The 1,153,433-nt window shown below is 46.5% G+C and overlaps 5 protein-coding genes and 2 long non-coding RNA genes across 11 annotated transcripts; 3 read left to right on the plus strand and 4 right to left on the minus strand.

The window, feature by feature from the left end:
* The first annotated feature begins 245,240 nt into the window (after positions 1 to 245,240).
* Positions 245,241 to 299,844, plus strand: LOC138658101 (uncharacterized). The gene is made up of 3 exons (XR_011317343.1): positions 245,241 to 245,332; positions 298,158 to 298,291; positions 299,635 to 299,844. It is a non-coding gene; the product is annotated as an uncharacterized lncRNA (long non-coding RNA).
* Positions 299,845 to 311,037: 11,193 nt separating this feature from the next.
* Positions 311,038 to 317,228, minus strand: LOC138646734 (uncharacterized). Its single transcript, XR_011314843.1, has 2 exons — positions 315,338 to 317,228; positions 311,038 to 315,028 (listed from the first exon to the last, which is right to left on the minus strand). It is a non-coding gene; the product is annotated as an uncharacterized lncRNA (long non-coding RNA).
* A 1,715-nt stretch (positions 317,229 to 318,943) lies between these two features.
* NRXN3 (neurexin 3) lies at positions 318,944 to 874,288 on the minus strand. Of its 5 annotated transcripts, none has more exons than XM_069735758.1 (20): positions 874,187 to 874,288; positions 801,104 to 801,405; positions 797,798 to 797,959; positions 790,908 to 791,346; positions 780,667 to 781,050; positions 771,135 to 771,338; positions 769,275 to 769,301; positions 579,240 to 579,359; positions 578,606 to 578,987; positions 576,908 to 577,098; positions 574,844 to 575,017; positions 573,442 to 573,468; positions 569,147 to 569,266; positions 388,866 to 389,047; positions 362,771 to 362,942; positions 359,375 to 359,452; positions 357,857 to 357,937; positions 356,621 to 356,928; positions 339,528 to 339,618; positions 318,944 to 320,879 (listed from the first exon to the last, which is right to left on the minus strand). In XM_069735758.1, the coding sequence occupies exons 3-20, from the start codon at positions 797,897 to 797,899 to the stop codon at positions 319,960 to 319,962; spliced, it is 4,002 nt and encodes a 1,333-aa protein (XP_069591859.1). In that variant the 5' UTR covers positions 797,900 to 797,959; positions 801,104 to 801,405; positions 874,187 to 874,288; the 3' UTR covers positions 318,944 to 319,959. The 5 variants fall into 5 exon arrangements, 3 of the variants coding, with proteins under 3 accessions (XP_069591859.1, XP_069591860.1, XP_069591861.1); XR_011314845.1 differs by lacking the exon at positions 874,187 to 874,288 and adding an exon at positions 322,807 to 323,459 and having other exon boundaries at positions 320,791 to 320,879; positions 339,537 to 339,618; positions 801,104 to 801,234; XR_011314844.1 differs by lacking the exon at positions 874,187 to 874,288 and adding an exon at positions 322,807 to 323,459 and having other exon boundaries at positions 320,791 to 320,879; positions 801,104 to 801,234.
* On the plus strand, positions 371,030 to 374,372 carry LOC138646792 (uncharacterized). The gene is made up of 2 exons (XM_069735761.1): positions 371,030 to 371,692; positions 371,848 to 374,372. Exons 1-2 carry the CDS (start codon positions 371,346 to 371,348, stop codon positions 372,731 to 372,733), a joined length of 1,233 nt encoding a protein of 410 aa, XP_069591862.1. The 5' UTR covers positions 371,030 to 371,345; the 3' UTR covers positions 372,734 to 374,372.
* Positions 374,307 to 377,270, minus strand: LOC138657533 (uncharacterized). The gene is made up of 5 exons (XM_069745305.1): positions 377,159 to 377,270; positions 376,974 to 377,078; positions 376,619 to 376,814; positions 376,310 to 376,469; positions 374,307 to 375,381 (listed from the first exon to the last, which is right to left on the minus strand). Exons 1-5 carry the CDS (start codon positions 377,201 to 377,203, stop codon positions 374,307 to 374,309), a joined length of 1,581 nt encoding a protein of 526 aa, XP_069601406.1. The 5' UTR covers positions 377,204 to 377,270.
* LOC138646808 (uncharacterized) lies at positions 809,410 to 814,152 on the plus strand. Its single transcript, XM_069735762.1, has 2 exons — positions 809,410 to 809,556; positions 811,870 to 814,152. Exon 2 carries the CDS (start codon positions 811,914 to 811,916, stop codon positions 812,829 to 812,831), a length of 918 nt encoding a protein of 305 aa, XP_069591863.1. The 5' UTR covers positions 809,410 to 809,556; positions 811,870 to 811,913; the 3' UTR covers positions 812,832 to 814,152.
* Positions 874,289 to 1,010,723: 136,435 nt separating the features above from the next.
* On the minus strand, positions 1,010,724 to 1,030,591 carry LOC138644849 (neurexin-3-like). The gene is made up of 5 exons (XM_069733776.1): positions 1,030,528 to 1,030,591; positions 1,018,581 to 1,019,485; positions 1,012,191 to 1,012,208; positions 1,011,828 to 1,011,857; positions 1,010,724 to 1,011,064 (listed from the first exon to the last, which is right to left on the minus strand). Exons 2-5 carry the CDS (start codon positions 1,019,287 to 1,019,289, stop codon positions 1,010,724 to 1,010,726), a joined length of 1,098 nt encoding a protein of 365 aa, XP_069589877.1. The 5' UTR covers positions 1,019,290 to 1,019,485; positions 1,030,528 to 1,030,591.
* Between the last annotated feature and the right edge of the window lie 122,842 nt (positions 1,030,592 to 1,153,433).

The following is a 1,153,433-nucleotide window of genomic DNA, read 5'->3' on the forward strand; positions in this document are numbered from 1 at the left end:
GGTTACCAGTGAAGACATCGCTGAATCGGCGTCACACACACCGATTCAGCGATGTCAGCGGGAGATCCCGCAACAAAATAAAGTGCTGGACTTTCCCCAGCGACCAACGATCTCCCAGCAGGGGCCTGATCGTTGGTCGCTGTCACACATAACGATTTTGTTAACGATATCGTTGCTACGTCGCAAAAAGCAACGATATCGTTAACGATATCATTCAGTGTGACGGTACCTTTACAACAGTTCCTCTTACTGATATGATCAAAAGGGGTATTGACTTTCCTCTTGGTCTACTGAAGCTATTGACTCTTTTGATGCTCTCAAGACAGCCTTTTCTAAAGCTCCAGTCCTCAGTTAAACCGGTGTTAATTTGCCAGTAAAAATTCTTAGTGAAGGGGTGGTGGTGGGTGCTCTGGAGACTGATCTCAGACAGCACATTGTGGAAGCTCAGGTTGCTGCACAGGCAGGCTTGCCAACTAGCAAGTTTTTTTTGCGGTCCTCGCTTTGCACTTATCTTAACTAAGTGTATGTTAATGAGTCGCCCACCAGGGCAACGGGGGCACTCGGTACAGGGTTCGGTCGCACTTAAAGGGGATGTCACGGTGGCTGCGTCTGTGGCCCTGGCCGCTCACTTAAAAGGGGAAAAGTCTTTAAAGGGAATTTGGTAATAAAGTCTATTTGTGACGCCACCTGTGGTTTTTGGTCAGTGTGACCGACGCCGCTTATAGGGGTCCTCTGGGGTGATGGTATGGCGGCCAGATGGTGACGCTTCCGACAGGTGAAGCGGGGTCCCCAGGCCTCCCGATGTGCAGGCAGCAATGATAGTGTATGCCAATAAATAACAAAGGACACCGTATGATAGTCTTTATCTGGTTTACTGATGGTAGCAGCCCATCTCAGTCCAGATTACCAGGTACAGGTGTCATGGTGGCCCGGCCAGCCTGGAGGCAATAGATGAATCCCCTTTTTCAGTTGAGATCCATGAGCCTTTCCTGCTAACGCTGGTGTACCAGGTCCCTGCTGCCTGAAGCTTGCTGGCAAGGTACCCCTCCTTTCCCCTGACCTGGGACAGGTACCTGTATGGCGGGCAGCTTGACCACTTTTACAGGGTCTCTATCATGACCCAGGCTCTTCAGGTGCTGCTTCACCTCCAGGCGTGTTGTGGGCAAATAACATACAGTCCTATGCCCTCCGGTTCTGCTATGTGTCCTAGAGTACCACAAAAGCCTCGGGCTCCCGATGCCAGGTTTCTGCGCTTCGGCTCTCAGGGTGCCCAGTCACAGTTCCCCTCTGAGCCCTTTTCCACTCCTTTGCTCCACCCCTCAATGGCTCCACTACGTACAACAAACCCTCAGGTTCTTGTCCTTCCCTGGAGCTGCAGCTCAGTCCTGGCTGCACGGCTCCATGGTGTACACTCTGCTCCAGACTTCCTTTCTCCTCAGTGTCTCTCTCCAACTGAACTAACTCCTCCAGACCAGAATACTTAAAGCTGGGGAAGCTCCCCTGAATCCGGGTCCTGAGCTCCCCCCTCTGGCCTGGATTTGAAATGTGTTGTGTGTGGGTGCCTTACCTGGTGAAGGGAATTCCCCTTGCCTCCAAGCATGATATTACCCTCCCCCTCCCAGGAAGGAAGGCAATATCACTGTAACACCCGGTCACCTGGGGTGTTACAACTCTTCCCCCCCCCCCCCCATTAACACCAGTACTCCCGTACTGGGAAAGAAAAAAAACAAGAGTACAGATTAGGTTAAAGACATATTTGGACATGCATGTCAACAGGTTAAACTGGCAAAACTTGAGTTTCCCTTTATGGGAGGTGTGATTTCTTGAACATTGCATAACAAACATAATATAAGTGCACACAGGTACAGAAAGTGCAAACATATATATACTAAGGTGCATTGACCAATCCTGGTCTCTGGTATGCCATGCATTTCTGCTCCAAGTCTGAAAAGCAAAACAGGTAAACATACAGTCTTACTCATGCTAAAAGCGTGTGGCAATATCAAGGAGGGGCACCTGAACCAAACTATTCACAGGGTTTGGGTGCCAAACTATTTACAGGGCAAGAGTTCTCAGGTAATTGTTATCCATTACCCCACTGTTTCTTTAAACTGAAAAAAAAACAATAACAAAGCATAATTACAACTTTACTTTCACTCAGGTAACATAGTAACATAGTAACATAGTTAGTAAGGCCGAAAAAAGACATTTGTCCATCCAGTTCAGCCTATATTCCATCATAATAAATACCCAGATCTACGTCCTTCTACAGAACCTAATAATTGTATGATACAATATTGTTCTGCTCCAGGAAGACATCCAGGCCTCTCTTGAACCCCTCGACTGAGTTCGCCATCACCACCTCCTCAGGCAAGCAATTCCAGATTCTCACTGCCCTAACAGTAAAGAATCCTCTTCTATGTTGGTGGAAAAACCTTCTCTCCTCCAGACGCAAAGAATGCCCCCTTGTGCCCGTCACCTTCCTTGGTATAAACAAATCCTCAGCGAGATATTTGTATTGTCCCCTTATATACTTATACATGGTTATTAGATCGCCCCTCAGTCGTCTTTTTTCTAGACTAAATAATCCTAATTTCGCTAATCTATCTGGGTATTGTAGTTCTCCCATCCCCTTTATTAATTTTGTTGCCCTCCTTTGTACTCTCTCTAGTTCCATTATATCCTTCCTGAGCACCGGTGCCCAAAACTGGACACAGTACTCCATGTGCGGTCTAACTAGGGATTTGTACAGAGGCAGTATAATGCTCTCATCATGTGTATCCAGACCTCTTTTAATGCACCCCATGATCCTGTTTGCCTTGGCAGCTGCTGCCTGGCACTGGCTGCTCCAGGTAAGTTTATCATTAACTAGGATCCCCAAGTCCTTCTCCCTGTCAGATTTACCCAGTGGTTTCCCGTTCAGTGTGTAATGGTGATATTGATTCCCTCTTCCCATGTGTATAACCTTACATTTATCATTGTTAAACCTCATCTGCCACCTTTCAGCCCAAGTTTCCAACTTATCCAGATCCATCTGTAGCAGAATACTATCTTCTCTTGTATTAACTGCTTTACATAGTTTTGTATCATCTGCAAATATCGATATTTTACTGTGTAAACCTTCTACCAGATCATTAATGAATATGTTGAAGAGAACAGGTCCCAATACTGACCCCTGCGGTACCCCACTGGTCACAGCGACCCAGTTAGAGACTATACCATTTATAACCACCCTCTGCTTTCTATCACTAAGCCAGTTACTAACCCATTTACACACATTTTCCCCCAGACCAAGCATTCTCATTTTGTGTAGCAACCTCTTGTGCGGCACGGTATCAAACGCTTTGGAAAAATCGAGATATACCACGTCCAATGACTCACCGTGGTCCAGTCTATAGCTTACCTCTTCATAAAAACTGATTAGATTGGTTTGACAGGAGCGATTTCTCATAAACCCATGCTGATATGGAGTTAAACAGTTATTCTCATTGAGATAATCCAGAATAACATCCCTCAGAAACCCTTCAAATATTTTACCAACAATAGAGGTTAGACTTACTGGCCTATAATTTCCAGGTTCACTTTTAGAGCCCTTTTTGAATATTGGCACCACATTTGCTATGCGCCAGTCCTGCGGAACAGACCCTGTCGCTATAGAGTCACTAAAAATAAGAAATAATGGTTTATCTATTACATTACTTAGTTCTCTTAGTACTCGTGGGTGTATGCCATCCGGACCCGGAGATTTATCTATTTTAATCTTATTTAGCCGGTTTCGCACCTCTTCTTGGGTTAGATTGGTGACCCTTAATATAGGGTTTTCATTGTTTCTTGGGATTTCACCTAGCATTTCATTTTCCACCGTGAATACCGTGGAGAAGAAGGTGTTTAATATGTTAGCTTTTTCCTCGTCATCTACAACCATTCTTTCCTCACTATTTTTTAAGGGGCCTACATTTTCAGTTTTTATTCTTTTACTATTGATATAGTTGAAGAACAGTTTGGGATTAGTTTTACTCTCCTTAGCAATGTGCTTCTCTGTTTCCTTTTTGGCAGCTTTAATTAGTTTTTTAGATAAAGTATTTTTCTCCCTATAGTTTTTTAGAGCTTCAATGGTGCCATCCTGCTTTAGTAGTGCAAATGCTTTCTTTTTACTGTTAATTGCCTGTCTTACTTCTTTGTTTAGCCACATTGGGTTTTTCCTATTTCTAGTCCTTTTATTCCCACAAGGTATAAACCGCTTACACTGCCTATTTAGGATGTTCTTAAACATTTCCCATTTATTATCTGTATTCTCATTTCTGAGGATATTGTCCCAGTCTACCAGATTAAGGGCATCTCTAAGCTGTTCAAACTTTGCCTTCCTAAAGTTCAATGTTTTTGTGACTCCCTGACAAGTCCCCCTAGTGAAAGACAGGTGAAACTGCACAATATTGTGGTCGCTATTTCCTAAATGTCCAACCACCTGCAGATTTGTTATTCTGTCAGGTCTATTAGATAGTATTAGGTCTAAAAGTGCTGCTCCTCTGGTTGGATTCTGCACCAATTGTGAAAGATAATTTTTCTTGGTTATTAGCAGAAACCTGTTGCCTTTATGGGTTTCACAGGTTTCTGTTTCCCAGTTAATATCCGGGTAGTTAAAGTCCCCCATAACCAGGACCTCATTATGGGTTGCAGCTTCATCTATCTGCTTTAGAAGTAGACTTTCCATGCTTTCTGTTATATTTGGGGGTTTGTAACAGACCCCAATGAGAATTTTGTTACCATTTTTCCCTCCATGAATTTCAACCCATATGGACTCGACATCCTCATTCCCTTCGCTAATATCCTCCCTTAAAGTGGACTTTAGACAAGACTTTACATAGAGACAAACCCCTCCTCCTCTCCGATTTTTACGATCCTTTCTAAACAGACTGTAACCCTGTAAGTTAACTGCCCAGTCATAGCTTTCATCTAACCATGTCTCGGTTATTCCCACTATGTCAAAGTTACCTGTAGATATTTCTGCTTCTAGTTCTTCCATCTTGTTTGTCAGGCTTCTGGCGTTTGCGAGCATGCAGTTTAGAGGATTTTGTTTTGTTCCAATCTCCTCACTGTGGATTGTTTTAGAAATGTTCTTACCTCCCTTCTGAGTATGTTTTCCTGGGTCGTCTTTGTTCGAGTCTAATGTTTTTCTTCCCGTCCCCTCTTCTTCTAGTTTAACGCCCTCCTGATGAGTGTAGCGAGTCTTCTGGCGAATGTGTGTTTCCCAGGTTTGTTGAGGTGTAGTCCGTCTCTGGCGAGGAGTCCATCATACCAGTAATTCACACCGTGGTCCAGGAATCCAAATCCTTGTTGTCTGCACCATCGTCTTAGCCAGTTGTTTGCATCAAGGATCCTGTTCCATCTCCTGGTGCCATGCCCGTCTACTGGAAGGATAGAAGAAAAAACTACCTGTGCATCGAGTTCCTTTACTTTCTTCCCCAACTCTTCAAAGTCCTTGCAGATTGTCGGTAGGTCCTTCCTTGCTGTGTCATTGGTGCCAACATGTATCAGAAGAAATGGGTGGACGTCCTTGGAGCTGAAGAGCTTTGGTATCCTATCGGTCACATCCTTGATCATCGCACCTGGAAGGCAGCATACTTCTCTTGCAGTTATGTCCGGTCTGCAGATGGCTGCTTTGGTGCCTCTCAGTAGTGAGTCTCCCACCACCACCACTCTTCGTTGCTTCTTGGCTGTACTTTTTGCTGTCACTTGTTGCTGTGTGCCCTTTTCTTTTTTGCTTGCTGGTATTGCTTCATTCTTAGGTGTGCCATCTTCATCCTCTACAAAGATTTGATATCGGTTCTTCAGTTGTGTGGTTGGTGATTTCTCCATGGTCTTCTTGCTTCTTTTGGTCACATGCTTCCACTCATCTGCTTTTGGAGGTTCTCTGACACTTTTTGCACCTTCTGTGACCAGTAGAGATGCCTCTGTTCTGTCTAGAAAGTCTTCATTCTCTTTGATGAGTTTCAAAGTTGCTATTCTTTCTTCCAGACCCCGCACCTTTTCTTCTAAAAGGGCCACTAGTCTACACTTCTGACAGGTGAAATTGGATTCTTCTTCTGGTCGATCTGTGAACATGTAGCACATGCTGCAGCTCACCATGTAGGTTGTCACATCTGCCATGTTGCTCCTAGATCCTGCTGACTTGCTGTGTGTTTTCCTTCTTGTGTAATCTACTCAGCCAAGCTCTCTTGCAATAATGTCCTACAGGCAAAAATTTGGTGATGCTTTCGAAGCAGCTGGTCCCGGCTGTACCCAACGATCTTCTAGCTTAGGGAGACTTCGCTTCTCCCAGAAGGCACCTGGAATATGCAAATTAGCCTCCTGAAGCTTGAATCCCTGGTTTGGTGATGCTTTCGAAGCAGCTGGTCCCGGCTGTACCCAACGATCTTCTAGCTTAGGGAGACTTCGCTTCTCCCAGAAGGCACCTGGAATATGCAAATTAGCCTCCTGAAGCTTGAATCCCTGGTTTGGTGATGCTTTCGAAGCAGCTGGTCCCGGCTGTACCCAACGATCTTCTAGCTTAGGGAGACTTCGCTTCTCCCAGAAGGCACCTGGAATATGCAAATTAGCCTCCTGAAGCTTGAATCCCTGGTTTGGTGATGCTTTCGAAGCAGCTGGTCCCGGCTGTACCCAACGATCTTCTAGCTTAGGGAGACTTCGCTTCTCCCAGAAGGCACCTGGAATATGCAAATTAGCCTCCCGAAGCTTGAATCCCTGGTGAATGTTTATAGTTTCTTCCAGGGCAGGTTCTGGTGTGCACAGCTTACTGACTGGGGAAGTCCCTTGGTGTAGGTGTCAACAGGTGACTCCATAGAAAACTGTTCTGCTTCCAAAGTCTGTGTAGCCCGGGTCTGCGTCCCACTTTCAATGGCTAAACGGGTATTATTATGCTGTCCTGGGCACCTTTTAACGTGTAGGGCATAATATTCCCGTTTTCCATGGTGCCGGGTAAAGGTCACTTTGTCACCGGGTACAGATCACGGTCAGGGCGTCCTCTTATGAGATATGACTCTACGTCTCTGCGGTTCACAAACAGTTCAGTATGTCCTACATGTTTTCTTATGAAACCCCATCCTCTGTCCAGGTTGAAGGTTACAAAAGTTCCTGACTTTATAGGTTCGTTATTGGTAAGTCTAGCCATATGGGACTGAGCCTTAGCTAGCAGGTTACGTTCCTCCATAGCTTCCCATCTAGCTCTGCGGTGTTTCTCCTCTGTGGCCAGTTTCAATATCTGTTGTCTGCAGTATTTTTCTGTTTCTCCTCTGTGGACACTATTAGTTGCAGATTGGGCCTCTATTGGAAATCCCATTAAATCTGTTTTAGGGTGCCTCCAATGAATAGTCTCTTTAGGCCTGCATACTTTCAAGGGTGATGGTTCAGGTACCATTGGCTTAGTAAATGCGTCTCCCATATCAAGCATACGGTCCCAGGTTACTGTGACTGTTACTGACTGGCCAGGTGATACAGTCGGCGGGGTTGCTAGGGGTCCCACCAGGGTTCAGGTACCATTGGCTTAGTAAATGCGTCTCCCATATCAAGCATACGGTCCCAGGTTACTGTGACTGTTACTGACTGGCCAGGTGATACAGTCGGCAGGGGTGCTAGGGGTCCCACCAGGGTTGTGTCAGCTACCGGGGCAGTTTGAATATCTATGTTGCCAGTGCTGGTGTCCTTTCCTGCCTCCGCTGGGGTTGGGACCACTGGTCGCAGGGCCTGGTGTTGTGGTGTCATCGTCTCGGATTGCAGCATCTTGTTTTCCGGCTGCTCCGTTGGGGTCAGAGATGCAGACTCCAGGTTTGTTGTCGGCGCCGCCATCTTTTCCAGCAGGGCCTTGCTTTCCGGCTCCGCCGAGATCACAGGTGTAGGCTCCGGGTCCTCCGTCGGTGCCATCTCCTGCAGCAGCTTTGCTCCATCTGGCTCTGATGGGTCTGTAAGCGCTGTTGGTAGGTTCCTGTGGGTTCTGGTCTTCATTCTGTGGATCAGGGACTCCTTCCATGCGAGCACTGCTGTCTTCTGGGTCCGCAGGAGTCATCGGCCAGCTCCTCCATCTCCGCGCCGAGGAGCTCCCGGATCTAAGGTAATCTTCTGGTCTGGGGTTTCTTGTTGCTGTGGACCTGGGACATCTTCTCTGGTGTCAGCAGGTCTCAGCGGCTGTCCGCCAATGTCTTTACCGGGTAGCGTGCAGCCATGCTTCGGCCACGCTTTCCCACGTCCCGCTCCATCTTTTTCTCACTTCGTGGGCGGCGTCTCTTCCACTTTCCTGCCGGCCATCTCCAGGGGCGGATCCGTCCTGGTGACGGACATCTTTTGTTAGCATTAGAGTCTCTATAGGGGGTGGATCCAGCTTTTGCGCTGGTTCCTGAACTCCACCCATGGCAACACATCTTCTTCCTCCTCTATCCGCCTCGGATGCTGGTGCAGCAACAGCGGCCAATAAACGATTTTGCGTAGTCCATTATAGTCCATGACGCACAGGACCCATTTCAATGGGTTGGTCCATCCTGTTCAGGATGTCAAAAAAAGATGAGTTGCCCACCAGGGCAATAGGGGGTACTCGGTACCGGGGATGTCACGGTGGCAGCGGCCCGGTCCGTGGCCCTGGACACTCACTTAAAAGGGGAAAAGTCTTTAAAGGGAATTTGGTAATAAAGTCTATTCGTGACGCCACCTGTGGTTTTCAGTAGGGATCGACGCCGCTTAAAGGGGTCCTCTGGGGTGATGGTATGGTGGCCAGACGGTGACACTTCCCATAGGTGAAGTGGGGTCCCCAGGACCCCCGAGGTGAAGGCAGCAATGATGGTGTATGCCTATAAATAACAAAGGGCATCGTATGATAGTCTTTACCTGGTTTACTGATGGTAGCAGTCCATCTCAGTGCAGGGTACCAGGTACAGGTGTCGTGGTGGCCTGGCTGGCCTGGAGGCAATAGATGAATCCCCTTTTCCAGTTGAGATCTGGGAACCTTTCCTGCTAACGCTGGTGTGCGAGGTCCCTGCTTCCTGAAGCTTGCGGGCAAGGTACCCATCCTTTCCCCTGTCCTGGGACAGGTACCTGTATATGGCGGCCAGCTTGAGCCATTTTACAGGGTCTCTATCATGACCTGGGCTCTTCAGGAGCTGCTTCACCTTCAGGTGTGGTGTGGGAAAATAACATACAGTCCTATGCCCTCCGGTTCTGCTATGTGTCCTAAAGTACCACAAAAGCCTTGGGCTCCCGGTGCCCGGTTTCTGTGCTTCGGCTCTGAGGGTACCCAGTCACAGTTCTCCTCTGAGCCCTTTTCCACTCCTTTGCTCCTTCACTCAATGGCTCCACTACGTACAACAACCCCTCGGGTTCTCATCCTTCCTTCCCTGGAGCAGCAGTTCAGTCTTGGCTGCACGGCTCCATAGTCTACACTCTGCTCCAGACTTCCTTTCTCCTCAGTGTCTCTCTCCAACTGAACTAACTCCTCCTCCAGACCAGAACACTTTAAGCAGGGGAAGCTCCCCTGAATCCGGGTCCTGAGCTCTCCCTTCTGGCCTGGATTTGGAATGTGTTGTTTGTGGATGTCTTACCTGGTGAAGGGAATTCCCCTTGCCTCCAAGCATGATATTACCCTCCCCAAAAGGAAGGCAATATCACTGTAACAACTGGTCACCTGGGGTGTTACCTTAACTAAGGGTGTTGGCCTGATATCCTGTTTCCTCTACCTGGAGAGAGGTTTCCAGTTTCATTTGTTGGCAGAGTACTTGAAAGGATATTCATGTACGTAAGTGTGTGCAGCCTCTCACCAGGCCCCGGAAGTGGTTCCTCTTGCCTAACGAGGTTCCTTCTCAACCTTGGACTATTTTGTCCATGGATTTTGTCATGGATTTACCCAATTCTGGTAGTAATACTGTAGTATGGAGGGAGCAGCAAGATGGTTAACTTGGTTACACTACTAAAACTGCCTGCGGCTAAGAGTTTAGCTATATTGTTTATCTATTTTATAGTTAAGTTACATAGTGTTCCTAGAAGCATTAGTTCCAATAAATAGTTTTAGTTTATGGCTAGCTTTTGGAGTAGCTTTTGCACCTGATTAGGAATTAAGCTTTTGTTCTCCTCAGGTTATCATCCTGAGACTAATGGTCAGACAGAGAGAATGAACCATGAATTAGAACAATATTTAAGATGTTTTGTTTCATCTAATTAAAAGGACTGAGTGAAGTTTCTTCGTCTGGCTGAGCTAACTCTCAATTACCACAACTCTACTGCTACTAATACTGTACCTCATACTTCTTTTGTTGGGGTTTTCATCCAGTCTTAGGAAATTTTCCTGGTTTCTTGCACTCAAAGAAGGGGAAATATATTTTTCTCATTTCATTAAGGTCTTTTGATAACTTGAAAAGGGTCTTTTGATAACTTGCGGCCAGACCAAGAGAACTGCGAACCGCTGACATAGGAGAGCCCTGGTCTTTAAGGTGGGAGATATTTTTTGGCTATCCGCAAAAAATCTGTTTTTCTGTTAATTTGTCTTAAAAGTTCCATCAATAAAATTTGCTGATAAATTTGCCGGTCCGTAAAAAGTAATTAAGATCATTAATCCTGTGAAAAGCAAGCTCCAACTCCCAGTTGCGTGAAGAATTAATAATTCCTTCCATTCCACTCTTAAAAAGTTTGAGGGAACGCTCAGGACATCATTGGGGTTTACTTGGAGGACAGGCAGTAGGAGGTGGGACGAGTTTTGGGTTCCAGACAAGGATTGATCTGGATAACTATAGCGCTTGCCGAATAGCTGCCTCGGTAAGGCTGGTTTCACATTTGCGTTTTTTGCCGCTGCGTTTTAGCGCAAAAAAATGCATGCTTTTTTTCCTATACTTAACGCGTTTTGCCGCGTTTTGACGATGCATGCGTCGTTTCTATGCATGCGTTTTGTTGCAGAAATGCAACAAATGTAGTAATTTCTAGCGGCGTTTTTTTGACGCAAAAAAAATGCATGCTTTTTTTTGCAGCAAAAAAACGTATTGCTGTCTATGTAAACGCATGCGTTTTTAAGCATATGCGTTTGCATGCGTTTTTAAACGCATGCGTTTTAATAGAAAAGCACAAGAATAGACACTGATAAGCCACCCCTGTTGTGAATTCCGCTCTTGGGCTCCCTCCGGTGGTTGTAAGTGGCACTTTTGTGAGTTCTGCTCTTAGACTCCCTCTTGTGGTTTCTAGTGGTATGGCTGCTCCTTGGAGTTAGCTGTCATCAGCTGCTTCCACTTATCGTCTCTTCTGCTCGGCTATTTAGGCCTGGCTCTTTCTTCAGCCAGTGCCACTTGTAAATGGTTCCTGGTTGGATTCACATCTCTTTGAAGTTCCCTGTTATCCTGACCAGTTCAGCAAAGCTAAGTTTTTGCTTGCTCTTTTCTGTCCATAGATTGTGGACTTATCCATTCTGTGCTTTCTAGGTTCATCCAGCTTATCAGTGTGAATTATTTCTGTCTTGCTGGAAGCTCTGGGAGCTCTTGTTCGTGACGCCAAGATTTTGTATCTCCTTCTCCCTCCAGTCAGAACTGAACTGATTTCCTAACCAAACCCCCAGTTTTACTCAAGTGTGAGGAGTGGCCTAATAGATAGAACCCTTAGCTCCCCCTGGTGGCTGGCGTGTGAAATGTGTGTGTGGCTGTGATATCTGGCAGGGTGAACTCCTTTGGTGCCATCAGACGTAACATCGCTCCCCCTGGTGGAAGAACGACATTACTGCAACGACCAGGACTCTGGGGCGCTGCACAGATATAAATAACCATGGTACCGCCGAAAGCGAGCCGCCATACAGCATCATCAGCAAAAAAATAAAAAGTTATAGTCCTCACAATAAAGCGATGCAAAAATAATTATTTTTTCTATAAAATAGTTTTTATCGTATAAAAGCGCCAAAACATAAAAAAATTATATAAATGAGGTATCGCTGTAATTGTACTGACCCGAAGAATAAAACTGATTTATCAATTTTACCAAACACGGAACGGTATAAACGCCTCCCCCAAAAGAAATTCATGAATAGCTGGTTTTTGGTCATTCTGCCTCACAAAAATCAGAATAAAAAGCGATCAAAAAATGTCATGCGCCCGAAAATGTTACCAATAAAAACGTCAACTCGTCCCGCAAAAAACAAGACCTCACATGACTCTGTGGACGCAAATATTGAAAAATTATAGCTCTCAAAATGTGGTAACGCAAAAAATATTTTTTGCAATAAAAAGCATCTTTCAGTGTGTGACGGCTGCCAATCATAAAAATCCGCTAAAAAACCCGCTATAAAAGTAAATCAAACCCCCCTTCATCACCCCCTTAGTTAGGGAAAAATTAAAAAATTTAAAAAATGTATTTATTTCCATTAGGGTTAGGGCTAGGGTTAGGGCTAGGGTTAGGGCTAGGGTTAGGGCTAGGGTTAGGGTTAGGGCTAGGGTTAATGCTACAGTTAGGGTTGGGGCTAAAGTTAGGGTTTGGATTACATTTATGGTTGGGAATAGGGTTGGGATTAGGGTTAGGGGTGTGTCTGGGTTAGAGGAGTGGTTAGGGTTACCGTTGGGATTAGGGTTAGGGGTGTGTTTGGATTAGGGTTTCAGCTATAATTGGGGGGTTTCCACTGTTCAGGCACATCAGGGGCTCTCCAAATGCGACATGGCGTCCGATCTCAATTCCAGCCAATTCTGCGTTAAAAAAGTAAAACAGTGCTCCTTCCCTTCCGAGCTCTCCCGTGTGCCCAAACAGGAGTTTACCCCAATATATGGGGTATCAGCGTACTCAGGACAAATTGGACAACAACTTTTGGGGTCCAATTTCTCCTGTTACCCTCGGGAAAATACAAAACTGGGGGCTAAAAAATAATTTTTGTGGGGAAAAAAAGATTTTTTATTTTCACGGCTCTGCGTTATAAACTGTAGTAAAACACTTGGGGGCTCAAAGTTCTCACAACACATCTAGATAAGTTCCTTTGGGGGTCTAGTTTCCAATGTGGGGTCACTTGTGGGGGGGTTTCTACTGTTTAGGTACATTAGGAGCTCTGCAAACGCAATGTGACGCCTGCAGACCATTCCATCTAAGTCTGCATTCCAAATGGCGCTCCTTCCCTTCCGAGCCCTCCCATGCGCCCTAACGGTGGTTCCCCCCCATATATGGGGTATCAGCGCACTCAGGACAAACTGGACAACAACTTTTGGGGTTCAAATTCTCCTGTTACCCTCGGAAAAATTCAAAACTAAGGGATAAAAAATAATTTTTGTGGGGAAAAAATTTTGTTTAATTTTTATGGCTCTGCATTATAAACTTCTGTGAAGCCCTTGGTGGGTCAAAGTGCTCACCACACATCTAGATAAGTTCCTTAGGAGGTCTACTTTCCAAAATGGTGTCACTTGTGGGGGTTTCAATGTTTAGGCACATCAGTGGCTCTCCAAACGCAACATGGCGTCCCATCTCAATTCCTGTCAATTTTGCATTGAACAGTCAAACGGCGCTCCTTCTCTTCCGAGCTCTCCCATGCGCCCAAACACTGGTTTACCCCCACATATGGGGTATCAGCATACTCAGGATAAATTGTACAACAACGTTTGGGGTCCATTTTCTCCTGTTACCCTTGGTAAAATAAAACAAATTGGAGCTGAAGTAAATTTTTTGTGAAAAAAAGTTAAATGTTAATTTTTATTTAAACATTCCAAAACTTCCTGTGAAACACCTGAAGGGTTAATAAACTTCTTGAATGTGGTGTTGAGCACCTTGAGCAGTTTTTAGAATGGTGTATTTTCTATCATATAGACCCCTCAAAATGACTTCAAATAAGATGTGGTCCTTAAAATAAAATGGTGTTGGAAAAATGAGAAATTGCTGGTCAACTTTTAACCCTCACAACTCCCTAACAAAAAATAAATTTTGGTTCCAAAATTGTGCTGATGTAAAGTAGACATGTGGGAAATGTTACTTATTAAGTATTTTGTGTGACATATCTCTGTGATTTAATTGCATAAAAATTCAAAGTTGGAAAATTGCAAAATTTTCAAAATTTTCGCCAAATTTCCATTTTTTTTTTCACAAATAATCGCAGGTAATATCAAAGAAATTTTACCACTATCATGAAGTACAATATGTCACGAGAAAACAATGTCAGAATCACCGGGATCCGTTGAAGCGTTCCAGAGTTATAACCTCATAAAGGGACAGTGGTCAGAATTGTAAAAATTGGCCCGGTCCATAAAGTGCAAACCACCCTAAAGGGGTTAGAGTTAATGCCTACTATCTGCTGTATATAGTTCATACCAAGTTATTCTTCAGTAAAAATGTTTATTTATGAACTATGTTTTCTCTCACTGAACCTTATAACATCTGTTCCTGGCACCATGCGGTCTGAAAGGGCCTAACACCGCCACAGCTAAAGTTCACACTCCCAGCCAGGACCCCTATTTCCATGTAGCGTTACGGAGCGTTAAGCAGGAGTGACTCGCCTATGGTTACTGCCACTTTACATCTGCACAGAACTTTGTGGGGAGCAGGGATTTTTTCCAAGTTTACTCTTAAGTCTTCTCAAAAAGGTATATTAGCTAAAGTAATATTCAAGAACAGAGTAAAAAGTATATATCTGAAAACCTCCATCTCCTTCCCTGAGCAACTGTCAATTATTCACTGTACTTGGGATATGGCTTTTACAGTCAATCTCCCATAAGTGTAATATGGGGCAGTTTTGCATCTGTTTGGCTGCAAATACCGGATCTGATCACAACATAATGAGGACCCGTGATAGGTCAAGTGGTCAGACATGCAACTGGGGTTTGCAACTATTAAAGTGGGCACAGAAATATGTCCAAGTTATTTTCAGTCGAAATTGCAGTATTTGTAAGTATTTTCTGATGTTTGTGTATGGTATTGTGGAAACACACTCACTTGCATGAGATTCAGATTTCATAAAGACTTCAGCATATGTGAACATGCCCAATGGTGTCATAGTGGGGGCGGCACGTGAATATGCCCAGTGGCGTCAGTGTTGGCTGCACGTGAACATGCACAATGGCGTCATAGTAGGGTTTGCATGTGAACATGCCCAATGGCGTCATAGGGGGGCGGGGCTGCATTTGAACATGCTCAATGGTGTCATGGGGGCAGGGCTGCACGTGAACATGCCCAATGGCATCATAGTGGGGGCTGCATGAGAACATGCTCAATGGCATCAATGTGGGCTACATTGGAACATGCCCAATTGCATCATAGTGGGGGCGGCACGTGAACATGCCCAATGGCGTCAGTGTTGGCTGCACGTGAACATGCACAATGGCGTCACAGTGTAGGCTACACGTGAACATGCCCAATGGCGTCATAGTTGGGTTTGCATGTGAACATGCCCAATGGCGTCATAGAGGGGTGGGGCTGCATGTGAACATGCCCAATAGTGTCATGGGGGGCAGGGCTGCATGTGAACATACCCAATGGCATCATAGTGGGGGCTGCATGAGATCATGCTTTATGGCGTCAGTGTTGGCTACATGTGAGCATGCCCAATGGCGTCACAGTGTGGGCTACACGTGAACATGCCCAATGTCTTCATAGTGGGGGTGGCATGTGAACATGCCTAATGGCGTAATAGTTGGGGCGGCATAACACAAAGGTAATGATGGCATGCCTACAGTAAAACCTAGTCCAGACCAAGACCAACAGATATTCCATAACTTCCCTCATCTTTGTGGTGGCCATTTTTTGCAGGACTTTTTCTATATATCTCTGAATCATTGCTCTAATGATTAACTTCTCCCCATGGAATTTATAAATCCGTACAACTCTACATCCCGCACAGACTGGTGCCAATAATATACACTCTTCATGCATACAAACTGTGAGGCGACGATTCAATTCAAAATATATATATATTAAAAAAAGTGAAAAATCCTCTAATATATAAGAAGAGTATGGGCCCGTGTCTGGTAATGGGCGCAGTATCTCAGGAAAACACCCGAGGATTGAAACTATTTCCTGTGCCTCAGGATCTGGAATATTGACTTTGGAGGGGGGTCAGCCATTGCTCAGACCGGAAGCTAAATAAACATTTATCTTCTGGGTTCCATAAAGAAAAATGAGGCCAGTGTCACCAAAATCCATGTGTGTGAGAAGCAGGGGGGCTGGCAGAAAGCCAAGGCAAATCCTGACCCCCATTTATAATACAACATGCTGGCTCCTCTGGCTCAGAGTTCTCCTAATGACCCCCCTTGTGTCACCGCAATGATTCTGCTGATCCATCAGAAGCCATCACTTCACCGTAGCCCCCCACACGTGGTCACATATCCCCAGTGAGGGGGGGGGACTCTTAATGAAAAGCAGAACATTTTTTAGATGCTGCACCATAAACCCCCATGTACCTGGTGCTGCTCTCCATGGTACAAGGAACTTTGTCCCCACTTTGTCAATTCCTCTGGACTGAGTCTTCGCTTTATCGCCCCCCTAGAAGGGGCCTGGACCATGTAGGGTCTCATTGCATTCTATGAGGGTGAGCCTTTGATTACATTATCTAATACTTGGAGAAATATTGTGTTCTGCCTGTGATGAATGGTATTAGATCGTGTTCTGTTAGGAGTAACGTGCTGTTCTTTTAAAGGAAAGGTGCAAATAGAAAAGTGGATGCTCCAGCAGCCTCTGGGACCCGGCCAGTGCTAGAATAAGGAAGAAAGTGTTCTGCCCAGAGCGACGTACTCCCCAAGAGCAGACTCACTGCCTCACACCGGCCTCTTTTCACCGGAGCCCATTAAGGGATTTTGTGGATTTAGCAAAAAAAAGTGTGACTAATGACTGGTCCAATAACTTTGAAGACTGTCTATTTTTAAGATCTCTGCATGATGTCAGTAAATGGAAACCTCCTTGCTAATATACATAGACTACAACTCATCTAATATGACCAATATTCAGCTCAACGATATGCCGTGCGTTTCGGATGTATGGTGCACATAATAAAGATATAGTATTTTCCTCTCATAAATGCCTTTCTTATAACAATTATTACTCTTTTTGGGCTTGTTGGTGCCAGGTATACACTTTTTCTTGTTCTTATTGGCCTGTGGTTGTACAACATGTGTGTCTACTCACTTACCATTCAGATACACACACATACAGCTCAAAAAATAAAGGGAACACTAAAATCCCACATCATAGTTAACATTCAATGAAATATTCCAGTTGCAAATCTTTATTAAATCTTTATTAATTACATAGTGGAATGCGTTGAGAACAATAAAACAAATATGATCAATGTTAACAACAATTAGTATCCCATGCTGGTCTGGGTTTGAAATGATCCTCAAAATCGAAGATTAAAATCAAATTACAGGCTGATCCACCTTCAGTGGAAATGCCTCAAGACAAGGTAATGATGCTCAGTAGTGTGTGTAGCCTCCACGTGCCTGTGTGACCTCCCTGCAATGCTTGGGCTTGGTCCTAATGAGGCGGCAGATGTTCTCCTGAGACATCTCCTCCCAGACCTGGATTACGCTAGGTTCACATTGCGTTAGTGCAATCCGTTTAGCGGATACGCTAACGGATTGCGCTAACGCAGTGTCCAAGAAGGGTTTGCGTTTGGCAATCCCGCTAGCGCAGATGCCCGATCTGCGCTAGCGAAGAACGGACCCTGAACGTTGCAAGCAGCGTTCGAGGTCCGTCCAAAACTAACGGCACATCGCTGACGCATGCCAAAAAGGCATACGTTAGCGATGCGTTAGCGATTCGTTAGCACATTGCAGTCAATGGGTGCGCTAACGGATCCGTTACATAGCCTTAATTGCAGCAATATCGCCATGTAACGGATTCCGATAGCGGACACCCACTAACGCAATATGAACCTAGCCTTAAAGCATCAGTCAACTCCTGAACAGTCTGTGGTGCAACGTGGTATTGGTGGATAAAACGAGACATGATGTCCCAGATGTTCTGGATTCGATTCAGGTCTGGAAAACGGGCAGGTCAGTCCATAGCATCAATGTCTTTGGAGCGCCCCCAAGGGCTAGCAGTTACTCGGAGCCGGGCCCTTTGGTTCTCGTCGGGGATGTCACGGTGGCTGACCTGGTCCGTGGCCCTAGGGGAACGTCCATTGTAAAATTGGGGAAAGGTCTTTAAAGGGATAATGTTCATGACGCCACCTGTGGTATTCGGTCAGGGTGACCGACGCTGCTTAGGGGTCCGCTGGGGTGATGTTATGGTAGCTAGATGGTATACCTTCCCACAGGTGAAGTATGTCCCCAGGGATTCCCAGAGTGTAGATGGTGGATGATGTAAGGCGCAGTGAATAACGAAGACACAAGGTTGCAGGGAGATGACCTCAATGCTCTCTCCCTCTGGCTGTGCCTCCCCAGGGAACCCGATTAGGTTGGTGGTAGCGCGGATCCACTTAAAGGTCACCCACTCTCCCTGGATGTCCACTTTCTGCTTGATGGGCTGCAGCGAGATGTCTGAAGTTTCTAGGGACTCCCATCGCCTCTCCCACTCCAAGCGGTTACACACCGGTGGTGGAGGTGGAGGTGAGTCTATGGCCACAAGCAGGGGTTCCTCGGCTACTGGGGCAGGGTCGGTGTCATTACCTGCCTCCGTGGTGTCTCCAGTGCCGGTCCCCTCTGCCGCAGGCTGGGTTTCGAGCGGCCGATTGCATTGCTGCTCTTTGCTGACGGCGGTCGCACGTTGGCACAGGCTCCGGAGCTGCCGACACAGCTCGTCGACTTCCGCTACCAGAACCTCCTGGTTCATGCAACCTGGTAGGGTTTTGCTCTGCTCCCATTGGCTGGGACAGCGGCGGGTGTTCTCCCCCTCTTCCGGGCGACCTCCGCTTGCCATGTTGCCAACCTGGTTCTGCCGAATGGCGTCCAGCGGTTCTTGCTCCTCCTCCGGAGGGCGGTTCCTTCTTCGTCCTCCACCATGCCAGACCAGGAGGCGGACCTTTTTTGTTGATGGGCATATCTACCGGACATGGTAGTATCTGTGAGGGGCTGGCTCCACTTTCGCGCCGTTCTTCCAGGCTATGCCCACGATGACACGCCCCACTCCTCCAGCACGCCACATGGTGCTGTAATGATGGCGGTTTTGGTGGGAATTTTGGCGGTAAATGGCAATACAGTCTTTAAGCAACTCACAGTTCAAATACGATTCTGGCACAGTCCTTAGGCGCACATGACCCGATTTTCAGGCTTAAGTAGATCCTGTTCGTGATGCCAAAAATGGAGCACCCCCAAGGGCTAGGGGTTACTCAGAGCTGGGCCCTTTGGTTCTCGTCGGGGATGTCACGCTGGCTGACCCGGTCCGTGGCCCTAGGGGAACGTCCATTGTAAAATTGGGGAAAGGTCTATAAAGGGATAATGTTCGTGACGCCACCTGTGGTATTCGTTCAGGGTGACCGACGCTGCATAGGGGTCCGCTGGGGTGATGTTATGGCAGCTAAATGGTATACTTTCCCACAGGTGAAGTATGTCCCCTGGGCTTCCCAGAGTGTAGATGGTGGATGGTGGATGATGTAAGGCGCAGTGAATAACGAGGACACAAGGTTGCAGTCTCTTTACCTTTACTGAAGGCTTCAGCATCCACAGTCCAGGGTAGGGACCACAGGGTAGGCAGAGTCCGGCCGGTCTGAAGGCAAATCCAGAGTCCCCTTATCCAGGTGGAATTGAATAGCCTTCCTCTAGCGCCTGAGTGTTGTAGTTCTGCCCTGCTGAGCAACTCGGTGAGGTCCTCACAACTATTGTAGATATTAAGTCTCTTTCTCTCTGTCCCCCTGACGGATAGGACAAACCCGTATGACTGGTGGCCTGAGGCTTTTTATAGGGACCCTAGAGATGCCCCAGCCTCCACAAGTTGCCACCGTGCCTCCTGGGTATATGGTCAGGCATCCAACGTGGAATCAACTGTCCTGCCAGTCTCTGAAGTAAAGCATAGAGATCCTTACTCCCTCGGTGTTCTGGCTACCGGTACTGCGCTTCAGAAGGAGGCAGCCTGCTTCTAGCTGGTCTCCCGCTGACATTCCTCTCCTTTTGCTATGACTTCGTTTCTCACTCACTGCAACACAATTCCTTTCAATGTCTCTTTCTTGGGATGCTGCTGCACGGTATGCAGGCGCAGCTCCGTGTACCCTCGCCTTCCGCAGGCTACAGTCTGGAGCTGGCTGGAACCTACTCTAACCAGTGTTATGATCTGGTGACCTTGGAGCTGCATGAGAACTTTCACTGGAGAAAGTGGCCACTATACTGACCGCAAACCTGAACTTAACACCGCAACTAGAAGTAGCCGTGGAGTGTACCTAACACACCTAGACACCTCGTCACAGCCGGAGGACTAAATACCCCTAAAGATGGAAATCGGAATACTGTCTTGTCTCAGAGAAAATCCCCAAAGGATAGACAGCCCCCCACAAATATTGGCGGTGAGTCGGAGAGGAAAAAACATACACAGGCAGAAAAAACAGGATTTAGCACAGGAGGCCACTCTAGCTGGATAGGACAGGATAGGACAGAGTTCTGTGCGGTCAGTATAAACCCCTTCAAAAATCCACAGCAGAATATACAAAAAACTTCCTACATCTAACTAAAGATGTAGGAGCGTATATCTGCAACTCCAGTGAAACCAACCAGACTGAGAAAACACAAACACAGTCTAATCTGGACAAAAGACAAACAAACGAACAGTACTGAAAATAAGCACACTGCATGTGTGCCACAGGAAAAGAAACAGACACTTATCTTTGCTGAACTGGCAGATAAGCAGGAGAGGCCAGGCAGAGATCCAATACTTCCAAAGAAACATTGACAACTGGCAAGGGCTAAAGGATCCTGCACACCTAAATATCCCAGTCAGAATTGTAATTATCCGATACAGCTGGCCAGGACTGCGAGTCAGAGACAACTGCATTCCCACCAACAACCACTGGAGGGAACCTAAGAGCAGAATACACAACAAACCAGCCTCTGCCAAACTCGGTCGGGACTCACTGACTATCTCCTACTCCCTCCAGTCAGCTTCTGTCTAACTTCCTAACCAACCCACCAGTTTTACCCAAGTGTGAGGAGTGCCCTAGTAGATAGAAGCTTAGCTCCCCCTGGCGGACTGGAGTGTGAAGTGTGTTTTGTGGTTGTGATACCTGGACAGGAGATCTCCTTCATTGCCTTTAGATATAACATCACTCCCCCTGGTGGAAGAATAACATTACTGCAACGACCAGGACTCTGGGGCGCTGCACCTTCATCATACAGGATCTGCTGACACACTTCAGCCACATGAGGCCAAGCATTGTCATGAGTCAGAAGGAACCCAGAGCCCAGTGCACCTGCATATAGTCTCACAATGGGTCTGAGGATCTCATCCCGGTACCTGGTACCTAATGTGTTGTGAATTCTGTTATCGAACTCCCTCCTGTGGTCATGAATGGTACTTCGGCGAGTTCTGTCCATGGACTCCCTCTGGTGGATGTGAGTGGAGCTGCTGCTTCTGAGGTTCCTTCCACAGGTGACTTAGTTTATTCTTTGGCTGGCTGCTCTATTTAACTCCACTCAGATTGTTACTCTATGCCAGCTGTCAATGTTCTTGTACTGGTTCAGTTCGCTCTTGGATCTTTCTGGTGACCTGTCTACTCCAGCAGAAGCTAAGTCCCTGCTAGTTAATTATTTGTTCATTGTTTTCTTGTCCAGCTTGCTATCATGATTTTGCCTTGCTAGCCGGAAGCTCTGGGATGCAGAGTGGCACCTCCGCACCGTGAGTCGGTGCGGAGGTCTTTTTGCACACTCTGCGTGGTCTTTTTGTAGTTTTTTTTGTGCTGACCGCAAAGATACCTTTCCTATCCTCGGTCTGTTTAGTTAGTCTGGCCTCCTTTGCTGAAACCTGTTTTCATTTCTGTGTTTGTGACTTTCATCTTAACTCACAGTCAATATATGTGGGGGGCTGCCTTTTCCTTTGGGGAATTTCTCTGCGGCAAGGTAGGCTTTATTTTCTATCTCTAGGGCTAGTTAGCTCTTAGGCTGTGAAGAGGCGTCTAGGCAGAGTTAGGTACGCTCCACGGCTATTTCTAGTGTGTGTGATAGGATTAGGGGTTGCGGTCAGCAGAGCTCCCACTTCCCAGAGCTTGTCCTGTGTTAGTTTAACCATCAGGTCGTTCCGGGTGCTCCTAACCACCAGGTCCATAACACTAATGGCAATCAGGCTACCTTTGGCTAGCACACGGAGGGCTGTGCAGCCCTCCAAAGAAATGCCTCTCCACACCATTACTGACCCATTGCCAAACCGGTCATGCTGGGGATATTAGAGGCAGCAGAATGATCTCCATGGCATCTCCAGACTCTGTCATGTCTGTTACATGTGCTCAGTGTGAACGTGCTCTCATCCGTGAAGAGCAGAGTGCGCCAATGTTGAATATGCTAATCTTGGTGTTCTCTGGCAATTGCTATTTGCCCTGCATGGCATTGGGTTGTAAGCACAACAACCACTTGTGGACTTCAGGCCCTCATACCACCCTTGTGGAGTCTGTTTCTGAAAGTTTGAGCAGGCACGGATGTTAGTGGTCTGCTGGAGATCATTTTGCAGGGTTCTGGCACTGCTCCTGCTGTTCCTCCTTGCACATAGGAGGAGGTAGCGGTTCTACTGCTTGGTTATTGCTCGCCTACGGCCCCCTCCACGTCTTCTGGTGTATTGGCCTGTCTCCTGGTATCTGCTCCATGCTCTGGACACTGTGCTGACAGACACAGCTACCATTCTTGCCACAGCTTGCATTGATGTGCCATCCTGGATGAGCTGCACTACCTAAGCATTTTTTGTGGGTTGTAGTCACCACCTCATGCTACTGTAAACCCATGGGTGAGTGCAATGACAAAATGCAAAAGTGACCAAAACAGCCAGAAATGTTCTGTGGTCAGCCCCTGCAGAACCACTCTTTTCGAGGGGTGTCTTGATAATTGCCTATCATTTCTACCTGTCTTCTGTTCCAATTGCACAACAGCAGAAGAAATTGATTCACAATTGGGGTTGCTTCATAACTGGACAAGTTGATTTCACAGAATTCATTGATTTGGATTTACATTTTGCTATTTGCTACCTTTATTTTTACTAGCAGGGTATATTACACATATTACACACACAGATATATATATATATATATATATATATATATATATATATATATATATATATATATATTACATAAGTGTGTGTATATAAATAAGTAAATAAGTGTGTGTAAAATATATATATATTACACATATGTTTAAGTATACATATATATATATATATATATATATATAGTGATGCAGTGATCCCTGTTACAGGTAGGGGGCGCTGCATGGGCTCCTTAGGATATGCATGGAGGCATAACCGGGTTTGTGAAACGGTGTCCGGCATGATTGTAAATGCCCAGTATGTGATGCAGAGGGAGTCTGCGCTGTCAGCCGATAATGTTGTTCTGGGACCTGTAGTCCCACAAGTATTGTTGTGTAGCTTTGAAGGAAGGCTTAAAGGGTTAGTCGGAGAGCTGGGCGGGTATGACCCATCACACACGCCTCCCTTCTGTGGGAGTGGTTACAGATATATAATGTGACTGAGTACTGGTCACATGAGTGAATGTATGGACCTCATTGATCCGTGTGTAAGGCCCTGGAAAGCCTGTGTGTTGGATGGTCCCAGATGGGGATGGACATCCTGAAGAGCACATGGTGAGGCCTTGGATCTGGTGGCCTGTGTGTTGGATGGTTCCAAGTGGGGACGGACATCCTGAAAACCACACAGAGAAGACGTATGTGCAGAGTTTGTAATGTCACTACGTTGGGGAAGCTACCGTTTCTTCTGCGGGTCTGGACTGTTGTGAGTGCCCTGGTCACAAGGACGGTGATCGCAGTAATACAGATTCCCCAATAGAGAGGACTGACAGGAGGTCAGCGGGTGGAGCAGGAGCTCCAGGAAGGTAACACAGAGTTGGGGGACCGTGTGTACTGTCGAAAGTCAGTTAATGAACTGTGCGGTCACCCATGGTAACTGGACGGAGTAAGGTCCAGCATGTTTAGTGACCGCAATGTCATGTTCTGATGCAGTGTGTAATGGACTGATCATGGTGCAGTTTATAACTGTATAATATACCGCATAGACTGTTTAAAGTGGAAAGTGTTCCTGTGTGCCTTAAATCTTGCTGCCAAGCGATTATTCTCCAACCCGCTAGTGATCGTGGCATCACATATTGTGCTAGACTGCGGTCAACAGTCCAGGAAGCATGTGTGGAGTTGATTGCTGTAACTCGGCGGGGTTGCGAAGTTTGCTGTGGATCAGTCCACGAAGCTTACAAGTGTTTGGCTGTAACTTGGCGGGGTCACGAAGATTTTTTTTTCAAGACAGCTTGCTGTGGATTGGTGCAGCCACGAAGTCTGTGGTGTGGAGCCGTATGAAGCATTGCAGAGCCTTGCGAAGAGGAGCTGCAGTTCCAACAAGAGGTTCTGCAGGAGCTGCAGCTGCAGCAAGAGGTTCTGCGGGTGCTGCAGTGGCAGCGGGAGCAGGTTGTGATCTCCAGCCGGAGGTGCCGGCGGTTTGTAACTGCAGTAGGAAGCTAGTGAGGTGTCATGAGAACATTGGTGGTCTAGATCGTGCAGACTCTTAAAGAGCCAGTGCTGGCCCAAAGAGATTTTCTGTGTACTGTGTGAACTGGGGCCTGAGAGTATCGTGGGGAAGTCCACTGGGTATACCCAGTAAAGGGGTGGTGCCCCTAAAAGTGGGCGGTGACCCAAACGGGGATGGTTGCCCAAAAAGGGGTGGGGTCCCAGAAGGGGGCGGTAACCCAAACAGGGATGATTGCCCAGAAGGGGTTGGAGTCCTAAAAGGGGGCGGTAACCCTAATGGGGTGGAGTCCCAAAAATGGAGTAGTTACCTAGAAGGAGGAGTCCCGGTGGAGTCCCGGGGAATGGTAGGTACCCTTTCTCGAGACCCCTGGTGTATGACAAATGTTCAACCCCACAGGATTGAACAGAGGGGGGGATATGTGAAGAAGTGACCCCTGTTATAGGTAGGGGGCGCTGCATGGGCTCCTCAGGATACGCATGGAGGTGGAACGCCCGCCAGGGCCATGGGGTACCCCGTGCCGGGTTCGGTATTCACAGGGGGATGTCACAATGGCGGCAACCTGGTCCGTGGCCCTGGGAGCCAATGTAAAGGGAATGTCCTTAAAGGGGTTTCGAATAAAGTTTGTGTTCGTGACGCCACCTGTGGTATTCGGTCAGTGGGGACCAACACTGCTTAAAGGGGTCATCTGGGGTGAGGTTATGGCAGCTGAGATGATATAACTTCCCACAGGTGAAGTATGTCCCCAGGGCTCCCGGTGTATAGATGAGGATGTGAGTAGTGCAGTAAAGAACGGAGGACACAGTTTTGCAGTCTCTTTACCTGGTTTACTGAAGACTTCAGGCAGCCACAGTCCAGGGCACCAGATCACAGGTACAGGAAGGATCCAGCTGGCTTGGAAGCAAATTCAGAGTCCCCTTTACCAGGTGGAGTTAAAAGCCTTCCTCATAGCATGGTGGTGTTGTAGTCCCTTACTGCCTATGGCTTGTGATAAGGTCCTCACAGTTCTCTCTGTCCTCCATAAAGGTGGGACACAAACCCGTATGGCAGGTGACTCGAGCCTTTTTACAGGGTCTCTATCCCGGGCTCTGTGCCACTGTGCCTCCTGGGTATTAGGGCAGACAGGTGATGTATAATCCAGCTGTCCTACTGGTTTCTGTTTTAAGTCTTAGAGCCCCTCACAACCACGGTTTTCCGGCTACCGGTAATCTGCGCTTGCCAGGGAGGTAGCTAATTCACTGCTCTGCTCGCCTGGTGTCACTCTCTTGTGCTTCGCTCTTCTGCATGCTCACTAAACAATATTCTTCCTTTCGTTTTCTTTCTCCAGGAGCTGTAGCAACTCTGGCTACACGGCTCCTTTAGTCATTCCGACACTCCATGTTTGACTACTCTCTTCTCTGTCCTCTGACTGCCTAATCTCTCTTTCCCTCCGGACTAGAATGTATTTATAGGGGAGTTCACCCTAAACTAGGTTTAGAGCTCCCCCTTCTGGCCTGGAGTGTGAACATGTTGTGTGTAATGTGGTTACCTGTTAAGAGATCCTTCATCGCTTCCAAGTGTGACATCACTCTCCCCATGAGGAAAGCAATGCCACGACTCTGGGGCATCACAGATGCTTAACCGGGTTTGTGAAACAGTGTCTGACATGATTGCAAATGGCCAGTATGTGTCGCAGAGGGAGTCTGCACTATAAGCCAATAATGTTGTTCTGGGACCTGTAGTCCCACAAGTATTGTTGTGCAGCTTTAAAGGGAGGCTTACAGGGTTAGTCGGAGAGCTGGGCGGGTCTGACTGACCACACGCACCTCCCACTTGTGGGAGTGGTTACAGATATATAATGTGACTGAGGACTGGTCACATGAGAGAATCTATGGACCTGATTGGTCCATGTGTAAGGTCCTGGAAGGCCTGTATGTTGGACGGTCCCACGTGGGGACGAGCATCCTGAAGAGCACATTTTGAGGCCTTGGATTTGGTGGCCTGTGTGTTGGATGGTTCCAAGTGGGAACAGATGTCCTAAACAGCACACAGAGAGGCCGTATGTGCAGAGTCTGTGATGGCACTGTGTTAGGGAAGCTACCGTTTCTTCTGCGGGTCTGGACTGTCGTGAGTGCCCTGGTCACAAGGACGGTGATCCCCAAGAGAGAGGACTGACAGGAGGTCAGCGGGTAGAGCAGAAGCTCCAGGATGGTAACCCAGAGTTGGGGGACCATGTGTACAGACGAGGGTGTTAATGAACTGTGCGGTCATCCATGGTAACTGAACAGAGTAAGGTCCAGCATGTTTAGTGACCACAACTTAATGTCATGTTCCAATACAGTGTGTAATGGACTGTTCATGGTGTGATTTATGACTGTATAATAAACCGCATAGACAGTTTAAAGTGGAAAGTGTTCCTGTGTGCCTTAAATCTTGCTGCCAAGCGAGTATTCCCCAACCCCCTATTGATCGCGGCATCACAATATATACAGCTCTGGCAAAAATTAAGAGACCACTGCACAGTTTTATAAAAATCAGCTTCTCTACATGTCTGACAGCCATTCTATTCCAGTGTCAGTTGAATTCCAACCAGAGTACACCACATTCTACTTAATATGCTTCTGATTAGGTGATCACCTGAACCAAATCTTATTTAACGAAGGAAAGAATAAAAAAACCTGCTGTCATGTTCACAATCCTCGTGCAATAGGACAAGCTGGATGGCAAAACAAGTGCTAGTAATATCCCAAAAGTAATAGGAATGAAAAAATAACTTTTAACCATGCCAAAGAAGTTGAAAAGAAGTCTTGAGTGAGAAAAAGAAGGGCTCAGTTCTGGCTTTACTAGCACAGGGATACAGTGAGCGTCATGTTGCCTCCATCCATAAAATTTCTAAGACGGCAGTCTATTACAACAAGGTCAAGCAGCAACACTTTCTGACTCCAGGCCAAAAGGGGGAGCTCTAAACCCGGTTTCAGGGGAGCGTCCCGAGACAATATACATTCTGGTCTGGAAGAGGAGTTAAGTAGTCTGGTGCAGATAAGGAACAGAGAAGGAGCACAGGAGAAGTCAAGAGCTAGAGGAGAGCTGTGAGTGGGCTCCCTCTAAGCTAGAGCACAGAAACTGGGCACCATGAGGCTGTGAGGAACTACAAGTCTGACGGCAGAATCGGAGGGCAGGAAACTGAAAGGTACTTTCCCACATTACACCTGAGGTACAGCAACAACCAGAGCCCGGAGTCACCGTGACTAGAGACCCCAAGGAAACGGCTCAAGTTGCCTACCGTGCAGGTACTGTCCCAGGACAGGAGAGAAAGAGTACCTTGCCAGAAGCTGCAGGCAGCAAGGAACTAATTGTCACGCTCACGCCCTGACTGATGGGCGTGAGCCAAGGGGGTTTGTGGCCCCACTGTGCCACGAACCAGACTACCCTGGAAGGGGCGTGACTATGACAGCTGCCTTGGTTTTCACTGGAGCCTCTGATGGTGAGGTCAGGCTTGTGCGGCAGGCAGCTGCCAGGTGCTACTCCAGGGTGGACAGGGTGGTGTCTGGCTGTGGCTGCTGATCCCACTTGGAGAACAAGAACACTAGGACAGGTGCGGGCATCAGGCAGGACTAGCAGATGAGCACAGATGAAACTCAGACGAGTAGGCTGGCACGGCAGAGACACAGGGCTGGCAGGCACGGCAGAGACACAGGGCTGGCAGGAACAGCAGAGACACGGGGCTGGCAGGAACGGCAGAGACACAGGGCTGGCAGGAACGGCAGAAACACAGGGCTGGCAGGCATGGCAGAGACACAGTGCTGGCAGGCACGGCAGAGACACAGGGCAGGTTGGTGTGATGTATGAAGGAATAGGTAGGGACCTGTTCACACAGGAGGTGCAGTTACGGATATGAAGTATGAAAGAACAGGTTGGGACCTGTTCACACAGGATGTGCAGGTAAGGAAACAAGCAGGAAGGAATAAAGTATGAAGGAACAGGTTGGGACCTGTTCACACAGGAGATGCAGGTATGGAAACAAGCCAGAAGGAAGGGAGAATAAAGGAACAGGTTGGGACCTGTTCACACAGTAAGAGAACCGCAAGGCTGTGGATAGGAGCGGTAGAGCAGCAAGAGATAGCTCAGCAACAAAAGCTAAGCAGAGCGGAACCGCAAGGAATGCGGAGAGGAGCTGCAGCAAGAAATTACTGCAGCAGCCGGAGCAGAGCAGAGTAGAACCTCAGGAGTGCGGAGCAGAGGTAAAGCTGCAAGAGAGCGGAGCACAGGCAAAGCCGCAAGAGTGCAGAGCATAAGCAAACAGTGGACACAAGGAAAGACACAGCAGTGAAAGAAGCCACAGACAAAGAAACAGAGGTAGGACAAAGTTCAGACAAGGTAATGGGACAAGACAAGGTACCAGAACAAAGACACAGGGACCAGGATATTCTGCCTCCTGGAGGGCGGACAGACCAAAACAGGTCAAAGTAAGGACACCGACACTGAAACCAGGATATACAGCCTCCTGGAGGGCAGATAAACAAGATCAAGACAAGGCTAAGAGTAGAGCCTCCAGAGAAGGAGGAACACAGAGCAAGGCCTGGCAGCTCAGAAGCAAAACACTAACTGAGTTAACACATTGCACAGGCCAAGTCCACAGGGTGGAGCTGTCCTAATTACTGGAGGCCTCTTGGTAATTGGTCAGGAACAGATTAGACAGGTGCACCTGATTCCTATAAGAACTAGAGAGTTCTGGCGCCGCCCCCCCCCCCATGCACACAGCCAGGAAGCATGCAGAGGCACAGAATATGGAGCTGGCAACAGAAAGAACACAACATGACATGGAGCAGTGAGTAAGATGGTGTGTGAGGAATGGGAGGCCATGTAGTGATGTCAGCAAAGTTGTTTCACTAATATTCAGTGCATAGTGGAAGGCTCCCAATCTAACCTGACCAAAGGGGGATCAATCCATTTCCAGTCTGCCTGGACTCTACCGTCACCTGTTGCCAGTACCCTGGACTGAAACTGACTGCCAACAGTAAACCAGGCAAAAACATTACAACCCTGTGTCTTTTGTTTATTCTGTCACCACACCACTCTGGCCAAATACACCGGGAGCCCGGGGGACCCCGCTTCACCTGTGGGAAGCAACGCCATCTTTGCTGCAGCATCATCGCCCCCAGAGGACCCCTTTAAGCAGCGTCGGTCACCTCAAGTCATGTAAGCTGGGAAAAAAGCCTTTAATCAATTAAAAACAAAGGAGAGCCAGGCTGAAGTTTGCCTAAGACCATAAGGATCTGACCATAGAGGACTGGAGTAAAGTAATCTTCTCTGATGAGTCTATTTTCCAGCTTTTCCCAACACCTGGTCCTCTAGTGGTTAGACGGAGACCTGGAGAGGCGTACAAGGCACAGTGTCTTGCACCCACTATGAAATTTGGTGGAGGATCGGTGATGACCTGGGGATACTTTAGCAAGGCTGGAATTGGACAGGTTAATCTTTGCAAAGGACGTATGAATCAAGCTGCATACAAGGTTATCCTGGAAAAACAGTTGATTCTTTCTGCTCCAGCAATGTTCCTCAACTCTGAGGAATGGTTTCTCCTGCAGGACAATACGCCATGCCACACAGCTAGGTCAATGTGTTGATGAAGGACCACCACATCACATACCTGTCATGGCCAGCCCAATCTCCACATCTGAACCCCATTAAAAACCTCTGGAATGTAATCAAGAGGAAGATGGATAGTCATAAGCCATCCAACAAAGAAGAACTGCTTAAATTTTTGTACCATGAGTGGCATAAGGAGTGTGAAAGACTGGTGGAAAGCATGCCAAGATGCATGAAAGCTGTGGTTATTCCACAAAATATTGATTTCTGAACTCTTCCCGAGTTAAAACATTAGTATTGTTGTTTCTAAATGATTATGAACTTGTTTTCTTAGCATTATTTGAGGTCTGCAAGCAATTCATTTTTTTGTTATTTTGACCATTTCTCATTTTCTGAAAAAAAAAATACAAAATTTAGTGCATGGAAATTCAAAGACAAGTTGTCAGTAGTTTATAGAATAAAAGAGCAATTTACATTTTACTCAAAAATATACCTATAAAGAGAAAAATCAGAGAAACTGAACATTTTGCAGTGCTCTCTTAATTTTTGCCAGAGCTGTATATATATGAATATTAGTACTAGAGGAACTGTTTGTTGTACAAGTTTGTTCAATAACTTTATATAAACCTTGCAGACTTCAGCGCCTCTGTCTTCAGGTTCTGTGTAGAGAGGGGGCGTGCGGTTCCCTTATTGTAGGGTCTTGTTCGCCTCTAGATTAATTCAGCTTCTCTTCGTCTGCCATTACTTATGTTTTGGGATCAGATTTCTTGTACACTGGTATTGGTTTCAAAAGGTAGAATTGGGCAATTCTGAACAAGTGTAAATTGTCCCCTTACTGTACATATCCTGAGGGCAGGCGACACGCAGTCTGCTGAATGAGTTTCCTTTAATCTTCCCGCCATTTATGAGGCAGGTGCCTGCCATTGTGGCGGTTGTTATTGGTTCTTTACAGTGCTGGCACCGAAGCTGTTGTCCATCTAGATCCTCTATAGCAGTTTTGGCGGTGTCACAGTGTCAGTTTAGCATTGATGGGTCATAGTTCTTGCGGGATATATTATAAGTGCTCAAAGCAGAATATAGTTTATCAAATAAAATATATATTGATCGCTGATGAATGCAAAAGAGCACAAGGTGTGATGGGGACACATTGTGAGGAGCTAAGGGGAGCAGGTGCAACACAGTGAGAGCTGCGCTTTCTCCAGCTTTTCACCACAGATGGTGTCCTGTCCTGATATGAGGACCACTGGAAGCTTCCGCACTTTTGTTGCTTTAGGTTCTTATTCCTTATTGCTTTGAATACTGAGACCTTCCTTTTAATGCTCTGAGCTGTGCAACACCATCCCTCTGTGTGGTTCTGCACTTACTGAAGATCTTGCACTATTAATTTGACTACGGTTTGTGCAGAGCATGACCTTGAGTGGTTGCCCCATCCTTGGCTAAATGATGCATTACATAACACTGGACGTCAGGGCGCTTTGTTAGGTTAATCAGTTGGTTGTGCATTGTGCTGTACAATGCCTCCACTCCTGCTCCTGAGGGGACCAGCTGCCAACAGGCGCTTAGTCTGAGGGACACATGGCTGGGAACCAACTCCGCTTGTTCCTCCAAAGGACTTTTATCCTAGCACATTTCAAAAGATGACCAGGGTCTGACCTGCAAGTACCCTGGAGTGTCCAACCCCACCTAACCACAGGGAATTATATTCCCTGGACACTTAGGAGGGGAACACATGGCATTTCTATTTGTCATATTGTTTCTCTCCTGAAATGGTTAATTGGAGGGAAATGCTTTCCCGCCAAAACATTTCCTTTTCCATGCTCTGGGCTAACTTGACCAGGGCATGGTGGTTGGCTAGAAGGCTGATCCAGTCATGATCCGTCACAGGGGGAGAAGTATTATTCTCCCCTGGGGATGGTTTGTGATTGGATGAAGATGTTTGGGAAATATGGGCTGTGCGGGGATAAGAAGGTGGCAGCGCTGAGGGTCCGTATCTGACCACCACCATTTCATACCAGGAGTTACTGCGGTATATCCAGAAGGTGGAAGGCCTCCTAGAAGAGCTGAGGGTCTGGATGGGAGAAAATTTGGTTTTCTGCAATGAATCCTGAACTCCTTGTCAGAAGCAGTCAGCGGTCCGGATACAGCTAGGTTGAGTGATGACCTGGAAGAATACGAGGTGCGGCCAGTGCAGCATCCCAAAGCCTGCTGGCCAAGGTTTGGTCGACAACCGGCCAAGGAGGGCTGTTGTTGGTCCTGAGGCCCAGGTGTATGCAGCAGATGGGTGAGGTGAGAGGAGAACATGCCAACAGGAGGATCCACCCTAAAGGATAACTGGTGGCGAGTATGGCATTTTGAACACCCAGCTCCCTGCTGTCCTGTCCCAATTATCATGTTTACCAGAGGCGTCAGAGATATGGGGGCATTTAGACAAAGGGGTGGAAGGGCTAGAAGTTACAGGCTCAAGAGTCTGTGGTCATCCCTATAGCTGCAAAGGTTAAAGGGGTAGGGGGGCCTGCTACAAGGAAGCCCAAGCATGTTCCATTTAGCCATTAGCCTTTCATCTAGCTACTTCAATTACAGAAAGAATTTGTCATAATGAATATTTAGATTTACTGTCATTGTTGCAAGCCTCCAAGGAGTTTCTGGCCAAATTAGTTAAAGATTCAGATGACAACAGACGACACCCTATTCCTACATAGTTTAACAATTGGCTGCACGTGTCATGTGTATACATTAGTATAATAGGTGAGAAATTTTCCAAAAAATGATCAGGACCATTTCAACACATAGATATAATACTAGAAGCATATAACAACTTTGAAGGTAAGAACTGGTATTTTTATGACCAAAAAATTTGTCAGATTTAGTCAGTTTTTCCGTCATTGAAATGGTGGTTAAGGATGTTGGGCTCTGGCTATATCTGATGCTACCATCCAGGCTAGATGGAGCACAACTTCCTTCCCCTCAGAGTAGCTTTAAAAAGGGACATGCTTTGCCTTTAATGAATGGCACTTTGAAAGATAAAATACATGCAAGTACAAACACAAGTGTTCTTTTTGTGGAGAAATGCACCCCATGACAAGATGTGCGAACTTGCATGGCCGGTCCTCCACAAACGAATATTTCAACAAAAGCATGGATGCCGGTAAAGCTGGGGAACATGCTAGCTTGGCTATAGCGGTATCCAAACCGCAAGATGGATAAACTACTAATTCATGGTTTTGCTAATGATTTTCGTGTTCCCCCTTTACTGGTGTTGGTTGCATATGGGTTAAGAATCGGTAGGTTCCACCGAAGGCGGTGGCTGCTAAGTTGGTTAAGGAGATTAAAGCTGGCGGACTGGCAGGCCGCTTTTGTATGAATCCTTTTGACCAACTTTCACCTTTTGCCTTTGGGTGTGATCACAAAGGAAGAGCCAAACTCTTTTCAGCCATGTCATCATCTGTCTTACCCATGTGGCTCCTTACTGAATGATTGTATTGATCACAGTTCAGTTTCCATTAGTTATGCTTTTGATCAAGAGGCAAAGCTTGTCAGAAGTTTTGGGCGTGGGGCTTTAATGGCTAAGGTGGACATTGATGTGGCATTCATGGTGCAGTCTATTCATCTGGAAGTTTTCAGTTTAGCGGTTATTTCTAAATAGATAAGCGTTTGCCTATGGGAGATTACGTGTCATGTTATTATTTTGAAGCATTTTCCTCTTTTATTGAGTGGGTAGTGGCAGTAAAGGCAATGATTGGTGGTTTGGTGCATTATTTAGGTGGTTTTCTATTTATTGGCTCCAGGGATTCGGAGGTTTGTAGTCAGTTGTGGGATACGTTTATGAGTGTGTGTAAAGAGTTTGGTATCCCGCTAGCGTCATAGATACTGCCAAAGGCAAATATCGCTTACCGGTGGCTACGATTAGCCAATGCAGAGAAGCATTGGATAAGCTTTGTGCAAAAAAGAAAACAGTTAAAGAAGTGGAATGGTTGTTGGGTTTGTGAGCTTTTGCCTCAAGGGTTATGCCTATGGGCAGGGTTTCATGCAGATTAGCTTGACACTGGCATTGTCGAGTCCTTGGGCATACCAGGGGACCCCTTACTCCCAACCCACCCCTGTAACCTCCCCCCTTTACCAAACCATTGCCCAATACCCATACTTCCACTCACATAAAGAACACATGGCAATAATTTCTTTGGAATAACTTGGCCACAGCAGCCTTTTATTTTAACACATCAAATAAAAAATTACACACAATATATATATTAACTCTTATACTAGGTGGAGTCCTTGAAGCTACAAAGAATCTGGCGAATACCCCAAAACATAACCTTGAGCATAACAGTAAACACCGATTTACTCCCAGCCGTTACCACCCTGGCTCGGGAGCACCAAGAAACTCAAAGGTTTAACTGTTCACGATAAACCTCTCGGGTATTCGACCACCCCAGCCGAAAGTCCCCTCCACAATTCACCAGATTCGAAACCTGTTGAACTCCGAAAAACAGGGGACCCATATGCCAATGGATCCCCCAAACCAATTTCCACCAACTCCAAGGACTCCCCCCAGCCACCACAACGAGGGCCGTTGAACACCTCAAAGGCCCGAGACCCCACCATACCTAAAAGCTATGGCCCTTTCAATCCCATTCTGTAGCCCCAAAGCCCAAAAATCACTGCCAATTGCATTCAAATGAACACCGTCAGCCAACCAATACCCACCTTCCCCTTTTTCTAATTGAAAATGCCAAACGGCTACACCCCCATTCCGGGACACAAAGGACGACACACGACCGCATATTCCGCCAACGCTTCCGTGGCACAATATCCGACCAAACAACAGTTAGGCCGGGATACAAAACCCACAAACGTAACAAATCCTGCTTGATATCTCTAACCAATTCACGGAAAGGCCGCACCCCCAAATCGTTCCCCCCAGCATGCAGAACCAAAATATCCGGAGCCCTATCCAAACTCACGCAGTTGTGCACCTCCCGCAAAACCCTGCTCCATAGCATTCCCCTAAAACCGAGCCACCGTATCACCGCCAGTGTTCGTTCAAAACCAAGTTGTCTACCCTCCTTCTGCACATCGGCATGCAAAGCTAGCCAATGAACGAACGAATGACTGAAGATCCACACCAATAACGGCAGAGACCCTGAAACAACAAAACACAACAACTCAGAAAAAATCTAAAACAAGACTTGAAAGCACCAAAAGCTCATGAAGCATTAACGTTCCGCGGTCACTCGCTGCGGCCTAATGTAACTGCGATACCTATTGGACTGCCACCGACCAATTCGCCGAATGACATCCCCTCCAAACCGCCCAATGCGGCCTCCGTTGCCGCCACAATCCGAAAAGAGTGAGGCGCAAAACACGAATTATACAGGCCCAACAATTGAACCGCCTTCTTGAAAACCACTGTAAATTGATACCTGGACAAAAACGTACCGTCGGCATGACACAACAAAGCCCCATCCCGATTAGGCTGCAGCTTACAAAATTTAGCCAAACAACTCACCAGACACATGGTCAAACCTTACCCAATACGACCCTCTGACCCCGACCTTCCTGATCGGTTTTAGACCTACGCAACCAAAACTCAACACAATCAGAAGATAACAGCACATCCTTCGCTAAAATACCCCCCATCCCGCTTTTACTGGGTGACACCAGTTCACCCAGCCTAAGCGCCCCAAAAAGGCAAACGAAAAAGCCAACCTGAACAAACAGCATTCAAAATCCAATGTACATACCGAAGGCAAGACCCCTCCCAATTGTTCTAACAAGGCAAATGAAACCGGCCGCCTAGTATCCCCTTGACTACGTCTCCTCCGAAACCCTTTAACTGCCTGCCTAACCAAAAAGACCTTCGACAAATCTTGCTGCCCTCGTAATTTGAAACCAAAGGCTAAGGCTGCCATAGTCCGAGACACCTTTGCCACCGACCACCCTTCAGATGCCCCCACACTCAACCAGGATAGCAACGCACCCACCTGATCCTGCACACTCGCCCCATACGGCCCTTTTGCCAATACGCCCATCCAGGATAAACAAACCGCCTGATAAGCCTCCCAAGTCCTAGGAGCCAGCGACAACCTTATCAATCCCTCAGCGTCCCGAATGCCACCTGCCAAAGCTCCGCAGGGCATTTCAACCCGACGACCTCTGCTTCTGGGGCCAATGGCCGGAAACGGTCGAACTGTGAATGAGAAAGAGAGTCAGCAATGGAATTCCGTGAACCCGGCACATGGGATGCCGTCACATGTGCATTCAACACCAGACATGTCAAAACCAACTGTCTCTGCACACGCACTACGGGGGTGACGACGCCGTCAGCCCATTGATTGTGCATACAACACCCATATTGTCACAATTAAAATGCACAGGCTTGTCACGAAAATCCTGTCTCCACAAATGGACCACCACCAGGATGGAAAAAATCTCTAACAACGCGATATTGCTGACCAAACCTGCAGCAACCCAAGTCTCAGGTCAGTTTTCCGCGCACCACTGGCCCCGAAAATACGCTCCAAAACCAATCCCACCTGCGGCGTCCGTAAACAACTCCAACATGTCACTGTCAATCACATCCTCCATAATCAAGGAGCGTCCATTATAATGACAAAAACGTATTCCAGACTGCCAAATCCTCCCGCAGCTCAGCCGACAATCTGATGAAATGATGAGGGGCCCGAACTCCAGCCGTAGCACTAGCCATCCTTCTAGAGAAAACTCTACCCATAGGCATAACACGACAAGCAAAATTAAGCTTCCCCAGCAACGACTGTAGCTCCCGCAACGACAATTTCTTCAAGCGACAGGCCCTGGCCACTTCAGCCCGAAGACCCTGCACCTTCTCAACTGGCAACCTAAACTCCCACCGTACCATGTCAATAACAATGCCCAAAAACAAAGACACGTGTCAGGTCCTTCCGTCTTACCAGGAGCTAAAGGAACACCAAAGAGATTAGCCACCCACTGAACCACGTTAAACAACCTGGGACAACGGTCAGACCCTGCTGGGCCGACGCACAAAAAATCATCCAAGTAATGAATGACAGAGTCACAACCAGAAACATGCCGAACCACCCATTCCAAAAATGAACTAAATGCCTCAAATAAAGCACACGATAGCGAACAACCAATCGGTAAACACCTATCAACAAAGAACCCCCCATTCCAAAAACAACCCAACAGTCTAACACTGGTTGGGTGGACCAGCAACAAATGGAACGCCGACTCAATATCCGTCTTAGCCAATAGCGCCCCCTTGCCGGACCTACGAACCCAAGACATGGCTTCATCAAATGACACATACACAACAGAACAAAGCTCGGGTGCAATACCGTCATTCACGGACAACCCCCGCGGATAGGACAAATGATGAATCAGCCAAAATTTTCCTGATTTCTTTCTTGGGCACTACCCCCAACGGTGAAACCACTAAGTCAGCAAACGGTGGCACCTCGAATGGGCCCGCCATGCGACCCAATGCTACCTCTTTGCCTAATTTGTCCGTAACCACCGCACTGTGCAATACAGCCGAATGCAAATTTTTAACCACCTGCGGCACAGCAAAGTTAGGCACCGGAATAACAAAACCGTCCTTAAAACCAGAAAATAACAATTCCGCCCTTTCCCTATCGGGGTATCTACTTAGATAAGGGGCCATCTTTTCCAACTTCACTGGTGTCACCCTCTTGGGTATTACCGGCCCCTGTCTTAGACTTGGCTTCTTTAAAACATTTTGCAGCCCCATGAGAGGAGCCACTGCAATGGGAGCAAAGATGCTTAAATTTGCAGTTGGCCCCAAACTTGCATTGACCATCATTGAACTGCCAGCATAAACCCGGTTTATGCCCTCCTGAATTTCCCGATTGACCTGAGGAACCTGACCCACTGGGTTGGTTAGCCTGACTGGAAGTTCCTGATCCCACGTGAAAGCAATGCCCAAACTTATACTGCGCCATGACCCTCAACCATAGCCCAATGTCTTTTTGATCCCATCTGATAGCAGGCAGAATAGCTTTTCGCTGTCTAAATTGTTCATCATACCGAAGCCACGCCTGCCCCTCATAAACCTGGTGGGCCTCGCCGATGTAGTCCATGTAACAAAATAACCCCCCGCAGTTCTCCGGCGCCTTTTCCGCAATCACACTGGCTAGAATAGCAAATGCTTGAAGCCAATTGGTAAACGTCTGCGGGATCAAACGCCACCTCCGTTTCTCCTCATCCTCTTTTTTGCTATCCTCCTTTTTGCCCTTGTCCAAATTAAATTTCTCCAGAGGAAGCAACGAAAATATCTCAACATATTCATCTTTAAAAATCTTCTCCTTTACCTCCTTTTTAAGATGGGCCCCCCAAAGGACCTTCAAAACAGACATAAACCTCCCCATGCGCCCTATCATCCAGATGCACCCTGTATTCCTTCTCCTTTTCCGTCTGAACCGAAATGGAAACCGGAGCCGCTGGCAGCGTCACTGTCTCTGCTCAGTCAAACCTCTATCCAACCTGGCTAACAAATCCCGCACATTGCCTAACACTTCCCGCACACCCGCGCCTTCTACAAAAGCAGACCCACTAGCCACATTCACACCAGATACACTACCCTGCGTACCACCATCAACCGGTATGGAAACCTTTTGAGGACATAGACTAGACATGGACATATACTCACCAGGCTGCGAGGAGGCTGTGACCCCTCCAGCCGGGATACCGGTATCCTGACGTCCCTTGAGCCTGAAATCCGGACCTGGTGAAACCCGGCATGGACTGTGAACCTCGGACGAAGGGTCTTGTACTGGCCACACGGCCTCTGAAGAAGGGGCTGCCACCCCGCTTCTGACAGGAGTACTTGCCGGTCCAGACGAACCCGCTACGCCCCAACGATTGCCAGCTGCCAGCCCAAGCGAAAAGGACGCCCCGCTGCTGGGATTCTCGAGCGCAGATAGCTCCCGGCTAAAGGAGAGTGGACCGCCCCTGCGCCATCCTGCCCCCAGCCGTTCGCTCCATCGGCGACGCTGACTCCCCCGCTGCTCCGAGATGAGGAGGCAGGCCGCGCGACAGGCACATCGCCGCTGTGGCCTCCTGAATTGCTGGGCCCCTTTCTAACACGCGGCAGAGGCCTAGCAGCCGCCGACGGGCCCCACATGGCTGTAGGATTCCTCCCAGGCCGGGGCCTGCTGGCACTGGAACTCACCGACGCCCGGCCTGTAGGGTCCCTGGAGGGGCTCCTGCACCTGCGGGGGGCACGGGGAGCCATGTCCGGCGACAACCGCTCAGGGGGCCTGGACAGCCGGGAACGCCGCTCCGGCGGTGAAGCAACCGTTGCCGACTCCGCGCTTCCACCTACGACCCCGGACACTTGCGCCTCAAGCCAGCCATCAGGATGCAGAGCAGCCGCAGCCCTGAGGCCCTCCAAAACCCTGTTCACCGCAGACATGGTGAGTCAGACGATTCCAGGGGTTCGGAGAGCGGGAACAAACGGGCCCACCCCCAACTTGACCTTTTAATACCACCCCCCACTAACCCTTCCCTTAATTACCCTATATACCCAACCTCCAAACCACTGTCATGTTGGCCTCCGCCCAGGCCTTGGGTGAGGGGGGGTGGCCTTGCTCCGGCCATTTCTTTACGTGTCACCGGTATACAAAAACTGTTATTTCATGTGCATATTTCCAAAAATGTTAGGGAGCATCTATAGACGTATGGTTAGAGTTTATTAGATATTTCAGTGGTGGGGCTTTATAGTAGGACCTGTTGGTGGTAACTGATGATTTTATTCTGTTTGCAGATGCAACAGGGTCAGAAGATTTTGGCGTTTTTTGGAAGAGTAGGTGGTGTGTAAATCAATGGCAACATGCGTGGGTTGTGAATGGAGTCACAAAAAAGCTTGTCCTGTTACAGTTATTTCCAGTGGTGGTGGTGGTGTTGGCGTTGTGGGGTTTTGACAAGTGTATTTTGTTGAGATCTGACAATAAAGGTGTAGTCTTTGTGGTTGGTAAACAGTTTGTCATCTAAATGCAGTTTACTGGTGAATTTTTTAAAACATTTAGTCTTACTATGCTTAAAATGAAATTTGTGGTGCAAAACTGTGCACCTTCCAGGTAAGGCTACTTTCACACTAGCGTCATACTCAGCCCGACGCACTGCGACGTACCGATGCTAGCAGTGAATGCGCCGCACAACGGGGACAGCGGATGCATTTTTCCAACGCATCCCCTGTGAGTTGCGGGGAGGTGGGGGCGGAGTTCTGGCCGCGCATTCGCGGTCGGAAATGGCGGACCGTCGCAGCAAAAAAAGTTTTGTGCTGCCGACGGTCCGCCACAACATGGCGTAACCGTCGCACGACGGTTGCGATGTGTGGCAAAGTGTCGCAATGCGACGCTAATGCAAGTCAATGGAGAAAAAACGCATCCTGTAAGCACTTTTACAGGATGCGTTTTTTCTACAAAACTACGCATAGCGACGTGCAGTGCATGATGCTAGTGTGAAAGTAGCCTAAGAGAAACTCTGCGGCTAACTCACTTTCAGTTACACAAATGCTTCAGCCGGGCACCATGGACAGAAACAGTGGGAGAAGCCCAGATGATGGTTTAAGGGGATTGATTTGGTCGTACATCTGAATCTATTACAGCAATCAGTAGCTTAGAAAGGTTAAGTATTGACATGGAAGCAGTGGCCCCAGGTCTGTGCTGGCAGACAGCTGTACGGCTTCGGAGCAGGCCATCTTGATATTTTTCATGCATTTATTTGAGAGGGGGCCGGCCCATACCACAGTTGGGACAATATTAGCAGGGGGCGGCATTTTTTCTAAACCTTTTTGGTCAGCAGTATTCAAGTGGCTATTTTCTTATAAATCAACTTTTGGAGGGCTATAAAAAGGATCATTGTGTTCGGGATGGTAGATGTCCGATTACGTCGGATATTTTGAGGAATCTTTGTTTGCTATCACAGTCATGCTGTTTTAATGACTTTGAGGCATTACCTTTAACTACGGCATGTTCTTTACTGTTTTTTTGGTGCATTATAAACGTGAGTGGTTGTCTCAGAGTAAGAATAAAAAAGGTTTACGGTCTCAAATGTCTTCATAGGTAGTGATTATCTGACTGAGTGGATTGTTAAGTGAAAAACGGAGCAGACAGGCAGAGCTAGCGGGCTGAAGTTAATGCGTGTCAGATTATCGCTTTTGTCCAGTATGTTTATTAAAAAAGTCTCATCCGTCAGGTTATGTTCACACATTGCAAATAGGAGAAAAAGGAGTACCAGGCGATAATTTTATTAAAAAACAGTATAAATCTTTATTACATATCAAAAAGAACAAATAAACCACATTAAATAAAGTAACCCATACTCCACGGAGGTACAGATGAAAAAGAGGTAATCACCTCAGCAGTGCAAAGTATCATGCATCTGCTATATAATTGTCTAAGGGTCACTTCCGTCTTTCTGTCTGTCCTTCTTTCTGTCGCGGATATTCATTGGTCGCGGCCTCTGTCTGTCATGGAAATTCAAGTCGCTGATTGGTCGCGGCAAAACAGCCACGACCAATCAGCGATGGGCAAAGTCCAGAAGAAAATGGCCGCTCCTTACTCCCCGCAGTCAGTGCCCGGCGCCCGCATACTCCCCTCCAGTCACCGCTCACACAGGGTTAATGCCAGCGGTAACGGACCGCGTTATGCCGCGGGTAACGCACTCCGTAACCGCTGCTATTAACCCTATTATTAAAAATAATAAAAAAACAAAAAACCTGCTATTCTCACCCTCCATAGTCCGCTGAGAAGCTCGCTCCAGCCGCCATTCCCGGCGATGCATTGCGAAATTACCCAGAAGACTTAGCGGTCTCGCTAGACCGCTAAGGCTACTTTCACACTAGCGTCGTGCACTGCACGTCGCAATGCGTAGTTTAGGAGAAAAAACGCATCCTGCAAAATTGCTTGCAGGATGCGTTTTTTCTCCATTAACTAACATTAGCGACGCATTGCGACGCTTTGCCACACGTTGTAACCGTTGTGCGACGGTTGCGTCGTGTTGTGGTGGACCGTCGGAAGCAAAAAAACGTTACATGTAATGTTTTCTGCTGCGTTGTGTCCGCCATTTCCGACCACGCATGCGCGGCCGGAACTCCGCCCCCACCTCCCCGCAACTCACAATGCGGCAGCGGATGTGTTGAAAAACAGCATCCGCTGCCCCCGTTGTGCGGTGCTTCCACAGTATGCGTCGGTGCGCCGCAACGTCGCATTGCGACGTGCAGTGCACTACGCTAGTGTGAAAGTAGCCCAAGTCATCTGGGTAATTTCGCAATGCATCCTGGGAATGGAAGATGGCGGCAGCCGCGCGCGTATCGCCGGAGCTTCGGTGGATCCCAGGGGGTGAGAATATAATTATTTTTTATTTTAATTATTTTTTTAACAGGGATATGGTGCCCACACTGCTGTATACTACGTGGGCTGTGTTATATACTGCGTGGGCTGTGCTATATATTACGTGGCCACTGTTATATACTGCGTGGGCAGTGTTATAACTACGTGGCTGCTATATACTGCGTGGGCAGTGTTATATACTACGTGGCTGCTATATACTGCGTAGGCAGTGTTATATACTACGTGGCTGCTATATACTGTGTGGGCTATGCTATATATATTACGTGGCCAGTGTTATATACTACGTGGCCTGTGTTATATACTACGTCGCCTGTGTTATATACTGCGTGGCTGCTATATACTGCGTGGGCTGTGTTATATAGTACGTGGCTGTGTTATATACTGCGTGGCCACTGTTATATATTGCGTGGCCTGTATTAACGCATCGGGTATTCTACAATATGTATGTATATAGCAGCCACATAGTATATAGCACAGGCCACGTAGTATTTGTCTGCTATATACTACATGGCTCCTATATACTACGTGGCCTGTGCTACATACTATGTGGCCTGTGCTACATACTATGTGGCTGCTATATACATACATAAATACATATTCTAGAATACCCAATGCGTTAGAATCGAGCCACCATCTAGTTATATTATAGTCATGATGCAAAAACAAGACCACAGAAAAGGATGCGAGTCGCCCACCAGGGCCGGTAGTCCGGTATTAAAGGGGAAGTCATGGTGGCTGCGACCTGGTCCGAGGCCCTGGGTGCCCAATAAAGGGGACGGTCTTTTAAGGGAAAATTGTTTATAGGTCTGTCGTGACACCACATGTGGTGTTCGGTAAATAGTGGGACCGACGCTGCGTTAAAGGGGTCCTCTGGGGGATGTTATTGCAGCACTCATGGTACACTTCCCACAAGTGAAGCGGGGTCCCCAGTGGTCCTAAGGTGTATGGTGGTGATGACTGTTGCCGGTAAATGAGAAAAGGACACAAGTTGTAAGTCTTTACCTGGTTTACTGTAGCTGGCAGGCCACAGTCCAGGGCACCGGCAACAGGTACATAGGAGTCCAGGCAGCCCCTTAAATCCCCTTGGCAAGTCAGGTTAGGAGCCTTCCACTCTGCGCTTGCTAAATTCCCTTGCTGCCTGAAGTGTTCCAAACAAGGTCCTAATTCTTTCAGTCCTTTCTCCTGTCCTGGGACAGGTACCTGTATGTCAGGCAGCTTGAGCCATACTTTCTAGGGTCTCTACACGGTGAATCAAGGCTCCAGGATGCTGCTGTGCCACAGGCGTAATTTGGACAATGTCTGTATGATCTTATGCCCTCCGGTTCTGCTGAGTGTCCTGTAGTTCCACTCTAGCCTCAGGCTCCAGGTACCTGATCTCTGCACACCGACTCTTCGGAGGCCTATTTTCAGCCTCCTTGAGCCCTGAATCTCTCCTCTGCTCCTTTCCTGTCTGTCCTCGCTCACAGACTGTCTGTACAAACTGAACTGACTCCTCCTCCAAACCAGGATCTTTATCCAGGGAAGCTGCCCTAAAACAGGGTTTTGAGCTCCCCCTCCTGTCCTGGTTTTGGAAGGTGTTGTGTGTGTGATAACCTGCCAAAGGGAATTGCAGCGCCCCAGGGTCCTGGTCGTTGCAGTAATGTCATTCTTCCACCAGGGGGAGTGATGTTACGTCTGATGGCAATAAAGGAGATCTCTTTACCAGGTATCAACAACCACATAACATACTTCACACTCCAGACCGCCAGGGGGAGCTATGCTCCTATTTATTAGGGCTCTCCTCACAATCAGGTAAAACTGGTGGGTTGGACAGTTAGTGAGAGAGAAGTGAGCTGGGTTTCACCCAGGCAGCACCAGTCTGGCGGACGCTGGCTGGGCTACACTCAGTAAGCTGCTATCTGAGCTCCACTCAGGTAGTTGGTCCCTGACAGGGGTGGGATCCTGTCAGAGGCCTAGACAGAAGGACACAGAGCTGCGCCTGCTTACCAATGCGGCAGTATCCAAAGAAAGAGACAGTGAAGGGAATTGCATTGCTGAGAGTAAGAAACAAAGTCATAGCAAAAGGAGAGGAAACCAGAAGGAGTTCTGCCCTGTAAAAGGCTGCCTCCTTTCTGAGGCGCAGAAGCCAGTAGTCGGAACATTGAGGGAGTCATTGTCTCCAAGCCTGGCTCCAGAGACCGGCAGGACAGCTGTTATGACCTGGTGGTCAGGACAATAATGGACCTGGTGGTTAAGAGCACACGGAATGACCTGATAGTTACTGATAATAAAGGACGAGCTCTGGGACATGGGAACTCTGCTAACTGCAATCCCTAATCCTATCAAACACACTAGAAATAGCCGTGGATTGCGCATAACGCTCCCTATGCAACTCGGCACAGCCTAAGGAACTAGCTAGCCCTGAAGATAGAAAAATAAAGCCTACCTTGCCTCAGAGAAATTCCCCAAAGGAAAAGGCAGCCCCCCACATATAATGACTGTGAGTAAAGATGAAAATACAAACACAGAGATTAAATAGATTTAGCAAAGTGAGGCCCGACTAACTGAACAGACCGAGGATAGGAAAGGTTACTTTGCGGTCAGCACAAAAACCTACAAAAAGACCACGCAGAGGGCGCAAAAAGACCCTCCGCACCGACTCACGGTGCGGAGGCGCTCCCTCTGCGTCCCAGAGCTTCCAGCAAGCAAGACAACAATAAAAATAGCAAGCTGGACAGAAAAATAGCAAACCAAAGAAATACAAGCTGGAACTTAGCTTCTGCTGGGAAGACAGGTCACAAGAACGATCCAGGAGAGAACTAGACCAATACTGGAACATTGACAGGTGGCATGGAGCAAAGATCTAAGTGGAGTTAAATAGAGCAGCCAGCTAACGAATTAACCTCGTCACCTGTGGAAGGAAACTCAGAAACACCCACCAGAGGAAGTCCATGGACAGAACCAGCCGAAGTACCATTCATGACCACAGGAGGGAGCCCGACAACAGAATTCACAACAGTATCCCCCCTTGAGAAGGGGTCACCGAACCCTCACCAGAGCCCCCAGGCCGACCAGGACGAGCCAAATGAAAGGCACGAACCAGATCGGCAGCATGAACATCAGAGGCAAAAACCCAGGAATTATCTTCCTGACCATAACCCTTCCACTTGACCAAGTACTGGAGTTTCCGTCTCGAAACACGAAAATCCAAAATCTTCTCCACCACATACTCCAACTCCCCCTCAACCAACACCGGGGCAGGAGGATCAACGGATGGAACCACAGGCGCCACGTATCTCCGCAATAACGACCTATGGAACACATTATGGATGGCAAAAGAAGCAGGAAGGGCCAAACGAAATGACACAGGATTGATAACCTCAGAAATCTTATACGGACCAATGAAACGAGGCTTAAACTTAGGAGAGGAAACCTTCATAGGAACATAACGAGACGACAACCAAACCAAATCCCCAACACGAAGTCGGGGACCCACACAGCGCCGGCGGTTAGCGAAACGTTGAGCCTTCTCCTGGGACAATGTCAAATTGTCCACCACATGAGTCCAAATCTGCTGCAACCTATCCACCACAGTATCTACACCAGGACAGTCCGAAGACTCAACCTGCCCTGAAGAGAAACGAGGATGGAAACCAGAATTGCAGAAAAACGGCGAAACCAAAGTAGCCGAGCTGGCCTTATTATTAAGGGCGAACTCAGCCAACGGCAAAAAGGACACCCAATCATCCTGATCAGCAGAAACAAAGCATCTCAGATATGTTTCCAAAGTTTGATTAGTTCGTTCGGTTTGGCCATTTGTCTGAGGATGGAAAGCCGAGGAAAAAGACAAATCAATGCCCATCCTTGCACAAAAGGATCGCCAAAACCTCGAAACAAACTGGGAACCTCTGTCAGAAACGATGTTCTCCGGGATACCATGTAAACGAACCACATGCTGGAAAAATAATGGCACCAAATCAGAGGAGGAAGGCAATTTAGACAAAGGAACCAAATGGACCATCTTAGAAAAGCGATCACAAACCACCCAAATGACCGACATCTTTTGAGAGACGGGGAGATCCAAAATAAAATCCATAGAAATATGCGTCCAGGGCCTCTTCGGGACCGGCAAGGGCAAAAGCAACCCACTGGCACGAGAACAGCAGGGCTTAGCCCGAGCACAAGTACCACAGGACTGCACAAAAGAACGCACATCCCGTGACAAAGAAGGCCACCAAAAGGATCTAGCCACCAAATCTCTGGTACCAAAGATTCCAGGATGCCCAGCCAACACTGAACAATGAATCTCAGAGATAACTCTACTAGTCCATCTATCAGGGACAAACAGTTTCTCCGCTGGGCAACGGTCAGGTCTATCAGCCTGAAATTTTTGCAGCACCCGCCGCAAATCAGGGGAGATGGCAGACAAAATTACCCCCTCTTTGAGAATACCCGCCGGCTCAGGAACACCCGGAGAGTCAGGCACAAAACTCCTTGACAGGGCATCAGCCTTCACATTCTTAGAGCCTGGAAGGTACGAAACCACAAAATCAAAACGGGAGAAGAATAACGACCATCGAGCCTGTCTCGGATTCAACCGTTTGGCAGACTCAAGATAAGTCAAATTCTTGTGATCTGTCAAGACCACCACGCGATGCTTGGCTCCTTCAAGCCAATGACGCCACTCCTCGAATGCCCACTTCATGGCCAACAACTCACGATTACCAACATCATAATTACGCTCAGCAGGCGAAAACTTTCTAGAAAAGAAAGCACATGGCTTCATCACCGAGCCATCAGAACTTCTTTGCGACAAAACAGCCCCTGCTCCAATCTCAGAAGCATCAACCTCGACCTGAAACGGGAGCGAAACATCTGGCTGGCACAACACAGGGGCAGAAGAAAAACGACACTTCAACTCCTGAAAAGCCTCTACAGCTGCAGAAGACCAATTGACCACATCAGCACCCTTCTTGGTCAAATCAGTCAACGGTTTAGCAACAGTAGAAAAATTAGCGATGAAGCGCCGATAAAAATTAGCAAAGACCAGGAACTTTTGCAGGCTCTTCACAGATGTCGGCTGAGTCCAATCGTAAATGGCCTGGACTTTAACAGGGTCCATCTCGATAGTAGAAGGGGAAGAAATGAACCCCAAAAATGAAACCTTCTGAACTCCAAAGAGACACTTTGACCCCTTCACAAACAAGGAATTCGCACGAAGGACCTGGAACACCATTCTGACCTGCTTCACATGAGACTCCCAATCATCCGAAAAGACCAAAATATCATCCAAATACACAATCAGGAATTTATCCAGGTACTCTCGGAAGATGTCATGCATAAAGGACTGAAATACTGATGGAGCATTGGAAAGCCTGAATGGCATAACCAGGTACTCAAAATGGCCCTCGGGCGTATTAAATGCTGTTTTCCATTCATCGCCTTGTTTAATACGCACAAGATTATACGCCCCTTGAAGATCTATCTTGGTGAACCAACTAGCCCCTTTAATACGAGCAAACAAATCAGACAGCAACGGCAAAGGATACTGAAATTTTACTGTAATTTTATTAAGAAGGCGGTAATCAATACAAGGTCTCAAAGAACCATCCTTCTTGGCCACAAAAAAGAACCCTGCTCCTAACTGTGATGACGACGGGCGAATATGGCCTTTCTCCAAGGATTCCTTTATATAACTCCGCATAGCGGCGTGTTCTGGCACAGATAAATTAAACAATCGGCCCTTAGGAAACTTACTACCAGGAATCAAATTAAATGCACAATCGCAATCCCTATGAGGAGGTAGGGCACTGGCTTTGGGCTCATCAAATACATCCCGGTAATCTGATAAAAACTCCGGGACTTCAGAAGGAGTGGAAGACGAAAGACAAAAATGGAACATCACCATGTACCCCCTTGCAACCCCAGCTGGACACAGACATAGATTTCCAGTCCAATACTGGATTATGAACCTGTAGCCATGGCAACCCCAAAACGACCACATCATGCAGATTATGCAACACCAGAAAGCGGATATCCTCCTGATGTGCAGGAGCCATGCACATGGTCAATTGGGTCCAGTACTGAGGCTTATTCTTGGCCAAAGGCGTAGCATCAATTCCTCTCAATGGAATAGGATACTGCAAGGGCTCCAAGAAAAAACCACAGCGCCTAGCAAACTCCAAGTCCATCAAATTCAGGGCAGCGCCTGAATCCACAAATGCCATAACAGAATAGGATGACAAAGAGCAAATCAGAGTAACGGACAATAGAAATTTAGACTGTACCGTACCAATGGTGGCAGACCTAGCGAACCGCTTAGTGCGCTTAGGACAAGCGGAGATAGCATGAGTGGAATCACCACAGTAAAAACATAGCCCATTCCGACGTCTGTGTTCTTGCCGTTCAGCTCTGGTCAAAGTCCTATCACATTGCATAGGCTCAGGCCCATGCTCAGATAGTACCGCCAAATGGTGCACAGCTTTACGCTCACGCAAGCGTCGATCGATCTGAATGGCCAAGGACATAGACTCATTCAGACCAGCAGGCATGGGAAATCCCACCATGACATCCTTAAGGGCTTCAGAGAGACCCTTTCTGAAGATTGCTGCCAGGGCACATTCATTCCACTGAGTGAGCACAGACCACTTTCTAAACTTCTGACAATATATCTCCGCTTCATCCTGACCCTGACACAGAGCCAGCAAGATTTTCTCTGCCTGATCCACTGAATTAGGTTCGTCATAAAGCAATCCAAGCGCCAGGAAAAACGCATCAACATCACGCAATGCCGGATCTCCTGGCGCAAGGGAAGATGCCCAGTCTTGAGGGTCACCACGTAACAAAGAAATAATGATCCTCACTTGTTGAACAGGGTCACCTGAGGAGCGAGGTTTCAAGGCAAGAAACAATTTACAATTATTTTTGAAATTCAAGAACTTAGATCTATCACCAAAAAACAAATCAGGAATTGGAATCCTAGGCTCTGACATCGGATTCTGAACCACAAAATCTTGAATGTTTTGTACCCTTGTAGTGAGATTATCCATCCAAGAGGACAGACCTTGAATGTCCATATCTACACCTATGTCCTGAACCACCCAGAGGTAAAGGGGAAAAGAGAGACAAAACACACTGCAAAGAAAAAAAAATGGTCTCAGAACTTCTCTTATCCCTCTATTGAGATGCATTAGTACTTTGGGCCACCTGTACTGTTGTGACCTGGTGGTCAGGACAATAATTGACCTGGTGGTTAAGAGCACACGGAATGACCTGATAGTTACTGATAATAAAGGACGAGCTCTGGGACGTGGGAACTCTGCTAACCGCAATCCCTAATCCTATCAAACACACTAGAAATAGCCGTGGATTGCGCCTAACGCTCCCTATGCAACTCGGCACAGCCTAAGGAACTAGCTAGCCCTGAAGATAGAAAAATAAAGCCTACCTTTCCTCAGAGAAATTCCCCAAAGGAAAAGGCAGCCCCCCACATATAATGACTGTGAGTAAAGATGAAAATACAAACACAGAGATGAAATAGATTTAGCAAAGTGAGGCCCGACTGTTATGACCTGGTGGTCAGGACAATAATGGACAATAAAGCCTACCTTGGACCAGAGAAATTCCCCAAAGGAAAAGGCAGCTCACTCAGCGTCCCAGAGCTTCCAGCAAGCAAGACAACAATAAAAATAGCAAGCTGGACAGAAAAATAGCAAACCAAAGAAATACAAGCTGGAACTTAGCTTCTGCTGGGAATACAGGTCACAAGAACGATCCAGGAGTGAACTAGACCAATACTGGAACATTGACAGATGGCATGGAGCAAAGATCTAAGTGGAGTTAAATAGAGCAGCAGCTAACGAATTAACCTCGCCACCTGTGGAAGGAAACTCAGAAACACCCACCAGAGGAAGTCCATGGACAGAACCAGCCGAAGTACCATTCATGACCACAGGAGGGAGCCCGACAACAGAATTCACAACACCCGACTAACTGAACAGACCGAGGATAGGAAAGGTTACTTTGCGGTCAGCACAAAAACCTACAAAAAGACCACGCAGAGGGCGCAAAAAGACCCTCCGCACCGACTCACGGTGCGGAGGCGCTCCCTCTGCGTCCCAGAGCTTCCAGCAAGCAAGACAACAATAAAAATAGCAAGCTGGACAGAAAAATAGCAAACCAAAGAAATACAAGCTGGAACTTAGCTTCTGCTGGGAAGACAGGTCACAAGAATGATCCAGGAGAGAACTAGACCAATACTGGAACATTGACAGGTGGCATGGAGCAAAGATCTAAGTGGAGTTAAATAGAGCAGCCAGCTAACGAATTAACCTCGTCACCTGTGGAAGGAAACTCAGAAACACCCACCAGAGGAAGTCCATGGACAGAACCAGCCGAAGTACCATTCATGACCACAAGAGGGAGCCCGACAACAGATTTCACAACAGACAGCTAGTTCCTTATTAGTTGCCCGACCTTATACCCAGGAGGCACGGTGGCAACTGTGGGGGCCGGGGCGTGATAGTGTCCCTGTAAAAAGCCTCAGACCATCAGTCATATGGGTTTGTCCTATTCTTACCATCAGGGGGACACAGAGAGAGAAAGAAACATAACATCCACAACAGTTGTGAGGACCTTACCGAGACGCACAGCAGGGAGGTACTACAACACCTAGGCGCTAGAGAAAGGCTACTGATTTCCACCTGGATAAGGGGACTCTGGAATTGCCTTCAGACCGGCCGGACTCTGTCAGCCCTGTGATCCGGTGCTCTTGACTGTGGATGCTGAAGCATTCAGTAAAAGTAAAGAGACTGCAACCTTGTGTCCTTGTTCTTCACTGCGCCTTTTACCATCCACCATCCACACACTGGGAAGCCCTGGGGACAAACTTAACCTGTGGGAAGGTATACCATCTAGCTGCCATAACATCACCCCAGCGGACCCCTAAGCAGCGACGGTCACCCTGACCGAATACCACAGGTGGCGTCACGAACATTATCACTTTAAAGACCTTTCCCCATTTACAACGGATGACCCCTAGGGCCACAGACTGGGTCAGCCACCGTGACATCCCCTTTGAGAACCGAAGGGCCCGGTACCAAGTACCCCATTGCCCTACTGGGGGCGCTCCAGAATCTCACTTGTCTCCAGGCATAGCACTACCCTCCTGGGGTGCCACAGATGCCCCCATATTAATTAAGTAAACAGACATCACACAGGATAATCCCTGAAAAATACAAGGGTTCAAGCTTACCCAGGTCTGTGAGATAGAGAGGTGGTCACCCCAAGGACGGATATCAGCCCTGATGCACGTTTCGCTGGCACAAATGCAGCTTTCTCAAGGGGATGGTTACAATGTGCAAATAGCACCTTCAAATAGCCCTTGTGCTCGGTCACATGGTCCAAATAGACCAATCAGAATGGCATCAGTGGCGCATGCGCAGGGCGTACCTCAGGTCCTGCAGCAGCCAGAGTATCATATAATACAGCGCTAGTACCGAGAATATGGAGATGCTCGGTGGCATAGGGAGTCGATGAACCGCACCGAGCTTGCGCACAGCCAGAATGGAGTATACAAAAGACACTATGAGGTACTCATCATAACTACAATTATGGAAACAGGAACACATGGGCTACTTGCACAGTGAACAAGTCTGTATGATCATGTTCACACACCACCAAGAAACCTGAAGACACAAAAGAGAATAGTAAAACCAAAAACACTCAGTTTGAAAAAATGTTGCAGTAATCCGCAAGTGCTAGTAAAAGATGTAAAAAACAGGGTATTTGGTTGATACGTTTTTTGCAAAAAATGTATACTAAGCTGCTCTACCAATCTTCACGGTATACCCTTATCAGAGCAGTCCTAACTAATGTATGCAATCCCTATCTGATGTATTTAAAAACCTGATCATCTGTATATAACCTGTGTGAACAGGGTTCAGAGAGGAAAAATCCATGTGTGCATACAGGGTAGAACAGCTTTTGTGCAGATAGCCCAAGAGGAGTGGTGGAACTCCCCAGTCTTGTAGACACAAGAGAACAATTATGGAAACAGGAACACATGGGCTACTTGCACAGTGAACAAGTCTGTATGATCATGTTCACACACCACCAAGAAACCTGAAGACACAAAAGAGAATAGTAAAACCAAAAACACTCAGTTTGAAAAAATGTTGCAGTAATCCGCAAGTGCTAGTAAAAGATGTAAAAAACAGGGTATTTGGTTGATACGTTTTTTGCAAAAAATGTATACTAAGCTGCTCTACCAATCTTCACGGTATACCCTTATCAGAGCAGTCCTAACTAATGTATGCAATCCCTATCTGATGTATTTAAAAACCTGATCATCTGTATATAACCTGTGTGAACAGGGTTCAGAGAGGAAAAATCCATGTGTGCATACAGGGTAGAACAGCTTTTGTGCAGATAGCCCAAGAGGAGTGGTGGAACTCCCCAGTCTTGTAGACACAAGAGAACAATTATGGAAACAGGAACACATGGGCTACTTGCACAGTGAACAAGTCTGTATGATCATGTTCACACACCACCAAGAAACCTGAAGACACAAAAGAGAATAGTAAAACCAAAAACACTCAGTTTGAAAAAATGTTGCAGTAATCCGCAAGTGCTAGTAAAAGATGTAAAAAACAGGGTATTTGGTTGATACGTTTTTTGCAAAAAATGTATACTAAGCTGCTCTACCAATCTTCACGGTATACCCTTATCAGAGCAGTCCTAACTAATGTATGCAATCCCTATCTGATGTATTTAAAAACCTGATCATCTGTATATAACCTGTGTGAACAGGGTTCAGAGAGGAAAAATCCATGTGTGCATACAGGGTAGAACAGCTTTTGTGCAGATAGCCCAAGAGGAGTGGTGGAACTCCCCAGTCTTGTAGACACAAGAGAACAATTATGGAAACAGAAACACATGGGCTACTTGCACAGTGAACAAGTCTGTATGATCATGTTCACACACCACCAAGAAACCTGAAGACACAAAAGAGAATAGTAAAACCAAAAACACTCAGTTTGAAAAAATGTTGCAGTAATCCGCAAGTGCTAGTAAAAGATGTAAAAAACAGGGTATTTGGTTGATACGTTTTTTGCAAAAAATGTATACTAAGCTGCTCTACCAATCTTCACGGTATACCCTTATCAGAGCAGTCCTAACTAATGTATGCAATCCCTATCTGATGTATTTAAAAACCTGATCATCTGTATATAACCTGTGTGAACAGGGTTCAGAGAGGAAAAATCCATGTGTGCATACAGGGTAGAACAGCTTTTGTGCAGATATCATAACTACAATGTATACATATGACAAAAACAAAGTCCGAATGATCATACCCGACCAAGAGCACCGCAATCATTATTATAATGAAAAAAATATGAATAAACAAATTATTAATAAATAATTGCAAAAAGAAATATAAGAAGAATAAAATAAAAAAACAAAAATAGAAAAAAATATAATATTAAATGCTCAGTTAAGTACCCACAATATAAAACATCAACAAATGGATGAAGCACATCTAGGGTCACCAAAAAGTAGGAATAATATGGAAAACGTATCAATTATATCGCAATACTCCATGCATATTCACACAGTGGTGCAAACTCCATTGTTGCTTAATTGTAAGGTGCCAGTGTCTAGGTTCCATATATCTGTTCGATGAGTATCAATCTAAGATGCTGATAAAGAGACGATCCAAGGGCTGGATGAAGGCCAAATGAGCACAGAAGACAGAATCACAAAATCACTAAAAATATATACAAATAAAAAAGTTAAAAACACGAAAAAAAGACATCCAATTGCGGTGCTCATGGTCAGGTATGATCATATGGACTTTGTTTTTGTCATATGTATACATTGTAATTATGATGAGTACCTCATAGTCTCTTTTGTATATTCCATTCTGGCTGTAGGCATGCTCGGTGCGGTTCATTGGCTCCCAATGCCGCAGAGCATCTCCATATTTTCAGCACTAGCGCTGTAGTATATGATGCTCTGGCTGCTGCAGGACCTGAGGTACGCACTGCGCATGCGCTGCTGACGCCATTCTGATTGGTCTATTTGGACCATGTAACCGATCACAAGGGCTATTTGAAGGTGCTATTTGCACATTGTAACCATCCCCTTGAGAAAGCTGCGTTTGTGCCAGCGTAACGCGTGTCAGGGCTGACATCCGTCCTTGGGGTGACTACCTCTCTATCTCACAGACCTGGGTAAGCTTGTCCCCTTGCATTTTTTAGGGATTATCCTGTGTGATGTGTGTTTACTTAATTGTGCAGGGTACTCATTAATATGATCATTAAATCATTAGAAGTATGAAGGGTAGTGGGAGAGATACCTATGGAGGAAACTTCCGCTTCCTATCGGGCAGGTTATATGGTCTAGGGCAGCTAAATCATCACCATGCATAATACAAAAGGAAAATCAGTACAAGATACTGATGCATTGGTATCATATACCAGAGGTTTTACATAATATTTACCCTGCCACGTCGGATAGATGCTGGAGGTGTCTGTGGTCTGCGGGCTCATTGCCACATATATGATACGATGCACTTTATTGATCCCGGGGGAAATTCTGGGATTGCCAGACTATGTCCCCGTTCTGGAAGAGAGTACATGGGTTGATTTCTCACGTGTTGGATGTAGAGATTCTTCTGGATCCTGTGACTTATTTGCTTAATGTTCTCCCCATGCCTATGAGAAAGGGCCCTGCCAGGCTGCTCCTCCATATCCTAACATCGGCGAAGTGTCTAATTGGAATAAAAAGGTCTGCTCCCTCCGTGAAAAAACTCAGGATGAAGATTGAAGAAATAAGACGTATGAAGAATCTTACGGCCTGTATTAATAATCAACTCGATTTGTTCAATCCAGTAGTGTAGCTACCGGGGGGGGCAGAGGGTGCGGGCGTTCCGAGCCCCGAGCCCCGCGCTCTGAAGGGGCCCACCTGGAGCTACTTTACTGTAACTGTATTGGCGTGCACAGAATCGATCTCCCTGCTCTGCCGCCGGCCCCTACAGGGTACCCTGACCAGGCGGGGGGCTCGGTGTCAGCAGTGGGTGCCCCGCCTGTCATCATAGGTTCAGCTGTATCGGCTAGATGCCGATACAGATGACCGCATTAATGAGAGAAGAAGCATTACGCTCCCTCTCCCATCATCCTCCTCTCAGCGTCTGACGTCACCGACGCCGACAGTGACAGAGGTCACGATGATGTCACTGCTCGGCGCCCGCTGTCCGGAGATGAACAAGAAGGAAGAGAGGTGAGTTTGTATTAATTTTTTATTGGGGCTGCTTTATACTACAGAGTCTGCCTATGGGGGGAGGCTTCCTTATACTATAGAGTCTACCTATGGGGGCTTCCTTACATTACAGAGTCTGCCTATGGGGGCTTCGTTATATTACAGTGTCTGCCTATAGGGGGATTCCTTATACCACAGAGTCTGCCTATGGGGGGCTTCCTTATACTATAGTCTGCCCATGGGGGGGACTTCCTTATACTACGGAGTCTGCCTATGAAGGGGTCTTCCTTATACTACAGCATCTGCCTATGAGAGGGGGATTCCTTATACTACAGAGTCTGCCTATGGGGGGGCTGCGTTATTACAGAGTCTGCGTATGGGGGTATTCCTTATACTACAGAGTCTGCCTATTGAGGGAACTCCTTTTACTATAGTGTTTATTCATATAGTGTTCATTATAGTGTTTCCAAACACTAACAATGACATACAAAGCCATTCACAACCTGTTTCCTCTATACATCTGTGCCATGGTCTCCCGATACCTACCTACACGCAACCTTCGATCGTCTCATGATCTCCTTCTCTACTCCTCTCTCATCTCTTTCTCCCACAACCGCATCCAAGACTTCTCCCATGCTTCCCCCCTACTCTGGAACTCTCTACCCCAACACATCAGGCTCTCGCCTACCACGGAAACTCTCAAAAGGAACCTGAAGACCCACCTCTTCCGACTAGCTTACAACCTGCAACGATCCTCTGTCTGCTGAACCACTGCATGACCAACTCTACCTTCTCCTAGTGTATCCTCACCCATCCCCTGTAGACTGTGAGCCCTCGCGGGCAGGGTCCTCTCCTCCTGTACTTGTGTGTGCCTTGTTTTACTCATGTTTATTGTACTTGTCTATATTTGCCCCGTTCACATGTAAAGCGCCATGGAATAAATGGCACTCTTAAAATGTATAATAATAATACTACAGAGTCTGCCTTTGGGGGGATTCCTTTTACTACAGAGTCTGCCTTTGGGGGCTTACTTATACTACAGAGTCTGCCTATGGGGTGGAGGCTTCCTTATACTACAGAGTCTGCCTATGGGGGGCTGCCTTATACTACAGAGTCTGCCTATGGGGGTCTGCCTTATACTACAGGGTCTGCCTATGGGGGTGATTCCTTATACTACAGAGTCTGCCTATGGGGGCTGCCTTATACTACATAGTCTGCCTATGGGGGGCTGTATTATACTACAGAGTCTGCCTATGGGGGCTGCCTTATGCTACCGAGTCTGCCTATGGGGGCTGCCTTATGGTATATAGTATGCCTATGTGGTCTGCCGTATGCTATAGAGTTTGCCTATGGGGGCTGCCTTATGCTTTAGAGTTTGCCTATGGGTGCTGCCTTGTGCTATAGAATCAGCCTATGGGGGCTGCCTTATGCTATAGAGTCTGCCTATGGGTGCTGCCTTGTGCTATAGAGTCTGCCTATGGAGGTGCATTATACAATATAGAGTAGGCCTATGGGGAGTGCATTATACTATATGGAGGCCTATGGGAAGTGAATTATATTATATTGAGGATGAGGACTATCTGGTGCATTATACTACATGGAGGCTATCTAGGGGGCCATCATAAAGTGTGGAGATTGCAGTAAGGGGGCCATCATACAGTGTTGGAGCCATCAAACAGTTTGGCGGCTTTTAAAGGGTCAGTATACTGTGTGGGTGGTACTATACAGTGAGGGGGCATTATACTGTGTAAGAGAGCATCATACTGTACATAGGGAAGCTGTACAGGGGGGAGACTCGGGACATTATTAAATGTAAAGTGGGCACTTATTGTTATAGGGAAACTCCAGTTACTGTGACTATTAAAGGGGCACACAGAGGGCAATATTACTTTCTTTCTAGGGGGGAAATATGGGCCCTGTTTTCTAGGGCACTTGAACCCGGTATTACTATATTATAAAGTGTTGCTTTAGAATTTAGAAGGCACAGTGAACCACACAATAGGTGCAGTAATAGGGACACATACGGCAGCAGCGGCTCAGCGAGACCGCTACGTCATCATCTCGCGAGATCGCAATGCATGGACCGGTCACCGGAGCGTCGCGAGGAGCGGGAAAGGCGCCGGAAGGTGATTATATGATGATTTTTAATTTTTTTTTATTATTTTTAACATTAGATCTTTTTACTATTGATGCTGCATAGGCAGCATCAATAGTAAAAAGTTGGTCACACAGGGTTAATAGCAGCGTTAATGGAGTGTGTTACACCGCGGCATAACGCAGTCCATTAGCGCTGCCATTAACCCTCTGTGAGCGCTGACTGGAGGGGAGTACGGAGCGGGCACTCACTGCGGGGAGGAAGGAGCGGCCATGTTGCCGCCAGACTGCGCCCGTCGCTGATTGGTCGTGGCAATGGTCATGGGCGTTTTGCCACGACCAGTCAGCGACTTGGATTTCCATGACAGACAGAGGCCGCGACCAATGAATATCCGTGACAGACAGACGGAAGAGACCCCTAGACAATTATATAGTAGATTTTTTTTTTTTTTTTAAATGTGGTCTATCCCATGACTCAAGCTCACAACCTCACAACCTGTAGCATGGCAGGCAGCAGCTGTAGCTGGGAGCCACAGGCAGCACTTCTAAGAATAGAATTCTGTATGGAATCCTACTTTACAGGTATAACAAACTGGTACATGGAGATACATCTGTATGTACCAGTGAAACTTTATATAGCTATAATGTAATAATATTTACTGTAAAATTACAAAAAAAATTAAGAACAATTACAATAATTACATCGTTAAAATAAACATCTGTGATCAGTTTGCCATCCCTGTAATTATATCTGCAATGCAATGTTTAGGTGATCGATAAACAAATTAAAAATGAGATTTTTTTTTTAAAAATACGCATTTATTTTATTCATAAAAAGTGAATACAATTGTAAGGCCCGTGTCACACTTGTGAGTATGATGCAAGAAACTTGCACGAGTCTCTTCCATCAATACCCGGCACTGCCGCCGTCACCCGGGACTGGAGCGTTCAGCTGCATAGAAATACATGTAACCGCACGCTTCAGTCCGAGTGCCGGCGGCAGTGCCAGGTAGAGTTGAGCGACCTTGACCTTTTTAGAGTCGAGCCGGGTTTCGCGAAACCCGACTATCTCAAAAGTCGGGTCGAGTGAAATCGGCCGATTATGACGTAAAGTCGGGATCGACCGAAACACGAAACCCAATGCAAGTCAATGGGGCAGCATAGTCGGCAGTGAGTGGGGGCCAGGAAAACACCTAGAGTGCCCATTTTAATGTCAAAACCATCCATTCTTCTTAATGAAGCTTGTCAAGCGTAATTTACCTTATAATAATTGGAAGGCATTTGAAATTGGGGGTCATTTGGCTAAAGTTGTGGTGGGTAGGGCTGGTTCAAGTAATTAGTGGGCCCAGGAAATCTGGACCACGTCACGGCAGTGGAGCAGGGAGAGGTAAGTATTTCAACTTTGCAAGTGCTGTGAACCTGAGCAAGCAGGGGGGGCCCACTCGTTGGCATTGGCACTGGCACAGGGCCCCTCAAAGTACAGCGGTGTGTTTGCACGGCGGGGGCGCCTCCCACCAGCAGCAACACTTTTGCGTACCATGAGAGGCCCTGTGCCAGTGACGTCGCCAACTAGTATTCCTCCCCCCACCTGATGAAGGAACCTGCACTTTCATCTGCACCTTCCTGTTTGTCCCCGTGTAAGGTGGTATGGTATGCGGGAAGGGGGACCTGACTTTCAGCAGGGTCACAATCTTGCAGTGTAGCGTGCACGGGAAATGTTGCGTTATGGGTCAATGTACCAGCAGACTCATCTATTACTGGCTGGGCAATGGGCAGGATGAGGAGGAAACACAGATATAGGCCCAAAGAATAAAGTGGGCTAAATGCAGTTCAAAATTGGTAACACAGGACTAATCAGGGGGCATTGCAGTGGAGGACAACTGGAATGAGAGGCTGACACAGAGAGTAGGCTCAATCAGTAAGTAGTCGAAATGCAGTTCAAAATTGGCAACAGTAGTAAACAGGCGGCACAGCTTTGTTCAGTGGAGGAGAACAGCAAGGAGTGGCAGACACCGATAGTAGGCCCCAACCCAACTAGTAGGCCAAATGCAGTCTAACATTAACAACTACTTAACGAGCGCCTGAAAACGGAATTTCAGGACAGGAAACCAGGAGAACAGCAAGGAGCGGCAGACACCGATAGTAGGCCCCAAACCAACTAGTACGCCAAATGCAGTTGTTCCGTTTAACCACAATTTAATGAGAGCCTGAAGATAGAAGTTCAGGAAAGGCAACCTGGAGAACACCTTGGAGTGGAACACACCATCTCTCTACACCCCATACCCAATTTGTAGGTCTAATGCAGCGTAGTTTCCAACAACTACTAAACGAGAGCATGATGATCGAAGCATTGGCGAGGAAACCTGGGGAACACCTTGGAGTGGAACACACCCTCTCTCTACAGTGGAACACACCATCTCTCTACACCCCATACCCAATTTGTAGGCCCAATGCAGCGTAGTTTCCAACAACTACTAAACGAGAGCCGGAAGATCGAAGCAATGGAGAGGAAACCTGGGGAACACCTTGGAGTGTAACACACCATCTCTCTACACCCCATACCCAATTTGTAGGCCTAATGCAGCGTAGTTTCCAACAACTACTAAACGAGAGCCGGAAGATCGAAGCAATGGAGAGGAAACCTGGGGAACACCTTGGAGTGTAACACACCATCTCTCTACACCCCATACCCAATTTGTAGGCCTAATGCAGCGTAGTTTCCAACAACTACTAAACGAGAGCCGGAAGATCGAAGCAATGGAGAGGAAACCTGGGGAACACCTTGGAGTGTAACACACCATCTCTCTACACCCCATACCCAATTTGTAGGCCTAATGCAGCGTAGTTTCCAACAACTACTAAACGAGAGCCGGAAGATCGAAGCAATGGAGAGGAAACCTGGGGAACACCTTGGAGTGTAACACACCATCTCTCTACACCCCATACCCAATTTGTAGGCCTAATGCAGCGTAGTTTCCAACAACTACTAAACGAGAGCATGATGATCGAAGCATTGGCGAGGAAACCTGGGGAACACCTTGGAGTGGAACACACCATCTCTCTACAGTGGAACACACCATCTCTCTACACCCCATACCCAATTTGTAGGCCTAATGCAGCGTAGTTTCCAACAACTACTAAACGAGAGCCGGAAGATCGAAGCTCAGGAAAGGCAACCTGGAGAACACCTTGGAGTGGAACACACCATCTCTCTACACCCCATACCCAATTTGTAGGCCCAATGGAGCGTAGTTTCCAACAACTACTAAACGAGAGCCGGAAGATCGAAGCAATGGAGAGGAAACCTGGGGAACACCTTGGAGTGTAACACACCATCTCTCTACACCCCATACCCAATTTGTAGGCCTAATGCAGCGTAGTTTCCAACAACTACTAAACGAGAGCCGGAAGATCGAAGCTCAGGAAAGGCAACCTGGGGAACACCTTGGAGTGTAACAAACCCTCTCTCTACACCACGGAAGGGCTGATTCTTAGGAAGGAAGGCTGTCGGAAAGAAGCAGGGCGCGTCCGAGGGTGATTATATTCTTATTAGGTATATACTCACCCTCGGACGCGCCCTGCTTCTTTATTTGTAATGAATGTTTATTTGCAATGTGGTTTTGACTTACTCTATTTTTTTGGTAAATAATGATTTTATTATTTTCATTGTTTTGCATCTTCTTGGCAATAATATAAAGAAGACGCGACAGGACAACACTCGGTGGATGCCATATCTGTGTTTAAAATTGAAAAAACCTTTCAGTTAACTACTTGCAGGAGAAAGTTATTGTAGCTGGTGGCCATTTTTAGTACTGTACCAGATTTTTGTTGTATGTGTTTGTTTTTAATGTTAAAATGTCTGCATTTGATATCTCTCCAGTATTTTCTTTTTTATAAGCAAAATACTTATTTTTATATTTTCTGATGTTGGTTCCAGGGGTACACGGGCAGCAGTGGTGTGGTCAGTGGAGGCCTAGTGGAAGGAGTGACCGCAGACAGGCATCGAAGGCCTAAAATAATAACACATGGCTGTAGGCAATTTTAAATTGGTTCCAGGGGTACACGGGCAGCAGTGGTGTGGTCAGTGGAGGCCTAGTGGAAGGAGTCACCGCAGACAGGCATCGAAGGCCTAAAATAATAACACATGGCTGTAGGCAATTTTAAATTGGTTCCAGGGGTACACGGGCAGCAGTGGTGTGGTCAGTGGAGGCCTAGTGGAAGGAGTGACCGCAGACAGGCATCGAAGGCCTAAAATAATAACACATGGCTGTAGGCAATTTTAAATTGGTTCCAGGGGTACACGGGCAGCAGTGGTGTGGTCAGTGGAGGCCTAGTGGAAGGAGCCACCGCAGACAGGCATCGAAGGCCTAAAATAATAACACATGGCTGTAGGCAATTTTAAATTGGTTACAGGGGTACACGGGCAGCAGTGGTGTGGTCAGTGGAGGCCTAGTGGAAGGAGTCACCGCAGACAGGCATCGAAGGCCTAAAATAATAACACATGGCTGTAGGCAATTTTAAATTGGTTACAGGGGTACACGGGCAGCAGTGGTGTGGTCAGTGGAGGCCTAGTGGAAGGAGTGACCGCAGACAGGCATCGAAGGCCTAAAATAATAACACATGGCTGTAGGCAATTTTAAATTGGTTCCAGGGGTACACGGGCAGCAGTGGTGTGGTCAGTGGAGGCCTAGTGGAAGGAGTGACCGCAGACAGGCATCGAAGGCCTAAAATAATAACACATGGCTGTAGGCAATTTTAAATTGGTTCCAGGGGTACACGGGCAGCAGTGGTGTGGTCAGTGGAGGCCTAGTGGAAGGAGTGACCGCAGACAGGCATCGAAGGCCTAAAATAATAACACATGGCTGTAGGCAATTTTAAATTGGTTCCAGGGGTACACGGGCAGCAGTGGTGTGGTCAGTGGAGGCCTAGTGGAAGGAGTCACCGCAGACAGGCATCGAAGGCCTAAAATAATAACACATGGCTGTAGGCAATTTTAAATTGGTTCCAGGGGTACACGGGCAGCAGTGGTGTGGTCAGTGGAGGCCTAGTGGAAGGAGTGACCGCAGACAGGCATCGAAGGCCTAAAATAATAACACATGGCTGTAGGCAATTTTAAATTGGTTCCAGGGGTACACGGGCAGCAGTGGTGTGGTCAGTGGAGGCCTAGTGGAAGGAGCCACCGCAGACAGGCATCGAAGGCCTAAAATAATAACACATGGCTGTAGGCAATTTTAAATTGGTTACAGGGGTACACGGGCAGCAGTGGTGTGGTCAGTGGAGGCCTAGTGGAAGGAGTCACCGCAGACAGGCATCGAAGGCCTAAAATAATAACACATGGCTGTAGGCAATTTTAAATTGGTTACAGGGGTACACGGGCAGCAGTGGTGTGGTCAGTGGAGGCCTAGTGGAAGGAGTGACCGCAGACAGGCATCGAAGGCCTAAAATAATAACACATGGCTGTAGGCAATTTTAAATTGGTTCCAGGGGTACACGGGCAGCAGTGGTGTGGTCAGTGGAGGCCTAGTGGAAGGAGTGACCGCAGACAGGCATCGAAGGCCTAAAATAATAACACATGGCTGTAGGCAATTTTAAATTGGTTCCAGGGGTACACGGGCAGCAGTGGTGTGGTCAGTGGAGGCCTAGTGGAAGGAGTGACCGCAGACAGGCATCGAAGGCCTAAAATAATAACACATGGCTGTAGGCAATTTTAAATTGGTTCCAGGGGTACACGGGCAGCAGTGGTGTGGTCAGTGGAGGCCTAGTGGAAGGAGTGACCGCAGACAGGCATCGAAGGCCTAAAATAATAACACATGGCTGTAGGCAATTTCAAATTGGTTCCAGGGGTACACGGGCAGCAGTGGTGTGGTCAGTGGAGGCCTAGTGGAAGGAGTGACCGCAGACAGGCATCGAAGGCCTAAAATAATAACACATGGCTGTAGGCAATTTTAAATTGGTTCCAGGGGTACACGGGCAGCAGTGGTGTGGTCAGTGGAGGCCTAGTGGAAGGAGTGACCGCAGACAGGCATCGAAGGCCTAAAATAATAACACATGGCTGTAGGCAATTTTAAATTGGTTCCAGGGGTACACGGGCAGCAGTGGTGTGGTCAGTGGAGGCCTAGTGGAAGGAGTGACCGCAGACAGGCATCGAAGGCCTAAAATAATAACACATGGCTGTAGGCAATTTTAAATTGGTTACAGGGGTACACGGCAGCAGTGGTGTGGTCAGTGGAGGCCTAGTGGAAGGAGTGACCGCAGACAGGCATCGAAGGCCTAAAATAATAACACATGGCTGTAGGCAATTTTAAATTGGTTACAGGGGTACACGGGCAGCAGTGGTGTGGTCAGTGGAGGCCTAGTGGAAGGAGTGACCGCAGACAGGCATCGAAGGCCTAAAATAATAACACATGGCTGTAGGCAATTTTAAATTGGTTACAGGGGTACACGGGCAGCAGTGGTGTGGTCAGTGGAGGCCTAGTGGAAGGAGTGACCGCAGACAGGCATCGAAGGCCTAAAATAATAACACATGGCTGTAGGCAATTTTAAATTGGTTCCAGGGGTACACGGGCAGCAGTGGTGTGGTCAGTGGAGGCCTAGTGGAAGGAGTCACCGCAGACAGGCATCGAAGGCCTAAAATAATAACACATGGCTGTAGGCAATTTTAAATTGGTTACAGGGGTACACGGGCAGCAGTGGTGTGGTCAGTGGAGGCCTAGTGGAAGGAGTGACCGCAGACAGGCATCGAAGGCCTAAAATAATAACACATGGCTGTAGGCAATTTTAAATTGGTTCCAGGGGTACACGGGCAGCAGTGGTGTGGTCAGTGGAGGCCTAGTGGAAGGAGTGACCGCAGACAGGCATCGAAGGCCTAAAATAATAACACATGGCTGTAGGCAATTTTAAATTGGTTCCAGGGGTACACGGGCAGCAGTGGTGTGGTCAGTGGAGGCCTAGTGGAAGGAGTGACCGCAGACAGGCATCGAAGGCCTAAAATAATAACACATGGCTGTAGGCAATTTTAAATTGGTTACAGGGGTACACGGGCAGCAGTGGTGTGGTCAGTGGAGGCCTAGTGGAAGGAGTCACCGCAGACAGGCATCGAAGGCCTAAAATAATAACACATGGCTGTAGGCAATTTTAAATTGGTTCCAGGGGTACACGGGCAGCAGTGGTGTGGTCAGTGGAGGCCTAGTGGAAGGAGTGACCGCAGACAGGCATCGAAGGCCTAAAATAATAACACATGGCTGTAGGCAATTTTAAATTGGTTCCAGGGGTACACGGGCAGCAGTGGTGTGGTCAGTGGAGGCCTAGTGGAAGGAGTGACCGCAGACAGGCATCGAAGGCCTAAAATAATAACACATGGCTGTAGGCAATTTTAAATTGGTTCCAGGGGTACACGGGCAGCAGTGGTGTGGTCAGTGGAGGCCTAGTGGAAGGAGTGACCGCAGACAGGCATCGAAGGCCTAAAATAATAACACATGGCTGTAGGCAATTTTAAATTGGTTACAGGGGTACACGGGCAGCAGTGGTGTGGTCAGTGGAGGCCTAGTGGAAGGAGTGACCACAGACAGGCATCGAAGGCCTAACATAACAAAAATGTCAATACAATGGTATTGTCAGTGGCAGGCATTGAAGGATGTCAGCGCATAGACTAAACATTGGTGGAGCTGTGAGATAATTTTGCAAGTGGTAGAGCACTGTTTGAGCTGGGGTGGGGGGAAACTGTCTTGTGGCCGGCGGTACAGGCCCAGGGCCCCTCATATTACAACGGTGTGTCTGACGTTGGGTGCGCACCACCACCGCCAGAGACACTTTATTGTACTAGGAGGGACCCAGTGGCAGTGCCGTCGACCAAAAGCGGGCTCACCCACCTCTTCAGACAAACTGCACTCTCACGGGTGCTGTCGCCAAGTGTCGATACCACGGCCCCGTGTGGGGAGTTTGGCCATTTAGTGAGGTGTAAACATGTCGTATGCTGGACAATCAGGTGCAGAAAATTACGAGATTGGAAAAGGCATTCAGAATAGTCCACAGGCAAGACCTTTTCATAGGAAAGCTAGGTGTCAGCCGGGCAAGGTGGGGCAAAAGATTTCGAAATCCAGTTGTGGTTCATTTTAATGAAGGTTAGATCATCTACATTTTGGGTAGCCAGACGAGTCCTTTTTTCTGTTAGTATTGAACCTGCAGCACTGAATACTCTTTATGATAGGACACTAGCTGCCGGGCAAGCAAGCTCCTGCAATGCATATTCTGCCAATTCTGGCCAGGTGTCTAATTTTGATGCCCAGTAATCAAATGGGAATGACGGTTGAGGGAGAACATCGATAAGGGATGAAAAATAGTTTGTAACCATACTGGACAAATGTTGTCTCCTGTCACTTTGAATTGATGCTGCAGTACCTGTCCTGTCTGCGGTCATAGCAAAATCACTCCTCAACCTGGTCAGAAAACCCCTCTGGCCAACGCCACTTCTGATTTCTGCCCCTCTAACTCCTCTGGTCTGCTGGCCCCTGCAGCTCGTGTGAGAACGATCACGGGCGCTGTGTGCAGGGAATGCCAGAAGCAAACGGTCAACAAGAGTTGATTGTTTGGTTGCTAATATTAGTTCCAAGTTCTCATGTGGCATTATATTTTGCAATTTGCCTTTATAGCGAGGATCAAGGAGGTAGGCCAACCAGTAATCGTCATCATTCATCATTTTAGTTATGCGTGTGTCCCTTTTGAGGATACGTAAGGCATAATCCGCCATGTGGGCCAAAGTTCCAGTTCTCAAATCTGCGGTTGTGCTTGGTTGAGGGGCAGTTTCAGGCAAATCCACGTCACTTGTGTCCCTCAAAAAACCAGAACCCGGCCTTGCCGCGCCACCAATTTCCAGTGGCCCCGGAAAAGCTTCCTCATTAAAAATATAATCATCCCCATCATCCTCCTCGTCCTCCTCCTCCTCTTCGCCCGCTACCTCGTCCTGTACACTGCCCTGGCCAGACAATGGCTGACTGTCATCAAGGCTTTCCTCTTCCTCAGCTGCAGACGCCTGATCCTTTATGTGCGTCAAACTTTGCATCAGCAGACGCATTAGGGGGATGCTCATGCTTATTATGGCGTTGTCTGCACTAACCAGCCGTGTGCATTCCTCAAAACACTGAAGGACTTGGCACATGTCTTGAATCTTCGACCACTGCACACCTGACAACTCCATGTCTGCCATCCTACTGCCTGCCCGTGTATGTGTATCCTCCCACAAAAACATAACTGCCCGCCTCTGTTCACACAGTCTCTGAAGCATGTGCAGTGTTGAGTTCCACCTTGTTGCAACGTCTATGATTAGGCGATGCTGGGGAAGGTTCAAAGAACGCTGATAGGTCTGCATACGGCTGGAGTGTACGGGCGAACGGCGGATATGTGAGCAAAGTCCACGCACTTTGAGGAGCAGGTCGGATAACCCCGGATAACTTTTCAGGAAGCACTGCACCACCAGGTTTAAGGTGTGAGCCAGGCAAGGAATGTGTTTCAGTTGGGAAAGGGAGATGGCAGCCATGAAATTCCTTCCGTTATCACTCACTACCTTGCCTGCCTCAAGATCTACAGTGCCCAGCCACGACTGCGTTTCTTTCTGTAAGAACTCGGACAGAACTTCCGCGGTGTGTCTGTTGTCTCCCAAACACTTCATAGCCAATACAGCCTGCTGACGTTTGCCAGTAGCTGCCCCATAATGGGAGACCTGGTGTGCAACAGTGGCAGCTGCGGATGGAGTGGTTGTGCGACTGCGGTCTGTGGACGAGCTCTCGCTTCTGCAGGAGGACGAAGAGGAGGAGGAGGGGGTGCGAACGGCTACAGCCAATTGTTTCCTAGACCGTGGGCTAGGCAGAACTGTCCCAAACTTGCTGTCCCCTGTGGACCCTGCATCCACCACATTTACCCAGTGTGCCGTGATGGACACGTAACGTCCCTGGCCATGCCTACTGGTCCATGCATCTGTTGTCAGGTGCACCTTTGTGCTCACAGATTGCCTGAGTGCATGGACGATGCGCTCTTTAACATGCTGGTGGAGGGCTGGGATGGCTTTTCTGGAAAAAAAGTGTCGACTGGGTAGCTCGTAGCGTGGTACAGCGTAGTCCATCAGGGCTTTGAAAGCTTCGCTTTCAATTAACCGGTAGGGCATCATCTCTAACGAGATTAGTCTAGCTATGTGTGCGTTCAAACCCTGTGTATGCGGATGCGAGGCTAAGTACTTCCTTTTTCTAACCATAGTCTCATGTAGGGTGAGCTGGACTGGAGAGCTGGAGATCGTGGAACTAGCGGGGGTGCCGGTGGACATGGCAGACTGAGAGACGGTGGGAGATGGTATTGTTGCCACCGGTGCCCTAGATGCAGTGTTTCCTACTACGAAACTGGTGATTCCCTGACCCTGACTGCTTTGGCCTGGCAAAGAAACCTGCACAGATACTGCAGGTGGTGCGGAAAATGGTGGCCCTACACTGCCGGAAGGGATGTTGCGTTGCTGACTAGCTTCATTGGCCGAGGGTGCTACAACCTTAAGGGACGTTTGGTAGTTAGTCCAGGCTTGCAAATGCATGGTGGTTAAATGTCTATGCATGCAACTTGTATTGAGACTTTTCAGATTCTGTCCTCTGCTTAAGGTAGTTGAACATTTTTGACAGATGACTTTGCGCTGATCAATTGGATGTTGTTTAAAAAAATGCCAGACTGCACTCTTTCTAGCATCGGATACCTTTTCAGGCATTGCAGACTGAGCTTTAACCGGATGGCCACGCTGTCCTCCAACAGGTTTTGACTTTGCCACGCGTTTTGGGCAAGATACGGGCCCGGCAGATGGAACCTGTTGCGATGTTGATGCCTGCTGCGGCCCCTCCTCCTCCGCTTCAGAACTGCTGCCGCCTGCACCCTGTTCCCCCAATGGCTGCCAATCGGGGTCAAGAACTGGGTCATCTATTACCTCTTCTTGTAGCTCGTGTGCAACTTCGTCTGTGTCACCGTGTCGGTCGGTGGTATAGCGTTCGTGATGGGGCAACATAGTCTCATCAGGGTCTGATTCTTGATCAGCACCCTGCGAGGGCAATGTTGTGGTCTGAGTCAAAGGACCAGCATAGTAGTCTGGCTGTGGCTGTGCATCAGTGCACTCCATGTCAGATTCAACTTGTAATGGGCATGGACTGTTAACTGCTTCACTTTCTAAGCCAGGGACGGTATGTGTAAAGAGCTCCATGGAGTAACCCGTTGTGTCGCCTGCTGCATTCTTCTCTGTTGTTGTTTTTGCTGAAGAGGACAAGGAAGCGACTTGTCCCTGACCGTGAACATCCACTAACGACGCGCTGCTTTGACATTTACCAGTTTCACGAGAGGAGGCAAAAGAGCTAGAGGCTGAGTCAGCAAGATAAGCCAAAACTTGCTCTTGCTGCTCCGGCTTTAAAAGCGGTTTTCCTACTCCCAGAAAAGGGAGCGTTCGAGGCCTTGTGTAGCCAGACGACGAACCTGGCTCCACAGCTCCAGACTTAGGTGCAATATTTTTTTTCCCACGACCAGCTGATGCTCCACCACTACCACTACCCTCATTACCAGCTGACAATGAACGCCCCCGGCCACGACCTCTTCCACCATACTTCCTCATTGTTTTAAAAACGTAAACAAACTAACGGTATTTGTTGCTGTCACACAAATTACACGGTGAGCTATAACTTCAGTATGATTTAGCTACCCCTTTACAGGTGAGTGAGACCACAACGAAAATCAGGCACAATGTTACACACTCTGTTGTTGGTGGCAACAAATGAGAGAGATGCCACACACGCAGGACTGTCACTGAAGCACATATGTAAATATTAATCTCCCACTGATTTGATTTTTTTTTTTTTTTAAGGGAGACTTTAGGAAAAAAAAATAATAGAATAAAATGATTTTTTCAGGAAGAATTTAGAAACCAAATAAAATAAAATGATTTTTTCAGGGAGAATTTAGAAAACAAATAAAACAAAAAAAGGCTTTCTATGGCCCACTGAGTGAGAGATGACGCACACAGGAGTCAGGAGTGGCACACAAGCCCAGAGGCCAATATTTATCTCCCACTGATTGATGTAGTGATTTTTTCAGGTAGATTTTGGAACCCAAATCAAGCTAAAAAAAATAATAGGCTTTCTATGGCCCACAATTGGAGAGAGAGAGAGAGATGGCACACCCAGGAGTCAAGACTGGCACACAAGCAGAAAGGGCAATATTAATCTCCCACTGATTTGTTTTTTTCTTTTCTTTTTTTTCAGGGAGACTTTAGGAAAAAAAAAATAGAATAAAATGATTTTTTGAGGAAGAATTTAGAAACCAAAGAAAATAAAATGATTTTTTCAGGGAGAATTTAGAAAACAAATAAAACAAAAAAAGGCTTTCTATGGCCCACTGAGTGAGAGATGACGCACACAGGAGTCAGGAGTGGCACACAAGCCCAGAGGCCAATATTTATCTCCCACTGATTGATGTAGTGATTTTTTCAGGTAGATTTTGGAACCCAAATCAAGCTAAAAAAATAATAGGCTTTCTATGGCCCACAATTGGAGAGAGAGAGAGAGAGAGATGGCACACCCAGGAGTCAAGACTGGCTCACAAGCAGAAAGGGCAATATTAATCTCCCACTGATTTGTTTTTTTTTTTGTTTTTTTCAGGGAGACTTTAGGAAAAAAAAAATAGAATAAAATGATTTTTTCAGGAAGAATTTAGAAACCAAAGAAAATAAAATGATTTTTTCAGGGAGAATTTAGAAAACAAATAAAACAAAAAAAGGCTTTCTATGGCCCACTGAGTGAGAGATGACGCACACAGGAGTCAGGAGTGGCACACAAGCCCAGAGGCCAATATTTATCTCCCACTGATTGATGTAGTGATTTTTTCAGGTAGATTTTGGAACCCAAATCAAGCTAAAAAAAATAATAGGCTTTCTATGGCCCACAATTGGAGAGAGAGAGAGAGATGGCACACCCAGGAGTCAAGACTGGCACACAAGCAGAAAGGGCAATATTAATCTCCCACTGATTTGTTTTTTTCTTTTATTTTTTTTCAGGGAGACTTTAGGAAAAAAAAAATAGAATAAAATGATTTTTTGAGGAAGAATTTAGAAACCAAATAAAATAAAATGATTTTTTCAGGGAGAATTTAGAAAACAAATAAAACAAAAAAAGGCTTTCTATGGCCCACTGAGTGAGAGATGATGCACACAGGAGTCAGGAGTGGCACACAAGCCCAGAGGCCAATATTTATCTCCCACTGATTGATGTAGTGATTTTTTCAGGTAGATTTTGGAACCCAAATCAAGCTAAAAAAAATAATAGGCTTTCTATGGCCCACAATTGGAGAGAGAGAGAGAGATGGCACACCCAGGAGTCAAGACTGGCACACAAGCAGAAAGGGCCATATTAATCTCCCACTGATTTTTTTTTTTTTTTTTTTTTTTCAGGGAGACTTTAGGAAAAAAAAAATAGAATAAAATGATTTTTTGAGGAAGAATTTAGAAACCAAAGAAAATAAAATGATTTTTTCAGGGAGAATTTAGAAAAGAAATAAAACAAAAAAAGGCTTTCTATGGCCCACTGAGTGAGAGATGACGCACACAGGAGTCAGGAGTGGCACACAAGCCCAGAGGCCAATATTTATCTCCCACTGATTGATGTAGTGATTTTTTCAGGTAGATTTTGGAACCCAAATCAAGCTAAAAAAATAATAGGCTTTCTATGGCCCACAATTGGAGAGAGAGAGAGAGAGATGGCACACCCAGGAGTCAAGACTGGCTCACAAGCAGAAAGGGCAATATTAATCTCCCACTGATTTGTTTTTTGTTTTTTGTTTTTTTCAGGGAGACTTTAGGAAAAAAAAAATAGAATAAAATGATTTTTTCAGGAAGAATTTAGAAACCAAAGAAAATAAAATGATTTTTTCAGGGAGAATTTAGAAAACAAATAAAACAAAATAAGGCTTTCTATGGCCCACTGAGTGAGAGATGACGCACACAGGAGTCAGGAGTGGCACACAAGCCCAGAGGCCAATATTTATCTCCCACTGATTGATGTAGTGATTTTTTCAGGTAGATTTTGGAACCCAAATCAAGCTAAAAAAAATAATAGGCTTTCTATGGCCCACAATTGGAGAGAGAGAGAGAGATGGCACACCCAGGAGTCAAGACTGGCACACAAGCAGAAAGGGCAATATTAATCTCCCACTGATTTGTTTTTTTCTTTTCTTTTTTTTCAGGGAGACTTTAGGAAAAAAAAAATAGAATAAAATGATTTTTTGAGGAAGAATTTAGAAACCAAATAAAATAAAATGATTTTTTCAGGGAGAATTTAGAAAACAAATAAAACAAAAAAAGGCTTTCTATGGCCCACTGAGTGAGAGATGACGCACACAGGAGTCAGGAGTGGCACACAAGCCCAGAGGCCAATATTTATCTCCCACTGATTGATGTAGTGATTTTTTCAGGTAGATTTTGGAACCCAAATCAAGCTAAAAAAAATAATAGGCTTTCTATGGCCCACAATTGGAGAGAGAGAGAGAGAGAGATGGCACACCCAGGAGTCAAGACTGGCACACAAGCAGAAAGGGCAATATTAATCTCCCACTGATTTGTTTTTTTTTTGTTTTTTTTTCAGGGAGACTTTAGGAAAAAAAAAATAGAATAAAATGATTTTTTCAGGAAGAATTTAGAAACCAAAGAAAATAAAATGATTTTTTCAGGGAGAATTTAGAAAACAAATAAAACAAAAAAAGGCTTTCTATGGCCCACTGAGTGAGAGATGACGCACACAGGAGTCAGGAGTGGCACACAAGCCCAGAGGCCAATATTTATCTCCCACTTTTTTTTTTTTGTTCCAGGGAAAATTTATAAACCCAATAAAAAAAATAATAAATAGGCTTTCTATGGCCCACTATCTGAGAGAGAGAGATGGCACGCTTAGGACTGGCACACAAGCCCAAAGGCCAATATTAATCTCCCTTTTTTTTTAAGGGAGAATTTATAAAACCAAAAAAAAATAAATAAATAGGCTTTCTATGGCCCACTATTTGTGAGAGAGATGGCACGCTCAGGACTGGCACACAAGCCCAGAGGCCAATATTAATCTCCCACTTTTTTTTTTTTTTCCAGGGAAAATTTATAAACCCATTAAAAAAATAAATAAATAAATAGGCTTTCTATGGCCCACTATCTGAGAGAGAGAGATGGCACGCTTAGGACTGGCACACAAGCCCAAAGGCCAATATTAATCTCCCACTGATTGATTTATTGATTTTTTCAGGTAGAATTTAGAACCCAAATAAAGCAAAAAAAAAAAAAAATGGGCTTTCTATGGCCCACTGAGTGAGTGATGATGCACACAGGAGTCAGGAGTGGCACACAAGCCCTGAGGCCAATATTTTTCTCCCACTGATTGATGTAGTGATTTTTTCAGGTAGATTTTAGAACCCAAATCAAGCAAAAAAATAAATAGGCTTTCTATGGCCCACTGAGTGAGAGATGACACAGACAGGGATGGCACTCTAGCAGAAATGTCAATCTTAATCTCCCACAAAAAAAAAAAAAAAAAAACAGGGAGTGTCCTTCAATTACTATCTCCCTGCAGTAATCTCAGCCAGGTATGGCAGGCAGCAATAAGGAGTGGACTGATGCACAAATTAAATAAAAAGTGTGTACAAACCAAAAAGATAGCTGTGCAGAAAGGAAGGAACAAGAGGATTTGTGCTTTGAAAAAAGCAGTTGGTTTGCACAGCGGCGTACACACAGCAATGCAGCTATCAGGGAGCCTTCTAGGGCAGCCCAATGAGCTACAGCGCTGAGGGAAAAAAAAAAAAAAAATGTAGCTTCCACTGTCCCTGCACACCGAAGGTGGTGTTGGGCAGTGGAAATCGCTACAGCACAAGCGGTTTGGTGGTTAATGGACCCTGCCTAACGCTATCCCTGCTTCTGACGAAGCGGCAGCAACCTCTCCCTAGGCTCAGATCAGCAGCAGTAACATGGCGGTCGGCGGGAACGCCCCTTTATAGCCCCTGTGACGCCGCAGACAGCAAGCCAATCACTGCAATGCCCTTCTCTAAGATGGTGGGGACCAGGACCTATGTCATCACGCTGCCCACACTCTGCGTTTACCTTCATTGGCTGAGAAATGGCGCTTTTCGCGTCATTGAAACGCGACTTTGGCGCGAAAGTCGCGTACCGCATGGCCAACCCCGCACAGGGGTCGGATTGGGTTTCATGAAACCCGACTTTGCCAAAAGTCGGCGACTTTTGAAAATGAACGACCCGTTTCGCTCAACCCTAGCAGCAACCTCTCCCTAAGCTCAGATCAGCAGCAGTAACATGGCGGTCGGCGGGAACGCCCCTTTATAGCCCCTGTGACGCCGCAGACAGCAAGCCAATCACTGCAATGCCCTTCTCTAAGATGGTGGGGACCAGGACCTATGTCATCACGCTGCCCACACTCTGCGTTTACCTTCATTGGCTGAGAAATGGCGCTTTTCGCGTAATTGAAACGCGACTTTGGCGCGAAAGTCGCGTACCGCATGGCCGACCCCGCACAGGGGTCGGATCGGGTTTCATGAAACCCGACTTTGCCAAAAGTCGGCGACTTTTGAAAATGAACGACCCGTTTCGCTCAACCCTAGTGCCAGGTATTGATGGGAGAGACTCGTGCGAGTTTCTCGCATCACATTCAAAAGTGTGACCCCGGCCTAACACACATACACAGGTATGGAAGAATGTCACCTAACAAAAGTGCAGCTCGTCCCCCATAGAGAAGCGCATATAATAATGATACGTATGTTACATCAATGAGAGAATGAAAAAGGAAGTGGTGTGAACATGGGTATAGCAGGACCGTGGTCGTCTAGCTGCGCTTGTGTGCAGAATTGTATTGGGCCTAGTGTGAACATGCACCCATACACTGGATCCGCACAGGGGCCCCTCGCTGTCTGGTGGGCCCCTGCCTCTTATAGCCATAACTGAAGCAATGACATTTCAGCCGTACGTGCCTCTATTAGAAGTCATCTCTGCCTTTCTCCCTGGCAAGTTTCCAGGCTCCACAAGACCTAAACGTTTGAATTTCTAATGAAGTGACAGAAATGCTCATGTTTCTGCCGTTCATTAATTAATAAGATTAGATGAACATTAATATCATTAGCGCACAGGCACATTACAGGATGGCGCAATTATACAGCCCCTCTCATTAATGCAGATGGATACATTAGAATGGGGCGCCGCCCGGTGGTCAGTGTTCACACTAACGCTCCAGATGTGCCAAGATGAAAGGAGTCCAGGTTTCCACTTTGTTAATATATAGTGTCAGGTTGTGTAAATTTCTATTATATGTTTAGGACGTGACCAGATGCCAATCATCATTCAGATTTCTCCCAACCCAAGGATAATTCTGCAGAGATCCTATAAATATTATTATAATAATATTATAATTCCTACTAGTGAACGTGATTTTCCTTGTGCAGTACATTGGGCTTGGCCGTGAATTGCACCCATTGGTGCCATGTAATTAGTGTTATTGCACTGTGAACTAATAATTCAGCAATTTGTGCGTTTTCGGGCTCCTCTCAGGACTGAGGCTCCGATGTGCAGGGACCTCCAGGGTTTCTCTGCGTCCCTGGCAATTCTTGGTTCAGACGGCCATTGTTACACCGGCGTGCGTGTTCACACTACATGTGTGCCGTCACATGTACACGTCTTCCTGGTGCCGTCTTCTTCACGGTTATCTGAACAGTGCTTTAGGCCTTATTCCAATGCTCCGATGTGGGATAGCACGCGGTTTTCCCCAATGCGTTTCTTCTGCCCCAAAATACACAATGTGCTCTGATTATCGCCTTTTTAATACTTTTTTATGCATTTTCCTATTTATTATATATCTTTTTGCTGCAGAGTAGAAGCAGGCCATTTTTCTTAATGCATTTTTACGGCAGAAATGCTGGGATTCTTTTTTATATGCTTTTGGTTCAGGCTGCCCATAGAAGCCTATATGGAAATCACAAAACACAGCTCGGCAGAATAGTAATTAATTTTTTCATTGAATTGCATCCATTTTGCTGAACCTGTTAAATGCAGAAGATAACCAGAGAGTCTATGTCGCATGTGAACACGGCCTTATAGTGCCATTTGTGCGTTCATTTCCTCGCCGGTCTTCTGTATCCTTCAGAAATAATAAGAGATGCTCTACACTGGGGCCGCGGCGCACAAACCTCAGCCTCTGCCTTCTCATTCTCTGGGATGAGGGTCTGTTAACACCTTCATTTCCTGCAATCTCCTGCTCCTTATCTGTGCTGGGCAGGCTGCTGATGAGCAGAGTTATCACACAGGCTGCTGCTGACTTATCTCTCTCCGGGAAAGAGATGCTCCAAAACCGCCATCCCCAGCAAGAAATAAGCTGTGCGCCCCCCAGCCTCTGCCGCCACCCCAAGCTCCGCCGCAACCCCCAGCCTCTCTCCGATCTGATCTCTGTGGGGAGCACATGACTTGCAGCATAAGCCCTGTTCTCCCATCACTGGGGGTCATCATTGCCCCCTACAGCCATCTCACGCTGCGCTACTTCTCATTTATAGAGAACAAAGAACGTCTTCCCTCCTGAATCAGTCTCCCCCAGATTTTTCCATTTGGTTCTTACTCGGTCTCAAATATTTGTGACATCTCTCATGAAGGAAAGAGACGTTTTCAATACCCCAAAGCTGAACTGGTACCTATCTGGTAACAATTGGTTGCATCTGGTACAAAACCATTTTCTAATTTTTCTTGGAAGTTGGCGATAATTGCTGCAAATAAAGCATAAATGAGGTTTTCATTGTTAGAAATACACTGGCTACAATGCACAATTCAGAACAGCATTATTACATATGGTGGAATCCAGAGAACGATTGTGTCAGTGGCCTGAGTAACAGGATTGGCATTTTCTGAGACGATACAGACCATCACCTTGTGGCGCCTGAGCTCAGCCGTCGTACACAAAGCTCCTCAGCCACTCTCTCCCTCCACGGACCCATTCAGAGAGATGAATAATTTGGGGAGAAGAGTTTGCAGGAACGTGGCGTCTTCCTAACCATGGTTCTTTGGGAATGATGCCCATGGTCCCGTGTAAACAGGTGATAACACAGATACTCTATGGGCACAGAACGATTGAATAGGATGGTGGTCGGCCTCTACACAGGCCAGGAGACAGGGGCGGACATACCATTGGTGCAACCTGTGCAGCTGCACAGGGGCCCAAGAGGTAAGGGGGCCCATTTCTCGCTCCAAAGCAAGTGCAAGTTTGCATTTTTAGGAGTTCTCGGGCTGCAAAGGGCCCATATATTGTTCTTGCACAGGGGCCCTTTTCTGACTGTGTCCGCCAGTGCCAGGAGAGGAATGTCGGCCGGCTCCTGGATGAAGCCACACGATGTTGGCAACAGCTGTGGCCCACAATCTATGTGGCCGGTACCTGGTGGTGACAAGTACGGTGTGCTACCACATCTAGTGTGGTCTGCGACAGGAAAGGTTTGTCGACCCGTCTATCTATGATCGCCAGCCGGTTTTGCACTGAGGAAGCCACTACGGCGATACGGAGCTGTCGGGGTGCTTGAGGGTACAGATACCGGGATTATATTCTATGTAAGTAAATATGGCTTAATTTACATATGGACATTGAGCTTTATCAAAGCACCTATTTGCACTAGGCACTTTTTTGCTCTAATCATCCCATTACAACAAGAAAAAAGAAAAAAAAAGTTTTGGCATTTGAGCATGACTGCATATCGCCAAGATTGGTCCTTTTTAATGACATAATATTCCTACCCAGTACCATATCCCCCATAAAACTATGTTTAGTACCAGTCAAATCAAGACAGGACCATTATTTCTTTGGATAAATTGGCAACAGTGGCCATTTTTATTAACAAAACAAACATAAATAACACCATTTATACAATTGTGTAAAAAACTTGAGGGGAGAGCTAAAAAATCTGGCACACAATAGGCAAAAGCCCCCACAAACTTTTAACGAAAACTTTCTTTACCCTCAGCCGTAACCACCAGCTTGAGGACACCATGTAACCCGTTTTTTGGGCAAACAAACCCCAAAGCTCCCGAGGTAAACTCCCCGTCCAGAGCCCGTAAACCAAAGCCAGATCAACCCCATAAAACATCAACTCCAAGAACCCCGCCAACAAGCCACTGTGACGACAATACAAACACAAACTCCCTAGACAGAAAATGACCCCGTGAAACCCCCAATTCCCCTCGTCCCAAACCGAAAACCCAAACCCAAATCCAAAACAAGGGAGGGTGGGTGGTCTTCTCTCACCACTGGTGTAACGTGTACTACTGTCCCTTCCCGCACTTTTTGCCCTCAAAAACCCACCCCCCACGACTTAAACGCACGCCCCTTTTTTCAACCCCTTGAACCAATCCCACTGCTCCCTTTATTTACTTTCAAATGTTTCGACTCCCCTTGGCAACACAGTCATGGGGGGCTTTCATTTATCTGCGCTTATTACAGCCCCCCCGCTTGACTGCGTATCGCTAAGATCGGTCCTTTTTAATGACATAATATTCCTACCCAGTACCATATCCCCCATAAAACTATGTTTAGTACCAGTCAAATCAAGACAGGACCATTATTTCTTTGAATAAGTTGGCCACAGCGGCCATTTTTATTAACAAAACAAACATAAATAACACCATTTATACAATTGTGTAAAAAACTTGAGGGGAGGGTTCTTGGAGCTAAAAAATCTGGCACACAATAGGCAAAAGCCCCCACAAACTTTTAACGAAAACCTTCTTTACCCTCAGCCGCAACCACCAGCTCGAGGGCACCATGTAACCCGTTTTTCGGGCAAACAAACCCCAAAGCTCCCGAGGTAAACTCCCCGTCCAGAGCCCGTAAACCAAAGCCAGATCAACCCCATAAAACATCAACTCCAAGAACCCCACCCCCTGCCAACCACGAGCAGCCCTGACAACCTCAGGCTCACGAGTGCCCCACCACCGCCACTGCTCTCTCCACTCCTTTCTGTATAGCTAGCGCCCACAAATCCAAACCTATATCATTTAAATGAACACCGTCATTCCTCCAAAAATTTCCCACGCCAGCCTCCAATTCAAAATGCCGAACCACCACGCCCCCATTCTGGGAGACAAAACTTGCCACGGCCCTGTTCAGCTTCATCCGGGCCCTATTAATACCCTTATGAGAACGTACCGCCCTCCACGTCTTTCTAGGCACAATGTCAGGCCACACTGTCACCATCCCTGGAAAGGAAACCCAAAGTCTCAAAAACTCAAAACGGATATCCCGAATCAACTCCCTCACCGGCTTAGACCCCAAGTCGTTCCCGCCCAGATGCACCACGACAATGTCCGGGGACCGATCCAACCGAGCAGCGCGGGCAAACTCAGACAATATCCTGTACCACAACATGCCCCGAAATCCCAGCGAATAACCACTGTATCTCTCCAAAAACCTAGTTGCCTACCATCTTGCCTAGCCTTGGCCCGAATCGCACCCCAATGAATGAAGGAGTGTCCAAATATCCAAGCCAACAGGGAAGTCCGACCTGCAAGAAATAACAACAATGAATACCAACCTAACAAAGGCCCCACCCTCGTATCATGGTACTCCCCATCAACGCCGATCATAAGACAAATATCGGTTAGACGTCCATCTGCCTATACGCTTTATCACATCCGCCCCCAAACCCAAACCATCAGCCTCCGACGCTGCCCCAATTCTAAAGGAGTGGGCCCGAATGAAACTGGGTCAAGACCTAACAATACTAGACCTTTTTTCAACACTGCCGTAAACTGAAACTGTGACAAGAACTCACCTTGTCGGTGCCGGAACAGTGGGCCAGACCTACCAGACCAAAATCCCCAATAATCCTCCAAACACCGCTGATGGCACATTAAACCACCAACCACCCTCCCTAACACGACCCGTTTTCCCTTGCCCAGCTGATTAGTCTTCGAACGCCTAATCCAAAAGGCGATACCTCCAGCCCAAAAATCCACATCCTCCGCTAACAAGCCCCCGGCCTTATCCTTATTAGGGGACACCAGCTCTCCAAGTCTCAAAGCCTCGAAAAAGGCCAATGAAAAAGCAAACCGAAACAGGATGGCCTCAAAGTGAGAACTACAAATCTCCCCCAACACCCCCCCAAACGCTCTAACAACCCAAAAGATATGGGCCTGCGCTTATCGCAAGTCGATGAACCTTTCCGAAAACCTCGTAGTGCCTGTCATATCAAGAAATCTTTAGTAACATCCACCGAACCTTGAAGCTTGATACCAAAAGCCAAACCAGCTATAAATTTGTTCAATTTCGACACCGACCAACCCCATTCCTCCGCCGACCCTATCAATAACAAAACCGCCATTGTCTTATAACTGTCAGATTCTACCATACCCAACTGCTCCAACCACCGTTCCCACATCTGCCACGACGATTCATAACCTGACCACGTCTGTCCAGACACCGAGGCCTGTATCAACCGACCGCCTCGTCCGCAACAATCTGCCAGAAATGTGAAGGGCATCCTGTTCCTGCATCCTCCACGTCTGGTGCCAACTCCCGGAAACGCTCCCACTGCAAACGAGACAAAGCATCCGCTATAGAGTTTTGAACGCCGGGTACATGTACAGCTGAAATCCATGCATTCAATTCCAGGCACCGCAACACCAACTCCCGAACCAGTCTGATCACCGGGGGAGATGATGAAGAAAGGCTATTGATCACCGCCACCACACTCGAGTTATCGCAATGGAAACGCACTCGCCTATCTTTGAAATTGCTGCCCCAGATAAACACTGAGACCACAATTGGAAACAGTTCAAGTGGAGCGCCCCCAGACGCAGGGCCGCGGGTTACTCGGTACCGGTCCTCTGCTGGCTCAGTTCTGGGGATGTCACAGTGGCTGGACTCGGTCCGTGACCCTGCTAAGGGGCGTCCAATGAAAGGTGATACGAGTCTGTCAAGGTTTTGTGACGCCACCTGTGGTATTCGGTCAGGGTGACCGACGCTGCTTGGGGTCCACTGGGGTGATGTGATGGCAGCTAGATGGTTTACCTTCCCACAGGTGAAGTGAGTCCCCAGGGCTTCCCAGTAGTGTAGGTGGTGATGATGTGAGGTGCAGACAATAACGAGGACACATGGTTGCAGTCTCTTTACCTCTTTACTGGTGACTTCAGGATCCTCAATCCAGAGCACAGTTAACAGGGCTGTCTGAGACCGGCCGGTCCGAAGGCACATCCAGAGTTCCCTTTGCAGGTGGAAATCGTTGCCTACCACTAGCGCCTGTGTGTTGTAGTGCTTCCCTGCTGAGCATTCGGGATAGTCCTCACAACTTCTATTCTCGTTCGTTCCAGTCCTTTCTAGTTCTTTCTATTCTCCGTCCCCCAGGTTTGTTATGGCTAGGGCGCACCCGTTTGACGGGTAGGCTCGGAGCTCTTCCGGGACCTTAGAGACGCCCCTCTCCACGGTTGCCCCCTATGTCTGCTTAGGTGATGTAAGGTAGACAGCCAACCTATAATTAACTGTCCTGCGGTATTTGAAGTAAGGCATAAAGTCAGTTACTTCTTCGGTGTTCCGGGCACCGGCTACGCACCTCAGTAGGATGTTGCCTTTCTCCGGGCACGACTCCTACTGGCTCTCCTTTGTGCTTGATCTCGTTTCTCACTGTCCACAATATCATTTGCTTCGTGTTCTTTCTTAGGATACCGCCGCAAGGTAGTGAAGGTGCGGTTCCGTAACGTTCTGCCTTGTCGCTAGGTACTTGCCAGGTTCCCACGCCTGACAGGGACCCCCCTGAATCTTCCCCGCAACACCCCCTGCCACAGGATGTTGCCTGGACAAAACCCAGTCAGCTTCTGTCTAACTTCCTATCCAACCCCTAGTTTTACCAGTGTGAGGAGTGGCCTAATAAATAGAACCATTTGCTCCCCCTAGTGGCCGGAGTGTGAAGTGTAATGTGTGCTGGTGATACCTGGTCAGATGAACTCCTTTAGTGCCATCAGACGTACCATCACTCCCCTTAGTGGCAGAGTGACGTTACTGCAACGACCAGGTCTCTGGGGCGCTGCACTAGCAACACCAAATTTTTTGTGAATCCATTTTTGCACCACCAATCGGGCCACATGCCAACGCTCCATTTTCCTCCACAATAGGCACCGTAACCAACACTGCCCGGCACATCCGTAAAAATCTCACAGTCAAAATCATTCAATTCCTCCTGTTGAATCAAAGCCCTCCCATTATAATTTTCCAAAAAACGCTGCCACACAAAATAAATCTTCCCTATGCTCTTTATTCAAACGAACGAAATGATGCGCCAACCACACTCCAGCAGTCGCTCTGGATAATCTCCGGCAAAAAATTCTACCCATAGGCATGATACGGCATGCAAAATTCAAACGCCCTAACAGCGACTGTAACTCCTTCAATGTAACCTTGCGCAACTTTTCAAATCTCATAACCTCCTGCTGGAGAGACAACAACTTATCCTTAGGCAACCTGCACTCCATCCTCTCCGAATCAATAAGAATTCCAAGAAAGCTCAACACCGTGCAAGGGCCCTCCGTCTTTTCCTGCGTTAACGGCACACCAAAGTGTCCCGCCACCCATTCCATGGTAGCCAACAAATTCCCACACAAAATAGTATCCAGCGGGCCGACAAACAAAAAAATCACCCAAGTAGTGGATGACTGAAGGAACCTGCGAAATGTCTCGAACAACCCACTCAAGAAAAGTACTAAAAGACTCAAACAGCGAGCAAGAAATCGAATAGCCCATAGGCAAACACCTATCCAAATAAAAAACCCCATTCCAAAAAGAACCCAATAGAGGAATGCTGTCGGGGTGAACCGGAAGCAATCTGAAAGCAGATTCAACATCTGTCTTAGCCATTAACGCACCTGTGCCATACCTACGCACCCATTGCACCGCAGCATCAAAAGATGTGTATACCACGGAACATAGCTCCTCAGCAATGCCATCGTTAACTGACTGCCCTTTTGGATATGACAGGTGTTGAATCAAACGAAACTTATTAGGCTCCTTCTTAGGAACAACCCCCAAAGGCGAAACAATCACTCCCTCCCCAGGTAAACAACTAAACGGCACCGCCATTCGCCCCAACTCCACCTCTTTTATCAATTTCACCGTAACTAAGTCCGCCTGTAAATTAGCCGACCTCAAGTTCTTTTTAGAAAAAGAGACGGAATGAGTAGGATGAGGAATCCGAAAACCCTCAAAAAAACCTTCCCAAAGTAACCTCGCCTTTTCCCGATCCGGGTACCTATTTAGATGGGGGGCCATCCTTTGAACCTTCACTGGTGTCACCCACTTGACCGCCGCCCACTGCTGGTTTACCCCTTGCCTTTTTAAAACACTTAGCCGCTCCATGTGAGGCCCCGCTGCAGTGAGAACAGACATGCTTGAATTTACATGTGTTGCCGTACTTGCATTGACCGTCATTAAACTGCCAACACTTGAAAAAGACCAAGTTTTGGTCGAAACGTTGCTGTTATACCATGGCTTAATAAAGCGTTGTTTGAAGATTTCTACACCTGGGTGGAGCGCTGTTCATTTGATATTGCATAAACTGCCAACAGGTCCCTGTTTTGTCCTTCGTCCCCTGTGTCCCTTGTCCACCACCTCCCTGTCCAGACTGCTGACCGCTACTCCCCCCGCCCCCGTGAAAAGACTGACCAAACCGCGTTGGTGCCATAACTATCAACCACAACCCTATGTATTTTTGATCCCATTGTATCTAGGGCCTAACCGCCTTCCTTTGCCTAAACTGTTCGTCGTACCACAGCCATGCCTGGCCTCCATACACCCTATGTGCTTCCCCAATAGCATCAAAGTAACAAAAAAGGCCCAAACTATTTTCCGGAAACTTTTCCCCAATAACACCCGCCAAAATAGCAAACGCCTGCTGCCAATTCACGAATGTCTGCGGTATTAGTCGCCAACGTCTCTTTTCCTCCTCCTCCTTCTTACTATCGTCCTTCTTTCCCTTGTCTAGATTAAATTTTTCCAAAGGAAGAAGGGAGAAAATCTCCACATATTCATCCTTCCAAACTTTTTCCTTTATTTCTTTTTTTAAATGAGCCCCTAAAGGCCCCTCAAAACACACATAAACCTCCCCTTTCGCCCTATCGTCGAATTTAATCGTATCACCTTTTTCCTTTTGAACCGACACAGACACCCCAGCCGACAATACCTGCTCCACACCACTCAATCTGTCCGACTCAGATGCCCCTCCTGCACCCTTACCAGATGCAGGCAACCATGCTCTCACAGGGGATGCCCGTAAACTATCCGCGCCCCCCCCCATCCAGTCTCCTCAAAATCTGTGACATGCCTGACAAAAGCTCCCTAACACCGGGAACCCCCAAAGTGCCAACGCCTCCTCTCCCTACCGGATCTACCCCCCCACTCCAGCTATCCCCCAAATCCCCAGACCGAACTCCACTATCCAGCACTGTAACAGGATTAGACTCATACTCACGAGGCTGCGCGGGTGCTGTGTCCCCACCAGCTGTGCTTCCAGAGTCCTGCCGTTCTCCATATTCGCGTGGGTCACTCCCGGATCCTGAGTCCTCAGCACTGCTGTGTTGCTCCTGGCCCGCGCCCCTGGCCTCCTCGCCACCAGGGGGGACCGAAGCAGAAAAAGCGTCCCTCTCTCTTGATCTCAACCTGGCAGCTGCCAGTCTGTCACCCTGCCTATCCTCCTGCTGGGCCCTGCTGCGAGCCCCCGCCGCCGTTGCTGTGTGACCCCCCCGCACTGGGCCAGGCTGAGTGCTTGGAATCCGCCTGCCCGCCGACCTGCTTCTAAGTTTACCAGCCCTGCCAGGCACCCGCAGGTTGTCCAGTCCTGGGTTACCCGCCGCCGTGCCGGCATCCTCGCGCCTCTGCTCCGCCGCCGTCCCATCTAGGCTCCGCCTCGTCGCCGGTGCCACCGTCCATGCCACTCCCCACCGGGTGCTGCCTCTCCTCACCGCCGCCATATCTCCATCAAGCCCTGGATCCCTGGCCACTCCAGGTGCGGCCCTCGCTTCCGATTGAGCCAGCACCTCCGCCGCCCCAGTCCGCCGACCCACGCCAGCAGCGCCGGCCGATGGATTCCTGCCGGAGGGTGGGCCGGGCTGCGTTGCTGCCCCGGCGCCTGCACCCTCCGCAGGGTCCCCAGAGGAGCTCCGCGGCCAGCGTCTGCCGAGCGTACTTGCTTCTGGGGATAACCGCTCTAGGGGACGGGTCCTCCTTGATCTGGTGCCCTGGCTTCCCTGACCGCCGAGTAGCGTCGCCAGCTGGTCCTCCAGCCAGCCGCCCCGTCTGGACCGCGCCATCTCCCGCAGTTGCGCCATCATGGAATCCACTGTGGCCATGGTATATGCGTCTTCTCTCACCGCTGGTGTAACGTGTACTGTCCCTTCCCGCACTTTTTGCCCTCAAAAACCCGCCCCCCACGACCTAAACACACGCCCCCTTTTTCAACCCCTTGAACCAATCCCACTGCTCCCTTTATTTACTTTCAAATGTTCCCACACCTTTTGGCAACACAGTAATGGGGGGCTTTCATTTATCTGAGCTTATTACAGCCCCCCCCCTACCCTCCCCCCCCCCCCCCCCCCGCTTTTTCTATTGATTTTTGATGGTGGGATATGTAAAATAGATTAGGTGTGTTACTAAGGCCGATTTCACATTTGCGGTTGTGTCCGCAGCGTTTCATCCGCAATAATCCGCTTGCATTGTGTGTTCCTATTTTTAACATTAGGAACGCAAGTGTCTGCATTTGATTGCGTTTTGCCGTGTTTGACGACGCATGCGTCGTTTCATCGTCTGCGGTTTGGCGCGGTAAACGCTACATGTAGTAATTTTAGAGGCGTCAATTTGCTGACTAGAAACGTATGCAGTTGTTAGTGTTAGACAGCAATGCGTTTTATGGGCGCATTTCTATGTGAACGCATGCGGCAGCAAGCACATGCGTTTGCTTGCGTTCGTGAATGCATGCGTTGCACCAGAAAAAAACATGTCTAGACACTGATTAGCCACCCCCCACATACAAGGTGGTAAAGGGAGGGAGTGGACAGTTACAGGTCACTATGACAGAGAAGCTTTCCAGACGCAGCAGAGCAGACACAGGAAGGAATCTACACTCAGAACAATGTGAGTATATCCTAGCCAATGCCTTTATTTTCTATTTTCTGTCTCTACATGTCCTAATTTCTTCCATTTCTTTCCTTCTGCATGCATCACTCTACCCCAAGCAGGCGCAGTTAAATAAAAATTTTGTGTATGACAAAATAAATACTATTGTTTTTTGCCCCCAATTATGTGTGGTTTAATTGTGTATTTCGCCGCCGGCAACACACACCGTGCGCCACACACTTTATTTTTTGGCCATATCATAGCTCCAGTAGTTAGCAAGTAAAAGACTGCAGCTTTGTGTATCTTTAGTATAGAGATATGAGGTGGGCCAAAAAATTTAATACTTGTATTATCTCCATAATCTCTTCCTTCTGCTTAGTCTGTGACTAGTGTTGCAGACTGAAGAGAAAATGGCGGCAATACAATGCAGAACTATACTCAACCGGTCAGGTGTCCAAAAACTCATTAGTTAGGACACTTGACCTGGTGAGTAGAGATCTGCCTTGTATAAACTTCATTTTCTCTTCTGTGTACGTAATCTATTTCACACAAAGTGAAGGGACAATGGCGGCCATACAAGGCATATCTATGCTCACCTGGACATGTGTCAGAAATAGTGAATTCATGAGGCTGTTATATGTGCATCATGAATTCATTATTTCTGACACCTGACTTGATGAGTATAGATCTGTTTTGTATTAAACAGCCATCGTCTCTTCAGTCTGCGTCCAATAGATACTGCAGAACAGAATCAGGACGCAATGACGTCAACAACCTTACCACTAACAACCTAAGGCTGCCGTCACACTAGCAGTATTTGGTCAGTATTTTACATCAGTATTTGTAAGCCAAAACCAGGAGTGGAACAATTAGAGGAAAAGTATAATAGAAAAATATGCACCACTTCTGCATTTATCACCCACTCCTGGTTTTGGCTTACAAATATACGTGTTACGGAACCCCACAGCACCCAGAATATGTTGAGTTATATGTATGTATAATAGGTTCCATGTGAGATGCATCAGCCCACAGGCTGCGCTCCTGGGCAGAGGGGACAAGATATCCCCCTTCTGTCCTCCCCCCACCTTTGTAATTCCCAAAGTAAATATCGGCAGGCTCCGGCCCCTGCGGCTATTGTAATGTATGTCTGGCCTGCTGCTTTTCTATTGGTCTGCCCTCTGTATCTGTGTGATATATTCTGTGTCCTGTGAATAAAGTGTTGTCAGACTGGAAATACGTGGAGAAGCAGTGAGATTTTATATGCGCCCATGTAACCAAGCAGTTCCAGCCAGCGTCCTTCATTCAGACTCCAGCCAAAGCAAAGTAGACCTCCGGAAACACGGGGTGGTACTGAAAGAGGTACCCCAGCACGGTTTTCCCCGTTACACGCGACATGTGATACGCATCCGTCACTGTTTTCTCATTGAGCTTACGATAGTCTACACAAAACCGTGTAGTCCCATCCTTCTTGGGCACTAACACTACGGGGGAAGCCCAGGGACTATCTGACTCTTCAATGACCCCTAAACGCAACATCTCTTGTATCTCTTGTCGCATCCCTTCTCGTACAGAGTCAGGGACGCGGAAGGGGGGTTGTCGCAGGGGGGTCTGATCCTGGGTCTCAACCTTGTGATGTGCCAGGTGAGTGTACCCTGGTCTCCCTGAAAAAATCCTCTGTCGCTGCCTCAACAACTCCTCCGCCTGCTGTCTCTCCCGGGGGCCTTGGTCTTCACCCAAGTGTACCTGGTCCCATGTTTTAGACTGAGTCCTTTCCCCTAAGACATCAGGCAAGGGAAGTCCGGCTAAATCCTCTGCTTCAGGTGCACGGATGGCCACTACCTCTTCAGGGCGCTCCCGGTAGGGCTTCAGCATATTCACGGGGAACATGCGGATAACCCTGGGGTCGTCACAGTCGGCGACATTATAGGTGGGGTCGGCTATTTTCCCCACTACCTGGTAGGGCCCCTGCCATGCAGCTTGGAACTTGTTCTGCCTAGTGGGCTCTAACACCAGGACCTTCTGTCCTATTTCCAAGGTGCGCTCTCTGGCCCTCCGATCGTACCATACGCGCTGGAGCCGCTGGGCCACCTGCATGTTCCCACGTACAGCCTGGGTCAGCTCCTGTAGGCGGTCCCGGAATTCCAGCACATAGGGTACAATAGGTACCCCTTCTATGATGCCCTCCCCTTCCCAGTGTTCTAGCACTAAGTCTAGGGGTCCCCTTACCCATCTCCCGTATACCAGTTCGAATGGGGAGAACCCCGTGGATTCTTGGGGCACCTCTCGGTAGGCAAACAGGAGGTGAGGCAAGAATTTCTCTCAGTCCCTGTAGGTCCTGGTAAAAGTCCCAATGAGTTGTTTTAATGTCCCGTTAAAGGGTTCACACAACCCTTTGGTTTGCGGGTGGTACGGGGCGCTTCTAATGGACTTTACGCCGCACAGCTTCCACAGTTGGTTGGTCACCTCTGCTGTAAACTGGGTACCCTGGTCCGAGATAATCTCCCAGGGAAATCCAACCCGTGAGAAAACCTGGAGCAGGGCAGCCGCCACCATCTCTGCCAGTATGTTAGGTAACGCAACCGCCTCTGGATACCGTGTGGCATAATCTACTACTGTCAATATATACCTTTTCCCTGACGGACTGGGTTTGGCTAACGGCCCTCTCAGATCGACCGCTACTCGGCTAAATGGTTCCTCCACAATGGGGAGGGGGTGTAATTTGGCCTTGCATCGATCTCCCCTCTTGCAAATGCGCTGGCAACTGTCACAGGTCTGGCAGTACTGACGAACATCATAGGTTACCCCTGGCCAAAAGAAGTTTTGTGTCAGAAGATGCCTGGTGCGACTGATGCCGAAGTGCCCGGCCAAGGGTATGTCATGAGAGATTCACAGTAACTCCTGCCTATACTTCTTGGGAACTACCAGCTGTCGTTTTATAGTGGGGCTCGTCCCTGTGTGGTGCTGCTCTGTGATCCGGTAGAGGAGTCCCTGCTTCCATATAAACTGTTCCCCTTCCAGTACCCCCTCCAATCCTGTTCTGGCTGGTTTGATAATGTGGATGTGCTTTCCATCCACCGCTCCCAAACAGTTGGGGAAATTACACACACTCCAGAACTGTTCAGCAATTTCAATCCACATGTCCGCGGTGGGTAGGGGTATAAACTCATCCCGGAGTACATTCCACAAAGCCCGGCAGGTGTCCGCAACTATTCCAGACAGGGTGGATATTCCAAGCCGGTATTGGAAGTGGAGGGATGATAAACTCTCTCCGGTTGCCAGAAATCTGGAAGAAAATAATAAAAAAAAAAAAAAACATTACAATCAATTCTATTTATGGTGTTGTTATGCTAAAGACATAAAGGAAAATACCCAAAAAATATATGTCAGAACACCCAAAATTAGCACTGCCATTGGTTTAAATTTGTTACGTACCATAATGTAACCAGCAGACATTCCTCTGGTGGAATCGCTCTACGGAGCTGGGTGTCCTGTCTCCGTATGGCTCCATGGACACGAGCTAGCAAATCCCGGAAGGAGTCTTGCGACATCCTTGTATATTCTGGGAAGCGTGTGATAGGCTCAACGTCTCTCACGTAGTTCAATAATGGGGTGTCTCCAAAAACGCCTACGCCATCTCCTTCTCCATCTTTCGCGATTTCTGTGTTGCTCCCAAGCAAACGCACAGGCAAGAAACAGCTTTATGCTTAAATCCAGGTTGAAATAAAAGCTCTCCATGCGAAGATCCATCATGACACAGGATACAGGAGCAAAATCTGAAGATTTCAGCTGTTCAAGGGTCTATATAAAGATATCCCAAAATACATGCCCTCTGTAGTCACATTGGCGGTGTCTAGTTATCTAGATTTTTCTCCTGTAAAATTTGTCACCATGCGCACCAAAAACGCAAACGCAGGAAAAAACGCATGGAAAAGCGTGCAAACGCTGCGTTTTTTTTAACCGCATGCGTTCCCGCATGCGTCTAAAATAACGCCGCGTTTGAACGTGTTTATATGCGTTTTTTTCCTGCACTTGTGGATGCGGATTAACCGCTGCGGATTCTAACGCAAATGTGAAACTAGCCTAATACTTATATATGTCCAATTAATTATTTATTCCTGGTTACTGTATGACCCTCAATTGTTTGTGATTTTCCCTTGTTTTATTTTTAATATTTATACATTAAATAAATTATTGGATTTTAATGATACGTGAATTTTGTTTTTCCTCTTGTTTCCTCTTTATTATATATATGGGGGACGTGATCAGTTGTATTTGTTTGGAGGTTATATTTATTATTTTGGACGTTTGAAATGTATAGGTGTACACATTGTGTCTGTGCACTTAGGATACGTTGGGAGCGTTTGCTGATTCTTATAGACCCCATCTACCAGACGCAGGACAAAAGTATGCTCATTCCGCCTCCTTAGTGGTCTGCGGCTGCACATAGTGAACTTTAGTGTATAGGAAGCAGAGCAATCTGCCACTGTAAAGAAGCATATATGATGGGTCCATGTGGTGGAAGGGCCTAGAGATCCATGTGGGGACGTCAATGAGCTCAGACTTCCAGAGTTCATGCGTCCAGCAATGGTAACAGAAGAGGTGTACACCCGGTCTAATGTAGGTGACAGAGAGGTGGATGCACTTATGGTCAGTAACAGCTAATTGCCAAGTTTTAGAGATTTTGGACTCGTAGCAATAAGCCAAGTTCCCAAAGAAAATGTAAGAAGCCAAGAGTAACGACAGACTAAGGTGCCACAGTCTCCCATGTCATAGGCTGTGCACTTAACAATTACACTATACCAGCCACTATACAACAGTGATTCCAGTGGTGACAGGAGCACTTGGAGCAGTGAACCCTAAGTTGGGAAAATGGCTACAGCAGATCCCAGGAGCAACATCTGCACTATCTGTCCAGGAAAGCGCAATGCTGGGAACAACTAAGGTCCTGAGCAGAACCATCAAACTCCCTGGCCTTCTGGTAGAGGAACTGAGTATGAGAAAGGACAAAAAATACAGCATTCATGGGACCGATTAACTCCAACGTTTACCTTTTCAGTGGTAACCTGTGGTGGCCCAAGATGTTCGTGCAAGTATCAGATACGTACTCTGGAGTCAGGGATACCGTGTGCGATTCTGTATATACCAGTGATCACACATAGCATGTGTCCTGTATCTCCAGGCTGCCTCTGGCCGATAGCGGCCATCCGTACCATGCAGATCTAAAGCTCGGAGACGGTGTTTGTGGACAGCACATAAGCCGGCCCTTGTACACGAGCAGACGTCCGGGCCGCCACATTACAATGCACGACTACTCTCCCCTCTTAACTCCACCGCACACAATTAGGCTTTAAAAAAGGAGTTTGTCAACATCTTTAAAACTTTACGCTTAATCAAGTCAAGCTCATTAAATGATCGTCCTCTTTGTGGCAAACAAGGAGTAACAGTGCTTTTAGCGAGGGGAATGGAAGGAGAGAGGAATTGCTTAATCAGGCCGACTCACGCAAGCCTCTGCTGAGAGATTATTGAATTCCTGGCCTCTGTAGAATTTTAATGAAGCTGCGTACAGTTGAAAATCCCAGGCCTTTGTCAATACGGCTCAATAAGTTGTCCAGCCCTATAATAAGGTGCCACGGGTGTTATCAGTCTGCAAGACGCAGCTTGTTGGAAGGAGCAGAGGTTGGGTCCAGCAGCTAAGGGGGAAAGAATGACGAGAGGGTAGTTTGTGTCCTTGGTGGAGGTGAACCCATTAAATGCTTTGGGGCCCTGATCTTGGCTTATTGCTGGATTGTGGTAATTCTTAACTAAATCATTGTTTTCTGAATGAAGCAGAACAGTAACGAAGATGTTTGCTCCAGTCACTTATATGGGAAAATCTGAAGCTTTTCTTATACCTGTAAGTTGTAAAACACCTTAAAAGTGTGTAGTGCAGCCTTTACTGTTGAATCTGGAGCTTCATTTATTCAGATCTTCACAAAGAAGAAGATGGAAAATTTGTCAGTTTGTAGTCAAAAAGTATGGGAGTTAGGCTGCAGTCACACATAACGTATAAAAAATCGGCCCGAGATTCGCAGAAATGTTCCCTAACAGTGATCTGTATGTCATCCGTGTGCAATGCGAGGAAACTATTTTTTCCCACGCTGTCAAGTTCACCTCAGGTCAGGGGGGCCGACTACCGCTGACGTCACTGAGCATGCGCAGACTCACAGCCTGACCTGATGTGAACTTGACAGCGTGAGAAAATGTTCAGATACTTTCCCACGTTAATGAGTTCATGTCTGGTCAGGTGGGGAGGCTGCGCAGGCAACTTTTCATTCATTCCTCTGTGGTTTACAATGGGGGCGGTAGCATTAGCACCACTCCCGGTTGTTAACTATTTAACCCCTTGAGATGGATTGCAGCGTGGGACTTGACCCTGCAATGTACAGGTATGGAATATTGTTGCTTTTTTATTTTGGATTCTTTTTACAGAAGAATGAGGGCTTTGCTTGGATTGAGAGTGTAATAAAGATGGTAATCTTGTGTGTTTAATTATTTAACTTAAATACTTTATTCTGCATGTGTTTATTTAACCCTTTACAAACTATAGGATTAATAAGGAATAGGTGTCTTATTGACACCTCTCCATTACCAAGCCAGGCTTAATGTCACCTTACAATACAAAGGTGACATTAACCCCTTATTACCCCATATGCCACCACTACAGGGCAATGGGAATAGGGAGGCTAACAGCCGGAATAGGCGCATCTTACAGATGCGTCTTTTCTGGGGTGGCTGGGGGCAGATTTTTTTAGTCGGGGGGGGGGGGCAATAATCATTGTCCCTCTCTAGGCTATTAATATCTGCTCTCACTCACTGGCTTTCCCTCTCTGGCGGAGAAAATTGCGCGGGAGCCCACATTAGTTTTTTCCGTGAATTAATCCTTTAATTTAACACCTACAGCTGCTTCAAAATTTTCCACACACACTACTACCATTATTAGTCAGGGACATAATAAAATCTAATGGATATGCAATGGTTTACTGCACGTAAACAATGTCTGATATCCTGTCGGCTTCTGCAATGATTTTACAGAACCCGACAATTGAATTATCGGCTATTCTACTACTTAACTCTATGAAATATAAATATAGATATATATATGTGTGTCAATGACATATATATATATATATATATATATATATATATACACAGTTAGGTCCATATATATTTGGACATAGACAACATTTTTCTAATTTTGGTTATAGACATTACCACAATGAATTATTAACAAAACAATTCAGATGCAATTGAAGTTCAGACTTTCAGCTTTCATTTGAGGGTATCCACATTAAAATTGGATGAAGGATTTAGGAGTTTCAGCTCCTTAACATGTGCCACCCTGTTTTTAAAGGGACCAAAAGTAATTGGCCAGGTTCAATAATTTTAAATAAAATGTTCATTTTTAGAACTTGGTGGAAAACCCATTGTTGGTAATGACTGCCTGAAGTCTTCAACTCATGGACATCACCAGACGCTGTGTTTCCTCCTTTTTGATGCTCGGCCAGGCCTTCACTGCGGTGGTTTTCAGTTGCTGTTTGTTTGTGGGCCTTTCTGTCTGAAGTTTAGTCTTTAACAAGTGAAATGCATGCTCATTTGGGTTGAGATCAGGTGACTGACTTGGCCATTCAAGAATATTCCGCTTCTTTGCTTTAATAAACTCCTGGGTTGCTTTGGCTTTATGTTTTGGGTCATTGTCCATCTGTAGTATGAAACAACGACAAATCAGTTTTGCTGCATTTGGCTGGATCTGAGCACATAGTATGTCTCTGAATACCTCAGAATTCATTCGGCTGCTTTTGTTCTGTGTCACATCATCAATAAACACTAGTGACCCAGTGCCACTGGCAGCCATGCATGCCCAAGCCATCACACTGCCTCCGCTGTGTTTTACAGATGATGTGGTATGCTTTGGATCATGAGCTGTACCACGCCTTCGCCATTCTTTTCTCCTTCTATCATTCTGGTAGAGGTTGATCTTGGTTTCATCTGTCCAAAGAATGTTCTTCCAGAACTGTGCTGGCTTTTTTAGATGTTTTTTAGCAAAGTCCAGTCTAGCCTTTTTATTCTTGATGCTTATGAGTGGCTTGCACCGTGCAGTGAACCCTCTGTATTTACTTTCATGCAGTCTTCTCTTTATGGTAGATTTGGTTATTGATACGCCTACCTCCTGGAGAGGGTTGTTCACTTGGTTGGCTGTTGTGAAGGGGTTTCTCTTCGCCATGGATATTATTCTGCGATCATCCACCACCGTTGTCTTCCGTGGGCGCCCAGGTCTTTTTGCATTGATGAGTTCACCAGTGCTTTCTTTCTCAGGATGTACCAAACTGTAGACTTTGCCACTCCTAATATTGTAGCAATTTCTCGGATGGGTTTTTTCTGTTTTCGCAACTTAAGGATGGCTTGTTTCACCTGCATGGAGAGCTCCTTTGACCGCATGTTTACTTCACAGCAAAACCTTCCAAATGCAGGCACCACACCTCAAATCAACTCCAATTCCTTTTATCTGCTTAATTGAGAATGACATAATGAAGGGATTGCCCACACCTGTCCATGAAATAGCCTTAGAGTCAATTGTCCAATTACTTTTGGTCCCTTTAAAAACAGGGAGGCACATGTTAAGGAGCTGAAACTCCTAAACCCTTCATCCAATTTTAATGTGGATACCCTCAAATGAAAGCTGAAAGTCAGAACTTCAAATGCATCTGAATTGTTTTGTTTAAAATTAATTGTGGTAATGTCTATAACCAAAATTAGAAAATGTTGTCTCTGTCCAAATATATATGGACCTAACTGTATATACCTATACTAGTAAACCAGGTAAAGACTGCAACCCTGCGTCTTCTATTATTTACCGGAAACCCACCATCCCAGCCATACACCTTGGGAGCCCTGGGGATCCCGCTTCACCTGTGGGAAGTGAGTCACCCACCAGTGCAGCGGGGTACTCGGCCCCGGGTCTGGTCGCTATTAAAAAGGATGTCACTGTGGCTGTGACCCGGTCCGTGGCCCTGAGACTCACTGTAAAAGGAGAACGGCCTTTAAAGGAAGGGAATTGTGATAAAGTCTGTTGTGACGCCACCTGTGGAGTTCGGTCAATAGGGGGACCGATGCTGCGTTAAAGGAGTCCTCTGAGGGATGTTGTTGCAGCAATGATGGTGACGCTTCCCAAAGGTGAAGTGGGGTCCCCAGGGCTCCCAAGGTGTACGGTGATGATAGTGTATGCCAGTCAATGAGTAAAGGACACAGCGTTGCAGTCTTTACCTGGTTTACTGAAGATGTAACAGGCCTCAGTCCAGGGTACCGGCAACAGGTACATTAGGTGTCCAGGCAGCCCAAAAACAAGTGAAATCCTCTTGGCAAGTCAGGTTGGGAGCCTTCCACTTTGCACTCACTATAAGTCTCTTGCTGCCTGAAGTGTCCTAACAAGGTCCTGGTTCTTTCCCCTGTCCTGGGACAGGTACCTGTATGGTAGGCAGCTTGAGCCGTTCCACCTGGGGTCTCTGCACAGTGACTCCAGGCTCCAGAACGCTGTTGTACCACTGGCTTGATTTGGGCAGTATACATGTAGTTCTGTGCCCTCCGGTTCTGCTATGAGGCTTGCAGCTCCCCACAGCCCCGGTCTCTGCGCTCTGGCTCCTTGGAGGCCCACTAGCAGCCAACTTGAGCCCTATTCTCTCCTCTGTGCTCTTTTCCTATCACTGTCTGCTCCAGACTAAGGCTGGTTTCACATTTGTGGTTGTGTCTGCAGCGTTTCTTCTGCAATTATCCGCATGCGTTGTGTATTCCTATATTTAACATTAGGGACACATGTGTCTGCGATCAGTTGCGTTTGTCCACGTTTGACGATGCATGCGTCATTTCGTCGTCTGCGGTTTGGCGCGATAAGCGCTACATGTAGTAATTTTAGAGGCATCAATTTGCCGCTTAGAAATGTATGTGGTTGTTAGCGGATGGAATATGCTGTCTATGTGAACGCATGCGGCCGCAAACACATGCGTTTGCTTGCGTTTGTGAATGCATGTGTTGCACCAGAGAAAAACATGTCTAGACACTAATTAGCCACCCCCCACATACAAGGTGATAAAGGGAGGGGGTAGATATTTGCAGGTCACTACTCAGCAGACAGAGAACCAGACCAGAACGCCAAAAGCACCTTGGAGGAAACAAGACTGAACAATGTGAGTATCAAAACCAATGCCTTTATTTTCTGTTTTCTGTCTCTACATGTCCTAATTTCTGCCATTTCTTTCCTTCTGCATGCATCAGAATGTCATCTTCTTCTGATGAGGAGCAACGTCATGGGCCTTCTCAAGCCGAACATGTCAGTGAAGTGAGTACTCAACTCCTCAGATTGGTCAGTATTCACTGTCACATCTACACATGTGACAATTTTTTTTTCCTTTTACTTGGTCAAGGCTTTTGGTGACCTCCTGGATACGTGTATTCATACGGCTAATGGCAGTATCCAGTCGGTCACCCAAAGCCTTGAGTCCATCGTGAAAAACCTAGCTCAAGTGCAAAAACTCAGGCATGAGTGACCTGTCCGATGCCCTCTGCTACTGCCGGGAGGAACCCAAAAAAAGGGGCAGAGGCAGAGGAATGGGAAAGGGGAAGACCTGATGGACCAGCTTCCTGGCCTCCAGTTAGTGTGGTAGGCCTACTTGCTGCAGCGCTGCTGGATGGCTGGGACGGGTCCATGGCTGTCTGATGAAGGACCACTCCAGAACCTGGGTCAACAGTGCTGCTTCATGTGCTGTGAAAAAAGGCAAAAAAAATTAATACCAAAAACTTAAAAAACGCCAACTCCTGTTGAATAGAAACATACAGATTATGGCAATACAACACAACCTAATACACCAGAAAAATACTTACGTTCTCTTGGCAAGGACAGGTCTTAAAAATGACAGAATGCGGTGGTATTTATGCTTTCGGATCCTTGCTCCAGAACCACTGGGAACACAGCTCTCTTGACGCAGGTCCTTGTTGAAGCTGTCCTTCATCGAACGCCAACGTGTTTTGACTTTGAACACTGTTGAAAAAACAAAAAATAATGGTTAGACAATGGACTTTTGGCCGTACTCACACAACTGTGTGTGATGAGAGACACTCCTGAGAGTTTCTCCCATCACACACAGTTGTGTGAGCACGGCCAAGGTCTCTGCTGCTTCACACCGCATTGCAATACTTACAAAATGCATTTCGGACCAGAGTCGGGGGTTGTCCCAGCCAACCCACTTCGCTTTGGCCACCTCATTCCATAGCCGCCGGATCGTCACGTTGTCCGAGTGCTGTGGAACCCTGGTGTCCCACAATAGGACTCGCTCATGGACCAGGGAGATGAGGATATCGTTGTCAATGAGGTCCTCATCCCGTTCTGGAACCTAAATTATTGCTGTGACCGCCAGTATGGTGCCACGTGCCATTAGAGCCCTTCTTTAACCCAAGTCAGGGTGGTTAGTGGCGTCCGCCAGTACGGCACAGTTCGCACTCTAGTGCTATTTAGTTATTAGTTTTGTTAAGTGCGGTACTGCGGCCCTGTGACGCAACAGGGTTCGCTTCCTTCACACAGGGTGAAGTTAACCCGTGTGTGTATTCACATTGTACCGCCATATAGTCCCTCATTGCTTGGCAGCAGGTTCCATCTCTGCACGGTGGACCCCGGGCTGCGAACGCACCTTAATCTATCTTATTATTTGGTGCGTTCCGCTAGCACTAACATTACACTAGCGCCAGGGCCTGGCTGGTAATGACGGACATACAGCAATCCTTGTGGTATATCCAGCAGCTGGAGGGTAGGTTGGCGGCTCTCGAGAGCTCAAACTCAGCTGTGGATGTTACCGCAGTTGCTGTACAGGCTGCTAGCGTGGCTGCAGCAACCTTGTCCACTGCCACCCCTGTTCCGACATTATCTCGCCTCCCGCTGCCAGAAAAATTTTCTGGAGATAGCAAATCTTGTAGGGGATTCGTGAGTCAGTGCTCTATTCACCTCGAGCTCCTGGCTGCACGTTTTCCCACAGAGCAGGCTAAGGTGGGATTTATTGTGTCTCTCTTGTCGGACAGGTTGTTGGAATGGGCTACGCCGCTGTGGGAGCGTGGCGATCCTGTGGTGCAGAGTGCTCCGCTGTTCCTGAGCACTCTGAAATAGGTCTTTTTAGGACCTCAAGTCACCCATGATACTGCGCTCCAACTACTGGCATTAACTCAGGGTGAGTACTTGGTCAGCCATTTTGCCGTCCACTTCCGCACTTTAGCTTCTGAGCTGGAGTGGTCGGATAAAGCCCTTATCCCCATATTTTGGAAGGGGCTGGCTGATCACGTGAAGGACGCTCTGGCCACTAGGGAGATTCCTGCCACACTGGAGGAGTTAATAACTGTCTCTACTCGTATTGACCTCCGTTTTAACGAGCGGAGGTTAGAACGAGCCCAGTGTAGGCAGAGGTTTCGGCTGGCTCCTACCTTCGCCAAACCTCTGGAATCTCCGGTCCTGAGTCACATGAGGCCATGGAAGTGTCACGAGCGGGATCTAAGTCCCGGACCGCTTGTGCACTCAAGGTCTGTCATGTTTGCCAGCAGTCAGGACATCTTGCCACCAGATGTCCCCAGCGGTCGAGGAAACGTCAGCGTCTAGTGGTAGTGGGTGGAGGTACACTAGACACGGCGACGTTTGCCTCCAAATTGACCTTTAAGGGGAGAATTACTATAGGCTCATCCTCCCACTCGGTAGAGCTCTGCGTGGATTCTGGGGCGGAGGGCAATTTTATGTCTTCTGCCTTCGCCCAACGTCATGCAATACCCCTGGTTATGCTAGCTCAACCAGTAATGGTACGAGTGGTGAATGGGTCGACACTGCCCTCACAGATAACACACCAGACCATCCCTTTTACTCTGTCCATGTCGCAATCCCATCAGGAGATTATATCTCTGCTCATCATTCCTGAGGGAATTGATGAGGTCCTGTTGGGAATACCGTGGCTACTGTACCACTCTTCTCATATCGAGTGGTCCTCAGGCAGAATTCTGGGATGGGGTGAATCTTGTTGGGGTAGGTGTCAGAGGGAGTGCGTTCAGGTTGCTACTACAGAGGTACCCGCAGATCTATCCTCTCTCCCCAAGCAATATTAGTCTTATGCAGACGTGTTCTCCAAAAAGGCGGCGGAGACCCTTCCGCCCCATCGCCCTTATGACTGTCCTATTGATCTCTTGCCTGGTGCTGAGCCTCCCCGGGGTTGAGTCTATCCGTTATCTCTCCCGGAGACGGAGGCAATGTCACAGTACATCCAGGAAAATCTGGCAAGAGGATTCATTAGGAAGTCAGTGTCACCTGCTGGGGCAGGGTTCTTCTGCGTGCAGCAGAAGAATGGGGAATTGCTTCCATGCATAGACTACAGGGGTCTTAACGCCATCACCATTAAGAATAAGTATCCTTTGCCCTTGATATCTGAGCTCTTCGATAGGCTTCGGGGAGCAAGGGTATTTACTAAGTTAGATCTGCGGGGTGCTTACAACCTGATTCGCATCCGTGAGGGGGGCGGATGGAAGACGGCTTTTAACACCAGGGATGGGCACTATGAATATCTGGTGATGCCCTTCGGGCTCTGTAATGCCCCAGCCATCTTCCAAGACTTTGTGAACGACATCTTCCTGGATATGCTCTCCACCTCGGTCGTAGTCTATCTGGATGATATTCTCATCTACTCTCCAGATATTGACTCCCACCGGAGAGATGTTTGCAAAGTCTTCAACCTCCTACGGGCAAACTCCCTCTATGCCAAGTTGGAAAAGTGTATGTTCGAGCAGGAGTCCTTACCTTTCCTAGGCTCCGCCCAGGGATTGGCTATGGATCCTGCCAAACTACAGGCTGTGATGGACTGACAGGAACCCCATTCTCTTAAAGCGGTGCAGCCCTTTATGGGGTTCATTAATTATTATCGCCAGTTCATTCCACACTTCTCAACTTTGGTAACTCCCTTGGTTGCCCTCACCAAGAAGGGGGCAAATCCCAAATTGTGGTCTGAGGAGATCTCCAAGGCCTTTAACTCCATAAAGTCACACTTCGCTAGCGCTCCCATCCTACATTGCCCCGATGTAGATAAGCCATTTATCATGGAGGTGGATGCCTCATCTGTCGGTGCTGGAGCAGTCCTCTTCCAAAAGGATGCTCAAGGTCGGAAGCATCCTTGCTTCTTCTTTTCCATGACCTTCTCACCAGCAGAGAGGAATTATTCCATTGGGGACAGGGAGTTGCTAGCCGTGAAGTTGGCTTTCTCGGAGTGGAGACATCTCTTGGAGGGAGCTCGTTTTCCCTTCCAAGTCTTCACAGATCATAAAAATTTGGTGTACCTGCAGACAGCTCAGTGGTTAAATTCTCGCCAAGAACAAGTCCCCTCGGCAATGGCCAGCTGGTTTGCTTTACCCTCTGCCGGTGGCGGACAGGCCCTGGGAGATGGCCGGGATGGACTTTGTAGTGGGCTTACCCAAGTCTCGTAACTGCACCATTATCTGGGTGATCACTGACCATTTTTCCAAAATGGTGCACTTGGTGCCTCTTCGTGGTGCTACCTTCTGCACGGGCTCTGGCTGTGTTGTTCATCAAACATATCTTTCGCCTACACGGTATGCCAGACAAAATGGTTAGTGACCGGGGTCCCCAGTTTACGTCTCGATTCTGGAGAGAGCTTTGTCGTCTACTCAGTATTGAGTTGAATCTCTCTTCGGCATATCATCCCGAGACGAATGGGTTGGTAGAGAGGGCCAACCAGACCTTGGTCACATATTTACGACATTTTGTCTCTGCCAGGCAGGATGACTGGGCATCATTGCTACCATGGGCAGAGTTTGAGCTTAACAATGCCGTAGTCGACTCCACCGATCAGATTCCATTCCTCCTAAATTACGGCCAGCATCCGAGTGTCCCTGGGCCCATGCCTGTGTCTTCCGCCGACTCCAGGGTGGCAGACTGGGCTGTGCAGGCACGGGACATTTGGGACCACACTCAGGATGCCATTCGGGCCTCCAAGGAGAGAATGAGATCCTCTGCCGATGCTCATCGGCGCCCTGCTCCGACTTTTGCTCCTGGCGACTTAGTATGGCTCTCCGCCCGTAACATCAGGCTGCATGTTAAGTCCACTAAGTTTGCACCTCGCTACTTGGGTCCCTTCAAGGTCCTCAAACAGGTTAACCCTGTGGTCTACTGTCTGGCCCTTCCTCCATGATTGGGTATCACCGACACCTTTCATGTGTCCCTCTTGAAACCCGTATACATGTCCCGGTTTTCCGAGTCATCTGCCGGGACATCGGGTTCGTCTACGGATGATTACGAGGTGAACGCTATTTTGGGGTGCAAGGTGGTACGTGGCAAAAAATTCTATTTGGTGGATTGGACGGGTTATGGCCCAGAGGACAGGCCCTGGGAGCCTGCTGAACACATTCGAGCTCCATAGCTCATTGCTGCCTTCGAGCGTAGCGAGGTCCAGGGAGGGGGGGTAATATTAGGTGTCGAGTTCCCGCCTCTGCACAGGGGGAATCTCGAACCATCTCTGCTGCGGTCTCCCATTCTTCTCCAGCCGCAGTGGAGTCTGCTCAGCAGAGGCATCGTTCCCAGCGTCTCACTCTGTGCATAGGATTACTGCTGCTTTTCCTGCTTCGGCCATTGAAGCCAGTGCTGGGCAGCGGCGAGCAGACGCTTTTGGGACAAAGTCCTGCATTTTCCCTTCTGAGCATGCTCAGGGTGAGATCTCCCATTGGAGATCGAGGGTCACGTGCTCAGATGCTGCAGCAGTTCCCATTGGTCCTCCTGGAAGGTCCTGAAGGTGCTAACTTCTGTGGCAGCTTCCCATTGGTTCTTTATTGGAAGGTCTTGAACGTGCTGCAGCTATATAAGCTTCGCATGACGGCACGGCTAGGCGCTAGTGTACTATTGTAATCATGTGTGTGTTGATGAGTGCAAGTCTTTCCTTAAAAAACCCATCCCTTGTGTATGACTGTTCGCGTAAGGTGTATGGCTGCAATCTAGCGCCCGGCTGAATTCACAGCGTTTACACACGAAACAGCGCCTATTGCTGTGACCGCCAGTACGGTGCCACGTGCCATTAGAGCACTTCTTTAACCCAAGTCAGGGTGGTTAGTAGCGTCCGCCAGTACGGCACAGTTCGCACTCTAGTGCTATTTAGTTATTAGTTTTGTTACGTGCGGTACTGCGGCCCTGTGACGCAACAGGTTTCGCTTCCTTCATACAGGGTGAAGTTAACCCGTGTGTGTATTCACATTGTACCGCCATATAGTCCGTCATTGCTTGGCAGCAGGTTCCATCTCTGCACAGTGGACCCTGGGCTGCGAACGCACCTTAATCTATCTTATTATTTGGTGCATTCCGCTAGCCCTAACATATTTATTGCTGAAAAATTATTTTAGAAATGTTTTTATCCTCGACCTTTGACGCAGATTCCTGGGAACTTTTATGCTACCACAATCTATCTACTAACCATCAGTGTGACCTTCCCTGGTGATCATCTACCTAAACCGCTGTCACTGGTCTGTGACTACACAAGGCTCCTTGCGCGGTCACACAACATAAGGAGAAGATTACTTACTTATACACTTGTATATGAGCAGAATAGTACCACCTTGTGTGGCGCACAGCAGTAGGTGATGGGGCATCATCAAGAGATTTTTATAGGAAAACATCATTTTCGTAGGAGGAAACCAAGATCCCATCAACAAAATTAGCTGCAGAACCACTATCACTAAAGGCCTAAAGCCGATCAGACTAGATAAAATGACGTCTCTGGCCCAGATGTCACCTATCTGCTGTCCAGAATCCCGGAGTGTTTATCAGCCATATCCTCCTTCTTCTCCTCTCGCTTCCTCAGACTCAATGTGGACAAATCTGAACTCATCATCTTTCCTCCATCTCATTGATCTTCCTTACCTGACCTATCTATCGCAATTAATGACATCACGCTTTCCCCCGTACCGGAAGTCCACTGCCTCGGAGTAACCCTTGACTCTGCCCTGGCCTTCAAACTGCACATACAAGCCCTTTCCACCTCCTGTCGCCTCCAGCTCCAAAATATCTCCAGAATCCATCCTTTCCTCAACCCTCAATCTACTAAAATGCTTGTGCATGCCCTCATCATCTCCTGCCTTGACTACTGCAACATCCTTTTCTGTGGACTCTCTGCTAACACCCTTGCACCTCTCCAGTCCATCCTTAACTCTGCTGCCTGACTAATTCATCTCTCTCCTCGCTAGTCCTCCGCTTCTCCCTTCTGCAAATCTCTTCTCTGGCTCCCATTTCCTCAGCGTATCCAGTTCAAATTACTAATACTGACCTACAAGACCATCTATAATCTGACTCCTCCATACGTCTCTGAACTAATCTCCCGATATTTTCCCTCACGTAATCTCTGGTCCTCCCAAGACCTCCTTCTCTCCTTCACACTTATTCGCTCCTCACCCAACCACCTCCAAGACTTCTCCCGAATATCCCCCATCCTCTGGAATTCTTTGCCCCAACACGTCCGACTATCAACCACATTCGGATCCTTCAGACAGAACCTGAAAACCCACCTCTTCAGGAAACTTATAGCGTGCAATAACCCTGCTCCCTCCTCACCACTACCGGAGCTACCGCCTCACCAACACCGGAGCTGCTGCAACCCCCCAACCTACTGTCTCCTTCCCCACCATCCTGTAGAATGTAAGCCCGAAAGGGCAGGGTCCCCTCCCCTCTCTATCAGTCTGTGATTGTTAGTTTGTTTACTGTGATATCTGTAATTTATATGTAACCCCTTCTCATGTACAGCACCATAGAATCAATGGTGCTATAGAAATAATAATAATAATAAAAGACAAACGGGAAGCATTAACGTATCAGAATTGTTAGGAAACACCTGTGCGCCCATGTGGGCATCCCCAGACCTTCTAGACACTGGCCTTTTCTGGTGGCGGCCGTCTTGTACAGGCAGCATCTGATTTGCAGACTCTCCACAGTTTTGTTGATGGGAGTCGGCCTCACAATCTGCAGGGGTTCCTCAGTGAGGGTGATGGCTGCATGAGTCTTAATGGAGGTTCAGCATCAGCCATGCGCTCTTGTCTGCGTTCACACTACTGCGTATCCAGATGGATTGCCAGGGACATGGCCGAATCTCGGAGTCAGGAACGAAACTAACATGTCCTTGATTTGGTCATAAAGTCCAGTTCTAAACCAATGGTGAAGGGTTCGGTCATTCTACTGTGAGCCAGTGCCGTAGCACCAAAACCTTGTGCAGTAACCTCAGCAGCATGTGACACCTGGTGCAGGACAGTTAATTTACTGTCTGTGAACACTACTCAGTAATGCATTTCAAAAACCTGACCGGCACATCCAAACATAGACTAAGTGTGAACAGGTGCTGAACCTAGAGTCGCCAACTCGTATACAGTTAAGTAAATAAGGCAGCACACTGCAGCGCTAAAACATGTAAACTTGAAAACACGAAATTTTAACTGCGTTACTGCACTAGAAATATGAAAAATGAGAGCTTTTAGCGCATAAAAATGGCCAATTTTATGTGTACCTGGTAGCCCCTTTACGGCATCTCTCTTATACCAGGCCCTAAAACTTGCCTTACCTCGCTGAGAATAAACGTCTCCATCTGAATGGGTACATGTGAAAACCTCTTCCTAGACTAAAATTCTCTCTCTCTGTGGAGGGGTATTGGACCTGCTGTAATTAAAACACCTGAAGCTAGGAGGCGGAGTGCACGATCAGAAGGCTAAAGAATACATTTCAAAAACCTGACCGGCACATCCAAACATAGACTCAGTGTGAACAGGTGCTGAACCTAGAGTCGCCAACTCGTATACAGTTAAGTAAATAAGGTAGCACACTGCAGCGCTAAAACATGTAAACTTGAAAACACGAAATTTGAACTGCATTACTGCACACCTGTTCACACTTAGTTTATGTTTGGATGTGTCGGTCAGGTTTTTGAAATGTATTCTTTAGCCTTCTGATCGGGCACTCCGCCTCCTAGCTTCAGGTGTTTTAATTACAGCAGGTCCAATACCCCTCCACAGAGAGAGAGAATTTTAGTCTAGGAAGAGGTTTTCACATGTACCCATTCAGATGGAGACGTTTATTCTCAGCGAGGTAAGGCAAGTTTTAGGACCTGGTATAACAGAGATGCCGTAAAGGGGCTACCAGGTACACATAAAATTGGCCATTTTTATGCGCTAAAAGCTCTCATTTTTCATATTTCTAGTGCAGTAATGCAGTTCAAATTTCGTGTTTTCAAGTTTACATGTTTTAGCGCTGCAGTGTGCTGCCTTATTTACTTAACTGTATACGAGTTGGCGACTCTAGGTTCAGCACCTCTTCACACTTAGTCTATGTTTGGATGTGCCGCTCAGGTTTTTGAAATGTATTCTTTAGCCTTCTGATCGTGCACTCCGCCTCCTAGCTTCAGGTGTTTTAATTACAGCAGGTCCAATACCCCTCCACAGAGAGAGAGAATTTTAGTCTAGGAAGAGGTTTTCACATGTACCCATTCAGATGGAGACGTTTATTCTCAGCGAGGTAAGGCAAGTTTTAGGACCTGGTATAAGAGAGATGCCGTAAAGGGGCTACCAGGTACACATAAAATTGGCCATTTTTATGCGCTAAAAGCTCTCATTTTTCATATTTCTAGTGCAGTAATGCAGTTCAAATTTCGTGTTTTCAAGTTTACATGTTTTAGCGCTGCAGTGTGCTGCCTTAGCTACTCAGTAATGGTCGTCATTTAGGAGCCCTAAAGCTTCAAGGAACTAGTCTACTGTAAAGCATCCTGGAGCATCAGGGGTCGGGAGAAGGCCGGAGCCTTGTGGTCTCCCTGCAGCAGGAATGTGGGAAGTGTGAGGGACGAGGGAGACTCCATTTTGGATTTATGAATTCAGGCCCCATAGATTACCCAGATCTCCTTCCACTCCTGAAATGCGGCCCCCACTCTTGGGAAAAGTACACAGATTTCCAAAAGAGCCTAACTTTGCCATTTGGCCAGAAAATTAGAGGCCACAAGTTAATGAAAGCAAACAGGAGCAGATATACGACCCCCATGCTGTCTTTTGTGCAAGGCAGCCAACATCAAAGCAAACTCTAGATCAAACGTCACCGACACCAAGAGATGAATCATCATGAGAGTACCATGAAAGCTAGACCGAGCGTCACCGACATCTAGAGATGAATTATGAAAGTACTGTGCATCTCAGGGTTAAGTCCAATGTATCGCCAGAACCCTGGGAGCCCCCTGCACGCACCCCTGCGTCTCTTTTTGCTCTAGCCTTTCTGTATTCCGAGCTATCGAGATGGGCTCTCCAGAACCACTTAGCTGACCCAAGTTTGGACTCTCTGTATCGGTCCAGCCCCAACGAACCCATTGAGACGTCAGTCGTCCTATTTGGACCTCCCCCTGAGAAGTTATGACCCAACCTAGATATTGGGAATTATTTCGGCTAGGAGGTAAAGGGAGAAGAATTCAGCCTATCCCAGAGGGCCGATGGAAAATATGGGAGGGGGCACGCTATGGGTTAAAAGCTAGCCACACACTTTTTGCCCCGTCTTTGTTCTGCCATGGAAGCCACATCACGTCCCGTGTGGAGATGGATCAGAAACTAAGAAGGTTCCTGTGGACTCGAGCGCTTCCCTGGGGCAGACAAGTGATAAGAAAGGGTAACTTGACACATCCAGCTAACTGCTATACCCCAACCTGTATTTTAATATTTATCTGTATCTGGCTATATTATCTGTATACAACTTGTATACAATGTGTGCAATCTTCCCAAGGAAGGAGAGGCAGAAACCCTCCTGGATCTGCTCACCCAGGTCAAAGCAGGTGGATCCATTGAGGATGTGAAGGTTGGCAACCAGCTCTCGGAGGACCAACGATCCCAGCTGGGGATCACCTTACATCCCTTCCAGGAGCTGTTCACCAGCCTGCCCAGGAGGACAGAGACAGCTGTCCATGACGTGAACACTGGTAATCACCCCAAAATCTGGAGTTCAGCATATCAGGTCTCTCTCGAGGTGCAGCATTACATGTGCCAAGAGATTGACGAAATGCTGAAGCTGGGGGTGATCCATGCGTCCAGTAGCGCGTGGGCTTCGCCCGTAGTCCTCGTTCCCCAAAAGCACCAAATAACCCAAACCGGTTCTGCGTGGGCTACAGGGGGCTCAATGCTGTGACGGTCACCGATGAGTACCCCATACCACACATCGATGACCTGCTCGATCAGATGGCGGAGGCTAAGTACCTGACCATCATTGATCTGAGATGGGGATATTGGCAGAGTCCCCTGACCCCTGAGGCACGGGAACGCTCTGCCTTTATTATCCCTTTTGGAATCCACAGTGATGCCGTTCGGCATTAAGAATGCCCCTGACACTTTTCTGCAGTCAACACTGCTCACGGGACTTGAAGGGTACGCGGCCGCATACCTAGATGATATTGCCATCTTCAGTCCCACCTAGGAGGATCACCTAGAGCATCTGGCGCAGGTGCTTGGGTGGATCCAATGGGCTGGTTTGACCATGAAGCCGAAAAAATGCCAGCTGGGCAAAAGTGAGGTCATCTACCTGGGTCACTGGTTAGGTGAGGGGTTCTGAAGCCAGAGCCTGGGAAAGTGGATGCCATAGCATCCTGCCCCACCCCCAGGACCAAGAAGCAGGTGATTTCTTTCTTGGGGACTGCCGGGTACTCGACCCACACTATAGTATTCTGGCGAAGCCCCTGACGGACCTCCCCAAGAAGAAGCTGCCAAGTTGACTATACAGTCCCCTGCTAGACAGATTTCCATGTGCTCAAAACCGCCCTCTCTAGCTTCCCAGTGCTACAAGCTGCCAACTTTGAACAGCAGTTTGTAGTACAGACCGACGCCAGTGACTTTAGCCTCGGTGCTGTGCTCAGTCAGGTTAACTCGACGGACCAGGAACATCCTGTCTTGTACCTGAGCAGGAAGCTATTGCCGAGGGAGGTGGCCTATTCCACGATGGAAAAGGAATGCCTGGCAATTGTATGGGCCCTGCAACATCTGCAGCCCTACTTATACAGGCGCCTCTTCACCGTGGAGACAGACCACAACCCCCCTAAGTCTCCGTAACGAATGGGAGGTTGTTACGCTGGAGCCTCACGCTCCAGCAATACCACTTCACCATTCGCCCCTCAAGGGGGCATGACCACGGACATGCTGATGGGTTATCCTGCAAGGGGAGATTGCGGAAGGGCGTGCGGGGATCACAGGAATGTGATACCGCCTAGCGCCCTCTAAAGCAGGGAGGTGTGAGGGACGAGGGAAACTCCATTTTGGATTTATGATTTCAGGCCTCATAGATTACCCATATCTCCCTCCACTCTTGAAATGCGCCCCCCCCCAATTGGGAAAAGTACACAGATTCCCAAAAGAGCCCAACTTCGCCATTTTGCCAGAGAAATAGAGGCCACGTGTTAATGAAGGCAAAGAGAAGCAGAGCTAGAACCCCGTGCTGTCTTTTGTGCAAGGCAGCCAACATCAAAACAAACTCTAGACCAAACATCACCGACACCTAGAGATGAATCATGAAAGCTAGACCTAGCGTCACCGACATCTAGAAATGAATTATGAAAGTACCGTGCATCTCAGGATTAAGTCCAGTGTATCAACAGAACCCTGGAAGCCCTCTGCACGCACCCTTGCATCTCATATTGCTCTAGCAGTTCTAGATTCTGAGCTTTCGAGACGGGCTCTCCAGAACCACTTAGCTGACCCAAGTTTGGACCCTCTGTATCGGTCCAGCCCCAACGAACTCGTTGAGACTTCAGTCGTCCTGTTTGGACCTCCCCTCTGAGAAGTTATGACCCATCCTAGATATTGGGAATTATTGGGAAGTGATAAGAAATGGTAACTAGACACATCCAGCTAACTGCTATCCCCCAACCTGTACCCTAATTTTTATCTGCACCTCTGTCTGTATTATCTGTATATTACTCTGTATATATTTATATTATCTAGTGCGCCATTCGGCAATTAAAATATCAATTAATTTGGGCTGCTCTTTTATCTTGAAACCCAATTTTCCAAGTCCGTGAGTCCGGCTAGTACTTATATTCTACCTGGGGTTGGTTTCTGACCCGATATAAGCTTGTTAACAGACCAGAGTTATATCTAACGAGGATCTGGTGGCAGCATACTGTTCTGGTGTCATTGGGGGATCCTGGCAGTGACGGACCGGAGGTTCATATATATATTCCCGGCCTGGGACTGGTGATATATATACCGCCTTCACTGCAGATTTCCCTGATAACCAGTATGTGACAGGGCAGCCTCTCCGGCGACCACTTATCCTAGGTGCAGTTCCCTGACTGACCTGAGAGTAAAGGGGCCCCCTTTTAATTGTTGAAAGGCGCACTAGATACTACAAATATATACAGAGTAATATACAGATATTACAGCCAGAAGTACAGATAAAAGTAGGGTACATGTTGGGGATAGCAGTTAGCTGTATGTGTCATGTTACTGTTTCTTATCACTTGAGGACAAAAGGAAGCTCTCGTATCCACAGGCACCTTCTTAGTTTCTTGTCTATCTCCACATGTGACGTGACATGATGTGGCTTCCATGACAGAACTAAGACAAAGGCTAAAGGTGTGTGGCTAGCTTTTAACCCCTAGCCCGCCCCCTCCCATAATTGCCACCGCCCCTCTGGGTTGGACTGAATTTGACTCCCTTGACCTCCTAGCTGAAATAATTCTCAATATCTAGGATGGGTCATAATTTCCCAGGGAAGGTCCAAATGGGATGACTCACGTCTCAGCAGGTTCGTTGGGGCTGGACCAATATGGAGAGTCCAAACTTGGGTGGTTCTGGAGAGCCAGTCTCGTTAGCTCGGTATCCGGGTCAGCTAGAGAAATATGAGATGCAGGGGTGCGTGTGGAGGGCTCCCAGGGATCGAATGCTATATTGGACTTCCACCGAGATGCACGGTAGTCTCATAATTCATCCCTAGATGTGCGCTAGTGTCTAGAGCTTTCCCCTGATGTGGGCTACCTTGCACAAAAGACAGCAGGTGGTCCTAGCTCTGCTCCTCCTTGCCTTCTTTAACAAGTGGCCTCTAATTCTCTGACCATATGGTAAAGTTCTATTCTTTTGGGAATTGTGTACTTATCCCAAGGGTGGGGGCCACTTCAGGAGTGGGAAGGGAGATCTCTGGACAATATATTGGGTCTCAATTAATAAATCCAAAATGGAGTCTCCCTTGTCCCTCACAGCCTTCGTTACCGATGGCAGCCGGTGCCTCAGTGACCGATGCCTCTGTAAGGTACTAGCAGGAACACGGGATGCAGTGATGAGCAGGAGGCAGAGCAAGAGTTAACAAATTTTATTTCAGAATATGTCCCAACAGTAAATATTCCACACAAGGAGTAAGAGGGCGAAAGCATATGAAATGCCCGCCAGGGCCGTGGGGTACTCGGTACTAGGTCCAATACTTAAAGGGGCTGTACATACATCGTACAAAAGAATTACACAACACTCTGTAAGAATATGGGTATAGGTGCTCAAGTGGGGTCTCCAGCCCGTTAAATCCAATGTGTAGAAAAACTTGGCACTCAACAACTTAAAGGGGATGTGTCACGGCGGCGGTCCGTGGCCCTGGGCGATCAAGTAAAAGGGAATGTCTTAAAAGGGATTTTGTGAATAAAGTTTGTTTGTGACGCCGTCTGTGGTTCTCGGTCAGTGATGACTGACGCTGCTTAAAGGGGACCTCTGGGGTGATGTTATGGCAGCAATGATGGTATGACTTCCCACAGGTGAAGCTGGGTCCCCAGAGCTCCCGCTGTAGTGGAGACAGGTGGTAGGTGGTGTAGAAAGAAACGAAGGACACAGGGTTTCAGTCTCTTTTCCTTTTTACTGAAGGTTCAGGCAGCCACAATCCAGGGTACCAGATCACGGGTGCAGGTGTGGTCTGGCCGGCTTGGAAGTGAATCTGGAATCCCTCTTACCAGATGGGGTTGGAAGCCTTCCAACTAGCGCTGTGGAGTTGTAGTCCCTTGCTGCCTTACGCCTCACACAATGTCCTTACGTTATCTCTCTGTCCCCCTTTAGGTAGGACAATAGGTAACTCAAGCCTTTTTACAGGATCTCTATCACAACCCGAGCTCTATATATTACTGTGTCTTCAGGTGTATGGTGGACAAGTAACTTGCAATCTACTTTCCTGCCGGTTTCTGCTGTGAGATGTAGAATACTGCATAACCTCGGTCTTCCGACTACCGGTATCTGCGCTCAGCGTGGAGGAAGCCCAGTTGCAGCTTCTCTCTCCAGCTCTTAACTTCGCCTTTACTTCTTTCCTGCTTCACGCTCGCTACAATCAGTTCTGCTTTCCTTTCTCTCTTTCCAGGAGCTGAAGCACTTCTCGTGGCTGCTTGCCACTTGCTCTCTCCTCTGTCTCTCTGAGAGACTGACTGACTTTCCCTCCATGCCAGAATACAATACTGTATATAAGGGAGCCACCCACAAGCTGGATCAGAGCTCCCCCTTCTGGCCCGGAGTGTGAACATGCTGCATGTTTGTGAATACCTGATAAAAGGAATCCTTCATTGCTTACAAGCGTGACATCACTCCCTGCGAGGAAAGCAATGCCACTGTAACAACCAGGAACTAGGGGTGTTACAGATACGGGCCCACAAAATATATTTATCAATAAAGGAATTGCAACAGGTTAAAACAATGGGTAAACTTATCAGTCTCTGGTTCCTGAATGATGGTGGTTGGAAGATCCCACGATGGTACCGTAGGTGGCACATCACATCTCTGAGCCAGTACAGGAGAAAGGTGAACCTCTTTCTCTGTACTGTGGCGGAGTATCCTGATCTTCTTATATATGGTCTGGTGATCCTGGAACGAGGTGCAGTATGAGGGAAGGATTGCTGCACAGCTAAAGAAGTACAAGGTCTCGAGGTAAAGGCTGCAGTCCCAAAGCTACGGACCGCACGTGTCTCTGGATCAGCGTTGCGAAAAGAGTCAACGGGTGTAAGTTGCACCAACCGGTTGGTGCCGTTAGAGTCGAGGGTTAACGGGGGATTAGTCTCTGGAATTGCACAGTCTGTATGCACAGGGGATGCAATGCTGTAAAGCGGCTGGCGTCGGTCTGCGGAGAGGTAGTCAACCATCTCTTGTTGCACACACTGGGTCCCCGCCAAAAGCCCTGTTTCTGCGCACGCAGTCCCCTTTATATCACAATGCCCCCAGAAGTCAGGTGCAAAGGTCTATCCCAGTCAGTAAGTGCTTCCCCTGGCAACAAAGGTGACAGACCAGATGCGTGTCCGGGCCAGACACGCAGGAGAGACTACTATTCTGGTCCATCTTCCTACATTCCCCCACTCCTTTAGCTCACCATTACACGGGGGAGGGTTCTTGCGAAACGCATTGCCATCTTCTCTGCTTTGGTACATTCTGCTGCCAAATAAAATGTTCCTGATCAAAACGATTGGAGGGTTTGCCTACCGTTGTTCATTCAGAGCGTCGTAAATTGGAAGGAGCAGTGGAGTCCCCTTGAGCAGTAGTATCAGGTTGTACAGAAGATGGCACTGGTACATCTGTATTTTCAGGATCAGGGTCTTCATGAGCCCCAAGTCTCGATTCCTTGACTTCCTCATTTTCTTCTACCACCATGGGAACTGGCTCAGGGGTCTCTGGAGTTACTTCCGCTCTTACTGGGTCTTTTAGCAGACAAGGCCGAAACATGTTCCGATGTACCATCCGAGTGGGAGAGCTCTGTTCTCCTTCAGGCTGAATCTCATACACAGGCCCCTCAGAGCTAACTCGTCGCTTAACCCGGTACAGGTCCTTCTCCTACCGATCTTCTGACTTGTTTCGAGGGTGTCTGTCACGTACCCGCTTCTCAGCATGTGACTTGGGGTTGCACCTGCAAGGGTTAATTTATCTCCTCCCCTCAGTCCAGCATTCAACTCTGTCCTTTGCTGCAATGGGAGCATAATTCACACATCGACACAATCCACACACCCGGAAATATTACTACTACTGTCTGCCAATCAGCAGGGTCACACACTCTAAGGCTATGAATTCTTTAGAGCATACAAGGTTCAACCTTATTAAAGTTTTAAGCTTTAGTAGAAAAGGTACAGAGCTTACAATAAAAGATATAAAAATATGGAAATAAAAAGTAACATATGAATATGCAAAACAGTTATAAAAATAAACAGGAGAAAACTTACAGAAATATCTAACTTTGTAGTCTGCTTTCTGCTCCCTGAGGGGAGGACGAATATCGAATGGTTCAGATCAGCTTGGCTGTCCCTCAGTCTGTGACACGGTTTCTATGTGTGAAGGCCTAATTCATAGAGTTAACTTGGAGGTCAGATTTCTAGACCAGCCTCTCAGGTTAATATTGCAATCTTTGGTTTGTGACTGGATCCTGGCTATTTTACCAATGAATACATTATTTTTCTCTGAACACTCTTTGTGTAACCTTTCTTTCTCATAGTAAATAGAAATTGTCAGGCTGCACTAAGTCTCATTTGGCATCTGCCTTTGAGGCATCAGAGGTGTTCAATGTTTCCAATTCTGTGTCTTGCCAGGAAGGCCCCCTGTGGTCTGAGAACAGGAAGACTGCCTTTTCTCAGGATAACATATATTATCACCTTGGTGAGACCTGCAGCCTAAGGACAGATGCTATTTTACTGCCGGACATACATATACATATTTCACTACACCTTCCTCCTTATGAACGTGCATGGGGGTTGACTTACAGGTCAGCTCCCGAGCGCTTATCTGGTTCCTTGAGGTTTAGAATCTCCTCTACCTGTTCGTCTATGTGTGCCTTCACCTCTGCTGACTCCAGGGACTTCATGTACTGAGTCCCAGTGCCCACAGCTAGTAACAGATCAACCTCCCCCTCTTCAGGCAGGCTACAGACAGGTAAGACACAGGTCTCCCTGTCATGATGAGCCTTCAACATATTTACATGGAATACTTTCTGATGCTTTGCATGTTCATCTAGGGTCAGCACATAAATAACTTAATTTAGCTGCTTGTGTACAGGGTATGGTTCTTCCCATGCGGCCTGTAATTTATTCTGTAACATAGGAACCAACACCCAAACCTTCTTCCCCTCCTCATATGCCCTCAGCCAGGTATTGCAGTCGTACCAGACCTTCTGGTTGATTTGGGCCTGGGTCACGTTCTCATGGGCTAGGTTGCTCAGTTTTTGCATTCTTTCTCTGAGTCGTAGTGCATATTCGACCACTGAGACACCCGTAATTTTGGGGTCACCCTCCCAACAGTCCTTAATCAAATCAAGTGGCCCCTTTACCCTCCTCTCATAAACTAGTTCGAAGGGGGAGAATCCTGTAGACGCCTGGGGTACCTCTCTGTAGGCAAACAACAGATGGGGAAGATACCGCTCCCAGTCTCTCCCTTCAATCTCCACCAGCATTTTGAGCATTTGCTTTAATGTTCCATTAAAGCACTCGCAGAGTCTGTTGGTTTGGGGATGATAGGCGCTGGCCACAAAATGCTGCACTTGTATTTTTTTTTACAGAGGCTTTCCATCAGATTGGACATGAATTGGGTTCCCTGGTTAGTTAACATCTCCCTGGGGAAACCCACATGAGAGAAAACAGTCAGTAAAGCATCCACCACTTTGTCTGCTCAGATGGAGGACAGTGCCACAGCTTCCAGGTAACGTTTAGCATAGTCCACCACTGTGAGGATGAACTTTTTGCCAGAGCTGCTGATATCTACGGCAACTTGTTGGAAAGATTCATCGATCACTGCCAGTGGTATCAATGGGGCTTTCTGTATATTCCCGGACCTTCCAACTCTTTGACAAACTACACATGATCAACAGTAATTGGCAATATCTGTCCCCATCTTGGGCCAATAGAAGATATGTGGCAGGCGAGCTTTAGGGTATGTGCACACGTCAGGATTTCTTGCAGAAATTTCCTGAAGAAAACCGGAAATTTTCTGCAAGAAATCCGCATTTTTTTTGCGTTTTTTTCCCGTTTTTTGTGTGTTTTTTTTAGCATTTTGCAAGCGAAATTAGCTTGCAGAATGCTAAAGTTTTCCAAGCGATCTATAGCATTGCTTGGAAAACTGACTGACAGGTTGGTCACACTTGCCAAACATAGTTTTTGACAAGTGTGACCAACTTTTTACTATAGATGCTGCCTATGCAGCATCAATAGTAAAAGATAGAATGTTTAAAAATAATAAAAAAAAAAAAATGGTTATACTTACCTGCAGACAGCCGATCTCCTCAGCGGCGTCCGTTCCTATAGATGGTGTGTGTGTGCAGGACCTTCGATGACGTCGCGGTCACGTGAGCGGTCACATGAGCGGTCACGCGACCAATCACAAGACGGTGACGTCATCGCAGGTCCTTCACACAGAGCATCCATAGGAATGGAAGCGGCAGCATGCACCGATGAGAGGCGGGAGGACTCCGGGGCCATCAGAGGGTGAGTATATCACTAATTTTTATTTTAATTCTTTTTTTTTTACCAATTATATGGTGCCCAGTCCGTGGAGGAGAGTCTCCTCTCCTCCACCCTGGGTACCAACCGCACATAATCTGCTTACTTCTCGCATGGTGTTCACAGCCCCATGCGGAAAGTAAGCAGATCAATGCATTCCTAGGTGTGCGGAATTCCCGCAATTCCGCAAATTTAATGAACATGTTGCTTTTTTTTCCGCAATGCGTTTATTTTCGCGGAAAAAAAGCAACATTTGCACAAGAAATGCGGAATACACTTTAAATAATAGGAGGCATATGTAATCATTTTTTTCGCGTTTTTATCACGTTTTTATAGCGAAAAAACGCGGGAAAAAAAGCGAAAAATACTGTACGTGTGCACATGGCCTTAGTCTTTTGTACTCCAAGGTGTCCAGCCAGAGGAATTTCATGAGCAATTCTCAATAACTGTTCCCTAAATAGATAAGGAACGACCAGCCGTCCCAAGGTTCTGTAGTATCAGTGGGGAGAGTCTCTTTATACAGTCTGCCATGCTCCCAGAATATTGTCTCTTTGTTAGAAGCAGCAGGGGGTTGGTCTGCAAGATATCTGAGCTTCTCCAGACTGACATCTGTCCTCAGGGCCTCATGGAAGCTCTGATTGTCAGTCTACAGGCCCTGGCCTAGTGTGATTGCCAGTCTCTGGTCTGAAGCTGAGTCTTCAGTATTGGTTATCAGGGACCTTGGTGGGTCTGCCATGTGAGGAGGCTCCCAGGCCATATTATGGTCCTCCTGTTTTGGCTGTTCTATCTGAGACTCATCCTCTAATCTCTGGGGTTGAGTCTGAGCCGCAGCCTGACTCCGGGTTACAGCTGCCACATACATGCAGTCCTGTACATTGACACATTTTCCCTCCTTGCACGGGATCTCAGGTGGGTCACTTGCTTCCACCTTCTCTGTAGCATTTACTTGCTAGGGAGGAACATAGTGGGACACCATCTTTCCGAGGTCTGTGCCTAGCAACACATTGGTGGGAATAGCCTCTGATACTCCCACTTCTCTCAGTCCTTTCCCTGCTCCCCAGTCCAGGTACACACGGGCTATGGGCATGCCAGTGCTGACCCTCTAATCCCGGTTATAGACATAGTCTTTCCTGGTATGATATCAGCAGGGTTTACCATTGCTAGATGCACCAGAGTCACCTCTGCCCCAGTGTCTCTGAGACCAATGGTGACTTAATTGCTTACAGTGACAGATTGACAGTTCTTATTAGTCCTCGCATCAGAGCTGGCCACAAAGAGGACAGAAGGTGGGGGCCCAGAAGGCTTTATGGTGGTAGTTGGGTGTTTCTCCCTATCAGGGCAGACAGCGCTAACATGTCCCACTTTGTTGCAGGAGAAGCATCGGCGTGCATTGCCTAGAGAATGTCTATTTACCGGGGTCCCATAGAAGTTGGGCTTGGACAACACTGGTGATCGGCCGGCAGAGGGAGAAGGGTCCCCATTTGGCTTACCTCCCTTCCAGCTGAATCCCGATGGCTTCTGCACCTCAGGCATCCTGTTAGCCACATAACAGTCTGCAATCTTTGCAGCCTGATCCGCAGTTTGTGGCTCTCAATCACACACAAATTGTCATACATCCATGGGGCACATATGAAGAAATTGATCCTTGAGCATAAGATCCGTTAAGTCCTCAAAACTGTTAACAGAAAGGGTATGTGCACACGTTGCGGATTTGGCTGAGGATTCGCAGCAGTTTTTCATGCGTTGTACAGTACCATGTAAGCGTATAGAAAACCAAATCCACAGTGCACATGCTGCGGAAAATACGGCGAGGAAACGCTGCGGTTTATTTTCTGCAGCATGTCAATTCTTTGTGTGGATTCCACAGCGTTTAACACCTGCTCCATAATTGGATTCCACAGGTGTAAAAACGCAAGTGAAATCCACACAAAGACCGCGGTAAATCCACGGTAAATCCGCAGGGTGTTTAAGGCTAGTTTCACATTTGCGTTTAAAAACGCAGCATTAACCCCTTCATGACCCAGCCTATTTTGACCTTAAAGACCTTGCCGTTTTTTGCAATTCTGACCAGTGTCCCTTTATGAGGTAATAACTCAGGAACGCTTCAACGGATCCTAGCGGTTCTGAGACTGTTTTTTCGTGACATATTGGGCTTCATGTTAGTGGTAAATTTAGGTCAATAAATTCTGCGTTTATTTGTGATAAAAACGGAAATTTGGCGAAAATTTTGAAAATTTCGCAATTTTCACATTTTGAATTTTTATTCTGTTAAACTAGAGAGTTATGTGACACAAAATAGTTAATAAATAACATTTCCCACATGTATACTTTACATCAGCACAATTTTGGAAACAAAATTTTTTTTTGCTAGGAAGTTATAAGGGTTAAAATTTGACCAGCAATTTCTCATTTTTACAACGAAATTTACAAAACCATTTTTTTAGGGACCACCTCACATTTGAAGTCAGTTTGAGGGGTCTATATGGCTGAAAATACCCAAAAGTGACACCATTCTAAAAACTGCACCCCTCAAGGTACTCAAAACCACATTCAAGAAGTTTATTAACCCTTCAGGTGCTTCACAGCAGCAGAAGCAACATGGAAGGAAAAAATGAACATTTAACTTTTTAATCACAAAAATTATCTTTTAGCAACAATTTTTTTATTTTCCCAATGGTAAAAGGAGAAACTGAACCACGAAAGTTGTTGTCCAATTTGTCCTGAGTACGCTGATACCTCATATGTGGGGGTAAACCACTGTTTGGGCGCACGGCAGGGCTTGGAAGGGAAGGAGCGCCATTTGACTTTTTGAATAAAAAATTGGCTCCACTCTTTAGCGGCACCATGTCACGTTTGGAGAGCCCCCGTGTGCCTAAAAATTGGAGCTCCCCCACAAGTGACCTCATTTTGGAAACTAGACGCCCCAAGGAACTTATCTAGATGCATAGTGAGCACTTTGAACCCCCAGGTGCTTCACAAATTGATCTGTAAAAATGAAAAAGTACTTTTTTTTCACAAAAAAATTTTTTAGCCTCAATTTTTTCATTTTCACATGGGTAACAGGATAAAATGGATCCTAAAATTTGTTGGGCAATTTCTTCTGAGTACGCCAATACCTCACATGTGGGGGTAAACCACTGTTTGGGCACATGGTAAGGCTCGGAAGGGAAGGAGCGCCATTTGACTTTTTGAATGAAAAATTATCTCCATCGTTAGCGGACACCATGTCGCGTTTGGAGAGACCCTGTGTGCCTAAACATTGGCGCTCCCCCACAAGTGACCCCATTTTGGAAACTAGACCCCCGAAGGAACTTATCTAGATGCCTAGTGAGCACTTTAAACCCTCAGGTGCTTCACAAATTGATCTGTAAAAATGAAAAAGTACTTTTTTTTCACACAAAAAATTCTTTTCGCCTCAATTTTTTCATTTTCACATGGGCAATAGGATAAAAAGGATCATAAAATTAGTTGGGCAAATTCTCCCGAGTACGCCGATACCTCATATGTGGGGGTAAACCACTGTTTGGGCACACGGCAGGGCTCGGAAGGGAAGGCGTGCCATTTGACTTTTTGAATGGAAAATTAGCTCCAATTGTTAGCGGACACCATGTCGCGTTTGGAGAGCCCCTGTGTGCCTAAACATTGGAGATCCCCCACAAGTGACCCCATTTTGGAAACTAGACCCCCCAAGGAACTTATCTAGATGCATATTGAGCACTTTAAACCCCCAGGTGCTTCACAGAAGTTTATAACGCAGAGCCATGAAAATAAAAAATAATTTTTCTTTCCTCAAAAATGATTTTTTAGCCTGGAATTTCCTATTTTGCCAAGGGTAATAGGAGAAATTGGACCCCAAATGTTGTTGTCCAGTTTGTCCTGAGTACGCTGATACCCCATATGTGGGGGTAAACCACTGTTTAGGCGCACGGCAGGGCTCGGAAGGGAAGGCACGCCATTTGGCTTTTTAAATGGAAAATTAGCTCCAATCATTAGCGGACACCATGTCACGTTTGGAGATCCCCCAGAAATGACCCCATTTTGGAAACTAGACCCCCAAAGGAACTAATCTAGATGTGTGGTGAGGACTTTGAACCCCCAAGTGCTTCACAGAAGTTTATAACGCAGAGCCATGAAAAAAAAAAAAATTATTTTCTCTTGATGATCTTTTAGCCTGCAATTTTTTATTTTCCCAAGGGTAACAGGAGAAATTTGACCCCAAAAGTTGTTGTCCAGTTTCTCCTGAGTACGCTGATACCCCATATGTGGGGGTAAACCACTGTTTGGGCACATGCCGGGGCTCGGAAGTGAAGTAGTGACGTTTTGAAATGCAGACTTTGATGGAATGCTCTGTGGGCGTCACGTTGCGTTTGCAGAGCCCCTGATGTGGCTTAACAGTAGAAACCCCCCACAAGTGACCCCATTTTGGAAACTAGACCCCGAAAGGAACTTATCTAGATGTGTGGTGAGCACTTTGAACCCCCAAGTGCTTCACAGAAGTTTAGAATGCAGAGCCGTGAAAATAATAAATACGTTTTCTTTCCTCAAAAATAATTATTTAGCCCAGAATTTTTTATTTTCCCAAGGGTTACAGGAGAAATTGGACCCCAAAAGTTGTTGTTCAGTTTCTCCTGAGTACGCTGATACCCCATGTGTGGAGGTAAACCACTGTTTGGGCACACGTCGGGGCTCAGAAGGGAAGTAGTGACTTTTGAAATGCAGAATTTGATGGAATGGTCTGCGGGCGTCACGTTGCGTTTGCAGAGCCCCTGGTGTTCCTAAACAGTAGAAACCCCCCACAAGTGACCCCATTTTAGAAACTAGACCCCCCAAGGAACTTATCTAGATATGTGGTGAGCACTTTGAACCCCCAAGTGCTTCACAGACGTTTACAACGCAGAGCCGTGAAAATAAAAAATCCTTTTTCTTTCCTCAAAAATGATGTTTTAGCAAGCATTTTTTTATTTTCACAAGGGTAACAGGATAAATTGGACCCCAGTAATTGTTGCGCAGTTTATCCTGAGTATGCTGGTACCCCATATGTGGGGGTAAACCACTGTTTGGGCACACGTCGGGGCTCGGAATTGAGGGAGCACCATTTGACTTTTTGAATACGAGATTGGCTGGAATTAATGGTGGCGCCATGTTGCGTTTGGAGACCCCTGATGTGCCTAAACAGTGGAAACCCCTCAATTCTACCCCCAGCACTAACCCCCCCACACCCCTAACCCTAATCCCAACTGTAGCCATAACCCTAATCACAACCCTAACCACAACCCTAATTCTAACCCTAACCCTAAGGCTATGTGCCCACGTTGCGGATTCGTGTGAGATTTTTCAGCATCATTTTTGAAAAATCCGCGGGTAAAAGGCACTGCGTTTTACCGGCGGATTTTCCGCGGATTTCCAGTGTTTTTTGTGCGTATTTCACCTGCGGATTCCTATTGAGGAACAGGTGTAAAACGCTGCGGAATCCACACAAAGAATTGACATGCTGCAGAAAATACAACGCAGCGTTTCAGCGCGGTATTTTCCGCACCATGGGCACAGCGGATTTGGTTTTCCATAGGTTTACATGGTACTGTAAACCTGATGGAACACTGCTGCGAATCCGCAGCGGCCAATCCGCACCGTGTGCACATAGCCTAATTCTAAAGGTATGTGCACACGCTGCGGAAAACACTGCGGATCCGCAGCAGTTTCCCATGAGTTTACAGTTCAATGCAAACCCATGGGAAACAAAAATCGCTGTACACATGCTGCTGAAAAACTGCACGGAAACGCAGCGGTTTACATTCCGCAGCATGTCACTTCTTTGTGCGGATTCCGCAGCGGTTTTACAACTGCTCCAATAGAAAATCGCAGTTGTAAAACTGCAGTGAAATGCGCAGAAAAAACGCGGTAAATCCGCCATAAATCCGCAGCGGTTTAGCACTGCGGATTTATCAAATCCGCAGCGGAAAAATCCGCAGAGGACCAGAATACGTGTGCACATACCGAAACCCTAACCCTAACCCTACCCCTAACCCTACCCCTAACCCTAACCCTACCCCTAACCCTACCCCTAACCCTATTCTAACATTAGTGGGAAAAAGAAAATCTTTATTTTTTTTATTGTTCCTACCTATGGGGGTGACAAAGGGGGGGGGTCATTTATTATTTTTTTATTTTGATCACTGAGATATAATCTATCTCAGTGATCAAAATGCACTTTGGAACGAATCTGCCGGCCGGCAGATTCGGCGGGCGCACTGCGCATGCGCCCGCTTTTTTGGAAGATGGCGGCGCCCGGGGAGAAGACGGACGGACCCCGGCAGTATCGGTAAGTATGATGGGGTGGGGGGGGGAGCACGGGGGGGGGGGGATCGGAGCATGGGGGGGTTTATCGGAGCGCGGGAGGGGTGGAACGGAGCACGGGGAGGGTGGAACGGAGCACGGGGGGGTGGAACGGAGCACGGGGGGGTGGAACGGAGCACGGAGGGGGGTGGATCGGAGTGCAGGGGGGGTGACTGGAGCACGGGGGTGAGCGGACAAGAGCACGGGGGGGAGCGGAGCACAGGGCGGAGGGGAGCGGGGCAGTGTACCGGGCAGATCGGGGGGCTGGGGGGGCGATCGGTGGGGTGGGGTGGGGGCACATTAGTATTTCCAGCCATGGCCGATGATATTTCAGCATCGGCCATGGCTGGATTGTAATATTTCACCCGTTATAATAGGTGAAATATTACAAATCGCTCTGACTGGCAGTTTCACTTTCAACAGCCAATCAGAGCGATCGTAGCCACGAGGGGGTGAAGCCACCCCCCCCTGGGCTAAACTACCACTCCCCCTGTCCCTGCAGATCGGGTGAAATGGGAGTTAACCCTTTCACCCGATCTGCAGGGACGCGATCTTTCCATGACGCCACATAGGCGTCATGGGTCGGATTGGCACCGACTTTCATGACGCCTACGTGGCGTCATGGGTCGGGAAGGGGTTAAAAACGCAAACGCAGGTGGTGAAAAAAATGCATGTAAACGCGTGCAAACGCTGCGTTTTTTAGACGCATGCGTATTCGTATGCGGTAAAATAAACGCGGCGTTTTGACGCGTTTACATGTGTTTTTTCCTGCATTTGCGTTTTTGAAACGCATGATGAGAAGTGTTTGACAGCTGCCAATCATCAAAATCAACTAGAAAACCCACTAGAAATAGCTAGGGTTAGGGTTTGGATCCCTAGGGTTAGGGTTAGGATCCCTTTATCACCTTGATGGTGGGGGGTTAGGGCTAGGATCCCTTTATCACCTTGATGGTGGGGGGTTAGGGTTAGGGTTTGGATCCCTGGGGTTAGGGTTAGGATCCCTTTATCACCTTGATGGTGGGGGGTTAGGGTTAGGATTAGGGTTAGGATTAGGGTTAGGATCCCTTTATCACCTTGATGGTGGGGGGTGGCTTATCAGTGTGTATACTTGTTTTTTTTTTCTATGGAAACGCATGCGTTTAAAAATGCATGCAAACGCATGTGCTTAAAAACGCATGCGTTTACATAGACAGCAATACGTTTTTTTGCCGCAAAAAAAGCCTCTAGAAATTACATGTTGCATTTCTGCAACAAAATGCAAGCAGAGAAACGACGCATGCGTCGTCAAACGCTGCAAAACGCATACAAAAAAAAGCATGCGTTTTTAATGTTAAATATAGGGAAAAAAACGCATGATTTTTGCGCTAAAACGCAGCGCCAAAAAACGCAAATGTGAAACCAGTCTTACCTGCAGATTTTTCAGAATCTGCGCGGAAAAATCTGCACACGAATCCACAATGTGTGCACATACCCAAAGTCCCCTGATACATTGGTGGAACGTGGTCCTCAAGGTGCTCACGAAATCCGCATAGCTGTTAGTTGATCCACGTTGTAGGTTCCGGAACTTTCTCCAATACACTTCTGGGGTTCAGGGCCTCTTTTATGGCCTCAAAGTTACCATCTAGGTCTGTTGGGAGACCAGCAAAAACTTCCAGGGCTTTGCCTCTCAACCCTGGGGTTAGATACTGCGCCCACTGCTCACTGGGTAGATGGTATTGCCTACAGGTTTTTTCAAAAGGAAAAGTACCTAAGTCCGGATCCTTCTCCATCACAGGCAAGTTTTCCAAATGTGGTCTCCTTAGATTTATGTCCTGGGAGGGAGTTAGCTGAGGACCGTTACCCCTCCCTATTTGAGCCATCTGAAGTTAGAAAGCTCTCTCCTCCTGGCATTCTGCAGCCTCTCGGTACTGAAGAAAAAAACCCCATTGCATATTTAATATGCCAAAAGTGGGGATACTAAGTAGTATCAACCCACATTCACAATATTTTATTGACTCCGTAATGTAACTACCGTATATACTCGAGTATAAGCCGACCCGAGTATAAGCCGACCCCCCTAATTTTGCCACAAAAAAATGGGAAAACTTATTGACTTGAGTATAAGCCTAGGGTGGAAATGCAGCATTTACCGGTGAAATATAGTGCTCTGCACCGTTCATTATTGCCCCATAGCTGTGCCATATAGTGCTCTGCACCGTTCATATTGCCCCATACAGTGCTCTGCACCGCTCATATAGCCCCATACAGTGCTCTGCACCGTTCATATTGCCCCATACAGTGCTCTGCACCGTTCATATAGCCCCATAGATGCTCCACATAAATCTGTGCCGCTGCTGCAATAAAAAAAAAAAAAACACACATACTCATCTCTCTTGATTGCAGCTCCCGGCGTCTCATTCCGGCGTCCGGTCCCGGCGTCTCTCTGCTCTGACTGATCAGGCAGAGGGCGCCGCGCACACTATATGCGTCATCGCGCCCTCTGACCTGCACAGTCAGAGCAGAGACGCTGGGAAGATGGAGCGGCGCCCGGCGGCTGGAACGCGGGCAGGTGAATATTACATACTTACCTAGTCCCGTCGTCCGGCTCCTTCTCCCGGACAGCTGTCTTCGGTGCCGCAGCTTCTTCCTCTATCAGCGGTCACCGTTACCGCTGATTAGAGAAATGAATAGGCGGCTCCACCCCTATGGGAGGTGGAGCCGCTTATTCATTTCTCTAATGAGGGGTCCCACGTGACCGCTGAAGAGGGGAAGAAGCTGCAGCACAGAAGACCGTGGGACGGCAGGGACAGCGCCAGGATCGCTGGGACTAGGTAAGTATACCTCAGCGCCCTCAGCCCCTCACCCGCCGACCCTGCCACCCACCTTGACTCGAGTATAAGCCGAGAGGGGCACTTTCAGCCCAAAAATTTGGGCTGAAAATCTCGGCTTATACTCGAGTATATACGGTATATAAATAGGAGAAAAACTGGAGTAACCAATATATAAGTAAGAAAGTACAAAATTTATTTTAAAAAAATCAAAGAAAAACACATATAATAAAATTGTCAATCAGGACAAGGACATGGAAGTACATACAGTAGTGCGGTGCACATGGGAGTTCAGAGGTAATACATCTATCTGATTTACATTTGAATGCTTGTCCATGTGCTAGGTAAGTAGAGCCAAAAATAAGGCACAATAAATAAAGCCCAAGTATTGTATAACAATGCGGGGATCCACAGCAGCAGCGGGAGCTCTATAGCAAGGTTTAAAGCCAAAAGTAAGGCAAAAAAAAAAAAAAAAGTCAGGGTAAATCAGCATAGATCAAGGCCAGCTGGAGATACGCATAGTAAAGGGACTGTATCATAAATTAAGGGCAAAACTTACCAGGCCCAGTGCACAACACTACTCAGATGGTAATGAGCCCCAAATGATGGCGGGTGTTTTTCTTTGATTTTTTAAAAATAAACTTTGTACTTTCTTACTTATTTATTGTTTACTCCAGTTTTTCTCCTATTTATATAGCCTCTCGGTACTGTAGAATAAGCTGCAGGCGCAGACTGGAATTACTCGTTCCCAGCTGTTGTATGGGAATTTGTAAAGTACAGTCGATAGGCTCCTCAGCACTGGCATTACTGGCACCAGAGGTGTATCTAGCTCCTCCTGCACCCGGGGCAAAAGATCAGTTTGGCGCCCCTCCCCCCCCCCCCTCAGATTTCTGCCCCCTATAATCTCCTCAGATTTCTTCTGCCCCCATAATGTCCTGATTCCTGCCTCCATCCTTTCCCTTCCCGGGTGCAGTTGCATGTGGTGGAGAAATCTGAGGAACATATGGGGGGAATGGGGGCAGAAATCAGGACACTAGGGGGCAGAAGAAATCTGAGCACATTATGGGGGCAGAAATCACAACATTGCACCCATCCAGCCCCTTGGCCTTGTTTCAGTCCTCACATAGTAGTATATAGCACAGACCACATAGTAGTATATAGGACAGCCCAAACAGTAGTATACAGCACAGCCCACACAGTAGTATACAGCACAGCCCACACAGTAGTATACAGCACTGCCCACATAGTAGTATACAGCACAGCCCACATAGTAGTATACAGCACTGCCCACGTAGTATATAGCAGCCCACGTACTATATAACACAGCCCACGTAGTATATAGCAGCCCACGTAGTATATAGCAGTCCACATAGTATATAACACAGCCCACGTAGTATATAGCAGCCCACATTGTATATAACAGAGCCCATGTAGTAAATAGCAGCCCACGTAGTATATAGCAGAGCCCACGTAATAAATAGCAGCCCATGTAGTATATAGCAGTCCACGTAGTATATAGCAGCCCACGTAGTAAATAGCAGCCCGTGTAGTATATAGCAGCCAACATGGTATATAACACAGCCCACGTAGTATATAGCAGCCCACGTAGTATATAGCAGCCCACGTAGTATATAGCAGAGCCCACGAAGTAAATAGCAGCCCACGTAGTATATAGCAGAGCCCATGTAGTATATAGCAGCCCACGTAGTATATAGCAGAGCCCATGTAGTATATAGCAGCCCACGTAGTATATAGCAGCCCACGTAGTATATAGCAGCCCACGTAGTATATAGCAGAGCCCACGAAGTAAATAGCAGCCCACGTAGTATATAGAAGAGCCTATGTAGTATATAGCAGCCCACGTAGTATATAGCAGAGCCCATGTAGTATATAGCAGCCCACGTAGTATATAGCAGCCCACATAGTATATAGCAGCCCACGTAGTAAATAGCAGCCCACGTAGTAAATAGCAGCCCACGCAGTAAATAGCAGCCCACGTAGTATATAGCAGCCCACGTAGTATATAGCAGAGCCCACGAAGTAAATAGCAGCCCACCTAGTATATAGAAGAGCCTATGTAGTATATAGCAGCCCACGTAGTATATAGCAGCCCACGTAGTAAATAGCAGCCCACGTAGTATATAGCAGCCCACGTAGTATATAGCAGCCCACGTAGTAAATAGCAGCCCACGTAGTATATAGCAGCCCACGTAGTATATAGAAGAGCCTATGTAGTATATAGCAGCCCACATAGTACATAGCAAAGCCCACGTAGTTAATAGCAGCCCATTTAGTATATAGCAGCCCACGTAGTATATAGCAGCCCACGTAGTATATAGCAGCCCACGTAGTAAATTGCAGCCCACGTAGTATATAGCAGCCCACGTAGTATATAGCAGAGCCCACGAAGTAAATAGCAGTCCACGTAGTATATAGCAGCCCACGTAGTATATAGCAGAGCCCATGAAGTAAATAGCAGTCCATGTAGTATATAGCAGCCCACGTAGTATATAGCAGAGCCCAGATAGTAAATAGCAGCCCATGTAGTATATAGCAGAGCCCATGTAGTATATAACAGCCCACGCAGTATATTAGAGCCCATACCTTGTCCTCCCAGCCAGGTTCTGCATCCCCCCAGCCCCCGCAATCCTTTGCTCCAGGTGCTGCACAGTGCACACTTCCTGTTTAGCGATGCACGGCTCATTCTCCAGGCATTGGACGGGGTCGGAAGTCACTGCATATCCATGGCGATGCATTGTGGACAGCTCTCGTCTCCAGCAGCTGCGAAAGTTCCAGAGCTCTGTGCCGCCTCCTCTTCTAGCGTGCACCTCGGGCCGCAGATGCGGCAGGGGTAATGTTTGAGAATTCCACCGACGGGGAGCCTCCTCCTTGGACCACCGCATCAGGTGGCCTGCTGGCGCCCCTGTTATGAACTGGTGATTCAGAACCACAATGGACCTAGTGGTTAAGAGCACACAAGGTGACCTGATAGTTACTAATAACATAGGACGAGCTCTGAGACGTGGGAACTCTGCTGACCGCAATCCCTAATCCTATAATACCACACTAGAGGTAGCCGTGGAGCGCTCCTGACCAGACCTAGGTGCCTCGGGCACAGCCTGAGAAACTAACTAGCCCTGAAGATAGAAAGATAAGCCTACCTTGCCTCAGAGAAATTCCCCAAAGGAAAAGGCAGCCCCCCACATATAATGACTGTGAGTAAAGATGAAAATACAAACACAGAGATGAAATAGATTTTAGCAAAAATGAGGCCCGACTTACTGAATAGACCGAGGATAGGAAAGATAGCTTTGCAGTCAGCACAAAAACCTACAAACAACCACGCAGAGGGCGCAAAAAGACCCTCCGCACCGACTAACGGTACGGAGGTGCTTCCTCTGCGTCTCAGAGCTTCCAGCAAGCAAGAAAAACCAATATAGCAAGCTGGACAGAAAAAATAGCAAACAAAAGTAACACCAGCAAAACTTAGCTTATGCAGGGTAGACAGGCCACAAGAACGATCCAGGAGAGAACAAGACCAACACTGGAACATTGACTGGAGGCCAGGAACAAAGAACTAGGTGGAGTTAAATAGAGCAGCACCTAACGACTTAACCTCGTCACCTGAGGAAGGAAACTCAGAAGCCGCAGCCCCACTCACATCCACCAAAGGAAGCTCATGGACAGAACCAGCCGAAGTACCACTCATGACCACAGGAGGGAGCCCGACCACAGAATTCACAACACGCCCCCCTTGTTGGCTGCGCCCGGGGCACATGCCCCGGCTGCCCCCCCCTGGATACGCCACTGACTGGCACTTCCAGAAGGTATATCCGGTGCAAGAGCTGGCATTGCTGAGTCTCTCCGAGACGAACTCTCTCCTTGCCCAGATGCTCCAGTACTTTGCTCTATGTCCTGCTCGACCAAGGTGCGTTTCAGCAGTTCCTTGGATTTGTCGGCCGTCTCTATTCCTCTCTGTTCACAGAGGTCGGTCAGAGCCTCTTTGCTCTGCTTCTTGTACTAGGCTGCCATATCAATGAACAGCCTTTGCCAAATAAAAGATAGAAAAGAAAAGTTCAACGTTGTAGAACTGGTGCGCTCCTCACAAGAATACCAATTCTTTAGTACACGGAATAATTGCTTAAACCATGCAGTAATGCTCTAATAGAAATAATTCTATCCCACCGCTCTGCCACCAATTTGTCACGCACCTGCTTCTCAGCACGTGATTTGGGATTGCGCCTGCAAGGGTTAATCTATCTCCTCTCCCTCAGTCCAGCATTCAACTCTGTTATATGCTGCAATGAGAGCATAATTTACACCCCGACACAGTCCACACACCCCGCTCATACACGCTGCCACCACTCACCGAACACACGGGCGATGAGTCCCGGACATATTACTTCTGTCTGTGAATCAGCAGGGTCACACACTCTAAGGCAATGGATTCTTTAGAGCATACAAGGTTCAAACTTATTAAAGATTTAAGCTTTAATAGAAAAGGTAGAGTGCTTACAACAAAATATATAAAAATATGGAAATAAAAAGTGTCAAGCAAATATGCAAAACAGTAATTAAAATAATCATGAGAAAACTTACAGAATTATCTAACTTTGTAGTCTTTCTGCTCCCTGAAAAGCATCCAAAGTGTCCTGCTCCATCGTGGTATACTTCCAAGACCATTGGCGCATTTTGTCTCGTGACTACCACTTGCCAGACTAACTCATGAGTGCGTGGGTCGACATTCCTCTGGCACAGCTTACCGTCGTAGATAAACAATTTGCCTTTCACCTTCCACAGCTGTTGAGTCTCTTGTGGAGCATCTGGACCAGGGTGTGAATCGGCTTGCATCAGCAGCTCTTTTAGCAGACGGACCTCTGGGTCACTATCCTGCGTCTCTGCCCATCCATGGTGGGGCAATGGGTTCAGCGTGGCTTCTTGCTTGTTATTGTGGTTGTTCCTCACATAATGGGAATACTGAGTTGCCCCGGGGCGATGGAAAGCTGGTACCTAGTGTTGAGCGATACCTTCCGATATCGGGAAATATCGGATCGGATTGGATCGGACCGATACCCAAAAAGATATCGGATATCGCCGATTCCTATACCGGAAAGCAATGCAAGTCAATGGGACACAAATATTGGAATGAAAATAAACCCTTTCTTTCCTTTGCACATCCAGTTCCGGAGGGGGGAAGAGTGTGAGCGGTGCGTGGGCAGAGACAGCATGTCTGTGTGCGGGTGGGGTCTGTGCGGGACCGTGGGGGGTCTGTGCGGGCTGCCGGGGTCTGTGTGGGCTGCCGGGGTCAGTGCGGGCCTGCCGGGGGTCTATACAGGCCTGCCGGGGGTCTGTGCGGGCTGCCGGGGTTCTGTGCGGGCCTGCCCACGGTCACGCACAGCCACACACCGCCCACACTCCATTATAGCGCATCATGACATAATTTCAGCAGCCAATCACAGCCATGCCATTAGTTAACATGCCTAACATGCATAACAGGATGTGCCCACACTTCTTAAGATCCTCAACTGGCTCATTGCATTATGGGAACTTCCGATTCCAGTATTCAATATTGCAAAAGTATCGGAACTCAGTATCGGAACGCTACCCGATATTTGCAGTATTGGAATGCTCAACACCACTGGTAACTCAATATCTTCATCTGCTTCCGGATCTTCCTCCATCTCTGGTAAGTTGGGCATCCTGGACAGCGCATCGGCATTTACATTCTTGTGCCCTGCACGGTACTTGATGGTGAATTCATAGTTGGACAACCGGGCCATGCATCGCTGCTCCAAGGCACCTAGTTTTGTCGTCTCCAGGTGTGTCAGCAGATTGTTGTCCGTGAAGACTGTGAATCTTGCTGAGGCCAGGTAGTGTTGGAAGTGCTCTGTTACCGCCCAGACTATGGCGAGGAACTCCAGCTTGAAGGAACTATAGTTTTCGGGGTTCCTTTCAGTGGGACGAAGCTTCGTGCTGGCATAGGCAATCACTCTTTCTTTACCTTTCTGCACCTGGGACAGCACTGCTCCCAATCCCACATTGCTGGTGTCTGTGTAGAGCACACACGGTTGATCATAATCAGGGTAGGCCAGTACATCATCTCCCGTGAGAGCCAACTTCAACCAAATGAAAAGCCTGTCGTTCCACTCAAATGGAGGGCCCTTGCTCTTGGTCTTCTTGGATTGGCCCACCAACAGATCTGACAGGGGTGCGGCTATCTTATTGAAGTCCATAATGAACCTTCGGTAGTAGCCTACCAACCCGAGGAACTGCCGGATTTCGTGGATGTTGCCGGGTTTCGGCCAGTCCCTGACCACGGTGACCTTGTCAGGGTCTAGTGCCACTCCTTCAGAGCTTACCACATATCCCAGGTGCTGTACTTTGGGCTTTAACAGGTGACACTTAGATGGCTTTACCTTCAGGTCAAAGTTAGACTGAGCTTCAAACACCTCGGCCAGGTGTTTCAGGTGGTCTTCATATGTCTTAGAGAAGACGATGACATCATCCAGGTGCAACAAGACGGACTCAAAATTCTTGTGCCCAAGACAGCACTCCATCATCCTCTGGAATGTTCCTGGTGCGTTGCACAGTCCGAACGGCATGTAGTTGAATTCAGAGAGGCCCATCGGTGTCGTGAAGGCAGTCTTTTCTTTATCCGCCTCTGCTACGGGAACCTGCTAATACCCGCTAGTGAGATCCAAGGTAGAGAAATAGTTAGCAAATTTTAAAGCAGCTAATGACTCTTCGATTCTGGGCAATGGGTATGCATCCTTGTGTGTAATGTGGTTAATTTGCCTGTAATCAACACACATCCTCACTGCACCATCCTTTTTCCTGACGAGAACTAATGGAGCTGCCCAGGGGCTACAATTATCTCTGAATACCCCAGCCTCCTTCATCTCTCGTAACATACTCTTGGCACATTAGTAGTGAGCTGGAGGTACAGGCCGGTACATTTCTTTAATGGGTGGATGACCTCCAGTGGGGATATGATGTTGAACCCCTTTAACCTGCCCAAAATCTAGTGGGTGTTTGCTGAATACCCGCTCATACTCATGGACCACCTGGTAAGCCCCTTGTTTTTGGTGTGATGGGGTAGAGTCAGTGCCCACGTGTAATTTCTGACACCAGTCCTCCATTTGTCCTGCAGAGCCATTGTCCTCCGCCCGGTTGGACAGGACCAAGGGTTTTGTTGCCTGTATTGCATTATTATTATCAGTAAACAGTTTAGCAAGTGTGGCATATCTGGGTAAGAGGACCTCTTTCTCTCCACAGTTAAGGATGACACTGAGTTGTAGTCTTTACCTGGTTTACTGATGGTAACAGGCCTCAGTCCAGGGTACCGCCAACAGGTGCAGAAGGAGTCGAGGCAGCCTGAAAACAAGTAGCAATTTCCCTTGGCAGGTCAGGTTGGGAACCTTCCTCTGTGCGCTGGTTTTCTGGTCCCTTGCTACCTGCAGTTCGCTGGCAAGGTACCCCTTTCTCTCTCCTGTCCTGGGAGAGTACCTGCATGGCAGCCAGCTTGAGCTGCTCTCTTGGGGGTCTCTGACAGGGTGACTCCAGGCTCTGTCTGCTGCTGTGCCTCAGGTATGGTATGGGCAATTAACATACAGTCATATGCCCTCCGGTTCTACTGTGAAGCTTGCAGTTATCCATAATCTCGGGCTCCCGGTGCCCGGTTTCTGTGCTCTGGTTCACAAGAGGTCCAATTGCAGCCTCCCTGAGCTCCTAATCGCTCCTTTACCTTCACTGTCTGCTCCAGACTGAACTAACTCCTCCTCCAGACCAGGATAGATATCCGAGAAGTTCCCCTAAAACAGGGTTTTGAGCTCCCCTATTCTGGCCTGGAGTTAGAATATGTTGTGTGTAAGATTTACCTGCCAAAGGGATCCCACTTATCTCCAGGCATGGCACTACTCTCCCCAAGAGGAAGGCAGCATCACTGTGGTACCTGAATACCTGGGGTGTCACACTTGCATTTTCCAGGTGAGCCAATGGGTTGTTGTCAGTGTGCACCAGTATCTTGGAATCAGGCAAATATTCTGCAAACCTCTCTGTCATAGCCCACACCAACGCAAGTAGCTCCAACTTAAAAGAAATGTAATTGTCAGGATTACATTCGGAATCGTGAAGGGAACAACTTGCATAAGCGATCACCCTCCCTTTGCCATCCTGTATCTGCAACAACACAGCCCCAAGCCCCAGCAAACTCCCGTCGGTGAGGAGAATAAACGGTTGAGAAAAATCCGCATAGGCCAACACAGGAGCTTCCGTCAATGCTTTCTTCAAATCTTGAAAAGCTTCTTCCTGATGTTCCTTCCAATGAATGCTCCAGTTCTTTGCGACCGAGGGCACCCCTTTAAGCAGCTCAAGCAGCAGCCTTGCCTGACGGGCGAAATTCTTCACGAAACAGCGGTATTATCCGATCAATCCCAGAAACGCTCAGACATCCTTGACTGTTTCTCGAGTGGGCCAATCCTGTATCACCGTGTTCGTTACTCGGGATGGCTTCACCCCATCAGCAGAAACAACATGGCCCAAATATTCAATCTGTGGGTGGAATAAATGACATTTTGGGGGCTTCACCTTTAATCCGTGCTTTTGGAGGCAACTCAACATCTGTTCTAGCCATCATAAATGTTCTTCAAATGAAGTAGCGTAAACCAGAGGTGTCAAACTGCATTCCTCGAGGGCCTCAGACCATGCATGTTTTCAAGATTTCCTTTGCATTGCACAAGGTGCTGGAATCATTCTGTGCAGGTGATTAAATTATCACTTCAGCAATACAAGGAAATCCTGAAAACATGACCTGTTTGCGGCCCTCGAAGAATGCAGTTTGACACCTCTGGCGTAAACTATGATGTCATCTAGGTAGATAAGGATGGCTGTTGTGAATTCTGTGGCAGAGCTCCCTCCTGTGGTCACAAGTGGTACTTCGGCTGATTCTCTCTGTGAGCTTCCGTTGGTGGAGGAAAGTGGTACTGCGGCTTCTGAGTTTCCTTCCTCAGGTGCATGGTGAAGTCGTTAGGTGCTGCTCTATTTAACTCCACCTAGTGCTTTGATCCTGGCCTCCAGTCAATGTTCTAGTATTGGACCTGTTTCCTCCTGGATCGTTCCTGTGGCCTGCTGCTCTGCATAGCTAAGTTCCGCTTTGCTATTTTGTTTGCTGTTTTTTTCTGTCCAGCTTGTCTATTTGTTTTTTCCTGCTTGCTGGAAGCTCTGGGACGCAGAGGGTGTACCTCCGTGCCGTTAGTTCGGTACGGAGGGTCTTTTTGCCCCCTTTGCGTGGTTTTTGTAGGGTTTTGTGTTGACCGCAAAGTTACCTTTCCTATCCTTGCTCTGTTCAGAAAGTCGGGCCTCACTTTGCTAAATCTATTTCATCTCTACGTTTGTCTTTTCATCTTAACTCACAGTCATTATATGTGGGGGCTGCCTTTTCCTTTGGGGTATTTCTCTGAGGCAAGGTAGGCTTATTTTCTATCTTCAGGCTAGCTAGTTTCTCAGGCTGTGCCGAGTTGCATAGGGAGCGTTAGGCGCAATCCACGGCTGCCTCTAGTGTGGTTGGAGAGGATTAGGGATTGCGGTCAACAGAGTTCCCACGTCTCAGAGCTCATTCTATGTTATTGGGTTATTGTCAGGTCACTGTATGTGCTCTGACCTCTATGTCCATTGTGGTACTGAATTACCTTATCATAACAGTACTGGAGGCCAAAACTACTAATGATTCTCAATAGAGGGAAAAAAGAAGTTCTGAGACCATTTTTTTTTTCTCTTGCGTCAGGAGATCCTGCATTAAGTAATATCGATGCGTTTTTCCTGGCGCTCGGATTGCTGTACGATGAGCCTAATTCAGTGGATCAGGCAGAGAAGAATTTGCTGGCTCTGTGTCAGGGTCAGGATGAGATAGAGGTATATTGTCAGAAATTTAGAAAGTGGTCAGTACTCACTCAGTGGAATGAAGGTGCGCTCGCAGCTATTTTCAGAAAAGGTCTCTCTGAAGCCCTTAAGGATGTCATGGTGGGATTTCCTATGCCTGCTGGTCTGAATGAGTCTATGTCTTTGGCCATTCAGATCGGTCGACGCTTGCATGAGCGTAAATCTGTGCACCATTTGGCGGTATTACCTGAGCTTAAACCTGAGCCTATGCAGTGCGATAGTACTTTGACCAGAGTTGAACGGCAAGAACACAGACGTCTGAATGGGCTGTGTTTCTACTGTGGTGATTCCACTCATGCCATCTCTGATTGTCCTAAGCGCTCTAAGCGGTTCGCTATGTCTGCCACCATTGGTACGGTACAGTCAAAATTTCTTCTGTCCGTTACCTTGATCTGCTCTTTGTCATCGTATTCTGTCATGGCATTTGTGGATTCAGGCGCTGCCCTGAATTTGATGGACTTGGAGTATGCTAGGCATTGTGGGTTTTTCTTAGAGCCCTTGCAGTGTCCTATTCCATTGAGAGGAATTGATGCTACGCCTTTGGCCAAGAATAAGCCTCAGTACTGGACCCAGCTGACCATGTGCATGGCTCCTGCACATCAGGAGGTTATTCGCTTTCTGGTGTTGCATAATTTGCATGATGTGGTCGTGTTGGGGTTGCCATGGCTACAAGTCCATAATCCAGTATTAGATTGGAAATCCATGTCTGTGTCCAGCTGGGGTTGTCAGGGGGTACATGGTGATGTCCCATTTCTGACTATTTCGTCATCCACCCCTTCTGAGGTTCCAGAGTTCTTGTCTGATTACCGGGATGTATTTGATGAGCTCAAGTCCGATACCCTACCTCCGCATAGGGATTGTGATTGTGCTATCGATTTGATTCCTGGTAGTAAATTTCCAAAAGGTCGACTGTTTAATTTATCTGTGCCTGAGCACGCCGCTATGCGGAGTTATGTGAAGGAGTCCTTGGAGAAGGGGCATATTCGCCCGTCATCGTCGCCATTAGGAGCAGGGGTTTTTTTTGTAGCCAAGAAGGATGGTTCACTGAGACCTTGTATAGATTACCGCCTTCTTAATAAGATCACGGTTAAATTTCAGTACCCCTTGCCGTTGTTATCTGATTTGTTTGCTCGGATTAAGGGGGCTAGTTGGTTCACCAAGATAGATCTTCGTTGTGCGTATAATCTTGTGCGTATTAAGCGAGGTGATGAATGGAAAACTGCATTTAATACGCCCGAGGGCCATTTTGAGTATCTAGTAATGCCATTCGGACTTGCCAATGCTCCATCAGTGTTTCAGTCCTTTATGCATGACATCTTCCGAGAGTACCTGGATAAATTCCTGATTGTGTACTTGGATGACATTTTGATCTTCTCGGATGATTGGGAGTCTCATGTGAAGCAGGTCAGAACGGTGTTTCAGGTCCTGCGTGCTAATTCTTTGTTTGTGAAAGGATCGAAGTGTCTCTTTGGTGTTCAGAAGGTTTCATTTTTGGGGTTCATCTTTTCCCCTTCTACTATCGAGATGGACCATGGACCCTGTTAAGGTCCAGGCCATCCATGATTGGACTCAGCCGACATCTCTGAAAAGTCTGTAAAAGTTCCTGGGCTTTGCTAATTTTTATCGTCGCTTCATCTGCAATTTTTCTAGTATTGCTAAACCATTGACCGATTTGACCAAGAAGGGTGCTGATGTGGTCAATTGGTCTTCTGCTGCTGTGGAAGCTTTTCAAGAGTTGAAGCGTCGTTTTTCTTCTGCCCCTGTGTTGTGTCAACCAGATGTTTCGCTTCCGTTCCAGGTCGAGGTTGATGCTTCTGAGATTGGAGCAGGGGCTGTTTTGTCGCAGAGAAGTTCTGATTGCTCGGTGATGAAACCATGCGCCTTCTTTTCCAGGAAGTTTTCGCCTGCTGAGCGAAATTATGATGTGGGCAATCGAGAGTTTCTGGCCATGAAGTGGGCATTCGAGGAGTGGCGTCATTGGCTTGAAGGAGCTAAGCATCGCGTGGTGGTCTTGACTGATCATAAGAACTTGACTTATCTCGAGTCCGCCAAGCGGTTGAATCCTAGACAGGCTCGTTGGTCGTTGTTTTTTGCCCGTTTAGACTTTGTGATTTCGTACCTTCCGGGCTCTAAAAATGTGAAGGCGGATGCTCTGTCTAGGAGTTTTGTGCCCGACTCTCCGGGTTTATCTGAGCCGGCGGGTATCCTCAAAGAGGGAGTAATTGTGTCTGCCATCTCCCCTGATTTGCGGCGGGTGCTGCAAAAATTTCAGGCTAATAAACCTGATCGTTGCCCAGCGGAGAAACTGTTTGTCCCTGATAGGTGGACGAATAAAGTTATCTCTGAGGTTCATTGTTCGGTGTTGGCTGGTCATCCTGGAATCTTTGGTACCAGAGAGTTAGTGGCTAGATCCTTTTGGTGGCCATCTCTGTCGCGGGATGTGCGTACTTTTGTGCAGTCCTGTGGGATTTGTGCTCGGGCTAAGCCCTGCTGTTCTCGTGCCAGTGGGTTGCTTTTGCCCTTACCGGTCCCGAAGAGGCCTTGGACACATATCTCTATGGATTTTATTTCAGATCTTCCCGTCTCTCAAAAGATGTCAGTCATTTGGGTGGTCTGTGATCGCTTCTCTAAGATGGTCCATTTGGTACCCTTGTCTAAATTACCTTCCTCCTCTGATTTGGTGCCATTGTTCTTCCAGCATGTGGTTCGTTTACATGGCATTCCAGAGAATATCGTTTCTGACAGAGGTTCCCAGTTTGTTTCGAGGTTTTGGCGAGCCTTTTGTGGTAGGATGGGCATTGACTTGTCTTTTTCCTCGGCTTTCCAGCCTCAGACTAATGGCCAGACCGAACGAACCAATCAGACCTTGGAAACATATCTGAGATGCTTTGTTTCTGCTGATCAGGATGACTGGGTGTCCTATTTGCCTTTGGCTGAGTTCGCCCTTAATAATCGGGCCAGCTCGGCTACCTTGGTTTCGCCGTTTTTCTGCAACTCTGGGTTCCATCCTCGTTTCTCTTCAGGGCAGGTTGAGTCTTCGGACTGTCCTGGTGTGGATACTGTGGTGGACAGGTTGCAGCAGATTTGGACTCACGTAGTGGACAATTTGACCTTGTCCCAGGAGAAGGCTCAACGTTTCGCTAATCGCAGACGCTGTGTGGGTCCCCGACTTCGTGTTGGGGATTTGGTTTGGTTATCTTCTCTGTCATGATCCCAATGGCAGGGGATCACTAAAGGACAAGCACAGATACAAACAAGCTCTAGGGCGATGGAACCTGAGCTGACCGCGACCCTGAACCTAACACACAAATAAAAGTAGCCGGGAAACGTGCCTACGATGATCCTAGACGTCTCGCTCCAGCCGAAGATCTAACTACCCCTATTAGAAGAAACACAGACCTCTCTTGCCTCCAGAGAAATACCCCACAGAAATAGCAGCCCCCCACATATAATGACGGTGAAATGAGAGGAAAGCACATACGCAGTATGAAAACAGTTTCAGCAAAATGAGGCCCGCTAAAGCTAGATAGCAGAGGATACAAAAGTGAACTGCGCGGTCAGCGAAAAACCCTTCAAAAAACCATCCTGAAATTACTTGAACTCATGTGCCAACTCATGGTACATGAGGAGCAATTTCAGCCCACTAGAGCAACCAGCAGCAGAGAATCACATATCTGCAGGCTGGACTAAAAACCAAATAAAGCAAAACACCAAAACAGGAAAATCCAAACTTAGCTTGACCAGAAGGTTCTAGGAGCAGGGAGCAGAGGTAACAAGACACACTGGATACATTGATAACCGGCGAGGAAATGCCAGCAAAGCCAGGTTAAATAGGAAACTCCCATATCCTGATGGAACAGGTGGAACCCAGAGACCCAGGAAAGACAAGTCACCCAGTACCATCAGTAACCACCAGAGGGAGCCCAAAAACAGAACTCACAACAGTACCCCCCCCTTGAGGAGGGGTCACCGAACCCTCACGAGAACCACCAGGGCGACCAGGATGAGCCCTATGAAAAGCGCGAACCAAATCATCAGCATGAACATCAGAGGCAACCACCCAAGAATTATCCTCCTGACCATAACCCTTCCACTTGACCAAATACTGGAGTTTCCGTCTGGAAACACGAGAATCCAAGATCTTCTCCACAACATACTCCAATTCTCCCTCCACCAGCACTGGAGCAGGAGGCTCAAGCGAAGGAACAACAGGTACCTCATACTTCCGCAACAACGACCGATGGAACACATTATGAATAGCAAACGATGCCGGGAGATCCAAACGAAACGACACAGGGTTAAGAATTTCCAAGATCCTATAGGGACCAATGAACCGAGGCTTGAACTTAGGAGAAGAGACCTTCATAGGAACAAAACGAGAAGACAACCACACCAAGTCCCCAACAAGAAGTCGAGGACCCACGCGGCGACGGCGATTAGCAAACTGCTGAGCCTTCTCCTGGGACAACTTCAAATTGTCCACCACATGACTCCAAATCCGATGCAACCTATCCACCACCATGTCCACTCCAGGACAATCAGAAGGTTCCACCTGACCAGAGGAAAAACGAGGATGAAACCCCGAATTACAAAAGAAAGGAGAAACCAAGGTAGCAGAACTAGCCCGATTATTAAGGGCAAACTCGGCCAGCGGCAAAAAGGTAACCCAGTCATCCTGATCAGCAGAAAAAAAACACCTTAAATAAGTTTCCAAGGTCTGATTAGTTCGTTCAGTCTGGCCATTCGTCTGAGGATGGAATGCAGACGAAAAGGACAAATCAATGCCCATCTTAGCACAGAACGTCCGCCAAAATCTAGACACAAACTGGGATCCCCTGTCAGAAACGATGTTCTCAGGAATCCCATGCAAACGAACCACGTTCTGAAAAAACAGAGGGACCAACTCAGAGGAGGAAGGTAACTTAGGCAAGGGGACCAGATGAACCATTTTAGAAAAGCGATCACACACAACCCAGATGACGGACATTTTTTGAGAGACAGGGAGATCCGAAATAAAGTCCATGGAAATGTGCGTCCAAGGCCTCTTCGGGATAGGCAAAGGTGACAACAATCCACTGGCCCGAGAACAGCAAGGCTTAGCCCGAGCACAAACCTCACAAGACTGCACAAAAGAACGCACATCCCTCGACAAGGAAGGCCACCAAAAAGACCTGGCCACCAAGTCTCTAGTACCAAATATTCCAGGATGACCTGCCAACGCAGAAGAATGGACCTCGGAGATGACTCTACTGGTCCAATTATCCGGAACAAACAGTCTCTCAGGCGGACAACGATCAGGTTTACCCGTCTGAAACTCCTGCAAAGCACGTCGCAAGTCTGGGGAGACAGCAGACAAAATCACCCCATCCCTAAGGATACCAGTGGGTTCAGAATTTCCAAGGGAGTCAGGCACAAAACTCCTAGAAAGAGCATCCGCTTTCACATTCTTTGAACCTGGCAGGTATGAAACCACAAAATTGAAACGAGAGAAAAACAGTGACCAACGAGCCTGTCTAGGATTCAGACGCCTGGCAGACTCAAGGTAAATCAAATTTTTGTGATCAGTCAAGACCACCACACAATGTCTAGCACCCTCTAGCCAATGACGCCACTCCTCAAATGCCCACTTCATGGCCAAAAGTTCCCGATTACCAACATCATAATTCCGCTCAGCCTGCGAAAACTTTCTAGAAAAAAACGCGCATGGCTTCATCACTGAGCAATCGGAGCTTCTCTGTGACAAAACCGCCCCCGCTCCAATCTCGGAAGCATCAACCTCAACCTGAAAAGGGAGCGAAACATCTGGCTGACGCAACACAGGAGCAGAAGACCTGACCTGCTGAACATGAGACTCCCAGTCATCAGAAAAAACCAAAATATCATCCAAATACACAATCATAAATTTATCCAGATATTCACGGAAAATATCGTGCATAAAGGACTGGAAGACTGAAGGAGCATTAGAAAGTCCGAAAGGCATTACCAAATACTCAAAATGGCCCTCAGGCGTATTAAATGCGGTTTTCCACTCATCACCTTGCTTTATTCGTATAAGATTATACGCACCCCGAAGATCAATCTTAGTGAACCATTTAGCCCCCTTAATGCGAGCAAACAAATCAGTCAACAATGGCAAAGGATACTGATATTTTACGGTAATCTTATTCAAAAGACGATAATCTATACAAGGCCTCAAGGAACCATCTTTTTTGGCCACGAAAAAAAAACCTGCTCCCAAAGGGGACAAAGATGGACGGATATGTCCCTTTTCCAAGGACTCCTTAACATAATCCCGCATAGCAGTATGCTCTGGCACTGACAGATTGAACAAACGACCTTTAGGAAATTTACTGCCTGGAATTAAATTTATAGCACAATCGCAATCCCTGTGAGGAGGAAGCGAACTGAGCTTAGGCTCCTCAAAAACATCCCGATAATCAGACAAAAACACAGGAATCTCAGAAGGAGTAGATGAAGCGATAGAAATTGGAGGTGCATCATCATGAACCCCCTGACAACCCCAGCTTAACACAGACATTGATTTCCAGTCAAGGACTGGATTATGAGTTTGTAACCATGGCAGACCAAGCACTAGGACATCATGCAAATTATACAGTACCAGGAAGCGAATCACCTCCTGATGAACGGGAGTCATACGCATGGTCACTTGTGTCCAGTACTGAGGTTTATTCATAGCCAAAGGTGTAGAGTCAATTCCCTTCAAAGGAATAGGGACTTCCAGAGGCTCCAGACTAAACCCACAGCGATTGGCAAATGACCAATCCATAAGACTCAGGGCAGCGCCTGAATCCACATAGGCATCGACGGAAATGGATGATAATGAACAAATCAGAGTCACAGACAGAATGAACTTAGACTGTAAAGTACTAATGGCAACAGACTTATCAACCTTTTTTGTGCGTTTAGAGCATGCTGATATAACATGAGCTGAATCACCACAATAAAAGCACAACCCTTTTTTCCGCCTATACTTTTGCCGTTCACTTCTGGACTGAATTCTATCACATTGCATTATCTCAGGTGACGGTTCAGACGACACCGCCAAATGATGCACAGGTTTGCGCTCCCGTAAACGCCGATCAATCTGAATAGCCATAGTCATAGACTCATTCAGACCAGTAGGCGCAGGGAACCCCACCATAACATCTTTAATGGCCTCAGAAAGGCCATCTCTGAACTTTGCAGCCAGAGCGCACTCATTCCACTGAGTAAGCACCGACCACTTCCGAAATTTTTGACAATAAATTTCTGCTTCATCTTGCCCCTGAGAGAGGGCCAACAAAGCTTTTTCAGCCTGAATCTCTTGGTTAGGTTCCTCATAGAGCAAACCCAATGCCAGAAAAAACGCATCCACATTAAGCAACGCAGGGTCCCCTGGTGCCAATGCAAATGCCCAATCCTGAGGGTCACCCCGCAGGAAAGATATAATAATCTTGACTTGCTGAGCAGGGTCTCCCGAGGAGCGAGATTTCAAAGAAAGAAACAACTTGCAATTGTTCCTAAAATTCAGAAAACGAGATCTATCTCCAGAAAAAAACTCTGGGACAGGAATTCTAGGTTCAGACATAGGAGCATGTACAACAAAATCCTGTATATTTTGAACCTTAGCGGCAAGATTATTCAGGCTGGAAGCCAAACTCTGGACGTCCATGATAAACAGCTGAGATCAGAGCCATTCAAAGATTAAGAGGAGGAGGAAGTAGCCAGGCTGCAATAAGGCTAGGCAGCAAACTCTGAGGGAAAGAGGGAAAAAAAAAAAAAAACTTCCTCAGACTACTTATCCTCCTACTTCAGCCAATACAATTAACACTTTGTGGGCCGGTTATACTGTCATGATCCCAATGGCAGGGGATCACTAATGGACAAGCACAGATACAAACAAGCTCTAGGGCGATGGAACCTGAGCTGACCGCGACCCTGAACCTAACACACAAATAAAAGTAGCCGGGGAACGTGCCTACGATGATCCTAGACGTCTCGCTCCAGCCGAAGATCTAACTACCCCTATTAGAAGAAACACAGACCTCTCTTGCCTCCAGAGAAATACCCCACAGAAATAGCAGCCCCCCACATATAATGACGGTGAAATGAGAGGAAAGCACATACGCAGTATGAAAACAGTTTCAGCAAAATGAGGCCCGCTAAAGCTAGATAGCAGAGGATACAAAAGTGAACTGCGCGGTCAGCGAAAAACCCTTCAAAAAACCATCCTGAAATTACTTGAACTCATGTGCCAACTCATGGTACATGAGGAGCAATTTCAGCCCACTAGAGCAACCAGCAGCAGAGAATCACATATCTGCAGGCTGGACTAAAAACCAAATAAAGCAAAACACCAAAACAGGAAAATCCAAACTTAGCTTGACCAGAAGGTTCTAGGAGCAGGGAGCAGAGGTAACAAGACACACTGGATACATTGATAACCGGCGAGGAAATGCCAGCAAAGCCAGGTTAAATAGGAAACTCCCATATCCTGATGGAACAGGTGGAACCCAGAGACCCAGGAAAGACAAGTCACCCAGTACCATCAGTAACCACCAGAGGGAGCCCAAAAACAGAACTCACAACACTTCTCGTCATATTCCTATGAAGGTTTCCTCTCCTAAGTTTAAACCTCGTTTCATTGGTCCGTATAGGATTTCTGAGGTTCTTAATCCTGTGTCTTTTCGTCTGACCCTTCCAGATTCTTTTTCCATACATAAAGTATTCCATAGGTCATTGTTGCGGAGATACGTGGCACCTATGGTTCCATCTGTTGACCCTCCTGCCCCGGTTTTGGTGAAGGGGGAGTTGGAGTATATTGTGGAGAAGATTTTGGATTCTCGTGTTTCAAGACGGAAACTCCAGTATCTGGTTAAGTGGAAGGGTTATGCTCAGGAAGATAATTCCTGGGTCTTTGCCTCTAATGTCCATGCTCCCGATCTTGTTCGTGCCTTTCATATGGCTCATCCTGGTCGTCCTGAAGGCTCTGGTGAGGGTTCGGTGACCCCTCCTCAAGGGGGGGGTACTGTTGTGAATTCTGTGGCAGAGATCCCTCTTGTGGTCACAAGTGGTACTTCGGCTGATTCTCTCTGTGAGCTTCCGTTGGTGGAGGAAAGTGGTACTGCGGCTTCTGAGTTTCCTTCCTCAGGTGATGTGGTGAAGTCCTTAGGTGCTGCTCTATTTAACTCCACCTAGTGCTTTGATCCTGGCCTCCAGTCAATGTTCTAGTATTGGACCTGTTTCCTCCTGGATCGTTCCTGTGGCCTGCTGCTCTGCATAGCTAAGTTCCGCTTTGCTATTTTGTTTGCTGTTTTTTTTCTGTCCAGCTTGTCTATTTGTTTTTTCCTGCTTGCTGGAAGCTCTGGGACGCAGAGGGTGTACCTCCGTGCCGTTAGTTCGGTACGGAGGGTCTTTTTGCCCCCTTTGCGTGGTTTTTGTAGGGTTTTGTGTTGACCGCAAAGTTACCTTTCCTATCCTCACTCTGTTCAGAAAGTCGGGCCTCACTTTGCTAAATCTATTTCATCTCTACGTTTGTCTTTTCATCTTAACTCACAGTCATTATATGTGGGGGCTGCCTTTTCCTTTGGGGTATTTCTCTGAGGCAAGGTAGGCTTATTTTCTATCTTCAGGCTAGCTAGTTTCTCAGGCTGTGCCGAGTTGCATAGGGAGCGTTAGGCGCAATCCACGGCTGCCTTTAGTGTGGTTGGAGAGGATTAGGGATTGCGGTCAGCAGAGTTCCCACGTCTCAGAGCTCGTTCTATGTTATTGGGTTATTGTCAGGTCACTGTATGTGCTCTGACCTCTATGTCCATTGTGGTACTGAATTACCTTATCATAACAGATGGCCTCAAAATTCAAGTCGCCCAGGCATTTTTCCATGATACGTTGAAAAGTTCTGGCGGCATTGGCCAGGCCAAACGGCATTTGGTTGAATTCGATAAGAACCACGGGTAGAATGAAAGCGGTCTTTGCTCAATCCTGTCCTGACATCAGTACTTGCTAATAACCGCTGGCGAGGTCCATTATAGAAAAGAATTTGGCTTTTCCTAGTGCAGACATGATGTACAATAACAAATTGTATTGTGGTACTGTGTTAGCCAGAAAAATCGGTGTGAATACTTTTCTGCCCAATGATGACAGAAGTATTCTGGGAATGATACCTTTATTGGCTAACCAGAAAATAATATGTTTGCAAGCTTTCAGAGCACAGAGGCTCATTCTTCAGGCAAGATTACAGATAGATTAATAAGAAAAAAGCACAATATTTAAAGAACAGTACAGCAGGACATTTGTTAGGGGGTGGGAAGTGTGAGGAGTCCATACATAAGCCAAGATAATCAAATTAGGCATTTTCTTACAAATGGAGAGGTAATGGGAACAATGTTCTTAGTTATCTGGAGCACGTCAGGTGGAGGTGTGAATTGTATCCATGTAGTGACTCATAAATCCTAGTGCAGACAGAGATTCCACAATCCTGGGTAAAGGTACAAGTCTCGCACGGTACACGCATTAAGTTTTCGGTAAGCCACACAAAAACACAGAGTCCCGTTCTTCTTCTGCAACAGCACTATCGGAGCAGCCCAGAGATTCTGACTCTCTCTGATGACACCTTTCTGCAGCTTCTGTTCCAACATGCCCTTCACATCCTGGTACAGCTGTGGTGGAATTTGGCGATAGCGTTCTCTAATGGGCGCGGTATTTCCGGTAGGTATTCTCGTGGATGATGGCCATGGTGCAGCCAAAATCATCTTCATGGCAAGCGAACACGTCCCTTGTTATGATAGGCAATTCAGGAACACAATGTACATAGCGATCAGAGCACACACAGTGATCTGACAACAACCCAAAATAACAGAACGAGCTCTGAGACGTGGGAACTCTGTAGACCGCAATTCCTGATCCTCTCCAAACACAACTAGAGGCAGCTGTGGATTGCGCCTAACGCTCCCTATGCAACTCGGCACAGCCTGAGAAACTAACTAGCCTGAAGATAGAAAAATAAGCCTACCTTGCCTCAGAGAAATACCCCAAAGGTAAAGGCAGCCCCCCACATATAATGACTGTGAGTAAGATGAAAAGACAAACGTAGGGATGAAATAGATTCAGCAAAGTGAGGCCCGATATTCTAGACAGAACGAGGATAGGAAAGATAACTTTGCGGTCTACACAAAACCCTAAAGAAAACCACGCAAAGGGGGCAAAAAGATCCTCCGTACCGAACTAACGGCACGGAGGTACACCCCTTGCGTCCCAGAGCTTCCAGCAAAACAAATAGACAAGCTGGACAGAAAAAATAGCAACAAATAGCAAAGAAGCACTTAGCTATGCAGAGCAGCAGGCCACAGGAATGATCCAGAGAAACACAAGTCCAGCACTGGAACATTGACAGGAAGCATGGATCAAAGCATTAGGTGGAGTTAAGTAGAGAAGCAGCTAACGACCTCACCAGATCACCTGAGGGAGGAAACTCAGAAGCTGCAGTACCACTTTCCTCCACAAACGGAAGCTCCCAGAGAGAATCAGCCGAAGTACCACTTGTGACCACAGGAGTGAACTCTGCCACAGAATTCACAACAGTACCCCCCCCTTGAGGAGGGGTCACCGAACCCTCACCAGAGCCCCCAGGCCGACCAGGATGAGCCACATGAAAGGCACGAACAAGATCGGGAGCATGGACATCAGAGGCAAAAACCCAGGAATTATCTTCCTGAGCATAACCCTTCCATTTAACCAGATACTGGAGTTTCCGTCTTGAAACACGAGAATCCAAAATCTTCTCCACAATATACTCCAATTCCCCCTCCACCAAAACCGGGGCAGGAGGGTCAACAGATGGAACCATAGGTGCCACGTATCTCCGCAACAATGACCTATGGAATACGTTATGTATGGAAAAAGAATCTGGGAGGGTCAGACGAAAAGACACAGGATTAAGAACCTCAGAAATCCTATACGGACCAATAAAACGAGGTTTAAACTTAGGAGAGGAAACCTTCATAGGAATATGACGAGAAGATAACCAAACCAGATCCCCAACACGAAGTCGGGGACCCACACGGCGTCTGCGATTAGCGAAAAGTTGAGCCTTCTCCTGGGACAAGGTCAAATTTTCCACCACCTGAGTCCAAATCTGCTGCAACCCGTCCACCACAGTATCCACACCAGGACAGTCCGAAGACTCAACCTGTCCTGAAGAGAAACGAGGATGGAACCCAGAATTGCAGAAAAACGGTGAAACCAGGGTAGCCGAGCTGGCCCGATTATTAAGGGCGAACTCAGCCAAAGGCAAATAGGACACCCAGTCATCCTGATCAGCAGAAACAAAGCATCTCAGATATGTTTCCAAGGTCTGATTGGTTCGTTCGGTCTGGCCATTAGTCTGAGGATGGAAAGCCGAGGAAAAAGACAAGTCAATGCCCATCCTACCACAAAAGGCTCGCCAAAACCTCGAAACAAACTGGGAACCTCTGTCAGAAACAATATTCTCTGGAATGCCATGCAAACGAACCACATGCTGGAAGAACAAAGGCACCAAATCAGAGGAGGAAGGCAATTTAGACAAGGGTACCAGATGGACCATCTTAGAAAAGCGATCACAGACCACCCAAATGACTGACATCTTTTGAGAAACGGGAAGGTCAGAAATAAAATCCATAGAGATATGTGTCCAAGGCCTCTTCGGGACCGGCAAGGGCAAAAGCAACCCACTGGCACGAGAACAGCAGGGCTTAGCCCGAGCACAAATCCCACAGGACTGCACAAAAGTACGCACATCCCGCGACAGAGACGGCCACCAAAAGGATCTAGCCACTAACTCTCTGGTACCAAAGATTCCAGGATGACCAGCCAACACCGAACAATGAAGTTCAGAGATAACTCTATTCGTCCACCTATCAGGGACAAACAGTTTCTCCGCTGGGCAACGATCAGGTTTATTAGCCTGAAATTTTTGCAGCACCCGCCGCAAATCAGGGGAGATGGCAGACACAATTACTCCTTCCTTGAGGATACCCGCCGGCTCAGATAAACCCGGAGAGTCGGGCACAAAACTCCTAGACAGAGCATCCGCCTTCACATTTTTAGAGCCCGGAAGGTACGAAATCACAAAGTCAAAACGGGCAAAAAACAACGACCAACGAGCTTGTCTAGGATTCAAGCGCTTGGCAGACTCGAGATAAGTCAAGTTCTTATGATCAGTCAATACCACCACGCGATGCTTAGCTCCTTCAAGCCAATGACGCCACTCCTCGAATGCCCACTTCATGGCCAGCAACTCTCGGTTGCCCACATCATAATTTCGCTCAGCAGGCGAAAACTTCCTGGAAAAGAAAGCGCATGGTTTCATCACTGAGCAATCAGAACCTCTCTGCGACAAAACAGCCCCTGCTCCAATCTCAGAAGCATCAACCTCGACCTGGAACGGAAGCGAAACATCTGGTTGACACAACACAGGGGCAGAAGAAAAACGACGCTTCAACTCTTGAAAAGCTTCCACAGCAGCAGAAGACCAATTGACCAAATCAGCACCCTTCTTGGTCAAATCGGTCAATGGTTTAGCAATACTAGAGAAATTGCAGATGAAGCGACGATAAAAATTAGCAAAGCCCAGGAACTTTTGCAGACTTTTCAGAGATGTCGGCTGAGTCCAATCATGGATGGCCTGGACCTTAACAGGATCCATCTCAGTAGTAGAAGGGGAAAAGATGAACCCCAAAAATGAAACCTTCTGCACACCAAAGAGACACTTTGATCCCTTCACAAACAAAGAATTAGCACGCAGGACCTGAAAAACCGTTCTGACCTGCTTCACATGAGACTCCCAATCATCCGAGAAGATCAAAATGTCATCCAAGTACACAATCAGGAATTTATCCAGGTACTCTCGGAAGATGTCATGCATAAAGGACTGAAACACTGATGGAGCATTGGCAAGTCCGAACGGCATCACTAGATACTCAAAATGACGCTCGGGCGTATTAAATGCAGTTTTCCATTCATCGCCTTGCTTAATTCGCACCAGATTATACGCACAACGAAGATCTATCTTTGTGAACCAACTAGCCCCCTTAATCCGAGCAAACAGGTCAGATAACAATGGCAAGGGGTACTGAAATTTAACCGTGATCTTATTAAGAAGGCGGTAATCTATACAAGGTCTCAGCGAACCATCCTTCTTGGCTACAAAAAAGAACCCTGCTCCTAATGGCGACGATGACGGGCGAATATGCCCCTTCTCCAGGGATTCCTTCACATAACTGCGCATAGCGGTGTGCTCAGGTACGGATAAATTAAACAATCGACCTTTTGGGAATTTGCTACCAGGAATCAAATTGATAGCACAATCACAATCCCTATGCGGAGGTAGGGTATCGGACTTGGGCTCATCAAATACATCCCGGTAATCAGACAAGAACTCTGGAACCTCAGAAGGGGTGGATGACGAAATTGACAGAAATGGAACATCACCATGTACCCCCTGACAACCCCAGCTGGACACCGACATGGATTTCCAATCTAATACTGGATTATGGACTTGTAGCCATGGCAACCCCAACACGACCACATCATGCAGATTATGCAACACCAGAAAGCGAATATCCTCCTGATGTGCAGGAGCCATGCACATGGTCAGCTGGGTCCAGTACTGAGGCTTATTCTTGGCCAAAGGTGTAGCATCAATTCCTCTTAATGGAATAGGACACTGCAAGGGCTCCAAGAAAAACCCACAACGCTTAGCATAATCCAAGTCCATCAAATTCAGGGCAGCGCCCGAATCCACAAACGCCATGACAGAATATGATGACAAAGAGCATATCAAGGTAACGGACAGAAGAAATTTTGACTGTACTGTACCAATGGTGGCAAACCTAGCGAACCGCTTAGAGCGCTTAGGACAATCAGAGATGGCATGAGTGGAATCACCACAGTAGAAACACAGCCCATTCAGACGTCTGTGTTCATGCCGTTCAACTCTGGACAAAGTCCTATCGCACTGCATAGGCTTAGGTTTAATCTCAGGTAATACCGCCAAATGGTGCACAGCTTTACGCTCACGCAAGCGTCGACCGATCTGAATGGCCAAAGACTTAGATTCATTCAGACCATCAGGCATAGGAAATCCCACCATGACATCTTTAAGGGCTTCAGAGAGACCCTTTCTGAAAATCGCTGCGAGCGCAGCTTCATTCCATTGAGTGAGTACAGACCACTTTCTAAATTTCTGACAGTATACCTCTATCTCATCCTGACCCTGACACAAAGCCAGCAAATTTTTCTCTGCCTGATCCACTGAATTAGGCTCATCGTACAGCAATCAAGGAACACAATGTACATAGCGATCAGAGCACACACAGTGATCTGACAACAACCCAAAATAACAGAACGAGCTCTGAGACGTGGGAACTCTGTAGACCGCAATTCCTGATCCTCTCCAAACACAACTAGAGGCAGCTGTGGATTGCGCCTAACGCTCCCTATGCAACTCGGCACAGCCTGAGAAACTAACTAGCCTGAAGATAGAAAAATAAGCCTACCTTGCCTCAGAGAAATACCCCAAAGGAAAAGGCAGCCCCCACATATAATGACTGTGAGTAAGATGAAAAGACAAACGTAGGGATGAAATAGATTCAGCAAAGTGAGGCCCGATATTCTAGACAGAACGAGGATAGGAAAGATAACTTTGCGGTCTACACAAAACCCTAAAGAAAACCACGCAAAGGGGGCAAAAAGACCCTCCGTACCGAACTAACGGCATGGAGGTACACCCCTTGCGTCCCAGAGCTTCCAGCAAAACAAATAGACAAGCTGGACATAAAAAATAGCAACAAATAGCAAAGAAGCACTTAGCTATGCAGAGCAGCAGGCCACAGGAATGATCCAGAGAAACACAAGTCCAACAGTGGAGCATTGACAGGAAGCATGGATCAAAGCATTAGGTGGAGTTAAGTAGAGAAGCAGCTAACTACCTCACCAGATCACCTGAGGGAGGAAACTCAGAAGCTGCAGTACCACTTTCCTCCACAAACGGAAGCTCCCAGAGAGAATCAGCCGAAGTACCACTTGTGACCACAGGAGTGAACTCTGCCACAGAATTCACAACAGTCCCTATAGTGTCCTATCAGAGCCTCCACCTGTTGTACCTGAGCCTGAGTGAGTCCAGTCAATTCAGCCCGCATTTGTTCCAGGACAAGTCGTCCATCCTGAATATGTCGGGGCTCTGGTGATGAAGAGTTCACCATCACAGTCCTGGGGTCTCCTTGTTGCACCTCCAGCTGCACAGACTGAGTTGGTACTATCACTTCAGGCATACTCACAATCCGGGCTATTTCAAATTTGGGAAGAACCGTGATGTCCTGATCCTCTAAATTGAGGCAACGTACAGGAACAGTTCCATCACGCACAATAGCTAATGTACGGGCCACCAAGAATCCAGAGGGAAGTTGCTCTGAGGCAAAAGGCTCAATTTGAAACTCAACTCCTTCCAATGGGACGCGAGCTCGGGTGGGCAGAGTGAGTACTGTTTGTCCCGGTGGTAGAATAAGCTTAGAAGAAGCAGGAACAATCACTTTGCCTAAGGCTACTTTCACACATCAGTTTTTTGCCTTCAGGCATAATCCGTCTATTTTTGAAAAAAGAAAGAGAGAGAGAAAGAGAAAGAGAGAAAGAAAGAGAGAGAAAAAGAGAGAGAGAAAGAGAAAGAAAGAGAGAGAGAGAAAGAGAGAGAGAGAGAGAGAGACTCCAGAATTGAAAATGCAGGAACGGGGCATGCTCAGCACAAAAAAAACAGAATCGGTAGCCGGATCCAGTCAATACACCACACGTTTCATCCGTTTATCGCTGGAACCAACGCTGGACATTTTTTCGCCGGACAGAATAAAACGTTCATATGGACGTTTTCTCTGTCTTCCGGAAAATAAATTTTGGACGGATCTGGCAAAAAATGGATGAAATGTGTGGCCACCAGGCACAATCCAGCACTAATACAACTCTATGAGAAGAAAATGGATCCGGCGGAAAAAAACGATTCCGTTTTTTAAAAACTTGCCGGATTGTGCCTGATGACAAAAACCTGATGTGTGTAAGTAGCCTAACACTCCTCCTTCACGGCAAGTTTCTTGAGCTTGAGCTGCTCACACTAACTGTTGGAATACTTTTCATTGAGGCATATGTGGAATCCATTGCTTCAGAATCTCATTGGAGGGTTCATGGAAGAGGAGACTCCCAAATTTCCTTTAAAACGTTCATCCCTAAAGTGACTGTATGTCCGCTACTCACTTCTCCCCGGGTTAGCACCACACCCTTCCGTCCCAGATCCTTTCCACAAATGGAGACTTGCATCCACGCCACCCCTGTGACCGGGATTGGCAGTTGGTTGGCAGCCATTAATTTTAGCACTGGGTCCCACTCAGGCCGCCTTGCTTCAGGAAAATGTTGGCGGAAGTAAGTTTCTGGCATTGTTGTCACTTGTGAACCCGTGTCCAGCAGGCACCGTTAAACTCGACCCAGACTAGAGGGCACACTGACTTTAAACTTGTGGGACTTCCACTACTCCTCTGCATCTGTTCTGGCTCCGGGCGGCGTAACCCCCAGCTCGGAGCCTGTTAGTTTAACGGATGACGGGGTGGAACTCTTCCCCGGCGTGTACACTCCTGCACTATATGTCCACTCTCGCCACAATTTAAGCAAGTGAGAGGCCTCTGTCGACAAAGCATTCTATTATCACGGTGGGACTCTGGACCTTCCCTATTCCCGGAAGCATTTGCAGCAATCTCTGACTTCTCTTTAACATCAGCCAATTCTCCTTTAATATTCAGAAGTTCTCTCATTATTTCTTCCACCCTTTGGGGTTTGGTGATTGCACTCACGGTCACCTCCCCGCTCCAGACCTTCCCCACCGGGACGGTCACCCCCTGCTCCTGTTCACACGTGCGCGTTTCTCTCCCTATTTCAGCAAAAGTCACCTGAGGGTTTACTCGCACACGCTCTCGCAGGGTCTGTTTCGTCATTGTGTCCCGAAAAACCTGTCACTATGTCCGTAGGGCCTATACCAACGCCATCTTTCCTGACAATTGCAGTATGTAATTCCTGCAGTGCGTTCATATACTGATTCACGGTCTCCCCCTCCCTCTGCATGCAACTAAATAGAAGTGTCCTCAGTTCCCCTACGTCTGTAGGGTTCTCATGAGTCTCTTCCAGAATATGCAGCACTTTATATAAAGTGTCTCACTCCCTGGGGGTCCGCAACCAGAGGCGTAGCTAGAGCTTTTGCCGCCCGGGGCTGTTCCCGAGTTTGGCGCCCCCTTCCCCCGGCTCAATACACACAAAGGTTACCAAAAACGGTTTTCCTGTTTTGTAGAACTTAAACTGGGCCTAATGGTGTCACCCCCACATGCCACACCTGTGACTTAATACCACCACACCATGACCAGGCCACATAGTGACCGAATAATACTACATACAAGGGACAAATACCACAACACCATTTCCAGACCACATATTACCACCACATAGTGACTGAATACTACAATACTGATCAGTAATAAAAAAAAAAACCACAATACTATCACCATAAGTGCCAGTATTCACAGGAGATCTGTACTTAGTATGCAGTGTCTGTGTAGAGGTAATACAGAGATCACTGGTGACATTATACACAGGACCTCTATATAGTATACAGTGTATAGTGTCAGTGTATAGGTAACACTGACTCACCAGTGACGTCTCTAGGTGAAGTCCTTCATCTTTCATCCAGCACAGACCGCCATCATTCCTTCCAGCCAGGACTCGTTTCTGCAGGAAATAACACAGTTATCTCGAGCTCCGCTTGCAGAACACATTACTTAATTTTTCACAACTTCTACATTACATCACATGAAGAAAAAAAGGTGATATAGTGTCACTCTGCACAGTAACAGGACCGCCCCCCCCATTTAAAACAGTATACTCAAAAAATAAAATAAATACATCACTGCAGTAATAATATCCCTTAATTAGCCCCTATGGTAATAATATTCCCCACCCTGGCCCCGTTTCTCATTCCTGGCTCCAGCCATATGTTCTCGCATCCTGCCCTCATGAGTATCCATTCTACCCCATATGATCTCCACATCCTGCCCCACCAGCCTCCATCGTATCCGTCCTGCCCCATGATCCAATCCTGCCCCGTGTCTCCAATCATGCCCCGTATCTACATTCTGCCCATGCCTCAAGTCCTGCCCCCAGTGTGTCCAGCATATTACCCCCATGTTGTCCAGCAATCTGCCCCAGTGTGTCCAGCATATTACCCCCATGTTGTCCAGCAATCTGCCCCAGTGTGTCCAGCATATTACCCCCAGTGTGTCCAGCAATCTGCCCCAGTATGTACAGCACTGCCCCCAGTGTGTCCAGCAATCTGCCCCAGTGTCCAGCCTTTCCCCAGTGTGTCCAGCAGTCTGCCCCAGTGTGTCCAGCATATTACCCCCAGTGTCCAGCATTGCCCCAGTGTGTCCAGCATATTACCCCCAGTGTGTCCAGCAATCTGCCCCAGTGTCCAGCATTGCCCCAGTGTGTCCAGAAGTCTGCCCCAGGGTCTCCAGCATTGCCTCAATGTGTCCAGAAATCTGCCCCAGGGTCTCCAGTATTGCCCCAGTGTGTCCAGCAATCTGCCCCATGGTCTCCTGTATTGCCCCAGTGTGTCCAGCATTCTGCCCCATGGTCTCCAGTATTGCCCCGGTGTATCCAGCAATCTGCCCCATGGTCTCCTGTATTGCCCCAGTGTGTCCAGCATTCTGCCCCATGGTCTCCAGTATTGCCCCGGTGTGTCCAGCAATCTGCCCCATGGTCTCCAGTATTGCCCCAGTATGTCCAGAAGTCTGCCAGGGTCTCCAGCATTGCCTCAATGTGTCCTGAAATCTGCCCCATGGTCTCCAGTATTCAGTGTGTCCAGCAATCTGCCCCATAGTCTCCTGTATTGCCCCAGTGTGTCCAGCATTCTGCCCCATGGTCTCCAGTATTTCCCCAGTGTGTCCAGCATTCTGCCCCATGGTCTCCAGTATTGCCCCAGTGTGTCCAGCAATCTGCCCCATGGTCTCCTGTATTGCCCCAGTGTGTCCAGCAATCTGCCCCATGGTCTCCTGCCGCCCCCCCCGCACCCCTCTTCCTACGCCACTGTCCGCAACATAACTGAGTCTCTGGCTTCTCCGTCCAACACCATAATAGCCACTTCGGCTTCCAATGCAGGGTCATGGGGTGCATCCTCATCATACCATCATGGTGTTGCTCCCTGTAAACTTTGGCAAATTATTCAACATTGCTGCCAGTGAGATACTGGACCTAAGGCCTCTCCCAACTGCTTGGACTGCTGCCTCCGTGCTGTTAGACTGCATCCTGCCAACGACACCATATGTAAGGTACTAGCAGGAATGCGGGATGCAGTGACGAGCAGGAGGCAGAGCAAGAGTTAACAAATTTTATATCAGAATATGTCCCAACAGTAAATACTCCACGTAGGGAGTAAGGGGGTATAAGCATACGGGCCCACAAAATATATTTATCAATAAAGGAATTGCAACAGGTGTAAAACAACGGGTTAACTTATCAGTTTCTGGTTCCTGGATGATGGTGGTTGGAAGGTCCCACGATGATGCCGTAGGTGGCGCGTGACTTCTCTTAGCCGGTCCTGGAGAAAGGTGAAACACTGTCTGTGTACAGCGGCGGCATATTCTGATTTTCATATACGTGGTCTGGTGATCCTGGAACGGGGTGCAGTACAGGGGAAGGATTGCTGCACAGCCAAAGAAGTACAAAGTCTCGGGGTGAAGGCTGCAGTCCCAAAGCTACGGACTGCACGTGTCGCTGGATCAGCGTTGCGAAAATAGTCAGCAGGTGTAAATTGCACCGATCGGTTGGTGCTGCTAGGGACGGGGATTAACGAGGGATTAGTCTCTGGAATTTTACAGTCTGTATGCGCAGGGGATGTAATGCCGTAAAGCGGGCCTGTAAGCTGGCGTCGGTCTGCGGAGAGGGAGTCAACCTTCTCTTGTTGAACATGCTGGGTCCCCGCCAAAAGCCCTATTTCTGCATGCGCAGTCCCCTTTATATCAAACCCGCCCACAGAAGTCAAGTGCAAAGGTCTATTCCAGTCAGTAAGTGCTTCCCCCAGCAGCAAAGGTGACAGGCCCAATAGTTCCGGGCTGGACACGCAGGAGAGACTACTATTCTGGTCCATCTTCCTACACCTCCATGACCGATGGCAGCCCTTTGCAGTCTGTGAATGATTTTCACCAGGGTAAAATGAACATGTTTGAATGCCGATAAAGCTGACAGCCCACCCACTTTCTGTAGAAGATGCTCTGATAATGGCGTCTGTAGGTGGGCAGAGCTTCAATGCCATCAGATTGCATAATTTTTACCATGTGTTCACCTGTGAGTCAACACAAATTAAACAGGGATCCATTAGACATCCAAAAGAGCCATCACTAGCAGGCTGACAGAAGGAAGGGTCCGGTAACAGGGTCAAAACCAGGAGATCGGTGCTGGAAAAAAATCATAAGGCAGGAGAGGTGTCACAGTCAGTAATGTGCAGTGTGAATACAGGCTGGTAGGCTGTCAGGCAGCATTTCAGGAGGTAAATAGCTGCAGCCCCACCCAAGCCACACTGACAGAAGTTAACGCTCACTCTCACAGCCTGGATGGAACATCATATACAGCAGGCGCTAGTTGGAAAGGCTCACGGACCTCTACTGGAACAAGGGAACCCTCCATTGCCTCTGGGTCAGCCGGACCACCATCACCCGTACATGGTGCTCTGGACTATGGCCTACCATCTGCAGTAAAACAGGTAAAGACTTACAACTTGTCTCCATTTATTTTTCGGCACATACCATCATCTTGGCCACCCACCATCGGACCCCTGGGGACCCCGCTTCACCTCAGGCAGCATTTCAGGAGGTAAATAGCTGCAGCCCCACCCAAGCCACACTGACAGAAGTTAACTCTCACAGCCTGGATGGAACTACAAGTCCCAGAGGACACAGAACTAATTGTTTTTGCCTGAAATGAGAGGACTGTGCAGAGATAACAGAAGCAGAGATTTGGGCAGGCACCAATGCAGATGTTTCAACTGTGTCATGAAAAAAATGTAAAAAAGTATATTAGTGCGATGGTGGTCACAAGATGAACCAGCATTATCTTACAATTTTCTTAGAGCAATAGCCCCAGATTGTTGAGGCCCCAGTCAAGTGTTGGCACCATTCTGTGTGCACACAGACCAATCTCAATTCGCTCCATCATCTCTTCTGTCTCAGACTTGTGTAGGTTTTCTACCCTGCCTCTCCTGACCACCAGCGACCGACTGCGTACATCACCGCGGAGCAAGAAGTAGGAGATGAGATAATAACATGAGAAGATGAGGCGCGAGAGGACGAGCGGTGCTGAGAAGTGACAGATTGGATATTTTGAGCCAGACTCGCCCCAACTTTCTGTTCGCTCTTCTTAAAATAAGATGTTTGAGAATGTGTCTCAGAAAAGCTGTGAATAGCACTTCATGGAGGCACAATCTGTTAATTATTGAGAAACAAAAATACGTCTTAGTGCCAGGAAGACTTTTCCCAGTTCCTTAAAGGAGACAGATCCCCGATTGTAGGAAGGAAGAGCTGAGCGCAGCAGTGTCACGTCCAAGCCCACAGCTGCACGCACGATATTTAAGTCATAAATCAACCAATTTCATGTTAATCTGAAGAGGAAAAAACATAGCTGCCAGCAACTATCTGAAAAACTATTGCAGCACCCCAGGTGACTGGTTGCTGCAGTGATGTTGCTTTTCCTTCGCAGAAGGTAATGTCATGCTCAGAGGCAATGAAGTTCTCTTCACCAGGTAAGGCACCCACACACAACATATTCCAAATCCAGGCCGGGAGGGGGAGCTCAGGACCTGGATTCAGGGGAGCCTCCCTAGGCTTTATGTATCCTGACCTGGAGGAGGGCTAGGCAGTTGTTCAGGACAGTGAAGTAGAAGGAAGTCTGGAACTGAGTGCAGACAGATAGGCCTGGCAGCCACGAGGGAGCTGCGGCCTCTGGAAAGAGGAAGAGCTGAAGGGTTGGATGTGGAGTAGCCAGAAGGGAAGGAGCAAATGAGAGGAACAGGGCACAGAGGGGAACTATGACCGGACACCCTCAGAGCCATAGCGAAGAAGCTGGGTACCGGGAGCCCGAGACCTTAGTGGAACTGTACGACACTTGGCAGAACCGGAGGGTACGACACTACACGTTAACTGCCCGCACCACGCCTGAGACGCAGCAGCACCTGAGGAGCCCAGGGCATGATAGAGTCCCTGTAAAAAGGCTCAAGCTGCCCGTCATGCAGGTACCTGTCTCAGGACAGGGGGAATAGAGGACTCTGCAGAAAGCTTCAGGCAATAGGGACTTCATATACAGCAGGCGCTAGTTGGAAAGGCTCACGGACCTCTACTGGAACAAGGGAATCCTCCATTGCCTCTGGGTCAGCCGGACCACCATCACCCGTGCATGGTGCTCTGGACTATGGTCTACCATCTGCAGTAAAACAGGTAAAGACTTACAACTTGTCTCCATTTATTTTTCGGCACATACCATCATCTTGGCCACCCACCATAGGACCCCTGGGGACCCCGCTTCACCTCAGGCAGCATTTCAGGAGGTAAATAGCTGCAGCCCCACCCAAGCCACACTGACAGAAGTTAACTCTCACTCTCACAGCCTGGATGGAACTACAAGTCCCAGAGGACACAGAACTAATTGTTTTTGCCTTAAATGAGAGGACTGTGCAGAGATAACAGAAGCAGAGATTTGGGCAGGCACCAATGCAGATGTTTCAACTGTGTCATTAAAAAAAATGTAAAAAAGTATATGAGTGCGATGGTGGTCACAAGATGAACCAGCATTATCTTACAATTTTCTTAGAGCAATAGCCCCAGATTGTTGAGGCCCCAGTCAAGTGTTGGCACCATTCTGTGTGCACACAGACCAGTCTCTATTCGCTCCATCATCTCTTCTGTCTCAGACTTGTGTAGGTTTTCTACCCTGCCCAGGGCCGCCATCAGGGCATTACAGCCGTGACTGGCGTATGGGGCCCGCTGAGCAGAGGGGGCCCGCATCGGGCCCCGTCTTATCTGCTCACCGGGCCCCTACCGGCAGCCGCAGGCTGAACCGGGCCCTTAGCAGGGGCCGGCGCTGCAGCTGTTTAACACTATTGACGTGCGGGCCCGCGCCCGCACGTCAATAGTTAACAGCCGCCAGCTGGCAGCTGATGTCAGCCGCAGCGTGCAGGTCGCCGGCGTCTGACGTCATTGTCAGTCGCCGGCGAGTGCATGCTTCAGCTGCGTGGAGAGAGAAGGAGCGCGGCAGGTAAGCAGAACTTGTTTTTTTTTTTTTTTTTTTAATGAGAGCGGCGATCCGGGGGGGCCCAGGGCAGTAAAGCTGGACACAGGGGGGGGCAGAAAGCTGGACACAGGGGGGCAGAAAGCTGGACACAGGGGGGGCAGAAAGCTGGACACAGGGGGGGCAGAAAGCTGGACACAGGGGGGGGCAGAAAGCTGGACACAGGGGGCGCAGAAAGCTGGACACAGGGGGGCCAGAAAGCTGGACACAGGGGGGCGCAGAAAGCTGGACACAGGGGGGCGCAGAAAGCTGGACAAAGGGGGGGCAGAAAGCTGGACACAGGGGGGGGCAGAAAGCTGGACACAGGGGGGCGCAGAAAGCTGGACACAGGGGGGCGCAGAAAGCTGGACACAGGGGGAGCAGAAAGCTGGACACAGGGGGGGCAGAAAGCTGGACACAGGGGGCAGAAAGCTGGGCACAGCGGGGGCAGAAAGCTGGACACGGGCAGAAAGCTGGACACCGGCAGAAAGCTGGGCACAGGGGCAGAAATCTGGGCACAGGGGCAGAATGCTGCGCACAGGGGCAGAACGCTGGACACGGGCAGAACGCTGGACACGGGCAGAAAGCTGGACACAGAGGCAGAAAGCTGGAAACGGGCAGAAAGCTTAACACGGGCAGAAAGCTGGGCACAGGGACAGAAAGCTGGACACAGGGGCAGATTGCTGGACACAGGGGCAGATTGCTGGACACAGGGGCAGAATGGAGAAACGGGGCATGATTGGAGACACAGGGGGCAGGATGACAGACATGGCGGCATGACTGGAGACACTGGGGCATGACTGGAGACAGATGGGGCAGGATTGGAAACAGATGGGGCAGAATTGAGACACAGGGGGCATGATTGGAGACGGGGCAGAATGGTGATACGGGCATGATTGGAGACACTGGAGGCAGGATTGGAGACAGATGGGGCAGGATCATGGGGCAGGATGGATACGATGGAGACAGATGGGGCAGGATGGGGAGATCATATGGGCCAGGATGCATACTCATTAGGGCAGGATGGGAGAACATATGGCTGACACCAGGAATGAGACACACGGGGGCTAGGATGGCGAATATTATTACCATAGGGGCTAATTAAGGGATATTATTACTGCAGTGATGTATTTATTTTATTTTTTGAGTATACTGTTCTAAATGGGGGGGCGGTCCTATTACTGTGTAGAGTGATACTATGTTGCCTTCTTCATGTGGTGTAATGTAGAAGTTGGGAAAATTAAGTAATGTGTTCTGCAAGTGGAACTCGAGATAACGGTGTTATTTCCAGCAAAGACGAGTCCTGGCTGGATGAAGTGATGGCGGTCTGTGCTGGATGAAAGATAAAGGACTTCACCTAGAGACGTCACTGGTGAGTCAGTGTGTTACCTATACACTGTATACTATATACAGAGGTCGTGTGTATAATGTCACCAGTGATCACTGGATTACCTATACACTATATACAGAGCTCCTGTGTATAATGTCACTGGTAATCACTGTATTACCTGTACACAGACACTGCATACTAAGTACAGATCTCCTGTGTATAATGGCACTGATGGTGATAGTATTGTGGTTTTTTTTTATTATTGATCAGTATTGTAGTATTCAGTCACTATGTGGTGGTAATATGTGGTCTGGTCATGATGTTGTGGTATTTGTTCCTTGTATTTTATATTATTCGATCACTGTGGTGGTAATATGTCATCTGTTCATGGTGTGGCGGTATTTATGCCTTGTAGATAGTATTATAGGTCACTGTGGTGATATGGTGTCTGGTCATGGTGCTGTGGTATTTGTTCCTTGTATGTGGTATTATAGGTCATTTTAAAAATTCAAAAATAAATAAAAATATACCTAAATTGTATTGCATATTTTAACAAATATTTAATAGGTTACAGTAGAGTAGGGCCTGGCCAAAAGTGTCTACCTTGTCATTTTGGTGGCTTAAAAAATCTTTTGGCCAAAACAAAAGCTGCCGGCTATATGTGTGATCTGGTGATGGGAACTGTAAATGTGTGATAGGTGAGAAGTGGAGTTTTTCCAAGAAATAGTGGTGGGACTGTGGACAGTTTGAGGGGTGGAGCGTGGAGGCGGGGCTCGGGTGGAGCCTGGGCGGAGTCTCAAGGGGGCCTCGGAAATTTTGCCAGTATGGGGCCCTGAAATTTCTAGTGGCAGCCCTGACCTTGCCTCTCCTGACCACCAGCGACTGACTGCGTACATCACCGCGGAGCAAGAAGTAGGAGATGAGATAATAACATGAGAAGATGAGGCGCGAGAGGACGAGCGGTGCTGAGAAGTGACAGATTGGATATTTTGAGCCAGACTCGCCCCAACGTTCTGTTCACTCTTCTTAAAATAAGATGTTTGAGAATGTGTCTCAGAAAAGCTGTTAATAGCACTTCATGGAGGCACAATCTGTTAATTATTGAGAAACAAAAATACGTCTTAGTACCAGGAAGACTTTTCCCAGTTCCTTAAAGGAGACAGAGCCCCGATTGTAGGAAGGAAGAGCTGAGTGCAGCAGTATCACGTCCAAGCCCACAGCTGCACGTACGATAATGAAGTCATAAATCAACCAATTTCATGTTAATCTGAAGAGGAAGAAACATAGCTGCCAGCGACTACCTGAAAAAACTATTGCAGCACCCCAGGTGTCTGGTTGCTGCAGTGATGTTGCTTTTCCTTCGCAGAAGGTAATGTCATGCTCAGAGGCAATGAAGTTCTCTTCACCAGGTAAGGCATCCACACACAACATATTCCAAATCCAAACCGGGAGGGGGAGCTCAGGACCTGGATTCAGAGGCGCTTCCCTAGGCTTTATGTATCCTGACCTGGAGGAGTGCTAGGCAGTTGTTCAGGACAGTGAAGTAGAAGGAAGTCTGGAACTGAGTGCAGACAGAGAGGCCTGGCAGCCACGAGGGAGCTGCGGCCTCTGGAAAGAGGAAGACCTGAAGGGTTGGATGTGGAGTAGCCAGAAGGGAAGGAGCAAAGGAGAGGAACAGGGCACAGAGGGGAACTATGACCGGACACCCTCAGAGCCATAACGCAGAAGCTGGGCCTTAGTGGAACTGTAGGACACTTGGCAGAACTGGAGGGTACGACACTACACGTTAACTGCCCGCACCACGCCTGAGACGCAGCAGCACCTGAGGAGCGCAGGGCATGATAGAGTCCCTGTAAAAAGGCTCAAGCTGCCCGTCATGCAGGTACCTGTCTCAGGACAGGGGGAATAGAGGACTCTGCAGAAACCTTCAGGCAGCAGGGACTTCATATACAGCAGGTGATAGTTGGAAAGGCTCACAGACCTCTACTGGAACAAGGGAACCCTCCATTGCCTCTGGGTCAGCCGGACCACCATCACCCGTGCATGGTGATCTGGACTATGTCCTACCATCTGCAGTAAAACAGGTAAAGACTTACAACTTGTCTCCATTTATTTTTCGGCACATACCATCATCTTGGCCACCCACCATAGGACCCCTGGGGACCCCACTTCACCTGTGTGAAGTGTAACACCCGTGCTGCCACAACATCCCCCAGGGGACCCCCTTTAACGCAGCATTGGTCCCACTACTGACCGAACACCACAGGTGGCGACACGACAGACTCATAAACATTTTCCCCTTTAAAGACCGTTCCCCCTTAACGTTGAGCCCCAGGGCCACGGACCGGGTCGCAGCGACCGTGACATCCCCTTTAACAGACGACTGGACCCAGTACCGAGTACCCCACTTCCCTGGCTGGGCGACTCACTATCACATCCTGACTATGTAATATGAGGTGGGACGCAGAGCGCCATGTCCTCTGGTAACACCGGACATGGCTGCTGGCCAACCTTTAATGAAGGGTAGTCCAGTAGTCTGAGTGGGAACTTATCTCATTTTCTACCATTTGTAGTGCCCTGCCATCTTGGATATACACAAATATACAGTATAATATATACACACAGTCTGAAGATCCGCTTACATTTAATGATTTGCGGCATGTTGTCGCAGGTCTCGACCTACTCTCTGATGAGTCCACCGTAGAGATGACGTCACGGCACCGGAGAGATAAGACACAACGCACCAGGGCTGTATCTGAAATATCTCTAATTTTAATAAGCTTACACACACTTTTTATGCATTCTTGTGTCGGAGGCGGATCCTCCATATATGGGCTAAGCGTCGGAGTGTATTACTCCCTTGCCTCCCTATGGTTACGCAAACATATTTTTACACAGTACATTATTCGTTATTTTACCAAGGACATTCCCTGCTACAATCTGCAATAACAGCTAAAATGAAGAATAGTGAATAACAACGTGTTTATCTGACCTATAATAACACTTACACAAAATGGAGGCAAGCAAGATAAAATGGATCCTGCTATAACAAATTCCCCCATTTTATTCACTATTCTTAATAAACTGTACTGGCCGTAGGATTTGTTAGTATATATCATCATCAGCTGTGTGAGTGCAAAATTTCCCAGTACATACAGAGATACACTTAAAAACTATTTTGAACACTATATATGCAATAAGGACAATCGCAGCAATATGCAATAAGCTTTGTAAAATCCCAGCTACCCAGCCCCTGATCCCCTTAAACCAATTGGCTGGATTTAGGAAAGAAAAAGTATCTGACCACCAGCTGTCCTTAGTGCGATCATTATCTTTGTCATATTGGTCTCTGAGTCTTTGAACATCTTCTAACTTTAGCTTCATCTTTATAGTACTATTTGGATCTATATAATGACAACAAGCGGGTCCAATAACTTGTCACATACGGCCTTGTGCTACTGTTAGACAGTCTAATACTATAGTATGCTGGTTGGTTACTATAATGAGTTGATTTTGGACAGCAATGGTGGTATTTAGTATATCCAATATATCCCAAATTTGGCCAATCTAGATAGTCTGTGGCCCTAACCAATTTATCACACATTTGTGTAATCATAGGGTAAATAAAAATAGAACTGACAATTTTATTGGCTATGCCCATTTGCACTATGTGTGGTCTCCCTGAAGCGCGTATTATGTATCATTCTTTCTAACAGTATAGGTTTGAAAGCATCAGTAGAATATGAAGTCACATCAAAACTAATTTGCAAACCATATGTTGGAACTTGCCCTAAATCAGTTAGTCCAGTCTTATTCCTAGTTACCCAGGCCCCACCCTTATAGGCCAAATATTGTAGATGTGTACTACTTCCTGAGAGATTACCTTGCCACCAAGGGTATCCCACCCATCCTACAATCGGTATACCGACGGTAGTGTTCCATAACTTAACATTGTTCGTGGCGTTGTTGGCAAGTGTTTCAGAACAATCAGTCCAGGCAAACAGTTCCTCAGGTGACACAGGGATAGCCAGGAAGGGGATACTTGTGGCTGACGTCGGTGAATGCGTACAGATCCAACAGTCTGATAAGGGCTGGGAATTTCTCAACAAGTCCTCTATCAGTTTTCTGTGATGTTGCACAAACTTATTGTTCAAGGATTTTGGAGAATTCAGACTGCCCCATGCAATTACGCATAATATCATGGAAATCGAAACCAGTTAAAACATTGTTTCTTTTATCGGCTGTCAGGTTCTTTAACTCGCTTGCAGTGTGATGCGTGGATCCAACTAGGTTTTCCTTCGAGCTTGACAGCTGTGGCTGTGGTCAGGAGCACTTGGTATGGTCCGTCAAATCTTGGGTCCAGGCTCTTCCGGACGTGCCGCTTTATCACTACCCAGTCTCCTGTCTCCAAGGGATGGTATCCAGGAACCTTGTCTGGGTCTGGAAGAGAACTGAAGACAGTTAAATGCACTTTAGCGAGGTGTCCATGTAAGGCCTGCAAATAGCTAGTCAAGTCCTGGTACTTGAGCTGCAACTGTTGTGGAAAGAAACATCCAAGATTGGGGCCCCTGCCAAACAGAATCTCATACGGTGACAGTCCTGTCTTCCTGTTTGGGGTATATCTTACTGAAAACAAAGCCAGTGGAAGGCATTCTGTCCATGGTTTACCAGTCTCTGCCATTGCCTTCTGGATTTTAAGCTTAAGAGTTCCATTTAGTCTCTCCACTTTTCCACTGCTCTGTGGATGGTATGGAGTATGCAATGCTTGACTTACCCCCAGTGCTGCCATTACCTCTGACAAGATCTCTCCAGTAAAATGGGAACCCCGATCGCTTTCAATGACTTCAGGAACTCCATACCTGCATATGATCTCAGCCATCAGTTTCTTCGCCGTTGTCTTAGCCGTAGCTTTGGCAACTGGGTAGGCTTCTGGCCAACCTGAAAATAAATCAATGCAGACCAACACATACTCATACGTCCCTACCCTAGGCAACTGAATATAATCAATCTGCAGTCTCTGGAATGGGTAAAGGGGCCGGGGAGTGTGTTTGGATGGAGTTTTCACTGTCCTACCCTGGTTATGTGTGGCACATATCATGCAGCTCTGTACCTGCCTTTCTGCGCAGGTGGAAAACCCGGGGGCAATCCATTGTTTCTGTAGGGTGTCACACATGGCCGTCTTCGAGTGGTGCACATTCCCGTGCAGAACCTGTGCCATCATTGGGTACAGTGCCTGTGGTAGGCAGACCTTTTCACCCCTCCCCCATAGTCCAGTGACTGTATCAGAGCAGGCTCCTATCTTTTGCCACCTATCTTTCTCCTCCTTACTTGCCTGTTCTTGTAACCGGGCTAAGATGTCTTTTGACACAAGTGGAGATGGTGGGATGTCCAGGTGACGTACTTTAGAGGCTACAGGAGTGCTTGCTGCTTTCTTAGCAGCCTGGTCTGCCAGTGCGTTACCCTTCGTCTGTCCATCAGTGCCTTTGGTATGTGCCTTTACCTTTATGATGCCTGCTTGGGTGGGAAGCTGTAGTGCATTCATAAGTTGCTGGACTGCCTCAGCATGTTTAATGGGGTGGCCATTTGCTGTCAGGAAAGCTCTGGCTCTCCAGATAGGCCCATAGTCGTGTGCAATGCCAAAGGCATACCTGGAATCAGTGTAGATATTTACAGTCTTACCTTCTCCTAGTTTGCACGCTTCTGTAAGCGCCTTGAGCTCTGCTTCTTGTGCAGACATATGAGCTGGCATTGACTCTGCCTTGATTACCTCATGTTCTGAGACCACAGCATATCCGGTACAGAAGCGTCCTTGGTCATCTTGGTGACGGGATCCATCTACAAAAAGCTCAAAATCAGCATTAGGTATGGGCACACTAGAGACAGTAGGGAGACCAGCTGTTTCCTGAGACATCAGTTCTAGACAATCATGTGGTTTGGAAACCTGATCTTGTTCCTCTGGATCCATTCTAGAAAGAAAAAGAGTGCCCTTTTCCATGTCACCTCCCCCTCCCCCATTTGGATCCATAGGAACTGGGAGAAGAGTAGCGGGGTTTAGGACAGTGCACCTTTTCAAAGTCACATTAGTAGGCATGAGAATAGCACACTGAAGTCGCAGCTGTCTGGCCATGGACAGGTGGCTAGGTTGTACTTGGTTAAGGATACTATGTACATCATGTGGGGTATGGACCATCAGTGGGTGATCCAAAACAATCTCTGAAGACTTGTGTAGCAACAGCTGGACAGACATCACAGCCCAAACACAGGAGGGACTTCCTCTTGCCACTGTATCCAAGCGGCCGCTGTAATAAGCAACAGGTCTCTGTTTGTCTCCATGAAGCTGAGTCAGCACACCCGTAGCATGTCCTGCATTTTCATGAAGAAAGAGGTTAAAGGGAAGGGCATAATTGGGGATGCCCAAAGCTGGAGAGGAAACAATGCATAATTTCAGAGAGTAAAAACAGTCAAGTGCCTCTGGTGTAAGGCAGAAGGGGACAGGTTGCATACAGTCATATAGAGGTTGCATTAAGATGGAGGCAGAACGAATCCATGGACGACAGTAGGAAGTTAGTCCTAGAAACACACAGAGGCCCTGCACATTCCGTGGGGGCTGCATGTCCATGATAGCCTGTTTTCGCTCAGGGGTGAGGTGCTTTTTCCCTGGAGAGAGACAATGTCCTAAAAACACAACAGTACTTAAGCAAAACTGTAATTTTTGTTTGGATACTTTGCACCCCTATTCATAAAGAAAAAAGAGTAAAGAGATCGTGGCCATCTTACAAAGAGAACGAGAAGGAGCACACAGCAATAGGTCATCAACATACTGAATGAGAACTACTCCTTTAACATGCCAGCCTTGTAGAACTTGTGTCATGCACTGTGAGAAGATAGTAGGAGAATTCTGGGCTCCTTCTGGTAGGACAGTCCAAGTATACTGCTTATTGCGGAAGGTAAAAGCAAAAAGATACTGGCAATCTGGGTGCAATGGAACACTGAAAAAGGCATTTGCCAAGTCAATCACTGAAAAACAAATACTATTAACAGGTATGTGTGCCAACAAGGTGTGTGGGTTAGGAACCAAGGGAGCAAGCAGTTCTGTTGCGGCATTGACTGCTCTGAGGTCATGGACCATTCTATAATTCACCGGCTCCCCAGGCCTAACCTTCTTCTTTACTGGATACAGGGGAGTGTTGCAAACGGACTGTGTAGGCACAACAGCCCCTGATTCCAGCAATTTTTGTAACTTTGCGTCTATTGCAGCCTCCTGAGCAGCACTCAGAGGGTACTGACGCAATAGGGGTGGTGCTGCCCCTGGTTTCAATTTGACTATTATGGGAGGAACTTTGAGTTTTCCCACATCAGTTTTGTCTTTTGCCCACAGATCAGTGGGGAGTTGATCCAGGGCAGGTGCAGTGGGCGGATCACTTTCTGCAGTACTTGCAGCTGCATCCAGGGCCATGATCTTGCAGAGGGTACTGGGTTTAAGTTGAGGGGTCATAGTCACTGTTCCGTCATCATGGTAAGTAATAACCGCCTGTAGTTTCCAAAAAACGTCAGCACCTAGCAAATTACATTGTCCCCTGGGGGCTACCATTAACTGAGTCAGAATGGTCTTCCCACAAATGGAGAGGGGAATGGGTTCTGTCAGTTCCAAGGTCTGGGTCGGCGCATTGAAAGGTGTGGCCATGACAAAGTCAGTGGTGTCACGGAAGGGTAATGGACAGTCTGAATGCGTGATAACTGAGTTGTCAGCTCCCGTGTCAACCTGAAAGTCTGCTGTAGTTCCTCCTGGCAGGCTCACCTGTACTGTACAATTGGGGGTGGGAGGTAGAGTGACTAGAGGACACAGTTGCAGGCTGCCAATTACCTATTCGTCGGTCTGGGGGGTAGCAGGGGTGGGAACCTTATCTGGGTATGGGTTTGTGCGACAATCTTTCCTAAAATGTCCTGGTTTCTTACATCCATAACACAATCTAGGACCCGTAGTGGGTCCTCCACTTCTCTGTGAGGGTCCACTCCTCTGAAAGTGAACCTTAGTCTTTTGCTTCTGCGAGTCCAAACTGACTCCATGTGCAATCTTAGCAAGATCGCCTGGGGGGCAGGATCTCCAATCTGGTCTACTTGCCATCACCTTCTCTCTCACATACTTATCAATCCCTTGCATATATGCATGACTTAACAAACGTGTCGCAGTTCTATCATCTTCACCATAACCCATATCAGACCATCGTTGTTGCAACCTGTAGAAATAATCAATGGGGAGCTCCTTCGGGTCCTGTACACAGTCTTCTAAATGCACCGATACTTCCTCCTGTCTAATCTTACAGGCTTTTTCTAGTGCCTCAACAAAGTCAGACCCTGACCTGGCATTGTTAGGTTCTCCGCCTTGGGGACCATTTCCCCCTGGTTACATTTTAAATGTCTCAGCTGTCAGTTGGGTAGAAGGTGCTTCCCCCAGGGCTGAATGCACTAACTGTTGCATGTCCTGTCTGGTTGCCTGGTAAGTGTGCTGTATCACCCCACACTGTCTGGCAAAAGTCATAGGTCGTTGGTTAATGTCTGGCAGCTGTGCAGTCAAAGACATCTGTTCTGTGGGAGACCATGGCTGATACCTACTAGCAACATGGTAAGTCGGAGGTCCACTATCAGCTGCGCCGTCCTCTACTTTGGATCGTGTACCACTTGAGACTGGTTTTCATGAAGTCATGTCATTTACCTGAATCTAATTCCCCTGAGGGGTGGAAGCCTCCTGCCTTCAAGAGCACACTAACCCGCTTCTGGGATTACTTTCCCTGGACTAATTCTCTGGGATTACTTTCCCTGGACTAATTCTCTAGCACTATGGAACCCTGTACTTGGATCCCAATTCTATTGCTAGTATACTTGCAGGCTGAAAACTTATCAGACGGACCTTTCCTTCTCACCTAGAGTAGGCTATGTCCTCCTACGATATGTGCAGGCTGAAAACTATCAGAGACCTTTCCTCCTCACCTAGAGTAGGCTATGTCATCCTGCGTTAGTCCTATACATGCAGGCTGAAAACTATCAGACGGACCTTTCCTCCTCACCTAGAGTAGGCTATGTCCTCCTGCCTTAGTCCTAAACTATAGGTTTACTGTGCTCACAGGTTACTGTATTAGCTTGCTTCCAAGATTGATAACACAGGTATATGAACAGACAAACAACAAACACTCCACAAGCACACCACACAAAGATCATGGGGTCAATCATTTTAGTCTAACAGTGGAGTCATCAGTAACCACACAATGAGGGTCAATATCTGGGTTCAAGGGTACCTGAGCCGGGCAAGCCCGTGATTTTACCTGATCCTGGTCGACTAGAAGAAGGGGAGAACCCGTCCACAAGTGGAATGACGTAGGCAGAATATAATCAGTATTCTCACCCCAGCGCTGTGTGATGCCACTAGTCCCGGGAAGTCCCCTGGTCCATTACTGGAGTCGGCCGGGTCTCAGATGAAGCACTCAGGTCCCTGTTCGGGCAGCCAGAATTGTTGTCGCAGGTCTCGACCTACTCTCTGATGAGTCCACCGTAGAGATGACGTCACGGAACCGGAGAGATAACACACAACGCACCAGGGCTGTATCTGAAATATCTCTAATTTTAATAAGCTTACACACACTTTTTATGCATTCTTGTGTCGGAGGCGGATCCTCCATATATGGGCTAAGCGTCGGAGTGTATTACTCCCTTGCCTCCCTATGGTTACGCAAACATATTTTTACACAGTACATTATTCGTTATTTTACCAAGGACATTCCCTGCTACAATCTGCAATAACAGCTAAAATGAAGAATAGTGAATAACAACGTGTTTATCTGACCTATAATAACACTTACACAAAATGGAGGCAAGCAAGATAAAATGGATCCTGCTATAACAGGCACTAAACCACCATTTACACAGGACGATATGCTGCTGAGAACGCTGAGCCTCTGCGCTTCCCAAATGATCATTTCACGATTGATCAGCAGTTTTTAGATGGCACAATTATCAAGAAACCTGCAGTGTGAGTGAATGAATCCTAAGGGTCTGTGCACACAATGCAGATTTATCACTTTTTTCTGAGCGGAATTGTCACAAAACTTGAAGGGTTTCAAGGTGCAGCAAACTGAATGAGAATCCTGAAGTCTCAGGCACACATTGCTTATTTGTGACTTGCAGATTTGGTGTTGATTTAAATCTGCATCATGTCAATTCTTTCAGTGTTTTTGCTGCACCAAAAAGGCATCAAAATTGTGCAGCGTTTCTCCTGCCAAGAGATACAGAAGAGGTGCAGAAATTTCTGTACCATATATTTAATATTTGCACAGACCCTTTGCTCATGTTCACCCGTTGTGTTTTTGCTGCATTTTTTATGCAAATTAAAAGCTGCTTTTTACAGTACTAGCAAAAGCTGCAATATTTCAGAAATCTCATGCACATACATTGTTTTTTTCCCCTGACTGAATAGGAAAACTGCAACATGTCTCCTTTCAGCATTATTTAAGCATGTTTTCACCCATAGAAAGTATTGGGTAAGTGCAAAAAACATTGACATCAGTTTCTGCAGTGTTTTTAGTGAAAGTAGCAGATACGGAGGGATGTGAAAACTATTTATTATTGTGATTTTCCCAAGTTAAAACCAAAATGTTTCCTCACATGAGCCAGATGTTAGTGGAGCGCCATACCAGGGCAGCAGGGTACTCAGTACCGGGTCCGGTGGCTCTTAAAGGGGATGTCACGGTGACTGCGACCCGGTCCGTGGCCCTGGGTGTCCAATTAAAGGGGAAAGGTCTTTAAAGGGGAATTGTGGTAAAGTCTGTCGTGACGCCACCTGTGGTGTTCGGTCAATAGGGGGACCGGCGCTGCTTTAAAGGGGTCCTCTGGGGGATGTTGTTGCAGCAATGATGGTGACGCTTCCCACAGGTGAAGCATGGTCCCCAGGACTCCCAAGGTGTGTGGCAAGGGTGTTGTATGCCGACGAATAAGTGGAGGACACAGTATGATAAGCCTTTACCTGGTTTACTGTAGATATAACAGGCCTCAGTCCAAGGTACCAGGTAGAGGTGTAGATAGGGTCCAGCCAGCTTGGAGGCAATAGAGAACTCATCTCCCCAGTTGAGGTCCGTAAGCCTTTACTACCAGCGCTGTTGTATGTGAGGTCCCTGCTGCTTGAAGCTTACTTGCAAAGTCCTCTTTTCCCCTGTCCTGGAACAGGCACCTGCATGACGGGCAGCTTAAGCCCTTTTACAGGGACTCTATCATGCCCCAGGCTCCTCAGGTGCTGCTGCGTCTCAGGTGTGGTGCGGGCTGATCACTACAGTTCTTAGCCCTCCGGTTCTGCCAAGTGTCCTACAGATCCACTAAGGCCTTGGACTCCCGGTACCCGGCTTCTGCGCTCCGAGGGTGTCCTCCCCGCTGTTCCCCTGTGAGCCCTTTTATTTCTCCTTTGCTCCTTCCCTCTGTAGCTTCACCATATTCAACCCTTCAGGTTATAGCTCTTTCCAGAGGCTGCAGCTCCCACGTGGCTGCCATGCCTCTCTCTCTGTTTCAGACATCCTTCCGTCTCAGTGTCTCTCTCTAACTGACCCTACTCCTCCTCCAGACCAGGACACTTAAAGCTCAGGGAAGCTCCCCTGAATCTGGGTCCTGAGCTCCCCCTCTTGGCATAGATTTGGAATGTGTTGCATGTGAGTGCCTTACCGGGTAAAAAGGAAATTCCCATTGCCTCCAAGCATGATATCGAACTCCCCGAAAGGAAGGCAACATCACTGTAACAACCGGTCCCCTGGGGTGTTACATTAGTATTCGTGCAGTTTAATTAAATTAGTGATATGTGTACAGTAAACTAAAGGTACCGTCACACTAGACGATATCGCTAGCGATCCGTGACGTTGCAGCGTCCTCGCTAGCGATATCGTCCAGTGTGACAGGCAGCAGCGATCAGGCCCCTGCTGTGCTGTCGCTGGTTGGGGAAGAAAGTCCAGAACTTTATTTCGTCGCTGGACTCCCCGCAGACATCGCTGAATCGGTGTGTGTGACACCGATTCAGCGATGTCTTCACTGGTAACCAGGGTAAACATCGGGTAACTAAGCGCAGGGCCGCGCTTAGTAACCCGATGTTTACCCTGGTTACCATCGTAAAAAAACAAACAGTACATACTTACATTCAGCTGTCTGTCCCTTGCCGTCTATTTCCTGCACTGACTGCTGGACGTAAAGTGAAAGTGAAAGCACAGCACAGCGGTGAGTCACACAGCGGTGACTCACCGCTGTGGCTGTGCTCTGCTTTCACTTTGCGGCCAGCAGTCAGTGCAGCAAACAGACGGCAAGGGACAGACAGCTGAATGTAAGTATGTACTGTTTGTTTTTTACGATGGTAACCAGGGTAAACATCGGGTTACTAAGCGCGGCCCTGCGCTTAGTTACCCGATGTTTACCCTGGTTACCGGGGACCTCGGGATCGTTGGTCGCTGGAGAGCGGTCTGTGTGACAGCTCTCCAGCGACCAAACAGCGACGCTGCAGCGATCCGGATCGTTGTCGGTATCGCTGCAGCGTCGCTAAGTGTGACGGTACCTTAAGCCTAACAGACACAATGGCCCTGACAATGTGTGAAAATTAACAATGCACCACCAATGTCTTAAGTAAACTATGCCCAACAGATTTCCCTCCCCCGCTGTTACATTTGTAATTATGCATTTTTTCATGAACTCGTTAACTTTTTTGTTGAGAATAGCCACTATTTTTCAGACATAAAAAAACCTTTTCCACTAAATAATTTAATAATTTCCCGGTGTCACATACCGTATATACTCGAGTATAAGCCCAAAAAAATGGGCTGAAAGTCCCCCTCTCGGCTTATACTCGAGTCATATACCCGGGTGTCAGCAGGGGAGGGGGAGCGGGGGCTGTGTAGTCATACTTACCTGCTCCCAGCGCGGTCCCTGCAGTCCTTGGCTTCTCCGGCGCTGCAGATTCTTCCTGCACTGAGCGGTCACATGGCACCGCTCATTACAGAAATGAATAGGCAGCTCCACCCCCATAGGGGAGGAGCCGCATATTCATTGCTGTAAATGATCGGTGCCATGTGACCGCTCAATTACAGGAAGAAGCTGCAGCGCCGGAGAAGCCAGGGACTGCAGGGACCGCGCCGCAGCAGGTAAGGGGAGCGCAGCGCTATAATTACCTGCTCCTCGCTCCGGCTCCGTCTGCAGCGTCCTCTAGCAATGACGCTCAGGTTAGAGGGCGCTGTGACGTAGTCAGTGCGCGCCCTCTGCTGAGCGTCAGTGCTGGAGACGGAGCCGCAGAGGAGCAGGTAATTATTGAAAGCGCCGGCGTCCGGAGAAGAGAGGTGAGTATGGGATTTTTTTTTTTTTATGGCAGCACCAGCAGCATTCTAAGGAGCACCTATGGGGCCATAAAGGTGCAGAGCATATATGGGGCACAGCATTATAAGGAGCACCTATGGGGCCATAAAGGTGCAGAGCATATAAGGGGCACAGCATTATAAGGAGCACCTATGGGGCCATAAAGGTGCAGAGCATATATGGGGCACAGCATTATAAGGAGCACCTATGGGGCCATAAAGGTGCAGAGCATATATGGGGCACAGCATTATAAGGAGCACCTATGGGGCCATAAATGTGCAGAGCATATATGGGGCACAGCATTATAAGGAGCACCTATGGGGCCATAAAGGTGCAGAGCATAAATGGGGCACAGCATTATAAGGAGCACCTATGGGGCCATAAAGGTGCAGAGCATAAATGGGGCACAGCATTATAAGGAGCACCTATGGGCCATAAAGGTGCAGAGCATATATGGGGCACAGCATTATAAGGAGCACCTATGGGGCCATAAAGGTGCAGAGCATATAAGGGGCACAGCATTATAAGGAGCACCTATGGGGCCATAAAGGTGCAGAGCATATATGGGGCACAGCATTATAAGGAGCACCTATGGGGCCATAAAGGTGCAGAGCATATATGGGGCACAGCATTATAAGGAGCACCTATGGGGCCATAAAGGTGCAGAGCATATATGGGGCACAGCATTATAAGGAGCATCTATGGGGCCATAAAGGTGCAGAGCATATAAGGGGCACAGCATTATAAGGAGCACCTATGGGGCCATAAAGGTGCAGAGCATAAATGGGGCACAGCATTATAAGGAGCACCCATGGGGCCATAAAGGTGCAGAGCATATATGGGGCACAGCATTATAAGGAGCACCTATGGGGCCATAAAGGTGCAGAGCATAAATGGGGCACAGCATTATAAGGAGCACCTATGGGGCCATAAAGGTGCAGAGCATATATGGGGCACAGCATTATAAGGAGCATTTATGGGGCCATAATCAAAGGTGCAGAGCATATATGGCACAGCATTATAAGGAGCATCTATGGGGCCATAATCAAAGTTGCAGAGCATATATGGCACAGCATTATAAGGGGCATCTATGGGGCCATAATCAACGGTGCAGAGCATTCTATATAGCACAGTTGTATATGGAGCATCTATGGGGCAATAATGAACGGTATGGAGCATCTATTTTTATTTTTGAAATTCACCGGTAAATGCTGCATTTTCTACCCTAGGCTTATACTCGAGTCAATAAGTTTTCCCAGTTTTTTGTGGCAAAATTAGGGGGGTCGGCTTATACTCGGGTCGGCTTATACTCGAGTATATACGGTATGTCTTGCATTGGTGGTGAACACCATGATCATTCTTGTATGGTGGAAGCAAAGCTGAACTTTCGGATTCTGAAAAAAAAGCAGCAAAAAACAGCAATAAGAAAAGCAGCAAAAAGTCAGCAAAACCTGCTTTTTGAAGACACAAAAGAGAATAGTAAAACCAAAAACACTCAGTTTGAAAAAATGTTGCAGTAATCCGCAAGTGCTAGTAAAAGATGTAAAAAACAGGGTATTTGGTTGATACGTTTTTTGCAAAAAATGTATACTAAGCTGCTCTACCAATCTTCACGGTATACCCTTATCAGAGCAGTCCTAACTAATGTATGCAATCCCTATCTGATGTATTTAAAAACCTGATCATCTGTATATAACCTGTGTGAACAGGGTTCAGAGAGGAAAAATCCATGTGTGCATACAGGGTAGAACAGCTTTTGTGCAGATAGCCCAAGAGGAGTGGTGGAACTCCCCAGTCTTGTAGACACAAGAGAACAATTATGGAAACAGGAACACATGGGCTACTTGCACAGTGAACAAGTCTGTATGATCATGTTCACACACCACCAAGAAACCTGAAGACACAAAAGAGAATAGTAAAACCAAAAACACTCAGTTTGAAAAAATGTTGCAGTAATCCGCAAGTGCTAGTAAAAGATGTAAAAAACAGGGTATTTGGTTGATACGTTTTTTGCAAAAAATGTATACTAAGCTGCTCTACCAATCTTCACGGTATACCCTTATCAGAGCAGTCCTAACTAATGTATGCAATCCCTATCTGATGTATTTAAAAACCTGATCATCTGTATATAACCTGTGTGAACAGGGTTCAGAGAGGAAAAATCCATGTGTGCATACAGGGTAGAACAGCTTTTGTGCAGATATCATAACTACAATGTATACATATGACAAAAACAAAGTCCGAATGATCATACCCGACCAAGAGCACCGCAATCATTATTATAAAGAAAAAAATATGAATAAACAAATAATTGCAAAAAGAAATATAAGAAGAATAAAATAAAAAAACAAATAAAAAAACAAAAATAGAAAAAAATATAATATTAAATGCTCAGTTAAGTACCCACAATATAAAACATCAACAAATGGATGAAGCACATCTAGGGTCACCAAAAAGTAGGAATAATATGGAAAACGTATCAATTATATCGCAATACTCCATGCATATTCACACAGTGGTGCAAACTCCATTGTGTCTACAAGACTGGGGAGTTCCACCACTCCTCTTGGGCTATCTGCACAAAAGCTGTTCTACCCTGTATGCACACATGGATTTTTCCTCTCTGAACCCTGTTCACACAGGTTATATACAGATGATCAGGTTTTTAAATACATCAGATAGGGATTGCATACATTAGTTAGGACTGCTCTGATAAGGGTATACCGTGAAGATTGGTAGAGCAGCTTAGTATACATTTTTTGCAAAAAACGTATCAACTAAATACCCTGTTTTTTACATCTTTTACTAGCACTTGCGGATTACTGCAACATTTTTTCAAACTGAGTGTTTTTGGTTTTACTATTCTCTTTTGTGTCTTCAGGTTTCTTGGTGGTGTGTGAACATGATCATACAGACTTGTTCACTGTGCAAGTAGCCCATGTGTTCCTGTTTCCATAATTGTTCTCTTGTGTCTACAAGACTGGGGAGTTCCACCACTCCTCTTGGGCTATCTGCACAAAAGCTGTTCTACCCTGTATGCACACATGGATTTTTCCTCTCTGAACCCTGTTCACACAGGTTATATACAGATGATCAGGTTTTTAAATACATCAGATAGGGATTGCATACATTAGTTAGGACTGCTCTGATAAGGGTATACCGTGAAGATTGGTAGAGCAGCTTAGTATACATTTTTTGCAAAAAACGTATCAACCAAATACCCTGTTTTTTACATCTTTTACTAGCACTTGCGGATTACTGCAACATTTTTTCAAACTGAGTGTTTTTGGTTTTACTATTCTCTTTTGTGTCTTCAGGTTTCTTGGTGGTGTGTGAACATGATCATACAGACTTGTTCACTGTGCAAGTAGCCCATGTGTTCCTGTTTCCAAAACCTGCTTTTTGTCTGCAGCTTTTTTACTGCAAAGAGATCAGAGAGGCCGTACTGGGTCCCTGGCCTTGAAGGGAGGCCGACATCACAGGGTTGATGTGAGAATATAGTGAGCTGGAGGGACATTTGGTAGATTGGGGGTTAACAGACTGGTACAGAGGTGAAGCTGTGGTTAGGTCTTGGGAGAGGAGAGGTCAGAGGTGGAATTATGGGGCAGCAATATAAAAAAGAGCCAGCCATCTTCGTTGTAGTAGCCATTTTAGGTAAACCCTGACAGTGTTAAGAAGCTGTACATGTACCTGAGATATGGAGGCTGTTGAGGCATTGCTTCAGCAGCTCAGGAGCGCGGCAGGCACACATGGGACAGACTGGCTGAAGTCATCTGTCCACAGCCTGTTGCATAGGGAGACGAACGGTGTTCCTATAACTCCTCATGAAGGACACCGGCTGCGGAGAACTAGGCCTCCGGCGTGCCTTAGTCCGGATGTCACCCCCTCCCCCCGGGCCCGGCGCTGTGTCAGGAACCCCTCCGGGGATCCTCCACTGAGTGACATGGGTCGCATGACAGTGACCCGGCGTTCAAGAGCCGTGAGGAATCCTACCATCTGGCAGGGCCTGCAACAGGGAGAAGAGTCGGCCTCCCTCTCTTCTACGGCTATGCGGGAGTTACCGGGATTAGGAGCAACCGATGTTCGGACCGGACCAGGACCCATTCGGAGGAGACGATTGGAGGAACTGAGAAGACGGGGGCCTTACCGGCCGCCCCTCAGCGTGGAGAACATCGTGAGCGGCAGGCAGCCGGCTCTACCCACAGCACGACGGTTTTGGCTGTGCAGGATATCGACAGGCAGTGGGACGTACTAAAAAGAATGAAGAAAAGGAATAAATAAAAAGAATGAACATAATAACTTATAGGTCCAAAGAGATGGAGAGGTGTTATAGATTTCTTATGCATCTTGGATATGAACTGAACATGAATTATATGTAAAAAAAAATTAGGAAATCAACATAGATCCCGTAAAAAAGGTTTATATTCTATTCCATGAGCCTGATAGGTGGGGAATGAACATGGAATATATGTAGAGAATAGAGGAATGAACACATATCCCATATAAACAGGTGTATATTATATTCCCTGAGCCTGATAGGTGGGGAATGATCATGAAATATATGTAGAGAATAGGAGAATGAGCACATATCCCATAAAAACAGGTGTATATTATATTCCCTGAGCCTGATAGGTGGGGAATGATCATGAAATATATGTAGAGAATAGGAGAATGAACACATATCCCATATAAACAGGTGTATATTATATTCCCTGAGCCTGATAGGTGGGGAATGAACATTGAATATATGTAGAGAATAGGAGAATGAACACATATCCCATATAAACAGGTGTATATTATATTCAATGTGCCTGATAGGTGGGGAATGAACATGAAATATATGTAGATAATAGAGGAGTGAACACATATTCCATATAAACAGGTGTATATAATATTCCCTGAGCCTGAAAGGTGGGGAATGAACATGAAATGTATGTAGAGAATAGGAGAATGAACACATATCCCATATACACAGGTGTATATTATATTCCCTGAGCCTGATAGGTGGGGAATGAACATTAAATATATGTAGAGAATAGGAGAATGAACACATATCCCATATAAACAGGTGTATATTATATTCCCTGAGCCTGATAGGTGGGGAATGAAGAAGAAATATATGTAGAGAATAGGAGAATGAACACATATCCCATATAAACAGGTGTATATTATATTCCCTGAGCCTGATAGGTGGGGAATGAAGATGAAATATATGTAGAGAATAGGAGAATGAACACATATCCCATATAAACAGGTGTATATTATATTCCCTGTGCCTGATAGGTGGGGAATGAAGAAGAAATATATGTAGATAATAGAGGAATAAACACATATCCAATATAAACAGGTGTATATTATATTCCCTGAGCCTGATAGGTGGGAAATGAACATGAAATATATGTAGAGAATACGAGAATGAACACATATCCCATATAAACAGGTGTATATTATATTCCCTGTGCCTGATAGGTGGGGAATGAACATGAAATATATGTAGAGAAAAGGAGAATGAACACATATCCCATATAAACAGGCATATATTATATTCCCTGAGCCTGATAGGTGGGGAATGAACATGAAATATATGTAGAGAATAGAGGAATGAACACATATCCTATATAAACAGGTATATATTATATTCCCTGTGCCTGATAGGTGGGGAATGAACATGAAATATGTGTAGATAATAGAGGAATGAACACATATCCCATATAAACAGGTATATATTATATTCCCTGAGCCTGATAGGTGGGGAATGAACATGGAATATATGTAGATAATAGAGGAGTGAACACATATCCCATATAAACAGGTGTATACTATATTCCCTGATCCTGATAGGTGGGGAATGAACATTAAATATATGTAGAGAATAGAGGAATGAGCACATATCCCATATAAACAGGTATATATTATATTCCCTGTGCCTGATAGGTGGGGAATGAACATGAAATATGTGTAGATAATAGAGGAATGAACACATATCCCATATAAACAGGTATATATTATAATCCCTGAGCCTGATAGGTGGGGAATGAACATGGAATATATGTAGATAATGGAGGAATGAACACATATCCCATATAAACAGGTATATATTATATTCCCTGATCCTGATAGGTGCGGAATGAACATGGAATATATGTAGATAATGGAGGAATGAACACATATCCCATATAAACAGGTATATATTATATTCCCTGATCCTGATAGGTGCGGAATGAACATGGAATATATGTAGATAATAGAGGAATGAACACATATCCCATATAAAAAGGTGTATATTATAATCCCTGAGCCTGATAGGTGGGGAATGAACATGAAATATATGTAGATAATAGAGGAATGAACACATATCCCATATAAACAGGTGTATATTATATTCCCTGAGCCTGATAGGTGGGGAATGAACATGAAATATATGTAGATAATAGGAGAATGAACACATATCCCATATAAACAGGTGTATACTATATTCCCTGTGCCTGATAGGTGGGGAATGAACATGAAATATATGTAGAGAATAGGAGAATGAAACACATCCCATAAAAACAGGTGTATATTATATTCGAAAATAAAAATCATAGAGTTCATTCATAGAGTTATGCACATGAAGTTATACTAAGGTAACAAAGCTCCAGTTAGTGATTCATGGGTTACCTTATATAGCAGAGATGAGAGAATAATCCAGTGTTCGATCTCTAGATAGTCCCGGAGAAGGGAGGGGGTTTTGCAGAAGCGTTAGTGGTTGGAGTTCAGGAAGTCATCTGGAGCGCTGTCCCGGCCGGTGACAGATGCCCTCTTGCTTCTCTGGTAGGCCCTTGCGCAAGCATGGAGCACTCGTGGTAGAAGCCGGCAGCGCGCGGTGAGCGTGCAGGACCTAGCTTGATGTCAGAAATCATGTGACCAGGCACGTGACAATGTACAGAGCTCTATGTGGACTAATTCCTAAGTCTTTCGGAATGCTCAAATTCCTTCGTCAGGAATGGTCCATTGATTGACCGAGCTGTCTTTTATCTTCAGAGTGTGTCATGTGACATAGAATTTAATCAGTGAAGGCTAAGAGTTCTAATTCGCTGTTGAGACCTCTAGGTATTAGAGTGTCTAGTTCAAATATCCATCTATTCTCTGCAAGGGACATTTGTTTAACCCCTTTCTACCATCAGATGCACTATGCCGTTTGTGTGACCTGGGACCTAATTCCCATGGACGGGATAGTACGTCACTACCAATCAGCCGTGCTCACGGAGGAAGCGCGGCCGGGTGTCAGCTGATTATCACAGCAGACATCCGGCACTATGTGCCAGGAGCGGTCACGGACCGTTCCCGGCACTTTAACCCCAGAAACACTGCGATCAAACAAGATCGCAGCATTGCGGTGGCATAGGGAAGCATCGCGCAGGGAGGGGGCTCCCAATGTGTTTTCTTGGGACTCTCAGAACAACACAATGTGATTGCGTTGTTCCGAGGGTCTCCTCCCTGCGGGCCCCGGAACCAAGATGGCAGGGGGGTCTTTTTAGGTCCTGTAGGGAGGTGGTTTGTCAGTGCCTGCTGAGAGCAGGCACCGGCAAGCCTCCAGCACTGCCTGTCAGATCGCTGATCTGACACAGTGCTCTGCAAAGTGTCAGAGCAGCGATCTGACTTTATACAGTGATGTCCCACACTGGGACAAAGTAAAAAAGTAAAAAAAAAAAAAAAATTAACACGTGTAAAAATATTTTTACAAAAATTCCTAAATAAAGGGAAAAAAATGAATAAATATTTTTCCAAAAAATACATTTCTTTATGTAAATAAAAAGAAAAAAACAATAAAATTAGACATATTTAGTATCGCCGCGTCCGTAATGACCCGACCTATAAAACTGTTCCACTAGTTAACCCTTTCAGTGAAAATAAAATAAAAAACGAGGCAAAAAACAATGATTTATGATCATACCGCCGAACAAAAAGTGGAATAACACGCAATCAAAAAGAAGGATATAATTAAACATGGTATCGCTGAAAACTTAATCTTGTCCCGCATAAAACAAGCCACCATACAGCATCATCAGCAAAAAAATGAAAAAGTTATAGCTCTCAGAATAAAGCGATGCAAAAATGCAAAAATAATATTTTTTTTTTAATCTAAAATAGTTTTTATTGTATAAAAGCGCGAAAACCTAAAACAAATATAAATGAGGTATCGCTGTAATTGTACTAACCCGAAGAATAAAACTGCCTTATCAATTTCACCAAACGTGGAACAGTATAAAAGCCCCCCCGCAAAAGAAATTCATAAATTGCTGATTTTTGTTCATTCTGCCTCCCAAAAATCGTAATAAAAAGTGATAAAAAAAAGTTAGGTGCCCGAAAATGTTACCAATAAAAACATCAACTTGTCCTGCAAAAAACAAGACCTGAAATGACTCTGTGGGACAAAATATGGAAAAATTATAGTTCTCAAAATGTGGTGATGCAAAAAGCATCTTTTAGTGTGTGACAGCTGCCAAGCAAAACAACGCTATAAAACCCACTATAAATAGTAAATCAAACCCCCCTTTATAACCCCCCTTACTTAGGGAAAAATAATAAAATAAAAAAGTATTTATTTCTATTTTCCCATTAGGGTTATGGCTAGGGTTAAAGTTAGGGTTGGGGCTAAAGTTAGGGTTAGGGTTGGGGCTAAAGTTTGGGTTAGCGTTGGGGCTAGAGATAAGGTTAGGGTTTGGATTATGTTTATGGTTGGGAATAGTGTTGGGATTAGGGTTAGGAAGGTGGTTAATGTTATGGTTAGGGTAGGGATTAGGGATGTGTTGGGGATAGGAGTGTGTTGGGGTTAGGGGTGTGATTAGGGTTGGGATTAGGGTTAGGGGCCAGTTCGGGTTAGGGGTGTGGTTAGGGGTGTGCTCGGGTTGGAGTTAGAATTGGTGGTTTCAATGTTTAGGCTCACCAGGAGCTCTCCAAACGCGACGTGGCATCCGATCTCAATTCCAGCCAATTCTGCGTTGAAAAAGTAAAACTGTGCTCCTTCACTTCCGAGCTCTGCCATGCGCCCAGACAGTGGTTTACCCCCACATATAGGGTCTCAGCGTACTCAAGACAAATTGGACAAGTTTTTCGGTGCAATTTCTCCTGTTACCCTTGGGAAAATAAAAATTTGAGGGCTAAAAAAATCAAATTATTTTTTGTTTTCACAGCTCTGTGTTATAATCTTTAGTGAAGTGCTTGGGGGTTCATAGTTCTCACAACACATCTAGATAAGTTCCTTGGGGGATCTAGTTTCCAAAATGGGGTCACTTTTGGGGGTTTCTACTGTTTAAGCACATCAGTGGCTCTGCAAACGCAACATGACGCCAGCAGACCATTCCAACAAAGTTTGAGTTCAAAAACACCACTACTTCCCTTCCGAGACCCGAAATGTTCCCAAACAGTAGTTTTCTCCCACATATGGGGCATCAGCGTACGCAGGACAAATTGCACAACAACTTTTGCTGTCTAATTTCTCCTGTTACCCTTGGGAAAATACAAAACTGGGGGCTAAAATATTTTTGTGGAAAAAAAATGATTTTTTATTTTCACGGCTCTGCGTTATAAACTGTAGTAAAACACTTGGGGGTTCAAAGTTCTCACAACACATCTAGGTAAGTTCCTTGGGGGGGTCTAGTTTCCAATATGGGGTCACTTGTGGGGGGTTTCTACTGTTTAGGTAAATCAGTGGCTCTCCAAACGCGACGTGGCCTTCTATCTCAATTCCATCCAATTTTGCATTGAAAAGTCAAACGGCGCTTCTTGCCTTCCGAGCTCTTCCATGCGCCCCAACAGTGGTTTATCCCCACATATGGGGTATATGCTACTGAGGACAAAATGTACAACAACTGTTGGGGTCCAATTTCTCCTGTTACCTTTGGTAAAATAAAACAAATTGGATCTGAAATAAAAAAAAATTGAAAAAAAGTTAAATGTTCATTTTTTTTTAAACATTCCAAAAATTCCTGTGAAGCACCTGAAGGGTTAATAAACTTCTTGAATGTGTTTTTGAGCACCTTGAGGGGTGCAGTTTTTAGAATGGTGTCACACTTGGGTATTTTCTATCATATAGACCCCTCAAAATGACTTCAAATGTGACGTGGTCCCTAACAAAAAATGGTGTTGTAAAAATGAGAAATCGCTGGTGAACTTTTAGCCCTTATAACTCCCTAACAAAAAGATGTTGTTCCAAAATTGTGCTGATGTAAAGTAGACATGTGGGAAATATTACTTATTATGTATTTTGTGTGATAAATCAGTATGATTTAAGGTCATGAAAATTTAAATTTGGAAAATTGCGAAATTTTCAAAATTTTTTGCCAAATTTCTTTTTTTCACAAATAAACACAGGTAATATCAAAGAAATGTTACCACTAACATGAAGTACAATATGTCCCGAGAAAAGTATATCATAATCACTGGGATCCTTTGAAGCGTTCCAGAGTTATAACCTCATGAAGGGACAGTGGTCAGAATTGTAAAAATTGGCCCGGTCATTAATGTGCAAACCACCCTTGGGGGTAACGAAAGGGGTTAAATTGTTTTCCTGTCTGCAATGTTTTGCATGTCTTACACTTGATGCAGGGGTAAAATCCTCTGCGGACTTGTAAGAAGCGTGAAAGAGGACTTACTGAGGGATTGGTGATTGTGGGGGCTATTAGATTGCCCAAATTTCTAGCTTTCTTATAAATACATTTGGGATGAGCTGATAAACGATCTCCCTTGATTTTGTCTTCTTTTAGATGATCTACAATAACAAATTGTATTGTGGTACCGTGTTAGCCAGAAAAATCGATGTGAATACTTTTCTACCCAATGATGACAGAAGTATTCTAGGAGTGATACCTTTATTGGCGAACCAGAAAATAATTTGTAATCTTGCCTGAAGAAGGAGCCTCTGTGCTCTGAAAGCTGCAAACATATTATTTTCTGGTTCGCCAATAAAGGTATCACTCCTAGAATACTTCTGTCATCATTGGGCAGAAAAATATTCACATCGTCTTCTTTTAGGACACTCCAATGTATTTCCACTATACTCCTTAAAATATTGCAATTTGCATTGTATTGGAAAATGACAGGGATATCTTCCCTAATGTTAGGGTCTCTCATTTTTTTTATTTTGGAGTAAATTTATCCTCGGTATGTTTTCCACTAGTTCTTTTGTTTGCATCAATTGACGTTTGTTGTAACTTTTGTTGATAAATTTCTGTGTCAGAAAATCAGCCTCCTTATTAAAGTCGTGGGTCTTAGAACAATTCCTATGTGCCCATATCTACTGACTCTTTGGGATGTTAATAAGCCAGCTGGGGAGATGGCAACTGTCCATTGAGATGTAATTGTTACAATCAGTTGGTTTATGGTATGTTTGGGTCTGAATAGTTCCTTCCTCTACGAAAATGTTCAGATCCAGAAAATTAATTGATTCTGTACTCATGGTTGCCGTAAAGTTTTTTAAAAATATCATTTTTATTTATTTAATCAATAAAATCAGTTAAAAGTTTAGGTCCACCTGACCAGATGAAAATTATATTGTCAATAAAACGATTCCAGAGGACCAGGTTTGCCCGTAGTTCACACCCAAAGAGTCAATACATGCAGGCACATAGGAATTGTTCTAAGACCCACGACTTTAATAAGGAGGCTGATTTTCTGACACAGAAATTTATGAACAAAGGGTACAACAAAAGTCAATTGATGCAAACAAAAGAACTAGTGGAAAACATACCGAGGATAAATTTACTCCAAAATTAAAAAAAATGAGAGACCCTAACATTAGGGAAGATATCCCTATCATTTTCCAATACAATGCAAATTGCCATATTTTAAGGAATATAGTGGAAAAACATTGGAGTGTCCTAAAAGAAGACAAAACCATGGGAGATCATTTTTCAGCTCATCCCAAATGTATTTACAAGAAAGCTATCACCAATCCCTCAATAAGTCTTCTTTCACGCTTCTTACAAGTCCGTAGAGGATTTTACCCCTGCCACAAGTATGTAACATGCAAAACATTGCAAACAGGAAAACAATTTAATATTTCAAACGGAACCACAGAATTCACCATTAGGGATTGCATTGCATGCAATACTTCAGTAGTTATTTATTCATTAACCCCTTCATGACCCAGCCTATTTTGACCTTAAAGACCTTGGAGTTTTTTGCAATTCTGACCAGTGTCCCTTTATGAGGTAATAACTCAGGAACGCTTTAACGGATCCTAGCGGTTCTGAGACTGTTTTTTCGTGACATATTGGGCTTCATGTTAGTGGTAAATTTAGGTCAATAAATTCTGCGTTTATTTGTGATAAAAACGGAAATTTGGCAAAAATTTTGAAAATTTCGCAATTTTCACATTTTGAATTTTTATTCTGTTAAACCAGAGAGTTATGTGACACAAAATAGTTAATAAATAACATTTCCCACATGTCTACTTTACATCAGCACAATTTTGGAAACAAAATTTTTTTTTGCTAGGAAGTTATAAGGGTTAAAATTTGACCAGCGATTTCTCATTTTTACAACGAAATTTACAAAACCATTTTTTTTAGGGACCACCTCACATTTGAAGTCAGTTTGAGGGGTCTATATGGCTGAAAATACCCAAAAGTGACACCATTCTAAAAAATGCACCCCTCAAGGTACTCAAAACCACATTCAAGAAGTTTATTAACCCTTCAGGTACTTCACAGCAGCAGAAGCAACATGGAAGGAAAAAATGAACATTTAACTTTTTAGTCACAAAAATTATCTTTTAGCAACAATTTTTTTATTTTCCCAATGGTAAAAGGAGAAACTGAACCACGAAAGTTGTTGTACAATTTGTCCTGAGTACACTGATACCTCATATGTTGGGGTAAACCACTGTTTGGGCGCACGGCAGGGCTTGGAAGGGAAGGAGCGCCATTTGACTTTTTGAATGAAAAATTGGCTCCACTCTTTAGCGGACACCATGTCACGTTTGGAGAGCCCCCGTGTGCCTAAAAATTGGAGCTCCCCCACAAGTGACCCCATTTTGGAAACTAGATGCCCCAAGGAACTTATCTAGATGCATAGTGAGCATTTTGAACCCCCAGGTGCTTCACAAATTGATCCATAAAAATGAAAAAGTACTTTTTTTTCACAAAAAAATTCTTTTAGCCTCAATTTTTTCATTTTCACATGGGCAACAGGATAAAATGGATCCTAAAATTTGTTGGGCAATTTCTCTTGAGTACACCGATACCTCACATGTGGGGGTAAATTACTGTTTGGGCACATGGTAAGGCTTGGAAGGGAAGAAGCGCCATTTGGCTTTTTGAATGAAAAATTATCTCCATCGTTAGCGGACACCATGTCGCATTTGTAGAGCCCATGTGTGCCAAAACATTGGAGCTCCCCCACAAGTGACCCCATTTTGGAAACTAGACCCCCCAAGGAACTTATCTAGATGCCTAGTGAGCACTTTAAACCCTCAGGTGCTTCACAAATTGATCTGTAAAAATGAAAAAGTACTTTTTTTTCACACAAAAAATTCTTTTCGCCTCAATTTTTTCATTTTCACATGGGCAATAGGATAAAATGGATCATAAAATTTGTTGGGCAATTTCTCCCGAGTACGCCGATACCTCATATGTGGGGGTAAACCACTGTTTGGGCACACGGCAGGGCTCGGAAGGGAAGGCGCGCCATTTGACTTTTTGAATGGAAAATTAGCTCCAATTGTTAGCGGACACCATGTCGCGTTTGGAGAGCCCCTGTGTGCCTAAACATTGGAGCTCCCCCACAAGTGACCCCATTTTGGAAACTAGACCCCCAAAGGAACTTATCTAGATGCATATTGAGCACTTTAAACCCCCAGGTGCTTCACAGAAGTTTATAACGCAGAGCCATGAAAATAAAAAATAATTTTTCTTTCCTCAAAAATGATTTTTTAGCCTGGAATTTCCTATTTTGCCAAGGGTAATAGGAGAAATTGGACCCCAAATGTTCTTGTTCAGTTTGTCCTGAGTACGCTGATACCCCATGTGTGGGGGTAAACCACTGTTTGGGCGCACGGCAGGGCTCGGAAAGGAAGGCACGCCATTTGGCTTTTTAAATGGAAAATTAGCTCCAATCATTAGCGGACACCATGTCACGTTTGGAGAGCCCCTGTATGCCTAAACATTGGAGATCCCCCACAAATGACCCCATTTTGGAAACTAGACCCCCAAAGGAACTAATCTAGATGTGTGGTGAGCACTTTGAACCCCCAAGTGCTTCACAGAAGTTTATAACGCAGAGCCATGAAAAAAAAAAAATTATTTTTTCAAAAATGATCTTTTAGCCTGCAATTTTTTATTTTCCCAAGGGTAACAGGAGAAATTTGACCCCAAAAGTTGTTGTCCAGTTTCTCCTGAGTACGCTGATACCCCATATGTGGGGGTAAACCACTGTTTGGGCACATGCCGGGGCTCGGAAGTGAAGTAGTGATGTTTTGAAATGCAGACTTTGATGGAATGCTCTGTGGGCGTCACATTGCGTTTGCAGAGCCCCTGATGTGGCTAAACAGTAGAAACCCCCCACAAGTGACCCCATTTTGGAAACAAGACCCCGAAAGGAACTTATCTAGATGTGTGGTGAGGACTTTGAACCCCCAAGTGCTTCACAGAAGTTTATAACGCAGAGCCATGAAAATAAAAAATAAAAATTATTTTCTCAAAAATGATCTTTTAGCCTGCAATTTTTTATTTTTCCAAGGGTAACAGGAGAAATTTCACCCCAAAAGTTGTTGTCCAGTTTCTCCTGAGTACGCTGATACCCCATGTGTGGGGGTAAACCACTGTTTGGGCACACGCCGGGTCTCGGAAGTGAAGTAGTGACGTTTTGAAATGCAGACTTTGATGGAATGCTCTGCGGGCGTCACGTTGCGTTTGCAGAGCCCATGATGTGGCTAAACAGTAGAAACCCCCCACAAGTGACCCCATTTTGGAAACTAGACCCCAAAAAGAACTTATCTAGATGTGTGGTGAGCACTTTGAACCCCCAAGTGCTTCACAGAAGTTTATAATGCAGAGCCGTGAAAATAATAAATACGTTTTCTTTCCTCAAAAATAATTAATTAGCCCAGAATTTTTTATTTTCCCAAGGGTTACAGGAGAAATTGGACCCCAAAAGTTATTGTCCAGTTTCTCCTGAGTACGCTGATACCCCATGTGTGGGGGTAAACCACTGTTTGGGCACACGTCGGGGCTCAGAAGGGAAGTAGTGACTTTTGAAATGCAGACTTTGATGGAATGGTCTGCGGGCATCACGTTGCGTTTGCAGATCCCCTGGTGTGCCTAAACAGTAGAAACCCCCCTAAAGTGACCCCATTTTGGAAACTAGACCCCAAAAAGAACTTATCTAGATGTGTGGTGAGCACTTTGAACCCCCAAGTGCTTCACAGAAGTTTATAATGCAGAGCCGTGAAAATAATAAATACGTTTTCTTTCCTCAAAAATAATTATTTAGCCCAGAATTTTTTATTTTCCCAAGGGTTACAGGAAAAATTGGACCCCAAAAGTTATTGTCCAGTTTCTCCTGAGTACGCTGATACCCCATGTGTGGGGGTAAACCACTGTTTGGGCACACGTCGGGGCTCAGAAGGGAAGTAGTGACTTTTGAAATGCAGACTTTGATGGAATGGTCTGCGGACGTCACGTTGCGTTTGCAGAGCCCCTGGTGTGCCTAAACAGTAGAAACCCCCCTAAAGTGACCCCATTTTAGAAACTAGACCCCCCAAGGAACTTATCTAGATATGTGGTGAGCACTTTGAACCCCCAAGTGCTTCACAGACGTTTACAACGCAGAGCCGTGAAAATAAAAAATAATTTTTCTTTCCTCAAAAATGATGTTTTAGCAAGCATTTTTTTATTTTCCCAAGGGTAACAGGAGAAATTGGACCCCAGTAATTGTTGCACAGTTTATCCTGAGTATGCTGGTACCCCATATGTGGGGGTAAACCACTGTTTGGGCACACGTCGGGGCTCGGAAGTGAGGGAGCACCATTTGACTTTTTGAATACAAGATTGGCTGGAATCAATGGTGGCGCCATGTTGCGTTTGGAGACCCCTGATGTGCCTAAACAGTGGAAACCCCTCAATTCTACCTCCAACACTAACCCCAACACACCCCTAACTCTAATCCCAACTGTAGCCATAACCCTAATCACAACCCTAACCACAACACACCCCTAACCACAACCCTAATTCCAACCCTAACCCTAAGGCTATGTGCCCACGTTGCGGATTCGTGTGAGATTTTTCAGCATCATTTTTGAAAAATCCGCGGGTAAAAGGCACTGTGTTTTACCTGCGAATTTTCCGCGGATTTCCAGTGTTTTTTGTGCGTATTTCACCTGCGGATTCCTATTGAGGAACAGGTTTAAAACGCTGCGGAATCCGCACAAAGAATTGACATGCTGCGGAAAATACAATGCAGCGTTTCCGCGCGGTATTTTCCGCACCATGGGCACAGCGGATTTGGTGTTCCATAGGTTTACATGGTACTGTAAACCTGATGGAACACTGCTGCGAATCCGCAGCCAAATCCGCACCGTGTGCACATGGCCTAATTCTAAAGGTATGTGCACACGCTGCGGAAAACGCTGCGGATCCGCAGCAGTTTCCCATGAGTTTACAGTTCAATGTAAACCTATGGGAAACAAAAATCGCTGTACACATGCTGCAGAAAAACTGCACGGAAACGCAGCGGTTTACATTCCGCAGCATGTCACTTCTTTCTGCGGATTCCGCAGCGGTTTTACAACTGCTCCAATAGAAAATCGCAGTTGTAAAACCGCAGTGAAAGGCGCAGAAAAAACGCGGTAAATCCGCGATAAATCCGCAGCGGTTTAGCACTGCGCATTTATCAAATCCGCAGCGGAAAAATCCGCAGAGGACCAGAATACGTGTGCACATACCGAAACCCTAACCCTACCCCTAACCCTAACCCTACCCCTAACCCTATTCTAACATTAGTGGGAAAAAAAATTCTTTATTTTTTTATTGTCCCTACCTATGGGGGTGACAAAGGGGGGGGGTCATTTATTATTTTTTTTATTTTGATCACTGAGATATAATCTATCTCAGTGATCAAAATGCACTTTGAACGAATCTGCCGGCCGGCAGATTCGGCGGGCGCACTGCGCATGCGCCCGCCATTTTGGAAGATGGCGGCGCCCAGGGAGAAGACGGACGGACCCCGGCAGGACCGGTAAGTATGATGGGGTGGGGGGGGAGCATGGGGGGGGATCGGAGCACGGGGGTGGTGGATCGGAACGCGGGAGGTGTGGAACGGAGCACTGGGGGGGTGGAACGGAGCATGGGAGGGGTGGAACGGAGCATGGGGGGGTGGAACGGAGCACGGGGGGTGGAACGGAGCACGGGGGGGGTGGATCGGAGTGCAGGGGGGGTGATTGGAGCACGGGGGGGTGATTGGAGCACGGGGGTGAGCGGACAAGAGCACGGGGGGAGCGGAGCACAGGACGGAGGGGAGCGGGGCAGTGTACCCGGCAGATCGGAGGGCTGGGGGGGCGATCGGTGGGGTGGGGTGGGGGCACATTAGTATTTCCAGCCATGGCCGATGATATTGCAGCATCGGCCATGGCTGGATTGTAATATTTCACCCGTTATAATGGGTGAAATATTACAAATCGCTCTGATTGGCAGTTTCACTTTCAACAGCCAATCAGAGCGATCGTAGCCACGGGGGGGGTGAAGCCACCCCCCCTGGGCTAAACTACCACTCCCCCTGTCCCTGCAGATCGGGTGAAATGGGAGTTAACCCTTTCACCCGATCTGCAGGGACGCGATCTTTCCATGACGCCACATAGGCGTCATGGGTCGGATTGGCACTGACTTTCATGACGCCTACGTGACGTCATGGGTCGGGAAGGGGTTAAAGTGCCCTTGCGGTAAACTTTATGTGGGACGTACCAAGCGCCCACTTAATGTTAGAATCAGTGAGCACTTGCACACTGGTCTCCAGATTGTTAAAAGAGACTGGAAAAAAGGAAAATACATTAAACAAATGTCCCTTGCAGAGAATAGATGGATATTTGAACTAGACACTCTAATACCTAAAGGTCTCAAAAGTGAAGTAGCACTCTTAGCCTTCACTGACTAAATTCTATGTCACATGACACACTCTGAAGATAAAAGACAGCTCCGTCAATCAATGGACCATTCCTGACGAAGGAATCCGAGCATTCCAAAACACATAGGAATTAGTCCACATAGAGCTCTGTACATTGTCACGTGCCTGGTCACATGATTTCTGATGTCACGCAAGGTCCTGCATGCTCACCGCGCGCTGCTGGCTTCTACCACGAGTGCTCCATGCTTGCGCAAGGGCCTACCAGAGAAGCAAGAAGGCATCTGTCACCGGCCGGGACAGCGCTCCAGAAGACTTCCTGAACTCCAACCACTAATGCTTCTGCGAAACCCCCTCCCTTCTCCGGGACTATCTAGAGATCGAACACTGGATTATTCTCTCATCTCTGCTATATAAGGTAACCCATGAATCACTAACTGGAGCTTTGTTACCTTAGTATAACTTCATGTGCATAACTCTATGAATGAACTTTATGATTTTTATTTTCGAATATAATATATACGTGTTTTTAAGGGATGTGTTTCATTCTCCTATTCTCTACATATATTTCATGTTCATTCCACACCTATCAGGCACAGGGAATATAGTATACACCTGTTTATCTGGGATATGTGTTCATTCTCCTATTATCTACACATATTTCATGTTCATTCCCCACCTATCAGGCACAGGGAATATAATATACACCTGTTTATATGTGATATGTGTTCATTCTACTATTATCTACACATATTTCATGTTCATTCCCCACCTATCAGGCTCAGGGAATATAATATACACCTGTTTATATGTGTTTAATCTCCTATTATCTACATATATTTCATGTTCATTCCCCACCTATCAGGCACAGGGAATATAGTATACACCTGTTTATATGGGATTTGTGTTCATTCTTCTATTCTCTTCATATATTTCATGTTCATTCCCCACCTATCAGGCTCAGGGAATATAATATACACCTGTTTATATGGGATATGTGTTCATTCTCCTATTATCTACATATATTTCATGTTCATTCCCCACCTATCAGGATCAGGTAATACAGTATACACCTGTTTATATGGGATATGTGTTCATTCTCCTATTATCTACATATATTTCATCTTCATTCCCCACCTATCAGGCTCAGGGAATATAATATACACCTGTTTATATGGGATATGTGTTCATTCCTCTATTACCTACATATATTTCATGTTCATTCCCCACCTATAAAGCACAGGGAATATAATATACACCTGTTTATATGGGATATGTGTTCATTCTCCTATTATCTACATATACTGTATTTCATCTTCATTCCCCACCTATCAGGCTCAGGGAATACAATATACACCTGTTTATATGGGATATGTGTTCATTCCCCTATTATCTACATATATTTCATCTTCATTCCCCACCTATCAGGCTCAGGGAATATAATATACACCTCTTTATATGGGATATGTGTTCATTCTCCTATTCTCTACATATATTTCATGTTCATTCCCCACCTATCAGGCTCAGGGAATATAGTATACACCTGTTTATATGGGATATGTGTTCATTCCTCTATTCTCTACATATATTTCATGTTCATTCTCCACCTATCAGGCTCAGGGAATATAATATACACCTGTTTATATGGGATATGTGTTCATTCCTTTATTATCTACATATATTTCATCTTCATTCCCCACCTATCAGGCTCAGGGAATATAATATACACCTGTTTATATGGGATATGTGTTCATTCTCCTATTCTCCACATATATTTCATATTCATTCCCCACCTATCAGGCACAGGGAATATAATATACACCTGTTTATATGGGATATGTGTTCATTCCTCTATCTACATATATTCCATGTTCATTCCCCACCTATCAGGCACAGGGAATATAATATACACCTGTTTATATGGGATATGTGTTCATTTCTCTATTATCTACATATATTTCATGTTCATTCCCCACCTATCAGGCTCAGGGAATATAATATACACCTGTTTATATGGGATATGTGTTCATTTCTCTATTATCTACATATATTTCATGTTCATTCCCCACCTATCAGGCTCAGGGAATATAATATACACCTGTTTATATGGGATATGTGTTCATTCTCCTATTCTCCACATATATTTCATATTCATTCCCCACCTATCAGGCACAGGGAATATAATATACACCTGTTTATATGGGATATGTGTTCATTCCTCTATCTACATATATTCCATGTTCATTCCCCACCTATCAGGCACAGGGAATATAATATACACCTGTTTATATGGGATATGTGTTCATTCTCCTATTATCTACATATATTTAATCTTCGTTCCCCACCTATCAGGCTCAGGGAATATAATATACACCTGTTTATATGGGATATGTGTTCATTCCTCTATTATCTACATATATTTCATGTTCATTCCCCACCTATCAGGCTCAGGGAATATAATATACACCTGTTTATATGGGATATGTGTTCATTCTCCTATTATCTACATATATTTCATGTTCATTCCCCACCTATCAGGCTCAGGGAATATAATATACACCTGTTCATATGGGATATGTGTTCATTCTCCTATTCTCTACATATATTTCATGTTCATTCCCCACCTATCAGGCACAGGGAATATAATATACACCTGTTTATATGGGATATGTGTTCATTCTCGTATTCTCTACATATATTTCATGTTCATTCCCCACCTATCAGGCACAGGGAATATAATATACACCTGTTTATATGGGATATGTGTTCATTCTCCTATTATCTACATATATTTCATCTTCGTTCCCCACCTATCAGGCTCAGGGAATATAATATACACCTGTTTATATGGGATATGTGTTCATTCTCCTATTATCTACATATATTCCATGTTCATTCCCCACCTATAAAGTACAGGGAATATAATAAACACCTGTTTATATGGGATATGTGTTCATTCTCCTATTATCTACATATATTCCATGTTCATTCCCCACCTATAAAGTACAGGGAATATATTATACACCTTTTTTACGGGATCTATGTTGATTTCCTAATTTTTTACACATAATTCATGTTCATTTCATATTCAAGATGCATAAGAAATCTATAATAGCTCTCCATCTCTTTGGACCTATAAGTTTTTACACATAATTCATGTTCATTTCATATTCAAGATGCATAAGAAATCTATAATAGCTCTCCATCTCTTTGGACCTATAAGTTTTTATATTCATTCTTTTTATTTATTCCTTTTCTTCATTCTTTTTAGTACGTCCCAAACTTTAGCATTCTGCAAGCTAATTTCGCTTGCAAAATGCTAAAATAAATGCAAAAAAATTGGGGAAAAAACGCAAAAAAAATGCGTATTTCTTGCAGAAAATTTCCGGTTTTCTTCAGGAAATTTCTGCAAGAAATCCGGACGTGTGCACATACCCTAAAGGTACCGTCACATTTAGCGACGCTGCAGCGATATAGACAACGATGCCGATCGCTGCAGCGTCGCTGTTTGGTCGCTGGAGAGCTGTCACACAGACAGCTCTCCAGCGACCAACGATGCCGAAGCCCCCGGGTAACCAGGGTAAACATCGGGTTACTAAGCGCAGGGCCGCGCTTAGTAACTCGATGTTTACCCTGGTTACCATTGTAAATGTAAAAAAAAAAACACTACATACTTACATTCCTGTCGTGTCCCCCAGAGTCAGCTTCCCTGCACTGTGTAAGCGCCGGCCGGAAAGCAGAGCGGTGACGTCACCGCTGTGCTCTGCTTTACGGCCGGCCGGCGCTGACACTGGGGGACGCAGGGAAGCAGAACGCCGGGGAACGTGACAGGAATGTAAGTATGTAGTGTTTTTTTTTTTTACTTTTACAATGGTAACCAGGGTAAACATCGGGTTACTAAGCGCGGCCCTGCGCTTAGTAACCCAATGTTTACCCTGGTTACCAGTGAAGACATCGCTGGATCGGCGTCACACACGCCAATTCAGCGATGTCAGCGGGTGATCCAGCAACGAAATAAAGTTCTGGACTTTCAGCAACGACCAGCAATGTCACAGCAGGATCCTGATCGCTGCTGCGTGTCAAACACAACGATATCGCTATCCAGGACGCTGCAACGTCATGGATCGCTATCGTTATCGTTCTAAAGTCGCTAAATGTGATGGTACCTTAACCTCTTAGTGACAGAGCCAATTTGGTACTTAATGACCGAGCCAATTTTTGCAATTCTGACCACTGTCACTTTATGAGGTTATAACTCTGGAACGCTTCAACGGATCCCGCTGATTCTAAGATTGTTTTTTCGTGACATATTGTACTTCATGTTAGTGGTAACATTTCTTCGATATTACTTGCGATTATTTATGAAAAAAACGGAAATATGGCGAAAATTGTTAAAATTTTTCAATTTTCAAACTTTGTATTTTTATGCCCTTAAATCAGAGAGATATGTCACAAAAAAATAGTTAATAAATAACATTTCCCACATGTCTACTTTACATCAGCACAATTTTGGAAATTTTTTTTTTTTTTAGGGAGTTATAAGGGTTAAAAGTTGACCAGCAATTTCTCATTTTTACAACACCTTTTTTTTTTAGGGACCACATCTCATTTGAAGTCATTTTGAGGGGTCTACATGATAGAAAATAACGAAGTGTGACACCATTCTAAAAACTGCACCCCTCAAGGTTCTCAAAACCACATTCAAGAAGTTTATTAACCCTTTACGTGCGTCACAGGAACTGAAACAATGTGGAAGGAAAAAATGAACATTTAACTTTTTTTTTGCAAACATTTTAATTCAGAACCATTTTTTTTATTTTCACAAGTGTAAAAACAGAAATGTAACCATAAATTTTGTTATGCAATTTCTCCTGAATACGCCAATACCCCACATGTGGGGGTAAACCACTGTTTGGGTGCACCGCAGAACTTGGAAGTGAAGGAGCGCCGTTTGACTTTTTCAATGAAGAATTGGCTGGAATTGAGATCCGACGCCATGTCACGTTTAGAGAGCCCCTGATGTGCCTAAACAGTGGAAACCCCCCACAAGTGAAACCATTTTGTAAACTAGACCCCTTAAGGAACTTATCTAGGTGTGTGGTGAGCACTTTCAACCCCCAAGAGCTTCACAGAAGTTTATAACGTTGAGCCGTGAAAATAAAAAATCGCATTTTTTCTACAAAAATGATATTTTTGCCCCCAAATTTTTATTTTCACAAGGGTAACAGGAGAAATTAGACCACAAAAGTTGTTGTGCGATTTCTCCTGAATACGTCGATACCCCATATGTGAGGGTAAACCACTGTTTGGGCGCACCGCAGAGCTTGGAAGTGAAGGAGCGCCGTTTTACTTTTTCAATGTAGAATTGGCAGGAATTGAGATTGGACGCCATGTCACGTTTGGAGAGACCCTGATGTGCCTAAAGAGTGGAAACCCCCCACAAGTGACACTATTTTGGAAACTAGACCCCTTAAGGAACTTATCTAGATGTGTGGTGAGCACTTTGAAACCCCATGTGCTTCACAGAAGTTTATAACCTTGAGCCGTGAAAATACAAAATCGCATTTTTTCTACAAAAATGATATTTTTGCCCCCAAATTTATATTTTCACAAGGGTAACAGGAGAAATTAGACCACAAAAGTTGTAGTGCAATTTCTCCTGAGTACGTCGATACCCAATATGTGGGGGTAAACCACTGTTTGGGCGCACCGCAGAGCTTGGAAGAGAAGGAGTGCCGTTTTACTTTTTCAATGTAGAATTGTCTGGAATTGAGATCGGACGCCATGTCGCGTTTGGAGAGCCTCTGATGTGCCTAAACAGTGGAAACCCCCCACAAGTGACACCATTTTGGAAATTAGACCCCTTAAGGAACTTATCTAGATGTGTGGTGAGCACTTTGAACCCCCATGTGCTTCACAGAAGTTTATAACGTTGAGCCGTGAAAATAAAAAATCGCATTTTTTCTACAAAAATGATCTTTTTGCCCCCAAATTTTTATTTTCACAAGGGTAACAGGAGAAATTAGACCACAAAAGTTGTAGTGCAATTTCTCCAGAGTACGTCGATACCCAATATGTGGGGGTAAACCACTGATTGGGCGCACCGCAGAGCTTGGAAGAGAAGGAGTGCCGTTTTACTTTTTCAATGTAGAATTGTCTGGAATTGAGATTGGACGCCATGTCGCGTTTGGAGAGCCCCTGATGTGCCTAAACAGTGGAAACCCCCCACAAGTGACCCCATTTTGGAAACTAGACCCCCCATGGAACTTATCTAGATGTGTGGTGAGCACTTTGAACCCCCATGTGCTTCACAGAAGTTTATAACGTTGAGCCGTGAAAATAAAAAATCGCATTTTTTCTACAAAAATGATCTTTTTGCCCCCAAATTTTTATTTTCACAAGGGTAACAGGAGAAATTAGACCACAAAAGTTGTAGTGCAATTTCTCCAGAGTACGTCGATACCCAATATGTGGGGGTAAACCACTGATTGGGCGCACCGCAGAGCTTGGAAGAGAAGGAGTGCCGTTTTACTTTTTCAATGTAGAATTGTCTGGAATTGAGATTGGACGCCATGTCGCGTTTGGAGAGCCCCTGATGTGCCTAAACAGTGGAAACCCCCCACAAGTGACCCCATTTTGGAAACTAGACCCCCCATGGAACTTATCTAGATGTGTGGTGAGCACTTTGAACCCCCATGTGCTTCACAGAAGTTTAAAACGTTGAGCCGTGAAAATAAAAAATCGCATTTTTTCTACAAAAATGATCTTTTTGCCCCAAAATTTTTATTTTCACAAGGGTAACAGGAGAAATTAGACCACAAAAGTTGTAGTGCAATTTCTCCAGAGTACGTCGATACCCAATATGTGGGGGTAAACCACTGATTGGGCGCACCGCAGAGCTTGGAAGAGAAGGAGTGCCGTTTTACTTTTTCAATGTAGAATTGTCTGGAATTGAGATCGGACGCCATGTCACGTTTGAGAAGCCCCTGATGTGCCTAAACAGTGGAAACCCCCCACAAGTGACACCATTTTGGAAATTAGACCCCTTAAGGAACTTATCTAGATGTGTGGTGAGCACTTTGAACCCCCATGTGCTTCACAGAAGTTTAGAATGCAGAGTCGTGAAAATAAAAAATATTTTTTTTTCCACAAAAAAGATATTGTAGCCCCCAAGTTTTTATTTTCACAAGGGTAACAGGAGAAATTGGACCCCAAAAGTTGTTGTCCAATTTATCCCGAGTATGCTGATGCCCCATATGTGGGGGTAAACCACTGTTTGGGTGCACGGCAGAGCTCGGAAGGGAAGGAGCGCTGTTTTGGAATGCAGACTTAGATAGAATGGTCTGTGGGCGTTATGTTGCGTTTGCAGAGCCCCTGATGTACCTAAACAGTAGTAACCCCCCACAAGTAACCCCATTTTGGAAACTAGACCCCCCAAGGAACTTATCTAGATGTGTGGTGAGAACTTTGAATGCCCAAGTGCTTCACAGAAGTTTAGAATGCAGAGTCGTGAAAATAAAAAAATATTTTTTTTTCCACAAAAAAGATCTTGTAGCCCCCAAGTTTTTATTTTCACAAGGGTAACAGGAGAAATTGGGCCCCAGAAGTTGTTGTCCAATTTATCCCGAGTACGCTGATGCCCCATATGTGGGCTCAGAAGGGAGGGAGCACCATTTGACTTTTTGAGCGCAAAATTGGCTGTTGTATTTGGAGACCCCCTGATGTAACTAAACAGTGGAAACCCCCCAATTCTAGCTCCAACCCTAACCCCAACACACCCCTAACCCTAATCCCAACCTGATCCATAATCCTAATCACTAACCCTAACGATAATCACAACTCTTACCCCAAAACAACCCTAATGTCAACCCTAACCATAACCCTAATCAAAACCCTAAATCCAACACACCCCTAATCCTAATCTCAACCCTAACCTCAAACCTAACCCTAATCCCAATACACCCCTAATCACAACCCTAACCTTAACCCTAATCCCAAACCTAACCCTAATCCCAAGCGTAACCCTAATGCCAACCCTAACTCTAATACCAACTCTAATCCAAACCCTAACCCCAAATCTAACCCTAACTTTAGCCCCAACCCTAGCCCTAACTTTAGCCCCAACGCTAACCCTAGCCCTAAGGCTACTTTGACACTTGCGTCGTTTGGCATCCGTCGCAATCCGTCGCTTTGGACAAAAAATGGATCCTCCAAATGTGCCCGCAGGATGCCACACGTCGCATCCGTCGTGCACTGGATCAGTTGTGTTTTGGCGGACCGTCGGCACAAAAAACGTTCAATGTAACTTTTTTTGTAGGTCGCGTCCGCCATTTCTGACCGCACATACGTGGCCGTAACTCCGCCCCCTCCTCCCCAGGACATAGATTGGGCAGCGTATGCGTTGAAAAACTACATCCGCTGCCCACGTTGTGCACAATTTTCACAACGTGCGTTGGTATGTCGGGCCGACGCATTGCGATGGCCCCGTACCGACGTAAGTGTGAAAGAACCCTAACCCTGAATTTAGCCCCAACCCTAACCCTAAATTTAGCCCCAACCCTAACCCTAGCCCTAACCTTAGCCCTAACCCTAGCCCTAACCCTAGCCCTAACCCTAGCTCTAACCCTAGCCCTAACCCTAGCTCTAACCCTAGCCCTAACCCTAATTTTAGCCCCAACTGCTCTTCTCCTGTCAGCCGGCAGATGGCGATAGATGGCGGGCGCACTGCGCATGCGCCCGCCATTTTCTTTTCCCCGGCAGCCAGGAGGAGCAGCAGGAGGATCCAGGGACACCGGTAAGTATAATAGGGTCCCCGAATCCCCCTATTTCTCTGTCCTCTGATGTGCGATCACATCGGAGGACAGAGAAATTAAAAAGAGATTGCGTTTTGTTTTTTTTTGTGATCGCTGGTAAACGGTTAATTACCGGCGATCGCAAATGCGGGGTCGGTAAAAAAAACCCCGAATCATGTTCTCTGGGGTCTCGGCTACCCCCGGCAGCCGAGACCCCAGAGAAAATCCGACTCTGGGGGGCGCTATTTACTTTTTCCACAGCGCCATTAATTAACGGCGCTGTGGTTTAAGTACCCTTAGCGGCCGCCGTTAAAAGGCGTATCGGCGGTCGCTAAGGGGTTAAACAAAACGGGAAATACAGAAAATGATACAGAGCAGCAAAACTACTCTCCTAAAATCAGTAAAAATATGAACATAGGCAGAAGGATACTCCACACACCATATCACACCATCACAACCAGGATAAAGGAAATATATCAGGATGTGGATATATATGCCAGGAAGGTGAGGGCCCAGTCCAAAATTTGCACCAGGATCCATCAGACTCTAGTTAAGTCACTGGCTCAGTGGTTAGCACTGGACTCAAATGCCATCAAGAACAACATGAATTCTTGACATGAGAGTAATAGACAATTGTTGTCAATGTCATCACTGTTTCCTAACTTTACTGACTGGTCCTGTGATGTTCAGGGTGTCCACAATAGGGCGCCATTCACACCTGGTTAAAGAGCATTTCAGTGACTGTCCTGAGGTGAGGCCACAGTATCTGCTGGTTCTTGAGCACTTGTGCTTGTACACATAATAAAGACCCTTGTATTGAGCACAGTGAAGGGGCTGGCTCCTGTACATAGCTGAGCGTCAGTGATGTGTGACCCGGCTCTGATGTACAGTAGTCCTGAGCTGTCACTCTGCTCTGAATGTGCTTGTAATGCAGCTCTGCTAAGCCAGATTGGTTTTGTTGTCCCAATGCCTCCCCCGTGTCTGTCTTGGCTTCATACAGCAAAGCTTTGCATCAGGCAGCTGTAAGAGGCATTAGAGCAGCTATTCATGCACAAAATGAGCTGACCAACATGAAAGATATAATTACAGTCTTCACAGCTCCGTCACAGTCTGTGGATAAACTTGTAAGGATGTTCCCCTAGAAATCTTGTCTGTGTACCCTGCAGATTCTGTCTCTCAGCCCATAGCTATCTCACCGGAGATTAATTCCTACCGTCAAGTGTGTGTATATATATGCACTGCTCAAAAAAATAAAGTGAACACTAAAATCCCACATCCTAGATATCACTGAATGAACTATTCCAGTTGTAAATCTTTATTCATTACATAGTGGAATGTGTTGAGAACAATAAAACCTAAAAATGATCAACGTAAATCACAACTAATATCCCACGGAGGTCTGGAGTTGGAATGATGCTCAAAATCAAAGTAGAAAATGAAGTTACAGGCTGATCCAACTTCAAGACAAGGAAATGATGGTCAGTAGCGTGTGTGGCTTCCACGTGCCTGTATGACCTCCCTACAATGCCTGGGCATGCTCTTGATGATGCGGCGGATGGACTCCTGAGGGATCTCCTCCCAGACCTGGAACAAAGCATCCGCCAACTCCTGGACAGTCTGTGGTGCAATGTAACATTGGTGGATGGTGCAAGACATGATGTCCCAGATGTCTTCAATTGGATTCAGGTCTGGGGTACTGGCGGGCCAGTCCATAGCTTCAATGTCTTCATCTTGCAGGAACTGCTGACACACTCCAGCCACATGAGGTCTGGCATTGTCCTGCATTAGGAGGAACCCAGGGCCAACCGCACTAGCATATGGTCTCACAAGTGTTCTGAGGATCTCATCTCTGTACCTAATGGCAGTCAGGCTACCTCTGGCGAGCACATGGAGAGCTGTGTGGCCCTCCAAAGAAATGCCACCCCACACCATTACTGACCCACTGCCAAACCGGTCATGCAGAAGGATGTTGCAAGCAGCAAATCACTCTCCATGGTGTCTCCAGACTCTGTCACGTCTGTCACATGTGCTCAGTGTGAACCTGCTTTCATCTGTGAAGAGCACAGGGCGCCAGTGGCGAAATTGCCAATCCTGTTCTGTGGCAAATGCCAAGCATCCTGCATGGTGTTGGGCTGTGAATACAACCCCCATCTGTGGACGTCAGGCACTCAGGCCATCCTCATGGAGTTGGTTTCTAAGCATTTGTGCAAATGCAGACACATGCACATTTGTGGCCTGCTGGAGGTCATTTTGCAAAGCTCTGGCAGTGCTCCTCCTGTTCCTCCTTGCATAAAAGCTGAGGTAGCAGTCCTGCTGCTGGGTTGTTGCCCTCCTACAGCCCACTCCATGTCTCCTGGTGTACTGGCCTGTCTCCTGGTAGCGCCTCCAGCTTCTGGACACTACGCTGACAGACACAGCAAATCTTCTTGCCACAAATCGCATTGATGTGCTATCCTGGATGAGCTGCACTACCTGAACCACTTGTGTGGGTTTTAGAGTCGGTCTCATGCTACCATGAGTGTGAAAGCACAACCAACATTCAAAAGTGACCAAAACATCAGCCAGAAAGCATTGGTACGGAGATGTGGTCTGTGGTCCCCACCTGGAGAACCACTCCTATATTGAGTGTGCCTTGATAATTACCAATAGTTTCCATCTGTTGTCTATTCTATTTGCACAACAGCATGTGAAATTGATTGTCAGTGTTGCTTCCTAAGTGGACAGTTTGATTTCACAGAAGTTTTATTTCACAGAAGTTGCTTTACTTGGAGTTATATTCTGTTGTTTAAGTGTTCCCTTTATTTTTTTGAGCAGTATACATACCGTCCTCACTGCAGAGTGCCAGTATGCGGACAAGGCAGCCTTTGCAGTAACTACTTGCCCTAGGTGCAGTTCCCTGACTGACTTGAGGGTAAGGGGGGTGCCAGAGAGCTACAAATTCCTAACGGAAACTGAAAGTGGAAACAAAAGTTGGGTTATATCCCTGACAGTTGTCTGTTAAAGTCCACTCCTCTTTGTAGATCATCTCTAAATCATTAAGATTTTGAGGATGTCGCTTGGCAACTTGGAGCTTCAACTCCCTCCATAAGTTTTCTATGGGATTAAGATCTGGAGAGTGGCTAGGCCAGTGAGAAAGTTCACCGGAGTTCATAGCTGAATCCCGGTGATCTCACTTATGGCATCGCTGCATGAGAACTTTCTCACGCAGCAAGTGGTGCCATAAGTGAGGTCACTGGGGTTCATTAGGTTTGAACTCTGGTCAACTTTCTTACGGATGACCGCTACCCAAATCATCCAGATCTTCGTGGGACAGTATGGATTATCTTTACATCGGACAGGTGAGCGATATGGCTGTTTATTGTTTTCTTTTCTTTTTTTACAGGTGACTAGGGCTTCAATGGAATGGGCGTAATGTGAGCATAACTGTCCTTTTTTTAATTTCAAATAAAGGAGTGTGTATTTCTTTCAAATAAATGATTTTATTCTGGCTGCGTCCTTTTTCCAATCTAACTATAGGGTTAGTATTGAGGGTGTCTTATAGACGTCTCTCCATTACTAACCTGTGGGCTTGATGTCAGCAGCCATAAAACAGCTGACATCAACCTCACAACCATTACCCCACTTGCCACCATACCAGAACAAGAGGGAAGAGCTAGGCAAAGTGACATACCATATATACTCGAGTATAAGCCAAGATTTTCAGCCCCAAAAAATGGGCTGAAAGTGCCCCTCTCAGCTTATACTCGAGTCATGGTCGGCGGGTGAGGGGGAAAGACTCAAATACTCACCTGCTCCCGGTGCTCCTGACGCGGTCCCTGCATGTCCCACGGTGTCAGGACTCTGGATTCCCTGTTTCATTTGTGGTACTTTTTGCCTTTTTCCAAGATGGCGTCTGCTGCTTCGCTTCTGCCCATGTGATCCGCCTTCTCTGCCTTTATAACCCTGGTTCACATCCCACTCCTTGCTTGTGTATTCTGCTAGTACTTCTGGTTTGTGCTGCAAGATTTTTTCCTGCTTCAGATACTCCGGCTCCGCCTCCTCAGCACCTTTCCAGCTCTCAGAGGTGTTTGTGCTGCAAGCTGTTTTGCCTGTGTTTCTCTGCATCCTCCTCCTGCCTGCGTGGACATGTAAGCTCTGCCCGTTGCAGCTATCTAGTTTGGCATTGGTTGCCAGTTTATTTGACTGTTTCTGGACTCGAAGCTCTGCTCTGCATCAGAACTCTTTTCTAGTGACTGCGAACCATGGTATGAACTGTGTTCTATGATCTGCTTTACTCCAGAGAGTGCTACGCCCATAAGACTTTGCCTGCAGTGGAGTTGCAAAATGAACTACTCCTAAGAAGGACCTTGTTTGTCATTTACTTGAACTTATGTGCACATGCTGCACCAACAAAGTGTCTTCTCCTGATATCACCTTGTGTGCTGTGTATTGTACTTGCTCACGCCTTGCATCTGTTTATTGAATTATAGTCTTTACACTTTACTTTGGTTCTGCTGCCTTATTTGTCTCAAGCCAAGAGATTCCTGAGTGTACCGCTATAATTGTTACACACGGTCTTCGGGCGCGGCAGCTTCTTCCCCCTGTTCAGCGGTCACTGGTACCGCTCATTAAAGTAATGAACATAAACTCCACTCCCATAGGGGTGGCGCCACATATTCATTACTGTAATGAGCGGTACCATGTGACCGCTCACTACAGGAAGAAGCTGCCGCGCCCGGAGACCATGGGACATGCAGGGACCGCTCCAGGATCAGGTGAGTATTTCATTTTCACCTTCCCGCGTTCCACCAACGCTTCGTCTTCTGCGTCCTTTTCACTGACTGTTCAGGTCAGAGGGCGCGATGACGTATTAGTGTGCGCGCCGCCTTCTGCCTGAACAGTCAATGTGGAGAGGCGGGACGCTGAGGAGCAGCGGGCAGCGACGAGGGGTATGTCATTTTTTTTAGTGCAGCAGCAGCATTACATGTGGCACAATGTAATATGGAGCATCTATGGGGCTATAATGAACAGCATGGAGCATTATATGTGGCATCTATGGGACCATAAAGAACTGCATGGAGCATTATATGGGGCATCTAGAGGGCCATAAAGAACTGCATGGAGTATTATATGGGGCATCTATGGGGCCATAATGAACTGCATGGAGCATTATATGGGGCATCTATGGGGCCATAAAGAACTGCATGGAGCAATATATGGGGCATCTATAGAGCCATAAAGAACTGCATGGAGCATTATATGGGGCATATTTGTATATGGAGCATCTTATGGGGCCATAAAGAACTGTATGGAGTATTATATGGGGCATATTTTAATATGGAGCATCTTATGGGGCCTGTTATGGACCTGGTGGTTAGGAGCACCCAGAACGACCTGATGGTTAAACTCACACAGGACAAGCTCTGGGAAGTGGGAGCTCTGCTGACCGCAACCCCTAATCCTATCACACAACTAGAAACAGCCGTGGAGCGTACCTAACTCTGCCTAGACGCCTCTTCACAGCCTAAAAGCTAACTAGCCCTAGAGATAGAAAATAAAGCCTACCTTGCCTCAGAGAAATTCCCCAAAGAAAAAGGCAGCCCCCCACATATATTGACTGTGAGTTAAGATGAAAGTCACAAACACAGAAATGAAACAGGTTTCAGCAAAGGGAGGCCAGACTTACTAAACAGACAGAGGATAGGAAAGGTATCTTTGCGGTCAGCACAAAAAACTACAAAAAAAAAACACGCAGAGTGTGCAAAAAGACCTCCGCACCGACTCACGGTGCGGAGGTGCCACTCTGCATCCCAGAGCTTCCAGCTAGCAAGGCAAAATCATGATAGCTAGCTGGACAAGGAAATAATGAACAAATAATTAACTAGCAGGGACTTAGCTTCTGCTGGAGTAGACAGGTCACCAGAAAGATCCAAGAGCGAACTGAACCAGTACAAGAACATTGACAGCTGGCATGGAGTAACGATCTAAGTGGAGTCAAATAGAGCAGCCAGCCAAAGAATAAACTACGTCACCTGTGGAAGGAACCTCAGAAGCAGCAGCTCCACTCACAGCCACCAGAGGGAGTCCATGGACAGAACTCGCCGAAGTACCATTCATGACCACAGGAGGGAGTTCGATAACAGAATTCACAACAGTACCCCCCCCTTGAGGAGGGGTCACCGAACCCTCACCAGAGCCCCCAGGCCAATCAGGACGAGCCAAATGAAAGGCACGAACCAGATCGGCAGCATGAACATCAGAGGCAAAAACCCAGGAATTATCTTCCTGACCATAACCCTTCCACTTGACCAGGTACTGGAGTTTCCGTCTCGAAATACGAGAATCCAAAATCTTCTCCACCACATACTCCAACTCCCCCTCGACCAACACCGGGGCAGGAGGATCAACGGAGGGAACCATAGGCACCACGTATCTCCGCAATAACGACCTATGGAACACATTATGGATGGCTAAAGAAGCTGGAAGGGCCAAACGAAATGACACAGGATTGAGAACTTCAGAAATCTTATACGGACCAATGAAACGTGGCTTAAACTTAGGAGAGGAAACCTTCATAGGAACATAACGAGACGACAACCAAACCAAATCCCCAACACGAAGTCAGGGACCAACACAGCGCCGGCGGTTAGCGAAACGTTGAGCCTTCTCCTGGGACAATGTCAAATTGTCCACCACATGAGTCCAAATCTGCTGCAACCTGTCCACCACAGTATCCACACCAGGACAGTCCGAAGGCTCAACCTGCCCTGAAGAGAAACGAGGATGGAAACCAGAATTACACAAAAAAGGCGAAACCAAAGTAGCCGAGCTGGCCCGATTATTAAGGGCGAACTCAGCCAAAGGCAAGAAGGACACCCAATCATCCTGATCAGCAGAAACAAAGCATCTCAGATATGTTTCCAAAGTCTGATTAGTTCGTTCGGTTTGGCCATTTGTCTGAGGATGGAAAGCCGAAGAAAAAGACAAATCAATGCCCATCTTAGCACAAAAGGACTGCCAAAACCTCGAAACAAACTGGGAACCTCTGTCCGAGCCGATGTTCTCCGGAATGCCATGCAAACGAACCACATGCTGGAAAAACAATGGCACCAAATCAGAGGAGGAAGGCAATTTAGACAAGGGTACCAAATGGACCATCTTAGAGAAGCGATCACAAACCACCCAAATGACCGACATCCTTTGAGAGACAGGGAGATCTGAAATAAAATCCATGGAAATATGCGTCCAGGGCCTTTTCGGGACCGGCAAGGGCAAAAGCAACCCACTGGCACGAGAACAGCAAGGCTTAGCCCGAGCACAAGTCCCACAGGACAGCACAAAAGAACGCACATCCCGTGACAAAGAAGGCCACCAAAAGGATCTAGCCACCAAATCTCTGGTACCAAAGATTCCAGGATGACCAGCCAACACCGAACAATGAACCTCAGAGATAACTCTACTAGTCCACCTATCAGGGACAAACAGTTTCTCCGCTGGACAACGGTCAGGTCTATCAGCCTGAAACTTCTGCAGCACCCGCCGCAAATCAGGGGAGATGGCAGACAAAATTACCCCCTCTTTGAGAATACCCGCCGGCTCAGGAACACCCGGAGAGTCAGGCACAAAACTCCTTCACAGGGCATCAGCCTTCACATTCTTAGAGCCCGGAAGGTACGAAACCACAAAATCAAAACGGGAGAAAAACAGCGACCATCGAGCCTGTCTAGGATTCAACCGTTTGGCAGACTTGAGATAAGTCAAATTCTTCTGATCCGTCAAGACCACCACGCGATGCTTGGCTCCTTCAAGCCAATGTCGCCACTCCTCGAATGCCCACTTCATGGCCAACAACTCTCGATTGCCAACATCATAATTGCGCTCAGCAGGCGAGAATTTTCTAGAAAAGAAGGCACATGGTTTCATCACCGAGCCATCAGAACTTCTTTGCGACAAAACAGCCCCTGCTCCAATCTCAGAAGCATCAACCTCGACCTGAAACGGGAGCGAAACATCTGGCTGGCAGAACACAGGGGCAGAAGAAAAACGACGCTTAAACTCCTGAAAAGCCTCTACAGCCGCAGAGGACCAATTGACCACATCAGCACCTTTCTTGGTCAAGTCAGTCAACGGTTTATCAACACTGGAAAAATTAGCGATGAAGCGACGGTAAAAATTAGCAAAGCCCAGGAACTTCTGCAGGCTCTTCACAGATGTCGGCTGAGTCCAATCATAAATGGCCTGAACTTTAACAGGGTCCATCTCGATAGTAGAAGGGGAAAAAATGAAACCCAAAAATGAAACCTTCTGAACTCCAAAGAGACATTTTGACCCCTTCACAAACAAGGAATTCGCACGAAGGACCTGGAACACCATTCTGACCTGCTTCACATGAGACTCCCAATCATCCAAAAAGACCAAAATATCATCCAAATATACAATCATGAATCTATCCAGGTACTTTCGGAAGATGTCATGCATAAAGGACTGAAACACAGATGGAGCATTAGAAAGCCCGAATGGCATAACCAGGTACTCAAAATGGCCCTCGGGCGTATTAAATGCTGTTTTCCATTCATCGCCCTGTTTAATTCGCACAAGATTATACGCCCCTCGAAGATCTATCTTGGTGAACCAACTAGCCCCCTTAATCCGAGCAAACAAATCAGACAACAGCGGCAAAGGGTACTGAAATTTGACTGTGATCTTATTAAGAAGGCGGTAATCAATACAAGGTCTCAAAGAACCATCCTTCTTGGCCACAAAAAAGAACCCTGCTCCCAACGGTGATGACGACGGGCGAATATGACCTGTCTCCAAGGATTCCTTTATATAACTCCGCATAGCGGCGTGCTCTGGCACAGATAAATTAAACAGTCGGCCCTTAGGAAACTTACTACCCGGAATCAAATTAATAGCACAATCGCAATCCCTATGAGGAGGTAGGGCACTGGATTTGGGCTCATCAAATACATCCCGGTAATCTGACAAAAACTCAGGGACTTCAGAAGGAGTGGAAGGTGAAATTGACAGCAATGGAACATCACCATGTACCCCCTGACAACCCCAGCCGGACACAGACATAGATTTCCAATCCAATACTGGATTATGGACCTGTAGCCATGGCAACCCCAAAACGACCACATCATGCAGATTATGTAACACCAAAAAGCGAGTATCCTCCTGATGTGCAGGAGCCATGCACATGGTCAAGTGAGTCCAGTACTGAGGCTTATTCTTGGCCAAAGGCGTAGCATCAATTCCTCTCAATGGAATAGGATACTGCAAGGGCTCCAAGAAAAAAACACAGCGCCTGGCAAACTCCAAGTCCATCAAATTCAGGGCAGCGCCTGAATCCACAAATGTCATAACAGAATAGGACGACAAAGAGCAAATCAGAGTAACGGACAAAAGAAATTTAGACTGTACCGTACCAATGGTGGCAGACCTAGCGAACCGCTTAGTGCGCTTAGGACAATCGGAGATAGCATGAGTGGAATCACCACAATAAAAACACAGCCCATTCCGACGTCTGTGTTCTTGCCGTTCAGCTCTGGTCAAAGTCCTATCACATTGCATAGGCTCAGGCCTATGCTCAGAGAATACCGCCAAATGGTGCACAGCTTTGCGCTCACGCAAGCGCCGATCGATCTGAATGGCCAAGGACATAGACTCATTCAGACCAGCAGGCGTGGGAAATCCCAGCATGACATCCTTAAGGGTTTCAGAAAGACCCTTTCTGAAAATTGCCGCCAGGGCACACTCATTCCACTGAGTAAGCACAGACCACTTTCTAAACTTCTGACAATACACCTCCGCTTCATCCTGACCCTGACACAAAGCCAGCAAGATTTTCTCTGCCTGATCCACTGAATTTGGTTCATCATAAAGCAATCCAAGCGCCAGAAAAAACGCATCTACATCACGCAATGCAGGATCTCCTGGCGCAAGGGAAAATGCCCAGTCTTGAGGGTCACCACGCAACAAAGAAATAATAATTTTTACTTGTTGAACGGGGTCACCAGAGGAGCGGGGTTTCAAAGCCAGAAACAATTTACAATTATTTTTGAAATTCAGGAACTTAGATCTAACCCCAGAAAACAAATCAGGAATTGGAATTCTAGGCTCTAACATCGGATTCTGACCACAAAATCTTGAATGTTTTGTACCCTTGCAGTGAGATGATCTACACAAGAGGACAGACCTTGAATATCCATATCTACACCTGTGTCCTGAACCACCCAGAGGTTAAGGGGAAAAGAAAGAAAAAACACACTGCAGAGAAAAAAAAATGGTCTCAGAACTTCTCTTATCCCTCTATTGAGATGCATTAATACTTTGGGCCAGCTGTACTGTTATGGACCTGGTGGTTAGGAGCACCCGGAACGACCTGATGGTTAAACTCACACAGGACAAGCTCTGGGAAGTGGGAGCTCTGCTGACCGCAACCCCTAATCCTATCACACAACTAGAAATAGCCGTGGAGCGTACCTAACTCTGCCTAGACGCCTCTTCACAGCCTAAGAGCTAACTAGCCCTAGAGATAGAAAATAAAGCCTACCTTGCCTCAGAGAAATTCCCCAAAGGAAAAGGCAGCCCCCACATATATTGACTGTGAGTTAAGATGAAAGTCACAAACACAGAAATGAAACAGGTTTCAGCAAAGGGAGGCCAGACTTACTAAACAGACAGAGGATAGGAAAGGTATCTTTGCGGTCAGCACAAAAAACTACAAAAAAAACCACGCAGAGTGTGCAAAAAGACCTCCGCACCGACTCACGGTGCGGAGGTGCCACTCTGCATCCCAGAGCTTCCAGCTAGCAAGGCAAAATCATGATAGCTAGCTGGACAAGGAAACAATGAACAAATAATTAACTAGCAGGGACTTAGCTTCTGCTGGAGTAGACAGGTCACCAGAAAGATCCAAGAGCGAACTGAACCAGTACAAGAACATTGACAGCTGGCATGGAGTAACGATCTAAGTGGAGTTAAATAGAGCAGCCAGCCAAAGAATAAACTACGTCACCTGTGGAAGGAACCTCAGAAGCAGCAGCTCCACTCACAGCCACCAGAGGGAGTCCATGGACAGAACTCGCCGAAGTACCATTCATGACCACAGGAGGGAGTTCGATAACAGAATTCACAACTGGGGCCATAATGAACTGTATGGAGCATTATATGGGGCTCCTGATTCAATATGGATATTAAAAAACACTTAACCTACTGATGTCTCAATTAATTTTACTTTTATTGGTATCTACAGTATTTTTATTTTTGACATTTACCGGTATCTGCTGCATTTTCCACCATAGGCTTATACTTGAGTCAATAAGTTTTCTCAGTTTTTTGTTGCAAAATTAGGGGGGGGTCGGCTTATACTCGGGTCGGTTTAAACTTGAGTATATACGGGTAATTGACATCTAATAGATGTGCCTTTTCTGGGCGGCTGCCGGATGCTATTTTTTAGGCTGAGGGGCACTATCCATGGCCTCTTATCAGCTTGAAAATACCAGCCCCCGGCTGTCTGCTTTAGCAAGCCTGGTTGTGAAAAATGTGGAGGACCCTACAATTTTTAAATGATTATTTAAATAATTTTGAAAAACACTATTCTTGAAAGCCAGCCATAAGAAAGCTGACAGCTGAGAGTTGCAGCCCGTAGCTGTCAGTTTTGCCTGCACTGGTTATCAAAAATAGAAGAGACCCCACGTCATTTATATTTTATTTTTTATTCAAAGCACAGGCGATATCTTATGAATACTCTCATCAGTGGTGCCTGCTCTTGCTGTTATCAGTGACAGCAGGCGAAGGCTGATAGGAGTAGTACTATCTGATCAGCAGACGCCTGTGACCAAAGTAAACTTTTTACCGTCGGTCACAGCTGCTGGCTCATGCTGTCACCTAATGATCTTATTGCCGATCAGAGCCGGGTTTGCCATGCTGTCATGCAGATGACACTGTGGCAAACAAGTAACGTGGTGCACTCCAATTAGTCCAAGAAACAGGGTAGACATAGGGGTTAGGCCGGTTTCACATTCGCGTTTCCTTGATGTGCGGAGGGCTGCGGACTTCCTCTGTGAAGCCCCGCCCTCAGCCACACCTCCGCTTGTAGTTCCGCCTACATCTGCATGCGGCCCGCATGCGGCCTGCGTACCTATATTTAGCATTAGGTACGCAGGTCGTGCGGCTGTATGCGGATGGTGCCGCATGCATCGTTTTGGCGATGAGGCGACCAGCGGAGACGCAGCCACGTAGCATTTTTTTTCCGCATCGTCAAAACGACGCATGCGGCACCATCCGCACGACCTGCGTACCTAATGTTAAATATAGGTACGCAGGCCGCATGCAGATGTAGGCGGAGCTACAAGCGGAGGTGCGGCTGAGGGCGGGGCTTCACGGAGGAAGTCCGCAGCCCTCCGCACATCAAGGAAACGCTAGTGTGAAACTAGCCTTAATTGGAGCCATTTACTTGTGTAAGTTTCACAGGTACATTTATTTAATGGCATTTGAACAGTTTCCAGTCTTGCTTCAAGGACAGTTACTGTGAAGTGAGATGGCAGCTCTCAGGCAAGGTCCTGGTGAAATTGTATGTATCCTAAGTGTGACACCGACTCACTTCTCACATACAAACCGTGAGATGAGATAGTCAGGAGTCCGAGGTCAAAAGCCAGGAGGGTATGTCATAAACAGAAGGAGAGACAAAGGCGTAGTTAGGTAACGTTCACAGCTCAGCCGCTGCACCAGACTGGATGACTGAGCTGTCAGTAACTGCATCCCAGACACACTGAGGGGTGTAACCGTGACAGTACCCCCTCCAATCTGAGACTTCTACACCGGACACCCAGGCTTTCCAGGAAATTTTAGATGGAAGGCCTTGACGAACCAATCGGCCTTTACATCTCGAGCTGGGACCGATGATCTCTCCCATGGAACGTATCTCCAGGGCTGCCACCAGGAATTTCAGGACCCCATACTGGAAACATTTGTCAGTGTACAGGCAATACAGTGTTCACCAGTGAAATTATACACAGGAGCTCCGTATATAGTGTACAGATAATACAGTGATTACCAGTGACATTATACAGAGGAACTCTGTATATAGTGTCAGTGTACAGGTACTACAGTGATCACCAATGACATACACAGGAGCTCTCTATATAGTGTCAGTGTACAGATAATACAGATAATACAGAGATCACCAGTGACGTTATACACAGGAGCTCTGTATATAATATACACTGTAGTTTACTGGTAATACAGTGATCCCCGGTGACATTATGCACAGGAGCTCTGTTTACAGTGTCAGTGTACTGATAATAGTGATCACTGGTGACATTATACACAGGAACTCTGTATATAGTGTCAGTGTACAGGTACTACAGTGATCACCAATGACATACACAGGAGCTCTCTATATAGTGTCAGTGTACAGATAATACAGATAATACAGAGATCACCAGTGACGTTATACACAGGAGCTCTGTATATAATATACACTGTAGTTTACTGGTAATACAGTGATCCCCAGTGACATTATGCACAGGAGCTCTGTTTACAGTGTCAGTGTACTGATAATAGTGATCACTGGTGACATTATACACAGGAACTCTGTATATAGTGTCAGTGTACAGGTACTACAGTGATCACCAATGACATACACAGGAGCTACCTATATAGTGTCAGTCAGGGTCGGACTGGGGCACCGGGACACCGGACAATCCTCCGGTGGGCCCCGCCCCCAGACCCTGCCTCCCTCATTTGTGCCTGCCCGGCCCCTGCATCATGCTCATAGTGTAAACCCAGCCGGCACCGCAGCGGCTGGCAGACTGCACAGGTGATGGGAAGTGCAGGCGCAGCTCCTTCACATCACCTGCTGCCGCTGCCATTCCTCTGCCAGGAGAGCGGTGTGTGCAGAGTGGCGACCCTCACTTCAGCCAGCAGTCAGAGGAACAGCTGACTGTGAGGGTGAGAGCAGACAGCACACACAGCTCACCCGCAGTCACCTGTTTCCTGTGCTCCACGGCTCTGCTCCTCTTCAAAAATGCCCTGGGCAGCAGTGTAAACGCTGATTGGCTGCAATTCAGCCAATCAGCGTTAGTTTTCTTTGTGTGAGCTCACAGCACAGCTCAGGCAAGGAGCTGTGCTGTGATTGGTCAGCAGTCCTGCCCAAGCAGCAGTGGAGCAGATGGAGTCTGATGGCTGCAGTTAGTGTGATTGTAAGTACATAACTATATAATGCCGGCACCCTGAGTAGATCTCCGGCCACAGAGGCAGTTAGGGAGGGGGCCCCATGCATCCTATAGGTGACACAGGGGAGGGGGCCCACAGTGATATTCTAATTTTCTTGTGGGCCCCCTCCCCTACCTCTATTTTAGGCTATGTGTACACATATTCTGGGTCCACTGCGGATTTTTCTGCAGCGGATTTGATAAATCCGCAGTGGAAAACCGCTGCGGATTTACCGCGGTTTTTCTGCATTTTCCACTGCGGTTTTACAACTGCGGTTTTCCGTAAGGGCAGTTGTAAAACCGCTGCGGAAAACGCAGAAAGAAGTGACATGCTGCGGAACGTAAACCGCTGCGTTTCTACGCGTTTTTTTCCACAGCATGGGCACAGCGTTTTCTGTTTCCCATAGGTTTACATGGTACTGTAAACGCATGGGAAACTGCTGCGGAAATACTGCGGATCCGCAGCAAAATCTGCATCGTGTGCACATGGCCTTACTGTGGCTTCCCTTTCACTCTCTGAGCAGGCCCACAGGAAAATAGAGGTGAAACAGTGGGGGAGGGGGCCACAGGAAAATAGAGGTGAAACAGTGGGGGAGGAGGATATTGGGTGACACAGTGGGGGAGGGGGCCCATAGGAAATTAGAGGTGAAACAGTGTGGGAGGGGGCCCATAGGATACTGGGTGACACAGTGGTGAAGGGGGTCCTCAGGTGATTAACACCTTTACGACATCTGCCTTACATGTATGGCGCGTGTTAAATGCCAGTGTCAATCTCTGACTGCAGCATATAACACATGCCAGCATGCGTGCGTATCATTCTCTCACCCATTGGTGCCCATGAGGTGATCGTGGGTCGCCGATGGGTTGTAATGACAGCCAGGGGTCTTCTTCCTGTAGCCGAGCTTTAAAGGAGACCATAATTTCTTCTATATGCAGGGATGCTGTGGCAGCACTATATATAATAGCACATGCGATCGCATCTTCATGTCCTCGAAGGCTATGTGCACATGTTACGGATTAGGCTTAGGAATATATGGTACGGATTCAGCCTCTCCTGGCAGAAAACGCACCTGCGGATTTGTTGCATTTTTTTGTGCAATTCCGCAGCGTTTTTTGTGCGTTTTTGCTGTGGTTTTCTTGCGGATTTGCTGCGCTTTTTACCCCAGCGGTTTTCTATAATGGAATGGGTACAAAAACGCTGCAGTTTCACAAAAAAGAAGTGACATGCTACTTCTTTTAAACCGCAGCGTTTCCGCAGCGGATTTTCCACAAAGTGTGCACAGCATTTTTTTCTCATTGATTTACATTGTACTGTATATCAATTGCGGATCTGCAGCGTTTCTGCACCGCAAAAAACGCTGCGGATCCGCAGAGAATCCGCAATGTGTGCACATAGCCTAAGGAGGCTAACTGTACCAGTGAAAGATAAAAAGAAAATAAAAAAAACTCCTAAAAGTTCAAATCACCCTTTTTATCCCATTGAAAATAAATATATTTTAAAAATAAAAAACAACAAATATTTGGTATTGCTGGGTTCAGAAAAGTCCGATCGCTAAAACTATAAAAACAATTAACTTGAGCAGAAAACACCGTAAAAAGAAACAAATGCCAAATGTCCTTTTTTTCTGTTCGCTACAATTCCACAAAAAAAGCTATAACAAATGATGAAAACATTACATCTATCCCAAAATCGTACTAATAAAAACAATGTCTCGCCCCCAACAGAAAGCTTCCCTGTGTGTAATAAAATACGCAGCAGTCGCCGTCTTCTGCCGCTGTGTCCTTGCTTGTGTCTTCATTGCAGTGGAATATGGCCACCGGTAAGTATTTTACTACACACACTGGACATACATTACTGCTCTCCTGTGTGGAGTAGTATATAGAGGATCTGTCAGCTCTCCTGTGTGGTGTAGTATACAGAGGATCTGTCAGCTCTCCTGTGTGGTGTAGTATATAGAGGATCTGTCAGCTCTCCTGTGTGGTGTAGTATATAGAGGATCTGTCCCGTGTGGTGTGGTATATAGGATCTGTCAGCTCTCCTGTGTGGAGTAGTATATAGAGGATCTGTCAGCTCTCCTGTGTGGTGTAGTATACAGAGGATCTGTCAGCTCTCCTGTGTGGTGTAGTATATAGAGGATCTGTCAGCTCTCCTGTGTGGTGTAGTATACAGAGGATCTGTCAGCTCTCCTGTGTGGTGTAGTATACAGAGGATCTGTCAGCTCTCCTGTGTGGTGTAGTATATAGAGGACCTGTCAGCTCTCCTGTGTGGTGTAGTATATAGAGGATCTGTCAGCTCTCCTGTGTGGTGTAGTATATAGAGGATCTGTCAGCTCTCCTGTGTGGTGTAGTATATAGAGGATCTGTCAGCTCTCCTGTGTGGTGTAGTATATAGAGGATCTGTCAGCTCTCCTGTGTGGTGTAGTATATAGAGGATCCGTCAGCTCTCCTGTGTGGTGTAGTATATAGAGGATCTGTCAGCTCTCCTGTGTGGTGTAGTATACAGAGGATCTGCCCCCTCTCCCGTGTGGTGTAGTAAATAGAGGATCTGTCAGCCCTCCCGTGTGGTGTAGTATATAGAGGATCTGTCAGCTCTCCTGTGTGGTGTAGTATATAGAGGATCTGTCAGCTCTCCTGTGTGGTGTAGTATATAGAGGATCTGTCAGCTCTCCCGTGTGGTGTAGTATATAGAAGATCTGTCAGCTCTCCTGTGTGGTGTAGTATATAGAGGATCTGTCAGCTCTCCTGTGTGGTGTAGTATATAGAGGATCTGTCAGCTCTCCCGTGTGGTGTAGTATATAGAGGATCTGTCAGCTCTCCTGTGTGGTGTAGTATATATAGGATCTGTCAGCTCTCCTGTGTGGTGTGGTATATAGGATCTATCCTGTGTGGTATTTTTAAACTACATGGTGGGCCCCAAGAATGATTTTTCTCTGGTGGGCCCAAGGTACTCCAGTCTGACGCTGGTGTCAGTGTACAGATAATACAGAGATCACAAGTGACGTTATACACAGGAGCTCTGTATAAAATATATACTGTAGTTTACTGGTAATACAGTGATCACCGGTGACATTATACTCTGGAGCTCTGCATATACAGTCTGTGTACAGATAATACAGGGATCACTTTTGACATTATACACAGGAGCTCTGTATATACTGTCAGTGTATAGATAAAACAGTGATAACCAGTGACATTATGCACAGAAGCTCTGTACATAGTGAATAATGTAGAGGTAATTGTTGTGAATTCCGCTCTTGGGCTCCCTCTGGTGGTTGTAAGTGGCACTTTTGTGAGTTCTGCTCTTGGGCTCCCTCTTGTGGTTTCAAGTGGTATGGCTGCTCCTTGGAGTTAGCTGTCATCAGCTGCCTCCACTTATCGTCTCTTCTGCTCGGCTATTTAGGCCTGGCTGTTCCTTCAGCCAGTGCCACTTGTAAATGGTTCCTGGTTGGATTCACATCTCTTTGGATTTCCCTGTTATCCTGACCAGTTCAGCAAAGCTAAGCTTTTGCTTGCGCTTTTCTGTTCACAGATTGTGGACTTATCCGTTCAGTGCTTTCTATGTTTGTCCAGCGTTATCAGTATGAATTAATTCTGTCTTGCTGGAAGCTCTGGGAAGCAGATTTACCCTCCACACCTTTAGTCAGGTGTGGAGATTTTTTTGTAAACTCTGCGTGGATTTTTGTAGTGTTTTATACTGACCGCACAGTATTCCATCCTGTCCTATCTATCAAGCTAGACTGGCCTCCTGTGCTCATCCTGGTTTCATTCTGTGTATGTCTTTTTCCTCTCCACTCACAGTCATTATTTGTGGGAGGCTAATCTATCCTTTGGGGATTTTCTCTGAGGCAAGATAGTTTTCCTGCTTCTGTCTTTAGGGGTAGTTAGCTCTTAGGCTGTGACGAGATGCCTAGGGAGAGTTAGGACCGTTATAATAAATGAAATGTGGATTACATCCGCGCTGCTGCGACAAATAATAGATCCAGATATACTGTTAGGGTGTTCGGGTGGTTTATTCAACGCGTTTCGAAGCTCAAAGGCTTCTTCTTCAGGAAGTTTCCACACAAAGATAGGATAGTGTACCCGAACACCCTAACAGTATATCTGGATCTATTATTTGTCGCAGCAGCGCGGATGTAATCCACATTTCATTTATTATAACGGTTCTGAGAGGTCGCAACGCCGACCTGTGGATCTGCAGCAGCTGACAACTACACGCTTGTACTGTGTACCACCAGGTGAGCAGTTCTCTCACAATTGATTAAGAACAATCCTGGGGATAAGACCCTATTTGCGCTTTTTTTGTCTCCTATCTTTCAAGACTAGGGAGAGTTAGGAGCATTCCACGGCTACTTCTAGTGTTGTGTTGAGCTTAGGGACTGCGGTCAGTACAGTTACCACTTCCTTCAGAGCTCGTTCCATGTTGCTCCTAGACCACCGCATCATAACAGGTAATACAGTGATCACCAGTGACATTTTACACAGGAGCTCTGTATATAGTGTAATTGTACAGGTAATACAATGATCACCAGTGATATTATACACAGGAGATTTGTATATAGTGTCAGTGTACAGGTAATACAGTGATCACCAGTGACATTATACACAGGAGCTCTGTATATAGTGTACAGGTAATATAGTGATCACCAGTGACAATACACACAGGGAGCTCTGTATATAGTGTCAGTCTACAGGTAATACAGTGATAACTAGTGACAATATACACAGGAGCTTTGTATATAGTGTCAGTGTACAGGTAATACAGTGATCACCAGTGACATTATACACAGGAGCTCTGTAGTGTACAGCTAATACAGTGATCACCAGTAACTATATACAGAGGAGCTCTGTATATAGTGTCAGTCTACAGGTAATACAGTGATCACCAGTGACATACACAGGAGCTCCGTATATAGTGTACAGGTAATACAGTGTTCACTAGTGACATTATACACAGGAGCTCTGTATATTGTGTCAGTGTACAGGTAATGCAGGGATCACCAGTGACATACACAAGAGCTTTGTATATAGTGTCAGTGTACAGGTAATACATTGATCACCAGTGACATTATACACAGGAGCTCTGTATATAGTGTCAGTGTACAGGTAATACAGTGATCACCTGGACATTATATACAGGAGCTCTGTAAAGTGTCAGTGTACAGGTAATACAGGGATCACCGGCGACATTATACACAGGAGCGCTGTATATACTGTCAGTGTACAGGTAATACAAGAATCACTGGTGACATTATACACACGAGCTCTGTATATAGTGTCAGTATACAGATAATACAGTGATAACCAGTAACATTATGCACAGAAGCACTGCACGTAGTGTATAATGTAGAGGTACTACAGTGATCACCATTGACATTATACATAGGAGCTCTGCATATAGTGTACAGGTAATACAGTGATCACCAGTGACATTATACACAGGAGATTTGTATATAGTGTCAGTGTACAGGTAATACAGTGATCACCAGTGACATTATACATAGGAGCTCTGTATATAGTGTACAGGTAATACAGTAATCACCTGTGACAATATACACAGGAGCTCTGAATATAGTGTCAGTGTACAGGTAATACAGTGATTACCAGTGACAATATACACAGGAGATTTGTATATAGTGTACAGGTAATGCAGTGATCACCAGTGACAATACACACAGGAGCTCTGTATATAGTCAGTCTACAGGTAATACAGTGATCACCAGTGACAATACACACAGGAGCTCTGTATATAGTGTCAGTGTACAGGTAATACAGTGACCACCGGTGACATTATACACAGGAGCTCTGTAAAGTGTCAGTATACAGGTAATACAGGGATCATCGGTGACATTATACACAGTAGCTCTGTATATAGTTTCAGTGTACAGGTAATACAGGGATCACCGGTGACATTATACACAGGAGCTCTGTATATAGTGTCAGTGTACAGGTAATACAAGGATCACCAGTGACATTATACACAGGAGATTTGTATATAGTGTCAGTGTACAGGTAATACAGTGATCACCAGTGACATTATACACAGGAGCTCTGTATATAGTGTACAGGTAATATAGTGATCACCAGTGACAATACACACAGGAGCTCTGTATATAGTGTCAGTCTACAGGTAATACAGTGATCACTAGTGACAATATACACAGGAGCTTTGTATATAGTGTCAGTGAACAGGTAATACAGTGATCATTAGTGACATTATACACAGGAGCTCTGTAGTGTACAGCTAATACAGTGATCACCAGTAACTATATACAGAGGAGCTCTGTATATAGTGTCAGTCTACAGGTAATACAGTGATAACCAGTTACATACACAGGAGCTCCGTATATAGTGTACAGGTAATACAGTGATCACCTGGACATTATATACAGGAGCTCTGTAAAGTGTCAGTGTACATGTAATACAGGGATCACCGGCGACATTATACACAGGAGCGCTGTATATACTGTCAGTGTACAGGTAATACAAGAATCACTGGTGACATTATACACACGAGCTCTGTACATAGTGTCAGTGTACAGATAATACAGTGATAACCAGTAACATTATGCACAGAAGCTCTGCACGTAGTGTATAATGTAGAGGTACTACAGTGATCACCATTGACATTATACATAGGAGCTCTGCATATAGTGTACAGATAATACAGTGATCACCAGTGACATTATACACAGGAGATTTGTATATAGTGTCAGTGTACAGGTAATACAGTGATCACCAGTGACATTATACATAGGAGCTCTGTATATAGTGTACAGGTAATACAGTGATCACCCGTGACAATACACACAGGAGCTCTGTATATAGTGTCAGTCTACAGGTAATACAGTGATCACCAGTGACAATACACACAGGAGCTTTGTAAAGTGTCAGTATACAGGTAATACAGGGATCATCGGTGACATTATACACAGGAGCTCTGTATATAGTTTCAGTGTACAGGTAATACAGGGATCACCGGTGACATTATACACAGGAGCTCTGTATATAGTGTCAGTGTATAGGTAATACAAGGATCACCAGTGACATTATACACAGGATCTCTGTATATAGTTTCAGTGTACAGGTAATACAGGGATCGCTAGTGACATTATACACAGGATCTCTGTATATAGTTTCAGTGTACATGTAATACAGGGATCACCGGTGACATTATACACAGGAGCTCTGTACACAGTATATAGGGTCAGTGTATAGGTAACACACTGAGTTACCGGTGACGTCTCTATTGTAGTTGAAGTCCTTCATCTTCATCCAGCGCAGACTGCCATCACTTTTTTGCAGCCAGGACTAATCTCTGCAGAAAATAACAGTTATCTAGAGCACATTCCGCAATTTTTCCCAACTTCTCCACTACGCCAGATGAAGAAAAAAAGTGACAGTGTCACCCTGCACAGTAACAGGAGCTATCCCCTCACTGAAAACATTATCATCAAATCTAAAATACATCACAGCAGTTATAAAATCCCTTAATCAGCCCTTACAGTAATAATGTCCCACATCCTGCTTCCATATGTACTCCATTCTGGGCCCCACGTTATCTCATTCCTGGCCCGTGTTCTCCCAGTCTGCCCCCAAGTCTCTCCATTGTGTCCAAATGTCTTTCCATTCTGTCCCAATGTCTCCTCACAGTGTCCCCATGTCTCTCCATCCTGCTCCCATATTTATTTTATTCTGGACCCCACGTCTCTCATTCCTGGCCCCACGTGTTCTCTCATTCTGCCCCATGTCTCTCCATACTGCCCAAATGTCTCTCCACAGTGCCCAAATGTTTCTCCACAGTGCCCCAATATCTCTCCATACTGCCCCAATGTCTCTCCATACTACCCCAGTTTCTCTCCACAGTGCCCCCAAATCGCTCCACAGTGGCCCAGGGTTTTTTTTAGTTAAACTCCTTGATATACTATGCATTACTGGTCCACACCGATATTTTCCCCAACTGTGGGTTTGTGACCTTTCGTATTTTTTTCAACCAGGTACTTATACCCAATAGATAGTTGGGAATTAGTCCAATATTATTATTTTGCAATTTTCTGAGAATTTGACATTTGAGAATAGGTGCAATATTTATGTTCCCCCTCCCCTCCACTCCCTTTCTTATCTATACAGATATTTCGGATGATGGGAGATACCTCCTCTCACAGCTGAGTGCTCACGCTGTCTTTTGACAGCGTGGGAGCCGCGGCTCTCTTTCCGGCGGGGATGATTTCACCGCCAATAAAAAGCAGTGTTTGCCGCGCTGTCATGCATATGACAGCATGTCAAACACTGTATTGTCGGAGAAATTAACTGGGAAAAATCCACTGTCATGGCTGTAGATGATTGTGTTGTTGATTTGCCAGTGTCGGGGGAGGGTAGTAGGTTGGCAGTGGTGGGACAGTTTAACCCCTTTCTGACATATGACGTACTATCCCGTCGAGGTGGGGTGGGCCCGTATGACCACCAACGGGATAGTACGTCATACGCGATCGGCCGCGCTCACAGGGGGAGCGCGGCCGAGTGTCAGCTGCCTATCGCAGCTGACATCCGGCACTATGTGAAAGGAGCGGTCACGGACCGCCCCCGGCACATTAACCCCCGTCACACCGCGATCATGTTTGATGCCGGCGGTATAGGGAAGCATCGCGCAGGGAGGTGGCTCCCTGCGGGCTTCCGAGACCCCCGCAGCAACGCGATGTGATCGTGTTGCTCCGAGGGTCTCCTACCTCCTTCCTCGCTGCAGGCCCGGATCTAAAATGGCCGTGGCATCTGGGTCCTGCAGGGAGGGAGGTGGCTTACCAAGTGCCTGCTCAGAGCAGGCGCTTGGTAAGCCTGCAGCGCTGTAAGTCAGATCGCTGATCTGACAGAGTGCTGTGCAAACTGTCAGATCAGCGATCTGTGATGTCCCCCCCCGGGACAAAAGTTAAAAAAAAATTTCCACATATGTAAAAAAAAAAAAAAAATTCCTAAATAAAGAAAAAAAAATATTATTCCCATAAATAAAAAACAAACAATAAAAGTACACATATTTAGTATCGCCTCGTCCGTATTGACCCAACCTATAAAACTACCCCACTAGTTAACCTCTTCAGTAAACACCGTAAGAAAAAAGAAAAAAAACCAGGTAAAAAACGCTTTATTATCATACCACCGAACAAAAAGTGGAATAACACGCGATCAAAAAGACAGATATAAATAACCATGGTACCGCTGAAAACGTCATCTTGTCCCGCAAAAAACGAGCCACCATACAGCATCATCAGCAAAAAAATAAAAAAGTTATAGTCCTGAGAATAAAGCGATGCCAAAATAATTATTTTTTCTAAAAAATAGTTTTTATCATATAAAAGCGCCAAAACATAAAAAAATGATATAAATGAGATAGCTGGAATCGTACTGATCCGAAGAATAAAACTGCTTTATCAATTTTACCAAACGCGGAACGGTATAAACGCCTCCCCCAAAAGAAATTCATGAATAGCTAGTTTTTGATCATTCTCACTCACAAAAATCGGAATAAAAAGCGATCAAAAAATGTCACGTGCCCGAAAATGTTACCAATAAAAACTTCAACTCGTTCCGCAAAAAACAAGACCTCACATGACTCTGTGGACTCAAATATGGAAAAATTATAGCTCTCAAAATGTGGTAACGCAAAAAATATTTTTTGCAATAAAATGCGTCTTTCAGTGTGTGACGGCTGCCAATCATAAAAATCCGCTAAATAACCCGCTATAAAAGTAAATCAAACCCCCCTTCATCACCCCCTTAGTTAGGGAAAAATTACAAAAATTTATTTATTTCCATTTTCCCATTAGGGTTGGGGTTAGGGTTAGGGTTGGGGCTAGGGTTTTAGGTTTGAGGCTAGGGTTAAGGCTACAGTTAGGGTTGGGGCTAAAGTTAGGATTACATTTACGATTGGGAATAGGGTTGGGATTAGGGTTAGGGGTGTGTCTGGGTTAGAGGTGTGGTTAGGGTTACCGTTGGGATTAGAGTTAGGGGTGTGTTTGGATTAGGGTTTCAGTTATAATTGGGGGGTTTCCACTGTTTAGGCACATCAGGGGCTCTCCAAACACGACATGGCGTTTGATCTCAATTCCAGCCAATTCTGCATTGAAAAAGTAAAACAGTGCTCCTTCCCTTCTGAGCTCTCCCATGTGCCCAACATATGGGGTATCAGCGTACTCAGGACAAATTGGACAACAACTTTTGGGGTCCAATTTCTCCTGTTACCCTTGGAAAAATACAAAACTGGGGGCTAAAAAATAATTTTTGTGGGGAAAAAAAGACTTTTTATTTTCACGGCTCTGCGTTATAAACTGTAGTGAAACACTTGGGGGTTCAAAGTTCTCACAACACATCTAGATAAGTTCTTTGGGGTGTCTAGTTTCCAATATGGGGTCACTTGTGGGGGGTTTCTAATGTTTAGGTACATTAGGGGCTCTGCAAACGCAATGTGATGCCTGCAGACCATTCCATCTAAGTCTGCATTCCAAATGGCGCTCCTTCCCTTCCGAGCCCTCCCATGCACCCAAACGGTGGTTCCCCCCACATATGGGGAATCAGCGTACTCAGGACAAATTGAACAACAACTTTTGGGGTCCAATTTCTCCTGTTACCCTTGGGAAAATACAAAACTGCGGGCTAAAAAATAATTGGGGGGGGGAAAAATATTTTTTATTTGCACGGCTCTGCGTTATAAACTGTAGTGAAACACTTGGGGGTTCAAAGCTCTCATAACACATCTAGATTAGTTCCTTAGGGGGTCTACTTTCCAAAATGGTGTCACTTGTGGGGGGTTTCTACTGTTTAGGTACATTAGGGGCTCTGCAAACGCAATGTGACGCCTGCAGACGATTCCATCTAAGTCTGCATTCCAAATGGCGCTCCTTCCCTTCCAAGCCCTCCCATGCACCCAAACTGTGGTTCCCCCCCACATATGGGGTATCAGCGTACTCAGGAAAAATTGGACAACAACTTTTGGGGTCTAATTTCTTCTCTTACCCTTGGGAAAATAAAAAAAGGGGGTGAAAAGATCATTTTTGTGAAAAAATAAAAATTTTTATTTTTACGGTTCTGCATTATAAACTTCTGTGAAGCACTTGGTGGGTCAAAGTGTTCACCACACCTCTTAGAAAAGTTCCTTAGGGGGTCTACTTTCCAAAATGGTGTCACTTGTGGGGGGTTTCAATGTTTAGGCACATCAGTGGCTCTCCAAACGCAACATGGCGTCCCATCTCGATTCCTGTCAATTTTGCAATGAAAAGTCAAATGGCGCTCCTTCGCTTCCGAGCTCTGTCATGTGCCCAAACAGTGATTTACCCCCACATATGGGGTATCGGCGTACTCAGGACAAATTGTACAACAACTTTTGGGGTCCATTTTCTCCTGTTACCCTTGGTAAAATAAAACAAATTGGAGCTGAAGTAAATTTTTTGTGAAAAAAAGTTTGTTCATTTTTATTTAACCCCTTTCTGCCATTGGACGTAATATTCCGTCCATGTGGGGTGGGCCTTAATTCCCAAGGACGGAATATTACGTCCAGCGCGATCGGCCGCGCTCACGGGGGGAGCGCCGCCGATCGCGGCCGGGTGTCAGCTGCTTATCGCAGCTGACATCCGGCACTATGTGCCAGGAGCGGTCACGGACCGCCCCCGGCACATTAACCCCCGGCACACCGCGATCAAAGATGATCGCGATGTGCCGGCGGTGCAGGGAAGCATCGCGCAGGGAGGGGGCTCCCTGCGGGCTTCCCTGAGACCCCCGCAGCAACACGATGTGATCGCATTGCTCCGGGGGTCTCCTACCTCCCTCCCTGCAGTAAGTCCCGGATCCAAAATGGCCGCGGATCCGGGTCCTGCAGGGAGGGAGGTGGCTTACCAAGTGCCTGCTCAGAGCAGGCACTTGGTAACGCTGCACTGCTCTCAGACAGATCGGTGATCTGTCAGAGTGCTGTGCAAACTGGCAGATCACCGATCTGTATTGTCCCCCCCTGGGGCAAAGTAAAAAAGTAAAAAAAAAAATTTCCAAGTGTGTAAAAAAAAAAAAAAAAAATCCTAAATAATGAAAAAAAAAATATATATATTATTCCCATAAATACATTTCTTTATCTAAATAAAAAAAACAAAACAATAAAAGTACACATATTTAGTATCTCCGCGTCCGTAACGACCCGACCTATAAAACTGGCCCACTAGTTAACCCCTTCAGTAAACACCGTAAGAAAAAAAAAAAAAAAACGAGGCAAAAAACAACGCTTTATTATCATACCGCCAAACATAAAGTGGAATAACACGCGATCAAAAAGACGGATATAAATAACCATGGTACCGCTGAAAGCGTCATCTTGTCCCGCAAAAAACGAGCCACCATACAGCGACAACAGCAAAAAAATAAAAAAGTTATAGTCCTCAGAATAAAGCGATGCAAAAATAATTATTTTTTTCTATAAAATAGTTTTTATCGTATAAAAGCGCCAAAACATAAAAAAATGATATAAATGAGGTGTCACTGTAATCGTACTGAACCGAAGATTAAAACTGCTTTATCAATTTTACCAAACGCGGAACGGTATAAACGCCTCCCCCAAAAGAAATTCATGAATAGCTGGTTTTTGGTCATTCTGCCTCACAAAAATCGGAATAAAAAGCGATCAAAAAATGTCACGTGCCCGAAAATGTTACCAATAAAAACGTCAACTCGTCCCGCAAAAAACAAGACCTCACATGACTCTGTGGATTCAAATATGGAAAAATTATAGCTCTCAAAATATGGTAACGCAAAAAATATTTTTTGCAATAAAAAGCGTCTTTCAGTGTGTGACGGCTGCCAATCATAAAAATCCGCTAAAAAACCCGCTATAAAAGTAAATGAAAAAAATGTATTTATTTCCATTTTCCCATTAGGGTTAGGGCTAGGGTTAGGGTTAGGGCTAGGGCTAGGGTTAGGGTTAGGGCTAGGGCTAGGGTTAGGGTTAGGGCTAGGGTTAGGGCTAGGGTTAGGGTTAGGGCTAGGGTTAGGGCTAGGGCTAGGGTTAGGGCTAGGGTTAGGGCTAGGGTTAGGGCTAGGGTTAGGGCTAGGGTTAGGGTTAGGGCTAGGGCTAGGGTTAGGGCTAGGGTTAGGGCTAGGGTTAGGGTTGGGACTAGGGTTAGGGTTAGGGTTGGGGCTAGGGTTAGGGCTAGGGTAAGGGCTAGGGTTAGGGTTAAGGCTACAGTTAGGGTTGGGGCTAAAGTTAGGGTTAGGGTTTGGATTACATTTGTGATTGGGATTAGGATTAGGGGTGTGTCTGGGTTAGAGGTGTGGTTAGGGTTACCGTTGGGATTAGGGTTAGGGGTGTGTTTGGATTAGGGTTTCAGTTATAATTGGGGGGTTTCCACTATTTAGGCACATCAGGGGGATCTCCAAACGCGACATGGCGACCGATCTCAATTCCATCCAATTCTGCATTGAAAAAGTAAAACAGTGCTCCTTCCCTTCCGAGCTCTCCCGTGTGCCCAAACAGGAGTTTACCCCAACATATGGGGTATCAGCGTACTCAGGACAAATTGGACAACAACTTTTGGGGTCCAATTTCTCCTGTTACCCTTGGGAAAATACAAAACTGGGGGCTAAAAAATAATTTTTGTGGGAAAAAAAGAGATTTTTTATTTTCACGGCTCTGCGTTATAAACTGTAGTGAAACACTTGGGGGCTCAAAGTTCTCACAACACATCTAGATAAGTTCGTGGGGGGGTCTAGTTTCCAACATGGGGTCACTTGTGGGGGTTTCTACTGTTTAGGTATATTAGGGGCTCTGCAAACGCAATGTGACGCCTGCAGACCATTCCATTTAAGTCTGCATTCCAAATGGTGCTCCTTCCCTTCCGAGCCCTCCCATGCGCCCAAACGCTGGTTCACCCCACATATGGGGTATCAACGCACTCAGGACAAATTGGACAACAACTTTTGGGGTCCAATTTCTCCTTTTACCCTCGAGAAAATACAAAACTGGGGGCTAAAAAATAATTTTGAGGGGAAATTTTTTATTTTATTTTCACGGCTCTGCGTTATAAACTGTAGTGAAATACTTGGGGGCTCAAAGTTCTCACAACACATCTAAATAAGTTCCTTGGGGGGTCTAGTTTCCAATATGGGGTCACTTGTGGGGGGTTTCTACTGTTTAGGTACATTAGGGGCTCTGCAAACACAATGTGACGCCTGCAGACCATTCCATCTAAGTCTGTATTCCAAATGGCTCTCCTTCCCTTCCGAGCCCTCCCATGCGCCCAAACGCTGGTTCTCCCCGACATATAGGGTATCAGCGCACTCAGGACAAATTGCACAACAACTTTTGGGGTCCAATTTCTCCTGTTACCCTCAGGAAAATACAAAACTGGGGGCTAAAAAATTATTTTTGTGGGAAAAAAATTTTGTTTTATTTTTACGGCTCTGCATTATAAACTTCTGTGAAGCTCTTATTGGGTCAAAGTGCTCACCACACATCTAGATAAGTTCCTTAGGGGGTCTACTTTTCAAAATGGTGTCACTTGTGGGGGGTTTCAATGTTTAGGTACATCAGTGGCTCTCCAAACGCAACATGGCGTCCAATCTCAATTCCTGTCAATTTTGCATTGAAAGGTCAAACGGCGCTCCTTCCCTTCCGAGCTCTCCCATGCGCCCAAACAATGGTTTACCCCCACATATGGGGTATCAGAGTACTCAGGACAAATTGTGCCACAACTTTTGTGGTCCAATTTCTTCTCTTACCATTGGGAAAATAAAAAATTGGGGGCGAAAAGATAATTTTTGTGAAAAAAAAAAGATTTTTTATTTTTACGGTTCTGCATTATAAACTTCTGTGAAGCACTTGGTGGGTCAAAGTGCTCACCACACCTCTAGATAAGTTCCTTAGGGGGTCTACTTTCCAAAATGGTGTCACTTGTGGGGGGTTTCAATGTTTAGGCACATCAGTGGCTCTCCAAACGCAACATGGCGTCTCATCTCAATTCCTGTCAATTTTGCATTGAAAGGTCAAACGGCGCTCCTTCCCTTCCGAGCTCTCCCATGCGCCCAAACAATGGTTTACCCCCACATATGGGGTATCAGAGTACTCAGGACAAATTGTGCCACAACTTTTGTGGTCCAATTTCTTCTCTTACCATTGGGAAAATAAAAAATTTGGGGCGAAAAGATAATGTTTGTGAAAAAAAATGATTTTTTATTTTTACGGTTCTGCATTATTAACTTCTGTGAAGCACTTGGTGGGTCAAAGTGCTCACCACACCTCTAGATAAGTTCCTTAGGGGGTCTACTTTCCAAAATGGTGTCACTTGTGGGGGGTTTCAATGTTTAGGCACATCAGTGGCTCTCCAAACGCAACATGGCGTCCCATCTCAATTCCAGTCAACTTTGCATTGAAAAGTCAAATGGCGCTCCTTCCCTTCCGAGCTCTGCCATGCGCACAAACTGTGGTTAACCCCCACATATGGGGTATCAGCGTACTCAGGACAAATTGTACAACAACTTTTGGGGTCCATTTTCTCCTGTTACCCTTGGCAAAATAAAACAAATTGGAGCTGAAGTAAATTTTTTGTGAAAAAAAGTTAAATGTTCATTTTTATTTAAACATTCCAAAAATTCCTGTGAAGCACCTGAAGGGTTAATAAACTTCTTGAATGTGGTTTTGAGAACCTTGAGGGGTGCAGTTTTTAGAATGGTGTCACACTTGGGTATTTTCTATCATATAGACCCCTCAAAATGACTTCAAATGAGATGTGGTCCCTAAAATAAAATGGTGTTGTAAAAATGAGAAATTGCTGGTCAACTTTTAACCCTTATAACTCCCTAACAAAAAAAAATTTTTGGTTCCAAAATTGTGCTGATGTAAAGTAGACATGTGGGAAATGTTACTTATTAAGTATTTTGTGTGACATATCTCTGTGATTTAATTGCATAAAAATTCAAAGTTGGAAAATTGCGAAATTTTCAAAATTTTCGCCAAATTTCCGTTTTTTTCACAAATAAACGCAGGTAATATCAAAGAAATTTTACCACTATCATGAAGTACAATATGTCACGAGAAAACAATGTCAGAATCACCGGGATCCGTTGAAGCGTTCCAGAGTTATAACCTCATAAAGGGACAGTGGTCAGAATTGTAAAAATTGACCCGGTCCATAACGTGCAAACCACCCTTGGGGGTAAAGGGGTTAAACATTGCAAAAATTCTTGTGAAACACCTGAAGGGGTAATAAACTTCTTGAATGTGGTTTTGAGCACCTTGAGGGGTGCAGTTTTTAGAATGGTGTCACACTTGGGTATTTTCTATCATATAGACCCCTCAAAATGACTTCAAATGAGATGTGGTATCCTAAAAAAAAAAATGGTGTTGTAAAAATGAGAAATTGCTGGTCAACTTTTAACCCTTATAACTCCCTAACAAGAAAAATTTTGGTTCCAAAATTGTGCTGATGTAAAGTAGACATGTGGGAAATGTTACTTATTAAGTATTTAGTGTGACATCTCTGTGATTTAATTGCATGAAAATTCAAAGTTGGAGAATTGCATAATTTTCTAAATTTTTGCCAAATTTCCGTTTTTTTCACAAATAAACGCAGGTAATATCAAAGAAATTTTACCACTATCATGAAGTACAATATGTCACAAGAAAACAATGTCAGAATCACTGGGATCCGTTGAAGCGTTCCAGAGTTATAACCTCATAAAGGGACAGTGGTCAGAATTGTAAAAATTGGCCTGGTCATTAACATGCAAACCACCCTTGGGGGTAAAGGGGTTAAATACCTGGGCATTCAGGTGGCACTTCCAATTTCGAGCTGTATAGATTTGAATCTGATTCCACTGCTGAGTAAAGGTACTGTCACACTAGACGATATCGCTAGCGATCCGTGACGTTGCAGCGTCCTCGCTAGCGATATCGTCCAGTGTGACAGGCAGCAGCGATCAGGCCCCTGCTGGGAGATCGCTGGTCGGGGAAGAAAGTCCAGAACTTTATTTGGTCGCTGGACTCCCCGTAGACATCGCTGAATCGGCGTGTGTGACACTGATTCAGCGATGTCTTTGCTGGTAACCAGGGTAAACATCGGGTAACTAAGCGCAGGGCCGCGCTTAGTAACCCGATGTTTACCCTGGTTACCATCCTAAAAGTAAAAAAACAAACAGTACATACTTACCTACAGCCGTCTGTCCTCCAGCGCTGTGCTCTGCTCTCCTCCTGCTCTGGCTGTGAGCGTCGGTCAGCCGGAAAGCAGAGCGGTGACGTCACCGCTCTGCTTTCTGGCTGCCCGGCGCTCACAGCCAGACCAGAGAAGCAGAGCGCCGAGGACAGACAGCGGTAGGTAAGTATGTAGCGTTTGTTTTTTTACTTTTTAGGATGCTAACCAGGGTAAACATCGGGTTACTAAGCGCGGCCCTGCGCTTAGTTACCCGATGTTTACCCTGGTTACCGGGGACCTCGGGATCGTTGGTCGCTGGAGAGCTGTCTGTGTGACAGCTCTCCAGCGACCAAACAGCGACGCTGCAGCGATCCGGATCGTTGTCGGTATCGCTGCAGCGTCGCTATGTGTGACGGTACCTTAAGTTTAGGAGTAAAGTAGGGGCGTGGTGTAAACTGTATCTTTCAGTAGTGGGAAGAATTAGTTTGATTAAGATGATTTTGATGCCCCAACTGCTGTACGTCTTGCACAATGCCCCTATGTGGTTCCCTAGGCGGTGGTTTCGTACTATGGACTCTAGATTTAGGGATCTTGTGTGGGGAAAAAAGCAGCCGAGGATCAGACTTGAGATATTGCAGAGGCCCAAGGATGGAGGGGGACTGGTGCTTCCGAACTCTTGGATTTATTACTTAGCTGCTCAGGGCCAACAGATGAGGGGGTGGAGGGATGTGTCTGGGGCTGGTTCAATACAAAGGGTCTTTGTCCAGGTGATGGGGAGGGATCCCTTGGTTCAGGGGTGGAAGGCAGGAAGTTATAGGAAGATGCGTTTGATGTACCCTACTTTAGTGCTAATATATAAAGTCTGGGAGGCAATTAAAAAGATTAGGGGTTTGGAGCACTTGGCAAATTTTTCCCTGAAAAACGAGACTCTACTGGAATTTGCTAAAATGGGAGAAATTAAAAATTGGATGAGATTGGGAATACAGTACATGGTTCAGGTGCAGGACACGAAGGGACTGGTGCCCTTTGGCTAGTTGCAGGATTATGGGCTACCAGAGGCCTGCAGATTTCAATATGTGCAGTTTAGGCATGCTTATGTTATGCAGAGTAGGATGATGAATATGGAGATTCACAAGGATATATTGATTGATTATGTCTGCGCAGAGGGGGGAACAAAAGGGGTAGTGTTGGGCATTTATAAGGATCTAATGCATACTTTTCTAAATAATTATCCTATTAGAGCACAGAGGAAATGGGAGGAGGAGTTGAGTAGGATAGAGGAAGACAAATAGGAAGTAATTATGGAATATATACCCCAATTATCGATGAGTGAACCGGGCAGGCTCTCGCAGATATATGTACTCCATAGAGTATATAGGACCCCTGAACGGCTCTATAGAGCGGGTCTGAGACAGACTTCTGAGTGTTCCACGGTGCCGAATGGAGGGGGCTGGAATTCTCCATATTTTATGGCAGTGTCCAAATCTGAACCCATATTGGACAGCGGTGCTTAATGCCATAGGAGGAGCGTATGGTTGTAGGACGAGAGGGATCCTGTGGTGTGTATACTGGGAAATGTGGAGGAGGTCCAGGTACATAATACATATAAGGTGGCAATAGCAAGATTACTATATATTGCGCGGAAACTGATTGTCAGATACTGGATAAATGTAGGTCCGCCAACGTTGAGGGAATTTCTCAGACAGTCTGACTCTATTGTGAATATGGAAAAAAAACATTTATGTTAAGAGAAAAGGTATAAGAACATTTGAGACATTGTGGACACCTTGGGTGGAGAGACCATGACCCTGAACTTAAGCTATACCATGGACTATTTGCTGCTCTTGTACAGTATGTAATGAGGGGAGGGAATTTCTAAAACTAATGACCATTGTTAATATTGTTTTTATTGCGATTTTTTTTTTATTGCTTTGTACCTTGAATTTGGTTAAATAAAAATTTATCTGATTTAAAAAAAACACTGTATTGTCGAGCCCACCCTTCAAGTGAATGGGGTTTGGGTCCACTCTGCTGGATGACAGGCTGTATGAACGCATTATGCAGCCTGCCATCTATGTAGCGGCGCTGACTGTGACACATCCTGCTGTCCTTGACTGGCTGCAAAAAAGTCAACCTGCGTTTTTTCACCATCTATTCAAGTCAATGGGTGAAAAACCCTGCAAAAACGCTGAAAGAATAGACATGCTCCATGTAAAAAAAAAAACCCTGCAAAGCATTGACAAAAAAGAACAAAAGACATGAGATGTGCATGAGATTTCTGAAATCTCATAGGCTTTTCTGGTACTGTAAAAAGCAGCTGAAAATTAGCATAAAAAATGCAGCAAAAACACCCAGTGTGAACATACCCTTATATCTGCTGTTTGCCTTTGTCTTCCCCCTCACTGTTTAGGGCCTATTAGGGCGTAATAGGGAGAATCGACAGTGAGCGGAGGCGCCACAGCGCAGGTTCTAGGGTGCCAACCTCCGCGGCAAGGTGGGGAACTAACAGTACTGTGTTAGGGTTACGCTGCACTGCCCCATCTTTTTCTGGCTTAACAGATCTTTTTGGCCAAATCTGTTTGTCAAAATTTTTATGTATTGTGTATTGTTGTCTTCTTTTAAATATATTATTAAAAGTTAAGTTTTACTTATAGTTTACTTGTTATAGTGCTTTGGTCTGTGATTTGATTTTTGTGGCACTTAATATTGTGGTTTCAGTTAATTATTTCTAAACAGCAAAAGCACAAAAAGAGGATTCAGAGATCCTCCAAAAATTAGAAAAAACAGCAGTAAAACACGGCAGAGGTTCTTACCTGCCTAGGCCTCCTCTATTTTACCACATGGGTCCACTGCATCCTGTTAGTGCATTTGTTTGGAGGCCTAGTTCAGTTAATTATTCTCAAGTATAAAATACATCACAGCAGTTATAGTATCCCTTAATCAACCTATTTTGTAATAATGTCCCACATCCTGCTTCCATATGTACTCCATTCCTGGCCCGACGTGTTCTCCCATTCTGCCCCATGTCTCTCCACCGTGCCCAAATGTCTTTCCATTCTGTCCCAATATCTCTCCATTCTGCCTCAATGTCTCTACATTCTGCCCCAATGTCACTACATACTGTTCCCATGTCTCTCTACAGTGTCGCCATGTCTCTCCATCCTGCTCTTATACTGTATGTACTCCATTCTGGACCCCGCATGTCTCATTCCTGGTCCCACGTGTTCTCCCTTTCTGCCCCATGCCTCTCCATACTACCCCAATGTCTCTCCATACTGCCCCAGTTTCTCTCCACAGTGCCCCATGTGGCTCCACAGTGCCCCAATATCTCTCCACAGTGCAACAATGTCTCTCCACAGTGAGTGCCCCAATATCTCTCCTCAGTGCACAAATTTCTTTCCATACTGCCCCAATATCTCTCCACAGCACCCCAATATCTTTCCATACTGTCCCAATGTCTCTCCACAGTGCTCCAATGTCTCTCCACAGTGCCCCAATGTCTCTCCATACTGCCACAATGTCTCTCCACAGTGCCCCCATGTCTCTCCATTCTGCCCCCATTGTAAGTTTCTCCTTACCTGGCTGAGGTCCAGCGGTGTCCACTCCCCTATTCATCTGAGGGGTAGATGCGCTGGCATATGGCAGCGATGTCATACACCGGCAATGTGCGCGCTGATGTCTGCTGCCTACCTGTAATTAGCTGGCGGCTGTTAACTGTTGCCGTGTGGGAAGCCTTTCCCATATGGCAGTATAGATTTTAATTGAACGTGAGTCTGAGGATGCTCGTTCAGTTTCTGAACCTGCAGACTCCTGCCGCTGGGGCCCGGTGAGCAGAAAAGCTCCAGTAAGGGCAGTAATGCCATGATGGCGGCCCTGCATATCCCCTTCTGTGGATGAGATGATGGAGGGAATTTTGGACTCTACGAGAATCCATAACCCTCTGAACCATCAACTGAAACCGGAGGAGGCATGGATGACAAAAGGGAAGGGACAAACTCCTTTAATAGGGATTTATGTAACACATTAAGGATGCAAAGGGATGGAGGAAGCTTTAATCTAAATGCCACTGGATTGACCACCTCTAGGATCTCATATGGACCAATAAATTTTGGACCCAACTTCACCAACGGCACTTTAATTTTAATGTTCCTACATGACAACCAAACCTAATTCACAATCTTCAAAACAGGACCCAACAAAGTCTTCTATTGGCCATCCGGTTTTTGACGAATCTGAACATTCCTAATATTCTTTTAAACCTCTCTCCAGACATCTCCAAGTCTCTCCATGGCGACTTCCACCCCAAGGCATTCAGATGAATGCTAGAAACTTCACCAAAATGGGGATGAAAATCATAATTACAGAAAAACGATGAGGCTCCACTAGGCTGATTTAAATTTCCTAGACTGCTTCTATATTATAACTTTACCCGGGATGATCTCTTACAGCCCGAAAAAAAATAAAGACAACAACTTCCTGTTGGGTGGAAAATGGCCACAACTTTAATTTATTAATTTTTTATTACAAACACCACAATCACTTGACCCAAATTTTTCAACTCCTGTAACAACTCCCAACATGCCTGTTACTGTACCCGCTGAGCATGTATTACAATGGGTCAGAATTTACCGCCAAGGGAGGAGATCGAAAAACCTCTTCGACCCTGTGACCACCGCCACCCAACAAGGATGATGCATATTCCACACCTTCCTGCAAACCGTTTAACAATATGTCATTACCTATAGCGTTCAAATGAACGCTATCCGCCAGCAGAAGATCTCCATTATCACCTTCCAACACATGGTGCTGAACGACCACCCCCCTGTAGAACGTAAAAAACTAGATACTTTCATATTCAGCAATCTCCGTGCCCTCTCCAAGGCCTCCAAGTCACGTGCTCCCCTCCAGTACAGTCTGTCCCGGAAGCGAGCTTAGCGATGGAGAGAAGGACAGGGACAGAAGAGGAGTTGCACATTGTGAAACCTGATGTTGATGCTGGAAAGAATGTAGATATGCTGCGTACAGAACCAAGTAAAGGTGTGGATGTTAAAGTTGAGCTGGACTGTGTCTCTCTTTGTGCGGTGCCATCTACAAAGTATCACTGGCGATCGAGGGTGGGCCCTGATGGCATGGAGACCCAGAACGCAGGTATGCTGAAGGAAAGGCACTACTGTACTGTGGGGAGAAGCCAGGGTGTGATACAGGGATTACTCCCAGCCATGACTACCGCCCTGGCCCACCCTCTCACTAGCATGATGGGTGAACTGGCAACAGATGAGATGCTGACTCGGTATCCGACTTTGCCTACAATGCACCCTTCCCATAGCATCTGACCCATCGCACTGCCAGATCGAAGGAAGCCTTCCGCCTCCTCCTTCAAAATAGCATCGTTAACCGAATCCCCTGGAGGATATGACAAATGTTGTACCAGACGAAACTTACCCTATTGCATTTTTGGAACCAAACCCAAAGGAGATACTCTCAAATTTCCCTTGTCTCCTCTGGGAGCACCAAAACCGACTTTAAATTTTTTGAAAATATCCCGCTGGATGTAGATTGAAAAGGAGTCTTAAATCCGAAAGAAAAACATTCAAAAAGAAGGCTTGCCTCCTTTTCCCTGGGGTACTGCTCTAGCCAATGCAGCATCTCTTGAATGCGCACTGGCGTCTTCTTCTGAATGGGAGGCTGTAATTTTTTCAGGCTGTTTAACTCTCCTAAAGCATTGGAGTGCTGAGTGCGCTCCTCCGCACACTGAGAACTCGTGCCTACATTTGCATATCACAGAAAAACGCAGAGCCTTCGTTGAACAACCAGCACGCTCCAGTAGGACGATGTGCCGCTGCCGAAGTTGACAGTGCCCCCGCAGCAGCTCCCCGTGAAAGGAAGAGCGTGACTGCGGGCGTTGCAACATCATCAGCTGTATCCACAAAATCGGTTGCTTTGATGCCCACCCTAAAGCAGGGGACAAGGCCAAGCGACACCTAAACTCCGCGTCATAGCGCCACCAAGCCGCACCTCTGTGCAGCTTATAGGCGCTATAAATCGTATCTAGATAAACAAAACGCTCCAATCCCTTTTCTGGAAAACGCTGAGCCAGAATGAAAGTCAAAGTAGAAAAACCCTGAATCCAATTACCGAACGTTTTTGCAACTTTTGCCTATTTATCCGAACAACGCTCAATATTCCGTTCTTTGTCTACCGTTACATGATCTACGGGAAAGAGGGACAAAACATCCACAAATTCATGCTTTAATTTTCTTTCCCTCGTCTGGATAGATACATGAGTCCCTAATGGGGCTACGCCGAAAACATCGAATCACGAAAAGTAAAATTGGCGCTAACTTCTGACTGACCAGGCGGAAACGAATGTTCCCTTGTCGAACCCATATCAACCGACCTACCATCCGACTTCTCCAACCACCCTTAAAACCCCTTCAAAATATCAATACAATTTTCACGATTCATTTGTGTCGCAGCAGCTGCCGTGGGCCATGCGGAACTGCAGGTCAACTCACCCCCAGCAGGTCAGCCATTTCAACTGCTGCCATACTGTGGTGGTAGAACAAATCTGTCCTGGGTTAAACCAGCTGGACTGGAACTTGGCCTTGGATGAGGGGGGTACCGATCCTCGTTTGTCTTTTGGTGACCTTTTTTATGATGCTTTTTTGACAGTCGCCTCCATCGGCGACTCTCTCTTGGCGATGATTCCGTGGAAGATGCTGAAGAAATTGACGATTCCTTCTACGATCATCTCTGCCATGTCCAAGACCGCTTCTGCTACGACGATGTCTCGGTCTCTGCATGCCACTGCTGCCCTCACGTCCTTTAAAAAGCAGTGGAGAACCAGCAACAGGTCGCATGCTATGTGATGCACAGTCCCTCCTACTGACACTATCGAGATCCCCAACCCCAGTTACGGCAGCATGCTCCAAAGGCAAAGTCTCGTAAATACAAGGGGTTGCTTCCAAACAAAAACCAGGCACAGCTGTACCAAGCTGCCCTGTAGTATTGTTCCTACCGACCGCTGTTGGCAGAGGGGTATAACTTTTCCCCTGTCTGGGACCTTCACCTGACCGCCTACCTTCAACTCCCTGCACCCTGGCATCGGACCTGCCTTCTTTTGTAGGAATAGAGGAAGGGGCTGCTATGCCAAATGGGTTGCCTACCTGAGGTAAACTGTGCTGCTATCTGGCCTGCAGTTCCACTCACAGCAGGCCCAGCATCAGTGATGGAGGAAGCCCATCCCCTCCTTCCTGGACCGTTGACCCCAGCAAATGATGGCAGGACCTGCTCCTGCTGCCGCTCCTGCCGGCAGGTCCCGTGTCTCCCGGCGCCACCAGCCATGGCCGGTCTGAACATCGCGTAAGCGTTCGGCGACGACCCGCAGCTGGTCATTCGGTGATAACGTCATCGGCCGGTCACGGGCTTTCCACATTGCAAGCGTGATGCACCGCTCACACAGTTCTCGGACAGGGGCTTGGGGACAGGCGGTTCAGTGCCGGAACCCGCCGTTGAGGCCTACCCTGAGCTGCCGGGGATCCGTCTCTTTCTCGCTGAATAGGCTCCGCTGCACTCTGCTGCTGTGTCCTTGTCAGAACCTCCAGAAGCCATGAGGAACCTTCCTGGACCACCCGCTCCAGCAACATTCTTTCAAAGGCGTCAACCATCCTGGTACCTCAGGACAGAAGGTAGGAAAGAGGGGGGGAAACTTTCCCGCTCAAACCAATATACCCCTTTGACCCTCCCTCTCTCCCTTCTGGCCAACAGCCTTCCTCAAAATCATATTCAAATTATTAACCCTCGCAGTCCCTGGCACCTTCATTAATCATTATGGTACTTGCAACAATAGTTGGTGAATCCCAGAAAACACTGCAAATCCTTAAGATCACTAGGTTGAACCCAATCAATTAACCCCTTCATGACCCAGCCTATTTTGACCTTAAAGACCTTGCCGTTTTTTGCAATTCTGACCAGTGTCCCTTTATGAGGTAATAACTCAGGAACGCTTCAACGGATCCTAGCGGTTCTGAGATTGTTTTTTCGTGACATATTGGGCTTCATGTTAGTGGTAAATTTAGGTCAATAAATTCTGCGTTTATTTGTGATAAAAACGGAAATTTGGCGAAAATTTTGAAAATTTCGCAATTTTCACATTTTGAATTTTTATTCTGTTAAACCAGAGAGATATGTGACACAAAATAGTTAATAAATAACATTTCCCACATGTTTACTTTACATCAGCACAATTTTGGAAACAAAATTTTTTTTTGTTAGGAAGTTATAAGGGTTAAAATTTGACCAGCGATTTCTCATTTTTACAACGAAATTTACAAAACCATTTTTTTTAGGGACCACCTCACATTTGAAGTCAGTTTGAGGGGTCTATATGGCTGAAAATAGCCAAAAGTGACACCATTCTAAAAACTGCACCCCTCAAGGTGCTCAAAACCACATTCAAGAAGTTTATTAACCCTTCAGGTGCTTCACAGCAGCAGAAGCAACATGGAAGGAAAAAATGAACATTTAACTTTTTAGTCACAAAAATTATCTTTTAGCAACAATTTTTTTATTTTCCCAATGGTAAAAGGAGAAACTGAACCACGAAAGTTGTTTTCCAATTTGTCCTGAGTACGCTGATACCTCATATGTGGGGGTAAACCACTGTTTGGGCGCACGGCAGGGCTTGGAAGGGAAGGAGCGCCATTTGACTTTTTGAATCAAAAATTGGCTCCACTCTTTAGCGGACACCATGTCACGTTTGGATAGCTCCTGTGTGCCTAAACATTGGCGCTCCCCCACAAGTGACCCCATTTTGGAAACTAGACCCCCCAATGAACTTATTTAGATGCCTAGTGAGCACTTTAAACCCTCAGGTGCTTCACAAATTGATCTGTAAAAATGAAAAAGTACTTTTTTTTCACAAAAAAATTCTTTTCGCCTCAATTTTTTCATTTTCACATGGGCAGTAGGATAAAATGTATCATAAAATTTGTTGGGCAATTTCTCCCGAGTACGCCGATACCTCATATGTGGGGGTAAACCACTGTTTGGGCACTCGGCAGGGCTCGGAAGGGAAGGCGCGCCATTTGACTTTTTGAATGGAAAATTAGCTCCAATTGTTAGCGGACACCATGTCGCGTTTGGAGAGCCCCTGTGTGCCTAAACATTGGAGCTCCCCCACAAGTGACCCCATTTTGGAAACTAGACCCCCCAAGGAACTTATCTAGATGCATATTGAGCACTTTAAACCCCCAGGTGCTTCACAGAAGTTTATAACGCAGAGCCATGAAAATAAAAAATAATTTTTCTTTCCTCAAAAATGATTTTTTAGCCTGGAATTTCCTATTTTGCCAAGGATAATAGGAGAAATTGGACCCCAAATATTGTTGTCCAGTTTGTCCTGAGTACGCTGATACCCCATATGTGGGGGTAAACCACTGTTTGGGCGCACGGCAGGGCTCGAAAGGGATGGTACGCCATTTGGCTTTTTAAATGGAAAATTAGCTCCAATCATTAGCGGACACCATGTCACGTTTGGAGAGCCCCTGTGTGCCTAAACATTGGAGATCCCCCAGAAATGACCCCATTTTGGAAACTAGACCCCCAAAGGAACTAATCTAGATGTGTGGTGAGGACTTTGAACCCCCAAGTGCTTCACAGAAGTTTATAACGCAGAGCCATGAAAATAAAAAAATTATTTTCTCAAAAATGATCTTTTAGCCTGCAATTTTTTATTTTCCCAAGGGTAACAGGAGAAATTTGACCCCAAAAGTTGTTGTCCAGTTTCTCCCGAGTATGCTGATACCCCATATGTGGGGGTAAATCACTGTTTGGGCACATGCCGGGGCTCGGAAGTGAAGTAGTGACGTTTTGAAATGCAGACTTTGATGGAATGCTCTGTGGGCGTCACATTGCGTTTGCAGAGCCCCTGATGTGGCTTAATAGTAGAAACCCCCCACAAGTGACCCCATTTTGGAAACTAGACCCCGAAAGGAACTTATCTAGATGTGTGGTGAGCACTTTGAACCCCCAAGTGCTTCATAGAAGTTTATAATGCAGAGCCGTGAAAATAATAAATACGTTTTCTTTCCTCAAAAATAATTATTTAGCCCAGAATTTTTTAATTTTCCCAAGGGTAACAGGAGAAATTGGACCCCAATAGTTGTTGTCCAGTTTCTCCTGAGTACGCTGGTACCCCATATGTGGGGGTAAACCACTGTTTGGGCACACGTCGGGGCTCAGAAGGGAAGTAGTGACTTTTGAAATGCAGACTTTGATGGAATTGCGTTTGCAGAGCCCCTGGTGTGCCTAAACAGTAGAAACCCCCCACAAGTGACCACATTTTAGAAACTAGACCCCCCAAGGAACTTATCTAGATATGTGGTGAGCACTTTGAACCCCCAAGTGCTTCACAGACGTTTACAACGCAGAGCCGTGAAAATAAAAAATCATTTTTCTTTCCTCAAAAATGATGTTTTAGCAAGCATTTTTTTAGATTCACAAGGGTAACAGGAGAAATTGGACCCCAGTAATTGTTGCGCAGTTTATCCTGAGTACACTGATACCCCATATGTGGGGGTAAACCACTGTTTGGGCGCACGTCGGGGCTCGGAAGTGAGGGAGCACCATTTGACTTTTTGAATACGAGATTGGCTGGAATCAATGGTGGCGCCATGTTGCGTTTGGAGACCCCTGATGTGCCTAAACAGTGGTAACCCCTCAATTCTACCTCCAACACTAACCCCAACACACCCCTAATCCCAACTGTAGCGATAACCCTAATCACAACCCTAACCACAACCCTAATTCCAACCCTAACCCTAAGGCTATGTGCCCACGTTGCGGAATCGTGTGAGATATTTCCGCACCATTTTTGAAAAATCCGCGGGTAAAAGGCACTGCGTTTTACCTGCGGATTTTCCGCGGATTTCCAGTGTTTTTTCTGCGGATTTCACCTGCGGATTCCTATTGAGGAACAGGTGTAAAACGCAGCGGAATCCGCACAAAGAATTGACATGCTGCGGAAAATACAACGCAGCGTTTCCGCGCGGTATTTTCTGCACCATGGGCACAGCGGATTTGGTTTGTACTGTAAACCTGATGGAATACTGCTGCGAATCCGCAGCGGCCAATGCGCAGCCAAATCCGCACCGTGTGCACATAGCCTAATTCTAAAGGTATGTGCACACTGCGGAAAACGCTGCAGATCCGCAGCAGTTTCCCATGAGTTTACAGTTCAATGTAGACCTATGGGAAACAAAAATCGCTGTACACATGCTGCGGAAAAACTGCACGGAAACGCAGCGGTTTACATTCCGCAGCATGTCACTTCTTTGTGCGGATTCCGCAGCGGTTTTACAACTGCTCAAATAGAAAATCGCAATTGTAAAACCGCAGTGAAATGCGCAGAAAAAAACGCGGTAAATCCGCCATAAATCCGCAGCAGTTTAGCACTGCGGATTTATCAAATCCGCAGCGGAAAAATCCGCAGAGGACCAGAATACGTGTGCACATACCGAAACCCTAACCCTACCCCTAACCCTAGCCCTAACCCTAGCCCTAACCCTAGCCCTAACCCTATTCTAACATTAGTGGAAAAAAAAAATTTCTTTATTTTTTTATTGTCCCTACCTATGGGGGTGACAAAGGGGGGGGGTCATTTATTATTTTTTTATTTTGATCACTGAGATATAATCTATCTCAGTGATCAAAATGCACTTTGGAACGAATCTGCCGGCCGGCAGATACGGCGGGCGCACTGCGCATGCGCCCGCCATTTTGGAAGATGGCGGCGCCCAGGGAGAAGACGGACGGGACCCCGGCAGGATCGGTAAGTATGATGGGGTGGGGAGGGACCACGGGGGGGGGGGGGGGGATCGGAGCACGGGGTGGGGGAATAGGAGCGCGGCAGGCGTGGAACGGAGCACGGGGGGCGTGGAATGGAGCACGGGGGGGCTGGAACGGAGCACGGGGGGGTGGAACGGAGCACGGGGGGGTGGATCGGAATGCAGGGGGGGTGATTGGAGCACGGGGGGGGGTGATTGGAGCACGGGGGGAGCGGCCAAGAGCACGGGGGGGGGGGGGGAGCGGACAGGAGGACGGAGGGGAGTCGGAGCAGTGTACCGGCCAGATCGGGGGGCTGGGGGGGCGATCGGTGGGGTGGGGGCACATTAGTATTTCCAGCCATGGCCGATGATATTGCAGCATCGGCCATGGCTGGATTGTAATATTTCACCCGTTATAATGGGTGAAATATTACAAATCTCTCTGATTGGCAGTTTCACTTTCAACAGCCAATCAGAGCGATCGTAGCCACGAGGGGGTGAAGCCACCCCCCCTGGGCTAAACTACCACTCCCCCTGTCCCTGCAGATCGGGTGAAATGGGAGTTAACCCTTTCACCCAATCTGCAGGGACGCGATCTTTCCATGACGCCACATAGGCGTCATGGGTCGGATTGGCACCGACTTTCATGACGCCTACGTGGCGTCATGGGTCGTGAAGGGGTTAAGGCCTGCACCTTCCCAGGGTCCATATTAAACCCTAAGGGTATGTGCACACGTTCAGGATTGCATCAGGATTTGGTCAGGATTTTTCATCAGTATTTGTAGCCAAAACCAGGAGTGGAACAATTAGAGGAAAAGTATAATAGAAACATATGCATTTCCTGAACAGAAAGAAAACAAATTTCTCCAGTTTAGCAAACAAGGAGTTCTCCTTCAATCTCTGTAACACAACACGAACATATTTCTGATGATTGTCCAAATATGGAGAGAATATTAGAATATCATCCGGGGGGGGGCGTGGTTTGCAGGGGGCAGGAGAGGTCGTGCTTTGCAGAGCTCCTGAAGAATCCCCTTTATCGAGCTACTCTTGGCTTCAGAAAAGTGGAATTTATAGCCTCAAACACTGGTAATACAGTTGGTCATTGCCAACAAGCATAAAAATGAGGAATCTAATGGATATTACAAGGAAAAATGCTTCTACAACTCCTCGGCATGTAATGAGACTTCCAGTTAAGATGGCTGCCACACAAGCAGAGAGGAGAGAGAGGAGGATCCCTCGAAGTTCCTATCACCCAGAAAGCGAAGAAAACTGGAGCTCAGAAACTATCCCTGAATACAAAGCAATCCTGAGTGAAGGGAGTTCCTTCTGTTCCGGTGCTGGACAAGAGCATGGGTTCCTCCACACACAACAGGCACCTGGTTGAGACTGAAAGGAACCGGCGGCCGAGATAAATCATCTGCAGCTGCTGCAGTGGTGAGAGGCTGGGTGACGTCAGCGCAGCCTCCGGCTACGAGGTCTGCGCTTCCTGAGCTATTTACACAGCCCGACAGAGAGGGAAGGAACTGCCAGGACCCATTGATGAGTCTAGGCGTCGCGACGCCGCAGGAGAAAGAACCAAGAGCCATGACAGCAGGCGGGAGGTATGCGGCTGTTTTGGGTCGGCGGGAGTGGGGAGATGAGGCCTGGGTGGGTCGCGTGATCCATCCGCTAAACAATGATGGCACGACAGGGACTGAGGTGGCTGGTGCAGCAGCGGCAGGGAAAGGGGAATTCCCGATGTTGCAAAATGATCTAATAAGCTGTGTAGCGGCACTCAGAGCACCACCACAGCTATATAGCGCCACACAACATCTTTTGGCGCCTGATACACTGCCCCTAATCCTCCATTCTACAGCCCACAACCAACAAGAGAGTTAATTAAAGACCTCAATGATAAGGGGCTGTTTGGCAAGAGCAGCACAACAAAAAAAGAACCTTCTTCTGACACCCCAAGAACCATAGATGAAACCCATAAACACCCTGACAGTAGGGGGCAATTTTGCAAAAGCCCATTTGTTAAAGGGGACACAGTAACTAATTATAAAGGCTGTGATCAAACCTCGGCATTACAAAATGACCTTTATGAACTGTTTAAGTCAAAGCAAAAAGCTTTGCTAGAACATTCCAGGCAGCACCTCCTTCAAGATTGTTGGAAGACCATTCCCGGTGACAACCTCTTGAAGCTCATCAAGAGAATGCCAAGAGTGTGCAAAGCAGTCATCAAAGCAAAAGGTGGCTACTTTGAAGAACCTAGAATATAAGACATGATTTCAGTTGTTTCACACTTTTTTGTTAAGTATATAATTCCACATGTGTTAATTCATAGTTTTGATGCCTTCAGTGTGAATGTACAATTTTCATAGTCATGAAAGTACAGAAAAATCTTTAAATGAGAAGGTGTGTCCAAACTTTTGGTCTGTACTGTACATCATTAGGCGATGGTGTCAGTCTCAAAAGACGGAGGTGCAGTCTCAAATAATGTCCAGATGGAGTCCGTGGTAGAGAGAAGGGGGAGGGAGATCTCTTCAGGAGTGTAGTCCCGGCCGGTGACATACACCCCCTAAGCGTCCTCACTAGTGGTGTGCAACAGAAGCCGGTACACGCTTGAAGCCTGTGGTACTGCAGACGCCGAACAGGACCTTGCGTGACGTAGGCAGTCACGTGACCATCCAGAGTAAGGAACGCTGTGTGGACCAGTTCCTACGCATTTCGAAGATCACGGTCTTCTTCATCAGGGATGGTCCACTGTCGGCAAAGGCTTTCTTATATACAGGAAGAAAATAAGCATGCAAGTAATAACAACAACAACAGTGGTAGTCCAATTGGCATGGTCCAATCTTCAGTTGGAGGCATGAAGTCCTAAACAGCGGGATAGTCTGAGTCCAGTCATAAACCCATCTTCAGATTGGGGAAGCCGCACCGTGCAACACCTCCACCAACCCAACAATCCACTGGAGAAAGATCAAATGTTCGAATGTTCCAACACAGCTGGAGGAATATATGGCAGTAGGCTCCCCGCCGTGAGCTGTGTCCAAAAACAACGACTTTATGTGATGTCCTTCTTTGGTAAAAGTAGCACAAGCTCAGTGACTGGACGAAACAAAATATGAGTTGAACCGCCCTTCATAACCTTGACTTCTACCTTACTGATCTTCCCGTCATTGCTTGGTGTAACCTTGGTGATAAGACCCATTGGCCAGTCATTGCGATGAGCTTCTTTATCTTTAAGGAGGACGAGGTCTCCCTCTTGGATATTAGGTTTTGCAGTCTGCCATTTGTGATGGCTTTGAAGCAAGTGCAGGTATTCAGTTTTCCAGCGGTGCCAAAAGACATTGGACAAGTGTTGTACCTGTTTCCACTGACGTCTGTAAATGTCCCCATCCACAAACTTCCCTGGAGGGATTGCGGCAGCTCCTTCCGATGTTACTGGCACCAATGGTCTTGCATTTATCACGGCAGACACTTCAGCCAGGAAGGTAACCAACACATCATGGATGAGGGGTAACTTGTGATCCAGCAACATCGAATCTAGGATTCTTCGAGCAATGCCAATCATACGTTCCCAGGATCCTCCCATATGCGAGGAATGTGGAGGGTTGAACACCCAAGTACACCCATTGTCAGTCAAAAAGTTGTCCAACTGTAGTTCTTTGCACGCTCCCACAAAGTTAGTGCCACAGTCAGATCTGATTTGCTTGGCGGGTCCCCGGATAGAAAAGAATCTTCTGAGGGCATTGATGAAACAAGAGGAATCCATGGATTCAATTACCTCAATGTGAACTGCTCGGATGCTAAGACAGGTGAACAGCACGGCCCACCACTTACTGTTTGCAGCTCCACCACGGGTCCTTCTTGTAACAACCGACCATGGGCCGAAAACAGCTATGCCGATGTACGAGAATGGCTGGTCTGTGTTTAGCCGGTCCGCTGGAAGATTTGCCATTTGTTGATGTCGCTGTTTTCCTCTTAATTTTTGATATTTAATGCATTTATAGAGCACTAAGGAGACGCATTTCTTCATCCCCACGATCCATAGGCCAGTGGACCTTATAGCGCCTTCGGTACACTGTCTTCCTTGGTGCTGCACTCGTTCATGATAGTGACGGACCAACAGTGTGGCAATGTAGTGCCAACCCGGGATGATGATAGGATTCTGTTCCTTATCACATAGGTCAGAGTTTTCTATACAACCACCCACCTTTAACAATCCATGATGATCGATCACTGGGTTCAATTCAAACAGAGGACTGTTCTTAGATAGGCTAGTACCTCTTGTGATACTGTCAATATCGTGACCATATTCTTCTTGTTGCACACTTCGGATGATAAATTGCTCGGCATGTCTGATATTAGCAACGGTAGGGTGTCCTCTACACATATGCCAGCCACAACACTCCAATGTCTTGTTAACGGCAAAGGAATGGGTGATGTGAATTAGACGAGCTATGGCCCGCACGACAGCTGTCCATCTTGAGAAGCGCTCAAAGCAGAGAGATCTCAGTTTCAATTTTGGCATCACAGAAGCGTAGTGAGTAGAAATTATTGGCCTGATCTCTTTGTCAGACTCTGGTTCCACCAGCTCGTAAATGTTGAACTCCCTTGAACTGGAATCCTCGTACAAGAGCCTTGGAGGTGACACCCACATGTTGTAATTGAGTTTAGACGCGGTTGTGAGTCTCGTCCCTTGGTCGGCTGGATTCATGTCAGTAGGAACGTAGTGCCACTGGTCAGGGGTAGAAAAGCTTCTGATACGCTCTACTCTATTGCTGACATAGACATAAAATTGTTTTGTTTGGTAGTAGATGTAACAAAGTACCACTTTACTGTCTGTGTAGAAGGTAAATGAATCAATAGCAATGTCCATTTCATCTTTTATAGCTTCAGCTAACTTTACTGCCAGAACGGCGACACAAAGTTCGAGTCTTGGAACACAGTGAGCAGGTTTCGGGGTTAGTTTTGCCTTACCGAGGTTGAACCCACAATGCACCTTGTTATCTTCTTCCAAAGTCTTCAGGTAGGCTACAGCATCTATAGCCTCTGTAGAAGCGTCGGAGAAAATATAGACTTCTCTTCTAATGGTGGCTGAAAGGGTGCCTGGGGAATAACAACGTGGGACTTGGAAATGCTCTAAGAACTTCAGAGACTTTTTCCACGCCTCCCACCTTTGTTGTTTCTGGGATGGTAGCGGAGTGTCCCAATCCATACTCTCGCGGTCAACTGTCTCAACAGTATCTTGCCTTGAATGGTGATGGGTGCGATAAACCCGGGAGGATCATAGATGCTGTTCACAACAGATAGGACTCCTCGTTTAGTGAAGGCTTTATCACAAGCTGACACCTGGAAAGTGAACGTGTCCTGCTTAATATCCCAAAGCAGACTGCGTTGCGTGGGAGGAACGTCAGAACAAGATCCCTTACACCAGCAGCAAGATCCTCAGATGGAAATGCTTCCATTACCTTTTAACTGTTGGAGATGATCTTGTGGAGTCTAAGGTTCGCTGTTGACAGCATTTCCTGAGTCCTAGAGAGCAGATCAATTGTCTCTTCACTTGTGGGAAGAGACTTAAGCCCATCATCTACATAGAAGTTTCTTTCCACAAATAGACGAGCATCAGACCAATATTCCTGTGCTGTCCGTCTTAATCCATAGATAGCCTCTGCAGGTGAGGGGCTGTTCCTTAAGACGTGCACTTTCATCCTGTAGTCTATGACCTTGTTATGGACGTCGTTGTCTTTGTGCCATAGGAATCTGAGGTAGTTTCTGCTGTCTTCTCTCACGATAAAACAGTGAAACATTTGTTGAATGTCGGCCATTACTGCGACAGGTTCTTGCCTGAAGCGAATAAGTACTCCTATAAGGCTGTTGTTTAGATTAGGCCCAGTGGGGAGCAGGCTATTTAGAGAGATGCCTTCATACAGAGCAGTGGAGTCAAACACCACTCTAATTTGGTCGGGTTTGCGAGGATGGTAGACATCAAAGGATGGGAGATACCAACATTCTTCACCTTCTTTTAGCGGGGTTGCGGGTTCTGCGTGACCTCTGTCGAAGATATTCTGCATGAAGTCGACAAAATGTTTCTCCATCTCTGGCCTTCTCTTTAAGGTGCATTTTAGGGATGAAAACCTTGTCGTTGCTTTTTGCAGATTATTAGGTAGTCTTGTTCTTGGAGAATGAAAAGGTAAAGGTGCTACCCAGCTATTTGAATAGTCTTGGGCAAATTCCTTTTCCATAATCTTTACGAACTCTTTGTCCTCCCTTGCAGGTTGCCGTTGCTAGTTGCAGATTATTAGGTAGTCTTGTTCTTGGAGAGCGAAAAGGTAAAGGTGCTACCCAGCTATTTGAATCGTCTTGGGCGAATTCCTTTTCCATAATCTTTACGAACTTTGTCCTCCCTTGCAGGTGCTAGCTGGTTGTCTTCTCTTGTAGAGTTGAAAACTGTTGACCCGAGGTCATCATTGTGAGACAGGAATGTGTTTGTGTCATCAGAGGTTTCTTTCTTCCACTTGTGATCACTTATCTTCTCTTTCACCCAGTAATGATGTGGACATGGTTGAAAGTAAGGGTACCGTCACACTGAAACGGCGCTGCAGCGATACGACAACGATGTCGATCGCTGCAGCGTCGCTGTTTGGTCGCTGGAGAGCTGTCACACAGACAGCTCTCCAGCGACCAACGATCCCGAAGTCCCCTGGTAACCGCAGGGCCGCGCTTAGTAACCCGATGTTTACCCTGGTTACCAGCGTAAACGTAAAAAAACCAAACACTACATACTTACATTCCGTGTCTGTCCTCCGGCGCTGTGCTCTCCTCTGCACTGTCAGCGCCGGTCAGCCGTAAAGCAGAGCGGTGACGTCACCGCTGTGCTTTCTGACTGGCCGGCGCTGACACAGGATGCAGGAGGAGTGCAGAGAAGCAGAGCGCCGGGGACAGACAGCTGAAGGTAAGTATGTAATGTTTGTTTTTTTACGTTTACGCTGCGCTTAGTAACCCGATGTTTACCCTGGTTACCAGTGAAGACATCGCTGAATCGGTGTCACACACGCCGATTCAGCGATGTCAGGGGGAGATCCAGCGTCGAAATAAAGTTTCAGACGATCTGCTACGACGTACGATTCTCAGCGGGGTCCCTGATCGCAGTAGCGTGTCAGACACAGCGAGATCGTAACGATATTGCCGACCTAGCGATCAAAGTGCCACTGTGTGACGGTACCCCAAGTGTTGCAACCATTTGGTAGGACGTGAGTCTTAAATGAGGAATTCCTCGTGGGTCTCTTCATCTTTCCTATACAGACATTGCTCATGATAACCCAGCCTAGGTCAAAGCGTTGAGCAAATGGAGCGTCGTGTGGCCCGTTGATTTGCTGACGTACCTTGTGTAGTCACAGAATGTCTCTGCCAAGCAAGATCAGAATGTTTGCGCTGTTGTAGAGAGCTGGTATCTTGCCTGCCAAAGTCCTTAGATGAGGGTTATGGAGTGCAGCCTCTGGAGTTGGGATTTCCTCTCTGTTGGACGGTATCTGGTTGCATTCGACCAGAGTGGGTAAGGGTATCTCCACATTGTTCTCAAGAGAAGATACCATGAGTCCATTTGCTCTTCTCCCAGAGACCTCCGTAACACCGCTGCAGGTGCCCAGGGTGTAGGGGTGAGTTTCCCTTTATGTCAAACATATCAAAGAGTTCTGACCTTGCAAGTGAGCAGTTGCTCTGATCATCCAGGATAACATACACCCTTGCGGTTTTCTCTGGTCAACCCTTGGGATACACATGCACCAGGCATACGACTTGTCCCAGAGGCCTTCTCCGCAGACTTCTGTGCATGAAGAAGATATTGTGATAGAACTCACTGTTTGAACAGCATTCTCCCCGCCTTGCCTCGTGGTGAGGGGAGGCGTACGCTGTGCAGTGTTAGACTTAGATGGATGGAGCGCTTGCACATGCTCCCCACTGTCGTACTCCAAACACTTAATAGATATTTTACAGTCCTTAGCAAAGTGTTCAGTAGAAGCGCAGCACCTGTAACATATCCCAAAGTTCTTCAGAAGCTCTTTGCGTTCCTGGAGTGGTTTCTTTCTTTCTTTAAGGGGTGAGTTTTCTTGTGAATCGGACACATACGATTAGGATTCTCAACATTCTTACCTTTGTTGCTCTTATCTTGTGATACTGTAGGTGTGGGAAGAGCATCAGTCTTCTTGACGGACATTGGAGCTCGGCGGTTCCTGTAGTTAAGACGTGGACTCTCGTGTTTAGGAGATGAAACAGGGTCGCTGTGTTCTTCATAGGAAAAACTTGGATCAGTCTTACACTCTGTAATATTTTCGATGAACTCGCAGAAGTACGAAAATGGAGGGAAGAAGACTTGCTTTTTCCTTTTGTATTTTGATCCAAGCATGGCCCACTTATTTTGGATATTGGATGGCAGCTTGGAAACTATTGGGGTTACCCCATGAGCAGTGTCCAGGTAGCTGAGGCCAGGCAGATACGGGTCTGCTTTGGCCAGCTGAAGCTCTAACAGAAGGTCGCTGAGCTCTTGGAACCTTGTACTGTCCTTACTAGATACCTTTGGAAATTCCTCTAGTCGCTTGAACAGGGCCTTTTCTATGGCCTCAGGACTGCCATAGCTTCTTTCTAGCCTGTTCCTTGCAGCGGTGAGATTACTGATGTAGACGGATTTAAGTCTCTTGACCCGATCTGTGGATGGGGCCCAAGCCACCTGATGAGCAGGTCTAGCTCTTAAGCAGCAGTAATGCCGAGGTCACTGATTGTGGTTTTAAAGGTACACTTCCAACCCCTGTAGTTCTCAAGTTTATCGTCAAACTTTGTAAGACCAGTCTTAGTTATATCACGCCGAATCATGTACCTTGCAAAGCCAGTCATATCGGCATTCTCCAATTTTGGAAGGACCGTTGCTGGCTGGGTAGCATTGTTCATACAGTCTGTGCTTTGACCTGGGAATAAAGGAACATATGGGGCAGCGTAGGCGTTCAGTCCATTAACTGGCTTAATGAGCTTAAGTTTCTGCCACACATGGGACTGGAATTGTGTGACTGACCGGAGAGTGGTGTCTTGCCTGCATATTTGCCTGCACATGTTTCTGTGTATAAGGTTTGGTGCGGTGCAGGTTTCCAGTACATTCCGGTGCACAGAGGAGGATTAGGATGCAGGGTTGGCAGCGTATTGTACTGACCTTGGGTGCAGGATGCGGGTAAATACTCTGTGTCCTGTTGTCTCAGGGGAGCATCTGTGTGGTCAGGAAGGATTGCAGGAGCAGGGGAGCGCTGTATTGGCTTTGTACCTAGTCTCTAGTATGCTTAAGAGGGTCTTCAGTATCAAAATCACTTAAACTGACACTCTCTTTGGCTCCCACTGATGGCTTGTTCCAGGACCTTTAGGCCATGTGCACATGCTTATTAACACAATCGAGAAGCACTGAAGTATAGTATATCTGAGAGCGAAAAGATTCTGCTCTCCCAGAACACCAAAACGGTGTCTTACCACTAGGACCACTCCAAGCAAATATAAACGCAAAAAAATAGAGTGAAAAAGTCCACAAAGACATAATTAAAGTAAAAAAATCAATCTAATTTAACGACACAAAATCACAATAAGACATAGACATAAAAAATCAAATCAGGGTTGAAAAAGCCATTTGGCGAAAGTGCGTTCGGGGGTGTGAGAAGGAGGGGGAGCGCTGCCTGACACCTAAGATGGGTAAGACTGCTATATACTACCAATGACGCCTTGCTATGCGTATATATGGGATACCTGTGGGACCCGCTATTGCATATGAGTATCTACACTCTATGGCTATTTGAGGATATATAGGTAGCGTTTTCTTCCCCCTTCCCTTCTCCATTTTTTCCGTCATGTCTCTTTCTTATTGCTCCTCCTGTGTTTGTATGGTGCATACAGCACCTATGCAAAATTTGATTTGATTTTATGTCTATGTCTTATTGTGATTTTGTGTCGTTAATAAAAATTATATTGATATTTTTACTTTAATTATGTAATTGTGGACTTTTTCACTCTATTTTTTTGCGTTTACATGTGCACACGCTGCAGATTCCATTGCGGAATTTTCCGCAGCGGATTTGATTAAATCCGCAGTGCAAAAAGTACTGCGGATTTATTGCGTTTTTTTGTGCGGTTTCCACTGCGGTTTTAGACACCTGCGGATTTTTAATATGGAGCAGATGCCAAACCGCTGCGGATTCCACACAAAGAATTGACATGCTGCGGAAAATAAACCGCATCGTTTCTGCGCGTTTTTTTCCGCAGCATGTGCACAGCGGTTTTTGTTTTCCATAGGTTAACATTGTACTGTACACCACATGGAAAACTGCTACGGATCCGCAGCGTCAAAACCACTGCGGATCCGCAGCAAAAACTGCAACGTGTGCACATACCCTTAACCTTGCCATGGCTGCGGCGTGTTCGCATTCCTTCTCTAGGGCTTCTCTTTCTGCCTTTTTTTTCCTTCTTTAGGGCCTCTATTATTGCCTTTCTTTCCTTCCCTAGGGCCTCTATTTCCATCTCAGTGTTCTTTTGAGCGAAGGCAGCTTGTATTTTAGTGGCCTCAGCTTCTGCACGTGCTCTTATGAGCTGTTTGCTGAGGGTTGAGGATTTTGAAGAGCGTGACTTAGATGATCGCTTTGACTGTCTGGCTGAGCCGGAAATACAAGATGACATCTCGGCTATTAGCGCGATTCTTGCCTCTGTTTTGGCTTTTATATCACGCACCATGCTTTCTCTCTTAGGCTAGGTTCATATTGCGTTAGAGCAATCCGTTTAGCACCTAGCACTAGCGGATTGCGCTAACGCAATGTTGTTTTATGGAGTCGCTGCAAGCAGCGTCCGTGGCGTGCCACAAAACACCGGCACATCGCTAGCGCGTGCCGAAAGTGGCACGCGCTAGTGATGCGCGTCACCATTGCTGTTAATGGGCGCGCTAATTTCTGCTATGGCACGGATAAGATTATGTTTACTGGATTCTAGATTCTCCCTTACTTGCTATGTGGGCTTTGTGGGACGTCTAGCCTTCTCACTAGATGGTGGAACAAGTTCTATGCACTCTTCCTCTAACAATGGGTCTGGCAGAGACCGTGTAGTCATTCCTTCAGGCATCCTGATTCACAGGGAGAATGGGAGCTGTATAGTCTCTTATATGCTGAGAGCAGATGCTCTGCAGGAAGTTCTGCAGCTTTATAGAAGTTGGTGGCTTTACAGATGAATCTGGTAAGTCTTTTTTACTATTCTATCCCTGTGGCCAGAGGCTGCAAATATGGCTCTGTGAGATGCTGAATCTCTTCACCTTACTTACAATTGGCGACGTTCGCAGATAGCTTAACTCAGCTGCCGACATACATTATGAAGAATCCAGAAGAGACTTTGATTTCTTTTAAGAATTCTTGTTCAATGCATACAAACAGCAGCAGATAAAAAATACTTTCTTCAGACAGGCTGAAAGCACATGTGGCTCTAATGAAGCCAAGATGGAGACTGAGACACAGGGGGATAGAAGAAGAAGGAAGTGACATGACACCCAGCAGAGGGAGACAGGGAGACAGAAGGGTCAAACTTGATGGAAAGGGAGGATTTCAGCTATGCAAAACACAGGAACACATAGCAACAATAAACAATATGAGAACTGCAATACAGCATGTAAAATGTACAGGACAGTCTGTAAAATGTCTCATTCATGGGACATAACATAACCCCTTTCTGACCTCGGACGGGATAGTATGTCCGAGGTCAGATCCCCTACTTTGATGCGGGCTCCGGCGGTGAGCCCGCATTAAAGCCAGGACAAGTTTATTTTGAACAGCTGACATGTGCCCGCAATCAGGGCCGCCATCAGGGCATGACGGCCGTGACTGGCGTATGGGGCCCGGTGGGCAGAGGGGGCCCGCATCGGGCCCCGTCTCATCTGCTCACCGGGCCCCTACCGGCAGCCGCAGGCTAACCGGGCCCTTAGCGCCGACGCTGCAGCTGTTTAAAGCTATTGACGTGTGGGCCCGCGGGCCCGCACGTCAATAGTTAACAGCCGCCAGCCAATCTGAGACTGGCAGCTGACGTCAGCCACAGCGTGCGTGCATGTCGCCGGCGTCTGACATCATTGTCAGTCGCCGGCGAGTGCACGCTGCAGCTGCGTGGAGACAGAAAACTTCGCCCGCCAAAGGAGCACGGCCAGGTAAGAAGAACTTTTTTTTTTTTCTTGAGAGCGGCGATCCGGGGGGCCCAGGGAAGAACGCTGGACACAGAGGCAAAAAGCTGGACAGAGATGGGGCAGAGTGCTGGACAGAGATGGGGCAGAGTGCTGGACAGAGATGGGGCAGAGTGCTGGACAGAGATGGGGCAGAGTGCTGGACAGAGATGGGGCAGAGTGCTGGACAGAGATGGGGCAGAGTGCTGGACAGAGATGGGGCAGAGTGCTGGACAGAGATGGGGCAGAGTGCTGGACAGAGATGGGGCAGAGTGCTGGACAGAGATGGGGCAGAGTGCTGGACAGAGATGGGGCAGAGTGCTGGACAGAGATGGGGCAGAGTGCTGGACAGAGATGGGGCAGAGTGCTGGACAGAGATGGGGCAGAGTGCTGGACAGAGATGGGGCAGAGTGCTGGACAGAGATGGGGCAGAGTGCTGGACAGAGATGGGGCAGAGTGCTGGACAGAGATGGGGCAGAGTGCTGGACAGAGATGGGGCAGAGTGCTGGACAGAGATGGGGCAGAGTGCTGGACAGAGATGGGGCAGAGTGCTGGACAGAGATGGGGCAGAGTGCTGGACAGAGATGGTGCAGAGTTCTGGACACAGATGGTGCAGAGTTCTGGACACAGATGGTGCAGAGTTCTGGACACAGATGGTGCAGAGTTCTGGACACAGATGGGGCAGAGTGCTGGACACAGATGGGGCAGGATTGGAAACAGATGGGGCAGAGTGCTGGACAGAGATGGGGCAGAGTGCTGGACAGAGATGGGGCAGAGTGCTGGACAGAGATGGGGCAGAGTGCTGGACAGAGATGGGGCAGAGTGCTGGACACAGATTGGGGCAGGATTGGACACAGATGGGGCAGAGTGCTGGACACAGATGGGGCAGAGTGCTGGACACAGATGGGGCAGAGTGCTGGACACAGATGGGGCAGAGTGCTGGACACAGATGGGGCAGAGTGCTGGACACAGATGGGGCAGAGTGCTGGACACAGATGGGGCAGGATTGGAAACAGATGGGACAGAGTGCTGGACACAGATGGGGCAGAATGGAGACAGATGCGGCAGGATGGATATGATGGAGACAGATGGGGCAGGATGGGGAGATCATATGGGGCAGAATGGATACTCATGAGGGCAGGATGGGAGAACATATGGCTGGAGCCTGGAATGAGACACACGGGGGCTAAGATGGCGAATATTACCATAGGGGCTAATTAAGGGATATTATTATTGCAGTGATGTATTTATTTTATTTTTTGAGTATACTGTTTTAAATGGGGGGCGGTCCTGTTACTGTGTAGAGTGATACTATGTCGCCTTCTTCATGTGGTGTAATGTAGAGGCTGGGAAAATTAAGCAATGCGTTCTACAAGCGGAACTCGAGATAACTGTGTTATTTCCTGCAGAGACGAGTCCTGGCTGGATGAAGTGATGGCGGTCTGTGCTGGATGAAAGATGAAGGACTTCACCTAGAGACGTCACTGGTGAGTCAGTGTTACCTATACACTGACACTATACACTGTATACTATATACAGAGGTCCTGTGTACAATGTCACCAGTGATCACTGTATTACCTATACATTATATTCAGAGCTCCTGTGTATAATGTCACTGGTGATCACTGTATTACCTGTAGACACTGCTTACTAATTACAGATCTCCTGTGTATAATGGCACTGATGGTGATAGTATTGTGTTTTTTTTTTATTACTGATCAGTATTGTAGTATTCAGTCACTATGTGGTGGTAATATGTGGTCTGATCATGATGCGGTGGTATTTGTTCCTTGTATTTTATATTATTCGATCACTGTGGTGGTAATATGTCATCTGGCCATAGTGCTGTGGTATTTGTTCCTTGTATGTAGTATTATAGGTCATTTTAAAAATTGAAAAATAAATAAAAATATACCTAAATTGTATTGCATATTTTAACAAATATTTAATAGGTTACAGCAGAGTAGGGCCCAGCCAAAAGTGTGTACCGTGTTATGGTGGAGGCTTAAAAAATCTTTTGGCCAAAACAAAAGCTGCCGGCTATATGTGTGATCTGGTGATGGGAACTGTCAATGTGTGATAGGTGAGAAGTGGAGATTTTCCAAGAGAGAGTGGTGGGACTGTGGACAGTTCGAGGGGTGGAGCCTGGAGGCGGGGCTGGGGTGGAGCCTGGGCGGAGTCTCAAGGGGGCCCCGAAAATTTTGCCAGTATGGGGCCCCAAAATTTCTAGTGGCAGCCCTGCTCGCAATAGCGGGAGGTGGAATCGTGATTCACCCGCCACTATTAACTAGTTAAATGCTGCTGTTGAACGTATCTGCACCAAAAATGGTATAACGAAAAACATCAGCTCGGCCCGCAAAAAATAAGCCCTCACCCAACCCCAGATCACGAAAAATAGAGACGCTACAGGTATCGTAAAATGGCGCAATTGTTTTTTCTTTTAGCAAAGTTTGGCTTTTGTTTTCACCACTTAGATAAACAATAACCTAGACATGTTTGGTGTCTATAAACTCGTAATGACATGGAGAATCAAAATGGCAGGTCAGTTTTACAATTTAGTGAAAATAGCAAAAAAGCCAAAAAGAAAACCAGAGTGGGATTGCACTTTTTTTGCAATTTCACCGCACTTGGAATTTTTTTCCTGTCTTCTAGTACATGACATGCTTAAACCAATGATGTCGTTCAAAAGTACATCTCATCCAGCAAAAAATAAGCCCTCACATGGCCATATTGATGGAAAAATAAAAAAAATTATGGCTCTGGGAAATAGGGGAGCGAAAAGCGAATACAGAAAAACAAAATACCCCATGGTCATGAAGGGGTTAAATATGAATATCTAATCAGAGCACCACATGAAGCCCTCCACAGGCCGCCCCGGGCCACGATCATATCATTAACACAAAACTGAAAATAAAGATTAAACAACAACCACAAGATGTATTCATCAACCAAGGTATCATTTTAATCAGTATAACGGCACCGACCTGACACTGTAGGTTACTGTGCATAATCCTGCTGACAGGTTCCCTTTAACAATCTCCTTCTGACACCAATCAATAACAAGATTGTAAATCTCCAAACATGGAAGCCCCAGTACCAGCCCAGCAAGTAAATTATGCAAAACAAAATAGGAGATGGATTCAGAGTGGAGAGATCCCACTTGGAGGGTGAAATCCACAGTTACCCTTTTGACCAAATTACAGGTAACGGTTTCTTGTCAAGGCCAAAAATGTGAATGGGTCTTTCTAAACTAAAGGTACCTTCACACTGAACAATTTAACAATAATATCGCTAGCGATCCGTGACATTGCAGCGTCCTGGATAGCGATATCGTTGTGTTTGACACGCAGCAGCGATCTGGATCCTGCTGTGACATCGTTGGTCGGAGCAGAAAGGCCAGAACTTTATTTCGTCGCTGGATCTCCCGCAGACATCGCTGAATCGGCGTGTGTGACGCCGATTCAGCGATGTCTTCACTGGTAACCAGGGTAAACATCGGGTTACTAAGCGCAGGGCCGCGCTTAGTAACCCGATGTTTACCCTGGCTACCAGTGTAAATGTAAAAAAAACCAAACACTACATACTTACATTCCGGTGTCTGTCCCCCGGCGCTCTGCTTCCCTGCACTGTCAGCGCCGGCTGGCCGTAAAGCACAGCGGTGACGTCACCGCTCTGCTTTACGGGCAGCCGGCTTTCACAGTCAGTGCAGGAAGCAGAACGCCGGGGGACAGACACCGGAATGTAAGTATGTAGTGTTTGTTTTTTTTACATTTACACTAGTAACCAGGGTAAACATCGGGTTACTAAGCGCGGCCCTGCTGCTCTACTACCTTCTCCTCTGATATAGGAGCTATGGCCGCTCTATTACCTGTTCCCTCATATATAGGAGCTATGGCCGCTCTCCTACTTGTTCCCTCATATATAGAAGCTACGGCCGCTCTCCCACCTGTTCCCTCATATATAGGAGTTATGGTCACTCTCCTACCTGCTCCCTCATATATAGCAGCTGTGGCCACTCACCTACCTGCTCCATCATATATAGGAGCTATAGCCGCTCTTTGAGCACCCGCTAGGACCGTGGGGTACTCAGAAATGGGCCAGTTCTTAAAGGGATGTGTCACTGCAGCTGTGACCCGGTCCGTGGCCCTGGCTGTCCAATTAAAGGGGAAATAAAGTGTATTGGTAAGTAAGATCTAAAGTTCATGACACCACCTGTGGTACTTGACCAGGGATGGCCGACGCTGCTTAAAGGGATCCGCTGGGACCGATGGTACTGCAGCTTAGTTGGTTTGGCTCCCCACAGGTGGAGTGGAGGCTCCAGGGCTACCAGGATAGTCTAAGAGGGGTTTTAGATGTTGAGGTGCAGGAAAGAATTGGAAGACAGTGTTGCAGTCTCTTTACCATTTACTGGTGAAGTTCAGGTACACAGATTACAGGTGATCTTGAAATCCGAGCAGCCTGGAAGCGGTTCAGAATCCCCCTAGTCTGGTGTGGTTGGAAGCCTTCCTTTCTGCGCTGAATTCTGGGTTCTTGATGCATTAGCTTTCCTCAAGTCCTCTCAATCTGTCCTTAGGTGGAACTTTACCTGCATGCTAGGCAGCTCAAGTCTTTTTTACAAGTGTCTCTTTCTCGTGACTCCGGGCTCTAATCTGCTGCTATGCCTTCGGGTGTCAGTTGTGGCTAGAAGACCTGCAATCTCCTGCCCTCCGGTTTCTGCTGTGGGGCATACAGTTCCCACACAACCTCGGACCCTGGTGTCCGGCTTCTTGCGCTCAATCCTGGGATTGGGCTTCTGCCGGGTGGCGTGGGTGTGGCAGGGTTTGGCCGCGGGCGCATGCGCCGCACGCACACTACCAAGTAGAGGACAGTCACGTGAAATTCACGTGACTTGTTACTATGAAGATAAAAGGTCCTGCAGCAGACCAATAACACACCTCCCCTTGAGAAAGCAGGGTCAACGGACAGGACAGCGAAATGCGCGGCAGGGTTTTCAGTGTTGGCATTTCAGTACTGGGTAAGGTGATCCTTTGATCAAATAATATATAAGCGGACATGGGGGTCGTTTACTCATTGTAATGATAGATTGGTTTGGGGCTTTGATCATTAACCATGCAATTCTGGGCACTAGCAAAGACACAGTAATGGAACAATGATTTATGGTATGTTCTGCTTACAGCAAGGGGCATGGTTTTGTGAATTTTTGAGCTCAAACGAACAGACTTTCATCTTACCATTACTAAGTATGTTAATATATGATATACGATTCTTTTGAATCAATTTGTACTGTGTACTGAATGTCTCCACTTCTTTTTGGTGTTCCTTATAGCACATTGTTTGACCTGTCAGTTTGTTGTTTTTTTGTATGTTTCTAATCGTGTTAATAAAGACTTTTTGTACACGTTCTTTTATACCAAAAGGCTCCATGTGTCCTCCTTTTTGAAACATGATGCTGTTTTTGGAGTAATATGTAATTAGTTGCATAATTTTGACTTGGCGCATTACATAAATATGAGTCTGGGTTTTGTTGTACTGCTCCCTCATATGTAGGAGCTATGGCCGCTCTCCTACCTGCTCCCTCATACAGTGGGGCAAAAAAGTATTTTGTCAGTCAGCAATAGTGCAAGTTCCACCACTTAAAAAGATGAGAGGCGTCTGTAATTTACATCATAGGTAGACCTCAACTATGGGAGACAAACTGAGAAACAAAAATCCAGAAAATCATTGTCTGTTTTTTTAACATTTTATTTGCATATTATGGTGGAAAATAAGTATTTGGTCAGAAACAAAATTTCATCTCAATACTTTGTAATATATCCTTTGTTGGCAATGACAGAGGTCAAACGTTTTCTGTAAGTCTTCACAAGGTTGCCACACACTGTTGTTGGTATGTTGGCCCATTCCTCCATGCAGATCTCCTCTAGAGCAGTGATGTTTTTGGCTTTTCGCTTGGCAACACGGACTTTCAACTCCCTCCAAAGGTTTTCTATAGGGTTGAGATCTGGAGACTGGCTAGGCCACTCCAGGACCTTGAAATCCTTCTTACGAAGCCACTCCTTCGTTGCCCTGGCAGTGTGCTTTGGATCATTGTCATGTTGAAAGACCCAGCCACGTTTCATCTTCAATGCCCTTGCTGATGGAAGGAGGTTTGCACTCAAAATCTCACGATACATGGCCCCATTCATTCTTTCATGTACCCGGATCAGTTGTCCTGGCCCCTTTGCAGAGAAACAGCCCCAAAGCATGATGTTTCCACCACCATGCTTTACAGTAGGTATGGTGTTTGATGGATGCAACTCAGTATTCTTTTTCCTCCAAACACGACAAGTTGTGTTTCTACCAAACAGTTCCAGTTTGGTTTCATCAGACCATAGGACATTCTCCCAAAACTCCTCTGGATCATCCAAATGCTCTCTAGCAAACTTCAGACGGGCCCGGACATGTACTGGCTTAAGCAGTGGGACACGTCTGGCACTGCAGGATCTGAGTCCATGGTGGCGTAGTATGTTACTTATGGTAGGCCTTGTTACATTGGTCCCAGCTCTCTGCAGTTCATTCACTAGGTCCCCCCGCGTGGTTCTGGGATTTTTGCTCACCGTTCTTGTGATCATTCTGACCCCACGGGGTGGGATTTTGCGTGGAGCCCCAGATCGAGGGAGATTATCAGTGGTCTTGTATGTCTTCCATTTTCTAATTATTGCTCCCACTGTTGATTTCTTCACTCCAAGCTGGTTGGCTATTGCAGATTCAGTCTTCCCAGCCTGGTGCAGGGCTACAATTTTGTTTCTGGTGTCCTTTGACAGCTCTTTGGTCTTCACCATAGTGGAGTTTGGAATCAGACTGTTTGAGGGTGTGCACAGGTGTCTTTTTATACTGATAACAAGTTTAAACAGGTGCCATTACTACAGGTAATGAGTGGAGGAAGGAGGAGACTCTTAAAGAAGAAGTTACAGGTCTGTGAGAGCCAGAAATCTTGATTGTTTGTTTCTGACCAAATACTTATTTTCCACCATAATATGCAAATAAAATGTTAAAAAAACAGACAATGTGATTTTCTGGATTTTTTTTTCTCAGTTTGTCTCCCATAGTTGAGGTCTACCTATGATGTAAATTACAGACGCCTCTCATCTTTTTAAGTGGTGGAACTTGCACTATTGCTGACTGACTAAATACTTTTTTGCCCCACTGTATATAGGAGCTACTGTATGTCCGCTCTTCTACCTGTTTCCTCATATATAGGAGCTATGGCCACTCTCCTACCTGCTCCCGCATATATAGGAGCTATGGCCGTTCTCCTACCTGCTCCCTCATAAATAGTATAGGAGCTATGGCCGCTCTCCTACCTGCTCCCTCATAAATAGTATAGGAGCTATGGCCGCTCTCCTACCTGCACCCTCATAAATAGTATAGGAGCTATGGCCACTCTCCTACCTTCTTCCTCAGCTACCTTAGGGTATGTGCACACGTTGTGGATTTGGCCCTGCGGATCCGCAGCAGTTTTCCATGCCGTGTAGAGTACCAAGTAAACCTATGGAAAACCAAATCCGCAGTGCACATGCTGTGGAGAATTCAGCACAGAAACGCAGCGGTTTATTTTCCGCAGCTTGTCAATTCTTTGTGCGGATTCCACAGCGTTTTACACCTATTCCATAATAGGAATCAGCAGGTGTAAAAACGCAGGCAAATTCCGCACAAAATATGCAGAAAACCCACAGGGAATCTGCGCAAAAAATCCACAATGGAATCCGCAACGTGTGCACATACCCTAAGGCTTTATCTTTGCAGAACAATAATGTGGAAAAAGACGAGGTCACCAACATTATTAATTTAACCCAATGAGGGTATACTCATATATAGAAAGAATGGGACCAAGAATAGGACCATAATGGACAAACTGCAATATTAAAGACCAAAAACAACCAAAGAAAGGAAGCAGCAAACAGTCCAAATATATGAAAAATTACAAAAAAACTTTATTAACAACTAGCTGAAGAGCCCGGCGTTGCCTGGGCATAGTAAATATCTGTGGTTAGTTATAGCACCTCACTTCTCTTATTTTCCCATCACGCCTCTCATTTTCCCCCTCACATCTTTCATTTTCCCCCTCACATCTCTCATTTTCTCCCTCACTCCTCTCATTCCCCCCTAACACTTGTCATTTCGACCTCACATCTGTCATTTTCCGATCACTCCACTATTTTCCCTCACTCCTCTCATTTTGCACTCACACCTTTTCATTTTCACCTCACACCTCTCATTTTCACCTCAGTATATACATGTTTGTCATCTCCCTTATATATAGTATACACCTGTATGTCATCTCCTGTATATTGTATATACCTGTATGTCATCTCCCCTGTATATAGTATATACCTGCTGTGTCATCTCCCCTGTATATAGTATATACCTGTATGTCATCTCCTCCTATATATAGTATATACCTGTATGTCATCTCCTATATATAGTATATACTTGTATGTCATCTCCTCCTGTGTATAGTATATACCTGTGTCTTCTCCCCTGTATATAGTATATATCTGTGTGTCATCTCCTCCTGTATATAGTATATACCTGTATGTCATCTCCTCCTCTATATAGTATATACCTGTGTGTCATCTCCCCTGTATATAGTATATACCTGTGTGTCATCTCCTCCTGTATTAGACCTCGTTCACGCGTTGTTTACTCAGTATTTTTACCTCAGTATTTGTAAGCTAAATTGGCAGCCTGATAAATCCCCAGCCAACAGGAAGCCCTCCCCCTGGCAGTATATATTAGCTCACACATACACATAATAGACAGGTCATGTGACTGACAGCTGCTGTATTTCCTATGTGGTACATTTGTTGCTCTTGTAGTTTGTCAAGTTGTGTGTGTTGAGTTGCGTGTGGCGACATGCATGTAGCGACTTGTGAGATGAGTTTTGTGTGGCAACATACGTGTAGCAACTTTTTGTGTGTCGAGTTGCATGTGACAGGTTAGTGCAGCAAGTTGTGTGCAGCAAGTTTTGCGCGTGGCGAGTTTTATGTGTGGTGCCTTTTGAGTATGTGCAAGTTTTGTGTGAGGCAACTTTTGCATGTGTTGCAACTTTTGTGCATGTGGCAATTTTTGCGCGTGTGCAAGTTTTGCGTGTGGTGAGTTTTCCATGAGGTGAGTTTTGCACTTGTGGCGAGTTTTGCGTGAGCCTAGTTTTTGCATGTGGTGAGTTTTGCGCATGGCGAGTTTTGAGCGGCGACTTTTGTGTTTCGACTTTTATGTGGCGAGGTTGGTGTATGTGTGGTGAAATGTGTGCTGAGGGTAATATGTGTTCAAGCATGTGGTAGTGTGTGGCGCATTTTGTGTGTTCATATCCCCGTGTGTGGTGAGTATCCCATGTCGGGGCCCCACCTTAGCAACTGTCCGGTATATACTCTTTGGCGCCATCGCTCTCATTCTTTAAGTCCCCCTTGTTCACATCTGGCAGCTGTCAATTTGCCTCCAACACTTTTCCTTTCACTTTTCCCCATTATGTAGATAGGGGCAAAATTGTTTGGTGAATTGGAAAGCGCGGGGTTAAAATTTCACCTCACAACATAGCCTATGACGCTCTCGGGGTCCAGTCGTGTGACTGTGCAAAATTTTGTGGCTGTAGCTGTGACCCCTCCAACACTTTTCCTTTCACTTTTCCCCATTATGTAGATAGGGGCAAAATTGTCTGGTGAATTGGAACGCGTGGGGTTAAAATTTTGCCTCACAACATAGCCTATGACGCTCTCGGGGTCCAGACGTATGACCGTGCAAAATTTTGTGGCTGTAGCTGCGACGGTGCAGATGCCAATCCCGGACATACACACATACACACACATACACACACACACACACACACACACACACACCACACACATTCAGCTTTATATATTAGATAATGCCAGATAAAAACATAACAGAGGGAAAACAATCTCCACCGCTACACATAGCATAAACGGGCAGGGGATAGGTGCCAACAGTACAAAAAAATATATATACTTACTAACCCTACAAAAAGACTCAAAAGGAATCAATAATTGTGCAGGACTTGCCTAATGTGGCTAAATATACACAGAACAATATAGTCCATAATTTTGTAACAACACCCATGCACAATGTATAACCCCTTTACCCCCAAGGGTGGTTTGCACGTTAATGACCGGGCCAATTTTTACAATTCTGACCACTGTCCCTTTATGAGGTTATAACTCTGGAACGCTTCAATGGATCCTGGTGATTCTGACATTTTCTCGTGACACATTGTACTTCATGACAATGGTAAAAATTATTTGATAGTACCTGCGTTTATTTGTGAAAAAAACGAAAATTATGAAAATTTCGCAATTGTCCAACTTTGAATTTTTATGCAATTAAATCACAGAGATATGTCACACAAAATACTTAATAAGTAACATTTCCCATATGTCTACTTTACATCAGCACAATTTTGGAACCAAAATTTTTTTTTGTTAGGGAGTTATAAGGGTTAAAAGTTGACCAGCAATTTCTCATTTCTACAACACCATTTTATTTTACGGACCACATCTCATTTGAAGTCATTTTGAGGGGTCTATATGATAGAAAATACCCAAGTGTGACACCATTCTAAAAACTACACCCCTCAAGGTGCTCAAAACCATATTCAAGAAGTTTATTAACCCTTCTGGTGCTTCACAGGAATTTTTTGAATGTTTAAATAAAAATGAACATTTAACTTTTTTTCACAAAAAATTTAATTCAGCTCCAATTTGTTTTATTTTACCAAGGGTAACAGGAGAAAATGGACCCCAAACATTGTTGTACAATTTGTCCTGAGTATGCCAATACCCCACATGTGGGGGTAAACCACTGTTTGGGCGCATGGCAGAGCTCGGAAGCGAAGGAGTGCCATTTGACTTTTCAATGCAAAATTGACTGGAATTGAGATGGGACGCCATGTTTCGTTTGGAGAGCCCCTGATGTGGCTAAACATTGAAACCCCCCACAAGTGACACCATTTTGGAAAGTAGACCCCCTAAGGAACTTATCTAGAGGTGTGGTGAGCACTTTGACCCACCAAGTGCTTCACAGAAGTTTATAATGTAGAACCGTAAAAATAAAAAATCATATTTTTTTCACAAAAATTATCTTTTCGCTTCCAATTTTTTATTTTCCCAAGGATAAGAGAAGAAATTGGACCCCAAAAGTTGTTGTACAATTTGTCCTGAGTACGCTGATAGCCCATATGTGGGGGTAAACCACTGTTTGGGCGGATGGGAGAGCTCGGAAGGGAAGGAGTGCCATTTGAATGCAGACTTAGATGGAATGGTCTGCAGGTGTCACATTGCGTTTGCAGAGCCCCTAATGTACCTAAACAGTAGAAACCCCCCACAAGTGACACCATTTTGGAAAGTAGACCCCCTTAGGAACTTATCTAGATGTATGCTGAGCGCTTTGACCCACCAAGGGCTTCACAGAAGTTTATAATGGAGAGCCGTAAAAATAAAACAAAAATTTTTTCCCACAAAAATTATTTTTTAGCCCCCAGTTTTGTATTTTCCCGAGGGTAACAGGAGAAATTCGACCCCACAATTTGTTGTCCAATTTGTCCTGAGTGCGCTGATACCCCATATGTGGGGGGGGAACCACTGTTTGGGCGCATGGGAGGGCTCGGAAGGGAAGGAGCTCCATTTGGAATGAGGAATTAGATGGAATGGTCTGCAGGTGTCACATTGCATTTGCAGAGCCCCTAATGTACCTAAACAGTAGAAACCTCCCACAAGTGACACCATTTTGGAAACTAGACCCCCTAAGGAACTCATCTAGATGTGTTGTTATAGCTTTGAACCCCCAAGTGTTTCACTACAGTTTGTAACGCAGAGCCGTGAAAATTAAAAAAAAAAATCTTTCCCCCCAAAATTATTTTTTAGCCCCCAGTTTTGTATTTTCCCGAGGGTAAGAGGAGAAATTCGACCCCAAAAGTTGTTGTCCAATTTGTCCTGAGTACGCTGATACCCCGTATGTTGGGGGAAACCAACGTTTGAGCGCATGGCAGAGCTCGGAAGGGAAGGAGCGCCATTTGGAATGCAGACTTAGATGGAATGGTCTGCAGACGTCACATTGCGTTTGCAGAACCCCTAATGTACCTAAACAGTAGAAACCCCCCACAAGTGACCCCATATTGGAAACTAGACCCCCCAGGGAACTAATCTAGATGTGTTGTGAGAACTTTGAACCCCCAAGTGTTTCACTACAGTTTATAACGCAGAGCCGTGAAAATAAAAAATCCTTTTTTTCCCACAAAAAATGTTTTAGCCCCGAGTTTTGTATTTTCCCAAGGGTAGCAGGAGAAATTGGACCCCAAAAGTTGTTGTCCTATTTGTCCTGAGTACGCTGATACCCCATATGTTGGGGTAAACCCCTGTTTGGGCACACGGGAGAGCTCGGAAGGGAAGAAGCACTGTTTTACTTTTTCAACGCAGAATTGGCTGGAATTGAGATCGGACGCCATGTCGCGTTTGGAGAGCCCCTGATGTGCCTAAACAGTGGAAACCCCACAATTATAACTGAAACCCTAATCCAAACACATCCCTAACCCTAATCCCAACAGTAACCCTAACCACACCTCTAACCCAGACACACCCCTAACCCTAATCCCAACCCTATTCCCAACCATAAATGTAATCTAAACCCTAACCGTAACTTTAGCCCCAACCCAAACTGTAGCCCTAGCCCTAACCCTAATCCTAATCCTAACCCTAACCCTAGCCCTAACCCTAACCCTAGCCCTAACCCTAGCCCTAACCCTAGCCCTAACCCTAGCCCTAACCCTAGCCCTAACCCTAGCCCTAGCCCTAATGGGAAAATGGAAATAAATAATTTTTTTTAATTTTTCCCTAACTAAGGGGGTGATGAAGGGGGGTTTGATTTACTTTTATAGCGGGTTTTTTAGCGGATTTTTATGATTGGCAGCCGTCACACACTGAAAGACGCTTTTTATTGCAAAAAATATTTTTTGCGTTACCACATTTTGAGAGCTATAATTTTTCTATATTTTGGTCCACAGAGTCATGTGAGGTCTTGTTTTTTTGCGGGACGAGTTGATGTTTTTATTGGTAACATTTTCGGGCACGTGACATTTTTTGATCGCTTTTTATTCCGATTTTTGTGAGGCAGAATGACCAAAAACCAGCTATTCATGAATTTCTTTTGGGGGAGGCGTTTATACCGTTCCGCGTTTGGTAAAATTGATGAAGCAGTTTTATTCTTCGGGTCAGTACGATTACAGCGACACCTCATTTATATCATTTTTTTATGTTTTGGCGCTTTTATACGATAAAAACTATTATAGAAAAAATAATTATTTTTGCATCGCTTTATTCTCAGGACTATAACTTTTTTATTTTTTTGCTGATGATGCTGTATGGCGGCTCGTTTTTTGCGGGACAAGATGTCGTTTTCAGCGGTACCATGGTTAGTTATATCTGTCTTTTTGATCGCGTGTTATTCCACTTTTTGTTCGGCGGTATGATAATAAAGCGTTGTTTTTTGCCTCGTTTTTTTTTCTTTTCTTACGGTGTTTACTGAAGGGGTTAACTAGTGGGCCAGTTCTATAGGTCGGGCCGTTACGGACGCGGCGATACTAAATATGTGTACTTTTATTGTTTTTTTTTTTTTTTATTTAGATAAAGAAATGTATTTATGGGAATAATATTTTTATTTTTTTTTTCATTATTTTGGAATATTTTTTTTTATTTTTTTTTTACACATTTGAAATTTTTTTTTTTTACTTTTTTACTTTGTCCCAGGGGGGGACATCACAGATCAGTGATCTGACAGTTTGCACAGCACTCTGTCAGATCACTGATCTGACATGCAGCGCTGCAGCCTTCACAGTGCCTGCTCTGAGCAGGCTCTGTGAAGCCACCTCCCTCCCTGCAGGACCCGGATCCGCGGCCATCTTGGATCCGGGGCTGGAGGGAGCAGGGAGGGAGGTGAGACCCTCGCAGCAACGCGATCACATCGCGTTGCTGCGGTGGGCTCAGGGAAGCCCGCAGGGAGCCCCCTCCCTGCGCGGTGCTTCCCTGCACCGCCGGCACATCGCGATCATCTTTGATCGCGGTGTGCCGGGGGTTAATGTGCCGGGGGTGGTCCGTGACCGCTCCTGGCACATAGTGCCGGATGTCAGCTGCGATAAGCATATGACGTACTATTGCGTCCTTGGGAAGTAAAGCCCACCCCACATGGACGCAATAGTACGTCTAATGGCAGAAAGGGGTTAATGTATACATACCGGGTAGCGTAGAAATATCCCAAGTATGGACTGGCACCTCACCCCTGTCCACCCCGATGCGCGTTTCGGCTGATGCCTTTTTCAAGGGGTATGCCGGTGTAATGCTGGGCAGAATATATAAAGCAAAAGGGGCACAAAATGGCGGGGCTAGATTTAACTGGCTGGCCAATAGCAGCGGAGTACCTACTAATTCCGCACCTAGTACACCTGAACGTCACATAACGGAAGACACATGGGGCCCCATGAGCTCCTGCGATGATGGCGCCATGATACCAGGGCAGAATAAGCACTTCCGGGATACTGTGCGGTCACAGAACGCCCGTGCATGCGCATATCGCGCCGATCGGCCATCTTTTTGTAGACCATAGACAAAAGTACTATGTGGCCATTTTGGTGTAGACTGACATGCGCTCAGGCTTTATCTTTGCAGAGAATAAGGAGGTTCAGGTACAGCTGTTTTTTTCTCTGCTCCATGCCATCACAACATGTCTTTCAGGCATCTTTCCTCACACACTTCTTTTATGTATGCTTCTTACAGGAAGACCTTGCAAATGCTCTGACACCACCCTCTTAAGGGGGCAGGTGTACATATATTTCACTTTAACAGTCTAATATGTCATTAACCCAATAGTATCCTGAGCATATTAATGCAAAGATGAGTTCCTGTTACCCAGCAGTATACAATATCTGCATCTTGGTACAATAAGTGCATTAACATTTACACAATGCAATAGAGGGTAATAAAAAGGCATTTGTGCTAAATGATGACTGTGAACATTTTGTTGTACCCTGCTTTGGGGTACTGTTTGCAAGAGCTGCTGATAAGATTGCTAGAAAGGCAAATCAGAACCCTCGCTTGACTGCAAAAGACCTTCAGAAAGATTTAGCAGACTCTGGAGCTGTGGTACATTGTTCTACTGTTCAGAGACACCTGCACAAACATGGCCTTCATGGAAGAGTCATCAGAAGAAAACCTCTTCTGCGTCTTCACCATAAAATTCAGCATCAGAAATATGGAAAAGAACATTATTATTATTATTATTATTATTATTATTATTATTATTTATTGTTATAGCGCCATTTATTCCATGGCGCTTTACATGTAAGGAGGGGTATACATAATAAAAACAAGTACAATAATGTTAAACAATGCAAGTCATAACTGGTACAGGAGGAGATAGGACCCAGGAAGGCTCACTATCTACAAGGGATGGGTGAGAATACAGTAGGCGAGGCTAGAGCTGGTCATGCAGCGGTTTGGTTGATCGGTGGTTACTGCAGGTTATAGACTTGTCGGAAGAGGTAGGTCTTCAGGCTCTTTTTGAAAGTTTCAATGGTAGGCAAGAGTCTGATGTGTTGTGTTAGAGGGTTCCAGAGTAGGGGTGATACGCGAGAGAAATCTTGTATACGATTGTGGGAAGAGGAGATAAGAGGGGAGTAGAGAAGGAGATCTTGTGAGGATCGGAGGTTGCGTGTAGGTAAGTACCGGGAGACGAGGTCACAGATGTATGAAGGAGATAGGTTGTGGATGGCTTTGTACGTCATGGTTAGGATTTTGTACTGGAGTCTCTGGGCAAATGGGAGCCAGTGAAGGGATTGACAGAGGGGAGAAGCTGGGGAATAGCAAGGGGACAGGTGGATTAGTCGGGCAGCAGAGTTTACAATAGATTGGAGGGGTGCAAGAGTGTTTGAGGGGAGGCCACAGAGCAGGAGGTTGCTGTAGTCAAGGCGAGAGATGATGAGGGCATGGACTAGGGTTTTTGCAGATTCTTGGTTGAGGAATGAACAGATTCGTGAAATATTTTTGAGTTGAATTCGGCAGGAAGTAGAAAGGGCTTGGATATGTGGTTTGAAGGAGAGATCAGCGTCAAGGATTACCCCGAGGCAGCGAGCTTGTGGGACTGGGGAGAGTGGGCAGCCATTTACTGTAATGGATAGATTCGTTGGGGGGGGTCACGTGAGATGGGGGAAAGATGATGAATTCTGTTTTGTCCATATTAAGTTTCAGAAATCTAGCGGAGAAGAAGGATGAAATAGTGGACAGACATTGAGGGATTCTGGTTAGTAGGGAGGTGATATCTGGTCCAGAGATGTAGATCTGTGTGTCATCAGCATAGAGATTATAATGAAAGCCATGAGATTTTATGAGCTGTCCCAGGCCAAAGGTCTAAATGGAGAAGAGCAGGGGCCCTAGGACTGAACCTTGTGGGACTCTGACAGATAGGGGGCGAGGTGAGGAGGTGGTGTGTGAGTGGGAGACTCTGAATGTCCGGTCTGTTAGGTATGATGAGATCCAGGATGGGGCCAAGTCTGTGATGCCAAGGGATGAGAGGGTTTGTAATAATAGGGAATGGTCCACTGTGTCAAAGGCAGCCGACAGGTCCAGGAAGAGGAGGACAGAGTAGTGTCGCTTGCTCTTGGCAGTTAAGAGGTCATTGGTGACCTTAGTTAGAGCAATTTCAGTGAAGTGGTGAAACCGGAAGCCAGATTGTAAGTGGTTGAATAGGGAGCAAGAAGAGAGATGGGAGGACAGTTCAAGGTAATAATAATAATAATAATTTTATTTATATAGCGCCAACATATTCCGCAGCGCTTTACAAATTATAGAGGGGACTTGTACAGACAATAGACATTACAGCATAACAGAAATCACAGTTCAAAATAGATACCAAGAGGAATGAGGGCCCTGCTCGCAAGCTTACAAACTATGAGGAAAAGGGGAGACATGAGAGGTGGATGGTAACAATTGCTTTAGTTATTCGGACCAGCCATAGTGTAAGGCTCAGGTGTTCATGTAAAGCTGCATGAACCAGTTAACTGCCTAAGTATGTAACAGTACAGACACAGAGGGCTATTAACTGCAGAAAGTGCATGAGAACATGATACGAGGAACTTTTTTTTTTTTTTTTTTAATGATAGGCCACACCGGGATCATTAGGTTAATGTGTTGAGGCGGTAGGCCAATCTGAACAAATGAGTTTTTAGGGCATGCTTAAAACTGTGTGGATTGGGGGATTTATCGTATTAACCTAGGTAGTGCATTCCAAAGAATCGGCGCAGCATGTGTAAAGTCTTGGAGACGCGAATGGGAGGTTCTGATTATTGAGGATGCTAACCTGAGGTCATCAGCGGCGCGGAGGGCACGGGTTGGGTGGTAGACTGAGACCAGAGAGATGTAGGGTGGTGCTGAGCCATGGAGTGCTTTGTGGACGTGTTGTTCCAGTAGCTTGGAGGCATAGGGGAGAAGTGATATAGGGCGATAGCTAGATACAGAGGATGGGTCAAGAGAGGGCTTTTTGAGGATAGGTGTGATGGAGGCATGTTTAAAGCTTGAGGGGAAAACACCAGTTGTTAGTGATAGGTTGAAGAGAGAGGTTAGGGTTGGGATGAAGACTGTGATGAGGTTTGGGATGAAGTGGGATGGGATCAGGTCAAGTGCACATTGGTGAGATGTGATCTTGAGAGTAGAGTGGAGAGTTGATCTTCTGTAATGGTGGAGAAGTTGGTTTTGGAGGTGGAGGGCTGGGAAGTCAGGAGGAAGGGCTCTGGGGGTTGTTGACCAAAACTGTTATCAATCTTCTGCTTGAAAAATGAGGCAAAGTCTTCAGCTGAGATGAGTGGGGAGGGAGGAGGTGCTGAGGGACGGAGGAGAGAATTGAAGGTGTTGAATAATTGTTTAGGGTTGTGAGACAGGGAGGATATGAGAGATGAGAAGTAGGTTTGTATAGCTGTGGCGAGTGTGGTCTTGAAAGTAGTGAGGGACTGTTTGAATGCGATGAAGTGCTCGTTGGAGTGGGATCTTTTCCATCTGCGCTCAGCAGCCCTGGAAGCTCGCCTCAGTTCTTTGGTCAGGCTGGTGTGCCAGGGCTGTCTGTTGATATTGCGAGCTTTGGTATGTGTAAGTGGGGCAGCAGATTCCAAAGCTACAGTTATTGTGGTGTTATATAGAGCTGCAGCGTCATCTGCATTGTGTAAGGAACTTATATCTGTGAGAGGGAGGAGGGATTCAGAGAATGAGTGTAGGTCAAGGTGTTTAAGATTTCTGCAAGGGTGTGAAAGTTTGTGGGGTGGGGATTGTAGACATGGAGTGGAGAGGGAAGAGAATGTGAGAAGGTTGTGGTCAGAGAGAGGAAGAGGTGAGTTAAAGAGGTTAGATAGGGAGCAGAGGCGGGTGAAGATGAGGTCCAGTGTGTGGCCAACTTTGTGGGTGGCTGTGAGTGAGGCTGAAGATAGAAGTTTAGTGGCAGCTGAGAGGGAAGTGTCAATGGGGATGTTGAGGTCACCCATGATAGTAGGGATATCTGCGGAAAGGAAATGAAGTAGCCAGGTGGTGAAGTGGTCAAAGAAGGTGGTGGCTGGCCCTGGGGGGCGGTAAATGACAGCCAGTTGGAGGTTGGAGGGGGAGTAGATGCGCACAGAGTGCACCTCAAAGGAAGGGAGGGTAACAGAAGGGCATTTTGGAAACAAGTCCTGTGGACCGGTGAGCATAAAATAAAACTATTTGGCCACAATGATCAAAGGTATGCGTACAGATAAAAGGAAAAAAACAAACAGAAAACTGAGTCGGAGTAAGACTTGGAAACATGTCTATCACAGGTAACCTGATGTTACAGTGATGTTGCCTTCATTTCGGGGAGGGTAATATCATGTTTGGAGGCAAGGAGGATTTCCTTTACCAGGTAAAGCACCTACATGCAACACATTCTGAATCCAGGCCAGAAGGGGGAGCTCTGAACCCGGATTCAGGGAGCTTCCCCAGCTTTAAGTATTCTGGTCTGGAGGAAGAGTTAGTTAGTTTTTCAGAGACAGTGGAGGAGAGAGGAGTGAGAGCAGAGAGTGGGGCCATGCAGCTCCAAGACGGAAGAAAACCTTAAGGGTTGCAGCGTTAGTGAGCATTTGAGGGGAGAAGCAACAAGAGAAGAAAGGAGCTTAGAGGGGAACTGTGACCGGGCACCCTCTAAGCTAAAGCGCAGAAACCGGACACCGGGAACCCAAGGCTGTGCCGTACTCCAGGTCTCGCAGCAGAACCGGAAGAACAGAGGATTGCAAGGCATGTGTCCGCACCCACACCTGAAGGTGCAGCAGTATACAGAGAGCCCAGGTTGTGATAGAGACCCTGTAAAAAGGCTCGCATTGCCCACCATACAGCTTACTCTCCCAGGACAGGAGAGGACTTTGTAAGGGAGCCACAGGCAGCAAGGACCTCACATAAGAGCGCAAGCCGGAAGGCTTACAAACCTCACCTGGGAGAGGGATCCACCATTGCCTCCGGGCCAGCTGGACCACATCACCACCTGTTGCTGGTACCCTGGACTGGTTTACAACCAGTAAACCAGGTAAAGAGACTGTAACTGTGTGTTTTCCATTTATTTCTGGCACCATACCACGCTGGCCAAACACACCGGGAGCCCTGAGGACCCCGCATCACCTGTGGGAAGCGACACCATCTTTGCTTCAGCACCATCGCCCCCAGAGGACCCCTTTAAGCAGCGTCGGTCACCACTGACCAAGTACCAAAGGTGGCGTCACAATCTTTTATTATTTTCACATCCCCTTTAAAGACTATCCCTTTTACTTTGGCGCCCAGGGCCACAGACCGCGTCACCACCACCGTGACCTCCCCTTTAACAACAACCGGACGCAGTACCAAGTACCCCTAGGCCGTGGCGGGCAATTCACATGCATGATGTAAAAGCATGTTCACACTGGCCATGGAAACAAACAAAACCAAAGAAAAAACTTTTCTTTGGTTTTATTTGTTTCCATGGCCAGTGTGAACATGCTCTTACATCATGCATGTTTTCAAGTCATACTCCGGCTCAGTTTTCTTTTTTTTTCAGTATTTTTGTATTCAGTAAAAATAGAGTGTGGCCCCATTTTCACTGAGCTGGGCAGTTCATATATAGTCCTTCCAAAGCTGGGTGTCCGGTTGGGACTCAGTGACTCTCTGCCACTATTCACACTAGTTAGGTTTTAACATTAGAGAGTGTAGTTACTGTCCCAATTGGGTACACCTTGTCACGGTGGAACAGATTTATGCTTTTTTTGATCAAAAACAGTGTTTACTAAGTACCCTATGCTAATTATTTAATGCACTTGCTTTTTTACTTATTTATTTTCATTAGGGTATATGCACATATTGTCTTTTCTTTGGTTTTGTTTGTTTCCATGGCCAGTGTGAATATGCTTTTACATCATGCATGTTTTCAAGTCATACTCCGGCTCAGTTTTCTGGGGTTTTTTTTTCCAATATTTTTCTATAGTTAAAAGGGCATAGAATTTCAGGAAAATAACATCTTGCCAAATATTAGGCATTGGGGTGGATCAGTCATGCTTTGGATCCTGCTGCAGCCAATGACACAGGGAACATTTCACAGGTAGAGGGAAGAATGGATTCAATGAGATTTCAACAAATTCTTGATGTAAACACCATCAGTAAAAAAGCTGAAGGTGAAAAGAGGATGGCTTCTACAAATGCGTAATGATCCTAAACACACGTCAGAATCCGCAATATACGACCTCAAAAGGCTCAAAGCTGAATGTTTCACAATGGCCCTCACAATCCCCCTGATCTGAACATCATTGAAAATCTGTGGCTAAGCCTAAAAATAGCAGAGGACCCAGGAATCTCACAGAACTGGAAGAATTCTCCAAGAAAGAATGGATGAAAATCACTCAAACAAGAATTGAAAGACTCTTGTCTGGCTAAAAAACGTTTACAAGCTGTAATACTTGCAAAAAGGGGGTGTTACTAGGTACTAACCATGCAGGGTGCCCAAACTTTTGCATCAGCACATTTCCTTTTTTTAACTTTTAACCCCTTCACGACATGCGCCGTACTAGTACTGCGCATGCCGTGAATCCCCCTTTGATGTGGGCTCTGGCGGTGAGCCCACATCAAAGTCGTGACATGTCAGCTGTTTTGTACAGCTGACATGTGCGCGCAATAGCGGCCGGTGAAATCGCTATTCACCCGCCGCTATTAACCTGTTAAATGCTGCTGTCAAACACAGACAGCGGCATTTAACTACCGCATCCGGCCGGGCGGCCGGAAATGACGTCATCGCCGACCCCCGTCACATGATCGGGGGTCGGCGATGCATCATGAAGGTAACCATAGAGGTCCTTGAGACCTCTATGGTTACTGATGCAGGCCTGCTGTGAGCGCCCCCCTGTGGTCGGCGCTCACAGCACACCTGCATTTCAGCTACATAGCTGCGATCTGATGATCGCTGCTATGTAGCAGAGCCGATCAGGCTATGCCAGCTTCTAGCCTCCCATGGAGGCTATTGAAGCATGGCACAAGTAAAAAAAAATGTTTTTAAAAATATGAAAAAAATATAAAAGTTTAAATCACCCCCCTTTCGCCCCATCCTAAATAAAACAATAAAAAAAAAATCAAACATACACATATTTGGTATTGCCGTGTTCAGAATCGCCCAATATATCAATTAAAAAAAAGCATTAACCTGATCGCTAAACGGCGTAGCGAGAAAAAAATCCGAAACGCCAGAATTACGTTTTTTTTGGTCGCCGCGACATTGCATTAAAATGCAATAACGGGCGATCAAAAGAACGTATCTGCGCAAAAATGGTATCATTAAAAACATCAGCTCGGCACGCAAAAAATAAGCCCTCACCCGACCCCAGATCACGAAAAATGGAGACGCTACGGGTATTGGAAAATGGCACTTTTTTTTTTTTTTTTTTAGCAAAGTTTGGAATTTTTTTTCACCACTTAGATAAAAAATAACCTAGTCATGTTAGGTGTCTATGAACTCGTAATGACCTAGAGAATCATAATGGCAGGTTAGTTTTAGCATTTAGTGAACCTAGCAAAAAAGCCAAACAAAAAACAAGTGGATTGCACTTTTTTTGCAATTTCACCGCACTTGGAATTTTTTTCCCGTTTTCTAGTAAAACACATGGTAAAACCAATCGTGTCGTTCAAAAGTACAACTCGTCCCACAAAAAATAAGCCCTCACATGACCATATTGACGGAAAAATAAAAAAGTTATGGCTCTGGGAAGGCGGGAAGTGAAAAACGAAAACGCAAAAATGAAAAAGGGCCGCGACTTGAAGGGGTTAAAATGTAAAAGATTAAAAAATATATATATTTTTGTTAAAATACAAATGAAATGTTTCATCTGTAACTTTAGGCCTTTTAGAGATAGTTTCATCTTTAACTTTTTCAACTGTTCACAATTAAAGTAATTTTGACTGGGGGTGCACAAACTTTTACATGCCACAGTAGGGAATGAAAAATGTCTGCTAAATGAAGGAGATGGCCCCAAAACCCGTTCACTACTATCTTTGCCAAAATGTACAGTGCCACCATCAATGGTGTAAAGTTTTCTTCTAGTTAGATGTGATATCTGTGTGTCCTCGTTACTAACAGCAGAACTCACCCAACACCTCTGTATGAGTCAGAGAAGTGGTTAAACAGTCTAGCCTCCCGTGTCCTCCATGTGCGCCGCCTTTACACTGGGGCCAAAGCCCATCTTGTTCCAGTTAATTGAATGCCTGTAAAGAAGATGTTTTGCTGTCTCCAGATAAAGTATGTGAATAAATAAAGCACATTAGACGCGTCTCTCCTAATCGTCCCCGACGGTTACACTGCGGGATGCAAATTGCTCTGTATCAGAACGTCGGCTTGTGCAATTGTAATTGTCATTTACGTTCCAGTGTGAAGGTGCCAGAGACGGCACAATTATAATCTACTGGGATACACCTTTATCGGCCTTCATGTATAATCCAGCGAGTCCTCTACACTGACAGGTCATGGGTTATCCCCCTAGTGTAGATTATATTGGGAGTGGGATGATGAGAGTGATAGTGTGTGATAGGAGATGTTTGTGAGCTTCGGGGACGTGTGACAAAACCATCACAGAATGGGATCCAATTTCATATCAGTCACTGACATCCAGCTTCTTAGAAGAACATCACATTCATTTGTCTGTTGTGGCTCCAAGGAGCACAAAAAATGCCCAAACATGACAGACAAATATTCCAGCAATTATTTCCTTTATTATGATTACAAATTTTAAAATTAAAACACAAAAATAGAAAGAAATCACCTCTGTGTGTTCTGGGGATTAAATAAGCCACCCTCCACCTCCTTAATTCTACTGACTGCAGCAGGAGCCTCTCCCCTCTGCTCAACAGTAAAGGTACCTTCACAATAAACGATATCGCTAGCGATCCGTGACGTTGCAGCGTCCTCGCTAGCGATATCGTTCAGTTTGACACGCAGCAGCGATCAGAATCCTGCTGTGATGTCGTTGGTCGGGGCTAGAGGGCCAGAACTTTCTTTGGTCGCTGGCTCTCCCGCTGACATCGCTGAATCGGCGTGTGTGACACCGATTCAGCGATGTCTTCGCTGGTAACCAGGGTAAACATTGGGTTACTAAGCGCAGGGCCGCGCTTAGTAACCCGATGTTTACCCTGGTTACCATCCTAAAAGTAAAAAAAACAAACGCTTCATACTTACCTTCCTCTGTCTGTCCCCGGCGCTGTGCTTTCCTGCACTCACTGTGAGCACAGCGGCCGGAAAGCAGAGCGGTGACGTCACCGCTCTGCTTTCCGGCCGCTGTGCTCACAGCCAGTACAGAGAAGCACAGCGCCGGGGACAGACAGCGGAAGGTAAGTATGAAGCGTTTGCTTTTTTTTACTTTTAGGATGGTAACCAGGGTAAACATTGGGTTACTAAGCGCGGCCCTGCGCTTAGTAACCCGATGTTTACCCTGGTTACCGGGGACCTCGGGATCGTTGGTCGCTGGAGAACTGTCTGTGTGACAGCTCTCCAGCGACCAAACAGCGACGCTGCAGCGATCCGGATCGTTGTCGGTATCGCTGCAGCGTCGTTTAGTGTGAAGGTACCTTAAGACACAATATCAATAATCCTCATCCTCTTAAGGGGCTGGCCGTGACTGATCAGAGCAGGATTGACCCTGTGTCTTCTGCCGATTTCCATTAGGGCTCGCTCACACAACCGTATAAATCAGACTAGTGCCATCCGGTAAAAAAGGGAGATCAGTGCCATTTTTCTCAGTTGTATTCAGCGTGAAGAAAAATTTTCAGCTTGCTACGATTTCACTCCAAAATGTGATGGATGAGAGGAAAAAAAATAGGATGCCTTACTTAGAATCAGTGCAGCATGGGAGACTGGAAATTGTCCGGTAAAAGATTAATAGCTGCTGAGCTGAGTAAGAAACGGAAGAAAAGCAAAAAACTAAGCCAGAGTATGGCTTGAAAACATGCATGATGTAAAGACATGTTCACACTGGCCATAGAAACAAGCAAAACCAAAGAAAAAGCAATGTGTGCATATACCCTAATGAAAATAAATAAGTAAAAAAGCAAGTGCATTAACCCCTTCATGACCCAGCCTATTTTGACCTTAAAGACCTTGCCGTTTTTTGCAATTCTGACCAGTGTCCCTTTATGAGGTAATAACTCAGGAACGCTTCAACGGATCCTAGCGGTTCTGAGATTGTTTTTTCGTGACATATTGGGCTTCATGTTAGTGGTAAATTTAGGTCAATAAATTCTGCGTTTATTTGTGATAAAAACGGAAATTTGGCAAAAATTTTGAAAATTTCGCAATTTTCACATTTTGAATTTTTATTCTGTTAAACCAGAGAGATATGTGACACAAAATAGTTAATAAATAACATTTCCCACATGTTTACTTTACATCAGCACAATTTTGGAAACAAAATTTTTTTTTGTTAGGAAGTTATAAGGGTTAAAATTTGACCAGCGATTTGTCATTTTTACAACGAAATTTACAAAACCATTTTTTTTAGGGACCACCTCACATTTGAAGTCAGTTTGAGGGGTCTGTATGGCTGAAAATACCCAAAAGTGACACCATTCTAAAAACTGCACCCCTCAAGGTACTCAAAACCACATTCAAGAAGTTTATTAACCCTTCAGGTGCTTCACAGCAGCAGAAGCAACATGGAATGAAAAAATGAACATTTAACTTTTTAGTCACAAAAATTATCTTTTAGCAACAATTTTTTTATTTTCCCAATGGTAAAAGGAGAAACTGAACCAAGAAAGTTGTTGTCCAATTTGTCCTGAGTACGCTGATACCTCATATGTGGGGGTAAACCACTGTTTGGGCGCACGGCAGGGCTTGGAAGGGAAGGAGCGCCATTTGACTTTTTGAATCAAAAATTGGCTCCACTCCCGGTGCTGGGGCTGGACCAACATTTGTTGTCACAGGGAAAAAAAAAAAAAAAAAAAAAAAATACTCTCTTCTCATTTTCAATTTTGTAAAATTGTGGAACAGTTTTATATCACTCATGATTCTGTACCTAATCCCCCTTGTTTCTGTCTTGTCTTTGTCTTGTCTTAAACGTATCAACATTTATAACTCCCTCACATAATATTAAGGTGCTGTTGATATTTTTGTATTTACTGTAAAACCAGAACTCCCATGTTGGGAGAACTTTGTGTTATTTTTCAAATAATAAAAACTTATTGAAACAAAAAAAAAATTGGCTCCACTCTTTAGCGGACACCATGTCACGTTTGGAGAGCCCCCGTGTGCCTAAAAATTGGAGCTCCCCCACAAGTGACCCCATTTTGGAAACTAGACGCCCCAAGGAACTTATCTAGATGCATAGTGAGCACTTTGAACCCCCAGGTGCTTCACAAATTGATCCGTAAAAATGAAAAAGTACTTTTTTTTCACAAAAAAATTCTTTTAGCCTCAATTTTTTCATTTTCACATGGGCAACAGGATAAAATGGATCCTAAAATGTGTTGGGCAATTTCTCCTGAGTACACCAATACCTCACATGTGGGGGTAAACCACTGTTTGGGCACACGGCAGGGCTCGGAAGGGAAGGCGCGCCATTTGACTTTTTGAATGGAAAATTAGCTCCAATTGTTAGCGGACACCATGTCGCGTTTGGAGAGCCCCTGTGTGCCTAAACATTGGAGCTCCCCCACAAGTGACCCCATTTTGGAAACTAGACCCCCCAAGGAACTTCTCTAGATGCATATTGAGCACTTTAAACCCCCAGGTGCTTCACGGAAGTTTATAACGCAGAGCCATGAAAATAAAAAATAATTTTTCTTTCCTCAAAAATGATTTTTTAGCCTGGAATTTCCTATTTTGCCAAGGATAATGGGAGAAATTGGACCCCAAATATTGTTGTCCAGTTTGTCCTGAGTACGCTGATACCCCATATGTGGGGGTTAACCACTGTTTGGGCGCACGGCAGGGCTCGGAAGGGATGGCACGCCATTTGGCTTTTTAAATGGAAAATTAGCTCCAATCATTAGCGGACACCATGTCACGTTTGGAGAGCCCCTGTGTGCTTAAACATTGGAGATCCCCCAGAAATGACCCCATTTTGGAAACTAGACCCCCAAAGGAACTAATCTAGATGTGTGGTGAGGACTTTGAACCCCCAAGTGCTTCACAGAAGTTTATAACGCAGAGCCATGAAAATAAAAAAAAAAAATTATTTTCTCAAAAATGATCTTTTAGCCTGCAATTTTTTATTTTCCCAAGGGTAACAGGAGAAATTTGACCCCAAAAGTTGTTGTCCAGTTTCTCCTGAGTACGCTGATACCCCATATGTGGGGGTAAATCACTGTTTGGGCACATGCCGGGGCTCGGAAGTGAAGTAGTGACGTTTTGAAATGCAGACTTTGATGGAATGCTCTGTGGGCGTCACGTTGGGTTTGCAGAGCCCCTGATGTGGCTTAACAGTAGAAACCCCCCACAAGTGACCCCATTTTGGAAACTAGACCCGCAAAGGAACTTATCTAGATGTGTGGTGAGCACTTTGAACCCTCAAGTGCTTCATAGAAGTTTATAATGCAGAGCCGTGAAAATAATAAATACGTTTTCTTTCCTCAAAAATAATTATTTAGCCCAGAATTTTTTATTTTCCCAAGGGTTACAGAAGAAATTGGACCCCAAAAGTTGTCGAGTTTCTCCTGAGTACGCTGATACCCCATATGTGGGGGTAAACCACTGTTTGGGCACATGCCGAGGCTCGGAAGTGAAGTAGTGACGTTTTGAAATGCAGACTTTGATGGAATGCTCTGTGGGCGTCACGTTGCGTTTGCAGAGCCCCTGATGTGGCTTAACAGTAGAAACCCCCCACAAGTGACCCCATTTTGGAAACTAGACCCCGAAAGGAACTTATCTAGATGTGTGGTGAGCACTTTGAACCCCCAAGTGCTTCATAGAAGTTTATAATGCAGAGCCGTGAAAATAATAAATACGTTTTCTTTCCTCAAAAATAATTATTTAGCCCAGAATTTTTTATTTTCCTAAGGGTTACAGGAGAAATTGGACCCCAAAAGTTGTTGTCCAGTTTCTCCTGAGTACGCTGATACCCCATGAGTGGGGGTAAACCACTGTTTGGGCACACGTCGGGGCTCAGAAGGGAAGTAGTGACTTTTGAAATGCAGACTTTGATGGAATGGTCTGCGGGTATCACGTTGCGTTTGCAGAGCCCCTGGTGTGCCTGAACAGTAGAAACCCCCACAAGTGACCCCATTTTAGAAACTAGACCCCCCAAGGAACTTATCTAGATATGTGGTGAGCACTTTGAACCCCCAAGTGCTTCACAGACGTTTACAACGCAGAGCCGTGAAAATAAAAAATCATTTTTCTTTCCTCAAAAATTATGTTTTAGCAAGCATTTTTTTAGATTCACAAGGGTAACAGGAGAAATTGGACCCCAGTAATTGTTGCGCAGTTTGTCCTGAGTATGCTGGTACCCCATATGTGGGGGTAAACCACTGTTTGGGCACACGTCAGGGCTCGGAAGTGAGGGAGCACCATTTGACTTTTTGAATACGAGATTGGCTGGAATCAATGGTGGCGCCATGTTGCGTTTGGAGACCCCTGATGTGCCTAAACAGTGGTAACCCCTCAATTCTACCTCCAACACTAACCCCAACACACCCCTAACTCTAATCCCAACTGTAGCCATAACCCTAATCACAACCCTAACCGCAACACACCCCTAACCACAACCCTAACCCCAACACACCCCTAACCCTAACCACAACACACCCCTAACCACAACCCTAATTCCAACCCTAACCCTAAGGCTATGTGCCCACGTTGCGGATTCGTGTGAGATATTTCCGCACCATTTTTGAAAAATCCACGGGTAAAAGGCACTGCGTTTTACCTGCGGATTTCCAGTGTTTTTTGTGCGGATTTCACCTGCGGATTCCTATTGAGGAACAGGTGTAAAACGCTGCGGAATCCGCACAAAGAATTGACATGCTGCGGAAAATACAACGCAGCGTTTCCGCGCGGTATTTTCCGCACCATGGGCACAGCGGATTTGGTTTTTCATATGTTTACATGGTACTGTAAACCTGATGGAACACTGCTGCGAATCCGCAGCGGCCAATCCGCAGCCAAATCCGCACAGTGTGCACATAGCCTAATTCTAAAGGTATGTGCACATGCTGCGGATCCGCAGCAGTTTCCCATGAGTTTACAGTTCAATGTAAACCTACGGGAAACAAAAATCGCTGTACAAATGCTGCGGAAAAACTGCACGGAAACGCAGCGGTTTACATTCCGCAGCATGTCACTTCTTTGTGCGGATTCCGCAGCGGTTTTACAACTGCTCCAATAGAAAATCGCAGTTGTAAAACCGCAGTGAAATGCGCAGAAAAAAACGCGGTAAATCCGCCATAAATCCGCAGCGGTTTAGCACTGCGGATTTATCAAATCCGCAGCGGAAAAATCCGCAGAGGAACAGAATACGTGTGCACATACCGAAACCCTAGCCCTAACCCTAGCCCTAGCCCTAATCCTAACCCTACCCCTAACCCTAACCCTAGCCCTAACCCTAGCCCTAACCCTAACCCTACCCCTAGCCCGAACCCTACCCCTAACCCTAACCCTATTCTAACATTAGTGGAAAAAAAAAATTTCTTTATTTTTTTATTGTCCCTACCTATGGGGGTGACAAAGGGGGGGGGGGTCATTTATTATTTTTTTTATTTTGATCACTGAGATATAATCTATCTCAGTGATCAAAATGCACTTTGGAACGAATCTGCCGGCCGGCAGATTCGGCGGGCGCACTGCGCATGCGCCCGCCATTTTGGAAGATGGCGGCGCCCAGGGAGAAGACGGACGGGACCCCGGCTGGATTGGTAAGTATGATGGGGTGGGGGGGACCACGGGGGGGGGGATCGGAGCACGGGGGGGGAATCGGAGCGCGGGAGGGGTGGAACGGAGCACGGGGGGCGTGGAACGGAGCACGGGGGGGCTGGAACGGAGCACGGGGGGGTGGAACGGAGCACCGGGGGGGGGGTGGATCGGAGTGCAGGGGGGGTGATCGGAGCACGGGGGGGTGATTGGAGCACGGGGGAGCGGACAAGAGCACGGGGGGGAGCGGAGCACTGGACGGAGGGGAGCCGGAGCAGTGTACCGGCCAGATCGGGGGGCTGGGGGGGCGATCGGTGGGGTGGGGGCACATTAGTATTTCCAGCCATGGCCGATGATATTTCAGCATCGGCCATGGCTGGATTGTAATATTTCACCCGTTATAATAGGTGAAATATTACAAATCGCTCTGATTGGCAGTTTCACTTTCAACAGCCAATCAGAGCGATCGTAGCCACGAGGGGGTGAAGCCACCCCCCCTGGGCTAAACTACCACTCCCCCTGTCCCTGCAGATCGGTTGAAATGGGAGTTAACCCTTTCACCCGGCCTGCAGGGACGCGATCTTTCCATGACGCCACATAGGCGTCATGGGTCGGAATGGCACCGACTTTCATGACGCCTACGTGGCGTCATGGGTCGGGAAGGGGTTAAATAATTAACAGGGTATTTAGTAAACATTGTTTTTGATCAAAAAAGCATAAAGCTGTCCCACCGCAACAAGGTATACCCAATTGGGACAGTAACTACACTCTCTAATGTTAAAACTTACCTAGTGTGAATAGTGGCAGAGAGTAACCAGGTCCTGCCAGTGGAATAGCTTTATATGCTTTTTTTTTTTCATCAAAAACAGTGTTTACTAAATACCCTATGGTAATTATTTAGTGCACATGCTTTTTTACTTATTTATTTTCATTAGGGTATATGCACACATTGCTTTTTCTTTGGTTTTGTAAGAAATGGATAGAACACGGTCAGCACATGGACAGAACACGGTCAGAACACGGTCAGAACACAGACAGAACACGGACACAACACAGACAGTACACGGCCAGCACACGACAGAACACAGACAGCACACGGTCAGAACACGGACAGCACACGGTCAGAACACGGACAGCACACGGTCAGAACACGGACAGCACACAGACAGAACACAGTCAGCACACGGACAGCACACTGACAGAACATGGTCAGCACACAGACAGCACACGGACAGAACATGGTCAGCACACGGACAGAACATGGTCAGCACACGGACAGAACATGGTCAGCAAACGGACAAAACATGGTCAGCACACGGACAGAACATGGTCAGAACACAGACAGAACATGGACACAACACAGCACACAGACAGAACACGGATAGCACACGGTCAGAACACGGACAGCACACGGTCAGAACACGGACAGCACACGGTCAGAACACGGACAGCACACAGACAGAACACGGACAGCACACAGACAGAACACGGTCAGCACACGGACAGAACATGGTCAGCACACAGACAGCACACGGACAGAACATTGTCAGCACACGGACAGAACATGGTCAGCACAAGGACAGAACATGGACAGAACACGGACAGCACACAGACAGAACACGGACAGCACATGGACAGAACACGGACAGAACTCGGTCAGCACATGACAGAACACGGACAGAACAAGGTCAGCACACGGACAGAACACGGCCAGCACACGGTCAGAACACGGACAGAACACGGTCAGCACACGGACAGAACATGGTCAGCACACGGACAGAATATGGTCAGCACATGGACAGGACATGGTCAGCACACGGACAGCACACGGACAGAACATGGTAAGCACACGGACAGAACATGGACAGAACACGGACAGCACACAGACAGAACACGGACAGCACATGGACAGAACACAGACAGAGCATGGTCAGCACATGACAGAACACAGACAGCACATGGTCAGAACATAGACAACAAGGTCAGCACACGGTCAGCACACGAACAGAACATGGTCAGCACACGGACAGCACACAGACAGCACACAGACAGCACACAGACAGAACACGGACAGCTCACGGACAGAACATGGTTAGCACACAGACAGAACATGGTCAGCATACGGACAGCACACAGACAGAACATGGACAGCACATGGACAGCACACAGATAGAACATGGACAGCACACAGAACATAGTCGGCACACAGACAGCACACGGACAGAACATGGTCAGCACACAGACAGAACACGGTCAGCACACGGACAGAACATGGTCAGCACATGGACAGCACACGGACAGAACATGGTCAGCACACGGACAGAACATGGTGAGTACACGGACAGAACATGGACAGAACACAGACAGCACACAGACAGAACACGGTCAGCACATGACAGAACACAGACAGCACATGGTCAGAACACAGACAGAACAAGGTCAGCACATGGACAGAACATGGTCAGCACACGGACAGCACACAGACAGAACATGGACAGCTCACGGACAGAACATGGTCAGCATACGGACAGCACACGGACAGCACATGGACAGAACATGGACAGCACATGGACAGCACACGGACAGAATACAGACAGCACATGTACAGTACATGGACAGAACACGGACAGAAAATGGACGGCACAAGGACAGCAAGTGAGAAGAAATCCTCCCACATTGGACAAGAATGAGACTAATTTTTTACACGCTCGTGTGACCCCGGCCTAAGGCTGACTGTTTCACAGTCATGCAGAAAATACTGCAGACTGATCTGAGGACAGCGATATTTATTGTCTAAAGGGAATCTGTCAGCAGGATTTTGCTCCTCATCTGAGAGCAGCATGATGTAGAGTTGGAGACCCCAATGTCAGTGGTCTGTCACTTTCTAGATCCACCAGTTCTCTGAATGCTGAGCTCTGTTCACCCCCAACGCACACCACCGCTGATTGACAGCTTCTTGTGTGCACTGTGCATGAGCAGAAAGTACCAATAGATGGTGTGGGTGGGTTTATACAAAGCTCATGGATGTGGAGGACTACATTGCAGTGTAACGTCTGTCAGAGGCAACAGACTCATGAAGACTATTGTACCTTGGACAGACTTGGCGTAAACCCCTCCGTATAGGATATTTAATCCCCTAAAAACTGCTGGCCGGAGAAGCGAACCAGAGGCAAGAAAAGCCATGGTAGTTGGGTCAAAACCAGGACGGCAGTCAAGGTACAAAATCAGAAAGCCAAAAATGGTCAGAAAACAGCCACAGTCAAACAACAGGAATTCAACAACTAAGCAGGAGCAGATAGCCCGAGACGGAGCCAGGAATCTACGCGATAGCTCCCAGCTGAGCAGCACCAACAGATTCAGGAATTAAACAAGCCTGTGTTATTGCCGCCCCATGTTACCTGCCACAAAGATGGGCAACTCCAAGCAACCGAAGTAGAAACAGAGGGGACAGGCCTTGGTCTGGATGTGACAGGCAGCAGGTTTACTAGTCCTCTAGTGATAATCTCTGGCTGATAAAACTACAGCAAGCAGCTCAATAAGTGACACATTGCTGGAATCAGGTGCTCTACTTTACATTTTGCTGCTCTAGTTTAGGCAGCAAAAAACTGCTGACAGTTTCCTTTTAATTTGATAATTACTTTGTAGGTTTGCTGTTTCTTTATTGCTCCTTTTAGAGTGAAATCGACTGATCCTGAGCAGTAAATGTACCTTGTCGTGAGTGAAAACAATTCAAGCAAAGCTTTCCTACAATAAACCACGTTGGTGCGGATTTAAGCCACAATGTGGCTGCCATATTGTTGACCGTTCCCCTCCCCAAAAATTACAACCATTTTTCACACTTTTGCAGAGCATAGTGCAAAAAGTGAAGGATTTGTTCAGTTTGTATCTTTGTTACTATTTGCAAGAATGTCATTCTTTATGCCATAAACTGGACAATAAATGTGCGGTGGTGTTCAGCAGTATCGCCCTGTGTGAACAGTGGCAGTGTAGGTGCACAGAGCGATGTATCACCCGTGGCTCATATCGTAAAGGTGCTCTGCCTGTCTTATGGCAGCTGACCAGGGGTCGTTTAGTGCCGCAGGTCAGCATGTAAGCCCACCTAACACTGACCTAACACTGTGCTGTGTCTATAATACCCCCCTGTGAGTGTAGAAGCAGATTATGATGTTAAGGGGCTCTTCCTTCTCAGGGTCTATCAGGAATTGTGCGCTCTGGGGGTGATTGCCGCCTCCTCGGCTGCGGATTGCTGGTCGTCGTGCTGATACAAGCAGGATTCCCGCATTGTAACTCATCTCCTGCCGCCTTATCCTTGAGAAACATCCTAATCCTCGGGACTTCTCTGGGACGCGGAGATAATCTTCAACTGAAAGGAAATGTTTCTACATCAATATTATGTTTACTGCAAATTTTCTTCATTTCTGTCCCGAACGAAGAAAATAAAAATGCAGAGATTTAAAAAAAAAAGAAAAAGAAATGTATATATTTTACTGAGAAATCCGTGGTTGCATATAAATGAGAATCTGTAATGAGGCTTTTCAACAGCCGCATTATGTCTAGTTCACAACTGAAAACCATCCTTGATAAGGCCTTAGAGGGTGAGGTAATCACCAAAGAACTGGCTTCAGCATTAATAGTCACTGAACCTGTCATACCTACATTATACCTTCTTTCGAAAGTTCATAAAAACTCCCAAACACCACCTGAACGCCCCATCATTTCTGGAGGGAGGAATTACTTGGAACACGTCAACCGATGGATCGACTCCATGTTACAACCCTGGTTGAGGCCTTGCCGTCCTTTCTAAAGGAAACTAGTCAATTACTCTGGAAGGTTGATGGCCTCTTTTTGGATCCTGATACCTTTTTGGTAACTGCAGACGTCGAGTCCCTCTATACCAGCATAAGGCACTGTGACGGTTTGTGGGCCACCAAATTCTTCCAGGAGACATCCAATTTATCCATAAATATGAGGGCTCTCATATTAGAACTTCTTGAATTTACACTAACACATAATTTTTTTGTTTTCAAGGATTACTTCTTCCTGCAGCTCCAAGGAACAGCCATGGGAGCGGCCTTTGCCCCCTCCTATGCCAATGTGTTCCTGGGGCTGTGGGAGAGGGACTTTTTTTTCAGTCAGATCAACAGATGTCGATGGACCACGTACTTTCCTAGACGCGGTACATTGATGATATTCTCTTGATCTGGCATGGCACACTTTCATCCTTGGATACCTTCATGCATCATTTGAATGACTATGACCTCAATATACACCTTACTTTTTCATGTGACCCTGATATGATTGTGTTCCTGGATGTCATTCTTAATAGGGACCAAATGGGTGGTATACAAACCAGCATCCATAGAAAACTCCTGTCTACTAAGGCCTCTTTCACACTTCAGTCTTTCGGCGTCAGTCAAAAACCGCCATTTTCGTGAAATGGCGGATCCGCCATTTTTTTTTGGCGGATCCGCTATTTTCCCATTGACTTGCATTAGAGACGGATTGTGGCGGATGGCCGTCCGTTCCATCCGCCATGCGACGGATCCGTCGATATTTGGCGGACGTTGTCTAGACATTGACGGACTTTGTAACGTTTTTTGGCGCCGCCGAAAAGGCGGACCGCGGCGGATCCGTCGTGTCTGCCTTTTTTTAGAATGGGCGCCTATGGGCGACGGATCCGTCGCGATCCGCTTTTTGGCGGATCCGTCGCCTCAATCCGCTTTTTTTGATTGAGCATGCTCCAAAAAGTGGATACTTTGCCCAGACAACCCAAAAACTATATAAAGAGGACAGGTCATTCCCAAATGTACCAGCCAGCAAGACAGACCCTTCAATGCAAGAGAGACCCAGCCAGACCCTGCCAGCAAGACCTTGCCAGCCAGCCAGAGAGGCCCTGCCAGCTAGCCAGAGAGGCCCTGCCAGCCAGAGAGGCCCTGCCAGCCAGAGACACACTGCCAGACCCTGCAAGCAAGACCTTGCCAGCCAGGCCCTGCCAGCCAGCCAGAGAGGCCCTGCCAGCCAGCCAGAGAGGCCGTGCCAGCCAGACCCTGCCTGAGACAGCCATGTGAGTACTGACATCCAGCGTGCATGTGTGTGTGTGTGTGTGTGTGTGTGTGTGTGCGCATTTGTGTATGACGTACTGAGTACAGCAAGAGCTTTTAAAACCTGAATCCAACCTGAGGCCTGCCGTCGTCCTGCAACAGCCAGTGCCCTGCTACAGTCCAGATCCACCCCGAGGCCTGCCACTGTGAATATATCAAGCTCCAGCTGGAGGACTGATGGCCGTGTGTGTGTGTATTTTTGTACTGCTGTGTGCTTTTGTATGTATGTGTTCATGTGCCTGCACCTTATTATGCCTTCGTCAATATTACGCCTGTTCATGTGTTATGCTTGCGTTATGACTCTGCTTGCAGGTATGTTTGTGTGCATCTTGTTGGTTGCATGTGCATTTGTCAATGCCATATTGGTTAATGTTGATTTTTGATGTATTTACTAAAGGTACCGTTACACGCTGCAGCGATACCGACAACGATCCGGATCGCTGCAGCGTGGCTGTTTGGTTGCTGGAGAGCTGTCACACAGACAGCTCTCCAGCGACCAATGATGCCGGTAACCAGAGTAAACATCGGGTTACTAACTGCAGAGCCGCGCTTAGTAACCCGATGTTTACCCTGGTTACCAGTGTAAAAGTAAAAAAAAAAAGGTAAATTCCGCTGTCTGTCCCCGTGCTGTGCTTCTCTGCATTGTGAGCGCCAGCCAGCCGTAAAGCAGAGCACAGCGGTGACGTCACCACTCTGCTTTCCGGCCGCTGTGCTTACACAGGGCAGAGAAGCAGAGTTCCGAGGGACAGACAGAAGGTGGCTGTGTGTGTGTGCGTGCGTGCGTGTGCCTGCCTGCCCTGTTTATATGTTTTTCATACTATGCTGGTATTTTGAATAGCTGTGGTGTAAAATTTGTTTTGTGTGTGTGTATAAATGATGTGTGATGTGTTCTGCATGTTTGTTGTTTTCCATAATGTACTTGTATTTCAAATAAAGAGCAGTGTAGCTCCTACTGTACCCTAAAAAAAAGAAAATTTAAAAAAATATAGTAATAAAAATTTCACAAAACTGTAAGTAGTCTCATTTCAAGATAAAAGTAATATTGGGTAAACATGCAGTAAAGGTTATATATACAAATGTGTAATGCAAATCTTTGCTATAGAATATGTTATCTGGTTTTAGAAAATACAAACTGTAGGGTAATCATAATTAACAATTTTGGGGATTGGTATTTTAATTTCGAATGAGGAACATTTTTTATAAGGTTAAACTTTGTTTAGGTGGGTTTTACCAGCATGCGCATTGCGCATATCAAGTTCTAAGTAGTTTTGGTGTTGTTTTAAAGGGATTTTTTGGGGGTTTTTTTTGTGGGGAAACAGGAGGTAGAGGGTTTGGCAGCTTGTGCATCAAGTTTGACGGTAGAATTTTTTTTTTTCTTTTGTGGTGGGGGAAATCAAAAATAAGTTGGCACTGTAGGTACTGTAGTAGGTACTGACCCAAGACGTACACAAGCAGGCTCCCCATTTTTTTTTTAAAAGTTGTAAGTGTAAAGTCCCTACAGCTGCATCTATCCTTTTGTATAGTAGCTTAGAACTCTCTTTATGCTTGCAGATTCTAGGGACCAAGAGGACCCAAGCAAGGGACCGACCGACCCAAGCTATACGCAAGCCCCAAGTTTTGGAAACAGATGTAAGTGTAAAGTCCTGAAAGCTGCATCTATCTATCTATCCTTTTGTATAGTAGCTTAGAACTCCCTTTATGCTTACAGATTCTAGGGACCAAGAGGACCCAAGCAAGGGACCGACCAACCCAAGATAGACGCAAGATCATAATGTCTTCTTCTGAGAGCCCCCCAGCACATCATCAGCAAACTGAGGTGTTAATTTTTTTTCTTCATAAATTTTTTATTTTGGTGCAACAATGGCAATTGTATTTTAAGCCTTTATGTGTTTATTCTGTATTCACAGGAATATGAAGCAGAGGGGCTAACAGAAGGAGACGGACAGGGTGGAGAAATACAAGGAGCGGGAGCGCATAGTGTAAGTTTTGAACAGACCGATCCTCACATACAATGCACTACACCCAACACAAACATTCAGCACAGCACACAATACATATGCCTCGATCAAAGAACATTATTAATTTTATTTTTTTTTTAAATTAGTCTTCACAATCCGGGGCTTGACGTAGAGTTCCTCAAAGCACCTCCCATAGTCGTCGGAATGATAATCGCGGCGGTCGCCGAAGAGTAAGTTCCTTTTTGGTTTGGTGTTTAGTAAAATGTAAAATTCATGTGTTGTAATCTTTCCCTTTTTATTCTTATCTTTTTGTTAGGCTTCACAGCGTGCTCCCGAACAAGATGATGAAGAGGAGGGCATCGATGTGAACACCCTCATCGAAGCAGTACAAAGTCGGGAGCCGCTGTGGAACATGTCGGACCGCCGCCATGCTGACCAGTTAATCACCCGACGGCTATGGGAGGAAGTGTGCAGTGCTGTTATGGATAACTGGGAGGAACTCGATGCTGGGGCCCAGGATCTAGCGCGTAAGTATTCACACTTCATAACCTTATGTTAGGCATGATTTAATGTGGTGTATAGTAACCAATTTTTGCTTTCTCTTTCCAGGTAACAGGATTATCGTGCGGTGGCGGTCACTCAGGGATCGCTTCAAGAGGGAGTTTAATAAGGAGATGCAGGCCCCGAGTGGATCTAGAGGACGCAGGAGCAGATACAAACATGCCAGAGCCCTGTCGTTCCTCCGGTCGACGCTGCTGAGCAGAAGGTAAATATTCAACACCACATATTTTCAGTCAAACTGTAAAAATGTATAACCTTCAATTTTTTTTGCAGCAAGGGCAATTGTAATATCCAGATACTAATTTTTTTTTTCTTCTTTAACAGCACTTTCTGCAGCACTCGGGAGCCTGCATCAGAGTTGCACCCCTCTGGAGCGATCCCTCAAGAGTCCGCCACCGGGGACCATGTCGACCCCTCTGTTTCTGCACCTTCCCTTTCGTTTGATCCCTCAGCCTCATCCACCAGCGCTGGAGCAGCAGGGCGGACTTCGTCACTTGAAGCTGCAGGTGATGAGTTAGAGTTCCCTTTACCCCACCCCTCTGCCACTGCCGCAACATCTAGACCAACTTTGTGGTCAGGACGGCAGCGCCAGAGAGGTCAGGAAAGGAGCTATGCGCCTGACTTTTTGCAGCTGAATGCATCCTTTCACAGTGCCATCAAGCTTTTGAGTGAGCAAACGTCTGCTGGGTACAATATGCTTAACAAAAGCATACTTGAACTCAGCAGTCGTCTTGATAGGATGCAATCAGATGCAAATCAGTCACCAAGGCACTGTTTTTTTCAGTCGGTCCTCAGGCACATGGAAAATCTAACTCCTGACCTGCAGATGCATGTGATGCAAGGCTGCCACACTGCTCTAGCGCAGGCGATGTCCCATGCCCCTCCACCTACCCTTCATGTGTCAACACCTTTCCCCTCTCAATCCACCGTCTATCCTCCCGTCCGTCCTCCTCCTGTCCGTCCTCCTCCCGTCCATTCTACTCCTTCGTCATTTGTTCCTTCCCCCCTTAGTCTTTCCCAGTTTTTACCGTCCCCCTTCCATTCTTCCCCTTTAACTTCTCCGTTCCCAATCCCACCAACACCTTCATACCTCCCACACACCACATCTGCACCTCAACTCTCTACACCAGGGGTCCCCAACTCCAGTCCTCAAGGCCCACCAACAGGTCATGTTTTCAGGATTTCCTTTGCATTGCACAGGTGATGCAATTATTACCTGGGCAAGACTAAGGAAATCCTGAAAACATGACATGTTGGTGGGCCTTGAGGACTGGAGTTGGGGACCCCTGCTCTACACAACCTCATGTTTTCACCACCCATTCTACTTCTGTTCCTCCCCGTGATGTCCTGTCCCCCACTCTCGACGTGGTCCGCCCTGTCAGCCCCTCCGCTACTATCTCCACCCCAAACTATGAGAATCTGTAAATAAATAAACAGTTTTTTGGTTTAAAAACAATTTTATTGTCTTTCTCTTTTTTTTTTTGTAAAGTTTTTAAATCACCAAGGTTATGGCAATAGTAACAATAACAGTGTTTAAAGGGTACCGTTGCAAAACATACAATGCTGCATTAAAGTACAAAGATTTTGTAAGCAAACAAAAAATGGTATTTTTACAAGTGTAAAAAGAAAAATTTTTTTACACCATTTCATACTGCCAGTCAACTGATCCTGCAGGAGACATGAAGTAGTCTGCAAAACTGTCCCGCATTCTGGAGACTGCTACTGGACTGCGAAAAGTGGGGTTTTGGTAATCCCGTAAGGTGCTTTCAGAAACATTATCCTCCAGGGAAACTTGTTCTTTTGATAAAACAAAATTGTGCAGGACAACGCACGCTTTGACCACATCATCGACAGTTTCAGTCTGCAGTTTAATTGCAGTTAGCAGGACTCTCCATTTGGCAGTTAAGATGCCAAAAGCACATTCCACTACTCTTCGTGCTCTGGTTAAGCGGTAATTGTAAATTTTTTTCCTCTGGGTCAGTCCACTACTTCCAAAGGGTTTCAGCAAGTGTGGGGAAAGCTGGAAGGCATCATCTCCAACACAAACAAATGGTAATGGTGGACTAGTCAAATGTCTCTCCATATAAACGGCGCCCCATTGGTGAATTTTTAAAGATTTGTGAATCATTTGCGCGTCCATACGCACCGATATCAACAGCGATGAACTTGCATTGTGCATCGGCTATGGCCATCAACACAATAGAGAAGTACTTCTTATAGTTATAAAACTGTGATCCAGAGCCTGAAGGTTTGACGATCCGTATGTGCTTTCCATCAACTGCTCCAACACAATTTGGAAACTGGCAAATTTGATGAAAATTTTGGGCGATCTCCAGCCACCTCTCCTGTGATGGCTCTGGGATGTATTCCACTTGTAGGCACTCCCACAATGCCCGGCAGGTATCTCTGATGATCCCCGAGATGGTGGATATCCCAAGTCGATACTGAAAATGGAGGGATGAGAACGACTCTCCAGTTGCAAGGAATCTGTTAACAAAACGAAAAGACAATAATTAATAAAAAAATTCAAAAAAAAACATTACAGTTATAAGTCTGATGAATGAGAATCATTTAAAAAAAAAAAATTACTTACCGAATAGTCACCATGAGACGCTCTGCTGGTGATATTGAGAATCGCATCTGGGTGTCTCGTCTACGTATACAGTCTTCCACATAGCCCAATAAAAACTCGAAATTTTCAGCTCTCATCCTCACATAATTGAAGAACTTTTGAGGGTTTTCCCTTAGTTCCATGTAAAGCGTGGAATAAACACCACGGGTCATACGTTGTGCTGTGATGGGATGGATCCACAGCCTTCTCTTCCGCCGCTGCCGTAGGATGCGCAGTCTTTGTTCCTCCCTCTCTCGAACGCTGACTGCCAACTGATTTGCCTCAAAAGTAAAATCCGCATAGATCTTTGCAATGTTCGCCAGGACTCCTTCCATTTCTGCCACTTTCTCTACAACCTTTCAAAGATGTGGTGTAAATACACGCTATATATAGTTTTGCAGTAGTATCCAGTAGCCAATCACATTGAAATCCTCCCCTTTTAAAAAACGGATCCGTCAAAAAACGGTTACAACGGATGTAAAAACGGTCGCAACGGTTCTAACGGATCCATTTTTTAAACGGATCGGGGCAGCTGATCCGTCAATGTCACGATGTCGGACCTAACTGACGCCACACAACTGAAGTGTGAAAGAACTCTAACGTGCCACTGCATGCCTCCACCTCCCATTCTAGCCACATGATTCAGTCAGTCCCCATAGGCCAATTTCTCCGTCTTCACCGCATTTGCTCCACCGATGCGGACTTTGAAAAGCAGGCAAATGACTTAAAAATAAGGTTCTATGAACGTGGCTACAGCCTCCGCATGATAAAAAAGGCTTAGAATCGAGCCAAATATTCATCAAGGAATACTTTACCTTATAATACCAAAACCATGTATACTAAAACTGATCAAGTCAGATTTATCACCAACTCCCAATCTGATCATATACAAGCAGCACTTCAGAAATCTTGGCCCATTCTAAAAAATTAACCCTACAATCTCAAAACTAATACCCAACAGACCAGCAATAACCTTTCAGCGGGCTAAGAATCTACGTGATCATTTAGTGCGTAGTCACTATATGGGTGAATCCCCGAAGACCTTTTTGAGTAACATCAGTGCTAGGTGTGGATATGCCCCCTGTGTAGCATGTTGCAATATAGATTGTTCTGACTCTTGTCAATTCAAGTGGCTCTCAAAATTATAAAATAAAGAAATCTATCACATGTACAACCAAAAACGTGATTTACTATGCCACATGACCATGTGACCTGATATATATTGGGCTTACATCACGCCAACTTAAAATTCACAAGAGAGAACATGTGCTTTAAGACAATACCCAACCATTTTAAGTTACAACATCAATGTAATAGCATGCTTCTGCGGGTTAGGGGTATTAATGTCCTTGATCTCAACATCCATAGGGGTAAGACATCCCAACGCCTTGCCCAATTGGAGGCGAGGTGGATTTGGTCCCTCAATACAGTCCATCCACATGGTCTTAATGAAAACCTTAGTTACACTCCTTTCTTGTGATCGCCCCCTGCTGTTGCTCACGTGTAGCTGTGTGTACTTATGAATTGTTCATATTTAGATTTTAACTGTTATTTTGCATTATTTAGGTTCCTGACACAGTTTTCTATAGCGTGTTTGCACCTTTCTTGCCCTGCCTGGGAGCAATTTGGAACAAGAATCGATTCCTACTCCATCTACAGTTTGCTGCAGTGGTTACTGTATGTTGTGTGTCACCGTGTATGTAAGTATTATATATATTTTTATCTTTGTTATACCATGTAATATATGTCTTTTTCATATTTGTGCTATTTATATATGCACAGTGGTATGGGTATATACAGTTAGGGCCAGAAATATTTGGACAGTGACACAATTTTCGCGAGTTGGGCTCTGCATGCCACCACATTGGATTTGAAATTAAACCTCTACAACAGAATTCAAGTGCAGATTGTAACGTTTAATTTGAAGGGTTGAACAAAAATATCTGATAGAAAATGTAGGTATTGTACACATTTCTTTACAAACACTCCACATTTTAGGAGGTCAAAAGTAATTGGACAAATAAACATAACCCAAACAAAATATTTTTATTTTCAATATTTTGTTGCAAATCCTTTGGAGGCAATCACTGCCTTAAGTCTGGAACCCATGGACATCACCAAACGCTGGGTTTCCTCCTTCTTAATGCTTTGCCAGGCCTTTACAGCCGCAGCTTTCAGGTCTTGCTTGTTTGTGGGTCTTTCCGTCTTAAGTCTGGATTTGAGCAAGTGAAATGCATGCTCAATTGGGTTTAGATCTGGAGATTGACTTGGCCATTGCAGAATGTTCCACTTTTTGGCACTCATGAACTCCTGGGTAGCTTTGGATGTATGCTTGGGGTCATTGTCCATCTGTACTATGAAGCGCCGTCCAATAAACTTTGCAGCATTTGGCTGAATCTGGGCTGAAAGTATATCCCGGTACACTTCAGAATTCATCCGGCTACTCTTGTCTGCTCTTATGTCATCAATAAACACAAGTGACCCAGTGCCATTGAAAGCCATGCATGCCCATGCCATCACGTTGCCTCCACCATGTTTTACAGAGGATGTGGTGTGCCTTGGATCATGTGCCGTTCCCTTTCTTCTCCAAACTTTTTTCTTCCCATCATTCTGGTACAGGTTGATCTTTGTCTCATCTGTCCATAGAATACTTTTCCAGAACTGAGCTGGCTTCTTGAGGTGTTTTTCTGCAAATTTAACTCTGGCCTGTCTATTTTTTGTATTGATGAATGGTTTGCATCTAGATGTGAACCCTTTGTATTTACTGTCATGGAGTTTTCTCTTTACTGTTGACTTAGAGACAGATACACCTACTTCACTGAGAGTGTTCTGGACTTCAGTTGATGTTGTGAACGGGTTCTTCTTCACCAAATTAAGTATGCGGCGATCATCCACCACTGTTGTCATCCGTGGACGCCCAGGCCTTTTTGAGTTCCCAAGCTCACCAGTCAATTCCTTTTTTCTCAGAATGTACCCAACTGTTGATTTTGCTACTCCAAGCATGTCTGCTATCTCTCTGATGGATTTTTTCTTTTTTTTTCAGCCTCAGGATGTTCTGCTTCACCTCAATTGAGAGTTCCTTTGACCGCATGTTGTCTGCTCACAGCAACAGCTTCCAAATGCAAAACCACACACCTGGAATCCACCCCTGATCTTTTAACTACTTCATTGATTACAGGTTAACGAGGGAGACGCCTTCAGAGTTAATTGCAACCCTTAGAGTCCATTGTCCAATTACTTTTGGTCCCTTGAAAAAGAGGACGCTATGTATTACAGAGCTATGATTCCTAAACCCTTTCTCCGATTTGGATGTGGAAACTATCATATTGCAGCTGGGAGTGTGCACTTTCAGCCCATATTATATATATATAATTGTATTTCTGAACATGTTTTTGTAAACAGCTAAAATAACAAAACTTGTGTCACTGTCCAAATATTTCTGGCCCTAACTGTATGTATGAATGAGCATGTAATTTTGGGGACACCCTTCTGTGTCCTTGAGAACCTGGTATTGTTTATGCTCCTAATTGATCCGTATTTTTGCACAATATTTTGATAATTTGTAATGTTATATATGCATATAATGCGCCATTTGTGTGGACATAGTTATATCATTCATATTCTTTTAGATAGTGTTCTCCTATATAGTATCTTATATGAAAATAGTTTCCACGCTGTGCTGCCTTGTATGCATTACCAGTCTTATGATTCTTATAGAGATCCATACATACTGTCCTTTCCATTTGTTATGGACTTACGTGTCCATATTTCTATATGCATTATGTATGAGTATGCTCTTCATGCTTTCATTTATAATACCCACTACCTTCTTCTTTTTTCGTTCCCTATGCACTGCCAATACCAATTCTTGTTCCTCTCATGACACCGCCTTGGACAGTACGCATGCGCGCCTTGGCTCCGCTGTGTCTGCTGGCCTTCGACATCTCTATGTGGGGGCTGTCTTCACGGCACTCTGTCAGCTGCCTGGCGCCTCCCTCCTCATGACGCTGACACCGGCGGGCATCGCGGTTGTCATGGTGATGCATGCATCACATCCGAGCCGCAGTCCTGTCATTTCCGGCGTGGTGAGTTTTAAATCCCCTCACTTCCCATGCCCCCTGATGAAGGATAAGCATCCGAAACGCGCATTGAGGCGGACATCCGGACCCAGTGTGCAATTGTCTGCAGCCTAATTTCAGGTACTATGTAATTTCTTTAGTTGCTAGCCACATTGGTCATGCATTTTTTGACACTATGCGATTACCATATACTATACATCTTTATTATGACCTACATGCAGTAACACAGAGCAGGCTTTCCCACATGTAACTATATCTCTTTACTGCAATAATACACTGATGATTGATATAAATATGTCCATACTGTGGGATTATTGTGGCACAACTGCTCCTGTGTGTCCCTTCTTGTGTTCGTGCATGTACTTCCAGGTGTAATTGTCCACTTGTTTCCAATACCTATTACCCAGATGACCTGGCCTCCACAGTCACCAGACCTGAACCTAATCGAGATGGTTTGGGGTGAGCTGGACCGCAGAGTGAAGGCAAAAGGGCCAACAAATGCTAAGCATCTCTGCGAACTCCTTCAAGATTGTTGAAGCGCATCAAGAGAATGCCAAGAGTGTGCAAAGCAGTCATCATATCAAAAGGTGGCTACTTTGAAGAACCTAGAATATAAGACATAATTTCAGTTGTTTCACACTTTTTTGTTAAGTATATAATTCCACATGTGTTAATTCATAGTTTTGATGCCTTCAGTGTGAATGTACAATTTTCATAGTCATGAAAATACAGAAAACTCTTTAAATGAGAAGGTGTCCAAACTTTTGGTCTGTACTGTATATCTATATCTATCTATCTATCTATCTATCTATCTATCTATCTATCTATCTATATATATATATATATATATATATATATATATATATATATATATATAGATATATACACTAGATGGAGGCCCAATGCTATCGCATCAGGAGGGCGGTAATGTCACGATGGTGGCAGGCTTTGCAACGTTGAGAATTGCTCTTCAAGAGTCTCATTTGCCCGTTGTTGTCTTCGACGTTGTGCATTTGATGCTTTCCTTTCAAAGTTGTTGGCGTACTTTTTAGGAGGAGCCATGTTGGCGTTGATATTTGCTTTTTAAGGGGGTTGTCCCACGAACGAAAGTTCATTTTAAAAATTGCCTGTCACTGACCATGTACAGAACATACCACAGCTCCTGGGCAGGGGAAGAAGCAAAAGACAATACTGACATTATAGCAGGAGATCGCAGAGGATATATTTTGTGAGGTAAAATATTGTTTAAAAACAGTCAGTGAAATATTTTACCTGACAAAATGAATCATCTGCGATCCCCTGCTGTAATGTCAGTATTGTCTTTTGCTTTCTACCCTGCACAGAAGATGTGGTATTCTCTGTACACTGTCAGACAAAGTAAATTTTTAAAATTAACTTTTGTTCATGGGAAAACCCCTTTAACCCCTTAAGCCCCGAGGGTGGTTTGCACGTTAATGACCGGGCGAATTTTTACAATTCTGACCACTGTCACTTTATGAGGTTATAACTCTGGAACGCTTCAACGGATCCCGGTGATTCTGACATTGTTTTCTCAAGACATATTGTACTTCATGATAGTGGTAACATTTATTTGATGTTACCTGCGTATATTTGTGAAAAAAAGGAAATTTGGCGAAAATTTTGAAAGTTTCGCAACTTTGAATTTTTATGCCCTTAAATCACAGAGATATGTCACACAAAATACTCTTTTATTTGACACCTCCAGCTGAGAAACCACACATGGGTAAGCTCAACCTACAAGCACTCCTCTTTAATTGATGTTTGTACTTGATGGGCTTTGTGCAATAGGGATAGGGATTTGGCTCTGATATGGCACCATTGCCTTTACTCTTTTGTCACTTGACTTTTATCAGCCTTTAAGTCCAACTTTCCTCCCTGTTCTAAATTTAGTAGGTGCACATTTGTTTGCCCTTTATTTGAACGTATATATTAGTGCTTTGTCTGGGAGGCACCTTTACATGTTACAATTGTGTGTGTTTTTATGCTGCAGGTGTCTATTATTCATCTACCAATCCTCATCATTAATGTTATTTTTATACAGATGTTTTGTACTTTTTCTATATCACATTAATAAAGTTTTGACACTTCTATGATATTTATGACGTTTTTTCATGGGGCATCATGCTCTTGCTAGATTTATAGGACTATAAACGTGTGGGAGTTTGCGCCTTCCCTTTCCCCGTTGAAGTGCCATGGGCACTTTCTGTAGAACAATTTTGAATGTATCCGCCAGATCGTTTTTTGTTAAAAATTACTGTAATAAGTAACATTTCCCACATGTCTACTTTATATCAGCACAATATTGGAAACAAATTTTTGTTTGTTAGGGAGTTATAAGGGTTAAAAGTTGACCAGCAATTTCTCATTTTTGCAACACCATTTTTTTTAGGGACCACATCACATTTGAAGTCATTTTGAGGGGTCTATATGGTAGAAAATAACCAAGTGTGACACCATTCTAAAAACAGCACCCCTCAAGGTGCTCAAAACCACATTCAAGAAGTTTATTAACCCATCTGGTGCTTCACAGGAATTTTTGGAATGTTTAAAAAAAATGAACATTTAATTTTGTTTCACAAAAAATTTACTTCACCTCCAATTTGTTTTATTTTACCAAGGGTAACAGGAGAAAATGGACCCCAAAAGTTATTGTACAATTTGTCCTGAGTACCCCGATACCCCATAAGTGGGGGTAAACCACTGTTTGGGCGCATGGCAGAGCTCGGAAGGGAAGGAGCGCCATTTGACTTTTAAATGCAAAATTGGCTGGAATCGAGATGGGACGCCATGTTGCGTTGGAGAGCCACTAATGTGTCTAAACATTGAAACCCCCCCACAAGTAACACCATTTTGGAAAGTAGACCCCCTAAGGAACTTATCTAGAAGTGTGGTGAGCACATTGACCCACCAAGTGCTTCACAGAAGTTTATAATGTAGAGCCGTAAAAATAAAATATAATATTTTTTCACAAAAATGAACTTTTCGCCCCCAATTTTTTATTCTCCCAAGGGTACCAGAAGAAATTGAACCCTAAACGTTGTTGTGCAATTTGTCCTGAGTACGCTGATACCCGATATGTGGGGTAAACCACTGTTTGGGTGCATGGCAGAGCTCATAAGGGAAGGAGCGCCGTTTGATTTTCAATGCAAAATTGGCTGGAATTGAGATGGGATGCCATGTTGCGTTGGGGAGCCCCTGATGTGCTTAAACATTGAAACCCCCCACAAGTGACACCATTTTGGAAAGTAGACCCCCTAAGGAACTTATCTAGATGTGTGGTGAGCACTTTGACCCACCAAGTGCTTCACAGAAGTTTATAATGTAGAGCCGTAAAAATAAAATATAATATTTTTTCACAAAAATGAACTTTTCGTCCCCAATTTTTTATTCTCCCAAGGGTACCAGAAGAAATTGAACACCAAACGTTGTTGTGCAATTTGTTCTGAGTATGCTGATACCCCATATGTGGGGGTAAACCACTGTTTGGGTGCATGGCAGAGATCGGAAGGGAAGGAGCGCCGTTTGACTTTTCAATGCAAAATTGGCTGGAATTAAGATGGGACACCATGTTGCATTTGGAGAGCCCCTGATGTGCCTAAACATTGAAACTCCCCACAATTGACACCATTTTGGAAAGTAGACCCCCTAAGGATGTTATCTAGATGTGTTGTAAGAGCTTTGAGCCCCCAAGTGTTTCACTACAGTTTATGACGCAGAGCCGTGAAAATAAAAATTATTATTTTTTCCACAAAAATTATTTGTTAGCCCCCAGTTTTGTATTTTCCCAAGGGTATCAGGAGAAAAACAGGTTATATTATAATAACCCGGGGGCCGGCCCGCTGCGGTCCGGTCCGATGGGCGTCATGGTCCGGGTCCGGCGCCTCCTATCTTCATACGATGACCTCCTCTTCTTGCCTTCCTGCCGCAGCTCCGGCGCACTGCAGTACTTTGCTCTGCCCTCAACAGGGCAGACAAAGTACGCCTGCGCCTGCGCCGCGGCATGGAGACAAGAAGAGGACGTTATCGTATGAAGATAGGAGGTGCCGGATCGGGACCGCAATGCCCATCAGACCCAAAACGAACCGGAACCGTCCCTGGGTGAGTATAATATAACCTGTTTTTCTTACCTTTTAGGTTACATCGGGGGCTTATCTACAGCATTACAGAATGCTGTAGATAAGCCCCTGATGCCGGTGGCCTTAGCTCATATACGATTTTTGGGGTGACAGATTCCCTTTAACCCCTAAGTGCAGGGCATCGGGGCCACTGAATCACTGAGGCGCACACCTGTAAAGCCGTTGTGCCCGAAGATTTAAAGGGCCAGCGGCAGCAAAAACAGGTGGTCAGGCCTCATCATGATAGGTGAGCGGCACGCCCCTAGCGAGGGGCAGCTGCCCCCCCTGCCCCACGGTGGGTACTCCCATGAAAAGTCCAAAGGAAGAAGAAAGCAGCAACACTTCCGTTGTGTTACGAAGAAACCTTAGTCCTTTATTTCCAATATAAATTCATGGACAAGGTAATAGGAGCAGGGAAAGTGCAAGTTGTTCTTTACTTGCACTGTCCCTGCTCTTATTATGCTGCTTTCTTCTTCCTTTGGATTTATCTACATGTTTTATTTCTGGCGAGCACCCTCCACCAAGTGACTCCACTCCCACAATGTGCCAATGATTCAGAGTGTACCCCTCCATACCAGTAAGTAAATCATTACATTTATCTCAGTGCCATTCATTTTTTCTTCTTTCTGTACTCCCATGAAAAGGATGGTTAATAACTTGCTTGGCTTTACAATCAAATCAGTTAGCAATTTTAAGAATTAAAAGAACTAGAGACTATTCCTTCATTGGGTTATTGTCATCTGTGAAGACAGGGTACACAGCTCCCCAATATTCTGACTTCCTGGTGGTAGGTGCTAGGTCAGCAGCACCAATGCACTGCCGGCCAGAAACGTACACACGTGGTCACAATTGTTGGTACCCCTCGTTTAATGACAGAAAAACCTACAATGGTCCCAGAAATTACTTAAAGGGATCCTGTCACCCCCAAAATTGAAGGTGAGCTAAGCCCACCAGCATCAGGGGCTTATCTACAGCATTCTGGAATGCTGTAGATAAGCCCCCGATGTATCCTGAAAGATGAGAAAAAGAGGTTAGATTATACTCACCTGGTCGGGCGGTCCGATCCGATGGGTGTCGCGGTCCGGTCCGGGGCCTCCCATCCTCATAGGATGACGTCTTATTCTTGTCTTCACGCTGCGGCTCCAGCGCAGAAGTATTGTCTGCCCTGTTGAGGGCAGAGCAAAGTACTGCAGTGCGCAGGCGCCGGGCCTCTCTGACCTTTCCCGGCGCCTGTGCACTGCAGTATTTTGCTCTGCCCTCAACAGGGCAGACAAAGTATGCCGGAGCCGCAGTGTGAAGACAAGAAGAGGTCGTCATCGCAAGAAGATTGGAGGCTCCGGACAGCGACGCCCATCGGACCGCACCGCAGCGGGACCGCTCCTGGGAGAGTATAATCTAACCTCTTTTTCTCATCTTTCAGGATACATCGAGGGGCTTATCTACAGCATTAGAGAATGCTGTAGATAAGCCCCTGATGCCGGTGGGCTTAACTCACCTTCGATTTTGGAGGTGACGGGTTCCCTTTAAATCTGACAAAAGTAATAATAAATAAAAAATCTATGAAAATGAACAAATGAAAGTTAACCATGCTAATGTAGAGTACTAGCAGGAACACGGGATGCAGTGACAAGCAGGAGGCAGAGCAAGAGTTAACAAATTTTATATCAGAATAGGTACCAACAGTAAATACTTCATGTAGGGAGTAAGGGGGTATAAGCATAGGGGCCCACAAAATATATTTATCAATAAAGGAATGGCAACAGGTGTAAAACAACGGGTTAACTTATCAGTGAGCGTTAGTATCAGGTTGTACAGAAGAGTGCACTGGTACATCTCTACTCTCAGGATCAAGATCTTCATGAGCCCCAAGTCTTGATTCCTCGACTTCCTCATCTTCTTATTCTACCACCATGGGAACTAGCTCGGGGGTCTCTGGAGTTTCATCTGCTCTTACTGAGTCTTTTGACAGACAAGGCCAAAGGATGTTCCGATGTACTGTCCGAGTGGGAGAGCTCTGTTCTCTTTCAGGCTGAATCTTATACTCCGGCCCCTCAGAGCTGACTCGTCGCTTAACCCGGTACAGGTCCTTCTCCCACCGATTTTCTAACTTGTCTCAAGGGCGTCTTTCTCTCACTAAGACCCGGTCTCTGACCTGATGATCTGACATTCGCAATGGGGTCCTCTCAGCATGCTCTGACTCCTGAAGCCTGGTCTGTACCAACCGATGCAGTCTGCAGGCGATGACAATGTTCTCAAACCCAGGAGGACACCCCCGTCCATGGGTAGTCCTCTTCTGGATCCAACTCCAACTCGGTAATTCCCTTTCTAGCCCGACCAAACAGGAGAGAATAGGGAGTGTGGCCCATAGTTCGGTGCACTCGATTGTTGTATATCCATACCAATTCTGATACATACTCAGGCCACCCGACTTTCCGGTCTTCTTCCAGGTTTCTCAACATTTGAATTAGCGTTTGATTGAATTGCTCTTTTCCTGAGGGTGATATGGTGTGGTGCGGGACTTGTCAATCCGGTACATACGGTGTAATTATTCCATCACTTTTCCCAAGAAACAGGTGCCCTGGTCGGAATGGATCCTTGTTGGACATCCATAGAGTTGAATGAAATTTTTACAGATTGCATGTGCGGCTGATTCCGCGGTCTCTCCCTCCCTCTGCATGCGACTAAAGAGACGTGTCCTCAGCTCCCTTACGTCTGTGGGGTCCCCATAAGTCTCTTCCAGAATATGCAGCACTTTTAATAAAGTGTCTCGCTCCCTGGGGGTCAGTAACATAACTAAGTCTCTGGCTTCTCTGTCCAAAGCCATAATAGCAACTTTAGCTTCCAATGCAGGGGTCATGGGATGCATCCTCATCATACCCCTTATGCGCTCAATCCAGCTCCACAACATGGTGTTACTTCACGTAAATTATTCAACATTTCTCCCAATGAGATAATGGACCTAAGGCCTCCCCAACTGCTTAGTCTGCCACCTCTGTGCTGTTAGACTGCATCCTGCTGACTACAACAAATATAGGGTACGAGCAGGAACGTGGGATGCAGCAACGAGCAGGAGGCGGAGCAAGAGTTAACAAATTTTATGTCAGAATATGTCCCAACAGTAAATACTCCAGGCAGGGAGTAAGGGGGTAAAACCATAGGGGCCCACAAAATATATTTATCAATAAAGGAATTGCAACAGGTGTAAAACAACGGGTTAACTTATCAGTCTCTTGTTCCTGGATGATGGTAGTTGAAAGATCCCACGATGCTGCCATAGGTGGCGCGTGACATCTCTGAGCCAGTCCTGGAAAAAGGTGAAGCACTGGCTCTGTACGGCGGCGGAGTATCCTGATCTTCTTATACGTGGTCTGGTGATCCTGGAACGAGGTGCAGTATGGGGGAAGGATTGCTGCACAACCAAAGAAGTACAGAGACTTGGGGTGAAGGCCGCAGTTCCAAAGCTAAGGACCTCACGTGTCTCTGGATCAGCGAAAAGAGTTAGCGGGTGTATGTTGCACTGACCGGTTGGTGCCGTTAAGAGTCGGGGGATGACAGGGATTTGTCTCCAGAATTGCACAGTCTGTATGCACAGGGGATGTAACACTGTAAAGTGGGCCTGTAAGCTGGCGTCGGTCTGCGGAGAGGGAGTCAACCTTCTCTTGTTGCACAGGCTGGATCTCCGCCAAAAGCCCTGTTTCCGCATGCAGTCCCCTTTATATCACACCCGTCCCCAAAAGTCAGGTGCAAAGGTCTATCCCAGTCAGTAAGTGCTTCCCCTGGCAGCAAAGGTGACAGACCCTATAGTTCTGGCCCGGACACGTAGGAAAGACTACTATTCTGGTCCATCTTCCTACATTTCCACAGAATTTAAAAAAATAATAAAACTCATGAAATAGGCCTGGATAGAAATAATGGTACCCTTAGCTTAATATTTTGTTGCACAACCTTATGAGGCAATCACTGCAATCAAACGATTCCTGTAACTGTCAATGAGACTTCTGCACCTTTCGACGGGTATTTTGGTCCACTCCTCAAGAGCAAACTGCTCCAGCTGTTTCGTGTTTGAATGTTGCCTTTTCCAGACAGCATGTTTCAGTTCTTTCCAAACATGTTCAATAGGATTTACGTCAGCGCTCATAGAAGGCCACTTCAGAATAGTCCAATGTTTTCCTCTTAGCCATTCTTGAGTGTTTTTCACTGTGTGTTTTGGGTCTTTATCCTGTTGCAAGAGCCATGACCTGCGTCTGAGACAAAGCTTTCTGACACTGGGCAACACATTTCTTTCTAGAATCCCTTGATAATCTTGAGATTTCATTTTACCCTGCACAGATTTTAGATACCCTGTGCCAGATGCAGCAAAGCAGCCACATAACATAACAGAGCCTCCTCCATGTTTCACAGTAGGGACAGTGTTTTTTTTCTGGAACATAGAGCTGATGTGCTTTGCCAAAAAGTTCAATTTTTGCCTCATCTGTCCATACGACATTCTCCTAGAGGCTTTGTGACTTGTCAACATGAAGTTTGGCAAATTCCAGTCTGGCTTTTTTATGATTGTTGTTTACAACAATGGTGTCCTCCTTGGTCATCTCCCATGAAGTCCACTTTGGATCAGACTACGACGGATGGTGCAATCTGACACTGATGTTCGTTGAGCGTGAAGTTCACTTTTAATCTGTTTAGAAATTTTTCTGGGCTCTTTTGTTACCATTCGTATTGTCCATCTCTTTGGTTTGTCATCAATTTTCCTCCTGCGGCCACGTCCAGGGAGGTTGGCTATAGTCCCATGGATCTTAAATTTCTGAATAATATGTGCAACTGTAGTCACAGGAACATCAAGCTGCTTGGAGATAGTTTTATAACTTTTACCTTTAACATGTTTGTCTATAATTTTCTTTCTAATCTCCTGAGACAACTCTTTCCTTCGCTTCCTCTGATTCATGTGGAGTGTGATACATACCATGTCATCAAACAGCACAGTGAGTATCTGTAGCCCTATATACAGGCCCACTCACTAATTCCAAGATTGAAGACACCTGTGGTGCTAGTTAGTGGACACACCTTGATTTAACATGTCCCTTTTGTCACATTATTTTCAGGGGTACCATCATTTCTGTCCAGGCCTATTTCATGAGTTTTTTTTTTTCTTTAATTCTGTGGAAGCATGGTTGAAAAGCAATGTCTGACTTTCATTTGTTCATTTTCATAGATCTTTAATTTATTATTACTTTTGTCAGATTCAAGTTATTTATGTGACCATTGTGGGTTTTTGTTATTAAATGAGGATTAACAACAATTTTGACCACGTGTGTATGTGCTCCTGTTTCCGCTAATGAAGGAGCATCGGAAGAAGTGTTGGGCTACAGCTGGCAGGGAGTAGGAGCTAACCACATCTCATCTGCACCACGTCTCATTCGTGCCACGTCTCATCCAGAATGTTTCGTCCGGATCACGTCCTATCCATACCACGTCTCATCCCAAACGTTTCATCAGAACCATGTCTCATCCGTACCATGTCTCATCCCGAACATTTCATCAGCACCAGGTATCATCCGTACCGTGTCTCAGCCGCACTGTTTCATCCGCACCTCTTATCCAGAACATTTCGTCCGCATCACGTCCTATCAATACGTCTCATCCCGAACGTTTCATCTGAACCATCTCATCCATACCATATCTCATCCCGAACATTTCTTCTGCACGTCTCATCTGAATCACATCTCATCCGTGCAGTGTCTCAGCCGCACGTCTCATTCAGAAAGTTTTGTCCGAATCACGTCCTATCCATACCACGCCTCATCATGAACATTTCATCTGAATCATGTCTCATCCCAAACATTTCATCAGCATTCAGCACGTCTCATCCGAACCCTCTCATCCATACCTCGTCCCATCCGCATCGCGTCTCAGCCGCACGTCTCATCCAGAACGTTTCGTACTCATCACGCTCTTTTCATACTATGTCTCATCCGAATCACGTTACATCCATACCACTTCTCATCCGAACCACGTCTCATCGGAACCATGCCTCATCCCGAACATTTCATACGAACCATGTCTCATCCGTACCACGCCAGCCGAAGGGCAACGGCGATGAGCTTTTTCAGGAAGCACTGCCCTGTGCATGTTCAGCCAGCAGTGGTCGGTCCCCTTGGCAATAAGCTATAAAAAGGAGGAATGTAAGAAGTGTTGTATTATAACCCATCAGAAAAAAAAAAGAACAGACAAGGAACGTTTCCTTTTATTTTACTGTTTTGTTTTATTTTTCAGATAAGATTTAAAAAAAAGTAAAAGAAATTTGATAAAGAAATTCTTTACACGTACACAGCAATGACATTACGATCCATTGAAAAAGTAAAAGCGCACGCACACAAGTCCCTTTAGTGGTCTCTTCATTCTCTTTGTTAGAAGTGACATTAAAAAATAAAAGACTCTTCTCTGATTGGATTTTGGCAAATAAGTTTCTGAAATGCCACATAAACATTAGACGCTGCTGATCGCTTGGTGCAGATCTTAACTGGCAGAAAAGAAGAAAGAAAACATCCCAAGAAGATGTGCAGTCAGCAGCGCCGGATGCTAGGGCTGTACACTGATGCTATACACGGTGCTGGACAACCGTCCTACTAACATGCTCGATGAACAGCACAGTCCGCACATACAGGTATACCAGTGGACCGTTCATAAAGCACACCAGTCTGCAGAATACAGAATTCCAGTATATAATCAGCAGGGAACATCTTCTGTGCATAATAAGGAAGGAGCGAATGAGCAGAGGATGAGACGTTAGGCATCTTCATGGCTGGCTGGATGGAAATGTTTCTTCCGCAGTGTCATAGGATACCAAGATCCGTCTTTAGATTTTTGTGTATGTATTTTAGAAAAAAATATTCATTTTTGCAATAAGGGTTCATGATCAATTTCAGACATCTTTGCTTCTACAGCCTCATAATATCTTTGTGGGGTCTATGGAGCACCCCCCTGTCTCACCATTGATTTCTTGTCCAGATGCCCTCAATTGTGATTTGGCTCTTGTTTTAACAGCAAAATCAAAGCTCTAAAATAGTTGTGGGACAACAATTGCACAAGTTTTTTTGGCCGCTTGACACATGTCCATGTGTGCGGTGATCAGCCTGACGAGTCACCAGTGAACCTGTCAGTGAGCTCATCGGAAGGTGGCGTCTGTCGCGTTTATGTAACTTATATATATAACTTGTGATAAATCAGCTAAGAAGATTATTTAGGAGAAGAGAGATGAGGGTTACACCCTGTAGTCAGAGCGTGCACACTGATGCATTCACTGCTAACTCATTATGCAGGTGGTACTGCTGCGCACAGAGACTGTAGAAATCAAAAGATCCAACATTTTCTGCAAAAAGTCCACTCCACAGCATGAACCCCGCTATCATTCTCTCAGATATCCCTCTGAGAAGACACCAAGATTAAAAGAAGGGGAGACGCAACAGATCTGGGCTGTGGATATGAAACTTGTGAAGTGTTTGGTCCCCGGGAACTTCTAGACTCGATTATCAAGTGCTGCTGTGATCGGCTCCTTGCAGACATCGGAGATGAAAAAAGTTGAGGCCACAATCTCTTTGTGCCGTGACCACTCCACAATTATGAAAAAGTGCAACAGTCACTGACACGAGAGATAATAGATTTGGGATTGGGGCCAAGTGTGGACCAAAGGCCAAGTGTCTGCCTGGAATAACAACCCACTACCTGGTGCGCGGCCGCTGGCTGACCACCCCCCCCCCCTTGAAGCACAGAGCATGCAGATGGGCAAAAATCATTCCCAAGAAATGCAGTCATTCCTTATCCACGTGATAGGGCGTAACTAGCGGACTGCTGGGGTCTGATCATTGGGACCATCTGTAATCATAAAACCGATTCGGTCGCTGCGCCATTCATTGTCTATAGCAGGGGTGTCAAACTGCATTCCTCGAGGGCCTCAGACCATGCGTGTTTTCAAGATTTCCTTTGTATTACACAAGGTGCTAGAATCATTCTGTGCAGGTGATTAAATTATCACCTGTGCAATACAAGGAAATCCTGAAAACATGACCTGTTTGCGGCCCTCGAGGAATGCAGTTTGACAACCCTGGTCTATAGGACTGCCGAGCACAACACATGGCTATGTCACAATGAATAGAGTGGGGAGATTAATATCACAGGGGGTCCCAAAACTCAGACCTCCACCCATCAGTCCTATGGATGGGGAAAAACTAGATTTTTTTTTAAAGAACAACCCTTTAAGTGGGTTACCTGGGATATTTCTTCTCAGTGAATAGTACCTAACTACTTGCCTTATCTGTCGTGCTTCAATCTCTCCTGGCTCAGGCGTCATGTGACCACCCCTGGCGGTGATTCTCCCACTTACCGTGACATCACACTGATAGAGCACTTCCTTCTCTTCCGCTGACGTCATGGTGACTGACATCTGGCTCCCTGTGCCACGTTTGTCTGATTTACATTGCATGAGCTGAAATAGTGACTGATGCCCAGCAGAAGTATCGTGGGCAGAGTCTGTGCACTGCTCATGTGCAGCTCATGCCATGCAAATCTCAAAAAGGCAACACAATCAGCTGGTCAATCAACACGACCTTGAAAGCAGAAGCGAAGGAACTCCTCTGTCACATCACAGGACGGACAGCCACCGCCATGGTCACATGACTGCTCTGAGGCAGGAGAGATCGGCGCATGGCCGGACAAGAAAGGCAGTTATTACTTACCTACGGATAAGAGTTTAGCCCCATAGAAAAGTCCCGGGGCCATCCCCTTTAAGGCTACATGTTTATAATTAGGGAGACATTTGTGGAGCAGCCTATTTCTCAGGAGAACACGGTACAACCCCTGCCATAACTGCAGGATAGACCCCATACACATAGATGTAAGAGTGTTTGTGCGCACAAGGGCAATCTGACAGAGGAGACCTATTTTGAAAAATTAAATCACACACAAAAAATAGCCACTAAAGACTGGAAATTATGTGTCTCCATCAGTCAGCGCGGGTCAGGTCCAGCCATCTTCTCTCTTAATGGACAGATTAGTGCAGTTTGCAGCAGTATGGGATATGGCAAAAAGAAAAAGACCCTAGAAATGTTGGTCGGATCCATATGGTTCCCAGTAAAAACAGAGACAAAACTTCACAGGCAGGAACTCATTGGCAGCAGGATGTCCCCTGACTACTGAGAACTGTACACGGATCTGGCTATCCTGGACGCCAGCAGGACATCCCGACCACTGAGGATTGCACACAGATCTGGCTATCCTGAACAGCAGTAGGATGTCCCCTGACCACTGAGGATCGCACACGAATCTGGCTATCCTGGACGACAGCAGGACGTCCCCTGACTGCTGAGGATTGTACACAGATCTGGCTATCCTGGCTGACAGCAGGATGTCCACTGACCGCTGAGGATCGCACACGGATCTGGCTATGCTTGACGGCAGGAGGACATCCCCCAACCGCTGAGAATTGCACACGGATCTAGCTATCCTGGAAGGCAGCAGGACATCCCCTGACCGCTGAGAATCGCACACGGATCTGGCTATCCTGGACGGCAGGACGTCCCCGACAGCTGAGGATCGTACATGGATCTGGCTATCCGGGACAGCAGGACATCCCCTGCCCGCTGAGGATTTCACATGGATCTGGCTATCCTGGACAGCAGCAGGAGTCCCCTGACAGCTGAGGATCATACTCAGATCTGGCTATCCTGGACAGCAGCCGGATGTCCCCTGACAGCTAAGTATCGCACAAGGATTTGGCTATCCTGGACGGCAGGACATCCCCTGCCCGCTGAGGATTGTACACGATCTGGCTATCCTGGACGGCAGCAGGACATCCCCTGAACACTGAGGATTGTACACAGATCTGGCTATCCTGGACGTCAGCAGGATGTCCCCTGACAGCTAAGGATCGCACAAGGATCTGGCTATCCTGGACGGCAGGACGTCCCTTGCCCTCTGAGGATTGTACACGGATCTGGCTATCCTGGAGGGCAGCAGAACATCCCCTGACCGCTGAGGATTGCACAGGGATCTGGCTATCCTGGACAGCAGCAGGACATCCCCTGATTGCTGAGGATCGTACTCAGATCTGGCTATCCTGGACAGCAGCAGGACGTCGCTTGACCGCTGAGGATTGGATTATACATGTATCTGGCTATCCTGGAGGGCAGCAGCAGGACATCCCCTGACAGCTGAGGATCATACTCAGATCTGGCTATGGCTACGTTCACATTGGCGTTCCGCCAATGTGCGTCGCTGTTGCGCCGGCGACGCAGCGGCGACGCGCCCCTATGTTTAACATAGGGGACGCGTGCGTCGTTTTGGTGGCGTTTTTCGCCACGTGCGTCGTTTCCGACGCTAGCGTCGGACGCAAGAAAACGCTACATGTAGCATTTTCTGTGCGTCCGATTTTCGTCGGAAAACGACGCACGCGTCGCAAAACGCGCGCGTTTGCGCGCGTTTTAGCGTGCGTCGCGCGTTGCGTCGCCGACGCACAGCGGCGCAACGCTAATGTGAACGTAGCCTATCCTGGACGGCAGGACGTCCCCTGCCTGCTGAGGATTGTACACGGATCTGGCTATCCTGGACGGCAGCCGGATGTCCCGACAGCTAAGTATCACACAAGGATCTGGCTATCCTGGACGGCAGGACATCCCCTGCCCACTGAGGATTGTACACGATCTGGCTATCCTGGATGGCAGCAGGACATCCCCTGAACACTGAGGATTGTACACAGATCTGGCTATCCTGGATGGCAGCAGGACGTCCCCTGACAGCGGAGGATCGTACTTGGATATAGCTATCCTGGACATCAGCAGGATGTCCCCTGACAGCTAAGGATCACACAAGGATCTGGCTATCCTGGACAGCAGGACGTCCCTTGCCCGCTGAGGATTGTACACGGATCTGGCTATCCTGGATGGCAGCAGGACGTCCCCTGACAGCTGAGGATTGTACACGGATCTGGCTATCCTGGACGGCAGCAGAAAGTCCCCTGACCGCTGAGGATTGCACACGGATCTGGCTATCCTGGATGGCAGCAGGACGTCCCCTGACAGCTGAGGATCATACTCGTATCTGGCTATCCTGGACGGCAGCAGGATGTCCCGACACCTAAGGATCACACAAGGATCTGGCTATCCTGGACGGCAGGACGTCCCTTGCCCTTTGAGGATTGTACACGGATCTGGCTATCCTGGACGGAAGCAGGACGTCCCCTGAGGATTGTTCACAGATCTGGCTATCTTGGACAGCAGAAGAACGTCCTCTGACTGCTGAGGATTGCACACGGATCTGGCTATTCTGGATGGCAGCAGGACGTCTCCCCTGACAGCTGAGGATCATACTCAGATATGGCTATCCTGGACGTCAGCAGGATGTCCCCTGACAGCTAAGGATCGCACAAGGATCTCGCTATCCTGGACGGCAGGATGTCCCTTGCCCGCTGAGGATTGTACATGGATCTGGCTATTCTGGATGGCAGCAGGATGTCCCCTGACAGCTGAGGATTGCACACGGATCTGGCTATCCTGGATGGCAGCAGGACGTCCCTTGACCGCTGAGGATTGTACACGGATCTAGCTATCCTGGACGGCAGCAGGACGTCTCCTGACCACTGAGGATTGCACACGGATCTGGCTATCCTGGACGGCATTAAGAAACACAGTACACCCAAAATTATATAAAATCACACCATTTGCCACATATCAAAATTAAAAATTGAATGAGATAAACCAACAATCAGGGTGTGCTGTGAAAACCATCAGTGAAGACCACTGCAGAGAAGAGACAAATGCCGAACCAACACGGAACAAGAAGTCACCAGATAGTATATGAGCACGGGAATAATTAAAATAAGCCTTTATTTATAAGAATGGCAATGATTACATAAAAATTATTTTAAAATGTACAAAAAATGCGCAAGAGCAGGGTTACATAGAATAATAATCATACCCAGCAAAAGCCCCCGATAATAAAATATATAAGGATTTTTCTTTCAGTTGTGCATATCAAAGAGTGCAAAAAATACCATTTATAGTGCGATATATATAAAAAAAATATATAAAAATATATATAAAAAAATATATGGAATTTTTTTTTTTTATAACACTAAAAGCTTAACAGCACTGTGCAAAAAAGTGAGTGTGCGCAGGTACGGGACTCAGCCTACCCCCCAGGTATAAGTAATATATATTGCTGTGCTATCTTATCCTTGGTGTATGGTTACACGTTGTCTGACCTTCATGCAGGTCCTTGCATTTGGGCACTTTAAATTAATTAGCCTGTGTTTTATACATAATTATTTACCCTTTATGCACAGTGCTGTTAAGCTTTTTGTGTTATATTATAAAAAAAATGTTTTGCATATATTTTTTTATATATATTTTTGTATATATATATCGCACTATAAATGGTATTTTTTGCATTTTTTGTACATTTTAAAATAATTTTTATGTAATGGTTGCCATTCTTATAAATAAAGGCTTATTTTAATTATTCCCGTGCTCATATACTATCTGGTGACTTCTTGTTCTGTGTTGGTTGGGCATTTGTCTATCCTGGACGGCAGCAGGACGTCCCCTGACCGCTGAGGATTGTACTCAGATCTGGCTATCCTGGATGGCAGCAGGACGTCCCTTGACCGCTGAGGATTGTACACAGATCTGGCAATCCTGGATGGCAGCAGGACTCCCCTGCCAGCTGAAGACCGCACACGGATCTGGCTATCCTTTGTGGGTTGGGTGATCCTTATGGCCGGCATATTGAGCCGCTCATCAGCTTTCATTACAGCAGTGGCTGCAGCTCCAAGGATGGATTTGGATTGTTTGGTGCAGCCGCATTGTTACCAGTACTAAGCTGAATGCTGCGGATTTTGCGGTGTTCGGTAAGACACGAGGCACCCTCCATTGCCGGTCTCATCGCTCAGTGCACAGGCCCGGACACTCCTCCTTATACATGCACAGATTACAGGGATATCGAAACAGAAAAGCAAAAGACACGTTACAAAATAGAGATTATCTGAAGTGTTTTACACCCTGTGCTATTAACCCCTTCACCTCCACTACAAGCTATAGATATGGCATGTGGCGAGCCATGACGAGGCCCAAAATAATGGTTTGTGCTTACAAAGAGGAGATCAGATGCAATAACCAAAAGCCCCATCAGGTGTTGGGTCATTGTGGTTTCTGGGGTTGTACAGATACGACCAGTGTGAATTACAACATGGCTGGCTTGTAGGAACAATGTGCTTAGGATGTAGTCGTGGCCACACTTCTGGAACTTTATGCTACCTTTTTCATTCACAGACAATCCCTCCAGTGCTAAACAGTTACCAGGGTGAAGGGGTTAATAGGCCATTTTGTCATTAACCCCCGACAGAACGAGCAGGGTCATCATCATTGTGTGAGGGACTCAGGTTTGGTAACTTAATAGAAAGGCACAAATTCTCCAGGGAAACATTTAGCAGCAGCGTCCAGGGTCTACGGCGACATCGAGGGACACAAACACCATGGAGCCGCATGAAACGCGTCAGCAGCGGTGGGGTTAAATCTGCAGTTTTGTCTTAGTGACGCTGGATAAAGTGCATTCAGGGTAAAGATGAAGCGTTTCTTCTGCTGGGCGTCATATATGGGGCGCGTGCTGGACGCCTGCCCCCACCTGGACCCTCGGGTCTGTAACTCAGGGGATGACTATTGGGCACCCGACCAGCAATCACGCGGCCCTTACGCTGTCAGTCTAGCTATATGGAAAATATACCTCATTATTGGGGGCCATTAGTATTATTCTAACACACCTTCACCTGCACGGCCACTGGCACAGAGGGGGTTAATGACAAAATATTCCATTAAAGCACAATAAACAAGTCGCAGTCATCTCAATAAATATCTCTGCATATTTATATCTGTATATATAGATTCTACTCGTAATAAAACATTTTATTCTCTGTTAGATTCAGTGTTGTCAGTTGTCAGGTCCTTGAGAGAAGGCGGACGAGCCCGGTCACCCGCTGCCGACCCCACAGTGTTCCTGACAACCTTGCGCTCTCTCACATCTACAATCTGACAACTTCTCTTCAGCTCGGAACCAGTTCTGTTTTTTATGTTTTTTCTTTTTACTTTTTTTTTTATAATTTCATTATTTTTTTGCATGCATCTCCGGAAGTCACAAAGCCAGAACTCAACGAAAAAGTCTTTGTTGCTTCCTTGGTGGAAGTGGTTTGTTTTTTCGTTTTATAAAGAACTTTCTCCCGTTTCCGGGTGACTTTTAATTGATGTTCGGCTGCGAGGACAGAAGGACAGAGGCCACCTTGGCCTCCTCTCACGGGCAGCGTTGGCCTGGTGACGACGGTACTCTGCACGTCTACAAGTGCTGGGACCGAAGCCCAGACTGCAAACATGTTCTATGGACACCACAACCGGACATGAAGAGAGAACACACCGTGACTGGTGATATGGCGGCAGTCTTCAGCCAGACACTCGGCACAGGCACTCAGCGCACACATCACCTACACATGAAGTCTACAGTTCCTTGGCTGAACGTGGCCACATTGACCACGTGTTGTGTATCATTAAGATGGGAGAGCACTGAGCAAAAAAAGGAATCAAGGAAAAGAAAGAAACCTCCCATATTACAAAACAAACAAAGAAATGAAAGATTCGGTTCAGAGTCTTTGACTTTTTTTTAATCTTTCTTGAGTATTTTAAGGCTCTCTCAGAGTGGAGACGTGATGGATCCCAGGGGCTCCTCTGACCTGGATCCACACCATGGAGAAGAGAGCCCTAGAACTGGTCAGCTGGAGTTCACATAGCTTTCATGTTAGTGTATATATATATTTATATATATATATTAGAGGTTTCTGTCGGCTTTGCTCTGGGCAGACAGAATAGTAAGTGTGCTTTGTACAGTTGAGCAGACAGTCAGCTGTGTCCATCCTGGAGGAACAGTAACAGCTCCGCAGTCTCAGGCCTCAGGCACAAGGCAGCCGAGCGGCCAGGACGCACGCTCAGGACGTTACTGCGACTGTCCTTGGTGTTAATGCTACTACACATCAATAGCAATGTATGCTTTGCCTTTGCTGATTGAGTTTTTTTGGATAGTTCACATCTGTATTTGCTTTGATTACATATATGAATATTGACTCTTATTTTACACATAATACTCCTTGTCCTTATTTTTCTGCTTCTTGTGGCCTCCCTTAGAGCTGTGCTGCTTCTCCTTCACCAAGGCCCCATTGCTCTGAGCAGAGTTGCTGATGTAATTCCTTGTCTCATCCACCTGGTAGGACCCCTCGTCCCTGTTTCTGTACTTGTACATGGCATACAGGAGGATCAGGATGCAGAGAGCAGCGGCTGCCACAATACCGACGACCATCCCCGTGGTGCTGCTGGACTCCCGGACCACCTCGGAAGGTCCCGGGACCCGTCTGCTTCCCGGCATCGTCGGGTTTGCTGTGGGCACATTACGGAACATGGGGGATGTTATTAGTGGACTCCTGAGCTTTGTGCTGTCTAGCTCGTAGGCAGTGGGCAACGGTAGCAACACTATATCGGGCTGGGGTTTGAGCTCGTGGTGATTCATTTTGCCAGCTGGCACCATGGGCACCATCTCAGATGCAGACGTGGAGCGTATCAGCTCAGGGGGCAAACTTGTGGTGGAAGTCCTACTAGGTTCGAAGGCTTTGTTAGGTCTAAAGTCCTCTGATCCCCATTTGGGCGCCTGTGATTTGAAGCCACCATCGAAGAATGATGTGGAAAAGCTCTTATCTGTTACCAAGGAGAGGGTGGTGTAAAAATCTTCATCATCGGTAGGGGGCAGGTTAGAGTCGAAGGTTTCCCCTGAGCCATACCCCGATATCACCAAGCCATCATCATCACAACCATCGCTGCCTTGGTCCGACAAGCAAGGTAACCCCGCCTCAGGGGTCACAGACAGGGAATCTTTGGTGGTCTCAATTATAGTGAGAAGTGGTCGGAAGGTAGGGGAGAGAGTGATGGAGGGTGTACGTGTAGCTATTGATGGGGTGTCTAAGGGATCCTCTACTAGGATGGGTATAACTAATTCACCTCCTGTAGAGAGAAAATGGAGAAGAAACGAGAGGAACAGAATTAATATTTGATCGTACATAAAAGCACACATAGGAGGACTGGGTAAAAGTTATCCTCCCTCGCTGGGTGATGACACACGTGGTAACATGTTATCTGGTGACACCGCGAACGAGTAAGAGGAATCATTGTAAGGGTAGAGTTTCCTGACTCGTGACCACATGACACTGCATGGTTAATCCATGAGCACAGGTTATTGCATGTAAATACAGATGTATGTAGAAGGCTAACAGCAGCGGCGTGGTATTAGGACTAAAGGCCGACCTAAGTGGCGTAGTACTGACACTAAAAGCTGACCTAAGCATCGTAGTACTGTCGCTAAAGGCCGACATAAGCGCATGGTACTAGCTCTAAAGGCAGACCTCAATGTTGTGGTACTGACGCTAAAACCAGACCTCAATGTTGTGGCACTGGCTCTAAAGGCAGACCTCAAGGTTGTGGTACTGGCGCTTAAGGCAGACCTCAATGTTGTGGTACTGGCGCTAAAGGCTGACAACAATGTTGCGGTACTGGCACTAAACACAGACCTCAATGTTGTGGTACTGGCACTAAACACAGACCTCAATGTTGTGGTACTGGCGCTAAAGGCTGACATCAATGTTGTGCTACTGGCGCTAAAGGCAGACATCAGCCCATGGTGCTAAATGCAGACCTCAATGTTGTGGCACTGGCTCTAAAGGCAGACCTCAATGTTGTGGTACTGGCGCTAAAGGCTGACAACATTGTTGCGGTACTGGCGCTAAACACAGACCTCAATGTTGTGCTACTGGCGCTAAAGGCAGACATTAGCCCATGGTGCTAAATGCAGACCTCAATGTTGTGGCACTGGCTCTAAAGGCAGACCTCAATGTTGTGGTACTGGCGCTTAAGGCAGACCTCAATGTTGTGGCACTGGCGCTAAAGGCTGACAACAATGTTGCGGTACTGGCGCTAAACACAGACCTCAATGTTGTGGTACTGGCGCTAAAGGCTGACATCAATGTTGTGCTACTGGCGCTAAAGGCAGACATCAGCCCATGGTGCTAAATGCAGACCTCAATGTTGTGGTACTGGTGCTAAAGGCAGACCTCAATGTTGTGGTTCTGGTGCTAAAGTCTGACATCAATGTTGTGGTACTGGTGCTAAAGGATGACGTCAATGTTGTGGTACTGGCGCTAAAGACAGACCTCAATGTTGTGCTACTGGCACTAAAGGCAGACATCAGCTCATGGCCCTAAAGGCAGACCTTAATGTTGTGGTACTGGTGCTAATGGAAGACCTCAATGCTGTGGTACTGGTGCTAAAGGCAGACCTCAATGTTGTGATACTGGAGCTAGAGGCTGACATCAATGTTGTGGTACTGGCGATAAAGGCCGACATCAGCCCATGGCGCTAAAGGCAGACCTCAATGTTGTGGTACTGGTGCTAAAGGCTTACATCAATGTTGTGGCACTGGCACTAAAGGCTTGCTGGTGGGTGAGGGAGTCCTTGGCTATTATGTTTACTGTGTGTTTCTCCCATATAGTGGTTGCTTCTCCTTTACAATATAAAGCAATAATCCCTTTCTTGTAGCATTCTAGAGGGTTATGGGAAATGAAAACAGAATAATCCTTTATATTTATACCATGTAATAGAAATTAAATTGTGAAACACCCCCACCCCCGACAATTGCCCAAAATAATAATTCAAACAAAGAAATAAATCACTGCAAATGCAAATAAATAAAATGTCTGAACCACAGAAAGCAGAAAAGGAAACAAAAAGGCTGGAAAAACAGATGTAACTTAAGAAACTGAAAAGAAGGCGAAATTAAGAGCCCCAACCAAAGAATAAAAATGAGAACCAAAAATACCACGGACAAAAAATGGAAGAATTAGAATTTAAAAAATACTTTACTGTGCAGTTGACTTACATCCACAAATTGCCCGCATGTTTTTTGGCATGTAAAAAAAAATTTACAGAACAGAGTTGTATAAGAATGTCAGAGAGATACATTCTCGTCACGAGGTTTGTTTTCTTTCCATTTAACCAAAAATCAATGCAGTTTTAGAAGACAATTGATAATCTGGAGCTGTCATTTTAGTTCTAATCAATGACACAGGTAAAAGGTGACGAACACAGGACGCACAGCACAAAACACGGGAGAGAATCACACACGACTCCTGGCGTCTGTGGCTGTTCTCAGTGCCACTCGCATTACACAGAAAGAAATGGAGAGGAAATCAAACCGCTAAAGTTTTTAGAATTTTGCTTTTTTTTAAGTCATGAATTAATAGTGGGGAACGGCCGCTGCACGGGATCGAGTTGTTGCTATTCAATTCATAGCAGGTATAAAGCTTGGAGGAAATTGGATTCTCTGATTTTTTTTTCCAAAATAAGTGAATAATCAAACACCTAAAGAATGGGGCAAAGAGGAGTTGGGGGAAGGGGCATCTGTAAAGAAGGGAGGTCAGATCTATGAGGAGACTAGACATTTGATGACAATGAGGAGGCCGAAGGTGTGAGTCAGCTGCCATGTCCATGATAAGGCGTTACGGAGTGATCTAGCAGCTTTTGAACTTCTGGCTGTAAGGAAGGGACAGGCAATATACAGAACAAAAAAACAAAAAACAAAATGAACATTGGCATGCCCATCTAGGAAAAGAAAAAGCAAAACTCTAAACACTGACAGATATTACAAACCCTAAACTGCAACTTGTCCGACATGCAAATCTCCTTCACCTTCATCACCCACCCAGAATGAATCAAATCCACATCAAACAGTAGCAAGAAAAAGATTAGACAGCATTATCTTAATTAAAAAAAGCACAAAAAAACAACCCTCAAAAAAGTTTTTTTTCTTCTACTAAAAAAAAAATAAAAAATTTAGAAGTGAAAAAAATATGATAGATAGTGAGATTACAACATAAATAGCAGAGCAAAATTAAGTCCCAACAGACACGGCTGAGTCCGAGAAGTCTGTCTGCACACGGAACAATTTTAGCTGCAGGCGGGGGGGATCTCCAGTTGTGATGGGGGTCATCAATTGGCAGGGAGTTATGTTCACAGAACGACATGTTCAGCACAGTCGCTGTTACTGTCCAGAGCCGGACACCGGTCCCAATGTAGCAGAGAAAGCAGCTAAAGTTGTTCCTTTGATAGAAAAAAAATGGCAGCGTGGTTGGCGGCTCGTTGTAATGCAGGGAGGGGAAAATTTAGGAAACAAACCAAGCATCAAATATAGGACAGAATATTGGAAAATTACACTGACAAAACCACACAAAGGGGCAAAAAACATTCTTATCCCACAGGGGAGAGAAGGCGCCGGTCTCCGATGTCAGAACATGAGGAATGCTTGACACCATTTTCCAGTTGATGCACACACAGACGGCACGGGTGCTCGGCTGTCGCTCTTGGATCAGGATTGGGCAGCAGACGGCCTCTGGAATGAGGACAGTGGCACAATATAGCAGTGCGGACACATGCTATTCTTTGGACACGCAGGTCCACATGTCGGGAAATGTGTTTTTGGCTGCACCTGACACCGTCGTCTGTTTGTGCATGGCAAATAAACAGGAAAAACTAAAGAAAGTTGCTATCAATTGACAGTGGGTCAGTTCTTGGCTGCAGGATGTCGATGCATGCTTAAAGTTGCATTTAGGGAAAGTATAAAAGAAAGAACAACTAAAAATCCCAGCAAGCTTTAGGGAGGGTTGGGTAAAGGGTGTATTAGAGTACAACAAGGCAAGGATGAGTGAACGCAGCATTGAGCAGACAGTTGCTAGATGGTTTACATGTAACACCTGGTATCAGAATCACCCCGGAGCTTGGGTGTGACTGGCACGTCTGCTGTCCATACAATGCCTGCCTCCAGGTGGGCCACACGTCATAGCGGTCACAAAGGAGCATTCACCTGATAACTTGTCTAATGCGGTGATGGCCTGGAACAGGCGGGACTGGTGGTCTCCAACACATTCCACTGTCTGATCTATATAGGTGTCCCCCCCCCATCCCGACACGGACCCTCCCCAGGGAGACTCACTTTGTTTTACAAGCAATACGATAGTAATTGTAGAGTTTATAGCCCACAGACTGCAGGAAAATCACCCCCAACATCCAGTCTACAACCCCTTAGACCATCCCCCTTCCACCTGGTATTTCAGTGACTGCCACCTAAAAACGCTCTTGCAACATGTAATCATCATGTATCATGCCACAGTCGGGGTGATGGCGGTGTCAACACTGGCCACGTGGTATCACAAGAAGTCTCCATCTCCAGTTTCAATTCTACATAAGAGCAAAACTCCCAGATCATGTGAACTACAGCCCCTGTGATGACCGCTCGTGTGACAGCTCTTGCGGCCACTCATGTGACCGCCTGTCTAGGAGCTTATTTGACAGCACAACTGTTCGCCCTTCCCATGGACGCTCTCCTGTCCCGATCACAACACAAAACGCTCTGGTATTGACCATCTGCAAACACAGAGGCAAGAAGTCTCGTCAGCAGGACACAGGCAGCACCGACAATGGCCACCACAGCGGTAGAAACAGCTCATGCCACAACCACAGTGTCCGGCCCACAGAACGATGGAGGCGTTACTGTTCTCAGCAGTACCCTGTATAATAGAGCTGTGCCACACATGCCTCACCTCACGCGCCGAGCAGCGAACTCTCCTCACACCTTATGCACTGCGCAGAGAGCTGATACACCGCGCAAAGACTTCTCTTCACACCTCATACACCGTGCCGAGACCTCTCCTTAAACCTCATACACCACGCAGCGAACTCTCCTCACACCTTATATACCACGCAGAGACCTCTCCTCAAACCCCATACACCGCGCAAGACCTATCCTCACATCTCATACACTGCGCGCAGAGACCTCTCCTCACACACCGGACAGAAAACTGTCCTCACACCTCATACACAGCGCAGAGGCCTCTTCTCACACCTCGCATAGACTTCTCCTCACACACCGCGCAGAGACCTCTCCTCACACCTCATACACCACGCAGAGACCTCTCCTCATACCTCATACACCGGGCAGAAAACTGTCCTCACACCTCATACACCAAGCAGAAAACTGTCCTCACACCTCATACACCGCACATAGACCTCTCCTCACACATCATACACCACGCAGAGACCTCGCCTCACACCTCATACACCGCTCAGAGATCTCTCCTCACACCTCATACACCGGGCAGAAAACTGTCCTCACACCTCATACACCGAGCAGAAAACGGTCCTCACACCTCATACACAGCGCAGAGGCCTCTCAACACACCTCATACACCGTGCAGAGAGATCTCCTCACACATCATACACTGTGCAGAAAACTCTCCTCACTTCTCATACATCGGGCAGAGACCTCTCCTCACACCTCATACACCGGGCAGAAAACTGTCCTCACACCTCATACACCGAGCAGAAAACTGTCCTCACACCTCATACACTGGGCAGAAAACTGTCCTCACACCTCATACACCGAGCAGAAAACTGTCCTCACACCTCATACACCGTGCAGAGACCTCTCCTCACACATCATACACTGCATAGAGACCTCTCCTTACACCTCATACACCATGCAGAGACCTCTCCTCACAACTCATACAGCAGGCAGAGACCTCTCCTCACATTTCATACACATTATACACAGGATGATGTGCTGCCAACAATAATGATTTTTCACCTGTCAGGTGATTTTTGGGCCACACATTGGGAAACAATACGTTCCTAGAAACCGTTCCTGATTATAACCCAGTGTAAATGCTCCCGTCGGCAACTGACCTCTCACAAGGGTAAAAACAAAAATACTTTATTCCAACACTATAAATTGTCCAGAAGTAGATTTTGTCAGCCAGAAAGAGCGTCACTCTTGAGTCCATGTCTCTGGTATCATTGCCATGAATAATGGACAGGGCCATAGAGTGCAGAGGTGCCGTGTTCTGGGGGAGGGGATAGAAGCCTTTTCTAATACTCAACAACCCATGATGTGATCTGGGAGTTCTCCATTATTGGTCCTTACTAGGAACAATCTCTGGAGGGTCCCAGTCCTGCCTGCGTGTAAATAATGAGGCATGTGGCCGATGCTCATCACCGCATACTATATTGCCTCTAGATCCTATGTGGCATTCGGTGGCCTGAAGACGTGAACGTGCTGTGTGTTGCAGGGGTCGTATTCCTAGCAATGTCTCATGCTGCTTTCATTCACTGGAGCCGGGGACCAGCCACAGACAGAGATGGGTCTCATGGCCACAAGACAGGTGGATTAGCTACAAGACAACCAAAAGCTCTGCTTTTTCTCTATCCACAAATCCAATGAGAGAATTGTCTGAGTTGCCAAATGCCCCCATAAAAGATTCCACAGTCTCAGTTTCATTCCTGGCTTGGCTTTGGGACTTTTCTAAAAACTAACAATTGTCGCTCCGAGATCACCCCGAGGCGTCTTCATCCACAGTTGTTGCCTCAGGCCCCCCCTCTGCAATCTGGGTCACTAACTAATTGATGGCATGCACTCCGAAGGTTGAGATAAGTGGACACTGTGCTGTGGAAATGGTCAACTGTCCACAAAAAGGCAACATTCACACTGGTCTGAACATGAAGGTGTTAAAGAAGACGGAACAAAGTATAGAAGCCCAACTGCAGAACCAAGAACAGGCGGTCATGTAGAAATGTCACCATCGTGACCCCACGCCCCACCAAACAGCCAAGACGGCCCCAGGACAGCTGCCCAGAAAACATTTAGTGGAAATCTTTATATCCAAAACCTGGGAATTTGCACTTCATCCGTGTACACAAAATAATGTGATTACATCCAAGAGGAGATTCTTAAAGGCATCTGCCAAAATCAGTCAGCATAAAAAATTGTGTGTGTTTAAATATCCCCAGAAAATATTGTGGGCCCAATCACACACAAGTGGTCAAAATTGTTGGTACCCCTCGTTTAATGACAGAAAAACCCACATTGGTCACAGAAATAACTTGAATCTGACAAAAGTAATAAGAAATAAAAGATCTATGAAAATGAACAAATGAAAGTCAGACATTGCTTTTCAACCATGCTTCCACAGAATTTAAAAAATAAAATAAAACTTATGAAATAGGCCGGGACAGAAATTATGGTACCCCTGAAAATAATGTGACAAAAGGGACATGTTAAATCAAGGTGTGTCCACTAACTAGCATCACGGTGTCTACAATCTTGGAATCAGTGAGTGGACCTGTATATAGTATATATGAATCGTAACAAAAGAGCCCAGAAAAACTTCTAAACAGATTAAAGGTGAACCTTCAAGCTCAAGGAACATCAGTGTCAGATCGCATCATCCGTCGTTGTATGAACCAAAATGGACTTCATGGGAGACGACCAAGGAGGACACAATTGTTGGAAAAAAAATCATAAAAAAGCCCGACTGGCAAGATTGGAGGATTCCCCCCCTCTCTTTTTTCTTTGTGTTCCTTGATTTGTTATATAGAAAAGGTTGCACTACAAGGAGAATTTATCACTTCCATGAGATGGACGTCTTTGATCTTTCACTCTCTTTATGTATGATTGGAAGCTAACAGTCATGATGTTATTATCCCATTGAGTCCGGGGGGGCAATCCTTTGTCTTGATTGACACCATCTTGTTTGTTATCTCTATTAATGTGAAAAATTTTCAATAAAAAAAAATAAAAAAAATTATATATATATATATATATATATATATATATATATATATATATATATATATATATATATATATATATATATATATATATATATATATATATATATATATATACACACAGACTGGAATTTGCCAAACTACATGTTGACAAGCCACAAAGCTTCTGGGATAATGTCCTGTGGACAGATGAGACGAAAATGGAACTTTTTGGCAAGGCACATCAGCTCTATGTTCACAGACGGAAAAATGAAGCATATCAAGAAAGGAACACTGTCCCTACTGTGAAACATGGATGAGGCTCTGTTATGTTCTGGGGTTGCTTTGCTGCATCTGGCACAGGGTGTCTAGAATTTGTGCAAGGTACAATGAAATCTGAAGACTATCAAGGGATTCTAGAGAGAAATGTGCTGCATCAGCTTGGTATCAGTCGCAGGTCATGGGTCTTGCAATAGACAGACAAAACACACATCTAAAAACACCCAAGAATGGCTAAGAGGAAAACATTGGACTATTCTGAATTGGCCTTCTATGAGCCCTGACCTAAAGCCTGTTGAGCATCTTTGGAAAGAGCTGAAACATGCCGTCTGGAAAAGGCAGCCTTCAAACACGAGACAACTGGAGCAGTTTGCTCTTGAAGAGTGGGCCAAAACATATGTTGGGAAGTGCAGAAGTCTCATTGACAGTTACAGGAATCGTTTGATTTCAGTGATTGCCTCAAGATATTAAGTTAAGGATACCATCATTTCAGTCCAGGCCTATTTCATGAGTTTTATTTTTTTTTTTAATTCTGTGGAAGCATGGTTGAAAAGCAATGTCTGACTTTCATTTGTTCATTTTCATAGATTTTTTATTTATTATTACTTTTGTCAGATTCAAGTTATCTTTGTGACAGTACAGTAGCACCCGGGGGGGGGGGGGGGTGGGGGTGCTCTGAGGGGACCCACCCGGAGCTATTGTAACTGTATCAGACTACAGACTTGTTCATTGTGCAAGTAGCCCATGTGTTTCTGGTTCTGTAATTGTTCTCTTGTTTCTACAAGACTAGGGAGTCCACCACTCCTTATTCCTTATGGGTCATTTGCATCAAAGCTGTTCCATCCAGCATGTCCACATGAAAATTCCATCTCTGAACCCTGCTTATACAGGGACTATACAGATGATCAGGTTTTTAAATACATCAGATAGGGATTATATACATTAGGTAGGACTGCTCTATATGGGTATACCTTGACGATTGGTGGAGCAGCTTAGTATACATTTTTTTTGCAAAAAAACGTATCAACTAAATACCCTGGTTTTTTTTCCATCTTTTTGACTAGCACTTGCTTATTACTGTGATTTTTTTTTACAACAGAGTATTTTTGACCTCACTGTGCTCTTTTGTGTCTTCATGTAACTGTTTCAGAGCGCGCAGCGTGCCGATACAGTTACATTCTGCGGCAGAGCAGGGAGAATCGATCTCCCTGCTCTGCTGCTATGTGAAAAGGAAATGATGCTCATTAGCGTGTGTGGCCTCCATGTGCCTGTATGACCTCCCTACAATGCCTGGGCATGCTCCTGATGGTGCGGTGGATGGACTCCTGAGGGATCTCCTCCCAGACCTAGAACAAAGCATCCAACTCCTGGACAGTCTGTGGTGCAATGTAACATTGGTGGATGGTGCAAGACATGATGTCCCAGATGTGTTCAATTGGATTCAGGTCTGGGGAAAAGGCGGGCCAGTCCAAAGCTTCAATGTCTTCATCTTGCAGGAACTGTTGACAGTCCAGCCACATGAGGTCTGGCATTGTCCTGCATTAGGAGGAACCCAGGGCCAACCGCACTAGCATATGGTCTCACAAGGGTTCTGAGGATCTCATCTCGGTACCTAATGGCAGTTAGGCTACCTCTGGCGAGTACATGGAGAGCTGTGTGGCCCCCCAAAGAAATGCCACCCCACACCATTACTGACCCACTGCCAAACCGGTCATGCAGAAGGATGTTGCAAGCAGCAGATCGCTCTCCATGGCATCTCCAGACTCTGTCACATGTGCTCAGTGTGAACCTGCTTTCATCTGTGAAGAGCACAGGGCGCCAATGGCGAAATTGCCAATCCTGGTGTTCTGTGGCAAATGCCAAGCGTCCTGCACGGTGTTGGGTTGTGAATACAACCCCCATCTGTGTACGTCGGGCACTCAGACCATCTTCATGGAGTCGGTTTCTAAGCATTTGTGCAGACACATGCACATTTGTGGCCTGCTGGAGGTCATTTTGCAGGGCTCTGGCAGTGCTCCTCCTGTTCCTCCTTGCACAAAAGCTGAGGTAGCGGTCCTGCTGCTGGGTTGTTGCCCTCCTACAGCCCACTCCATGTCTCCTGGTGTACTGGCCTGTCTCCTGGTAGCGCCTCCAGCTTCTGGACACTACGCTGACAGACACAGCAAACCTTCTTGCCACAAATCGCATTGATGTGCCATCCTGGATGAGCTGCGGTACCTGAGCCACTTGTGTGGGTTTGTAGAGTCCGTCTCATGCTACCACGAGTGTGAAAGCACAACCAACATTCAAAAGTGACCAAAACATCAGCCAGAAAGCATTGGTACGGAGATGTGGTCTCTGGTTCCCTCCTGCAGAACCACTCCTTTATTGAGTGTGTCTTGATAATTGCCAAATATTTCCATCTGTTGTCTATTCCATTTGCACAACAGCATGTGAAATTGATTGTCAAACAGTGTTGCTTCCTAAGTGGACAGTTTTATTTCACAGACAGAAGTTGCTTTACTTGGAGATATATTCTGTTGTTTAATTGATCCCTTTATTTTTTTGAGCAGTATACATACCGCCCTCATTGCAGAGTGCCAGTACGTGGACAAGGCAGCCTTTGCGGCGACTACTTGCCCTAGGTGCAGTTCCCTGACTGACCTGAGGGTAAGAGGGGCGCCAGAGAGCTACAAGTTCCTAACGAGAACTGAAAGTGGAAACAAAAGTTGGGTTATATCCCTGACAGTTGTCTGTTAAAGTTCAATCTAAAAAACGTAAATTTAATTGAATTTAATTGAACTAAATTGGTAAACGCCCTAAAGTGAAACAAAAAAAAAAAAGAATTGCGCTTTTTTTCACCCACCGCAACAAATGCAACATTTTATAGCTTCTTCCGATTGTATTAAGCTCAAAGTGGGGTCAATAAAATCGCCATCTTGTTATACAAAAAACACCACAGCGCCATTAACCAAGAAAGTTTAGACGTCATGAGTTTTGGTAATGTCGACACAAGTGAATAAATATTTTCTTCTAGGAATTTAAGAAATAAAGAATCCTATTGCAAATGAACACCGGAAAAAAAAAAAAAAAAAACAATGCAGCATTGCATTTCTTGCCCATTTCATTCAAATGTACAACTCGTCCCACAAGACTCAAGTCCTCATATGGCCGTGCCACGGAAAAATATAAAATTGATGGCTTGTGAAAGAAGGGGAAGAAATTCAAAACTGAAAAATGGTCATGCCGGGGTTAGGATGTATGCAGCTGGATGACTGAGTGCTAAAGGAAAACATGTCTTCACCAGAGACCACCGCAGACATTACAGGTAACCATTGGGAATCTAGGGACAGCTCTTATGGGGGACTTATGGGGACTAGAGCTCTTATGGGGGACAGCTTTTACAGGGGGGACTGCTCTCACGAGAACTACAGATCTTACAGCTCTTAGGGGGCTAGCTCTTACAAGCACTACAGATCTTACAGCCCTTAGGGGGACTGGTCTTACGGGGGACAGCTCTTATGGGGAACTACAGATCTTACAGCTCTTTGGGGGGCTGCTCTCACGGGGGACTACAGATCTTACTGCTTTTAGGGGAACTGCTCTTAGGGAGACTTACATTTACAGGGGACAGCTCTTATGTGCACTAGGGATCTTACAGCTCTTAGGGAGACCGTTCTTACGGGCACTACAATCTTACAGCTCTTAGGGGGACATCTCTTACGGGGGACTACAGATCTTACAGCTCTTTGGGGGGCTGCTCTCATAGGGGACTACAGATCTTACTGCTTTTAGAGGGAACTGCTCTTAGGGGGACTGCCCTTACATTTACAGGGAGACAGCTCTTATGGGCACTACAGATCTTACAGCTCTTTGGGGGACTGACCTTACAGGGGGCTGCTCTCATGGGGGACTAGAGATCTTACAGCTCTTAGGGGGACAGCTCTTATGGGCACTACAGATCTTACTGCTTTTAGGGGAACTGCTCTTAGGGGGACCGCTCTTATGGGTGCTACAGATCTTACAGCTCTTAGGGGGACAGCTCTAACGGGCACTACAGAACTTACAGGTTTTAGAGGAACTGCTCTTACTGTGGACTATTGCTCTTACTCCACTTTCTTGACTTTTCTTAGTAAATCCAAGAGGAGCAATCAGCTTTGGTTCCAATAATTACAGACTGTTAATGAGAAGAATCTTGGCGCTTTGATTTCACTGTTGTGTGTGGCGAATGCAGATTTAATAGCTGTGCCGACCCACTCAGGACAGAGACTTCAGAAAGAAGAAAGGGCCGGTGACGGTGGCTTTAGTAGAAGGTTTGAAAAGCCTAATTAACTGGTGCGGAGCCCTGAATCTGGGCCACAACAAATGAAAGGATTTCAACAGTTTGAAGTCGACGTGAACTTTCTTCATGAGTGGCGTCTTCTCCCTCCATTCTCTACATTTCATTAAAAAAATAACATCTCAATTAGCAGAACAGTCTTGAAGCCGCGGTATGAATATCTCCTCTCCGTATTTTTAGCGGCAGCGCAGACTCGGGAATCACTCGCTTTCCCATTTAACACTCAGGGACCCTTTAATCTTCAAACAGCTGCTTGTTGAAGGCAGATGTGCTGCAGGCGGCAGATTCTTCACAGTAACTTTTACAAACTGCCGGAGTAAAATTGAAGCAATTTCTGAATGTTCCTTTCCATCTTCTTTTCTAAATGAACCTGCTGTAATGTGAGCAAATTTCTTGTCACGTAAAATCTGGACATGATGGTCTTTGATCGTTCGCTAATCATCACGTTCGATCATATTAATACAGATTGTGTCCTACATGTACCCGGGGGGAGTGGTGGGATAATAAGCCCAAAAAATGGATATTGACGTATCCAGATCCACATGGAAATCTAAGAACGATTGTCAGTTAGGTCGGTTCAGTCTATGCAAAATGTACAAAATTTTGGAGTTTGAAAAAAAAAAAAAATTAAGCAGAAAATCAAGAAAAAAAAAAGCAAAGAATGGTTTACTGACTTTCTTGATTAATCATTTTTTAAAATGTGTCTGTAGATTAAAGTTTAATCATATGAAAAGCTTGGTAACTTTCTCAGCAAGCAGAGAGCTCAGAAATGAACGGTCAATGAATGGGAACATCCACAATTGTGTACCGGGTCTCTCTGGCATAAGTGGGTGCTAGACTGGACGTCTCCACGTCTAGAGACTGGCAATGTCTTCATGTTGTCTCAGCTGTGTGGGCGATGCAAAGCCACTGTCTACATGAACATGGTGACAGTTACAGGAGACGATGCTGCCAGTCACAGATCTCACTGCCCGGGGTCGCTGGAGGCACAATCAAAGTAATGTGGATGGAGGCATGACGCTTGCTGTGTAATAGAGTGCAGGGTTGAGTATGTCACCACGGAACAGACAGACCAACTGTTGAGGGGAATTTATTAACAGGAGTAAGATTCTCCTTGCAGGGAGTAAACAGTGGGTTAATAGAGATAAAGGAAATAGTAAACAGTTAAGCGGAATCGAAAGGGTTAACGAGTGTTCTTGTAACTTGTCAGTCCAGGGAGGTCCTGGGAACTGGAGACTCCGGGTTAAGTCTTTGCAGTCTTTTCTCCCAGTGCAGCTGGAAGCAGGAAGTAACCCAGCCACTCTGCTGTGTCTCTGTATATCAGACTGGCAGTCTCTCTCTCTCTGCAGCAGCAATGCTACACACACTGAGCAGTTTACTTTGTCACACTCAGGGGTCCTGGCTTGTCAGTGCGGTCACCGGGGCTGCGCGCTCAGGTCACTGTAAGGGGATACATCTTCTCTGATTACGGAGGCTTCCAAGTCCACACTCTCACATCCAGCCTTCACTACGGCTGGTATCTTAGCCTCAGTGCCCTCACGGGGAGCACTCTCTTTTGGGGAGCACGGCGATGCAGCCTGCTCTCTCTCTGGAGCGCTGTCCCCTCTGTCTCGCGCGCTCTGCTCTCCCGCTCTTTTCTGACCCCTCTCTCTTCCTCTCTGCCCCCAGCAGTCACATGGTCACTTCTGTCCAGGGCAGAAAGTCTTACCCCCAACAACCCAGCTCTCTGACTAAGTGGTTCCAGGTAAGGAGCAGGGAAAGCAACCTCCTTACAGCTGCACCCGGCAAAACTGCACGTCAGAATGGCTCCTGAAGAGGCGACCATCCTTGTCGCCATCACTGACTACAGGCCGCGCTGGTCCCATAGAGGCCAAATGAGGACACCGTATTCCTCAGATGCAAACAAACAGGGAATTTGAGATGGGTCAGTGACTCCCTGTCCTCATGCCTTTAGGCTGTTGGTCTTAAGATGTGGTTTAAGATGCTCAAAAGCAATAGATTTTCTCTCCGAACGTGGACAAGCAAAAAAATCAGAGCTCTTATCATGGACATTAGTAAAAGGGAAGAAAATGGCTTTTCAGTAAACCCTCTGTGTGTTGCTCACCGATGACACCACTAATGCCAATTTACTGGTTGATTCATTATCCTGCCACCAATGACCATCAATAATAGTCAGCCAGAGATTATAGAATCCTAGAATGTTAAAGTTGGAAGGGACCTCAAGGGTCCTTGTGTCCAACCCCTTGCTAAATGCAGGATTCACTAAACCATCTCAGACAGATGTCTGTCCAGCCTCTGTTTGAAGACTTCCATTGAAGAAGAACTCCCCAACGCTCGTGGCCGCCCGTTCCACTCATTAATCACCCACTTTTGCTCAATTTGTACCAAAAACTGCTAAAATTATGCGACTAAAAAAATGAATACTGGAGCGCAAAAAAGGCCTAGAAGTATTTTGGAAAAGGAGGCACAGCTAAGAGGGGTCCTAACATGATGACCTGTTACTAAAGCATGTGCCACAATATATTAGTGTAAATCAGTGTTTCCCAAACTTTAGTCCTCACGGCCCCCCACAGGTCATGTTCTCAGTATTTCCTTAGTATTGCACAGGGGATGGGAATATCTTGAAGCCCTCAGGAATTCTCTCTCCTGTGCAACACCATGGAAATCCTGAAAACATGACCTGTGGTGGGTCGTAAGGACTGGAGCTTGGGAAACACTGGTGTAAAGGAAGCAATGTGTATAGTGACAAGCGTGCACCGTGGTGGTACAATATCTTATTTTTGCAGAATGATTTGTGTATATAAGATATTGTACCACCATGGTGCACGCTTGTCACTATACACATTGCTTCCTTTACACCAGTGTTTCCCAAACTCCAGTCCTCACGACCCACTACAGTTTAAGTTTTCAGGATTTCCATGGTGTTGCATAGGAGAGAGAAATCCTGAGGCCTTCAAGATATTCCCATCACCTGTGGAATACTAAGGAATTCCTGAGAACATGACCTGTGGGGGGCCGTGAGGACTGGAGTTTGGGAAACACTTGTTAAGGAAGCAATGTGTATAGTGACAAGCGTGCACCATGGTGGTACAATATCTTATATACACAAATCATTCTGCAAAAATATCTAACAAGTCCACCCCCACCTGAATACAAGTGACACCGCGCTTGCGTTCTGTGGTTCTGCAGCTGGAAATCTCTGGATGAGAAGCCATCATGCTCAGGAGGCCTCTGTGGTACAGATCCTAGACGAGAACTACAGCTGGCAGCGCTATGCTCACCAAATAAGGGCTACATTCCTATCCGCGTTCTGTTCTCATACCACTTAAATTTAATTAATGCAGCAGACAGATCTGTCACATGAGGGACACAAACGGCACCTGGCCCCATTGACTACAATTAGGTCTGTCAGCTTTCCGACTTTGTGTCCTACAGTAAAATTTATGGATTCTGAAGAATCTACGTGAACTTAGATCAACAGCGGAAAAGCCTGATGACCAGTAAATTATGCCCCTTGTCAGAACTCCACATGGTGCGCGTTTCCCAAATCACCAAATCAGAGCTCCACATGGTGCGCATTTCCCAAATCAGAGCTCCACATGGTGCGCGTCCCCCACATCAGAGCTCCACATGGTACGCGTCCCCCACATCAGAGCTCCACATGGTGCGCCTCCCCAACATCAGACCTCCACATGGTGCGCGTCCCCCACATCAGAGCTCCACATGGTGCGCGTCCCCCACATCAGAGCTCCACATGGTGCGCGTCCCCCACATCAGAGCTCCACATGGTGCGCGTCCCCCACATCAGAGCTCCACATGGTGCGCGTCCCCCACATCAGAGCTCCACATGGTGCGCGTCCCCCACATCAGAGCTCCACATGGTACGGGTCCCCCACATCAGAGCTCCACATGGTTCGCGTTTCCCAAATCAGAGCTCCACATGGTACGCGTCCCCCCACATCAGAGCTCCACATGGTGCGCGTCCCCCACATCAGACCTCCACATGGTGCGCGTCCCCCACATCAGAGCTCCACATGGTGCGCGTCCCCCACATCAGAGTTCCACATGGTGCGCGTCCCCCACATCAGAGCTCCACATGGTGCGCGTCCCCCACATCAGAGCTCCACATGGTACGGGTCCCCCACATCAGAGCTCCACATGGTTCGCGTTTCCCAAATCAGAGCTCCACATGGTACGCGTCCCCCCACATCAGAGCTCCACATGGTGCGCGTCCCCCACATCAGAGCTCCACATGGTACGGGTCCCCCACATCAGAGCTCCACATGGTTCGCGTCCCCCACATCAGAGCTCCACATGGCGCACGTCCCCCACATCAGAGCTCCACATGGTGCGCGTCCCCCACATCAGTGCTCCACATGGTGTGCGTCCCCCACATCAGAGCTCCACATGGTGCGCGTCCCCCACATCAGAGCTCCACATAGTGCGCGTCCCCAACATTACAGCACCACATGGTGCAAATCCCCCACATCATTCCCCACTGTGGAATCTTCTACCATGGGGTGGAGGATGGACAGGAGAGCGGTACAGACAGCAGAGCGGGACAGACAGCAGAGCATAATGCAGTTCACACCACAGAAAAAGGCACCAGCACAACAAAGCATCAGCAGACACAACCCCCGCGGTGCCAGCAGCACATTCCTCCCCCCTGCGCTGCCAGGTAATGAATGGTATCCCCACATATACTTTATGGTCACATATGAAAATGATGCACTGAACGTGGCAGTAAAATTCTCCCCGTGATTCCTCCATATATAAAGTACAGAAGATCTTATTGTGCATCAGTTTACAGTACTTGGAATGTGCAGCCATTTCTCAGCCTTGTGGGGGCATGCAGACCACCTAATTCTACATGTGAGGTTTGGAAATAAAAGCCTAGCGATAAGCGGCCCCCAAGAACACATCCTGCGGCAGACACCCGCTTTGTGGCCCCCATCGGATGATGCATTATCGTTGATATTAGAGATGCCAATTCCCAAAATGGCAAGAGAACAATTTTACTGACTTTGTTCAGAAATTAGATGTAATGAAAATAGAGACAGTGAATGAGAAGGTAGAAACAAGCAGAAAATGAGTGAACAGCAGGCGACATCCACAAACGTATGGCAGGTCGCCAATCACAAAGTCATGCAGTCCAATATGAAGAGGCGGTCAGTAAATATATATAGATGCTGCATATATTTCATCCATTGGGACTCGTCACCTACATACAGAGACCAGAAACGTTACGCTTTGTGGTTGGTCCAGGCTCGGCCGCCAGGATCGGACCCCGCTCGCTCCTGCTCCGCCACCATGTTGCAGCCACTCTGGGGTTTAAGGACTGAAACGCTAATTTCTGGGGAGGTTTATGCGGCGACGTACCAATTCTTGTACTGTATATTCAACATAACAGATGGACCCGACGGCCTGCAGGCTCCTCAGTGGAGGGACCGGGGTTCTCTACTTCTTAGCTGATAGTGACGGATTCGGGGGCATTGATCATATCTTTTACATCAATTTTAGATCCAAAACTTCAAAGACACTAAACCTGAAAGGATGAAGAGTGAGGGAAGCGCTACCCATCATCAATCTGCACAATCTCACAATCTGTCCACTTCAGCTCGAACCTAGGGGGTGCTGTGAGACAGATCAGTGCAGTGAGGGGTCTTTCCTGTATGTTTTTCTCCATACTCCAGGTTACAAGGCTATCATTCTCCTTGGGAGGACGTGAAGATTTGTCCCTGCTTGGTATGTATGATGGAACAAGTTGAGTGGTCTTGCCTCAATCTTGCACACGGTGACGGCCCTATGACAACCCTTCTGGGTATCACCCTGTTCTTCCCTGGTCACACATGAAGGGATAACTGCTGCTGTGACAGAAGCTCAGTCAGCGCCATGGGCAGATTTGGGGCATCGGAGGCAGAGCGGCTGGCAACACATAATGAGCAGCAAGGAAGGAGCAGCACAAAGCGTTCTACCAGCACTACCACTGGCTGTGTGCTAAAGAGGCGCAATGTTGGCTTTGTGGGTTTTTTTTTTTTTTTAGTAAGAAGAAAAAAAAATGATAAAACCTTCCCTAAACACAGGATCCAGCATTTCTGCCTCTGGATTTCAGCTTGTTGAAGAGGGATGGTGTCCGCTCTGAGTCCATGAAGAGCTGCCCCTCAACATTGAGACATAAATTGAGGAAGATTCAATATGGCTGGATAATCCCCCCATCTGAGCAGATTGTAAGCCAGGTCTAGAGTATGGCTCCGTCCCCATCCCACAAACGGAGCCTCCTCTTTATGGGATGGGAGTTTATAGAGACCTACAACTATTATAGGCAGCTGCAGAATACCGCAGGCTCCTGTTCACATGCAAGAAATAACTCAGACTTTGGAGAATTAGCAAGCAGAAAGTACACTGACCTGACGTACCTGTGCCAGTTTCACATTCTGCGGCATCTTCATCATCACTGCCGATAGAACATTCTGCTGACGACACAATGTCATCCGTTGGCTGTGAAGAAGAAAAGACCTGAAATGTTAGAGGAGCTGGAGTCCATCGCCATCTGCAACCAACCTGAGCCTGCGGGAAGATTAATGGCGGAGAGTGCAGGTGGAGCAGTCGTCAACAATCCACGCTCCTCCGACCAGCGGCTTAGAAGCTGCCCTCCGATCCTCGCCACAGACATTACTGGGAAATCATAGCAATCATCAGGATGAACATTGTGCCGCAGATCGCTGGTACCCGGCGACCATTACTGCCCAGATTTACCCTACTTATTTATTAATTACTCACTGCGACCATCAGAGCATTTACTGACGTTTTGATTACTGTCTCTTCCAGTGCGTCTTTTTCCACCCCGATAAACCTCTCAGACCATCGAGCGGGGGGGCTGTTTCCTTATGTATCGCCCCCCCTTGCAGGAGCTGCTGGGGGACGGCCACAGTTTACAGCCTACTGGTCATTCAGTACCAGCGCGGAGTCAGCACATGGCGCAGTGAAGTGCGGGGGGTCCCACCTGCCCCCCGAGCCGTCCGTCTGCAGAGCTGAACTGCGCTCTCTTGTAGCACAGTCACCCTGAAGGGAATCACTTTACAGAAAAGCTTTTACAGGAGCGGCTGCAATTACGACTTTAGTTATTCCTTCACATTATGGCATTACACAGCTCGGCGGCGATTAGTGCATTCATGGCTAATTCCCCGGAGGATCTCAGCAATGGCCACATGTAGCGGGGCCACATTACATCCAGACACAAGCTGCGCTAATCAGATGCCTGCTGTAGTAAACCGACGCCACGTACTAATTGGTCATTCCCCGCAATGACTGCCACACCGACATCAGCCTGTACAAACCAAGCCGCAATTCTGCCACTGCAACGGGTAACGTGAGAACGGAGCCAGGCTTCACTGCTGAAATACCATGTATCTGTCATCTCCCACTCCTTTATGTGAGGACTGGGGATTCTGGGCCTGACCACGGTGTCCATAAGACCAGGCCTCATCGGGCATCACTCCACGCTTTTAGCCCCACACACCACAGGAGCTGGACACGGACGGTACAGCGACATGTACGCGGGGTGTGTGAATGCCACCTTACACTGGGTCCATATCTCCGCACTGTAGAGCCATATACCTGACATCAAGGGGCTAAACCTTCACACAGTAAGACGACAGCAAGGCAATCTGAAAGCTCAAACTGGTCCATTGTGCTCTGTAGCCGGCACCACATCAGCAGAGTTGCGTGTCCTGCAGCGGACCGAGCTAAGTAGCCGGACAGAGAGGGAATTAGCTCTTTTATGAGGGACTGATGATGTGTCTGGGGTGCTGGCAGAAGGAGCCATCCCTCATTTTAATGCTCACTGTGAGCAGTCAGGAACTTATCAGTGCCCTCCTGAAAGTACGAGATAAATCTGCAGCTCCCAGGTCTGGCAAAGTCCTTGTGTCACTCGCTGATTTGTGTTCTGCCAGCGCTGACTTACGTCTTTTTTAATGCGCTCTTTCACCATTCACTCCTTCATTAAGTTTTATCCTCTTTGGGTTTTTTTTTCTTTTTAAATGGAGAATACACGAAGGAGGCTGATTAGCTATAACTCTCAGCAAGCACGGGCCAGCACTCATTAATGGCTGCAGGAGAGCCAACACCGAGGGCAGTCACATGGGGAAATACAATCATCTGTAAGCCTCAATAATCACCAATAAACCAGCCCCAATACCAGTAATCCTCACACCAGGACACCGATACTGGGCTCGTATTCCAGGCAAGCGGACTGCTATATTCAGGCACGGAGGCAGCGGATAGGTCTCTGAGGGCAGTACGTAATGTAACCCCATTATGTACAGCACTGTGCAAAAAGCACAAGCCTCAGACACAGAAGACCTGGGTCACGTCTCCAAGACGTCTTGTACAACCTCCTGCCAAAATCCTCCATAACCAGTGTACAAGTGTAGAGAAGAAGGGACGGAAGTGACGGGCGGTCACCAGATACTGATGATGGAGGCGACGGGCGGTCACCGGATACTGATGATGGAGGCGACGGGCGGTCACCGGATACTGATGATGGAGGCGACGGGCGGTCACCGGATACTGATGATGGAGGCGACGGGCGGTCACCGGATACTGATGATGGAGGCGACGGGCGGTCACCGGATACTGATAATGGAGGCGACGGGCGGTCACCGGATACTGATGATGGAGGTGACGGGCAGTCACCAGATACTGATGATGGAGGTGACGGGCGGTCACCGGATACTGATGATGGAGGTGACGGGCGGTCACCAGATACTGATGATGGAGGCGACGGGCGGTCACCAGATACTGATGATGGAAGCGACAGGAATTGGCGGGATACTAATGATGGAGGCGACGGGCTATTACCGGATACAGATGATGGAGGCGAGGGGTGGTCATGGGATACAGATGATGCAGGTGATGGGCGGTCACCAGATTCTGATGATTTAGGAGACGGGCAGTCACCGGATAACAATGATGGAGGCGACGGGCAGTCACCAGATACTGATGACGGAGGCGACGGGCAGGCACCAAATACTGACGATGGAGGTGACGGGCAGTCACGGATACTGAATATGGAGGTGACAGGTGGTCACAGGATACGGATGATGAAGATGACGGGCGGTCACAAGATACTGGTGATGGAGGCGACGGGCGGCCACCACATACTGATGATGGAAGCGACGGCAAGTGACCGGATACTAATGATGGAGGCGACGGGCGGTTACCGGATACGGATGATGGAGGCGAGGGGTGGTCATGGGACACAGGTGATGGGCGGTCACCAGATTCTGATGATGGAGGTGACAGGCAGTCACCAGATACTAACTATGGAGGCAACAGGCGGTCACCAGATACTGATGATGAAGGCAACAGGCAGTCACCAGATACTGATGATGGAGGCGACAGGCAGTCATGGGATATGGATGATGAAGATAACAGGCGGTCACATGATACTGATGATGGAGGCGAGGGGCGATCACCAGACACTGATAATGGAGGCAACGGGCAGTCACTAGATACTGATGGAGGCAACGGGCAGTCATCAGATACTGATGATGGAAGCAAGGGGCAGTTACTAGATACTGATGCTGGAGGCGACGGGTGGTCCCTAGATACTGATGCTGGAGGCGACGGGTGGTCACAGGATACTGATAATTGAGTAGATGAGCGATCACCAGATACTGATGATGGAGGCGATGAGCAGTCACAGCATACTGATGCTGGAGGTGACGGGCGGTCACAGGATACTGATGGAATTTGCATTTTTCTTCTATCACTTTGCATTTTGTTAATTGAGGTTAATTATTTTTCTTGGAAACTGCACATTGTAGATTGAGACTCAGGGCAGCAAACCCATGAAGGCGCACATCTAGAGACAAGGCATAAAGAAACATACCAGAAAGTGTTTTCTACTTTAAAGTACATCCAATTTACTATCTTTACACCCCTCATGGAAAGCTTTCAGATGTCCCAGAGTTGCTGAGTACTTGGCTGGTTTCAGTTCACTCCCCGTCTAACTCATTAACAATCATGACAGTTGGCTTGAGGTCAGCGATCGTCCACATGGCCGCACTAAGCCTCCATTCCTCTCCTTCTTGGTCACATCACCTGGAGGCGTTTTGGCCACGTCATCTTTGACAGTCAAACTGGAGCCATCGGACCACATCCTATTTGAGGGCATCCTCAGCGCCTCATGATTAGCTGCCCCGGCGTGAGGTAGCCTCAGGGCGGCTAAGCAAAAGAAGTGCAGAAGATGCAGTCAGGTATGAGGTCGTCCACTGGGCTCCCATCTGGCAAACTGATATGCATCATCTCTACCCAGCACAGCATGGAACAATCAACCCTGCGTCTGCTGATTGCACGTCGTCCCAGGCGATGATCTGATGAAACTGCGGAGAGAATGCTGAGGGGGCATCGCCGTTGTCATCGGAGCAGTAGGGGGACTAGGAGGAACATAAGGTTTAACACATTCTGGCTTCTGTTTCTTTACTCCTTGTTCCATATGTGCACTCTTGTGCTTTTGCTGCCTTCAGTCTGAATCTACAATGTGCACAAAGAAAACCACTGCACAATAAGCTGTATGCAGACGCTGACCGCTACATATGTTATGCACAATCACAGTGGCAATGTCCAGGATTATTTCCAAGGTGTCTCTTGTACTGCAGCCAGTCATTACCATAGAAATAGCCGGCATGCTGCATGGTGCACGGTGATCCCACAGCGCATTCGTTCTCGTCACACTTCCCTTCAGCTGTCCTCCAGGACCACAATGGGAGATCCTTCATATAATAACACTAATCCAGAGCACCTCAACCTCCTCCCGCACCGCTCAGCGGCATCCATCACTGGTGAGCGGGCTGGAGACGAGAGCGGACGCTGTGTCCTAAGAACACACTACTGATAGCTTGTCATCCCCGATATTTATGCAGCTGTGATCTAGAAGAACGAGGCTCTGCAGATTATCATCTCTGCCAGAGCCATGAAGGTCACCTCTGCAGAAGACGCACAAGTCACAATGCACAAAGAGTCCCCAGAGAAGGCTAGGGGTCTTCCCTCCGGAGTTGACCACTCTGGGTCCGGGGAAGGGAAGCGCACTCCTGCTGGAGCTCTGATCTCCACGATGCAAGTGGAGGCACAGCTGCTTCTGTAGATCGGAGGGGGGCAGGAGCCCAGCATTTTGCCATCCAGACAGCTCCAGAGCATCTCTCGCAAGCTCTGAAACAAAGGGCATGCTCCTCACCTAGGAAACCAGCCACCTCAGACTGCAGAAGTAGCTGGTAACCTCGGCAACAAGTAGTGCAATAGAAAATTAAAAATCCCACTATTCATTAGAACAGAGAGGATTTTTAAAAAGATGAACATCACAAAGCTCCTTGTAATTAACAATTTATGGCTGTGATAAAACTTCCCATTATGACTAGGTGAGAAGTCACTGATATAATGGCCCTAAAATAGGCAGTGTAGCAGTGCGACATCGGTACTGAGACCAGCACGCAATCTACATAGACCGAGCACAAACAGTCTGGAGGAATCCCAGAGCAACAACCCCAGCGTCTGCAGGACAGGAGGAGAAAAGAGCAACAAAGCGTCATTATGGCCTGCGCCTCCATGGTAATGGCGAACCCTAGGAGCTAACTCAGGCCTTCATTCAGGTAATCAGCGTCTGCCCGCAGACATCAGACTAACACAAATGTACGCCCAAACTGCTGGACTAGAATATGCCCCAAAATCTCACTGATCCATGTGTGCGTCTCTTAGTCTGGAGGCAGCATCTTACGATCAAGAAGAACGCAGACACTGTGGCCTTTCTGATCACTGAGTGGCTAGCTCCACCTGGCCGACCCTGATCCATCGCATCTGTGCAGGGCAGGAGATGAAGCTGCAAGGAGCTGCATGACCGAGGAAAGAAGGACCTTTCAGGCCATGTGTACACCGCATGTGTATGTATAATAATAATAATTTTTATTTATATAGCGCCAACATATTCCGCAGCGCTTTACAAATTATAGAGGGGACTTGTACATACAATAGACATTACAGCATAACAGAAATACAGTTCAAAACAGATACCAAGAGGAGTGAGGGCCCTGCTCGTAAGCTTACAAACTATGAGGAAAAGGGGAGACACGAGAGGTGGATGGTAACAATTGCTATAGTTATTCGGACCAGCCATAGTGTAAGGCTTGGGTGTTCATGTAAAGCTGCATGAACCAGTTAATTAATTTTTTTTTTTTTTAATATAGGCCACACAGGGATCGTTAGGTTAATGCATTGAGGCGGTAGGCCAGTCTGAACAAATGAGTTTTTAGGGCACGCTTAAAACTGTGGGGATTGGGGATTAATCGTATTATCCTAGGTAGTGCATTCCATCTATGTATAGATGTGTAGCAGTGCTGAGCATGCAGTAGAGCTGTTGACGTGTGTGTGTGTGTGTGTGTGTGTGTGTGTGTGTGTGTGTGTGTGTGTGTGTGTGTGTGTGGCAGGGAGTGGACAGGAAGAGCGTGCTATATAAGGAGCAGCCATTAGGCTACGTTCAGACTAGCGTTGTGCTAGTGTGCGTCGCGTTAGCGTCGGGCGACGCAGCGGCGACGCACGCGTCATGCGCCCCTATGTTTAACATGGGGGACGCATGCGTTTTTGTTTGTTGCGTTTTGCGATGCGTGCGTCTTTTTTGCCGCTAGCGTCGGACCAAGAAAACGCAACAAGTTGCATTTTTCTTGCGTACGATTTTCGGCAAAAAACGACGCACGCGTCGCAAAACGCAGCGTTTTTGCGTGCGTTTTGCCGCGTTTTTCGGTGCGTTGCGTCGCCGACGCAGCGGCGCACAACGCTAGTCTGAACGTAGCCTTAGTGATTCTGACCTCCACCAGGAAAGCTTTCATTGGTAGGACTGTTCTTCTTTCCTGCCGTCTATACCAGGGTCATGTCTCATGGTCCATACTATCACTCATCACAATGGTGGGAGATAGAAATTCTAGGACGCACCGATCACGTGCCGCGACAATGAACATGCGGCAGAAAATCTGACAACCCGACCTGCGCTTCATCTAATAACATCTCCTCATGCTGGAGACAACAGGGGAGTGTCAGGAAGAATCAGTCAGCGACCCGCAAACCTGCTGAAAGTGTTCTTTATCTACACAGAAATGTGTAACTTGCCAATAAAAAGCGAACGCTAAGAAGCAATTTAATGCGCTCTTGACCTGTGTAGTGGGGCCGTGCCGGAGCGGCTGATTATTCTGCTGTTGGTGAATCTTTCCGGAGACATGCCTTGTAATTAAGATGTTATTTCCGAAGAGTGTCTCATGCTCCGCTCCAGTCGCTGGTGCTCGGTGTCACCTTGTGAAGTCACATTGGGTTTACTGTGCGCAACGTGAAGGGGGGACATGGGGTCGGGAGGAAATAATCAGGTAAAAGCATTGCAGATACAGACATGCGAACACCGCATCATTACTGCCCACCCTGATCACACAGCCCCCAATATCCTCCAAGTGTATATCCCAGATGTCCAGCAGTGCAACCTCCAACATCTGGACTAAAACTGCTATTGTAAGAACCAATAATAGTGCAGTTTTCATGTTTCTACAGCAATGACTAAAATGAAAGCAGATGTATAACTGGTTCCTGTAGGCATCAAGCAAGGTGTTCTCAGAACTATACCATCTGCATAGTCTATAGCAGACCTGCAGGCCACATCCAGCCGGCTCCCAAAAAAATAAGCGGATGGAAACAGTGACCCCCCCACACACCATGCAGACTGTCCCCATCCCATCGCCTCCTGTACTGACTTCTCCAAGAGGCAGAAACAGTGGAGTGCAATGGAGGAACAGCGGGGTCTCAGCATAGCAGGCACGATGTCCTTAGATCATGCATGCTGTGAGGAGCCTCAGTACATGCCACAAAAGGTGTGGGAGCCATCATACTATGTGTGGGAGAGCTGTGGGGGCCATCATACGATGCGTGAGAGAGCTGTGGAGGCCATCATACTATGCGTGGGAGAGCTGTAGAGGCCATCATACTATGTGTGGGGGAGATGTGGAGCCTTCATACTATGTGTGGGGGAGCTGTGGGGGCCATCATACTATGTGGAGAAGCTGTGGGGACCATCATACTATGTGGTGGGGCTGGGGGGGGGCCATCATACTATGCGTGGGAGAGCTATGGAGGCCATCATACTATGTGTGTGGGCCATCATACTATGTGTGGGAAAGCTGTGGAGGCCATCATACTATGTGTGGGGGAGCTGTGGAGGCCATCATACTATGCGTGGGAGAGCTGTGGAGGCCATCATACTATGTATGGTGGAGCTGTGGGGGCCATCATACTATGTGTGGGAGCGCTGTGGAGTCCATCATTCTATGTGTGGGGGCCATCATACTATGTGGGGAAGCTGTGGAGGCCATCATACTATGTGTGGGGGGCCTTCATACTATGTGTGGGGGAGCTGTGGGGCCTTCATACTATGTGTGGGGGGAGCTGTGGAGGCCATCATACTATGTGTGGGGGTCCTTCATACTATGTGTGGGGGAGCTGTGGAGGCCATCATACTATGTGTGGGGGGCCTTCATACTATGTGTGGGGGGAGCTGTGGGGGCCAGCATATTATGTGTGGGGAAACTGGGGAGACATCATACTATGTGTGGAGGAGCTGTGAGGGCCTTCATACTGTGTGTACGGGAGATGTGGGGGCCATCATATTATGTGTGGGGTAGCTGTGGGGTCCATTATACTATGTATGGGGGAGCTGTGGGGGGCCATTATACTATGTGTGGAGGAGATGTGAGGGCCTTCATACTGTGCGTAGGGGAGATGTGGGGCCATTATACTATGTGTGTGTGCCATTATATTGTGTGTGGGGGAGCTCTGGGGCCTTCATACTATGTGTACGAGAGCTGTGGGGCCATCATACTATGTGGGAGAGCTGTGGGGGCCTTCATATGTCTGGGAAAGCTGTGGTGGCCATCATACTATGTGTGGGGAAACTGTGGTGGCCATCATACTATATGTGGGGGAGCTGGGAGGGCCATTAAACTATGTATAGGGGAGCTGTGGGGGCCTTCAGACCATGTGTGGGGCCATCATACTATGTGTGGGGGAGCTCTGCAGGCCTTCATACTATCTGTACTGAGGATGCTAGGACATCACACCGTGTGTCTGAGGGGCTCTTAATACAGATAGCTCTAAACTAATTATAGATTCTTAAGGCTGAATAATAAACTTTATAGAAGCCAATTAACCCCTCTGTGACCTTAGACGTACTATCCCGTCGAGGTGCCCTGGGCTTATCTGACCCTGGACGGGATAGTACGTCATAGCCGATCGGCCGCGCTCACGGGGGGAGCGCGGCCGATCGCGGCCGGGTGTCAGCTGCTTATCGCAGCTGACATCCGGCACTATGTGCCAGGAGCGGTCACGGACCGCCCCCGGCACATTAACCCCTGGCACACCGCGATCAAAGATGATCGCGATGTGCCGGCGGTGCAGGGAAGCACCGCGCAGGGAGGGGGCTCCCTGCGGGCTTCCCTGAGCCCCCCGCAGCAACGCGATGTGATCGCGTTGCTGCGAGGGTCTCCTCACCTCCCTCCCTGCTCGAGCCCCGGATCCAAGATGGCCGCGGATCCGGGTCCTGCAGGGAGGGAGGTGGCTTCACAGAGCCTGCTCAGAGCAGGCACTGTGAAGCAGCCTGCACTCCTATCAGATCAGTGATCTGACAGAGTGCTGTGCAAACTGTCAGATCACTGATCTGTGATGTCCCCCCCTGGGACAAAGTAAAAAAGTAAAAAAAAAATTTTCCAAATGTGTAAAAAAAATAAAAAAAAATATTCCAAAATAATGAAAAAAAAAAAAAAATATTATTCCCATAAATACATTTCTTCATCTAAATAAAAAAAACAAAACAATAAAAGTACACATATTTAGTATCGCCGCGTCCGTAACGACCCGACCTATAAAACTGTCCCACTAGTTAACCCCTTCAGTAAACACCGTAAGAAAAAAAAAAAAAAAAAACGAGGCAAAAAACAACGCTTTATTATCATACCGCCGAACAAAAAGTGGAATAACACGCGATCAAAAGGACAGATATAAATAACCATGGTACCGCTGAAAGCGTCATATTGTCCCGCAAAAAAAGAGCCGCCATACAGCATCATCAGCAAAAAAATAAAAAAGTTATAGTCCTGAGAATAAAGCGATGCAAAAATAATTATTTTTTCTGTAAAATAGTTTTTATCGTATAAAAGCACCAAACCATAAAAAAATGATATAAATGAGGTATCACTGTAATCGTACTGACCCGAAGAATAAAACTGCTTTATCAATTTTACCAAACGCGGAACGGTATAAACGCCTCCCCCAATAGAAATTCATGAATAGCTGGCTTTTGGTCATTCTTCCTCACAAAAATCGGAATAAAAAGCGATAAAAAAATGTCACGTGCCCAAAAATGTTTTCAATAAAAACGTCAACTCGTCCCGCAAAAAACAAGACCTCACATGACTCTGTGGACCAAAATATGGAAAAATTATAGCTCTCAAAATGTGGTATTGCAAAAAATATTTTTTGCAATAAAAAGGGTCTTTCAGTGTGTGACGGCTGCCAATCATAAAAATCCGCTAAAAAACTCGCTATAAAAGTAAATCAAACCCCCCTTCATCACCCCCTTAGTTAGGGAAAAATAAAAAAAAATGTATTTATTTCCATTTTCCCATTAGGGCTAGGGTTAGGGCTAGGGTTAGGGCTAGGGTTAGGGATAGGGTTAGGGCTAGGGTTAGAGCTAGGGTTAGGGCTAGGGCTAGGGTTAGGGCTAGGGCTAGGGTTAGGGCTAGGGTTAGGGCTAGGGCTAGGGTTAGGGCTAAAGTTAGGGTTAGGGTTTAGATTACATTTACAGTTGGGAATAGGGTTGGGATTAGGGTTAGGGGTGTGTCAGGGTTAGAGGTGTGGTTAGGGTTACCGTTGGAATTAGGGTTAGGGGTGTGTTTAGATTAGGGTTTCAGTTATAATTGGGGGGTTTCCACTGTTTCGGCACATCAGGGGCTCTCCAAACACGACATGGCGTCCGATCTCAATTCCAGCCAATTCTGCGTTGAAAAAGTAAAACAGTGCTCCTTCCCTTCCGAGCTCTCCTGTGTGCCCAAACAGGGGTTTACCCTCACATATGGGGTATCAGCGTACTCAGGACAAATTGGACAACAACTTTTGTGGACCAATTTCTCCTGTTACCCTTGGGAAAATACAAAACTGGGGGCTAAAAAATAAATTTTTGTGGGAAAACAAAAATATTTTTTATTTTCACGGCTCTGCGTTATAAACTGTAGTGAAACACTTGGCGGTTCAAAGTTCTCACAACACATCTAGATAAGTTCATTGAGGGGTCTAGTTTCCAATATGGGGTCACTTGTGGGGGGTTTCTACTGTTTAGGTACATTAGGGGCTCTGCAAACGCAATGTGACGCCTGCAGACCAATCCATCTAAGTCTGCATTCCAAATGATGCTCCTTCCCTTCCGAGCCCTCCCATGCGCCCAAACGGTGGTTCCCCCCCACATATCGGGTATCAGCGTACTCAGGACAAATTGGACAACAACATTTAGGGTCCAATTTCTCCTGCTAACCTTGGAAAAATACAAAACTGGGGGCTAAAATATAATTTTTGTGGAAAAAAAAATATTTTTTATTTGCATGGCTCTGCGTTATAAACTGTAGTGAAATACTTGGGGGTTCAAAGCTCTCACAACACATCAAGATGAGTTCCTTAGGGGGTCTACTTTCCAAAATGGTGTCACTTGTGGGGGGTTTCTACTGTTTAGGTACATTAGGGGCTCTGCAAACGCAATGTGACGCCTGCAGACCATTCCATCTAAGTCTGCATTCCAAATGGCGCTCCTTCCCTTCCGAACCCTCCCATGCGCCCAAACGGTGGTTCCCCCCCACATATGGGGTATCAGCGTACTCAGGACAAATTGGACAACAACTTTTGGGGTCCAATTTCTCCTGTTACCCTAGGGAAAATACAAAACTGGGGGCTAAAAATAATTTTTGTGGGAAAAAAATTTTGTTTTATTTTTATGGCTCTGCATTATAAACTTCTGTGAAGCCCTTGGTGGGTCAAAGTGCTCACCACACATCCAGATAAGTTCCTTAGGGGGTCTACTTTCCAAAATGGTGTCACTTGTGGGGGGTTTCAATGTTTAGGCACATCAGTGGCTCTCCAAACGCAACATGGCGTCCCATCTCAATTCCTGTCAATTTTGCATTGAAAAGTCAAACGGCGCTCCTTCCCTTCCGAGCTCTCCCATGCGCCCAAACAGTGGTTTACTGCCACATATGGGGTATCAGCGTACTCGGGACAAATTGGACAACAACTTTTGAGGTCCAATTTCTTCTCTTACCCTTGGAAAAATAAAAAATTGGGGGCAAAAATATAATTTTTGTGAAAAAATATGATTTTTTATTTTTACGGTTCTGCATTATAAACTTCTGTGAAGCACTTGGTGGGTCAAAGTGCTCACCACACCTCTAGATAAGTTCCTTAGGGGGTTTACTTTCCAAAATGGTGTCACTTGTGGGGGGTTTCAATGTTTAGGCACATCAGTGGCTCTCCAAACGCAACATGGCGTCCCATCTCAATTTCTGTCAATTTTGCATTGAAAAGTCAAACTGCGCTCCTTCCCTTCCGAGCTCTCCCATGCGCCCAAACAGTGGTTTACTGCCACATATGGGGTATCAGCGTACTCAGGACAAATTGGACAACAACTTTTTGGGTCCAATTTCTCCTGTTACCCTTGGTAAAATAAAACAAATTGGAGCTGAAGTAAATTTTTTGTGTAAAAAAGTTAAATGTTCATTTTTATTTAAACATTCCAAAAATTCATATTAAACACCTGAAGGGTTAATAAACTTCTTGAATGTGGTTTTGAGCACCTTGAGGGGTGCAGTTTTTAGAATGGTGTCACACTTGGGCATTTTCTATCATATAGACCCCTCAAAATGACTTCAAATGAGACGTGGTCCCTAAAAAAAAATGGTGTTGTAAAAATGAGAAATTGCTGGTCAACTTTTAACCCTTATAACTCCCTAACAAAAAAAAAAATTGGTTCCAAAATTATGCTGATGTAAAGGAGACATGTGGGAAATGTTACTTATTAAGTATTTTGTGTGACATATCTCTGTGATTTAATTGCATAAATATTCAAAGTTTGAAAATTGCGAAATTTTCAAAATTTTCGCCAAATTTCCGTTTTTTTCACAAATAAACGCAGGTACTATCAAAGAAATTTTACCACTATCATGAAGTACAATATGTCACGAGAAAACAATGTCAGAATCACCAGGATCCGTTGAAGCGTTTCGGAGTTATAACCTCATAAAGGGACAGTGGTCAGAATTGTAAAAATTGGCCTGGTCATTAACGTGCAAACCACCCTTGGGGGTAAAGGGGTTAAAGGGACTCCATCTCTAGGTTTTTGCTCCCTATCAAAGCAGCAAAATGTCAGGGCAGAGACCCTGATTTCAGTGATGTCTCACTTACTGGGCTGCTTCCTGCAGATTTATCAGTGCTCTAATTGCTGTGCTTTGTATAACCCCCGCCCACACCTCTGATTGGCAGTTGTGTGCACTGTGCATAGTCACAAAGCTGCCAACCAGTGGTGGGGTGGGGTTATACAGACCTCATTCTGCTCAATATTAAGCAAGAAAAATTAATATAAAATAATGATAATATTGAGCAAAATGAAGTTCAACATGTTGGTTTAGCCGAAAACCAGAATATCAGCCTCCCGTGCGCCCCATGCCCCCTCCACGATCTAGAAGGCTTCACAGTCTGAGCAGAGGCAGCGGTGGACACTTTTCAGTGAACCATCTTATTCAAGACATCCCGAATATTTATGTGTATGGTCCAGAGAACGTTCCATGTATGTCTGCGTAGAGAGTCACTGCAGGACTGCCCACTGGACTCACACAAATGCCAGGGGTCTCACAGAACATGATGGGTTATACTGAATCCTACCACTAACCTGGACATCTGCTGGGCATCTCCTCCCCCACCGATCGGCTGCATGTACAGATCGTGGAAGGAGAGGACTCCGCGAGCATCAGACGCCAGAGACAACTATCACTGGCATCAATTCTACCATGTGAGACTGATCGGAAAGCAAAGGTGCAGCTCCACGAAACCGAGAAGAGGTCACCACTGGTCCCAGCATTGCGTCAATGCACAGAATACATAGCTGGTCGTGTGCACCCGACACTGGGGCAACACCTGCATGCACTGCATAGTCGGTGCTATTAATTACTAGATGGTGGCCCGATTCTAACGCATCGGGTATTCTAGAATATGCATGTCCACGTAGTATATTGCCCAGCCACGTAGTATATTGCCCAGCCACGTAGTATATTGCCCAGTCACGTAGTATATTGCCCAGCCACGTAGTATATTGCCCAGTAACGTAGTATATTGCCCAGCCATGTAGTATATTGCCCAGCTACGTAGTATATTGCCCAGTGACGTAGTATATTGCCCAGCCACGTAGTATATTGCCCAGCCACGTAGTATATTGCCCAGCCACGTAGTATATTGCACAGCCCATGCAGTATAAAGCACAGCCCATGTAGTACATTGCACAGCCCATGTAGTATATTGCCCAGCCACGTAGTATATTGCACAGCCCACGTAGTATAAAGCACAGCCCATGTAGTATATAGCACAGCCCACGTAGTATATTACCCAGCCATGTAGTATATTGCCCAGTCACGTAGTATATTGCACAGCCCATGCAGTATAAAGCACAGCCCATGTAGTACATTGTACAGCCCATGTAGTATATAGCACAGACCATGTAGTATATAGCACAGCCCATGTAGTATATAGCACAGCCCATGTAGTATATAGCACAGCCCACGTAGTATATTGCCCAGCCATGTAGTATATTGCCCAGCCATGTAGTATATTGCACAGCGGGCATCATATCCCTATTAAAAAAAAAAAAAAAAGAATTAAAATAAAAAAATAGTTATATACTCACCTTCCGGAGCCCCCGGATCCAAGCGAAGCGGTTACCGACGCTGAGTCCTTGCGCGCTCCGGCCTGAAGAGTGCATTGCGGTCTCGCGAGAGGACGTAGCGGTCTCGCGAGACCGCTACGTCATCTCGCGAGATCGCAGCATGGACCGGTTACCGGAGCGTCGCGAGTGGGAAAGGCCTGTTGTGGATCCGAGGGGCCGACGGACGGTGAGTATATAACGATTTTTTATTTTTTTAATTATTTTTAACATTAGATCTTTTTACTATTGATGCTGCATAGGTGGCATCAATAGTAAAACGTTGTTCACACAGGGTTAATAGCAGCGTTAACCGAGTGCGTTACACCGCAGCATAGCGCGGTCAGTTAATGCTGCCATTAACCCTGTGTGAGCGCTGACTGGATGGGAGTATGGAGTGGGCACTGACTGCGGGGAGGAAGGAGCGGCCATGTTGCCGCCGGACTATGCCCGTCGCTGATTGGTTGCGGCAAAACAGCCACGACCAGTCAGCGACTTGGATTTCCATGATAGACAGAGGCCGCGACCAATGAATATCCGTGACAGACAGAAGAACAGACAGACAGTTAGACGGAAGTGACCCTTAGACAATTATATAGTAGATCAGTCTGCAGTGCTCTGCTCTAAAGTGTACAGCCAAATATCCCTCCACAGAACAGTGCTCTGCAGCGACCCAATATCCATCTGCAGCATAGCGCTCTGCAACAACCTAATATCCATTTACAGCACAGCGCTCTGCAACGACCTAATATCCCTCCACAGCCCAGCGCTCTGCAACAACCTAATATCCATCCACAGCACAGCGCTCTGCAACGACCTAATATCCATCCACAGCACAGCGCTCTGCAACATCCTAATATCCATCCACAGCACAGCGCTCTGCAACGACCTAATATCCCTCCGCATCACAGCGCTCTGCAACGACCTAATATCCCTCCGCAGCACAGCGCACTGCAACAACCTAATAATCCATCCACAGCACAGCGCTCTGCAACGACCCAATATCCCTCCGCAGCACAGCTCTCTGCAACAATCTAATATCCATCCACAGCACAGCGCTCTGCAACGACCTAATATCCCTCCGCAGCACAGTGCTCTGCAACAACCTAATATCCATCCACAGCACAGCGCTCTCCAACGACCTAACATCCCTCAAACGTGCAGCTCTCTGCAAAGACCCAATATCCATCTGCAGCAGAGCGCTCTGCAACTACCTAATATCCCTCCACAACGACGTAATATCACTCCACAGCACAGCTCTCTGCAACAACCTAATATCCTTCCGAAGTGCAGCGCTCTGCAATGACCCAATACCCATCAGCAGCACAGTGCTCTGCAACAACCTAATATCCTTCCGAAGCACAGCGCTCTGCATTGACCTAATACCCATCTGCAGCACAGCGTACTGCAACAACCTAATATCCTTCCGAAGCACAGTGCTCTGCAACAACCTAATATCCCTCCACAGCCCAGCGCTCCGCAACGACCTAATACCCATCTGCAGCACAGCGTTCTGCAACAACCTAATATCCTCCAGAAGCACAGTGCTCTGCAACGACCTAATATCCATCTGCAGGACAGTGCTCTGCAACAACCTAATATCCCTCCATGGCAAAATGCGTAGATCCAAGGAGGAATTCACATGATTGACTGATAACTAGTGATGAGCGAGTCTACTCTTTGCTCGGGTTTTCCTGAGCACACTTGGGGGTCCTCCGAGTATTTATGAGTGCTTGGAGATTTAGTTTGCATCACAGCAGCTGAATGAGTTACAGCTACTAGCCAGCTTGATTACATGTGGGGATTCCCTAGCAACCAGGCAACCCCCACATGTACTCAGCCTGGCTAGTAGATGTAAATCATTCAGCTGCCGTGATGAAAACTAAATCTCCGAGCAGCCATAAATACTTGGAAGACACCCGAGCGTGCTCAGGGGAAAACCCCAGCAACGAGTACCCTTGCTCATCACTACTGATAACACAATCCCAAGAACTTGTAGTCTGAGAGGAAATGTGCTGCTGAACAGAATGCATTTGCAATGAGCTGCAGACACAACAAAACTCCTCTCTCCCTGGAGTAGCACTTGAACAATTTCATACTTTTCTATGGGAAAATATACCGGTAAGTGTTTTCTAGCAAATCGTTATCCGGATTGGGCCGGACAAGTGCTCACGTCTTGTGTAGGAGCCGCAGGGCTTGGACTGACTACATCACACATACGAGGCCGTAAGCTCAGCCTGGAGACCAGAGATCAGACAAGGCATTGTGGCAAGTGCACAGACTGATATACGTCCATCTAGGCCGGCCTCATGCTGTATCCTCGGAGCCTACTCACTAGTTACACGCGCCCGTACACCTTTATAGTAGAGGGGGAATATACCGACATTTTGTTACAAGACCATCTGAATCTGCAGGAGAGAGAAGCAACATCACTCACATGTACCAAGCTTTACAACAAGAGCAACGTACCATAGATCCTGGAGAAGAGCGGTTCTTTCTCGTTGTCGTGGTAGCCAAGGTTGTGGTGGTCTCCATGATGGTTGTGGATAATTCAGGAGGCATGGAAGTGGTAGGCGTCGTGCCAAGGATGGATGGCACCTCTCCCACCAGCCTCACACTTCCACTGATGTTGATATGGGGGTTGTGTTCGGCAGCCATATTGAGAACCTTCAGGCCGTTATAGTAGATACCTGATAGCTGCCCCTGGAATGGCCGCCCCCTGTCCTTTCCGCCGACGGCTATCTGTGCTTGCGTATTGAAGATAGTCAGGGGTCGCCCTATAGAGACACAGTAAATAAATGTCACAATCTCAAAGCCACAGTAACACCAAAAATATCGAACCTTCTCCATGATAACAGACAATGGACAATGATGGTGGAGCACGGAGATCGGCTGTTGGTCACATCAATGACGAGTAGATAAGAGGCACAGAGCAGCCCCGGGCCCACCTGGCGCAGGGGTCTACACGTCCCCGCCACGTTTATCTGGTAGCTTCTTCTCTGGTGTCGGAAGGAAGGAATTTTGCAATTCAAGTTATAAGTTAGAGGCTGAACCTTAGCGCGGAGGCCGCACGTCACTGACAAATATCTGGATACTTCACTGTCAGGACAGACATGGCGGCAGTCAGCTGAATTATCGAACCCCCTAACCAGGCCAGTGACTTTAGTGCCCCTGATTATGTGCAGAATCTGTAGCCATTTCTTCTGTCCCTGGGTCTATAGCACTGATAAGAGGCGGCCGGGATTCATTAACAGATTGTGAATCACACAGACACCAATCAATAGCTCCCATTGACCTCGTGTCCCGGCTCCTCCACACACTAACGCTTGGATCTCATTTCGTGCCTTCCCTTCTTACTATTAATGTTAAGTATTTTGGACGTGTGGAAAGAAATAGAAAAGAAAAGGAATCGGCAAAGTATAAGGGGATCAAAAGACAGCAGAAAACGCCAGTGGAGCAGGTAGATCATTCACACTGAGGCCTGCTGGATGTAGGGAAAACTACAGCTTTACTGGAGAGTACAACCCTCAGAGACTCGTTCACACTGAACACAACATGCTGCTTTCTAAGTGCATTTATCAACCATTGGTGGGATGTCCCACAGATCTGAGTCTCCGTGGTGCATACATCATAGCAGATAATCCCGCAGCCTCCTAGGGATCTCCAGACGCTTTTCACCCTAAGGACAGAGAAGGTTATTGGTACCTTTTGCAACGCCAGTTCCAACTCTCTTGAACTCAGGATTCAGAAGTCTTGTGCCATCTTCCATTCCTGAGATACTGAGCCCTGGAAAACAGGGACCCCGATGTGGATAAAAAAAAAAAAAAAAAAAAAAAAACTCTGCCGGCAGTTTCCAGCGAAACCTCAGCAAAATATGAAAAAATAATCAGCCATCCTCCTACCACGTGCAACATCAGGAGCAATGCAGAGGATCGGTCAGCAAATGCCGCTGGGAATGCAGTGTGATGGGAGTACTGCCGTCCTGATGTGGAGTGCTAGATCGTGATCTTCAGACACAGGAGCCGCCATGGCTGAGGGCAGTGGCGACTGCCACACACGGTGAGCCACTTACCATCATGCCATTAATCACAGTTTCACAGCTGGACATTTGTGTCTTTTCTACAGATCAGGGTCAATTACAGACCAGGCGTGGCGATAATGCAGAAAAATAGCGGCTTCAGACTAGAAAATAGAAAGGCCTCAGATATAGCCTGCTCGAATGGTGGCAGGACCGCCACACACCACAGGCAACATCCATTGCCAGCCATTTCTACCCGTAAGTGGGAGGAGGACAAGACTCTTACATGTGGATAGTGGGTGACATCAGGCAATGAGCTCCTCGGGGAAGATGGAGAGCAGGAGGTATGATGGGAGACTGGGCAAGAACTGGCTTTAACATCACGCACTCAGGGTCACAATTCCCACTATCTTCCTATTATGGACTATTTTTCCATCATTTTATGACCTGGATTAAAGAACTAGCAGTAAACTGTGACTCTGAGGATAAGGTAAAGTCAGAGCCAGGTCTCTCCTCTGCAAGCTCATGCAAGTTCCTCTGCAAGCTCATGGGTTGGAAAGACAGGAAAAAAAGGCGTCAGAAGTCCTGGGTTACAGGTCACTGCCCTGACCGGACAAGTACAGGGATATTGCAGCTTTATATCAGGTCCACCCTATAAATTCATCCTCAGCTGACCCTGGTCCTGACCCTCACTGACGTCCGGCTGCCCTGTCATTCAGAATTGTGGACCTAACTGGAGACAAAGGACAATGTGGGACAAGATCACACAACGCCTCTTACTACTGTCTTTTCAGAAAATATTTCCTTACATTATTAGGAAGGTGCAGGTGATGAATGATCCAGTGCTCAGAGATCTCATGCATCAACCACCAGAAAACAGCAGCAGATCAATGGAAATCGATGGCAGCAAAGACATGCAGGAGTCCAGGAGTCAACCCATCACCATCAGCCCAGATCAGTTTGAACAGGAGATTCAGGCTGATGAGGTCTCCCCGAGATCTTGTCTTCGTTGCACCATACACAAGCGGATCTCTACATTATACCCCATAGGCGGAGGATTATACTGCATGGCATCACAGAGGATACATGTATGAATCCTCTGAACACGGCCTCAGTAATGTATCCGAGCCGCGGAGCAAAGCGTGCCTGCCATTGCACATCAGCATGCAGAACGGGGTCATGCAGGGTCACACCTATGTAGTTACCTTTGTCTTGCTGTCCGTCGTCTGGATTCCGAGGCAACTTATAGGACAGCTTCGGTTTTTGGTGCAGCTCGGTATTGCCTTAAGGTTTAAAAGACAGTGTTATTGGGGGTTAGCATTGGTGGCATGTGGTGTACAATACTTGAAGAGCTTTTGCCTCAGAGGTCAGGCTCGTCACATTACAACTACACCTGTCCATTCAGCGCCACTTCTACCATGTGTGACATCATGGACGTGTCAGATGTGCAATCACCGATGGCCCACTGGCTGCTGCTACCCCGGCACAGATATATCCACCCACACATTGCAACTCCTAGGTCACCTTACAATTAGATTTAATCTGCTGCAATAGGAAATCCACAAAAGAAGACAAAATCAAACTGCAAGATTATTCCCACCACAACTGTGTTACATAAAGGAAGAGAAACCTGAAGGATATGTGCACACAATGCGGAAAATGCTGCAGATCCGGAAGGGAAACCAAAAACGCTGTGCACATGCTGCGGAAAAAAATGCGCGGAAACGCAGCGGTTTACATTCCGCAGCATGTCACCTCTTTCTGCGGATTCCACAGCGGTTTTACAGCTGCTCCTATGGAAAACCGCAGTTGTAAAACCGCAGTGAAAATCGCAGAAAAACTCCTGTGAATCAGCGGTAAATGCACGATAAATCTGCAGCAAAAACGCAGCGTTTTTGCCCTGCAGATTTATCAAATCTGCTGCGGAAAAATCCGCAGTGGACAAGACTACGTGTGCACATACCCTAAATCTCCAGCCAGAGAGCAGAGAGTGAAGAACATGCTATATGTGTCGTCAACTAGACTCAACAAACTCTTAAGTCCCCTGGTCGGAGATGAAGTCTCTGGGTTCCCTCCAGTCACCTTCTCTACACTAGACGAAGACAAGGATCATTTCTGTGAGCGGATAGATAAACGGCAGAGGAGCTGGACTGCTCTTTCACTCCCATAGGACTTTCTACAGATGATGCGGTGACAGATGGATGCAACTCGCTGTCAAAGTCACTTACAAGACAAGCAGCTAAAAGCCCCGGGATATTGTAAGAGAAGCCTCCGTGTGTCCCTGTAATGTGTCTACATCCTGATCTGATCGTCTGCTGCGAGCGTGAATGTAATGTGCAGACAACTGAGTGAGAACAAGGCGTTTACAGATCTGTGCAACAACGCCAGGCGCCTGCAAGTCAACCTGGGAGACTGCACGTTTATAAACCAGGAGCATCAGGGTCGGTCCACCTAAAGAGCAGTCGGAGCCTTGGACACAGGGATACACCTTGTGCATGCACCAGACCCAGCACGCCAGGGACAGCCACACACTTTCTGATGTACGGCTGCAGCTTTTACAAACGGGCTGACTGATGGAGAAGGAGGGAGATCTGGGCCAGCAAAGGGATAGACAAGTCGCTCTTAGCTATAGGACTTGCTATGTGAATTAAAACCCACAGTAAACATACAGGACATTGTCCTTTTAATTACGGGTTGTTGTTTTGTTTTGTTTTTTTCAGTTTAGAAATGCATTTCCTGTACTCATCATGTTAAGCCATCTGCATCTTCTGCCCGTGTTGCCCAGGAGGTATGAACATACCCAAAATCCACATAGAAGGTTTATGACCCACAGCGACTTCCCCAGGACAATGCACGACTGCCAAAGGCAACCAAGACCTTAGACAACACAGTGAAGAAGGAAAAAGAAACTAGTCTAAAGACAATGTGGATGGGAGGTACAAACATTGCAGGAGCAGACCCAGCGTATAGTCTATACATCCTCGTAGATACGCTTTTCTCTAGAAGACAGAAGTGTGCTGCTCCTGCTCTTGCATTAGCAGCATTTAATCTCAGGATTATTCGGAGGATTACACATCTACCTTATAAAGATCACTGCATTCTGTGTCAGATCAGAGGCAGCAGAGCAAAGATCAGAGAGATCAGGGGGAGATGGCAGCACTGACACTGCTGGAGACCTGGGACTTCTCCTGACGCCCTCTCGTGACGCCATCCTCCGACATCCTCTACCAACGCCATCCCCTGACATCATCAGTCTGCCAGATGCCTAGTTAAATGACCACAAACCGAGCCCACGTCAGAAGTGCACGGAGCGATCTGTAACAGATCTCTCAAAGCACAGGCTGCCATTGTCCTCAGCAGAACAGTTCCTATTTACACAGGACGATGCGCTGCCAAGAATGATCTTTTGTGCAAACCAAAAGATCATTCACTCAACAAACAAGCAAAAAGTTTGGAGCTGTGCATGCAAGCTTATCGTGCAGAGAGCGGTCACAGGAACACTCACTGTCGATATCTGTGCAGTGTAAATCTTCATACAGTACGAGACAGATGGATCTGACAATGTTCAAAAAAAGAACCTGATCTATCAGCTACCATCTACGAGGCCGGAAATCTATCAAACCCGCTACAATCTCTCCATGGAGTGTCACCGGGCCACCACTAATCCCATCAAGTTCTGCGCTTCCAGCTCTGGATCTGCACATTCTTTTGTGCCTTGTCTGAAACTCTAGTAGATTTCTGGATTCATTGTGACCCAGCACTAGAATACTGTCCTAATTTCTCAGGATGATATGCAGGCACTACTGAGCTGGTGAAGCCCCTGCTGCTCTGGCACTGTCACCCCAGCCCCCTGCAGTCCTTGCTGACGACGTCCTGCTTATAACATTTGACCACTGCAGCCAGTCAGCGATCTTGATTAGCTGCAGCGTGCACTTGTTGTAGATGGGATGTCACTGCTGCCATCCTGTGAACAAGACAGGGAGCGGTGGAGAGGCGGCTCCGAAGGCGCACGGACTATTCCTACTGATCGGTCTAGGGGGCCGATATGATCGAGAGTCTGACGACCCGTTAAGGAGATCACTAGTCCATTAAATAAAGAGAATTAGTCCCTGAAAGTCATCTCTGTCCTTATTACTATTTTCTATACAATTACTTGCAATTCCAGGCGCTTTCCCTGGACATTATCCCCCTATGAAGACCCCTAATAATTCACCAGTAAAAAAGCAACAACCAGCAGCACTCAATCAGCCAGGATGTACGCTCCAACGTCCATGGATCCACTGGACTAATACTCACAATATAGAAAAAGAAGCAGCATCCATTCCAGGTGAAGGATATATGAAAAAGAGTCTATATTCCGCCATCACATCATGCAACGTTTCAATAAATATGAATAAAGACTCTTTTTCATATATCCTTCACCTGAAATGGATCCTGCTTCTTTTTCTATATCCCTAATAATTCACCAGTCACACAGTAGAGAGATGAAACCTTTACAGAGCCGAGAATCCTTTCATTATAAAGCGTCAGCTCTCCGGCTGCCCATTAACCCTGCATCTCACAGCGCCCCCACTAGACACGTATATGTAGTGTGAGGATACCTCCGGGGTAGTATTCATTTACAGGCCAGTTATCCACTTGTAGAGTTGCGTTCCCTCCGTTCCGTGTGTATTTCACCACATGGTATTTGCCGTCATTCACCGGGGTACTGTCTTCACGTATGGAGATATCCATTAACCCAATGTTAAACGTGACCCCAACCTTCCCCTGCTCCTGTAGGGAAAAGAGAAAGAAAAGATCAGAAACAAATACACACGACAGAGACATGTCTGTCCTCCCCACCGGTGTCTGAGCTTCTGGCTGCTTCAGGTGATACAACCATCGGTCCATTCTGTCATTGCCCCCTATACAGCCATTTTATGTCACAGATTCAACAATCACTGTGGTTAAAGGAAGAACGACGGCCGAACCAAGCACAGGCTCTTGGTGCACCTGTGGCACAGCCAAACATTTCAGGGTGCACAGAGTGCCCGTGCTTGGTTTGACCAGTCATTCTGTGCTGAAAGACCCCATTAAGGGTTAAGTGTTCCTCAGATGAGGCCCAGTCTCACAGAGTAAAAGCCTGAATACATTCATGACAATTGAGAAGAAAAGCTGCGGCTTCATCCTCGGCTGCAGCACTCTTTACTGCTGCTCCAGGACCAATCTGGGAACATTGGCAGATCATATTCAGGGGACTTTTGTGATCCGTCGCATACAAGCAAAAAACTTTATAAACCACAGAAAAGGAAGTTCTCCTGAACAAAAGGAAAGAAAGGCCAAAAAGATAATGAAGCCATGTAATGCCGATCAGCAGAGATAACGCAGCTTCATGTCCTTATACTGAGTGTCACTCCTGTAATGTCACAGTGCCGCCGCTGTACATCCCTCCCACCTCAGTAAGATCACCTTACATTCCCCTAATAATTCACTTAAAGACCCTCAGGATGGCAGGAGATGGGTACTATTGGGGACTTCACAAGCTGCGGTATAGCGTTGTTCATACAGAGGAGACCTGACAGAGGAACAGTCATCGCAGAAAATGATAAGTTGGCATCAAAAAGTTGCTCTCAGATGTGGGGATGCAGGATTGTGACAGTGCGCCAGTTACTGCCTGGCCTGCCCTTGTCTGTCCCGGGTACTAGGGATCTGCGCACATCTGGGGGTCAGTCCTGGTAAAACACAGGTAGCAGCCGCTCTGCAGACTCTTTCCATGTAGCCTATGTTGTAAGGTAAAATTCAAGGCCATAGGAGAGAAAGCACAGATAAGGGAACCCCACATTTCAGGAGAAGACCTGGACCTGTAACCTCTGCCACAGTGCATGAAAAAGCAGGGAAGTATCCCTCTGACCTAGAAGTGGATTATGTGTGATTATGTGAAATTTGTCCATCTTGTGATCAGTGCACATCGAGCCACCCACGCTCTGAACATCAGGAAAATGCTTCTTGCAAGAAGCTTTTAATGCTTTCTCCCATCCCTCTGCTCTCCGGAGCTGGAACAGAGGAACCAGAGATGCCGAGGACATGAGTCCGAGAAGTAGAAAGGAGATGTGGTGGTGGAAGGGATGGAGCCGATAACATCCGGATCACCAGAGTACGTGTTGTGGCTGCCTGAATACCGGGGGTCTATACACAGTCAGCTCCACCAGCCCCACACATATGGACCCAGCTAGTGGTAGGACAAAAGTCAGAAATAGAAAGAAAAATGGCACCAGAAACACCAGCCCCTATATATAAAGAACATCGGTAACAAAACAACTATGTGTCATTCAGGGTTAAAGCAGCGGACAAGCCGAGATCAGAGCTTTACCATTACCCACAAATCATTATTTTCCAAAAGTTGACAAACAGAATCGGCAGCCATAATGGATGTCACACAATCTGAACCTTTCTGGACCTGACAATATGGAGATGAACTGACAATATGGACATGGCCCGACAATCACATTTGCATAATCTTCACTAACAATTAAGTATAAGGCTGGTTTCACACTTGCATTTCAAAACGCATGCGTTTAAAAAAAAAAACGCATGGTGAAAAAACGCATGTAAACGCGTGCAAACGCTGCGTTTTTTGACGCATGCGTTTTTGCATGTGGTGAAAAAAATGCAGCGTTTTGACGCGTTTACATGCGTTTTTTCATGCGTTTGCGTTTTTTAAACACATGCTGAGAAATGTGTGACAGCTGCCAATCATCAAAATAAAGTAAAAAACCCACTATAAACAGAAATAGTTAGGGTTAGGGGTAGGGTTAGGGATCATAACCCTAACCCTAAAGGGATCCTAACCCTAACCCTACCCCTAACCTTAAGCCTAAAGGGATCCTAACCCTAAGCCTAAAGGGATTAGGGTTAGGATCCCTTTAGGGTTAGGATCCCTTTAGGGTTAGGGGTAGGGTTAGGGTTAGGATCCCTTTAGGGTTAGGATCCCTTTATCACCTTTATGGTGGGGGGTGGCATATCAGTGTGTTTTCTGGTTTTTTATAAATTAAAAACGTATGCATTTTTAACGCAAACAAATGCATGTGCTTAAAAACGCATGCGTTTACATAGACATCAATAGTTTTTTTTGCCGCGAAAAAACGCATACGTTTTTTTTGCGGCAAAAAAAAAACGCCGCAAAAATTACTACATGTTGCATTTCTGCAAATTAACCCCTTCATGACCCAGCCTATTTTGACCTTAAAGAACTTCCCTTTTTTTGCAATTCTGACCAGTGTCCCTTTATGAGGTAGTAACTCAGGAACGCTTCAACGGATCCTAGCGGTTCTGAGATTGTTTTTTCGTGACATATTGGGCTTCATGTTAGTGGTAAATTTAGGTCAATAAATTCTGCGTTTATTTGTGATAAAAACGGAAATTTGGCGAAAATTTTGAAAATTTCGCAATTTTCACATTTTGAATTTTTATTCTGTTAAACCAGAGAGATATGTGACACAAAATAGTTAATAAATAACATTTCCCACATGTTTACTTTACATCAGCACAATTTTGGAAACAAAATTTTTTTTTGTTAGGAAGTTATAAGGGTTAAAATTTCACCAGCGATTTGTCATTTTTACAACGAAATTTACAAAACCATTTTTTTTAGGGACCACCTCACATTTGAAGTCAGTTTGAGGGGTCTATATGGCTGAAAATACCCAAAAGTGACACCATTCTAAAAACTGCACCCCTCAAGGTACTCAAAACCACATTCAAGAAGTTTATTAACCCTTCAGGTGCTTCACAGCAGCAGAAGCAACATGGAAGGAAAAAAATGAACATTTAACTTTTTAGTCACAAAAATTATCTTTTAGCAACAATTTTTTTATTTTCCCAATGGTAAAAAGAGAAACTGAACCACGAAAGTTGTTGTCCAATTTGTCCTGAGTACGCTGATACCTCATATGTGGGGGTAAACCACTGTTTGGGCGCACGGCAGGGCTTGGAAGGGAAGGAGCGCCATTTGACTTTTTGAATCAAAAATTGGCTCCACTCTTTAGCGGACACCATGTCACGTTTGGATAGCTCCTGTGTGCCTAAACATTGGCGCTCCCCCACAAGTGACCCCATTTTGGAAACTAGACCCCCCAAGGAACTTATTTAGATGCCTAGTGAGCACTTTAAACCCTCAGGTGCTTCACAAATTGATCTGTAAAAATGAAAAAGTACTTTTTTTTCACAAAAAAATTCTTTTCGCCTCAATTTTTTCATTTTCACATGGGCAGTAGGATAAAATGGATCATAAAATTTGTTGGGCAATTTCTCCCGAGTACGTCGATACCTCATATGTGGGGGTAAACCACTGTTTGGGCACTCGGCAGGGCTCGGAAGGGAAGGCGCGCCATTTGACTTTTTGAATGGAAAATTAGCTCCAATTGTTAGCGGACACCATGTCGCGTTTGGAGAGCCCCTGTGTGCCTAAACATTGGAGCTCCCCCACAAGTGACCCCATTTTGGAAACTAGACCCCCCAGGGAACTTATCTAGATGCATATTGAGCACTTTAAACCCCCAGGTGCTTCACAGAAGTTTATAACGCAGAGCCATGAAAATAAAAAATAATTTTTCTTTCCTCAAAAATGATTTTTTAGCCTGGAATTTCCTATTTTGCCAAGGATAATAGGAGAAATTGGACCCCAAATATTGTTGTCCAGTTTGTCCTGAGTACGCTGATACCCCATATGTGGGGGTAAACCACTGTTTGGGCGCACGGCAGGGCTCGGAAGGGATGGCACGCCATTTGGCTTTTTAAATGGAAAATTAGCTCCAATCATTAGCGGACACCATGTCACGTTTGGAGAGCCCCTGTGTGCCTAAACATTGGAGATCCCCCAGAAATGACCCCATTTTGGAAACTAGACCCCGAAAGGAACTTATCTAGATGTGTGGTGAGCACTTTGAACCCCCAAGTGCTTCATAGAAGTTTATAATGCAGAGCCGTGAAAATAATAAATACGTTTTCTTTCCTCAAAAATAATTATTTAGCCCAGAATTTTTTATTTTCCCAAGGGTTACAGGAGAAATTGGACCTCAAAAGTTGTTGTCCAGTTTCTCCTGAGTACGCTGATACCCCATGAGTGGGGGTAAACCACTGTTTGGGCACACGTCGGGGCTCAGAAGGGAAGTAGTGACTTTTGAAATGCAGACTTTGATGGAATGGTCTGCGGGTGTCACGTTGCGTTTGCAGAGCCCCTGGTGTGCCTAAACAGTAGAAACCCCCACAAGTGACCCCATTTTAGAAACTAGACCCCCCAAGGAACTTATCTAGATATGTGGTGAGCACTTTGAACCCCCAAGTGCTTCACAGACGTTTACAACGCAGAGCCGTGAAAATAAAAAATCATTTTTCTTTCCTCAAAAATTTTGTTTTAGCAAGCATTTTTTTAGATTCACAAGGGTAACAGGAGAAATTGGACCCCAGTAATTGTTGCGCAGTTTGTCCTGAGTATGCTGGTACCCCATATGTGGGGGTAAACCACTGTTTGGGCACACGTCAGGGCTCGGAAGTGAGGGAGCACCATTTGACTTTTTGAATACGAGATTGGCTGGAATCAATGGTGGCGCCATGTTGCGTTTGGAGACCCCTGATGTGCCTAAACAGTGGTAACCCCTCAATTCTACCTCCAACACTAACCCCAACACACCCCTAACCCTAATCCCAACTGTAGCCATAACCCTAATCACAACCCTAACCACAACCCTAATTCCAACCCTAACCCTAAGGCTATGTGCCCACGTTGCGGATTCGTGTGAGATATTTCCGCACCATTTTTGAAAAATCGGCGGGTAAAAGGCACTGCGTTTTACCTGCGGATTTCCAGTGTTTTTTGTGCATATTTCACCTGCGGATTCCTATTGAGGAACAGGTGTAAAACGCTGCGGAATCCGCACAAAGAATTGACATGCTGCGGAAAATACAACGCAGCGTTTCCGCGCGGTATTTTCCGCACCATGGGCACAGCGGATTTGGTTTTTCATATGTTTACATGGTACTGTAAACCTGATGAAACACTGCTGCGAATCCGCAGCGGCCAATCCGCAGCCAAATCCGCACAGTGTGCACATACCCTAATTCTAAAGGTATGTGCACACGCTGCGGAAAACGCTGCGGATCCGCAGCAGTTTCCCATGAGTTTACAGTTCAATGTAAACCTACGGGAAACAAAAATCGCTGTGCCCATGCTGCGGAAAAACTGCACGGAAACGCAGCGGTTTACATTCCGCAGCATGTCACTTCTTTGTGCGGATTCCGCAGCGGTTTTACAACTGCTCCAATAGAAAATCGCAGTTGTAAAACCGCAGTGAAATGCGCAGAAAAACCGCGGTAAATCCGCCATAAATCCGCAGCGGTTTAGCACTGCGGATTTATCAAATCCGCAGCGGAAAAGTCCGCAGAGGACCAGAATACGTGTGCACATACCGAAACCCTAACCCTAACCCTACCCCTAACCCTACCCCTAACCCTAGCCCTAACCCTAGCCCTAACCCTAACCCTATTCTAACATTAGTGGAAAAAAAAATGTCTTTATTTTTTTTATTGTCCCTACCTATGAGGTTGACAAAGGGGGGGGGGTCATTTATTATTTTTTTTATTTTGATCACTGAGATATAATCTATCTCAGTGATCAAAATGCACTTTGGAACGAATCTGCCAGCCGGCAGATTCGGCGGCCGCACTTCGCATGCGCCCGCCATTTTGGAAGATGGCGGCGCCCAGGGAGAAGACGGACGGGACCCCAGCTGGATCGGTAAGTATGATGGGGTGGGGGGGGACCACGGGGGGGGGATCGGAGCACGGGGGGGGGGGAATCGGAGCGCGGGAGGGGTGGAACGGAGCACGGGGGGGCGTGGAACGGAGCATGGGGGGGCTGGAATGGAGCACGGGGGGGTGGAACGGAGCACTGGGGGGGGTGGATCGGAGTGCAGGGGGGGTGATTGGAGCACGGGGGGGTGATTGGGGCACGGGGGGAGCGGACAAGAGCACGGGGGGGAGCAGAGCACTGGACGGAGGGGAGCCGGAGCAGTGTACCGGCCAGATCGGGGGGCTGGGGGGGCGATCGGTGGGGTGGGGTGGGGGCACATTAGTATTTCCAGCCATGGCCGATGATATTTCAGCATCGGCCATGGCTGGATTGTAATATTTCACCCGTTATAATAGGTGAAATATTACAAATCGCTCTGATTGGCAGTTTCACTTTCAACAGCCAATCAGAGCGATCGTAGCCACGAGGGGGTGAAGCCACCCCCCCCTGGGCTAAACTACCACTCCCCCTGCCGATCGGGTGAAATGGGAGTTAACCCTTTCACCCGATCTGCAGGGACGCGATCTTTCCATGACGCCACATAGGCGTCATGGGTCGGATTGGCACCGACATTTTGGAAGATGACGGCGCCCAGGGAGAAGACGGACGGGACCCCAGCTGGATCGGTAAGTATGATGGGGTGGGGGGGGACCACGGGGGGGGGGGATCGGAGCGCGGGAGGGGTGGAACGGAGCACGGGGGGCGTGGAACGGAGCACGGGGGGGCTGGAATGGAGCATGGGGGGGTGGAACGGAGCACTGGGGGGGGTGGATCGGAGTGCAGGGGGGGTGATTGGGGCACGGGGGGAGCGGACAAGAGCACGGGGGGAAGGGGTTAACGCATGCGTTCATAAACGCGACCAAACGCGTATACAAAAAAACGCATGCGTTTTTAATGTTAAAGATAAGGAAAAAAATGCATGCGTTTTTTTGCGGTAAAAACGCTGCAGATGAAAACGCAAGTGTGAAACCAGCCTAAAATGTTGACTTTACCAAGTAAACAAGCCATTAAACCGTCTTGGCGACGTGGTCTGCTGGTGACTGATCTGCGACCAGTCCCAGGTTTGGCTGCACGCTGTCCCCAACACAAGGCTTGTGCAGCGTCTCCATCAGTCCGCGTAGTGTCTGGCACTAATCCATTTCTCATTAAACACATAGCCCTGGCAGGACCACAGTGCCGCTCGCGGCTCATCACCGACGGATCAGTCATTAACAAGAGCTCGTCACAAGATCATGATGAATCTATCTGTAATTAGGCACTTTTGGATTAATCAATTTCAATTTCTACCTTGACTGCAGCACGAGAAATCTCTGCGCCTGAATAGAGACCCCCGGAGCGTCATCACAGGCACATCTCAGCACAGGGACATGGACATATGATATGAGGACTGAACAGGTCACTGCTCGTCCCCATGTGCAGACATTTAGGCAGCTATAGTATTAGAGATGGACCCACAAATCAATAGTTACAGCGGGGTGATCAATCCTCTCCAGTCTCTGCAGCAGCTTGATGAATGGCCCCCTGTAGTATTGACAGGGGACTAGTGGATGAGTCCAGGACACCGAAGGCTTGTACACAGCAATTCTCATTTCTTGTTTATCATCAATAGTGGCAGAAATATTAGTGAGCGTCGTCCCCAGGAGCGGCCGCTCCCTCACCCCAGTGCCCTCTGCACAGTACTCCAGCCCAGATGTAGAACTCTACAGTAACAAAGGATCTCGCACTGGAACAGAAAACCCAGATTCAGCCCCCGCACATTCGGTGAGCCCCCTCCCGACTGCTCCATACACAGGGACCCCTCAGCTTGGCAGGTTCTCTATGTGAGAGTTGCTGGTGGATTCAAAGGTTTCTCTCTAGGGAGAACGTAAACAGGCCGAATCCTTTACTCTCCGACATCATCTATGCGGGAGAGTCAGGAGATAATGTATCTGGCGGTCTTCACAATCGTGAAAGTTGGCCAGAAAGGACTGGTTAGGCTACGTTCACATTAGCGTCATGCGACGCTGCGTCGCCGACGCATCGCACGACGCATCGGAAACGCACGCAAAAACGCAACTTTTGTGACGCAAGCGTCGGACGCATGCGTCGTAAAACGCAGCGTTTTTGGTGCGTTTTTGGTGCGTTTTTACAAAAACGCAGCGTTTTACGACGCATGCGTTGTCAAACACTGATTAGATCTTTACACACAATTTAGTGTCTAGACACTAGATAACACCACCAATGAATAGAAGAGGGTGGGTCTAGTGTCTAGACAATCGATAATGCCACCAATGGGTAGATGGGGGTGGGTATTAATGTAATAGTGGTATATATACCCCGGCATACATTATTTCCAACCATAGAGCATCAAGATGGATCGTTCCATGGAGAGTATCTACCTCACTTTTCAGCTGGAATTAGCCCTTGCTATAGCTTATGCTTTTGCCTGTCAAGAACAGAGGAAAAGAGACAAACAACGGAGAAGGAGTCGTCGGCGTTTTTGGCTACACCCTATAGTGGAAGTCCGAGAGAGTCGTGGAGTGTACCATTGTCTTTTTGGCGAATTAAATGAGAACCAGGACAAATATTTTGAGTACACCAGGATGTCAAAAGACAGCTTCCGATATCTGCTGCGTCTGGTGGAAGGAGCCATTTCCAGGCAGGACACGCAGCTCCGTAAATCGATTTCCCCTGAGGAACGTCTGCTGGTGACTCTACGGTACGTAATGGAATGTGAAGGATTTATATGTTCTTGCCACTTTTTAAATTAACGTGTTTTTGTTTTTTGGGGTGGGGGATTGTAATTAAAAATGAAAAATTCTTTCATAACAATTAAATTAATTATATTTATTTATTTATTTTTCTTCTTGTCAGTTTCCTGGCTACCGGAGAGACATTGAGATCACTGCATTTCCAGTTTCGGATTGGAGTCTCAACACTGTCGGGTATTATTGCAGACACATGCCGCGCATTGTGGGACAACCTCAGGGAGGAATTTTTACCCATCCCTACAAGAGAATTATGGCATGCCAACGCCCAAAAATTTGAAAAAGTTTGTGATTTCCCTAACTGTATCGGAGCCGTGGATGGCAAGCACATTAGGATTACCAAGCCTTCAAGAAGTGGATCTCTTTTTTATAATTATAAAAAATACTTTTCCACCGTGCTGATGGCAATTGCAGGTGCGGACTGCAGGTTTCTCGCTGTGGACATTGGAGCGTTTGGTCGTGCAAATGATTCACGGACATTTAAGGAGTCTGACATGGGCCGAAGATTATACGAGAACAATTTTAATTTCCCCCATCCACGACCTCTTCCTAACACCGAAGGCCCGGCCCTGCCATTTGTTGTGGTTGGGGATGAGGCTTTTCAAATGTGTGGCAACCTACTTAAACCGTACTCTAGTCGGGGGTTGGACCGCACAAAAAGTATTTTTAATTATAGACTGTCCAGGGCCCGAAGAACTGTGGAGTGCGCCTTTGGCATTCTGGTGTCCAAATGGCGTATCTTAGGATCCGCAATAAATTTGAAAATTGAGACAGTGGATGAGGTGGTGAAGGCGTGTGTGGTTCTACACAATTTTATTATTGATAAAGAGAGAGTCAACGTGGAACTCGATGAACCCATACAAAATCCATTGCCTGATTATCAAGCTCATCCTCTGCGGACAACTTTGGAGATTGCTCATATGAGGGACCAATTTGCTGCATATTTTGTTTCCGATGTTGGCCGTGTTTCTTGGCAAGATCAAATGGTGTAATTCAACGTGTTGTTATGATGTTATGTAAACACTGTGGAGCCCATGTAATGTAACCATCATATGTTTGGTTATTAATGTCACCCGATTGTCTAATGCGTTGTGTTTGTTAATAAAGTTTATTGTGCCTTTCCGCCTTTCCGTTTTCACAAAACAAATCTCCCATCCGTTTTTCCATAGTAATTGTAAAAAATCCTATTTTATTGAAAGTAATGATTGTCCCACAAAATTTATGTGAGCACCAGTACCCAAATGGACTGTGACAAAACAATAAAATTTGCAGCCGTGAGTACCATAGTTTTGACGTATAAAACTTCATCGGCTCCCACCTTGTTAACCATAATTAATACTGAAGACTATTTTCATATGGAACCTGGCTTGACAAGGAGGGAAACTATCATGTTTGCAAAACTCTACAGAGTTAACACTATTGTACTCAGGATGGTAGAATTTGTCCAGAGTCAAATAGTGGCGACACTGTGAACATTGCTTCCACCTCACCTGACCAATATTTTAAAGGGAACCAGTCACCTGTATTTTGTGGGACTGGAACACCCCAAAACTCTGCCCATATGAGCCAAAAACAGTCCCACCAAATTCAGGTGACAGGTTCCCTTTAAGGTACATTAATAAAACTATTCTACAACGATAACTACCAGTGATACCACCGGACCGTGATCGTTGTTTATTGGTCGTGTGGTTGATGGAGAGCTGTCACACAGCCAGCTCTCCAGCAACCCAAAAAGAGCAAGTCCCGTGTAATCTGGGAAATGTTATGAAGCGCATGGCCGCACTCACGATGTTTACCATTGTAAATGTAGTTATTAAAAATACAAAACAACATTTTATTACGGTGTGTGACACGTCCATCGCCGTCAGCTTTCCGTACTGTGCCAGCCCTAAACCACAGTACAGCGTTTATTATTAACGGTGTGCTCTGATTTACGGGCGGGAATCACAGTGTAAGTAATTGCGGAAAGATGACGGCGAGGGACGTGGTTGACACCTTTTTTTATTTGTGGGGTATTTTTTAATTTTTATTTGAGTGTTTAAAACACTGCGCTAGTAACCCAATATTACCTATTTTAAAATAAAGACATCGCTTGATCGGTGTCTAACTCGCCGATCCAACAATGACAGCGTGGGTAACAAAAAAAAATCATAATCATTCGTTGACACCCAAAATCTCACAGCAGGGGCTCTATCGTTTTACGATTACAGAAAAGATAACGTTGGTTACACAAATAAACCAACTTTATCTATACTGAAATCGTTGTGTGATGGTACATTTTAAACTTGACATATTGAGCAATGCTGGTTGTGTTTGTAACAGCTGATAGTACAATGAGCGCCAGGCCTATAAAACAATTAATAAAAAAAAATCTAAAAAATATTGTCAGACATTGCACATCAGGTGTTACAAAGACAATATTTGTGTATACGGCGCAAGGTGTCATTTGGTGAAAACTTTATTTGAGACAATAAAAACCAATTTTTTGTAAACCAAATAAATTTTTTATTTTGGGACAGGAAAAAAAATTAGGGACATAACATTACGGGGTACCTACATCCACAACTAAAGGGGATTGATATCCCTCACTTCTGGTGGGTGTGGAAGAGACCGAGGAGGAGGACGAGGAGGAGGAGGACGAGGGGAGGAAGCAGCAGCATATTCAATGATACTTGACGGGATGCCGACATCCATCCACTGTTGGGATACTTCCAAAGCAGGTGAGGGAGGAGGAGGAGGGACGACGACCAGTGTCCTTGGCTGGCTACTCCGGCTCCGGGTCGACCCAGGCTGTGTTGACGGTGTGCTCCTTGTAGACCCAGGCTGGGTACTGGGTGTGCTCCGTGTAGACCCAGCCTGGGTACTTGGTGTGCTCCGGGTCGACCCAGGCTGTGTTCTGGTGGTAGTTGTGGGAGCAGCCATAGCCAAGGTCGTAGTGCTAGTCGTCGTCGTCTTGGTCTTCTTTTTTTTCCTCCTCTCTCCCTCTGGGTGTGGGTCGGCTTCCCGTCTGTGCCCGTGTGCCCTTGAAGGCCGGTCTTGCTCCGACCTTTGGGGCTCTGTTCTGTGGTGGCGGTGGCGGTGGCCCTCGTCACGCGGACCTCTGTGGTGGTGCTCTGCAGCAGGAGTCGGAGTCATGGCAGCCAGCGATGGTACTGTGGGCGCATTTGTCGCTGACTGCATGACCCGAGCCTGCTGCAGAGCAGTGACATAAAGATTGTTGCAGCCCTGCATGACCGAAATCTGGAGTTCCGGCGTAAGATGTTCAACCATCCCGTTGTGAAGGGCAGTAAAAAAATGTTTCGCCGGCCTCGCGAGATCCGTTTCGATGTTTTCAAGACGCCGCTCGATATTTGACATTTTATCGCACAGCGCCTTGAAACCATTCTGAAAGACGGTACTCAAATGTAAAAATTCGGGCATGGGCGCCCTGTCCGAGGCCCGCTGACGCTGTCGGGAAGACCCGAAGGAAGGAGCGACAGAGGCCTCGGCCAGGGGAACATCTGATGGACCGGCTGCCGGTTCGCCAGATTGTGGTGGTGCAGACCTGCTCTCGCTGTGGGATGGCTGCGAGGCTTGAGATGGCGCTTCACAAAGGACCGCTCCAGAGGGTCGGACAGGCTCGCGGGTGCTGCTGTGTGTTCTGTGAAAACATAAGGAAAGCATTAGTATACTAAATATCAAATTTCACAGGCGTCATTAATTAACTTTACCGCCAGGTATCCATTACCGCCATTAATATTAACCTATTTTTAATCTTGACACTGCATATGCACCATCAATATTAAAAAAAAACACATTTATTTTATTCCAAATAGTCACCCATGATTGCGATTTGTAACGCCAGACAATTATGCTTACGTTGGAATTGCCATGACGTCACGGTCATGTGACCGAGACGTCATCACAGGTCCTTTGAGCTGAGCAAGCATGGGAACATAACCTGCCTTGCAGTGGAATGTATGGCGTGTCTATAATATTTTAATTATTTGTGTATAACTAAATCGGGGATACACCTGGATAGGTACTATACTAATCCCCTATGAAATATTGGCTGGGCATGGCCAATCTACTAGCTTTCTGTGTTCTGTATACTTCCGATTTCAGGGACATTACTAGTAAGTCACGCTCACCATTGTAGTAATCCCAGAAGGGAGCTGCTGTGTAAAGTGTGAGAAGACCAGAAATGAATATAAATTCGAGGTCAACGAGGCGTGAAAAGTAAAAACAAAATACTTTATTCACTTCAATCAGAAGCAGAGGATGAAACATCTGCACAATACAATAAAAACACTATCTACGTGTTTCAGGTCTGATGTTCCCTGCCACCTGAAACACGTAGATAGTGTCTATGGTATTGTGCTGATTTTTCATCCTCTGCTTATGATTGAAGAGGATAAAAGTATGTATTTTTTACTTTTCACGCCTCGGTGAACTCACCTTTTTTTTTTTTGTTTAAATACTTTGTACTTGCCAAAATAAATGGCTGGGCAATAAGCTAAGTGGCTGGAATGTAGTATGTGAATATGCATGTTGTAAAAACTAGGTGTGTGCATAGGTACTAGACTTACTCTCTGCTTTCAAGGACCGGTCTCAAGAATTGCAGTATACGGTTATACTTGTAAACCGAGGTCCTTGAAGCCGCTGCACCACTACGGGCCTGTCCTTCCTTTTTCAGGCCCCTCTTGAAACGGTCCTTCATGGAGCGCCATCTGGTCCGCAGTTTTCGAACTGTGTATAAATAAATAAAAAAACAAAACAAAATTTAGAGAATATATTGACAACGATTACGCAACCGTGTGCAATACCAATAGAAGACATCACAGACGGTTGTGTAATCCTAGCATGATGGGTCACAGCAGCATTTTGGAAATACTTACGAAAACTAGCTTTGACCGTGGGGGAAGCGCTGTCGAAGCCATCCCACAGCAATTGTGCCACCTCTTTCCACAGACACCGCAATATGCCCTGGTCCGCGTGCCGGGGGTCACGGCTGTCCCACAACGGGCCCCGTTCCTCTATGGATGCCACCATGAGGTCGATGTTGAGGGGTTCATCCAGGGCCCGTTGTGAAACCTAGAAAAAATGGAAAATATTAATTGTTGCAAGATAAATAAAAGTTGACCCTACCTCCTCCACCGCCACCTACCACACACAACACCACCCCATCCCGCCACCCCCCATACCCGCCCAAAAAAAAAAAAAAAAAAAAAAAGTTTAAAAAAAAAAACTTACTCTCCGTCCTGCAACCACAGCTTGGCCCCGTGGTCTCTGCTCCTGCTCCGGTCTCTGCTCCTGCTCCCTCTCTTCCTCCTGGCTCTCCTCCTCACTTGAAGAAGCCTGCAAAATAGTTTACCAAAAAGTTGAGTGACCCATCTACAAATGAAAGCGAATATAGTAATAGTAGATCATGTACTCACCTCACTCCTCAGCGGTGGGGTGCTGGAATCACTGCCGCTGGCCATGACTATTAATGCAATTCTGAAATAAAGAACAAAATAATTGTTCCTATGCTCCTATGCACAATCCAGCAATATAAAAAAAAAAACAAAAAAAAAAGGCATTTAAACCACAAACAACATTGCACTCCAACCTAACGCTGAGCAAACAACACTGCCACATTGATTAAATTAAAGAAACAATGGCTGAGACAACCCAATGCCAGATTAAACTAAAGCCTAAAGATAAGATCTACAACAGACCCCATGTTGTAATACCAAAAGATTTTTTTTTTTTTTAAAGTACAGTAATCCACGGAGCAAGAAACCCCAAAAACACAATAGATTTTTGAAAGGAAAAAAATGTAAATATTTAAAAACACCATACTTTACAATAAAACCGACAGGGCCGGAGACAATAGAAGGGCATACAACGCCATACATCACAGCCAGAAACATACAACAATGTCTTTACACAACCACAGTGCAGAACTACACAACTTGCAATAAAAAAATTATTACATGTAAAAGGGCGCATAATCATTCTATGCACTACCATACTTTACAATAAAACCGTCAGGGCCGGAGACTATTAAACGCCATCATATAACGCAATTTTTAAACATCACAACTGAATACAAAAAACACCACCAAACCAAATAATTGAAAATAAAATTCTATCCTGAAAAGAACAATCATCAAGGCCGCAGACACAATGAAACGCCATCCTATACAACGCCATACATCACAACCAGACTAAAAATACAACAATATCTTTAACCACAGTGCAGAATATAAAACACAACTTGCAAAAATAATTTTAAACCACATGTAGAAAATGCACAGAATCATTGTATACTTACATCTCTGGACAGCGGATAAGTAGAAGTGTTCTGGGATGTGTAGAAGTGTTCTGGTGATGGATTTCTTGCCTCAAGATGCTGCAGTAGAAGTGACAAACAATCCAAACATTTTCTTTATATAGGGGGGATGTTTATCTCACTGTTTGCACTGTCTAGACACTGTCTAGACACCTTTTTGTTCAATTTTATGTAACGACGCATGCGTCGTACAACGCACGCACGACGCACACACGCGACGCAAGTGTGTTGTCAATGTGTTTCAATGGAGATTTTAACGCAATGTCGACGCACGAGCGACGCAAGTGCGACGCATGCGTTTTTTAGACGCTCGAAAAATGCAACATTGTCGCGTCTCCGACGCCACCCAGGTGCGGTGAAACGACGCATGCGTCGTGCGTTTTACCGAAAACGCACGACAACGCAACGCATGCGTCCCCAATGTAAAAGATAGGGGCGCATGACGCATGCGTTGCCGTGCGTCGGCGACGCAGCGTCGCATGACGCTAATGTGAACGTAGCCTAAGAAAGCTACACGTTCAGCAAGAACCCCTCTCTTCTGCCGCTCTCAGTAGGACCACCTGCCGGAACCCGAGGCTTCACAGTGCAGCGACAATAGACATTCAGGTCGTGTTCACATGAACTTCAGTTGCTGCAAATAGAGGAGATACCGTATGGAAAGGAATACACATATAAGTAATTCGTTTTGGAAAAGGGGTTGTCCACCGTTGGGGCCTTTTTTCGTTATCTTACATGTAATTGGGAGAACCACATCTATTTTTTTTTTACTATGGGTTTACATAAAATCTTTTGCACAGTTTTCTTTGAACAATCACCGAGTTGCACAGTCTACTGTCTCATGTGACTGTCTGACAAGGAGTTTGCAAGTCTTATCTGTCTCTTTCTGAGCTCCTCACCACAGATTTATGACCACGGACCGTGTCAGAGCCGAACGTGGAGGGAAACAATGCGTCTTGAAAAGTCAAACGGTGAAAAAATGTCGGAGCCAAGGATTCTCCTCCAAAGTATGTTTTATGCTAATATTCACTGACGTTTCTGATGCCAAATTAATAAAAACAGCGCACGCTGTTCATGAGTGTTGAGATTTTTTTTTAAAAAAAGTTCTTTTTATGGGGGGGGGGGGTCTTTTAATCAGTTTTGTGACTTTTCAGTGCATCATTTCTTATGTTCTGCTAAAATGCTGCAAAAATTGCATCAACATGTCAGGTGTACATAAAATCACTCCAGGACAGTGTCAACAAATTGTGCAACTTCTCAAACGGCCTCAAAGGTGAATGGGACTACAACATCTGGAGACAAATAGAAAGATAAATATGGAAGAAAAAAAGAGAAAACAACGAACAGAAAAAAAAAAAAAAAAACAACAGGCCCAACGTATTGAGCAGCTCAAAGCCAAAACCTGGGGAGGACCACTATCCTACCGACTGTCAGGCTTTTCCTATAAACAGCAGGTAAAGGATGCAGCCACAGGGACATCAGTCATTACAGCCTCTCGGCTCTTAATCACATGTGGAAAAGACAGATGGAGACTCTGCATCTACATCATATTACTGCCGAACGGTTGTGACGGTTATGGAGCAGAACTGGTGTCACCCCCATCTGCCCCCTCTCGCCAGCATTAATTATTCACTAGGCTTCCAGGTCTCCCCATGGTGGAGCCGGCGGCAGCCTCACGTCCTCCACAAGGCACACGTCTATTTTAGGCTCGTCTGTCAGCCGACCTTGTGCTGAGCTCCATGAATCAGATGAGCGTTCATTGCAGAGTATATATCGCATGGACGAGATGGTGGCAGAACTTATGGACACTCATGAGTGGATTCCTGGGTTAATATCACAATCTATTACAGTGTCAGCAGCAAAAATTGCTCAGTGTCGGGCTGCAGACTCGCCAAAAGGCAGGGCCGGCAAACCTCGGAGGCCGGCAAACCTCGGAGGCCAGCATATGTAGTCCTCACATAAGAAAAGTCTGCGTGCTGGCATGTAAGGCTCGGTGCCAGTGTGTCTGTGGCTTGTGTCGGTGTGGAGCTTGGGCCTCTGGTGAAAGGGATCACATTATATATGAGCACAGAACAATTCTTGTTCATTCCTTGATCATATCCAGAATGTACCTGAACCTACACGGGATAGAAAGGACGCAGATAGCAGATCTCCGTGGTGCCATTCATCACATGCTGCCATGTTCCTGCCGAGTTTGCTGGGATCTCTGGACTGCAATGAAACAAATACCTTACACATATCTCTCAGCAAAGTATCCCACTAGAACACAGAAATGCCCCCAGACAAGCCTGCTTTTCTCCGGCTCTTGTGAAAATCAATTTTAGTCTGTTCCACAATATGTGAGTCTTTGAAGTGAAGCGGGGGCATGCGAGCCATGTCTGAGCCGGAATGGAGCTGCTGTCTAGATGCCAATTATCCTAGAGGGCCGAGGAGTCAGGGTGGCACTGGGTCATCCAGGCACACACCAATTCAAAGAGCTCTATCTTTAATGGAAATACCCTTCAGAAGGGATTCTGGATCAGAACGGCTTCAATTCAATTATCAGCTCAGGGCAAAGTGAGGCAGAAAACACAGACGAAAAAAGGGACACCGAATGTGGGAAGATGCAGGAACAGAACAAGCCAAGATAAATGTAAGGACCAATGATGGTAACTGAAGCCAATAGAAGTAACCTCGAGAAAAAAAGGTAACACAATGCCTGATCACACCATGGAGGACAGAAGGATGGCTGCCGAGAGGAAAACCAGAAGGAACAGCAATCCTAAGAGACCAGTACACAAATCTGCTTTACTCTCAGTGGCCTGGCAATAGGAATCGCCAATTTTCACAATTCTAACCACATCGGTTGCCTCACCCAAGCATTGTGAAGTGACTGAGGGAGAGGTGGCTATGGGAGGACACAGATGAGAAGAGGGGGGGTTGTCTATAGGAGGTCCTGAAGAAGAAGTGGGGGTTGTCTACAGGAGGTCCTGGAGAATAAGAGGGGGTTGTCTACAGGAGGTCCTGGAGAAGAGGGGGGGGGGGGTTGTCTACAGGAGGTCCTGGAGAAGAGGAGGGAGTCGTTTAAAGGAGGTCCTGGAGAAGAGGAAGGGGTGTCTACAGGAGGTCCAGGAGAAGAGGATGGGGTTGTCTACAGGAGGTCCTGGAGAAGAGGAGGGGTTGTCTACATGAGATCCTGGAGATCTTGTGTAAGAACATATTATATGATATTTTAACACTAATGTAAAATCTGTTATTATCCTCTACAATGTTCCCAAACAAGTTACATATAAGGGAAGGTGACCCGTTTCGGCACCCATTCTTCTATGAAGACTCTATACTTGCTGACAGATGGATACACATATTGTGTGACTCCTCTGCTTCCACTTAAACAATCTGTTGCTGATTGCATGGCACAACCACTCCCAGCCATGGCTGGTCTGTGCCTCACTGCTTAAGAACTGGCATGTTCTGCTCAAGCAAATTACACTCTTTCAGGCCCTCTGCAGAGAGAGCGGGGGTGTGATTGGAGATTACAAGTTGCACTAAATCCTGGACTACACAAAATGGGTTTAACTGTATCACCGCCAGTAGGTTAAGCAGCTGATCGCTTAATAGCTGACACCTACTGACCTGGCACTGTTTTCCTTTTCTGTTTAAAGAGTACAGGATATACGGTAAGTGAATAGCGATAATGTTATGGTCTTTACATTACGAGACGGTGAAGAAAGGTCTTCAAAATATAAAGCACCCCCAGGATCGGCATCATGAGATACAAGTGTACAGCTCCACTAAATTACCTGCACAATGTCCTAGCATCATCAGGTACAAGGAAGCAGACAACACAGGACCACAACACCAACATATTTCCGTCACAAGTGTGAAATGTTTCTGTTGTGGATTTACATTCTCTCCAGACTACTCTTCTCTCCTGCCATATTTCTCCCTACACTTAGCCCAAGCCAACAAACTACTTCAATTACATGGACAAAGGACAGAAGACCTGGACAAAAATACCGACACCTACAGTTAAACCCATCAGTATAGCGAGTCTACTCCGCTAGCAGACCACCCAGAAGGGACATTAGCATCAGTCACATAGATACAGCATCACTGCATCTGGCGGCTGTGCCCACGGGGCAATGCACCATCCACACTGCCTGCGCGGCATATTCTTGGTGGATTGGACATGGAGCAATGCTGTGCCAATTCTTTGCAAATATTTGGTCAATGGGCTTTTCCTGAGTTCCAGAAATTAATCATGTCGGGAGCTGCTGGAAGGCAAGTCTAGTGAAACACTCCTTTCCAGACAGGAAAACACATTAATTCCTTCAGCTTGCAGCAATGCAAAGTGACAGGTAAAATCTACGAAGTAGACAAAAGAAAGGACGGCAGCGTCGATGGAGGACGAGTGATTGGACATCACACATGGACAAGTCTGAAATGCCAATCTATTTCCAGTCACCCAAAGGGTTAATGCGCCCTGATCGGCCAGCAGAGGCCGTGCGTAAGGACATGACACCAAATACACCGCTGAAATCCATAATTACTGAAAACTATCAATTATTAATCAACCAACTGCTGAATCCCTCACCAGCAAACAAAAAGGAAAAAGCCAGAAGTAGAGGAGCGGTGATTACCCCACAGGGGCCGAGGGAGCAGCCATGGTAAGAGCGGCGGGACGCCTATGTGATACTAGACACGTACAACGCTGGTTGCTAAATCTGGGGGGCAGCCGTCATCGGGGAGGTAAAACTGAACTGACAGCTGTTCAAGGGATGGAAACTGGACAGAGAAGCCGCCACCTGAACATTAAAAAGGAACAACCCCAAACCATCCTCTGAGTCAATGTATCGCTCCGAGCGAGAGTTGCAGCAACTCTGGGGGCTCAACAGCAGATTCCCCCCATCTCAACGATGTCTGAAGGGATATCGGGACTGTCCCACAGAGCTGAGCGATGCAGGCAGGGAAAGGTTGCTGAGTCCCACAGGCTTGAAACAGATGCTTTCCTGTGTAGAAATCATACAGAGCGCAGAAGGCTCATAATTAGAGAATGCATAATGATCCATAAATTACAGCAGCAGCGCACACCGCACAACACCAAACTCCGGGTGCAGCTTGTACAGTGAAAATGCCATGGTCAATGGCAGCACCTACACATGTTCATCAGCGGGCTGTACATCCAGAACACTACAAGATAGACCACTACAACCATTATAACCCTCCCCAGCGACCAGGCCGAACATCAGCGTGGAGAAGCACAATTCCAACTTAGATGGAGGCTGCGCCCATGGAGTTCAGAATAAGATGTCCAGTATCTCTCATAGCAACTCATCAGACCAAAACTGGAAGCAATCAGCAGAAGTGCGCCCCTCCACAGCCAGCCCCCGATCAGCCAGAGCAATCCTGCCTCCGATCAGCCAGAAAAATCCTGCCACCGATTTATTCTGTGCACCTCTCCACAATTCGTGCTAACTTGGTCCAACCCTCCACAACTATGTAAAGCTGCAGTCAATTCTAAAAATTTAAGGAACCAAAGATCCTCCATCACAAAAAACTTTATTGACCCAAGGAGAAAAAAAAAAAACAAGAGAAAAGTCATGCAGAAAAAACATGTACACCTGTTTAACGGCTTGATAAAGGCCCTGCGTGGCCGAAACATTGCATGTTTTTTCTGCATGATTTTTCTCTAGTGTGTACACTGGCGTCAAAGTTTTTCTGCAGGAGGATCTTTGGTGCCTTGGATTTTTGTAATTTTCTATTGGTTAATTTGGTCTAGAAATTACCCTTATATATACAAGTTATATATCTACTATATAATTGTCTTAGGGTCACTTCCGTCTGTCCTTCTGTCTGTCACGGATATTCATTGGTCGCGGCCTCTGTCTGTCATGGAAATCAAAGTCGCTGATTGGTCGTGGGCGTTTTGCTACGACCAATCAGCGACAGACACAGTCTGGCGGCAAAATGGCCGCTCCTTCCTCCCCGCAGTCAGTGCCCGCTCCATACTCCCCTCCAGTCAGCTCTCACACAGGTTTAATGGCAGCGTTAATGGACCGCAGTATGCCGCGGTGTAACGCACTCCATTAACGCAGCTATTAACCCTGTGTGACCAACTTTTTACTATTGATGCGGTGTATGCAGCATCAATAGTAAAAAGATCTAATGTTACAAATAAAAATAATAATAAAAAAAAGGCTATTCTCACCCTCCGGCGTGGTGCGCTGTCCTCGGCAGTACAAGTGGCAGGTTCCGGTGCCAAGGATGCTAAGCGAGAAGGACCTTCCATGACATCACTGTCATGTGACCGCGACGTCTTCACAGGTCCTGCGCTCATACCAATCCTGAGACCGGAAGCTGCCGCATGCACCGCACACAGACGCCAGGACTACAAGGGGCCTTCGGAAGGTGAGTTTATGTTTATTTTTTATTTTAAGTCTTTTTTAACCACGCATATAGTGCCCACATTGCTATATACTATGTGGGCTGTGTTACATACTGCGTGGGCTGCGTTATATACTACATGGCTGCTATGTACTACGTGGGCAGTGTTATATAGTATGTGGGCAATGTTATATACTACATGGCTGCTATGTACTACGTGGGCAGTGTTATATAGTATGTGGGCAATGTTATATACTACATGGCTGCTATATACTATGTGGGCAGTGTTATATACTATGTGGGCAGTGTTATATACTGTGTGGGCTGCTTTATATACTGCATGGCTGCTATATACTACGTGGCCAATGTTATATACTATGTGGGCAATGTTATATACTGTGTGGGCTGGGTTATATACTGTTTGGGCTGTGTTATATACTGCATGGCCAATGTTATATACTGCGTGGCCTGTATTAACGCATCTGGTATTCAAGAATATGTCGTGGCCTGTGCTATATACTATGTGGCTGCTATATACATACATATTCTAGAATACTCGATGCATTAGAAGCGGGCCACCATCTAGTATATATATAACATCCCTAAGGCTGCCTTATCTCATAATATACGAACGGTGTTCAACAATTTATCTACCTGGATATAAAAATACAATTTCCAGAGAAAAATTTTATTCATGGTACTTCTACTCAATATAATCCCCTGGACTTCAGTACATTTCTCCCACTTGGCTCCAATTACTGGATGTCCTCAGGACAGAAGGAGACTTCTTGATGTTGCAAGGACCCCGTTCCTGCCTCCTTGACATCATGATCATTAGGAAATTGTTGCGAGATATAAAGTTATCACTGGGAGCCGGTCTGGACTCCAAGGTGAGTGGTGAAGCTCCCCGACAGCAGCTTGTGATTTGCGAGACTTGTGAGCCAATACACTGTTGTGAAACAGTAACACACCTGCCAACAACTTTCCACAGTGTTTCTCTTAGATAGAGCCGCCTCCTGTGCTACTCCCTCAGAGCCGCTTCCCGTGCTGCTCCCTCAGAGCCACCTCCAGTGCTACTCCCCCCACCCAGAGCCGCCTCCGTGCTACTCCCCTCCCAGAGCCAACCTCCGTGCTACTTCCCCCAAAGCGGCCTCCTGTGCTACTCCCCCCCCCCCAGAGCCGCCTCCTGTGCTACTGCCTTCCACAGAGCCACCTCCCGTGCTACTCCCCCAAAGCTGCCTCCCGTGCTACTCCCCCAGAGCCGCCTCCTGAGCTACTCCCCCAGAGCCGCCTCCCGTGCTACTCCTCCAGAGCAGCTTCTCCTTCTACTCCTCCAGAGCAGCCTTCCATTATAATCCTCTAGGAGCCGCCTCTAATTATGTTTCACTAGAGCAGTATATCCCAAACTCCAGTCCTCACGGACCCCACGGGTCATGTTTTCAGGATTGCCATAGTGTTGCACAGGTGAGACAATTCCTGATGCCTTGGTGATACTTCCATTACTTGCGCAATAATAAGGAAATCCTGAAAACATGACCCGTGGGGTCCGTGAGGATTAGAGTTTGGGAAACACTGCTCTAGAGCCACCTTCCATTATATTCCTCTAGAGCCACAACACCTATGTTTATTAGACTTTTCTATAACTCCATCTTGGGTGATGACGATTCTCCGGAGCTGTGCGATGTCAGTTTCCCACTTTCAGACACCTTTACAACAAGGTGGAGCCTTAGTTTAGGAGAGTGGAGGTGTTAGGCAGTGTCTGGTGTGAGAGGTATACATGTCTAGCCCATGATCACACAGCGCCAATGCATTTCTCTGCTCGTCTGCTGTGATGCCAGCAGAACAGTCTTCATCCTGGCAGTAACGTGTACAGTAGAGTGGGTTTGTTATTCCACGCTGACAGGCGGAGTGGGCACTGGGGTCTCCACAGCACTTGAAGGCTGGCAGGTGTCACCGGAGATGGTGTGTAGTGAAGGAGCTTTCCTGGAGTGTGACTGGAATTGGGCTGTCAGCAGCCTCATCTCACGCATGAGCCACCAACGTCATGGATGAGACAATCCGAGATGCAGCCATTAATCTTCCTCGGAGGGAGCGAACTGCCGAGTGTCAGGTATGAATGCAACATCTGTTACACTGTCACGTCTGCTGCCATACATGCCCTGAAAATCTGCCCACCGAGTGACAGCCCCCCGGGACTGATGCCTCGCACCGCTTCAGTGTGAACAAGAGCATGGAGGACAGCGTACAGTAACACCAGCCACCAGCACGAAGAGAGGCGGCAGGGGGTCCGGATCTCTGAGGACCATGCACCGAAACGGTTACAATAGAGGCACCAACAACCAAATAACTGCAAGCTTTTTTTCTTGTTAAAGGGGCTGTTAAAGGACGACTATTCCCACCAAGCACAGGTGCTTGGGGAATCATGGCGGCCAATCATTTACACCTTCCCACTTGCTTGGCTGACCTCAGTCTCCGCAATCTTCTTCTCTGACAGCTCTGTGTTCACAGCACCAGCAGAAGGAAGGACATAGAGGAAAACCAGCAGGTGGGAGGTGCAGATAAATGTCTGGCCGCCATGATGCCCTGAGCGCCTATGCCTGGTGTCATCTGTCTTTCTGTGCTGACAGCCCCTTTAATTATAATCGCACCCCGATATTGTTTTGCCTGAAGGCAGATTTCATTTAATTTTCTACACTGCATTACGGGGGTGACCATCATGCTTCAGCTTCTGTTTCATTTACTACAGGTCACTGGGACCAGAGACAATGGCAAACCGGATGGGACTATGGCAGTGAATCCTAGGCATGCTAGTGTCTGTGTCATCACTAGGAAAGTGTTGTGAGCATGCTCTGATGGGTGCAGGGTGGGAGCTGTGACATATTGTGGAGTGTTGTGGGCATGCTCTGATTGGTGCAGGGCGAGGAACTGTGACCTATACTGGAGTGTGTGGGCATGCTCTGATCAGTGCAGATGAAGGTGAGCTGTGACATATACTGGAGTGTTGTGTGCATGCTCTGATTGGTGCAGGGCGAGGAACTGTGACCTATACTGGAGTGTGTGGGCATGCTCTGTGATCGATGCAAGGGGAGGTGAGCTGTGACATATACTGGAGTGTTGTGTGCATGCTCCGATTGGTGCAGGGCGAGGAACTGTGACCTATACTGGAGTGTGTGGGCATGCTCTGTGATCGATGCAAGGGGAGGTGAGCTGTGACATATACTGGAGTGTTGTGTGCATGCTCTGATTGGTGCAGGGCGAGGAACTGTGACCTATACTGGAGAGTGTGGGCATGCTCTGTGATCGATGCAAGGGGAGGTGAGCTGTGACATATACTGGAGTGTTTTGGCAATGCTCTGTAATTGGTGAAGGTTGAGGAGCTGTGACAGTGTTGTGGGCATGCTCTGATTGGTGCAGGGCGAGGAAAACGGTGACCTATACTGGAGTGTGTGGACATGCTCTGATCGGTGTAGGTTGAGGAGCTGTGACCTATACTGGAGTGTTGTGAGCATGCTCTGTGATCGGTACAAGGGGAGGTGAGCTGTGACATATACTGGAGTGTTTTGGCAATGCTCTGTAATTGGTGCAGGTTGAGGAGCTGTGACATACTGGAGTGTTGTGGGCATGTTCTGAATGGTGCAGGGGAGGCAAGCTGTGACATAGTGGAGTGTTGTGGCCATGCTCTGATTGGTGCAGGGCAAGGAACTGTGACCTATACTGGAGTGTGTGGGCATGCTCTGGATCGGTGCAGGTTGAGGAGCTGTGACCTATACTGGAGTGTTGCGAGCATGCTCTGTGATCGGTGCAGGTTGAGGAGCTGTGACCTATACTGGAGTGTTGTGGGCATGCTCTGTGATCGGTGCAGGGCGAGGAGCTGTGACATATACTAGAGTGTTGTGAGCATGTTCTGATTGGTGCAGGGGAGGCAAGCTGTGACATAGTGGAGTGTTGGGGGCATCCTCTGATCAGTGCAGGTGGAGGTGAAATGTGACATATACTGGAGTGTTGTGGGCATGCTCTGATCAGTGTATGGGGAGATGAGATGTGACATACTGGAGTGTTGTGGGCATGCTCTGTGAGCAGCGCAGGGCGGTGAGCTGTAGAGCTTCTGCCTTCTCTGGTACCGGTCATTGTGATTCTGCCTGCGATAGTGAGAGAAGGTGAACCTCATCTTCTAGGACTTGTCCTGTCCCCAGAGCACACAATGTACTGACGTATTGTTCATGTAGGAAACACGACATAAGGGGGCATTTTGTCCTTTGGATGGTTAGGGAGAAGCCCCAGGCGGCACCTATAGGTCTCATGTTCATTTCTGTCTACCAGTACGTGTCACATATCATGTCTTCTCTCCTCTGGGACTTTTGGACTCTCCTCAAGAAGCTTTAGCTGCTCCTGTGCTCCCCCACATCGGCACAACATCCCCTCCCCGAGTTTATCCAGGATTTACTTACTATGTGCATCTGCAGAAAGTCCATCAGGCCGGCAGCGCTGTCAATCCGCACCAGGATCCCGTCCTTGACAGTTGTACTGAAGCCCACGGCCAGGCGGTCAGTGCGGGTGCTCGGCCGGTCGTTATGAGGCCACGTGTATAGGATTAGTCCTCCGCTTTTCCCAAATATATATGTGGCACCAGCTGGAAAACAAAACAACCCAGTGTCAGAAACACGTGAGGCTCCTACTGAAGAAGGTGACAGCAGCCACAGCTCAGAGTACTGACGGTACCGCCATCTTCATTGTATCTAAAATAACCTCACAAGGCGACTTTAACCTTACTTTGAGCCCGTCACTTGACAGCAGTTCACTGAATCGAGCAGACTTATCAAAAACTGACAGAAAAAAAATCCTACAAATGCTTAAGGTGAACTGTTTGGCAGATATCTGGCGGGAGCTGAATGGCCCGCAGAGGGGATATACCGTATATACTCGAGTATAAGCCGACCCGAGTATAAGCCGACCCCCCTAATTTTGCCACAAAAAACTGGGAAAACTTATTGACTCGAGTATAAGCCTAGGGTGGAAATGCAGTGTTTATACTGGCCCCATAGATGCCCCAATACAGTGCTCTGCAGTGTTTATACTGGCCCCATAGATGCCCCAATACAGTGCTCTGCAGTGTTTATACTGGCCCCATAGATGCCCCAATACAGTGCTCTGCAGTGTTTATACTGGCCCCATAGATGCCCCAATACAGTGCTCTGCAGTGTTTATAGTGGCCCCATAGATGCCCCAATACAGTGCTCTGCACTGTTTATATTGGCCCCATAGATGCCCCAATACAGTGCTCTGCACTGTTTATATTGGCCCCATAGATGCCCCAATACAGTGCTCTGCAGTGTTTATAGTGGCCCCATAGATGCCCCAATACAGTGCTCTGCACTGTTTATATTGGCCCCATAGATGCCCCAATACAGTGCTCTGCACTGTTTATATTGGCCCCATAGATGCCCCAATACAGTGCTCTGCAGTGTTTATACTGGCCCCATAGATGCCCCAATACAGTGCTCTGCAGTGTTTATAGTGGCCCCATAGATGCCCCAATACAGTGCTCTGCACTGTTTATATTGGCCCCATAGATGCCCCAATACAGTGCTCTGCACTGTTTATATTGGCCCCATAGATGCCCCAATACAGTGCTCTGCAGTGTTTATAGTGGCCCCATAGATGCCCCAATACAGTGCTCTGCACTGTTTATATTGGCCCCATAGATGCCCCAATACAGTGCTCTGCACTGTTTATATTGGCCCCATAGATGCCCCAATACAGTGCTCTGCAGTGTTTATACTGGCCCCATAGATGCCCCAATACAGTGCTCTGCAGTGTTTATACTGGCCCCATAGATGCCCCAATACAGTGCTCTGCAGTGTTTATATTGGCCCCATAGATGCCCCAATACAGTGCTCTGCAGTGTTCATAGTGGCCCCATAGATGCCCCAATACAGTGCTCTGCAGTGTTCATAGTGGCCCCATAGATGCCCCAATACAGTGCTCTGCAGTGTTCATAGTGGCCCCATAGATGCCCCAATACAGTGCTCTGCAGTGTTCATAGTGGCCCCATAGATGCCCCAATACAGTGCTCTGCAGTGTTCATAGTGGCCCATAGATGCCCCACATTAATCTGTGCGATGGCCGCTGCTGCTGCAATAAAAAAAAAAAAAAAGCCATACTCACCTCGCTACTTGCAGCTCCCAGCGTCTGGTCCCGGCGTCTGTCTGCACTGACTGATCAGGCAGAGGGCGCCGCGCACACTAGTGCGTCATCGCGCCCTCTGACCTGAACAGTCAGAGCGCAGATAGACGCCGGGAAGATGGATCGGCGGCTGGAACGAGGACAGGTGAATATAACATACTCACCTAGTCCTGGCGATCCTCGCGCTGTCCCCTCCTGTCTTCCGCGCTGCAGCTTCTTTCTCTGTCAGCGGTCACCGGCACCGCTGACAGAGAAATGAATACGCGGCTCCGCCCCTATGGGAGGTGGAGCCGCTTATTCATATCTCTAATGAGCGGTCCCACGTGACCGCTGAAGAGAGGAAGAAGCTGCAGCGCGGAAGCCCGTGGGACGGCAGGGACAGCGCGAGGATCGCTGGGACTAGGTAAGTATACCCCAGCGCCCTCACCCCCTCACCTGCCGACCCCACCGCTACCGTGACTCGAGTATAAGCCGAGGGGGGCACTTTCAGCCCAAAAATTTGGGCTGAAAATCTCGGCTTATACTCGAGTATATACGGTACATATTTTTCCCCCGCTCAAAAGTCCTATTCCAGAATTGACTTGCACCTCACCTCTTCCAAAACACTCCCCTCGGTCCTATACTCCCGACATAGTATCATCTTGGTCAGATCATGATGCGGTCCTTTCTGCATTTAAATTTAACATTACCACTTCTAGGCTGTTCAAGTGGAGGCTGAACGAGTCCCTTCTAACGGACCCAACGGTCATATCCACTATAAAGGATGAATACTACTGACGTGTCCCCAGGAACGGTGTGGATGGCACATAAAAAATTCATAACAGGGGCCCTGATCAAAATTGTCTCTAACAAGAAAAAGCAAAGGTCTGACCTACAATCGCAACTAGAAAATAAGCTCTCAAAATTAGAACAGGCAAACCAAAACCTCTCTTCACTTTACTTAATCAAGAAAATTCGTGAAACTAAATTACAACTCAATACTATTTTAACAAATAGATCAGAAAGGGCTTTGACATGGACTAAATCTACCTTCCACAAATATGCTAACAAACCAAGCACCATGTTGGCCCGCAAACTTAGGAGTAGAGAGCTTCTGAATAATCTCTCTTCCATTAAAGACCCTACAGGTCGTATCACTGCCCATCCAGATGTAATATATAAAACGTTTCAGCAATATTACCAAAACCTCTACTCTCTCCCGCAACCCCCATCCCCACTACGCCTTCGGAACTTCCTCAAAGACCTGACACTACCTAAAGTCCCGGACTCGGACATTGCACAACTCCAAGTACCAATTAACTCTGACGAAATAAAAGCAACGACTAAAAATCTAAAAAAAAACAAAGCTCCTGGGCCTGATGGGCTTACGGCACTATACTACAAAAAATTTGACAACATACTCATACCTCACATACAGAGCTTCTGTAATGCTCTATTAAACGAAGCTTAAATGCCACCTGAATTTTACACCGCTCACGTAACCGTAATCCCAAAACCGAAGAAAGATCACCTCTACCCCAAAAACTACAGGCCTATCTCATTGCTAAACATAGACTTAAAAATTTTCACTTCCATAATCACGGCCAGACCAAATAAAATATTGCCCATTCTAATCCACCGGGACCAAGTAGGATTTACTCCCAAAAGGCAGGGCCTGGACAATATTAGGAGGAACCTTAATTTAATACACTTAGCTAATCACTCTAAGCAATCCCTGCTCCTACTAGCACTTGATATAGAGAAGGCCTTTGACTCGGTATCATGGTCATACTTGTTCGAAGTCCTCGCTGAGTTTGGTTTCCCGAGTAATATTATCTCCTGCCTTAAACTACTATATGATCATCCCACTGCCTACCTGAAACTACCCTCAAATCAGCCCATCCCTATTAACATACAACATGGTACTAGGCAGGGGTGTCCGCTATCGCCGGCCTTATTTGCCCTAGCCATGGAGCCCTTGGCTGAAGCTATTAGAGCCAACCCCAACATTAGTGGACCTAAAGTCAGAGATGATCAATACAAGGCTAGCCTCTTCGCAGATGACTTACTGTTATCCATAGCTAATCCCCCTATTACACTCCCAAACCTCTTCGCTGCCCTCCATGAATTTGAACTGGCCTCAGGCCTCAAGATTAACGTCGATAAATCTGAAGCCTTGTTCATTAACACCCCCAGGGAAACACAAAACATCATAACAGCCCAATTTAAGTTTACCAAAAATGAGCGGTTCTTAACCTACCTCGGCATCAATCTAACTCCCCATAGGTCGACTCTATTTAAATGGAACTATGCCCCCTTAATTAGAAATCTTAGGTCCGACCTTACCAGATGGTCATCCATGTCCTTATCCTGGCTAGGTAGGCTACACGCCATTAAGATGGTTTCCCTACCACGATTTCTGTATATTTTCCGCTCTCTGCCCATTCCCCTACCTTCCAAAACGTTACTAGATATCCATAACATGATCTCTAAATTTATATGGCAGGGGAAAAGGCCCAGGATAAGAATAAAAACCATGTTGATCAATAGAAGACGAGGAGGTATGTCTCTGCCCAACTTCACTTTATACTATAGAGCAGCCCAGCTTGCCCAGCTAATAAGTATCAACGCAGACAAACATAGCGCACCCAGATGGGTGAATCTCGAATCTTACTCCCTGACCCCATTCACTCTACCGGGCCTCATGTGGTCGTTGCAGAGGCTTCTGAAAGGGATTCATACAACAGCTCCATTCACAGCACATTCCCTGATGTTATGGAGGAAGGAAAGATTTAAACATTCCTTACAATCCAAAACTTCTTTAATGACTCATATTTTTCATAATCCAGCCTTTCCACCGGGGTTAGAGCCTCGCCCCTTCCATTGGTGGTTATCTAGGGGTTTAATCACCCTTAAACATCTTACTTCACCATTCAATATTCTGCTCACCAAACAAGAGTTCACCCAAAAGTTTACCCCACCAAACTCTGAAATATTGAGTATCAACCAAATATTTCACTTTGCTGAGCAAATGTTAGGACACGGTGTCACCCACCGCCCATCAGGTTATGAACAAAAATGTTTGAACGACCCACTGGGTAGGGGAGCTATCTCTTTAATATACTCATCCCTGAATGCAATATCAGAGGATGAAAAACTCAAATATATGACACAATGGGAGAGAGACTTCAATATGATAATGTCCCCAATGGAGTGGCAATGTGGCATTGCTGCTTTCTCTCTAAGGGTAGTCTCCAAACCTCCTTAGTTGAGACATCCATCAGGCTCCTACATAGGACATATTTGGTTCCGAGCATATTATATGCCATCTACCCAAATCTATCGGATCGATGCTTCAGGGGGTGTGGAGCCCTAGGTGATTTGAAGCACACGTGGTGGGATTGCCCGATTGTATCTGCTCTTTGGCTAAGGATTAAATCTATTGTGGAGGAGTTATATGGGGGAGTGATTCAAATAGATACAACAGTGTTCCTACTGGGGGCCAGATACCCTGGCTTCTCCAACAAACTTCATAACCTAGTCAATCAGCTATTCCTGGCCACTAAGCTGCACATCGCAACGAAATGGAAAACAACTACCCTTTCTCTTTCTTCAGTAATTGACAAGATTAACACCATCATGCTATATGAACGAATACAAGCTACAAGAGATGACTCATGGGAGTCCTATTATCAAGTCTGGAGGCCGTGGATCGAAAGGGATTCTAACAGTAACCTTGACCAAGTCCTAACGCTATCACTTTGAGGTCAATTTGAAGTTTGATAGACTTCCTCGGACTCGCCCTTTGTGCCCAACTATTAATAGTGTTTTGATGCAGTATAAGATCTCTTCCCCCCCCCTCCTCTCGTCTTTTTCAACCTCTTGTCTTCGTCTACGTGTTTAATTGTAGTAAAGTATAAAGCTATCAAAGTTAATCTAGAATTTGGTTACATTTATGTATGTTCCCCTGCGCGGGACCTTGTTACGAGACTTTCTTGTTTTTTTTAAAAATAAAAACCATATTGAAACTAAAATAACCTCACAACTAGAAACCTCTGCTGTCTGCACAGCTACTGCGCAGGACTATGTGTCTTCATGGCTACAGACCACACCCTGTGCAATCTGATCCTGTGCAGAAGCAGGCGGCAGCGGATGGTAGAGATTGAGGCATCACTCCAGGGTCAGACAAAACACTGCATACCTGGGTCTGCATAGGGGATGTGTACACAAAGTGATTAATGCTGCAAGTCGAGAGAGGAGCAGCGAGAAAACAACTTAGAATAGAAATCCCCAACAACCCGTAACCAGCGACAGAGCAGATGATGTGGTACAGCTCCACCGATGTCCCCCCAATCACAGCTCCGCCGATGTCCCCCCAATCACAGCTCCGCTGATATCCCCCCAATCACAGGTCCATCGATGCCCCCCAATCACAGCTCCGCCGATGTCCCCCCAATCACAGCTCCATCGATGTCCCCCCAATCACAGCTCCACCAATGTCTCCCCAATCACAGCTCCATCGATGTCCCCCTAATCACAGTGCCACTGATGTCCCCCAATCACCTCTGAGGGCCAAGAGAACGACACTTCCTCAAATCTTAAGATTATACCTCCCACACCCCAAAACTATCCACTATTCTGCTGTTACATTGTCTCTTCCTCCAGAGCTGCAGTCACTATTCTGCTGTTACATCATGTCATCCTCTAGTCCCCTCCAGAGCTGCAATCGCTATTCTGCTGTTTCATCATGCATGTCTCATCCTCAAGAGCTGCGGTCACTATTCTGCAGTTACCTTGTATCTTATCCTAGAAAGCTAGTCACTATTCTGCTGTTACATCATGTCTTATCCTCCAGTCACCTCCAGAGCTGCAGTCAATATTCTGCTGATACATCATGCCTCATCATCCAGCACGATGCCGAGCAGTGACCAGAGGGGACGTGTATCATTATGGGGGGGTATGGGGGAGGCGTGTCATATGGGGGGACGTGTATCTTTATGGGCCGCTCTAAATGGGCAATGACACTGCAGCTTCTCATTATAATGACGGCAGGGTCCTGTACTGTGCAGCTATATGCAGGGTTTGAACACAACTCAGCCATAACAGTCAAAGATCCTCATTACTATGGTACGTGTCTGGGTCTGGCGCTGTGGTGTATAGAGCCTGCCGTACACAAAATGACAAGCAAGTACAGGCTGAACGAACTAAATCACAACTCTGCAGTATGAGTGGAGAAAAGGTCAGTTAAATGCTCTGCGGATAACACCCCGATAGCAGAAATCATAGGACACCTTTAAGGGTCCTGTAGCGTCCGGCACAAGGATGTGCACAATATAAAGAGGGGTGTTCGGTTCCCTGAAAAATGCCCACATGAAATATGCCCACGGGAAAATTGCCCACACGGAAAATTGCCCACACGGAAAATTGCCAATTGCAGTATCACAAACTTTCATATCTATGATATTTGAGGTGAAAGGTGAGGATATTCACATGATGTGTGATCAACTTGTGATTTACAGCTGACCTAGTGCAAAATTGCAAACATGCTGAAGATATGTGGTTTGTAGCAGTCTGTCATTATCAGCAATAGATAGATCTAGTCTGCTCTCATCTCTCACTGATTCTTCCATACTCCTCCCACCAGCCCAGAACAGCAGCGCAATGCATGCAGAAACAGCAGCAGTATGATCCAGAGGAGCCATCACTGCTATCAGTACCCACAAAAGAATCACTGTATTATCTGCGGAGTTACATGGGACTGCAGGTCAGATCTAATACATTATCATCTCAGTGGGTGCCCACCAAAAGCAGGGTGCTGCTGGCTGAGATAGATGGTCCTGGAAGCCCAGAAGGCATCGCAGAAAGGTGAGATTCTGTCAGAATCTGTCAGAGGAGCGGAAGTGCCATAGCAGCTCCGCTCTCCCATTGACTTCAGTGGCGGTGAATCTGGGGCCCGCACTTCCTTCCCTGTCCACTTATGACTACCAAGAGAAAGAGTGAACAGACCCTACCTAGTTATGTATCATACAACTATACTGCAGGTGCAGGCAGGCATAAGATGGAAGGAAATGCAGAGTGGACTTGAATAAGTGTCTCTAGGCCCAGACACCCCACACAGAGTGGAATAAGGGTCTCTAGGCCAGACACATCACAATGAGAGTGGAATTATTGTTAGCACAGTGGAATGACAAGAACAGAATCTGTACTCTGGGACTAGGGATGAGTGAACCGAACCTGGAGAAGTAAACTGGGCCCGGAGACCTTTGTTGAAATCCATTCTGCATTTTCTTTGCTGCCTGTGTTGTGCTGTATTGTATTTCAATGGAGCCCATGGAAGTCAAGGACAATCACCCGGCAGCTAATTATTTGCAGGTGTGCAATGATTGTTTAATAAACTTAAGTTATTGTTGTTATTAGACCTCCTTAATAAACTGTTCTTAATAAACATGTCTGTATTTTTTTATGTGGGCAATTTTCGCAGACATTCTTCTGTGCTGCAGAGCTTCTCACCTATAATTCTATACTATTTTCTGTTCTGCAGAGCATCTCACATATACCTGCATACTATCCCCCAGTCCTGCAGAGCATTTAACCTATATCTCTTTGCTATTCGCTGTCCTGCAAAGCATTTCACCTATAATTCTATATTATTCTTCTGCCCTGCAGAGCATCTCACGTATACCTGCATACTATCCCCCTGTCCTGCAGAGCATTTAACCTATATCTCTTTGCTATTCTCTGTCCTGCAGAGCATCTCACCTATATTTATTATTATTCTGCCCTGCAGAGCATCTCACGTATACCTGCATACTTGTAGATTGTGAGCCCTCGCGGGCAGGGTCCTCTCTCCTCCTGTACCAGTTGTGACTTGTATTTTTCAAGATTATTGTACTTGTTTTATTATGTATACCCCTCCTCACATGTAAAGCGCCATGGAATAAATGGCGCTATAATAATAAATAATAATAATAATAATAATACTATCCCCGTCCTGCAGAGCATTTAACCTATATCTCTTTGCTATTCTCTGTCCTGCAGAGAATCTCACTTATAATTCTATATTATTCTTCTGTCCTGCAGAGCATCTCACCTATAATTCTATATTATTTTTCTGCCCTACAGAGCATCTCACGTATACCTACATACTATCCCCGTCCTGCAGAGCATTTAACCTATATCTCTTTGCTATTCTCTGTCCTGCAGAGCATCTCACCTATAATTATTTATTATTATTCTGCCCTGCAGAGCATCTCATGTATACATGCATATACTATCCCCCTGTCCAACAGAGCATTTAACCTATAATTCAGCCTATGGGCAATTTTCTGTGGCCATTCTTCACCTAGCACCTCAAATATCATGGATCTGAAAATTTGTGATGCTGCAATTGGCAATTTTCCGTGTGGGCAATTTTCCATGTGGGCAATTTTCCATGTGAGCAATTTTCCATGTGGGCAATTTTCCTGTGGGCATTTTTACTGTGGGCAATTTTCCTGTGGACATTTTTCTGGTCACCGAGCGCCACAATGAAGTGGTCCAGGATGCCAACAGAAGCGCCACAATGAAGTGGTCCAGGACGCCAGCAGGAGCGCCACAAGGAAGTGGTCCAGGACACCAACAGGAGCGCCACAATGAAGTGGTCCAGGACGCCAACAGGAGAGCCGCAATGAAGTGGTCCAGGACGCCAACAGGAGCGCCACAATGAACTGGTCAAGGACGTCAATGAAGTGGTCCAGGACACCAACAAGAGCGCCACAACGAACTGGTCCAGGATTCTAAAAGGAGCACCACAATGAAGTGGTCCAGGACGCCAACAGGAGCACCACAATGAAGTGGTCCAGGACCCCAACAGGAGCGCCACAATGAAGTGGTCCAGGACGCCAACAGGAGCGCCACAATGAAGTGGTCCAGGACGCCAACAGGAGAGCCGTAATGAAGTGGTCCAGAAACCCAACAGGAGCGCCACAATGAAGTGGTCCAAGATGCCAACAGGAGCTCCACAATGAAGTGGTCCAGGATGCCTACAGGAGCGCCAAAATGAAGTGGTCCAGGATGCCAACAGGAGAGCTGTAATGAAGTGGTCCAGGGGGCCAACAGGAGCGCCACAATGAAGTGGTCCAAGATGCCAACAGGAGCTCCACAATGAAGTGGTCCAGGACGCCAACAGAAGCACCACAATGAAGTGGTCCAGGACACCAACAGAAGCGCCACAATGAAGTGGTCCAGGACGCCAACAGGAGCACCACAATGAAGTGGTCCAGGACACCAACAGGAGAGCCACAATGAAGTGGTCCAGAACGCCAAAACGATCGCCACAATGGAGTGGTCCAGGACGCCAACAGGAGCGCCACAATGAAATGGTCAAGGACGTCAATGAAGTGGTCCAGGACACCAACAGGAGCGCCACAATGAAGTGGTCCAGGACACCAACAGGAGCACCACAATGGAGTGGTCGAGGACGCCAACAGGAGCGCCACAATGGAGTGGTCCAGGACGCCAACAGGAGCGCCACAATGAAATGGTCAAGGACGTCAATGAAGTGGTCCAGGACACCAACAGGAGTGCCACAATGAAGTGGTCCAGGACGCCAACAGAAGCGCCACAATGAAGTGGTCCAGGACGCCAACAGGAGCGCCACAATGAAGTGGTCCAGGACACCAACAGGAGCGCCACAATAAAGTGGTCCAGGATTCTAAAAGGAGCGCCACAATGAAGTGGTCCAGGACGCCGACAGGAGCGCCACAATGAAGTGGTCCAGGATTCTAAAAGGAGCGCCACAATGAAGTGGTCCAGGACGCCAACAGGAGCGCCACAATGAAGTGGTCCAGGACACCAACAGAAGCGCCACAATGAAGTGGTCCAGGATGCCAACAGGAGAGCCATAGGACGCCAACAGGAGCGCCACAATGAACTGGTCAAGGACGTCAATGAAGTGGTCCTGGATACCAACAGGAGCGCCACAATGAAGTGGTCCAGGACGCCAACAGGAGCACCACAATGAAGTGGTCCAGGACCCCAACAGGAGCGCCACAATGAAGTGGTCCAGGATGCCAACAGGAGCGCCACAATGAAGTGGTCCAGGATGCCAACAGGAGCGCCACAATGAAGTGGTCAAGGACGCCAACAGGAGCGCCACAATGAAGTGGTCCAGGATGCCAATAGGAGAGGCATAGGACGCCAACAGGAGCGCCACAATGAACTGGTCAAGGACGACAATGAAGTGGTCCAGGACGCCGACAGGAGCGCCACAATGAAGTGGTCCAGGATTCTAAAAGGAGCGCCACAATGAAGTGGTCCAGGACGCCAACAGGAGCGCCACAATGAAGTGGTCCAGGACACCAACAGAAGCGCCACAATGAAGTGGTCCAGGATGCCAACAGGAGAGCCATAGGACGCCAACAGGAGCGCCACAATGAACTGGTCAAGGACGTCAATGAAGTGGTCCTGGATACCAACAGGAGCGCCACAATGAAGTGGTCCAGGACGCCAACAGGAGCACCACAATGAAGTGGTCCAGGACCCCAACAGGAGCGCCACAATGAAGTGGTCCAGGATGCCAACAGGAGCGCCACAATGAAGTGGTCCAGGATGCCAACAGGAGCGCCACAATGAAGTGGTCAAGGACGCCAACAGGAGCGCCACAATGAAGTGGTCCAGGATGCCAATAGGAGAGGCATAGGACGCCAACAGGAGCGCCACAATGAACTGGTCAAGGACGTCAATGAAGTGGTCCAGGATACCAACAGGAGCGCCACAATGAAGTGGTCCAGGACGCCAACAGGAGCGCCACAATGAAGTGGTCCAGGACGCCAACAGGAGCGCCACAATGAAGTGGTCCAGGACGCCAACAGGAGCGCCACAATGAAGTGGTCCAGGACGCCAACAGGAGCGCCACAATGAAGTGGTCCAGGACGCCAACAGGAGCGCCACAATGAAGTGGTCCAGGACGCCAACAGGAGCACCACAATGAAGTGGTCCAGGACGCCAACAGGAGAGCCACAATGACGTGGGCAAAGATGACAATGAAGTGGTCCAGGATGCCAACAGGAGAGCCATAGGATGCCAACAAGAGCGCCACAATGAACTGGTCAAGGACGTCAATGAAGTGGTCCAGGACGCCAACAGGAGCGCCACAATGAATTGGTCCAGGACACCAACAGAAGCGCCACAATGAAGTGGTCCAGGATGCCAACAGGAGAGCCATAGGACGCCAACAAGAGCTCCACAATGAACTGGTCAAGGACGTCAATGAAGTGGTCCAGGAGACCAACAGAAGCGCCACAATGAAGTGGTCAAGGACGCCAACAGGAGCGCCACAATGAAGTGGTCCAGGACGCCAACAGGAGCACCACAATGAAGTGGTCCAGGACCCCAACAGGAAAGCCACAATGAAGTGGTCCAGGACCCCAACAGGAGCGCCACAATGAAGTGGTCCAGGACGCCAACAGGAGCGCCACAATGAAGTGGTCCAGGATGCCAACAGGAGCGCCACAATGAAGTGGTCAAGGACGCCAATGAAGTGGTCCAGGATGCCAACAGGAGCGCCACAATGAAGTGGTCAAGGACGCCAATGAAGTTGTCGAGGACACCAACAGGAGCGCCACAATGAAGTGGTCAAGCACGCCAACAAGAGCGCCACAAGGAAGTGATCCAGGACCCCAACAGCAGCACCTCTATGAAATGTTCAAGTACGCCAACAGGAGCGTCACAATGACGTGGTCCAGGATCAGGGCTGTGGAGTCGGAGTTAGATTTGGTTGGAGTCGGAAGAAATGTACCGACTCCAGCTTTAAAAAAAAATGTATTAATATTTCATAATTGAACTTTCATATGAATTTTATAAATGTTACTCAAATATATGTTCTATCAAACTATGAACAACAGTGATAAGCAGTTCTGCTGGAGATAGAGACATTTCTTACTTCTTGTGTGTCACTGTTCTCCACTGCCCTTATCTAATCTTATACTTGGTTAACCTCATGCTGCCCCAACCCCCCTACTTACAATTTATGAAACTGAAAGTGAAAATGTGTTGCAAATTCTTAGTAGTAAAGCTCCTCCTCTAGACTAGATGTTTGGTGTGCGTCTTCCAAGCATCTCACAGCTGCTACTCAGAAGAGGAAGACTGTAAGAAGTATGATCCTTTCAACAAACTTTGCATCAGTTAACTGTGAGTACATGAGGAATAACAGTATTACTGACCACTATATCAGTTGTACAACCTGGCAATAATTTTGTACAATTGTTTTTAGGAAAAACAATTGTCATTTGGATTGTGAATGCAGAATTAAAAACCTGAGAATGTCACAGAAGCGTCACATTAAATCAGCTGTATTTGAACATTTCACCATCACTCAAGATAGAAAACATTATGTCTGTCAGTGTATGACAAATGATCCAGACGAAAACAAATGCTGTGAAGCCAAGATCAGTGCATATTCAGGCAAAGATAAAAATGCTCCTACCAGAGCTTCTAATCTAAAGAGACATTTTACAGCGCTTTTATCCAGAAGTACTGAAAGCAGTGGATGAGAAAGACTGCATTCAAACCAATGAACCAGTGCCCAGCTCTTCCAGCCAAACAAAGGAGTAGAGAACTTTGCAGCCATCAGTTGCAAGATATTTTGTCAGTGACAAAGTTACTGTGCCAATGACAGTAGATAAAATTAAAAAAACAGATCATAGAGCTTGTTGTAAAGCAGGGGTGGGCAATTAATTTTGCCATGGGGCCGCATGAGAAATTGGGATGGTTTTAGAGGGCCGGACTAATATAATTACCGTATTTTTCGGACGATAAGACGCACCCCAAATTTGGGGTGAAAATTGTAGAAAAAAAGCTTTTTTTTTTATAAGATGGGGGTCCGTCTTATTGTCCGAATTTACAGTATCTTACCTGAGGGCTGGCGGTGGCAGAGCAGGGTCACAGGAGGCATGGTGTCGGCAGAGGTGGGCTGATGCGGTGTGGCGTGCACCTGAGCAGGGTCCCTTCCTGCTTAGGTGGGCGACGCCATGGCCTGGTGTCCATGGGGAGGTTGCAGCAGTGGTGTGGCGACGGCAGAGGTGTGGCTGCAGAGGTGCGGTATGGCATGCGCAGGGTCCCTTCCACCGGTGAGGTGACGCAGCGGCCCGGAATGCAATGTGAGCAGTAGAGCCAGGTTGAATATCGGTGGCGGCGGCCATCTTCCCGAGGCCGCGCGTGCGCAGGAGTGCTCTGCTTCACAGGGCTTCAGGAAAATGGCCGCGGGAGGCCGCGCGTGCGCAGATGGAGATCGTGGCGGCCATTTTCCTGAAGCCGAGATCTAAATCTGCAAACTTGGCTTCAGGAAAATGGCCACCACGATCTCCATCTGCGCAGGTACGGCCTCCCGTGGCCATTTTCCTGAAGCCCCGTGAAGCAGAGCACTCCATCTGCGCACGCGCGGCCTCGGGAAGATGGCTGCCGCCACCGATAAACAGGTTATCAACCCGGCTCTGCTCCTCCTCAGAAGCGTCTGGCGGCTGGCCGAGCGGTTCCGTCTGTCAGAAGTGACAGCTAGCTGGCGGCCCGTTTAAAATCATCAGGCGGGCCGGATGCGGCCTGCATCTTGCCCAGGTCTGTTGTAAAGGATAGTGTGCCTATTTCATTATTTTCACGACCAGCTTTTATGTGTCTGAATGGGGAAATGGCCCGCAAGCTTGGCGTTTCTCTGGAGAGAGAGTATTAGAAAATTAGTAATCGAAGAAGCTTTTAAACAAAAGGAAGAACTTTAAAAAAAAAACTCTCAAGGGATGCTTTCTGTTTCTTAAAATGGATGCCTGCACGCGTCACAGAGTGAACTATTTTGCCGTCAATGTCCGATTTGTTTGTGACAAAAATGAAATAGTTACCAAGACATTGGCAGTAAAAGACACCAAAGCTCATCACACCAGTGAGTTTCTCCAGGTCTTGGTGGAAAAGGTTCTGCAAGACTATGAACTTAAAAAAGAGCAAGTTCATTCTGTCGTAACTGACAATGCTTCAAATATGATAAGTACTATTAAGCTAATGAATGAGAGTAATGATGGTGACCAGCAGCTAGAAGAACATTCTGGGTCCACAGACACAGAAATATTTGAAATAGAGGAACACAGTATTTTAACTGAGGAGCAAACTGAAGTTGCTTCAGATGAACAGCAACATGATAGTTTAGATGATCTTGTTGAAACTGTGTCAATACGTTCTTTCATTCATCAAATGCGCTGTGTTGTGCATACGCTACAGCTGGCTATACTGATTGGCAAGGTGAGAAAATTGGCTACTGTTGCCAGAACCCCTAAAGTTGACTCAATTTTGAAGACGTGCTGGAAAAGGGGCAATTATTGATCAAGCCACACGATGGGGCAGTACTTACTTAATGATTCAGCGCTTGGTTGAACTGAAAACCTTTCTTGTAGACATGGCTAACCCTCAACTGACGCTAAATGAAAGTCAGTGGAATCAGGTGACTGAGCTGGAAAAATTGCTAGAGTACCCATTTACAGTGACTAAAAAACTACAAGCAGAGGACTTAACTGCAGGTATTTTCTTAAAGGAGTGGAAGAACCTGATGTTTCGCCTGTCCCGAAGAGGAGGGTTAATTGCAAGTGGCATTGCTACATCAATGAAACAGAGAGAGGAGCTATTATTACAAAATAACATTCTTTTGGCAGCTGTTTATGTAGACCCAATGCATCGGATTTCTAGATGATCAACAGCTAACTAAAGGAAAAGAAGCTCTGTTTGAAATAGCATTAACCCCTCTGTGACCTTAGACGTACTATCCCGTCGAGGTGCCCTGGGCTTATCTGACCCTGGACGGGATAGTACGTAATAGCCGATCGGCCGCGCTCACGGGGGGAGCGCGGCCGAGTGTCAGCTGCTTATCGCAGCTGACATCCGGCACTATGTGCCAGGAGCGGTCACGGACCGCCCCCGGCACATTAACCCCTGGCACACCGCGATCAAAGATGATCGCGATGTGCCGGCGGTGCAGGGAAGCACCGCGCAGGGAGGGGGCTCCCTGCGGGCTTCCCTGAGCCCCCCGCAGCAACGCGATGTGATCGCGTTGCTGCGAGGGTCTCCTCACCTCCCTCCCTGCTCGAGCCCCGGATCCAAGATGGCCGCGGATCCGGGTCCTGCAGGGAGGGAGGTGGCTTCACAGAGCCTGCTCAGAGCAGGCACTGTGAAGCAGCCTGCACTCCTATCAGATCAGTGATCTGACAGAGTGCTGTGCAAACTGTCAGATCACTGATCTGTGATGTCCCCCCCTGGGACAAAGTAAAAAAGTAAAAAAAAAAATTTTCCAAAATAATGAAAAAAAAAAAAAAATATTATTCCCATAAATACATTTCTTCATCTAAATAATAAAAAAAAAACAATAAAAGTACACATATTTAGTATCGCCGCGTCCGTAACGGCCCGACCTATAAAACTGGCCCACTAGTTAACCCCTTCAGTAAACACCGTAAGAAAAAAAAAAAAAAAACGAGGCAAAAAACAACGCTTTATTATCATACCGCCGAACAAAAAGTGGAATAACACGCGATCAAAAGGACAGATATAAATAACCATGGTACCGCTGAAAGCATCATATTGTCCCGCAAAAAAAGAGCCGCCATACAGCATCATCAGCAAAAAAATAAAAAAGTTATAGTCCTGAGAATAAAGCGATGCAAAAATAATTATTTTTTCTGTAAAATAGTTTTTATCGTATAAAAGCACCAAACCATAAAAAAATGATATAAATGAGGTATCGCTGTAATCGTACTGACCCGAAGAATAAAACTGATTTATCAATTTTACCAAACGCGGAACGGTATAAACGCCTCCCCCAATAGAAATTCATGAATAGCTGGCTTTTGGTCATTCTTCCTCACAAAAATCGGAATAAAAAGCGATAAAAAAATGTCACGTGCCCAAAAATTTTTTCAATAAAAACGTCAACTCGTCCCGCAAAAAACAAGACCTCACATGACTCTGTGGACCAAAATATGGAAAAATTATAGCTCTCAAAATGTGGTATTGCAAAAAATATTTTTTGCAATAAAAAGGGTCTTTCAGTGTGTGACGGCTGCCAATCATAAAAATCCGCTAAAAAACTCGCTATAAAAGTAAATCAAACCCCCCTTCATCACCCCCTTAGTTAGGGAAAAATAAAAAAAAAATGTATTTATTTCCATTTTCCCATTAGGGCTAGGGTTAGGGCTAGGGTTAGGGCTAGGGTTAGGGCTAGGGTTAGGGCTAGGGCTAGAGCTAGGGTTAGGGTTAGGGCTACAGTTAGGGTTGGGGCTAAAGTTAGGGTTAGGGTTTAGATTACATTTACAGTTGGGAATAGGGTTGGGATTAGGGTTAGGGGTGTGTCAGGGTTAGAGGTGTGGTTAGGGTTACCGTTGGAATTAGGGTTAGGGGTGTGTTTAGATTAGGGTTTCAGTTATAATTGGGGGGTTTCCACTGTTTCGGCACATCAGGGGCTCTCCAAACACGACATGGCGTCCGATCTCAATTCCAGCCAATTCTGCGTTGAAAAAGTAAAACAGTGCTCCTTCCCTTCCGAGCTCTCCTGTGTGCCCAAACAGGGGTTTACCCCAACATATGGGGTATCAGCGTACTCAGGACAAATTGGACAACAACTTTTGTGGACCAATTTCTCCTGTTACCCTTGGGAAAATACAAAACTGGGGGCTAAAAAATAATTTTTGTTGGAAAAAAAAAAGATTTTTTATTTTCACGGCTCTGCGTTATAAACTGTAGTGAAACACTTGGGGGTTCAAAGTTCTCACAACACATCTAGATAAGTTCATTGAGGGGTCTAGTTTCCAATATGGGGTCACTTGTGGGGGGTTTCTACTGTTTAGGTACATTAGGGGCTCTGCAAACGCAATTTGACGCCTGCAGACCAATCCATCTAAGTCTGCATTCCAAATGATGCTCCTTCCCTTCCGAGCCCTCCCATGCGCCCAAACGGTGGTTCCCCCCCACATATCGGGTATCAGCGTACTCAGGACAAATTGGACAACAACATTTAGGGTCCAATTTCTCCTGCTAACCTTGGAAAAATACAAAACTAGGGGCTAAAATATAATTTTTGTGGAAAAAAAAATATTTTTTATTTGCATGGCTCTGCGTTATAAACTGTAGTGAAATACTTGGGGGTTCAAAGCTCTCACAACACATCAAGATGAGTTCCTTAGGGGGTCTACTTTCCAAAATGGTGTCACTTGTGGGGGGTTTCTACTGTTTAGGTACATTAGGGGCTCTGCAAACGCAATGTGACGCCTGCAGACCATTCCATCTAAGTCTGCATTCCAAATGGCGCTCCTTCCCTTCCGAACCCTCCCATGCGCCCAAACGGTGGTTCCCCCCCACATATGGGGTATCAGCGTACTCAGGACAAATTGGACAACAACTTTTGTGGTCCAATTTCTCCTGTTACCCTAGGGAAAATACAAAACTGGGGGCTAAAAAATAATTTTTGTGGGAAAAAAATTTTGTTTTATTTTTATGGCTCTGCATTATAAACTTCTGTGAAGCACTTGGTGGGTCAAAGTGCTCACCACACCTCTAGATAAGTTCCTTAGGGGGTCTACTTTCCAAAATGGTGTCACTTGTGGGGGGTTTCAATGTTTAGGCACATCAGTGGCTCTCCAAACGCAACATGGCGTCCCATCTCAATTTCTGTCAATTTTGCATTGAAAAGTCAAACTGCGGTCCTTCCCTTCCGAGCTCTCCCATGCGCCCAAACAGTGGTTTACTGCCACATATGGGGTATCAGCGTACTCAGGACAAATTGGACAACAACTTTTTGGGTCCAATTTCTCCTGTTACCCTTGGTAAAATAAAACAAATTGGAGCTGAAGTAAATTTTTTGTGTAAAAAAGTTAAATGTTCATTTTTATTTAAACATTCCAAAAATTCCTATTAAACACCTGAAGGGTTAATAAACTTCTTGAATGTGGTTTTGAGCACCTTGAGGGGTGCAGTTTTTAGAATGGTGTCACACTTGGGCATTTTCTATCATATAGACCCCTCAAAATGACTTCAAATGAGACGTGGTCCCTAAAAAAAAATGGTGTTGTAAAAATGAGAAATTGCTGGTCAACTTTTAACCCTTATAACTCCCTAACAAAAAAAAAAATTGGTTCCAAAATTATGCTGATGTAAAGGAGACATGTGGGAAATGTTACTTATTAAGTATTTTGTGTGACATATCTCTGTGATTTAATTGCATAAAAATTCAAAGTTTGAAAATTGCGAAATTTTCAAAATTTTCGCCAAATTTCCGTTTTTTTCACAAATAAACGCAGGTACTATCAAAGAAATGTTACCACTATCATGAAGTACAATATGTCACGAGAAAACAATGTCAGAATCACCAGGATCCGTTGAAGCGTTTCGGAGTTATAACCTCATAAAGGGACAGTGGTCAGAATTGTAAAAATTGGCCTGGTCATTAACGTGCAAACCACCCTTGGGGGTAAAGGGGTTAAGGATGAAAGGGTTGCAGAACAGTCAGGAGGAACAAGAAGAATTTGGTCGTCCTGCCACATCTTCACCCTCATCAACTGATGAAGAATTTAATTTCGAAAAATATTTGGATCACAAGGACCGTGCAAAGCGTTCCCGCATAGAAGAGTCATCCCCATCAAAGAACACAGCCAGTACATTTCAGCAGAATTTTTCATGTGCACTAAAAGAAATTGAGAAATTTGACCGTTCATCAAAAATAACAGTGCAACAAGCGATTCCTCTGTATCCTGACATTGTCAGAGATGTTGCCCGAGTGGTTACTGCTTTGCCACCACCCCAAGTTAGTGTAGAGAGGTTGTTCTTTGCTCTCAAAATAATTAGATCAGATTTGAGGGCATCCATCAAGGAGGATCTGACAGAGGCAATACTTTTTCTGAGGACAAATTTATAGATTTCTTCTTATTAACTGCATAACAGTGTTTATTGCATAATTACTTACAAGAGTTTAGAAAAGTTTATAAAAGTTATTTGCTATATTCTAATTGTATTCTAATAAATATAGTTTTTGCTCTAAGTGGTCTGATTACTTATATGATGGTGAGAAACTGAATAAGCATGATGTTAATATTTGACAACAGTAAATTTATTGTTACAAATTGGCCATTTATGAAGAAGTCGGAGTCAGAGCCGGAGTAGGAACCTGATAAAATCCAGGAGTCGGAGTCGCAACTGTGGCTTACCGACTCCACAGCCCTGTCCAGGATGCCAGCTCCATACTCACAGATTATTCCATCTCAAATTATTATTATTGGGCTCAAATACCACCATGGACGACATCAGCAAGGCATTTGCATGTTCTCCTCGTGTTTCCGCTGAGTTCTCCAGATTCTCTAAGGGTACCGTCACACAGTGCAATTTTCATCGCTACGACGGTACGATCCGTGACGCTCCAGCGTCGTAACAATATCGCTCCAGCGTCGTAGACTGCTGTCACACTTTGCAATCTACGACGCTGGAGCGATAATTTCACGACGTATGTGCGATGTAGAAGCCGTTGGTTACTATGCGCACATCGTATACGATATATGTTACACCATGCAATCATGCCGCCACAGCGGGACACTAGACGACGAAAGAAAGTTTCAAACGATCTGCTACGACGTACGATTCTCAGCGGGGTCCCTGATCGCAGGAGCGTGTCAGACACTGCGATCTCGTAACTATATCGCTCGAACGTCACGAATCGTGCCGTCGTAGCGATCAAAATTGCACTGTGTGACGGTACCCTAACACTCCACAGGCTGACAGGGAATGGAGATGGTCCTCCAGGAATCCATCTCCTCCCATCAAATTACGAGCCGTGTCCCCCTCCTCCACTCTCATGTCCGTAAGAAAACCTTGACTCTTTACCCCGGTATCTTCTTGCAGCGTTTCCATGGTGACAACAGACCACCTGAGAGGATAAATAATCCTTAAACTTTCCTGTCAAAGCAGTTTCCAGCTGTTCCAAACTTTCCCATTTATCTCTTCAGAGCCTCAATTAGAGTCATTTCTTTTTTTGGCCGTTTTCCTTCTCCTCCCACCACAGACTCGGGGTCCACCTGAGGAAAGGCGTTCTTGCTTCATTAGAGTCAGACAGATCCACCGCATGGAAAATTACCTCTAATCATCACCTTCCTCCACAGCAAAGTCATCAGCTGCTCCAGCCCCGACCGAGTGTCAGAGATCAGGAGCCTCTGCTGAGCCTTGTAGTGTCTGCGGTCACAGAATGAGAGAAGCATGGCGTACGACCCAGCAGTGTCAGCACCTTGGAGAGCTCATCATGGCAGGCACTTCTCTGTGAAGCTGTGGTGTACCCGGCCGCGGCAGCATTGTGCAGGGCCCAGTCGAGGATACGGAGGTGACAGGGAAATGTGATCAGAGGCATTGTGGATCACCTGCCATAGATACAGAGCCCTGGCACCGACCTCTGCAGGCGGCAGCCACCACGCGGGAAACCCATCTGCTTCAGCAGCTGCAGTTTCGGATCAGTAGCAGCTCCATAAAAGACAATTGTTCTGCCCATTGCTGAGTATTGACAGCTGCTGTGGATTTACTGCTCTCATCCAAGCTCACTGGTCCCACAGGTAATAGCCCCATGGGCCGACTCGCTCACACCCCTCAGGTAATAGCCCTGTGAGCCGGCCCCTCACACCCCTCAGGTAATAGCCCTGTGATCCGGCCCCTCGCACCCATCAGGTAATAGCCCTGTGAGCCGGCCCCTCGCACCCATCAGGTAATAGCCCTGTGATCTGGCCCCTCGCACCCATCAGGTAATAGCCCTGTGATCTGGCCCCTCGCACCCATCAGGTAATAGCCCTGTGAGCCGGCCCCTCACACCCCTCAGGTAATAGCCCCATGGGCCGACTCGCTCACACCCCTCAGGTAATAGCCCTGTGAGCCGGCCCCTCACACCCCTCAGGTAATAGCACCATGAGCCGGCCCCTCACACCCCTCAGGTAATAGCCCTGTGATCTGGCCCCTCGCACCCATCAGGTAATAGCCCTGTGAGCTGGCCCCTCGCACCCATCAGGTAATAGCCCTGTGAGCCGGCCCCTCACACCCCTCAGGTAATAGCCCTGTGAGCTGGCCCCTCACACCCCTCAGGTAATAGCCCTGTGATCCGGCCCCTCGCACCCATCAGGTAATAGCCCTGTGAGCCGGCCCCTCACACCCCTCAGGTAATAGCCCTGTGAGCCGGCCCCTCACACCCCTCAGGAAATAGCCCTGTGAGCCGGCCCCTCACACCCCTCAGGTAATAGCACCGTGAGCCGGCCCCTCGCACCCATCAGGTAATAGCCCTGTGATCCGGCCCCTCGCACCCATCAGGTAATAGCCCTGTGAGCCGGCCCCTCACACCCCTCAGGTAATAGCCCTGTGAGCCGGCCCCTCACACCCCTCAGGAAATAGCCCTGTGAGCCGGCCCCTCACACCCCTCAGGTAATAGCCCTGTGAGCCGGCCCCTCACACCCCTCAGGTAATAGCCCTGTGATCTGGCCCCTCGCACCCATCAGGTAATAGCCCTGTGAGCCGGCCCCTCACACCCCTCAGGTAATAGCCCTGTGAGCCGGCCCCTCACACCCCTCAGGTAATAGCATCGTGAGCCGGCCCCTCACACCCCTCAGGTAATAGCCCTGTGAGCCGGCCCCTCACACCCCTCAGGTAATAGCATCGTGAGCCGGCCCCTCACACCCCTCAGGTAATAGCATCGTGAGCCGGCCCCTCACACCCCTCAGGTAATAGCATCGTGAGCCGGCCCCTCACACCCCTCAGGTAATAGCATCGTGAGCCGGCCCCTCACACCCCAGAGGCAATAGCCCCATGGGCCGGCCCCTCACACTCCTCAGGTAATAGCCCCATAGGCCAGCCCCTCACACCCCTCAGGTAATAGACCTGTGATCCTGCCCCACATTCCTCAGGTAATAGCCCCGTGAGCCTGCCCCGCACACCCCACAGCTATAAGCCCCATGGGCCGGCCCCTCACTGTCCCTCAGGTAATAGCCCCATGGCCGGCCCCTCAGGTAACAGCCCCGTGAGCTGGCCCCTCACATAATAGCTGTAAGGGCAGCTTTGGACTGGCATCTATCAAAAGCCCACAGACTGACGTTGGCTCAAACTAATGTTTTTTTGAGGATCTTTATGAAGTTTAACCCCCCCCCCTTCTTCCATACAAGGAAAAAAGGGATGTACAAGCCCATTACTTCACATTGTGGGGGAGCAGCAATGCAAATCTTGCCAAGTTTTGTGCCCGGGGCAGATTCTAACAAACAGGTCAAGTCCGCCATGCCCAATGTGAGACAGCAGTCCGGGCATATGGCTGGACAGCCCCTCCAAGGAAGGGCCGACGCCTGCGATCACGGACAACGTGTGCAGATTAATCCACATTGACTTGTTAGGGGCAGGCTCATCTTGGAGGTCAGAGATGATAAATGGAAAGTTCTGGAAAGAGATGTAAAAAGCCGAGCTGAGATTTCACGTGGCTTGTTTTGTGGAAAGCTGGAGCCAGAAACAAAATGAATTAGAAGCAATAGATTGTAACAGGCCTGCGGCTCACAGAGCTTAATGCATTGTAACTGCTGCTGTTACAGGATGTTACAAAGCCGCGGAGCCGCAGGACGGAGCGCAGGCTGGAGCAAGATGAGAGGAGAAGGCTGCCACAGCCCCATACGCTGGTATTTGGAGATGCCAGCTCGGTTTAAGAAGATAGTCAAAGATGAGGTCACCTGCTGCCGTGGAAAGATGGCGGGACACCGAATCTAATGCAACCTGTGCACAGCTGCTGGCAAGCTAGCCCGGTCCCCTGGCCGCCCCTGCAGGGGCCCGGTGTAATACAGTATTAGCTAAATCCAGCATAAAAACAAATAAGCCCCTGACTAATCCCCTTATCTGCGGCTCGACAATGAGCTGTGGCACAAACAGCTATCCCCGTCACTCAGAGGGACATTCATTCCGATACACGGGGCCCCCAATCTCCCCCTCGCAGAGCTTTGTCCAAAGACTAATTAGCTCATTGTAGCGCATGTTCAATTAAATGTTAGTTTTGTATAATCGCATTCTATTATTGATGGATCTATGTAAATAGGACAAAGAGACAAAGCGAGCGCTGAGCGACACGGAGTCACACATATGTGCCAACTACACGGATACATCACAACGACGGCACACAGGATTATATCCTACAACTCCTGTAAAATCCTACAGGTCACGTGCTGCACATGAAGGACCGCGGAATAAGGCACCCACAACGACTACTGCCACTGGCAGGGTCATAAGCGCATACAATGATGCAAGTATGCAAAATTTGGAATTATGAATATTTTTCCAAAACCAATGACTGATTCTTATGTTTCTTATGCCCTGATTTAAAAAACAAAAATCTATTTTTAACCATCATGTATAGATTCTGCACAAAACATTTATGAAATTACATACAAGCGAGATGAACAAGAAAAATCTTTATTGTAGCCAAAAATGTACACAATATTATATATAAAAATGTACTGAACATTAATTCTGCAACTTTATTGGAAATGAACTCTTGCGCTTTTCCTTTTCTCTTCAAAGCTTCTCTTGATCCCTTTTCTCTTATAGAAGGCCGGCAGATCTCCCCTGTGAAGGATCCAGCAGTAGTCCCTCAATGTCATGTTCCATCCATCTTGCCATCGCTGCTCCATCACCTTGATATCTTGATGAAATCTTTCGCCTTGCTTTTTTTCCTGACTGCACCAAGGTTTTCAGTGAAGTCAAACTTCAAAATTCATCAGACAACCCAAAGCTTTAAGATGTTTCAGCATGTTCTCCACGATGGACTTCAATTTTGAATCTTTTGTTGTTACCTAGAAATTTCTTCACGACTTTAAAATAATCCCAAGCCCTATTATCAGTAGCTTCATTTTTGTTTTGAATACATTGTCCTTCATGAGTTTCCCCAAAATCTGGACCCACATAAATGCCTTCCTTCAGTTTTGCTTTGGATAGTCCCTGAAGCTCGGTACACAGATATGTAAAAGTCTCTCCTTCTTTCGATAGAGCTTCCCCAAACTTCTTCATTAGTCCAAGCTTACTGTGGAGTGGTGGCAGGAAGACTTCAGTGGGCTCAACTAACTTTACACAACTATGTTCTTTAGTCCAGGTTGCACAGATGTTCTCGTTGGTCAACTTTTTTGGCTACAGTGAGGAGTCCTTTCCTGGCCCATTCACACAATATGCATGGGTACTTCGTGTATCCGCCTTGCTGACCAAGGACATCAAGACAACTTTCAGATCACCACATATTGACCATCCTTAGTGAAATTTCTTGAGAATAAAGTCTAAATCCTCATGGCCTTCTTAAGGAACACAGAACACAGAACTTCTTAAGTGCACAGAATGCCATTGACGTATACTTGCTGCCATTGTGGAGTAGCACAGCTTCCAGACTTTTTTTTTTTAGGGTGAACCAATAGAGTCTCCACTTGCTCACAACTTACTCAATGTTACATTTTTCCACCAGCCCATGAACATCACTGCAATACACTAGAGCACTGTCTTGAGAAAAGTATGGAAGGAATTTCAGGTGCATCTTCAGTTTTCTCAGAAGGTGAAGGAACAGGTATTTCTGGACCTTGATGTGTAAGGAGGTGAAGCACAAGAGTCCGGGGGCGGTTACCTTCTCGGCTCCGTGCCTGGAACCATTGAGCTGTGCTACAGGTTCCCCAGGGGGCAGACAGAGACTGGGACAGGAAGGAAGCCGGGCAGAGAGCGGGAAAGGCGTGCGCGCAAGGGTCAGAGCAGCGGTCAGGGCAGTGTGAGCAGCGGTCAGAGCAGGGCGCAGCTGCACTCCAGGAAAGAGAGAGAGCTCCCGGTCAGAGGACAATTACAGGGAGATTGCCCAAAAAGCCTGCATCTTGTGAGTACATAAAACAGACTCTGCTGTGACTGGAGAGGGACACCTTGACACCCGTGCAGAGACAATGGCCCGTGCAGAGACTGTGACCCCTGGTACCCACGGTACCAGTGCAGAGCCTTTGATTCCTGTTGAGACTTATTAATAGACTGACCATCGTTTTCCCGGGATAGGCTGTGCTGCAAAAGTTAAAGACTCAGAGCCAGTGTATACCACATTAACTCTCGAAACCCCAGGCAGGGGGTTCCTACAGAGTACTCAGCCCACGGACAACAGAGGGACGACAAGTGCCGCTGTATCTCGGCACCTAAGTTGGAGAAGACGATCCTTCAAGCAAGTCCTCATCAGACTGATAAGTGTTTTCTTTTCCAAAGAAATTCCGTTTTCTATTGTCACACTGTTTGATTCCCATATTTTTGCACTGTTATATTGGTAGTTATATTCCACTTCTTCCTCCCTGCGAGGATTCCTGTTAATAAACCACTCAACTGTTGGTCTGTCTGTTCCGTGGTGACACACTCAGTACCTGCATCCTATTACAGAGGCACAGGGTGAATTCGCTGATGGGAGGTCCGGGTATATAATTTGCTTATTTTTCAGGTTGAATCCCTCCATGTTGCACGTACAGCAGGAGCAGTCATCACTATGATCTGCAAGGAACCACAAAATCATCGACAAGCCAAAATGAAAGCTCTTTCTTCCCTTCACACCACTGTCATAGCTATTCTTCACAAACAAACATGCGACTTGTGGAGCCCACAACTTGCCCTGACCACCTAGTTTTACACTAATACACACAAAGTCTGTAATGTTCCTTCACTACAAAACAACTGCAAATGTAATAAAAGTTGTCGGGTGAATTGCGACACCTTCTTGTAGCCATTTTGATCATGTTAGAAACAGAAGCTTAATCTGCCACACTTAACTGTGCCCAAAAGAAAATCTGCCTCTGCTTCCAAAACAACCAATTACAGCGCAGTTTTCAGTTCTTATGCTGCTGACGTAACATGAAAGATGTCTTCTGATTGGATGCTGTGGACACCACCACACGCTTTAGAAGCTATGTTAAGAAATTCTTCTCTGTCCACAGCAGACAATCGCAGCACAGCATCTATTCATTTCTGACCCATCTAATGACACCAAAATCATGTGTCAAAGGTCACGCAAAGGGGTCAATATACGGTGCAAGAAAAAGTCAATGAGGTCAGAGCTTGTGAAAAACTGCAGGTGAGGGAATTTTTTTTTTTATATACTCTGTATTTTTACTGATTTCTGAGATCGAAAGTATAAACATCACTTCTTACTTTACAATTTTACCCTCACAGACCTGTGTAATTACTCACGTGTCACCGGTCGATAATCTTAACCTGTCCGTACATGGGGACACTAGAATTTGCAGACAATGTGAGGAGATGTGATGTCCTGCTCATGCCTCATGACGGCAGAGAACAATAAAGCCTCCGATTCAGATGGAAAGAAGATGCTACAAGAGTCTGTGTGTAAATTCACACGATGCAAATTTCATTCCTATTTATTTGATCAACGAAGTGTAAGCGGCAATCACCTGGATATCTGCAGGTCCAGAAATCACCAAAATGTCTACAAAAAACATGTCGCGTGTGAAGAGGCCCTGACGAGGATAGCAGCGTCTCACCCCACCAGATTAGCGGAGCATGAACGTCTATGGTCAGAGAAGAGAGCAGAGCAACCAGATACATGGATACTGCCGCCACACGTGCTCGGCTAGTCTTAGAATGAAAATCTTCTGTCTGGCACTTCTTAAGGAACAAACATCTACATCAATAAACAAGAGAGCAAACACAAAATGCAGTTTTTAAACGAAAGTCTTTATTATTAAAGGAAAAAAAATCCAAACCTACCGGGTACCGTGTGAAAAATTGATTGCCCCCACCCCATTAAAAAATAAATTAACTGTGGTTTATCACATCTTTGGGAAGCTGAGTTCACAGTTCACAGTCCATCACCACAGCCAGGCCTGATTACTGTCACACCTGTTCTGAATCAAGAAATCACTAAAATAGGACCTCCCTGACAGAGTGAAGTAGAACAAAAGATCCTCAAATGCTAGACATCATGCCACAAACCAAAGAAATTCTGGAACAAATGAGAAACAAAGTAATAGAGATCTATTGGTCTGGAAAAGGTTATAAGGCCATTTCTAAAGCTTTGGGATGCCAGCAAAAAATGGTCTGCATGCCAGAGTTCCAAGACGAAAACCACTGCTGAGCAAAAAAAAAACCAAACAAACAAAAAAAAAAAAACAAAGGCTCGTCTCCGTTTTGTCAGAAAACATCTTGATGATAATCCATATTTTTGGGAGAATACTCTGTGGACTGACAAGATGAAAGTTTAACTTTTTGGAAGGCGTCTGTCCATTAGACTAGGTTCACACTTGCGTTGTGCAGTCCGTTCAACAAATCCGTTAAACGTACGGCACTAACGCAAGTGCCGACTTTGGCACTGCGCTAGCGCAGATGGAGCATCTGCTAGCTCCATCTGCGCTAGCAGTGACGGACCCGGAAACGCTGCAGCCCGTGTCTCCGGTCCGTCACTCACTGACGGCACATCGCTAGCGCACGCCTATTGTGGGTGTGCGCTAGCGATGCGTTCGCCATTGCAAGCAATGGCGGCGTTAACGGACTGCGCTACACCGCGTTATGCCGCGGTGTAACGTAGTCCGTTAAACGGGTTCACACAACGCAGTATGAACCCAGCCTTAGATCTGGTGCAGAAGTAACACAGCATTTCAGAAAAGAAACATCATACCAACAGTAAAATATGGTGGAGGTAGTGTGATAGTCTGGGGCTGTGGTAACTGGAACCATGAATTCTGCTGTCAGCCAAAAAATCCTGAAGGAGAATATCCGGCCATCTGTTCGTGACCTCAAGTTAAAGACCACTTTTGTTATGCAGCAGGACAATGATCGACAACACACCAGCAAGTCCACCTCTGAATGTCTTAAGAAAAACCAAACAGACTTTGGGGTAGCCTAGTCAAAGTCCTGACCTTAATCCGATTGAGATACTGTAATCCCCTTCAAAAGGCGGATCATGCTCTGAAACCCTCCAATGTGGCTGCATTACAACAATTCTAAAATGATAAGTGGCCAAACTTCCTCCAGAGCGTTGTAAGAGACTCAAACATTTAATTATACACTGCTCAAAGAAATAAAGGGAACACTTAAAAACAGAATACAACTCCAAGTAAAATTAAACTGTCCACTTAGGAAGCAACACTGACAATCAATTTTACATGCTGTTGTGCAAATGGAATAGACAACAGATGGAAATTATTGGCAATTATCAAGACACACTGAATAAAGGAGTGGTTCTGCAGGTGGGGACCACATCTCAGTACCAATGCTTTCTGGCTGATGTTTTGGTCACTTTTGAATATTGGTTGTGCTTTCACACTCGTGGTAGCATGAGACAGACTCTACAACCCACACAAGTGTCTCAGGTAGTGCAGCACATCCAGGATGGCACATCAATGCAAGCTGTGGCAAGGTTTGCTGTGTCTGACAGCGTAGTGTTCAGAGGCTGGAGGCGCTACCAGGAGACAGGCCAGTACACCAGGAAACGTGGAGGGGGCCATAGGAGGGCAGCAACCCAGCAGCAGGACTGCTACTTCAGCCTTTGTGCAAGGAGGAACAGGAAGTGCACTGCCAGAGCCCTGCAAAATGACCTCCAGCAGGCCACAAATGTGCATGTGTCTGCACAAAGGGTTAGAAACTGACTCCATGAGGATGGTCTGAGTGCCCGAGGTCCACAGATGGGGGTTGTGCTCACAGCTCATCACCGTGCAGGATGCTTGGCATTTGCCACAGAACACCAGGATTGGTAAATTCTCTACTGGCGACCTGTGCTCTTCGCAGATGAAAGCAGGTTCACACTGAGCAAATGTGACAGATGTGACAGAGTCTGGAGACACCGTGGAAAGCGATCTGCTGCCTGCAACATCCTTCAGCATGACCGGTTTGGCAGTGGGTCAGTAATGGTGTGGGGTGGTATTTCTCTGGAGGGCCGCACAGCTCTCCATGTGCTCGCCAGAGGTAGCCTGACTGCCATTAGGTACCGAGATGAGCTCATCAGACCCCTTGTGAGAGCATATGCTGGTGCGGTTGGCCCTGTGTTCCACCTAATGCAGGACAATGCCAGACCTCGTGTGGCTGGAGTGTGTCAGCAGTTCCTGCAAGATGAAGGCAATGAAGCTATGGACTGGCCCTCCCGTTCCCCAGACCTGAATCCGATTGAACACATCTGGGACATCATGTCTTGCACCATCCACCAATGTCATGCTGCACCACAGACTGTCCATGAGTTGGCGGATGCTTTAGTCCAGGTCTGGGAGGAGATCCCTCAGGAGACCATCCGCCACCTCATCAGGAGCATGCCCAGGCATTGTAGGGAGGTAATACAGGCACATGGAGGCCACACACACTACTGTGCATCTCCACTGAAGTTGGATCAGCCTGTAACTATTTTCCACTTTGATTTTGAGCATCATTCCAACTCCAGACCTCCGCGGGATATTAGTTGAGAATTTTTAGGTTTTATTGTTCTCAACACATTCCACTATGTAATGAATAAAGATTTACAACTGGAATATTTAATTCAGTGATATCTAGGATGTGGGATTTTATTTTTCCCTTTATTTTTTGGAGCAGTGTAGTTGTTGCTGCTAAGGGGGGCCCAACCAGTTAAGAGGTTTAGGGGGCAATCACTTTTTCACACAAGGCCCTGTAGATTTGGATTTTTTCTCCTAATAATAAAGACCTTAATTTACAAACTGCATTTTGTGATTACTTGTGTTCTCGTTGTCTAATATTTACATTTGTTTGGTGATCTGAAACATTTAAGTGTGACAAACAGGCAAAAGAAAAGGAAATGAGGAAGGGGCAAACACTTTTTCACACAACTATATGTGTATATGAACCTCACGTTGTTCAGATTTATATTTGTAAAATATTTAGAATACCTTGTATCATTTCCTTAACCCCTTAGTGACGGAGCCAAATTTTTGAAATCTGACCAGTGTAATTTTATGTGGTAATAACTCTGGAACGCTTCAACAAATCCCAGTGATTTTGAGATTGTTTTTTCGTGACACATTATACTCTATGGTAATGGTAAATTTAGGTTGTTATGTTTTGTGTTTATTTATAAAAAATATTAGAAAAATGTTAAAAAATTAGCAGTTTTCAAACTTTGAATGATTATACCTTTAATACAGATAGTCATAACACAGCAAAACATTAATAAATAACATTTCCCACATGTTGGCTTTACATCTGCACCATTTGTAAAATGTTATTTTATTTGGTTTGCATTTTAGGAGGTTTAATAATGTAGCAGTCATTTTTCGTTTTTTTTCCAGGAAATTTACAAAATTTATTTTTTTAGGGACCTATCCATGTTTGAAGTGACTTTAGGGGTCCCATATATTGGGAAACCTCCAAACGGGATACCATTTTAAAAACAGCACCCACTGACATACTGAAAACTGCTGTCAGGTAGTTTATTAACCCTTCAGGTGCTTTTCAGGAATTAATGCAAAGTGGCATGACAAATGAAAATGTGTATTTTTACCACCTAAATGCCTCTAACTTCTGAACAGGTTACAACAGCCGTCAGACTCTAAGGCTGCTATTGGGTCGTGAATTGCCATGGCAAACATCAGGACCACACATTCATCATCTGAGGGCACCAATTGGTATAAAGAAGAAGCCCCCACATTCTGTTAGCCATTTATAATGATATAGTCACTATTGACAGCAGCATCTAAGGGGTTAAACAAATTTGGACGATGCAAACACTGATCATGGCTGATGCAGCAAGTTGTCAGCTATAGTGGACAGCCGACAGCGGCTGGATTGTCACCTGTATGGGGAGGCTATTCTCTTATATCTCAGGTCAGTTAAAAGACGTATTGGCGGTCATTAAGGGGTTTTAAACGTCACAAATACTTTATACTTTATGTTGTGTCACATAAAATCCCAATTAAATACATTTACATTTGCAGGTATAACGTGAAATAATGTGGAGAAATTCAAGAAGTATGAAGACTTTTTCAAGTACTGTAGGTATATTGCCTCCTCATCACTACCGAAGCTACCACCTCACCAACACCGGAGCTCCTGCAACCCTCAACCTACTGTCTCCTTCCCCATAATCCTGTAGAATGTAAGCCCGCAAGGGCAGAGTCCTCTCACCTCTGTATCAGTCTGTAATTGTTAGTTTGCTTACTGTAAACGATATATATAATTCTGAATGTAACCCCCTTCTCATGTACAGCACCATGGAATCAATGGTGCTATATAAATAAATAATAATAAAATATACACATCTGTATTGTTTCCAGGGAGAAGTTCGGCTTCACCTTATCCTTACTCACTTCTATCCACACTCCCCCGATACTGAAGAGTAACTCTCTCTGGTGGACAGATTGCAGGCAGGTTAGAAGTGATGTTCCTATATGACAGCCCACCCACTGATAGCTGGCAGCAGGTGGAGCGCTCCTCTGTCGCTGCACAGTGACTGCTCCACCGCCGAGGCAACAATTGGATAATCTGCTCCGAAATCTACGTTATTGTAAAGTAAGGACTGGAACCTCTGGGAACAGAGGAACGCCAGGTCTGAGGCATCGCAGCCACGCCGGTCTGGGAGGAAACATCAGTCACAGCCTCCCTGGAGGAGAGGAGGATGAGCAGAGTCATCCACGCTGGATTTACTGCTTCAATATTGTATAACCCAACACTACGAATCCTCTGGTGGGAGAAGATGAAGTCATCTGAAACGGCCTCTAAACCATCTCCATAAACCTGAAATACATTGCAGGGAGCTGTCGGTAATAGCCGTGTCCCTGTGACAGCAGTGATCCTACGCTCTCCAGCGTTACTGCCTTTGACCCCCCCAAATCCATTGTCTGCGGGGCCACCTAGAAGACCCTATGTTAGCCACAGAGCTCATCTGAACAGCCAGGCATTGCACGAGTCCCAGGCCTATAGTGGCTGGCTGGCCCCATTATTCAGGGATCCCAGCTGGAGCACTTGGGGGGACTGGCTGTCCACGCATGCGAGCACTCCTACAGAGGGGCTAGCGGTCCACTGGAAATAAATTATGTGAAGACTTCTGGCAAGACGTCATCGACAATGAGACATTGATAGAAGCTGTTGCATAGTATAATGGAGACCCCTACTCTATTACCACATGGCTACCCCCCAGTAAACACACCACTGTCCCTCCCTCGCTATACACACACCTCAACCTACCACTATACACCCTCAGTTATACACCCGCCATCCCCCATAACTATACACCCCGCTACTCCCCAGTTATACACCCCTCACCCCATCACTATACTCTCCCCAGTTATACACCCCTCACTCCATCACTATACACCCCGTCACCCCCACTCCTCACCCCATCACTATACACCCCCCATTATGCACCTTTCACTCCATCACTATACACCCCATCACCCTCACCCCTCCTTTATACACCCATCACTACACCCCCCATTATACACCATTAATTCCATCACTATACACCCCGTCACCCCCACCCCTCCTTTATACACCCCTCACCCCATCACTATACACCCCCCCATTATACACCTTTCACTCCATCACTATACACCCGTCACCCCCACTCCTCCTTTATACACCCCTCACTATACACCCCCTAACTATACATCCCCCATTAAACATCCCATCACTATATACCCCATCATACACCCCCTCACCATACACCCCGCCATCCTCCATTACACAACCCTCACTATACACCCCCGTTACAAACCCCTCACTGTACGCCCCTCACCCCCCAGTTATACACCCCTCACTATACACCCCTGACCCCCTCCACCTGTTATACACCCGACTATACAACAATGACCCTAATAAAAAAACGCCAGAGGCAATTAACCATGCTGGCCGGCCCCAGCCACAGGAGGATCTTCTGCCGCCTGCAGATGGGTCATGATCCCAGACCCCCCGATGATTGCTCCGGGTCACTTATGTCCATTTCCTGTGACATCCATTAACCCTCTGTGCAGATACCAATCCATCCTGACAGCACGGAGACATTACAGAGCAGGATCAATTATGCAGAAAGTCTCACCGCTCCGATACTGAACACACGGCAATGATCTTGTCACTATCAAAGAGGATAAATAGCAGTCTGACGAAAAGGAGGCAGCTGACAGTGGAGGGCGCCACTGTCCACAGCAAATTAACCCTTCACATACTGCACTAGGGGCAATCTACACATAACGAGTAGAATCTAATGACCGGACATCAACAGAGGCGGCAGATTATACAAGGAGAGCGCCAACAAAAGGCCAGTGTGAACTGCGCAGACAGGAGAGCGCGGGGAAAAGAGTCGCCAGAAAGTGAAGAAGGGGGATGTAGATCAGACATAGGGAGGTAATGGGGGCACAGAGATGCAGGCATGTCTGGTGCCTGATGGATGTCTATTATGGACCACACAGGGGGGAGCACTTATCGCCTCCTCCGCTGAGCTCATTTCTATTCATAGGGTCAGGAGATGAGGAGAATTACATGGAGGCCAATGCTCCCCGGGATCCAGAGCAGAGGTTCAGGCTCAGTGTCAGGACTACAGGAGCAGAGCCGCCTCACCGAGCCAACCTGCTACTCACCGAGCCAACCCACTACTAATGTTACTGGAGGGAGAGCTTCTGGGTACAAGGATGATGGGAGTGATACTTTCTATCATAAGGAGGTTGAGATAGAAGGGGTGATACTCAGAATGCAAGCTCCTGGGGCCACCGCTGGCCACACAGTCATATGAATGGAGGCCGATGTGTGGGCTTTTCTATCGTCACCCGCCATCAATATCCGTGAGAAGGGACAAAGCTGCAAAAGGGAAGGGGACAAGAAGCCGTGGAGGGAGAGCGGAGGAGGCGTCCTCAGACCTCCATGGGAGCGCTGCAGAACTACACACGGGGGTCTCTGGGGCAGAAAAGGCAAGAAGCAGACACACTGCCCTGCAAAGATTATGAGGCAGCCATGTGTGAGGGAGATTAGTGTCAGCGCACAGAGCAGAAGTTTCCCGAGCCCACGGGCAGCTCCAGTGCGCACAGCAGTGCTGGCAAAGCAGGGGCATTGCCAATCATGGCAGAGCGACGCAACAACAGCTGGCAAACTTACTGTACATCCATCAGCCTCAACCAGACCCCAAAATGATAGCTGTAACGCCCGCTGCCCCAAAGTACAGTGTGTGCAGCAGCCCAGGAGAATCCCACCTACATGTCTGTGTGTACCCCCACCACCCAACATGTACCCTGTGCAGCAGCATCTCTGCGCTTCCACACCTCCATTACTCCAGACTAGATTTTCCATGTAATCAGCTCTTCCCCCAGATCCACTACGATCATTGTCTATCATCTCGTCATATCACAAATTGTGGCGCTCTTGTAAGGGCTTAGGCCATGTTCACACAATGCGTTTTTTACTGCGGAACCGCCGCAATTTTGCCGCTGCGGGTCCGCAGCTGTTTTCCATGCAGGGTACAGTACAATGTTACCCTATGGAAAACAGGAACCGCTGTGCCCACATTGCGGAAATTCACTAAAAAAGCCGCGCTGAATTGCTGCGGTAAAAAAGAAGGACCATGTCAATTCTTTGTGCGGAACTGCAGCGGTTCTGCACCCATAGACCTCCATTGTGAGGTCAAACCCGCAGCAAAACCCGCAGACGAAAAAAAAAATATCTGCAGGTTTTCTGCGGTTTGTGGTGCAGAAACCGCTGCAGCAGGAAGTGCGTGGGCGGAGTGTGGCTGTCCCCCCGTGCTCCAATCCCACCCCCCCATACTCCGATCCCCCCCCCCCCACCGTGCCCTCATCTCCCCCCCTTATACTTACCGGGCCTCCCGGTGTCCGTCTGTCCGTCTGTCCGTCTTCTCCCTGGGCGCCTCCATCTTCCAAAATGGCGGGCGCATGCGCAGTGCGCCCTCCGAATCTGCCGGCCGGCAGATTCGTTCCAGGCATATTTTGATCACTGTGATAACCTCAGTGATCAAAATAAAAAAAAAAGTAAATGACCCCCCCCCCCCCCCCTTTATCACCCCCATAGGTAGTAACAATAATAAAATAAAGAATTTTTTTTTTTTCCCCCCACTACAGTTAGAACTAGGGGTAGGGTTAGGGGTAAGGTTAGGGGTAGGGTTAGGGGTAGGGGTAGGGTATTTTCAGCCATTTTAACCCTTACTTCCTAGCAAAAAAACTTTCTAGCAAACACACAGACAATCTGCAGAGAAAACTGCATAAAAAAACCGCACTAAAAACCGCATCAAAAAACGCACCAAAAAACGCACCCGCGTTTTCTGCCAAGAGCTGCGGTTTTTAGTGCAGAAAAAACAGCAGGGAAATCAGTAACGTGTGAATATGGCCTTAGGAGGGTTATATATAACAGTCATTTACAATTTGGGACGCCCCAACAAGAACCCGCAATATAAAAGTCCTAAAACTTAACTTTTATTATAAATTAAAAGAGTGGAGTAAAAGTAAACCTGAAACATTCTGTCCTTATATTGCCCAAACAATTCAAATATAGTGTAAAGGAGACAGCCAAAATATCACTTAGTGACACCCCAGGGTGTCAACACTATAAGGTATATAGGACGGTTTTAACTGAAGCACATGCCCGCCAAAACCCCCCACCAACATGTTTCACAACCAATGCGGCGTCATCAGGGGATGAGACTACAGCTAGGACCAGGTCACAGCCCATCCACAGTCGCCTGTCCACCCGCAGGGTCCCTCTCCGCAGTCGCCTGTCCACCCGCAGGGTCCCTCTCCGCAGTCGCCTGTCCACCCGCAGGGTCCCTCTCCGCAGTCGCCTGTCCACCCGCAGGGTCCCTCTCCGCAGTCGCCTGTCCACCCGCAGGGTCCCTCTCCGCAGTCGCCTGTCCACCCGCAGGGTCCCTCTCCGCAGTCGCCTGTCCACCCGCAGGGTCCCTCTCCGCAGTCGCCTGTCCACCCGCAGGGTCCCTCTCCGCAGTCGCCTGTCCACCCGCAGGGTCCCTCTCCGCAGTCGCCTGTCCACCCGCAGGGTCCCTCTCCGCAGTCGCCTGTCCACCCGCAGGGTCCCTCTCCGCAGTCGCCTGTCCACCCGCAGGGTCCCTCTCCGCAGTCGCCTGTCCACCCGCAGGGTCCCTCTCCGCAGTCGCCTGTCCACCCGCAGGGTCCCTCTCCGCAGTCGCCTGTCCACCCGCAGGGTCCCTCTCCGCAGTCGCCTGTCCATCCGCAGGGTCCCCCTCCGCAGTCACCTGTCCAGCCGAAGGGACCCCCTCCGCAGTCACCTGTCCATCCGCAGGGTCCCCCTCCACAGTCACCTGTCCATCCGCAGGGTCCCCCTCCGCAGTCACCTGTCCATCCGCAGGGTCCCCCTCCGCAGTCACATGTCCATCCGCAGGGTCCCCCTCCGCAGTCACCTGTCCATCCGCAGGGTCCCCCTCCGCAGTCACATGTCCATCCGCAGGGTCCCCCTCCGCAGTCACCTGTCCATCCGCAGGGTCCCCCTCCGCAGTCACCTGTCCATCCGCAGGGTCCCCCTCCGCAGTCACCTGTCCATCCGCAGGGTCCCCCTCCGCAGTCACATGTCCATCCGCAGGGTCCCCCTCCGCAGTCACCTGTCCATCCGCAGGGTCCCCTCTCCGCAGTCACCTGTCCATCCGCAGGGTCCCCCTCCGCAGTCACATGTCCATCCGCAGGGTCCCCCTCCGCAGTCGCCTGTCCATCCGCAGGGTCCCCCTCCGCAGTCGCCTGTCCATCCGCAGGGTCCCCCTCCGCAGTCACCTGTCCATCCGCAGGGTCACCTATCCATCCTCCCCTCCTGCACGCACCGTGTCCTCCGCGCAGAGCGCTGGGCGTCCGGTATATGGACACGGGCTCCGGGTGGTGATGCGCTCTCCCTCCGTGGTAAGTCCGGGCAGAGGCGCTCAGCACACAAATCCACAGTAGCGACCAGAGCGGGAGCGCAGCCAGCGCGCAGCCAGGGCGCATCGTCTCAGCGCAGCGCCAGGCGCTCGGTGCTCATGGTCCGCTCCTCGTCCCGCCCGCTCTTGGCTCCATGTCGCCCAGTAACTCCTGCACCAGCCAGGTGCCCGCACGGACTGCGCCGCTCAGGTGAGCTTAGGAGCTCTGACTGCCCGCTGGGCGTGGTATGCAAATAGCAGCGCGCCTCCTAACCAATCAACGGCGAGACTACAGCTCGTAATTAACCCGCTCATGTCCGCTGCACTGAAAGGCGGCAGAGAACCGCGCTGGAGGAAGAAGGACAGCGAGAGAAAAGTAGTCTGAGGACGGGGGTGAAGAGGTGAAGAGGAGAGAGCAGAGATAAAGAGGGGGAGAAAAGCTACAGAGCTGGCAGAGATAAGGAGAGGGATCAGAAATAAGTGGGCAGAGATAAAGAAGGGGCAGAGATAAAAAGGAGAGATAAAGAGGGGAGCAGAGATAAAGAGGGGTGCAGAGAGAAAAGGGACAGAGATTAAGAGGGGGAGCAGAGATAAAGAGGGGGTGTACAGATAAAAAGGGGTGCAGAGGTGAAGATGGGGAGCAGAGATAAAGAGCGGGCAGAGAAATAGGGAGGCACATATAAGGAGAGGGATAAGAAATAAGTGGGCAGCGACAAGGAGGGGGCAGAGATAAAGAGGGGAGCATAGATAAAGAGGGGGTGCAGAGATAAAGGGGGTGCATAGATAAAGAGGGGGTGCAGAGATAAAGGGGTGCATAGAAAAAGAGGGAGCAAAGATTAAGGGGGGTGCAGAGATAAAGAGGGGTTGCATAGATATAGAGGGGTGCCGAGGTAAAGAGCAGAGATAAAAAGATGCAGAGATAAAGAGGGGGGCTGACATAAAGAGGGAGAGCAGAGATAAAAAGGGGACAGAGACAAAGAGAAAGGTGCAGAAATAAAGAGGGGTCTTATCTCTTCTTCCCACAATCGTATACCAGATTTCTCTCGCGTATCACCCCTACTCTGGAACCCTCTACCACAACATATCAGACTCTCACCTACCATCGAAACATTCAAAAAGAACCTGAAGACCCACCTCTTCTGACAAGCCTACAACCTGCAGTAACCACCGATCGACCAAACCGCTGCACGACCAGCTCTATCACCTACTGTATCCTCACCCATCCCTTGTAGACTGTGAGCCTTCGCGGGCAGGGTCCTCATTCCTCCTGTACCAGTTATGATTTGTATTGTTTAAGATTATTGTACTTGTTTTTATTATGTATACCCCTCCTCACATGTAAAGCGCCATGGAATAAATGGCGCTATAACAATAAATAATAATGAATAATAATAATAAGATAAAGAGGGCAGAGAAAGAAAAGCAGAAATGTAGAGCGGAGCAGAGAAATAGGGAGGCAAAGATAAAGAGGGGGCAGAGATAAAGAGGAGGGTGCAGATATAAAGAAGGGGCAGAGATAGGGGAGAAAGCAGAAATAAAGAGAGTGGAGCAGAGATGAATGGGGCAGCCCAGGAACCGCAGCAGCTTAGCCATGAAGTGGAGATCCCATAACGTTACAGAGTGGGGGGGGGGGCGAGTGCTGTGGAGCAGAAATGTCACCACCACTCTACTGACCCCATAACTGCAGAGTCCACCAGGAGCTTCATGGCTGAGTAGCTGTAAGCAGCTGTATATCACCAAGCACAATGTCGAACATCGGGTGGAGTGGTGTAAGGCCACCACTACTGGACTCAGGAGGAGACGAGTTCTGTGCAGTGATGGATCGCACTTCTCTATCTGCGTCTGATGGAGGAGTCTGGCCGGCTTCACACTCAGCGTATGAAAATACGGTCCGTATATTACGGCCGTAATACGCTGAAATGTCCCGAAAATAGTGGTCCGTAGCTCCTCCGTAGGCAGGGTGTGTCAGCGTTTTTTGCGCATGGCATCCTCCATATGTAATCCGTATGGCATCCGTACTGCGTGGTTTTCTCGCAGGCTTGCAAAACCAACATACCGCTATAGAAATGATCCATGTGTCCCAAAAAGAAAAAAAAATATATATATACTGTCTATATATATATATATATGTCATTAGACACATATATGTATATATATTAATATTTTTTCTAGCGCTATACAGCTTGAAAGCCGGTAATTCAATTACCAGCTTTTTCTTTCTCCTTCCTAAAACCCGACATGATTTGAGACATGGTTTACATACAGTAAACCATGTCTTCTCTCCTTTTTTTTTGCAGATTCCACACTACTAATGTCAGTAGAGTGTATCTGCAAAATTTGGCCGTTCTAGCTCTTAAAATAAAGGGTTAAATGGCGGAAAAAATTGGCGTGGGCTCCCGCGCAATTTTCTCCGCCAGAGTAGTAAAGCCAGTGACTGAGGGCAGATATTAATAGCCTGGAGAGGGTCCATGGTTATTGGCCCCCCCCTGGCTAAAAATATCTGGGAGCTTTCTAGGAAATTTCCCACGATCTATGAACATCCAGCAGAGGGCGCCTCACCACAAATGAAGCTAAATATAGCTCATTGATCTATATTTAGACTCATTCCCCGGGGTTTTGCAGCGAGGAGCAGCCTGCATTAGCAAAGCTCCTTGCTGCAAAATGTTTTAACCCCTTCAGAAGGATTTACATCGTTGGACGTTACAGATCTGCGGAGGGTAAGTATATTGTTGGTTTATTATGTTTTTTCTTTCACAGAACGAGGGTCTTCAGTGACTGGATTGGCCGTAGAATAAAATACTCCAACAACCATTGTTTTTATTTCATTAAAATAATTTTAAATAATGTGTTTGTGTTTTATTTAACCCTTTCATTCAGTTGGATTAATAATGGATAGGTGTCATAATTGACGCCTCTCCATTATTAATTAGGCTTAATGTCACCTTACAATAGCAAGGTGGCATTAACCCTTCATTACCCCATATCCCACCGCTACACAGGAATGGGAAGAGAGTGGCCAAGTGCCAGAATAGGCGCATCTTCCAGATGTGCCTTTTCTGGGGTGGCTGGGGGCAGATATTTTTAGCCAGGGGGGGCCAATAACCATGGACCCTCTCCAGGCTATTAATATCTGCCCTCAGTCACTGGCTTTACTACTCTGGCGGAGAAAATTGCGCGGGAGCCCACGCCAATTTTTTCCGCCATTTAACCCTTTATTTTAAGAGCTAGAACGGCCAAATTTTGCAGATACACACTACTGACATTAGTAGTGTGGAATCTGCAAAAAAAATGGAGAGAAGACATGGTTTACTGTATGTAAACCATGTCTCAAATCATGTCGGGTTTTAGGAAGGAGAAAGAAAAAGCCGGTAATTGAATTACCGGCTTTCAAGCTGTATAGCGCTGGAATAAATATTAATATATATACATATATGTGTCTCACTGACATATATATATATATATACCTATTCTATGTGTACACATTTATTCTACCTATTCTACTGTAAGCTGTCAGTGTGATTTTACTGTACACCGCACTGAATTACCGGCTTTTCTCTCTAACAGCGCTGCATATTTCTCGCAAGTCATACTGCTTGTCCGTGTGAAATCCGTATTTTTCACGCTTCCATAGACTTTCATTGGCGTATTTCTTGCGCAGTACGGTGACAAACGCAGCATGCTGCGATTTTGTACGGCCGTAGAAAGCCGTATAATACTGATCAGTAAAATACGGCAGATAGGAGCAGGGGCATAGAGAATAATTGTGCCGTATTTTTTGCGAGTTTTACGGACGTAGTTTCTGCGCTCTTACATCCGTAAAACTCGCAAGTGTGAAGCCGGCCTCTGGGTTTGTGTATTCCAGGAGGACGGTCCTCCCCTGATTGCATTGTGCCCCCTCTACATATGGTGGAGGATAATGCTATGGACTTGTTATCAGGGGATGACCTTGGACCCTCTGCTTCAGTCATGGGAAATGTTAAGGTACCGTCACACTTAGCGACGCTGCAGCGATACCGACAACGATCCGGGTCGCTGCAGCGTCGCTGTTTGGTCGCTGGAGAGCTGTCACACAGACAGCTCTCCAGCGACCAACGATGCCGGTAACCAGGGTAAACATCGGGTAACTAAGCGCAGGGCCGCGCTTAGTAACCCGATGTTTACCCTGGTTACCATCCTAAAAGTAAAAAAAAAACAAACACTACATACTTACCTACAGCCGTCTGTCCTCCAGCGCTGTGCTCTGCACTCCTCCTGTACTGTCTGTGTGAGCACAGCGGCCGGAAAGCAGAGCGGTGACGTCACCGCTCTGCTTTCCGGCTGACCGACGCTCACAGCCAGTGCAGGAGCAGTGCAGAGAAGCACAGCGCCGGGGACAGACAGCGGTAGGTAAGTATGTAGTGTTTGTTTTTTTTTACTTTTAGGATGGTAACCAGGGTAAACATCGGGTTACTAAGCGCGGCCCTGCGCTTAGTTACCCGATGTTTACCCTGGTTACCAGTGAAGACATCGCTGAATCGGTGTCACACACGCCGATTCAGCGATGTCTGCGGGGAGTCCAGCGACCAAATAAAGTTCTGGACTTTCTTCCCCGACCAGCGACAGCACAGCAGGGGCCTGATCGCTGCTGCCTGTCACACTGGACGATATCGCTAGCGAGGACGCTGCAACGTCACGGATCGCTAGCGATATCGTCTAGTGTGACGGTACCTTTAATCTTCAGCACAAGAAAGACATAATGGACAATTGTAGCATTAGCTCTGTGGGAACAGTTTGGGGAAAACCCTTATCTGTTCTCAATGGCGGTGCCCAGAGCATGAGATCCATAAAGACATGGAGGGAACATGAGCGGCTGCACAGAGCCCAGACCCCAACCAACACCATGGAGATTGTGAGCCTGGCCTCCAACAATAAGGGTATGTGCACACGATGCAGATTTAGTGCAGAATTAGTGCAGATCTGCAGCAGATTTTTCTGCTGCAGAAACGCTGTAGATCTGCACTGTGATTTACAGTACAATGTACATCAATGTGAAAAAAAAAGCTGTGCACATGGTGCAGAAAAATCTGTGCAGAAACGCTGCAGATTTCAAAGAAGTGCATGTCACTTCTTTTGTGTGTTCCTGCAGCGTTTCTGCACCCCTCCATTAATAGAAATCCGCAGAGGTAAAAACTGCACAAAATCTGCATCAATTCCGCACAAAAAACACACTAAGGGTATGTTCACACGTTCAGGATTTCCATCCTTTTTTTTTCAGGACTGTTTTTTTAAAAAACTGCAGCTCTTGGCAGAAAACGCAGGTCCTTTTTTTGGTCCTTTTTTGTCCTTTTTTGATGCGGTTTTTGATGCGTTTTTTTATCCTTTTTTTTTATGCAGTTTTCTAACCCTAACCCTAACCCTATTCTAACCTTAGTGAAAAAAAAAAAAAAAAATTCTTAATTTTTTTATTGTCCCTACCAATGGGGGTGACAAAGTGGGGGGGGTGTCATTTACTATTTTTTTATTTTGATCACTGAGATAGGTTATATCTCAGTGATCAAAATGCACTTTGGAGCGAATCTGCCGGCCGGCAGATTCGGCGGGCGCACTGCGCATGCGCCCGCCATTTTGCAAGATGGCGGCGCCCAGGGAGAAGACGGCCGGACGGACACCGGGACGCCGGGTAAGTATAAGGGGGGGAGATTAGGGCACGGGGGGGGGCATCGGAGCACTGGGGGGGGCATCGGAGCACGGGGGGGGGGGGGCATCGGAGCACGGGGGGCGGGATCGGAGCACGGGGGGGCAGCCACACTCCGCCCACGCACTTCCGCCCGCTCCCCCGCACTTCCTGCTGCAGCGGTTCTGCACATCAAATCGCAGTAAAACCCGCAGATATATTTTTGATCTGCGGGTTTTACTGCGGTTTTGACCTCACAATGGAGGTCTATGGGTGCAGAACCGCTGCGGTTCAGGAAAAAGAAGTGACATGCTCCTTCTTTTTTGCCGCAGCTATTCTGCGCGGCTTTTTAAACGAAATTCCGGATCATGTGCACAGCAGTGACTGTTTTCCATAGGGTTACATTGTTATGTACCCTGCATGGAAAACAGCTGCGGAACCGCAGCGGCAAAACCGCTGCGGTTCCGCAGTAAAAAACGCACTGTGTGAACATGGCCTAAAACCGAATAAAAAACGCATCAAAAACGCACCTGCGGATTCTGCCAGGAGATGCAGATTTAGTGCAGAAAATTCTGCACCACATTTCCTACGTGTGCACATAGCCTAAGGCTATGTGCACACGTTCAGGATTTCTTGCAGAAATTTCCTGAGAAAAACCTGAAATTTTCTGCAAGAAAGTCTGCATGCGTTTTTTGTGCGTTTTTACCGTGTTTTTGATGCGTTTTTTTGCGGATTTTCCCAGACATTTCCCAATGCATTATATAGTGGGAAATCCGCAAAAAATCCGCAAAATTAATGAACATGCTGCATTTTTTTAGCGCTGTTACGTGTTACGGAACCACTCAGCACCCAGAATATATTGTGCAGTTATATGTATGTATAATAGGTTCCATGTGAGATGCATGTCCCGAATGCATCAACCCACAGGCTGCGCCCCTGGGCAGAGGGGACACGATATTTCCCTTTTGTCCGCCCCCCACCTTTGTAATTCCCACAGTAAATATCGGCAGGCTCCGGCCACCTGCGGCTATTGTAATGTATGTCTGGCCTGCCACTTTTCTATTGGCCTGCCCTCTGTATCTGTGTGATATATTCTGTGTACTGTGAGTAAAGTGTTGTCAGACTGGAAATACGTGGAGAAGCAGTGATCTTTTATATGCGCCCATGTAACCAAGCAATTCCAGCCAGCGTCCTTCATTCAGACTCCAGCCAAAGCAGATTGGACCTCCTGAAACAGGGGGTGGTACTGAAAGAGGTACCCCAGCTTGGTAGACCCCGTTACACTGGTGGCAGACAGCGGGATATGATACCCCTTCTACAGGAGGAAAGGAATGAATGAAAAACAACTACTAGAAGTTAAAGAGGACTACATTAAAAGATCTGGTGGAAGCCCGAAGGGTTGATCGCCAGCCAAAAAACAAAAGCGGATTTGATAGCAGCCATCATGGAACACGACAGTGCAGCGCCCCCCAATGTGAACGTGGAGGAGACTGAATTCCAGAGGGAGGTAAAGAACAGACTGGAGTTCTATGGCCCAAACCCTGCAGTAGAGATCATACGATTAAACAGACAAGAAATACCGCGCTCTAAACTGCCCCACTACGGAGGCTGCTAATATATAAATACCCTAATAGTGTATATAGAAACTAGCTGGCTGCAGGCCAAAAGAAGAAGAGTAGTGCACGCTTACATTAAGCGATAGCGTCTGGTTTCACCATACAATTCAGCTCCCACTGAGATTACTCACGCCTACCTTGCGGGGGTGAAGGAACGATTGCTTCTAGCTGGCTGCAGGCTAAAGGTGGAAGTATAGTGCACGCTTACATTAAGCGATAGCACCTGGTTACACCATGCAATTCAGCTCCAACTAAGATTACTCACGCCTTGTGGGGGTGAAGGATCACTTGCTTCAACCGCAGAATAGATGTGGCCGGCGTGCAGGGGTCCCTGTGCCGTTCTTGCTTGCACAGCAGGTGGGACGGAGGAGATGTGGGCAGTGCAGAGCCAGAGGCGCCCCGGCCGGTAGCGTCCCTGGGTGCACGCAGGAAACAGGAAGATGGCCGATAACAAACGGCCGCTCGACCTGACAGTGACGTCACTAGTACTACGGGAGCATGGAAGGGTCAGAATAAACCAACGCGTTTCGAGGTGAGGCGCACCTTTTCGTCAGGGTTACGGACCCCTCCATGTGAAGCCACATATATTGGTGTAAACCAATTTACCTCCGCCCCCTCACATTAACCACTCGCATGCCTAATTGACCTGGTAGTGCAATATTAACCATACTTAGTGGATGCTTATCCCCTATAATCTAGGCAATCGGATCGTTTATTAGTTATAAAAGTATATAAAAAAGAGAACTATATTTTATTTTCATAATTTTATAAACTAGGAGTAGACAAAAAGTAGAAAATCAATAACTATAAATACAATAAATACTAAAAAATTGCTAAAAAAATGCACTTACATGTAATAATAAAATTGATAGTTGTTTTTAAAAACCGACAACAGCCTACCACGAAGTTAGTAGGAAAAAAAATATATATATAAAAATGAACATACATAAAAGTAGGAGAACTGGTATGCGTGACTAGCTATGTCTTGATGTGCGCACATCCGTAAATATATATATTTTCTATCGGATGTGCATCACAGGGATATCGGATCTCCGTCCTTAGATGAACTTAAAAGGCACATAGCTCTAACTCATGATTGAGGCCATTAGGGGCCAAACTTTCCAACATAAAAATCCATTCGGATTCCCTCCTGGACATCTGTTTAATAAAATCCCCCCCCCTCCAATTAGGATGTACTACCTGAATGCCACAGAAACGCATGTCTTTAAGAGACTGCTTGTGCTTTTCTTTAAAGTGGCGTGAGAGTGGATGCCCCATAAAACCTTTCAAAATGTTTTTACAGTGCTCTTTTAAACGGATACTGAGATGCCGTTTCGTGCGACCTACATATAGTTTTTTGCATGCACATTGTATGATGTAGATTACCCCCTTTGAATTGCACGAAATATCGTTTCTAATAGTGAACAACCTTGTTCCATACGCATTGGAAAAGGTGGACTGCTTGTCTTTCTTAAAGGTGGTGTGCGTGCAGGCGAAACACGTCCCACAGGGTGAAAATCCTGTTTTGGTTGTTGCTAAACTAATATGATTGCGTTGTTTATTAGAACCAATCATTTTGGTTGTGGGGGCTATGAGCTGGCCTAGTGATTGGGATTTTCTATATATAAACTTGGGGGTTGTTGGCAAGAAATCTCCAATTATTTTGTCTTGCCTCAAAATTGACCAGTGTTTCCGTATGATTCCCACAAATTTCCTATGGTTGGCGTGGTATTGAGTAATAAATGGTAAATTGAAGATCTGGTCCTTCAAATCTACCTCCTTAATATTGTTTTTATTACTGTTGTTTGTCTTTTTTAGCAGAGATTCCCTTGGTAAAAGGGCCACGTCATGTTGTGCTTTTTCCAGTAAGGATTTCGAATAGCCCTTGTCCATAAATTGTTGAGTGAGGTGGTTGGCTTCTCTATTATAGTCTACCCTTTGTTGTATATAGATCATACGATTGCTGATGTGCGTACTGATCTGAAGGAAAAGATGGCTGAGCGGACCAGGATAGAGCTAGCAAAGATGGAGATGGCAGAGCGGACCAAAGTGGAGCTGGCCAAGATGGAGATGGCAGAGCGGAGAGAGGAGAGTCAGCAAGCAGGGGGAGCTCAGGCCTTCGACCAGGTACCTTCAACAGTAAGCCACAAAAAGATCCAGTATAGTAACATAGTAACATAGTAAGGCCGAAAAAAGACATTTGTCCATCCAGTTCAGCCTATATTCCATCATAATAAATCCCCAGATCTACATCCTTCTACAGAACCTAATAATTGTATGATACAATATTGTTCTGCTCCAGGAAGACATCCAGGCCTCTCTTGAACCCCTCGACTGAGTTCGCCATCACCACCTCCTCAGGCAAGCAATTCCAGATTCTCACCGCCCTAACAGTAAAGAATCCTCTTCTATGTTGGTGGAAAAACCTTCTCTCCTCCAGACAGTTGGGGGAGGCAGAGGAAGACATTGATGGCTTTTTGCAGGACTTTGAGCGGCAGTGTGCCCTTCATCAAGTGAAGCCGGAGGGACAGGTCCAGATTCTGGCCAGCAAGCTGACAGGCCGGGCAGCGGACGCCTATCACACGGTACCTGATGAGGACTGTATGGACTATGAACGGATCAAAGAAGTGATCTTGGCCCGGTATGCGCTAACACCAGAGGCATACCGCCAAAAGTTCCGCGGACTTATAAAACGTGTAACCGATACCCACGCTGAATGGGCCAGTAAATTACGGCAGTCACTGCTACAGTGGGTACAAGGGAGCCAAGCAACCACTAAGGAGGACATCCTCCAGCTCTTCTTGTTAGAACGATTCTTTAATGGACTAACCCCCGAGACACAGGAATGGCTTCGGGACAGGCGGCCAACGACTCTTGAGGAAGCCGCTCGTCTGGCCAATGAACATCATGATGCCAGGAGGCTTCAGTTATCCGAATCAAAGATGGTCACAAGGGGTCCGCACATGGACCTGGAGGGCCCCAAACCACCGAAGATTGTAGGGGGACCAGCTAGAAACCCGGCCTACCACAGTCCCCCTGGGGCACGATGCCACACCTGCCGTCAGCTGGGCCACCTGCAAAGACAATGTCCCAACCGGACTCAGCATACCTAGTGGCCAAAGGCGGGAACAGCTACCTTCAGCCGGGCTGCTGTACACTGCTACCAAGGCGAAGCTGACCCGGCATTGGGGGCTACGACTAACCAAGTGGTGGACGAGATGGAGGAAGTGCTGCATGAAGTAGACCCCGTGCAGGCATCCCGGGCAGATAATCGACAACAGCATCGACAGGTCGTGTGGGTTAATGGGAAACGAATGTGCAGCGCCCCAGTGTCCTGGTCGTTGCAGTAATGTCGCTCTGCCGCTAAGGGGAGTGATGTTATGTCTGATTGCACTAAAGGAGTTCACCTGACCAGGTATCACAAGCACACACTACACTTCACACTCTGGCCACTAGGGGGAGCAAAGAGCACTATGTATTAGGCCACTCCTCACACTGGTAAAACTAGGGGTCGGATAGGAAGTTAGGACAGAACGCAGCCTGGGAGAGTCCAGGGAGGACCTGTCAGGGGTGGGTTCCTGACAGGGGCCTAGCAGAACGAATAGAAAGCAATGGAACCGCGCCTGCACTACCTTGCGGCGGTATCCCAAGAAAGGACACGAAGAGAAGGATATTGTGGAAAGTGAGAAAGGAGATCAAAGCACAAAGGAGAGCCAGTAGGAGTCGTGCCCCGAGAACGGCAACATCCTACTGAGGCACGTAGCCGGTGACCGGAACACCGAGGAAGTAACTGACTCTATGCCTTACTTCAAATACCGCAGGACAGTTAATTATAGGTTGGCTGTCTACCATACATCACCTAAGCAGACATAGGGGGCAAGCGTGGAGAGGGGCGTCTCTAGGGTCCCAGAATAGCTCCGAGCCTTCCCGTCAAACGGGTGCGTCCTATCCAGATAAACTTGGGGGACGGAGAGAGAGAAAGAGAAAGAACGAGAACAGAAGTTGTGAGGACTATCCCGAACGCTCAGCAGGGAAGAACTACAACACACAAGCGCTAGTGGTAGGCACTGATTTCCACCTGCAAAGGGAGCTCTGGATGTGCCTTCGGACCGGCCGGTCTCAGACAGCCCTGTTAACAGTGCTCTGGATTGCGGATCCCAAAGTCTTCAGTAAAAGGTGTAGAGACTGCAACCCTGTGCTCGTTATTGACTGCACCTCACACCATCGCCACCTACACTACTGGGAAGCCCTGGGGATATACTTCACCTGTGGGAAGGTATACCATCTGGCTGCCGTCACATCACCCCAGTGGACCCCGAGCAGCGTCGGTTGACCTGACCGAATACCACAGGTGGCGTCACGAAACTTTAGCAGACTTTCATCACCTCTTTTATTGGATGCCCCTTAGCAAGGTCACGGACTGGGTCCAGCCACCGTGACAACCTTAGAACTGAGATATATAGCAGGGTAAACCATCAGCACTCAGACAACGGATGCACGCTCCAAGGTCCAAGGATCCAATCGGACACAAACGTATAAGAAAAGAAGAAAAGCAGCATCCATACCAGGTGATGAAAATCCAAAACGTATCTTTATTCTGCCATGGTAAAATACAACGTTTCGGCCAGGTTGGCCTTTGTCAAGTACTTGACAAAGGCCAACCTGGCCGAAACGTTGAACCTTAGAACTGAGACAGAGAGGACCGGTACCGAGTAACCCACGGCTCTGCATCTGGGGGCGCTCCATATGCAGGGACTAAGAGATTCCGGGGCAACTTTGACCCTTGTGAAGCCTCATCTCGTCCGGGACCAAGAGAAGACGGACCGGACAGAGGCAGTCCGTGTAGCAGGGGGAGCTATACATCGACTGCCCACTGCCAGGATTCACCTGAACTGGGGAGTCGGGGATGGCCTTGTTGAGGTTGGCTTGATGGAGGATTTGCCTGCAGATGTCTTGCTGGGAAATGACTTAGGGCCCATGTTGTCTGCCTTCTCGGTTGCCCCTCTGGCTGAGACATATCTTGTGACCACCCGGAGACAAACTTGAGCTGCGGAGGCGGAATCACACTCAGAGGAGGCCCAGGTAAGACATCCCAGCCCTACACGCACTGGCGGACACAGACAGAAAAGGGCCCCTGTGTAAGAACAATATATGGGTCCTTTGCAATCCAATAGCTCATTATAATCCACAATTCCATCTGCTTTGGAGATGGAAATGGGCCCTCTCACCTTTTGGGCCCCTGTGAGGCTGCACAGGTTGCACCAATGATATATCCGCCCCTGCCTACACGTATTCCCATAGCCAGACATATTTCTTGGGCCACCCCAGATGAATTTAAGAGGGAGTTACTTGAGGATCCTTCATTGGAGGGATATCGCAGGAAGGCACAGGAGGGGAGAGGGGTACTGGAAGGGGAACAGTTTGTATGGAAGCAGGGACTCCTCTACCGGATCACAGAGCAGCACCACACAGGGACGAGCCCCACTATAAAGCGACAGCTGGTAGTTCCCAAGAAGTATAGGCAGGAGTTACTGCGAATCTCTCATGACATACCCTTGGCCGGGCACTTCGGCGTCAGTCACACCAGGCATCGTCTGACACAAAACTTCTTTTGGCCGGGGGTAACCTATGATGTTCGTCAGTACTGCCAGGCCTGTGACAGTTGCCAGCACATTGGCAAGAGGGGAGATCAATGCAAGGCCAAATTACGCCCCCTCCCCATTGTGGAGGAACAATTTAGCCGAGTAGCGGTTGATCTGGTAGGGCCGTAAGGCTACTTTCACACTAGCGTCGTTCAACGCACGTCACAATGCGTCGTTTTGAAGAAAAAATGCATCCTGCAAAGTTGCCTGCATGATGCGTTTTTTCTCTATAGACTTTAATTAGCGACGCATTGCGACGGATTGCCACATGTTGCATCCATCGTGCGATGGATGCAACGTGTTTTTGCAGTCCGTCAGGACAAAAAACGTTGCTTGCAACAATTTTTGTCCGTCGGGTCCGCTTTTTCCGACCCCTCCTCCCTGGACCTTAAAATGGGACAGTGGATGCGTTGTAAAACTGCATCCGCTGCCCCCGTTGTGATTTTACTTCACAGCATGCGTCGGTACGTCGGCCCGACGCACTGTGACGGGCCCGTACCGACGCTAGTGTGAAAGTAGCCTTAGCCAAACCCAGTCCGTCAGGGAAAAGGTATATACTGACAGTGGTAGATTATGCCACATGGTATCCAGAGGCAGTTGCGTTACCTAACATACTGGCAGAAACGGTGGCGGCCGCCCTGCTCCAGGTTTTCTCACGGGTTGGATTTCCCCGGGAGATTATCTCGGACCAGGGTACCCAGTTTACAGCAGAGGTGACCAACCAACTGTGGAAGCTGTGCGGCGTAAAGTCCATTAGAAGCGCCCCGTACCACCCACAAACCAATGGGTTTTGTGAACGCTTTAACAGCACGTTAAAACAACTCATTGGGACTTTTACCAGGACCTACAGGGACTGGGAGAAATTCTTGCCACACCTCCTGTTTGCCTATCAGGAGGTGACCCAAGAATCCATGGGGTTCTCCCCGTTCGAGCTGGTATACGTGAGATGGGTAAGGGGACCCCTAGACTTAGTGCTAGAACACCGGGAAGGGGAGGGCCTCATAGAAGGGGTACCTATTGTACCCTATGTGCTGGAATTCCGGGACCGCCTACAGGAGCTGACCCAGGCTGTACGTGACAACATGCAGGTGACCCAGTGGCACCAGCGCGTATGGTACGATCGGAGGGCCAGAGAGCGCACCTTGGAAATAGGGCAGAAGGTCCTGGTGTTAGAGCCCACTAGGCAGAACAAGTTCCAAGCTGCATGACAGGGGTCCTACCAGGTAGTGAGGAAAATAGCCGACACAACTTATAATGTCGCCGATTGTGACGACCCCAGGGTTATCCGCATGTTCCACATGAATATGCTGAAGCACTACCGGGAGCGCCCTGAAGAGGTAGTGGCCATCTGTGCACCTGAAGCAGAGGATTTAGCCGGACTTCCCTTGCCGGATGTCTTAGGGGAAGGACTCAGTCTAAAACATGGGACCACGTACATTTGGGTGAAGACCTAGGCCCTCGGGAGAGACAGCAGGCGGAGGAGTTGTTGAGGCAGCAACAGAGGAGGTTTTCGGGGAGACCAGGGTACACTCGCCTGGCACAACACAAGGTTGAGACCCAGGATCAGACCCCCCTGCGACGAAACCCCTTCCGCGTCCCTGAGTCTGTACGAGAGGGGATGCGACAAGAGATAGAAGAGATGTTGAGTTTAGGGGTCATTGAAGAGTTAGATAGTCCTTGGGCATCCCCCGTAGTTTTAGTGCCCAAGAAGGATGGGACAACACGGTTTTGTGTAGACTATCGTAAGCTCAATGAGAAAACAGTGACGAATGCATATCCCATGCCGCGTGTGGATGAGTTGTTAGACCGGCTGGCAGGGGCAAAGTATTTGACCACCATCGATCTATGCAAAGGCTACTGGCAGATTCCCCTTAGTCCTGACGCTATTCCAAAGTCGGCATTTGTCACCCCGTTCAGCTTATTCCAGTTTCGAGTTATGCCATTCGGGATGAAGAATGCCCCGGCGACCTTCCAGAGGCTGGCTGACCGGCTTCTGGATGGTCTCCAGGACTATGCTTGTGCCTACCTGGACGACATCACCATCTACAGTGCGACATGGGAAGAGCACCTAAATCACCTAGAGACAGTATTGGACAGGATCCACAAGGCCGGAATCACCCTGGACCCAAACAAGTGTCACGTGGGCAAAGCAGAGGTTCAGTATTTAGGGCATTGGGTGGGAAGTGGGAAACAGCTACCAGAACCAGCCAAGATTGAGGCCATAGCCAAATGGCCCACCCCACACACTAAAACCCAGGTCATGGCGTTTCTAGGGACAGTGGGGTATTACAAGAAATTCGTTGCCAATTAGAGAAGTGTAGCCAAGCCCCTCACTGATCTGACCCATAAGAACCAACCCCGCCAGGTAACCTGGACCCCAGAGTGTGAGGAAGTCTTCTGCCAACTAAAGGACGCCCTCACCAATACCTCTGTATTGGCCGCACCCGATCCAACTAAACGCTTCCTTGTTCACACAGACGCTTCTATGTTTGGATTGGGGGCAGTACTGAGCCAAGTTGGGCCGGACGGCCAAGAACACCTGATAGCTTACCAGAGTCGGAAACTACTGCCCCGTGAAGTAAGCTATGCGGCCATCGAGAAGAAGTGCCTGCCGGTAGTATGGGCACTCAAAAAGTTGCAACCATATTTGTATGGACGACAGTTTCCCCTCCTAACGGACCATAATCCCCTAGTCTGGCTTAATCAACGCCAGATTGCTGCGGTGGATTTTAGCCCTACAACCTCTGGACTTCAGCATCCACTACAGACCCGGCAAACAAAACGGTAACGCCGATGGACTAAGTCGACAAACGGAACTTGTACCACCCCCATAAATTCGGTCATCCCCAAACCGATCCGTTAAGGATCAGACTGTGTATGCCGATCGCGTCGCTGAAAAGGGGAGCCGTGTTACGTGTTACGAAACCACTCAGCACCCAGAATATGTTGTGCAGTTATATGTATGTATAAAAGGTTCCATGTGAGATATATGTCCCTAATGCATCAGCCCACAGGCTGCGCCCCTGGGCAGAGGGGACATGATATTCCCCTTTTGTCAGCCCCCCACCTTTGTAATTCTCACAGTAAATATCTGCAGGCTCCGGCCAACTGCGGCTATTGTAATGTATGTCTGGCCTGCCGCTTTTCTATTGGCCTGCCCTCTGTATCTGTGTGATATATTCTGTGTCCTGTGAGTAAAGTGTTGTCAGACTGGAAATACGTGATCTTTTATATGCGCCCATGTAACCAAGCAATTCCAGACTCCAGCCAAAGCATAGTGGACCAAATGAAACACGGAGTGGTACTGAAAGAGGTACCCCAGCTTGGTAGACCCCGTTACAACCGCTATGCGTTTTTTCGTGGAAAAAAACGCATCATGTGCACAAAAATTGCGGAATTCATTCTAAATGATGGGATGCATAATGTATGCTGTTTTTTTTGCGGTTTTATAGCGAAAAAAACTCGAAAAATTAGCAACGTGTGCACACAGCCTAAAGGTGTCTGACCCCACAAATGGTCTTCTGGATAAACAGGCAAAAATTCCCACACACGCCTCCAAAATCCATCAGAAAAAAAACAGATGAGCGAGAGCCGTTATATATACAGAGGAGCGACTCCATATTAATGTCTATGGGTGTAGATGAGGACAGAGAAGCCCCCCGGAGGTGGATGTGGGGGGCACATACTTTTCTCCATATTAATGTCTATGGATGTAGATGGAGGACCGAGAAGCCCCCGGAGGTCGATGTAAAGGTCACATACTTTTCTCCATATTAATGTCTCTGGATGTAGATGAGGACAGAGAAGCCCCTGGAGGTGGATGTGGGGGGCACATACTTTTCTCCATATTAACATCTCTGGATGTAAATGAGGACAGAGAAGCCCCTGGAGGTGGATGTTGGGGGGCACATACTTTTCTCCGTATTAATGTTTATGGATGTAGATGGAGGACAGAGAAGCCCTGGAGGTGGATGTGGGGGGCACATACTTTTCTCTATATTAATGTCTATAGATGTAGATGAGGACAGAGAAGCCCCCGGAGGTGGATGTGGGGGGCGCATACTTTTCTCCATATTAATGTCTATGGATGTAGATGAGGAGAGAAGCCCGAGGTGGATGTGGGGGCACATACTTTTCTCCATATTACTGTCTATGGAAGTAGATGAGGACAGAGAAGCCCCTGTAGGTGGATGTGGGGGGGGGGGGGCACATACTTTTCTCTATATTAATGTCTATGGATGTAGATGAGGACAGAGAAGCCCCCGGAGGTGGATGTGGGGGGCACATACTTTTCTCCATATTAATGTCTATGGATGTAGATGAGGACAGAGAAGCCCCCGGAGGTGGATGTGGGGGACACATACTTTTCTCCATATTAATGTCTATGGATGTTGATGGAGGACAGAGAAGCCCCCGGATGTGGATGTGGGGGCACATACTTTTCTCCATATTAATGTCTATGGATGTAGATGGAGGACAGAGAAGTCCCCAGAGGTGAAATGTGTAAGTGTCCTAATACTTTTGTCCATATGGAGGCGGGGGAACTATTCCCGTTTATGGTCGGTGGGCCCTAGTCACAAGACACCCTTGACATTCTCCCCCTGTAGCAGAAGTGATGTCTCCCCAGATTCAGGTGGCGAGCTCCGGACACGTCACTGGGCCCTCGTCCAGTATTCTGCACGCTCCACAAACATCAGTGTTAATTATCTCCAGTAAATTCCAATTCTGCGCGTTCATAACGACCCATCGAGCCTCTCGTAAAATAAGATAGCCCCATAAATACTAAAATCTCATCTTTTCATTAGAAAAAAAAGTCTAAGTACGTGTCCCCATCCTCACACATCTACACTTCTATTCCAGTGAAGGAGGCCAGCTTCTCCGCCCCAGGAAATAAAAAGTCATTCTTCGCCATCATGCCATCTCTTCTAGAAGTGCTGCGGACGGTGCCAAGTGCTACAGCAAAGGATGCTTACTTTAATTACTGCACAAAAAAGAAAAACTAACTGGCAGGAGCCATTTCTACCTGGACCAGTTCCGCCAGGTACCGGAGACCCCTCAACTCAGCCGGCTGACCTGTCGTTACACTTCTATTATCCCAAAGTTAAGGAGCACAGCCCAGATAAGCAGAAGCTCCAGCCCAGTGGACCCAAAGAAGAATTATGCCCCAGCTGCAAAACCACATCTAACTCCATTCACCTTCACTGAGAATAGTAGTTCAATATACACAATCTGGCAATAAGTAAAGGTGGTGTTCAGCCAAGAGTCCTCCAGAATGTCAACATTAGAAGCAGTAGCGTAGCTACCGGGGGGCAGAGGGTGCTCAGAGGGGGCCCACCCGGAGCTATGCCACTATAACTGCATCAGCGCGCACAGCGCACCGATGCAGTTACATTCTGCGGCGGAGCAGGGAGAATCGATCACCCTCCTCTGCCGCTATGGGGCCCCTGAGCAGGCTGGGGGCCCGATGCCAGCAGTGGGCCCCCTCCTGTCATCACAAGGTGAGCTGTATCGGCATCTAGCCGATACAGCTCACCGCATTGATGGGAGAAGGAGCGCTGCGCTCCTTCTTCTATCATCCCTCTGTCAGCATCTGGCCTCCTGGCGTCGCCGACACTCACAGCGGGCGCCGGGCAGTGACGTCATTGTGCCCGCTGTCAGTGTCGGAGATGAGCGGGAGCTCATCGCAGCGCAGGAAGCAGGAGGAAGAGAGGTGAGTATTGTGGGGTTTTTATTATGGGGGCTGCCTTAAACTACAGTGTCTGCCTATGGGGGTACTGTATTATATAAAAGGATCTGCCTATGGGGGTACTGTATTATATAAAAGGATCTGCCTATGGGGGTACTGTATTATATAAAAGGGTCTGCCTATGGGGGTACTGTATTATATAAAAGGGTCTGCCTATGGGGGTACTGTATTATATAAAAGGGTCTGCCTATGGGGGTACTGTATTATATAAAAGGGTCTGCCTATGGGGGTACTGTATTATATAAAAGGGTCTGCGTATGGGAGTTCTTTATTATATAAAAGGGTCTGTGTATGGGGGTACTGTATTATACTACAGGGTATGCCTATGGGGTTACTGTCTTATACTACAGGGTCTGCCTATGGGGTTACTGTCTTATACTACAGGGTCTGCCTATGGGGGTACTGTCTTATACTACAGGGTCTGCCTACAGGGGAACTGTCTTATACTACAGGGTCTGACTATGGGGTTACTGTCTTATACTACAGGGTCTGCCTATGGGGTTCATGTCTTATACTACAGGGTCTGCCTATTTGGTTACTGACTTATACTACAGGGTCTGCCTATGGGGGAACTGTCTTATACTACAGGGTCTGCCTATGGGGTTACTGTCTTATACTACAAGGTCTGCCTATGGGGTTACTGTCTTATACTACAGGGTCTGCCTATGGGGTTACTGTCTTATACTACAGGGTCTGCCTATGGGGGTACTGTCTTATACTACAGGGTGCTGCCTTGTGCTATATTGAGGACTATCTATTGAGGACACATACAGCAGCAGCGGCTCAGTATTGGGGTATCAGGTGCAGTAATAGGGACACATACAGCAGCAGCAGCTCAGTATTGGGGTATCAGGTGCAGTAATAGGGACACATACGGCAGCAGAGGCTCAGTATCGGGGTATCAGGTGCAGTAATAGGGTCACATACGGCAGCAGAGGCTCAATATCGGGAATCAGGTGCAGTAATAAGGACACATACAGCAGCAGCGGCTCAGTATTGGGGTATCAGGGGCAGTATTAGGGACACATACGGCAGCAGCGGCTCAGTATTGGGGTATCAGGTGCAGTAATAGGGACTCATACGGCAGCAGCGGTTCAGTATTGGGGTATCAGGTGCAGTAATAGGGACACATATGGCAGAGGCTTAGTATTGGGGTATCAGGTGCAGTAATAGGGTCACATATGGCAGCAGAGGCTCAATATCAGGTATCAGGTGCAGTAATAAGGACACATACAGCAGCAGCGGCTCAGTATTGGGGTATCAGGTGCAGTAATAGGGACACATATGGCAGCAGAGGCTCAGTATGGGGGTATCAGATGCAGTAAAAGGGACACATACGGCAGCAGCGGCTTTGTATTGGGGTATCAGGTGCAGTAATAGGGACACATACGGCAGCAGCGGCTCAGTATTGGGGTATCAGCAAGATGAGGAATTTGTGTAGGTTGGGAATAGATGGTGATGGGGCTGGAATATGAGAAGTGAAATGTGTCTTTGCTGTATTCTCTGCAGCCGAGTCCTAGCTGGAAGAAGTTGTCATATCTGTCTGGGCCAGATGGAAAAGATGGGAAAAGTCAGCGATTCCATCAGAAAGGACGTCAGCGGTAAGGCATTATCTGTAACTGTGCTGGGATCTCTTATATGTTCTGTAGGGCTGGTATCTAACGGTGTCATCATATGATGGTAATAACCATGTTGGCATTTCTAAAGAGATTATCTCCAGTAACAGCGCAGTCATCTGCTGAGGTTCTCCTCCAGTATTAGGGTGCGTCACCCAGTTGTAATCATGGTTACCTGGTTAGGGGCCCACTCAGAAGCTTCACCCGCCCTGAATCAAAACCCTAGCTATGCCTCTGATTAGAAGTTATAGAACCATCAATGATGGACTAGAGGAATTAGGCCGGGGTCACACTTGCGAGTGCAATGCGAGAAACTCGCACAAGTCTCTCGCATCAATACCCAGCACTGCTGCCGGCACTCGGGACTGGACCGTTCAGCTGCATGTATTTCTATGCAGCTTCACACTCCGGTTCCAAGTGCCGGCAGCTGTGCCAGGTATTGATTCAAGTTTCTCACTTTGCACTCGCAAGTGTGACATTGGCCTTGTAACGAGACTCCAGCTCAGCTCAGAGGACAACACTTGATCATTCACTCAACTTTTTAATAGCAACTCCCACTGCCCAGGACAAGGGGTGGGACATCAGGCATCTCCCACTGCCCTGGATGTGGGGGGACACCAGGCATCTCTCAAAGTCCTGGATACAGAGTGAGACATCAGACATCTCACACTGCCCTGGACACGGGGTGGGACATCACACACCTCCCACTGCCTTGGACACAGGATGGGACATCACGCACCTCCCACTGCCCTGGAAACGGGATGGGACATCAGGCACCTCCCACTGTCCTGGACACAGGATGGGACATCAGGCACCTCCCACTGTCCTGGACACGGGGTGGGACATCAGGCACCTCCCACTGTCCTGGACACGGAGTGGGACATCAGGCACATCCCACCGTCCTGGACACAGGATGGGGCATCAGGCATCTCCTACTGCCCTGGATACAGGATGGGACATCAAGCACCTCCCACTGTCCTGGACACAGGATGGGACATCACGCACCTCCCACTGTCCTGGACACAGGATGGGACATCAGGCATCTCACACTGTCCTGGACATGGGGTGGGAAATCAGTCACCTCCCACTGTCCTTCACACAGGATGGGACATCAGGTACCTCCCACTGTCCTGGACACGGGGTGGGACATCAGGCACCTCCCACTGTCCTTTACATAGGATGGGACATCAGGCACCTCCTACTGTCCTGGACACGGGGTGGGACATCAGGCACTTCCCACTGTCCTGGACACGGAGTGGGACATCAGGCACCTCCCACTGTCCTGGATACAGGATGGGACATCAGGCATCGCCCATTGTCCTTCACACAGGATGGGACATCACGCACCTCCCACTGGCCTGGACACAGGATGGGACATCAGGCACCTCCCACTGTCCTGGACAGAGGGTGGGACATCAAGCACCTCCCACTGTCCTGGACACAGGATGGGACATCACGCACCTCCCACTGGCCTGGACACAGGATGGGACATCAGGCACCTTCCACTGTCCTAGACACGGGGTGGGACATCAGGCACCTCCCACTGTCCTGGACACGGAGTGGGACATCAGGCACCTCCCACTGTCCTGGATACAGGATGGGACATCAGGCACCTCCCACTGTCCAGGACACGGGGTGGGACATCAGGCACCTCCCACTGTCCTGGACACGGGGTGAGACATCAGGCACCTCCCACTGTCCTGGACACGGAGTGGGACATCAGGCACATCCCACCGCCCTGGACACAGGATAGGGCATCAGGCATCTCCTACTGCCCTGGATACAGGATGGGACATCAAGTACCTCCCACTGTCCTGGACACAGGATGGGACATCACGCACCTCCCACTGGCCTGGACACAGGATGGGACATCACGCACCTCCTACTGTCCTGGACACGGGGTGGGACATCAGGCACCTCCCACTGTCCTGGAAACAGAGTGGGACATCAGGCACCTCCCACTGTCCTGGATACAGGATGGGACATCAGGCATCTCCCACTGTCCTGGACATGGGGTGGGACATCAGTCACCTCCCACTGTCCTGGACATGGGGTGGGACATCAGGCACCTCCCACTGTCCTTCACACAGGATGGGACATCAGGCACCTCCTACTGTCCTGGACAGGGTGGGACATCAGGCACCTCCCACTGTCCTGGACACGGGGTGGGACATCAGGCACCTCCCACTGTCCTTCACACAGGATGGGACATCAGGCACCTCCTCCTGTCCTGGACATGGGGTGGGACATCAGGCATCTCCCACTATCCACACATTTAGCAGTGTCTTTGTAACATAAACATCTATGGTCATGTACCCGATTTAATGCAATAAAGAAATGCTGTAAATATTCCTCCACAGCAGGAAACAAGCAAAAAATTATAGAGAATTTTATATCAGTAACAAGCAAGAGACTAAATCACTGCTATCCTATCAGTGTTTTTCTGCAGGCTTCAGACAGAGAAGGCTACAGCGAGTGCAGGCAGAGTGTGGGCTACAGACAGAGCAGACTGCAGCGAGTGCAGGCAGAGTGCGGGCTACAGACAGAGCAGGCTGCAGCGAGTGCAGGCAGAGTGCGGGCTACAAACAGCAGGCTGCAGCGAGTGCAGGCAGAGTGCGGGCTACAGACAGAGCAGGCTGCAGCGAGTGCAGGCAGAGTGCGGGCTACAGACAGAGCAGGCTGCAACGAGTGCAGGCAGAGTGCGGGCTACAAACAGCAGGCTGCAGCGAGTGCAGGCAGAGTGCGGGCTACAGACAGAGCAGGCTACAGCGAGTGCAGGCAGAGTGCGGGCTACAGAGAGAGCAGGCTACAGCGAGTGCAGGCAGAGTGCGGGCTACAGACAGAGCAGGCTACAGCGAGTGCAGGCAGAGTGCGGGCTACAGACAGAGCAGGCTGCAGCGAGTGCAGGCAGAGTGCGGGCTGTTGTGAATTCTGTGGCAGAGCTCCCTCCTGTGGTCACAAGTGGTACTTCGGCGGATTCTCTCTGGGAGCTTCCGTTTGTGGAGGAAACTGGTACTGCTGCTTCTGAGTTTCCTCCCTCAGGTGATCTGGTAAGGTCGTTAGGTGCTTCTCTACTTAACCCCACCTAATGCTTTGATTTATGCTTCCTGCCAATGTTCCAGTGTTGGACTTGTGTTTCTCTGGATCATTCCTGTGGCCTGCTGCTCTGCATAGCTAAGTGCTTCTTTGCTATTTGTTGCTATTTTGTCTGTCCAGCTTGTCTATTTGTTTTGCTGGAAGCTCTGGGACGCAAAGGGTGTACCTCCGTGCCGTTAGTTCGGTACGGAGGGTCTTTTTGCCCCCTTTGCGTGGTTTTCTTTAGGGTTTTGTGTAGACCGCAAAGTTATCTTTCCTATCCTCGTTCTGTCTAGAATATCGGGCCTCACTTTGCTGAATCTATTTCATCCCTACGTTTGTGTTTTCATCTTACTCACAGTCATTATATGTGGGGGGCTGCCTTTTCCTTTGGGGTATTTCTCTGAGGCAAGGTAGGCTTATTTTTCTATCTTCAGGCTAGTTAGTTTCTCAGGATGTGTCGAGTTGCATAGGGAGCGTTAGGCGCAATCCACGGCTGCCTCTAGTTGTGTTTGGAGAGGATCAGGGATTGCGGTCTGCAGAGTTCCCACGTCTCAGAGCTCGTTCTGTTATTTTGGGTTATTGTCAGATCACTGTGTGTGCTCTGACCTCCATGTCCATTGTGATACTGAATTGCCTTTCATAACAGCGGGCTACGGACAGAGCAGGCTGCAGCGAGTGCAGGCAGAGTGTGGGCTACAGAGAGCAGGCTACAGCGAGTGCAGGCAGAGTGCGGGCTACAGACAGAGCAGGCTGCAGCGAGTGCAGGCAGAGTGCGGGCTACAGACAGAGCAGGCTGCAGCGAGTGCAGGCAGAGTGCGGGCTACAGACAGAGCAGACTGCAGCAAGTGCAGGCGGAGTGCGGGCTACAGACAGAGCAGGCTGCAGCGAGTGCAGAAAGAGAGTAGGCTTCATCGAGTGCAGATAGAGTGTGGGCTACAGACAGTGCAGGCTACAGCAAGTGCAGGCAGAGTGTGGCTACAGCAAGTGCAAGCTACATCGAGTGCAGGCAGAGAGTGTAGGCTTCATCGAGTGCAGATAAGAGTGCGGACTGCAGACAGTGCAGGCTACAGTGAGTGCAGACTACATCAAGTGCAGACAGAGAGTGTAGGCTTCATGGAGTGCAGACAGAGAGTGTAGGCTTCATCGAGTGCAGGCTACAACAAGTACAGGCTACAGCGAGAGTAGGCACAGAGTACAGGATACAGCGAGTGTCAGCAGAGAGTGCAGGCTACATCGAGTGCAGGCAGAGAGTGTAGGCTTCATGAGTGCAGATAGAGTGTGGGCTACAGAGAGTGCAGGCTTCATCGAGTGCAGACAGAGAGTGTAGGCTTCATCGAGTGCAGGCTAGCTGCACCGAGAGTAGGCACAGAGTACAGGATACAGTGAGTGTCAGCAGAGAGTGCGGGCTACAGTGCGTGTAGGCAGCAGAGGAAATTACAGCTCTAGCCTGGAGAGTGAGCCCTCACAACTGCTGACAATCGCTGCTTTTCACCAAGACAATCAACTCATTACACCCATATGTACGGATGGTGGCGCTCCCCAGCCCTGGGCACCAAAGTACAGACATGGACCCTTACAGGTCCATCCTTCTAGTGCCAGGAAGCTCCAGGGTCCAGTACTGGAGTTAGTGGTTCTGATGCTGAGCCCAGATGTTTCAGTAAGGCCGGGATCACACATGCGAGAAACACGTCCGTGTCTCGCATGTGAAGTCCAAGCTCTGGCGCCGGCACTCCAGAGCGGAGCGTGCGGCTCCATGTGTTTCTCCGCTCCACAGTGCAGGCGCCAGAGCTTGGATTTCACATGCGAGACACGGACGTGTTTCTCGCATGTGTGATCCCGGCCTAAGAAGCAGCATTTGTGGGCAGTATTGTTCTCCCAGGTGCTCCACACCAAAGTCTGTGTTATAGGGTGATTCCTTGTGTGCACAGGGCTGTATATCAGTACAGATGATGGTGGCACTTTGGTGCCAACTGTTAGGGATGATTCTTTGTACTCAGAGAAGCTCCCGATGTCAGCGCCTTAGAGAGCGGAGATGCCAGGTTTATAAATACTTCTCATTTTCACAGCTTCCCTCGTCTGTCACAGAATCTGTGGAAGGTGCCATTCTCCCCCTCAACCCACCAGGTACCAGGCCCTGGCATATGTTCTACAGGAGATGGGGGTGCAGACATCTTCTATGATCAGTAGACTTGGGAGGGTGAATATGAGGGTGATTCCAAACACCCAGTGATGGCTCTGGGATCCTGAGCGCCAACCTGCGAGCAGTAACCAGGATTACATTAAATATCTGATCTAGATTTTCAGAATCCTTTTTCAGTGCTATTGACTGCTGTGTGCACTGGGACGGACGAGCCATCTCCCCATTGCTGATTGCTGTCACTGACGCTATAGACAGCTCATGTAAATTACATTTACAGCAAATTAATGGCCCTTGGGTGCTAGTCTGTTATGATGATGGCAGATAACGTGACACCTGACAACCCCAGATCATTCTGCATATATCCATGACGGGTACACTGAGTGTCACCTCTCCTTTGCTTCATCCTGTGATTACAAGCAATGATGCACAGTTAGAGGCTGGAATAGGCCATAACATAATCCTAGAGGAGTCCTGGCCCCCGGAATCTATACGAGAACAAAGGAACCGAGTATTGATCTGCATGTAATTCCTGGGGGCTTACAAGAAATCTACAGAAGATCTTCACCTCTCGCCCGCCACCCCATCTGTCCCACCACCAGTTCAATTAGCTGCTATGGATGAGCAGAGCATGGAGTTAAATGTTTCCGATTAGAGGAGGCTCCGGGGCTCAGTGTCTTTCACCTGTAGGTGAGCTGCGGAGATTAGTAGGACAGCACGTAATATGTGGCAGGTCACAGTCGAGACCGCAGATGTCTGCCTGACAATTAGATTGAACAATCCATCCAGTTGTACAAAGATATGTATAGCTGTCCGGACACCACGGCCCTGTACATATTGTCAGTGACGCAACAAGCAGCCGTTAGGTATGTGCAGCACCGAATGTCTGACACGTGTCCAACAGCGTACAGATAATGCGCCATTACTAAGCAGTATGCAATATGACTCCATGAGGAAGGGACCCACTGTGTCCTGGCACCTGCTGCAGAGCAAAGTGGGTCATTACATCCCTCTCTTATGACCAGATGCCTCCATAGGAGGTCTTTACATCTCTCGTGACCAGGTCCCTCCATCATTGATCTTTACATCTCTCTTGTGATCAGGTCCCTCCACAGTAGGTCTTTACATCCCTCTTGTGATCAGGTCCCTCCATCGTGAGTCTTTACATCTCTCTCGTGGCCAGGTCCCTCCATCATGCGTCCCTTTACATCTCTCTGATGCCAGGTCCCCCCATTGTGGGTCTTTATATCTCTTCTGTGATCAGATCCCTCAATCGTGGGTCTATACATCTTTCTCGTGACCAGGTCCCCCATCGTGGGTCTTTTTATCTCTCTCATGTTCAGGTCCCTCCATCGTAGGTCTTTATATCTCTTCTTGACCAGATCCCTCCATCGTGAGTCTTTATGTCTCTTGTGACCATGTCCCTCAATTGTGGGTCTTTACACCTCTCTTGTGACCAGGTCCACCCATTACACGTCTTTGTATCATTTCGGTGATCAGGTCCCTCCATGGTGTGCTTTATATGTCTTCTGTGATCAGGTCCCTCCATGGTGTGTCTTTACATCTCTTCTGTGATCAGGTCCCTCAATCGCGGGTCTTTACCTCTCTCGTGATTAGATTCCCCCGTGTGGGTCTTTACATCTCTCTCATGACCAGGTCCCTCCATCGTGGGTCTTTACATCGCTCTCGTGACCAAGTCCCTGGGTTTGTCTATGATCAGGTCCCTCCATCTTGGGTCTTTATATCTCTTCTGTGATCAGGTTCCTCTGTCGTGGGTTTTTACATCCCTTCTGTGATTAGGTCCCTACATCGTGGTTCTTTACATCTCTATCATGACCAGGTCCCTCCATCTTGGATCTTTACATTTCTCTTGTGACCAGATCCCTCCATCATGGATCTTTACATCTCTCTCGTGACCATATCCCTCCATCGTGGGTCTTTATTATCTCTTTTGTGATCAGGTCAGTCCATCGTGGGTCTTTTGTTAGAATCTGTTTAGTTTGTGACTGTCCGCCATTTTCTGGTGAAGTTCTGGCTGCTGGTCTTTTTCCTCTGGTGCTGGGTTTGTCTTGGGTCAGGTGTTTGTATCACTCTTTATTAACCAGCACCTGCTTCCCAGTCTTGGCTGGACAACAGTGTTAATCTGCTTGAGATATAGCTTGGTGCTTTACTTTGTGTTCTGTGTGTGTTATTTGTGCAGTACTGGTACCTCTGGTTCTGCTAGCCTTAGTTTCTGTTTTCTATTGGTTTCTGCAGCCTTCTCTGTGTTTTCTACTAGGGGGTGACCCGTTTTTGTACCCAGTCCTTAGTTCTTTTAGGGTACCCCTTCCCCTTATCTATACGTCTTCGCTTGAGATTAACCTAGGATCGTCGGTGGGTCTATTCGCAAGTAATGGGTCGCCCACTCCATTGTAGGATTTCAGCCTAGTCATAGCGCAGGGTCAGTTTTCCCTCTTCTACCTTAGTCCTGTGTTGCAGATCCATAACATCTTTACATCTCATAAGTGACCATGTCCCTCCATTGTGAGTCTTTATATCTCTCTTGTGACCAGGTCCATCCATCGTGGGTCTTTGCAGCTCTCATATGACTTACTTTTTTACTTGTAGGTCATTGTGTCTGGCCTGCTCCCAGCTCCCGCCATACATTATACTTGGCACCTTTCAAGTCTATTTCATCCCTTCCAGTCTTTCTTATGATATGAACTCTATGACTACATCTGCCAGCGATTAATAAAGTCATTTCTACTTATCTGAATGGTTCCTCCAGATCCACCTTGGCTGCAGCTTCTGGGGGATATTTTCAGCTGTGGGCTACTGTATTTTTAGCCCTCTTTGACTGTAAAGTCAGATATCTGGGATGAGGTTTATATACATCCAGTGTTTATTATTTCCATGGTTAGTGTGTCCGGTCCAGAATACACCTTCACCATCCGCTCTCGATTGTAGGAGGAAGCAGAGATGCATCACGTTAACAACCTCATGGGGGTGGGGGGACGAGAGGCTTTGCTGAAGGACACTAACTGCGCAGATGAAACACCCAGCTATAGACAGCATTAATGGCTGGAAATTAGAGAAAATTCCTTGGATGGTAAATAGGTGGTGGGGGGGCTAATTTTGTGGTTTTACAAAAGGTCAGTGGACCCCACAACAGATTCAACACCTATTGACTTGTTAAGCATTAAACTATTCTGTGTTATGTAATAATATCACAACAAATAAGGGCCATTCCATTGCTCCATAATCCCCTCGTCCTGACCTGTCAGACCCCATATAACATACTTTATTTCCTAGTGTCTGTACAGGATAAATCTCCCCGTGCAATGCCCAGATCAGTGCCTATTCCAGCTCACAGCCACTGACAATGGCCGCAATATCCCATTAAATATTTCATAACCTGATTATTTCCCTGGCTGCTTGTTCATCTCCAGCATCAATTCTTCATATTGTCTGACATATAAACAAAAGATGTGCTGGGTACAAGTGGAGAAAATGATCCTCATTGTCACCACTTTGTTGTGAGGTGACCAGGGGCTCCTTCCCTCTCCTTAACATTGGGGGTGCCCTAGCTCTCCCTGTTCCCCAGGTGACTTCTGAAGGTGAAGAAGCTGGGGTCACATACCTTGCCTTATGTGAAGGATTACCCCTTCCTCCCACGTCACCAATCCGTGACGTCACTACACAGGTCCAGCTCTCCGGCGCCCCCTTTGTCTCTCAGGTCAGTAAAGGGACTGCACCTAGAGCAAATGGCCGCCGGGGAGACTGCCCTGTTACCCACTCTGGGTATTCTAAGATTCGCAATCAGAGTAAAAGGATCAGCCCAAAATTAATTTATGATTTAATTGCCTTAAGGGCGCACTAGATAATTACAAGAAATATACAATCACAATATATCAAGAGTTACAGTCAGAGTACAATATAACAACAATAATACAAGGCTTAAAGGTATAAAGCTGGAGGTCCATTTACCAGGTCGAAGGTCGCTTGTGGAAGCCGGGGGGCATAGCATTCCGCAGGTCCAAAAACTTAGTTGCCGGGCAGCCCCCAGAAAGCATGTGCTTGCTCCCCCCTGGCTGGCATACCCTGTTCCTTAAGATGTCATCATCATCATCATCTTCTTCTGTGGAGTGAGTCCCTCCCAGTGACCTCAGCGTCTTCTTATACCTGGCTGAGCCCCCCTGCCTGCAGCTGGGTGGGCTTAGCAATCTCCACCCCCTCTGTCTCCCTGCAAGATTTATTCCAATATCTAATAAATGGGATAACTTCTCTCAGGATGATCGGATCAGCACACGGGCAGTACCAGCGCCTGTGGTTTGTTCTGCCGGTCGTACTGGGATCAAACCTGGACCCATTCGGTCCCTGTGGGAGGCTGATCCCTATATCTCGGGTTTCAGACCTTCCACCGTCACGGGAGTCACACTGTTGGATGCACAATTTCTTTAGGGTAAGGAGAATATTTTTTATGAGCCTGTACCTCGGACGATGCGTCCATACTTCACAATTCCATGTTGGAGACGGTTTGGCTGGGCTGCCATAATAGATGTGTATCCAGTGGCCACTTGGCATGCGTGTTTTAATTAAGCCCCCAAGCATTTCCAAGCCCCCTGCTGGCGTGGTTTCCTCATGGGGCTTTGAACTACCATCTACAGTTTACACTGAGCTCAGCCCGTTAGCATACTAATAGGAACTCTATTCATTAGCAAAGGTGGGGGCCAGGAGCACTCCTGTGTCCAGGAGACAAAATGGAGTCACGCTAATCTGATAGCATGCCTGTTCCAAGATGGCGGCTGTTCCCTCATCACACCTTATCTCCTGAATATGCCCTCTGTCTTTACCCTTCCCACACCCAGGGAAGAAGAGGAGTAGTTGTGCACTGTAATACACCAACAAGATGAACAAGGCAACACAAACGGGGGAAATGGAAAATACCAGGCATACAAATATTCACTCACATAAAACAGAGGAATGCACCAGGCAGTGGAGGATGGGGTAAAACCAAAGTAGGAGAAGAAAGGGAATTATAACACACTCAAAACCTAGTAACAGTCACAGATAACTTCACCAAACTCCTTCTCATATAACCACCAAACAACTATCCTTCCAGCCATGCAGCATAAGCTAGCTCTGACGATGTGTGTCAGTCAGGAAACAGATTATGTAAGCCAGTATAGGAGTGACTAACAGTGCTCAGCAGAGAGCCCTACCTCCCAGAGCACTCAACATGGCCGATTAACCCCTGTACAGACAAATAAATTTACACCATTTAAAAAGAAGGTGAAGTGCTTCTTTTCAGTGCAGGAGTAGGAGCAATCAGACACTGTGGTCTTCTGGCTCCACTCTGTTGCGGTAAACCTGTGACAATCATCTCCCAGAAACTCAGGCATCTGACAGTCATGTCCTGACAGTCATGTCCTGATAAAGGTGCATCACACAAGCATGCCATGCTGAATGTGTGATATTGCCGTGCTTCTCTTGGAGATGTGAGGACATTAAAAGTCCATTCTTGTGACCACTCATTCCCTGTCACGGCTGCCCATCATGCTCCCGGTGGATGATAACATATATCCTAGAAAAGGGATCTTCTCGACAGAGAACATAGATTTCTACAGTGCGACAAATAACTTATTGTATCTGAGTATTTGTAAGACCTGCCTGACATGTACCTGATGTGGCTCAAGGTCAACTGAATAAGTGAATGTCATCAAGATAGATAACCACAAATCTACCTAACAGGTAACTAAAGATGTAATTTACAAAGTGCTGAAAGACGGCGGGAGCATTAATAAACCTAAATGGCATCATCAGGCTCTTATAGTGTCCCTCAGGCGTATTGAAAGCTGTTTTCCACTCATCCCCCTCTTTAATACAGATGAGATTATACTCCCCCTGAGGTCCAGTTTTGAAACCCATTTTGCTCCTACAATCTGATTAAAATGGATCGAGATGAGAGGGAGTGGAAATGTATCCCGAACCGTGATCAGATTGAGTTGGCAGAAATGTAGGCAGGGGCGTAACCTCCCATCATTTTTCTTTACAAAGAAATGGGGGATGAGGATGGTCTGATATGACACTTTCCCAAACTTTCCGTGATATAGTCCTTCGTGGCCTGCCTTCCTGGACCAGAAATATTATACAGTCTGCCAGGCTCGGACTGGCCCATAGGGTAACAGGGGAATCCCCCGGTGGGCCCCGTGCAGATCTTGGCCCCGAACCCCAATGCATTGGCAGTACTTGTCATAATTCACTTGCTTCACTCTGTACAGAGAAAAATCAGCATCTAATCATCCATTAACCAAATTACCCAGTTTATTATTATATAGAGATATAGGTAAATTTGTGAATAGGTTAGTGTAATATGTCTATTCAGGTGAAAAGTGGGCACCCCCAAAGTCAATGTTACTGGTGGGCCCTTGGCAACCCAGTACCAACACTGCAGTCTGCCCTTAGGCAGCTTGGCCTGAGTAACAAGATTAACAGCGCAGTCATAAGGATGATGGGGAGGAAGTTCTTGGGATCCCTGCATTAAAAACACATCCCCAAAGTCAGACAGGTATTTAAACGCAGACTTGCAAGTCGGGTACCCAAGCAGTGTCCTTGGCAATGCTCCCGCCACTTTACCACTTCCTGAGTCTGTCAATCTACCACAGAGTTGTGCAGAGAAAGCCAAGGAAGTCCATGAACCAAAGGAGAGGGCAGACCCTCTAGCACATAACAGTCAATTTTGAGTGCATTGCCCCTACCTGAAGATGTAAACCTCGGATGACTTGAGTAAAATACCAGTCTCAAGGGGGCGGAGTCGATGGCGATTATGGGTATAGGTCTGGACAGAGTATATGGTTTGAGGCCCTCACCTGGATGTACCTAGCGACCGCTCAAGTTAAACCCCACCCCGCTGTACAGAAATGCAGACACAACGACCTTAATTTTTACCCAGATGAATCTCAGCTGGCAGAAAAAACTGTGCCCTACCCACGGAGGTGATGAGTACATCTGGGTTGCTAACCTCCCCGCAGCCCAGGCTTCTTAGTTTTCCAGCGGCTGTTTACTGTGAGATTGGGAAGGAAAAGTGCCCACGAAATGGCCCTTTTTACCGCAGTAAAAACACACTCCTCCTTTGCGCTGAACAGCAGACTGCTTTCCAGGATCAAATGCCACACCCACCTATATACGTTCCTCAGATGACTCACTTCCGATCTCCCTTGGCCCTGGACCTCTCGCACATTGGGGTGTCTTCCCATGTCTCTGGCGAAGACGGCGATCTTCCTGGATAGCCAGAGACATATCCGCCAAGAACTAAGGCTATGTGCACACATTCAGGAAAGTTTGCTGAATTTTCCTGAGCAAATCCGGACTACTTTCTCAGGAATTCCGCTCTCGTTTTTTGTGCTTTTGTGGATTTTTCCAGACGTTCCCAATGCATTAATATAGCGAAAAATCCTCAAAATTAATGAACATGCTGCTTTTTTTCCACAATGCGTTTTTTTTCACGGAAAAAAAAAGCAGCATGACACAAAAATTGAGGAATGCATTAAATTGATGGGATGCTTAATGTAAGCATTTTTAAAGCATTTTTGCAGTGGAAAACCGCTGAAAAAAAACGCAAAAAATCTGGAATGTGTGCACATAGCCTAAGGCATCCTTCACACTTACGGATAGCCCTTCACAGAACTGGCTATGGAGCATGGGGTCATACCACTTAGTGTCAGTGGACCACCTCCGAAACTCAGAGCAATACTCCTCAGCCGGCCGATCTCCCTGCTAAAGTTGACGCAGTGTGGACTCGGCCAAGGATTGGCGGTCGGGAGTTGTATATAAGACCCAGTGCCAGAAAAAACTCCTCTACCGTCTGGAGCGACTGGGAGTCAGACGGGAGAGAAAATGCATGAGGGACCCGAACATATTTGCTCATCTCTAATTACTATCCCCACACGTTGCTCCTCGGTTCCTGACGAGCCAGGTCATAACCCAAAGAACAGTTTACAGGCCTCCTTGACAACAGCAAACTTATCATGTCCCCAGAGAACCTGTCAGGCAAAGCGATCTTTGCTATACTGAGGGTTGCCTGAGAGTCAGGGTCCCAAAACCTGGTGTGTTAGCATGCTGCCAAACGACAGTGCGTAGATCTGCCATCTCCAAACTGAGCTGCTGCAGTTGCCCTGTCAGAGCAGTGATAGGATCCATAATTGATAAAACAACGGGACTAGGGGCTCCTTCCCTGTCCCGAACACTAGGGGGCACCCTAGCTCTCCCTGTTCCCCGAGTTACTTCTGAAAGTGAAGATGCCGGGGCCAAGTACCTCGCCTTATCTCCTGAATCCACCCTCAGTCTGAACTCTTTCCTCACCCAGGGAAGAAGAGGAGTAGTTGTGCACCGAAGTACACCAACCAGATGAAAAAGGTAACACGAACAGGGAAAACGGGAAATACAGGCATACAAATATTCACTCACTTAGGCTGGGTTCGCATTTGCATTCAAGAGGGCTGCGGATGGCTGCCTACTTCCTCCCTGAAGCTCCGACTATGTTCCGCCTACATCTGTATGCATCCTGCGTTTCCCTGCTTACCCATCTTTAACATTGGGAATTCAGGGACATGCGTTGTATGCAGATGCGTCCGCATGCGATGATTTGACGTTTGCGGCGACCGCACGGAAAAGCAAGGAGGAGGAGCTTCAGGGAGGAAGAAGGGAGGAAGTACGCAGCCATCCGCAGCCCTCCTGAACGCAAATGTGAACCTAGCCTTAAAACAGAGGAATGCATCGGGGAGTGGATTATGGGGTAAAACCAAAGAAGGCGAAGGAAAGGGAATTATCACACTTACTAAACCAAGCAACAGTCACAGATAAACCCACCAAACGACTTCCGACATAACCACCAAACTATTATTCTCCCAGCCATGCAGCATAAGCTAGCTCTGACGATGTGTGTTAGTCTGGACCTAGATTATATAGGGGATAGGAAGGGCTAATAGTGCACAGCTGAGAGCCCCAGCTCCCAGAGCACTCAACATGACTGAATAATCCCTGTACAGCCTAAAAAAATTTTACACTGTTAAAATAGAAGGTAAAGTGCTTATTTTCAGCACAGCAGTAAGAGCACTCAGACATTGTGGTCTTATGGCTCCTCTCTATCGCTGTAACCCCATGACACTCATCACCAAGAAACTCAGGGAGCTGACCGCCATGTCCTGATGAAGGTGCCTCACACAAGCATACCCAGCTGCACGCGTCATATTGCCGTGCTTCTCATGGAGATGTGGGGACACTAATGGACCATTCTTGTGAACTCTCATTCCTGGTCATCGGCAGCTGATCATTCCCATTTGTCGGGCGATCAAATCGCTTATACCAACGTAAAAATCATGGTTGTTGTTAAGGCCGCGTCACAACAGTCACAGAACCCGCAAAGTACCAACATGGAAAGATTTTCCTCAGATTTGTGAGCCAGCACCCGCCAGTGACCAATATAAGGACATGCCATGATCCCAGACACAACACTGATATATGAGGGTGGCGAGCGTCATGGAGATATCTGCTGACAGAATACACCATTCATTTTCTGGCTCCGGCTCACATCTCCTGTGATGCTTGCATCAAAAAGAAAGGAGAAGGCACTCACTGATCTGTAATGCCCCACCTGGCTCTACACCTGTTGACATTTCTGTCCTGTGGGATGTGTATGGAATGCGCCACTTTGGGGTCCTTTAGCATCAGGGACACAGCGACAGCTGGGACAGCGCCAGTCAGCCTGAAACACATTGAGCCCTGAAGACACAACATCTGAGCCCTACGAAGAGCTGAAGGACACAGGAAGCACGGCTTGGCTCGCTATTTCTAGAACAGGCTCATTTACCCTCCTCTGCTCATCTCTGACCCTCAGATCGCCATTCATCAACCTACAGAGAGAATGTCAATGTTAGGGTATGTGCACACGTAGAAGTAACCTCTGCGGATTTTTCCACACCTGTTTTGAGAAATCCGCAGGTAAAAAGCATTGCGTTTTACCTGCGGATTCACTGCGGATTTACCGCGGATTTTATGCGGTTTTTGTGAGGATTCCTTCTGCGGTTTTACACCTGCGGTTGTGAGGATTCCTTCTGCGGTTTTACACCTGCGGATTCCTATTATGGAGCAGGTGTAAACCGCTGCGGAATCCGCACAAAGAATTGAACATGCTGCGGAATAAACAACACAGCGTTTCCGTGCGTTTTTTTCCGCAGCATGTGCACTGCGGATTTTGTTTTCCATAGGTTTACATGGTACTGTAAACTCATGGAAAACAGCTGCGAATCCGCAGCATCAAAACCGCTGCAGATCCGCAGCAAAATCCGCAACGTGTGCACATACCCTTAGGGCTTATACTCACTTACTCGAAACTCGGATGAGTCTCGCACGGCAATACCCGGCACTGCACCCGGCACAGAGGAGCGGAGCATGCGGCTGCATGTATTCCTATGCGGCTGCACGCTCCGATCTGAGTGCCGGCAGCAGCGCTGGGTATTAACATGCGAGACTCGTTTCGCACAAGTGAGTATAAGCCCTTAGTTTTCTCTCCTGCTCCGGTCACTCAGCACTACAATGACCATGAATCAGGAGCCCAGGATGAAGAGAGATTTAGGTCACTTACTAACAAAAGAAGAGCTACAAAGTAGGGACTTGTGTGAGGACAGGGAATACAAGGATTATTAATGGAGAGATTATATAAGAGAATTTCTGTGATCATGCCCAGTAATGATGTTGCATCTCTGACGAGGATCTACTTAGCATGTATACGCTACCTCTCTGTGACATGGGATCTATGGCGCACTGCGACCTCTCTGTGACATGGAATCTATGGGGCACTGCGACCTCTCTGAGACGGGGATCTACAGTGCTCTGCGACCTGAGACAGGGATCTCCGGGGCTCTGCGTCCTCTCTGAGACGGGGATCTACGGGACTCTGCGTCATCTCTATGATGGGGATCTACAGAGCTTTGTGTCTTCTCTGTGACATGGGATCTACGGGGCTTGGTAACTTCTCTGTGATGGCGATCTCTAGGGCTCGGCAACCTCTCTGACAGGGATCTACGGGGCACTGCAACCTCTATGTGACATGGGATCTATGGGGCACTACGGCCTCTCTGTGACATGGGATCTATGGGGCACTGCGACCTCTATGTGATATGGGATCTACTGGGCACTGCGATCTCTCTGTGACATGGGATCTACTGGGCATTGTGACCTCTCTGTGACATAGAATCTATGGGGCACTGTAACCTCTCTGTGACATGGGCTCTACAGGGAACTGCGACCTCTCTGCGACATGGAATCTATGGGGCACTGTGACCTCTCTATGACATGGAATCTAAGTGACACTGACCTCTCTGTGACATGGAATCTATGTGGCATTGCAACCTCTCTGTGACATGGGAGCCAAGGGGGCATTGCGACCTCTCTGTGATATGAAATGTACAGTATGGGGCACTGTGATCTCTCTGTGACATGGGATCTATGGGGCACTGTCACCTATCTGTGACATGGTATCTACGGGGCACTGTGACTTCTCGGTGACATGGAATCTAAAGGGCATTGCGAACTCCCTGTGACATGGGATCTATGGGGCACTGCGGCCTCTCTGTGACATGGGATCTACAGGGAACTGCGACCTCTATGTGACATGGGATCTATGGGGCACTGTGACCTCTCTGTGACATGGGATCTACGGGGCACTGCGGCCTCCCTGTGACATGTAATCTATGGGGCACTGCGACCTCTCTGTGACATGGAGTCTAGGGGCACTGCGACCTCTCTGTGACATGGAATCTATGGGGCACTGTGACCTCTCTGAGACGGGGATCTACGGTGCTCTGCGACCTGAGACGGGGAACTCCAGGGATATGCGTCATCTCCGTGATGTGGATCTACAGAGCTTTGTGTCCTCTCTGTGACATGGGATCTACGGGGCTTGGTAACTTCTCTGTAATGGAGATCTCTAGGGCGCGGTAATCTCTGTTACATGTGATCTACGGGTCTTTGCAACCTCTCTGTGACAGGGATCTACGGGGCTCTGGGACTTCTCTGTGACATGGTATCTGTGTAGCTTGGCAACCTCTCTGTGACATGGGATCTAAGAGGCTCTGCGACGTCTCTGTTATATAGGATCTATGGGTCTTTGCAACCTTTCTGGTACAGGCATCTATGGGGCTCTGCAACCTCTCTGTGATGGGGATCTACGGGGCTCTGCTGCGTCCTGTCTATGACATGAGATCTAAAAGGCTTGGCAACCTCTCTCTGACATGGGATCTACGGGGCTCAGTAACTTCTCTGTGATCTATGGGCTCTGTGATCTACGGGCTCTGGGATCTATGGGGCTCAGTAATCTCTTTGTGATGGGATCTACGAGGCTCTGCGACTTCCATGTGACATGGGATCTACGGGTTTAGTAACCGCTCTGTAACATGGGATCTACAGGGCTCTGTGATCTCTCTGTCACGGGGATCTACAGGACTCTGCATCCTCTCTGTCACGGGGATCTACGGGTCTCTGCGTCCTCTCTGTCACAGGGATCTATGGGGCTCAGTAGCCTCTCTGTGACATGGGCTCTACAGGGCTCGGTAACCTCTCTGACATGGGATCTGTTGGACTCCGCGACCTCTTTACATGCAATGTCTGCTTTGGCTGACCAGCCAGGCTACTCTGTGGTATACAATGTGGACACAGTGCTCATATCACACAAGCCTGATGTTTAGATTGGTTTTCCATTTTGACTGGTCTGAACAATAATCAATATCTTGGTGGGTGCCGCTGCCACGTGAGAGTCATTTAGCATGGATGAATGCAGAGGATAGAATAATCAGGGAAGATAACGGAGGCCCTCCACGCTCAACTATACAGGTGCTACAAGGAAGCTCATTTGCATAGTGCTTTCCTACGCTTGGCTGGTTTGGAAAAGACCCTCCACTGGCAGGATGCCGCGTATGAAATAAAATCTCACAATCTTTGTATTTGTGCATTTAGGGATAAAGAAACCCAAGATGTAGAAATCCATTTGCTTCTTTGCAGAAAATATGACTTCAAATTTCAATTAAAATGAAATGAGCAAAAAGATTATCACTCTAGAGCAGGCTCCAGACGTGGCAATAGGCCTCTTTCATAGTCATGGCAACCGGCGCTCATTGTCATGGCTACCGCGCCGTTACATGTAATTCTCGGTGTGTGAGAGAAACTGATAAAGGCCACAATCGATACCCTATAACCAGAGAACATCACTTCCCCAGCGAAGGCACAAAGCGCGTGGAGGGAACTTGGCGGACAGATGAAATGGGTCTATTCTGTGGATAGATAAGACAGGATAAGCGGAGAGGGGACCGTTAACCAACCTGTGGCCATGCTTACAGAACAAAATACTACAATCGTGTTCTCCACAATCGCCATTTTCTGGACAATCTGGCGATGAGGGTTAATGTGGAGTAAAGAACTTCCATAACTTTTAATAGAAATATCAAAGATTAGCAGAGACAGGAGAAGACTCTGCCCGACCGCGGCCTCAGAGATGAACACTGCTAGGCTCCGCTGTCTCCCATGCACCCACAATCAGTCTCCAGCCAACCCTAACTGCCCGGAATACTCTACAACCCGTGCGCTCATCTATCCGCTGGCAGGCGGGTTGTACGGCTTTACCGTAGGTTTAGGTTTGGTGCTGGTGAATAGTGGACAGCAATCTGCAATTAACTGAATGGCAGAGATGTAATAACTCCCAACACCTCACTTCACTCCCTCATCTCATTGTAAGGGTGAAAAAAAGGAACAGAAGCTCCCCTGAAAATGACAGACTCTGCATAACAGGGTCAGGAGAAAAACTAAGTACACCCTCTGTGAATCCTATGGTTTTATGTATCAGGACATAATTGTCCTTAGAAGGTTCATAATATTGGGTGAATCCAACCTCAGATGAATAACAATGCATGACAAGTCACACAAGCAAAAATGCAGAAGATGTGATAAATTAAGTACACCCTTACAGCTTCCATCTTCTATATACATAATTGTCTAAGGGGTACTTCCGTCTGTCTGTCCTTCTGTCACGGTTATTCGTTCGCTGATTGGTCTCGGCAGCTGCCTGTCATGGCTGCCGCGACCAATCAGCGACAACCACAGTCCGATTAGTCCCTCCCCTACTTCCCTGCACTCACTGCCGGCGCCCGCTCCAGAATCCCCTCCACTCACCGCTCACATAGGGTTAATGGCACCGGTAACGGCCCGCGGTGTAATGCACTCCGTTACCGCTGCTATTAACCCTATGTGTCCCCAACTATTTACTATTGATGCTGCCTATGCAGGACCGCTCCATTGCAAGCGGCAGCTTCCGGTGAGGTCCCGTCCCAGGGCTGGTGTGCGACAAGGACCTGCCGTGACGTCACGGTCATGTGACCGCGACATCATCATAGGTCCTGCTCACACCAGCCCTGGCACCGAAAGCTGCCGCTTGCAATGGAGCGTGGCGAGTAGCGGGAAAGGCGGCGGATGGTAAGTATAGCAGGACTTCAATGGGCTATAGGTGAGTATATGTTTATTTTTTTTTTTTTTTTTAAGTCTATACTACGTGGCTCTGTGCTGGCCAATATGTGAACAAGGAAACGTTTAGTTGGATAGGGTGTGGCCAATACAGGGGTATTGGTGAGGGCGTCCTTTAGTTGGCGGAAGGCTTCCTCACACTCTGGGGTCCAGGTTACCTGGCGGGGTTGGTTCTTACAGGTCAGATCAGTGAGGGGCTTGGCTACGCTGCTGTAATTGGGAATGAATTTCCTGTAATACCCCGCTGTCCCTAGAAACGCCATGACCTGGGTTTTAGTGCGTGGGGTTGGCCATTTGGCTATGGCCTCCATCTTGGCTGGTTCTGGTCGCTGTTTCCCACTTCCCACCCAATGCCCTAAATACTGAACCTCTGCTTTGCCCACGTGACACTTGTTTGGGTTCAGGGTGATTCCGGCCTTGTGGATCCTTTCCAATACTGTCCCTAGGTGATTTAGCTGCTCTTCCCATGTCGCACTGCACATGGCAAAGTCATCCAGGTAGGCACAAGCATAGTCCTGGAGACCATCCAGAAGCCGGTCAGCCAGCCTCTGGAAGGTCGCCGGGGCATTCTTCATCCCGAATGGCATAACTCAAAACTGGAATAAGCCGAACGGGGTGACAAATGCCGACTTGGGAATAGCGTCAGGACTAAGGGGAATCTGCCAGTAGCCTTTGCATAGATCGATGGTAGTCAAATACTTTGCCCCCGCCAGCCGGTCCAACAACTCATCCACACGCGGCATGGGATATGCATCCGTCACTGTTTTCTCATTGAGCTTACGATAGTCTACACAAAACCGTGTAGTCCCATCCTTCTTGGGCACTAACACTACGGAGGATGCCCAGGGACTATCTGACTCTTCAATGAGCCCTAAACGCAACATCTCTTGTTGCATCCCCTCTCGTACAGACCCAGGGACGCGAAAGGGGTTTTGTCGCAGGGGGGTCTGATCCTGGGTCTCAACCTTGTGTTGTGCCAGGCGATTGTACCCTGGTCTCCCCGAAAACATCCTCTGTCGCTGCCTCAACAACTCCTCCACCTGCTGTCTCTCCCGGGGGCCTAGGTCTTCACCTAAGTGTACCTGGTCCCATGTTTTAGACTGAGTCCTTTCCCCTAAGACATCCGGCAAGGGAAGTCCGGCTAAATCCTCTGCTTCAGGTGCACAGATGGCCACTACCTCTTCAGGGCGCTCCCAGTAGGGCTTCAGCATATTCACGTGGAACATGCAGATAACCCTGGAGTCATCACGATCGGCCGGCCACATTATAGGTTGTGTCGGCTATTTTCCCCACTACCTGGTAGGGCCCCTGCCATGCAGCTTGGAACTTGTTCTGCCTAGTGGGCTCTAACACCAGGACCTTCTGTCCTATTTCCAAGGTGCGCTCTCTGGCCTTCCGATCGTACCATACGCGCTGGTGCCGCTGGGTCACCTGCATGTTCTCACATACAGCCTGGGTCAGCTCCTGTAGGCGGTCCCGGAATTCCAGCACATAGGGTACAATAGGCACCCCTTCTATGAGGCCCTCCCCTTCCCAGTGTTCTAGCACTAAGTCTAGGGGTCCCCTTTACCCGTCTCACGTATACCAGCTCGAACGGGGAAAACCTCGTGGATTCTTGGGGCACCTCCCGATAGGCAAACAGGAGGTGTGGCAAGAATTTCTCCCAGTCCCTGTAGGTCCTGGTAAAAGTCCCAATGAATTGTTTTAACGTCCCGTTAAAGCATTCACACAACCCATTGGTTTGCGGGTGGTACGGGGCACTTCTAATGGACTTTACGCCGCACAGCTTCCACAGTTGGTTGGTCACCTCTGCTGTAAACTGGGTACCCTGGTCCGAGATAATCTCCCGGGGAAATCCAACCCATGAGAAAACCTGGAGCAGGGCGGCCGCCACCGTTTCTGCCAGTATGTTAGGTAACGCAACCGCCTCTGGATACCGTGTGGCATAATCTACCACTGTCAATATATACCTTTTCCCCGACGACCGTGTTTGGCTAACGGTCCTATCAGATCGACCGCTACTCGGCTAAATGGTTCCTCCACAATGGGGATGGGGTGTAATTTGGCCTTACATCGATCTCCCCTCTTGCCAATGCGCTGGCAACTGTCACAGGTCTGGCAGTACTGACGAACATCATAGGTTACCCCCGGCCAAAAGAAGTTTTGTGTCAGACGATGCCTGGTGCGACTGACGCTGAAGTGCCGGGCCAAGGGTATGTCATGAGAGATTCGCAGTAACTCCTGCCTATACTTCTTGGGAACTACCAGCTGTCGTTTAATAGTGGGGCTCGTCCCTGTGTGGTGCTGCTCTGTGATACCAATTGTCACGGATCGCTGCTCCATGGAGTCACTTAGTCACGTGCCCACTCTCACACGTGACTTTGGGTTGTGCCTGCAAGGGTTAATCTATCTCCCCACTCTCCGTCCAGCATTCAACTTCTGTCCCATGCTGTAAGGGGAGCATAAATCACACACCGACCCAGGCCACACACCCGCTCATACACGCTGCCACCACTCATCGAATACACGGGTGATGAGTCCCAGAAATAACTAATAAAAATATGTTTATCACTCATAAGGCTCACACACCTCTAGGCTATGGATTCTTTAGAACATTCAAGGTTCAACTTATTAAAGGTTTATACTTTAATAGAAAAAGGTTCAATGCTTACAATAAGAAAAAAAGGGTATAAAAATATGATAATAATCACAGTGATTATCACAGTGATACAGTGGTACAGTGATCCAGTACCCCTCTCCCCTCCTGTGTCTTCCCATGATATCCCTCCAATGAAGGATCCTCAAGTAACTCCCTCTTAAATTCATCTGGGGTGGCCCAAGAAATGTGTCTGGCTATGGGAATACGTGTAGGGCTGGGATGTCTTACCTGGGGCGCCTCTGAGTGTGATTCCGCCTCCGCAGCTTGAGCTTGTCTCCGGGTGGTCACAGGATATGTCTCAGCCAGAGGGGCAACCGAGAAGGCAGACAACATGGGCCCCTAGTAATTTCCCAGTAAGACGTCTGCAGGCAAATCCTCCATCAAGCCAACCTCAACAAGGCCATCCTCGACTCCCCAGTTCAGGTGAACCCTGGCAGTGGGCAGTCGATGTATAGCTCCCCCTGCTACACGGACTGCCACTATCCGGTCCGTCTTCTCTTGGTCCCGGACGAGATGAGGCTTCACAAGGGTCAAAGTTGCCCCAGAATCTCTTAGTCCCTGCATACGTTTCCCATTAACCCACACGACCGGTCGATGCTGTTGTCGATTATCTGCCCGGGCTGCCTGCATGGGGTCTACTTTATGCAGCACTTGCTCCATCTCTTCCACCCCTTGGTTAGTCGTAGCCCCCAATGCCAGGTCAGCTTCGCCTTGGTAGCAGTGTACAGCAGCCCGGCTGAAGGTAGCTGTTCCCGCCTTTGGCCACTGGGTATGTTGAGTCCGGTTGGGACATTGTCTTTGCAGGTGGCCCAGCTGACGGCAGGTGTGGCATCGCACCCCAGGGGGACTGTGTAGGCCGGGTTTCTAGCTGGTCCCCCTACAATCTTCAGTGGTTTGGGGCCCTCCAGGTCCATGGGCGGACCCCTAGTGACCATCTTTGATCCGGACAACTGAGGCCTCCTGGCATCATGATGTTCATTGGCCAGACGAGCGGCTTCCTCAAGAGTTGTTGGCCGCCTGTCCCGAAGCCATTCCTGTGTCTCGGGGGTTAGTCCATTAAAGAATTGTTCTAACAAGAAGAGCTGGAGGACGTCCTCCTTAGTGGTTGCTTGGCTCCCTTGTACCCACTGTAGCAGTGACCGCCGTAATTTACTGGCCCATTCAGCGTGGGTATCGGTTACGTGTTTTATAAGTCAGCGGAACTTTTGGCGGTATGCCTCTGGTGTCAGTGCATACCGGGCTAAGATCACTTCTTTGATCCGCTCATAGTCCATACAGTCATCAGGTACCGTGCGATAGGCGTCCGCTGCCCAGCCTGTCCGCTTACTGGCCAGAATCAGAACCCGTTCCTCTGGCTTCACTTGATGAAGGGCACGCTGCCGCTCAAAGTCCTGCAGAAAGCCATCAATGTCTTCCTCTGCCTCCCCCAACTGTCGGAAGGCATTATACTGGATCTTTTTGTGGCTTTCTGTTGAAGGTACCTGTTCGAAGGCCAGAGCTCCCCCTGCTCGCTGACTCTCCTCTCTCCGCTCTGCCATCTCCATCTTGGCCAGCTCCACTTTGGTCCTATCTGCCATCTCCATCTTGACTAACTCTATTCTGGTCTGCTCGGCCATCTTTTCCTTCAGATCAGTACGCACATCAGACATCACCTCTCGTATGATCTCTACTGCAGGGTTTAGGCCATAGAACGCCAGTCTGTTCTTTACCTCCCTCTGGAATTCAGTCTCCTCCACGTTCACATTGGGGGGCGCTGCACTGTCGTGTTCCATAATGGCTGCTATCAAATCCACTTTTGTTTTGTTGCTGGCGATCAACCCTCGGGCTTCCACCAGATCTTTTAATGTAGTCCTCTTTAACTTCTGGTAGTTGTTTTCCATTCATTCCTTTCCTCCTGTAGAAGGGATATCATATCCCGCTGTCTGCCACCAGTGTATCAGGGTCTACCATGCTGGGGAACCTCTTTCAGTACCATCTCGTGTTTCAGGAGGACCACTCTGCTTTGGCTGGAGTCTGAATGAAGGACGCTGGCTGGAATTGCTTGGTTACATGGGCGCATATAAAAGATCACTGCTTCTCCACGTATTTCCAGTCTGACAACACTTTACTCACAGGACACAGAATATATCACAGAGATACAGAGGGCAGGTCAATAGAAAAGCGGCAGGCCAGACATACATTACAATAGCCAGCCGCAGGTGGCCGGAGCTTGCCAATATTTACTGTGGGAATTACAAAGGTGGGGGGCGGACAAAAGGGGAATATCGTGTCCCCACTGCCCAGGGGTGCAGCCTGTGGGCTGATGCATTAGGGACATGCATCTCACATGGAACCTATTATACATACATATAACTGCACAAAATATTCTGGGTGCTGAGTGATTCCGTAACACATGATGTCACAGACCTGGCAGTGTACTAATCAGAATTCAGTTTATCCTGTTGTGAATTCTGTGGCTGAATTCACTCCTGTGGTCACAAGTGGTACTGCAGCTTCTGAGCTTCCTCCCTCAGGTGTTCTGGTGAGCTCGTTGGCTGCTTTGTTATTTAACTCCGCCTGATTCTGTCTTCCTTGCTCCTTGTCAATGTTCCAGTGTTGGATCTGAGCTTCTGGATCTTTCCTGTGGCCTGCTGCTCTGCTTAGATAAGTGCTTTTTTGCTTTTGTTGCTACTTTTTCTGTCCAGCTTGTCAATTCGTTTTGCTGGAAGCTCTGAGACGCAAAGGGTGTACCGCCGTGCCGTTAGTTCGGCACGGTGGGTCTTTTTGCCCCCTTTGCGTGGTTTTTTGCTTTAGGGTTTTTTGTAGACTGCAAAGTTCTCTTTGCTATCCTCGCTCTATCTAGAATATCGGGCCTCACTTTGCTGAATCTATTTCATCCCTACGTTTGTCTTTTCTTCTTGCTAACAGTCATTATATGTGGGGGGCTGCCTTTTCCTTTGGGGTATTTCTCTGAGGCAAGTCAGGCTTGTTTTTCTATCTTCAGGCTAGTCAGCTCCTCAGGCTGTGCCGAGTTGCATAGGTAGTGTCAGGCGCAATCCACAGCTGCCTTTAGTTGTGCTTAGGATAGGTTCAGGTATTGCGGTCTACAGAGATTCCACGTCTCAGAGCTCGTTCTATTGTTTTTGAGTTATTGTCAGATCACTGTATGTGCTCTGATTGCTGGCGCACTGTGTCACTGGATTGCCTACATAACATTATCCGGCGCTAATCTGACTGGGGGCTCAGCAACAGCTTAAATGAGTTTGTGTTGTTTGATTGTTTCTTGTTATCTCTCCTCATGAACAGGTCTGATATGATTGGGCCAGAGAAAGGGCGCCAAAATGTAAACTATAAATATATCCTGTGACTGATCAAAAGTGCACTATGATATTACGGTGTGAGGCAGTGACCCCTGTTACAGCTAGGGGGCGCTGTATGTGCTCTCCAGAATGTGCAAGGAAGCGTAGTGAGGCCATGAGGGCGTACTACAGACACAGGTGTGGCTGTAATTAGAATAGTGAAGCAGTGACTGATTAAAAAGCCCTGTAGTACTGGGGGAGGGGTGTCAGTGTGTTCTTGGAAGCAGACAGGACAGTTGTCTGCAGAGCTCTCTGTGTGGAGCAGCACAGAGGCTAAAGGAACCAGAGAGACTGACACCCTGCATCTTGGGCTGTCTTATGTGTACCCGGCTGCTTCTCTTGTTGTGAATTCTGTGGCAGAGCTCCCTCCTGTGGTCACAAGTGGTACTTCGGCTGATTCTGTCTGTGAGCTTCCGTTGGTGGAGGAGAGTGGTACTGCGGCTTCTGAGTTTCCTTCCTCAGGTGATGTGGTGAAGTCGTTAGGTGCTGCTCTATTTAACTCCACCTGGTGCTCTGATCCTGGCTTCCAGTCAATGTTCTAGTATTGGACTTGCTTCCTCCTGGATCGTTCCTGTGGCCTGCTGCTCTGCATAGCTAAGTTTCGCTTGAGTTATTTTTGTTTGCTGTTTTTTCTGTCCAGCTTGTTTATTTGGTTTTTCTTGCTTGCTGGAAGCTCTGGGACGCAGAGGGTGTACCTCCGTGCCGTTAGTCGGTACGGAGGGTCTTTTTGCCCCCTTTGCGTGGTTGTTTGTAGGGTTTTGTGTTGACCGCAAAGTTACCTTTCCTATCCTCGCTCTGTTCAGAAAGTCGGGCCTCACTTTGCTAAATCTATTTCATCTCTACGTTTGTCTTTTCATCTTAACTCACAGTCATTATATGTGGGGGGCTCCTTTTTCCTTTGGGGTATTTCTCTGAGGCAAGGTAGGCTTATTTTCTATCTTCAGGCTAGCTAGTTTCTTAGGCTGTGCCGAGTTGCATAGGGAGCGTTAGGCGCAATCCACGGCTGCCTTTAGTGTGGTTGGAGAGGATTAGGGATTGCGGTCAGCAGAGTTCCCACGTCTCAGAGCTCGTTCTATGTTTTTGGGTTATTGTCAGATCACTGTATGTGCTCTGACTACTATGTCCATTGTGGTACTGAATTACCTAATCATAACATTCTCTGCCCTGTGTAAGCACAGCGGCCGGAAAGCAGAGCGGTGACGTCACCGCTCTGCTTTCCGGCCGCTGTGCTTACACAGGGCAGGGAAGCAGAGCGCCGAGGGACAGACAGCGGAAGGTAAGTATGTAGTGTTTGTTTTTTTCTTTTACGCTGGTAACCAGGGTAAACATCGGGTTACTAAGCGCGGCCCTGCGCTTAGTAACCCGATGTTTACCCTGATTACCGGCATAGTTGGTCGCTGGAGAGCTGTCTGTGTGACAGCTCTCCAGCGACCAAACAGCAACGCTGCAGCGATCCGGATCGTTGTCGGTATCGCTGCAGCGTCGCTTAGTGTGACGGTACCTTAAGTGATAGAAAGCAGAGGGTGGTTATAAATGGTATATTCTCTGTGTCGCTGTGACCAGTGGGATACCACAGGGGTCGGTGTTGGGACCTATTCTCTTCAACATATTTATTAACGATCTGGTAGAAGGCTTAGGGTACCGTCACACAGTGCAATTTTGATCGCTACGACGGCACGATTCGTGACGTTACATCGTCGCTCAATTATCGCTCCAACATCGTAGACTGCGGTCACACTGCGCGATGCACGGCGCTGGAGCGATAATTTCATGACGTATTTGCGATGTAGAAGTCTTATGGGACAGTCGTACGGTCATGTCACACAAGACGATTCAGAGCACATTTTGCATAATCTGTGCGTGACGTTGTTCACTAGGGGCGTGTTGTGCTGCTAGCTAATGTGCTGATAGGCCATAGGTTCTGTGCACACAATTGGTTGGAAAATTTGTCACCTGAACGCTATTTTTCCCGACCTCACAGCTTTCAAAATTTCTTTTCTTCACTTTGTACTTGGACACTTGGTGGACCTGGACGTCGGATTTTGTTTCTCCCAGACCATTCCACGCTTTGCACCGCAGCTTCGAGGTATGTAAAACCGCTTGGGCGTAGTGGATGGAACGCTGTATGGTCGGCATGAGCGCTTCGTTCCCCCGCTGAAGCGAAGCGGATTGTACGCTGTTGTGACTGGTTGTGACTGGTGGGCTACAGCGTGGCAGATGGTACAATGTATGGTAGGCATGAGCGCTTTGTGCGGCTGCTGAAGCAAAGCGGATGGTACGCTGTTGTGACTGGTTGTGACTGGTGGGCTACAGCGTGGTAGATGGAACGCTGTATGGTCGGCATGAGCGCTTCGTTCCGCCGCTGAAGCGAAGCGGATGGTACGCTGTTGTGACTGGTTGTGACTGGTGGGCTAGAGCGTGGCAGATGGTACAATGTATGGTCGGCATGAGCGCTTTGTGCGGCTGCTGTAGTGAAGCGTGCGGTACACTGTTTTGGGTTATGGTGGCCTAGGGCGTGACAGATGGAACAATGTATGGTTGGTATGAGGGCATTGTGCGGCTGCTGTAGTGAAGCGGGTGGTACACTGTTTTGGGTTATGGTGGCCTAGGGCGTGGCAGATGGAACAATGTATGGTCGGCATGAGCGCTTTGTGCGGCTGCTGTAGTGAAGCGGGCGGTACACTGTTTTGGGTTATGGTGGCCTAGGGCGTGGCAGATGGAACAATGTATGGTCAGTATGAGGGCATTGTGCGGCTGCTGTAGTGAAGCGGGTGGTACACTGTTTTGGGTTATGGTGGCCTAGGGCGTGGCAGATGGAACAATGTATGGTCGGTATGAGGGCATTGTGCGGCTGCTGTAGTGAAGCGGGTGGTACACTGTTTTGGGTTATGGTGGCCTAGGGCGTGGCAGATGGAACAATGTATGGTCGGTATGAGGGCATTGTGCGGCTGCTGTAGTGAAGCGGGTGGTACACTGTTTTGGGTTATGGTGGCCTAGGGCGTGGCAGATGGAACAATGTATGGTCGGCATGAGCGCTTTGTGTGGCTGCTGTTGTGAAGCGGTTGGTACACTGGTAAAAGTAGTGTTTAAAGGACTCTTTGTCAAACGCGTAACTTTTTTTTAAAATTATTTTTCAGATGTCAAATCGCGTTGAATTTATCAGGGATTTCATAGAAATCTACCAGTCTTTTCCCTGCCTCTGGAAGATTAAATCTCCAGAGTATTGTAACAGGGAAAAGAGGAAGGAGGGTTATTCAAAGCTCATTGACTTTTACAATCTCCATGCACCAGAAGAGCAAGCAAACGAAGCGGTAATAAAGAAGAAAATTCAGGCGCTACGCACGGTGTGGAGGAAGGAGCTTAACAAGGTTCTTCACACTACAAAGTCCGGAGCTTCCACCGAAGATGTTTACGTGCCTAAGCTTTGGTACTTTGAACATATGAATTTTCTGAGGGACCAAGAGGTGCCACGGACATCCACGTGTTTTCGCTTGTTGGCACCTGTGGAACAAACTGTATCGGAGAACCTCGTCGAGCAGGACTCACAAGGGCAACAAGTAAGTACCTCTTTGCACTACAGTTCACCAATGTGTCCTATAATTACATATAATTTATCTTCATTTTATGTTTTATACTTCTGATTATCCCATCAATTAGAAGTTATTACAAAATCATGTACACATAAGTAACCCTGTCGCAGTAAAGTATTATATGGCGAACTTCATAAGTATGAAATGGCGACCTTTATAAACCATACCATCTAAGCAATATAGAAAATAGTATCGCTTCCAGCTGCAGATAAATATTCTTGTTGAGACTATTTCGACAATAAAATATTCATCAGGTTCCCCTAGCAGTCAGAACAGTGTAGTTCAAAGTAATAAATAAATGGGAATGTTAAATAATATTACTAAGCTAAAAATCTATTACAACATTTTTTTCCTTAAAATACGAATATATAGTTTGGATGCGGTTATGGTGTTAAGACTTTTTGTTTCCGGGTTAATAACTTCATTTTTTATTCTCCCCAGGAGGACAGTGCACAGTACAGTACACAGGACTGTGCACAGGACTGCTCGACGACTGAATTTGTGGAGGCTGCACCTGCCAGGACTCAATGGAGGCAAGGTTCAAGGAAACGGAAAGCCACACAGATGAAATTTGCAGATGATACAAAACTATGTAAAGCAGTCAATACAAGAGAAGATAATATTCTGCTACAGATGGATCTGGATAAGTTGGAACTTGGGCCGAAAGGTGGCATATGCGGTTTAACAATGATAAATGTAAGGTTATATACATGGCAAGAAGGAATCAATATCACCATTACACACTGAACGGGAAACCACTGGGTAAATCTGACATGGAGAAGGACTTGGGGATACTAGTTAATGATACACTTACCTGGAGCAGCCAGTGCCAGGCAGCGGCTGCCAAAGCCAACAGGATCATGGGGTGCATTAAAAAAGGTCTGGATACACATGATGAGCATTATACTGTCTCTGTACAAATCCCTGGCTAGACCACACATGGAGTACTGTGTACAGTTTTGGACACCGGTGCTCAGGAAGGATATAGTAGAACTAGAGCAAGTACAAAGTAGGGCAACAAAATTAATAAAGGGGATGGGGGAACTACAATACCCAGAGAGATTAGCAAAATTAGGATTATTTAGTCTAGAAAAAAGATTCTTTAGAAGGACGTAGATCTGGGGATTTAATCTGACGGAATAGAGGCTGAACTAGATGGACAAATGTCTTTTTTTGGCCTTGCTAACTATGTTACTATGTATTATATGAGTCCCATTATATATGGAGCCTTATATGGGCCCATTATATTTGGAGCATTATATGGGCCCATCATACACCGAAGCATCATATATGGGGCCCATCATATACTGGAGCATCATATGGGACCATTATATATAGAGCATCATGTGAGGCTAATTATATATGGAGCTGTCATGACTCTGACAGAATGGTTCCGCCTCCATCCTGGTCAGGTCAGGGTTAATTCTCGTCCGCCTCTCTTGGGTTCTGGGGCAGCTATTTAATGTTGGTAGTTCCTGGGTTTGGTGTGGGTGATATTTCCGTATAGTCGGTTTGTGGTTGCTGACCCAGGTCACTTGTCCGTAAGGCTGGGTTCATATTGCGCTGGTGCAGTCTGTTCAATGCATGCATTAAACGGACTGCACCAACGCTAGTGCCTTTTAAAGATCGCGTTATGCGTTCGCGATAGCGCAGATGCTTCACCTTCGCTATCGGTGACGGACCCGTAAATGTTGCAGACCGCGTCCGAGGGTCCGTCACAGAATGAGGGCACATCGATAACGCATGCCGATTAGGACACTAATGTAGTATTTTTCAGACCACGAAACACATGTTTAAGCAGTGGAAAGCTGTCTCCGGACTATATAACTTCATGTGCCCACGATCAGGAATTGTTGAGGGTTTAATGCTGCGTACTTATGCAGCGTCACACCTGCAGCAGTCAGACGTTGTAACATAGTAGATGGGATTTCTAAAAATCTCATGTCCGCTATGCGTCCACAGACGCCTGTGGATCACCTGCCGAGATGGACATGCAGCGGGTCTTTCCAGCCCGCAGTGTAACGATCGCGCCGAGACTGGTTGGCGCAGGCGCCTGGGGGTGTGGCCCCACTGGACCACAGACCGAACTTCCCTGGAAGGGGCGTAACTAAGTAGCTTCCTAGGTGTTCGCTGGAGCCTCTGATGGTAAGGTCAGACTTGTGCAATAGGAAGCTACCAGGTACCACTCCAGGGTGGAGTCGGACTGTGGATGCTGATCCCACCGGGGACAAGACACGGGTAGGCAGGCACAGCTGTGACACTGGCTGACAGACGGGTATGGCAGAGACCCTGACGGGCGGACTGGCTTGACGGGGATACAGGCAGGCAGACGGGCGCGGCTGGCATACAGGCTGACAGGCGGGCACGGCTGGTACTGGCAGACTGGACTGATACTCTGGTAGGAACTGTGATAACATACCAGAACTGATATAGTATGACCATATTTAGAGGAAAACTCCACTAGAACTATAGAAAACATATGAAAAAAACAGAGCTTTTAAATTCCAAAACATAACCAAAAATGCTACAAAAAATAATAAATAAACTAGTGTAAGGCAATTATTTTTTTTGTAGCATTTTTGGTTATGTTTTGGAATTTAAAAGCTCTGGTTTTTTCATATGTTTTCTATAGTTCTAGTGGAGTTTTCCTCTAAATATGGTCATACTATATCAGTTCTGGTATGTTATCATAATTCGTGTACTGTGTATTTTCACAGCATTCCCTCTGGGACAGATGGACCTTAAGGCACGGGATAAGACGTGGCTGACTAAATTGGATCAGGTCTTTGGTGATGATGCATCTCCATCTTTTAATGTGGACTCTGGGGATACTCATGAACTCACTGCCAAGCTTAGGTACCTTCTGAATAGACGCACGCGCTGGTGGTGGAACAAGTCATTTTTGGAATGCTATGTCAGTAAGGGCCTGATACCGAGAGGATTGAGGGTTCAGGTTTTCCCTTCTTTTAATATGGACAATGAGGAATTCAAGCTTGAATGGGAAGGTATTGCTAACACCTGCTCTATGGCAGGGGTGTCAAACTGGATTCCTCAAGGGCCGCAAACCATGCGTGTTTTCAAGATTTCCTTAGCATTGCACAAGGTGCTGCAATCATTATGTGTGTAGGTGATTAAATTATCACCTGTGCAGTACAAGGAAATCCTGAAAACATGACCTGTTTGCAGCCCTCGAGGAATGCAGTTTGACACCCCTGCTCTATGGGCTTTATGCAGCTTCTTATTAAATCTAATGCAAGTATGATTAAAGGGATGGAGGATGAGATCGGGGGGATTCAGGAGACATTGGCCAAACAGATGACAGCAGAAGCGATGACTAAATTTAAAGGGAACCTGTCACCCCGTTTTTTCAAGAAGAAAAATGGCCGTCGAGATCGCCATCTGCGCACGCGTGACATTGCGCGGCCATTTTCCTGAAGCCCCGGGAAGCCGAGAAGAACCATCGGCGCACGCGCGGCCTCACAAAGATGGCCGCGCCCACGATAAACGGCTGAATAGCGCAGATCGCGCTATTTTCCTTGAAGCTGCGCAATGGATTCGCCACTTGGACATGCGCACACCACTACACCACCAACGGAGATCTGGGGGAGAAACAGCGCTGTCACCATGCCCATATGACCTGACCAGCGTGAGTGACAGCCCAAAACGGCGACTTTACAAAGGTATTTCGGCAGCATAGGTGGGGAATAAAGGCTCCAAAATACACTAATGAAAAGCACAGCTCTGCCCCTATTTAACGGTATTTTTAGCTCTTCTTGAAAAAACGGGGTGACAGGTTCCCTTTAATGCGGATCTTGATCTCGATTTCCAAAAATGGGAGAAGGGCATTATCCAAACGAAAAGTAAAAAGTACCAAAGGGATCTTGGTGATTATAAAAGTAATCGGGTATGTAAATGGCGCAGATCAGCCCCTGCGAACCAGAGAAAGCTGTCCTTTCAGGCTAGATCCAACTCATTTTCCTCCGTCTCTTCTGTGGATGAGAATCCTCCATCGGGTATAGGAAGCGGTTCACAGTGGAATGACAGACTTAGGTCTGGCAAGTCTAGCAATGGGACCCACAATAGGTTTAAAACCAAACGCAGGACCACCCCTCCACAATCGAAGGATAATAAAAAAAGTGGAAACAACCTTGAGGTAATTAATTTGTCCTCTCATAAGTTGTCTGACATTCAATGTGAGGTCCTGCGCTTGGGTTTAACGTTTGTCCCCAATAATAATTATGACTTTTTCACTACAGTGAAGGACCTCTTTCTGTTCACAAGGAAACTGATTTAAAAAAACTGCATTAAAAAAATCAATCTCAGATGGATCTTGACACCAGGGCTGAACAGGAAGCTTTACGTATCCTAGAGGAACTTGCAGGCGAAACTTCTGACGTCGCTACAGGTAATTTTCCCAGATCTATCCTTCCCAGATCCACCACATTCCCTCCAGTGTCATTATGTCCCCAGGTAGAAATTTTCTGCAAACTGGTGATGCAGGAACTTAAAACCATCCCTACAGGGAGGGTTAATGACAATTTAACCTATGCTCAGAGGCAGGCACTCTCTGATTTTCGGGCTCTACGCGATGTGGTATTCAAGCCCGCTGACAAGGGAGGGAACGTGGTGGTCTGGCCTATCAACTTGTACGAACGGGAAGCGTTCAGACAGTTGAGGGATAGGGAGGCATATTCCACGCTCTCATACAATCCGGTATCCCTCTTTCAAAACAAACTCCTTCGGGTTCTGGAGTCGGCGCTCTCTCGGGGAGTTATCACCAAAAAGGTTTTTGATGGCCTATTTGTTCAGGCCCCAGTCACCCCTACCTTTTACTTATTACCTAAAATCCATAAAGATCCTGTGGTCCCACCGGGTCGTCCTATTATCTCTGGCGTGGGAGGGTTATGCGACCCGATCTGTAAATTTATTGATGATTATCTGCAACCTTTGGTGGAGACGCTCCCCTCCTACGTCAGAGACACTAATGACGTCCTGTGGAGACTTGATGGTCTTACCCTCGAGCCCGACATGTTGCTGGTCACGGCGGATGTGGAGTCGTTGTACACCTGTATTGCACATCAAAATGGTGTGAGGGCTGTGGAATTCTTCCTTGGCACAAGTAATCTGGATGGTACATTACAACTTTTGATTTTGGAATTATTAAATTTTATTTTGACTCATAACTTTTTTACGTTTAAGGATCTTTTTTTCTACAGCAATGCGGTACCGCCATGGGCGTGGCATGTGTGCCGTCCTATGCTAACCTCTTTCTCGGGTACTGGGAGAGGGAGGTTTTCGGGGATGGCGCACACGCCACTTCCCAGGTCATTGGCTGGTACCGCTATATCGATGATGTTTTGATTATTTGGCAGGGTTCTGAGGTGGATTTAGTTAATTTTTTTGCCTTTCTTAACAGTAACAAATATAATATCAACCTTACGTTTAAACATCATACATGTCAAATTGATTTTTTAGACATCCAGATTCTTGTTGACAAGGAGGGAAGGGTCCAAATAGATGTATTTTGGAAGGAGACTTCGGTTAATGCCCTCCTCCATGCATCATCGGCTCACACCCCTTCTACTGTACGTGCGATCCCGGTAGGCCAGTTCCTGCGCATCAGGCGCTTGTGTTCCACCAACGAGCGCTTTGAGGCGCAGGCCCAGGACCTTCGGGATCGCTTCTTGGAACGTGCCTACAGCAAACGCTGCATTAAAAAAGGCTATTGGAGAGCTAAAACATCCGCTCGTGGCCAGCTCCTGTCGGGCTCGAGGAGGGATAGGGGTGATTCTTGTTCCTTTCCCTTTTTTTTTTTTTTCCGGCTCCACACAGGTGCTTGGTTTGGGATTGCACATGGGACTATATAAGGCTCTGGTTTGGCACATTATCACACTGCCCCTTGAAAAAGCAGCAGCGAAACGCGCGTTGGGGTATCTGTGCGGTGGGTCACGGCGTCCACGGGTAAGATATGTCTATCATTTCATCCCTATGTACTTTTGGCGTTGCACTGTCAGCTTTATTATAATGTGGCCCGGTTACTACATGTTACTTCCCACTCACATCCTGGTCTGTTTTTGCCTGTGATATGTGGCGTACTCTATCCCTATTTATCTTAGTGGATTTCCATTAGGTTGCTCTGTCCTCCATACATGCCATGTGATATGACATTCTGCCTTTATATTTATTGTGCATTTTTTGGTATGTAGACTTATCATATATTTGTGAGCGCCTCTGTTTTATTGGATTGCCGGCCCCTGCCAGTTTGTATCATCATTCTGTAGACCTGTCCAGTTTTGTTTTTTTTTTTTTTTTTATGTTTTGTACTTGTGTGTTTGGCTTTAATAGTTGTACTATAATAAAGTCATACATTTTTATACACCCCTTTCTTGCCTTACACTAGTTTATTTATTATTTTTTGTAGCATTTTTGGTTATGTTTTGGAATTTAAAAGCTCTGGTTTTTTCATATGTTTTCTCTGGTAGGAACTGGTATTCAGATGGATGTATGGAAATAGGTAAGAACCTGTTCAGACTCGAGAATATAAAGAAACAGGTAGAGACCTGTATGGCAAGTTGCAGAATAAAGATAGAGCAAAAGTGGAAGCAAAGCAGAATCACAGGAGGCGGAGTAAGAATAGGAGGTGGAGATAAGAGAAGGAGAAGGCAGAGTTATGAGCAGAGAAGGAGAAGGCAGAGCAGAGAAGAAGGCAGAGCAGAGAGTAGAGGAGAAGGCAGAGCCAAGGACGGAGCCGCAGCGAGCGGAGCCAAGAGCAGAGACGCTAGAGGCGGAGCAAAGAGCGGAGACGCTGGAGGCGGAGCCAATAGCCAGAAGCACAGGAGGTAACGCCAAGAGCTAAAGACGTAGAACCGCAAGGAGCGGAGCCAGGTAGAACCGCAAGGAGCGGAGCCAGGTAGAACCGCAAGGAGCGGAGCCAGGTAGAACCGCAAGGAGCAGGGCAGAGCCGCAGAGCAAAGCCACAGAGTGCAGAGCAAGATCAGAGTGCAGAGCTGAGAGCAAAGCCACAGAGTGTAAAGCAAGGTCAGAGTGCAGAGCAAAGTTACAGAGAGCAGAGCTGAGAGAAAAGCTGAGAGACACAGAACCACAGGTTGTGGTAGAACTGAGCAGAGAGAAGCAGAACCACAGACAGTGGCGAACAGAGCAGAAAGATAAGGCGGAGGTACACACAGCAGAGTGGGAAATGACAAAGGAGAAATGGGAACGGACATAGACCAGAGTACAGACAGGAACGGACCCGGATACACTAACAGAACAGATGAAGGCCTGCAGTATTGCAGCCCTCTGAGACTGGAAACAGACACGACCTGGCAGCTCAGTAGCAAATGCTAACTGAGGGGAATAGTTTGCTCAGGCATCCTCCAATGGGTGAGGATGCCTTAAGTATCAGAGGCCTCAAGGCTATTGGCCAGAAGCACCTTAGGGAGGTGCACACAGTCTCAATAAGAATCCGGAGTTGCTGGCGCTGCCCCCCTATGCACACAGCCAGGAAGTGCACACAGAGCAAGCGGCCATGAAGCACATGGCATGGAGCCAGCAGCAGACAGATCTCACAGCATGGCACTGGGTGAGTGAGTAGATGTAACAGGCAGGTGGGGAATGGAAGGCCATGCAGTGATGCCATCAGGGTTGTTACACGCAGCATGTCAATTTTCTCTTGTGGAGACTCTAGTCTCTGCAGCAGAAATTACATCAATAGAATGTATTGGACGTGGTGAATCCGCACGGTTCAGTTATCATACATGGATTTACCTGCGTTCAATTGACGGCAGCGCTTTGGACGCAGCGAACATACGCTATGTCCAAAGCGCAGCTAGTTCTGGATAGTGGGCACCCGGTCTTAGACACACATTTTTTTCAGCAATATTTTTTTTGCCTAAAAAGAATGTCTTATAGTTAAAAAACAAAACAGTATTTTCCACTACATAAAACCACAAAATGAAGTGAGGGTGTATGTAGTGTTCCTCATGAGCACCTCCTACTGACTGTCATTTTGGGCCTCTTTTCCACCTCTGACAGCCCCTGTGCCAGACGCGTGCCTTCATGATCCCTCATACGGCAGGCCTATAATCTGGAGGGGTCACTGTGTCCCAGAGAGCGTTGTGCTGGTTTTTCTCCTTTATCAGCCTGTGATCTTTGTACTTATCCACTTTTTTAAGTAAACACTGTGGTGCATCCTCTGCTGTTCAGTAAATATTGTAACTGAATTATGCTTGTTTGCTGAGCTCATTACCGCAAGCAACGATAAGCTTTTTAATTACAAAATTAGCCTCACCAAATCAATCGTCCTCCGTTAATGAAGTGAGGTGGTTTAGGGAGAAGAAGCTTCTCTGTAACAAAGTTTAACTCCTTGTGTCCTGGAGGGACTCAGGAAGAAGATAAGACAGCGAAGGTGGATGCTCAAATCATATTTGTCTCTGCCTGTAATCAGTGAGGGGGGACCCCACGCCTGTATATTATTCTGTACCCTAATACATGCTTGTTATTAGACCATCACTGCCACACCACACAGACACAATGTTTTACAATGGCTGCATATGCAGAATACAAGCTGTTGTAAGCAGTGGCTTGAATTCTGAAGATGGAGAACCAGGAGCGCAACATCCCTGCTCCGAGCTCTACAGGTAGCTGCTCTCAACAGGATCTCAGGGAACAATGTTCATGAAATGCTCTAATTGCTTTGGGAATATGAAGCCGAGGAGGAAGGATCTAATGACTGACAAGTTACAGGGAGCAGAAATCTAAAGGTACCGTCACACTTAACGATATCGTTAACGATATCGTTGCTTTTTGTGACGTAGCAACGATATCGTTAAGGAAATCGTTATGTGTGACAGCGACCAACGATCAGGCCCCTGCTGGGAGATCGTTGGTCGCTGAAGAAAGTCCAGAACTTTATTTCGTCGCTGGATCTCCCGCTGACATCGCTGGATCGGCGTGTGTGACACCGATCCAGCGATGTCTTCACTGGTAACCAGGGTAAACATCGGGTAACTAAGCGCAGGGCCGCGCTTAGTAACCCGATGTTTACCCTGGTTACCAGCGTAAAAGTAAAAAAAAACAAACACTTCATACTTACCTACCGCTGTCTGTCCCCGGCGCTCAGCTTCTCTGCACTCCTCCTGCACTGGCTGTGAGCACAGCGGCCGGAAAGCAGAGCGGTGACGTCACCGCTCTGCTTTCCGGCCGCTGTGCTCACAGTCAGTGCAGAGGAGTGCAGAGAAGCACAGCGCCGGAGGACAGACAGCGGTAGGTAAGTATGAAGTGTTTGTTTTTTTTTACTTTTACGCTGGTAACCAGGGTAAACATCGGGTTACTAAGCGCGGCCCTGCGCTTAGTTACCCGATGTTTACCCTGGTTACCGGGGACCTCGGAAATGTTGGTCGCTGGAGAGCTGTCTGTGTGACAGCTCTCCAGCGACCAAACAGCGACACTGCAGCGATCGACATCGTTGTCGGTATCGCTGCAGCGTCGCTTAGTGTGACGGTACCTTAAGAGATTATTTATCCACTTAATGCAAATGTTGTTCTCACTACAGAGCACAACTGGTCACCCAACACCCAACACCCGCCTCCCTAAAGAGCGCAACTGGTCACTCAACACCCGGCTCACTACAGAGCACAACTGGTCACTCAAAGCCCGGCTCAATACAGAGCACAATTGGTCACCCAACACCTGGCTCCCTACAGAGCACAACTGGTCACCCAACACCCGGTTCATTGCAGAGTACAACTGGTCACCCAACACCCGATTCACTACAGAGCACAACTGGTCACCAACACCAGGCTCACTACATAGCACAATTAGTCACCAACACCAGGCTCATTACAGAGCACAACTGGTCACCCAACACTCGACTCACTACAGAGCACAGCTAATCACTCAACACCAGGCTCGCTACAGAGTACAACTGGTCACCCAACACTCGGCTCACTATAGAGCACAACTAGTCACCCAACTCACTACAGAGCACTACTAGTCACCCAACACCAGGCTCACTACAGAGCACAACTGGTCAGTCAACACCAGGCTCCCTACAGAGAACAAACTATTTCCCACACAAAGCTCACTACAGTTAACAACTGGTCATCCGACATTGGGCTCACTACATAGCACAACTAGTCACCCAACACTCGGCTCACTACAGAACACAACTGGTAACCCAACACTCGGCTCGCTACAGAGCACAAATTTTCACCAACTCACTACAGAGCACAACTAGTCACCCAACACTCGGCTCACTACAGAGCACAACTGGTCACCCAACACTTGGCTCACTACAGAGCACAACTAGTCACTCAAGACCAGGCTCTCTACAGAGCACAACTGGTCATCTAACACTCGATTCAGTACAGAGCACAACTGGTCACCCAACACTCCGCTCACTACAGAGCACAACTAGTCACTCAACACAAAGCTTGCTACAGAGCACAACTGGTCACACAACACTCAGCTCACTACAGAGTACAACTAGTCACCCAAAACTCGTCTGACTACAGAGCACAAGTAGTCACCCAACAGTTGGCTCACTACAGAGCACAACTGGGCACCCAACATCGGGTTCACTACAGAGCACAACTAGTCACCCAACACTCAACTCAGTACAGATCACAACTAGTTATCCAACACCCGGTTGACTACAATGCATATTGGTCACTAAGGTTGTGGTCCATGTGTATGATTTCCTGCAGAGACATATGTGATTAGATAAGTGGAATCAGAAGATTGAGGTTTTAGATGTCTTATTTTGGTGTCACAAATGTATTTGCTAATTACTAATAGTTCTCTATTATTAAAATGAGTTACAAAATTTCCAAATGCTAGAATATGCTCTGTGGCTACCAGCAGCAGCTGAGAATAATAGCGGGACATTAAGACTTGGAGGAGGGAAGGTCACCAGTCCCCTTATTTCTCTTGGAGTCCCTCCAGCAGCGCCTCCGCTCTCTACAGACATCTATAAACAACTTTGTGCAGTAAGATAAAGACTTGGGGCTGATGCTCTAATTAATTTCACTTCTATCTCTTCATCTTGTGTATAGAAGAGAAGCCACCCTCCGAGACCCTCTCTGCACGCTGGAACCGTACATCTTCCGTACATCTTCATAACATTGCATGGCTGACCATGGGACCCTTTCCCTCCTGGATAGTAGGATACACTGGTTATAGCAGGCAGGGCCATGTATACATTGCAGCATGTAGTCCAGTCTACCAACAGGATTATTTTAGGCTCCTAACGCCATCACACAGCAGAGTTGCACTGTATAGTTATGAGGCTCGGACCATTGCGGGAGGTTCCTGTATATATCAGAGGCTCATTCGTGGAATATCAGTAGTATGAGTGTATCCCCTGCACACATGCTCGCAGCCAGTCCTCTCCATGGGGAGATGGTTTTGTTCTCTCGCTCACAGATGACTGACCCGGAGCATCTGTTAATGGCTTCATTTCACACTCTGGGAAATCTCTGCAGAGTTCCATCAAAGCCTTCAGTCAACCATGAATACTCCGCTAGTTTCCTTATCATTGTACAGTGTGATTCCGCCTGTCTCTCTCCATTCCTGAGTGGGATCACAAAGCACAGGGTGGTGAAACTCTGACAAACGGGGTCCCCAGTGGCTGGGATATGCTTTATGAGGAGTCAGACTAGCAGGTTTGTTTCCCAAAAATGACTAGAACAAGCAACTTATCACCACAGTCTCATCATTACAACCGCAATATCAATCCTTCATGGTTGCCATATTTAGCGTTAGTGCAGAGGGATAACACTCAGCCATCAACAGCTTCTTTTACCTCAAATAGGTAGAGACGACTCAATGTTCACAGTAGGCCCCTAAGGCCAGAAGGAACCACCATGCTTTAGTAGCAGTGATGCATGGAGCAGGTGGAAACAAATTCAGAGGCACGGCCTACTGCAAGGAGAAACCACACGGCGAGTGGGGCGGTGATGGGCATACATTGCCTGACAGTATGCTTGTAGGGGCCCTGCATCGTGTGACTTTACGCCGTGCTTGTAGGGGCCTGGCTTTGTGCAACTTTACGCCGTGCTTGTAGGGGCCCAGCCTTGTGCAACTTTACACAGTGCTTGTAGAGGCCCGGCCTTGTGCAACTTTACACCGTGATTGTAGGGGCCTGGCCTTGTGCGACTTTACGCCGTGCTTTTAGGGGCCCGGCCTTGTGCGACTTTACATCGTGCTTGTCAGGGCCCGGCCTTGTGCGACTTTACATCGTGCTTGTCAGGGCCCGGCCTTGTGCGACTTTACGCCGTGCTTGTAGGGGCCCAACCTTGTGCGACTTTACACCATGCTTGTAAGGGCCCGGCCTTGTGCGACTTTAGGCTGTGCTTATAGGGGCCCAGCCTTGTGCGACTTTACGCCATGATTTTAGGGGCCTGGCCTTGTGCGACTTTACGCCATGATTGTATGGGCCTGGCCTTGTGCGACTTTACGCCATGCTTGTAGGGGCACAGCCTTGTGCGACTTTACGCCGTGCTTTTAGGGGCCCGGCCTTGTGCGACTTTACATCGTGCTTGTCAGGGCCCAGCCTTGTGCGACTTTACGCTGTGCTTGTAGGGGCCCAACCTTGTGCGACTTTACATCGTGCTTGTAGGGGTCTGGCTTTGTGCGACTTTACACCGTGCTTGTAGGGGCCCAACCTTGTGCGTCTTTACACCATGCTTGTAGGGGTCTGGCTTTGTGCGACTTTACATCATGCTTGTAGGGGTCTGGCTTTGTGCGACTTTACACCGTGCTTGTAGGGGCCCAACCTTGTGCGTCTTTACACCATGCTTGTAGGGGTCTGGCTTTGTGCGACTTTACATCATGCTTGTAGGGGTCTGGCTTTGTGCGACTTTACACCATGCTTGTAAGGGCCCGGCCTTGTGCGACTTTAGGCTGTGCTTGTAGGGGCCCAGCCTTGTGCGACTTTACACGATGCTTGTAGGGGCCTGGCCTTGTGCGACTTTACACCGTGCTTGTAAGGGCCTAATCTTGTGCGACTTTGCGCCATGCTTGTAGGGGCCTGGCCTCACAGGTGTTATAAGGCATAATGAGGCTGATCTGTCAGTCTTTACAAGGAAGGGCTGCCAGTGGTGGGCACCACACATAGTCAGCAGATCATCAACTTCCAGATTATTCTGTAGCTCTAGAGAGTGTGGAGATCTTCCTGCGTTTTCTGTGCTGCACTCGCTGTGCTTCCCCATGATGGAAACTGTGTACTGGTTCATCATCCAGTCAGCTGAGTAAATTATCCGCTGCTGTTGTGAGGGTCACCACGCTCCTGACACCACATCTCACGCCTCGTTTACTGGACAAATGAAGTATCTTTCATGAAGACACCAGGACAAGATATAGAGTCTGAGCGCTGCATGCCAGGATGCGTCTCCCAGGAGGGAGCCAACTCATCTTAACAGGAAATAGTTAAGTCATCACCCAAAGGCTTTGCTCAGCTCCTCTGTGTCCACATCAGTCAGTACTCCTCCTGTCATCTTCATACCTTCATTGCTGCCTGCAGGGCAATTGTCACTATTCTCCATCTATACAACTTATCCATACAAGTAAAGGAGAAATCAACTGGACCAACAATAGCTTGTCCCACCAACACCTGGGACCCATGACCATGGCCCCCACTGTCCACCTCTACAGGAAGACTTCATAGGTCTGACGTCCACATCGCTGAGCTGATATCGGTCCAGCCTTTCTCCTCTGATTCTCTGTGATCATCGATAGACATCAGAAAGGAGCATGGTTATCATATAATAATAATAATAATTTTTATTTATATAGCGCCAACATATTCCGCAGCGCTTTACAAATTATAGAGGGGACTTGTACAGACAATAGACATTACAGCATAACAGAAATACAGTTCAAAACAGATACCAGGAGGAGTGAGGGCCCTGCTCGCAAGCTTACAAACTATGAGGAAAAGGGGAGACACGAGAGGTGGATGGTAACAATTGCTTTAGTTATTCGGACCGGCCATAGTGTAAGGCTCGGGTGTTCATGTAAAGCTGCATGAACCAGTTAACTGCCTAAGTATGTAGCAGTACAGACACAGAGGCTATTAACTGCATAAAGTGAATGAGAACATGATGCGAGGAACCTGGTTTTTTTTTTTACATATAAATAGGCCACACAGGGATCGTTAGGTTAATACGTTGAGGCGGTAGGCCAGTCTGAACAAATGAGTTTTTAGGGTACGCTTAAAACTGTGGGGATTGGGGATTAGTCGTATTAACCTAGGTAGTGCATTCCAAAGAATCGGTGCAGCACGTGTAAAGTCTTGGAGACGGGAGTGGGAGGTTCTGATTATTGAGGATGCTAACCTGAGGTCATTAGCGGAGCGGAAGGCACGGCTAGGTTGGTAGACTGAGACCAGGGAGGAGATGTAGGGTGGTGCTGAGCCATGGAGTGCTTTGTGGATGAGGGAAGTAGTTTTGTACTGGATTCTTGAGTGGATGGGTAACCAGTGTAATGACTGGCACAAGGTAGAGGCATCGGTGTAATGGTTGGTGAGGAATATGATCCTGGCAGCAGCATTCAGGACAGATTGGAGCGGGGAGAGTTTGGTCAGAGGGAGGCCGATTAGTAGAGAGTTACAATAGTCCAGACGAGAATGAATAAGTGAAACAGTAAGAGTTTTTGCAGAGTCGAAAGTAAGAAAAGGGCGAATTCTAGAAATGTTTTTGAGATGCAGGTAAGAAGAGCGAGCCAGTGATCGAATGTGGGGGGTGAATGAAAGGTCAGAATCAAGGATGACCCCAAGGCAGCGGGCATGTTGCTTTGGAGTAATGGTGGAACCGCACACGGAGATGGCAATGTCAGGCAAAGGTAGGTTAGTAGAGGGAGAGAACACGAGGAGTTCAGTTATCATATGTGCATTGGGGAGCAAGGGGGAAGGTGACAAAGCCGGCGCTTACACAGGATGCAGGAGGAGTGCAGGGAAGCGGACGCCGGGGACGTGACAGGCACCGGAATGTGAGTGTTTTTTTTTTTACATTTCCAATGGTAACCAGGGTAAACATCGGGTAACTAAGCGCGGCCCTGCGCTTAGTAACCCGATGTTTACCCTGGTTACCCGGGGACTTCGGCATCGTTGGTCGCTGGAGAGCTGTCTGTGTGACAGCTCCCCAGCGACCACACAAGGACTTTCCAACGATCACGGCCAGGTCGTATTGCTGGTCGTGATCCTTGGAAAGTTGCTGAGTGTGACTGTACCTTTACTCACCCGCATTTCATCCAGAGTTGCTCACTTGTCACCATAGAATTTTACAGTGAGCCCTGTACTTGTCATACACTTTACATATAGTTCCCTTTAGTCTGGGAACCCAATAGGACATTCTGCCAATGTTTCCAGGGGCACGTGAGGCACACGTTCAGAAGCTTCTGCATTTACTCTGCCTCCATCAGGAAGATGTTTCCATATTATTTAACTCAAATTCTGTGAAAAAGCGTTTATCACTCGTCATGTGACATGGGGCTCCTGAGTTGGTGTGCCAACCTTAAGGTCTGATTGTCACTTTAAGAAACCATTCCAATTATCTGCACATGGATCAGAGATAGTCTTTTTGGCCTTTGGTATTCATTCACTAGCATGGCCTTACAAATTCTAGTATCAGGTCTGTCTCATGCCTTGTATCTAGGGCAGAGGTGTCAAACTGCATTCCTCGAGTGCCGCAAACAGGTCATGTTTTCAGGATTTCCTTGTATTGCACAAGGTGCTGGAATCATTCTGTGCAGGTGATTAAATTATCACCTGTGCAATACAAGGAAATCCTGAAAACATGACCTGTTTGCGGCCCTCGAGGAATGCAGTTTGACACCTCTGATCTAGGGCATTAATCAGTGCATTGCATAAACTGCGCCGAGCGTCTGTCTTTTATACCCTCACCCATCAATCTCAGGTATGCATTTCTTCCAGGATTGCGTTTTTGGGCTCCTGCATAGCCTTTTCTTTGCAGAGTTGTAATTTGTAGTTTCTATCTAGACTAGATCTTTCATGCAGAGTTTGCAGATCACCCAAAATGCTTTTAGCAGTCTTCTCATGTCTAGCGTGAATCAGTCGGTCATCCTCCACTAATAAGCTTACAATGGTTCGTCTTTTTTTCTTGACCCATTCTGGATTACTAATCTGTGGACTGTCTGTAGGAATAACCTCCTTCATCTCTTTATACATCCATGGCTCGTACCCCTCATTATTCAGATTGGCCACTGTAAGTTTCAGCTCTGACATTGTAACCAGCTCCCTTTCTCTCCTTATGTATATATTAAGTTTATAACTGATATCCAGAAGAAGACACAACGTGAAGATTTCTTTTATCAATGTGTTCTCCATAACCTGTTGCAGATTTTCAGCAGAATCATTCAGCGCTGTTTTACTCAGAAATATAAGAACAAGGAGGATTGCAGGAAGAACAATACAAAACAGAGCAGACACGGCATACAATAAAGTGTAGAAGATGGCGCTATCTGCTGACTGATAACGACAGCTTAGGCAGCATAGGCCTGCAGCTGTTGTATACTCCCAACAATAATGAGATTGACTGAAAATTGGTGTGGTATTGAAATGCGGTTTGTTACCAATGTAGTAAGTACATAAGGCTACTTTCACACTTCCGTTTTCTGGGGTCCGTCGTGGTGCAGCAAAATGACGTATAGACGGACGTTATGAAAATAGGGAAATACGTGTGCGATGGATCCAGTGTAATGACGGATCTGTCGTAGAGAAATTCCGGGAAGAGAGAGAGAGAGACTTTTTCCTGGACTTGAAAATCCTTCCGGGCATGCTCAGAAGGGAAAAACTGAATCTGTCGCTGGATTCCTGCGTGTGACGGTCAGTGACGGATCCTGCGCTCATAGGTATCCATTGGAGCCGACGATGGGCAGCGCAGGATGCATCGCTGACCGAGTTTCCGACGTGCACAAAAAACGTTACAATGAACATTTTCTCTGCACTACGGACCGCTATTTTACGACGGATCCAGTGCATAACGGATGAAACGGATGGCCATCCGTCACAATCCGTCGCTAATACAAGTCTATGCAGGATCTTGCATTCTCAAAAATCAACAGATTGTGACGGATCTGAAAAGATGGAAGTGTGAAAGTTGCCTTAGGCTACTTTCACACTAGCGTTGTTCGCTGTACGTCGCAATGTATCGTTTTGGAGAAAAAACGCATCCTGCAAATGTGCCCGCAGGATGCGTTTTTTCTCCACAGACTTGCATTAGCGACGCATTGCAACGTGTTGCCACACGTGCGACGGATGCGTCGTGTTTTGGCGCACCGTCGGCACAAAAAAAACTGACATGTAACTTTTTTTGTGCGTTGAGTCCGCCATTTCCGACCGCGCATGCACAGCCAGAACTCCGCCCCCTCCACCCCGGACCTTACAATGGGGCAGCAGATGTGTTGTAAACCTGCATCCGCTGCCTCCGTTGTTCTTTTTGTTCGCAGTTTGCGTCGGCCCCGTACCGACGCTAGTGTGAAAGTAGCCTAAAGCAAATGGTTTAATTTGCTTCATCCGGAGTTACTGAGTGGCCCGAAGAGCCATCATACCAGCACTCAGGCTGGTTTCACATTTGCGTTTAAATCCGCAGCGTTTAAAACGCATCCGCAAGTGGTGAAAAAAAACGCATGTAAACGCGTACAAACGCTGCGTTTTTTATACGCATGCGTTGTCGCATGCGGTTAAAAAAAGCCGCGTTTGTACGCGTTTACATGCGTTTTCTTCCTGCGTTTGGGCTTTTGGTACGAATGATGAGAAATTTCACAAGCTAGTTTTTGTTCATTCTGCTTGACAAAAATCGGAATAAAAAGCAATCAAAAATGTCACGTGCCCGAAAATGTTACCAATAAAAATGTCAACTCGTCCCGCAAAAAACAAGACCTCACATGACTCTGTGGACCAAAATATGGAAAAATTGTAGCTCTCAAAATGTGGTAACGCAAAAAATATTTTTTGGAATAAAAAGCGTCTTTCAGTGTGTGACAGCTGCCAATCATAAAAATCCACTAGAAAACCCCTTATAAATAGAAATCAAACCCCCCTTCATCAACTCCTTAGTTAGGGAAAAATTAAAAAATTAAAAAAATGTATTTATTTCCATTTTCCCATCAGGGTCAGGGTTAGGGTTTGGATCCCTTTATCACCTTGATGGTGGCTTAGGGTTAGGGTTTGGATCCCTTTATCACCTTGATGGTGGCTTAGGGTTTGGATCCCTTTATCACCTTGATGGTGGGGGGTGGCTTATCAGTGTCTAGACTTGTTTTTCTCTATTGAAACGCATGCGTTCAAAAACGCAACCAAACGCATGTGCTTAAAAACGCATGCGTTTACATAGACAGCAATGCTTTTTTTTTTACGCAAACCGTGCGCAATCGAACACATGCATTTCCTGGAGGCAAATAGACGCCGCTAAAATTACTACATGTTGCATTTCCGCGCCAAGCCGCAAGCGACAAAAAGACGCATGCGTCGTCAAACGCGGCAAAACGCGTTTTTAATGTTAAATATAGAAAAACACGACACATGCGTTTATATGCGGTACAAACGCTGCGGGCAAATGTGAAACCAGCCTCATAGTAATCGACCAAGCAGTCAACAAATCTAATGAATACAAGCAGTCCCAACAGTTGGAACAATAACTGCTTTCAGTTACATGTAGTTTTGTGCTCAGCTTCTGTGACTGCATCCTAAGGCTATGTTCACACTTACCATTTTGTCACATGTCTACAAATGATAAGTTTGTTTTGTAAATATTACAGGAAAATCCTAACAAAAAATGTCACATGTGAACCTAAAGGGAGTAAACAAGGTCACGAGCAAGACATAAAGTTTGTTATTACTTACGGTGCCATAATTTCCACAATGAAGAATCATTAGGTAGCATTGATGTTTGGCATATCACTCTCACTCCCATCATCTACTAAGAGGTGACAGACAACGCTCTGCAGCAGCAGAAAGGAAGGATACAGCACACTGCTACTCTACTTTATACAAAGTAGTCCAGATGAAAAGGTCACAAACTGGCAGCTCCGCGTGCCCAAGAACAGCCGGTAACATTGGCACCAGCAGTGCCAGGAGACAACCAGACAGGGCGAGATGTGATCTGAGCAGGATGCCCAGTATCCTGATGCGCCTCATTCTGCCAAACATAAGAAAGCTGTGTCGTCAAATTGCAGCTGTTAATCTCCTGGAGTAATATCCGCTGTCATAAGTTCCCTCTTCATCTCATGCATGGATCCTGCCAGGAATGGAGAAGGGCCCTATAATTACTCTAGGGGGGTCCATCCTCCCGCTCCCAGGTCTGCGAGGTGAAACCGCCTAAAGGACGACGACTGTCCACTAATGACTTCCTGCGGGCAGCACATAATATCACACAAAGGCGGCTAATGAACAAAGGCAATCTACGTGTAATCACAAACTGCAGATTCACAGCTTGAGATCCGTTCTTTTCTCTTAAATTCCATAATGCTTCCAGATGGCAATTAGTAAATCCGTACAACAAATTCACAAGATGGAGTTCTCATTCTGCGCGCGCCTCATAATTGTGCCCATTGACATAACTAAGCCTCATGTCTGCTATATACATCAACCTTCACAAGCTGCCTGCCCCCGGGATACATACAAAGCTTCAGGACCAGACTGGGATTGATGTCACCACAAAAAGCTCCATATTACTCCATAAAGAACAAAGCAGAGACAGATGGATGTAAGAAAAGGTTGGGGATCAGTCCAAAAATGACGATGGAGACAAGTGTGAGGATCAAGGATAGAAAGGAGCTCAGCATGAGAAGCAATGACAGAGAGGAGCTTAGTGTGAGCAGCGAGGATAGAAGAGCTCAGCGTGAGCAGCGAGAAGTGAGAGGAGCTCAGCATGGGGAGCGATAATAGAGGAGCTCAGTGTGAGCGAGGATAGAGGAGCTGAGTGTGAGCAGCAAGGAAAGAGGAGCTCAGTGAGAGGAGCGAGAATAGAGAGGAGCTCAGTGTGAGGAGAGAGGAGCTCAGCGAGAGATGCGAATATAGAGAGGAGCTCAGCGTGAGCAGTGATAATAGAGGAGCTCAGTGTGAGCAGCAAGGATACAGGAGCTCAGTGTAAGCAGTGAGGATAGAGGTGCTCAGCGTGAGCAGCGAGGATAGAGGAGTTCAATGTGAGAAACAAGGATAGAAAAAAGCCCAGTGTGAATAGAGAGGAAAGAGAGAAGCTCAGTGTGAAAAGCAAGGACAGAAGAGTTCGGCGTGAGCAGCAAGGAAAGAGGAGCTCAGTGTGAGCAGCAAGGATAGAGAAGAGCACAGTGTGAGTATAAAGGATAAAACAGCTCAGTGAGAGGAGGAAAAATAGAGGAGCTCAGTGTGAGGAGACAGGATAGAGGAGCTCAGTGTGAGGAGAGATAGAGAGGAGCACAGCGTAAGAGAGGATAGAGAGGAGCTCAGTGAGAAGAGCGAGGATAAAGCAGCTCAGCATGAGGAGAGAGAATAGGGAGCTCACTGTGAGGAGAGTATAGAAGCGCTCAGTGTGGGGAGAGAGGATAGAGGAGCTCAGCATGAGAAGATAGAGAGGAACTCAGTTAGGAGAGGATAGGGAGGAGCTCAGTGTGAGGAGATGATAGAGGAGTTCAGTGTGAGGAGAGAGGATAGAAAGGAACTCAGTGTGAGGAGAGAGGATAAAGAAGAGCTCAGCAAGAGGTGCAAGGATAAAGGAGCGAGGATAGAGAGGAGGCTCAGCGTGAGCAGAGAAAATAGAGAGGAGCTCAGTGAGAGGAGCAAGGATAAAGAAGCTCAGTGTAAGCAGCGAAGATCGAGGATAGAGAGGAGCTCAGTGTAAGCTGCAAAGATAGACAGGAGTGAAAATAGAGGAACTCAGAGTGAGCAGAAAGAATAGAAGATATCAGTGTGAGGAGAGAGGACAGAGAGAAGCACAGAGAGAGGAGCGAGGATAGAGAAGAGCCCAGGGAGAAGAGCGAGGATAGAGGAGCTCAGCATGAGGAGAGAAAATAGAGGAGCTCACTGTGAGGAGACAGGATAGAGGAGCTCAGTGTGGGGAGAGCAACAAGGATAGAGAGTAGCTCAGTGTGAGGAAAGGAGATTGAGAGGAGCACAGCTGAGAGGATAGAGAGAAGCTTCATGAGAAGAGCAAGGTTAGAGGAGCTCAGCATGAGGAGAGAGAGTGGATGAGCGCACTGTGAGGAGAGAGGATAAAGGCGCTCAGTGTAGGGAGAGATGATAGAGAGGTCAGCATGAGCAACAAGGCTAGGGAGGAGCTTAGTGTGAGGAGAGAGAGGAACACAGAGTGAGAGAGGATAGAGAGGAGCACAGTGAGAAGAGTGAGGAAAGGGGAGTTCAGCATAAGGAGAGAGACTAGAGGAGCTCACTGTGAGGAGGGAGCATAGAGGCGCTCATTGTGGGGAGAGATGATAAAGAGGAGCTCAGTGTGTGAGGAACAAGGATAGAGGAGCTCAGCATGAGCAGAGACGATAGAAAGGAGCTCAGTTACAGGAGAGAGGCTACGGAGGAGCTCTGCATCAGGAGATGATGAGATCAGTGTGAGGAGAGAGGATAGAAAGGAGCTCTGTGAGGACAGAGGAGCTCAGAATGAGGATAGATAGGAGCTCAGCAAGAGGAGCAAGGATAGAGGATAGAGAAGAGCTCAGTGTAAGGAGAGAGGATAGAGATGAGGCTCAGCATGAAGAAAGAGAATAGAGTGGCGCTCAGTGAGAGGAGTAAGGAAAGACAAGCTCAGTGTAAGCAGCGAGGATAGTAATGAGCTCAGTGTAAGCAGCAAAGATAGAGAAAAGTGAGAATAGAGGAACTCAGCGTGAGGAGAAAGAATAGAGGAGATCAGTAGAGAGAGGCGAGAAGGGAGGGTGTAGAAGAGCTCAGCATGAGGAGAGAGACTAGAGGAGCTCACTGTGAGGAGAGAGGATAGAGTAGCTCAGTGTGGGGAGAGAGGACAGAGAAGAGCACAGCGTGACAGAGGATAGAGAGATCAGTGACAAGAGCGAGGATAGAAGAGAGAGAGAATAGAGGAGAGAATAGAGATCACTGTGAGGAGAGGAAAGAGGTGCTCAGTGTGGGGAGAGAGGAGCACAGCATGAGAGAAAATAGAGAGCTCAGAGAGAGGAGCGAGAATAGAAAGGAGCTCAGAGTGAGGAGAGAGGAGCTCAGTGTGAGGAAGAGAGAAGCTCAGAAAACAGAGCTCAGTGAGAAGAGTGTAGAGGAGCTCAGCATGAGGAGAGAGAATAGAGGAGCTCACTGTGAGGACAGAGGATAGAAGAGCTCAGCGTGGGGAGAGAGCAACGAAGAGGTAGAGGAGCTCAGTGTGAGCAGGATATGGAGGAGCACAGCATGAGAGAGAATAGAGAAGCTCACTGTGAGGAGAGAGAATAGAGAAGCTCACTGTGAGGAGAGAGGATAGAGAAGCTCAGTGTGGGGGGAGGATAGAGAGGAGCCAGCGTGACAGAGGATAGAAGCTCAGGGAGAAGAGCGAAGATAGAGGAGCATAGCATGGTATGAGGAGAGAAACTAGAGGAGCTCACTGTGAGGAGAGAGCATAGAGGCACTTAAGTGTGGGGAGAGATGATAGAGAGGAGCTCAGAGTGAGGAACGAGGATAGAGGAGCTCAGCATGAGGAGTGAAGATAGATCAGTTTGATGAGTGAGGTGAGGAGATTGGCGTGGGGCCAGAAAAGAGATTGTCGTGATCACGAGGTTAGCGTGACGCCGGAGACGAGGTAATTGTGAAGAACCTAGGTATGATAATATTGGGAGGATGGAGATGAGAACAGCGTGAGAAGATAAGATATGATGGGATGGTTGTAAATAGAAGGTTACATATGAAGGGGACATTATTCTTTGCAGTAACCGCTGCATCATGACAATACAGCTGAACTACCAGTCACCTAAAGACTTATTTAAGAATTTAAACTGCAAGTCAATTCATAATGCATAAATATTATGACCACATAAAGGCCTCCGTCATGCAATAATCTGAAGAGTGTTCAGTTCCACTACGGGCTATGCAGTAGTAAGCAGGAGAATCAGGGTCCTACTGGTCATAATGATACGTACAATCCAGGGTGGCTTAGCCATAGTTAAAATGCCCGTTTAGACCATTTATTTTCTGTTTGACGAATGACAGCAGAAATGGCCATTTTTGTTCTAATGGCTGCAACCTCAGGGTCAATCACAAATAATATTACAGTCTTTAGTTGGCAGACAGCCATGATAGGTCAGGGCACATGCACCCTTCTCATACCAAGATATTGCAGAAATGACAAGAGGTGATATGAACCACCCATACGCAGGACAGAAACTGACATTATGACAGATTGCCTACCCAGATCCATGTCACCATTCACCCTAACCACCTATGTAATGAAATCTCATGGAAACAGGGGACGGCATATGCCAAGGTGCTGAGAAATGGATCTGTATGATGATGGCGACTATGATTATAACAGTAACTAGTGCAATACAGAGGATTCATTAATACTGAAGATACTACAATGAGAAAGGTGATCTACAGCAAGGGTAAAAATAGGTAAAAGCTTAAAGAGAGATTCACAGCTTCTCCTGGAGTGAAGAAAGAGAGAGATATGCAGCTACCCCAAGAGTAAAGAGAAAGAGAGAGATTTGCAGCTACTTCAATAGTAAAGAGAGAGATTTGCACCTACTTCAATAGTAAAGAGAGAGATTTGCAGCTACTCCAGAAATAAAGAAAGAAAGAAAGAGAGCTCTGCAGCTACTCCAGGAATAAAGAGAGAGATCGGCAGCTACTCAGTAGTAAATCTCCATCTGCATCTCCCCCAGTGGCGTATCTAGGGGAGGGGGGGGGGGGCAATGTCTCCCCCGGCAGCTGCATTCTGCCGCCCCCGGATTGAGAGTCGGCTGTTCTCTTTGCCGACTGTCAAGCTGACAGCCGGCACAGAGAAGCTGCAGCGCGCCGGCTCCTAACATGTGCGGACATACCGCATGTGCAGCCTGTGCGGCTGCACCGGGGTCCAGTGGAGATGGAGGGGGGCCCCTGCAGGGTGGCTGCGGCGGGCAGGGAGAAATCCCTGCAGCTCTGCTGCCTACAAGAGAAAATAGCAGCTCCGCTGCAGCGATCTGTCTTCCTGCCCGCACTTCATCATTCAGCGGCCGGCTGTGTCAGAGGAAGGCGATGAGATGCTGCGGAAGAGCGTGAGGAGAGGTTGTGTGTGTGTATATATATATATATATATATGTGCTGTGTGTTGTGTGTGTATATATAGAGGTGAGAGGTACTGTGTGTGTAGAGATGCTGTGTGTGTGTTGTGCGTGTGTGTATATAGGTGAGAGGTGCTGTGTGTGTATAGAGGTGATGCTGTGTGTGTTGTGTGTGTATGTATAGGTGAGAGGTGCTGTGTGTGTGTCTAGAGGTGAGAGATGCTGTGTGTGTTGTGCGTGTGTGTATATAAGTGACAGGTGGTGCTGTGTGTGTGCATGCGTAGCGCTGCGGGTGAATGTGCAGAGAGGTAAATGTTTTTGTGTGTGTGTGTACGGGGAGGAGAGGCGAGAGCAATGATGGGGCTGACGGGGAGAGGGCAATAATTGGGATGGAGGGGGGAGGAGGAAATGATGGATGTGGTGGAATGGGCAATGATGGAGGTGGTAATGATGGAGGTGGATTGGGCAATGATGGGGTGGGGGGAGGAAATGATGGAGGTGAAAATTGGAATGGGCAATGATGGTGGTGGGGGAGGAGGAAATCATGGAGGTGGTGGAAAGGGCAATAATGAGGGGGGGGGAGAAATGATGGAGGTGGTAGATTGAACAAGGATGGTGGTGGTGGAAAGCACACTGATGATATTGGAGGGGGAGAAAATGATGGAGGTGGTGGATGTAACAACTCTGTTGGCATCACGGTATGGCCTCTCATCTCTCACACTAACCCACTGCTCCAGGTCATGATGTTGTTTCTGTTTCTTGCCAGCTCCATATTCTGTGCCTCTGCTCTCTGCATGCTTCCTGGTTGTGTGCATTGGGGGAGAGGCAGCTCCTCTCCGCATTTCTTGTGGTTCCGCTCTGCTTAGCTTCTGCTGCTGCAGCTCCTCTCCGCATTCCTTGTGGTTCCGCTCTGCTTAGCTTCTGCTGCTGCAGTAATCTCTTGCTGCAGTTCCTCTCCGCATTCCTTGCGGTTCCGCTCTGCTTAGCTTTTGTTGCTGCGCTATCTCTTGCTGCTCTTCCGCTCCTATCTGCAGCCTTGCACTTCTTTTCCTGTGTGAACAGGTCCCTACCTGTTCCTTCATACTCCTTTCCTTCATACTTCATATTCATACCTGCATCTCCTGTGTGAACAGGTCCGAACCTGTTCCTTCATGCTTCATTCCTTTCTGGCTGTATCCGTACCTGCACCTCCTGTGTGAACAGGTCCCTACCTGTTCCTTCATACACCACACCTGCCAGCCCTGTCTCTGCCGCTCCTGCCAGCCCTGTGTCTCTGCCGTTCCTGCCAGCCCTGTGTCTCTGCCGTTCCTGCCAGCCCTGTGTCTCTGCCGTTCCTGCCAGCCGTGTCTCTGCCGTTCCTGCCAGCCCTGTGTCTCTGCCGTTCCTGCCAGCCCTGTGTCTCTGCCGTTCCTGCCAGCCCTGTGTCTCTGCCGTGCCAGCCTACTCGTCTGAGTATCATCCGTGCTCATCTGCTAGTCCTGCCTGATGCCCGCACCTGTCCTAGTGTTCCTGTTCTCCAAGTGGGATCAGCAGCCACAGCCAGACACCACCCTGGTGTAGCACCTGGCAGCTGCCTGCCGCACAAGCCTGACCTCACCATCAGAGGCTTCAGTGAAGACCAAGGCAGCTGTCATAGTCACACCCCTTCCAGGGTAGTCTGGTTTGTGGCAGAGTGGGGTCACAAACCCCCCGAGCTCACGCCCACCAGTCAGGGTGTGAGCGTGACAGTGGAATGGGCAAGTATGGTGATGGCAGCGGAAAACATTGATGAGGGTGGTGGAAAGGGCAATGATGGGGGTGGTGGGGGAAGAGAAAATGATGGATGTGGTGGAAAAGGCAAAGGAGGAATTGATAGAGGTGGTGGAATTGGCAATGATGGGAGTGCTGGGGAAGGAGGAAATGATGGAGGTTGTGGAATAGGAAATTATGGGGTGGTGGGGGAGAAAGCAATGATAGTGGTGGTGGAGAAGGCAAAGATGGAGTTGGTGAAGAGAACAATGATGGTGTGGGGTAGAAGAAAATAATGAGCATATATGAGGAAACAGTACAGGAGAATGGGGGCATATATGAGGAAACTGTACGGGGGAATTGGGGGCATGTATGACGAAACTGTACTGAGGAATAGGGGGCATGTATGAGGAAACAGTACTGGGGAATGGGGGGCATATCTGAGAAAACAGTATGGGGGAATGGAGGGGCATATCTGAGGAAACAGTATGGGGGATGGGTGCAGACAGTATGAAAAGCAAACGGGGGAATGTATGTGGACATAGTATGAGTAGCGATGTGAAAAATGTATGTGGACAGAGTACGGGGAGTGAGGGCGATGGGATGTGTGCACAGTATGGGGAGTCAGGTGTGCAGGCAGTGTAGAAAGCGAGATGGTAAATATATGAGGAGACAGTATGGTGATCAGGGGGATGTGAGAGGAGACAGTATGAGGCGGGAGGGGAATAGTGTGAGGAGACAGTATGGGGGGAGAAAAGTGATTGGGCACAATAGAAACTGAGTAGTGGGGGCATAGCATGGATGGACAGTGTAAGGGCACAGCCAGGAGGGGACAGTATACCAAGGAGGGAGAATGTGATGAGAGTACAGTATAAATACTGAGCCCTATAAGGGGACACAGTATGAGAGGACAGTGTGAAGAGGGTGCTGGTATGGAAAGGAGAGGTCAGTGTGAAGAGCATGTACCATAAGAGGGACAGTGTGGGGGTTATATTTTGTGCAGACAATATAGTGAGGGGCAACTTTTTATTCAGGAGCATTATAATGACACTTATATCTTTAAGGGTATCGTGTGGAGATTTTCTGCAAAAGAGTGGAGAAGATGGAAGTCTGCAGTGACGAGCTATGGATGAGAAATCATGGGGTCTGGACAAGATGAAGAAAAGTAGAACGACTCCAGAGATGAAGTCATCTATAAGGTACCTGGATGTAAATGTTATTTGTGATTCTAACTCATGTTTTTATTTATGTTAGGAGCATTAAAGGGGATGTCCAGGTTTGTAATGAGTCTGCAGTCATTCTTTGTGACTTCTCACAGTGCTCACTGCACGCTGTCAGGAATCTGTTGAGCTGGCGAATTACATACATGTGGTCACGTGCTGACTAGACGTGTGGCCTCACTCAATGAAAATGAACTGAGTGAGGCTGGGCACGTCTAGTCGGAATGTGGTCAGAGGTATATAAATTACATGCTTGTGCTGACATGACTGTCCACCGGCAAGGGAGAATCCTAAAAGTGTGCAGTGCATTAGTTGTGAGAATTCAGAAGCCTGCAATGTCAGGATTCTGCTCTGCAGGTTCCAGTAATGCGTCACATGGATACTTCACTCATATGCGATTTTCATACTTATGGTCCTGTGATATCGAGCTTCTCTTCTGCTTCTCTCAGTTTTTCACTGAATATTGAGAGCATTAGGGAGAGCGGCTCGTCGTTACATGACTAAGTGTGCAAATCGCATATGTCCTTGGGGGGGAGGGGTTGGGGCAAAATGAATTCTTGCCCCGGGTGCCAGAAACCCTAGATACGCCTCTGACCCCAGGAGTAAAGAAAGAGAGAGATCTGCAGCTACTCCAAGAGTAAATAGAGAGCGATCTGCAGCTACTCCAGGAATAAAGAGATCCGCAGCTACTCCAGGAGAAAATAGAGATCTGCAGCTTCTCCAGGTATAAAGAGATCTGCAGCTACTCTTGGAGTAAAAAGGAGAGAGAGATTAGCTACTCCAGGAATAAAGAGAGAAAGGGAGATCCGCAGCCACTCCAGGAGTAAATAGAGATCTGCAGCTTCTCCAGGAATAAAGAGGAGAGATCTGCAGCTACACCTGGAGTAAAAAGAGAGATCTGCAGCTACTCCAAGAGTAAACAGAGAGAGATCTGCAGCTACTCCAGGAATAAAGAGAGATGTGCAGCTACTCAAAGAGAAGAGAGAGAGATCTGCAGCTTCTCCTGGAGTAAAAAGAGAGATAAATCTGCAGCTATTTCAGGAATAAAGAGAGAGATCCACAGCCACTCCAGGAGTAAATAGAGATCTGCAGCTTCTCCAGAAGTAGAGAGATCTGCAGCTACTCCTTGAGTAAAAAGAGAGAAAGATCTGTAGCTACTCCAGGAATAAAGAGATCCGCAGCTACTCCAGGAGAAAATAGAGATCTGCAGCTTCTCCAGGTATAAAGAGGAGATCTGCAGCTACTCTTGGAGTAAAAAGGAGAGAGAGATTAGCTACTCCAGGAATAAAGAGAGAAAGGGAGATCCGCAGCCACTCCAGGAGTAAATAGAGATCTGCAGCTTCTCCAGGAATAAAGAGGAGAGATCTGCAGCTACACCTGGAGTAAAAAGAGAGATCTGCAGCTACTCCAAGAGTAAACAGAGAGAGATCTGTAGTTACTCCAAGAGTAAACAGAGAGAGATCTGCAGCTACTCCAGGAATAAAGAGAGATGTGCAGCTACTCAAAGAGAAGAGAGAGAGAGATCTGCAGCTTCTCCTGGAGTAAAAAGTGAGAGAAATCTGCAGCTATTTCAGGAATAAAGAGAGAGATCCACAGCCACTCCAGGAGTAAATAGAGATCTGCAGCTTCTCCAGAAGTAGAGAGATCTGCAGCTACTCCTTGAGTAAAAAGAGAGAAAGATCTGCAGCTACTCCAGTAATAAAGAGATATCTCCAGCTACTCCAGGAATAGAGAGAGATATGCAGCTTCTCCAGGAGAAAATAGAGATCTTCAGATTCTCCAGGAATAAAGAGGAGAGATCTGCAGCTACTCCTGGAGTAAAAAGAGAGAGATCTGCAGCTACTCCAGGAATAAAGAGAGAGAGATCAAATTCAAATTTTCAAATTCAAATGAACTTTATTGGCAGGACTAAGTACATGTTAGCATTGCCAAAGCATATGGTAAAAATACGGGGGTGGGGGAGGGAGGCATATAGAGGTCCAGGGTATATCAGATTCCTTTAGAGGATAGGGGATGTTTCCAGGGTGGGGTATAGGAGTCCATGACATATCAGGCTCTTCAGTTGGGGGGATAGGGATATGTCCAGTGTTGGGGTACGGGAGTCCGTGACATATCAGGCTCCTCTTAGGGTACCGTCACACTATAACATTTCGATCGCTACGACGGTACGATTCGTGACGTTCCAGCGATATCGTTACGATATCGCTGTGTCTGACACGCAGCAGCGATCAGGGATCCTGCTGAGAATCGTACGTCGTAGCAGATCGTATGGAACTTTCTTTCATCGCTGGATCTCCCGCTGTCATCGCTAGATCGGTGTGTGTGACACCGATCTAGCGATGCGATCCAGCGATGCGTTCGCTTGTAACCAGGGTAAACATCGGGTAACTAAGCGCAGGACCGCGCTTAGTTACCCGATGTTTACCCTGGTTACAAGCGTTAAACTAAAAAAAGGAAGTGGGCCTCATCCTCCACGGCCTCTTGGGGGCACTGCTGGCAGAGTCTGCTCTCTTAGGGCTTGTAGTTCTTTCGGTGCCGCCTGGATTCGATGAGTAGGCTGTGGGCGCTCAGTCTGTACCGGCTCAGGATCTGTCGATCTTTGGGGTTTTCTAGTTTCTCTAGATATGGGGTCAGTTTGTACTCCCTCTGTAGATTCCGGTATATTGTCAGTTTCTTGGATTTGTTTATGTCGTTCCTCCAGATGCTGAGATATTCCTCTTTGACTTTGTGTACCATTTTCTGGATTTCACCTTTTGTCAGACCATGGAGGTTGATGGCTTGGTCAGACTGGCTTTGGGTACTTTTTCTTGGGAGGCTTCCTGGTGTAGGAGGGCTTTGTGATGGTAGGAGCTGGGACTGCTACTTTGTAGATGAGCCTTGAATGACAGTGCCTTCTTCTTTATTGCGATGTGTAGTGGGAATCTGCCCAGCTCTGCTCCGCAGGCGCTACTGCAGCTACTCAAAGAGTAAAGAGAGGGAGATCTGAAGCTTCTCCTGGAGTAAAAAGACAGAGAAATCTGCAGCTACTCCAGGAATAAAGAGAGAGATCCGAAGCCACTCCAGGAGTAAATAGAGAGCTGTAGCGTCTCCAGGAATAAAGAGGAGAGAGAGATCTGCAGCTAGTTCTGGAGTAAAAAGAGAGAGATCTGCAGTCACTCCAGGAGTAAAGAGAGAGATCTGCAGCTACTCCTGGAGTAAAGGAAGAGAGAGATCCGCAGCTACTCCAGGGGTAAAGAGAGCGAGATCTGCAGCAACTCCAGGAATAAAGAGAGAGAGAGAGATCTGCAGCCACTCCTGGAGTAAAGGAAGAGAGAGAAATCCACAGCTATTCCAGGAGTAAAGAGAGAGAGATCAGCAGCTACTTCAGGAGTAAAGAGAGAGAACTGCAGCTACTCCTGGAGTAAAGGAAGAGAGATCTGCAGCTACTCCAGGAGTAAAGAGTGTGAGATCTGCAGCAACTCCAGGAATAAAGAGAGAGATCTGCAGCCACTCCTGGAGTAAAGGAAGAGAGAGAGATCTGCAGCTATTCCAGGAGTAAAGAGAGATCCGCAGCTACTCCAGGAGTAAAGAGAGAGAGATCTGCAGCTACTCTGAGTAAAGAGGCGATTTACCTTTGTCCTGGTCAATGCTCAATGCCAACATCTCTAGAGGTGTGTAGGAGTAGTATCGGACTAGCCACAAAGCGGTAGACTGAATGAACTTGCATAGCATGGCCATAGAGTACAGATGCATATGGGGTGTAAAATTGCATTTCTACTCTTGTACTAACTGCACAATTGCAAACTTAGTTTGGAGGTTACAATAGCACAAGAATTGTGGCAGCTTCAGAAATGTGTTTCCATTAGACAGACAGATAGATGGTGCTTTATATATGTATATACTGTGCACTCGGAGACGTTGGCGGTGATGTCTGCAGTGCCTCTCCCCTCCGCTCTGGATACTATTCCCAGGACTGTAATGTAGAGGAAATGTTTTGTCAGCGTTCCTTCACGTAGAGCTGAATACCTTCAAACATTTACCCTAACAGATGGTCCTCTACCATCCCATAAACTCCCTTATTAGCTCATTTCCCTGCCGCTGTCAGCACATTTATCATGCAGAGAATGAGCGCTACTCACAGGCAAAGCCCAAACGCCGGAGACGGACGCATATATCATGCCAGAATGTGTCACTAAAAGACAAGAAACAAGATTGACCGCTATGCCATCGCTCCCATCTGTGGAGTGCAAACTCTTCGGCTCACCATGGCCTTGCCTTCCTCCTCTGTGCAGCGTCACACCTGAAGGTGCTTGGAGAGATCTACGATGTCGGTTTCATTGCACTGGCACATCTGGGTGCAGAGGCCTGTTTATGACACAGATGTTTGGTTCCGTTGGCAGGAGGAGACATTCATCAAAACAGTTCCCAAGATGGAAAAACATTATGAGAAATTCAGGCTGTAGTCAGTAAAGGTCATGTACAAAGTGTGGAGGCAGAAGTGTCTGCGAGGGGCTGCAGATAACGCTCCTATCTGGTCACCTAGAACTAGCATCTTTGTTACAGCGTTCAGAACCCATGCCACGACATCTGCAGTAATTACAGCTCTATCCTCGGATCTATGGAGTAATTTTTCCCAATTGTGGAGTGTCATGCCTCATCTGGAATGCCAATGTAAGGAGACTTATAGGCCATGCATGCTTCTCTTGGAAAACACCCCGAAACACTGTGTCCGCAAGCTGAGATTTTAGTTTGGCTTTTATCCAAAGTCATGTGGCAAGGCTCCTTAAAGGGTTGATATTGACTTTAAGAATTGCTATTTCCAATAGGAGGTGCTAGAGATAGAGGGAACCTGTCACCAGGTTTGGCCAATATAAGATACAGCCACCGCCTTACATACAGCATTCTATAATGCTGTAGATAAGACCCAATCTGACCTGAAAGATAAGAAAAATAAGTTTTATTATACTCACCTGCAGGGCGGTCCGGTCCGATGGGTGTCACAGTTCCAGGTCCGGCGCCTCCCATCTTATGATCACCGCCCTTCTGCTTGCTTCATGGCTCCCGGCATTGGGCTCCTGCGCAGGCGTACTTATCTGCACTATTGAGGGCACAGTGCCCTCTGCACAGGCACAGGGAAAGGTCTGAGAGGCCTGCCCACTGCAGTACTTTGCTCTGCCCTCAACAGGGCAGATAAGTACGCCTGTGCAGGAGCGCGATGCCAGGAGCCATGAAGCAAGCAGGAGGGCGGCGGACCGGACTGCCCACCTGGGTGAGTATAATAAAACTTATTTTTCTTCACTTGCAGGTCGGATCAGGGGCTTATCTACAGCATTATAGAATGCTGTAGATAAGCCCTGAAAGGCGGTGGCCGTATCTTATTGTGGCCAAACCTGGTGACAGGTTCGCTTTAAAGTCCTCTTTCTCTCTGAAGAGAAAATGTACATGGCTCTATCCTCAGCAGCCACAACTCCTGCACATCTCATCTGAAAGGAGTCCCAGCGGTGAGCAAGCACATTTTATTCATCCTATTAAGAATTCCCTAAACCCAAATGCAGCTCACAAGGACAGATAGACAACATCTGCCGTATTACCCCCATAAAGAGGCCACCTCCGGCCCCTCACACACACACATTAGCATCTCTACCAGCAAGATGGCAATTTGTATGTTATCATTCGGGAGTCTCAGCGAGGGCAACCGGCGGCTGCGGCACAATCAGAATAAGAGGTAAAACAGGACAGAGGAGCATTTAGTAGCAGTGGGGGCTGTCAGCAAATTTGGAGAGCCCCAAAATAAACGACAGCCAAAAGTGAACACAAATGTCTAAACCTGCTGGAAGACGGAAGAGTGTGTCAGAATGGTACTGCCCAAGGCAGGAGATATATATATATATACATACATACACATCAAATATTCAGTGGGGAAAATAAGTGTTTGATACAATGCCAATTTTGCAAGTTTTCCCACCTACAAAGAATGGAGAGGTCTGTAATTCTTATTGTAGGTATACTTCACCTGTGAGAGACAGAATCTAAAAAAAAGCCAGAAAAACACACTGTAATAAGTATTTGATACAATAGAAAAACAAAACTTAATATTTGGTCCAGAAACCTTTGTTTGCAATTGCAGAGGTCAGACGTTTCCTGTAGTTCTTGACCACTTTTGCACATGCTGCAGCAGAGATTTTGGTCCACTCCTCCATACAGATCTTCTAAGTTTCCGGGCTGTCTATAGACAACATTAAGTTTCAGCTCCCTCCAAATATTGGGTCCAGGTCTGGAGACTGGCTAGGCCACTCCAGGACCCTGAAATGCATTTTTACGGATTCACTCCTTAGTTGCCCTGGCTGTGTTTCGGGTCATTGTCATGCTGGAGGACCCAGCCACGACCCATCTTCAATCCTCCTACTGAGGGTAGGAGGTTGTTGGGCCAAAATCTCACGATACATTATCCCATCCATCCTCCATTCAAAACGGTGCTGTCATCCTGTCCACTTTGCAGAAAAAAAACGACAAAGTATGATGTTTCCCCCACCATGCTTCACTGTTGGGACAGTGTTCTTGGGTTTGTACTCATCCTTCTTTTTCCTCCAAACACGGCGAATAGAGTTGATACCAAAAAGTTTTATTTTGATCTCATCTGACCACATGTCCTTCTTCCATGCCTCCTCTTGATCATCCAGATGGTCATTGGCGCACTTCAAACAGGCCTGGACATGTGCTTCCATGAGTGGGGGGACCTTGCATGCCTTGCAGGATTTTAATCCACGACGGCGTAGTGTGTTACCAACGGTAATGTTTGAGACTGTGGTGTCGGCTCTGTCCAGGTCACGGACCAGGCCCTCCCATGTAGTTCTGGGCTGATTTCTGACCTTTCTCAGAATCATTGTTAACCCACAAGGTAAAATCTTGCATTGAGCCCCAGACCGAGGAATATTGAGTCATCTTGTGTTTCTTACATTTTCTAATAATTGATCCAACAATTGTTGCCTTCTCACCAAGCTGCTTGCCTATTGTCCTGTAGGCCATCCCAGCCTAGTGCAGGTCTACTTTTGTCCCTGGTGTTCTTAGACGGCTCTTTGGTCTTGGCCATGGTGGATAGGTTGAAGTATGATTGATTGTGTGGACAAGTGTCTTTTATACAGGTAGCGAATTCAAACACGTGCAATTTATACAGGTAATGAGAGCAGAGTAGGAGGCTTCTTAAAGAAAAGCTAACAGATCTGTGAGATCCAGAATTCTTGATGGTTGGTCGGTGATCAAATACTTATTTAAGGCAAAAAATTAAGTATGTAAAAATCATACAATATGATTTTCTGTTTTGTTTTTTTTCCAGATTCTGTCTCTAGCAGGTGAAGTTTACCTATGATAAAAATTACATGTCCCTCCATTCTTTGTAAGTGGGAAAACTTGCAAAATTGGCAGTGTATAAAATATTTATTTCCCCCACTGTATTTAAATAGGGTCGTCTTATTTTGCTTTAATTATTGTATTGTTAACGTTGTTACTTATGACTTTTGTGTTTGAAACTGTTAAACTGTAAAGCGCTGCGGAATATGTTGGCGCTATATAAATAAAGATTATTATTATTATATATATATATATATATATATAAACACACACACATCACATATGTGTCATGGCTGAAAGTGTTGACACCCCTGAAATTGTTCCAGAAAATGAAGTATTTTTCCCAATAAATTATTGCAATTCCAAATGTTTTGTTATATACGTTTATTTACTTTGTGTGTATTGGAAAAACACAAAAACAAACAGAGGAAAAAAGGCAAATTGGACATAATTTCACACAAAACTCCAAAAATTGGCAGGACAAAATTGTTGCCACTCTCAACTTAATATTATGTTGCACACCCTTTGGAATAAATAACTTTAATGAATCTCTTCCTATAACCATCCACAAGCTTCTTACTCCTCTCAACTGGAGGCCTGGACGACTATTCTTCAAACCAATCCATATCTCTCTTATGTGAATGCGCCTTCTCCTGACAGCAATTGTAATATCTCTCCACAGGCAGGGCCGCCATCAGGGCACTACAGCCGTGACTGGCGTAAGGGGCCCGGTGAGCAGAGGGGGCCCGCATCGGGCCCCCTCTTACCTGCTCACCGGGCCCCTACCGGCAGCCGCAGGCTGAACCGGGCCCTTAGCGGCGGCCGGCGCTACAGCTGTACGCTATTGACGTGCGGGCCCGCGCCCGCACGTCAATAGTTAACAGCCGCCAGCCGCAGCGTGCAGGTCGCCGGCGTCTGACGTCATTGTCAGTCGCCGGCGAGTGCACGGTGCAGCTGCGTGGAGAGAGGAGCGCGGCAGGTAAGTAGAACTTTTTTTTATTTTTATTGAGAGCGGCGATCGGGGGGTGGGGGGGGTTTGGGCAGAAGGCTGGACACAGGGGGGGCAGAAGGCCGCTGGACACAGGGGGGGCAGAAGGCCGCTGGACACAGGGGGGGCAGAAGGCCGCTGGACACAGGGGGGGGGGCAGAAGGCCGCTGGACACAGGGGGGGCAGAAGGCCGCTGGACACAGGGGGGGCAGAAGGCCGCTGGACACAGGGGGGGCAGAAGGCCGCTGGACACAGGGGGGCAGTAAAGCTGGACACAGAGGGGGCAGAAGGCCGCTGGACACAGGGGGGCAGTAAAGCTGGACACAGGGGGGGCAGAAGGCTGGACACAGAGGGGGCAGTAAAGCTGGACACAGAGGGGGCAGAAGGCCGCTGGACACAGGGGGGCAGTAAAGCTGGACACAGGGGGGCAGTAAAGCTGGACACAGGGGGGGCAGAAGGCCGCTGGACACAGGGGGGCAGTAAAGCTGGACACAGGGGGGGCAGAAGGCCGCTGGACACAGGGGGGCAGTAAAGCTGGACACGGGGGGCAGAAGGCTGGACACAGGGGGCAGTAAAGCTGGACACAGAGGGGGCAGTAAAGCTGGACACGGGGGCAGAAGGCCGCAGGACACAGGGGGGCAGTAAAGCTGGACACAGGGGGGCAGTAAAGCTGGACACGGGGGGCAGAAGGCTGGACACAGAGGGGGCAGTAAAGCTGGACACGGGGGCAGAAGGCCGCTGGACACAGGGGGGCAGTAAAGCTGGACACGGGGGGCAGAAGGCTGGACACAGAGGGGGCAGTAAAGCTGGACACAGAGGGGGCAGAAAGCTGGACACGGGGAGGGGGGGCAGAAAGCTGGACACATGGGGGGCAGAAAGCTGGACACGGGGCAGAGTGCTGGACAGAGATGGGGCAGAGTGCTGGACAGAGATGGGGCAGAGTGCTGGACAGAGATGGGGCAGAGTGCTGGACAGAGATGGGGCAGAGTGCTGGACAGAGATGGGGCAGAGTGCTGGACAGAGATGGGGCAGAGTGCTGTACACAGATGGGGCAGAGTGCTGGACATAAATGGGGCAGGATTGGAAACAGATGGGGCAGAATGGAGACAGATGGGGCAGGATGGATACGATGGAGACAGATGGGGCATGATGGGGAGATCATATGGGGCAGAATGGATACTCATGAGGGCAGGATGGGAGAACATATGGCTGGAGCCTGGAATGAGACACATGGGGGCTAGGATGGCGAATATTACCATAGGGGCTAATTAAGGGATATTATTATTGCAGTGATGTATTTATTTTATTTTTTGAGTATACTGTTTTAAATGGGGGGGCGGTCCTGTTACTGTGTAGAGTGATACTATGTTGCCTTCTTCATGTGGTGTAATGTAGAAGTTGGGAAAATTACGTAATGTGTTCTACAAGCGGAACTCGAGATAACTTTTATTTCCTGCAGAGACGAGTCCTGGCTGGATGAAGTGATGGCGGTCTGTGCTGGATGAAAGATGAAGGACTTCACCTAGAGACGTCACTGGTGAGTCAGTGTTACCTATACACTGACACTATACACTGTATACTATATACAGAGGTCCTGTGTACAATGTCACCAGTGATCACTGTATTACCTATATATTATATACAGAGCTCCTGTGTGTAATGTCACCAGTGATCACTGTATTACCTGTACACAGACACTGCTTACTAATTACAGATCTCCTGTGCATAATGGCACTGATGGTGATAGTATTGTGGTTTTTTTTTTTTATTACTGATCAGTATTGTAGTATTCAGTCATTGTTGGTTATATGCGGTCTGGTCATGGTGTAGCGGTATTTGTTCCTTGTATGTGATATTATTCGATCACTGTGGTGGTAATATGTCATCTGGTCATAGTGCTGTGGTATTTGTTCCTTGTATGTAGTATTATAGGTCATTTTAAAAATTGAAAAATAAATAAAAATATACCTAAATTGTATTGCATATTTTAACAAATATTTAGTAGGTTACAGTAGAGTAGGGCCCGGCCAAAAGTGTCAACCGTGTTCTGGTGGCGGCTTAAAAAATCTTTTGGCCAAAACAAAAGCTGCCGGCTATATGTGTGATCTGGTGATGGGAACTGTCAATGTGTGATAGGTGAGAAGTGGAGATTTTCCAAGAGAGAGCGGTGGGACTGTGGACAGTTCGTGGGGTGGAGCCTGGAGGCGGGGCTGGGGTGGAGCCTGGGCGGAGTCTCAAGGGGGCCCCGAAAATTTTGCCAGTATGGGGCCCCGAAATTTCTAGTGGCAGCCCTGTCCACAGGTGATCAATGGGATTTAGATCCGGACTCCTCACTGCCAAATCAGAACTCTCCAGCACTTTGTTTCCATCTATTTCTGGGCATCTTGAAGTATGTTTGAGGTCATTATAACGCTGGAAGACCCATGACCTAGGATGCAAAGCCAGCTTTCTGACACTGGACACTACATTGCACCCAAAATCTTTTGATAATATTCAGCATTTGTAGTGTGTTGCATACAGTCAAAGCACCCTGTGCCAGAAGCAGCAGAGCAACACTAAAACATCTGCGAACATCCATCATATATGACTGTAGGTACTATGTTCTTTTCTTTGTAGGCCTCATTCTGTTTCCAGTAAACAGTAGAATGATGTGCTTTACCAAAAAGCTCCATCTTGGTCTCATCTCTCCAAAAGACGCTTTTCCAGAAGGATTTTGGTTACTCTTGCACATTTTGGCAAACTGCAGTCTGGCTTTATGTCTTTGTGTCAGCAGTGAGGTTTTCCTGGGTCTCTGACCATAGCATTTAATTTCATTCACATGTGGACGGATAGTTTATGCTGACCCTGATGCATCGTGAGCCTGGAGGACAGCTTGAATTTCTTTGGAACTTGAATGGGGCTGCTTATCCACCATCAAGACTATCCTGTGTTGCAACCCATCATCAATTTTTCTCTGCCATCCACGCCCAGGGAGATTAGCCAAAGTGCCATGGGTTAGAAACTTCTTGGTTATATTGCGCACTGTGAACACAGGAACATCAAGATCTCTGGAGATGGACTTGTAACCTTGAGAGTGTTGATGTTCACAATTTTGGTTCTCAAGTCCTCAGACAGTTCTCCTCTGCTCTTTCTGTTCTCCTCTGCTCTTTCTGTTCTCCATGCTTAGTATGCCACACACAGATACTCAATCTTTGCATTGTGTCAACTTCGTCCCTTTTTATCTGGCTTCAGGTGTGATTTTCATTTTGCACACACCATTTACTTGCCACAGGTGAGTCTAAACGAGCATCACATACTTGAAACAAAGCTGTTTATCTACAATTTTGTCCTACCCATTCTTAGGTTTTTGTGTGAAATTGTGTCCAATTTGCCTTTTTTTCCTCTTTTTTTTTGTGTTGTTCCAACATACACAAAGGGAAAATATGTGCATAACAAAAGGTGTAATTGCAATAATTTTCTGGGAGAAACACCCTATTTTTTGGACTATAAGACGCACTTTTTTCCTCCAGAATTTCAGAGGAAAATGGGGGGTGCGATTTATAGTCCAGATTTACCTGCTGTGGATAGGGTAGAGGATTGGCAGCAGCAGACAAGTGGGTCACAGGAGGCAGTTGAGGCTGCTGCAGCTAACACCTGTGCCTGCTAGTAAAGAGAATTAATATTCACTGCTCCCCTCGACCATAGTCCAGCTCACCTCTTTGCCCCAAAGCCTGCGCTGAGAAATGGGGGGGGGGGAGGCTATGTGCATGGGAAGCAGTGAATATTCATCTTCTTTAATAGCAGGCACACTATTAGCCGCAGATGCTGGATTCTGCTGTCGCTGGGTGATCACGTGGGCTCGCTATTAAAGATAATGAATATTCACTGCTCTCCATTACTATAGTCAGGAGCAGTGAATATTCCGGCAGTTGACCTCTGCATGTAAACAGCGCATAACGTCACTACCATGTGCTGCTTACAAGCTGAAATCACCAGCTGGCATCAGAATAGTGCGCTATGAGGGAACGGAGGGAAGCTAAGAAGAATGGTTTATTTTTTTACGTGTGCAGCATGATGGGGGCCATGTACACCAGGATGGGGATGAGGGGGCCATGTATACCAGGATGGGGATGAGGGGGGCATGTATACCAGGATGGGGATTAGGTAGCCATGTATACAGGATGGGGATAGGGGGCCATGTATACAGGATGGAGATGAAGGAACCATATATACCAGGACAGGGATGAGGGTACCGTGTGTATCAGGATGGAAATGAGGGGGCCATGTATACCAGGAAGGAGATGAGGGAGCCATGAGTACCAGGATGGGGATGAGGGGACCATGTATACTAAGATAGGGATGGGGAGCCATGTATACCTGGATGGGGATGAGAGGGTCATGTATAGCTGGATGGGAATGAGGGGGCCATGTATATCAGGATGGAGATGGGTGGCCATATATACCAGTATGGGGATTATATATAACTAGATGGAGGCCCAATGCTATCGCATCAGGAGGGTGGTGACGTCCCCGGGGGCAGGCTTTGCAGTACTGAGAATCTCTTAAGTGTGAATCTTGAGGTTTAAGGCAAGGTTCACACTTGCGTTGTGCAGTCCGTTCAACAAATCCGTTAAACGGACTGCACTAATGCAAGTGCCGACTTTGGCACTGCGCTAGCGCAGATGCAGCACCTGATAGCTCCATCTGCGCTAGCAGTGCGCTAGGAGTGACGGACCCGGAAATGCTGCAGCCCGCATCTCGGGTCCGTCACTCAATGGCGGCACATCGCTAGCGCACGCCCATTGTGGGCGTGCGCTAGCGATGCGCTCGCCATTACAAGTAATGGTGGCGTTAACGGACTACGTTACACCGCATTATGCTGCGGTGTAACGTAGTCCGTTAAACGGGTTCACACAACGCAGTGTGAACCCAGCCTAAGTCAAGGCCATAAAGCAAGGGGAAAGTAGTTGAGTCTAAACTTCCACCAATTCAGAGGCTGCTGGCATGCGCGTCACTGCATCTGTCAAACAATGACATGCTGTGACGCAGTTCATAAATAAACAGATAGATCAACTGCGCATGCGCTCCCTGGGTTCGCGCATGCGCAGTAAATGTGCCTGTCCACCGTCATCTGCCTCTACAAAAATGGCGGTCTGATTTACTGCGCCTGCGCAGTGAATCATTTTCCTATGGCTGCCCGGCCGGGAAGATGCCCTGGCAGCTGGGATCCCACCGGCGCCCTGGATCCCAGCAGAGGCCGGGATCCCAGAGGAGGGGAGGGGTCCTTGCGGCATGGGGTTCTTGAGGTGGGGGGAATCTCAGCAGCGGGGGGGTCCGGCGATGACCCGCTGGTGGTATTGCGCAAGGGCCTGGTACCACCAGAGGGTGCCATATTGGAATACCCATCACTTGGGTATTCCAATATGGCGGCCGGCGTACTTCTGGTGCGGTGGATTGTGGGAGAAGGACAGAAGTGGATGACAGACAATTTAAGGTAATTATATAAATAGACAAGATGAGGGGACATATACATACCAGGATGGGGAAAATTAGTACAGAATTGGGGAACATTACCCCTATAACAGTGTCAGCAGCAGATTTCTCCCCCCTACCATAACAGTGTATCATGACCATATTTTTCGCTTCAATTTTTTTTCTATTTTCCTCCTCTAAAACCTAGGTGCGTCTTATGGTCTGGTGCATCTTACAGTCCGGAAAAAATACGATACTTCATTTTTTGGAACAATCTCAAGGGTGCAAACACTTTTGGCCATGACTGTATATACACACACACTATATACAGTGACGAGCAAACCTGTAACAATGTTTTGACCTTCTGACTTCCAGGCTCCATATCTCACCATCCACTCCTGCTTCAAAAGGGACACTGTTATCATTTTATAGACACTCATCTTGGCTATCTCATACAGAAATTTGACTTGCAACTAGCATATTATTAATTATGCATATTCTTGTCATGTCACTGCATTGATACTATTTTGTTTCTAAAAATCAGAATTTTTATTATTTTGTCAGTATTTTGTAAATCCACCTTTGGCTTTCAACACTACCTGAAGCTTTCTGGGCATCTCTCGGTCAGATTCAAGCATGTCGCAACCAAAATCTGATCCCAGGTCTCTTCTACACATTTCCAAAGTTGGTGCACTTGGGTATGTATACAGCTTTTTCTTCAACTCTACCCACAAGAATTCCATTTGGTTGAGGTTTGGGGACTGTGGGGGCCAATCCAGCACCTCTACTTCATTGTCATTGAACCATTTCTTTGCCAATCTGGACATTTGCTTCTTGTTGTTGTCCTGCTGGAACACTATGTCATCCTTTTCATACCCATAGTACTTGAGTGAACAAAGTAACTCAGGGATACTCACATACAGCTCAGCATTGAGACCACCATCGATCCTGGTCAAATATCAAAAGCCTTTGGCTGTGAAACAACCCCATGTCATCTTCCTCCACCAAACTTGACGGTTCCTTCAATTCCTCGATCCATCAGCCCCTTTTCCTTGTTTCTTACAGACTTATTTGCATCGATTAAAGTCTAGTCTATTGACTTCCATCTCATCACTCCAAATCACCCGATTCCAAATTTCTACTTTTCATACTTTTTTTTTGCAAACTCGAGCCAACGCTTCTTATGACATGGTGTGTGTCTGATGGTGTGTGAGGGACTGAAGGTGTGTGACAGACTGATGTTGTGTGACTGATGGCGAGTGTCTGATATTGTGTGACTGATAGTAAGTGACTGATATTGTGTGACTGATTGTGACTGACTTATATTATGTGACTGATATTGTGTGATTGATGGTGAGTGACTAAAAGTGTGTGACTTAAGGTACCGTCACACATAAAGATATCGTTAACGATATCGTTGCTTTTGTGACGTAGCAACGATATCGTTAACTAAATCATTATGCGTGACAGCGACCAACAATCAGGCCCCTGCTGGGAGATCATTGGTCGCTGGGGAAAGTCAAGGACTTTATTTCGTCGCTGGATCTCCCGCTGTCCCTCGCCTTCAGCTTCCCGCACTGACTGTGAGCGCCGGCCGGCCGTAAAGCAAAGCACAGCGGTGACGTCACCGCTGTGCTTTACGGCCGGCGCTCAGTCAGTGCGGGAAGCTGAAGGCGAGGGACGTGACCAGACACCAGAATGTAAGTATGTAGTGTTTTTTTTTTAACTTTTACAATGGTAACCAGGGTAAACATCGGGTTACTAAGCGCGGCCCTGCGCTTAGTAACCTGATGTTTACCCTGGTTACCCGGGGACTTCGGCATCGTTGGTCGCTGGAGAGCTGTCTGTGTGACAGCTCTCCAGCGACGCTGCAGCGATCGACATCGTTGTCGAGATTGCTGCAGCGTCGCTTAATGTTACGGTACCTTAATAGTGTGTGACTGACTGATGGTGTGTGAGGGACTAAAGGTGTGCGACTGACTGATGGTGTGTGACTTGATGGTGTGTGACTGACTGATATTGTGTGTGTGACTGATGGTGTCTGACTTATGGTGCCTGACTGATATTGTGTGACTCACAGTGCCTGATTGATGGTGTGTGAGGGACTAAAGGTGTGCGACTGACTGATGGTGTGTGACTTGATGGTGTGTGACTGACTGATATTGTGTCTGTGACTGATGGTGTCTGACTTATGGTGCCTGACTGATATTGTGTGACTCACAGTGCCTGATTGATGGTGTGTGAGGGACTAAAGGTGTGCGACTGACTGATGGTGTGTGACTTGATGGTGTGTGACTGACTGATATTGTGTCTGTGACTGATGGTGTCTGACTTATGGTGCCTGACTGATATTGTGTGACTCACGGTGCCTGACTGATGGTGTGTGACTGAAAAATCATTTATTTTTTTCTCTATGCATTAAGGAAGAGTGGGAGAATGGGGGACATACAGTATAACAGGATGGGGAATATACATACCAGTATGAGACATATACAGTCATGCACAAAAGTTTTGGCACCTCTGAAATTGTTCTACAAAAGTAAACCCTTAACGACTGCTGATGCGCTTTTTAACGGCGGCAAAAAGGGTACTTATGCCTCAGCGCTGCTTTTTAACGGCGTTGAGAAACAAGTGTATAGCGCCCCCCCAGAATAGGAATTTCTCTGGAGTCTTAGCTACCCCCAGAGAACATGATTCGGGTCAGCTTTTACCGACCCCAGTGTTGCGATCGCCGTTGTTAATGGAATAACAACGACCGTAAAAAAAGGCAGATTTCACATTTAAAGAAATGGGGTCCCCCGATTCCCCTCCGGTACCTCCACTGTCCCTGCAACCCCCCCCCCCCCCCGCAAAGTTCCCAAGGCCGCCGGCGTCCTCGCCCAGGAGAAAATAGCAGGCACATGCGCAGTGCACCCGCCAAGATCTGCTGGCTGGCACCCGGCAACAATAGGAAATTTTTCATATTGGTTCATTTTGATCACTGTGATAGGGTCTATCACAGTGATCAAAATAAAAAAAATATTAAATCACCCCCCACCTTTATCACCTCATTAGTTAGGTAAAAATAATTAAAAAAATGTATTTATTTCTATTTTTCCATTAGGGTTAGAGTTGGGCTAAAGTTAGAGTTGGGCTGAAGTTAGGGTTAGGCTAAAGTTAGGGTAGGGCTAAAGTTAGGGTTGGGCTAGGGATATGGTTGGGGCTAGGGTTGGGCTAAAGTTAAGGTTGGGCTAGGGTTGGGATTACAGTTAGGGGTGTGATTATGGTTAGGGTTGGGATCAGGGTTAGGGGTGTGTTAGGGTTAGGTTTGTGGTTAGGGTTATGGTTGGGATTAGGGTAGGGGTGTGTTGGGGTTAGGGTTGTGGTTAGGACTATGGTTAGGGGTGTGTTGGGTTTAGAGTTGGAGTTAGAATTGGGGGGTTCCACTGTTTAGATACATCAGGGGATCTCCACGCGACATAGCACCATTGATTCCAGCCAATTTTGCGTTCAAAAAGTCAAATGGTGCTCCGTCCCTTCTGAGCCCTGCCATGCACCCAAACAGTAGCTTTCTCCCACATGGGGTATCGGCATACTCAGGAAAAATTGCACAACAAATTTTGTGATCCATCTTTTCCTGATACCCTTGTGAAAATAAAAAAACTTTGTTCAAAATTAACTTTTTACAAAAAAAGTAAAATGTTCATCTTTTCCTTCCACATTGCTTTAGTCCTCGTGAAGCACCTGAAGGGTTAATAAACTGCCTGAATGTGGTTTTGCACACCTTGAGGGGTGCAGTTTTTAGAATGGTGTCACTTTTGGGTATTTTCTGTTATATTTACCCCCCAAACTCACTTCAAATGTGAGGTGGTCCCTAAAAAAATGGTTTTGTAAATTTTGTTGGAAAAATGAAAAATCGCTGGTCAACTTTTAATCCTTATAACTTCCTAACAAAAAAAATTATGTTTGCAAAATTGTGCTGATGTAAAGTTGACATGTGTTATTTATTAACTATATTGTGTGATATGACTCTCTGATTTAAGGGTACAAAAATTAAGTTTGAAAATTGCACATTTTTGGTCAAATTTCCACTTTTTCATAAACACGTTATATCAAAGACATTCTACCACCAACATGAAGTACTAAAGGGTTAAGTATTTCTCCCTGACAATTATTACAATTCCACATGTTTTGCTATACACATTGTGATGGGTTGACAGCTTAGTTGCTTAATGTAGACACAGGAATGCTTTGATAGTAAGTTACCTGCTATATTATAGTCAGCATAGACCAAAGCAGGGTTCAGGAGAAAATAAGCAGAGCTTTCCTGGCTTAACGGAAAACAAAACAAAGTACAAAAGAGTCCTTTCTCTGCAGGTTCCACCCGCAGACACCTCACAATCCTCAGCTCCTCCTGGAGTCATGTGGGAGTACCTCCTCTCCCAAGTCACTACACAGACTGACTCTCATGTCCAGGCATTTAACCAAAACCATGTGATGATCACATGAGTGTAACATCACCGCAGGTCCTCTCTGTACACATGCCAGTGTTGGCTCTCCAAGTGGAGATATGGTGAGCACCCTCCCACTCTATGGGTGCCCACATAAAACCAGCCTATGTATACCACTTTAAATTAACCCTCTCAGCATGTTGCGTGCTGGAGGAAAAGTATTCTGGTTTTACATCACTAATAGCAGTATGCGCAGTGACACATACAGTAGGGGAAATAAATATTTGATCCCTTGCTGATTTTGTAAGTTTGCCCACTGACAAAGACATGAACAGTCTATAATTTTAAGCGTAGGTTAATTTTAACATTGAGATAGAATATCAAAAAAAAAAAAAATCCAGAAAATCACATTGTATAAATTATATAATTGTATTTGCATTTTGCAGTGAGAAATAAGTATTTGATCCCTCTGGCAAACAAGACTTAATACTTGGTGGAAAAACCCAATTTGACAAGCACAGCATTCAGACGTTCTTTGCAGTCGATGATGAGGTTTGTGCACAAGTCATGAGGAATTTTGGTCCACTCCTCTTTGCAGATCACCTCTAAATAATTAAGATTTTGAGGCTGTCGCTTGGCAACTCGGAGCTCTAACTCCCTCCATAAGTTTTCTATGGGATTAAGGTCTGGAGACTGGCTAGGCCACTCCATGATCTTTTTAGCCACTCCTTTGTTGCCTTGGCTGTATGTTTTGGGTCATTGTCTTGCTGGAAGACCCAACCACAACCCATTTGTAATGTCTTGGCGGAGGGAAGGAAGTTGTCACACAAGATTTTACGGTACATGGCTCCATCCATTCTCCCACTGATGCAGTGAAGTAGTCCTGTGCCCTTAGCAGAGAAACACCCACAAAAGATAATGTTTCCACCTCCATGCTTGACAGTAGGGACCTTGTATTTTGGGCCACAGGCAGCATTTCTGTTCCTCCAAACACGGCGAGTTGAGTTAATGCCAAAGACCTCAATTTTTGTCTTATCGGATCACAGCACTTTCTCCCAATCACTCACAGAATCATGCAGGTGTTCATTGGCAAACTTCAGACGGGCCTGTACATTTGCCTTCTTGAACAGGGAGACCTTGCGGGCACTGCAGGATTATAAACCTTTACAGCGTAATGTTTTAGCAATGGATTTATTGGTGAATGTCATCCCAGCTACCTTGAGATCCTTAGCAAGTTCCCCCATGTAGTTTTAGGCTGATCTCTCATCTTCCTCATGATCAAGGATACCCCATGAGGTGAGATTTTGCATGGTGCCCCAGATCGATGTCAATTGACAGCCATTTTGTATTTCTTCCATTTTCTTACTATTGCACCAACAGTTATCTCCTTCTCAGCCAGCGTCTTATAGTTTTGTAGTCCATTCCAGCTGTGTACAGGCCTATGATCTTGTCTCTGACATCCGCTTTGGTCTTGCCCATTTTGTAGAGGTTAGAGTGTGACTGATTGAGTCTGTGGACAGCAGTCTTTTATAAAGGTGAATATGTAAGACAGCTGTCTTTAATGCAGGACTGTTCATGTTTTCGTCAGTGGGCAAACGTACAAAATCAGCAAGGGATCAAATACTTATTTTCACCACTGTATCTCCCTTCATACACTGTGCCAGTGACCCTGTAACAACATGTTTATTTCCTGAGTGTTTTGGAAAACACAGAAAAAGAGGAAAAAATGCAAATTGCACATCATTTCACACAAATCCCAAACTGGGCAGGCCAAAATTGTTGGCACCCTCAACTTAATATTTGGTTGCACACCCTTTGAAATAAATAACTGCAATCAATCACTTCCTATAACTGTCCACAAACTTCTTACTCCTCTCAGCTGGGATTTTGGACGACTGTATTCCCCCTCTTATGGTACATGCTGTCCACACTGTTCCCTCCATTCCATACTGGCCCCCATCTTTACACTGTTCTCTCACACTGATTCTCCCCTATTGTGCCCAGCAGGGCCGGACTAGGACAAAAAAAGCAGCCCTGCCACACAAACCCCACCAGCCCAAATACTCAAGAACTCCCCACCCCTGATCAGTGGATTTTGCTATACTTTGTCGTCCCCCTCAACTATCCTTTTAAAGGCATTATTTGAAGAGCAAGATGTGAATAGCGCAACAGTGCACATGATCGACCACAGCTCCATTTACAAGGTGCTCTTTAGAGCTCAAGTTCTAGCGATCATGGGGGTCCCAAAGGTTGGACTCCAGAGATTGGAAAGTTCTTGGAATAGGGGATTACTTGGGATAATCCATTTAAATGGGTTTTCCCAAAAAAATTTTTCTTTTCCCATAGGAATACAGAAAATAATAAACCAGTATTGACCCTCCCAAAGATCCATGTTGCCTCTATGAGAACAGAACAGGACAGGAGGAGTGGTACTGTGCAGTGTATATATGCAGGACAGGAGGAGTGGTACTGTACAGTGTATATATACAGGACAGAAGTGGTACTGTGCAGTGTATATATACAGGACAGAATTGGTACTGCAGTGTATATACAGACAGGAGGAGTGGTACTGTGCAGTGTATATATGCAGGACAGAAGTGGTACTGTACAGCGTATATATACAGGACAGGAGGAATAGTACTGTACGGTGTATATATACAGGACAGGAGTGGTACTGTGCAGCGTATATACACAGGACAGGTGGAGTGGTACTGTGCAGCGTATATACACAGGACAGGTGGAGTGGTACTGTGCAGTGTATATACACAGGACAGGAGGAATGCTACTGTGCAGTGTTTATATACAGGAGAGGTGGTACTGTGCCGTGTATATATACAGATACTTAGATTTACACCATGCAGGCAATCTATAATATAACGCTGGGAGCGTCACTCTGTCCGAAGCCTTTATATACTGCGCAAGCGCAGTCTGGACCCCACAGAGTGACGCTCCCAGGAGATCGCGGTATGCGTAAACACTGAACGCACACCGCGATCTCCAACGGAGAGGCAGGGACCATGGACGCGCCAGGAGGGTAAGTATTATATTCACCTGTCCCCCGTTCCAGCGCTGCGTGCAGCTCCATGTTCCGGGTCCTCTGCCTGTGACGTTCACAGTTCAGAGGGTGCGATGACGCGCTTAATGCGCGCCACCCTATGACTGAACAGTCACAGCCATAGGAGCCGGAACACGGAGCGGCGTGCAGCGCTGGATCACGGCCAGGTGAATATAGCAAGTGCTGGGGGGCCTGAGCTAGCGGCGACTCCGGCACCTGACCCCCACAGCGTGCCGGTGTCCCCGCCTGCTCAGGCCCCCCAGCGACGATAGGCGAGTATGGTATTTTTTTTTATATATCGCAGCAGCATACGGGGCATACACTATGGAGCATCTTATGGGGGCCATCAACCATAATGGAGCACTGTACAGGGGCATATACTATGGAGCATCTTATGGGGGCCATAAACCATAATGGAGCAGTGTACGGGGGCATATACTATGGAGCATCTTATGGGGGCCATCAACCATAATGGAGCAGTGTACGGGGGCATATATGGAGCATCTTATGGGGGCCATCAACCATAATGGAGCAGTGTACGGGGGCATATACTATGGAGCATCCAATGGGGGCCATCAACCATAATTGACCAGTGTACGGGGGCATATAATATGGAGCATCTTATGGGGGCTATCAACCATAATGGAGCAGAGTACGGGGGCATATACTATGGAGCACCTTATGGGGGCTATCAACCATAATGGAGCAGTGTACGGGGCATATACTATGGGGCATCTTATGGGGGCCATAAACCTTTATGGAGCAGTGTACAGGGCATATACTATGGAGCATCTTATGGGGGCCATAAACCTTTATGGAGCAGCGTATGGGGCATATGGATGGGAGCAGCACATGACAGAACGGGGGTGCAGGATGGCAACAGCACATGACAGAACGGGGCGCAGGATGGCAGCAGCACATGACAGAACGGGGGTGCAGGATGGAAGCAGCACATGAAAGAACGGGGGCGCAGGATGGGAGCAGCACATGACAGATCGGGGGTGCAGGATGGAAGCAGCACATGACAGAACGGGGGCGCAGGATGGGAGCAGCACATGACAGGATGGGGGCGCAGGATGGGAGCAGCAAATGACAGAATGGAGGCGCAGGATGGGTGCAGCACATGCCAGAATAGAGGCGCAGGATGGGTGTAGCACATGACAGAATGGGGGCGCAGGATGGGTGCAGCACATGACAGGATGGGGACGCAGGATTGAGCAGCACATGACAGGATAGGGACGCAGGATGGAGCAGCACATGACAGGATGGGGACGCAGGATGGAGCAGCACATACCAGGATGGAGACCATATACCAATATAAATGCTCGCCACCCGGGCGTAGAATGGGTTCAATAGCTAGTATATATATATATATATATATATATATATACACACACACTGTATATATACACTGCTAAAAAAAATAAAGGGAACACTTAAACAACAGAATATAACTCCAAGTCAAACTTCTGTGAAATCAAAATGTCCACTTAGGAAGCAACACTGTTTGACAATTTCAAATGCTGTTGTGCAAATGGAATAGACAACAGGTGGAAATTATTGGCAATTATCAAGACACACTCAAAGGAGTGGTTCTGCAGGTGGGGACCACAGACCACATCTCAGTACCAATGCTTTCTGGCTGATGTTTTGGTCACTTTTGAATGTTGGTTGTGCTTTCACACTTGTGGTAGCATGAGACGGACTCTACAACCCACACAAGTGGCTCAGGTAGTGCAGCTCATCCAGGATGGCACATCAATGCGAGCTGTGGCAAGGTTTGCTGTGTCTGTCAGCGTAAATTCCAGAAGACAGGACAGTACTCCAGGAGACGTGGAGGGGGCCGTCGGAGGACAACAACCCAGCAGCAGGACCGCTACCTCAGCCTTTGTGCAAGGAGGAACAAGAGCACTGCCAGAGCCCTGCAAAATGACCTCCAACAGGCCACACATGTGCATGTGTCTGCACAAACGGTTAGAAACCGACACCATGAGCATGGTCTAAGTGCCCGACGTCCACAGACGTGCTCACAGCCCAACAACGTGAAGGACGCTTGGCATTTGCTACAGAACACCAGGATTGGCAAATTCACCACTGGCACCCTGTGCTCTTCAGATGAAAACAGGTTCACACTGAGCATACGTGACAGACGTGGCAGGGTCTGGAGACGCCATGGAGAGCGATCTGCTGCCTGCAATATCCTTCAGCATGACCGGTTTGGCAGTGGGTCCGTAATGGTGTGGGGTGGCATTTCTTTGGAGGGCTGCACAGCCCTCATTGTGCTCACCAGACGTAGCCTGACTGCCATTAGGTACCGAGATGACATCCTCAGACCCCTTGTGAGACCATATGCTGGTGTGGTTGGCCCTGGGTTCCTCCTAATGCAGGACAATGCCAGACCTCATGTGGCTATAGTGTGTCAGCAGTTCCTGCAAGATGAAGGCATTGAAGCTATGGACTAGCCCACCCTGAACGGAATCCGACTGAACACAACTGGGACATCATGTCTCGCACCATCCACTAATGTCACGTTGCACCACAGACTGTCCAAGAGTTGGCGGATGCTTTATTCCAGATCTGGGAGGACATCCCTCAGGAGACCATCCGCCGCCTCATCAGGAGCATGCCCAGGTGTTGTAGGGAGGTCATACAGGCACATGGAGGCCACACACACTACTGAGCATCATTTCCTTGTCTTGAGGCATTTCCACTGAAGTTGGATCAGCCTGTAACTTCATTTTCCACTTTGATTTTGAGCATCATTCCAACTGCAGACCTCCTTGGAATATTAGTTGTGATTTACGTTAATCATTTTTAGGTTTTATTGTTCTCACCACATTCCAATATGTAATGAATAAGGTTTTAAAACTGGAATATTTCATTCAGTGATATCTAGGATGTGGGACTTTAGTGTTCCCTTTATTTTTTTTGAGCAGATATATATACAACTGTGTAATATACTGCAGCCGCTGTGTATAGCCCATAATAGGCCAGCCACAGTATATATATATACTGCAGCCGCTGTGTATAGCCCATAATAGGCCAGCCACAGTATATATATATATATATATACTGTGGCTGGCCTATTATGGGCTATACACAGCAGCTGCAGTATATTACAGTTGTATAACCTGTATAACGTACATACTGCAGTCAGTTTCACCTATATAACTGTATATAGACTGCTGTATATATTATATAGGTGATAGTGATTATATACAGTAGTATCACCTATATATTGTACATACAGCAGTCTATATACATTATATAGGTCAAACTGCAAATGCTGTATATACATAAAAAAGCTTTCATCTTGGTACTCACATGAGATGGGGGGAGGATGAGGTGGGTCCACTGTCCAGCCAGCGTCGGAGGTGCTGAGGACTCGAAGCAGATGCTGGCCGGGGATTGGTCAGGAAAGCCCTGTTCCCTGACACTGGTACTAGCCAGCGTCAGACAGAATGAGGCTCAGACAGGCTCCTGTGCGCGCCGCGGTGGCTTTTTCAAACTTCTGCACAGGCCCTCGTGCACGCTCTCTCCTGCTTGCCCGCACTGAGGACCAGTGGGCCGCTGCAGCCCTGGTCACCGCATACACCGAGAGAGCACACGCACCAGGGCCTGTACAGAAGATTTAAAGGGCTGGCGGCCCATTTTGTAGCTCAGAGCTGCCGGCCCACCGGGCATCTGCCCGCCTCGGAAGATGCTCAATCCGGGCCTGGTGCCCAGTCTCTAAACTGTGCCAACTTGTCACACACCCTCCCTTTGGTATACTGTCACCTCCTGGCTGTGGCTTTACACTGTTCCAGATGCTACATCCCCCACACTACTCAAGTCTCTATTCTGTGCCCACTCCCACAGTAAATACCCCCCTCACATACATGGTAATTACCCCACTCCACACACAGTAAATGCCCCCCCACACACAGTAAATAACCCCACAAACAGTAAATACCCCCTCACACAGTAAATACCCTCCTACAGTAAATGCCCCCAACAATACCCCCCTACACAGAGTAAATACCCCCTTACACACACAGTTAAGACCACACACACAGTAAATTCCCCCTGCACACAGCAAATATCCCCTACACACAGCAAATACCACCCACACTAAATACAACCATACACACACATAGTAAATGCATCCCCTCCCAGTAAACACCACCCACACCCAGTAAATCCCCCCCCCATATCTTTGGTGTCTTCAGCTCCACTAATGTGGAGCACTTACCACTCATCTGCGCCTCTGCAGAATCGGCAAGTGACATCAGGAGCGTGATCACATAACATAATCACACTGTTGGCGTCGCTCTGACCCAGTGATCAGAGCTTTAATTGTGCTCGCCTATTGAACACTGGGAGTCAGTGGGCTGCAGCTTTTGTGAGTTGGCTGGCAGCTTGACAGGCAGCCCGACTGCGTCCCTGATGGCTGCCCCCCTAGATATGCCCCTCAACCCACCCAGTCAGACCATCCGGATGAGCCTCCTGGTGACACAGTACACGTCACCATGGTACCTATTTTGAGACAAGCCTATTGATAGTGCGTTCAGCCTGTTACCATTTTCCATTCTTTTTGGTTGTGGTATTTTACTAGACATAACACCATAGGTAAAGAGTCATTCTGACACAATCTTTTGAGGTCATCAGATGATTGACTTCCACTTTTGGCTCTGGTCTTTCCCCTCCCACACTGGTCACATGCTATTTAAAGCGCATGAAGGAGTTAGGCCACTTCACCAAACACAGCTGCCATATTCCTTGAACAGATTCCTTCTGCGCCCTCAGCTTTGGTGTTTTCAATGGTGCCATCTTTCCTGTGAGTACTTTAACACTATATGACCAGATCTTAGGTTATATTTACCTGTTTTCTTTTCCCCTTTTTCTGCTGCATTGCATCTTTATTGTGTTCACTTGTCCTCTTCTCTCCAGTTCTCTTTATTCTTTTTCTTCCCTTTCCTTCCACTCTTTTGCATCTTTTTAGGTAATATAATTTTTGAATCCCCCCTTCTTTTTCCTTCTCATCTTTTTTCCATTATTACCCTTGACGGTTTATGAATGTGCTACTCCTTTTTATGTTTCTCTATATTTGTTCATGATGTGGAGATTACCTCTAAACGTTCTGTTACCTATGATCCCAGTATATTGAGTCATTATTCTGTTATATATTTTGACATGACTTTATTTCTATCTTTTAGTGACTGTATGTGAACAAGGGTCGGGATGAGCCTACACGTCACACATTTTGAAAAGTCACAGTTGATACGAATGAAAAGATTAAAATAATTGTATTATATACAAGCGAAGTTATAGCTCCTCTATTATATCACAATCACGTTTAAAAATATTTTTGGGAAATTCAATAAATTTTGATACGGTTATAAGCTTAAAAGAGTGCTGTATCTTGACTTTTTACAATATTTTCTTACAACCACCCACCTATTACAGAGCGCCGATCTTTTTGGCATAAATTTCTGAATCAGCATTTTGAAACTAAAGACCGTGGAAATGTGACATATTATCAAGGAATCCAGGTCCAAAGAGAAGATGGAAGCTTTCTTCTAAACCAAAGTGCAAAAGTCAACTCAATTCTGAATCAGTTTGGAATGTCAGAAGCCAAAGGTAAATCAACCCCAATGGAATCATCGCAGTTAAGGTACTTTCACACTGAACGATATCGCTAGCGATCTGTGACGTTGCAGTGTCCTGGCTAGCGATATCGTTCAGTATGACACGCAGCAGCGATCAGGATCCTGCTGTGATGTCGTTGGTCGCTGCAGAAAGTCCAGCACTTTATTTCGTCGCTGGACTCCCTGCAGACATCGCTGAATCGGCGTGACGCCGATTCAGCGATGTCTTCACTGGTAAACAGGGTAAACCAGCGTAAAAGTTAAAAAAAACAAACACTACATACTTACCTTCGCTGTCTGTCCCCGGCGCTGTGCTTCTCTGCACTGGCTGTGAGCGCCGGCCAGCCGGAAAGCACAGCGGTGACGTCACCACTCTGCTTTCTGGCCCCTGTGCTCACAGTCAGTGCAGAGGAAAGCAGAGCGCCGGAGGACAGACAGCGAAGGTAAGTATGTAGTGTTTGTTTTTTTTTACTTTTATGCTGGTAACCAGGGTAAACATCGGGTTACTAAACGCGGCCCTGCGCTTAGTAACCCGATGTTTACCCTGGTTACCGGCATCGTTGGTCGCTGGAGAGCTGTCTGTGTGACAGCTCTCCATCAACCAAACAGCGACGCTGCAGCGATCGACATCGTTGTCAGTATCGCTGCAGCGTCGCTTAGTGTTAAGGTACCTTTAAAGTTGTAAGGAGATCTGTAACCTAACAATGAGAAATACAGACAGGCAGTGGGGGCAATTCTATACATAGCAACTATGACTCAACCGAATATTGCAGCATCAGTTGGAATTCTCTCCAGATATGTGAGAAAACTGCACCATAAAGACTGTAATGCCGTTAAGAGAGTTGTTGGATATTTGAAAGAGACTCAAGACATAAATTTAAGGATATCTGTAACAGGAGATCTAAAACTCACAGGGTAGGTGGATGCAGACTGGGCAAGTGACTTAAATGATCGTAAATCAACAAGCTATTTGTTCAAGCTTGGAAAAAGTTCAGAAAACAGATGTCTGCAGCCTTGTCATCTACAGAAGCAGAGTATGTGTTGCCAGCCCACGGAAGTCAAGAGGTCATTTGGTTAAAATAATTATTAGGCGATCTTGGTAAGCCATCAACTCAACCAACAGTGATTTACAAAGACAACCAAGGATGCATTAAACTTGCATGAAGTAAGAAGATCAATGCGAGAACCACACATACACATTGATGTCAAACATCATCACCAGTATGATTTGATAGAACGTGGCATAACTGAATCTGTTTATTGCAAGACTGATCGGATGATAGCTGATGTTATGACAGTCACTTCCAAGAGCCAAAGTTGAAGAATTCAGAACCACTATGGGACTAAGAGGATAAGTAGTTGTTGAGTGGGGATGTTGGAATAATGGTTATTTTTTTATATGTTGCATCAACTACTATTTATCAGTGTTTAATAGTGCATGAGGTTCTAACTCCAGCAATAGTTTAAAATTGCCAGTAAAGTACTGTTAAAAAAAAATAATACAGGAGGTTCTTGTTCACTGTGCGTGTGTAGCTGGAGCACAGTATTACTTTCATATTGCAAGCTTACAAACAAGATGCTAAAATCCTAAGCTATAAGAAATACCAGTTTGTACGCTGTGTTATCTTTGTTCCTGAATAAATATATGTTTACTGTTGAACGGCTGGGCAGGACAGAGATTAATCCACTGCCAACATCTTCAGATTTCATGATGCCTTAAACCCCACCAAGGACAACATCTGCAAAGAGTTTGTATGTTCTCTCCGTGTTTGCGTGGGTTTCCTCCGGGCACTCCGGTTTCCTCCCACATTCCAAAGACATACTGATAGGGAATCTAGATTGTGAGCTCCAACGGGGACAGTGATGATAATGTGTGCAACCTGTAAAGCGCTGCGGAATATGTTAGCGCTATATAAAAATAAAGATTATTATTATTATGCCTTGCACACAGTCAAGACACCCAATGGCAGTGGCTGCAAAACAACTCCAAACCATCTCAGACCCTTCACCATATTTGACTGTAACTGTTGTGTTCTTTTATTGTAGGCCTCATTGTTTTCAGTAAAAAAAAAAAAAGTAGAATGATGTACTTTATCAAAAAGCTTTATCTTGGTCTCATCTGCCCACAAGACTTTTCCCAGAAGGATTTTGGCTTACCCACTTACATTTTGGCAAACTGCAGTCTAGCTTTTTTAGGTCTCTGTCAGCAGTGGGGTGCTCCTGGGACTCCTGCCATAGCGTTTCCTTTAATTCACATGTGGACGAATAGTTGGCACTGACCCTGATGACACCATGAGCCTGTAGGACAGCTAGAATTTCTTTGGATCTTGAATGGGGCTTATCCACCATCCGGACTATCCTGCGTTGCAACCTTTCATCAATTTTTTCTGCCGTCCACATCCAGGAAGATTAGCTACAGTGCTATGCATTGGAAATTTCTTGATTATGTTGTGCACCATGGACACAGGAAGATCAAGATCTCTGGAGATGGACTTGTAATCTAAAGATTGTGAATATTTTCAACAATTTTGGTTCTCAAGTCCTCAGACAGTTCTCTTCTCTTTCTGTTCTCTATGCTTAGTGTGACACACCCAGACACAATGCAAAGAATGAGTCCGCTTCTCCCCTTTTTATCTGGTTTCAGGTGTGATTTTCACATTGCCCTCACCTGTTACTTGCCACAGGTGAGTGTAAACGAGCATCACATGCTTGAAAAAAGTTGCTTACCTAAAAATTATGTCCAATTTGTCTTTTTTTCTGTTTTGTTAGTGTTCCAATACACACAAAGGAAACAAACATGTATAACAAAACGTGTAAATGCAATCATTTTCTGGAAAAATTTAAAGAGTGCCAACACTTTCGGCCATGACTGTTGTAAGATGGCCGCCGGACGAGTCCTTGAGGGGAGATATGTATCATCGCAGCTGTTAGAGTTATTTGGCCATTCCAGGACCGGGTTTTACAAGCGGTCATAAGAGATGGATGGTAATGATCGCTCACATATCCCAACCCCCGCGGGTGTGGTTTGGCAGATAAAATGGAGGCCAAGTCTCTCATTCAGGGTCTGTGGTTGGAGGTGTGGAGACCTCTAGTGTGTTGCTAAAGATAATGACCTGAGCAAGTGGACCCGCAGTGCTATATGGACTATTTACTTGCAATTCCTTTTCACCTTCAGCGTGTGTTGCAGTATATATATATATACCCCAGGATGGGGCCCAGGAAGGGGGACATATATGCCAAGATGTGGAGGTGGGGACAGGTCCAAATCTTGCACAGAGGCCCATTGGACTCTAGTTACGCCACTGTTAGCATTCTTACAGCTCTGACACATCCCGGATCCCACACCCAACATAGCACCTTCCTCAGAAAAAGAACCACACGTCAGCATGAATTCACTGATCGATGTATCACTGACTGTGAGATGTATGATCACTGATTGTGAGGTGTATGATCACTAATCGTGTGATTTATGACTACTGATATAACTGTCAAGGTTATGTATGATCACTAACCAGGAGCTGTACGATCACTCATTGTGTGATGTATGACCACTGACCGTGTGATGGGGCTGAGTATCAGGACAGCCCAGTGTCGCTCCCCGCCAGGTCACTGATAGCAGCCATCACTTCCATTTCCCACATGAATCCAGGTGCAGACGTCACGATCGGCTCTATACGGGCAAACTGAGCCAAAGCCATCAGCGCGGAGCTAAGAGTCTAGATAGACGGCGTTGCGGAGAGCGGATGAGGCTGGTTATGGCGGTCACCATGTCGCCGGCACAGAAGGGTCTCCACCTCCTGATAATATTGTAATTATGAGGACAATAAGCCCTCAGCCCCCCACACTCACCGAGGCTGCAGGAACAATAGGGTTAATAAGACATAACTGTGCCGGGTCCTGGAGGCCAGCTGAGGCTGCTGCTGACGGTGACAGGAGCTGAAGGCAAAGGGGAGGAATGTGCACAGCCAGAAGGGGAACAGTCAGGACGCATCCGAGCTCAGCTGGCATGGAGCACAGCCGGGCAACACCACGATACAGGCATTAACCACTTTGCTGCCACTAACCAGTCCTTGTAGGAGACACACACCACTAATGCCCCAGAGGCGGGGTCACTACACCCGGTACCATGTGTAGGAGCAGAGGCGCAAATCGCAGCAATTATCAGCAGGGGTGGTGCAGCCAAATACCCATATCACTGCTGCCAGCACAGAGGAGACTGGAGGACCACAGCCCCCTGGAGAGGAGCCAAACCTGTGACTCCCACACAGGCTACACATACACTATAACGTCTCCGGGGGTAATATCAGTACTGGAGCGTTATAACAGGAGTTGATATCAGTCACATATGGTGTAATGTCTGGAGGTTATATCAGTACTGGAGCGTTATAACAGGTGTTGATATCAGTCACATATGGTGTAATGTCTGGGGGTTATATCAATACTGGAGCGTTATAGAAGGTGTTGATATCAGTCACATATGGTGTAATGTCTGGAGGTTATCCCCTTCATGACCCAGCCTATTTTGACCTTAACCCCTTTACCCCCAAGGGTGGTTTGCACGTTAATGACCAGGCCAATTTTTACAATTCTGACCACTGTCCCTTTATGAGGTTATAACTCTGGAACGCTTCAACGGATCCCGGTGATTCTGACATTGTTTTCTCGTGACATATTGCCTTCATGATAGTGGTAAAATTTCTTTGATATTACCTGCGTTTATTTGTGAACAAAACGGAAATTTGGCGAAAATTTTGAAAATTTCGCAATTTTCCAACTTTGAATTTTTATGCAATTAAATCACAGATATATGTCACACAAAATACTTAATAAGTAACATTTCCCACATGTCTACTTTACATCAGCACAATTTTGGAACCAAAATTTTTTTTTGTTAGGGAGTTATAAGGGTTAAAAGTTGACCAGCAATTTCTCATTTTGACAACACCATTTTTTTTAGGGACAATATCTCATTTGAAGTAACTTTGAGGGGTCTATATGATAGAAAATACCCAAGTGTGACACCATTCTAAAAACTGCACCCCTCAAGGTGCTCAAAACCACATTCAAGAAGTTTATTAACCCTTCAGGTGTTTCACAGGAATTTTTGGAATGTTTAAATAAAAATGAACATTTAACTTTTTTTCACAAAAAATTTACTTCAGCTCCAATTTGTTTTATTTTACCAAGGGTAACAGGAGAAAATGGACCCCAAACGTTGTTGTACAATTTGTCCTGAGTACGCCGATACCCCATATGTGGGGGTAAACCACTGTTTGGGCGCATGACATAGCTTGGAAGCGAAGGAGCGCCATTTGACTTTTCAATGCAAAATTGACTGGAATCGAGATGGGACGCCATGTTGCGTTTGGAGAGCCACTGATGTGCCTAAACATTGAAACCCCCACAAGTGACACCATTTTAGAAAGTAGACCCCCTAAGGAACTTATCTAGAGGTGTGGTGAGCACTATAACCCACCAAGTACTTCACAGAAGTTTATAATGCAAAACCGTAAAAATAAAAAAATCGTTTTTTTTCACAAAAATTATCTTTTCGCCCCCAATTTTTATTTTCCCAAGGGTAAGAGAAGAAATTGGACCCCCAAAAATATAGTTCTTACCGATAACGGTATTTCTCTGAGCCCATGACGGCACCACGGAGAGAGGGGATCCGCCCACCAAGGACAGGAAACCTACGGATAAAACGGCGGTACCACTCTCCTGCATCAGTTGTTTTACATAGAGAACGATGGGAGACTACTAAGACATTTGTAAATTTTAACTGTTTCACATAACAAGATACCGCGTGACTTTAAACTATGAATAGACTATAAATAGACTATGGCACTATTTTAATGTGTGCACCCACAAGTGAAGGGAGGGAATGTACGGGTGCCGTCATGGGCTCAGAGTAATACCGTTATCGGTAAGAACTATATTTTTCTCTGATCTCCCATGACGGCACCACGGAGAGAATTGCATAGATAGTACATTCAGGGAGGGACCACCGCCTCCAGAACCCTTTTACCGAAAGTAAGGTCTGAAGAGATTAGGTCCAATCTAGTGCCTATAGAATGTGGATGGTGAGGACCAGGTAGCAGCTCTACATATCTGGTCAATGGAAACTCCGGCCTTCTCCGCACAGGAAGTTGCTACTGCCCTTGTTGAGTGAGCCTTAACCTCCCCGGGAACGGACATCCCACTTGCCGAGTATGAGAGAGTGATGGCGTCCGTGATCCATCTTGCTATGGTGGCTTTAAATGCTTTTTTCCCCTTCCGGGGACCCTGGAAACACACAAACAGAGAGGGATCCTCCCTACTATCTCTAGTGACTTCTAGGTAATGTAAGAGACATCTTCTTACATCTAGTGTATGTAATGTTTGTTCCTCCTTGTTTTTAGGGTTGGGACAGAAGGAGGGGAGAGATATCTCTTGAGACCTGTGAAATTTTGAAGCCACTTTCGGGAGATATGCTGGGTCTGTTTTTAAAATGACCCTATCCTCAAGAAATTGTGTGTAAGGAGGGTTAGCTGAGAGAGCCTGTAAGTCGCTAACCCTACGGGCAGAAGTGAGGGCGACTAACAGACCTGTTTTGAGAGATAGGTTTTTTATTGTAGATTCGTGTAATGGTTCGAATGGTGGACTAGTCAGGGCTTTAAGGACCAAGTTTAAGTCCCATTGAGGAACAACTTTTACCGGAAGAGGCCTTGATCTTCCTGCCGCCCTGATGAATCTAGAGAACCACCTATTTGAAGCTAAGTCAAAATTGAATAGGACTCCCAATGCCGCCACGTGAACTTTTAGGGTGCTAGTGGCTAAACCCATCTCCAACCCGTTCTGTAGGAACTCTAATATGGAATTAAGGGGAATTTCTTTTCCTATTTTTGCACCTGATGAAGACAGAAACTTTTTCCATATCTTGCCATACTGTTTTGTTGTAACTGGCTTCCTACTTTGTAACAAAGTTGAGATTAACCCCGGGGAGAACCCCCTGCTTTCTAATAGTTTCCTTTCAAGAGCCAAGCTGTCAAGTGCAAGTTCTTGACTCGTGGATGACAGACTGGGCCCTGTGACAACAGATCCTGGAGGTCTGGTAACACCCACGGGTCGGATATTGACATCTTCCTCATCCATGAGAACCAAGGTCTCTTCAGCCAGAACGGGGCAATTAAGATGACCAGCGCCCCGTCCTCCCGAATCTTCCTCAGCACTGCTGGAATCAGAATAAGAGGGAAAGCATAGACCAGATGGTGACCCCAAGAGATCAGGAAAGCGTCCACAGCTACTGGATTCCCCAGGGGAGATAGGGAGCAAAAGGAGGCTACTTTTTTGTTTAGATGGCTCGCAAAGAGATCTATTTTGGGAACACCCCATTTCACTGTGATCTGGGTAAATATCGCTTGATTTAGTTCCCATTCCCCCTGTTTTAGGCTGGACCGGCTGAGGAAGTCTGCTTTGTAATTGTCTACTCCCTTTATGTGCAGGCTTGTTATGGATAAGAGGTTGCTCTCGGCTATTTGTAGGATTGAGTTGGTCACTTCCATTAGATTTTTGGAACGGGTGCCCCCCTGGTGATTTAGGTAAGATACTACCACCCGGTTGTCCGACATCACCCTTACATGTTGAGAGTGAAGGACCCCCAAGAATTCCTGAAGGGCAAATTTTACCGCAAGAAGTTCCTTCATATTGGAGGATTTGTTTGCTAGGGACGGAGACCAAATGCCCTGGGCTACTAGGTCGCCCAGATGAGCCCCCCACCCTGAGGGGCTTGCGTCCGTAGTTAGGACCTTCGAGATCGGGATTACCCATGGGACTCCCTGGAAAAGATTTTCCTGCAACGTCCACCAAGTCAGAGAGTGATTGGTGCGAGGAGATAGCGTTAACCGCCCGTCTAAATGCCCTCCTAGAAGGATTTGCTCTGACAATAGCTGCCATTGGAGATCTCTTGAGTGTAGTTGGGCCCACTGGACCGCAGGGATGCAAGAGGTCATAGAGCCTAAAAGGGACATACCCTGACGGAGTGTTATGGAGGGGAGAGATTGCACTCTTAACACTAAACTTCTTCGTCTTTGTATTTTGCTCTCCGGGAGCCGACATTCCATTTTTTTGGAGTCTAGAGTGAGACCTAGGTACTCCTGAACCTGAGAAGGCATCAGTCTGGATTTTTCTAGGTTTATTAGCCAACCCAATTCCTTTAGGGAATGAATCACTAATGCTAGTTGATTCTCGCAATGTTGCGGGGAGGAGCCTATCACCAGGAAATCGTCCAGATATGGTACAATCAGGGTGTTTTCTTCCCTGAGGTGAGCCATTACCTCCGCAACCAGCTTTGTAAAAACCCTCGGGGCTATTGCTAGGTCAAATGGTAGAGCTGAGAACTGGAAGTGACTTAGGACTCCTTTGATGTGAACCGCCATTCTGAGGAATCTTTGGTGATCCTTGTGTATTGGGACGTGATAATATGCGTCCTTCAGGTCCAGGACCACCATGAAGCACTGAGGAAACAGCATTTTGATAGATGACTTTATCGTTTCCATCTTGAACGCTTGAACCTCTAGATGGTCGTTTAGGTTTTTCAAATTGATAATGGTCCTGAAGGAACCGTCTGGTTTCTTTCTCAGGAATAGAGGGGAATAGTACCCTTGCCCTCTTTCTTGAGGGGGAACCTCCAGGAGTACTCCCTTTTTTACTAATCCGACGACCTCGTTTTCTAGCGTCAACTGCTCTTCTGCCGAGGATCTTGTAGATGTTATCGTGAAAGAGGGACGAGGGCATCTCTTGAATGTTAACCTCAGTCCTGATTCTACGATGTTTAGTATCCATTGACTGGAGGTAATCTTTTCCCAGGCTGGGAGAAAGAGAGATAATCTCCCTCCCACCTGGGGCGAACCTTCATTGTGAAGGTTTTTTGTTGTCGTTGGGGTTTTTGTTGAAGATAAACCCCTTATTTTTGTTCTTCTTATCTTCCCATTTCCCCTGGCCTCTCCCTGGGTTCTTACGGAAAAACCTCTTGTTCCGAAAGGGCTTCCTATAAGAGGGGAGACCCAGAGAGGGGGAGGACTTTTTCTTGTCCCCTGCTTTTTCCAAGATGTCGTCTAAGGTAGAACCGAACAGAAATTCTCCTTCGCAGGGGATGGTACACAGTTTTGTTTTCGTTTGCAGGTCGCCTGGCCAGTTCTTAAGCCAGAGGGCGCGCCTGGCCGCATTAGCAAACACTGCTGATCTGGCGGCTAGCCTGATGGAGTCGGCCGAGGCGTCAGCCAGGAAAGCCGCGGCCCCCCTCATTACTGGTAATGTGTTCAGCATTGAGTCCCGGGAAGTTTTCCCCTTTAATTGACCCTCTAGTTGGTTCAACCAAATCATTAGGGAGCGTGAAGTACATGCCGCTGCTACTGCCGGTTTTAGGCCTCCTCCCGCTGCCTCCCAAGAGCCTTTGAGAAAGGCGTCCGCCTTCTTGTCCATAGGGTCTTTTAGGACCCCCATGTCCTCAAACGGGAGAGCGAACTTTTTTGAGGATTTAGCAATTGCTACGTCTAATTTGGGGGCCTTCTCCCAAAAGGAGCAGGATTCCTCCTCGAAGGGGTATTTCCTTTTTGGAGTTAGAAGAGTCTTTCTCATGGGTTTCCTCCATTCTTTTTTAATTAAGGCTGCAATTGCGTCATTAAGCGGAAAAGCTCTTCTCTTTTTTTGTTCCAGGCCCCCAAACATGATGTCTTGTACCGATTTTTTAGGGTGGGAGTCTACTAACCCCATAGTACTTCTCACTGCCTTTATGAGGCCATCGGTGTCCTCTAGTGGGAAACAGTTATGCCCCCCCGAGGAAGAAGTGGATGATGAAGATGAGGAGGAGGAGTTGGAGGACACTGAACTCTCACTATCGCTGTCAGATTTTGAGACTGGAGACGGGGACCTGTGTCTGGTCTTTCTCCGTTTTTTTCCACTTTTTAGTGATCTAAAGGTGTCTTCCACTTGCTCCTTAATTAGGTTTTTTAGACCGGTTGCAAACCCAGGAAGGCTTTCAGATACAGTCTGCTGAATGCAAGTATTGCATAGTCTCTTCTCCCAGGCAGGTGGAAGATCCTCTCTACAGATGGCATAAATTTTGTGCTTGGTTTTACCTACGCTTTTCCTCCCCTAAAAGAGACAAATAATAATCTTACTGTCTCTGACTTTCACAAAGATCCACTTACCACCTCCAGGACCCATAAATACCGATTGGGGATTCTCTGCCTCTGGCTTTTTCCCCCGACGCCGTACTGGACTCCTTACTGTGTTGGGACCTTTGGCGTTCTTTGCTGGTGTCGTGGTGTCCTTCCTGCTATCGCCTTTTTTGCTGCTGCTGCTGTGGCGACGCTACAGGTGGAGGCGATTCTGGCAAGGGTGATGCCGGGTCGCTCATACTGCTGCTGGTCTGCGGATGCTGCCTTAATACTGGAGCTGAGCTGGCGCTGCGGCGACTATTAGCTCTTGAGGCTCCTGCCTAATATTGCAGAGCCACTGGGAGGATGTGGTTTCTCCTATTTAAAGCTTCCCGCCGCTTTTTTTTTTTCCCTTGCGCAGTAGCGCCGGTCGATGGCGAGGAGCGCCGAACGCCGGCGACTGCGCAATCAAGCCTTTGCGGCGCCTGCGCAGATCGTTACTGTGTGCCCGAGCGGCAACCCCGCCGGCGCCTGCGCAGACCACACTAAGCGCCCGAGCGGCAAACCCGCCGGCGCCTGTGCAGACCGCACTAAGCGCCTGAGTGACAATCCCAGCCTAGTTCCCGGGCATGCGCCTAACTTCCAAGATGGCGCCCGGAGTGCAGATATGGCGCTGCTGACCGGAAACCCCGGTCCTATGCAGTCCCTAGCGCACTGATCTGCACGCCCGATGGCGGTGCAGCGTGCAGACTGACGCTTGTTTTAGGGAGGGTCGCGCTGCACCTCCCACAACCACAGAGGGACCCCCCTGGATGTTGCCGCTGCTGCATCTTACCTGGGGAGGTGACCGCGAACTCCTTGTCACCTCCCCCGCACACCCTGTAGGCCCACTAGCTCCCAGCGGTGGCGCTTCGGGTCACCACCCCAGCCGAGGCAGAGGGACCCCAGCTGCCTGAGTCGGACTGGTTGGCCCCGGAATTCCAACATCGATCTGGTAAGTCCGTAGGTCTCCCATCAAGGACAGGAAACCAACTGATGCAGGAGAGTGGTACCGCCTTTTTATCCGTAGGTTTCCTGTCCTTGGTGGGCGGATCCCCTCTCTCCGTGGTGCCGTCATGGGCGATCAGAGAAAGTTGTTGTACAATTTGTCCTGAGTACGCTGATACCCCATATGTGGGAGTAAACAACTGTTTGGGTGCATGGGAGAGCTCGGAAGGGAAGGAGCGCCGTTTGACTTTTCAATGCAAAATTGACAGGAATTGAGATGGGACACCATGTTGCGTTTAGAGAGCCACTAATGTGCCTAAACATTGAAACCCCCCACAAGTGACACCATTTTGGAAAGTAGACCCCCTAAGGAACGTATCTAGAGGTGTGGTGAGCACTTTGACCCACCAAGGGCTTCACAGAAGCTTATAATGCAGAGCCATAAAAATAAAACATTTTTTTCCCACAAAAATTATTTTTTAGCCCCCAGTTTTGTATTTTCCCCGAGGGTAACAGGAGAAATTGGACCCCAAAAGTTGTTGTCCAATTTGTCCTGAGTGCACTGATACCCCATATGTGGGGGGAACCACCGTTTGGGCGCATGGGAGGGCTCGGAAGGGAAGGAGCGCCATTTGGAATGCAGACTTAGATGGAATGGTCTGCAGGCGTCACATTGCGTTTACAGAGCCCCTAATGTACCTAAACAGTAGAAACCCCCCACAAGTGACCCCATATTGGAAACTAGACCCCACAAGGAACTCATCTAGATATGTTGTGAGAACTTTGAACCCCCAAGTGTTTCACTACAGTTTATAACACAGAGCCGTGAAAATAAAAAATCCTTTTTTTCCCCACAAAAATTATTTTTTAGCCCCCAGTTTTGTATTTTCCCAAGGGTATCAGGAGAAATTGGACCCCAAAAGTTGTTGTCCAATTTGTCCTGAGTACGCTGATACCCCATATGTTGGGGTAAACCCCTGTTTGGGCACACGGGAGAGCTCGGAAGGGAAGGAGCACTGTTTTACTTTTTCAACGCAGAATTGGCTGGAATTGAGATCGGACGCCATGTCGCGTTTGGAGAGCCCCTGATGTGCCTAAACAGTGGAAACCCCCCAATGATAACTGAAACCCTAATCCAAACACACCCCTAACCCCAACAGTAACCCTAACCACACCTCTAACCCTGACACACCCCTAACCCTAATCCCAACCGTAAATGTAATCTAAACCCTAACCGTAACTTTAGCCCCAACCCTAACTTTAGCCCCAACCCTAACTGTAGCCTTAACCCTAGCCCTAACCCTAATGGGAAAATGGAAATAAATACTTTTTTTTAATTTTTCCCTAACTAAGGGGGTGATGAATGGGGGTTTGATTTACTTTTATAGCGGGTTTTTTAGCGGATTTTTATGATTGGCAGCCGTCACACACTAAAAGACGCTTTTTATTGCAAAAAATATTTTTTGCGTTACAACATTTTGAGAGCTATAATTTTTCCACATTTTGGTCCACAGAGTCATGTGAGGTCTTGTTTTTTGCGGGACGAGTTGACGTTTTTATTGGTAACATTTTCGGGCACGTGACTTTTTTGATCGCTTTTATTCCGATTTTTGTGAGGCAGAATGACCAAAAACCAGTTATTCATGAATTTCTTTTTGGGGAGGCATTTATACCGTTCTGCGTTTGGTAAAATTGATAAAGCAGTTTTATTCTTCGGGTCAGTACGATTACAGCGATACCTCATTGATATCTTTTTTTATGTTTTGGCGCTTTTATACGATAAAAACTATTTTATAGAAAAGAAAATTATTTTTGCATCGCTTTATTCTGAGGACTATAACTTTTTTATTTTTTTGCTGATGCTGTATGGCGGCTCGTTTTTTGCGGGACAAGATGACGCTTTCAGCGGTACCATGGTTATTTATATCTGTCTTTTTGATCGCGTGTTATTCCACTTTTTGTTCGGCGGTATGATAATAAAGCGTTGTTTTTTGCCTCTTTTTTCTTACGGTGTTTACTGAAGGGGTTAACTAGTGGGACAGTTTTATAGGTTGGGTCGTTACGGACGCGGCGATACTAAATATGTGTACTTTTATTGTTTTTTTTTTTTTATTTAGATAAAGAAATGTATTTATGGGAATAAAATATATATATTTTTTTTCATTATTTAGGAATTATTTTTTTTTTACACGTGTGGAAATTTTTTTTTTTTTTACTTTTTTACTTTGTCCCAGGGGGGGACATCACAGATCGGTGATCTGACAGTTTGCACAGCACTCTGTCAGATCACCGATCTGACTTACAGTGCTGCAGGCTTACCAAGCGCCTGCTCTGAGCAGGCACTTGGTAAGCCACCTCCCTCCCTGCAGGACCCGGATGCCGCGGCCATCTTGGATCCAGGTCTGGAGCAGGGAGGGAGGTAAGGAGACCCTCGCAGCAACACGATCACATCGCGTTGCTGCGGGGTCTTCAGGGAAGCACACAGGGAGCCCCCTCCCTGCGCGATGCTTCCCTATACCGCCGGCACATCGCGATGTTTGATCGCGGTGTGCCGGGGGTTAATGTGCCGGGGGCGGTCCGTGACCGCTCCTGGCACATAGTGCCGGATGTCAGCTGCGATAGGCAGCTGACACCCGGCCGCAATCCCCCCTTGAGCGTGGCCAATCGCGCTGGACGTACTATTCCGTCCATGGGAATTAGGGCCCACCCCACATGGACGGAATAGTACGTCCAGTGGCAGAAAGGGGTTAAAGACCTGGCCGTTTTTTGTAATTCTGACCAGTGTCCCTTTATGAGGTAATAACTCAGGAACGCTTCAACGAATCCTAGCGGTTCTGAGATTGTTTTTTCGTGACATATTGGGCTTCATGTTAGTGGTAAATTTAGGTCGATAATTTTTGCGTTTATTTGTGAAAAAAATGGAAATTTGGCTAAAATTTTGAAAATGTTGCAATTTTCAAATTTTGAATTTTTATTCTGTTAAACGAGAGAGTTATGTGACACAAAATAGTTAATAAATAACATTACCCACATGTCTCCTTTACATCAGCACAATTTTGGAACCAAAATTCTTTTTTGCTAGGAAGTTATAAGGGTTAAAATTTGACCAGCGATTTCTCATTTTTACAGCAAAATTTACAAAACCATTTTTTTTAGGGACCACCTCACATTTGAAGTCAGTTTGAGGGGTCTATATGGCTGAAAATACCCAAAAGTGACACCATTCTAAAAACTGCAACCCTCAAGGTACTCAAAACCACATTCAAGAAGTTTATAAACCCTTCAGGTGCTACACAGCAGCAGAAGCAAAATGGAAGGAAAAAATGAACATTTAACTTTTTAGTCACAAAAATTATGTTTTAGCAACAATTTTTTTATTTTCCCAAGGGTAAAAAGAGAAACTGGACACCAAAAGTTATTGTACAATTTGTCCTGAGTACACCGATACCCCATATGTAGGGGGAACCACTGTTTGGGCGCACGACAGGGCTCCGAAGGGAAGGAGCGCCATTTGACTTTTTCAATGGAAAATTGGCTCCAATCTTTAGCAGACACCATGTCGCGTTTGGAGAGCCCCTGTGTGCCTAAACATTGGAGCTCCCTCACAAGTGACCCCATTTTGGAAACTAGACCCGCCAAGGAGCTTATCTAGATGCATAGTGAGCACGTTGAACCCCCAGGTGCTTCACAAATTGATCCGTAAAAATGAAAAAGTACTTTTTTTTTTTTTTCACAAAAAAGTTTTTTAGCCTCAATTTTTTCATTTTCACATGGGTAACAGGATAAAATGGATCTTAAAATGTGTTGGGCAATTTCTCCTTAGTACATCGATACCTCATATGTGGTCAGAAACCACTGTTTGTGCATACGGCAAGGCTCGGAAGGGAAGGAGCGCCATTTGACTTTTGAATGAAAAATTTGCTCCAATCATTAGCGGACACCATGTCGCGTTTGGAGAGCCCCTGTGTGCCTAAACATTGGAGCTTCCCCACATGTGACCCCATTTTGGAAACTAGACCCCCCAAGGAACTTATCTAGATGATAAGTGAGCACTTTAAACCCCAAGGTGCTTTACAAATTGATCCGTAAAAATGAAAAAGTACTTTTTTTATTTCACAAAAAATTTCTTTTAGCCTCAATTTGTTCATTTCCACATGGGCAACAGGATAAAATGGATCCTAAAATGTATTGGGCAATTTCTCCTGAGTACACGGATACCTCACATGTGGGGGTAAACCACTGTTTGGGCACACGGTAGGGCTCAGAAGGGAAGGAGCGCCATTTGACTTTTTGAATGAAAAATTAGCTCCAATCGTTAGCTGACACCATGTCGCGTTTGGAGAGCCCCTGTGTTCCCTAACACATTCCCACATGTGACCCCATTTTAGAAACTAGACCTCCCAATGAACTAATCTAGATGTGTGGTGACCACTTTAAACCCTCAAGTGCTTCACAGACGTTTATAACGCAGAGCCGTGAAAATAAAAAATCATTTTTCTTTCCTCAAAAATTATTTTTTAGCCCACAATTTTTTATTTTCACAAGAGTAAGAGAAGAAATTGGACCCGAAAAGTTGTTGTCCAGTTTGTCCTGAGTACACTGATACCCAATATGTGGGGGTAAACCACTGTATGGTCACACGTCGGGGCTCGGAAGGGAAGTAGTGACTTTTGAAATGCAGACTTGATGTAATGGTCTGCGGGCGTCATGTTGCATTTGCAGAGCCCCTGATGTGCCTAAACAGTAGAAACCCCCCACAAGTGACCACATTTTGGAAACTAGACCCCCCAGGGAACTTATCTAGTTATGTGGTGAGCACTTTGAACCCCCAAGTGCTTCACAGAAGTTTACAACGCAGAGCCGTGAAAATAAAAAATCATGTTTCTTTCCTCAAAAATGATGTTTTAGCAAGCTATTTTTTTTATTTTCATAAGGGTAACAGGAGAAATTGGACCCCAATAATTGTTGCCCAGTTTGTCCTGAGTATGCTGGTACCCCATATGTGGGGGTAAACCACTGTTTGGGCGCACGTCGGGGCTCGGAAGGGAGGGAGCACCATTTGACTTTTTGAATGCAAGATTGACTGGAATCAATGGTGGCACCATGTTACGTTTGGAGACCCCTGATGTGCCATAACAGTGGAAACCCCTCAATTCTAACTCCAACACTAACCCCAACAGACCCCTAACCCTAATCCCAACTCTAGCCATAACCCTAACTCCAACACACCCCTAACCACAGGCCTAACCTCAACACACCCCTAACCCTAATCCCAACCCTAACACACCCCTAACCCTAATCACAGCCTAATCTTAACCCTATTTCCAACCCTAGGCCTAATTCCAACCCTAACCCTAAGGCTATGTGCCCATGTTGCGGATTCGTGTGAGATTTTTCCGCACCATTTTTGAAAAATCCGCAGGTAAAAGGCACTGTATTTTACCTGCAGATTTACCGCGGATTTCCAGTGTTTTTTGTGCGGATTTCACCTGTGGATTCCTATTGAGGAACAGGTGTAAAACGTGCGGAATCCGCACAAAGAATTGACATGCTGCGGAAAATACAACGCAGCGTTTCCGCGCGGTATTTTCCGCACCATGGGCACAGCGGATTTGGTTTTCCATAGGTTTACATGGTACTGTAAACCTGATGGAAAACTGCTACGAATCCACAGCGGCCAATCCGCTGCGGATCCGCAGCCAAATCCACACCGTGTGCACAAAGCCTAATTCTAACCCTAACCCTAGTTCTAACCCTAATTCTAGCCGTAACCTAAACCCTAACCCTAAGGCCAGGTTCACATTGCGCTAGCAGCAGCCCGTTCAGCACATACGCTAACGGGCTGTTGCTAGCGCAAGTGCCGACGTTTGCATCGCGCTGGCGCAAATAGAGCATCTGCTAGCTCTATCTGCGCTAGCAGTGACGGACCCGGAAACGCTGCAGCCCACGTCTCCGGGTCCGTCACTCAATGACGGCACATCCCTAGCGTACGCCCATTGTGGGCGTGCGCTAGTGATGCGTCCAACATTGCTGTCAATGGCGGCCGTAACGGACTACGTTACACCGCGTTTATGCCGTGGTGTAACGTAGTCCGTCTAACGGACTGCTTAGACGCAGTGTGAACTAACCCTAACCCTAGTGGGGTGTCCCTACCTATGGGGGTGATAAAGGGGGGGTTTATTTATTATTTTTTTATTTTGATCGCTGTGATAGAACCTATCGGCCGGCCGGCAGATTCGGCGGGCGCACTGCGCATGCGCCCGCCATTTTGGAAGATGGCGGCGCCCATTGAACAGACGTACGGACACCGGTCGGTAAGTATGAGGGGGGGGGGTGATCGGACAGCGGGGGGAGCGGACAGGAGACCGGAGGGGAGCGGGGGACACTAGATTACAGGACGGAGGACCGGAGGGGAGGCGATTGGTGGCGGGGTCAGATCACGATCTCCAGCCATGGCTGATGCTATTGCAGCATCGGCCATGGCTGGATAGTAATATTTCACCAATATACAACTCCTCCTGTCCCTGCAGGCAGGGCGAAATTACAGTTAACCCTTTCACCCGGCCTGCAGAAGCGCGATCCGACCATGACGCATATGCTGCGTCACAGGTCGGATTGGCACAGGTTTTCATGACGCATACGGTGATGTCAAAGGTCGGGAAGGGGTTAAATCAGTATTGGAGCATTATAACAGGTGTTGATATCAGTCACATATGGTGTAATGTCTGGGGGTTATATCAGTACTGGAGCGTTATAACAGGTGTTGATATCAGTCACATATGATGTAATGTCTGGAGGTTATATCAGTACTGGAGCGTTATAAGAGGGGCTGATATCAGTCACATATGGTGTAATGTCTGGGAGTTATATCAGTACTGGAGCGTTATAACAGGTGTTGATATCAGTCACATATGATGTAATGTCTGGAGGTTATATCAGTACTGGAGCGTTATAAGAGGGGCTGATATCAGTGACATGATGTAATGTCTGGGGGTTACATTAGTACTGGAGCGTTTATAACAGGTGCTGATATCAGTTACATATGGTGTAATGTCTGGGGGTTATATCAGTACTGGAGCGTTTATAACAGGTGCGGATATCAGTCACATATGGTGTAATGTCTGGGGGTTATATCAGTACTGGAGCGTTATAAGAGGGGCTGATATCAGTCACATATCATATAAGGTCTGGAGGTTATATCAGTACTGGAGCGTTGTTAACAGGTGCTGATATCGGTTACATATGATGTAATGTCTGAAGGTTATATCAGTACTTGAGCATTATAAGAGGTGCTGATATCAGTTACATATGGTGTAATGTCTGGAGGTTATATCAGTGCTGGAGCGTTATAAGAGGGGCTGATATCAGTCACATATCGTATAAGGTCTGGAGGTTATATCAGTGCTGGAGCATTATAAGAGGGGCTGATATCAGTCACATATGGTGTAATGTCTGGGGGTTATATCAGTACTGGAGCGTTTATAACAGGTGCTGATATCAGTTACATACGGTGTAATGTCTGGGGGTTATATCAGTACTGGAGCGTTATAAGAGGGGCTGATATCAGTCACATATCCTGTAATGTCTGGAGGTTATATCAGTGCTGGAGCATTATAAGAGGTGCTGATATCAGTTACATATGGTGTAATGTCTGGAGGTTATATCAGTGCTGGAGCGTTATAAGAGGGGCTGATATCAGTCACATATCGTATAAGGTCTGGAGGTTATATCAGTGCTGGAGCATTATAAGAGGGGCTGATATCAGTCACATATGGTGTAATGTCTGGGGGTTATATCAGTACTGGAGCGTTTATAACAGGTGCTGATATCAGTTACATACGGTGTAATGTCTGGGGGTTATATCAGTACTGGAGCGTTATAAGAGGGGCTGATATCAGTCACATATCCTGTAATGTCTGGAGGTTATATCAGTGCTGGAGCATTATAAGAGGGGCGGATATCAGTCACATATCATATAAGGTCTGGAGGTTATATCAGTACTGGAGCGTTGTTAACAGGTGCTGATATCGGTTACATATGATGTAATGTCTGGAGGTTATATTAGTACTTGACCATTATAAGAGGTGCTGATATCAGTTACATACGGTGTAATGTCTGGGGGTTATATCAGTACTGGAGCGTTTATAACAGGTGCTGATATCAGTTACATACGGTGTAATGTCTGGGGGTTATATCAGTACTGGAGCGTTATAAGAGGGGCTGATATCAGTTACATATGATGTAATGTCTGGGGGTTATATCAGTACTGGAGCGTTATAAGAGGGGCTGATATCAGTCACATATGATGTAATGTCTGGAGGTTATATCAGTGCTGGAGTATTATAAGAGGGGCTGATATCAGTCACATATGGTGTAATGTCTAGAGGTTATATCAGTACTGGAGCGTTATAAGAGGGGCTGATATCAGTCACATATGGTGTAATGTCTGGAGGTTATATCAGTACTGGAGCGTTGTTAACAGGTGCTGATATCGGTTACATATGATGTAATGTCTGGGGGTTATATCAGTACTGGAGCGTTATAAGAGGGGCTGATATCAGTCACATATGGTGTAATGTCTAGAGGTTATTTCAGTACTGGAGTGTTATAAGAGGCTGGTTTATGTAAAAGGGAAGTGCCCCAAAATGTACTTATTTATATAGAGTTATGCACAGCGTATATTTTGTGTATGTGTGTATGTATGTACACTACCATTCAAAAGTTTAGGGTCACTTAGAAATGTCCTTATTTTTGAAAAAAAAGCACTGTTTTTTTCCAATGAAGCTAACATTAAATGATACAGAAATACACTCTATACATTGTTAATTTACTATTCTAGCTGCAAACGTCTGGTTTGTAATGCAATATCTTCATAGGTGTATAGAGGCCCATTTCCAACAACCATCACTCCAGTGTTCTTATGGTACTTTGTGTTTGATAATTGTGTAAGAAGGCTAATGGATGGTTAGAATACCCTTGAAAACCCTTGTGCAAGTATGTTAGCACAGCTGAAAACAGTTTGGCTGATTAGAGAACCTATAAACCTGACCTTCCTTTGAGCTAGTTGAGAATCTGGAGCAGTGCATTTGTTGGTTCCATTAAACTCTCAAAATGGCCAGAAAAAAAGAACCTTCATGTGAAACTCGACAGTCTATTCTTGTTCTTAGAAATTAAGGTTATTCCATGCGAGAAATTGCCAAGAAACTGAAGATTTCCTACAACGGTGTTTACTACTCCCTTCAGAGGAGAGCACAAACAGGCTCTAACCAGAGTAGAAAAAGTGGGAGGCCCCGGTGCACAACTGAGCAACAAGACAAGTACATTAGAGTCTGTAGTTTGAGAAATTGACACCTCACAGGTCCTCAACTGGCAGCTTCATTAAATAGTACACACAAAACACCAGTGTCAACATCTACAGTGAAGAGGCGACCGGGGATGCTGGGCTTCAGGGCAGAGTGGAAAAGAAAAAGCCATATCTGACACTGGCTAATAAAAGTAAAAGATTAATATGGGCAAAAGAACACAGATGTTGGACAGAGGAAGATTGGAAAAAAGTGGTATGGCGCAGAACTGAAAAGATGCTGGAAGAGTGCCTGACGCCATCTGTCAAGCATGGTGGAGGTAATGTGATGGTCTGGGGATGCTATGGTGCTGGTAAAGTGGGAAATTTGTACAAGGTAAAAGGGATTTTGAATAAGGAAGGCTATCACTCCATTTTGCTATGCCATACCCTGTGGACAGCACTTGATTGGAGCCAATTTCATCCTACAACAGGACAATGACCCGAAGCACACCTCCAAATTATGCAAGAACTATTTAGGGAAGAAGCAGGCAGCTGGTATTCTATCTGTAATGGAGTGGCCAGCGCAGTCACCAGATCTCAACCCCATTGAGCTGTTGTGGGAGCAGCTTGACCGTATGTTTTTCTATCCAGAGCAGTATATGCCGTTTTAATAAACTTGCTTGGACATTTCAGCGATATTGCTTCCTGTGCCTACCTCAACTGCAGCCGAGTGAGTACAGATCCCTACAATATATACAGTACAGACCAAAAGTTTGGACACACCTTCTCATTTAAAGATTTTTCTGTATTTTCATGACTATGAAAATTGTACATTCACACTGAAGGCATCAAAACTATGAATTAACACATGTGGAATTATAAACTTAACAAAAAAGTGTGAAACAACTGGAAATATGTCTTATATTCTAGGTTCTTCAAAGTAGCCACCTTTTGCTTTGATGACTGCTTTGCACACTCTTGGCATTCTCTTGATGAGCTTCAAGAGGTAGTCACCGGGAATGGTTTTCTCTTCACAGGTGAGCCCTGTCAAGTTTAACCCCTTTCTGACCTCGGACGGGATAGTACGTCCGAGGTCAGATCCCCTGCTTTGATGCGGGCTCCGGCGGTGAACCCGCATCGAAGCCGGGACATGTCAGCTGTTTTGAACAGCTGACGTGCCCGTAATAGGCGCAAACAGAATCGCGATCTGCCTGCTCCTATTAACTAGTTAAATGCCGCTGTCAAACGCAGACAGCGGCATTTAACTACCGCTTCCGGCCGGGCGGCCGGAAATGACGTCATCGCCGACCCCCGTCACATGATCGGGGGTCGGCGATGCTTCAGAATTATAACCATAGAGGTCCTTGAGAACTCTATGGTTACTGATCGCCGGCAGCTGTGAGCGCCACCCTGTGGTCGGCGCTCACAGCATACCTGATTTTCTGCTACATAGCAGCGAACAGCAGATCGCTGCTATGTAGCAGAGGCGATCGTGCTGTGCCTGCTTCTAGCCTCCCATGGAGGCTATTGAAGCATGGCAAAAGTAAAAAAAAAGTGAAAAAAATAAAACAATATATAAAAGTTTAAATCACCCCCTTTTCGCCCCAATCAAAATAAATCAATAAAAAAATCAAATCTACGCATATTTGGTATCGCCGCACTCAGAATCGCCCGATCTATCAACTAAAAAAAAGCATTAACCTGATCGCTAAACAGCGTAGCGAGAAAAAAATTCAAAACGCCAGAATTACGTTTTTTTGGTCACCGCGACATTGCTCTAACATGCAATAACGGGCGATCAAAAGAACGTACAGTGGGGCAAAAAAGTATTTAGTCAGTCAGCAATAGTGCAAGTTCCACCACTTAAAAAGATGAGAGGCGTCTGTAATTTACATCATAGGTAAACCTCAACTATGGGAGACAAACTGAGAAAAAAAAAATCCAGAAAATCACATTGTCTGTTTTTTTTATCATTTTTTTTGCATATTATGGTGGAAAATAAGTATTTGGTCAGAAACAAACAAGATTTCTGGCTCTCACAGACCTGTAACTTCTTTTTTAACCCTCCGTCACATACAATATTCGGACTAACGAGTTCACATACAATGTGCCTGTCAGGCGCCTGCTGGAAAAATACCTATAATATCTAATGTTTGCAATTTCAGTGCTCTAAAAGTGATCAGTGACCTTCATAGGGATGTAATAAAAGAGACTACACATAATCAGTTGCAAAAAAAACATTTACTTAACTTAAAACTAATAACTATGAAATACAAACTTTTCAAAACTCCCGCCAAATAGTCCCCAGTTCGACTCTCTCAAAAAAATGTACAAAGGAAATTTTTGAACACAAACTTAATTTTAAGGTACCTTAAGTACTATTAAAAACATATTCAATCAGAAGTAGATGCTGAGGTTTCCCCAGAAAAGTCACACTTGCAGAGCAAATAGCAAGAATTACACACCATTTTTGCATGTGTCAGGCAAATTGCTTTATGACATTTGAGACATTCATAATTTGAAAGCCTTCTGGTTCCGCTTTCCGTTTGGCAGGTGGTGCATCTCCTTCTTTTGTGAGGTGGTGCAGATGGTGACTTTTCACCATCATCTTCTGGGCGGAACCTTTTGAGCTGAACTTGAAGGCGAGAGGGGATACCGATTGTTTTCACGCTTCTCCTGTGTAGCTCTCCAAGTACTAGTTCATGGGCCAATTTTTTCAGATACAATCGTCTACGGAGTGGTTCAAGCTTGTTTTCAAGATAAATTACTTGTGAATTTATACCACCCAAATTCAACATAGCAAAAAATATGACCATTGGCCAGCGTTTGATGTTTCTGCTGACGTTGAAAGTGGAGCACATCTGATCTGCTGTATCCACACCCCCTTTGGTGGCATTGTAAAATGTAATTATCTCCGGTTTTTTTTCTGCCCCAGTCCCAGGATCGATGGCAGCATCATCATGAAGTGTTGATAGAAGAAGTACGATTTTTTTGGCATGTGGTACATAGGAAACTAAAGCCTTTCCATTATGGAATGCAAACATACTGCTGTACTGTTGTCTCTCTTTCACACTTACAAACTGTGGCGGCAATTCCCTTTTGTTTTTTCTTACAGTTCCCACATATGACAGCTTCTGAATTTTCAGATAATCAATCAGATCACAACTTGTAAACCAATTGTCAGCTGTAATATTGCGACCCGATCCAAATAAGGGTTCAGCCAGTCTTTTTACAACATCAATGGGTTTGTTGCTCACACAGTAAGGACCTTCTAGTTGTTTTCCTGCATAAACTTCCAGGTTGTAAGTGTAGGTCTTACTGGCATCAACAAGGGCATACATTTTTATTCCATATTTGTTTGGCTTTGATGGAATATATTGACGAAAGGCACATCTACCACGAAAACCAGGGAGCATTTCGTCAATAGTGAGATTCTCTCCAGGGTAATAACTTTGTTTACAGTTTACAACAAATCTTTGAAATATATCACGAATTGGAGCAAGTCGGTCATGTGTTTTGCGTTCGGTTCGGGTAGTTCTGTCGTCAAACCGAAGGCAACGAATTAGAATCTTGAATCTGTTTATGGACATAACAAGGCTAAATTTTTCAACTCCATCCCCATCTTTACCCCAAAGTTCCTCCAAACTTTGTCTATTTGCCCTATAAGCTCCTGCAAGGTACAGTAATCCAAAAAAAGCACGCAGTTCTATTTCATCTGTGGGCTTGATGGTTCTGTTGCAGATGTACTTGTCCTTTAGAATGTCTATATATTGGTTGGTATATGTGACAATAGAGTCCAGAATGTCATCTGTAAATATACTGTTCCAGCATTCAACTGCCGTTTTTGCATTACGTGCAGTTCCTATTACTGCAGGAAGGTGAGTAATAATGTTTAAAGGTTCCCTACGTTTTTTCTGGAATGGCTTCTTGTTCCATTTAGTATTTTTATCTTTTCCAATATAATATGATCCAACTTCTTCATCCTCACCACTGTCACCATCTTGCTCTGTTTCAGAATCCAGGACACATTCTTTCACCTCATCATGAGAATCAATCTCACTTTCCTCTCCTAAATCCTCATTCAGTGTGAGGTCTCTACCATCTAACAGCATGTTTGTTACTTCCTCAACATCAAGTTGTTTGGATAAATTGTACATTTTCCTCTCCATTTCAGCAGATAATCTGAAGCAAGAGAAGGAATATGTTAGGGAACTACTGTATATGCCTGAGCAGCACACGTTCTTTTATAAAATCTCCCTTATTTCTATGAAATATCCTCACATTTTGTGCTATACATTCATAAAACAAGCTAAATAAACTATTGTGATGAATAAAAACATAAAATACCAACCTTACTGAATGTGACGTATTCACATACAATGAGCCTGAGAGATCTGTGCAGCTATATCCTCTCCCCTGAAGCTCTGAAATCCAACTGTGATATCAGGTTTCACAGACCTTCAAGAGACAGGAGACTACCTGGAGGGAGGGGGTTTCCTCACAATCTGGTGAGGAAGGAGAAATGAAAGTAAAAGAGAAGCGCCTGTCAGATCAGTTGTATGTGACGGAGGGTTAAGAGTCTCCTCTTTGCTCCACTCATTACCTGTAGTAATGGCACCTGTTTAAACTTGTTATCAGTATAAAAAGACACCTGTGCACACCCTCAAACAGTCTGACTCCAAACTCCACTATGGTGAAGACCAAAGAGCTGTCAAAGGACACCAGAAACAAAATTGTAGCCCTGCACCAGGCTGGGAAGACTGAATCTGCAATAGCCAACCAGCTTGGAGTGAAGAAATCAACAGTGGGAGCAATAATTAGAAAATGGAAGACATACAAGACCACTGATAATCTCCCTCGATCTGGGGCTCCACGCAAAATCCCACCCCGTGGAGTCAGAATCACAAGAACGGTGAGCAAAAATCCCAGAACCACGCGGGGGGACCTAGTGAATGAACTGCAGAGAGCTGGGACCAATGTAACAAGGCCTACCATAAGTAACACACTACGCCACCATGGACTCAGATCCTGCAGTGCCAGACGTGTCCCACTGCTTAAGCCAGTACATGTCCAGGCCCGTCTGAAGTTTGCTAGAGAGCATTTGGATGATCCAGAGGAGTTTTGGGAGAATGTCCTATGGTCTGATGAAACCAAACTGGAACTGTTTGGTAGAAACACAACTTGTCGTGTTTGGAGGAAAAAGAATACTGAGTTGCATCCATCAAACACCATACCTACTGTAAAGCATGGTGGTGGAAACATCATGCTTTGGGGCTGTTTCTCTACAAAGGGGCCAGGACGACTGATCCGGGTACATGAAAGAATGAATGGGGCCATGTATCGTGAGATTTTGAGTGCAAACCTCCTTCCATCAGCAAGGGCTTTGAAGATGAAACGTGGCTGGGTCTTTCAACATGACAATGATCCAAAGCACACCGCCAGGGTAACGAAGGAGTGGCTTCGTAAGAAGCATTTCAAGGTCCTGGAGTGGCCTAGCCAGTCTCCAGATCTCAACCCTATAGAAAACCTTTGGAGGGAGTTGAAAGTCCGTGTTGCCAAGCGAAAAGCCAAAAACATCACTGCTCTAGAGGAGATCTGCATGGAGGAATGGGCCAACATACCAACAACAGTGTGTGGCAACCTTGTGAAGACTTACAGAAAACGTTTGACCTCTGTCATTGCCAACAAAGGATATATTACAAAGTATTGAGATGAAATTTTGTTTCTGACCAAATACTTATTTTCCACCATAATATGCAAATAAATTGTTAAAAAAACAGACAATGTGATTTTCTGGATTTTTTTTTCTCAGTTTGTCTCCCATAGTTGAGGTCTACCTATGATGTAAATTACAGACGCCTCTCATCTTTTTAAGTGGTGGAACTTGCACTATTGCTGACTGACTAAATACTTTTTTGCCCCACTGTATCTGCACCAAAATGCTATCATTAAAAACGTCATCTCGGCACGCAAAAAATAAGCCCTCAACCGACCCCAGATCATGAAAAAAAGATGCTACGGGTATCGGAAAATGGCGCAAATTTTTTTATTTTTTTTTAGCAAAGTTTGGAATTTTTTTTCACCACTTAGGTAAAAAATAACCTAGTCATGTTAGGTGTCTATGAACTCGTACTGACCTGGAGGATCATAATGGCAGGTCAGTTTTAGCATTTAGTGAACCTAGCAAAAAAGCCAAACAAAAAAAGTGTGGGATTGCACTTTTTTTGCAATTTCACCGCACTTGGAATTTTTTTTCCCGTTTTCTAGTACACGACATGCTAAAACCAATGATGTCGTTCAAAGGTACAACGCGTCCCGCAAAAAATAAGCCCTCACATGGCCAAATTGACGGAAAAATAAAAAAGTTATGGCTCTGGGAAGGAGAGGAGTGAAAAACGAACACGGAAAAATGAAAAATCCCAAGGTCATGAAGGGGTTAATAAGTGGGATTTCTTGCCTTATAAATAGGGTTTGGACCATCAGTTGTGTTGTGCATCCTACTGAATAGACTGCTAGAATTTGTATTATGGCAAGAAAAAAACAGCTAAGTAAAGAAAAACGAGTGGCCAACATTACTTTAAGAAATGAAGGTCAGTCAGTCCGAAAAATTGGGAAAACTTTGAAAGTGTCCCCAATGCAGTGGCAAAAACCATCAAGCGCTACACAGAAACTGGCTCACATGAGGAACGCCCCAGGAAAGGAAGACCATAGTCACCTCTGCTTCTGAGGATAAGTTTATTCGAGTCACCAGCCTCAGAAATCGCAGGTTAACAGCAGCTCAGATTAGAGACCAGGTCAATGCCACACAGAGTTCTAGCAGCAGACACATCTCTACAACTGTTAAGAGGAGACTTTGTGCAGCAGGCCTTCATGGTAAAATAGCTGCTAGGAAACCACTGCTAAAGACAGGCAACAAGCAGAAGAGACTTGTTTGGGCTAAAGAACACAAGGAATGAACATTAGACCAGTGGAAATCTGGGCTTTGGTCTGATGAGTCCAAATTAGAGATCTTTAGTTCCAACCACCGTGTCTTTGTGCGACGCAGAAAACGTGAACGGATGGACTCTACATGCCTGGTTCCCACCGTGAAGCAGGGAGGAGAATGTGTGATGGTGTGGGGGTGCTTTGCTGGTGACAGTTGAGGATTTATTCAAAATTGAAGGCATACTGAACCAGCATGGCTACCACAGCATCTTGCAGCGGCATGCTATTCCATCCGGTTTGCGTTTGGTTGGACCATCATTTATTTTTCAACAGGACAATGACCCCAAACACACCTCCAGGCTATGTAAGGGCTATTTGACCAAGAAGGAGTGATGGGCTGCTACGCCAGATGACCTGGCCTCCACAGAACCCAATCGAGATGGTTTGGGGTGAGCTGGACAGCAGAGTGAAGGCAAAAGGTTCAACAAGTGCTAAGCGTCTCTGGGAACTCCTTCAAGATTGTTAGAAGACCATTCCCAATGACTACCTCTTGAAGATCAAGAGAATGCCAAGAGTGTGCAAAGCAGTCATTAAAGCAAAAGGTGGCTACTTTGAAGAACCTAGAATATAAGACATATTTTCAGTTTTCACACTTTTTGTTAAGTATATAATTCACATGTGTTAATTCATAGTTTTGATGCCTTCAGTGTGAATGTACAATTTTCAGTCATGAAAATACAGAAAAATCTTTAAATGAGGTGTGTCCAAACTTTTGGTCTGTACTGTATGTATGTGTATAATCACATGTAAAGCGCCATGGAATAAATGGCGCTATAATAATAAATAATATAAATATGTATTCCCACCCACATGTATTCCACATAAATAATGCCCTCACTAGTGTCCCAAATATATGTTTAGAGCCATGGATTTGATGTACGTGTCTCAACTGCCTTAAGACAAAGAAAGGTCCAGCTATGTGCCAGTAGAACAGGTTTCATTCAGGATTGAGGGGGTGTGTGGGGCTGGACATAAATAGACAAGACATGAAATAGACAAGACATGCGACTTTGTCTCTCTCTTGCTGCCGGGAACATGAGGACCACATGGCTGAGTATCTGTAACCTCTTACTTACTACGCCTTAGGGATAGTGAGCCAAATATGGGAGGGCATCAAAGCAGGGGATCTGCCATCGGATGTACTATTCTGTCCGATGGCAGAAAGGGTTTAAAGAGGTCTGAATACTTTCCATACCCATGGTAATTACATATTCATATACACAATACATACTGACCGAACACCTAATCCCGGATGCCTGCGTTTCCTGCAATCAAAAATAATAAACCAACATATACTCCCTGTCCGCTGTAGTCCAATACAGAGTATGTCAAATAGATCTCTTGGCCGCCGGTGATACACTGACAGGAGGTAATCGTTCCCGCAGTTTATCACTGAGCCGCCGTGAGAGTTCACCAGAGTTCATCAGTTGATCAGGTCTCACTTACGGCACCACTGCTGCGTGGGAAAGTTCTCACACATCGGTAGTGCCGTGAGAGCAACGGAGCTGATGAACTCCGGTGAACTCTCACACTTCGGGAGCAATTACCTCCTGTCAGTGTATCGCCGGAGGCCGGGTAGAGCAGTCACATTTCCCAATGCGACTGTTCTACACGTGAGATCGACGTGGGACACTCGGTATTAAATGGACTACGTCGGACAGGTGTTAACACCATGCCAGATCCCTTCTCTGAAAGGCAGGATCTCCGGCGTCACTTCACTCACCAGCGCTGCGGTCAGTGCTTCCCTTCCCCATGCTCTGCATGCTTCCAGCCAGGCCTCAGCCATGTCCTTCGAGCACGCGCGCTCCCACCCTCTTAAAGGGTCAGCATGTGCACTTGCCATTTCCTCCCCAGCCAATGGCTGTGGGGAATTATGCATATATTTCTTCCTCCCCACTGAGGTGCCTGAGTAAACTTCCTGTTCTTCAGTCTAAGTTGTGTAAAGTTGCATATCAGTCCTTGCTGCACTCTTGTGCAGATCCTGCCCTGCTGCACTCCGATTAAAACTCTGCCTGCTGCACCATCCAGTCTGTCCTTCTCGGTCCAGCTGCTGAGCATCCGTTGGTCTGTCCTGGATTGGCACCTGGCGTTCATCGGTAACCAAGTCTAACCTCACCATCAGAGGTTCTAGTGAACAGTCCGATGCTCACTTATTCCGCCCCTCCTGGGTCTCAGCGGTCCGAGGCACAGTGGTTCCACAAACCAGGTCCGTGAAAACAGGATAGTATTATATGTTGGTTTATTTTTTTTAAATTGTTTGCAGGAGACGAGGTCGTCGGGGATTAGGCGTTCAGTAAGTATGGTTAATTTAGATTCAATAAAGGAGTCTGTGTGATTATTTCAAATAAAGGACTTTATTCTGGCTGTGTGTTTATTTACCATACAACTATAGGATTAGTAATGGAGAGGTGTCTTATAGACGCTTCTCCATTACTAACCTGTGGGCTTGAAGTCACCTGACAATACAAAGGTGACATCAACCCCACAAATATGAACCCCATTTGCCACCCCCTACAGGCCAAGTGGGAAGAGCGAGGCTAAATACCAGAATTGGTGCATCTATAAGATGCGCCATTTCTGGGGCGGCAGAGAGGTGATGTTTTTAGCCTGGGGGATGCCAATATACATGGCCCCTTCTCAGCCTATTAATATCAGCCCGCAGCTGTCTGCCTAGCCTTTGCTGGTTTGGTTTTATAGGGAGACCCCATGTCAATTTATTTCTGGGGTTCCCCTGTAAACTAGCAAGTAAAGGCTAAGCAAACAGCTGTGAGCAGTAACTATAATTGGTCATGGTCAGTATTGCGATTACTGAAAAATATTTATTTTCGGGTTCTTGTCTACTACTGCAGGATCAGATAAGATAATGTAGATGTTGCTGACCTTGATGTTAGTACATTACGGCTGGATTAAGAAGTGCGGCATGTACGAATGTTGACTTTGGCATGTACGAATGTTGACTTTGTGGACGTATGTATCACTTCATTAATCCAGTGATGACTGATAGGTGAGCACACATTTGTACAGTGCTACAAAATAAATCAGTGCTACATATATAACAGGTAAACCTCATTATCAGACATGTTTCTGCTACAGAACCAAGGAAAGAGCTAATGGAGACTTGCCGCCACCCTGTGGGGACATGACTGTACTGCGACAGGAGATCACAGCTATACACTTACCACACAGGGGCGCTGTAGAGTACAGACATCAGAGTGACAGCTCTTGTGGACATCCCAGCTAACAGTGCCCAGAGGCAGAAGACGAAACAGAGGTTCCTGCCTGTTCAGACCTTGGTAGACCTCCATCCTTTCCATTTCCTCTTGCCCCCTGCCTGCTCCATCCCCCAAAGATTGGCTCTACATCTGCAGGTGTCATCCCTCAACTTCTGGGACTGCGATAATGAAACAAGCCAAGGACCTGATGAACAGCCACCCACCAGCGGCTGTCACTGTGGAGGTGACTAAGAACATTCAGCCCCCTCTCCATAGAATCATCCCACCTCAGTGACCGCTCCTTATAGGCATGTTAATGTTAGTGATCCTGCTGTTCTGTGAGGGGCTGGACATAGACCTGGAGAGTGGACTCACACGTGGGAGGACCAGGCAGGATGTGCTGGGCCTGGGCAGCCATGATAGTGGTCCGGTAGTACACTGAGTGGGCTGCCGTGGCTTGATTGATGGATTGGTAGCCAGACGCGGGGGACAGTAGGCGTTGTGACAGGCCACATTGTATTTTGTGTAATGCTGTCAGAGGCTGTTGATTTCTAGGTAGAGGGGTCTCGGAGGGGATAGCAGAAGCACCATTTATGGGGGTGAATGTGTACAACAGCGGCCGGATTTGGGAAAATGCACATTGTGGAGGTAGCCGGTGGGGCAGAACAGAGGTCACAGGGAGAGTAGTACACCGGCTCAGCCAGAGACTTGTTTTCTGCAGTGCTTTTAATTAGAAATTATAAATAATTAACGTCCCTCCGACTAGAGAATGATTACGACCGCAGACGACCTCTGGATTCCTGGATACCTTCCCGCCATGTCCCTCAGGACTCACTACTAGCCCCCGAGCCCTGATGAAGGACTGGGCTGCTTCACAGGAGGCCATAATGGTGCTGGGTGCAGAGCACAGACATACAGTAAATGCGACAGATACAACGCTCTCACCTCTTACCTGCAGGGTAACGATGGCTGCACGTGATGACGCTTCTCAGTTCAGGTATCCTATGACATGGGATATTACCTCTAGACCAGCCGTTCAGGCCCTCTATAACGTGAGCCATTACCTCTAGACAACTGGTTCAGGCCCAATATAACACGGGCTATTACCTCTAGCCCACAGGTTCAGACGCACTATAACGCGGGTGCAGAGAAGAGCGACCAAGGTTATTAGAGGACTGGGGGGTTCTGCAATACCAAGATAGGTTATTACACTTGGGGCTATTTAGTTTGGAAAAACGAAGGCTTAGGGGTGATCTTACTACAACGTATAAATATATGAGGGGACAGTACAAAGACCTTTCTGATGATCTTTTTACTCATAGACCTGAGATTGGGACAAGGGGGCATCCTCTACGCCTGGAGGAAAGAAGGTTTAACCCCTTCATGACCCAGCCTATTTTGACCTTAAAGACCTTGCCGTTTTTTGCAATTCTGACCAGTGTCCCTTTATGAGGTAATAACTCAGGAACGCTTCAACGGATCCTAGCGGTTCTGAGATTGTTTTTTCGTGACATATTGGGCTTCATGTTAGTGGTAAATTTAGGTCAATAAATTCTGCGTTTATTTGTGATAAAAACGGAAATTTGGCGAAAATTTTGAAAATTTCGCAATTTTCACATTTTGAATTTTTATTCTGTTAAACCAGAGAGATATGTGACACAAAATAGTTAATAAATAACATTTCCCACATGTTTACTTTACATCAGCACAATTTTGGAAACAAAATTTTTTTTTTTGTTAGGAAGTTATAAGGGTTAAAATTTGACCAGCGATTTGTCATTTTTACAACGAAATTTACAAAACCATTTTTTTTAGGGACCATCTCACATTTGAAGTCAGTTTGAGGGGTCTATATGGCTGAAAATACCCAAAAGTGACACCATTCTAAAAACTGCACCCCTCAAGGTACTCAAAACCACATTCAAGAAGTTTATTAACCCTTCAGGTGCTTCACAGCAGCAGAAGCAACATGGAAGGAAAAAATGAACATTTAACTTTTTAGTCACAAAAATTATCTTTTAGCAACAATTTTTTTATTTTCCCAATGGTAAAAGGAGAAACTGAACCACGAAAGTTGTTGTCCAATTTGTCCTGAGTACGCTGATACCTCATATGTGGGGGTAAACCACTGTTTGGGCGCACGGCAGGGCTTGGAAGTGAAGGTGCGCCATTTGACTTTTTGAATTAAAAATTGGCTCCACTCTTTAGCGGACACCATGTCACGTTTGGAGAGCCCCCGTGTGCCTAAAAATTGGAGCTCCCCCACAAGTGACCCCATTTTGGAAACTAGACGCCCCAAGGAACTTATCTAGATGCATAGTGAGCACTTTGAACCCCCAGGTGCTTCACAAATTGATCCGTAAAAATGAAAAAGTACTTTTTTTTTCACAAAAAAATTCTTTTAGCCTAAATTTTTTCATTTTTACATGGGCAACAGGATAAAATGGATCCTAAAATGTGTTGGGCAATTTCTCCAGAGTACACCAATACCTCACATGTGGGGGTAAACCACTGTTTGGGCACATGGTAAGGCTCGGAAGGGAAGGAGCGCCATTTGACTTTTTGAATCAAAAATTATTTCCATCGTTAGCGGACACCATGTCGCGTTTGGATAGCTCCTGTGTGCCTAAACATTGGCGCTCCCCCACAAGTGACCCCATTTTGGAAACTAGACCCCCCAAGGAACTTATTTAGATGCCTAGTGAGCACTTTAAACCCTCAGGTGCTTCACAAATTGATCTGTAAAAATGAAAAAGTACTTTTTTTTTTCACAAAAAAATTCTTTTCGCCTCAATTTTTTCATTTTCACATGGGCAGTAGGATAAAATGGATCATAAAATTTGTTGGGCAATTTCTCCCGAGTACGTCGATACCTCATATGTGGGGGTAAACCACTATTTGGGCACATGGTAAGGCTCGGAAGGGAAGGCGCGCCATTTGACTTTTTGAATGGAAAATTAGCTCCAATTGTTAGCGGACACCATGTCGCGTTTGGAGAGCCCCTGTGTGCCTAAACATTGGAGCTCCCCCACAAGTGACCCCATTTTGGAAACTAGACCCCCCAAAGAACTTATCTAGATGCATATTGAGCACTTTAAACCCCCAGGTGCTTCACAGAAGTTTATAACGCAGAGCCATGAAAATAAAAAATAATTTTTCTTTCCTCAAAAATGATTTTTTAGCCTGGAATTTCCTATTTTGCCAAGGATAATAGGAGAAATTGGACCACAAATATTGTTGTCCAGTTTGTCCTGAGTACGCTGATACCCCATATGTGGGGGTAAACCACTGTTTGGGCGCACGGCAGGGCTCGGAAGGGATGGCACGCCATTTGGCTTTTTAAATGGAAAATTAGCTCCAATCATTAGCGGACACCATGTCACGTTTGGAGAACCCCTGTGTGCCTAAACATTGGAGATCCCCCAGAAATGACCCCATTTTGGAAACTAGACCCCCAAAGGAACTAATCTAGATGTGTGGTGAGGACTTTGAACCCCCAAGTGCTTCACAGAAGTTTATAACGCAGAGCCATGAAAATAAAAAAAAAAAAAATATTTTCTCAAAAATGATCTTTTAGCCTGCAATTTTTTATTTTCCCAAGGGTAACAGGAGAAATTTGACCCCAAAAGTTGTTGTCCAGTTTCTCCTGAGTACGCTGATACCCCATATGTGGGGGTAAATCACTGTTTGGGCACATGCCGGGGCTCGGAAGTGAAGTAGTGACGTTTTGAAATGCAGACTTTGATGGAATGCTCTGTGGGCGTCACGTTGCGTTTGCAGAGCCCCTGATGTGGCCTAACAGTAGAAACCCCCCACAAGTGACCCCATTTTGGAAACTAGACCCCGAAAGGAACTTATCTAGATGTGTGGTGAGCACTTTGAACCCCCAAGCGCTTCATAGAAGTTTATAATGCAGAGCCGTGAAAATAATAAATACGTTTTCTTTCCTCAAAAATAATTATTTAGCCCAGAATTTTTTAATTTTCCCAAGGGTAACAGGAGAAATTTGACCCCAATATTTGTTGTCCAGTTTCCCCTGAGTACGGTGATACCCCATATGTGGGGGTAAACTACTGTTTGGGCACATGCCGGGGCTTGGAATTGAAGTAGTGACGTTTTGAAATGCAGACTTTGATGGAATGCTCTGTGGGCGTCACGTTGCGTTTGCAGAGCCCCTGATGTGCCTAAACAGTAGAAACCCCCCCACAAGTGACCCCATTTTGGAAACTAGACCCCGAAAGGAACTTATCTAGATGTGTGGTGAGCACTTTGAACCCCCAAGTGCTTCATAGAAGTTTATAATGCAGAGCCGTGAAAATAATAAATACGTTTTCTTTCCTCAAAAATAATTATTTAGCCCAGAATTTTTTATTTTCCCAAGGGTTACAGGAGAAATTGGACCCCAAAAGTTGTTGTCCAGTTTCTCCTGAGTACGCTGATACCCCATGAGTGGGGGTAAACCACTGTTTGGGCACACGTCGGGGCTCAGAAGGGAAGTAGTGACTTTTGAAATGCAGACTTTGATGGAATGGTCTGCGGGTGTCACGTTGCGTTTGCAGAGCCCCTGGTGTGCCTAAACAGTAGAAACCCCCACAAGTGACCCCATTTTAGAAACTAGACCCCCCAAGGAACTTATCTAGATATGTGGTGAGCACTTTGAACCCCCAAGTGCTTCACAGACGTTTACAACGCAGAGCCGTGAAAATAAAAAATCATTTTTCTTTCCTCAAAAATTGTTTTAGCAAGTATTTTTTTAGATTCACAAGGGTAACAGGAGAAATTGGACCCCAGTAATTGTTGCGCAGTTTGTCCTGAGTATGCTGGTACCCCATATGTGGGGGTAAACCACTGTTTGGGCACACGTCAGGGCTCGGAAGTGAGGGAGCACCATTTGACTTTATGAATACAAGATTGGCTGGAATCAATGGTGGCGCCATGTTGCGTTTGGAGACCCCTGATGTGCCTAAACAGTGGTAACCCTTCAATTCTACCTCCAACACACCCCTAACCCTAATCACAACCCTAACCACAACCCTAATTCCAACCCTAACCCTAAGGCTATGTGCCCACGTTGCGGATTCGTGTGAGATATTTCCGCACCATTTTTGAAAAATCCGCGGGTAAAAGGCACTGCGTTTTACCTGCGGATTTTCCGCGGATTTCCAGTGTTTTTTGTGCGGATTTCACCTGCGGATTCCTATTGAGGAACAGGTGTAAAACGCTGTGGAATCCGCACAAAGAATTGACATGCTGCGGAAAATACAACGCAGCGTTTCCGCGCGGTATTTTCCGCACCATGGGCACAGCGGATTTGGTTTTTCATATGTTTACATGGTACTGTAAACCTGATGGAACACTGCTGCGAATCCGCAGCCAAATCCTCATCGTGTGCACATACCCTAATTCTAAAGGTATGTGCACACGCTGCGGAAAACGCTGCGGATCCGCAGCAGTTTCCCATGAGTTTACAGTTCAATGTAAACCTACGGGAAACAAAAATCGCTGTACACATGCTGCAGAAAAACTGCACGGAAACGCAGCGGTTTACATTCCGCAGCATGTCACTTCTTTGTGCGGATTCCGCAGCGGTTTTACAACTGCTCCAACAGAAAATCGCAATTGTAAAACCGCAGTGAAATGCGCAGAAAAAAACGCGGTAAATCCACCATAAATCCGCAGCGGTTTAGCACTGTGGATTTATCAAATCCGCAGCGGAAAAATCCGCAGAGGACCAGAATACGTGTGCACATACCGAAACCCTAACCCTACCCCTATCCCTACCCCTAACCCTATTCTAACATTAGTGGAAAAAAAAAAAAATTCTTTATTTTTTTATTGTCCCTACCTATGGGGGTGACAAAGGGGGGGGGGGTCATTTATTATTTTTTTTTTTTATTTTGATCACTGAGATATAATCTATCTCAGTGATCAAAATGCACTTTGGAACGAATCTGCCGGACGGCAGATTCGGCAGGCGCACTGCGCATGCGCCCGCCATTTTGGAAGATGGCGGCGCCCAGGGAGAAGACGGACAGGACCCCGGCTGGATCGGTAAGTATGACGGGGTGGGGGGGGATCGGAGCACGGGGGAGGGGGATCGGAGCACGGGGGGGGGGGGAATCGGAGCACGGGGGGGGGGGGGGAATCGGAGCGCGGGAGGGGTGGAACGGAGCACGGGGGGGTGGAACGGAGCACCGGGGGGGGGGGGGGGGTGGTGGTGGCTCGGAGTGCAGGGGGGGTGATTGGAGCACGGGGGGGTGCGGACAAGAGCACGGGGGGGAGCGGAGCGGGGCAGTGTACCGGGCAGATCGGAGGGCTGGGGGGGCGATCGGAGGGGTGCGGTGGGGGCACATTAGTATTTCCAGCCATGGCCGATGATATTTCAGCATCGGCCATGGCTGGATTGTAATATTTCACCAGTTATAATAGGTGAAATATTACAAATCGCTCTGATTGGCAGTTTCACTTTCAACAGCCAATCAGAGCGATCGTAGCCACGAGGGGGTGAAGCCACCCCCCTTGGGCTAAACTACCACTCCCCCTGTCCCTGCAGATCGGGTGAAATGGGAGTTAACCCTTTCACCCGGCCTGCAGGGACGCGATCTTTCCATGACGCCACATAGGCATCATGGGTCGGATTGGCACCGACTTTCATGACGCCTACGTGGCGTCATGGGTCGGGAAGGGGTTAAGCACAATAACAGAAGCGGATTCTTTACTGTAAGAGCAGTGAGGCTATAGAACTCTCTGCTGTATGATGTTGTAATGAGTGATTCATTACTTAAATTTAAGAGGGGACTGGATGCCTTTCTGGAAAAGTATAAAGTTACAGATTATATATATTAGATTCCTTGATAGGGCGTTGATCCAGGGAACTAGTCTGATTGCCGTATGTGGAGTCAGGAAGGAATTTTTTTCCCCAATGTGGAGCTTACTCTTTGCCTCGTGGGTTTTTTTTTTGCCTTCCTCTGGATCAACATGTTAGGGCATATTAGGTTAGGCTATGGTTTGAACTAGACGGACTTAAAGTCTTCCTTCAACCTTAATAACTATGTTTTACTATGTTACCTCTAGACCACCGGTTCAGTCCCCTTATAACACGGGTTATTATCTCTAGACCACCGGTTCAGGCACCCTATAACACGAGCGATTACCTCTAGACCACTAGTTCAGGCCCCCTATAACATGGGTTATTTTCTCTAGACCCCACCAGTTCAGGCCCCCTATAACATGGGTTATTTTCTCTAGACCCCACCAGTTCAGGCCCCCTATAACACGGGTTATTTTCTCTAGACCCCACCAGTTCAGGCCCCCTATAACACGGGTTATTTTCTCTAGACCCCACCAGTTCAGGCCCCCTATAACACGGGTTATTTTCTCTAGACCCCACCAGTTCAGGCCCCCTATAACACGGGTTATTTTCTCTAGACCCCACCAGTTCAGGCCCCATATAACACGGGTTATTTTCTCTAGACCCCACCAGTTCAGGCCCCCTATAACACGGGTTATTTTCTCTAGACCACTAGTTCAGGCCCCCTATAACATGGGTTATTTTCTCTAGACCCCACCAGTTCAGGCCCCCTATAACATGGGTTATTTTCTCTAGACCCCACCAGTTCAGGCCCCCTATAACACGGGTTATTTTCTCTAGACCCCACCAGTTCAGGCCCCCTATAACATGGGTTATTTTCTCTAGACCCCACCAGTTCAGGCCCCCTATAACACGGGTTATTTTCTCTAGACCACTAGTTCAGGCCCCCTATAACATGGGTTATTTTCTCTAGACCCCACCAGTTCAGGCCCCCTATAACATGGGTTATTTTCTCTAGACCCCACCAGTTCAGGCCCCCTATAACACGGGTTATTTTCTCTAGACCCCACCAGTTCAGGCCCCCTATAACACGGGTTATTTTCTCTAGACCACTAGTTCAGGCCCCCTATAACATGGGTTATTTTCTCTAGACCCCACCAGTTCAGGCCCCCTATAACATGGGTTATTTTCTCTAGACCCCACCAGTTCAGGCCCCCTATAACACGGGTTATTTTCTCTAGACCCCACCAGTTCAGGCCCCCTATAACACGGGTTATTTTCTCTAGACCCACCACCACCATCATCCGTCCATCCTACAACGATGGCGGGAATCCCTGCATCCAGTACAGGCGAGCAGTGTCATTACGTCAGTACTAGGTTTATGACTGCATTTCCAAGTTTCCATCATCCGGTGGTGAATGCTCCGCTGGGAGTTGTGGTGCCGTGTGTGTAGTCAGAGATTCTGCCTATGTGTTGGGCGGATCTTCGTGTCTGTGAGGTGTGAGGGCAATCACCGGCTTCTACCACCACCCGACAACCTTTACTTTGGAGTGAATCCCTGGCGTCAGGATGGGGCGTCTGCACGGCTCCAGGATGAGACACCGATCGGCCATGATTGCATCTGCTTGTGGCGGGTGTCAGGCTGCAGCAGTGTCTGTACTCACGGTCATTGCACTGTGGCCCCGAGTAGGACGTCATGGAGCAGTCGCAGGTGAAGCCCTCCCATTGTTGCATGCACACGCCCTGGTTTGCACAGGAGTCTTCCTGACAGGTGGTTGTCGGACCTGCAAGAAGCCAGCACAAACAGAGAAGTGAGCAGCGCGGCCGTCTCCCCCACACGCCCAATGTGAAACTAGCAGCATGCAGCAATACGACACATGAAGCATGCAGGGCCGGACATCCAGCCTGTCCAGAGGTGGCGAGGCCGGAGACTAACACAGCGCCCCCATCCTGCAGCGAGCGGCACAGGCTGTGAGACTGCTCCAAAGGAAGCCACCTGGTGAACCCCCCGCTGTATGGAGCATGGTGGGCGCATGCCGTACACTGCTCGATGCACAGGTCAGATGGCTTGTAAGTAATTGCTGATGGCTGGCAGCGCCCTCCATAGACTGCACTTTGGCTCTAGGTGAACTACAGGTAGCAGCAGTCATTCACCCTGACAACAGACGTATAGAAGGCCAACATCCATGATATTTCTAAGGCCGGGCTCACACTAGCGTAGAACACGGACGAGTGCTATGTGAGAAAACATCATATAGCACTCGGCCCACTGTTAATCTATGGGGCAGCTCACATCACCGTATGTTTTCTCAGGTGTATTCAGCGTGCGTGTAAGATTGCAGCTTGCTAAGATTGTATGCGTATATTGTCCAACACTCGCCAATGCAAGTCTATTGGTGAGAGAAAAGCTCGGACACCACACGGACCACCCATGTGACTTGCGAGAAATACACACATGTTCCTCATTTCAGCCCATTGAGCCATTAAAGGGACTCTGTCACCTAGATTTGGAGGAAACAATTTTAACCCCTTAGTGACCGAGCCAAATTTTTGAAATCTGACCATTGTCACTTTATGTGGTAATAACTGCAACGCTTCAACAAATCCCAGTGATTTTGAGATTGTTTTTTCGTGACACATTATACTTTATGATAATGGTAAATTTAGTTCAACATTTTTTGTGTTTATTTATAAAAAATATAAAAAATTTGAGAAAAATGTTAAAAAATTAGCAATTTTCTAAATTTGAATGATTATCCCTTTAATCCAGATGGTCATACCACAGCAAACCATTAATAAATAACATTTCCCACATGTCGGCTTTACATCAGCACCATTTGTAAAATGTTATTTTATTTTGTTAGCATTTTAGGAGGTTTAAAAATGTAGCAGCAATTTTTCATTTTTTCAAAGAAATTTACCACATTTATTTTTTTAGGGACTTATCCATGTTTGAAGTGACTTTAGGGGTCCCATATATTGGGAAATCCCCAAATGTGATACCATTTTAAAAACAGCACCCCTAAACATATTGAAAACTGCTGTCAGGTAGTTTATTAACCCTTCAGGTGCTTTACAGGAATTAATGCAAAGTGGCATGACAGAAATGAAAATGTGTATTTTTACCACCTAAATGTTGCTAACTTCTAAACAGATTACTACAGCCGTCAGACTCTAAGGCCATGTTCACACAGTGCGTTTTTTACCGCGGAACCGCGGCGGTTTTGCCGCTGCGGTTCCGCAGCTGTTTTCCATGCAGGGTACAGTACACTGTACCCTATGGAAAACAGGACACACTGTGCACATGGTCCGGAAATTGTAAAAAAAAAGCCGCGCAGAATAGCTGCGGGAAAAAAGAAGGAGCATGTCAATTCTTTTTCCGGAGCCGCAGCGGTTCTGCACCCATAGACCTCCATTGTGAGGTCCAAACCGCAGTAAAACCCGCAGATCAAAAATATATCTGCGGGTCTTACTGCGGTTTGATGTGCAGAACCGCTGCAGCAGGAAGTGCGGGGAGCGGGCGGAAGTGCGTGGGCGGAGTGTGGCTGCCCCCCCCGTGTTCCGATCCCGCCCCCCCGTGCTCCGATGCCCCCCCCCAGTGCTCCGATGCCCCCCCCCAGTGCTCTGATGCCCCCCCCGTGCCCTAATCTCCCCCCCTTATACTCACCCGGCGTCCCGGAGTCCGTCCGGCCGTCTTCTCCCTGGGCGCCGCCATCTTGCAAAATGGCGGGCGCATGCGCAGTGCGCCCGCCGAATCTGCCGGCCGGCAGATTCGTTCCAAAGTGCATTTTGATCACTGAGATATAACCTATCTCAGTGATCAAAATAAAAAAATAGTAAATGACACCCCCCCCCCCCCCCCTTTGTCACCCCCATAGGTAGGGACAATAAAAAAAATAAAGAATTTTTTTTTTTTTTTTTTCACTAAGGTTAGAATAGGGGTAGGGGTAGGGTTAGGGGTAGGGTTAGGGGTAGGGGTAGGGGTAGGGTATTTTCAGCCATTTTAACCCTAAAAAAATTCCTAGAAAACACACAGACTCTGGCTAGAAAACTGCATCAAAAAAACGCATCCAAAAACGGACCAAAAAAGGACCAAAAAAAGGACCTGCGTTTTCTGCCAAGAGCTGCAGTTTTTTAAAAAACAGTCAGGAAAAAAAAAGGATGGAAATCCTGAACGTGTGAACATACCCTAAGGCCGCTATTTGGTCATGAATTGCCACGGCAAACATCAGGACAACAAAATCATGATCTGAGGGCACCAATTGGGATAAAGAAGAAGCCCCCACACTCTGTTAACCATTTATAATGATGTAGTCACTATTGGCAGCATCTAAGGGGTTAAACAGATTTAGAAGGCGCAAATACTGATCGTGGCTGATACAGCAAGTTGTCAGCTATAGTGTACAACCAACAGATGCTGGATTGTCATCTGTATGGGGAGGCTATTCTCTTATGTCTCAGGTCAGTTAAAAGACGTATTGGCGGTCATTAAGGGGTTAAGCCATGGAGGCGATGGCTGAAAATTGTTCCCTCCAAATTCAGGTGACAGAGTCCCTTTAATGGCTCAATGGGGAAAAACAGTGAGAAATGTAAAGTCATACGGATACATAGGGGCGAGAAAATCGCATTGTAAACGCATCACACACGAATGACCATACGGAGAACACTCGTGCGACTCTCGGCAGGGAGACTCCGACCGATTTTTCCATACGTTTACTGTGAGCCCGGCCTAAGGCACATGATGGCCGTTACCACGTGTCTGGCAGGGCTGAGTTTTGGGGGCACAGAATGATTGGGGTGCAGGGCCGAGGTTGGCATCATAGCCAGTGTCGCTCACAGAGTGCAGGCGCTGTGCCGCCCTCGATCATTCTTATATTCCTATATGGCGAGTCTGTGCTCTGGGCGGTGGATCAGACCTCTCTGTATCACACTGATAAGATGGAGTCCAGAGGTCATGAGCCAAGTCTGACTGCTCTCAGCCACTACAACCTCACCATGGGCTCATGAAATAATGGGAGCCCATCGCCAGAGCTCTCCCCAATGCTCCCTGTATCATCGGGCTGCATGCAGTGTTGGCACAAGACGAGCACAGAATCAGACAACCTCTGGGGACATACCGGTGACACACACGCCAGTGAAACACACGAGGCATCACGCCGATGACACATACGAGGCATCACGTGGGCAATACACACGAGGCATCACACGGGCGATACACACGAGGCATCACGCGGGCGATACACACGAGGCATCACGCGGGCGACACCCACGAGGCATCACGCGGGCGACACCCACGAGGCATCACGCGGGTGACACCCACGAGGCATCACGCGGGCGATGCACACGAGGCATCACGCGGGCGATACACACGAGGCATCACGCGGGCGATACACACGAGGCATCACGCGGGCGATACACACGAGGCATCACGCGGGCGACACCCACGAGGCATCACGCGGGTGACACCCACGAGGCATCACGTGGGTGATACACACGAGGCATCACGTGGGTGATGTGATACACACGAGGCATCACGCGGGCGATACACACGAGGCATCACGCGGGTGACACACGAGGCATAATGCAGGTGATACACACGAGGCATAATGCGGGTGATACACACGAGGCATCATGCGGGTGATATACAAGAGGCATCATGCGGGTGATACACAAGAGGCATCATGCGGGTGATACACAGGTGATGGAACAGGTGTCAGCACTGAGAGAACAAAGATCTGATGAATCCCCCGCTCCCGCCATTAGGTAACTTCACTGTCCCGCTGAGGGCATAATGCCGGTATGGTGCTCCCGCTGTCTGACACCTGGACACTCAGTGCTGACCCTGCTCACCACAGCCGAATCATCAGTCGGTTTCGGCATGAGCCCAGCACACCGGCGCCCTCTGCTGGTGGTGTGGCTTTATACAGGTGACAATGCAAGTTAGGTGATGGCGGACTACCTTGTAGATTAGCTTTGGTCAAAGCATCTTTGTTAGCCAAGGAACAAAAACAAAGCAGATGTTAGTACAGCAGGGAATCCTGGGGTCCCCACAATCCACCCTCTCCCCAGAGAAGCGACATCCACCAGTATGGCAAAAAATAAAACAAGCAGCGGATGGGCAGGCGGCGAGCAGCCAGCAGGTCCAACACAAGCAAAGCGTATATTGCAGTTAGTGCAGAGCAAACACGCTCCCTCTGGGCCATCTGTAGATCCCTGCACAGTCACCTCGTCCCCTCCCGGATCACAAAAACACAGCCATTTTATACAGACATCCATTCTCATCGGCCGTCGGTGCCTCCTCCTGTTAGGATGTAGCCTGCTGGGCATTATTCTACTGCTCTACCTAAAGCAGTACCTCTGCCAGGCAGCAGGTACGTGGGGGCGCTATCTGCCAGCAAGCGGGCTCTGTGCACATCTCAGCCACTCACCATTAGTGCTTTTCGGCAGCTCCTTCCCATGGGGTTATTAGAGGGGTGTGTGGGTCACCCCAGACGTACATGAAGGGATTCACATCAGAACTCGCATGTGTCCATACTAATAGAGATCCGTCTGCAGACCCCAATCATCGGGACACAGAACCCCACCACCAGTGACAGGACCACCCTTACCAAGGTGGAAGGGTCCACACAAGGACAAAACACAGCAAAGCATGATGGGAAGGAATGAAAAGTCAATGGGCGGATGAGATGGTTCTGGAGAGGCTGATGGTCGACATTGGTAAGATAAGCAGCAATTCCCCCCAACAGACAGATACCGGAGACATAAAGATGCATTTATTACAAAAGACATACAAAAGGACACGGTGGGCTCCGAGCGCTGGGGCATGCTGGGTCACCCACCGGCAGCGGTGCACATGTACATATATGAGGTGTGCTCGATCATGCCGTCCACCACTGCTACATGTGAACATGGTGCCTGGCTGCACGTCGCCTCTTCTCCAGCCAGGATTCATGGAGGAGCCAGCTGCTCGGACCCATGAGGACAGCGCCAGCTGAACTCCTGATATCCGGTGTCACCATTTCCACCCTGTGCCCATGTCTTCTCTTGGCCCCTTCTGTACAGTGGAGGCAGCCGGCGTCAGTTCAGGTCTTGTCACGTTTGATTGTTCACTTTCTTGGTAAAATCATTACCACTTTGTGCAGATGACAATAAGATGCAATGTGAGGGACGGGAGATGCCAAAGGGACCTGCACTGCCCTGTGGCACACTGATGGACAGGAGAAGGGCGAGTACAGTGCAAGTAAAGATCAGCAGGAGGGAGACGGAGGAGAGCACTGAAGATGAGGGCGAGGTGGGCACGTTGAAGAATGGTGTGAATGAGTCCCATACATGACTGCGGACATCACTATATGAACTTGTACCTTCACATCCGCGTTCAATCTGCCCACTGCGGTGCAGAGCATCGCTAATCAGGTCAGGGAGTCGTCCATTGAGGTCCACAGACGCCAGGCAGCCTTGAAAACCATCTCTGGAGGCCACTAGTTTGGGCAGATTGCTGTACATGCCCTGTGCCAAGCCAGCGATATACAGGTCACCTGTCAGCACAGAAAATATATGAGCCAAACATTAACATCACCCCACTCATTATCACTACTGACGAGACCCGGAACGTCCCCCAGCTTATTATCACTACAGACGAGATCCGGAACTTCCCCCAGCTCATTATCGCTACAGATGAGATCCAGAATGTCCCCCTCACTCATTACCACTACTGACGAGACTTGGAACGCCCCCCAGCTCATTATCACTATTGACGAGACCCGAAACGTCCCCCAGCTCATTATCACTACTGACGAGTTCCGGAACTCCCCCAGCCAATTATCACTACTGATGAGATCTGGAACGTCCCCCAGCTCATTATCACTATTGACGAGACCCGAAACGTCCCCCAGCTCATTATCACTACTGACGAGTTCCAGAAGTCCCCCAGCCCATTATCACTACTGATGAGATCCTGAACGTCCCCAGCTCATTATCACTACAGACGATATCCGGAACTTCCCCAAGCTCATTATCGCTACAGACGAGATCCAGAACATCCCCCAGCTCATTATCACTACTGACAAGTTCCGGAAGTCCTCCAGCCCATTATCACTACTGACGAGATTCGGAACGTCTCCCAGCTCATTATCACTACTGACGAGATCCGAAAAGTCCCCCAGCTCATTATCACTACTGACGAGTTCCGGAACGTCCCCAAGCCCATTATCACTACTGACGAGATCCGGAACGTCCCCAGCTCATTATCACTACAGACGAGATCCGGAACTTCCCCATGCTCATTATCGCTACAGACGAGATCCAGAACGTCCCCCAGCTCATTATCACTACTTACGAGACCCGGAATGTCCCCCAGCTCATTATCACTACTGACGAGTTCCGGAAGTCCCCCAGCCCATTATCACTACTGACGAGATCCGGAACGTTTCCCAGCTCATTATCACTACTGACGAGAACCAGAACGTCCCCCAGCTCATTATCACTACTGACGAGATCCGAAACGTCCCCCAGCTCATTGTCACTACTGACGAGTTCCGGAACGTCCCCAAGCCCATTATCACTACTGACGAGATCCGGAATGTCTCCCAGCTCATTATCACTACTGACGAGATCCGGAACGTCCCCCAACTCATTATCACTACAGACAAGATCCAGAACGTCCCCCAGCTCATTATCACTACAGACGAGATCTGGAACTTCCCCCAGCTCATTGTCACTACTGACAAGATCCGGAACGTCCCCTCTGTCAATTATCACTGCAGATGAGATCCGGAACGTCCCCCACTCATTATCACTACTGACGAGATCCGGAATGTCTCCCAGCTCATTATCACTACTGACGAGATCCGGAACGTCCCCCAACTCATTATCACTACAGACAGGATCCAGAACGTCCCCCAGCTCGTTATCACTACAGACGAGATCTGGAACTTCCCCCAGCTCATTATCACTACTGACAAGATCCGGAACATCCCCTCTGTCAATTATCACTGCAGATGAGATCCGGAACGTCCCCCACTCATTATCACTACAGACAAGATCAGGAACGTCCCCCCGCTTATTATCACTACAGACGAGATCCGGAACGTTGAACCCTCATTATCACTACAAACGAGATCCGGAACGTCCCTCCGGAGGCTCATTATCACTAAAGACAAGATTGGGAACATTCCAAGATTGTTCAATAGAAGAGATCACAATTACACATTTTGCCATCAGGACGAGCTCACTGACTGACTCACTAGTAGCTTATTCCGTTTTTCTCCTCCATATTGTGATATACAAAGGCTGTAGAAATCAAACAATCTAAAATATTTAATAAAAACCCAATGAAGAATACCCTATAATATCATAAGTGAACCACATGAAGCCACTGCAGAAAGTACATCACAAGCCTGCTGTTTACTTCACCTGCCAGTGCTCACCTTTCAGATCTAAGTTCTTGGCTCCATTGATGACCTGAGTGACGGCCTTTGCATCCACCTTCAGAGTATGGGTGTTGCTGTTGTCTCGAGTGATCACCACATGATGCCACTGGTTGTCGTTCAAGGGTCGGTCACTGTTACCTTTGATGACATTCGGCCCATTTCCAAGGTCAAACACATAGTGGATGTACCTGAGGAAAAAGGTTGACTCAGCCATCACAAGGCAAGCGACATGCACAGCCTCCCTAACCTCTCAAGAGCAGCATCCGATCTCAGAAGTGTCCCATCTGCTCCATCCACATCCTGAACACCCAGCTGAGTGCAGTTACCCCGTCACACACAGTTCTGGGAATCTGAGGGGAGAACTCCAATTTGTGACTCTAGTTCTCCAAGTTAGGAGTCCTCCACAACTCAATATCTCAGCTTGCACCCCACCCCTCCATGGATCCAGCCTGCATCATTGATGATGGAGCCACTACCGTCTGCAAGACACTGAGAACATCAGATGTTTCCCATCTATGGACTGTAAACTATCCACCTACATCAATGGCGACTCTGTTTTGCACAGCAACCTTTCGTTTTATCAGAGCACGACTGACTGTCAGAGGGAATCGCTGCTCTGTACAATCCAGGACTATGCAACCTGCTGTAGATCTCGGCTATGCTGTAAAAAGAAACCAGCTGCACTCACGAGAGAATTTCTTTTATAAAAAAGTGTTTGTATTTATTGCATACATAAATGGTCATTCACCACAGAAGAAAATGATGATAACATAAAGTAGTTTAGGTTAAGGTTATGTTTCGACCCAGCTTGGGTCTTTCTCAAACCTCCCTAATATATGCAGAGAAAGCAGTATGGGTCAGCTCTCTAGCCGAGAGGAGCCACGTGGTCCACACAGGAAGCACATGGTTGCGCTTCATACCACGGACACCTAAGGACATGCCCCTGCTGGGACCCCCGTGGCTCCTCTCAGCTAGGAACCATGATTCATGTCACTCCACTTGGTGCAACAGCTCTCCAAGGTGTGATCACTCCTTTTTAGATTCAGACTAAAGAGCAGAAATAATTTGATGCAGGTGTTATTTTTGGGTATGAAAATTTACAGGGTGATTCCATAATGTTTCCTCAAAATTGAGTGCTTCCATAATTTTTCCCATATGCTTGATTTAAAAAAAGTAACCATTACTGACTACCACATTTTTTGCTCTTGATTTCTTTTAGTGTTTCTTAAAGCCAGAAAGTTGCCATTTGAAATGACTTTAGTTTTGTGCCATGTCTGTGAACTGCTGTTTTTCTACAAAATTAAGCAACTGAATGAAGATCCTTCAAGGCCGGTGATTCCATAATTTTTGTCAGGGGTTGTGTTAGTGAGGCTTGAGAAAGACCCAGGCTGGGTTGAAACGTAACTTTCTGTTATCATCATTTTCTTCTGTGGTGAATGACCATTTATGCATGCAATAAATAAGGACACTTTTTTGCAAAAGAAATTCTCCCGTGAGTGCGACTCAATTCTTTCTACATGATATATTGGAAAGCTTTCTGGTCCAGCCTGCACCCCCTGGACTACTGAGTGCGCTTCTTGTATTCTCATACGATCTCAGCCATGCTAATTGCAGTCTCTACTATATGGCCCTTCTGCAGCCCCTGTCCCAGCCTTTCCTTCCCACTTCCTAGTCTTATTCCTTGTCTGCTCATACCCCTTCACTAGCTCCACAGCGATGAAGTCGTTGCCATCTCCGCTGTTGAAGAGAATGAAGCCATCAGGTGAGATGGTCTTGAACTGGAAGAAGAGATGCATGGAGGTGTAGGCCTGGAGGGTAGAAAGGGTCAGGTAGCTGGCCTTGGTCCGAAAGGTGACAGGATCTGCAATGATGGGCCGGATCCCAAACCGCGCCTTCAGCTCGCAGTAGTCAATGTCTCCATTCTTGCACAGGTCAATGTAGAGCATGCCGTTGAACATAAGGCTCTGGAGATGCCCTATAAACTTTGAGGGCACGGAGGAGGCAAAGCGTTTCTCTGTCATGGAACCAGTCTCAATGTTGTGGAATTCTAAACGAGTGTGATCACCTGCCATGGTACCTGGGTAATGGGATTAAAATCATTATGTCTTCATGTCACATGTGCAGAACAGAAAGACAAATACAGGAAGCTCCAGCAGAGCACAAAGGCGCAGATTGTGGTACAATGTCACCATCTGCTGGCACAACAAAAGAATGCAAGAAATCAGAAGTGCAACACCCAGCGATTACTGCTCCCCAAATAATACTGCCACCTCATCACTCCGACACCAAAACATTACATATAAAGATAAAGACCATTCACCCCTCTCACCTTCTGCCACATCATCATCCACGGTAAGCTTAAGGGTCTTCCCACGTCGGACCACTCTGACAGTGTGCCACTCATTATCATTCAGCTTCTGCCCCGCATAGAGAGTCTCAGGCCCCTTACCTAATATACGGTGGAGAGAGATGTTACTGTCACACCAATCACAAGGCACGCAAAATCAGGAGCGCGAAACCACTGCCAAACCTCTGATCATTATAACCACTGGATATTATACCCGACCGGACAGCGTGGAGTTACTATATATAATATACAGATCAGTGACTGGATATCAGGACGGGTCAGTCAGCACTGGTTATTATATATATATATAATGTACAGATCAGTGACTGGATATTTTGAGGACGGATCAGTCAGCGTTGATTATTATATATAATGTACAGGGATCAGTGACCGGAAATTATCAGGACGGATCAGTCAGCGCTGGTTATTATATATAATGTACAGATCAGTGACAGGATATTATCAGGACGGATCAGTCAGTGCTGGTTATTATATATAATGTACAGATCAGTGACAGGAAATTATCAGGACGGATCAGTCAGCGCTGGTTATTATATATAAAGCACAGATCAGTGACTGGATATTATCAGGACGGATCCGTCAGTGCTGGTTATTATACATAATATACAGATCAGTGACCGGATATTATCATGAGCAATCAGTCAGTGCTGGTTATTATATATAATGTGCAGATCAGTGACCGGATATTATCAGGACGGATCAGTCAGCGCTGGTTATTATATATATTGTACAGATCAGTGACCGGATAATATCAGGACGGATCAGTCAGCGCTGGTTATCATATATAATTTACAGGTCAGTGACCGGATATTATCAGGACGGATCCGTCAGCGCTCGTTATTATATATAATGTACAGGTCAGTGACCGGATATTATCAGGACGGATCAGTCAGTGCTGTTTATTATATATAATGTACAGATCAGTGACCGGATATTATCAGGACGGATCAGTCAATGCTGGTTATTATATATAATGTACAGATCAGTGACCGGATATTATCAGGACGGATCAGTCAGCGCTGGATATTATATACAATGTACAGATTAGTGACTGGATATTATCAGGATGGATCAGTCAGCGCTGGTTATTATATATAGTATACAGGGATCAGTGACCGGATATTATCAGGACGGATCAGTCAGCGCTGGTTATTATATATAGTATACAGATCAGTGACAGGATATTATCAGGACGGATCAGTCAGCGCTGGTTATTATACATAATATACAGGGATCAGTGACCGGATATTATCAGGACGGATCAGTCAGTGCTGGTTATTATATATCATGTGCAGATCAGTGACCGGATATTATCAGGAGCGATCAGTCAGTGCTGGTTATTATATATTATGTGCAGATCAGTGACCAGATATTATCAGGAGAGATCAGTCAGTGCTGGTTATTATATATAATGTACAGATCAGTGACCGGATATTATCAGGATGGATCAGTCAGTGCTGGTTATTATATATAATGTACAGATCAGTGACCGGATATTATCAGGACGGATCAGTCAGCGCTGGTTACTATATATAATGTACAGATCAGTGACAGGATATTATCAGAACGGATCAGTCAGCGCTGGTTATTATACATAATATACAGATCAGTGACCGGATATTATCAGGAGCGATCAGTCAGCGCTGGTTATTATATATAATGTGCAGATCAGTGACCGGATATTATCAGGATGGATCAGTCAGCGCTGGTTATTATATATAATGTACAGATCAGTGACCGGATAATATCAGGACGGATCAGTCAGCGCTGGTTATCATATATAATGTACAGATCAGTGACCGGATATTATCAGGATGGATCAGTCAGCGCTGGTTATTATATATAATGTACAGGGATCAGTGACCGGATATTATCAGGATGGATCAGTCAGCGCTGGTTATTATATATAATGTACAGATCAGTGACCGGATATTATCAGGACGGATCAGTCAGCGCTGGTTATCATATATAATGTACAGGTCAGTGACCGGATATTATCAGGACGGATCAGTCAGCGCTGGTTATTATATATAATGTACAGGTCAGTGACCGGATATTATCAGGACGGATCAGACAGCGCTGGTTATTATATATAATGTACAGGGATCAGTGACCGGATATTATCAGGATGGATCAGTCAGCGCTGGTTATTATATATAATGTACAGATCAGTGACCGGATATTATCAGGACGGATCAGTCAGCGCTGGTTATCATATATAATGTACAGGTCAGTGACCGGATATTATCAGGACGGATCAGTCAGCGCTGGTTATTATATATAATGTACAGGTCAGTGACCGGATATTATCAGGACGGATCAGACAGCGCTGGTTATTATATATAATGTACAGGGATCAGTGACCGGATATTATCAGGATGGATCAGTCAGCGCTGGTTATTATATATAATGTACAGATCAGGGACTGGATATTATCAGGATGGATCAGTCAGCGCTGGTTATTATATATAATGTACAGGGATCAGTGACCGGATATTAGCAGCACGGATCAGTTAGAGCTTTGTTAATGTTAGTGTGGCAGCCATTGCTGCTGTGGTGGGGTGGCTTGGAGCCGGGGGGGGGCTTTGCTTTGTAGCATGGGTGTTGTGGGGTGTTGGGGCGCTCCCCTTGCTGGTGTACTGCTGCTCTTGCAGTGGATGTCGCCGCAACTTTTAGATTAGGAATTAGGGACCCAATGAGATGCTTGCCGTGACAGTCTGATCAGAATGTTAAACTAAAAACCTCATGTTCAGCTTTGTAGTTAGATGAACGTCTGATTTTTAGATGTGCGTCCAGGGCTTTTTCTCTACAGTTATAACTCAGGCAATGTTTGTATTGCACAGAGGTTTCCTAAGTGTATGGAGTAAAATTCCTTTAATTCGGCATCCAATAGTCCAGTAATTCCAAAAATCCAGCTCGTGTTTCTGGCACAGAACTGTCTGATAATCCGGAATCTTCTCACACCAGAAAACAGAGCAAATAGAACAATTACTAGACTATTTTAATTATGACAAAAAGATGATTGCATATTAGCTTTGCACAATGAACACTATTAATCACTGAATTACATCTCCACTCCATCTCCATATGATAGTCTGGAATGATTAACAACATGGCACCTGGTTGACCTACTGATCCCGGATTAAAGGAATTAAAAAAAAAGAAAGAAGAAACAAAACATAGTAAATTATTAAGATTAAGAAATGTAAATCATTCTGACAAGTAGTCAATCATTTTATCATGTAAATTTCAGTCATTTTCCACCACAATTACCTTCCCTCTGCCTCAGCCTCACTCTTTCCTCGGCCACTGAACTCATGCCTTCCCTAGGATGCCGGCCCACACCTTTTCTCAGGCCGCCGACCCACGCCTTTTCCCCAGCCGCCGACCCACGCCTTCCCCAGGACAAAGGTCCACGCCTTTCCCCCAGCCGCTGCCAAACGACTTTCCCCTGGCCCATCCACCCACGCCTTTCCCCTGGCCCATCCACCCACGCCTTTCCCCTGGCCCAACCACCCACGCCTTTCCCCTGGCCCATCCACCCACGCCTTTCCCCTGACCCATCCATCCTCGCCTTTCCCCTGGCCCATCCACCCACGCCTTTCCCCTGGCCCATCCACCCACGCCTTTCCCCTGGCCCATCCACCCACGCCTTTCCCCTGGCCCATCCACCCACGCCTTTCCCCTGGCCCATCCACCCACGCCTTTCCCCTGGCCCATCCACCCACGCCTTTCCCCTGGCCCATCCACCCACGCCTTTTCCCTGGCCCATCCACCCACGCATTTCCCCTGGCCCATCCACCCACGTCTTTCCCCTGGCCCATCCACGCCTTTTCCCTGGCCCATCCACCCACATAGTCACAATCCCCCTGGATGAGGCTGGCGTCAGTATTTATGTTTTGTGCTTCTTTGTTTCTCTGCAGGTCAAGATATTTATGAGCATAAAGTCAATTTCAAAATGTTTTAATGTGCTCTATGTAATGCAACAGTTTCAGCACAGTGTCACTTTCAGGGAATAACACTTTATTTTGGGATACCCCACAGTTACAGCTGATTTTTGGGGTCACAGCAGTAGGATGCACTATAATCAGTATATGGGCAGAGTACACTTACAAGATATATAGAGTTTGCAGAGCATGGAGTAAAATAAATGCAAGTTTTCCATATACTGCAGCAATGATCACAGTCTGGTAATTAGGGTGTACATACTTACAGAGGTATCAGATTTTTTAGTTTTATAGTGGCACCCATTGCAAAAGTGAAACCAGTAAAAGAGGACATAATAATGGCCATGTACAGTTGTGGTGAACAGTATTGGCCCCTGAATAATGAGGACACCTTGAAAAATATCTCTAGAAATGATATTGATAGTGAAATTGCTGGGATACATAGAAGCTCTTACATCTGATTCAGAAAAACACTAAACAAAAAAAATAATAAAAAAAATAATACAAATAATAAACATTGCCAAAAGTCAATTCAGGGCCCTCATTGTTCACACAAGCATGAGATTAATTAGAAATTAGACTCATCTGTCTTCCTCCGCCTGAGGGGGCATTATTACTATAATTAGCCAATGTAGTTTCATCCCCTCATCTTTGTTCTTGGAAAGCCAGGAATACTTATATCACAAAGCACAAGCAGGGGACAAAACCACATCCTAAATTTTTGGCACCTTGACTTCAGCAGTTATAATATTACCAAGATATTTATTTTTCTAGAACCAATCCAGAACCTTCCAAGAAGTTGTGCAAAGAGCCACAGCAAAGAGCTGGAGAAATCTGGAATGATGGGTCCACGTGCACCATATACCACACTCAGAGCCCAAGCAGGAGCCCACTGCTGAAGGAAAAGCACAAGAAAAAGAAACTTAGGGCACCAAAATGTTACAGACAAACCCCAAACCTTCAGGAAAAAGCTATATAAAGAGACAAACCAAACCAGAGCTCAAAGCAAACCATTGTAAAGTATTTAACTCTGGAAGGGGAGAGTAGAAAGCAATAGTACCCTCACAAGGAGGCGCCTATAGAGAAAATTGCCCCCACTTACAGAAACACAAGGAGGAGCCTATAGAGAAAAGTGCCCCCACTTACAGAAACACAAGGAGGAGCCTATAGAGAAAAGTGCCCCCACTTACAGAAACACAAGGAGGAGCCTATAGAGAAAAGTGCCCCCACTTACAGAAACACAAGGAGGAGCCTATAGAGAAAAGTGCCCCCACTTACAGAAACACAAGGAGGAGCCTATAGAGAAAAGTGCCCCCACTTACAGAAACACAAGGAGGCGCCTATAGAGAAAAGTGCCCCCACTTACAGAAACACAAGGAGGAGCCTATAGAGAAAAGTGCCCCCACTTACAGAAACACAAGGAGGAGCCTATAGAGAAAAGTGCCCCCACTTACAGAAACACAAGGAGGAGCCTATAGAGAAAAGTGCCCCCACTTACAGAAACACAAGGAGGAGCCTATAGAGAAAAGTGCCCCCACTTACAGAAACACAAGGAGGAGCCTATAGAGAAAAGTGCCCCCACTTACAGAAACACAAGGAGGAGCCTATAGAGAAAAGTGCCCCCACTTACAGAAACACAAGGAGGAGCCTATAGAGAAAAGTGCCCCCACTTACAGAAACACAAGGAGGAGCCTATAGAGAAAAGTGCCCCCACTTACAGAAACACAAGGAGGAGCCTATAGAGAAAAGTGCCCCCACTTACAGAAACACAAGGAGGAGCCTATAGAGAAAAGTGCCCCCACTTACAGAAACACAAGGAGGAGCCTATAGAGAAAAGTGCCCCCACTTACAGAAACACAAGGAGGCGCCTATAGAGAAAAGTGCCCCCACTTACAGAAACACAAGGAGGAGCCTATAGAGAAAAGTGCCCCCACTTACAGAAACACAAGGAGGAGCCTATAGAGAAAAGTGCCCCCACTTACAGAAACACAAGGAGGAGCCTATAGAGAAAAGTGCCCCCACTTACAGAAACACAAGGAGGAGCCTATAGAGAAAAGTGCCCCCACTTACAGAAACACAAGGAGGAGCCTATAGAGAAAAGTGCCCCCACTTACAGAAACACAAGGAGGAGCCTATAGAGAAAAGTGCCCCCACTTACAGAAACACAAGGAGGAGCCTATAGAGAAAAGTGCCCCCACTTACAGAAACACAAGGAGGAGCCTATAGAGAAAAGTGCCCCCACTTACAGAAACACAAGGAGGAGCCTATAGAGAAAAGTGCCCCCACTTACAGAAACACAAGGAGGAGCCTATAGAGAAAAGTGCCCCCACTTACAGAAACACAAGGAGGAGCCTATAGAGAAAAGTGCCCCCACTTACAGAAACACAAGGAGGAGCCTATAAAGAAAAGTGCCCCACTTACAGCAACACAAGGAGGCGCCTACAGAGAAAAGTGCCCCCACTTACAGAAAAACAAGTAGCAGCCTACAGGGAAAAATGCCCCCACTTACAGCAACACAAGGAGGAGCCTATAGAGAAAAGTGCCCCCACTTACAGCAAAACAAGGAGGCGCCGACAGAGAAAAGTGCCCCCACTTACAGAAAAACAAGTAGGAGCCTACAGGGAAAAATGCCCCCACTTACAGCAACACAAGGAGGAGCCTATAGAGAAAAGTGCCCCCACTTACAGCAAAACAAGGAGGCGCCTACAGAGAAAAGTGCCCCCACTTACAGCAACACAAGGAGGCGCCTACAGAGAAAAATGCCCCCACTTACAGCAACACAAGGAGGCGCCTACAGAGAAAAGTGCCCCCACTTACAGAAAAACAAGTAGGAGCCTACAGGGAAAAGTGCCCCCACTTACAGCAACACAAGGAGGAGCCTATAGAGAAAAGTGCCCCCACTTACAGCAACACAAGGAGGCGCCTATAGAGAAAAGTGCCCCCACTTACAGCAACACAAGGAGGAGCCTATAGAGAAAAGTGCCCCCACTTACAGCAACACAAGGAGGAGTATATAGAGAAAAGTGCCCCCACTTACAGCAACACAAGGAGGAGCCTATAGAGAAAAGTGCCCCCACTTACAGCAACACAAGGAGGAGCCTATAGAGAAAAGTGCCCCCACTTACAGCAACACAAGGAGGAGTCTATAGAGAAAAGTGCCCCCACTTACAGCAACACAAGGAGGAGCCTATAGAGAAAAGTGCCCCCACTTACAGCAACACGAGGAGCCTATAGAGAAAAGTCCCCCCACTTACAGCAACACAAGGAGGCGCCTATAGAGAAAAGTGTCCCCACTTACAGCAACACAAGGAGTCTATAGAGAAAAGTGCTCCCACTTACAGCAAAACAAGGAGGAGCCTATAGAGAGAAGTGGCCTCACCAACAGCGACACAAGGAGGAGGCTATAGAGAAAAGTGCCCGCACTTACAGCGACACAAGGCGGAGCCTATAGAGAAAAGTTCCCCCACTTACAGCAAAACAAGGAGGAGGCTATAGAGAACAGTGCCCCCACCTACAGCAACACAAGGAGGAGCCTATAGAGAAAAGTGCCCCCACCTACAGCGACACAAGGAGGAGACTATAGAGAAAAGTGCCCGCACTTACAGCGACACAAGGCGGAGCCTATAGAGAAAAGTGCCCCCACTTACAGCAAAACAAGGAGGAGGCTATAGAAAAAAGTGCCCCCACCTACAGCGACACAAGAAGGAGGCTATAGAGAAAAGTTCCCCCACCTACAGCGACAAAAGGAGGAAGCTATAGAGAAAAGTGCCCCCACTTACAGCAAAACAAGGAGGAGGCTATAAAGAAAAGTGCCCCCACCTACAGCAACACAAGGAGGAGGTTATATAGAAAAGTGCCCCCACCTACAGCGACACAAAGAGGAGGCTATAGAGAAAAGTGCCCGCACTTACAGCGACACAAGGAGGAGCCTATAGAGAAAAGTGCCCCCACTTACAGCAAAACAAGGAGGCTATAGAGAAAAGTGCCCCAACCTACAGCGACACAAGGAGGAGGCTATAGAGAAAAGTGCCCCCACCTACAGCGACACATGGAGGAGGCTATAGAGAAAAGTGCCTGCACTTACAGCGACACAAGGAGGAGCCTATAGAGAAAAGTGCCCCCACTTACAGCAAAACAAGGAGGAGGCTATGGAGAAAAGTGCCCCCACCTACAGCGACACAAGGAGGAGGCTATAGAGAAAAGTGCCCCCACCTACATCGACACAAGGAGGCTATAGAGAAAAGTGCCCCCCACCTACAGCAACACAAGGAGTAGCCTACAGAGAAAATTGCCCTCACCTACCTGTGGATCAAGCTGAGAAGACCTTGTTGGCCCTGTCTCAGGGTCAAGAGGCGGCAGAATTGTATTGTCAGAAATTCAGAAAATGGTCGGTGTTGATTAAATGGAATAATGATGCTTTGGCGGCAATTTTCAGAAAGGGTCTTTCTGAATCCGTTAAAGATGTTATGGTGGGGTTTCCCACGCCTTCCGGTCTGAGTGATTCTATGTCTCTGGCCATTCAGATTGACCGGCGCTTGCGGGAGCGCAGAACTGTGCGCGCTGTGGCGTTATCCTCAGAGCAAATTCCTGAACCAATGCAGTGTGATAGGATTCTGTCTAGAACGGAACGACAAGGTTTCAGACGTCAGAATAGGTTGTGTTATTATTGTGGCGACGCTTCTCATGTCATTTCTGTCTGTCCTAAGCGGACAAAGAGGATCGTCAGTTCAATTACCATCAGTACTGTACAACCTAAATTTTTATTATCTGTGTCCTTGATCTGCTCATTGTCATCATTTTCTGTCATGGCGTTTGTGGATTCAGGCGCCGCCTTGAACTTAATGGACTTCGAGTTTGCCAAGCGTTGTGGTTTTCCCTTGCAGCCTTTGCAGAACCCTATTCCTTTAAGGGGCATTGATGCTACACCCTTGGCTAAAAATAAACCCCAGTTTTGGACACAGGTTACCATGCGCATGGCGCCAGTCCATCAGGAAGATTGTCGATTTCTGGTGTTGCATAATTTGCATGATGCTATCGTGCTGGGTTTTCCGTGGTTGCAGGTACATAATCCTGTGTTGGATTGGAAGTCCATGTCTGTGACTAATTGGGGTTGTCAGGGGGTTCATAATGATGTTCCTTTGATGTCAATCTCCTCTTCTTCCTCTTCTGAAATTCCAGAGTTTTTGTCTGATTTTCAGGATGTATTCGATGAGCCCAAGTCCAGTTTCCTTCCACCGCACAGGGACTGCGATTGTGCTACTGACTTGATTCCAGGCTGTAAGTTTCCTAAGGGTAGACTTTTCAACCTGTCTGTGCCTGAACATACCGCCATGCGGAGCTATATTAGGGAGTCTTTGGAGAAGGGGCATATTCGGCCATCTTCTTCACCGTTGGGAGCGGGGTTCTTTTTTGTTGCTAAAAAAGATGGTTCATTGAGACCCTGTATTGATTATCGCCTCTTGAATAAGATCACGGTCAAGTTTCAATACCCTTTACCTTTGCTTTCCGATTTCTTTGTTAGGATTAAGGGAGCTAGTTGGTTTACTAAGATTGACCTTCGGGGGGGCATATAATCTTGTTCGTATTAAGCAGGGTGATGAATGGAAAACTGCGTTTAACATGCCTGAAGGCCATTTTGAATACCTTGTGATGCCATTCGGACTCTCTAATGCTACATCTGTTTTTCAGTCCTTCATGCATGATATCTTCCGGACTTATCTTGATAAATTCTTGATTATATATTTGGACGATATTTTGATTTTTTCAGATGATTGGGAGTCTCATGTGCAACAGGTCAAGATGGTATTTCAGATCCTTCGTGACAATGCTTTGTTTGTGAAAGGGTCTAAGTGTCTCTTTGGGGTGCAGAAGGTTTATTTTTGGGGCTTTATTTTTTCTCCCTCGTCTATAGAGATGGATCCGGTTAAGGTTCAGGCCATTCATGATTGGATTCAGCCCACATCCGTGAAGAGCCTTCAGAAATTTTGGGGTTTTGCAAATTTTTATCGCCGTTTCATTGCTAATTTTTCCAGTGTGGTTAAACCCTTGACCGATTTGATGAAGAAAGGCGCTGATGTGGCGAATTGGTCCTCTGCGGCTGTCTCTGCCTTTCAGGAGCTTAAACGTCGATTTACTTCTGCTCCGGTGTTGCGCCAACCGGATGTTTCTCTTCCATTTCAGGTTAAGGTTGACGCTTCTGAGATTGGGGCAGGGGCCGTTTTGTCTCAGAGGGATCCTGTTGGTTCCTTGATGAAACCGTGTGCCTTCTTTTCCCGTAAGTTTTCGCCTGGTGAACGCAATTATGATGTCGGCAATCGAGAGTTGTTGGCTATGAAGTGGGCGTTTGAGGAGTGGCGACATTGGCTTGAGGGAGCTAAGCACCGTATTGTGGTCTTGACCGATCATAAGAATCTTATTTACCTCGAGTCTGCCAAACGGCTGAATCCTAGACAGGCTCGATGGTCCTTGTTTTTTTTCCCGTTTTGATTTCGTGGTCTCGTACCTTCCGGGTTCTAAGAATATTAAGGCTGATGCCCTCTCTAGGAGTTTTTTGCCTGATTCTCCTGAGGTCTTACAACCAGTCGGTATTCTGAAAGAAGGGGTGGTCTTTCTGCCATTTCCCCTGATTTACGACGGGTTCTTCAGGAATTTCAGGCTGTCAAACCTGACCGCTGTCCTGTGGGGAAACTGTTTGTTCCTGACAGATGGACTAGTAGAGTGATTTCTGAGGTTCACTGTTCCGTGTTGGCTGGTCATCGTGGCATTTTTGGTACCAGAGACTTGGTTAGTAGGTCCTTTTGGTGGCCTTCTTTGTCGCGTGATGTGCGTTTTTTTGTGCAGTTCTGTGGGACTTGTGCGCGGGCCAAGCCTTGTTGTTCCCGTGCTAGTGTGTTGCTTTTGCCATTGCCAGTCCCTGAGAGGCCCTGGACGCATATTTCGATGGATTTTATTTCTGATCTTCCGGTCTCTCAGAAAATGTCTGTTATCTGGGTTGTTTGTGACCGGTTCTCTAAGATGGTTCATTTGGTGCCTTTGCTTAAATTGCCTTCCTCTTCAGATTTGGTTCTGTTGTTTGTTCAGCATGTGGTTCGTTTGCATGGGATTCCGGAGAATATTGTGTCCGACAGAGGTTCCCAGTTTGTTTCTAGGTTTTGGCGGGCCTTTTGTGCTAGGCTGGGCATTGATTTGTCTTTTTCTTCTGCATTTCATCCTCAGACAAATGGCCAGACCGAGCGAACTAATCAGACTTTGGAAACTTATTTGAGATGCTTTGTGTCTGCTGATCAGGATGATTGGGTGGCCTTCTTGCCATTGGCCGAGTTTGCCCTTAATAATCGGGCTAGTTCGGCTACTTTGGTTTCGCCTTTCTTTTGTAATTTTGGTTTTCATCCTCGTTTTGTGGATTCTGTGGTTGACAGGTTGCAGCAGATTTGGGCTCATGTAGTGGACAATTTGGTGTTGTCTCAAGAGGAGGCTCAACGTTTTGCTAACCGTCGTCGGTGTGTTGGTTCCCGGCTTCGGGTTGGGGATTTGGTCTGGTTGTCTTCCCGTCATGTTCCTATGAAGGTTTCTTCCCCTAAGTTTAAGCCTCGGTTTATTGTTCCTTATAAGATTTCTGAGATTATTAATCCAGTGTCTTTTCGTTTGGCGCTTCCGGCCTCTTTTGCTATCCATAATGTCTTCCATAGATCTTTATTGCGGAAATATGTGGTGCCCGTTGTTCCCTCTGTTGATCCTCCGACCCCTGTGTTGGTTGATGGTGAGTTGGAGTATGTGGTTGAGAAGATTTTGGATTCTCGTTTTTCGAGGCGGAGGCTTCAGTACCTTGTCAAATGGAAGGGTTATGGCCAGGAGGATAATTCTTGGGTTTTTGTCTCTCATGTCCATGCTGCTGATTTGGTCCGTGCCTTTCATCTGGCTCATCCTGATCGTCCTGGAGGCCCTGGTGAGGGTTCGGTGACCCCTCCTCAAGGGGGGGTACTGTTGTGAATTCTGCTCTTGGGTTCCCTCCAGTGGTTGTAGGTGGGAATGCAGTTGTCTCTGAGTCACTGTCCTGGCCAGGTGTATCTGCTGATTGCTGTTCTGACTGGGATATTTAAGTGTGCAGGATTCATTAGCCCTTGCCAGTTGTCTATGTTTCTTCTGAAGTGTTGGATCACTTTCTGGCTTCTCCTGCTCAGCTGTCAATTCAGCAAAGATAAGTGTCTGGTTTTTGTTTCTGTGGCACACATGCAGTGCGCTTATATTCTGTGCTATTCATTTGTTTTTCTCTTGTCCAGCTTAGACTGTGTCAGTGTTTTCTAGGTCTTGTTGGATTCTCTGGAGATGCAGATATACGCTCCACATCTTTAGTTAGATGGTGGAGTTTTTGTATTTTCTGCTGTGGATATTTTTGGAAGGATTTTTAATACTGACCGCTTAGTATCCTGTCCTATCCTTTCCTATTTAGCTAGTGTGTGCCTCATTTGCTAAATCCTGTTTTCTGCCTACGTGTGTCTTTTCCTCTACTACTCACAGTCAATATTTGTGGGGGGCTGCCTATCCTTTGGGGTTCTGCTCTGAGGCAAGGTAGAAATTCCAAATTCCATGTATAGGGGTATTTAGTCCTCTGGCTGTGTCGAGGTGTCTAGGTTTTGTTAGGCACACTCCACGGCTACTTCTAGTTGCGGTGATAAGATCAGGGTTTGCGGTCAGTATAGTTACCACCTACTCCAGTGAAAGTTTTCATGCTGCTTCATGCTGCTCCAAGGTCACCTGATCATAACAGGAGCCTACAGAGAGAGAAAAGTGCCCCCACTTACAGCAAAACAAGGAGGAGGCTATAGAGAAAAGTGCCCCCACCTACAGCGACACAAGGAGGAGGCTATAGAGAAAAGTGCCCCCACCTACAGCAACACAAGGAGGAGGTTATAGAGAAAAGTGCCTCCACCTACAGCGACACAAGGAGGAGGCTATAGAGAAAAGTGCCCGCACTTACAGCAACACAAGGAGGAGCCTATAGAGAAAAGTGCCTCCACTTACAGCAAAACAAGCAGGAGGCTATAGAGAAAAGTGCCCCCACCTACAGCGACACAAGGAGGAGGCTATAGAGAAAAGTGCCCCCACCTACAGCAACACAAGGAGTAGCCTATAGAGAAAATTGCCCTCACCTAGACCATCACAAGGAGGAGCATAGAGAAAAGTTTGCCCACCTACAGCGACACAAGGAGGGCCCTAAAAAGAAAAGTTCCCCTACTTACAATGACACAAGGAGGAGACTATAGAGAAAAGTGTCCCCCACCTACAGCGACACAAGGAGGAGACTTGGAGAAAGAGCCTCCACCTACAGCAACACAAGGAGGAGTCTATAGAGAAAAGTGCCCCCCACGTACAGAGACACATAGAGGAGCCTATAGAAAAAAAGTGCCCACACTTACAGCAACATAAGGAGGAGCCTATAAAGAAAAGTGCCCCCACCTACACCGACACAAAGAGGAGCCTATAGAGAAAAGCGCCCCTACCAACAGCAACACATGAAGGAGCCTATAGAGAAAAGTGCCTCCACCTACAGTGACACAAGGACAAGCCTATAGAGTAAAGTGCCTCCACCTACAGTGACACATGGAGAAGCCTATAGAGAAGAGTGCCCCTCACCTACAGCAACACAAGGAGGAGCCTATAGAGAAGAATGTCCCCCAGCTACAGTGACACAGCGAAGTATCCATATTATTTGGGGTCTGCTTTGCTGCCTTTGCAGCTGGAGGCCTTCAATTTGGTAGTGGAACGATATCAGATATTATCAGAACATTTTCAGCAACATGTGCTCCCAAATGTAAGAAAACTACAAGTCTGATGCTACAGCAGGAAAATGACCTCACGCCACATTCAGACACACAGAAGTGAGGTAGAAACCAAGGCAGCATCTACACTAGTCAGGAATGGTCCTTGTCTGCATCCAATCAGGAATATTTGGAGAGATGAAATCTGATACTGGAAAAATGAATCTGCAAAAGTCTGAGAGCTGGAGGGAGTCGCAGTGAAAGAAAGCCCCAGCCGACACCGGCCAAAAGCACCACCATGTATAGAGGTCGCCAGTATCACCAGGTGCTGGCATCCAGCCCATGTCATCCACTACGTCTCTGCAGTTCTGATGTTCGGGGTCAGGATGACTGATCTGTGTGGTGTACAGAGGCCGCCAGTGTCACCAGGTGACTGCACCCAGCCCACTTCACCCACCACATCTCTGTACTTCTTCTGATGTACGGGGTCAGTACGACTGACCTGTGCGGTGTATAAAGGTCACCGGTGTCACCAGGTGCTGGCACTTGGCCCACGTCACTCACTATATCTGTGTACTAATTACTGTATATCTCTGTACTAATGATGTATGAGGTCAGGACGACTGTTCTTCCAGTGTACAGATACAGGTTATCACCAGATGGCGGCACCCGGCTTACGTCACCCACTACTTCTCTGTACTTCTGATGTATGGGGTCAGAACCACTGATCTGTGCAGTATATAGAGGTCGCCGGTGTCACCAGGTGCCGGAACTCGGTCCACGTCATCCACTACATCTTGGTACTTCTGATGTATGGGGTCAGGACGACTGTTCTTGCAGTGTACAGAGGCAGAGGGTGTTACCAGGTGGCGGCACCCGGCCTACATCACCCACTACATCGCTCTACTTCTGATATATTGGGTCAGGACGATTGATCTCTGATGGTGTATAGAGGCAGACTGTGTCACCAGGTGCCCGCACCCGGCAATCGTCACCCACTTCATCTCTGTACTTCTGATGTACGGGGTCATAACTGATCTGTGCAGTGTACAGAGACAGAGGGTGTCACCAGGTGTCAGCACCTGGCCTATGTCACCCACTACATCTCTCTACTTCTGATATATTGGGTCAGGACAACTGATCTCTGCGGTGTATAGAGGCAGACGGTGTCACCAGGTGCCACACCCGGCATACGTCACCCACTTCATCTCTGTACTTCTGATGTATGGGGTCAGGATGACTAATCTGTGCAGACTACAGAGGCAGAGGGTGTCACCAGGTGCCGGCACCCACTACATCTCTGTACTTGTGATGTACGGGGTAAGAACGACTGATCTGTGCAGTGGAATTGGAGGTGATAATGATATATTCTCATTATTCACAATTGCCTCATCTTTGCCAAGTTTTGAGATTGGCTTTTTAAAATAAACAGATGACCAATAATGTTCCACACAAAAGTGTGAATTAATTTGTCACTAACAGCGGGTCTCTGTGAAGTAAAAGATCAAGGGACACAGAAAAATAATGTAATGTCCTTAAGTTGGACCTGCAGAAAAACTCAAGCAAATTCTGAACCATTTTGCAGCCTGACCGCTAAGAGAACAAACTACCACAACACCACGTGAATAACCGCATGCTGCACGTATTGGTGTCTTAATGGTCCGCCCGCCCATGTCATTACCACATCAGGTCACTCAGGGGGATAACTGTAATTAAGGAGGATTTAGAGCATTTATGTCCCCAACTTGTATCAGCAGACACAGGTCGGAACAGCCCTGCTCTGTCTGTCTGTGGTCCTCGGTATGTTATCCAGCTACAATGACAGCTGCCCAGAATGTGCCCGTATTACCACTCATCGATTGCCCATTATCCCTAATAGTGCAAGGCTGTCAGTCTTTGGGTGGGGTCGCCCATGGGACCAGGGGAAGCTGAGACTTAAGAATTGATGTCACGAACATTCTTACCCAGACCTTTAAAGCCTAATGGTAGATAGGGGGCGCAGTGGTAATGTGTTACATGATCCTTTCTTTTGTATGTGGAATTTTGCCATAATATCTGAATGTGTTACAATCCATCAAAGCTTGGGCTATTTGGATGGATCTGCCCCTGGATAAACCGCAGCCCATAATTAACAGAAAAGTGGCATCACCTGACATCTGCATGGTATCACCAGCGACTCCATCCTCGGCAGCGTCCTTTAGATCTTAGAGGGATGAAATGTATGAAGGAGGCACAAGTATGAAATCTCTTAGGGTTCACAGTTGGGGACGTGATCAATAAGATGAACGTACACAGACCAATATGTGCTGCAAAGACTGACCTAGGACATGATCCCACCTGCTGCAATCAACAAAACGCCATACTATATATTACCAATACAATAAGATTGTCACTGGGATGGGTCACATACAAAAGATCTGCGCAGAGAAAAGCTCTCAACATCAAAATGAATGAAAGAGAGACAATTATAGGGGAGTGGACCAAGAATTCAAGAACCGCTCAGCTTTGACCTTATGTTATAGTTTACATCTATCTATATAATCGTCTAAGGGATACTTCAATCTGTCTGTCTGTAACGGAAATCCCGCGTCGCTGTCGGCCGCGACCAATCAGCGACAGGCTTAGTCTGCAGCGAATTGGCCCCTCCCTACTCTCCTCCAGTCAGTGCCCCCTCCCTACTCCCCTCCAGTCAGTGCCAGTGTGTCGCCCCATCCCAGACCAACTTTTTACTATTGATGCTGCCTGTGTAGCATCAATAGTAAAAAGATATAATGTTAAAAATAATAATCATAAAAAAAGTGCAATTCTCACCTTCCGACGTCCACCGATGCGCGCGATGCTGCCGCCAGCTTCTGTGCTCAGAAATGCATTGTGAAATTACCCAGATGACTTAGCGGTCTCGCGAGATCACTAAGTCATCTGGGTAATTTCGCAATGCATCTCTGGGCACGGAAGCTGGCAGCTGCATCACGCGCGTCAGGACAGCTTCGGTGGACGACGGAGGGCGAGTATATAACTATTTTTTACTAGATGGTGGCCGATTCTAACGCATCTGGTATTCTAGAATATGTATGTATGTATATATAACAGCCACATAGCATATAGCAGAGGCCATGTAACACAGACAGCCACGTAGTATATAGCACAGCCATGTAGTATATAGGAGCTACGTAGTATATAACACAGCCCACGTAGTATATAACACAGCCCACGCAGTATATAACACTACCCACGTAGTATATAACACTGCCCACGCAGTATATAACACTGCCCACGCAGTATAAAACACTGTGCACGTAGTATATAACACTGCCCACGTAGTATATAGCACTGCCCACGTAGTATATAACACTGCACACGTAGTATATAACATTGCCCACGTAGTATATAACACTGCCCACATAGTATAACACTGCCCACGTAGTATATAACACAGCCCACGTAATATATATCATCCGCGCAGTATATACCACAGCCCACATAGTATATAACACTGCCCACGTAGTATATAACACTGCCCACGTAGTATATAACACTGCGCACGTATATAACATTGCCCACGTAGTATATAACACTGCCCACGTAGTATATAACACAGCCAACGTAGTATATAACATTGCCCACGTAGTATATAACACAGCCCACGTAATATCTAGCATCCACGCAGTATATAACACTGCCCACGTAGTATATAACACTGCCCACGTAGTATATAACACAGCTCACGCAGTATATAACACTGCCCATGTAGTATATGACACTGCCACGTAGTATATTGCCCAGCCACGTAGTATATAGCACAGTCCACATAGTATATAACACTGCCACATAGTATATTGCCCAGCAACATAGTATATGGCACTGCCCATGTAGTATATAACACTGCCATGTAGTATATTGCCCAGCCATGTAGTATATAACACTGCCCACATAGTATATAACACAGCCCACGTAGTATATAGCACTGCGCACGTAGTATATGACACTGCCCACGTAGTATATAACACTGCCCACGTAGTATATAACAGCCCACATAGAATATAACACTGCCCACGTAGTATATAACACTGCCCACATAGTATATAACTGCGCACGTAGTATATAACACAGCCCACGTAATATATAGCATCCATGTAGTATATAACACAGCCCACGTAGTATATAACACTGCCCATGTAGTATATAACACAGCCCACGTAGTATATAACATTGCCCATGTAGTATATAACACTGCCACGTAGTATATTGCCCAGCCACGTAGTATATAACACAGCCCACGTAGTATATAACACTGCACATGTAGTATATAACACAGCCCACATAATATATAGCATCCATGCAGTATATAACACAGCCCACGTAGTATTTAACATTGCCCACGTAGTATATAAAATTGCCCACGTAGTATATAACACTGCCCACGCAGTATATAACACACGCCATACAGTATATAACACTGCCCACGTAGTATATAGCAGCCTCGCAGTATATAACACAGCCCAAGTACTATATAGCACTGTGCGCACAATATCCCTGTTAAAAAAAGAATGAAAATAAAAAATAGTTATATACTTACACTCCGGCGTCCGTTTCCAGCGATGCATTGCGAAATTACCCAGATGACTTAGCGGTCTCGCGAGACCGCTACATCATCATCTCGCGAGACCGCAATGCATGGCCCGGAGCGTCGCAAGGAGCGGGAAAGGCGCCGGATGGTGAGCATAATGATTTTTTATTTTTTTTATTATTTTTAACATTAGATCTTTTTGATGCATAGGCAGCATCAATAGTGAAAAGTTGGTCACACAGGGTTAATAGCAGCGTTTACGGACTGCGTTACACCGCAGCATAACACGGTGTAACGCAGGCATTAACCCTGTGTGAGCGCTGACTGGAGGGGGCACTGACAGAGAATTCGCGGCCGTACTATGCCCGTCGCTGATTGGTCACGGTCTGGCGGCCGCGACCAATCAGTGACGCGGGATTTCCGTGACAGACAGAAGTGCCCCTTAGACGATTATATATATCGATTTTAATTCTTTTTTTAACAGGGATATGGTGCCCACACTGCTATATACTACGTGGGCTGTGTTATATACTGCGTGGGCTGTTATATACTGCGTGGGCTGTGTTATATACTACGTGGGCTGTGTTATATACTATGTGGGCTGTGCTATATACTATGTGGGCTGTGCTATATATTACCTGGGCTGTGCTATATACTACATGGCTGTGTTATATATTACGTGGGCTATGTTATATACTGCATGGTCTGTGTTATATACTATATGGTCTGTGCTGTATATTACATGGGCTGTGTTATATACTGCCTGGCTGCTATATACTACGTGGCTGTGTTATATACTACGTTGCCTGTGCTATATATTACGTGGGCTGTTATATACTGCATGGGCTGTGTTATATACTATGTGGGCTGTGCTATATATTACGTGGGCTGTGTTATATACTGCCTGGCTGCTATATACTATGCGGGGAGTGTTATATACTGCGTGGGCTGTGTTATATACTGTGCGGCCTGTGATATATACTACGTGGGCTGTGTTATATACTACGTGGGCTGTGCTATATATTACTCATTATTCTGCTGGTGCAGTCACTGAGCCAAGGCCGTAGCAAGCCGCCCCTCCCCCCCCACGCGGCGCTGAGCCAAGGCCGCCATGACAGGGGTTTGGAGAGGGGGGTGAGTTACTTTAATGGGGTGGGTTTATGTCGATGGGAGGGTTTATAGGGCCAGATGGGGGTGGAGTCAGGCACTTTCCCGCTCAGAGCTGCAGCGAGTTGTTCCCCCGCTTACCATGGGATCAGTAGCGCAGGTGTTGGAGGGCCTCCGGCAGGCGGCGAAGAGGCAGCCACCTGGTTGGCTAGAGAACCAGGTGGCCGGGATCCTAGGAGGCAGCAGCGTGTCGGCGTCGGGGGATTCTGGAGGAACGCGGCGGTCCCAATGGGTACGTCCCCCTGAGTGGCTGTCTCCGGAAGTACCTCACAGGCCTCAGCGCCGACGCAGGAGCCCCTCCGGGCCGGGTGCCTGCATGCAAGCGCCCCAGCAGGCCCGGGAGGAATCCGCCAGCCGGGCTGAGGCCTACAGCGTCATGCGGGCCTTCTCCTCCTGTGCTGGGGTGGAGCCTGCACGTGCCACTGCAGCAGTAAAAGCCCGGGATGTCACGGTAGGTCACCGGGGTAACATGCCAGGCGGGCGACTTGCTTCTTCACCTGGTGTGCGACAGCATGGGATTTCCGCAGCCAATGCAGCGGCAGGTAGCGCCTCAGTGGACTCGGGGCTGCTGGACCTGCCAGGTTATGGCAGTTCTCCTGCACGTCAGCCTAGGACAGCTGGCAAGGGCTCACGGCACTTTTCTCTGCGTAGTGGAGCGGGCGGCGGGCCTGAAATTCACGGGCGCGATTCCACAGCTGGGCCTGCCGGCTCAACTGTAGGCTACGGATCCAACGTTTCAAGGGTCGTCGGGCCTGTGGCCACATCATCGTCTTCCGGATCCGCTGAATCATTCGTAGGCAGACCTCTGGCTCCGGAGGGTCCTTTGGGAGGTGTTCGGTCATTGATTGGCTGGATGGACGCACGTTCGGCGGCTGGGGGATCACAGCTCCTTCGCAGCCTGGTGAGTATAGCTCTATGTCATGATCGTCTCCGTCATTTCCTCTATCTCAGTCTGTGGGGGTTGGTCAGGTAGGGGCGCAGTTGGTAGCGAGTCAGGGTGCGGCGGCTGTAGCTGGTTTAGGGGACGCTGGCGTTAGTGAACTGCTGAGTAATGTGAGGGATTTGATTGCACGTTTGGAGGGTGACAGGTCAATGCCAGGTCAGCTGGCTGCCTCGGTAGGTCCTCGGGGTGCTGGACACATGTTTCCGGGTTTAGTTGCGCCTAGTGGCTCTTCGGTGCCAGTATCGGTCTCAGTGCAGACGAAAAAAGAAAAAGAATGCAGGATCCATTTGGATGACAGGGCACATGGTGAAGTGTACGTTTGCTTTGAGGGCCCGCTTGGGGTTCATCTTAAGAAAGAAGTGAGGGAGAAGATTTGGAAGGATGAATATGTGGAAATCTTTTCCCTCCTTCTTCCTTTGGAAAAATTTAATTCAGATAAAGGAAAAAAGGATGAGAGTAAGAAAGAGGAGGAGGAGAAGTGTAGGTGGCGCCTTATCCAGCAAACCTTTGTTAATTGGTATCAGGCGTTCGTCATCCTGGCGAGCGTTGTTGGTAAGAAAGCTCCTGAAAATTGCTCTGGTCTTTTCTGCTACATGGATTCGATCGGGGAGGCACACCAAGTGTATGGGGGTCAGGCATGGCTGCGATACGACGAGCAGAGAAAAGCGATCCATCCGGCTATACACTGGGATGAAAAGGATATTGGTTTATGGCTGCGGGTGATGGCACCCACGCGGTTGGGCCATCCCTTTCAGGAAGGGGGCGGGGGCACCGGCCAGTCTACCTCACAAGGGATGGCTGCAGGGGCCGGGGGTCAGTCGGGAGCCCAGAAACACGGCTTATGCTGGCAATTCAATGAGGGCCAGTGTAAATTAGGATCCACATGCAAGTTCAAGCACTTATGCTCGCACTGCAGTGGTTCCTCCCACGGTGCCGCGAGATGTTTTAAAAAGAACAAGTCGAAGGCAGAATCTGGTAATTCAAAAGGGGGTGACACCAGTGAAGCAGGGCGCAATGGCCCCTTATCTAAATAGATACCCGGACAGGAATGGGGCTGAGCTTTTATGGTCGGGTTTTCAGGACAGTTTTAGGATCCCGGTTCCTCCTTTTGAGATTCCTAAGTTTTTATAAAACCTCAGGTCAGCTGAGGAATATGCTGATATTGTTACAGAGAAATTGAATAAGGAAGTTGCGTTGGGCAGAATGTCCGGACCTTTTCAGGACCCCCCATTAGCGGAATTGATGGTCTCGCCTTTGGGTGTGGTGCCTAAGAAAGAACCAAATAAGTTCAGGCTCATTCACCATTTGTCGTATCCTCAGGGCAGATCGGTAAATGATGGGATTGACTCTGAACTCTCTTCCGTTGTGTACACGTCTTCTGATGAAGTGGCTCGTTGGGTACGTCATTGTGGTAGAGGAGCCGTTTTGGCAAAAACGGATATCGAATCCGCTTTCCGTTTATTGCCAGTTCACCCTGAGAGTTCGAGGTTGTTGGGTTGCTTTTGGAACGGGGTTTTTTTCGTGGATAGATGTTTGCCCATGGGCTGTTCATTGTCTTGTTCGTATTTCGAGGCGTTTAGTTCTTTCATTGAGTGGCTTGTCCGGGACACGTCGGGTTTTGATTCTTTTCCATTACCTGGATGATTTTTTGTGTATTGGTCCTGCGGAATCCAGGTGCTGTGAGTTGATTTTGTAAACGGTTTGATGGGTGGCGGAGCGCTTTGGCGTGCCGTTGGCTCCGGGTAAGACAGTAGGACCTTGTACGTGCCTCTCCTTTTTAGGCATTGTTATTGACACGGTGAACTGGGAATGTCGGTTACCTGAAGAGAAGGTTGTTGCGTTACGGGATGAGGTCGCGAGGGCGAGGCGGGTGAAGAAGTTGCAGTTACGAGAGGTTCAATCGCTTCTTGGTAAATTGAATTTTGCATGCCACATCATACCGATGGGGAGGGTTTTTTCTCGTAGGTTGGCCGCCGCCACGAGCGGGGTCCGGGCACCACATCATTTTGTGCACTTGCCGGGTGAGCTTAGGGCGGATCTGGAGGTTTGGGATCGTTTTTTGATGAACTACAATGGTAGATCTTTGCTCATGGATGATGTAGTGGTCAACGCAGAATTAGATCTTTTTACAGATGCTTCTGGTGGCATAAGTTTTGGGCTCTATTTCAGAGGACAGTGGTGCGCTGAGGTGGCCCGTTGAATAGTTTACGAACGGTTGGGTCAAAAATGTAATGCTGCTGGAGATTTTTCCCGTCCTGGTGGCCGTGCAGTTGTGGAAGGCTGAGTTTCAAAACAGGAGATTCCGTTTCAATTGCGATCAATAGCATCAATAGTATCAATAGCCTATCGGCGTCTTCACCTCCAGTGATACGGGTCCTGCGGCAGCTGGTTTTGTCTTGCTTGTCGATAAATTCACATGTTACCGCCTCTCATGTTCCTGGCGTTCAGAATTCTATCGCTGATTCCTTGTCTCGTTTGCAGTGGGAGCGTTTTCGTTTGCTGGCTCTGGAAGCGGAGGAACTGGGTTTGGAGTGTCCACCGGAACTCTGGAGCATGGTCTCAGGGTGGCAGAACAATTGATACGGGCTTCCTTGGCTCACAGCACTTGGGCCGCTTATCAGTCGGTATGGGGGTTATGGGAAGGGTGGTTGGAATCGTGTAGGATTAGTGGTTCTGCGGACGATCAGGTAGGAGCTTTATTGCTGTGGCTGAGTAACAGGGTCGGGGAAGGGTGGTCCGCTGCTAAGGCAGGGCGCATTTGCGCTGGGTTGGCGTTCGGTTTTAAGCTGCGGGGACAGAGAGATTTGACTAAAGTGTTTTTGGTTTGGTAGGCTTTGAAAAGGTTCGAACAACGGAGCGGCTTGGGGGACCGCGGGCGCCCGATTTCTTTTCAAATGTTGGAACAACTGGGAGAGCGTTTGTCGGAAGTGTGCGTCTCCGATTTTGAAGTGGCACTTTTTCATTTGGCTTTTTCGTTGGCTTTCTTTGGGGCATTAAGGATCGGGGAACTTGTTCCTCCAAGCAGGTGCAGGCTAGGAGGTTTGCTTGCCAAGGATGTGTTGCTTGCTAATGGTCAGCTAGACTTTTGGATTCGGCAGTCTAAAACTGATCAAATGGGAAGGGGTCAAAGAGTGGTGTTGGGTGCAGTGGCAGATTCTTTGATGTGCCCTGTCCGTTTTTTCAAGGGTTTATTAATTTTCAGCCTGATAATACGGGTCCTTTGTTGTGCCATTTTGACGGTTCGTTTCTTTCAAAGTTTCAGTTTGTAGTGGTTTTTCGGCAAGTTTTAGCGCTGTTGGGTTTCGATATGTCTCGTTTCGCATCTCATTCGTTTCGGATCGGGGCGACGACCGAGGCAGCATTGGGTGGTTTGCCGCCGGAAGTGGTGCAGAGAATTGGGAGGTGGGATTCCAAGCGCTATAGGAGCTACATTAGGCCTTAGTGGGCAAGGTTTTTTCTGGAGGTATAGTGCGTTTTGGTTGTCACTGTGCACGTTGTTAAGTTTTCTCTTTTGTTGTAGGTGCCAAACCCCTCTTGGTCTGGATTCTGGGCCTTTCCTACTGTATGTCCATTGGGGAGCTCGGCGGGCGGATATGCGGCGCGAAGGACGGCAGCTCGGTTTCCATCGGGACATGGTGGTAGTCCGCTGGTTGGGTTTCAGGGGCATGGAATGGAACAGAGTTACACAGGAGGTTCATAACAGCGCTCGGCTTGATAGGCCTTCAGATATCTTGGTGCTCCATGTTGGAGGTAACGACTTGGGAGTTCGCCCTTTCCGTGAATTGGTGAGGGACATAAAACATGACCTGTTACGATTGTGGCTGTCGAATAGTGGCTTATCTGTGGTCTGGTCGGACATTGTGCCGCGCAGATGTTGGCGCTATGCAAGATCTGTAGACGGGATTAATAAGGCTCGAATTAAACTTAATCGGGCAGTGTCTGGTTTTGTCCTGCGGAATGGGGGAGTGGCGGTTTGGCACTTTGAACTGGAGGAAGGGGGTGAGGAGTTTCTGTTGGGAGATGGTGTGCACTTAAATGCTGTGGGCATTGATTTGTGGGCATTCAGATTACAACAGGGTATTGAGAGGGCCATGGCGGTTCGGTGTGGTGGGTTCTCGGGTCTTTGAGGTGGTCAAGAGACCCTTCTTGTGGCGGTTGGGAGGGGTCCTTGAAGTTGGTGCTAAATTGCTCTGGGGGGTCCGTGGGTATATGGATTCCTCAGTTGGTGGTATGTTGTGGTTATTTGGTCTGGTGATTTTGAAGGTATTTTGCCCAGTATTGGCCTGATCCTTAGGGGTTGAGCGGACAATTGCACCCTTCAGGATTATTTGGTGCTCCCGAGCCAGGGGGGTAACGGCTGGGAGTAAGTTATGATCGGATTGTCCACTGCATTTATGGTTTGTTTAATCACCAGATTTCAAGCTTCAAGGACCCGTCTCCGATTTTTATTTATTCCTATTCATGTAATGTTTATCATTGTTTGCTTAAATAAAAGGCTGCTGTGGCCAATTTTATCCAACACTGGCTTTGGTGTCTTTTCTGGGTCAAGAAGGGGGAGCCTCGGTTCCAGTGGGAAGTTGGGAAAAGCAAAGTCACCCACCTAAGATCGACTATACCAATGTCATGTACATACATTACATTACTGATCCTGTACTGATCATGAGTTCCGTCCTGTATCTCTTTTTTATTATAAAAGTACAAAACAAAACTTACAGGCAAAGCTTACAGACAAACACAATAACAAAACAAATTATTCACAATCCCCAAAAGTCCAATGTCCTGCAGATTTATACAAACAAAATGTTCCTCCATTTCATTAATACCCCCCAGCAAGGGAAGAGACCTCAACCTATATCCTTTTATCCCTTCCTATGTACCTTTTTTCCCCTCATACACTCATACCCATGCATTCATCCCTAGAAAAATAAACAAAAGTCGGCCAACTGCCCTAAAGAAAGTAAACAGGCCACCTGGCTGAAACTTAATTATATATATATATATATATATATATATATATATATATATATATATATATATATATAATTTTTTTTCTTTTTTTCCTTTTTTTCCCCCTTTTATTTATTTATTTATTTTTTCTCCTAAACTAAACCACCACCATTCCCCCAAAGGTCCCACGAAAGTTTGTGGCCTATCACACCAAGTCCCACGAGAGTTTGTGGCCTATCACACCAGGTCCCACAAAAGTTTGTGGCCTTTCCTACACAGCAAGGTCCATAAAAGTTTATGGCCTTTTTTTCCTCTTCTTGGCATCCCACTGGACATCCATTCTCCAAAACCCAACCTCCAACCCCCAAGAAACCTCCCACCCCACCTAAACTAAATCCCCCCTACACGATGTAACATATATATACAACCTTAAAATAACATATATCAATAATAACATAATAACCAGTACACACCTTAACCATGACCAAAGAACAGGCCCAAGTTCAATGCTTGCAAGCCCTATACCCGGGTTACCAATTACAAAACAAAAATCTGTAAGTGAGGGTTACAGCCCACCACCAGGAACTGGAGACCATAGAGGCTCTCACCCTAATCTACCGCACATCACCCTGACCCTCCCTAACAACACAAAAGAGAAAATCCTGTCCCTATAGCCCTACCAATTTCTCCCTACCTGTCCCTCACTGACCCTCACTACCAACCTAATATTAACTACCTATCCCTAAAGACTGTCCCTATCTGTCCCTCCCTGTCCCTACACATCTATCTAACCCTACAAAATAAAGATAAAAGGATAAAAAAGACTAACTCAACCCTATCACAGGCACACAGAACCTAACTCTCCCTAGGGCACATTAGAGGAGAAACGCCTCCATAGAAGAGAGGCCCTCCCTGCACCCAGCCTCTCAAACTCCAGCAAGCGCAGTTTTGCCAGGTCACCCAGAATGTTCCTAATCACCTCTTCCCTGGGGAAGACTTTCCGCTGAGTAGACACTAGACACCGTGCATTCCACATGTGGAACCTAGTTACTAAACTAACTAAGAAAACAGTGCCCCGATCTCGGCCACCAAGGGACCTGAATGCCCCATAGGCCCACTCCGCATAGGAAAGGCCTGCCAGCCTGGGCCAGCCAATGAAAGCACCCACCCTGCTGTAGACCTCTGTATTAAAGGGACACCGAAGCAGGAAATGCTCCATGCTTTCAAGCATACTGCCACACTCTTCGCAGGGACAATCCCGGTTATCAGAGCTTCTGCACTTCAGGTTGTCCCTCACATACAGCTTCCCATGGAAGCAGCGCCAAGCCAAGTCCCAAAACTTCAAGGGGATCCGCTTAGAGTTCAATAACGCGAGCCCCACCTCCAGATCCCGGCTTGGGCAATCCCTGAGCGCAAGGGGCTTCTGAAAGAGGGTCAACAAGACCCTATTGTCAAGAAACCTTCTCGACATGGTCCTGATCTCCCACACTCCCAGACCCCACCGACGGATCACCTTCAGAACCGGGGTAGCATAAGCCGGAAGATGCCCATGAGGTGTACAAAGGTCCTTTACCTGCCCTCCTGTCTCCCATTCCTGGAAGAAAGGCCGAAACCACCCCCTACAGGAGAATACCCACAGAGGAGCCCTCTCTAACCAGAGGTTGGCGATGTTTGCCTTAAGGAAGGTGTTTACTAGAAACACCACTGGGTTGACCATACCCAACCCTCCTAGTCTCCTCGTGCGGTATGTGACCTCCCTCTTGATTAGGTTCAGCATATTTCCCCATAATAATTGGAAAAACAGGCTGTAGACCAGTGTCCAAAGAGGCTCTGGCAAGATGCAGACGCTGCCCAAATATATTAGCAAAGGAAGCAAATAGCCCTTGGCAAGACTAACCCTTTCCCTTAGGGTCAAAGACCAACCCTTCCACTGATCCACCTTCTGGGCGGCAATCTTAAGTCTGCCCTCCCAGTTTTGCTGGGGATATTCCCCCGGGCCGAAACTGATGCCTAATATTTTTGCTGTGGCCTGATGACTTGGAAGGGTGTCCGGGAGATCAAAACTTGGATCTCCCCCTCCCAGCCAGAGACTGTCACACTTGTTCCAGTTGATCATGGACCCGGGATGCCACCGAGTAGCATTCAACCTCAGACATCACCCAATCTGCCTCCTCTCTCGAGGATACAAAAAGGGAACCATCGACAGCGTACGTCACTACCCTCAAGGCGGCCTCTGGCTCCGCCTGGTCCATCCCGACTCCCACCAACGGTCCACGCTCCACCCTCCTTAAAAGGGGGTCGATCGCAAACACGTATAACAGTGGGCTCAGAGGACAACCCTGGCGGACACCAGACCTCACGTCAAAAGGGACCCAACCGTTCACGAGCGGAAAAGTCTCTGCCCCATTGTATAAAACTCAACCAATCAACAAACCTCCCATGCAGACCATACCTCAGAAGGACGGACCAGAGGTACTCATGGTTAACCCGGTCAAAGGCCTTTGCCTGGTCTAAGGACAGCAAGTACCCCTTCCAGTGACCTGCCCTGCCCTGCTCCACTGCTTCCCGGACACCGAGCACAGCACTGAATGTACTGCGGCCTGGAACAGAGCAGTGCTGGGCCCCCGAAAGGAGCCGGGGTGCAAACTGCACCAACCGATTAAAAAGCACCTTTGCCAGAACCTTTTGGTCCGTATTGAGAAGCGCTATGGGACCCCAATTCTCAATACGGGACGAGTCTTTACCCTTTGACAGGATAATCAGGGCTGAGTTCCTCATTGAACCGGGCAGAATGTCTGAGGAGAGGCACTCATTGAACACCTCAGTCAAGAGGGGGACCAAAGAGTCCCTAAAAGTCTTGTAGAACTCGGATGTTAAGCCATCCGGACCGGGCAACTTTTTGGGCCGGAGCCCATCAATCGTCCGTCTCACTTCCTCTTCCCTGATTGCTTCTGCCAAAACATGAAGAGCGGGGTCATCCCCTGGCTCAGGGATGGTTTCAGTCAGAAAAGCCGACATCTCATCCCGATCAGGATCCCTCCTCCCCAAGAGGTGCAAGTAGAAGGATCTGACCACCTCCAGGATCCCTGACTTGGATCTGTTCAGGGACCCCGTACTGTAAATCAGTCCTCTCACCATCTTACAATTCACTGACAACCTGCAGTTTCTGTAAGGGTCGGGCGAGCGGTACCTCCCGAAATCCCTCTCAAAAACCAAGGATGTGTGCCTATCATACTGGTACTCCTTGAGCAAAGTCTTCACCCTGGAGATTTCCTCTCGGTCCCCTCCAGTCGAGACGAGCTGCTCGAGTTTCCTCCCCAGCTCCCGATACAGGCGGTACCTGTTCAGGCCCCTGAGGTTCGAGAGCTGACGGAAGAACCTTGCGACCCTTCTTTTGAAGATCTCCCACCACTCACACTTACTGCTACAAAGACCCAAGAGAGGTACCTGGCTCTGAAGAAATTCCTCAAAGGACTGTCTTACTTCCGCCTCTTCCAGAAGGGACGAATTCAGCTTCCATAGGCCTCTCCCCATCCGGGGGGGTCTCTGTAACATTCAAAGTAAAGAAAATGAAACAGTGATCGGAGGACTCCACCTCAACAGCGGACACTGCAGAAGAGACGGCTTCCTCCTTTAAAAAAACCTATCTATCCTAGACCTACTGCTTCCCCTAAAAAAGGTGAAACCCCCATGACCTGGGGTGTGCCGGATGTGGACATCCACCAGGCGAGCTTCGCTTACTATGCTATTCAAGGCTACGCTATCATAAGCCAGCCGATCTCCGGGGCCTCCCCTATCACGGAGTCTGTTTACAGTATTAAAATCCCCACCGAAGACCACCTGCCAGCTCGTAAAAAGATAGGGCTTGATCCTCGGGAAGAGACATTTACGGTCCCAGTTAGATTGCGGGCTATAGATATTGATGAGCCGAAGCTCCTGTCCCCTCATGAAGACATCAAGGACCAAACATCTCCCCATTTCTACCTCGATCACCTGTCTGCATTCCACCTCTGTGGTCTTAAAAAGGACCGCTACCCCGCTATACGGCTCGGCCGCAAGAGACCAGTATGAGGGCCCACTCCTCCACTCCCTCTTTACTTTGTAGATGGACCCCAGGTCCGTTAGTCTGGTCTCCTGCAAAAATAAAATATCAGCCTCAACCCGGGTGAAAAAATCAAAGGCCGTAAATCTAGCCGTATCAGACTTTATGCTGGCGACATTAATTGATGCCAGAGTCAACGGGGTAGGTTCCGCCATCATGGGTGATTGAGTTAGATGGCATGTTTTTTAACCGTACCCCCTGATTTCCTCTCCCCCTCTGAGGAGGAGCCCGACTCACCCCTCCTCTTTAAAAACACAGAGGTGTCCATATCCTCCTTTACAGCACTGGATTTCCCAGAAATAGATTCCTCGCCCCTGGACCCCGAGGTAGTCCCCCCTCCAGAGAAGTGTGAATCCCCCGGAGGACAGACCTCACCACTCCCCGAAGGCACCCCAGATGTTGTGTCCGGCTCCTCACCCCCGACCTCCAACACAACAGAGTCATCGAGGGCTTGGAACCGATTGGAGAGGGGGATCAGAGGGGAGTCGGCGAGCCCTTCCGTATGCACCCTAGTGGCCAGGGGGAGGCTTAGATTTTTTAGCCTTGTTCTTCCTCTTCTTCCGACTCTTACCGGTACGATTGTCACCCATTATTTTAGGCTGCTCCACCACCTCTTCATCCAGACTCATACTGGGAAGAGTTATCAGAAGCAGCCAACTCCTCCCTCTCCATCCTCCGGATCTCCTCGCTCACCGCCTTCTCCCCCAGGGCCTCAGAGGCTTCAGCTGCCGCCTCCAGGGTGGGGGCAGTCATCACCCCAGTTGCCTGAGGCTTATCCTGCCCGCTGTCCTTACGGCGCCTCACCTGTTGCCACTGGTGGGCAGATGTACCAGCCTCGCCTTTTGTCACTGACCCCTCAGCTCCTTTCCCGCCTCCACCCTCAGCCCCAGCAGAAGTTGCACCACCGGGGACCCCCCCTGGGCTCCCCCCTGCCGGGCCAGAGATGGTGCTGGAAAAGGAACGGGGGCAGCGGCTATACGGGTGACCTAGGTCACCACACAGGTGACACCTAATGTCACCACAGGCCGCGGCAAGATAGTCTACCCCGCCACACAAGGCACATTTCTGCACCTTGCAGCCTGCACTGAAGTGGCGGGGATCACCGCACCTGTGGCAGACCTTCGGTTGCCCCTGGTAGAAGATCTGGATTCTGTCCCTCCCCAGAAATGCTGAGGAGGGGATGTGGGTGACCGTACCTCCTGAAACCTTCAACTTTACCATTTAAGTCCAGCCCCCTGACCAAATGCCAAACTCGTCCCCATTTTTTTTAGGGACCTCGGTGACTTCCCCATATCGGGAAAGCCACGTCATTATTTGCCAGTTCGAAATTCGACCAGAAAAACTCCAAGCCCTCCGACCGAACAAGAAGGAGGTGCCAAATGGATGAATCAGGGCAAAGATGTCTGTCGCCCTGAAGTCCATCTTCAGAAGGAGCTCCACAACCCTCGCCCTTGGCGGGCACGCTTCACTGCCCCTCCACCGCAGACGGAACACATTCTGCCTGGCCACCCCCTGCCAGGCTGTCGAGAGGGACCAAATCGTTTCTGCTTCCCTTTTATCTTGGAAGGCAGCCAGGCCGTGTCTATCCAGCCAAAAGGCCAAGTCCAGCACTCTTCCCTCTACTTCAATCGTCCGTTCTCCCTTTTTGAGGGCCTCCAGGAAACGGCGCCGCAAGACGCTATCCCTGAGGTCCAGAGGCGAGGAAACCCCCTGACTAGACCACAAGGCTCCAGCCACCACCCCCGAATAACTCAGAGAACCTGTGGCCGGGGGGGCAGATGGACTCCCACTACCATCAGACACCGTACCCACATTTGCCACCCTATTCACACTTGCCACCTTAGACGCACTGCCACTCGCATCCTCAACCATAAACACTTTCATACCCGCACCCTCCTCATCCACTCCATCAGTCACCCCATTCTCACTCACATGCACACTGGAGTCAATATTATTTTGCCTCACCTTTTGGGTATTTCCAGGTTCTGTTTCCCCACTGCTACCGCCACCTACTGATGGCATCTTCCCTGCTGGGGGGGTTTGGTACACACAGCGCTTGTGTCCCTTTAAGAGTCCTGCTGCCATAGGGTTTAAGCAGCACTGTCTGACTTTCCACCACAGCAGGCACAGAGCTTCATCCCTCTCTGGCAGGTAGGAAGCCAGGTGCAGACCCACCTCCAGCTCCATCCTGCCTTGTGGCCGGAGCCCCCACTGCAGGTAAGCCCCCCGACTCAGGGGACCCCGCCAGGCAGGCGCCCTGGCTGTTGTCTGCTGCAGTCCATGCTCCATTGCTGACCGCAGCATCTTTTTTTTTTCTTTTGCTTGGGAAGCCACGCCCCCAGCCTCCAGCCGCACAGCACAGCTATCCAAAGCTGCATCTGCATGGGCAGCGGGTGCCGAGGAGGCCACGCCGCCTGAGACCGGCCGCAGCGGGACCCCCAGAGCCGACCCAGAGCTGGATCCACCCCCAGGAATCTCCCCAACGGTACCAGTCCCCTGAGGCACAGCCCCCCCACCACCACACCCTGGGGCACAAACAGCCTGGCCACAGCAACTCCAGCGGCCAGCCCCAGGCTAGGCCACTCCCCCTCAGCATCCACCAGCGGCGGTGCCCCCAATGCAGGAGACCCCGTCTTCAGTGCAGACCCCGCCATGGGAGCCTCCACCATTTTCTTTTTATGAACCATTTCTGCTGGAGCCGCAGGCCCCTCCCCCTTTACTTTACTAGGTGCCTGGGTCCCCAGAAGCGATCCAGTTTTAACGGATCCGTAAGTGGGGGACCCTACACCCCAGCGCTCAGCACCGGAGATACGGTCCCGGCTGTGACTCTCCTGCCCACCACTGGGCCACCCTCCACATCATGCTCCATATCAGACACATCACTACCCCCTCCGTTACCACAAACAGAGGCAGCGCCCTGCGTGTCATGGCCTGTAATCTCCCCGCTCCCTCGCTGCGGACCCACAACAGAGCCCGAGCCGGGGTGGGTAGCGGGTGCCACACAGCGGGATCGGGGGGCCCCAGAGAGGGGGACATACACAAATTTCTGCACAGCAGATGTTTTCTTCTTATTCCTTTTCTTAGCCTATCTCTTCATCCCCCTCCTGGCAGATCTCATCCCCGAACCTCAGCTGGTTAAAAAGGACCGGGGACTCGATCTGCCGGATCTGCTGCATGACGAGGCAGCCCCCTCGCTGCTACTACTACCACCATCCTCATCCTCCCCCTCGCTCCCGCTGTCCCCTGAAGGGCCAGAATCTGATGGGAGAGCCACCTGCTCGGGGGCTATCCCGCTATACGACGCCTGGAGATCTCTTACCAGGCCACCAGGCGGTGGGTAGGGCGCGACCTCCTCCTCGCATTCCTCTTCCTCCTCATCCACCTCTACCACCTGGCCAGAGCTCCGTGACCCCTCCAGAGCCCCACCGGCCATGGCTCTGAACCGGTCATCGTTCTCCAGCTTTTCACGGAAGGGCCCGCTGCCATCCAGGATCTCACATCTCCGGCTTTCCAGGTCTTGCATAGATTTTTTGATCTTCTTGACCACGGCGGATAGCTCAGTCTTCTTATTGCCAGAGGCCCTGTCAGACCTCTCCTTAGCTACCCTGAACTCCCCCTAGAGGGGTCTTAGCTTCCTTGAGGCGTCCTCATACTCGCAGAGGTGCGCATGGATGCGGGAACCATAGCCCACGGCGGATTCCCTAGCCACCTTGGTACCCCACCCAAGGGGCACCGCTGCAGCACACCTGCTTGTACTAGGCCTACCTCCGGGGGAAGGAGCCGCCGCGGCCTCAGGGGTCCTATGGGTCTTCATGCTGGATCCCTAGCCTGATCCTTGGCCAGATCTTGTGACCCTAGCCGAAGCTGGAGTCCTCCCACCCCCGCCGGCTTGGACCAGGAGGTGGGAGCCGGGGGCCCAGCCCCAGGGGCCAGTCCCAAAATGAGCCTTCTTTCCTGGGAAGGGGGCAGATAAAAAGTCCTGGATGGAAAACTTTACCTCCCTTCCCAGGAGCTCTCTCTAGGCAGCACACAGAGCACACGGCAAGCAGGCTCCGCCTCTTCCTGTATGACACTCCAGAGCTGCACTCACTATTCTGCTGGTGCAGTCACTGTGTACAGTGGGGCAAAAAAGTATTTAGTCAGTCAGCAATAGTGCAAGTTCCACCACTTAAAAAGATGAGAGGCGTCTGTAATTTACATCATAGGTAGACCTCAACTATAGGAGACAAACTGAGAAAAAAAAATCCAGAAGATCACATCGTCTGTTTTTTTAACATTTTATTTGCATATTATGGTGGAAAATAAGTATTTGGTCAGAAACAAAATTTCATCTCAATACTTTGTAATATAACCTTTGTTGGCAATGACAGAGGTCAAACGTTTTCTGTAAGTCCTCACAAGGTTGCCACACACTGTTGTTGGTATCTTGGCCCATTCCTCCATGCAGATCTCCTCTAGAGCAGTGATGTTTTTGGCTTTTCGCTTGGCAACACGGACTTTCAACTTCCTCCAAAGGTTTTCTATAGGGTTGAGATCTGGAGACTGGCTAGGCCACTCCAGGACCTTGAAATGCTTCTTACGAAGCCACTCCTTCGTTGCCCTGGCGGTGTGCTTTGGATCATTGTCATGTTGAAAGACCCAGCCACGTTTCATCTTCAATGCCCTTGCTGATGGAAGGAGGTTTGCACTCAAAATCTCACGATACATGGCCCCATTCATTCTTTCATGTACCTGGATCAGTCGTCCTGGCCCCTTTGCAGAGAAACAGCCCCAAAGCATGATGTTTCCACCACCATGCTTTACAGTAGGTATGGTGTTTGATGGATGCAACTCCGTATTCTTTTTCCTCCAAACACGACAAGTTGTGTTTCTACCAAACAGTTCCAGTTTGGTTTCATCAGACCATAGGACATTCTCCCAAAACTCCTCTGGATCATCCAAATGCTCTCTAGCAAACTTCAGACGGGCCCGGACATGTACTGGCTTAAGCAGTGGGACACGTCTGGCACTGCAGGATCTGAGTCCATGGTGGTGTAGTGTGTTACTTATGGTAGGCCTTGTTACATTGGTCCCAGCTCTCTGCAGTTCATTCACTAGGTCCCCCCGCGTGGTTCTGGGATTTTTGCTCACCGTTCTTGTGATCATTCTGACCCCACGGGGTGGGATTTTGCGTGGAGCCCCAGATCGAGGGAGATTATCAGTGGTCTTGTATGTCTTCAATTTTCTAATTATTGCTCCCACTGTTGATTTCTTCACTCCAAGCTGGTTGGCTATTGCAGATTCAGTCTTCCCAGCCTTGTGCAGGGCTACAATTTTGTTTCTGGTGTCCTTTGACAGCTCTTTGGTCTTCACCATAGTGGAGTTTGGAGTCAGACTGTTTGAGGGTGTGCACAGGTGTCTTTTTATACTGGTAACAAGTTTAAACAGGTGCCATTACTACAGGTAATGAGTGGAGGAAAGAGGAGACTCATAAAGAAGAAGTTACAGGTCTGTGAGAGCCAGAAATCTTGATTGTTTGTTTCTGACCAAATACTTATTTTCCACCATAATATGCAAATAAAATGTTAAAAAAACAGACAATGTGATTTTCTGGATTTTTTTTTCTCAGTTTGTCTCCCATAGTTGAGGTCTACCTATGATGTAAATTACAGACGCCTCTCATCTTTTTAAGTGGTGGAACTTGCACTATTGCTGACTGACTAAATACTTTTTTGCCCCACTGTACATACATTACATTACTGATCCTGAGTTACATCTTGTAGATCTGTTATTATAAAAATGAAAAACAAAACAATAATAATAACAGAAACAAAACAGAAATATAAACCAGAAAATAATCTGTGTAATGAACACTGGTCCAGCCGCTCATTCTCTCCTCACACGCATAGTATACATACAATATATACAGAATAACTAATAATAACTACTTATACCTTCTGGTACGATCATCAAACAAAATAATAACAAACAAACAATAAGTAAAGTAAAATAGCAACATAAATATATACATAAATATATTTTTTTAAATATATAAAATAAACAGAAACTACACAGATATATGCAAGACTAAACTAAATACTCACACACTCAAGCCCACCATTCCCAACCCCCGCACTGAACTGAGAGCTGGTCCTGCGTCTCATATCATGGCTCAGTCCATGTCCTACGTCCATAGGCCAAATCAGGCAGTGCCAGTTTTTCACCCAAACACCCCAGTGTCCCACAGTCCCACAAGATAAACCTACCTACCCCCTTTTCCCACCAACCAACCTAACACCTACACCCAAACCTCCAGTTGTGGCCAAAAGTATTGACACCCCTGCAATTTTGTCAGATAATACTCAGTTTCTTCCTGAAAATGATTGCAAACACAAATTCTTTGGTATTATTATCTTCATTTAATTTGTCTTAAATGAAAAAACACAAAAGAGAATGAAGCAAAAAGCAAAACATTGATAATTTCACACAAAACTCCAAAAATGAGCCAGACAAAAGTATTGGCATCCTCAGCCTAATACTTGGTTGCACAGCCTTTAGCCAAAATAACTGCGACCAACCGCTTCCGGTAACCATCACTGAGTTTCTTACAATGCTCTGCTGGAATTTTAGACCATTCTTCTTTGGCAAACTGCTCCAGGTCCCTGATATTTGAAGGGTGCCTTCTCCAAACTGCCATTTTTAGATCTCTCCACAGGTGTTCTATGGGATTCAGGTCTGGACTCATTGCTGGCCACCTTAGAAGTCTCCAGTGCTTTCTCTCAAACCATTTTCTAGTGCTTTTTGAAGTGTGTTTTGGGTCATTGCCCTGCTGGAAGACCCATGACCTCTTAGGGAGACCCAGCTTTCTCACACTGGGCCCTACATTATGCTGCAAAATTTGTTGGTAGTCTTCAGACTTCATAAAGCCATGCACACGGTCAAGCAGTCCAGGGCCAGAGGCAGCAAAGCAACCCCAAAACATCAGGGAACCTCCACCATGTTTGACTGTAGGGACAGTGTTCTTTTCTTTGAATGCCTCTTTTTTTTCTCCTGTAAACTCTATGTTGATGCCTTTGCCCAAAAAGCTCTACTTTTGTCTCATCTGACCAGAGAACATTCTTCCAAAACATTTTAGGCTTTTTCAGGTAAGTTTTGGCAAACTCCAGCTTGGCTTTTTTATGTCTCGGGGTAAGAAGTGGGGTCTTCCTGGGTCTCCTACCATACAGTCCCTTTTCATTCAGACGCCGACGGATAATACGGGTTGACACTGTTGTACCCTTGGACTGCAGGGCAGCTTGAACTTGTTTTGGATGTTAGTTGAGGTTCTTTATCCAACATCCACACAATCTTGCGTTGAAATCTCTTGTGAAATTTTCTTTTCCATCCACATCTAGGGAGGTTAGCCACAGTGCCATGGGCTTTAAACTTCTTGATGACACTGCGCACGGTAGACACAGGAACACTCAGGTCTTTGGAGATGGACTTGTAGTCTTGAGATTGCTCATGCTTCCTCACAATTTGGTTTCTCAAGTCCTCAGACAGTTCTTTGGTCTTCTTTCTTTTCTCCATGCTCAATGTGGTACACACAAGGACACAGGACAGAGGTTGAGTCAACTTTAATCCATGTCAACTGGCTGCAAGTGTGATTTAGTGATTGCCAACACCTGTTAGGTGCCACAGGTAAGTTACAGGTGCTGTTAATTACACAAATTAGAGAAGCATCACATGATTTTTCGAACAGTGCCAATACTTTTGTCCACCCCCTTCTTTATGTTTGGTGTGGAATTACCGTATATACTCGAGTATAAGCCGAGCCGAGTATAAGCCGACCCCCCTAATTTTGCCACAAAAAAAATGGGAAAACTTATTGACTCGAGTATAAGCCTAGGGTAGGAAATGCAGCAGCTACCGGTGAATTTCAAAAATAAAAATAGATGCTCCATACCGTTCATTATTGCCCCATAAGATAACCATATAAAGCTGTGCCACATATAATGCTGCATACCGTTCATTATTGCCCCATAGATGCTCTGTATAAAGCTGTGCCACATATAATGCTCCATACTGTTCATTATTGCCCCATAGATGCTAAATATAAAGCTGTGCCACATATAATGCTCAATATTGTTCTAGATGTGCCATAGAAAGCTCTGCACCGTTCATTATGGTCCCATAGATGTGCCATAGAAAGCTCTGCCATATAGTGCTCTGCACCGTTCATTATTGCCCCATAGAAAGCTGTGCCATATAGTGCTCTGCACCGTTCATTATTGCCCCATAGAAAGCTGTGCCATTTAAAACTGTGCCATATAGTGCTCTGCACCGTTCATTATTGCCCCATAGATGTGCAATAGAAAGCTGTGCCATATAGTGCTCTGCACCGTTCATTATTGCCCCATAGAAAGCTGTGCCATATAAAACTGTGCCATATAGTGCTCTGCACCGTTCATTATTGCCCCATATAGAAAGCTGTGCCATATAAAGCTGTGCCATATAGTGCTCTGCACCGTTCATTATTGCCCCATGGATGTGCCATAGAAAGCTGTGCCATATAGTGCTCTGCACCATTCATTATTGCCCCATAGAAAGCTGTGCCATATAAAGCTGTGCCATATAGTGCTCTGCACCGTTCATTATTGCCCATAGATGTGCCATAGAAAGCTATGCTACCGGTATAATGCTGCTGCTGCTGCAATAGAAAAAAAAAACACATACTCACCTTTCTTGCTTGCAGCTCCTCAGCGTCCGGTCCCGGCGTCTCTGCGCACTGACTGTTCAGGCAGAGGGCGCCGCGCACACTATATGCGTCATCGCGCCCTCTGACCTGCACAGTCAGAGCGGAGAGACGTCGGGAAGATGGAGCGGCGCCCGGCGTGTGGAATGGGGACAGGTGAATATGTAATACTTACCTGCTGCCGGCGTCCCGCTCCTTCTCCCGGACAGCTGGTCTCCGGGTGCCGCAGCTTCTTCCTCTATCAGCGGTCACCGTTACCGCTCATTAGAGAAATAAATATGCGGCTCCACCCCTATGGGAGTGGAGTCCATATTCATTTCTCTAATGAGCGGTCCCACGTGACCGCTGAACAGGGGAAGAGCTGCAGCACCCGGAGACCGTGGGAAGGCAGAGGGAGCGCCGGGACTAGGTAAGTATGCCTCAGCCCTCTGTCCCCCTCATCCGCCGACCCCACCGCCAACCGTGACTCGAGTATAAGCCGAGAGGGGCACTTTCAGCCCAAAAAATATACGATATATCCAATTTGGCTTTAGGACAATTCTTTTTGTGTTTTTTCATTTAAGACAAATTAAATGAAGATAATAATACCAAAGAATTTGTGTTTGCAATCATTTTCTGGAAGAAACTGAGTATTATCTGACAGAATTGCAGGGGTGTCAATACTTTTGGCCACAACTGTATATCCCTATATACAACATATACAGAAACAAACCCTACCATAACAGCAAACAAAGTTCGGTGCCTGCAGCCCTACATCACTATATACCGATCAAATAAAACAAAAATCTACGGTATCAGCAGCAACCCACCACCAGGAAAGGAAATGACCAGACTAGGGTACACTAAAAGAAAAAACCCCTCCAGAGGAGAGCAGCCCGAAGTGTGCCCAGTCGCTCATACTCCAGAGAGCGCACCGTCACCAGGTCACCAAGTATGGTCCTAAACACATCGTCTACAGGGAGGATTTTCCATTGCGTTGATACTAAGCACAGTGTGTTCCACGTGTGAAAGCTAATCACTGTGCTAACTAGAAATAAGGTGCAGCGGTCTCGACCACCAAGGTCTCCGAATGCTCCATAGGACCATTCCGCATACGAGAGACTGGCCAGCCGAGACCGGCCAATGGAGGCACCCACCCTGCTGTACACCTCTGTGTGAGGGTACGTTCACACGTTCCTGATTTCCATCCTTTTTTTTCAGGACTGAAACCGCAGCTCTTGGCAGAAAACGCAGGTCCTTTTTTTGGTCCTTTTTTTGTGCTTTTTTGGTGCGTTTTTTGATGCGTTTTTTGATCCTTTTTTTATGCAGTTTTCTATGCAGAGTCTGTGTGTTTTCTAGGAAGTTTTTTAGGGTTTAAATGGCTGAAAATACCCTACCCCTAACCCTACCCCTAACCCTATTCTAACCTTAGTGGGGGAAAAAAAAAAATCTTAATTTTTTTTATTGTCCCTACCTATGGGGGTGACAAAGGGGGGGGTGTCATTTACTATTTTTTTTATTTTGATCACTGAGATAGGTTATATCTCAGTGATCAAAATGCACTTTGGCCCGCTGGCAGATTCGGCGGGCGCACTGCGCATGCGCCCGCCATTTTGCAAGATGGCGGCGCCCAGGGAGAAGACGGCCGGACGGACATCGGGAGGCCGGGTAAGTATAAGGGGGGAGATTAGGGCACGGGGGGGCATCGGAGCACGGGGGGGGCATCGGAGCACGGGGGGGGCATCGGAGCATGGGGGGGTGGGATCGGGGCAGCCACACTCCGCCCACGCACTTCCGCCCGCTTCCCCGCACTTCCTGCTGCAGCGGTTCGGCACCACAAACCGCAATAAAACCCGCAGATATATTTTTGATCTGCGGGTTTTACTGCGGGTTTGACCTCACAATGGAGGTCTATGGGTGCAGAACCGCTGCGGCTCCGAAAAAAGAAGTGACATGCTCCTTCTTTTTTCCCGCAGCTATTCAGCGCAGCTTTTTTTTTTGAAATTCAGGATCATGTGCACAGCGGTTCCTGTTTTCCATAGGGTACATTGTACTGTACCCTGCATGGAAAACAGCTGCGGAACAGTAAAAAACGCACTGTGTGAACATGGACTTAAAGGGAAAACAAAGCAGGAAGTGGTCCACTTTTTCCAGCACAATACCCAAATGCTCCCAAGGACAGTTCTTGTCCTCAGAGCTCCTACACTTCAAATTCTCCCTCACACATAGTTTCCCATGGAAGTAGCGCCAAGCCAAGTCCCAAAACTTCAAGGGGATCCTGATGGAATTTACAAGATGCAAACCCACCCCAAGATCCCGACTTGGGCAATCCCTGAGCGCCTGAGGCCTCTGAAAATGGGTCAACAGAACCCTATTGTTAAGGAGTTTCCTGAGTTCTGATCTCTCACATTCCCAGACCCCACAGGCGAATTACCTTCAGAATCAAGGTAGCGTAAGCTGGAAGATTTCCATGCAGTGTGCGAAGATCCTTCATTTGCCCTAAGGCTGAAACCATCCCCTACAGGAGCATAAACATAGAGGAGCCCTCTCTTTCCAGTGGTTTGCAGTATTGACCTTCATAAAGGTATCGACAAGAAATACCACAGGGTTGACCATACCCAAACCTCCTAGTCTCCTCGTATGGTAAGTAACCTCCCTATAGACCAGGATCAGTCTATTCCCCATAACAGTTGGAAGAACAAACTGTAGACCCGAGTCCAGAGAGGCTCCAGCAAGATGCACACACTGCCCATACAAATCAGTAAAGGGATCAGGTAAGGTTTGATCAGGTTTACCTTTTCCCTTAGGGTCAAAGGTTCACCTTTTGAGTGGTGATCTCTAGCCTGCTGTCCCAATTTTGTCAAATTCGATGACAAAGGCTTTTGCAGAGACTTTGGGTCCTGGAAGGGTGTCCAGAAGATCAAAACCAGGTTCTCCTCCTCCCAGCCAGAGACGCTTACACTTTTCCTGGTTGATCTAGGACCCGGATGACTCCGAGTAGCGATTTATCTCTGACATCAGCCACTATGCCTCCTCATGAGAGGAAACAAAATCATTGACATCATCGGCATACGCCACCACCCTCAGAGTGGCTTCTGGTGCTGCCCGGTCCATCCCGATCCCGGCCAACGCTCCACGCTCCTAAGAAGTGGGTTAATCGCAAACACGTACAGCAGCTGGCCCAAGGGATAATCCTGGTGAGCACCAGACCCAACCTCAAAAGAGCTGCCAATCCAACCGTTCATAAGCGAGAAACTCTTTGCCCTATAGTACAAGGTCTTAAGCCAAATCAACAACCCCCCCTTCCTCCCCCCCGGCAGGCCATATCTCAGAAGGAAAGACCAGAGGGACTCGTGATTAAGCCGATCAAACACTTTTGCCTGATCCAGTGACAGCATGTACCTACCCTGCTCCACTGCCTCTCGGACACAGAGCTGCAGCCTGGAACAGAGCAATGCTGGGCCTCCAAGAGGAGTCGCAGTGCAAATTTCACCAGCCGATTAAACAGCACCTTTGCCAGAACCTTCCTGTCTGCATTGAGAAGCGCTATGGGACGCCAATTCTCAATGCAAGATGGGTCCTTACCCTTGGACAAGATGATCAGGGCAGACCTTCTCATTGACTTTGGCAGAGTGCCCGAAGAAAGACACTCATTGAATACCTCAGTCAAGAGGGGAACCAAGATGTCTTTAAAGGTAGTATAGAATTCAGATGTTAAGCCATCTGGACCGGGTAATTAATTTAGGGCAAGCCCTTCAATTGCCAACTTAACTTCATCTTTCCTGATCATCTCTGTCAAAACTGTTGTGAATTCTGCTCTTGGGCTCCCTCCGGTGGTTATGAGTGGTAGTGCTGCGGTAGTTGGATCGCAGCATTTATCAGGTGTATCCATTTTTTGTAATTTGGGCTGGGCTATTTAAGTCCTGCTTTATCCTTTGTCAGTGCATGTTGTCCATTGTTTTTGGAGGATTCACATCCATTCTTGGTCTCTCCTGGTCTGCTGTTTATTTCTTCAAAGATAAGTTCTGGCCTTGTTTTTGCTGTCCACCTGCTGTAGACCTTATAGTCTGTGCATTTTCTTGTTTTTGTTTTGTCCAGCTTTGTCTGTGTAGGATTTTTTGCAGCCTAGCTGTGTCTCTGGAGATGCAGATATACCCTCCATGTCTTTAGTCAGATGTGGTGTTTTGTATTTTCTGTGGTGGATATTTTCTAGTGTTTTTATACTGACCGCATAGTACTCTGTCCTATTCTTCCTTTTTAGCTAGTATGGCCTCCTATGCTAAATCCTGATTTCATGTCTGCGTATGTTATTTCCCTCTCCTTTCACAGTCAATATTTGTGGGCGGCTGTCTATCCTTTGGGGATTTTCTCTGAGGCAAGATAGTTTTCCCGTTTCTGTCTTTAGGGGTAGTTAGTTCTTAGGCGGTGTCGAGGGGTCTAGGGAGTGTTAGGTACCCCCCACGGCTACTTCTAGTTGCGCTGCTAGTTCAGGGTTTGCGGTCAGTAAAGGTACCACCTTCTCCAGAGTACGTCTCATGCTGCTCCTAGGCCACCAGATCATAACAGTACAACTGGCCAACAATGAGTTAAATGCATCTCAGAAGAAGGGAAGGAAGCTCTTGAGCCATTTTTGTTTCTCCAGTCTATTCTGTGTTCTCTTCCCTCTTAATCTCTGGGTGGCTACGGAACCTAGTATTAACATGAAGAATAATAATAATAATAATAATATGAATGTTCAGGAGTTAGTTTCTCGGGTGGATCAGCTTGCTGCTAGGGTACAGGGTATTTCAGATTTTATTATTCAGACTCCTGCCTTAGAACCTAAGATTCCCACTCCTGATTTATTTTTGGTGACAGATCCAAATTTTTGAGTTTCAAAAATAATTGTAAACTGTTTTTTGCCTTGAGACCCCGTTCTTCTGGTGATCCCATTCAGCAGGTTAAAATCATCATATCCTTGCTGCGTGGTGACCCACAGGATTGGGCATTTTCCCTGGAATCTGGCAATCCTGCTTTGCTTAATGTTGATTCTTTCTTTCAAGCATTGGGGTTATTGTATGATGAGCCTAATTCTGTGGATCAAGCTGAGAAGATCTTGTTGGCCCTGTGTCAGGGTCAAGAAGCGGCAGAATCGTATTGCCAGAAATTTAGAAAATGGTCTGTACTGACTAAATGGAATGAGGATGCCTTGGCGGCAATTTTCCGAAAGGGTCTTTCTGAATCCATTAAAGATGTTATGGTGGGGTTCCCCACGCCTGCTGGTCTGAGTGATTCTATGTCTCTGGCCATTCAGATTGATCGGCGCTTGCGCGAGCGCAGAGTTGTGCACACTGTGGCGTTGTCATCCGAGAGGAGCCCTGAGCCGATGCAGTGTGATAGGATTTTGGCTAGAGCTGAACGACAAGGATTTAGGCGTCAGAATAGGTTGTGTTTTTACTGCGGCGATTCTGCTCGTTATTTCTGATTGCCCTAAGCGTACAAAGAGAATCACTAGTTCTGTTACCATCAGTACTGTACAACCAAAATTTCTGCTATCTGTGACCTTGATCTGCTCATTATCGTCATTTTCTGTCATGGCATTTGTGGATTCAGGCGCCGCTCTGAATTTAATGGACTTGGAATTTGCCAGACGTTGTGGCTTCCCCTTGCAGCCTTTGCAGAACCCTATTCCTTTAAGGGGGATTGATGCTACACCGTTGGCTAAAAATAAACCTCAGTTTTGGACACAGCTGACCATGCGCATGGCGCCAGCCCATCAGGAAGATTGTCGTTTTCTGGTGTTGCATAATTTGCATGATGATATTGTGCTGGGTTTTCCATGGTTACAGCTACATAATCCAGTGTTAGATTGGAAATCCATGTCTGTGACTAGTTGGGGTTGTCAGGGGGTTCATGATCATGTTCCTTTGATCTCAATTTCCTCTTCCCCCTCTTCTGAAATTCCTGAGTTTTTGTCAGATTTCCAGGATGTATTCGATGAGCCTAAATCTAGTTCCCTTCCACCACATAGGGACTAAGATTGTGCTATTGACTTAATTCCAGGTTGTAAGTTCCCTAAGGGTCGACTTTTCAACCTGTCTGTGCCAGAACATGCCGCCATGCGGAGCTATATTAAGGAGTCTTTGGAGAAGGGGCATATTCGGCCATCTTCTTCACCATTGGGAGCAGGTTTTTTTTTTGTTGCCAAGAAGGATGGCTCCTTGAGACCGTGTATTGATTATCGCCTCTTGATTAAGATCACGGTCAAATTTCAATACCCTTTGCCCTTGCTTACTGATTTGTTTGCTAGGATTAAGGGGGCTAGCTGGTTTACTAAGATTGACCTTCGAGGGGCATATAATCTTATGCGTATTAAACAGGGTGACGAATGGAAAACTGCATTTAATACGCCCGAAGGCCATTTTGAATACCTGGTGATGCCATTCGGACTCTCTAATGCCCCATCTGTGTTCCAGTCTTTCATGCATGATATCTTTCGGAGTTATCTTGATAAATTCATGGTTGTATATTTGGATGATATTTTGATTTTTTCCGATGATTGGGAGTCTCATGTGAAACAGGTCAGGATGGTATTTCAGATCCTCCGTGATAATGCTTTATTTGTGAAGGGGTCGAAGTGCCTCTTTGGAGTGCCGAAGGTTTCTTTTTTGGGCTTCATTTATTCTCCCTCATCTATAGAAATGGATCCGGTTAAGGTTCAGGCCATTCATGATTGGATTCAGCCCACATCTGTGAAGAGCCTTCAGAAATTCTTGGGCTTTGCTAATTTTTATCGTCGTTTCATTGCCAACTTCTCCGGTGTGGTTAAACCCCTGACCGATTTGACGAAGAAAGGCGCTGATGTGACGAATTGGTCCTCTGCGGCTGTTTCTGCCTTTCAGGAGCTTAAACGCCGATTTACTTCTGCCCCTATGTTGCGTCAGCCGGATGTTTCTCTTCCATTTCAGGTTGAGGTTGACGCGTCTGAGATTGGGGCAGGGGCCGTTTTGTCTCAGAGGAATTCTGATGGTTCCTTGATGAAACCGTGTGCCTTCTTTTCTCGGAAGTTTTCGCCTGCGGAACGCAATTATGATGTCGGCAATCGGAAGTTGTTGGCTATGAAGTGGGCATTTGAGGAGTGGTGTCATTGGCTTGCGGGGGCCAAGCACCGTATTCTGGTCTTGACCGATCATAAGAATCTGATTTACCTCGAGTCTGCCAAACGACTGAATCCTAGACAGGCTCGATGGTCCCTGTTTTTCTCCCGTTTTCATTTTGTGGTCTCGTACCTTCCTGGTACTAAGAATGTTAAGGCGGATGCCCTCTCTAGGAGTTTTTTGCCTGATTCTCCTGGGGTCCTTGAGCCGGTCGGCATTCTGAAGGAAAGGGTGATTCTTTCTGCCATCTCCCCTGATTTACGACGGGTTCTTCAGGAATTTCAGGCTGATAAACCTGACCGCTGTCCAGTGGGGAAACTGTTTGTTCCTGATAGATGGACTAGTAAAGTGATTTCTGAGGTTCATTGTTCTGTGTTGGCTGGCCATCCTGGGATTTTTGGTACCAGAGATTTGGTTGATAGGTCCTTTTGGTGGCCTTCTTAGTCACGGGATGTGCGTTCTTTTGTGCAGTCCTGTGGGATTTGTGCGCGGGCCAAGCCTTGCTGTTCCCGCGCTAGTGGGTTGCTTCTGCCTTTGCAGGTCCCTGAGAGGCCTTGGACGCATATTTCTATGGATTTTATTTCAGATCTTCCGGTTTCACAGAGGATGTCGGTTATCTGGGTGGTTTGTGACCGGTTTTCTAAGATGATTCATTTGGTACCTTCCTCTTCTGATTTGGTTCCGTTGTTTTTTCAGCATGTGGTTCGTTTGCATGGCATTCCGGAGAATATTGTGTCCGATAGAGGTTCCCAGTTTGTTTCTAGGTTTTGGCGGGCCTTTTGTGCTAGGCTTGGCATTGATTTGTCTTTTTCTTCCGCATTTCATCCTCAGACAAATGGCCAGACCGAGCGAACTAATCAGACTTTGGAAACTTATTTGAGATGCTTTGTGTCTGCTGATCAGGATGATTGGGTGGCGTTCTTCCATTGGCCGAGTTTGCCCTTAATAATCGGGCTAGTTCTGCAACCTTGGTTTCGTCTTTTTTTTTTAATTTTGGTTTCCATCCTCGTTTTTCTTCAGGACAAGTTGAGCCTTCTGATTGTCCTGGTGTGGATTCTGTGGTTGACAGGCTGCAGCGGATTTGGGCTCATGTGGTGGACAATTTGGTGTTGTCTCAGGAGGAGGCTCAGCGTTTTGCTAACCGTCGTTGGTGTGATGGTTCCCGGCTTCGGGTTGGGGATTTGGTTTGGTTGTCTTCCCGTCATGTTCCTATGAAGGTTTCTTCCCCTAAGTTCAAGCCTCGGTTTATTGGTCCTTATAGGATTTCTGAGATTATTAATCCGGTGTCTTTTCGTTTGGCCCTTCCAGCCTCTTTTTCCATCCATAATGTATTCCATAGATCTTTGTTGCGGAAGTATGTGGTGCCCGTTGTTCCCTCTGCTGATCTTCCGGCCCCGGTGTTGATTGATGGCGAGTTGGAATATGTAGTTGAGAAGATTTTGGATTCTCGTTTTTCGAGGCGGAAGCTTCAGTATCTGGTCAAATGGAAGGGTTATGGCCAGGAGGATAATTCTTGGGTTGTTACCTCCGTTGTTCATGCTGACGATTTGGTTCGTGCCTTTCATTTGGCTCGTCCTGATCGGCCTGGGAGCTCTGGTGAGGGTTCGGTGACCTCTCCTCAAGGGGGGGTACTGTTGTGAATTCTGCTCTTGGGCTCCCTTCGGTGGTTATGAGTGGTAGTGCTGCGGTAGTTGGATCGCAGCATTTATCAGGTGTATCCATTTTTTGTAATTTGGGCTGGGCTATTTAAGTCCTGCGTTATCCTTTGTCAGTGCATGTTGTCCATTGTTTTTGGAGGATTCACATCCATTCTTGGTCTCTCCTGGTCTGCTGTTTATTTCTTCAAAGATAAGTTCTGGCCTTGTTTTTGCTGTCCACCTGCTGTAGACCTTATAGTCTGTGCATTTTCTTGTTTTTGTTTTGTCCAGCTTTGTCTGTGTAGGATTTTTTGCAGCCTAGCTGTGTCTCTGGAGATGCAGATATACCCTCCATGTCTTTAGTCAGATGTGGTGTTTTGTATTTTCTGTGGTGGATATTTTCTAGTGTTTTTATACTGACCGCATAGTACTCTGTCCTATTCTTCCTTTTTAGCTAGTATGGCCTCCTATGCTAAATCCTGATTTCATGTCTGCGTATGTTATTTCCCTCTCCTTTCACAGTCAATATTTGTGGGCGGCTGTCTATCCTTTGGGGATTTTCTCTGAGGCAAGATAGTTTTCCCGTTTCTGTCTTTAGGGGTAGTTAGTCCTTAGGCGGTGTCGAGGGGTCTAGGGAGTGTTAGGTACCCCCCACGGCTACTTCTAGTTGCGCTGCTAGTTCAGGGTTTGCGGTCAGTAAAGGTACCACCTTCTCCAGAGTACGTCTCATGCTGCTCCTAGGACACCAGATCATAACACAAAACGTCAAGAGAGGAGTCTACCCCTGGTTCGGGGGCGGCTTCAGCCAGGAAAGCCAATATCTCATCCCAATCAACATCCCTCATCCCCAAGAGGTGCGAGTAGAAGGATCTGACAACCTGATCTGGATAGCCTCGGGGAAACCGTAGTATCAACCAGTTCTGTAACTACTTTACTATTCACTGACATCTTGCAGTTTCTGTAAGGCTCGGGAGGGCGGTACTTCCCGTAATACCTCTCAGAAAACAAAGATGCGTGTATATCGTACAGACACCTCAAAAGCAAAGGACTGTCTTATCTTTGTTTCTTTCAAGAGAGACGAATTGAGCCTCCAAAAGCCTCTTCCCATCCAGGGGGGTCTCTGTAACATTCAGAGAAAACAAAATTAAACAGTGGTTGGAGATATCCACCTCTACAACAGACATTGTTGAAGAGATGGCTTCCTCCACTAAATAAAACCTGTCTATTCTGGACCTACAGTTACCTTTATGATAGGTGAACCCCTTGTGCCCTGGGGTGTGCTGAATATGGACATCCACCAGGCGAGCCTCACTAGCTATACTACTAAGGGCGATGCTATAATAAGTCAGCTTGTCTCTGGAACCTCCTATATCTTGGGGCCTCGTGACAGTGTTGAAGTCCCCTCCAAAGACAACCTGCCAACTTGTAAAAAGGTAGGGCTTGATCCTCATAAAGAGACACTTCCAGTCCCACTTAAATTAGGGATTATAGATGTTGAGCAGGAGCTCTTGTCCCTTTGAGGACATCTAAGATCAGGCACATTCCCATTTCTAACTCAACACGTCGGCATTCCACAGGTGCTGTAAAAAGGACCCCCACTCCGCTATACAGCTCGGCCGCAAGAGACCAATAGGAGGGCCTAAGTCTCTACTCCATCTTAGCTTTTAACACGTCTACCATGTTTGGCAGACTGGTTTCTTGCAAAAAGAAAATCTCAGCTTCAACTCGACTAAGAAAATATGGTTTATCTCCCTTCTTTCTCTTCTTTATAGTGCAGAGCTTATGATTGTCCTCTAGCCACTGCTTATTATCCTCATCCATAACTTCATAATGGGAGGACTCTGAGAAAGTGGCGCTTTCCTCCCTGTGGGTCCTCCTGACTGCCACATCCAACTCATTATCCCTCGGGGCGTCAGCAGCAAGCCTGGAAACCAGGACAGGGGTAGCCCCATTTGCCCGGGGCTCACACAGCTCCCTCTCCTGTCTGCACTTGTATAGATGCCTCAGCTGGGCAGGCATCTTTTTATTGATTTTTCTCCCTGGCCCCTCAGCTTCCTCATCTCTGCTAGTCCCTTTCCCAGCAGAAGCCTCACAGCTTTTTCCCACCGAGGTCATGACTGCAATAGCGAAGGAGCGAGGACAATAGCTGAATGGGTGACCTACCTCACCAAACAGGTGGCACCTAATCTCTACACAAGATGCAGCAATGCAGCAAGATGGCCGATATCCCCACACAATACACATTTCTGCACAGTGCAGTTTGCACTGAAGTGTGTGTTGTCGCCATACCTGTGACAGAGCTTTGGTTGCCCCTGGTAGAAGACCAGGATATGATCCCTACCCAGGAAGGCAGATGATGGAATGTGGGCAACCGTACCACCTGGACGCTTACGTTTTACCATAGCCGTCCAGGCCCCTGACCAGATACCAAACTCGTCATGGTTTTTGTTAGGTATCTCCACCACCTCTCCATATCAGCCAAGATACGTCATGATGTCATTACAAGAAAGCGACTCGTTACAAGTCATTATAGTCACTTTCTTGACTTGGTTTTGGCGAGACACCACCTAAATAGCAAAGTCTCGCCAACAGGGCTCATAAATCATAATTCATCCAAAAGCCCCTCTGGCTGAGCAAAGCTGACATCAAACTTAGGCGTGGAAAAGGGATGTATCAAGGTGTAGATGTCAGTCACCTGAAGCCCATGCTCAGCAGGAGCTCGACAACCTTAGATCCTGGAGGACTTGCATTACTGCCCCTCCACCAAAGATGGACCACATTCCTAAGCACACTGCCCGGCCTGGCTGTTGAGAGGGACCACGCTGTACCCTTCCCTTTTGCTCTCATAAGGCCCCAAGGCCATGTTTCTCTAACCAGGAGGATAGATCAACCTCTCGACCCTCTACCATTAGTGATCTCTCCTCCTTCTTTAGAGCCTCCAGTGACCACATTAACTCCAACAGTACCACTATTACTCACCTCCATAACCCCCTCACCATTTATATTTATAAAACCAGCAACCATACCACTAGACAAAGAATTTTCCTCATTCATACCCACCACCACATTCACTCCTGCTGGACCAGTGACAACAGGGGGTGACATTTTGACCTCTACATCATCAGGCACAAGGGGGTTCAGTCTCCTCCACAGAATTAGAGGCGGCCCTGGTTATATGTGTGCCCTCTGCATCATCAGTTAATATTTTCCACTGCTTCACAGTTGCTACAGGTGCCGCTGATCCTCGCTGCTGTGAGGCGCCGCTGTTCTTTAATATCAGGATCCTGCTGACCAGCGGCGCCAACACAGAATAGGACTCTGGTGGGAGGAACTCCCAGCCCTGGCAACCCCCTCACACTGCCGCCGCTTCTCAACTACAGTAAGTGATCAGCAGCAACAGCATTCAGGGGCGTTGAGGCTACAGGAGTTACTTCCTGTATTATACTCAACAGCTGCACTCACTATTCTGCTGGTGCAGTCACTGTTACATTACATAATTACATATTGTAACGCCAGTACCAGCAGCCCTCTCCTTCCTCCCGGCAGGGAAGCCGACATACTCACCACCATGGTCACGCAGTAGTGTCCGTTCCCTGCTTTGGCTTCCTGCTTCCCTGAGCTTTCGCATGCTGCGCAGGTCTCCCAAAGGCGCATCTAGAGCGCTCTCTCTTAAAGGGGGATCGTGCACTTTGAAAATGCCCCCAGCCAATAGATAGTATTAAATAGCTAGTATTTAAAGCACCCTCCCAAGTAGGGAGGTACTAGAGCAACCACTGTAGATTCCCTAATTAGGGAGTGTGCAAGTAGAATGTTGCAAGGTCCCTGTCCTGAATACCCGTGTTGTCTGAACCAGAACCTGTTCCTGAAACCCATGGTGCATTGAATCTGAAACGGTTCCTGCGGTACCTGAACCTGAAACAAGTTCGAAAGGTTGTTCATTTTGTGGCCAAATAAACACTAATTTTAGAAATTAACGCCCTGGAATGCACTGTTTTTTACTTTTTCATGCTGAATCGTTGTGTTGTCTGAACCAGAACCTGTTCATGAAACCCATAGTGCCCTGAACATGAAACAGCTCCGGAGGTACCTGAACCTGAAACCCCTCCAGCAGTAGCTGAACCTGAAATCGCTGCTATGGTATCTGAACCTGAAACAGCTCTTGTGATACCTGAACCTGAAAACACTCTGGCGGTACCTGAACCTGAAAGGGTATGTGTCCACGTTCAGGATTGCATCAGGATTTGGTCAGGATTTTATGCAGGTAAAATCCTGACCAAATCTGCACCAGAAGTCACTGGCAGGTCACCTGCGTTGTCCTTGTGTTGTTTCTGCAATGTAAGGAAATGCTGCGTTCTTAAAAGACGCGCTGCATGTGTGTTTTCGCGGGTATGCCGCATGCGTCTTTTTCATGAAATCTCGTTTCCACTATGCATGAAATCCCCTCCACTATGCTGTAACATCTGGACGCTGCGTTTTTGACGCTGCAGCTCAACGCAGCGTCAAAAACGCAGCGTTTCCTCAACGTGGAAACATACCCAAACTGCTCCAGCGGTACCTGAACCTGAAACCGCTCCAGCGGTACCTGAACCTGAAACCGCTCTGACGGTACCTTAACCTGAAACCGCTCAGGCAGTACTTGAGCCTGCACCATAGTCCGTCCAGTCTAGTGACCCAGAATCCATGTAGTCTGATCATGCTCTGACATATAGTCTACCTGTGATACCGAATCCTGTCTTTGCCAGTGACCCCGAGTCTGTGTCTGTGACTGCGATTTTGAGCCTTGGTGAAGGGTTTCCTTTTCCCTGGTCGGTGTACTTTAAAGTTTACTTCTGCCACCGCTTCACAGGGTCCCTGCCACCCGGTAAAAAACTTGCTCTCCATTGTAGTCACTAAGTACCTGAACCCCAGTCCTACCTTCTGTCACTTGAGCCGACCCATTATATCCCCTGGATTGTGCCTCTAGAGCCTTCAGGAGGCACTCTTTTACATGCCCCCTCATTATTCCCAGCCAACTGTGGAAAATTATTATCGTTTCCTGGCTCCTGGGGAACACCATTCAACTACATTACGTTTTCCAGAGCACCTTCTACCATTAAGTCTCTGCGCTTGGCAGCCCAACGGTGGCCTGCGCCTTCTCCAGGTCAGGAATATTGGCTTAATGGGAGGCTTCTCATCCTCCTCTCTAGCCACTACAGTGACAGGAAATTCACCGGTTACATCATGTGACCTTGTTACCATAGCCGACTACAGGAGCCATACCGAGCTACCGGGTGCTACAGCTTCAGCCCAGGAGGCCCATAACAATGGACAATCTCTTCTGATATCAATAACATGCATTAAAAGGGTTTTCACACTAACAAAAGTTAATTTTAATCTACAGATCTTGGAATAATAATAATTTCCACAACTGGAAGTGATAAATAAAATGTTCCTGTGCTGAGATAATCTTATACATGTCCCCGGCCGTATACTTTGTAATGGCTTTGTCTCACTGTGCAAGGACATGGTCTGATCATACCACATCTCCCAGGTGGGGGGGAAGCAAATGACTATGCAGACATTACAGAACGAGATCGCAGGTGACTGCTTTTGTGAGACGAAAAACATTTCCCTGCCTGTTTTTAAACAATATTTCACCTTAAAAATAAAATAATTAGTGATCCCGTGCTGTAATGTCTATATACCCCTTCGCTTACCACCCTGTCCAGATGGGGTATGATCACACCATGTTCCTGCATGGTCAGACACGATCATTACACAGTGCACAGCATTTATAAGATTACCGCAAGACAGGAACATTGTTTTTAAAAACATCCAATTGTGGAAGTTATTATTACAAGATCTATTGATTAAAATTACATTTTGTTGGAAAACTCTTTTAAGTCCTCAAAAATTCCTACTCTGTGGGACATAGAGCCACAGCCTGTGCGTAGATGCAGAATAAATGCTGCAGAGTCAGAAGTTTCAAACGCAGAAGGGTTAATGGCCTATTGTCAATTCACAAAATACAAAGTGACTGTAGAAAAGAGAAATGTAAATCAGAACTCTGTTCCCCCACTGCCGAGATGCAGCTTTGGGAAAATGGCCGCCGCGATCTCTAATGCGCACGCGCGGCATCCCGCGGCCATTTTCCTGAAGCCCCGTGCAGCAGAGCACTCGATCTGCGCACGCGCGGCCCCAGGAAGATGGCCGCCCCCACCGACGAAAGGGATGACAGCGCAGATCGCGCGCTGTGTCTTCACCACTACGCCACCAACGTAAAGCTGAGGAAGAACCAGCGATGTCACCACGCCCTCCCGACCTGACCAGCCTGATTGACAGGCGAAAACGGCGACTTTGGTAAGTTATTTCTCAGCATACATGGGGAATCGGGGTACACTACATACACTATAGGAACACACAGCGCAGGCCCTATTTAACAGTATTTATAGCTCAATCTCAAAAAACGGGGTGACAGGTTCCCTTTAATATTTTTGTGTTTTGTCCTTCATGTATCTTTTGATGTTTGCCAACAAAATATTACATTTCTTATATGTGGAGGTGTTCCTATGTATATGGGCATGATCTTTGTCTTGTTCTTTGTCATCATCAGTATCTGGTTGTCGCCCATCGCCTCCATCATCAGTATCTAGTGACCGCCTGTGCCTGTCATCAGTATCTGGTGACCACCCGTCACCTCCATCATCAGCGTCATCAGTATCTGGTGATCGACTGGCACCTTCATCATCAGTATCTGGTTATCGCCTGTCTCCTACATAATCCGTATCTGGCGACCGCTCGTCGCGTACATCAGAATCTGGTGATGGCCCGTCGCCTCTATCATCAGTATCTTGTGACCGCCCGTCACCTCCGTCATCAGTATCTAGTGACCGCCTGTCATCAATATCTGGTGACCGCCCGATGCTTTCATCATCAGTATCTAGTGATCACTGATCGTCAGTATCTGGTGGCCGCTCGTCTCCTACATCATCAGTATCTAGTGACCACCCGTCTCCGACATCATCAGTATCTGCTGACTGCCCGTCACTAGGCTTGAGCGAAACGGATCGGACAAATTCAAAAGTCGCCGACTTTTGGCAAAGTCGGGTTTCATGAAACCCGACCCGATCCTAGTGTGGGATCGGCCATGCGGTCGGCGATCTTCGCGCCAAAGTCGCGTTTCGTATGATGCGTTTGGCGCCATTTTTTCAGCCAATGAAGGAGCGTGGGCAGAGTGATGACATAGGTCTTAGGGGAGAGAGAGAGAGAGAAAAAGTTAGATTTCCCATTGACTTTGCATTGGGTTTCGTGTTCCGGTCGATCCCCGACTTTTCGCCATAATCGGCCGATTTCACTCAACTCGACTTTTGAGATAGTCAGGTTTCGCGAAACCCGACTCGACCCTAAAAGTAAAAGTTGCTCAACCCTACCCGTCACCTCGTCTTCATAATCAAGTGAACGACCGTCCCCTCCACCATCAGTATCTAGTGACTGCCCGTTTCCTACATCATCAGTATCTGGTGTCCACCCATCTCCTCCATATTCAGTATCTGGTGACCACCCGTCGCCTGCATCACTTCTTCTCACTTGGACATAGGTTATGGAGGATCTCAAAAGGAGCTTGTACCAAACATCTTGGATAACTTCCCCCAGATCTTCTGTACATGAGGCTTGTGCAGATCCTTCTGTCTCTTCATGTGATCACAGAAAACTTGATGATGTGAGATCAGGGCTCTGGGCCAGATCATCACCTCCAGGACTCCTTACCATTAATGATATTGACTGGATGTTGGAGGTCATTTTCCAGCTGCAGAATCAAATGGGACTCAATCAGACGCTCCTTGATGGCATCACATGATAGGTAAGTGTTTGCTTGGATTTCTCAGTATTAAAAAGGGATCAGCGTCCCCAATCACCCATTTCATTATGTAAAACTTAATATATTTTCAAACAAGGATTTTTTTGTGACTCTCCAGTTTGCTAAGGAGCATAAAATTGTTTATGCAACTTAGCCTGTGATATGTGGATTAGTCAGCGACCACTCATTGGGGCGTTGTTTTCCCAGGAATATTTTTCATCTCAGGTCCGGTTATTATTATCATATGATGGGGATGATATCTCTGGTGGTCTCACAGGGAGCGGTTATTATCAGATATTAGGGATGATATCTCTGGTGATCTCGCCAGGTCCGGTTATTATCAGATAACGAGGATCATATCTCTGGTGCTCCTGCCAAGTCCGGTTACTATCAGATGACAGGAATTATATCTCTGGTCGTCTTGCTCGGTCTGGTTATTATCAGATATTAGGCATGATATCTCTGGTGATCTTGCTCGGGTCTAGTTACTATCAGATATCAGAGATGACATATCTGGTGGCCTGGCCGGGTCCGGTTTTCATCAGATATTAGGGATAATATCTCTGGTGGTCTTGCTGGGTCCAGTTAATATCAGATATTAGGGATGGGATCTCTGGTTGTCTCACTGGGTCCGGTTATTATCAGATATTAGGGATGATCTCTCTGGTGGTCTTGCTGGGTCCGGTTATCAGATATTAGGGATGAGATCTCTGGTGGTCTCACAGGGACCGGTTATTATCAGATATTAGGGATGAGATCTCTTGTGGCCTTACTCGGTCCGGTTATTATCAGATGACGTGGATGATATCTCTGGTGGTCTCGCTGGGTCTGGTTATTATCAGATATTAGGGATGAGATCTCTGGTGGTCTCTCAGGGACTGGTTATTATCGGATATTAGGGATCATCTCTCTGGTGGCCCCGCTTGGTTCGGTTTTTAGCAGATATTACTGATATTTCTGTTGGTCTTGCTTGGGCATGGATATTATCATAAGTTAGATATGATATCTCTGGTGGTCTCGCTGGGTCCGATTATTATCCTAGGTTAGGGATGATATCTCTGGTAGTCTCACTGGGTCTGGTTATTATCATAAGTTAGGGATTATATCTCTGGTGGTCTCACTGGATCTGATTTTTCTCAGTTAGGTATGAGATTTCTGATGGTCTTGCTGGGTCCGGTTTTTCTCATTAATTAGGCATGAGATCTCTGGTGGTCTTGCTGGGTCCAGTTAATATCAGATATTAGGGATGGGATCTCTGGTTGTCTCACTGGGTCCGGTTATTATCAGATATTAGGGATGATCTCTCTGATGGTCTTGCTGGTCCGGTTATCTGATATTAGGGATGAGATCTCTTGTGGTCTTACGCGGTCCGGTTATTATCAGATGACGGGGATAATATCTCTGGTGGTCTCGCTGGGTCCGGTTATTATCAGATATTAGGGATGAGATCTCTGGTGGTCTCACAGGGACCGGTTATTATCAGATATTAGGGATGATATCTCTTGTGGCCTTACTCGGTCCGGTTATTATCAGATGACGAGATGATATCTCTGGTGGTCTCGCTGGGTCTGGTTATTATCAGATATTAGGGATGAGATCTCTGGTGGTCTCTCAGGGACTGGTTATTATCAGATATTAGGGATCATCGCTCTGGTGGCCTCGCTTGGTTCGGTTTTTAGCAGATATTACTTATATTTCTGTTGGTCTTGCTTGGGCATGGATATTATCATAAGTTAGATATGATATCTCTGGTGGTCTCGCTGGGTCTGATTCTTATCCTAGGTTAGGGATGATATCTCTGGTAGTCTCACTGGGTCTGGTTATTATCATAAGTTGGGGATTATAGATCTGGTGGTCTCACTGGATCTGATTTTTCTCAGTTAGGTATGAGATTTCTGATGGTCTCGCTGGGTCCGGTTTTTCTCATTACTGAGGGATGAGATGTTACTGACATTTCGGTTGAGTTCTTGAGTTTTGCTGCCATCTTCTGGTCTTTATCAGTCAGAACGCCTCTTCTCCAATGTTGGTTGCCTTCATATTTTGTAGCCGTGAAGTACTGTATAAGGTCCATTCATAGAAAAGTGGATGTGACCCAGCTCTAAAATCCCTTTGTAGAGGTCAGTCTGGCTGAATATGAAGCTCTGTACCGATCGGCCACTCTAACACAGAGCAGAAACATGGGGACAAATACATTTTTATTGCTGATGGCGCATAAGGGCAGTGGGCATGTGAAATGGTCTTCAAAAGCCAAGAGCTGCATTCTCTACAGCGTCTCCATGCAGGAATAATTCCTCACACCTCCACCATATTAGTGTACTGTGCCAGAGAGTTACTGACTTGGGACCCCAATACACATCCCGATAATTAGTGACCAAAACCCACAATGGCGAACATTACACAAAGATCATGGGCCCAGCTCCTGCTTGGGTGCAGAGGCGACATTGATAAGATAAAGCCATGTAAAGGGAAGAAAAGACATCAACTCCACTCATCTCATGATGACAGAAATGTCACCATCTTTGCCTCAACAAGGAAGTAAAACTCTGTATGATGATGCTTGTAATGTGTGACATCAGTCGCTGGCCTCACTCTGTGGATCACATAAAGTAATGTTTCTGACAGATGTTCTGCTCCATCTACTATATGCACATTCCAGGTTTATATTTTTCCTCCATTTTACCTTGCTCTTGCTCACACAAAATGGCTGCACATTCCATTAGCCGTCACCATGGCAACAAAGTCAGAGAGCTCAGGCTGCGGGTAACATCATAATGACCTCCTCGCTCGTGACAATGCTCCGCACTGACGATACCAGCAGCAGCTAGCGCTACAACTCAGAACACACTGGATCCGTCACCAGCAATGTGAGAAAATGAAAGAGGAACGAGAACTGCCTCAACACTGACTGAGAACCATGGTGACCCCACAAGGCCAGCGTCAGGCTCTGGCTGCAGCTCCACTCTGGTGGCAAGCCCCAATGGAAGGATATGTGACATTAGGTAAAGAGGCTGGGCCACTATTGGACCCATTGGGAACCAGGATCTGGGTATAATGGCTATCTCTGCACCTCTATAGAGAAACTATACCAGCGAGATAGGCAACTATGTGGCCACTGGAAACTGTTACAATACACATGCCACCTCCAAAAGGCCACGTCCCCTCCACACCTCAGTCCCCACCTTCCAGACGCCAATGCACAAAGGACCTTCCAGAATGGCTGAGAGGTTTGCGCTCGTATCCGCAGAGTGCGGAACATTGAAACTTGCCAACTCTTCTAGGGACCAGGAAATCTTTTATTTTTGGCAAATCTGAGCAAACCACTGATGACAAACCAGGGCCCTGCTAATAACCATTGCAACCATCACCATGAATGGGGCTGTCCTCAAACATTAACAGGGTGAAGACCCTCATAATATCTCCAAGATCATGTGTCCTCCATCATATATAAGGACAGGGAACAGATTTAATATCCTCTTCACCCTGGTAAGGAAAGTCCCTGGTGTAAAATTTTACAAGGTTGCCCACATTACTGTTCTGCCATGTGTTTACTATAATACACTGCTCAAAAAATAAAGGGAACACTTAAACAACAGAATATAACTCCAAGTAAATCAAACTTCTGTGCAATCAAACTGTCCACTTAGGAAGCAACACTGTTTGACAATCAATTTCACATGCTGTTGTGCAAATGGAATAGACAACAGATGGAAATTATTGGCAATTATCAAGACACATTCAATAAAGGAGTGGTTCTGGAGATGGGGACCACAGACCACATCTCAGTACCAATGCTTTCTGGCTGATGTTTTGGTCACTTTTGAATGTTGGTTGTGCTTTCACACTTGTGGTAGAATGAGACGGACTCTACAATGCACACAAGTGGCTCAGGTAGTGCAGCTCATCCAGGATGGCATATCACTGCGAGCTGTGGCAAGAAGGTTTGCTGTGCCTGTCAGTGTAGTGTCCAGAGGCCGGAGGCGCTACCAGGAGACAGGTCAGTACACCAGGGGACGTGGAGGGGGCCGTAGGAGGGCAACAACCCAGCAGCAGGACCGCTACCTCAGCCTTTGTGCAAGAAGGAACAGGAGGAGCAATCCAGAGCCCTGCAAAATGACCTCCAGCAGGCCACAAATGTGCATGTGTCTGCACAAACGGTTAGAAACCGACTCCATGAGGATGGTCTGAGTGCTCGACGTCCACAGATGGGGGTTGTGCTCACAGCCCAACACCATGCAGGGCTCTTGGCATTTGCTACATAACACCAGGATTGGCAAATTCGCCACTGGCACCCTGTGTTCTTCACAGATGAAAGCAGGTTCACACTGAGCACATGTGTCAGACGTGACATAGTCTGGAGATGCCGTGGATAGCGATCTGCTGCCTGCAACATCCTTCAGCTTGACCGGTTTGGCAGTGGGTCAGTAATGGTGTGGGGTGGCATTTCTTTGTGCTCGCCAGAGGTAGCCTAAGGCTACATTCACGGTGTTGGGCGCAGCGTCGTCGACGCATACCGACGCATGCGTCATGCGCCCCGATCTTTAACATGGGGGGCGCATGGACATGCACCGGTATGCGTTGTATTGCGTTTTACGACGCTTGCGTCATATTGACGCACAGACAGGGCGCAGAAAACGCTACTTGTAGCGTTTTCCCTGCGCCGAAATTCCTGCTCTACGATCTTATGACAACGCATGCGTCGCAAAACGCTGCGTTGTGTACATGCGTTGTTGGTTGCGTCACCGACGCTGCGCCCAACAACGCAAATGGGAACGTTACCTAACTGCCATAAGGTACCGAGATGAGATCCTCAGATCCCTTGTGAGACCATATGCTGGTGCGGTTGGCCCTGGGTTCCTCCTAATGCAGGACAATGCCAGACCTCATGTGGCTGGAGTGTGTCAGCAGTTCCTGCAAGATGAAGGCATTGAAGCTATGGACTGGCCCTCCCGTTTCCCAGACCTGAATCCGATTGAACACATCTGGGACATCATGTCTCGCACCATTCACCAACGTTACATTGCACCAGACTTTCTAGGAGTTGGCGGATGCTTTAGTCCAGCTCTGGGAGGAGATCCCTCACAAGACCATCCGCCGCCTCATCAGGAGCATGCCCAGGCATTGTAAGGAGTTCATACAGGCACGTGGAGGCCACACACACAACAGAACATCATTTCATTGTCTTGAGGCATTTCCACTGAAGTTGGACCAGCCTGTAATTTGATTTTCCACTTTGATTTTGAGTATCATTCCAAATCCAGACCTCCACGGGATATTAATTTTGATTTACATTGATCATTTTTATCTTTTATTGTTCTCAACACATTCCACAATGTAATGAAAAAAGATTTGCAATTAAAATATTTCATTCAGTGATATCTAGGATGTGGTATTTTAGTGTTCCCTTTATTTTTTTGAGCAGTGTATATCAAACATTCCAATATAAATTTACATCCCAACTCCATTGATTTCTCTGTGCTCCAGTGCTCCACACCTCAACAATAAGGGCAAAGAGGCTGACATAATTTCTACCACATAGCCAGATACCTACTCTGTCCATAAATAAAATATAACTGCTATAATACTGCTCCTATGTACAACAATATAACCACTATAATACTGCCCCTTACGTACAACAATATAACCACTATCATATTGCTCCTATGTACAAGAATATAACTACTATATGTACAATAATAAACAAATAATCTTTTTATAGCACTAACATATTCCGCAGCGCTTTAGGGTATGTGCACACGTTGCAGATTTGCCTGCGGATTTTTCTGCACTAAATCCGCAGCTCTTGGCAGTAAACGCAGATGCGTTTTTGGCACAGTTTTGATGCGTTTTTTTAATGCGTTTTTGTATACGTTTTTGAAAGCTAATTAAAGATGTACTAATTGAACAAAAAAAAAGATTTGTCATGTCATGTCTTGTCCAACCTCCTCTTTTACATTTGTGAAACCCACACTCCATTAGAACCATAGATAGACAGATAGATAGATAGAAGGATTGAGATAGATAAATGTAGATAAATATATCTATAGATAGATGTAGATAGATATATGGATAGTTAGGCTACTTTCACACATCAGGTTTTTGCTGTCAGGCATAATATGGCAAGTTCTGAATAAAAACGGATCCATTTGTTTTTTTTCGCCGAATCCGTTTTTTTTTTCTCATAGAGTTGTATTAGCGCTGGATTGCACCTGATGGCCACACGTTTCATCTGTTTTTTGCCGGATCCATAAAAAAAACTTTCCGGCGGACAGAGAAAACGTACAGAGGAACGTTTTTTTTGTCTGGCGAAAAAACGCCCAGCGGCTGATCAGGCGAAAAACGTATGAAACTGAGATGTGAAAGCATCATGTGAGCCCATTATACTGTATGGACCATCACGTGGGGCCAGTGTACTGTACGCAGCATCATGTGGGGCCATTATACAGTATGGAGGATAATGTAGCCATTATACAGTATGGAGCATCATGTGGAGCCATTATACAGTACACAGCATCATGTGTGGCCATTATACAGTATGGAGCATCATGTGTGGCCATTATACAGTATGGAGCATCATGTGTGGCCATTATACAGTATGGAGCATCATGTGTGGCCATTATACAGTATAAAACATCATGTGTGGCCATTATACAGTATGGAGCATCGTGTGTGGCCATAATACAGTATGGAGCATCATGTGTGGCCATTATACAGTATGGAGCATCATGTGTGGCCATTATACAGTATGGAGCATCGTGTGTGGCCATTATACAGTACGCAGCATCATGTGTGGCCATTATACAGTATGGAGCATCATGTGTGGCCATTATACAGTATGGAGCAACATGTGTGGCCATTATACAGTACGTAGCATCATGTGTGGCCATTATACAGTATGGAGCATCATGTGTGGCCATAATACAGTATGGAGCATCATGTGTGGCCATTATACAGTATGGAGCATCATGTGGGGCCATTATACAGTATGGAGCATCATGTGGGGACATTATACAGTATGGAGCACTGTGTGGCCATATTTCTTTTGTTTATAATTATTGTTTATGAAACATTGTGATCAGCAGTGCTAAATGGGTCTGGTTGGGGTGTGACTAGATGTGAAATGGGTGTGGTCAGAGGTGTGGCCTAAAATTTGCCGCGGCGCGATGTGCACGCTGCTAATTTTGTTTCTCTTTCCCTTCCTCAAAAGTTGGGAGGTATGTGTCCAGCATTGTGGTGAATGACCGGTATGTGTCGCAGAGGAGGTCTTCTGCGCTGTAAGTCTCCCTTGATATGGGGAGCTGCTCCCTGCAATGCAACCCGGAGTATTTTGTCTTTGGTGCTCATGAGCACTAAGATGTTCTTTAGTGCATCTGGGATGCGCGTAGCTATGAGAGATGGGAGGGTCTGGGTGAGGGTGATTACTGTACCCCTTTTTCCTGCGGGACAAACATCCTGTTTAGCGCCCGGACAGGCCACATGTGTGTGCAGAGCCTGGGACGGCCCTACACTGAGAAAGACGCCGTCCTGTTGAGGACCTTGGACTGATGAGGAGTCATCTTGTGGAGCAGGAGCTCCTGAGAGGTATCCCCGGGTATGGGGAAAGAACTATGTGCACTGACAAAGAAAAGTTACTGAACTGTGCAGTCACCCGGTGACTGGAGAGAGACAGCCTTGACTAGTGAATGCTTTGTAAAAGCCATATGTGATGAAGTAATGGACTATGTGTAAGCTGGTGATGTGCAACCTAGCTAACGGTGTGGTTCATGACGCTTAAATAAACCGTATGGACTGTTTTGTGTGAAGCGAGTATTCCCCAATCCGCTAGTGAGCGCTATCTCACACTATGTACAATACTAGAACTACTATAATACTGTCACGAAGTAGAAGAATATAACTACTATAACACTGCTCCCTACGTACAACAATATAACTTCTATAATACTGCTCCAATGTACAAGAATATACGGTAACTATAATACTGGCCCCTATGGATAAGAATATAACTAATATAATACTGCCCCTATGTACAAGAATATAATTACTATAATACTGCCCCTATGTACACGAATATAACTATTATAATACTGCTCCTATGTACAAGAATATAGGAGCTGTATTACAGTAGTTATATTCTTGTACGTAGGAGCAGTACTACAGTAGTTATATTCTTGCACGTAGGAGCAGTATTATAATAGTTATATTCTTGTACGTTGGGGCAGTATTATAGTAGTTATATTCTACATATGGGGCATTATTATAGTAATGTACAAGAATATAACTACTATAATACTGCCCCATATGTAGAATATAACTACTATAATACTGCCCCAACGTACAAGAATATAACAACTATAATATTGCCAACTATGTACAAAAATATAACTACTATAATATTTCTGATATGTACAATAATATAATACTATAATAATGGTCCATATAGTGCATTGCATATACTTCTAAACAAATAGTTTTTCACAGAACTTCTAAAAGTTGTTAAAAGCAATCAATCAAAACCACATTTATTTTGGACATACATGTTATAGACAGCTGAGGAGAGTGATGCCTCTATGCCTCATATCCGAAGTTGAGAAATCCATTTTTTTTTTCACTTTGTGTAAATTACCTCTTCCAGGTTATGGGCAGGATGTTGCCTGGAAGATAACCCTGCCTCCGCACTTCATCCCGCCTCCAATCAGAATCACTCTGTCCCGAAGATGTCGGCCGTTTGAAGGGGGGGATCTCGTGCGCGATATTATTCTCTTCTTTCTTCCTCAATCTTCTGCCCTTGCATGTGCTTAAGCATCAAGTGCCTTCTGCGCAGACGCTGTTCCCAGTGTTCTCAGCGTGATTAGACGCGCGTGACAGAGAACACTCGCAACGTCACAGGGACTGAGTGACGCTGATGAGAGCCGAGATGAATGGCAATGAAGTGCGAAGGCAGTGTGACCGTTCTTACAATACAGGGCTCCATAGTGTGCCACTCTTACAGTACAGCGCTCCATAGTGTGACCGCTCTTACAGTACAGAGCTCCATAGTGTGACCGCTCTTACAGGACAGTGCTACACAGTGTAACCGCTCTCACAGTACAGATCTCCACAGTGTGACCGCTCTTACAGTTGAGGCAGTGACTGGTGTTGCATGTGAGGGTCGCTGTGTGTCCCGAGCCCCCCCAGGATGTGCACGGTGTATTAGAGCCATGGGAGTGCATTGCAGTCACAGGTGTAGCTGTGATTGCAATGCAAAATAAGTATTGGTCTTGGGCATGCTGTGTGTCCAGGGCAGATTTAAGAAAACCTGCTGGGCTTTTATTTTTGAAACAGCCTATAGGATGATATTGGTATTGGGTCAGTCTGTTTCCTTCCTGGCCTGATTTTAAAAACCCTGCAGTAAAGGGTTTGGGTGTGTCAGGTTCAGTGTCAGTCTGGTGTTTGCAGGAGTGTAGAGCAAGCAGCTCTGCAGAGCTCCACCTGTGTGAGGCAACACAGGCAAGCGTAGCCAAATAGCCAAGGGAGCTGAAGGGCCTGGCACCCACAGCAAACACAACGGTTCGGTCACCCACAGCAACTGGTCTCAGCGGTGGACTGGTGTGTTTATTGGCTGCAATCTGGAGGATATGGTTTACGGCTGTGTCCGGAGGATATCGTGTACTGTGCAGTGCTGTGAGTTGAACATTAGAGATGTTTTGCTTTGAACTTTGCTGGGTCACTGCATAGGGCGCTACCTTTTGCAGTACACAGTACAGAGCTCTATAGTGTGACCGCTCTTACAGTATAGAGCTCCAGTGTGACCGCTCTTACAGTACAGAGCTCCAGTGTGACCGCTCTTAAGGTACATAGCTCTATAGTGTGACTGCTCTTACAGTACAGAGCTCTATAGTGTGAACGTTCTTACAGTACAGAGCTCTATAGTGTGACTGCTCATAGTACAGAGCTCTAGTGTGACCGCTCTTACAGTACAGAGCGAGCTCCATTGTGTGAATGCTTATAGTACAGAGCTCCATAGTGTGACCGCTCGTACGGTACAGAGCTCTATAGTTCTATAAATAGCTCTATAAATTAATTCCCGACTCCACATATGGCAATCAGACTGGTTCCCTGGATCAACGCCCTATCAAGGAATCTAGTATATATAACCTGTAACATTATGCTTTTCAAGAAAGGTATCCAGTCCCCTCTTAAATTTAAGTAATGAATCACTCATTACAACATCATACAGCAGAGAGTTTCATAGTCTCACTGCTCTTACAGTAAAGAATTCGCATTTTCTTTCCTCCAGACGTAGAGGAAGCCCCCTTGTCCCTGTCTCAGGTCTACGAGTAAAAAGATCATTAGAAAGGTCTCTTACTGTCCCCTCATACAGTATATTTATACATTAAATAAGATCACCCCTTAGCCTTCGTTTTTCCAAGCTAGATAACCCCAAGTGTAATAAAATAACCAGTCTTGATATTGCAGAACCCCCCCCCCCCAGTCCTCTAATAACCTTGGTCGCTCTTCTCTGCTCTAGTTCAGCTAAGTAAGTCTCTTATACACCGGAGACCAGAACAGTACACAGTATTCTAAGTGTGGTCGAACTAGAGACTTGTATAGAGGTAAAATTATGTTCTCCTCATGAGCATCTATGCCTCTTTTAATGCATCCCATTATTTTATTTGCCTTTGCAGCAGCTGCCTGACACTGGCCACTAAATGTGAGTTTGTCATCCACCCATACACCCAGGACTTTATCCTTGACGGTTTTGCCCAGTATTTTACAATCTACTATATAATTGTCTAAGGGTCACTTCCGTCTGTCACGGTTATTCATTCGCTGACTGGTCTCGCCAGCTGCCTGTCATGGCTGCCGCGACTAATCAGCGACAAGCACAGTCCGGAAGAAAATGGCCGCTCCTTACTCCCCGCAGTCAGTGCCTGTCGCCCGCATACTCCCCTCCGTTCACTGCTAACACAGGGTTAATGCTGGCGGTTACGGACCGCGTTATGCCGCGGGTAACGCACTCCGTTACCGCCGCTATTAACCCTGTGTATCCCCAACTTTTTACTAATGACTCTGCCTATGCGGCATCAATAGTAAAAAATGTAATGTTAAAAATAATTAAAAAAAAAAAAAAAAAAACCTGCTATACTCACCCTTTGTTGCAGCTCGCGCCGACCGCCATTTTCCGTTGCAGGTTCCGGTGGCAGAAGGACCTGCCATGACGTCATGGTCATGTGACCGCGACATCATCACAAGCCCTGCGCGCCTGTGCGACAAGGACCTGCCATGACGTCACGGTCATGTGACCGCGACGTCATCACAGGCCCTGCGTGCCTGCGCTACCAAGATCTGCCATGACGTCACGGTAATGTGACCGCGACGTCATCACAGGTCCTGTGCTAATACCAACCCTGGGACCGGAACCTGCCGTGGACTACAAGGGCTCCCTCGGAAAGGTGAGTATATGTTTATTTTTTCACCTGTGACAAACCTGGCTGGGCAATATACTACGTAGCTGGGCAATATACTACTTGACTGGCCAATATACTATGTGGCTCTGTGCTGTATACTACTTCGCTGTGCAATATACTACGTGGCTGGGCAATACACTACGTCACTGGGCAATATACTACGTGGCTCTGTGCTGTATACTATGTCACTGGGCAATATACTACGTCACTGGGCAATATACTACGTGGCTGAACAGTATACTACGTAACTGGGCAATATACTATGATGCTGGGCAATATACTACGTTGCTGCGCAATATACTAGGTCACTAGGCAATATACTACGTAACTGGGCAATATACTACTTGGCTGGGCAATATACTACATCACTAGGCAATATACTACGTGGCTGGCCAATATATTACGTCACTGGGCAATATACTACATGGGCTGTGCAATATACTATGTAGCTCGGCAATATACTACGTAACTGGACAATATACTATGTGGCTGGGCAATATACTACGTGGCTGCGCAATATACTACGTCACTAGGCAACATACTACGTAACTGGGCAATATACTACGTGGCTGGGCAATATACTACGTCACTGGGCAATATACTACATGGCTGGCCAATATATTACGTCACTGGGCAATATACTACGTCGCTGGGCAATATACTACGTGGCTGGGCAATATACTACGTGGCTGGGCAATATACTACGTGACTGGGCAATATACTACGTGGCTGGGCAATATACTATGTGGCTGGGCAATATACTGCGTGGACATGCATATTCTAGAATACCCGATGCGTTAGAATCGGGCCACCATCTAGTTAAGCACATAATTATACATCTTATTTGCTCTACCCAAGTGCATGACCTCACATTTATCCCCATTAAAGCTCATTTGCCATTTATCAGCCCAAGCTTCTAGTTTACATAAATCCTCCTGTAATATAAAATTGTCCTCTTCTGTATTGATTACCCTGCAGAGTTTGGTGTCATCTGCAAATATTGAAATTCTGCTCTGTATGCCACCTACAAAGTAATTAATAAATGTGTTAAAAAGAAGAGGGCCCAATATTGACCCCTGTGGTACCCCACTGCTAACCGCGACCCAGTCCGAGTGTGCTCCATTAATAACCACCCTTTGTTTCTTATCCCTGAGCCAGCTCTTAACCCACTTACACATATTTTCCCCTATCCCCATTGTTCTCATTTTATGTATCAACCTTTTGTGTGGCACCGTATCCATATAGTCCATATAAACTACGTCCACTGGGTTCCCTTGGTCCAGTCCGGAACTTACCTCTTCATAGAAACTGATCAGATTAGTATGACAGGAACGGTCCCTAGTAAACCCATGTTGGTATTGGGTCATGAGGTTATTCCTCTTCTGATACTCCAGCATAGTATCCCTTAGAATGCCCTCCAGGATTTTACCCACAGTAGAGGTTAAGCTTACTGGCCTACAATTTCCGAGTTCAGTTTTTGTCCCCTTTTTGAATATTGGCACCACATTTGCTATACGCCAGTCCTTTGGTACAGACCCTGTTATTATGGAGTCTTTAAAGATTAAAAATAATGGTCTATCAATGACTGTACTTAATTCCTGCAGTACTTGGGGGTGTATCCCATCCGGGCCCGGAGACTTGTCAATTTTTGTGATTTTTAGACGCCGACGTACTTCCTACTGGGTTAAGCAGGTGACACTTAATAGGGAATTGTTGTTATCACTGATCATATTGTCTGCCATGGGATTTTCTTATGTAAATATTGTTGAAAAAAAGGCATTTAGTATATTTGGTTTTTCCTCATCTTCATACACCATTTCACACAGACTATTTTTAAGGGAACCAACACTATCATTTTTTAGTTTCTTACTATTTATGTAGTTAAAGAATATTTTGGGATTATGTTTACTCTGTCTGGCAATGAGTTTCTCTGTCTCAATCTTTGCTGTCTTGATTTGCTTTTTACAGAATTTATTTAATTTTCTATATTTATTTAATGCCTCATCGCTACCTACTTCCTTTAATTCTCTAAATGCTTTCTTTTTGTCACTTATTGCACCCCTTACAGCTCTATTTAGTCATATTGGTTTCCTCCTATTTCTAGTATGTTTATTCCCATACGGTATATACTGTGCACAGGTCCTATCCAGGATGCTAATAAATGTCTCCCATTTTCTTTGTGTATTTTTATGACTCAGGATATCGTCCCAGTTAATTGCACCAAGATCATCTCTCATCCGTTGGAAATTTGCCCTCCTGAAGTTTAGTGTCCTTGTAACCCCACATCTTACTAAAGGATACATGAAAACTTATTATTTTGTGATCACTATTCCCAAGTGACCCCCAACCCTTATATTTGCTATGCGGTCTGGCCTGTTCATTAATATTAGGTCTAGCAGTGCCCCCCTTCTTGTGGGGTCCTCAACCATTTGTGAAAGGTAATTGTCTTTCATAGTTGTCAAAAACCGATTATCTTTGCTGGAACTGCAGTTTTCTGTTCCCCAATCTATTTCAGGGTAGTTGAAGTCCCCCATAATAATGACTTCTCCTTGAGTCGCAGCTTCATCTATTTGCTTTACAAGGATATCCTCCGTTGCTTCCATTATTTTGGGGGACTTATAACAAACCCCTATCAGTAATTTATTATTTTTCCCCCTCCCCTTATCTCCACCTACAGGTACTCTACATTATTAGATTCACATGTATTATCACGCAGGATGGGTTTTAAGTTTGATATTACATACAGACACACACCTCCCCCTCGCTTATCTGTACGATAATTTTCTGAACAGACTATAGCCCTGCAAGTTAATAGCCCTGATCATTGAAATTCAAGGAAAAAGAAAGCAGTCACTAGGGAGCGCTGTGAGGTTCAGTTAAAATTGAAAGCAAAAGGTCCACCGCAGCTCCAGCCGTTAACCTTCTAGGAGGATACAAATGCAGTAAAGAATAGTAATAACGGTCCTAGGTGCGCTGGAAATGAGACCAAAACAACACTAAAATCCTTGTTTTGGTCTCATTTCCAACGCTCCTAGGACCATTATTATTATTTATTATTATAGCGCCATTTATTCCATGGCATTTTTCATGTGAGGAGGGGTATACATAATAAAAACAGGTACAATAATCTTGAACAATACAAGTCGCAACTGGTACAGGAGGAGAGAGGACCCTGCCCGCGAGGCCTCACAATCTACAAGGGATGGGTGGGGATACAGTAGGTGAGGATAGAGCTGGTTGTGCAGTGGTTTGCTCGATCGGTGGTTACTGCAGGTTGTAGGCTTGCCGGAAGAGGTAGGTCTTCAGGTTCTTTTTGAAGTTTTCGATGGTAGGTGAGAGTCTGATATGTTGTGGTAGAGAGTTCCAGAGTAGGGGTAATGCGCGAGAGAAATCTTGTATGCGATTGTGGGAAGAGGAGATAAGAGGAGAGTAGAGAAGGAGATCTTGTGAAGATCGGAGATTGTGTGCAGGAAAGTTCTGGGAGACGAGGTCACAGATGTATGGAGGAGACAGGTTGTGGATGGCTTTGTATGTCATGGTTAGGCTTTTGTACTGGAGTCTCTGGGTAATGAGGAGCCAGTGAAGGGATTGACAGAGGGGAGAGGCCAGGGAAAAGCGGGGGGACAGGTGGATTAGTCGGGCAGCTGAGTTTAAAATTGATTGGAGGGGTGCGAGAGTGTTCAAGGGGAGGCCGCAGAAAAGGAGGTTACAGTAGTCGAGGCGGGAGATGATGAGGGCATGGACTAGGGTTTTTGCAGATTCTTGGTTTAGGAATGTACGGATCCGTTAAATATTTTTGAGTTGAAGGCGGCAGGAATGCGGTTTGAGGGAGAGATCAGTGTTGAGGATTACCCCGAGACAGCGAGCTTGTGGGAATGGAGAGAGTGGGCAGGAAGGAACGGCAGTGCAGTTTGCGATGAGCAGGAACATGGGGGCGGGACACGCAGCGTGCACCTGTGGCCGCAGCCATGGCAGGCTTCAGTAATGTGCAGGCTGCTGTGAGAGGGGGCAGCTCCAGGCACACAAGAAGAGGAGGAGACTGCATTACTTACATAGTGATCGCACGCAGCCTCCTCCTCTTCTGTGTGCACTGTGCAGATCTGTCTCCGATGTCTGATCAACCAGGACCTGGAGGGGGAGGAGCATCAGTGTTAGGAGCAGCAGCACATGTCAGGAGGGCAGGAGAAGAAGAGAGGTGGCTGCCCTGTGTGCCCACTGTCCAGCACATTCCAGCTGCCCATCTCAAGGTTTGCTGTGCTAGGGCGGAGGGGGGCATCTGACAAATTAAATATGGCAGGTCAGAGTGTGTTTTTTTTTTTCTGGGTATGGGCGGTTTCCTGTGTGTTTTCCTATGTGTGTGTGTATGTGTTTTCCTGTGTGTTTGTGTTTTCCTGCGTGTGTATGTATTTTCTTGGGTGTGTGTCCAGATGCGTAACTACCACTGTTGCAGCGGTCACCGCTGTGACCGAGCCTGGCAGGTCAGGGGCCCGGCACCTCAGAGGCACCCGACTCCCCCCGCCGCATTGAACTATACCGGCGTCTATGACGCAGGTACAGTTCAAAGCTATGATGGAGAAGAGAGCGTCAGCTGTCACTCCCTCCCCCATCATTCCCCACTGCCTCTGACACTGCGGGTGTGCGATGACGTCACTTCATCATGCACCCGCTGTGTGCGGAGCCCAGGCAGTGCAGCATCTGCACAGGTGATGGTGGCCGCCATATTGGAGGCTGCTGGGAACGGGAACAGGCAGCTGGCGGGGGGTGCATGGACCAAACCGCCAAGGTAGGGGGATGCCGCAGCAGCTCGGCCATGTGGAGGATCCAGGGATGAACATGTAGGTGTACGAAAGCAGCGGCAGTGAGGTGTGTCTGCTGCCCGTGTGTCGCCGTCCTCGGCCCCCAGCGTCTCTTACCCCCTGTGACACCAGCCCCGTTTCCTCCCTGCTCTCCAGTGCCCCCATGTCCTCGTAGGTCCCCACGTTCCGGTCATTGTGCTCTTCCAGGCCCCCATACGTGCCTTGTCCCTCCTCCCCTGGTCCCCTGAATGCTCCCCATCTCCCATGCCCTGAGTCCTCCTGCACCCCCATGCATTCCCTGCCTCTTGTCCCATGTGACCCATCTGCCCTGCTTTCAAATCTCCCCTGTCCCCTTTCTCACTGTGTGTTCTGCATCTACCCTGTCCTCGTAATCCCTGTGCCCCCTTCTTCCCTGCTCCCAAGTCTCCCCCCCCATCTTCCCCTGTCCCCTTGCAGCCCCTTCTCCCCGTGCATCCCTATATACTATCCCCTCGGAGTCCCCTTGTGCCTTGCTCCCTAGTTCCTGTGTCCCCTTGTGTCCTTCTCCCCTTCCTCCTAGTCCCAATGAGTCTCCTTGTGCCTGTCACCCTTGTCCCCTTGTGCTTGTGTCCCTTGTCCCCGTGTGTCCCCTTGTGTCAGTCTCCCTTGCCCACTAGTCCCCTTGTGCCTGTCTTCCTTGCTCCCTAGCCCATCACCCATGTGCCTGTCTCCCCTAGCCCCCTTGTGTCCTTCTCCCCTGCCCTTTAGTCACCATTTGACTGTGTCTTTCTCACTGCCCCTGTATGGAGGGGCTGCATTATACTATGAGGGGAGCTGCATTATATTCTATTGGGGTTACATTATATTGTATGGCGGGGCTGCATTATACTCTGTGGGGTGGCTGCATTATACTATATGTGGGCTGCATTATACTGTATCGAGGACTATGGGGAATACATTATACTATATGAAGAACTATGAAGTGCATTATACTATGGGAAGTGAATTGTACGACATGAAGGACGATGGCGGTGCATTATACTATATGGAGCATTATGAGGAGTGTATTATACCATATCTAGGACTGAGCCTGGGCAGTGTATTTTAATATATGGAGGACTATGAGGAGTGTATTATACTTTATGGAGGACAGTATTATACTATATGGAGGAATGAGGAGTGTATTATACTATATGGAGCAGTATGAGGAGTGTAATATGCTATATTGAGCACTATGAGGAGTGTATTTTAATATATGGAGGACTATGGAGAGTGTATTATACTATATGGATGACTATGAACTGTGCAGTATATTATAAGGAGGACTATGGGGGTGCATTATATTATAAGGAGGACTATGGGGGTGCATTATATTACAAGGAGGACTATGGGGGTGCATTATACTTCTTATATGGATCCCCATGACTTCTATGTAAGCCCCTGATGAGTATAATGGTTTAGGCCGGCTTCACACTTGCGAGTTTTACGGACGTAAGAGCGCAGAAACTACGTCCGTAAAACTCGCAAAAAATACGGCACAATTATTCTCTATGCCCCTGCTCCTATCTGCCGTATTTTACTGATCAGTATTATACGGCTTTCTACGGCCGTACAAAATCGCAGCATGCTACGTTTGTCACCGTACTGCGCAAGAAATACGCCAATGAAAGTCTATGGAAGCGTGAAAAATACGTATTACACACGTACAAGCAGTGTGACTTGCGAGAAATACGCAGCGCTGTTAGAGAGAAAAGCCGGTAATTCAGTGCGGTGTACAGTAAAATCACACTGACAGCTTACAGTCCAATAGGTAGAATAAATGTGTACACATAGAATAGGTATATATATATATATATATATATGTCAGTGAGACACATATATGTATATATATATTAATATTTATTCCAGCGCTATACAGCTTGAAAGCCGGTAATTCAATTACCGGCTTTTTCTTTCTCCTTCCTAAAACCCGACATGATTTGAGACATGGTTTACATACAGTAAACCATGTCTTCTCTCCATTTTTTTTGCAGATTCCACACTACTAATGTCAGTAGTGTGTATCTGCAAAATTTGGCCGTTCTAGCTCTTAAAATAAAGGGTTAAATGGCGAAAAAAAATTGGCGTGGGCTCCCGCGCAATTTTCTCCGCCAGAGTAGTAAAGCCAGTGACTGAGGGCAGATATTAATAGCCTGGAGAGGGTCCACGGTTATTGTCCTCCCCCTGGCTAAAAATATCTGCCCCCAGCCACCCCAGAATAGGCACATCTGTAAGATGCGCCTATTCTGGCACTTGGCCACTCTCTTCCCATTCCCGTGTAGCGGTGGGATATGGGGTAATGAAGGGTTAATGCCACCTTGCTATTGTAAGGTGACATGGGAGCTTTCTAGGAAAGTTCCCACGATCTATGAACATCCAGCAGAGGGCGCCTCACCGCAAATGAAGCTAAATATAGATCATTGATCTATATTTAGCCTCATTCCCCGGGGTTTTGCAGCAAGGAGCAGCCTGCATTAGCGGAACTCCTTGCTGCAAAATGTTTTAACCCCTTCAGAAGGATTTACATCGTTGGACGTTACAGATCTGCGGAGGGTAAGTATATTGTTGGTTTATTATGTTTTTTTACTTACAGAACGAGGGTCTTCAGTGACTGGATTGGGCGTAGAATAAAATACTCCAACAACCATTGTTTTTATTTCATTAAAATAATTTTAAATAATGTGTTTGTGTTTTATTTAACCCTTTACTACAATTGGATTAATAATGGATAGGTGTCATAATTGACGCCTCTCCATTATTAATTAGGCTTAATGTCACCTTACAATAGCAAGGTGGCATTAACCCTTCATTACCCCATATCCCACCGCTACACGGGAATGGGAAGAGAGTGGCCAAGTGCCAGAATAGGCGCATCTTCCAGATGTGCCTTTTCTGGGGTGGCTGGGGGCAGATATTTTTAGCCAGGGGGGGGGCCAATAACCGTGGACCCTCTCCAGGCTATTAATATCTGCCCTCAGTCACTGGCTTTACTACTCTGGCGGAGAAAATTGCGCGGGAGCCCACGCCAATTTTTTCCGCCATTTAACCCTTTATTTTAAGAGCTAGAACGGCCAAATTTTGCAGATACACACTACTGACATTAGTAGTGTGGAATCTGCAAAAAAATGGAGAGAAGACATGGTTTACTGTATGTAAACCATGTCTCAAATCATGTCGGGTTTTAGGAAGGAGAAAGAAAAAGCCGGTAATTGAATTACCGGCTTTCAAGCTGTATAGCGCTGGAAAAAATATTAATATATATACATATATGTGTCTACTGACATATATATATATATATATATATATATATATATATATATATATATATAGACAGTATATATATATATTTTTTTTTCTTTTTGGGACACATGGATCACTTCTATAGTGGTATGTTGGTTTTGCAAGCCTGCGAGAAAACCACGCAGTACGGATGCCATACGGATTACATACGGAGGATGCTATGCGCAAAAAACGCTGACACACCCTGCCTACGGAGGAGCTACGGACCACTATTTTTTTGGGACTTTTCAGCGTATTACGGCCGTAATATACGGACCGTATTTTCATACGCTGAGTGTGAAGCCGGCCTTATTTTCATTTATACATTACATAACAACGGCAGTACAGGGGACAAATATATACCAGGATGGGGCACCAGATAGTTACGCTACTGAGGCCACTCTATACAACTTTGCAATAAAGCTATAGTGTGCAAAATGAATAGAGAAAATGTGAATGTGGGTGGAAAATATTTTGGCATGGTAGGGGGGCCCATTTGAAAGTTCGCATCGGGGCCCATAATTTTGTAGTTATGCCACTGTTTGTGTTTTTCCTGTGTGTGTTTTTCCTGTGTGAGGCGATTTCCTGGCTGTGAGTTTGTGTGGTTTTCTCATGTGTGTATGTGTGTGTTTTCTCAAGTGTGTGAGTGTGCATGTGTGCGTGTGTTTTTCCTGTCTTTGAGCATGCATGTTTGTGAGCGTGCATGTTTGCGAGCATGTGGACAGCCCATAATTTCACTTTCAAATATAAAATTTGTAGTGTGTGTGTATGTATATATATATATCAGTCCCAGAGTACCCTGTATGGCGGATAGTCATCGGCCCCGGCGTATTCTGCGTGGCAAATAGTGGTTGGCCCCCGGCGTATCCCGCGTGGTGAATAGTGGTCGGCCCCGCTGGAACCAGCTTGGCGGATAGTTGTCAGCCCCAGCGTATCCCTTGTGACATAAACGGCATAATTAAAGTGCCCTTGTCAGCAGGATTGTGCATAGTAACCTACAGACAGTGTCAGCTTGGCGCCATTATACTGATTACAATGATACCTGGTGATGAAATCCGTCTTGTAGTTGTTGTCTGATCTTTATTTTCAGTTTTTAGTTAATGATATGCTCCTGCCCCGGGGCGGCCTGTGGGGGTCTTCATGTGGTGCTCTGATTAGGTATTCATAATGCAGTCTGCTGACAGGTCACTGATCCTACACGGACCTGCCCCCTAGTTTACATAATGAATATCTATCTATCTTGGGAAAAATAAATCACCTTCTGCAGGCAGATGTCAGCGGTGGCGCCTGCGCTGCAGCCTGATCGCATATGTAGTGTGTATATAATTAATTTGTTAAAGATTATCATGCGCAGTAGCAGCTATCAGTGTATGTAGAGGTGATCTGAAAGCTGCTACTGCGCAGGTGGCGCCAACTTTGTAGAGAAAAAAATATCCTCCTCCACGATGGCACCGCCAGCGCATGCGTAGTAGCAGCTATTGGATCACCTTTTATGTACACCCAATAGCTGCTACTGCGCAGGCTGTGCTTGTGGTTTACACATACTGATGTAAAATACTGAACGTGTGAACGACCTTATTCTGTATATATACACACTTCTCCTGTCACGTTGTTGGAGAGGTTGTATTGCACATCTGGATTGTCATTATTGGTTTATTTTGTATATTCCTATGGCAAAACAAAAACAAATCTTGGAAAACCTGTTTAAATGGGTTACCCCAAGTAACCCCCTCCCTCGGTATATGGGATAACTTGCCAATCTCTGGGACCCCCCATAATCTCGAGATCCGGAGCTCTGGAGAGCATCACGTAACTAGAGCTGTGGTCGATTCTGCGCACTGCAGCGCCATTCACATGTAGCTCTTCAAAGAACTCCTTTAACCCCTTCATGACCCAGCCTATTTTGACCTTAAAGACCTTGCCGTTTTTTGCAATTCTGACCAGTGTCCCTTCATGAGGTAATAACTCAGGAACGCTTCAATGGATCCTAGCGATTCTGAGATTGTTGTTTCGTGACATATTGGGCTTCATGTTAGTGGTAAATTTAGGTCAATAAATTCTGTGTTTATTTGTGATAAAAATGGAAATTTGGCGAAAATTTTGAAGATTTCGCAATTTTCACATTTTGAATTTTTATTCTGTTAAACCAGAGAGTTATGTGACACAAAATAGTTAATAAATAACATTTCCCACACGTCTACTTCACATCAGCACAATTTTGGAAACAAAATTTTTTTTTGCTAGGAAGTTATAAGGGTTAAAATTTGACTAGCGATTTCTCATTTTTACAACGAAATTTACAAAACCATTTTTTTAGGGACCACCTCACATTTGAAGTCAGTTTGAGGGGTCTACAGGTCCTTCTCAAAAAATTAGCATATAGTGTTAAATTTCATTATTTACCATAATGTAATGATTACAATTAAACTTTCATATATTATAGATTCATTATCCACCAACTGAAATTTGTCAGGTCTTTTATTGTTTTAATACTGATGATTTTGGCATACAACTCCTGATAACCCAAAAAACCTGTCTCAATAAATTAGCATATTTCACCCATCCAATCAAATAAAAGTGTTTTTTAATAACAAACAAAAAAACCAACAAATAATAATGTTCAGTTATGCACTCAATACTTGGTCGGGAATCCTTTGGCAGAAATGACTGCTTCAATGCGGCGTGGCATGGAGGCAATCAGCCTGTGACACTGCTGAGATGTTATGGAGGCCCAGGATGCTTCAATAGCGGCCTTAAGCTCATCCAGAGTGTTGGGTCTTGCGTCTCTCAACTTTCTCTTCACAATATCCCACAGATTCTCTATGGGGTTCAGGTCAGGAGAGTTGGCAGGCCAATTGAGCACAGTAATACCATGGTCAGTAAACCATTTACCAGTGGTTTTGGCACTGTGAGCAGGTGCCAGGTCGTGCTGAAAAATGAAATCTTCATCTCCATAAAGCATTTCAGCCGATGGAAGCATGAAGTGCTCCAAAATCTCCTGATAGCTAGCTGCATTGACCCTGCCCTTGATGAAACACAGTGGACCAACACCAGCAGCTGACATGGCACCCCACACCATCACTGACTGTGGGTACTTGACACTGGACTTCAGGCATTTTGGCATTTCCTTCTCCCCAGTCTTCCTCCAGACTCTGGCACCTTGATTTCCGAATGACATGCAAAATTTGCTTTCATCAGAAAAAAGTACTTGGGACCACTTAGCAACAGTCCAGTGCTGCTTCTCTGTAGCCCAGGTCAGGCGCCTCTGCCGCTGTTTATGGTTCAAAAGTGGCTTTACCTGGGGAATGCGGCACCTGTAGCCCATTTCCTGCACACGCCTGTGCACGGTGGCTCTGGATGTTTCCACACCAGACTCAGTCCACTGCTTCCTCAGGTTCCCCAAGGTCTGGAATCGGTCCTTCTCCACAATCTTCCTCAGGGTCCGGTCTCCTCTTCTCGTTGTACAGCGTTTTCTGCCACATTGTTTCCTTCCAACAGACTTACCATTGAGGTGCCTTGATACAGCACTCTGGGAACAGCCTATTTGTTGAGAAATTTCTTTCTTGCTTGAGGGTGTCAATGATGGCCTTCTTGACATCTGTCAGGTCGCTAGTCTTACCCATGATGGGGGTTTTGAGTAATGAACCAGGCAGGGAGTTTATAAAAGCCTCAGGTATCTTTTGCATGTGTTTAGAGTTAATTAGTTAATTCAGAAGATTAGGGTAATAGGTCGTTTAGAGAACCTTTTCTTGATATGCTAATTTATTGAGACAGGTTTTTTGGGTTATCAGGAGTTGTATGCCAAAATCATCAGTATTAAAACAATAAAAGACCTGACAAATTTCAGTTGGTGGATAATGAATCTATAATATATGAAAGTTTAATTGTAATCATTACATTATGGTAAATAATGAAATTTAACACTATATGCTAATTTTTTGAGAAGGACCTGTATATGGCTGAAAATACCCAAAAGTGACAACATTCTAAAAACTGCACCCCTCAAGGTACTCAAAACCACATTCAAGAAGTTTATTAACCCTTCAGGTGCTTCACAGCAGCAGAAGCAACATGGAAGGAAAAAATGAACATTTAACTTTTTAGTCACAAAAATGATATTTCAGCAACAATTTTTTTATTTTCCCATTTTGGAAACTAGACGCCCCAAGGAACTTATCTAGATGCATAGTGAGCCCTTTAAACCCCCAGGTGCTTCACAAATTGATCCGTAAAAATGAAAAAGTACTTTTTTTTCACACAAAAAATTCTTTTAGCCTCATTTTTTTCATTTTCACATGGACAACAGAATAAAATGGATCCTAAAATTTGTTTGGCAATTTCTCCTGAGTACACCGATACCTCACATGTGGGGGTAAACCACTTTTTGGGCACATGGTAAGGCTCGGAAGGGAAGGAGCGCCATTTGACTTTTTGAATGAAAAATTATCTCCATCGTTAGCGGACACCATGTCGCGTTTGGAGAGACCCTGTGTGCTTAAACATTGGAGCTCCCCCACAAGTGACCCCATTTTGGAAACTGGACCCCCCAAGGAACTTATCTAGATGCCTAGTGAGCACTTTAAACCCTCAGGTGCTTCACAAATTTATCCGTAAAAATGAAAAAGTACTTTTTTTTCACAAAAAATTTCTTTTCACCTCAATTTTTTCATTTTCACATGGGCAATAGGATAAAATGGATCCTAAAATTTGATGAGCAATTTCTCCCGAGTACGGCGATACCTCATATGTGGGGGTAAACCACTGTTTGGTCACACGGCAGGGCTCGGAAGGGAAGGCGCGCCTTTTGACTTTTTGAATGGAAAATTAGCTCCAATTGTTAGCGGACACCATGTCGCATTTGGAGAGCCCCTGTGTGCCTATGCAATGGAGCTCCCCCACAAGTGACCCCATTTTGGAAACTAGACCCCCCAAGGAACTTATCTAGATGCATACTGAGCACTTTAAACCCCCAGGTGCTTCACAGAAGTTTATAATGCAGAGCCATGAAAATAAAAAATAATTTTTCTTTTCTCAAAAATGATTTTTTAGCCTGGAATTTCCTATTTTGCCAATGGTAATAGGAGAAATTGGACCACAAATGTTGTTGTCCAGTTTGTCCTGAGTACGCAGATACCCCATATGTGGGGGTAAACCACTGTTTGGGCGCATGGCAGGGCTCAGAAGGGAAGGCACGCCATTTGGCTTTTTAAATGGAAAATTAGCTCCAATCATTAGCGGACACCATGTCGCGTTTGGAGAGCCCCTGTGTGCCTAAACATTGGAGATCCCCCACAAATGACCCCATTTTGGAAACTAGACCCCCAAAGGAACTAATCTAGATGTGTGGTGAGCACTTTGAACCCTCAAGTGCTTCAAGGAAGTTTATAACGCAGAGCCATGAAAATAAAAAAAAAAATTTCTTTTCTCAAAAATGATTTTTTAGCCCGCAATTTTTTATTTTCCCAAGAGTAACAGGAGAACTTTGACCCCAAAAGTTGTTGTCCAGTTTCTCCTGAGTATGCTGATACCCCATATGTGGGGGTAAACCACTGTTTAGGCACATGCTGGGGCTCGGAAGTGAAGTAGTGACGTTTTGAAATGCAGACTTTGATGGAATGCTCTGCGGGCGTCACTTTGCGTTTGCAGAGCCCCTGATGTGGCTAAACAGTAGAAACCCCCCACAAGTGACCCCATTTTGGAAACTAGACCCCGAAAGGAACTTATCTAGATGTGAGGTGAGCACTTTGAACCCCCAAGTGCTTCACAGAAGTTCATAACACAGAGCAGTGAAAATAATAAATACGTTTTCTTTCCTCAAAAATAATTTTTTAGCCCATAATTTTTTAATTTTCCCAAGGGTAACAGGAGAAATTTGACCCCAATATTTGTTGTCCAGTTTCTCCTGAGTACGGTGGTACCCCATATGTGGGGGTAAACTACTATTTGGGCACTTGCCGGGGATCGGAAGTGAAGTAGTGACGTTTTGAAATACAGACTTTGATGGAATGCTCTACGGGCGTCACGTTGCGTTTGCAGAGCCCCTGATGTGACTAAACAGTAGAAACCCCCCACAAGTGACCCCATTTCGGAAACTAGACCCCGAAATGAAATTATCTAGATATGTGGTGAGCACTTTCAACCCCCAAGTGCTTCACAGACGTTTATAACGCAGAGCCGTGAAAATAATAAATACGTTTTCTTTCCTCAAAATAGCCCAAAATTTTTTATTTTCCCAAGGGTTACAGGAGAAATTGGACCACAAAAGTTGTTGTCCAGTTTCTCCTGAGTAAGCTGATATCCCAAGTGTGGGGGTAAACCACTGTTTGGGCACACGTCGGGGCTCAGAAGGGAAGTAGTGACTTTTGAAATGCAGACTTTGATGGAATGCTCTGTGGGCATCACGTTGCGTTTGCAGAGCCCCTGATGTGGCTAAACAGTAGAAACCCCCCACAAGTGACCCCATTTTGGAAACTAGACCCCCCAAGGAACTTATCTAGATATGTGGTGAGCACTTTGAACCCCCAAGTGCTTCACAGACGTTTACAACGCAGAGCCGTGAAAATAAAAAATCATTTTTCTTTCCTCAAAAATGATGTTTTAGCAAGCAATTTTTTATTTTCTCAAGTGTAACAGGAGAAATTGGACCCCAGTAATTGTTGCGCAGTTTGTCCTGAGTATGCTGGTACCCCATATGTGGGGGTAAACCACTGTTTGGGCACACGTCGGGGCTCGGAAGTGAGGGAGCACCATTTGACTTTTTGAATACAAGATTGGCTGGAATCAATGGTGGCGCCATGTTGCGTTTGGAGACCCCCTGATGTGCCTAAACAGTGGAAACCCCTCAATTCTACCTCCAACACTAACCCCCCCACACCCCTAATGCTAATCCCAACTGTAGCCATAACCCCAACACAACCCTAACCCCCCCACACCCCTAACCCTAATCCCAACTGTAGCCGTAACCCTAATCACAACCCTAACCCCAACACACCCCTAACCCTAACCACAACCCTAATGCCAACCCAACCCTAACCCTAAGGCTATGTGCCCACGTTGCGGATTCGTATGAGATTTTTCAGCACCATTTTTGAAAAATCCGCGGGTAAAAGGCACTGCGTTTTACCTGCGGATTTACCGCGGATTTCCAGTGTTTTTTGTGCGGATTTCACCAGCGGATTCCTATTGAGGAACAGGTGTAAAACGCTGCGGAATCCGCACAAAGAATTGACATGCTGCGGAAAATACAACGCAGCGTTCCTGCGTGGTATTTTCCGCACCATGGGCACAGCGGATTTGGTTTTCCATATGTTTACATGGTACTGTAAACCTGATGGAACACTGCTGCGGATCCGCAGCCAAATCCGCACCGTGTGCACATAGCCTAATTCTAAAGGTATGTGCACACGCTGCGGAAAACGCTGCGGATCCGCAGCAGTTTCCCATGAGTTTACAGTTCAATGTAAACCTATGGGAAACAAAAATCGCTGTACACATGCTGCAGAAAAACTGCACGGAAACGCAGCGGTTTACATTCCGCAGCATGTCACTTCTTTCTGCGGATTCCGCAGCGGTTTTACAACTGCTCCAATAGAAAATCGCAGTTGTAAAACCGCAGTGAAATGCGCAGAAAAACCGCGGTAAATCCACAGCGGTTTAGCACTGCGGATTTATCAAATCCTCTGCGGAAAAATCCGCGGAGGAACAGAATACGTGTGCACATACCGAAACCCTAACCCTACCCCTACCCCTACCCCTAGTTCTTACCACAACCTTAGTGAAAAAAAAAAATATATATCTTTATTTTTTTTTTATTGTCCCTACCTATGGGGGTGACAAAGGGGGGGGGGGGTCATTTACTATTTTACTATTTTTTTTATTTTGATCACTGAGATAGGTTATCAAAATGCACTCTGGAACGAATCTGCACATGCGCCCGCCATTTTGGAAGATGGCGGCGCCCAGGAAAGAAGACGGACGGACCCCGGGAGGCTAGGTAAGTATAAGGGGGGGAGATCAGGGCACGGGGGGGGGAGAGGGGGGGACAATCTGGACAATCAGTAGACGAATATTATCTAAGTGTAGAAAATAATTTCAGAGATGAAGGCATGGATCTAACCGCTCCAGGAATGATGAGGTTAGTTACAAAAACCTTTATAGATGGATTGTCTCCAAAAGTGAAGGAAAAGCTTAAGGCCGCAACCCCTGATTGGAGAACCTTGGAAGACCCACACCTGGCTAGACAGAAAGCTGTAGGGATAGAAATGGACTTAAGAGAAAATTCTAAGCCAGTAAGAATTGCACAGGTTAATACTGGCTCTGCTAATCAAAAGTTTGCTTGTCATTACTGTAAGAAGCCAGGACATTTCCAAAGGGAATGTAGGAAGAGAAAAACAGATATAGATTCAGGAACCTTTGTACCCAAAAATAGGATAAATAACCCAGTGCCTGATCAAACAGACAGCTCAGAATGACTGAAAGTTATGCAGGTCTCTCTTCCTTCTAGAAGACCAATAATACAAGTTGAAGTTGAGGGTAAAAATGTACCTTTTCTGATAGATACGGGAGCAACATCCTCCATTTTAAATCAGGACTTTTTACCATATCCTGACAATATATCCTCAAAGGTTACATATGCAGAAGGGTATGATGGTAAAATTCAGGCGTTGCCCTTTACAAAACCTTTAAATGTGAGCTTTGGCCCTAAAACTTTTGTATCCAAATTTTTATTTGCTAAAGGTGCACCTACCTGCTTGTTGGGTATTGATGTCTTAAGTAAAATGCATGCAAACATCCATTTTAGAGAAGATGGCACAGTTATGCTGACCATCCCTGAAGATGCAGAAACTCTGGAACCATATGTTAGAATACAGGCAATAGAGGATTTACCCGAAATTTACACTCAACAAGCAAAAATTGACTTGTTTCGGGTTCCTGACAGCCTATGGGCAAAAGGAGACACTGATGTAGGACTTTTATCAGTAGCTCCTATACTGTTAGAAACTGCCCCGGGAACCATATTACCTCAGCTTAGGCAATACCCCATCAGCGCCCAGCAAGAACAGGCGATTTCTCAACAAATTCAGGATTATGTGTTACAAGGTGTTTTGGTAGAAATCAGGTCACCCGCCAATACACCCTTATATCCTGTTAAAAATAAAGTGTCCTCCAAAGAAACTATGGTGAAATATCGCATGGTGCACGACTTACGGGAAATCAATAAGGTTTTGGCACCGGTCACCCCTGTGGTACCGAATCCTCATACCTTACTGTCTCAAATTCCCAGCACTGCTGCATATTTTACGGTAATTGACTTATCAAACGCATTTTTTTCTGTGCCACTACATAAGAACTGTTGGCATTTGTTTGCCTTTACATTCAAGGGTAAACAATTAGCATGGACAAGATTGCCACAAGGTATGGTACACTCACCAACTTTGTACTCTGAAGCAATGCAGACCGTGCTAAAAAATTTCATCCCAGAACCAGGAGTAGTCATTCTACAGTATGTAGATGACTTACTTATTTGTTGCCCTGATGAGCAGACGGCAGTTACCTCAACTGTTAATTTCTTAATTTTCCTAGCGCAAGAAGGCTGTAAAGTAAATAGACAGAAACTCCAGGCTTGTCAACAAACAGTCGTGTTTTTAGGTCACTGCATATCACAGGGCATCAGACACCTCACACCTCAACGTACGAAAGCCATACGTAACATGCTTGAACCCAGGAATCACAAACAGCTGCGTGCTTTCCTAGGTATTGTTTCACACTGTAGACAGTGGATCATACATGCAAGTCAACTCATGCAGCCTTTATATGACTGTATTGCCAACACACCATATTCACTCAGTGAAGAGGCTAAACAGTCATTTTCCTCTTTGAAAACAGCACTGGTATCAGCTCCGGCTTTGGGACTCCCAGACTACTCTAAACCTTTTCAATTGATGGCAGCTGAGATATCCTCACATGCTACAGGGGTGCTCACACAAAAACATGGAAACAAACAGAGACCTGTGGCATACATATCAGCTCATCTGGACCCTGTAGCTAGAGCCGCACCTTCTTGTGTAAGAGTAGTAGCCGCAATTTCACTGTTATTAGATAAAGTTTCTGAGATTGTTCTTGATCACCCACTTCTAGTTCAGACCACTCATGATGTACATGGCATTCTTAACCAGGTCCAACCTAAACATATTTCAATGGCCAGACACCTCCGTCTCCAATGTTCCCTACTACTGCCGCCCAACATTTCCTTTGCCAGGATTCAGACTCTTAATCTCGCGTCTTTGCTCCCTTTGGAGTCTGAGGGGGGTACCATACCTGAGGAAACTGCAACTGCACTCTCCAACTCCTTTGACCCATCAAAGTCAATGCATGATTGTGTACAATTAATGGAACAAAAGACTCAGGGCTTATGTAATGTACGTGACAAGCCACTCTAACATAGTAACATAGTAACATAGTTAGTAAGGCTGAAAAAAGACATTTGTCCATCCAGTTCAGCCTATATTCCATCATAATAAATACCCAGATCTACGTCCTTCTACAGAACCTAATAATTGTATGATACAATATTGTTCTGCTCCAGGAAGACATCCAGGCCTCTCTTGAACCCCTCGACTGAGTTCGCCATCACCACCTCCTCAGGCAAGCAATTCCAGATTCTCACTGCCCTAACAGTAAAGAATCCTCTTCTATGTTGGTGGAAAAACCTTCTCTCCTCCAGACGCAAAGAATGCCCCCTTGTGCCCGTCACCTTCCTTGGTATAAACAGATCCTCAGCGAGATATTTGTATTGTCCCCTTATATACTTATACATGGTTATTAGATCGCCCCTCAGTCGTCTTTTTTCTAGACTAAATAATCCTAATTTCGCTAATCTATCTGGGTATTGTAGTTCTCCCATCCCCTTTATTAATTTTGTTGCCCTCCTTTGTACCCTCTCTAGTTCCATTATATCCTTCCTGAGCACCGGTGCCCAAAACTGGACACAGTACTCCATGTGCGGTCTAACTAGGGATTTGTACAGAGGCAGTATAATGCTCTCATCATGTGTATCCAGACCTCTTTTAATGCACCCCATGATCCTGTTTGCCTTGGCAGCTGCTGCCTGGCACTGGCTGCTCCAGGTAAGTTTATCATTAACTAGGATCCCCAAGTCCTTCTCCCTGTCAGATTTACCCAGTGGTTTCCCGTTCAGTGTGTAATGGTGATATTGATTCCCTCTTCCCATGTGTATAACCTTACATTTATCATTGTTAAACCTCATCTGCCACCTTTCAGCCCAAGTTTCCAACTTATCCAGATCCATCTGTAGCAGAATACTATCTTCTCTTGTATTAACTGCTTTACATAGTTTTGTATCATCTGCAAATATCGATATTTTACTGTGTAAACCTTCTACCAGATCATTAATGAATATGTTGAAGAGAACAGGTCCCAATACTGACCCCTGCGGTACCCCACTGGTCACAGCGACCCAGTTAGAGACTATACCATTTATAACCACCCTCTGCTTTCTATCACTAAGCCAGTTACTAACCCATTTACACACATTTTCCCCCAGACCAAGCATTCTCATTTTGTGTACCAACCTCTTGTGCGGCACGGTATCAAACGCTTTGGAAAAATCGAGATATACCACGTCCAATGACTCACCGTGGTCCAGTCTATAGCTTACCTCTTCATAAAAACTGATTAGATTGGTTTGACAGGAGCGATTTCTCATAAACCCATGCTGATATGGAGTTAAACAGTTATTCTCATTGAGATAATCCAGAATAACATCCCTCAGAAACCCTTCAAATATTTTACCAACAATAGAGGTTAGACTTACTGGCCTATAATTTCCAGGTTCACTTTTAGAGCCCTTTTTGAATATTGGCACCACATTTGCTATGCGCCAGTCCTGCGGAACAGACCCTGTCGCTATAGAGTCACTAAAAATAAGAAATAATGGTTTATCTATTACATTACTTAGTTCTCTTAGTACTCGTGGGTGTATGCCATCCGGACCCGGAGATTTATCTATTTTAATCTTATTTAGCCGGTTTCGCACCTCTTCTTGGGTTAGATTGGTGACCCTTAATATAGGGTTTTCATTGTTTCTTGGGATTTCACCTAGCATTTCATTTTCCACCGTGAATACCGTGGAGAAGAAGGTGTTTAATATGTTAGCTTTTTCCTCGTCATCTACAACCATTCTTTCCTCACTATTTTTTAAGGGGCCTACATTTTCAGTTTTTATTCTTTTACTATTGATATAGTTGAAGAACAGTTTGGGATTAGTTTTACTCTCCTTAGCAATGTGCTTCTCTGTTTCCTTTTTGGCAGCTTTAATTAGTTTTTTAGATAAAGTATTTTTCTCCCTATAGTTTTTTAGAGCTTCAATGGTGCCATCCTGCTTTAGTAGTGCAAATGCTTTCTTTTTACTGTTAATTGCCTGTCTTACTTCTTTGTTTAGCCACATTGGGTTTTTCCTATTTCTAGTCCTTTTATTCCCACAAGGTATAAACCGCTTACACTGCCTATTTAGGATGTTCTTAAACATTTCCCATTTATTATCTGTATTCTCATTTCTGAGGATATTGTCCCAGTCTACCAGATTAAGGGCATCTCTAAGCTGTTCAAACTTTGCCTTCCTAAAGTTCAATGTTTTTGTGACTCCCTGACAAGTCCCCCTAGTGAAAGACAGGTGAAACTGCACAATATTGTGGTCGCTATTTCCTAAATGCCCAACCACTTGCAGATTTGTTATTCTGTCAGGTCTATTAGATAGTATTAGGTCTAAAAGTGCTGCTCCTCTGGTTGGATTCTGCACCAATTGTGAAAGATAATTTTTCTTGGTTATTAGCAGAAACCTGTTGCCTTTATGGGTTTCACAGGTTTCTGTTTCCCAGTTAATATCCGGGTAGTTAAAGTCCCCCATAACCAGGACCTCATTATGGGTTGCAGCTTCATCTATCTGCTTTAGAAGTAGACTTTCCATGCTTTCTGTTATATTTGGGGGTTTGTAACAGACCCCAATGAGAATTTTGTTACCATTTTTCCCTCCATGAATTTCAACCCATATGGACTCGACATCCTCATTCCCTTCGCTAATATCCTCCCTTAAAGTGGACTTTAGACAAGACTTTACATAGAGACAAACCCCTCCTCCTCTCCGATTTTTACGATCCTTTCTAAACAGACTGTAACCCTGTAAGTTAACTGCCCAGTCATAGCTTTCATCTAACCATGTCTCGGTTATTCCCACTATGTCAAAGTTACCTGTAGATATTTCTGCTTCTAGTTCTTCCATCTTGTTTGTCAGGCTTCTGGCGTTTGCGAGCATGCAGTTTAGAGGATTTTGTTTTGTTCCAATCTCCTCACTGTGGATTGTTTTAGAAATGTTCTTACCTCCCTTCTGAGTATGTTTTCCTGGGTCGTCTTTGTTCGAGTCTAATGTTTTTCTTCCCGTCCCCTCTTCTTCTAGTTTAACGCCCTCCTGATGAGTGTAGCGAGTCTTCTGGCGAATGTGTGTTTCCCAGGTTTGTTGAGGTGTAGTCCGTCTCTGGCGAGGAGTCCATCATACCAGTAATTCACACCGTGGTCCAGGAATCCAAATCCTTGTTGTCTGCACCATCGTCTTAGCCAGTTGTTTGCTCTGTAATGCTACATTTGAACTTTTCATAGATGGCAGTAGATATGCAGATATGAATGGACAATTTCATACAGGTTATGCGGTAGTAACTCAGCATGAAGTGCTGAAAGCAGAACCTCTCCCTGCTAATCAGTCTGCACAAGAAGCAGAACTTACGGCATTAGTTGAAGCTCTAAAAATAGCCAAAGATCAGACAGCAAACATATACACTGATTCTAGATATGCACATGGCATTTTTTTCGATTTTGGCGTAATATGGAGAGCCAGAGGTTATATGACTGCTTCAGGCCAACCTGTTAAACATGCCTCCCTCATTAGACAGATTCTGGAGGCAGCACAAGAAACTAAAGAAATAGCGGTGATAAAGGTAGCTGCACATGTGAGACTCGACACCGAGGAAGCCAGGGGTAACGATAAAGCCGAGAAGGCAGCAAAACAGGCAGCACGTAAACCCTTACATCATGCCCACACACTAGATAGCTCTGAAGATGATGAGGAAAGATTGAAGGAAGCCCAGAAACAGGTAGACGACGAAGAACGAGGGCAGTGGCAGAAAAAAGGGGCAGAAGATCAGCAAGGATTATGGAAAAAAGGAACTTTGTTGTGTTTACCCAGAGCCTGGTACCCCGCAGTGGCAAGTGACCTCCACCTACCCACGCATGTGTCGGCAAATGGTATGACGCTCAAGGTAAAAGAAAGGTGGTTGGCTCCAGGTTTTGGTAATTTTGCTCGGAACATGTGTGCTGCATGCGCTATATGCCTGGCACACAATCCAGGTCAGGCCATTAAAACCCCAACCAAGCATCATGTAAGACATAGTAACATAGTAACATAGTTAGTAAGGCCGAAAAAAGACATTTGTCCATCCAGTTCAGCCTATATTCCATCATAATAAATACCCAGATCTACGTCCTTCTACAGAACCTAATAATTGTATGATACAATATTGTTCTGCTCCAGGAAGACATCCAGGCCTCTCTTGAACCCCTCGACTGAGTTCGCCATCACCACCTCCTCAGGCAAGCAATTCCAGATTCTCACTGCCCTAACAGTAAAGAATCCTCTTCTATGTTGGTGGAAAAACCTTCTCTCCTCCAGACGCAAAGAATGCCCCCTTGTGCCCGTCACCTTCCTTGGTATAAACAGATCCTCAGCGAGATATTTGTATTGTCCCCTTATATACTTATACATGGTTATTAGATCGCCCCTCAGTCGTCTTTTTTCTAGACTAAATAATCCTAATTTCGCTAATCTATCTGGGTATTGTAGTTCTCCCATCCCCTTTATTAATTTTGTTGCCCTCCTTTGTACTCTCTCTAGTTCCATTATATCCTTCCTGAGCACCGGTGCCCAAAACTGGACACAGTACTCCATGTGCGGTCTAACTAGGGATTTGTACAGAGGCAGTATAATGCTCTCATCATGTGTATCCAGACCTCTTTTAATGCACCCCATGATCCTGTTTGCCTTGGCAGCTGCTGCCTGGCACTGGCTGCTCCAGGTAAGTTTATCATTAACTAGGATCCCCAAGTCCTTCTCCCTGTCAGATTTACCCAGTGGTTTCCCGTTCAGTGTGTAATGGTGATATTGATTCCCTCTTCCCATGTGTATAACCTTACAAGACCACTGTATCCCTTTAAAAGACTCCAGATCGACTACATCCAACTTCCTAGGTACAATGGATACGAATATGTGCTTGTGTGTGTGGACATGTTCTCAGGGTGGCCAGAGGCTTATCCAGTTCGTAAAGCCTCAGCAAAAACTACTGCCATTAAAATAGCACATGAACTGATACCCCGTTACGGCATGCCTGAGGTGATCGAGTCAGATAGAGGTACCCATTTTACTGGGGAAATATTCCAGAATGTTATGAAAATGTTGGGAGTAGAAAACCAGTTTCACACTCCATATCATCCACAGAGTTCAGGTAAAGTGGAAAGATTAAATGGGACAATAAAATTAAAAATCCAGAAGGCCATGGCAGAAACAGGAAAGCCTTGGACCGAGTGTCTACCACTTGCCCTGTATTCCATCCGAAACACCCCAAGGGGGAAGGCTAAGCTGTCACCACATGAGATTCTTTTTGGTAGAGCAGCAAATTTGGGTTGTTATTTTCCACAACAACTGATGTTGAATACTGAGACTTTAACTGCTTATGTACAAGAATTACAAAAACGTTTAACTAAAGTGCATTCGCAAGTTTTTGCTTCCCTTCCAGATCCAGAAAATCTCGAAGGAGGCCACAAGTTGGAACCTGGTGATCAAGTCTACGTGAAAAGACACACCAGAAAGACTCTGGAACCGAGATTTGACGGACCTTTCCAAGTCCTGTTAACAACTCCAACAGCAGTCAAGCTTGAAGGAAAGGCATCATGGATACATGCAAGCCATTGCAAAAAAGCAGTATTAGGGTATGTGCACACGATGCAGATTTAGTGCAGAAAAATCTGCTGCAGTTCTGCACTAAATCTGCATCTCCTGGCAGAATCTGCAGGTGCGTTTTTTATGCGTTTTTTATGCGTTTTTGATGCGTTTTTTGAGCACAAATCTGCACAAAAAACGCATGAAAAACGCATGAAAAACGCATGAAAAACGCACCTGCAGATTTCTATTATGGAGGGGTGCAGAAACGCTGCAGAACTGCACAAAAGAAGTGACAGGCACTTCTTTGAAAACTGCAGCGTTTCTGCGCAGATTTTTCTGCACCATGTGCACAACTTTTTTTTTTTCCCATTGATTTACATTGTACTGTGATCACAGTGCAGTTCTGCAGCGTTTCTGCTGCAGAAAAATCTGCAGCAGTTCTGCACTAAATCTGCATCGTGTGCACATACCCTAAGACTCATGATATTGATGTTAATAATGTTAACCTCAACGGAGGCATGGGAAAGACTGAATTCTCTAGCCCCTTTGAACAATAGATTCGTACAACATCATAGAAAATTAGTGCATGACTTGTTAAATAATACGCAACCCCTGGCAGATTGTTGGATCTGTACCCATTCACCAGTATCAGCCACAAGTATACCTTTTCTAGCAGTTCCCGTGTCAGCTGAAGAAATATTCGCTTGGCCTAATTGTTCAGACAACCTGGCCAACAACCAACCTGGCAATACTAGACTATGGAATACTACAATCGCCATACCAATTGTGGGATGGGTAGAATTTCCTTGGTGGCAGGGCAATCTTACAGGAAAAATAGACAACTTACAATATTTAGCATTCAAGGGAGGAAAAAGTGTACCTAGGAATAAGACTGGATTAACTGATTTAGGACAGGTCCCCACTGAAAATCTACAGCTCAGTTTCAGTACAACCACCCCTTCCTCTGATGCTTTCAAACCTACAGTATTGGAAAGATACATACATAATAGAAAATGGGAACATTCTGAGTTGTTCCCCCAAGGTGATGCAGACAGTTGTACAAGTAAGCCGGGGAACCTGGTTTGTAATGAATCCAATGAGTATGTCAACGAAATGCATGTATGTGGGAATCCCGCAGCCGGGTACTGTAGCCCCTTGGGACAAAAACCCTCTTGGTGTATGCTTCAGAATGTATCTAGTTTTGTGGATTTGGCTCACAGATTGGTATTGCAGCACTCAGCTTTGTGGGATCTGCCTGAGGGTACATTTTGGATATGCGGAGAAGGAGCATATAAATGGCTTCCCGTAGGTATAAAGGGTACTTGTACATTAGGACGCCTAACCCCGGCTACTTTCATAATTTCAAATAAACAAGTGAATATGCAAGCCGTGCCCAAGCACACACTGTATAAAAGAGCTGCAGATAACTCACCACGTCCCTCGGGGAGGCCGCATATAGTACAAATGGGAATTCCCAACAAAATTGCTAGTACCATTTTTATTTATCCTATGTTAACACAAATGTGGGATAAATTAGTTAGAGCCACGGATTATCTAGATGATCAGATTTGGGATATATTGGACATATTAAATACTAGTATAGCTGTACAGAATCAGCTTATAATAGTCACTAACCAACATACCCTGGTATTGGATTACCTAACTGCCTCACAAGGGGGTATGTGTCAAATCATCGGACCCACCTGCTGTCATTATATAGACCCGAATAGTACTATGAGTATGAGATTTAAATTAAAAGACGTACAACGACTCAGGGATCAGTATGACAAAGACAATGACCAAAATAAGGATAGCTGGTGGTCAGATACCTTTTCTTTTCTTAACCCGGCCAATTGGTTCAGAGGGATCGGTGGGTGGGTTACCGGGATTATGCAAAGCCTAATACATACAGTTATGGTTATTGTAATTATATATGTATTATTCAAGGTTGTACTCAAGGGTATCTCGGTATGCACAAATAAATTTTGTGTAATGGATGCGAGAATATAAAGTTTTTTTTTGTAATATCACAAAAAGAATGACTAAAATGATCGACAAGGTTTTGAATGGAATATGTTAAAAGGGGGATTGTGAAGAGCAGAACAAAAATGATTACCTCAATGAACAAAAATAAAAAAAAAAGAATTTGTGATAAATATTGACCTGTCCATTCAAGGACATTTTAGCTATAGTATGAAATCCTGTTTTTCTTGTCTGTGGAATTGCCTTTGTACTGTTTGTTGTGAAACTGCCGCCCACGAAACTGTTTTCTTTTCTTTTCTTTCTTTCCTGTTTTGTCTCTTTGTTTAAACATGCAAAACTTGTATAACCACTAAACCTACTGAAACAACTATATAAAGAAGGGATAGCACATTGAAGGCAGGCGTGCTTCAGAGACTTCCCAGTGATACACTATACAAGACGTGTCTTGTGTATTATTTCTGGTGATTCCCCACTTCCAAAGGCTGCTCCGACTGAGTGTGATCCCGACACCATTATGGAGGTACTGTAGGGGTGTCGGACAGCGTGAATGGTGGTGCGTATGTGTCATTATACAGTGGGGCTGTGCGTGTATGTGTCATTATACAGTGGGGCTGTGCGCGTGTGTGTCATTATACAGTGGGGCTGTGCATGTGTGTGTCATTATACAGTGGGGCTGTGCCTGTGTGTATCATTCTATGTGACTGCAGACTTGTGAATCCTCACATTGCTCGCTGTGCTGTGGTCATTCAGCGGGTGTGTGACTGCAAGTTTGTGATTTGCATACATGTGGTCACATACTGACTAGACTTGAATGGCCTACTGCAACTGTATTGAATAAGGCCAGAAACAGTCTAGTCGGAATGTGGCTGGGAATATACAGTATATATATCGCATGCTTGCGGTCACAAGACCACCTGTTCCCGGTGCCAGCACCAGAGAATCTTCCCAGTGCACAGTGCGCACGATATGAGGAGTCACACATAGTGACTGTAGATGTAGACATGTAGCATAAGATCTGACGACCCCTTTAAGGATGGGGGGCTACTCATGGGCCACTGCTGTGTGCTTGCCCCCCAGGCTAAAATTTGCCAGCCAGCCCCAGGTCGCGTGAGATGGAGGAAAGACAATGAATTCTAAGTCCATGTTAAGTTTTAGAAATCTAGCGTAAAAGATGGATGAAATAGCAGATAGACATTAAGGGATTCTGGTTAGTAGGGTGGTGATATCTGGTCCAGAGATGTAGATCTGTGTGTCATCAGCATAGACATGATACTGAAAACTGTGAGATTCTATGAGCTGTCCCAGGCCAAAAGTGTAAATGGAGAAGAGCAGGGGCCCTAGAATTGAACCTTGCGGGACTCCGACAGATAGGGGGCGAGTTGAGGAGCTGGTGTTTGAATGGGAGACGCTGAATGTTCGGTCAGTTAGGTATGACGAGATCCAGGATAGGGCCAAGTCTGTGATGCCAAGGGATGAGAGGGTCTGTAGTAATAGGGAATGGTCCATTGTGTCAAAGTCAGAGGACAGGTCTAGGAGGAGGAGGATAGAGTAGTGTCGCTTGCTCTTGGTGGTTAATAGGTCATTGGTGACCTTAGTTAGGGCAGTTTCAGTGGAGTGGTGTGACCGGAAGCCTGATTGTAAGCGGTCGAAGAGGGAGCAGGAAGATAGATGGGAGGACAGTTCAAGATGGACGTGGTGTTCCAGTAGTTTTGAGGCATAGGGGAGAAGTGATTATTACTATTCTTTAACAGCCCAGTCATGGCTCTCGTCCAGCCATGTCTCAGATATCCCCACCATGTCATAACTATGCTCCAACAACATTAATTCTAATTCATCCATTTTGTTGGCGAGGCTTCTGGCATTAGTATACATGCACTTTATGTATCTCTCTGTACCTCTGTTATTTCTTAAATTATTAACTGTTCTAACCCCACCCCCAATTTCATTATTTGTGCCCAGGTGTCTATCTGCACTATCTTCCCCCTCCTATAAAATAAATACCCTCCCCCCCAATCCCTAGTTTAAACACTCCTCCAACCTTCTAGCCATTTTCTCCCCAGCACAGCTTCACCTTCCCCATTGAGGTGCAGCCCATCCCTAGCGTAAAACCTGTAGCCAACTGAGAAGTCGGCCCAGTTCTCCAGGAACACAAACCCCTCCTTCCTACACCAATTCTTAAGCCACTTATTAACCTCCCTAATCTCCCGTTGCCTCTCTGGAGTGGCAGTATTTCAGAAAATACCACCTTGGAGGTCTTTGCTTTAAGCTTGCAACCTAATTCCCTGAAATTCTTTAAGGACCTTCCACCTACCTCTAAAGGTACCGTCACACTAGACGATATCGCTAGCGATCCGTGACGTTGCAGCATCCTGGCTAGCGATATCGTCCAGTGTGACAGGCAGCAGCGATCAGGCCCCTGCTGTGATGTCGCTGGTCGGGGAAGAAACTTTGTTTCGTCGCTGGATCTCCCGCTGACATCGCTGAATCGGCGTGTGTGACGCCGATTCAGCGATGTCTTCGCTGGTAACCAGGGTAAACATCGGGTTACTAAGCGCAGTGCCGCGCTTAGTAACCCGATGTTTACCCTGGTTACCATCATTAAAGTAAAAAAAACAACGACTACATACTTACCTACCGCTGTCTGTCCCCGGCGCTGTGCTTCTCTTCTCTTGTGACGTCACCGCTGTGCTTTCCAGCTGCCCGGCGCTCACAGCCAGAGCAGAGAAGCACAGCGCCGGGGACAGACAGCGGTAGGTAAGTATGTAGTGGTTGTTTTTTTTACTTTAACGATGGTAACCAGGGTAAACATCGGGTTACTAAGCGCGGCCCTGCGCTTAGTAACCCGATGTTTACCCTGGTTACCGGCATCGTTGGTCGCTGGAGAGCTGTCTGTGTGACAGCTCTCCAGCGACCAAACAGCGACGCTGCAGCGATCCGGATCGTTGTCGGTATCGCTGCAGCGTCGCTTAGTGTGACGGTACCTTAACTTTGTTATTTGTGCCAATGTGCACCATAAACGCTGGGTCCTTGCCAGCCCCTCCCAGTAATCTGTCAACCCGATCAGCTATATGTCGGACTCGAGCGCCAGGTAGGCAGCACACCATTCGACGATCCCTGTCATTGTGACAGATTGCCATATCTGTTCCCCTAATAATTGAGTCCCCCCACTACCAGCACCTGTCTGGCCTGCACTGCTCTTCTATTTCCCTCCTTTCCTTTCCTCCAGCTTTCAGAGTACATGACTTGCTGCAGCAGTGCTACCCCTGTACTGGCACCCCCCCCTTATCCGCCAACTTAGCAAACTTATTGGGGTGTGCCATATCAGGACTAGCCTCCCTGGCACTCTTCCCTCTACCTGGCCTTCTGTCACCCAGCTTGCTGCTCCACTGTCCTGCAGCTCCATCCTACCACCCCCCCCATCTATCCCATTGAGCGTCTGCTCAGTGAGCAGAAGACTCCTTTCCATATTGTCGATGGATCTCAGTGTTGCCAGCTGCACATTTAGATCCAGCATCTGGGCTTCCAAATGCACAACGTGCTCACATCTCGCACAACAGTATGCACCCTCAACCGGCTGCTCAAGGATTGCATACATGTGGCAAGATGTACACTGGATGGCATTAACAATAGTGGAGCACATTTCCTAATGGGGATTGCACTAGACAGAAATGTAAAATAAAAAATAAATGCAAAGTATTAATAAAATACAGATAGCAATTCAGTAATTTCTCCCTTGGAAACTCCCTGAATCCAAAGTCACACACTTACCACCGTTCGCACTTACGCTCCGGTCACACTCAGCTCGTTCACACTCCCTAAGCAGAATATTTAAAGAGATTTTTTTTTCCCCCCTCAGCAGCAATCCACCCTGCTGTCTAATGCACTTCCAAAAGGAGCTCCATAGTGTGACCGCTCTTACAGTACCGAGCTCCATAACTTGACCGCTCTTACACTATAGAGCTCTCCAGTGTGACAGCTGTCATAGAAAATATTAAGATACCTAAAGCCACTAGCGAGGGTGCAGGTGCATTCGCCTCCCTCCCTCCTGCTTTTTCAAATAGAATTTAAGCTTTTTTTCCTACTGCAATTCCAAGTCTCTTAGATGTAGAATTACACAATGGACATGGGGAAGTAGGAAATGGCAAATCTAATTAAAAGTCAATTTGAAGCCCAAACTCTCTTGTGGGGACAGGTAATTAAGACAGGATACCTATTGTGACGAAGTTTGACATTTGTTGGATTAGAGGAGGGGCAGGGAGCGCTCTCCATGATGAAGCTGCTATGATGAAAGAACTTCCCCCAGACTTTGCATTTCCGTAGGAAAGTTATGAATATTGGGGTTTGTATATATCCGATAGTGATGGGACATACATTTTCAACTTCAGGATTAATAAGGAAAGAATATGCATATTTTTTCATAACTATGATACCATAGTCACCAGATCGTTGTCCTGTTCGGTCTCTGGGTAACGGTAAGATCCTGATAGAAAATATGTTGGTGATCTCGAAGTTCTACGATTGTCAGGAGGAAAGATGTTAATGTTGAGATTTTCATAAAATTCTGAAGAGCCGAGAACATCCCACAAACTGGCCCATATGAGGTCATCAAGGGGCAGTGTATGGGTGCTGATACAAGGTCAAGGCGAATTATCATCTGTGTTCGTTGCTGAGAACATATTAGTGTAGGCATGATCCTTTAAACCAGTTGTTTTCAATTGGATTGCTTCCATCCCCTAGCTGAGACATCTTTGTGTCTAGTGTAGTAAGTTCTCTACTAATCCAATTTTATTTTACCTAATGTATATGCTGTATTACTTTGTCCCTTTTGTAAAATATTTTGTATATTGTTATAAACACACCCGACCGTTCTGGATTAAATATAAAAGGTAATAGTTCTGTTCCTTTTGTTCTGTACACCGCACCCTGAACCCATATGATACCAGAACCAGGTGTCCAGCCAGCCTGTGTAAAAACAACTGGTTGTGGCAGCAGCGAGTAGTTCTTGGGTTATTGTGGTGACCTTACCTGGGGTATATACAGGTCCTTCTCAAAAAATTAGCATATAGTGTTAAATTTCATTATTTACCATAATGTAATGATTACAATTAAACTTTCATATATTATAGATTCATTATCCACCAACTGAAATTTGTCAGGTCTTTTATTGTTTTAATACTGATGATTTTGGCATACAACTCCTGATAACCCAAAAAACCTGTCTCAATAAATTAGCATATTTCACCCATCCAATCAAATAAAAGTGTTTTTTAATAACAAACAAAAAAACCATCAAATAATAATGTTCAGTTATGCACTCAATACTTGGTCGGGAATCCTTTGGCAGAAATGACTGCTTCAATGCGGCGTGGCATGGAGGCAATCAGCCTGTGACACTGCTGAGATGTTATGGAGGCCCAGGATGCTTCAATAGCGGCCTTAAGCTCATCCAGAGTGTTGGGTCTTGCGTCTCTCAACTTTCTCTTCACAATATCCCACAGATTCTCTATGGGGTTCAGGTCAGGAGAGTTGGCAGGCCAATTGAGCACAGTAATACCATGGTCAGTAAACCATTTACCAGTGGTTTTGGCACTGTGAGCAGGTGCCAGGTCGTGCTGAAAAATGAAATCTTCATCTCCATAAAGCATTTCAGCCGATGGAAGCATGAAGTGCTCCAAAATCTCCTGATAGCTAGCTGCATTGACCCTGCCCTTGATGAAACACAGTGGACCAACACCAGCAGCTGACATGGCACCCCACACCATCACTGACTGTGGGTACTTGACACTGGACTTCAGGCATTTTGGCATTTCCTTCTCCCCCAGTCTTCCTCCCCAGTACTTGGGACCACTTAGCAACAGTCCAGTGCTGCTTCTCTGTTGCCCAGGTCAGGCACCTCTGCCGCTGTTTATGGTTCAAAAGTGGCTTTACCTGGGGAATGCGGCACCTGTAGCCCATTTCCTGCACACGCCTGTGCACGGTGGCTCTGGATGTTTCCACACCAGACTCAGTCCACTGCTTCCTCAGGTTCCCCAAGGTCTGGAATCGGTCCTTCTCCACAATCTTCCTCAGGGTCCGGTCTCCTCTTCTCGTTGTACAGCGTTTTCGGCCACATTGTTTCCTTCCAACAGACTTACCATTGAGGTGCCTTGATACAGCACTCTGGGAACAGCCTATTTGTTGAGAAATTTCTTTCTGGGTCTTACCCTCTTGCTTGAGGGTGTCAATGATGGCCTTCTTGACATCTGTCAGGTCGCTAGTCTTACCCATGATGGGGGTTTTGAGTAATGAACCAGGCAGGGAGTTTATAAAAGCCTCAGGTATCTTTTGCATGTGTTTAGAGTTAATTAGTTGATTCAGAAGATTAGGGTAATAGGTCGTTTAGAGAACCTTTTCTTGATATGCTAATTTATTGAGACAGGTTTTTTGGGTTATCAGGAGTTGTATGCCAAAATCATCAGTATTAAAACAATAAAAGACCTGACAAATTTCAGTTGGTGGATAATGAATCTATAATATATGAAAGTTTAATTGTAATCATTACATTATGGTAAATAATGAAATTTAACACTATATGCTAATTTTTTGAGAAGGACCTGTACATATTCCATGAGTTGGAATCGGAGGTGCATATACTATAAGCTCACTGTTAGTTTCCCAATAACTGGCTTTAGTGGAAACAGCCATAGCCTCTTCCATTAATAGTTGGTCAACTGCATAATTGCCCAGATGATAGGGGACATCAGAGAGCTGTTCGTGACAAAAGGATAACAATTACAACCCCCCTGGCTGCAATATTTGACAATTGGTGGCATTCTGAATGGTCTCTACGGTGTCGTCTCTTGATAATTGGTGGCAGCGGTGGGATATTACAGAACATCAGTGATCTGGTTTGAGAAATTATTCCTGTCACTCAAAACTTGCACGGTTTTTGAGAGAATTTTGTGCAGTTTTGAGGAATCGGACTCGGTATGTGTCACGGGGCTACTGCGACAGAGAGGTTCCAGAGAACCGCAGCGCTCTGGGCCTCGTTCACACACAGTGAACAGAATCTCTTCATCTGTATTCTGACCTAGCTGCTTTGTGCCAGCAGTGAAGGAGTTAACCTTATTGCTAAGTTGCTGAGAGCTGGGTCTCTCAGCTGAAGTGGATTTTGTAATCTGATCCACTATATAGACCCAGTCCTGACTTCAGCTAGTGTCAGTGATCAGTTCTACTTCCTGGCTTGGAGGTTGAAGGAGCGTAGTGTTGGTGTTGGAGGTTTATTTACAGAGATTGGTGTCTGCAGTTTTGGTTGCATGTTAAACCTGTTTTCCTTCCTGAGTCATTAGATTGTTATGTGTTAGCGGGTTTGCCATCGCCTGTGGTTCTCGGTTTACCATGGCTCACGTTACACAACCCGGTGTTAGACTGGCAGACCCGGGAGATTACTAGATGGAGTGAGTTTTGTCAGGAACATTGCCTGGGTACTCGGCTGGCCGGATTGAGTTCTCAGGTTTTGCCAGAGTTCATCTCAGATTTTGAGGATGTATTCTCTCAGGAGGGGAGTCGAGAGCTACCTCCACACCAGCCTTATGATTGTGCCATACGTCTCATTCCTGGTGCTAAACTGCCTAAGAGTAGGCTATACAACATCTCTGCCCCAGAGAGACAGGCCATGAAGAACTATATCACGGAGAGTCTGGTCAAGGGTCATATCAGACCCTCGTCATCACCCATTGCTGCTGGGTTCTTCTTTGTAAAGAAGAGGGACGGGGGTTTACATCCATGCTTAGACTTCCGTGAATTGAATCAAATTACGGTTCGGGATTCTTTCCCGCTCCCTCTTATTCCGGACCTCTTTAACCAAATTGTGGGGGCTAAATGGTTCTCCAAATTAGATCTCAGGGGGGCATATAATCTCATTCGGATAAAGGAGGGGGATGAATGGAAGATGGCGTTTAATACTCCAGAGGGACATTACGAGAACTTGGTTATGACTTTTGGGTTAAGTAATGCTCCTGCTGTGTTTCAACCCTTTGTCAATGATATATTTAGTCATTTAATAGGTAGGTTTGTGGTGGTATATCTCGATGACATCTTAATTTATTCCCCTGACCTCGAGTCTCATCAGGATCATGTACGGCAGGTCCTTCAGGTACTCAGGGACAATAAACTGTTTGCCAAACTTGAGAAATGCATGTTCGCGGTCAAAGAGATTCCATTTCTGGGTTATTTCTTATCCTCCACAGGTTTTCGTATGGATCCGGCTAAGGTCAGGGCGGTCTTGGAGAGGGATCGTCCTGAGGACCTTAAGACTTTACAGAGGTTTTTAGGTTTTGCAAATTTCTATCGCAAATTTATTAAAGACTTTTCAGTGGTAGCCAAACCATTGACAGACACCTAGGCAGGCAAGGTGGTCTCTGTTCTTCGCCAGGAAATAAGAATGTCAAGGCTGATGCATTATCCCGTTGTTTCCCGGAGGGTGGGGATAATTGTGAACCAGGTCCTATACTGCAGAAGGGTGTAGTTGTCGCCGCAATTAATTCTGATCTTGAGAAAGAGGTGGTAGAGGCACAGGGGGACGCCCCAGCAGCCTGTCCGTTAGGTAAACATTTTGTTCCAGCTAATCTCCGTCTCAGGGTCATAAATGAGCATCATGACTCGGTTTTGGCCGGACACCCTGGAAGTAAGGTTACTGCGGACCTACTCACTCAGCATTTTTTGTGGTCTGGGGTAAGACATGATGTACAGGAATATTTCGCTGCCTACAGTGTGTGTGCGCGTTCCAAGTCCTCTCGTTCTCACCCGTCTGGGTCTCCCAATAGACCTTGGATTCATTTGTCAATAGATTTCATCACTGACTTACCGGTTTCGGAGGGTAATACAGTTATTTTAGTCGTAGTTGATAGATTTAGCAAGATGTCTCATTTCATTGCGCTCCCCGCATTACCAAATGCTAAGACTCTGGCACAGGTCTTTATTAAGGAGGTTGTGAGACTGCATGGTATTCCTTCAGATATTGTCTCAGACCGTGGGGTGCAGTTTATTTCTAAGTTTTGGAGGGCTTTCTGCAGCCAGCGGGGGACTCATTTGTCGTGTTCTTCAGCTTTTCATCCTCAATCCAATGGTCAGACTGAACACGTAAATCAAAACCTTGAGACTTATCTCAGGTGTTTCATCTCAGAGAATCAAGAGGACTGGGTTAAGTACTTACCGTTATCAGAAATTGCTATAAACAATCGTACTAATGAGTCTACTGTTAAGTCCCCGTTTTTCGGGGCATATGGTTTTCATCCTCAATCTAGTGCATTTAATAGGAGGGATTCCTCAGGTGTTCCTGAGGAGGAGAGGTTTTCTTCATCCATTACGTCCATATTGCAAGGAGTTCTTGATAAATTAAAGAGGATGGGTTCCAGGTATAAGAATGCGGCTGATCGGAGACCTGTGTGTGGGTGATTGGGTTTGGTTGTCCTCGAAAAATATTAAGCTGAGAGTTCCCTCGTGGAAATTGGGCCCTAGGTTCATTGGCCCTTATAGGATTGTGGCCGTCGTGAATTCCGTTGCATTTCGGCTGGCTTTGCCTCAGTCATTTAATGTTTTTCATCGTTCCTTACTCTAAAAGGTTGTGGCGCCATCCAATCAGTCCCCTTCACCTCCATCTCCGGTCCTTGTTGATGGAAGTCTCGAGTTCCAGATTTCCAGGGTTATGGATTCTCTTTTAGTTCGTCGATCCCTACAATATCTGGTACACTAGAGAGGGTACGGTCCTGAGGAAAGGATGTGGGTACCTGCTGCCGATGTCCATGCGGTTAGGTTGGTTCGGGCATTTCATACAGCTCATCCTGAGAAACCTGGTCCAGAGGTTCCAGAGGTCCCTCGTAGAAGGGGGGGTACTGTCACGGGGCTACCACGACAGAGAGGTTCCAGAGAACCGCAGTGCTCTGGCCCTCGTTCACACACAGTGAACAGAAGCTCTTCACCTGTATTCTGACCTAGCTGCTTTGTGCCAGCAGTGAAGGAGTTAACCTTATTGCTAAGTTGCTGACAGCTGGGTCTCTCAGCTGAAGTGGATTTTGTAATCTGATCCTCTATATAGACCCAGTCCTGACTTCAGCTAGTGTCAGTGATCAGTTCTACTGCCTGGCTTGGAGGTTGAAGGAGCATAGTGTTGGTGTTGGAGGTTTATTTCCAGAGATTGGTGTCTGCAGTTTTGGTTGCATGTTAAACCTGTTTTCCTTCCTAAGTTTATTCCTTCTCTTCCCTTTTCTGTGTTTCCTCTGTGGCTGTGTGAGCATTTGGTGAGTTTGAGACTTTTAGTTACCTTGTCTGCATACCCTGTTATTTGTTGTATTATTACACTGGTTACACTGGTGCAGTCCACCTCCTTTGGGGGGAGAGGGGGCCCCTGATAGGGCCAGCACAGGAGACAGGGATACGCTGGCGGCTCGGGCCTCCTAACCATCATAGGTACCCCCGAGATAAGGGAAAGCCAGGGCCCCATTTAAGTGGTAGGGACAGGTGCAGGTCCCAGTACGCCGTCCTGCCCCTTTATCGCCGTTTACGGCGTGACACGGTGTTAATTTTTTTTTTTATCTGGGACAACACTGTACTTGTAGCAGTTAAACCCATCCCCCTCTCTTGTCTTACTGTACCAAATGATTGCTGGACTGTTGCAATGTGATGCAGGGGAAGTCTGTCACCTGAGCCCTGGCAAAGAGAAGGCCAGCCCAGGCATAGGTGGCGCTGCTGCAGAGGTTTACCTGAGCCAGCCATACCAGTAACCAAGGTAGTGTGGACCCCTACATACAGATGGCTTTGCAGCATCTCAAAGCAGATGATCGTGAGGGACATCTAAAGCTGATTCTGCAATTCCAAGAGCAAGCAGAGCAACAGGCTCAAGCCAATCGAGAGGCTGGGAGAGCCGACAGAGAGGTCACATCAGCCTAGTCTTTCCAGAGAGGCAAAAAATGAACTCCACACCTAAGGCCCCAGGGTCTGGTGCAGCAATTTTTTTGTAGGTGGGTCGGTTTGGAGGGCCCTGGAACATTTATAATCAGTTATCATGGGTGGTACCGGCACTGCGGGGTTCAGGGATACTGGAGCCGAACGAACCCTCATCCACTGAGTTGGTGCTACTGGAACACATCCTTGGGAAGACCCTGATCATAACCAGGTTTGGGGGTGATCGCTGTCCCTTATAGATGGTCCGAGTTTCTTAGATTGGGATGCCCAGAGGTGGCTATGGGAAGTGTCCAAGAAACTGCCCACAAATTTCTTATTGGGAACAGATCACGGACGGTTGGTTGCCCAATACATCCCTGACAACCCTCCCAGATCTAATATGTCATGTTATGCAACTGTCTATAATGTGAATGTCCTTGTGGAGACAAAGGGGGTCAGAGGGTGCTCGCGTCCACTGGCCCGTGACCACATGTACTAGCTCATGTGTAGCTCATCCCACTGTAAACTCACTCTTCTTTTTAAAGTGGGCATAAGACTACTCGGACAACACAGAGTGAGGGTAAAACAACGTGGCAATACAGTACTTTATTGAACTATACATAAAGCAGATGGTAACACATAGAACAGTCCCAGCAAAATATAAAAGATGGTACAAATCAGAGTCTCACCCTTCTTCTGACTCGCCAGCAGGGCCGGCATCAGCACCCGGCACAGCGGGCAAATGCTGGGGCCCTGGGGAGAGGGGGGGGCCCACGGAGAGCAGAGCAGGAGATAACATGCTCTCTCCCCCCACAAAGTCACTGCTGGCTGCCTTCTCTTAACCCCTATGTGCCAGCTCTGACACAAGCATCTTCTCACTCAGTCAGTGCAGCCAGGCAGGCACACATAGGGGTTAACAGAAGGCAGCCAGTGTGACATTGTGGGCGGAGAGAGCACCTTCTCTGCTCTCCCCCCTGGGTGGCTGCAGACAGTGCTGAAGTTTATCAGGCAGATTCCGAGGAGCTCCGTCCTACTAGTGACTGAGTGAGTGCAAAGGTATCCAGCAGTGGTTGCAGTTGTGGCTCAGTCTGCTGCTGTCTGTCTCCGCTGCCTAAAAATGTGGGTGATGTCTGGAGGAGCAGCTGGTGGGGTGCAGCCTGTAGCCGCCCAGCTCACCCAGAATACATGCATGCTGCACCAAACCTGCACCAGTGGGGTAGGAAGAAGCTTAACCCCTTCCCATCTGTATGAAGGTTATTGCTGAACCTTAAAGATAACAATCCGACCCGCATAAATGGGGTTAACCAGATGCCAGGAGGAAGGGGAGCTGCTGCCATGGATAAAACTGAGCTGTGGGCTGTACATTGGGGCCCCGTGGCCCCAGGCTGGTGACTGGAGGGACTCTGCCCAGTGCTGGCATGTGGGTGATTTCTGCTCCAGAGTCTCAGCTTCTCTCCTCCAGGTCACACTGTGCAGTCACAGCAACATTGGTTGTGTCTGTCCAGGTCCCAGCAGCTGCCACTGCTCCCACCAAGGATATGGCATCACTTAACCCTTCCCCTGCAGCCACCGGCAACAAATCCACATTATTCCTTGATTAAATCAGGTTCCAACCCAATAGAGGAGCAGACATTTCCTGCTGCCATTAGGGTCCGGGAGGAGGTGACATTGGCTGCCCTGCTATTCTGTAGTGGGGGGTGACAAGTGTAACATGGGGTAACGATGACAGAGAAATGCACAGGATAATAGTGAGCGCGACAGAGGGCAGTGTATGGTATGGAGCAGTTAGGGGGTGGGCTGCAGGATCCCCCCATACTGTACATGACTACTCAGGACAGGGAGGCGTTTAATGAGCTTCTAATGACAGGGCACTAATTGGGTCATTAGGGTTTGTGGAAAGGATTCAGCATCAGGTCCCTCATTAATGCCCGAGCCGCCTGTTACTTTGTAGCACAGATCTGTTAGGGCCGCAAAACCAAACAACGTTGTTTATGTAGAAAAGTCTTTGTTTCATAGAAAAACTCAAAACAGAAAAGCACCTCTCCTGTATATATACACTGCACAGCACCTTTCCTCCTGTATATATACACTGCAGAATCTACAATAGCTGTCACTCATGTAAGAAGTGAAATCTGGCATTGTACTATACATTTCTCTGCCGTATCTGGGCATCATAAATCGTGGTATGTGTTAAAGGGGGGGGCCCACTGAGACTCTTTCGCCCGGGGCCCTCGAAAACCTGGAGCCGGCCCTGCTCGCCAGGATTATAGCAGCTACAAATTCGAGGCTTCCAGGGCCGACTACCCTCACCTGTGACACTCACAGGGAGGAGGTAATGACAAGCTTAGGAAGCCGACAGTCCATTGAGGTATGAGGCCAGGTGACCGGAGGGTCCCAACCTGGCTTCTCCAAACATCTCCATGGAGCCAGGTAAACGGTGGGTCCCTGTGGAGACGAGTGGGTTAGCAAGTGCTCTAAGCCACTAGCCCAAAACCGCATGGACCAAGGCTCATCCGTCCGAACGCTCTCCTTTTACCATGGGCAAAATACTACTCAGACAACACAGGGTGAGGGTAAAGCAGTGTGGCAATACTTTATTGAACCACAACATGGGCAAATAACACATACAACAGTCACAGCAAAATACCCAAGATGGTGCAAAATTACAGAGTATCACCTTTCCGCAGACTAGCCGGGATAAAAGCAGCTGTGTCAGGATTGGTACCCAACCGCTCTTGTGCACCAGGCGGTAGCTCTACCCTCTGAGCTATTCAGCTCGCTGGACAGTTCCTTGTAAAACCTGACACAAGTACCTGTGTGGTTCCTGAGTGACTCCATTCTGAGTTCTTGATTTTCATCACCACGAGTTCCTGATTGGCTCAACCCTGTGAAATCCTGATTGAACACCCTACTTTAAACCTGGCACTGCAATTCTTTCCTTGCGAGATTATTGAGCTCCCAGCCTTTAGTGAAGCTTTTTCCCATCTGCTGCTTATCCTCAAGATCCCATTGCTGCTTCGTGTAGCCTTTGGCTATCTCCTGACTACGTTACCTGCTTATCCTCCCAACTATATTGCTTCTCCGTGTACCGATCTCTGGCTATATCCTGACTATTATCCTTGCTTGTCCTCAAGCGACCTACTGCTGCTCCGTGTACCAAACTCTGTCTATATCCCAACTTTGATTCCTGCTTATCCTCCCAAAAACACTGCTGCTCTGTGTACCGACCTCTGACTATATTCCGACGATGCTACCTGCCGGTGCTGTCCCTAGTAATTGCAATATCACTACTCCAACTCAGGTCAGTACATAACAGAATAATCTTGCACACAAAATGGAGTCTGTTGCAGCCCAACTGAGGCAACAAGTTGCTGAACTTCAGAATTTTGGTGCCACATAACAAGAAAAAATGTCTGAGTTGCAACCACAAGTCTTGGGTCGGCAAAAAGAAATTGCGTTACAGAGGCAACTTCTAGATTCACGCGAATCAGGCTCAGAATCAAACACACGCATGCTGTTGCCCGCAAAATTCAGTGGGGATCGTTATCATTATCATGGATTCCTTAATCAATATCATATCTACTTTAAGATGCAACCTTCTCCATTTACCAGTAATAGGCAAAGGTTATTTTCATCATTAATCTCCTGACTTATGAGGCTCTTACATGAGCCTTGACTTATATGGAAAAGAATTCTGACCTCCTAAATGACTTAGTTTCCTTCATCACAGCTATGGATCAAGTGTTTGATGATCAAATCGTTGTTCTACAGCTGAAATCAAATTGCATTAACCTTCGTCGAGAATGGCGCTCTGTAGCTGAATATACCTCTGAATTCCGGCACTGGGTGGCAGACACCACATGGAATTAAGCTGCCCAGAGGAGTCAATTTTAACGAGGATTATCAGAGGTAATTAAGGATGAACTTGCAAGGGTTGAAACCCCGGATCATTTAGAGGACTTTATTCAACTATGCGTCTGAATTAATCAGAGACTCACTGAATGAAGAAAGGATAGACTGCGAGTATTTGGAAACACCCCTAACATTTACTCCTTTACACAAGCAGCCTTAAAACACCAACAGGAAACGGAAAGCGTGCCTTAACCTATGAAAATTTATGTAATCCGTAAACCTCTCTGCAGCATGGGAGAGGTAGCGTACAGAAAATGTATGCCTCTATTGTGGGGGCGATGGACATTTTGCCATCAACTGTCCTAATAAAAGGACAGCTTTAACAAATGCCAAAACTGAAAGCGATTTAGACTTTTTTGAATGGCTAGACCCGGTTATGCCAACCACCTCATCTGTAATGCAGGATAAAGGTAAAGGGCAATCACCATCACCTCATTTTGTCGTTCCCATATAGGTTATAATTTGGAGCCAAAAAATACAATGCTCTGCCATTTTAGATTCTGGAGCAGGAGGAAATTTTATGGACTTAAAATTTACACTTGATAATAACATCGCAATTAAGACAAAATCCATGACAATCGATATGAAAACTGTGGATGGATCACCTTTATCTTCTGGACCTGTTACTCACGAGACAATTGAACTTAAAATTTGTATTGAACCGAATCATCATGAAGCTGTTAGTTTAAATCTTATTTCCTCTCCAAAATTTCCAGTTATTCTAGGAATTCACCGGTTTTCAATCCATAACCCGTTCTTCAACTGGGCATCGAGGACCATTATCCTTCCCTCTAAGTACTGCAAGAACAATTGCCATGCCAATTAATCTGTTCTCAAACAAACTCAAGTGTCCAAGATTTTTCATCAGAATTATGATAAACTACCTCCTCAGTACCAGCAGTTCAGAGTTCTGTAGTAAGAAGATAGCTGATCAACTGCCTTCTCATTGTTCTTATGACTGTCCCATTGAATTGCTTCCTGGATCTTCCATTCCATTTTGGCGAATTTATAATCTTTCTGAACTGGAAATGAAAGTACTAAAGGAATACCTATATGAAAATTTAGAGAAAGGCTTCATTTAACATTCTTCTTCGCCAGCTGAAGCACCCTTGTTTTTGTAGAAAAGAAAGACTCAACCCTGCGGCCATTAATTGATCATGCAGAAATAAATAAAATTACCATTAAGAATCGCTACCCACTCCCCTTTACCTGAGTTGCTGGAGAGACAGCGTTCTGTCAAGGTTTTTACCAAACTCTATCTAGGAGGGGCTTATAATCTCAAACGAAGTTGCCGGGAGAGGAGTGGAAAACCACCTTTAGAAATAGACATGGACATTTTCAATACCTGGTTATGCCTTTCGGCCTTAGCAACGCCCGTGCCACCTTTCAACAGTTATTTAATGATATTTTCAGAGATTTATTTTGATCGATTTTGTTGTTGTTTATCTCAATGACATTCTTATATTTTCCGATACCGTGGAGAAGCATTGCGGGCATGTCCATTTAGTCCTGAAACGTCTACAGGAGAACCAGCTCTATCAAACTCAAAGTGTGAATTTGAACAAACCAGGACTCCATTCCCAGGATATATCATCTTCCCAGAAGGTCTGAGCATAGATTCCAGTAAAATAAGAGCGTTTGTTCACTGGCCTACCCCAATAAATCTAAAAGACGTCCAGCTCTTTATGGGATTTGCAAATTTGTACAGAAAATTCATTAAAATCTTTTCAAAAATTATTTTACCAATTACTACACTCACAAAGAAAACCAAAGTGTTTCCTGGTCCGCAAACGCACAGATGGCTATTGACAAATGAAAGACTCTTTTTACTTCCGCATCATTACTAGTCCATCCAAATCCTGGACTGCCATTTGTTATCGAAGTAGATGCCTCAGACTCTGCGGTGGGAGCCGCTTTATCACAGTAATTTGGGAACAAGATGCAGCTTCATCCTTCTGCATTTCTTTCTCATACCATGTCATCTGCAGAAAATTATTATGACATTGGAAATAAAGAACTATTAGCTATTAAAGTCGCATTCTCTGAAAGGAGACATCTCTTGGAGGGGCCAATCATCCAGTGACTGTCCTTACTGACAACAAAAATTTTGAATTCATCCATACAGCTAAAAGGTTGTCTGCAAGACAAGCATGTTGGGCCTTATTTTTATCCAGGTATAATTTTATAATTTCTTATGTGCCTGGTTCAAGAAACGGCAAGGCTGATGCTGTGTTCAGGATATTTACCGAACCTCAGGAGAGATCTAACAATGATGGTACCATTCTAACTTCAACATCTTTTGGGGAAATACTAGACACCAAAAAACTTTTAGCAAAGATTAAAGATGAATAACAAACTGACTTTTTTTTCTTAACCATCCTTCTAAAAACGTTGATCTTTCTTTAAGGAGGGGTTTTGGATGTAGGACCATCAAATATATGTTCCAGAATCTGCTCAACTTGAAGTCTTCTAACTTGTCCATGATTCTAAACTTGTAGGACACCCTCGACTAATGAAAACACAAGAACTACTGCCTCGTTCTTTTTGGTGGTCTAACTGTAGGAAGGATGTCAGAAAATATGTTTCCTCCTATTCAACATGTACACAGAACAAGACTCCACAATCCTCACCTCCAGGACTCCTTCAAACTCTTCCAGTTCCATCCAGGACTTGGGGATCAATATCAGTAGATTTCATTGTGGACCTACATCCCTCTAAAGAAAATACTTATCCTTGTTGTGGTGGATCAGCTCACAAAGATAGCCCATTTTATTCCAACTAAAGGGATTCCTACTGATGAACAAATCACAGAATTAGTGGTCAAAGAGATATTTAGGCTTTATGGAATTCCTGACAATGTAATTTCTGATAGTGGTGTTAAGTTTACATCAAAATTTTGGAAAAGCTTCTGTACAGCTTTAGGAGTTACTGTCAATTTGTCTACTGCTTTCCACCCACAATTCAATGGTCAGACTGAAAGAACTAACCAAACTCTCGAACAATATCTGTGCCGTTTTATTCCTTACCTACAGGATGCTCGAGTGGACTATTTACCCACAGCAGAATTTGCATATTATAACTCCAAGCACAGCTCTACATCCCAAAGCACATTTTTTGCTAACTATGGCTTGCATCCGGTATTTCTTTCTAATCTTCAATTGAATACTTTGGTTCCTGACAGACTTACAAAGTTGGGAAAAACTCAAGAAGAACTAATTGAGATGTTAAAAAGGCCCAAGAAGATTAAAAAGAAAAGGTAGATAAACATCACAAAGCCACTCCTATCCTTCAGGTTGGTGAGAAGGTTTGGCTTTCTACAAAAAATCTGAAAATGAACGTACAGTCTTCTAAATTAGGTCAAAAATTCATAGAAGCTCTTCAAATATCTGTACAAATTAACCCAGTTTCTTTTTGTTTAAAACTTCCAAACACCCTGAAAATACATCCTGTATTCCACTATAATCATCATACCCTCACAAACAACAAAAGAGAAAAAGGAGTGTATATATTAAAATCATTTTATTAGGCCGGTTTCACATTTGCGGTTGTATCCGCAGCGTTTCTTCTGCAAATATGCACATGCGTTGTGTATTCCTATATTTAACATTAGGGATGCATGCATCTGCGATCGGTTGCTTTTGGCCGCGTTTGACGACGCATGCGTCGTTTCGTCGTCTGCAGGTTGGCGCGGTAAATGCTACATGTAGTAATTTTAGAGGCGTCAATTTGCCGCCTAGAAACGTATGCAGCCGATTGCGTAAGGAATGCACCAAAAAAACACATTGCTGTCTATGTGCACATGCGTTTCCTTGCGTTCGTGAACGCATGCGTTGCACCAGAGAAATACATGTCTACACACTGATAAGCCACCCCCCACATACAAGGAGATAAAGGGAGGGAGTGGGCAGTTGCAGGTCACTACGCAGCAGTCAGAGAAACTTTCCAGACGCAGCAGACCAGACACAGGAAGGAATCTACACTCAGCACAATGTTAGTATATCCTAGCCAATGCCTTTATTTTCTATTTTCTGTCTCTACATGTCCTAATTTCTTCCATTTTTCTTTCTGCATGCATCAGAATGTCTTCTTCTTCTGATGAGGAGCAACGTCCTGGGCCTTCTGAAGCCGAACATGTCAGTGAAGTGAGTACTCCCCTCCTCAGATTGGTAAGTATTCACTGTCACATCTACACATATGACAATTTTTTCATTTTTTTTAGAGCACTTCTTCTACTGCGGCAGAGGCTGGGCAGGAGCAGCGGAGTCACAGTCGGGTGGCAAGGCGGCAGCATGTACGTATACAAGGCTGTTTACTGTATCCTCACTTTAGTATTCTTTAATCTTCCTTTCTTTACCTTCCTCTTTCTTTACAATTTTCTTCTGGACTCCTTTTGTATCTTGACTTTCCTTATTCATGCCATTTCTCAGCCTCTGTTTTCTTTCTTTTCCTTATGTTAATGTATCCAACATTAATGTCTGTATTTAATTTTTAGGTTCCAGAACGAGATGAAGACCTCATAGAAAATGACCTCCTCATCTCCATGGTCCAGGAGCGAGTCCCATTGTGGGACACCTGGGTTCCACAGCACTCGGACAACGTGACGATCCGGCGCCTATGGATTGAGGTGGCCAAAGCGATGTGGGATGGCTGGGACAACGCCCCTACTTGGGTCCGAACTGCATTTTGTAAGTATTAGAATGCAGTGTGAAGCAGCAGAGACCTTGGCAGTGCTCACACAACTGTGTGTGATGAAGGAAACTCTCAGGAGTTTCTCTCATCACACACAGTTGTGTGAGCACTGCCAAAAGTCCATTGTCTAACCATTATTTTTTGTTTTTCAACAGTGCTCAAAGTCAAAACACGTTGGCGTTCGATGAAGGACCGCTTCAACAAGGACCTGCGTCAAGAGAGCCGTGTTCCCAGTGGTTCAGGAGCAAGGATCTGAAAGTACAAATACCATCGCGTTCTGGCATTTTTAAGACCGGTCCTTGCCCAGATAACGTAAGTATTTCTCCCGTGCATTAGGTTGTGTTGTATTGCCATAATCTGTATGTTTCTATTCCACAGGAGTTGGCATCTGGTTAGTTTTTGTTATTATTTTTTTTTTCCTTTTTTGCACATGGAGCAGTACTGTTGGCCCAGGTTCTGGAGCGGTCCTTCATCAGACAGCCACAGACCCGTCCCAGCCATCCAGCAGCGCTGCAGCAAGTGGGCCTGCCACACAAACTGGAGACCAGGAAGCTGGTCCATCTGGTCTTCCCCTTTCCCAGTCCTCTGCCCCCTTTTTTTTTTGGGCTCCTCCCGGCAGCGGCAGAGGGGATCGGACAGGTCCCTCATGCCCGAGTTTTTGCACTTGAGCTCGGTTTTTCACGAAGGACTCAAGGCTTTGGGTGACCAAATGGATATTTCCCTTAGCCACATGAATACACGTATCCAGGAGGTCACCAAAAGCCTTGACCAAGTAAAAGCCGACGTCCAGAGGCCAACACATCATTTTTTTAACCAAATTGAGCAGGGCATGTTGGAACACCTTACTACTGATCTCCAGCTTAGTGTCATGCAGGCCTGCAATGCTGCTTACGTGCAGGCTATGCAGCAGAGTCGGTATTTTCAGCAGACAGTGGCGGCATATCCACCTGTGCCTTCACTGTCACGATTAACATCAATGCCGACCTCTGCTGCATACCACTGCACGGCCACCTCTATCCTAGCACTGCCGGCCACCAGTACAGCACCACCACCATGCCGAGTGCTGTTGGACAGCCCACCGCCACCACCATGACAACCGCTGCTCCTGCTTGGACCTCCTCCACTGACACCACGATGCAGCAGGACCCTACCATGGCCTTCCGTACCGCCACCAATACGATGCAGCAGGACCAAGGCATGGCCTTCCGCTCTACAAGTGCTATGGACTCTGGCATGGCCTTCCACTCTACGAGTACTATGGACTCTGGCATGGCTGCACGCTCTACGAGCACTATGGACTCTGGCATGGCTGCACGCTCTACGAGCACTATGGACTCTGGCATGGCTGCACGCTCTACGAGCACTATGGACTCTGGCATGGCTGCACGCTCTATGAGCACTATGGACTCTGGCACAGTGTAGCCAGACCCTGACAAGTCATCAACCACGACCATGCCATGACATATGAGCCCACCGATGCTTACCAGAACCCAGCGATCCCAGAAAGGGAGAAAAAACAAAAAACAGGGCACTCTTAGTATTCCTCCCCCTTCACCTCCCAGTGTATCTGTAATGTCAGGTTTGTTTCACCCTTCCAGTGCGTCTCAGGCCTCTCATGTGTCAAGCCCTATCCCCCGAACTACCAGACCCCACAAGTTTCATTGCCCCTTCTACTGCCACCCCTGCGTTGTCTACGGTTAGCCAGGCCTCACAGCTTCACACCCCCTGTTACCATCACTCTACCCCAAGCAGGCGCAGTTAAATAAATATTTTTGTTGTTCTAAAAATAAATACAAGTTTTTTGCCCCCAATTATGTTTGGTTAATTGTGTCTTTCGCCGCTGGCAACACACACCGTGCGCCAAATAAAACACTGCGCCACACACTTTATTTTTTGGCCACATCATAGCTCCAATAGTTAGCTAGTACACACACTTTGTGTGTCTTTAGTATAGAGCTATGAGGTGGAACAAAAAAATTATACTTGTATTTTCTCCATAATCTCTTCATTCTGCTTAGTCTGTGACTAGTGTTGCAGACTGAAGAGAAAATGGTGGCAATACAATGCAAAACTATACTCAACAGGTCAGGTGTCCAAAAACTCATTAGTTAGGATGCCTGACCTGGTGAGTAAAGAAGTGCATTGTATAACCTCCTTTTTCTCTTCTGTGTACGTAATCTATTACACACAAAGTGAAGGGACGAAGGCGGTTATACACGGCATATCTATGCTCACCTGGATATGTGTCAGAAATAGTGAATTCATGAGGCTGGTATATGTGCATCATGAATTCATTATTTCTGACACCTGACTTGATGAGTATAGATCTGTTTTGTATGACAGCCATTGTCTCTTCAGTCTGTGTCCAATGGATACTGCATAGCAGAACAGAATCGGGACGCAATGACGTCAACAACCTTACCACTAAAACATGGCTGCTGTCACACTAGCAGTATATGGTCAGTATTTTATATCAGTATTTGTAAGACAAAACAAGGAGTGGAACAATTAGAGGAAAATTATAATATTAACATATCTAGCACCTCAGCCTTTATCACTCACTCCTGGTTTTGGATTACAAATACTGATAATAAATACAGACCAAATACTGCTAGTGTGAGGACAACCTCGGTTTTTAGAGGAAATACATATGAGACACAGTCAAGACACCAAAAAATAAAATTTATTAACGACAAACATTAGAAACATGTAAGAAAATAACTGCTACAGATAAAATAACAACAGGACATTTACACAACATTGTCCTGCCATGACACACGTCCAATATCCGAATCAAAAAAGGCAGCAAATTGGTCCCGCATGTGGCCAACTTCAGCTGTTGACCGCAGCGGGTGATGCTGGTAATCGGGCAGTGGGTGTGCAACTGCTTCATCCAGTTCAATGTTGGACCGCTCCTTAGCCATTATGTAATTGTGCAGAACCACACATGCTTTGACCACCTCGTTGACTGTCTCCATTTTTAGATTAATGGCTGATGCAAGAATGCGCCATGTTGATACTAGAATCCCAAAGGTACACTCTACTGTTCTTCGGGCCCTGGTCAGTTTGTAGTTAAAAATCCTTTTAGTGTGGTTCAAGTCCCGACTAGAATATGGCTTCAGTAGGATTTCACACATCTGAAAGGCCTCATCACCAACCATAACAAATGGCATTGGTGGACCTTGAGTGTTGGAGAGCGGTCGTGGCCGTGGAAAGTTAAAATTTTTGCCATACACACGGTGGCCCATATTAGAGTTCTTAAAAAGTCTGGGAATCGTTGCCACGGCCAAAAGCTCCAATGTCCACGGCGATGAAGTGACAGTCGGCATCGGCTATTGCCATGAGCACAACAGAAAAATATTTTTTATAATTGAAGTACTCCGATCCTGTTCTGGCTGTTTTGATAATGCGGATGTGCTTTCCATCAACCGCTGCCAAACAGTTGGGGAAATCACACACACTCCAGAATTTTTCCGCAATTCCAATCCACATGTCCGCGGTGGGTAGGGGTATAAACTCATCCCGGAGTACATTCCACAAAGCAGGGTGGATATTCCAAGCTGGTATTGGAAGTGGAGGGATGATAAACTCTCTCCGGTTGCCAGAAATCTGGAAGAAAAAAAAAAAGAAATTACAATCAATTCTATTTATGGTGTTGTTGTGCTAAAGACATAAAGGAAAATACCCCAAAAAATACATGTCAGAACACCCAAAAGTTGCACTGCCATTGGTTTAGATTTGTAACGTACCTTAATGTAACCAGAAGACGTTCCTCTGGAGGAATCGCTCTACGGAGCTGGGTGTCCTGTCTCCGTATGGTTCCTTGGACACGAGCAAGCAAATCCCGGAACGAGTCTTGCGACCTCCTTGTATATTCCGGGAATTTGTCAGGGTTGGCATTAAGCTCGCCATACAGCGTGTGATATGCTCCACGGCTCTCACGTAGTTCAATAATGGGGTGTCTCCAAAACCGCCTACGACGTCTCCTTCTCCGTCTTTCTCGATTTCTGTCTTGCTCCCAAGCAAACGCACAGGCAAGAAACAGCTTGATGCTTAAATCCAGGTTGAAATAAAAGCTCTCCATGCGAAGATCCATTATGACACAGGATACAGGAGAAAAATCTGAAGATTTCAGCTGTTCAAGGGTCTATATAAAGATATCCCATAATACACGCCCTCTGTAGTCACATTGGCGGTGTCTGGTTATCTAGATTTTTCTCCTGTAAAATTTGTCACCATGCGCACCAAAAATGCAAACGCAGGAAAAAACGCATTGAGAAGCATTATTTTAATCGCATGCATTCCCGCATGCGTCTAAAAAATGCCGCGTTTGTACGTGTTTATATGCGTTTTTACTTGTACTTGCAGATGCGGATTAAACGATGCGGATTCTAATGCAAATGTGAAACTAGCCTTATACATATACTGTACATACACATTTTATAAACGGATGCCTCATGTCAAGAAAATGACTTGACAAAAAATTACTGCTTTGAATTACAAGAAATTATTGCATTTAAGTACATTAGATTGGTTCAAAAATCATTATGCTTGACAAAGCACTAGTATGCATACTAAGTCAATAGGAGCAATGAAGTAGAGGGAGTAAAGATCAATCAAAATTTAAATCCCTCTCCAAATAGATGTATAAAGTGCCTCATTGCCTATAAACTAATGTTGAGGAGTAAAGATCAATAAACACATAACCTCTTTCAAAGTGGATGAATAAAGTGTTTCAGTGTATATAACCTAAATAGCAATCTGGGCTAGCGTGCACACTCCCCAGGAAGAAGAATTGGCGAAACGTGGGATACACGACAAACTTCTGCTTATCACTAAGGTAAAAAGACTATGTTCTTATTGTCATTTGGTCGCTTTCCTTTGCTGCTAGCCCAGATTACTATTTGAGACATCCTTTTATAAATGCGCATGTATATGTTTAATAAAATGATTTTGATATATACACTCCTTTTTCCCTTTCGTTCTGTGTGAGAGTATGATGATTATATTGTGATCCGGAGTGTGACCTTGGCGTTTTAAGGTTATTGGAGGACTAATATGTATGTATCCTGTATTTCATGTATTCTTGCTCAGCCCATTCAGTGAGAACCCGTTTTCCTGGAAGAAGTCAGCCACCTCCTCCACCAGAAAAAGTCCATGTCGAAGAAAAGTACATTGTGGATGAAATTATGGACTCTACACGTTGCGGATTTTGCTGCGGATCCGCAGCGTTTCCGCAGCTGCGGATCCGCAGCAGTTTCCCATGAGTTTACAGTACAATGTAAACTTATGGGAAACCAAAAACGCTGTGCACATGCTGCGGAAAAAGCCGCGCGGAAACACTGCGGATTATTTTCCGCAGCATGTCAATTGTTTGTGCGGAATCCGCAGCGGTTTTCCATCTGCTCCAATAGAAAACTGCAGATGGAAAACCTCAGCAGAATCCGCAGTAGAATCCGCAATAAATCCGCAGTAAAAACCGCAGCGGTTTTTCACTGCTGCGGAAAATTCCGCAATGGAATCCGCAACGTGTGCACATACTGTAGCTTTAGGCTATGTGCACACATTGCAGATTGGCCTGTGGAATTTCCTGTGCAGATTCTGAATCTCTTGGCAGAAAACGCAGGTCAGAATCTGCTCCTTTTTTTGGTCTGTGCACACGTTGCAGATTTTTGTGCAGATTTCTTCCTTTTTTTACCCCTGCAGATTTCTATTATGGAATGGGTGCAGAAAAGCAGCAGAACTGCACAAAAGAAGTGACATGCTCCTTTTTTGAATCTGCTGCGTTTTCAGTGCAGATTTTTTCCACACCATCAGCACAGCATTTTTGCTTTGCCATTGGTTTACATTTTACTGTAAATCACTTGCAGATCTGCGTTTCTGCGCGGGAAAAAAAAGCTGCAGTTCTGCAACGTGTGCACATAGCGTCAGAGGAAGATTGCAATATTGGGGTTACACACCAGAAGATAATTCATGGGAGCTGGAGGGCAACATCCATGCCCTCAGGCATACAAGAGCCTTTCACCAGAGACATCAGCACTAGAGATGTCCAGAGCCCATCCTGAAAGGAAGGGAGTACTGTCAGGATTCGAACCCAGAAGCTCTTGTGCAGCAGGCGGCAGCTTTTCCCTCTGAGCTATTCAGCTCGGACAGTTCCTTGATAAACCTGATACTAGTACCTGTGTGGTTCCTTATTGACTCCATCCTGGGTTCCTGATTGAACATCCTACTTAAGCCTGGTACTGAACTTCTTTCCTTGCGAGATTACTGAGCTCCTAGCCCTTTAGCCTATCTTCTTCCCACCTGCTGCTTATCCTCATGATCCTACTGCTGCTCCGTGTACCGACCTCTGGGTATATCCTAAAGATGCTACCTGCAAATGCTTCCCCTAGTGATTGCAATATCACTACTTCAACTGAGGTCAGTCCATAAACTGTGACTTCAGAGCTTCCAGGGCCGTTTACCTGTGGCACACACAGAGAGCAGCTAGCGACAAGCTTAGGAAGCTGACAGTCCATTGAGGTACAAGGCCAGATGACCAGAGGGTCACAAAATGGTTTATCCGAACATCTCCGTGGAGCCACGTGACCGGTGGGTCCCAATCCTGGCTTTCCCAAACATTCATGAGTTCAGTGATGGTGAATGGAACGGATCTGTATTTTTTCAGCTGCGGCAATGGTCCCTTAAGCTAGCATCATGTAGAATCTCAAATCTGTGTCACTCGTGATGGTGCCTTGAAGTCCGGGCTGCTGTTCTGTAGAGTGTTCCTGGCTGTGGTTTTGTAAAGAGCCTCTTATTCTCTCAGAAGCATAGAAAATCCCTTTTTTTACCCACTTCTGTGGTTCAGGTCATCATCCACAGGTCAGGGGGGACATGGGATGAGTTTATCTCTAGTTGTTAGTGTTTAATCTATCTGCATAGTTTTGCCTCTGTTTTGCAGGTTAACAAACTAGCTAGCCTGGACAATGTGTAATCAACATATTAGCAAACATCAATTGCTCAATTACCTTGCGTCCCTGACATCCAAGATAACATAATGAGCTACCACAAACGTCAACTCACAATTCAATGTTAAAAGCTCATATGAACAATAGTCTGTGTTTCTTAAGCAACCAAACAAAAACAACTACATTCAAAAGTCAACATTAGCATCAGCAACGATTAGTTCCCAATCCTGGCTTCCCCAAAAGTATCAATGGGTTCTGTGATAGTCAATGGAGCAAAACTGTATATTCTTTCAGCTGAGCCGTGATCCGCTAAGCCGACATCCGGCAGAGTCAAATTTGTGTCCCTCATAATGGAGGCATGATGTTCTGGCAACTGTCTTTTAGGCTATGTGCAAACGTTCCTGGCAGAAAACGCACCTGCGGATTTGTCACGTTTTTTGTGCGTTTTCACTGCGGTTTTCTTGTGGATTTGCTGCGTTTTTTACCCCTGCGGTTTTCTGTAATAGAAAAAACGCTGCAGATTCACAAAAAAGAAGTGACATGCTACTTCTTTTAAACAGCAGTGTTTCCGCAGCGGATTTTCCACAAAGTTGTGCACAGCATTTTTTTTCCTCATTGATTTACGTTGTACTGTAAATCAATTGCAGATCTGCAGCGTTTCTGCACTGCAAAAAACGCTGCGGATCCGCAAAGAATCCGCAACGTGTGCACATATCCTTAGAGTGTTCCTGGCTGTGGGTTTCTTTGGATCACTTGGATAACCTGTTACAAAGGTATATCCCTCTTATATAGTTCGCAAATGTTGTCCTTCAAGCTATCATCCAGAGCTCAAGATGAAGGTGTGATGAAATTACCTCACATTGTTTGAGGGAACTGCATTTGTGCCATGAGCAGTGCTAGTACGGCGCCGCGATCACCGCGCCTCACACCGAGCGCAACAGCGATCGTACTGTATGTGACAGCTGACACCCCCGCATCAATGCCCACGATGTAAATAAAACTGGTACTGCTGAAAACGTCATCTTGTCCCGCAAAAAAACAAGCTGCCATACAGCTCCATCTGCAGAAAAATAAAAAAGTTATAGCTCTCAGAATATAGCGATGCAAAAATAATTATTTTTTCTATAAAATAGTTTTTATTGTATAAAAACGCCAAAACATAAAAAAAACAATATAAATGAGGTATCGCTGTAATCGTACTGTCCTAAAGAATAAAGCTGCCTTATCAATTTTACCACATGCGGAACGGTATAAAAGAAAAAAAAATTCCTGAATTGCTGGTTTTTGTTCATTCTGTCTCCCAAAAATCGGAATAGAAAATGGTAAAAAAAAGTCATGTACCTGAAAATGGTACCATAAAATAGTCAGCTCGCCCCGCAAAAAAACAAGCCCTTACATGACTCTGTCAGCTGAAATATGAAAAAATTATAGCTCTAAAAATATGGTGATGCAAAAACTAGTTTTTGCAATAAAAAGCGTCTTTTAGTGTGTTACAGCAGACAAACATAAAAGCCTCATATAAATCTGGTATCGCTGTAACAGCACCGACCCAAAAAGTAAAAGTCACCTAAGCACTTATACCGCAAGAGGAAGGGCATAAAATATAAATAAAACCAATTCTTCACATGCTGTTGATTTTTTATTTTTTTTCTCGTTCTGCCTCCCAAAGTTCAAAGTAAGGTTTGGCACACGTTTATAGTGCGCTCTGTACTGAGCGCATAGACCGGGGTTTCCATGTAAATTTCTGAAATACGTGATTCAGACAGAATGATTCCCTATAATGAGACAGACGGAGGCACTGTGGGCACCATAGGACCTGTGATCCAGCGGTGTCCATCTTTTTAGGATTGCATAAATGTGCTGTCGGCCACAGTTTTGTGCACTTCTGAAAAAAAGGAAACCGCGGGACAGAGGCCAGATGGGAGTTCAGAGAAACTCTGCTGTCTCATTATAGTGAATGGATCCATTGAGGGTTTCATCTGAATCACGTCACTCAGAGATTTAGATGGAAACCGCAAAGTGCTCAGCGTAGAGCAGTGGATAAATGTGATCCTTAACATTTTATAAAATATTCCCAATAAAGGCTTCCACTCAATCCACAAAAAATGCAAGTCCTCAATCAGATCTGTCATCTGTTAACGTAAATATAGGGGGCTTCCACGTTACTGGCAGTACAAACGCTCTGGACAAGTGAAATGGCTCCTCACCTCACAAAAGAAATTCAGCAAATTCTCCGCTCCCAGATCCAAATACCCCCCTCCCTTCTGAGCCCCAGTGTGCCTAAACCACATATATAACCTATGTTTTGCTTTTCGGTATTGATGATAGCCCGCCTAATTTACAGGTACGTGTCTCCAAAAGAATGAGCTGGGCATAATGTACTGGTCACTACAGAGTACTGGTCACTACAGCCGTAGTTTGCAATTTTCACTCAGCAACATCCACTGCTTCCTGTTTCTGGAAAACACCCATGGAGTCAAAATCGTCACTACATCTGTAGTTAACCCCTTCACGACATGCGCCATACTAGTACGTCGAGTCTCCCCCTTTCATGTGGGCTCCGGCGCTGAGCCCACATCAAAGTTGCGACATGTCAGCTGTTTTGCACAGCTGACATGTGCGCGCAATAGCGCCAGGTGGAATCGCGAACCACCCGCCGCTATTAACTAGTTAAATGCTGCTGTCAAAAGCTGACAGCGACATTTAACTACCGCTTCCGGCCATCGGGCCGGAAATGCGTGCATCGTCGACCCCCGTCACATGATCGGGGGTCAGCGATGCGTCGGCATAACAACCAGAGGTCTCCTTGAGACCTCTATGGTTGTTGATGCCGGCTTGCTGTGAGCGCCACCCTCTGGTCGGAGCTCATAGCAAGCCTGTAATTCTACTACATAGGGGCGATCTGAGGATCGCTCCTATGTAGCAGAGCCGATCAGGTTATGCCAGCTTCTAGCCTCCCATGGAAGCTATTGAAGCATGGCAAAAGTAAAAAAAAAAAATGTTTTAAATAAAAAAAATTTAAAAGTTTAAATCACCCCCCTTTCACCCCATTCAAAATAAAACAAACAAAAAAAAACCTACACATATTTTGTATCGACGTGTTCAGATTCGCCTGGTCTATCAATAAAAAAAAAAAAAGGATTACCTGATCGCTAAACGGCGTAGCGAGAAAAAAATTAAAAACGCCTGAATTACTTTTTGTCGCTGCAACATTGCATTAAAATGCAATAACGGGTGATCAAAAGAACGTATCTGCACAAAGGAGGTATCAGTAAAAACGTCAGCTCAGTACACAAAAAATAAGCCCTCAACCAACCCTAGATCACGAAAAATGGAGACGATACGGGTATCGGAAAACTGCGCAATTTTTTTTTAAACCAAAGTTTGGAATTTTTTTTTTTACCAGTTAGATAAAAAATAACCGAGACATGTTTGGTGTCTATGAACTCGTAATGACCTGGAGAATCACAGTCACAGGACAGTTTTAGCATTTAGTGAATCTAGCAAAACAGCCAAACAAAAAACAAGTGTGAGATTGCGCTTTTTTTGCAATTTCACCACACTTGGAATTTTTTTGCTGTTTTCTAGCACAAGAAATGGTAAAACCAATGGTGTTGTTCAAAAGTACAACTCATCCCGCAAAAAATAAGCCCTCACATGGCCATATTGACAGAATAATAAAAAAGTTATGGTTCTGGGAAGGAGGGGAGCGAAAAACGAAAAAGGGCTACGTCTTGAAGGGATTAAATTCCCAAAGGGTTATAATTTCCAAAATGGGGTCCCTTATAGGCGTTACTTCTGCACTGTAATATGGCGCTAATTCCATTCTCAGTTTTGCACTGTGCCTCAAAAATAGTTTTCGACAACATATATTGTATCGGTGAACTCAGGTGAAATTGCACAACAAACTTTGCGGTCCATTTTCTCATTTTGCCCATGTGAAAATACAAAACTTGTAGCTAAAAAAGATTTTTGTGGAAAAAATGTGATATTTTTTAATTTTTACGGCTTAAAGTTATAAACTTCTGTGAAGCACCTGGGGGTTCAAGGTGCTCAATACACTTCTAGGTAAGGTCCCAAAAGGGTCTAATTTCCAAAATGGTGTCACTTGTGGGGGTTTTCCACTGTTTAGGCACATCAGGGGTTCTTCAAATGGACATGGCACCCGTTAATTAATCATCAAATTTTGCATTCAAAGAGTCAAATGTCGCTCTTTCCAAACCCTGCCGTGTGCCCAAACAGTGGTTTTCCCCCACATATTGGGTATCGGCGTACTCAAGAGAAATTGCACAACAAAGTGGACAGAGTAATTTCTCCTGTTACCCTTATGAAAATGCAAAATATGGAACTAAAATAGATTTATTTTGGAAAAATGTGATTATTTTATTTCCACAGCTCTATGCTATAAACTTCTGTGGATTAAAGGTGCTCAATGCACATCTAGATAAGTTCCCTAAGGGGTCCAGTTTCCAAAATGGTGTCACTTGTTGGTGCTTTCCACTTTTTAGGCACATCAGGGACTCTCCAAATGGGACATGGCAACTGCTAATTATTCCAGCATATTTTACATTCAAAAAATCAAATGGCGTTTCTTCCCTTATGAACACTGCAGTATGCCCAAACAGTAGATTTCCCCCACATATGGGGTATCGGCACGCTCAGGAGAAATTGCACGACAAAATGTAAGGCCCATTTTCCCTTGTTACCCTTGCAAAAATAAAAAAAAAATTAGGTCTAAAATTTTTGTGAAAGTAAATGTCTATTTTTTTTCTTCCACATTACAAAAATTCCTGTGAAGCACCTGAAGGGTTAATAAACTTCTCGAATGTGGTTTTGAGCACCTTGAGGGGTGCTGTTTTTAGAATGGTGTCATTTTTGGGCATTTTCTGTCATATAGGCCCCTCAAAGTCACTTAAAGTGTGAGGTGGTCCCTAAAAAATGGTTTTGCAAATTTTGTTGTAAAAATGAGAAATTGCTTGTCAACTTTTAACCCTTAAAACTTCCTAACAAAAAAAACTGTTTCCATAATTATGCTGATGTAAAGCAGACATGTGGGAAATGTTGTTTATTAACTATTTTGTGCGATAAAACTCTGATTTAATGGCATAAAAATTCAAAGTTTGAAAAGTTTGTTGTAACACTTTTGTTGTTATCCTCGATGGCAGAGAGCCAGGGTAACTGAACAATAGATGTAGAGCAGTACTAGTACGGCGCATGACACGAGTGTAAGAGGTCTCACCTTAATAAGAACTAAACTTTTTATCAGTTTCCTCAGAGCATATTTCAGGTCTTCCTTGCAAATAAACTTTACACATAATTGACGACAACTGACTTGTATTCATTGCGTCCACACATGGGATCATCCGCACCCCGTGGTTCCCGGATTAAATAAGGTCAAGTGTCGGTGGCCTGGTAATAAATCTGTCTAAGCTGGCACAGCTCCTGTAGTTTTTTATACTGTTTGTTGCAGTATTACATCCACTCTGGTCCTTTTCCCAAAGCAGAGCTGGTGGGGTTGGACATAGAGGCGTCCGAAACCAAACTGTGTATGCCTCATCAATGGTCTGCTGGGGAGGCCTAGATTGTGTCTAATAACACCAGTCCTCTGCAGCTCCCCCGGGCTGAGTAGTATCCCACTGCTGCCACCAAGTGTGGAGACACTGGGAGTCAGCAGGTGTACTAGTCCATGAGCCCAAAACTGCTTGGACCGTGGATCATCCCACCGAACGCCAGCTATCATTTTGTAGTGGGCTTAATACTTATCAGAAAATACAGGGTGAGGGTAAAACAGTTTGGCAATATGTCACTGAACCACAAAAAACGGAAATAACACATAGAACAGTCCCAGCAAAATACCCCTGATGGTGCAAAATTAAAGAGTCTCACCCTTCCACAGAAAGGTGTGATGAAATTAACTCACATTGTATGAGTATTTAACCCCTTAGTATTTAACCCCTTAACGGCGGCCGCTAAGGGTACTTAAACCACAGCGCCGTTAATTAACGGCGCTGTGGAAAAAGTCCATAGCGCCCCCCAGAGGCCGATTTTCTCCGGGGTCTCGGCTGCCGAGGGTAGCCGAGACCCCAGAGAACATGATTTGGGGGGGGGGTTTAACCCACCCCGCATTTGCGATCGCCGGTAATTAACCGTTTACCGGCGATCGCAAAAAAAAAAAAAAAAAAAAAAGCAATCTCTTTTTAATTTCTCTGTCCTCCGATGTGATCGCACATCGGAGGACAGAGAAAAGGGGTCCCAGGTGGCCCCCCAATACTCACCTAGCTCCCCCGATGCTCCTCGTGTCTGCCGGTGGGCGCCGCCATCTTCAAAATGGCGGGCGCATGCGCAGTGCGCCCGCCGGCCGGCACCGGGAGAATCTTTGGGGACTCGGCTGCCGGGGGTAGCCGAGACCCCAAAGAGCACGATCGGGGTCGGTATTACCGACCCCTGTTTTGCGATCGCCGGTAATTAACTGTTTACCGGCGACCGCAAAAAAAAAAAAAAAAGTAAAGTGTAATTCTCTGTCCTCTGATGTGATCGCACATCAGAGGACAGAGAAATAGGGGGATTCGGGGACCCTAGCATACTCACCTAGGTCCCTGGATCCTCTTGCTGCTCCTCCTGGCCGCCGGCAGCAGAACATGGCGGACGCATGCCCAGTGCGCCCGCCATCTGTCTCCATCTGCCGGCCGGCAGGAGAACAGCAGTTGGGGCTAAAATTAGGGTTAGGGGTAGGGTTAGGGGTAGAGTTAGGTTAGGGTTAGGTTAGGGGTAGGGTTAGGGGTAGGGTTAGGTTAGGGTTAGGGGTAGGGTTAGGTTAGGGGTAGGGTTAGGGGTAGGGTTAGGTTAGGGTTAGGGGTAGGGTTAGGTTAGGGGTAGGGCTAGGGTTAGGGCTAGGGTTGGGGCTAAATTTAGGGTTAGGGTTGGGGATAAATTTAGAGTTAGGGTTGGGGCTAAATTTAGGGTTCGGGTTGGGGCTAAACTTAGGGTTAGGCTTCTTTCACACTTACGTCGGTACGGGGCCGTCGCAATGCGTCGGCCCGACATACCGACGCACGTTGTGAAAATTGTGCACAACGTGGGCAGCAGCTGTAGTTTTTCAACACATCCGCTGCCCAATCTATGTCCTGGGGAGGAGGGGGCGGAGTTACGGCCACGCATGCGCGGTCAGAAATGGCGGATGCGACGTACAAAAAAACGTTTCATTGAACGTTTTTTTGTGCCGACGCTCCGCCAAAACACAACTGATCCAGTGCACGACGGACGCGACGTGTGGCCATCCGTCACGATCCGTCGGCAATACAAGTCTATGGGCAAAAAACGCATCCTGCGGGCACATTTGCAGGATCCGTTTCTTGTCCAAAACGACGGATTGCGACGGAATGCCAAACGACGCAAGTGTGAAAGTAGCCCTAGGGCTAGGGTTAGGGTTGGGGCTAAAGTTAGGGCTAGGGTTGGGGCTAAAGTTAGGGTTAGAGCTGGGATTAGGGTTAGGGTTTGGATTAGGGTTTGTATTAGGGTTAGGGTTGGCATTAGGGTTACGCTTGGGATTAGGGTTAGGTTTGGGATTAGGGTTAAGGTTAGGGTTGTGATTAGGGGTGTATTGGGATTAGGGTTAGGTTTGAGGTTAGGGTTGAGATTAGGATTAGGGGTGTGTTGGATTTAGGGTTTTGATTAGGGTTATGGTTAGGGTTGACATTAGGGTTGTTTTGGGGTAAGGGTTGTGATTATGGTTAGGGTTAGTGATTAGGATTATGGATGAGGTTGGGATTAGGGTTAGGGGTGTGTTGGGGTTAGGGTTGGAGCTAGAATTGGGGGGGTTTCCACTGTTTAGGTACATCAGGGGGTCTCCAAACACGACAGCCAATTTTGCGCTCAAAAAGTCAAATGGTGCTCCCTCCCTTCTGAGCTCTGCCGTGCGCCCAAACAGTGGGTTACCCCCACATATGGGGCATCAGCGTACTCGGGATAAATTGGACAACAACTTCTGGGGTCCAATTTCTCTTGTTACCCTTGTGAAAATAAAAACTTGGGGGCTACAAAATCTTTTTTGTGAAAAAAAAAATATTTTTTATTTTCACGACTCTGCATTCTAAACTTCTGTGAAGCACTTGGGCATTCAAAGTTCTCACCACACATCTAGATAAGTTCCTTGGGGGGTCTAGTTTCCAAAATGGGGTCACTTGTGGGGGGTTACTACAGTTTAGGTACATCAGGGGCTCTGCAATCGCAACATAATGCCCACAGACCATTCTATCAAAGTCTGCATTCCAAAAAGGCGCTCCTTCCCTTCCGAGCTTTGCCGTGCGCCCAAACAGTGGTTTACCCCCACATATGGCGCATCAGCGTACTCGGGATAAATTGGACAACAACTATTGCAGTCCAATTTCTCCTGTTACCCTTGTGAAAATAAAAACTTGGGGGCTACAATATCTTTTTTTGTGGAAAAAAAAATATTTTTTATTTTCACGACTCTGCATTCTAAACTTCTGTGAAGCACTTGGGCATTCAAAGTTCTCACCACACATCTAGATAAGTTCCTTGGGGGGTCTAGTTTCCAAAATGGGGTCACTTGTGGAGGGTTTCTACTGGTTAGGTACATCAGGGGCTCTGCAAACGCAACATAATACCCGCAGACCATTCTATCAAAGTCTGCATTCCAAAACGGCGCTCCTTCCTTCCGAGCTCTGCCGTGCGCCCAAACAGTGGTTTACCCCCACATATGGGGTACCAGCATACTCAGGACAAATTGGACAACAACTTTTGGGGTCCAATTTCTCTTGTTACCCTTGTGAAAATAAAAATTTGGTGGCTAAAAAATCTTTTTTGTGGAAAAAAAAAATATTTTTTATTTTCACGGCTCTGCATTATAAACTTCTGTGAAGCACTTAGGCATTCAAGGTTCTCACCACACATCTAGATAAGTTCCATGGGGGGTCTAGTTTCCAAAATGGGGTCACTTGTGGGGGATTTCTACTGTTTAGGCACATCAGGGGCTCTCCAAACGCGACATGGCGTCCGATCTCAATTCCAGCCAATTCTACATTGAAAAAGTAAAACGGCACTCTTTCTCTTCCAAGCTCTGCGGTGCGCCCAAACAGTGGTTTACCCCAACATATTGGGTATCGACGTACTCAGGAGAAATTGCACAACAACTTTAATGGTCTAATTTCTCCTGTTACCCTTGTGAAAATAAAAATTTGTGGGCAAAAAGATCATTTTTGTAGAAAAAATGCAATTTTTTTTTTTCACGGCTCTACGTTATAAACTTCTGTGAAGCACATGGGGGTTCAAAGTGCTTGCCACACATCTAGATAAGTTCCTTAAGGGGTCTAGTTTCCAAAATGGTGTCACTTGTGGGGGGTTTCCACTGTTTAGGCACATCAGGGGCTCTCCAAACGCGACATGGCGTCCAATCTCAATTCCAGCCAATTCTACATTGAAAAAGTAAAACGGCACTCCTTCTCTTCCAAGCTCTGCGGTGCGCCCTAACAGTTGTTTACCCCCACATATTGGGTATCAGCGTACTCAGGAGAAATTGCACAACAACTTTTGTGGTCTAATTTCTCCTGTTACCCTTGTGAAAATAAGAATTTGTGGGCGAAAAGATCATTTTTGTGTAAATAAAAGCGATTTTTTATTTTCACGGCTCTACGTTATAAACTTCTGTGAAGCACTTGGGGGTTCAAAGTGCTCACCACACATCTAGATAAGTTCCTTAAGGGGTCTAGTTTCCAAAATGGTGTCACTTGTGGGGAGTTTGCACTGTTTAGGTACATCAGGGGCTCTCTAAATGTGACATGGTGTCCGATCTCAATTCCAGCCAATTCTGCATTGAAAAAGTCAAACGGCGCTCCTTCACTTCTAAGTTCTGCGGTGCGCCCTAACAGTGGTTTACCCCCACATATGGGGTATTGGCGTATTCAGGAGAAATTGCATAACAAAATTTATGGTTACATTTCTGTTTTTACACTTGTGAAAATAAAAAAAATGGTTCTGAATTAAGATGTTTGCAAAAAAAAGTTAAATGTTCATTTTTTCCTTCCACATTGTTTCAGTTCCTGTGAAGCACGTAAAGGGTTAATAAACTTCTTGAATGTGGTTTTGAGAACCTTGAGGGGTGTAGTTTTTAGAATGGTGTCACACTTCATTATTTTCTATCATATAGACCCCTCAAAATGACTTCAAATGTGATGTGGTCCCTAAAAAAAAATGGTGTTGTAAAAATGAGAAATTGCTGGTCAACTTTTAACCCTTATAACTCCCTAACAAAAAAAAATTTTGTTTCCAAAATTGTGCTGATGTAAAGTAGACATGTGGGAAATGTTATTTATTAACTATTTTTCATGACATATCTCTCTGATTTAAGGGCATAAAAATACAAAGTTTGAAAATTGCAAAATTTTAAAAATTTTCGCCATATTTCCGTTTTTTTCATAAATAATCGCAAGTAATATCGAAGAAATGTTACCACTAACATGAAGTACAATATGTCACGAAAAAACAATCTCAGAATCAGCGGGATCCGTTGAAGCGTTCCAGAGTTATAACCTCATAAAGTGACAGTGGTCAGAATTGCAAAAATTGGCCTGGTCATTAAGTACCAAATTGGCTCTGTCACTAAGGGGTTAAGAAACTTCCATAGTTTTTCCTTCTGTGTTTTGCAGGTCAACAAAATAGCTGGTCTGGACAATGTATAATCAACATATTAATAAACATATATTGTTCAATTGCCATGTGTCTCTGTCATCCAGAATAACAACACAATATGTTACAATAAACGTCAACTTAAAAGTAAATATTACAGGATTATAAGAACAAAACGCTGTTTACTTGACCAACCAAAAACCAAACACAAATTAAAAAGTCAATATATAGATAACAATCTGTGCATTAAATGCTATGTTGTCACAGTATCGGAGTAAAAGAAATCTGTGTATATTATCTGCGCTGGTCATTTCCTGATGAAGAAGTAATTAAAGTCATGGACAAAAATTTTGAGAATGAGACAAATATTAATTTTTCCAAAGTCTACTGCTTCATTTTTTCTAATGGCAATTTGCATATACTCCTGAATGTCAGAGTGATCAGCTTAACAGCAATTACTGTACTTGCAAAGTCAATATTTGCCCAGAAAATGAACTTTAACCCCCAAAACACATTTCAACATCATTGCAGTCCTGCCTTAAAAGGAGCAGCTAACATCGTTTTAGTGATTGATCCATTAAGACAGGTGTGGGTGTTGATGAGGACAGGGCTGGCGATCAATCAGTCATGATTAAGTAAGAATGACATCACTGGACACTTTAAAAGGAGGCTGGTGCTTGGTATCAGTGTTTCTCTTCAGTTAACCATGGTTATCTCTAAAGAAACACGTGCAGCCATCATTGCACTACACAAAAATGGCCTAACAGGGAAGAGTATCACAGCTACAAAGATTACACCTCAGTCAACAATCTATCGCATCATCAAGAACTTCAAGGAGAGAGCTTCCATTGTTGTCAAAAAGGCTCCAGGGCGCCCAAGAAAGACCAGCAAGCGCCAGGACCGTATCTTAAAACTGTTTCAGCTGCGGGATCGGACTACCAGCAGTGCCGAGCTTGCTCAGGAATGGCAGCAGGCTGGTGTGAGTGCTTCTGCACGCACTGTGAGGCGGAGACTCTTTGAGCAAGGCCTGGTTTCAAGGAGGGCAGCAAAGAAGCCACTTCTCTCCAGAAAAACCATCAGGGACCGACTGATATTCTGCAAAAGGTACAGGGAGTGGACTGCTGAGGACTGGGGCAAAGTCATTTTCTCTGATGAATCCCCTTTTCGATTGTTTGGGACATCTGGAAAACAGCTTATTCGGAGAAGAAGAGGTGAGCGCTACCACCAGTCTTGTCTCATGCCAACTGTAAAGCATCCTGAAACCATTCATGTGTGGGGTTGCTTCTCAGCCAAGGGAATCGGCTCACTCACAGTCTTGCCTAAAAACACAGCCATGAATAAAGAATGCTACCAGAATGTCCTCCAAGAGCAACCTCTCCCAACCGTCCAAGATCAGTTTGGCGCCCAACAATGCCTTTTCCAGCATGATGGAGCACCTTGCCATAAAGCAAAGGTGATAACTAAATGGTTCATGGAACAAAACATAGAGATTTTGGGTCCATGGCCTGGAAACTCCCCAGATCTTAATCCCATTGAGAACTTGTGGTCAATAATCAAGAGACGGGTGGACAAACAAAAACCAACAAATTCTGGCAAAATGAAAGCATTGATTATGCAAGAATGGACTGCTATCAGTCAGGATTTGGTCCAGAAGTTGATTGAGAGCATGCCAGGGAGAATTGCAGAGGTCTTGAAGAAGAAGGGTCAACACTGCAAATATTGACTTGCTGCATTAACTCATTCTAACTGTCAATATAACCTATAATCATATCATATCAATCATATCATAATATGATTGCAATTATATTTCTGTATGTGTAAACATCAGGCAAACACTAATAAAAACCAGAGGGCAGCAGATCATGTGAAAATATAATTTTGGTGTCATTCTCAAAACTTTTGGCCATGACTGTATATATTTCGAATTACGTTGAATAAACCACCATTCTTCATTTCATCACATCTGGATCTTTATCTTATTCGGCAGCACGGATAATATCCACAGATTTTTATTTTTTACTCCGGTTCTGATACCGTCACTTGCTGACCAGTGGATCTGATGCAGCCGTTATCTCTAAACTATACATTTCTCACTGTGTCAAAGGATCAATCAGGTTAGTATAATCTGAGCATGTACTATAAATGTCCATCGGATAAGACCCTATTTTGCGCTGATTTCTCCTACAGCTTTGTCGTTACAGAACCAATCCTGGATTTCCAAACGTATCCATGGGGCCGAGGTGATCGATGGGTCAAATCCTGGCTTCCCCAAACATATCCATGGGTTCAGCTATGGTCAATGGAGCAGATCTGTATTTTGTCAGCAGGGGTTGTGGTCCACTAAGCAGGCATCCTTTAGAATGTGAAATCTGTGTCCCTCATGATGGAGCCATGATGTTCTGACTGCTGTCCTATACAGAGTATCTGGTTATTTGGATCTCTGGACCTCTTGGATAACCTGTTTAAAGTGGCATATCTCCTTTATATAGTTCACAACTGTTGTTCTTCAAGCCATCATCCAGAGGTCTGCTGCTGTAGAGTGTTCCTGGCAGTGGTTTTGTAAAGAGTCTCTGGTTCTTCTTGCAGAACGATAGAAATTGTCAGGACTCGAACCCAGCAGCTCTTGTGCACCAGTCGGCAGCTCTTCCCTTTGAGTTATTCAACTTGCTGAACAGTTCGGTGCTAACCCGAATACTTGTACCCGTGTTGTTCCTGATTGTCTCCACCCTGACTGAACACCCTATTTAAATCTGGTATTGCACTCCCTTCTTTGTGAGATTATTCAGCTACCAGTCTCTAGTCAAGCTTCCTTTAACCTGCAACTTATTCTCAAAATTCTACTGCTGCTCCATGTACCGATCCCTGACTACGCTACGTGCTGCTCCTTTAAATTACATTGCTGCTTACATCCAACCCACAACAGATTACTCATATGTTCCAACAACAACTTAGGCAGTTATATAACATCTCTACCACTATAAACTCAGAAACGTTAGATGCTTTATTAGATTCTACCCCCCTCCCAGCTCTTAGCTCTAACATGATCGAACTCCTAAATAAAGCCATTACTCCTAGTGAAATAGAACTAACTATTCAGCACCTAAAAATTAATTAAAAAAAACAGGTCCCGACGGATTTAGGGCCCTCTATTACAAAAAATACGCATCGGTACTAATTTCCCCACCTCACTAACTATTTTAACTCTTTAAGGGACGGTAACAAACCAGGAGGAACCTCCTTAATGGCCGCAATAGCCATGATACCAAAACCCAACTCAGACCATTTAATAATAATAATATAATAATAATCTTTATTTTTATATAGCGCTAACATATTCCGCAGCGCTTTACAGTTTTGAACACATTATCATCGCTGTCCCCGATGGGGCTCACAATCTAGAATCCCTATCAGTATGTCTTTGGAATGTGGGAGGAAACCGGAGTGCCCGGAGGAAACCCACGCAAACACAGAGAGAACATACAAACTCTTTGCAGATGTTGTCCTGGGTGGGATTAGAACCCAGGACCCCAGCGCTGCAAGGCTGCTGTGCTAACCACTGCGCCACCGTGCTGCCCTTATTAGACCATTTACTCTGGTCTAATTATAGACCAATATCCCTTATTAACGTAGACCTTAAAATACTAGCTAAAATTCTATCTCAGCGTTTGAACTCAGGTTTGGGAACTCTAATACATAGAGATCAAGTAGGCTTTGTTCCTTGTAGACAAGCCTCAGACAACATACGGAGGGTCTCCCACCTGCTGCACCTCTGCAAACAGCGCAACATATCAAGCATGTTACTGTCACTGGATATTAACCCCTTCATGACCCAGCCTATTTTCACCTTAATGACCTAGCCGTTTTTTGCAATTCTGACCAGTGTCACTTTATGAGGTAATAACTCAGGAACGCTTCAATGAATCCTAGCGGTTCTGAGATTGGTTTTTTCGTGACATATTGGGCTTCATGCTAGTGATAAATGTAGGTCAATAAATTCTGCGTTTATTTGTGATAAAAACGGAAATTTGGTGAAAATTATGAAAATTTCGCAATTTTCACATTTTGAATGTTTATTCTGTTTACCCCTTAATCCCATATGACGTACTATCCCGTCGAGGTGGGGTGGGCCTTAATTCCCACCGACGGGATAGTACGTCATAGCGATCGGCCGCGCTCACGGGGGGAGCGCGGCCGATCGCGGCCGGGTGTCAGCTGACTATCGCAGCTGACATCCGGCACTATGTGCCAGGAGCGGTCACGGACCACGGTGTGCCGGCGGTACAGGGAAGCATCGCGCAGGGAGGGGGCTCCCTGCGTGCTTCCCTGAGACGATCGGTACAAGGTGATGTGCTCACCTTGTACCGAGCGTCTTCTCCCTGCAGGCCCCGGATCCAAAATGGCCGCGGGGCTGCATCCGGGTCCTGCAGGGAGTACTTCCGGGTCGACTGCAGGTGCTGGTAAGCCTGCAGCGATGTGAGTGAGATCGCCGATCTTACAGAGTGCTGTGCAAACTGTAAGATCGGCGATCTGTGATGTCCCCCCCTGGGACAAAGCAAAAAAAAAAATTTTCCACATGTGTAAAAAAAAAAAAAAAAATTACTAAATAAATAAATAATAAAAAAAAAATATTATTCCCATAAATACATTTCTTTATCTAAAAAAACAAACAAACAATAAAAGTACACATATTTAGTATCACCACGTCCGTAACGACCCAATCTATAAAACTGTCCCACTAGTTAACCCCTTCAGTGAACAGCGTAAGAAAAAAAAAAAAAAACGAGCCAAAAAACGCTTTATTATCATACCGCCGAACAAAAAGTGGAATAACACGCGATCAAAAAGACGGCTATAAATAACCATGGTACCGCTGAAAACATCATCTTGTCCCGCAAAAAATGAGCCGCCACAAAGCATAATAAGCAAAAAAATAAAAAAGTTATAGTCCTGAGAATAAAGCGATGCCAAAATAATTATTTTTTCTATAAAATAGCTTTTATAGTATAAAAGCGCCAAAACATAAAAAAATTATATAAATGAGATATCGCTGTAATCGTACTGACCCGAAGAATAAAACTGCTTTATCAATTTTACCAAACGCGGAACGGTATAAACGCCTCCCCCAAAAGAAATTCATGAATAGCTGGTTTTTGGTCATTCTGCCAAAAATCGGAATAAAAAGTGATCAAAAACTGTCACATGTCCAAAAATGTTACCAATAAAAACGTCATCTCATCCCGCAAAAAACAAGACCTCAGATGACTCTGTGGACCAAAATATGGAAAAATTATAGGTCTCAAAATGTGGAGACGCAAAAACTTTTTTGCTATAAAAAAGCGTCTTTTAGTGTGTGACAGCTGCCAATGATAAAAATCCGATATAAAAAACGCTATAAAAGTAAATCAAACCCCCCTTCATCACCCCCTTAGTTAGGGAAAAATAATAAAATTAAAAAATGTATTTATTTCCATTTTCCCATCAGGGCTAGGGTTAGGGTTAAGGCTACGATTAGGGCTGGGGTTAGGATTAGGGTTGAGGCTAGGGTTAGGGCTAGGGTTGGGGCTAGGGTTGGGGCTAGGGTTGGGGCTGGGGTTAGGGCTAGGGTTGGAGCTAGGGTTGGGGTTAGGGTTGGGGCTAGGGTTAGGGTTGGGGTTAGGGTTGGAGCTAAAGTTAGGGTTGGGGTTGAGGCTAAAGTTAGGGTTAGGGTTGGGGCTAAAGTTAGGGTTAGGGTTGGGGCTAAAGTTAGGGTTAGGGTTTGGATTATATTTACGGTTGGGATTAGGGTTGGGATTAGAATTAGGGGTGTGTCAGGGTTAGGGGTGTGGTTAGGGTTACCGTTGGGATTAGGGTTAGGGGTGTGTTTGGATTAGGGTTTCAGTTATAATTGGGGGGTTTCCACTGTTCAGGCACATCAGGGGCTCTCCAAACGCGACATGGCGTCCGATCTCAATTCCAGCCAATTCTGCGTTGAAAAAATAAAACAGTGCTCCTTCCCTTCCGAGCCCTCCCGTGTGCCCAAACAGGGGTTTACCCCAACATATGGGGTATCAGCGTACTCAGAACAAATTGGACAACAACTTCTGGGGTCAAAAATCTCTTGTTATCCTCGAGAAAATAAAAATGTGGGGGGATAAAAATCATTTTTGTGGGAAAAATAAGATTTTTTTATTTTTGCGGCTCTGCGTTGTAAACTGCAGTGAAACACTTGGGGGTTTAAAGTTCTCACAACACATCTAGATAAGTTCCTTGGTAGGTCTAGTTTCCAATATGGGGTCACTTGTGGGGGGTTTGTACTGTTTGGGTACATCAGGGGCTCTGCAAATGCAACGTGATGCCTGCAGACCAATCCATCTAAGTCTGTATTTCAAATGGCACTCCTTCCCTTCCGAGCTCTGCCATGCGCCCAAACAGTGCTTCCCCCCACATATGGGGTATCAGTGTACTCAGGACAAATTGGACAACAACTTTTGGCGTCCAATTTATCCTGTTACCCTTGTGAAAATACAAAACTGGGGACTAAAAAATCATTTTTGTGAAAAAAAAAAAGAATTTTTATTTTCACGGCTCTGCGTTATAAACTGTAGTGAAACATTTGGAGGCTCAAAGCTCTCAAAACACATCTAGATAAGTTCCTTAGGGGGTCTACTTTCCAAAATGGTGTCACTTGTGGGTGGTTTCAATGTTTAGGCACATCAGGGGCTCTCCAAACGCAACTTGGCGTCCCATCTCAATTCCAGTCAATTTTGCATTGAAAAGTCAAATGGCGCTCCTTCCCTTCCGAGCTCTGCCATGCGCCCAAACAATGGTTTACACCCACATATGGGGTATCAGCGTACTCAGGACAAATTGCACAACAACTTTGGTGGTCTAATTTCTTCTCTTACCCTTGGGAAAATAAAAAATTGGGGGCAAAAAGATCATTTTTGTGAAAAAATATGATTTTTTATTTTTACGGCTCTGCATTATAAACTTCTGTGAAGCACTTGTTGGGTCAAAGTGCTCACCACACATCTAGATAAGTTCCTCAAGGGGTCTACTTTCCAAAATGGTGTCACATGTGGGGGGGGTTTCAATGTTTAGACACATCAGGGGCTCTCCAAACGCAACATGGCGTCCCATCTCAATTCCAGTCAATTTTGCATTGAAAAGTCAAATGGCGCTCCTTCCCTTCCGAGCTCTGCCATGCGCCCAAACAATGGTTTACACCCACATATGGGGTATCAGCATACTGAACCACGAAAGTTGTTGTCCAATTTGTCCTGAGTACGCTGATACCTCATATGTGGGGGTAAACCACTGTTTGGGCGCACGGCAGGGCTTGGAAAGGAAGGAGCGTCATTTGACTTTTTGAATGAAAAATTGGCTCCACTCTTTATCGGACACCATGTCACGTTTGGAGAGCCCCCGTGTGCCTAAAAATTGGAGCTCCCCCACAAGTGACCCCATTTTGGAAACTAGACGCCCCAAGGAACTTAACTAGATGCATAGTGAGCACTTTAAATCCCCAGGTGCTTCACAAATTGATCCGTAAAAATGAAAAAGTACTTTTTTTTTCATAAAAAAATTCTTTTAGCCTCAATTTTTTCATTTTCACATGGGCAACAGGATAAAATGGATCCTAAAATTTGTTGGGCAATTTCTCCTGAGTACACCGATACGTCACATGTGAGGGTAAGCCACTGTTTGGGCACATGGTAAGGCTCGGAAGGAAAGGAGCGCCATTTGATTTTTTGAATGAAAAATTATCTCCATCGTTAGCGGACACCATGTTGCGTTTTGAGAGCCCCTGTGTTAGGAGTCGAGATTCCTCTGCTGCACAGGAGGAATCTCGATCCGTGTCTGCTGCGGTCTCCCATTCTGCATTGGCCGCAGTGGGGTCTGCTCAGCGGAGGCGTCGCTCCCAGCGTCTTGCTGGGACTGATTCTGTGCAGAGGGTTACTACTGCCTTTTCTGGCTCTCCTGTTGTACCCTGCACTGATCTGCGGCGAGCAGGCTTCTCTGGGACTAAGTCCTTATTTTCACACACTGAGCATGCCCAGGGCAAGATCTCCCGTTGGAGATCAAGGGTCACATGCTCAGGTACTGCAGCACATTCCATTGGTCCTCCAGGAAGGTCCTGAAAGGGCAAAACTTCGGTAGCAGCTTCCTGTGCTGCAACTATATAAACTGCGCATGACCGCACGGCCATGCGCAAGTATTGTCTTGATAATATGTGTGTGTGTTGTGAGTGAAAGTCGCTCTTTAAAATACCCTCCCTATTGGATGACTGTTCGCGGAAGGTGTATATTTGCTATCTAGCGCCCGACTTATCCAACAGCACGTTACACACATAACAGCGTCTAGTTGCTGTGACAGCCTGTACGGCGCCGTGCGCTTCCTCTGCGCTTTCCTTACCCAAGCCTGGGTGGTTAGTGGCGTCCGTCAGTGCGGCACTGCATGCACTCTCGTGCCTTTATATACTATTTTAATAGTTTCCTTACACACCCAGTTGCGGTGTTGTGCCAGCAAGTGGTCTAATCGGACTTCAATCCTGTGTTGGGGTTGTGTTCGCTGACTTCTTGCTCGCGCTCTATGTGCGGTACCGCGGTCCTGTGACTCAACAGGATCGCTTCCTTCACGCAGGGTGAAGTTAACCGTGCGTGCATACTTATAGTACCGCCATATAGTCCGTCTTACTAGCAGCAGGGTGTTTACCTGCACGGTGGACCTCGGACTGCGAACGCACCTAGTTTCATATCATCTATACTTGGTGCGTTCCGCCAGTCCTTAACTTAATACTAGCGCCAAGGTCTGGCTAGTAAATGGCGGACATTCAGCAATCTTTGCGGTATATCCAGCAGCTGGAGGGTAGGTTGACGGCTCAAAAGAGCGCAACCTCAGCTGTGGATGTTACCGCAGTTGCTGTACAGGCTGCTAGCGTGGCTGCAGCAACCTTGTCCACTGCCACCCCAGTTCCGACATTATCCCGCCTCCCATTGCCAGAAAAATTTTCTGGAGATTGCAAAACTTGTAGGGGATTTGTGAGTCAGTGCTCTATCCATCTCGAGCTCCTGGCTGCACGTTTTCCTACAGAGCGGGCTAAGGTGGGATTTATTGTGTCTCTCGTCGGACAGGGCATTGGAGTGGGCTACGCCGCTGTGGGAGCGTGGTGATCATGTGGTGCAGAGTGCTCCGTTGTTCCTGAGCACTCTGAAAAAGGTCTTTTTAGGACCTCAAGTCACCCATGACACAGCGCTCCAACTACTGGCTTTAACTCAGGGTGAGTCCTTGGTCAGCCATTTTTCCGTCCGCTTCCGTACTTTAGCTTCCGAGCTGGAGTGGTCGGATAAGGCCCTTATCCCCATATTTTGGAGGGGCCTGGCTGATCGCGTTAAGGACGCTCTGGCCACTAGGGAGATTCCTGCCACACTGGAGGAATTAATAACTGTCGTTAGAGCGAGCCCAGTGTAGGCAGAGGTTTCGGCTGGCTCCCACCTTCGCCAAACCTTTGGAATCTCCAATCCAGGCATCCAAATCACATGAGGCCTTAGAGGTGACACGAGCGGGATCCAAATCTCTGTCCGCCCGTGCACATAAGGTCCGTCATGTTTGCCAGCAGTCAGGACATCTTACCTCCAAGGGTCCTCAGCGGTCGGGGAAACGTCAGCGTCTAGTGGCAGTTGGAGGAGGTACACTAGACACGGCGACGTTTGCCTCAAAGTTGTCCTTCAAGGGGACAATTACCATAGGCCCATCCACTCTTATGGTCGAGCTATGTGTGGATTCTGGGGCAGAGGGTAACTTTATGTCTTCCGCTTTTGCCCAGCGTCACGCAATACCCTTGGTGATGCTCGCCAAGCCAGTAACCGTTCGAGTGGTAAATGGGTCAACACTACCCTCACAGATTACCCACCAAACCATTCCTTTCACGCTTTCTGTGTCTCCATCACATCAGGAGATAATCTCCCTATTAGTCATTCCTGAGGGAATTGATGAGGTCCTGTTGGGGATACCATGGCTTCGCTACCATTCTCCTCATATTGAGTGGTCCTCTGGGAGAATTTTGGGATGGAGTAAATCCTGCGAGGGTAGATGTCAGAGGGAGTGCGTTCAGGTTGCTACTACACAGGTACCCGCAGATCTTTCCTCTCTCCCCAAGCACTATTGGCCCTATGCAGACGTGTTCTCCAAAAGAGCTGCGGAGACCCTTCCGCCTCACCGCCCCTATGACTGTCCTATTGACCTCTTGCCTGGTGCTGAGCCTCCCCGGGGTCGAGTCTATCCGTTATCTCTCCCGGAGACGGAGGCAATGTCTCAGTATATCCAAGAGAATCTGGCAAGAGGATTCATTAGGAAGTCAGTGTCACCGGCAGGGGTTGGGTTCTTCTTCATACAGAAGAAGACTGGAGACTTACGTCCATGCATAGACTACAGGGGTCTTAACGCCATCACCATTAAGAACAAATACCCATTACCCCTGATATCTGAGCTGTTTGATAGGCTACGGGGAGCGAGGGTATTTACAAAGTTAGATCTGCGGGGTGCTTACAACCTGATTCGTATCCGTGAGGGGGATGAATGGAAGACGGCTTTTAACACCAGGGATGGGCACTATGAATATCTGGTGATGCCCTTCAGGCTCTGTAATGCCCCAGCCGTTTTCCACGACTTTGTGAACGACATCTTCCGAGATATGCTCACCACCTCGGTCGTAGTCTATCTGGATGATATTCTCATCTTCTCTCCAGATATTGACTCCCATCGGAGAGATGTTCGCAAAGTCTTCGACCTCTTACGGGCAAACTCCCTCTACGCCAAGTTGGAGAAGTGTGTGTTTGAGCAGGAGTCCTTGCCATTCCTTGGTTATATCATCTCTGCCCAGGGTTTGGCTATGGATCCTGCCAAGCTACAGGCTGTAATGGACTGGCAGGAACCCCATTCTCTTAAAGCGGTGCAGCGCTTTATGGGGTTCATTAATTACTATCGCCAGTTCATTCCACACTTCTCAACTTTGGTAGCTCCCTTGGTTGCCCTCACCAAAAAGGGAGCAAATCCCAAGTTGTGGTCAGAGGAGGTCTCCAAAGCCTTTCTCTCGATCAAGTCTCATTTCGCTAGCGCTCCCATCCTACATCGCCCCGATGTTGATAAACCATTTATCTTGGAGGTGGATGCCTCGTCTGTTGGTGCTGGAGCAGTCCTTTTCCAAAAGGATGCTCAAGGTCGGAAGCATCCTTGCTAATTCTTCTCCAAGACCTTCACACCAGCGGAGAGGAATTATTCCATCGGGGACAGGGAGTTGCTAGCCATGAAGTTGGCTTTTTCAGAGTGGAGACATCTCTTGGAGGGAGCTCGCTTTCCCTTCCAAGTCTTCACTGACCACAAGAACTTGGTATATCTACAAACGGCCCAGCGGCTGAATTCTCGCCAGGCTAGATGGTCCCTGTTCTTCTCCCGGTTCCATTTTACTCTCCATTTTCTCTCCGGGGAGAAGAACGTTCGTGCCCACGCTCTCTCCCGCTACGTAGTGTCATCTGAGGAGGAGGAGGAGGAGCCTCGGCTTATTGTCCCTTCTGAGAGCCTGAGAACTGTAGCTCCGGTTTCGCTAGAGTCTGTGCCCCCGGGCAAGACTTTCGTGCCAGCTAACTTGCGACCGGAGGTTCTCTCTTGGGCTCACTCCTCCAGAGTGGGTGGGCATTTTGGGACCAAGAGGACATCTGAGCTTTTGGCGAGAACATACTGGTGGCCGCATATGGCCCGAGATGTCAGGGACTATATTCAGGCGTGTGTTTCCTGCGCCCAGAATCGGTCTCCTCGGCAACGGCCTGCTGGGTTGCTTTACCCTCTACCGGTGGCAGACAGGCCCTGGGAGATGGTCGGGATGGACTTTGTGGTGGGCTTACCCAAGTCGCGTGGCTGCTCCATTATTTGGGTTGTCACCGACCATTTCTCTAAAATGGTGCATTTGGTGCCGCTTCCTCGGTTACCTTCAGCACGGGCCTTGGCGGTGTTGTTCATTAAGCACGTTTTCCGATTGCATGGTATGCCTGATAAGATTGTCAGCGATCGGGGTCCCCAGTTCGCGTCTCGGTTTTGGAGAGAGCTCTGCCGTTTACTCAGCATAGAGTTAAACCTCTCCTCTGCATACCATCCCGAGACGAATGGGTTGGTGGAGAGAACCAACCAGACTCTGGTGACATATTTGCGTAATTTCGTCTCTGCTAGGCAGGACGACTGGGCATCTTTGCTACCTTGGGCGGAATTTGCCTTGAACAACGCCGTAGCCGATTCCACTGGTCAGACTCCTTTTCTCCTTAATTACGGCCAGCATCCGCGTGTCCCTATGCCCATGCCCGTGTCATCCACCGATTCTAGGGTGGCAGACTGGGCGGTGGAGGCACGTGACATCTGGGACCGCACACAGGATGCCATCCGGGCCTCCAAGGAGAGAATGAGGGTTTCGGCTGATACACACCGGCGCCCCGCTCCGGTCTTTGCTCCTGGCGACTTAGTGTGGCTCTCCGCCTGTAACATCAGGCTGCGAATTGAGTCCACTAAGTTTGCTCCTCGCTACATTGGCCCGTTTAAGGTTCTGGAACAGGTCAACCCTGTGGTCTACCGTTTGGCTATTCTTCCACGCCTTGGTATCACCGATACTTTTCACGTTTCCCTCTTAAAGCCCGTTCGTTTGTCCCGGTTTTCTGAGTCATCTGCTGGGACATCGGGTTCATCCACGGATGAGTTTGAGGTGAATGCTATTGTGGGGTGCAAAGTGGTACGTGGCAAGAAATTTTATCTGGTGGACTGGAAGGGTCACGGCCCAGAGGATAGAACCTGGGAGCCTGTAGAGCACATTCGGGTTCCGCTGCTTATTGCAGCTTTTGAGCGTAGTGAGGCTCAAGGAGGGGGGGCCCTAGGAGGGGGGGTAATGTTAGGAGTCGAGTTTCCTCTGCTGCACAGGAGGAATTTCGATCCGTGTCTGCTGCGGTCTCCCATTCTGCATTGGCCGCAGTGGGGTCTGCTCAGCGGAGGCATCGCTCCCAGCGTCTTGCTGGGACTGATTCTGTGCAGAGGGTTACTACTGCCTTTTCTGGCTCTCCTGTTGTACCCTGCACTGATCTGCGGCGAGCAGGCTTCTATGGGACTAAGTCCTTATTTTCACACACTGAGCATGCCCAGGGCAAGATCTCCCGTTGGAGATCAAGGGTCACATGCTCAGGTACTGCAGCACATTCCATTGGTCCTCCAGGAAGGTCCTGAAAGGGCAAAACTTCGGTAGCAGCTTCCTGTGCTGCAACTATATAAACTGCGCATGACCGCACGGCCATGCGCTAGTATTGTCTTGATAATATGTGTGTGTGTTGTGAGTCAAAGTAGCTCTTTAAAATACCCTCCCTATTGGATGACTGTTCGCGGAAGGTGTATGTTTGCTATCTAGCGCCCGACTTATCCAACAGCACGTTACACAAATAACAGCGTCTAGTTGCTGTGACAGCCTGTACGGCGCCGTGCACTTCCTCTGCGCTTTCCTTACCCAAGCCTGGGTGGTTAGTGGCGTCCGTCAGTGCGGCACTGCATGCACTCTCGTGCCTTTATATACTATTTTAATAGTTTCCTTACACACCCAGTTGCGGTGTTGTGCCAGCAAGTGGTCTAATCGGACTTCAATGTTGTGTTCGCTGACTTCTTGCTCGCGCTCTATGTGCGGTACCGCGGTCCTGTGACTCAACAGGATCGCTTCCTTCACGCAGGGTGAAGTTAACCGTGCGTGTATACTTATAGTACCGCCATATAGTCCGTCTTACTAGCAGCAGGGTTTTTACCTGCACAGTGGACCTCGGACTGCGAACGCACCTAGTTTCATATCATCTATACTTGGTGCGTTCCGCCAGTCCTTAACACCCTGTGTGCCTAAACATTGGAGCTCCCCCACAAGTGACCCCATTTTGGAAACTAGACCCCCCAAGGAACTTATATAGATGCATATTGAGCACTTTAAACCCCCAGGTGCTTCACAGAAGTTTATAACGCAGAACCATGAAAATAAAAAATAATTTTTCCTTCCTCAAAAATGTTTTTTTAGCCTGGAGTTTCCTATTTTGCCAAGGGTAATAGGAGAAATTGGACCCCAAATGTTGTTGTCCAGTTTGTCCTGAGTACGCTCATACCCCATATGTGGGGGTAAACCACTGTTTGGGCGCACGGCAGGGCTCGGAAGGGAAGGCACGCCATTTGGCTTTTTAAATGGAAAATTTGCTCCAATCATTAGCGGACACAATGTCATGTTTGGAGAGGCCCTGTGTGCCTAAACATTGGAGACCCCCACAAATGACCCCATTTTGGAAACTAGATTCCCAAAGGAACTAATCTAGATGTGTGGTGAGGACATTGAACCCCCAAGTGCTTCACAGAAGTTTATAACGCAGAGCCATGAAAATAAAAAAAAAGATTTCTTTTCTCAAAAATGATTTTTTAGCCTGCAATTTTTTATTTTCCCAAGGGTAACAGGAGAAATTTGACCCCAAAAGTTTAAGTTGTTGTCCAGTTTGATACCCCATATGTGGGGGTAAACTACTGTTTGGGCACATGCCGGGGCTCGGAAGTGAAGTAGTGACGTTTTGAAATGCAGACTTTGATGGAATGCTCTGCGGGCGTCATGTTGCGTTTGCAGAGACCCTGATGTGGCTAAACAGTAGAAACCCACCACCAAGTGCCACCATTTTGGAAACTAGACCCCGAAAGGAACTTATCTAGATGTGTGGTGAGCACTTTGAACCCCCAAGTGCTTCACAGAAGTTTATAATGCAGAGCCGTGAAAATAATAAATACGTTTTCTTTCCTCAAAAATAATTATTTAGCCCAGAATTTTTTAATTTTCCCAAGGGTAACAGGAGAAATTTGACCCCAATATGTGTTGTCCAGTTTCTCCTGAGTACGGTGATACCCCATATGTGGGGGTAAACTACTGTTTGGGCACATGCCGGGGCTCGGAAGTGAAGTAGTGACGTTTTGAAATGTAGACTTTGATGGAATGCTCTGCGGGCGTCATGTTGTGTTTGCAGAGACCCTGATGTGGCTAAACAGTAGAAACCCCCCACCAAGTGACCCCATTTTGGAAACTAGACCCCGAAAGGAACTTATCTAGATGTGTGGTGAGCACTTTGAACCCCCAAGTGCTTCACAGAAGTTTATAATGCAGAGCCGTGAAAATAATACGTTTTCTTTCCTTAAATTATTTAGCCCAGAATTTTTTATTTTCCCAAGGGTTACAGGAGAAATTGGGCCCCAAAAGTTGTTGTCCAGTTTCTCCTGAGTACGCTGATACCCAATGTGTGGGGGTAAACCACTGTTTGGGCACACGTCGGGGCTCAGAAGGGAAGTAGTGACTTTTGAAATGCAGACTTTGATGGAATGGTCTGCGGGTGTCACGTTGCGTTTGCAGAGCCCCTGGTGTACCTAAACAGTAGAAACCCCCCACAAGTGACCCCATTTTAGAAACTAGACCCCCCAAGGAACTTATCTAGATATGTGGTGCACTTTGAACCCCCAAGTGCTTCACAGACGTTTACAACGCAGAGCCGTGAAAATAAAAAATCATTTTTCTTTCCTCAAAAATGATGTTTTAGCAAGCAATTTTTTATTTTCTCAAGGGTAACAGGAGAAATTGGACCCCAGTAATTGTTGCGCAGTTTGTCCTGAGTATGCTGGTGCCCCATATAAACCACTGTTTGGGCGCACATCAGGGCTCGGAAGTGAGGGAGCACCATTTGACATTTTTAATACAAGATTGGCTGGAATCAATGGTGGCGCCATGTTGCGTTTGGAGACCCCTGATGTGCCTAAACAATGGAAACCCCTCAATTCTACCTCCAACACTAACCCCCCCACACCCCTAACCCTAATCCCAACTGTAGCCATAAGCCTAATCACAACCCTAACCCCAACACACCACTAACCACAACCCTAACCCCAAGACACCCCTAACCCTAACCACAACCCTAATGCCAACCCTAACCCTAAGGCTATGTGCCCACGTTGCGGATTCGTGTGAGATTTTTCAGCACCATTTTTGAAAAATCCGCGGGTAAAAGGCACTGCGTTTTACCTGCGGATTTACCGCGGATTTCCAGTGTTTTTTGTGTGGATTTCACCTGCGGATTCCTATTGAGGAACAGGTGTAAAACGCTGCGGAATCCGCACAAAAAATTGACATGCTGCGGAAAATACAACACAGCGTTTCCGCGCGGTATTTTCCGCACCATGTGCACAGCAGATTTGGTTTTCCATAGGTTTACATGGAACTGTAAACCTGGTGGAACACTGCAGCGAATCCGCAGCGGCCAATCCGCTGCGGATCCCCAGCCAAATCCGCACCGTGTGCACATAGCCTAATTCTAAGGGTATGTGCACACGCTGCGGAAAACGCTGCGGATCCGCAGCAGTTTCCCATGAGTTTACAGTTCAATGTAAACCTATGGGAAACAAAAATCGCTGTACACATGCTGCAGAAAAACTGCACGGAAACGCATTGGTTTACATTCCGCAGCATATCACTTCTTTCTGCGGATTCCACAGCGGTTTTACAACTGCTCCAATAGAAAATCGATACACTTTTGAATAAAATTTGCTCTTTTTACTTGATCCGTGCCTCCGGTGATCCCCAATTTTTGGTCTATTTCTTTTTCTTCTTTTTTGAAATGCTCCAATAGAAAATCTCAGTTGTAAAACCGCAGTGAAATGCGCAGAAAAAGTGTTGTAAATCCGCCATAAATCCGCAGCGGTTTAGCACTGCGGATTTATCAAATCCGCAGCGGAAAAATCCGCAGAGGACCAGAATACGTGTGCACATATCGAAACCCTAACCGTAATTCTAACCTTAGTGGGAAAAAAAATAAAAAATGTTATTTTATTATTGTTCCTACCTATGGGGGTGACAAAGGTAGGGGGTCATTTACTTTTTTTTTTTATTTTGATCACTGTGATAGGTTTTATCACAGTGATCAAAATGCACATTGGAACGAATCTGCCTACCGGCAGATTCGGCGGGTGCACTGCGCATGCGCCCGCCATTTTGGAAGATGGCGGCGCCCATGGAAAAGACGGACGGACCCCGGGAGGCTCGGTAAGTATGATGGGGTGGGGGGAGCACGGGGGGTAGATTGGAGCACGGGGGGAGCGGACAAGAGCACGGGGGGAGCGCACAGGAGGACGGAGGGGAGCGGAACACTGTGTACAGGACAGATCGGTGGCTTGGGGGGGCGATCGGTGGGGTGGGGGCACATCAGTGTTTCCAGCCATGGCCGATGATATTGCAGCATCGGCCATGGCTGGATTGTAATATTTCACCAGTTTTAATAGGTGAAATATTACAAATCGCTCTGATTGGCAGTTTCACTTTCAACAGCCAATCAGAGCGTGAAGCCACCCCCCCTCCCCCCCTGGGCTGTACTACCACTCCCCCTGTCCCTGCAGATCGGGTGAAATTGGAGTTAACCCTTTCACCCGATCTACAGGGACGCGATCTTTCCATGACGCCACATAGGCGTCATGGGTCGGATTGGCACCGACTTTCATGACGCCTACGTGGTGTCATGGGTCGGGAAGGGGTTAAAAAAGCCTTTGACTCCATTTCTTGGCCTTATCTGTTTGTGGTCTTGCGGAAGTGGAAGTTCCCTGACCACTTTCTTTCTTGGATTCATGCTCTTTACAGCTCCCCATCCGCTTACGTACGCTGCAATGGCTTTTCCTCTGCGTTTTTCCCCATTAGTAGAGGTACTCGGCAAGGATGCCCTCTTTCGCCCTTATTATTCCTCATGGTATTCGAACCATTGGCTATTCATCTTCGCCTCAACCCTAATATACAGGGTGTAAAAATAGCGTCAGTTTCTCACAACCTCTTTTTGTTCTCCGATGATATGCTACTTCTTCTATCAACCCCTCAGACATCCTTGCCGGCCTTCCTTCAAACGCTTAGTAATTTTGAATCTATCTCCGGTCTACAGGTTAATCCTTCAAAATCTTATGCCATGAATATATCCCTCCCTTCAACTTTTGTTTCACAGCTCCAACACGACTTTCCATTTCAATGGGCCACTAACCATCTTGATTACCTAGGGGTGAAACTGACTGCCAGTTTAGACTCCTTTTATGCAGCCAATTATCCTCACATGCTTCGCAAACTCCGTCTACTACTTCAGTCATGGGAGAAGCTACATCGCTCCTGGCTCGGCCGGGTACGTGCACTAAAGATGACCATTCTCCCCAAATTACTTTACTTATTTTGTGTCCTGCCAGTCTCTGTCCCTTCACATTACCTCAAAATAGCCCAACGATTAGTGGATGCTTTTGTTTGGAGAGGTGGCCTCCCCAGGGTTAATAGAGCTACCCTTTGCCGTCACCGTTTGAAAGGAGGCTTGGGAGTTCCCAATCTTTCTAAAAATTACCATGCAGCCCAATTGGCGCAACTGACCCTATATAATGCCTACTCCGAACCCCCACTGTGGCTATCTCTAGAGGCCCCTAAATTTTACTCAGGTACCCTCGACACACTACTATGGATTCTGCCAGCCCAGCGTAAACACATCTCGAATCCTATTATAACGCACTCTCTTAGGATTTGGGACTCGTTGAAATATTCCTCGCAGCTAATCTCACCATTTTTACCCTTCGCCCCCCTTTGGGACAATCTCCAGTTTCCCCCAGGCATGGAATCACTTAAGAACTTTTGATTATGGGTCGCTGCAGGGATAACCAGAGTCCACCATCTTTTTAACGTTCCATTCTCAGTCCTGAGTGAAAAATATAATTTCGTCCCTGGAGAGGTATTTCGCTATCTACAACTTAAAAACTTTGTCAACTCATTACTAAAAAATTCTACCCCTCCCTACTCCTTTACTCCCTTCGAACAAAAATGCCGTCAAAATCCACAAGCTCCAGGTACTATATCTCTCCTCTACTCGCATATCAACTCCTCCTCTCATAGGCGCTGCTTAAAATACACTTCTCGCTGGGAGTCCGATATTGGTTCCACCTTGACAGATTCGGAGTGGTCCCAAATTTGGTCCTCCTCTGCTGGAGGAATATTAAATACCCTTATGCTGGAAACTAATTATAAGGTGTTAACCCGATGGTACCTGACCCCAGACAGAGTGGCTAAGGCAGTCGCCAACTACTCTCCAAATTGCTTTAGAGGGTGCAATTCCGCAGGAGATATGTTCCATACATGGTGGCTATGCCCAATTTATGTAGATTTTGGATCAGAATCTACCATTTGGTGTACTCTACAACAAATATAAACCTTAAAAAAAAACCTTAGGAGGCCTTACTAAACAAACGCATCCCCAACATCCCTAAACACACTCAAACCCTCATTGCATTCATATTCCTGGCAGCCAAACAAACCATAGCTTTGGCATGGAAAAAAACAAATTTAGATTTAGCTGCGGTTAAAACACGCCTTTCTTGGTATATGATCAACGAAAAATTATCTGCCATACTTACAGATAAAGTCGGTAAATTTGAGAAAATATGGCTTCCCTGGGCGGAGTACGCCAACCACACCCCCTTTGCCACACCTGTATTTCATTTAACCAACCCAGATCCCCTGATTCTGATTGAATCATTAACGATAATTGGACACAACATATCCCCCTCCTCGGGCTTCCCTCCTCCCCTCCCTTGCCTTCTACCCTGTTGTTAGTTTGTCTGTTTGTTTGTCAACCTTTTACATGCTCTCTTATGCATATTGCAAATACAGCTCTGTAATGATTAATTATTTGTAAAATGTAAACTTTCAATAAAAATTTATTGTTCAAAAAAAAAATTACATTGCTGCTCCTGTCTACAGACTCCTTGGCTACCCCTGACTAGTACGCTACCTGCTGCTGCTGCCCCTAGTGGTTGCAATGCCACTAGTCCAACCCAGGTCAGTCCATAAAAGAATAATATCGCAGGGAAGGGAGTGCAATGCCAAGTTTAAATAGGGTGTTCAATCAGGGTAGAAACAATCAGAAACAACACAAATATAAGTATTTGGGTAAGCACAGAACTGTCCAGCGAGCTGAATAGATCAGAGGGAAGAGCTGCCGCCTGGTGCACAAGAGTTGCTGGGTTTGAGTCCTGACAGAAATCCTCTTTTCTACCCACATCTGTGTTTCAGAACATCATCCAGATGTCAAGAGGAAGGTATGAAGAGAATGACTCCCATTGTTTGAGTATTTATTCAATTTACATAGTTTGTTTTTCTTTTAGTTTTTCATCTGTATTAGTTTTTCCTCCTCTGTATTGCAAGTCAACAAGCCACAAGGTCCTACACAATGGTCAATCAACATATTATCAAACATCCATTGTTCAATGACACTGCATCACTGCCTTGCAAAGATGGCAGACAATATGCTGTAGGAGCTGATAGCAGCCATTCAAAAATATCAAGAATCAACTTTTAAGACTCATATGACAACAGTCTATGGCTCTTGACCAAGTAAAAATAGTCATCTTGATAATTAAGATTAAATGCGGCGTTGTTCCAGATCCAGTTCCAGTGCATAACGAAAATGTGTTTTGTGGCAAGGGATAACTCCGCTACGTCACACTGTGGGGTAATGTTGCTGAGGTTCCTCTAAATGTGCCCAGCATAAGTGCTGTGGACGAAGGGGACAGGCATGGAAATCACGAAGCAGATGGTCCCGTGCAACTGACCAGTGTCACGACAGACATTGACATGACCAGTGGTAGAGCCCCATGATGAGAACTGCTCCAAAGGTAACGGAAGGATGGGGACAATCATGGGGATCACAAGGAAGGTGGTCGAGTGCAGCTGACCAGGGTCACAACAGACTATGATATGGCCGATTGTAGCTCCCCCATAACTAGCACAGCTCCTGAGGTAACAAGCAGGGTAGGGAATTTATTATCCCCAGCCTGTCCGGGGGTGGGAAAGTTTATCCCACAACAGGTCCGGGTTAAGGGAAAGTGTGTCCCACAATGTCAGGACAATGAGAAAGAGGCACCCATAGCCTGCTTGGGAAGGGGGGGATTGCAAACCATGTCTGTCATTATGGAGGGAAAAAGTGGCCCACAGCTAGAGTGGCAGGAACGTAGTATTCACAGTTGGTCAGGGTGGTAGAAGAGTTGGGAAAATATTGTTATCCCCAGGGAGACAGACTATCCACCCGCTGTCGTCCAACAGCCCAGAAGACATTTTACGCCCTGCTTTCTGGACTCTCCTCATCCAGCGGGATAGCAGGACTAGTTACTTATGGAGAAGGGATCCCAGAGAGTTCCTGTGAGGTTGGGGCCTTAGCATCACTTCTGGCTACATCTAGCCAGAAGTCTCAGACCTGTCTGGTGGTGCTGAGTAACCCCACAAAGAAGTCCATGTCTGAATCCCAGTAGGAGAGGGTAATATAGGATCCAGGACAGATGGGCCGTAAGGGGAGCTTGTGGGGTGGTCTGTAAATCAACCCCCCACACCACCTCAAAAAGAGAGGTGTCATAGAAAATATTAAGATCCCTAAAGCCACTCGTGAGGGGCATTCACTCCCCATCCCTTCTCACACAAAATTACAGCAGCTTATATTCAAAGTCTCTTAGATGTAGAATTGCACAATGGACATAGGGAAGTAGGAAATCATGAATAGCTGGGAAATGGCAAATATAATTAAAATTCCATTTGAAGCCAAGACTCCCTAGCGGGAGAAAGGTGATTAAGACAGGATACCTATTGTGATGAAGTTTGGCATTTGTTGGATTAGAGGAGTGGCAGGGGGCGCTCTGCAGGATGAAGCTGCTATGATGAAAGATCTTCCCCCAGACGTTGCATTTCCAAAGGAAAGCTATGAATGTTGGGGTTTGTATCGATCCAATATTGATGGGACATACATTTTCAGCTAATAGGGGAAGAAAATACATGGATTACGCACCCCAAAGTCATTCGCTACCAGAACTAGGCGTCCAGTCAGCCTGTATAAAAATGACTGGTGGTGGCAGTGAGAAGTTCTAGGGTTATCATTGAGATAGCTGTGACCATACTGGGGTATATGCATATTCCATGCATTGAAATTGGAGGTGAATATACCATACGCTCACTGTTAGTTTCCAAATAACTGGCCTTAGTGGAAATAGCCGCAAGTTCCTCCGTTAATCGTCGGTCAATTGCGCAATTGTCCGTATGATAGGGGGCAGGAGAGGGTTGTTCTTGACACAAAGTCAACAGCATGGGTGGTTAAGTTACAATGCCCCAGGCTGCCATCTTTGACCACCACTCTTACAGTACAGAGCTCCACAGTGTGACCGCTCTTACAAAACAGAGCTCCATAGTGTGACCACTCTTACAGTACAGCGCTCTTTTACTACAGAGCCTCAGTCATCTCCACTCTCACCTTGGGTCTTCCCCACCCACACCTTGGACTTCCCCCATCTGCGTCTCGGCATTCTCCAGTTCTTGCACCTTGGTCTTCCTCACCCACACTTTGGTCTTCTCCACTCGTGCCTCAGTCTTCCCCACCAGGGTCGCCAGTAAATTTGATGACCAAACATTAAAGGTGTCCGTTTTAGCTGTGACTACCAAAACACCAGAGTTTTGTAGCTGCTCCCTACTGTTTAAGATCCTATTCAGCTTAATGTCTGTGCAACCGTCCATGGAGTGAGCCCCCAAAACAAACAGTATATCCAGACGTGTCCAAATAACAACTTGTGACAGCCCCTCAATCCTGAGATCTATAATAAACACAGATTCTGTGTTTACCAGCAGCCACTGACCCCCATGACAGTCACTGCCACACGACATAATACAAGCATTGTTTCCTTCTCCACAGGCAGACGGTGACGCTGATCCAGATTATCGTAAGCACCATTACCGACTTGTGTTATCTACGAGACGAGCACACAGCACAGCGAGGAGACACAAATGTTTAAAACTCCGTACAAGAACCGGATACAGTCAGGATAATAGCAATGTTGAGAGCAAGGACGTCAGTCCACTGCGTCTGTCATTGAGAACTCTGCCTTATTAAATAGCCTGAATATGGCGCCTGATGTCATGGCATTGTGAAGGACGCTGAGTATCTGCAGAATTCCCTTTCATGGATGCCTGAATAAAGCACATTACACTTGTGAGTCAGTGCTGTATGTTTGTGGCCAGGTAGTGGTGGGGATACAAACCACCATGGTTCTGGAGTCTACACTCACTTTATTACACTGTATCAGGTCCTAGTACCCCCGGCTGCACAGATGTCTAGGACCGGAGTGTACACATGCAGCACTGCACTATATCACCCAGCATGACAGTCTGTTGTTAAAGCCTGGCTACATAACACACAATAATCAACTGAGAGGTGGCAGGTTGCACAGACAGACTTATATCATGTACTGAGGGAGAAGGTGTCATAGAGGGCAAAAGGCGGAAATTTCATCGACTGCTCCACAGATCAGCATGAAATGTCTATGGTCTGAACTGTCATTATCAGGAGGCAGCCCAATATGAACCCATCCACCACTACATACGAGATAATAGACCGTGCTGTGGCAGCACCTTAAGAAATAAAACCTGTACAACTTTGTGATGATACAGCATTACATTTTAATTATCCAAACGTAAATTCAGTTGGCAAGAGACGTACGTTATTATCTTTATTGACTTTTGAATTTGTTTCTTTCTTTGGTTTCTGAAGAAACACAGACTATTGTTCATACTAGCCTGAATGTGATTCTGGAGTTGAGGTTTGCTGCAAGCTCATTGTCTGCTACGTTTGAGAAACAGATACACAGGGTAATTGAACAATAGATGTTTGAAAATGTGGTGATGGACCGTTGTGTGGGACCCTGTGGCTTGTTGACTTGCAAAACATAGGAGTAAAAACAATGCAAATAATATTCAAACACTGAGAGTCAATCTCTTCACACCTTCCTCTTAACCTCTGGATGATGGGTTGAAGGACAACAGTTATGAACTATATCAAGGGGATATGTCTCTAACAGGGTATTCAAGAGATCCATAGAACCAGAGAATCTCTACAGGACAGCAGCCAGAACATCATGGCTCCATTGCAAGATTTCACAATTTACATAATGACATACGTTTGAAAAACCAGGATTGGGATCCACTGGTCACCTGGCTCCATGGAGGTGTTTGGAGAAGCCAGGTTCTGACCCTCTGGTCACCTGGTTTGATGACACAGCATTTATTCTTAATTATCCAGAGGTATTACTTCAGTAGGCCCAAGGACATGAGCTATTGTTCATATTGGGCTGAATGTTGACTCTTATTGTCAATTGATTTAATGATTATTAAATGGCTGCTGAATCGCTATTGTATCTGTCCTAGTATTGCAGTCCAAGTATTGTTCTACTATCCTTGGGAAGCAAGACACAGGATAATTGAAAAATGTTATTATGGTGATGACCCATTTGTGCTCTGCAAATAGGAAGGACAAACTGTGAATGTTGTGTGAACACTCGACCAGTGAGAAATGACCTCCTTCCACCTGCCACCAAGCCTGTGGAAAAATGCCTGAATGAGAATTGTGAACTCTTAAAAGGTGCGTATGCCTTTGTTTGAAGAGATACTGCATTACAATAGCCATGGCATCATGGCTCCAACTGAAGAAATACAGAAATGCTTTTTTGACCATGACTCAACCATCAAAGACGTTTGGAGAATCCAGGTTGGGACAATCAGCTCACCTGGCCTCGTACATTGATGGACTGATAACTTCCTAAGCTTGTCTTTACCTCCTCTCTGCTCCACAGATCGGCATGAAATGTCTACGGTCTGATCTGTCATTATCAGGAGGCAGCCCAATAGCAGCCCATCCACCACTTCATATGAGATAATAGACCGCGCTGTGGCAGCACCTTTAGAAATAAAACATGTACAACGTTGTGACGCCACAGCATTTAATCTTAATTATCCAAATGTAAATTCAGTATGCCCAGAGAAATATATTATTATGTTGACTTTTGAATTTAAGTGTTCTTCTTTGGTTGGTCAAGAAAACACAGACTATTGTTCATATGAGCTTTTAACATTGACTCGTGAGTTGACGTCTGTGGTAGCTCATTGTGTTATCTTGGATGACAGGGACGCAAGGTAGTTCAACAATAGATGTTTGCTAATATGTTGATTACACATTGTCCAGGCTAGCTAGTTTGTTAACCTGCAAACAGAAAAGGACAAACTATGCAGATTGATTAAACACTCAAACAATTAAACTCATCCCTCCTCCCCCTGACCTGTGGATGATGACCTGAACCACAGAAATAGGTATAAAAAGGGATTTTCTACGTTTCTGAGAGAATAAGAAACTCTTTACAAACCAACAGTTAGGAACACTCTACAGAACACCAGCTCAGACTTCATGGCTCCATAACAAGGAACATAGATTTGAAATTCTATAGTATGTCAGATAGGGGACCATGGCCGCAGCTGAAACAAAACAAATCTGTTTGGGAAAGCCAGGATTGGGACCAAGCAGTCACCTGGCTCCATGGAGATGTTCGGAGAAGCCAGGTTGGGACCCTCTGGTCACCTGGCCACGTGCCTCAATGGACTGTCAGCTTCCTAAGCTTGTCGTTACCTCCTCTCTGTGGGTGTCACAAGTGGGGGTAGTCGGCCCTGGAAGCCCCAGAGTCGTAGCTGCTCTAATTCCGGCAAGTTATCGGAAGGGTGAGACTCTTGCGCCATCTTGGGTATTTTGCTGGAACTGTTCTATATGTTATCTGTTTGGTGGTTCAATAAAGTATTGCCACACTGTTTTACCCTCACCCTGGATTGTTGGATTAGTACTAAGCCCATGGAAAAAGGAGCTTTGGCGTTCAGTTGGATGAGCCCTGCTTCATGCAGTCTCAAGCCAGCGGATGAGAGCACCTGCTGACCCCCTGTGTCTCTACACCTTCAATAATAAATCAATCCTTTTTATTACATATATCATCCTTATTTGTTGATTTCCAGCTGTATTTCTCCTCCTAGTGTCCCACTTAGATTATTTATTAGATTTATTTTATAGCCTCCATATTGGCTTCCTATCACTAGAATACATGTTGCAATACATGACTGTCCTGTCTTTCTCACCATTCCTGAACCATTCCTATTCCTCTGAATTTATTATCCCTCTTATGAATGCAGTGTCAATCACCAGCTCACCATTACGTTTGTCCCTTATTCACACTATAAACCTCGCATTTAATCAGCGCCCCGTTTATGTATTGTTATTATTCATATATTACCTCATTCTTCACGCAGATACAACCGTTATCCCATTCATACTCTGCCTTGCTTGTGTGCATATACTGCCACTACCCTGGGTGTCCCTTTGTGTGGTATGGGCCTCCAGTGACACGCATGCATGCATGGACGATCTGACTATTGTTGCCATGGTGCATGGCTTCGTGTGCGTTCCACTGCCTGGAAACAGGAAGGGACTTCGTGTCCCAGGCAGATGGCATACTATGCGCCCCTTAGGTGAAATCACCATATGTATGTACAGTGGGGAAAAAAAGTATTTAATCAGCCACTAATTGTGCAAGTTCTCCCACTTAAAAAGATGAGAGAGGCTTGTAATTGACATCATAGGTAGACCACAACTATGAGAGTCAAAATGAGAAAACAAATTCAGAAAATCACCTTGTCTGATTTGGCAAGATTTATTTTGCAAATTATAGTGGAAAATTAGTATTTGGTCACCTAAAAACATGCAAGATTTCTGTCTCTCGCAGACCTGTAACTTCTTCTTTAAGAGGCTCCTCTGTCCTCCACTCATTACCTGTAGTAATGGCAACTTATCAGTATAAAAGACACCTGTTCACAACCTCAAACATAAAATAGTGCCTTTCCGGATCTACTCAAATACTGCCATATAGCTCTACCTGCAAGTCCCTATACTCTACTACGGCTCCTCTTTCCCTATTTTTATCTCCATAAAAGTGAGGTTTGATAAAGACCCATTACGGGGTTGAAACGTTACCGTGACACTTTTTTCTACTTCTGTGGTGACTCAAATACCTGATTTATGTTACGCATTTGAAAATCTATACCCTGAGTGCGGCTGAGCAAAAATCACTAGGTCCCTCCGTGTGGTTCTGGGAATGTCCTGCATAGAGCTGGGACCACTGTAACAAAGGCTACCATCAGTAACACACTACGCTGCCAGGGACTCAGATCCTGCAGTGCCAGACGTGTCCCCCAGCTTAAGCCAGTACATGTCTGGGCCGTCTGAAGTTTGCTAGATAGCATTTGGATTATCCAGAAGAGTATTGGGAGAATGTCATATGGTCTGATGAAACCAAAGTAGAACAGTTTGGTAGAAACAAAACTTGTCGTGTTTGGAGGAGACAGAAAGCTGAGTTGCAACCAAACCACACCATACCTACTGTGAAGCATGGGGTAGCAACATCATGCTTTGGGGCTGTTTCTCTGCAAAAAGACCAGGACAACTGATCCGTGTACATGAATGAATGAGGCCATGTATCATGAGATTTTGAGTGCAAACCTACTTCCATCAGCAAGGGCATTGAATATGAAATGTGGATGGGTCTTTCAGCATGATAATAATCCCAAGCACACTGCCAGGGCAACGAAGGAGTGGCTTCGTAAGAAGCATATGAAGGTGCTGGAGTGGCCTAGCCAGTCTCCAGATCTCAACCCCATAGGAAACCTTTGGATGGAGTTGAAAGTCCGTATTGCCCAGCAACAGGCCCAAAACATCATTGCTCTAGAGGAGCTCTGCATGGAGGAATGGGCCAACATACCAGAAACAGTGTGTTGCAACCTTGTGAAGACTTACAGAAAACGTTTGACTTCTGTAATTGCCAAAAAAGGATATATAACAAAATATAGAGATGAACTTTTGTTAATGACCAAATACTTATTTTCCACCATAATTTGCCAAATAATCTTACCAAATCAGACAAGGTTGATTTTCTGGATTTGCTTTCTCATTTTGACTCTCAAGGTTGTGGTCTACCTATGATGTCAATTTCAGGCCTCTCATCTTTTTAAAGGGAACCTGTCACCCCGAAAATCACGGGTGAGGTAAGCCCACCGGCATCAGGGGCTTATCTACAGCATTCTGTAATGCTGTAGATAAGCCCCCGATGTTACCTGAAAGAGGAGAAAAAGAGGTTATATTAAACTCACCCAGGGGCGGTCCCGCTGCTGGTCAGGTCAAACGGGCGTCTCCGGTCCGCTGCGGCGCCTCCCATCTTCATTACAAGACGTCATCTTCTGATCTTCAGCCACGGCTCCGGCGCAGGCGTACTTTGCTCTGCCCTGTTGAGGGCAGAGGATAGAACTGCAGTGCGCAGGCGCCGGAAAGGTCAGAGGCCCGGCGCCTGCGCACTGCAGTACTTTGTCTGCCCTCAACAGGGCAGAGCAAAGTACGCCTGCGCCGGAGCCGTGGCTGAAGATCAGAAGAGGACGTCTTGTAATGAAGATGGGAGGCGCCGCAGCGGACCAGAAACGCCCATCTGACCTGACCAGCAGTGGGACCGCTCCTGGGTGAGTATAATATAACGTCTTTTTCTCCTCTTTCAGGTAACATCGGGGGCTTATCTACAGCATTACAGAATGCTGTAGATAAGCCCCTGATGCCAGTGGGCTTACCTCACCCGCGAATTTCGGGGTGACAGGTTCCCTTTAAGTGGGAGAACTTGCACAATTGGTGGCTGACTAAATACTTTTTTTCCCCACTGTATACTTAACTGGTAATTACATTTGACTCTCATAAGCTGTGGGTGCTGTCTGATGGGTGATTGCATTTGGGATTTGCAGACCATATTTGGGTGTCCCTTAGTATACTCTGTTATGAACAGGTGATTCAGAACCACAATGGACCTAGTGGTTAAGAGCACACAAAGTGACCTGATAGTTACTAACATAGGACGAGCTCTGAGACGTGGGAACTCTGCTGACCGCAATCCCTAATCCTATCATACCAAACTAGAGGTAGCCGTGGATTGCGCCTAACGCTCCCTATGCGACTCGGCACAGCCTGAGAAACTAACTAGCCCTGAAGATAGAAAAATAAGCCTACCTTGCCTCAGAGAAATTCCCCAAAGGAAAGGGCAGCCCCCCACATATAATGACTGTGAGTAAAGATGAAAATACAAACACAGAGATGAAATAGATTTTAGCAAAGTGAGGCCCGACTTACTGAATAGACCGAGGATAGGAAAGATAGCTTTGCGGTCAGCACAAAAACCTACAAACAACCACGCAGAGGGGGCAAAAAGACCCTCCGCACCGACTAACGGTACGGAGGTGCTCCCTCTGCGTCTCAGAGCTTCCAGCAAGCAAGAAAAACCAATATAGAAAGCTGGACAGAAAATATAGCAAACAAAAGTAACACAAGCAGAACTTAGCTTATGCAGGGCAGACAGGCCACAAGAACGATCCAGGAGAGAGCCAGACCAATACTGGAACATTGACTGGAGGCCAGGAACAAAGAACTAGGTGGAGTTAAATAGAGCAGCACCTAACAACTTAACCTCGTCACCTGAGGAAGGAAACTCAGAAGCCGCAGCCCCACTCACATCCACCAGCGGAAGCTCATAGACAGAACCAGCCGAAGTAACACTCATGACCACAGGAGGGAGCTTGACCACAGAATTCACAACAGTAGCCCCCCTTGAGGAGGGGTCACCGAACCCTCACCAGAGCCCCCAGGCCGACCAGGATGAGCCAAATGAAAGGCACGAACCAGATTGGCAGCATGAACATCAGAGGCAAAGACCCAGGAATTATCTTCCTGACCATAACCCTTCCACTTAACCAGGTACTGAAGTTTCCGTCTCGAAATACGAGAATCCAAAATCTTCTCCACTATATACTCCAACTCCCCCTCAACCAAAACCGGGGCAGGAGGATCAACGGATGGAACCACAGGTGCCACGTATCTCCGCAACAATGACCTATGGAATACGTTATGGATGGAAAAAGAAGCTGGAAGGGTCAAACGAAAAGACACAGGATTAAGAACCTCAGAAATCCTATACGGACCAATGAAACGAGGCTTAAACTTAGGAGAGGAAACTTTTATAGGAATATAACGAGATGACAACCAAACCAAATCCCCAACACGAAGTCGGGGACCCACACAGCGTCTGCGATTAGCGAAACGTTGAGCCTTCTCCTGGGACAAGGTCAAATTGTCCACTACATGAGTCCAAATCTGCTGCAACCTATCCACCACAGTATCCACACCAGGACAGTCAGAAGACTCAACCTGCCCTGAAGAGAAACGAGGATGGAAACCAGAATTGCAGAAAAACGGCGAAACCAAAGTAGCCGAGCTGGCCCGATTATTAAGGGCGAACTCAGCCAAAGGCAAAAAGGACACCCAATCATCCTGATCGGCAGAAACAAAACATCTCAGATATGTTTCCAAGGTCTGATTGGTTCATTCAGTCTGGCCATTTGTCTGAGGATGGAAAGCCGAGGAAAAAGACAAATCAATGCCCATCCTAGCACAAAAGGCTCGCCAAAACCTCGAAACAAACTGGGAACCTCTGTCAGAAACGATGTTCTCTGGAATGCCATGTAAACGAACCACATGCTGGAAGAACAATGGTACCAAATCAGAGGAGGAAGGCAATTTAGACAAGGGTACCAAATGGACCATCTTCGAGAAGCGATCACAAACAACCCAAATGACCGACATTTTTTGAGAGACGGGGAGATCCGAAATAAAATCCATAGAGATATGTGTCCAGGGCCTCTTCGGGACTGGCAAGGGCAAAAGCAACCCACTGGCACGAGAACAGCAGGGCTTAGCCCGAGCACAAATCCCACAGGACTGCACAAACGAACGCACATCCCGCGACATAGACGGCCACCAAAAGGATCTAGACACCAAATCTCTGGTACCAAAGATTCCAGGATGACCAGCCAACACCGAACAATGAACCTCAGAGATAACTCTACTCGTCCATTTATCAGGGACAAACAGTTTCTCCGCTGGGCAACGGTCAGGTCTATTAGCCTGAAATTTTTGCAGCACCCGCCGCAAATCAGGGGAGATGGCAGACAAAATTACCCCCTCTTTGAGAATACCCGCCGGCTCAGACAAACCCGGAGAGTCGGGCACAAAACTCCTAGACAGGGCATCCGCCTTCACATTATTAGAGCCCGGAAGGTACGAAACCACAAAGTCAAAACGGGAGAAAAACAGCGACCAACGAGCCTGTCTAGGATTCAACCGTTTGGCAGACTCGAGATAAGTCAAGTTCTTGTGATCAGTCAAGACCACCACGCGATGCTTAGCTCCTTCAAGCCAATAACGCCACTCCTCGAATGCCCACTTCATGGCCAGCAACTCTCGATTGCCAACATCATAATTACGCTCAGCAGGCGAAAACTTCCTGGAAAAGAAGGCGCATGGTTTAATCACCGAGCCATCAGAACTTCTTTGCGACAAAACAGCCCCTGCTCCAATCTCAGAAGCATCAACCTCGACCTGGAACGGGAGCGAAACATCTGGTTGACACCACACAGGGGCAGAAGAAAAACGACGCTTCAACTCTTGAAAAGCTTCCACAGCAGCAGAAGACCAATTGACCACATCAGCACCCTTCTTGGTTAAATCAGTCAACGGTTTAGCAATACTAGAAAAATTATTGATGAAGCGACGATAAAAATTAGCAAAGCCCAGGAACTTTTGCAGACTCTTCAGAGATGTCGGCTGAGTCCAATCATAAATGGCCTGAACTTTAACAGGGTCCATCTCGATAGTAGAAGGGGAAAAAATGAAACCCAAAAATGAAACCTTCTGAACACCAAAGAGACACTTTGACCCCTTCACAAACAAAGAATTCGCACGCAGGACCTGGAACACCATTCTGACCTGCTTCACGTGAGACTCCCAATCATCCGAGAAGACCAAAATATCATCCAAGTATACAATCAGGAATTTATCCAGGTACTCTCGGAAGATGTCATGCATAAAGGACTGAAACACTGATGGAGCATTAGAAAGCCCGAATGGCATAACCAGGTACTCAAAATGGCCCTCGGGCGTATTAAATGCTGCTTTCCATTCATCGCCCTGTTTAATGCGCACAAGATTATACGCACCACGAAGATCTATCTTGGTGAACCAACTAGCCCCCTTAATCCGAGCAAACAAATCAGACAGCAGCGGCAAGGGGTACTGAAATTTGACCGTGATTTTATTTAGAAGGCGGTAATCAATACGAGGTCTCAGCGAACCATCCTTCTTGGCCACAAAAAAGAACCCTGCTCCCAATGGCGACGACGATGGGCGAATATGACCCTTCTCCAAGGATTCCTTTACGTAACTCCGCATAGCGACGTGCTCAGGCACAGACAAATTAAACAGTCGACCTTTAGGAAACTTACTACCAGGAATCAAATCGATAGCACAATCACAATCCCTATGCGGAGGTAGGGCACTGGACTTGGGCTCATCAAATACATCCCGGTAATCCGACAAGAACTCTGGGACCTCAGAAGGGGTGGATGATGAAATAGACAGAAATGGAACATCACCATGTACCCCCTGACAACCCCAGCTGGACACAGACATTGATTTCCAATCCAATACTGGGTTATGGACTTGTAGCCATGGCAACCCCAACACGACCACATCATGCAGATTGTGCAACACCAAAAAGCGAATATCCTCCTGATGCGCAGGAGCCATGCACATGGTCAGCTGGGTCCAGTACTGAGGCTTATTCTTGGCCAAAGGCGTAGCATCAATTCCTCTCAATGGAATAGGATACTGCAAGGGCTCCAAGAAAAAACCACAGCGCCTAGCATACTCCAAGTCCATCAAATTCAGGGCAGCGCCTGAATCCACAAATGCCATGACAGAATAGGATGACAAAGAGCAGATCAAAGTAACGGACAAAAGAAATTTCGACTGTACCGTACCAATGGTGGCAGACCTAGCGAACCGCTTAGTGCGCTTAGGACAATCGGAGATAGCATGAGTGGAATCACCACAGTAAAAACACAGCCCATTCCGTTGTCTGTGTTCTTGTCGTTCAGCTCTGGTCAAAGTCCTATTGCATTGCATAGGCTCAGGTTTATGCTCAGATAATACCGCCAAATGGTGCACAGTTTTACGCTCACGTAAGCGTCGATCGATCTGAATGGCCAAAGACATAGACTCATTCAGACCAGCAGGCATAGGAAATCCCACCATGACATCCTTAAGGGCTTCAGAGAGACCCTTTCTGAAAATTGCTGCCAGATCACATTCATTCCATTGAGTGAGCACAGACCACTTCCTAAATTTCTGACAATATATCTCGACCTCATCCTGACCCTGACACAGAGCCAGCAAGATTTTCTCTGCCTGATCCACTGAATTAGGTTCATCATAAAGCAACCCGAGCACCAGAAAAAACGCATCAATATCACATAATGCAGGATCTCCTGGCGCAAGGGAAAATGCCCAGTCTTGAGGATCGCCACGTAATAAAGAAATAATGATCTTTACTTGTTGAACTGGGTCACCAGAGGAGCGGGGTTTCAAAGCCAGAAATAGTTTACAATTATTTTTGAAATTCAGAAACTTAGCTCTATCTCCAGAAAATAACTCAGGAATAGGAATTTTAGGTTCTAACATAGGATTCTGAACCACTAAATCATGAATGTTCTGAACACTTATAGGGAGATTATCCATCAAAGAGGACAGACCTTGAATGTCCATGTCTACACCTGTGTTCTGAACCACCCTGATGTAAAGGGGAAAAGAAAGACAAAACACAGTGCAAAGAAAAAAAAAATGGTCTCAGAACTTCTCTTTTCCCTCTATTGAACAACAATATTCCAATAAGCAACATTGATGGTGCAAAAGAGGGTGTCCCAGTGTCCTCTGCGCTGGTCCGGATCCATCACGGCAGGTAATATGCACAGTGGCCCATTGTGTCCACATGCCTCGCTTTATTTCCATATGGATTACTGATGATACTAGTTAACCCCCCCCTTTTATGTGGCACTGCTGATAACTATATTAGTCGTGGATAATTGATATGAGGCGATGGGTGTTTTGCTGTGCCAGTTGGTGGGTTCTGTTCCGCTGCAGGGGTCACCGTACCTTGGGTGACTGCTTTCTTATGCTGTTTGTGGCATGGTTATTGTCATCTGCTGGTTCTATCTGCACTATTTGTCTGGTGTTTTGTATGTAATTTTAGACTTTTTGCTTTAATAAAAATATATTTTTTATTGGATTCAGTGACTGCGACTTTCTTGGGCTGTTGTTCCCTCTATTGAGAAGCATTAGTACTTTGGGCCCCCAGTACTGTTATGAACAGATGATTCAGAACCACAATGGACCTAGTGGTTAAGAGCACACAAAGTGACCTGATAGTTACTAACATAGGACGAGCTCTGAGACGTGGGAACTCTGCTGACCGCAATCCCTAATCCTATCATACCACACTAGAGGTAGCCGTGGATTGCGCCTAACGCTCCCTATGCAACTCGGCACAGCCTGAGAAACTAACTAGCCCTGAAGATAGAAAAATAAGCCTACCTTGCCTCAGAGAAATTCCCCAAAGGAAAAGGCAGCCCCCCACATATAATGACTGTGAGTAAAGATGAAAATACAAACACAGAGATGAAATAGATTTTAGCAAAGTGAGGCCCGACTTACTGAATAGACCGAGGATAGGAAAGATAGCTTTGCGGTCAGCACAAAAACCTACAAACAACCACGCAGAGGGGGCAAAAAGACCCTTCGCACCGACTAACGGTACGGAGGTGCTCCCTCTGCGTCTCAGAGCTTCCAGCAAGCAAGAAAAACCAATATAGAAAGCTGGACAGAAAATATAGCAAACAAAAGTAACACAAGCAGAACTTAGCTTATGCAGGGCAGACAGGCCACAAGAACGATCCAGGAGAGAGCCAGACCAATACTGGAACATTGACTGGAGGCCAGGAACAAAGAACTAGGTGGAGTTAAATAGAGCAGCACCTAACAACTTAACCTCGTCACCTGAGGAAGGAAACTCAGAAGCCGCAGCCCCACTCACATCCACGAGCGGAAGCTCATAGACAGAACCAGCCGAAGTACCACTCATGACCACAGGAGGGAGCTTGACCACAGAATTCACAACAATACTCTTTAACTCTTTACTTTACCCATTCATTACAGAAGGATTGAGATGTTTGTATGTTATCATATTACACTATGGAAATACAATCTAGATATTTGCACTAAGCGCTTTATATTTCATTTGCCTGGATGTATATTTCTGCATACATCATTGGTTGTATTTTTGTTAGATGAATGATATTTTATTGGCACCTTACGGACATTATTATATGATCCTTAATTATATATTTGCTTTGACGCCATTTTGAGTTCATTACTACATCTGATTAGGACCCTTAATTCTCAATACTCACCATAACATTGTTACTGTTATAGTATTCTTTAAATTTATTATCTACAATAGATAACTACACATAACTAAAAATTTGGGTCACATTAATACTTATTAGCTTTAGGATACCACTGTGCCCTAACATTTATGAGGAACCGATTTTTGCTTTTTTATTATTTGAATGAATTCATGATTTTAAATTATTGCATAAATTAGTGATTTTAATACAGGGGTTTTATTACACTTCTCTTTGTCTCCTTTGGGACATAATTGTCTCTCTGGGGACCTACCTGTTGGATTCTAGCGAGGGACTATAGACAGTCCGTCCACCATGCATTGTCTACAGCGAGGGACTATAGACAGGCCGTCCACCCTACAGAGTTAATAGCTAGTGAATATAGACAGTTTGTCCACCCTGCAGAGTCTACATGGAGGGAATATAGACAGTCCATTCATCCTGCAGAGGAAACATGGACAGTCTGTCCACATTGTAGTATACATAGATCACTCATTCTTTCTACGCTTATCTGTTATCACCGCATTCACAAAAAGGAGGTAACTCTTATTGGGTTTAACAATTTTTTGGCAAGGAGGTTTTTAGTGTTCAAAGAGTTCTGCTCAATAAATATCAAATTATACAAATTAAAGTACCCTCCTGCAGCCATGCTCTTGTGACCAGTGAAAGGCGGAACTGGCCTAATAACTGGCTATACCAGCATCGTAGATTCCTGCGGCAACATGGACACTAGATGAAACATATGTGGTTTATATACAGTGGCATGTAAAAGTTTTCGGCAGCCCTAGTCAAAATTACTGTGAACAGTTAAGCAAGTTGAAGATGGAATGATATCTAAAAGAACTAAAGTTAAAGACGACACATTTCCTTTGCATTTTTAGGAAGGGAAAAAAAAAAATATATATATATATATATATATACATATATATAATTAGTCATCTTTTACATTTTAAAAATTACAAACAGGAAGATGGGCAGAGACAAAAGTTGGGCACCCTTGGAGATTTGTGTGCTCAGATAACTTTGGCCAAGGTTTCAGCCCTAAATTAGGTTAGGGTTATGTCTTGTTCACTATCATCATTAGGAAAGGTCCGCCTCCTCTAACCTTGTGCCAAAACCAGCAGCTATAGGTTCTTCTAAGTGGCTGCCTAGCACTCTGAAAATGGTGGAGGCCCACAAAGCAGAAGGCTCAGCTCAAAAGGTAATTAAGAAATTGCAGTTACCAGGAACAGTGGAGGTCAAAATAGGTTCTGGAAGATAAAGCAAAATTTCAGTGAGAGATGCTCGTAGGATTGCTACAGAGGCAAATCAGAACCCCTGCTTGACTGTAAAATACCTTCAAAAAGATTTAGCAGATTCTGGACTTGTGGCACATTGTTCTACTGTTCAGAGATACCTGCACCTACATGGCATTCATGGAAGAGTCACCAGAAAACCTCTCCTGCGTTCTTACCATGAAATTCAGAATCAGAAGTATGAAAAAGAACATCTAAATAAGCTTGATGCATTCTGTAAACAAGTCCTGTGAAGCGATAAGATTAAAATAGAACTCTATGGACGCAATGATCAAAAGGTATGTGTGGAGAAAAAAAGAAGACAGAAGTTCAGGAAAATAAGAATTCATTAACCATTAAGCATTGAGGTGGATCAATCATATTATGGGGTCATGTTGCAGCCAATGGTACGGGGAACATTTCCCGGATAAAGGGGAAGAATGGATTTAATTAAAGTTCAACAAATTCTTGACGCAAACATAACACCAACTGTAAAAAAAAGCTGAAGGTGAAAAGAGGATGGCTTCTACAAATGGATAATGATCCTAAACACACATCACAATCCACAATAGACGACCTCAAAAGGTGCAAGCTGAAGGTTTTACAATGGCCCTCACAGACCCTGATCTGAACATCATTGTAACTTTGTGGCTAGACCTCAAAATAGCCGAGGATGCAAGACGACTGTCACGATCCATTTTTGGATTCGTGGCAGCTCCGGTTCCACTCTGTTTTTAATGTTGATTTTTCCTTTCAGAATCATCAGGGTTTAATGTCAGTTTTTTCCCCGCTGGCAATCTGGTGTAACTGCAGTGCTGTTAGGTCAGGTGATGTGGTGGTCACCACTCCCACCATCCTTTAAATGGTCACCTGATGCATCAGCTGACTGTTGGTGATAAGAGTTTCTCTGGAGACTAGTCGATGTGTGACGAGCTCTCTGGTGCCAGCGTGTATCAGCTGTTTGAGGTCCTAGTGTCGTATTCTACGCTGAGTGGAGTTTGGAATCCGGCTTCAGAGTCATGTGCGGTGTGGAGCTTGGCAGCTGGGTATGGAAGCTAAGTGTGGTGTTTTTTCCTTGTCCCTTTTGTGTTTGTCACTATCCCCTGTGTGGTACCATCTGCAGTGGTGAGGCTAGCGCTCCTTGCCGGCCAGAGCACTAGCCAGGGCAGTGTGAGGAGAAACTAGGGAAGAGGTTCCTGATGGCGGTGGGGGGAAGGACCCACTTAGGGCGTTAGGGGAGTGCAGGGACAGGCTCAGGTTTTAGCAGGAGGTGACCATTCCTTCATTTCCCTATTGATAGGGCCTTCATCCCCCCCTTTTCCATCCCGCTGTGAGTTTGTTGTGCCGTCCGCTTACTGATCCCCATTGGGTTGCAATACGTATCGTGACATTATCACCAACCGATACTTTGTTTTTCCCGTGAACCGATGGCTCAAGCACAGGCTTTTGCCCAGCGGATCCAGAACCTCACTGATGAGGTTAAGGAGCTGTGGTGCAGCAGCTCCAGCAGGTGTCGGGGTTCTGGCTCTCGGCTCATGTGCAGGCTCAACCAGAACCTAAGGTATATCTCCTGGACAGGGTCTCTGGAGGGAGAGATAAATTCTTGGTTTTTCAGAAGGCCTGTAAGTTATATTTCAGGCTCCGTCCTCGTTCTTCAGGGAGTGAGGAACAGTGTGTGGGGATTATAGTCTCCCTTCTCAAGGGCGATCCCCAATTCTGGGCCTTCTCCCTGACAATCAATTCACCATCTTTGCAGTCGATGGATGGGTTTTTCGCAGCATTGGCGCTGGTGTATGGGGATCCTGATGGCGTCTCCTTGGCTGAGTCTAGACTCCGTAATATCAAGCAAGGGAGCCGGCCGGCTGAGGAGTACTGCTCAGAGTTTAGGAGGTGGGCCATTGACATGCAGTGGAACGACCCTACTCTTAGGAGTCATTTTTGTCAGGGTCTGTCACCTAAGCTGCAGGATACTCTGGTGCACTATGCTACTCCCGGGCCGTTGGAAGTCTCCATGGCCTTGCTATACTGGTGGATAGAAGCCGCAGGGAGAGACATACACCAAATCTGCCCCCTGTGTTTGTCACTATCCCCTGTATGGTACCATCTGCAGTGGTGATGCTAGCGCTTCTTGCCGGCCAGTGCACTAGCCAGGGCAGTGTGAGATGACAGATGACAAATAGGGACGAGGTTACTGATGGTGGTGGGGGAAAGGACCCACTTAGGGTGTTAGGCGGAGTGCAGGGACAGGCTCAAGTTTTAGCAGCAGGTGACCATTCCTTCATTTCTCTATTGATAGGGCCTTCCTCCCCCCTTTTCCATCCTGTTGTGAGTTTGTTGTGCTGTCCGCTTACCAACCCCCGTTGGGTCGCAATACGTATCGTGACAACGACCCAGGAATCTCACAGAACTGGAAGAATTTCCCAAGGAAGAATGGATGAAAATCTCACAAACAAGAATTGAAAGACTTTTTTCTGGCTACAAAAAGTGTGTACAAGCTGTGATACTTTCAAAAAGGGATGCTAGTAGGTACTAATCATGCAGGGCGTCCAAACTTTTGCATATGCCTATTTTCCTTTTTGCAATTTTTTAAATGTTAAAAATGAGAATGTATATTTTTTGCCTAAAATACAATGTAAATGTGTCATCTTTAACTTCAGGCTTTTTAGAGATCATTTTATCTTTAACTTGCTTAACTATTCACAACATTAATTTTGACCAAGGGTGTACAAACTTTTACATGCCACTGTATGGTTGAGTGACAAAGCAGCACTCCTCCTCCTCCCAGCACCCTCTTAATATACTGCACTCATCATGTTATACAGCACTGTGTACTTACAATTTCTCATTTTGCCTTTCAACTCAGATAATTTTTTTTTCCATTAGGTCTATGACATCACTTGATTAAAACCTGACAAGCTGAATCCTTCTATGCTCTATGTAGAAACAGGAGGTCAATTTTCTCTTTGAGTCATAAGTTGTAAAGGTTCGTGGATGAGGGAGAGGGGAGCAGCTGCGTCAGGAGGTGAACAGGGGAATGATTACAGCAGGAATAGAGACTTCCTGTTTCTACAAGAGAGAACAGAAAACTTATCTGGTTAGAAAGGAAAAACTAGCAATCGTAAGTGCAGAGCGCTGTATAATAGTGCAATATAAAGAGGATACATCTTTGATGGGAGAAAATGGAGTGCTTCTTTAAGAAAAAATTACCATACCCTTGTTATTGGGCACACCCCTGGTACAAGCGATCTAGACTTGTGAGAACCAATCGCTAAAAGTATGAGTAGTTATTAAGTGACTTGGTTACGGCTGAGTGGATGAATTTAGGGTGCTGCATGGCTCAGATACCTATGCTTTCTACATCATCTGTATAGTAAGCAGTAAATGGATAGTAGTCCATATCTTGAGCGGTAACAAATCAAATCTCAGGACTGCTGGTGTCTATTAAAGTCTCTGAGGCTCCATCAACCGTATTCAGTAGAGTCAGCCGGGGAATCATCAGTGACAGACTGCACATTTTGGGGGGATTCACCGTGGCTTTGTGTTATACTGGTGTATTCACGTTGAAGGCTTTTACACACTAGTCCAACCACTTTTCTTAATCTGGTGGGCTGTGGATGGCAAATCCCTTTATCCAATTTGAACTATAATTGACATGAGAAAAGTGACATACAGTTAGGGCCAGAAATATTTGGACAGTGACACAATTTTCGCGAGTTGGGCTCTGCATGCCACCACATTGGATTTGAAATGAAACCTCTACAACAGAATTCAAGTGCAGATTGTAACGTTTAATTTGAAGGGTTGAACAAAAATATCTGATAGAAAATGTAGGAATTGTACACATTTCTTTACAAACACTCCACATTTTAGGAGGTCAAAAGTAATTGGACAAATAAACATAACCCAAACAAAATATTTTTATTTTCAATATTTTGTTGCAAATCCTTTGGAGGCAATCACTGCCTTAAGTCTGGAACCCATGGACATCACCAAACGCTGGGTTTCCTCCTTCTTAATGCTTTGCCAGGCCTTTACAGCCGCAGCCTTCAGGTCTTGCTTGTTTGTGGGTCTTTCCGTCTTAAGTCTGGATTTGAGCAAGTGAAATGCATGCTCAATTGGGTTTAGATCTGGAGATTGACTTGGCCATTGCAGAATGCAGGGCCGCCATCAGGGCATGACAGCCGTGACTGGCGTATGGGGCCCGGTGAGCAGAGGGGGCCCGCATCGGGCCCCGTCTCATCTGGTCACCGGGCCCCCCCTGCAGGCGCTGCGGCAGCGGCACACTATTGACGTGCGGGCCCGAGCCCGCACGTCAATAGTTAACAGCCGCCAGCCAGTCTGAGGCTGGCGGCTGAATAGGGCCGCAGTGCGCACTCGCCGGCGTCTCCGGCGTCAGACGTCATTGTCAGCCGCCGGGCCCGGCGGCGAGTGCGTCTGTGTGGAGCCTGGAGAGGGAGCTTCACCCGGCGCTGGAGCTTGGCCAGGTAAGAAGTTGTGTTTTTTTTTTTTCTTTGAGAGCTGCTGCGATCCAGGGGGGCCCGGGGGGCAGGATGATGGACACACAGGGGCAGAAATGCTGGACACACAGGGGCAGAATGGTGGACACAGTGGGGCAGAATGCTGGACACACAGGGGCAGAAATGCCGGACACAGTGGGGCAGAAATGCTGGACACAGTGGGGCAGAATGGTGGACACAGTGGGGCAGAATGGTGGACACAGTGGGGCAGAAATGCTGGACACAGTGGGGCAGAAATGCTGGACACAGTGGGGCAGAATGGTGGACACACAGGGGCAGAATGGTGGACACAGTGGGGCAGAATGCTGGACACACAGGGGCAGAAATGCCGGACACAGTGGGGCAGAATGGTGGACACAGTGGGGCAGAATGGTGGACACAGTGGGGCAGAATGGTGGACACACAGGGGCAGAATGGTGGACACACAGGGGCAGAATGGTGGACACACAGGGGCAGAAATGCTGGACACACAGGGGCAGAAATGCTGGACACAGTGGGGCAGAAATGCTGGACACAGTGGGGCAGAATGGTGGACACACAGGGGCAGAATGGTGGACACAGTGGGGCAGAATGGTGGACACACAGGGGCAGAAATGCCGGACACAGTGGGGCAGAAATGCTGGACACACAGGGGCAGAAATGCCGGACACAGTGGGGCAGAAATGCTGGACACAGTGGGGCAGAATGGTGGACACAGTGGGGCAGAATGGTGGACACACAGGGGCAGAAATGCTGGACACAGTGGGGCAGAATGGTGGACACACCGGGGCAGAATGGTGGACACAGTGGGGCAGAATGCTGGACACACAGGGGCAGAAATGCTGGACACAGTGGGACAGAATGGTGGACACACACAGGGGCAGAAATGCTGGACACAGTGGGACAGAATGGTGGACACACACAGGGGCAGAAATGCTGGACACAGTGGGGCAGAATGCTGGACACACAGGGGCAGAAATGCTGGACAGTGGGGCAGAAATGCTGGACACAGTGGGACAGAATGGTGGACACACAGGGGCAGAATGGTGGACACACAGGGGCAGAATGCTGGACACACAGTGGGGCAGAATGCTGGACACACAGTGGGGCAGAATGCTGGACACACAGTGGGGCAGAATGCTGGACACACAGTGGGGCAGAATGCTGGACACACAGTGGGGCAGAATGCTGGACACACAGTGGGGCAGAATGCTGGACACACAGTGGGGCAGAATGCTGGACACACAGTGGGGCAGAAGGCTGGACACACAGTGGGGCAGAATGCTGGACACACAGTGGGGCAGAATGCTGGACACACAGTGGGGCAGAATGCTGGACACACAGTGGGGCAGAATGCTGGACACACAGTGGGGCAGAATGCTGGACACACAGTGGGGCAGAATGCTGGACACACAGTGGGGCAGAATGCTGGACACAGTGAGGCAGAATGCTGGACACACAGTGGGGCAGAATGCTGGACACAGTGGGGCAGAATGCTGGACACAGTGGGGCAGAATGCTGGACACAGTGGGGCAGAAATGCTGGACACAGTGACAGGGGCAGAATGCTGGACACAGTGACAGGTGCAGAATGCTGGACACAGGGGCAGACTGTGAGACCCAGGGGCAGAATGCGAGACACGGGGCAGAATGGAGATACGGGGCATGATTGGAGACACGGGGCAGGATGAAAGACATGGGGGCATGACTGGAGACAGATGGGGCAGGATTGGAGACAGATGGGGCAGAATGGAGACACAGGGGGCATGATTGGAGACAAGTGTCAGGATTGCAGACATGGGGGCATGGTTGGAGACATAGGGGGCAGAATGGAGACATGGGGCATGATTGGAGACACTGGGGGCAGAATTGGAGACAGATCGTGCAGGATCATGGGGCAGGATGGATATGATGGAGACAGATGGGGCAGGATGGGGCGATCATATGGGGCAGGATAAGGAGATCATATGGGGCAGAATGGATACTCATGAGGGCAGGATGGGAGAATATCTGGCTGACGCCAGGAATGAGACACACGGGGCCAGGCTGGGTGATATTATTAATACCATAGGGGCTAATTTAGGGATATTATTACTGCAGTGATGTATTTATTTTATTTTTTGAGTATACTGTTTTAAATGGGGGGCGGTCCTGTTACTGTATAGAGTGATACTATGTCGCCTTCTTCATGGTGTAATGTAGAAATTGTGAAAAATTAAGTAATGTGTTCTGCAAGCGGAGCTCGAGATAACTGTGTTATTTCCTGCAGAGAGAAGTCCTGGCTGGATGAAATGATGGCGGTCTGTGCTGGATGAAAGATGAAGGACTTCACCTAGAGACGTCACTGGTGAGTCAGTGTGTTACCTATACACTGACACTATACACTGTATACAGAGCTCCTGTGTATAATTTCACTAGTGATCACTATATTATCTGTACACAGACACTGCATACTAATTACAGATCTCCTGTGTATAATGGCACTTATGGTGATAGTATGGTGCTTTTTTAAAAATTACTGATCAGAATTGTAGTATTCAGTCACTATGTGGTGGTAATATGTGGTCTGGACATGGTGTTGTGGTATTTGTTCCTTGTATGTGATATTATTCGATCACTGTGGTGGTAATATGTGGTCTGGTCATGGTGTTGTGGTATTTGTTCCTTGTATGTGATATTATTCGATCACTGTGGTGGTAATATGTCATCTGGTCATGGTGTTGTGGTATTTGTTCCTTCTATGTGATATTATTGGGCATTTTAAAAATTGAAAAATAAATAAAAATATACCTAAATTGTATTGCATATATTAACAAACATTTAATAGGTTACAGCAGAGTAGGGCCCGGCCAAAAGTGTCTACCGTGTTATGGTGGCGGCTTAAAAAATCTTTTGGCCAAAACAAAAGCTGCCTGCTATATGTGTGATCTGGTGATGGGAACTGTTAATGTGTGATTGGTGAGAAGTGGAGTTTTTCCAAGAGAGAGCGGTGGGACTGTGGACAGTTCGAGGGGTGGAGCCTGGAGGCGGGGCTGGGGTGGAGCCTGGGCGGAGTCTCAAGGGGGCCCCGAAAATTTTGCCAGTATGGGGCCCCGAAATTTCTAGTGGCAGCCCTGGCAGAATGTTCCACTTTTTGGCACTCATGAACTCCTGGGTAGCTTTGGCTGTATGCTTGGGGTCATTGTCCATCTGTACTATGAAGCGCCGTCCAATCAACTTTGCAGCATTTGGCTGAATCTGGGCTGAAAGTATATCCCGGTACACTTCAGAATTCATCCGGCTACTCTTGTCTGCTCTTATGTCATCAATAAACACAAGTGACCCAGTGCCATTGAAAGCCATGCATGCCCATGCCATCACGTTGCCTCCACCATGTTTTACAGAGGATGTGGTGTGCTTTGGATCATGTGCCGTTCCCTTTCTTCTCCAAACTTTTTTCTTCCCATCATTCTGGTACAGGTTGATCTTTGTCTCATCTGTCCATAGAATACTTTTCCAGAACTGAGCTGGCTTCTTGAGGTGTTTTTCTGCAAATTTAACTCTGGCCTGTCTATTTTTTGTATTGATGAATGGTTTGCATCTAGATGTGAACCCTTTGTATTTACTGTCATGGAGTTTTCTCTTTACTGTTGACTTAGAGACAGATACACCTACTTCACTGAGAGTGTTCTGGACTTCAGTTGATGTTGTGAACGGGTTCTTGTTCACCAAATTAAGTATGCGGCGATCATCCACCACTGTTGTCATCCGTGGACGCCCAGGCCTTTTTGAGTTCCCAAGCTCACCAGTCAATTCCTTTTTTCTCAGAATGTACCCAACTGTTGATTTTGCTACTCCAAGCATGTCTGCTATCTCTCTGATGGATTTTTTCTTTTTTTTCAGCCTCAGGATGTTCTGCTTCACCTCAATTGAGAGTTCCTTTGACCGCATGTTGTCTGCTCACAGCAACAGCTTCCAAATGCAAAACCACACACCTGGAATCCACCCCTGACCTTTTAACTACTTCATTGATTACAGGTTAACGAGGGAGACGCCTTCAGAGTTAATTGCAGCCCTTAGAGTCCATTGTCCAATTACTTTTGGTCCCTTGAAAAAGAGGACGCTATGCATTACAGAGCTATGATTCCTAAACCCTTTCTCCGATTTGGATGTGGAAACTATCATATTGCAGCTGGGAGTGTGCACTTTCAGCCCATATTACATATATAATTTTATTTCTGAACATGTTTTTGTAAACAGCTAAAATAACAAAACTTGTGTCACTGTCCAAATATTTCTGGCCCTAACTGTATGTTGTAAGAAAAATGTACTCTGGGCACTGGCGGCCTAAAGATGAGTCACACGTGAGTGAAATGCAAACTCCAGTGGACTTTTCTTCAAGACTTCCAAATCAAACATAAGAACCTGCAACCAACATCTTGAGACAAAGGGCTGCTGTATGAGGGTGCAGCTCTCTTCAGGATATCTGGCTCCTGGCCCTCCCGTGTTCACCTACAGAGATACCAGGCTCTCACGCAGGACAACTATGAAGATGTACATCAAAAAAGTGCTTTACCACAAAGCCCGCCCCCCGCCCTCCTAGTAAGAAATCAGAAGCCTCTTGATGGGAGAATAAGAAGCGCTGTGATGAAGTAGAAAAGGAGAATGGTGCTCGTGGGGATTCCCTACTGAGAGGAACAGAATCCACTATCTGCCGACCGGATATTACCTCACGAGAAGTGTGCTGTCTTCGAGGTGCCAAAATAAAAAATGTGTCTGCTAGAGCAGGGGTCCCCAACTCCAGTCCTCAAGGCCCACCAACATGTCATGTTTTCAGGATTTCCTTAGTCTTGCCCAGGTAATAATTGCATCACCTGTGCAATGCAAAGGAAATCCTGAAAACATGACCTGTTGATGGGCCTTGAGGACTGGAGTTGGGGACCTCTGTGCTAGAGTACCAAGACTCTACAGTGCTACAGACCCATACCTACTAATACACATGGGAACAAATGATACAGTAAAAAAGGACCTGGAAACTATAGGCAGAGACATTGAAGATATAGGCCAGAAAGTGAAAACTGGGAGCGCAGGTTGTCTTCTCATCCACCTCCCAGTGGGTGGACATGGACAAAAGTGATTGAACAGGATTCTACAGGTGAACAACTGGCCATGCCAATAATGTCGTGAACAACGTTTTGAGTTTCTTGACGATGTAGTGAATTGCCTGTATGATGGACTCCCTGCTAGAGATGGGTTGTATCTTAAAAAAACAGGAAAACACATATTTGATAGACGCCTTGCTACACTCATTGGGAGAACTTTAAGCTAGATCAATATGGGATGGGAAATATACAGCCAGGAAAAAGTATGCAGCTGATACATTGTTTTGAGAACCCTGTTATTAGAAGTGGAAAGAAAGCACAAAAACAACAAACTTTTAATGAAAATAGAGGAGCAATAGAAATCAACTACAAACCAAAATGAGTCTATACAAGTGCACAGAGCATGGGAAACAAAAAGGAGAATTTGAGCTGCTAACACAGGAAGAGAGATATGATGTCATAGGCATCAATGAAACTTGGTGGGATGATACACTTGCTTGGAATACAAAACTTGAAGGCTACAACTTATTTATTAGAAACAGGATTAACAAGAGGGTAGGACGTGTTGCATTGTATGTTAGGAAAACGTATATCTCCAACATAGCCAAGAGAGCCAAGATTGAGAGACTGGTAGCTCTGTAGAAATTGTTTGAATAAGACTTCAAGGAGAGAAGAACAGAAAGGACACTATAGCATGTGTTTATTATCGGCCACCCAGACAGACTTGAGATATAGATGAACTCTTTACATCAGATGTCTCTGCCCTCAAAAAAGTGCGACATAGTGATCATAGGAGATTTTAGTTTATCAGATGTTTGTTGGGAATCTCAGTCACAAGTACTGTGTCCAGAAAATTTTTATCTTCTCTTGCTGACAACTTTATATTTAAAAAGGTAGAAGAGAAACAAGAGGATCTGCAATCTTGGACCTAATTCTTACCAACAGGGAGGAAATGGTTGAGGAAGTAAGGGTGGCTGGGAATTTAGGAGGCAGCGATCATACTATCCTTGAATTTTGGATTACAAGAGAAGGAAGACCAGCGAGGACTCAGACTTTAAGGTTGGACTTCAGAAAGACAGAATTTAATGGACTCAGAAATAAGGTAGAAAATGTCCAATGGCTGGATGTTCTAAAGCAGAGGTCCCCAACTCCAGTCCTCAAGGCCCACCAACAGGTCATGTTTTCAGGATTTCCTTTGCATTGCACAGGTGATGCAATTATTACCTGGGCAAGACTAAGGAAATCCTGAAAACATGAAATGTTGGTGGGCCTTGAGGACTGGAGTTGGGGACCCCTGTTCTAAATGACAGAAATATCCAAGAAAGATGGGAGATTCTGCACAATCAGTTACAATCCCAAAAAGAAGGAAGAATTGGAAGCATTTAAACACACCAGGGAAGATGAACATAGAAATTAAACACTTGTTAACCCCTTTCTGACCTCGGACGGGATAGTACGTCCGAGGTCAGAAGCCCCGCTTTGATGCGGGCTCCGGCGGTGAGCCCGCATCAAAGCCGAGACATGTCAGTTGTTTTGAACAGCTGACATGTGCCCGTAATAGGCGCGGGCAGAATCACGATCTGCCAGCGCCTATTAACTAGTTAAATGCCGCTGTCAAACGCAGACAGCGGCATTTAACTACCGCATCCGGCCGGGCGGCCGGAAATGACGGCATCGCCAACCCCCGTCACATGATCGGAGGTCGGCGATGCTTCAGTATTGTAACCATAGAGGTCCTTGAGACCTCTATGGTTGCTGATCCCCAGCAACTGTGAGCGCCACCCTGTGGTCGGCGCTCACAGCACACCTGATTTTCTGCTACATAGCAGAGAACAGCAGATCGCTGCTATGTAGCAGAGCCGATCGTGCTGTGCCTGCTTCTAGCCTCCCATGGAGGCTATTGAAGCATGGCAAAAGCAAAAAAAAAAAAAAGTGAAAAAAAGTGAAAAAAATAAAAAAAATATAAAAGTTTAAATCACCCCCCTTTCGCCCCAATCAAAATAAATCAATTAAAAAAAAATGAAATCTACACATATTTGGTATCGCCGTGTTCAGAATCGCCCGATCTATCAATTAAAAAAAAGCAGTAACCTGATCGCTAAACAGCGTAGCAAGCAAAAAATTCGAAACGCCAGAATTTCGTTTTTTTGGTCTCCGTGACATTGCATTAAAATGCAATAACGGGCGATCAAAAGAACGTATCTGCACCAAAATGCTATAATTAAAAACGTCATCTCGGCACTCAAAAAATAAGCCCTCAACCGACCCCAGATCATGAAAAATGCAGACGCTACGAGTATTGGAAAATGGCGCAATTTTTTTTTTTTTTTTAAGCAAAGTTTGGAATTTTTTTTCACCACTTAGGTAAAAAATAACCTATTCATGTTAGGTGTATATGAACTCATACTGACCTGGAGAATCATAATGTCACGTCAGTTTTAGCATTTAGAGAACCTAGCAAAAAAGACAAACAAAAAACAAGTGTGGGACTGCACTTTTTTTGCAATTTCACCGCACTTGGAATTTTTTTCCCGTTTTCTAGTACACGACATGCTAAAACCAATGATATCGTTCAAAAGTACAACTCGTGCCACAAAAAATAAGCCCTCACATGGCCAAATTGACGGAAAATTAAAAAGTTATGGCTCTGGGAAGGAGGGGAGTGAAAAATGAACACGGAAAAACGAAAAATCCCAAGGTCATGAAGGGGTTAAAAAGCAGAAAAGAAATGTATATCAAGCGTTAGAAGAGCTAAAGCCACTAATGAAGTAAGGAATGTAAGGGAGACCAAAAGCAGTAAAAAAGGATTTGAGGGGTATGTCAAAAGCAAAAGAAAAGTTAAAGATGCTGTAGGATTTTTACAGGCTGAAAAAATTGAAGTGGTCAAAAATGATAAGGACAAACTTTTAAATTCCTATTTTGCATCTGTGTTCTCAAAGAAAGAAATTGTAACATCAACTGATCTTCACGGTGCCATTGAAAGAATAAAATAATCCACACTATCAATAAACAGAGAGATGTGAGGGAACACTTAGCTACCGTAATTTAAGTGAATTTAAATCTCCTTCCCCAGATGAGTTACATCCTAGAGGGCTGAAAGAGTTAGCAGAGAAAATTACAGAACCACTAGCCAGAATCTTTGAAAAATCCTGGAGAACAGGAGAAGTCCCAGAAGATTGGAGAAAGGCAAATGTCGTCCCTATCTTCAAAAAAGGAAAGAAGATGGAGGCAGGAAATTACATGCCCATGAATCTTACTTCTATACCAGGAAAGATATTTGAACAAATTATTAAACAGCATGTATGTAAGTACATGGATAAGAATACAGTAATTAACCAGAGCCAGCATGGATTTGTAGCAGACACGTCATGCCAGATTAATCTAATTTCCTTCTATGATGGAATCACTGACTGGGTGGATCGGGGAAAGGCGGTAGATATAGTATATCTCAACGTCAGCTAAGCATTTGAATAAATGACCAAGTATGGGATTGACAAGGCTACGATTAGGTGGATTCATAACTGGCTCAGTGATCGCACTAAGTGGTCATAAATGGTTGCACATCCAATTGGAAGAGTGAATCAAGTGGGGTACCACAAGGCTCTGTCCTAGACACAGTATTGTTTAACATTTTTATAAATGATCTAGATAAGGGAACTGAAGGTAAATTGATCAAATTTGCAGACGATGCAAACCTAGGAGGGATAGCTAACACTAAAGACAGAAAAAGATTTCAGAAGGATCTAGATAAGTTTGAACAATGGACAGTGACTAATAGAATGGTATTTAATGGAGAAATGCAAGATTCTACATCTGGGCAAGAAAAACGAAAATTACATCTACAGAATGGGAGGAACAGAACTAAGCAACAGCACGTCTGAAAAAGACTTGGGAGTACTAATAAATCACAGACTGCACGAGTCAACAGTGTGATGCAGCAGCAAAAAAAAGCAAACAGTTCTAGGATGTATTTACATAATCTAGTCTCTATGCTTCTGTTAAGTAAGGCCGGGTTCACATTGCGTTAACAGCAGCCCATTCAACACATATGTTAATGGCCTGCTGTTAACGCAAGTGCTGGTATGGCAGCGCGCTAGCGCAGATAGAGCATCTGCTAGCTCTATCTGCACTAGCGGTGATGGACCCGGAAACGCTGCAGCCCACGTCTCGGGGTCCGTCACTCAATGACAGCACATCGCCCATTGTGGGCGTGCGCTAGCGATGCGTCCGACATTGGATTCAATGGCGGCGTTAATAGACTGCATTACACCACGTTACACCCTTGTCAGGCCTCTTCTGGAATACTGTGTCCAGTTCTGAGTACCACATTTAAAAAAAACTGGAGCAAGTTCAGAGAAGAGCTACCAGGATGGTGAGCGGACTGCAAAGTATGTCCTACGAGGATCGGTTAAAGGATCTGGGAATGTTTAGCTTGCAAAAAAGAAGCTTACGACTTAATAGCTGTCTACTATCTGAAGGGATGACACAGTGTAGAGGGATCATCCTTATTCTCATTTGCTCATGGAAGCACGAGACGCAATGGAATGAAACTGAAAGGGAGAAGATATAGATTAAATATTAGAAAAAACTTTTTTGATAGAGAGGGTGATTAATGAGTGTGTCACAATATATATAGCGACCCCACGGGGGGTCAGTAGCGGACGGCACAGCAAAAACACATCAGGATGGAAAAGGGGGGAGGAAGGCCCTACCAATAGGGAAATGAAGGATTGGTCACCTCCTGCTCAAACCTGAGCCTGTCCCTGCACTCCCCTGACAACTTAAGGGGGTCCTTCCTCCCCCCCCCCCCCGCCCAACCACCATCAGGAACCTCGTTCCTCGCTGTCACCTCACACTGCCCTGACTACTGCACTGGCCAGCATGGAGCACTGGCCTACCACTGCAGATAGTATCACACGGGGACAGTGACAAACACGAAAGGGGCTAGGAGAAAACACCACACTTTAGCTTCCAAGCTCTACACCACAGATGACACAGAAGCCGGACTCCAAACCCCAAAAACAGCAGGCACCAGAAAGCTGCCACTGCAAGGCTGGTCTCCATAGAGAAACTCTATCACCAACAGTCAGCTGATACACCAGGGGACCATTTAAAGGATAGTGGGAGTGGTCATCATCACATTAGCTGACCCAACAGCACTGCAGTTACACCAGACTATCAGTGGGAAGGAAAAAAACCCTGAAAGGGAAAAACAATATTTAAAACAGAGCGGAACCAGAGCTGCCAAGAATCCAAAAATGGATTGTGACAGTGTGGAACAGGTTGCCACGAAAAGCGTTGAGATCTCCTTCAATGGAAGTCTTCAAACAAGAGGCTCAGACATCTGTCTGAGATGATTTAGTGAATCCTGCATTGAGCAGGGGGTTGGACAAGATGACCCTGGGGGTCCCTTCCAACTCTAACATTTTAGATTTCTATGACTATCATTTCCAAGATTTCCCCTGCTTTCCTCTCGTCCTCATTTGTTTACTGGCAGAAGAATTTTCTGGTTACTTGTTGGTGTTCACCTTTAGACAAACACAAATCATCCCATCAGCCGAAGGTTTGCTTGTCGGATGATCGCAGCCCTCTTTCATATGATCAATGATTTTACAAATACGCATTTACCTGAATTTTGGACCATGTAAAAGTTCATTAAAGGGATTCAGTTCGGAAGATTTTACGACTCAAACCAGTGGGAAAGAGAATACTCGTCCTGTAGTAACCAATGTGACTGAAAAAGCCACATGCTAATTAGCCTGAACTGAACTGAGGGTGTGCACCACGGGTCCAAGAGGTCAGAGGACCACATCCAGCTCTAGAGCAGTTGTAATTGGGCATTATGAGGAACTGTTGGACTCCAAATTGCCAATATGTTGTTCTTGCACAGGGGCCTCTTCCGTCTGTGTCTACCTGTGCCCACATCTGCCCCCAATGCACTTCCAGGCTGGCCTGCATCACTTGGAGGATCGAGGTCTCACCGAGGAGGGGCAGTCCGCTCCTGCACACTTGCAGCCTTCATATTCCAGAGATCACTGCCTGGTGTAACAGATACTAAGCCCTATTCCTCCCTATTTGTCTCATTATAGTGCCACCAGGGAAAATGGCCAATTCTTCAACCCCAGGAGGGGAACTCAGCAGCAATGGCCAAGCTCTGGGGTTTATGGTCTTTACCAATCTATATGTGGTTCGATAATTGGTGACCCGTGGAAAGTTCACATGAATTTGCCCGATCATTTGTGATAAGTGATGAGAGTCCAACGTTGTCTCCTGAAGGTGAAGCATAATTGGAGCCCTCTTGAAATGTAAGAATTTCTTTCCAAGGCAGCTCAGACTCCCGCCTTGGCTCTGGCTGATTCATCAAAGTCGTGTTTGAGGAAAATGCAAATAATTACACGCATTCCTGTGTAGATAATTTCACTCGCCTCTCACTGGAGCAGCCAAGAAATTGCCACAGATGTGCAAATGCTGCATACCCGGCCTCCTAGTAATTCTGTGCATGTGAAGAGATCTTGGCGGCAGTCGTCAGATACAAAATGAAACTTGTGGGGGCTAATGGTGGGCGTTCTCTGTGGTGCCACTCTGTATGCAGGGTGACTGTACCATTGCCGCTCACAGGCACCATCTACCATCATATCCACATGTGAGGGGCACTAGTTTCCGCCTGCTCGATTCCTGTTAGCTCTCAGGTCTTCAGCCTGCTGCCTCCCAGTGGTTCTGTATCTGCATATGTTACTGCTCACAGGGGGTGAGCTGCACGGCCACTCAAGGTTTGGTCCACAGGTGAATGCACAGAAGAGGAGCAGTGCATATATTGTGATACAGTGGGGCAAAAAAGTATTTAGTCAGTCAGCAATAGTGCAAGTTCCACCACTTAAAAAGATGAGAGGCGTCTGTAATTTACATCATAGGTAGACCTCAACTATGGGAGACAAACTGAGAAAAAAAAATCCAGAAAATCACATTGTCTGTTTTTTTTATCATTTTATTTGCATATTATGGTGGAAAATAAGTATTTGGTCAGAAACAAAATTTCATCTCAATACTTTGTAATATATCCTTTGTTGGCAATGACAGAGGTCAAACGTTTTCTGTAAGTCTTCACAAGGTTGCCACACACTGTTGTTGGTATGTTGGCCCATTCCTCCATGCAGATCTCCTCTAGAGCAGTGATGTTTTTGGCTTTTCGCTTGGCAACACGGACTTTCAACTCCCTCCAAGGGTTTTCTATAGGGTTGAGATCTGGAGACTGGCTAGGCCACTCCAGGACCTTGAAATGCTTCTTACGAAGCCACTCCTTCGTTGCCCTGGCGGTGTGCTTTGGATCATTGTCATGTTGAAAGACCCAGCCACATTTCATCTTCAATGCCCTTGCTGATGGAAGGAGGTTTGCACTCAAAATCTCACGATACATGGCCCCATTCATTCTTTCATGTACCCGGATCAGTCGTCCTGGCCCCTTTGCAGAGAAACAGCCCCAAAGCATGATGTTTCCACCACCATGCTTTACAGTAGGTATGGTGTTTGATGGATGCAACTCAGTATTCTTTTTCCTCCAAACAAGACAAGTTGTGTTTCTACCAAACAGTTCCAGTTTGGTTTCATCAGACCATAGGACATTCTCCCAAAACTCCTCTGGATCATCCAAATGCTCTCTAGCAAACTTCAGACGGGCCCGGACATGTACTGGTTTAAGCAGTGGGACACGTCTGGCACTGCAGGATCTGAGTCCATGGTGGCATAGTGTGTTACTTATGGTAGGCCTTGTTACATTGGTCCCAGCTCTCTGCAGTTCATTCACTAGGTCCCCCCGCGTGGTTCTGGGATTTTTGCTCACCGTTCTTGTGATCATTCTGACCCCACGGGGTGGGATTTTGCGTGGAGCCCCAGATCGAGGGAGATTATCAGTGGTCTTGTATGTCTTCCATTTTCTAATTATTGCTCCCACTGTTGATTTCTTCACTCCAAGCTGGTTGGCTATTGCAGATTCAGTCTTCCCAGCCTGGTGCAGAGCTACAATTTTGTTTCTGGTGTCCTTTGACAGCTCTTTGGTCTTCACCATAGTGGAGTTTGGAGTCAGACTGTTTGAGGGTGTGCACAGGTGTCTTTTTATACTGATAACAAGTTTAAACAGGTGCCATTACTACAGGTAATGAGTGGAGGAAAGAGGAGACTCTTAAAGAAGAAGTTACAGGTCTGTGAGAGCCAGAAATCTTGATTGTTTGTTTCTGACCAAATACTTATTTTCCACCATAATATGCAAAAAAAATGATAAAAAAACAGACAATGTGATTTTCTGGATTTTTTTTTCTCAGTTTGTCTCCCATAGTTGAGGTCTACCTATGATGTAAATTACAGACGCCTCTCATCTTTTTAAGTGGTGGAACTTGCACTATTGCTGACTGACTAAATACTTTTTTGCCCCACTGTATATGAAGCCATGACCAAGAGGTGGGATCTGCTCAGTGTTCCCGACAGCAGCGCTGGGTAATGCTTCCCTGGCGTTATGTTGGCCACCCTATCTCCCCAGCAGTGTATCCGCCGTATCCTTACCAGTCAGACGTATATGTGTGAAGAGTAAAGCTGGGTTCACATTGCGTTCATGGTGTCCATTAGGCGGACTATGTTACACCGTGGCATAGTACGGTGTAACGTAGTCCAGTAACGCTAGCTAGCAGATGCTCTATCTGCGCTAGCGTGCTGCCATAATGACACTTGTGTTAACAGCAGCCCGTTAACGTATGTGTTTAACGGGCTGCTATTAACGCAATGTGAACCCGGCCTAGGGATCACGAATCACAAGGTGTAGAAGAAAACAAGAAGTGAATGTGATTATCACAATGTTCAGCTAAATCCAAAGGTCATTGCTCTCTGCTGATTCTCCTGGATCTATCTGCCGCATTTGATACTGTGGATCACCAGCTCCTTCTCACTATGCTCCGCTCCATAGGCCTCAAGGACACAGCCCTCTCCTGGTTCTCCTCCTACCTCTCTGACCGCTCCTTCACAGTATCTTTTGCTGTCTCCTCTTCCTCTCCTCGTCCCCTTACTATCAGGGTTCTGCAGGGCTCAGTCCTGGGCCCCCTCCTTTTCTCTCTATACACTGCCCCTATTGGACAAACAATTCCAAAGACATACTGATAGGGAATTTAGATTGTGAGCCCCATCGGGGACAGTGATAATGTATGCAAACTGTAAAGCGCTGCGGAATATGTTAGCGCTATATAAAAATAAAGATTATTATTTATTATAGATTAACAATCAGCAGATTTGGATTCCAGTACCATCTCTATGCTGACGACACCCAATTATACACTTGTTCCCCTGACATCACCCCCACTCTAGCTCAAAATACCAAGGATTGTCTGTCTGCTGTCTCTAACATCATGTCCTCCCTCTATCTGAAACTAAATCTCTCTAAAACTGAACTACTTGTGTTTCTCCCTTCTACTAACCTCACTCTACCCAACATCGAAATTACCCTGGAGGGTTCAACCATAACTCCAAAGCAGCATTCCCGCTGTCTTGGGGTCATATTCGACACCGAACTTTCCTTTACTCCCTATATCCGATCACTCACTCGCTCCTGTCACCTGCATCTTAAAACCATCTCCAGAATCCGACCTTTTCTCACCTTTGAAACTGCTAAGACTCTTACTGTCACTCTTATTCATTCTCGTCTGGACTACTGCAACTCTCTTCTTATCGGTCTCCCTCTTTCCAAACTTTCTCCTCTCCAATTCATCTTGAATGCGGCAGCCAGGGTCATATTTCTGTCCAGCCGCTTCACCGATGCCTCCATCTTGTGCCAGTCATTACACTCGCTACCCATTCGCTACAGGGTCCAGTATAAACTCATCTCTCTCACCCACAAAGCTCTCCACATTTCTGCACCGCCTTATATCTCCTCTCTCATCTCCGTCTATCGCCCTACACGTGCCCTCCGTTCTACAAATGACCCAAGACTGACATCCCCCATAATCCGAACCTCGCACCTCCGTCTCCAAGACTTCTCTCGTGCTGCGCCAGCTCTCTGAAATGCACTTCCCCAGATGATCAGACTGATACCTAGCACCGACCTATTCAAGCGCGCTTTAAAAACCCATCTCTTCAAACAAGCCTACCACATCAACTACTCAGTAAACTAACTTTGTCCTGTTCCCTCCTTCCAAATATTATCTGCATCTGAATCTGCACCCTACTATTCATCTGTCTCCACACCGTCCATGCACACGATAACTGCACTTGATACTTGACTATTGCACTTAAACACACGGGCTGATGACCGGATCATGCAGCTTTATATGAAAATCCCTATTATAATTGCCAGACCTGAAATAACAAGCACTTTTCACCTATTGTGTCCCCCCATTTCCTTGTAGATTGTAAGCTTGCGAGCAGGGACCTCACACCTAATGTCACTGTTTAAATTGTCTTAACTTGTACTGAATTTATTGTCTGTACATGTCCCCGCTTAATTGTAAAGTGCTGCGGAATATGTTGGCGCTATATAAATAAAAATTATAATTATTATTATAATAATGTTCAGTCATCCACCATTCTGGATATTAACCAATCCTCTACCCATCAAAAAACAGAGCAGGGCACAGGAGGGCACTATGCCAGTGTTCAATGCCGATTTTCATCAGCCACAGATTGGCATACACCTGTGGATCCATGTACCACCGCCCATCTAGTCATTCCACTAGGAGGTCTACATACGGCGCAGACACACAGTCATGGTGGGCTGGCTGTCTCAAGCACAGACGATAGGTTAGGATTAGTAGATATGTCAGAGCGGGGAAAATGGTGTCACCAGACAGTCCAAGCAGACTAGAGGTGGGGAAGGAGAAAAAAATGATGGAATGGCCAGAAAGATAAAGGTCAGGGACTGGAGAGGATGATTGGTAGTTAAAGGGTAGGTCAGATGGAATGGTGACATGTCCCGTTATTGAAGTTTGGAATGTGGCGGATGATTATCAACGCTCTGTAGAGCAGAGAAAGAAAGTGGCTGCCACCTAGCTGTGCACTCTGTCCATTGCATTATATAGAGGCGAAATTATCTCACAGGTCAGATCCCTGGCACAGAGGAGCAGCAGCACGGGCAGGGGAAGGGTGAAGCGCAGAGTCCACCCCGTCGACAGTCTCTGCCCGGACACGTCCAGAAGACACCACTACAGGACTTCTACCACCACACTGGCTGACCACCAGCAACCTCAGCGAGAAGTGGGCACGTGAATAACCTGAGGACAGGGTGGCCCCTCACCTGTCACCTGAGCGGCCCCTTACACGTCACCATAGGACAGAGCAGCCCCTCCCGTCACCTGAGGTCAGAGCGACACCTCTCCCATCACCTGAGGACAGAGAGGCCCCTCACCTGTCACCTGAGCTCTGAGTGGCCCCTTACCCATCAATATAGGACAGAGCGGACCCTCTCCTGTCACTTGAGGTCAGAGCGGCCCCTCTCCTGTCACCTGAGGTCAATGGCCCCTCTTCCGTGACCTTAGTACAGAGCAGCCCCTCACCCATCAATATAGGACAAAGCGGACCCTCTCCTGCCACCTGAGGACAGAGCGGCCCCTCTCCCATCACCTGATGTCAGAGCAGCCCCTTTCCCATCACCTGAGGTTAGAGTGGCGCCTCTCCCATAACCTGGCAGAGCGGCTTCTTTCCCGTCACCGGAGGACAGAGCGGCTTCTTTCCCGTCACCTCAGGACAGAGAGGGCCCCTTTCCTGTTATCTGAGGACAGAGCGGACCCTCTCCCATCGCCTGAGGCCAGAGCGGACCCTCTCCTATCGCCTGAGTACACAGCAGATCCTCTCCCATCACCTGAGGACAAAGTGGCCCCTCTCCAGGGCCCTGAGGACAAAGTGGCCCCTCTCCTGTCACCTTAGGTCAGAGCGGCCCCTCTCCCGTCACCTGAGGACAAAACGGCCCCTTTCCAGTCGCCTGAGGTCAGAGGCCCCTCACCCGTCACCTGAGGTCAGAGCGCCCCTCTCCCGTCACCTGAGGTCAGAGCGCTCCTCTCCCGTCACATGATGTCAGAGCGCCCCTCTCCCGTCACCTGAGGTCAGAGAGCCCTACTCCCATCACCTGAGGTCAGAGCGCCCCACTCCCGTCACCTGAGGTCAGAACGCCGCTCTCCCGTCACCTGAGGTCAGAGCGCCCCTCTCCCGTCACCTGAGGACAAAACGGCCCCTTTCCAGTCGCCTGAGGTCAGAGGCCCCTCTCCCATCACCTGAGGTCAGAGCGCCCCTCTCCCGTCACCTGAGGTCAGAGCGCTCCTCTCCCGTCACATGATGTCAGAGCGCCCCTCTCCCGTCACCTGAGGTCAGAGCGCCCTACTCCCGTCACCTGAGGTCAGAGCGCCCCACTCCCGTCACCTGAGGTCAGAACACCGCTCTCACGTCACGTGAGGTCAGAGCGCCCCTCTCCCGTCACCTGAGGTCAGAGCTCCCCTCTCCCGTCACCTGAGGTCAGAGCGCCCCTCTCCCATCACCTGAGGTCAGAGTGCCCCTCTCCCGTCACCTGAGGTCAGAGCGCCCCTCTCCTGTCACGTAAGGTCAGTGACCCCTCTCCCGTCACCTGATGTCAGAACGACCCCACTCCCATCACCTGAGGTCATAGTGACCCCTCTCCCATCACCTGAGGGCAAAGCGGCCCCTCTGCCGTCACCTGAGGTCAGAGCGGCCCCTCTCACATCACCTGAGGTCAGAGCGGCACCTCTCCGCTCACCTGAGGACAGAGCGGACCCTCGCCTGTCACCTGAGGTCAGAGCGGGCCCTCTCCAGTCGCCTGAGGACAGAGTGGACCTTTTCCTGTCACCTGAGGTCAGAGCGGACCCTCTCCAGTCGCCTGAGGACAGAGCGGACCCTCTCCTGTCACCTGAGGACAGAGCGGACCCTTGCCTGTCACCTGAGGTCAGAGCGCACCCTCTCCAGTCGCCTCAGGATAGCGCAGCCCCTCTCCAGTCGCCTGAGGATAGAGCGGCCCCTCTCCCGTCATCTGAGGTCAGGGATGCCCCTTTCCCGTCACCTGAGGTCAGAGTGGCACCTCTCCAGTCACCAGAGGTCAGAGAGGCACATCTCCCATCACCTGAGGTCAGTGCGGCCACTTTCCCATCACGGGAAGACAGAGCGGACCCTCTCCCGTCACCTGAGGACAAAGCGGACCCTCTCCCGTCAGCTGAGGTCAGAGTGGCCCCTATCCTGTCACCTGAGGACAGAATGGACCCTTTCCTGTCACCTGAGGACAGAGCGAACCCTCTCCCATCACCTGGGGACAGAGTGGACCCTCTCTCGTCATCTGAGGTCAGAGCGGCCCTTCTCCCGTCCCGAGGACCGAGCAGCCCCTCTCCCGTCAACTGAGAACAGAGCGGCCACTCTCCTGTCAACTGAGGACAGAGTGGCCCAGCTCCAGCCACCTGAGGTCAGAGCTGCCCCTCTTCCTTCACCTGAAGTCAGTGGCCTCTCTCCTGTCACCTGAGGACAGAGCGGCCACTCACCTGTCACCTGAGGTCAGAGAGGTACCTCTCTCTTCATCCGAGGTCAGGGCGGCTCCCCTCCCATCACCTGAGCTCAGAATGGCCCCTCTCCTGTCACCTGAACTCAGAGTGGCCCCTCTCCCGTCACTTGAGGTTGTTGACTTTACAGTCTGATGCATGCTTTCCTAGATCTTCATGTTTTCCAGCCGTCTTTACAATATATGTGGCTTTTCCCTCGAGCAGGTTATGGACATGAAAACAAAAGAAGACTGCAAATGATGTTACCCCCGAGGGCAGAAAGTAAACACCATGCACGGAAAGAGGATGACACCGAGAGCTGCACAAGCTGCAAACATTTTTCTTTTAAGGTTTGTGGCAATGACGAGTCTCTGCACCTGATCATCAGATCATCTCCTTCTGTTCTATTTGGTGTTTGGTGCCTGCAGTGCGGGGGAGGGGGGTGTAAAATGTCATCTTACATGGAGCTTACAATGACACATGAATATGAGCACTTACCTGTGAACACTGCAGTGGGTGCTGTGAAGACGACCACTTACCTCCAAGCTCAGGATTATACAGAGCACTCAGTGCCCAGATATCAGCAGGACATGGTGGGTGGTCTGGGGACATGAACATTGATATACGTCCCCATAGACTGAGTAAAATGAGAGTGTGTATCCCAGTGTGCCTGAACTACAAATGTCCTCAGTACCGTGGCAACCTCTGGGTGGACTACAAAATTCAGCATGCCCTCTGAGAGTAGGCCACTGAGGGTGCAGGTGAGGTTACCCTTTTTGTTTCATGGCACCAATATGACCACTAGCTGTCGGTGGCCACAGAGGAGCAGACATGGCCACGCTCAGTGTCCACAAACATCACAGACTCTGCAGAGGAGCCGATTACACAAGAGCATGAGACAGAAAGAACAAAATGAGATTGAGGTATAAACTTACTGGAGTTACAGTTTATCCTGATACAGTCTAGATGGGAAAAAATAAATGAAAGATGAATTCGTATCCTTCAAGGTTACAGCTGCAGTCATCCAAAAACAGTGAGGTCCACCCTTCCGGGGACAGACACACGCAACAAGAGTGGCCATTTTATAGTACTAGGTGTGAGTGTCATAGGGAACAGCCAGAGCTGCCGTGTGTGTGCCTGGGGGCTGCCATGTGTCATGGACAAGGAGGAATGGGAGCAGGGCTCCGCTCACCTACAATGTGACGTGTGACTCCTACAAATTGTGTCACTAATCTATAAAATGGCCACGTACAAACAGCAAACCGCACAAACACATCGCTGCAGAACCCTCAGCCATCGGTACAGGGAAATAGCAGGGTCCATGGCTGTGCTATGGCTCAGTATGTAAGGAGCAGGATGTACAGAAAGCCCCGTATGTGACCCATCCCACCAGTGTCCTCTATGAAGACAGCAGGCCTCACGCCGTACCATGAGGCCTGCGACAGCAGATGCGCTCTCGTACAGAGGTGATCGGCACTTCATTCAGTAAATCCGCTACCACATGGATAAGGAGAGGCGCACCTTTAATACCCAGCTCCTGGCAAACGAAGAAATTGGGGGCTGAATAGAGAACATTGATCCGGGTTCATGGCTGTTTCGTGCGATTTGGTTTGCTATGTGTCGTCAACCGCAACAGAAAAGTGGGAGCAAACACCCTCAGAGAACCGGTGAGATCAGCAAATAGTGGGGGCAGTAGTGCGTCAATTCTTGGAGCAAGTAAGGGCAGTGCCAAAGCTAGGGGGGACCTGAAAGATCAGAACCCCGACTTCTCAGACAGAAGGGTAGGGGGTAGCACAAGAGACGAGGGGCAACAGAGAGGGAAACAGCAGGATGGGGAAGTAGATTAAGGGCAATTAGGCCTCTCCTTCGTGGCCCCCTGGATGGCAGGAGATGAGGGTGAGTGTAGTGGGGGCTCTGATCTTTCATTATCATAAAGGCTAAACAGCTGGGATGTAAGCACTTGTACGGGCGACTGGGGGCCATGCTCACCCCTAGATGCTGCTCTGCACGCTCTGTTCTCAAGGCTGTTTGCTGTACGGGCCGCAGGCTTCAGGCCTTTGAAGGGTAGTGAGTGCCATCTTTTGAGGTAACATGGCCGATGATGGAACAAGGCTAAAAACTTAAAGACACACACACGACCATCACACGACACGAGGAGCACAGGATGAGGACACAGACCACCCAACACAGTCTCTGTCTATCACTACAAGGGCTGCACCCACTGGGTGGGAGAAATCTCAGTAAAAAGCTGCAGGAGACTGATTTGGGTGGAAGAACGAGACAAATGAGGCAGAAAGATGACAAAAGATTGGCAGAGAAAATGCAAGAAATATGAATGGCAGGAGAATGTCTGCAGAAAGCGGCAGAACCCATGAGACCCCTTCAGTCCGTCCTCTGCACCTCAACAGGCATAAAGGTGGCAATTTTCAGGTAGTCCTCAGGTGGCTATGGCTAGTTCAAAATGGCCATCCGCTTCAGCAATAAAATCAGTGCTGCATATTAACCTGCAGGACAGCTGGAAGTTGGGGGTCTTGCCACTCCCCTGTTACCGCTGGAGAGACCGTAGCGTGCAGCCCTGCACAATTCCGGCCCCCGCAGAGGTAACACAGTAATGAGAGGCAATGTGGAGAGGCCACGGACCGCACAGGTCGTTGGACCATGTTAGGAATGTGGCTGGACCGCACCATGCAGTGGAGACACCATGGACAAATTTATTTTGCGGCCAATAGAAGAGTGAACAGAAAGACACTGAAGTGAAATCCCCGTCCCCACAGACAGGAAGTGTCATACGATACCTAAGTTGACCGTGAGTTTAACTTTGCCCCCATCCAGCTCCAGTCGCAGCGTGTCAGCAGAGTCTCTGGACGTGGTGGCCACCAGGAGCCCGTAGGCTCGCTGAGACTTGAATCGAAATGAAACGTCTTCAGCCTCCGTGTGCATGACAACCGGCATGACTATCTTCATGTACATGCTGCCGTCATAGCTGAGGATGGAAGCCTCTGCAGGGAGAGAAGAGCCGGTCAGGAGGTGATGGCTACATTCACACATCACAGACATTATCCACAGGAAGATGGCGTCACTGCCAGCCTCCGTGTCCATCAGGACCACAGGGCACAGCATTACCTGGAGTCTCACGGGCCACACAAGTCCCGGCTCAGTCATCGTGTGTATACACTGCAGAAGTGGTCCCCACGCTCACCTTGTGGGGTGCTCCCTTCAATGATTTTGTCACAGTGACCTTTATAAACGTTATCACAAGAACCACCCCTGGGGGCCAGCAGAGGTACTGCACACACACCTCGTCTCTGTGCATTAGCCATAAAAGTCATTGTAGAGGTCACACACGACACACGTCATACACGATACCGCAGGTTGCCCCCAGAACAAGTCCTGCCAGAACTGGTACAATGATCACTACCAAAACTGCACTTTATAGCTAATGGGACACAGGCAGAACTACTCCAGTCACACAACGTGACAGCTGAGGCAGGACCGGTGGCCAGTGGAGCACCCCCAGTGATGTCAGCAGAGCGCGGACATGGGGGATCTCCTCTGGTCCCACAGACCAGCACAGAACTACTCAGCTTCACACATTATATAACACAGACACCAGGGCGGAACTAACAGCGATGTTCACACAAGGCAGATCGGCCATCCAGCACAGCATGTTAGCTCTATCCCTGGGATGGGAAGAAAGCGGGGGCTGATCACTCACAAGAGGGGACAGTACAAATGTCACTGCAATAAAAATTCATGTCACAGACACGCGGCTGATCTCTTGCCCAGGGAAACACGGAGGAGAGCGGCAGGAGGCAAGGATGAGAGCGGCAGGAGGCATGGAGGAGAGCGGCAGGAGGCATGGAGGAGAGCGGCAGGAGGCACAGAGGAGAGAGGAAGGAGGCAAGGAGGAGTGCAGAAGGAGGCACGGAGGATAGCAGGAGGCATGGAGGCGAGCTGCAGGAGGCACGGAGAGCGTCAGGAGGCACGGAGGAGAGCGGCAGGCAGCACGGAGGAGAGCGGCAGGAGGCAAGGAGGAGAGCGACAGGAGGCATGGAGAACGGCAGGAGGCATGGAGAAAAGAGGTAGGAGGCAAGGGGGAGAGTGGCAGGAGGCAAGGAGGAGAGTGGCAGGAGGCACGGAGGATAGCGGAAGGAGGCACGGAGGAGAGAGGCAGGAGGCAAGGAGGAGAGCGGCAGGAGGAGAACGGCAGGAGGCACGGAGGAGAGAGGTAGGAGGCAAGGAGGAGAGTGGCAGGAGGCAAGGAGGAGAGCAGCAGCAGGCACGGAGGATAGCGGAAGGAGGCATGGAGGAGAGAGGCAGGAGGCAAGGAGAGCGGCAGGTGGCAAGGAGGAGAATGGAAGGAGGCACGGAGGACAGCGGTAGGAGGAGAGTGGCAGGAGGCACGGAGGATAGCGGAAGGAGGCACGGAGGAGAGAGGCAGGAGGCAAGGAGGAGAGTGGCAGGAGGCACAGAGGAGAGCGGCAGGAGGCACGGAGGAGAGCGGCAGGAGGCACAGAGGAGAGAGGCAGGAGGCACGGAGGAGAGCGGCAGGAGGAGATAGGCAGGAGGCACAGAGGAAAGCGGCAGGAGAAAAGAGGCAGAAGACACGGAGGAGAGCGGAAGGAGGCACGGAGGAGAGAGGCAGGAGGCAAGTAGAGTGGCAGGAGGCAAGGAGGAGAGCGGCAGGAGGCACGGAGGATAGCGGAAGGAGGCATGGAGGAGAGAGGCAGGAGGCGAGCGGCAGGAGGCAAGGAGAGTGGCAGGTGGCAAGGAGGAGAATGGAAGGAGGCATGGAAGAAGGGGGCAGGAGGCACGGAGGACAGCGACAGGAGGCAAAGAGGAGTGCGGCAGGAGGAGAGAGGCAGGAGGCAAGGAGAAGAGTGGCAGGAGGCACGGAGGAAAGCAGAAGGAGGCACGGAGGAGAGAGGCAGGAGGCAAGGAGGAGAGCGGAAGGAGGAGAAAGGCAGGAGGAACAGAGGAGAGCGGCAGGAGAAAAGAGGCAGGAGGCAAGGAGGGGAGAGGCATGAGGCACGGGGGAGAGGGGCAGGAGGCATGGAGGAGAGCGGCAGGAGGCACGGAGGAGAGCGGCAGGAGGCACTGGGGAGAGAGGCAGGAGGCACGAAGGAGAGCGGCAGGAGGAGGGAGGCAGGAGGCAGGAGGCACAGAGGGAAGCAGCAGGAAAAAAGAGGCAGAAGGCACGGAGGAGAGCGGAAGGAGGCATGGAGGAGAGAGGCAGGAGGCAAGGAGGAGAGTGGCAGGAGGCAAGGAGGAGAGTGGCAGGAGGCAAGGAGGAGAGCGGCAGGTGGTAAGGAGGAGAATAGAAGGAGGCATGGAGGAAGGGGGCAGGAGGCACGGAGGACAGCGGCAGGAGGCAAGGAGGAGAGCGGCAGGAATAGAGAAGAAGGAGGCAAGGAGGAGAGTGGCAGGAGGCACAGAGGATAGCGGAAGGAGGCACGGAGGAGAGAGGCAGGAGGCAAGGAGGAGAGCGGAAGCAGAAGGAGAGAGGCAGGAGGCACGAAGGAGAGCGGCAGGAGGCACAGAGGAGAGCGGCAAGAGAAAAGAGGCAGGAGGAGAGAGGCAGGAGGCATGGAGGAGAGCGGCAGGAGGCACGGAGGAGAGTGGAAGGAGGCAGGGAGGAGAGCGGCAGGAGGAGAAAGGCAGGAGGCACAGAGGAGAGAGGCAGGACAAAAGAGGCAGGAGGCAAGGAGGAGAGCGGCAGGAGGCACGGAGGAGAGCGGAAGGTGGCACAGAGGAGAGAGGCAGGAGGAGAGTGGCAGGAGGCAAGGAGGAGAGCGGCAGGAGGCACGGAGGATAGCGGAAGGAGGCATGGAGGAGTGAGGCAGGAGGCAAGGAGGAGAGCGGCAGGAGGAAAGGAGAGCGGCAGGTGGCAAGGAGGAGAGTGGAAGGAGGCACGGAGGACAGCAGCAGGAGGAGAGAGGCAGGAGGCAAGGAGGAGAGTGGCAGGAGGCAAGAAGGAGAACGTCAGGAGGCAAGGAGGAAAGAGGCAGAAGGCATAGTGGAGAGCGGCAGCATGCAGAGGAGAGCAGCAGGACGTCTCTGGGCATGGTGGAGAACGGCAGGAGTCACGTAGGAGAGCGGCAGGAGGCACGAAGGAGAAACGGAGGAGAGCGGCAAGAGGCAGGGAGGAGAGCAGCAAGAGGCAGGGAGGAGAGCGGCCGCAGGCATAGTGGAGATCGGCAGCATGCAGAGGAGAGCAGCAGGCACGAAGGAGAGCGGCAGGAGGCACAGAGGAGAGCGGCAAGAGAAAAGAGGCAGGAGGAGAGAGGCAGGAGGCATGGAGGAGAGCGGCAGGAGGCACGGAGGAGAGTGGAAGGAGGCACGGAGGAGAGCGGCAGGAGGCACAGAGGAGAGCGGCAGGAGGAGAAAGGCAGGAGGCACAGAGGAGAGAGGCAGGACAAAAGAGGCAGGAGGCAAGGAGGAGAGCGGCAGGAGGCACGGAGGAGAGCGGAAGGTGGCACAGAGGAGAGAGGCAGGAGGAGAGTGGCAGGAGGCAAGGAGGAGAGCGGCAGGAGGCACGGAGGATAGCGGAAGGAGGCATGGAGGAGTGAGGCAGGAGGCAAGGAGGAGAGCGGCAGGAGGAAAGGAGAGCGGCAGGTGGCAAGGAGGAGAGTGGAAGGAGGCATGGAGGACAGCAGCAGGAGGAGAGAGGCAGGAGGCAAGGAGGAGAGTGGCAGGAGGCAAGGAGGAGAACGTCAGGAGGCAAGGAGGAAAGAGGCAGAAGGCATAGTGGAGAGCGGCAGCATGCAGAGGAGAGCAGCAGGAGGCACCGTGGACGTCTCTGGGCATGGTGGAGAACGGCAGGAGTCACGTAGGAGAGCGGCAGGAGGCACGAAGGAGAAACGGAGGAGAGCGGCAAGAGGCAGGGAGGAGAGCAGCAAGAGGCAGGGAGGAGAGCGGCCGCAGGCATAGTGGAGATCGGCAGCATGCAGAGGAGAGCAGCAGGCACTGTGGACTTCTCTGGGCACATTGTTGGCCTCATGGCTCGGATCACACTGCGGCTGTGATCCCCATACAGAGAAATAGCAGAAAAGTTCCAGTCCAACGCCAAACGCCTGGGAAAGGCACCACTCACGGCTCTATACCTGATGCCCTTGATTTACCAGGCAGTGCACATAGAACATCCTTTATACCATGTGAAGAAGGCTGCTGATGCTAAACGGCCTGACGATTTATAACTGGCACACATCACCCCCATGTCCTCAGGATATGCACCCAAGACGTGAGGCCACATGTGTCCTGTTCTTTACTATGAAGCATTTCTGAGGGAAGAATGTCCCAATCTTATACGGCATCTTCACACTTCCCAGCCTGGGGTTTGTCTGCTGACTCTTTCTGAAGGAGGATGGTGCCATGGACCAGCAGCAATGTTTTGAACAGCTTTGGGGAAGCGCAGGCAGCATCGGATACAGAGCCGCAACGTCAGCTGGAAGCTAGAGGATTACAGAGGTCTTGCATTCTCTGCCTAAACTCCACTGAGATTATTACAAGCGTGCAGGGTTATGCTCCTAAATCGCTAATCTTTCAATTGCTTTGTGCAACGTGAGAGTGCAGCGACTGTGATTAACTTCTGCAGCGCCGAGCTGGTCCAGGCTACAACCGAGCAGCAGACTTCGAGGGATGAGCAGGCAGACGAATGGTTAATGCTTTAATAAAAAAGACGTTTTTAGAGCACCGGATTACAGGAAATCTCCAATTCAAGAGGTTTTGTAATTGCAAAGGGTTTAATACAATGGGAGAGGTAAACGAGCGATAGCGCCACCTGATGACAAACTCAGAAGGGGAGAAAGCTGAGGACCGACACCATGGGTTGCATCATGTCTAAGACCCCTCTCCATCCCCTAACTACATCAGTCATAGAGACACAAGATGGAGCCTTGCGTGCAATTCTTCCCATGGCCTCCTCTTCTCTAAGAGTGCCACTGTCGGAGGGGTTAACCAGATGCTGTACAATACCCCATTAACTAGATGAAATCCCGCCGCGCTCCTGGCTCCGGCCTCCGTGCATCTTATCGGCTTATCATGAAAGTTCCCTTTAGGGTCCGCAGGATTAGAATAGAGCGGAGAAACGTGGACGCTGCTTTGTGAAATTAATTGGAAAATCGCAGCCTGGGGAATAGATCCGGCCCAGCCCAGGGCTGCGGAGCTCTATACACCAAGTTCCTGGGACTTATGGTGCAGGCAGAAGAGGTAATCAGCTAAGTGATATCTGCTCCTGCAACAACATCCCTGCATCCTCAACTAAACTTCTCTTCTTCACCTGACAACCGCCTCTGACCACAGTCCCTGACAACCGCCACTGAGCACAGTCCTTGACAACCGCCACTAGGCACAGTCCCTGACAACTGCCACTGAGCACAGTCCCTGACAACCGCCACTGAGCACAGGCCCTGACAACCGCCACTGAGCACAGGACCTGACAACCGCCACTGAGCACAGGCCCTGACAACCGCCACTGAGCACAGGCCCTGACAACCACCACTGAGCACAGGCCCTGACAACCGCCACTGAGCACAGGCCCTGACAACCGCCACTGAGCACAGGCCCTGACAACCACCTCTGAGCACAGGCCCTGACAACCGCCACTGAGAACAGGCCCTGACAACCGCCACTGAGCACAGGCCCTGACAACCCCCACTGAGCACAGCCCGACAACCACCACTGACAACCTCCAATGACCACAGAAATTGACAACCGCCACTGACAACCTCCACAACCACAAGAGTCCACAGCCTCTAACAACCGCGACTGAGCACAGCCCCTGACAACCACCACTGAATACAGTCCCCGACAACCGCCACTGACAACCTCCAATGACCACAGCGACCACAGAACTTGACAACCTCAATTTACCACAAGAGTCCACAACCTCTGACAACCAACACTAACCATAGTCCGACAACCTCCACTGACCATAGAGACCACAGCCACTGACAACAGAGACCACAGCCCCTGTCCACACTCTGTGACCAAAGAGACCACAACACCTGATCACAGAGACCAGAGATTACAGCCCCTGATCACAGAGAACACAATCCCTGACTACAGTCCCTGACCACAGAGACCACAACCCCTGACCAGAAATCACAGCCTCTAACCAGAGACCACAGCCTCTGACCACAGAGACAACTGCTGACCATAGACCACAACCTCTGACCACACAGACCACAGCCTCTGACCACAACCCCTGACTACAGAGACCACAACCCCTAATCCCCCTGACAACCATCCCTGATCACAGAGACCACAACCTGACAACAGCGATCACAGACTCTGATCACAGCTGCTGACCACACAGAATACAGACCCTAACCAGAGCCCACAGCACCTAACTACAGAGATTACAGCCCTTGATCACAGTCCCCTAGCAAAGAGACCACAGCCTCTGACCAGAGACCACAACCCCAGACCACAGAGTCCACAACCACTGACCAGAGACCACAGCCCTTGACAACAGCAACCATAGCCTCTGACTACAGAGACCACAACCCCTGACCACAGCCCCTGACCAAAGACCACAGAAACTACAACCCATGACCAGAAATCACAGCCTCTATCCATAGAGACCACCGCCTCTGACCATAGACCATAACCTCTGACTACAGAGACCACAACCCCTATTGCCCCTCGCACAAGAGCTCCTCACACTGCGCTAGGGAATGCGGCACTCACAAAACAGCCCCTCACCCTGTGCCAGAGAGTGCAGCACTAACACAAGAGCTCCTCACTCTGCGCCAGAGAGAGCGACATTCACTCATAAGGCTTATTTCACACTTCAGTTGTTTGGCGTCAGTCACTTCCGACATAGTGACGGATCGACGGATCCGTCACAATTGTTGAGAAAACGGTTCTAACCGATCCGTTTTTTTGACGGATCCGTTACTTGGGGGTTGTCTGGGAAAAGTATCTACTTTTTGGAGCATGCGCAATTGAAAAAGCGGATTGGGGCGACGGATCCGCCGAAATGGCGGTCGCGACGGATCTGTCACCCATAGGCGGCCATTCTATGGAATGGCGGACGCGACGGATCCGTCGCGATCCGCCATTTTGGCGTTGACAAAAAACGTTTCAATGTCCGTCTATGTCCAGACAACGTGCGCCAAATTTCAACGGATCCGTCACATGGCGGATGGAACGGACGACCATCCGTCACAATCCGTCGCTAATGCAAGTCTATTGGAAAATAGCGGATCCGTCAAAAAAAAATGACAGATCTGTTATTTGAGGAAAATGGCGGTTTTAGACTGACGCCAAACAACTGAAATGTGAAAGAGGCCTAAGCTCCCCACCCCTCACCCTGCGTGAGGGAGGGTGGCACTCATACAAGAGCTTCTCATTCTACGCCACAGAGAGAATGGCACTCACACAAGAGCTCCTCAAACTGCGCCAGAGAAAGCGACACTCACACAAGTGCTCCTCACGCTGCGCTAGAGAAAGCAACACTCACACAAGTGCTCCTCACTCTGCGCTAGAGAATGCGGCACTCACAAAAAAGTGTTGCCACAGTGGGCGGCACTAACACAAGAGCTCCTCTCTCTGCGCCGGAGAGAGCGGCACTCACACAAGTGCTCCTCACTCAGTGCCACAAAGAGAATGGCACTCACACAGGAGCTCCTCAACCTGCGCCAGAGAAAACAACACTTGCACAAGAGCTCCTCACCCTGTGCAAGAGAGTACAGCACTCACACAAGAGCTCCTCACCCTGCATCAGAGAGAGCAACACTCACAAAACAGCCCCTCACCCTGCGCCAGAGAGAGCAGAACTAACAAAAGAGCTCCTCACTCTGTGCCAGGGAGAACAGCACTCACACAAGAGCTCCTCACCCTGCACCAGGGAAAGTGGCACTCAAAAATAGCTCTTCAATCTGTGCCAGGGAACTCACACAAGAGCTCCTCAACCTGCGCCAGAGAAAGCAACACACAAACAAGAGCACCTCAAGCTGCGCTAGAGAATGCGGCACTCACAAAAGAGCCCCTCACCCTGAGCCAGAGTGAGCGGCACTCACAAAAGAGCTCCTCACTCTGCGCACTAGAGAGCGGCACTCACACAAGAGCTCATCAACCTGCATCAAAAAAAGCAACACTCAGACAAGAACTCCTCACCCTGCACCAGAGAAAGCGAAACTCACACAAGAGATCCTCACCCTGCGCAAGAGAGAGCGACACTCACACAACAGCTCCTCACCCTGCGCTAGGGAGAGCGGCACTCACACAAGAACTCCTCACTCTGCGCCAGGGAGAGCAGCACTCACACAAGAGCTCCTCATCCTGCGCCAGAGAGAGCGACACTCACAAAAAAGCCCCTCACCCTGCGCCAGAGAGCGCGGCACTAACACAAGAGCTTCTCACTCTGTGCCAGGGAGAACAGCACTCACACAAGAGCTTCTCAACCTGCACCAGGGAGAGTGGCACTCACACAAGAGCTCCTCACTCTGCACCAAAGAAAGCGACACTCACACAAGAACTCCTCACCCTGCATCAGAAAATGCGGCACTCACACAAGAGCTCCTCACCCTGCATCAGGAAGAGCAGTACTCACACAACAGCTCCTCACTCTCTGCTAGAGAGAGCGGCACTCACACAAAAGCTCCTCATTCTGCACCAGGGAAAGCGGCACTCACACAAAAACTCCTGAACCTGTGCCAGGGAGAGCAGCACTCACACAAGAGCTCCTCACCCTGCGCCAGAGAGCGCGGCACTAACACAAGAGCTCCTCACCCTGCACCAGGGAGAGAATGGAAACAATATGAGATCCTGAGAGAAGAAGACAAGAGAGAGAGAGCAATGCTGGAGAGGAGTCAGGAATCTCAATCAAGATGTACGAGAGTGATCATTATGGGATGAGGATGGATCTGCTGTCTATACTTCTGCCCGTACTTCTGCCCGGAGGATAACACAGATGTCTATGGGATCGGGTCCATGATCTGAAATGTAAATCCAGGACTTGGATATCACATATCGTCAAGAGATGTCTCCTCGATTATGGACCTTTATTATTGGGCTCGTACAGTCTGATAAGACCTGACACACTCCAGTACCCTCAAGGTGTAAGCACAGACTGTCTATTTACTGACAGCAAGCAGAGGTGTAAAAAATGTTGGGGAATTGAAAGGCAAGGCCTATTAAAGCACAGGTACCCCCTTCTAGTACGTAGACACAGAGGGAATTTGGAAGGTGAGCCATACTGCGGTGTTGGCGCCATCATGTGTACCATCTAGTGGGTCAGGCTGACCCTCGTATAGAGAATCATGCCGTGTCTTGCATCTTCAGCATTAATATACATTACACTCGTCTGAGATACCATCTCACCTCGCTCACAGGTTCTTCCCCAGTGTCCTGTGCCCGTACAATCGCACACAAAACGGTTCCAGCCGTCCCGGCAGCCAGCATTGTTCTTACAGGGGTAACTATCACATTGTTTGCCGCTCATCCGAGAGCACGAAGACTTAACGCCAGCCGCATTCTGTGCCTCCGCCAGCTGCCGGATATTTTTACTGCGCCCGTCGATGAACAGGTCACGAATACAGCCAACGTAACCATAGTTCAGCATAGCCGTCCACAGTTCAGTGGGCAAGATGAGACCAGCCCGGTTCTCTGGAAGACCCCCCAAATACATGTCTCCTTCTAGGTCCAGAATCTCACTCTCACCACTGGCAGTGAATGGAGTGCGTTTACTATTAACGGAGATGGTGCCTGCGAAAGAAAGCACAGAAGACACCCGTTAGTAGGAGAAAACTGCAAGAAAGACAAGAACAATGAGATGTAACCGGACCGCCGACCCTCATCTGTAGCCGGAGTATTGTGAGAATCATCAGAGCGGGCTGATGCCAGCCCTGTTATTGCTGTACGGACGGAGAGCACAGCAGATACATAAGAGAAGGAACTGACCCGCATCTAACCAGTCCCTGACCTCCCCACTGTATTTACACCCCTGTCTTGTGCAGGGATAATTCAATCAATCTTAATGACTGAGAAAGAACAATCTCCACACGTCTTAAATGTCAAGAGTGCTTTCAATATAAAGGTTAACACTTCGGGGAGGTGGGGGAATCAGCGAGCCTCTGTCTTTGCCGCCTCATTAAATAGATGGGTAAGTGGGGTGACCCTGTGCAGAAGTGTTACCCTCTGCCCGGCGTCCACCCATAGAGGTGCATGTGCATATAGAAATAGGATAAATTACTGGAGAGTCCGTAATATGAAGAAATGAAGGCAACAGGAGAAAATGCAAGGAAATGCAGAAATGACATTACATGATGTAGAAATATTTCCAGGATTTCTCAGCATTGGGGACATAATTAATCCTGACCAAATCCACAACTCCATTTTCAGAAATGCAGCCACAGACCTGCTAGACCCTCCACAGTGCATCACTGCTCCTGCAGACACTCATTATTATAATTCTGTTACAGCAGAATATTTCTCACTTTACCCCTCAATACGGAGACCTGCTGACAATAACTGCCCCCAGTTCCTAATTTTTCGCAGAGTTGAGTCGTTCAGTCTGGTCTCCATGTGGATCTGGATTATGGCCAGACTTCTCTGAAGAGTAGATGGTGCAGCCGGTCCCACTGGTCAATGCTGATCCTAAGCTGATGGCACTGCTGGACATCTGATTTAGAAGGGATGTCTCAGCTGCTACACTAAGTTTGCTCGTCTGACCCCTGCAGATCAGGTCCTCAGTGATACCCATTTTTTCTAGTCATCGATGCTGAAAAATACGGGCAGATCCTTAAACTGCATTGATACAGTTGAATAATGCAGAAGATTCTAACAGTAACGACTACTGATGAGCGAGTGTACTCGTTGCTCGGGTGGTCTCTGAGTATTTGTTAGTGTTCGGAGATTTAGTTTTCATCACGGCAGATGAATGATTTACAGCTATTAGCCAGGCTGAGTACATGTGGGGGTTGCCTGGTTGCTAGGGAATCTCCACATGTAATCAAGCTGGCTAATTGCTGTAAATCATTCAGCTGCCGTGATGAAAACTAAATCTCCGAGCAGTCATAAATACTCGGAGACCACCCGAGCGTGCTCAGGCAAAACCACAGCAACGAGTACACTCGCTCATCACTAGTAACAACCCATCGTTGCCGATATTTGTGTAATGTTGAGCGACTGAACTATGTGTCCAGAAACTGTTTTAACTGTATACACTATATACATATTATACACACACAAACAGTACCTAAAAATGTCTTCATACCCAATGAACTTTACCACATTTTTCACATTACACCACAAACTTAGGCTAGTTTCACATTAGCGTTTGCATGAGCTGCGGACTTCCTCCGTGAAGCCCCGCCCTCGGCCGCACCTCCGCCGCTAGCTCTGCCTACTTCTGCATGCGGCCGGCATGCGGCCTGCGTACCTATCTTTAACATTAGGTACGCAGGTCGTGTGGCTGTATGCGGATGCTTCTGCATGCGTCGTTTTGACGATGCGGAGAAAAAAAATTCTACAAGCTGCGTTCCACGCTGGTCGCCACATCGTCAAAACGACGCATGCGGAAGCATCCGCATACAGCCGCACGCTAATGTGAAACCGGCCTTAAATTTGTTTTATTGGGATTTCCTGTGACACCAATACAAAGTAAGGCTATGTGCACATGTTCAGTATTTTTCGCGTTTTTCGCTATAAAAATGAGATAAAAACACCTAAAAAACGCATACATTGGCATCCTATCATTTAGAATGCATTCCGCAATTTTTGTGCACATGATGCGTTTTTTTTCCGTGAAAAAAACGCATCGCGGTAAAAAAAGCAAAATGTTCATTAATTTTGTGGATTTTTCGCGTTTTTCCCGCTATTTAATGCATTGGAAAAGCTCTGGAAAAAACGCAAAAAATCCACAAAAAAAGCACAAAAAACACGTAAAAAACTTGAAAAAACGCATGCAGATTTCTGGCAGAAATGTCCGGTTTTTGTCAGGAAATTTCTACAAGAAATCCTGAACGTGTGCACATACCCTTATAAGGATTTGTGACATGTAAAGCAAATGATACAGGGTTTTCAAATTATTTTACAAATATAAATCTGAACATTGTGTCATGCATTTGTATTCAGCCGCCCGAGTCAGTACTTCGTAGGACCACCTTTCTCAGCTGCAGGCTTTTGGGGTCTGTCTCTCTCACCTTTCTCAGCTGCAATCATTTGGGGTCTGTCTCTCTCACCTTTTTGAGCTGCAGTCTTTTGGGGTCTGTCTCTCCAGCTTTCACATCTAGAGGGGACATTTTGCCCCTGCCTCTTTGAACACTCGCTCTCGCTCAGTGACATTGGATGGAGATGTCTGTGATCAGCAATTTTCACGTCTTATCAAAGATTCCGTGGAATTTGGGTCTGGACTGTGACTGGGCAGTTCACACACATGAATATGCTCTGATCTAAACCCTCCACTGTGGCTCTGACAGGATGTTGAGGGTCAATGTCCTGCCGGAAGGTGAATCTACACGCCAGTCTCAAGTCTTGTGCAGCCTCTAACAGATTGTCCTTCAGGATTGCCCTGTATTTAGCTCCATCACTACTTTGCATCACCTCTGACCATCTTCCCTGCCCCTACTGAACAAAAGCCTCCCTGCCACCACCATGTATGATGATGGAGATTATGTTAGTTTTCTGCCTCACATAGCGTTGTGTAGCCGCAAAAGTTCTCCTTTGGTCTCCTCTGACCAGAGCCAAATCCTCCACATGCTCACTGTGTCCCTTAGGCTGCCGTCACACTAGCAGTATTTGGTCAGTATTTTACATCAGTATTTGTAAGCCAAAACCAGGAGTGGAACAATTAGAGGAAAAGTATAACAGAAACATATCACCCGCTCCTGGTTTTGGCTTGCAAATACTGATGTAAAATACTGACCAAATACTGCTAGTGTGACGGCAGCCGTACATAGAGTTTTGCAAACTACATCTTGGACTTCTTATGGCTTTCAAAAATGTCTTTCTTCTAGCCACTCTTCCAAAAGGGCAGATTTGTGGATTATAGAACTAATAGTTGTCCTGTGGACAGATTCTTCCTGTGAGCTGTGGCTCTCGGCAGCTCCTCCAGAATGACCACGGGCCTCTCGGCTGCTTCTCTCTTTAGTACTCTTCTTTTTTAGGATGTCAGTTTAAGAGGACAGCTATGTCTTGGAAGGTTTGCAGTTATGCCATAGTCCTTCCATTTGTGGATGATGGATTGAACGGTATTCAATGAGATGTTCAAAGCTTGGGCTATTTTTTTATAACTTAAACCTGTTTTCCTCCTCTCCACAGCGTTATCCCTGACCTGTCTGGTGGGTCCCTTGGTTTTCATAATGCTGTTTGACTCTTAACGTTCTTACACAAACCTCTGAGGCCTTCACAGAACTGCTGTCGTTACACTGAGAATAAATCACACCCAGGAGGACTCAATATACTAATTATGTTACTTCTGTAGGCGATTGGCCACCCAGGATTTTATTTAGGGGCATTAGACTATAGGGGACTGAATACTAATGCTACTCATAATTATCAGATTTATATTTGTAAAATAATTAGAAAACCCTGTATCATTTCCTTTACACCTCACTAATACTTGTTACTTTGTGTTAGTATCACATAAAATCTCAATAAAATACATTAAGTTTGTGGGTATAAAGTGCAAAAATGTGGAAAAGTTCACAGCGTTTACATTTTTCATAGCACTGTATGTATATTATATATACAGTGCCTTGCGAAAGTATTCGGCCCCCTGGAACTTTTTAACCTTTTCCAACATATCATGCTTCAAACATAAAGATACCAAATGTAAATTTTTGGTGAAGAATCAACAGCAAGTGGAACACAATTTAATTTAAAATTTTTGAGGAAATTCAAAAACTGAAAAGTGGGGCGTGCAATATTATTTGGCCCCTTTAACTTAATACTTTGTTGCACCACCTTTTGCTGCGATTACAGCTGCAAGTCGCTTGGGGTATGTCTCTATCAGTTTTGTACATCGAGAGACTGAAATTCTTGCCCATCCTTCCATGGCAAACAGCTTGAGCTCAGTGAGGTTTGATGGAGATCGTTTGTGAACAGCAGTTTTCAGCTCTTTTCACAGATTCTCAATTGGATTGAGGTCTGGACTTTCACTTTGGCCATTCTAACACCTGGATACGTTTATTTGTGAACCATTCCATTGTAGATTTTGTTTTATGTTTGGGATCATTGTCTTGTTGGAAGACAAATCTCTGTCCCAGTCTCAGATCTATTGCAGACTCCAACAGGTTTTCTTCAAGAATGGTCCTGTATTTGGCTCCATCCATCTTCCCATCAATTTTAACCATCTTCCCTGTCCCTGAAGAAAAGCAGGCCCAAACTATGATGCTGCCACCACCATGTTTGACAGTGGGGATGGTGTGTTCAGGGTGATTAGCTGTGTTGCCTTTACATCAAACATATCGCTTGGCATTGTTGCCAAAAAGTTTGATTTTGGTTTCATCTGACCAGAGCACCTTCTTCCACTTGTTTGGTGTGTCTCCCAGGTGGCTTGTTGCAAACTTTAAACAATACTTTTTATGGATATCTTTGAGAAATTGCTTTCTTCTTGCCACTCTTCCATAAAGGCCAGATTTGTGCAGTGTACGACTGATTGTTGTCCTATGGACAGACTGTCCCACCTCAGCTTTAGATCTCTGCAGTTCAAGGGCCTCTTGGCTGCATCTGATCAGACTTCTCCATGTTTGAGATGAAAGTTTAGAGGGACGGCCAGGTCTTTGTAGATTTGAAGGGTATGATACTTCTTCAATTTCAATATGATCGCTTGATTTAAACTTCTCCACAACAGTATCACGGACCTGCCTGTTGTGTTCCTTGTCTTCATGATGTTCTCTGTGCTTCAAACAGAACCCTGAGACTATCACAGAGCAGGTGCATTTATACGGAGACTTGATTACACACAGGTGGATTATATTTATCATCGTTAGGCATTTAAGACAACATTGGGTCATTTGGAGATCCACAATGAACTTCTGGAGTGAGTTTGCTGCACTGAAAGTAAAGGGGACGAATAATATTGCACGCCCCATTTTTCAGTTTTTGAATTTCCACAAAAATTTAAAGTAACCAATAAACTTCGTTCAACTTCACAATTGTGTTCCACTTGCTGTTGATTCTTCACCAAAAATTTACATTTGGTATCTTTATGTTTGAAGCATGATATGTGGGAAAAGGTTGAAAAGTCCCAGGGAGCAGAATACTTTCGCAGGGCACTGTACCTATATATACAGTGGTGCAAAAAAAGTATTTAGTCAGTCAGAAAGACTTACAGAAAACGTTTGACCTCTGTCATTGCCAACAAAGGATATATTACAAAGTATTGAGATGAAATTTTGTTTCTGACCAAATACTTATTTTCCACCATAATATGCAAATAAATTGTTAAAAAAACAGACAATGTGATTTTCTGGATTTTTTTTTCTCAGTTTGTCTCCCATAGTTGAGGTCTACCTATGATGTAAATTACAGACGCCTCTCATCTTTTTAAGTGGTGGAACTTGCACTATTGCTGACTGACTAAATACTTTTTTGCCCCACTGTATAATTGCCTAAGGGTTTTTCCGTCTGTCTGTCTGTCCTGGAAATCCCGCGTCTCTTATTGGTCGAGGCCGCCAGGCCTCGACCAATCAGCGACGGGCACAGCATCGACGTAGAAACCCGCGTCTCTGATTGGTCGAGGCCGCCACGGGCACAGCGATGATGATGTCATAAAGGACGTAGACATCCCGCGTCTGATTGGTCGAGGCCGCCAGGCAACGGGCACAGCGACGATGATGTCATAAAGGACGTAGAAATCCCATGTTTCTGATTCAGCGACGGGCACAGTATCGACGTAGATGTCATAATGGTTGCCATGGCGACGATGTCATAAAGGTTGCCTCGACCAATCAGCGACGGGCACAGTCTGCCGCGAATTCTGGAATCATCATTGTCCATATACTACAGGGACATGCATATTCTAGAATATTCTAACGCATCGGGCCACAATCTAGTATATATATATATATATATATATATATATATATATATATATATATATACGTATATATATATATATATATACAGTGGGACAAAAAAGTATTTAGTCAGTCAGCAATAGTGCAAGTTCCACCACTTAAAAAGATGAGAGGCGTCTGTAATTTACATAATAGGTAGACCGCAACTATGGGAGACAAACTGAGAAAAAAAAATCCAGAAAATCACATTGTCTGTTTTTTTAACATTTTATTTGCATATTATGGTGGAAAATAAGTATTTGGTCAGAAACAAACAATCAAGATTTCTGGCTCTCACAGACCTGTAACTTCTTCTTTAAGAGTCTCCTCTTTCCTCCACTCATTACCTGTAGTAATGGCACCTGTTTAAACTTGTTATCAGTATAAAAAGACACCTGTGCACACCCTCAAACAGTCTGACTCCAAACTCCACTATGGTGAAGACCAAAGAGCTGTCAAAGGACACCAGAAACAAAATTGTAGCCCTGCACCAGGCTGGGAAGACTGAATCTGCAATAGCCAACCAGCTTGGAGTGAAGAAATCAACAGTGGGAGCAATCATTAGAAAATGGAAGACATACAAGACCACTGATAATCTCCCTTGATCTGGGGCTCCACGCAAAATCCCACCCCGTGGGGTCAGAATGATCACAAGAACGGTGAGCAAAAATCCCAGAACCACGCGGGGGGACCTAGTGAATGAACTGCAGAGAGCTGGGACCAATGTAACAAGGCCTACCATAAGTAACACACTACGCCACCATGGACTCAGATCCTGCAGTGCCAGACGTGTCCCACTGCTTAAGCCAGTACATGTCTGGGCCGGTCTGAAGTTTGCTAGAAAGCATTTAGATGATCCAGAGGAGTTTTGGGAGAATGTCCTATGGTCTGCTGAAACCAAACTGGAACTGTTTGGTAGAAACACAACTTGTCGTGTTTGGAGGAAAAAGAATACTGAGTTGCATCCATCAAACACCATACCTACTGTAAAGCATGGTGGTGGAAACATCATGCTTTGGGGCTGTTTCTCTGCAAAGGGGCCAGGACGACTGATCCGGGTACATGAAAGAATGAATGGGGCCATGTATCGTGAGATTTTGAGTGCAAACCTCCTTCCATCAGCAAGGGCATTGAAGATGAAAAGTGGCTGGGTCTTTCAACATGACAATGATCCAAAGCACACTGCCAGGGCAAAGAAGGAGTGGCTTCGTAAGAAGCATTTCAAGGTCCTGGAGTGGCCTAGCCAGTCTCCAGATCTCAACCCTATAGAAAACCTTTGAAGGGAGTTGAAAGTCCGTGTTGCCAAGCGAAAAGCCAAAAACATCACTGCTCTAGAGGAGATCTGCATGGAGGAATGGGCCAACATACCAACAACAGTGTGTGGCAACCTTGTGAAGACTTACAGAAAACGTTTGACCTCTGTTATTGCCAACAAAGGATATATTACAAAGTATTGAGATGAAATTTTGTTTCTGACCAAATACTTATTTTCCACCATAATATGCAAATAAAATGTTAAAAAAACAGACAATGTGATTTTCTGGATTTTTTTTTCTCAGTTTGTCTCCCATAGTTGAGGTCTACCTATGATGTAAATTACAGACGCCTCTCATCTTTTTAAGTAGTAGAACTTGCACTATTGCTGACTGACTAAATACTTTTTTGCCCCACTGTATATATATATATACATATATATATATATATATATATATATATACCGCATATATATATATGTATGTATGTATATATATATATATATATATATATATATATATATATATATGTATATACAGTACAGACCACAAGTTTGGACACACCTCATTTAAAGATTTTTCTGTATTTTCATGACTATGAAAATTGTACATTCACACTGAAGGCATCAAAACTATGAATTAACACATGTGGAGCTACATACTTAACAAAAAAGTGTAAAACAACTGAAAATATGTCTTATATTCTAGGCTCTTCAAAGTAGCCACCTTTTGCTTTGATGACTGCTTTGCACACTCTTGGCATTCTCTTGATGAGCTTCAACAGGTAGTCACCGGAAATGGTCTTCCAACAATCTTGAAGGAGTTCCCAGAGACGCTTAGCACTTGTTGAACCTTTTGCCTTCACTCTGCGGTACAGCTCACCCCAAACCATCTCGATTGGGTTCAGGTCTGGTGACTGTGGAGGCCAGGTCATCTGGCGTAGCACCCCATCACTCTCCTTCTTGGTCAAATAGCCCTTACACAACCTCGAGGTGTGTTTGGGGTCATTTTCCTGTTGAAAAATAAATGATGGTCCATCTAAACACAAACCGGATGGAATAGCATACCGCTGCAAGATGCTGTGGTAGCCATGCTGGTTCAGTGTGCCTTCAATTTTGAATAACTCCCCAACAGTGTCACCAGCAAAGCACCCCCACACCATCACACCTCCTCCTCCATGCTTCACGGTGGGAACCAGGCATGTAGAGTCCATCTGTTCACCTTTTCTGCATCGCACAAAGACATGGTGGTTGGATCCAAAGATCTCAAATTTGGACTCATCAGACCAAAGCACAGATTTCCACTGGTCTAATGTCAGAAGCAGAGGTGACTCTTGGTCTTCCTTTCCTGATGGTTTTTGCCACTGCACTGGGGACACTTTCAAAGTTTTCCCAATTTTTCGGACTAACTGACCTTCATTTCTTAAAGTAATGATGGCCACTCCTTTTTCTTTACTTAGCTGCTTTTTTCTTGCCATAATACAAATTCTTACAGTCTATTCAGTAGGACTATCGGCTGTGTATCCACCAGACTTCTGCACAACACAACTGATGGTCCCAACCCTATTTATAAGGCAAGAAATCCCACTTATTAAAGGGACTCTGTCACCTGAATTTGGAGGGAACAATTTTCAGCCATGGAGGCGGGGTTTTCAGGTGTTTGATTCACCCTTTCCTTACCCGCTGGCTGCATGCTGGCTGCAATATTGGATTGAAGTTCATTCTCTGTCCTCCGTAGTACATGCCTGCACAAGGCAATCTTGCCTTTCGCAGGCGTGTACTATGGAGGACACAGAATGAACTTCAATCCAATATTGCAGCCAGCATGCAGCCAGCGGGTAAGGAAAGGGTGAATCAAACACCAGAAAACCCCGCCTCCATGGCTGAAAATTGTTCCCTCCAAATTCAGGTGACAGAGTCCCTTTAAACCCGACAGGGCACACCTGTGAAGTGAAAACCATTTCCGGTGACTACCTCTTGAAGCTCATCAAGAGAATGCCAGGAGTGTGCAAAGCAGTCATCGAAGCAAAAGGTGGCTACTTTGAAGAACCTGGAATATAAGACATATTTTCAGTTGTTTCACACTTTTTTGTTAAGTATATAATTTCACGTGTTAATTCATAGTTTTGATGCCTTCAGTGTGAATTTACAATCTTCATAGTCATGAAAATACAGTAAAATCTTTAAATGAGAAGGTGTGTCCAAACTTTTGGTCTGTACTGTATATATTTACACATATATATATACACACACACACACTGACCAGATCATGGAGCAAAGCACAGGCCATAGAGGACCTGATTACCTACCCGACCGTCCGTCCCGCTGGATGTCCACATGACACCACTCGCCATCATTCGCCTTTTTGCTGGTGGCCTTCACCTTTATTGTCCCTGAGCCCATGTCTAGCAGAAGGTACAGATGGCCATCCAACAACTCCACTGCAAAGAAGTCCACTTTGGTGTTCTTCTGACTCCTCATATCCTTCCTGTCCTGTGGCTTTCCGTGTGTAAAGAGGATGAGGCCATTGGGCTCTGTGGTGCGGAAGTCGAAGGATATGGAACCCATGCGTTTCGTGTTCCACTTGGGCAGGCTGATGTAGGCTTCTGGGCTCCCAAAGCTGATGGGGTCCAGAGTAGCCACGTTCTCACACTTAAATACCACATCTCCGTAGATCTTCATTTTTGTGTCCCCAATTCTTGCCAATCGAGAAAGCTCCAAGCGAATGTCATTGTTTTTATAGACCACCTGCAGTGCAAAGAAGAGGGGACATGAAGCAAGAATCTGACGCAAGTTCCACATGAAGCTCATCGACAGGAGGGGCCACTGGCACATACAGTGGGGTATATCAGACGAAGAGACAGCTGGGAGGGCACACATCACCCCACCAACCCCAGCGCAGAGCCCATCTATATAAGCATTAATCAATCACTGATAATTATCATCACAACATTTATTGCACAGTAAGAAGTATTTAAATAGCAGTAAATGGTGACTATCATTTATTAACATTTCATGGTTGATCAGTGGGGTCTGAGTCCTGAGACCTCACTGACCCCTCAAAAACTTCTTTGAAGAAAGTGGTGTATGGGCTCAGTAGTAATACTAACTAATATTATAAGCCTTTGTGGGGCGCTCATGCAAGAAGTGCACATTCAGAGAAGTCTTCTGATGGACAGCTGGAGGTCTCAGGACCCTGGCAATGAGCATCACACAGCTGCTTCTATAATATATCAAAAATGTCATTACACGATAGTCATTAATAATTGTGTAATGAAAAGTTGCCAAGACTGGACACAACTGTAACAAACCCCAAGCTGTGAGAAGGAGATCAGTGTTCAGCTTCTGGATGTTAACAAGGAAATTTCCCATTCAGAGAAATCAAATAAATATCTTGAAAATGGCAAAACATTGCAACAAAATCTGTTAGAAAGTGATGTTCTCACCGTGTGACGAGGACAGGACTTATTTGTGATAACCTCACCGAGGAACACCACGTATCTTTTCCCCCGCGATCCAACACAAACGCTCGCTCCGGTGGTCTTTTGGTCTTCTTACAAGTGGCAGCATATGAAAGCTGCAGCCCATCAGTGGCAGTCACATCCGTGCACAGCCGGCTCAGCGCCATAAACTTTATGATATGGTACTGCTGAGGACTCGGACTGGCTGCTGCTGTCAACTGGAAACGTCAATGAGGAGGAGAAGGACCACCGGTCACAGCACCGGACCACCGCCGAAGAAGAGAGGGGATGCAAATTCTTTAATCCCTAGTTTGTATCCACGCACCCATGACTTGGACACCACTAGGAGATGCTCAGAAAAGTGTTCACATTCTACCACTGTACATCAACTGTCACTTACGTATAGATTATATATGACCATCTGTCTGCAAGTATTGCCCACCGACGTCTCCTTATTAACAGGAACATCCTCAACTTCCAGGATCTAGAAACATCACAGCTCTGCTCCTGCTTATTATGTCATCTGGGTGTCACTCCCATCCGCAGCCAGCAGGGGTCATAGCACCAGCACCAGAAACATTTACGGTACCTCCAGACAGATGCAGTAATAGAGTCCATCATAGCAACCCCCACCCTGACAGCTTGTGGCCCCCCACACTGAGAGCTCGTGTCCCCCCACACTGAGGGTTTGTGTTCCCCCACAGGGAGAGCACGTGTCACCCCACAGAGAACTTGTGTCCCCCAGCCTGACAGCTTGTGTCCCCCCATGCTGAGAGTTTGTGGCCCCCCACACTGAGAGCTTGTGTCCCCAACACTAAGAGCTTGTGTCCCCCCCAGACTGAAAGCTTGTGTCCCCCCATACAGTAAGATCATGTCCCCCCACACTGACAGCTCGTGTCGCCCACACTAACAGCTTGTAGTCCCCCATAGTGATGAGCGAATATAGTCGTTACTCAAGATTTCTCGAGCACGCTCGGGGGTCCTCCGAGTATTTTTTAGTGCTCGGAGATTTCGTTTTTCTTGCCGCAGCTGAATGATTTACATATGTTAGCCAGCATAAGTACATGTGGGGGTTGCCTGGTTGCTAGGGAATCCCCACATGTAATCAAGCTGGCTAACAGATGTAAATCATTCAGCTGCGGCAAGAAAAACTAAATCTCCGAACGCTAAAAAATACTCAGAGGACCCCCAAGCATGCTCGAGAAATCTCGAGTAACGAGTATATTCGCTCATCTTTAATTATCACCCACACTGAGAGCTCGTGGCCCTCACACTGACAGCTTGTTGTCCCCCATGCTGACAGCTCGTGTCCCCTCAGAGCTGGTGTCCCCCCATCCTGAGACCTTGTGGTCCCCCCAGACTGAGAGCTTGTGCCCCCTCCCCCCCAAGCTGAGAGCTCCTGGCCCCAACACTGACAGCTTCTGCCCCCCACACTGACAGCTTGTGACCCACCACAAAGAGCTTATGGCCCCCCACACTGACAGTTTGTGACCCCCCCATACTGACAGCTTGTGACCCCCACACAGAGCTTATGGCCCCCCACACTGACAGCTTGCGGCTTGTGTCTCCCCACACTGACTGCTTGTGTGCTTGTGTTCCCCCACACTGAGAGCTTGTGACCCCCACGCTGACAACTTGTGTACCCCCACACTGACAGCTTGTGAGCCCCCCCCCCCCCCCCACACAGAGCTTATGGCACCCCATGCTGACAGCTTGTGGCCCCCCACACTGAGAGCTCGTGTCCCCCCACACGGAGAGCACGTGTCACCCCACAGAGAACTTGTGTCCCCCCACGCTGAGAGCTTGTGGCCCCCCACACTGAGAGCTTGTGTCCCCAACACTGAGAGCTTGTGCCCCCCCAGACTGAAAGCTTGTGTCCCCCCCACACAGTAAGATCGTGTCCCCCCACACTGACAGCTCGTGTCGCCCACACTGAGAGCTTGTGACCCCCACGCTGACAGCTTGTGTACCCCCAAACTGACAGCTTATGACCCCCCCCACACAGAGCTTATGGCACCCCATGCTGACAGCTTGTGGCCCCTCACAGTGAGAGCTCGTGTCCCCCCACAGGGAGAGCATGTGTCACCCCATAGAGAACTTGTGTCCCCCCACGCTGAGAGCTTGTGGCCCCCCACACTGAGAGCTTGTGTCCCCAACACTGAGAGCTTGTGCCCCCCCAGACTGAAAGCTTGTGTTCCCCCACGCAGTAAGATCGTGTCCCCCCACACTGACAGCTCATGTCGCCCACACTGAGAGCTTGTGACCCCCACGCTGACAGCTTGTGTACCCCCACACTGACAGCTTATGACCCCCCACACACAGAGCTTATGGCACCCCATGCTGACAGCTTGTGGCCCCTCACACTGAGAGCTCGTGGTCCCCCCACAGGGAGAGCATGTGTCACCCCACAGAGAACTTGTGTCCCCCCACACTGAGAGCTTGTGGCCCCCCACACTGAGAGCTTGTGTCCCCAACACTGAGAGCTTGTGCCCCCCCCAGACTGAAAGCTTGTGTCCCCCCACGCAGTAAGATTGTGTCCACCCACACTGACAGCTCGTGTCGCCCACACTGAGAGCTTGTTGCCCCCACGCTGACCTCGTGTTCCCCCACACTAACAGCTTGTGACCCCCCCACACAGAGCTTATGGCCCCCCCACATTGACAGCTTGTGAGCCCCCCCACACAGAGCTTATGGCACCCCATGCTGACAGCTTGTGTCCCCCCACAATGATTGCTTGTGTCCCCCCAGACTGAGAACTTGTGGCCCCCCATGCTGACAGCTTGTGGCCCCCCACCCTGACAGCTTGTGTCTCTCCACGCTGACAGCTTGTGTCTCCCAACACAAAGCTTGCGGCCTCCCAAGCTGAGAGCTTATGGCCCCATACTGAGAGCTTGTGGCCCAACCACAGACTGCTTTTGACCCCCCAAATTGACAGCTTGTGCCCCCCATCTGTGTTGATCAGTAATGACATCACACAGAAAGAAAGGAGATCATTGAAGTCATATTCAGACTGTTAACAACGACGCCCTCCTCCCCATCCAAAGGGGGGAAGGCAGGAAAATTACAGCGCTGACATTATGGTGAGTTATGGGCGGTTTCCATGTAAGCACTTTTGACCCCAGAGCAACATCTACCAGGAGAAAAGGATGGTAGAGCAACATCCATGTGGAGAAGAGGGGGGCAGACTATCCACAAGGAGAAGAGGAGGACAGAGCAACATCCGCAAGGAAAAGAGGAGGGAAGAGCAACATCCACGAGGAAAAGAACAGGGTAGCGCAACATCCACGAGGAAAAGAGGGCAGAGCAACATGAACAAAGAAAAGAGGGGGCAGAGCAACATCCACAAGGATCCTGTAGATTGTGAGCCCTCGCGGGCAGGGCCCTCTCTCCTCCTGTACCAGTTGTGACTTGTATTGTTCAAGATTATTGTACCTGTTTCTATTATGTATACCCCTCCTCACATGTAAAGCGACATGGAATAAATGGCGCTATAATAATAATAAATAATAATAATAATAAGAGGGGGGCAGAGCAACATCCACGAGGAGAAGACGGGGCAGAGCAATATCCACAAGGAGAAGAGGGGGGCAGAGCAACATCCACGAGGAGAAGAGGAGGGCAGAGCAACATCCAAGAGGTGAAGAAGGGGGTAGAGCGATATCCACAAGAAGAGGGGGCAGAGTAACATCCACGAGGAGAAGAGGAGGGCAGAGCAACAACCAAGAGGTGAAGAAGGGGGAACAGCAATATCCAAGAGGAGAAGAGGGGAGCAGAGAAATATCTACGAGGAGAATAGGGGGGCAGAGCGACATCCACGAGGAGAAGAGGAGGGCAAAGCAAAATCCACAAGGAGAAGAGGGGGCAGAGCGACATTCAGGAGGATAATGGGGGGGGGGGGGAAGCAAAGCAACATCCATGAGGAGGAGGGCAGAGCAACATCCAAGAGGTGAAGAAGGGGGAAGAGCAATATCCAAGAGGAGAAGAGGAGAGCAGAGAAATATCTACGAGGAGAAGAGGGGGCAGAGCAACATTCATGAGGAGAAGAGGAGGGCAGAGGAACATCCATGAAGAAAGGACGAGAGGCAGAGAAACATGCACGAGGAGAAGAGGGGGCAGAGCGACATGCATGAGGAGAAGAGGGGGGCAGAGCGACATCCACAAGGAGAAGAGGGGGGCAGAGCAACATCCAAGAGGAGAAGATGGGGGCAGAGAAATATCCAAGAGAAGAAAAGGAGGGCAGAGTAACATCCACGAGCGGAAGAGGGTAGAGCGACATTCAAGAGGAGAAGAGGGGGGGCAGAGCGACATTTACGAGATGGGGGTGGGGCAGAGAAACATCCACGAAGAGAAGAGGGGAACAGAGCAACATACAAGAGGAGTAAAGAGAGGGCAGAGAAACATCCACGAGAAGAGGAAGCAAAGCAACATCCACGAGGAGAACAGGAGGGCAGAGCAACATTCACGAGGAGAAGAGGGGGGCAGAGAAACATCCACGAAGAGAAGAGGGGGCAGAGCGACATCCACGAGAAGAGGAGGGCAGAGCGACATCCACAAGGAGAACAGGAGGGCAGAGTGACGTCCATGAGGAAGGGAGGGTGGACAGAGCAACGTCCATAATGATGGGAGGGTAGACAGAGCGACGTCCACGAGGAAGGGAGGGTGGACAGAGCGACGTCCACGAGGAAGAGAGGGTGGGCAGAGTGACGTCCACGAGGAAGAGAGGGTGGACAGAGTGACATCCACGAGAAAAAGAGGGTGGACAAAGCGAAGTCCACGAGGAAGAGAGGGTGGACAGAGCGATGTCCAAGAAGAAGAGAAAGTAGACAGCGACGTCCACGAGGAAGGGAGGGGGGGACAGAGCGATGTCGACGAAAAAGAGAGGGGGACAGAGCGACACAAACAAGGAGGAGAGTGAGGGAAAGAGCAACGTCCACGAGGAGGGGGGGAGAACAAGGCACTTGAAATGGGGGTAAAGCAACATGCAAAGAAGGAGAGGGGGCTAAGGCCTTGAGCACGAGGAGAAGGGGTGGGGCCATGTGCATAAGTAGAAGATGGGGGCAGGGCCATATGCACGTGGAGAGAGACAGGGTCTCATGCATGAGCAGAGAGGGGGGACAGGTTCATGTGCAAGCGGAGAAAGAGTGGCCCGGGCCATGTTCATGCGAAGAGAAAGGGCTAGAGCCATGTGCACATGGACAAGGATGCATAGCCAATTGCATGAAGCGCAAAGGTAGGCCAAGGCCATGCGGAGAAGTGGGCAGAGCCAAGTACACATGGAGAGAGGTTGGCCAGAACCACATGCATGCAGAGGGGGCAAAGTAATCTGCACAAGGACTGAAAGTCAGAACACAAACACAGAAAAATCCACATTAATCTGACTCCTGCAATTGCTGATGAGCCAAATAAATGTATTGCAATTTGAAGAAATTAAATAGATCAACTGCCAGCAAAAAAAATATGTGGCCCATCCAGCTATTGATCTCTACTCACAGGCAGCACAGTCAGTAATAAAGCTACTATGTAACATGCTCACCAGCATTAACTCCGCACAAGACTGACCATATCACAGTACCCGTGTCCCTCCCACAACCCACGGACAGCTTTTTGGAGACTATGTCAATCCTGCTTTCTGCATCCTTGAAAGATAAAGTTCACGAGTTTCTGCATTCAGCTAATAACATGTGAAGGAACCAGTAAGACGTGTGGTGTAATTCTGGGCATCTCACATCGTCACTCACCTCCTTTAAGCAGCCCATGAAGTTGTTACTGACAGGGGACCCTGGTAAGTCTGCAGTGCTGGGGCTGCCCCCAACATAAAAGAAGTCATCGGATCCCAACATGGTGTAGTCCTCTTGAGTGTATCCGGTGGTAGTTAGAATCCCATCCACGGATATTGTTACCTTATGGGAAGAAAGCGACACAACATGACTCTGAGCGATGCCCTCCGCAGAGCAGGAGCGAGATAACACCCTGGTCTTGGTGAAGAATAAGGTAAAAACTTTTCTTTCATTGTCACGTGGTCTGGATTTGGATGACCAATCACATCATCCTCCCCAGCTGCCGACACTGGACAAAGGGACTAGAACCCGACACAAGACCAACCCCTACGAACCGTCCATCAGCCGAGCATTTCATGTTCCCCTGGAGAACGTTGCCCCTGAAGAGGAACATGCTGCCCGAATGCCCTGCAAATATAAATACTTACCGCACCTCACAATTCACCCAGGACAGCTGATAAATGGTAGGAAACAGCATGTAACCCCTCAGTGGCCTCTCCGGAATATGAAATGCCATATCCCAGGAAATGGCCGGCTGAACACATGATACGCACAATTAGTAGGCTTTTATAAGGACCCAGATAGAGCACAATACAGTGGGATAAGGCAGATGAGATGCCAATCTTTGCAGCACTGTACCAAGGGGCCAGCACATAGCTGCACAGGGGATGGTGGGGGCAGATTTGGATATGATGGATGTCCAGTATCAGATCAGTGCATGTGTTCAGCAGCTCGGACAACGACTCTAGAAGCACCTGAATTTATGGGCTTAGCCCTTCACTGACTAATCCCGTATACATTCACAACAACCCTTAATAGCACCACAAACAACGACGCAGCCCACCACTGGAAAAAGAGCCCCAAAGTATGACAATTCCAACAAGCCAAGGAGACCACCATTAAAAAGGAAGAGTGGGGACCGGAGTCTGGAGAGCAGGAAGGACGTTCTCGGGACTCCTTTACCCAATTCTCACTAGTCCTGAGAGGAAGGAAGAGCTGCTCATCCACGCATGCCTAAAGGTCCACTCCCCCACCGCTACAAGTCCTCAACCAGCCGCGCAAGTGATGACACGAGGATGGAGAGGCAACACGTTAGTTAAAAAGGGAGAGATGGAGATGGGAAGGCTGGAGTGCTGATCGGCTGTGGAGTCAGAGGTCCCTCGTCAAAGAGCACAGAGAACCCTACAAGCAGCAAGACATCCCAAGTACTGAGGATGGGGTCACGTCTGTACATCTCCACCACTGTCCAAGGAGCTAGGACCTCTCCAGACTTACTAAGGGACCACCTCAGACTATGCACAGAGGACGAGGCCTCGTACACAAGGCTGGACCACACACCTGTGCCATGCAGATGGGTAATTGACCCCATAGTATACTAGGAGCCTGCGATGTGCTCCATCACAAAAATACTAACCGCTCAAATGTTTTCATAGCTGATATCCTCCTCGATGTCAACATAAAAGGCATTGGGTATCTCCACACATTGTCCTATGTAATGGAGAGTGGATGATAGAGGGGCCATAAATAACCTTCCCAACAAGCAGAGGCGAGTATTGGATATGTGTGACTGACACTACAGGCACTTTATCTGTGTAAGGATTCCAGCACAGACCTGACATATACGGCCCTTCATTCCCCGCACTCTGCAATATCCAGCAACACGTACCACTCACCGTCACCAGTTGTAACGGGATGAGGTGGAGTCACAGCACTTCTGTGACCTCTAATTGTTGGTGAATTTTCAGTAATTAATGTTCACTTAGGCAATGGGGTTTCTGGGAGAGGGGGGCTATAATTTTACAAGTTTTGATATTTGTAAAAAAGGTGATGTCTCAAAGTAATAATTGGGTAGGAAAAAAGAACAAATAAAGTACAAGAATCTCCGCCCTTGCCAGCACTCCAGCCTTCCCTGCCAACATGGAGACACACAGCATGCAGAGAAGTAATGGGGCCCATCAAGTGGCATTACTAGGGGCCCTCTGGCCCAGGACCACTGCCGATCCTCTAGGCGACAGAGTCCTCCTTTAGACCATCAGACACGGACCAGTCAAACAAATGACATGAGGTGCGAGGGGCTCCGGGGGGAAAGGGGGTCTGGGTGGAGGATGGTAAAATGAGAATGCCAGATAAAATAGATAAAATATATATCTGTCACGTATCTACAGATACGTACAGCACAGACGGAATATTTATTGTTTCCATGGCGGACGTAGGGGGTGAAATCAAAGGAGACATTGAAGATGTGAAGAAAAAGAGAAAGGAAAAACCACACCGCAAATCCAGAGTATTATTAGACAATAAGAATGATATCTACCAGACAATGTAGTTTGTTTACCATAGCGTGTCCAATGCCTGAGTGCTTTGCGGAAAAGTGGGGGGAAAAAAAAGCAAATTGAATAACTGTGAACAGAAGGGTCGTCAGATCCAACAACGCAAAATAACGAGAAAATAAAAGAGAACAGATAAAACAAAGGTGATCAGTTAGGATGTTAGTATACTGTGGAGAGGAGCTGGTTAGTAGCAATGACACATTACATGAATGGTTAGGGGTTAATCCTCCGCTGTAGCCGCCATTCTCCGCGCCGCCCCCTCCACACACACTCACACTTTGCCCGTTATTGCTTCCCGCACTCCTCATACTTACGCTCCCGTCCTGCACAAGCCTTTCCAGAATGAGTCACCATAACAGAAATTCACAGTCATCGTCTCAGCACAGCCCCCGACGTGTCCTGATGGACCTGCACCTTTGTAGTAGCACCAATGGCTACGAGAGGTAAGTAGCACCTCAAGAGGACGAATGTAGGGGTCAGTGACTGGACACAGTCTCCCCAAAAGGGTCTATTTTCTACACCTCTCGTGATGGCAGCAGTCAGGACCCCCAGGCCGCTCACCCGCCTGCATTCTAGCAGCGGTCCTGTCATATCTCTATATATCTCTATCAGTCTCTCTCTGCATTTGCATAAAGATCCCTACTCCTAGGCGAGCAGATCTCTGCAGATTCCCTACACTCCGCCTCGTGGGCATGGTTCTATCTAGTGGTCCTTATACACCGCAGTAGGAGGATCAGGATGGTGTAAGTCTGGCTCCTTACACTACAGACCACTGCTGACAGCAGGGCCCTGGCTCACAAGCCTCAAGTTCCCAGTGTCCTCTGTGCACGGGTCTAGCACACAGCCCTGATCATCGCCCTCCTGGTAGACCATGTACAGAGTCATAGTACCTGCTGGACTCTAACCTGGCCCGCCAGTGTTACCACGACCTCCTTACCTGGCGCAGGTTCCGAGTCACCTTCACGTCATGCCACTCATTATCGTTGAACTTATCGTTGGCTGGTTCCACGATGGCCTCAAAGGCACCAGAGCCCAGATTGATGACCAGCGAGACGGCACCACCCTTCAGTGCCAGGTTGACGTAGTCTGCAGACTTGCCGGTGTGGAGGATGAGCCCATTTCTCTGTCGAGTTTTGAAGGACAACGTAATTTCATCGCTGCTGCTTTGGATTGGATTCTGGGACAGGTCGTAACATAAATACTCAGAGCCGCGGAAGGTGGCCACGTTCTCCTCTCTTGCTGCAGGGTAAGTAGAAAAGAGGTGTTAGACCAAAAGAATGGCAGGCTAGACACCTGCTGGTGGTATAGCACATCACGGCAATGACATGTCCATTACAATAACTATCATTGATGAAGGAGATCTGTGCTGGAGGGAGATGCTCGGACCTGAGGACACAGAACATGGATGGCCCAAAAGTGAAAAAAACCCAGAAAGGACAGGGAAGAAGTAACCCAATCACCACTCCATACAAACAGCCGAAAATGGCCGCCGATCATTTCTGAATCCTGGGGCAGCAGAAGGGTCACAAACACAAGGACAATCTGCGCAAGGCGCATGAGGAATGGGAGGCTAAAATGACCAAATCTGCCGAGATTACATGCTAAGAACACAAGACTGAGATACCGATCTGTATGGCCAACCCATCCTCAGGAGATCCCACTACCTGTGTCCACGCCATTCCTTAAGTGTCTCTGTCTATATAAGATACAGTCAGTGGGACTGGGCGACTGCAGTGGAATATTGACCACACCGCCATCTTGTGGAAACAAGTCCAAGTACTACATTATCTACATATCATGTGAGAAAGGAGCCGGGGATACCTCAGGTCTCTGTGTAGAGTATCAGTACCCATGACAGAGCCCCCAACCAGCCGGACCAGTTCTAGAAGAGGTTGGGGTCCCCAAACATGCCACATCAACTAAATAGCCGGCAGCCGAGGACTCATGAGAGAAAGCCACTGCCACACAGTCCTGTGCTGTCTATACCTTATAGACCCCCTCCTCCAGACCCCATGTCATCTCAACCAGACCCACTACACACAGTTAAGGCTACTTTCACACTAGCGTCGGCCCGTCGCAGTGCGTCGGGCCGACGTACCGACGCATCCTGTGACAACGCAGCACAACGGGGGCAGCGGATGCAGTTTTACAACGCATCCGCTGCCCCATTGTGAGTTGCCGTGAGGAGGGGGCGGAGTTCCGTCCGCACATGCGCGGTCGGAAATGGCGGACACGACGCACAAAAAAAGTTGCAAGCAACGGCTTTTTTGTTCCGACGGTCAGCCACAACACGACGGTTGCGACGTGTGGCAATGCGTCGCAAATGTTAGTCTATGGGGAAAAAACGCATCCTGCAGACAACTTTGCAGGATGCGTTTTTTCTCCAAAACGACGCATTGCTAGTGTGAAAGTAGCCAGGGCCGGCTCCAGGTTTTTGAGGGCCCCGGGCGAAAGAGTCTCAGTGGGCCCCCCCTTTAACACATACCCCGATTCATGATCGCATATAAACACAGCCATGTAGTATATAACACTGCCCACGTAGCATATAGCAGCCCACGTAGCATATAGCAGCCCATGTAGTATATAGCACAGCCCACGTAGTATATAGCAGCGCAGCCCATGTAGTATATAGCAGCGCCACTCACTCAGGCACTGGTAGGAACTCCTCCGGAATCTGCCTCATAAGTTCAGCAGCACTGCAGCCAGCCAGGGGCGGAGATCAGAGCAGAGAATGTGCTCTCTCCCTCCACAAACAATGTCACACTGGCTGCCTTCTCTTAACCCCTATGTGCCTGCCTGGCTGCACTGACTGAGTGAGAAGATGCTTGTGTCAGAGCTGGCACATAGGGGTTAAGAAAACGCAACCAGCAGTGACTTTGTGGGCGGAGAGAGCACGTTATCTTCTGCTCTGCTCTCCCAGCTGTATCTATGACAGCTAAGTGGGCCCCCCTCTCTCCCCAGGGCCCCGTCATTTGCCCGCTGTGCCGGGTGCTGACGCCGGCCCTGAAAGTAGCCTTAGACCCCTCCAATCCAAATCCATCTGACCCTCAGCTTGCCCCCTCCATGCCTCTCTGCAGATGCCTCTGGAGCAGGTTATCTCACTTGTCTGTTGGGGGAGGATTGGGAGACCCCATACACAAATAGTCAACTAATTCAATCCATACTGGTAGCTTAAGGCCTCTTTCACACTTCCGTCTTTCAGCTCCCGTCAAGATAAGTCGATTTTTGATAATGCAAGATCCTGCAAAAAAATTTGCAGGATCCTGCATTTTCTCATACACTTGTATTAGCGACGGATTGTGACGGATGGCCATCCGTTTCATCCGTCGTGCACTGGATTCTGCGTAAAAAAAAACGGTCCGTCGGGCAGAGAAAACGTTCAGAGGAACATTTTTTCTGCACGTCGGAAAATCGGTCAGCGTCACTGGCTACAATGGAAGCTTATGGGCGCAGGATGCGTCGCTGACTGTGAAAAGCAGGAATCCAGCGACGGGTTCCGTCTTTTCAAACTGAGCATGCGTGGAAGAATTTCCCGTCAGGGAAATTTTCTTTCACTCCCTCTCTTTCTCTTTTTACTATTGATGCTGCCTATGCAGCATCAATAGTAACAAGATATAATGTTAAAAATAAAAAAAATTTAAAAAAAAAATCGCAATATTCTCACCTACCGGCATCCCGCGCAGCGTTACCGATGCTCCTGGCAGCTAGCGTTCCTAGTAATACATTGTGAAATCTCGCGAGAAGTTGCGGTGCACGTAGCCTCGACGGGTCCGTCAGAAAGAGGGGCCCAGTACACCCATCACATACGTTTTGACACTATTTTGTTAAGTCCGTCGCTACGTCTCGGCGACGCAGCAGGACGGGAGAGTCTCGACGGAAGTGTGAAAGAGGCCACCTTTAATGAGTATGGGGGTCGCAAAATAACAAACTGGTGATAAAAAAGGAAGAAGCAAATAATGGTCATGCCTCCAGTGCACACAGCAAGTAGGTGACAAAAAGGTTAGAGAACATGTATATAAAGCTTCACACGTCATCTAAAGCCTCAATCGCCACACGGAAAATGCCACCAGCTAGTAATGATCACCCCGAATAATTGGCTTCCTAATGACAAGGTGACATAAGTCATGACATATATCACATCCCGACCTTCTCTGTCACAGCACAAGACGGACATGATGAATAAGATAAGTCTGCTTTCACACATCAGTTTTTTGCCGTCAGGCACAATCCGGTGAATTTAGAAAAAAACGGATCCGGCAAAAGTTGCCGCCGGATCCGTTTTTTTTCTCATAGACTTGTATTAGTGACGAATTACTGTTAACCTTGAGGAAGACACTTTAAGTGTCAATACGCATGGGTCACAGCACTTGAATAGTCTATTATGCAACTTAGGGGATGACTTACTTAGCGTTTTTGGGGTAAGATATAAAGATCTTTGGTAAAGTCTTGTGAGAATTTCCATTCTCTTAGCATTTAGCTTTGGTCATTTGGCTTTTCTTTATTTTATTGACAGAGCACAGGTAACCCTGTCTTGCTTGCACTGGTGTTGGATACTCAATTGTGTTAGAGGTATACTATTTGTCACTCCAATGTGATTGCTGTTTATTTGTATTATTATTTGAATGGGATAACAGCATGCATATATTGGTTACTTAATATTACTGTATGTGGTGAATATGTGTGTGTGAATATATATATATATATATATATTTATATATATAGTGTGTATACAGTTAGGGCCAGAAATATTTGGACAGTGACACAATTTTCGTGAGTTGGGCTCTGCATGCCACCACATTGGATTTGAAATGAAACCTCTACAACAGAATTCAAGTGCAGATTGTAACGTTTAATTTGAAGGGTTGAACAAAAATATCTGATAGAAAATGTAGGAATTGTACACATTTCTTTACAAACACTCCACATTTAAGGAGGTCAAACGTAATTGGACAAATAAACATAACCCAAACAAAATATTTTTATTTTTAATATTTTGTTGCAAATCCTTTGGAGGCAATCACTGCCTTAAGTCTGGAACCCATGGACATCACCAAACGCTGGGTTTCCTCCTTCTTAATGCTTTGCCAGGCCTTTACAGCCGCAGCCTTCAGGTCTTGCTTGTTTGTGGGTCTTTCCATCTTAAGTCTGGATTTGAGCAAGTGAAATGCATGCTCAATTGGGTTTAGATCTGGAGATTGACTTGGCCATTGCAGAATGTTCCACTTTTTGGCACTCATGAACTCCTGGGTAGCTTTGGCTGTATGCTTGGGGTCATTGTCCATCTGTACTATGAAGCGCCGTCCAATCAACTTTGCAGCATTTGGCTGAATCTGGGCTGAAAGTATATCCCGGTACACTTCAGAATTCATCCGGCTACTCTTGTCTGCTCTTATGTCATCAATAAACACAAGTGACCCAGTGCCATTGAAAGCCATGCATGCCCATGCCATCACGTTGCCTCCACCATGTTTTACAGAGGATGTGGTGTGCCTTGGATCATGTGCCGTTCCCTTTCTTCTCCAAACTTTTTTCTTCCCATCATTCTGGTACAGGTTGATCTTTGTCTCATCTGTCCATAGAATACTTTTCCAGAACTCAGCTGGCTTCTTGAGGTGTTTTTCTGCAAATTTAACTCTGGCCTGTCTATTTTTTGTATTGATGAATGGTTTGCATCTAGATGTGAACCCTTTGTATTTACTGTCATGGAGTCTTCTCTTTACTGTTGACTTAGAGACAGATACACCTACTTCACTGAGAGTGTTCTGGACTTCAGTTGATGTTGTGAACGGGTTCTTGTTCACCAAATTAAGTATGCGGCGATCATCCACCACTGTTGTCATCCGTGGACGCCCAGGCCTTTTTGAGTTCCCAAGCTCACCAGTCAATTCCTTTTTTCTCAGAATGTACCCAACTGTTGATTTTGCTACTCCAAGCATGTCTGCTATCTCTCTGATGGATTTTTTCTTTTTTTTCAGCCTCAGGATGTTCTGCTTCACCTCAATTGAGAGTTCCTTTGACCGCATGTTGTCTGCTCACAGCAACAGCTTCCAAATGCAAAACCACACACCTGGAATCCACCCCTGACCTTTTAACTACTTCATTGATTACAGGTTAACGAGGGAGACGCCTTCAGAGTTAATTGCAGCCCTTAGAGTCCATTGTCCAATTACGTTTGGTCCCTTGAAAAAGAGGACGCTATGCATTACAGAGCTATGATTCCTAAACCCTTTCTCCGATTTGGATGTGGAAACTATCATATTGCAACTGGGAGTGTGCACTTTCAGCCCATATTATATATATAATTGTATTTCTGAACATGTTTTTGTAAACAGCTAAAATAACAAAACTTGTGTCACTGTCCAAATATTTCTGGCCCTAACTGTATATATATATATATATATATATATATATATATATATATATATATATATATATATATATATATATATGTGTGTGTGTGCAGTGACCTTATGTATAGGTATTGTGTGACTAGGAACATCTATCCTGAAGGCTGCAGGTTCGCACCCAGGTGTTAATATGTATTGTATCTTGTATGGGACAAGTAGAATTCTGTCTCCAATCTCACCAGGGGGTCCTGCTGGAAGCCAAGAAGAAAGGTAATATTTGACACCTCCTAGCTCTTGGAAGAGAGATGTTAATTACGGCCTGATAGTATCTCTGTGAGAGTTGTTACACAAAGGATATCAAGAGAAAACAATATATTCATTGGGGGGCGCGGCCGTGGTCCAATCAAAAACCAAGCAATTATGATATTAACCTGAGGGGCTGGTCTAGAAATCTGACCTCCAGACCAAAGCTATAAAGTAGACCTGATACCTAAAAAACGTGTTCACATAATGGGGGCAGCCGAGCTGGTGTGATCCAATCTACATTCATCCTACCCTCAGGGAGCAGAAAGCAGACTACCAAGTTAGATGATTTTTGTAAGTTTTCTCCTGTTATTTCCAACATTAGACGGATTGTGACTGATGGCAAAAAAACTGATGTGTGAAAGCAGGTGGAGGGACCCCCAGCTGGACCCGGCGCCATGACCGCCTCATACATATCAAGGTCACAGAAATGTGCCTGCTGTTCCTGCTCTTTCCCAACATGCCCCTGTGCTCGTTGTCTTTTCCATGTGAAGATTTCTGTCCCTTGTGGTAACAGACATTCAGCGTGCATGTAACCTGCATGTAGACACGGCTCTATGCCCAGCTAAAGTGTGCGATTACAGTAGGCGGCCCAGGGGAAAACTCAGGGGAAATGGAACACTTTAGTCTATTGGCCTCAGCACGTAGAAACATGAAATCAAGCGGCCTGCAGGGAGCAAGGGAGGGAGAGGAGGGGGCTACAGACGCTCACATCAGAAGCCCCCCTCAGGCACTCAAGACATAGCAACACAGGGAAAAACAAATAGAAACACAGGCCATGGAGAAATGATTTCCCGTCCATCATACAGCACTGCTGATGGATAGTGCATCTGGGAGACTCTGCATTCACCCTGTGCAGGAGCCGCAAACGCTGTATTAATGGCATATGAATTACAGTCTCCTGGGAATCTGCAGCCGCTTCATAGACAATAATATCACGTTATATGCAATGATCACAGATCACTGCTCATTGCTGCCCAGAAGAACTTGAGCAGAACGCTGTGCCCAACCTCTGACCCACACCACGAGGAGGGAGTGAGGCACCATGGCCGGACTGTGGAATGTCACAGAGTATAAACGGTGGACTGTGTACGCTCTGCTTATGTGCACTGGACTGTGTACGCTCTGTTCCTGTGCGCCGGACTGTGTACGCTCTGTTCCTGTGCGCCGGACAGTGTACGCTCTGCTCCTGTGCGCCGGACTGTGTATGCTCTGCTCCTGTGCGCCGGACTGTGTACGCTCTGCTCCTGTGCGCCGGACTGTGTACACTCTGTTCCTGTGCGCCGGACTGTGTACGCTCTGTTCCTGTGCGCCGGACAGTGTACGCTCTGCTCCTGTGCGCCGGACTGTGTACGCTCTGCTCCTGTGTGCCGGACTGTGTACACTCTGCTCCTGTGCGCCGGACTGTGTACACTCTGTTCCTGTGCGCCGGACTGTGCGGGACACTGCGGCTATTGCCGATGTCCCCTGACTGCAGGGCCTCGGCATGGCTCTCACCAGGTCTCCCACGGGGTGACGTCACTGCGCTCCGGGGGGCCGGGCTTGCTCGGGGGGCGGAGCCCCATTCAAAAGAGGTGGTGCTTTGCTTCCTGCCCTTCCGGATCCCCTCACTTGGACCCGGACCTGTCTTGGGGCTGCTGGAAAATGGACCTGCTCCAGGAAGCGGTGAGGGAGAAGATTGGCAGGGAGGGTAGCGCTTGGCTAGCGGCGCTATTGGCCGCGAGCGGCTCCCTCCCTGCAGCGAGCCAGACGTTGCCGTCGGTCGGGCGGCGATCTGGCAGAGCCTCCCGGCCGCCGGCACGTCTGAGCCCGCCATTAATTTCAAAGAGGAGCGCGCGCGGCGGCCCAAGCGCGCGCGCATCCTCACACGTGGGCAGACAGCACAGCGCGACGGCGGCGGTCGGGCAGAGGCAGGAGGGGGGAACACAAGGATTAGTCAGCTCCGCTCATACGGCCGTGCTAATCCCCTGGGGAGGGAACGCTCAGCAGCAGCACTTAGTCACCCCAGCTGCACAGGAGGCTCGTGCAGTTGTTAGCATGGGGGGGTTCAGGGTTCAGCGGCGTCTGCATCATCACAGGAGAACGAGGGGACGGGGGAGTCACAGGAGTTGTTCTCTCCTACTCTACAGCCTTTGGGAGGGAATGGGAACAATACTGGGAAGGGACAGGAGTTAGGAACAGCGGCCCAGCAACAGGAGCATTCTGCCCCCATAATGGGACAGCAGACAGGGTTTGGGCACACAGGGGTGAGAATTGAGTCCCCTTTCCCTTCATTCCTGGTAATTTTTTCAACACCCCACCAACTTACTGCTGGGGGTCAAACAGCCCAATCTCACTTAGCATCTGAACGCCTCGGCAGGCATATCGCCGATGGCAACCGGTGTGGGACTCCCCATACAGGGTGCTGGCACCTCGGCTCTGGTTGGCGTTCAGAGCGCGAGTAACCGCTCCGCGCGCAGCGCGTCATCGTCGTCGTCATCCGGGCATGGCCGCCGTCACAGAAAAAGGCGCAGGGAACGATACGATAGCAGGAGACGCTCCCACAGGTCCCGTTCCAGCCGTCGCAGCAGGCGGTCTAGAGCGTGAAGGTGGCGCTCTCCATCCTCTTCGGGCAGTTCATCCGGCCGTTCTCGTCATCACGATGCGTCGGAACACAGGTCCACTTCACGGATCGGACAGCGAGGTGCTACTATCCACGTACCTCAGGAGCAGAGTCGCTTGGAACTCAGTACACAGCCCGGTGAGTACGCCTTTACTGGTGCTTGGGGCGGTGATAGGGGAATTACGGGTAATATAGCAGATGCGGCCCCGTTTAGCGCGGGCTGCGGCAGGATTTTTGTAAATCCCAGGCTGTTGCAACCCGCCGCGCAGCCTAAGACAATACCTCCCCCACGCCCCGATATTTACAAGGATGGTCTTTTTTGCGGGGTCCCACCCCTGGGGTCACACCTAGATATTGCCGTAAAGGAACAAATTTGGGCGAACGAGTTCATAGACATTTGCTCCCTCGTATCCACAGAGCAACACTCGGTGGATAAGGAGAGGCGGGTAGGTGAGAGAGTGTACGACAGAAAACCGAAGGTAGCCAAAACTATCAACAATTGGCTGCAGGCTTTCGCAGTTCTAGGATGCGTGATGGGAGAGAAACACCCAGAACGATGCTCCGAGCTTTTCATTTATATGGACAGCATATAAGTCCCATGGCGGCTCGGCCTGGTGGAAATACGACGAGGATTTCCGCCGCAGGCTAGCTGTCAATCCACATTTGGGGTGGGGGGTAAAAGCCACCGATTCATGGCTGCGGCTGAAGATGGCCCAGAAGACTATGCAGCCCTTTCCCGGGGCATCCGCCGGCAGTGCCAGCAATGCTGAGTCGTACGTAGGCCAGGCACTTGTTGGCTTTTCAACGAGGGCCACTGCAAATTTTATGGATTGTGCAAGTATAAGCACGAATGTTCCGCTTGTGGCGGACCCCACTCTGCATCAAAATGCTCAAAAACCCCTCAAAAATCGATCAGCAACAAGTCATCCGCGGGGGGTGAGCCATCTGACACCGGTGAGCGTAAAAAGCATGGAACCATGGTTGTCCAGATACCCCAATAAACCGGCTGCAGCGCAGCTAAGTTTTGGTTTTTCGTTTGGTTTTTTCATCCCTTTTATTTTTTCAAGAAAACCCCAGTTGTCAAATAACTTAAAATCGGCCAGGGAACTCCCGGCTATTTTACACGACAAGTTGAATAAAGAGATTAGAGCAGGCCGCTTTCAAGGCCCGTTTGATTCTCCTCCTTTTTTTAACCTACGGGTTTCCCCTTTGGGCATTGTCCCTAAGAAAGAGTCGGGTAAGTACCGACTTATCCACCATCTGTCATACCCAAAAGGCAGATCGGTGAACGATGGTATCCCCAACGATGACACCACGGTAACATACATACCTTTCGACAGAGCTGTCGAAATGGTCAGAAAAGCAGGACCAGGCGCCCTCATGGCCAAATCAGATATTGAGTCTGCATTCCGGCTGCTTCCGGTTCACCCGGACTGCTATCACCTGTTAGGAGCCATGTTCGAGGACAAGTACTACTTCGATACATGCCTGCCTATGGGATGCTCAATTTCTTGCCATTACTTTGAAATGTTTAGTACATTCCTGGAGTGGGTAGCTCGCAAGGTTACGCGTTTGCCATCAATTACGCACTACCTTGACGACTTTTTATTTGTGGGTCCGGCTAATTTGTAGGTGTGTCATTATGCCCTGGTCCAATTTAAGGACGTTATGTCCTGTTTTGGAGTTCCTTTGTCGTCAGAAAAAACCATCGGCCCCGTCTCTGTAATCACATTCCTAGGAATCGAAATTGACTCGGTTGCAATGGAATTTAGGTTGCCCCAAGACAAGATATCGAAACTGCAAGAGCTAATTGCGGGATGTTTAACGGTCGGTAAGGTTACACTAGTTCAAATGCAATCCCTCCTGGGGTCCCTGAATTTTGCCTGTAAGGTAATGCCAATGGGCAGAATCTTCTCTCGCAGGTTAATTTTGGCTACGAAAGGCGTGAAACAATCCCACCACAGGATCAGGATCACGGCGCAATTGCGCAGCGATCTGATCATATGGCAGCGTTTTCTCTTTTCCTACAACGGGAGAACATGTTTTCAGGAAAATTAATGTGACAGTGATAGCTTAGGGCTCAGTCTCGGCAAAGTGGATGCGGTGGGCTTCAGCGTCAGTTTTAGGGAACAGACGTGCGTGGACACATGGCCCGAATCGTGGGTAACCAGAGCCGGGACTCAGGATTCGGCGCTACTGGAACTGCTTCCCCTGGCGGTTGCCATGGAGCTTTGGGGCCAGTTTTTTGCCAACAAACGTGTGTGTTTTAGGCTGAAATCGGACAAGGCCACGCATGCCCTTAATTTCCTATCATCTTCCTCGTTACCGGTCATAAAGGTCATCGGGTTCACGGTGTTAAAATGCTTGGAGAACAACACATGGTTAAAGGCGATCGCCCACAGTGTGGAAAAGGTCGGTTTTATGGATGTTAAACTTTGTTCTGATTCACAGATGCGGTATGGTCAGCAGCCGTGGGAACAGCAGCAAATTCGGGGATGCCCGCATTCAGTCTGGGATGCCCTGGAGAGCTGATTCCTTTGTTAAGGTCTTCCATCGCTCCTGCCACATGGAAAGCATATGGTAAGGCATGGGATGAGTGGTGTATGGTGGCAGCCGAAAAAACGGTAGGTAGCTCTGATAGTCTGAGACTCCAGGTTACATTGGCTTTTTTAGCGCGCTTGCAGGCTTCTGGGGTGTCGGGAGCAGCGGCTCGCAACCGCATTTCGGGGGTGGCGTTTCATTTTAAGCTGCGCGGTTGCCCGGATTCTACCAAACATTTTTTAATTGCACAGGTTTTAAAAGGCTGGCGGCGGGCCAGCGCGCGCAGCGATCAAAGGAGGCCCATTTCTTTTACTCTCCTGTCCAATTTGGTTAGGGTATCGGGCTCGGTTTGCGACTCCACTTACGAGGCTACGTTGATTTCAGCGGCTTTCAGCCTGGCTTTCTTCGGGGCTATGCGGGTTAGCGAGATCCTCCCCTCGTCCCGCTGCAGGGCAGGCGGCCTGCAGCTGGAAGACCTGTTGATCTGTGACGACGGGCTGAGGGTAAGGGTGTGCAGATCCAAAACCGATCAGGAAGGTAGGGGAGTCTGGTTTCCCCTTTTTGCCATCAAGGGATCAATTTGCCCGTTATCATTGATGAGAAGTTACATGCAGATTAGGGGCAACGGGCTGCAATTATTCATCCACGAGAACGGCTCCCCTCTGTTTGCGTGCCAGTTCCTAGCGATCCTTAGACAGGCATTGACTTTTCTTGGTTTGCCCGCAGCGGAATTCGGTACTCATTCATTTAGGATCGGTGCGGCAACGGAAGCCTCCAGGGCTGGTCTGTTTGAATCAGATATACAGAGAGTGGGTAGATGGAGATCTCGCTGTTTCATCAGCTATATCAGGCCGGAATTGGTGTTGCAATAAGTTTTGCATAGAATGTGCTATTAGGTTGTTTTTTCTTTCTCGGATGTGTCTTCCTTTTTGTTGATTTCTCTCTTGTCCTTTCCGTTTCGAGTTTTTCATTTTACTAACAACTGTTTGTTTCTGGTTTCAGATGATATGCGACCCAGCATATGGCTGGTGGGCCATTCTTATACATACTGGGCAGCACGGCGTGCGGAGTTATGCCCAGGAGGTCGTTCGCTTGGCCTTACAGGGATGGACGTCATCTGGCGTGGAACAAGAGGTTTAACATGGTCACAAGTCCTGCCGGAGATTGTGCGAATCGCAAGAGTAGCATCCTCACCTACAGTGGTGGTTATCCACGCCGGTGGGAATGATTTGGCCTCTTTTCCTCTCGCTGAGCTTTTGACCCTGATGAGAGCCGATCTGGACAAACTTCCAGGCTTCTTTCCAGTAATGCATTTGGTGTGGTCAGAGATGATCCCTAGATTGGTCTGGCGAGGTGCCAGGGAACTGGGCGCCATGGAAAGATCCAGACGCACGCTTAACCAGAGAATTTCTCGCTTCATCAGGTTCAAGAACGGTGTGGTGGTGAGACACCACCGATTAGAAGGAGACAACTCTGGTTTTCTCTTGCCAGATGGGGTGCATCTCAATGACGCGGGTCTGGACATCTTCCTGGACGGGCTTAGAGAGGGCGTAGTTCAGGCGCTCCATTCGTTGGGTGGGTCGTAGCTCGTGTCACGGGCTACTCCGTGGCGGAATGGGTGGTTATGAGGTTGGTGATGATACCTGCGCCTGGAGTCCGGAGGGCAGTAAATCTCCCTACACCCGTTTGGTTGGCAAAATGTTGCCGGGTTCTAAGCTGCGACCTTAATTATTAAGCCAAAAGAGAAAATTAAGAAATTGAAGTTGACTTTAAGCAAGTTATTTATAAAGTTTAATAAAAGAATCATATTTGAAATATCCGGGTGTGGCGTCACTTTGTGGGAGAATAGTTTCTTTGGGTCTCTGCAGTCTGCGGGACACTGCGGCTATTGCTGATGTCCCCTGACTGCAGGGCCTCGGCATGGCTCTCACCAGGTCTCCCACGGGGTGACGTCGCTGCGCTCCGGGGGGCCGGGCTTGCTCGGGGGCGGAACCCCATTCAAAAGAGGTGGTGCTTTGCTTCCTGCCCTTCCGGATCCCTTCACTTGGACCCGGACCTGTCTCCCTCCCTCCCTTATGTTGAGTGGTTATGTTTTCTTCTTTCAGTCGCAGCAGCGGAATGGGTGGTTATGAGGTTGGTGATGATACCTGCGCCGGGAGTCCGGAGGGCAGTAAATCTCCCTACACCCGTTTGGTTCGCAAAATGTTGCCGGGTTCTAAGCTGCGACCTTAATTATTAAGCCAAAAGAGAAAATTAAGAAATTGAAGTTGACTTTAAGCAAGTTATTTATAAAGTTTAATAAAAGAATCATATTTGAAATATCCGGGTGTGGCGTCACTTTGTGGGAAAATAGTTTCTTTGGGTCTCTGCAGTCTGTACGCTCTGTTCCTGTGCGCCGGACAGTGTACGCTCTGCTCCTGTGCGCCGGACTGTGTACGCTCTGCTCCTGTGCGCCGGACTGTGTACGCTCTGCTCCTGTGCGCCGGACTGTGTACGCTCTGCTTATGTGCGCTGGACTGTGTACGCTCTGCTCCTGTGCGCTGGACTGTGTACGCTCTGATCCTGTGTGCTGGACTGTGTACGCTCTGCTCCTGTGCGCCGGACAGTGTATGCTCTGCTCCTGTGCGCCGGACTGTGTACGCTCTGCTTATGTGCACTGGACTGTGTACGCTCTGCTCCTGTGCGCCGGACTGTGTACGCTCTGCTTATGTGCACTGGACGGTGTACACTCTGCTCCTGTGCGCCCGACTGTGTACGCTCTGCCCCTGTGCGCTGGACTGTGTACGCTCTGCTTATGTGCAGTGGACTGTGTACACTCTGTTCCTGTGCGCCCGACTGTGTACGCTCTGCTCCTGTGCGCTGGACTGTGTACGCTCTGCTCCTGTGTGCTGGACTGTGTACTCTCTGCTCCTGTGCGCTGGACTGTGTACAGCTCTGCTACTGTGCGCTGGACTATGTACACTCTGTTCCTGTGCACCAGACTGTGTACGCTCTGCTTATGTGCGCTGCACTGTGTGCGCTGGACTGTGTACGCTCTGCTCCTGTGCGCTGGACTGTGTACGCTCTGATCCTGTGTGCTGGACTGTGTACGCTCTGCTCCTGTGCGCTGGACTGTGTACGCTCTGATCCTGTGTGCTGGACTGTGTAAGCTCTGCTCCTGTGTGCTGGACTGTGTGCCCTCTGCCCCTGTGCGATGGACTGTGTACGCTCGGCTTCTTAATCTTTATCCTGAGCCTTTTTAAAGCCTCCAAAGTCTGTTCTGCTGCGTGATCATTCTCTAGAGCAGGGGTCCCCAACTCCAGTCCTCAAGGCCCACCAACAGGTCATGTTTTCAGGATTTCCTTTGCATTGCACAGTTGATGCAATTATTACCTGGCAAGACTAAGGAAATCCTGAAAACATGACATGTTGGTGGGCCTTGAGGACTGGAGTTGGGGACCCCTGCTCTAGAGCATGTCCTGCATCCTCATGCTCCCCAAAGAACAGACCAACTTGCCTACTTCTTTTTGGTTCCACCTCCAGGACTGTCCTTCTGATCCTCTCCGAAAGTCCACACCATCTTGCCTCTTACTCTAACTCCAGTGTCATTCCCAACTAAAACTTCTCCAGCAATTGACCTGCCTCCTGATTCTTTCCTCAGCCTATCCTGCTTCCTGCTGCCTCTCCAAAGCCCAGCCTAACTCTTTCTCAAGACCTTGTCCTACCATCCACTCCTGCAGCCATTGTCCTAATATCCTGCACCTTGTCCATAAGATTATCCTGATTCACCTTCTACAGAAACTGTCCTGACTCCAGAGTCTCCTCCAGATTCGGTCCAACTTGTCTGTCCTGACTTCTAAAGCACGTTCTTCCTCCAGCTCCTCCTCCAGGGCCAGACCTGCCTCCTGCTCCTCCTCCAGGGCCAGACTTGCCTAACGCTCCTCCTTCAAGGACAGACTTCCCTCCTGCTCCTCCTTCAGGGACAGACCTGCCTCCCGCTCCTCCTCCAAGGACTAACCAGAGGACTGACCAGTCTCCTGCTCCTCTTTCTGGAAAAGACCTGCCTCCCGCTTCTCCAGGGACTGACGTGCCTCTCGCTTCTCCTCCAGGGATAGATCTGCCTCTCACGCCTCTTTCAAGGACAGACCTGCCTCCCTCTCCCCCTCCAGCGACAGACCTGCCTACCGTTACTCATCTACGATTCATCCTGCTTCCTGCCCCTCTGCCAGTCTTGCTCCTCCTCCAGATTCGGTCCTGCCCCTGGGGCCAGAGACTGTCCTGACACCTGCTTCGGAGCCAGACCTGGCTCCAGCCACTCGGCCAGGGACTGTCCTGCCTCCCGGTCAAGACTACAGGGATCTTGTGTCCTTCCCCCGCTGACATCTGTCTGTCTTTTAAACTACCTGGTGACCATTCTGCTATAGGCATGGCCCTCTATAGTCTCTCACCTCTAAATTCTCAAATAACTCCCATTCATCTTGTCCCTGCAGGAAAAAATGTTACAGAATAAAGGTCAAGATTTTATTTATTTTTTACATGTGCACCACATTTTTCTCTTAACCCCTTAGCGACCGCCGATACGCCTTTTAACGGCGGCCGCTAAGGGTACTTAAACCACAGCGCCGTTAATTAACGGCGCTGTGGAAAAAGTGTATAGCGCCCCCCACAGGCCGATTTTCTCCGGGGTCTCGGCTGCCGAGGGTAGCCGAGACCCCAGAGAACATGATTCGGGGGGTTTTTAACCCTCCCCGCATTTGCGATCGCCGGTAATTAACCGTTTACCGGCGATCGCAAAAAAAAAAAAAAGCGATCTCTTTTTAATTTCTCTGTCCTCCGATGTGATCGCACATCGGAGGACAGAGAAAAGGGGTCCCAGGTGGCCCCCCAATACTCACCTAGCTCCCCCGATGCTCCTCGTGTCTCCCGGTGGGCGCCGCCATCTTCAAAATGGCGGGCGCATGCGTAGTGCGCCCGCCGGCCGGCACCGGGAGAATCTTTGGGGTCTCGGCTGCCTGGGGTAGCCGAGACCCCAAAGAGCATGATCGGGGGTCGGTTTTAGCGACCCCTGTTTTGCGATCGCCGGTAATTAACTGTTTACCGGCGACCGCACAAAAAAAAAAAAAAGTAAAGTGTAATTTTCTGTCCTCTGATGTGATCGCACATCAGAGGACAGAGAAATAGGGGGATTCGGGGACCCTAGCATACTCACCTAGGTCCCTGGATCCTCTTGCTGCTCCTCCTGGCCGCCGGCAGAAGAACATGGCGGACGCATGCCCAGTGCGCCCGCCATCTGTCTCCATCTGCCGGCCGGCAGGAGAACAGCGGTTAGGGCTAAAATTAGGGTTAGGGGTAGGGTTAGGGGTAGGGTAGGGGTAGGGTTAGGGGTAGGGTTAGGGCTAGGGTTAGGTTAGGGGTAGGGTAGGGTTAGGTTAGGGGTAGGGTTACGGCTAGGGTTAGGTTGGGGTAGGGTTAGGTTAGGGGTAGGGTTACGGCTAGGGTTAGGTTAGGGGTAGGGTTAGGTTAGGGGTAGGGTTGGGGCTAAATTTAGGGTTAGGGTTGGGGCTAAATTTAGGGTTAGGGTTGGGGCTAAATTTAGGGTTAGGCTTCTTTCACACTTACGTCGGTACGGGGCCGTCGCAATGCGTCGGCCCGACATACCGACGCACGTTGTGAAAATTGTGCACAACGTGGGCAGCAGCTGTAGTTTTTCAACGCATCCGCTGCCCAATCTATGTCCTGGGGAGGAGGGGGCGGAGTTACGGCCACGCATGCGCGGTCAGAAATGGCGGATGCGACGTACAAAAAAACGTTTCATTGAACGTTTTTTTGTGCCGACGCTCCGCCAAAACACAACTGATCCAGTGCACGACGGACGCGACGTGTGGCCATCCGTCACGATCCGTCGGCAATACTATGGGCAAAAAATGCATCCTGCGGGCACATTTGCAGGATCCGTTTCTTGTCCAAAACGACGGATTGCGACGGAATGCCAAACAACGCAAGTGTGAAAGTAGCCTTAGGGCTAGGGTTAGGGTTGGGGCTAAAGTTAGGGCTAGGGTTGGGGCTAAAGTTAGGGTTAGAGCTGGGATTAGGTTTAGGGTTTGGATTAGGGTTGGTATTAGGGTTAGGGTTGGCATTAGGGTTACGCTTGGGATTAGGGTTAGGTTTGGGATTAGGGTTAAGGTTAGGGTTGTGATTAGGGGTGTATTGGGATTAGGGTTAGGTTTGAGGTTAGGGTTGAGATTAGGATTAGGGGTGTGATGGATTTAGGGTTTTGATTAGGGTTATGGTTTGGGTTGACATTAGGGTTGTTTTGGGGTAAGGGTTGTGATTATGGTTAGGGTTAGTGATTAGGATTATGGATCAGGTTGGGATTAGGGATAGGGGTTGGAGCTAGAATTGGGGGGTTTCCACTGTTTAGGTACATCAGGGGGTCTCCAAACACGACAGCCAATTTTGCGCTCAAAAAGTCAAATGGTGCTCCCTCCCTTCTGAGCTCTGCCGTGCGCCCAAACAGTGGGTTACCCCCACATATGGGGCATCAGCGTACTCAGGATAAATTGGACAACAACTTCGGGGGTCCAATTTCTCTTGTTACCCTTGTGAAAATAAAAACTTGGGGGCTACAAAATCTTTTTTGTGAAAAAAAAAAAAATTTTTATTTTCACGACTCTGCATTCTAAACTTCTGTGAAGCACTTGGGCATTCAAAGTTCTCACCACACATCTAGATAAGTTCCTTGGGGGGTCTAGTTTCCAAAATGGGGTCACTTGTGGGGGGTTACTACAGTTTAGGTATATCAGGGGCTCTGCAATCGCAACATAATGCCCACAGACCATTCTATCAAAGTCTGCATTCCAAAAAGGCGCTCCTTCCCTTCCGAGCTCTGCCGTGCGCCCAAACAGTGGTTTACCCCCACATATGGCACATCAGCGTACTCGGTATAAATTGGACAACAACTATTGCAGTCCAATTTCTCCTGTTACCCTTGTGAAAATAAAAACTTGGGGGCTACAAAATCTTTTTTGTGAAAAAAAAAATATTTTTTATTTTCAAGACTCTGCATTCTAAACTTCTGTGAAGCACTTGGGCATTCAAAGTTCTCACCACACATCTAGATAAGTTCCTTGGGGGGTCTAGTTTCCAAAATGGGGTCACTTGTGGAGGGTTTCTACTGGTTAGGTACATCAGGGGCTCTGCAAATGCAACATAATACCCGCAGACCATTCTATCAAAGTCTGCATTCCAAAACGGCGCTCCTTCCTTCCGAGCTCTGCCGTGCGCCCAAACAGTGGTTTACCCCCACATATGGGGTACCAGCATACTCAAGACAAATTGGACAACAACTTTTGGGGTCCAATTTCTCTTGTTACCCTTGTAAAAATAAAAACTTGGGGGCTACAATATCTTTTTTGTGGAAAAAAAAATATTTTTTATTTTCACGGCTCTGCATTATAAACTTCTGTGAAGCACTTGGGCATTCAAGGTTCTCACCACACATCTAGATAAGTTCCATGGGGGGTCTAGTTTCCAAAATGGGGTCACTTGTGGGGGATTTCTACTGTTTAGGCACATCAGGGGCTCTCCAAACGCGACATGGCGTCCGATCTCAATTCCAGCCAATTCTACATTGAAAAAGTAAAACGGCACTCCTTCTCTTCCAAGCTCTGCGGTGCGCCCTAACAGTGGTTTACCCCCACATATGGGGTATCGACGTATTCAGGAGAAATTGCACAACAACTTTTGTGGTCTAATTTCTCCTGTTACCCTTGTGAAAATAAGAATTTGTGGGCAAAAAGATCATTTTTGTGTAAACAAAAGCGATTTTTTTATTTTCACGGCTCTACGTTATAAACTTCTGTGAAGCACTTGGGGGTTCAAAGTGCTCGCCACACATCTAGATAAGTTCCTTAAGGGGTCTAGTTTCCAAAATGGTGTCACTTGTGGGGGGTTTCCACTGTTTAGGCACATCAGGGGCTCTCTAAACGTGACATGGCGTCCGATCTCAATTCCAGCCAATTCTGCATTGAAAAAGTCAAACGGCGCTCCTTCACTTCTAAGTTCTGCGGTGCGCCCTAACAGTGGTTTACCCCCACATATGGGGTATTGGCGTATTCAGGAGAAATTGCATAACAAAATTTATGGTTACATTTCTGTTTTTACACTTGTGAAAATAAAAAAAATGGTTCTGAATTAAGATGTTTGCAAAAAAAAGTTAAATGTTCATTTTTTCCTTCCACATTGTTTCAGTTCCTGTGAAGCACGTAAAGGGTTAATAAACTTCTTGAATGTGGTTTTGAGAACCTTGAGGGGTGTAGTTTTTAGAATGGTGTCACACTTCATTATTTTCTATCATATAGACCCCTCAAAATGACTTCAAATGTGATGTGGTCCCTAAAAAAAAATGGTGTTGTAAAAATGAGAAATTGCTGGTCAACTTTTAACCCTTATAACTCCCTAACAAAAAAAAATTTTGTTTCCAAAATTGTGCTGATGTAAAGTAGACATGTGGGAAATGTTATTTATTAACTATTTTTCGTGACATATCTCTCTGATTTAAGGGCATAAAAATACAAAGTTTGAAAATTGCAAAATTTTAAAAATTTTCGCCATATTTCCGTTTTTTTCATAAATAATCGCAAGTAATATCGAAGAAATGTTACCACTAACATGAAGTACAATATGTCACGAAAAAACAATCTCAGAATCAGCGGGATCCGTTGAAGCGTTCCAGAGTTATAACCTCATAAAGTGACAGTGGTCAGAATTGCAAAAATTGGCTCGGTCATTAAGTACCAAATTGGCTCTGTCACTAAGGGGTTAAAAGACACTCTCTGTTGTCCTTCTAAAGTTCTCCAGGGAGAAGATCTGCAGCAGCTGGAGCAGACAGGTTCTCAGATGATTGGGAGAGCAGGAGGCAATCTGTAAGACGCTTTACTACACAATAAAGACTTTTTGCTCTGTTAAATGTGGCTAATCGAACATAGTTGTGCTTACATTAAGCTCTGCAGAAAATGCACTTGAGAATTGAGGGCAGGAAAGCATTTCAATAGAAAATCAGGCAGAGATAGGGGAAAGGGGGTGACTGAGGCAGAGATAGAGATAGGGCCACTTGCTGCAATAAACAGAGAAATACTCACAATCAAGATGAAATTAAAGAGAAAAACTTTGGTCACACAGAATCAAAATTGTTTCTGAGCTTCCCCACACATACTCTCGTAGCTAATATTTCTTAGTCCAGGCCTATCTCCATAGAAGCAGATTCCACTTCTCCACAGATACTCAGGACATGAAGATATAGACTCTAAGATCAAGAGAGATCATCTCTACAAAGACCCAGGACATAAAGAGACAGTGTCTAGGATCCAGAGAGATCATCTGTTCAATGACCCAGGACGTGAAGAGACAGCATATAGGATCCAGAGACATCATCTCTATAAAGGCCCAGAACACGAAGAGACAATGTATAAGATCCAGGGAGATCATCTTTATAAAGATGCAGGACATGAAGAGACAGTATCTAAGATCCAATGACATCATCTTTATAAAGATGCAGGACATGAAGAGACAGCATCTACATAGTAACATAGTAAGGCCGAAAAAAGACATTTGTCCATCCAGTTCAGCCTATATTCCATCATAATAAATCCCGAGATCTACGTCCTTCTACAGAACCTAATAATTGTATGATACAATATTGTTCTGCTCCAGGAAGACATCCAGGCCTCTCTTGAACCCCTCGACTGAGTTCGCCATCACCACCTCCTCAGGCAAGCAATTTCAGATTCTCACCACGCTAACAGTAAATAATCCTCTTCTATGTTGGTGGAAAAACCTTCTATCCTCCAGACGCAAAGAATGCTCCCTTGTGCCCGTCACCTTCCTTGGTATAAACAGATCCTCAGCGAGATATTTGTATTGTCCCCTTATATACTTATACATGGTTATTAGATCGCCCCTCAGTCGTCTTTTTTTCTAGACTCAATAATCCTAATTTCGCTAATCTATCTGGGTATTGTAGTTCTCCCATCCCCTTTATTAATTTTGTTGCCCTCCTTTGTACTCTCTCTAGTTCCATTATATCCTTCCTGAGCACCGGTGCCCAAAACTTGACACAGTACTCCATGTGCGGTCTAACTAGGGATTTGTACAGAGGCAGTATAATGCTCTCATCATGTGTATCCAGACCTCTCTTAATGCACCCCATGATCCTGTTTGCCTTGGCAGCTGCTGCCTGGCACTGACTGCTCTAGGTAAGTTTATCATTAACTTGGATCCCCAAGTCCTTCTCCCTGTCAGATTTACCCAGTGGTTTCCCGTTCAGTGTATAATGGTGATATTGATTCCTTCTTCCCATGTGTATAACCTTACATTTATCATTGTTAAACCTCATCTGCCACCTTTCAGCCCAAGTTTCCAACTTATCCAGATCCATCTGTAGCAGAATACTATCTTCTCTTGTATTAACTGCTTGACATAGTTTTGTATCATCTGCAAATATCGATATTTTACTGTGTAAACCTTCTACCAGATCATTAATGAATATGTTGAAGAGAACAGGTCCCAATACCGACCCCTGCGGTACCCCCACTGGTCACAGCGACCCAGTTAGAGACTATACCATTTATAACCACCCTCTGCTTTCTATCACTAAGCCAGTTACTAACCCATTTACACACATTTTCCCCCAGACCAAGCATTCCCATTTTGTGTACCAACCTCTTGTGCGGCACGGTATCAAACGCTTTGGAAAAATCGAGATATACCACGTCCAATGACTCACCGTGGTCCAGCCTATAGCTTACCTCTTCATAAAAACTGATTAGATTGGTTTGACAGGAGCGATTTCTCATAAACCCATGCTGATATGGAGTTAAACAGTTATTCTCATTGAGATAATCCAGAATAACATCCTTCAGAAACCCTTCAAATATTTTACCAACAATAGAGGTTAGACTTACTGGCCTATAATTTCCAGGTTCACTTTTAGAGCCCTTTTTGAATATTGGCACCACATTTGCTATGCGCCAGTCCTGCAGAACAGACGCCGTCGCTATAGAGTCCCTAAAAATAAGAAATAATGGTTTATCTATTACATTACTTAGTTCTCTTAGTACTCGTGGGTGTATGCCATCCGGACCTGGAGATTTATCTATTTTAATCTTATTTAGCCGGTTTTGCACCTCTTCTTGGGTTAGATTGGTGACCCTTAATATAGGGTTTTCATTGTTTCTTGGGATTTCACCTAGCATTTCATTTTCCACCGTGAATACCGTGGAGAAGAAGGTGTTTAATATGTTAGCTTTTTCCTCGTCATCTACAACCATACTTTCCTCACAATTTTTTAAGGGGCCTACATTTTCAGCTTTTATTCTTTTACTATTGATATAGTTGAAGAACAGTTTGGGATTAGTTTTACTCTCCTTAGCAATGTGCTTCTCTGTTTCGTTTTTGGCAGCTTTAATTAGTTTTTTAGATAAAGTATTTTTCTCCCTATAGGGATCTAGTGAGATCATCTCTATAAAGATGAAGGACATGAAGAGACAGTGTCTAGGATCCAGGGACATCAGCTTTACAAAGACCCAGGATGTGAAGAGAGAGTGTCCAGGATCCAGAGAGATCATCTCTACAATGACCCAGGACATGAAGAGACAGCATCTAGGATCCAGAGAGATCATCTCTATAAAGACCCAGGACATGAAGAGGCACCATCTATCATCATCTCTATAAAGATAAAGGACATGAAAAGACAGCATCTAGGATCCAATGAGTTAATCTCTATAAAGATGCAGGACATGAAGATACAGCGTCTAGGATCCAGAGAGATCATCTTTATAAAGGCCCAGAACACGAAGAGACAGCATCTAAGATCCAGTGAGATCATCTTTATAAAGATGCAGGACATGAAGAGACAGCGTTTAGGATCCAGAGAGATCATCTCCACAATGACCCAGGACATGAAGAGACAGCATCTAGGATCCAGAGAGATCATCTTTATAAAGGCACAGAACATGAAGAGACAGTATCTAAGATCCAGTGAGATCATTTTTATAAAGATGCAGGACATGAAGAGACAGCATGCTGGATCTAGTGAGATCATCTCTATAAAGATGCAGGACATGAAGAGACAGTGTCTAGGATCCAGAGACATCAGCTCTACAAAGACCCAGGACATGAAGAGACAGTGTCTATGATCCAGAGAGATCATCTCTAGAATCTAGTGAGATCATCTCTACAAAGACCCAGGACATGAAGAGACAGCGTCTAGGATCCAGAGAGATCATCTCTACAGTGACCCAGGACATGAAGAGACAGCATCTAGGATCCAGAGAGATCATCTTTATAAAGGCCCAGAACACAGAGAGACAGCATCTACGATCCAGTGAGATCATCTTTATAAAGATGCAGGATATGAAGAGACAGCATCTAGGATCTAGAGAAATCATCTATATAAAGGCCCAGAACATGAAGAGACAGTATCTAAGATCCAGTGAGATCATCTTTATAAAGATGCAGGACATGAAGAGACAGGATCTAGAATCTAGTGAGATCATCTCTATAAAGATGCAGGACATGTAGTGACAGTGTCTAGGATCCAGAGACATCAGCTCTACAAAGACCCAGGACATGAAGAGACAGTGTCTAGGATCCAGAGAGATCATCTCTACAAAGACCCAGGACATGAAGGGACAGCTTCTAGGAGCCAGAGAGATCATCTCTACAAAGACTCAGGACATGAAGAGACCACGTATATGATCCAGAGAGTTCATCTATACAAAGACCCAGGACATGAAGAGACTGTGTCTAAGATCCAGTGAGATCATCTCTACAAAAATGCAGGACATGAAGAGAAAGATCTAGGATCTAGAGAGATCATCTCTATAAAGACCCAGGACATGAAGAGACAGTGTCCACTATCCAGAGAGATCATCTCCATAAAGATCCAGGACATGAAGAGACAGCGTCTAAGACCCAGTGAGGTCATCATTATAAAGTCACAGCACATGAAGAAAGAGAATCTAGGATCCAAAAAGATCATCTCTATAAAGACCCAGGATATGTAGAGACAGTGTCCAGGACCCAGGGAGATCATCTCTACAAAGACCAGGACATGAAGAGACAGCATCTAGGATTCAGTGAGATCATCTCTATAAAGACCAAGAACATGAAGATACAGTGTCCACTATCCAGAGAGACCTCTACAAAGATCCAGGACATGAAGATGCGGCATTTAGGATCCAGAGAGATAATCTATACAAAGACCCAGAACATGAAGATACAGCGTCTAAGATCCAGTGAGATCACCTTTATAAAAACGCAAGACATGGAGAGACCATGTCTAAGATCCAGTGAGATCATCTCTACAAAAATGCAGGACATGAAGAGAGAGATCTAGGATCTAGAGAGATCATCTCTATTAAGACCCAGGACATGAAGAGACAGTGTCCACTATCCAGAGAGATCATCTCCATAAAGACCCATGACATGAAGAGACAACGTCTAAGATCCAGTGAGATCATCTCTACAAAGCTCCAGACATGAAGACACAGAGTCTATGATCCAGAGAGATCATCTCTACAAAGACCCAGGACATGAAGAGACAGGGTCTAGAATTCAGTGCAATCATCTGTATAAAGATGTAGGACATGAAGAGAAAGCATCTAGGATGCAGAGAGATCATCTCCATAACATAGGATCCAGAACATAAAGAGAGAGTTCAGGATCTGGGGAGATCTCACCCATCTATAAAGACTTATCACATGAAGTAACTCCATCCAGGATCAGGAGAAATGTTCTCTGTTCTCACTATAAAGACCCAGAACATTAAAAGACTACATCAAAGATCTGGTGACCTCTCACTCATAAGTAAAAGCGAAGAATATAAAGAGAGAGTGTTCGGAATCTGTTGGTCTTCTCTCTATATAACCCAGAACATGAAAAAAGTATGTTTTGTCTTGTGAGATCCTAATTGTCTCAAAAATAGTAGGGTACAACCAGATCACATCAGGGGATCCTATAAAAGTAATCATCTGATATTAACTAAATCATCTCAAAACATAAAATGGTTGGACATCAGGACATGAAGAGCAGATTGAATGAGAGCTAATAACTAAAAAGACATTGTGTCTTATCAGACTGGATCCCTGCAGAAGAGTGAAATGTGAATGCAGTATAATGACTTCATCACTCAGTGTCTGCTCAGAATTAATTGATGCCTGCTGTCACCTCACCAGCTACAAAGTAATCATCTAATGTTTGTAATGTGAATTAAAATATGGCTACCTTTTTAAGGGAATCAGACTGGAAGAGCGCCTACATGAGAGACAAAGGGCACCCTGAGCATTTCTAGCTCTGTCATAGTCGCAGAGCGTGGATCTCGCCCAAGTAGCCTGTGTCCTTGACAGCTGGAAGGGGACACGTGCAGTTTTACTCGCTCGCCAGCAGAGGGGCCCCTGCAGTCAGATTTGCGGAGAGCTGCTGATAAACATAATAACAATGATTCCAAAATAATTCTAAAAATAAATGAAGCGTGGTACTACACAAGAGGCAGGGACAGGGATGCTTAAAGGGGCACCATAAATATTCAGAAATTCAAAGAGACAAAATGGCCACATGCCTCAGCACAAGACTGCATGTAAGGTGTAGAAACCTATAATGGGACCTACTCCTCCTCTGCAGCTGATGACATTTGCAGTGATATACCGTCACACGACGCTGCAGCGATCTAGACAACGATCCCGATCGCTGCAGCGTCGCTGTCTGGTCGCTGGAGAGCTGTCACACAGACAGCACTCCAGCGACCAACTATGCGAAGTCCCCTGGTAACCAGGGTAAACATCGGGTTACTAAGCGCAGGGCCGCTCTTAGTAACCCGATGTTTACTCTGGTTACCAGCGTAAACGTAAAAAAAAAAAAAACACTACATACTTACATTCCGGTGTCTGTCCCCCGGCGCTGTGCTTCTCTGCACTGTGTAAGCGCCGGCCGGCCGGAAAGCACAGCGGTGACGTCACCGCTGTGCTCTGCTTTCCGGCCGGCCGGCGCTTACACAGTGCAGAGAAGCACAGCGCCGGGGGACAGACACCGGAATGTAAGTATGTAGTGTTTGGGTTTTTTTTACGTTTACGCTGGTAACCAGGGTAAACATCGGGTTACTAAGAGCGGCCCTGCACTTAGTAACCCAATGTTTACCCTGGTTACTAGTGAAGACATCGCTGAATCGGCGTCACACACGCCGATTCAGCGATGTCTGCGGGAGTCCAGCAACGAAATAAAGTTCTGGACTTTCTGCTCCGACCAACGATGGCACAGCAGGATCCAGATCGCTGCTGCGTGTCAAACTCAACGATATCGCTAGCCAGGACTGCAAGGTCACGGATCGCTAGCGACATCGTTCAGTGTGACGGTACCTTTAGTCCAAGCTGACAGATGAGGTTTTCTGATAGAATTAGTGCAGACAGATTCCCTCAAATGACTCTGTATCAGTCTGTAATTGTTAGTTTGCTTACTGTAAGTGATATCAGTAATTTGTATGTAACCTCGTCTCATGTACAGAAAACAGGAGGGGTGGAGGGCACCATCGTACTGTCGCTAACTGGGATCCACCCGGAGTATGTCATACAGGAGTAATATCAGAAGAAGGAAAGAGACATACACAAAACCAGGGATCACCAAAAAGGATAATAATTATAATACAATAATATATTTTATTATGATCAAACAAGACACACCAAACAATTAAAAACATTTAAAAACCAAAATGGTACATACCCCAAATGGGGAATGCCCCCCAAGACCAAAAGAAGGCTTATTCCACAAAATATATACATATATAGTACGACATGTACATTCAGATGACAATAAATGGTTTATATGAACGTATTAAATATACAGCTGCTCTGAGAATGGAACTGCAGTAATTGCTCTATAGGCGTATAGTCACTATGGCCATTGTAAATAAGAAATGAAGCTCCCAGAATAATGGATAGATCATGTACACCAAATAGTGGTTCGAAGGTGGGGCATGTATGGCCCAGACCAGATGAGCACCAATATTATACACAAATGTTAGTGCAATCAGAAATATCAAAAGACTGGTCAATCTAATAATCTAATATATAAAGCTGAATGTGTGTATGTGTGTATGTATGTCCGGGATTGGCATCTGCACTGTCGCAGCTACAGCCACAAAATTTTGCACAGTCACACGTCTGGACCCCGAGAGCGTCATAGGCTATGTTGTGAGGCGAAATTTTAACCCCGCACGTTCCAATTCACCAAACAATTTTGCCCCTATCTACATAATGGGGAAAAAAGTGAAAGGAAAAGTGTTGGAGGTGTCGCAGCTACAGCCACAAAATTTTGCATAGTCACACGTCTGGACCCCGAGAGCGTCATAGGCTATGTTGTGAGGTGAAATTTTAACCCCGCGCTTTCCAATTCAACAAACAATTTTGCCCCTATCTACATAATGGGGAAAAAGTGAAAGGAAAAGTGTTGGAGGCGTCGCAGCTACAGCTGTAAGAGGGTGAACTGTAGTCCCACTGAGAGGGCACTAGGACCCTGTGGTTTTTGCCTGTTGCAGCAGAGGACAGACCTCCCAGAGACAATGTGTGCTGCGGGGTGGGGTCTAGTGTCTCGAGTGTAAAGTGAAAGTAGGAAGTGAGAGCTGAGAGAGAAAAGGCGGGAAGAAAAGGAGAAGCTGCTGTGAGATCTTAAAAAGAGACTGTGTGGATTTACTGCAAGTGTTTTTGGAGGAAAAGAAGCTTTTGAGAGACTTTTTGTTGCTAACGTTCCCCTGGAGAAGAGCTAACCTTTTCTTTAACTCTGTGAGAGACTTGTGTTGCTAACGTTTCCTGGAGAGGAGCTAACCCTTTATCTAAGAAAAGACGGAGACTTTGCTAAGAACCCAGTACGAATTTGGAAGTCTGTGGATTCCCTGTGCATTGAGTGGAGGAACAAGTCTGGACAGACTGCTGATACAGAGACGGACGGATTGTCGTGGAACCATTCCTAGGAGCTACAGAAGCAGAGACTACATCGTGAGACCACTAACTAAGTCCCCGGCGTTTGGGCTCGGCATCGGCCGACAAGACAAGAGGAGCTTGCTGTAACTTATTGGCGCTGAAGATAAGGACTGGCTGCAGCCTCTGCGGATTCCTGCCTGAGAGGAAATCCATCTCAGGATACGGTACCATAGTTATAGATACCCGGGTATCTCTGCTCAGAGTGTTAAATTGTTACTTTAGAGGTGTATCTTATATTAGAGTTGTGTAAGTTATACTCAATGTGCCATTCCAGGGGCTCCCTTAATAACACTACATTCAATTTACACTTGTTCCTGTTTTTAGTTGCCTGTTAGGTAAATTTTTTACTAGTCTGTTGTAGTACACAGTTCTCAGGAGACCTTTGAGTGGCACAGTGATTTCAGCTGCTGCTGAATTAGTGTATCTTTGGGGTGCATCTGCCTTAATATTCTCCATATTACCTTGATTAATTTGCCTTTGAGTAAATACCGTTGGAGATTTCTGCCTTGGTCTTGGTTTGTGACTCACTGGATCTTATTCGGACCTCTGGTCATTACACAGCCACAAAATTTTGCACAGTCACACGTCTGGACCCCGAGAGCGTCATAGGCTATGTTGTGAGGTGAAATTTTAACCCCGCGCTTTCCAATTCACCAAACAATTTTGCCCCTGTCTACATAATGGGGAAAAGTGAAAGGAAAACTGTTGGAGGCAAATTGACAGCTGCCAGATGTGAACAAGGGGGACTTAAAGAATGAGAGCGATGGCGCCAAAGAGTATATACCGTACAGTTGCTAAGGTGGGGCCCCGACATGGGATACTCACCACACACGGGGATATGAACACACACACAAAATGTGCCACACACTACCACGTGCTTGAACACATATATCACCCTCAGCACACATTTCACCACACATACACCAACCTCGCCACATAAAAGTCGAAACACAAAAGTCGCTTCTCAAAACTCGCCACGCGCAAAACTCGCCACATGCAAAAACTAGGCTCACGCAAAACTCGCCACAAGTGCAAAACTCACCTCATGGAAAACTCGCCACACGCAAAACTTGCACACGCGGAAAAATTGCCACATGCACAAAAGTTGCAACACATGCAAAAGTTGCCTCACACAAAACTTGCACATACTCAAAAGGTACTACACATAAAACTCACCACGCGCAAAACTCGCCATGCGCAAAACTTGCTGCACACAACTTGCTACACTAACCTGTCACATGCAACTCGACACACAAAAAGTTGCTACATGAATGTTGCCACACAAAACTCATCTCACAAAAGTCGCTACATGCATGTCGCCACACGCAACTCAACACACAACTTGACAAACGAAACTCGCCCTAAAACACACACAAGTCTGGTATTATCCTTCAAAAATAAAAATCTGATTAATAAGCAGACAAACTACAAGAGCAACAAATGTACCATATAGGAAATACGGCAGCTGTCAGTCACATGACCTGTCTATTATGTGTATATGTGAGCTATTATATACTGCCAGGGGGAGGGCTTCCTGTTGGCTGGGGATTTATCAGGCTGCCAATTTAGCTTACAAATACTGAGGTAAAAATACTGACCAAATAACGTGTGAATGCGGTCTAATACAGGAGGAGATGACACACAGGTATATACTATATACAGGAGAGATGGCACACAGGTATATACTATATACAGGAGGAGATGACACACAGATATATACTATATACAGGAGGAGATGACACACAGATATATACTATATACAGGAGGAGATGACATACAGGTATATACTATATACAGGGGAGATGACATACAGGTATATACTATATACAGGAGCAGATGACCTACAGGTATATACTATATACAGGAGGAGATGACACACAGGTATATACTATATACAGGAGCAGATGACCTACAGGTATATACTATATACAGTAGGAGATGACACACAGGTATATACTATAAACAGGAGCAGATGACCTACAGGTATATACTATATACATGAGGAGATGACACACAGGTATATACTATATACAGGAGCAGATGACCTACAGGTATATACTATATACAGGAGGAGATGACATACAGGTATATGCTATATAGAAGATGACATACAGGTATATACTGTATACAAGAGGAGATGACACACAGATATATACTATATACAGGAGGAGATGACATACAGGTATATACTATATATAGAAGGAGAAGACATACAGGTATATACTATATATAGGAGGAGATGACATACAGGTATATACTATATACAGGGGAGATGACACACAGCAGGTATATACTATATACAGGGGAGATGACAAACAGGTATATACTATATACAGGAGATGACATACAGGTGTATACTATATATAAGGGAGATGACAAACATGTATATACTGAGGTGAAAATGAGAGGTGTGAGGTGAAAATGAAAAGGTGTGATTGCAAAATGAGAGGAGTGAGGGAAAATAGTGGAGTGATTGGAAAATGACAGATGTGAGGTCGAAATGACAAGTGTTAGGGGGGAATGAGAGGAGTGAGGGAGAAAATGAGAGGTGTGAGGGAGAAAATGAGAGATGTGAGGGGGAAAATGAAAGATGTGATTGGGAAAATGAGAGGCATGATGGGAAAATAAGAGAAGTGAGGTGCTATAACTAACCACAGATATTTACTATGCCCAGGCAACGCCGGGCTCTTCAGCTAGTAATATATATAAAGGCGCCCTATATGCCAAATCAGCCTAATATAATGCAAAGAATGAGCAGAAAATCGATATACCCATGAGTTATAGATGCATAGTGCACTAAATGTACAGCATGGAGCTAAAGGACAATACCTAAACCTCAACTTCAGCAAGTAAGGAAGGCATGCATATGTACAAATGGGGAATCAAATAGCACCATGCAGGACCTGCCTAAAAAAAGTGACTAGGCCTGAGCCATATCAAGAAGAAAAGGCATGAAGGTATAAACAAAATGGAGCAAGGAGCGCCATATAGAACCTGCCAGGAGCAAGAGACAGCACCAATGGAGTATAAAGCCGGTCACGGGGGGGCAAAGAAGCCCAACGCGTATTGCCACAACTTTAGCCCCTGACGAAGCCACGTTGTGGCGATACGCGTTGGGATACCTTGCCCCCCGTGACCGGCTTTATACTCCATTGGTGCTGTCTCTTGCTCCTGGCAGGTTCTATATGGCGCTCCTTGCTCCCTCTTGTTTATACCTTCATGCCTTTTCTTCTTGATATGGCTCAGGCCTAGTCACTTTTTTTAGGCAGGTCCTGTATGGTGCTATTTGATTCCCCATTTGTACATATGCATGCCTTCTTTACTTGCTGAAGTTGAGGTTTAGGTATTGTCCTTTAGCTCCATGCTGTACATTTAGTGCACTATGCATCTAGAACTCATGGGTATATAGATTTTCTGCTCATTCTTTGCAGTATATTAGGCTGATTTGGCATATAGGGCGCCTTTATATATATTATTATTAGATTGACCAGTCTTTTGATATTTCTGATTGCACTAACTTTTGTGTATAATATAGGTGCTCATCTGGTCTGGGCCATACATGCCCCACCTTCGAACCACTATTTGGTGTACATGATCTATCCATTATTCTGGGAGCTTCATTTCTTATTTACAATGGCCATAGTGACTATACGCCTATAGAGCAATTACTGCAGTTCCTTTCTCAGAGCAACTGTATATTTAATACGTTCATATAAACCATTTATTGTCATCTGAATGTACATGTCGTACTATATATGTATATATTTTGTGGAATAAGCCTTCTTTTGGTCTTGGGGGGCATTCCCCATTTGGGGTATGTACCATTTTGGTTTTTAAATGTTTTTAATTGTTTGGTGTGTCTTGTTTGATCATAATAAAATATATTATTGTATTATAATTATTATCCTTTTTGGTGATCCCTGGTTTTGTGCATGTCTCTTTTCTTCTTCTGATATTACTCGTCTCATGTACAGCACCATGGAATCAATGGTGCTATATAAATAAATAATAATTATTGGCTTCACCTGATCATCCCAAAGTTGCCATCATGGAGGCAGAATATTGAAAAGATGAAGAAAGTTATCAAAGGGACATGAAAGTCTAGAGAGTTCTGCAAATAGGGGAGTAAAACAAAGGGCTACACGACAGAGGCACAAGTGACCGAAAGCTGAGAAATGGCAAGACACCGAAGAGGACTGGAAGAGCGAGACACCGGGAAGAACACGACACAGTGGAGAACAGGAAGACTGAGAAACACCGGCGGCGGCAGGATGAGCGCAGCACAGAGGACGGGAATAGTGAGAACCACCGGTGAGGATGGGAAGAGCGAGACACAGAGGAAGAAAAGAAAAGGAGAAACATAAGGGAGGACTGGAAGAGCGAGACACCTAGGCAAGGACATGAAGAGAGAGAAACAGTGATGAGGATGTGAAGAGCAAGGAACCGGAGAGAATGGGAATACTGAGGCATTGGTGAGGACGGAAAGAATGAGGCACCAGAGAAGGCGGGAAGAGCGATAAACACTGACGAGAATGGGAAGAGCGAGGCATTGGCAACAAGAACGGGAAGAGCAAGAAACAGGATGACATGAAAAGCGAGGCACTGGCGAGGAGAGTGCGATACCAGCCAAGGGGTGGGCACTAGAACCACTGAAGGCATAACATTACAAGGTATAGTTTCTAATACAAGAGCCCAAAACTCATCCTGCAAGTACTACGAATGATATTATTATAGCAGCTCTTGAAAACCTGGCTTAAAGGAAATCTGTCACCCCATTTTTGGCCTATAAGCTGCGGCCACCGCCATCAGGGGCTTATCTACAGCCAGGGCCGGACTGGGACTGAAATTCAGCCCTGGCATTTGAAGGTACATAGGCCTACTTGTCACATGGTGACTGTATAATATCTTTGAACACTTGTAGGTTACTAGAAGTGAGGGGAGTGTAACACGACTATATAACATATAATCACAGCTGTATCCAGCATTCCAGCTCAGTCCTATTTATTGCTTTTAGTTGCAGTACCAAGAAAAGCCGCTACTTTACCTACATAACTGGATCTCGTAGATAATGAAGGGATTGAGATGACCAAAGGCTATGGAACCTCATTCTGATGCTCCATAAACTTTGCCTACAGCCACTTTTGGTTCCGCTGCGCAGCACGAGACCTGGTGACTCTGAAGAGCGGTGACATCAGCAACGTCACCGCTCTTCAGATATTCCGGGTCTTGCGCTGAGCTTGGCGACTGTGAAGAGCGGTATTGTTACTACCGTCACTGCGCTTCAGTGTCACTGGGTCTCGCCAGGTCTGGGCTAGTAGTGGGGGTGTCTGATAGACACCTCTCCATTGCTTACACCAGGGATTGATAGCAGCTGACATTACGCAGCTGACATCAACCCTAAAAATCATTACACATACCAGAATTAAATGCTTTGGCGGTTCGGAAAAGCAGTAGAGTAAGCGCTATTCCCAGGCGCTGGGTGCTAACTACAACTGTCATCATCCTTGCCTGGTCTCCCTGCAAAGCATTTCTGCTGTATTTACATGCACTGATCTCAGGCCGCTAAACGAGTGTGATCGACAATACTGAAGTCGTTCGCTTGTTTCCGGGCCTCTTTACACCAACTGAGAAAGAATGAAGGGAACAGAACAATCACAATTAGATCAATCTGTCCCCATACAGTATCATGCTATCAGCAGCACATCTACAGTTTACACCGTCGATGTGCTGCTGAGAACAAGGATTTCTGTTCCCACATAAACAATCCAATCACTTGATGAATAGGCAGCATTTTGCTTGTTTAGTATAATGCACCCCATAGTCCTCCATATATTATAATGTGCACCTCAGTCCTCCATATAGTATAATACACTCCTCAGTCCTCCATATAGTATAATACACTCCTCATAGTCCTCCATATAGTATAATACACTCCTCAGTCCTCCATATAGTATAATATACTCCTCATAGTCCTCCAAATATTAAAATACACTTCTCAGTCCTCCATATAGTATAATACACTCCTCAGTCCTCCATATAGTATAATGTACTGCCATAGTCCTCCAAATAGTATAATACACTCCTCATAGTGCTCCATATAGTATAATGCACCGCCATTGTCATCTATGTAGTACAATTCACTTCCCATAGTATAATGCACCCCAGAGTTCTTCATGTAGTACTGTATAATGTATTCCCCATAGTCCTCGATACAGTATAATGCAGCCCACATCTAGTATAATGATGCGACTCCAGGGTATATGCAACCACCCCACAGAATATATTGTAGCCCTCGGAGTATAATGTAACCCCCCCAGAGAATATAATGCAGACCCCTCATATAGTATAATACAGCCCCTGCATATATATGGTAGCCCCCTCATAGAGCATAATGCAGCCCCCCATAGAATATAATGTAGCCCCTCCATGGAATACAATGCAGCCCTCCTCATATAGTATAATGCAGCTCCCCATAGAATTTAATGTAGCCCCCTCATAAAGTATGTTGATGCAATCACCCCTCATAGAATATAATACAGCCTCCCATAGAATATAATGTAGCCCCCAGAGAATGTAATACAGCCCCCCATAGAATGTAATACAACCCCCCCATAGAATATAAAACAGCCCCCCAAAGAATATAATAGAGCACCCCATAGAATATAATACAACCCCCCATGGAATATAATGTAGCCCCCATAGAATGTAACACAGCCCCCCTCATAGAATGTAATACAGCCCCCCCATAGAATGTAATACAGCCCAGCCCCCATTGAATGTAATACAGCAGTCTCCATAGAATGTAATACAGCACAGCCCCATAGAATGTAATACAGCACATCCCCCATAGAATGTAATACAGCACAGCCCCCATAGAATGTAATAAAGCCTCCCTATAGAATGTAATACAGCCCTTCCCCATAGAATGTAATACAGCTCCCCCCAATAGAATGTAATACAGCAAAGTAATGCAGCCAGCCCCCATAGAATGTAATGCAGCCAGCCCCCATAGAATGTAATGCAGCCAGCCCCCATAGAATGTAATGCAGCCAGCCCCAATAGAATGTAATAAAGCCCCCCCCATAGAATGTAATACAGCACAGCTCCTATAGAATGTAATACAGCCCCCCCCCCAATTGCCCCACACACTGATATATATATATATATAAAAAAAAAAAAACACTCTCCTCACCTCTTATTGTGCCCCATGCTGCTCCCGGCTCCAGTCTGCCCGGCCACAGCAGGTGTGCGATGATATGACGTCAAGGCGCACCCGCAGTGTCAGCGCGAGGCAGAGCGGGGAATGATGGGAGAGGGAGCGACGGCGGACGATCTCTCCTCCATCATTGCATTCAACTGTACCGGCGGCCCACTCCTGGCACCGGCCCTTGTGGCATTTGCCAAAAGTGCCCGATGGCCAGTCCGGGCCTGTCTACAGCATCCTGTAATGCTGTAGATAAGCCCGCAATGTAACCTGAAAGAAATAAAGGTTATATTATACTCACCCAGGGGCGGTCCGGTGCGGTCGGAGTCCAATGGGCGTCGCAGGGCCGGGTCCAGCGCCTCCCATGTTCTTACGATGTCTTCCTGCCGCAGCTCCGGCACAGGCGTAATTCTCTGCCCTGTTGAGGAAAGAGCAAAGTACTGCAGTGCGCAGGCGCCAGGAAAAATCAGAGGCCCGGCGCCTGCGCACTGCAGTACTTTGCTCTGCCCTCAACAGGGCTGATCAGTACGCCTGCGCAGGAGCCATGGCAGAAAGCAAAGAAGAGGACGTCATCGTAAGAAGAGGAGAAGTGGTCTGACTCTATGGTGTGTGAGGGGCCCCATAGGAGAGGTGGTCTGTCTCCATGGTGTGTGAGGGGCTGTATTCCGACATGTGTCCCTGGAATGTAATCAGGCCTGAGTCAACAACCAGTGGGGGGAGTCTGTCTCTGTTCTGCTCAGCATAGGACCTATTCTAAACACAAGCTTGTAGCTTCTGGAAACTTCTGAAGTTAGCCACATAGTCAAAAGTAGGTGGGAGCCCTCCCCCATGGAGGGGTGGATCCCAAGACACAGAACAATAGACACATGGTTTGGCCCAGGGAGTTGGGTGCTGACGGGCCAGGAGCTAGGATCTATTGCTGAGGTGAGATCCTGGTGCCCGTGTGTGGAGGGTTGAAAGCTGCCACGTGGAATGGTTCTATGTCCCTCATCAGTTGGGTCCATTGAACTTATCCCAGAATTATTTGTGTTTTCCCTGTTCCAATAAATCTTGTTGGATTGTTTATCGGCCTGGTGTCTCTTCCTGCTCTGTCGCATACCTTATCACTGGGGCCTCATAGGAGCGGTTCTCTGTCTCTATGGTGTGTGAGGGGCCCTATAGGAGAGGTGATCTGTCTCTATGGTGTGTGAGGGGTAAGAAAATGGGGAGGTTAGAGTGATATCACGCAGACATCTAAGGCAACTCCACAGAACAGATTTCCTACGTCGGATGTATACTGGTCCTACCTTGGGGTCAAGTAGCCATTTCTCCAGACGACCCCCTTCCTGTCAGATGAAACAGTTACTGTACATGGGGAGGAGGCAGCGATATTTGTGCAACTCTTTTCATCCCCTCTATGTAGGTTCTGCAAATAGTTGAGCTCCTAGATTTATTATAAAGCAGAATACCCCATAAGAAGAGATGACAAGCCTATGAAAGACATCCAATACATTATAGGTGGAAAACATTAGAAGATAAAGAAGGGAAAGAAACCATTTCTCCACAGCTCATATATGAGAGCATAGAGCCGCCTCATTTCACACCACGGTGCACACAATCATCCCTTTAATACAGACTGGGTTGCTTCCAGGGTCTTGTTCAATAAGTGACTGCATCACATCAGTCACCTCCATCTCTATGGGTGGACAGTCAACTCTTCATTCCAGGACCTCTCGTACGGTCAGGAAGAAACAGAAAACATGGTGGGAATTAAAGCTCAAAACTCCATGTATGAGCCATGTATTGTGGTTAGTAATAGCGATGAGCGAGTATACTCGTCGCTTGGGTTTTCCCGAGCACGCTCGGGTGGTCTCCAAGTATTTGTGTGTGCTCGGAGATTTAGTTTTCGTTGGCTCAGCTGCATGAATTGCAGCTGATAGACAGCTTGAATACATGTGGGGATTCCCTAGCAATCAGGCAACCCACACGTGTACTCAGGCTGACTAGCAGACGTAAATTATGCAGCTGCGTCAACAAAAACTAAATCTCTGAGCACTTAAAAAAATTCTCGGAGACCACCCGAGCAACGAGTACACTCACTCATCACTAGTTAGTAACATTTGTGCTAAAAATGGCTGGAAGCATAATATTAAACAGCGTGCACCATGTATTACATATGCTAGAAACAGAAAAATATCAGCTCAATTTCTCAATGGATACCATGCAAGGAAACCTGCAGTTAGGAAGCCATTTGAAGAAATAGATAGATGCAATGAATAAGGATTAAATTCCGAAACGCGTATGCTAAATTTGCACATTTTTTCTGCCCATGTACACTGGTGCGACATTTTAATTCTTCAGTAAAGACTTCTGAATTTTATTCGACATGCTGGATATTTTTCTATTTCTACAAATGTATTACATGTGACCCCACTAAACGTAAAGATGAGTACCAGAGCGATGGCCCTGTGTTAATGGGAGAAATTCATGTTTACATACAAAGTGCCAACATATTCCACAGCAACGTACTGAGACCGCAGCAAACAAAAATAACCAAAATACAGTAAGGAAGATGAGGCGAAGAGCTGGCCAATTAGTCAAAACAGGTGGTCGATCTGTCAGTATAGGGGGCCAATCTGTCAGTGTAGGGCGCCGATCTGTCAGTATAACGGGGCTGATCTGTCAGTATAGGGGGCTGATCTGTCAGTATAGGGGGCGGATCTGTCAGTAAAGGGCACCAATCTGTCAGTATAAGGGGGCCGATCTGTCAGCATAAAGGGGCCGATCTGTCAGTATAGGTTGCCGATCTGTCAGTACAGGGCACCGATCTGTCAGTCTAGGGCACCAATCTGTCAGTATAAGGGAGCCAATCTGTGAGTATAAGGGGGCCGGTCTGTTAGCATAAGGGGGCCAATCTATCAGCATAAGGGGGCCGATCTATCAGCATAAGGGTGCCGATCTGTCAGTATAAGTGGACCGATCTGTCAGAATAAGGAGGCCAATTTGTCAGCATAAGGAGGCAGATCTGTCAGAATAAGGGGGCCGATCTGTCAGTATAGGGGACTGATCTGTCAGCATAAGTAGGTAGATCTGTCAGAATAAGGGGGCCTATCTGTCCACATGAGGAGGACGATCTGTCAGAATAAGGGGGCCTATGTCAGCATAAGGGGTGGATCTGTCAGGACGTGGCAATAAACAGGGTACAGCCATAATAGGATGGTAGAAAACAGCACTCATATCACAGAATTTAAATGAAGGCCTAGGCTGCCCGGTATCCACCCTGGCGTTCTGCAGCACAGCAAATAAGAGGAGGCAGACAGAATAACTACAGGAATCACCTTTTAGGATGTCTAATAATAGATCTTCTCTGCATCAGTAATAAAAGAAAGCTCGGACAGAGCAGCAGCGTGCTTATGGATTTCCTGTGATGATCTGACAGTCTCGGGTGTATTTCACAGGTCACCGGCTGCCCTGCTGGGAAATGGAAATCCATAACACACTCTGAAAGCCTGCAAAATTGCACCCTCCTACTCTCAAGATCACCTGACACCTGCCCCATACCCAGGCTGGACCGATGCCCTGAACACCCGGCCAACGAGACCACCTGGGACCGAGCAATTATTAATGGAAAGTATAATGAGCCATCAGCAAGAGAGGGGAGAAGGACTAGGCAACCGAGGGAAGGAAACTGTGAAAAGGCCTGGAATAAAACTACAAAAAGTGGAGAAAAATAAGGAATGGACTGGAAAAAAAGGGAAGAATAAAGGAAACGGTAAAAATAAGAAAAGAAGAGAAAAGTATAATGAAACAAAGAAAAGACTTGAAAAAGTGTAAGGGAGGAAGGAAAGGAATGAATAATGTGTACGGAAGAGGGACCCTAGTGTATATTATGCAGACTTACAACACCATGCAAAAGATTATGCAGGTGCTGAAAAAATGTTCCAAATTAAGAAGCTTTAATAGTAGAAGAGGTAACAATAGAAGAGGTAATAGTTAACAGAATACATAGCAAAAGGGTTATGTAAATCCCATCAGTAAGGCCGGCGTCACACTAGGCGTAAGTAAATACGGTCCGTTTTTTACAGCCGTAATAAGCAGTAATTGTCCCAAAACACTGTTCCGTATTCAATGCGAGGATGTGATTTTTACGCACAAATTTATCCGTGTGTCATCCGTATGGCTTCCATTCGGCGATTTTTTTCTCGCAGGCTTGCAAAATGGACATATCATGGATCCATCGGCTCAAATATTCTTAAAAACATATATAAAGTATATATATATGTCAGTGAGACACATACATATATATATAGAGATCTATAATATAACGCTGGGAGCGTCACTCTGTCCGAAGCCTTTATAGACTGCGCAGGCGCGAGTCTCCTAGCGTTACATTATAGTGTCAGGAAAAAAAATGGCGCCGGAAGGCGCAGACTGCCGGGAGCAGGGTGACACCGTGCACATATTTGCGCCCTGATTATGCTGTAGCACTTCATGACACAGCAATTTGTTACTTACGCCTTTCCTTTCCGCCCATTTTCTTCGTCCTCTTGCTGCCGGAATCAGCGCCTGCGCAGTCCACGCTTTCCGGCGCCATTTTCTTGAAGACACACTGCAGGTGTGTCTTCAAGAAAATGGCGCCGGAAAGCGCGGACTGCGCAGGCGCCGATTCCGGCAGCAGGAGGACGAAGAAAATGGGCGGAAAGGAATGGCGTAAGTAACAAATTGCTGTGGCATGAAGCTGTGGCCGCCTGATTCCTTTGTGCTGCTGCCGGAATCAGCGCCTGCGCCCTGCAGTGTGTCTTCAAGAAAATGGCGCCGGAAAGCGCGGACTGCGGAGGCGCCGATTCCTGCTGCCGGAATCGGCGCCTGCGCAGTCCGCGCTTTCCGGCGCCATTTTCTTAAAGGCACACTCCGGAAGCAGGAGGATGAAGAAAATGGGCGGAAAGGAATGGCGTAAGTAACAAATTGCCGTGGCATGAAGCTGTGGCACTTCATGCCACAGCAATTTGTTACTTACGCCACCTGATTCCTTTGTCCTGCTGCCGGAATCGGCACCTGCACCCTGCAGTGTGTCTTCAAGAAAATGGCGCCGGAAAGCGCGGACTGCGCAGGCGCCGATTCCTGCTGCTGGAATCGGCGCCTGCGCAGTCCGCGCTTTCCGGCGCCATTTTCTTAAAGACACACTCCGGAAGCAGGAGGATGAAGAAAATGGGCGGAAAGGAATGGCGTAAGTAACAAATTGCCGTGGCATGAAGCTGTGGCACTTCATGCCACAGCAATTTGTTACTTACGCCACCTGATTCCTTTGTCCTGCTGCCGGAATCGGCACCTGCGCCCTGCAGTGTGTCTTCAAGAAAATGGCGCCGGAAAGCGCGGACTGCGCAGGCGCCGATTCCCGCTGCCGGGATCGGCGCCTGCGCAGTCTGCGCTTTACGGCGCCATTTTCTTGAAGACACACAGCAGTGTGTCTTCAAGAAAATGGCGCCAGAAAGCGCGGACTGCGCAGGCGCCGATTCCGGCAGCAGGAAGACGAAGAAAATGGGCAGAAAGGAATGGCGTAAGTAACAAATTGCTGTGGCATGAAGCTGTGGCACTTCATGCCACAGCAATTTGTTACTTACGCCACCTGATTCCTTTCCGCCGCCATTTTCTTGGTCCTGCTGACGGAATCGGCGCCTGCGCAGTCCGCGCTTTCCGGCGCCATTTTCTTGAAGACACACTGTGCGGACTGCGAAGGCGCCGATTCCGCCAGCAGGAGGACCAAGAAAATGGCGGCAGAAAGGAATCAGGTGGCGCAAGTAACAAATTGCTGTGGCATGAGGCTGTGGCACTTCATGCCACAGCTATTTGTTACTTACGCCACCTGATACGGGGCATATATTATGGAGCAGCATATGGGGCATATGGATGGGAGCAGCAAATTAAAGAACGGTGGCGCAGGATGGGAGCAGCACATGACAGAACGGGGGAGCAGGATGGGAGCAGCACACGACAGAATAGGGCAGCACATGACAGAACGGGGATGCAGGATGGCAGCAGCACATGAGAGAACGGGGGTGCAAGATGGAGACAGCACATGACAGAATGGAGGCACAGGATGGGAGCAGCACATGACAGAATGGGGGCGCAGGATGGGAGCAGCACATGACAGAACCGGGGTGCAGGATGGGAGCAGCACATGACAGGATGGAGGCGCAGGATGGGAGCAGCACATGACAGAACGGGGGCGCAGGATGGGAGCAGCACATGACAGAACGGGGGCGCAGGATGGGAACAGCACATGACAGAACGGGGGCGCAGGATGGGAACAGCACATGACAGAATGGGGGCGCAGGATGGAGCAGCACATGACAGAATGGGGGTGCATGATGGCAGCAGCACATGACAGAACAGGGGTGCAAGATGGAAGCAGCACATGACAGAACGGGGGCGCAGGATGGGAGCAGCACATGACAGAACGGTGGCGCAGGATGGGAGCAGCACATGACAGAACCGGGGCGCAGGATGGGAGCAGCACATGACAGGATGGGGGCGCAGGATGGGAGCAGCACATGACAGGACGGGGGCGCAGGATGGGAGCAGCACATGACAGAACCGGGGCGCAGGATGGGAGCAGCAAATGACAGAATGGAGGCGCAGGATGGAAGCAGCACATGACAGAATGGGGGCGCAGGATGGGAACAGCACATGACAGAATGGGGGCGCAGGATGGAGCAGCACATGTCAGAATGGGGGCGCAGGATGGCAGCAGCACATGACAGAATGGGGGCGCAGGATGGGAGCAGCACATGACAGGATGGGGACGCAGGATGGAGCAGCACATACCAGGATGGAGACCATATACCAATATAAATGCTCGCCTCCCGGGCGTAGAACGGGTTCAATAGCTAGTATATATATATATATATATATATATATATATATATATATATATATATATATATATATATACACTTAATTCAGCGCTAGATAGCAGAAAAGCCAGTAATTCAATTGCCGGCTTTCCCTATCTCCTTCACAAACCCGACAGGATATGAGACATGGGTTACATTCAGTAAACCATCTCACATCCCTTCTTTTATTACATATTCCTCTTTAGTAATGTAAGAAGTGTCTGTGTGTCAAATTTGGGGTCTCTAGCTATTAAATTAAAGGGTTAAATCCCGGAAAAAATTGGCGTGGGCTCTCGAAAAAATTTTCTCCTCCAGAGTGGGAAAGCCAGTGACTGAGGGCAGATATTAATAGCCTAGAGAGGGTCCATGGTTATTGCCCCCCCGGCTAAAAACATCTGCCCCCAGCCACCCCAGAAAAGGCACATCTGTAAGATGCGCCTATTCTGGCATTTAGCCTCTCTCTTCCCACTCCCCTATAGCGGTGGGATATGGGGTAATGAAGGGTTAATGTCACCCTTAATTCCAAAAAAATTCCCCCCCAAAAAAATATTCTTCCTATAAATACATTTCTTTATCTAAATTAAAAAAAACAATAAAAGTACACATATTTAGTATCGCCGCGTCCGTAACGACCCCACTTATAAAACTATATCACTAGTTAACCCCTTCAGTGAACTTCGTAAAAAAAAAAAGAGGCAAAAAACAATGCTTTATTCTCATACCGCCAAACAAAAAGTAGAATACCACACGATCAAAACGACTGATATACATAACCATGATACCTCTGAAAACATCATCTTGTCCCGCAAAAAACGAGCCGCCATACAGCATCATCAGCGAAAAAATAAAAAAAGTTATAGTCCTCAGAATAAAGCGATGCAAAAATAATTATTTTTTCTATAAAATAGTTTTTATCGTATAAAAGCGCCAAAGCATAAAAAAATGATATAAATGAGGTATCGCTGTAATCGTACTGAACCGAAGAATAAAACGCGGAACTGTATAAATGCCTCCCCCAAAAGAAATTCATGAATAGCTGGATTTTGGTCATTCTGCCTCACAAAAATCGGAATAAAAAGCGATCAAAAAATGTCACGTGCCCGAAAATGTTACCAATAAAAACGTCAACTCGTCCCGCAAAAAACAAGACCTCACATGAATCTGTGGACCCAAATATGGCAAAATTATAGCTCTCAAAAGGTTGTAACGCAAAAAATATTTTTTGGAATAAAAAGCGTCTTTCAGTGTGTGACGGCTGCCAATCATAAAAATCTGCTAAAAAACCCACTATAAAAGTAAATCAAACCCCCCTTCATCACCCCCTTAGTTAGGGAAAAATTTAAAAAATGTATTTATTTCCATTTTCCCATTAGGGTTAGGGTTAGGGTTGGGGCTAGGGTTAAGGCTACAGTTAGGGTTGGGGCTAAAGTTAGGGTTAGGGTTGGGGCTAAAGTTAGGGTTAGGATTACATTTACGGTTGGGAATAGGGTTGGGATTAGGGTTAGGGGTGTGTCTGGGTTAGAGGTCTGGTTAGGGTTACCATTGGGATTAGGGTTAGGGGTGTGTTTGGATTAGAATTTCAGTAATAATTGGGGGGTTTCCACTGTTTAGGCACACCAGGGGCTCTCCAAACGCGACATGGCGTCCGATCTCAATTCCAGCCAATTCTGCGTTGAAAAAGTAAAACAGTGCTCCTTCCCTTCCGAGCTCTCCCGTGTGCCCAAACAGAGGTTTACCCCAACATATGGGGTATCAGCGTACTCAGGACAAATTGGACAACAACGTTTGAAGTCCAATTTCTCTTGTTACCCTTGGGAAAATACAAACCTGGGGGGGCTAAAAAATAATTTTTGTGGGAAATTTTTATTTTATTTTCACGGCTCTGCATTATAAACTGTAGTGAAACACTTGGGGGTTCACAGTTCTCACAACACATCTAGATAAGTTCCTTGGGGGGTATAGTTTCCAATATGGGGTCACATGTGGGGGGTTTCTACTGTTTAAGTACATTATGGGCTCTGCAAACGCAATGCGACGCCTGCAGACCATTCCATCTAAGTCTGCATTCCAAATGGCACTCCTTCCCTTCCGAGCCCTCCCATGCGCCCAAACGGTGGTTCCCCCCCACATATGGGGTATCAGCGTACTCAGGACAAATTGGACAACAACTTTTGGGGTCCAATTTCTCCTGTTACCCTTGGGAAAATACAAAACTGGAGGCTAAAAAATAATTTTTGTGGGAAAATTTTTATTTTTTTGGCTCTGCATTATAAACTTCTGTGAACCCCTAGGTGGGTTAAAGTGCTCACCACATATCTAGATAAGTTCCTTAGGGAGTCTACTTTCTAAAATGGTGTCACTTGTGGGGGGTTTCAATGTTTAGGCACATCAGTGGCTCTCCAAACAAAACATGGCATCCCATCTCAATTCCTGTCAATTTTGCATTGAAAAGTCAAACGGCGCTCCTTCCCTTTCGAGCTCTGCCATGCGCCCAAACCGTGGTTTACCCCCACATATGGGGTATCAGCGTACTCAGGACAAATTGCACAACAACTTTTGGGGTCCAATTTCTTCTCTTACCCTTGGGAAAATAAAAAATTGGGGGCGAAAAGATCATTTTTGTCAAAAAAATATGATTTTTAATTTTTACGGCTCTGCATTATAAACTTCTGTAAAGCACTTGGTGGGTCAAAGTGCTCACCACACATCTATATATGTTCCTTAGGGGGTCTACTTTCCAAAATGGTGTCACTTGTGGGGGGTTTCAATGTTTAGGCACATGAGTGGCTCTCCAAACGCAACATGGCGTCCCATCTCAATTCCTGTCAAATTTGCATTGAAAAGTCAAACGGCGCTCCTTCGCTTCGAAGCTCTGCCATGCGCCCAAACAGTGGTTTACTCCTACATATGGGGTATCGGCGTACTCAGGACAAATTGTACAACAACTTTTGGGGTCCATTTTCTCCTGTTACCCTTGATAAAATAAAACAAATTGGAGCTGAAGTAATTTTTTTGTGAAAAAAAGTTAAATGTTCATTTTTATTTAAACATTCAAAAAATTCCTGTGAAACACTTGAAGGGTTAATAAACTTCTTGAATGTGGTTTTGAGCACCTTGAGGGGTGCAGTTTTTAGAATGGTGTCACACTTTGTTATTTTCTATCATATAGACCCCTCAAAATAACTTCAAATGAGATGTGGTCCCTAAAAAAAAATGGTATTGTAAAAATGAGAAATTGCTGGTCAACTTTTAACCCTTATAACTCCCTAACAATAAAAAATTTTGGTTCCAAAATTGTGCTAATGTAAAGTAGACATGTGGGAAATGTTATTTATTAAGTATTTAGTGTGACATATCTCTGTGATTTAATTGCATAAAAATTCAAATTTGGAAAATTTCAAAATTTTCAAAATGTTTGCCAAATTTCCATTTTTTTCACAAATAAACGCAGGTAATATCAAAGAAATTTTACCAATATCATGAAGTACAATATGTCAAGAGAAAACAATGTCAGAATCGCCAAGATCCGTTGAAGCGTTCTAGAGTTATAACCTCATAAAGGGACAGTGGTCAGAATTGTAAAAAATGGCCTGGTCATTAACGTGCAAACCACCCTTGGGGGTAAAGGGGTTAATATCTGCCCTCAGTCACTAGCTCTCCCACTCTGGCGGAGAAAATTGCGCAGGAGCCCACGCCAATTTTTTCCGGGATTTAACCCTTTAATTTAATAGCTAGAGACCCCAAATTTGACACAAAGACACTTCTTACATTACTAAAGAGGAATATACGATAAAAGAAGGGATATGAGATGGTTTACTGTATGTAAACCATGTCTCATATCCTGTCGGGTTTGTGAAAGAGATAGGAAAAGGCGGCAATTGAATTACCGGCTTTTCTGCTATCTAGTGAATGTATAATTTTCATAGTCATGAAAATACAGAAAAATCTTTAAATGAGAAGGTGTGTCCAAACTTTTGGTCTGTACTGTGTATATACCTATTCTATGTGTACACATTTATTCTACCTATTCTATTCTACAGTATTCTATTCTGTCAGTGTGATTTTATTGTACACCGCGCTGAATTGCCGGCTTTTCTATAGAACTCTGCTGCGTATTTCTCGCAAGTCACACGCATGGTCCGTGTGTAATCCGTAATTTTCTCGCCCCCATAGACTTTCATTGGCGTATATTTTGCGCAATACGCTGACAAATGCAGCATGCTGCGATTTTATACGCCCGTAACATACCGTATATTACGGATGCGTAATATACGGCAGATAGGAGCTGCCCCATAGAGAATCATTGGGCCGTGTGCAATGCGTATTTTCTGGATGTATTTTCTGCGCTCATACGTCCGTAAACTCGCTAGTGTGACGCCGGCCTAACTGATAACCGCCCGGCTCTCCCATCATCAGTATCTAGTAATAACCCGTCACCCCATCATCAGTATCTGGTGACGATCCCATCGCCTTCATCATCAACATCTAGTGACCTCCCGTCACCTTAATCATCAATATCTAGTGACCTCCCGTCACCTTCATGATCAATATCTGGTGTCCTCCCGTCGCCCCCATCTTCAATAACTGGTGACCACCTGTCAACTCCATCATCAGTATCACTAAATGATGGTGGCAACTGGCGGTCACTAGATACTGATGATGGACGTGACTGGCAAACATCAGATACTGATGAAGGGGAGGAAGTTGGTCACCAGATACTGATAATGGAAGTGACAGGCGGTCACCAGATACTGATAATGGAGGTGACGGGCAGTCACCAAATACTGATTATGGAGGGGGTGGTCGGTCACCAGATTCTGATGATGTAGGCGACGGGCGGTCACCAGATACTGATGATGTAGGAGACGGGTGGTCACCAGATACTTATGATGTAGGAGACGAGTGGTCACCAGATGATGTAGGAGACGGGTGGTCCCCAGATACTGATGATGTAGGAGATGGGTGGTCACCAGATACTGATGGAAGCAACAGGCGATCACCAAATACTGATGATGGAGGCGTCGGACAGTCATCATATACTAGTGGTTGAGGAGACAGGTGATCACGAGATGCTAGTGATTGAGGAGACAGGCAGTCACCAGATACAACTGATTGAGGAGACAGGCGATCACTAGATAAATCATGATGGAGGTGACAAGCTGTCAAATACTGATGATTGAGATGACAGGCGGTCACCAGATACTAGTGATTGAGGAGACAGGCGTTCAACAGATACTGATGATGGAGGCAACGAGTGGTCAACGGATACTGAAGTTGCAGGCTACGGGCGGTCACCAGATACAGATGAAGAAGGCGATGGGCGGTCACCAGATACTGATGATGGAAGCGACAGTCGACCACCAAATACTGATGATAGAGTCAAGGAGCAGTCACCAGATACTGATGATGGAGGTCACAAGAGGTCACCAGATACTTATGATTTAGGCGACAAGCGGTCAATGGATACTGATGAGATATACATTTCTCCTTTGGTTGATTACTTTGCATTTTGTTAATAGGTACAATTAACAACTAAAACTTCCTACATTCCAGTATGTTGCCATATGTTGACCTGTATTACAGTGCAGAGGTCAATGCTTAGAAGTCACCCCGGGTCGGTCCATATACTGGGTGCGGTGCAGAAGCTGGATTTCCATATCTTCTGATAATCCCATGTGTGTAGAGTTGTCACGCTACTGCCTTACTACACGTTCCTCCATGATTCATATGTATAGTTGTGCTCAAAAGTTTACATAACCCGGCAGAATTTTTGCATTCTTGGCCTTTTTCAGAGAATATGAATGATAACACCAAAACTTGTTCTCCACTCATGGTTAGTGGTTGGGTGAAGCCATTTATTGTCAAACTACTGTGATCTCTCTTTTTAAATCATAGTGACAACCAAAACATCCAAATGACCCTGATCAAAAGCTTACATACCCCATTTCTTAATACCGTGTATTGCCCCCTCTAACATCAATGACAGCTTGAAGTCTTTTGTGGTAGTTGTGGATGAGGTTCTTTATTTTCATAGATGGTAAAGCTGCCCACTCTTCTTGGCAAAAAGCCTCCAGTTCCTGTAAATTACTGGGCTGTCTGGCATGAACCGAGAGCTTGATATCTCCCCAGATTGCCTCAATGATACTGAGACAGGTCAACTTGGCCTTATGTTTTGGATCGTTGTCATGTTGGATCCTTCAAGTACGTCCCATGCGCAGCTTCTGGGCTGATGATTGAAAATTTGCCTCCAGTATTTGCTGATAATGTGCTCCATTCATCTTTCCTTCAACTTTGACCAAGTTTAGTGTACCTTTGTAGCTCACACATCCCCAAATCATCAGTGATCCACCCCCGTGCTTTACACTAGGAATCATGTTCTTTTCATCATAGGCTTTGTTGACCTTTCTCCAAATGTAACGTTTATAGTTGTGGCTAAAAAGTTCAATTTTGGACTCATCACTCCAAATTACCTTGTCTCAAAAGATTTGAGACTCGTGTCTGTGCTGTTTTGCATATTGTAGGCAAGATGCTTTGTGGCATTTGTGCAGTAACGGCTTTCTACAGGCAACTCGACCATGCAGTCCATTTTTCAAGTGCCTCCTTATTGTGCATCTTGAAACAGCCACACCACTAGTTTTCAGACAGTCCTGTAATTCAGCTAATGTTATTTGTGGATTTTTCTTTGCATCCCAAACAATTTTCCTGGCAGTTGTGGATGACATTTTTGTTGGTCTACTTGACCGTGGTTTTTTCTATTACACAGCTCCTGATTTTCCATTTGTTAATCACAGTTTGAACGCTGCTGACGCCGCGGCATTATTAATTCCTTGGATATTTTTTATCCCTTTCCTGTTTTATACAGTTTAACTACTTTTTCTGGTAGATCGGTTGACAATTCTTTTGCTTTCCCTGTGACTCAAAATCCAGAAACATCAGTGCCTGGATGAAAGATGTAAGAGTATGTCTGGATCACAGAACTCACTCAGAATTTATGCATACACATTGATTACAAGCAAACAGGTCACAGGTGAGATGTTACCAGTAGCCATTCAAACCCATTGGTGTCAACTTCTGTGCATGTTATCAGGCCAAAATCACCAGGGTATGTGAACTTTTGATTGGGGTCGTCATTATGATTTAAAAAGAGAAAACACAGTAGTTTGACAATAAATGGCTTCACCCAACCACTAACCATGAGTGGAGAAAAAGTTTTGGTGTTATCATTCATATTCTCTGAAAAAAGCCCAAAAAAGCAAAAATTCTGCCAGGGTAAACTTTTGCCCCGTGCAACACAAGTCGTGGATAATCTCATAATCATGGTCCTCAGACCACACACAATCCACACTGTGCCACAGATCTCAGTTATGATCAGGATTCTGCATATTTACTAATAAGGAGCTGATAATCCTGGAGTCTAAACTCTCCTCCTTATTAATCTTGCATATTTACAACCAGCAGAGCCTGAATTTCCCTGGTACAATGCAAACATTCTGCCACAGTCCCCAAATCACTTCTGAACATAGAAGCGCTCTGCTCCATTATAGCAGAAGGGCCATTAGGGCCCTCAGAGACCAGGGCCAGTATACAGCTGTGTCACCATGCTCCCAATAGAAACTCTGCCTATAGTAACCAATCCATAAAGAAGAGGATCAAAGAAAGCTCTGGATCTACACGTCACTATTCTTCTCATCTGAGAACAGATGTACACTGCCACTAAAACTGGTGGAACTTCCGCAACTGCTGACATCTGTAGTATAGAGATAGGTGACATTACTGCTGACAACCAGCCTGTATACTGTGTGTGAGAGAGGTTGTCAGCCCCACACCTTTACTAAATAAATAAATGGAAAATATTGCATTGGAAACTGTGGCTCCCTTTGTAAGGTCTGTGGATGAGGATCAGTGGCTGTGGGCAGGTGCTATCTGGGCACATTGTGCTCATCCAGCTATTCTAGCAGTGTTAGGCTACTTTCACACTAGCGTTTTCTGCAATCCGTCACAATGCGTCGTTTTGCAGAAAAAACGCATCCTGCAAAAGTGCTTGCAGGATGCGATTTTTCCCCATAGACTTGCATTGACGACGCATTTGCGACGGATTGCCACACGTCACATCCGTCGAGCGACGGATGCGTCGTGCTTTTGCGGACCGTCGGGAGAAAAAAACGCTACATGTAACATTTTTTTCTCCTGACGGACCGCTTTTTCCGACCGCGCATGCGCAGCCGGAACTCCGCCCCCACCTCCCCGCACCTTACAATGGGGCAGCGGATGCGCCGGAAAAATGCATCCGCTGCACCCATTGTGCAATGCAGCAAACGCTAGCGTCGGAATCTCTCCCCGACGCATTGCGACGGGGAGATTCCGACGCTAGTGTGAAAGAAGCCTTAGGGTACCGTCACACACTGCCATTTCGATCGCTACGACGGTACGATTCGTGACGTTCCAGCGATCTAGCGATGCGATCTAGCGATGCGTTCGCTTGTAACCAGGGTAAACATCGGGTTACTAAGCGCAGGACCGCGCTTAGTAACCCGATGTTTACCCTGGTTACAAGCGTAAAACTAAAAAAAAACAAACAGCACATACTTACATTCTGGTGTCCGTCAGGTCCCTTGCCGTCTGCTTCCCGCACTGTGACTGCCGGCCGTAAAGTGAAAGCAGAGCACAGCGGTGACGTGCTTTCACTTTACGGCCGGCAGTCACAGTGCGGGAAGCAGACGGCAAGGGACCTGACGGACACCAGAATGTAAGTATGTGCTGTTTGTTTTTTTTTTAGTTTTACGCTTGTAACCAGGGTAAACATCGGGTTACTAAGCGCGGTCCTGCGCTTAGTAACCCGATGTTTACCCTGGTTACCCGGGTACCTCGGCATCGTTGGTCGCTGGAGAGCTGTCTGTGTGACAGCTCCCCAGCGACCACACTACGATTTACCTACGATCACGGCCAGGTCATATCGCTGGTCGTGATCGTAGGTAAATCGTATAGTGTGACGGTACCCTTACTCCTGGAGATTTCCTTTCAGAACTGATATGTCTGTATAATACAGGCATACAGATTGTGCAGGACTGATTGTGGGGCAGAGCGAGTATGTGTGGGGGTACAGGTGCCTTAAAACGTGTGCTCAGAGCGGAGCTCATTGTAAAGCTTTCCTCAGAAAACAATGTTTAAAAATGTGAGACACCTCCATGACCACAGAGGGTTAAGACTGATGGGAGCGCGGTGTCATCATAATGACAGAGGATCAATCTGCATTTAAACATTTCCTTTCAGCTACCCAGCTGCAGCATGAAAGGTGCAGCCTGGGTGGGGGCCGCTGCGCGCCGTCCTCCGCTTCCTGCTGTGACCAGTCTCTTTATTCTGCTTTGTATAGTGGAAAGCGTCAGCAGTTCTGCCAGCTGGGAGAGCGATTTGGTGCAGTTAGCGACAATTTGTTACAATTATGTATATTAATCATAGCTGCTCCTGAAGAAAAGAGGCGAGGAGAGAAGAGCGGGTGAGGGAGAAGTGCGGGCGAGAGAGAGAGAAGAGCGGGTGAAGGAGAAGTGCGGGTGAGGGAGAACTGCGGGTGAGGGAGAGAAGAGCCGGCGAGAGATGAGCAGGCGAAGGAGAGAGGTGCGGGCGAGGGACAAAGGAACAAGGGAGTGAAGAGCGAGCGAGAGAGGGAAATAGGAGTGGGCAATGGAGAGAGGAAAAAGGGAGAGAAAAACAGGCAAGAGAGAGGAACAAGGGAGAGAGGTGCGGGTGAGGGATAAAGGAACAAGGAAGAGAGAAACGGGCGATAGAGAGAAGAGCGAGGGAGAGAGGAATAGTCGAGGGAGGGAAAGAGCAGGTGAGGGAAAGAGAAGCAGGAGGAGAGAAGAGCAAGAGAGAGGGGCAGGTGAGGGAGAGGGAAAGACAGGAGAGAGGAGTGGGCGAGGCAGAGAGGAGCAAGGGAGAGAGGACGATGGAGAAAATAGAGAGTGAGGGGCAAAAGAGCGGGTGGGGAGAGAAGAGAGGGCGGGGATAAAAGAGAGTGCGAGGGAGAAAAGGGCGGGTGAGGGAGAAAAGAGAGGGTGAGGGAGAAAAGAGAGGGTGAGGGAGAAATGAGTGGGCGAGGGAGAAAAGAGCAGATGTGCGAGAAAAGAGTGGGCAAGGGGGAGAAGAGAGAGGAGAGGGAGAAAAAGAGTGCGAGGGAGAAAAGAGCGGGCGAGGGAGAAAAGAACGGGCGAAGGAGAAAAGAACGGGTGAGGGAGAAAAGAACGGACGAGGGAGAGAAGAGCGGGTAAGGGAGAGAAGAAAGGGTGAAGGAGAGATGAGTGGGGGAGGGAAAAAAGGGAAGGGGAGGGAGCAAAAAGCAAGGAGGAAGAGAAGAGCAGAGCGGGAGAGAAGAGAGGGCGAGGGAGAAAAGAGAGGGCGGGTGTCACTAGGTTACCGCAGCGGTGCAGAGCAAGAACACCACTGGGTCTGGTGGCTCCTACTATGCTGAGAAGAAGCACATCTCCAGTGTATTAAACGTGTTTATTTCTTCCAGCAAAAAAAGGGGTTAATCGGCTGTATTGGAAAACTACATTCAGCTGTGCTGGTTAGCCACTCCTTTTCCCAATAAAATCGGGGCTCCATTACCTAGTCAGTCCCTCAGTGTTGGCAATTTACTGGGTGATCTTGGAGTGGGAGAAGCTAGTGTTGTGAAGGAGAGCTGGAGGAATTTATTAGCGACTGTTGCTTGGTTTGTACGCTTGGAAATCCCTGTGGAGTTTTCAGTTTACCCTCCTCTTCGTCACCCTGTCTGTCGGGTTGGTGTACTGCAGTGCACAGTAGCGCCTCTCTTCCCCGGGTAGGGAAGGGAACAGACGTAGGGCTGTTGTAGGAGTTAAGGCAAGGGCAGAGGCCCCTGCATCTTCGCCATCTGAAGTATCCTGGGGAACATATTGAGCTATGGCTCTCCCTAGTGTTAGGGCCAGGAAAGGTGCCCCCTGGTCCTAGGCCACTCGTCAGTCGAACCGCGACACAATCAATTTTTCTGATCCATGATCGATCCTATCATGGCTCTGACAGGGCAGTTGCAGCAGCTCAGTCTGGAGGTGGCGGATTTGCGCACGGTGGTTTCACAGCACATTACTATATCTGGTGTGGGGAACTCATTCTCAGGGCAAACCAAGCCTGGGATTTTTCTCTCCCATCTCACTCACAATCACTTCTGACGGTAGAAGGATTTTTTCAGGTTCTGTGCCTGTGTATGATGATGCTAAACAGCACCCTGACTGAGTCCTCTCTACGCCAACTCCAGAAAGGAGCCACATGGTGAAGGAATAGTGCTCTGAATTTTCAGAGGTGGGCCACGGACACTAGGTGGAATTACCCTGCCCTCCGTAGTCAGTTCTGTGAGGGCCTCTCAGGGACAGTAAAAGATGCTTTAAGCATTCTATGAGACTGATGACTCTCTTGAGGCAGCCATGTCACAGGCGATCCAGGTTGACCTCTGTCTTCGCCAGAGACATAGGGAGTCACCTCTGGGGGTGGGAGGTCCAGGGTTGAGAGTGGTCTGTACTGAGCCAACTGTGGAACCAATGCAGGTGGGTGCGGTGTCTCAACCTTGAATATTTACGGTTGTTGGGTGTAGGGGAGGTGTGTATTTCTGTTGTGGCAAAAAAGGTCATTTTGTGAGCATGTCTTTCCCGACTTCAATATAAACAACCACCGGAAAACTAGTGGGCCTGGGTTGCGGGGAGGTTTGCAACCCGGGTGTACTTGTTACCTCGGTGGGTATGACTCATTTTTTTACCTGCTTGTCACAATAATGTAAAAATGTCATATTGTGAGTTTAGTTCCAGAAGGTTCCATGGCAGACACATGTTGTGGGCCATTCCGACCCCCTTTTCTCACTCTGCCTACTGCCTGAGTGTGTGTGAATCCTAAACCCCTCATTTCACCACTCCCACAAGAAGTTATATGGTTCTATGCTGCGGGCAGACCAGTCTCCCTAAACTATTCATTCCCCCCTCCCACCTGGTACTGGTTGAATCTGTGGAGAAACCATGAGCTTCAATTGTTCTATTAAAGTGTTATATAGGGGCACCGATCCGGGCTAGAGATATAAGAATTATATATTCCGGATGTCCCTCAATAGATCTATAACTCACTGAAACCGCTAGCAGGTAAATGCAATGAGTGCAAAGTGTGGATTTCGCCGTAAGTGGTTCAGGTAATTACTCCGTGTTTACACTTAAAATAATTCCCATGGTGTGGGGGACATTCTGATGATTGTGTCTTTCGTATATGAGATTCATACAGCGAGCTAGGCATAAAAATAGTTTTCAGAATTCTAAGTAAAGGGGAGGTTTCAACCTCTCAGTGAGGTCACCACAGGCGGGCTTTGGTCTTAGGCTAGGATATAACTGTGTGAAGCAGGAATCTTCAGTGTCTGTTGTCTGGGGTGTAGCTGCTATATAGAGGTGATGCATTGGATATATGCTCACCTTCCTCCTCAGTACACGGCCAGAAATGATGATGCAATGACATAACGACCTGTAAGTGTTCTTTTCAATTTTAATCCCATTTTATTTGTAATTGTATTGTACGTATGATTTGTCTCCTTTATAATATCTTTTTACACCTCTGTAAACACTGCCTACCTTTTTGTGGAGTATAATATAAAAGTACTAGCTTGTCTCTCCTTGTTCTATAACAAACTGTTGTGACCTCTGAAGTCAATTACGCTACTCATTTGGGTTGGCTCCGGACCCATTAACAATTAAGGAAATCGGAGATGGTGGCAATGAATTTGTCCTGTGCGCTTGGGAGGCTTTGTAGCTATGGCGGCGTTGATAATTATTGTTCCCGCCTGAGTGGGAGGAGTTATATCGCCCTCACTGCAGTGTGCCCATTAGCCAGTACATCGCAGGCAGCCTTTCTGGTGACTAATTACCCTAGATGCAGTACCCTGACTGACCTGAGGGTAAGGGGGCGCCAGAGAGCTGCAAGTACCAAACCGGAAGAGGGATATAGATAAATCTCCTTCAGAAGGAACCAGGGGCAACCAAACAACCCCAGTTCGTGACAAATTGGTGTGAGTGGTGGGGATGATAAAGGTATTTTACCCGTGCACCTTGACAGATTAGTGGGAGCTCGGTGGGATTCATGACACTGCTACATTACTCTTGGGTGGAAATAAGGTGGATGTTTCTGCCTTCCTTGACGGAGGGGCGGGGTTTAATTTGGTCCATGCAAAGTTTGCCGGGACCAAGGCCTAGTCCCACATACATTGTCCAGACCTATACCAATTATTGCTATAGACTAGACTCCGCCCCTCTAAAGCAGGGGCACTTTATGCAGGTGGTCTGTGACTTGCAGCTACAGGTGGGGGCCATATACTCTGAGGTGATAAACTGTTATGTGCTCAAGGGCTTTCCCTCACCTGTGGTACTGGGACTTCCTTGGCTTGCTCTGCACAATCCGGTGATTGATTGGCAGACACAGGAGATGGCTCAGTGGAGTACTTACTGTCAAGGGCACTGCTTGGATACCCGGTTGGCTGGGGTGGATAACCAGTCTGTGCCCAATTACTTGTCGGACTTTGGGGATGTGATTTCTGAGCAGGGGAGCCAAGAACTTCCTCCCCATCGTCCATAAGATTGCGTCATCAATATGATTCCTGGTACCAAGCTGCTCAAGAGCAGACTCTATAACAGCGATGGGGAACCTTAGGCCCCAGGGCCATTTACGGCCCTTGATGACCTTTTATCAGGCCCCCGAGCAGATTCTCAGGGACTGCATTCTTGGGCAGGAAGGTGTATTTTGACTACAACCAGCTCATTAATTTCTTCTTGCTTTGTCAGCACACACATACAGTGCTCACTACTGAACACTGAAGGGCATGCACTGAAAGATTACATCCTGAAACCAGTGCCAGAGTCAGGATGTACTTTGTGGGAGGAGTTTGTATGGCCTCCAAAGGATGGTATAAACATCCAAATGGTCCTTGGGAGAAAAAAGATTCCCCTCCCCTGCTCTATAACATCTCAGCTCCAGAGAGGCAGGTAATAAAGGACTATATTTCAGAAAGTCTGCTTAAGGGTCATATCAGACCGTCGTCATCTCCAATTGCTGCGGGGTTCTTTTATATCAATAAAAAAGATGGGGGGGTTACGTCTCTGCCTGGATTTTTGGGAACTCAATGCGATCACTGTCCGTGATCCGTATCTGCTTCCCCTGAACCCTTCAATCAAATTGTTGGAGCAAAATGGTTCTCTAAAATGGACCTCAGGGGGCGTATAACTTCATCCGCATTAAGGAGGGAGATGAGAGGAAGACTGCGTTCAATACACCTGAAGGACACTATGAGAACCTGGGGATGCCTTTTGGGTTGACTAATGCACCCGCCATCTTTCAGCACTTTATTAACAACATCTTTAGTCACCTGGTAGGCAGGTTCGTGGTTATCCATCTGGACGATATTCTCATCTATTCACCTGACCTGGAGACACACCAGGGACATGTTAGGCAGGTTTTACACATACTTCATGACAATAAATTGTATGTCAAACCAGAGAAGTTTATGTTCTCAGTTGAGGAGATACCTTTCCCTGGTTATGTATTGTATGCTACTGGTTTTCGCATGGATCCAGCGAAAGTCCAGGCGGTATTGGAGTGGGATCGTCCAGAGGATTTGAAGGCGTTACAAAGATTCTTCGGTTTCACCAACTACTACTGTAAATTCAAGAACTTTTCGGTAGTAGCCAAACCTCTCACAAATATGATCAAGAAGGGGACTGACTTCTCCATGTGGTCCAGTCCTGCCAGGGAGGTATTTGATACACTGAAAAGGCATTTTGCTTCTGTGCCAATAGTTGTCCAGCCTGATGTCTCTCAGCCTTTCATTGTGGAGGTCAATGCGTCTGAGCTTGGAGTGGGGGCTGTAATCTCGCAAGGTGTGTCTCCTGGTAAATGGCAACAATGTGCTTACTTTTCTAAGAATCTGTTACCAGCTTAGAGAAATTACTACATTAGTAATAGGGTACTCTTAGCTATCAAATGGGCATTTGAGGAGTGGCGTCATTTCTTGGAAGGAGCAGTTCACCCAATGATGTTATCACAGATCATAACAATCTGGGATACTTGGAATCGGCAAAACGTCTTACACCACGACAGGCAAGATGGGCAATATTTTTTACCAGGTTTAACTTTTTTGGTACTTTTAGGCCGGGGAGCAAAAATGTTAAGGCAGATGCCTTGTCTCGTTGCTTCCCTGGGGGAGAAGATGAGTGCAAACCAGTTCCTATTCTTTAAAAGGGGGTAGTGATGGTGTCTATATGCTCCAATCTTGAAAGAGAGGTTGTTGACGCTCAGGGGGATGCCCCTGCTACCTGTCTTCCTGGTAAACTATTCGTTCCAGTCAATCTCCATCTTAGGGACCTCAGTGAACATCATGATACGGTGTTGGCTGGACAACCTGGGAATAAGGCCACCTCAGATCTACTTACTCGGCCTTTTTGGTGGCCAGGTGCTCATAAGGATGTTTGGGAGTATATGACCGCCTGCAATATCTGTGCGCATTCTAAGTCCTCACTAAGTCCTCACATACTCGTCTGTCAGGGGCTCTCCAACCACTGGAGATTCCCAGCAGACCTTGGACTCACTTATTGGTCGATTTTATTATGGACCTACCTGTGTCTACACTGTGATTCCAGTGGTGGTGGACAGATTCAGCAAAATGTGTCATTTTTTTGCTTTACCAGCTTTTCCTAACGCCAAATCTCTGGCGCAAATTTTAGTCAGGGAAATTGTTAGACTGCATGTGATTCCTCTGATCGGGAATTCAGATTATTTCCAAATATTTGAGAGCATTTTGCAACGGTCTGGGGATCCGTTTCTTTTTCTTCTGCTTTTCAGCCGCAATCTAATGGGCAGAATGAACGAGTAATTCAGAATTTAGAGACATTTCAGATGTTTGTTTCTAAGAATCAGGAGGACTGGGTTACCTACTTACCGTTGGCTGTATTCGAGGTAAATAATCGGTTGTCAGGAACCAACCGGAAAGTCCCCATTTTTCGCGGCATATAGGTTCCATCCGCAGTTTCGTTCTTTCAATAGTAATCACCCTTCCGGATTACGGGAGGGGGAACAGTTTTCATCTTCCATCTCTACCATATGGCAGTGACCAATAATTTGAGAAAGATGGGTCCTAAATATAGGAGTGTGGCTGATCGAAGACGTGTGGTGGGTCCATACCTGTATGTTGGTGACTTGGAATGGCTGTCCTCAAGGAACATTAAGATGAAGGTTCCACCTAGGAAACTGGGTCCGAGGCTTATCGGTCCTTACAGGATCTTAGCCATCGTCAATCCCGTAGATTTCAGCCTTGCTTTACCACCTACGTGGCATCTGCAGTACCTTTGCCTCTACCACCTTCTCCTGTCATTATCGATGCTAATCTGGAGTTCCAGATAGCAAAGGTCCTAGACTCTCGTCTTGTTCGTCAGTCGCTTCAATACATGGTACATTGGAAGGGGTACGGTCCTGAGAGGATGTGGGTACTAGCCTCTGACGTCCATGCGGCCAGATTGGTTCGGGAGTTTCATGTTGCACGCCCGGATAAACCTGGGCTTGAGGTTCCGGAGGTCCCTTGTAGTAGAGAGGGTACTGTCATGGGGTTACCACAACGGAGCGGAGCCAGAAGACCGCAGCGTCTGGTCGCTCCTACTACGCTGAGAAGCACTTCTCCATTGTATTACATGTGTTTATTTCTTCCAGCAAAACAGGGGTTAAACGGCCTTATTGGAAACTCCTACATTCAGCTATGCTCGGTTAGCCACTTCTTTTCACTATAAAATCTGGGCTCAATTACCTAGTCATCGCCAGTGTTAGCAATTTGCTGCATGATCTTGGAGTGGGAGAAGTTGGTGTTGTGAAGGAGAGCTGGAGGAGTCTATTAGCAACTGTTGGCTGGTGTGTACACTTGTAAATCCCTTATCCTTCCCTGTTTTACTTTCTTCCCCCTCCCTACACACCCTGGTGTATACCTCTGTTATATCTGAGTGTATATTTTGTGTGTGTGGCGTTTTCAATTTACCCTTGTCTTCGTCACCTTGTCTGTCGGGTTGGTGCACTGCGGTACACAGTAGCACCTCTCTTCCCCGGGTGGGGGAAGGGGACAGACGTAGGGCTGTTCTATGAGATAAGGCAAGGGCGGAGGCCCCGGCATCTGAAGTATCCCAGGGAACTGGGCGAGCTAGGGCGCCCCTAGTGTTAGGGCCAGGAAAGGAGCCCCTGGTCCCAGGTCACTCATCAGTCGAATCGTGACAGCGAGGGTGGAAAAAAGAAGGCAAGGGAGGAAATAGAGGGCAAGGGTGGTAAGAGCGGGCGAGGGAGAGAAGAGAGGGCGAGGGAGAGAAGAGAGGACAAGGGACAAAAGAGAGGGTGAGGGACAAAAGAGAGGGTGAGGGACAGAAGAGAGGGCGAGGAACAGAAGAGAGGGCGAGGAACAGAAGAGAGGGCGAAAGTGAAAAAATATAGCGAGGAAGAAAACAGGGCGAGGAAGAAAACAGGGCGAGGAAGAAAACAGAGGGCGAGGGAGAAAACAGAGGGCAAAAGAGAAAAGAGCAAGGGAGAGAGGAACATGCGAGGCAGAGAGGAGAGGCCGAGGGAGAGAGTAGCGGGCAAGGGAAAGTAGAGGAGGCAAGGTAGGGTGGCCAGGGAGTGAAGAGTGGGTGAAGGGAGAAGGTTTGGGACAGAGGAGCAGATGAGAAAAGTGGAAGAGGGGAGCGGGCGAGGGAGGGCAACCAAGGAGAGGGAAGAGATACTCTGAAAAATCAGTTCAGCAGACACACACAGAACCGCTATCTTACAGGATAATGATCCTGTGTGCGAGCAATAAATTTTACAACAATTACAAGCCGAGGCCAGGACACAACACACTCGCGAGCAGGGACAGAGCTGTAAGGACCATACACACTACAGTAAATGCAGAAACTCCCGACCTCACACACAGTGTTATAGGTTTTATATCAGACACTAAAACTATCAGTGTATAGGAATAGAATCCTAGAATGTTAGAGTTGGAAGGGTCCTCAAGGTTCATCTTGTCAAACCCCGTGCGCAATTTCCTTCTACTGCGTCTCGTGTTTCCAGATGCAAATGAAAATAAGGCTGATCCCTTTACAGTATGACGTCCCTTCAAAAATTTGTAGACAGCTATTAAGTCTCCTCTTAGCTTTCTTTTCTGCAAGCTATACATTCCCAGATCCTTTAACCGGTTCTTGTAAGACATACTTTGCAGCCCTCTCACCATCCTGGCAACTCTTCTGAACTTGCTCCAGTTTTACAATGTATAGACTATGCTTCTCTTGATAAATAATAGAACTGTGTTTGCCTTTTTTGCTGCTGCATCACCCTGTTGACTCGTGTGTAGTCTGTGATCTATTAGTATACCCAAGCCTCTTTCAGACGTGCTGTTGCTTAGTTCCATTCCTCCCATGCTTTAGATATAATTTTCATTTTTCTTACCCAGATGTAGAATCTTGCATTTCTCCGTTAATTACCATTGTCCAATGTTATCTAGATCCTACTGAATTCTTTCTGTCTTTTCTAGTGTTAGCTATCCCTACTAGATTTGCATCTTCTGCAAATTTAATTAGTTTAACTTTAGTTTCCTTATCTAGATCATTTATCATTGTGGAGCTGCTGTAGTAACTGGCAGTAGCAGAGCCACTCAGGAGTTATGCCACTGTCACCTTTGGGGAAATAGGGTGCTCTCCTCTCTGGGCTCTGGGAACGCCATGTTTCAGCAGCATATCCTAGAGGCTCTAAAGAAGGGGGAGAGATCATGAATGACAGAGGGTCAAGAGGTTGATCTGTCCTTCTGTATAGAGATGCATGGTCTCAGGGCCTTCCAAAAACAAAAAGGGGGGACATAATGTTGTCCCTCCCAACAGCCGGCACAGGAAGTGTGCATAGGAATATGGTCTGTCTTCGGTGGAAAGGGAGTGATGAGTGTCTTCCTAAGGTTGTGGAGCTTCTGCTGAGGATGGGCATCAAGGAAATTGACATCTATGCCTTGATTCCACGTCTAAGTTTGATATCAGCTTTGTTCAACCAGAGGGGCTTGAGCTCTTCTGGTACATTAATGAGCTAGCAAAAAATGAGCCCGGCGGGGAAGACTTTGCCATTTACGCAGTGTCTCACCAAATTCAAATCAAGAAGGTGACCGTGATGACTTGCAACGAGTAGCTTTCTTGTTATAACATCATGACATGGCTTGGCTGGTATGGAGAGGTGGTAGAGATGCCAAAGAAAAAACTTGACAAGTATGGTATCTGGTCAGGGGCCAGGACGTTTAAGATAAAATTTAAGCATTCAGGTGGTACAGTTACCCACATTCCATCATCCGCCTTCCTGGATAGAGATCGTATCCTCATCTTCCATAAGGGGCAACTGAAGGTATGTCACTGGTGCAGCGACCCCACACACTTCAGTGCTAACAACACTGTACAGAAATGTGCAGTGTGGGGATGTCTGCCATCTTGCTGCATCTTATGTGGAGATGAGGTGCTACCTGTGTGGTGAGTTAGGTCACCCATTCAGCTGTTGTCCTCGCTCCTTCACTAATGCACTTGTGACGCTGTAGAAGAAAACAATAAGGACGATTCCACTTTGGAAGGGATTAGGGGAAGAGACTAGCAGAGGTGAGAGAGCTAAGGGGCCAGGGAGGAAAAGCAATAAAAAGAATTCTGTCCAATTGAAGCGTCTAGACAAGCGCAGACAAGAGAAGGACCTGGGCGAGCTACGGGCTACTGGGGAGTCCCCTGTCCTGGATGCCAGTCCTGCTCCTGAAGCTCCAAGGAATGATGATTTGGCTGAGATCATGAGGATCCACAGGGAGGAAAGTGCCACTTCCTCAGAATCCTCCCATAATGAAAGTATGGATAAAGATAGCAAACAGTGGCTAGAGGACAAGTGTCAGCTCGGCATCAAAAAGAAGAGAAAGAAGGGAGATAAAACACCTTCTCCCACTCTGACAAAGGTACCTAAGGAAGGTAAAATTCACTCCCCTCTGGTTGGATCCAGGCCCATGAGAACATTTCTTCCTCTGAGGATGAGGCCAAGAGTGATGTTCCAGCTTCTGTGGAGCTTACAGGGGGCGCCAATCACCTTCTTCTGGGGATGCAAAGTCTTTGGGAGAAGGGACTGGCCCAGATTCCAGAGAAAAGGACGATAAAAAAGAAGAAAAAATGTGGGAATTGGACACCTGTGTCACTAAAGAGAGGTAAGGATTCCTCCTCTGAGATAAGATGGGGAGTGGGAAGAAAGCCATCTAAATCAATCACTAATGATGGCGATACCTACTCCATTAATGTTGCCAGCATTAAGTCAAATACGGCCAGATTTGCGGCATTTTATTTTCCAGCAGGGTTGAAACTATTTTCTTTTTGCAAGAGACCAGGCTGCCAAACATGGCAGATATTTTTAGAGCTAAGATAGAGTGGAGACTCGGACTCTCCTATTGGTCTCTTGTGGCCAAGCCAGAGAGCAGAGTGGCGGCCAAGAAGGGTCTTTTTATGAGGATCAAGCCCTACCTTTTTTACATGTTGGCAGGTTGTCTTTGGAGGGGATTTAAACACTGTCGCGAGGCTCCGAGAAAGAGATTTCAGAGACAAGCTTAATTATGATAGCTTCACCGTTAAAAGTATAGCTAACAAGGATTGCCAGATGGATGTCCACATATGGCATACCTCAGGCCAGGAGAGGTTCACCTATCATACAGGTAACTGTAGGGCCAGAAAAGACAGGTTTTATTTAAAAAAGGAAGCCGTCTCTTCAACAGTGTCTGTTGTTGAGGTGGAGTTCTCCGACCACTGTTTAATTTTTTTTTGCCTGAATGTTACAGAGACCCCCACCAGTTTTTGAGAGAGAATGCATGAAGTACCACTCGCCCGACCCTTACAGAAACTTCAAGATGTCAGTGAATAGTAAAGTAGTTACAGGACTGGTTGACACTACGGGATCCCTGAGACAATCCAGATCAGGGATCCTGGAGGTTGTCAGATCCTTCTATTCGCACCACTTGGGGAAGAGGGATCTTGATTGGGATGAAATGACGGCTTTCATGACTTAAGCTGTCCCAGAACCAGGGATAGACCCCTCTCGACGATTTGACAGATGATTACGGAAGAGGAAATTAAGTTGTTGATTGAAGAGCTTGCCCATTAGAAATCACCTGACCAAAATGGCTTAACATCTGAATTCTATTCATTTAAGTATGCCTTGGTTCTCCTCTTAACTGAGGTATTCAATGAGCATCTTTACTCGGGCACTCTGCCGAAGTCAATAAGGGGGTCTACCCTGATCATCTTGTCAAAGGGTAAGGACTAGTGATGAGCGAGTATACTTGTTGCTCGGGTTTTCCCGAGTATTTGTAAATGCTCAGAGATTTTGTTTTCCTTGCCTCAGCTGCATCATTTACAGCTGATAGACAGCTTGAATACATGTGGGGATTCCCTAGCAACCAGGCAACCCCCACATGTACTCAGGCTGGCTAGCAGCCGTAAATCATGCAGCTGAGTCAACAAAAACTAAATCTCCGAGTAGTTACAAATACTCGGAGACCACCCGAGCGTGCTCAGGAAAACCTGAGCAACGAGTACACTCGCTCATCACTAGTAAGGGCCCATCTTGAATTGAGTAATGGCATCCCATAGGGCTTCTCAATGCAGACAGGAAGGTTATGGCAAAGGTGCTGATTAATCGGCAGGTGAAATTTGCACCCCAACTCCTTTCGGAGGCCCAGCATTGCTCTGTTCCAGGCCACAGCACATTTAGTGCTGTGCTCTGTGTCCGAGAAGCAGTGGAGCAAAGTAGGGCTGGTTACTGGAAGGGGAACATACCGCCAATGGACCAGGCAAAAGCGTTCGATCGGCTTAATCACAAGTGGGGTTTGTTGATTGGCTTAAGACCTTGTACAGTGTGGCAGTATCCCGCTTGTGAACAGTTAGAATAGCAGCTCTTTGAAGGTTGGGTGTGGTGTTCACCAGGGTTGTTGTTATGACCTGGTGGTTAGGAGCACCCGGCCTGATAGTTAAACTCATACAGGACGAGCTCTGGGATGTGGGAGCTCTGCTGACCGCAAGCCCTAATCCTATCGCACACACTAGAAATAGCCGTGGAGCGCTCCTGACGCTCCCTAGGCGCCTCGTCACAGCCTAAGAGCTAGCTAGCCCTAGAGAAGAAAATAAAGCCTACCTTGCCTCAGAGAAATTCCCCAAAGGAATAGGCAGCCCCCCACATGTAATGACTGTGAGTAAAGATGAAAGTCACAAACGCAGAAATGAGATAGGTTTCAGCAAAGGGAGGCACAACTTACTAAATAGACAGAGGATAGGAAAGGAATCTTTGCGGTAGCACAAAAACCTACAAAAGACCACGCAGAGTGTGCAAAAGGGTCCTCCGCACCGACTCACGGTGCGGGGGTGCCACCCTGCATCCCAGAGCTTCCAGCTAGCAACACAAAAACAAGATAACCAGCTGGACAAAGAAACAAGAACAATAATAACAATCAGGAACTTAGCTTCTGCAGGAGAAGACAGGACACCAGACAGATCCAGGAGCGAACTGAACCAATGCTAAAACATTGACAGCTGGCATGGAGAAACGATCTGAGTGGAGTTAAATAGAGAAGCCAAGCAAAGGATAAACCACGTCACCTGTGTAAGGATGGCAAAAGAAGCTGGAAGGTCCAAACGAAATGACACAGGATTAAGAATTTCAGAAATCTTATATGGCCCAATGAAACGAGGCTTAAACTTAGGAGAGGAAACCTTCATAGGAACATGACGAGATGACAACCAAACCAAATCCCCAACCCGAAGTCGGGGACCAACACAGCGCCGGCGGTTAGCGAAACATTAAGCCCTCTCCTGGGACAATGTCAAATTGTCCACCACATGAGTCCAAATCTGCTGCAACCTGTCCACCACAGTATCCACACCAGGACAGTCCGAAGGCTCAACCTGCCCTGAAGAGAAACGAGGATGGAAACCAGAATTGCAGAAAAAAGAAGAAACCAAAGTAGCCGAGCTGGCCCGATTATTAAGGGCGAACTCAGCCAAAGGCAAAAAGGACACCCAATCATCCTGATCAGCAGAAACAAAGCATCTCAGATACGTCTCCAAAGTCTGATTAGTTCGTTCGGTTTGGCCATTAGTCTGAGGATGAAAAGCCGAAGAAAAAGACAAATCAATGCCTATCTTAGCACAAAAGGACCGCCAAAACCTTGAAACACACTGGGAACCCCTGTCCGAGACGATATTCTCCGGAATGCCATGCAAACGAACGACATGCTGCAAAAATAATGGCACCAAATCAGAGGAGGAAGGCAATTTAGACAAGGGTACCAAATGGACCATCTTAGAGAAGCGATCACAAACCACCCAAATGACCGACATCCTTTGAGAAACAGGGAGATCAGAAATAAAATCCATGGAAATATGCGTCCAGGGCCTCTTCGGGACTGGCAAGGGCAAAAGCAACCCACTGGCACGAGAACAGCAGGACTTAGCCCGAGCACAAGTCCCACAGGACTGCACAAAAGAACGCACATCCCGTGACAAAGAAGGCCACCAAAAGGATCTAGCCACCAAATCTCTGGTACCAAAGATTCCAGGATGACCAGCCAACACCGAACAATGAACCTCAGAGATAACTCTACTAGTCCATCTATCAGGGACAAAACAGTTTCTCCGTAGGACAACGGTCAGGTCTATCAGCCTGACACTTCTGCAGCACGCGCCGCAAATCAGGGGAGATGGCAGACAAAATTACCCCCTCTTTAAGAATACCCGCCGGCTCCGGAACACCCGGAGAGTCAGGCACAAAACTCCTTGACAGAGCATCAGCCTTCACATTCTTAGATCCCGGAAGGTATGAAACCACAAAATCAAAACGGGAGAAAAAGAGCGACCATCGAGCCTGTCTAGGATTCAACCATTTGGCAGACTCGAGATAAGTCAAATTCTTGTGATCCGTCAAGACCACCACGCGATGTTTAGCTCCTTCAAGCCAATGTCGCCACTCCTCGAATGCCCATTTCATGGCAAACAACTCTCGATTGCCAACATCATAATTGCGCTCAGCAGGCGAGAATTTTCTAGAAAACAAGGGACATGGTTTCATCACCGAGCCATCAGAACTTCTTTGCGACAAAACAGCCTCTGCTCCAATCTCAGAAGCATCAATCTCGACCTGAAACGGAAGCGAAACATCTGGCTGGCACAGCACAGGGGCAGAAGAAAAACGACGCTTCAACTCCTGAAAAGCCTCTACAGCCGCAGAGGACCAATTGACCACCTTTCTTGGTCAAATCAGTCAACGGTTTAGCAACACTAGAAAAATTAGCGATGAAGCGACGGTAAAAATTAGCAAAGCCCAGGAACTTCTGTAGGCTCTTCACAGATGTCGGCTGAGTCCAATCATAAATGGCCTGGACTTTAACAGGGTCCATCTCGATAGTAGAAGGGGAAAAAATGAAACCCAAAAATGAAACCTTCTGAACTCCAAAGAGACACTTAGACCCCTTCACAAACAAGGAATTAGCACGAAGAACCTGGAACACCATTCTGACCTGCTTCACATGAGACTCCCAATCATCCGAAAAGACCAAAATGTCATCCAAATATACAATCATGAATCTATCCAGGTACTCTCGGAAGATGTCATGCATAAAGGACTGAAACACAGATGGAGCATTAGAAAGCCCGAATGGCATAACCAGGTACTCAAAATGGCCCTCGGGCGTATTAAATGCTGTTTTCCATTCATCGCCCTGTTTAATTCGCACCAGATTATACGCCCCTCGAAGATCTATCTTGGTGAACCAACTAGCCCCCTTAATTCAAGCAAACAGATCAGACATCAGCGGCAAAGGATACTGAAATTTGACTGTGATCTTATTAAGAAGGCGGTAATCAATACAAGGTCTTAAAGAGCCATCCTTCTTGGCCACAAAAAAGAACCCTGCTCCCAATGGTGACGACGACGGGCGAATATGACCCTTTTCCAAGGATTCCTTTATATAACTCCGCATAGCAGCGTGCTCTGGCACAGATAGATTAAACAGTCGGCCCTTAGGAAACTTACTACCGGGAATCAAATTAATAGCACAATCGCAGTCCCTATGAGGAGGTAGGGCACCAGATTTGGGCTCCTCAAATACATCCCGGTAATCTGATAAAACCTCAGGGACTTCAGAAGGAGTGGAAGGCGAAATTGACAACAATGGAACATCACCATGTACGCCTTGACAACCCCAGCTGGACACAGACATAGATTTCCAATCCAACACTGGATTATGGACCTGTAGCCATGGCAATCCCAAAACGACCACATCATGCAGATTATTCAACACCAAAAAGCGAATATCCTCCTGATGTGCTGGAGCCATGCACATGGTCAATTGCGTCCAGTATTGAGGATTATTCTTGGCCAAAGGCGTAGCATCAATTCCTCTCAATGGAATAGGATGCTGCAAGGGCTCCAAGGAAAAACCACAGCGCCTGGCAAACTCCAAGTCCATCAAATTCAGGGCAGCGCCTGAATCCACAAATGCCATTACAGAATAGGACGACAGAGAGCAAATCAGAGTAACGGACAAAAGAAATTTAAACTGTACCGTACCAATGATGGCAGACCTAGCGAACCGCTTAGTGCGCTTAGGACAATCGGAGATAGCATGAGTGGATTCACCACAGTAAAAACACAGCCCATTCCGACGTCTGTGTTCTTGCCGTTCAGCTCTGGTCAAAGTCCTATCACACTGCATAGGCTCAGGCCTATGTTCAGAGAATACCGCCAGATGGTGCACAGCTTTGCGCTCACGCAAGCGCCGATCGATCTGAATGGCCAATGACATAGACTCATTCAGACCAGCAGGCGTGGGAAATCCCACCATGACATCCCTAAGGGCCTCAGAAAGACCCCTTCTGAAAATTGCCGCCAGGGCACATTCATTCCACTGAGTAAGCACAGACCACTTTCTAAACTTCTGACAGTACACCTTCGCCTCATCCTGACCCTGACACAAAGCCAGCAAGATTTTCTCTGCCTGATCCACGGAATTTGGTTCATCATAAAGCAATCCAAGCGCCAGAAAAAACGCATCAACATCACGCAATGCAGGATCTCCTGGCGCAAGGGAAAATGCCCAGTCTTGAGGGTCACCACGTAATAAAGAAATAATGATTTTTACTTGTTGAGCGGGGTCACCAGAGGAGCGTGGTTTCAAAGCTAGAAACAGTTTACAATTATTTTTGAAATTCAGAAACTTAGGTCTATTTCCAGAAAATAAATCAGGAATAGGAATTCTAGGATCTATCATCGGATTCTGAACCACAAAATCTTGAATGTTTTGTACCCTTGCAGTGAGATGATCCACACAAGAGGACAGACCTTGAATGTCCATCTCTACACCTGTGTCCTGAACCACCCAAAGGTCTAGGGGAAAAGAAAGACAAAACACAGTGCAAAGAAAAAAAAATGGTCTCAGAACTTCTCTTATCCCTCTATTGAGATGCATTAATACTTTGGGCCAGCTGTACTGTTATGACCTGGTGGTTAGGAGCACCCGGCCTGATAGTTAAACTCATACAGGACGAGCTCTGGGATGTGGGAGCTCTGCTGACCGCAAGCCCTAATCCTATCGCACACACTAGAAATAGCCGTGGAGCGCTCCTGACGCTCCCTAGGCGCCTCGTCACAGCCTAAGAGCTAGCTAGCCCTAGAGAAGAAAATAAAGCCTACCTTGCCTCAGAGAAATTCCCCAAAGGAATAGGCAGCCCCCCACATGTAATGACTGTGAGTAAAGATGAAAGTCACAAACGCAGAAATGAGATAGGTTTCAGCAAAGGGAGGCACAACTTACTAAATAGACAGAGGATAGGAAAGGAATCTTTGCGGTAGCACAAAAACCTACAAAAGACCACGCAGAGTGTGCAAAAGGGTCCTCCGCACCGACTCACGGTGCGGGGGTGCCACCCTGCATCCCAGAGCTACCAGCTAGCAACACAAAAACAAGATAACCAGCTGGACAAAGAAACAAGAACAATAATAACAATCAGGAACTTAGCTTCTGCAGGAGAAGACAGGACACCAGACAGATCCAGGAGCGAACTGAACCAATGCTAAAACATTGACAGCTGGCATGGAGAAACGATCTGAGTGGAGTTAAATAGAGAAGCCAACCAAAGGATAAACCACGTCACCTGTGTAAGGAACCTCAGAAGCAGCAGCTCCACTCACAGCCACCAGAGGGAGCCCACGGACCGAACTCACCGAAGTACCATTCATGACCACAGGAGGGAGCTCGACAACAGAATTCACAACAGTTTGTCCCTTGGGCCTGCTACTGTACATGTTTGCGACTACCCGACTTCTTAGGAGGGTGGAACTTGGGCCGGGCTCGGGATGGACAGGGCAGCACCGGAAGCCACTCTGAGGGTGGAGGCATATGCCGATGATGTCACTGTTTTTGATTCCTCTCATGAGGAGGCAGGGTGGCTGATGTCAGAGATAGATTGCTACTCGGATGGATCCGGTTTCAAGATCAACCGGGATAAGTGTGAGAGTCTTTGGCTGAGAAGAGGAGCTCCTGGTTTTCATTTCCCTGAGACCTTTCCAGGACCCAAAGTCTCTGCAAAAGTCCTTGGCATCAAATTTGGCCAAGGTGATTACCCCAAACAAAACTGGGACAGCAGGGAAGAGATTGTTACTCACAAGATGAACCAATGGAAGGGTTGGTCTTTGACACTAAGGGAAAGGGTAAACCTGATCAAAACTTACCTGCTCACTTTACTGCTTTATCTGAGCAGTGTGTGCATCTTGCCAGGGCCTCTCTGGTCTACAGATTGTTCTTCCAACTGTTATAGGGGAATAGACTGAATCTGGTCAAGAGGGAAGTTACTTACCTTACGAGGAGACTAGGAGTGTTGGGTATGGTCAACCCTGTGTTATTCCTTGTGGATACCTTCACTAAGATCAATATTGCAAACCTCTGGAAAAAGAGAGCTTCTCCATGGGTATTCTTCTGTAGGAGATGGTTTCAGCCTTTCAGGAATGGCAGACAGTAGAGCAAATGAAAGATCTTCGCACACCGCATGGACATCTTCCGGCTTAAGCTGCCATGTTTCTGAAGGTAATTCCCTGGTGGGGTCTGGATATATTGGAAATCAAGGAAACTCCTTGACAAAAGGGTTCTGTTGACCCATTTCCAGAGGTCGCTGGCATTTAGGGATTACCCAAGTTGGGATCTTAGGGTGGGTTTGCATCTTCCTAATTCTATGAGGATCCCCTTGAAGATTTGGATTGGCGCTGCTTCCATGGGAAACTGTGTGCGAAGGACAATCTGAATTATAGGAGCTCTGAGGACAGGAGGTCGGGACCGCTGCACCTTATTTCTAATTAGCACAGTGGTAAGGTATCACATGTGAAACACACGTTGCTTAGTATCGACTCAACAGAAAATTGTCCCAGTGGACGATGTGTTTAGGACCATACTCGGGATACCTGGTGAAGGTGTGCGCTCTGAAGTATGAGAGTCTGGGCATACGTAGGGCCGCTCTCCTCTGGTGGGACTTTTCTTTTAATGTGCCGTGATCTGGTCATCTCCTTTCCTGATGGTGGGCTGCTGCTGACACTGTAGATTTTTGTTTCATTTGATCAGTATACAGTGATCTTGAGCTGCATGTGCCAAACTTGGGCTTTGTTAGTTGTGGTTATTGTAGTGTTTAGTCCTGTATATAGTGATATAGATTTGGGAGTTGGTGTTAGGTTGGGTGGTGGGAAAAGGAGGAGGGTGGTTTCATTTTGTGGGACTTTGGGGTGTTTAGATGAAAAACTGGCACTGCCAGATCTGGCCTATGCATGTTGGACATGGACTGAGGCAAATCCAGATCTCAGGTCAGTGCGGGGGTTGGGAATGGCGAGTTTGAGAGGGGGTGGTGGTTATTTTAGTTCAGCCTTGTATGTATTTCTATAGTTTGTTTATATTTTATATACAAAGTTTATGTATATAGTTTTCGTTTGCTATTGTTTATTAAATTTGTTTGTGGTTATTATTTTTTTGGCAAATGGACCAGAAGGTGAAAGTAGTTATTATTAGTTATAATGCTGTATATATTTGTATAATATGTATGTGAGGATAGAATGAGCGGCTGGACAAGTTTTCATTGTAGTGATTATTTTGTGGTTTATATTTTTTCCTGCAGTGCCCACAAGGTCCCCCTGCTCAAGAAGGCACATGTGCAAGCCTGTCTGAAATTTGCCAATGAACATCTGGATGGTTCTGTGAGGGATTGGAAGAAGGTGCTGTGGTTAGATGAGACAAAACTTGATCTATTTGACATTAACTCAACTCAACGTGTTTGGAGGAAGAGAAGTGCTGCCTATGACCCAAAGAACACCATCCCCACTGTTAAGCATGGAGGTGGAAACATGTTTTGGGGGTGTTTCTCTGCTAAGGGCACAGGACTACTTCACCGCATCAATGGGAGAAAGGATGGAGCCATGTACCGTAAAATCCTGTGTGAGTGACAACCACCTTCCCTCCGACAGGACATTAAAAATGGGTCGTGGCTGGGTCTTCCAGAAAGACAATGACCCAAAACATACAGCCAAGGCAACAAAGGAGTGGCTCAAAAAGAAGCACATTAAGGTCATGGAGTGGCCAAGCCAGTCTCCAGACCTTTATCCCATAGAAAACTAATGGAGGGAGTTGAAGCTCCGATTTGCCAAGCGATAGCCTTAAAATCTTAATGATTTTGCGACCTTCTGCAAAAGCAATTCCTCCTGACATGCGCGCAAACCTCATCCTCAACTACAAAAACATCTCACTACTGTGCTTCCAACAAGGGTTTTACCACCCAGTATTAAGTCTTGCTTATCAGAGTGATTAAATATTTATTTCTCACTGCAAAATGCAAATAAATCTATATAATTTATACAATGTGATTTTCTGGATTTTATTTTTGATATTCTCTCAATGTTAAAATTAACCTACCCTTAAAATTATAGACTGTTCATGTCTGTGTCAGTGGGAAAACTTACAAAATCAGCAAAGGATCAAATACTTCCCCAACTGTATTGCTCCATACAGAATAATGAGACCCATATATTGCCTCATACAGTATAATGAGCCCCCTATATTCTTCATGTCTCCATACATAATGTGCCATATATAATGCTCCATACAGTATATGACGAGCCCCATATAATGCTTCATAAATAATGAGGCCCATATATTCCTCCATACATTATAATGAGCCCCAAATAATGCTCCATACAGCATAATGAGCCCCATATAATGTTCTATATGGAATAATGAGCCCAAACATTGCTCCATACAGTATAATGAGCCCCCTATAATGTTCAGTACAGTATATGATGGGCCCCATATAATGCTCCATACAGAATGGGAGCCATTTAATGAACCATACAGTTTATGATGGGCCCCATGTATTGCTCCATATAGAATGGGCTCCATATAATGCTCCATAAAGATTAGGAGCCATATAATGCTCCATTAACCACTTAGTGACAGAGCCAATTTGGTACTTAATGACCAAGCCAATTTTTACAATTCTGACCACTGTCACTTTATGGGGTTATAACTCTGGAACGCTTTAACAGATCCCGCTGATTCAGAGAATGTTTTTTCGTGACATATTGTACTTCATGTTAGTCATAACATTTCTTCGATATTACTTGCGATTACTGTATTTTTCGGACTATAAGACGCACCGGACTATAAGGCGCACCCAGGTTTTAGAGGTGGAAAATAGGGAAAAAAATATTTGAAGCAAAAAAATGTGGTAAAATATTTAATAACATACTATTATATATAATAACACCACATATAATAGTATGTTATTATGTTGGAAGCTGCGGGACCAGTGTGGTATCTGTACAGTACTATATGAAGACGCTGGAGGGGGGAGTATAAGAATGGGGGCACAGGGCTTATATTTAAAGCACCACTCCAGTTCTGCAAAATAACACTGTAGTGCTGCTTTAAAATCCAATGGGAGAACTATAACTCCCAGCATGTCCTGCAGATCCTATGACATGCTGGGAGTTATAGTTCACTAAAGAAGTGGCAGAGTGCTTTATTGTGTTTTGGAAAGACTAACCTCTTAATTGTGGCAGCCAGCCACACTGTGGTGAGGTAAAAGCATCCCATGACTGCACACAGAGCCCTCCCTCTTGTTGCCTTTCCACAGCACAGGTAATGGAAGCCAGCAGATTCTAGTGTTGGAGTCTGAAGGACCTGTGATGATGTCAAGAAGAGGGAGGGCTCTGTGCTGCCATGTGATGCTCCAGCCCGCCCACTTCTGACATCATCACAGGTCCTCATTGTGCACACTGCACAGCACTCTCCAGCCCAGGAAGGTACAGCGATCTCCTCTCCCCCGGACCCTGCTGCTGCTGCCTCCTCTCCCCCGGACACACGGATCTCCCCAGCTGCTGCAGGAATCAGCGCTGGGGAAGCCATGTGTGTCCCTGCTTAAGTGCAGTATTCATTTGCCTCTCCCTGCTCACTGCTCAGCTGATAGGTGGGCGGGGAGTAGCTAATGAATATTCACTGCACTTAATCATCGGGACCACATGGTTTCCCCAGCACTGATTCTGGGCAGCAGGGACATCCTGAAGTGGGATAACAGTGCGATCCCACTCACTGCTGCCCCCCTCCCCACATGCTACATCCCTACCATAAGACGCACCCACACTTTCCTCCCAAATTTGGAGGAAAAAAAGTGCGTCTTATGGTCAGAAAAATACCGTATTTATGAAAAAACGGAAATATGGCGAAAACTATTAAAATTTTGCAATTTTCAAACTTTGTATTCTTATGCCCTTAAATCAGAGAGATATGTCACACAAAATAGTTAATAAATAACATTTCCCACATGTCTTTTTGTTAGGGAGTTATAAGGGTTAAAAGTTGACCAGCAATTTCTCATTTGTACAACACCATTTTTTTTTAGGGACCACATCACATTTGAAGTCATTTTGAGGGGTCTATATGATAGAAAATAACCAAGTGTGACACCATTCTAAAAACTGCACCCCTCAAGGTGCTCAAAACCACATTCAAGAAGTTTATTAACCCTTTACGTGCTTCACAGGAACTGAAACAATGTGGAAGGAAAAAATGAACTTTTTTTTTTAAAACATTTTACTTTAGAACCATTTTTTTTATTTTCAGAAGTGTGAAAACAGAAATATAACCATAAATTTTGTTGTGCAATTTCTCATGAATACGCCATATGTGGGGGTAAACCACTGTTTGGGCGCACCACAGAGCTTGGAAGTGAAGGAGTGCCATTTTACTTTTTCAATGCAGAATTGGCTGGAATTGAGATTGGATGCCATGTCACGTTTAGAGAGCCCCTGATGTGCCTAAACAGTGGAAAACCCCCACAAGTGACACCATTTTGGAAACTAGACTCCTTAAAGGAACTTATATAGATGTGTGGTGAGCACTTTGAACCCCCAAGTGCTTCACAGAAGTTTATAACGTAGAGCCGTGAAAATGAAAAAAAAATCACATTTTTTCTACAAAAATTATCTTTTTGCCCCCAAATTTTTGTTTTCACAAGGGTAACAGGAGAAATTAGACCACAAAAGTTGTTGTCTAATTTGTCCTGAGTATGCTGGTACTCCATATGTGGGGGTAAACCACTGTTTGAGCGCACGGCAGAGCTCGGAAGGGAAGGAACGCCGTTTTGGAATGCAGACTTTGATAGAATGGTCTGCGGGCGTTATGATGCGTTTCCAGAGCCCCTGATGTACCTAAACAGTAGAAACCCCCCACAAGTGACCCCATTTTGGAGACTAGACCCCCCAAGGAACTTATCTAGATGTGTGGTGAGAACTTTGAATGCCCAAGTGCTTCTCAGAAGTTTATAATGCAGAGTCGTGAAAATAAAAATTTTTTCCACAAAAAAGATTTTTTAGCCACCAAGTTTTTATTTTCACAAGGGTAACTGGAGAAATTGGACCCCAAAAGTTGTCCAATTTATCCCGAGTACGCTGATGCCCCATATGTGTGGGTAAACCACTGGGCGCACGGCAGAGCTCAGAAGGGAGGGAGCACCATTTGACTTTTTGAGCGCAAAATTGGCTGTCGTGTTTGGAGACCCCCTGATGTACCTAAACAGTAGAAACCCCCCAATTCTAACTCCAACCCTAACCCCAACACACCCCTAACCCTAATCCCAACCCGATCCATAATCCTAATCACAACCCTAACGATAATCACAACCCTAACCCTAAAACAGCCCTAATCTCAACCCTAACCATAACCCTAATCAAATCCATAAATCCAACACACCCCTAATCCTAATCTCAACCCTATCCTCAAACCTAACCCTAATCCCAATACACCCCTAACCCTAATCCCAACCCTAACCTTAACCCCAATCCCAAACCTAACCCTAATCCCAAACGTAACCCTAATGCCAACCCTAACCCTAATACCAACCCTAATCCAAACCCTAATCCCAACTCTAACCTTAACTTTAGCCGCAACCCTAGCCCTAACTTTAGCCCCAACCCTAGCCCTAACTTTAGCCCCAACCCTAACCCTAGCCCTAACTTTAGCCCCCAACCCTAACCTTAACTTTAGCCCTAACCCTAAATTTAGCCCCCACCCTAACCCTAAATTTAGCCCCAACCCTAGCCCTAAGGCTACTTTCACACTTGCGTCGTCTGGCATCCGTCGCAATCCGTCGTTTTGGACAAAAAAGGGATCTTGCAAATGTGCCCGCAGGATACCTTTTTTGCCCATAGACTTGAATTGCCGACGTCGTGCACTGGATTCGTTGTGTTTTGGCAGACCGTCACCACAAAAAAAGTTCAATGTAACCTTTGTTTTGTACGTCGCATCCGCCATTTCTGACCACGCATGCATGGCCGTAATTCTACCCCCTCCTCCCCAGGACATAAACTGGGCAGCAGATGCGTTGAAAAACTGCATCCGCTGCCCTCGTTGTCCACAATTTTCACAACGTGCGTCGGTACGTCGAGCCGACGCATTGCGACGGCCCCGTACCGACACAAGTGTGAAAGAAGCCTAACCCTAGCCCTAAATTTAGCCCCAACCCTAAATTTAGCCCCAACCCTAACCCTAATTTTAGCCCCTACTCCACTAGCTGCTGGCCAGCAGATCATGGCGGGCGCACTGCGCATGCGCCCGCCATTTTCTTTCCCGATAAAGAAGCCGGCGGGCAGGAGGGGACGCAGGAGGATCCAGGGACACTGATAAGTATAACAGGGTCCCCGAATCTCCCTATTTCTCTGTCCTCTGATGTGTGATCACATCAGAGGACAGAGAATGACAGGTCGCTTTTTTTTTTTTTTTGCGACCGCTGGTAAATCGTTAATTACCGGCGATTGCAAAACAGGGTACCCCTTTCAGCCGAGACCCCAAAGATCTTCCGGGTGCCGGCCAGCGGGCGCACTGCGCAGGCCCCGCCATTTTTTTGCCGGAAAAAGACCGACTCCGGGGGCGCTATTCACTTTTTCCACAGCGCCATAAATTAACGGCGCTGTGGTTTAAGTACCCTTAACTGCCGCCGTTAAAAGGTGTATCGGCGGTTGTTAAGGGGTTAAAGAACTTGCCCATGTGCGCTGGCACCGACCCTGCCCTCCTGCAAAGTCTACCGCAGGCCACGTGCAGCGAGCTGCCTGCAGGACAGGCAACATTGACAACTGGTCATACTTCTGGGGGCTCTGGGGACAAATAGTGACAACTGCAGCCAGGGAGAGAAGCTAGTGGTGGAGATAAAGCTCCAGGAGTCCCCAGTGTGCCTTCAGAACTTCCATCTTAATAATAAATAATAATCTTTATTTTTATATAGCGCTAACATATTCCGCAGCGCTTTACAGTTTGCACACATTATCATCACTGTCCCCGATGGGGCTCACAATCTCAATTCCCTATCAGTATGTCTTTGGAGTGTGGGAGGAAACCGGAGTACCAGGAGGAAACCCACGCAAACACGGGGAGAACATACAAACTCCTTGCAGATGTTGTCCAATGTGAGATCTTGGTGATTATATACCAGAGGAGGCACCTGGGAACCAGAAGAGAAAGGCAAAGACCAAGGCAAAGCTGCAGGAAGTGGTAAGCTATGTGTATGCACTACTCCTTGAGTCGGCTGCAGGGTCAGCTCGTTGTATAAGAAACGTTGCCCAGCCCAGGTTCTGCTATGGATCCAATGCAAAGGTGCGGGGAGATTACAGAGCATGGTAGTGAGATGCCAAGCTCAGTCTCTGCTTGTAGTAGTTGGGACGCAGCAGGTGGTGCATCAGCTGAATGGCTGGGCAGAGAGGGAGCCCAGGGGCGGGCGTATGGGCAGGCCACAATACTGTGGTGTGCTCCTCAGTGGGAGGGTGGAGCAGCCTAGTCTCCGGAGGCAGCTCTGGTAGACTCGATGCCCCTGAGTGCTGATACCTCTGACCACTGAGTTGAGAAGTGGCCGCAATGTGAGGGGTTTGCCGGAGCTGGGAGTTCCGGTCCTCCCACCAAAGTCCTTTTCTGTTTTGGCGTCGCTGGTTAGCAAGATCCTGATAATAAGGATCAGCGGAGCCTAACAGCAGCTTAAGACCAGCGGCACCAGTAGCAAATGAGAAACAACACAAATTATCAACTGATGATGCAGATGATACATGTAAGACCAGGGGTGAGGTCACCCCCAGATATGTGGGGGTAGCTAAGCGCCTTGTGCCTGATGATGCTGAGGTTAAAATGTCACCCACTATACATGTGGGGTAGTGGGGATGAATGAGACAACTTCTTTGTCTAGTGGTGTGGATGCTGGAGGGTGAGGGAGTTATGGAAGTGGGTAAGAGTGACACTGTTGGAGTTGATGTGGTCACGAGGCTGGGTGCCCTCCCGATGGTGGCAGCGCCCGTCAGGACTTATGGCAGTGTCACCTCTGGGGGAAATAGGGCGTACTCCTTGTCTTTGTGCTCTGGGGACGGCATGTTGCAGTGGCGTCTCCTGGAGGCTCTAAAGAAAGGGGAGAGATCGCTAATGGTAGAAGGTCAAGAGGATGATCTATCTTTCTGAATAGAGGCATGGCCTGGGCACCATCCGAGAGCAAAAAGGGGGGAATATAGTGTGGTTCCTCCCAACAGCCAGGCCAGGCAATGTGCGTAGGCAGGGTCGGACTGGGGTGTCTGGGTCCACCAGGGAAATGGAATCTAGGGGCCCACCCTACAGCTATATGCAAATATATGTGGAGCATCGGCTGCTGCACATCTACTGTTCGCTCCTGTAACTGGGATGTAACTGGGATGTATACCGCATTTTCCGGCATATAATATACTGGGCGTATAAGACGACCCCCAACTTTTCCATTTAAAATACAGAGTTTGGGACATACTCACCGTATTAGGCTACTTTCACACTAGTGCTAGTGTCGTGTGACAGACGTCGCAATGCGTCATTTTGGAGAAAAAACGCATCCTGCAAGGTTGCCCGCAGGAGGCGTTTTTTCTCCATAGACTTGCATTAGCAACGTATTGCCACAGATGCGTCGTGTTTTTGGCGGCTTCGACGCACAAAAAACGTTCAATGTAACTTTTCTTGTGCGTCGTGTCCGCCATTTTCGACCGCGCATGCGTATCCGAAACTCCGCCTCTCCTCCCCGGAACTCACAATGGGCAGCGGATGCGTTGTAAAACTGCATCCGCTGCCCACGTTGTGCTAATCAATCACACTGTCCGTTGGTACGTCGGGCCGACGGTTTGCGACGGCCCGTACCGACGGACTAGTGTGAAAGTAGCCTTAGTCGGGGGTCATCTTATATGCCGGGTGTCGTCTTCTATGGCGTGTGCGGAGCTCTGCAGTCGCCGCATATGGCTCGGGGAGAGGTCCCGATGATGAGGTGCCTCACCGGGAAGGTGTAAATTAATCAAGCCCATCCTTGTATTCTGTTACCTCCTTCTCTTTCACCCGTCTGGCCCGCCCTTCTCTGCATTTCAAATCTCACGAGGATGGAAGTGGAGTGGCACATGCGCGCCTGCGCCGCTTCACTTCCATCGCCGCAAGATTTGAAAGGCAGAGAAGGGCGGGCCAGACAGGTGAAAGAGAAGGAGCGGCTTCACTTCCATCCTCACGAGATTTGAGCAGTAGAGAAGGGCAGGCCAGACAGGTTAAAGAGAAGGAGCGGCTTTATTTCCATCCTCCGGAGACTTGAGAGGCAGAGAAGGGTGGGACGAAAGGGTGAAAGAGAAGGAGGTAACAGAATACAAGGGTGGGCTTGATTCACCTACACTTTCCCGGTGAGGCACTTCGTCATCGGGACCGCTCCCCTCACCATATGCGGCAACCGCAGAGCTCAGCACCCGCTGTATAAGGCGACATCCGGCGTATAAGACGACACCCGACTTTTGATAAGATTTTCAGTGGTAGTTTACATAAATGGGGTTCTTTGGTTAAAACAAGTTATAACCAATTCATGGGGTCCACAGGATAGGTGATCGCTTAGCTCCGACCATTAGAAACTGCACCGATCGGAAGAGTGAGGAAGTTTTGCCGTTGATAGGACACTTATCCCCATTTTAAAATGCAGCGGCAGGTGGGATATCTGACCGCAGCTCTATTCATTCTCTTTGTGGCTTCTAGAAAAAAACAAGTGCAGCCACTGAGGGAAAGAATGGATCAGTGGTCAGGTTGGACATGCCACTCCAGTCTAATGGGGATAAAAAGTTCCACATTTTGCTGAATGGGTCCAAGTAGTCAGACCCCCATCAATCAATACGTTATCACTTATCCTGTGGATAGGTGATTACTTTTTTCCACACGAAACCCCCTGTAAGTGCATCTCGGCTGCTGTGTTCCAAGTATTTAATCTCTAATGGAAATAAAGAATCTTCTTCTAATTAATATCAGAGAGAACAAATGACCGCCATACACAATACAATCCCCTATACCAAGACCAATACCACCACATACAGGAAGAAATACCACCACACCATGACCATACCACATAGTGACCGAATAATACTACATACAAGGGCCAAAAACAGCCACACCATGACCAGACCACATATTACCACCACATAGTGACTGAATATGACATATTACCAGCATATAGGGACCAAATAATACCACATACAAGGGACAAATACTGCCACACCGCGACCAGATCACAAATTACCACCACATAGTGACTAAATACTACAATACTGATTATGAATACAGTTACGGAGAAGCGGGGTCAGTGGGTGCTCTTGTCCGCTGGCCCGGCTGTCTTTAGCAAGACTGCATGGACCACGGCTCATACCACTGAACGCCCGCTCTATCTCCCAGTGGGCAATACACTACACAGACAACACACGGTTAAGGTAAAACAGGGTGGCAATACTTTATTGAACTACAGCACACAATAGCAAACAGAGCATTCCCAACATGCCTGGAATTGTAGGGGTACATGGGCGCATATAAAATATCACTGCGTGTCCACGTGTTTCCAGTATGACATGATGTCAGAGCTCCCAGGGTCGCTACTCCATCTGTGGATGAACGCACAGAGAAGGAGTAACGGCAAGCATAGGGAGATGACCAAGAACTGTCCACAGAGTCCATACAAGGTTCAGAGCCAGTTGACATGATATCAGAACTCCCAGGGTCACTACTCCATCTGTGGATGAACGCACAGAGAAGGGGCAGCGACAAGCATAGGGAGATGACCAAGAACTGTCCATAGAGTCCATACAAGGTCCAAAGCCAGTTGACACGATATCCAAGCTCCCAGGGTCGCTACTCCATCTGTGGATGAACGCACAGAGAAGGAGCAGCGACAAGCATAGGGAGATGACCAAGAACTGTCCATAGAGTCCATACAAGGTCCAAAACCAGTTGACACGAGAGTCACCACCTGTCTTATCGGACCATCTCCATGGAACCAGGCGACCAGCGGGTCCCAACCCTGGCTTTCTCCAAACATATCCATGGTGCAGATATGGTCACTGGATCAGATCTGTGTCCTTCCAACCGGAGCCGAAAACCCCTAGGTTGCATCCTATAGAATCCTAGACCAGTGTCCCTCGTGATGGTGCCATGATGAATTGGCTGCAGTCCTTTCTTCTGTCTGTAGTGTGGTTTGCAGAATGTCCGGCTGGTAGCTCTGTATTACTTCAGACTACCAGGATGTGATCTCTGAGTCAATTTATACCCAAGGCATGTAAGCTATTTTTAGAATTACCCAGGGTCTTTCAGTCCAACATCAAGATAAGGTAAACAATGGTGATGGGATTAAGTAGCACTATTAGCATATAAGCACATATCAATAAACAAAGCTTAACCCACTCAATGTACAGTCACTATTACAGACTAAAGGTACTGTCACATTTAGCGACGCTCCAGCGATATAGACAACGATCCGACCTAAACTAGATCGCTGGAGCGTCGCTGTTAGGTCGCTGTAGAGATGTCAAACACAGCAACTCCAGAACGATGCAGGAGCGATCCAGTGACGTACTTATCGTTCTCGCTGGTTGTTAGCTCTGTGAAAAAACATTGCAGGCATCGTTGCTTTTGCTGTCAAACATGACGAATCACGCCGACCTGACGACTAAAGTTCTGGACTTTCAGCTCCGACCAGCGATGTCACAGCAGGATCCTGATCGCTGCTGCATGTCAAACACAACGAGATCGCTATCCAGGACGCTGCAATGTCACGGATCGTTGTCGTTCTCATTGTAAAGTTGCTCAGTGTGAAGGTACCTTTACACAGTATGTTAGATAGTATATCAGTGGGCAGTCTGTCTTTTTGACCCACCAGACATAAACACTTAAATTCATAAGCCAATATACAGATAAAAAAAGTTCTTTTGTTTATGCAAAAACGTAGCTGTCTGGGTAATCAAGATACAATCTGGTTTCTTCACAAATACAAACCACAATACTAACAACACTGTTATTACCACCAGTGACATTATACACAGTACCTCTGTATATAGTGTCAGCATACAGGTAATACAGTGATCACCGGTGACATTATACACTGGAGCTCTGTATATAGTGTCAGCGTAGAGGTAATACAGTGATCACTGGTGACATTATACACAGGAGCTCTGTATGTAGTGTTAGTGTACAGGTAATACAGTGATCACCAGTGACATTATACACAGGAGCTCTGTATATAGTGTCAGCGTACAGGTAATACAGTGATCACTGGTGACATTATACACAGGAGCTCTGTAAATAGTGTCAGCGTACAGGTAATACAGTGATCACTGGTGACATTATACACAGGAGCTCTGTAAATAGTGTCAGTGTACAGGTAATACAGTGATCACCAGTGACATTATACACAGGAGCTCTGTATGTAGTGTCAGTGTACAGGTAATACAGAGATCACCAGTGACATTATACACAGGAGCTCTGTATATAGTGTCAGTGTACAGGTAATACAGTGATCACTGGTGACATTATACACAAGAGCTCTGTATATAGTGTCAGCGTACAGGTAATACAGTGATCACTGGTGACATTATACACAGGAGCTCTGTAAATAGTGTCAGTGTACAGGTAATACAGTGATCATCAGTGACATTAAACACAGGAACTCTGTATATAGCATATAGTGTACAGGTAATACAGTGATCACTGGTGACATTATACACAGGAGCTCTGTACACAGTATATAGTGTATGTGTACATGTAATACACTGACTCACCAGTGCCGTCTGTAGTTGAAGTCCTTCATCTTCGCTTTTCTTCTTCAAACAGCACAGACCGCCGTCACTTCTTCCAGCCAGGACTCGTCTCTGCAAAAAATAACACACATTCATCAATAGCTCATCGCTTCCAGAGCACTTTCCCCACTTTTTCCCTGACTTCTACACTACGTCAGGTGAAGAAGAAAAGTGATGTAGTGCCGCCCTGCACAGTAAGAGGACCTCCTTTTTGTTCCCTCCATGAAAAACAGTTTCCTAAAAAGTAAATTGTATTACAGTAGTAATGTCCCTAATTGGATCCTAAAGAAATTATGTCCCCCACTTGTCACCATAAACTAATATAGCATGTTCCTCATTCTGGCCCTCTAACAGTAATTAAGTCCCTCATCCCCCTTTATTTAATAATCCCGCCCAGCCTGGCCCCCTTTATTTTATAATATGCCCCAGCCTAGCCGTCTTTAATTTATAACATGCTCCAGCTTGGTTCCCTATGTCCCTTGTCCAGGCTGGTCCCCATATATCCATCCCGCTTCCCCAGCTATATACTGGCCCTTGTATGTCACTTGTCCTCCCCACTATATATCTCTTCTGGACCCCCATATATCCTTCCTGGTCCCTTGTCCTGGCTCCCCCATATATCCATCCTGGCCCCACCATAAATATGCTTTCCAGTCTCTTGTCCTGCCCCCCATATATCCATCCTGGCCCCACATATATGCAACCTGGTCCCCAATATATATCCATCCCACCTCCCGACCCATATATATGCATCCTGGTCCCTTGTCCTGCCTCCCTCCCCCATAAATTCATCTTGGCACTATATATATATATATATATATATATATATATATATATATATATATATATATATATATATACAGTGCCTACAAGTAGTATTCAACCCCCTGCAGATTTAGCAGGTTTAATAAGATGCAAATAAGTTAGAGCCTTCAGACTTCAAACAAGAGCAGGATTTATTAACAGATGCATACATCTTACAAACCAAAAAGTTTTGTTGCTCAGTTAAATTTTTATAAATTTTAAACATAAAAGTGTGGGTCAATTATTATTCAACCCCTAGGTTTAATATTTTGTGGAATAACCTTTGTTTGCAATTACAGCTAATAATCGTCTTTTATAAGACCTGATCAGGCCGGCACAGGTCTCTGGAGTTATCTTGGCCCACTCCTCCATGCAGATCTTCTCCAAGTTATCTAGGTTCTTTGGGTGTATCATGTGGACTTTAATCTTGAGCTCCTTCCTCAAGTTTTCAATTGGGTTAAGGTCAGGAGACTGACTAGGCCACTGCAACACCTTGATTTTTTGCCTCTTGAACCAGGCCTTGGTTTTTTTGGCTGTGTGCTTTGGGTCGTTGTCTTGTTGGAAGATGAAATGACGACCCATCTTAAGATCCTTGATGGAGGAGCAGAGGTTCTTGGCCAAAATCTCCAGGTAGGCCGTGCTATCCATCTTCCCATGGATGCGGACCAGATGGCCAGGCCCCTTGGCTGAGAAACAGCCCCACAGCATGATGCTGCCACCACCATGCTTGACTGTAGGGATGGTATTCTTGGGGTCGTATGCAGTGCCATCCAGTCTCCAAACGTCACGTGTGTGGTTGGCACCAAAGATCTCGATCTTGGTCTCATCAGACCAGAGAACCTTGAACCAGTCAGTCTCAGAGTCCTCCAAGTGATCATGAGCAAACTGTAGATGAGCCTTGACATGACGCTTTGAAAGTAAAGGTACCTTACGGGCTCGTCTGGAACGGAGACCATTGCGGTGGAGTAGTATTACTTATGGTATTGACTGAAACCAATGTCCCCACTGCCATGAGATCTTCCCGGAGCTCCTTCCTTGTTGTCCTTGGGTTAGCCTTGATTCTTCGGACAAGCCTGGCCTCGGCACGGGAGGAAACTTTCAAAGGCTGTCCAGGCCGTGGAAGGCTAACAGTAGTTCCATAAGCCTTCCACTTCCGGATGATGCTCCCAACAGTGGAGACAGGTAGGCCCAACTCCTTGGAAAGGGTTTTGTACCCCTTGCCAGCCTTGTGACCCTCCACAATCTTGTCTCTGATGGCCTTGGAATGCTTCTTTGTCTTTCCCATGTTGACCATGTATGAGTGCTGTTCACAAGTTTGGGGAGGGTCTTAAATAGTCAGAAAAGGCTGGAAAAAGAGATAATTAATCCAAATATGTGAAGCTCATTGTTCTTTGTGCCTGAACTACTTCTTAATACTTTAGGGGAACCAAACAGAATTCTGGTGGGTTGAGGGGTTGAATAATAAATGACCCTCTGAAAAGACTTTTCACAATTTAAAAAAAAAATAAACAAAGAAATAACATTCTTTTTTGCTGCAGTGCATTTCACACTTCCATGCTGATCTACAGTCCAAATGTCACAATGCCAAGTTAATTCCAAATGTGTAAACCTGCTAAATCTGCAGGGGGTCGAATACTACTTGTAGGCACTGTATATATATATATATATATATATATATATATATATATATATATATATATATATATATATATATATATATATATATATATATATATATGCATCCTTTCTCCCCATATATTCATCCTGGTCCCTTGTCCTGCCTCTCCCCCATTTATCCATCCTGGTCTCTTGTCTTGTTCTTCCCCCATATATCCTTCCTGGCCCCCATAAATGCATTCTGACCCCCTCATATATATCCATCCTACCCCTCATATATCCATCTTAGCCGCCCCATAAAAGCAACCTGGTCCCTTGTCCTGTCCCCCACAGAAATCCATCCTGGCCCCCCATATATATGCATCCTGGCTGTCCCAAATATCCATCTTGGCACCCCATATATCATCCTGATTCCTTGTCCTGCCTCCCCCCATATATATGCTTCCTGGTTTCTTGTCCTGCCCCCCCCCCCCCCCCATAAATCCATACTGGCACCCATATATATGCATCCTGGCTCCCCCATATATCCATCTTGGCACCCCATGTATCCATCATGGTCCCTTGTCCTGCCAGCCCCATATATCCATTCTGGCCCCCCCCATATATATGCTTCCCGTTCTCTTGTCCAGCCCCCCCATAAATCCATCCTGGCCCCACCATATATATCCATCCTGCCCCTTCAAAAAATGTATACATATTTTGGTCCCTTGTCCTGCCCCCCTCCCCCATAAATCCATCTTGGCCCCTCATATATATGCATCCTGGTTGTACCATATATATGCATCCTAGCTTCCCATATATCCATCCTGGTCTCTTGTCCTTCCCCTCCCCTATATATCCAATCTGGCCCCCTATATATGCATTCTGGCCCCCTCATATATATTCATGCTGCTTCCCTCCAATATATCCATCGTAGCCGACCCATATATGCATCCTGGCCCGCCATATATATGCATCCTGGTCCCTTGTCTTGCCCCTTCATAAATCCATCCTGGCTCCCCATATATATGCATCCTGGTCCCTTGTTATGCCCCCATATAGCCATCCTGGCCCTCCATATCTCCATCCTGGCCCCCCATATGTATCCATCCGGCCCCTTGTCCTGCCCCCCCCCATATCTCCCAGCCCGCCCTGTGGTTCCAACTTAGACCCCATGTGTTTCCATCCTGGCCCCCCATGTGTATCCATTCATCCACCCATGTGTATCCATCCTGGCTGCCCAAATGTATCCATCCGGGCCTCTTGTCCTGCTCCTGGCCCCACGTACGTGTATCCATCCTGCCCCCACCCCATGTGTATCCATCCTGGCCCCTTGTCCTGCCCCTGGCCCCCATGTGTATCCATTCTGGCCCCCCGTATGTGTATTCATCCTGCCCCCCTCATATGTGTATCCATCCTGGCCTCTTGTCCTGCCCCTGGCCCCCCATATGTGTATCCATCCTGGCCCTCCGGTATGTGTATCCATCATGGCCCTCCAGTACATGTACCCATCCTGCCCCCCCCCCCCCCCCCCCGTATGTGTATGCATCCTGGCCTATTGTCCTGTCCTTGGCACTCATGTGTATCCATCCTGTCCCCCCATATGTGTAACCATCCTGTCCCCCCCCCCCCCCATATGTGTATCCTTCTTGACCGATTGTCCTGCCCTCCTTCCCTCCTCCCAGAGGGAGAAAGAGAGAAAAAAAAATCCTCATTCCAGCCTGCGCACCCGGCAGCGTCCTACTCCTCTGCAGGTGCAGTGTGCACATACTAACATGGCCGCCGACATAGCAGAGGTCGGCGGTGAATGTGTGCACCCGTCACATGCGGCGCATGGCACTGACATCATACGCCGGTGACGGATACATGCTCTTCAGTATTGATTGGGACCATAGTAACATAGTAACATAGTAACATAGTTAGTAAGGCCGAAAAAAGACATTTGTCCATCCAGTTCAGCCTATATTCCATCATAATAAATATCCAGATCTACGTCCTTCTACAGAACCTAATAATTGTATGATACAATATTGTTCTGCTCCAGGAAGACATGCGCTGTGGCGGTTCAGGCAATGAAAACTGCATGCGCGTTCCTGTACATACGCGGCCAGCGCTTTTAATGGGCCCGTGCCCCTAAAAACCGCAGACTTTATTTTTCTTCTTCTTCTCCTCCTCTCCTTCCCACATCCAAGGGCCCACCGGGGATTTCCCCGGTACCCAGCCAGGCCAGTCCGACCCTGTGCGTAGGAACATGGTGAGTCTTCGGTGGAGGGGCAGTGATGCGTGTCTTTCAAGGTATAAGATTGAGGAGCTCCAGTTGAGGATGGGATTCAAGGCGACTGACATCTACGTCTTGATACATCCCTATTCCACGCCTGAATTTGATGTCAGCTTTGTTCGGACAGAGAGGCTTGAGCTCTTCTGGTCAAATTATGAGTTGGCAAAAAATGAGCCAGGCTGGGGAGACTTTGCCATTCAGACGGTGTCTCACCAAAAATAAGTAAAGAAAGTGACCGTGATGACCTGTAACGAGTCACTTTCTTGTTATGACATCAGGATGTGGCATGGCCGGTATGGAGAAGTGATGGAGATGCCGAAGAAAAACCGTGATGAGTTTGGTATTTGGTTAGAGGCCTGAACGTTTACGGTAAAACTTAAAGCGAACCTGTCACCAGTTTTTTTGCCTATCAACTAAAAATATCATCTAATAGAGTGTGAGCTATACATTCCCCAACTACTTGTGAAACCCCCCGACTCCCCCATAAGAACCTTTTATATTTCTCCCACGCTGTAGGGAAATATCCTCCGTCCGGTCCGATGGGCATTGGTTCTGGCCCCTCTCCCCACCCCCCACCCCAAATCGGCATGCTGTACGCATTCCGTTCTGTGAATAGCGTTGTTCGCATACAGGCCCGCGCGTGCGCCTTCAAATTGCCTTCTGCGGGCAAAGCCGAAAAGGTACTGTCACACTAGACGATATCGCTAGCGATCCGTGACGTTGCAGCGTCCTCGCTAGCGATATCGTCCAGTGTGACAGGCAGCAGCGATCAGGCCCCTGCTGGGAGATCGCTGGTCGGGGAAAAAAGTCCAGAACTTTATTTCGTCGCTGGACTCCCCGTAGACATCGCTGAATCGGCGTGTGTGACACCGATTCAGCGATGTCTTTGCTGGTAACCAGGGTAAACATCGGGTAACTAAGCGCAGGGCCGTGCTTAGTAACCCGATGTTTACCCTGGTTACCATCCTAAAAGTAAAAAAACAAACAGTACATACTTACCTACAGCCGTCTGTCCTCCAGCGCTGTGCTCTGCTCTCCTCCTGCTCTGGCTGTGAGCGGCGGTGACGTCACCGCTCTGCTTTCTGGCTGCCCGGAGCTCACAGCCAGACCAGAGAAGCAGAGCGCCGAGGACAGACAGCGGTAGGTAAGTATGTAGCGTTTGTTTTTTTACTTTTTAGGATGGTAACCAGGGTAAACATCGGGTTACTAAGCGCGGCCCTGCGCTTAGTTACCCGATGTTTACCCTGGTTACCGGGGACCTCGGGATCGTTGGTCGCTGGAGAGCTGTCTGTGTGACAGCTCTCCAGCGACCAAATAGCGACGCTGCAGCGATCCGGATCGTTGTCGGTATCGCTGCAGCGTCGCTATGTGTGACGGTACCTTTAGTGTGCATGCTCCGGAAGTACTATGTCCCTGAAGTCTTTCGTTGTGTTCCAGGACGTAGTTTACCGATGCATTCGTACTAATGCTTTTCGGCTTTGCCCGCAGTTGGGCAAAGCATACTGCGCACGCGCAGAGAGGGCAATTTGAAGGCGCATGCACGGGACCTGTACGCGAACAATGCTATTCACAGAACGGAATGTGTACAGCATGCCAATTTTGGGTGGGGAGAGGGGCCAGAACCAACGCCCATCGGACCGGACCGAGGATATTTCCATACAGCGTGGGAGAAATATAAAAAGTTTTTATGGGGGATTCATGGGGAGTTTCAAAAGTAGTTGGGGAATGTATAGCTCACACTCTATTAGATGATATTTTAGTTGATAGGCAAAAAAACTGGTGACAGGTTCCCTTTAAGCGTTCAGGTGTTAGGCTATGTGCACACGTTGCGGATTCTCTGCGGATCCGCAGTGTTTTTTGCGGTGCAGAAACACTGCAGATCCGCAATTGATTTACAGTACAATGTAAATCAATGAGAAAAAAAAAGGTGTGCACACTTTGCGGAAAATCCGCTGCGGAAACGCTGCGGTTTAAAAGAAGTAGCATGTCACTTCTTTTTTGCGAATCTGCAGCGTTTTTGTACCCATTCCATTATGGAAATCCGAAGGGGTAAAAAACGCAGCAAATCCGCAAAAAAAAAAACGCAGCAAAAAACGCTGCGGATCCGCACAAAAAGCGCAACTAATCCGCAGGTGCGTTTTCTGCCAGGAGAGGCAGAATCCGCACCAGAAATTCCTAAGGCTAATCCGCAACGTGTGCACATAGGCTCAGCCTTAGGAATTTCTGGTGCGGATTCTATGTGCACACGTTGCGGATTAGCCTTAGGAATTTCTGGTGCGGATTCTGCCTCTCCTGGCAGAAAACGCAGCTGCGGATTTGTCGCTTTTTTTTGCAGATCCGCAGCGTTTTTTGCTGCGATATTTTTGCGGATTTGCTGCGTTTTTTACCCCTGCGGATTTCTATAGTGGAATGGGTACAAAAAAACTGCAGATTCTCAAAAAAGAAGTGACATGCTACTTCTTTTAAACCGCAGCGTTTCCGAGCGGATTTTCCGCAACATGTGCACAGCTTTTTTTTTTCCTCATTGATTTACATTGTACTGTAAATCAATTGCGGATCTGCAGCGTTTCTGCACCCCAAAAAACACTGCGGATCCGCAGAGAATCTGCAACGTGTGCACATAGCCTAATCCGCAACGTGTGCACATAGCCTTACGGTTTCCCACATTCCATCATCTGCCTTCCTGGGTAGGGATCGTATCCTGGTCTTCTAGCAGGGGCAACCAAAGCTCTGTCTCAAGTGCGGCGACCCCACACACTTCAGTGCAAACTGCACTGTGCAGAAATGTGTATTGTGTGGGGATATTGGCCGTCTTGCTGCATCTTGTGCAGAAATTAGGTGCCACATACGACAGGGATACCATACATATAAGCAATATACTCGTGTTTTCCTGTATTTTCTCTGCTTGAGATATAGCTTAATTGGGAACAACATATCCCATGAACTTATACTCATAATTGTTGGCTCTGCTTTACTTAGGTATTACATGCAGTTTTTTCACTTTTGTATTCTATGGTATGCTGTCACTGATTGGATAGCTATTACCTTGTTTATATGTATCCCTCTCTACTTTTATAATGATTCCATACAATTTGGTCTCTTTTTATTGGCAATTTATACTGCTGGTGTGTTCTTTGGTGTTTATCATACGGGGTTAAGGACGCTTTGGTTCCTCTCCTGACTGAGGTATTCAATGAGGGTCTTTCCTCGGGCACTCTGCCAAAGTCAATGAGGAGGTCTGCCCTGATCATCTTGTCAAAGGGTAAGGGCCCATCTTGCATTGAGAATTAGTGTCCCATAGCGCTTCTCAATGCAGACAGAAAGGTTCTGGCAAAGGTGCTATTTAGTCGGCTGGTGAAATTTGCACTGCGACTCCTTTCGGAGGCCCAGCATTGCTCGGTTCCAGGCCGCAGCACAGTTAGTGCTGTGCTCTGTGTCCGAGAGGCAGTGGAGCAGGGTGGGACTGGTCACTGGAAGGGGTACATGCTGTCACTGGACAAGGCAAAAGCGTTTGATCGGGTTAATCATGAATACCTCTGGCTTGTCCTTCTGAGATATGGCCTGTCAGGTGGGTTTGTTGATTGGCTTAAGACCTTGTACGGTGGGGCAGAGAGTTTCTCGCTTGTAAACGGCTGGATTGGCAGCTCTTTTGAGGTTGGACCTGGTGTTCGCCAGGGTTGTCCCTTGAGCCCGCTGCTGTACGTGTTTGTGATTCACCCACTTCTTAGGAGGGTGGAGCGTGGACCATTGGCCAGGATTGGGATGGACCGGGCAGCACCGAAAATAACTCGGAGGGTGGTGGCATATACCGATGATGTCTCTGTTTTTGTTTCCTCTCACGAGGAGGCAAGGTGGCTGAAGTCACAGGTAGATCACTACTCGGAGGCATCTGGGGCCAAGATCAACCCGGATAAATGTGAGATTCTCTGGCTGGGAGGAAGAGATCCTTGTTTTGATCTCCCGCACACCCTTCCAGGACCCAAAGTCTCTGCAAAAGTCATTGGCATCGAATTTGGCCAGTGGAATTACCCCAAACAAAATTGGGACAGCAGGCTAGAGATCGCCACTCAGAAGGTGAACCAATGGAAAGGTTGGTCTTTGCCGCTAAGGGAAAGGGTAAATAAACCTGATCAAAACGTACCTGCTCCCTTTACTGATTTATCTGGGAAGTGTGTGCATCTTGCTGGAGCCTCTCTGGACTCGGGTCTACAGTTTGTTCTTCCAACTGTTATGGGGGAATAGACTGAACTTGGTCAAGAGGAAGGTTACTTACCGTATGAGGAGACTAGGAGGGTTGGGTATGGTCAACCCTGTGGTATTCCTTGTAGATACATTCATTAAGATCAATATTGCAAAACTCTGGAAAGAGAGGGCTCCTCTGTGGGTATTCTCCTGTAGGGGATGGTTTCAAACTTTCTTCCAGGAATGGGAGACAGGAGGACAAGTGAAGGATCTTCGCACACCGCATGGACATCTTCCAGCTTACGCTACCTTGGTTCTGAAGGTAATTCGTCAGTGGGGTCTGGGAATGTGGGAGATCAGGACTCTGCCAAGGAAACTCCTTGACAATAGGGTTCTCTTGACCCACTTCCAGAGGCCTCTGGCGCTCAGGGATTGCCCAAGTCAGGATCTTGGGGTGGGTTTGCATCTTTTGAATTCTATCAGGATCCCCTCGAAGTTTTGGGACTTGGCTTGGCGCTGCTTCCATGGGTAACTGTGTGTGAGGGACAATCTGAAGTGTAGGAGCTCTGAGGACAGGAAAGGTCCTCGGAAGCATTGTTTTACCGTGCTGGAAAGCATGGACCACTTCCTGCTTCATTGTTCCTTCAACACAGAGGATTACAACAGGGTGAGAGCCTCCATTGGCTGGTCTCGGTTGGCCGGTCTCTCCTATGCGGAATGGGCCTATGGAGCATTCGAAGACCTAGGTGGTCGGGACCGCTGCACCTTTTCTAGTTAGCGCAGTGGTTAGGTATCACACGTGGAACACACAGTGCTTAGTATCGACGCAACGGAAAATCCTCCCAGTGGACGATTTGTTTAGGACCATACTCGGTGACCTGGTGAAGGTGCGCTCTCGGGAGTGTAAGAGACTGGGCACACGTAGGGCCGCTCTCCGCAACTTGGGCTTTGCGGTTATTGTAGTGTTTTTTCTGTATATAATTTAAATATTGTATATAAGGATATAGATTTGGATGTAGGTGTTAGGTTGGGTGGTGGGAAAAGGAGGGAAGTGGGTTTACCTTGTGGGCACATGTAGGGCCGTTCTCCTCTGGAGGGGTTTTTATTTAAGGCTACTTTCACACTAGCGTCGTACTCGGCCCGTCGCAGTGCGTCGGGCCGACATACGACGCATACTGTGGAAGCTCCGCACAACGGGGGCAGCGGATGCATTTTTCCAGCGCATCCGCTGCCCCATTGTGAGTTGCGGGGAGGTGGGGGCGGAGTTCCGGCCGTGCATGCGCGGTCGGAAATGGCGGACACGACGCTCAAAAAAACAATGCAAGCAACATTTTTTTGTTCGGACGGTCCGCCACAATGCGACGTGTGGCAATGCGTCGCTAATACACGCCTATGGAGAAAAAACACATCCTGCAGACAACTTTGCAGGATGCGTTTTTTTTCTGCAAAACGACGCATTGCGGCGTGCAGTGCACGACGCTAGTATGAAAGTAGCCTTAGTGTGCCCTAGTCTGGTCATCTCCTTTCCTGGTGGTGGGTTGCTGCTGACACTGTATATTTTTGTTTTATCAGTATACAGTGATGTAGGGCTACAGGTGCCAAACTTGGGCTTTGTTTGCAGTTTTTGTAGTGTTTTTTCTGTATATAATGTAAATATTGTATATAGGGATATAGGTTTGGGTTTAGGTGTTAGGTTGGGTGGTGGGAAAAGGAGGGAAGTGGGTTCATCTTGTGGGACTATGGGACACTGGGGTGTTTGGGGGAAAAACTGACACTGCCTGATCTGGCCTGGACGCTGGGCATGGACTGAGGCATGAGATGCAAGACCAGCTCTCAGGTCAGTGCGGGGGCTGGGAATGGTGGGTTTGAGTGTGGGGTGGTGGTTAGCGTAGTATTGAATATATTTGTATAGTTTTGGTTATTTTATTTTAAAAAATTACAAAAAAAATTGTTTATGTATATAGTTTGTGTTTGCTATTGTGTATTTCTTTATTATTTTGTTTGGTGACCACACCAGAAGGTGTAAGTACTTAATATTAGTTATTATTCTACATATATAATATGTGTAAGAGGAGAGAATGAGCGGCTGGACGAGTGATCATTATACTGATTATTTTTCTAGCTGATATTTCAGTTTTGTTTCTGTTATTATTATTATGGTTTTTTTTAGTTTTATAATAAAAGATTTACAAGATATAACTAAGGATCAGTATAGGATCAGTAATGTAATGTATGTACACAGTGACTGCACCAGCAGAATATTGAGTGCAGCTCTAGAGTATAAGGCTGTGGTTAAACCTAACGTATAAAAATACGGTCCATTTTTACGTCCGAGATACACAGAAAAGTTCCTGAACAGTGATCCGTATTCAATGCAAGGATGCGATTTTTTTCTCCAAAAAGTATCCGTGTGTCGTCCGTATGGCATCCGTACGGCGAGATTTTCTCGCCGGCTTGCAAAATGGACATATAATGGATCCATGGGCTCAAATATTCGTGAAAACATATATACAGTCTATATACAGTATATACAGTACAGAGCAAAGGTTTGGACACACCTTCTCATTTAAAGATTTTTCTGTATTTTCATGACTATGAAAATTGTACATTCACACTGAAGGCATCAAAACTATGAACTAACACATGTGGAATTATATACTTAACAAAAAAGTGTGAAACAACTGAAAATACGTATGTCTTAGGGTATGTTCACACGTTCAGGATTTCCATCCTTTTTTTTTCAGGACAGTTTTTTAAAAAAACTGCAGCTCTTGGCAGAAAACGCAGGTCCTTTTTTTGGTCCTTTTTTGATGCGTTTTTGAGGCGTTTTTTGAGGCGTTTTTTTGAGGCGTTTTTTGATCCTTTTTTTATGCAGTTTTCTATGCAGAGACTGTGTGTTTCCTGGGAAGCTTTTTAGGGCTAAAATGGCTGAAAATACCCTACCCCTAACCCTAACCCTACCCCTAACCCTACCCCTAACCCTAACCCTACCCCTAACCCTACCCCTAACCCTACCCCTACCCCTAACCCTAACCCTACCCCTAACCCTACCCCTAACCCTACCCCTAACCCTAACCCTACCCCTAACCCTAACCCTAACCCTAACCCTACCCCTAACCCTACCCCTAACCCTACCCCTAACCCTAACCCTACCCCTAACCCTACCCCTAACCCTACCCCTAACCCTAACCCTACCCCTAACCCTACCCCTAACCCTACCCCTAACCCTACCCCTAACCCTAACCCTACCCCTACCCCTATTCTAACCTTAGTGGAAAAAAAAAAAAAATTCTTAATTTTTTTATTGTCCCTACCAATGGGGGTGACAAAGTGGGGGGGGTGTCATTTACTATTTTTTTTATTTTGATCACTGAGATAGGTTATATCTCAGTGATCAAAATGCACTTTGGAGCGAATCTGCCGGCCGGCAGATTCGGCGGGCGCACTGCGCATGCGCCCGCCATTTTGCAAGATGGCGGCGCCCAGGGAGAAGACGGCCGGACGGACACCGGGACGCCGGGTAAGTATAAGGGGGGAGATTAGGGCACGGGGGGGGGCATCGGAGCACTGGGGGGGGGCATCGGAGCACGGGGGGGGCATCGGAGCACGGGGGCGGGATCGGAGCACGGGGGGGCAGCCACACTCCGCCCACGCACTTCCGCCCGCTCCCCCGCACTTCCTGCTGCAGCGGTTCTGCACATCAAATCGCAGTAAAACCCGCAGATATATTTTTGATCTGCGGGTTTTACTGCAATTTTGACCTCACAATGGAGGTCTATGGGTGCAGAACCGCTGCGGTTCAGGAAAAAGAATTGACATGCTCCTTCTTTTTTCCCGCAGCTATTCTGCGCGGCTTTTTACACGAAATTCCGGATCATGTGCACAGCAGTGACTGTTTTCCATAGGGTTACATTGTTATGTACCCTGCATGGAAAACAGCTGCGGAACCGCAGCGGCAATACCGCTGCGGTTCCGCAGTAAAAAACGCACTGTGTGAACATGGCCTTATAGTCTAGGTTTTTCAAAGTAGCCACCTTTTGCTTTGATAACTGCTTTGCACACTCTTGGCATTCTCTTGATGAGCTTCAAGAGGTAGTCACCGGGAATGGTTTTCACTTCACAGGTGTGCCCTGTCAGGTTTAATAAGTGGGATTTCTTGCCATATAAATGGGGTTGGGACCATCAGTTGTGTTGAGCAGAAGACTGGTGGATACACGGCTGATAGTCCTACTGAATAGACTGTTAGGGTATGTGCACACATAGAAAGGTCCACTGCGGATTTTTCACGGATTTTGCGCTTTTAATGCAGATTTATCGCGGATTTACCGCGGTTTTTGTGCAGTTTTACACCTGTAGTTTTTTATTATGGAGCAGGTGTAAAACCGCTGCGGAATCCGCACAAAGAATTGACATGCTGCGGAAAACAAACCGCTGCGTTTCCGCATGTTTTTTTCCGCAGCATGTGCACTGCGGATTGCGTTTCCCATAGGTTTAAATTGTACTGTAAATGCATGGGAAACCGCTGCAGACCCGCAGCTGCAGAAACGCTGCGGATCCGCAGCAAAATCCGCAGCGTGTGCACATGGCCTTAGAATTTGTATTATGGCAAGAAAAAAAGCAGCTAAGTAAAGAAAAACGAGTGGCCATTGTTACTTTAAGAAATGAAGGTCAGTCAGTCCGAAAAATTGGGAAAACGGATAAGCAATAGTTTACTGTATGTAAACCATGTCTCAAATCCTGTATGGCTTGGTAAGGAGTTAGCAAAAGCCGGCAATTGAATTACCGGCCTTTATGCTATCTAGCGCTGTATTAAATATAAATATACTGTGTGTATATATATATATATATATATATATATATATATATATATGTGTGTGTGTGTGTGTCAATGATATATATATATATATATATACACTATGTGTAGACATTAATTTTTATCTATTCAATTCTAACCTGTCAATGTGATTTTACTGTACACCGCACTGAATTACCGGCTTTTCTATAGAACACCGATGCGTATTTAACTCAAGTCACACGCATGGTCCGTGTGTAATCCATATTTTTCCTCTCCCCTATAGACTTGCATTGGCGAATTTTTGGAGGAATCCACTGACAATCGCAGCATACTGCGATTTTCTCAGCCCGTAAAATACGGCCAAGAAATATACGGCTGATGGAAGCTGCCCCATAGAGAAACATTGGTCCGTGTGCAATGAGTTGTTTTTGCGCCTCTCCCTCGTCCGTATTCCTCTCTAGTGTGACCCCGGCCAAATACAGCATGTAACTCAGGATCAGTACAGGATCAGTAATATAATGTATGTACCCAGTGACTGCACCAGCAGAATAATGAGTGCAGCTCTGGGGTATAATGCAGGATGTAACTCAGGATCAGTAATGTATGTACACAGTGACTGCACCAGCACAATAGTGAGTGCAGCTCTGGAGTATCATACAGGATGTAACTCAGGATCAGTACAGGTTCAGTAATGTAATGCATGTACACAGTGACTGCACCAGCAGAATAGTGAGTGCAGCTCTGGGGTGTAATACAGGATGTAACTCAGGATCAGTACAGGATCAGTAATGTAATGTATGTACACAGTGACTTCACCAACAGAATAGTGAGTGCAGCTCTGGAGTATAGTTCAGGAGGTAACTCAGGATCAGTATTGCAACGTATGTACACAGTGACTGCAGCAGCAGAATTGTGAGTGCAGCTCTGGAGTATAATACAGGATGTAACTCAGGATCAGTACAGGATCAGTAATGTAATGTATGTACACAGTGACTGCACTAGCAGAATAGTGAGTGTAGCTCTGGAGTATAGTTCAGGAGGTAACTCAGGATCAGTAATGTAATGTATGTACACAGTGACTGCAGCAGCAGAATAGTGAGTACAGCTCTGGAATATAATACAGGATGTAACTCAGGATCAGTAATGTAATGTATGTACACAGTGACTGCACCAGCAGAATAGTGAGTACAGCTCTGGAATATAATACAGGATGTAACTCAGGATCAGTAATGTAATGTATGTACACAGTGACTGCACTAGCAGAATAGTGAGTGTAGCCAGCGTCGGACTGGAGCACCTTGGGCCCACCAGAGAAAATCATTCTTGGGGCCCACTATGTAGCAACATAGAAATAGATACAAGACCACCAATTGTGCGGTAAAAAGCCCTAATATCAGGGTATAATATAAGGTAGTTCACGTCTTAATAATGTAGCAAGGGTTGGGGTAGCCCCCTCACAGAATATAATGTAGCCCCCCAGGGCCGTATTTAGAGTTTCTGCTGCCCTAGGCATTTTTAGCGCTGCCTCCCCTTTTGGTGAGTATGACACTATCGGCAGTGACTTTGGCAAGAATCGCTGATGTGAAAGTCGCATTTTGCAGCATATTGGGCAGTTTTTCTGCATCTGCCGCGTAACAGATCACTTACAGCAACACTGCCTTCGGCCTCATTCATTCACTATGGGATTTGCGGCACTTGCCGTGATCTGGCAAATGTGGTACCATACCTCCCAACTTTTGAAGAAGGGAAGGAGGTATAAAGTTTGCGGCGCGCGTAGTGCACCGCGGCAAATTTTAGTCCACGCCTCTGACCAGACCCATTTCACAACTAGTCACACCCATATCCACGTCCGAACTGCAGCCATTTAGCACTGCTGATCACACTGTTTTATATACAATAATTATAAGCAAACAAAAATATGGCCATGCAGTGCTCCATACTGTATAATGGCCACACATGATGCTCCATACTGTATAACGGCCACACATGATGCTGCATACTGTATAATGGCCACACACAGTTCTTCATACTGTATAATGGCCACACATGATGCTCCATAGTGTATAATGGCCACACATTGCTCCATACTGTATAATGGCCAGACAGTGCTCCATACTGTATAATGACCACCAACACATAGTGCTCCATACTGTATAACGGCCACACAGTTCTCCATACTGTATAATGATCCCACATAATGCTCAATACTGTATAGTGACCACAAATGATGCTCCATACTGTATAACGGCCACACATGATGCTCCATACTGTATAATGTCCATTGGCCACACATGATGCTCCATACTGTATAACGGCCACACATGATGCTCAATACTGTATAATGACCCCCCCCCCCTCCTGTATGCATGACTCATATCTCCCCATGTATGCATGGCTCATATTCCCCACCCCCTATGCATGGCTCATATCCCCCCCCCTGTATGAATGGCTCATATTCCGCCCCTGTATGCAAGGCTCATAGTCCGCCCCTGTATGCATGGTTCATATTCCCCCCTGTATGCATGGCTCATAGTCCGCCCCTGTATGCATGGCTTATATCCCCCCCTGTATGGCTCATATTCCCCCCTGCATGGCTCATAATCCCCCCTGCATGGCTCATATTCCCCCCTGCATGGCTCATATTCCCCCCTGCATGGCTCATATTCCCCCCTGCATGGCTCATATTCCCCCCTGCATGGCTCATATTCCCCCCTGCATGGTTTATATTCCCCCCTGCATGGCTCATATTCCCCCCTACATGGCTCATATTCCCCCCTGCATGGCTCATATTCCCCCCTGCATGGCTCATATTCCCCCCTCCATGGCTCATATTCCCTCCTGCATGGAGGCTTTTCTCTCCGCACCCGCTCCTGCTCGTCCTCCTTCCTCCCCCACGTCCCCCCATCCCTCATACTCACCTGTCCCACTGCACGGCCGTGCCGACATCCCTCGCGCTCTGTCCCGACTCCAGGCGGCGGCACCTGCGCAGCACCTTCTTCCTGCTTGAGCGGTCATGTGACACCGTTCATTAAGATCATGAATATGTGCATATTCATGATCTTAATGAGCTGTGTCACGTGACCGCTCGTTCAGGACGAGCTGCAGTGCAGACGCCGAGACCATCGCTGGAGCAGGCAGGGTGAGTATTCAAGGCGGGGGGGGGGGGGGCCCTGGAGCGGGGGGAGGCCCTGCCAGCAGGTGTCAGTGCCAGGGCCCACCGGAGGATCCTCCGGTTCCCCGGTGGGCCAGTCCGAGCCTGAGTGTAGCTCTGTAGTATAGTTCAGGAGGTAACTCAGGATCAGTAATGTAATGTATGTACACAGTGACTGCACCAGCAGAATAGTGAGTACAGCTCTGGAATATAATACAGGATGTAACTCAGGATCAGTAATGTAATGTATGTACACAGTGACTGCACTAGCAGAATAGTGAGTGTAGCTCTGGAGTATAGTTCAGGAGGTAACTCAGGATCAGTAATGTAATGTATGTACACAGTGACTGCACCAGCAGAATAGTGAGTACAGCTCTGGAATATAATACAGGATGTAACTTAGGATCAGTAATATAATGTATGTACACAGTGACTGCACCAGCAGAATAGTGAGTGCAGCTCTGTAATATAATACAGGATGTAACTCAGGATCAGTAATATAATATTGTTATTATTTATTGTTATAGCGCCATTCATTCCATGGCGCTTTACATGCGAGGAGGGGTATACATATTAAAAACAAGTACAATAATCTTAAACAATACAAGTCATAACTGGTACAGGAGGAGTGAGGACCCTGCCCGCGAAGGCTCACAATCTACAAGGGATGGGTGAGAATACAGTAGGTGAGGATAGAGCTGGTCAAGCAGCGGTTTGGTCGATCGGTGGTTACTGCAAGTTGTAGGCTTGTAAGTGCACAGTGACTGCACCAGCAGAATAGTGAGTACAGCTCTGGAATATAATACAGGATATAACTCAGGATCAGTACAGGATCAGTAATGTAATGTATGTGCAGGGTGACTGCACCAGCAGAATAGTGAGTACAGCTCTGGAATATAATACAGGATATAACTCAGGATCAGTACAGGATCAGTAATGTAATGTATGTGCACAGTGACTGCACCAGCAGAATAGTGAGTGCAGCTCTGCTCAGCTGCTGCTCATTGTGTTGATTGTGGGTGTGGTCGTTGCTGAACCTGCTGTGTGCTCCTGAGCTCCCGGTAACCACCACCTCTCCACCTGGGGACCTGCTCTCTTTCTTACCCAGGGAGGGAGTGGGTTTCCTGGGATGAGTGAGGGAGCCAAGTCCCAGGCTTCTGCTTCCCGGTCCAGACTGGCGGGGGGGCAGAAGGAACCAGCAACCAGCCTGCACATCAGAAGATTCGGGGGTGAGAGGCTCCACCAGGAGTCGCAGCAATGTGGCTCCTACTCCCCCCAGGTCTGCAGAGACCCAGAGAAGCCGCAAGGTTTTCATGGAGGAGAAGCCTGCTAGCGTGCAAGATAGCGGTCCTTCCGGAGGAAAGCTGAGTGCTCACGGAGGTGAGGCCGACCTCACTGAGGAGGGTTGGGCGCTGCAGAGACCCCGGGAGTCAGTGTCCACCTATGCCTCCCGGGTCATGAGCCACCTCCGTGAGTATGAACAGGCTAGTAAGACCCTGAGAAGGCTCCGGGAGGAGCTGCGCTGCACAAGCGCTAAAGCTGCAGGTGCCTCCAGACCCAGGAAGACGCAATTCCAGGCGGAGGTAAAGAAAAGCATTTATTCAAGAAAAAAGTGGACCATTTAAAGAAAAGCTTATAAATGAAGACCGATTCAGAGATATGGCTGATAACAGAGAGCAAAGGCAGATGGGGCTGCAGCCTGAGTGCCAGGTGGTGATGATGATGAGAAGGAGGATGACCAGCAGAAAGCCCCACCTGGCAGCCTGCTTAGTCACTCACAGCCCACGTGCAGCGAGGTCCCTGCAGGACAGGCGACAATGACATCTCGTCGCAGTTCTGCTGGCTCTGGGGAGGACAGTGACATCGGCCAGGGAGGGGCACTAATGGCAGAGATCAAGCTCCTGGAGTCCCCAGTGTGCCTTCAGAACTTCCATCTTGGTGATGATTTACCAGAGGAGGCACCTGGGGGCCAGAAGAAAAAATCAAAGAAGATCAAACCTAAGCTGCAGGAAGCGGTAAGCTATGTATATGCCCCCCTCCCTGTACCCCCTGAGTAGGCTGCAGGGTCAGCTCGCTGTATAAGCCCCGTTGCCCAGCCCAGCCCGGTTTCTGCTGTCTATCCGGTGCAAAAGCGCAGGGAGATTACAGAGCACGGTAATGAGGCGCAGAGCTCCGTCTCTACTTGTAGTAGCGGGGACGTAGCAGCAGGTGCATCAGCCAAGAGGCTGGACAGTGAGGGCGGCCCGGCGGCGAGCGAACGGTTAGGCCACGATACTGTGGTCCGCTCCTCAGTGGGAGGGGGGAATGGCCCGGTGTCGGGAGCAGCTTCGGTAGCCTCGGTGCCCCTGAATACTGTTGCCGCTGATCACTTAGTTGAGGGGCGGCGGCGGTGTGAGGGGGTTACTGGGGTTGGGAGTTCCGGTCCTCCCACCAAAGTCCTGTTCTGTGTTGGCGCCGCTGGTCAACAAGATCCTGATGTTAAGGATCAGCGGTGCCTCACAGCAGCTAAAGATCAACGGCGCCTGGTAGCAACCATGAAGCAGCGGAAAATATCAACTGATGATGCGGAGGGCACACATAAAACCAGGGGTGAGGTCACCTCCAGTTCTGTGGAGGAGATTCAGCCCCTTGTGCCTGATGATGCGGAGGCCAAAGTGTCACCCCCTGTTGTCACTGGTCCAGCAGGAGTGAATGTGGTGGGTATGGATGTGGAAAACTCTGTCTAGTGGTGTGGTTGCTGGTTTGGTGGAGGGTGAGTGGGTTATGGAGGTGGGTAATGGTGATGCTGTTGGTGTGGATGTAGTCACTGATCCGGTTGCCCCCCTGGTGGTGGCAGCGCCTGTCAGGAGCTTTGCCGCTGTCACCTCCAGGGGAAATAGGGCGTCCTCCTCGTCTCTGGGCTCTGGGGACGGCATGTTGAACGGCGTCTCCTGGAGGCTCTAAAGAAGGGGGAGAGATCACTAATGGTAGAGGGTCGAGAGGTTGATCTATCCTTCTGGATAGAGAGGCATGGCCTCGGGGCCTTCCAAGAGCAAAGAATGGGGGATACAGTGTGGTCCCTCCCAACAGCCGGGCCGGGTAGTGTGCATAGGAATGTGGTCCGTCTTCGGTGGAGGGGCAGTGATGCATGTCCTCCAAGGTCGAAGGTTGTGGAGCTCCTGCTGAGGATGGGCTTCAAGGCGATTGACATCTACGCATTGATACATCCCGATTCCACACCTGAGTTTGATGTCAGCTTTGTTCGGCCGGAGGGCTTGAACTTTTCTGGTCGAACTATGAGTTGGCAAAAAATGAGACCGGCTGGCAAGACTTTGCCGTTTCAGGCGGTGTCTCGCCAAAATCAAGTCAAGAAAGTGACCGTGATGACATGTAACGAGTCGCTTTCTTGTTATGACATCATGACGTGGCTTGACCGGTATGGAGAGGTAGTGGAGATGCCAAAGAAAAACCATGACGAGTTTGGTATCTGGTCAGGGGCCTGGACATTTATGGTAAAACTTAAGCGTTCAGGTGGTACGGTTGCCCACATACCATCATCTGCCTTCCTGGGTAGGGATCGTAGCCTGGTCTTCTACCAGGGGCAACCGAAGCTCTGTCATAAGTGCGGCGACCCCACACACTTCAGCGCAAACTGCACTGTGCAGAAGTGTGCATTGTGTGGGGATATCGGCCATCTTGCTGCATCTTGTGTGGAGATTAGGTGTCACCTGTGTGGTGAGTTAGGTCACCCATTCAGCCGTTGTCCTCGCTCCTTCGCTAACGCAGTCGTGACCCCGGTGGGAGAAAGCCGTGAGGCTGATTCTGCTGGGGAAGGGACTAGCAAGGGTGAGGGAGCTGAGGGGCCAAGGAAGAAAAGCAATAAAAAGACGCCTGCCCAGCTAATGCGTCTAGACAAGCGTAGACAGGATAGGGAGCTGGGCGAGCCTCGGGCTACTGGGGCGGCCCCTATTCTGGACGCCAGTCTTGCTGCTGAGGCCCCAAGGGATGAGTTGGATGAGGAGGTCAGGAGGATCCACAGGGAGGAGAGTACCACTGCCTCAGAGTCCTCCCATTATGAAAGTATGGATGAGGATAATAGGCAGTGGCTAGAGGACAAGCGTAAGCTCGGCATCAAAAAGAAGAGAAAGAAGGGAGATAAAAAATCTTCTCTCGCTCTGACAAAGGTACCTAAGGAAGGAAAAACCGACTCCCCTCTGGTTGGTCTTTCTAACCGGTTCCAAGCCCTTGAAAACATCTCTTCCTCTGAGGAGGAAGCTGAGGGTGAGGTTCTGGCTTCGGCGGGGCTCACAGGGGAAGCCTAGTCTCCTCCTTCTGGGAACGCAAGATCCTTGGAGGGAGGGACTGGCCCAGAGTCCGGAGACGAGGACGAAAAAAATAAAAAAAAAAAACACGTGGAAATGGATACCTCCATGTCATTAAAGAGGGGGAAGGATTCCTCCTCTGAGGCAGAGGATAAGGGGAGTGGGAAAAAGAAAGCCATCTAACTCAATCACCAATGATGGCGGAACCCACTCCGTTGACGCTGGCGTCCATTAATGTCTCCAGCAATAAGTCAAATACAGCTAGATTTGCGGCCTTTGATTTTCTCAGCCAGGTTGAAGCTGACAATTTCTTTTTGCAAGAGACCAGGCTGCCAAACATGGCAGATATGTTTAAGCTAAGAGGGAGTGGAGACTCGAGCCCTCCTATTGGTCTCTTGCGGCCGAGCCGTATAGCGGAGTGGCGGTCCTTTTTACCGCGCCGGTGGAATGCCGACGGGTTATTGAGTTAGAAATGGGGAGGTGCCTGATCTTAGATGTCCTCATGAAGGGACAAGAGCTCCGACTCATTAACATCTATGGTCCCCAATCTAAGTGGGACCGGAAGTGTCTCTTTATGAGGATCAAGCCCTACCTCTTTACAAGTCGGCAGGTTGTCTTTGGAGGGGACTTCAATGCTGTCACGAGGCCCCGAGATAGAGAAGGTTCCAGAGACAAGCTGACTTATGATAGCGTCGCCCTTAATAGTATAGCTAGTGAGGCTCGCCTGGTGGATGTCCACATTCGGCACACCCCAGCCCACGAGGGGTTCACCTATCATAGAGGTAACTGTAGGTCCAGAATAGATAGGTTTTATTTAAAGGAGGAAGCTGTCTCTTCAGCAGTGTCTGTTGTTGAGGTGGAGTTCTCCGACCACTGTTTAATCTTGTTTTCTCTGAATGTTACAGAGACCCTCCGGATGGGAAGAGGCTTTTGGAGGCTCAATTCGTCTCTCTTGGAAGAAGCGGAGATAAGACAGTCATTTGAGGATTTTCTTCAGAGCCAGGTACCCTTACTGGATCTTTGTAGTAGTAAGTCAGAGTGGTGGGAGATGTTAAAGGAAAGGGTGGCGAGATTCTTCCGCCAGCTCTCGAGCATCAGGAGTCTGAGCAGGTACCGCCTGTATCATGATCTGAGGAGGAAACTCGAGCATCTTGTCTCAACTGGAGGTAGCCGCGAGGAGATCTCCAGAGTGAAATCATTGCTTATGAGGTGTCAGTACGATAGACACGCATCTTTGGTTTTTGAGAGGGATTACGGGAAGTACCCCTCGCCCGACCCTTACAGAAACGGCAAGATGTCAGTGAATAGTAAAGTGGTTACAGGACTGGTTGACACTACGACCTGAGGCGATCCAGATCAGGGATCCTGGAGGTTGTCAGATCCTTCTACTCGCACCTCTTGTGGAAGAGGGATCTTGATTGGGATGAGATGTCGGCTTTCCTGGCTGAAGCTGTCCCCGAACCAGGGGTAGACCCCTCTCTTGACATCTTGCCAGAAATGATCAGGGAAGAGGAAGTTCAGTTGGCGATTGAAGGGCTTGCCCCCAAAAAAATCGCCTGGTCCAGATGGCTTAACATCTGAATTCTATAAGACCTTTAAGGACGTTTTGGTTCCCCTCTTGACTGAGGTATTCAATGAGAGTCATTCCTCGGGCACTCTGCCGAAGTCAATGAGGAGGTCTGCTCTGATCAACTTGTCAAAGGGTAAGGAACCATCTTGCATTGAGAATTGGCGTCCCATAGCACTTCTCAATGCAGACAGGAAGGTTCTGGCAAAGGTGCTGCTTACTCGGCTGATGAAATTTGCACCCCGACTCCTTTCGGAGGCCCAGCATTGCTCTGTTCCAGGCCGCAGCACATTTAGTGCTGTGCTCTGTGTCCGAGAGGCAGTGGAGCAGGGTAGGGCTGGTCACTGTAAGGGGTACATGCTGTCACTGGACCAGGCAAAAGCGTTTGATCGGGTTAATCATTGTCATGCCCTCAGCTGCAGGTCTGTTCTCTGCTGCGAAGGGAGACCGACACCTTTCACACAGCTCCATTGGTACTACTCACCGTGTCCGTGGCTCCAGACGATCAGCGGCTCCTTTCTCTGCTAAGAACCTGCATCCTCTTGGCAGGTCTCCTGGAAATGCTCTTAGGAGGCGCGCCCCGCTTCCTGCACATACTTAAAACAGCAGAGCACCTGTTCTCTATGAAGGCTCCCTGTGCTATGATGCTCTGTGCATAAAAGGCATCCTCCCATTATGGGAGGTGCCTGGGCAATGTGTTCATTCTGTTGTTTGTGGCCTTCTGCTCAGGCCACACTCTGCTGTGCTCTGCTCTGCAAAGTGTAGTTTGTTACTTTTGGTTTTCTAATCCCTCTGTCTCCTCAGTATCCTCCGCTTGCAGTTCCCTATTCTGGATCCTTCAGGACTCTCTGGTTTCCACTCCAGGCTAACTAAGCTGCTCCTCACAGAACCTTCCAGATATTGCTGCCAGCTGGATCAGCCTTTCCAAAACTACACAGAGCTTCCAGGATTCTCTTCACTGTTAGAGCTTGAATACCACCGTCTTGTTATTACGGTCTGTATAGGTCGTCCCTCTGGTCACGGGTACTGCAGCATTTAGGCCATCTGGTGTTGTGACGGGGGAATCCCTGTATAGGGGTACACCTTGCCCGGTGCTCCACTACGTGGTTCAGTGTTGTGGCCCAGAGGGTTCTTCTGTCAGGCACCTCTTTCTGTTTGTTTAAGCTTCATTTAAATAAATACCATTGCTTTTGGAAGTTATTCTCCTGTCTCTTGTGTACCAGGTATACAGCTACCACTGCTCCATCAGTGGTCTAGTGAGTCCACTATATTTCCCCACGCCCTGTGGGCGTAACAATCATGAGTACCTCTGGTCCGTCCTTCTGAGATATGGCCTGCCGGGGGGGGTTTGTTGATTGGCTTAAGACCTTGTACAGTGGGGCAGAGAGTTTCCCGCTTGTGAATGGTTGGATTGGCAGCTCTTTTGAGGTTGGGTCCGGTGTTCACCATGGTTGTCCCTTGAGCCCGCTGCTGTACGTGTTTGCGGTTGACCCTCTTCTTAGGAGGGTGGAGTTTGGACCGTTGGCCGGGAACGGGATGGACCAGGCAGCACCGGAAGACACTCTGAGGGTGGTGGCGCATGCCGATGATGTCACTGTGTTTGTTTCCTCTCATGAGGAGGCAGGGTGGCTGATGTCAGAGGTAGATCGCTACTCGGAGGCATCCTGATCCAAGATCAAATGGGATAAGTGTGAGAGTCTCTGGCTGGGAGGAGGAGATCCTGGTTTTGATCTCCCGGACACCCAAAGTCTCTCCAAAAGTCCTTGGCATCGAATTTGGCCAGGGGGATTACCCCAAACAAAATTGGGACAGCAGGCTAGAGATCGCCACTCAGAAGGTGAACCAATGAAAAGGTTGGTATTTGACCCTAAGGGAAAGGGTAAACCTGATCAAAACTTACCTGCTTCCTTTACTGATTTATCTGGGCAGTGTGTGCATCTTGCCGGAATCTCTCTGGACTCGGGTCTACAGTTTGTTCTTCCAACTGTTATGGGGGAATAGACTGAACCTGGTCAAGAGGGAGGTTACTTACTGTCCTCGGGAGCATTGTGGTACCTTGCTGGAAAGCATGGACCACTTCCTGCTTCATTGTCCCTTCAACACAGAGGTGTACAACAGGGTGGGCGCCTCCATTGGCTGGTCTTGGCTAGCCGTTCTCTCCTATGCGGAATGGGCCTATGGAGCATTCGGAGACCTTGGTGGTCGGGACCGCTGCACCTTATTTCTAGTTAGCGCAGTGGTTAGGTATCACACGTGGAATGCACGGTGCTTAGTATCGACGCAACGAAAAATCCTCCCAGTGGACGACATGTTTAGGACCATACTCGGTGACCTGGTGGAGGTGCGCTCTCTGGAGTATGTTTTTGTTTGGTGAACGGACCGGAGTCAAAGTAGTTATTCTGTATATACTGTATAATATGTGTGAGAGGAGAGAATGAGCGGCTGGACCAGTGTTCAGTATACTGATTATTTTCTGGCTAATATTTTTGTTATGTTTTCTGCTATTATTATTGTTATGTTTTTCATTTTTATAATAAAAGATCTACAGGATGTAACTCAGGATCAGTAATGTAATGTATGTACACAGTGACTGCACCAGCAGAATAGTGAGTGCAGCTCTGGAATATAATACAGGATGTAACTCAGGATCAGTAATGTATGTGCACAGTGACTGCACCAGCAGAATAGCGAGTACAGCTCTGGAATATAATACAGGATGTAACTCAGGATCAGAAATGTAATGTATGTGCACAGTGACTGCACCAGCAGAATAGTGAGTGCAACTGAATTATAATAAAATCGTCAGTTTGCTAGCGCTTGCTTGTGTGATACACAGTACACTTCTCAGCCACCTCAGAACAAACACTTCTCAGCCACCTCAGAACAAAAGGCTTATGACCTGGAAATTGGAATAAAAGAAATCTGAGGAGTTGCCTTTATATTGCTACATAGCCAACGTTTCAGGATGAACAGGGCAGTGGTTTCCAACCAGAGAGAAGGGCACAGCAGGAGACACCCGCCGGCCAGGTGTGAAACAGTGACAGTGGGTCTCATCCTACTCATTAGACGACCTTGTGTAGAACAGATCTATGTGGTGGGTAACGCGGCTGGCTCGTCCTGACTACACTGTGACAATGGTAAACCAGAACACATCTCTTCCGAATGGAGTGAGCGAGGCTGGGGAAGGAGCGGGCGCCATGACTGACAGCGGCACAAATGCAAGCTGCTGTGAGAGCACAGATACACAATAGGGTGTTATTGGCTATTATCTCTGCTGTCACTGGTAGAGTCAGAAAGAAATAAGCGGCGCACGCAGCTGCCATTTTCCTGCCGTGTCACTGTTGCCGTAGCAACCCCCAGGGGACTCTGCGCCAAAGAAATAAGCGCTGCTCTTGCCATTAGCTCAGCACCCCTAATCAAGCTGATAATAAGCAGTTAATGAACGACTGGTGGCCAAACGTGACAGGAGGAATCACTGCCCATGTAGATGAGCCCCATCATTTCCATCCCTGGAGCAGGCTCCGAGCATGCCCAGCACAATCACCACATAAATCATCACCAGGACAATCACCATAAACACCATCATCACCAGCACAATCACCGCTACCTTCATCATCTGCCCCATCAAAAACTGATCCTTATTGGCTTCACTAGTCACCTGACACGGAGTATACGAAGAGCTGAATGGAGATAGAGCAGTGGTGCGACAGGGGGCTACTGAGTCACATCTGGGGGTCTGGACACAACAAATTTATAAAACCACACACAAAGGGCTAAAAGTAAAGCCTAAAAAGGATCCCACCTACATCTAGTGGGCACTGTGTGCAGGGGTCCCACATATAAACATAGTAAGAACATCCACCTACAGGGGCTTCTCTGTCCTCATCTACATCCATAGATATTAATATAGAGAAAAGTATGTGCCCTCCACATCCACCTCCGGGGGCTTCTCTGTCCTCTACTACATCCATAGACATTAATATGGAGAAAAGTATGTGGCCCCCACATCCACCTCCGGGGGCTTCTTTGTTCTCATCTACATCCATAAACATTAATACGGAGAAAAGTATGTGCCCCCCAACATTCACCTCCAGGGGCTTCTCTGTCCTCATCTATATCCACAGACATTAATATGGAGAAAAGTATGTGCCCCCCGCATCCACCTGCGGGGGCTTCTCTGTCCTCATGTACATCCATAGACATTAATATGGAGAAAAGTATGTGCTCCCCACATCCACCTCCAGGGGCTTCTCTGTCCTCATCTACATCCATAGACATTAATATGGAGAAAAGTATGTGCCCCCCACATCCACCTCCAGTGAATTATCTGTCCTCCCTCTACAGCAGGAGTGGGGAATCTTTTTTTCTGCCAAGGGCCATTTGTATATTTATACCATCCTTCGGGGGCCGTACAAACTCCGCCCCCAAAGTACATCCTGACTCTGGCACTGGTGTCAGGACATAATCTTTCATTGCATGCCTTCAGTGTTCAGTAGTGAGCACTGTGTGTGTGTGTGTGTGTGTGTGTGTGCTAACAGAGCAAGAAGAAATGAATGAGCCGGTTGTAATCAAAATACACCTCCCTGCTCAAGAATGCGGTCCCTGAGAATCTGCTCGGGAGACTCATAAAAGGTCATTGAGGGCCGGGTCATTGAGGGCCTGAGGTTCCCCACCCCTGATCTACAGCTATAGACATTATTATGGTGAAATGTACAGTGGGTACAGAAAGTATTACAGTTTTACATTTTTCACTCTTTGTTTCATTGCAGCCATTTGGTAAATTCAAAAAAGTTATTTTTTTCACATTAATGTACACTCTACACCCCATCTTGACTGAAAAAAAAAAACAGAAATGTAGAAATTTTTGCAAATTTATTAAAAAAGAAAAACTGAAATATCACATGGTCATAAGTATTCAGACCCTTTGCTCAGTATTGAGTAGAAGCACCCTTTTCAGCTAGTACAGCCATGAGTCTTCTTGGGAATGATGCAACAAGTTTTCCCCACCTGGATTTGGGGATCCTCTGCCATTCTTCCTTGCAGATCCTCTCCAATTCCGTCAGGTTGGATGGTGAACGTTGGTGGACAGCCATTTTCAGGTCTCTCCAGAGATGCTCAATTGGGTTTAGGTCAGGGCTCTGTCTGGGCCAGTCAAGAATGGTCACAGAGTTCTTCTGAAGCCGCTCCTTTGTTATTTTAGCTGTGTTCTTAGGGTCACTGTCTTGTTGGAAGGTGAACCTTCAGCCAAGTCTGAGGTCCTGAGCACTGTGGAAGAGGTTTTCATCCAGGATATCTCTGTACTTGTCATTGAAGGAAACATGAATGCGGCCAACAAGTCGTCCTGTCCCTGCAGCTGAAAAACACCTCCATAGCATGATGCTGCCACCACCATGTTTCACTGCTGGGATTGTATTGGGCAGGTGATGAGCAGTGCCTGGTTTTCTCCACACATACCGCTTAAAATCATCACCAAAAAGGTTTATCTTCATCACATCAGACCAGAGAATCTTATTTCTCATAGTCTGGGAGACCTTCATATGTTCTTTAGCAAACTCTATGAGGGCTTTTATATGTCTTGCACTGAGGAGAGGCCTCTGTCGGGCCACTCTGCCATAAAGGCCCGACTGGTGGAGGGCTGCAGTGAAGTGATAGTTGACTTTTTGGAACTTTCTCCCATCTCCCTACTGCATCTCTGGAGCTCAGCCACAGTGGGGTTCTTCTTTGGCTAAGTGCACACGCTGCGGATTCCATTGCGGAATTTTCCGCAGCAGATTTGCAAAATCCGCAGTGAAAAACCGATGCGGTTTTTACTGCGGATTTACCACGGTTTCTTTTGCGTTTTCCTCTGCGGGTTTTCACCTGCAGATTTCTATTGGAGCAGGGGGAAACCCGCAGCGGAATCCGCAGAAAGAATTGACATGCTGTGGAAAATAAACCGCTGCGTTTCTGCGCGTTTTTTCCGCAGCATGTGCACTGCGGATTTCATTTCCCATTGCTTTACATGGTACTGTAAATGCATGGGAAACTGCTGCGGAAACGCTGCGGATCCGCAGAAAAATCTGCAGCGTGTGCACATACCCTTAATCTCTCTCACCAATGCTCCCACGATTGCTCAGTTTGGCTGGACGGCTAGGTCTAGGAAGACTTCTGGTGGTCCCAAACGTTTTCCATTTAAGGATTATGGAGACCACTGTGCTCTTAGGAACCTCTTAGGAAATTTGCACAAATTTCTACATTTCTGTTTTTGTCAAGATGGGAAGCAAAGTATACATTAATGTGAAAAATGAACTTTTTTGAATTTACTAAATGGCTGCAATGAAACAAAGAGTGAAAAATTTAAAGAATACTTTCTGTACCCACTGTAGAGAAATGCAATCTGTCACTGCACAGAACACGTCTCCTCCAGAGTCCAGTCATGGTGGTTTTACACCACTCCATCTGAGGCTCGGCATTGTGCTTGGTGATGTACGGCTGCATGCACTTTCTCGGCTATGAAGCTCCCGGAGTGGGCGCAGTGTTCGTGCTTATACCATATTCGGTCTCGTCTCTGCATTTAAAGAGTCAGTAGAACAGTGGTGACTTTTCTGCTCCTTAGCACTCGGTTCCCCGCTCTGTAAAATTACGAGGTCTACACTTTGTGGCGGAGTTGCTGCAGTTTCTTCTATAATATCACTCACAGGTGATGGGGAAGATTCAGGTGGAAGAAATGTAATGGATGGACAGGTTACCCTGGTGGCTCCTATTACAGGACCACGCTCATGTCCGTGAGCTCTGCAATACTGGCTGCTCTGTCATATGGTAGTAGCAGCAGACGGCCTGGGGGGGATGGATGGTATACACTGGGGGCGATGGGACGGATGGCATACACCAGCAGGACGATGGGATGGATAGTATACGCCGGCGGCCATAGGACAGATGGTATAAGCCGGGAATGGGGCGATGGGACGGATGGTATACGCAGGGGTAGCGATGAGATGAATGTGGCAATGGAATGAATGGTATACGTCAGCGGGGCGATGAAACGGATGGTATACACCTGGGACGATCGGATGAATGACAGACACCGGCGGGGCGATGCAACAGATAGTATATGCTGGTGGCCATGAGATAAATAGTATATGCCAGTGGCAATGGGACAGTGTGAGGCAGTGACAGGTGTTATATGCGAGGGTCGCTATGTGTCCCCAAGGATGAGCACAGAAGCGTATGGAGGCCGTGGAAGTTCATTGCAGTCACAGGAATAGCTTTGACTGGAGTGTAAAATAAAAGTATATTTTAGTCTTGGGCAAGCTATTTGCCCAAGGCAGATTTAAGTAAACCCGCCATGGGCTTTTATTTTTGGAGCGGACTACAGGATGGTAGTGGGGCGGCCTGCTTCCTCCTGGCCTGGTCTTACAAGTGGCCTACGGCCACAGTTTTCTTGTAAGAACCCTGCAGCAAAGGGTTTGGTATGTCAGTCTTGGTTTCCAAACTGCAGAGCAGGTGGTTCTGCAAAGCTTCAGCCTGTGTGAAGTAACACGGGGTTAAGCGGAGCCAAAAGGCCTGGCATCCTTCAGCGTACACGGTGGCGCAGTCGCCCACAGCAACAGGCCTCGGATACGGACTATCTTGTTTCCCGGCTGCGATCCAGACGATACTGTTTGTTTTCTGTTTGTGAGTACGCTGAACATTAAATAGACTTTGCTTTGAACTTTCCTGTGGTCACTGCCTGTCTGTCACACTGCACCAATCCTGCTGCAATACAGACGAATAGTATATGCCTGAGGCGATGGGGTCGATGGTATACACCAGGGGAATGATGGGATGACTGATATACACCGGCAGCCATGGGACGGATGATATACACCGGCGGCCATGGGACGGATGATATACACCAGCGGCCATGGGACGGATCGTATACACCGGCGGCCATGGGACACATGGTATACCCTGGCGGCCATAGGATGGATGGAATATGCCTGAGATGGATGGTATACGTCGGCAGAGCCAGGCAGAGCGATGGAACGGATGGTATACCCCAGTGGACATGGGTCGGATGGTATGGGACATCTGATATACGCCGACAGAGTGATGGGATGGATGGTATACGCCTGGGGCGATGGGACAGCTGGTACACAGCGGCAGAGCGATGGGACGGATGGTATAAAGCAATGGGACGGATGGTATATGCTGGGAAGATGGCCATGGGACAGATGGCATATGCCGGTTGCCATGCGACGAATGGTATATGCCTGGGGCGGTGGGATGGATGGTATATGCTGGCGGCCATAGGACGGATGGTATACGCCTGGAGCAATTGGGTGGATGGTATACATTGGGGGCGATGGGATGGATGGTATATGTCGGGAGGGCCATGGGAGGAATGATAAACGCCGGTGGGGCGATAGGATGGATGGTATACACCAGCAAAGCAATGAGACGGATGGAATATGCCGGTGGCCATGGGGACGGTTGATAAACGCCTGAGGCGATGGGACAGATGGTATAAGCCGACAGAGTGATGGGACGGATGGTATATGCCGGGAACCATGGGACGAATGGTTTATTTTAGGAGGAAATAGAAGTGGGGAAGAAATTGGAATTAAGCGAGTAAGACGTGTGGCCCAATATGCAACCTTCACTTGCATAGATGTAGAAGCATCTCGGTTTCTGGGCTACCAGGGTCCTCAGCAGTGTACATATACACTGGTGGTGTTCGGGGGGCTCACTACTGTACAGATGAAGGACGAAAGCTTACAGGACAGAGGATCACTGACTGAACGACATGTGAAAACGGCTTTCTCTTCACAGCTGTGCTTGTGATTTCCTTGCACAGATCTACACACAGCTCTGCATCCTGCTAGCCACAAAAAGCAGACTGAAGATAATTGCTGTCTGCAGGATATTTTCAAAGGCAGTTTCTTCAGTCCCTGCGAGCGGCCATCGTGAACCTAGCAGCAAGCAATGGATGTTGTCACCTGGCGCAGCACTGCTTAATAACATGTACATGAGTCATTACAAGCATTTATAGAAGTGATGGCCAGACTGTCCGACCTTAAAAAATTCGACTACAAGAGACCAAAAGAAACACAGGTCAATGGCTGGTTTGACAGAGAATGTAAAGCTGTACGGAAGACCCTGAGAACAGCCTCCAACAAGAAACACAGAGACCCCAACCACCTGGGTCTGAGGGAAGCCTATGACTCCATACAAAGGCAGTACAAAACCATCCTCAGGAGGAAGAAGCAGAGTTACATCTCTACCAAGCCTAACCAACTCCAAGACGCCCTCCAAGACAACTCCTTCTGGGAACTATGGAAACACATGGGCACCAAAGACAAGAAAAACAACACCCATATCCACAATGGCAACCTCTGGCTCCAATACTTCAGAGGCCTCTATAAAGACATTCCAAAGGAAGAACTAAGCCAAGAACAGGAAAACATAATGGCGAAACTAAAAGCAATGGAGGAAAAAAATCAAAAACTTCCAAAACACCTATAACACTACAGGACGTAGCCAAGAGACTCTCCTCCATAAGATGTAGAAAAGCCGGTGGCCCGGATGGAATCCTACCAGAAATGCTGAAGTACAGCCCACCAGAAATACAGGCTGCAATGGTTAAACTCTTCAATATGTGCTGAGTGCCAGCTACTTCTCTCGTACCTGGAACCAAGGCCTCATCACACCCATCCACAAGAGTGGGGACAGGTATGACTCAGCCAACTACAGAGGCATATGTGTCAGCAGCAACCTGGGAAAACTGTTCAACAGTATCATGAACAAGAGGATCCTCACCTTCCTCACCGAGCACAACGTCCTCAGCAAGAGCCAAGCAAGGTTCATGCCGAACCACCGCACCACTGACCACATCTATACTCTGCACAGAACCATTCAGAGACACGTATACAATACAAAGAATGGGAAGATATACGCCTGCTTTGTGGATTTTAAAAAGGCCTTTGATTCAGGGTGGCACCCGGGCTTATTCCTGAAACTGCTGGAGAGCGGAATAGGAGGAAAGACCTACGATGTCATCAAAAGCTCCTACACCGAGAACCGCTGCAGCGCGAGTGTGAACGGCAGAAGAACGGCTTATTTCCAGCAGAGCCGCGGAGTCAGACAAGGCTGTAGCCTAAGTCCAACACTCTTCAACATTTACATCAACGAGCTGGCTACCGCCCTGGAATCCTCCCCAGCACCAGGTCTCACCCTCCACGACGATCAGGTGAAATTCCTGCTGTATGCAGATGACCTGCTGCTGCTGTAACCAACCAAGAAAGGCCTCCAGGACAACCTGAAAATCCTAGAGAAATTCAGCTCCACCTGGGCTCTACCGGTCAACGTAAAGAAAACCAACACCATGGTGTTCCAGAGGAGAAAGAGGAGATCAGACCAGCACCCATCATTTGTCCTCAACAACTGCGACCTCACAGGAACGGACAAATATACCTACCTGGGCCTAAGATTCACCGGTCAGGGAGTTTCAAACAAGCCATAGAGACCCTGAAAGACAAGGCCTGCAAAACCTTCTATGCCATCCAAAGGAAACTCTACCATCTGAAGCCACCAGAGAGGGTCTGGCTAAAAATCTTCAACTCCATCATCGCCCCAATCCTCCTGTATGGCCGAACTACAAGCCCAGGGAGGAAAGACTGTGCCAACACTGTGATCAGGAGGCCATAGAGCAGGGGTGTCAAACTGCATTCCTCGAGGGCCGCAAACCATGCGTGTTTTCAAGATTTCCTTAGCTTTGCACAAGGTGCTGTAATCATTATGTGTGTAGGTGATTAAATTATCACCTGTGCAGTACAAGGAAATCCTGAAAACATGACCTATTTGCAGCCCTTGAGGAATGCAGTTTGACACCCCTGCCACAGAGGACGAAACCCACTTCCCGCTACACTGCCCCAAATACTCAGCAGTGAGGGACACTCACTTCAGGAGACTCTCACATCTCTTCCCGGACTTCATCACCATGAAAGAGGAAGAGAAAACATATATCCTGCTGGGAGAAGAAGAGAGAGCGGTGGAGATAGCAGCGCGGTATGTGAGCTGTGAGCGAATGTCAGACTGCGAGAAAGAGAACTATGATGCCATGGCCTACAGCCCCCACAATGGATCTGCCCCCATCCACCTCCCCTATGCCATGGACTATAGCCCCCATCCTGGATCTGCCCCCATCCACCTCCCCTATGCCATGGACTATAGCCCCCACCCTGGATCTGCCCCCATCCACCTTCCCTATGCCATGGACTATAGCCCCCACAATGGATCTGCCCCCATCCACCTTCCCTATGCCATGAACTATAGCCCCCACTCTGGATCTGCCCCCATCCACCTCCCCTATGCCATGGACTATAGCCCCTACCCTGGATCTGCCCCCATCCACCTTCCCTACACCTCCTACCCAACATCCCCACAGTGCCTATCCCTATTGCCTTTATACACTTGCTTTGGCAAAACTGATGTGTATTTGGTCCTGCCAATAAAGCTTCTTTGAATCTTGAATCTTGAAGTAAGACTGAAAATGGTGACAACCTCTCTGAGAGTGACCCGTAAGTGAAGGCAGCTGCCCGTCCGGCATCACTAATATACATACTGTAGATAAGAGGGGCAGCCATTGCTGGGACTGACGGGCAGTGTCAGGCTTCGTCTGCTGCTCCTTGGAGCCTGGCACAGTTGCAGGACTATTTTGTCCAGTAAAGTGACAGACTTGTTGGACCCAATCTAGGTAATGGTCTCATGTGAGTCCATTCTGCATGAATTCGTATACGGTATTAAGAATTCCTTATGCAAATGTGAACCAAGAAGTAGTAAAGTCCAAGCTCAGAGCACGGTGAGATACAGGCGCTTTGAATCCTGCCAGCAGTAGAATGGGGACCACTGTGTCTTGAATTTTTCAGGAGTCCTCATCTCCAGGCCCCATACAGCAACTACAATGAGGGCCCTGACTGTGCAGATGTGGCGGATTGCTCAGAGAGGCGGGTATACTCTTGGACAAGGTCATACTTCCAAGGTCATACTATCTGCTCACACTCCTTCCCCCATCCCAGGTGTGGAGTGGATGACAGCGGCATACAGGATGGTCATTGCTTCCATACAACACACATATAGACATTATATATAATGAATGGATATTACACAAATACAGGGCCTAGCAGGAGGACATTACACAGAGGACAACTCGCTCTGCACCTTCCTACCCTGCATTCCTATGTTACAGGACAGGTATGGATCTGAAGTAATCAGCAGAGCGCAGCCCTCTTCCTCTGGCATGCCTAGCTAATAGATCCTCTCCAGTATAGGGAGGTGTTCATTTCAAGAGATCTTATCTCACATGAAAGGCTGTGCTCCTGCAAGGGAGAAGGAGGACAGATTTCTCCAGCAGGGAATAAACCTATACTGAAGCCCTCTTCACACAGATGTGGATGAGATAATCTGTGGCTGCAATCATCTCACCCTCTGTGAGACGCCTGTGAGACTGCTAATCTGAAGAGATGGCAACCAGCCTGACATTTACTATTCCTTGTAAAAGACGCAGACGAACATAAAAGAGGAGGTCTTAGTAATACAGATATGTATGTGGCACCCCAGGAGTTTGGTTGCCACAGTGGGCCTGCCTCCCTCACAGGGGGTGATGTCGTGTCTGGAAACAAAGAGGGATTCCCTTGCCAGGTAACATCAGCATGCAACACAGTTTCCTGACTCCAGACCAGAAGGGGGAGCGCTAAACCCAGTTTCAAGGGAGCTGCCCTATAAGTTCTGGCCTGGAGGCGGAGTTAGGGAGTTGGAGTCTGAGGAGGAACAGGAGAGAGGTTGAGGAGAGTCTGGTGAGTGGAGCTGAGACCAAGCTCACCCCAGAGTACAGCATTAGGCTGCGTGTCCACGATCAGGATAGCCGGCGGTATCGTCGGAGCGGCTTAGCCGCTCTGCGGTAAGCCCCGCCCCCTTCTGGAGACGCGATGATGCCGGATGTGTTCACAGCACACATCCGGCATCATCGCTCCCCACCATAGGGCCCTGTGCTATATCTTGCGGCGACGCAGCGTCGCCGCAAGATATACGGACATGCTGCGATCTGAAAAGACGCGCAGCATGTCCGGAGTCGCAGGGCCGCCGCGTGCGTGTTACCACGCATAGTGGAGACGGGATTTCATTAAATCCCCTCCACTATGCTGTAACATCTGGACGCTGCGTGTCTGACGCTGCGGCTCTATGCAGCGTCAGACACGCAGCGTTTCCTGATCGTGGAAACAGACCCTTAGAAGACGCTTTCCGTGGCTGACGGGTACAACAGTCCCAGCAGCTAAATCCGGAGGGCACGGGATTGCAGGTCTCCTGGCCCAGCAGACACCCGAGGGCACAGCAGCAGACCAGAGCCTGGAGCCGCCATAAAGGAGCGACACCTGCAATTGGCTCAAGCTGCCTGCCATATGGAAAAGTACTTCAGAACAATAAGGAACAGGGAACTGAGCATAGCTTTAGGCAGCAAGGACCTCATTGGACAGGGCAGTAAGGAGGCCTCAAAACCCATCTTGCTTAGTGGATCCTAGTTGCTTCCAGGCTGGTCGAACCTCCATTGTCATCTGTAACTAGTGCCCGGGTCTGCACCTCAAACTGTGAGTAAACTGTGGAAACTGCACCCTGCTGTGTCCTCTGAATTATTGCTGCGCCACTTGCTCTGCACTACGACCACCACCATCACATCTAACACTTTCACTGCCCTGGGGCCTAGCGCTACCCGTGGAGAGCTGTACCAACTCTGCTGCGTTGCCAACTGCCCAGTGGACCTGAACCGCAGCCTCGGCCATCGATCGCTGAACACCACGTGTGGCATCAGGAATCATCTCTTATAAACTCTATTTTTCCTTTAATTATCATTTTCATTGGACACCAAGGGCCACGGACTGGGTCACTGCTGCTGGCACCGAATATCCCCACAGCCCTAGTGGGCGCTCCATGTACATGAGAAAGTTGCCACCACCTGGGGCAACCGGAGCTGGTCTCAATTCTGCTGAAGTCAGTGGTGGTAACAACCAAAAACCCAGACACTAGTGTAACAATATGCCAAGCACGTGTTGCACTATTGTCACACACACACACAAGTACAAAGATACAACCAGCACATTGTCACCAAGCCATGAATCATACGTAGCACAAGCGTGTAGGGCCCCTTTCACACATCACTTTTTTGCCATCAGACGCAATCTGTCGAATTTTTTAAAAAAACGGATCAGGTGACTGATGCCGTCGGATCTGTTTTTTCTCATAGACTTGCATTAGTGATGGATTGTGACAGATGGCCTCACGTTTCATCCGTCATTCGCCGGATCCGTCGAAAATTGCTTGTCCGGTGGCCAAAGTAACATTTTTTGTGTACGTCGAAAAAACGGACAGCAATAAATATGGCTAATTGGATTGGAACATGTTCAGTTAAAAAAAACGGAAACTGTCGCCGGATTCCGTCATTTGACGGATCCGGCACCATAGGCTTCCATTCTAGCAAACGACAGACGGCGATGGATTCAGTTTGTTTTTTTAACTGAGCATGCTCAGATCCAATTAGCCAGATCCGCTAGTCGGATCAGTCAAAAAACGGATCCATTGCATCAGTTTATCTCAATCTGTGACGGATCCGTTAATCCATCGAGCCAACGGATTGGGACTGACAGCAAAAAACTGATGTGTGAAAGGGGCCTAACACAATTCAGGCCCAGAACACCAGGAGAAACCCCCCTCATCCCACACAGAGACAATCTCCACTCATCACACACACAGAGAACGAGAAACCCCACATATCACACACAGAGACCTCACTCATCACACACACACACACACACACACACACACACACACACACACACACACACACACACACACACACACACACACACACACACACACAGAGCGAGAAACCCCACGTATCCCACACTGCGAAAAACCGCTCTAATTATATATGGGGGAGAGAAACCTCACCATTCAAAGAACCTGAAGACCTACCTCTTCCGACAAGCCTACAACCTGCAGTAACCACAGATAGACCAAATCACTGCACAACCAGCTCTACCCTCGCCTACTGTATCCTCCCCCATCCCCACAGCTTCCAACCGTCCCTCATTCTGCGGGCCTGTCCCGATTTTCAGGCTTTGCCGCGCAGTCCTGCACAGGACACACCCCCTTGCATGAGGCCACGCCCCTTCCCCTGCAGTCTGTTTATCTTCCAGTGTGCGCGGTAAAGCTCAGAGGTAGAGAGAGGGGACATTTTTGAGGTACGTGTCACGGAGGGGGTGTGTGTGTGTAGGTGCTGAAATCTTTGCCTGCATTGTAAGCAGAGCTGCTGGGAGTGGGACACATCTACAGCCGGGAGCCCCGCCTGTACACTGGCATCGAACACCAGGGCTCTTACCTGCTGGACACAGCCTGGGCGTCAATGTAAGCAGCAGTGGCGCTAATGCCTGGCTTATCCTGCGTGGAATGAGTGGGGCTGAGCATGGTGGGATGGACACTGACAGCCTCCTCTGTTACTGGCCTCTGCTGCTGTGATTGCAGATCGACGTATCAGGTATGGAGAAGTCTGTGCAGTTAGCCGTGTGTGTATAAGGTGTATGGAGCGGAGCCGTGTGTGTACGGTGTATGGAGCGGAGCCGTGTGTGTATGAGGTGTATGGAGCGGAGCTGAATGTGTACGAGGTATATGGAGCAGAGCTGAATGTGTACGAGGTGTATGGAACGGAGCTGAAAGTGTACGAGGTGTATGGGGTGGGGCTGAATATGTACGAGGTGTATGGAGCGGAGCCATGTGTGTATGAGGTGTATGGAGCGGAGCTGAATGTGTACGAGGTGTATGTAGCGAAGCTGAATGTGTACGAGGTGTATGGAGCGGAGCCGTGTGTGCATGAGATGTATGGAGTGGAGCCGTGTGTACGGAGCGGAGCCGTGTGTGCAAAGTGTACAGAGCGCAGCCGCGTGTGTAAGAGTAGCTATGTGTGGCCATTATACGGTACGAAGTATCATGTGCGGCCAATATACAGTATGGAGCATCATGTGCGGTCATTATATAGTATGGAGCATCATGTGCAGTCATTATATAGTATGGAGCATCATGTGCGGTCATTATAAAAAATGGAGCATCATGTGCGGTCATTACAGTATGGAGCATCATGTACAGCCAATATACAGTATGGAGCATCATGTACAGCCAATATACAGTATGGAGCATCATGTGCAGTCATTATACAGTATGCAGCATCATGTGAAGTCATACAGTATGGAGCATCATGTGTGGCCATTATACAGTATAGAGCATCATGTGCAGTCATTATACAGTATGGAGCATCATGTGCAGTCATTACAGTATGGAGCATCATGTGCAGCCAATATACAGTATGGAGCATCATGTGTGGTCATTATACAGTATGGAGCATCATGTGTGGCCATTAAGACCCACCTCTTCAGACAAGCCTACAACCTGCAGTAACCACCGATCGACCAAACCGCTGCATGACCATCTCTACCCTCACCTACTGTATCCTCACCCATCCCTTGTAGATTGTGAGCCTTCGCGGGCAGGGTCCTCATTCCTCCTGTACCAGTTATGACTTGTATTGTTTAAGATTATTGTACTTGTTTTTATTATGTATACCCCTTGTTAGGGTTGGCGGAACGCACCAAATATATAATTTGTTAAATGGAATTGGTGCGTTCGCAACCCGGGATCACCGTGCAGGAAAGCACCTGCTGCTAAATAATGGCGGCTCTATATGGCGGTATATACCAACTCTGTTAGCTTCACAGAGTAACCGCGAGAGGAAAGCTCTGTGCCCTGTTAGACTTTCACAGAGGCACAGGCCAACTACCCAGATGTGAGCAGTGAGTGGTCATGCATGCATACAAAACTCCTCGCCGGAGATGCCAGCATTCTAGGGGCTTATTGCAGCCGGGTCCCTGAACACACTTAAACACAATCTCCTCGCCGGAGGTGCCAGCATTCTAGGGGCTTATTTCAGCCGGGTCCCTGAACACATTCAAACACATGACCACATTGGCCCAAAGCATATAGCATAAGACGATACTAGCGCATGGCCATGCGGTCATGCGCAGTTTATATAGTTGCAGCACAGGAAGCTGCTACTGAAGTTTTTGCCCTTTCAGGACCTTCCAGAAGGACCAATGGAAAGTGCTGCAGTACCTGAGCATGTTTTGCCCTTTCAGGACCTTCCAGAAGGACCAATGGAATGTACTGCAGCACCTGAGCATGTGACTGAACATGTGGCCCTCGACCTCCAATGGGAGACCCTGCCCTGGGCATGCTCAGTGTGAGTAAACAAGGACTTAGTCCCAGAGAGGCTCGCTCGCCGCAGATCAGTGCAGGGTACCATAGGAAAGCCAGAAAAGGCAGTAGTGACCCTATGTACCGAATCAGCCCCAGCGAGACGCTGGGAGCGACGTCTCTGCTGAGCAGAGCCCACTGCGGCCGATACCGAATGGGAGACCGCAGCAGACACGGATCGAGATTCTCCCTGTGCAGCAGAGGAAACTCGACTCCTAACACCCCTCCTCACATGTAAAGCGCCATGGAATAAATGGCGCTATAACAATAAATAATAATAATAATTATACAGTATGGAGCATCATGTGTGGCCATTATACAGTATGGAGCACTGTGTGGCCATTATACAGTATGGAGCATCATGTGTAGCCATTATACAGTATGGAGCATCATGTGCAGTCATACAGAATGGAGCATCATGTGCAGTCAATATACAGTATGGAGCATCATGTGCGGTCATTATACAGTATGGAGCATCATGTACAACCAATATACAGTATGGAGCATCATGTGCAGTCATTATACAGTATGGAGCATCATGTGAAGTCATACAGTATGGAGCATCATGTGTGGCCATTTTACAGTATGGAGCATCATGTGCAGTCATTATACAGTATGGAGCATCATGTGCAGTCATTACAGTATGGAGCATCATGTGCAGCCAATATACAGTATGGAGCATCATGTGTGGTCATTATACAGTATGGAGCATCATGTGTGGTCATTATACAGTATGGAGCATCATGTGTGGTCATTATACAGTATGGAGCATCATTTGTGGCCATTATACAGTATGGGGCATCATGTGTGGCCATTATACAGTATGGAGCACTGTGTGGCCATTATACAATATGGAGCATCATGTGTAGCCATTATACAGTATGGAGCATCATGTGCAGTCATACAGTATGGAGCATCATGTGCAGCCAATATACAGTATGGAGCATCATGTGTGGTCATTATACAGTATGGAGCATCATGTGCGGCCATTATACAGTATGGAGCATCATGTGCAGCCAATATACAGTATGGAGCATCATGTGCAGTCATTATACAGTATGGAGCATCATGTGCGGCCATTATACAGTATGGAGCATCATGTGTGGCCATTATACAGTACTGAGCATCATGTGTGGCCATTATACACTATGGAGCATCATGTGTGGCCATTATACAGTATGGAGCACTGTGTGGCCAAAAATTTTTGTTTAGAATTATTCTTTATGAAACAGTGTGATCAGCAGTGCTAAATGGGTGTGGTTGGGACGTGGATATGGCTGTGACTAGTTTACGAATGGGTGTGGTCAGAGGCGTGGCCTAAAATTTGCCGCGTTGTGCGCCGCAAACTTTATTCCTCTTTCCCATCTTCAAAAGTTAGGAGGTATGCTCATCCCTTGTAGATTGTGAGCCCTCGCGGGCAGGGTCCTCTCTCCTCTTGTACCAATTGTATTGATTAAGATTATTGTTCTTGTTTTTTATTATGTATACCCCTCCTCACATGTAAAGCGCTATGGAATAAATGGTGCTATAATAATAATAATAATAAATAATAATAAATAATAATAATAATATATGCACACCGAGAGAAAGAGCACTCCTCACACACTCAGGGCAATCACTTCCTTCTGTCATGTTAACAGGCCCCTTGTAGGCCTCTCTGACAGATAATGAGCGGCCTGGGAGGGGAATAAAGCTGTAATAATCTCCTTTCAAGGAGCAGATGTTGAGTCACAAAACTAGAAGGGGAGGACGACATCATCCTGATCCCAGAGTCGGGGATTCTACTGGCAATGATCCCAGGCTCCACCACCGTGTATTCTACTACTGCAAGAGTATCGGCCTGTGGAACCAGCAAGGGTTACAAATTTACGCTGTGCTGCACACAGATACTATCGCCACATCAAATGATCTGTGGTTGACTCCCAGCCATGACCGAGTCCAGTAGAACAGCGGAGACGGACTAAAACGTGACGGAGCCACAAGACATAGAGCGCAGACAGCACTGCCCGATACTCGCCACCATCCGTCACACCAGCACACAGGGTCATACACAATGTGAAATTCACTTCCTATATACACATATATACAGCAACACAGTATATAATTCACCACCTATATACCAGCCATATACACTTATCTACAGCACGGTACACAGTATATAATATACCATCCATGTACACTTATATATAGCACGGTACACAGTATATAATATACCACCTATATACCAGCCATGTAACCTATATACAGCACGATACAGTATATAATATACCACCTATATACCAGCCCTGTACACCTATATACAGCACGATACACAGTATACAGGTCCTTCTCAAAAAATTAGCATATAGTGTTAAATTTCATTATTTACCATAATGTAATGATTACAATTAAACTTTCATATATTATAGATTCATTATCCACCAACTGAAATTTGTCAGGTCTTTTATTGTTTTAATACTGATGATTTTGGCATACAACTCCTGATAACCCAAAAAACCTGTCTCAATAAATTAGCATATTTCACCCATCCAATCAAATAAAAGTGTTTTTTAATAACAAACAAAAAAACCAACAAATAATAATGTTCAGTTATGCACTCAATACTTGGTCGGGAATCCTTTGGCAGAAATGACTGCTTCAATGCGGCGTGGCATGGAGGCAATCAGCCTGTGACACTGCTGAGATGTTATGGAGGCCCAGGATGCTTCAATAGCGGCCTTAAGCTCATCCAGAGTGTTGGGTCTTGCGTCTCTCAACTTTCTCTTCACAATATCCCACAGATTCTCTATGGGGTTCAGGTCAGGAGAGTTGGCAGGCCAATTGAGCACAGTAATACCATGGTCAGTAAACCATTTACCAGTGGTTTTGGCACTGTGAGCAGGTGCCAGGTCGTGCTGAAAAATGAAATCTTCATCTCCATAAAGCATTTCAGCCGATGGAAGCATGAAGTGCTCCAAAATCTCCTGATAGCTAGCTGCATTGACCCTGCCCTTGATGAAACACAGTGGACCAACACCAGCAGCTGACATGGCACCCCACACCATCACTGACTGTGGGTACTTGACACTGGACTTCAGGCATTTTGGCATTTCCTTCTCCCCAGTCTTCCTCCAGACTCTGGCACCTTGATTTCCGAATGACATGCAAAATTTGCTTTCATCAGAAAAAAGTACTTGGGACCACTTAGCAACAGTCCAGTGCTGCTTCTCTGTAGCCCAGGTCAGGCGCCTCTGCCGCTGTTTATGGTTCAAAAGTGGCTTTACCTGGGGAATGCGGCACCTGTAGCCCATTTCCTGCACACGCCTGTGCATGGTGGCTCTGGATGTTTCCACACCAGACTCAGTCCACTGCTTCCTCAGGTTCCCCAAGGTCTGGAATCGGTCCTTCTCCACAATCTTCCTCAGGGTCCGGTCTCCTCTTCTCGTTGTACAGCGTTTTCTGCCACATTGTTTCCTTCCAACAGACTTACCATTGAGGTGCCTTGATACAGCACTCTGGGAACAGCCTATTTGTTGAGAAATTTCTTTCTGGGTCTTACCCTCTTGCTTGAGGGTGTCAATGATGGCCTTCTTGACATCTGTCAGGTCGCTAGTCTTACCCATGATGGGGGTTTTGAGTAATGAACCAGGCAGGGAGTTTATAAAAGCCTCAGGTATCTTTTGCATGTGTTTAGAGTTAATTAGTTGATTCAGAAGATTAGGGTAATAGGTCGTTTAGAGAACCTTTTCTTGATATGCTAATTTATTGAGACAGGTTTTTTGGGTTATCAGGAGTTGTATGCCAAAATCATCAGTATTAAAACAATAAAAGACCTGACAAATTTCAGTTGGTGGATAATGAATCTATACTATATGAAAGTTTAATTGTAATCATTACATTATGGTAAATAATGAAATTTAACACTATATGCTAATTTTTTGAGAAGGACCTGTATAATACACCACCTATATACCAGCCATGTACACTTATATACAGCACGGTACACAGTATATAATATACCACCTATATACCAGCCATGTACACTTATATATAGCACGGTACACAGTATATAATATACCACCTATATACCAGCCATGTACACTTATATATAGCACGGTACACAGTATATAATACACCACCTATATACCAGCCATGTACACTTATATACAGCACGGTACACAGTATATAATATACCACCTATATACCAGCCATGTACACTTATATATAGCACGGTACACAGTATATAATATACCACCTATATACCAGCCATGTAACCTATATACAGCACGATACACAGTATATAATACACCACCTATATACCAGCCCTGTACACTTATATACAGCACGGTACACAGTATATAATATACCATCTATATACCAGCCATGTACACTTATATATAGCACGGTACACAGTATATAATATACCACCCATGTAACCTATATACAGCACGATACACAGTATATAATACACCACCTATATACCAGCCCTGTACACTGCTATACAGCACAATACACAGTATATAATACGCCACTTATATACCAGCCCTGTACACCTATATACAGCACGATACACAGTATATAATACACCACCTATATACCAGCCCTGTACACCTATATACAGCACGATACACAGTATATAATATACCACCTACCAGCCTTATACACATATATACAGCAAGATACGCAGTATATAATACACCACCTATATACCAGACTTGTACGCCTATATACAGCACAATACATCTATACAGTGTATAATACACCACCCATATACCGGCCCTATACAGCCATGGCCGAAAGTGTTGGCACCCTTGATATTGTTGCAGAAAATGAAGTATTTCTCCCTGAAAAATTATTCCTATTACACATGTTTTGTTATACACATTTGTATTTCCTTTGTTTGTTTTGGAACACAAAAAGAGAAAAAGACAAATTGGACACAATTTCACACAAAACCCCCAAAGTGATCTGGACACAATTGTTGGCATCTTTCCAGAATTGCGGGTAAACAACTTTGTCTCAAACAGCTCATTCACACTCACCAGTGGCAAGTAACAGGTGTGAGCAATATGAAAATCACACCTGAAACCAGATAAAAGTGGAGAAGTTGATCTTTGTGTTGTGTGTTTGTGTGTGCCACACTAAGCATGGAAAAAAGAACTGTCTGAGGGCTTGAGAACCAAAATTGTTGAAAAATATCAACAATCTCAAGGTTACAAGTCCATCTCCAGAGATCTTGATGTTTCTTTGTCCACAAAATTAAGAAGTTTACAACCCATGGCACTGTAACTAATCTCCAAGGATGTGGACGGCAGAGAAAATTGATGAAAGGTTGCAACGCAGGATAGTCCGGATGGTGGAGAAGCCCCAGTCAAGGTCCAAAGAAATTCAAGCTGTCTTGCAGGCTCAGGATGCATCAGTGTCAGCACAAACTATCTGTCAACATTTGAACGAAATTAACTACTATGGGAGGTGTGGAGATCTGAGGTAATAATCACCTAGGCAGGTTAAAGATAAAACTCTCTTATTCCTTACATCAATGGTTTTACAACAAATCCAGGTAAATGGCCAAAATACATTGACCCCAGTTCACAAGATACCCTCCCCAGAGCCGACAGTCCCATTGCACCCATACCAGGCGATATTCACTGTCTCCCAACTTTGGGTTGGCCCACTGAATTCGTATCTCCCGCCAGTATAGTCAGTAGTCACAGTCCATGTTTCTTCAGATGACAGGTAACACAACAAAATCCCATATGTTCAGCAGCAGCAGCTCCAGTTAAGAAAGTTCATGAAATCCAGAAGACAGATCACTCAACAGTAGCACGTGTGTCTATCCCTGCCGGCAACCGATCTCCAAAACTTCATAAGGCATGCATACATGTCCTCCAGGACGTCAACCTCGATCCTCTCCCTTCAAAATCACTCTTCCAACTCCATGACTAAACATGTGGCTTCTTTTCCTCCCTCCCACTTACACATTTGGTTTTAAATCAAAAGAATGAAGAATATTCCATCAGCCCATCATCCAGGTCTGCATGTGAGACCCCCCTGTAGTGACGGATGCCCTGGGTATACAATCCTCACACAATGGGCCTAGGGCAGGAAGCACAATGGCTTGAGACCTTGAGATACAGATGAGATCAATAGAAGGATTGCTCTACATTTAACTCTAGCAATCTCCTGTCTGGCCTTATGTATGCATACAATCCAGCTTGTAGGTCTTCCTCTGCTTAGGGTACCGTCACACACTGCCATTTCGATCGCTACGACGGTACGATTCGTGACGTTCCAGCGATATCGTTACGATATCGCTGTGTCTGACACGCAGCAGCGATCAGGGATCCTGCTGAGAATCGTACGTCGTAGCAGATCGTTTAGAACTTTCTTTTGTCGCTGGATCTCCCGCTGGCATCGCTAGATCGGTGTGTGTGACACCGATCTAGCGATGCGATCTAGCGATGCGTTCGCTTGTAACCAGGGTAAACATCGGGTTACTAAGCGCAGGGCCGCGCTTAGTAACCCGATGTTTACCCTGGTTACAAGCGTAAAACTAAAAAAAAAAAAAACAGCGCATACTTACATTTCGGTGTCCGTCAGGTCCCTTGCCGTCTGCTTCCCGCACTCAGTGACTGCCGGCCGTAAAGTGAAAGCAGAGCACAGCGGTGACGTCACCGCTGTGCTGTGCTTTCACTTTCACTTTACGGCCGGCAGTCAGTGAGTGCGGGAAGCAGACGGCAAGGGACCTGACGGACACCGGAATGTAAGTATGTGCTGTTTGTTTTTTTTTACGCTGGTAACCAGGATAAACATCGAGTTACTAAGCGCAGTCCTGCGCTTAGTAACCCGATGTTTACCCTGGTTACCCGGGTACCTCGGCATCGTTGGTCGCTGGAGAGCTGTCTGTGTGACAGCTCCCCAGCGACCACACTACGATTTACCTACGATCACGGCCAGGTCATATCGCTGGTCGTGATCGTAGGTAAATCGCACAGTGTGACGGTACCCTTAGTGTCATTGAATGGAAACACTGATTTCCAAGGCTGAACTGACAAGCAAGCAAATCATTAATAAATTAAACACAGCAAGCTAATCTCTATTAAAATACAACAAAAATATAGAAATCACCAATGCTGGGAAAAGTCTGCAACCCGTAGAGCTGTGGACTCCGCTCTATGCCCATTGGACCAATAGTCTTTGGCCGTGGCCAGCTCCTCAAAGGAAGAGACCCAGGATGAACACACTGCTTACACAGAGACATAAAAAAGCTAGACTGCAGTTTGCCAAAATGTACATGAGTATGAATTCCGCATTTTTTGCGCACATGATGCGTTTTTTCCGCGAAAAAAACACATCGCGGTAAAAAGCGCAGCATGTTCATTAATTTTGCGGATTTTTCGTGGATTTCCCACTATATAATGCATTGGGAAATGTCCGGAAAAATCAGCAAAAAAAAAAGCACCAAAAACGCTGTAAAAACGCGCAAAAAACGCATGCGGTTTTCTTGCATATTTCTTGCAGAAAATTTAAGGATTTTCTCAGGAAATTTCTGCAAGAAATCCTGAACGTGTGCACATAGCCTAACCAAATTCCTTCTGAGAATGCATCTTGTGGACAAATAAGAACAAGACAGAGCTTTTCGGTAAAGCACATCATTCTACTGTTTAATGAAAATAACAAAGAAACACAACACAGTACCTACAGTCAAATATGGTGGAGGGTCACAGATGCTTTTTGTTTGCTTTGCTACCTCTGGCACTGGGTGCCTTAACTGTGAGCAAGACATCATGAAATCTGAAGATTACCAAAGGATTTTGGGTGCAATGTAGTGGCCAGTATCAGAAAGATGGGTTTGCATCCTAGGTGATGGGTCTTCCAGCAGGAAAATGACCCCAAACATACTTCAAGAAGCCCGAAGAAATGGATGGAAAGAAAGCGCTGGAGCGTTCTGAAGTGGCAGCAATGAGTCCGGATCTAAATTCCATTAATCAACTGTGGAGATATCTTAAAATTCCTTTTGGATGAAGTCTCCTTCAAATATGAGAGACCTGGAGCAGTTTGTAAGACGAGTCATCTAATAATCCAGCTGATAGGAGTAAGACGCTTGTGGATGGTTATAGCTAGCGACTGATTTATGCCAAAGGGGGTGCAACCAAATTTTAAATTGAGGGTGTCAACAATTTTGTCCAGCCCATTTTGATAGTTTTGTGTGAATTTATGTCCAATTTGCCTTTGTTTTTTTTTTCATTGTTCCAATACACAAAAAGGAAATAAACATGTGTATAACAAAACATGTGTAATTGCAATAATATTCAGAGAGAAATACTTAATTTTATTTAACAATTTCAAAGGTTCCAACACTTTCGCCAGCGCGCTACACCTACAGTATATAATACACCACCTATATATCAGCCCTGTACACACATACAGGTGACAAAAATAAGTATTTGATATACAGCCAATTTTGCAAGTTTTCCACCTGCAAAGAATGGAGAGGTCTGTCATTATTAATGTAGGTCCACTTACACTGTGAGAGACAATCTAAAAATAAAATCCAGAAAATCACATTGCATAATTTTTAGACAATTCAATTGCATTTTATTGCATGAAATAAGTATTCTTATACAATAGAAAAACAGGACGTAACATTTGGTACAAAAACCTTTAGGCCGGGGTCACACTTAACCCCTTCAAGACGCGGCCCTTTTTCGTTTTTGCGTTTTCGTTTTTTGCTCCCCTCCTTCCCAGAGCCATAACTTTATTTTTCCGTCAATATGGTCATGTGAGGGCTTATTTTTTTGTGGGACGAGTTGTACTTTTGAACGACACCATTGGTTTTACCATGCCTTGTACTAAAAAACGGGAAAAAAATTCCAAGTGTGGTGAAATTGCAAAAAAAGTTCAATCCCACACTTGTTTTTTGTTTGGCTTTTTTGCTAGGTTCACTAAATGCTAAAACTGACCTGCCATTGTGATTCTCTAGGTCATTACGAGTTCATAGACACCAAACATGTCTAGGTTATTTTTTATCTAAGTGATGAAAAATAATTCAAAACTTTGCTAAAAAAAATTGCGCCATTTTCCGATACTCATAGCGTCTCCATTTTTCGTGATCTGCGGTCGGGTGAGTGCTTATTTTCTGCGTGCCGAGCTGACGTTTTTAATGATACCACGTTTGTACAGATACATTCTTTTGATCACCCGTTATTGCATTTTAATGCAATGTTGCGGCGACCAAAAAACTTAATTCAGGCGTTTCAAATTTTTTTCTAGCTACGCTGTTTAGATATCAGGTTAATGCTTTTTTTTTTATTGATAGATCGGGCGATTCTGAACGCAGTGATACCAAATATGTGTATGTTTGATTTTTTTTAATTGTTTTATTTTGGATGGGGCGAAAGGGAAGTGATTTAAACTTTCATATTTTTTTATTTTCTTATTTTTTAAAACTTTTTTTTAACTTTTGCCATGCTTCAATAGCCTCCATGGGAGGCTAGAAGCTGGCACAACTGGATCGGCTCTGCTACATGACAGCAATCATGAGATCGCTGCTATGTAGCTGAATTGCAGGCTTGCTATGAGCGCCGACCACAGGGTGGCGATCATAGCAAGCCAGCATAACTATAGAGGTCTCAAGGACACATCGCTGACCCCAGATCATGTGACGGGGGTCGGAAATGCACGCATTTCCGGCCGCGCGGCCAGAAGCGGTAGTTAAATGCCGCTGTCAGCGTTTGACAGCGGCATTTTACAGGTTAATAGCGGCAGGTGGATCGCGATTCCACCTACCGCTATTGCACGCACATGTCAGCTGTACATAACAGCTAACATGTCGCGACTTTGATGTGCGCTCAGCATGTCGTGAAGGGGTTAACGTATGAAAAATCGGTCCGATTCTCTCGGCCGAGAGTCGCACGAGTGTTCTTCGTATGGTCATCCGTGTGTGATGCGTTTGCAATGCGATGATGCAATTTTCTCGCACCTATTTATCCGTATGGCATCCGTGTGACAGCAGTGTGACATGCGTATGACTTTATATTTCTCACTGCTATTCCTCATTGAATTTAATGGCTCAATGGGCTGAAAAGAGAAAAATGAGCGTATTTCTCGCAAGTCACACGGATGGTCCGTGTCATGTCCGATTTTTTTCACTTGCACACTGAATACGTACGAGAAAAAAAAGGTAATGTGAGCTGCCCCATAGATTAACAGTGGTCCGAGTGCTATGCAATGTTTTCTTGCATAGCATTCGTCCGTGTTCAACACTAGTGTGACCCCGGCCTTATTTGTAATTACAGAGGTTAGACATTTCCTGTAGTTCTTGACCAAGTTTTCACACATTGCGGCAGGGATATTGGCCCCCTCCTCCATACAGTTATTCTCCAGAAGTTACAGGTTTCGGGGTTGTTGTTGGGCAACATTGAGTTTCAGCTCCCTCCAAAGATTTTTTATTGGGTTCAGGTCTGGAGAATGGCCGGGCCACTCCAGGACCTTGAAACGTTTCTTACGGAACCACTCCTTTGTTGCCTGGCTGTGTATTTCTGGTCATTGTCATGCTGCAAGACCCAGCCACGACCCATCTTCAATGCTCTTACTGAGGAAAGGAGGTTGTTGGCCAAAATCTTGCGATATATGACAACATCTATACTCCCTTCAATACGGTGCAGTCATCCTGTCCGCTTTACAGAAAAGCACCCCCAAAGTATGATGTTTCCCCTACCATGCCTCACGGTTGGGTCGGTGTTCTTGGGGTTGTACTCATCTTTCTTCCTCCAAACACGAGACTGGAGTTGATACCAAAAAGTTATATTTTAGTCTGAGCTGACCATATGACCTTCTCCCATGCATCCTCTGGTCCCAGCTCTCTTCAGGTCATTGACCATGTCCCCCTGTGAAGTTCTGCGCCGATTTCTGACATTCTCAGAATCATCCTTACCCCATGAGGAGAGTTCTTGCATGGAGCACCTGACCAAGGAAGAGTGACAGTCATCTTGTGTTTCTTCTATTTACTAATAATTGTGCCAACAGTTGTTGCCTTCTCAACAAGTTGCTTGCCTATTGCCCGGTAGCCTATCCCAGCCTTATGCAGGTCTACAATTTTGTCCCTGGTGTCCTTAGACAACTCTTTGGTCTTAGCCATGGAGGAGAGGTTGGAGTGTGATTGAGAGTGTGGACAGGTGTCTTTTATACAAACAACGAGTTCAAACAGGTGCAATTACTACGAGTAATGAGTGCAGAGTAGGAGGGCTTCTTAAAGAAAAACAAACAGGTCTAGGAGAGTCAGAATTCTCACTGGTTGGTCAGTGATCAAATACTTGTTTCATGCAATAAAATGCGCAAATTAATTATTTAAAAATCACACAATGTGATTTTCTGGATTTTGTTTTTAGATTCTGTCTCTCACAGTTGAAGTGTATCTACAAAAAAAATTACAGAACTCTTCATTCTTTGTAGGTGGGAAAACATGCAAAATTGACCGTGTATCAAATACCGTACTTATTTTTCCCACTGGGTATTAAAAGGAACCTGTCACCAGGTTTGGCTTATATGAGATGCAGCCACCGCCTTTCAGACCTGATATATAGCACTCTATAATACTGTATATACAGTCATGGCCAAAAGTATTGACACCCCTGCAATTCTGTCAGATAATATTCAGTTTCTTCCTGAAAATGATTGCAAACACAAATTCTTTGGTATTATCTTCATTTAATTTGTCTTAAATGAAAAAAAACACAAAAAGAATTGTCCTAAAGCCAAATTGGATATAATTCCACACCAAACATAAAAAAGGGGGTGGACAAAAGTATTGGCACTGCTCGAAAAATCATGTGATGCTTCTCTAATTTGTGTAATTAACAGTACCTGTAACTTACCTGTGGCACCCAACAGGTGTTGGCAATGACTAAATCCCACTTGCAGCCAGTTGACATGGATTAAAGTTGACTCAACCTCTGTCCTGTGTCCTTGTGTGTACCACATTGAGCATGGAGAAAAGAAAGAAGACCAAAGAACTGTCTGAGGACTTGATAAACCAAAAACCAAATTGTGAGGAAGCATGAGCAATCTCAAGGCTACAAGTCCATCTCCAAAGACCTGAATGTTCTTGTGTCTACCGTGCACAGTGTCATCAAGAAGTTTAAAGCCCATGGCACTGTGGTAACCTCCCTAGAAAAGAAAAATTGACAAGAGATTTCAACGCAAGATTGTGCGGATGTTGGATAAAGAACCTCGACTAACATCTAAACAAGTTCAAGCTGCCCTGCAGTCTGAGGGTACATCAGTGTCAACCCATACTATCCATCGGCGTCTGAATGAAAAGGGACTGTATGGTTGGAGACCCAGGAAGACCCTACTTCTTACCACGAGACATAAAAAAGCCAGGCTGGAGTTTGCCAAAACTTACCTGAAAAAGCCTAAAACGTTTTGGAAGAATGTTCTCTGGTCAGATGAGACAAAAGTAGAGCTTTTTGGGCAAAGGCATCAACATAGAGTTTACAGGAGAAAAAAAGAGGCATTCAAAGAAAAGAACACAGTCCCTACAGTCAAACATGGCGGAGGTTCCCTGATGTTTTGGGGTTGCTTTGCTGCCTCTGGCACTGGACTGCTTGACCATGTGCATGGCATTATGAAGTCTGAAGACTACCAACAAATTTTGCAGCATAATGTAGGGCCCAGTGTGAGAAAGCTGGGTCTCACTCAGAGGTCATGGGTCTTCCAGCAGGACAATGACCCAAAACACACTTCAAAAAGCACTAGAAAATGGTTTGAGAGAATGCACTGGAGACTTCTAAGGTGGCCAGCAATGAGTCCAGACCTGAATCCCATAGAACACCTGTGGAGAGATCTAAAAATGGCAGTTTGGAGAAGGCACCCTTCAAATATCAGGGACCTGGAGCAGTTTGCCAAAGAAGAATGGTCTAAAATTCCAGCAGAGCATTGTAAGAAACTCATTGATGGTTACCGGAAGCGGTTGGTCGCAGTTATTTTGGCTAAAGGTTGTGCAACCAAGTATTAGGCTGAGGGTGCCAATACTTTTGTCTGGCCCATTTTTGGAGTTTTGTGTGAAATGATCAATGTTTTGCTTTTTGCTTCATTCTCTTTTGTGCTTTTTCATTTAAGACAAATTAAATGAAGATAATAATACCAAAGAATTTGTGTTTGCAATCATTTTCAGGAAGAAAATGAGTATTATCTGACAGAATTGCAGGGGTGTCAATACTTTTGGCCATGACTGTATGCCCCGAACTCCACCTACAAGAACTGAAAAATAACTTTCATTATACCCACCTGCGGGGTGGTCCGATCCGAGGGATGTCACTCTCCCATCTTCTTACAATGCGGTCCTCCTTCTCGTGTATGACGCGTCCCTGCATCATCCACACAATCTCCCCGGCATCGGGCACCTGCCCAGGCGTACTGATTTACTGTTGATTTACTGTTCTCTGACCTTTCCCGCTGCCTGCACACTACAGTAGTTTGCTCTGCCCTTAACTGTGCAGATAAGTACACCTGCGCCGGAGTGCGATGTTGGCAGATTCTGTGGATGATGCATCCACACAAACCATGGAAGACAGCACTGAAAGAAGATGGGAGGAGCCAGACCAAGAAGAGCAACACCCCTCTCACTGGACCTCCTCACAGTTGAGTACAATAAAAGTTATTTTTCAGTTGTTCTAGGTCAGGTTGGGGGCAGATATACAGAATTATAGAATGCTGTATATCAGGCCTGAAAGGCAGTGGCCACCTCTCATATCGGCCAAACCTGCTGACAGGTTCCCTTTAAGAGTGATACACATATAGTACCAGTAAAAAGTTTGGACACCCCTATTCATGCAATGATTTGCCATGCTCTTATTGGCATGTGTGCATTGTAGATTCAGACAGAAGGCAGCAAAACTATAAAAAACAAATATAGAAACATAAAATAGGGAAATACAAGGGCAACAAAGCAGAATACATGTTAAACATCAAATTCCCCAAATGTCCTCTCTTTTACTCTGATAACTACTTAACACCCCTCACTATTCTTTCTGCACCTTTATCAGTTTGTCACCTTCCAATCAGCAGGTCATCTATTGCACAACTGAATATAGGGCTGAGCCCTATTCCACCTCTGTTCTGAGCCAGAATATAGCAAGAAGTGATCAATTAAGAAAAGAGAAGTCCATCATTACTGTAGGTCAGTTAGTCCAAATAATTGCTAGAACCTTGAAGGTATCCAAATGTAGTCATAAAAATCATCACTCGCTGTGATGAAATTGGCTCTAATGAAGACCGTAAGACAAATGGAAAACGGAGAATGACCTCTGCTGCAGAGCATAAGTTCATCAGAGTTACCAACCTCAGAAAATGCAACGTGACAGCACCTTTGATAACAGCCATCATAGATGATGCACAGATATCAAGCAGCAAACACAGCTCATCGTCAGTTGCCTAAAAGAGAATATGAGCAGCGGCCTTTATGGCCGCAGGAGATTGCACTCGACAGAAAGGAGCACATGCACAGTTATGTAAGGGAAATGCTCCTGTGGTACAATCAGCCTCTAATCATAGGTGGTAGAGGTTACAGAAGATATACAAAAAAAAAGGGAAGTGGAACGCAGAAGTCTGTAACAAGTGAGAGAGAGGAGGCAATACCAGCAGAGCAGAAAAGACCACCATTATCTATGAACATCAGGAACTACCTGACTTATTGGGCACTTATATGATGGTACAAGATTTAGCCAATGACATGATTTACTGTATGTATAAGACATTACCAGAGAATAAAGCAGAGATGTAAGACACAGAATAGTGGTGCACACAGGACACCGAGAAGCAGTGGTTAAACATCCCCCCAGGTTCAGGACGCGTCCGTACCAAGCAGTAAGTCGGCCATGGACTCAATAGGCCAATTACTTTGCTCTTTAAATAGCCACGTTACCTTGGCAACACCAATGTTCTAGAACCCATGAAGCGGGGCACAGAGAGAAGGCTGCATGCTATCATCAGGGTGGATGGCTGAAACCGCTGAAGGGTCCAGAGCGGCCTATAGGTACCGCCAGTCTGTCCCGCCAATGTGCCAAGCAGAATATTCCCCCAGGGTAAGATGCTGCAGCAGCATTCAACCCGTGGTACTGTGTGGGCTGCACCTGACAACGCTACGTACAGCATGGACTCCACCAATCCAGAGAATAAAGTGTGGGGGAGATCAGAGAAGTGTCCCTGCAAATGATGGAAGCTGCAGTAAGTGCACATCGGTATAACTGGCGACACATGGCGAACACGCCAGTGACACCAAATATCGCCCCAGGTCTCCCTCAAATACATGTCATCTATGTACTACGTCCATCTACATCTAAACACGCATTTTTTTTTAAGAACGGATCCTCACACCGCACACTGGCTGAGCGCTCCATAGAGCAGATCCACACACCACACACTGGCTGAGCGCAGAAGAGAACGGATCCTGACACCGCACACTGGCTGAGCGCTCCATAGAGCAGATCCTCGCACCGCACACTGGCTGAGCGCTCCATAGAGCAGATCCTCACACCGCACACTGGCTGAGCGCTCCATAGAGCAGATCCTCGCACCGCACACTGGCTGAGCGCTCCATAGAGCAGATCCTCACACCGCACACTGGCTGAGCGCAGAAGAGAACGGATCCTCACACCGCACACTGGCTGAGCGCTCCATAGAGCAGATCCTCACACTGCACACTGGCTGAGCGCTCCATAGAGCAGATCCTCACACTGCACTCTGGCTGAGCGCTCCATAGAGCAGATCCTCACACTGCACACTGGCTAGCGCAGCAGGGAACGGATCCTCACACCGCACACTGGCTAGCGCAGTAGAGAACGGATCCTCACACCGCACACTGGCTGAGCGCTCCATAGAGTAGATCTCACACCGCACACTGGCTGAGCACAGCAGAGAACAGATCCTCACACCGCACACTGGCTGAGCGCTGCAGAGAACAGATCCTCACACCACACACTGGCTGAGCGCTCCATAGAGCAGATCTCACACCGCGCACTGGCTGAGTGCTGCAGAGAACGTATCCTCACACCGCACACTGGCTGAGCGCAGCAGAGAACGTATCCTCACACCGCACACTGGCTGAGCGCAGCAGAGAATGGATCCTCACACCGCACACTGGCTGAGTGCAGCAGAGAACGGATTCTCACACCGCACACTGGCTAAGCGCTGCAGAGAACGGATCCTCACACCGCACACTGGCTAAGTGCTGCAGAGAACGGATCCTCACACCGCACACTGGCTGGGCGCAGAAGAGAACGGATCCTCACACCGCACACTGGCTGAGCGCTCCATAGAGCAGATCCTCACACTGCACACTGGCTGAGCGCTCCATAGAGCAGATCCTCACACTGCACTCTGGCTGAGCGCTCCATAGAGCAGATCCTCACACCGCACACTGGCTAGCGCAGCAGGGAACGGATCCTCACACCGCACACTGGCTAGCGCAGTAGAGAACGGATCCTCACACCGCACACTGGCTGAGCGCTCCATAGAGTAGATCTCACACCGCACACTGGCCGAGCACAGCAGAGAACGGATCCTCACACCGCACACTGGCTGAGCACAGCAGAGAACAGATCCTCACACCGCACACTGGCTGAGCACTGCAGAGAACAGATCCTCACACCGCACACTGGCTGAGCGCTCCATAGAGCAGATCTCACACCGCGCACTGGCTGAGTGCTGCAGAGAACGTATCCTCACACCGCACACTGGCTGAGCGCAGCAGAGAACGTATCCTCACACCGCACACTGGCTGAGCGCAGCAGAGAACGGATCCTCACACCGCACACTGGCTGAGTGCAGCAGAGAACGGATCCTCACGCCGCACGCTGGCTAAGCGCTGCAGAGAATGGATCCTCACACCGCACTCTGGCTGAGCGCAGCAGAGAACGGATCCTCACACCGCACACTGGCTAAGTGCTGCAGAGAACGGATCCTCACACCGCACACTGGCTGAGCGCAGCATCGAACGGATCCTTACACCGCACACTGGCTGAGCGCGGCAGAGAACAGATCCTCACACCGCACACTGGTTGAGCGCAGCATCGAACGGATCCTCACACCGCACACTGGCTGAGTGCAGCATCGAACGGATCCTAACACCGCACACTGGCTGAGCGCTGAAGAGAACGGATCCTCACACCGTATACTGGCTAAGCGCAGCATCGAACGTATCCTCACACCACACACTGGCTGAGCGCAGCAGAAAACAGATCCTCACACCACACAATGGCTGAGCACTGCATATAATAGATCCTCACACCGCACACTTGCTGAGCTCTGTATAGAATGGATCCTCACACCACAAACTGGCTGAACACTGCAGAATACAGATCCTCACACCGCACACTGGCTGAGCACTGCATAGAACAGATCCTCACACCGCACACTGTTTGAGCGCTGCATAGAACGGATCCTCCTTCACAGAAACAAAAACTGAGCGCTGTATAGAACGGATCCAAAAGACAGTAATCCCCAAACTTTTTTCCAGATAACACCAGACACTAGATAGAGCGAGCAATGTATTAGAATGGTGGACTATGAGTCCTGAATGTCAGCAGATCCTCATCCACAGGCCTCACATAAACCAGCACGGTCAGATCAGCTATTTTCTCTGCCAGAGCCGTCACTAGAGGTAACGAGGCTTCGTAAGCACCACTTTACACAGTAGTTACACAGCCAAAAAATGTCCAGATTCTGTAAATTGACACAAATAATACTTGTATAGGGTCTAGACGTCACCTTACTAACCACTGCAGACATTTACCGTAAGAACTATTAATCTGGGGAAAAGACGACCTGACAAGTCGTTACAGCAGGAATCATTAATGGTTTCCAAAAGGCTTGGAGGTTTTCTCAGAAGAAAATAATAGATCATTATGAAAATGTGAGAAGTTCTCTTCTGGATGTTTAGTCCAGTGGATGGATGATTGGGAGGGGAGGATTTACTCTTCTGGGGCGGATCATGCATGGTGGTTGTGCAGGAGTCGCCAGCTACATACTTTTCCATCCCTCAGTACAGGAGGTCCACACTGACCATGAGGCTACACATGAACATGTGATAATTGGGAACAGGCATTTAGGAATTATCAGCCATTCTAAACATGTCGACAAACAAAGAAAAACAAGCAAAATGTACAATCATTGGGTGTGCGGATTCTTACAGGGACCATCAGCACAGAATGACTATTCAAACCAAGCATAGGCACTCACAGCATTGTGGCAGGTAAACAGAACAGTGCACTTAACCGCTTGTTTTCCATCTATTTCTGCACTTCTGTGTCTCTATCAGTGTCAATCAAAGAGGAAGAGGGTTGAGATAAATGGAAAGCAATGAGATGGGAAGGTATATATCTATATCTGTTGTCTATTCCATATGCACAACATAATGTGAAATTGATCGTCAAACAGTGTTGCTTCCTAAGAGGACAGTTTGATTTCACAGAAGTTTGATCCACTTGGAGTTATATTCTGTTGTTTAAGTGTTCCATTTATTTTTTTCAGCAGTGTACAGTACAGACCAAAAGTTTGGACACACCTTCTCATGTAAAGATTTTTCTGTATTTTCATGACTATGAAAATTGTACATTCACACTGAAGGCATCAAAACAATGAATTAACACACTCTTGATGAGCTTCAAGAGGTAGTCATAGGGAATGGTCTTCCAACAATCTTGAAGGCGTTCCCATAGATGCTTAGCACTTGTTGGCCCTTTTGCCTTCACTCTGCGGTCCAGCTCACCCCAAACCATCTCGATTGGGTTCAGGTCTGGTGACTGTGGAGGCCAGGTCATCTGGCGTAGCATTCCATCACTCTCCTTCTTGGTCAAATAGCCCTTACACAGCCTGGAGGTGTGTTTGGGGTCATTGTCCTGTTGAAAAATAAATGATGGTCCAACTAAATGCAAACCAGATGGAATAGCATGCCGCTGCAACATGCTGTGGTAGCCATGCTGGTTCAGTATGCCTTCAATTTTGAATAAATCCCCAACAGTGTCACCAGCAAAGCACCCCCACACCATCACACCTCCTCCTCCATGCTTCACGGTGGGAACCAGGCATGTAGAGTTCAACCGTTCACCTTTTCTGCGTCGCACAAAGACACGGTGGTTGGAATCAAAGATCTCAAATTTGGACTCATCAGACCAAAGCACAGATTTCCACTGGTCTAATGTCCATTCCTTGTTTTCTTTAGCCCAAACAAGTCTCTTGTGCTTGTTGCCTGTCCTTAGCAGTGGTTTCCTAGCAGCAATTTTACCATGAAGGCCTGTTGCACAAAGTCTCCTCTTAACAGTTGTTGTAGAGATGTGTCTGCTGCTAGAACTCTGTGTGGCATTGACCTGGTCTCTAATCTGAGCTGCTGTTAACCTGCGATTTCTGAGGCTGGTGACTCGGATAAACATCCTCAGAAGCAGAGGTGACTCTTGGTCTTCCTTTCCTTGGGCGGTCCTCATGTGAGCCAGTTTCTTTGTAGCGCTTGATGGTTTTTGCAACTGCACTTGGGGACACTTTCAAAGTTTGCCCAATTTTTCGGACTGACTGACCTTCATTTCTTAAAGTAATGATGGCCACTCGTTTTTCTTTACTTAGCTGCTTTTTTTCTTGCCATAATACAAATTCTAACATTCTATTCAGTAGAACTATCAGCTGTGCATCCACCAGACTTCTGCACAACACCATTTATAAGGCAAGAAATCCCACTTATTAAACCTGACAGGGCACACCTATGAAGTGAAAACAATTCCTGGTGACAACCTCTTGAAGCTCATCAAGAGAATGCCAAGAGTGTGCAAAGCAGTCATCAAAGCAAAAGGTGGCTACTTTGAAGAACCTAGGATATAAGACATAATTTCAGTTGTTTCACACTTTTTTGTTAAGTATATAATTCCACATGTGTTAATATATACACATATATACACACACATACACACTTGTACATGCACACTCAGACACACACATATACATACAGGGAAGAAAATAAGCATGTGATTCACTACAAGTTTTTCCACCTACAAAGAATGGAGTAGTCTATAATTTTTATCGTAGGTACACTTCAACTGTGAGAGCTTGGTAAGAAGGCAACAAATGTTGTCACAATTATTAGAAAATAGAAGAAACACACGATGACTGTCAATCTTCCTCGGTTTGGGGCTCCATGCGTAATCTTGCCTCATGGGGCATTGATGGTTCTCAGAAAGGTCAGGAATCAGCCCAGAACTACATGTGAAGAACTGGTCAAGAGCTGGGACCACGGTCTCAAACATTACCATGCGTAACACACTAGGCCGTCATGGATCCTGCAGGGCACGCAAGGTCCCCCTGCTCACGGAAGGACATGTCCAGGCCTGTTTAAAGTTAGCCATTGACCATCAGTATGATCCAGAGACATGGGAGAAGTTCATGTAGTCAGAAGAGATCAAAATAAAACTTTTTAGTATCAATTCTACTCGCTGTGTTTGGGGGAAGAAGAATGAGTACAACCCCAAGAACACAGTCCCAACCGTGAGGCATGATGGGGGAAACATCATACTTTGGGAGTGCTTTTCTGCAAAGGAGACAAGACAACGGCACCGTATTGAAGGGAGGATAGATGGGGTCATGTATTGCAAGATTTTTGCCAACAACCTCCTTCTCTCAGTAAGAGCATTGAAGATGGGTCGTGGCTGGGTCTTCCAGCATGAAAATGACTTGAAACACATAGGAAACAACTAAGGAGTGACTCCGTAAGAAGCATTTCAATATGCTGGAGTGGCCAAGCCAGTCTCCAGACCAGAACCCAAGAGAAAATCTTTGCAAGAAGCTGAAACTCAATGTTGCCCAGCAACAGCCCCAAAACCTGAAAGATCTGAAGAATATCTGTATAGAGAAGTGGGCCAAAATCCCAGCCGTCGGCAATTACAGACGTCAGACATTTCCTGTAGCTCTTAACCGACTTGGCAAACAAAGATTTCTGGAACAAATACTAAGTTCTGTTTTTCTATTGTATAAAATACTTAAGTTGCATTTTATTGCATGAAATATGTAACAACCTTACAATGTCATTTTCTGTATTTTATTTTTAGATTCTGTCTCTCACAGGTGAAGTGTAATTACGATAAAAATTATAGAACTCTTCATGCTTTGTAAGTGGAAAAACTTCCAAAATTGACAGTGTATCAAATACTTCTTTTCCCCACTGTATACACCAACCCTATACACACATGTACATACACACACACACACGCTTCTCACTAATTTAGAATAAAGTTAATTTATTTCAGTTCTTAAATACAAAAAGTGAAACTTGTATATTATATATAGAGGCATTACAAACAGTGATCTAATTCACATGTTTATTTCTGTTAATTTTGATGATTATGGCTTACAGCCAATGAAAATCCAAAAGTCATTATCTCGGTAAATTATAATATTTTATAACGGCTTGAAAAATGATTTTAACCCCTTAACCCCCCGGAGGTATTTTCATTTTTTGCGTTTTCGTTTTTGCTCCCCTTCTTCCCAGAGCCATAACTTTTTTTTTTTTCGGTCAACATGACCATGTGAGGTTTCCTTTTTTTGCAGAATGAGTTGTACTTTTGACCGGCACCATTAGTTTTAACATATCGCGTACTGGAAAACGGGGAAAAAAATTCCAAGTGCGGTGAAATTGCATAAAAAGTGAAATTCCACAGTTGTTTTTTGGGTTGTTTTTTTTTTTAACACGTTCACTAAATGCAAAAACTGCTTTGCCATTATGATTCTCCAGGCCATTACAAGTTCATAGACACCAAGCATGTCTAGGAGTCTAGGTTATTTTTTATCTAAGTGGTGAAAATTTTTTCCAAACTTTGATAAAAAAAATAATTGTGCCATTTTCCGAGACATAGTAACATAGTAACATAGTTAGTAAGGCCGAAAAAAGACATTTGTCCATCCAGTTCAGCCTATATTCCATCATAATAAATCCCCAGATCTACGTCCTTCTACAGAACCTAATTGTATGATACAATATTGTTCTGCTCCAGGAAGACATCCAGACCTCTCTTGAACCCCCCGACTGAGTTCGCCATCACCACCTCCTCAGGCAAGCAATTCCAGATTCTCACTGCCCTAACAGTAAAGAATCCTCTTCTATGTTGGTGGAAAAACCTTCTCTCCTCCAGACGCAAAGAATGCCCCCTTGTGCCCGTCACCTTCCTTGGTATAAACAGATCCTCAGCGAGATATTTGTATTGTCCCCTTATATACTTATACATGGTTATTAGATCGCCCCTCAGTCGTCTTTTTTCTAGACTAAATAATCCTAATTTCGCTAATCTATCTGGGTATTGTAGTTCTCCCATCCCCTTTATTAATTTTGTTGCCCTTCTTTGTACTCTCTCTAGTTCCATTATATCCTTCCTGAGCACCGGTGCCCAAAACTGGACACAGTACTCCATGTGCGGTCTAACTAGGGATTTGTACAGAGGCAGTATAATGCTCTCATCATGTGTATCCAGACCTCTTTTAATGCACCCCATGATCCTGTTTGCCTTGGCAGCTGCTGCCTGGCACTGGCTGCTCCAGGTAAGTTTATCATTAACTAGGATCCCCAAGTCCTTCTCCCTGTCAGATTTACCCAGTGGTTTCCCATTCAGTGTGTAATGGTGACATTGATTCCTTCTTCCCATGTGTATAACCTTACATTTATCATTGTTAAACCTCATCTGCCACCTTTCAGCCCAAGTTTCCAACTTATCCAGATCCATCTGTAGCAGAATACTATCTTCTCTTGTATTAACTGCTTTACATAGTTTTGTATCATCTGCAAATATCGATATTTTACTGTGTAAACCTTCTACCAGATCATTAATGAATATGTTGAAGAGAACAGGTCCCAATACCGACCCCTGCGGTACCCCACTGGTCACAGCGACCCAGTTAGAGACTATACCATTTATAACCACCCTCTGCTTTCTATCACTAAGCCAGTTACTAACCCATTTACACACATTTTCCCCCAGACCAAGCATTCTCATTTTGTGTACCAACCTCTTGTGCGACACGGTATCAAACGCTTTGGAAAAATCGAGATATACCACGTCCAATGACTCACCGTGGTCCAGCCTATAGCTTACCTCTTCATAAAAACTGATTAGATTGGTTTGACAGGAGCGATTTCTCATAAACCCATGCTGATATGGAGTTAAACAGTTATTCTCATTGAGATAATCCAGAATAACATCCCTCAGAAACCCTTCAAATATTTTACCAACAATAGAGGTTAGACTTACTGGCCTATAATTTCCAGGTTCACTTTTAGAGCCCTTTTTGAATATTGGCACCACATTTGCTATGCGCCAATCCTGCGGAACAGACCCTGTCGCTATAGAGTCCCTAAAAATAAGAAATAATGGTTTATCTATTACATTACTTAGTTCTCTTAGTACTCGTGGGTGTATGCCATCCGGACCCGGAGATTTATCTATTTTAATCTTATTTAGCCGGTTTCGCACCTCTTCTTGGTTTAGATTGGTGACCCTTAATATAGGGTTTTCATTGTTTCTTGGGATTTCACCTAGCATTTCATTTTCCACCGTGAATACCGTGGAGAAGAAGGTGTTTAATATGTTAGCTTTTTCCTCGTCATCTACAACCATTCTTTCCTCACTATTTTTTAAGGGGCCTACATTTTCAGTTTTTATTCTTTTACTATTGATATAGTTGAAGAACAGTTTGGGATTAGTTTTACTCTCCTTAGCAATGTGCTTCTCTGTTTCCTTTTTGGCAGCTTTAATTAGTTTTTTAGATAAAGTATTTTTCTCCCTATAGTTTTTTAGAGCTTCAATGGTGCCATCCTGCTTTAGTAGTGCAAATGCTTTCTTTTTACTGTTAATTGCCTGTCTTACTTCTTTGTTTAGCCACATTGGGTTTTTCCTATTTCTAGTCCTTTTATTCCCACAAGGTATAAACCGCTTACACTGCCTATTTAGGATGTTCTTAAACATTTTCCATTTATTATCTGTATTCTTATTTCTGAGGATATTGTCCCAGTCTACCAGATTAAGGGCATCTCTAAGCTGGTCAAACTTTGCCTTCCTAAAGTTCAGTGTTTTTGTGACTCCCTGACAAGTCCCCCTAGTGAAAGACAGGTGAAACTGTACAAGACCCGTAGCGTCTCCATTTTTCGAGATCTCAAGTTGGGTGAGGGCTTATTTTTTGCGCGCCGACCTGTAGTTTTTAACCCCTCTCTGACCTTATACGTACTATCCCGTCGAGGTGACCTGGGCCTATCTGACCCTGGACGGGATAGTACGTCATAGCGATCGCAGCTGACATCCGGCACTATGTGCCAGGAGCGGTCAGGACCGCCCCCGGCACATTAACCCCCCGCACACTGTGATCAAACATGATCGCAGTGTTCCGGCGGTATAAGGAAGCATCGCGCAGGGAGGGGGCTCCCTGGTTGCTTCCCTGAGAACCTTGGAGCAACGCGAGGAAGGGCCCCGGGAAGCCTCCTGGAGTGCACGTTAGATCGCTGATCTGACACAGTGCACAGCAAAGTGTCAGATCAGCGATCTAACACTATAACATGATGCCCCCTCGGGGCAATGTTATAGTGTAAAAAAAAAAAATCACATGTGTAAAAAAAAAATTAAAAAATATATATATATTGTTCCTATAAATACATTTCTTTATCTAAATTAAAAAAATAAAACAATAAAAGTACACATATTTAGTATCGCCGCGTCCGTAACGACCCGACCTATAAAACTGTCCCACTAGTTAACCCCTTCAGTGAACACTGTAAAAAAAAGAGGCAAAAAACAACGCTTTATTATCATACTGCCAAACGAAAAGTGGAATAACACGCGATCAAAAAGACAGATATAAATAACCATGGTACCGCTGAAAACGTCATCTTGTCCCACAAAAAACGAGCCGCCATACAGCATTATCAGCGAAAAAATAAAGTTATAGTCCTCAGAATAAAGTGATGCAAAAATAATTATTTTTTCTATAAAATAGTTTGTATCGTATAAAAGCGCCAAAACATATAAAAAAATGATATAAATGAGGTATCGCTGTAATCGTACTGACCCGAAGAATAAAACTGCTTTATCAATTTTACCAAACACGGAACGGTATAAACGCCTCCCCCAAAAGAACTTAATGAATAGCTGTTTTTGGTCATTCTGCCTCACAAAAATCGGAATAAAAAGCGATCAAAAAAGTCACGTGCTCGAAAATGTTACCAATAAAAACGTCAACTCGTCCCGCAAAAAACAAGACCTCGCATGACTCCGTGGACCAAAATATGGAAAAAATTATAGCTCTCAAAATGTGGTAATGCAAAAAACATTTTTTGCAATAAAAAGCGTCTTTCAGTGTGTGACGGCTGCCAATCATAAAAATACGCTAAAAAACCCGCTATAATAGTAAATCAAACCCCCCTTCATCACCCCTTTAGTTAAGGAAAAATTTAAAAAAAATGTATTTATTTCCATTTTCCCATTAGGGCTAGGGTTAGGGTTAGGGCTAGGGTTGGGGGTAGGGCTAAGGCTACAGTTAGGGTTGGAGCTGAAGTCAGGGTTAGGGTTTGGATAACATTTACAGTTGGGATTAGGGGTAGGGGTGTGGTTAGGGTTACCATTGGGATTAGGGTTAGGGATGTGTTTGGATTAGGGTTTCAGTTATAATTGGGGGGTTTCCACTGTTTAGGCACATCAGGGGCTCTCCAAACACGACATGGCATCCGATCTCAATTCCAGCCAATTCTGCGTTGAAAAAGTAAAATAGTGCTCCTTCCCTTCCAAGCTCTGCCATGCGCTCAAACAGTGATTCTTCCCCACATATGGGGTATCAGCGTAGTCAGGACAAATTGGACAACAACTTTTGGGGTCCAATTTATCCTGTTACCCTTGAGAGAATACAAAACTGGGGGCTAAAAAATAATTTTTGTGGACAAAAAAGGATTTTTTACTTTCACGGTTCTGCATTATAAACTGTAGTGAAACACTTGGGGGTTCAAAGTTCTCACAACACATCTAGATATTTTGCATTGAAAAGTCAAACGGCGCTCCTTCGCTTCCGAGCTCTGTCATGCGCCTAAACAGTGGTTTACCCTCACATATGGGGTATCGGTGTACTGAGGACAAATTGTACAACAACTTTTGGGGTCCATTTTCTCCTGTTACCCTTGGTAAAATAAAACAAATTGGAGCTGAAGTAATTTTTTTGTGAAAAAAAAGTTAAATGTTCATTTTTATTTAAACATTCCAAAAATTCCTGTAAAACACCTGAAGGGTTAATAAACTTCTTGAATGTGGTTTTGAGCACCTTGAGGGGTGCAGTTTTTAGAATGGTGTCACACTTGGTTATTTTCTATCATATAGACCCCTCAAAATGACTTCAAATGAGATGTGGTCCCTAAAAAAAAAATGGTGTTGTAAAAATAAGAAATTGCTGGTCAACTTTTAACCCTTATAACTCCCTAACAAAAAAAAATTTTGGTTCCAAAATTGTGCTGATGTAAAGTAGACATGTGGGAAATGTTACTTATTAAGTATTTTGCGTGACATATCTCTGTGATTTAATTGCATAAAAATTCAAAGTTGGAAAATTGTGAAATTTTCAAATTTTTCGCCAAATTTCCATTTTTTTCACAAATAAACGCAGGTAATATCAAATAAATTTTACCACTATCATGAAGTACAATATGTCATGAGAAAACAATGTCAGAATCACCAGGATCTGTTGAAGCATTCCAGAGTTATAACCTCATAAAGGGACAGTGGTCAGAATTGTAAAAATTGGCCTGGTCATTAACGTGCAAACCACCCTTGGGGGTAAAGGGGTTAAAGATACGATATTGGTGCAGATACATTCTTTTGGTCACCCGTAATTGCATTTTAATGCAATGTTGCGACGACCAAAAAAAAAAAATGATTATGGCTTTTTTACTTTTTTCTCGTTACGCTGTTTAGCGATCAGGTTAGTTCTTTTTTTATATTCATAGATCAGGCAATTCAAAACGTGGCGATACCAAATATGTGTATGTTTGTTTTTTTATTGTTTTATTTTCAATCGGGCGATAGGGGGGTGAGTTACATTTTTATTATTTTTTTTCATATTTTTAAACACTTTTGGCATGCTTCAATAGTCTCCATGGGAGACTAGAAGCTGCCATGATCCGATTGGTTCTGCTACATACAGACAATGATCAGATCGCCTGTATGTAGCAGAATTTATCACTTGCTATGGTCTTTGGTCGCCACGACATTGCATTAAAATCCAATAATGGGCGATGAAAAGATCATTTCTGCACCAAAATGGTATAATTAAAAACGTCAGCTCGAAGCGCAAAAAATGAGCCCTCAGCCAACCCGAGATCACAAAAAATGGAGACTCTACGAGTATTGGAAAATGGCGCCTTTTTTTTTTTTTTTTTTTTTTTTTTACAAACTTTGTAATTTTTTTTCACCACTTAGATAAAAAAGAACTTATACATATTTGGTGTCTATGAACTCATAAAGACCTGGAGAATCATAATGGCAGGTTAGTTTTAGCATTTATTGAACCTAGTAAAATAGCTAAACAAAAAACAAGTGTGGGATTGCACTTTTTTTGCAATTTCACCGCACTCAGAATTTTTTTCCCGTTCTTCATTACACGATATGTTAAAACCAATGGTGACGTTCAAAAGTACAACTCGTTCTGCAAAAAACAAGCCCTCAAATGGCCATATTGACGGAAAAATAAAAAAAGTTATGGCTCTGGGAAGAAGGGGAGCAAACAAAAGCCCAAAACCAAAAATGCTTTAGGTCATGAAGGGGTTAATATGCTTGGATACAGCACTCTGTGAACAGCCAGTTTCTGTAGCAATGACCTTTTGTGGCTTACCCTCCCTGCCTTCTGGACATCTGTCAAGTCAGCAGTCTTCCCCATGATTGTGGAGCTACTGACACAGACTAAGGGACCCTTCTAAATGCTTAGGAAGCTTTTGCAGGAGTTTTTGTTAATTATTTTATTTTTTTGAGATAATGCCTTTTGGGTTTTCTTTTGCTGTAAGCCATAATCATCAATATTAACAGAAATAAACACTTGAAATAGATCACTCTGTGTGTAATGACTCTGCACCGCCAGAGCCGCCGCCTCACCACTGCCAGAGCCGCCGCCTCACCCTACCTTCTGTCTCTTCCCCACTATCCCATAGAATGTAAGTCCGCAAGGACAGGGTCCTCTCCCCTCTGTACCAGTCCGTCACTGTAAACCTGTTTACTGTAAACAATATCTATAACCCTGTATGCAACCCCTTTCTCATGTACAGCACCATGGAATTAATGGTGCTATATAAATAATAATAATAATAATAATAAATAATAATATAATAGATGAGTTTCACTTTTTGAATCGAAGAACTGAAATAAATTAACTTTTTGATGATATTCTAATTTTATGAGAAGCACTTGTATATATATATTGCATATATATATATATAGAGAGAGAGAGAGAGAAACACGTACATTGTTGTGAATTCCGCTCTTGGGCTCCCTCCGGTGGTTGTAAGTGGCACTTTTGTGAGTTCTGCTCTTGGGCTCCCTCCAGTGGTTTTAAGTGGTATGGCTGCTCCTTGGATTTAGCAGTCTGCAGCTGCTTCCACTGATTGTCTTTCTGCTCGGCTATTTATGCCTGGCTCTTCCCTTCAGCCAGTGCCACTTGTCAATGGTTCCTGGTTGGATTCACATCTCTCTTGGATTTCCCTGATATCCTGACCAGTTCAGCAATGATAAGTCCTTGCTTTGCTCTTTTCTGTCTACATGTTGTGGACTTATTCTTTCTGTGCATTCTATGTTTTGTCCAGCTTGTCAGTATGGATTAATTCTGTTAAGCTGGAAGCTCTGGGAAGCAGATTTACCCTCCACACCTTTAGTCAGGTGAGGAGATTTTTGTAAACTCTGTGTGGATTTTTGTAGTTTTTAATACTGACCGCACAGTATTCTATTCTGTCCTATCTATCTAGCTAGACTGGCCTCCTGTGCTACATCCTGGTTTCATTCTGTGTATGTCTTTTCCCTCTCCACTCACAGTCATTACTTGTGGGGGGTATCTATCCTTTGGGGATTTTTTCTGAGGCAAGATAGTTTTCCTGTTTCTATCTTTAGGGGTAGTTCTCAGGCTGTGACGAGGTGCCTAGGGAGTGACAGGAGCATCCCACGGCTACTTCTAGTGTTGTGTTGAGCTTAGGGACTGCGGTCAGTACAGGTACCACCTCCTTCAGGGCTCGTCCCATGTTGCTCCTAAACCACCAGTTCATAACAGTACAAGTGGCCAAAAATGAATTAAATGCATCTCAAAAGAAGGAAAAAAAAATTCTGAGCCATTTTTTTTTCTGTGCTGTTTTGTCTTTTTTTTCCTCTTGATCTCTGGGTGGTTCAGGATTTATGCTCTGGCATGGATGTTCAGGGTTTGTTTTCTCGTGTGGATCAACTTGCTGCAAGAGTACAGAGTATCCAAGATTATGTTGTCCAGACTCCGGCTTTGGAGCCTAAAATTCCTACTCCTGATTTGTTTTTTGGGGACAGATCCAAGTTTTTGAACTTTAAAAATAACTGCAAATTGTTTTTTGCTTTGAAACCCCGTTCTTCTGGTGATCCCATTCAGCAAGTTAAAATCATCATATCCTTGCTGCGTGGTGACCCTCAGGACTGGGCATTCTCCCTTGAATCAGGGGATCCGGCATTGCTGAATGTAGATGCATTTTTTCAAGCGCTCGGATTATTGTATGACGAACCTAATTCTGTGGATCATGCAGAAAAAACCCTGTTGGCCCTGTGTCAAGGTCAGGAAGCGGCAGAATTATACTGCCAGAAATTTAGGAAATGGTCTGTGCTCACTAAATGGAATGAGGATGCTCTGGCTGCTATTTTCAGAAAAGGTCTTTCTGAAGCCCTTACAGATGTTATGGTGGGCTTCCCTACGCCTGCTGGTTTGAGCGAATCTACGTCTCTAGCCATTCAGATTGATCGGCGTCTGCGCGAGCGCAAAGCTGTGCACCATATGGCAGTGTCCTCTGAGCAGAGTCCTGAGCCTATGCAATGTGATAGGATTTTGACTAGAACAGAACGGCAGGAAATCAGACGTCAGAATAGGCTGTGTTTTTACTGTGGTGATTCTGCTCATGTTATTTCTGATTGCCCTAAGCGTACTAGGAGGGTCGCTAGGTCTGTTACCATCAGTACTCTACAGCCTAAATTTCTTTAATCTGTGACCCTGAGTTGCTCATTGTCGTCCTTTTCTGTCATGGCATTTGTGGATTCAGGCACTGCCCTGAACTTAATGGACTTAGAATCACCAGGCGCTGTTGTTTTTCCTTGCAGCCTTTGCAGAGCCCTATTCCTTTGAGGGGCATTGATGCTACACCATTGGCCAAGGATAAACCTCAGTACTGGTCGCAGATGACCATGTACATGGCTCCAGCACATCAGGAAGATTGCCGTTTTCTGGTGTTGCATAACCTGCATGATGTTGTTGTACTGGGTTTTCCATGGCTACAGGAACATAATCCGGTGCTGGATTGGAAATCTATGTCTGTGACTAGTTGGGGTTGTCAAGGGGTACATAGTGACGTTCCTTTGATGTCAATTTCCTCTTCCCCCTCTTCTGAGGTCCCTGGGTTTTTGTCGGATTTCCAGGATGTATTTGATGAGCCCAAGTCCAGTTCCCTTCCTCCACATAGGGACTGTGATTGTGCTATTAACTTGATTCCAGGTTGTAAGTTCCCTAAGGGCCGACTTTTCAATCTGTCTGTGCCAGAGCATGCCGCCATGCGGAGTTATGTTAAGGAATCTTTGGAGAAGGGGCATATTCGGCCGTCTTCGTCACCATTGGGAGCGGGTTTCTTTTTTGTTGCTAAGAAGGATGGCTCCTTGAGACCCTGTATAGATTATCGTCTTCTTAATAAGATCACTGTCAAATTCCAATACCCCTTGCCTTTGCTTTCTGATTTGTTTGCTCAGATTAAGGGGGCTGGTTGGTTTACTAAGATTGACCTCCGAGGGGCATATAATCTTGTTCGTATTAAACAGGGTGACGAATGGAAAACTGCATTTAATACGCCCGAAGGCCATTTTGAATACCTCGTGATGCCATTCGGGCTCTCTAATGCTCCATCTGTGTTCCAATCTTTCATGCATGATATTTTCCGCAATTATCTTGATAAATTCATGGTTGTATATTTGGATGATATTTTGATTTTTTCCGATGATTGGGAGTCTCATGTGAAGCAGGTCAGGATGGTATTCCAGATCCTTCGTGATAATGCTTTATTTGTGAAGGGGTCTAAGTGCCTATTCGGAGTTCAGAAGGTCTCTTTTTTGGGTTTTATTTTTTCTCCCTCGTCTATGGAAATGGATCCTGTTAAGGTCCAAGCTATTCATGACTGGATTCAACCCACATCTGTGAAGAGCCTTCAAAAATTTTTGGGCTTTGCTAATTTCTATCGCCATTTCATTGCCAACTTTTCCAGTGTGGTTAAGCCCCTTACTGATTTGACGAAGAAAGGCGCTGATGTGACGAATTGGTTCTCTGCGGCTGTTGAGGCCTTTCGGGAGCTTAAACGCCAATTTACTTCTGCCCCTGTGTTGCGTCAGCCGGATGTTTCTCTTCCTTTTCAGGTTGAGGTTGACGCTTCTGAGATTGGGGCAGGGGCCGTTTTGTCTCAGAGGGATTCTGATGGTTCTTTGATTAAACCGTGTGCTTTTTTTCCCAGAAAGTTTTCGCCTGCGGAACGCAATTATGATGTCGGCAATCGGGAGTTGTTGGCTATGAAGTGGGCGTTTGAGGAGTGGCGACATTGGCTTGAGGGAGCTAAGCACCGCGTTGTGGTCTTGACTGATCATAAGAATCTGATTTACCTCGAGTCGGCCTAGCGGCTGAATCCTAGACAGGCTCGATGGTCCCTGTTTTTCTCCCGTTTTGATTTTGTGGTCTCGTATCTTCCGGGATCTAAGAATGTTAAGGCTGATGCCCTCTCTAGGAGTTTTTTGCCTGATTCTCCTGGAGTCCTTGAGCCGGTTGGCATTCTTAAGGAAGGGGTGATTCTTTCTGCCATCTCCCCTGATTTGCGGCGGGTGCTTCTGGAATTTCAGGCTGATAAGCCTGACCGCTGTCCAGTGGGGAAGCTGTTTGTTCCTGATAGATGGACAAGTAAGGTAATTTCTGAGGTTCATTGTTCAGTGTTGGCTGGTCATCCTGGGATTTTTGGTACCAGAGATTTGGTTGCTAGGTCCTTTTGGTGGCCTTCCTTGTCGCGCGATGTGCGTGCTTTTGTGTAGTCCTGTGGGACTTGCACCCGGGCCAAGCCTTGCTGTTCCCGCGCTAGTGGGTTGCTTTTGCCTTTGCCGGTCCCTGAGAGGCCCTGGACGCATATTTCCATGGATTTTATTTCGGATCTTCCTGTTTCCCAGAAGATGTCTGTTATCTGGGTTGTTTGTGACCGGTTCTCTAAAATGGTCCATCTGGTACCTTTGCCTAAGTTGCCTTCCTTCTCAGATTTGGTTCCATTGTTTTTTCAGCATGTGGTTCGTTTGCATGGCATTCCGGAGAATATTGTGTCTGACAGAGGTTCTCAGTTTGTCTCTAGGTTTTGGCGGGCCTTTTGTGCTAGGATGGGCATTGATTTGTCTTTTTCTTCGGCGTTTCATCCTCAGACTAATGGCCAAACTGAGCGAACTAATCAGACCTTGGAAACCTATTTGAGATGCTTTGTGTCTGCTGATCAGGATGATTGGGTGGCTTTCTTGCCGTTGGCCGAGTTTGCCCTTAATAATCGGGCTAGTTCGGCTACTTTGGTTTCACCTTTCTTTTGTAATTTTAGTTTTCATCCTCGTTTTTCTTCGGGGCAGGTTGTTGAGCCTTCTGATTGTCCTGGTGTGGATTCTGTGGTGGACAGGCTGCAGCAGATTTGGACTTATGTGGTGGACAATTTGACGTTGTCTCAGGAAAAGGCTCAACGTTTTGCTAACCGCCGTCGGTGTGTTGGTACCCGGCTTCGTGTGGGGGATTTGGTTTGGTTGTCTTCTCGTCATGTTCCTATCAAGGTTTCTTCCCCTAAGTTTAAGCCTCGGTTTATTGGTCCTTATAAGATTTCTGAAATTATCAATCCGGTGTCTTTTCGTTTGGCTCTTCCAGCCTCTTTTGCCATTCATAATGTTTTCCATAGATCTTTGTTGCGGACATATGTGGTGCCCATTGTTCCCTCGGTTGATCCTCCTGCCCCGGTATTGGTTGAGGGAGAGTTGGAATATGAGGTTGAGAAAATTTTGGATTCTCATTTTTCAAGGCGGAGGCTTCAGTATCTTGTCAAGTGGAAGGGTTATGGCCAGGAGGATAATTCTTGGGTTGTTGCCTTTGATGTCCATGCCGCCGATTTGGTTTGTGCTTTTCACTTGGCTCGTCCTGATCGGCCTGGGGGCTCTGGTGAGGGTTCGGTGACCCCTCCTCAAGGGGGGGTACTGTTGTGAATTCCGCTCTTGGGCTCCCTCCGGTGGTTGTAAGTGGCACTTTTGTGAGTTCTGCTCTTGGGCTCCCTCCGGTGGTTTTAAGTGGTATGGCTGCTCCTTGGATTTAGCAGTCTGCAGCTGCTTCCACTGATTGTCTTTCTGCTCGGCTATTTATGCCTGGCTCTTCCCTTCAGCCAGTGCCACTTGTCAATGGTTCCTGGTTGGATTCACATCTTTCTTGGATTTCCCTGATATCCTGACCAGTTCAGCAAAGTTAAGTCCTTGCTTTGCTCTTTTCTGTCCACATGTTGTGGACTTATTCTTTCTGTGCATTCTATGTTTTGTCCAGCTTGTCAGTATGGATTAATTCAGTAAAGCTGGAAGCTCTGGGAAGCAGATTTACCCTCCACACCTTTAGTCAGGTGAGGAGATTTTTGTAAACTCTGTGTGGATTTTTGTAGTTTTTAATACTGACCGCACAGTATTCTATTCTGTCCTATCTATCTAGTTAGACTGGCCTCCTGTGCTACATCCTGGTTTCATTCTGTGTATGTCTTTTCCCTCTCCACTCACAGTCATTACTTGTGGGGGGCTATCTATCCTTTGGGGATTTTCTCTGAGGCAAGATAGTTTTCCTGTTTCTATCTTTAGGGGTAGAGGAAAAGTTAGGAGCTTGACACCCCGAGATATGCATCTGTAAGCCGTTGCAAATGAATGTAACTGGTGGGTGCAGTACCTGCTGGTGATTTCAGCTGAAGTAGAAGAAAGGAAAAGGGAATATCCAGCACGTCCATCCAGTGTAAGTAAAATATCCAAAATTTATTGAAGCATTTTAAAAAACAATATTAAAAAAGAGAGAGGGAGACCCTCTCTGCCTGACGCGTTTCTGGCGCACCACGGCCAGGAACTAATACCATATAGATGAACAGGTTTATATATAGCAAGGAACCAATCACAGACATAGCAATCAATTACATTGAAAAAAGCTGCAGCTAAACACACATAACAAGACTTTTTTCTCCTATTTCAAATACATTGAAATTGCATAAATATATACTTTAAATTGCCGCAAGATCTATCTGTTAGTTCAATATATGTAAAAAAGGTCATTCCTGTAATTCATACCGTGTGGATGTTTAGTGTCTAAAGTCAGAATCCAAAAGGCTTCCCGCAGTGCTAATTGTTTCTTCCAATCTCCACCTCTAGGTGACTGACTAACCCTTTCTATGCCAAAAAATGAAAAATCTGATAGGTCTCCTTTATGTACAGAAATAAAATGTTTTGTAGCCCCAGAATAGCCTGAATTATTGTTATTTATATTTGCTATGTGTTCTGAAATTCTTTTTTTGATTTTCCTTGTGGTGTAACCTATATAACAAATGTTGCAAGCCTTACATTTTATGCAGTATATGACGTGGTCAGAATCACAATTAATAAATGATTTTATATTATAAGTAACATTGTGATTCGAGGAAAAAGTAGTTCTTTTGTTGTCTGCAAATTGGCAGACATTACATCTGTTGCCAGAACATTTAAAAAAATGTGACAGGAGCATCCCACGGCTACTTCTAGTGTTGTGTTGAGCTTAGGGACTGCGGTCAGTACAGGTACCACCTCCTTCAGAGCTCGTCCCATGTTGCTCCTAAACCACCAGTTCATAACAGTACATACACACACATATATAGTGGGTACGTAAGATATTCAGACCCTTTGAAATCTTTCTCACTGTTTCATTGCAGCCATTTGGTAAATTCATATAAGTTCTTTTTTTTCTCATTAATGCACACTCTGCACCCCATCTTGACTGAAAAAAAACAGAAATGTAGAAATTTTTGCAAATTTATTACAAAATAATAACTGAAATATCAGATGGTCATAAGTATTCAGACCCTTTGCTCAGTATTGAGTAGAAGCACCCTTTTGAGCTAGTACAGCCATGAGTCTTCTTGGGAATGATGCAACAAGTTTTTCACACCTGGATTTGGGGATCCTCTGCCATTCTTCCTTGCAGATCCTCTCCAGTTCCGTCAGGTTGCATGGTGAACGATGGTGGACAGCCATTTTCAAGTCCTTCCAGAGACGCTCAATTGGGTTTAGGTCAGGGCTCAGGCTGGGCCAGTCAAGAATGGTCACAGAGTTGTTCTGAAGCCACTCCTTTGTTATATTAGCTGTGTGCTTAGGGTCATTGTCTTGTTGGAAGGTGAACCTTCGGCCAAGTCTGAAGGTCCAGAGCACTCTGGAAGAGGTTGTCATCCAGGATCTCTCTGTACTTGGTCGCATTCATGTTTCCTTCAATGACAACCAGTCGCCCTATCCCTGCAGCTGAAAAACACCTCCATAGCATGATGCTGCCACCACCATGTTTCACTGGTGGGATTGTATTGGGCAGGCGATGAGCAGTGCCTGGTTTTCTCCACACATACCCGTTTGAATTATCACCAAAAAGGTCTATCTTCGTCTCATCAGACCAGAGAATCTTATTTCTCATAGTCTGGGAGTCTTTCATGTGTTTTTTAAGCAAACTCTATGTGGGTTTTCATATGTCTTGCCCAGAGGAAAGGCGTCTGTCGGGCCACTCTGCCATAAAGGCCAGACTGGTGGAGGGCTGCAGTGATAGATGACTTTGTGGAACTTTCTCCCGTCTCTCTACTGCATCTCTGGAGCTCAGCCACAGTGATCTTGGGGTTCTTCTTTACCTCTCTCACAAGGCTCTTCTCCCACGATTGCTCAGTTTGGCTGGACGGCCAGGTCTAGGAAGACTTCTGGTGGTCCCAAACTTCTTCCATTTAAGGATTATAGAGGCCACTGTGCTCTTAGGAACCTTGAGTACTGCAGAAATTCTGATGTAACCTTGGCCAGATATGTGCCTTGCCACAATTCTGTCTCTGAGCTCCTTGGCCAGTTCCTTTGACCTCATGATTCTCATTTGGTCTGACATGCACTGTGAGCTGTGAGGTCTTATATAGACAGGTGTGTGCCTTCCAAATCAAGTCCTATCAGTTTAATTAAAAACAACTGGACGCCAATGAAGGAGAACCATCTCAAGGAGGATCACAAAGAAATGGACAATATGTGACTTAAATATGAGTGTCTAAGCAAAGGGTCTGAACACTTATGACCATGTGATATTTCAGTTTTTCTTTTTTTAATAAATATTCAAAAATTTCTACAATTCTGCTTTTTTTCACAGTCAAGATGGGGTGCAGAGTGTATATTAATGAGAAAAAAATGAACTTTTTTAAATGTACAAAATGGCTGCAATGAAACAAAGTGTGAAAAATTTAAAAAGGTCAGAATACTTTCCGTACCCACTGTATAAACACACACATATACACACACATATATACATACATAAAGATGTACAGTTAGGTCCATATATTTTTGGACATAGACAACATTTTTCTAATTTTGGTTATAGACATTGCCACAATGAATTTTAAACAAAACAATTCATATGCAGTTGAAGTTCAGACTTTCAGCTTTCATTTAAAATTTGATGAAGGGTTTAAGAGTTTCAGCTCTTTAACATGTGCCACCCTGTTTTTAAAGGGACCAAAAGTAATTGGACAGATTTAATAATTTTAAATAAAATGTTCATGTTTAGAACTTGGTTGAAAACCCTTTTTAGGCAATGACTGCCTGAAGTCTTGAACTCATGGACATCACCAGACGCTGTGTTTCCTCCTTTTTGAAGCTCTGCCAGGCCTTCACTGCGGTGGTTTCAGTTGCTGTTTGTTTGTGAGCATTTCTGTCTGAAGTTTAGTCTTTAACAAGTGAAATGCATGCTCAATTGGGTTGAGATCAGGTGACTGACTTGGCCATTCAAGAATATTCCACTTCTTTGCTTTAATAAACTCCTGGGTTGCTTTGGCTTTATGTTTTGGGTCATTGTCAATCTGTAGTATGAAACGATGACCAATCAGTTTGGCTGCATTTGGCTGGATCTGAGCACACAGTATGTCTCTGAATACCTCAGAATTCATTTGGCTGCTTCTGTCCTGTGTCACATCATCAATAAACACTAGTGACCCAGTGCCACTGGCAGCCATGCATGCCCAAGCCATCACACTGCCTCCACCGTGTTTTACAGATGATGTGGTATGCTTTGGATCATGAGCTGTACCACGCCTTCGCCATACTTTTCGCTTTCCATCATTCTGGTAGAGGTTAATCTTGGTTTCATCTGTCCAAAGAATGTTCTTCCAGAACTGTGCTGGCTTTTTTAGATGATTTTTAGCAAAGTCCCGTCTAGCCTTTTTATTCTTGATGCTTATGAGTGGCTTGCACTGTGCAGTGAATCCTCTGTATTTACTTTCATGCAGTCTTCCCTTTATGGTAGATTTGGCTATTGATACGCCGACCTCCTGGAGAGTGTTGTTCACTTGGTTGGCTATTGTGAAGGGGTTTCTCTTCACCATGGAGATTATTCTGCAATCATCCACCACTGTTGTCTTCCGTGGGTGCCTAGGTCTTTTTGCATTGATGAGTTCACCAGTGCTTTCTTTCTTTCTCAGGATGTACCAAACTGTAGATTTTGCCACTACTAATATTGTAGCAATTTCTCCGATGGGTTTTTTCTGTTTTCGCAGCTTAAGGATGGCTTGTTTCACCTGCATGGAGAGCTCCTTTGACCGCATGTTTACTTCACAGCAAAACCTTCCAAATGCAAGCACCACACCTCAAATCAACTCCAGGCATTTTATCTGCTTAATTGAGAATGACATAACGAAGGGATTGCCCACCCCTGTCCATGAAGTAGCCTTGGAGTCAATTGTCCAATTACTTTTGGTCCTTTTAACCCCTTCCCGACCCATGACGCCACGTAGGCGTCATGAAAGTCGGTGCCATTCCGACCCATGACGCCTATGCGGCGTCATGGAAAGATCGCGTCCCTGCAGGCCGGGTGAAAGGGTTAACTCCCATTTCACCCGATCTGCAGGGACAGGGGGAGTGGTAGTTTAGCCCAGGGGGGGTGGCTTCACCCCCTCGTGGCTACGATCGCTCTGATTGGCTGTTGAAAGTGAAACTGCCAATCAGAGCGATTTGTAATATTTCACCCATTATAACGGGTGAAATATTACAATCCAGCCATGGCCGATGCTGAAATATCATCGGCCATGGCTGGAAATACTAGTGTGCCCCCACCCCACCCCTCCGATCGCCCCCCCACCCCCCCGATCTGGCCGGTACACTGCTCCGGCTCCCCTCCGCCCTGTGCTCCGCTCCCCCCCGTGCTCGTGTCCGCTCGCCCCGTGCTCCAATCATCCCCCCGTGCTCCAATCACCCCCCCTGCACTCCGATCCACCCCCCCCCCGTGCTCCGTTCCACCCCCCCGTGCTCCGTTCCAGCCCCCCCGTGCTCCGTTCCACGCCCCCCGCGCTCCGTTCCACCCCTCCCGCGCTCCGATTCCCCCCCCCGTGCTCCGATCCCCCCCCCCGTGCTCCGATCCCCCCCCCCCCGTGGTCCCCCCCCACCCTATCATACTTACCGATCCAGCCGTGGTCCCGTCCGTCTTCTCCTGGGCGCCGCCATCTTCCAAAATGGCGGGCGCATGCGCAGTGCGCCCGCCGAATCTGCCGGCCGGCAGATTCGTTCCAAAGTGCATTTTGATCACTGAGATATAATCTATCTCAGTGATCAAAATAAAAAAAATAATAAATGACCCCCCCCCTTTGTCACCCCCATAGGTAGGGACAATAAAAAAATAAAGAAATTTTTTTTTTTCCACTAATGTTAGAATAGGGTTAGGGTTAGGGGTAGGGTTAGGGTTAGGGGTAGGGTTAGGGGTAGGGTTAGGGGTAGGGCTAGGGGTAGGGTTAGGGTTAGGGGTAGGGTTAGGGGTAGGGTTAGGGCTAGGGTTAGGGCTAGGGTTAGGGCTAGGGTTAGGGCTAGGGTTAGGGTTTCGGTATGTGCACACGTATTCTGGTCCTCTGCGGATTTTTCCGCTGCGGATTTGATAAATCCGCAGTGCTAAACCGCTGCGGATTTATGGCGGATTTACCGCGTTTTTTTCTGCGCATTTCACTGCGGTTTTACAATTGCGATTTTCTATTGGAGCAGTTGTAAAACCGCTGCGGAATCCGCACAAAGAAGTGACATGCTGCGGAATGTAAACCGCTGCGTTTCCGTGCAGTTTTTCCGCAGCATGTGTACAGCGATTTTTGTTTCCCGTAGGTTTACATTGAACTGTACACTCATGGGAAACTGCTGCGGATCCGCAGCGTTTTCCGCAGCGTGTGCACATACCTTTAGAATTAGGCTATGTGCACACGGTGCGGATTTGGCTGCGGATTCGCAGCAGTGTTCCATCAGGTTTACAGTACCATGTAAACATATGAAAAACCAAATCCGCTGTGCCCATGGTGCGGAAAATACCGCGCGGGAACGCTGCGTTGTATTTTCCAGAGCATGTCAATTCTTTGTGCGGATTCCGCAGCGTTTTACACCTGTTCCTCAATAGGAATCCGCAGGTGAAATCCGCACAAAAAACACTGGAAATCCGCGGAAAATCCGCAGGTAAAACGCAGTGCCTTTTACCCGCAGATTTTTCAAAAATGGTGCGGAAATATCTCACACGAATCCGCAACGTGGGCACATAGCCTTAGGGTTAGGGTTGGAATTAGGGTTGTGGTTAGGGTTAGGGGTGTGTTGGGGTTAGTGTTGTGGTTAGGGGTGTGTTGGGGTTAGGGTTGTGATTAGGGTTATGGCTACAGTTGGGATTAGGGTTAGGGGTGTGTTGGGGTTAGTGTTGGAGTTAGAATTGAGGGGTTACCACTGTTTAGGCACATCAGGGGTCTCCAAACGCAACATGGCGCCACCATTGATTCCAGCCAATCTCGTATTCAAAAAGTCAAATGGTGCTCCCTCACTTCCGAGCCCTGACGTGTGCCCAAACAGTGGTTTACCCCCACATATGGGGTACCAGCATACTCAGGACAAACTGCGCAACAATTACTGGGGTCCAATTTCTCCTGTTACCCTTGTGAAAATAAAAAAATGCTTGCTAAAACATAATTTTTGAGGAAAGAAAAATGATTTTTTATTTTCACGGCTCTGCGTTGTAAACGTCTGTGAAGCACTTGGAGGTTCAAAGTGCTCACCACATATCTAGATAAGTTCCTTGGGGGGTCTAGTTTCTAAAATGGGGTCACTTGTGGGGGGTTTCTACTGTTTAGGCACACCAGGGGCTCTGCAAACGCAACGTGACACCCGCAGACCATTCCATCAAAGTCTGCATTTCAAAAGTGACTACTTCCCTTCTGAGCCCCGACGTGTGCCCAAACAGTGGTTTACCCCCACATATGGGGTATCAGCGTACTCAGGAGAAACTGGACAACAACTTTTGGGGTCCAATTTCTCCTGTAACCCTTGGGAAAATAAAAAATTCTGGGCTAAATAATTATTTTTGAGGAAAGAAAACGTATTTATTATTTTCACGGCTCTGCATTATAAACTTCTATGAAGCACTTGGGGGTTCAAAGTGCTCATCACACATCTAGATAAGTTCCTTTCAGGGTCTAGTTTCCAAAATGAGGTCACTTGTGGGGGGTTTCTACTGTTTAGGCACATCAGGGGCTCTGCAAACGCAACGTGACGCCCGCAGAGCATTCCATCAAAGTCTGCATTTCAAAACGTCACTACTTCAATTCCAAGCCCCGGCATGTGCCCAAACAGTAGTTTACCCCCACATATGGGGTATCACCGTACTCAGGAGAAACTGGACAACAAATATTGGGGTCAAATTTCTCCTGTTACCCTTGGGAAAATTAAAAAATTCTGGGCTAAATAATTATTTTTGAGGAAAGAAAACGTATTTATTATTTTCACGGCTCTGCATTATAAACTTCTATGAAGCACTTGGGGGTTCAAAGTGCTCACCACACATCTAGATAAGTTCCTTTGGGGGTCTAGTTTCCAAAATGGGGTCACTTGTGGGGGGTTTCTACTGTTAAGCCACATCAGGGGCTCTGCAAACGCAACGTGACGCCCACAGAGCATTCCATCAAAGTCTGCATTTCAAAACGTCACTACTTCACTTCCGAGCCCCGGCATGTGCCCAAACAGTGATTTACCCCCACATATGGGGTATCAGCGTACTCAGGAGAAACTGGAAAACAACTTTTGGGGTCAAATTTCTCCTGTTACCCTTGGGAAAATAAAAAATTGCAGGCTAAAAGATCATTTTTGAGAAAATAATTTTTTTTTTTATTTTCATGGCTCTGCGTTATAAACTTCTGTGAAGCACTTGGGGGTTCAAAGTCCTCACCACACATCTAGATTAGTTCCTTTGGGGGTCTAGTTTCTAAAATGGTGTCATTTCTGGGGGATCTCCAATGTTTAGGCACACAGGGGCTCTCCAAACGTGACATGGTGTCCGCTAATGATTGGAGCTAATTTTCCATTTAAAAAGCCAAATGGCGTGCCATCCCTTCCGAGCCCTGCCGTGCGCCCAAACAGTGGTTTACCCCCACATATGGGGTATCAGCGTACTCAGGACAAACTGGACAACAATATTTGGGGTCCAATTTCTCCTATTATCCTTGGCAAAATAGGAAATTCCAGGCTAAAAAATCATTTTTGAGGAAAGAAAAATTATTTTTTATTTTCATGGCTCTGCGTTATAAACTTCTGTGAAGCACCTGGGGGTTTAAAGTGCTCAATATGCATCTAGATAAGTTCCTTGGGGGGTCTAGTTTCCAAAATGGGGTCACTTGTGCGGGAGCTCCAATGTTTAGGCACACAGGGGCTCTCCAAACGCGACATGGTGTCCGCTAACAATTGGAGCTAATTTTCCATTCAAAAAGTCAAATGGCGCGCCTTCCCTTCCGAGCCCTGCCGAGTGCCCAAACAGTGGTTTACCCCCACATATGAGGTATCGACGTACTCGGCAGAAATTGCCCAACAAATTTTATGATCCATTTTATCCTACTGCCCATGTGAAAATGAAAAAATTGAGGCGAAAAGAATTTTTTTGTGAAAAAAAATTACTTTTTCATTTTTACAGATCAATTTGTGAAGCACCTGAGGGTTTAAAGTGCTCACTAGGCATCTAAATTAGTTCCTTGGGGGGTCTAGTTTCCAAAATGGGGTCACTTGTGGGGGAGCGCCAATGTTTAGGCACACAGGAGCTATCCAAACGCGACATGGTGTCCGCTAACGATGGAAATAATTTTTCATTCAAAAAGTCAAATGGCGCTCCTTTCCTTCCGAGCCTTACCATGTGCCCAAACAGTGGTTTACCCCCACATGTGAGGTATTGGTGTACTCAGGAGAAATTGCCCAACACATTTTAGGATCCATTTTATCCTGTTGCCCATGTGAAAATGAAAAAATTGAGGCTAAAAGAATTTTTTTGTGAAAAAAAAGTACTTTTTCATTTTTACGGATCAATTTGTGAAGCAGCTGGGGGTTTAAAGTGCTCACTATGCATCTAGATAAGTTCCTTGGGGCGTCTAGTTTCCAAAATGGGGTCACTTGTGGGGGAGCTCCAATTTTTAGGCAAACGGGGGCTCTCCAAACGTGACATGGTGTCCGCTAAAGAGTGGAGCCAATTTTTGATTCAAAAAGTCAAATGGCGCTCCTTCCCTTCCAAGCCCTGCCGTGCGCCCAAACAGTGGTTTACCCCCACATATGAGGTATCAGCGTACTCAGGACAAATTGGACAACAACTTTCGTGGTTCAGTTTCTCCTTTTACCATTGGGAAAATAAAAAAATTGTTGCTAAAAGATAATTTTTGTGACTAAAAAGTTAAATGTTCATTTTTTCCTTCCATGTTGCTTCTGCTGCTGTGAAGCACCTGAAGGGTTAATAAACTTCTTGAATGTGGTTTTGAGTACCTTGAGGGGTGCAGTTTTTAGAATGGTGTCACTTTTGGGTATTTTCAGCCATATAGACCCCTCAAACTGACTTCAAATGTGAGGTGGTCCCTAAAAAAAATGGTTTTGTAAATTTCGTTGTAAAAATGACAAATCGCTGGTCGAATTTTAACCCTTATAACTTCCTAACAAAAAAAAATTTTGTTTCCAAAATTGTGCTGATGTAAAGTAAACATGTGGGAAATGTTATTTATTAACTATTTTGTGTCATATATCTCTCTGGTTTAACAGAATAAAAATTCAAAATGTGAAAATTGCGAAATTTTCAAAATTTTCGCCAAATTTCCGTGTTTATCACAAATAAATGCAGAATTTATTGACCTAAATTTACCACTAACATGAAGCCCAATATGTCACGAAAAAACAATCTCAGAACCGCTAGGATCCGTTGAAGCGTTCCTGAGTTATTACCTCATAAAGGGACACTGGTCAGAATTGCAAAAAACGGCAAGGTCTTTAAGGTCAAAATAGGCTGGGTCTTGAAGGGGTTAAAAACAGGGTGGCACATGTTAAGGAGCTGAAACTCCTAAACCCTTCATCCAATTTTAATGTGGATACCCTCAAATGAAAGCTGAAAGTCTGAACTTCAACTGCATCTGAGTTGTTTTGTTTAAAATTCATTGTGGTAATGTCTATAACCAAAATTAGAAAAATGTTGTCTCTGTCCAAATATATATCGACCTAACTGTATGTACATATATATACCCACACACACATCTATCTCCAGTCACACAGAACACCAGTTATAAGAAGCAAACTGTGATGTGTCATAGAGCGGCACCTAGTGGATAGATCTAGGTATTTCACATCCCTCTGTACCACCATTAAAGACTTTAGGGCGCTTAACTGGCCTGGGGTCCCAAACTATAAGAAAATGTCAATTCTCAACATACAGATGATCAGGGGTTGCTGTATAGCCTCATAGCTACTCAGCAGTGACCCACAAAGTTTACAATCGAGTGTCTCAGCTACCTGCATTCATATGACAGCTGTGTACAGACTGGCTCACCTTCATTTACTTTGGTGTAGTCTGTTGCTGGGTGGAGGCAGGATGGCCGGCGCCATATACCACATGTGCTGGTCACCCTGCAGAGGGAGGGCACAGAGACCTTTCATTCTCCTCTGGAGAGAGATGATTTCACTGTAATAAAACACATTCACACCACTAAAAGCCTGTCACCTAGATCCGAGCAATAAAAGGCGACATTAACATATCCTGCCACTAATCACAGCAGTCATCTACTTTAACCTCCCTGTAACACACACTCAGCATGGAAATAAGTGCACGAGGCGCCCCCAAGTAACGGAGACTACACGGACTACAAAAAGAGCCTCAGAAAGGTGGAGGCTGGTAAGCTAACTACCCATGGAGAGACTGCACAGGAGGTTAGGTGGAGCTGGTATACTACCTACTCATGGACAGACTGGCACAGGGGATAAGTGGTGCTGGTATACTAACTACCCATGGACAGACTGGCACAGGGGGTTAGGTGGAGGCTGGTATACTAACTACCCATGGACAGACAGGCACAGGGGTTAGGTGGAGACTGGTATACTAACTACCCATGAAGAGAATGGCACGGGGTGAGGTGGGAGAGTGGTATACTAACTACCCAAGGACAGACTGGCACAGGGAGACGGGCACAACAGAGGGAGATGGGCATAGATTGACATGTGCAGGAGATTTCGTCCGGTTCCAATACTTCCCATTCTCATGTAGATGAAGTCTCTGGCTCGGCGTTGGTGACACTAAGGGCTCATACTCACTTGCGAGCAAAACGGACGAGTGCAATCCAATTAAAAAAAAAAAAATTGGATTATACTCGGCCCAATGTTATTCAATAGGTGACATCTCATTTGCGATTTTTTTCTCAGCCGAAATCAGACTGAGAAAAAAAATCGCAACATGCTGTGATTTGCTGCGAATCTCGCCAATGCAAGTCAATGGGTGCGAGAAAAAAAACGCATGGAATACGGACAATCCGTATGCCGTCCGTTTTTTACAAATATCTTACCATTCTGTGGCATAGAACACTGTAAATGGTCCTGTAAATGATTGTAAAAAAATAGTTGTAGAGAAAAAAAAACGCATTGCATACGGATGTCATACAGGTGTAAAACGAATGGTGCGATTAAAAATCGCTTTGAACTTGCATGACAATCGCATAGTTTGCATCCAATATTTTTGGTCCAGATTACGGAACGTTTTTTTTCTAGCAAGTGTGTATGAGCCCTAAGTCTCTTACCAAGATAAATCAGTGATTGTCTCTGTTAGGTCATGCTCAATACTAAGACAAAATAAAATGAGGATTGTATAAAATCATCAGGCGCAGTACATCTCTGTGCCATGAGGGGGTGCTCCAGGATCAGAAACCCTTTGTAGGACACCGTGACGGTTTAGGGGAGCAATTATGACAATGTCTGCGCTCATCACCACCGTTGCCTGTTTTGACAGCGATCAATGAGCCGTCAGGAGAGGCGCCCGGGTGACAGCCCCACGTTCACTATATACTGAATAGACATGCCCTCCATTTGCAGAATATCTGCACAGAGAGGCTTTACAGGTAGTAATGTGGCAGCGGTCACAGTGGTCACACATGTCACAGTGTTACACTCTGTTCACAGGAGGATTTTCCGAACCCACTCTAACCTCGGTGTATAAGCTCCACAATTACTCATTCAGGGCTTCGTCATTTCTTACATTTTGAATGATTTTTAGACCAGTGAGATCATAGAGCAGACAAGAGCCAGACTGGAAGGATGCCAGCAGGAGCATAAATTACAACACTGCTCATAATCAATACCTCACACAAGAGCAAAGCAGAACTCCCAAGAGCGAGACCACGGTACAGCCAGAAATGTGAGGAGGGGGCTGCACCATTATCTCCCGACAACTCTCAAGAAAGCCACATCCTCATCCGACAACTCTCAACAAAGCCTCATCACCTACCGACAACTCTCACCGAAGCCTCATCATCTTCTGGCAACTCTCCCCCAAAAGCCTCATCATCTACTGACAACTCTCACCAAAGCCTCATCATGACCTGACAATTCTCACCAAAGCCTCGTCATCTCCCTACAACTCATCAAAAGCTTTATCATCACCTGACAACTCTCTGCAAAGCCTCATCATCACCTGGCAACTCTCACCAAAGTTTCAACATCACCCAACAACTCTCACCAAAGCCTCATAATCTCCCAACTCTTACCATAGCATTATCATTTCCACACAACTCTCACCAAAGCCTCATCATCTGTCCACAGTCTCTTCATCTCCCCACAACTCTCACCAAGTCTCATCATCTCCACACAACTCACCAAAGCCTCATCATCTCCAACACAACTTTCACCAAAGCCTCATCTCCCCACAACTCTCACCAAAGGATTATCATCTCCACACATCTCTCAGCAAAGCCTCACCATCTCCACACAGCCTCATCATCTCTCCACAACTCTCACCAAAACCTCATTACCTGTCAACTCTCACCAAAGTCTCATCATCACCAACTCTCACCAAAGCATCATCTCCCAACAACTCTCAAGGAAGCCTCATCATCACCCGACAACTCTCACCAAAGCCTCATCATCTCCACACAACTCTCATCAAAAGCCTTAAAGGGAACCTGTTACCCAGGGGCGGTCCCGCTGCGGTCTGGTCAAATGGGTGTCTCAGGTCCGCTCCGGCGCCTCCCATCTTCATTCCATGACATCCTCTTCTGGTCTTCACGCCGCAGGCGTACTGTGTCTGCCCTGTTGAGGGCAGAGGAAAGTACTGCAGTGCACAGGCGCCGGAAAGGTCAGAGAGGCCCGGCGCCTGCGCACTGCAGTACTTTGCTCTGCTCTCAACAGGGCAGACAAAGTACGCCTGCGCCGGAGCCGCAGCGTGAAGACCAGGAGAGGATGTCATGGAATGAAGATGGGAGGCGCCGGAGCGGACCTGAGAAACCCATTTGACCAGACCGCAGCGGGACCGCCCCTGGGTGAGTATAATCGAACGTCTTTTTCTCCTCTTTTAGGTAACATAGGCGGCTTATCTACAGCATTACAACCATCGATTTTGGGGGTGACAGGTTCCCTTTAACATCTCCACACAACTCTCACCAAAGCCTCATCATCTCCCCACAACTCTCACCAAAGCCTCTTCATCCCCCGACAACTCTCATCAAATTCTCATCTACCCTCCATTCTCACCAAAGCCTCATTACCTGTCAACTCTTACAAAAGTCCCATCTCCCAACTCTCATCAAGTCTCATCTCCCCACAACTGTCACCGTAGCCTCCTCATCTTGTCACAACTCTCCCCCAAAAGCCTCATCTCCGACAACTCTCACCAAAGCATCATCATCTCCCGACAACTCTCAACAAAGCCTCACAATTACATGACAACCCTCCCCAAAGCCTCATCTTCACCCGACAACTCTCACCAAAGCCTCATAATCTCCAAACAACTCTCATCAAAAGCCTTAACATCTCCACACAACTCTCACAAAAGCCTCATCATCTCCCCGCAACTCTCACCAAAGCCTCATCATCTCCACACAACTCTCACAAAAGCCTCAACATCTCCATACAACTCTCACAAAAGCCTCATCAGCTCCACACAACTCTCACCAAAGCCTCATCATTTCCCCTTAACTCTCATCAAAACCTCATCATCTTCGGACAACTCTCACCAAAGCCTCATCGTCACTGACAACTCTCACCAAAGCCTCATCATCACCCAACAACTCTCACCAAAAGCCTCATCATCATCTCACAGTTCTCAACAAAGCCTCCTCACCTCCCAAATCTCCCCACAACTCTCAAAGTCTCATCATCTCCCAACAACTCTCACCAAAGCCTCATCAACACCTGCCAACTCTCACCAAAGCCTTATCATCAACTAACAAATCTCCCTAAAGCTTCATCATCAGCGGATAACTGTCATCAAAGCTTCATCCTCATCATCACCCGACAAGTCTCACCAAAGCCTCATCTGCACACAATTCTCACCAAAACGTCATCTCCATACAACTCAAACCAAAAGCCTCATCATCTTCGGAATATCATGGTCTGTATGGAAGTTCTTGTCTAGTGCTTCAGGATTTAATGCTGTTGGCCTCTCTCTGGCTGTGGGAGGGCTTTAGCCTCTTTTGGGCTCTGTCCCTTGTCAGTGATACTTTTCACCTCAGCTGAGTTCCTGATCCCAGTGTATCTGAGGTTACTGTCTGCCTGTGTTTGATTGCTTGTGTATGACCAGCTCCATTTCGGCTTCTGAGCTTGCTACCCGATTATGTACTTTCTTAGTCTCTCAGCTTTGACCTCTGCTTGTCCCTGAACTTTCGCTTTGTGTTTCCCATCTGATACTACGCCGCTATCTCCAGCTTTCTGACCCTGGATTGTTATTGACCACGTCTCTGTCTGTTTCCGTCTGTACTGTGTCGTTGACCTGCATCTGGCATCCCCCTGGGCTTCTCTAGCCCGAGCTCCAGTCCCCGGAGTCTGGGGCTTGTCTCCACCCCCTGACACTCCCCTTGCGGTCACGTGCTTCAGGTCCTCTTTACCTGAAGCACGCTTCTCCACCGCGGCCGTCCCGTTCCCCTGGAATCTCTGGGCCCGATTCGGTCAACTCTGGACACGCGCACTGCTCGGTAAGCAAGGGAAGTATGGTGTCCTTTACACAGACAACTCTTACTAAAGCCTCATAATCACCTGACAACTCTCATCAAAGCCTCATCTGTTGTGAATTCTGCTCTTGGGCTCCCTCCGGTGGTTATGAGTGGTAGTGCTGCTGTCTTTGGATCGCAGCATTTATCAGGTGTGTTCACTTTTTGCAATTTGGACTCAGCTATTTAGTCCTGCTTGATCCTTTAGTCAGCGCCAGTTGTCCATTGTTTTTGGAGTAATCACATCCCTTACTGGTCTCTCCTGTTTGCTGTGCTTTTCAACAAAGATAAGTCCTGGCTTTGTTTTTGCTGTCCACATGCTGTGGGCCTTATAGTTCAGTGCATTTTCATGTTTTGTCTTGTCCAGCTTGTCTGTGTAAGGATTTTTTGCAGCCAAGCGGTATCTCTGGAGATGCAGATATACCCTCCATGTCTTTAGTCAGATGTGCAGTTTTGTATTTTCTGTGGTGGATATTTTCTAGTTTTTTAATACTGATCGCATACTTCTGTCCTATTTTCTTTTTAGCTAGTAAGGCCTCCTTTGGTAATCCTGATTTCAGTCTGCGTTTGTCATTTCCCTCTCCTCTCACAGTCAATATTTGTGGGGGGCTGTCTATCCTTTGGGGATTTTCTCTGAGGCAAGATAGTTTTCCCGTTTCTATCTTTAGGGGAAGTTAGTCCTTAGGCTGTGTCGAGGTGTCTAGGGAGTGTTAGGTACATCCCACGTCTATTTCTAGTTGCGCTGCTAAGTTCAGGGTCTGCGGTCAGTACAGGTACCACCTTCTCCAGAGTACGTCACATGCTGCAACTAGGCCACCAGATCATAACACTCATCATCACCTGACAACTCTCACCAAAGCTTCATCATTTGACAACTCTCATCTCCCAACAACTCATCAAAGCCTCATCACCTGTCAACTCTCACCCAAGCCTCATCATCACAAAACAACTTTCAACAAAAGCCTCAACTCACAGCTCTCAACAAAGCCTCATCTGCCAACAACTCTCCCCACAACTCTCACAGAAAGTCTCAGCTCCTGACAACTCTCAATAAAAGCATCATCACCCAACAACTCTCACCAAAGCCTCATCACCTGACAACTCTCACCAAAGCCTCGTAATCACCTCCGAAATCTCACTAAAAAGCCTCATCAATTAACAAATATCCCCACAACTCTTATCAAAGTCTCATCTCCCAACTGCTCTCATCAAAGCCTTATCATCTCCCCACAACTCTCATCAAAAACCTCATCTTCCCTCCACACTCACCAAAGCCTCATCATCACCAACAACTCTCACCAAAAGCCTCATCATCTTCTGACAACTCTACCCCAAAAGCCTCATCATCTCCCGACAATTCTCACCAAAGCCTCATCATCTCCACACAACTCTCACCAAGCCTCATAACCTGCACTTATTCGTTCCTCACACAACCGCCTCCAAGATTTCTCCCGAAAATCCCCCTCTGGAATTCCACGCCTCAACACATCCGATTATCCACCACCATCGGATCCTTCAGACGGAACCTGAAAACCCATCTCTTCAGGAAAGCCTACAGCCTGCAATAACCATTCTGCCGCCTCACCAACCGCCCGAGCTGCAGCCTCACCAAACGCCCGAGCTGCCACCTCACCAACCACCCGAGCTGCTGCCTCACCACCACCAGAGCTGCCGCATCCCCGACCTTCTGTCTCTTCCCCAGTATCCCGTAGAATGTAAGTCCACAAGGACAGGGTCCTCTCCCCTCTGTACCAGTCGGTCATCATAAATTTGTGTACTGTAAATGATATCTATAACCCTGTATGTAACCCCTTTCTCATGTACAGCACCATGGAATTAATGGTGCTATATAAATAAATAATAATAATCTGTCAACCCTCATCGAAGTCTCATCACCTGTCAAAACTCACCAAAAGACTCATTATCTCCATACAACTCTCACGGAAGCCTCGTCATCTCCCCACAACTCTCACCAAAGCCTCATCATCTGATAACTCTCACCAAAGGCTCATCATCCAACAACTCTAACCAAAAGCCTCATCACCCAAAAACTCTAATGGCCCCAATCTCCTCCCTCTCATGTCCTGACCTTGCCTTGATACAGTATAACAAAGACACTCACAGCTGATTGTTTCTGTGAACTAAAACATTTTTCTGCCTGTTTTTAAACAATGCTTTGCCTCAAAGAAAAAATGAAAAAATAAATCAGCTGTGCTCCCGTGCTGTAATGTCTGTATTTTCTTTTGCTTCCCCCTGCCCAAGAGCTGTGGTATGATCAGACATGTCCCTGTACAGTCAGACATGACCAATACAGAGTACCCAGCAGATGTCATTAAAAAGATTATCTTAGCACAGGAACATTTTATTTATCGCATCTAATTGTGGAAATTATTATTCCAAGATCTATTAATTAAAATCAACTTTTGTTCATGGGTAAACCCCTTTAAAGGGAACCTGTCACCCCCAAAATCGACGATGAGCTAAACCCACCAGCATCAGGGGCTTATCTACAGCATTCTGGAATGCTGTAGAAGAGCCCTCCCTCGATGTATCCTGAAAGATAAGAAAAAGAGGTTAGATTATACTCACCAGGTGGGCGTCGCGGTCTGGTCCGGGGCCTCCCATCTTCTTACGATGACATCCTCTTCTTGTCAGCGTACTTTTTCTGCCCTTTTGAGGGCAGAGCAAAGTACTGCAGTGCGCAAGTGCCGGGAAAGGTCAATGAGATCCAGCGCATGCGCATTGCAGTACTTTGCTCTGCCCTCAACAGGGCAAAGTACGCAAGCGCCGGAGCCGCAGCATGAAGACCAGAGGAAGTGGGAAGAAGATGGGAGGCCCCGGACCGGACCGCGACGCCCATCAGACCGGACCGCACCGGACCGCCCCTGGGTGAGTATAATCTAACCTCTTTTTCTCATCTTTCTTGATACATCGGGGGCTTATCTACAGCATAAGCCCCAGAATGCTGTAGATAAGCCCCTGATGCTGGTGGGCTTAGCTCATCGACGATTTTGGGGGTGGCAAGTTCCCTTTAACTAAAACCATCCCTGGACCAGGACTGCTCAGCTAACTACAGAACGGTCTCTAATCTTCCCTTCTTTTCTACACTTCTGGAATACTTGATCCACACGAGTCTCGTCCGCTATATCTCAGATAACTCTTCTTGACCCTTTACAATCTGGACTTTTTACTCCTTACACCGTACAGAGCGTTCCCTCAGTAATGTAATTAATGATCTACTAACAGCTAAATCTAATGGTCACTGCGGATTCTCCTGGATTTTCACGTAAAGCGCCATCATATTTAAAGACATCATCATGACTGCCCCCATCGGGGCTCACAATCTACATTCGCTATCAGTCGATGTGTGGGAGGAAACCGGGTAACCCGGAGAAAACCCACGCAAACACGGGAAAACATACAAAAACCTTGCAGATGCAGTCCTTGGTGGGATTTGAACCCAGGACTCCAGCGCTGAGCCACCGTGCTGCCCTGCAAAACAATGGAAGATAATCCAGACTCTCAGCATATCCAAGTAATATGTGATGTTTCCTTAATCATGAATAAAGATTTATTTGTAGTATGAAACGTGTAGCAAATATTGCATATTACTTGGATGTACCGAGATTGCCAATTTTTTTTACCATGTTTTTGGAATAACGTTTTTGAATTATTTCAACCAAAGGCTGAATTAACCTCCATTGTTATTCAGCCCCCTGATATTACTGTCAGGGTTCTTCAGGTTGAGTCCAGGGACCTAGTGCAGCACTGCCCTACATCTCCTCCTCATCTCTGTCTACCACCCTACCAGTCCTCTCCACATTGCTGCACCGCATCTCCTCTTTATCTGTCTACCTCCCTACCCTTCTCCTCATCTGTCTACCACAATACCCATCCTCTCCACAGTTCTGCACCACCCTACATCTCCAACTCATCTATCTACCACAATACCTGTCCTCTCCACATTGCCGCACCACTCTACATCTGCATGAAATTGCAACTTGTTGCATTCGGCGCAGGTCGTCGCACCATCAAAACGATGCATGCGGAGGCATCCGCATACAGCGGCATGGCCTGCATACCCAATCTTAAAGATAGGGTGCGCATGCCGCATGCAGCCGTAGGCGGAGCTGAATGAAGATGTGCCGCAGTGGGCGGGGCCCGGCTAAATGCTAGTGTGAAACTAGCTTAAGACCTCACAGCTCACAGTGCATGTCAGACCAAATGAGAATCATGAGGACAAAGGAACTGGCCAAGGAGCTCAGAGACAGAATTGTGGCAAGGCACACATCTGGCCAAGGCTACAACAGTATTTCTGTAGTACTCAAGGTTCCTCCATAATCCTTAAATGGAAGAAGTTTGGGACCACCAGAAGTCTTTCTAGACCTGGCCATCCAGCCAAACTGAGCAATCGTGGGAGAAGAGCCTTGTGGGAGAGGTAAAGAAGAACCCCAAGAGCACTGTGGCTGAGCTCCAGAGATGCAGTAGGGAGATGGGAGAAAGTTCAACAAAGTCAACTATCACTGCAGCCCTCCACCAGCCGGGCTTTTATGGCAGAGTGGCCGACGGACGCCTCTCCTCAGGGCAAGACATATGAAAGCCTACTTAAGAGTTTGCTAAAAAACACATGAAGGACTCCCAGACTATGAGAAATAAGATTCGCTGGTCTGATGAGATGAAGATAGGCCTTTTTGGTGCTAATTCAAGCAGTATGTGTGGAGAAAACCAGGCACTGATCATCACCTGCCCAATACAATCTCAACAGTGAAACATGGTGGTGGCAGCATCATGCTATGGGGGTGTTTTTCAGCTGCAGGGTCAGGACTGGTTGTCATTGAAGGAAACATGAATGCGGCCAAGTACAGAGATATCCTGGATGAAAACCTCTTCCAGAGTGCTCTGGACCTCAGACTTAGCCAAAGGTTCACCAACAAGACAATGACTCTAAGCACACAGCTAAAACAACAAAGGAGCGGCTTCAGGACAACTCTTTGACCATTCTTGACTGGCCCAGCCTGAGCCCTGACCTAAACCCGATTGAGCATCTCTGGAGAGACCTGAAAATGGCTGTCAACCAACGTTCACCATCCAACCTGACAGAACTGGAGAGAATCTGCAAGGAAGAATGGCAGAGGATCCCCAAATCCAGGTGTGAAAAACTTGTTGCATCATTCCCAAGAAGACTCATGGCTGTACTAGCTCAAAAGGGTGCTTCTACTCAATACTGAGCAAAAGGTCTGAATACTTATGACAATGTGATATTTCAGTTTTTCTTTTTCTAATAAATTTGCAAACATTACCACATTTCAGGGGTTTTTTTTTCAATCAAGATGGGGTGCAGAGTGTAAATTAATGAGAAAAAAATGAACTTTTTTGAATTTACCAAATGGCTGCAATGAAACAAAGAGTGAAAATTTAAAGGAGTCGGAATACTTTCCGTACCCACTGTACATCTCCACCTCATCTGTCTACCACCCTACTCATCCTTTCCACATTGCTGCACCAAACCAACATCTCATCCTCATTTCTATTACCTTACCTGTCATCTCCATACTGAAAATAATGAAAATTAACATCCTCTATAGTCCTCCTGACTCCCGGACTTCTCCCGTGTTTAGCCAGTTCTCTGGAATGCACTACCCTAGACAATCTGGTTAATTTCTTGCACCCACAGTTTTAAGCGAGCCATAAAAACACATTTCTTCATATCGGGATATCACCTCACTGATCAACTATTGCTGTTCTCCATTCCTAACTTTTCCTGGAAATGTGTCCCTTCTATTATCTGTTCTCACACCTTCCATTGGCTCATCAGCACTTTGTGTATGTACAGTACTTACAGATTGGCTACTGACCGGTTAATGCTGCGTTATTTGAATGCCCCCTTTTTCTTCTGATGGCTGGTCCATACACAGCGAGCACTTTTTTCCTTTTGTCTCCCCCTATTTCCTCATTGATTATAAAGTCGAGAGCAACGTTTTCACTCCTTGTGTGAATTGTTGAATAATGCACTGCTGTGTAATGTCTTATATAGCTCATACGTGTCCCCTTTGATTGGTACAATGCCGTGGAGTACGTTAGCGCTATAAAAATAAAATTATTATTATGGATAGAAGTGCAGTGTAACATAGGTAGTTCAGACTGCATGGACAAGCTCTGTACTCTGTATAAAGCCCCAACATCATGTGTAATTACACAACAGACTGGGCGTACTCAGAGCTAAGCCACAAAGCTCATTAGCCACATAACCTGCACTCACCTCGGAAGACTCAGCCGACACGGTACCAACTCTCACCATCTACTTCTGCCGCATAGTTCACCATTGATCTGGGCTATGACTGCTATAGTGAACCCTCGTAGCTGAAAGGTCCCTTGTGACGTCAGAGAACTATGCCATCAGGGTGATGACATCCCAGATAAATGTGTTAAAGATTATCAGCCACCTGCGGAATATCTGACATCATTATGTACCTTCCCCATACAGTAGCAGTTGCCTGTGGAGACATGAGAGTCAGTGTGTGCTCTTGACTGCTGGCCTGGCTTTCTTTAGAAAGACCGCACAGACCAGGGCTCATCCCACTGAATGTCTGAGCTCCTTTTCCTGTTTGCAAAATACTAAGACAACACAGGGTTAGGGTAAACCAGTGTGGCAATAATTTATTGAACCCCCAACAGATAATAACAAAGTTCAGTGTCAGCGAATACTAAAGATGGTGCAAATTACAGAGTCTCACTCTTCCAGGGCCGACTACCACCACCAGTGGCACCCCACTTTTGGTGGGCACCCACAAGGAGGCAATGACAAGCTTAGGAATGCTTTAGCCAGTGTTATGGTGCCAGGGAAGATTGTATGGGTCTAAAAGTCTTGTGGTACCAATATGTGTTAGATTGTGAGCATAGCCTGGCCGTTGCGTGCCAGTGAACGGAGGGTCTGCAGTCAGCGATACCATCCGACCTTTGTTGGTCGCTGCTTACTCCCCATTACTTCTGCACCCTCAGATATTCACAAGCATGTTAGAGGCAACGGCAGGACTCCTGGATGTGGTTTTCAGGCTGACGCTGCACAGCCCCCCACCTCTTCTGTGGCAGGCCATGGTACGGAGTCTGTGTGAGCTGCCCGCGGCCCACAGACCGCTGCTGTCACCACCACTCACCTAACATACAGCGACACTTCCATGATACAGAGTGTAGTACTGCCCAAGGCGAGGAGCACTGAGAAGGCCACTTAACCCCTTCACTGCTGTGCCAACCAATGTGCGTCAATGGCCTCTCACAGCAAAGGGTATGTCTAGGTATATAGAAGAGCACCTGAGCTCCGACATGTCACTTCATATTAATTCCTGGGTGTCCACTCCAGCACCATATGCAAATATCATTATTAGCATAATAAATACATTCACTATATGCAAATGTGGCATATGCATAATGATGAGGGTGGGCCCGGTCCTTATCTGTGTGTGCAGAGGTCTCCCTGGACCCCATGAACTGAGAAGAGAGGGCTGCATGAGGAGATAACATTGTGTCTGAACACCTCAGGTTTAGGGGTCACTTTGCTTATGAATGTTTCCAACTGCTGATCATAAAACAAATCAATTCTGTTCCTATTCACTTTGGGTCAGCATTTCTCATATAAACTGCATGTAATAAAATGTATAGGAAAAAAAACTGCGAAAATGAAGCAAACGGCTTTTCAGTCACGGCGTGGTGCACATGAGGGGTTAATGTCGAAGTCTGTCTGAATTGTAATTGCCTGTAACGTGCGGCCCATATCATACTGGACATCTTCTCCGGAGACATCAATCACTGCCAGTGTCAGCGAGGACCTTGTGATTGTCCTAGTGACTGAAGACTACAAGTATGCAAGCTCCTGTGGGCACTGCCAGCGTCCACGACACCACCCTGCCCATCATCACACCCCAAGGGAGCTGCATCTTCTGATCAAGCCCCTCCATACTGGGGAGATGTGGCCACAACACAAAAAATTGCTCCATACGTTAGAGGCGAGCTGGACTGTGTTCGTCAGGAAAAGGGGATCGAGACGCAGGTGATGTCCCAAGACAAGCTTTTTTTCTCATCTCAAGTTTTTGCTCCATTTTTAATAAAACGAGAACTTTTCTTTTGTAATCGCAGCAGTGAACAGAGAAATCCCACATACGGTCCCGATCACACAGACAGCATGTAAAATTCATATGGAGAAAACCATGTCACACCTGTAATAGGGACGATGGATCCTGACAGCCACGAGGCCATCTCTATGACTCTTTAGGGAACCCCTTTCTCATGTACAGCACCATGGAATTAATGGCGCTGTATAAATAATCTCTGATGTTATAGTGAGCACCATCTTGTATCTGTCCATTTGGGCAGGGATGACCTCAGAGGGCCAAAAATAAAAACTTGGACATTCGTGACCAAACTGGATATTTATTAGAAAATGGCTACATATTAGGAAATTTTTCCTTATCAGCAAAATGGAACAATGAACCTTTTCATTTGGAAACAAACCTAAAGGGGTTGTCCCAGGAACAAAGCACATTTTATATAATATGATTGTATATAATAAGTTATATGTAAATAAATATACAATAAATGTAAAGAATGGATGGATTCCTATAGAAATGTGCTGTAAATGTGAACACTGTAATCATGATACAATAATACACAAGAATGTACAGAGGATTTCTAATCACAGGATCAGCCCCCAGGACAAAGACACCCGAGACCCCCTAACCAAGAAGAGACCCTTGTCTGATTGGCTGCCATGCTTTTAGAGTCTGTGTGGACTGCCATGTGACATCCTACTGTGCCATGTTCTGCCACAGACATGTATTGTATGTGGTGTAAGCAGTGGCGTATCTAGGGGGGGCAGCCGGGGCAGGGGGCCGCAGTCGGGCCGCCTAATTCGGCGGTCCACAATGTCTCCCCTGGCGGCTGCATTCTGCCACCCCCCGGATTGAGAGTCGGCTGTTCTCTGTGCCAACTTTCAAGCTGACAGCCGGCACAGAGAAGTTGAGGAGATGGAGGGGGGCCCCTGCAGGGTGGTTGCAACGTGCAAGGAGAAATCCCTGCAGCTCCGCTGCCTACAAGAGAAAATAGCAGCTCCGCTGCAGCGATGTCTTCCTGCCCGCGCTTCCTCTCACACAGGCAGCACCGCTGGATGACGTCATCATTCAGCGGCCGGCTGTGTTAGAGGAAGGCGATGAGATGCTGCGGCAGAGCGTGTGGAGAGGTGAGAGGTTGTGTGTGTGTACATATAGAGGTGCTGTGTGTGTTGTATGTGTGTGTCTGTATAGAGAGGTGAGAGGTGCTGTGTGTGTATATATAGAGGTGAGAGGTGCTGTGTGTATATTGTATGTGCGTGCACGTGTAACGTTGCGGGTGAATGTGCAGAGAGGTAAATGGCTTTGTGTGTGTATGTGTATGGGGAGGAGAGGCAAGGGCAATGCTGGGGCTGACGGGGAGAGGGCAATAATTGGGATGGAGGTGGAGGAGGAAATAATGGATGTGGTGGAATGGGCAATGATGGAGGTGGCAATGATGGAGATGGAATAGGCAATGATGGGGGTGGGGGGAAGGTAATGATGGAGGTGGTGGAATGGGCGATGATGGAGGTGGAAATTGGAATGGGCAATGATGGTGGTGGGGGAGAATGCAATGATGGTGGAGGAAAAAATGTAGGTGGTGGAAAGGGCAATAATGAAGGGGGGAAGAAATGATGGAGGTGGTAGAATGGACAAGAAATGGTGGTTGTGGAAAGCACACTGATGATATTGCACGGGGACAAAATTATGGAGGTGGTGGAATGGGCAAGTATGGTGATGGCGGCAGAAAGGACAATGATGATGGTGGTGGAAATGGCAATGATGGGAGTGCTGGGGAAGAAGGAAATGAAGGAGGTTGTGAAATGGGAAATTATGGGGTGGTGGTGAAGCAATGATAGTGGTGGTGGAGAATGCAAAGATGGAGGTGGTGAAGAGAGCAATGATGGGGTGGGGTAGAGGAAAATAATAGGCATACAGTGGGGCAAAAAAGTATTTAGTCAGTCAGCAATAGTGCAAGTTCCACAACTTAAAAAGATGACAGGTGTCTGTAATTTACATCATAGGTAGACCTCAACTATGGGAGACAAACTGAGAAAAAAAATCCAGAAAATCACATTGTCTGTTTTTTTAACAATTTATTTGCATATTATGGTGGAAAATAAGTATTTGGTCAGAAACAAACAATCAAGATTTCTGGCTCTCACAGACCTGTAACTTCTTCTTTAAGAGTCTCCTCTTTCCTCCACTCATTACCTGTAGTAATGGCACCTGTTTAAACTTGTTATCAGTATAAAAAGACACCTGTGCACACCCTCAAACAGTCTGACTCCTAACTCCACTATGGTGAAGACCAAAGAGCTGTCAAAGGACACCAGAAACAAAATTGTAGCCCTGCACCAGGCTGGGAAGACTGAATCTGCAATAGCCAACCAGCTTGGAGTGAAGAAATCAACAGTGGGAGCAATAATTAGAAAATGGAAGACATACAAGACCACTGATAATCTCCCTCGATCTGGGGCTCCACGCAAAATCCCACCCCATGGGGTCAGAATGATCACAAGAACAGTGAGCAAAAATCCCAGAACCACGCGGGGGGACCTAGTGAATGAACTGCAGAGAGCTGGGACCAATGTAACAAGGCCTACCATGAGTAACACACTACGCCACCATGGACTCAGATCCTGCAGTGCCAGACGTGTCCCACTGCTTAAACCAGTACATGTCCGGGCCCATCTGAAGTTTGCTAGAGAGCATTTGGATGATCCAGAGGAGTTTTGGGAGAATGTCCTATGGTCTGATGAAACCAAACTGGAACTGTTTGGTAGAAACACAACTTGTCGTGTTTGGAGGAAAAAGAATACTGAGTTGCATCCATCAAACACCATACCTACTGTAAAGCATGGGGGTGGAAACATCATGCTTTGGGGCTGTTTCTCTGCAAAGGGGCCAGGACGACTGATCCGGGTACATGAAAGAATGAATGGGGCCATGTATCGTGAGATTTTGAGTGCAAACCTCCTTCCATCAGCAAGGGCACTGAAGATGAAACGTGGCTGGGTCTTTCAACATGACAATGATCCAAAGCACACCGCCAGGGCAACGAAGGAGTGGCTTCGTAAGAAGCATTTCAAGGTCCTGGAGTGGCCTAGCCAGTCTTCAGATCTCAACCCTATAGAAAACCTTTGGAGGGAGTTGAAAGTCCGTGTTGCCAAGCGAAAAGCCAAAAACATCACTGCTCTAGAGGAGATCTGCATGGAGGAATGGGCCAACATACCAACAACAGTGTGTGGCAACCTTGTGAAGACTTACAGAAAACGTTTGACCTCTGTCATTGCCAACAAAGGATATATTACAAAGTATTGAGATGAAATTTTGTTTCTGACCAAATACTTATTTTCCACCATAATATACAAATAAATTGTTAAAAAAACAGACAATGTGATTTTCTGGATTTTTTTTTCTCAGTTTGTCTCCCATAGTTGAGGTCTACCTATGATGTAAATTACAGACGCCTCTCATCTTTTTAAGTGGTGGAACTTGCACTATTGCTGACTGACTAAATACTTTTTTGCCCCACTGTATATGAGGAAACAGTACAGGAGAATGGGGGGCATGGACTGTATGAGGAAACAGTAGTGGGGAATAGGGGGCATGTATGAGGAAACAGTATGGGGGATGGGTGCAGACAGTATGGGGAGCGACAGGGGAATGTATGCGGACAGTATGAGTAGCGATGTGAAAAATGTATGTGGACAGAGTACGGGGAGTGAGGGTGATGGGATGTGTGCAGACATAGTATAGTCAGGTGAGCAGGCAGTGTAGAAAGTGAGGGGGTAAATATATGTGGAGACAATATGGTGAACGGGGGGATGGGAGAGGAGACAGTATGAGGAGGGAGGGGAATAGTGTGAGGAGACAGTATGGGGGGAGAAAAGTGATTGGGCACAGAATAGAAACTGAGTAGTGGGGGAGCAGCATGGAGGGACAGTGTAAGGGCACAGCCAAGAGGGGACAGTATACCAAGGAGGGGGAGTGTGAGAGTACAGTATAAATACTGGGCCCTATAGGGGGGACACAGTGTAAGAGGACAGTGTGAAGAGGGGGCTAGTATGGAAAGGAGAGGTCAGTGTGAAGAGGATGTACCATAAGAGGAACAATGTGGGGGTCATATTATGTGCAGACAATATACTGAGGGGCAATTTTGTATTCAGGAGCATTATAATGACTCATATCTTTAAGGGCATCATGTGGAGAATTTCTGCAAAAGAGCGGAGAAGATGGAAGTCTGCAGAGACGAGCTGTGGATAAGAAAACTCATCATGGGGTCTGGACAAGATGAAGAAAAGAAGAATGGCTCCAGGGACAACATCATATATAAGGTACCTGGATGTAAATGTTATTTGTGATACTGACTAACTAACTCATTTTTTTATGTATGCTAAAAGCATTAAAGGAATGTCCAGGTTTATAATGAGTCTGCATTCTTTGTGACTTCTGACTTCTCAGAGTACGTACTGTATGCTGTCAGGATTCTCATGTGCTTGCGATTTACATACATGCAGTCACGTGCTGACTAGACATGTGGGGCCTCAATCAATGAAAATGAACTGAGTGAGGCTGGGGGCGTCTAGTCGGAATGTGGTCAGAAGTATACAAATCGCATGCTTGTGCGGACATGACTGTCCACCGGCAAGGGAGAATCCTAAAAGTGTGCAGTGCATGAGTTGTGAGAATTCAGAAGCTGCGATGTCAGGATTCAGCTCTGAAGGTTCCAGTAGTCGTCACATGGACACTTCACTCATATGCGATTTTCATACCTATGGTCCTGTGACGAGCTTCTCTTCCTGCTTCTCTCAGTTTTTCACTGAATATTGAGAGCGTTGGGGGGTAGGAGCTTCTGGGTACATGACTAAGTGTGCAAATCATGTATGTCCTGGGGGGGGGGGAATGAATTCTTGCCCCAGGTGCCAGAAACCCTAGATACACCTCTGGGTGTAAGTGGCTACGACCTGTACATGTGGCAGCAATGACATCTGCTCATCAGCTGCTGCTCTCTGAACAGTGCAAGCACATAGGATACATCGTACTCATGGTAAGTTCTTAGTGCCCTCAGGTTACTTACAAGTAGTCCAGCAGAAGTTTGCCTGCATCCTCGGTGCCAAGAGTCTGCTGTCTGATGACACAATCTTTCTGCGCCCCGAGTTCCAGCAATGAGAAGCTATCATCGCCTAGCTGTTCTTCTCCGCCTATTTCCTGATAGCAGCTTTTTTGAATTTGCCCTTCTTGATCCCCAGCTCCTGCACTGAGGGTTTAGGTGCCTCCAGTAAAGCTCCTGCTGGCACAGCAATCCTAGTCTGTCACTTTGGGGTAGCGACACGTTTTGGGGATGAAAGTGCTCGCACTGCCGCATGATCAAGGGAGCAACGTGAGGTGTTGAATGCGTGTACGGAGGAGCGGGTGGGTGCTCTGCGCCACTGGTGTGGACATGGTGGCAGATCACGGTAGAGTAGGAAGATTTGTAGTATAGCCTGCGCTGCCTACCAGCTCTAGTGCACATTGGGCATTTCCTCGCGGGCCAAATATATTTACACTACTGGACAGATTCAACCCACGGGCCTGAGCGAAAGCCAAGCAATAACTGAAGTATCACAGATGTAGCACGTGACGGAAAGGTCCAGATTTAACATGTTATACCACATTTCGATTATCTTGGGAGTGGCTGTTCATTGGCTTTTTTGCTTGGAGTATGAAGACCACCCAAAGCTCTTCACACCACTACGGATGAGGGTCAGACACGCTCACCAGACGTTCGTATCCGGTTCTATACATTTTCCTACGTTGTCAGGTTCAGTTATGAAATCAGCCATTTCTTAATGATTTCCACCTGACAATGGATATTTTTAGTTGTTTCAGGTTTCTATGACATCAAGGAGTTTTCCCTTCTACTAGTACATAGAATTAATGTATAAAAGTTTCAGTATATTGAAACATTGTTTTTGCGTATATAAAGATGCGGAATATTTTATGCCAATTTTCTGATATTTAGAGGAAACTTGGCAACAATTCCAATAAGTAAAACCTGTCTAAATATTACTGAGAATAATAAAGTTTCAGAAATTACAACATTTGATCCTCATTGCTCATCTCTTGTTCTCCCGCATTCGATCATCTTTACAATCGTCCACAGTAATCTGCAGCACTAGTGGATTCCATTCTCCTTGATATCTTTTCTTCATAGCAGCAATATCTTGGTGAAATCTCTCACCATGCCTGTTGCTCTGCAGTTTGGTGGGAAAAAGTCTAGATGTAAGAGAACAATCTTTGTGGACGTTACAGCCAAGAAATGTTTTCATATTTTACACCAACTCTTCATAGTTATCTGCTCTAATTACCAGTAAAGTCCAGTGAATGCAACCCACGCAGCCTATCCCTTCCCTGCAACAAATCGAGAAACTCCTTATCTTGAAGAAGCTTATGAATCTGAAGTCCAATAAATACTCGTTCCTTTATGTTTGCTTCACTCAACCTTGGAAATTTGTATCCATTGCCTTTACAAAGTTCATTAGAACCAACTTGATCTTTAACCCCTTAGCGACCGCCGATACGCCTTTTAACGGCGGCCGCTAAGGGTACTTAAACCACAGCGCCGTTAATTAACGGCGCTGTGGAAAAAGTCCATAGCGCCCCCCAGAGGCCGATTTTCTCCGGGGTCTCGGCTGCCGAGGGTAGCCGAGACCCCAGAGAACATGATTCGGGGGGTTTTTAACCCACCCCGCATTTGCGATTGCCGGTAATTAACCGTTTACCGGCGATCGCAAAAAAAAAAAAAAAGCGATCTCTTTTTAATTTCTCTGTCCTCCGATGTGATCGCACATCGGAGGACAGAGAAAAGGGGTCCCAGGTGGGCCCCCAATACTCACCTAGCTCCCCCGATGCTCCTCGTGTCTCCCGGTGGGCGCCGCCATCTTCAAAATGGCGGGCGCATGCGCAGTGCGCCCGCCGGCCGGCACCGGGAGAATCTTTGAGCACGATCGGGGTCGGTATTACCGACCCCTGTTTTGCGATCGCCGGTAATTAACTGTTTACCGGCGACCGCAAAAAAAAAAAAAAAAAGTAAAGTGTAATTCTCTGTCCTCTGATGTGATCGCACATCAGAGGACAGAGAAATAGGGGGATTCGGGGACCCTAGCATACTCACCTAGGTCCCTGGATCCTCTTGCTGCTCCTCCTGGCCGCCGGCAGCAGAACATGGCGGACGCATGCCCAGTGCGCCCGCCATCTGTCTCCATCTGCCGGCCGGCAGGAGAACAGCAGTTGGGGCTAAAATTAGGGGTAGGGTTAGGGTTAGGTTAGGGGTAGGGTTAGGTTAGGGGTAGGGTTAGGTTAGGGTTAGGGGTAGGGTTAGGTTAGGGGTAGGGTTAGGGTTAGGTTAGGGGTAGGGTTAGGTTAGGGGTAGGGTTAGGGGTAGGGTTAGGTTAGGGGTAGGGTTAGGTTAGGGGTAGGGTTAGGGGTAGGGTTAGGTTAGGGGTAGGGTTAGGTTAGGGCTAGGGCTAGGGTTGGGGCTAAATTTAGGGTTAGGGTTGGGGCTAAATTTAGGGTTAGGGTTGGGGCTAAACTTAGGGTTAGGCTTCTTTCACACTTACGTCGGTACGGGGCCGTCGCAATGCGTCGGCCCGACATACCGACGCACGTTGTGAAAATTGTGCACAACGTGGGCAGCAGCTGTAGTTTTTCAACACATCCGCTGCCCAATCTATGTCCTGGGGAGGAGGGGGCGGAGTTACGGCCACGCATGCGCGGTCAGAAATGGCGGATGCGACGTACAAAAAAACGTTTCATTGAACGTTTTTTGTGCCGACGCTCCGCCAAAACACAACTGATCCAGTGCACGACGGACGCGACGTGTGGCCATCCATCACGATCCGTCGGCAATACAAGTCTATGGGCAAAAAACGCATCCTGCGGGCACATTTGCAGGATCCGTTTCTTGTCCAAAACGACGGATTGCGACGGAATGCCAAACGACGCAAGTGTGAAAGTAGCCCTAGGGCTAGGGTTAGGGTTGAGGCTAAAGTTAGGGCTAGGGTTGGGGCTAAAGTTAGGGTTAGAGCTGGGATTAGGGTTAGGGTTTGGATTAGGGTTCGTATTAGGGTTAGGGTTGGCATTAGGGTTACGCTTGGGATTAGGGTTAGGTTTGGGATTAGGGTTAAGGTTAGGGTTGTGATTAGGGGTGTATTGGGATTAGGGTTAGGTTTGAGGTTAGGGTTGAGATTAGGATTAGGGGTGTGTTGGATTTAGGGTTTTGATTAGGGTTATGGTTAGGGTTGACTTGGGGTAAGGGTTGTGATTATGGTTAGGGTTAGTGATTAGGATTATGGATGAGGTTGGGATTAGGGTTAGGGGTGTGTTGGGGTTAGGGTTGGAGCTAGAATTGGGGGGTTTCCACTGTTTAGGTACATCAGGGGGTCTCCAAACACGACAGCCAATTTTGCGCTCAAAAAGTCAAATGGTGCTCCCTCCCTTCTGAGCTCTGCCGTGCGCCCAAACAGTGGGTTACCCCCACATATGGGGCATCAGCGTACTCGGGATAAATTGGACAACAACTTCTGGGGTCCAATTTCTCTTGTTACCCTTGTGAAAATAAAAACTTGGGGGCTACAAAATCTTTTTTGTGAAAAAAAAATATTTTTTATTTTCACGACTCTGCATTCTAAACTTCTGTGAAGCACTTGGGCATTCAAAGTTCTCACCACACATCTAGATAAGTTCCTTGGGGGGTCTAGTTTCCAAAATGGGGTCACTTGTGGGGGGTTACTACAGTTTAGGTACATCAGGGGCTCTGCAAATGCAACATAATACCAGCAGACCATTCTATCAAAGTCTGCATTCCAAAACGGCGCTCCTTCCTTCCGAGCTCTGCCGTGCGCCCAAACAGTGGTTTACCCCCACATATGGGGTACCAGCATACTCAGGACAAATTGGACAACAACTTTTGGGGTCCAGTTTCTCTTGTTACCCTTGTGAAAATAAAAATTTGGTGGCTAAAAAATCTTTTTTGTGGAAAAAAAAAATATTTTTTATTTTCACGGCTCTGCATTATAAACTTCTGTGAAGCACTTGGGCATTCAAGGTTCTCACCACACATCTAGATAAGTTCCATGGGGGGTCTAGTTTCCAAAATGGGGTCACTTGTGGGGGATTTCTACTGTTTAGGCACATCAGGGGCTCTCCAAACGCGACATGGCGTCCGATCTCAATTCCAGCCAATTCTACATTGAAAAAGTAAAACGGCACTCTTTCTCTTCCAAGCTCTGCGGTGCGCCCAAACAGTGGTTTACCCCCACATATTGGGTATCGACGTACTCAGGAGAAATTGCACAACAACTTTTGTGGTCTAATTTCTCCTGTTACCCTTGTGAAAATAAGAATTTGTGGGCAAAAAGATCATTTTTGTGTAAACAAAAGCGATTTTTTATTTTCACGGCTCTACGTTATAAACTTCTGTGAAGCACTTGGGGGTTCAAAGTGCTCACCACACATCTAGATAAGTTCCTTAAGGGGTCTAGTTTCCAAAATGGTGTCACTTGTGGGGAGTTTCCACTGTTTAGGCACATCAGGGGCTCTCTAAACGTGACATGGCGTCCGATCTCAATTCCAGCCAATTCTGCATTGAAAAAGTCAAACGGCGCTCCTTCACTTCTAAGTTCTGCGGTGCGCCCTAACAGTGGTTTACCCCCACATATGGGGTATTGGCGTATTCAGGAGAAATTGCATAACAAAATTTATGGTTACATTTCTGTTTTTACACTTGTGAAAATAAAAAAAAATGGTTCTGAATTAAGATGTTTGCAAAAAAAAGTTAAATGTTCATTTTTTCCTTCCACATTGTTTCAGTTCCTGTGAAGCACGTAAAGGGTTAATAAACTTCTTGAATGTGGTTTTGAGAACCTTGATGGGTGTAGTTTTTAGAATGGTGTCACACTTCATTATTTTCTATCATATAGACCCCTCAAAATGACTTCAAATGTGATGTGGTCCCTAAAAAAAAATGGTGTTGTAAAAATGAGAAATTGCTGGTCAACTTTTAACCCTTATAACTCCCTAACAAAAAAAAATTTTGTTTCCAAAATTGTGCTGATGTAAAGTAAGACATGTGGGAAATGTTATTTATTTCATTATTTTTTATGACATATCTCTCTGATTTAAGGGCATAAAAATACAAAGTTTGAAAACTGCAAAATTTTAAAAATTTTCGCCATATTTCCGTTTTTTTCATAAATAATCGCAAGTAATATCGAAGAAATGTTACCACTAACATGAAGTACAATATGTCACGAAAAAACAATCTCAGAATCAGCGGGATCCGTTGAAGCGTTCCAGAGTTATAACCTCATAAAGTGACAGTGGTCAGAATTGCAAAAATTGGCCTGGTCATTAAGTACCAAATTGGCTCTGTCACTAAGGGGTTAATGGTGGTACCAAAATCCTATGTCGGTCAATAAGTGCTGGATGCCAGACATTTTTACTTTTTTCCTGGCTGGAGTGAATGTTGGAGATGCCAGTCTCTTTTATTGTGGTGATATTCTCTTGCACGACTATCCCACTCACATAGAAAAAAAGCAGTACTTGGTGTATTCACCCGGGAGACCAAGAGGGCAACCACCTTTAAGTCACCACAGATGAGCCACCAATGTTGGTCATATTTTAGACCCCTCAACAGCCGTTTTATGTTGTCATAGGTTTCTTTCATTTGGACTGGATAACCAACGTGAATTGAAGGTAGTACATTTCATTAAGCAGCAAAACAGCTTTTAGGCTTGCTTTAGACAAATGAATGAAGAACCTCCATTCCTCTGGATTATGACTTACTCGTATATACTCGAGTATAAGCCGACCCGAGTATAAGCCGACCCCCTAATTTTGCCACAAAAAACTGGGAAAACTTATTAACCCGAGTATAAGCCTAGGGTAGGAAATGCAGCAGCTACCGGTGAATTTCAAAAATAAAAATAGATGCTCCATACCGTTCATTATTGCCCCATAAGATGCTCCATATAAAGCTGTGCCACATATAATGCTCCATACTGTTCATTATTGCCCCATAGATGTGCCATAGAAAGCTCTGCCATATAGTGCTCTGCACCGTTCATTATTGCCCCATAGATGTGCCATATAAAACTGCCATATAGTGCTCTGCACCGTTCATTATTGCCCCATAGATGTGCCATATAAAGCTGTGCCATATAGTGCTCTGCACAGTTCATTATTGCCCCATAGATGTGCCATATAGTGCTCTGCACCGTTCATTACTGCCCCATAGCTGTGCCATATAGTGCTCTGCACCATTCATTACTGCCCCATAGCTGTGCCATATAGTGCTCTGCGGCGTTCATTATTGCCCCATAAATGTGCCACATAGTGCTCTGCGACGTTCATTATTGCCCCATAGCTGTGCCATATAGTGCTCTGCGCCGTTCATTATTGCCCCATAGCTGCCATATAGTGCTCTGCGCCGTTCATTATTGCCCCATAGCTGCCATATAGTGCTCTGCGCCGTTCAGTATTGCCCCATAGCTGTGCCATAGAAAGCTGTGCCATTGCTGCTGCTGCAATAAAAAAAATGCCATACTCACCTCTCTTGCTTGCAGCTCCCAGCGTTCGGTCCCAGCGTCTCTCCGTACTGACTGATCAGGCAGAGGGCGGCGCGCACACTATATGCGTCATCGCGCCCTCTGACCTGAACAGTCAGATCAAGAGGACGCGAAGACAGAGCGGCGCCCGGCGTGTGGAACGGGGACAGGTGACTATTACATACTTACCTGCTCCCGGCGTCCCGCTCCCTCTGCCTGTCACACGGTCTTCGGTGCCGCAGCCTCTTCCTCTATCAGCGGTCACCGACACAGCTGATTAGAGAAATGAATATGCGGCTCCACCCCTATGGGAGGTGGAGCCGCGTATTCATTTCTCTAATGAGCGGTCCCACGTGACCGCTGAAGAGGGGAAGAACTGCAGCACCGAAGACCGTGTGACGGGCAGGGGCAACGTCAGGATCGCCGGGTCTAGGTGAGTATGCCTCAGCGCCCTCTCCCCCTCACCCGCTGCCCCTGCCGCCCACCGTGACTCGAGTATAAGCCGAGAGGGGCACTTTCAGCCCAAAATTTTGGGCTGAAAATCTCGGCTTATACTCGAGTATATACGGTATCTTCAGAACTTCCATTAAACTCTTGATGTTATTGCATGCCACAAGATCATCCTCCATGAAGAACTATTGGACAAGATCTTTATCATGGCTGCAGAACAAAGAAATCCGAGCATCGCCCGCCAGGCGATTCCACTGCTGTAGCCGGGAACATCAGCCTTACAGCTGTAGCCAGGAACCTAAGAGCTCAGCCTTACTGCTGTAGCCGGGAACCTAAGAGCTCAGCCTTACTGCTGTAGCCAGGAACCTAAGAGCTCAGCATCACTGCTATAGCCGGGAACCTTAGAGCTCAGCCTTACTGCTGTAGCCGGGAACATAAGAACTCAGCCTTACTCTTGGGCACATCCAAATCTCTAACAAAATCGTTCAGTTCACTTTGTGTTTATAAGGCGATGTTCAGTTGAGGTTGCTGACAGAAAGTCTGGCTCATGAGAGGAAGATGCTTCATGACACCAAGCGCAATCTTTTTGCTCACTTAACTCATAGTTACATAGTTAAATAGGATGAAAAAAGACCTAGGTCCATCAAGTTCAACCTTTAACTCGACTGACGATGTTTCTGGTGCTTTTGGAGCTGGCAGTTCTTTTGTATGTGGTGCTGGGCATAATGCAGATGGAAGGTTTGGATACCATAAAATCCACTTTTTCCTTAAATCTCGTGTCCAAATGGGAGGCATCAAGCAAAAATAGCAACTGATAGTGTGATCGGTTGACTATCTCCAGATCATTGGGACTGCAAAAGGCATAGATTGCCTCTTCCCATGAAACCAATGGGCAAGATGTGATGCACATCCATTGCAGCAAATGTGTGGAGCCCAACTCCTGTCCTGATCGCCTATTCTGCGGCCAAAATACAGGTTGTAGGCTTTCCTTATCATGCTAGTCAAGTTTTGCCTTTGTGATGCAAAAAATACTCTGCATATGTACCAAAAACTATCCGCTTTGTTAATGCAAGAATGAGGCATATCTGAAAAAACATTTCAATATGCTAAGTAAGCTAAGAAATCCTAAATCTGTATACTTTACACAGAGCATTTATAAAAGTAGGTGATGTAACTGTAATTAGGATGTCAGAGCTGAGTTGGCTTTTTTTGATTAGTCGCCCTAAGATGATAGAATACTGAAGGCTCAATAGACTAAATAGATGATGTAATAGACTTGTTACTAAATGATGCAATAATGGAAATAATAATGGAGGAAATAATAAAGAAGCAATGTTTCTACAAACTGTATGAAATATGTTATAAGTAATTACAACCTCCTCTGGATCTTGAAATTTAGAGCAAATCAGCAAATTTATAGATCATATTTGTTTTCAGCTCCAGGAAATTAGCTAAGTTTAACCGTCTTCATTTTTGAACCAATTTGTCTGTAGAACAGATCTGTAATATTGACACCAGTCTTAGTCTACGTTCACACTAGCGTTATGCTAGTTTGCGTCGGGCGACGCCTGCGTCATGCGCCCCTATATTTAACATGGGGGACGCATGCGTTTTTTTTGTTGCGTTGTGCGACGCATGCGTCTTTTTTGCCGCTAGCGTCGGACCAAGAAAACGCAACAAGTTGCATTTTTCTTGCGTCCAAATTTCGGCAAAAACCGACGCATGCGTCGCAAAAACGCGTTTTTGCGTGCATTTTGCTGCGTTTTTGCATGCGTTGTGCGTTGCGTCGCCGACGCAGCGGCGCACAACGCTAGTGTGAACGTAGCCTAACAGTCACACTTGTGCTCAGGCTACATTTGCAGAATGCAGAATTTGTATGATACTTAATACATCCTACAAATTGTGACACATAAACCCTACAGGATCCACAGCAAGTCCCATGGTGGTGCCGGGAAGTCCTTGGGTTAATCTTTTACAGGCAGGACAATAAGTGATCAGGGCCTCAACACTCATGTGACAATTTTTTTTAAGAATGGGAGATGGAACATAAGTGTGTTGAGAAACACTGCTGTGACCTCTCTTAGGATCTCAACGTCCATCAAGCACAGGCTGAACCAAAGCATGAACACTGCAGACAGATGACGTCTCCTTCCATCTGAAAATCCACAGTCTACTCCCTATTATCTCCAACATTATTAGATGTCCCTAGGTTATGCAGAACTCAGTAACCACCTCAATTTACCTGCAGACCCACAGGTCATATGGCAGAAGGATGAATGTATTTGAGGTGAGCACTAATCCCTGTGCTCCTCCACACAATGCCATGACACCTCCCCAGCAGTGTCCTTCTCAGGCCAGTGACCCATCACTAATCCCCAGCACATCACCCGCCTGGACACACACTGCAGAGTCATTTGCACCCAGCAATGGGTTAATAATCCATTAAATAACTGGAGACTGGAAAGCAGAGATAAGAGCAGAGAAATGAGAGATAAATGGAGGAGAAGAAGGGAGGGAGCTACATACAGAGAGCAAAATACAAATTAGAAAGAGAAAAAAAATCTCCAAGAGAAAGAAAAGCCTGGGACATAAATCAGCAAGATAACGGTCAAGGGGTATTAATCTCCCATATGACAGAGGCCAAAAACAGGAGGCAAATCGCTGAGGATGCACACAGAAGCCCCAAAGCCGCAGGACAGACTGCAAGCTCTGCAGGAGAGGAGCTGCACATCAGCAGCACCCAGTGTGTGCAACGCCGCAATGTGTCCAGGCGAGAAGGTGGAGGAAAAATCCAGAATGGAGGTGCAGAAGGTGGGGGTGTGCAATTATCTGTGAATGCTGACAACCTTTCTATATAGAATTGTGAAAGGTTGTCAGCCCCGTCCCAGGTGATGACATCACTGATATGAGACCACGCCCCTTATACTCCAGCATCGCCCTTATCTATCATGCTGACAACTTGCCTGTATACATGTGGTTATGTTATCAGCCCCGCCCCAGGTGATGACATCACTGATGTAATGAGACCGCATTCCTTATACTCCAGCAATGCCCTCTCAACTATCACTGCTGACAACCTGCCTGTATATGGTGATAATTGTGAGGTTGTGTGAAGAAATCTATTGCAAGAAGCTGCACTGTTATCAGATACAGAGAAGTTGTGGCATAAAGACTTGGCACAAGTTATTGTTGGTGAGGGTCTGATAAGACTGTGATAATATAGTCACAGGAGCCGCCACAATTATATCCTGCTCACTCTGATATAAAGAATACAAAAATCACTGAAGTCTCCATTTTTTAGGTTGAAGTGAAGGAATCTGGAGGATGGCAGCCGTCCAGCTGAAGAAATCCGAAGGAGCTATACATCTCCCTCCCACTATATAATATACACTCCTCAAAAAAAATAAAGGGAACACGAAAATCCCCTAAACACTAAATCTTTATTCACTGCATAGTGGAATGTGCGGAGAACAATAAACACTAATATTCTGGTCTGGAGTTGGAATGATGCTCAAAATCAAAGTGGAAAATGAAGTTACAGGCTGATCCAACTTCAGTGGAAATTCCTCAAGACAAGGAAATGATGCTCACTAGTGTGTGGCCTCCACGTGCCTGTATGACCTCCCTACAACACCTCGGCATGCTCCTGATGAGGTAGCGGATGGTCTCCCGAGGGATCTCCTCCCAAACCTAGACTAAAGCATCCGCCAACTCCTGGACAGTCTGTGGTACGTGACGTTGGTGAATGGTGCGAGACATGATGTCCCAGATGTGTTCAATCAGATTCAGGTCTGGGGAACGGGCGGGCCAGTCCATAGATTCAATGTCTTCATGAGGCTGGAGTGTGTCAGCAGTTCCTGCAAGATGAGGTCTGGCATTGTCCTGCATTAGGAGGAACCCAGGGCCAACCGCACCAGCATATGGTCTCACAAGGGGTCTGAGGATCTCATCTCGGTACCTAATGGCAGTCAGGCTACCTCTGGCGAGCACATGTAGGGCTGTGCGGCCCTCCAAAGAAATGCCACCCCACACCATTACTGACCCACTGCCAAACTGGTCATGCTGAAGGATGTTGCAGGAAGCAGATCGCTCTCCACAGCGTCTCCAGACTCTGTCAAATATGCTCAGTGTGAACCTGCTTTCATCTGTGAAGAGCACAGGGCGCCAGTGGCGAATTTGCCAATCCTGGTGTTCTGTGGCAAATGCCAAGCGTCCTGCACGGTGCTGGGCTGTGAGCACAACCCCCATCTGTGGACATCAGACCATCCTCATGGAGTCGGTTTGTAACCGTTTGTGCAGACACATGCACATTTGTGGCCTACTGGAGGTCATTTGCAGGGCTCTGGCAGAGCTCCTCCTTGCACAAAGGTTGAGGTTGCCCTCCTACGGCCCCCTCCACGTCTCCTGGTAGCGCCTCCCGCCTCTGGACACTACGCTGACAGACACAGCAAACCTTCTTGCCACAGCTCGCATTGATGTGCCATCCTGGAGGAGCTGCAGTACCTGAGCCACTTGTGTGGGTTGTAGAGTCCGTCTCATGCTACCACAAGTGTGAAAGCACAACCAACATTCAAAAGTGACCAAAACATCAGCCAGAAAGCATTGGTACCGAGATGTGGTCTGTGGTCCCCACCTGCAGAACCACTCCTTTATTGAGTGTGTCTTGATAATTGCCAATAATTTCCATGTGTTGTCTATTCCATTTGCACAACAGCATGTGAAATTGATTGTCAATCAGTGTTGCTTCCTAAGTGGATAGTTTGGTATCACAGAAGTTTGATTTAATTGGAGTTATATTCTATAAGTATTCCCTTTATTTTTTTTGAGCAGTGTATATATGTATATGAGATTTATATCTTACTATTTGACAATGAACGGAACATATAAAGTTTTAGGCTATGTGCACACATTCAGGATTTCTCGCAGAAAATTCCTGAGAAAAACCGGACATTTTCTGCAAGAAATCTGCATGCGGTTTTGCCGCGTTTTTTTCCGGACACTTCCCAATGCATTTTGTAGTGGGAAATCCGCGGAATAAACCGCATCATGTGCACAAAACATGCGGAATTCAGTCTAAATGATGGGATGCTTATTGTATGCGTTTTTTTGCGGTTTTATAGCGTTTTTATCGGGCAAAACCGTGAAAAAACCGTAACGTGTGCACACAGCCTTACATTGTAGAAATATTTAGAGAGAAAAAATTGCTACAAAAATCAGTGAATGTAAAATATGGAGACTGTTATATACTGTATATGTATTCTCCCGTCTTTGTCTTGAAGTCTCTGTGAGCGATGATGGTGCAGTCGTGTCATGGATGCTCGGGGTTCGATGCTCCCATTTGTATTCTGGCTTATTACAACTTACAGCTATTGGGGGGTTCCGGGATAATAATATTTCCAGGTACAGTGATACCTGAAAGTGTGATGACCTTTCTTAAATTTCCATATTTCTGCATAAAATGTTCTAAAAAAACAGATTTTCACACAAGTCCTAAAGTTGAATAAAGAGAAACAAATCCTACACGAGTCAAAAATATTAGAGACTTTGAAAATTAGGAAAATCACCCAATATCATGCCTACGAGTGGTAAAAGTATGTGAAGCCTTTGCTCTGTGTCAGGTATACAGCAGTAAGGCCGAGATCACACATGCGAGAAATACGTCCGAGTCTCGCATGGTAATACCCGGCATTGCCGCCGTCACTCAGGAGCGGAGCGTGCGGTTGCATGTATTGCTATGCGGCCGACGCTCCGCTCCTGAGTGACGGTGGCAATGCCGGGTATTACCATGCGAGACTCGGACGTATTTCTCGCATGTGTGATCCCGGCCTAACTGGTGATTGAAGAGTATTCCTGCACATCGGATGTAGGAATTTCATCCCGCTCCTCCCTATAAAACAGCTTCCCCTCTGTGATGATGGCGGTTTCTCCATGAGCCTTCCCCAACATTTCTATAGGATTGAGGTCTGCACCGCGATTCGGCCGCTGCAGAAATTCTCATTTATTCTCCTGGCACCATTCTACTGTAGAACAACTTCTGGTTTTTGGGCGCTTTCCTCCTGCAGGACCCTTGTTCGCTTGAGTTTCAGCTCATGGACAGAAGTCCCAACATGTTACTTTAAGGTATGTGCACACGTTGCGGATTTGGCTGCGGATCCGCAGCAGTTTTCCGTACGGTGTACAGTACCATGTATACCTGTGGAAAACCAAATCAGCAGTGCACATGCTGCGGAAAATTCCCAGCAGAAATGCAGCAGTTTATTTTCCGCAGCATGCAATTCTTTGTGCGGATTCCGCAGCATTTTACACCTATTCCATAATGCGAATCCGCACAAGATCTGCACAAAATCCGCAGGTAAAACGCAGGGCGTTTTACCTGCAGATTAAGAGAAATCTGCAATGTGTGCACACCTAGAATTTGATGTTAAAATTCAAAATTCATTGAAGGGTCAGTGATGACAGCCGTGATGGCCTTGATGCAGCCCCCCCATGATACCATCCCAGATGTAGAAGGGTTTATGTAGCATGTTTCTTTCTCCAGAAATAACTCCTCTAACTTAAACTAAAAAAACTCTAGTTTGGTCTCGACGGTCTACAAACATTGATAAGATGTAAGACAGGCCTTCAGTTGCTCAGCAGTTACCTTTGGAACCTCTGGACTATTACAAGCCTTGCTCTTGGAGTTAGCTTTGTTGGTGAACCACTCCTGGGGAGGGTAATGGTCTTGAATTTGCTCTACTTATACACAAGCTGACTGTGGTTGGTGGAGTTCCAACTCAGTAAAGGTAGTTTTATAACCCATTTGCACATTAGGATTATCGACAACTTCTGAGGTCCTCAGAAATTATCCTAAGGGATCATACACATTTGCGAGAAAATCTTAGTTACTGACCGGTAATGGGATTTTACAGAGCCCATGACAGCAACACCTGAGAGAGGGTATTATTATTATTATTTATTGTTATAGCGCCATTTATTCCATGGCGCTTTACATGTGAGGAGGGGTATACATAATGAAAACAAGTACAATAATTTTAAACAATACAAGTCATAACTGGTACAGGAGGAATGAGGACCCTGCCCGCGAGGGCTCACAATCTACAAGTATCCACCCATCAGGACAGGAAACCTACTGAATAAAAAGGTGGTACCTCTCCTCCGCATCAGTTTGGTTTCAGAGCTCGAGAGGACCTTCCAGCCAGTTAATAACATAACCGTAACTAAATACATTTTTCTTAACACCCTGAAAAGAGCACACCAAATGTGACAAAGCCATGGCCCTGGTGGATTGGGCTTTCAGGTTTCCAGGAACCAGCCTATCAATAGAGGTGTAAGCTAAGCTAATGGCATCCCTTATCCATCTAGCTATGGTCCCCCTTGTAACACCACACCCCTTCCTGATTCCCTGGAATGACACAGGCGTCATCCTTTCTGCTTTGTTTAGTTCTATCTAAGTACTGCATCAAGGCCCTCCTGACATCTAGTGTGTGAAGTCTGTGTTCTGCAGTTTTTGGATTTCTACAGAAGGAGGGAAGAACTACCTCCTAACTCCTATGAAACTTCAAGGCCACTTTGGGGAAAAAAAGCTGGATCTAGCCTCAAAATCACTCTATCATCTAATACCTACATAAAAGAATGATTACTAGACAGGGCCTGTAAATCACTAACCCTGCGGTCAAAGTCAGGGATACTAGAATCACTGTTTTTAGCGTATCTTATCTGACACTTCATGAAGGGGCTCAAATGGCGATCTTGTTAAGGCTTTAAGCCTAGATTTAAGTCCCACGCAGGCATTTTTGGAGATGGTATAGGCCTAGACCTCTGGCATGCTTTAATGAACCTAGCCACTTATTTATCCACCACCAGGTTATATAGAGCTGCCATATAGCCTAGTTGTTTGGCGCTTCATTCCTTCAGATTCCCAAGAAACTGAACTGATGCAGAGGAGAGGAGAGGTACCGCCTTTTTTGCAGTAGGTTTCCTGTCCTGGTGGGCAGATACCCTCTCCGGTGGTGCTGTCATGGGAGAAAGGGAAAATAAAAAGGGATAAGTGCAATTGGACTGTGACCGATGTTATTCAATGGGTTACATCTCCTCTACGATTTTTTTATTATTAATTTTTACATAGTTGAAAGAAAAGCCAGAATCCCAGCAGCCACGTACTGTAAAATCACAGAAGGAGCCGACAGGATAGAAGAGATGGTTTATGTAAAGTATATATACATTGAATAAATAGATATATAGATGTCAGTGACATATACAATTAGTACAGTGCATATGCAGCCTTGGAAGGGGGTAATACCCATGGAGCTTCCCAGGCTATTAATATCAGCTCACAACTGTACACTTAGCCTTTACTGGCTATTTAAATGGGGGGACCCTTTATATTAAAAAAGATATAGGGTTCCCCTATAATTAATAACCAGCAAAGGCTATGCAGACAGCTGTGGGCTGATAATAACTTAGGAAGGGGCCATGGAAAATGTCCCCCCTAAACTAAACACACCAGCTCTCAAGATATGCCAATTCTGACACTTCTCCTCGCTCTTCCCACTTGCCCTGTAACTGTGGCAAGTGGGGTGATTGTTGGGGGGTGGGGGTTTGACGTCACCATTGTATCTTCAGGTGACATCAAGCCCCAAGGTTGATGTCATATGCCAATATAAAAGGTGACATCAACCCCTCCCACCCAAACAACATCCCACTTGCCACGACTACAGGGCAAGAGGGAGAGCGAGGTTAAGTGCCAGAATTGGCGCATCTTAGAGATGTGCACGAGAATCATCTTTTTTTTTGGTCCTGATTAGAGTTGAGCAAATTTGTTCACATTTGGGTCCGAATACGTTCGGCAGCGAATATTGTTTTTGCAATATTCGTTGAACACAGCCGAATGCCATTAGAGTCAATGGGAGTATAAATTACCGAATATGTTCTGAACCGATCAAAAATTCGGCACAAATAGGGTACCAATATGGCAAATTCAGAGTCGGTGACTGAATCCGAACACAGTCGCTCAACTCTAGCCCTGATATCGAAACATTTTTTTTTATCTCATATGGGTATGAGCCCTTATTCGTGTCATGATACTCTTTCACAGACTTATTATAAAGATCAGACATTGATAGATCCTTATTCTTTAAATAAACAGGACATCAGCTCACACCCAATTATCAGCCCATCGCTTGAAAACACCAAACTTAAGGTACCGTCACACTTTAGCGATGCTGCAGCGATACCGACAACGATCCGGATCGCTGCAGCGTCGCTGTTTGGTCGCTGGAGAGCTGTCACACAGACAGCTCTCCAGCGACCAACGATGCCGGTAACCAGGGTAAACATCGGGTAACTAAGCGCAGGGCCGCGCTTAGTAACCCGATGTTTACCCTGGTTACCTTCCTAAAAGTAAAAAAACCAAACAGTACATACTTACCTACCGCTGTCTGTCCTCCAGCGCTGTGCTCTGCACTCCTCCTGTACTGTCTGTGTGAGCACAGCGGCCGGAAAGCAGAGCGGTGACGTCACCGCTCTGCTTTCCGGCTGACCGACGCTCACAGCCAGAGCAGAGAAGCACAGCGCCGAGGACAGACAGCGGTAGGTAAGTATGTAGTGTTTGTTTTTTTTACTTTAACGATGGTAACCAGGGTAAACATCGGGTTACTAAGCGCGGCTCTGCGCTTAGTTACCCGATGTTTACCCTGGTTACCAGTGAAGACATCGCTGGATCGGTGTCACACACGCCGATCCAGCGATGTCCACGGGAGATCCAGCGACGAAATAAAGTTCTGGACTTTCCCCAGCGACCAACGATCGCGATCGTTGGTCGCTGTCACACATAACGATTTTATTAACGATATCGTTGCTACGTCACAAAAAGCAACGATATCGTTAACAATATCGTTATGTGTGAAGGTACCTTTACTTCACCTTCAAATCATCTGCTAATCCTAAAGGTACACAGACATTCGCCACTCCTATATGTACGCTATTGGATCACTTTCCTCAATTAAACAGTCATTGGGGAGTTAAAAATGGCAACTCTTAGGTGTTACTTGTGTGTGATCTGATTGTTACATAGGAGAAGCTTTAGAAAACTTACTGTATGCAAAATATTAAAAATAACCATGAGACACTGATGGTAAACTCTGGCATTCACCATTGGTATGTTTATTTTCTGAAAAAAAAAAAAAAAAAAAATCACAGACATGTGAATGAGGCCTTAGTTCTGTGGCAGGTGGCGTTTTCCTGTTGACATCCTTTAGCCTAACATTAGTTCACATCACCTATAAGACTGCTTTCTTTGTTCCTAGAGTATTGGCGTCACATTCCAGCCACGTTGGGGCACATTATTCTTATATTTCGGTGCTTTTAGCTTGATAAATGTTGACATTTCCCACATTTTCTCTAAGAAAAAAAAAATCAATCATCAAATGTAGAGATGGAGCAGCAAAAGGCAAATTTGGGTGCAACGCACAAGAGGGTGACGCATGGGTGGCTTTTTCTAAAGTCATGACGCTTCTGGGTATCAAGGATCCATTTTTCCTTGTTATTAGCAGCTCTGACTCCGGACCATCATGGCTACTATCAGTATACAGGTATCAGAGACGACCGATCTCTCCTGTAGATGCTGGCCAGGTGTGTAGCCCAGATATCGTCCGTCAGCATTCAGGCACAATGTACAGGCACCCGTCCCGCTCTACGATATAATGGAGTCTGTTTCCTTTGTCCCCGCCATCGCCCCCCTCTCACATCCCGCTGTTTAGCATCATTATTGGTGTCAAATTAAATGACCTTCTGTGACAGCCGAGTCTAGCGCACGATATCAGGAGGGACTGGGAAGAAAAATGGCACCGAGCGGCGTCTTTAAAATAATTTAAAAAAAAAGCCAAGAGTAAATTACCCTGCCTGAAAGGGAGCAATAATTAGCCCTGAGTAGCTTATTAAAAGGAGGTCATAGGCCAAGCAGCCATCTGGGATGTGTGTTTTCTACTGATTGTTTTTACAGGAATCCCCTCACTGTATTAGCTTTCATGTGAATGCACCTGCCGATCCCACCAGGGAGCGCTTAACTCTTTCCCTGCTGGAAGGCCTGGACCCCCCCCCCCCCCCCCCCCGTATCGCTATGTACTCCTCACACAGCACACCTGGAGGCCTGGGCAGCAGAGCTTACAATCCTGTGCAGGACCTTCAGGAAGCAAATTTGGTGTGAGCCACATTTCAAAAGCTTAAAACACAAGGGGATGTGCACTCACCTTACACCTGAGCAGAGGGAGGGGTCATTCCCCAGATCACAGCCTCAGACAAAGGAGAATCCGCCAGCGAACCTCACTCAAGTAGTGAAGCAGCTCAAGTATCAGTTTTTGTTTTTTTTGCCTTAACATTTGCAAAAAATACAGTGCATGTCCTGCTCTAATCAAGAAACAATGCCAAAAGCTCATTGTAAAAACAGAAGATAAAATGTAAGAAAAAAAACCTACAGAAGACCTGTGGAAAGTTTCCTTGGCTAGTCCTCACTGTGGCGAGTCCAGCAACTTGTTCACCATTCATGCCAGTCTTACAGGTTCACCATCTCCAGGAGAATTTGCCACTTGGCGCCACGTCTCCATTCTGATCACATTAATACATAATTCCCATTGTCTCCTAATAAAGTCCATTCGCAAAGGGGTTAAAATCGTAAGATGGTGTGACAGGAAAGTGTTAAATGGAGAGTGTAAGACTCTGATAGCTTAGATCAAATACTAGAATAAAACAGCCCAACGTAATACTAATTATTATCCAAATGTCTCATTTATCAGATTAATCACAGCGAGGGAGGGAGGAGGCATTTTGCAATTTCCATTCAGTAGGATTAGCGGCTAGAGAGCCTAGATTCGGCCCCCCTACCCGAGCTGTTTTTGGAACAGTTATTGTACTGCGTCTGATCACCGCCTTTTATGATAACGCAGCCGGTTTATCGTCTGCACCGCCAACACAGCAGGTGACAAGGGTAAAAGACAGAAACTGAGTCGCTCTTTACACGTGTTTCGTGGTCAGGAGCGAATATCACATTACCAATATCTCAAGTCACGGCAACGCGACCTGTGCCACAGCCCAGAGGTCCCCAGTGTCAGGGACAATATCGACATGCTAGTACACCGGAGCTGGAACACAGTGCGCCTCCGCACGCTCAGACAGCTCTGTCACACCAAATGCTCGCATCCTGTTAAAAGACACATTCACCCATTGTACAGAAAAAGGGGTCTGCTCTCCAGAATTACCCATAAACCTTCATCAGGATGCAGCAACGTGTGAATGAAGTCTAATGTGTTGTTTGTTATGGAGATATAATCATACCTTCCTCAACGCAAATTGTAACCAGGGCTGTCGACTCGAAAAGCCGAACCTCCGACTCCGCAGCCCTGGTCACCACTGAGCATGTACACAAAGGGTAGCACAGAATCATTCAAACTAAAAGCCGAGATACTGAGATCAGGAACAGAACAGACATTCATAGGACATTACATAACTTTCCCACATTATTCTGGAAACATTTATAGCACATCCTGCATTGTACTACTGCACCCAATGTATTTACATGTTGGGAATTGGAGTCGCTCCTTTGTATACTGACTCCACCAAAATGGACACAGACTCCACAGCCCGGATTGTAACCCCTAAAAAGCAGAGACATGGAATGATGGAGATCACAGGATGAGACGCCACTGATCTGCAAATAATAAGTGAGAACAATGATCAAAACCTCTGGAGTATGCAGCCCAGAGTCTGAGTACAGAAATTCCAGCCCTTCCAACCTCGTCTGCTGACACGGAGGTAATCAATGGCCGTCTGACGATGGTTCTGTCACTGGAAGCACCCAAGCCATATCACTAGTTCCACCAACAAATCAATGTAACACCGAGCGCACCTGAAGTAACGACTAGATGGGTCGACCGTCTGGCTACGGTACACTGGCCAACCCCACACCAGAAGCCCATGAGTAGTACCAGCGAGATGCTCCCTTGTGAACGCCTCTTCATGGCAATGCCCATATGGTCTTGTCAAATTCCAAAAACAGTGAGTAGAAGACGTCATCCACCTGCCTTCACAAATCATGTGGTGTGTGCACACCACTGGGCTACCAGCTGGAAGTCAGGCTACATCTGGTACACTGATCTCACATCACCACACTATAAAATACTATCCTGGTCTAACCTCTTCAGAGAAGAGTCCGCTTTGGTCTTAGACGCAATGGCTGCCAGAAGTGGTCTGGAGACCACGTGGGCAGTGCTATGATGAGGCTTCACAAGGGAACATGAAAGTGTCCTACAGTACATCATTTGTTGGCGATTAGGCTTGAGCGAAACGGATTGGACAAATTCAAAAGTTGCCGACTTTTGGCAAAGTCGGGTTTCATGAAACCCGACCCTAGTGTGGGATCGGCCATGCGGTCGGCGATCTTCGCGTCAAAGTCGCGTTTCGTATGGCGCGCTTGGCGCCATTTTTTCAGCCAATTAAGGAGCGTGGGCAGAGTGATGACATAGGTCTTAGGGGCGTGGACGCCTATCGCCATCTTGTCGCTTGTGTGCTGTAGCGATTTGCAATGTGTAACACGAGGAGAGAGAGAGAGAGAGAGAGAGAGAGAGAGAGAGAGAGAGAGAGAGAGAGAGAGAGAGAGAGAGAGAGAGAGAGAGAGAGAGAGAGAGAGAGAGAGAGAGAGAGAGAGAGAGAGAGAGAGAGAGAGAGAGAGAGAGAGAGAGAGAGAGAGAGAGAGAGAGAGAGAGAGAGAGAGAGAGAGAGAGAAATTACCCATTGACGTTGCATTGGGTTTCGTGTTTCGGTCAATCCACGACTTTTCGCCATAATCGGCCGATTTCACTCGACTTTTGAGATAGTCGGGTTTCGCGAAACCCAACTCGACCCTAAAAAAGTAAAAGTCGCTCAACCCTATTGGCGATTACTCAGGAGCTACCAGCAGCAACTCAGGACTTGTCTCCATCATTTTTGGCTTAGGCGACTTTCACACTGGCGTTTTTTTGCCAGACGTCGCAATGCGTCGTTTATGGCAAAAAACGCATCCTGCAAGGTTGTTTGCAGGATGCGTTTTTGCCCCATAGATTAACATTAGCGACGCATTACGATGCTTTGCCACACGTCGCAACCGTCGTGCGACGGTTGCGCCGTGTTGTGGCGGACCGCCAGGAGCAAAAAACGTTACATGTAAAGTTTTTTGCTCCTGACGGACTGCTTTTTCCGACCGCGCATGCAACGGGGAGATTCCGACGCTAGTGTGAAAGTAGCCTTAACTGGCTACATGAGTAGTAAGTCAGACCTCTTATCTATGTATGGGGGGGTCTGGTTACACAAGTCATCAGCCAGCCCCCTTCATGTACAGCTCCAGTAGTATGGACACAGGAAATATTGTAACCAAATAACAGGAGGGACGCAGCCATGGCAGTAATAAACTATATGATTGAATGTACATGTATTGTTTAAGAATATTGCACTTGTTTTTTTTGCTATGTTTACCTCTGTACACATGTAAAGCGTCAAGGAATAAAAGGCGCAAAAATATTTTATTTTTAATAAATAAGTTATTATGTACTTTGAAGTTGAATATTTTTGACCATAGAAAACCACTGTAAGGTTATATTCACATTTTGCATTTTTTGCTGCTTTTTTTTTCCCTGCGAGCAAATGCTGCGCAAAGCTGCTACAAAAAAAACAAACAGGTTTTTGCTGCATATTTAATGTCTCATGTGCATGCTGATAAAGTTTAGTGCCCTCAAAAAAGTCATGATGCAACTTCCTTAAAGTTTTTGCACCAAAAACGCAGCAACACCTGATACCTGCATTTTTTCCTGTGTTTTTTGCACTTACTCGTTACTTTTTATATGAGTGGGGGAAAAAAAACACTGCAAAACCGCTGAAAGAAGGGACATGCTGCAGTTTTCAAAATGTAGCAGTCTTACAAATCAGTCAGGAAAATAAAACCAATGTGTATGTGAGGTTTCTGAAATCTCAGGTTTTGCTGGTACTGTAAAACGCAGCTTAAAATTTGCATAAAGAAATGCAGCAAAAACGCAAAGTGTGAACATAGCCTAATTCATGTGTACATTAAAACACCACTTTATACAGAATCGGGGCTATAGACTAGAATTCAGCGCACCCCTACAAACCCGATACATGGTAATGAGGAGCGCAAGAGTGATGTCTGGCAGGGAGAGTTCATGACACGGAGAGGTCTCATTTCAGCAATTAGTCTTTCTGTCAGATGTAATAAAGTCTCTGACGAAGTTTGTGACACTGTGTGGTTAGCGTGACATATAGGGGGACAGTGACAGACAGGGGTCTTCATAGAGGGTGACACAGTGGGCATAAACAAAAGTGTCCACTGAAATTAAAACTTCATGTGAAGAGACAGGTCTGTGTAGCAGACGTCAATGGTCGGTAGGGGTTCTGTCCATGTCTGTGTAGCTGCCCCCATTCCAGACTCTTCTTCATCGGTGTGAATGATGCGGTGCAGGCAGATCCCAGGATTTGCCATGATCTGATGGTTGTTGGACGAGATCAAGAGCATTTTCATTGCTCCCTTTCTGTATATTAGATTACTTTTGCAGATCTCCATTTATTGCTTTATGATGCTATTCTGCAGTGAAAAAAGGCATCTTCCTTCCAAAATCAGTGCCACACATGTCCCCAGGTTGTGTCTGGTACTGCAGCTTTACGCCGCTGTGTCGCTGTTTTGGAAGAAAGCAGCCATATTTTCTGGCCCCATACAGCGGTTTAATCTCTCCATCTTACGGAGCACTCTCTGCTTCCGCACTACCCCGGTACATGCTCTTTTTGTTACTTGTGAGACGATCCCTCGCTGAATGACATAGTCCACTTTCTGCTCTTAAAAGAATATTCAGAGGAATTCAGGAAATGTTAGTGATGAGGCATCTCTGGCACAGCTGGGGTTACAGTGTGTTAGAACGGGGGTCTCTAGCCCCCAACACAATCTGTGTTTATACAGTAGGATCTAATTTGCAAGCAAATTGCCACAGTCACATCCCTATGTAAATCAGTCCCCGCACGGTATGGAGCTGATGTGGAGGAACATAAGTGTTCAGCTGCCTGAGGGTGCGAGTCTGCGAGGAAGATGGAGCAGATTCACAGGGCACACACCTGCTCCACACCCATCAGATCAGCTCACATCTTGACAGTCACCTTCATCCACGAGCTGCGAGCAGACCACGCACCTGAGAGCTTGACGCCATGATCTATGGACAGCAGAAAATCACAGGGTAATAAAATAGCAGATCTCCCTTATCTGAGGCCTCGGGTCTAAGACTTGAGTCTCAAGGATCATTATTAAATATCAGCATGGACCATCCAATAAGACGAGCCGCAGTGGTAACTCAGCACCCTGACCGTGCCCACATTACAAAGACGCCACTCATTCATTGTGTGGACCTCGTCATAAAGCAGACATTTCTAACCAATTTACAGGGGACAACAAATCAAGTTCCCCCCCGCCATGACCTCATTTGCACGAAATGAATATTTCAATCATTCATTCTGTATTAATGGATGATCGTGATCATTTATAACATGGGGTGCTATTAATAAAATCATTTCTAATGAAAGGCAAGTTACAGAATCAACAAAAAGCATTAGCCCCGATCTCCAGCCCATATAACCATAGCCACACATCATATCGAGAGTTACCCCAGAGGCCGACAGCATACTCTCATCCTGCAGCCAGACATGATGCCGAGGGTAAGGCGCAACCCCTGACAATCCGCTCTGTACAGCGGCAAATTCTAACACCAGCCCCAAAATATCAGACCCTCTGCGGCCACTTGCAGTCCGCTCTATACAATGGCACATTCTACCACTGCCCCCCCTCAAATATTAGACCCTCTAACATCACTGACAGTACGTTCTATACAGTGTCACATTCTACCAGTGTCCCCCCCCTTCAAATATCAGACCCTCTGATGGCACTGACCGTCCGCTCTGTACAGCTGCACATTCTACCACTGGCCCCCCCCCCCCCCCCCCCCAAACAAAAAATAATAATTTAGACCCTATGCTGCCACACCGATGATCCACTTTATACAGTGGCAGAATCCTCTGAAGGCACTTACAGTGCGCTCTATACAGCGGTACATTCTTCCACCACCTCCCAAATATCAGACCCTCTGCTGAAAATTACAGTCTGATCTATACAGCAGAATATTCTACCACTGGCCCCCCAAATATCAGACCCTCTGACGCCACTGACACTGTCCGCTCTACACAGTGGGACATTATGCCACAGGCCCCCAACGTATCAGACCATCTGACGCCACCGACAGTCCGCTTTATACAATGCCACATAATGCCACTGCCCTTCAAATATCAGACCCCCTGATACCAGTGACAGTCCGCTCTATACAGCGACACATTCTACCACTGCCTCCCCCCAAATATCAGACCCTCTGACACCGCCAACAGTCAGTGCTCTATACAGCAGCACATTTTGCCATCTCTCTGTAAGGTTCATTGCTTCCATTACCTGTCCACTACCGCCATGTGTATAGGTACAACCCCAGAAGACTTATGCTGTGACATATTCCTCAGCTGGTGCAGCATAGTCATGTGGTGGAGATGCTATACGGTAGCTCACACTGTAGATGGGTACTCCAGAGTAACATGATAAAATAGAAAAGTCCATGAAGTATTGCAATATAAACATCAGTCCCACAATTAGCAATACGAAATACCGAAAACTTCACAGAATCTGTGATTGGGTTGTCGATAATATAATCATAACCTACAATCTCAGTATCTCAAAGTCAGATGTGTGGCCAACAATGGGTTACTGCCAGCAATGCCACCAGCATTTCCCTAAACCATCTGGTCACACTTTGGCTGTCTGTATGTGCTGGCTGACCACGATGGAGAGCAGCATGTAGTATTCTCCTTTATGAAGTGTAAACTGGGCAGCAGTGAGCGCCCATTCTCCTGATATCAGAGTCCTGGTAGTGGAATCGGCACAAATCATACATTTATGGCACACCACTGCTGAGCCATTATTGTTTGAAGCAGCAGTACCCCTTTCCACTTCAGTGCTTTCCTTGGGATTGAAACTGGAAGCAGGGAAAGTTGTGCCGGACCGAGCAGAAACCACATACACCTTCAGCTCAGGATGTCCTTTGTAAGACGAGCATAAATCCACAATGATCCCGAGCTTACATTTCACTACACACGATCACATGCATGAAATGTGTAGTACAATCCTGGAGACATCACCAATCAGAGATGTAACACAGCAGCTGATTAGTCCCATGATGAATGAGCATTATTATTACAGGAGACATACAATGCAAGTCACAGACAACACATTAGTGAAGGCATCTACCTTTACTTCTCCCTACAGCCAGAGGGTGGGATCCACGAGAGCAGCAGGGTGCATTAGAGAGAAGGCACGTCAGACACATCATTTTAGGCAGCACAAAATAAAAAATGATGTATGATTAAAGACACAGCACACATGAACACAGCAAACAGCAATGGAAAGGCCCACAGCACAGACCCCCGGACAGATGACAAGTGCCTAATTTTCCGGGAAATAGTGATGTCACGGACAAAAAGGAGGCGCACAGTGACTTCATCATGCCATGTTTTTTCATAGATGAGCGGCTCCTCTATTGTAAAGCAAAGGTCAGACCTTAAAGTAAAGCCAATAGTAGAATTCCCCTTACCCAGAAGCTGATCTAAATCCACCCCAGTTCACCTGCCAAGGAGTCTGTGCCATGTCCAATATCATGCTAACTCTCTTGCCCATTGCATTGATGTAAGGCTATACAGCGCATGTTACAGGTGCATCTAATGACCCCTGTCATTAACACACAACCCATGGATGACACTGCTCTGTGAAGAATTTATGAATTGAAAATTCAAAACCAAGGTTAAAATGAATGAAAATGGAGAAAATAGGCCAGCGGCTGGCAGAAGAGCATACCTTGGTCATCAACCATGAGATTGGCCAGTCCTTGAGGGAGGAATAGAGAGGTCGAGAGAGAGAGAGTTACACACCAGTTATACAATACCCCACGAAGGGGGATTGTGGAGTCACATACTTAAAACACAAGTATGGCATCCTAATCACACCCTGTCTCAGCTTTCCAGGTCATGCAGGAAAGATGGCCTAAAGGAAGTGGAGGAGAGAAGTACAAGATTCTTCCTGATCAGCACCAGAGACTGTATAGTTTCGTTCACTAAGGATCCAGGATATTGGGTGTGACAGTCCTGACTACATCTGCATAGACTATAATAAGGGATCTGAGAGGCATGAGGGGACGGCGTCCGGAGTGCAGACACTCACCTGGAATGTCATTGACATCTAATGTAGCATTGAGACAAGGGGAAGGAAAGAGAGAGAGAGTCAAGCAGTGACCACACAAAATCAACGTTGCATGGAGTGAGACATCACATGCAAACCATATAGGACCCCCACTCCCTCCCCACCAACAAACATGCGCTCATGCAAGTGGCGGTCACTGTGCATGGATCGGAGGTCTCGCTACAGCATCTGTCCGCTGGGGGAGCAGATTGTCACACCTGCAAGAATATTTGTTAGAAAATATTCATGGTTATCACAGTTAGCAGTGCAGGGTATGAATCCCCAGTCCCCCGGGATTGTCGGCATTATGAAGATTTACAGCTTTGAGATCAGTTTTACTTTTCATCGGAACACAATTGCAGCCAGCAAGCAGTCAAAGTTACAGGCGTCAGGCTGGCAATACACGCAGTATTATATTAGGAGCAGCGGCAGTACACAGCATTAGACAGAGGGACAAGGCTCAGTGTTGGCCCACAGATGACAGCGATTACTAGTGAGATTAGTAGCCGGTCACAGCCATGACCACCACCACCGCTGACTGCGTCCTGAGCCTCACGTGACCAGGTGCATTTTACCATAATGGCTGTTCTGCACAGGTGACAGCATTGATATGGCAGGTGGAGTAAATATTTAATCCTGCTGCCTTTCATACCTTTATCCCTGCGTTTCCTGAGACACCTGATCCCTGGTCACACGCAGCCTGGCGTCCACTTACCCATCCTGTGCTCCCTGTCCAAACATCGGGAAACCTGAGTTCAGAGGGAATGAGGAGGGGGCAGGTGACAACTTACTGCCAGCTGCAGCCATCTGTGGAGCTTCCCTGGCCTCAGCAGAGGGGAAGATTTCACCTAGACTGAAGTTCCTAAAATTGGTAAAGAACTACTAGTGCCAGGATGTCGAGGGGGGGGGGGGGGGGGGAAGGGGAGGGGGGGTTGGCTCCAGGGAAATCTGTCTTCATTCTGGGATTTTACAGCTCTCTAATATTAGTTGTGCTCAGGCGTGTGGATACACTACATTGTATATACTGTTCATCTACTCCACCCCTGTGTAGCATATTTTCAGCTCCATGGACGTTAATGGAGGCCCACAAATAAGCAGCTATCCTCATGGTGCGGGGCCCTTGCAGATGAATCCACTTCTGTAATTCAAGACGTGTGACCCAATTCCAGTCTGCCATGCTTAATCTAGGGGTTTCTAGCTGGACACAGATGACATTTTCCCAGCCGCCCCCTCCACATCAGCAGATAGGATTTACTCTGGATACATGTGAGGCATCCTGTACACGATGGATACCAATCTGTGCAGCATGCCCTGTTATATACTCTACGGCCATCTATTGCTGCGATTTTATGTGGAAAATATATGGCGGCAAGTTGCAATATGTTCCCTTATAGAGAGTGTCTCCATAACGAGGCCTCTTATGGCGGCTCTGGATTCATGACTTGACTTACAGAGGGTCCGTGTTCCCCGCCATGTCACGTGTGGGAGCGCTGGCTTCCGTACTTTAATAGACAACGTATCTTGGGCTCCTTTTTCAGCCTCTTACTGCTGTCTGGGGGTCATATAAATACACATCCCACGCTTACTGACAGCATCCATAAGCTGTTTGCACAGCGCAGAGAGGACCCTGATGGCGCTCAGCGAGAGTGTATCATGTAACGCACTGGAAACCTGAAGAAAAGGCCAGGGAGTCACTGGGGTATTAAATATTTACCTCCCGTGGTATCAGGAGCAGAGCAAATTAACTGCTGAGCCCAGTGGATTTCGCGGTCGGTCTGATCTTTTATCCACTGTATCTGATGCGAGTTCTGCATGTTCACATGTAAGAAGAAACTGCCTTAGTTAACACTTTACTAGCTGCCAAGTGTGAGAAGCCGGGCAGCTCTGGGTCAGTCTCACCATAGCAGATGAGGAGTAGTCACAAACTATAGGGCAGGAGGCAGAAAACATTTAATCAAACCGGATGATCGTGTGGCTCTCGTCACATGGTGTGTATGGGGGGGTGACCTCATTACAGCAGACACAGATGACTTCCTAATCCTCATTATCTGTGGGCTTCCAAAAACAATAATACGGGCTGACTCCACATCACGGCCCTCATCTCCCTGCTACTAATCCCACACTGCAGAGCCCGCAGCCCTACACTGAGGGCCGATCCCCTCTGGACACAGGGGAGATCTCATTGTGACAAATGATGCTGTAATGGAACATTAACCAGGAAACATTTCTCCTGTCCGGTGATCATTTCAGGCAATCTGCCGCCCAGAGGGGACCAGGACACGGTCTGCTCTATGATGGGGGGCTCAGCCAAGTGCAGCAAGCAAGACGTGATTACTGATGTGTAATCAGTAAAGCCACATTTCACTATTAACCCCTGGGCTGCTCTGTGGGAGAGACACCTGACATATAGGAATAATGAGGACTTTCCAAGAACCACGATAGATGCCAGCATGTACACATATATACTCAGCTCAGCTTTCCAGGCACCTGTATTAAAGGGAAGATATTAATTTACAGACAAAACATGAATTCCCTCCTAAACTTTACCAAAAGATGATCTCGACAATTTATATGTGAATAGCATTAGTAGATTGCCAGCACAATGTATGGTAGACTGTGAAGAAGAAGAAGAAAAAAAAAAAAACTTACCAAGCAAATACATTATTAAGTGATTGGATATTGGAATCCTCCCTAAAAATACAGCATTGCTCCATGATTTCCACAAGCCGGTAAGCAAGGGAAGAGGATGGTGAATAATAAGAGGGGTTCTGAAGGTGTTCAAGGGGATCCTTACATTAAGCCACAGCTCCTGGGAACCTCCGTACAGAATGGAAATAGTGCAGCAACAAATACATGGTGTGTCCAATGTGGTGGGAAATCCACTCAGAGGAGCAGAACGTCTGGTGCAGCAACGCTACATCCATTACATGGACAGGAGTGGCCCCCCCATAAGATTTATCACACCATGTCTTGCTAATCTTGTATAAAATGTAGACACTTGCAAAACTATCTGAAGGTGTGGAAAACCTATAGACTCCGGTGGACTGTGGAACATCTTTACACATTGCCTGAATTTCAGCCACTTCTTCCTTTGTGACACTTTCAGACTCTGACATCAAATCTACAAAGGTGGAGCCCCAAAGCTTGCTGTATGTCACTGCCCCATGCCAGTGCAATTCCGGTGAATAGTAACACGACTAACTACTTGCTAGTTGCAGTAAATGCCAGGTGATGGTGCAGGCCCATTCACCTGTGATATAAATAAGGAATGTTACAAACATAATCATGCAGAGACACCTATATATGTCAGTACCCATAGATCAATATCTTAATGTGCCTCAATGCATGTATATCCGGACCGTAGTCAGGAAACAACTGCCAACCATTTGGTGAAAAAAACTCACATACTTGCAGTCCAAAATTTCCCATAAAACTTTAACTTTATTAGTACAAAAATGCATACATAAACTGTGAAACGGGTTAATGCAACCACAGGGAGAAACAGGATACGCACTAGATGGCAGTACATACGCCCACAGGCTCACAGCCAACTGGCTGCAGCAACATCAGTACGGTAAGATCAGCAAAAACTAGGGGGCCTATGATCAATAATATGAAGAATAAATAACCCCAACCACCGCATCCTAGTAGCACAATAATGTACACCAGTGTAAAGATAATAGCTACCTGATGGTGTCACAGCCAGAAGCCAGGAGCACACCCGACGCGCGTTTCGGAGCGCAATGCTCCTTCCTCAGGAGTCACAGAGCGAACTCTGACGGCACAACCTCTGTTACCACCAAAGTCTCTGTGCAGCACCAGCGTTCTCTGCTCATCTTCAGGTGAAGCATTTCCGAAGTTTCAAGTCTAAACTAGATGAAACATTTTGCACCAAAATGTGGCCTGTTACCTCAAACTCAAGGTGCTCTCTCAATCATTAAATCTGCCCAACTGTAGTTTTGTGTGACATTGTATTGCAGAAACCTGTCATGAGGTTTGAATCAGACAGTTATGGTGACAATATCGCCAGCACTTACTGTACTGACGTGTATAAGAAGTGCAGAGACATCAGGGCAGATTTACTTATCTGCGACAGAGTACTGGTGAAGAGCCGTGCCCCACACTGCTTAGGAGTTTTGTGCCTCAGACACGTCTTGAGGGATGGGGGAGATAGTGCTTAATGAATTTAGAAAAGGCATCCGGTGTCTTCACGGCGTGCACAGATTTTTGGAGCAAAGTAAGAGCTTAAGGTTAGCCACCCTGTAGCAGAATAGGATAGAGCAGAGTGACGTCCAGTGAGATAAGTCTACCAGGCAGGGAGCAGTGGCAGCACGTTTAGAGCATTTCCTGAAGTCTATGGTGGCTCAGTTTTAGGCAGCGTTAGTATCTGCCCTGTATGACTATATGGCACAGCCACATTGGCTATGCTCATACGCCACAGGCTGATGCATTTTTGTTTGCTGTAGAGATTTCATGCCATGGGGGAAAAAATAAAATTTGAAGTCCTCAATGAGAATAATAGAACGCCATACTGATCATGTGTCAGTGTAATATTACATGGCAATAAGAGGGGTTGTAGTACCATTGCAGATGTAACATGTCACATCTACTCGATGAAGGACACAACTTACATGATGGAGGAATATTGTCGTTGTTTTGTTTTTTTAACCTGGGATCTACTCAATCTGACATTTTTCTGTTAAGCATCTAGAGGTAAATGTCATAACCTCCCAAGGAAAATTGTGAGCGATTATCTCCTCTATAGAAAGTGTGTAAAATCCCAGTAAATAAGACTACAGACTGTATCAGTCTGCGACAGACAATCCCTGGACGCTCACATCCCTCCTGTCATTCACAGCATGCTCGCTGTTATCTCCAAACACAACATGGCGGCTGGAACAGCAAATCCCAAGTCTCCGACATATCATCCTCCAGAAAGAATAGCAACCTGCAATATTCTCTTATTAAGACCATTGCTGCATTTAATGGGTAATGACTGAACAGGAAAATCACTCCGATCAAGCAGTGAGAAAACTCCACCAGACTCCTTTTCCTCTCCAATATGTTACTGAGAAGCTGTATTTCAATCAAAGTTTCCAGTTTTCAATCACTACATTTTCCTAACAATATGCTTAGAAGCCCCTTTGAGAGATAGTGTATCCAGACGTGCCCTGTCCTTCTGCCCTACAAGTGCATATGGACATAAGGGAGGGTGCTGCACCTTGCAGGGCACGCTCCCACAGGTAAGACTCATCTTTTCACCAGGAGTGCTGGAGCCCACAAGCAGACCCTCCAGTATCTGATGAGATAACCCCTATAATAAGGTTAGTACTGGGCAATTCATTAAGAAACCCGGTGAGGGATTTAAATGAGGGTTTTAGGCTGGTTTCACATTTGCGTTTCAAAACGCAGCGTTTAAACGCAAACGCAAGTGGTGAAAAAACACATGTAAACTCGTGCAAACGCTGCGTTTTTTAGACGCATGCGTTTTTTGCATGTGTTAAAACGCGGCGTTTTGACGCGTTTACATGCGTTTTTTCCTGCGTTTGCGTTTTTGAAACGCATGATGAGAAGTGTGTGACAGCTGCCAATCATCAAAATCGACTAGAAAACCCACTATAAACAGAAATGGTTAGGGTTAGGATCCCTAGTAACCCTAGGGATCCTAACCCTAACCTTAACCCTAACCCTAGGGATCCTAACCCTAGGGATCCTAACCCTAACCCTAGGGATCCTAACCCTAACCCTTAGGGTTAGGGTTAGGATCCCTAAGGTTAGGGTTAGGATCCCTTAGGGTTAGGATCCCTTTAGGGTTAGGGTTGGGGGGTGGCTTATCAGTGTGTATTCTTGTGTTTTTCTACTGAAACGCATGCGTTTAAAAACGCGTGCAAACGCATGTGCTTAAAAACGCATGCGTTTACATAGACAGCAATACGTTTTTTTGCGGCAAAAAAAATGCATGCGTTTTTTAATGGCAAAAAAACGCCGCTAGAAATTACTACATGTTGCATTTCTGCAACAAAACGCAAGCATAGCAACGACGCATGCGTCGTCAAAACGCATCAAAACGCATGCAAAAAAACGCATGCGTTTTAATGTTAAGTATAGAAGAAAAACGCATGCGTTTTTTGTGCTAAAACGCAGCGGCAAAAAACGCAAATGTGAAACCAGCCTAACCCCTTACAAAGATGAAATTTGCAGCAACATTTGACATCAGCAGAATAAAGCTTGCTGTAAACCTTATTCACTTGTATTATGCAGAATCCAAGAATTAACAGCAAATCCTCTCCGACGGGAAGGAAGCCTAAAAGACATTAGAAAGTTATGAGCTGATGAATATAATATTCTTCCATGAAGTCACCTTCTGCTTACCTTCAGAGCAGAACTTGCCCACATAGCCAGTTGCCGTACAGTCACAGGTGGGCTCTCCATCCAGCAACAGACAAGCTCCTCCATTGTCACAAGGATTATCGGTGCAGAGCCCCTCCAGATCTAACCGCACGCCTTGACTTCCAAGCAGCCGTGGCTCAGAGTTACCATACTTGAGCTCCTGTAAATATCCAGACAACATGGGTATGTCCCTGACTGTACCGAGTGTCAGCGCATCAGAGCGTATATCTCCGGGAACGCCACCTACAAAGAGGTCACTAACAATATTCATGCTCTGCCTCTGTGGTCGAACCTCTGCAGGTATAGCCGCCCCATCTAGAACCATTGTGGTCCTCAGCCTATTTCGACTGACCATCAGAAAGTGCCAGCCACCGTCGTTCACCTTCTTATCACTTAGAACTGTGGTTTCAGCACAATCAATACTAAAGTGCAACTGAACTCTGCCATCTGCCAGAGAGAGGCAGAGAAAGTCACAGATGCCACCATCATCAAAGTAGAGCAAAAGGCCGGTGGAAACGTTGGTCCTGAGCTGAAAGCTGAGGTCACTGCGGGTGCTGGCATCCCAGCGCAGGTAGCGAGCCCACTGATTGGGAAGTCCCATGAACTCAAGTCCTAAGCTCAAGCCTAAGACAGAGCCCAGAAGAAAGCTTAAATGGAGAGTGAGGCTAAGAGAGCAAAAGCTGGAGGACATGGTGATGAGAGGAGAAGAGGAGGAGGAAGTATTGAAATGAATGACTAGAAGAAAGATCCAGGATCTTCTGAGAACTGCACAGGTCCAATCTTCAGCCTCTCGATACACTGCAGAGCAGTCTTCTCTCACAGCTGCTCAAAGGTTGTGCAGAAACACCGTTCTAGGTCTTTGGAGTGTAATGAATCCACATTTACATCTACAGGGAAAAGTAAGAGAAAAGTGATGTGAAACAGATTTACAGCCCAAGAGCATATCCCCGAACAAACCCACGTAACATGCACAAAATGTCCACAGCGGCACTTATGTACAACCCCGCAGCGCAAAGCAAGACCTGCCCCCCCCCCCAAAAAAAAAGAAGAGTAGACTTCTAAGAAAAGCAGGATGCATACTGAAACAGAATATGCATGTCAGACACATCGCTGCAGTGGTCAGAGCCACGAGGGGCACAAACTTAGAAAAAATACTCATAAGTTGGAAAAAGAAGAAGAGACGGCCTCAAAGAACCAGAAAAGAGACATCAAAAACTACGGATGCCCCATCTTTTGATATGGCACCCGAGAGCCCACGCCACCACTTAATTCCACGCCTACTTTTTACCTAATACATTATCATCAGCAGAACAGACAGACATGACAAGGTGGGGAAAAATCATGCGGGGTGGAGCAGTAGGTGAACGATGCAGGACTGCTGGACTGAACACACATGAACAGTCTATAATGAGGGGCTGCCAGCATGGTTTGCTTACAGCAGGCATTTAGCAGATACATTAATGGTAAAATCAGGAACACTTTATGATCAGATACAGAAATCTACAAAGTGAACATGTAGAATCTACTGCACACAAGCGCCGCCATAGGTGCGGAAGATAAGCGACACTCACATTAGCAGTAACAGCCAGACATTACTACACATGAATCATGGGTGAATTTCCTCTAGTGCTCCGGGCCTCAGAAATAAAGATCAGAAAGACGCACAAAGGAATAACTGACAGGTGAAGAACAGACGACAAATGTCTATAACCTATAAAAGGCACGGGCCCCAGGCACAGCGTGCACGGCGGACGGGGCCGGGCCCCAGGCACAGCATGCACGGCAGAAGAGCAGAGAGGACACTAGTCTACAGCGTTAAACATAGTGAGGCAGGAATGTTAGCACCAAAACACAAGCAACTGAAACGCCGCCCACAATAGAGGTGGACAATTAATTTTGCCTAATATTAACATATTATAATTATTTTATATTAATAGTATCACTTGAAATAGAGCATAATTAAGTATGACAACATCTCCCTATATACCATATGAGCCCACACACAGCACCCTATTTACAGTGTGAGCTCATACACCACTCCTTATATACAACGTAAGTCCCACATAGCTTCCGATATACGTGCAAACATCCTATACACAGATGATTTAAAAAAAAAAAACACCAAAAAAAAACACCACATTCCCTCCTCACTTCTGTTACACCATGTGGCCCGCAGACTGCAGTTTGCCCAGCTCTGGTCCACACCATTGGTCAATGGCTGCATCATTTAGTGGGTGGATGGAGCTTTGACGGCAGGGGCCAGTAGCAGCATCTCCCACTCCCCTACCACTGAGAATACACTGGGGCCTGTTTATCAGGAAAACATGTAAGTGAACCCAGTGTGTATATTGCTACGAACAATACAAGATGTCATATTATACTGACCCAGCCTGTATGATACTCCACAGCAGAGCTCACTAATTCATGGTTTTCCACGCCAAAATCTCCAAGCTTATTCAGTGACAGGACGTAACTTGCAGTCTGGGAAGTGTGTTCACACTAGGTTCTGAACAGCGAGTGCAACTCTGTGGTATAATACAGAATGTAACTCAGGATTAGTATTAATGCGTGTACACAGTGACTGCACCAGCAGAATAGTGAGTGCAGCTATGGAATATAATACAGGATGTAACTCAGGACCAGTAATGTATGTACACAGTGACTGCACCAGCAGAATAGTGAGTGCAGCTATCTACTATATAATTGTCTAAGGGTCACTTCCGTCTGTCTGTCGGTCCTTCTGTCACGGTTATTCGTTCGCTGATTAGTCTCGGCAGCTGCCTGTCATGGCTGCCGCGACCAATCAGCGACGGCCACAGCCCGATTAGTCCCTCCCCTACTCCCCTGCACTCACTGCCCGGCGCCCGCTCCGTAATCCCCTCCACTCACACAGGGTTAATGGCAGCGGTAACGGCCCGCGGTGTAACGCACTCCGTTATCGCTGACATTAACCCTGTGTGTCCCCAACTATTTACTATTGATGCTGCCTATGCAGCATCAATAGTAAAAATATGTCATGTTAAAAATAATTTAAAAAAAAAACAAAAAACCTGCTATACTCACCCTCCGCCGCCTTTCCCGCTCCTCAACACGCTCCCGAGACCGCTCCATTGCAAGCGGCAGCTTCCGGTCCCGTCCCTGGGCTGGTGTGCGACAAGGACCTGCCGTGACATCACGGTCATGTGACCGCGACGTCATCATAGGTCCTGCTCATACCAGCCCTGGGACGGGAAGCTGCTGCTTGCAATGGAGCGGTCCCGGGAGCGTCCCGAGGAGCGGGAAAGGTGGCGGAGGGTAAGTATAGCAGGACTTCAACGGGCCTTCGGAAGGTGAGTATATGTTTATTTTTATTTTTAAGTCTCTATACTACGTGGCTCTGTGCTGGGCAATATACTACGTGACTGGGCAATATACTACGTGGACATGCATATTCTAGAATACCCGATGCCTTAGAATCGGGCCACCATCTAGTGGAGTATAATACAGGATGTAACTCAGGATCAGTACAGGATCAGTAATGTAATGTGTGTATACAGTTACTCCACCAGCAGAATAGTGAGTGCAGCTCTGGAGTATAGTACAGGATGTAACTCAGGATCAGTAATGTATGTACACAATGACTGCACCAGCAGAATAGTGAGTGCAGCTATCTATATATATAATTGTCTAAGGGTTTTTCCGTCTGTCTGTCTGTCTTGGAAATCCCCCGCCTCTGATTGGCCTCGACCAATCAGCAACGGGCACCGACGTAGATGTCATAATGGTTGCCATGGCGACGATGATGTCATAAAGGTTGCCTCGACCAATCAGCGACGGGCACAGTCTGCCACGAATTCTGGAATCATCATTGTCCATATACTACGGGGACACGCTGGCGGCCTCGACCAATCAGCGACGGGCACAGCATGGCGACGATGATGTCATAAAGGTTGCCTCGACCAATCAGCGACGGGCATAGTCTGCCGCGAATTTGCCTCGACCAATCAGCGACGGGCACAGTATCGACGTAGATGTCATAATGGTTGCCATGGCGACGATGATGTCATAAAGGTCGCCTCGACCAATCAGCGACGGGCACAGTCTGCTGCGAATTCTGGAGTCATCATTGTCCATATACTACGGGGACATGCATATTCTAGAATACCCGATGCGTTAGAATCGGGCCACAATCTAGTGGAGTATAATACAGGATGTAACTCAGGATCAGTAACGTATGTACACAATGACTGCACCAGCAGAATAGTGAGTGCAGCTACGGAGTATAATACAGGATGTAACTCAGGATCAGTAATGTATGTACACAGCGACTGCACCAGTACAATAGTGAGTGCAGCTCTGGAGTATAACACAGGATCAGTAATGTAATGTATGTACACAATGACTGCACCAGCAGAATAGTGAGTGCAGCTCTGGGGTATAATACAGGATGTAACTCAGAATCAGTACAGGGTAAGTAATGTAATGTATGTACACAGTGACTGCCCCACAGATCTGAATATGGATTATATTAGGTTATTTCCTTAACATAGCCTAACAGAGGGAGGGAAGGAAAAAAAAAAAAAAAAAAACGAACAAGCTCAAGGCATTGGTGACATCCCAGTAAGAAGTTGTAAACCCAATGCTTTGATAAGCACGAACATTTTTTTGATTGTGGCAATAATTGATTAAAATTGGTAAATGTATCATTTTCACTGTGGAGAAATGTACTGCTGAAAAAAGAAACAACAAAAAGGCAGTTGCTAGAATTTCCCACAGCTGACCTGGACTGCTGCATTTATTAAAGGACCGGCCTCAGACCATGGATTATTCTTGTTCAGCATAAATGTAGTACTTAGACATGGGCTCTGTTCACATCACCATTCCAACATTATGAAAAAAACGGATATTACCAAGTGCCTCTAACACAGGTGTGAACACAGCACTAATAGCAGTCAAAGGGTTGTATTAGATCTCCATATACCTACAGAGTCACAGACTTAAATGGGTGGGTCCATGTAAAAAGGCAGGATACACAATAAACTGTACTAAGGAACGGTGCCCTGATCTCCTGAGCTCGGGGGCAATCCTGGATCCTAGCAGTCCACTTCTGCTTTGTGTTTGATGCCTGAATACTGTGGATGGTAATGCATAGTCAGGACTGTCTTTGCTATTGTGGGGGGAGAATCATCAGAAAAGTGGAAGCAGACGTATTTACCACCACAGGTCAGAAAACTGACGACCGGCAGTAGGTAGCCGGACCACCAGGATAAAAGGTGAAGGCAAAACAGGTGCAAAATACAGAGAAAACAACCACTCCCAGCCCAGCAGTTCATGGAGGCGGTGCTCGCCTAGTACTAGCATCGCACACAGATAAGGCTTCTATAGTGAGCCAGTCAGTAATGGTCGAAAATTTGGCCTCCTGCATCCTGCCAGGCATTCGTTTTTTGAAGTTTTGTGTCCTTTTGTTTTTGATTTTATTGTATGGAATTGCAGGACAATCAGAACCATTGAAATGAGATCTGAGCTTGTGCATTTTAGTCAAAATATTCATTTATTTATTTAATTTATTTAGTTTACTCATTTATATAGCGACATTAATCCCACAGACATTATCGGCACTATCCCCTTTTGGGGCTCACAATCTAAATTCCCTATCAGTATGTCTTTGGAATGTGGGAGGAAACCGGAGTACCCGGAGGAAACCCACACAAACACGGGGAGAACATACAAACTCCTTGCAGCAACATATGTTGCCCTTGGTGGGATTTGAACCCAGGACCTCAGCGCTGCAAGGCTGCAGTGCTAACCACTGAGCCACCGTGCCGCCAATATCAACCAATAGCGCATGCATATTATTTTTTATATTTTACTGCACTTTTTTTTTTCTTTTTTTTTTAAGTGAGTGCAGCAAGGCCTATCCATGTGGGCAGCAAGGTGCATGTTTGTGTGGGGTGTATGTATATATTGCTGGTCAGCCGCCTGATCTAATACCGGAGTCACTACTGGGCTGTAACCAGACATTGCACTACATCTGTGTGACTCAAACCCTATACAACCTTAGCCATGTGCAATTCTGACACTAGGCGAGCATTGCGTCCATGAACTTGCGGGTTGTGAGTGCTAGCTTTGTCTTCCTTTATCCTGGGGCTGCTGCGTCCTGCCGAGCATTCATTTTCGTTGTGGTGGTAAATACGGCTGTGCCTTTTTGCTATGCTATGCTGCTATGTTTTTACATTATGTGTGTCCTTTTGATGCGTTTTGGCTTAGCTACTGAAATGAGTTAGTCTACTTTGCAGACAGCACTGGTTGAAAGCCGACATCAGAAACTGAAGTGAAGCAGCAGGGGTAACACGACAGATGCAGATATCGGAAGATTAGGGCACCCTAGTTAACTGAAGTATATGATGCTGTTTATCATCATCCACCACTAGGTAAGCAGCTCTCTGCATGCTGTGTTACTATGGCAATGTATTCCTAGTATGCGGTGAGCTCCCCCTACAGGCGGCTGGAGGGGGGAAAAAAACACGAGGAGAAACAATGATTTAAAATTGTCGAGTGAGAGAAGCTGCTTGGTACCAGACACTGCCGCATGCGAGGGACCTGTACAGGACTCCATGTCACTGGCAGAGAGGTTTTTGCAAAACAAAATCACAGCTTCAGATGTCCCAAGAAAAAAGCATTTAACATGCTGGTAGGCGGACAGGAAATGCTGAAGAATCCTATGGTTATAGTGGGATGAATTTGGGGCACTACTACACCAGCAGATTGCGTAGGCTGGGATGGCAAAGTGCTTAGCAATTATTTGGGTAAGGAGAGAAAAGAGTGCACAGGAGTGGGTAATATGAATGATTGGGGTGGTAGTGAGGCGAGTCAGTATGACATAGGCATAAAGAAGCGGGATCGGAGATGCTGGAGGCGATGGGCATGCTCAGGCCAATACTGCGGGTCAGAAGGAGATTAGCATGGCGGTCTTCAGGAGAAGTGTGCGCACAGGGCTGGGTCCTTGGTCTGCATGTTGTGGTCAGTGCTAGAATAATGGGTGCTTGAGGGGAATACGGAGGTGAGTTTCCCATCATGCAGCGCTCCACCACAGCAGAAATGTCAGCTCCTATTAACATCAGCCCTTTCAATAAACCAAACACTAGATCACACCCTGACAAACTGATCCCCTGCATATTAACCATTTCTAGTCTGACAACACAGCTAGAACATCAGCTCATGAGCCAAAGCCTAAACCTTTAGGCCGAGTGCCCGTAACACTAAAATAGCCATTGGAGAAAATAAAGTAATTAGACTGGCAGCACGGCGATTAGTGGGGAATTACAATAGAATCAATCATTTAACCCCTGCAATGCCAGAGGATGTGTGATTTCCAGGGATTGTACCTGGACTTAAGAGGCATATTAACACATGTAGATATTTATTCCCAGGCAGGTAATGGTGCGGCCTCCAGGGGAGGCCTAACACATCGATTACACATCTACAGCAATTACCTACACTCAAACTAGTCTATAGCAGCGGGACAGAGCTGACAATGACCACAGTGGTGAAAGAGGAGGACGTGAGCAGGGCGGCAGACATCACAGTAACATACAAGTGGGAAGGAATTGCCAATATCTGGGGGAGCTAAAGCCCGGGACATTTACTGCCCATTAATACTCATGTCTTTGTTATCCATGTTTTCTGTACCTCAAACTTCACCCTCTCAGGGGACGGTCTCCCAAATCTACAGTCAGTCCCCCCACAAGACCACGGCCGCATCAGTCTTAGGTCACTCAATTCTGAACATTAGAAAAGTGTCGCTGTGTCACACCCTCAGAATCTGACTAACTAACTCCTTATATATTGGTGATGTAAACAGATGTAATGAGTCAGACTGGAGGCGGAAGACGACTTAAGCCCACATCCCAAACGTAGCTCCAGGACGCCAGAGCCAGACAATAACCCATCGCAAGTATGCCATCACGGGCACCCCGTACATACCACCTAATGCAAACACTGCCCTCTACTGGTGTGCTGGAATACAACCTGATCTGGGTAAGAACCAAGATGTACACATACAGCTATCAGCATTCTAGGTATATAGCGAGTATACAGGACAGAATGATGTGTACAGAAATGGCCAATACCACAACACAGGGACATCTCGTGTCCAATAAGGCGATCATGCTCTTCTCATGTTAGCAGGTCAACTCACATGACCAGGGTAAATTATAATATATATATATATATATATATATATATATATATATATATATATATATATATATATATATATATATATATATATATATATATATATATATACATACACCACTTCAGACGTTCACATTCAGAATACATCTTGATATTTCTAGATCTTCATCACCTGGAATATTTCCTGTCGGTTTATACAACGCCAGAGAATATGAGGTCACTACATTAATACTGCTCTATACTGCGGGATCATGTACAATAGAATATAATATAATCTTGTGACTAAAAAGCAGGACAGTGCAGCCCACATCAACACACTGTACCATATACCAGACCTTCACAAAACAGGACAGATGTTTATAGTGCATACAGCATGCAGTCCCATGTAAGGCAAAATAAATCTATTAAATATAACATTCAGAAAGCCAGGATAGATAGATATATAGATAGATAGATAGATAGATATACACATACACACATGAGCATGGGGACAGTCCCATGCAAACCAGATAGTGGAGCAGCACAACAACACTCAGCATGTGTTTAATGATTTATATATACACACTATTTAGGACAGTTAAGTCATATACAATACTAGGTCTAAATGTGCACAGGAAGCAATCCCATGAAAAATATTCAGGGGAACCAGTGTACCTATACAGAGAACATATAACTACAAGAGATCTATATTTGGTCACGAGATGCAGTCTTATGTACAGGGAGTGGCTCTGAGTATACATACAATGGAAAAAATAAATAAATTATATATATACATACATACATACACACACATACAGCAGTACTGTGCATAGATACATTTACTCTATAGAGGAGGTAACAGATAATGAAGCACAATAACTCCACCGTGCTGTCGGTAATAACGGGGAATACACAAGTAATGGAGTGTGCAGACGCCGTCCATCGTGCGGCCCATAGCCTGACAGACAGGAGCTCTGCTGACTGGCACAGAGAATCAGAATTTCAAATAGACAGGATTCCTCTTCAGAAATCATTCATCGCTCAGCTAATCAGGGCATGATTGCTTCCACCATCACCACACACTCCAGCACCTATCTGATATGAGGCAGGAAGGTGTCAATCTACCACCACTCACACCATTACCCCCAGCTGGAGAGAAGACCTTGACACAACAGAGTGTCAGCTGCTTGTGCCACTGCATCAAGGGCACCAGAATGTCCAGATCACCTGCTCAGCACACACCCATCAAACGTCTGATGTGAAGAGACACCAATCAACACTGCACCTTTCCCAGTCCAGAGACAGCCGCTCAATGAAACTGTACAGTAGGTCAGGGGCAAATTACTAGAAAAACAAAAATTTGGAACTGTACTAATATGAAAGTAAGAAGAGAGCAGAAAAAATAGTGATGAACAGGTGAAACGCCTGAACAGAACAATCTCACACACGGAAAGAGTTGGCCAAGGATCTGTCAGGCACAATTTAAGAAGAAAACACTTTTGTTCTAGCACGTTTATTGATGTTCAGGAATGAAGAGGTTAATGATAGAATATTTCATATCATAAAAAGAAAAAAAAAAAGGCAAAGAGATGAGGTAAGGGGGCGGTGCCCAAACACGCGTTAGGTATGACAATTCTCTACGCTACTGCGCAAGCTTTCCGTGTATTCAAATGAACAGCCCTGCTGAAGCCTCCCTTCTGGAGGTAAATAAGAGCGCCCCATAGAGGAGCCCAAGAACACCCGAAACCTTCAGATATTTTTCATCTTTTGAAAAAAAAAAAAAAAAGTGTTGGGGGGAAGGTCAGCAAAAACAAGGCGCAGTAGGGGTGGGTATGTGCCCACCAGGAGGGGACGGCCACACATCTCCCATCCTCCAGATTCTGCAAGAAGAGCGAGCTCGCCTCTGTAGCCAATATGTCATGGATGGTTACCCGTAATCATTATCACTCTATTTCATTCCTACCCCAGAGCCTTTTGCCAGCTCGAGTAGCTCTCCACGACAGCCCCCCATAAACGAAACAACCCCTATTATTATCCTGAAGATTGCGACATATAATCACGAACGACAATGCTTGAAAGAAAAAAAAAAATGGCGTTGGGCTCCAATTTTATCCCCATCTCCTCCTTTCTCTTCCCCGTTCGCTTTTATTCTCCTCCCCCAACCTCAGCCCCCCCCTTAGATGTTCTACTTTGGCAAAGCATAACACGCCGTGCATTGCACCAGGAGCGGACGAAGGGTGGAGGAGAGGGGGTAAAATTATAGCTCATGTGGGGGGACCAGGAGTGCATCCCTGCAACATACACAAACTCACAACCATTGATCCTCCAACGTTTATACTGAAGCCCAAAAATACTGGGAGGGGGGGGTTGGATAGTCGTTGACTTTGGGGAAGGGGGGTTGGTGAATGTAAGAAAATAATGGTGTAAAATGGAAAAAAATAATAATAAAACACGAACTGTGGAAAAAAATGGCATTGCTAATCCCCCCCCCCCCCCAGTAAATATGTGTGTAATTGTGAAGCGGCTGATATCTCAGTTTTGCAGCTGTGGGTCTAATCGCACCGCTATTAGAGCCCCCACTGCCTCCCCCCACCACAAACACTCTGCCGTCCACTTTCACAGTGATGGGGGGAACATAATGCGTCTTATGGATAATGAAACTAAATAGGCAGCCCGTCCTAGCAATCAGCCACATAATTGCCCCTTTTACAATCCAACTCACTCTGACTTCTCCAGAAGAGCTTCAAAGACGGCATGAAAAACAAGGCACGACTGCTAGACCATGGGTGCCATGAGAGGCGACCAAAGCAGGAACGGTCCCCAAACTGCCACCGGGCTTCTCCAAGGGCAAAATCAAGTGTGTAGAAATGACGGCATCTTTCTCAGACATTTACACATTATTCCATCAAAGCAGAACTTTCCCTGGCAGCGTCCTCTGCATAGACTGACAACACCAATTGTGCCCGAACGACAGGAACAGAACACGTAGACGACACAGAGCGGCGGCGACTACGAGGACCCGCACAATTATACACAGCAGCCAAAATCAGACAAACAGGCAAAAGAGAAAAAAAAATACACAAATTCTGCCTGCGAGGGGGAATATTTCCATCATTTGAGAGACAACTGGAGGGCGGTTTAATTTCACGCTAGGCAGCCGGTCCATCCCCAAAACCCCCCCTCCCTATCTCTCTGTTTACAAAACCGACCTTTTCTGGAGGTGAACATTTCCTACCAAATGTTCTGACACAAAAAAACGGCACCAACCAGCACAAGACGACGCGGATCTCTGTCTCACAGACCCTCCATCTTGGACGGTGGGGCGGCTGCTTCTGGATTTCAGGCATTTTTTTAAGTACATTCATGAATTGGAAATATTTAAAATTTATTTCTAAAAATTTTATTTAAAAAAATTATTTTTTTAAATAAAACCATTTCTAAAAACAAACAAAATGAATAATTCTGAGAAAGAGAAAACGGTTGCCAGGTGAATGTGCAGCCACAAGCAGAGAACGAGGTGCAGCAGGAATCCGGGGTCCGGGAAGTGACAAAGTCATTCCATGGCCACCTGCCATCGCTCCACACAAGTGGGGCGCAGAGTCGTCCTGTACCGGCCCCCACAAGGGTCCGCACCGGCGCTCTCCACGTCTGCGGAGAGTTGGAGCTCAGTCCTGTGACCGCACACAGAGAGCGACCCGCGGAGCTGCCGGGAAGTTACAGCACACAACACACACAGCGCCCCCTCCTCACACACACGGGGACCCCAGGAGCTGACCTGTGCCGCCGCCGGCTGAGGGTCCTGTGCGCGGATCACTTCCAACCTCACACTGCCGCCGCCGTTCCGGCATCCACACACTACGGGCAGAACACGCCCACACCACGCCCCATCACACGCCCACGTCACGCCTTTTAAAACCACAGAGCACTGCTCACCTGTACTGTAATATCACAGTATAATTACTGCTCACCTGTACTGTAATATCACTGTATTATTACTGCTCACCTGTACTGTAATATCACAGTATAATTACTGCTCACCTGTACTGTAATATCACTGTATTATTACTGCTCACCTGTACTGTAATATCACAGTATTAGTCTCACCTGTATTGTAATATCACAGGATAATTACTGCTCACCTGTACTGTAATATCACTGTATTATTACTGCTCACCTGTACTGTAATATCACAGTATGTCTCACCTGTATTGTAATATCACAGTATAATTACTGCTCACCTGTACTGTAATATCACAGTATTAGTCTCACCTGTATTGTAATATCACAGTATAATTACTGCTCACCTGTACTGTAATATCACAGTATTAGTCTCACCTGTATTGTAATATCACAGGATAATTACTGCTCATCTGTACTGTAATAGCACAGTATTATTACTGCTCACCTGTACTGTAATATCACAGTATTATTACTGCTCACCTGTACTATAATATCACAGTATAAATACTGCTCACCGGTACTGTAATATCACAGTATTAGTCTCACCTGTATTGTAATATCACAGGATAATTACTGCTTATCTGTACTGTAATATCACAGTATTAGTCTCACCTGTATTGTAATATCACAGTATAAATACTGCTCACCTGTACTGTAATATCACAGTATTAGTCTCACCTGTATTGTAATATCACAGGATAATTACTGCTTATCTGTACTGTAATAGCACAGTATAATTACTGCTCACCTGTACTGTAATATCACAGTATTAGTCTCACCTGTATTGTAATAGCACAGTATAATTACTGCTCACCTGTACTGTAATATCACAGTATTATTACTGCTCACCTGTACTGTAATATCACAGTATTAGTCTCACCTGTACTGTAATATCACAGTATTAGTCTCACCCGTACTGTAATATCACAGTATTATTACTGCTCACCTGTACTGTAATATCACAGTATTAGTCTCACCTGTACTGTAATATCACAGTATAATTACTGCTTATCTGTACTGTAATAGCACAGTATAATTACTGCTCACCTGTACTGTAATATCACAGTATTAGTCTCACCTGTACTGTAATATCAGTATTATTACTGCTCACCTGTACTGTAATATCACAGTATAATTACTGCTCACCTGTACTGTAATATCACAGTATTACTGCTCACCTGTACTGTAATATCAGTATAACTACTGTTCACCTGTACTGTAATATCACAGTATAAGTACTTCTCACCTGTACTGTAATATCACAGTATTATTACTGCTCACCTGTACTGTAATATCACAGTATTACTGCTCACCTGTACTGTAATATCAGTATAATTACTGTTCACCTGTACTGTAATATCACAGTATAAGTACTTCTCACCTGTACTGTAATATCACAGTATTAGTCTCACCTGTATTGTAATATCACAGTATAATTACTGCTCACCTGTACTGTAATATCACAGTATTAGTCTCACCTGTATTGTAATATCACAGGATAATTACTGCTCACCTGTACTGTAATATCACTGTATTATTACTGCTCACCTGTACTGTAATATCACAGTATGTCTCACCTGTATTGTAATATCACAGTATAATTACTGCTCACCTGTACTGTAATATCACAGTATTAGTCTCACCTGTATTGTAATATCACAGTATAATTACTGCTCACCTGTACTGTAATATCACAGTATTAGTCTCACCTGTATTGTAATATCACAGGATAATTACTGCTCATCTGTACTGTAATAGCACAGTATTATTACTGCTCACCTGTACTGTAATATCACAGTATTATTACTGCTCACTTGTACTGTAATATCACAGTATTATTACTGTTCACCTGTACTATAATATCACAGTATAAATACTGCTCACCGGTACTGTAATATCACAGTATTAGTCTCACCTGTATTGTAATATCACAGGATAATTACTGCTCACCTGTACTGTAATATCACAGTATTAGTCTCACCTGTATTGTAATATCACAGGATAATTACTGCTTATCTGTACTGTAATAGCACAGTATAATTACTGCTCACCTGTACTGTAATATCACAGTATTAGTCTCACCTGTATTGTAATAGCACAGTATAATTACTGCTCACCTGTACTGTAATATCACAGTATTATTACTGCTCACCTGTACTGTAATATCACAGTATTAGTCTCACCTGTACTGTAATATCACAGTATTAGTCTCACCCGTACTGTAATATCACAGTATTATTACTGCTCACCTGTACTGTAATATCACAGTATTAGTCTCACCTGTACTGTAATATCACAGTATAATTACTGCTTATCTGTACTGTAATAGCACAGTATAATTACTGCTCACCTGTACTGTAATATCACAGTATTAGTCTCACCTGTACTGTAATATCAGTATTATTACTGCTCACCTGTACTGTAATATCACAGTATAATTACTGCTCACCTGTACTGTAATATCACAGTATTACTGCTCACCTGTACTGTAATATCAGTATAACTACTGTTCACCTGTACTGTAATATCACAGTATAAGTACTTCTCACCTGTACTGTAATATCACAGTATTATTACTGCTCACCTGTACTGTAATATCACAGTATTACTGCTCACCTGTACTGTAATATCAGTATAATTACTGTTCACCTGTACTGTAATATCACAGTATAAGTACTTCTCACCTGTACTGTAATATCACAGTATTATTACTGCTCACCTGTACTGTAATATCACAGTATTATTACTGCTCACCTGTACTGTAATATCACAGTATAATTACTGCTCACCTGTACTGTAATATCACAGTAGTATTACTGCTCTCCTGTACTGTAATATCACAGTATAATTACTGCTCACCTGTACTGTAATATCACAGTATAATTACTGCTCACCTGTACTGTAATATCACAGTATTATTACTGCTCACCTGTACTGTAATATCTCAGTATAATTACTGCTCACATGTACTGTAATATCACAGTATTAGTCTCACCTGTACTGTAATATCACAGTATTATTACTGCTCACATGTACTGTAATATCACAGTATAAGTACTGCTCACCTGTACTGTAATATCACAGTATTAGTCTCGCCCGTACTGTAATATCACAGTATAATTACTGCTCACCTGTACTGTAATATCACAGTATAAGTACTGCTCACCTGTACTATAATATCACAGTATTAGTCTCACCCGTACTGCAATATCACAGTATTATTACTGCTCACCTGTACTGTAATATCACAGTATTATTACTGCTCACCTGTACTGTAATATCACAGTATTAGTCTCGCCCGTACTGTAATATCACAGTATAATTACTGCTCACCTGTACTGTAATATCACAGTATTATTACTGCTCACCTGTACTATAATATCACAGTATTAGTCTCACCCGTACTGCAATATCACAGTATTATTACTGCTCACCTGCACTGTAATATCACAGTATTATTACTGCTCACCTGTACTGTAATATCACAGTATTAGTCTCACCTGTACTGTAATATCACAGTATAATTACTGCTCACCTGTACTGTAATATCACAGTATAATTACTGCTCACCTGTACTGTAATATCACAGTATTATTACTGCTCACCTGTACTGTAATATCACAGTATTAGTCTCACCTGTACTGTAATATCACAGTATAATTACTGCTCACCTGTACTGTAATACCACAGTATAATTACTGCTCACTTGTACTGTAATATCAGTTTTATTACTGCTCCCCTGTACTGTAATATCACAGTATAATTACTGCTCACCTGTACTGTAATAGCACAGTATAATTACTGCTCACCTGTACTGTAATATCACAGTTATTATTCTCACCTGTATTGTAATATCACAGTATAATTACTGCTCACCTGTACTGTAATGTCAGTTATTATTCTCACCTGTATTGTAATATCACAGTATAATTACTGCTCACCTGTACTGTAATATCAGTTATTATTCTCACCTGTATTGTAATATCACAGTATAATTACTGCTCACCTGTACTGTAATATCAGTTATTCTCACCTGTACTGTAATATCATAGTAAACTACTGCTCTCCTGTACTGTAATACCACATGATTAGTCTCACCCGTACTGTAATATCACAGTATAATTACTGCTCACTTGTACTGTAATATCACAGTATAATTACTGCTCACTTGTACTGTAATATCATAGTATAATTACTGCTCAACTGTACTGTAATATCACAGTATTATTACTGCTCACCTGTACTGTAATATCACAGTATTAGTCTCACCTGTACTGTAATATCACAGTATTAGTCTCACCTGTACTGTAATATCACAGTATTAGTCTCACCTGTACTGTAATATCACAGTATAATTAATGCTCACCTGTACTGTAATACCACAGGATAATTACTGCTCACCTGTACTGTAATATCACAGTATAATTACTGCTCACCTGTACTGTAATATCAGTTTTATTACTGCTCACCTGTATTGTAATATCACAGTATAATTACTGCTCACCTGTACTGTAATATCAGTTATTATTCTCACCTGTATTGTAATATCACAGTATAATTACTGCTCACCTGTACTGTAATATTAGTTATTCTCACCTGTACTGTAATATCATAGTAAACTACTGCTCTCCTGTACTGTAATACCACATGATTAGTCTCACCCGTACTGTAATATCACAGTATAATTACTGCTCACTTGTACTGTAATATCACAGTATAATTACTGCTCACTTGTACTGTAATATCATAGTATAATTACTGCTCACCTGTACTGTAATATCACAGTATTACTGCTCACCTGTACTGTAATATCACAGTATTAGTCTCACCTGTACTGTAATATCACAGTATTAGTCTCACCTGTACTGTAATATCACAGTATTAGTCTCACCTGTACTGTAATATCACAGTATAATTACTGCTCACCTGTACTGTAATACCACAGGATAATTACTGCTCACCTGTACTGTAATATCACAGTATAATTACTGCTCACTTGTACTGTAATATCATAGTATAATTACTGCTCACCTGTACTGTAATATCAGTTTTATTACTGCTCCCCTGTACTGTAATATCACAGTATAATTACTGCTCACCTGTACTGTAACATCACAGTATTATTACTGCTCACCTGTACTGTAATATCACAGTATTAGTCTCACCTGTACTGTAATATCACAGTATAATTACTGCTCACCTGTACTGTAATATCAGTTTTATTACTGCTCCCCTGTACTGTAATATCACAGTATAATTACTGCTCACCTGTACTGTAATATCACAGTATTATTACTGCTCACCTGTACTGGAATATCACAGTATTAGTCTCATCTGTACTGTAATATCACAGTATAATTACTGCTCACCTGTACTGTAATACCACAGGATAATTACTGCTCACCTGTACTGTAATATCACAGTATAATTACTGCTCACTTGTACTGTAATATCATAGTATAATTACTGCTCACCTGTACTGTAATATCAGTTTTATTACTGCTCCCCTGTACTGTAATATCACAGTATAATTACTGCTCACCTGTACTGTAACATCACAGTATTATTACTGCTCACCTGTACTGTAATATCACAGTATTAGTCTCACCTGTACTGTAATATCACAGTATAATTACTGCTCACCTGTACTGTAATATCAGTTTTATTACTGCTCCCCTGTACTGTAATATCACAGTATAATTACTGCTCACCTGTACTGTAATATCACAGTATAATTACTGCTCACTTGTACTGTAATATCATAGTATAATTACTGCTCACCTGTACTGTAATATCAGTTTTATTACTGCTCCCCTGTACTGTAATATCACAGTATAATTACTGCTCACCTGTACTGTAACATCACAGTATTATTACTGCTCACCTGTACTGTAATATCACAGTATTAGTCTCACCTGTACTGTAATATCACAGTATAATTACTGCTCACCTGTACTGTAATATCAGTTTTATTACTGCTCCCCTGTACTGTAATATCACAGTATAATTACTGCTCACCTGTACTGTAATATCACAGTATAATTACTGCTCACCTGTACTGTAATATCAGTTTTATTACTGCTCACCTGTACTGTAATATCACAGTATTATTACTGCTCACCTGTACTGTAATATCACAGTATTAGTCTCACCTGTACTGTAATATCACAGTATAATTACTGCTCACCTGTACTGTAATACCACAGTATAATTACTGCTCACTTGTACTGTAATATCAGTTTTATTACTGCTCCCCTGTACTGTAATATCACAGTATAATTACTGCTCACCTGTACTGTAATAGCACAGTATAATTACTGCTCACCTGTACTGTAATATCACAGTTATTATTCTCACCTGTATTGTAATATCACAGTATAATTACTGCTCACCTGTACTGTAATGTCAGTTATTATTCTCACCTGTATTGTAATATCACAGTATAATTACTGCTCACCTGTACTGTAATATCAGTTATTATTCTCACCTGTATTGTAATATCACAGTATAATTACTGCTCACCTGTACTGTAATATCAGTTATTCTCACCTGTACTGTAATATCATAGTAAACTACTGCTCTCCTGTACTGTAATACCACATGATTAGTCTCACCCGTACTGTAATATCACAGTATAATTACTGCTCACTTGTACTGTAATATCACAGTATAATTACTGCTCACTTGTACTGTAATATCATAGTATAATTACTGCTCAACTGTACTGTAATATCACAGTATTATTACTGCTCACCTGTACTGTAATATCACAGTATTAGTCTCACCTGTACTGTAATATCACAGTATTAGTCTCACCTGTACTGTAATATCACAGTATTAGTCTCACCTGTACTGTAATATCACAGTATAATTAATGCTCACCTGTACTGTAATACCACAGGATAATTACTGCTCACCTGTACTGTAATATCACAGTATAATTACTGCTCACCTGTACTGTAATATCAGTTTTATTACTGCTCACCTGTATTGTAATATCACAGTATAATTACTGCTCACCTGTACTGTAATCTCACAGTTATTATTATCAACTGTATTGTAATATCACAGTATAATTACTGCTCACCTGTACTGTAATATCAGTTATTATTCTCACCTGTATTGTAATATCACAGTATAATTACTGCTCACCTGTACTGTAATATTAGTTATTCTCACCTGTACTGTAATATCATAGTAAACTACTGCTCTCCTGTACTGTAATACCACATGATTAGTCTCACCCGTACTGTAATATCACAGTATAATTACTGCTCACTTGTACTGTAATATCACAGTATAATTACTGCTCACTTGTACTGTAATATCATAGTATAATTACTGCTCACCTGTACTGTAATATCACAGTATTACTGCTCACCTGTACTGTAATATCACAGTATTAGTCTCACCTGTACTGTAATATCACAGTATTAGTCTCACCTGTACTGTAATATCACAGTATTAGTCTCACCTGTACTGTAATATCACAGTATAATTACTGCTCACCTGTACTGTAATACCACAGGATAATTACTGCTCACCTGTACTGTAATATCACAGTATAATTACTGCTCACTTGTACTGTAATATCATAGTATAATTACTGCTCACCTGTACTGTAATATCAGTTTTATTACTGCTCCCCTGTACTGTAATATCACAGTATAATTACTGCTCACCTGTACTGTAACATCACAGTATTATTACTGCTCACCTGTACTGTAATATCACAGTATTAGTCTCACCTGTACTGTAATATCACAGTATAATTACTGCTCACCTGTACTGTAATATCAGTTTTATTACTGCTCCCCTGTACTGTAATATCACAGTATAATTACTGCTCACCTGTACTGTAATATCACAGTATTATTACTGCTCACCTGTACTGGAATATCACAGTATTAGTCTCATCTGTACTGTAATATCACAGTATGATTACTGCTCACCTGTACTGTAATACCACAGGATAATTACTGCTCACCTGTACTGTAATATCACAGTATAATTACTGCTCACTTGTACTGTAATATCATAGTATAATTACTGCTCACCTGTACTGTAATATCAGTTTTATTACTGCTCCCCTGTACTGTAATATCACAGTATAATTACTGCTCACCTGTACTGTAATATCACAGTATTAGTCTCACCTGTACTGTAATATCACAGTATAATTACTGCTCACCTGTACTGTAATATCAGTTTTATTACTGCTCCCCTGTACTGTAATATCACAGTATAATTACTGCTCACCTGTACTGTAATATCACAGTATTACTGCTCACCTGTACTGTAATATCACAGTATTAGTCTCACCTGTACTGTAATATCACAGTATAATTACTGCTCACCTGTACTGTAATACCACAGTATAATTACTGCTCACTTGTACTGTAATATCATAGTATAATTACTGCTCACCTGTACTGTAATATCAGTTTTATTACTGCTCCCCTGTACTGTAATATCACAGTATAATTACTGCTCACCTGTACTGTAATAGCACAGTATAATTACTGCTCACCGGTACTGTAATATCACAGTTATTATTCTCACCTGTATTGTAATATCACAGTATAATTACTGCTCACCTGTACTGTAATGTCAGTTATTATTCTCACCTGTAATGTAATATCATAGTAAACTACTGCTCTCCTGTACTGTAATACCACATTAGTCTCACCCGTACTGTAATATCACAGTATAATTACTGCTCACTTGTACTGTAATATCACAGTATAATTACTGTTCTCCTGTACTGTAATATCACAGGATTATTAGTCTCACCTATACTGTAATATCACAGTATAATTAATATCACCTGTACTGTAATATCACAGGATTATTATTGCTCTCCTGTACTGTAATATCACAGGATTATTCCTACTCATCTCTACTGTACTATCATAGTATTATTAGTCTCACCTGTACTGTAATATGACAGGATTCTTATTGCTCTTCTGTACTGTAATATCACAGTATTATTACTGCTCATCTCTACTGTAATATCACAGTATTATTACTGCTCTCCTGTACTGTCATATCACAGATTATTGCTCTCCTGTACTGTAATATCACAGGATTATTACTGCTCATCTCTACTGTAATATCACAGCATTATTACTGCTCTCCTGTACTGTAATATCACAGTATAATTACTGCTCACATGTACTGTAATATCACAGTATTATTACTGCTCTCCTGCACTGTAATATCACAGTATAATTACTGCTTACCTGTACTGTAATATCACAGTATAATTACTGCTCACCTGTACTGTAATATCACAGTATAATTACTGCTCACCTGTACTGTAATATCACTGTATTATTACTGCTCTCCTGTACTGTAATATCACAGTATAATTACTGCTCACCTGTACTGTAATATCACAGTATAATTACTGCTCACCTGTACTGTAATATCACAGTATAATTACTGCTCACCTGTACTGTAATATCACTGTATTATTACTGCTCTCCTGTACTGTAATATCACAGTATAATTACTGCTCACCTGTACTGTAATATCACAGTATAATTACTGCTCACCTGTACTGTAATATCACAGTATAATTACTGCTCACCTGTACTGTAATATCACTGTATTATTACTGCTCTCCTGTACTGTAATATCACAGTATAATTACTGCTCACCTGCACTGTAATATTAAAGTATTATTAGTCTCTTCGGTACTGTAATATCACAGGATTATTACAGCTCATCTCTACTGTAATATCAGTTATTACTGCTCACCTGTACTGTAATATCACAGTACGATTAGTCTCACCCACACTGTAATATTACAGTATTATCACTGCTCTCCTGTACTGAACTATCACAGAAATATTACTGCTCATCTGTACTGTAATATCGCAGTATTATTAAGGCTCACCTGTACTGTAATATCACAGGATAATTACTGTTTACCTGTACTGTAATAAAGCAGTATTATTAGTCTCACCTGTACACATATTATTACTCTTCCTGGCGATAGTGATGACATCCTTATTACTTTCTGTCTCCCGCATAATGGACGTTTTACCTCAGGCTTTTACTTCAGGCTTTACCTCAGAAATGCGCGGGACACAAGATGAGGAGGAGGAAAACGATGAGGTGACGATGTGGCCAATCACAGCGCTCCTTGTCTGGGCAGCAGCCAATCACAGGCCTTTGTGTCTCGGAGAGATCCAATCATCACAGCCGGCTTTACCTGGCGGCTCCTCTCTTGCAGCTGTGATATATGGTGATTCCTCAATGTCGCTCTCCAGTCGGTTTCCTGCTGAGATACCATAGTCGGCCGACCTCGCCCAACCACAGCGAGTTAAACTGCGGGAATTTACCTCAGGGACCAGTGTAATGGTGTCACAGCATGTGACGTCCTGTCTGTTCAGGGGTGAACACTAAAGGTACCGTCACACTAAGCGACGCTGCAGCGATACCGACAACGATCCGGATCGCTGCAGCGTCGCTGTTTGGTCGCTGGAGAGCTGTCACACAGACAGCTCTCCAGCGACCAACGATGCCGGTAACGAGGGTAAACATCGGGTTACTAAGCGCAGGGCCGCACTTAGTAACCCGATGTTTACCCTGGTTACCATCCTAAAAGTAAAAAAAACAACCACTACATACTTACCTTCCCCTGTCTGTCCTCCAGCGCTGTGCTTCTCTGTACTGGCTGTGAGCACAGCGGCCGGAAAGCAGAGCGGTGACGTCACCGCTCTGCTTTCCGGCTGCCCGGCGCTCACAGTGAGTGCAGAGAAGCAGAGCGCCGGGGGACAGACAGCGGAAGGTAAGTATTTAGTGTTTGTTTTTTTTACTTTTAGGATGGTAACCAGGGTAAACATCGGGTTACTAAGCGCGGCCCTGGGCTTAGTAACCCGATGTTTACCCTGGTTACCAGCGAAGACATCGCTGAATCGGCGTCACACACGCAGATTCAGCGATGTCTGCAGGGAGTCCAGCGATGAAATAAAGTGCTGGACTTTCTGCAGCGACCAACGATCTCCCAGCAGGATCCTGATCGCTGCTGCATGTCAAACTGAACTGTGCACATGTTCAGGATTTCTTGCAGAAATTTCCTGAGCAAAACCGGACATTTTCTGCAAGAAATCCGCATGCGTTTTTCTTGGTTTTTTTTACCGCATTTTTGGTGCGTTTTTTGCGGATTTTTCCGAAGGTTCCCAATGCAATAATATAGTGGGAAATCCGCAAAATTAATGAACGTGCTGCGTTTTTTACCGCAATGCGTTTTTTCACGGGGAAAAAATGCATCATGTGCACAAAAATTGCAGAATGCATTCTAAATGATGGGATGCATAATGTATGGGTTTTTTTTGCGTTTTTATAAAGTTTTTATAGCAAAAAAAGTGAAAAATCTGCAACATGTGCACACAGCCTAAGCGCTGTTCTCTGGCGTCAGGTGGTGAAGACAGCTCTTATTATTCTCCCCTGCTCTGCCTGTGTGAGCAGAGGAGAACCATGACAGTAAGGGCTCATCTCCACTTGTGAGAAAAACGGACGAGTGCAATCCGATAAAAAATCGGATTGCACTCGGACCAATGTTTTTCAATAGGTGACAATCCATTAGCGATTTTTTTTCCCAGCCGAAATCGGACTGAGAAAAATCTGTGTCGGCTGAGAAAAAAATCGCAGCATGCTGCGTATTGCTGAGATTCTCGGACGAGACTCGCCAATGCAAGTCAATGGGTGCGAGAGAAAAAACGCACAGCACTCGCACCATGCGAGTGCTGTCCGATTTTTACGCACCCGTGTCCTTAGAAAAGCCGACAATTCAGTGCAGAGTACAGTAAAATCACACTGACAGGTTAGATGAGAGTAGATATATACACATAGAATAGGTATATATACATATATATATGTCAGGGAGACACCTATATACAGGTCCTTCTCAAAAAATTAGCATATAGTGTTAAATTTCATTATTTACCATAATGTAATGATTACAATTAAACTTTCATATATTATAGATTCATTATCCACCAACTGAAATTTGTCAGGTCTTTTATTGTTTTAATACTGATGATTTTGGCATACAACTCCTGATAACCCAAAAAACCTGTCTCAATAAATTAGCATATTTCACCCATCCAATGAAATAAAAGTGTTTTTTAATAACAAACAAAAAAACCAACAAATAATAATGTTCAGTTATGCACTCAATACTTGGTCGGGAATCCTTTGGCAGAAATGACTGCTTCAATGCGGCGTGGCATGGAGGCAATCAGCCTGTGACACTGCTGAGATGTTATGGAGGCCCAGGATGCTTCAATAGCGGCCTTAAGCTCATCCAGAGTGTTGGGTCTTGCGTCTCTCAACTTTCTCTTCACAATATCCCACAGATTCTCTATGGGGTTCAGGTCAGGAGAGTTGGCAGGCCAATTGAGCACAGTAATACCACGGTCAGTAAACCATTTACCAGTGGTTTTGGCACTGTGAGCAGGTGCCAGGTCGTGCTGAAAAATGAAATCTTCATCTCCATAAAGCATTTCAGCCGATGGAAGCATGAAGTGCTCCAAAATCTCCTGATAACTAGCTGCCTTGACCCTGCCCTTGATGAAACACAGTGGACCAACACCAGCAGCTGACATGGCACCCCACACCATCACTGACTGTGGGTACTTGACACTGGACTTCAGGCATTTTGGCATTTCCTTCTCCCCAGTCTTCCTCCAGACTCTGGCACCTTGATTTCCGAATGACATGCAAAATTTGCTTTCATCAGAAAAAAGTACTTGGGACCACTTAGCAACAGTCCAGTGCTGCTTCTCTGTAGCCCAGGTCAGGCGCCTCTGCCGCTGTTTATGGTTCAAAAGTGGCTTTACCTGGGGAATGCGGCACCTGTAGCCCATTTCCTGCACACGCCTGTGCACGGTGGCTCTGGATGTTTCCACACCAGACTCAGTCCACTGCTTCCTCAGGTTCCCCAAGGTCTGGAATCGGTCCTTCTCCACAATCTTCCTCAGGGTCCGGTCTCCTCTTCTCGTTGTACAGCGTTTTCTGCCACATTGTTTCCTTCCAACAGACTTACCATTGAGGTGCCTTGATACAGCACTCTGGGAACAGCCTATTTGTTGAGAAATTTCTTTCTGGGTCTTACCCTCTTGCTTGAGGGTGTCAATGATGGCCTTCTTGACATCTGTCAGGTCGCTAGTCTTACCCATGATGGGGGTTTTGAGTAATGAACCAGGCAGGGAGTTTATAAAAGGTATCTTTTGCATGTGTTTAGAGTTAATTAGTTGATTCAGAAGATTAGGGTAATAGGTCGTTTAGAGAACCTTTTCTTGATATGCTAATTTATTGAGACAGGTTTTTTGGGTTATCAGGAGTTGTATGCCAAAATCATCAGTATTAAAACAATAAAAGACCTGACAAATTTCAGTTGGTGGATAATGAATCTATAATATATGAAAGTTTAATTGTAATCATTACATTATGGTAAATAATGAAATTTAACACTATATGCTAATTTTTTGAGAAGGACCTGTATATATATTTATATTTAATGCAGCGCGAGACAGCTTAAAAGCTGGTAATTCAATTACCGGCTTTTGCTTTCTCCTTCCTAAACCTGACATGATATGAGACCTGGTTTACATACAGTAAACCATCTCATATCCCCATTTTTTTTGCATATTCCACACTACTAATGTCAGTAGTGTGTATGTGCAACATTTGGCCATTCTAGCTATTATATTTAAGGGTTAAATGGCGGAAAAAATTGGCGTGGGCTCCCGCGCAATTTTCTCCGCCAGAGTAGTAAAGCCAGTGACTGGGGGCAGATATTAATAGCCTGGAGAGGGTCCATGGTTATTGGCCCCCCCCCCCTGGCTAAAAACATCTGCCCCCAGCCACCCCAGAAAAGGCACATCTGGAAGATGCGCCTATTCTGGCACTTGGCCACTCTCTTCCCATTCCCGTGTAGCGGTGGGATATGGGGTAATGAAGGGTTAATGCCACCTTGCTATTGTAAGGTGACATTAAGCCTAATTAATAATGGAAAGGCGTCAATTATGACACCAATCCATTATTAATCCAATTGAATGAAAGGGTTAAAAAAAACACACACACATTATTAAAAATTATTTTAATGAAATAAAATCAAAGGTTGTTGTAATATTTTATTTAACGCCCAATCCAATCACTGAAGACCCTCGTTCTGTAAAAGAAAAAACATAATAAACCAACAATATACTTACCTTCCGCAGATCTGTAAAGTCCAACGATGTAAATCCTTCTGAAGGGGTTAAAACATTTTGCAGCCAGGAGTTCTGCTAATGCAACGCTACTCCTCGCTGCAAAACCCCAGGGAAGGAAGGTAAAGTAGGTCAATGACCTATATTTACCTGCATTTGCGGTGAGGCGCCCTCTGCTGGCTGTTCATAGATCGTGTGAACTTTCCTAGAAAGCCTGGGAGCTTTCTAGGAAATTTCGCAATTTTCCAACTTTGAATTTTCATGCCCTTAAATCACAGAGATATGTCGCATAAAATACTTAATAAGTAACATTTCCCACATGACTACTTTACATCAGCACAATTTTGGAAACATTTTTTTTGTTAGGAAGTTATAAGGGTTAAAAGTTGACCATTTCTCATTTTTACAAAAATATTGTTGTTTTTTTAGGGACCACATCACATTCGAAGTCACTTTGAGGGGTCTATACGATAGAAAATACCCAAAAGTGACACCATTCTAAAAAATGCACCCCTCAAGGTGCTCAAACACCACACTCAAGAAGTTTATTAACCCTTCAGGTGCTTCACAGGAATTTTTGGAATGTTTAAAAAAAAAAATTAACTTTTTTTTACAAAAAATTTACTTCAGATCCAATTTGTTTTATTTTACCATGGGTAACAGGAGAAATTGGACCCCAAAAGTTGTTGTGCAATTTGTCCTGAGTATGCAGATACCCCATATTTGGGGGTAAACCACTGTTTGGGCGCATGGCAGAGCTCTGAAGGGAAGGAGCGCCATTTTAGAATGCAGACTTAGATTGAATGGTCTGCGGGCGTCATGTTGTGTTTGCAGAGCCACTAATGTGCCTAAACAGTAAAAAACCCCAACATGTGACCCCATTTTGGAAACTAGACCCCCCAAGGAACTTATTTAGCTGTATTGTGAGAACTTTTAACCCCCAAGTGTTTCACTAAAGTTTATAACGCAGAGCCGTGAAAAAAAACAAACTTTTTTTCCCCCACAAAAATGATTTTTTAGCCCCCAAATTTTTATTTTCCCAAGGGTATCAGGAGCAATTGTACTGCAAAAGTTGTTGTCCAAGTTGTCCTGAGTACGCCGATACCCCATATGTGGGGGTAAACCACGGTTTGGGCGCACGGCAGAGCTCGGAAGAGAAGGAGAACCGATTTACTTTTTCAATGCAGATTTAGCTGGAATAGAGATCGAACGCCATGTCGCGTTTGGAGAGCCCCTGATGTGTCTAAACAGTGGAAACCTCCCAATTCTAACTCCAACCCTAACCCAAATACACCCCTAATCCCAACCCTAACCATAACCCTAACCACACCCCTAACCCCAACACGCCCCTAACCTCAACACACTCCTAATCCCAACCCTAACCCTAACCCTGACACACCCCTAACCCCCTAATCCCAATCGTAAATGGAATCCAAACCCTAACCCCATCTCTAGCCCCAACCCTAACTTTAGCCCCAACCCTAATTTTAACCCAAACCCTAACTTTAGCCCTAACCCTAACTTTAGCCCCAACCCTAACTTTAGCCCTAACCCTAATGGAAAAATGGAAATAAATACTTTTTTTTACTTTATTATATTTCCCTAACTAACGGGGTGATAAAAGGGGGTTTGATTTACTATTTATAGCAAGTTTTTATGTTTGGCAGCTGTCACACGCTAAGGGTATGTGCACACGTTCAGGTTTTTTCGCGTTTTTTTCACAATAAAAACTCATTAACCCCTTCCCGACCCATGACGCCACGTAGGCGTCATGAAAGTCGGTGCCAATCCGACCCATGACGCCTATGTGGCGTCATGGAAAGATCGCGTCCCTGCAGATCGGGTGAAAGGGTTAACTCCCATTTCACCCGATCTGCAGGGACAGGGGGAGTGGTAGTTTAGCCCAGGGGGGGTGGCTTCACCCCCTCGTGACTACGATCGCTCTGATTGGCTGTTGAAAGTGAAACTGCCAATCAGAGCGATTTGTAATATTTCACCTATTATAACGGGTGAAATATTACAATCCAGCCATGGCCGATGCTGAAATATCATCAGCCATGGCTGGAAATACTAATGTGCCCCCACCCCACCGATCGCCCCCCCCCAGCCCCCCGATCTGGCCGGTACACTGCTCCGGCTCCCCTCCGTCCAGTGCTCCGCTCCCCCCCGTGCTCTTGTCCGCTCCCCCCGTGCTCCAATCACCCCCCGTGCTCCAATCACCCCCCCTGCACTCCGATCCACCCCCCCCCCCCCCCGGTGCTCCGTTCCACCCTCCCGTGCTCCATTCCAGCCCCCCCGTGCTCCGTTCCACGCCCCCCGTGCTCCGTTCCACCCCTCCCGCGCTCCGATTCCCCCCCCCCCGTGCTCCGATCCCCCCCCCCCCCCGTGGCCCCCCCCACCCCATCATACTTACCGATCCAGCCGGGGTCCCATCCGTCTTCTCCCTGGGCGCCGCCATCTTCCAAAATGCGCCCGGCCGGCAGATTCGTTCCAAAGTGCATTTTGATCACTGAGATAGATTATATCTCAGTGATCAAAATAAAAAAAAATAATAAATGACCCCCCCCCCCCCCTTTGTCACCCCCATAGGTAGGGACAATAAAAAAATAAAGAAATTTTTTTTTTCCACTAATGTTAGAATAGGGGTAGGGTTAGGGGTAGGGTTAGGGGTAGGGGTAGGGTTAGGGTTAGGGGTACGGTTAGGGGTAGGGTTAGGGCTAGGGTTAGGGCTAGGGGTAGGGTTAGGGCTAGGGTTAGGGTTTTGGTATGTGCACACGTATTCTGGTCCTCTGCGGATTTTTCCGCTGCGGATTTGATAAATCCGCAGTGCTAAACCGCTGCGGATTTATGGCGGATTTACCGCGTTTTTTTCTGCGCATTTCACTGCGGTTTTACAACTGCGATTTTCTATTGGAGCAGTTGTAAAACCGCTGCGGAATCCGCAGAAAGAAGTGACATGCTGCGGAATGTAAACCGCTGCGTTTCCGTGCAGTTTTTCCGCAGCATGTGTACAGCGATTTTTGTTTCCCGTAGGTTTACATTGAACTGTAAACTCATGGGAAACTGCTGCGGATCTGCAGCGTTTTCCGCAGCGTGTACACATACCTTTAGAATTAGGCTATGTGTACACGGTGCGGATTTGGCTGCGGATTCGCAGCAGTGTTCCATCAGGTTTACAGTACCATGTAAACATATGAAAAACCAAATCCGCTGTGCCCATGGTGCGGAAAATACAGCGCGGAAACGCTGCGTTGTATTTTCCGCAGCATGTCAATTCTTTGTGCGGATTCCGCAGCGTTTTACACCTGTTCCTCAATAGGAATCCGCAGGTGAAATCCGCACAAAAAACACTGGAAATCCGCGGAAAATCCGCAGGTAAAACGCAGTGCCTTTTACCCGCGGATTTTTCAAAAATGGTGCGGAAATATCTCACACGAATCCGCAACGTGGGCACATAGCCTTAGGGTTAGGGTTGGAATTAGGGTTGTGATTAGGGCTATGGCTACAGTTGGGATTAGGGTTAGGGGTGTGTTGGGGTTAGTGTTGGAGTTAGAATTGAGGGGTTACCACTGTTTAGGCACATCAGGGGTCTCCAAACGCAACGTGGCGCCACCATTGATTCCAGCCAATCTCGTATTCAAAAAGTCAAATGGTGCTCCCTCACTTCCGAGCCCTGACGTGTGCCCAAACAGTGGTTTACCCCCACATATGGGGTACCAGCATACTCAGGATAAACTGCGCAACAATTACTGGGGTCCAATTTCTCCTGTTACCCTTGTGAATCTAAAAAAATGCTTGCTAAAACATAATTTTTGAGGAAATTAAAATGATTTTTTATTTTCACGGCTCTGCGTTGTAAACGTCTGTGAAGCACTTGGGGGTTCAAAGTGCTCACCACATATCTAGATAAGTTCCTTGGGGGGTCTAGTTTCTAAAATGGGGTCACTTGTGGGGGTTTCTACTGTTTAGGCACACCAGGGGCTCTGCAAACGCAACGTGACACCCGCAGACCATTCCATCAAAGTCTGCATTTCAAAAGTCACTACTTCCCTTCTGAGCCCCGACGTGTGCCCAAACAGTGGTTTACCCCCACTCATGGGGTATCAGCGTACTCAGGAGAAACTGGACAACAACTTTTGGGGTCCAATTTCTCCTGTAACCCTTGGGAAAATAAAAAATTCTGGGCTAAATAATTATTTTTGAGGAAAGAAAACATATTTATTATTTTCACGGCTCTGCATTATAAACTTCTATGAAGCACTTGGGGGTTCAAAGTGCTCACCACACATCTAGATAAGTTCCTTTCGGGGTCTAGTTTCCAAAATGGGGTCACTTGTGGGGGGTTTCTACTGTTTAGGCACATCAGGGGCTCTGCAAACGCAACGTGACGCCCGCAGAGCATTCCATCAAAGTCTGCATTTCAAAACGTCACTACTTCAATTCCAAGCCCCGGCATGTGCCCAAACAGTAGTTTACCCCCACATATGGGGTATCACCGTACTCAGGAGAAACTGGACAACAAATATTGGGGTCAAATTTCTCCTGTTACCCTTGGGAAAATTAAAAAATTCTGGGCTAAATAATTATTTTTGAGGAAAGAAAACGTATTTATTATTTTCACGGCTCTGCATTATAAACTTCTATGAAGCACTTGGGGGTTCAAAGTGCTCACCACACATCTAGATAAGTTCCTTTCGGGGTCTAGTTTCCAAAATGGGGTCACTTGTGGGGGGTTTCTACTGTTAAGCCACATCAGGGGCTCTGCAAACGCAACGTGACACCCACAGAGCATTCCATCAAAGTCTGCATTTCAAAACGTCACTACTTCACTTCCGAGCCTCGGCATGTGCCCAAACAGTGGTTTACCCCCACATATGGGGTATCAACGTACTCAGGAGAAACTGGACAACAACTTTTGGGGTCCAATTTCTTCTGTAACCCTTGGGAAAATAAAAAATTGCAGGCTAAAAGATCATTTTTGAGAAAATATTTTTTTTTTTTATTTTCATGGCTCTGCGTTATAAACTTCTGTGAAGCACACCACACATCTAGATTAGTTCCTTTGGGGGTCTAGTTTCCAAAATGGGGTCATTTCTGGGGGATCTCCAATGTTTAGGCACACAGGGGCTCTCCAAACGTGACATGGTGTCCGCTAATGATTGGAGCTAATTTTCCATTTAAAAAGCCAAATGGCGTGCCATCCCTTCCGAGCCCTGCCGTGCGCCCAAACAGTGGTTTACCCCCACATATGGGGTATCAGCGTACTCAGGACAAACTGGACAACAATATTTGGGGTCCAATTTCTCCTATTATCCTTGGCAAAATAGGAAATTCCAGGCTAAAAAATCATTTTTGAGGAAAGAAAAATTATTTTTTATTTTCATGGCTCTGCGTTATAAACTTCTGTGAAGCACCTGGGGGTTTAAAGTGCTCAATATGCATCTAGATAAGTTCCTTGGGGGGTCTAGTTTCCAAAATGGGGTCACTTGTGGGGGAGCTCCAATGTTTAGGCACACAGGGGCTCTCCAAACGCGACATGGTGTCCGCTAACAATTGGAGCTAATTTTCCATTCAAAAAGTCAAATGGCGCGCCTTTCCTTCCGAGCCCTGCCGAGTGCCCAAACAGTGGTTTACCCCCACATATGAGGTATCGACGTACTCGGGAGAAATTGCCCAACAAATTTTATGATCCATTTTATCCTACTGCCCATGTGAAAACGAAAAAATTGAGGCGAAAAGAATTTTTTTGTGAAAAAAAAGTACTTTTTCATTTTTACAGATCAATTTGTGAAGCACCTGAGGGTTTAAAGTGCTCACTAGGCATCTAAATAAGTTCCTTGGGGGGTCTAGTTTCCAAAATGGGGTCACTTGTGGGGGAGCGCCAATGTTTAGGCACACAGGAGCTATCCAAACGCGACATGGTGTCCGCTAACGATGGAAATAATTTTTCATTCAAAAAGTCAAATGGCGCTCCTTCCCTTCCGAGCCTTACCATGTGCCCAAACAGTGGTTTACCCCCACATGTGAGGTATTGGTGTACTCAGGAGAAATTGCCCAACACATTTTAGGATCCATTTTATCCTGTTGCCCATGTGAAAATGAAAAAATTGAGGCTAAAAGAATTTTTTTGTGAAAAAAAAGTACTTTTTCATTTTTACGGATCAATTTGTGAAGCACCTGGGGGTTCAAAGTGCTCACTATGCATCTAGATAAGTTCCTTGGGGCGTCTAGTTTCCAAAATGGGGTCACTTGTGGGGGAGCTCCAATTTTTAGGCACACGGGGGCTCTCCAAACGTGACATGGTGTCCGCTAAAGAGTGGAGCCAATTTTTGATTCAAAAAGTCAAATGGCGCTCCTTCCCTTCCAAGCCCTGCCGTGCGCCCAAACAGTGGTTTACCCCCACATATGAGGTATCAGCGTACTCAGGACAAATTGGACAACAACTTTCGTGGTTCAGTTTCTCCTTTTACCATTGGGAAAATAAAAAAATTGTTGCTAAAAGATAATTTTTGTGACTAAAAAGTTAAATGTTCATTTTTTCCTTCCATGTTGCTTCTGCTGCTGTGAAGCACCTGAAGGGTTAATAAACTTCTTGAATGTGGTTTTGAGTACCTTGAGGGGTGCAGTTTTTAGAATGGTGTCACTTTTGGGTATTTTCCGCCATATAGACCCCTCAAACTGACTTCAAATGTGAGGTGGTCCCTAAAAAAAATGGTTTTGTAAATTTCGTTGTAAAAATGACAAATCGCTGGTCAAATTTTAACCCTTATAACTTCCTAACAAAAAAAAATTTTGTTTCCAAAATTGTGCTGATGTAAAGTAAACATGTGGGAAATGTTATTTATTAACTATTTTGTGTCACATATCTCTCTGGTTTAACAGAATAAAAATTCAAAATGTGAAAATTGCAAAATTTTCAAAATTTTCGCCAAATTTCCGTTTTTATCACAAATAAACGCAGAATTTATTGACCTAAATTTACCACTAACATGAAGCCCAATATGTCACGAAAAAACAATCTCAGAACCGCTAGGATCCGTTGAAGCGTTCCTGAGTTATTACCTCATAAAGGGACACTGGTCAGAATTGCAAAAAACGGCAAGGTCTTTAAGGTCAAAATAGGCTGGGTCATGAAGGGGTTAAAAACGCATGCATTATGCATTCTATCATTTAGGCTGCGTGTCCACGTTCAGGATGGCCGGCGGTATCGTCGGAGCGGCAAACCCGCTCTGCGGTAAGCCCTGCCCCCTTTCTTGGACGCGATGATGCCGGATGTGTTCATAGCACACATCCGGCATCATCGCTCCCCACCATAGGGCCCTGTGCTATATCTTGCGGCGACGCTGCGTCGCCGCAAGATATACGGACATGCTGCGATCTGAAAAGACGCGCAGCATGTCCGGAGTCGCAGGGCCGCCGCGTGCGTGTTACCACGCATAGTGGAGACTGGATTTCATTCAATCCCCTCCACTATGCTGTAACATCTGGACGCTGCGTGTCTGACACGCAGCGTTTCCTGCACGTGGAAACATACCCTTAGAATGCATTCTGCAATTTTTGTGCACATGATGCGTTTTTTTCCGCAAAAAAAATGCATCGCGGTAAAAAAAGCAGCATGTTCATTAATTTTACGGATTTTCTGCGTTTTTTCCCGCTATTCTATGCATTTGGAAAAAAACGCATAAAAAACGCGCAAAAAATGCATCAAAACCGCGAGAGAAAAAAAGCAAAAAAAAATGCATGCGGATTTCTGGCAGAAATGTCAGGTTTTTGTCAGGAAAATTTCTGCCAGAAATCCTGACGTGTGCACATAGCCTAAAAGACGCTTTTTATTGCAAAAAAATAGTTTTAGCATCACCATGTTTTGAGAGCTATAATGTTTCCATATTTTGGCCCACAGTCATTCGAGGTCTTGTTTTTTTGCGAGACAAGTTGATGTTTTTATTGGTACCATTTTCGGGCACATGACTTTTTTTATCGCTTTTATTATGATTTTTGGGAGGCAGAATGAACAAAAACCAGCAATTCATGAATTTCTTTTGAATGGTGCATTTATACCGTTCTGCGTGTGGTAAAATTGATAAAGCAGTTTTATTCCTCAGGTTAATACGATAACAGCGATACCTCATTTATATCATTTTTTATGTTTTGGCGCTTTTATACAATAAAAACAATTTTATATAAAAAATTATTATTTTTGCATCGCTTTATTCAAAGGGCTTTAACTTTTTTATTTTTTTGCTGATGATGCTGTATGGTGGCTCGGTTTTTGTGGGACAAGATGACATTTTCAGTGGTACCATGTTTATTTATATCCGTCTTTTTGATCGCGTGTTATTCCACTTTTTGTTCGGCTAGTATAGAAAGGTAGGAGACAAAAAAAGCGCAAATAGGGTCTTATCCCCAGGATTGTTTCCAATCAATTATGAGAGAACTGCTCACCTGGTGGTACACAGTAAAGGCGTGTAGTTGTCAGCTGCTGCAGATCCACAGGTCGGCGCTGCGACCTCTCAGAACCGTTATAATAGATGAATGTGGATAAAATCTGCGCTGCTGCAACAATTGATGGATCCAGATATAGTTATAAGATGTTTGGGTGGTTTATTCAACGCTTTTCGAAGCTCAAGGCTTCTTCTTCAGGAAGTTTCCACAGAAAGATATCTTTTTGTGGAAACCTCCTGAAGAAGAAGCCTTGAGCTTCGAAACGCGTTGAATAAACCACCCGAACATCTTATAACTATATCTGGATCCATCATTTGTTGCAGCAGCGTGGATTTTATCCACTTTTTGTTCGGCGGTATGATGATAAAGCATTGTTTTTTGCTTCGTTTTTTTTTTTTTTTTTTTTTTTTTTTTTTTTTACGGTGTTCATTGAAGGGGTTATCCAGTGGCACAGTTTTATAGGTCGGGTCGTTACGGATGCAGCAATACTAAATATGTGTACTTTTATTGTTTGTTTTTTTTACATAAAGAAATGTATTTTTTGGAAAAACATTTGTTTTTTTTTCCTTATTTAGGATTTAAAAAAAATATATGTTTACACGTTATTTTTTTTTTTTTACTTTTTTTTACATTGTCCCAGGGTGGGACATCACTGTATAAAGTCATATCCCTGATCTGACACTTTGCAGAGCACTGTATCAGATCAGCGATCTAACAGGCAGTGTAGGAGGCTTCCCAGTGCCTGTTCTCAGCAGGCACTGAAAAGCCACCTCCCTGCAGGACCCGGAAGGACGCCGCAGCCATCTTGGATCTGGGGGCCTGCAGGAAGGAGACCCTCGGAACAACGTGATGTGATCACGTTCTGAGGGTCTCAGGGAAGCACGCAGGGAGCCCCCTCCCTGTGCGATGCTTCCCTATGCCACCAGAATGCTGCAATCTCGTTTGATCGCAGTGTTCCAGGGGTTAAAGTGCCGGGAGCGATCAGTGACCACTCCTGGCATATAGTGCTGGGTGTCAGCTGTGATAATCAGCTGACACCTGGCTGCGCTCTCCCCTTGAGTGCGTCTGATCGCGTATGACGTACTATCCTGTCGATGGTCATACGGGCCCAGGTCACCTCGACGGGATAGTACGTCTGATGTCAGAAAGGGGTTAAAGTCCCAAATGATGACAGTAGGTTGGGGCTTTTGGGACTCTTACTCCCATCATCCAACACCTGCTGCCGCTAGTAACAGTGACAACAGGAGCAGATGATCGGTGTATTCCTCAGCCACTTGCAATATAACCAAATAAATTACCGTAATGGAAAAACGTGCGTGGGTTCCCCCCTATTTTCTAGAACCAGCCAGGCAGAACTCACAGCTGGGGCCTGCAACCCTCAGCTGCCAGCTTCAGCAAATTTGTTTATCAAGAATAGAGGGGTCCCCACGATGTTTTTTAAGTTATTTAAATACATAATTTAAAAAATGGTGTGGGGGGGGGGCCCCCCATCTTTGACAACTAACCTTGCTAAAGCTCACAGCTGGGGGCTGGTATTCTCAATATAAAATATAATAATAATAATATCGTAATAGTAATATCGGCTCACCCAGCCTAAAAGCAGCAGCCTGAAGCTGCCCAGAAAAGGCGCATCTACTAGATGCGCCAATTCTGGTGCTTTGCCCTGCTCTTCCCACTTGCCCTGTAGCGGTGACAAGTGGGTTTAATATTTGTGGTCTTGATGTCACCTTTGTATTGTCAGGTGACATCAAGCCGACGGCTTAGTAATGGAGAGGTGTCTATAAGACACCTCTCCATTACCAATCCTATAGATATATGTTAAATAAAGACACAGCCAGAATAAAATCCTTTAATTGAACAATGACGCAGACTCCTTTAATATTCTCAATTAAACCATACTTACTGCAATGCCTAATTCCCCAAAGCCCTGGATCTCCTGTAATAAAAAAAAAAAATTCCATACCTGTCTGTCGTTCTGTCCCATGCCGTAATCCATGTCTGGAGGATAAACAGTTTTCAACCCGGAAGGTGCCAAGATGCGACTGTCCAGACTGAGAAGCACTGGTGAATGAGCTGCTGAGAGGGCAACATCATTCACCAGCAGTGACAACGTCACTGGTCCTGAGGTCACTGCAGTTCAGCCCGGCCTTGATGTTATCACCACTGGTGAATGATGCTGCGCTCTCAGCAGCTCATTCACCAGTGCTTCTCAGCCTAGATGGTCACATCTTGGCACAGTCCAGGTTGAAAACTGTTTATTCCCCAGCAGAGGCGTAGCTAGGGTTTTGGTACAGGGGGGGCGAAGCTTCTGAGTGGGCCCCTAACCAGGTAACCTTGATTACAACTCGATGACGCCCCCTAATAGTGGAGAACCTCAGCAGATGACCGCGCTGTTACTGAAGATGATCTCTATATAACGACCAACATGGATACTACTGCCATATGGTCAGTGGTAGATACCAGCCCTACAGAACATATAAGAGATCACAGCACAGTTATAGATAATGACTTACCTTTGACGTTCTTTATGATGGAATCGTCACTTTTCCCGTCTTTTCCATCTGGCCCAGACCGACATGACAACTTCTTCCAGCTACAACTTGTCTGCAGAGAAAACAACAAAGACACGTTTCACTTCTCACATTCCAGCCATCACCATCTATCCCCAACCTGCACAAACTCCTCATCCTGCTGATACCCCAATACTGAGCCGCTGCTGCCGTATGTGTCTCCCTATTACTTCCCCTGATACCCCAATACTGAGCCGCTGCTGCCGTTTGTGTCCCTATTACTGCATCTGATACCCCAATACTGAGCCTCTGCTGCCGTATGTGTCCCTATTACTTCCCCTGATACCCAATATTGAGCCTCTGCTGCCATATGTGTCCCTATTACTGCCCCTGATACCCCAATACTGAGCCGCTGCTGCCGTTTGTGTCCCTATTACTGCATCTGATACCCCAATACTGAGCCTCTGCTGCCGTATGTCTCCCTATTACTTCCCCTGATACCCCAATACTGAGCCGCTGCTGCCGTTTGTGTCCCTATTACTGCAACTGATACCCCAATACTGAGCTGCTGCTGCTGTATGTGACCCTATTACTGCACCTGCTGTGTGGTTCTCTGTGCCCTCTAAATTCTAAAGCACCCTTCTATAATATAGTAATGCCGGGTGCAAGTGCCCTAGAAAACAGAGCCCACATTTTGCCCCCTAGAAAGTAATAATGCCCTCTGTGTGCCCCTTTGATAGTCACAGTAACCTGAGTTCCCCTATTACAATAAGTGCCCACTTTAAATTTAATAATGTCCCGAGTCTCCCCCCCGTACAGCTCCCCTATACACAGTATAATGCCCCCTAACTGTATAGTACCACCCACACAGTATACTGACCCCTTAGTAGCCTTCAAACTGTTTGATGGCTCCAACACTGTAATCCCCACACTGTATGATGGCCCCATAGATAACCGCTATATAGTATAATGTGCCAGATAGTCCTCAATATAGCACAAGGCAGCACCCCTATAGGCAGACCCTGTAGTTTAAAGCACCCCCCATAGGCAGACCCTGTAGTATAAGGCAGCACTCCCCCCATAGGCAGATCCTGTAGAATAAGGCAGCACTCCCCACATAGGCAGATCCTGTAGAATAAGGCAGCAGTCCCCCCTATAGGCAGATCCTGTATATAAGGCAGCACTCCCCCCTATAGGCAGATCCTGTATATAAGGCAGCACTCCCCCCCCCCTATAGGCAGATCCTGTATATAAGGCAGCACTCCCTCCCCTTAAGGCAGATACTGTATATAAGGTAGCACTCCCCCATTTAGGCAGATCCTGTATATAAGGCAGCACTCCCCCCCTATAGGCAGATCCTGTATATAAGGCAGCACTCCCTCCCCTTAAGGCAGATACTGTATATGAGGCAGCACTCCCCCCCATAGGCAGATACTGTATATAAGGCAGCACTCCCTCCCCCATAGGCAGATACTGTATATGAGGCAGCACTCCCCCCCTATAGGCAGATCCTGTATATGAGGCAGCACTCCCCCCCTATAGGCAGATACTGTATATAAGGCAGCACTCCCTCCCCCATAGGCAGATACTGTATATAAGGCAGCACTCCCCCCCCCTATAGGCAGATACTGTATATAAGGCAGCACTCCCCCCCCACCATAGGCAGATCCTGTATATGAGGCAGCACTCCCCCACTATAGGCAGATACTGTATATGAGGCAGCACTCCCCCCCCCTATAGGCAGATACTGTATATGAGGCAGCACTCCCCCACTATAGGCAGATACTGTATATGAGGCAGCACTCCCCCACTATAGGCAGATACTGTATATGAGGCAGCACTCCCCCCCTATACGCAGATACTGTATATGAGGCAGCACTCCCTCCCCCTATAGGCAGATACTGTATATGAGGCAGCACTCCCCCACTATAGGCAGATACTGTATATGAGGCAGCACTCCCCCACTATAGGCAGATACTGTATATGAGGCAGCACTCCCCCACTATAGGCAGATACTGTATATGAGGCAGCACTCCCCCTATAGGCAGACACTGTATATGAGGCAGCACTCCCCCCCCCCTATAGGCAGATACTGTATATGAGGCAGCACTTCCCTCCCCCATAGGCAGATACTGTATATGAGGCAGCACTCCCCCCCTATAGGCAGATACTGTATATGAAGCAGCACTCCCCTCCCCCTATAGGCAGATACTGTATATGAGGCAGCACTCCCCCCCCCTATAGGCAGATACTGTATATGAGGCAGCACTCCCCCACTATAGGCAGATACTGTATATGAGGCAGCACTCCCCCCTATAGGCAGATACTGTATATGAGGCAGCACTCCCCCCTATACGCAGATACTGTATATGAGGCAGCACTCCCCCCTATAGGCAGATACTGTATATGAGGCAGCACTCCCCCCCTATAGGCAGATACTGTATATGAGGCAGCACTCCCCCCCTATACGCAGATACTGTATATGAGGCAGCACTCCCCCACTATAGGCAGATACTGTATATGAGGCAGCACTCCCCCACTATAGGCAGATACTGTATATGAGGCAGCACTCCCCCACTATAGGCAGATACTGTATATAAGGCAGCACTCCCCCCTATAGGCAGATACTGTATATGAGGCAGCACTTCCCTCCCCCATAGGCAGACACTGTATATGAGGCAGCACTTCCCCCCCTATAGGCCGATACTGTATATGAGGCAGCACTCCCCTCCCTATAGGCAGATACTGTATATGAGGCAGCACTCCCCTCCCCCTATAGGCAGATACTGTATATGAGGCAGCACTCCCCCACTATAGGCAGATACTGTATATGAGGCAGCACTCCCCCCATAGGCAGATACTGTATATGAGGCAGCACTCCCCCCTATACGCAAATACTGTATATGAGGCAGCACTCCCCCCCTATAGGCAGATACTGTATATGAGGCAGCACTCCCCCCCTATAGGCAGATACTGTATATGAGGCAGCACTCCCCCCCTATACGCAGATACTGTATATGAGGCAGCACTCCCCCACTATAGGCAGATACTGTATATGAGGCAGCACTCCCCCACTATAGGCAGATACTGTATATGAGGCAGCACTCCCCCACTATAGGCAGATACTGTATATGAGGCAGCACTTCCCCCTATAGGCAGATACTGTATATGAGGCAGCACTTCCCTCCCCCATAGGCAGACACTGTATATGAGGCAGCACTCCCCTCCCTATAGGCAGATACTGTATATGAGGCAGCACTCCCCTCCCCCCTATAGGCAGATACTGTATATGAGGCAGCACTCCCCCCCCTATAGGCAGATACTGTATATGAGGCAGCACTCCCCACTATAGGCAGATACTGTATATGAGGCAGCACTCCCCCCCTATAGGCAGATACTGTATATGAGGCAGCACTCCCCCACTATAGGCAGATACTGTATATGAGGCAGCATTCCCCCACTATAGGCAGATACTGTATATGATGCAGCACTCCCCCACTATAGGCAGATACTGTATATGAGGCAGCACTCCCCCCCTATAGGCAGATACTGTATATGAGGCAGCACTCCCCACTATAGGCAGATACTGTTGAATAAGGCAGCCCACATAAAAACACAGCAAATAAATACTCACCTCTCTTCCTCTTTATTCCAGCGGTGCTTCCTGCTCTTCTGACAGCGGGCGCTGGGCTGTGACGTCATCGCGCCCGCTGTCAGACGGTGTGGGGCGCTCCTTCCCTCATCACTGCGGTGAGCTGTATCGGCTAGATGCCAATACAGCTCACCATGCAATGACAGGCGGAGGGCCCACTGCTGGCACCGGATCCCCCCTCCCCCCCCCCCCCCCCGCCTGCCCAGGGGCCCCATAGCGGCAGAGCAGGGAGATCGATTCTCCCTGCTCTGCAGCAGAATGTAACTGCATCGGCGCGCTGCCCCCTCTGCCCCCCCGGTAGCTACGCTACTGTCCCCTAGACATGGATTACGGCATGGGCGAGAACGACAGTCAGGTATGGTATATTGTTTAATTTTATTACAGGAGATCGAGATCGAGGGCTTCGAGGAATTAGGCGTTGCCGTAAGTATGGTTTAATTGAGAATATTAAAGGAGTCTGTGTCATTTTTTTCAATTAACCCCTTTCTGACCTCGGATGGGATAGTACGTCCGAGGTCAGATCCCCTGCTTTGATGCAGGGCTCCGCGGTGAGCCCGCATCAAAGCCGGGACATGTCATCTGTTTTGAACAGCTGACATGTGCCCGTAATAGGCGCGGGCAGAATCGCGATCTGCCCGCACCTATTAACTAGTTAAATGCCGCTGTCAACCGCAGACAGCGGCATTTAACTACCGCTTCCGGCCGGGCGGCCGGAAATGACGTCATCGGCGACCCCCGTCACATGATCGGGGGTCGGCGATGCGTCAGGATGGTAACCATAGAGGTCCTAGAGACCTCTATGGTTACTTATCACCGGTGGCTGTGAGCGCCACCTTGTGGTCGGCGCTCACAGCACACCTGCAATTCTGCTACATAGCGAAAAGCAGATCGCTGCTATGTAGCAGAGCCGATCGCGTTGTGCCTGCTTCTAGCCTCCCATGGAGGCTATTGAAGCATGGCAAAAGTAAAAAAAAAAAGTTTAAAAAAATGTGAAAAAAATATAAAAGTTTAAATCACCCCTCTTTCACCCCAATCAAAATAAATCAATAAAAAAAATCAAATTTACACATATTTGGTATCGCCGCGCTCAGAATCGCCCAATCTATCAATTACAAAAAAGCATTAACCTGATCGCTAAACAGCGTAGCGAGAAAAAAATTCGAAACGCCAGAATTACGTTTTTTAGGTCGCCGCGACATTGCATTAAAATACAATAACGGGCGATCAAAAGAACGTATCTGCACCAAAATGCTATAATTAAAAACGTCATCGCGGCACACAAAAAATAAGCCCTCAACCGACCCCAGATCACGAAAATTGGAGACGCTACAAGTATCGGAAAATGGCGCAATTTTTTTTTTCTTTAGCAAAGTTTGGAATTTTTTTTCACCACTTAGGTAAAACATAACCTAGTCATGTTAGGTGTCTATGAACTCGTACTGACCTGGAGAAACATATCGTCAGGTCAGTTTTAGCATTTAGTGAACCTAGCAAAAAAGCCAAACAAAAAACAAGTGTGGGATTGCACTTTTTTTGCAATTTCACCGCACTTGGAATTTTTTTCCCGTTTTCTAGTACATGACATGCTAAAACCAATGATGTCGTTCAAAAGTACAACTCGTCCTGCAAAAAATCAGCCCTCACATGGCCAAATTGACGGAAAAATAAAAAAGTTATGGCTCTGGGAAGGAGGGGAGTGAAAAACGAACACGGAAAAACGAAAAATCCCAAGGTCATGAAGGGGTTAAAGGATTTTATTCTGGCTGTCTCTTTATTTAACATACAACTATAGGATTAGTAAAGGATATAGGTGTCTTATAGACACCTCTCCAATACTAAGCCGTGGGCTTGATATAACCTGATAATACAAAGGTGACATCAACCCCACAAATATTAACCCCACTTGCCACCGCTACAGAGCAAGTGGGAAGAGCCGGGCAAGGCGCTAGAATTGGCACATCTAATAGATGCGCCTTTTCTGGGCAGCTGCGGGCTGCTCTTTTTAGTCTGGGGGGGCCTATATAAATGGCCCCTTACCAGCCTGAGAAAACCAGCCCCCAGCTGTGAGCTTTAGCAAGGCTGGTCGTCAAAAATGGTGGGACCCCACGCCGTTTTAAAATTATTTAATTAATTAAAAAAACAGCGTGGGGACCCCTCTATTCTTGATAACCAACCTTGCTGAAGCTGACAGCTGAGGGTTGCAGCTGTGAGTTTTGCCTGATTGGTTCAAGAAAATAGGAGGGAACCCATGCCGGGTTTTTCATTCATTCATTTCATTATATCACAGGCGGCGGCTGAGGAATACCCCGATCATCCGCTCCTGCTGTCACTGTTATTAGCAGTAGCAGGTGTTGGATGATAGGAGTAAGAGTCCCAAAAGCCCCCCACCTGCTGTCATTGTTCGGACTTTAATATAACTATTATCATCCTCCTCTGCTCGTGCCAATCTCAGCAGAGCAGGGAAGAATGATGAGAGCCGTCTTCAGAACAGCGCTTACTGTAGCGCTTCTACGGCGGCCATCCGTGTGGTACTGATGCGGCACACGGTTGCCACACGTGTACCGCACATATTACACACATACGGCCATGGATATCTCCGGTACCGTTTTTTTCTGGTACTGGAAATAAACGAACGTGTGAAGCTGGCCGTACACAGCGCTCACATATATTCCTCTCTGAAGAGACAATTTACATAATTAGCACATATATTCAGGTACACAGCACTCACATATGAACACATACTTAACGCTCACATATACACACATACTCAGCGCTCACATACACACCTACTCAGCGCTCAAATATATACACTGTGGTAGTTCACTCATGTGGCCGCACACAGAGGTAGGAAAAATGGGAACACCGTCTCTTTAAAGACCTCTTTGGTTTATTGTAAGACAGCATAAACGAACTAGTAGGGAAAACAAACTCAGCCTTTCCGGCTAAAACAGGAACAAACGCACAAGAGTAAAACAAAATGCTGCAATACAGTCCGTATGTTGCGGGTGGCACCCCGCTCTGGACAGCACAGGTTCAGTCTGTGCCCGACGAGCCACAAAGCCTTTGGATACACCTCTCTCCAGGCTAGCTGAACCCAAGCCTGTAACTTCCCCATCATGTGATTGATCACATGATCATGACCTCATGCAGGTCCTGGCAGATCTGCCAGGGGAGATAAAGTGAACCTTTTCCCACCCTCTATGAAGGTCCACATTAAACCAGCCCCTTTTATGCAACTTAACCCTCACAACACATAGTATGCTCGAGAAAAATGCTCTGGTTTCACATCACTGATGCCGTTAAGCTCAGTGACACATCTCCCCTCTGTCACCTTACCAGTGACTCTGTCACATATCCCCCCCTCCCCCCCGACCAAAGCTGGGGGTTTGGGCACCTTCACTCTCTAGGCAGGGGCATCTGGACAGGGCATCTACATTCCAGTGCGACTTTCCAGGCCTATGTTCTACGTGAAAAGTGAACTCTTGGAGGCCCAAGAACCACCTTGTTAACTGAGCATTCCTACCTTTATTTTCCCTCAACCACCTCAGAGGGGCATGGTCAGATACCAGCTTAAACTTATGGCCTAGCAGGTAGTACCTCAGGGTATCCACGGCCCATTTTATGGCCAAGCACTGCTTTTCAACTATGGCATAGTTGCTCCCCCCCATTCACCTCCTGAGACAGTGTGGCTGACGCATCTGTTTTTACGATGATCTCCTTGCTGAAGTCTAATGCGACCAGAAACAGATGCTTACATAGAACCTGCTTCAGCTCCCGCAAAGTCATCTCAGTCTCCTCAGACAATTTAAATAATGTCGACCTTGTGCCTTGAAGACGGTCCATTAACACCTTTCTGACATTAGAAGTACTATCCTGTCGAGGTGGGGTGGGCCCCTATGACCACCGACGGGATAGTACGTCATATGCGATCGGCAGCGCTCACGGGGGGAGCGCCGCCGATCGCGGCCGGGTGTCAGCTGCCTATCGCAGCTGACATCCGGCACTATGTGCCAGGAGCGGTCACGGACCGCCCCCGGCACATTAACCCCCGGCACACCGCGATCAAAGATGATCGCGATGTGTCGGCGGTACAGGGAAGCATCACGCAGGGAGGGGGCTCCCTGCGGGCTTCCCTGAGCCCCCCGCAGCAACGCGATGTGATCGCGTTGCTGCGAGGGTCTCCTCACCTCCCTGCCTGCTCCAGCCCCGGATCCAAGATGGCCACGGATCCGGGTCCTGCAGGGAGGGAGGTGGCTTCACAGAGCCTGCTCAGAGCAGGCACTGTGAAGCCTGCAGTGCTGTGATCTGACAGAGTGCTGTGCAAACTGTCAGATTACCGATCTGTGATGTCCCCACCTGGAACAAAATAAAAAAGTTAAAAAAAAAAATTCCCAAATGTGTAAAAAAAAAATATTCCTAAATAATGAAAAAAAATATATATATTATTCCCATAAATACATTTCTTCATCTAAATAAAAAAAAAAACAAAACAATAAAAGTACACATATTTAGTATCGCCGCGTCCGTAACGACCCGACCTATAAAACTGGCCCACTAGTTAACCCCTTCAGTAAACACCGTAAGAAGAAAAAAAAAGAGGCAAAAAACAACGCTTTATTATCATACCGCCGAACAAAAAGTGGAATAACACGCGATCAAAAAGACAGATATAAATAACCATGGTACCGCTGAAAACGTCATCTTGTCCCGCAAAAAACGAGCTGCCATGCAGCATCATCAGCAAAAAAATAAAAAAGTTATAGTCCTGAGAATAAAACGATGCAAAAATAATTATTTTTTCTGTAAAATAGTTTTTATCGTATAAAAGCGCCAATACATAAAAAAATGATATAAATGAGGTATTGCTGTAATCGTACTGACCCGAAGAATAAAACTGCATTATCAATTTTACCAAACGTGGAACGGTATAAACACCTCCCCCAAAAGAAATTCATGAATAGCTGGTTTTTGGTTATTCTTCCTCACAAGAATCAGAATAAAAAGCGATCAAAAAATGTCACATGCCCGAAAATGTTACCAATAAAAATGTCAACTCGTCCCGCAAAAAACAAGACCTCACATGACTCTGTGGACCAAAATATGGAAAAATTATAGCTCTCAAAATGTGGTAACGCAAAAAATATTTTTTGCAATAAAAAGCGTCTTTCAGTGTGTGACGGCTGCCAATCATAAAAATCCGCTAAAAAACTCACTATAAAAGTAAATCAAACCCCCCTTCATCACCCCCTTAGTTAGGGAAAAATTAAAAAAATGTATTTATTTCCATTTTCCCATTAGGGCTAGGGTTAGGGCTAGGGTTAGGGCTAGGGTTAGGGTTGGGACTACAGTTAGGGTTGGGGCTAAAGTTAGGGTTAGGGTTTAGATTACATTTACAGTTGGGAATAGGGTTGGGGTTAGGGTTAGGGGTGTGTCAGGGATAGAGGTGTGGTTAGGGTTACCGTTGGAATTAGGGTTAGGGGTGTGTTTGGATTAGGGTTTCAGTTATAATTGGGGGGTTTCCACTGTTTAGGCACATCAGGGGCTCTCCAAACACGACATGGCGTCCGATCTCAATTCCAGCCAATTCTGCGTTAAAAAAGTAAAACAGTGCTCCTTCCCTTCCGAGCTCTCCCGTGTGCCCAAACAGGGGTTTACCCCAACATATGGGGTATCAGCGTACTCAGGACAAATAGGACAACAACTTTTGGGGTCCAATTTCTCCTGTTACCCTTGGGAAAATACAAAACTGGGGGCTAAAAAATAATTTTTGTGGGAAAAAAAAGTTTTTTTATTTTCACGGCTCTGCGTTATAAACTGTAGTGAAACACTTGGGGGTTCAAAGTTCTCACAACACATCTAGATGAGTTCCCTGGTGGGTCTAGTTTCCAATATGGGGTCACTTGTGGAGGGTTTCTACTGTTTAGGTGCATTAGGGGCTCTGCAAACGCAATGTGACGCCTGCAGACTATTCCATCTAAGTCTGCATTCCAAATGGCACTCCTTCCCTTCCGAGCCCTCCCATGCGCCCAAACAGTGGTTCCCCCCCCACTTATGGGGTATCAGCGCACTCAGGACAAATTGGACAACAAATTTTGGGGTCCAATTTCTCCTGTTACCCTCGGGAAAATACAAAACTGGGGGCTAAAAAATACTTTTTGTGGGAAAAATTTTTTGTTTTATTTTTACAGCTCTGCATTATAAACTTCTGTGAAGCTCTTGGTGGGTCAAAGCGCTCACCACACATCTAGATAAGTTCCTTAGGGGGTCTACTTTCCAAAATGGTGTCACTTGTGGGGGGTTTCTACTGTTTAGGTACATTAGGGGCTCTGCAAACGCAATGTGACACCTGCAGACCATTCCATCTAAGTCTGCATTCCAAATGGCGCTCCTTCCCTTCCGAGCCCTCCCATGCGCCCAAACAGTGTTTCCCCCCACATATTGTGTATAATCGCACTCAGGACAAATTGGGCAACAAATTTTGAGGTCCAATTTCTCCTGTTACCTTCGGGAAAATACAAAACTGGGGGCTAAAAAAATAATTGTTGTGGGAAAAAAAATTTGTTTTATTTTTACGGTTCTGCATTATAAACTTCTGTGACGCACTTGGTGGGTCAAAGTGCTCACCACACCTCTAGATAAGTTCCTTAGGGGGTCTACTTTCCAAAATGGTGTCACTTGTGGGGGGTTTCAATGTTTAGGCACATCAGTGGCTCTCCAAACGCAACATGGCGTCCCATCTCAATTCCTGTCAATTTTGCATTGAAAAGTCAAACGGCGCTCCTTCCCTTCCGAGCTCTCCCATGCGCCCAAACAGTGGTTTACCCCCACATATAGGGTATCAGTGTACTCAGGACAAATTGTACAACAACTTTTGGGGTCCAATTTCTTCTCTTACTCTTGGGAAAATAAAAAATTGGGGGCGAAAAGATAATTTTTGTGAAAAAATATGATTTTTTATTTTTACGGTTCTGCATTATAAACTTCTGTGAAGCACTTGGTGGGTCAAAGTGCTCACCACACCTCTAGATAAGTTCCTTAGGGGGTCTACTTTCCAAAATGGTGTTACCTGTGGGGGGTTTCAATGTTTAGGCACATCAGGGGCTCTCCAAACGCAAGATGGTGTCCCATCTCGATTCCAGTCAATTTTGCATTGAAAAGTCAAACGGCGCTCATTCGCTTCCGAGCTCTGTCATGGGCCCAAACAGTGGTTTACCCCCACATATGGGGTATCGGTGTACTCAGGACAAATTGTACAACAACTTTTGGGGTCCATTTTCTCCTGTTACCCTTGGTAAAATAAAACAAATTGGAGCTGAAGTAAATTTTTTGTGAAAAAAGTTAAATGTTCATTTTTATTTAAACATTCCAAAAATTCCTGTGAAGCGCCAGAAGGGTTAATAAACTTCTTGAATATGGTTTTGAGCACCATGAGGGGTGCAGTTTTTAGAATGGTGTCACACTTGGGTATTTTCTATCATATAGACCCCTCAAAATGACTTCAAATGAGATGTGGTCCCTAAAAAAAAATGGTGTTGTAAAAATGAGAAATTGCTGGTCAACTTTTAACCCTTATAACTCCCTAACAAAAAAAAAAATTTGGTTCCAAAATTGTGCTGATGTAAAGTAGACATGTGAGAAATGTTACTTATTAAGTATTTTGTGTGACATATCTCTGTGATTTAATTGCATAAAAATTCAAAGTTGGAAAATTGCGAAATTTTTATAATTTTCGCCAAATTTCCGTTTTTTTCACAAATAAACGCAGGTACTATCAAAGAATTTTTACCACTATCATGAAGTACAATATGTCACAAGAAAACAGTGTCAGAATCACTGGGATCCGTTGAAGCGTTCCAGAGTTATAACCTCATAAAGGGACAGTGGTCAGAAATGTAAAAATTGGCCCGGTCATTAATGTGCAAACCACCCTTGGGGGTAAAGGGGTTAATGGTGCGGCAATCATGGCGAACCTTGGGATAAACCTCCGGTAGTAACCCACAATTCCAAGAAATGCTCTCACTTGCTTCTTGGACAGTGGTTGTGGCCATTTCTGGATCGCCTCAATCTTGTTTATCTGGGGCTTTATCTCCCCCCTCCCATCAACATAGCCTAGGTATTTGGCCTCTTCCTTTCCTATGGCACATTTCTTTTGGTTGCTGGTGAACCCCGCATTCCTCAAGGCATCCAGAACAGCCTGTACCTTTGGGTGATGACTAACCCAGTCCGGGCTAAAGACCGGTTGTGAGACAGGGAAGATATGAGACATGAGAAGTAGGTTTGTTTTGCTGCAGCAAGTAATGCCTTGAAGGCCATCTCCGCTCAGCAGCCCTGGAAGCTCGCCTCAATTCGTTGGTCAGGCTGGTGTGCCAGGGCTGTCTGTTGATTTTGCGAGCTTTGGTATGTGTGAGAGGGGCAGCCGATTCCAGAAGCTATTGTGGCAGCGGCATCCGTATTGTGTAGGGAACTTATGTCTGTAAGAGGAAGAAGGTATTCAGACAGTGAGTGTAGATTGAGGTGTTTAAGATTTCTGCGAGGGTGTGCAAGTTTGTGTGGTGGGCATTGTGGACAAGGAGTATAGAGGCAACAGAATGTAAGTTGTGGTCCAAAAGAGGGAGATGTGTTGTTTTCAGATGAAAGTAAATTTAGCATTTCGTTTGGAAATCAAGGTCCCAGAATCTGGAGGAAGAGTGGAGAAGTACATAATCCAAGCTGCTTGCTGTCTAGTGTAAAATTTCCACAATCAGTAATAGTTTCGAGAGCCATGTCATCTGCTGGTGTAGGTTCACTATGTTTTATCAAGAGCAAAGTCAGCGCAGCCATCTATCAGGAAATCTTAGAGCACTTTATGCTTCCCTCTACTGACAAGGTTTTTGGAGATGGAAATTTCATTCTCCTGCTGGAATTGGCACCTGTCCACACTGCCAAAAGTACCAATACCTGGTTTAAAAACAACAGTATCACTGTGCTTGATTAGCCAGCAAACTCACCTCAACTTATCCCCATAGAGAATCTATGGGGTATTGTCAAGAAGAAGTTAAGAAACACCAGACCCAACAATGCAGACGAGTTGAAGGCTGCTATCAAAGCAACCTGGGCTTCCATAACACCTCAGCAGTGCCACAGGCTGATCGCGTCCATGCCACGCCGCATTGATGCAGTAATTGATGCAAAAGGAGCCCCAAACAATTGAGTGCATTTACTGAACATACATTTCAGTAGGCCAACATTTCGGATTTTAAAATCATTTTTCAATCCGGTGTTATAAACTATTTGTCACAGTGTAACCCGACCCAACGGGTGGTCGGTCAACAGACGGCACAACTCACAAACAACTGGATGGGAAAGGTGAGAGAAAGGCCCTACCTGAGCCTGTCCCTGAACCTCCCAACGCCCTTTGCGGGTCCTTCCTCCTTCACCTAGTAGTCACCTATTACTGCCCTGGGTAGTGCACTGACCGGCAAGGAGCACTAGCCTCACTACTGCAGATAATACACACAGGGGAAAGTGACAAACACCAAGAGGGAAATGGTAACAAGAAAAACCACACTAGCTTATGAGCACCGCTGCTAAGCTCCACACCGCAGATAACAACAGCAACTGGACTCCAATAACCAGACATGGCTAACACCAGAGCTGCTCCTGTTAGGCTTGTCTCCAGAAAGAAACTGTATCACCAAGAGTCAGCTGATGGACCAGGTGAACTTTAAAAGTATGGTGGGAATGGTCATCACCTGCATCAACTGACCCAATAGCATTGCAGTAACATCAGATAGCCAGCAGGGAAGGGGGGGGGGGGACTAATATGAACTCCAGATGGACCTAAAGGAAAAAAATGTAAACTGGGTGGAACCAGAGTTGCCACGAATCCAAAAATTGATTGTGACAGTATTCTAATTTACTGAGATAATGACTTTTGGTTTTTAATTGGCTGTAAGCCATAATCATGAACATTTACAGAAATAAACACTTGAAATAGATCCCTCTGTAATGACTCATATTATATAGAGATTCACTTTTTGTATTGAAGAACTGAAATAAATTAATTTTTTGATGATATTCTTATTTTGTGAGAAGCACCTGTAGTTACACATATTTACACATGTTCACAACGCTCACATAGGTACACATAGAGTTGAAACCAGAAGTTTCCATACTCTATATAAAAAGGAACATATGCATGCTTTTCTCAATACCTGACATAAAATCAGAATAAAACTTTCCCATTTTAGGTCAATTAGGATTACAATAATCTATATATATAATTGTCTAAGGGTTTTTCCGTCTGTCTGTCTGTCTGTCTGTCTGTCTTTCTGTCTGTCTGTCTGTCCTGGAAATCCTGCCTCTCTGATTGGTCGAGGCCAGGATTGGCCTCGACCAATCAGCAACGGGCACAGCGACGATGATGTCATAATGGTTGCCATGGCGACGATGATGTCATAAAGGTTGCCTCGACCAATCAGCGACGGGCACAGTCTGCCGCGAATTCTGGAATCATCATTGTCCATATACTACGGGGACATGCATATTCTAGAATACCGATGCGTTAGAATCGGGCCACAGTCTAGTCTACTATATAATTGTCTAAGGGTTACTTCCGTCTTTCTGTCCTTCTGTCTGTCTGTCACGGATATTCATTGGTCGCGGCCTCTGTCTGTCATGGAATCCAAGTCGCTGATTGGTCTCGCCAGCTGCCTGTCATGGCTGCCGCGACCAATCAGCGACGGTCCCAGTCCGATTAGTCCCCCCTTCCTGCAGTCAGTGCCCGGCGCCCGCTCCATACTCCCCGCAGTCACAGCTCACACAGGGTTAATGCCAGTGGTAACGGACCGCGTTATGCCGTGGGTAACTCACTCCGTTACTGCCGCTATTAACCCTGTGTGACCAAGTTTTTACTATTGATGCTGCCTATTCAGCGTCAATAGTAAAAACATCTAATGTTAAAAATGATTAAAAAAAATAAAAAATCATTATATACTCACCTTTTGCGACGCTCTGGTGACCGCTCCATGCAAGCGGCAGGTTCCGATGCCAAGGATAGTATGGGAGAAGGACCTGCCATGACGTCACGGTCATGTGACCGCAACGTCATCACAGGCCCTGCGCGCCTGCGTGAGAAGGACCTGCCATGACGTCTCGGTGACTACGTAGCTGGGCAATATACTATGTAACTGGCCAATATACTACGTGGCTGGGCAATATACTACGTGACTGGGCAATATACTACGATGCTGGGCAATATACTATGTAGCTGGGCAATATACTACGTGACTGGCCAATATACTACGTGGCTCTGTGCTGTATACTACGTCGCTGTGCAATATACTACGTGGCTCTGTGCTGTATACTACGTCACTGGGCAATATACTACGTCACTGGGCAATATACTACGTGACTGGGCAATATACTACGTGGCTGGGCAATATACTTTATCACTGTGCAATATACTACGTGGGCTGTGCAATATACTACGTGGCTGGGCAATATACAACGTAGCTGGGTGTGAGGAAAATGTATGTCACGATAATGTAAAAACCATAGCTCAGGGAGTTTTGCACTTCTGACCATGGTTCCAAAAGCATGGCAGCTGTAAAACTCCCCTCTCTTTCTCCTCCCCCCCTGAATACAACAAACCAGCCCTATGGCAGACACTGGGTAATTTGAAGCTAGTGTGTGAGCAGGGTGTGGCTTTAAACTGCAGGTGACCAATCCTGCAAAGCCACCTGTGGTCCCTCCCTTCTCAGTCAGGAATTTCTTTGTCTCCAGGGTCTGAAAACGTACAGATCTCTGACCTCATTGAATATCATTAACCAGCCCTTTAGTGATGTCCCGAGGCTGGAGTATATAAGCCCCCACACTTAACCCAGCCTGCAGTCTGAGATTTTTTTGCCTGAGGACTGGAGCTGTACTATGCATTGGGACATTTGGGGTCTGCCTGCAGCATGGTTTTGCCTGACATAAACTGAGAACATGTAAGTGTTGGTTTTCTCATTTAATCCCTTTATTTTATAATTACTTTGTACATATTTCAATTGTCTCTTTTGTAACATCTTTATATGCCTTTTCCTAAACACTGCCTAATTTTAATGGAGTAAAATATTTAAAATACTAGATTTGTTCTTCTAAAACATACCCTAAGTCTTCTGAACGGAATTAAGCTACTGTTTTGAGTTAGCTTCGGACTCGTTTAATCGGAGCTGGTGGCAGCATATCGTGTTCGGGGCCTTTGGGTGTCGTAGCGACTGCGGCGTTGATAATTATTGTTCCTGCCTGAGCGGGAGTAGTTAAATCGCCTCGCTGAAGCGTGCTCAATAGCCAGTACATAGCAGGCAGCCTTTCTGGCGACTAATTACCCTAGGTGCAGTACCTAGTCTGACCTGAGGGTGAGGGGGGCGCTAGAGAGCTGCAAGTTTCAAGTGGAACTGTAAAGCGGGATATACATAAATCCCTGCAGTTCGTGGTATATTGAAGAGCAGTGGGATACCTAAAATAAGCCCCTGCTGTAATACCAGAGGTCAATAGCCTTGTGTGTTTTTTCATCACATGGTAGCAGTGGAGGGATAACTAAGATAAGCCCCCCTGCACATGTGTTAGCTGTCTGTTGGCCTAACGTCACCCCTATTCTGTGATGTAGGGGTGACGGTCACGGTGTGAATCATGACATATTGGTGGCAAGGCGGTGGGATCTTAGAGCATTAGTGATTTGGTTTGAGCAATCATTCCTCTCACTAAAAACTTGCAAAGTTCTTGCGAGGATTCGGCGCAAATAAGTTTGGAGAACTAACTCAGTGTTTATTAGTCCTGAGACCTTGTGTGTACTGGTAATTAGCCCTTCCCTTTCTCTTTGTTTTCTGTCCTATCTTTTATTTGGCAACCATGGTTGTGCTGGGAGAAACCTTTTATGAGCAGCAGACCAGAGACACCCTTATTGCCTTATGCAAGTCACAGCACATTGACTTTGCAGGCAAAAACAAAGCCCAACTGGTCGCAGATCTGGTGCAATGGGAAGCCGCTCTAGACCACTCTCAGAGCCCAGTGGCCGCAGAAGCCAGCACGAGCAGAGGTGGTGTTGCCGCAGAGGTTCAACCACTGAATACGGGCCCGACTAGCAACCAGGGCGGTTTGGACCCCAGTCTGCTGGCGGTCTTGGAACTGCTCCCCGCCGATGACCGTGATAGACGTCGGCAGCTGATCCAGCAATAACAGGAGCGAGCCGAGTGAAAGGCCCAGGCCCAGCGAGACGAGCGGGATCCTGAGAGAGGAGAGCCCCATGCCCAGCGAAAATATGAACTGGAGATGCTCTGGCAGGGGGGGATATCCTCCACTGCCCAGAGCCGTGAGCCCAGCAGCGCTCAGATACCGAAGCCCCGGCCCGATCACTTTCCTGTTATGGAAAAGGATGGGGACTTGGACACTTTTCTGCGGGCCTTTGAGAAAGCCTGCAGACAGTACCAGCTGCCTACAGATGAATGGGCATGATACTTGACACCAGGGCTGAGAGGCAAAGCTCTGGAGGCGTTTGCTGCCCTCCCTCAAGAACAAGATGGTGACTATGAGGCCATCAAGCAGGCCCTGATAGCCAAGTACCAGTTTACACCTGAGGTTTACCGTTGAAAGTTCCGGAACCTCCAACGTGGCCCACACGACCGCTACAGCGATGTGGTGCATGGACTCAGGACCCACTTTAACCAGTGGATCCAAGGACTGTCAGTGACCACCTTTGAGCAGCTAGGAGACCTGATGATCAAAGACCAGTTCTTACATCTTTGCCCAGCTGAGGTGCGACAGTTCGTGATGGACAGAGAACCCAAAGATGTGACGAAAGCAGCGCAGATTGCCGATGCCTATGAGGCCAACCATAGATCGGAAGTGCGGAAGCCAGTCACCACCAGCTGGAGAGGGGGTAAGCCTGCAACCAACGCCAGTACCCCTGCCGGCCAACATACCAGAGGTCCTGTCCCCGTGGCCAACAGCACCAGACCTACCACCGAACCTCGCCAGTGTTTCTTCTGCAAGCAGACTGGTCATATCAGTCCCCACTGTCCAGACAAGCAGAAGAAACCCCCAGCCAAGGCCCCAGGGTCTAATGCAGCAGTTCTTTTGGTGGTTGGGAGGGTGTGTGACAACGTACAGCACATCACCGTGGGAGGCCATGTTGCTACAGGCCTCAAGGACACCGGGGCTGAACGAACCCTCATCCGACACCAACTGGCGGCCCCTGAAGAAATAATTCTGGGGAAAACCCTAACTGTCACTGGGATTGGCATGGCTGGATGAGAGCCATGACTGGGCTGTTAACTTACAGGGCTATAGCCTGTTGATAAATGACCGTACAGATAAGCGAGGGGGTGGGGTGTGTCTATATGTAAAATCATCCTTAACCCCTTTCTGACATCGGACGTACTATCCCATCGAGGTCGGGTGGGCCCCCATGACCACGGACGGGATAGTACGTCCAGCGCGATCGGCGGCGCTCACGGGGGGAGCGCCGCCGATCGCGGCCGGGTGTCAGCTGTTTATCGCAGCTGACATCCGGCACTATGTGCCAAGAGCGGTCACGGACCGCCCCCGGCACATTAACCCCTGGCACACCGCGATCAAAGATGATCGCGATGTGCCGGCGGTATAGGGAAGCTTCCCGCAGGGAGGGGGCTCCCTGCGGGCTTCCCTGAGCCCCCCGCAGCAACGCGATGTGATCGCGTTGCTGCGAGGGTCTTACCTCCCTCCCTGCTTGTTCCAGGCCCGGATACAAGATGGCCGCGGATCCGGGTCCTGCAGGGAGGGAAGTGGCTTCACAGAGCCTGCTCAGAGCAGGCACTGTGAAGCAGCCTGCACTGCTCTCAGATCGGTGATCTGACAGAGTGCTGTGCACACTGTCAGATCACTGATCTGTGATGTCCCCCCATGGGACAATGTAAAAAAGTAAAAAAAAATTTTTCAAAATGTGTAAAAAAAAATAAAAAAAAATATTCCTAAATAATGAAAAAAAAAAAAAATATTATTCCCCTAAATACATTTCTTTATCTAAATTAAAAAAAAAACAATAAAAGTACACATATTTAGTATTGCCGCGTGCGTAACGGCTCGACCTATAAAACTGGCCCACTAGTTAACCCCTTCAGTAAACACCGTAAGAAAAAACAAAAAACGAGGCAAAAAACAACGCTTTATTATCATACTGCCGAACAAAAAGTGGAATAACACGCGATCAAAAGGACAGATATAAATAACCATGGTACAGCTGAAAGCGTCATCTTGTCCCGCAAAAAACGAGCCGCCATACAGCATCATCAGCAAAAAAAAAAAAAGTTATAGTCCTGAGAATAAAGCGATGCAAAAATAATTATTTTTTCTATCAAATAGTTTTTATCGTATAAAAGCGCCAAAACATTAAAAAATGATATAAATGAGGTGTCGCTGTAATCGTACTGACCCGAAGAATAAAACTGATTTATCAATTTTACCAAACGCGGAACGGTATAAACGCCTCCCCCAAAAGAAATTCATGAATAGCTGGTTTTTGGTCATTCTGCCTCACAAAAATCGGAATAAAAAGCGATCAAAAAATGTAACGTGCCCGAAAATGTTACCAATAAAAACGTCAACTCGTCCCGCAAAAATCAAGACCTCACATGACTCTGTGAACCAAAATATGGAAAAATTATAGCTCTCAAAATGTGGTAACGCAAAAAATATTTTTTGCAATAAAAAGCGTCTTTCAGTGTGTGACGGCTGCCAATCATAAAAATCCGCTAAAAAAACCCACTATAAAAGTAAATCAAACCCCCCTTCATCACCCTCTTAGTTAGGGAAAATTTAAAAAAATGTATTTATTTCCATTTTTCCATTAGGGCTAGGGTTAGGGTTAGGGCTAGGGTTAGGGCTAGGGTTAGGGTTAGGGCTAGGGTTAGGGCTAGGGTTAGGGTTACGGCTAGGGTTAGGGTTAGGGCTAGGGTTAGGGCTAGGGTTAGGGCTAGGGTTAGGGTTAGGGCTTGGGTTAGGGTTAGGGTTAGGGCTAGGGTTAGGGCTAGGGTTAGGGCTAGGGTTAGGGCTAGGGTTAAGGCTACAGTTAGGTTTGGGGCTAAAGTTACGGTTAGGGTTTAGATTACATTTACAGTTGGGAATAGGGTTGGGATTAGGGTTAGGGGTGTGTCAGGGTTAGAGGTGTGGTTAGGGTTACTGTTGGGATTAGGGTTAGGGGTGTGTCAGGGTTAGAGGTGTGGTTAGGGTTACCGTTGGGATTAGGGTTAGGGGTGTGTCAGGGTTAGAGGTGTGGTTAGGGTTACCGTTGGAATTAGGGTTAGGGGTGTGTTTGGATTAGGGTTTCAGTTATAATTGGGGGGTTGCCACCGTTTAGGCACATCAGGGGCTCTCCAAACGCGACATGGCGTCCGATCTCAATTCCAGCCAATTCTGCGTTGAAAAAGTAAAACAGTGCTTCTTCCCTTCCGAGCTCTCCCGTGTGCCCAAACAGGGGTTTACCACAACATATGGGGTATCAATGTACTCAGGACAAATAGGACAACAACTTTTGGGGTCCAATTTCTCCTGTTACCCTTGGAAAAATACAAAACTGGGGGCTAAAAAATAATTTTTGTGGGAAAAAAAAGTTTTTTTATTTTCACGGCTCTGCATTATAAACTGTAGTGAAACACTTGGGGGTTCAAAGTTCTCACAACACATCTAGATGAGTTCCCTGGTGGGTCTAGTTTCCAATATGGGGTCACTTGTGGGGGATTTCTACTGTTTAGGTACATTAGGGGTTCTGCAAACGCAATGTGACGCCTAGAGACCATTCGATCTAAGTCTGCATTTCAAATGGCACGCCTTCCCTCCTGAGCCCTCCCATGCGCCCAAACGGTGGTTCCCCCCAACATATGGGGTATCAGCGTACTCAGGACAAATTGGACAACAACTTTTGGGGTCAAAATTTTCCTCTTACCCTCGGGAAAATACAAAACTGGGGGCTAAAAAATAATTTTGGGGGGAAAGATTTTTTTTAAAAATTTTCACAGCTCTGCGTTACAAACTGTAGTGAAACACTTGGGGGTTCAAAGCTCTCACAACACATCTAGATGAGTTCCTTAGGGGGTCTAGTTTCCAAAATGGTGTCACTTGTGGGGGGTTTCTACTGTTTCGGTACATTAGGGGCTCTGCAAATGCAATGTGACACCTGCAGACCATTCCATCTAAGCCTGCATTCCAAATGGAGCTCCTTCCCTTCCGAGCCCTCCCATGCGCCCAAACAGTGGTTCCCCCCCCCACATATGGGGTATCAGCGCACTCAGGACAAATTCAACAACAAATTGTGGGGTCCAATTTCTCCTGTTACCCTCGGGAAAATACAAAACTGGGGGCTAAAAAATAATTTTTGTGGGAAAAAAATTTTGTTTTATTTTTACGGCTCTACATTATAAACGTCTGTGAAGCCCTTGGTGGGTCAAAGTGCTCACGACACATGTAGATAAGTTCCTTAGGGGGTCTACTTTCCAAAATGGTGTCACTTATAGGGGGTTTCTACTGTTTAGGTACATTAGGGGCTCTGCAAACGCAATGTGACACCTGCAGACCATTCCATCTAAGTCTGCATTCAAATGGCACTCCTTCCCTTCCGAACCCTCCCATGCGCCCAAACAGTGGTTCCCCCCACATATGGTGTATCATCGCACTCAGAACAAATTGGGCAACAAATTTTGGGGTCCACTTTCTCCTGTTACCCTCGGGAAAATACAAAACTGGGGGCTAAAAAAATAATTTTTGTGGGAAAAATTTTTTGTTTTATTTTTACGGCTCTACATTATAAACTTCTGTGAAGCACTTGGTGGGTCAAAGTGCTCACCACACCTCTAGATAAGTTCCTTAGGGGGTCTACTTTCCAAAATGGTGTCACTTGTGGGGGGTTTCAATGTTTAGGCACATCAGTGGCTCTCCAAACGCAACATGGCGTCCCATCTCAATTCCTGTCAATTTTGCATTGAAAAGTCAAACGGCGCTCCTTCCCTTCTGAGCTCTCCCATCCGCCCAAACAGTGGTTTACCCCCACATATGGGGTATCAGCGTACTCAGGACAAATTGTACAACAACTTTTGGGGTCCAATTTCTTCTCTTACCCTTGGGAAAATAAAAAATTGGGGGCGGAAAGTTAATTTTTGTGAAAAAATATTTTTTATTTTTACGGTTCTACATTATAAACTTCTGTGAAGCACTTGGTGGGTCAAAGTGCTCACCACACCTCTAGATAAGTTCCTTAGGGGGTCTACTTTCCAAAATGGTGTCACTTGTGGGGGGTTTCAATGCTCTCCAAACGCAACATGGCGTCCTATCTCAATTCCAGTCAATTTTGCATTGAAAAGTCAAATGGCGCTCCTTCGCTTCCGAGCTCTGCCATGCGCCCAAACAGTGGTTTACCCCCACATGTGGGGTATTGTCGTACTCAGGACAAATTGTACAACAATGTGTGGGGTCTATTTTTTCCTGTTACCCTTGGTAAAATTAAACAAATTGGAGCTGAATAAAATTTTTTGTGAAAAAAAGTTAAATGTTCATTTTTATTTAAACATTCAAAAAATTCCTGTGAAGCACCAGAAGGGTTAATAAACTTCTTGCATACGGTTTTGAGCACCTTGAGGGGTGTAGTTTTTAGAATGTTGTCACACTTGGGTATTTTCTATCATATAGACCCCTCAAAATGACTTCAAATGAGATGTGGTCCCTAAAAAAAAATAGTGTTGTAGAAATGAGAAATTGCTGGTCAACTTTTAACCCTTATAACTCCCTAACAAAAAAAAATTTGGGTTCCAAAATTGTGCTGATGTAAAGTAGACATGTGGGAAATGTTACTTATTAAGTATTTTGTGTGACATATCTCTGTGATTTAATTGCATAAAAATTCAAAGTTGGAAAATTGCGAAATTTTCATAATTTTCGCCAAATTTCCATTTTTTTCACAAATAAACGCAGGTACTATCAAAGTATTTTTACCATTGTCATGAAGTACAATATGTCACGAGAAAACAATGTCAGAATCACTGGGATCCGTTGAAGCGTTCCAGAGTTATAACCTCACAAAGGGACAGTGGTCAGAATTGTAAAAATTGGCCCGGTCATTAACGTGCAAACCACCCTTGGGGGTAAAGCGGTTAAAACCGATCCTGCATGATAATATAGGTGAATTTAATTAAAATGTAGAATCCCTGTGGGTGGAGATAAGGGGAGGGGGAAAAAATAATAAATTACTGATAGGGGTTTGTTATAAATCTCCAAAAATAATGGAAGCAATGGAGAATATCCTCGTAAAGCTGCGACTCAAGGAGAAGTCATTATTATGGGGGACGTCAACTACCCTGAAATAGATTGGAGAACAGAAACCTGCAGTTCCAGCAAAGGTAATCGGTTTTTGACAACTATGAGAGACAATTACCTTTCACAACTGGTTCAGGACCCAACAAGAAGGGGGGCACTGCTAGACCAAATATTAACCAACCGCATATCAAATATAAGGGTTGGGGGTCACTTGGGTAATAGCGATCACAAAATTATAAGTTTTCATGTATCCTTTAAAAAAATGTGTAGTAGAGGGGTTACAAGGACACTAAACTTCAGGAGGGCAAATTTCCAACGGATGAGAGAGGATCTTGGTGCAATTAACTGGGATGATATCCTGAGACACAAAAATACACAAAGAAAATGGGAGACATTTATTAGCATCCTGGATAGGACCTGTGCACAGTATATACCGTATGGGAATAAACATACTAGAAATAGGAGGAAACCAATATGGCTAAATAGAGCTGTAAGGGGCGCAATAAGTGACAAAAAGAAAGCATTTAGAGAATTAAAGGAAGTAGGTAGTGATAAGGCATTAAATAAATACAGAAAATTAAATAAATTCTGTAAAAAGCAAATCAAGACAGCAAAGATTGAGACAGAGAGACTCATTGCCAGAGAGAGTAAAAATGATCCTAAAATATTCTTTAACTACATAAATAGTAAGAAACTAAAAAATGATAGTGTTGGCCCCCTTAAAAATAGTCTGGGTGAAATGGTGGATGAGGATGAGGAAAAAGCCAATATGCTAAATGACTTTTTTTCATCAGTATTTACACAAGAATATCCCATGGCAGACAAAATGACTAGTGATAAAAATTCCCCATTAAATGTCACCTGTTTAACCCAGCAGGAAGTGCGGCGGCGTCTAAAAATCACTAAAATTGACAAATCTCCGGGCCCGGATGGGATACACCCTCGAGTACTGCAGGAATTAAGTACAGTCATTGATAGACCATTATTTTTAATCTTTAAAGACTCCATAATAACAGGGTCTGTACCACAGGACTGGCGTATAGCAATTGTGGTGCCAATATTCAAAAAAGGGACAAAAACTGAACTCGGAAATTCTAGGCCAGTAAGCTTAACCTCTACTGTGGGTAAAATCCTGGAGGGCATTCTAAGGGTTGCTATACTGGAGTATCTGAAGAGGAATAACCTCATGACCCAGTATCAGCACGGTTTTACTAGGGACCGTTCATGTCAGACTAATCTGATCAGTTTCTATGAAGAGGTAAGGTCCGGATTGGACCAAGGGAACCCAGTGGATGTAGTGTATATGGACTTTTCAAAAGCTTTTGATATGGTGCCACACAAAAGGTTGATACATAAAATGAGAATACTGGGGATAGGGGAAAATATGTGCAAGTGGGTTGAGAGCTGGCTCAGGGATAGGAAACAAAGGGTGTTTATTAATGGAGCACACTCGGACTGGGTAGTGGTTAGCAGTGGGGTACCACAGGGGTCAGTATTGGGCCCTCTTCTTTTTAACATATTTATTAATGACCTTGTAGGGGGCATTCAGAGTAGAATTTCAATATTTGCAGATGACACTAAACTCTGCAGGGTAATCAATACAGAGGAGGACAATTTTATATTACAGGATGATTTATGTAAACTAGAAGCTTGGGCTGATAAATGGCAAATGAGCTTTAATGGGGATTAATGTAAGGCCATGCACTTGGGTAGAAGTAATAAGATGTATAATTATGTGCTTAATTCTAAAACTCTGGGCAAAACCGTCAATGAAAAAGACCTGGGTGTATGGGTGGATGACAAACTCATATTCAGTGGCCAGTGTCAGGCAGCTGCTATAAAGGCAAATAAAATAATGTGATGCATTAAAAGAGGCAGAGATGCTCATGAGGAGAACATAATTTTACCTCTATACAAGTCACTAGTTCGACCACACTTAGAATACTGTGCACAGTTCTGGTCTCCGGTGTATAAGAAAGACATAGCTGAACTAGAGCGGGTGCAGAGAAGAGCGACCAAGGTTATTAGAGGACTGGGGGGGTCTGCAATACCAAGATAGGTTATTACACTTGGGGCTATTTAGTTTGGAAAAACAAAGACTAAGGGGTGATCTTATGTTAATGTACAAATATATGAGGGGACAGTACAAAGACCTTTCTGATGATCTTTTTAATCATAGACCTGAAACCGGGACAAGGGGGCATCCTCTGCGTTTGGAGGAAAAAAGGTTTAAGCATAATAACAGACGTGGATTCTTTACTGTAAGAGCAGTGAGACTATGGAACTCCCTGCCGTATGATGTTGTAATGAGTGATTCATTACTTAAATTTAAGAGGGGACTGGATACCTTTCTGGAAAAGTATAATGTTACAGGGTATATACACTAGATTCCTTGATAGGGCGTTGATCCAGGGAACTAGTCTGATTGCCGTATGTGGAGTCGGGAAGGAATATTTTTCCCCAATGTGGAGCTTACTCTTGCCACATGGTTTTTTTTTGCCTTCCTCTGGATCAACATGTTAGGGCATGTTAGGTTAGGCTATGGGTTGAACTAGATTGACTTATAGTCTTCCTTCAACCTTAATAACTATGTAACTATATGTAACTATGATTGGGGGCATCAGCTGTCCCTTACCAATGGCCCGGGTTTATATTGATTGGGGAGCGGGGTGAAGGAAGTGGGGCTGTCTGAAAATTTGACCACTGATGTTTTGTTGGGGACTGATTTGGGGAGGATGGTTGCATACTACGTTCCTGACACCCCTCCCCAATCTGCTAATAAGGGTAACATTAACCTTGATGATGATGATGATGATGATGATGATGGGAAATCGCATGTGTTACCTGACCATGCTTTTTCTTGTAATGATGCATCTGATAACCATTGTTTCCCTAGGATTGATGGTGAAAATGTTGTACCTGTGCCAACAGAACCTGATAATGATTTTTCTGTGAAAGTTGATGTGTCCATAGGTACGGGAGTGCTCAGCCACGTCGCTCTGCGGAGTGAGACGGCTGAGGAACCCCTAGCAGGGGCAAGTGTCGGTGCTACAGGAAATGGGGAGATGCATGGAAACCGTGAGGAAGGTGATGCCATGAAATTGACCAGTGCCACCGAGGAAGGTAACTGGCCCATAAGTAGCACTGCCCCTGGAGTGTTGGGGGTGGATGGGGAAGTAGTACCCATAGCAGCGTCGGCTGATGGGTCTGTAGAAATCCCCGGGGAGACAGCCTACGTAGCTGCTGTCACCCGCAGTCAGAGTGCCCAGAACGCAGATAATTGTCTGCCTTCCGGACCCTCCTCAGTCATCATTGTGACTGAACCAGAGGTGGACCCAGAGCAGGTCCCAGAGGGTTCCCGTCGGGAAGGGACCCTGACGTCACTTCTGGCTTCCCCTATCCAGGAGTTTCAGGCCGCTCTGTGCACAGATGCGAGCCTAGAGAGTTTGAGACAACTCGCCGAGACGCCCACCTCCGTGACTGGTAAGGAGAGGGTGTTCTGGGAACGAGGAAGGTTGTACCGGGAGACAGTACCCGGAGAATCGCAAAAGGAGTTGTTGAGGGAAAGACAGCTGGTCGTCCCGCAGCAATTCCGGGGTGAGTTGTTACAGATTGCCCATGAGATCCCGCTAGCTGGACACTTGGGGATCAGCAAAACTAAGGCCTGGCTGTCTCAACACTTCTATTGGCCTAAGATGGGGACAGATGTGTCAAACTACTGCCGCTCCTGTATCACCTGTCAAAGAGTGGGGAAGGTGGGGCCTGCTCTTAAGGCTCCCCTGATCCCTTTGCCAGTGATAGAGGAACCTTTCCAGAGGATCGCGGTGGACATTGTGGGCCCGCTGGCCGTCTCCAGCAGCTCTGGAAAGCAATACATCCTTACTGTGGTAGACTACGCTACCAGGTACCCAGAGGCAGTAGCTCTGTCTTCAACTAGAGCAGATATGGTGGCAGATGCCCTGTTGGCTATCTTTTCACGTGTAGGATTTCCCAGGGAGATGCTTACTGATTAAGGGACCCAATTCATGTCTCGCCTAATGGAGGCGCTCTGTAAGAGAATGCAGGTGAAGCACCTGGTATCGAGTGCGTATCACCCACAGACCAATGGCTTGTGTGAACGCTTCAATGGTACCCTCAAACAGATGCTGCGCATGCTGATTGAGACCAAGGCGTGACTGGGAGCGGTACCTCCCACACCTGCTATTCGCTTACCGAGAGGTTCCGCAGGCCTCGACGGGGTTCTCCCCTTTCGAGTTCCTGTGCGGCAGGCGAGTCAGGGGACCCCTTGGGTTGGTAAGAGAATCCTGGGAAGAGGAGCCAAACCCTTCTGAAGTGTCCATAGTGGAGTATGTCATGCGCTTCCGTGACAAGATGCAGACCTTGATGCAGTTGGTGCATGACAACATGACGCAGGCTCAGGATGACCAGAAGCACTGGTACGACCAGAACGCCCAGGAGCGGACCTACCATGTGGGTCAAAAGGTGTGGGTGCTGGTCCCCGTGCCAACGGATAAGCTTCAGGCAGCCTTGGAGGGCCCGTACGTCGTCCACCAACAGCTCAACCCGGTCACCTACGTGGTCACGCTTGACCATGCTCGGGTAGGCGAAAGGCCTTTCACGTCAACATGATGAAGGCTCATCACGAACGTGAACCTTTCGTCCTACCGGTCTGCAGCTTGCCGAAGACGGGGAGGAAGACACCCTCCTGGACATGCTGGCCCAAGCCAAGGCCAGTGGGTCCATTGAGGCCGTGGAGGTAAGCGCCTCACTAACCAAACCCCAGAGGTCGCAGTTGCGGACCAAGCTGGAACCCTTCCGGGCCATTTTCTTCAACCAACCTGGAAGGACTGAGTTAGCAGTCCACGAGGTGGACACCGGGAATCATGCCCCACTACGGCGAACACCTTATCGAATCTCCGACCAGGCGCAGCAGGTTATGCGCCAGGAGATCTATGAGATGTTACAGTTGGGGGTGATTCGACGGTCAAAGAGCGCGTGGGCCTCACCTGTAGCTCTCGTGCCAAAGAAGGAGCGGACCACCCGGTTCTGTGTGGACTACAGGGGGCTCAACGCCATCACAGCCTCTGACGCGCACCCAATGCCACGCATCGAGGAGCTGCTTGAGAGGTTAGCTGGTGCAAAATACCTGACAATAATGGATCTGAGTCGAGGATACTGGCAGATTCCCCTGAGCCCCGAGGCGCACGAGAAGTCCGCCTTTATCACACCCTTTGGACTGTACGAGTCCACGGTCATGCCCTTTGGCATGAGGAATGCCCCTGCCACTTTCCAGCGGATGGTCAACCTCCTGCTTCAGGGACTGGAGGAGTACGCAGTGGCGTACTTGGATGACATTGCCATCTTCAGTTCCTCCTAGGTGGAACACCTGCAGCATCTCGAGGAGGTGCTCAGGCGAATTCACCAAGCTGGACTGACTATCAAGCCGGGAAAATGCCAGATGGGCATGAGTGAGGTCCACTAAAAGGGGCACCGGGTAGGCGGAGGCACTCTAAAGCCAGAGCCTGCGAAAGTGGGAGCTATCGTGAACTGGCCCACTCCCGGGACCAAGAAACAGGTGATGTCCTTCCTGGGCACTGCAGGGTACTATAGGCGCTTCATACAGCACTATAGCAGCCTGGCAAAACCCTTGACGGACCTCACCAGGAAGAAGCTACCCCACATCGTCAACTGGACCGACGGCTGTGAGGGGGCCTTCCAGGCGTTGAAAACAGCACTGTGCAACGCCCCTGTGTTGAAAGCAGTCAACCGTTCTTGGTACAGACTAACGCCAGCAAGTTTGGCCTTGGTACTGCACTCAGCCAGGTTGACTCGGAGGACCAAGAGCACCCTTTGTTGTACCTGAACTGGAAACTTTTGCCGAGGGAAGTAGCCTACTCTACCATCGAGAAGGAGTGCCTGACCATAATCTGGGCCCTGCAGCACTTGCAGCCCTACTTGTACGGTCGCACCTTCACCATGGTGACCGACCACAACCCTCTGCGCTGGCTAAACGCCATGTGTGGAAACAACGGCAGGTTGCTACGCTGGATCCTTGCCCTTCAGCAGTTTGACTTCACCATTGAACACAAAACAGGCAGGGAGCATGGGAATGCAGATGGACTGACCCGCCAGGGTGAACCTACTGATGTGTGCATGGAGGCATACCGAGGGGTTCTGCCTCCCTAGCGCAGACCAAAAGGGGGAGGTGTGAGGAAAATGTATGTCACGATAATGTAAAAACCATAGCTGAGGGAGTTTTGCACTTCTGACCATGGTTCCAAAAGCATGGCAGCTGTAAAACCCCTCTCTCTTTCTCCCTCCCCCCTGAATACAACAAACCAGTCCTATGGCAGACACTGGGTAATTTGAAGCTAGTGTGTGAGCAGGGTGTGGCTTTAAACTGCAGGTGACCAATCCTGCAAAGCCACCTGTGGTCCCTCCCTTTCTTTGTCTCCAGGGTCTGAAAACATAAAGATCTCTGACCTCATTGAATATCATTAACCAGCCCTTTAATGATATCCCGAGGCTGGAGTATATAATCCCCCACACTTAACCCAGCCTGCAATCTGAGTTTTTTTTGCCTGAGGACTGGAGCTGTACTATGCATTGGGACATTTGGGGTCTGCCTGCAGCATGGTTTTGCCTGACATGAACTGAGAACATGTAAGTGTTGATTTTCTAATTTAATCCCTTTATTTTGTAATTACTTTGTACATATTTCAATTGTCTCTTTTGTAACATCTTTATATGCCTTTTCCTAAACACTGCCTAATTTTAATGGAGTAAAATATTTAAAATACAAGATTCGTTCTTCCTGCTCTAAAACGTATCCTAAGTCTTCTGAAGGGAATTACGCTACTGTTTTGGGTTAGCTTCGGACCCGTTTAATCGGAGCTGGTGGCAGCATATCATGTGCGGAGCCTTTGGGTGTCGTTGTAGCGACTGCGTCGTTGATAATTATTGTTCCTGCCTGAGCGGGAGTAGTTAAATCGCCTCGCTGCAGCGTGCCCAATAGCCAGTACATAGCAGGCAGCCTTTCTGGCGACTAATTACCCTAGGTGCAGTACCGAGTCTGATCTGAAGGTGAGGGGGGCGCTAGAGAGCTGCAAGTTTCAAGTGGAACTGTAAAGCGGGACATAAATCCCTGCAGTTCGTGGTATATTGAAGAGCAGTGGGATACCTAAAATAAGCCCCTGCTGTAATACCAGAGGTCAATAGCCTTGTGTGTTTTTTCATCCCATGGTAGCAGTGGAGGGATAACTAAGATAAGCCGCCCTGCACATGTGATAGCTGTTTGTTGGCCTAAAGTCACCCCGATCTGTGACGTAGGGGTGACGGTCACGGTGTGAATCGGGACAATGGGCAATATACTACGTGACTGGGCAATATACTACGTGGCTGGGCAATATACTACGTCACTGGGCAATATACTACGTGGGCTGTGCAATAAACTACGTGGCTGGGCAATATACTACGTGACTGGGCAATATACTACGTGACTGGGCAATATACTACGTGGCTGTGCAATATACTACATGGGCTGTGCAATATACTAGGTGGGCTGTGCAATATACTACGTGGACATACATATTCTAGAATACCCGATGCGTTAGAATCGGGCCACCATCTAGTTATTAATATTTGCCAAATGCCAGAATAATGAAAGAGAGGGAATGTTTTAAGGCATTTTTATTGCTTACTGCAAAGTCAAAAGTTTCTATCCATTTCTTTAGTATTTGATATCATTGCCCTTAAACTGAATGACTTGGATCAAATGTTTGGGATCTCCTTCCACAAGCTTCTCATTTGGGCATATTCCTCCTGACAAAACTGGTGTAACTGATCCAGGTTTGTAGGTCGCCTTGATCGCACCTGCCTTTTCACTTTGCCCATAAGTTTTCAATAGGATTGAGATCAGGGCTTTGTGATGGCAACTCTAAAGCATTGACTTTGTTATCCTTAAACCACTTTGTTATAATTTTGGCAGTATGCTTCGGCTCATTGTCCATTTGGAAGACCCATTTCCGCCTAAGCTTTAACTTCCTAGCTGATGTCTTGACATTTTGCTTCGGTATTGCCACATAATCTTCTTTTCTCATAATGCCATCTATTTTGTGAAGTGCACCAGTCCTTCCTGCAGCAAAACAACCCCACAACATGATGCTGCCACCCCCGTGTTTCACAGTTGGGATGGTGTTCTTAGGCTTCCAAGCTTATCCCTTTGTCCTCCAAACATAACTATGGTCATTATGCCCAAAAAGTTACATTTTATTTTCATCAGACTACAGGACATGTCTCCAAAAACTAAGATATTAGTTCCTCATAGTGCTCACATAGTTACACATTACACATAAATATACACACACATATACAGTGCTTACATAGTTACACATACACATGTCCTCAGGGCTCACATAGTTACACATTACACATGTACACATTGATCACATAGTTACACATTGCAGATGTGTACGCAGCGCTCACATAGTTACATATATATATATATATATATATATATATATATATATATAGTGCCCTGCAACAGTATTTGGCTCCCTGGGACTTTTCAACCTTTTCCCACATATCATGCTTCAAACATAAAGATACCAAATATAAATTTTTGGTGACGAATCAACAAGTGGAACACAATTGTGAAGTTGAACGAAATTTATTGGATATTTAAAATTTTTGTGGAAAATCAAAAACTGAAAAGTGGGGCGTGCAATATTATTCGGCCTCTTTAATGTAATACTTTGTTTTGCCACATTTTGCTGCAATTACAGCTTCAAGTCGCTTGGGGTATGTCTCTATCAGTTTTGTACATCGAGAGACTGAAATTCTTGCCCTTTCTTCCTTGGCAAACAGCTTGAGCTCAGTGAGGTTTGATGGAGATCGTTTGTGAACAGCAGTTTTCAGCTCTTTCCACAGATTCTTAATTGGATTGAGGTCTGGACTTTGACTTGGCCATTCTAAAGGCTAACACCTGGATACGTTTATTTGTGAACCATTCCATTGTAGATTTTGCTTTATGTTTGGGATCATTGTCTTGCTGGAAGACAAATCTCCGTCCCAGCCTCAGGTCTTTTGAAGACTCCAACAGGTTTTCTTCAAGAATCGTCCTGTATTTGGCTCCATCCATCTTCCCATCAATTTTAACCATCTTCCCTGTCCCTGCTGAAGAAAAGCAGGCCCAAACCATGATGCTGCCACCACCATGTTTGACAGTGTGAATGGTGTGTTCAGGGTGAGAAGCTGTGTTGCCTTTACGCCAAACATATCGCTTGGCATTGTTGCCAAAAAGTTCGATTTTGGTTTCATCTGACCAGAGCACCTTCTTCCACATGTTTGGTGTGTCTCCCAGGTGGCTTGTTGCAAACTTTAAACAACACTTTTTATGGATATCTTTGAGAAATGGCTTTCTTCTTGCAACTCTTCCATAATGGCCAGATTTGTTCTGTGTATAAATGATTGTTGTCCTATGGACAGACTGTCCCACCTTATCCAGAGTGATCATGGGCCTCTTGGCTGCATCTCTGATCAGTCTTCTCCTTGTTTGAGATGAAAATTTAGAGGGACGGCCGGGTCTTGGTAGATTTGCAGTGGTATGATACTTATTCCATTTCAATATGATCACTTGCACAATGCTCCTTGAGATGTTTAAAGTTTTGGAAATCATTTTGTATCCAAATCCGGCTTTAAACTTCTCCACAACAGTATCACGGACCTGCCTGTTGTGTTTCTTGGTCTTCATTATGCTCTCTTTCTTTCAACTTTCTTTTTATTGAAAAGAGATATACATATTACAGGAAAAAAAAAAAAGGAGCAAGTTAAAACGAAACCCATTATAATATGATAAATATTATAAAGAAGAAGGAACAATCATGTATAATCATGTAACTTACATGGAACCAAGATGAAGCGCCCAAATTTAACCTTTAATCAGTGGGCTAGCTCCTTACATCAAAGAGCAGGACATGGTGATCCAAGATAGCACTGTTGATAAGTGCTTCATCAACTTAAGAATAATGAAAGGGGAAAAGGAGATGAGGAGAAATAAAAGGGGAGGGTAGAATTAAAGGAGGGCGAGAGTAGAGGGGGAAGAAGGCAAGGTGGGGGGGTGGGGTTGTTGATCCAAGGCAAGGCGGGAATTCAGGCATAGACTTCAGGACGAGCCATCCCATGTATGATATAGCTTGAAATCAGTTAGTTTCCTATGTTTATAGAGGTACTTGAGAAAAAATCAGGGCTGGAGCGGTACATGGACCAGGGTCCCCAAATATTCCGGAAGGAGGTGAGAGACTCCTGAGAATTGGCTACTAATTCAGCTGTGTAATACAGTAAATCTATTTTGTCTAGGGTTTGTTTTTTTGTGGGGATAAGAGTAGATTTCCACAGGGTGGGGATTAGGTATTTTCCAGCTGCTATGATATTACTAGCTAGCTTGGACATTAATGGATCTTTGGGCCAAAGGGGAAAGTTGTGTAGTACAGATTGGGGGTCTAGGTTTGGGGTTTGGCCTAGTACTGAAAATATAATGTCTGCTATCAGTTGCCAGTAGCGCATAATTTTTGGACAAGTCCACCAGATATGTAGATAAGAGCCCACATCGGAGCAGCATCTCCAGCATGTCTCGGGAGTGGATGGGTGCCATAGGTGTATCTGGGAGGGGGACCGATACCATCGTGATATCACTTTATAGGAGTTTTCTTGCAACTTCACACATTGGGAAGTTATTGTAGATGGAAGTGATTTGGTCTTGGGTGAACGAGATGTTGAGATCCCGCTCAAAAAGTCCTATAAATGCTCTCTTGGCAACGGCTTTCTCGGCAACCAGAATTTTGTAAAGTTTGGATAGGACCTTTTTTGGTGGGTTATATTGAGTGCAGAGTTGTTCAAAGGGTGTGATGGGGCGAAATAAATTAAGCTGGCCTTTCTTTTTATAGCAATAGTCCCTTAGTTTTTGTAGTGAAGAAAAGTAATGTTTAAATGAGGATTAGACGTCTGAAACTCGGAGAAATTCATCACTGAGCCTTCAATGAAAAAGGCGTCAATTGGTAACGGTGGTCTGGGCAGGTCCCTATGTGGTAATTTAGGGGGGATGGGTCCAATGACGTCCTGTATTGTCAAGATTGGAGAGATAGGTGGGGTTAGTTTGGGGAACACAGTTCTCCAAGTTTTAAGTACAGCTGTAGTTAATTCGTTGGAAAGAGGTTGATTTAAATTGGAGTTAGGCTATGTTCACACGTTCCTGATTTCCCTCCTTTTTTTTCAGGACTAAAAACCGCAGCTCTTGGCAGAAAACGCAGGTCCTTTTTTTGGTGCTTTTTTGGTGCGTTTTTTGATGCGTTTTTTTATGCAGTTTTCTATGCAGAGTCTGTGTGTTTTCTAGGAAGTTATTTAGGGTTAAAATGGCTGAAAATACCCTAACCCTACCCCTAACCCTAACCCTAACCCTACCCCTAACCCTAACCCTATTCTAACCTTAGTGGAAAAAAAAAAATTCTTAATTTTTTTTATTGTCCCTACCTATGGGGGTGACAAAGGGGGGGGTCATTTACTATTTTTTTTATTTTGATCACTGAGATAGGTTATATCTCAGTGATCAAAATGCACTTTGGAACGAATCTGCCGGCCGGCAGATTCGGCGGGCGCACTGCGCATGCGCCCGCCATTTTGCAAGATGGCGGCGCCCAGGGAGAAGACGGCCGGACGGACATCGGGAGGCCGGGTAAGTATAAGGGGGGGAGATGAGGGCACGGGGGGGCGTCGGAGCACGGGGAGGTGGCATCGGAGCATGTGGGGGTGGGATTGGGGCACGGGGGGGCAGCCACACTGCAGCGGTTCTGCACCACAAACCGCAGAAAACCCGCAGATATTTTTTTCATCTGCGGGTTTTACTGCGGGTTTGACCTCACAATGGAGGTCAATGGGTGCAGAACCGCTGCAGTTCCGCAAAAAGAAGTGACATGGTACTTCTTTTTTACGGCGGCTATTCAGCGCGGCTTTTTTCGCGATTTTCCGCAATGTGGGCACAGCAGTTCCTGTTTTCCATAGGGTACATTGTAATGTACCCTGCATGGAAAACAGCTGCGGACCCGCAGCGGGAAAATCGCGGCGATTCCGCATGAAAAAAAGGATGGTGTGAACATGGCCTAATCATGTAGTAGTGTTATGGTTCGTAGGGGGATAGGAGCGATGTGCTCTTCAATGGGGAGCCAAAGTTTTTCGGTGGGTTTTCTGATCCAATCAACCACTCTGGAGATCATAGCGGCTTTATAATATTGGAAAATATCAGGCACACCCATGCCTCCCTCCGATCTCGGTAAAGCTAGTGTAGTGGCATTAATTCGAGGACGTTTATTATTCCAGACAAAGTTGATGAAGAAGGAGTTAATTTTGGATAGGTAGTGTTTGGGAATATAGATAGGGAGCATCTGGAAGAGATATAAGAATTTAGGTAGTATAATGCTTTTCAGCAGATTTTTTCTTCCCATCCAAGATAGGAAGGGGGCTCTCCAAGAGTTGACCGTGGAGGTAGCCTGCTTTAGTAAGGGTGCAATATTGAGCTCCAAGAGCTCTCCCATTGACCTCCCAATTTTGATACCCAGATTTGTTATGAACTTGGGGGGCCATTTGAAGGGGTAAAGTTTTTTCAGTCTATCGATTCCGGATTTGGGAATATTAAGGCTTAACGCTTCTGACTTTGTGATGTTGATTTTGTAATTGGATAATTCTCCATAACGTTCTATTGTATGGACAAAGGCAGGGATGCCCCTCTCAGGATCAGACAGTACCACCAGAAGGTCATCTGCAAACGCTGCAGACTTGTGATGGAAGCCGCTAATTTGGATCCCCTTGATATCTATGTTTTGTTGAATGCTTTGGATTAGAGGCTCCATGACCAGCACATATAGAATCGGAGAGAGAGGGCACCCCTGCCTCGTGCCATTTTGAATATAGAAGGGGTCTGATAGTAAGTTATTAATTCTCAGTCGAGCTGAGGGGGTGGTATACATCTGGAAAATTGCATCAACTAACCGGGGGTGGGGGGAAGTGAAAGGTGAGGAGAGTTTCACGTAAGAATGTCCAATCCACCCTGTCGAAGGCCTTTTCGGCATCTGTCCCCAATAGAACAAGAGGAATCTTGTGCATTTTTGCGTATTGTATTAGGTGTAGAATTCTGGAGGTGTTGTCCCTCCCCTCCCGGCCTGTCACAAAACCCGTTTGGTTGGGTGAGATGAGTTGTGGTAGTAGTTCCGCTAATCTCCTTGCAATAAGACTGGCATACATTTTTAGGTCAACATTAAGCAAGGAGATAGGTCTGTAGCTTCCACAGCTTTCTGGGTCTTTCCCTTCTTTATGAAGAAGGGAAATATGGGCTTCAAGCGATTGGGAGGGGAAAGATTTGCCATCCAGAACTGCATTGCATACATTTATTAGGTGGGGGCCCAAAATGTCAAAGAAGGATTTGTAATATATTTTGGGAAGACCGTCCGGGCCCGGGGACTTCCCTTTTGCCCTACCAGACAGGGTGGATTGAAGCTCAGAGAGGTCAAAGGGTCTGAGCAGGCACTCCTGTTGAAGTGCAGAGAGTTGGGGAAGGTGTAAGGAGGATAGAAAAGCTCGAGTTTTGGTTTGCCTTTGATTTTTGTCTTCTGTTGAGTCACTCTTGCGGAGTTGATAAAGATCTTTAAAGAAGGTCAATAACGTACCAGTGATCTGGTTATACTGTTGCGTAGTTTGACCTTCAATGGATTTAATTTTGTGAATAAAGGTTCGAGCTTGGCGTTTTTTGATCAACGAGATCATGAGCATGGATGCTTTATCTCCATGTGCAAAAATTTTGTTCTTCCAAGAAAGGTAATATTTGGAAGTGCGAGTGTTTAATAGATCTTTTAAAGATTGACGTTTTTTCGTGAGTTGTGAGAGTACATCACTTGATAGTTCTTTCTTATGGCAAGCATCCAAGGCCACAATGTCATTATATAGGGCTAGGATTTCTGCTTTTTTCTGTCTATTTAAGAACGAAGCAATTGAAATGAATACACCGCGAATCGTGGCCTTATGGGCTTCCCACAGTAGTGGAGGGTCAATGTCATGGCTATTGTTAAGTTTAAAATATTCTTGAAGCGATTCACGGATACGTTTTTTAATGTCTTCACGTTGTAGTAGTGATTCGTTAAGCCTCCATGTCCTAGAGTTAGAGTATGGTTTATGGAATTCTAGATTGATTAGAACTATAGAGTGGTCAGAGTGGATAGCGGGAATTATATTCGTGCTTATGGTAGAGTGGAGGAGGGGTCTAGAGATTAAAATGTAATCCAGGCGATGATAGGAGTTGTGAGGGTGTGAGTAAAAAGTGTAGTCAATCTCTGTTGGGTGTAAATAGCGCCATGCATCAATCAGTTCAAGTGAATGTAATAGTGATTTGAGACGGGCTAAATCTTTTAACGAAATGGAGCTTTTCTTGGTTGAGGTGTCTAGAGTGGGTTCTAGTGCTACATTAAGGTCGCCTCCTAGTATTACTGCGCCTTCTTGGAAAGTCCGTAATTTAGTTAGGTGATGTTTATTAGGGGCGTATATGTTGCCTACAGTGACCATATTGCCAGCTATGAGGCCTTTGATAAAAATATACCGGCCCACAGGATCAGATAGGCATTCCACAAGCAGGAAAGGAATATCTCTAGCGAATTCTATTGATACCCCCCTCGATCCCTTTTGAGGGGATGTGGCGTGGTACCACCTGTCAAAAAAGCATTTTTCAAATGTAGGGGTTTTGTCTTTAGTAAAATGGGTCTCTTGTAGGAGTAGGATGTCATAATTAGATTTTTTAAAAGAATTTAGAGTTTTCGACCTGGGGATTGGTGAGTTCAGTCCGTGTACGTTGTGTGAAATAATTTGGAAGGACTTACGGTTCACCGCCATGATGTGTGTAGTTTAGAACAGATCAAGTAGAGGGATGGCTCGTCCCGCGGATCATGAGGAGAGAAGGGATATCTAGGGATGAGGGTGGCTGAAAAGGAAAAACAGTTAAAATCATGAGAACATAAGAAAACAAAATGGTCAGAACATGGTAGATAGGAAGAGATAACGTTAGGCGATATGAAACATTTCATATCTTAGGTAGGGGACATGGAGAAGGAGGTCAGAGAAGGGAGTCATTTAAACAACAACATGATGGAGTTTTTATACTCCAAAAAAAAAATGCAGCAAGAACAGTATGTGAATATAAGTCTTTGCCGACCGAGGGGAACAGCAAAGAAAACAGTAAGCACAATAAGCTCGAGAGCAAAAGTTGTATGAATTCAAAGAAGAGAACATATGTAGTATAACAAGAAGGTAACAGGAAAATCTTCTTTCTTTTGAATTTTCTACTCTTTGCTCCTAATCTCACTCAGTCAGGGTCATGGTCTTTGTCTCTTGGTGATGCATTCTTGGAGGAGCGGCGTTTTGAACGTGCAGATTTTGAGGCCGAGGAATCCTGCCAGGGAGCAGGTACAGGCAGGGGCCCCAGTCTATGGGTTTCATGAACAGTCTCCAAGATAGGCGGATGATTGAGTTGGATCTCCAGTTCCTTGCAGACCTTTTTAATATCAGCCGTAGATTTGATCACAAATTTCCGGTCCTTAGCCGATATGGAAATACCAAAGGGGAATAGCCAGCGGTATGGGTAGTGTCTCTGCTGAAGAACAGAAGTGAGGGGTTTCAAGAGACGTCTTTTATATAAAGTGGAGGCTGAGAGATCCTGAAAGATTTGGATTGGAGACCCATCGTGCGTGATTGACTCTGCCTCCCGGGCTCTTTTTAGCAACAGGTCTTTGGTTCTATAATCGAGAAAGCGGCATAGAACATCTCGTGGAGCTTCGTCAGGTTTCGGTTTGGGTCTTAAAGCTCTATGAACTCTTACTAGGTCAATCTCAAGAGGGTCTGATGGGTTGAGAATTGAGCGGAAGATTTCAATGGCAGTAGGAATCAGTGCTTCCGAGAGGGTCGATTCCGGGACACCTTTTAGTCTGAGATTATTTCTCCTCTCCCTATTTTCGTGGTCCTCCAGTATGTTATAAATTCGATTTATGTGCTCTTGCTGCACGTGGCAGCTCAGGGAGGAGTTAGTACTATGAATTAATTCTGCTTGAGAGGTTTCTACCGCTTCTATTCTATGGCCCAGTTGGTTAAGATCTTGTTTAATAGTTGAAAGGTCTTTGCCTATAGGACCCAGGGCTTTACTTAGGATTCTCCTGATAAATGATCTGGTGACTTGATCTCCTCCAGCTTGATCATCTGTATCTCCGTCGCTTTCACATTCAGATTCTGTATGAGTCTCCATATCTCTCTCTTGTGATTGGGGAGGATTGGCAGTAATAGCTGGGTTGTTTCGTTTTTTTAGGAATTTTTCCATATCTGCTTGGGGAGTAGAGATAACGGATCTAGAGTTCGATCTAGTTGATTTTTGTGTAGATTTGACCATTGTAGGTAAATTGCTGCAAGTCAGTGAAAAATAGGGAACTCCCAAATCTCCTCCGACTCCTCTTATTGATAGCTATATCCTACGTTGTACAGGCAGGAGTGGGAGAAGGTAGGATATTGTAGTAAAGTCCCGATGGGGGGAGGGATCTTTTAGAGGTTGTCAGAAAAGCGTGTCGCAGTGGGGTTTTCGGGAAGTTAGGTGGTGGTGGTGGAGTGGGGGTCAGTTCTGATATCCGCGGATAGCGACTGTGGAGGAGTGTAGAGAGCTTCAGTGACCCTAAAGATGGGGGTTAATTTGGGCGGAACCGCTGGGTGTCAAATAGCGGTAGCTACAATTATCCGCGGCTAGTCTCGCCCGATGTCTAGAACCAAGCGATGCCCACAGTCTCTAATCAAAACTCAGCACCCAGCCTCCTAGTGTGGAAGGACCCACCTCAGGGTTATAGATGTTCTGCTGGTTCTCACCTCCGTCGGCTCTGCAGCCACAGCGGGTACCAGAGGTCGCAACAATCTTCTGATCGGCGCGGCGCAGGAGCCGCCAGCTAAACGGCGCCGGTGGTTACACCGGTGCAACGTCCGGTAATCCCGCAGCTAAGCGGGCGTTCCCCTGAAGCTGGTCTCTGCACTCGCCAGGCTGAGCGTGCACCTTCTCTTCAGGTGCCGTCTTGCGAACCGGCGGCTTATCTTAGTCCCTCACACCAGGACGCTCCGGCCTGTTTCCCCGGCGCCGCGTGATTTCTTCAAGTCACTGGCAGGCGGGTAGACGGCCACCGGGGACAGGTATGGAGTGGGGGATCAAGCTGATCCGACCCCCGCTTCTTCAGATCCCTCCCCCTGCTGTCTCAAGATGCTGTCTGTGTTCCCGCCGGCTCCCTCACCAGACCGCGGGGATATCTTTGGTGCAGCGCCTCTTCTCAGCGGCTCCCCTCACAGCACGGCGAATCAAAGATGGCGCCTCTTCACCCCGCTCACCTCTTACGACCGCCGGGGCACAGGAGAAAAGCAGCTCCTCAGGTATCGCAGCGCACTCCGGACAGTCCCCGGTGTCCCAGCGATATGGGGGGGGGGGGGAGAGTTCGCCTCCTTAGGCCACCTCAATCCGGTCTCCAGACCTGACAGCCAGCCGGTGGGGGGAGCGGTCTCTCGATAGGCCCCAAGACCGCCTGTGTAATTCCGCTGACCACTGTGGCTCAGCACGGGAGTCTTCGCTTTAAACGAACAGGGAGCACTCCCTGGATGATATGCTGTCGATCAGTGACCTTTGGGTTAAAGGATGGGTCGTCTAAATTAATGATTAGGCTGGATTGTAAAAACCAGCAGAGGAGCTCATGGAGAATGCGTCTTGCTCCATTAACTGCTGGCCACGCCCCCTTCATTATGCTCTCTGTGTTTCAAACAGAACCCTGAGACTATCACAGATCAGGTGCATTTATACGTAGACTTGATTACACACACAAGTGGATAATATTTATCATCATTATGTATTTAGGACAACATTGGATCATTCAGAGATCCACAATGAACTTCTGGAGTGAGTTTGCTGCACTAAAAGTAAAGGGGCCGAATAATATTGCACGCCCCACTTTTCAGTTTTTGATTTTCCACAAAAATTTATAATAACCAACTTCACAATTGTGTTCCACTTGTTGTTGATTCTTCACCAAAAATTTACATTTGATATCTTTATGTCTGAAGCATGATATGTGGGAAAAGGTTGAAAAGTTCCAGGGAGCCGAATATTTTTGCAAGGCACTGTATATACACTGCTCAAAAAAATTAAGGGAACACTAAAATCCCACATCTTTGATATCACTGAATGAAATATTCCAGTTGAAATCTTTATTCATTACATAGTGGAATGTGTTGAGAACAATAAAACCTAAAAATTATCAACGTAAATCACAACTAATATCCCATGAAGTTCTGAAGTTGGAATGATGCTCAAAATCAAAGTGGAAAATCAAGTTACAGGTTGATCCAACTTCAGTGGAAATGCCTCAAGACAAGGAAATAATGCTCAGTAGTGTATGTGGCCTCCACGTCCCTGTATGATCTCCCTGGACATGCACCTGATGAGGCGGCTGATGGTTTCCTGAGGGATCTCCTCCCAGACCTGGACTAAAGCATCTGCCAACTCCTGGACAGTCTGTGGTGCAACATCACATTGGTGGATGGTGCGAGACATGATGTCTCAGATGTGTTCAATCGGATTCAGGTCTGGGGAATGGGCGGGCCAGTCCATAGTTTCAATGCCTTCATCTTGCAGGAACTGCTGACACACTCCAGCCACATGAGGTCTGGCATTGTCCTGCATTAGGAGGAACCCAGGGCCAACTGCACCAGCATATGGTCTCACAAGGGGTCTGAGGATTTCATCTCGGTACCTAATAGCAGTCAGGCTACCTCTGGCGAGCACACAGAGGGCTGTGCAGCTCCCCAAAGAAATGCCACCCCACACCATTACTGACCCACTGCCAAACCGGTCATGCTGAAGATGTTGCAGGCAGCAGATCGCTCTCCACGGCACCTCCAGACTCTGTCACGTCTGTCACATGTGCTCAGTGTGAACCTGCTTTCATCTGTGAAGAGCACAGAGCACCAGTGGCGAATTTGCCAATCCTGGTGTTCTGTAGCAAATGCCAAGCGTCCTGCACGGTGTTGAGCTGTGAGAACAACCCCCATCTGTGGACGTCGGGCACTCAGACCATCCTCATGGAGTCGGTTTCTAATCGTTTGTGCAGACACATACACATTTGTGGCCTGCTGGTGGTCATTTTGCAGTGCTCTAGCAGTGCTCCTCCTTTATCTCCTTGTACAAAGGCTGAGGTAGCGGTCCTGCTGCTGGGTTGTTGCCCTCCTACGGCCCCCTCCACATCTCCTGGTGTATTGGCCTGTCTCCTGGTAGCTCCTCCAGCCTCTGGACACTACACTGACAGACACAGCAAACTTTTTTGCCACAGCTCGCATTGATGTGCCATCCTGGATGAGCTGCACTATCTGAGCCACTTGTGTGGGTTGTAGACTCCATCTCATGCTATCACGAGTGTGAAAGCATAACCAACATTCAAAAGTGACCAAAACATCAGCCAGAAAGCATTGGTACTGAGATGTGGTCTGTGTTCCCCACCTGCAGAACCACTCCTTTATTGAGTGAGTCTTGATAATTGCCAATAATTACCATTGGCACAACAGCATGTGAAATTGATTGTCCAACAGTGTTGCTACCTAAGTGGACAGTTTGATTCCACAGAAGTTTGATTTACCGTATATACTCGAGTATAAGCTGAGAATTTCAGCCCATTTTTTTAGGCTGAAATTGCCCCTCTCGGCTTATACCCGAGTCATACCCAGGGGTCGACAGGGGAGGGGGAGCAGCAGCTGTGTAATAATACCTGCTCCTGGTGCGGTCCCTGCAGGTCCCTGGTTCTCCGAGTGCCGGAAGCTTCTTCCTGTAGTGTGCGAAGCGGTCACATGGTACCGCTCATTACAGTAATGAATATGGACTCCACTTCCATAGGGGTGGAGCCGCATATTCATTACTGTAATGAGCGGTACCATGTGAATGCTCAATACAGGAAGAAGCTGCCGGCACCAGAGAACCAGGGACAGCGCCAGGAGCAGGTGAGTATAACGCAGTGCGCGATATTCACCTGTTCCCCGTTCCACCGACGGCCGTCGCTGTATCTTCCGCGTCCTCTGCAGTGATGCTCATGTCAGAGGGCGCAGTTACGCGATTAGTGTGCGTGCCGCCCTCAGCCTGAACGTCAGTGCAGAGGATGGATAAGACACAGCGGCGGCCGCCGGTGGAACGCGGACCGGTGAATATAGCAAGTGCCGGGGTCCTGAGAGGTGAGTATGTCATTTCTTTTTTTTTTTTTTAATAGCAGCAACAGCATATGGGGCAAATATCTGTATGGGGCCATGTACAGCATTATATGGGGCAAATATCTGTATAGAGCATCTTATGGGGCCATGTGCAGCATTATATGGGGCAAATATCTGTATGGGGCAAATATCTGTATGGGGCATCTTATGAGGCCATGTGCTGCATTATATGGGGCAAATATCTCTATGGGGTCACGTGCAGCATTATATGGGGCAAATATCTCTATGGAGCATTTTATGGGGCCATAATCAGCATTTATGCAGCACTGTATGGGGCAAATGTCTGTATGGAGCATCTTTTGGGGCCATAATCAGCATTTATGCAGCATTATATGGGGCATATTTTAAAATGGAGCATCTTATGGGGTCCATCATGAACTGTATGGAGCATTATATGGGGCTCCTGATTCAATATGGATATTCAAAAACACTTAAACTACGGATGTCTCAATTAATTTTACTTTTATTGGTACCTATTTTTATTTGTGAAGTTTACCAGTAGCTTCTGCATGTTCCACCCTAGGCTTATACTCGAGTCATTACGTTTTCCCAGTTTTTTGTGGCAAAATTAGGGGGATCAGCTTATACTCGAGTCGGCTTATACTCGAGTATATACGGTACTTGGAGTTATATTCTGTTGTTTAAGTGTTCCCTTTATTTTTTTGAGCAGCATATACAGTAGGGATCTGTACTCACTGTTGTTGAGGTAGGCACATGAAGCGGAATCACTGAAACGTCCAAGGAAGTTTATTCAAAAGGCATAAACTGCTCTGGTTAGAAAAAAAATGAATAGCCTTTTCCGGCACAAAGTCACAAACAGGAAGAAAAAAGTACACAGTCCTTGTAGTACAGCACCCGCACAGGTCAGTGTCTTTCACAACACACACAATGGAGGTCTCCACACCTCCAGCACAGACCCTGAGTGAGGCAATTGGCCTCCATTTTATTCACCAAAACACGCCCCTAGGGTGAGATATGTGAGCGGTCATTCCCACCCATCCCTTATGACTGCTCGTAAAACTAGGCCCTGAAGTGGCCCAAAACAATCCTCTCAGCATTATATGTGCTGGAGCATACCTCCGGGCTCACATCATCGCAGCTAATAGCCGCGATGACAGATATCTCCCCTCAAGGACTTGCCCAGTGGCCATCTTACAATATATATACATATATGCATATGTATATATATGCATATGTATATATATATATATATATATATATATATATACATACAATCTATTGGCGCTAAAGCACCCAGCGGGAAAGCAAACAAGAAAAAAAAAATGCCCCAAAAAACAAAATAAAAATCGGAGTAGAGGTCAAAAAGAAGCGACATGGTATTACCTGCTGAATGGGATGAACGTCCCTGGGATGTGCCGAACCCCGACGCGCATTTCGGCGTCTGCCTTCGTCAGGGGCCCCTGACGAAGGCAGACACCGAAACGCGCGTTGGGGTTCGGCACATCCCAGGGACGTTCATCCCATTCAGCAGGTAATACCAGGTGGCTTCTTTTTGACCTATACTCTGATTTTTTTTTTTTTTTATTTATTTTTTTTGTTTGTCCAACAACAAAAATATACATAAGTGAAGAAGGAGACCGGCGTCTCTGAAATGCGTAGGATAGATGTCCGTACCACACTGTGCACATATCACCGGGATTGTAGTAGCGGTCACGTGGGTTCACTACGTCAGACAGGTCCTGTACCAATGCCGGAACTGCCGCTCGATCTCCACGCGGCGCCGGCATTACTGGACCCCGCTATTATCTGCAGCCTGGTGAGTGGTGGCTGCTACCGGCCGGGGCAGCCACTCACCTTGTCAAAGACTTCGTTCAAGACTTTTCTTCATTGGATATCTTCACCGCACCGGATTATCACCTGCATCCAGGAGACCTTCAACACGGCGGGTAAGAACACTCTTTCCCACCAGCACAGATTCACACCGTGTGCAGCTTCACTATTGTTAGCCAGTCTTTAGGGAGCTATATATATGTACATGTTTGCATTATTTCACGGATAATACTTCTTTATTGGAGCGGTTTCTGGACTGTATTATTATAGGTACTATCACATTGTGGACATATATTTGATACTTTGGTGGCTTTTTTCCTTAGCGCGAACCTTATACACTTATGTATATTTTTGTTGTTGGACATTTATTATCTACGATTTTCTGTAGGAAATTGTTGGATTCGCTGCAGGATCTAGCCCTTTGACACTTTGCGCCATCTCTTTTTTGATTTGCTTTTTGTTTGTTTTTTGTTTGCTTGCCCGCTGGGTGCTTTATAGCTCACTGGTCACTATGACTATACTGTATACCGGCCGGATTTAGCGCCAAAAGATTGCACCAATATTTATTATCTGCATCTCTATTCGGTCTCCTTTTTGCCACCAATTAATTAAATTTGCACATGCACTTTATAATATTCATTTATCTGCTTGCTATATATTTTATGGCTTATTGACACAGGTATGCACATATATGTTGTTCTTACAGTGTGGTTATATATTTAACTTATTTTTAGAGCTGCCATTTACATGTCCCTGGTGTTGTGCTTTATATGGTATTTTTTTCCCACTGTTACACTATATTACTATATTATATATATTTTAATAAATATTGTAATTTATACTGCATTTTGGACTTTGTTTCGTTTTTTTCTTCGTTTTTTCTATGTGCTGAGTTCAGGCCGCTAAACGAGTGTGATAGACAATATTGAAGTTTTTCACTTGTTTCCCGGCCTCTTTACATCAACTGAGAAAGAGTGATGGGAACAGAACAATCACTATTAGATGATTCTGTCCCCACACAGTATCATGTTATCAGCAGCACATCTACAGTTTACACTGGCGATGTGCTGCTGAGAACAATGATTTTTGTTCCCACATAAACAATCCAATCACTCGATGAATATGCAGCATTTTGCTTATTTAGTATAATGCACCACGTAGTCCTCCGTATAATATAATGTGCCACACAGTCCTCCATATTATAAAATGCACACCCCATAGTCTTCCATATAATATAATGTGCCCCATAGTCCTCCATATAGTATAATACACTCCCCATAGTCCTCCATATAGTATAATACACTCCCCATAGTATAATACACTCCCTATAGTCCTCCATATGTTAAAATACACTCCTCAGTCCTCCATATAGTATTATATACTACCCATAGTCCTCCATATAGTATAATACAATCCTCATAGTCCTCCATATATTAGCCCCTTTACCCCCAAGGGTGGTTTGCACGTTAATGACCGGGCCAATTTTTACAATTCTGACCACTGTCCCTTTATGAGGTTATAACTCTGGAACGCTTCAACGGATCCCAGTGATTCTGACATTATTTTCTCGTGACATATTGTACTTCATGATAGTGGTAAAAATTATTTGATAGTACCTGCGTTTATTTGTGAAAAAAACGGAAATTTTGCGAAAATTTCGCAATTTTCCAACTTTTAATATTTACGCAATTAAATCACAGAGATATGTCGCACAAAATACTTAATAAGTAACATTTCTCACATGTCTACTTTACATCAGCACAATTTTGGAACCAAAATTTTTTTTTGTTAGGGAGTTATAAGGGTTAAAAGTTGACCAGCAATTTCTCATTTTTACAACACCATTTTTTTTTTAGGGACCACATCTCATTTGAAGTCATTTTTGAGGGGTCTATATGATAGAAAATACCCAAATGTGACACCATTCTAAAAACGGCACCCCTTATGGTGCTCAAAACCATATTCAAGAAGTTTATTAACCCTTCTGGTGCTTCACAGGAATTTTTGGAATGTTTAAATAAAAATGAACATTTTACTTTTTTTCACAAAAAATTTACTTCAGCTCCAATTTGTTTTATTTTACCAAGGGTAACAGGAGAAAATGGACCCCAAAGGTTGTTGTACAATTTGTCCTGAGTACACCGATACCCCATATGTGGGGGTAAACCACTGTTTGGGCGCATGACAGAGCTCGGAAGCGAAGGAGCGCCATTTGACTTTTCAATGCAAAATTGACTGGAATCGAGATGGGACACCATGTTGCGTTTGGAGAGCCCCTGATGTGCCTAAACATTGAAACCCCCCAAAAGTGACACCATTTTGGAAAGTAGACCCCCTAAGGAACTTATCTAGAGGTGTGGTGAGCACTTTGACCCACTAAGTGCTTCACAGAAGTTTATAATGCAGAACCGTAAAAAATAAAAAATCATATTTTTTCACAAAAATTATCTTTTCGCCCCAAATTTTTTATTTTCCCAAGGATAAGAGAAGAAATTGGACCCCAAAAGTTGTTGAACAATTTGTCCTGAGTACGCTGATACCCCATATGTAGGGGTAAACCACTGTTTGGGCGCATGGGAGAGCTCGTAAGGGAAGGAGCGCCGTTTGACTTTTCTATGCAAAATTGACAGGAATTGAGATGGAACGCCATGTTGCATTTGGAGAGCCACTGATGTGCCTAAACATTGAAACCCCCCACAAGTGACACCATTTTGGAAAGTAGACCCCCTAAGGAACTTATCTAGAGGTGTGGTGAGCACATTGACCCACCAAGTGCTTCACAGAAGTTTATAATGCAGAACCGTAAAAATAAATAATCATTTTTTCACAAAAATTATCTTTTCACCCCTAATGTTTTATTTTCCCAAGGGTAAGAGAAGAAATTGGACCCCAAAATTTGTTGTCCAATTTGTCCTGAGTGCGCTGATACCCCATAAGTGGGGGGCAACCACTGTTTGGGCGCATGGGAGGACTCGGAAGGGAAGGAGCTCCATTTGGAATGCAGACTTAGATGGAATGGTCTGCAGGTGCCACATTGCGTTTGCAGAGCCCCTAATGTACCTAAACAGTAGAAACCCCCCAACAGTGACACCATTTTGGAAACTAGACACCCTAAGGAACTCATCTAGATGTGTTGGTAGAGCTTTGAACCCCCAAGTGTTTCACTACAGTTTGTAACGCAGAGCCGTGAAAAAAAAAAAAAACCTTTCCCCAAAAAATTATTTTTTAGCCCCCAGTTTTGTATTTACCTGAGGGTAAGAGGAGAAATTCGACCCCAAAAGTTGTTGTCCAATTTGTCCTGAGTATGCTGATACCCCATATGTGGGGGGAACCACCGTTTGGGCGCATGGGAGGGCTCGGAAGGGAAGGAGTGCCATTTGGAATGCAGACTTAGATGGAATAGTCTGCAGGCGTCACATTGCGTTTGCAGAGCTCGTAATGTACCTAAACAGTAGAAACCCCCCACAAGTGACCCCATATTGGAAACTAGACCCCCCAGGGAACTCATCTAGATGTTTTGTGAGAACTTTGAACCCCCAAGTGTTTCACTACAGTTTATAACGCAGAGCCGTGAAAATAAAAAATCTTTATTTTTCCCACAAAAATTATTTTTTAGCCCCCAGTTTTGTATTTTCCAAAGGGTAACAGGAGAAATTGGACCCCAAAAGTTGTTGTCCTATTTGTCCTGAGTACGCTGATACCCCATATGTTGGGGTAAACCCCTGTTTGGGCACACGGGAGAGCTCAGAAGGGAAGGAGCACTGTTTTACTTTTTCAACGCAGAATTGGCTGGAATTGAGATCGGACGCCATGTCGTGTTTGAAGAGCCCCTGATGTGCCTAAACAGTGGAAACCCCCCAATTATAACTGAAACCCTAATCCAAACACACCCCTAACCCTAATTCCAACGGTAACCCTAACCACACCTCTAACCCTGACACACCCCTAACCCTAATCCCAACGGTAACCCTAACCACACCTCTAACCCTGACACACCCCTAACCCTAATCCCAACCCGATTCCCAGCTGTAAATGCAATCTAAACCCTAACCCTAACTTTAGCCCCAACCCTAACTGTAGCCCCAACCCTAGCCCTAACCCTAGCCCTAACCCTAACCCTAGCCCTAGCCCTAACCCTGACCCTAGCCCTAACCCTATCCCTAGCCCTAACCCTAGCCCTAACCCTAACCCTAATGGGAAAATGGAAATAAATACATTTTTTTAATTTTTCCCTAACTAAGGGGGTGATGAAGGGGGGTTTGATTTACTTTTATAGCGAGTTTTTTAGTGGATTTTTATGATTAGCAGCTGTCACACACTGAAAGACGCTTTTTATTGCAAAAAATATTTTTTGCGTTACCACATTTTGAGAGCTATAATTTTTCCATATTTTGGTCCACAGAGTCATGTGAGGTCTTGTTTTTTTGCGGGACGAGTTAACGTTTTTATTGGTAACATTTTCAGGCACGTGACATTTTTTTATCGCTTTTTATTCCGATTTTTGTGAGGAAGAATGACCAAAAACCAGCTATTCATGAATTTCTTTTGGGGGAGGCGTTTATACAGTTCCGCGTTTGGTAAAATTGATAAAGCAGTTTTATTCTTCGGGTCAGTACGATTACAGCGACACCTCATTTATAGCATTTTTTTATGTTTTGGCACTTTAATACGATAAAAACTATTTTACAGAAAAAATAATTATTTTTGCATCGCTTTATTCTCAGGACTATAACTTTTTTATTTTTTTGCTGATGATGCTGTATGATGGCTCGTTTTTTGCGGGACAATATGACATTTTCAGCGGTACCATGGTTATTTATATCTGTCTTTTTGATCGCCTGTTATTCCACTTTTTGTTCAGCAGTATGATAATAAAGCGTTATTTTTGCCTCGTTTTTTTTTTTTTTCTTACGGTGTTTACTGAAGGGGTTAACTAGTGGGCCAGTTTTATAGGTCGGGTCGTTACGGACACGGCGATACTAAATATGTGTACTTTTATTGTTTTTTTTTATTTAGACGAAGAAATGTATTTATGGGAATAATATATATATATTTTTTTTTCATTATTTAGGAATATCTTTTTTTATTTTTTTTTTACACATTTGGACATTTTTTTTTTAACTTTTTTATTTTGTCCCAGGGGGGACATCCCAGATCGATGATCTGACAGTTTTCACAGCACTCTGTCAGATCACCGATCTGACATGCAGCACTGCAGGCTTCACAGTGCCTGCTCTGAGCAGGCTCTGTGATGCCACCTCCCTCCCTGCAGGACCCGGATCCGCGGCCATCTTGGATCCGGGCCTGGAGCAGGCAGGGAGGGAGGTAGGCAGACCCTCGCAGCAACGCGATCACATCGCGTTGCTGCGGGGGGCTCAGGGAAGCCCGCAGGGAGCCCCCTCCCTGCGTGATGCTTCCCTGTACCGCCGACACATCGCGATCATCTTTGATCGCGGTGTGTCGGGGGTTAATGTGACGGGGGCGGTCCGTGACCGCTCCTGGCACATAGTGCCGGATGTCAGCTGCGATAGGCAGCTGACACCCGGCCGCGATCGGCGGCGCTCCTCCCGTGAGCGCTGCCGATCGCATATGACGTACTATCCCGTCGGTGGTCATAGGGGCCCACCCCACCTCGACGGGATAGTACGTCTAATGTCAGAAAGGGGTTAAAATACACTCCGCATAGTCCTCCATATATTAAAATACACTGCTCAGTCCTCCATATAGTATAATGCGCTCCTCATAGTGTGCCATATAGTATAATGCACCGCCATAGTAATCCATGTAGTACAATTCACTCCTCAGTCCTCCATATAGCATAATGCATGCCTCAGTCCTCCATATAGTATAATACACTCCTCAGTCCTCCATATACTGTAGTATAATACACTCCTCATAGTCCTCCATATATTAAAATGCACTGCTCAGTCCTCCATATTGTATAATACACTCCTCATAGTGCTCCATATAGTATAATGCACCACCATAGTCATCCATGTAGTACAATTCACTTCCCATGGTATAATGCACCCCCATAGTTCTTCATATAGTATAATGTATTCCCCATAGTCCTCGATACAGTATAATGCTGCTTACATATAGTATAATGCTGCCACACCACAGAGTATAATGCAGCCACCCCACAGGATATAATGCAGCCCCAAGTATAATGCAGCCCCCCATACAATATAATGTAACCCCCCATAGAATATAATGCAGCCCCCTCTGTTATGATCTGGTGGTTTAGGAGCAACATGGAACGAGCTCTAAAGGAAGTGGTATCTGTACTGACCGCAGTCCCTAAGCTCAACACAACACTAGAAGTAGCCGTGGGATGCTCCTAACTCTCCCTAGGCACCTCGTCACAGCCTAAGAGCTAACTGCCCCTAAAGATAGAAACAGGAAAGCTATCTTGCCTCAGAGAAAATCCCCAAAGGATAGATTAGCCCCCCCACAAATAATGACTGTGAGAGGAGAGGGAAAAAGACATACACAGAATGAAACCAGGATGAGCACAGGAGGCCAGTCTAGCTAAATAGATAGGACAGGATGGAATACTGTGCGGTCAGTATTAAACACTACAAAAATTCACGCAGAGATTACAAAAATCTCCACACCTGACTAAAGGTGTGGAGGGTAAATCTGCTTCCCAGAGCTTCCAGCAACCGAATTAAATCATACTGACAAGCTGGACACACATCGCAAGCACAAAACGGATAAGTCCACAACCTGTGGACAGAAAAGAGCAAGCAAGGACTTAGCTTTGCTGAACTGGTCAGGATAACAGGGAAATCCAAAGAGATGTGAATCCAACCAGGAACCATTTACAAGTGGCACTGGCTGAAGAAAGAGCCAGGCAAAAATAGCCGAGCAGAAAAGACAATCAGTGGAAGCAGCTGAAGACAGCTAAATCCAAGGAGCAGCCATACCACTTGAAACCACAAGAGGGAGCCCAAGAACGGAATTCACAACACCCCTCATAGAGTATGATGCAATCACCCCTCATAGAATATAATAAATTTAATACATAGAATAAATTTAATACATAGAATATAATATAGCCCCCCATAGAATATAATACAGCCAACCTCCCCATAGAATATAATGTAGCCCCATAAAAGAGTATAATGCAATCATCCCTCACAGAATATAATGCAGCCCCCATAGAATATAATACAGTCCCCCATAGAATACAATGTAGCCCCCCCCCCCCGTGAATATAATACAGCCCACCTCCCCATAGAATATAATGTAGGCCCAGAGAATATAATACAGCCCCCATAGAATATAATGTAGCCCCAGAGAATATAATACAGCCCGTCATAGAGTATAATGTAGCCCCAGAGAATATAATACAGCCCCCATAGAATATAATGTAGCCCCCAGAGAATATAATACAGTCCCCCATAGAATATAATGTAGCCCCAAAGAATATAATACAGTCCCCCATATAATATAATGTAGTCCCCAGAGAATATAATACAGCCCACCTCCCCATATAATATAATATAGTCCCATCAAAGAGTATGATGCAATCCTCCCCCATAGAATATAATACAGCCCCCGATAGAATGTAATACAGCACCCCATAGAATATAATACAGCACTCCATAGAATGTAATACAGCCCCCATAGAATATAATACAGCCCGCCATAGAATATAATACAGCACCCCATAGAATGTAATACAGCCCCCATAGAACAGAATATAGCCCCCCATAGAATCTAATACAGCCCTCCTCCATAGAATCTAATACAGCCCCCATAGAATGTAATACAGCCCCCCCGTAGAATATAATATAGCCACCCCCACAGAATCTAATACAGCCCTCCCCCATAGAATGTAATACAGCCCCCATAGAATATAATACAGCCCCACATAGAATATAATACAGCCCCCCATAGAATATAATACAGCCCCCCATAGAATATAATACAGCCCACCCATAGAATGTAATACAGCCCCCCCCCCCCCACGAATGGCCCCACAGCCAAGTACTCATTGAAAGATTTAAATAAAAACAAAAAACAAACCTCATCTCTCCTCATGCCCCAAGCTGCTCCCGGCTCCGGTCTCAGTAGCTGCAGTCTGACCAGCCACACAGCAGGCATGTGATAATGTGATGTCATCGCGCACCCACAGTGTCAGAGGCAGAGGGGAATGATGGGAGAGGGAGCGTCAGCTGACACTCCCTCCTCCATCGTTGCATTGAACAGTGTCATAGTTGAATGCATCAGCACTGGCAGGGGGGAGTCAGCGCTGCCGGCAGACAGCTGACTGGGGGCCCCTGGGGGAGCGGGGGCCCTAGGCAGCTGCTTGGTCTGCCTGCCGCTAATGCCGGCCATGAATATGAGCACATGTGCTGAGGGAGGTAATGAGGGCAAAAACTATATCAACTGTTCATTAAGGGTAAACTTGTAAGTCTGACGGCTTCCTGACTGCTGAGTCTTAGGTTCTAACGGTGGTGCCAACGCGGTCAGCACATGATGAATCCTATGTTGTCCTGCAGTCGTTGATCATTCGGTTCCTCGATGTCTTGCATGGGGTACTCGGTCCAGGAGGTGGGTTGCAGAGTGAAGAGCAGTCTCCAACACTGCCAGGGATTGAAGAAGCTCGGCAAAAGTATGAGGGTGAGAAAGGGAACAGTTCTCGGTGAGTCACCGGGTGTTTCTTAGGCAGCACGTGCGAGTTATTTACTGGCCCGTAGCATTGGGTACCTTGAGCAGTGGAAGCCAATGGGCAAAATACAGTTCTCCAGTCACAGTCTCTGTAAGTGGCAGCAGGGATAATATAGCACAGATCTGTGCTGTCACAGTGCTCAGGGGATGGAGAACCAAACTTCCCTTGCTGTGCGCTGTGTGCTCCCGCCAAGTCTATGCCTTTTCGCGCACTCTGCCCTTTTTATCAAAGCTATGCAGTGCCCCAGAGACCTGGTCGTTTCAGTAATGTCGCTCTGCCACTAAGGGGAGTGATCGTATGTCTGATGCACTAAAGGAGTTAATCTGACCAGGTATCACCAGCACACATTACACTTCACACTCCGGCCACTAAGGGGAGCAAAAGGTTTTATTTATTAGGCCACTCCTCACACTGGTAAAACTAGGGGTTGGATAGGAAGTTAGAGAGAAGCTGACTGGGTTTTGCCCAGGCAACATCCCGTGGCAGGGGGTGTTGCAGGGGAGACTTCAGGGGAGTCCCTGTCAGGCGTGGGAACCTGGCAGAGACTTAGCGACAAGGACAGATCTTTACAGAGCCGCGCCTGCACTACCTTGCGGCGGCATCTAAAGAAAGAACACGAAGCGAAGGATATTGTGGACAGTGAGAAATGAGATCAAGCATCTAGGAGAGCCAGTAGGAGTCGTGCCCGATAACGGCAACATCTTACTGAGGCGCGTAGCCGGTGCCCGGAACACCGAGAAAGTAACTGGCTTTTTGCCTTACTTCAAATACCGCAGGACAGTTAATTATAGGTTGGCTATCTACCTTACATCACCTAAGCAGACATAGGGGGCAACCGTGGAGAGGGGCGTCTCTAAGGTCCCGGAAGAGCTCCGAGCCTACCCGTCAAACGGGTGCGTCCTAGCCATAACAAACTTGGGGGACGGAGAATAGAAAGAACGAGAAAGAACTAGAAAGAACGAGAACAGAAACGACAGTTGTGAGGACTATCCCAAATGCTCAGCAGGGAAGCACTACAACATACAGGCGCTAGTGGTAGGCAACGATTTCCACCTGCAAAGGGAACTCTGGATATGCCCTCGGACCGACCGGTCTCAGACAGCCCTGTTAACTGTGCTCTGGATTGAGGATCCTGAAGCCACCAGTAAAGAGGTAAAGAGACTGCAACCCTGTGTCCTCGTTATTGTCTGCACCTCACACCATCATCATCCACCTTACTGGGAAGCCCTGGGGAAATACTTCACCTGTGGGAAGGTATTCCATCTAGCTGCCATCACATTACCCCAGTGGGCCCCAAGCAGCGTCGGTCACCCTGGCCGAACACCACAGGTGGCGTCACGAAACCTTGACGGACTTGTATCACCTCTTATTGGACACCCCTTAGCAGGGTCACGGACCGGGTCCAGCCACCGTGACATCCCCAGAACTGAGCCAGAGAGGACCGGTACCGAGTAACCCGTGGCCCTGCGTCTGGGGGCGCTCCAGCTATGCCCCCTGCTGTCGAGTGCAAAATTCGGTCCGGGTCTCTAAGCTTTCCCCCAGACAACAAAAGTAACAGTCCAGACAGTTCCGGACTTGGCACAAGAAAGGGGCCCCTGGTCCCTCTTCTTACATATGCACTGCGGAATCGGGGCGCAGATGGTGGTCCTGAACCCGATCTCTCTTAGGCGGCATTTGTGCACAGTTTTTTACGGGCCCGGAGTGTTTGGCACCTCGCTTCGTGGTGGCCAACCGACACACCGCACACGTCTCCTCACAGTCTCTGTCAGCGGTGACGGCGATGCTTACGCCTCACATCATCTTACGCATGACGCAAAGAATACGTGGCATGTGCATGTGTTTAAATGTGTTTTGGCTTGCGTTTGTGTTGTTTATGCGCATTGTGGAGGTGGTGACATTAGAGTTGAGCGACCTTGACCTTTTTAGAGTCGAGCCGGGTTTCGCGAAACCCGACTATCTCAAAAGTCGGGTCGAGTGAAATCGGCCGATTATGACGTAAAGTCGGGATCGACCGAAACACGAAACCCAATGCAAGTCAATGGGGCAGCATAGTCGGCAGTGAGTGGGGGCCAGGAAAACACCTAGAGTGCCCATTTTAATGTCAAAACCATCCATTCTTAATGAAGCTTGTCAAGCGTAATTTACCTTATAATAATTGGAAGGCATTTGAAATTGGGGGTCATTTGGCTAAAGTTGTGGTGGGTAGGGCTGGTTCAAGTAATTAGTGGGCCCAGGAAATCTGGACCACGTCACGGCAGTGGAGCAGGGAGAGGTAAGTATTTCAACTTTGCAAGTGCTGTGAACCTGAGCAAGCAGGGGGGGCCCACTCGTTGGCATTGGCACTGGCACAGGGCCCCTCAAAGTACAGGGGTGTGTTTGCACGGCGGGGGCGCCTCCCACCGGCAGCAACACTTTTGCGTACTATGAGAGGCCCTGTGCCAGTGACGTCGCCAACTAGTATTCCTCCCCCCCACCTGATGAAGGAACCTGCACTTTCATCTGCACCTTCCTCTTTGTCCCCGTGTAAGGTGGTATGGTATGCGGGAAGAGCAACCTGACTTTCAGCAGGGTCACAATGTTGTTGTGTAGCGTGCACGGGGAATGTTGCGTTATGGGTCAATGTACCAGCAGACTCATCTATCACTGGCTGGGCAATGGGCAGGATGAGGAGGAAACACAGATATAGGCCCAAAGAATAAAGTTGGCTAAATGCAGTTCAAAATTGGTAACACAGGAATAACCAGGGGGCATTGCAGTGTAGGACAACTGGAATGAGAGGCTGACACAGAGAGTAGGCCCAAATCAGTAAGTAGTCGAAATGCAGTTCAAAATTGGCAACCGTAGTAATAAGGCGGCACAGCTTTGTTCAGTGGATGAGAACAGCAAGGAGTGGCAGACACCGATAGTAGGCCCCAACCCAACTAGTAGGCAAAATGCAGTCTAACATTAACAACTACTTAACGAGCGCCTGAAAACGGAATTTCAGGACAGGAAACCAGGAGAACAGCAAGGAGTGGCAGACACCGATAGTAGGCCCCAAACCAACTAGTACGCCCCTTTAAATCTTCGGGCGGCGCCGTCCGCCGCCACGACCAGGGCCAGCTCCCCCCACCACCGGACCCCGCCCCCCGCTCTATACTCACCTCTCCTGGTTCCTGCGGCGCCGGCAGCTACAGCGTCCTCTGACTCTGCGACGTCTCAGAGCAGAGGGCGCGATGACGTCACTACTGTGCGCGCCGCTCTGCCTCTCTGTCCTGAGCGTCGCAGAGCCGGAGAGACGCTGACTGCACCGGACCTGCGCTAGGAACGGGAGAGGTGAGGATTTTACTTTTTTTTTTTTTCTTTATGTCTGACTGTCTGGGGCTGGGGCAATGCTGGACACACTGGGGCAATACTGGAGACCATGGGGCAGATTGCTGGACACACTGGGACAATACATGAGACCATGGGGCAGATTGCTGGACACACTGGGGCAATACATGAGACCATGGGGCAGATTGCTGGACACACTGGGGCAATACAGGAGACTATGGGGCAGATTGCTGGACACACTGGGGCAATACTGGAGACCATGGGGCAGATTGCTGGACACACTGGGGCAATACAGGAGACCATGTGGCAGAATGCTGGACACACTGGGGCAATACAGGAGACCATGTGGCAGAATGCTGGACACACTGGGGCAATACAGGAGACCATGGGGCAGATTGCTGGACACACTGGGGCAATACTGGAGACCCTTGGGCAGATTTCTGGACACATTGAGGCAATGCTGGAGACCCTGGGGCAGACTTCTGGACACTGGGGCAGATTGCTGGACACACTGGAGGTAATATGCTGGACACACTGGGGCAATGCTGGACACTGGGGGTAATATGCTGGACACACTGGGGCAGACTGCTGGACACACTGGGGAAAGGCTGGACACTGGGGCAGATTGCTGGACACACTGGGGGTAATATGCTGGACACACTGGGGCAATGCTGGACACTGGGGGTAATATGCTGGACACACTGGGGCAGACTGCTGGACACACTGGGGAAAGGCTGGACACTGGGGCAGATTGCTGGACACACTGGGGGTAATATGCTGGACACACTGGGGCAATGCTGGACACTGGGGGTAATATGCTGGACACACTGGGGCAGACTGCTGGACACACTGGGGAAAGGCTGGACACTGGGGCAGATTGCTGGACACACTGGGGGCAGTGCTGGACATACTGGGGCAGATTGCTGGACACACTGGGGGTAATATGCTGGACACACTGGGGCAGATTGCTGGACAACATGGGGGTAATATGCTGGACACACTGGGGCAGATTGCTGGACAACATGGGGGTAATATGCTGGACACACTGGGGGCAGGACTTGAGGCATGGGCAGAATGTAGATACGGGGCATGATTGGAGACACGGGGCAGGATTGGATCATGGGGCAGGACGGATACGATGGAGGCTGGTGGGGCAGGATGTGGAGATCATATGGGGTAGAATGGATACTCATGAGGGCAGGATGCGAGAACATATGGCTGGAGCCAGGAATGAGAAACGGGGCCAGGGTGGGGAATATTATTACCATAGGGGCTAATTAAGGGATATTATTACTGCAGTGATGTATTTATTTTATTTTTTGAGTATACTGTTTTAAATTGGGGGGCGGTCCTGTTACTGTGCAGAGTGACACTATATCACCTTTTTTTCTTCATGTGATGTAATGTAGAAGTTGTGAAAAATTAAGTAATGTGTTCTGCAAGCGGAGCTCGAGATAACTGTGTTATTTCCTGCAGAAACGAGTCCTGGCTGGAAGGAATGATAGCGGTCTGTGCTGGATGAAAGATGAAGGACTTCACCTAGAGACGTCACTGGTGAGTCAGTGTTACCTATACACTGACACTATACACTGTATACTATATAGAGGTCCTGTGTATAATGTCACCAGTGATCTCTGTATTACCTCTACACAGACACTGCATACTAAGTACAGATCTCCTGTGAATACTGGCACTTATGGTGATAGTATTGTGGGGTTTTTTTTATTACTGATCAGTATTGTAGTATTCAGTCACTATGTGGTGGTAATATGTGGTCTGGAAATGGTGTTGTGGTATTTGTCCCTTGTATGTAGTATTATTCGGTCACTATGTGGCCTGGTCATGGTGTGGTGGTATTAAGTCACAGGTGTGGCATGTGGGGGTGACACCATTAGGCCCAGTTTAAGGTCTACAAAACAGGAAAACCGTTTTTGGTAACCTTTGTGTGTATTGAGCGGGGGGGGGGGGGTTGGGGGGCGCCAAACTCGGGAACAGCCCCGGGCGGCAAAAGCTCTAGCTACGCCTCTGAGTACGCCAAATGCAGTTGTTCCGTTTAACCACAATTTAATGAGAGCCTGAAGATAGAAGTTCAGGAAAGGCAACCTGGAGAACACCTTGGAGTGGAACACACCATCTCTCTACACCCCATACCCAATTTGTAGGCCTAATGCAGTGTAGTTTCCAAGAACTACTAAACGAGAGCCGGAAGATCGAAGCTCAGGAAAGGCAACCTGGAGAACACCTTGGAGTGGAATACACCATCTCTCTACACCCCATACCCAATTTGTAGGCCTAATGCAGTGTAGTTTCCAAGAACTACTAAACGAGAGCCGGAAGATCGAAGCTCAGGAAAGGCAACCTGGAAAACACCTTGGAGTGGAACACACCATCTCTCTACACCCCATACCCAATTTGTAGGCCTAATGCAGCGTAGTTTCCAACAACTACTAAACGAGAGCATGATGATCGAAGCATTGGCGAGGAAACCTGGGGAACACCTTGGAGTGGAACACACCATCTCTCTACAGTGGAACACACCATCTCTCTACACCCCATACCCAATTTGTAGGCCTAATGCAGCGTAGTTTCCAACAACTACTAAACGAGAGCCGGAAGATCAAAGCTCAGGAAAGGCAACCTGGGGAACACCTTGGAGTGGAACACACCATCTCTCTACACCCCATACCCAATTTGTAGGCCCAATGCAGCGTAGTTTCCAACAACTACTAAACGAGAGCCGGAAGATCGAAGCTCAGGAAAGGCAACCTGGGGAACACCTTGGAGTGTAACAAACCCTCTCTCTACACCACGGAAGGGCTGATTCTTAGGAAGGAAGGCTGTCAGAAAGAAGCAGGGCGCGTCCGAGGGTGATTATATTCTTATTAGGTATATACTCACCCTCGGACGCGCCCTGCTTCTTTATTTGTAATGAATGTTTATTTGCAATGTGGTTTTGACTTACTCTATTTTTTTGGTAAATAATGATTTTATTATTTTCATTGTTTTGCATCTTCTTGGCAATAATATAAAGAAGACGCGACAGGACAACACTCGGTGGATGCCATATCTGTGTTTAAAATTGAAAAAACCTTTCAGTTAACTACTTGCAGGAGAAAGTTATTGTAGCTGGTGGCCATTTTTAGTACTGTACCAGATTTTTGTTGTATGTGTTTGTTTTTAATGTTAAAATGTCTCCATTTGATATCTCTCCAGTATTTTCTTTTTTATAAGCAAAATACTTATTTTTATATTTTCTGATGTTGGTTCCAGGGGTACACGGGCAGCAGTGGTGTGGTCAGTGGGGGCCTAGTGGAAGGAGTGACCGCAGACAGGCATCGAAGGCCTAAAATAATAACACATGGCTGTAGGCAATTTTAAATTGGTTCCAGGGGTACACGGGCAGCAGTGGTGTGGTCAGTGGAGGCCTAGTGGAAGGAGTGACCACAGACAGGCATCGAAGGCCTAAAATAATAACACATGGCTGTAGGCAATTTTAAATTGGTTCCAGGGGTACACGGGTAGCAGTGCTCTGGTCAGTGTAGTAGTAGTTGAAAGAATGGACCGCAGACAGGCATCGAAGGCCTAAAATAAAAAAATTGAGCTGGCTGTAGGCAATTTTAAATTGGTTCCAGGGGTACACGGGCAGCAGTGGTGTGGTCAGTGGAGGCCTAGTGGAAGGAGTGACCGCAGACAGGCATCGAAGGCCTAAAATAATAACACATGGCTGTAGGCAATTTTAAATTGGTTCCAGGGGTACACGGGCAGCAGTGGTGTGGTCAGTGGAGGCCTAGTGGAAGGAGTGACCACAGACAGGCATCGAAGGCCTAAAATAATAACACATGGCTGTAGGCAATTTTAAATTGGTTCCAGGGGTACACGGGCAGCAGTGCCCTGGTCAGTGTAGTAGTAGTTGAAAGAATGGACCGCAGACAGGCATCGAAGGCCTAAAATAAAAAAAATTGGGCTGGCTGTAGGCAATTTTAAATTGGTTCCAGGGGTACACGGGCAGCAGTGGTGTGGTCAGTGGAGGCCTAGTGGAAGGAGTGACCGCAGACAGGCATCGAAGGCCTAAAATAATAACACATGGCTGTAGGCAATTTTAAATTGGTTCCAGGGGTACACGGGCAGCAGTGGTGTGGTCAGTGGAGGCCTAGTGGAAGGAGTGACCACAGACAGGCATCGAAGGCCTAAAATAATAACACATGGCTGTAGGCAATTTTAAATTGGTTCCAGGGGTACACGGGCAGCAGTGCCCTGGTCAGTGTAGTAGTAGTTGAAAGAATGGACCGCAGACAGGCATCGAAGGCCTAAAATAAAAAAATTGGGCTGGCTGTAGGCAATTTTAAATTGGTTCCAGGGGTACACGGGCAGCAGTGGTGTGGTCAGTGGAGGCCTAGTGGAAGGAGTGACCGCAGACAGGCATCGAAGGCCTAAAATAATAACACATGGCTGTAGGCAATTTTAAATTGGTTCCAGGGGTACACGGGCAGCAGTGCCCTGGTCACTGTAGTAGTAGTTGAAAGAATGGACCGCAGACAGGCATCGAAGGCCTAAAATAAAAAAATTGGGCTGGCTGTAGGCAATTTTAAATTGGTTCCAGGGGTACACGGGCAGCAGTGGTGTGGTCAGTGGAGGCCTAGTGGAAGGAGTGACCGCAGACAGGCATCGAAGGCCTAAAATAATAACACATGGCTGTAGGCAATTTTAAATTGGTTCCAGGGGTACACGGGCAGCAGTGCCCTGGTCAGTGTAGTAGTAGTTGAAAGAATGGACCGCAGACAGGCATCGAAGGCCTAAAATAATAACACATGGCTGTAGGCAATTTTAAATTGGTTCCAGGGGTACACGGGCAGCAGTGGTGTGGTCAGTGGAGGCCTAGTGGAAGGAGTGACCGCAGACAGGCATCGAAGTCCTAAAATAATAACACATGGCTGTAGGCAATTTTAAATTGGTTCCAGGGGTACACGGGCAGCAGTGCCCTGGTCAGTGGAGGCCTAGTGGAAGGAGTGACCGCAGACAGGCATCGAAGGCCTAAAATAATAACACATGGCTGTAGGCAATTTTAAATTGGTTCCAGGGGTACACGGGCAGCAGTGCCCTGGTCAGTGTAGTAGTAGTTGAAAGAATGGACCGCAGACAGGCATCGAAGGCCTAAAATAAAAAAATTGGGCTGGCTGTAGGCAATTTTAAATTGGTTCCAGGGGTACACGGGCAGCAGTGGTGTGGTCAGTGGAGGCCTAGTGGAAGGAGTGACCACAGACAGGCATCGAAGGCCTAAAATAAAAACACATGGCTGTAGGCAATTTTAAATTGGTTCCAGGGGTACACGGGCAGCAGTGGTGTGGTCAGTGGAAGCCTAGTGGAAGGAGTGACCGCAGACAGGCATCGAAGGCCGAAAATAATAACACATGGCTGTAGGCAATTTTAAATTGGTTCCAGGGGTACACGGGCAGCAGTGGTGTGGTCAGTGGAGGCCTAGTGGAAGGAGTGACCGCAGACAGGCATCGAAGGCCTAAAATAATAACACATGGCTGTAGGCAATTTTAAATTGGTTCCAGGGGTACGCGGGCAGCAGTGGTGTGGTCAGTGGAGGCCTAGTGGAAGGAGTGACCGCAGACAGGCATCGAAGGCCTAAAATAAAAACACATGGCTGTAGGCAATTTTAAATTGGTTCCAGGGGTACACGGGCAGCAGTGCCCTGGTCAGTGTAGTAGTAGTTGAAAGAATGGACCACAGACAGGCATCGAAGGCCTAAAATAAAAAAATTGGGCTGGCTGTAGGCAATTTTAAATTGGTTCCAGGGGTACACGGGCAGCAGTGGTGTGGTCAGTGGAGGCCTAGTGGAAGGAGTGACCGCAGACAGGCATCGAAGGCCTAAAATAATAACACATGGCTGTAGGCAATTTTAAATTGGTTCCAGGGGTACACGGGCAGCAGTGCCCTGGTCAGTGTAGTAGTAGTTGAAAGAATGGACCGCAGACAGGCATCGAAGGCCTAAAATAATAACACATGGCTGTAGGCAATTTTAAATTGGTTCCAGGGGTACACGGGCAGCAGTGGTGTGGTCAGTGGAGGCCTAGTGGAAGGAGTGACCGCAGACAGGCATCGAAGTCCTAAAATAATAACACATGGCTGTAGGCAATTTTAAATTGGTTCCAGGGGTACACGGGCAGCAGTGCCCTGGTCAGTGGAGGCCTAGTGGAAGGAGTGACCGCAGACAGGCATCGAAGGCCTAAAATAATAACACATGGCTGTAGGCAATTTTAAATTGGTTCCAGGGGTACACGGGCAGCAGTGCCCTGGTCAGTGTAGTAGTAGTTGAAAGAATGGACCGCAGACAGGCATCGAAGGCCTAAAATAAAAAAATTGGGCTGGCTGTAGGCAATTTTAAATTGGTTCCAGGGGTACACGGGCAGCAGTGGTGTGGTCAGTGGAGGCCTAGTGGAAGGAGTGACCACAGACAGGCATCGAAGGCCTAAAATAATAACACATGGCTGTAGGCAATTTTAAATTGGTTCCAGGGGTACACGGGCAGCAGTGGTGTGGTCAGTGGAGGCCTAGTGGAAGGAGTGACCGCAGACAGGCATCGAAGGCCGAAAATAATAACACATGGCTGTAGGCAATTTTAAATTGGTTCCAGGGGTACACGGGCAGCAGTGGTGTGGTCAGTGGAGGCCTAGTGGAAGGAGTGACCGCAGACAGGCATCGAAGGCCTAAAATAATAACACATGGCTGTAGGCAATTTTAAATTGGTTCCAGGGGTACACGGGCAGCAGTGGTGTGGTCAGTGGAGGCCTAGTGGAAGGAGTGACCGCAGACAGGCATCGAAGGCCTAAAATAATAACACATGGCTGTAGGCAATTTTAAATTGGTTCCAGGGGTACACGGGCAGCAGTGCCCTGGTCAGTGTAGTAGTAGTTGAAAGAATGGACCGCAGACAGGCATCGAAGGCCTAAAATAAAAAAATTGGGCTGGCTGTAGGCAATTTTAAATTGGTTCCAGGGGTACACGGGCAGCAGTGGTGTGGTCAGTGGAGGCCTAGTGGAAGGAGTGACCGCAGACAGGCATCGAAGGCCTAAAATAATAACACATGGCTGTAGGCAATTTTAAATTGGTTCCAGGGGTACACGGGCAGCAGTGCCCTGGTCAGTGTAGTAGTAGTTGAAAGAATGGACCGCAGACAGGCATCGAAGGCCTAAAATAATAACACATGGCTGTAGGCAATTTTAAATTGGTTCCAGGGGTACACGGGCAGCAGTGCCCTGGTCAGTGTAGTAGTAGTTGAAAGAATGGACCGCAGACAGGCATCGAAGGCCTAAAATAAAAAAATTGGGCTGGCTGTAGGCAATTTTAAATTGGTTCTAGGGGTACACGGGCAGCAGTGGTGTGGTCAGTGGAGGCCTAGTGGAAGGAGTGACCGCAGACAGGCATAGAAGGCCTAAAATAATAACACATGGCTGTAGGCAATTTTAAATTGGTTACAGGGGTACACGGGCAGCAGTGGTGTGGTCAGTGGAGGCCTAGTGGAAGGAGTGACCACAGACAGGCATCGAAGGCCTAACATAACAAAAATGTCAATACAATGGTATTGTCAGTGGCAGGCATTGAAGGATGTCAGCGCATAGACTAAACATTGGTGGAGCTGTGAGATAATTTTGCAAGTGGTAGAGCACTGTTTGAGCTGGGGTGGGGGGAAACTGTCTTGTGGCCGGCGGTACAGGCCCAGGGCCCCTCATATTACAACGGTGTGTCTGACGTTGGGTGCGCACCACCACCGCCAGAGACACTTTATTGTACTAGGAGGGACCCAGTGGCAGTGCCGTCGACCAAAAGCGGGCTCACCCACCTCTTCAGACAAACTGCACTCTCACGGGTGCTGTCGCCAAGTGTCGATACCACGGCCCCGTGTGGGGAGTTTGGCCATTTAGTGAGGTGTAAACATGTCGTATGCTGGACAATCAGGTGCAGAAAATTACGAGATTGGAAAAGGCATTCAGAATAGTCCACAGGCAAGACCTTTTCATAGGAAAGCTAGGTGTCAGCCGGGCAAGGTGGGGCAAAAGATTTCGAAATCCAGTTGTGGTTCATTTTAATGAAGGTTAGATCATCTACATTTTGGGTAGCCAGACGAGTCCTTTTTTCTGTTAGTATTGAACCTGCAGCACTGAATACTCTTTCTGATAGGACACTAGCTGCCGGGCAAGCAAGCTCCTGCAATGCATATTCTGCCAATTCTGGCCAGGTGTCTAATTTTGATGCCCAGTAATCAAATGGGAATGACGGTTGAGGGAGAACATCGATAAGGGATGAAAAATAGTTTGTAACCATACTGGACAAATGTTGTCTCCTGTCACTTTGAATTGATGCTGCAGTACCTGTCCTGTCTGCGGTCATAGCAAAATCACTCCACAACCTGGTCAGAAAACCCCTCTGGCCAACGCCACTTCTGATTTCTGCCCCTCTAACTCCTCTGGTCTGCTGGCCCCTGCAGCTCGTGTGAGAACGATCACGGGCGCTGTGTGCAGGGAATGCCAGAAGCAAACGGTCAACAAGAGTTGATTGTTTGGTTGCTAATATTAGTTCCAAGTTCTCATGTGGCATTATATTTTGCAATTTGCCTTTATAGCGAGGATCAAGGAAGCAGGCCAACCAGTAATCGTCATCATTCATCATTTTAGTTATGCGTGTGTCCCTTTTGAGGATACGTAAGGCATAATCCGCCATGTGGACCAAAGTTCCAGTTCTCAAATCTGCGGTTGTGCTTGGTTGAGGGGCAGTTTCAGGCAAATCAACGTCACTTGTGTCCCTCAAAAAACCAGAACCCGGCCTTGCCGCGCCACCAATTTCCAGTGGCCCCGGAAAAGCTTCCTCATTAAAAATATAATCATCCCCATCATCCTCCTCGTCCTCCTCCTCCTCTTCGCCCGCTACCTCGTCCTGTACACTGCCCTGGCCAGACAATGGCTGACTGTCATCAAGGCTTTCCTCTTCCTCAGCTGCAGACGCCTGATCCTTTATGTGCGTCAAACTTTGCATCAGCAGACACATTAGGGGGATGCTCATGCTTATTATGGCGTTGTCTGCACTAACCAGCCGTGTGCATTCCTCAAAACACTGAAGGACTTGACACATGTCTTGAATCTTCGACCACTGCACACCTGACAACTCCATGTCTGCCATCCTACTGCCTGCCCGTGTATGTGTATCCTCCCACAAAAACATAACAGCCCGCCTCTGTTCACACAGTCTCTGAAGCATGTGCAGTGTTGAGTTCCACCTTGTTGCAACGTCTATGATTAGGCGATGCTGGGGAAGGTTCAAAGAACGCTGATAGGTCTGCATACGGCTGGAGTGTACGGGTGAACGGCGGATATGTGAGCAAAGTCCACGCACTTTGAGGAGCAGGTCGGATAACCCCGGATAACTTTTCAGGAAGCACTGCACCACCAGGTTTAAGGTGTGAGCCAGGCAAGGAATGTGTTTCAGTTGGGAAAGGGAGATGGCAGCCATGAAATTCCTTCCGTTATCACTCACTACCTTGCCTGCCTCAAGATCTACAGTGCCCAGCCACGACTGCGTTTCTTTCTGCAAGAACTCGGACAGAACTTCCGCGGTGTGTCTGTTGTCGCCCAAACACTTCATAGCCAATACAGCCTGCTGACGTTTGCCAGTAGCTGCCCCATAATGGGAGACCTGGTGTGCAACAGTGGCAGCTGCGGATGGAGTGGTTGTGCGACTGCGGTCTGTGGACGAGCTCTCGCTTCTGCAGGAGGACGAAGAGGAGGAGGAGGGGGTGCGAACGACTACAGCCAATTGTTTCCTAGACCGTGGGCTAGGCAGAACTGTCCCAAACTTGCTGTCCCCTGTGGACCCTGCATCCACCACATTTACCCAGTGTGCCGTGATGGACACGTAACGTCCCTGGCCATGCCTACTGGTCCATGCATCTGTTGTCAGGTGCACCTTTGTGCTCACAGATTGCCTGAGTGCATGGACGATGCGCTCTTTAACATGCTGGTGGAGGGCTGGGATGGCTTTTCTGGAAAAAAAGTGTTGACTGGGTAGCTCGTAGCGTGGTACAGCGTAGTCCATCAGGGCTTTGAAAGCTTCGCTTTCAACTAACCGGTAGGGCATCATCTCTAACGAGATTAGTCTAGCTATGTGTGCGTTCAAACCCTGTGTACGCGGATGCGAGGCTAAGTACTTCCTTTTTCTAACCATAGTCTCATGTAGGGTGAGCTGGACTGGAGAGCTGGAGATCGTGGAACTAGCGGGGGTGCCGGTGGACATGGCAGACTGAGAGACGGTGGGAGATGGTATTGTTGCCACCGGTGCCCTAGATGCAGTGTTTCCTACTACGAAACTGGTGATTCCCTGACCCTGACGGCTTTGGCCTGGCAAAGAAACCTGCACAGATACTGCAGGTGGTGCGGAAAATGGTGGCCCTACACTGCCGGAAGGGATGTTGCGTTGCTGACTAGCTTCATTGGCCGAGGGTGCTACAACCTTAAGGGACGTTTGGTAGTTAGTCCAGGCTTGCAAATGCATGGTGGTTAAATGTCTATGCATGCAACTTGTATTGAGACTTTTCAGATTCTGTCCTCTGCTTAAGGTAGTTGAACATTTTTGACAGATGACTTTGCGCTGATCAATTGGATGTTGTTTAAAAAAATGCCAGACTGCACTCTTTCTAGCATCGGATACCTTTTCAGGCATTGCAGACTGAGCTTTAACCGGATGGCCACGCTGTCCTCCAACAGGTTTTAGCTTTGCCACGCATTTTGGGCAAGATACGGGCCCGGCAGATGGAACCTGTTGCGATGTTGATGCCTGCTGCGGCCCCTCCTCCTCCGCTTCAGAACTGCTGCCGCCTGCACCCTGTTCCCCCAATGGCTGCCAATCGGGGTCAAGAACTGGGTCATCTATTACCTCTTCTTGTAGCTCGTGTGCAACTTCGTCTGTGTCACCGTGTCGGTCGGTGGTATAGCGTTCGTGATGGGGCAACATAGTCTCATCAGGGTCTGATTCTTGATCAGCACCCTGCGAGGGCAATGTTGTGGTCTGAGTCAAAGGACCAGCATAGTAGTCTGGCTGTGGCTGTGCATCAGTGCACTCCATGTCAGATTCAACTTGTAATGGGCATGGACTGTTAACTGCTTCACTTTCTAAGCCAGGGACGGTATGTGTAAAGAGCTCCATGGAGTAACCCGTTGTGTCGCCTGCTGCATTCTTCTCTGTTGTTGTTTTTGCTGAAGAGGACAAGGAAGCGACTTGTCCCTGACCGTGAACATCCACTAACGACGCGCTGCTTTGACATTTACCAGTTTCACGAGAGGAGGCAAAAGAGCTAGAGGCTGAGTCAGCAAGATAAGCCAAAACTTGCTCTTGCTGCTCCGGCTTTAAAAGCGGTTTTCCTACTCCCAGAAAAGGGAGCGTTCGAGGCCTTGTGTAGCCAGACGACGAACCTGGCTCCACAGCTCCAGACTTAGGTGCAATATTTTTTTTCCCACGACCAGCTGATGCTCCACCACTACCACTACCCTCATTACCAGCTGACAATGAACGCCCCCGGCCACGACCTCTTCCACCATACTTCCTCATTGTTTTAAAAACGTAAACAAACTAACGGTATTTGTTGCTGTCACACAAATTACACGGTGAGCTATAACTTCAGTATGATTTAGCTACCCCTTTACAGGTGAGTGAGACCACAACGAAAATCAGGCACAATGTTACACAATCTGTTGTTGGTGGCAACAAATGAGAGAGATGCCACACACGCAGGACTGTCACTGAAGCACAAATGTAAATATTAATCTCCCACTGATTTGATTTTTTTTTTTTTTTTCAGGGAGACTTTAGGAAAAAAAAAAAATAGAATAAAATGATTTTTTCAGGAAGAATTTAGAAACCAAAGAAAATAAAATGATTTTTTTCAGGGAGAATTTAGAAAACAAATAAAACAAAAAAAGGCTTTCTATGGCCCACTGAGTGAGAGATGACGCACACAGGAGTCAGGAGTGGCACACAAGCCCAGAGGCCAATATTTATCTCCCACTGATTGATGTAGTGATTTTTTCAGGTAGATTTTGGAACCCAAATCAAGCTAAAAAAAATAATAGGCATTCTATCGCCCACAATTGGAGAGAGAGAGAGAGATGGCACACCCAGGAGTCAAGACTGGCACACAAGCAGAAAGGGCAATATTAATCTCCCACTGATTTGTTTTTTTTTGTTTGTTTTTTTTCAGGGAGACTTTAGGAAAAAAAAAATAGAATAAAATTATTTTTTCAGGAATAATTAGAAACCAAATAAAATAAAATGATTTTTTCAGGGAGAATTTAGAAAACAAATAAAACAAAAAAAGGCTTTCTATGGCCCACTGAGTGAGAGATGACGCACACAGGAGTCAGGAGTGGCACACAAGCCCAGAGGCCAATATTTATCTCCCACTGATTGATGTAGTGATTTTTTCAGGTAGATTTTGGAACCCAAATCAAGCTAAAAAAATAATAGGCTTTCTATGGCCCACAATTGGAGAGAGAGAGAGAGATGGCACACCCAGGAGTCAAGACTGGCACACAAGCAGAAAGGGCAATATTAATCTCCCACTGATTTGTTTTTTTTTTTTTTTTTTTCAGGGAGACTTTAGGAAAAAAAAAATAGAATAAAATGATTTTTTCAGGAAGAATTTAGAAACCAAATAAAATAAAATGATTTTTTCAGGGAGAATTTAGAAAACAAATAAAACAAAAAAAGGCTTTCTATGGCCCACTGAGTGAGAGATGACGCACACAGGAGTCAGGAGTGGCACACAAGCCCAGAGGCCAATATTTATCTCCCACTGATTGATGTAGTGATTTTTTCAGGTAGATTTTGGAACCCAAATCAAGCTAAAAAAATAATAGGCTTTCTATGGCCCACAATTGGAGAGAGAGAGAGAGATGGCACACCCAGGAGTCAAGACTGGCACACAAGCAGAAAGGGCAATATTAATCTCCCACTGATTTGTTTTTTTTTTTTTTTTTTTTTCAGGGAGACTTTAGGAAAAAAAAAATAGAATAAAATGATTTTTTCAGGAATAATTTAGAAACCAAATAAAATAAAATGTTTTTTTTTTCAGGGAGAATTTAGAAAACAAATAAAACAAAAAAAGGCTTTCTATGGCCCACTGAGTGAGAGATGACGCACACAGGAGTCAGGAGTGGCACACAAGCCCAGAGGCCAATATTTATCTCCCACTGATTGATGTAGTGATTTTTTCAGGTAGATTTTGGAACCCAAATCAAGCTAAAAAAATAATAGGCTTTCTATGGCCCACAATTGGAGAGAGAGAGAGAGAGATGGCACACCCAGGAGTCAAGACTGGCACACAAGCAGAAAGGGCAATATTAATCTCCCACTGATTTGTTTTTTTTTTTTTTTTTTCAGGGAGACTTTAGGAAAAAAAAAATAGAATAAAATGATTTTTTCAGGAAGAATTTAGAAACCAAATAAAATAACATGATTTTTTCAGGGAGAATTTAGAAAACAAATAAAACAAAAAAAGGCTTTCTATGGCCCACTGAGTGAGAGATGACGCACACAGGAGTCAGGAGTGGCACACAAGCCCAGAGGCCAATATTTATCTCCCACTGATTGATGTAGTGATTTTTTCAGGTAGATTTTGGAACCCAAATCAAGCTAAAAAAATAATAGGCTTTCTATGGCCCACAATTGGAGAGAGAGAGAGAGATGGCACACCCAGGAGTCAAGACTGGCACACAAGCAGAAAGGGCAATATTAATCTCCCACTGTTTTTTTTTTTTTTTTTTTCAGGGAGACTTTAGGAAAAAAAAATAGAATAAAATGATTTTTTCAGGAAGAATTTAGAAACCAAAGAAAATAAAATGATTTTTTCAGGGAGAATTTAGAAAACAAATAAAACAAAAAAAGGCTTTCTATGGCCCACTGAGTGAGAGATGACGCACACAGGAGTCAGGAGTGGCACACAAGCCCAGAGGCCAATATTTATCTCCCACTTTTTTTTTTTTGTTCCAGGGAAAATTTATAAACCCAATAAAAAAAATAATAAATAGGCTTTCTATGGCCCACTATCTGAGAGACAGAGAGAGATGGCACGCTTAGGACTGGCACACAAGCCCAAAGGCCAATATTAATCTCCCTTTTTTTTGTAAGGGAGAATTTATAAAACCAAAAAAAAAAAAATAAATAGGCTTTCTATGGCCCACTATTTGTGAGAGAGATGGCACGCTCAGGACTGGCACACAAGCCCAGAGGCCAATATTAATCTCCCACTTTTTTTTTTTTTTCCAGGGAAAATTTATAAACCCAATAAAAAAAAAAAAAAAATAGGCTTTCTATGGCCCACTATCTGAGAGAGAGAGATGGCACGCTTAGGACTGGCACACAAGCCCAAAGGCCAATATTAATCTCCCACTGATTGATTTATTGATTTTTTCAGGTAGAATTTAGAACCCAAATAAAGCAAAAAAAAAAAAAAAATGGGCTTTCTATGGCCCACTGAGTGAGTGATGATGCACACAGGAGTAAGGAGTGGCACACAAGCCCTGAGGCCAATATTTTTCTCCCACTGATTGATGTAGTGATTTTTTCAGGTAGATTTTATAACCCAAATCAAGCAAAAAAATAAATAGGCTTTCTATGGCCCACTGAGTGAGAGATGACACAGACAGGGATGGCACTCTAGAAGAAATGTCAATCTTAATCTCCCACAAAAAAAACAAAAAAAAACAGGGAGTGTCCTTCAATTACTATCTCCCTGCAGTAATCTCAGCCAGGTATGGCAGGCAGCAATAAGGAGTGGACTGATGCACAAATTAAATAAAAAGTGTGTACAAACCAAAAAGATAGCTGTGCAGAAAGGAAGGAACAAGAGGATTTGTGCTTTGAAAAAAGCAGTTGGTTTGCACAGCGGCGTACACACAGCAATGCAGCTATCAGGGAGCCTTCAAGGGCAGCCCAATGAGCTACAGCGCTGAGGGGGAAAAAAAAAAAAATGTAGCTTCCACTGTCCCTGCACACCGAAGGTGGTGTTGGGCAGTGGAAATCGCTACAGCACAAGCGGTTTGGTGGTTAATGGACCCTGCCTAACGCTATTCCTGCTTCTGACGAAGCGGCAGCAACCTCTCCCTAAGCTCAGATCAGCAGCAGTAACATGGCGGTCGGCGGGAACGCCCCTTTATAGCCCCTGTGACGCCGCAGACAGCAAGCCAATCACTGCAATGCCCTTCTCTAAGATGGTGGGGACCAGGACCTATGTCATCACGCTGCCCACACTCTGCGTTTACCTTGATTGGCTGAGAAATGGCGCTTTTCGCGTAATTGAAACGCGACTTTGGCGCGAAAGTCGCGTACCGCATGGCCGACCCCGCACAGGGGTCGGATCGGGTTTCATGAAACCCGACTTTGCCAAAAGTCGGCGACTTTTGAAAATGAACGACCCGTTTCGCTCAACCCTAGGTGACATCATTTCCTGGACATGTGCAGTCTGAAGTACACATGCGTATCGAACACATGCGTACGCATGTCCTTGCTTACCAAAGCGTTCCCCTAGACAGTAATGCTTTTGTTGACGCACTGATTCGCATGTGCATGATTGTGCAATATTTGATGCCTCAAAAATGAAACATGTTGGGTTTGCCGGACACCATCGCACACTGCAAAACAATGCATGCGTATGCATCCGCATGCAAACGCTTGCAATCGCATGTCCCTGCTTACACCATCATTATTATTATTATACATTTTTATTGTGCCATTTATTCCATGGCGCTTTACATGTTAAAAGGGGGCAAATATAGACAAATTCAATTAAACATGAGCAAAATGCAAGGCACAAATGGGTACAGAAGGAGGGAGGACCCTGCCCGCAAGGGCTCACAGTCTTCAGGGGTTGGGTGAGGATACACTAGGAGAGGGTAGAGCTGGTTGTGTGGTGGCTCAGTAGCTTGAGGAAAAATATGGAACGCTTCACGAATTTGCGTGTCATGTTAAAGATATGTACGCATGACGCATGCAGATCTATGTGGATCATACACTGAGCACAGAAACGCTAATGTGAACCCGGGCTTACTCATTAGACATATATATATATATATATATGCACATACATAGTGCTCACATAGCTGCACATTACTCATATATACCATGTACATACAGAGGCGTAGCTACAGCTTTTGCTGCCCGGGGCTGTTCCCGAGTTTGGCGCCCCCCCATCCCCCGGCTCAATACACACAAAGGTTACCAAAAATGGTTTTCCTGTGTTGTAGAACTTAAACTGGGCCTAATGGTGTTACCCCCACATGCCAAACCTGTGACTTGGTTGCAGCATCTGACAGGTTGAATGACTGGTGATGGGGGGGCGCCTTTTGCGCTTATGCCATCTGTGTGCTGTGCATATGTGCATATGCTATGCACAATACGCTAAATGTATAGGCGCCAGAGGGTAAATCCCCAATTGTAATGCAAATTTTCACCCAGTGCTTACCTGACCGCGCTCCTGCTCTCTCCACGCAGCTGAAGCGTGCACTCGCCGGCGACTGACAATGGCGTCAGACGCCGGCGACATGCACGCTGGGACTGACGTCAGCTGCCAGCCTCAGATTGGCTGGCGGCTGTTAACTATTGACGTGTGGGCCCACACGTCAATAGCGTTAAACAGCTGCAGCCAGGGTCGGACTGGGGTGTCTGGGGCACACCAGAGGAATGGACTCTAGGGGCCCACCCTACAGCTATATGCAAATATCTATCATTATAGTGGAGCATCGGCTGTAAAACACCGGCGGCTGCTGCACATCTACCGTGTGCCCCAATAACTGGGATGTATAATTACGGTAGTTTACAAGTGCAGCCACTGAGGGAATGAATGGATCAGTGATATAGTCAGACATGCCACTCCAGTCTAATGGGGATAAAAAGTTCCACATTTTTCTGAATGGGTCCAAGCAGTCAGACCCCCACCAATCAATACGTTATCACTTATCCTGTGGAGAGGTGATTACTTTTTTCCACAGGAAACCCCCTGTAAGTGCATCTCCGCCGCTGTGTACAAAGCATTAAAACTAATGGAAATAAAGAATCTTCTCCTAATTAATATCAGAGAGAACAAATGACCGCCATACACAACACAATCCACTATACCAAGACCAATAATATCACATACAGGAAGAAACACCACCACACCATGACCAGACCACATAGTGACCGAATAATACTACATACAAGGGACAAATACCACAACACCATTTCCAGACCACATATTACCACCACATAGTGACTGAATACTACAATACTGATCAGTAATAAAAAAAACAACACAATACTATCACCATAAGTGCCAGTATTCACAGGAGATCTGTGTTACAGAACCACCCAGCACCAAGAATGTTATGCAGTATATATTATGTATAATAGGTTCCATGTGAGATGCATCAGTCCACAGGCTGCGCCCCTGGACAAGATATTCTCTTTCTGACCTCCCCCCACCTTTGTAATTCCCACAGTAAATATTGGCAAGCTCCCGCCCCTGCGGCTATTGTAATGTAGGTCTGGCCTGCTGTGTTCCTATTGGCCTGCCCTGTGTATCTGTGTTATATATTCTGTGTGCTGTAAATAAAGGTTGTTCTTAGACTGGAAATAAGTGAAGAAGCAGTCAGCTTTTATATGCTCTCACGTAACCAAGGAATTCCAGCCAGCTTCCTTCATTCAGAATCTACATTAAAAGCAGAGTGGACTTCCTGAAACACGGGCTGGTACGGTAAGAGGTACCCCAGCTTGGTAGACCCCGTTACAATCTGTACTTAGTATGCAGTGTCTGTGTAGAGGTAATACAGAGATCACTGGTGGTATTATACACAGGAGCTCTGTATATAATGTATAGGTAATACAGTGATCACTGGTGACATTGTACACAGGACCTCTGTATATAGTATACAGTGTATAGTGTCAGTGTATAGGTAACACTGACTCACCAGTGACGTCTCTAGGTGAAGTCCTTCATCTTTCATCCAGCATCTTTCATCATTTCTTCCAGCCAGGACTCGTTTCTGCAGGAAATAATACAGTTATCTCAAGCTCCGCTTGCAGAACACATTACTTAATTTTTCACAACTTCTACATTACACCACATGAAGAAAAAAAAGGTAATATAGTGTCACTTTGCACAGTAACAGAACCGCCCCCCCCATTTAAAACAGTATACTAAAAAAATAAGATAAATACATCACTGCAGCCCCGTTTATCTAATTCCTGGCTCCAGCCATATGTTCTCGCATCCTGCCCTCATGAGTATCCATTCTACCCCATATGATCTCCCCCTCCTGCCCCATCTGTCTCCATCGTATCCATCCTGCCCCATGATCCAATCCTGCCCCATGATCCAATTCTGCCCTGTGTCTCCAATCATGCCCCGTATCTACATTCTGCCCATGCCTCAAGTCCTGCCCCCAGTGTGTCCAGCAATCTGCCCCAGTGTGTCCAGCATATTACCCCTAGTGTGTCCAGCAACCTGCCCCAGTATGTCCAGCATATTGCCCCAGTGTCCAGCAATCTGCCCCAGTGTGTCCAGCAATCTGCCCCAGTATGTCAAGCATATTGCCCCAGTGTGTCCAGTATTGCCCCTGAACAGTGTGTCCAGCAATCTGACCCAGTGTGTCCAGCATATTACCCCCATTGTGTCCAGCATATTACCCCCAGTGTGTCCAGCAATCTGCCCCAGTGTGTCCAGCTTATTACCCCCAGTGTGTCCAGCAATCTGCCCCAGTGTGTCCAGCATATTACCCACAGGTTGTCCAGCAATCTGCCCCAGTGTGTCCAGCATATTACCCCCAGTGTGTCCAGCAATCTGCCCCAGTATGTCCAGCATTGCCCCCAGTGTGTCCAGCAATCTGCCCCAGTGTGTCCAGCATATTACCCCCAGTGTGTCCAGCAATCTGCCCCAGTATGTCCAGCAATCTGCCCCCAGTGTGTCCAGCAATCTGCCCCAGTATGTCCAATTGTCCAGCATTGCCCACAGTGTGTCCAGCAATCTGCCCTAGTGTCCAGCATTGCCCCAGTGTGTCCAGCAATCTGCCCCAGGGTCTCCAGCATTGCCCCAGTGTGTCCAGCATTGCCCCCAGTGTGTCCAGCAATCTGCCCCAGTGTCCAGCATTGCCCCAGTGTGTCCAGCAATCTGCCCCAGTGTGTCCAAAAATCTGCCCCAGGGTCTCCAGCATTGCCCCAGTGTGTCCAACATTGCCCCCAGTGTGTCCAGCAATCTGCCCCAGTGTGCCCAGCAATCTGCCCCAGTGTGCCCAGCATTGCCCCAGTGTGTCCAGCAATCTGCCCCAGTGTCCAGCATTGCCCCAGCGTGTCCAGCAATCTGCCCCAGTCTCCAGCATTGCCCCAGTCTCCAGAAATCTTCCCCAGGGTCTCCAGCATTTCCCCAGTATGTCCAGAAATCTGCCCCAGGGTCTCCAGCATTTGCCCAGTATGTCCAGAAATCTGCCCCAGGGTTTCCAGCATTGCCCCAGTGTGTCCAGAAATCTGCCCCAGTGTGTCCAGAAATCTGCCCTAGGGTCTCTAGCATTGCTCCAGTGTGTCCAGCAATCTGCCCCAGTGTGCCCAGCAATCTGCCCCAGTGTGCCCAGCATTGCCCCAGTGTGTCCAGCAATCTGCCCCAGTGTCCAGCATTGCCCTAGTGTGTCCAGCAATCTGCCCCAGTCTCCAGCATTGCCCCAGTGTCCAGAAATCTTCCCCAGGGTCTCCAGCATTTCCCCAGTATGTCCAGAAATCTGCCCCAGGGTCTCCAGCATTTGCCCAGTATGTCCAGAAATCTGCCCCAGTGTGTCCAGAAATCTGCCCCAGGGTTTCCAGCATTGACCCAGTGTGTCCAGAAATCTGCCCCAGTGTGTCCAGAAATCTGCCCCAGGGTCTCTAGCATTGCTCCAGTGTGTCCAGAAATCTGCCCCAGGGTCTCCAGCATTGCCCCCAGACAGACAGAGTCAGACATAAAGAAAAAAAAAAAGTAAAATCCTCACCTCTCCCGTTCCCAGCGCAGGTCCGGTGCACTCAGCGTCTCTCCGGGTCTGCAACGCTCAGGACAGAGAGGCTAAGCGGCGCGCACAGTGATGACGTCATCGCGCCCTCTGCCCTGAGACGTCGCAGAGACGCTGCAGCTGCCGCAGGAAGCAGGAGAGGTGAGTATTAGAAGGGGGGCCCCGGGGGCTGGGATGGGGGGGCCCTGGTCGTGGCGGTGGACGGCGCCACCCGCAGATTTAAAGGGCCCGCGTCTCTTTTTTTTTTTCTTCCTCCCCCTGCAGCGCCGGCCACGGCCCGGTGACCCGCCTCCCGCATTGCGCCGCCTGGGGCGGCCCGCCCCCCCGCGCCCCCTTTCCTTTGCCACTGTGTACATAGTGTCACATCTCCACCAGATCCTGCTTCTGCAACTTCTGCTTCTGTCACCAGGTGCCACCAGCGTCGCAGGTTATAGAGGAGATGTCATAACCAGAAGCTCTGGACTGTGCACTCTGTCCAGTCACTAAGGGTGCGTGTCCACGGTCCAGATTGTCGGCGCTTTGGACAGAGTGGAAATCCCGCTCCGCCTAAAGAGCCGCCCCCTTCTGTACGCGCGGTGATTCTGGATGTGTTCATTGCACACATTCGGAATCGCCGCATCCTATACATTGGACCCTGTTATTTACCTTGCGGCATGGGAGCGTTGCAGCAAGGTAAACAGACATGCTGTGTTCTAAAAAGACGCGCCGCATGTCCGTAAACGCAGGGCCGCCAGATGCGTGTTCGCACACATAGTGTAGACGGGATTTCATAAAATCCCCTCCACTCTGCTGTAACATATGGACGCTGAGGGTTGAACGCTGCGGCTAACGCGAATGTAATCCGGCCCGTGGAAACATACCCTTAAGAAGTGGCTGAGAACTGTAGTGCTGTCGAGTCTGGCAGTATGGGTGTGTGTGCTTCCAGCTGACGTTATCAACTCCCTGCTCCAGCCAATTGGAGAGCACCACACCCCACAGTTTGCTGCTGGAAGCTGCCAGATATAGCTTACTGTTTCACTGGCTAGGTGTGCGGCTTCTGCTCTTGTTTTGTTTAGTGCATTTCTCTTTTGACCTCAGCTTATTTCTCATGAGTCTTACAGGTCCTGATTTTGTCCTTGACATGAACTTTTGGTTTGGACCTTGCTTGGCGACCATTCCTATCTCTGGATGGTTGTGCTTCCACGGTAGTATTGTACTGGGTCCTATTGTAAAAGCATATTTCAGTACAGGGTTTAAAGGGTATTGGGATTTCTCTGGAGTCTGCCAGACTGAGTGGCTTGTGCCAAGTCTGTCCGAGGCAGCTTTTTGAGCCTGTGGCATTAGGCCAGGGCGGCCAACAGGGCATTACTGCCCTGACTGGTGTATGGAGCCCGATCAGCAGAGGGGACCTGCAGGCCCCATCTCTTCTGTTGATCGGGCCCCAGCGGCAGGATTCTGCTGGTGCAGTAACTGAACTTGCATCCGAGATGCAGGTTCAGTTACTCTATTGCCTTGCGGGCAAGTCCAATAGTTACAGCCGCCAGCCAAGAGGAATCATCATCGCCGCAGGAGCACAGCAAGGTAAGGAGAAAGTTTGTTTGTTTTGTTTTTTTTTAATTGAAAGCGGCGAGCCGCAATATGTTTCACAGGCAGGATGGAGACACATGGATCATGCGTCTCCATCCTGCCTGAGGCAGGATGTGAGACACGGGGGCAGGATGGGAGACACGAGGGCAGGATGGGAGACACGGGGGCAGGATGGGAGACACGAGGGCAGGATGGGAGACACGAGGGCAGGATGGGAGACACGGGGGCAGAATGGAGACACGGGGCAGAATGGAGACACGGGGGCAGAATGGAGACACGGGGGCAGAATGGAGACACGGGGGCAGAATGAAGACACGGGGGCAGAATGAAGACACGGGGGCAGAATGGAGATACGGGGGCAGAATGGAGATACGGGGGCAGAATGGAGACACGGGGCAGAATGGAGACACGGGGCAGAATGGAGACATGGGGCAGAATGGAGACATTGGGGTAGGATGGAGACACGGGGGCAGAATGGGAGACACGGCAGGATGGGAGACACGGGGGCAGACTGGAGACAAGGGGGCAGAATGGAAACAGGGCAGAATGGAGACATGGGGTAGGATGGAGACACGGGGACAGAATGGAGACATGGGGGTAGGATGGAGACACGGGGACAGAATGGAGACATGGGGGTAGGATGGAGACACGGGGACAGAATGGAGACATGGGGTAGGATGGAGACATGGGGGTAGGATGGAGACATGGGGCAGAATGGAGACATGGGGGTAGGATGGAGACACGAGGGCAGAATGGGAGACACAGCAGAATGGAGACACGGAGGCAGGATGGGAGACACGGGAGCAGACTGGAGACAAGGGGGCAGAATGGAAACAGGGCAGAATGGAGACATGGGGTAGGATGGAGACACGGGGACAGAATGGAGACATGGGGGTAGGATGGAGACACGGGGACAGAATGGAGACATGGGGTAGGATGGAGACACGGGGACAGAATGGAGACATGGGGGTAGGATGGAGACACGGGGACAGAATGGAGACATGGGGGTAGGATGGAGACACGGAGACAGAATTTAGACATGGGGGTAGGATGGAGACACGGAGACAGAATGGAGACATGGGGGTAGGATGGAGACACGGAGACAGAATGGAGACATGGGGGTAGGATGGAGACACGGGGACAGAATGGAGACATGGGGGAAGGATGGAGACACGGGGACAGAATGGAGACATGGGGGTAGGATGGAGACACGGGGACAGAATGGAGACATGGGGGTAGGATGGAGACACGGGGACAGAATGGAGACATGGGGGTAGGATGGAGACACGGGGACAGAATGGAGACATGGGGGTAGGATGGAGACACGGGGCAGAATGGAGACATGGGGGTAGGATGGAGACACAGGGCAGAATAGAGACACGGGGCAGAATGGAGGCAAGGGGCAGAATGGAGACACGGCAGAATGGACACACGGGCAGACTGGAGACAAGGGGGCAGATTGGAAACACGGGGCAGATTGGAAACACGGGGGCAGGATGGGAAACACGGGGGCAGGATGGTAGACACGGGGGCAGAATGGAGATGGGGCAGAATTGGAGACACAAGGGGCAGGATGGGGGCATGGTTCAGGATGGAGACAGATGGAGCAGGAATATGGTGCAGGATGGAGACAGATGGAGACAGATGGGGCAGGATCACGGGGCAGGATGGAGACACATGGTGCAGGAATATGGGGCAGGATGAAGACAGATGGGGCAGGATGGAGACTCATGGGGCAGGATGGAGACAGATAGGTCAGGATCATGGAGCAGGATGGAGACACATGGTGCATGATCATGGGCAGGATGGAGAAGATGGTGCAGAATCATGGGGCAGGATGGATATGATGGGGCAGGATCATGGGGCAGATGGGACCGGATCATGGGATAGATGGGGCAGGATGGGACATCACATGGAGGCAGGATGGGAAAACATATGGCTGGAGCCAGGAATGAGACACACGGGGGCCAGGATGGGGGATATTATTACGGCAGTGAGGTATTTAATTTTTTGAGGATACTGGTTTAAATGGGGAGGCGGTCCTGTTACTATGCAGAGCAACACTGTCGAGATTTTTTCTTCATCTGTTGTAGTTTAGAATTTGGGAGAAAAATAAGTAATGTGGTCTGAAAGCAGTGCTCTAAATAACTGTGTTATTTCCTGCAGAGACGAGCCCTGGCTGGAAGAAGTGACGGGGGTCTGTGCTGGATGAAGATGAAAAGCAAAGATGAAGGACTTCACCTAGAGGCCTCCCTGGTGAGTCAGTGTGTTACCTGTACACTGACACTGCATACTAAGTACAGATCTCCTGTGTATAATGGCACTTATGGTGATATTAGTATTGTGTTGTTTTTTTTATTACTGATCAGTATTTTAGTACTCAGTCACTATGTGGTGGTAATATGTTATCCGGCCATGGTGTGGAGGTATTTGTTGCTTGTATGTGGTATTATTGGTCATCATGTGGTGGCAATATGTGGTCTGGACATGGTGCGGTGGTATTTGTCCCTTGTATGTGATATTATTCGGTGACTGTGGTGGTAATCTGTGGTCTGGACATGGTGTGGTGGATTTGTTCCTTGTTTGTGGTATTATAGGTCACTATGTGGTGGTAATATGGTGTCTGGTCATGGTGCAGTGGTATTTGTGATATTATTGGTCATTTTAAAAATTGAAAAATAAATAAAAATATACCTAAATTGTATCGGATATTTTAACAAATGATCAATAGGATAGAGTAGAGTAGGACCTGGCCAAAAGAGTTTAACTTGTCGTAGTGGCAGCTTAAAAAAATCTTTTGACTGTGGACAGTTGGAGGGGTGGAGCCTAGGCGGAGTCTCAAGGGGGCCCTAAAAATGTTGCCAGTATGGGGCCCCAAAATTCCTAGTGGCATCCCTGCATCAGGCAGACGTTACATTATATCTGGCCGAAACAAACACATCCCTTGATTTATCCTGAGTCCAATGTAAAACTTCCTGACAGATTTTCAGGCGACCGCAAAGTTGTTTTTTTATTCTTTTAAGGAAAGTTGTTGCTTGTATTTCAGGTTGCGTCCACTTTCATCTAGTTCTGAGACTCAGCATGAGGGGTTCCTCATATCCCTGCTGCACGGAGACCCTTAACCTTGGGCCTTCTCCGTAACTCTTGACTCTCCAGAACTCTTCACTGTAGACTAGTTTTTTCCATCATACATTACGGCACCACGAGAGAGGGGATCTGCCCATCAAGGACAGGAAACATTCAAAATAAAAGGGGCGGCTCCTCTCTCCACATCAGTTGGCTTCCTGTCCTTGACGGGGAACCCTCAAGATAGAAGACTTCTGATGAAGACAGAAGAGGATGCCTGGGCCTGGGTCGGGTGGATTTGGGCAGGCACTGGTCTGCTGCACCCGTCACCAGGTACCGGTAGTCGCCTCGGGGATCATGTATTACATGCCCCCCCGAGCGAAGCATGGCCACAGCCCGTGAGGCGAACACCCGGGTGAAGTTGGAGCCTCAGAGTCCATGGCTGGTGACCATACCTGTTGCCACGTAAAAAATCCCTACCTGTTGACTATGGTGGCCATGCAGCCTGTGAGGCACATCGGTGCCCAGGCTAGGGCTAGGTAAGGCTCCTCGGAGGGTTTATGCCATGCCTGTTGAGCACTGCAGATGTTCCCCCCCTTCCTCACCTCCCCTCCTTCCTCCCTGGTCGGTACCTGAGGCAGCGGAGAGGTATGGAGCGGTATCTGGCAGCATGGATCTGGGGGTGAGTGTGGCGTGTCGGATGGCGTGGAGTTTTCTGCCTGGCCGGCGCCGTGTTCCCATGAGGCAGCGCAGTACGCGTGGAACGTTTGTGCAGGGCACTAGGGCAGGAGGACCGAAATCTTCGGCGCGCACCGGAAGTAAGGGACGGGTGCGCGCCTGGAAGTAATGCACATTGGTGCTGGAGGAATGCAGAGCAGCGCGCACCGGAAGTAAGTGCCAGGTGCGCACGCAGGACCCAGCGGCGGCACTTAGAGCAGGATCAACCAGGTGAATGGTTAATTAAGTAGCACGCCCCGGAAGTGGTTGCTGGAGACGCGCTTAGATATCATTATACAGCGCAGGCGTTGCACTAGCGGCGGCAGATGCAGGATCAACCAGGTGATTGATTCCATCTATGAGCACCGGAAGTGGTGCAGGCACGATCAGCCAGGTAATCAAATCATGACAGGTGCACACATGCACCTGACTACTGAAGCGACCAGTAATGGCAGGATCAACCAGGTGATTCATTAAAAAAAAAAAAGGAGGAAATGAATCTATTTAAATGAACCAGAAGTGTTGCCCTGTGTCACTAAAACCAGGCCACGTTGAAGGTGACTACTCTTGTTACATGGTGGTGTGTAAGATGGAGACCTTTTCACCAGAACATTTAATGCCACAGCAAGAGGTGCAGGGGAGGCGGTCTCGCTCAAGTGAAAAGAGCCAGATCCGCCATGGCAGCAGCAGAAGCCGCTCGGACAGCGTACAGACGGATCACCATACCAAGGAGGGGTCCCTGGTCTCATTGGGAGACACGGAGAAAACCAGCCAACCTCCGGATCCGGTACCCGTACTTTGAAAGCATCCGAGTGGTGAGTGAACTGCGAGAAAGTCCAGCAGGCTAATTGAGATTGAGACCCGTAGAAGCGCGGCAGCGTGAAACGGCCGTCGTCTTTTGTCCACGTTCTCCCCAAGTGTGCCTGCACATGTTCTGAATAAAGGACTATCGCACAAGAGTCCTGTGAGTGCATTTTTGTTTTTTCCTTCCCTTGAATTTGCATACTCGTCTTTTTATATGCACCCAGTGTCTATATATGGCAAATATGGCACAGCAGCGATATTTAGCAGTACTAAGCATCTAAGGAGGTGGTGATATACAGGCACAACAGTGCTGTGGACTTTTCTCATATCTCTGCAGTCCAGCACGCTAATGTCTGTTCTTTTCTCTTCTCTTATCTCCATCTCTCCCCTCTTTTCTTACATACATTGCGGGGTGGAGTATAGGAGGTCCCCAAAAAGTATAAGGAAAAAGCTAAAAATAAGGAATGTCCCTTGTGTAAAAAGCCTTTAAAGACATCTTGGGGTAAAAGACTGTGTCAGGAGTGTATCAACAAGACAGTGGCGGAGGAAACACCCTCTTTTACGGAGAGCCTAAGATTTCTGATCCAGTCCGAGGTCTCTAGGTCTGTAAAAGCGCTACAGACAGCCGACAAAGATGCCAGATCTAGGGACAGATCCAGCCCCTCAGTAGCATGTCAAAGGGATTCCTCAGAGTCAGAGGAGGACTGAGATACAGCCCGCTGCTCAGATAGTAGCTCAGAGGAGGAAGATGCTTTTCCAGTGGAGGCTACGGATAAGCTTGGGGCTGGTAGACGAGAAGGCAAAAAAGACAGCCCAAGAACTTATGTTCAGTGGTCTACAAAAGAAAAAATGGAGGTCATTCCCTATTAATGAACAACTACAAGAACTGATTAAAAGGGAATGGCAAAAACCGGAAAAAAGGTCCCAAATAACCACCTCCCAAAAGAGAAGGTATCCTTTTGAAGAGAAGGCGTCCTCATCTTGGGATAGAGCTCCAAAAATTGATGTGGCAATTTCAAAATTTGCCAGAAAATCCTCCCTGCCATTCGAGGATTTAGGTTCTCTAAAAGAACCTCTGGATAGAAAAGTGGACGGTTCCCTGAAAACAGCATGGAAAGTCTCAGCAGGAGCACTAAGGCCAGCTGTCGCGGCCACTTGGTTAGCCAGATCCCTAAAAATCTGGATAGACAACCTGGAGGAACAGGTAGAACAAAAAGTTCCCAGAGAAACTATCCTGGAGGCAATACCAACCATGAGAGCAGGGGCAGTGTTTCTAGCTGAAGCATCAGCAGACTCGGCTAGACTGGCAGCAAAATCAGCAGCTTTAGCCAACACAGGGCGCCGTGCCGTATGGCTTAAATGCTGGCCAGGAGATACTCAGGCAAAGATGAAGCTTTGCTCTTTGCCATGTGACGGGAACTTCCTGTTTGGACCGACATTAGACGAGATATTAGAAAAAGCCGGTGACAAAAAGAAAAACTTTCCAAAGCAGCCATTTCAGCCCTTTCGGCGCTCCTTTCAGAGAGGCCAAAAATTCCAAAGGCAGCAGTTTAGAGACCGAGACAGGAGCAACTTGGACAAGCGACCCAGGGGAGGAAGAGACTTCTATTTTGGCAAGTCCCCCAGGGACACCAAGAAACCCTCCCAGTGACGGTCCTTCTCAGGTGGGAGGGAGGCTCTCTCACTTCCTTCCAGCCTGGGAGAGGATATCCTCCAGCATATGGATCCGTCAGATCATAGGATCAGGCCTAAAATTAAAATTCCACCATTGGCCTCCAAGAAGATACATGCAGACCCCGTTACAGTCCTCACAAGAGAAACAAGACAGTCTGGAAGGGGAAGTAACATCACTCCTAGACAAACACGTCTTGTAAGAAGTTCCAAAGGAGGAAAGGATGGAAGGATTTTATTCCCCCCTTTTTCTCATAAAAAAAACGGACAATTCTTGGAGGACAATAATACATTTTAAAAGGCCTCAACAAATTCCTAATAATTCCATTGTTCAAGATGGAGACAATAAAATCTGCAGTGAAGCTCCTATATCCTCGGTGTTACATGGCGGTCCTAGACCTAAAAGACGCTTATTACCACGTCCCAATCAGACAAGATCGTCAGTTTCTCAGAGTGGCAGTTCAGATGGGGTCCCAGTTGCGTCACTTTCAGTACAGGGCTCTGCCCTTTGGGATAGCAACAGCCCCGCGGGTGTTTACAAAACTGATTGCAGAGGTCACAGCACATCTCAGAGAAAAAGACACTCTGATAATACCCTACTTAGGCCATGTGCACACGTTCAGGATTTTTTGCGTTTTTTTCGCTATAAAAACGTGATAAAAACGCTAACATATGCCTCCTATTATTTGCAGGGTATTCTGCATTTTTTGTGCAAATGTTGCATTTTTTTCCGCGAAAAAAATCGCATCGCGGAAAAAAAGCAACATGTTCATTAAATATGCGGAATTGCGGGGATTCCGCACACCTAGGAGTGCATTGATCTGCATACTTTCCGCATGGGGCTATGCACACCATGCGGGAAGTAAGCAGATTATGTGCGGTTGGTACCCAGGGTGGAGGAGAGGAGACTCTCCTCCATGGACTGGGCACCATATAATTGGTAAAAAAAAAGAATTAAAATAAAAAACAGTTATATACTCACCCTCTGATGGCCCTAGGAGTGTTCCCGCCTCTCCGGTGCATGCTGCCGGTTCCGTTCCTTTAGATGGTCTGTGTGAAGGACCTGCGATGACGTCGCGGTCTTGTGATTGGTCGCGTGACTGCTCACGCGACCAATCACAAGCTGCGACGTCATCGAAGGTCCTTCACACACAAACCATCTATAGGAACGGACGCCGCCGAGGAGATCGGCTGTCTGCAGGTAAGTATAACCATTTTTTATATTTTTTTTAAACATTCTATCTTTTACTATTGATGCTGCATAGGCAGCATCTATAGTAAAAAGTTGGTCACACTTGTCAAACACTATGTTTGACAAGTGTGACCAACCTGTCAGTCAGTTTTCCAAGCGATGCTACAGATCGCTTGGAAAACTTTAGCATTCTGCAAGCTAATTACGCTAGCAGAATGCTAAAAAAACGCGAAAAAAACTGAAAAAAAAAAAAATAAAAAAAAAAAATGCGGATTTCTTGCAGAAAATTTCCGGTTTTCTTCAGGAAATTTCTGCAAGAAATCCGGACGTGTGCACATACCCTTAGACGACTTCCTGATAGTGGGGAAAAACTCTTCTCACTGTCAGGAGCAGGTCAGAATAGTGATGGACACTCTACAGACACTAGGATGGCAACTGAACCTCAAGAAATCCAAACTAGAGCCAGCAATGGTCCAGAATTTCCTAGGGATAACGGTAGACTCCGTGACGCAGGAATGTCGCCTCCCAGAGGAAAAAAAGGTAAAAATCAAACAGATGATCATGACATTAAAAAAAAAACAGAGATGACTTTAAGGAAAGCCATGTCAGTGTTAGGGTCCCTAACCTCCAGCATACCGGCGGTAAAATGGGCCCAGTTCCATGCAAGAGAACTGCAATGGTGTGTGCTGCAGAACGACCTGGAACTTCAGGGGCAGCTAGAGCAGAAGCTCATTCTCCCACTCTCTGTACTCCAATCACACAGATGGTGGTTACAGATAGTCATCTCCGAGAGGAGTTCCCTGGACATACACAGCCTCCAAAGTGATCACAACGGATGCCAGTCCATGGGGGTGGGTAGCTCACTCAGACACACTATGGGTCCAAGAAAAATCTATCCTTAAACGAGTGGGAACTCCTGGCAATCGAAAGAGGGCTAAAGAGATTACTTCCACACTTGGCAGGGCATCATGTGAGAGTCCTATCGGACAACCGAACAGCGGTCGCATACGTAAACCACCAGGGGGGCACCCTTTCTCGGTCACTGATGCACATAACTGAAAGACTTATGACTCTAGCTGAAAGGCATTTCCTCTCATTATCGGCCCTGCATATTCGAGGGGTGGACAATATCAAGGCAGACTTTTTGAGCAGGAACCACTTAAGGCAAGGGGAATGGTCCCTAAAAAAGTCAATTTTTCAACGGATAGTGCACATGTGGGGAAGACCCAGCGTAGACCTCTTTGCCTCAAAAGCCAACAAAAAAGTTCATACATTCTGCTCCCTGAACCCAGCAGACAGACCGTTGGCAGTAGACGCCTTCCGTATAGAATGGAAGTCAGGTCTCTTGTATGCCTTCCCACCGATATGTCTAATCCCAGCAGTTCTGAAGAAGATCAGGGAGGACAAGGCCAGAGTGATTGTAATAGCTCCCTTCTGGCTGAAAAGACCATGGTTTTACTGGCTGAGAGTGATGTCAGTGACGGACCCGTGGGTACTCCCGGAAGAACAGGACCTTCTAACACAGGGTCCCTTCAACCACCCGCAGAATTCTGGGCTACATTTGACAGCCTGGCATTTGATCGGTCGTTGTTAGAGAAAGAAGGGTTCTCAGCTGGTTTAATATCCATCTTGCTCAGTAGCAGAAAACCAGTAACGACCAAGATCTATGGGAGAATATGGAAGAAATTCCTGTCCAGCTCAGGGCCAATACGGGAAGGGGAGGTCCCGATACTGGCAATACTGGAGTTCCTGCAAAAGGGCTTAGATCTGGGATTAGCTGTTAGTACCCTCAAAGTACACATTTCAGCTTTAGCAGCCTTATTCAACTGTGACCTGGCAAGCAACAGGTGGGTGATGAGGTTTGTCCGAGCCTGTAGTAGAGCTGACTCTGTTCCATCCCCTACTCCTCCACCATGGGATCTAAATTTAGTGTTGACAGCTCTGACAGAAAGCCCTTTTGAGCCGTTAAATACAACTTCAGATAAAGTACTAACATTAAAAACAGCTTTGTTAGTGGCACTTACAACGGCCCGTAGGGTTGGGGATTTACACGCGTTGTCAGCTGACCCCCCTTACATACAAATTATGGATGATAGGGTCGTACTAAAATTAGATCCGGCATATCTCCCCAAAGTGGTATCGAGGTTCCATAGGGCTCAGGATATAACCCTACCCTCTTTCTGTCCCAATCCAAGTAACAAGAAAGAGGAGAGACTCCATTGCCTAGATGTCAGGAGATGTATCTTACAGTATTTAGAAATGACAAAATCCTGGAGGAAACAGAGGGCTTTATTTGTTTCATTCCAGGGGTCAAGGAAGGGCCTTAAATCCTCAAAACAGACTACAGCTAGATGGGTGAGAGAGGCCATTGTTCTAGCGTATAGTAGTGCAGGCAGGGTTGTTCCACAGGGTCTGAAAGCCCACTCCACGAGGGCCATGGCGACGTCGTGGGCGGAGAGAGCAGATGCTACCATCGATCAAATCTGTAAGGCGGCCACTTGGTCCTCTCCGTCTACATTTTTTAAACATTATAGGCTAGACGTATCTGCTACCTCTGATCTCACATTTGGGAGAAGAGTGTTACAAGCAATAATCCCTCCCTAAAAGAGAATACAAATCTCTGTAACTCTCTTGTGGTGTCGTCATGTATGATGGAAAAACACGGGTATTACATACCTGGTAATGTGTTTTTTCATGAGACATGACGGCACCCTTATATTCCCACCCTTTTGATCAGGTCATTAGTTGGGTGCGTTATTAGCATTATTTGTATTATACACTCCCTCGGGTGTCGGTCAATAGAACCGTATAGGATGTATTATTTATGTGTACACTAACCAGCGGAGTTCCTCTCATACTCTCATAAAGCAACTGATGTGGAGAGAGCCGCCCCTTTTATCTTGAAGGTTTCCTGTCCTTGATGGGCGGATCCCCTCTCTCGTGGTGCCGTCATGTCTCATGAAAAAAACACATTACCAGGTATGCAATACCCGTGTTTTTGAGGCCTAAGAACTCCTGTATGACGACTCTGACTGAGTAGCTTTCGCAGAAACCTAATTAACCCCTTAACAACCAGGGTTTTTTCAGTTGTTGAATTTCTTTTTTTTGCTCCCCTTCTTCCCAGAGCCATAACTTTTGTATTTGTGGTTAATATGTGAGGGCTTGCTTTTTGCAGTACAAGTTGTACTTTTGAATTGCACCATTGATTTTAACATATCGTGTACTGAAAAATGGGAAAAAAATTAATTTTTCCGAGACCTATAGCATCTCCATTTCTCGTGGTCTGGGTTAGGACTTATTTTTTTGCACGCCGAGCTGATGTTTTTACTGATACTATTTTGGTGTACATATGATCTTTTGATGATGATTATTATTATTATTATAATTTATTATTATGGTGCCATTTATTCCATGGCGCTTTACATGTGAGGAGGGGTATACATACATATACATAATAAAAACAGGTACAATAATCTTGAACAATACAAGTCACAACTGGTACAGGAGGAGAGAGGACCCTGCCCGTGAGGGCTCACAATCTACAAGGGATCGGTGAGGATACAGTAGGTGAGGATAGAGCTGGTCGTGCAGTGGTTTGGTTGATCGGTGGTTACTGCAGGTTGTAGGCTTGCCGGAAGAAGTAGGTCTTCAGGTTCTTTTTGAAGGTTTCGATGGTAGGTGAGAGTCTGATATGTTGTGGTAGAGAGTTCCAGAGTAGGGGTGATGCACAAGAGAAATCTTGTATGAGATTGTGGGAAGAGGAGATAAGAGGGGAGTAGAGAAGGAGATCTTGTGAGGATCGGAGGTTGCCTGCAGGAAAGTACCAGGAGACAAGGTCACAGATGTATGGAGGAGACAGGTTGTGGATGGCCTTATATGTCATGGTTAGGCTTTTGTACTGGAGTCTCTGGGTAATGGGGAGCCAGTGAAGGGATTGACAGAGGGGATGTCCTATGTGCACTTCATAGACAGACAAGGCAGGAGAGCAGCCTGGAGAGCTGGGTGCATGAACATACCATGTGAACGCTAGGAGCAGAGGAAAGTCTGTGTGGAAAGTTGGGTGATGTACTATGTGTACATCATAGACAGACAAAGCAGGAGAGCAGGCTGGAGAGCTGGGTGCATGAACATACCTGTAGGAAGAATAGATATGCTGGTTAGAGTGCGATGGTGGCAGATAGCAGGGCACAGTCTGTATACATCCTTCTGGTTTTAATTCTAATTTAATCTTCACACTTCTAGGACACACTTATAGGAATCACACAGCAGACTGAAGTCTATGCAGACTTGTACTATGCAATATACTGTATGTACAACTAAGTGCATTCAGGTGTGAAGCAGAGAGGAGTGGTCTCTGCTCATCTTGGTCAGAGAATTAAGAGTGGACCAGATGCATACAATCAAGCATTGAGGAAACAAGGTCAAAAATAATACTGGGGTAAGCTGGGGTTAGCTGAAAGGCATACCATATGAATGCTAGGAGCAGAGGAAAGTCTGTGTGGAAAGTTGGGTGATGTCCTATGTGCAAGTTGGGTGATGTCCTATGTGCACTTCATAGACAGACAAAGCAGGAGAGCAGGCTGGAGAGCTGGGTGCATGAACATACCATGAGAATGCAGAGGAAAGTTGGGTGATGTGATGTCCTATGTGCACTTCATAGACAGACAAGGCAGGAGAGCAGGCTGGAGAGCTGGGTGCATGAACATACCATGAGAATGCAGAGGAAAGTCTGTGTGGAAAGTTGGGTGATGTCCTATGTGCACTTCATAGACAGACAAGGCAGGAGAGCAGGCTGGAGAGCTGGGTGCATGAACATACCATGAGAATGCAGAGGAAAGTCTGTGTGGAAAGTTGGGTGATGTCCTATGTGCACTTCATAGACAGACAAGGCAGGAGAGCAGGCTGGAGAGCTGGGTGCATGAGCATACCTGTAGGAAGAATAGACATGCTGGTTAGAGTGCGATGTGGCAGATAGCAAGGCACAGTCTGTATACATCCTTCTGGTTTTAATTCTAAATTAATCTTCACCTTCTAGGACACACTTATAAGAATCATACAGCAGACTAAAGTTATTACATTTTATTGCAATTTAGCTGTGACCAAAAAAACATAATTCTGGCGTTTAAAATTTTTTTCTCGTTATGATGTTTAGCGATCAGGTTAATTCTTTTTTTTATATTGATAGATCGGGCAATTCTTAATGCGGCGATACCAAATATGTGTATATTTGATTTTAATTTGTATTGTTTTATCTTGAATGGGGCAAAAGGGGGTGATTTGAACTTTTTAATTTTTTTTTCTTTTTGCATGATTCAATAGTCTCCAGTCTAGAAGCTGCAGTACTTTGATTGCTTTTGCTACACACAGACGATGATCAGATCGCCTGTGTTGAGTAGAAATGCTCACTTGCTATGAGCGCCAACCACGGGGCAGCACTCATAGCAATCTGGCAGTGACAACCATAGAGGTCTGCTACAGACCTCTGGTTGTCATGCCGACCCATCGGTGACCCGCGATCAAGTGATGGAGTCACTGATGGGCGGGATGAGTGACTCGCTTCCCGTACGCGCAAGTTAAATGCCGCTGTCAGAGATTGACAGCAACATTTAACTAATTAACAGCCGCGGTTGGATTGTGATCCACCCGTGGCTTTTGCAGGCACATGTCAACTGTATATGCAGCGCCCCAGAGTAATGTCGTTGCAGTAATGTCGTTCTTCCACTAGGGGGAGTGATGTTACGTCTGATGGCACCAAAGGAGTTCACCCTGCCAGGTATCACAAAACACACAGCACACTTCACACTCCAGTCCACCAGGGGGAGCTAAGGGTTCTATCCACTAGGCCACTCCTCACATAGGGTAAAAATGGTGGGTTGGATAGGAAGTTAGAGAGAAGCAGACTGGGCTTTGCCCAAGTAACACCTAGGAGAAGAGAGAAGCTGACTGGAGGGAGTAGGAGTAAGGCGAAGCAGACTGGGCTTGGCCCAGGGAATACCTGTCAGGCAGACAGAGGGGAAAGGAAGAACATCAGAGGCTCAGTAAGACAGAAAGACACGGAGCTGCGCTTGCAACCCATGCGGCAGCATCCTAAGAAAGGACACGAAAAGAATTGTGTTGTAGGGAGTGAGCCACGAAGTCACAGCAAAAGGAGAACAAAAACCAGGAGTCCTGTCCTAAGAGAGGCTGCCTCCTTCTGGAGTGCGGGCCGGTGGCCGGAACATCGAGGGAGCAATAGACTCTACGCTTTACTTCAGAGACCGGCAGGGCAGTTAATTCCAAGTTGGCTGTCCGACCTAAACACCTAAGCAGACACGGTGGCAATTGTGGAGGAGGGGCGTCTCTAGGGTCCCTATAAAATAGCCTCAGGCCATCATCGTCATACGGGTTTGTCCTATCCATCTGGGGGCCAGAGAGAGAGAAAGACATAACATCCACAAAAGTTGTGAGGACCTTACCGAGTTGCTCAGCAGGGGTTACTACAATGCCCGAGCGCTAGTAGGAAGGCTACTGATTTCCACCTGGATAAGGGAACTCTGGAATTGCCATCAGACCGGCCGGACCCTGCCTATCCTGTCATCCGGCACTCTGGACTGTGGATGCTGAAGCCTTCAGTAAAGGTAAACAGACTGCACCCATTGTGTCCTCGTTATTCACCGCGCCTTGCACCATCCACCATCATCATCTACACTTCTGGGAAGCCCTGGGGATATACTTCACCTGTGGGAAGGTATACCATCTAGCTGCCATTACATCACCCCAGCAGACCCCTAAGCAGCGTCGGTCACTCTGACCGAATACCACAGGTGGCGTCACGAACACTACCATTATCTACGAACTCTGCCTTTTATTGGATGCCCCTCATAGGGCCACGGTCCAGGTCGGGCCACCGTGACATCCTCGCTGAGGGAATTGAAGAACCCGGTACCGAGTACCGAGTACCCCATTGCCCTTACGTGGGGGCGATCCAACTTTTGGCATCACGAACAGGATCTACTTAAGCCTGAAGAATCGGGTCATGTGTTCCTTAGAACTGTGCCAGAATTGTGTTTGAACTGTTTCTGTTGAAAGGACTGTGTATTGCCATTTACCGCCAAAAATTCCCACCAAAACTGCCGCCATTACTGCGCCACGAGGAGCGCAGGAGAAGAAGAAGGGCGTGCCGGCATGGGAGGGGACTACCAAAGCGGCGCCAAGAGTGATGACCGCCCCCTCCGACTACTGCTACGAGATGACGACGTGCCCAGAAGCCAAGGAGCTCCACCCCCAGAAAATGTCGGAGCAGCGTGTGTGTGCTGCTGCAGATCTAGGAGCAGAAATGGCGACCAACGGGTACCTGAATGACGACGAAGCGACCCAGGACCACCTCAGCCCGCCGGAGGTGAACCAGAGCTTGCAGCTACTGGAGGATCCGGACTCCCTGGATCCGCCGATGGAGGCAGCGAACTTTCCACTCCCGGACGCGGAGATGACAACAGTGAAGAAATGGAAGTCGGAGCTGTGCAGGAAAATCGCACAGGAAGAACCGTGGTCCGAGCAGCAGCAGACTCCAGTGTCCTCATCAGCGGAGCAGATCGACATCGGTGGAGCCACATCAGACGCAGGTATCAAAAACGACCCTGCCCCACCAACCAATCCTGCTCTAGTGACCGCTCCCCGTCCCTACTGTGACCAGCCGCCCGCCGCCGAGCTCGTCATAGCAGCCCTTGACACAATGGAAGGGATACTGCCCCCACTACCGACGTCTATGGGTGAACCGCTAGACATGAGCCCCGAGGGGGTGATCTTTAAATGGGACGCTCCAAGAATCCGACCGGACGGGTCCAGATAGGAGGGCTCCTATATCGTAGTGCTCACCTGGGAGCAATACAAACAATGCCTGATTTCACATTGGAAGGACCGAGAACAAACAGAATTGACTGCCCAACGTAAAGTACCGAAATCTAAGACTAAACGTGGCAATAAGAATCCAGTGAAATGAGGGACAGTACTAGCCTTTCACCCGAAAAGGGGTTGGGGCTTTATACTGGAGCCGGGACTGTCGACGGAGGTCTTTGTTGCCAGCTGTAACGTGGAAGCCCAGTTTTGCGGCGGGCCCCCTAACCGAAACTTGTGTAGAGGAGACCATGTGACCTACACCCGCCATTGGAGTGAGCAAGGATGGTATGCCAAGAACGTTAAACGATGTGAGCCTGCAGTAGCGCCATCTGCTGCCACGACTAAGACTAACGATACTACCCCTCTAGTCTCTGAACTAGTGGGTCCCAACACTACTACCACTGTGTGTATCGTTTCTACTACTGAATCTGCTACTAAAATTGACATCTGTACCCAGCCCACTAATGACTTGACCGCACCTGAGAGACAAACCAACGACGTCAAAACCGCATCAGATGAGAACTCGGATACAGAGCTTCCCTGGCCAAGAAGTGTCTACTACCGACTGATGTCTTGTAACCTACTATAGAAGTAAACCTCGGAAAACCGAAACTGTATATAGTTCTTTTAAACTGTTCTTTCCCTGCTGCTTCAAAACCTGTCCAGGGTTAACATTTAAAAGGATCCCTTTGTTTACCCGGGATCCCTATTGTTTCAAGTTTTCATCACTGTTACACAAAGGAACATTGAAATCATGAACTGTGCATGATTAGAACTTGCTTGTAAATAGTTTACACCTTCTTAAAGGTGCTCTCTACTGGTTTTACAAGAAAGAAGACTTTGCGAAGAAACTGTTCCTGATGACGACGTGAAAGTTTCTATTGTCTTAAAGCTTATAACTGACTTGTTGATTGTTTGCACTACCTCAGAGAAGATTTGAGTTTCCTCTTAAAGGGAATGTTTACTTGTTGCACCTTGATAGTGTTGCTTTGAGAAGTTAAATAGTAATAATGTTTACGTAGCTGATAGTATGTAGCTAGATAGTGATAGAATGTTCAATGATGTACTTTAAATAAAATTGAGGTTTTAGGAAAGGAAATGCAGTAGGCCCGTGGGGGTAGACAGATAGTCCTGCATATGTTGAAGGAAGATTAAAGAAAATGTTGATTAGCACCTTAAGGGTCAATGATAGTATACCCTTAGAGGGTAATTGCACTTAGTGGATAGAATACCTGTATGGGTAATTATGTTTCATAGTTAGATAGTAATTGGTTTTCAATTTGCCTTTAAAAGTCAAATGCACAATGTAAATATGTTCTAGTTTGCAACGTTCAAGTGTTCTCACCTCCCATAAAGGGAAGCACTGTTAAATTAATTTGTTTTATAGCATTTAAAAATTTTTGCATGTCTTTTGTAACCTGTACTTGTTGTGTTCTTTTCGCAGCCCGGGAGTGCTGGATTTAGATCAGCTGTCATGTGCCCTGAAAGGTGCGGGCTCAGCACCGGAACCCACACCAAACAAGGGTAGTCCGACATGGGCATACTATTACGCCCAACGTCGGAAAGGAGTTAACTGCACGCTGTCAGTGTTAACGTTCTGTTGAGTATTATTTGTACAGTGTTTTGGATCATAGATTCACAATAGAATGACCCTGACCTTTGCTGTCGGTTTCTTTACAGACTTTGACAATGTTAAGGACATTTTGGTTCTGTCACCTTCTCCTGACTGTCTCGATACTGTCATGTCCTTGGCTTCATCTTGGCTTCATCTTGATAGGTGTTTACGCGAACGCAGACAGGAACACAATGATGTACCTTCTCCTAAGACTTGAACACATATTAACCTCAGTGAGGAATCCATGCAGTTTAGTGTGACTCACTCCCATCAACTTCAAGGGATCAAGCAACACAAGCTGGACGTCAGAGGTATTTCTGCACAAGACAACAGCCACCAGAAAAACATCAGAGTCTGGGTGGGCCTGAGGATGCCCAGCTAGGCGGACAGGTATTTCCTTATGATTCTACAAAATTATTGTTCCATGTTTGTTTATGCTACTATGAAAAATCTGTAAGGTTTCACGCCCTTATTGATTGCAGAATATGTAGCAAAATTTGTTGATGCCAATGAGGCAAAGGATCTTGGTTTACTCTTGCTAAATTGCTACAAAAATCACTGCAATTGATGATATGCAAATTGCCTCTTCAGAGCGAAAGAATACTTGAACTCTATAGCGCCACATGTTGATGATACACCTCTCACCCACAGCGTGGTGAAGTATGTCACTAGGAGGTGTCCCTGCTTGTTGGTAGACTACATATTGAATCTGTGTAATTTTTTATCCTTGCGAACTTGTCCACAGCTGTGGCGTTGGGCCTTGGTTACGTAAACATAACCCAGTCATTGACTGGCACCAGGGTGATATCGTGCGTTGGAGCCCAGATTATCAGCAGAAATGTATGCATTTTTTTTATCTTGTCTAGAACCTTACCCAGTGGTTTACCTCATGCATTTAGGAATTTTGCTGATATATTTTCTGTGTCCGAATCTGAAAACTTCCCCACACACAGAGATTCTGATTGTCCCATTGATGCGGTACCAAACTCCAGTCTCCCCAAAAGGTAAAATATATAATCTTTCTGGTTCTCAACTTCAAACCATGAAAGATTATATAGCAGAGAGTCAGGAAAAAGGGTTCATCAGAAGTCCAAGTCACCAGAAGACTCTGGTTTCTTTTTTTGTTGATAAGAAAATATTGTGGTCTCAGACCTTGTATTGACTATTGTGAACTTAAAGGGCTTGTACAGTCCAAATTGATAAGACTACATTCACTCTGTGTGACTGCAGACTTATGAATACCCCAGTGCACGCACTGTGAGCTACGGGGATTCGCCGGTTTCTGTCCTGGGATCGGTGTCAGGGCTGCCACTAGGAATTTCGGGGCCCCATACTGGCAAAATTTTTGGGGCCCCCTTAAGACTCCACCCAGGCTCCACCCCAGCTCTGCCTCCACCCCTTGAACTGTGCACAGCCCCACCGCTGTCTCTTGGAAAAACTCCACTTCTCAAAAATCACGCATTAACAGTTCACATCACCAGATCACACACATAGACAGCAGATTTTGTTTTGGCCAAAAGGTTTTTTTAATCTGCCACGACGACAAGGTAGACTCTTTTGGATGGGCCCTACTCTACTCTAACTTATTAAACATTTGTTAAAATTTGCAATACAATTTAGGTATATTTTTATTTATTTTTCAATTTTTCAAATGAACAATAATACCACGTACAAGGGACAAATACCACAACACCGTGATCAGACACCATATTATCACCACATAGTGACCTATAATACTATCTACAAGGAACAAATACAGCCACACCATGTACAGATCACATATTACTACCACAGTGACCGTACAATATCACATACAAGGAACAAATACCACCGCAGCATGTACAGACCACATATTACCACCACACAGTGATCGAATAATAGCATATACAAGGACCAAA

This window comes from Ranitomeya imitator, chromosome 1, assembly GCF_032444005.1.
Source record: "Ranitomeya imitator isolate aRanImi1 chromosome 1, aRanImi1.pri, whole genome shotgun sequence".
Taxonomy (NCBI): domain Eukaryota; kingdom Metazoa; phylum Chordata; class Amphibia; order Anura; family Dendrobatidae; genus Ranitomeya; species Ranitomeya imitator.

Excerpts from the sequence above, each read along its gene's own strand:
- NRXN3 (XM_069735758.1), bottom strand. The coding sequence starts at position 797,899 with ATGTTGGGATCCGATGACTTCTTTTATGTTGGGGGCAGCCCCAGCACT. Across the intron at positions 769,302-771,134 it reads TAAACTCACGGTCAACTTAG|ACTGTATCAGGATAAACTGT; the intron begins GTATCGTATGAC and ends TTTCCCATCTAG. Across the intron at positions 356,929-357,856 it reads TGGAACTGGCGTTGCAAAAG|GGCGACCCCTGACTATCTTC; the intron begins GTACCAATAACC and ends GTGTCTCTATAG.
- LOC138644849 (XM_069733776.1), bottom strand. The coding sequence starts at position 1,019,289 with ATGTCCTCCAGCTTTTGCTCTCTTAGCCTCACTCTCCATTTAAGCTTT. Across the intron at positions 1,011,065-1,011,827 it reads TCTCATGGTTGATGACCAAG|TGAAATGTAAGCTCGGGATC; the intron begins GTATGCTCTTCT and ends GATCGTGTGTAG.
- LOC138646808 (XM_069735762.1), top strand. The coding sequence starts at position 811,914 with ATGCCCGCATTCAGTCTGGGATGCCCTGGAGAGCTGATTCCTTTGTTA.
- LOC138646792 (XM_069735761.1), top strand. The coding sequence starts at position 371,346 with ATGGATCGTTCCATGGAGAGTATCTACCTCACTTTTCAGCTGGAATTA. Across the intron at positions 371,693-371,847 it reads CGTCTGCTGGTGACTCTACG|TTTCCTGGCTACCGGAGAGA; the intron begins GTACGTAATGGA and ends TCTTCTTGTCAG.
- LOC138657533 (XM_069745305.1), bottom strand. The coding sequence starts at position 377,203 with ATGGCCAGCGGCAGTGATTCCAGCACCCCACCGCTGAGGAGTGAG. Across the intron at positions 376,470-376,618 it reads CACGGTCAAAGCTAGTTTTC|TTCGAAAACTGCGGACCAGA; the intron begins GTAAGTATTTCC and ends ATTTATACACAG. Across the intron at positions 375,382-376,309 it reads CCGGTCCTTGAAAGCAGAGA|AACACACAGCAGCACCCGCG; the intron begins GTAAGTCTAGTA and ends ATGTTTTCACAG.